Source organism: Molossus molossus, unplaced genomic scaffold (assembly GCF_014108415.1).
Source record: "Molossus molossus isolate mMolMol1 unplaced genomic scaffold, mMolMol1.p scaffold_m16_p_1, whole genome shotgun sequence".
NCBI classification, from domain to species: Eukaryota; Metazoa; Chordata; class Mammalia; order Chiroptera; family Molossidae; genus Molossus; species Molossus molossus.
Window position 1 is genome coordinate 102,660,021 of NW_023425344.1, and position 1,059,939 is coordinate 103,719,959.

Consider the following 1,059,939-nt stretch of genomic DNA (forward strand, 5'->3'; position numbering starts at 1 on the left):
GTGATTTGCTCCAAAAGAGTAAAATGTTGAAGAGAATTTAAGAATTTGATGACCGTTTTCTTCTGCTGGGGAACAGAGAAATTCAGACAGGCAGGAGTTTTGAGGCCGTTTCCCCTACTCTCTGCCCATCCCCTTACTCCAGTCGTTCACCTGGGTGGGAGGAGGAGGTCAGTCTGACAATGACCGCCTCTGAAGGGGCCAAGATGCAGTATCTAAATTCTACACGCTCTCATTTTTCCTGGATCAATGTTTCCTTTTTAGGCAGCTTCCCATGTTCAGTCCACAGGTCATAAGGAATGGACTTGATCTCACAAGACACTGGCATCTAGGGTTCTTACCCCTTTCCAAACGTGTGCTGCAGTTACTTATGTACAGCCTTAGATCTCTGACTAGTCTGTGAGCTCCTTCAGCGCAGGCTCTCGGTAGTTGTCTGGCTTCAGGTACCCAGCTCTGAACTGCAGCCTTGGATCTCCCTGAACCAGAAAAACAGAGAAGACCTATGTCTGATGTCTGCTCAGCATGGCTTTTGCTTCAGATCAGCCCTGAACACAGTGACAACAGCGACCCACTTAGCTTCCCTTTATATATGTTGCATCAACAAATGTTATTCAAGCAATAGTAGTAATTATTCTTGCCAACTGAGGCACCTGAATCTACTGATAGATTTTCCCTCCCTTCTTCCTTCCCATTATTAACTTTTGAGTGTGTACTGTGTGCCAGATACTCATCTAGGCACTAGAATTCAGGGGTGAATATGACAAAGTTGTTATGCTTGTTGATCTTACACCTTAGTGTAAAACTCAGACTTATCCTGAAGACCTCAAAAGTGATTTGGCCACCTTTTCCCACCCAGGTCTGACAAGCGGAGCGAAGAGCTGGCCATCATATTCCCTTCGAATGTCCCTGGCCCTGGGGTAGCTCCCAGCACTGCACCCATACCCTCTGCTCAGGCTGGCCTCCTTGTTCCTCGTGACGTCAGGGAACTGGGGCCATAGAAACAGCCTCTCAGAAAGATGGAACCACCTGGAAGAGCAATTTCTTGCATTTCCTCTTTTCATTATTCCAGTAACCTTTAGGACTATGGGTTCAATTGCCCCCCTATTTGGAGAAAGTCCCTGTCCATCTGCTGAGTGACTAAAACACAGAATTTTTCAGATCATAACAAAACAATAGATTTGACCCCACAAGACATTGGCTGATTTGTCATTTAATAAACCCCTTTATTATTATGAATAAAAGTCCCTTTAAGAAAAGGTACCAGGAAAGTTAGTTATATTCATATAATAGGGCCTGTAGAACCTTGCAGGATGAATGACATGGAGGTTTTCTTTATTAAGTATGTCCTAATATATACTTTCAAGTCTATCAATAGAAATGTAAATTATTACATATGTAATGTCTTATAACTGGGACTTTGCACCAAGAGTGAAATTATTTCTATTTTTGCAAGTGGCAAAAACAATAGACATTTTAAAACTGGCACCGTGGGAACCCGTGGAAGAAAAATTTGGCAAAATAAAGGCAGGATGATTATACGTCAGGAAAGAAAACGGGTTCTTGCAAAGGCTCATTTGATTTTCTGTTCGAGAAACAAATTCTCTTGAAAAGGAGGGTATTTTTTGAGATATTTAGAAATGTATTTCAATGGGACCCATTTTTGCTTCCTGGTGACAGCTGTGTCCCATTTGAACTTCATTTTTCCTGCCTTACCAAGGAACCAGTATCATAAATCAAGGTGCTGGGCACAATCATTCACTGAACTCGACATATTTTCTTTGTTTTTTCATCTTGGTTTTCCTCCTTCCTTTCTGGGGAAATTATTTAGTTTTAGTTAGTGTATGTTTCTTTTTGTTTTAGGTCCCCGATGAGCATTTCTAAGATCATCAAATCAGGTGAAACTCCCGCTAAAGAACCAAATGAAATCACTGTTTAAATCTGCTGTGTGTGTGCTGTCAAAACAGAGCGCTTAACCCCTTGGTTTCCATCAGCCTTATCGATGGGACCATGGGAACAACCCAGACCCCAAGCATCCCTTTCCTGAAGGTCACTGGCTCCAGATGAGGAGAGACATCAGGTCACATCTTCACTGCGAGATTAAGTTAGACATTTTATAAACCTGGAGTCAATATGACAATAATTTATCTTTAATTTAAATTATGCTAAATAATTGATATCGTAGGTTTTGCTCCCAGTGCCAGGTAAATGAGGTCACCAACATCTCTCATACTGGAGTATTTACAAGTGAAAAACAATAACCCTTCCATGGGTACTTAAAACATAGGGGAGACCACTCTGTAAAGCACATGATTTTCTAACCACTATGCTGTACATCTGAAACTAATACAAAACAATACTGAATGTAAACTCTAATTGAAAAAGAAAAATAACCCTTGCAGATAAAGCCACACCTGAGAGTCCAAGTCACTCAGCATTTTCAAAGCCACATTTGTTTATCATTTTTTAAATTTATTTTTATTGCTAAGAGTGTTCCAGATGTCTCCCATTTTCCCCCATTGCCCCACTCCACCTGACTCCTGCCCCACCCCAGGCCTTCACCACGCTATTGTCTGTGTCCATGGGTTATTCTTGCCTGCATATAAGTTCTTTGGTTAATCTGTGTCACCCCTCCCCACTCTCCCTCTGAGATCTGTCAGTCTGTGCCATGGTTCCATGTCAAAGGCACTTTTCTAATTCTCCTTTCCTCTTATGCCAGGTCTTTGTGGACCACTGGCCTCCCTTTGTCCCCTCACTAGACAAGCTCCTGGCACCAAGAGTAGGCTCTCCATGCTGTTTCTGTGTCGTGGAGTTGCACTCCTGCATGAAATCAAATAACATTCCTTTGGGGAGCCAGCCATGATCTCTGGGCATGAAAGCAGCTCCTGTGGTGCATACTCCAGGGCTCTGATGGCTGAGGGAGCTGCAGTGAGGCAGCACGGTGTGAGGGGACAGGAAGGACAGCCCTGAGGCCGCACCCAGTCATCCTCCAGCAGCTCCTGGGCCCCAGTCTAATCATTGCTCTTCTAGACTCATTTTCTTCAACTGTAAAAAAGAAGGAAGAATAAGAAGGTAAACCACCTTTGGGTGGTCGTGAAAACTAGAGAAATCTCTGATCATTCCTGTTGTATCTCACCTGTGTCTCATGGCACTCCACCTCCTGCCTCTAGCAACACGGCCTCTTCAGCTTGAGCTTACAGCTCCTTTTCCTCACAGGGTCTTCGCACCTGCTGTTCCCTCTTCCAGGAACACGTTTCTTTCAGTCTTTAGAACATCGGTGGTTCTTATTCTTTAGTGTCGCGTCCTCAGTGAGCCCCTCCCTGGCCAGTCTCCTCATGTAGCTCTATCTCCTGCCCCCTCATCTCGCTCCCCCTGCACCAGGTTGGCTCTTCTCTCATAGCTTCCTGCTCATCTCCTCCGGGGCATTTACCATATTTGTAATCACATTACTGTGGGGTTACTTGTTTATTTTTATTATTATTGCTCTAGGCTGAGAGGTGGCACCCTTGTCTGTTGTGTTCGCGAATGACTACTTCGCACGAGGCATGGTGTCTGGCACACAGAGGTTAATTATTGAGTGAATGAAGGTGTACATATTTTGTACACCCACTTTCAAGTTAAAATAAATAGGCATATTTATCCCCATTTTAAGAGGAAGAAACAAAGGCTTGGAGAGTTGCAGTGATGTGGCCAGGACGACTGTTGTGCTCCCGCCTCAGCTCTGGGTGCTGTCCTTCGCCCGCAGTCCTTGGCGGGGCAGAGACGTGGCTGACACAGCAGGTGCTTCACCCTGCACAGTGTGAAAATTGGTGGACCTGGTGATGCAGTTTTATATTTAGAAAATGGAAAGATATTGTTTTCATGGTGCAGATTGCAGAATATAGAGCTCTACATTGTCTTTGCTACGTTGGGAGGGCGCAGGTGAACAAATCGTCCACAAAACCCACAATGTACCATTGCTGAGTGTGGCTCAGCCATGGAGCCAGTGTCACGGGGACCTGGAAGACACCCTAGACTCCTTCCTCTCCCTCATCCTTCACTCCTGTCAATCACCAGGTTCCCACTTACCTCCTAAACAGGCCTCGGTGCCCACAGTTCTTATTCCCTAGTGAAGGCAGGTATCGTCCTTTGCTGCCTCTTTTTATCTTCTTATACACTCAGGCCCTGCCTGAACTATACTTCCTGGAAAGACCATTTTCAGTCCCCCAAGTAACCCACTTGCTCTGCTGACTCTGTGAATACATGTGGCGCAGCCTTGAAAGGATCTGAAAGGGCAGGATTCTACACACTTGCCAACATGGGTATTATCATTCTGTATCAATTTTGCCATCTTGATGGGCAAACTGGGGCATTGCCTGTGGCCTATCAGAACTGTCTTTCTCAAACCATTAGAAACAAACTTTTAATCCATCATAAGCCAATGCTTTTGTAAAATAAAATAAATCATGACTTACTACAAACATAATTTTAAAATAAAAAACATGCACAATACAATATATTTTTAGAATTAGATTCAACCATCGTTAAATTGCTGTAAAGTTTCTAAATGCTTATGTTCAATTTCTGATCTTACCTCTTAGGGGGCCGTACACAGAGTGGCACCGTATGAGAAAGTATCCGGTTAGAGGACAGGAGGTTAGACGCCCAAAAGCAATACTACTGATGGAACAGCCTTCATGGGATCTGCATGAGGATGTGGCAGAGAAGGAATTTTTTTGTGGAACAGGTCAGGAGCCGATCATTTCACCATTTAGTTGTAGCTTTGCTTTGTGTAATTATATTTATTTTTTTTCTTTACCTACTTATTTATAATATACTTTCTTTTAGCAGTATGTGATGCACCTGAAATCAAACTACTAGTCTGGTCCTTTGGACAGATCCTTCAGATTTCTGGATAGCTGCTGGGACTGCTAAATGTTAATCACTTCTGAAGTATTACTTAAGCTTTCACGCCGCCAATATTTCTGGCAGAAAGAGTTCCAAAGAAGGAATGTGTCCAAGCAGATGCCTTAGTTGTGTGCTAATAGCAATGGTTCTCTGAGCAAGGCACACTTTTTTTAAATGTCATGTGTTGTGTTAGGTCCTAAATACACCCCCCAGGAAAGATGAGATGCATAATAGTTGCTCAGCCGAGATTTGATCAGTAAAACCAAAGGCTGGAGTAGGGGTGAAGGGTTGAGGAGTATTTTTGGGAGAAAGAGCAGAAAGCACCGTTAGGGGCAAACAGAAAGGCAGCTGGGAAGATGAAGATGATTTATAGATGGCCGGGAGATGATTGACCAATAAATTTTCCTTGAATAATCCTGTACTACTACTCAGGGCTATGTGCGTTATAAAATACGAGGAACCAAAATATAAGAAAAGCCAAAACTATGTGGATCATTAATCACTGATAAAGAAGAATGACGAGACCTTTTTGAAGGCTCAGAGTAATGACTTTGAGGATTTTTATCACAAAATCCTGGAGAGATTGTAAATCTGAAGTGGAAAAAGAGTATGAGAGTCACATGTATCTAAGTGAGAAAATCTAAGCACTGTACTCGCAATCTTGCTTCTTGAGAACATGGATTGAGGGCCCAGGAAGAAAAATTCAAGAGAATTTCCTGGCATAGTTTGTGTCTATACTAAATTCAGAATGAGTTAAATGAATTCAGATTAGTGTGCTGAGGGTTTGGCAAATCATAATTATGGATACTCTGGCTTTTCCAATGACTTTTTCATATAGTGGGAATATAGCTTTAAAATTACGTGATCTGCACTTAAAAATATTGAAACAGTTTGGTGAGTGATTTCGGGACACCGAGCTGCGGACACGAGAGCTTCAGGACCTTAAAGGTCTACCTGACCACGAGCAATCAGCAAACTTTTTCTTGTCTCAATCTTGTTATCTGAAATATGGAAACAAGAGTCGTCCCAGTGGTATCCGATTCAACAAGCTGCCGTAAGGATAAAATCAGATCATATATGAGGACTAGGAAAGAATAAAATGGCTGAGATATGTAAAAGCTGCGAAGTACAAGGATATGCTTAACTACAGCTAACTTGGCCTTGATTCATTAGAGATGAAGGAGTAAATAAATTTAAAGCATTTATTTTCCAGGTCGTTTTAAAGGTACTTATTTGGGCTTCATTAATCAAGTTCATGTTAATGACTTATGGGGTAGAATTATCCTTCACAAAAGGTAAAACCAAAATACGGTGATGTTCATTTTATTGTTGTTGGTGTTCGTTTATTACCCTTATTCTGTTCATCGACAAACATTTCTGAATGGAAATGGGCAAAGCCAACCACCCATCTGCATGTTAGTTCTTTCTCTACCACTTATTGTGTGGTGTTCTCAAGTCAATCCCTTGTGGCTCAGGGCAGAAAACTGACCCAATGCCAGGCTGGCTCTACTGCTCTGGGTTTACCTGGAGCTTACGATGGGGTTCAGAGAGGGCTGACATCAAACTGTGGGTCCAGATCTCCAGTTTCATTCCTTGCAGCTCTCCTCCCACTCAGGCGAACACTCAAGGGGGCTGTAAGAATAAATGCAGCCACTGGGGGTCCACATCTCTGGGTCCAGTTTGTTGGCTAGCAGCCAGTCTCGTTTTCCTAAGACCTGCCCATATGTAAATATCTGCAGCCAACTACAGAGGAGCAGCTGCTAACCTCAAAGTGCCTTAAATTGTTGGAGGCCTATTTCCATTAATGTGCTTTCCTTTGTCCCTATCTCTCTCCATTAATGGAAACAAATTAGCCCAATTTATTACAGGGGAAATCCTGTAATGGTGCCCAGTGCTTTTTAGCGCTAAGGATTTCCCACGATACCATTGTCCACATTCTAGAAAGAGGGAATGATCTCTGGAGAGCATTTCTCATTTCCCAAAGAAACAGCTGATCTTATTTTAATATAAACAATAGTTTTTCAATATTTAAAAGGAGGAGGGGAAATAACATTTAAGTATCTGAATTCTAAACAGTTTAGGATGAAATGGCTAAATTCTTAACTTTGCTGTTTAATCTCTACACTACTATTGTAGGAGGTCAACAGACTTGAAAGTACCAATTAAGCTTGTTCTTTGGACTCTAAGGACACACTGTCAAAGAGGCTGCAGCCTCTTGATTTTCCTATCTGGAAGCCTATCAGCTTGATGTGCTAGAGGGGGCGAGGGTCCTTAAAATGCCCAAAGGAAATGAAAACTAAGTGTTTAGCACAAATGGGTTTTTAATTCACTGCCATGGTTCTTATGATTATAGGAGGCATAGATATCTAGTATCCACTTAAAACTCTGAAAAAGAAGAAGTAATGGTTACAGTTTATTGTTTCTATTTTAAGGTATTTCCATTATTAATTGCATTTACTGTTAAATACAGACTCAATACAAGAGTAAATATTTAGCTGGTAAGAATATAATAACAGACAATTCCAGAAATATGACTATTGACAGAGATTGGCATGTAGTACATAAGCTTTAAACAATATAGAATAATTCAATGAAAAGTACCAAAGATATGTGGGATGCTGTTACTAGAGGTAAGTTGATTTGTAATATTAAGAGCACATAGCATATTATAAAACAAATCCTAGGGAATAATTTAGTATCGCAGATTATGTTGAGAGACAGCGTTATACTCTGCTACCTGCAAACTATGTGACCCTGGGTATAGTACCCATATTGTTTGTCCCTCGGTCAACTGGTGGTCTTAGCATTGCACCTCCACAGGGTTGCTGGGAGGGTCACAGGAGGTGGCATGCAAACTGTTTTCAGCAGTGCCTGGGGAGTTAGCCCTCAGCGAGGTTTGATAAGACTAGGGAAGTTTGGAAAAAGTCCGAGGCACATATGAAATTCTTTAAAAGTACTCCTCCTGTGCTCCAGCTTTTGAAGAAGCATTTACAGGTTAGGGGTAGCAAAATTCTGTCCTCACCTGGGGTGAGAGGATGAGACAGACACAGTGGCCAGGAAACGGTGGGCAACACCCGACTGACCGGTGGACTGTGCAGGTGGCGCCAGCCCACCTCGAGGAGGCGCTCTCTTCACCACCTCCCCACCCCGCTCCTTCCTACTGTTATTCGGAAAGTTCAACCTCTTCCGTTTCCTTCGTGTTCTTCTTCCTCCATATGTCATATTTACGAAACTTAACTAGAAATGTGGTTAGCTTAAAAGTTTTAACTTATGTGTGGCCAAAATTTGACATCTTTCCTGAGAGCATAAGCAGGACCGATTTGGATGACTCATTAATTTGATTTGGAAGAAATGGAAAGCAATTATTGCTCAATATTTTAAGAAATTATTTCTTGCCTTGGCTGGTTTGCTCAGCAGTTAGAGCCTCCGCCCGCAGACCAGAGAGACCCGGGTTCAGTTCCCGCTAAGGGCCCGTACCTCGGCTGCAGTTTGTCCCCGGCCCTGGCTGGGGTTGTGTGGGTGGCAGCCACTTGATGTGTCTCTCTCACATCAATGTTTCTCTCTCTCTGTTCCTTCCTTTCTTCCTCCTGCTCTATCTAAAGATGAATGCAAAAATGTTCTTGGGTGAAGATTACCAAAAAGAAATTATTTCTTTTACAACTTCTATATTTTCTTTTTTTGTCCTCACCTGAGGACATTTTTGCATTTATCTTCAGATAGAGCGGGAGGGAGAGAGAGAAAAACATCAATGTGAGAGAGACACATCAACTGGTTACCACCCACACGACCCCAACCAGGCCGGGGACAAACTGCAACCCAGGTACTGTGCCCTTAGCGGGAACTGAACCCGTGTCTCTCTGGTCTATGGGCCAATACTCTAACCGCTGAGCCAAACTGGCTAGGGCACTACTTCTATATTTTCTGATGAAAGGCAAACCCATGAGAAAGACTACAGACAATTTTTAAAATTCGAGTATGTATTTCATGGTTCTTTGACAGAATTAATAAGATGAAAATAATCATGAATAAATATGTACTTGAATAAATTCATTTGTCATTCTAGATCATAATTTGCACAAATTAAGCTTTTTGAGTTCAGAACATGTACATATGTGAAAATCTTCAAAACAAAATGTTAATTTTGCATTCCTGGCCATGGTAGAAATATACCATACCATTTTTTAAAATGCCTCTTCTTACACCTGCCAATAAAAAAAGCACTGGGCCAAATTCATATCTTCACCCTGGGGGGCAGGATAATGGTCATCAGAGAAATGTCTGTAGCCTCAAGCTCAAGAGGCCTCTCACTGGCCACTGCTTTGTCAAGTGGTTGTGGCAAGGGGAGCAAGAGAAACCTCACTGTGACTTTGATTGAACTTGAAATCCTGTCAGTCCACTAGCTCAGTCTAAGAATGAGGGATGAACTCATTTGTGGAAGGATTTGAAACACCCGATCCCCTCTGTACACCTTAAAGTTTGATACATCTATAAAATGATGAAACATGTGCTTCCAGAAGCTAAAATCATGAATGTGAACAGTAACTTCGTAGCCCAGATGTTTCTTCTCCCCAGTTCACCCCACTGTTTTATACTACCAATAATTACACTAGACAAGGTTCTGAAGTAGTAAGAACAGCTAAATAGAAACTGTTGTCCCAATAACTCATCACACTTGTTCAGATCTCAGTTTGAAATGGAAAGATTTTATGATATTGACATCAAACTATTTTGTTTTTGTGAATGAATGTTTTTAAGTATTTATGTCCTTAGTTCTAGACTGAGCTCTGTGGAGATACATTTAGTCAGGTAGAATCCTTGTTCTCTTCACAGCCACATATAACAAATCAAAGTACAGTTTGTCCTGCAAAGACAGAAGAAAGTCTGCCTTTATGATCATGTGATTCCATGTATTCATATAACCAGTAAGTAGGATTTGATCATCTGAAACATTCCTTTGTCATTTATTTGATAGCTCCCCTTCAAACATCCATACACTTGCTATACACTCAGTTAAAATATTTTAATTTTTTACCAAGACAGAGTTCAAAAAACGAGTAAGATAAGTAAAAACTTTTAACCCCAAATTTGTTGATCAAATATTTAGTTTGATATGCACCAACACAATCAGAAACTATATATAAATTAATGTTCGTCCCTGCACCTTCTGCTCTGGGCTCAGAGGACTGATGTGTGGGGGAAGCAGCTTCTTTCTTTTGTGCACCAGTGGGGTGATCAGAGTTAAACCGTTGTCCTTCTTTTCAGTCTCTGCTATTACCACCTCCTTTCCCTCACAATGGCAGATATTTTACTTGGGGTGAGGGGAAATCAAACTAATTAAGGATCAAAGGACAAACATCACACTTTCCACCAAAACTTGATCCTACTTGGTCCTTGTCCTATTGATGTTATATCCCTTGTTATCGTGACTTAATCTATGTATTACACTTACCTTCTGTACCCAGTGAATCTCCAACTCCTTCTGCCTATAGGATTCCTCTTGTATCCATTGTCTTCTCTTCATTCCTGCCGGTAACACTGGTGTGAGCCATTATTGTATAGATAATTTCCTCTTATGGATTGTATGTCCTTTGGAAATGCAGATAATGTTTTGTGCCTTTTTGTATCCTCTAGGTTGTATGATAGTGTCTGCTCATGGAAGACCAGCAAAATGTTTGTTAGAGGGTTTTTATTTTGCATCATCAAACTGTGGCACAAAAATAGCTTGACTCTCCCTCGAATTCAAATGGCCTTATATGCCTTTTAAACTATCCAATAAAAATTCCTGAATTTATTTATTTATTTTTCAGTTTGCTGGAAGATAGATATACATATTACAAATATCTTGTTTGAGTTATTTTGTTATGAATTTACTGATATTGAAATGTACATGCTAGACTACTAAGATGACTACATTTTAGAAAAACAGGAGCTGTTATTTTAAGTCAGTGAAATAGAGTGGCTCGTTTTTGGTCTTGGTTAATAATGTCCCTAAGTTTATTCCTCAGCTGTTCATATGCCACAAGCTAGTACCAGTCAAGCATAACAGTGCCAGATGTATGTACTTTTCAATCTGAAATGAGGGCACAAATGACTCGTGCAAGGCTTTTGGCTAGTGACGTAGCATATCTGTGGGGATATTAGCGTCCCAGATTCATGCATGAGCAAATTACTTTTGTGCGTTGGTGGGAAAGTCACAGCTGACCACTTACTATGAAGGACTATTTTTCTTTGAGGTTACTCTCTGGTTTCAGATGATCTTTGAACATTTCAAAATGCTTATTGACAGGATCCATTTTAATATTTTACTCATGTATACAGCTCATGTAAGTCAAATAATAGTCCTCACTGGTATCGACACGCAGGATGGTTGTTAGCCAGGAGAGCTTAGACAGAAACAGAAACAGATTTCACACAAGAGAATTAGCTAAAACTGAAAAATCAGAGAAATTAAAATAATAAAATGATCTTTAATCTCTCTTCTATGAATCTTGATATTAGTTTATAGATGCTAATGAGATTCTTTTCATAGATGTATAAGATTTTCAATTATAATAGACATCACACACACCCGCAGATGCATGGACATGCACACACACATGCTCCACAAGCCTTCAGGCCCAGCTTTTAATGAGATAACCAGATTCTCTTGATAGGGGTCCAAAATTAAATGGCCGTATAATGATTTTTGCTGAATGGTGAATGTTATTATATAAGGCACAGGAGGGGAGGTGTTAGGTAATGTTTGCAAATGTGGTAATATCTACATGTTTTCTAAGGCATTGGTTGATTTGAAATATTCAGTGTAAAGTAAATCAGGAGAAAAATATCCCTCCCCAATTTTTCTACTTCTTTCTCTTCAAGTAAGAGTAGTTGAGTTTACAAGGTCTTTTATGAAATACTTTCTAATAAAATTAAAATTATTTTATTCACATGATTTAAGAAACTTGGCTTATATTTCTATTTAGTCATTGCTTTCAGTTCATGTTTCACATAAATCTGCTGAGGAATGTTATTTTGATCATACCTGTACCTTTCCCTTTAAACCTGGTGATTCTTCCCTCTGTGGGTGGGTGTGGCTGTGGTCTGATAACCGATAATTTAATAGCCCATTTTGTTAATGTTTACTCTCTCCACTTTGTACACTATCATTTCTTCTTGAGTTCACGCACAGAAATGCTAGGGTGTTTGTGGAACTTAAGTACACTTGTTAGGAGAATTATGTCCAATAAATGAGATGTTAGTGCCATTAGGATCTACTACACTTTGAGATGGGCCTGATAAAACTGAAGCTAGTTCTTAAGTCACTGCATAAGCAGTGCAATGTGATATTTGTGATTCTTTAAGACTGCAGAACATTAGTTTGAAGCTTAATGCCGGAGTGGTGCAAAAAAAAAAAAAAAAACAAGTCATGTTGCTTGCTGTGATGGAGTCTTTTGTTGTTAACCCATTATTTTATGATGAAAATTCAGTGAGTTCTAGTGACGTGGATTGTATTGAATTTCTCTGGGTGGCCATCAATGCACAGTATCTGCTGAAGAACTTAAATCTGTTGATGTCATGGAAAACAATCTCTTAATTTAAAAGACTGAAAATATAATTCATAAATACAAAAGAATACATGGACTTAGAAACTTATTTAACTTTTATTTAACTTATAAAGATCATAAGTGAATGAACAACCCGATAGCGTCCACCCAGCAGGAGAAATAGAATATTACTAATGTCTTTCAAGGCCCTATCTGCCTTTCCCCTATTCCTTTTTTCCTCCCTGCTCCAGAATTTTTCTGGATTTTGTCTTCATGACTCCCTTTCAATTCACTAGTTTTACCACATATGTATGAATCCTGATGACTATACTGTCTTGTTTCAAATATTTTGAATTTGAAATATTGAATATATTCTTTTGCCACTTTCTGGTTCAAAAATGTTATGTTGTTGGGGCTCATATATGGTGTATATAGCTGCACATCATTCATTTCCAGAGCTGTATACTAGTCATGTGTTATTGCTTTCATTTTCCTATTAATGGGCATTTTGGTTGTTTCCAGCTGTTTGCTGTTACAAACGAAAATCTTCCAAATGCCATGTAGAAGGGTTTCTCTGTGGTATGTACTAAATAATGCCAGGTGCCTTAGCAAAAAAAGTTGTACTAATTTACTTTCTCCCTAGAAGTATGTTAAAATTCCTTGTTTTATATGCTCTCTGATATTTTTATTGTCTGACTTTTATTCCTATCAATGAGCATTTCGTTGTGGTTTTAATTTGCATTGTCCTGAATTGATAAGGTTGGGAATTTTATCATTTGATTGGCCATCTTCATTTCATCTTTTGGAAATTGTCTTTGTTTCTTAAATTAAGTTATTATTATTTTTTTTTATTACAGATGTCCCTCCTTTTCCTCTCATTGACATCCTTCTCCCTGCTCCAGCTCCCCTCCGCCTCGCTTCACCACAATTTTGTCTGTGTCCATTGGTTATGCATATATGCATATAAAGTATTTGGTTTATTCCCACTCCCCTTCCCTTATTACCTACTTCCAGGTCTCTGGATCTATTTTGCTCATCAGCTTATATTGTTCATTATAGTCCACAAATAAGTGAGATCATGAGATACTTGTCTTTCTCTGATTGGCTTATTTTGCTTAGCATAATACTCTCCAGGTCCCTTCATGTCATCTCAAAGGGTAACAGATCTTTCTTTCTTATACCTGCATAGTATTCCATTGTGTACATGTACCACAGCATTTTTATCCTCTCATCTACTGATAGACAGACACTTGGGCTGTTTCCGGATCTTAGCTATTGTAAATAGTGCTGCTATACGTATTAAAATACCAATGGCATATTTCACAGTTGTAGAAAAAATACGTATTTCAAAAATTGTATGGAACTGAAAATGACCCCAAATAGCCACAGCAATCTTAAAAAAGAAAAACAATGTGAGAGGAATCACAATTCCAGATATCAAGTTATTCTACAAATTCTGGTACTGGCACAAGAACAGGCATATAGACCAGGGGAACAGAAGAGAACCCAGAAATCGACCCAAGACTTTATGCTCAATTAGTATTTGATAAAGGAAGCAAGAACATACAATGGAGTAAAGACAGTCTTTTCAATAAATGGTGTTGGGCCCTTGCCTAGTAGGCTCAGTGGTAGAGCATTGGCCCGTGGACCAATGAGTCCTGGGTTTGATTCTGGTGAGGGGCATGTACCTTGGTTGGGCTCATTCCTTGGCCCTGGTCAGGGTTGTGTGGGAAGCAACCAGTCAATTTATCCCTCTCACGTCGATGTTTTTCTCTCTCTCCCTTTCTCTCCTACTCTCTTCTTTCTATTCTATCTGAAGATAAATAAAAAAATATTCTCAGGTGAGGATTACAAAAATAATAATATTAATAAATAAATGGTGTTGAGAAACTTGGACAGGTACATGCAAACAAATAAAACCAGACCACCCACTTATACCATATACAAGAGTAAACTTAAAATGGATAAAAGACTTAAGAGTAACTCATGAAATCATAGAATTCCTAGAAGAAAATGTAGGCAGCAAAATCTCAGACATCACTCATAGCAGAACTTTTACTGATACAATGCCTAAGGCAAGAGAAACAAAGGAAATAATGAATAAATGGGACTACATCAAACTAAAAAGCTTCTGCACAGCAAAAAAAAAAAAACAACAAAAAACAAAAAACAACAAAAACAGCGTCAAAATGTAAAGGGAACCCTCTATATGGTAGAACATATATGCCAATGATACATTAGATAAGGCGTTAATATCCAAAATATATAAAGTACTTCTACAACTCAACAAAAGGAAGGTAAACAATTCAATTGAAAAATGGACAGAGAACCTGAATGGACACTTCTCCAAATAGGACATACTAATGGCCAAGAGACATGAAAAAATGCTCAATGTCACTGTCACTAATCATCAGAAGGAATTGTCTTTGATCTATTTTTTTATGTTTTGTTGTTGTTATTGAGCCATAGGAGTTCTTTAATATTCTTTTTTTAAAAAATATTTTTCTCTTATTTTAAAAATCGATTTTAGCGAGGAAGGGAGAGGGAGAGAGAGATAGAAACATTGATGAGGGAGAACATCAATTGGCCACCTCCTGCATGCCCCCCAATAGGAATTGGGCCCACAACCTGTGCATGTGCCCTGACTGGAAATAGAACCGGCGACCTCTTGGACACTCAACCACTGAGCCAGTGGCTGGGTGGAGTTCTTAAATATTCTGAATATGAGTCTCTTCTTGGATATATGTATTTAAACTTCTCTTAGTTTGTGGCTTACCTTTCCATTCATTTTTTTTTCTTTATCCTCACCCGAGAACATTTTTTGCACTTATTTTGAGGGAGAGAGGAAGAAAGAGAGAGAGAAACATTGATGTGAGAAAGACACATCAACTGGTTGCCACCCAGACGACCCCAACTGTGGCTGGGGACAAACTGCAACTGCAGTACGTGCCCCTAGCGAGAACCAAACCCAGGACCTCTCTGGTCTGTGGGCCAATGCTCTACCACTGAGCCAAACTCGCCAGGGTGGTCTTTTCATTCTTAAAGTGTCATTTAATGAGCAGAAGTTTTAAATATTAATATAGTTATATTTATTTTTTATACTGTGTGCTTTTCTGTGTCATTACAGAAATCATTCCCTACCCCAAATTTTGTATGTCTGAGTGTGTGGATGTGCGTATCGTATATACATTCTTAGTTTTAAATATTTGTATTTCATATTTAAGTCTTAAGATAAAATTATGTTTAGGATATGGTGTGAGGAAAGGGTTCAATTTTATATTTTTCTCATGGAAAACAAGAATTGTCCTAGCATATTTTAAATCATGTTTTTTTCTCCATTGATCAATGCCACCTCTGTTATATATTTAGTATTCATATGTTTCTAGTTTAGTTGTTGCTAGTTGGGCTTATTGCTGCTAGTTGTTCTTTAGACTTCTTATTTTATTAGTCTTTTTAAAGAATTAATATTTGGCTTTTTTTCACTCTATTATATCCATGTTTCTCTATTATTAATTCCTGGTCCTATATCTCATTTCCATCCTTCTACTTTCACTTTATTGTGTTGTTTTTCTAAAGTTGGTTATTGGGCTAATTTTCAGTCATTTTGTAATTTTCTACATATGCATTTGAAGGCTATATATTTCCTTGTAATTATCACTTAGATACCTCCCACAAGTTATTTATTATTTTATTAACATTTAATTAAGAATGTTTCTCCATATTTGTTATGAATTCTCTTTTAACTCATTAAGTATTTAGAACTGCATAGGGTTTCAAATTCTCAAATGTGTGGATTTTCTTTATGTTTTGTTACTGAATTCTAATTTAATTACATTGTGTTCATAAAACAAGGCTGCATAATATCAAGTCTTTAAATGTACTGAAACTTGATTAATGGCCATGAGGAATTTTAGCAGGTGGGCACTTCAGATATTGTGTGCAAGGTTCTCTTGGTTCAATGTTGTTAATTTTATACTTAAATATTCTATACATTTACTAAACTTTAGATTGCTTAACCTATCAATTACTGAAAGACATGTTAATAATCTTTATTATGCAAATTTGTTTTTTGTTTTTTTCTTTACAGATGAAGCTATTTTAATAAGTGTATACGTTCTAGAACGGTTAGTTTTCCTGGTGAATTTAGCCATTCATCATTATTAGTGACCCACCTTATCTATTATAAAACTTATACTTCAAAGTATATTTTATGTGATCAAAAATGACAACCCCAGATTTTTTATAGTGTTTTCCAGTTATATCCTTTTTCTCTTTTGTTGTAGAAATGTTTCTATTTTGTGTGTGTGTGTGTGTGTGTGTTACAAGCCCCTAGCGGGAACCAAACCTGGGACTCTCTGGTCCTCAGGCTGACTCTCAACCGCTGAGCCAAACTGGCCAGGGCTAGAGATGTTTCTTGTAAAGCACCTAGAGTTTGATTAGTTTTATACAGCCTCACAAGTTTTTAATAACAGAATTTGGCTCTTTTGCATTAATTAAAACTTATTGATAGAATTTATTTATCCATTTTATTTTTGTGTTTTCTATTTCTTCTGATTTTGTTAACTTTCTTCTTCCTTTGTTTTGGTTTGGTCTTGACCTCTTTCCCCTCTGCTTTTTCAAAAATTGGTTGTATTTTTATTTTGCTCACTCAATTTTTTTCACTTATGTAGTTTGGAAATTATGAAATTCCTTTCTTCTCTCCTAGTTGTTACCCTAGAAATTTGAACATGCAACCCGACTCTAAAAACATAATCCACATCTTTTTCGTTAACCTCCTCCAAGCTATACAAAGACTTGATAATGCTTTAACATTTATTAACCCACATCCAACTTATATACTTTTGTTTTTAAGTATCAATTTATATATTTTTAAGAACAAAGTAGATATTATTGTTGCTTTATAGTCAGTATTTATCCAGTTGTTTACCCTACTTTTTTCTTCTATTATTTCAGATCTTCATCCTATGATTGTTCTTTTTCCTGAAGTATGTCCTCACATGGCAGAAAGAGAGGGTAAGAGAACTCCCTAGAGTCCCCTTCTATAAGGGCACTAATCTCCATCATGAGATCTCCATCTTCTTGACCTAATTACCTCCCAAGGCCCTACCTCCTAAATGCATTTATTAGCGGTTAAGATTTCAATATATAAATTTAGGGGTGGGGACACAAATATTCAGTCTAATATATCAACACACCTCTGCATTGCTGTTAACTCCTTAATGTCCATTCATTTTATCGAACCAGGTAACCACCTCAAGTGAACACACTGGAATATCTACTCCCTACCTCAAATTACTTCCAATCTTGGAAGAGGGTTCTTTCAATGGGCATTTACCTGTACTACTTTAATGTACTCCTCAAATTCCTATAGTAGTTTCCACAGGGCTATTCCTCACAAAAGAATCCTTGAATACAGTTTTCTGTTGCCCTTCTGCCTAACTCCATGGACAGGCCTAAGAGTTGATAAAAACCCAAACATAGGAGGAAATACCATGCAATTCAGCCTGCTGAGCTGACTTATTTTTGCCTTCATCGATCAGCATCACAGCCTTTCAAACAGGATGCTGTCTGATCACCTTGGAACTGCCATCCATAAACCCAGCAGCTCTTTGTCGAACAATCAAGAGCTGTTCACAGGGCACTGTCCACGTGGTAATACAATCCAGCGGTTCCTGAGGCAGGTCCAGAGTGTGTCCTAGAGGAAAACAGTATACTGCTTATAAATACACTGGGTAACTTTTTAGAACTAATGGCATAAAATGTAAAATCACATATATCAATATTCTTAAGAACTAAAGCTTAACAGCAAATAATAAAATCATTGCAATAACTATGAAAGACTAAGGATTAATATTGTTACTATAGAATACCTTACAGTAAGAACAACATAATCAAATAGCAACAAATGAGCAGTTATGACCAAACAAATCACAGAGGGGAAAAAAACGTACAAATTAATAAAATTGCAGAGATGGCTCAACCATGCCAATAATCCAAGAAATGGATATTTAAATGCCAGTTGCATATCATTTTTCAAAAGTCAAACTGTAAAATTTTCCATATGATATTATTCATTGAAGGTGAAGATGAAGTGAGGGGTATTCAAAACTGTTGGTAGAAGTGACAATTATTATATCTTCCAAAATGAATAAAGCAAGATTATGCAAATAAATGTAGAGAGTCTCCAATATATTCTTTCTTTTAATACTTTAATATAACTTTGTGTATTTTTAATAAGAAATTAGAGTGTGACTAGATATTTACGTATAAGGATGCTCAGTAAAGCATTCATTTACAATAATAGAAAAAAATAAAAATTTTTAAATGTTAAAATTGACATGATTAGATTATGGTACAATTACATGTTGAAATATTTAATGTAGCCATTAAAATTCATCTTAGAAGAATATTTAATAACATGAGTAAATATTCATGCTATTAAATAAGTGAGAAAATGGGGTATGCAGTCATTTTTATATAGTTCATTGTATTTGTATTTGTATTTAGATATATATGTGTGAGTGTATAAAATCTTAAAGAAAATACACCATATATTAATAGTAGATGTGATTGTAGGTAACTTTTAATGTTCATTTTTTAACTTTTCTCTATTTTCCAAATATTCTATAACAACCAAGTATTGTTTATATAAGTGGACAAAAAAGTAAATATCAATAAAAATAGTCTCAAAGATATTGAAAAAACTATTCCAAGCAGAAGTGTGGACAATATTCTCCATCATATATATTTTTTGGAAAATTTATTTGAGTGAGTAACCTTTTCAAGGTGTGTGCACTTGAAAGGAACACATGCCAGCTGATCTTTATTACGGAACAATTCTTAAATTTATATTTCACAAATGAATTTGACCTATGAGCATACTAAGTTTTTTCATCAAAAGTGCTAAAAGAGTGCACACCTCCAAATGAATGGTCGGCATATTTTATGCAAATACTCTCTACACTTCAAAGGGAATCTCAGTTGGAAGAGTGTGTAACTTTAGTGATCAAAGGAAGTCAGCCACTGTGAACAGAAACTCACTTCTGCAAAGCCTGATGATTCTCTCAGCCTGCCTGATGAGCCAGGGCAAAAATCACATTTTCTCATATAAACCAAGGATACACACCAAATTGCCAAACCTAAACGTAACTGTTGTAGAGTTATGGATGTAATGGTAACAACTAAATCCAAGGGCAGCTTCTATTCCTAACATATTAATTTACTTTCCTGGAGTAATATAATTTTTTATTATCTCTGTTTTATTTTAAAATAAGAGAAATTAAAAAAAAATTCATACTAAATCCTCATTGTCTTTTGCAACCGTAAGCCCATTATTTCTCATATTCTGATGGTGTATGTTAAGGCTCAGAATTTCTCTTCACATAGGCAAGGAACACAGCCCTCTTGGTAGAGTTGTGTCTATTTGAATGAAAATACACTTGTTTCCAAATATGAACTAAAAGCATGAAGATTGAATTAAACATATCCTTTCAAATGATAACAGTTGGGAATGATGTAACTTATTTACACAAGACCACAGAACTCTGGCCTTGATGCTTCTGACAAAATTGAAAAAGGAAATTGACTGAAGTTCATGATCCTATATTTTTTAATTAGAAAGAGTTTCTAAACCACTGAGGGGCTCATATTTTCTACATGCAAAAGCCAAGTTCCTCAAAATATGAACCTTGCCTTCTTCTTTGTAATTTCCACTACTCATGTCCTTTGATGGTACAACCCGGACCTTCTGAATGACTCCTGGACTTTCCAGTGACCAGCCAGGCTGTTCCCACCCTCTGAGGGAAGAGTACATGGAATAGACTCTGTATAAAGATGGCCTCATGCCAATGTCTGCCCCCAAACTTAAATTTATTAAGCACATCAGCAATCTAACAAGTGTGACAACTTAGGTTATACCCATCAATTCTTAGGACTAGAAAGGAAAGCTGATGTCAATTCTTAAATATTCAGCTTTATTTATTTATTTATTTATTTATCCTCATCTGAGGATATTTTTTCATGTATCTTCAGATAGAATGGAAGGGAGGGAGAGAGAGAGAAACATTGACGAGAGAGATACATCAACTGGTTGGCTCTGTATGACCCCAACCAGGGCCGGGGATGAACCACAACCGAGGTATGTGCCCTTGACCAGAATTAGACCCACGACACATTGGTCTGTGGGCCGATGCTCTAATCGCTGAGCCAAACTGGCCAGAGCAATATTCAGCTTTCTGAATGATCTCCTAAGTCTGCTTTGTGGTTTTACTTGTGATGATTCTCTGTTTCTCTTAATAAAATTGTTTCTTTTATTTTATTTGTGTTTGACACTATGTGGAGTAGTGGCTTTTCTGCTTAATAATATCCAGTAGCCAAACTGTAAAACCGAGAAGAAGTGATTGCCTTTAGGTAGAACAATAATAATCCCTCACTATGGCTTCCTGATGCGCAGACATCTTGCCGAGGTAATAAGATTCTAAGAATCTTTGTGGGTGGGGACTGTTTCTTCCTCACATTCTCCTATGTGAGCATCTTAATAAAAAAAATATTCTAAGAAGAACATTTTGGAGAATAGCTTTTTTGGTGCTTCTCCAAAAGCTAGCCTGGATTAGAAAGTGACTTCCGTCTTCTCTCAACTTTTCCTTTTCTGCTGTTCATTCAGAATAAGAACATGTCTTTCTTTTGCAGCCAAAAAATAACTGTCAGCAGTGACATTGTGCAAGAGATTCCAGGCTTGTTTTTTATTCTTGTGTTCTCTGAAGAGAAAATGATTACACTGTGGCTTGCCATTGATTAACTAAATCATCCAACTATAGAGAAATGAGAAAGTGTAGCACAGAAACCATGGCAACCTCCACGATAATGATTCCCGTAATGACACGCTTTCAGAATGTCCAGGCTTCCAGGTGGCAATTGTTTATAATTTTTGCCTGTGGTTCTGGAGCGTGTATGGAAGGGGGAGCTCACAGTGGCTGCTATGAGACGTAGTAACAGAAACATTAGCTTTTATGAATTGTATGATCAAGGAGAAATTATCTATACTCACTCTACTGCATTAGGAATCTACCTGTATCTTGTCATAGTCCGGTCAGGCTGCTATAACAAAATACCACAGACTGAGTGGCTTAAACAACAAACGTTTATTTCTTATAGTTCCCGAGACAGAGAAGTCCAAGGTCAAGGAACCAGCAGATTTGGTATGTAGTGAGGATCATCCTCTCACTGTGTCCTCACATGGCAGGAGGGACAAGGGAGCTCTCTGGGGTCTCTTTCATGAGGGCACTGACCCCATTCATGAGGCTTCACTCTCATAACCTAATCACCTCCCAAATGCCCCACCTCGAAATATTGTCCCATTAGGAATTAAGTTTCAACATATGAATGTAGGGGGGAGACATTCAGCTTATGGCATATCTGCAATCATTAATTGATCTTTTAATTTTACTCGATCACCTAAATGTTAGCCTCATTTCAGATTTGGAAGAGTCACTTCCATTTGTGGCCACAGATAGCTCTCTCATGAGGGACCACTCTTGTTATTCAAGAGTGAGAATATTAAAATGTACAAGAGGTGTTTCAATAATGTATTTTATGAGGAAATCTATTTCATTGCCAACCATAAATTCAAAAGGTAAGGGACTGCAACTCTGGAAATGAAAACTCCCATAGCAGTGATATCATCTGGAAACCAGGGGGAAAGGCCAGAAGTAATAACCTTTCTTTATTTAAATTGGAAGATTTTTTTTCACCATTTGTAATAATCTTCCTCACTATATTTGCAAAAATTTTAATCCCCTTATTTATACAAATTAAGCCATAAGAATACTGCAGTCCTTAAAACTTTGTTACTCTGGTATTTAACAATTTGTTGATGTATGGTTAAGCCAACTATCAAAGCAAACATTAGAAATAATAGACTATTTCAAATGCAGTCATTTGCTTATTTAGAAGAATCAATATTAGTTAGCACTTACATTGTGCTAACTAATCTTGTATTTTAACACTGCTCTAAAAAAAGACACATTCATTCATTTATTCATTCATTCATTCATTCATTTTTCTTTTATTAAGCAAGCAAAAAATATTAAATATCTAGGGTATGCTAAATACTTTGATGGGCACTGGGACAACCAAGATAAAAATCATCTTCCTTTAAATAGTCAACAGGCTAGAAATCTTCAAGTTACTTCAGTTTAAGACATCAATTGATACCTAAAGATTTTATATTTGCAGAAGGAGATTTGCTATCAATTAAATGAATCTAGAGATGATACTCCTCCTTTTCTCTGAAGCTCTTCTTTTTCATATGGCTTATGTGCTAATCTTATATTAAGACAACTCTCAAGCCAAGGATAATGGTAGGTAATCCCCCATTTGGTAAAGAAAACACACCTCAGTCTAAATTTTCTGTAGCCTTCAGTTAGAATGGAAAGAGCTAGGCTTTGAGCTGTGATCAAATGAGGGAGCAAATGACTGAGAGATTGTAAGGGCCTATTGTAACTTTTGGAAACCAAGAATTTTAAGTCATTTCCATATACTTTGTATTTATCTATGATTGTTTCCATATGCATAAGTTTTCCTTAGCAAGATTTTACTCCTTGGGTAGACAAACAATATCTACCTTTTTTATATCCATAGTTTACTCAGCTGTTTAATAAGTAATTATTGACTTGATTCAAGACCACTCCCATAATGTAAATTACATTGCAAATGTATAAAACAGTCAAAAATAATGCAACCTCTATGATGCTGAAAATTATGACAGCATATTCTTTTAAGAGATTTTATGTCAACTTCAAACCTGAAGTTGGATTTTAGTCATCATTCAAATCGACTTTGGGGTTATGTAAGGCTATTTTTGAAGCTAAATATAATGATGAATACATAAACTTGCACTGCACATTCTCCTTTTAAAGAACTAATTTAGCTTATCTCTCAAAAACAGGTTTGATTAATTTAAAATATGCCCTTGGATACTGACTTTTCAGAATGAAAATCTACAATAGGTTTGGTGCACACACACACTGTGTACTGATCAGGGAAGAAAAAACAAACACAAAAACCATGGATTCAGCAGAAGCTGTGCCTCTTTCCCAGGGCTTGACCTCTAAGATTATGTAGTTAATGTCTATGTCTAATCTTTATCATTATTAATTATTGTTTTTAACATAATTGGCAAAATGTACAGGGTGTTTATCAGAATATATACCATTTATAAGTTATATTATTTATACAAAACAAATGTATCATGAGACAGGAACTCACGAAGCAAATCCTGTGTCTAATCCGTTCTTTTGAGGTAAGCAGCATTTTGGGAGGAAAGAGAGATATAGTATTTAGTTAATATTCGCTGGCTGGCAAATTATTACTGCTGAAGTCACAACAGAGATGATCTTGCTTAGCTAAATAAAATTTGTATTATCTGTACTATTAGAGGCAAAAAAAAAAACCCCATGAAAAATCTAAAAAGACCGTCAACTTCACTGAAATGCAACCATATATATATATGCAACCATATATATGTATGTATGTATATATGTATATATATATGTAGAGAGAGAGAGAGGATTTTGAAAGAAATGATGAGTCAGAAAATTTTTCAAAGTCTTTTGCATGCATCCATTTTCATGATGATGAAAAGCACATTTCTCCCCTACCCACCCTGTCTATAATGTGCAAATAGCAGATTTGGTAGACACTCTTCCCTAGACCTTGTGGATGTCACAGAGGTCTGAATAACAGTTCCAAACTATTTACAACAGGTCTTTGATTGACATCATGCCATTCAGTATCACTTTGTTATAATGTTGATGAGGGAAAAAATCAATTCCTGGCTGGGGCCACTCTCTGTGAAGGGTTGGCACGTTCTCCCATGTCTGTGTGGTGTGGGTTTCCTCCAGGTTCTCTGGATTCCTCCCACATCCAAAAGATGGGCAAGTTAGGTTAATTACTGTGTCGCAATTTTCCCAGGCTGAGTGAGTGTGGGGGTGTGAGTGGCCCTGTGATGGAAGGGGGTCCTGTCCAGGGTGTGGTACCCCCTGAGCTGCCAACAGAGAATCCAGCCACCTGTGACCCTGCACTGGAATAAGCGAGATAGGAAACAATTATATTACTTGTTTTTATTCATCTTTCTTCGATGTATGTTTAGCTCACAGTTACTTCAATGTTTAATATTAGAAGTCTTGCCCTGGCTGGTTTGCTCAGTGGTTAGAGCGTCGGCCTGTGGACCAGAGAGTCCCGGGTTCAGTACCCACTAAGGGCACATACCTCAGTTGCAGTTTGTCCCTGGCCCTGGTTGGGGTTGTGTGGGTGGCAACCACTCAATGTGTCTCTCTCACATCGATGTTTCTCTCCCTCACTTCCTCCTTGTCTCCCTCTCACTTTGTCTGAAGATAAATGCAAAAAAAAAAAAAAGGGGGAGGGAGGGCTGAGGTGAGGATAAAAAAAAAAAATCATAGTATTAGAAGTCTTTGGGGTCTTTATTTAGCAGTTTCATGATTTTTTTTTTTTTTTTTGTGACCAGAAATATGCCATAGGAACTTAACTCTCACTTATATCAATTAGTCTATTGTAAAACTGGTTTTCTTATATGTTCTTTTGTTTAGTCCCAATTTCAAGAGCCTATCAAGGACGTTGAGTGAGGATTTTCTGTAGTTTACTGTATCAAGTATTTATATTTACATAACTAGACATTTCATGAACTAGACATGCTCTCCAGGGAGTGAGCACTGGAGTCTGAATCCAAGTCTAAGGAAGGCATCCAAACACACTGGTTTAAAGCACTGATGAGAATCAACCCAATCTACTTCTTTGTGTCATTATACACATTACTTAACCTCTAGAGAGTCAAGAATAAGCACTTAACAAATGGTAGTCATTGTGTGAGTTTATTAACACGGTAAAGGCTGTTATTTCAAATAAGTCAGAAAATAAACTGTTACTTAATGAAATTTGCTAGAACAAATGGTCATTTCACTTGGGAAAAAAAGTTTGATCCCTGTCTCATATTGTGTATTCCTGGAAAAATAGCAATAAAAATAAAAGCTAACTTGTATGTGCCAGGCCCTATTCTAAGCATTTCACGTATAACAACTAATTGAATCCACACAACAACTGATCACGTAGGTACTGTAATTATCCCCTATCTACAGATAAGGAAGTGGAGGCACAGAAAGATTTAGTAATTTGCCCAAGTTCCTATAGCTATTAAAAAGCAGAGCCAGCCTGGCCAGTGTGGCTCAGTGGATTGAGCATTGTCCCATATACTGAGAGATCCAGGTTCGATTCCTGGTCAGGGCACATGCCCAGGTTGAGGATTGGATCCCCAGTAGGGGTTGTGCAGGAGGCAACCAATCGATGTTTCTCTCTCTCATCGATGTTTCTCTCTCTCATCGGTGTTTCTCTCTCTCATAGATGTTTCTATCTCTCTCTCTCTCTCTCTAAAAAAATCAATAAAAAGTATATTAAAAATAAATAAATAAATAAAATAAAAGGCAGAGGCGACATTTACATGCAGGTAATCTGGCTTCAGAGTCAGGGCTCAGTCTCCATATTGAACTCCATTTTTCCTACAGTACTATTCTTTTAGTTTACTGATAAGTTTTATTTAATATTATTTTATTTAAACTTTTCCCATTGATATTTATTCATAAGTGAGAATTGTTTATCCTCTTTGCTGTACCTTTGTGTGATTTTGGTATTAATGTTATTCTGGCTTCATAAAAGAGAATTTGGAAGCTTTCCATCATTTTGTTCTTGATAAATGGCAGCAAAGCATCTTTTTTTTTTTTTTAATGTATGGAAGGACTCACATAGTCTTCTTCCCTCATCCTAATATCCTAAGAGATGTTTCTGAGTGCAATTCATGCTCCAAGGGGAACAGGCATATATACTGGAATTGCCATGCAACATTCCCTTTCTGGTAGCCACACTGTTGGAACATGAAATTGAGCATTGCATCTGACAAGAGGGTGGAGAACTGAAGATCAGAGAAGTATGTTCACTGTGCTGACCGTCTCCTGATTCTGGGGTGTAGCCTATGATCAACCACGTAGTTCCCTGGTGCACGTCTTCTGCTGAAGTCACTTCTCTGAAGTCAAGGGGAGGGGTTCTGTCAGGGCGCAGGTATGATCATACCACTATTTAGAGAGAGGTGTGGCTGACTCAACCTCTGCTCGTGACTCCCGGGTGCTAGTTAGAGGTCTGTTGTGGGGTACTGTAGCTGAGCCATCATTCTGGAACTCCTGTTTATGTGCAAAATGATGCCTGCCCTAGAAGAGTTTTTCTTGAGAAATGATCCACAGATTGTACAAAAATGTTCTCCAGTGAGCCAGTGTTGCCTAAAAATAATGGGTCCTTGGACATAGCTCTTTCTTACTGCATGATGACCAAAACATAGAAGGGTAGACTACTCATATAATTTTAACCCCAGAGAAATTATTACTAATCCATTTATTTTACAGATGGGGAAATTGAGGTCCAGAAAGTTGAAATAACTTTCTTAAGATTTCTCAGTTGTTGGTAACTAACTGGTTTTGAGCCTTTCTTCTCTGTCAGTAGGTCTCCTAGTCCACCAGTGAATAGAATTAATATTGTTGACAAGGACCTTTGTGTTTGGCTGCACAGGCTGTGCACCGCACAACTTCAGGCCTGGCATTCATAGACTAAGATACAAAGAATGAACAGTGCTGCCTCCTACCCATGACTTTGACTTGTACCATGCCAGTACACCCTAGCTTAAGGTAGGGATACGTCTGTTCCTTGATTTTTGCCCTTAAGTAATATTTTGAGAATAGGGTTTCCTCCCTAGAGCTCAGACATTAATCAACAGGGATTGATTGAACGATGTTAATTGACTGACAGAAAAGTCACCCTTTTCCTTAGAACATAAGACATTTCTACTAGTCCCATTCTGGAACCATCACCCTCCTTAGGATGAGTTGTTCTGAAAAATCTGTGGTTCTTTGTGCAAACAACTCGTTGGCTGACTCACACAAGCCTTTGGACATGGCCAGTATAGGGGTGGGCAACAGTAGGTTTACAGTTGTTAGTCCACAAAACACAGAGTTTATTTTTGTATTATTATTTATTAAGTATTGTATTATTTTCTCTATGACTAACTGTAAACCTACTTTTGTCCACCCTTGTATCTGTATCTCAGCAGTGAGCATGGCTTGGGCTGAAGCTGAGAGCACCTTCATGCATGATGATAAAGTTGATTACCTACCAGAATAGTACTGGAGGGTCCCCAGTGAGTCAATGGGAAGAAAATAGAACAAAGTGTTCAGGGAATTGGGTTCTAATCTGACTCAGTACACACAACTTGCCTGGTTGGGAAAGTGATTTCATCTCTCCAGGCCACATTTTCTCAACTCTAAATCAATAAAACCAGATTCACTGTTCATTGTTTCTTTCCTTCAGGAAATATATGACTTGTGTCTTCTTTTTTTTTTTTTTCCTGTGGTATCTTATTCTCCAGAGACATTTGGACCAACCAGAGGTGAGATCACTCAGACACATCCTTTTTCTATGACCGTGATTTAGCAATTTCTGCAGTGGTTGATTCTGCTGTTGTTCCTTAAATTCATCACCTGTGGAGGGTCGGTGCCTGGGAATTGGATCAGATACTCAGGTAGCAAATGGAAGCAGAGGTCACTGGCACAGCTTTGAAGAACGAAGGGAAAACGTGTCTGGTGACAGATCCACTTGAAGCTCTGTGAATGGGTGACAGCCCACCTGCAGTGACTTGAGAGGCACTATGATTAAAGCCTCTCCCCCTGTGACATCCCGCCCTCTGCCCTGTGTGATGCCAGGAGTGACTGGGCCCCCAAAAGCACTGTCATCAGGAATGCGGGAGGGGGGCCAGGGCGAGGGAAGCACATTCAACCTTAAAGACTACACTTCAAGTAGGGCCCAGTTCCAACACAATAAGAGGCGTCCCTGCCATAAGCAGAGCAGCTCCTGAAGGGACTCAGGGCTCCTCAAAGGAGAAATGAGAAAGTTCCAAAGCCCAGCCTCGCCTACATTTCACAGTCCCCCGGAACCAGAAGGACTTTCGGATGCCACTGGCTGAACAGGCATAGCTGGCCCCAATCACCTCCTCTCATAGAAGAAGCTCCCCTACCATCTGTAAATATTAATTTACACATTTCAGGCTCAGTTGCAATCTAAAGAGTCAGTTCCCTCCTCCCCGCAGGCTGAGGCGGCAGCTGCAGGCACTCATTGCTCACTTGTCTGCCCGAGTCTGAGAGAAGCACATGGCATGACTTCTGTGTCTGTATTATTTCTGCACACTCGGCGGTTCTGCGCTCGTCGGGAACCAGACCTTCCAGGGTCTGTTGTACAAACAATGCTAGCTCAACTTCATTTTCTGTTGAATGTTTTCTTTCTCCTCCGCCATGACCACGGTGGTACTGCCAACAAATGAGGTAAAGGATGAAAGATACAAAACATATTGGCAAATACAGCTGTATGAAAGAAAAAACTAAAACAAAGACAATTCACAGATGAAAAAGCCAGTGCTTGGTGGCTGCAGGTAACTTTCTCTTGCCCGCTGTCCAAGGAGGAGAGGGCAACATGAAAACTTTGTGATTTCACTGAAAGGCTGCTCTAGAAAGTGCTAACCCTGGGGCAGCAAAAAGAATGTGTGATTCAAAGACTGTGTGACTCAAAGCCATTTACCTCTGACTGCAATTTCCCCTCTATTACTCATATTGCTAAAGACGAGTTTGTATAACAGCTTTTTCCTCCTAAAGCCAATTACTAAAATTTGAAAACCCCAATAAGATTCTATTAGAGTTTCTAACATCATTATGTTCTCTCAAGATAAGCCTTCAAGCTGATGATGAAAAAATAAATAAACCAAACAAAACCCCAAATTAGATTTTGGTTTTGTTTTCCTAAGGGGGGAAATTTTACTTCTTTGACCCAGTAGTCCTGTGGAGTAAATTCTTGAGATGACTGTGAGACAGAAGCAGGAGGTGAGGCAAAAGCTATTAATTCAAAGTGATTGGAAATTAGAATCAATGCTTACATTTGTCTATCTCCATAACATTTTCACTAATGTTAAAATCTGGCTATGTAATAAATCTTTTGATGGAAATTTTGCCCTTTGAATAATGCTGAATTAAGAGCTGTAAACATTAAGCATAAACAATATCCACTCATTATTTCTGCTCGCCTTACTAATAGTTCAAGGATCTCTGTTGGAGGAACTTTAATCTCTCCCTCGAAGAGCAAGATCCAAGATATAAAACAAACATTAATCAAACCACTGGGATGTTGTGGGATATCTTCAAAAACGTAGAATTAATACTTTCCTTCTGTGGGGGTAAGTGGATGTGGATTTAGGTTGTTTTTTTTTTTTATCTTCCCATTGTAATGGAACACCAGAACAAAATCAGAGAGGCTTTGGGCTAGGATTTAGCCTTCATCCTGCCCTACCAGACTTAGATGATAGGCAGGTACTGGACTGGAAGTCAGAAGTCTTGAAGCCTGAAATAATGACAGGGCTGGCATGGGTTCTGTCCAGGGAATTGAGCAAGACTTGAAGTCAGGAGCCTGGGCAGCATTTCATTCATTCATTTAACAATGATGCACTGAGTAGTGCCGTGTACCAGGAGCTTTTCCAGACAGTTGGGACAGTTCAGTGGAATAACAACCCTTATCTTTGGGAGCATATATTCCAGTGGGAGGAGGCCAAAAGTACACAACAAACATGATAATTCGGTAATGCTGTAGTGTGATGGAAGCTGAGGAATTCTATGGCAAAAAGCAGATTAGGGTGATAGGGACCAGAAGTGCCATGGACTCCTGTGGGGTATGGGTTTCATTTCTTAAATAAAGTAGTCAGGGGAGCTCTCTTCAGAAAGGTGTCACTTGAAGAAAAGACTGAAAGGATGTGAGGACCTTAGCCACATGCATATCTAGGCAGAGCATTCCAAGAGGAGAGAATAGTAAATACAAAGGCCACAAGGTAGAGAGAGTAAGAAGGTGAGTTGGCCGGGGTAGAGACAACAAGGCAGAGAGTAGGACAGATCGACATCAGAGACTGAAAGCAAAATGGTCACAGCCCTCATAGGCCATCATAGGGTACCTTGGCTTTTACTCTGAGTCAGATGGGAGCCATGGGGGATTTGGATTTCTTTATATATTGAATTAAGATTTTCATACATCAGCTGAGGAAGGAACATTTTAGGTGACTACTGTACAGAGCAACAGTTCAGTTTCAGCTGTGTTGCTCTCTGTACAGAAGGTGTGTATAATTATTTGTTTTATTTTATTTTTTTTCATAAAAATGAAATGTTCGGGCCCTAACACAATTGAGACAAAGTTGGAAATCATATCTGTCATTCTTAACTCTGTTAGTGAATTTGAATATCCTGGAAAGAATTTTACAGCCTGCTAAAGCCAGGTGATTCTAATGTGCTACCAGGAATGAACAATTCTACATTAGATGTTTTGGAGGCAAAGATCTTTGGCTTATTGAACTTAAACTGCAGTTTTAAATTAAACCATGTTTTATTTAAGATTAAAATAATCAAATTCCAAGAATATGTATAAAATCCTCAAAAGATATCATCAGGCATTATGCCAAAAAAGAATGATGCATTTAGAGATGTTATGATATTTTCCCTCTATCTAAATAAAACATCCACATATAACCTATAAAGCTGTGGGAATTCCCTGCATTTTCTTTTACTTATAGTTTTTAAGAGTAGGGATTTGGGATCTCTGAAAATGTCCTTCTCTTTGATGGTGACTGCTATGGACTGAATTGTGTCTCCCCTTCCCTTCCCAAGTCCATATGTTGAAGACCTAACCCCCATTGTGATGATATTTAGAGACATATAGGATCTTTAGGAGATCATCAAGGTGGAATGAGGTCATGAGGGTGGGCCCTAATCTGATAGGACTGGTCCCTATAAGAAGAGGAAGAGAGATTGATCTCTCTGTACCCATGCACCAAAGAAAGGCCATCTGAGCACCTACTGAGAAGGCAGTCATCTTCAAGCCAGAAAAAGAAATCTCACCAGAAATTGAATTAGCTAGAATCTTAGACTTCCACTCTCCAGAATTGTGAGAAAATGAATTTCTTTTGTTTAATCAACCTATTTTATGGTATTTTGTTATGGCAGCCCTAGTAGACTAATATAGGAACTGAGCTTGCAAACTGTTGGACTGGACAAGCTTACTGTGCATCTGGTTTCTACACCTGTCCCCTCTGCAGCAGGCTCCACTGCCCAGCCTTCAGCAGCGAGGCAGCCACTCGCCTTAGCAAGCATTTTGATTAGCCACATTAAAAAACAAAACACGTGCAAGGAACAAATGTGAGTACTGAGTGTTCAAGGGCAAAGTAAAAAGCAAAATAGTTGATAAAGAGAATGAGTGCTAACCATTGAAATTTCCATGTGGTTCTTTGCCTTCCTGTCTATTAGGACAGGCAGGTAAGGCACCAGCCTTCCTGTCATCCTCAGAAGCATTGCATCACAGTAAGTAAAACCACCTTTAGTTATTTCAAGGTGGGTTTGGCATTTTAAAAATCATCATCGTCATCATCATTATCATTATCATCACAGCTCTATATCAATTATCTTATGTTATTCTGATAACAATCATGAAAACAAGGTGCTATTTTCACCCCTTTTTACATAGGAGGAAACCAAAGTTGAGAAGATCTGGGAAACTCTCCTGTTTGCACATCTGGCTCTGAGCCCCACATTCAGCTCCCCTCTCCTGCTTACTCCATTCCACTGCAAATAAACGCTGGATTCCACAGCTGATGCAGTTCCTGTAAACTGCTTGATAAATAGAATACATGCCATAGCCATTTTTGCTTAATATTCTCTTAACATAAAATATTCTCAGAGTGTACATCTGTTAATCCCTCTGAAGCTGGACATAGTTACTCTTTCACCTCTTCCCCTAGTGATTTTGGAGTGCACTATGACATCAAAAATAAAATAAAATACTTTGCGAACAACAATGAAGTTCTCCTTGAAAACTATCTGCTTACCCATTTAAATGGATTTGATCATTGCTCTCAAAATGTAGCAGTTAAAATTCTAATGTTGGGGTTGGAGGAAAGTCCATTCTGGAAAAAACAGATGACCCAGATGGAACAGAGAAATTTGTTACCTGGCTCCAAACAGCAACAGTGCATAATTAGCAGCTGCTAAAATAATAGAAGTCAACTGAACAAAAATATGGTATGCTTGGCATTCATTTATTAAGTACCTTATGTGTTCAAACTGCTTCCCTCAGTGGCTGAAAAGCCTTGGAGAGGCACTTCAGCACTATCCCTGGTCATCAAACACAGAAAACGGACAGACTTTTTTGAAAAACTTCCAAAGGAAGCTATTACTACAAACAACAGGCAGGCACAGACATGACTATTTTACATCTGCCCAGTGAAAAAAAATCATTTGTCAAAAGCAACCTGTAAGTGGGTTGCCATTATCAAAGACGTCAACAGGCTGTCTCCCTGGGAGACAGCGAAACCCCCCATTTATCTAAATTATCTCTGTAAGATGACAGAGCGATTGCTCACTAATGGTCAGTAACAGTTTTCTTTGTCATTTTCCTAGTCATTACCTTCTCGGAATGAACTCCAGAATAAACTGCTTGCAGTCAGTGACTAGAATGTTGATTTCCTCCTCCTCCTCACGTTGGTGGCTGGTTCTCTTAAACATGTGGAATTGGCTATTGCATTTCTGATGTTTTCATTCTGGGATAGAGAATACCTGCCTTAGAGAGCCTGATAAATGCAGAGATGCTTTACGTGCAAACAAAAAAATGCTGTTTGTGGTTTCCCAGGTTGTGAATTCTGTCTTTTATCTGATAAGGCCTGCAGTGACTGCAGGCTCAAAATGGGCTGGCGGAGGTATTTGCTGGCGTGTGAACCCGATTCCTGTGGCGTTATCAAGCTATGTCGCGATTTTCACACTGCAGCTCGTCCCCCTTTGAAGATACAGACGACTCAGTAAAAGTCCTTTGCTTTAGGAGCAAATTCCGCGAAGGTTTTCCTGCAATGTGGGAATACCCAAAACCCTGGTCCTTGGGGGGTGGGGAGGGTGACTGTGTGTTGTACATGTTTTTCTCTCCAATAAAAGCTAGATCAGACTTCTAAAAATTAAAAACCTAAGCCAAAAGGTGACCAGTAAAGAACACAGAACTTTTTTTCTTCCAGTAATTACAGCTTTCTTAAAAAAAATTAACAGTATGGAAGAACTGGTTGTGCCAGAGAAAGTAGGTCACTGTAGTTCAAATGGCCAACTCCCCGGGAAAATCAGTGATCCAGGCCTAGGCAATCAGCCAGGCCTCAGCAGGAGCTGCAGGAGCCGACACAGGCGGGACAAGCGCGGAGCGGTGCTCCCCCCCTGTGCAACCGCCACCTTCTGAAAGATGACATGACGTGAACAAGGTGCTGTGGGAACAGCTGTCCAGCAGTGCCCTCACCGCGCCTGTGTGAGCAGGGAGTGGTGAGCGATTCTGCAAGCTCTCCGAAAAGAAGCCGCTTCGCTTTTCCGAAGGACCTACACTAGTACCTGTTTTCACTGTCTGAAAGAAATCCAGAGATGTTCACTTTTACGAAAAATAAGGTGAAAAGTGAAAACAGAGTCCAGCGTTTCTCTGAAGCTAGCCCTTATAAAGGCAGCGGCACCCCGTCCCCAGAGTGAGAGTGGCCCACCGGGCTCCTTCCCCAGAAACCACACTGAGAAGGGTGTTAGGCTTAGCATAAAACTGGACATAATTGTTTCAAGGTGGTGAATGAAATAAAGACATTATGTGTGCATTGAATTTTGGGTCTGGGAATGCACAAAAACTTTTTCATATAAATTAATGACAATTGCTTCTTTACATCATTTGCATTTTCCAAGGGTTTCATAGGAAGGAACGCTCTATTGTCAGAAGGGGGGTGGAACCGGGGTGTCTCCTTTCCAGCCTAAGGGAATCTCAGCCTCACTGCTTCTCTGGTAGTGTTGACCATTTGTTTGTTCACTTGGAAAGCAACATACGATCCCTGGCGTTGTGGCTCAGTGGACTGAGCATCGTCCCATGGACTGAGAGGTCCTGGTTCCATTCCTGGCCAGGGCACATGCCCAGGTCGCTGGCTCCATCCCCAGTGGAGGGCCTGCGGGAAGCAACCGATTAATGTTTCTCTCTCACATCCATGTTTCTATCTCACTCTCCCTTCTGTTCTCTCTAAAAAATAATAATAATAAATAAAACCATTTAAAAAAGAAAGAAAGCATCATCATATGACCATCATTTTCCAGTACAGTAGACTCAAAGTGATTTGTCCCATGATACTTGGACGCACCTATATGCTTATTAGAATAAGTATATTAATTTGGGGCTGGGAAACTATGGCCACTAAACTTGCACTGGGCCTATGGCTCTTTCAAACACAGGCTCATAGCTTGTCACCCTATTGTCATCTTTCCCTATCCGGCCTGCTCCATGCCGCCAGTCACTAACCTCACACCCCAGAGCAGCAAGTTTCAAACTGCCAATCAAAACTGGCAGCCTGTGTGCCCTGTGGGCATCTCAAAGGTATTTTATCCAGAACAGCACACTTGGCGTTTTCCCTCTCAGACTTGTGTTATAGTCCATTAAGTCTCACAAATCAGAAAACTAGCAGTTATCCTAAAATCCATCCTCTCCTTCACCCCCAAGCCAAATGCAGCCAACTCCCTCTAGAACATTCCCACTTCTGCATGCCTGATACCTCTGCATGTCGGACCTTCCCCATCTCTTCCGGAAACTAGTCCAAAAAACTTAATTGGTTTCTCCATTTTCGGCGTCTTCAACACCAGACCATTTCCCACACTGCTTTCAATTTTTAAAAATTAAATAACTAAAAATTACCTTGTCATTCTCCTAATTTAAAATACATAATCTCCCACCACCCCAAAATTCGCCATGTTTCTTAGCATGGCATTTGATTTAATCCCAACTCCATCTCTAAACCCCACTCCAAAAGCCTCCTCCTAGCCCTGGCGGGTTTGGCTCAGCGGTTGGAGCGTTGACCTGCGGTCCAGAGAGACCCAGGTTTGGCCCCCGCGAGGGGCGTGTACCTCGGTTGCAGTTTGTCCCCAGCCCTGGTTGGGTTGTGTGGAAGGCGGCCACTCGATGTGTCCCTTTCATGTTGTTTCTTTCTCCCTCTCTCCCTCCCACTCTATCTGAACAAAAAATAAAAAAATGTCCTCGGATAAGGATTAAAAAAAAAATTAAAAAAACCAAAAAACCTCCTCGCAGTCGCAGTAGAGAGGTTCTATGTGCTTTGTCTCTGCTGCTGCTTTTGTCATGTGTCCTTCCCTCTCTTTTCCACTTTCATGCACCATTTAAGATACATTTTTGTCTTTTTGGAGAGAGAGGAAGGGAGAGAGAGATAGAAATATGGATATGAGAGAGAAACATCATGGGCTGCCTCCTGCACGCCCCCCTCTGGGAATCGAGCCGCAACCTGGGCATGTGCCCTGACTGGGAATTGAACCAGGACCTCTCAGTCCATAGGACTGATGCTCAGTCCACTGAGCCACACTGGCGGGGCTCATGCACCATTTATAAACAACCTTCAATCCCATCTCCTTTGTTTAAATTCCATTTTATCCCTTTAGTAAGTTAACCTTACTTCACACTTTCGCCATTTGATATTTTTCTGTTCTCCATGCTTTCCTGGCTCAATTTCCATGCCTGTTCTATGACTAAACACAGTAAATTGTAGTTGTTGGCTTATGGGCTTGTTTCCTTTCCTGGTCTGTCAGCCCCTCATGGGCAGAAACTGTTGTTGACTCCTCTGTGCATCTCAGTCCCTGGCATACCACAGAGCCTTAAAGAACACATATTGAATAGAATGACTATAGGTGGTCACATTTGACAATCTAATTTGATCCTATATTTTTCTTTTAAAAGAAGCCATGATCTTTAAAAAAAAATCACTATTTTTCAACTCTGAAGACATGCCCTATCTTAATGATAATAAAGCATCTTTTGTCTAGTAGTCAGATGTTGGCTAGTGGAATCACTCAGACAGCAGGAATCTTGAGCAGGGTGTCTTCTGAATAGAAGAATCATGGATAAGATACGAGGCACACCTGTAGCCTAGGACTAGCATGAGGTCGGGGAAACACATAGGGACAATAAGCCAACCACAAGCACTGCTCAGATTTCTTGATGCCCTTTCAAAACATTTTCTCTACCTGGTATTTCCCCATGAATCTAGAGTCCCTTGAAGTTAGTTTGAACGTAATATGAAATTTGCGGTGACCTGCTAAGGGCTTTTCCTCTTACCCAGCTTTAGGAAAGTTCTTGATCATGTCAGCATCCAGCCAGCACTGAAGGGGGGCATGGAGCAACCTCACTTCAGAGAAGGGGGCTGAGACTATTGTCCATTAAACTACATGGAATCAATAAACTCAAGGTCATAATAAAAAGCCAAAAGCTGAAACTCTGAGGAGCATAACTCCCAATTACAACAAAGACAATCTTCCCTTCTCAGTGGATCTGGACAGCACGGCTGTATTATCACCTCATCCAAAGACTGAAGTTTGAAATGTTGACAATGAGTCATCCATGAAAGGTTAAATTACTTCTTTAAGAAGCCAAATGAGTATGGGATGTTTTAGGAAGAATTTCCCCAAATGGTATAATTTTGAGACTTGTGTGCTTAAAGGAGTAAAGTGTCATTGACTGGGGATTTGCTTTTTGTCAATTAGCTGCTTTCCTCCCCATGCAAAATCAACTGAGGTATTTATTGCATCGTTAGACTACCTCTGAGTGGGTACTATACCTGAAATTCATTTTCAGATGTAAACGGTTTTGAAGAACATTTTTTTTCACACTTGTGAGGATAAATGGTAGACTTGGACTATTATATATGCTCAAAAAACAAACTCTGAAAAAAATGCATAACATTTAAGATAATGACATAGTGCAGCTTTCAATTTTGCCTTATTATAAAAATATGTGCTCTATTTACTTTTTTCCTTCCTCCCAGGCTAGGTGGTCGGTTATTTGGAGCCTTGCTGTGTTTAATTCACCTTGTGTCTTGTGCAGCAGCTAAAGGAAATGACTAATGCTATTCATGTTCTCAACATTAGTAGTGATAAGGAACCATTAGTAGGGCACTCTAGCCTGGTCCTCATATACAGATCCTAAATTTAAAACCAAGAAGGTTTAGCCCAGCTGGTGTGGTTCAGTGTTTGAGCACTGACCCATGCACCAAGAGGTCACTGGTTCGATTCCCGATCAGGGCACTTGCCCAGGTTGTGGGCCAAATCCCTAGTGGGGGCATGCAGGAGGTGGCCAATCACTATTCTCTCTTGCTTATGTTTCTTTCTCTCTCTCCCTCTTCCTTCCTCTCTCTCTAAAATCAATAAAGAAAAAAGACAAAACAAAGCAAAAAGGTCTATCTCTGTCTGGGGCACCCAGTGCCACAAATAGGTGAGTTATTAAGACCTTATGAAATACAGGAGGAAGAGGTGAACTCTGCTTAAAATATGACCAACTACATGCAGAGCCTAATTTCTATTTAATAGAGTAGTCATAATTAATAGCCACTTTTGGTATCAATGTAAATTTTATTCTAAACCTCTAAATGTCTTGAAACAACATCAACTAGGAAAGTTTTTCTTCTTTCACTAGAGTGCTTCCAGAGAGAACTGTGATGATGAAGGCATGAAGGCAAACTTTAAGGAATGTTTATTCAGCTAGAAGAAAGTAAATCCAAATGCCATGATATTTGAAGAACTATCATGCAAAAAGAAGAGAGAAAATGGTTTCTCTTTGTTATTTAATCTGGTGAAAGTAGAGTCAATAAGTGAACTACATTGCAGAAAGGCAGAGAAATGCGTGTGTGTATGTGTGTGAGAGAGAAAAACAGAGACAAAGAGTAACTGAAACAGAGACAGAAAAATAGAAAAAGAGACTGAAGAGACAGGAAAATTAAGAGAGAAAGAACAGAAATTGAGAAAGATGGTCTTCTTTTCAGACTTCCCATTAGTGATTTTTTTTTTTTTAATTTTTTTTTTTTTTTTATCCTCACCCGAGGATATTTTTCCATTTTTTGTACAGATAGAGTGGGAGGGAGAGAGAGGAAGGGAGAGAGAGAGAAACATCGATGTGAAGGGACACATCGAGTGGCTGCCACCCGCACGACCAACCAGGGCCGGGGACAAACTGCAGCCGAGGTACATGCCCTTAGCGGGAACCGAACCTGGGTCTCTCCGGACTGCAGGCCGACGCTCTAACCGCTGAGCCAAACTGGCCAGGGCCCATTAGTGATTTTTAAAAGCGACTCCTCGCCCTGGCCGGTTTGGCTCAGCGGTTAGAGAGTCGACCTGTGGTCCTGAGAGACGCGGGTTCGGTTCCCGCTAAGAGCATGTACTTCGGTTGCAGTTTGTCCCCGGCCCTGGTCGGTCGTGCGGGTGGCAGCCACTCGATGTGTTCCTTTCACATCGATGTTTCTCTCTCTCTCTCTGTTACTCTCTCTCCCTCCCACTCTACCTGAACAAAAAGATGGGAAAATGTCCTCGGGTGAGGATAAAAAATAAATAAATAAAATAAAATAAAATAAAAGCGACTCCTCCAATTAGTGAGGGATCCTGGATGACATTTAAAGTCCTTCCCAACTCCAGCTTCCACGATTCCAAGTCTGGATGTTTATGTTACTCAGAAGAAGGTGAGTGATTGACAGATATAATGACTCAGTTCCAACTGGAATGGTAATATCATTTTTTTGTTGTTGTTGTCAAAGCTATTCAAACTTCAGCTTCTTAAAAAAACAAACAAACAAACAAACAAAATATCCAAAAAACAAATAACAATAGGAGCACACAGACAGTAAGTGTCCCTGAGTGTCCTTCAGTCAAACAGCAGCAGTATTCTCTGCTACGCCACAGACACATGTGATATTTTCCTTCAGAAGTCACTGCAGACTTATTTAAACACAGATGACAGAATCTGGATCTTGGGCACAGATTCACATTGCCTTCTGTGCTGCATGTCTGGGCTTCCAGATTCCATTGCACGTTACCTGCATCTGTTATTGGGCCAACACTTTGGTTTACACATCAAGTTCTTGTGCAGAGAAACCTCCTCCAAGGCTTGAACTAAGGATGACTTCACCATCTTGAATGAAAGCTTTAATGCAGCACAAATGATGGGCTACCCCTGGAAAATAAATCGTGGCTTGGAGATTAGTAACCTGTTCAGTTTGGTATGGGCTCTGAGTCTCCTTTATGAGGTAATCTTATGATCTTAGGGGTACCTACCCACACTGGCACATTTCTATAAGGAGGCACTGGGCATGTTTTGGGGCAATGGGTCATTTCCATGATCTGTCCAAAAACTTCATTTCTAGCTCATTTGCTTCCATGAAACTTTGACATTATTTTTTTCTTTGTTTAAAGATTTGGAGGTCAGAAACCATTAGATGATAAAATAGACTCAATGTATATAGACACCCAGAACCTATTTATCTCTTGACTGCTATTTAGAGCAGAACAGGCAGTTTGTAAGAAGGCCGGAATCCCAACATTATAGAATATAATTGAGATGGGACATGACAGTCAACAAAGCATTAGCACTTCCAGATCTATCAGAGCCAATGGGCCTGCCTGTCACTCTCCAATGAACTAAGTCTTAATCTTTCTAAAACAAGCCTGTGTCAGTACTTTAATCATCCATCAGCCACATTAGATTGTCTTCCCAGGGTCATTTTTCTCTAGGGGTAAGTGTTCTAATGGGGAAGGCAGGACTCCTTGGTCAACTGAGGGCCTAGAGGATTGTCATGCAAGGGTAATAGACACGTACCACATATGAATATAGATAGGTAACAAGTGTTTGATGCCTCTATCGGACAGCTGTGCCATGACTGTGTTGATGACTTAGAATAGCAGTGTTTTTCCTTCTTCATGTACTGAAAGACTCTAGATGAACTATGTTGCAGTGAACTTGTAGGTTAACACAGAGTTAATAGACTGGGGAATGAGAATGTTGAGAACTACCTGAAAAGTTAGATGCTTGTATCTCAGAAAAACTGAAACATTATAACTCTGGAACAATAAAAATTTTACAGAATAAAGTCATAGAGGAAATGATTATAGCATTGTATGAGAGTAGAGTTGTATGAAAGGCTGGCTGTCTTTTATTAATTTGGAGCTAGAGGCAGCCACTTGAAAAATGAACAGTTTAGTAAGAAAGAAATTAGGAAGTCCTATGGCTTACCAGATTTTTTTGTTAACATCTGTGGGAGAAGAAAATTGTTCACAGCCCCAGTTGGTAAAATGCCATTTGGTTGATTCAATTGGGCTTAAACAATTCCGTACTGTATTTAAGCTTATGTCAAAACCTGTAGTATTATTTAAATAATTATTTATTTAAATTAAGTGATGAAATCATTAAAAATATTGAAGCTTTAAATTAGTAATGATAAATATTTTACTTTCTATTTTATATTATGAAATACTAAAAGTATAGAGATAATACATGTAACACACACTCGTGGACCCCCTCCACCCATATTAAACAAATATAAACATTTTACTATATATTTTTTCATAGCTCTCATTTAAAGAAATAAAACATTACACTCAAATCCCAGTAACCTCAAAGGTTTCTTTCTCTCCAGAGGTTATCCTTACCTTCTTGAAATGAATACAGTTTTCATGGGTGTTTCATTACTTTTTTACATATGAAAATATCCCCAATTTAAGTTTCTAGTTTAAGCCTTTGAATAATGTTATCACATTCTAATACTTTCCTGTAACTTGCTTTTCACTTATTAATTTAATTTTATTTATTTTATTATTATTATTTTTTTTATCCTCACTCCAGAACATTTTTGCATTTATATTCAGATAGAGTGAGAGGGAGAGAGGAAGGGAAAGAGAGAGAGAAAAATCGACATAAGAGAGACACATGGAGTGGTTGCCACCCACACAACCCCAAATGGCCAGGGACAAACTGCAACCGTAGTATGTGCCCTTAGCAGGAACTGAACCCAGGACTCTCCGGTCCACGGGCTGACACTCTAACCGCTGAGCCAAACTGGCCAGAGTTCACTCCTTAGTTTTAGATTTATACCTTTTGGTACCTGTGGCTTTTCATCATTCATATTAATTGCTATCTAGTATTCCAATTTACTTTTCCATTTCTTTCCATTCATCATCAGATAGAGTGGAAGGGAGGGAGAAAGAGAGAAAGAGAGAAACATCGATGTGAGAGGGTCACATCAACGGGTTGTCTCCTGCATGTCCAGACCGGGGCCACCATCAAACCGAAACCAAGGCACGCACCCTTTACTGGAATCAAACCCGCAACTCATTGGTCAGCGGGCCAACACTCCAACAGCTGAGCCAAACCAGCCAGGACTAGATAGAAGTTTTTTACATAGCCTGGAACCTATCCTTCATCTTCCAAGTGTTACCTGTAACTTCTCCTGTGTGCTGTTTTTCTTTTAAACTTTGTTTAGGTGTCACAGTCTAACAGAAGCTGTAAATTGTAACAAAGCTTTTACTTTGTAATTGTTGCTTTTTTTCTTTTATTAATAAATCTTATTAATACTATAATATTAAAGTTATGTTTTTCCATATTTCTCCCATAAGTTTTAAAGTTTTTCACTTGAAGCAGAAAAAGACAAATACCACATGATCTCACTTATATACAGAATATAATGAACATAACAGTCTGAGGAATACAGTAGACCCAGAAACATGGAAGCATGGAAGTAGGGCACAGACTGACATCCCTCAGAAGAGGGGGTGGGGGGGTGGGAAGAGATAAACCACAGAACTTATATGCATGTATGCATGATCAATGGACTTGGACAACTAAGCCGGGGATGGGGCGGGGTGGGGGTGGGGAGGGGGGTGCCAATGGGGTAAAAAAGGTAAAATATCTGTAACAAAAAAAATAAATAAAAAATTAAAAAAGAAAAAATAAATAAAATAAAGTTTTTCACTTGATATTTTGGGGGTTCATCACTTACTAGTTGTATAACCCTGGGCAAGTCACATTGACCTCTTCACCTGGGTTTTTGATTTGTGAAAAAGGATAGTAATAATACCTACCTCATAGAGTCATTGTAAGGAGAAACTGAGTCAGTATACACACTTAAAACAGTACCTGGAACATAATAAAGGCTACCTAAGTTTTGGCTATTATTAATATTAGAAGTAGTATTATAACAGCAGTAAAAGTTCTTATAAATATTCTAAGGTCTGTCATGTTTAAAAGAAATACAGAAATAGCCTGGCCGGTGTGGCTCAGTGGTTGAGCATTGACACATGCACCAAGAGGTGGCCAGTTTGATTCCTGGTCAGGGCACACGCCCAGGTTGTGGGCCAGGTCCCCGGTGGGGGGCATGCGGGAGGCGACCAATTGATGTTCTCTCTCATTGATGTTTCTGTCTCTCTCCATCTCCCTTCTTCTCTCTCCAAAAATAAAATCAATAAAGAAAAAAAATTGTTTTAAAGAGATACATAAATAGTGGATGATTATAGACTATTAGAAACATTTATAGTATAATACATTAAAAAACACAAAAATTAAGATAGTTGCAAACTTTAAAGGTAAATTGAATAAATTAGTCTTTGGAAAAAAGATTATAAAATGAGATAAAAATGAACAGATGCAGACAAATGATACAGAAAATTTTAAAGCAAATGGATGGAAAAGGTAAACAATAAAAATGTTAATCTAAAGAAAAACACTAACCTAAAGAAACTTGCCTACCAATAGTTGTAGCAAGCAAAATACAATTAAACCAAAATGTCTTAAAAAGGATAAAGAGAGTTACTATATAAAAATAAAAGGAAAATCTGCCAATAAGATATCATAATCATGAATTCTACTATCTTAACCACTTAGGTTTAAAATATACAAAACAGCCCTGGCCGGTTTGGCTCAGCGGTTGGAGCGTCGGCCTGTGGTCTAGAGAGACCTGGGTTCAGTTCCCGCTAAGGGCACGTACCTTGGTTGCAGTTTGTCCCCAGCCCTGGTTGGTCGTGCGGGTGGCAGCCACTCGATGTGTCCCTTTCACGTCAATGTTTCTCTCTCTCTCTCTCTCTTCCTCTCTCTCCCTCCCACTCTATCTGTACAAAAAATGGAAAAGTGTCCTTGGGTGAGGATAAAAAATATATATATATATACAAAACAAACCCTGACAATATCATTAGGAGACAAATAACAAAATTATAACAATAGTTTGAAATATTAATGTTTCTGCCAGAAACTTAAAGCACAAAATCTCTAATAGGCTTTTAGAAGGTTTAGACCACAAATTAGCGAGACTATCTAATCCGGTCACTCTAGATAAAGATAAATCTATACCTTTTACATAGATAATATTGAACGGGTTTGAGTACACAATGAATGTTTATAAAATTGGACCTTGTACATGTTACGCTTCAATAAATTTCATAAAATAAATGCTAAACAAATATATTCTCTGACCACAATGTGAAATACTTAATATATATATATATATATATATATATATATATATATATATATATATTTATAGGTTTAGCCCATCCAGTGTGGTTCAGTAGATTGAGCATAGTCCCATGCCCCAAGAGGTCACTGGTTCAAATACTGGTCAGGGCACAGCTGTGGGCTGATCCCCAGTAGGGAGCATGCAGGAGGAGGCAACCAAATGATATTTCTCTCTCATTGATGTTTCTCTCTCTCTTTCCCTCTCCCTTCCTCTCTCTCTAAATAAAGGTCTATCTGTCTATCTATCTATCTATCTATCTATCTATCTATCTATCTATCTATCTATCTATCATCTATCTACCCAAAAATATACTCCTAAGTAACTTATGTTTAAAGAGAAACAAACTATACTTAGAATTGAATCGCCACCAAAGCATTACACTAAAAAAATGTGAGACTGGCGCGGGGCGGGACTCCGTCCCTAGCTTTCCTCGCAGACGGTGGCGATTTCAGTGCCCGGTGTTACCCGAAGAGGCCTCATGTGGATAATCACAGAGGCCCCGTGTGGAGAATTTTGGTCTTGATACAGAGAACAGAAAAAGCCAGTGGTAGCTGAGACAGTAGAGGAAGTGAAGAAAGAACCTATCCTGGCGTGTCCACCCTTACGAAGCCGAACATACATACAACCTGAAGGTCTGCAGAGTCGTTTGGAATCTCGCGTCAAAGAAATCATTGGCCCATCTGCTCCTAGCAGCTGGCAGGACATCTCCCTGGAAGAAGGTCATCTGAAGTTCAGTTTCTTGGCACGCTTAGCTGATGACTTGGGCCATGCAGTGCCTAACTCCAGGCTTCATGAGATGTGCAGGGTTAAAGATAGTCTTGATTTCTATAATGTGCCTGTTCAAGATATATCTAAATTTGATGAGTTTATTGCCAGTAATCTGCCTCCCAATTTAAAAATCACCTGGGGCTACTGAGCAATTCAGAAGAGGAACATATTGAAATCATCCTCCCCCGCCTCCCCTCCGCCCCAATGAGGAGGCTATGTCAGATCTTTTGATGCTTTGTCATGTGAAATACTATCAGAACTGTTCTCTAAAACCACTTTCTCTGTGGAAGGATGCATTATTTTTTTCTCTCAAAGCATCATGAATTAACAAATAACAAGATTTTCTTTTTTTTTTCACACTTGTCGAAACTTTTTGAATGAAATCAGGTCATTACTTTATGAAAATTTACTTTTTCAGACACTGTGATAAACTTGGAATTAAGATATAAGGCTATATGGTATATATTCAGAAGTGGTTTTTATCTTCATAGGCAAGAAAATGTTTTAATCCTATTAGTACTCTTAAATCTAAGGTAGTATTATGTGTAGCATATTTACAAAGAAGGAAACAGATTAGATATTTATAAAAGAAACATAAAATTCTATGTTGCATATTGTAGAAAGATGTTTCACTGTTTGCTTTACTGTGCAAATAGAAAAAAAAATGATTCTGTTCATTTTGGAGTAATATCTTGGAATTAAAGTAGATTTTTTTGAAGTGTGTTGAATTTTTAATTTTTTGAAGGTGAAATATGTTTTTCTGCCTTGCCATTTCCTTAGGTATTATACATGAAAAAGAAAAGAAAAAAGAATATGTGCCAATTATTAAGTGTTGTGACTATTTTTGTAATCAATATACCAGTTTCTTTGTAAATGAATGTTTTCTTTAAAGGAGATGATGTTTATTTAAAATCTCTTCTGGGTGGATTGAAGATGGGTCAAAATCTCAGCTCTTCAATGAGAAACAAAACAGATTATTAATGCCAGCATTTGGCATTTAGCAGTTCACCAGGACAAGTATCTTCCTATTCCTTTTGTGATCTCAGAGAGCTGTGGAGTTCTATGAGTGCTCAGATAAGAGTATGTCTTGTCAGTTGGATTTTGTTCAGAAAGAACATCAATAGGCTCTTGCAATTATGAGGATATGAAGGCAAAATTTATATTTCTGAGGGAAAATGAAAGGCTCTCCAAAATTATTTGTTAAGTTTTATTCTGTCACCAGATCCCATTAATATTTCTTCCTCTTTTTAAAGATAAGAGTATTATAGAGGAAACTTCCTCAGTCTGGGAAGCTGATTGTGGTTCTATTTTTTTTTTAAGGACAATTTTTTTTAAAGACTAATACCATGTTAGAATTATATTCAGTTTTCTATATCTTTGAAGTTTTTTTGTTTGTTTTCAGATTCCACATGTAAGTGACATCATACTGTATGAGTCTTTCTCTGTATGACATTTCACTTAGCATACTGTCCTCAAGGTCCATCCATGTTGTGGCAAATGACAGAATTTCCATTAAAAAAAAATGTGAGATGCACCTAATGTGGTATGTGAAAGTAAATTTATAGTCTTGAATGCATTTGTTTTAAAAAAATAGAAGAAAATTTGGAAATAAGTCAGCTAAACTGTCAACGCATAAACTAAGGTAAAAACATTATAAACCCGAGAAAAGTATAAGGTTTTATAATAAATAAAACAATAAAGAAAAAAGCCGAAAGTCATCAATAAAAACAAAGGAAGAGGGAAGGAACAAACTGACCTTATCTCCCAGAAATTGTTCTAAATTAAGTGGAAGTCTTCCTTGTGAGGTGAATTTATTCCCCTAATTCATTTGGCAGTGCATTTTAATATGTGCTTTTGTTACCATAGACGGGGGAATCCCAGAGTCTCTCCCATTGGCCAAAATGGTGCAGGGAGAGGTTCATACGCTGAGCATGCTGAAAGCTAGAAGGATGAATGGATGGGGCCCAAGCACAACAAAGCTAGCAAGAAAATTGAATATTTTTTAAAAAGCCCTCCCCTCCCTATCTTGTAAGAACTGCTGGCTTCAGCATGAAGAAGAGATGGTCTTTGGAATAGGAGTCCACCACTGTCCCAGGTCATAGTGCCTGAATAAACCTCTTTCCTTTTGTATCAGCACTTGTCTCATGAGTTTGGCTTTCATTGCAGCAGGTAGCCGAACCCATTGTTCAGTTACACTTTTTGTAATTTTTTACTTTTCTGACTCTCCTGAGCCCTTGCTCACCCCCTCCTTACTTCTCATCCTCCCTGAAAAATTCTCAGTCACTCTGTACAAATCAAAGTTGCATTCAGTTCATGCTGGCTCTTCTCCCTGTTGCAATAGTTATTACTAATCAAAATCTGTCCTTACCACTTTAACTAGTGTCCAGAACCAATTCCCTTGCTTCTCTTTGGTGCCAAACCTAGTCCAGGTAAGCCCCCAGCACTTGCATCCTTTTCCTATTGTTTCAAATAGTGGGCCATGTTCTCATCTCACCAGACGTGCTGACATGTTGGAGTCTTGTCCCCTTTGCCTGAGAGATACAGTTGCAGGCATTCTCTCCTGAGGTCTACCATACCCAAAGTTTACTCACTTATAAAGACCATCCTATGCATCGTGGATTGGGGTTACAGCTGTTTCCTAGATTTGTCAAAGATTAAATTTATGTTTTTCACATTCATTTCTCTGTGATTTTACGAATGATTTAGAAAAGAACAGGATGGTAACATTTTAGTGTGCCATTTTAAAAGTGAAATTTAGGATTTATTTGCTAAAGATAAAATTCACTAATGATACAGCATCAACATCAAATCCAAAAACTCAACAACTTTGGATTTATTGAAATCAAAATATTGGCCAGTAACACCAAATTTTATAAACCTCAAATAGGACTAAATTACCTCCTTCAGTGACCACATGCAGATCAGGTAGTACCATATATAATAGATTGATTGCTTGAAATTTGTTTCACAGAAAGTATCATTAAGGTTTGCAATGGGAGTACCTTTCTCTGCTGGGATTACTTGCAGGACATTACCCTTTCCATTGTAATGGGTTTAGCATTACTCATAGCAGGAAATGGACAGAACTAGAGGAAAACCAGCTCTGTGACTCTCTCCTTCCTCTTAACCCTTACAGGGAGGAAGGCAGAGTTTTCAAAACATACTTGAAAGAAGCAAGGCTTCCTTAATAATTTATTTTCTGGGATTGCTCAAGGGGTAAGAGCAGTGGTCCCAACTGAGTATATTTTACTCTAAACGCTGTGTGGAGCACATAGGTGAGGAGTAAGACTGGGAAAAACAAGTAGAGTCAAAATCTTGATGGTCCAAGTAAACACCAGAAAAAACAACAACCTATTATTTAATTTAGTAACACCAAGACTAGTTGCTGCATTCAGTGTGCCCAGTTTCATATGTTTATAATCTTACCAGTACATTTCTTCATCCATTCACTCATTTATTTATTCATCAAACAGTTTTTGTGCTAAGCATGGTAGATTGCCATCATTGAATAGAGCAGAGGAGCATTTTCATTCAATTCAACTTTCACCAACAGAGTATGAATCTCTAGACTTAAAAGCAGCCTTAAGTCTCCAAACCAGCATCTGAGGAATGACATAACAGCAGAACATTTTATAAAACCAACAATCAATCTGTCTTTACATATAACATCAAGAATAGGAATGATGTCTTGTGCCCCTTTTCCCAAACTAATATCTAGTGTCATCACATACTTAGTACATCCTTAAAAGAAAAAGTATGTATATATGTATATATTTATAGATTTATAAGTATATTGTACATAAACTAGTTTATCATGCTACATATCAACTGTGTTAATTTGAATAAGGAATTACTATGTAAGAAGTGTTGCTGTGAGAAATCATAGTTGTAGTAGCATAAAAGCAAATAGTATATATCTAAGAGGCTAAGGGAGGTAATTATTTATCCATATAAGTGTCAGGGTGACATTATCCACTTAATAGGAAAGTAGTTATTTGTCACATTCAAGGAAACCAAATATTTTCTTATTTCCCCAGAGATTGGACAATAAGTTTCCTTCTACAAATGATTTGCATCTGTACAGCTCCTCATTACTTCAGAGTGCCAGTTTTCTCTAGAAATCAATTTGACAGGACATGTTTCCTTGCTCAGATGCCCTAGTTACCAATGTCAGCTGGCGATGACTCTGTTGCTACCACTGGCACAACATTCCTGATGAAAATATCTACCTAAAGATGGATGAATTGTATTACCTCTCATATTGGACTTAATTCAGAATTTTTTGTTCTTAACATTGAAATACGGTTTTCTAATAACAGTTCTTGGTTGGAAAACAAAACAAACAAAAATCAGTAAAACAACCAAAAAAAAAAAAAAAAAAAGATGGAATAAAATACAATAAGAAGAACAAGGGCTATTGAAGTAAATACAAGGAAGTCTCAAAGAAATGAAATGAAGTTGGGTTTCATGAGAACTATGCTTAAAATCTGCAAAGTCAGTTGGGTTTCATGACAACTATGCTTAAAATCTGCAAAGTCAGGAATCAGTTCATTCATTCTCTCTCTCTCTTCCCTCCCTCCCTCTGTTCTCTGTGTGTGTTTTTCCGGCAGTGTGGGCTCACCTCTTCCCTGTGGTCTGTGGCTCCACTGCAAATACATCTCTGCACACTGACTTCTGCTTCCTCATACAAGGGTTCCGTTTTATTGCTATGGTGGTCTTCAATTTCTGACTATAGCGCTGGTCTCATAGTTCAAATTGTTGAAGAGATCATCAGATGGTCATTGGGTATCCATACTAATTGGCTTTTTTGAGGCCAGGCATCCATCTCTGGTCTAACCAGTCGAAAGCCCATAGTGTAAAATATGGTCCCTTTTGCCTGGGCTGGGGCTGGAGTGTCATGACAGAGAAGGTGGTATGAGGGGTGATCAGGCTCAGCTAAGCTTACCACATACAACAACCAAAAAAAGATGAACTCTTAGAAGTCAAATTGCCTTCTACCACAGCAATGCACATGTCTCAGAAAACAGAAACTATATTAATTCAGGCTTCCTGTGATGAAGGCAGATACTCTAGATGCAAACTTCCTCAGTCTGAATCTTACTAATTTACTTGGTAGCCTTGTGAACTTGGATAAATTGTTTAACTTCTCTGTGTCTCAGCGTCTTCATCTATAAATTGGGAAGATAATTGCACCCATGTTTCACTGACCAAGAGATCGTTCTAGCCCTGGCCGGTTTGGCTCAGCGGTTAGAGCGTCGGCCTGAGGTCCGGAGAGACCCGGGTTCGGTTCCCGCTAAGGGCATGTACCTCGGTTGCAGTTTGTCCCCGGCCCTGGTTGGTCGTGCGGGTGGCAGCCACTCGGTGTGTCTCTTTCACATCGATGTTTCTCTCTCCCTCTCTCTTCCTCTCTCTCCCTCCCGCTCTATCTGTGCAAAAAAAATAAATAAAAAATAAAAAAAAATAAGAGAGATCTTTCTAAGTCACAGATCTGATTCTTTAAAACAAAACAGTACGTTCCTCAACAAAGCAACAATGGTCCTCTTCCCCTGGCTCCTTCCCAGTGCCATGTCCAGCCTTGTGTATGATTCCAAGTGTTCAGTCATTCCATAGTGTGTACAGCATGCCAACAAGGACCACACACTGTTGGACATTTAGCAGTGTCAGCAGGTGGCAGGCAGCTACAGGCCTGGTTTGGATTATATCAAGACACAGAGTCCTGGTCCATGTGAAATACATGCTTTTTTAAAATGAGAAAAACAAAAGTCAAAAAGAAAGATACATGCCCTGGCCGGTTTGGTACCCATTTGGCTCAGCAGTTAGAGTGTTGGCCTGTAGACCAAAGGGTCACAGGTTTGATTCTGGTCAAGGTCATGTACCTCTGTTGCAGTTCATTCCCTGCCCTGGTTGGAGTCATGTGGGAGGCAGCCAGTAAGTCAGTCTCTCTCTCTCTCTCTCTCTCTCTCTCTCTCTCTCTCCCTCGCTCTTTCTCTCTCTTTTTTCCTCCCACTCTATCTGAAGATAAATGGAAGAATATCCTTTGGTGAGGATTTAAAAAAAAAGAGAGAGAGAGATACAATAAATCGCATAGGGAAAGTGCTATGAGGATAAACAAAGCAGTTAAGGGAAGAGAGAGGCTGTCAACGAAGGAAGGCATTTGCTCTCTTACATTGGGTGGTCAGAGAAGCCTCTTGATAAGGTTAAATTTGAGCAAAGATCTGAAGCAGGCAAGGTGGAGACAAGGGGAGTCCTGCAGAGAGAAAAGCTAGGGAGGATGAAGACAATAGGGTGCCTGCTGGGTTTGAGGATGAGAAAGGGGCTGAGCTGGGCTGGACCTTGGGAAGCAAATGGAAGACCTGGGAAGATGCGGTCAGTGAGGTGATTAAAGCTCAGGTAACACCTGGCCTCCTAGACCACCAGGAGGATTTGGGATTTGGTTCTGCATGGGGTGCAAAACCACAGGCAGGTTTTCAGTGAAGAGCAGCATTGTCTGATCTGGGTTTTAACAGGTTTATGTTGCTACTGTGTTGAGCATAGCCCTGGTGGCAGAACAGAGAGACCAGTTAGAGGTGACTGCCATCATCCAGACCTGAGATGTTCTTTCACGCCCCCTGGGCTCTAAGTTTTTGAGGGCAGGCTCCCTGTCTCATTTGTTCATATTTTTCTCCAGCACCTAGCACATGGCTCTGCATGGAATAGATATCCAGTTACTATTTGTTAAGTAAATGGATGCTTCTGTTATTGGTGGAAGTGGGATTCTTATGGCACCACTAGAATAAGAATTTCTGGAGGCCCCCACAAGAGGATGAGGTATTGTAGAAAGCTTTGTTTTGGTGGAATCAAACCCCTGAGTTTCCAAGTTCCCATTTCCCTTTTTCCCAGCCAGGAAGAAGTGTAGCTGTGACTTCAGCAGAGCTAGAATCAGAGCGAGAGTCCAGAGTTTTCACTCCATGTTGGAGCAGGATCCAGTCCAGCATCAGGGTAGCTTAATTTGTGTTCCTGGTCCATCGGTCTGCATGGCCACATGGCTATGGAGGGAACATAAGTAGGAGCAAAGCCAAAGAAACCAGACTGCCAAGAGCCAAGAGAGTGAATTCCTTTGTTTAGGGGATTATGTTTTCCCAAATTTGGGCAGTTTGCAGTGGTCCTGCCCACTCTGGCCAATGATCTCTGTCTGCAGGTTTGACTGACAGGCATCTTCCCTATGCTACCTCCAACTTCACTGTGCATGCGGCCCATCTTCCCCTTTGTCCAGCCCCTTCCCCCAGTAATCCACAGGGGATTGGCTGGTGTTTCCCAGGGGAGTGCAACGTTGCAGCCATCTGGTGAAGCTGTCCAAATGGCCATGCTTATAATGCCTGGCCTCCCTTTTGCTCCTTTCTTATAATTAATAACTAGCTGATTGCAGTGGTATCAGTTCTGTGACATTGCCAGTGTGTTTATTCTACCCAGAATGCCCTTTCTGTCTAGAGGGCAGTTCAGCCTTTTAAAGTAGCTCAGACATTATTCCTTTAGCAACCTAGTTCATCGTCCCCAGGTAGACTCAGGGAACTAAACTTTCCTAAAAGCTCACCAGGTGATTCTCATATGTAGCCAAAGTTGCATAAGGAACCACAAAGAGGGAACAGAGACAACAGTTCTCGGAATGTATCTGCCGTGGATCCCAGAGAGAGGCAGCATGGGAGCTATTCAGGCCAAGTCCAGAACTTTTTTCCTGGAGCGGGGCAGGGTAACATTTTGCCGGGTTATTTCAGTTAACTTTGCAAATAGTTACTGCTTCTTTGCCAGAATGAGAATCTGTTAACGTCAGGTGACTGGTAAGAAGGCCAAATCCACTGCTTCAAATCCCCCAGGGATAAGGTGGTAATTAATTAGGAGTAAAAATGTGGGCTGGAAAAAGTGTTTTTTGTGAAGCAGTGGAATTGAAGCAAGTGAATATATTTCTCCCTTATTTCTCTTACCTTGAATCTGTGAGGCTTTTCCCTCAGTATAATTTAAGTAGATATTTCTCTCTTCTTAAATGTAAGGTATGTTTCTGGAATGCCACAGATAAAAATATGTCTTATTGTGTTTCTCAAAGAGAGGCTTAAAGACTGCCCGCTTCAGTGCCACTAGGCAGTCCATAAAATGCACATTTCTGAGCTCTGCTCCAGGTCAGTGAGTAAGAAGGTCTGCAGTAGAGCCTGACATCTGCATTTTATTTAGCTTCCACTGATGCATGTAGGATCAGAGAGTGTTTCAAACAGACGTCTTCTCTCAATAAATTGCCCTTCTTTCTTTACCACATAGGAGGTAGTAATGGGTGGTCTGTCTTCCTAAAAGCACCAAGAAAAGTCCATATGAACATCCCTTTGCTCTAACACTCTTGGTCCTGAGGAATGTGGTGGCCCTGGGCAGGCGGAGGCCCATGTGGGCGACAGCCCAGACAGCAGACCCATAGAAATCAATATCTGAAATGAGGCTCCTCTTGCTCCCAGAATTTGCCTTTTAATATTTTACAGCCTTTTGTCCCAGACAGTGTTACTGTTTCACAGAGGAGCAAAAATCTGTGCTGTATGTCTTAGTGTCACTTTGGATCAAATGATTTTTGACTTTGGAAGACCTGCAGGTGTCCCCAGGAGGCTCTAGAAATCAATAAAGCCACCCTGGCTGGTGTGGCTCGGTTGGTTGGAGCATCATCCTGTCCACTGAAAGATCACAGGTTCGATTCCCAGTCAGAGCACATACCCAGGTTGCAGGTTCAATCCTTGGTGGAGGTGTATACCGGAAGGCAACTGACCAATGTTTCACTCTCACATTGATGTTTCTCTTCCCTCTCCCTCTTCTGTCTCTCTCTCTCCAAAACAAACAAACAAACAAATAAAAACAAACCAATAAAAATTTTAAAAAAGGAAAGAAATGAATAAAGCGAAAAGGCAGGAGCAAGTAACGTCACTTTATGGGCAATCTGATAGAGGGGGGTAGAGGCAACAGCCTAATGAAGTCATTCAAGGCCACAAACCTAGACCTCCCCTAACCAGGCAGATGACAGAAATTGCACTGCAAATATTCTCCTTTCACTAACAAAAATCCAGACTGACCCACACACTGGCTCTGCTTTCAAGAAGCAATGAGAAAGGTTAGGGTCCACTGCCCACTACTCCCTAGTAGAGACCCAAGGAGGAAAGGAACCGGCCTTGCCTTTAAAACTGTGAAAAGAAGTTTTCTTGACATACAAATCAAATATGAATTCACATGGGTCAAATTTATAAGGTTTTAGAATCTCATCCATGTATAGAAGAATAAAGATCATTAATAATGACATACAATGAGTGTGAGGACTGGAAAAAGAGAAACTCAACTTCTGACATCAGTCACCTCTAGAGGCTGAAATGACAGGCAACTCCACTAGCCATAAAAACAGCCAATTGTAAGCATAAGGATCACATTTACATGTATCGGATTCCACGCCTCGAGTAGGTACTTACTGAGTACTTGTTGATCTGACTGGTGTAGCAACTGGCAATGAGACAGAGCTCCCTTCTCAGTTAGCCAGCTGCTGTCTATTCTGCACAGACTGCTTGTCAGGATCTATTCTGTGATAGACACAGCCTCACAATATTTGGTGCCAAGACTTGATTTGAAACCAAATGAAAAAGAACCAAGCAGGTGATAAATATCCAGGTGTTTCTGGGATTACATTGATATCACCCTTGTTATCATCAGAGACAAGGAAACTTGGGATCAAACAGTAAGTGGCTCATAAAAAGGTCATATGCTGGAACCAAAAGCAGGGGAAGTTAAAATTAATCCAATCTGAGTAATTTAAATAGACTTTAAAATATTACAAACAGTCTGGCTGGTGTGGCTCAGAGGTTGAGCGTCGACCCATGCACCAACATGTCGCCAGTTCAATTCCTGGTCAGGGCGCATGCCCAGGTTGTGGGCCAAATCCCCAGTGAGGGACAGGCAGGAGGCAGCCAATCAATGTTTTCTCTCATTGATGTTTCTATCTCTCTCTCCCTCTCCCTTCCTCTCTCTCCAAAATCAACAAAGAAAAAAAATATATTACATACAGAAAGTCTAAAGAGCAGGTGGGGGTATACTCGTGTGACTTTTATTGGTAATGTAATTGTTTACTTATACAAATATTCCTTTAAGATGTAATGCATCAAAGGATAAACAGATGGTTGTCAATAAGTACATTCAATATACTGGCATTCTACTCCTTAATGTTAGGCACACAAACAAAATGCCTGTTTGCTTAATTAATCCAATTGTTTTTATCTGCTATCTAATAAATGACAGTGACAACTGATTCAAAATTGATTTTAAAAGTAGCCAACTCACAGACTGCTGCTGGCCTGTTATAACATTGATGTTTATTGCTGACCCATATTCTCTTACAGGTGAATATAATCATCCTTTATTATGTAGATATCAAATGTCTGGACCCATCTGATACCTACATAATATCTACAAAATCAGCAATAGCTTCATTCAAAACACAATATTACGAATGCATGCACATAAGCTCAAATTTAAAATTAAAAACCAAAAGTTTATCAAGGGTCAAAGGATTTATATTAGCAGTTATCTAAAATAAAACTGCAAAAGCATAATACGCTCTGAACTCTCTGGCTCCTCTTTCATCAGTCCCGTCACCTGATCTCTAGGTCATTCTCCCTCTCTTACCTAGAAGCTACCAGTGAAAGCAGCCGATTGCAGAACATCAGAAAGAAGGAAGCACAGTGTGAGAGTAAAGTGTATAGATGATCTGAACAGAGAATAGAGATGCCTAAAATAGGAAAGGCAGGGACTTCTAATCATAACAGTAATCAAGATGGATCATGGAACTTGGAAATGATGACACATAGCATCTCAAAAATGTACCAGACTGCAGAAAAAAAAAAACATTTTCCTATGAAATTAATTATCAACTATACAGAATATGAATTACTCTTTAGAGGAAAGTTAGGGGATTCTAACAGACCCAGACTTACAGGATTTTCTCTTCTTGTAAGGGATTTGTAGTCTAGAGGAAAATGGGGTCTTTTCTAGTTCTGATTGTAGTATAGTCAAAAGAAACAATTATAAAGCAAGGCATAAAAGTGAAAAAAAAGAAAATATCTTGATAAGCATAATAAAAAATTGAAAAGACAGAAAATAGAAGATGATTTAGGGAAAATGGCAACACTTACTTCATATAAATGGGGATTATGTTTAGGGGGTTTAACATTTAAACAAAGTGCCAATGGAAAATATGTGATAAGTAAGTGAAGGTAAAAAGGAAAGAAGACACTTGGAAATTGTGTAAGTTAAAGAAATACAGCAAGGGAGACACCATGACCCGAGCTGTCAGGAACTGCATCCCAGCCTCAGGCTGACCAAGGTCGCGGCCCACACTGGCCCCCGACTTCACCTGCACAGCCCTGGCTGATTCAGGTGCTGGAAGTACTTAGGCAGAGGCCTCCTTCAGCAGAGCTGGAGATGGCATCTGTGGATTTCAGGACCTATGTGGATCAGGACTTCAGGGCTGCTGAGGAGTTTGTCATTGTCTGCTATACCACCACGGGTAAGTGGAGGTATCTGCTGTCCTGCTTGCACATGGGCACAGCCATGCTGGTGAGGAACAAATGCACTCTTTTGGGACAAGAGTCTTTGAGTACACTTTTTGAAATGCTGCCACCCAGTGAGTTCCAAATCAAGTGGTAGACTGCCAGCCTCTACATGATGAATCCACCACAGGCCAGACCACAGTTCTCACTGTGATCTGTGAAACAGGAGTTTGAAGGCAACTACAACGGGACTTCAACTACAACTTCCTCCTGGCTTCCCAGGCCTGGCCCAGCAACAAGGTGCGGAAGGTAGCAAGCTGCTGCACTCAGTTCCAGCACTGGTCCAGCTTGTAGGGCAGGAAAGTCCTTTGTTTCAGGCCTAGTTCTGGAGGCAAACATAGATCTCAGTATAGGGTAATAAGTCCCTGTTTGTTATTGCAGGCTACACCGCCCAGGCTGCACTCTGAATTTGCTCTCCACTTTCTGAATGTATACTTATTTGTTAGCGTTGCCCTTTCAAAATAGTATAATGTTTGCCCTAGATGGTTTGGTTCAGTGGTTAGAGCATCAGCCTGCGGACCAGACAGACCACTAAGTGCATGTACCTCAGTTGCAGTTTGTCTCTGGCCCTGGTTGGGGTTGTGTGGGTGGTGGCCAGTTGATGTGTTTCTCTCACATAGATGTTTCTTCCTCCCTCTCTCCCTCCCGCTCTATCTGAAGATAAATGCAAAAATGTCCTCGGGTGAAGATAAAAAAAATAGTAGTTTTCTATTTGCCTAGTAGAAACCCTGGTTCTGGGAATTCTGACAAATAAAACAACAATACAAATATTAAAAAGAAAGAACAAAAATAATACTAAAAATTACTTGACAATTTGAAATGAAAAAAAAGAGGGAATTATCCTGGTCTGATTCCCTTCTTTGTTAAGTAACTATACTTTTAAAACATTAGTTCACTATGATTGTGGAATTATGGAATTTTGGGACATAAATAAAATGAAAACTAATAAGTTAAAATGTTGACCCACTTCCTAGTTCCTAGATGCTGGTCGTATTTCTATAACCTCACATGGGGAAAGGGAAAGGGAGTTGGGGGGTCTCTTTTACAAGGGCACTAATCCCAATTATTAGGAAACCCTCATGATCTAATCACTTTCCAAAGACCCCACCTCCAAGTACCATCACGTTGGGTATTAGATTTCAACATTTGTATTTTGGGAGGAAACAAACATTCAGTTTAAAGAATATTCATCACCTTCCCATGTGTGGCATATATTTCTTAATGTCCTACTTTCACAAGATTGGTGATATGAGAGTTTTCCATGGGGACAATATGAAGTGTAACAACAAAAACATCATGAGGGTACCAGAAGAGAGAGAGCAAGGAATTGAAAACTTATTTGAACAAATAACGACTAAAAACTTCCCTAACCTGGTGAATGAAAAAGACACACAAGCCCAGGAAGCTCGGAGAGTCCCAAACAAGATGAACCCAAAGAGGTTCACACCAAGACATATCATAATCAAAATGGCAATGGTTAATGACAAAGAGAAAATCTTTTAAACAGCAAGAGAAAAGCAGTTCATTATCTACAAGGGAGCTTCCATAAAACCATTAGATGATCTCTCAACAGAAACATTTCAGGCAGAAGGGATTGGGATGAAATATTCAAAGTGATGAAAAGCAAGGACCTACAACCAAGACCATTTTAACCAAGAAAGCTATCATTTAAAATTGAAGGAGAAATAAAGAGCTTCCTTGACAAGAAAAAGCTAAAGGAATTTGTTATCACCAAACCAGTATTACAAGAAATGTTAAAGGGCCTGCTTTAAGAAATAGAAGAAGAAGAAAAAAAAAACAAAAACAAAACAAAACATAAAAAGAGAACAGAGTTAAAAGAATAAAATGGCAATAATCACTTGAAATGTAAATGGCTTAAAGGCTCCAATAAAAAGTTATAGGGTAGCTGAATAGATAAGAAAACAAGACCCATACATACACTGTCTACAAGAAACCCACCTCAATATGAAAGCTACCCATAGACTAAAAGTAACAGGATGAAAAAAGATATTTCATGCAAATGGAAAAGGAAAAAAAAAAAAAAAACTTGGGGTAGCAATACTTATATATGGAAAATTAGATTTTAAAATAAAGGTTATAATAAGAAACAAAGGCCCTGGCCGGTTTGGCTCAGCGGTTAGAGCGTCCGCCTGCGGTCCGGAGAGACCCGGGTTCGGTTCCCGCTAAGGGCATGTACCTCGGTTGCAGTTTGTCCCCGGCCCTGGTTGGTTGTGCGGGTGGCAGCCACTCGATGTGTCCCTTTCACATCGATGTTTCCCTCTCTCTCTCTTCCTCTCTCTCCCTCACACACTGTCTGTACAAAAAATGTCCTCGAATGAACATAAAAAAAAAAAAAAAAAAAGAAAGAAACAAAGAAGGACAGTACATAATGATTTAAGAAAAAGCAATCCAACAAGAGGATATAACTCTGGTAAACATTTATGCACCCAACATTGGAGTACTTAAGTATGTAAAGCAAATCTTGATGGACATCAAGGCAGAGATTGACAGTAGAACAGTCATAGTAGGGGGCTTTAACACCCCACTGAAATCAATTGATATATCTTCCAGACAGAAAATCAACAAGGGAACAGTGGTCTTAAACAACACACAAGCTCAGATGGATTTAAGTTATAACTTCAGAGTATTTTACCCCAAAGCAGCAGAATATACATTATTTTCAAGTGCACATAGAATATTTTCTAAGATAGACCACATGTTAGGACACTCATTAAATTTAAGAAGATTGAAATTATATCAATCATCTTCTCTGATCATAATGGTATGAAACTAGAAATCAACCACAGGAAAAAAATTGAAAAACATAGTCATAGAGGCTAAATAACATGTTACTAAACAATGAATTGGTTAACAATAAGATCAAGGAAGAAATCAAAAGTTACCTTGAAACAAATAAAAATGAGAACACAACAACCCAAAAATCTATGGTACACAGCGAAAGCAGTCCAAGAGGAAATTCATAGCATCACAGGTTCACCTCAGGAAACAAGAACAATATCAAACTAACAATCTAACTTTACACTTAAAGGAACTGGAAAAAACAACAACAAACAAAGTCCAAAGTGAGTTGAAGGAAAGAAATGATAAAGATCAGAGCAGAAATAAATGAAATAGAATCTAAAAACAAAAAGGAAAAAAGATCGATGAAACCAAGAGCTGGTTCTTTTAAAACATAAACAAGATTGACAAACCTTTACCCAAACTCATCAAGAAAAAAAGATAGGACCCACATAAAATCAGAAATGAAAGAGGAAGAAAAGTAACATCTGACACCAAAAAAATATAAAAGATTGTAAGAAAATATTATTATGAACAACTATATGCCAACAAATTGGACAGTATGGAAGAAATGGATAAATTCCTAGGAACATACAATCTTCTATATCTGAATCAGGAAGAATTGTAGAATATGAGTAGACAAATTAAAACTAGTGGAATTGAAGCAGTAGTCAAAAAAATTCAACAAATAAATGTCCTAGACCAGATGGCTTCACAGGTGAATTTTACCAAACATTCAAAGAAGAACTAACACTTATCTTTCTCAAAATATTTCAAAAATTTAAAGAGGAGGGAAAACTCCCAAGTTCATTTTATGAGGCCAGCATCATCCGAATTTCAAAACCAGATAAAGAAACTACAAAAAAAAAGAAAGAAAATTATAGGCCAATATTTCTCCTGAACATAGATACTAAAATCCTCAACAAAATATTAGGAAAGCAGATCAAAGAATACATTAAAAATGTAATACACCAGGACCAAGTGGGATTATTCCAGGGAGATAGGGTTGGTACAATATCTACAAATCAATAAACGTGATACACCACATAAAAAAAATGAAGGATAAAAACCATATGATCATGTCAATAGAAGCAGAAAAAGCATTTGATAAAATCCAGTACACACTTATGATAAAGTCTCTCAGCAAAATGGGAATATACTCCAACATAATAAAGGCCATATATGACAAACTTACAGCCAACACCATACTCAATGGGTAAAAACTAAAAGTGTTTTCTTTAAGATCAGTAACAACACTGGGATGTCCACTTTCACCACTCTAATTCAACATAGTACTAGAAGTCCTAACCACACTGATAGACAAGAAGAAGAAATAAAAGGCATCCAAATTGGAAAGGAGGAAGTAAAACTGTCATTATTCACAGGTGATATGATATTGCACATAGAAAACTCTAAAGACTCCATCATTTATTACATTTACTTGATCTAATAAATCAATTTGTCAAAGTAGCAGGATACAAAGTTAATATTCAGAAATCGGTGGTATTTTTATACACCAATAATGAACCAAGAAAGAAACTAAGAACACAATCCCATTTACTATTGTAACAATAAAAAATAAGATACCTAGAAATAAATTTAACCAAGGAGGTAGAAGACCTGTACTCAGATAACTATTGGACATTGAAGAAAGAAATTGAGGAAGATACAAACAAGTGGAAGCATATATTGTGTTCATGGATTGTAATAAAGATGTTCATTGTTACATGTCCATACTACCCAAAGCAATCTATAGATTCAATGCAGTTCCTTTTAAATACCAATGGCATATTTCACAGATCTAGAACAAATATTCCAAAAATGTATATGGAACCAAAAAAGACCTTGAATAGCATCAGCAATCTTGAGAAAGAAGAGCAAAGTTGGAAGTATCACAATACCTAATATCAAAATATACAATAAAGCCATTGTAATAAAAAGAGCCTGGTACTGGCATAACAACTGGCATATAGATAAAGAGAACAAAATGGAGAGCTCAACTCACCCTACACTGATATGGTCAGTTAATATTTGACAAAGGAGTCAAGAACAGTTTCTTCAATAAATGGCGTTGGAAAAATTGGACAGCTACATGCAAAAAAATGAAACTAGACCACCAACTTACACCATACACAAGAATAAACTCAAAATAGGTAAAAGACTTAAATGTAACTTAAGTCCTTTTATGGTTTCACGAAACTATAAAAGTCCTAGAAGAAACCATAGGCAGCAAAATCTCAGACATCTCACATAGCAAATTTTCACCAATACATCATCTAGGGCAAGAGAAACAAAGGAAAAAAAATAAACAAATGGGACTACATCAAAATAAAACTTTCTGCACAGCAAATGCAACCATCAACAAAATGAAAAAGGAGTCCACTGTATGAGAGAACATATTCACCAATGATACATCTGACAAGGGGTTAATTTCCAAAATATACAAAGAACTCATACAACTCAACACCAGGAATACAAACAATCCAATTTTTAAAAATTGGGCAAAAGACCTGAAAAGATACTTCTGCAAAGAAGACATACAGATGGTCAAGAGACATATGAGGAAATGCTCAACATCACTGATCATCAGAGAGATGCAAATTAAAAGAAAAATGAGTTATCACCTCACATATGCCAGAACTGCTACCATCAATCAACAAACAACAAGTGATTGTGAGGATGTGGAAAAAGGGGGGCTCTAGTACACTGTTGGTGGGAATGCAGACTGGTGCAGCCACTATAGAAAACAGTACGGATTCCCCTCAAAAAATTAAAAATGGAACTGCTGTTTGACCCAGCAATCCCATCCTGGGAATATATCCTAAGAATCCTGAAACACCAGTCAGAAAGAATATATGCACCCCTATGTACATAGCAGAGTTATTAAAGTAGCCAAGAACTGGAAACAGCCAAATGCCCATCAGTAGATGAGTGGTTAAAAAAAGCAGCTGCTGTATCCCTGGCCGGTTTGGCTCAGTGGTCAGAGTGTTGGCCCTTGGACCAAAGGGTCACAGGTTCGATTCCCAGTCAAGGGCATCTACCTGGGTCACAGGTTTGATCCCCAGCCAAACCTGCAGGAGGTCATGCAGGAAGCAACCAATTGATGTGTCTCTCTCACATTGATGTTTCTCTCTCTCTCTTTCTCCCTCCCTCCTTTCCACTCTATCTAAAAATCAATGGAAAAATTTTCTCGGGTGAGGATTAGCAAAAAATACAGAAATGCTATCTTACATTTACACAAAGGAATACTATATACATCTATAAAAAAGAAGAAAATCTTATCTTTCCAGACCTGGAGATTATTATGCTAATTGAAATAAGCCAGTCAGAGAAAGACAAATACCGTATGATCTCACTTATATGTGGAATCGATTGAACAAAATAAACTGACAAACAAAATAGAAACAGGTATGGATCCATGGAACAGACTGACAGCTGTCAGACAGGAGGGATGAGAGGGGAACTGGATGAAAGAAGGTGAAAGGATTAGCCAAAGAACCTATGTGCATAACCCATGGACATAGTCATCAGTGTGGTGGTGGGCAAAGAGAGAGGAAATGGGGACATCTGTAATAGTGTCAACAATAAAAACAAAGAAAAAACTATCACAAAAAATAACATCAAGTAAATTAAAAAAGTAAACAAAACAAAACAAAAAAATTTTGCCATGGGAATTTCTCAAAATTGGAATTTTTCATACAGCCAGATATTACCGCTCCCCTAGTGGCTGCAAAGGAGGCAACCCATTGATTCTTTGAGATTCTTTTAGATTTGCTGGGAATACAAAAAGGACCTATATAGATAATTCAGTTACTTCTTTCAATTAAATAAATCCCTCTTTCCCCACCCAGTGACTAATAAAGATAAGGAAAAATATCCTTTGACCTGTTAATTTGATTAAAATTAAATTATTCCAAGAAAATAATCATAGATGTGTGCCATAAATTATGTATAATGATGTATATAATAGTTTTATTTATGAACAAAAAATAGAAATAACTTAGGTATTTAACAATGGAAGGTTAATTTAGCAAATTATGGTAAATTCATATAATGGAACACTATGCCACCATTTTGAATTTGCATATTTTTAGGTGAAAAAAGCGAAGAGTATGTCTAGTACGATCCCTGTTTTGTCCGTGCACACACATAGAAACACTAGCAAACTGGGCGGAAATACACGCCAGAGTTAATGTTGGTTATCTCTAACTGATGAGGTTCATTTTGGCACTTCTGATTAGTTATAAATATTTTTTAATATTTCTACAAAGGTCAGATATTTATTTTATAATCAGAAAAAATATTTATGATTTAAAATATTTTTCTTATCAGAAAGAGAGTCAATATTATTTCTTAAAAGAGCTGAAGTAAGGAGCTATCCCTTCAATGTCTAAGTATATAATCCCTTAGGCGATCTTTGGATTCCAGAGAAATGTCACAGGAACTCTTCCCCCTGGGGCTCACAGAATGTAGTTCTCTACTCCAGAGAGGGGCACTGTGCAAGCAAGAAGGGCAGGTACTTTGCAACTTCTATTGAATTGGTTGAGCAGTTCGCTGTTTGGTCCTTAAAACTTTATCAGATGCCAATACCATTTAGAGATGTAAATAAATAAATGAATAAATGTTTATCTCAGAATGCTAATGCAACATCACATCTGAAAAAATGTAAGCCTGTGGCACCAGAAAGCTGAATCGAATTCTCTCTTTCATATCCTCTGCTAGGATGCAGAACTAAGAGATAGGCTTTGAAATAATCGATTTGAATTAAGTAATGGGAAAAAATATTCACTCATCTTATACTTATTCATTCTAATTTGTTTGATCTTGAATTCGTGAAACTGTCTGCAGAAGGCTTTTGTTTACATCAGTAAGTCAGTTAGAGAAAGAAGTGATAAAAATAAACCCTGAGCACATTATCACCTAATTAAAAATCAGGTTGTCTTTCCTAGTTTCATTAAAACCAGCCTATCTCTAAGGCTGAAGATGCCAAATAGGTATAAACTATAGAATCACAAAACCAGAAAGGCTTCACAGACTGTCTCACTCAATCATTATATTTTATAGATGAAGGAACAGACCCCCGCAGAGGTGAAGAGCCGTGTGCAAGGTCACACAATAATTTAACAGCAATCAACATGAGAATTCTGATCTTCTGACTCCCAGGCCACTCTTCTCCCACTACAATATACTGTTTTTCAGTGAGAAATGTCTCATTTGATCTGTTTCTTTTATGTATCTGGTCATTGAATGTCTCCACTGACCATAGCAAATTAGCCTGGATGGCAGTTAGAATAAAGAACATGTTCTCTAAAGATGCCATCTTTCTCTGCCAAGTATTTTTATGTACTCTGATAGGTCATTTTCACTTTGAGCATTATAAAACACCTTTTAGAGTTAATTTCAAAGGACTTAAAGATCATCATTTTTGAGCATGACCTGTGCCACCAAAATCCTGAAATATTTTAAGTAATGTTTTATAGAAAGGTAGTGACTTTTCCCAGCTAAAAGCTGAAGACTTTCCAGATAGCAAATGTTGGTTAAATGGGATTTTTATAGACTAGTTCAAGAGATAATAAATACACATAAAGCCAAGACACATCCATATCTCAATATAGAAATATTTTTATGGTGGGAGGGCAGTTATAATAATCCAATATGTTTAAGAATAGCTAACATTTCTTGAGCACATTCCCTGTGCTAGCTCTTGATACACATTGGTACATTCAGTATTCATAATAGCCAGATGAGGTGGGTACAATTATTTCTCACACTTTACAGACAAGGAAACTGAGGCCCAGAGAGGTTCAGTTGACCAGGGCAGAACCAGGACTTTAAGCTGTGACAGCTTGGCTCTGCAGTCCATGCTTTTAACAACAAGGAGGAGAAATATGACATGAAGCAAGAGAAAAAGGAGTAGCTGAGGATTTTTAGAGTAAATCTCTGAATACAGCTCCAAGTAGAATCCTCCTTTTTACCTATAAGTCACAGTTAACTACACTTATAATGGATTCCTAAATGTTGGTTTGGTTAGCTTTTTCCTGGACAATGTGAGACCATTCGTTTAGATAAGATTGTTAGCATAGTCAATTCACTATGGGAAGCTTTATTTAATTTGAAGGCTTTCTGAGGGAACCACATGGGAAAGAATTAGGAGAACACATGGAAGAATCTCCACTTTTCTCCCAGGGTCTCATAATCCAGTGGAGGAGATGGGCACACATGCCTCTGATGATGACAAGGACATATAATGGGGTATTACTCAATAGTATACAACACTCGGAGTGCTGTCTTGGGTGCCTATGTCATTGTTTCTAATCTACATTGTGAAGATCAACAGAACCTGGTAAAGTTTCCACAAAGATACTAGCTTAGTTCTTTGGAACTTTGCTGGCTGAGGCTATGAAATTTAAGAGTGGTAGATCTAAATATTATCATTTATAATGGTGATGACTAAGCTTTAATAAACATGGCACGTTAGTTTTATCCTGAAGGACATACATTATAGCTATGTTTTTCTCATCCCCTCCTGTCCATATTTCCTGAGAGGTTTATCACACTGATGTGTTTCGGCAACAGCTGTGAAAATGCGGTTATAACGATGTGGTTGTAACCCTGAGTTCCTTCTCAGTTTTCCCAGGTGCAGACTGTTTGCCCTGGAAGGTATGAATTGTGATCTGACCAAAGACAAGATCACAAGAGAAATATGGTCTTCTAGAAACTTCAAATTGGAAGAAATCCCCATTTAATCAACAGAAATGTCAAGCGCACCAGGTGCCATCACTGGGATATAGTGGTGAGCAACACAGTTCCTGGCAGTGCAGTTTTCCAGGATTTTGCAAGCTGATAGCCAGCATGTCAATAGCTTGGGGGTATTTAACCAGAGATGGGCAAACTCAGAGGGCTGGTGGTTTCATATTTACTAACCAATTAGTGGTTTGTGACTTCATAAGACTTATGCTTTAGTGGGGAATAAATTTATAGCATAACAATTATATAATATAACATAATAACATAATTATAGAATAATTTAAAATGTGGCCAGCCCTGGCTGGGTATGTCAGTTGGTTAGAGCATTGTCCTGATACGCCGAGGTTGTGAGTTTGATCTCCGGTCAGGGCACATGCAAGAAGCAACCAATGAATGCATAAATAAGTGGAACAGCAAATCAACATTTCTCTCTGTCTCTTTAAGATCAATCAGTAAAAAAAAAATTTAAATGTGATGAGTAGTAGGAAAGGATGCCGGGGAGCGATGACAAGAGATCCAGCTTTGTCTAGGGGTGTTCAGAAATAAACATAAACTTACATTCTTTCTTAAAATCAACTGTATTCTTTCTTAATATGTTCCCAGCACTGATTTTTATCCCACCCATTTTATATCTTTCTTGTGAAAGTATTAATACACTGCCTGGGTTATAGGCAAGGCACAATGTACGAAGACATCAATTCAAAGTGCAGCTTCCACATTTGCCAGGTGGTTTGGCTTTGGGCAGGTCTCCTAACCTCACTGGATTCAGTGTTTTTATTTGTAAAGACAGGATACTGATGGCTAATATCAAAAATGAAAGTGGGGATATCACTACAGATTCTATGGACAAAAAAGAATAGTAAATGAATACTATGAATAATTCTATGCCCACAAATTTGATAACCTAAATGAAATGGACAATTTCCTTAAAAGAAAATTTTCCAAAACTCACACAAGAAGAAATAGACCATCGTAATAGGGCTAATAACTAAACCTTTCAAAACAGAAAGCACTGGGCGTAGTTGGGTTCACTCATGAGTTCGACCAACATTTAAGGAAGAAATTATGCCAACTCTCTACAGTCTCTTTCAGAGGATAGAAGCAGAGGCAATACTTCCTAATTCATTGTTTAGGCCAGCATTACCCTAATACCAAAAGCAGAAAAATACATCATAAGAAAAGCTACAGACTGATATCTGTCATGAACATAAATGCAAAAATCCTCAACAAAATATTAGCAAATCAAACTCAACAATACATAGAAAGAATTATACACCATGATGGAGTGGGATTTATATCAGGTATATGAGGCTGGTTCAGTATTATAAAAAACAAAGTTGGAGAACTGGCACTACCAACTTTAAGATTTACCATAAAATTGCAGTAATAAAGACAGTGTGGTAGATCAATGAACAGAATAGAACAGAACGCCCAGAAACAAACCGACATAAAAAAAGTCAGTTGATCTTTGACAAAGGAAGAAAGGAAGTACAATGGAGCGAAAATAGTCTTTCCAACAAATGGTGCTGGAACAACTGGAAATCCATATGAGAAAAAATGAAGATAGACACAGACTTTACACCCTCCACAAAAATTAACTCAAAATGGATCACGCACCGAAATGTAAAATACAAAACTATAAAATTCAGAAAAGATAGCATAGAAGAAAACCTATATGGCCTTGGCTAGATACAAAACCAAAGGCATGATGCATAAAAGACACAATTAATAAGCTGGACGTCATTAAAATTAAAAATGTATGCTCTGTAAAAGACAATGTCAAAATAATGAAAAGACAAGCCACAGACCAGGAGAAAATATGTGCAAATACATATCTGCTGAAGAACTATTATCCAAAATATACAAAGAACATTTAAAACACAAGAAAATAACTTGATTAAAACATGGGCCAAAACTTCAACAGATACTTCACCAAAGGAGACACACAGATAAAATATAAACACATAAAAAGATGTTCCATGTGATATATCATCAAAGAGATACAAATTATAGCAACAATGAAATATCACTATACATCTCTTAGAATGGCCAAAATCCAGAACACTGACACCACCAAATGCTGGTAAGGATGTGGAGCAACAGGAACTCTCGCTGGTTGCTGGGGGAAATGAGAACTGGTACAGCCACTTTGGAAGACAGTTTTGCCTTTTCTTATAAACTAAACATATTCTTGCCATGTGATCCAGCAATTGCTCTCCTTCACCCAGGAATTGAAAACTTACGTTCACAGAAATACCTACATGTGGATGTTTATAGAAGCCTTATTCATAATTGCCCAAACTGAAGCAATCAAGATGTCCTGAAGCAAGTGAATGGATTAATACTTTGTGGACAATGGAATATTATTCAGTGCTAAAAATGAATGAGCTTTCAAGCCATGAACAGACATGGAGGAACCTTAAATATATATTATTAAATGGAAAAAAACAATATGAAAAGACTTCATACTGCATGATTCCAATTATATGACATTCTGGAAAAGGCAAAACTATGGTAACAGTAAAAAGATCAGTGAGTATAGGGAAATGAATAGGCAGAGTACAGAAAATTTTTAGTGAAACTAATCTGCATGATGCTATATTGACAGATATATGTCATAATATATTGGTCAAACCTATAGAATGGTCATCACCAACACCAAGAGTAAACCCTAATGTAAACCGTGGACTTTGAGTGACTGTGATGTATCAGTGTAGGTTGATCAGTTCTAACCAATGTACTACTCTGATGGGAGATGTTGATGATGGGGGAGAATATGCATGTATGGGGCCAAGGGGTAAATGGGAAATCTCTGTACCTTCTGTTAATTTTTCTGTGAACCTAAAACTGCTCTATAAAAATAAAATATTATAGCCCTGGCCAGTTTGGCTCAGCGGTTAGAGCGTCGGCCTGCAGTCCGGAGAGACCCGGGTTCGGTTCCCGCTAAGGGCATGTACTTCGGTTACAGTTTGTCCCCGGCCCTGGTTGGTTGTGCGGGTGGCAGCCACTCGATGTGTCCCTTCATGTCGATATTTCTCTCTCTCTCTCCCTTCCTCTCTCTCCCTCCCATTCTATCTGTACAAAAAATGGAAAAATATCCTTGGGTGAGGATTAAAAAAATAATAATAATAAAATAAAATATTATAAAAAACACTGCAAAAACAGGATAATGGTGATACTTTGCAGTGTGGTTTTGAAGATTAGATATTTTAGATGTATATCAAGTGGCTAAGTGCACATAAGTGCTCAGTAAGTGGTGTCTAGTATTATTTTATCATTATCTTTATTTGTGAAATTATTTTTATTCAAACTACTAGATTTTATTTTATTTTTTAATTTATTAAAAATTTTTTTTTCTTTATGTTAGAAAGAGAGAGGAAAGGAAAGAGAGAGAGAGAAATATCGATTAAAACATCGATTGGCTGCCTCCTGCATGCCCCCCACTGAGAATTGAGCCCACAATCTGGGCATGTGCCCTGACTGGGAATTGAACTGGCAACCTCTTGGTGCATGGGTCAATGCTCAATCACTGAGCCACACTGGCTGGGCCAAACTACTAAACTACTAGATTTTAATTCCTTGAGTAAAGGCACTATATTTTATTTCCAGCATATGCTGGATGTGACACATAATTGATAAAATTTGTTGAATTAATTTATTCTTTTTGTTGTTATTCCTCACCTGAGGATATTTTTTCCATTGAGTTTTAGAGAGAGTAAAAGGGAGGGAGGGGAAGAGAGAGAGAAAGAAAAACATTGACATGAGAAAGACACATTGATTGGTTGCTAGGGCTGAGATCAAACCTGCAACCCAGGTGTGTGCCCTTCACTAGGAATGGAATCTGGCAACCCTTTGGTCTGCAAGCTGATGCTCTAACCACTGAACAACACCGGCCAGTGCTGAATTAGTTTATCCTTAGTTGAATTAAACTGCTCCTACTATCTTATTTGCAGACAAAAACTGGTTATTTCAACTCATGTAGCATATCATTGCTTCCCTGTGCCAGGATCAAAGATATATTGGTTTTAAAACTAAAATAAAATAAAATAAAATAAAATATTGAGAAATAAAAACTGTACTTAATTTTCCAAGTAAGTAAACAAAGCCCCAACTACTACATCATAATTACTGAGATTGTTGACATTTTCTCACTGTGGCCCAAATTAATAATGATCTTTTGTATCACTGGAGAAATGTCCAAAGGAAGAGGGCTGTGTTGGGCAATATAATTCTCTTAAGGATTCCTTTTCCCCCAAATCCCTATTTTCATATTCCAGGTATTTTGTCTAAGCCATTTCTAAAGACTATAGGAAATAGATTTAGAGAGTCATACAATTTAAGAGCTGCAAGGGATCTTAGCAATTTTGTTTTATTTTGCAGGTAATTTGGATAATAAAAGGTAAAGGACTGAAGTTCATACAGTTAGTGAAAAACAATTTTTGCAATGGAATCAAAACTCTTTTTTAATATTTAAAAAAGTTTTTAAGGGAACAAAAAAATATGATATGAAAATAGTACCATGAAACCATTGTGAAAACCCAAACCTGAAAACCTACCCTGTTAGTACTGAAATCTTAGAAGCAGTAAAATCTGAAAAACAGGACAAATAAAAAACAAGGAGAATGAATGAGTCAACAAATAACATGTGAAAGTACAGCAGCAAACTATAAAAAGAGAAGAGGAAAAAAACGTCCTTGTTTTTTTCAGAACGCATGTGAACGGACTCAATTTTGAAGCAATGGGCATTATGGCTTCTTTGAAATGAAAGGGCCCTTTTCCCCCTTGCACAGTTCAAGTTCTAATCCTGCTGTCTTTCTTGTTTCTGAAAACCAAATCAAATGCTGAACACGTCACATGCTTAGATAAGCCCATGTTGATCAGGTTCCCTAGCAGAGCAGGCTTCCTCTTTCTCTTGCTTAACCTTTTTTTTTCCCTCTTAATCTTTTTTGATCTGAGCTTACCAATTTTATATTTCTAAGCAATTAATTTTTTGGCTGGGATGCGCAATCCACAGGTGTGGATGACTGACAACCCGCTGATAGACTCCATCTGTTGGCAGCTGATAGTGGCCTCCTGGGGGCTCCTGGGTGCTGTCTTCACACTCTGAAAAGCTTGCAGCCTAATCTATTTGCTGGCAGGCGGGAAAAGGCCTGCAGCTCTCATTGCTATTCAAGAGGAACCATCGGTTACAGACACATGTTTAGGGGCACAGTGGGGAGGCTTTGGGAGGGCGGCAATGCTCCCATAGTGAGTCATGGCTCCTCCAAACCCATGCTACTTTTCCCTCTTCGGGGGGAAAAAATAAAGGACAGGATGGGGAGATGGTAATTTTGTGACAAGTCTAGAGGGAAAACTTGTAATTCTTGACTACCCTTGGCATCACACTTTATAAAAGAAAGATGAGGGAACGGGGTAGTTACAATAATTATAATTTAGTTGTGATGTAAATAAATGAATACAGAAATGGTAGGGCTGGCAACAGAGCCTCTGGATGGACGTGGTTGAACTGGTGGGTTCTTCTTGGAATGTAAATAACAGGTTTGGTGATCTAGCAAGAATCTAAACACAAAGGATGCTCCATTTTAACAGAAAGGCAAATTTGGCATGTATTTCGGTTGGATGGGGTGAGGGTAAAATTAAAATCACTTTAATTGTAAAATAGATATTCCATAGGCTATGGAGGAACAGGGCAAAGTTTTCAATTCAAAAAGAGTTTATAAACATGTCTTAAATGATGAATAATTAGCAACTATTTAAGATTTAGGCAAATGGTTGAAGTGGCAATATTTGGATGAGATCTCTGAAGCCTTAAAAGCAAGAATTTTTGCGTGTTCATCTCATTATTTTGTTCCCTCAGACACCATCGAGGGACAATTCAGCCTCATCAGAATGTGCCCGCCGTTGCCAAAGGAGCAGTCAGCTCTCCTACTTTGATGTACGAAGTTGGATTTTTAAAAAGGCATTCTCTAATGTATCAAATTGGGTTCCCGCCACCCTTTCTTTCCATTCCCTCCCCTCTCCCCTCTCTTTGGAACTCGGTAAATGTACGTTCTCTCACAAGATACGAGCATATCTGGGATCTTTTTGAGTCCGTGCTTGTGCTGACAGTTTGTGTTGGTGGACATCTCAGGCGCTCGAAGCATCATTCCAGACCCACTGACATGCATCCAACCTCCTCCTTAGGTGGTTTTATCCACTTCAGAAGACAATCAACATGGAGACTGTAGAATCCCTAATGGTTAAGGAATTTAAATGCACATCTGCTAATAATCATATAAGAGGAGTTGTTAAACCCTTTCACAGTTGGCGGTTAGAAGATTAATATATTTCTATAAGCCTTTGCTACTTTTAGATTTAGGACTCATATCACCTCTTGGAAAGAATCAGAGGTGACACAAACAGAAAAGAATTAAATCTGTGTCTACACAGCACCAACACCTCTAGACTTTAAGTGATGAAAACACATTGAAGATTCAGTCAGCCACATTCGTATAGGTATGCAGGATGGTGGGGGGCAGGTATTTTGAGTGACAGAGCCCTAAATAACTAATTTACATTCACAGTACATTATTTGCATGATAGACATACATCTTCATGATAATTGACAAGACGCGTGTCTGGAATTACTGCTTTTAAAATCTTTAATGACTAAACTTGATTTTTGAGTCCCAGTGTCCAATTCTGTTCTTGGCAGAATATAATCTTGATACTTCTGATATGTTTCTTCTCTCCAATGCCACAATTTCTCTGTCAATCCATCTACACATCTTATTTTGTTCTTTATTCTATATTCCAATCCAAGCACAGTCAGTGGAAGCTCTGCCCCTTCCCCACCTTTTCCTGAAGGGTGGAGAGAGGGAGGCATCAGGGTTTAGGGGAAATGTATGCATCAGTGCTTAGACACTGCCCACAGCTCATGTCTTTTACTTTGCCCTGACTTCAGCTCTAAGGTCCTTGAGGAAGCCCAAGGTTATCAGGAGTCACTGACATGGCCCCAGCATATCTGTGAGATGACAACTACTAGAGAAGAAACTAAAGAGATAATAGTTTGTTCACAAGTTCTATCAACTTATTAAATAGTGTCCCCCGTTTCCTGTCCCTACAACAATTTGAGGAAGTTGGGTAACAGACAGAAATATTTTTCTCCCATAAAATCTCCCTTCATTGTTTTAGGTTCTATTGTCTTATACCCAGAGCTAAAGAGCATGAACTGTCTCTACTCTCATGGGTGTTCTTTGGTTTACCTGCCAACTGGGGGAGTTGTCTATACATACCAGGCAGGTAGGAAAAAGCACACCTCTCCATGTCACATCAAAATATATAGTGTTGCTAATATATGCTGGTAAGCATTGAAAGCCTGAGGCCCCACATTATAATAAAATACATTAATATACATACTTTTTAATCTAAATTCAAAAAGTGGAATGAAAAATACAAGGACATTGAAGAAACCAGGCAGATCTGTGTAGAGATGTAATTTAAATATAGATTTTTATATGTTTATAATGGAAACTAAGCATATGAGTTGTTTCATAGCTTTGAACACAGTGCTGTTATGGTTTGTTTGTATTTGGAAGAAAATCAGTCTGTTTAGAATTACTACAACACGTGATACCTGGGACACTCAAAATCTTCTTGTATTAAAGCAACACTGTGAGAATTTTACTGAAAGGACAGGTCCCCAGGCAGATGACACTACAAACAAACAAAACAAAACAAAACAACCTAACTACGCTGAAGTAGGTGGGAACCTGGCAGGAGTCAGAAAAGAAAATAAATGAAGATTTTTTTTCTGGTCTTGAATAAATAAATATCTAAGCCCAAGCATGATGTTTGAAAACTTCTGGGAACTATGACTTCCCCACTGACTTGGGTTGGGCTGGTGATGACCATCAAGTGAGTCACTAAAGAATTCCTCCTAGGAAAACTCAGTGGAGCCAGGTAACCGAGCTTTGGGTTGGAGCCACCAGACCAGACTGAGGCCCAGATCTCTCCCGTGCTCCTCCCACAGCCCCAGAGTCTGAGAGTAGAATAGGGTGTTGATATTTCCACAATGTTCTGTAGAAAGAATATGTTAGTGTAAAATCTTTCCCTTTACTATATTATTTGAGATCTTTTGTGAGATATCTAAATTTGTAGAATCACAGGAAAGGATTCTCAATAAATACCCGTTGTCTTAGCTTAGGCTGCTGCAACAAATTACCATAGACTTGGTGGCTTAAATAACAAACATTTATTTCTCACTGTTCTGGAGGCTGAGAAATCCAAGATCAAGATGGTCTGGTGAGAACCCGCTTCCTGGTTTGCAGACGACTGCCTTCTTTTGTATCCCCACATGGTGGAGAGGAAGAACAAGCGCTCCTGTGTCTTCTTATAAGGGCACTAATCCCTTAATGAGTGCTCCACCCTCATGGCCCAATCACATCCCAAAGGCCCACTTCCTAATGACATCAACTTGGGGGTTCAAATTTCAATATATGAATTTGGAAAGGACACAAACACACAATGACAACATTTAACATCTCTGGACTTCACTTTCCTCATCTGCCGAATGAGATCTATGCTCTCTGAGACTACACTCTGTTTACTTTTGTTTAGCTATGAAAAAATAATAGATTCTGAGCCTAAAGGAAGTCAGTAGGTTTGTAATTTTTATAGGTGTGTGTGTGTATCTCTCCTGTGAACCTGAGAAAGAAGCACACCCAAGAAGGCATCCTGGTGGCTAACTGAGCTCAAATTTTAGAAAACAGAGAGCCTAGCAGCCATTTCTACACAGGGTCCCCTGATGCAAACTGCACTTCAGGGAGAAGCCTACACTGAGCGACCTGCCCTGCCCTGAACTGACTGCCTGCAGGGTTTCTGCCCTCTGAACCAACCTTATAAAGAAGTTCCTGGAGTCCTACTTCAACCAATAAGACTGAAGCTTTCCCCATCCAATCAGAGCTGCACAGCTCTGACCAACCAGAGAGGCTCTGTTCTGACCAATCAGAATTGGTGCCATTTGTACCAATCAAAATGGGAAGACTTAGAGGCCTCATTTGGATGAGGACATACCAATCAGGGACTGGGGAGGGGGGTTTCTGTCCTTATAAGCTAGCTCCCCTCTGGCGCTGAGAGCACTCTTTCAGACTGAAGACTGTTTCTCCGGGGCTGAGCTAAAACACTGAAGGTGTACTGCTGGATAGAGCCGAGCAGCACAGGCCAGAGCAGAGCAAAGCGCAGTGGGGCAGACTAGCGCAGCACAAAGTAGCCTGGCAAAGAGCTGAGCAGAGCTGTTTAGCCAGAGAGGGGCCTGGCCCCGGGGCTGCCTCACAGCCCTGCTATGTCACAGTTGAGCTGTTCCACAGGTATGCTGTTTTGTGCTGTATAATTGAGCCATTTTGTCCTGAATGAAGTTTCCTTCTTCACCACACACCAAATTGAGGATTCCTGTTGGCATTGAATTGGTGACAACACCCATCAGTTGACACGCTCTAGACTGTGAACTTCTTTAAAACACAGATAAATATGTCTTTCATTATTATATTTCCATTACTGAACACATACTGGATGTTTAATGAATGTTTTTTGAATGAGTAAATGAAAAATAAATTCCTCTATAATAACCAGGGTAGGTATAACAGAAATTAGTTTGTGGCTTATGGAGAAACTGGTATGTCTTATTGCAGTATTACCTTTGGTTTTCCTGGAAACACTATTGGTATAAACATGTATTTGATTTCCTCAGATTCTAGTGAGATGTAGGGACAGGGCCAAGTTACTGAGCAAAGGTGTTCTTCTGTGTGCTTCCTTTAGCCTTTTCTCAAATCATATATATATTTCATATATATATATTCATATATATGTATATGTGTGTGTATGTGTGTATGTGTGTGTATATATATGTATGTGTATGTGTGTGTGTGTATATATCTATCTATATCTATCTATCTATCTATCTATCTATCTATCTATCTATCTATCATCTATCTATCTATCTATCATCTATCTGAATTTACTTTGTTTTATCAAACATTCAGCCCACCAGTTTTAACTGGTAAAAATCTTGCAATACCCAGGGGCAGAAATTCTGAGCACTAACAAAGCATCTAAAACCTAAGCATATATTTGCAGTGATGTAAACAAGGTGAGAGATCTGGCAAAGTCTGTACTGGGCACCAGCATTTTAAGAAGTTGTTTGGCTAAATAAACTGGCTGTTAATTTCTTCTACCACATCCCCACTTTTCTCCTCTTCATTGTTTGTTGCAGGGCAAGAATCCAGCTAATGGAGCATTTTGTATCAATGTTTCATTGAACTGATTCAATTGAGTCCAAGTCCTAAGGCAGTGTTTAACCAGAGCAGGGTGTATGCCTTTTCACATTATAACTTAATGTTAAATTTATCTTCCTTTATGATGTATCTTGCACATTTGCTTAATTTTGCTGTGAGAACAAATAGTTAAATATCTTCCAGATTGCTTTGCCACCCAGGATTAGAAAGAAAACAAGTCATTTATCCTCAAAACCTCCCATGAGGCATGATGGAGCGTGTGCTGCTTTTAAATAGATTTCTGTAGCAAAGTGCACAGTCATTTTAAAAGCCAGTGACTATTTTGAGAATTATATATTTCCTATCTGTCAGCCTCTGCTTTTAGATTTTGTATTTCCTAGTTCACAACATGGAGGTGCAAGCTGACTCAATGCTGCCCCCAAGTGTCATTTCAAAACATGTGCACAGAAGGGAAACAAAGAACCATTCAGCCTAAAAAAGAAACACGTCAAAATCCACAGTATATCTTGTGAATTGTTTTTCCTGTTGCTATTTAAAAAGAATTGGTGACAAAGATTATTGAAATCAACCTAACAAATCTTTTTGGAGAACCTACTCTATACTATGGGTAGCAGATACAAAGAAATAGAACATGATCCAAACCTTTAAAAGCTTTTAAACAAGTTGGAGAGACCAGAATGGATTAAAGGTTAAATAAAAGACAAATAGAGGTCACCAGAATGTGTGAGATAAACTGTTAAAATAATGGCTAAAAAATCTAATTTGTGTAGCTGAATTTTTAAAATGTAATCTACAATACTATTTGTCCAGGCTTTGCACTTGTTATCTCACTCAATATGCACAATAACCCCATGAAGAAGGGAATAGTGTAGCTTTTCATTTCTTTCCCTGAATGAAGCTGAAGCTTTTGGTTGAGAGCCAGGTCACTCAGCAATGAAGAGGCAGAGCTGGGACTGGCCTCAGGTCTCCCTGACCTAAGACCTTTGTTCCTACTGGAGATGCTTTGGGGCCACAGGATGTTAGGGAAGGGAGCCGGCACACAAAGAGGGAGTTAGAGAGGGACTGACTTTTCCAATGAATCCAGCAGCAGTGCTTGGTTTAGTCAAGGGAGAAAGCAGTTTTCAGTCAGTCAGACTTGTGAGCCTGGATTTGAATCCCAGCTCGGCCACCTACTCAACTTGTGACTTGGGCAAACTGCTTACAGCCAGTTTCCTCTTCCTTCAAGTGAGGTTATACCAATACCCATCCCTACTGTGCATCAGACATGTGTAAGAAATGTGTGGTCCATGCTGGGGCAGCTCGTCATCTCAGTTTCCTTCTTCTTCCTCATAGAAGGCAAGTAGGAGTCTCAGACCAAATGGGTCGAGGCCGTGAAGGTCAGACAAAAATTTCAGAACATGGAATCTCTCTGGGAACATTTTTACAACACGTTCAGGCTACTAGGGATGCTGCAATTTTATGGATTTTGGTCATGTGTGTTTTCAAACACCAACCTAGAATGTGTTTGTTTTCTTCCATAAATGTCTCTAATCTAATCCCTACACGCCTCCTGGGAATGTAGCAGAGAAAAACGCAGATGACTACAGAGATACAAAAGAAAAATTACCAAGGCCTTTCTACATCAGATTTATAGTTTAAATCTCCAAGCCATTCATTATCTTATGTAACATTGGGTCATACGGGAGGAAACTCATATTATTACTTTGTTAAAGAGAAAACCATAGGCCCCAAAGGGCGTCAGTTATGCTGAACCCCAAGGTACCAAAACCTAGATTTACTACCTGACCTAATTGCGGTTTTAATCTCTCCCAGAAACAAAAATTTTTAAAAATCTTTATTGTTGAGAGTATTACAGATGCCCCTCCCCCCTTTCCCCCATTGCCTCCCTCCTCCAGGTTTATTATTATTATATTTTTAGAGAGAGTGGAAGGGAAGAGGACGGGGGGAGAGAGAGATAGAGAAACATTGATGTGAGAGAGACACATTGATTGGCTGCTTCCCTCACATGCACCTGCGATTGAACCTGCCACCCAGGCACGTTCCCCCAACTGGGAATAGAACCCGAGACCCTCCGGAGCACAAGCTGGCACTCTAACCACTGACCTATGCCGTCCCGGGCATAGTTTTAGCATTCTAAAAACTATTGTTGCTATATGTGCAGTTTCCCTGCTGATTTAAAATAGTTTGTTTTTCTAAGAATTCAATTCAGGACTGAGCTGTGACTCAGGCTGTGCCTTCATGGGGAGATGGAAATGAACCTCAGCAACCTAAGCAGTTTAGTCATCTGCTTTTGACTTTGAGCTCTTTCTGTCTGAGTGAAACTTTCCTTTTGCTGAAAATAGCAGAAACCAATAGGCCCAATTTTATTTCAGTATGATCTGTTTGAATTTCTACTTCCCCTTTTAAAATCTATATATTTTTATTTTGAAAATAACCCAATAAACAGTTTCCCACACCCTAGGAGAAGTACTACAGATATTTATGTTTCTTTATCAGAGGCATTGGATTTATAGGATTCATGCTTCTTCATCAGTAAATAGTCTATTCAAAGAACATATTTTAGCTTATATAAAATTTTTTAAGGAGAAGAAAAAGGAAAAAAAGAGAAGATGGAGAAAGAGGGGGGAAAAAGAAATTTCTCTGACATACTCTGATCACAAAGAAAGATGCAATATTGCTACTCTCCACGGCATTTAGAATTCCCTGTGTAATCTGGGCAATTTCAATAGGAGATTTCTAAAGCACCTGCCTTACCCTTCCACTGTTTTTACCTTCCTCCAGTGCTCACTTCTCCTCTTGCTCAGGTTAGAGACCATGGCCCATCGATTACTGTAACTCTCCTGCATGTATTACAAAACCTCTTGCCCTTCTTCCCTGTCACATACTCACCTGGCAAATGCTCTGTGTAGATTCAACCCACTTCTCTGCCTATTCCACTATGTTTCTAAGGTGCTGAATACAGTTGGAGGAAAACACAGCTATACTGGCTATGTGCTTGTGAACTTGTGAAGCCAAACCCCAAGGGCCCTCTGCATTGCCCACAGATCCTGGATCCTGGCCACTCAGTCCCCTACCCTCCCAGAGGACTGTTGATGCTGTCTCTCTTCTAAACCCCTTTCTTCTCACTCTCAGCTGACTCCTTCTTATTATTTGCCTGCAATGATGGAAATGATCAGAAAAGATCATTCTATCTTGAAATCTACTAACCTTGCTACATCTATGCCTATAGTCCTGTCTTTTCCCTGTGACAGTTGACAACTGCCCATAGCTCTATCTAAGGTCAATCCCTCCACTAGGCACTGAATCCCATCTCTTCTCACCTCCTCAAGGATGATGCTCTTACAGAGGAATTGAACAAGGCTCCCTCTCACCTCCCCTGCAAGCCACTGTTCCATTTCTGTGTCTCTTTTTATAGAGACATTGCCTAAAAGATGTGTCTTTGTTCTTAATGCTTCCTCAGTTTCCAAGTTCTCTTGAGTACAGCCCAATCGTTTTCTCACTCCTCTTTTCAAGAAATCACTCTCATCCAGGTCTCAAGAATTTCTGCTGTGAAAAGCCATTTCTTGGTCCTCTGTCCTGCCTTTCCTCAGTATCTTAGGCCCATTTGATACAGTGATCACTGTCTCCTGGAATCACTTTCTTCACTTGGCTTCTGGAACACAGAACTGTCTTGTTTACTATTGCTACATTGACTGTTTCTTCACATCCTTTTTCTGTTGAATCCTCCTTCTTTTCCCAAATTGTAAACTTTGGAATGCCCCAGGGCTCAGGCCTCAGGTTTCTTCTACATTCAGACCACAGGTATCCCAGTTCCATTGTCCCCCATGGGGACTGGCCCTGAGGGGGTCTGCCTGAGGCTGGCCGGTAGTGTGTGGGTTCTTGATTTTGTGCAGGAAAGAGTTTCCAGTATAAATCCAGGTGATTTTGAGAGTATGTTTATTAAAGCTGGGGACAGTGAAACAAAGGAAGGACTTAGGGTAGAAGAAACAACAGCAGGGCCTAGGCAGTGCTGTGTTTTGGCTCCCTGGAAATGTGATAGGATAGAAGTGAGCCAAGGGAGAGCTGCTGTTAGCTCATTGGAAAATCAGAGAAAGAGGGGACCTTAGAGACAGGTTCAGGGGGTTAGCCTGGGACAAGTTGCCACTGCCTGCTGCTCCCCTGGTTGCAAGTCTCGCGAGGGTCTCTTCGAGTTTAGGAGAAAGAAAGTTAAAAGTGCATGGCTGAGAACGGGCATGGGTATGTTCTAGAGAGAGCCTGCACTGACATCCTTTGTCCTGAGGGTTTTATTTCGCTTCTGCCACAGAGAAATTGAGGGAAGGGTTTTAGCAGAATGTTCATCAGCTTTCCAGGTGTGTTTTTAATACACTGATGTATCAAAATGAGCGTATGGGGTAGTTTTGGATTATTCTCTGGTCAGCTTTATTGCTTTATTTTTATCTTGGGTCTGTCTGGCTCTAATCAGGTTTTTGTTATTTGTTCCCCTGACTTCATCCATCCTTGGGTTAGGCTGCACAAATGGCACTAATCGGGTCTCTGTTCTCAGTCTCCCCAACCAGGGTGATTTGAGCTATGTATTCTCTGGTTACAGAGGGGAGGTATAAAACACTTTCTTTCCCCTGGCTGATGTGGTTCAGTGGACTGAGCATCGTCCTATGGACTGAGCATCATCCTATGGACTGAGAGGTCCCAGTTTGATTCCCGGTCAGGGCACATGCCTGGGTTGCAGACTTGATCCCCAATGGAGGCATATAGGAGGCAGCCAATCAATGTTTCTCTCTCACATCGATGTTTTTATCTCTCTCTTCCTTCTCCTCTCTCTAAAAAATCAATAAAAACATATTTTTAAAAAATTTTAAAAATAAAACATTTGCTTTTAAGTATCCTTGGTTAGGGAAGGTAAGGTCTTGTGATTCACTAGCTGGCTGTAAGTTGCTCAAATTGTTTGGCCTGGTTTAATTATCTTGTCTCAGTTGACTCATTCCATTTGCTGGAGAATTCTCCTAGCTTCTTACATCCTGCCTCACCGTGACTATATATAGCATCTTCGTAGATTCCCACATTTAAAGCCCCGCCCAGACCTCTCTCATAATTCCTTATCAGATGTTGAGCTTCTGCTCACTGTCTCCTCCTAGGTGTCCACCAGGCATCTCAAACCAACTTTCTCAAAGGATATTGAGATCCTCCCCCCCCCACCCTTAATCCACTCTGTTCTCCTGAGTGTGACCTGCCTCAGAAAGGTAATCTCCAATTCATCAGGCTTACTGTGGAGTCATCTGTGATTTCTCTTTTTATTCCCCACCAAATCCCACATCCAACCCATCAACAAACCCTTTGGCTCCACCCTCAAAGTACATGAGAAAAACACCACTCCTCACCTTCTCTCCTGTTATCATCTCAGGCGGAGGCGTAACTGTCTCATGTGGACTATTCACAATGGCCTCCTCACTGGGTGCTCCGCTTCCAGACTTGTCACCTACGGTACAGTCACTGGATTGCCCATGGAGTGATCCTATTAGTATCAGTCAGATAACTGTCAGCCTCCACTCTCAACAGCTCAATGCGATGCTGTCTACCTCATTCAGAGTGAAACCCCAAGTCCTTCCCAGTGCTAGAGGCCCCATCCTCACACCACTGGCTGCGTTCCCCTCACACATTCTGCTTCATCACACTGGCTTTCTTGGTTGTCTCCTTTGGTTGTAACTAAAACGTTGCTATCTCGGGACATTTGTATCGCTGTTCCTTCTCACTGACACAATATCCCTCCCAAACATTCACATGGCTTGCACACTCACTTCATTGAGAAGCCAGTTCAAATGAAGTCTTCCTGGTCTACCCTACCTGAAGTAGCACCTCTGTCCTCTCAGTCTCCTTATGCTGCTTTAGTTTCTTTCCCCACACTTCTCACCACCTGCTGTCCCTTGTTCTTTGAGTTATTCATGAAATGCCAGCTCAGAAAGGGGACATAATGTAGAATAAAGCTGACCTGCTTTGGCACTGTTTGTCATTGAGAGGGAAATCAGTGCAAGAGCAGGAGAAAATGACCTGTGAAAGAGTTTCCTGTGAGAGATTTGGTAAGGTAACCCACCCCTCACCCACCCCCACACCCAGAAAGTATGCACCTAAGTGCACATATAGATTGATTGCTTAGAATTCAAACACCTCCTCCACTAAAGTATTGTGCATGGTCCCAGGTAAGAGAACAACTATTTAATTCATCCATAACAATGTTGGTTGAGCTGATGTCAAAAATCAAATGTTGACATAAGAGAGAGAATTTCATATTTTCTTGAGTACAGGACCAGCCCAAATGAAATTTGGCACGTGAAATTGGTGTTTCCTGCCCCCATTGTGGAACCTTTTTCTGAGCTAGCTGAGCACCTTAGTGTTGCTTCTGTCCTTTCTTCCCAAGGAACTCAGACTCCAAAGTTATTTGCTCCTCTCCCTCTCATGAAAATGATCATTTCTTTGGCACATTGGTCTCCATTAAGCATTAGGAGGTTTGAACATCGAATTTATTAATTAACTGTAGAGTAAGCACTCTTCAACATCCCAGAAATTGTCCAATTTGGAAATATGTTTCCAAATTGATGGAATATCAGTTTCTCAAAGTAAAACAAGAAAAGAAGTTTTGTTGATCTATTTTGCCTGTGCAATTTCTGCCTGTTTTTGTCTTGGATTTCAGTTTTGAAATCTATCAAATTATCAGTCATCTTCACAACGTGGCTGCAGTATTTGGGAGGGAGGGGGGTCCGGGTGAAGGGGAGATGCAGCAGCACCTCTTCTAAAGAAATGAGCCCTTCCGAAGTTAGATGCTGCCAAAGCCCATGGGCATTGTGAACCTCTGTGTGCTGACACAGCTTTCTGACCTGAAATGCTTAGTGTTTTGGTTTCTCTTCAAATTCTTGCTACTGTCAGAGTGAGTGAAGGGAACAGGGGAAAACTAGCTTACTTAGTGATTAATTGAGATTGGTCCATATTTAATCACAGCTCTCAGCTCAGACTTTATCATTTAAACTTCACCAATAGACTTCTTGATTTGTCAGCCACTTCTATAGACCATCTCTGAACTGAGAGCCTAGCTTATCTTTGGCATTAAGTAGACAGAATTAGCCTCAGGTCTTCAATTTGTTGTGAGTCATTCAGTGTGGCTAAATCAAAGATGCGTCAGGAAGCACATTGGTTTCCCTGGACCTAGTCACTGATAATAATAATGAGCCAGACAGTTCCACTTTAACTTCCTTGGGATAATTCCCCAGTACCTTGGCAGGCTAATTTCCATAAGTATATTGGGGCCCAAAGTACACAAATCACTTGGGGTATTATGACCGAAGAATGTGTTTGACATAATAGTTCTCTTTTTGGAAATACATATGCAGTCAAAAGGTAATAATTCATGTGGCCTTCCTCAAGACACGCATTTTTGGTGATCTGATACCAACTATTCACATCATGCTCATTCATGATCTTTAGCAGATGGAATGGCAATTTGGTATCAAAATTACAGTTTCTCCAATTACATTTTTATCTTGAAGATGTGCCTTAAACTCTTCATCTCAGAATAAGGTTACCCAGTAAAGAAAGAAGTTGTATTTGTTTAAATTTTAAAGGAAGGCAAATCACCAAATTCTGATAGATTTCTTAGAAAAACATAAATAGCATTTACCTATTCAGACAATTCAAATCAAATTTAGATGTAAAGAATGTGCTTATAGTTCTGAAATAGGGCTATAGCACCATAATATCTTTTTGAAAAATCTGAATACTAATGTTCATAAAGTATAAATCTAACATGATCTGAAGTAATAGGAATGATTTGAAATTAAATCACTTTTCATAATTCAATATCATGCTCAGCCATGAAAATAAGAATATTTGAATTTTCATTACTTCTTTGTCAATTTGACTTTAACATCATTATTTCAATTCTCTGTCAGAATTAACTAAAAACCAGAAATATTCTAAGCTGAATGTTAGTCTATAAAATACTAAAATATTAATTAATTATTTGTGATGAGGGGTGGGGAGGAAGGAAATTAGACATCTCTGCGTCTCATGGTGCCTTTCGTAATGGACAAGCTTTGAATAATTATTAATCATCATGATGAAAACAATTAAATCAGTTATCACACCATTTTCAACAGTGTCATTGTTGTTAAAATATAAATAGAGGGGAGAAAGAATTTAAGTTACTAAGGAGAAATGTCAGGAAGAAAGTATCATCAGGGATTTAGCTTGAAGATTAAACACTGGCAAATTACTTAATGGATTTAGCAGAATTCACAGAACACTCAACTAAACAAACCAGTGGCTTTGTGTACTTATTTTTATATACTTATTTAAAATGTCTCACCTTTGAAAATTTTTTTCCTATCTTTCATGTTCTCCTAGCAGAACAATGAATTTCCTACTCTATGTATTTACAGACTATATCGAATAGAAAGTTTCCACTCTAAAAATGTATGGAATCACTTTGAGGAAGAGTAAGGAGCATGTACATATGATCTCATTTTCACAGATTTGTTCTTCCTCAAAATGAGGTTCATGATCCATCATCAATGGTCCAAGTATTTTTCTAGAGAAAAACTTTTGAGATGACTCCCTCTTATTACTCTCCAACATGTACTTTCTGTATGTTAGGCTAGTTTTCACCTCTTGATAACAATTGCATCTAGTTTTAGATTTATAGTAAAACTATGAAGGTAGTCCAGAGTTCCCATGTACCTAACACTCCGTTCCCCTATTATTAACATTTTAGGTTACTGGGTACGTTTGTCAGAATTGATGAGCCAATATTGATACATTATTATTATCTAAATTCTGTCCTTTATTCAGATTTCCACAGCGTTTACCTAGTGTCCTTTTTCTATTCTAGGGATCCTGTCCAGAATACCATGTTACATTTAGTCGTCTGCATTGTGACAGTTTTTCAGACAATCCTTATTTTTGTTGACTTTGACAAAAGATGTTTAAGCCCCTTTTCGTATGCTTAATCTGACATCTTTGTATCTTCTTTGTTGAGGTGTTTGTTCATACCTTTTGGTCATTTTTTATTTCTTTATTTTTCTTTATTGATTTTAGAGAGAGAGGAAGGGAGAGGGAGAGAGAGATAGAAATATCGATGAGAGAGAACATCGATTGGCCACCTCCTGCATGCCCCTCACCAGGGATCGGGCCCACAACCTGGGCATGTGCCTTGACCAAGACTCTAAATGGCGACCTCTTAGTGAATGAGTTGATGCTCAACCACCAAGCCACACCATCTGGGCCTGGTCATTTTTTAAAATAAAAGTTTCATTAAGATATAATTCACACATCATAAAACTCACCCTCTTAAAACATACAATTCAATAGTGTTTTTTTTTTAGTATTCAAAGTTATGCAAACACCATAATCCTCTAATTCCAAAATAGTTTCATTATGTCCTAAATAAACCCCATACGTATCAGAAGTCACCCCCTATTCTCCCTATTCCAGGACCTGGGAACTACTAATCTACTGTCTATTCTGAACTTCCCATATAAATGGAATCTTACATGTGTGGTCTTTTAAGTTCACGTTCTTTCACTTAAAGTGATGTTTTCAAGGTTTATCACATGTTGTAGCACATATCAGCACTTCATGCCTTCTCATGACCAAGTCAGCCTTTATTTTATGTATATATCAGACTTTGTTTATCCGCACATCAATTTTTGGATGGTTTTTCTACTTTTAGCTATTATGAGTAATGCTTGTATAAACATGTATTTGCATGTTTCTGTATGGACATAGGGTTTTGATTCTCTTGATAGAGATCTAGGGCTAGAATTGTTGGGTCATGTGGTAATTCTGTGTTTAACTCATCCAGGAACTGTCAAAGTGTTTCCCACAATGGCTTTCCCATTTTACATTCCCACTAGTAATGTATGAGAGTTCCAATTTCTCCCCATTCTTGCCAACACTTGTTACTTTCTTCTTCTTTTTTTTAATCCTCACCCGAGGACATTTTTCCATATTTTGTTCAGATAGAGTGGGAGAGGGAGAGAGAGAGAGAAACATTGACGTGAAAGGGACACATGAGTGGTTGCCACCCACATGACCCAAACAGGGCCAGGGACAAACTGCAACTGAGGTATGTGCCCTTAGCAGGAATCGAACCTGGGTCTCTCTGGACCGCAGAGACTGACGCTCTAACTGCTGAGCCAAACTGGCCAGGGCACTTTCTTCTTTAAAAAAAAAAAAAAAGTATAGCCATCTTAGTAGCTGTAAAGTGTTATTTCATATGATGTTGATATGAATTTACCAAAAGACTAATAATGTTGAGCATCTTTCCATGTGTTTATTAGCCATAAATATATCTTCTTTTGGAGAAATGTCTATTCAAATTCTTTGCTCATTTTAAAATTTGTTATTTGGCTTTTTATTGTTGAGTGGTAAGAGTTCTTTATATATTCTGCTTATAAGTTCCATATCAGATGGAACTTGCAGTATATTTCCTCATTCTGTGGTTTGTCTTTTCAACTTTTTTTGATAGTGTCTTTTGAAGGACAAAACTTTTTAATTTTGATGAAGCCCAATTTATCTTTTTTTTGTTGTTACTTGTGCTTTTTGTGTCATAGCTAAGAAATCATTGTCTAATTCAAAGTCACAATGATTAACCTTTATATTTTTTTCTAAGAGTTTTATAGTTTTAGTTTTTATGTATAGATCTATGATTCTCTTTAAGATAATTTCTACATATGGTGTTGAGTAGAGGACAAGCTTCACTTGTGTCTATGGATATCCAGTTTTCCCAGAACCATTTGTTGAAAAGACTATCATTTTCTTATTGAATTTTCTTGACACCATAAAATGGTCATGTTGAAAGAAAACTAGGAGAATATGGCTTCATAAAAGATAAAACAAGAAGTTATTTTAAAAAGAGGTGTTCTAGCCTGGCTGGTGTGGCTCAGTGGTTGAGCGTCAATCCATGCACCAAGAGGTCGCCGGTTTGATTCCTGGTCAGGGCACATGCCCAGGTTGTGGGCCAAATCCCCAGTGGGTGGCATGCAGGAGGTGGCCAATCAGTGTTCTCTCTCATCGATGTTTCTATCTTTCTCTCCCTCTTCCTTCCTCTCTCTCTCAAATCAATAAAGAAAAGAAAAAAAAATTTAATAAAATAAAAAATAAAAAGAGGTGTTCTATCCTGTCAGAAGCTTCAGATAGATTGTGTGAGTTCAGGACCAAGCCTTCGGCACTAGATTTAGCAATAAGAGAGTTGTTGCAAACCTTGTGAAGAACAGTTTAATGTCCCGGAGGTTCAGGAACAGAGCCGGATATTTTATGCAAATTTAAGCCTGTGATTTCTGAAAATCTGACAAGAAAGCCTTAAAGCAATGAAAGTAGTTATCAGAAATAATATGGTGTGACTGCCTGGAATATTTGTTTTGATTTCTGACCTTCCTCATGTAATGAAAACAATGCCAGCTTGTCTCCCTTCTTTATTCAGGTATTTCCACATTTTATGAGAAATCTCTCAGAATAAGGAATGTTATTTAAGAAGCCTTACGTATAATTACAGTTTGTGACAAAGTAGGTGTCACATCCTTAACATATTTGAGGTTTACCTTTCTTTATATTCTGGAAATGTAAACATAAGGCCAATTCCAGGACACAGCTGTGATTTCTTCATTTGCTGTTCAGTCCCCTGGCAGGAAAGAATAGTCATTTCTCCCTGTTATTCCAGGATGACACGTTCTTGAGTGTTAAGACAATTACATGCCGTCTGGAAGCAGGACAGCAGGGTCCTTCCTGTGGCAGGTCGTGACATCTCGCAACGAAGTGACGCAGGGTGAGCCCTGCTCCTCTCCTCTGAGCAGGCCAGAGCGAGCACGTTCTCCACTGCGGAAGTTTAATTTGGGGAAGCCTCTGTTTGTTATTTTTATAAAATGAAAAGCCCACAACTCCAAATGCATCTCTCTCTGGGGGACAACCCAAAAATTATGTACCAGTCTCCAAGAACTTTGGAATTATTTAGTGTGCATCGCTCCCCAGTCCTCCCCACCCCGTCTTCCCCACAGAAACCAAGGAAGCTTGCTATGTCTTAACATGCCGAGGTACCTGCTTTCACTCTGTACTTTGCCCTGGGAAGAAGGTTTTTAACCTAGGAGAAGACCCTAGTCCTCAGTCCAAAGAAATTTTAAGACAAAACCTTGAGATAAAGAACAACTATAAGTCATCCCATCTGCTCCTTAATAATCTTGACTCTCTTTTAACTTTATGTCCACTTGTATTAATAACAGTAATCATTATTAGTATTATCAGTGCTAACATTTACTGAACACATTCCGTCTAAGATATGATTCTAAGTGCTTATTCATTTAATACAATAAACAGATGAAGTAGGTAAAACTATCTTCTTTCTACAGATAAAGAAACAAAGACGCAGAATGATTAGGTGACTTGTTAGTGGCTGCAGAGCCAGTGGGTGATCCCAGGAAAAATTCTCCTGGAGCATTCGATCTAGGTTGCCCTTGGCCAAACCATAGCCATCCCCTACTTCCTTGTGCGTAAGTGACAGGGGAGCAGTTGTCTCACCTCTTAGGAACACGAGTTCAGGAATCAGCAAAGGGGCAGCTGTTGTTTCTGCAGGCCCCGTAAAACTAAGTCAAGTGAGGAAGACTCCTAGAGCTACCAGAACAGAAATGGCATGTCAGTCATTCCCCCTCAGGGTGCAGGCCTCTCACGTCTTTAATCTGTCTGCACTCTGGAGGCAGAAGCCACAGTGCCAAAGAGACAGAGAAACTAAATGTATTAATTTAGGAAGGAAGGAAGGAGGAAGGAAGGAGGGAGGGAGGAAGGAAGGAAGGAAGGAAGGAAGGAAGGAAGGAAGGAAGGAAGGAAGGAAGGAAGGAAGGAAGGAAGGAAGGAAGGAAGGAAGGAGGAGGAAGGAAGGACTGGTTGCACCTTTCACTGAAGTCATGGCTAGTTGTAGCCTTTCTCTGCCTGACCCAGTAGAGTATTCCTGTTGTAACATTTGTTTCCTTTGTTTAAAATAGTAAACCTTTTGTTCAAGAATTTAGGTACTTAGGATTATTACTTTTGTTTTTAGCAAACACATATAAAGGAAAACTCAAAATATATTTTAAAAGGGAGAGAAAAGGTCAAACACCAATATAATTACTTAGCGTTGTGGACGGAAAAAGGAACAAAGCCTGTATTTTTGAGTAGAGACCCATCTAGTGGCCATGAACACATACATTTACCTGTGAGAGCAATCACCCTGGAATTACAGTGAGATAAGAAGCAGTGAATGAGAGGCGTTGGCAGTTCCCATTTCATTTTTCTCTTCACCCATTTTTGGGGATATATTTTCACAGTTATTAATGTTCAGCTTATCATTCAAAATGAAAAATGTTGTTGTTCAAAAATGCCAAATTTAGAATTTATTGTTTTCTTTTGGTAACTGTTTTATAGAATATTTCTTTCCATGCTTTGTATTTGTAAAATGTATATGTACTTACAAAACTCTTATAAGAAAACATAAATTTTTTGTTGTTTAGATGACATCATCAGTTTTAAGGAGGTATAGTTTGCATATAATAAGTTGCCTCGATTTCAAGCACACGGTCAATGGTTTTTGACAGGTGTACAACCATAAAAATACAACCACAATCAAGATGCAGATGTCCATGGCTCCCGGACGTCCCTCCTGCCTCATTGTAGTCCACCTCTCTCCCACTCCTGGTCCCACGCAGCCACTGGTCTGCTTCGTGGCACTCCAGATTAGTCCGCATTTCACAGAATTTTGCAAAAAGGAAATAATATATTGATGTGATAAGCCATTTCACTTAGAATAATTATTTTGAAATTTATTTCTGTCATGTGTGAACCAGTAGTTTGTTCCTTTTTGTTGGTAAGTAGTATTCCATTATCTGGATATACCACAATTATTTTTATTTTTTAATTTTTGATCCTCACCTGAGGATATTTTTACATTAATCTTAAGACAGAGCTTGAGGGAGAGAGAGAGGAAAAGAGAGAGAGATAGAAAGAGAGAGAGAGAAATGTGAAAGAGACACATCGATTGGTTGCCACTCACACACTACCAACCGGGGCAGGGGAAGAACTGCAACCAAGGTACGTGCCCTTGGCTAGAATTGAACCTGGGACTCCTTGGTCCCTGGGTGATGCTTGTGATGCTTTTACTGGCCAGGGCTATACCACAAATTATTATTATTTTTTTAAATATGTTTTATTGATTTTTAGAGAGAGAGAGGAAGAGAGAGAGAGAGATAGAAACATTAATGAGCACCGATTGGCTGCCTCCTGCATGCTCTCTGCTGGGGATTGAGCCCGCAACCCAGTCACATGTCTTGACTAAGAATAGAACTGGTGACCTCTTGGTTCATGGGTCAATGCTCAACCCACTGACCCACACCAGCTGGAATACCACAAATTATTAATACATATGAATGTCTAGGTTGTTTTCAGTAGGGGCTATAATTGAAACATTTGTTATGAATATTCATTGAAAAGTATATGTTTTTTATTGATTTGGAGTTAATCCATAGGAGTAGAGTGGCTGGATTCTATGATGAGAGTATGTTTCACTCTCTAATAGACTCTCATTGTTTTACAAATGGCCAAGAAACATATGAAAAAATGCTCAACATCTAATTATCAGAGAGATGCAAATTAAAATGATATGAGATATTACCTCACACCTGCCTGAATGGCTGCCATCAGCAAATTTTTGAACAACAAATGCTGGCCCAGATGTGGAGAAGAGGAGACTCTAGTACACTGCTGGTGGGAATGCAAATTAGTGCAAATACTAGGGAAACAGTATGGTATTTCCTCAAAAAATTAAAAATTGAACTGCCATTTGACCCAGTTGTTCCACTTCTAGAAATATACCCTAAGAAGCCTGAAACACCAATCAGAAAGAATATATGTTCCCCTATGTTCATAGCAGCACTATTTACAATAGCTAAGGTCTGGAAACAGCCCAAGTGTCCATCAATAGATGAGTGGATAAAAAAGCTGTGGTACACATACACAATGGAACACTATGCAGCTGTAAGAAAGAAGGATCTCTTACCCTTTGAGATGACATGGCATGACTTGGAGAGTAATGTGCTAAGTGAAAGAAGCTAGCCAGGGAAAGACAAGTATTGCATGATATCTCTTATATATGGAATCCAATGAACAAAATAAACTGATGAATAAAATTTAAACAGAGACATGGAAGTAGGGAACAGACTGGCAAACCTAGAGGGAAGGGGGTGGGGGAGGTTGGGAAGTGATAAACCAAAGAACTTACATACATGTATGCACAACTAGTGGACACAGACATTAGTTTGGGGAAAGCAGGAAGGGGGTGGGAATGGGGAGGAGGGGATCAATGGGAGAAAAGAGGGGGGACATCTGTAATATTTTCAATAAAGATAAAAAATAAAATAAAGTGGTAGCACCATGTCATTCTCCCACCAACCAGCTCTAAGAGTTCCATGTCCTCACTAATGCTTCATAATGGCAAATCTTTTTAATTTTACTCCTTCTAATAGGTCATCTCATGGTGGCTTACATTTTTCCCTAATCAGCAATATTGAGCCCCTTTTCATGTGTTTATTTGTGAGTATGGAGACAAAGAGGAAAGTAAACAAAAAGCACTATGCCCCCAATCTCCCATCTCTGGCACCAGGCTGCCACATATTTGGGTATTTTCCTCTCAGAGTGGATATTTTGATTCCTGAGACAAACAGTCTCACTGCATAAATCTTAAAAATTAGTATGGCCTTGGTGTCTACATTTTCCAAGAGTAATAAAACCATCGAATATACCCAATTTATCTTTATAGTCTATCAAATAGAGTTAGATAATTGCAGACTGAAGTTTTTGAAAAATCCTCTGTGATTTTAAGGAAATAATCTGACAGTTTTTTAAGAAAGCATAAAAATTGCAACATTGCTCATAGCCACAGAGATTGCAAACACATTAAATATTCAAAGTGTTCAATAAATGACAAATGAGTGTATAAATTATGCCTTTATAACATGGAAAACCATGCTTAAGAATAATGCAGCATAACATTTATTTATATGGAAAGATTTTACAACGTATTCAGCCAGAAAAGCTAAGTTTTAAAACTATATTTAAATATATTTTGTTCGCCCTGGCTGGTTTGGCTCAGTGGTTGAGCGTCGGCCTGCAGACCAGAGAGTCCCAGGTTCCTTTCCCACTAAGGGCACGTACAACCAAAAAAAAAAAAAAATATATATATATATATATATATATATATTTATATTTTGTTATATATTTGTATATATGTTAATATATTTATACATAAATATACATATCTATCTGTAAAGTTGTTAATAGTTTTCTGTTAGTTTGTTGCTTTTCATTTTCATTTTCTCTTTCTTCTTGTTTCTCTTTTGAATTAATTTAGTCACTTTTATATCGAATCAACCCTTTCAACGGAACATTTGTAGTTCAAGTACTCCAACCATGTGGTCAGACCTGGAAAGTTCTTTCCTGCCCCTGTTTTCCTCTGGGCTCCTACATTCCCACGTATGCCTTCCCCACATCATGACAACCAGTTAGCAGCAGAAAGAGATTGATTTTCCTCCATAGACCAAAGAAAATTTCACTTTTGCAAATGAACTACCGTGACCTAGTTTGAATCCTGTGCTCTTGATGGCATCCGGGGACCAGAGAGGCCTGGACCCAGAGGGTTGACCAGCAGTCCTCCCTCAGCACATGGATGATGAATGAGGCTGGTAGGACCTCCAAAGTAAAAATGAGCTGCAGTGGGCTGTCTGGAGGACAGGCAGAACACACGATGGTCATTGCATGTGTACTTTCAGATTTGTAAAGAGATGCCTGGAGTTCTTATGTCTAAATAAATAAAGTGAGGCCAGTCATATTAAAAAATGCTCAGTCTCTCCCTTTCTCAAAACACCGTTAATTCAAAACACAGCTTTTTTGAAACACAGCTTATGTGCGTTTCATCTTTATAATCCCCGCATAGAGCAAAGTTACTAACACCTTGGAACTGTTTATTTGTTGAGTCAAAGTACATTTTAAAAAGTCCTGGCTATATAATTGGCCACAAGATGTCCTCCCAGCTCTAGAAGATGGTTTCTATTCTGCCCCTAGACAGGCTCGTTTCATTTCAATGCACTCACTTGGAGGATGCTAGCCAGGTGATGTTCAATGAGATTTTTGTTCTGCATCTGCTTTTAAAATGTTATACCCCTAAGAAATCAAACATTAAATGTGCAGAAGAATAGACATCTTTGAACAAGAGTTAAAGGAACATTTCCAAATGCCAACTGTACATTTGTGTTCTAAAGGCCCATATTAAGCTCTGGCTTTCTTAAATGGTGGGACCCTTTGTGGCCACCGTGAATTCTTAAGTTATTACAAAATGTTACTACTGTGATACGACATTTATAGCCATGTTCCTCTTTGTGAAAGCTTAAAAGTGAAGAAGAATTAAAGTATGTCCTATCAATATTTACTACAAGATACAAGAGAAATGCAAATGTGTATTTATTCATTTATAAATATGTGCTCTGGAGAATGATAAATGAGTCTAGACTGGAATTCAGATGTTTCTTCTTAGCTTTACCAAACAAATCTAAATCATGGTTGTTCTGAGCTACCAGCAAGAACAGATTCTCTTCCTTACAGGTGCCTCGTGGACACCTGACTCATGGCAGCTGATCTAAAATAGACTTTTGTTGCCTCAAGGATTCCTTAAGTAGAACGTGTTCTGAAAATAACTTCTAAACCCAGTGCACACACGCGCAGAAGGAGAAAAACAGATATGTTAAAAGGACCAGAAAAAGTCCAGAGGCAAACAGATTTTATGCTCATGTGAAGCAGGATCCATTTTATAATCAGGATTCTTTTTTAACGGACTTAACAAGCTTTCTTTTTTAAAGTTGCTTTTTGATTTATTGATTGAGTAAAAGTGCCATTATAGAAAATATAGGTACAAGTTGATTAAGCCTTAGTCTCTCTTTTAAAATGGAAGAGGTAGGAGAATTAAACATTCTTACTGTTTTCAAATCCACTGCTGGGCAGTGTTATGGATTGAATTGTGTCTTCCAAAGTTCACGTGTTCAAGTCCTGACCCCCATTCCCCAGATGACTATTTGGAAGTAGGGTGGTTGCGGACATATTTAGTTAATTTGAAATCACACTGGAGTAGGGTGGTTTTTATATAAAGGAGGAATTCGGACACAGACAAGCACACAGGGAGAATGCCATGTGAAGATGAGTTATGTAGCCACAGGTCAAGAAACTCCCAGAAGCTAGGAGACAGTGTCCTCAGAAGGAATGGACCCTGCCAGCACTTTGACCTTGGACTTCTGGCCTTCAGCCTGTCAGACAATACATTTCTGTTGTTGAAGCCATCTAGTTGTTATGGCAGCCTGGGCAAGCTAATGCAGGCAGTAACTGCTTAAAGGAAGTGATTAATGCTAGTAAAAATATAAACAGTATATCAATTAATTATTTTGTTAGTTGCTTTTCTTTTTCTTGATACTAATTCTCATTTGGTATTTAGCTATTATGCAGTCACGATTTTAATTTAATATTTCCCTGGGAAGCATGCATGAAATAATTTTCTCTAGAGTCATAAGTAGATTTGAGTCCAACCCCACTAAATAATAGAATTTTAGAACCATGTGGGATATCTTCTCTCATTATAGATGAGGAAATTGAGGTAGAAAGGTTTAGAGACTAAAATAGCCTACGGGAGAATTTCCTGTCCCCACAGAGGTAAGGTAGGGACCATCCATGTCTCTTCCATCTTGGTTGATTGTCTCATAACAGGGTTAAAGAGACAGTGTCCTAGTCTTGGAAGGAAACAGGTGTATTCTGGGTGCTCTTGAAATGTGGGAGCACTGTAACTGCTATGACAAGCAGAATATAGATGAAAGAAGACGGAAAACCCTTGAAACTAAACTTTTATTAGTGAATCATCCAGAGGCACGTGGGAGCTCCTTGCTACCTAGTCTCCCTGTCCAGTGTCTTTGCCTCCAGTTAATTAAATTCTATTTTGTTTTGTTACAGCTCATCTCTTGAGTCTTCTCTTCCACAAATATATATATGTTCCACCCGCCCACCTCCGTCACCTCCTCCTCTTTGCTTCGCTGAGCCCCACATTTCTTTTATGGGCTGGGTGGTGTCCCTCCAAAATTCACGTGTTGAAGTCCCAAGCCCCAATACCTCAGAAAGGGACTATTTGGAGACAGGGCCTTGGAAAGTGTTACATTTAAAATGAGGTCCTAGGTGGGCCCTGATACAATAAGACAAGAAGAGATTAGGACACAGACTCACGCAGGAGGAAGACCACATGAACACAGGGAGAACACGGCCACGTGTGAGCCGGTAGAGAGGCCTCAGAAGGCAACAGCTCTGCCAACACCCGATCTTAGACTTCTGACCTCTGGGACTGCGAGAAAGAAAATTTGTACTGTCGAAGCCCCCAGTCTCTGGCACTTCATTATGGCAGCCCCAGGAAATGAACACAACTCCCTTGAAAACCCAGTCCACTTTTGATGGCCACATCAGTCCCTTCTCACTTGGGGCACAGCATATATTTGAATTTGTATTCTTACCTTTACAGACTTGATCTCTACTTCCAGGCACTGGGCCTACTGAGGGCACTGTTGTCGGCAGAGGTAAATCGTGAGCGAGATGTGAGCTTCTGTGTAAGTACACGTTCTTCAGACCAGCAGTCTGTGACTGGACCTTCCACAGTGAGCATATTTTATGGCAGAAGTGATTGTTGTAAATTCAGTTTCTTTTTCCTTTTTTTTTTGTCTTTTCTGGAGTTGGAGTCTCAAGTTCTGAGTATGGTCAGCTGATCTCCTCCCAACATGTAATTAGTTATAGCGCCTCTTAATCATAGGATGTTTGACAAACCAACTCCTTATCTTCTAATGATCGGTGGTGGGTGCTGGCAGAAGCATGCTATTTCTCCTTCCAGGTTGTATATTTCCGAGGTAGCAGGAGTTTTCAGGAAGCCAAGTCTTAATAAAGAGGGATTGCTTTCATTGTAAGAGCTTTTTTTTTTTTTTCCATTGTAAGAGTTTACAATTTTTTAATTATAAGTTGCTGTGGCCAAAGCAGGGGTGCACGGTTCTATCCCATAGGTCTCTCAGTGTCCCCAAGCATGGAGGTATCTGCAAGGGTCATGACTTCTGAAAATCTGGCAATGTTGTGAGAGACACAATAATGGCTCTCTAAAGACGTTCATGTCCTAATCCTGGAACCCGTGAATATGTCACCTTATATGGCAAAAGACTTCGCAGAGGTGATTCAGTTAAGGATCTTGAGATGGAAGGTTATCCTGGATTATCCAGGTGGGCCCAAAGCAGTCATCACAGGGATTCTTATAAACGAAAGAGAGAGGCAGAAAGGTCAGTTTGAACTATGACCTCCAGAACTGCAAATAGTAAATTGGTGTTGTTTTAAACCCCCAGTGTTGTGATCATTTGTTACAGCAGCAGTAGTAAACTAACACAGTTGTCCAGTAACAAGGTTACTGAGCTGTGTGTATGAAATTGCAGACTTCTAAAACTGGAGTGGGGATCCCAGCCCATCCCTCGCCACCAGCCCAATGCTCAAGTGTATTGTGGGGTGAGGACATGGGACCCTAGGAAGACCTCAGATTTTCTGTCTGTGAATGCTTCAAGCAGCATTTGAGTATCTGATCTAATCATCCGATATTTTACATTTAATCAGGCCAAATCAAAGTGGCCTGCTATCTGCTTGATCTGATTATTCAGCTAAATCAATTGATTAATTTGGTAAATTAATTCATAATGACATCTTAATGTCTAAATGAATTACTTCGTTTAGAAAATATGTTTTCAAGTTTTTAAAAAACTTTAGGATAAAGGGTCAGGCACATGAGCAATAGGGGACTTTGTGGGTGTTTGGTTCTTGGTTGCTGGGGAGGGTGGGGTTTGGGGACAGTGATCCCTACATCAGACCAGCCTGTGGTGTGGACAGCATCCAGTGGGTGGGTAGAGGTAAAGCAAAGACCAGGCCCCCAACTCACCCATAACACCACGATACAAGAGACATTTAGTAAGGAAAAGAACAATCTGACACTCGGGATGATGAACCCTATGACCCTGGGTTTCCTCTGCTTCAGCAAAGTTTTAAAACTCCTGTTTGGAGTCCACTCTTGGGCAGAGATGCGTGTAAACTATGTGCTTATGATAGACGCACTATGGACATCAAGTGAGACCTCCACCCAGGCCCGCCCCAGCATGAGAGCAGAGAACGTGGGTGAGACAGGGAAGAGAGGACGCCGGCTTCGACTGCTGGTGGTGCCCAAGGCCAGCAGGGCCAGGAAGTGCCTTGTGGTGCCTGAGGGGCCTGGCAGGCACCTAAATGTAGGAGGGGCAACTGTGAACTGGCCGTGCTGCCTACCCTGGGAAGCTAGCAGCCCTCAGCCACTAGTCTGTGACCTCTGAGCATTAGAGAAGAGATGTTACATGCAAATCACATGACAGTGCGTGGCGTGGAGGTGTCTGTCAGTGAATGACAGTGGTGAAGGTGATGGTGATGTAGGTCGCAATGGTGCTAATGAGGTCATGTGAAAAGCTTATCTTCCCTTTAGTTTTTCTTTTCTGCTCCCTCCCCCCCCCATAATTTCACCACTTTCATGTCTCTTTACAAGCAAACCATTGCCTTTCAAAGTATTTCAGATTTAAAAATCTCCAGCGAACCCAAGACCTTCAGGAAAAAATTCCAAACTGAAAAGTCTTTCAGTGCAGGGGGCAAAGGGGGAGCTGGGGATGTCTGTAGTACTGTCAACCACATACAAATATGCATGAAATAATCAGGAGCCTGGGTGTTCTAAAGTGAAACCCTGGGGCCTTGGCTCCATTTGCTATTGGTGTGTAAATGAAAGTTCAAGGAAGGGCAGGCCCCTCCTCAGCACATCTGGGGTAGGAGTCAGAGCACAGTAGTGATGAAAGCACACAGGCCAGAAGATCCTGGCTGCAATATGTGTACCCGTTGATCCCACCGGATCACTTCAAAACCACTCTAGTCAGATGGTAAGATTCGGTCTTGAACACCTTGTGTCCCCAGAGCCCACTTCAGGGGGAGGTGGGGGTCCAGAGCCTGCGTGGTGCCCATGTGGGAACAAAGCAGCAACAACCAAGGACCAGATTCCCCACCCCCACCTGGATCCCAAAGCACTGTTTACCTTTATCGACAAACTAAGCCTTCACCTCTAGGGAAAGTGGGTGACACCCTTGTTATTTTACTCAGATCAAGTTTCTGTAATCACAGAGTTAGAGACGTGGGAATCACAGCACCTTTCTAAGCCCCCCCTGGGTTACATCGGCACAGTTTTATAATAGATCTACAAGGTTCTAAAATTGCTAGCTTTTTTTCTCCTCACCCGAGGATATGTTTATTGATTTTAGAGAGCAGGTGAGAGAGAGAGAGAAAGAGAGAGAGAGAGAGATCCATCGGTTGCCTCCTGTGCATGCCTTGACCAGGAAACAAACCTGAATTCTAGGTTTGTGACCTGACTGGCAATGGAGCCTGTAGTCTTTTGCTGTATGGGATGATGCTCCAACCAACTGAGCCACCTGGCCGGGGCTAGTTTTTTTGTTTGTTTGTTTGTTTTTAATTATATTTTGGAGGAAATCAGCACTGAAGACATACGACAGGTATAGATTTAGAGAAAATTAGTTATGTAGAAATGTAAAGAATTTGTATTCACTAAAAATAATAGTTATTTTATTAAACGTTTTCTGTGAGCTGGATATGTTCTAAGCCCTTTACAAGTATTAACACACATTTGAGATGAAGAAATGAGGTCCAGAGAGGCCAGGCGACTCACCTATGATCACACACATGTAAGTGATGAAGCCTGTGATCAAATATAACCAGGTGGATTCCAGAAGCATATACTCGTAACCACAGTCTATACCATGGAAGCAAGAGAACAAATGAGTGGCTGTATTAGTTATCAGTTGCTGTGTAACAAAATCCCTCAAAACTTAGCAGCTTGAAACAACAGACATTCACTATCTCACAGTTTCTGTGCGGCAGGACTCCGGGCTCAGCTTGGCCGGTGCTCCAGCTCAGGGCTTCATGGTTGCAGGAAGGCGTCCACCGGGGCTGCAGTCATCTCAAGCCTCCACTGTGCCTGCACTGTCCCGTTCCAGTCTCTTTCTCAGGGTGGCTGGCAGGCCTCCGTTCCTCCCCAAGTAGACTCTCCACGGGCTGTCTGTGTTCTCATGATAGGGCGGTCAGTGGTCCCAGTAACAGACAGCATCTTAAATTTATGTTTTTCTTAAAACAAAAACACAAAATAATTTTATATTTCTGCATTTTCTGAAATGCCCCCACTACTTGGGAGCATTGCTCCCCAATTTTAGTGTTAAGCTTCTCCTGTTGGAAGATGAGGAGGTAACCCGGGAAGCAACCTTCCCATCTTTCTGGAAGCTACTCTCCCTTTCAATTCAGTAACATCTCAGGTCCCTGCCATTTCACTGTGCAGCATTAAAACTAGGTCAACCTGCTCTTTCATTAAATTTTCCCCAAATATAGCACTGTCAATTCCAAAATGTTTTTTCAGGCCTGGTCAGTCAGTGAGAAAGCTGAGGAGCCCTGGGGGTTGCCATGGCAACCGCCAGATAGGCCAGGCGATGAGGACACACAAGGTAAATTAGCTGTCTCCTGTCACACAGGCTGCCGGCAGGAGGGGCGGTTCTGGAATCAGGAGGCAGCCTGGGATGCTGGATGCATACTGAGCAGCAGGGAGGACCAGTCAGGCGGCCACAGTTGAGAGCAGCTCAGAGGGAGACATTCACAGGGCCCAGCACCCCTGGGGGCTGAGAGTGGGAGGCCACTTTCTGTACTTAGAGCCAGCCTTGCCTCAGTTGGCTTGCTCCCAGCTCCCCTACCTGCATGTGCCATTAGTCTAACATCTCATGTAAACAAGTTCTGAGCAGGGAGTGAGGCGGACAGGAAGGGCTGTGTGAAGAGTGCGGGGCCAGGGCTCTGCACAGTGTCTTGTAGCAGTCTGCTTCTCCACGAGTCTGGTTTTCTTTCTCCCTTTTATTCCCCTTATTCTTAACTCAAAATAATTTTTTTTTTTCTTGCAAGATGTTTACTGCCATCTGCTGACCAGATTCAGTCACTGCAAAGACAATTGCAAACTTGACAGCCAGGCACAGGGATGACTGACTGCATGTCCTTGTGTCCAGTAGCTTCCAAATTAATTAAAGCTACAATAGACATCTCTACTTGAATGTGATCACTGTGGTATTGGGCTCAGAAAACAACAATTTGACAGTGGGGCTTGAGAGATTAGAAAAACAGATAAGGAAAACAGAAATGCTAAATCGTGGAGTTAATAACAAGGACATCGATCATTCTGCCTCTTCGCATATGTTAACAAAAGGTGAATATCACAAATCCCAGTATTTATTAATAAGGAGTTAGTTGAGAATATCATCAATTAATGCTTTAAGGAGGAAATGACAAATTTAGACAATTAAAATAGAGGTAAAATGAATAAACATGGGAGCCATTAGGGCTGATCCTTGCAGGGTCTTGGCTGTGGGGTTAATGACAGGAGAGGGGCCCGGATGGGGGCAGGCTGCCCCTCACATGTACAAATGGAGGTCCACCTACCTTATGGCCAATACTTAAAACGATAAATCAAGCCTGGCCAGTGTGGCTCAAGAGTTGAACATTGACCAGGAGGGTCCCAGTTCAATTCCCAGTTAGGGCACATGCCTGGATTGGGTGCTCGATCCCCAGTGGGGGGCGTGAAGGAGGCAACCAATTTAAGTCATCTTCATCAATGATGTTTCTATCTCTCTCTCTCCCTCTCCCTTCCTCTCTCTGAAATCAATAAAAACATATATTTAAAATAAAATAAAATAAAATGATAAATCAAGCTACGAACTATTATATAAAATATGTTCTATTCTCCTACCTTGACAAAGATAGCTTCATAATGACAGAATGTCAGGGTTGAGTTCAGAACTCAGATTCTTCAAGATTAAGTGCCAGAATGCCAACAGACCAGGAGAGCCAGCCTCTGTGCCTGGCTTTCCATCACCCAGTCCCTTTCCTCTTCACTCCTGACTGCCTCCCAGCTTCACATCCCATTCTGTCTGATGGCCCCCACCCTCAGGCAGACCCTGGGAGAGGCAGGCAGAGATGCTGGAGCTCACTCCAGAGGTAGGTAATTCTAGGATCCCAGGTCCCCAGGCTGTGGAGCCTAGAAAGGAGTGCACTGCCCTGGCCGGTTTGGCTCAGCGGTTAGAGCGCCCGCATGCGGTCCAGAGGAGTGCATTGGTTCCTGAGGACATGGCCTCTGGGGCCCCTGCCTAGTGTGGAGCAGCCTGGCTGGAGAGGCACAGGACAGTCCTTCTAAAGACCGGTGCTGCGGGCGGTGCTGCAGGATCCAAGGAAACAGGCAGGAAGGCCTGGCTGGGCGCCAGGACTGGGAATGCCGGGGCTGTTCCCCCTTACACCCCTCCCCATTACTTATTGTTAATGGTGATTGTTTCTATGTAGTGGAATCTCCTTTTTTTGTCTATACTTTTAAGCATGATTTAAAATTGTATGCACACTTTTCCCAAAACAATGATAGAGTTTATGAGAAGGAGGAGGAGAAGAATTAGAAAAGAGAAGAGGAAGAGGAAAGGGAACTTAGAAGATTATGAGACACATTTCAGTTCATATTTTATGGCCAACTGGGCATTCATTGGCCCAACAATCCCAGCCTCATTAGAAGACGCTGAATCAGGCAGAGCCGGCTGGGGGCTGCTTGTCTGCCCATTTATGAGCTTGTTTCTAGCTGCTACAAGATTAACTCAAAACCTTCCCCACTCAAAGGGAAGCTTGTGCGTGTGTGTGTGTGGGGGGGTGTCACTTATTTTTTGGCTTAAAAAATTCACCCTGAATTTTAAAAAACAGTTGCTTTTGATGCTATAAGTCCTCACTCAGCAACCTCTCATGTGTGTTTTCTGTAGCTCTTCCTTCCCCTTGTGTTACGTTTCCCTCCCCTGACTTATTTCTGAAAAGAAAACCAGCACATGTGGTGGCGTTTGCCTGGCTTTCTTGGGCAGCGGGATCTTGCCGCCAGCTTCCGGGCATTTATCTGCATTCTCCGCGCAGAAGCCTCAGTGATCCTTCCAGCGCATCTGGTCACTTCGCTCCGCTGCTCAATCTTCCTGTGGCTTTCTGTCCTGTTCAAATGAAAGCCCCAAGTCCTTGCTGTCTCTACAGGCCTGTCACGAGCTGGCCCCTGACAAGACTCTGACACCAGCTCCGTTTCCGTCCCGCCTCCCTCTCCACTGCAGCCACACCGCAGAATGCGCCTGCCGCTGTCACGGCCTGCGTCCCCCCTCCAGGGCTCTGCGCTTCTCCTCCGCGCACACCGCTCCTCGGAATGCCCTTTGCGGGAGCATCTTCCAGTCACCCTACACAAACCTCCCACCTGTCATGCTCTAGCTCCTGTAACTTACTTTATTTTTCTTCAAATAACTTATCCCCAAAGGTCATAACATCTATCTATCTATCTATCTATCAGCTATCAGCTATCTATCTATCTATCTATCTATCTATCTATCTATCTATCTATCCATCCATCCAGCTATTATTTATCTATATATCTAGTTAGTTAACTATTTATTTATCTCTGTGTTTTTGTTATTATTATTTTTAAATTAATTGTCTCAATGCACTAGAAGGGAAGCTCCATGAGGTCAGGGACTTTCTTCTTCTTCTTCTTCTTCTTCTTCTTCTTCTTCTTCTTCTTCTTCTTCTTCTCCTCCTCCTCCTCCTCCTCCTCCTCCTCCTCCTCCTCCTCTACCCTCTCTTCTTTTTTAACTCCTTTATCTTTACTGCCCAGAAAAATTGGTCAATGAATATTTGGTGAATTAATTAATATGTACATGACTACAAAACAATGATACCCCAGTTAAATAACATCTATAGATTCCTGTGTGTCTAAAATAGTGTTTCTAAATACAAGGAATAGAGGACCTAATTTTGGGCAGAGCCACTGAGTCTGAAAGTCCCCAATAAGCTGACATTTTTTTTTGCAAAGTCCTCAAGTGATACTCTCATCAAAGTTCAAAACCCATTGTTCTACCACATCCTAAGAAAGAATGGGTACAATGTGACTGAGTTCTTTCTAAGAGTTGACTGCCTTTTCTCGAAGGAGAGATAACATATAACAGAGAATAAAGTAAAAAAAAAAAACAAATAAACAAACAAACAAACAAAAAACCACTAGAACCAAACAATATCATTCAAACTGAGTGCATCAGTGGTGACTGATACTACAATAGAGTCAGCCCATTAAAAATACTCAAGAGGTCTTATTTAACATAGTACTGGAAGTCTTAGCCACAGCAATTACACATGAAGAAAAAAATAAAAGGGATCCAAATTGGAAAGGAGAAAGTGAAACTGTCATTATTCGCAGATGACATAATACTATACGTAGAAAACCCCAAATACTCAAAAATTTACTAGACTTAATAAATAAATTTGGCAAAGTAGCAGGATACAAAATTCATGTCAAGAAATCAGTGGCATTCTTATATACCAATAATTAACTCACAGAAAGAGAAACCAAACCAAAACAAAACAAATCCCATTTACCATTGAAGCAAAAAAAAAAAAAAAAAATTAAGATACCTACGAATAAACTTAACCAAAGAAGTAAAGGACCAATTTGCAGAAAACTATAGGACATTGAAAAAAGAAATAGAGGAAGATATAAAAAGTGGAAGCACATATCTTGTTCATGGATTGGAAGAATTAACATCATTAAAATGTCCATACTACCCAAAGCAATTTATAGATTCAGTACAATCCCCATTATAATGCCAATGACATATTTCACAGAACTAGAACAAATACTTCAAAAGTTTACATAGAACCAAAAAAGACTCTGAATAGACACAGCAATCTTGAAAAAGAAGGACAAAGTAGGAGAGATCACAATACTGGATATCAGGTTATGCTACAAAGTCATTGTCATCAAAACAGCCTGGTAATGGCACAAGAACAGGTATATCAATCAATGGAATAGAACAGAGAACCCAGAAATTGACCCAAGACATTATGCTCAATTAATATTTGACAAAGGTGGCAAGAGCATACAATGGAATAAAGACAGCCTCTTCAATAAATGGTGTTGGGAAAACTGGACAGTTACATGCAATAAAATGAAACCAGACCACCAACTCACAGCATACACAAGAATAAACTCAAAATAGATAAAAGACTTAAATGTGACCTGTGAATCCATAAAAACCCTAGAAGAAAATGCAGGCACAATATTTCAGATATTGCACCCAGCAGAATTTTCACTGATACAATACCTAAGGCAAAACAAACAAACAAACAAACAAAAAACAAAAGAAAAAATTGATACATGGGATGACATCAAACTAAAAGGCTTCTGCATAGAAAAAGAAACAACCATCAAAATGGAAAGAGAACCCACTGTTCGGGAGAGCATAATTGCCAATGAAACATCAGATAAGGGGTTAATTTTCAAAATATATAGAGTGCTCAAACAACTGAACAAGAGGGAGACAAAGAACCCAATTGAAAAATGAGCAGAGGAGCTAAATAGACACCTATCCAAACAGGACATACGAATGGCCAAGAGACATATGAAGAAATGTTCAACATCACTAATGAGATGCAAATTAAAATGACTATAAGGTATCACCTCACACCAGCCAGAATGGCTGCCATCAACAAATCATCAAACAATAAGTGCTGGCGAGGGTGTGGAGAAAAGGGGACTCTAGTACACTTCTGGTGGGAATGCAGACTGGTGCAGCTACTGTGGAAAACAATATGGTGTTACCTCAAAAAATTAAAAATTGAATTGCCATTTGACCCAGTGGTCCCACTTCTAGGAAAATACCCTAAGAAGCCTGAAACACCAATCAGAAAGAATATATGTACCCCCATGTTCATAGCAGCATTTTTTACAATTGCTAAGATTTGGAAACAGCTTAAGTGTCCATCAATAGATGAGTGGATAAAAAAAGCTGTTGTACATATACACAATTGAATACTATGCAGCTGTAAGAAAGAGGGGTCTCTTATCCTTTGACACGACATGGTGGGACCTGGAGAGCATTATGCTAAGCGAAACAAGCCAATCAGAGAAAGACAAATACCACATGATCTCACCTATTTGTGGAATATAATGAGCAAAATAGACCCAGAGACAGAAAGGAGTACGGTTCAGACTGACAAACCTCAGAGGAGGAGGGTGGAGGGGGGATGGATGAGAAAAACCAAAGAACTTACACGCATGAATGCTTAGCCAATGGACAGAGACAGCAATGCTGGGGGGCTGGGGGGGGCGGGTTGGGAAGAGGGTGTCTAGAGGGAAAAAGGAGAAACATCTGTAACAAAAATAAATTAATAAAAATCGGGGGAAAAACCCTCAAGAGGTTCCAAGTCTCTTGGGTTTATACAATCAGTGTTACAATTGAGTAATAAGGTTCCTTGTTATTTCCCAGGCTCTCAAATTTAGGTAATTTAAGGAACATCCACAGCAGCAGAAACCACTATATTTATGAACCAACTAATTGATAAAACTAATAGCAACTTTCTTTCTGAGGAGCATTCAACATCTTTAGGTCTCTCCTATTTAGCTCCACCTGGGGTTGTATCTGACAGGCATATAAAATGTTAGAGGTCATTATACAGACCTAATAAGACACAAGGCACATTGCCCTGCCTGGTGGCAGTGGAATGACCCTTAGAGGAGTCTGGGATACCGGACTGACCGGCTTTTCAAGTAACTTATGTTTCTGGGTAATTCATAACTTTTTTTCCTATTCATTCATTCTAAAATCTTTACTGAGACTATATAAGGCAATTATGATAACAATAAACACTATGATCGTAATTGATGATTTTTTAAAACATTTAATATGCAACTGGATTTGTTCTCAGCACCTCATATGTATCAACTTATTTAATTATCTTGGCAAGCCACTGAGGCAGGAAGTGTCATTACTATCCCCGATTTCTAGACAAAGAAAATGAAGCATGAGAAGGTACTGTGTAGATGCTGGGGAAATAAATGAAATGAAGTCAAGACACTTACATAATGGGGAAATCAGATTCCACAGTAGATCGTTTGAAGTTATTATTCGTCCAAGGATGAAAACTTTTGAGATGGGAATTATGGAGAGATGAGCATAGGAGTTGGATAGTAAATATCTTAAAGAAATTATAGACTCAGAGATGGTGTATGGAGATAAATGAGCAAGGGAATGGAGGGTGAAGTCATTCCAGGCAGAAAAATCATCAACATTTTAGCCATGCAAAGCTGGCTTCTGGGCCCTTGTATCAGAAGCGCCTGGTCCACCACGGTGCAGGGTTTCTGGGTGTCACACTTGGCTGGACCTAAAGACTCACTGTGAACTCTGCCAGCCCAACTGGTGGCTCCAATTCCCAAATTGCCAAGGCACTGACCACAAAGTAAGTGAATGAGATCTTAGTAAAAATTTTAGAAAGTGTCTAACAAATATGGAAACCAAGTCCTAGGATGAAACCCAGCATGATTTATAATTTAGTGAACAAAATAAACTGATGAACAAAATAGATCTAGAGACATGAAACATGGAACAGACTGACAAATCTCAGAGAGAAAGCGAGAGAGGGACAGAAAGAGATTAACCAAAGAATTTATATGCATATATGCATAACCCATGGACACACGAAATAGTGCAGTGAAGGCCTGGGTCAGGGGCGGGAACAGGGATGTCTTTCTTATTTCTCTCAATGGGGGGAAATAAGAGGAACATCTGTAATACACTCAGTAATAAAGATAATTTTAAAAAAAGAAGCACTTTCACTTGCGAGTCACTGCCCTCTCCACCGCACCCTGGATATCACCAGGGGAGTTCTAACATCTTCTCGTCTTCTTCCCTGGAGCCCAAAGCCCATGTTTGTGCTGTGTCTCCTCACTGATGCCTCCCCTCCCTCTGCTTACCCCAGGACTGGGTCTGTGCATCCGCTCCTGGCTCTCAGCCCAGCTCTTGAAAATGCACATTCTGGGCGTTGCCTCCAAGTCTCCTCTGTTACTCAGTGAAGGGAATGTAGCTCAGAAGCCAGTCTACAGCTACGGAAGTGCCGCCTGCCCTCTCCTGGCAGGATTCTCAACCACCCTCAAGACAAAAAATTAAGTACAAATTGCTAGTTATAAAAATAGCCATGGGCATAGATGTAAAACACAGCATAGGGAATATAGTCAATAATATTGTAATAACTATAGATGATGTCAGATGGCACTAGATTTATCGGGGTGATACAAATGTCTAAACACTATGTCGTACACCTGAAACTAATATAACATTGTATGTCAACGGTATTTGAAAAAAAAAATTATTTTTAAAAAAGCCTTTTCTTGCTAAGTGTACTGCTTTCTTTTCTCTCTTCATTTTATATTTGAGCTGAAGAAAAACAACGTCGGATCTTATGAAAACCAGCTCGAGTTAGTGCTCTGCCCTCTGTGTCTAGGAAGCTGCAGAGAAAGTCATCAGTGACTGATTTGAATAATTTTCCATGTTTGACCCTCACGAAAGACTATTAGAAATATTTGGGTTGAGAAATATTTTTGTCCTTTTTTTAAAGAGCAGTTTCTTCACTTTAAACTTATTGAGAACAATTTTCCCTGTAACTAAAATCATAAAATTTTACATTGAAAGAGGGGTAGGGAGTGACGCAGAGATGGGGTGGGGGAGTGGGGCTACAGGGTGGAAAATATGTGCTGGCAAAGGGAAAGTTTTGGATAAAAGCTGGGCTCCTTCCTGAGGCAGAGGTAAGCAGCAATTTGGCAGGTCTGAGTCTGTGTAGGATTCTGAGGCCCTGGACACACAAAGTATCTTTGCCAGGTTAACCCTGTTAACTGTTCACACACGGGCGTTCTCCTGGGGATAATTTCCTCTTGCAGTCTATCAGAGTCAAAGCTGAAATATTTAGACTCTGTAGCTGTTTTTTTTTTTTTAGAACACACTTCTCTAAAAAAATAAATTTGTTAGCTTCTTCATTTAAAGGATTTCACCCTCTATGAAGTGTATCCTGTATGTACCTGGAGCTATGATAAGGTTTTTTCGTTGAGAACAAAATGAGGGTGTGTGGACATGCCAAAGTCAAGCTCAACATATGTGAAAGAAGTCACCCTGCTATATTTAATGAAAGGAGGGATGCAGGTTATGAACATCCAAGTTCGGAGACCAGGATATAGCTAAGGAAGGGACTGGCCTCTAGGGGGCGCTCACAACCGAAGGCCGGCTGAGAGTAAGCCTGAGATACAGCCCAGGAGGTCCTGGGTCCTGGGGAGAATGCACTGATCTGGCGGAGATGCGGCTGACCAGGCCAGTGCCCCCCCTCCCCCCGCCTGCAGATCCCTTGGCACCTTTGTGCACTCGGTCTTCTATGCGCTTTCACGTCCATCAGCTGGCACCTGCATCTCTTGTCCTAAGTGCTGACCTTGAGTTAAGGGTGCCTGAGCCTGCTTTGCCTGCACACGTGGGCGACTCTTACCCAGTGAGGATGGGTGTAGGAACACAAGTGCTCCAACAACCTTCCCCTGATTGGGAGACTTTGCTGTGAGAACGACATTGCCTCCAGAGCTCTCCCACGGAACTGAATCAAACTCGCTTTCCCGGGCACTTTGCTAAATAACACACCCTGCTTAGCTCGCTGACCATTCCTGTTTCACGTACCTGCTCACCTACTAGTTTTAACTGGAAACCCAGTCTGAAAAATCACTTTCGCAAGAATTCTTGTTTCAGAATCTGTCAGCTTCTGGGGAGCCCAATGGAAGACAACAGGCCTCCAGAGTGCTTGTCGGGCATTCATTCTCCTGTCAAGATGGGGGAGCCTGGCTGTTACAGCTCGGTAACATCAGCCAGTCAGATCATTCCACCCCCGCCCCACGCTTCGATTCTGTGAAACCAAACCACCTTCCAATTATAATTCATCTTTGCACGTGGCTTTTCTCTAAGGAGAGATGTTTATTAGCTAGAACGTTTCAAGTTCATTTTGGCAATTTTATTTCTCACTGTATATTTGGAGGTCTAGTGTCATTAATCCAACTTTGTCACCAAGCGTCAGACCACCCATGGGAAACTGACAAATTACATTTTGAAACTTCTGAGGCTGAGATATCCTGGAACCACATCGGGTGCCACCTTGAGAGCCCTAGATTGGGAAGCCACTTGGCCTCTCTTGCACCTTCTCTGTTGGGTCACCGTTTAACCACCAGGCGCGTCAGCACTTTGATCTCCTGACTGGGCAGAGTTGAGCAGATGGCTATGAACATTTCCCTCACCTCCTTGAGGGAAATCCCTCCCCTATTCCTCGGAGAGGCAGAAGGATTCCTTAGTTAGAACATTTAGAGAGAAATCCAGATTTGGGGTCAAATCCTATGATTTGTTCAACTTGTAAAATCCCTTACATTCTTATCATTTGAAGGGGGGGGGGATAAAACGTGATTCTTGTGGATGCATCAAAGGTATGAAGTAAAATATGGAGCACTTTGATCTCTGTTTCTGCCCCAAAAAGCAGTCACAATGCACTCTTGTGTCTGTGAGTTCGGATCTGCATATAGAAAATTTTCTTTAAAGAAGAAAGCTTGAATTTTGATTTATGAGTTTACTCTAAGATATGTAGAGTGATTGATTATATTGATTAGTAAGTGTTTGTAGGCAGAGTCACACACTATGAGCACACATTAATCACATTAATATATCTTCCCAAATAAACTTGACCTACAAGAATCTTATCTGAGAGGACGGTAATATGATTTTCATTTAGTTTTTCTGTTTCTGGACAGAAGTTCCAAATTCATGAGCAGCATTTACTTCCCTCACCTTCCTCCTTTCCATTTGTTACAAACCTGAAGGTGGGGCCACTCACCTGGATTAGAAAGTGTAAAATGTGGGTCTAGAAAGAAGCAGAGAAGGAAGCTACTCTCAGCTTCCCTGGTGAGAGAAGTCTTCACCTTTTTGACACAGGTTTGAACCTGACCTGTTCCCTCTGCACAGAGCTCCTTTGCAGGCAGCCCGCTTCCCCCTGCAGTTCCGGCTGAAACCACCGAGGGTCGCTGCTGTATCAAGTCCCACCCCGGAGAACCCAAACTGAGAGTCAGGGAAAATCAATGCCGATGAGATCACTTCCTCCGTGTATCTTTCCGTTTCTGGGAATGTCTTTCAATTAAAACTCCAGACACAGACAATCATCATTCATGACCTGCCTCCTTCAGGGATCGGTTGGAAGCCAGGGCAGGCAGGAGCAGGGCTCTTGATTGTGAGGAGCTGCCTGTGCTGTGGAAAGAGAAGCCAGGAATAGACCTGGGGAAAATAAGAGAATGGGAACTTAGCAGATGCTCAGAGCCGTTTTTCTTCATAAATATATCTGTCCACTTCCCACTCTCTTCCCTGTCACTGCAGGCCATTAGCACTCTATTTTTGTCTCCACGGCTTTTCTGGGCCTGGTTCCCCTGGTTCCCCTCCTGGCAGATTATCTCCCGAGGGCAGCACTCCTGGGCCAGGGTTTGACATCATGAGTTATTTTTAGCCCAGTATATTGCAATATCATAACAGCACACATCCTGTGCCAAAGAACGGACCCAAAGCTGACAGAGAGGAGAAATTACCTCAAAGGTAAACTCCTTGATCTCAAAATGTTTCTCAAGTTACACTATTTAAAGCCTTCTCAAAAGGAGGCACAAAAATATACACATCTTGAGTGTGGCCTGGAAAACAACATTATATAGTCTCCAGTTTCATAATCACTAGAAGAAAGCCTTATGGATAGGCTGTGGCATGTTGGATGAGGTAGGCGAGCCCCTGGCTGTTGTTGGAATTGGGGTCCCAGAAAGATCACTCTAAATCTATCCAAAGTTGTCCTCTCTGCGCTCCTGCTCCACTAAAATCCTTCTTCAGTGAATCCCTTTGGGTTAGGTTGTGATCGGGGGGATGGAAGCTAGATAATGCCTGAAGCTGTCACCTAAGTGTGGTCCCTAAGGGGGGAACAGCAGAGTTGGAGGCTGGAGAAGAAAACAGAGTTCACAGACAAGGCAAAACAGAGGATCCAGCGAGGTCTCTCCTCCACCACCGGGCACATAGGGAGGGTCGCAGTAACAGGGGGATGCTGTAGGCATCCAGGACTACCAGGGGGACACCAGGACTAACCCCAGGCTGCAGAGTGGAGCATTGCATTGAGCCATGTGAAATGGCCTTTTTTATTTGGCCAGAATCAGTCAAATCTGGCTCTGGAGACAAGCAATCCTGAACACAAGCAGGGCCTGCCAGCGCTGGCGAGCAGCCTTATTGCGATCCAGGGCTGCCAGCTCCTGACTTGGAAGTCGTGCCTGCATTTGTCACCCTCCCAGTCATCCTCGCACTTCCGCTGAACTCAGTGGGTTTTGCGTCAATCATCCTTAGCCTTGTTTCTCTTTAACATGCCCGACAGATAACACCTCCATGGAGGACACTCCCCATTAGTTAGTAAAGTCATGGTGCTGGTTGTTATGTTATACAATTAAAAGAGGTGAGAGTTTAGGCACATATCTTAGCCCACTGGCTCTTATTCTGCTTCCTTGTTTGCCGTAGTCAGGTGACTCTGTGGTGTGGACTGAGGCCACTAAAGAGCTGCTGGTCTATGAGGTCATGAATGCAAGAGAATCTATAGAAACAAAGTTTTATCAGGGACCTTTATCTGCTTCTATAGATAGATGAAAACTGCCATATAAAGTCTAATTGGTCTGGGCTTCATTTAAGGGTCTCAAGAAGATGAAACCATGATACTGTCATTTGCACGGAGATTGGTTAAAACAGGTGGTTGTGGATAAAGGACACTCCAAAAAAGGCCAACTCCTGTGTATGACAATGTACCCCTGGGTCAAATCCAGGACACCATGACAAGAGCTACTGTTGATGGGAAGCTGTGAATTGTGTTTGGTGACTCACTAAGAGCAAAAGGCTGACACACAGGCTGAACTGAGTGCTGCGACATCCCGAAGGGACAGGAAATGAAGACGGTCCATCTTCTATCCCTTAACTCTTTCCCCCATGAGCAAGAGAGCTGGACAGAGTAGGCAGATATGCTGTGTAGAGGGCGACTCTTGGGCGCCCCAGGCAGGAAGAAACCTCACTCACAGATAGGACAGATTCATAGGCATGCTCACTCTTTCCTGTTCAAATTCTGGAGAATTTCCATAAAGTCATACAGCAGAACTTCAGAATTTTCTTAGAAAATAGTATGGAATAGATACCAAATGTTAAAATCCAGTCACATGTATAATGATTTTTTATGCATATTTATTCCACTCTTCTTTGCACTTACTAGTGAATATTTGCAACCATAATTATCCTGCTAAATGAATATGTAAACACTTTGGGATTCAGCCTAAAGTTGTTTAGCTCCAGACAGCCTTCTACTAAACTATTTCAAAGTTGTCACAACTCTTGATATTTTTATCATTATTTAACATTGAGCATACAGTATATGTAGTGCTGGCCTTTTATTTAACTACCTCAAGGTAAACAGATTTATAAGGTATGAATATAAGATAATAAGGATGCTTTTTATAAACTCTTTCTCAGGTTGATGCCAATTGTGGTCCCCCCACATTTTACCAACCATCTCCTCATCTTGGGAGGGTAGGTAGGCTCCCCCAGAGACTATCTTGGAGGAAAAAATACATGTGTTTGATTAAGCAGTGGGCTGTGCAGTCATGTATCAATTTCATTTCTTTAAATTCACAAATTTCTGGACCTTGATAGGCATATATCATTTTTGGAAAGTGAACAGATTCCATTTGAGAGACATTAAAAGTTAGCATTTAGCTTATTTTTACAAAGGTTTCTCATGTAATTAAGTTCAACACATGAGGATTGTAGCCCAGGGTTTTGGAGAAAATACACTTGTGAGGGTGATAAATGCAGGTATAATGTTCACAGAGTTTAGGAGATGGCTTTGGAGCCGGGCAGCCCTGGCTTGGACAAGGGCCACCCAGCAGGGTTGGCAGGCCCAATCGGATTTCAGGGTTAGCTGACTCGAGAGCTGATTTTTCTTTTTTCTTTCTTTTTTTTTTTTTTTTTACCATTTTTGGTTTCTAAACATGGCTATTTCATATGACTCGACTCAGTTTTAAGCTTTGCTGCCCTAGTCTTGAGCCTATAATTATAAGCAAGAACCAATATTTAATTTTTCATAGGCAGGTTACTGTAGTTAGTATAGTACGATAGAGCAAAAGACACATAACATACGTATAGTTCAGGAATATAGCACATGTTTTCGAGTTCTTAGTAAATGTTATAAAATACAAATACCAAGGCTCAGATCCAAAGTAGCCTATGTGTTCCCTAGGGCTCTGAGCAATGTAGGTGCATGATACTTTTTCTCCATAAAAAGCCTAAAAATGATATTCTGTCTGAGTCCTTCCCCAACACAGTGTTAAACTGACGGCTGATGTTCACTTGGCAATGAGTGTCCATTAGGTTAAAGTGAAAGGATGACTCTCCGACATAATTCCAGAGTACACGCAGCACAGTAAAGGCCTTCCGAAACCCTCCTGTGCGCAAAAGTTCTATCCGGCCTGCAGAGCGGCATCAACCACAGCAATCTTTATCTATTTAAGGCTACTATACCTCACATATTTGCTTTTGTGGAGTTATTTCCCAAAGCGAGAAGGAAACAAACCCCTGTCCACAGACAATGTACTCAGATCTCTCACGAAGCAGCTTTATTATATAAGCATCTTAAGGACAAACCAAAAGGGGAAGCCGATCTCAATTGGGCTCAGGTTGAATAACTGGCTTTAATTTTATTTTATGCTCCAGGAAGTAATCGAGTCTAAAAGACACAGGATCTTTTTAGATAGCATACTGTACTTCTACACTCTATTTGTAGTAAGATGATCATTTTTCCTCAACTTAAAAAGAAAACGTCTGCCCTGGCTGGGGTGTCTCAGTTGATTGAGTGTCATTGCATGCACTGAAAGGTCGTCGGTTCGATTCCTGGTCAGGGCACATGCCTGGGTTGTGGGCTTGATCCCCAGTAGGGGGTGTGCAGGAGGCAGCTGATGAATGTGTCTTTCTTACATCAATGTTTCTCTCTTTCTCTTTCTTCCTCTCCCTCCTCTCTCCCTAAAATCAATAAAAACATGTTTTGTAAAAAGACAACTTCTTACTTTTGTTGTTGAATTTACTAACTGACAAAAAGAATCTTAAAACTTGTTCTAATTATCTCCAAACTTTTTTTTTTTTTTTTATCCTCACCCGAGGACATTTTCCCATTTTTTTGTTCAGGTAGAGTGGGAGGGAGAGAGAGGAACAGAGAGAGAGAGAGAGAAACATTGATGTGAAAGGAACACATCGAGTGGCTGCCACCCGCACGACCGACCAGGGCCGGGGACAAACTGCAACCGAGGTACATGCCCTTAGCGGGAACCGAACCCGGGTCTCTCCAGACCGCAGGCCGACGCTCTAACCGCTGAGCCAAACCAGCCAGGGCTCTCCAAACTTTTAAAATCCACTGGCAACGTTCCTTAATATATCAAGTCGTAATATAGACTTGGGGTGAAATAATCAGTAATAAGAGCAGAAGTAATTCGTATTTCAAATAGTTATTTTGATAAACGCACTTTTGGGGGCCTCATTTTTGTTTGATTGATATATGGACATTGCTTTTATTGGAGATGTGATTGGCAGAGGGATTGTGCAAAAACCAAGGCCAATGGTGACTCTGTCATTTGCTTGTTCTTCACTTTTGCTGAAATTGTTAGCATTATCATTGATATATAATTTCCTAGTAAAAATCTTTTTAAGTCAGTTGGTCATTTTGTAAGAATACATCTCATTTAAAACTATGAAATGTGATCTATAGAGTCACTTCATCCAGTGTTAATATATATTGCAACGCATCTCAGCACTGAAGGTGAACCATCACCAAGGGCCCACCATCAGCCCTTATCTGTTGGGACTCCCATGCCCCTAGATGAGAGATTCCTCAAGGCCCCTGTGGCATCCAAACCATATAAGACCATAGAGGGCCTCAGTATCAGCCAGCATTTCAAAATCTATTAGAACAATTTCTTAGTTTTAGATAAAGAAGAGAAATAGAATATCAACATTTCTTCCTAAACTCCAATGAATCATCTTATTCACTTGCTTGCCCACCCCTCGTAAGACCACTGATTTAGATGACTGCCTCTTAAACTGGTCCATGAGCCACTGATATCAGAATTATTATAAATAATCATGTAAAATGTAGATTCCCAGGATATACTTTGGATGCAATTTTTTAAGTCTTTGAAAGTTCAGTCCAATAATCTTTATTGAATAATAGTACATATTGAGCCCTGGTCAGTTTGGCTCAGCGTTTAGAGCATCGGCCTGCGGTCCAGAGAGACCCAGGTTTGGTTCCTGCTAAGGGTGTGTACCTTGGTTGCAGTTTGTCCCTGGCCCCGGTTGGGTTGTGCGGGTGGCAACCACTCGATGTGTCCCTTTCACGTTGATATTTCTCTCTCTCTCCATCCCACTCTATCTGAACAAAAAATGAAAAAATGTCCTCGAGTGAGGATTAAAAAAAAAAAAAAGTACATATTGAGTGTGTTGTTAGACAGGTACGTTTCCAAACTTTATAGATGTTAAATAATTTAAACTTTAGATCAGTGTTGTGAGAATATACTGTTTTATGCTCATTTTACAAATGGAGAAATTTGTAAGGCACAAGGAGGTTAAGTAACTTGTTGAAGGCCTCATGCTACTCACTGGCAGAACTGGGATTCAAAACACTCTTAGATACTACAATGTACTAGTCTAGATGATTCTTGTGTACACATTAGGTTTAGAATCACTGATTTTCACTGAACATCTTGAAATTGAATAAATATCAAGATAATTCTCAGCTTGTTTCTAAATCAACTTATTTGTAAGGCCAACAAAGAATATATTTTTATTAATAATTATTAAGCTCTGAATATAGATTAGTAAACTCTATGTCCCATAGACATAGAAAACCAAATATACCAAAATATATGCAGTATTTAGTAATTTTGTTAATTACTTTATATATAAAGTAAATAGGTGTGACCAAAATTGCAGTTTTGGTTTTCTTCCCTCTCACATGATGTTCTAATAAAAAAATAAAAAAAAAGGCTGCACTGCTGTCTGAACCCACATGATACTTCCCAACAAGAGTAATAGAAAACAAATGTTTCTGGAGCAATGTCCCTGGATCAATTATCAGAAAAAAAGAGAGCAGCTCCATTAGGGGATGTTCTGTGCAGGTGCATTTATTTTTAGTCTCTCCAAATATACCTATAAGGTGGAAGTATACAAGACAATAGGACTTCTTACCAGCACACCTTAAGGTGTTTTCGAGTTGGGTGCATGAGTCACATATGATCACTGATGTAGCTGCTCTCACGTAACCCAACATCTAGGTCAGCAGCCCAAGGTGCTACAGCATCACCAGGGCTTGTTAAAAATGCATGCCTTTAGAATTCACTTTCAGGGGGTCTGCACAATGGGGTCCAGGAATCAGCATTTAATTGATGATTCCATGAGATTCTGATACAGATGGTTGGATCACCACAATTTTAAAAATATATATATTTTTTATTTTTTTAGAGAGAGAGAAAGGGAGAGAGAAGTAGAAACATTGATGTGAGAGAGAAACATTGATTGGTTATCTCCTGCATGCCCTCCACTGGGGATCAAGCCCCAAACACAGCCATGTGCTCTGACTGGGAATTGAACTGGCAACCTCTCAGTGTATGGAACGATGCTCAACTAACTGAGCCACACTGGCCAGGAGAATCAACACACTTTTTTGACTGTAGAGAATCAGGAACCAAGAGCCACTGGATCTCACTGGTCTGGGTGCCTTTTGATGGGCAAAAAAGGAGACCAGGCTGTTTCAATGCACTTGAGGGTACAACTTTGGGCCCAAGTTTAATTTTCACTGAGAGGTTATACTTGGGAATCAGAGTGAACAGCCAGGGGCCAAGGGAGGCTGACTTCATACTACCATGATGGTGGTAGATTCTGGTTCCTAAAGACAGATGTGATTGGATTATTTGAATAATTTCATGGGCCGAAGGATAAGCAGAGAGTGTGCCTGGCTCTCTCCATCAGGAGGGGTGTTTGGCTAGGGGACCTTTGTCCATAGAACAGGGCAGGGGGCGGAACTGTAGTTAGGCCATTCAAGGCCCTCCCAGTTTCAGATGTCAAGGCAGTCTATAATATGAATCATAGGCTCATCACCACAGGCCTGTTGTCTATTTGTTCATGTTTAAAAGCAAGATGTGGTAGAGAGAGGGAATGCCTGTCCATTCAGTTGAGAGTCCCGATTAGGAGCCTCAGTTCCCATAAAGTGTCATTTATCAGATGACATCGCCATTCAAGGCAGTGCAGTCACACATGCCCATGATCAGAGGAGAGGAACTTGCCCTGTCAGCAGCTCAGCTTTTCAGCAAGAATCTCCACAGAGGGATCTGATAGCTATGTAAAATTGAGAAAATCTGACTCTTCCAGAAAAACTAGAATTTTCCCTTAGATAAAGCTGGAACAAAGAGACCTACGGATTAAAACCACATTGTTTTAACATCCACAAATTTCCAGTCTGACAGTGGGCCTCCAGCTGCCTCTCAGGGACAGTGGAAGAAAGTGCCCTCTACATGTTACTGCTGCAATTATGGAAGGAAATGGTTAGGAACATCGTACACATTTTCACGCAGTGTTTTGTATTTTAAGTTTCACGTACTAATCCTACCAGTGTGGCTCACTGGTTGAGTGTCGACCCATGCACCAAGAGGTCACTGGTTCGATTCCTGGTCATGGCACATGCCCAGGCTGTGGGCCCGATCCCCAGTGGGAGGAAAGCAGGAGGCATGTTCTCTCTCATCCCCTTCCTGAGGGATAGGTTGCTGTTTCTCCCTGCAGCTCTGGGAGATTCAACCCCACCCAGGTGAGCCGAAGAAATGCAAATTGAGGCTCATGTTTCTATCTCTCTCCCCCTTCCTCTCTCTCTAAATCAATAAAGAAGAAATATTAAGAAGAAAAAAATAGCAGCAGAGTGAATAGAAGCTACACAGACAATCCCCCAGAGCCAAATGGGAATTACAACTAAAATAAAGAGAAATTGTTAGAAAAAAGCAACAGAAAAGCAACAGGAGAGGACCATATAACGAGGGACACTGGTAGGATTTGAGGAGGCATGAGAGGGTGGTGGACTGGGAGCCCACAGACAACAGCGGTCTTAGCTGTGAGCAGTGCCCTCGGGTTTAAAATCCCAAGCCAGCTCCACAGTGTAGAGGGCCAGGACAGAGCACTAGATTGGCTACAGCCACTCACCTTGGGCTCCGACAGAGTGAGGGTGGACTGGACTGGAACTCTGTGGGGACACCCGGGATTTGGAAGGTGCTCAGAGTTTTTGCTGAGTCATGGCCACAAAGGATGGTGGCCAGCTTGTCCTTCCCTGCCATACAGAAGAGTGGTCAGCTTGCTCCTTCCCAGAGCTGCAGGGAGAAACAGCTACCTATCCCTCAGAGATTCAACCCCACCCAGGTGAGCCGAAGAAATGCAAATTGAGGCTCATTAACAACCAGCATCTGCCCCACCCACTGGAAATCCTCTTACACAGAACACTGGAGGGCTATATCCCAAGGCACTGAGTAACTGAGACTAATAGCCTCCAGGCAAAAAGCTAGAGGATAACTGAACGTTTCCTGGGCTTGCAAATCTACCCAGGAAAGTAAGACTTGACAGTGGTGCTTAGCATGGGTTCTCCCACCCTCATCTAAACCCAGTAGAGGGAACCACAAACAGCAGAACACCAAAACCCACAGGAAAATTTGGCAGGCTCTGAAACCCACTGAGATAGCTAAAATGGTGAAACAAAGAAACAAATACCAAATGAAAAAATTAGAGAACTCTACCTAAGATGAAATAAATGAAAAGCAGTTGAGCAAATTATCAAAGGTAGGGTTAAGAGCCGTGATCTTGAGGAAGCACAACAGCATGAGTAAGGACATCAGCACCATGAGTAAAGATATTGAAACATTGAAAACAAACCAAGTGGAAATGAAGAATGACATAGCAGAAACAAAGAACACATTGGAAGGTCTAATCAGCAGAGTAGAGAAATCTGAGGACTGGATCAGTGAATTAGAAGACAGGATGGAAAAAAATCAACCAATCAAACAGCCAAAAGATAAAAACAATTAAAAAACAGGAAGACAACATAAGAGACCTGGGGGACAACTGGAAACATTCCCATCATAGGAGTCCCCGAAGAAGAAGAAAATGAGCAAGGGTTAGAGAATATATTTGAAGAAAATTTTTCTAACTTGGTGAAGGAAGAAGGCATTCAAGTTCAAGAAGCATAGAGAGCCCAAGTAAGAAGAACCCAAACAGGCTCACACCAAGACACATAATAATTAAAATGCCAAAAATTAAAGACAAAGTGAGAATTATAAAGGCAGTAAGAAATAAGCAACTGGTTACCTAAAAAGAAACCCCCATAAGGTTATCATCTATCTGACTTCTCAACAGAAACACTACAGGCCAGGAGGGAATTACATGAAGTAATCAAGGTCATGAACAACAAGGATCTGAATCCAAGACTACTCTACCCAGCAAGGCTATCATTCAAAATAGAAGGTCAAATAAAGAACTCCCCAGACAAAAATAGGCTAAGGGAATATATTGGCACCAAGCCAACACTGCAAGAAATGTTAAAAAGACTGCTGTAATTAGTAGAAGAAATAGGAGGAAAAATGTAACCACACTAAATAAAAGTGGCAATAAATAAATACATATCAATACTCACCTTAACTATAAATGAATTGAGTGCTCCAGTCAAGACACAGAGTAGTTGACTGGATAACAAAGCATGACTAACATATATGTTGTTTACAACAGACCCACCTCACAACCAAAGACTCACATAGGTTGAAAGTAAAAGGATGGAAAAAAATCTTTCAAGCAAATGAAAAGGAAAAAAAGCTCAGGTAACAATATTTATATCTGATAAATTAGATTTCAAAATGAAGGCCATAACTAGAGACAGAGAAGGCCACTACATAATATTGTAAGGATCTATCCAACAGGAAGATATAACCTTGGTAAACATATATGCACCCAATATAGGAGCACCAAAATATACTAAAAATTTGCTGGAGGACTTCAAAGGAGAAATAAATAGCAATACAATCATACCAAAAGATTTCAACACCCTGCTGATATTACTGGATAGATCATCTAGACAAAAAATTAACAAGGAGCCCTGGCCCGTTTGGCTCAGCGGTTAGAGCGTTGGCCTGCGGTACAGAGAGACCGGGGTTCGGTTCCCGCTAAGGGCACGTACCTCGGTTGCAGTTTGTCCCCGGCCCTGGTTGGTCGTGCGGGTGGCGACCACTCGATGTGTCCCTTCACATCGATGTTTCTCTCTCTCTCTCTTTCTCTCTCTCCCTCCCGCTCTGTCTGAACAAAAAATGCAAAAATGTCCTCGGGTGAGGATAAAAAAAAAAAAAAAAAAAATTAACAAGGAAACAGAGACTCAGTGAAACACTAGATCAAATGGATTTAATAGATATCTACAGAGAATTATATCCCAAAACTGCAAAATTCACATTGTCCTCAAGTGCACATGGGACATTCTCAAAGACAGACATGTTAGGGAACAAACTAAGTCTCTGCAACTTCAAAAAGATTGAAATCATATCAACCATCTTCTCAGATCCCAATGGCATGTAACTAAAAATCAATTGCAATAAGAACTTGCAAAGACACTAAAGACATGGAGGCTCTGTGGTCCAGAGACATCTGGGTTCGGTTCCCGCTAAGGGCGAGTGCCTTGGTTGCAGTTTGTCCCCAGCTGTGTTTGGTTGTGTGGGTGGCAGCCACTCGATGTGTTCCTTTCACGTCAATGTTTCTCTCTCTCTCTCTCTCTCTCTCTCTCTCTCTCCCTTTTCCTCTATCTGAACAAAAAATGGAAAAATGTCCTCGAGTGAGGATAAAAAACAAAACAAAACAAAACAAAAACATGGAGGCTAAATAGCATGTTATTGAACAATGAATGGGTTACCATAGAGATCAAGGAAGAAGTTAAAAACTCCTGGAAACCAAAGAAAATGAACACACAACAACACAAAATCTGTGGAATGCAGCAAAAGCAGTTCTGAGAGGGAAGTTCATAGCACTACAGGCCCACCTCAAGAAACAAGAAAAATTTCTTGTCGACTGCCTAACCTCACAACCTAAAGAATTAGAAAGCAATCAAAAAGAAAACCCCAGAGCAAGTAGAAGGAAGGAAATAGTAAAGATCAGAGCAGAAATAAATGACATGGAGACCAACAAACATTTCAAAGGATCAATGAAACAAAAAGCTGGTTTTAAGAAAAGATAAACAAGATAGATCAACTCTTAGCTAGACTCACCAAGAAACAAAGAGAGAGAACCCAAATACACAAACTCAGAAATGAAAGAAGAGAAATAATGACTGACACCACAGAAATCCAAAGATTGTTAACAAATACTATGAACAATTATATGGCAACAAATTGCTAAGATCTGGAAACAGCCCAAGTGTCCATGAGTAGATGAATAGATAAAAAAGCAGTGGTACATATACACAATGGAGCACTATGCAGCTGTAAGAAAGAAAGATCTTTTATCCTTTGAGACGACATGGAAGGACCTGGAAAGTATTATCCTAAGCGAAACAAGCCAAGCAGAGAAAGACAAATATCATGATCTCACTTATATGTGTAATATAATAAACACAACAAAGAGTCTGAGGAACAGGGTAGTCCCAGAGACGTGGCAGTAGGGTACAGACTGACAATCCCCAGAAGAGGGGGTGGTGGGGGAGAGAAACCACAGAACTTATACACATGTATGCATAACCAATGGACATGGACAAGAAAGCTGGGGAAGGGGTGGGGAGGGAGCGGGAGGAGGGTGTCAATGGGGAAAAAGGAGAAACATCTGTAACAAAATTAAATAAATAAAAATAAAGAAAATAAAATTAAAGAAAAATATTAAAAATAAAAAAGAAATTTATTTCAAATGTAAGTATAAGAAAAATATTTTCTTTTGCTGATGCACTGGCATACCTTTTCTATATTTGTTAATATATAGATATCTATTCCAATCTCAAACCTGACTCTCTCTTTCTCTTTTATCCATAGTTCCTCTAACTCTGATTGGCTAGTATTTTTATTTATTTAACTGTGAATGTTATTTATTTTATTTTATGTTACTTTATATCTTTTGTAAAATGAGATAGATATGTATGTATGTAGTTAGGTAGGTAGGTAGGTAAGTAGCTAGATAGATATTTAGATAAAGAAAGAGATGGATAGTAGAACATTTTTCAAAATTAAAAAAGATGTGTTTCTTTCCCTATCATTTGCTCTACTCCTGAAAACTTTAGGCTGTGAAGGAAACTTCCACCTGTGCAGATTTAGTTATCTATAGTGCTACACTGTTATTATTTGCAGTGTTTCCATACCTGTTGACTTCATGCGTACACACAATATTTTTACTGCTTTAAATGCATGCTCCATTAGTTTAATCTTTGGTTCAGTGATGACTATGAGCAAGAGCTCCTATCCTTAGGTAATACAAATGAAACTATTTCACAAATGAGAAAGTACTGTGCACATTTCTTTATGGAAATTTGCAGTAGTGATCAACAATGATGTCTAAGTTCACAATTCAAGTCTTGCAATACTGGACCTGTACTTCAAGCAATGATCTACTTCTCCAGAAAGAAAATGTGTATTTTTTTATTGGTTCTATAAAATAGGTAGATGATGAATACACTGAGTTTCCTTGTGGTAGGAAAGAGTAAACTGTAAATTAGTATCTCTTAGGTAAACATTTGTTAACTGCTGAACATTCCATAGAATGGAGAACAGTGAGAGAACAAGAAGGTGAGAAAGCAAGGTGTACATGTATACATACATATGCACGTATTCTCTTGTTCTCTCATGATATATATACAATCTATATCTACATTGATACACACACACACACACACACACACACACACACACACACACAGGTCCCTAGTTTATTGGGCTTCAATTATGTGTTCAGGCACTATATTAGTTCTTTACAAATGTTACTTCATTTGATCTTTACCATAATTCAAAAGATAGATATTGTTACTCTTAGTAAAAAACTGAGGTTTTGAGAAGTTAGATAATTCACCCAAAGTCACAAAGCTTGCAAACAAACAAACAAAAAAAGATTTGAACCGGGTCTAATTGTCCCCAAAATCTATAGTGATGATGAGTGACTAATGTCAAACATCTCTATTGTCCATGTTTATTTTAAAGTCTTTTTTTTTCTTTATTGATTTTAGAGAGAGAGGAAGGAAGAGGGAGAGAGATAGAGACATCAATGAGAGAGGACATCAAATGGCCACCTTCTGCATGTCCTCCACTGAGGATATGGCCCACAACCTGGGCATGTGCCCTGATTGGGAATCGAACCAGCAACCTCTTGGTGCATGGGTCGAAGTTCAACCACTCAGCCACTCAAGCCAGGCTCTATTGTCTATGTTAAATGTGCACTGAATGAAAATTGGACTGGACAAAGTAAGCCCAATGAACATACTACTTCACATAAAAAAGTAATAAAAACCACCAAGCAAGAGTCAGATTTACCAACCTTGATTTGGTCAAAAAGTTTATTAAATAAACCTTCCCACTTTGAGCATTCCCTCTTACTCATTGACTAATAGAGCTGACTGCTCTCTGCTAGATCTGAACTTGAGGTTGAGTTCTGAGAGGAGAGAAAGAAATGAGGAGACTGCTAACTATCCACCAAAACCCACGCTCTCCTCTTTATATGTTAATGTAGCTGCACCACGGCTACCCAGCTAGATGACATGTTCTAGCCTCCTCTGTGCTTAGGTGTGGCTGTGACTAAGTTCTCACTAATAAAAAGTCTGAGTTTTGGACTTAAGTCATTTGGATGTGCTCCCCTCCACTGTATTTTCTGCTACATATGGCTGTTCAGTAACAGAAAGTGGCAGGAATCCAGCTTTTGCCCTGTAAGGGATGCTTCTGGAGGATGGAAGCACAATGACTTCAAAGAAACGTTGGAAGGAGCTGCACCATTTCACCTGAATTGGTTACCTTAAAACTGTCAGTGGAGAGAGAACTTTCCATATAGTCAAGGCTCTGTATTTTATGGTTTAGCTTTATCATGACTTAAACAGGATGAAATAATTCAGTAAGAGTCCCAGGAGAAATGGACTTGAGTTGGATCTCAAAATATTCATTAAAGATTAGTCAAATGGAAAGGAAAAAGGCAAAGACAGAGAAGACTATTATTTTAAACTGTATTTTAGTGATTAGACACCCCCCTGTCCATTGTAAAATAGAACAATGCAATCTAGCCTTAGTGAGAGTCTTACTTTATAATAGAATAGAATTGCCTAATAAAGTAAAACAAAACAAAACAAAAAAACCCCCACAAAACTCTAAATGCAAATTGCCAATAGAAGTAAGTATCTTTACTTTCATGAAAGTGTGTAGACCTAGTTCCAGTATCCACATTTGGGGAATTTGTAATGAAAAAAGAGGCATTACTGTGCTTCTATTTGTACTTACATAACATTATAGGACAAAACTAACTTCAGTTCTATGATGCACAAGCAATTACAGTTAGACTATAATGGCACTATCCTCAATGAAGTAACTCTTTACATTTTATATTTTTATTTTTATTTATTTATTTTTGATCTTCACCCAAGGATATTTTTCCATTGATTTTCTGATAGAGTGGGAGAGAGGGAGAGAGAGAGGTAGAGAGAGAGAAACATCTATGTGAGAGAGACACATCGATTGGTTGCCTCCCACATGACCTCAACCAGGGCCTATAGAACTGTAACTGAGGCATGTGCTCCTGATGGGAATTGAACCTGCAACTCCTTGGTCTGTGGGCCATCGCTCCAATCACTGAGCCAAACTGGTCAGGGCCATTTTATATTTTTAAAAAGGGTGTTTCACTGAAGCCATGATGGAGTAGCTTGCATCAGACTGGCTGTCCTGCCATAAACAACTAAAATTGTTTTGAGACATTAGACAAAAAGCAATGTAGGACTGATGTCCTTGTGAGAAGGGAAACAAAAAAAGTGAGCCCTATCATCACCCTGGCTTTCTGCCCAACAGCATTTGCTGAGCAGCGGTTCAGGCATTAGAAACTTGAGATCATGGTCTCACTGAGTTGAGGAAACAGAGATTAGAGTCTGTGGTGATTGAGATGAATAAAATTTGCAGTGGGAAGTACCAGAGAGGGGAAGATTATGCAAAAAACAGCTTCCACTTTTGTGCATGAGATCACCTTAGTGTTGTAGAACACTAAATTGCACATGTAAAGGGTAATATTTTATGAGGCTGAGAAAAAAAATGATAAGGAATTTGTATGCTAAACATTTCCACAGTTCACACAGGGCTGGGAGATGTTCAGCTTTCAACCAGCCAGAGTGAAGTAAATAAGTAGCGCATTCCACGGAGTCCCCTGAAGGTCACAGTTTAGCAGTAGGGTGAAGCTATCTCCAAAGTAAGGGTAACACTAGATTTGTTCTAATAGAGTTTTTAAATAAGATTTTAAAAATTAAGCTGATCCTCAAGTGAATTTAGCCCCTTTGAGAATCTAGCCCTCAACGGCATACTAATCACAAAGGCTTGCTTCCCATAGAAGATACTAGACACAGGAAGAACCAGTAAAATGTCATTTGTAATTTGAAGAAAAATATGTCGAAAATCAAACAGTCCCATATCTATTAAAGTAATTAAATTTTGGGGAAAATTAGTTAAATTTGGAAGAAAAATATCTGGCCCTGATGGATTTACTGGTGAATTCTATCATACATTTAAAGAAGCAATAATGATAATTCTTCTCACACTCTTAGAAAATAAAGGAGGAGAGAACACATACTAACCAGTCTCATAGGGTCAACCTTTCCAAAAACCGATAAATATTGGATAAGAAAAGTAAATTATAGGCTAATCTCTCTCATTACACAGCCATAAAATTTCTTAACAAAATATTAGCAAATTGAATCTGGGAGAATATAAAAAGGGTAATATATCATAACCAAAGGAGGTTTGTTCAAGGACTAATAGGTGTATTTAGTGTTTCAAAATCAATGTAATTTCACCTATTAAAAAAATAAAGGAGAAAAAAATGCATGTAATTATCATGATTATCTCAATAGATGCAGAAATCATCTGACAAAATTTAACACTCATTCTCATAAAAAGTTTCAGGAAACTAAGAAGAGAAGATAAATTCCTTAATATGGGAAAAGATAGCTTCAAAAACCATGTACCTATGATTATACTTAATAGTCATCACTTCTATTCAACACTGTTCTCAAAGTCACAGCCAATGCAATAAGTAAAAATAAATAAATATAATGCATAAGGATTAAGAAACAAAACTGTCTCTCTTTGTATGCTACATCATCACATATGTATGTAGAAAATCATAAGGAAACTACAAACAAATTTGACAAAGTCGTAATGCTATCAAAGAAACTGGGGTGTCCCCTTCCCCACTGGGTGCTGAGAGGGGGGTCCTTAGACTATCTCAAGATAAAGAATTTTTTGAGATTAGCAAGGGAGGATGATTGACTTTTATTTGTGTGGAGTTACAACTCTGGCTTTCCAAATTCCCATTCCAGTCTTAGAAAAAGTGTAGTGGGGGTTTTAATAAAGCTAAAAGCAAAGCCAGTGTCCAGAGTTTCTGTTCCACGTTGTAGCCAGGTCCAGTTCAGCATCAGGCTAGCTACAGTCCATTAGTCCATTGTGTGTGGGGGTCCACATGGCTGTGGGCTCTGTGGGTGAATGCCAGGAAGCAGGAGTGAGAGAGCCCCACAAGCCAGGAGTGAAGCACAACAGGCCATGAGAGGGAACTCCTTTGTTTAGAGGATTAAATATCCCAAATTTTGTGCCCTTGCAGGGGTCGTGCCCATTCTAGCCAATGACCTGTTCCCAGGTGTGACTGATAGGCAAGCACCTTCCTTATGTCACCCTGACTTTACTGGGCATGTGTCTATTCTCCTCCCTGTCCAGTCCCTTCCCCCCGTGATCTACAGAACAAACTGGTGGCTTCTGGGGAGTGTAAAGCTTTAGCTTCCTGGTGAAGCTGTCCAAATGACATGCCTATAATATTTGGCCTACCCTTTGCTCCTTTCCTGTTAATAATAACTAGTTAATTATAATGCTATCAATCATTCAAAGTCAATATAAGAAATCAATTATACTTCTATATACTAAAAATAACTACTAGAAAGTAAATTTTTATTAAACCACACCATTTACTATATCATCTAAAAACATGAACAATTTAGAAGTAAATTTATAAAATATGTGCAAAATCTGTACTCTAAAAAGTTAAAAAACATGTTGAAATTAAAGAAGATGTAAATATAGACATATATATGTTATGGATTAGAAAACAATATGTTAAGGTATCAATTTTCATTGTGCCTATAGTTAATACTGCGTGGTACACTTAAATTTATAAAAACATTTTATGTATTTATTTCTGTTACAGATATTTCTCCTTTTTCCCCACTGCCACCCTCCTCCCCCTCCCTCCCTGCCCCATCCCCAGCTTTGTTGTCCATGTCCATTGGTTATGCATACTTGCGTATAAGTTCTGTGGTTTATCTCTTCCCCATCACCTCCTCGTCTGGGGATTGTCAGTCTATACCCTACTGCCACATCTTTGGGACCACCCTGTTCCTCAGACAACATGGAAGGACCTGAAAGGTACACTTAAATTTTTGTTAAGAGGTTTATATTTCATATTAAGACTTTTTACTAAAATACAATAAAATTAAAGTCAATTCTACCCAGTTGTTGTATAAATAGAATGCTATGCTAATAAAAATCCCAGCAGGCTCTTTTTGTAAAAACGTCAAGTTGATAAACTTTATACAGAAATACTAAAAACATAAAATAGTCAAAATAATTTTAAGAAAAAAATCAAATTGCAGGACATATCTATCTGATTTTTTTTCTTTCTTTTTTATGTCACCACAATGATCGGTAGGATAACTATCTGATTTCAAGACGAAAGTAACAGTAATAAAGATAATGCAGTATTTGCATACATATAGATCAATGGACTAGAATAGGAAGTTCAGAAATAGACCACATCTTTGTACTGATTGTTTATAAAGATGGCTAGGTAATTCCATTAGGATAGTCTTTTGAACAAACAGTCCTCAAATAACTTAATAGACACATTTTAAATTTAAAAAGAATCCTCAATTTGTTTCTCATGTCACATGTAAAAATTTACTCAAAATAGAGGCTAGATCTAGGCTTAAAAGCCGAAACTGTAAAACTACTTGCAGAAAACAGGAGAAATTCATCAGAATTATAAATTAAACACAAACTACAAATTATAAAAAAAGAGAAATTGAGAATTCCAAAATGGCAGCATAGTGAATGGAAGCTACACAGACCATCTCCCAGGATCAAACTGAAATTACAACTAAAATAAAGACAAATCGTCAGGAAAAAGCAAAGAAAAGCAGATTGGAGGACCATATAACCAGGGACACTGATTCAATCCTGGTAGGATTGCAGAGGCGCGAGAGGGAGGCTGGGAGCCCACAGACAGTAGCAGCCTTAGCTGTGAGCAGTGCCTTTGGGGGTACACTCAGAGTAGAGCCAGAACAGATGCTAAAATAGACACAGCCACTCACCTTAGGCTCTGGCAGAGGGAGGGCGGACTGGACTGAAACTGTGTGGGGACACTTGGGATTTGGAGGGTGCTCAGAGTTTTTGCTGAGTTGCGGCTGTGGAGGAGAGTGGTCATCTTATTCCTTCCCAGGGTTCTAGGGAGAGGTGCTGGCTCCTCCCTCAGAGATTCAACCCCACCCTGTGGGCCATTGAAATGCAAATTGAGGCTCATTGGCAACTAGCATCTGCCCAACTTTCGGGAAATCCCCTTACTCTGAACACCCGAGGGAGTTTTTCATTCAACTGAGAAACCAAGGCTCTTCAAGTAACTACTACTGATAGCCTCCAGGCAAAATGCTAGAGAATAACGAACCATTCCCAGGCTTGAAACTTCCCAGGAAGGAAAGACTTGACAATGGTGTTTAACGTGGGTCCTCCCACACTCATCCAAACCCAGTAGAGGGTGCCATGAACAGCAGAACACCAACACCCACAGGAAAATTTGGCAGGCTCCAAAGACCACTGAGATAGCCAAAAGGGTGACACATAAAAAAAAAACAAATGCCAAATGAAAGAACAAGAGACCTCTACAGAAGATGCGATAAATGAAGTGCAGTTAAGCAAGTTAACAAAACTGGAATTCAGAGCCATGATCTTGAGGAAGTTCAACAGCATGTATAAGGACATGGGCACCATGAGGAAAGACATAGAAATGTTGAAAATCAACCAGGTGGAAATTAAAAACCACCAAGAAGAAATGAAGAATGACATATCAAAAATAAAGACCACATTGGAAGGTCTGAGCAGCAGAGTAGAGGAAGCTGAGGACTGGATCAGTGAATTAGAAGATAGGGTAGAAAAAATCAACCAATCAGAAAACCAAAAGGAAAAATCAATTAAAAAACAGGAAGAGAGCTGAAGAGAATTGCGAGACAACTGGAAACGTAATAATATTTGCATCATAGGAGTCCCCGAAAAAGAAGAAAATGAGCAAGGGTTAGAGAACATATTTAAAGAAATAGTGACAAAACTTCCCTAATTTGCTGAAAAAAGAAGGCATTCAAGTTCAAGAAGCACAGAGAGCCCTAAGTAAGAAGAATTCAAACAGACCCAAACCAAGACACATAGTAATCAAAATGCCAAAAATTAAAGACAAAGAGAGAATCCTAAAAGCAGCGAGAGATAAGCAACAGGTTACCAACAAAGGAAACCCCATAAGGCTCTCAGCTGACTTCTCAACAGAAACACTACAGGCTAGAAGGGAATGGCATGAGGTAATTAATGTCATGAAAAACAAGAATCTGAATCCAAGACTACTCTACCCAGCAAGGCTATCATTCAAAATAGAAGGTCAAATAAAGAGCTTCCCAGACAAAAAAAAAAAAGACTAAGGGAATACATTAGCACCAAACCAGCACTGCAAGAAATGTTAAAAGAACTGCTGTACTTAGCATGAGAAATAGGAAGAACAGTATTACCAAACTAAACAAAAATGGCAATAAATACAGTGATTATCAATAATCACCTTAAATGTAAAGGGGTTGAATGCTCTGATAAAAAGACACAGAGTAGCTGGTTGGATAAGAAAGCATGACTCAGATATATGTTGTTTACAAAAGACCAACCTCACAACAAAAGACTCACATAGGTTGAAAGTGAAGAGATGGAAAAAAATCTTCCAAGCAAATGGAAAGGAAAAAAAAGCTAGGGTAGCAATACTCATTTCTGATAAAACAGATTTCAAAATGAAGGTCATAACTACAAAGAACGCCACTACATAATATTGAAAGGATCTATTCAACAGGAAGATATAACCTTGATAAACATATATGCACCCAATATAGGAGCACCAACATATATTAAAAATAATCTGGAGAAATTCAAAGGAGAAATCCATAGCAATACAATCATAGCAGGGGCATCAACACCCCACTGACATCACTGGATAAATCCTCTAGACGATAAATTAGCAAGGAAACAGAGACTCTAAATGAAGCATTAGACCAAATGGATTTAATGGATATCTACAGAGAATTACACCCCAAAACTACAGAATTCACATACTTCTCAAGTGCACATGGGACATTCTCAAAGATAGACCACATGTTAGGACACAAAGCAAGTCTCTACAAGTTCAAGAAGATTGAAATCATATCAAGCATCTTCTCAGATCACAATGGCATGAAACTAGAAATCAATTGAAACAATAATGTGCAGAGACATTTGAACACATGGAGACTAAAAAGCATGTTATTAAATAACAAATGGGTTACCAAAGAGATCAAGGAAGAAATTAAAAACTTCCTAGAAACCAATGAAAATGAACACACAACAACACAAAATCTATGGGATGCAGCAAAAGCAGTTCTGAGAGGGAAGTTCATAGCACTACAGGCCTATCTCAAGAAACAAGTAAAATCTCTAATAGACTATCTCACCTCACAACTTAAAGAACTAGAAAGCAAACAAAAGAAAACCCCAGAGCAAGTAGAAGAAAGGAAATAGTAAAGATCAGAGCAGAAATAAATGATATAGAGACCCAAAAAAACAATTCAAAGGATAAATGAAACAAAGAGCTGGTTTTTTGAAAAGATAAACAAGATTGATGGACCCTTATCTAGACTCACCAAGAAACAAAGTGAGAGAACCCAAATACACAAAATCAGAAATGAAAAAGAAGTAACAACTGACACCACGGAAATACAAAAGATTGTTAACTACTATGTAAAATTTTATGGGAACAAATTGGACAATCTAAGGGAAATTAACAAATTTCTAGAAATACATCGTCTCCCAAAACTGGACTGGAAGAGAGAAAAATTGAAGAGACCAATAACAAGTAAGGAAATTGATGATGTGTAATCAAGACTCTCCCAGCAAACAAAAGCCCAGGCCCGGATGGCTTCTCGGGGGAGTTTTACCGAACATTTAAAAAAGAACTAACACCCATTCTCCTCAAACTATTTCAAAAAATTCAAGAAGAAGAAAGACTTTCAGACTCTTTTAATGAGGCCAGCATAATTCTAATTCCAAAACCAGAAAAAGACACTACAAAGAAAGAAAACCACAGGCCAATATCCCTGATGAACATAGACGCCAAAATCCTGAACAAAATAGTAGCAAATTGGTTCCAGGAATACATAAAAAAAAATTATTCATCATGACCAAGTGGGATTCATCCCAGGGATGCAAGGCTGGTACAATATTCACAAATCAATAAATGTGATACACACATAAACAAAATGAAGAATAAAAACCACATGGTCATATCAAAAGATTCCAAAAAGGCCTTCACAAAATCCAGCATCGATTTCTGATAAAAATACTCAGCAATTTGTGAATAGAGGGATCATTTCTCGACATAATAAAGGCCATATATGAAAGACGTACAGCCAACATCATACTCAATGGGCAAAAACAACAAGAATTTCCCTTAAGAACAGGAACAAGACAAGGATGCCCACATTCTCCACTCTTATTTAACATAGTACTGGAAGTCTTAGCCACAGCAATCAGACAGGAAGAAAAAATAAAAGGGAACCAAATGGGAAAGGAGAAAGTGAAACTGTCATTATTCGCAGATGATATGATACTATACGTAGAAAACCCCAAAGACTCCATCAAAAATTTACTAGACCTAATAAATGAATTTGTCAAAGTAGCAGGATACAAAATTAACATGAAAAAATGACGGCATTCTTATACACCAATGATGAACTCACAGAAAAACAAACTAAAAATAAATCCCATTTACCATTGTGGCAAAAAAATTAAGATACCTTGGAATAAACATAACCAAAGAAATAAAAAACCTATTTGCAGAAAACTGCAGGACATTGAAAAAAGAAATAGAGGAAGATGTAAAAAAAGTTGAAGCACATACCTTTTCCATGGATTGGAAGAATTAACATCATTAAAATGTCCATACTACCCAAAGCAATCTATAGATTCAATGCAATCCCTATCAAAATACCAATGACATACTTTACAGAACTAGAACAAATACTACAAAAGTTCATATGGAACCAAAAAGGACCTGGAATAACCACAGCAATCTTGAAAAAGAAGAACAAAGTAGGAGGGATCATATTACCAGTTTTTAGGTCATACTACAAAGCCACTGTAATCAAAACAGCCTGGTACTGGCACAAGAACAGGCATATAGACCAGTGGAACAGAACAGAGAACCCAGAAATGGACCCAAGGCAATATGCTCAATTATTATTCGACAAAGGTGCCAAGAGCACACAATTGAGTAAAGACAGCCTCTTTAATAAATGGTGTTGGCAAAATTGGACAGCTACATGCAAAGAAAAAAAAAAAAAAGAAACTAGACCATCAACTTACACCATACAGAAGAATAAACTCAAAATGGATAAAAGACTTAAATGTGACTCATGAATTCATAAAAATCCTTGAAGAAATTGTAGGCAACAAAATTTCAAACATCATACACAGCAGAATTTTCACTGATACATTACCTAAGGCAACAGAAACAAAGGAGTAAATTTTGAACACATGAGACTACATCAAACTAAAAAGCTTCTGCACAGCAAAAGATACAATCATCAAAATGGAAAGGCAACCCACTGTATGGGAGAGCATAATTGCCAATGATATATCAGATAAGGGGTTAATTTCCAATATATATATATAGTGCTCATACAACTCCACAAAAGGAAGACAAAGGACCCAATTAAAAAATGGGCAGAGGAACTAAATAGACACCTCTCCAAACAGGACATACAAATGGCCAAGAGACATATGAAGAAATGCTCAACATCACTATTCATCAGAGAGATGCAAATTAAAACAACAATGAGGTATCACCTCACACCTGTCAGAATGGCCACCATCAACAAATTATCAAACAACAAGTGTTGGCGAGGGTGTGGAGAAAAGGGGACTCTAGTACACTGCTGGTGGGAAGGCAAACTGGTGCAGGCGCTATGGAAAACACTATGATGTTACCTCAAAAAGTTAAAAATTGAACTTCCATTTGACCCAGTGATCCCACTTCTAGCAATATACCGTAAGAAGTCTGAAACACCAATGAGAGAAAATATATGTACCCCTATGTTTGTAGCAGCACTATTTACAATAGCTAAGATCTGGAAACAGCCCAAGTGTCCATCAGTAGACAAATGGATAAAAAGCCGTGGTACATATACACAATAAAGTACGATGCAGCTGTAAGAAAGGAAGATCTCTTATCATTTGAGACGACATGGAAGGACCTGGAAAGTATTATCCTAAGCGAAACAAGCCAAACAGAGAAAGACAAGTATCATATGATCTCACTTATTTGTGGAATATAATGAACATAACAGTCTGAGGAATGGGGTAGTCCCAGAGACGTAGAAGTGGGGTGCAGACTGACAATCCCCAGAAGAGGGGGTGGTTGGGGAGAGATAAACCATAGAACTTATATACATGTATGCATGAACCATGGACATGGACAACAAAGCTGGGGACAGGGTGGGGAGGGAGGAGGAGAGGGGAATCAGTGGGTGCAAAAGGAGAAACATCTGTAACAAAAATAAATAATTAAAGAAAAAAAGAAAAAAGATAAATTGAATTTTATTAAAATTTAAAATGTAGTTACTTGGAAGACACCCTTAAGAAAATAAAAAGGCAATCCATAGACTAAAGTAAAATATTCACAATACATCTATTTGACAAGGGATTTGTATCAAGAATATATAAAGAACTCCTTCAAATCAAGAATTATAAGACAAATGACACTAATTATAAAAATAGGCAATAAATTTTATTAAACACTTTTAAAAAGAACTTAATGAATGGCCAATAAATACATTAAAAATACTCAACATTACTTATCATTACTTACACTTAGGAAAGTGTAATGAAAGCCACTTTTAAAAAGAACTTAATGAATGGCCAATAAATACATTAAAAATACTCAACATTACTTATCATTACTTACACTTAGGAAAGTGTAATGAAAGCCATAATGAGAGACATAACTTTCTGTCTATTCCACCGACTGGTTTGGAGCCATCATTGCTGGTGGGAATGTGGAGTGATTCAGCCAGCTTGGAAAACAGTTGGTAGTTTTTTTAAAAATTAAAAATATACCTACTATATGACAGAGCAACTCCATCTCTAGGTACTTACACAAGAGAAATGTGAATATATGTCCACAAAAATACTTGGATGCTAATATTTATAGTAGCTCTTTTTATAATAACCTACAAACAGAAAATAACTCAGATGTTCTAGATAAACAGATGGTGGCATATTCACATAATATAATGCAGCAATAAAAAGGAATAAACTACTGCTATTCCTATAACATGGACTGCATTTCAAAACCATTAAGCTGAGGTTTTTTGTGTGTTTTTTTAAAGTCATGATATAGCTTCATTTATATGGAATTTTAGCAAAAGCAACCACTAATCTATCCTGACAGAAGACAAATCAGTGCTTGTCTAAGACTGGGGTTTTGGGGAGGGGTTACTGAAAACAGAAACAATGGAACTTACTAGAGTGAATATGTTGGAGTAGACATTTGTCAAATTCATTAAACTGTAAAATAAATAAAGTTGATGTTTTTTAAAGAGAAATGTTTCTCCTCTCAGTTTTTTCTCCCCTTGCTTTGCAGAATAATATGCACCTAGTAGAGTTGCCTGGCTACTTTAATCAGAAATTCCTTGAAAAGCCTATTGATGAAAGGAGAATCACAATTAGGCGTTCAGAGCAGCTTGATTTGACATTTAAATGTAAAGTTTCTAGGGGGTGAATCACCATTGAATTGCTGCCACATGAAGAGTGGCTGGGGGGCTGTCTTAGTTCCATCACTACTGCTGGACTCCTTTTCTAGGGAAGCACAGCACTATTCGCTCATCATTAACAGGGGTTCCAGAACTTCATTTTATTTTTATTAATAATTCACCATATGTGGGGCAGAAGAATGTGGGGCAGGGAAACTCTTTTCTGCACTGAAGAAACTGCACCAATTAACAATATTCATTTGCCAGTTCAGCTCTGCAGGTTCAGGCTCATTTAGCTTGACAGTACATAATAGCTCCCTTTTCCTGAGTAAGGCAAGTTTTTCTCTGCCTCCAGCCCTGAGGCTGGGCAGCAGTACTTGAGGTATCTTATTGAGACAAGATAGTAAGAAGTCAGGAAAATCCCTTGGCAAGTGGAATGGAGAAACTGAGACACATAGCTGATTCTAACTGGCCCCATCCAGCACCCTGACTCCTCTGCCTCCTTTTCCCTTGCATGACCACTCTCTTAAGCACTAAACCCTCAGGACAGTGAGGTTCTGATCTACATCAAGTAATCTTAAGAACAAAGCCTCGAGCCCTGGCCGGTTTGGCTCAGCGGTTAGAGCGTCGGCCTGCGGTCCTGAGAGACCGGGTTCGGTTCCCGCTAAGGGCGCGTACCTCGGTTGCAGTTTGTCCCCGGCCCTGGTTGGTTGTGCAGGTGGCAGCCACTGGATGTGTTCCTTTCACATCGATGTTTCTCTCTCTCTCTCTCTCTTCCTCTCTCTCCCTCTCTTCCTCTCTCTCTCTCCCACTCTACCTGAACAAAAAATGGAAAAATGTCCTCGGGTGAGGATTAAAAAAAAAAAAAAAGAACAAAGCCTCCAGTCTGTTGACCACAGCAACAGCATTTTGGTCAAACTAGAGATGACAACTAGGCCTCTGATGTGTTTCAGCTCCAGGCCCAGAAAAGAAGACATAAAGAAAACCAGGAGAAGCAATGCCATGGATGGCATCAGGACCAGATGCAATGACCAGTGACCTCCTCTAGCTCCAACCAATGAGTAGAGACCACAATTTGTGACCTTATATGCTCATTTTGATGAATCAACATATTAAAGGACACACACCTGGAAAGCTGATGAATATTCTACTAAGATCCTGCCCTAAGACCTCCCTTAAAATTTCTTCCTTTAGAAAACAGATAAAAACCCTTAAGACAAAGAACTCAGTGTGCACTCTCTCTAGCATGCCCGCACCTTTGAGACTGAAACAAGGGCGGCAGCAGGTTGTCCTGGGCTAGCCCCTGGAACCTGTCCCCAAGGGTCCTTCTTTTGTCTCTGTAGCTTGTTTCCTGAGTCCACTCAGCTCAGCAGGCTCACTTCTTCTGCCTCTGTGACTTTCTTTCTAAAAGGCCAAGGCAGCCCTGACTGGTTTGGCTCAGCGGTTAGAGCATCGGCCTGTGGACTGAAGATCTCGGGTTTGATTTCCAGTCAAGAGCATGTACCTGGGTTGCAGATTTGATCCCTAGGGTCATGTGGGAGGCAACCAATCAATGTGCCTCTCTCAAATCAATGTTTCTTTCTCCCTCCTTCCCTTCCACTCTATCTAAACATCAATGGAAATATATCCTCAGGTGAGGATTAACAAAAATAAATAAGTAAATGAAAGGCCAGGGCAGCTCTGAGCAACCCACGTTAATCTTCTCTTTCAGTGTACATTTGCTTTGCTTGTTAAATAAACTACCTCTTGTGTTAGAGTTCTTGGCTCCGAATTCTTTCTTGCTGAACTCAAGTACCAAGAGCTGACATTGCGGGAGACATTATTGCAGAGTCACTTCCTGGTCTCTGATGCTCTTTACCCAGCCACAGCAACACATGCTGCACATTTGTGAACACCCATTCCATGACCTTCTTTGGTTTCTTTACCACAAAATTTACTCTACAGACATCTTTCAGCTAAAAGCCCCACTGTAGTGTTTTTTATTTGTTTTCCCCCCTCTCTATTACCCTCAATAGCTTCTTTCTCTTCTTTTCACCTTCTACCTTTCCCTTCCTTCCCTTTCCCCACTTCTTCTCCCGCCCCCATTTTGTTTAGGCCTTTACCAGTGCTTATAATACTTGTAAACTATTTGTCTCTTTTATGGTATGATAATGGATTCATCCCTGCCATAGCATATCAGGTTCCCCCTCCCACCTATGCAGCACTGGTTCCATGGTACCTCTCCCTACACTGCTCCTCTCCTCTCCATTTTAAGGGTTTTACTCCTATACTGAGTGACTGGCCAGTTCTCTTGTCATCCTAGCCTACCTGAAATACATAATGAGACTAATTCATGTGTGGAGCCTACATTATCTGCATATGAGAAAATCCCTTCTGTGATACTTATAAAAGTGACAGAAGCATCAATCACAGTTTAAAAGATAAATGGTGACTATCCATTGTGTCACAATGAACTTGATACCAAAAAGTAAATTACTGGGTCCGGCTGGTGAGGCTTTAGTGGTTGAGCATCGTTCGACCCATGCACCAAGAGGTCGCCAGTTCGATTGCTGGTCAGGGCACATGCCCAGGCTGTGGGCCCGATCCCCAGTGGGGGGCATGCAGGAGGCAGCCAGTCGATGTTCTCTTTCATCAATGTTTCTTTCTCTCTCTCCTTCTCACTTCCTCTTTCTCTAAAAATCAATAAATGAAAAAAGAAAAATTTTTTAAAAAGTAAATTATTTGCTATGTAGTGGAAACAGGCAGAAAAAATCATGATAATGAGTGAAAGTGTGTGAAGAGGTAAGTGAAACTTGTAATGGTGATAAAAAGTTTCATTAACTTGACTGAGGTGATGGCTTCATAGGAGTTTATTATGTCAAACCCATTATATAGTACACTTTAAATACAGACAGTTTATCTAGATCAGTTATACCTCAATAAAGTAATAAAGCAAATAAATAAATAAATAAATAAATAAATAAACAGTAAGGAAAAAATCCTATGATTTAGGAGTAACCAGCCAGGCTATTCTCACATGCAGACTAGTGTACATGGAATTGTAGCCTTATTAAGTCTTTATAACCAGTTGCAACATTATTGTATTAAAATCTAATTTGAGTTAAAAAAATTAGTGTGTGAGGACATATTGAATGAATGTAAAGTGGTTCTTGGTTCTCCTGCTAGCTTTCACTCTGAGTTGATTAGTCAGCATAAAAGCTGCACAATAATCAGATAAGTGAGCTTATCTTTTGAAAATAAGATCACTTTAACTCTCTGTCTTCATGTTTTGAAGAGCACTGACTTCTGTGAAAATATATGAAACAGAGCTGCTCTTCACCCTGAACCCCAGGGACTTTATTTCTAGTCCTGCAATGTCACATGCACTAACGGGGCTCACACCCTGAAGCCACGTGGGAGGGCCGAGCAAGCGTGGGCCTGCTAAGAAATGCTCTAGACCACTCTGGTTTGCAAGAAGGTTTCCTTAACCCATTTTCAATTAGAAAGACCTACAAGTAATTAAGTACAAATGATGGATGGAACCTTACTCCACTAAAGTTTCATTTTTGTATGTATGCATTTAGTTGTTTTTCTCTTTTTAACAATTCCTTATGCTCAAAATTAGAATACTTTGACAGGGATTAACACAGATTATGTGGATCATCTACATCCTATATGCTAACCTCTTTTAACAATCCATGATTATGTTTTGTTCAGATTGTGGCATATTATGAATTTCTGTTCAGTAAACTGTTTGATAATACTAGAAAATGGCTAGAATGTGGGTATGTTTATTTGCCTTTTTAAACAGCTTTATTGAGGCATACTTTATATACAAAGAACTGCATATATTTAATGTGTACAATTTGATGAATTTGGACATACGCAAACACCTGTGACACCTTAACCACAATCAAGGTAACAGACATGTCCAACACCTCTCAGTTTCCTTATGTCCCTTTTGTGTCTGTGGTGTGTATGTATGTGTGTGTGGTGGTGTGTGTGTGTGTGGTGGTGGTGTGTGTGTGTGTTGTGTGTGTGTATGTATGTGTGTGTAAGAACACTAAACATGAAATCTACTCTCTAAACAAATTTTCAAGTGCACAATGCTGCATTGCTAACTATAGGTCAACTCTATTGTACAGCAGGTCTCTCGCACTTATTCATCTAGCACAGCGATTTTCAACCTTTTTCATCTCGTGGCACATATAGACTAATTAATAAAATTCTGCAGCACACTAAAAATATACTATATTTTTTTGCTGATCTGAAAAAATAGGTATAATTTTTATTCATTCACGCTGAACTGCTATTGTTGTGTTGACTGTAGTAATTATTTTATTTGACATTCTAAGGGGAAAGAAGTCAGTGCCCCTGACTAAATAATCAAGTATTGCATGTTTTCAGAATTTTTGTGGTTGAGAATTGCTGACCTATCAGAACTGAAACTTAAAAAACAGCTCCCTGTTGGCCCCTCCCCTGGCAACCACCATTCTATTCTCTGCTCTAAGAGTTTGACTATTTTAGATTTCTTCTTTAAGTAGAATCATGCAATATTCGTCCCTCTATCACTTGCTTATTTCATTTAGAATAATGTCCTCCAGGTTCATCCATGTTGTTGCAAATGGATTTTCTTCTTTTTTAAGGTTAAATAATATTTTATTTTTTTATGCATTTATTTGTCGATGGACACTTTTTTAAAAAACTTCCCCTGAGCAACTATAAAGAATGAATGTTAGTGATAATAATCATTTGTCCATTTTTGTGGTGGGGCTGGGGAGCTATGAATCAAATGTTCAGCTCAGTTTTTTAGGATGTTAAACATGCATTATGGATGCTATTCTTACCCTGACAGTCACTTATTTTTTATCCTGATTCTTTTATTTAACTTTGTTGTAGTATAGCAAGTTTTCAGCAGTGCTTTTTCTAACAAGGTAAGGTGTAAAAAAGGAATAACAAACTTCCTTTAGATGTGAGAAATGTGAATCTTAATTTCAAGATGTTATTTTCAAGAGTCTCAAGGCAACACCCAGACAACAAAATAACATGAAAACTGGAGAGATAAATTGTGAGTCTCTGTGAGCCCCAGGATGGCTTTTCTATAAATCCTGTTTACTTCTCAGAGGGCTGGACAGACACAAGCTAGGGATTCAGAGACAGAGTTTTGAGGTCAAACTTCCCTCTCCCCACAAATGGTGTATTTGCAGCAGAACATTCTAAGAGTCTTGGGGGAGAAGGATACACTGGGGAGGAATGAGAGGAAGTCTATTTCAGAGGGAAAGGATTACAAGATCACCTGCAAGGCATAGCAATAGGTCATCGGTGTTCACTGATGAACTTGGCAGAGAGAAAAAATCAGTCATATGGAATCATGCATGATGTCCACAAAGGACTCTTTATTGACATTTTTAAATTGGATATGAAGGTGTTACAGACACACAACCTTGGCTTTTCTTGGTTTCTATTTCTCAGGATGTTCATACATTTGTGAAGTAGAGGCATGGGCTGTGGTAGATACCAGTACTCAGCCTTCCTCACAATGTGTCACCAGTGCATGCTTTCTCAGTGGACCTAAAGCACAAACTGGGTCTGAAAAAACACACAAAGTAGTCTTTTGCCAAGAGTCAAGTTTCCATTCTAGTTCACATTCCACATAGAATGCACAGAAGGTGGAGACTGGAAGATGGCATCTACACTCTGTTAAATGTATTAAGCAAGGAGGCCATTGACTATGGTGACTCCAACATCACGGTGGCCTATGGAAGCAAACCTGAACCGAAGCCTATAAATGTCTCAAGGTTCCAAATCAAAATGCCGAGAACAGACAACCAATCACGAATAGTGAACTAGGCTTTAAATTTGTCAAATTATTTCCTTTCTTTGCTTTTGTACTTTATATATCTTTCCCTGGCTCCTATCAGCGGGGTGTTCCTAATCACTCCCAATTTGGCATTGCCTGATTTGAATTGATAATGCTTAAGCTCTTAAACATTTTAATACACTTTAGTTTATCTTTTAACAACTCTATTTAGCGGTTTGCCAAGTTCCTTGATGGACAGGAAAGCGTCTTCTTTCTAGACCCTCAAGGTAACTACCTCCCCGCCTCATACTTTTTGATGTACCTTTCTTGTTTTCTCCCCTAGGGCCCCATATTTTGAAGAGCACTGACTTCTGTGGAAATATATGAAGCCAGAGCTGCTCTTCACCCTGTATCCCAGTAACTTTATTTCTAGTCCCACAATGTCATATGCATTAATGGAGCTCACATTCTGAAGCCACTTGGGATTGAGCGAGGGTGGACCTGTTGAAAAATGCTATTTTGTCTCTTTATCTCTTTTGTTCTCCCAGATCTACCCCAGATTCTTCTACCCATTTGTCCTGAGTGGGTTGTCAGTCAGGTCCATGGGTTTTGTTGCTAGATAGGTCAGGGTTGGGTATCTACAAAACAATCAGACTCACTCCAATGCGTACACTGATCTACTTTTAACAGTTACAGCTTTGATATTACAAGTGTCAGAAAGCCCAGTACACTTTGTCTTCAGGTGCTTGTGTAACCTCTGTGGTTCTAGTTTTTCCTTGCTCTCATCCCCGCAATTGCTGTCATGGCTACTCAATAGTGACTTCTGCTTAAACATCTGATACAGACATATGGCGCCTTGCATAGACTCCTCCACCAGTGACCATGACTCCTAAAATCAAATCCCTGTAATAAATCCCTTATTCTCTCACTCCTAGTGGTTCTGTTTACTTACTAACTCCTGACTGATAATGCCTTTAAGACACCAGGATCCTGGAGAAGTCAAATTCTATGCAGATCTAATCTGCCACTATCATTTTGATTAAAAACATTAACCTACTTTAGATAGTTGGCTTCACAGATATAGGTAATTTTTTTTTTTTTTTTTACAATTTCCTGAAGTCATTATAAAGCTTGAATCATTATTTAATATCATATTATAAGCATTCTTCATGCTATTATGTAGTCTTTATAACCATAATTTTAAAAAGGTTTAAAATTAGATTGACTGAATGCTCCATAATTTAATCATTTCCCTGTTGTAAGATATATAACCCTCCCATTTTTTACTATTATAAATAATGATCTAAAATAATTCTTTGTGCATGCAAATTTTTCCATATTTTAAAATATTTTTAAATTAATTTTTTATTTATTAATTTGTTTTTATTACAGATGTTTCTCATTTTCCCCCCATTGATACCCTCCTTCCTTACCCCCCCACCCCATCCCCAGCTTTGTTGTTTATGTTCATTGGTCATGCATACATGCATGTGAGTTCTGTGGTTTATCTCTTCCTCTTCCAACCCCCCTCCTCTGAGGCTTGTTAGTCTGTACCCCACCTCTATGTCTCTGGGTTAATTTTGTTCAGCAGTTTATTTAGTTCATTATATTCCACAAATAAGTGAGATCACGTGATATTTGTCTTTGCTTGGCTTATTTCGCTTAGCATAATACTCTTCAGGTCCTTCCATGCCATTTCAAAGGATAAGAGATCTTTCTTTCTTACAGCTGCACAGTATTCCATTGTGTACATGTACCACTGCCTTTTAATCCACTCATCTACTGATGGACACTTGGGTTGTTTCCAGATCTTAGTTATTGTAAATAGTGCTGCTATGAACATAGGGGTACATATATTCTTCCTGATTGGTGTTTCAGGTTTCTTAGGGTATATTCCTAAAAGTGAAATCACTGAGTCAAATGGAAGTTCAATTTTTAACTTTTTGAGGTAACACCATAGTGTTTTCCACAGTGGCTGCACCAGTCTGCATTCCCAGCAGCAGTGTACTAAAGTCCTCTTTTCTCCATACCCTCGCCAACACTTGTTGTTTGATGATTTGTTGATGGTGGCCATTCTGACAGGTGTGAAGTGACACCTCATTGTTGTTTTAATTTGCATCTCTCTGATGAATAGTGATGTTGAGCATTTCTTCATATGTCTCTTGGCCATTTGTATGTCCTGTTTGAAGAGGTGTCTATTTAGTTCCTCTGCCCATTTATTAATTGGGTCCTTTGTCTTCCTTTTGTGGAGTTGTATGAGCACTCTATATATATTGGAAATTAACCCTTTATCTGATGCATCATTGGCAATTATGCTCTCCCGTATCGTGGGATTCCTTTCGGTTTTGATGATTGTATCTTTTGCTGTGCAGAAACTTTTAAGTTTGATGTAGTCCCATGTGTTCATTTTTTCCTTTGTTTCTGTTACCTTAGGTGATGTATCAGTGAAAATTCTGCTGTGTTTGATGTCTGAGATTTTGTTGCCTACATTTTCTTCTAGGATTTTTATGGATTCATGAGTTACATTTAATTCTTTTATCCATTTTGAGTTTATTCTCGTGTATGGTGTAAGTTGATGTTCTAGCTTCAGTTTTTTGCAAGTAGCTGTCCAATATTCCCAACACCATGTATTAAAATATTTTATTAGGCTACGATTTCATAAGCTGAAGATAAGGTTATGTAAAGGTTTAAATCTTTTTATTGCTTTGATTCATATTGCTTAATTGCTTTCAAAAAGGAGTAGAACAATTACCAAAGCAATTTATAATATCCTTTTAACTTTGAGTAATATAATTTTCAATAGTCTTTCTTTATTTAACTGAAAAAAAGATACCTGTGCAATTTCAAAGAGATTCTACACTGCCCACTTTATACAGGAATATATTTTCTGCTTTGCAATATCTAGAAAGCAAATGCTGATCCCAAGTGGACTGGAAATATCTTAAACACATGTTCCATAGATCACAGGTATTAATTTCTGACTTTTGAATGCAACCTGGTTAAAATATAAGGATTTGATCATATATCTTTAAATTAAACTAAGATCCTTATTTCATCACTTTGCGACTGGAGAGATTAAGAGAATCAGCAGTGAAGACAGTGTTTAGGCAATGAAATCACTGTGCAATTAATGTTCTTATCTTTTTTTATTTTAGGTAATAGCACTTCCGTTTTTCAGAATAACATCTTCCGGGAATGCATATTAAATTCAATCTGTTGTGTGATATTTTCAGTTTGAGAAGGTACAGTATGTATGTTTAAATGAATGTGCAAACTGCTGATGATTTATTTTGGTTCTATAGCAGCGTTGAAAATAGAATTGAGTTTTATATAGCTTCTTCAAGAATCAGGGTAGCCCTTAGCTCTTTATGGAGCAGTGATTTTGGCTATGTCTAAATAAGGTTTATTCTTATAGTCAAAGAAGAAAAATTTAGATAATAAACACTTCATTTTTCTATATAATATCACATAAATGGTTTGATTTAGGGCTTCCAAAATTGCATAGCTGTTTTGGCTCTATGGATGCATCTTTGGCAAGTTCCATTTCCTGGTATAAGTAGTAAGACTGTCAAGGATGTCCTAGATGACTCCTGGGTTGGGGGTGGGAATGCCCCTCTTGGAAACCAGTCATGGGATCAGCATTGAATTGGCAACTTCACGATGCTGCAGGTAGCCCTGGCCAGTTTGGCTCAGCAGTTAGAGTGTCAGCCCGTGGACCAGAGGGTCTCAGGTTTGATTCTGGTCAAGGGCATGTACCTCAGTTGTGGTTTGGTCCCTGGCCCTGGTTGGGGTTGTGCAGGAGGCAACCAATTAATGTGTCTCTCTCACATGGATGTTTCTCTCTCTCCCCCTCATACTCTGTCGGAAGATAAATGGATAAGTGTCCTCGGGTGAGGATTAAAAAAAGAAAAAGATGCAGGTATACAAGAACAGCTCTCTGTCTCAAAAGGAGCAGTTCTAGCCTATTCATGGTAGGGAAATTATAGTGGGAAGTAACTGGAACAGTAATTATTGGTGGTGATTTTTTTGGCTTGCCTACTGACAGGACCCATCAGAGTTCTTCAATTGCCTGGTGGATAAATGTATATATGTAACTCTTTCTTCCTTATGTTCCAGAACAAATTTAGCAAGCATATTTACCAAAAATGGCCTTTTATAGTCTGAACCACCGATTTTGGTCTTTGTTATATTAGTAACAATGCCTTGCATTTGTATAGATATTAGACTTTCTTCTTTTTTTTTTTTTATCCTCACCCGAGGACACCCTTCCATTTTTTGTACAGATAGAGTGGGAGGGAGAGAGAGGAAGAGACAGAGAGAGAGAAACATCGATGTGAAAGGGACACATCGAGTGGCTGCCACCGCATGACCAACCAGGGCCGGGGACAAACTGCAACCGAGGTACATGCCCTTAGCGGGAACTGAACCCGGGTCTCTCCGGGCCGCAGGCCAACACTCTAACCGCTGAGCCAAACTGGCCAGAGCGATATTAGACTTTCTTAAACCCACTTGAACTCCATTGGATTATCTATACAATAACATCTCAGCCATTAACTTCAATCTGGTCAGTTCTACCTCCTACCTATATCTCAATCTTCCACTTGTCTTGTCTACCCTCCTAGTTGAAACTTTTATTCTTCTTCTTTGCTTCTTTGTTCAACTTTAGTTGCCACCTAGCTGATCTTCCTATTTATTGCTACCTATACTCCATAGACCAGCTGGAGAAAGCTTTAAACATCATAATTCCTGACATGTCTCTGCCCTGCTTAAAATACTTTTCTGTTTTCCACAGTGGTTTTAACGAACCTAATTGCTTTACTGTGGCACAAAGGCTCTGCACAGTCTGGCTCCTGAATACGTCTGCAGCGATACCACTCTTCCTTTCTCTCACTGCCTCAGCACAAACCAAACTGCCTTCCCTGAGGACCTTTGCACCTGCTGTTGCATCTACCTAAAACCTCTTTATGTGGACAAATTTTTCTCATCCTCCAGGGTTTAGCTCAAATATCCCATCTCCAAAGTGCTTCCCTGCAAAATGGGGATTCCTGGAGAATATGAGACTCAGATAAGGATGCACAGCTGTGGAGGCATGGAGCCTGCAAGGAGCCTTGTTTACTTCTGCCGTAACTTAGGTGAACTTGTGATTGACATGCATATCTCTGTCATTAAGGAGAACCTAAGTTATAGGGACACTGTCTTCTATTTTTGTTTGCTTTAATTATTTTGACTATGATGTTCAGGTAAATGGGAAGGATTAATTTCCTAGTGGTAAAGATTGATTTGGTAGGAAAGATTTTGATTGTTTGACACCTGACAAGATACATGCTTAACCAGTCTCCATGGAACCATGCACCCTGGGGTTCCTTTTCTAAAGGGACAGAGCTACACATTTGTTTGGAAGCACCCTGAAGACTTCCATTTTTAGAATGATTAGAAAACATCTCATAGTGAGTTCTTATATTTAAGTTGAAAGTATATTTTAGGCCACGTTTATACCCTCAAGTAACATGTCCTCTAAACTTCGATATTCTAGAATAAACAGATCAATTTTTCTCTGGGATATTTTTCTCACTCAAACATTGTCTGGCAAATGCAATTTTAACATTCACTTGTGACTCACTCTAACCTTTTTAACCTAGAGACTCCCCACTGTCTGCTGATCTCCTCTGAGTTATTCATCCAGGTCTTTAGCATATTGAACACATATGGTGTGTGTCACCTTGAACAGGCAAAACCAAGAGAAAGTAATAAAAAAAAGAAAGAACATTATTTTTTCCAACCATGAAAAAGTTGTACACATTTGTATTTCAGATATTTTCATGGAGTATTATTTTAGAATGATTAAATCACAAATTACAAAGAATATTTAAAGACTACTTAGCCCCATAGTCTCATAGATGTGCTCATCTCCTTGGCTTTGGCTCCATCGATCTCTACTGAGCCTCTATTTTATCTCTTCAACTGACTCTTTCCTGGGGGCTGCACCATCTTTGCACAGAATTAATTGTTATAAAATTAAGTGAAGTCTAGATTGCTGGATACTAACTTGATCAACAAATAACATATACTTCTATCCAGGTCATCAATTAAACTCTAAAGAGCCAAGAACGAAGCACAATGATCAACTTGTAGTGAACTCTAGAACTATTAATCAAGACACACTGTGTCCTGAAAATCTGGCCACAATGCTTGCTGAAGAGATTATGGAAGTTTTGGCAATCAAGGAAAACTATATATTCTATTAACATTCCTGGGTTACCTTCTCTCATCTAGGAGACTTTAGTGACTTCATGTGCCCTCTAACATCCTTGTAGTGGTGAACATTATTGAGTAAGCGCAGCCCAAGCTAGGGATTTGACAAAGGTTTTTATAGATTAAAACTCCTTTTCCCATTGTAAAAATTTAGAATACTCTCCAAGTTCATCTACCTCTCATCTCCATGAGAATATATACATACCATGAGAATTCATGGGGGAATCGATAATTTTATTTCATCACAAATGGAGAGATGTTCATCTCTGCATGGATCACTGGTAATGGTATCTTCCTTCCTTCCTGGGGAAGGAAGCATTTGGGGACGCATAGCACTTGCCCAATAGCACTGGAAAAGTCACCAGGTGAATCTAAAACTCCTAATGTCTTCCCCCACTACCAAAATTATGTCTATGTATCTTCTCTCCAATATTTAGTATTCACAAACAAAACAAATTTGACAAGTATATGAATCCCATATTTTCAATATGGAAAAGGTAAATGATTCCAGCTGTACAAAGCTTTTAAAAGAAGGAATGAAGATTTTCACTGGTGAGCTCCAATTTTAAGTGGGAGGTGGAGGATTATAAATTTCTGAAAAAAAGCATAGGCCAGGGACATAAGGAAAAGAAAAATGTAGACAAGGTAGGTTGGTTATGACCTTAAGCTGGGGTGATACAGATAACCTCCATTCCACTAGAGCATTTCCCCATTTTTTGCATACAATGATTGTGGGTACAATTGTTTATAACTGTATCAAAAAGAAAATGAAGTTAGTCTGGCATGACTTGTTCTAACTGAACCCATGCTGGCTGCTAATGATTGCTTTCTTTTTCAAATGCTTCCAAGCCATCTGTTTAATAATCTATTCTAGAATTTTGCCTGAGAAGAATCTCAATGCTAGTGAAGTGGAAAGATCCCCAGGCAAAGATCGGGAGAGTGGATTTTAACTTATGCCCTGTAACTAACTACTTGAATGTTGCTAGGCCAGCACCTTATTCTGTCTCCTCCTACATTGTCTTTAAAATTTGGTGCCAGAATAGATGATCTCTAGGCTCCTTTCAGCTATAAATCCATGATTCCTCTATTACATTGGTCTGTAGTTCTTGGAATCTACTCTTTCTTCTCTTAAAAATCAGGACTTTAACCATTTATAGTCGTTGAGGATTTCTGCTATGTGTTCTAGAATCTTCTCTGCCACTGACTTGTTAATAGATTGGGGCAAGTTCTTAATATTCTATTTATTTCATTTTAAAAATGAAGAAGTTTAAATTGCATGACATCTAAATATTTCAGTACAAGTCCATAACTCCTAGACAATGTCAAATATTGCTTCTGTGGTCTTATTCTGCACATTTTTGGAGTAACCAAGTATTATATGTTTGATTCTAGAAAATAGAGATAGATTCATCAGTCCTAGGTGGGTGGAAAGCTTAGATATTATCAATGAAACAATTTATTACATAATATTTGGAGTGGCCAGTTGTTTTTTACTTTGCCTTACATTTAAATAATTGTTAATTTTTTAAAGGCTCTTTTCTTTCTTTTCTCATTGAACAGCAAGGTCTTCTGCTTGGTCTATTTGCACTGAGTAAGGGCAATATGCTCATCTCAGAGAATTCCACAAAAACACTAAGGTTATGGGGAAAGGAATATCTAAAGCCCCTTCTGTTTCTTTTTTTCACAAGTAATGAATGATTTGGGTTATAGAGCTATTTTGTTCTGGCTTGATGGTGTTTCATGACTCAGAGTAGATGATCCCCACAGGAAGGTCTGATTTGTATCCTTTGACTAAAACTAAAAATAGAGCCTTCAACTCGTCCTGGACTCTCAGCTGTCAGATGCCATAGAAACCTGGACACTTGGCTTTAAAAGTATCACTGCATTATTTAAATTAAAATAAAGAGAAAACAAATACAAGTATATGCATTTGGAATGTTCTTTCATTTTCTTACTTTCTTTTTTTTCCCCTCACCTGAGGACATTTTTTCATTTTTCATTCAGATAGAGTGGGAGGGAGAGAGAGAGAAACATGGATGTGAAAGGGACACATCGAGTGGCTGCCTCCTGCATGACCCAACCAAGGCCGGGGACAAACTGCAACTGAGGTGTGTGCCCTTAGTGGGAACCAAACCCGGGTCTCTCTGGACCGCAGGCTGATGCTCTAACTGCTGAGCCAAACCGGCCAGGGAGTGGTCTTTCATTTTCTATTGTCTTCTTTTTCTGGATGAATTATGCAGCTGAAGGTGATTTTCCTTTCAAATTTATGTAAATGAAATTCTATTCAAAGGTGACTATAAATAGATACGGCCAGCAAAAGAGAGATTCTGATTAATCATAGAGTCAAATACTGATGGAACTTTAGTGTTTTCAAAGTCTCATTTGGGGTGAAATCTCTCTCATATACGATCATCTTACTTCAGGGATAAGCAGACTGAGGCCTAGTGAGTCCTAGCCTCAAGTCACAGAACTAATGAGTAGATAACCTAGAAATGGAACCTAGGATTTATGTTATTACCCACTGCAAGTCTTCCCACTACGATTACACTATGTCCTGTTCCACTGAAAGAGCAAATATAACAATGTTAGGCAAAGTCCTGCCCAGGTTATTTAGGCACACACAAGCCATCCCCACACCTGAACATTCTTTGCAATTAATGTGTGTGTCACAGTTGAGTCTCCTTCCTTAGTGGTTTGTAGTGCTCTCATAATTCCATGTCCTGGCTGGAGTATTTCTCCTGTAAGAAACGCCCTTATCACTGAGCATAGTAGGTAAACTAGTTCAGTTCAGGAAAAACAGACTTCCTGGCCAGACAAGAAGATGATCCCAGACCTGCAGTTAACACATGGAATAGTTATTATATTAAATTAAGTCCTTTGAGACCCTGGTTGATAAAATTCTATGCATGAATATTTCTCTGGAAAAGATTTCCCAGTGTCTTTCAATGATAGTATGGTTAGGAAGTTCAATTTAATTGTAATAAAAACTGATTTCATTAGTTGGTGAATTCATTCATATAGTTCATAGTAACAGTTATATTTTAAAATATTCAAATTGGATATATATGCTCCTGTAGCTAATTTTTACTTCAAATATCCCTATGCTAATTTCCAGTTTATACTCCAAGTGTCTCCACCAATCTTCATCCAGCCTCAGTTTGACCACCTCCAAGAGTGGGAACTGACTCTCCCAGGTCCATGTCTCCACCAAGCTCCATCCAGCCTCTGTTTGACCACTTCCAGGAGTGGGGACTCTTTCTCTCCAGGGGCAGAGTCTCCACCAAGTTACATCCAGCCTCTGACCACCTCCAGGTATGGGAACAGACTCTCTCCCAAGGTAGTGTCTCCACCATGCTCCATCCAACCTCAGTCTGACCACTTTCATGAGTGGGAACTGACCCTGCCTGGACTGAATCCTCTTTGCACAGAATTAATTTTAGGAAATTTAAGTTAAGCCTATAATTTGATGTTGGACTCTACTCCCTTGTACAGACATAAAGCATGTATATTACTTGTGCCCTAAAATACCTCCAGATGCCATGAATTGAGTTCATGAATTCGCCTTCACCATGAATTCGCCTTCACCATCCCTCACCTATACTTGACAAGGAAGTGTGAAGGGTCATGTTCAAAATCTCAAATAATATGATCTGCCTACAAAGCCATGGGACCTGCAACAGCAGAAAGTATTGATTGACTCATCACTGCTGTTTGAACAAAGAAATTGAAATGGCTCTTGGAACCATTTTATTGCTGGTTTGCCAAATACTGTGAAGATAACGAACTTATAGAAGATGTGTGTGAAATAATGTTACTGTAATCATCACCCCTGATATCACTTATTGAAGGCTTATTGTATGCCAGGAACATAGTAAGTTATTAACACATATATTTCACTTAAGTCTTACAATAAGCCAATAATGTAAGAACTGTTAATATCCTCATTTGTATCAGTCAGTGCTCTCTAGAGAGAGAGAGAGAGAGAGAGAGAGAGAGAGAGCGAGAGAGAGAGATGTATTTTAAGGTATTGGCTCATGCAATCTTGGGGCTGGCAAGTTTGAACTCTGAGGCAGGTTGGCATGCTGGAAACTAATACAGGAGATCATGTAGTCTTGAGTCTGAAATTTGTCAGACAGGTTGTGAGGCAGGAAACTCAGGCAGAATCTATGCTACAGTTTTTACTCTTAAAACCTTCAAATGACTGGATAAATCTAATCCATATTAATGAGAACAATCTCCTTTATTCAGAGTCAATTTATTGTAGATATTCATCACGTTTACAAAATACCTTCATGGCAACACCTAGATTAGTGTTTGACTAAGCAGCTGGTCACTAGAGCCTATCCAAGTTGACACATAAAATTTAACTATAGCTGTCCAACCCTTGTCAATATGTCAACCATACATGTCACTCAGACCACACTTCCTCTCTAAATAATGACAATGACAAAGATATTCTTCTTTCTAACACAATACAACTGTCCTGCACACAATCCAACACAGAGTAAGCATTTTATCCAAAGGGGATGCAAAGTGCTTGGGTGATCTCTCTTTTCTTTGATATCCAATAACTTAAATACTATGATGTACAGTTAATAAAACTTAAATACTATGATGCATTTTATGTTATATATTGTAAGGGGATAAGATAGTGAAGAAAACAAAGATATTTGCTTTATACACACAAACACAAATATATTCATAACAAAGGAAGAAAGAAATACTCATAACAATACAGTCATTGTTTCTGCAACTGGTCACATGGTTGTACCTGCTATTTACAACTGACTTCTTCCTCTACTCATTCCATATTTCCTTTACCCTCAGCAAACACTTCAGCTGGTTGTGGAACTCTGCCTGATGAGGTGACCCAAATTGTTATTTCTAAGCTTTTGTGACATTAGTAGTCCTGCCTCAATTGGGTTTATTGCAGTTTTCCATGGACTTTAATAACAGGGATGGCTATGCTAGAAATGCCCTAAGGGAACTACTGTATTCCAGACACTCTTCCTTACTTCCTTGTGTGATAGCAGTCCAATCTCCCCTTGGCATTGGAGATTAATGACTTCAGCCAGGACTTAACTCCCGTTTTTCCTGTTGATTCAGAGACATGAGGAGCTCAAAGTGGTCCAGTGGGAGTCTTCACTTCCAATTCAATGGAATTATTACATCTGCTGGTGAAAGCATTCTTCCCTTGGGAACGAAGACCTCTAGACCATCAAAGCATACAGCTATGGGCACAAGAAACAAAAATTTTGCTACTGAACCAGTATGGGCAACAATGAGTGGTGCCACTCTCATTGCCCTCCCCTGATTCCTGAGCCATGAGCCCTGGCTATGGGAGAAACAATACCATAGATTGGATGCTGATTCAGAACCTATAAAGCCTCCTCGAAAACCTTGTCTCATCCATGCATGGTATTGCCACCGGGCTGGTGCTGTAGTGAGTCTTTAAAATGCTATTTCACTGTTCTATAAAGCCAGCTGCTTCAGGATGATGGGAAACATAGAAAGGCCAGTGAATTCCAGGGCCCATTGCTGCACTTCATTTGTTCTGCACTGAGTTCTTTGATCAGAAGTAACGCTGGGTGGAATACCATGATGGTGGATAACGTATTATCATTGAGTCCACAAATGGTAGTTATGGCAGATTAGTGTACAACAAAGGCAAATCTGTATCCAGACTAAGGATTTACTCCAGTGAGAATAAAACACTGCCTTTTCCAAGATGGAAGTGGTCCAATGTAATCAGCCTGCCACCTGGTAGCTGACTGATCACTCTGTGGAATGATGCCATATTAAGGATTCAGTGTTCATCTCACATTGGGCACTCAGCAGTGGTTGTAGCCACACTGGCTTTGGTAAGAGGAAGTCCATGTTTTGAGCCCAGACCTAACCTCTATCCCTTCCCATTAGGCAAAAAACAGGGGTACTTGGAAAGAGATTGACTGGTATCCATAGACAAGGTCATCCTGTCCACTTGATTACTAAAATCCTTCTCTGCCAAAGTCACTCTTTGGTAAGCATTCACATGGAACACAAATGCTTTCATTTTTCTTTGCTTTTCCAAAGAGTTCTCTGTACCAAGACCTTCTTGTCAGCAATTTTTCAATCATTCTTTTTAAGACCTTGACCATCCAGTCAAATCTTTGGCCATAACCCATGAATCGGAATACAGTTGTACTTCTGGCCATTTCTATTTTGAAGCAAAATGAAGAAACAGGTGCATTGCTTTAGGTTCTTCCCACTGGGAGGAGTTCCCTTCAACACTCTCCTCAGTGGTGGTCCAGAGAGGGGCTGTGGTGCTACTGCTGTTCACTTCGGGTGGTGTCTGCATATTGCAAGAAACCATCTGTAAGCCAGGCCCAAGTTTTCTCTTCTTCACTCAGCTAATCATAGAGAACTCCCCATGCAGTCATAGAAGTGTACCAGGAAAGAAGTTAATGCACCAGGCATAGGGACCATTGGGTTACTTCTTTGTGTAACTTGTGCTCAAGTCTGTTCTTGTATATACACCTAACATGTCTAGGTGGGTAAGACAATACTCAATTCATGGTGGGCATCATCATGGTAACTTGGTCACCCATGGCTTTGGGTTCAGTTTCTACTAAGGCTCTGTAGCAAGCCAAAAGCTGTTTCTCAAAAGGAGAGTAGTAATTTACAGAGGATGGCAGAGTTTTGCTCCAAAATTCCAATGGTCTGAAATTTGATTCACTTACTGAGCCTGACAAAGCCTCCAAACAGTATCTGTCTGCCACTGACAATTCAAGCACCAAGGGACCTGATGAATATATTGGTCCAAGTGGCTCAAGTGGCATAGTAGCTTGCAAGCAGCCAGGACCTGTTGCAGAACCTTCTCTTTTTCTGACCTCTACTCAAAACTAGCAGCTTTTCTAGTATTAAAGAAAAGCAGAAAAATGCAGTTAATATTGTCAACAGAGCAATCTAAAATTGAACTTTTGAACTAGGTTAAACCACAACGGTTATATCTTGATACAGTTCCTGGAACTGACTCTGCATCACTGAACTCTTCTATTAAAAAATAAAAAATTAACCTAACGATAGACATAAACAATTAATCATGTACAGCATAATGTAAGCCCACTTCCCAACACCAATCACAACTCTTTCAAAGCAACTTAGGTAATCCTTCTAAAGGCCCCCCTTTTCCATCTTTATAAACTGTCTTTCTTCTCTCCTCAGAACACATTTGGGTTTCTATCCAAATCTGTTCCAGAGTTGCAATTCCTAAGACCGCCCCCCACCCCCCCCCCAAATAAATGTTTTGTTTGCCTTGCAGGTGAAAATTGACTGACCTAGTCACTTGGTAAATGGATTGGAATAATACACCCAAATGCAGAACATTACTTCTAAAATCCAGAGACCCACTAGGCATCCTTCTTCTTCTTCTCCTCCTCCTCCTCCTCCTCCTCCTCCTCCTCCTCCTCCTCCTCCTCCTCCTCCTCCTCCTTCTTCTTCTTCTTCTTCTTCTTCTTCTTCTTCTTCTTCTTCTTCTTCTGTTATAGCAGAGATGAGATGCACCTTATATTATCCTTCAATGTAGAAAGTATATAAAGTATATCTAGATATACTCTATATCCAGAAATTTCACTGAGGTGGAAGGTCCGTGAATTTTTGTCAGATTTATTTTTCACCCTATGACATGCAAATATATTGCCAATAAATCTAGAATAGTTGCTACTTCTTGCTCAGTAGTTTTATTTTGTTTTTTGTTTTTTATCCTCACCTGAGGACATTTTTTCATTTTTTGTTCAGATAGAGTGGTAGGGAGACAGAGGAGGAGAGAGAGAGAGAAACACTGACGTGAAAGGGACACATCGAGTGGTTGCCACCCACATGACTCAACCAGGCCCAGGGACAAACTGCAACCGAGGTACATGCCCTTAGCAGGAACCAAACCCAGGTCTCTCTGGACCGCAGGTCAATGCTCTAACCCTGAGACAAACCAGCCAGAGCTTGCTCAGTAGTTTTAATCAGCATATCATCATTAATGTAATAGACCCATATGATGTTCTGTGTAAAAGGGAGGCAATCAATCAATGTCCTTGTGGACTAAATTATGACATTGGGCTTGATAATTGATATACTCCTGAAGTAAGGTAGTGAAGATGTATTTCTGGCCTTTCCAGTTAAAGCAAACTGCTTCCAGTGCTCTTTGTTAACAGGTTTGGAGGAAAAAAAAGCCCCCCCCCCCCCAATAGCTACACACCAGGTACTGAAGGATGTGTTAATTTGCTCAAGTAAGAAGACCACATTTGGAACAGCAGCTGGCTAAGTTTATGACAGTCCATTGTTATTCTCCAATAACTATCTGCTTTTATCGCAGTCCAGATAAGTGAGTTGAATGAGGATGTGGTGAAAATCATCACCTCTGCATCCTTCAAGTCCTTGATGAGGCCACTAATTTTTATACTTTCAGAAATGCAGCATTGAATTTGTAGGAGAAACAATGTGAAGATTCTGCTGGTTGATGAATATTTCTATTCTGATTATGCATTTTAGAACTGCGAAAATAATTACAGTGTGGGCTCAGGAACACATTGAGATAAACTTGAGCTTAGACTCAATTGATCACTTGACCTCTATAAGCCCCTACTCTGTTGAAACACAGTGACATTTTGTATCTCCTGGTCTAGTGTCTAGTCATCCTTGAAAAGCCTAAGTATTTTCTTTTTCCTAATGTACGGTCACCCTTATAAAAGGCTATAGGTCTCTTTGAGGAAGGCCAGGATAAAGATTGACAGTATACATTTTTGGCAGTGTAGTGGGGTCCATTTACAAGGAAACTTTTCTCCTCTTTATTCAAGAGGTTCTGGTTCTGTAAACAGCTCAAGAAAAGGATCAAGTTAATAGAGAATATATAAAGTTTCATTCTCTCTATATACAAGGGCATGCATAAGATATAATTTTCTCAAGAAAAGAATCTAGAAAGGATCAAGGTAATAGAGAACATATAAAAGCTATGGGTATTTTAAATCTAGGAAAAAATAATTTAAGTAAAGATATCTCTAGGGAAGAACAGGTGCCAATTGTCTTATGCAATAGATGTATTTCTGGAAAATCAGGTATTAGTTGCATTAAAAACATTTTTTTAAAGTGCATTAAGTGGCCATTTTGAAGTACCTGCAAATCTTTCCTGGGAAGAGGCCACCGGAGGCTGCTGCAACTCAGTGCCGAGCCTCACAGCTGTCACCACTATTATCACTGCTGCTGCCACTCTCAATGCCCAGCCAGGCAGCAAAGCTTTGTAGCCAGAAGTTGGGGTCCAGGAGCTACAGTGTTGGCTGTGGAGGGGACAGTAGCCTCCCTGGCCCTCGGCATCGCTGGAACCACAGACTGGTTACAAATCTTTTATTCCCCTTGCTTGAGGTGGCAGTGTAGGGGTAACAAGAAAGCCAGGCAGAACTGAGGTGTTGGAAGGAAAGGAAGTGTCCAACCTCTCCACAAGCTACAGGATCCACCCTTAATATAAGTCTGTTCAAACCATCCTGACCAAGACCAGGATCCTCCCACATAGCCAGATTCCATGGGGAGAGGGAGAGCATATCAGAATAGGGACATTCAAAGTATGAGACCCGAAGCAGACCCAGCCTCTGAGCTATGGAGGCCTGCCTGCTAGAATACTTGAGGCTCTGCCCTTCCAGGCTTCAGTCAAGTTGTCCTTGGCCAGGTGAAGGCAGTGACTCACATTGACCTGTACCAGAAAACCTCCCAGGAGACCCAGGACTAACACACCAGGGACCAGATTCAACAACATCAGAGAAAAATCCAGTGAGGCCCACAAATAGCAGATCCAAAGTTTTTTCCCCCTTATTTATTCTATTTTTAAAATAAATCTGAGAGAGTGGGGTGAGATAAACCAAAAAACTTATATGAATGTATGTGTAACCAATGGGCATAGACAACAATGCTTGCAGGGAGGAGCGGGGTTAGAAGGGAGGGTACATGGGGTAGGGAGGAGAAACATCTGTAACAAAAATAAATTAATTAAATTTTAAAATAACCTGATTTCTCTCTCTCCTTTTATACCTTTCTCCCCCCCCCCCCTTTTCTTTGTTCCCCGTTAATATTTTTGATCTCATGTCTGCATTTTTTGCTTTCTTTCTTTTCTTTTTCTGTTTTTTCTTGTTGTTATGTTTCTCATGGTGTTTTTTTTTTTTGGTTTTTTTTTTTGTTTTCATGTTGTTTTTGGTTCTGTATTGTTTTATCTTGTTTTGTTCTGTCAGCATCAGTATAATAGCTGGCATGATGTGGTCAGGGTTGAACCTAACAGTCAGCAAGCCTGAGGGCTGAGCCCATCAAAGAATGGGATAAAAGCAATCAGGATCCAAATACAACAAAAGGACCCAGGTAACCCACAAAAGGGCCATTCCTAGAGCACCTAGCTCAGAAGATCAAGGAGATGGTACTACCGGGTCCGACAATAAGTCCACTTAATCAAGCCTGGAAGGCATAACAGACTTATCCAATACAAAGAAACAAACACAAAGAAACAGCAAACACCAGGAAATAAAGAAAAGGCCCCAAATTAAAGAACAGGAAGAATCTTCAGAAAGAGAGCTCAATGAAATGGAGACAAGAAATGTATCAGAATTAGAATATGAAGTAATGGTCTTGAGAATACTTATCAGCATAAAAAAGAACATAGAAAAAATGAAAATCAACTAGCTGGAAATGAATAACATCATAGCTGAAATAAAGAATGTACTTCAAAAAATCAATAGTAGGTTAGAAGAAGCAGAGGACGAAATAAGTGAACTAAAAGACAAGGTAGGAAAATCACACAATTAGAGAGGAAAAAAAAAAACAACAACACTTAAAAAAGCATGAGGACAAGTTTAAGGAAACTTTGGGACAAAAAGGGATGGCACGACATCTGCAGCATAGGGGTACCAAAGGGTAAAGGAAGTGAGCAAGGGATAGAGAACCTGTTTGAAGGAATAATGATAGAAAACATCCATAAGCTGGCAAATGAAAAAGCACAGAGGGTCCCAATCAAAATGAACCTAAAGAGACCTAGATTAACACATCATAATTAAAATGGCAAATGTTAAAGACAAAGAGAGAATCTTAAGGGCAGCATAAGAGAGACAATCAGTTAGCTATAAGGGAGCTCCCATAAAGGTGTCAGCTGATTACTCAACAGTAACACTACAGGTCAGAAGGGAATGACATAAAATATTTAAAGTAATGAAAATCAAGGATCTGAAACCAAGACTACTCTATCCAGCAAGACTATCATTCAAATTGAAGGTGAAATAAAGAGTGTCCCAGAAAAAAAAAAAAAAAAAAAAAATTACTAAGGGAATATATTAGCACCAAACCAGCATTGCAAGAGATGTTAAAAGGACTGTTGTAATAAGCAGAAGAAATAGAGAAACATAGGCATAATAAATAAAAATGGCAATAAATAAGTACATATCAATAATAACTTTAAATGTAAATAGATTAAATGCTCAAATTAAAAAACAGAGTAGCTGCCCTGGCCAGTTTTGCTCAGCAGTTAGCGCATTGACCTGCTGTCCAGAGAGACCTGGGTTCAGTTCCCACTAAGGGGACATACCTCAGTTGCAGTTTGTCCAGTGCCCTGGTTGGGCCGTGTGGGTGGCAACCACTCGATGTGTTCCTTTCATGCCAATGTTTCTCTCTCTTTCTCTCCCCCTCCCACTCTATCTGAACAAAATATTGAAAAATGTCCTCGGGTGAGGATAAAAAAATAAAATAAAATAAAAAATAAAAAACAGAATAGCTGAATGGATAAGAAAACAGTATATATATATATATATATACTGATACAAGAGACCCACCTCACAACAAAAGACTCACACAAGATGAAGGGATGAAAAACAATTTTAGGCAAATGGAAACACAATAAAAGTAAGGCAGCAATACTTATATCTGACTAAAATAGACTTCAAAACAAAGGCCATAACAAAAAATAAGGAAAGGCACTGAATAATAATAATAATAATAATAATAAAAGGAATCATTCCAACAAGAGGATATAAGCCTGGTAAAAAATATATGTACCCAATATAGGAGCACCTAAACATAAAAAAAATTATTTTTGAAGAACTTTAAAGAAGAGATCAACAGCAGTACAGCCATAGTAGGGGATTTTAACAACCCACTGACATTACTGAATAGATCTTCCAGACAAAAAATCCACAAGGAAACAGCAATCTTAAACAACACACTAGATCAGATGTATTTAATTGACAGATCAGATATGTTTAATTTAATTAAACAACACACTAGATCAGATCATTTTACCTCAAAGCTGCAGAATATACATTCTTGTCAAGTGCACATGAGACATTCTCACAGATAGACCCCATGATAGAAAACAAAAGAAGTCTCTACAATTTCATGAAGATTGAAATCATATCAAGCATCCTCTTGTATCACAGTGGCATGAAACTAGAAATCAACTACAATAAAAACACTAAAAAATATTTAAACACATGGAGACTAAATAGAATGTTATTAAACAATGAATGGTTTACCAATGGAAGAAATTAAAAACTTTCTGGAAACTAATTAAAATGAACCAACAACAATCCAATATCTGTGGTACGTAGTAAAAGCAGTCCCAAGAGGGACGTTCATAGCATTGCAACCCACATCAAGAAATAAGAAAAATCTCTAAAAAACTATGTAATCTTAAAACTAAAGGAACTAGAAAGAGAACAAAAAGAATAGCCCAGAGTAAGTAGAAGGGAAATAATAAAGGTCAGAGTGGAAATAAATGGCATAAAGAGTAAAAAAAAAAAAAAAAATACAAAAGATCAATGAAACCAAGATCAGGTTCTTTGAAAAAATAAACAAGATTGATGATCTTTGTGCCAAACTTATCAAAAAACAGATAGAGGACCCAAATAAAATCAGAAATGAAAGAGATGAAGTTACAACTGACTCCACAGAAATACAAAAGAAACTATATGCCAACAAATTAAACAATCTGGGTGAAATGGACAAATTTGTAGAAAAATACAATCTTCCAAAACTCAATCAGGAAGATTCAGAAAACATGAGTAGACTTATAACAACTAATAAAATTAAAGCAGTAATAACAAAACAACAACAACTTCCAGCAAACAAAAGTTCTCAGGAGTCTTACCAAATATTCAAAGAAGAAATAACACCTGTCCTCCTCAAACTATCTAAAAAAAATCCAAAAGGAAGAAATACTCCCAAGAACTTTTTATGAGGCCAGCATTATCCTAATTCCAAAAGCAGCTAAAGACACTACAAATAAAGAAAATAATAGACCAATGCCACTGATAAACATAGATGTTAAAATCCTCAGAAAATATTAGTAAATGTAATCCAGCAATATATTTAAAAAAGCATACACCATGACTACATTGGATTTGCTCCAGGGATGCAAGACTGGTACAGTATTTGTAAATCAATAAATGTGATATATCACATAAACAAAATGAAGAATAAAAATCACATGATCATATTAATAGATGCAGGAAACACATTCCAAAAAAATTCAGCACCCATTTTTGATAAAATTCTCAGCAAAGTGGAAATAGAGAGAATACACAGCAACATTATATAGGCCAAATATGAGAAAACTACAGCCAACATTATACTCAATGGGCAAAAGCTAAAAGAATTTCCCTTAAGAACAGGAACAAGACAGGGTTGTTCATTCTTATTCAACATAGTACTGGAAGTCTTAGCCATAGTGGTCAGACAAGAAACAAAAGTAAAAAGCATACAAATCTGAAAGGAGGAAGTAAGACTGTTATTATTTGCAGATGACATGATGTTGCATATAGAGAACTCTAAAGACACTGCCAAAAAACTACTAGACATAATAAATTAATTTGGCAAAGTAGCAGGATAGAAAATTAACACCCAGAAATCGATGGCATTTTTTATTCACCCATAATGAACCCTCAGAAAGAGAAATTAAAAAAACAATCCCATTTACTATTGCAACAACAACAACAAAAATGAGATACCTAGAAACTTAACCAAGAAGGTAAAATACCTGTATTCAGAAAACTATAGGACACTGAAAAAAGAAATACAGGAAGATAAAAACAAGTGGAAGCATATACCATGTCCATGGATTGGAAGAATTAACATAATTAAATTATCCATACTACCCAAAGCAATCTATAGATTCAATGCAATCCCTGTTAAAATACCAATAGCATATCTCAAAGATCTAGAACAAATACTCCAAAAGTTTATGTAGAATAAAAACAAAACAAAACAAAACAAAACCCTCAATAGCTGCAGCCATCTTGAGAAAGAAGAACAAAGTTGGAGAGATCACAATACTAGATATCAAACTATACTACAAACCACTGTAATAAAAACAGGCTGGTACTGGCAAAAGAACAAGCATATAGATCAATGGAGCAGAACAGAGAAAACAGAACTCAACCCAAGCCATTATACTCAATTAATATTTGACAAAGGAGTCAAGAACATACAATGGAGTAAAGACAGTTTCTTCAATAAATGGTGCTGGGAAAATTGGACAGGTACATGCAAAAAAGAAAAGAAAAAGAAAAAAAAAAAAAAGAAAGTAGACCTCCAACTTACACCATAAACAAGAATGAACTCAAAATGGATAAAAGACTTAAACATAAGTTATGAAACCATAAAAATCCTAGAAGAAAACATAGGCAGCAAAATCTCAGACATGTCATATACCAGAAATTTCTCCAATACTTCTCCCAAGGCAAGATAAACAAAGAAAAATAAATTTAAAAAAGCAACTATATCAAACTATAAGTCTTCTGCTCAGGAAAAGTAACCATCATCCAAATGAAGATGGAAACAACTATATGGAAGGACGTATTTGCCAATGATATATCCGATAAGGAGTTAATTTCCAAAATATATAAAGAACTCATACAATTCAACTAAAGAAAAAACAATCCAATTTAAAAATGGGGAAAGGATCTATATAGATATTTCTCTAAAGAGGTCATACAGGTGGCCAAGAGACCGATCAAAAAATGTTCAACATCACCAATCATCAGAAAGATGCAAATTAAAACAACAACGAGGTATTACCTCACACCTGACAGAATGGCTGCCATCAATATATCATCAAACAACAAATGCTGGCAAGAATGTGGAGAAAGAGTACTCTACCACACTGTTGGTGGGAATGCAGACTGGTGTAGCCACTATGGAAAACAATATGGTATTTCCTCAAAAAATTAAAAATTGAACTGCCATTTGACCCACTGATCCCACGTCTAGGAATATATCCTAAGAATTTTAAAACACCAATTGGAAAGAATATATGCACTCCTATGTTCATAGCAGCTCTATTTACAATAGCAAAGATTTGGAAACAGCCCTAGTGTCCATCAATAGATGAGTGGATAAAAACGCTGTGGTACATGTACACAATGGAATACTGTGCTGCTGTAAAAAAGAAGGACCTCTTACCCTTTGCATGAAGGGACCTAGAGCATATTATGCTAAGTGAAATAAGCCCCTCAGAGAAACACAAATTTCACATAATGTCACTTATCTATGGAATCTAGTGAACAAAATTAATTGATAAATGAAATAGGTCCAGAGACATGGAAGCATGGAACAGAATGACAAATCTCAGAGAGAGGTTGTGGGGGTGAGCCAGAAAGAGATTAACCAAACAATGTATATTCAGGTATGCATAACCCATGAACACAGACAACTAATTGGTGAAGGCCTGGGGTGTGGTGAAAAGTGGGTGGAGGTGGAAAATGGGTGGAAAATTGGGGACATCTGTAATGCTCTCAACAATAAAGATAAATAAAAAAATAAAATAAGACTTCCGGTCAAGATGGCGGTGTAGGTGAACGTGGTATCACGTCCTCCCACAACCACATCAAAGTTACAACTAAACTACAGAACAACCATCATTCAAAACCGCCTGAAATAAAGCTGAATGGAAGCCCTACAACTACGGAATTAAAGCAGCAGCCACATCCAGACTGGTAGGAGGGACGGAGGCGCAAGGCGCAGCAGCGAGAGGCTGATCCCACACCCATGTGTGGCGGATAAAAATCAGGAGGACACCTCGACTGGGAATGTCCTTCCTGAGGACTGAGGGGTCCCGGTCCCACACCAGGTGACCTGCTCAGGGTTCCAGTGCCAGGAAGAAAAGTCCCCATAACTTCTGGCGGGAAAAACCAGCAGGAACTGAGGCTCAGGGAAGCTGACGCAGCTGGAGCCTCAGGCAGCTTCTTAAAGGGCCCGCACACGAACTTGTCGGACTCTCTCCCTCTAAACTTGGAGGGGAGGCAGCTCGACGGGCACCAGAGACATACAGGGAAGAACTGAGCTGTTTGGCACTGGAGCAAGAGCTGGAGAGGGAGCTTTCTCCAGGACAAACGTGCTGTCAGAGGCCTTTGTTCCTTTGGTGAGCCCTTCCCTGGGGCGGCAGACAGTCGCCATATCTGGGACTCCAGCAACCTGACTCACACTGGTAACCCCACCCTGGTGACTCCCTGAGGTCCCGCCCCAACCAACTTTCAGGCCCACCCAAGCTGTTCCCGTAGGATTGGCCTGTCTTGGATCCTGCTTCAGGTTTTTCCTAAATTCTTTCAAACGAGTAGCATCTGGCCTCAGCTAGCTCCATACCACTTGTTAAGTAATACACAGAAACAAACACAGGGAGGCAGCCAAAATGAGGAGACAAAGAAATAGGTCCCAAATGAAAGAACAGAACAAAACCCCAAGAAAAGAACTAAGCAGGTCTCAAATGAAAGAACAGAACAAAACCCCAAGAAAAGAACTAAGCAAAATGGAGATAAGCAACCTAACAGATGCTGAGTTCAAAATACTGCTTATAAGGAGGCTCAATGAACTCAGTGAGAACCTCAGTGAACTTAGGGAGGGCCTCAAGAGCATAAAAAAGGGCCAGTCAGAAATGATGGATGCACAGTCAGAATTGAAGGAGGCATTAACTGAAATAAAGAATAATTACACAGATTCAATAGTAGAGTACGTAAATCCAAGAAGCAAACCATCAATTTGGAATATAAGGAAGCAAAAAACGCCCAATCAGAACAGCAAAGAGAAAAAAGAATCCAAAAAAATGAGGATAGTGTAAGGAGCCTCTGGGACAACTTCAAGCATGCTAACATTTACATCTTGGGGGTGCCAGAAGGAGGAGAGTGAAAACAAGAAATCAAAAACCTCTTTGAAACAATAATGGCTGAAAACTTTCCTAACTTGGTGAAGGAAACAGATATACAAGTCCAGGAAGCACAGAGAGTCCCAAACAAGATGAACCCCAAGAGGCCCACACCAAGACACATCATCATCAAAATGAAAAAGGTTCAAGACAAAGAGAGAATCTTAAAAGCAGCAAGAGAAAAGCAGTTAGTTATCTACAAGGGGGTTCCCATAAGACTGTCAGCTGATTTCTCCAAAGAAACTTTGCAGGCCAGAAGGAAGTGGCAAGAAATATTCAGAGTGATGAAAACCAAGAACCTACAACCAAGATTACTCTATCCTGCAAAGCTGTCATTTAGAATCGATGGCCATATAGTGTTTTCCAGACAAGAAAAAGTTAAAGGAGTTATCACCACCAAACTGTTACTATATGAAATGATAAAGGGTCTTTTTGAAGAAAAAGATAAAATATATGAACAAACAAAATGGCAATGAATACATATCTATTGACAATGGAATCTACAAACAAAATGAACAGGTAGAACAGAAATCTCATAGATACAGAGAACATTTTGTTGGTTGCCAGATGGGAGGGGGTTGGGGGGAATGGGTGAAAAAGGTGAAGGGATTAAGAAGTACAAAGTCATTGCTAGACTGACAAACCTCAAAAGGAAAAGGGTTGTGGGGGTCGGAAGAAATAAATCAAAGAACTTATATGCATAAAAATATAAATAAAATAAAATAAAGTACATTAGGGGAGTTGCCTATTTTCAAGAATCATTGAATTATTTTGCATAGTGAGTAAGTAGTTCCTGAATTATATTACACAAATCTAGATTATCATGTATCAAGTTTGCTTAAGGTGAGGTCTCCCCATGGTACTACAATTTGTCCTTGTGGATTCTAAAGAGGAATGCTTCCCTCAAACTTCTGTGCTGTCAGCAACTTTCATGACTTCTTTTTAATTTACACACTCTAAAATTCTCTCCCTTTCAATTTATAATTTTGTTGGTATTTGTATAAAATGTCAAACTGGTATTTCAGATGGGAGAGGATTGCATTTTTACTCCGGACTGTTTCTGATATAGAGGTTTATTTCTGCAGTGAATGGAAACATGGGTTTGGAGGCAAAACATAGGAGAGAAATGAAACATACTGAGAAACCACAAAATAAACATTCAATTGTGACCTACTTATTATTTTTAACAACATGAACTCTCTGGACAAAATTCTTATTTGTTTTGAACTTTAATTTTAACTACCATCACTTTCTAGGTGACTTCAAGTTACCCCAGTAACTATTTTGTTTTTTTCTTCTCCCTCTCTTTTTTTTCTAGAAGAAATAGTTAACGGCCCTGTGAGCAAGTCAATGTACTGAAGTGTACAAGGTAAAGCTAGTTAGGGGTAAATAAACTCCAGGAAAGTGAGATTGTATCTTAACTGCCTTCCTTCAAGTTGGCTTGCATTTCTACTTCCATACTCAGTTCTATAGCATGTAAATTCTTTTCCGTTGGCAGGACATTCATATGACATCATTTAGGATCAGCCAAGTTCCATACATGCCTGCGGTTCTTGGGGGTGGGCAAAGAAAGGAAAGGGAGCTAAAGCTTCTTGAGGGTGAGCTATGTGCTATACTGTTATCCTCATTAGTTCACTGAATCTTCCATTGGCTCCACAATGTAAACAAAACTTGTAAGCAAAGAAATATATAAGAATGCTTTTTGGGGGGTGGGTGGAGAGACCAACTGGTTTGTTAAGCATTTAGCAGTAGAGTTTGAATCCCAATACAGTTAGGGTTGAGGTTAGGGTTTAGTTTAAGGCTAGGGCCACCATTATCTCCATTTTCAAATAAGAAAACTGGATTTCAGAGAGATTAAATAATATTTCCTGTGTCACACAGTGTATTTTTTTCTATAGGTGCTGTGACAAATGATTACAAACTTAGTAATAACAATTTTAAAATAATTTTAAGTGGCTTAAAACAAATTTAGTGGCTTATAATTTTATTCTGTTATAGTTCTGTAGGTTAGAAGTCCAACATAGGTCTCACTAGTCTAAAATCAAGGCCCAGCTAATCCAAGAGAATCTATCTTTTAAGATCAGCTGATTAGAAAACTTAATTTAAATTACAATTTTAAAATCTCTTTTGCATTGTAACCTAACATATTTTTAAATTTTGAAGATTAGGATGTGAACATCCTTGGGCATTTTTCTGCCTACCCTACACAATTACCTTAGGAAAGGGTTAGGAGCCTTAGAGTTTAAGATGTCATCTTGTCAGATAAATGAAACTTTGAGAACTTGATAAAACCTGATGGGGCAGGGGATTCTTAGACTGAGATTTCCATTTTCCAGAGGAGAACCTTACAGTCTGGCAAGGTCAGGATGCTCTCTTTATACCATCCACTTGTCTGTGCATGTGGGAGCAATTTGGGGAGTTATTTCTACTCTTCAGAAGAGTGACATGAGAAACAGAAATACAACTTAGCTGAAGACTGAAGCCAACTTAAGCTCTCTGGGCTTCAGGTTTCTATTCTGGAAGCCAAAGAATATAAATTTACCTACTGTGCATTTAAGGTGCTTGACACATTGTTCAGTGCTATATAAATGTTTTTACAGTTCCATTAAAATGATGAGGAGAAAGAAGTAACATGAAATATGACATAGCAGTTTTGTAGAGCTGTGATTTCATCTCAGGTCTAGATTTTAATACCAAAGTCCATATTTTCTGTAGATTCCTAGGAGCTGTTAAGAAGGTGGGAAGAAAAAGAGATGCTTAGCAACAATTAAAATATGACCCCAAATTAACCTTCTGACATCTGTTTCTGACCAAAGCTGTTGGCCCAAACATTATGACATATTTCATTGCATTTTCTTTTTGTGCATTTTTAAAAATAATTTTTTAATTATTTATTTTTGTTACAGATGTTTCTCCTTTTTTTCCTCGTTGACTCTCTCCTCCCCATCCCCCCACCACACACCCACCTTTGTTGTCCGTGTCAGTTGATCATGCGTACATGCATATAAATTCTGTGGTTTATCTATTCCTCCCCCCACCACTCCCTCTTCTGAGGGTTGTCAATCTGTATCCTACTTCCATGTCTCTGGGTCTACTCAATTCCTCAGACTATTATGTTCATTATATTCCACAAATTAGTGAGATCATGTGATATTTGTCTTTCTCTGCTTGGCTTGTTTCCCTTAGGATAATACTTTCCAGGTCCCTCCATGTCATCTCAAAGGATAAGAGATCTTTTTTTTTTACAGTTGCATAATACTCCATTGTGTATATGTACCACTGCTTTTTTATCCATTCGTCTACTGATAGGCACTTGGGCTGTTTCCAGATCTTAGCTATTGTAAATAGTGTTGCTACAAACATTGGGGTACATATATTCTTTCTTATTGGTGTTTTATGCTTCTTAGGGTATATTCCTAGAAATGGGATAAGTGGATTAAACAGCAATTTAATCTTTAATTTTTTGAGGTAACACCATATTGTTTTCCATAGTGGCTGCACCAGTCTGCATTCCCACTAGCAGTGTACTAGAGTCCCCTTTTCTCCACACCCTCGCCAACACTTGTTGTTTGATAATTTCTTGATGGCAGCCATCTCTGATGATTAGTGATGTTGGGCATTTCTTCATATGTCTCTTGGCCATTTGTATGTCCTGTTTGGAGAGGTGTCTATTTAGTTCCTCTGCCCATTTTTTTTTTTTAATCCTCATCCAAGGACATTTTTTCTATTTTTTGTTCAGATAGCGTGGGAGGGAGAGCAAGGAAGAGAGAGAGAGAGAGAACATCAATGTGAAAGGGACACGAGTGGTTGCCACCTGCACGACCCAACCAGGGCCAGGGACAAACTGCAACTGAGGTACGTGCCCTTAGTGGGAACTGAACTCGGGTGTCTCTGGACTGCAGGCCGACGCTCCAACTGTTGAGCCAAATTTTTTAATTGGGTGCTTTGTCTTCCTTTGCTGAGTTTTTTGAGTACTCTATATATTTTGGAAATTAACCCCTTATCTGATGTATCATTGATAATTATGCTGTCCCATACAGTGGGTAGCCTTTCCATTTTGGTTGTTTCTTTTGCTGTGCAGAAGCTTTTTAGTTTGATATAGTCCCATGTGTTCATTTTTTCCTTTGATTCTGTTGCCTTAGGTGATGTATCAGTGAAAATTCTGCTGCATGTGATGTCTGAAATTTTGTTGCCTACATTTTGTTCTAGGATCTTAATGGATTCACGAGTCACATTTAAGTCCTTTATCCATTTTGAGTTTATCCGTGTGTATGGTGTTGATGGTCTAGTTTCATTTTTTTTGTATATAGTTGTCCAATTTTCCCAACAGCATTTATTAAAGAGGCTGTCTTTACTCCATTGTATGCTCTTGCCTCCTTTTTCAAATATTAATTGAGCATAATGTCTTGGGTCCATGTATGGGGTCTCTGTTCTGTCCCGCTGGTCTATATGCCTGTTCTTGTGCCAGTATCAGGCTGTTATGATTACAGTAGCTTTGTAGTATAATGTGATATCCGGTACTGTGATCCTACCTATTTTGTCCTTTTTCTAGATTGCTGTGGCTATTCGGGGTCTTTTCTGGTTCCATATAAACCTCTGAAGTATTTTTTCTAGTTCTGTGAAATATGTCTTTGGTATTTTGATGGGGATTGCATTGAATCTATAGATTGCTTTTGGGTAATATGGAAATTTTAATGATGTTAATTCTTCCAATTCATGAACAAGGTATGTGCCTCCACTTTTTTATATCTTCTTCTATTTCTTTTTTCAATGTCCTGTAGGTCTCTGGAAATAGGTTCTTTACTTCTTTGGTTGAGTTTATTCCTACGTATCTTTTTTGCCTCAATGGTAAATGGGATTGTTTTTTTAGTTCCTCTTTCTGTGATTTCATCATAGGTGTAAAAGAGTGCCACCGATTTCTTGACATTAATTTTATATCCTGCTACTTTGCTAAATTCATTTATTAAGTCTAGTAGATTTTTGATGGAGTCTTTAGGGTTTTTTTTGTATACTATCATGTATACTATTATGTCATCTGCAAATAATGACAGCTTCATTTCCTCCTTTCAAATTTGGATCTCTTTTATTTTTTCTTCATATCTGATTGTTGTGGTAAGACTTCCAGTACTCTGTTAAATAACAGTGGTAAAGTGGGCATCCCTGTCTTATTCCTATTCTTAAGGGAAATGCTTGTAGTTCTTGCCCATTGAGTATGATGTTGGCTGTACGTCTTTCATATATGGCCTTTATTATGCTAAGATATGATGCCTCTATTCCCAGATTGCTGAGCGTTTTTATCAGAAATAGATGCTAGATTTTGTCAAATGCTTTTTCTTCATCTATTGATATGATCCTGTGGTTTTAATTCTTCATTTTATTTATGTGGTGCATCACATTTATTGATTTACAAATATTGTACCAGCCTTGCATCCCTGGGATGAATCCCACTTGGTCATGGTGAATACTTTTTTTGATGTATTGCTGGATCTGATTTGCTAGTATTTTGTTCAGGATTTTGGCATCTATGTTCATCAGGATATTGGCCTGTGGTTTTCTTTCTTTGTAGTGTTTTTTTCTGGTTTTGGAATTAGAATTATGCTGGCCTCATAAAACAAGTTTGGAAGTCTTCTTTCTTCTTGAATTTTTTGAAATAGTTTGCAGAGAATGGATGTTAGTTCTTCTTTGAATGTTCAGTAAAACTCCCCCGTGAAGCCATCCAGGCCTGGGCTTTTGTTTGCTGGGAGAGTCTTGATTACATCTTCAATTTCCTTCGTTGTTATTGGTCTGTTCAAATTTTCTGTCTCTTCCCGGTCCAGTTTTGAGACACTATGTGTTTCTATAAATTTGTCCATTTTACATAAATTGTTGAATTTTTTGCCATATAATTGTTCATAGTATTTGTAAATGATCCTTTGTATTTCTGTGGTGTCAATTGTTACTTCTCCCCTCTCATTTCTGATATTGTTTATTTGGGTTCTGTCTCTTTGTTTCTTGGTGAGTCTAGCTAAGAGTGCATCAATCTTGTTTATCGTTTCGAAAAATCAGCTCTAGTTTTATTTATCCTTTGAATTGTTGTTTTTTTTTTGTCTCTATGTCATTTATTTCTGCTCTGATCTTCACTATCTGATCTTTACTATTTTCTTCCTTCTACTTGCTCTGGGGTTTTCTATTTGTTTGCTTTTTTTTTTGTTCATGCCGCTCATCTTTCTTTTTTTTTTTTTTCAAATCTTTATTGTTGGATGTAAAATGTATTACAGATGTTCCACATTTTTCCCCCATTGACCCGCTCCTCCCCACTCCTGCCCCCCTCCCACCTATTCCCACACTATTGTCTGTGTCCATTGGTTATGCATATAAGTTCTTTGGTTTATTTCTTCCCACCCCCCCAAACTCTTTCCCTTTGAGGTTTGTCAGTCTAGCGATGACTTCGTACTTCTTAATCCCTTCACCTTTTTCACCCATTTCCCCAACCCCCCTCACAACTGGCAACCAACAAAATGCTCTTTGTATCTATGAGAATGTTTCTGTTCTACCTGTTCATTTTGTTTGTAGATTCCATTGTCAATAGATATGTATTCATTGCCATTTTGTTTGTTCATATATTTTATCTTTTTCTTCAAAAAGACCCTTTATCATTTCATATAGTAACAGTTTGGTGGTGATGAACTCCTTTAACTTTTTCTTGTCTGGAAAACTCTATATGGCCATTGATTCTAAATGATAGCTTTGCAGGATAGAGTAATCTTGGTTGTAGGTTCTTGGTTTTCATTACTCTGAATATTTCTTGCTACTCCCTTCTGGCCTGCAAAGTTTCTTTGGAGAAATAAGCTAACAGCCTTATGGGAACCCCCTTGTAGGTAACTAGCTGCCTTTCTCTTGCTGCTTTTAAGATTCTCTCTTTGTCTTGAACCTTTTTCATTTTGATGATGATGTGTCTTGGTGTGGGCCTCTTGGGGTTCATCTTGTTTGGGACTCTCTGTGGTTCCTGGACTTGTATGTTTGTTTCCTTCACCAAGTTAGGAAAGTTTTCAGCCATTATTGTTTCAAAGAGGTTTTTGATTTCTTGTTGTCTCTCTTCTCCTTCTGGCACCCCCAAGATGCGAATGTTGGCACGCTTGAAGTTGTCCAGGAGGCTCCTTACACTATCCTCATTTTTTTGGATTCTTTTTTCTCTTTGCTGTTCTGATTGGGGATTTTTTGCTTCCTTATATTCCAATTCGATGGTTTGCTCCTTGGATTTATATACTCTATTATTGAAGCTGTGTATATTATTCTTTATTTCAGTTAATGCCTCCTTCAATTCTAACTGTGTATTCATGATTTCTAACTGGTCTTTTTATGCTCTTGAGGCCCTCCCTAAGTTCACTGAGGTTCTCACTAATTTCATTGAGCATCCTTATAAGCAGTATTTTGAACTCAGTATTTGTTAGGTTGCTTATCTCCATTTCGCTTAGTTCTTTTCTTGGGGTTTTGTTCTATTCTTTCATTTGGGACCTGTTTCTTTCTGTCCTCATTTTGGCTGCCTCCCTGTGCTCGTTTCAGTGTATTACTTAATGAGAGGTATGGGGCTCGCTGAGACCAGATGCTGCTTGCTTGAAAGAAGTTAGGAAAAACCTTAAGCAGGATCCAAGACCGGCCAATCCTATGGTTAAGCAAGTGGCAACAGCTTGGGTGGGCTTGAAAGTTGGGTGGGGTGGGGCGTGGCCTTAGGGAGTCAGCAGGGCGGGGCTACCAGTGTGAGCCAGGTTGCTGGAGTCCCAGATATGGAGATTGTCTGCCACCCCCAGGGAAGGGCTCACCAAAGGAACAAAGGCCTCTCACAGCACGTTTGTCCCCGAGAAAGCCCCCTCTCCAGCCCTTGCTCCAGTGCCAAACAGCTCAGTTCTTCCCTGTATGTCTCTGGTGCCCCTTGAGCTGCCTCCCCTCCAAGCTTAAAGGAAGAGAGTCCCATAAGTCCGTGCGCTGGCCCTTTAGGGAGCTGCCTGGGGCTCCAGCCGCTTCAGCTTCCCTGAGTCTCAGTTTCTGCTGGTTTTACCAGACAGAAGTTATGGGGACTTCTCTTCCAGGCACTGGATCCCTGAGCGGGGCACCTGGTGTGGGATGGGGAAACCCCTCAGTCCTCATGAAGGACCTTCCCAGCTGCGGGAGCCTCCTGATTTTTATCCACCACACTTGGGTGTGGTACCAGCCTGTCGCTCCACCGTTTAGCCGCCGCCCCTCCTACCAGTCTGGATGTAGCTGCTGATTTAATTTCGTAGTTGTAGGACTTCCATTCAGCTTGATTTCAGGCGGTTTTGAATGATGGTTGTTCTGTAGTTTAGTTGTAATTTTGACGTGGTTGTGGGAGGAAGCGATACCGTGTTTACCTACGCTGCCATCTTGACCGGAAGTCCTGTTTGTTTGCTTTTTCATTCTTTAAGTTGTGAGGTGAGATAGTCTATTAGAGATTTTTCTTGTTTCTTGAGGTAGGCCTGTAGTGCAATGAGCTTTCCTCTCAAAACTGCTTTTGCTGCATCCCATGGATTTTGTGTTGTTGTGTGTTCATTTTCATTGGTTTCTAGGAATTTTTTAATGTCTTCCTTGATCTCCTCAGCAACCCATTCATTGTTTAATAACATGCTATTTAGCCTCCATGTGTTCAAATGTCTTTGCATGTTCTTGTTGCAGTTGATTTCTAGTTTCATGCCATTGTGATCTGAGAAGATGCTTGATATCATTTCAATCTTCTTGAACTTGTAGAGACTTGCTTTGTGTCCTAACAAGTGGTCTATCTTGGAGAATCTCCCAAGTGCACTTTAGAAGAAGTGAATTGTGTAGTTTTGGGGTGTAATTCTCTATAGATATCTAATTAATCCATTTGGTCTAGTGCTTCTTTTAGAGTCTCTGTTTCCTTGCTAAGTTTTTGTCTAGAGGATCTATCCAGTGATGTCAGCAAGGTATTGAAGTCCCCTGCTATGATTATATTGCTGTTGATTTCTCTTTTGAAGTCCTCCAAAAGATTTTTAATATATGTTGGTGCTCCTATATTGGGTGCATATATATTTATCAAGGTTATATCTTCCTGATGGATAGATCCTTTCAATATTATGTAGTGGCCTTCTTTGTTTCTAGTTATGGCCTTCATTTTGAAATCTACTTTATCAGAAATGAGTATTGCTACCCCAGTTTTTTTTTGTTTTTGTTTTTGTTTTTTCCGTTTGCTTGGAATATTTTTCCATTCCTTCACTTTCAACCTATGTGAGTCTTTTGTTGTGAGGTGTGTCTCTTGTAAACAACTTATAGATGAGTCATGCTTTCTTATCCAATCAGCCTCTCTGTGTCTTTTTATCAGAGCATTCAATCCATTTACATTTAAGTTGATTATTGATATGTACTTATTTATTGCCATTTTTTGTTTAGTGTGTTTATATTTTTCTTCCTATTTTTTCTACTTATTACAGCAGTCCTTTGAACATTTCTTGCAGTGCTGGTTTGGTGCTAATGTATTCCCTTAGCCATTTTTTGTTTGGTAAGCTCTTTATTTGACCTTCTATTTTGAATGATAGGCTTGCTGGGTAGAGTAGTCTTGGGTTCAAATCCTTGTTTTTCATGACCTCGATTACCTCATGCCATTCCCTTTTGGAGTGTTTCTGTTGAGAAGTTAGCTGAGAGCCTTATGGGGGTTCCTTCATAGGTAACATGTTACTTATCTCTTTATGCCTTTAGGATTCTCTCTTTGTCTTTAGTTTTTGGTATTCTAATTACTATGTGTCTTGGTGTGGGCCTGTTTGGGTTCTTCCTACTTGGGGCTCTCTGTGCTTCTTGAACTTGAATGCCTTCTTCCTTCACCAAATTAGGGAAGTTTTCTATCACTATTTCTTCAAATATATTCTCTAACAGTTGCTCATTTTCTTCTTCCTTGGAGACTCCTATTATGCAAATATTACTATGTTTCTAGTCGTCCCACAGTTCTCTTGGACTGTCTTCCTGTTTTTTAATTGTTTTTTCCTTTTGGTTTTCTAATTAGTTGATTTTTTTCTACTCTGTCTTCTAATTCACTGATCCGGTCCTCAGCTTCCTCTACTCTGCTGTTTAGTCCTTCCAATGTGTTCTTTATTTCTGATATGTCATTCTTCATTTTTTCTTGTTGGTTTTTAATCTCCAATTGGTTGATTTTTAATGTTTTTATATCTTTACTTATGGTGCTCATGTCCTTATACATACTGTTGAGCTTTCTGAAAATCATGGCTCTAAATTCTATTTCTGTTAACTTGCTTACCTACGTTTCATTTATTTCATCTTTGGTAGAAGTCTCTTGTTGTTTCATTTGGGATTTGTTTCTTTGTTTCACCATTTTGGCTATTCCAGTGGGTTTTGGAGCCTGCCAAATTTTCCCTTTGGGTATTGGTGTTCTGCTGTTTGTGGCTCCCTCTACTGGGTTTGGATGAGTGAGGGAGGACCCACGTTAAACAGCACTGTCATGTCTTACTTTCCTGGGTAGATTTGCAAGCCCAGGACAGATTCAGTTGTCCTCTAGCTTTTTGCCTGGAGCCTATTAGTCACAGTTACTTGAAGAACCTTGGCTTCTCAGTTGAATAAAAAACTCCCTCAGGTGTTCAGTGTAACAAGTTTTCTGGAGAGTGCAGCAGATGCTGGTTGTTAATGAGCTTCAATTTGCATTTCAGTGGCCCACAGAAAACTTGTTACACTGAACACCTGAGGGAGTTTTTTATTCAACTGAGAAGCCAAGGTTGAATCTCTGAGGGAGCGGCCCCTGCCTCTCCCCAGAGCCCTGGGAAGGAGTGAGATGGCCACAGTCCTGTGTGGCCAAAACTCAGCAAAAGCTCTGAATGTCCTCCAAATCCCGAGTGTCCCCACACAGTTCCAGTCCAGTCCACCCTCCCTCTGCTGGAGCTCAAGGTAAGTGGCTGTGGATATTTTAGTGTCTGTCCCCACTCTGCACTGTGGAGCTGCATGGGAGTGTAACCCCGAGGGCACTGCTCACAGCTCAGACTGCTGCCGAGCTGCCGACCGTGGGCTCCCAGCCCCCCTCTCGTGCCTCCACAATCCTACCAGGATCAAGTCAGTATCCCTGGTTATGTGATCCTCACAAGCTGCTTTTCTGTTGCTTTTACCCAACAATTTGTCTTTATTTTAGTTGTAATTCCAGTTTATTCCTGGGAGATGGTCTGTGTAGCTTCCATTCACTCAGTCACCATTTTGTTTACCCTCTCCTCTTTGCATTTTCTTAATGAAAACACCTACATCATCAAGGAAATGGAATAAATTGGCTAAGTTCCCAATCCAACCTTTGGAAAGAAAAGATAAATTCTTTATTATTATTAAATAAGAAATTATTTAAAAAATGAATTATTTTATACATAAATTATGATTGGTGAAATATAGTGGAATTTGTGGAGCATTGTTGGGAATTGATGAATGTGTGTCTTTGTGAGTTAAGAGATCGAACTATGGCAAAGCAATATAGGAATTCACTTTGGGGACTATTAGGCCAAGATATAAGGAGAAAATATGAATATTTAGAAAAGGAAAGCCTACAACAGAGAAACACCGAGGAAATAGCCATGTTTTTCTGAGAAAAATATTTATGGAAAAACTTGAAAAAGTTTGAATGTGTCAGAAAGACTCATCCCCCCAAATAAATAGCACAGGAATTCTGTATCAGGTAAAGGAGAGAAGGGTAGACTACCCAGGAGAACATAGTACTGGGAGGAGCCTGGAATAAGGGAAGGCAGACTGGTCCTCCAGGGAAATTTGAAGCACTCCAGCTCCAGAACCTTCCCCCTCAGTATCACCCAACAGTACTGCTCCCTCCTAGTTCTGAATACTGAACTCAAAACTCATTAAGTTATTTTCAACTTTTATTTCTGTGGTATGCTTTCAATATTTACATAACTTTTTTTCAAATTAATATATTTTTATTTTTTGTACTTCTTTGAAAATGAACATCTTCCTAGAAAGTCTAATATAGCCATCTACCTAAGATGGTGGTCTAGATAAAGACTGAATGGCGGGAATCTGAACAGAAAGAGTAAATACTGAACGTCTGCCATCCCAAATAGGAATTTGCAATAGAACAACAGGCTTGCATGCCTGGCTCTATATAGGATTGAGGATTTTCTAAATTATGTAGGCCTGGACACCTGGGATCATAGAGTTTGTGCCTTACAGATAGAGAAGATATTCTTCCACTCGTTAGAGTGGAAAGAAAATAGGATAAGGGAAAAGCCTGAAGCCTATCCCTTCTGGTCTGGTGGGATTGTGGGAGAGAGAAAGGAGAGAAAGAAGCTCAGATACCAGGTTCTCATTCCTTCACCAATTTCAACTTCTAGAATCAACTACTGAGTGGGAGGAGTGGCTTTGGGAACCACAGGCAAGCATGGGAGAGTCCATGAGTCTTTAGGCCAATGGAACACTTACCCTGGCACAGGGGCCAGATGAAAGGTTGTAAACCTTTGGGAGAAACTCTATACACAGGTAGTCCAACGTGTCTTGGAGATAGCATGAGAGTGGTGGCAGATCACAGATGATTGAACAGAGCAGCGACTTTGAGCCCCAAGGCCTAGCTTGGTGGGCAAGAGAGCGAGATGACTCTTTGTGCCCTGGTTATGAGATGTGGAGGTGCTAAGAGTACCGGTGGACTAAAGAGCCCTGGGGTGAAAGTCTGTCAAGGGCCACAGGAATAGGGATTTCTAAATATGGGGGCAAGTTTCTGGGAGAACAGCCTCCAGGGATGGCAGCAGCACAGATTGCAAGACTAGATTGAGGTAGCTCGTTAGAAGTCACAGGCCAGTGAGCAAGCCAGTCAGAACAAAGGACCCTGTTTCCCTCTGCCACCATGAGAACCCAGCAAAGCCCTTCCTCCACCCAGATACACTGGAGAAAGGGAGGGGCAAAATATGACATCAAATACATACAAATTCATCATCCCAAAGATAGACTATGCTAAGTAATATAAGCCGATCACAGAAAGACTGTGTGATTCTAGTCCTGTGAAGTATCTAAAGCAGTCAAACTCATAGAAAATAAAAATTAAATGGTGGTTTTAAGGGCCTGGGGAAAGGAGAAAATGAGAAGTTGCTAATCAAAGGGTATAAAATTCAGTCACGAAAGAAGAGTAAGTTGTAGAGACCTGCTTTACAACACAGTGCCTTCAGACAGTAATACTGTTAAGATGGTAGCTCTCATATTCCGGGTTCCTATGTGGACATTTTTAAAAAAGAAGAGTGAATGTTTATAAACAGAAAAGAAAGTGTTTAAATGAGAAGAAACGGAAATACTAATGGTTGGCAAATCAAAGTGGGACCTTCTCCCAGGGGCGTGAAGGCCTGGAAGAAAGATCAGAGCCATGTTGGAAAATAGCAACCACATTTTCTCTGTATATCTGAGTGTAGGGTCATTCCGATTTGATTTCTACAGTTCATTCTTTATTATATGTTGTTCTGGAAGCTCCTCAAGTAAATCAAACATTCAAAAAAAAAAAAAGTTGATGTTAGGGATAATAACTGGATTTTTCCACCTAACGAAGGTAATTTTCTAGAAATCTGCTTTAAATGCTCCCTCAGAACCACTTGCTGTGAGAGTCACAAAAAAAGTAGAACACCTTAAGTACATCTGTTTGTGAACTATATATCTGTGTTAGATTTGTTTCATGTTTGCTGGATTTTGAACTCCTGGGTGGAAGAAAATAAATTTCCTTTTAGTGAGCATGACACATTTTATTGTGGTCACAGAGTGAATTTGGTGATGGAATGCCCTTTTGTTCACCAGGGATATTGAGAATATATATTTTTATTGATTTTTATTTTTATTTTTTTTAGAGAGAAAGTAAGGGGAGAGAAATAGAAACATGAATGTGAGAAAGAAACATTGATCAGCTGCCTCCTGCTTGCCCCTCACGGGGGATTGAGCCCATAGCCTGGGCATGTGCCCTGACCAGGAATCGAACTGGGACCTCTCAGTCCAATGGGATGATGCTCAACCCACTGAGCCACACCAGCTGGGCAAGGATACATGTTAAGATGAGTAAAATTATTGTGTTGAGTAGTTGAATATCTGTATAATTATTATACTATAGCATCATGATTTTCATAGTTTGTTTTTTCTCTCTTTTTTGTCTCTCAACTTCAGAACCTGACAGCTCATCTGTTGAGGATTTTTGTTGTATAGTCGGTCAGTCTTTATTTTGTTGCCCCATTACCATTAATCTCTGCTATTATTTGTTCAATCCACAGCTTCAGCTCTTGCTATTAATTGTTTATATTTCTTTCTTGTCAACCCTTATCCTCCCCAACTTTTTTTTGCTTCTATTCTGATGCTTCTCAGTTTGGTCCCACTGGCACTAGGCTTTAACAACCTCCTCCAGTTACATCAGGCCTCTTTCATGGTGGGCCTCTGTGCTTTTAGTGTTTTCAGCATTTCTTGCCCATTTTGGCTCCACTCATGGTCAAGTACTCATTACTTTCAGGTTTGGGGCTGTTTCTGAACCCCGAGACTGTGAGACATCCCATACTTGGAAAACGTGGGTATTATAATGTAGAAAAATAATTAAGGTAATTAAACCAAAACATCTGTCAGATATAGTTTAAAAGAAGAATTTTAAAAATCAAGAAAGTGCGGCTGCTAAATTGTAATAGGTACTAAAAATTTACTTCTATTTAATTTATGTTTGAGATACAAATGAAGCAAATGGATTACCAGAATTTTGATATTTTAAATGAATCAGGAAATAAGCATATAAGTACTTTCTTGATAAACCAAAAATATGAAAATAAATAAGGCCTTAGAATGGGATGTGTTTGTAGAGTACACACTGGTATGTAAAATGCCTTTGAGAACTCCCGTAACTCCTCTTTGAGCTGAGGAGGAGCGAGGTGCTTTGTAAATGCTAGGTTATTTTTTATTTAAATTTTTCTAAATTTATCTTTATTGTTGAAAATATTACAGATATCTCCCTTTTGTCCCCCATTGACAACTCCCCCAACCGCACCTAACTGCACTATTGTCTGTGCCTGGGTTATGCATATAGGCATACAAGTTCTTTGGTTAATCTCACCCACCCCTTTCCCCCTTCCCTCTGAGATTCCTTAGTCTTTCATGTCTCTGGTTGGATTCCACATATAAGTGAGATCATGTGATACTTGTCTTTCTCTGACTGGCTTATTTTTATACCCTCAATAATTAAGATACTCCCCAAAGGTCAGACATTAGCCCAGAAGAACAGAATCTTGAGAACCCAAATACTTTCACCTTTCAGTGGATCAGACCCATTTACTTGGAGGAAGCATATCCTCTTTAAGATGTGAGAGAAAGAAAAATATTTTTTATGACCTCCTTATCTTTGGAAAGTTTAAATGGCTTTTATAATTTTCCAAGTTACAAATAAGTGTATGAGTGTGTATATGTACATGTAACCTTTATATTTTTGCTCATATATAGAACAAAGTTATGAGTGTGCATGTTATAACTACTTCTACAGAACATGAAATACAAAGATAAGAAATTCTAAAGGCAGTCAAATATCCCAGTTGTTTGTTCAAACTACTCATTTCTCAGAAATGAGAGCCTAGCATCAGGATCTACTTTTCTGTGGATGTCTTATATACAGACCTCTCCATGCTTTACTTTCCAGAAAGAGTTGAAATAACTACAAGCAAGATCCCACAGCCAAAGTAAATATTTCTTACATTTTATAATGTATGGCAATGCTTTTTATAGCTCTAACAAAATGGGCCATGGCCCAAACCTTAGGCTTCTCCATCCTTATGTTGACAAATTAATACCCCACAATGCTGGGGAGCTGGAGTTAACGTGGTTCAGTCATAATCTGTAAATATTCTAGGAATGGCCAGAATGTAGATGGAAGACCAGTCAGTACTCAACATTTTAGAAACTCTATGGCAAGTTTTCATGCAACCCTTGGATTTCTCTTTCTCTTCAAGTGTACTTTGGACAATAATTACTAATTAAAATTTCAATTTGGGAAATATTGATTGAACTCAGAGCAAAGTACACTGCTTGGAATTGAGAATGTGTGGAATAACTCTAAAACCCTTGCCCTCAAGGAGCTGTTAATTTAGCAGATGGTTCAAACAGGATGAACTAACTAAATTGCTAGTCAATGCAGTAACAGATTGAAACAAATTTCTCAGGTGCGCAGAGAGAAAGAAGGAGTAATTCATTCTGACCTGGGTGTTAGGAAAGGCTTTTTGAGGGAGTGGGGCATTTCTCCTTGAATAGGGCAAACAAACATCCAGGTTGCCTGGGTTATCCCAGTTTGTGCTGTTATCTAAGCATAATTGTAATACTGCACTTACACTCTCAAAGGTTTCCTTTGCACAGTAAATTACATGAACATACTGGGGTTGAAGCATACTTAAGATATTGACAGGGAGAAGGAAGAGGGAAGAATTTCTCATAAACCAAACAGCAAGAAATATGTATAGAGGAAGAAAACCCTATGATAGGTTTGGGGAAAAACTCTTTACAAAATTGTTCTCTTGTGTCCTGGCTGGTTTGGCTCAGCGGTTAGAGCATCGGCCTGCGGTCCAGAGAGACCCGGGTTCAGTTCCCGCTAAGGGCGCGTACCTTGGTTGCAGTTTATCCCTGGCCCTGGTTGGTCGTGCGAGTGACAGCCACTTGATGTGTCCCTTCACGTTGATGTTTCTCTCTCTCTCTCTCTCTCTCTCTCTCTCTGTTCCTCTTTCTCCCTCCCACTCTTCCTGAATAAGAAATGGAAAAATGTCCTCGAGTGAGAATAAAAAAAAAATAAATTAAAAAAAAAAATTGTTCTCTTGTGTACTCAATAGAGGGCATTCTCATCACCCCCTCCTTTTCCATGGCTGTTTGAACTGAAATGGGAGTGTGCCTATGACAACTCTCCTGAAACTTGTATTTGCCTATTTAGCTTATTTTTCTTTCTAGAAATGTGACTATTGTGTGGCACAGACCTTTCCCTACATTTTTCTCTCATTTTCCATTTTCATTTGATCAGATAGTTTTATTTCTGGCCAGTATTATTTTCAGATCACAGAGAAAGAGAGGGAAATTAAAAATCAATTCATACATTTCATTATCTGCCTTTCAACCAGTTAACACTGAATTAGAACATACAATGCGCTTGAAGTTTGCCCTGTGCTTTCCAAAAAACAAATGTTTAAAGAGAAAATGACCAAAATTAGAAGGGTATTATTTCTGTCTTCATAACTATTCAAGGGGAAAAGGATTGAACATGCTGATATAATAAAATCTTAAGTAACTTGCATTGTTTTAGAACAATAGATTTACAGGATTATTTTGGGGTGATTTAGTCAATTTCTTTTTTTTTTTCCATCCTCACCCGAGGACATTTTTCTATTTTTTGTTCAGATAGAGCAGGAGGGAGAGAGAGGAAGAGAGAGAGAGAGAGAAACATCGACGTGAAGGGACACATCAAGTGGCTGCCACCCGCAGGACCAACCAGGGCCGGGGACAAACTGCAACCGAGGTACGTGCCCTTAGCGGGAACCGAACCCAGGTCTCTCTGTACCGCAGGCCGATGCTCTAGATTTAGTCAATTTCTGATAGAAATATTCCTCTTAGGTATCTTTAATATAACATTCCCAAATTTAGAACAAAGAATCTATGTCTATTTTTATTCATAAATATATGAAAAAAGAATACAGCTGTCAACTAAGCAATTCTAACAAACACTGAAAAAAACTCACTCTTGCTTATCATATAAGAAAGCAAAATTACTTGATTTTCATGATTTGTTAATTCCCACACATGTTTTGTCTTAGCCGGTTAGGTTCACTCGACGAGCTGAAACCACTGATTCTATGTGTAAGCAATAGAGTCTGTAGAATGTGGATGCACAGTGCTGTGAAGACATGGGGAAAGGACTATAAATCCTTCAAAGGAAAGACAACTGCAGGGTTAAGGCAGATCCAGCTCCCTCCTCTGCCCTCTGGCCACACCGCTTCTCTTCCTGGAGCTGCCTCAGAGAGCGGCCACTTGCAGACAGGCACTGAGTCCACACTGCAGCAAGGCCTTTGCTTCCTTCCTAGCCAGGCTGGCACCAAGGTTTCCCAGGGCATGAAGCTGGTATCCTATTCCACAGCTTTTCTCAGAGCAGCTGATTCGAGGTCTATTGATCCTCAGTGAGGGCTTTTAAAGCTTGAAATTATTCAAAATTGTCCACAATCTTAGGAGGAACATTTATATTTGTCAGTTATCTAATTACTCTGATTGATCTGGCCTCATATGAGTGTAACATAACAATAAAGCCAGTTGAAGATGCTGTTTTGATGAAATAACCAATCACCTTTTCCTCTCCTCTCTTCTAACTGATCTAGGTGCCTCTGGACTCTTCCTACTTCAGTCCATTTCAGAGCTGCTCCCAAAATTACCCTTCTAATACCTGACTTGATTATGCCCCTGTTTAAAGCTTTTTGATAGCTCCCAGAATACCAAGATGAGGCTGTAGTTCATCTGAAGCATGGCATGCAAGGCTGTTCACAATTACCTTCCTAGCCTTATATTCTTTCCCTTTCATACCTGATGCTTCTGCAGGATTTTAACCTGGTGAAGTTGCCCTTTGTATTATGCCTTCCCTGACTCTGTGACTTAGTCCGAATCTCCAGTGTATCCCCATGGCAGTGGCTGGATACTCTTATGGGCCTGGATGCTACTGGATTTCTTTTTCATCTTAAGATCATTGTCGTTGCTTAGCTGATTGTCTAGTATGTGTGTTCAGTAAATTAAAATTAAGAAAGGTAGCTGAGCCCAGCCATTGTGGCTCAGTAGTTGAGTGTCTACCCATGTACCAAGAGGTTACCAGTTCAATTCCCATTTAGGGCACATGCCCTAGTGGGGGGCATGTGGGAGGCGGCTAGTTGATGTTCTCTCTCATTGATGTTTCTGTCTCTCTCTCCTTCTCCCCTCTTCTCTCTCTAAAATCAATAAAGAAAAAAAAAAGTAGCTGAATTAGTTCCCAACTGGTTAGAATTTTCTTAAATCAAAACCACTGGTCCTAACAGATTTTATTGACTCCAAATAATTGCCTGTATGTTTGAGGCCACATCTGGCTCATTAAGTAGATAGGCAATATGAGAGTGTATGTATATAAGTGTGCTAAAGCCAAAGACATAGGATTCCTTCTAAAGTTGGCTAGGAAAATCAATTCAATTTTCAACAGATGAACATATAAATCACCACAAGTCACTTTCATATAAATACGTTTTATTGCAGAGATGTTATAATTATTTACATGCTGCAACATGTCACAACATAAATTTACTAAATATTTCATGGTGGGATGCTGTAGGTTTCAAATAGTTTCAGAAGAACCACAGATTGAGTGAAGAGACTGACAGTTTTATTGACTCTACGACTCTCGGGTGCTAAATGCTAGAAGTCAAAGGCAGTGTTTTTCAGTCCTACCTATCATCACTTGCATGCAGAAACCTATAAAGCAAATACAAGGGAACTGTCGAGTTTCAGATCCATATTGCCACCAAAGTTTACAATGGGCTGAGTTAGAATTCATGTCATAAAGCATTTAATTCTGGCATAAAATATACAGTTCTATTAAATTGGTATAAATCTACTTATTTATAAACCCTGGCTTAAAAACAAGGACAGGATGCAGCCTGCACATGCACTGAGAAGGACAACCTAGCAAGTGTTTGTGACCTTATTCATGTTTGTTCTTATTATCGACCTGGGAAAATAACCTCAAGAATTATAGATTTAAACTTCTCTTGGTGATAAGTAATGATAATGCAACTCTAGGAAAGACCCTAGGCACTCTCACAGATTTATGCTGGTAGAGGAAAATCTATGGACTAAGGTGAACTTTGGCAAGTCTTCTTTAAGCCACACCTCAAGCAGTCTTATCCCAAAGTTCAATAAAAAGTCACTGATGCTTGACTGCTTATTTCTCAAAGAGTGAATAAAGTGCTAACAGATCTCAGACAGAAGTTAAACAAGTACACGGGACTGGAAACTGGTATACAATTATACCTTAATGTATTTCTAAGTCACCAAGTAGGTAGGTCTTAATTGTAAAGGAAGGGAAGAAGGAAATAAATGAAGGCAACACACAAAAAATAGCATTTCTAGCTCTTCAAACTTACCCGGTGAACCTGAGTAATACACAAAGTGAGGAACTGGGTGAGGGAGATTTGTGCACAGTTTGCAACATGGTGAAGTGCTCACTTACTCCTGAATAAAAATCGTTGGGAAAATTTTGATAACGAATATGGAGAAGTCCTAGTTTTTACCATCCACTGAGAATGATATTCTCTAAGAACAGCCGTGTATCCACCTGCTGATTCCCTTTCTCATCTTTTCTCCTCCCAGCATGTCTTTCTTGCGGCACACGAAATGAAAAAGTTGCTTAGGCTGGAAGTGTCCTGGCCAGGTTGAAGCCATTGAGCCTTCAGTGTTGAGCGTGAGAGAAAGGGAAGTCTGGGTTCCATGTTTAAGTGATTCATCTTTAAATACAATGAGACTGAGCTTTGAAATAGAATCTCTTTACATGGTCACATCAGCAGGGCTAAGTCAGCAGTTTAGGATTTCACATCAAGTGATCAGTGTGGAATGCAGTAAGTTTTATAAAATACGCTTTGGGGCTGTTTTGCCTTGCAAAGAAACCTCTGCATTTTAAATTTTGAGCTAGGTGGCTCACAATGGCAATTCGCAGGACTTGTAAGTTTTCCAACGCTTGGGAGAAGTATGGGCCCATACCACCTTATAGGCTTGGAATAAATCAGATTATAAATTTCTTTGGGATCTCAGCCAGCAAGTTCTACCCCTAGCTGAAGCAATGAAGATGAGTTTATGAGAATAAATAGTTTAAGGTCATTGAAAATATTATATATTTAGTATGCATAATAAAAATACACCCATACAATGATCTTGATGCTATCATAATTTTTTCTTTTAAAAAAATAACCCTTTGAAAGTGCTCTCAGGAGCTCCCTTTCTGTCTGCTTTGAAAGGCAAGTTTCTTGGCTCTACAGTACTGCTGTGATTTCCATGTCATTACTAGAGTCATCCCTTTTCAATGGTAATAATGCACAGTAGATTTTTCTCACTCTTAGCTTCTTCCTTATAAAATGCTGCTAAGTATGACATACTGAAAGTGTTAAAAGAGAAAATTAATTGCAATAAAGGCATTATTTATCTCTGACTTCAAACAATAGGTAAGTTGTCCTTAACTTATTGAGACATAAGACTAAGTAGGACCACGTGATCTTCAACATTAACATAGCGTAAATCCTAACAGGAAGTGCAAAACAAGTAACTCAACTTGTATTAAAAACCCTGATTAAGACAGTATAACAAACCATGATGTGAAATAATAGAGTTAATCCAAATTTGCAATATATAAATCACAAAACTAAAAGATTTTATCATAACAATTATGACTTCCCAAGCCAGAGAAAGCTTACTGATTACCTCAAGAATCAAGTAAAGTTGATAGATAACAGGTATTCTGTAAATTGCAAGAACAATTGAGTAGCTGAAGATTGCATAAATGTGTGTCACATAATATCAAAGTTATTTGCAAAAATTATACAATCTGGAATGCTTGAATATGAGACACAACAATGTACTGAAACATACATTTATAAGAAAATGAGAGCAATCATTAATATAAAAGGTATTTTTGGGATGCATTAAGTTAGCAGTGCTATCAAGGTTATATAGGTAATGTAAGTTCTTTCAGTCAGCTACTTAGAATTACCGTCATATTCATTTATATCTTCTTCTTTGCAAATCTTGTACCTCTTCTGTGTCTTCAGGTTTGTCTTGCTTAGGATCTTCAAAGTCCCATGGGTTGATCAGGGCAGAGACATTGAGAGCTAATTCCTCTAAACATGCTGAAATGTGAAAATTTTCCTAGTGTTACCAAGGGAAAGACTTTTTGGCCAGTCTAACCTCTCCATGATGATGTTTCTTTACACTCTTTAGTCTCTTCCAACCATGTCTTTCATATTTTCCTTGATTGACAGATACTCCTTGGGAATTTTTTGATCCTTATATCTTCTGTCTTATCAAATTCAGGGTTTCTTCCTTGTCTTCCTGGGAATGCTACATTTTGAAAGTATCCCAGACCTCTTATTTCTGAGGCTCTGCTATCTTATTCACATTTAAAGTTGAAGAGGCAGGTAAAGCTACACTACCGGCATTTGGTTGATCTGGGGTCTCAAACTCCCAAGGACACACCTCAACTCGCGATGGTAAAGGCTGAAAGTTATTACTTGAATTATAGGAAGCTGTCTTTTTTTCCTGGTCTCCTATTTGGTTGAGATTGTCATTCTCTACTTTTGATGCTATAACGTTGAGGGGCAGTTCTTCATATTGCCCAGCACACACACTGGCTGCGCAATGCTGACCGCCATTCTCATCTTTTGCTCTCCCTGGGGGAACCTGAGTCTTGGAAATCAAATGCTTCTCTTCTTCAGAAAGGGCCTGTCCTTGGCTCTCCCAAGGGCAGACCTCAGCCTTGGCTATGCCTGTCTGATTGGACTGCTGACATAGTTCAGTTGCCTTAGGCTTGTGATAAGATTTCTCCTTTAAGGAAAAGGTGGGATTTTTCTCCATTTCAGAAGCTGCAATAGATACGTGCTTTTGAACTTTTGATTCTGAAGGCACAGGACCAGAGGTCAGGTCATAGATCTCCCAAGGGCACACTTCCCCGATGTCACAGCTGTCCTTCCTCTCTGTGGTGCCTGGGCTCATGTCAGAATTGGCAGTGGGGGGGTTGGGCTTTTGTTGCTTCATAATCCCAGCTTTCTGAGGCTTTCTTGGTTCTTCCAAATGATTGGAGTTCGGGGGGACAGAATCTTTAGTCTCCGCGTTATCTGAATTTGAGTATTTTCTGTTTGTCTCTTTATCTTTTGGCAGAGGTTTCTGGGATTTAGTACGTTCCTCCATACCTGATGTTTGGGTTTTCCCAGCTAATCCAAGAGTCTTCTCCTTGGCACTCGCTATGACACTGAGAGACTTCTGTAACATGGACGTGCGTGGGTGCCCTGGCTTCTTCTCTGAGCTGAGACTGTGAGCGCTTGCTGACTTACACACCAAAGGCACAGACTCTGTGGACTCTGCCTCACTATTTTCTTTCAGTGTTTGTGTTAGGTTTTTACCTGAGAGAGACTGCAGTGTGGAATTCTCTGTAGCTTCCTCTTCTTGGCTGTCAGCGGGTAAGCTATTGGACTCTTCCGCTTGGTCTCTCACATGATCATAAGTGCTGTGAGATTTCTTCAGGGAGAAGACTCGGTTTTTCAGGGACTCCTCCTTGGGTTTCCCAGACTCCTGTGGGTTCTTCCTAATAAGGGCAGTGCTTTTGGCTGTGCCGTGGTCTGTGACTTCCTTGTCCTCTTTGGAACACTGTCTGCTGACTGTCTCTGGGATCTCAGTTATACGCCTCATGATAGAACGGCCTAAGCCCTTCTTGGAGCACCGCTTTTTCTGGAGGTGGGGGTTATTAGTGATCATCTTCTTCCTTTTATATATTTCCAGCTGGGCATAGAGTTTCTTCAGCTCATCCTGACAGAACAAGAGTAAATTCACAGAGGTATGAAACTTAGTGTCTTCATATCAATGAAGTCATTTTAATGAAATAAACTTGAGCTCTTTAAGGAAATTGCTCTACACTTTTCCCTAATATTTCTACTCATCAACTTTGTCCTCATTCTTACCTTCTGATTATTTTGTGTTTTATTTCACATAGAATTAAAACTTTAAGACAAACCCATGCATGCTAGCCTTGCTTCATGGAGAAAGAACTTTGAACTTTCAAGTTGTGTGGGCCAGACTGAGCCTGGACCATAATAAAACACAGCATATTGTCTACTGATAAACCATATTGGAAGTATTATGTAGCCATTAATTAAGTTACACATAATGTTAGATTAGGGTTAGAGAACAGCAGACTATTAAATACTAAAAGCATCTTCTTCCTCCAAATGCTTACATATCATCACAGATTATTTAAAATAATCTAGGCTCTCTGCTCACAGATGACATTTTCCATCAGCAAAATGTCATAAACCATATCATGGAACATGTACAACAAGTTCATCACAGGAACATGAATAACAAGTTCATCACATGACTACCAAAAAGTCAGTTGAGACTATCAAGATCGGTTTGTGCACTCTGATTTGTACCAGGATTGCACGTTTTAGAATCAGATTAACTCTGCACTTGATACCTTTAGTTCTTACATAAATGCACATTTTTTCATTTCCTTTCTTTCTAACACACACATGCACACACGGGAGCACACATATACACCAATCCACACATGCTTGCCTGTATAAATGGGACAAATCTGAAGTAGGAAAGAAATACTAGTATTACCCGGATGTCCTCTGGATCCAAGCTGTGCTCACTCCAAGCCGAGTTGATACTGCTGTTCAGGTAGGATCCAGACCGGCCCATGTCTAGCTCATCCTCATACGCTTCTGTAGCAATGTCATCTCGTGGGTTATTGCTTGAATGTGAAAACTGCAATAGATATTCAATCTGAGCTCTAGACATTACCCACTATAAGGCATAACATTGTAATAATAATTTTCTAAAGGCTCTAGTGTTATTATCATTTCTTCAGCTTAGATGAATTTGTTTACTGAACTCTACAAAATTTGCTACTGTATTTGTGTTTTGCATTCCACGTTACACACTGATGAGGTACTTGGTTCTCATTTTGACTTTGTCTAGGCTCCCAGGGTCTTATTACTCCTTTCTACAATAATTGCCCATTGAAAATGAAAATAAGGCCCTGGCCGGTTTGGCTCAGTGGTTGGAGCATTGGCCTGCGGACCAGAGAGTCTCAGGTTCGATTCCCACTAGGGGCACATACCAAAAAAAAAGAAAAAAAATGAAAATAAGTACAAGAATCCAAAGACATGTTCTCTAAAAGTAGCAACTGAGACCCACTGGCAGATAGATGGGAATTTTGTTTTTTGAGCAGCAGGGTCTACCACATGCTTATCATTGTGCCTCACACAGGGAAGGCTGCATTTCATTGCTGGGTGAAATCAGTTGGCCCTGATCACAGGAATGTGACTTTCAGTCCACTACATATAGCTTTAAAAAAATAGAATTTTAAAAGGTGAAGGGATTAAGTAGTACAAATTGGCAGTTATAAAACTAGTCACAGGAATGTGAAGTACAGCATAGGGAATATAGTAAGTAATATTTTAATAACTCTGTGTGGTGCCAGGTGGGTACTAGACTAACTGGGGGCATCACTTCATAAGTTACATAAAAGTCTAATCACTGTGTTGTACAACTGACACTAATATAATATTGTATGTCAAAGGTAAGTGGAAAAACTTTTAAGTATTTTTAAAAAGTCTACTTATAAGGCTTGGGGACAGCAAATCTGACTTCCAGCCCCCCAGTGTTGACAGTGAGATCGCAAACAAGCCACGGACCTCTCAGCCCACTCAGCCTAGAGCTCTGGCGTGATGGGATCTGAGTTCAAAATTAAAAGAGCCCCTGAAATTACATGATTTTTTTCTCAAGCTCATTAGTTTCAAGTTCTTCCTTCATCATGTTTTGACATATTTTTATTATTTTCATGTGGTGTTTTGATGTTTTTCCATTTCTTGTACTCTTGCTATCTCTATTCTGCAAAAGGAGAAGTGAGGAAGAGTGAATTGGGTAAATGACGGAAGGCCGGAAGAATCAAAACAATCCGGACACGCTTTACACAATATATACAGCTGTGAAAATCGAGAGAACAGTTCAGAGAACATGGGGGCTCTTCTCCCAGCTTGTCATCAAGTCAAATGTTCCTTTACAAAATTAACAGATCCCTCCTTGATAATACAGATATTTTAATGTCATTGTTCATTAAAATATTCAGGTAGGAGGACAAACATCAATAGAAGATAACATGTAAAATGGTAACTCTCTATTTAAGGAGCAATGAATATTTTGTAGTTGGGACTGGCTGAGAAACCATAGAAAGTAATGGGTCTTCCCTTCACTGTTCTACTTATGTTTGTGGTTCCAACATATGCCATTAAATTAAGGCCATAAAGATGAATAAAATAGAGTTCCTGTCCTCCAAAATACCACCTGCTTATTTAAACCACTTGGAGCTTATTTATAAGAATGTTTGTTTTTTTTTCTTGAGCAGTCTTAGAGAGTAGCTTGAGTTTACAAAGAAGTTATTTGTCAGATATTGTCCATTTCCTGCTTTATTATTTTTCTCTGTGCTTCTCTCTATCTAAAATACTATTTCAGATATTTACCTTATTTATCTTTTCTGTTTCTCCATCCCGTCCTCCAGAATATAATTACCGAGAGAGCACAGATTTTATCTATTACTCTTACTCCAGGATCTAGAACAGTGCTTGGCAAAGTCCCTCAATACTTTTTTAGAATTATCTGTTATTGAGATAGTAGAATTATCTGTTATTGAATTGTATAAAGCTATACAATTCCATGTATTTTAGTATATTCACAAGGTTGACTTACAAAATATTTTCAACACCCCAAAAATAAACCTTGAATTTATTAAGCAGTCACTTGCATTTGTCTTCCCCCCAACCCTAGCCGGTGACAACCTCTAAACTGCTTTGTGTCCCTGTACAGCTGCCTGTTCTGGACTTTTCACATGAATGGAATCATGCAACATGTGGTGTTCTGTGTCTGGCTTCTTTCACTCAGCATGATGTCAAGTTTTGTAGAAGCTGTAGCATGTATCAGTGCTTCATTCCTTTTTATTGATGAATAATATTCCACTGTATGGATATACTACCTTTTATTTATACATTTATCAGTTGATGGATGTATCAGTTATACATTTATCAATTTGGGTTATTTCTACTTCTTTGGCTATAATGAATATTGCTGCTATGAACATTCATGTACACCTTTTTGTATGACTCTGTTTTCAATTTTCTTTGGACTTCAATAGCAATTTATTGAACGAATGAAAAATGGTCTGAGTATATTATGCAAAGTATATAAGTGGATAAGATAAGTTGCAGTAACAAACTAATCCATGAAAATTGTGGCTATTTGGTATAATTTAAATGAGAAAATAGGTATTTGCTTTCTTAAAAAAATAATCATTTGGCCTTTTCAATCAGGCTGTATTTCAATGTTTTGGTTAAGTCTGAGGGGTGAGGTAAAGCCTGAGGTGAAAGACAAGAAATAGTTCTTTTTTCAGCTGTGCTAATGTTGCCTTGTGTGACAGTGATAAAGACTGATCTTTTCAAAGGTATACAAATGTCTAATGACTATGTCGTGCACTTGAAACTGATATAATATTGTATATTAAGTATTATTGAGAAATACATTTAAGAAAGAAAAAATATAATGTTCTAATATTTTATTGTTCTATGTGTAAAAGTAGAAAATGATAATGCTATAATTTGTATTATCTGTTTTTTTCTCTGATATTATTTTATGTCATTCCAGGCAACCTTATTGGCTAATGTCATATTATACAGATGGTTTGGGATTAAACATGAGTTCAGAATCTATGTATTCTGAGTCGTGGCCCATTTCCCTTCATTATGCTGCCTATAAAAGTCTTTGTCATAATTTATCATAATTAAGCAAGACTCTTCTATGCACAATGAAATAATTATTTATTTCTATTTAAATAAAAATTATTTGTTTAAAACAATATTTCTCTGAATATGAATCCAAAACAAGAGAATTTTTAGAACAATATAATTCTCTTTCAAAATGATTTTGATGTTATAGCTATAATGAAAGCTACCTTGAATCCCATAATAATTAAAACATAACTGGATATTAAAATACTTAGAAAAGAACTAAAATCGATTATGGGTTTTGTAAAAATCAAGTCATTTAAAAATTATGTGAGATATTTAATGAATCCCAAAGGTAAAGAAATACCTAGTTTCTTGAGGAGGGAGCTTTAAAAACATTTTAGATGTCAAGCAAATCTCCATACCTTCCTTTGCCTATATTGCCAGATGTTTTTAAAGAAGAAACAGCTCAAGGCTTATGTAATATAACTGTCTTTCAAGAGAAAATAATGTTAGAGGAATAGCTTTGGAATCAAAAGCAACCCAATGGTGACTGTCACAGTCAAATGAGTATGTGCAAAATACAGCATCAACATCCAGTCAGACTGAAGCCTTGAGGCAAGAACAAATCTGAAATGAGAATTCACCAAGTTAGCAATCTAACAAGATCTCTACTTAAAACAGTAGAAACTTGTAAACGCTTTACCTCAATGTATTAAGAAAAAGACATAAAGAAAAAAGAGAAAAAAAAATTATATTGTGGTTTTATGACATATTTTCATCACAGAAGAATAAGGGCCTAGGTAACCCTAATTTGATACATAATATATGACCTCTCTATTATTTATTATTTTAAATTATCCATAGTTAGAAAGACAGCATAGACATACATAATGCATTAAACTTTTCCTCAGATTATCATTTTGTATATAGGTTGAATCTACAAAGCAAACCCAGCAAACATATTTTAATTCAATAAAAGAATTGTTACACATTGGCAATTTCTGGCAAATTTGGGTTGTAAGACATGTCAAATAACTCTTGAGTCTACATTCTTCGTTTAAAAACATTAATTAGAATAAAAATGGTGAATCTTTCAAAAAATACTTTTGGCATATACTGACATCAATTATCCTTAAATAATCAACTTTTAATTACTACTAGGGTTTTCAGGTTGAAGTTCTGATTAGAAATATCTCAAGAGAAATTGGGTTTTGCAGTAATTTTAAAGCTTCATTTTTAAAAAATGGAGTATTTCAACTTTAAAAAATAGGTCTAAAAGTCAGGAACATAGAAATATTTGAAAATTGAGCTTAGCAAAAAGAGCAAACTTTAAAAAAATATTTGTACTTTCTCAAAGGTCTGCTTTATGCTTGGTAGTAACGATAACTAAAGGATTACAACAGACTGGAAGCAATGACCTCTACATTATTTACTCTCCTAGACTTTGTCCTTGTAATTTACTTTCATTCAATCTTACAATTTGGTAAGAATGACAGTACATGTGTACATAATATGTAGTCATAATTATTTATATATGTATGTATATATACTCATATGTATATATAATTTTATATCTTAAGCAGACTAGAAGGAAAAACATATATGCCCTATTGGAAGAGAATATCTTTGCTGATATCAGAATACTTATATAATAATACTTTATTCCAGAAAAATATTACCAAAATAGATACACATGATTTAAATTATGATGCTATTTTTTCTTATACTTGGACCATATCAATATTGGAACTAAGCAAACATGAATTCAGTCTATGTGTAAATAAGAAATTGTACATACTTGGTTTAATTATTTCTGCCTATTTCTTGTTCACTATTTATCCCCCTAAAATCAGTGTTCTGTAGATTTACTGTGTTAAATTATAATTCCATCTTTGGTTCTTTATGGCTGTAGAAATTAAATTTCCAAAGCAGAGTAGCTAACATGCAGGGTGGGCCAAAAGTAGGTTTACAGTTGTGAGTATGCAAAACACAGATTTTCCATATCAACAACTATAAACCTACTTTTATCCTGCCCTGTATATGATTCTTTGAAGCCAATATGCCACGATCTCAAGTCTCGTCTACATAAAAAGGTATGTCACATTTGGAACTTAAATGTAGGACTCCCCATCAGGTTTGTTTAGGCTAGACTAAGAAAAAACTAAAGCCTACCAGGGCTGGTCATTCTAATGCCACTGAAAGTCCTCCCTGTTCAAAACTGGTAGGGGACCACATAGTTGTTTAGAAAAAAATTCATCTTGTGAGGATGCTATATCCAGTCCATACCAAATCTACTAGGGGAAACATGAATATATTCAGTCAGAGCTGTTGCCATGAACTCAGCTTATAGTTAGTATGATTCTTCCTGCTGCGCTAGGGTTTGTTTGGGACTCTATAGAAAAGAGTATCTGAAGTGTGGCTAACAATCAGATGTCATTTGAAGAGTGGGAGGATTCTGTGGTCAATTAAGTTTGGAAAATGCTGGTTAAACAAAGTTAAATAAACTTTTTATGTCAGACCTTCTCAGAATGTTAGTTTGCATTGTGATTTTCCTAAAAGGGAACTATTGAATGCCATTTATCATAAATACACACATGCATATAAAAATATCAAAAAGTAACACGCTAATATATTAACAATGCTTATCTTTGGGTGGTTGGATTAGGGAGTTTCTTTATCTATCATTTTATGGGGTTTTTTTGGTAATGACTATTGTCTTATTAAGATTTTTTAAAGTTTATTAAAAATAATTTACCTCACTTACTTTTGATAAGATGTAGACTACTTGAGAGTTTAAAATCCACTGGAAAAAAATATTTAATGATAAAAATTGAACAGGGTAAATCAAGGTAGAAAAGAATATAGATCACTTTAGGTAACTGTTTAGAACAGATTTAATTTCTTGGGTAACTGACTTGGTTCTAAGGACTATAGCAGGCAATTGTAGGGCAGAAGTAGGAAATCCTTTGCATGGTAGTAACTCTGCCAGTGGGAGACACTGAAACTCATCTGTAATAAGCTTTCTTGAATGACTATAACTCTTTAGTTGGTTTGTTAATGTAACATTTAATGTATAAATGGTTTTAGGGAAGCATGTTTGTCAGATATTAAAACATACGTGCTTGGTGCTTCATATTCTGGAAACAAACAAGCAAAAATGCAGCTTTTCCTGGGAGATGGTTTGAAAGAAAAGTAAAGGCTTTGGAACTGAGGCACCAAAAAAAAGTGTTCTCAGCTGCTCACTACATTTTTTGACCAAGAGAACCTGCTCTCAGAGCCTTGAAACTCTAGTCTGTGTAAAATTGAGAAAGCATTCTTCTTCTTGTGTATTTATAATTTCATATTTTGTTTTCCATCTTTCCTCCCTCTTCCACTCTCTCTCCTCTTTCCCTCTTGAGAGGGGGAGAGATAAAGCATGAAAGCAAATTCCGATTTTTGGTCCTTTGATGTAAGTTCCAGGGTTGTCATCATAAATACTTCTTTTTCTTACTAAAAGTTTAAAAAATGTATATTATGCCTGTGGCCCCACTTCTCTGTGGCATCATCTATTCCTATCAGTGCAAGGTATCATTTTATGATTATCTACTAAAGTGAAAGATGATAATTATTCTGCAAAACTTTCACAGATCCATAACCTCCTAGTCTGACTCCCACTACTGTTAATCTCCATTTTTCCATTAAAACCGGGTAAAGACAAATATTTAAAGTTTCTAATTACATTATTTAGTGTGACCTAACTTATAATAATGTTGAGAATTTATATGACATCTTTTTGATGGTTTTTAAATTATGGTATTCCTTTTATTTTTGTTCTCACTGAACTTTTCGTTTCATTTTCAAATATGAATCAGGTGAAAATTCCAAGAAGATAAGTCATAACATATTTAATTTTGTTCACTTATCATAGGCCACCTTCTTCTTCCTTTGTACTCATTGACTAGAGAGATACTTGTGACATCAAAAACGGCAGATCAGGCCATATGTTCTAACCACCAAACGTTATTGCTAAAATGAAATGATGACAAAACCCCATTGTACACAAAAATACAGCCATTGGTTTGACGTGTTTTTTCCAGTTTTGAATTCAGCAGAATTCACACACATATGTTGTCTATCTGAGTATTAAAATTTGAAAGTATAAATCAGCATATTAAACATGAATGAAAACATAGACAGTTTATATCTACTTTACAATGTATGTTGTATTGCTTTATATCTTCAGAACAAAAAGTGCTACATATCAAAAATGATATTCAATGACATGTCCATAAGTGACAATATAATAAGTGAGTTAACCTTCAAAATAAATGAAAACAATAAACAACCCATCAGAAGGAACTAAGATCAGTAGAGTTAAAATATATATATATTCATTTGCCATTTCTGAGACAAAGAAATTAATTAACTTGAAAAACACCTTTCTTCCTAAATCTTTCCATTATGCATCTTATCCAATTTTGCTATATAAATTAACCTGAAACACATCAGAAAAATAAAACAGTTGTTTTCTAGCTCTACAGATCACTTGCCTAATTGTATGAAATAGAGCAGAGATAATCAGCTCACTGTGAACTGCAACAGCCATACAACATGGCTCATGAAATGCTGATGAAACTGTCCGCACTGCATAGCAGAGATAAACACCCCACAAGAGGAATAAAAATTCAGCTGTGAGAACAAAAATATAAACAAACAAACAACTTTCCATTTGTCTTATAGGTGAAGAAAAAAGTAAAATTCAAGTTCTTTACCATGCACTTCGTTCCTATTATTAAAACATAACTTTAGAAATAGATGCAGAGAAAATACCATTCACATATAAATATATATTCCATAAATTAATTTTTAAAATTCTACTCAGTGTATAGAAGACTTTTCAAAGGTATACTTTGTTTTATTATATTTTTGAAACAGTGTTTGGTGTCTCAGATTTTTTTGTTGTTAATACCTGGCTTTTTCCTAAAACAATTATAAAATAATTTTCCACATAGTCAACTGAAGTTTAAGGTGTTCATAGAGAATCTGAGTCCAAATAAAGTCATCAAAGCAACAAAAGGCTTGTAGTGTGTTTATATGCAACTTATGAAATTTGGGTTATCACTGCAGTGAGTCTAGTTCAATACATAAAGATATCCATTGCCAGGAATGTGAGAAAGCAGGCTGCTAAACATTTAGTGGCATGTTTTGTAAATGAACCATTATTTTCTCCACACATGACAGATAGTAGGTCTTTTGTGGGTGGAGTGCTGAGGGCTTAATAAAATTTATAACCACTTTGTTTGCTGGCTCAAGCAGAAGAGACCAGCACAGTGTGGCAGTTAAGGAGAAGTGCTTTGGAATCACACTGTCCCTGAGCGGAGTTCTGGCTCAGCCCCTATTTAACTTTGCATAATCTGGGGCAATTTATCTCTTTGGCCACAGTTCCTTATCTGGAAAATGAGGGTAATAAAAGTACTTATTTAATGGGTTTATATGCCAATGAAATCAAATAATGAATATAAAGTACTTAATATAGTTTCTGACATAGTATGTTAGATAAATGAATTCATTAAAAACCATAAACATTAAATAAATGATTATTGTTTAACAACTCATTTAATTTGTTTTCAAACTGAACATTGCTATTTTAACCCTTTCTGACAAGTAACCATTATAATCTATTTTATCTGTCTTACTGACATGACCTCATTGAAAGATAATATCTAATTAATAAGAAGAAAGCTCTAATTTAGAGAAAACATTTTATCAAATGCATTACCTAGAGGTAACCTACTTATATACTGAAACACTTCCATTCTAATGCGTTGGACCTGCTCAAGTTTAAATACTTTTTCCAGTATTTAAACAATAGGGAGTGCCCCAGTTATTGAAAATCCTTTAAAATATAACTGCCGAAAGTTACTTTAAAATTCTGATGTGGTCAGAAACTAAGGGGGAAAATATATCTCACTCAGAAATCTCCATGGGACCTTTTTTTTTTTTTTTTTTGCAATGGTTTTTGCCTCCAGAACACAGGTGACATAAAAATCACTGCTAAATGTAAGTCAAATTGGAAAGGGAGACTCCTATCAACAACGCCATCACTGGATATGCAGATTCTAGCGTCTACGTCTACTGGCCATCTGACTTACAAATGTGGTGGAATCGACAAAAGAACTATCAAAAAATTTGAGGAGGCTGCTGAGATGTGGAAGGGCTCCTTAAAGTGTGCCTGGGTCTTGGATAAACTGGAAGTTGAATATGAATGAGCATGGTATCATCATTGATATCTCCCTGTGGAAATTTGAGACCAGCAAGTACAATGTGGACATCATTGATTTCCCAGGACACAGAGACTTTATCAGAAACATGATTACAGGTACATCTCAGGCTGACTGTGCAGTCTTGATTGTTGCTGCTGGTGTTGGTATAGCTGAAACAGGTATCTGCAAGAATGGGCAGTCCTGTGAGCATGCCCCTCTGGCTTACCCACCACTGAATGTGAAACAACTAATTGTTGGCATTAACAAAATGAATTCCACGGAGCCACCCTATAATCAGAAGTGATATGAGGACATTGTTAAGGAAGTCAGAACATCCCATAAGGAAATTGGCTACAACCCTAACATTACTATGTGCCAGTTACTGGTTGGAATGGTGACAATGTCCTGGGGCCAAGAGCTAATAGGCCTTGGTTCAAGGGACAGAAAGTCACCTGTAAAGATTGCAGTGCCAGTGAAACCAAACTGCTTGAAGCTCTGAATTGCATCCTACCACCAACTGGTTCAACTGACAAGCCCATGAGTCTGTCTGTCAAGAATGCCTACAAAATTAGTGGTATTGGCACTGTCCCTGTGGGTCGAGGGGAGCTGATGGTTTTAAACCTGTTATGGTGGTTACCTTTGCTCCAGGCAATGTTACAACTGAAGTAAAATCTGTTGAAATGCACCATGAAGCTTTCAGTGAAGCTCTTCCTTGGGACTAGGTGGGCTTCAATGTCAAGAACATGTCTGTCAAAGATGTTCATCATAGCAACGTGTCTGGTGACAGCAAAAATGATCCACCAATGGAAGCAGCTGGCTTCACAGCTCACGTGATTATTCTGAACCATCCAGGCCAAAGTAGTGCCAGATATGCACCTGTGATTAATTATCACACAGCTCACAGTGCTCTCAAATTTGCTGAGCTAAAGAAGATTGATCATCTTTCTGGGAAAAAGCTGGAAGATGGCCCAGAGTTTTTGAAATCTGGTGATGCCACTATTGTTGATATGGTTCCTGGAAAGCCCTTGTATGTTGAGAGATTCTCTGACTACCCTCCTCTGGGACATTTTGCTGTTCATGACATGAGACAGACAGCTGCTGTGGGTGTCATCAAAGCAGGACAAGAAGGCAGCTGGAGCTGGGAAAGTCACCATGACTGACCAGAAAGCTCAGAAGGCTAAGGTATTCCCAATATCTGCCACCCCAGTCCTATGCTGTGGTGGAAGAAGGGTCTCAGAACTATTTGTTTCAGTTGGTCATTTAAGCTTAATAATAAAAGGCTGGTTAATAATTACAGTGCATTGTAAAACCTTCAGAAGGAAAGAAGAATGCTTTGTGGACCATTTGGTGTGTGTGTGAGCGTGAGTGTGAGTGTGAGTGTGTGTGTGAAAGTTTTAAAGTTATTAGTTTTTCTAAAAACTTGACCAGAAATCTGTCACGGAATTTTGAGACCCATTAACACAGTTTAATGAAGAAAAGGGAAAGATTTTCTAGGGATTTAGTGGAGGTCCCAGTTATTCATAGAACAGCTGGCCATGTGCTATGCATGTTTTTTCCAGCCAAGCTCTACTGGGTCATGAAAAGCAAACCAGAAAAAGCTGAGGTCTTCTTGTATAACGTCCTGTCCTAACCCGTGTATTTCTCTCTGTGGAACCATTGCGTCTTCACCAGGGTTGAAACCTCAGAGCCACCTTTCATTGGCACATTTCTACTCTGAGTTATTTTTCATATGCACCCTTCCTCTCAATGCCCACAATTACAATCTTTGCCTAAGACCCTATCAGTTCAGTCATTTTTTATAACTATTTTTTCAACTGCCCCATCTAAACCTGGTTTCATCCTGTGTTAATCCTTTCTTTCTAACAGTGACAGGTTCGTTTTTCTAAAAGTCCACTTTGATCATATCAGGATTTGTCCAAAACTCTGCAACTCAATTTTGGTTAATTGATTCACATTTCTACTCATACACACTTAGGACCCTGGACATAATTCCTGACCCAAAAGTGGTACGACAAGGGATTCCTGCCAGGGCAGGCATATCCTCACTCTCAAGACTTTCTTGATGTTCAGGCTTCATGCTATCTGCCCACATTGCTTGACCCTACTGTTTTGTGCTTTATATTTCTTAGATCCTGACTTCTTGTCTAGTCTCTGACCCTCAAACCAGCCTTTTGTGAGGTATTGCATGCATCTTCATTCAGAAATCTTCAGTGGCTCACTATTATTTTTGCAAATGTTTGGTTCTGGCATTCCAAGCCCTCCATGACTTTATGTTATGTATCCAACATGATGCCTCAATGCTCCCCAACATGAACTCTGAACTGGCTCAGCAAGACTCATTGTCCTCTGAACACTCCAAAGGTCCTTCTTGCTTGTGTGTCTTTGTTCAAACTGTTGCTCAGACGAGAAATCCCCTCTCACCCCCATTTCCAACTCTTAACCAATTTCCAACATCCAATTAATGTCTCACCTTCATCACAAGGCTACCTGAAATGATTCTGGATTACACTGAATTTTCCTTCCTTTAATCTCTTATAGTTTTTAACTGTCTATACTACACAATGCAGAGAATAATACCACACAGTGTATAATTGGGAGAATACTGTTCATGGAGACTATCAATACTTGTTAGTCTCTCCCTCCCTAGTCCCAAGTGGTTATGACCTCCTTCAGGGCAAGAATTGAGTCTTTCAATTATTATTTTCTACCTTTGCCCACATAGATGACAGCACCAGTACTGAGCATACATACACAAGATTTAATAAATATTTGTTGAACTGAATGAATAAAAATGACATTAGATTTATGATACTGGAGATGTAGACTTTGTAACATTGCCACTCCATCTCACATTGCAGGGCGGGCCCATTTATAACCTGAAGATCATATTGGCATAATTATTGATAATGGTAACCCCCATTTATAGACGAATCACTAAGTGTATGTTTGATACTATTCTTGGCACTAAAGAATGGTAGATGCAAAAATGTTACTAAAAAACACTAGCACAAAAATATGCTGTAATAAAAAAAAAAAATACACATACAATTGAATTATAAAAACTACCTTTTGCCAATTATTGCAGTGCTTTTATATAATGTCACACTGAAGACTTAAAATAAAGAAAGTAGTTATCAGGTTAGTATGCTACAATGGAGAATTATATTTAAAAGTATAAAACAAAACAAAATTCCTTGTAATAGTGAAGCTGAACATTAAAATAATTTCATTAGCAATAGCAAACAATACGCTCTAAATGAAAAACAATTTATTATTTAAAGTACCAATTACACTAAATGTGATCTACAAAAGTTGGAGGGAAAATCAGTTTCATATAATTAACTTCAGATGAACACTGCAATTGGTAAAGAAAACATGCAGATGTGAGCACATTTTGCAGTGCGGTTACGTGGGAGTTGAAAGATGTGTTGTGCTTCCGCTTTAGAAAATAATGTCTGGTATTAAATTATTTTGATGGAAGGCTTGCATATAGTTAAAAGGGGAATTGCATTTATATTTAAAGAGCCAAATAGGATTCTCAGAAACCTGAGGTATTTTATTTTTAATTTATAAGGGATAACAGTTTAAAAGTTAACTACCATAGCCTTTAAAAAATTAATATACCATAATGAAAGTAGCCTCAAATTATCTTTCCAAAGGGCTGGGTCAGGCAAGGAAGTGAGAATGAATATCAGTTCTTGGACACTGAAGATGTCTCAGCGCTGAGATCTAAGACCACCCACGAGGGATGAGAGAAAAACAACTTGGAAGCGCAAATGTCTCTCAAGCTGTGGTACACTGCTTTGCCATGTTGCAAAAACATTTTGTTAATAACATTTTACCCTTCTTAGCCCCTTTGAAAATTACTTTTTCATGGCATGAATAAATATAAAAATAAAGACGCTTCCAGTTTTCATTTTCTGAGTGTTTTCTTTAATGTTCTTTCCTATTATGCTTTTGTTGTAATAATATGGCGTGCAGTGCACAGTTATCATTGAGTATTAAATCAAACAGCTTTAATAATGCTTGAAAATAGCTAAAATTCCAGCGCTCTAGGATTCAACTGGCATACAGAAGCCTTGGTATTCTAGAGGCTTATCTGCCTTTCCTTTGGTTAAAATGAGGACAATTATGAGAGTTACAATGATTAAAACAGTGAGAAGGATACTTCTGAAAGAATTTTAACCTTGAAAGTGACTTTATTAGTCTGGGGGTACATTTCGGTGTGTGTATATGGCCAGAAAGTGGGGTGGAGGTGAGTTGCTCTTATGCTGCTTGTCATGAAATCAGTTTATTCAGCATGGGATAGAGAAGCATGAAGAATGAGGTGGGTGTTGCAACATATTCCACAACCAGGACAGGGGAGGGTCTGTTTCCTTCCCGGCTCTCTGGGAGCAGTGAGCCCCAGGGATGGGCGGGTTGGGCTCTGGGACATGCCTGAAGAGAACCTTGTTCCATCCCAGCTGAGCTCCCTGTCCTGGCAGCAGGCCAGGGCTGGAACCCAGGTCCCCTTGCTTTCCGACCACTGTTCTCTACATCATCTCCTCGGGCTGACATTTTCTTGAGCTCTGTTAACAAAGGTATAAATAAAACCCTTGGAAGTATTTTTATCCTATTGAAGAAAACAAGTATTTTTTTTCAAGTAACCATTGGTTGTATTTTAAACAACTCATATGCAAATTACAATAAGTCAGTGGTCATTAAAGGACTTCTACTTGGAAGTACTCTTTGTCCTCTCAGTCTGGCCTGGTAGACGACATCTGTTGAACACGTCAGGCACTGTGCTAAACGCGCTTTGTATATTATCTACCTTTATGAAGGTTTTACTTTAGAACTTGTGACTCCTTCAAAAAGGCTGTGGCAACATTCTGAATGCTAAAATTTCAAGCGTGGGTCAAAGGTACTGTGTGGTAATATTAAGAAGCAATACTGTTAATCACACGAACTCTATAGGTCATATAGCGACCTGATTCTTCTCTTAACCCACTCAGGGCCGGAGACTCTCTAAGGTAAGAACTGCCATGAGTGGCTACACATTTGCAAGCTGGCTTTTCTTTCCTGCTTCCTTTCACACACCTGTAGAACTTGGATCGAGTTCCTCAGCATCTTAGGCGAGAAACTTGGAGAAAGTAAACTTTATTCTCTCTCTGGCAAATACACTTATGATTTTTCAAGTTTGATATGGGGGGACAGAAACTTAGTGAAGCCCAGGCACATCAGAGCCATGGACCCATATTAAAGGTCATGAACATGAGATGAGATCACAAAGAATAAGATGAGAGACCTCTGGGGGCGGGGTGGGGGGGGGGCACGAGGTCAATGTCAGGGCAGCAATCTGTGTCTTCTAGCAATGTTCCTAATATTCCCCTCTCCCTGTTATTTACATGTGAATTGTTTGGGGACAGGGATGGAACTGGGATTATTTGTTAACATTTTAAAAGTGTATTTTAAAATTCTACCTTTTATGAATGGCTGTCAGCATTGACAACTTACCTCAGCTTGGGCTACATTATTAGAAACTCACACATTGTTTTTTGAAGTGTTAGCTTGAGTGGCTTTAGAATGACTGTAGTGGGAGGTGATATTTTTAATTATATTCTACCTCTGTGGAAAAATATTTTACTTCCTTGAGGTATAGTTATTTGTATGATGCTAAAGGGCAAAGAAAGAAAGTGTTAATTTATTTTATGACTTAATTTTATACTTATGCCATTTTCTCTTTTGGAAGATAGAAAAAGTTTAACTTCCTGGTTAAATGTATAGCTTATAAAATCTTTGAGACAATTTTGCTGAGTTAGGCTTGGCTTGGGACATTACTTGACCACTGAGTAAGGATTCATGTGGTCATTACAAATCTTCTGCTGTTCTATTGGCCAGATGGTCTCTGAGAGTCCTTATAATACAAGGAAGAGATCTGCCAAAAATCTTCTTAACAACTGAGTTGTTAAGCTTTTTTCTTCTTAATGTTTTGCCCCCTTTACAATCTCCAGGTTCCACAGGGGAGCTAGACCTCCTTAGAAGAAATGGCAGTCACCCCAGACATCTCCTTTCTCTGGCTCCATGTTCCTCACAGGCTGTCCTATGACAGTCTCCACATTTATTACATTTCTTGAACTTCCAAAAGGGAAAAATAGCACTAGAATGTAAAATTCAGATATAGATCAATTTATCCTCTGCCTTTTGGCATTATATAGATACTCTTCAAAGAAGTAAAATATTTTTCAGAAGGGGGGGGGTATATAAATACACAAGAAAACAATGCCTACTTCAATATTTCTACAAACTGAAGCAAGACCTTCAAAAATGTGAGTTTCTAACACTATAGCCCAAGTATTTTCTCCTTTAATTAAAAATAGATTTGAAAATGGGAACAAGTGATGCAGCATGGATTAAGGCAATGGTACATTAGAATAAAAGATTGATGTAATGAACCTAAATAATGAACATTAATCTAAGTCAGATGGAGAGGAAATCTAAATCTATTTTCTCCTGTACTCATTAAATGATGCTTATATTGCATTTCACCTATCTTAATATGGCCTAATCTTCTAAATTAATTAAGTATTTATGTCCTTAGAAATACAATTGCATTTTACAATTTTCCTATATAACTCAGTAAAAGAGTTATTGTATTCTTCTCATTTCCTTCTAAACACTGATAATTCTACAACCAACAATTTTCAAATGAGTATCACTTGGGATATTTATTCGCTTTCTCTATAAATATAAATAAAAGCTAAAAAATATATACATATATTAAAAAAATGAAAACAGACTACTGTAGAACACATCTCACATTGTTCAATATTCATCTGTCTTCCACAGTTGCAATGTTTATATGTCTATTTGTTTTCTAGTAAAGCTTACCTCATAATTATTTATACAGGACAAACAATGAATATTGAAAATTTTAGCTAGACATAAATAACAATGGAATTCTGAAAGTCATTTTTATTCTCTGTTTATGTTTTGAAATATATCTTTAAAGAAGAAACTAAGGTTCATAGAGGCTCAGAGATCTTTCCAAGCTATTTTCTATATGTTTCTTCTGCAATATTTGTGGTAGGAAAATCACCATTTGAGCAATTTTGAAGTAACCAAAAATAGAATGGACCCATTCTTTAAATTTAATACCCATATTTCTAACTTGAGTTCCACTTCAGTGGAAAAACTAGTATAGCATTATTTCAAGTGGTTCTTTATTTTGTATTAAAAAAAATAGATTGTTTTAGACAGGTATGATTGATCCAGAATTCATATTTATCAATATATTAACCATTGTTCTTTCTTTTTTTTTTTTCTTTTTTTTATCCTTACCCGAGGACATTTTTTCCATTTTTTGTTCAGATAGAGTGGGAGGGAGAGAGAGAGAGAAATAAATATCGACCTGAAAGGGACACATCGAGTGGCTGCCACCCGCATGACCCAACCAGGGCCAGGGACAAACTGCAACCGAGGTACGTGCCCTTAGTGGGAATCGAACCCGGGTCTCTCCGGACCGCAGGCCGTTGCTCTAACCGCTGAGCAAAACCGGCCAGGGCTCATTCTTCCTTTTTTTTTTTTTTCCCCTAGATTAACTTCTGACACAAACGTAAGCATACCCAACTTCTTGAAAAAAATTTCCCACAACCTAACTCTTGCCTCGCCACAGCATCTCTCCTACCTAAAAACATCTCTGTTTAGGAAATGAAATAATTTAGCTTTCAGTACATGTTGCTTTTTGGCTGACTGAAGATATATGGATTTAGTCTTGAATAAGAACCAGAAGATAAAATATATCGTGGTAAACATGCTACTTACAGAAATATGTATAAAGAGAGCTGCAAAGAGGCATATGCTACCCATTAGGAAACATTAAATTAAGAGTGATTAAATACAGAATATCAAATGCTACATGCTGATAGATAAAGACATAAAATTGCTGAAGGGCAGTTTGAAAATAATTACAGCAACTACATGTCTCTAATTTTTCAAGATAGTCCTAATTTCAAATAGCTGTTCCTATTGTTAAATCATGTCTTTTTCTTAAAAGGAAATTTTAAATTTTAATTTGAAGACAATTAGCTAGTAAAAAGTTATTGGCTTTTAATTTTGTAAATGTAAAGCATATTGCTAAATTTACTTTACAAAAGCATTTATTTATTTTACATTTTAGTTAATCTATTTAATTTATTGGGGTGACATTGGTTAATAAAATTATATAGGTTTCAGGCGTACAATTCTACAATACACCAACTATATGTTGTATTGTGTGTTCATCACCCCAAGTTAAGTCTCCTTCCATCACCATTTATCCCCTTTTTAACCATTTCTACCTCTACCCACCCACCTTTCCTCTGGCAATCAGCACACAGACCGATAAATCATGTGTCTTGTTTTTTGTTTTTTTTTTTAATTTTTTTTTTTTTTAATTTTGTCACTGCAGGAAAAGAATATTATTGAAACTAAGGTTTATAGGACAAACACAGTGACTGGAAGATAACAAAAACACCACCCCAACAATTAAATTCTTCTTACCTCTTGGTCTCTGTACCCTATTACAGTCTTTTATTTTTTAAGAGACCCAAATGTTATCATTTAACACCTTTGGGGGTATTAGTTTAATTCCTGTCTCTCAATTCTTGCTACTTCCATCTTACTCCTAAAGCCAGGACCAAATCTTCCCATTATGGTCAATCTCTCTTCTCTTAGCATCTCTCTACCTCCTTCCCTTAACAGAGACCTCATTATTGTCCATGGACCTGCATCCCCAGTGCCCCTCTCAAGGTATGGATCTTTATCTTCTCTTGTACTACCTACCTCCGGGTCCCCAGGAAAGTGAGCTCAGGGTCTTCCTTGCTCTCTATGTCCCCTTTCTCTGGCATGATCCATAAATATTAAAAAATGCCTACTTTTTAAATATTTTTCTCCTGGCTAATGGAAAAAGTTGCTACTTGGTAAGCCTTCTCTCTGGAGGAAGGCAGAATTTAGTGGGAGTAAAGTACAATAAAAATAGCCCATGACACTAAAAAGCTGTTGTAGAGGGAGTAATAGGAGAGAAAGTTGTGATCAGATGGAATCTTCAATGAGTGATTTGGGAGGTAGAGGAGTTTCAGATGACAGAAGAGTCATGTAAAATGAGAGAGGTCACTGGAAATGGGGGGGGGGGGCAGTGTTGGATGAGTATGGCACAAGAGCTAGCTTAGATAATACGAGAAAGAAAATATAAGCTTGGGTAGGAATACAGGAAGATTTATAGATATGTAGGCAAGAACTGGAGACACTCCTATCTGATGGCTCCTACTTAATTTTTCAAGGAGGAATCCTCTAAGAGAAAAGAGACACATCGGTAGTTCAGAGATATGAAAACAGGACACAAGACAAGACTTGAAATAATCATTCTGAAAACTGTCCTAGTGGTTGATCAGTGAAAAAGAAAATGTATTGTGAAATGCAGAGAGTACAGCTGAAATAAGTGGCCATTATGTTCATCTGATTACTTCTTCTGAGCAGTAGTTCTAAAGTTTAGAGTAACATTAGAATCACCTGGAGCCACTACTGGACTGACCCTAGAATTGCATTTTTAGCAAATTCCCAGGCGATGCTACTGCTACTGCAGCTGGTTCTGAGACTACACTTTGAGAACCATTGCTCTAAGTCTTCCTCCATTCTAATGTTTCCAACTCCAAAATCCCTAAATTTGGTACATTTCACTTAAAAAAATCTTCTAAAAGCGATCTAGATAGAATTTCCTGATTCATCACCTCATTTTCCTGGTTCTCTGAATTCCTATAACAAATTTTCCAAGACTCACAACAATCTTAACCATTCATCATTACCCAACATAATCCTTTTTTCTAGTTAGGAGTTTTCTTCAGGTTTCATACAATTCTCACCCACCTCTACCACTATTCTTATCAAAGGGAATGTTCTCTACACCTCCTTACAATAATCTAAATATCAACCATGGGTCAAAGAACTTCTCTTTTATGAAGATTCCTGAGTTCTGGTCCAAACTGTTATTTTCCTTAATTGAAATGCCTTGTACCAAGAGTTTTTACCACCTAATTTTGTTTTTTTAGTCATCTTTAAAAATTCTCATTTATCTATATAAACCAATAGTAAGCTAATTGATGAGATATAAGGTCTTTATGCATTTTACATTTCCCACAAAGTGTTCAACGCTTTACTAAAGACATTATAGGTACTCAGTGGATCTTGTTTATTGAAGAAAATTCTCACATATATCAAGAAATTTAATATAGAATGAATTTTACCTTACTGTAAGTTATATATTTCTATTTATGTTCACATAGAAATCATAAATATAACTTTCTACAGAGTACAAAATAATTTTTTTAAAAAGCCTTGCATATACACCAGTGTGTACAAAATGCAAAACTTGCTAGGTAAACAGCCATGCTTTCCATTTGTTTATTCACTACCCAAGGATTCCTCATCACGTATTTTAATTATTATATTCTTCGTAAAACAGAAAATAAATATAGTAGGCTTGTCTTCATAGTAATACAGGAAAATGATTTTTCTTAGTTTGGCTAACTTGGATTAAAGAATGTAAAATGATGTTAGAGTTTTCTATTGAGTAGAAAATTTATATCTATACAATTTGTTTAATTTGAATATCCAGACTAAAGTCAGAATCAGAACTGCTTCTTACCTTAGTTCTACGCTTTATCTTTTACTGTAGATATTGATATCTACTGATATGAATCTACTGATATGGATCTACTGATATCTTCTTTGATATTGATCAAAATAATGATGATTGGCTTTATATATTATCATTATAACCATTCCCTATATTGCTTTCTTCTTATAGATATTAGGCCTACAAGATCCTAAAATACCTTGCCCAGAAAAACATTATTCTGGTTAAATTGTAAAGTGAATACATATTTTATTAGCTTCTGGCAAAACACTAAATATAAATATTCAGCCAAAAATTGTCAAATATGGGAAAGATAGAAAATAGGAATTAAACTCATGTGTTTATTTTTCATATATACCAAATAAAATTAAGATTTGTTCCATGATTTACTGAGGGAAATCATAACAACAAAATGATAAAAGTTTGTTTTCATTCTTTTATTTGAACCTTTGGCTTAGCTTAAAACAGGCTCATATTAATACAAAAATTTCTATGGATTTTTTTTTCTTTATTTAAAAAAAAAACTAAGGTGTCAGAAAAGTAATCTATATTTTTGGTCCAAGCCATATGTGGTTCTTCTAAGTCCTTCAGTTTCTCAGTCACATAACTCTTCCTACTGTTAAGTACACTTGGCTTTGTTTTTCTGTAATACTGGACCTCCAGATAATTCCCAATAAATTATCTTCAGAGGAAAGACAGATTAATTAGAGATTTTGCAGAGAAAAATTCCTACACAAAGCATGCCCTCGATACCAACTTTGATATATCATAGGACCAAAACTATATAAAAAATACCAGTATGTTTCTTTTTTTCTCCTAACCAAAGAAATAACTCAGGAGAATAGCTACTGTTAATCAAGTGGGAACACATTGATGAGATGGAAAGCAGAAAGTCTTTCTAAGCAAAGAAGTTGCCTTTATTAACTGCCTATCTCCTTCCTGATTTACTTGACTGCATTTTCACAACAAAGCTACATACTTTTGAAAATGAATGAAAACTTTTAGAAAAAAATTTTCATTCTATATATAAATATTATTCTTTTTACAATATTGTTTTACCAAAACCATATTAGGTAAAATTCCTTTAGGTTTTGTGAAAGGGTTTGACAAGGTTTCTAAAGAAGTCTATTTAATGCTACTGGGAAAAGGACGAGACAATCACACAAAACAAGTGACCACATACCAATTGCTGTCATGTAATCCCAGCGCTCAATGAGGCACATGTTGAAGATGAGGTGATCAGATGTTTGCCCTTGGCCAATAAGTGAAATCTGCCTCTCCAATTTCTGGCAAACAGATGAAGTCCAGCCAATAAGAAACCAAAATACTACCAGAAGTATCACCGCCAGCATTCTCATAACCCGTCCCCCAGTCATATATGGGATCCGTTGGGCTGTTCGTGAAAGAAACACTTTCAAAACCCTGGAAAAGCAAGACATCAAAATGTTAAGGGACAACTAAAAATCAGTAAAATTCTAAAATATTATTTTTCTAGGTGAAGTTTCAACCACCAAAATCTACTTATGCAGAGTTTTAACACAAAGAAAACCAGAAACAGTATTGCTTTTATTTTCACTTAGTTTCATTCTACTTTACCTTCCAATAGCAGAACAAATATCCTACATTAGGGGTGAGTGATTAAATAGATTTGGATAGAATGGAATTCTTTTGCGTATGTCTTAATATTTTAAGAAAAATTCTCAGGACTGTAGAAAGATCTGTAGAAAGGCAATGTTGCCCAAACAGGGTTTCTGAGGGATCAAAAAATAGTCCTGAAAGTGAGTAGTTGGCTTTTATAATATACTAAGTCAAAAACTTTCTTGAACCAGTTGTATTTTTACTGTAAGACATTATAAAATGTATTTTCTGAAAATGATTTTATATGATGCCCCTCTATAGCCACTTGATTACCTTATCAAAAATAAAAATAAATTAAGTATGAGAACAATGATGGGGCATTTACATACTAGAGCTACTCAATAAGATCACTGCATTATGAAGGGAATTGGGATAGCCTATAAGAAATGTAGTGATTTTTGGAATCTGGGTTGTTTTCTTGTATATATGACTCAAATAGCCAGGATTGAGAATTAGATAATATCTAAGAACTGTTCCATCTCTAAATATTGTGTGAAGATGAAATCTAAGTTACTATAACCTTTCTTTAATTTCACCTCTAGAATATTCTTAGCTGATTTTATTTAGTTTTAATTTTAAAGTTTATTTTATTGTTGAGAGTATTACAGATATCCCCCATTTCCCCCCTTTTGCCCTCCCCACCCATCTCCCCACCCCCAGGCCTTCACCTGTCTATCATCTGTGTCCATGGGTTATGCATATATGCATATACATTCTTTGATTAATCTCTTCCTGTCCCCTCCTTCCCACCTTCCCTCTGAGATCTGTCTGTCTGTTCCATGCTTCCATATCTATGGTCCTATTTTGTTGGTCAGTTTTTTTTTGTTCATTAAATTTCACATATAAGTGAGATCATGTGATATTTGTCTTTCTCTGACTAGCTTATTTTGCATAGCATAATAATCTCTAGGTCTATCCTTAGCTGATTTTAACTCCCACCCTCATTCTAATATTTTGCATTGCAAAATTGTTACTTAATTATCATGAGTGATTTATAATAGTATGAGGGTATCTGTAATAAATTTCCTTAATGCAAAAATAAATTCATTTCCCCAATGTTTCTATTCCCTATTCCATCTCATTCTTTCAACATTTTTTGTGAAGTATTCATATGAATTCTCTATAAAAATCATTATAAATCTAGAACTGAAACAAATGCACCTTAAATAGTCTAGATGTATTATGCGCTCTCTCTCTCTCTCTCTCTCTCTCTCTCGACCTTGGTAGCTCTCTCTGAACTAATACAATACATCCAGTAAAGAAAGTTATTTTCTAGCAGATTCTTATTTATTCTCTCCTCCCAACCCCCGTATCTCTAACTCCATTTTCCTTCAGCCAACAGACAGGGTGAAGTTATTTAATCCTAAATGAAACACACCCTCAATTTTTCTGTGGAATGGCATCAGAAAGATATTAGCATCAAATAAGAGTACAACAGATGATCTCTTCACTCTCCATTTCAGTGGCTCTCTAGATTAACAGTTATTCTCCATTCCCTGTGTAGACAGTGAGCACTGTCGGGCTAGCGCCCAGGTCTAAAAGTGCTACCTCTCTCTCTACTGTGCCTCAAACACCTCTGCTTCAACCAGTGCAATTTCTACTTCCTAAGAATCAGTGTGTTTATCCCCAAACTATGTCCATTGTTACCACCTTATTTAAATCATAAATAAAATAATTTTACAAGACTATGAGACAAAAGGAGACTTATTTGTATAAAATCTTGATTACTTTGATAAGAGTTCATAAAGATGAGTTGCTAAAATGAGCTGTTTTAATATCTTTTAATATATCGGGGTGGTCAATAAACAAAAACTAGAAAAAGGCTACACTTCAAATTACTTCAAAAAACTCTTTAGAGTCTCACTATTATTTAAAGAACCAACATTGTGAACAGTAAAGAATGTACTGTGGTGGTTTATACTAGAAGTCCCACACATCAGACTATGGTCAAAGAAGAGGCCTTATTTTATTTTCTTTTGCAATTTTTATTAATTTATTTTTGTTACAGATGTTTCTCCATTTTATTTCCCTAGACACCCTCCTCCCTATCCTACCCACCCACCCACCCCTGTCCCCAGCATTGTTGTCTATGTCCATTGGTTATGCATAAATGAATATAAATTCTTTGGTTTATCTCATCCCTCTCCCCCACCCTCCTCCTCTGAGGTATGTCAGTTTGAACCATACTCATTTCTATGTCTCTGGGTCTAAGAGGCCTTATTTAAAAAAATATATTGGTGAATGATAGTGTGTTTTCAATTAGAGTTTCTATACATTTTAAAAATATCTTTCTGCTTTAAATGTTAACAATTATTTGACCCGTTACTAATGCCATAAAAAGGCTTCTATTATCAGAAAATGAAACAATTCACAGAATTCTATCTTAGAAATGAGAGAAATTTTTTGGAAAATCAATATTTTGCAGTGCCAATATTATTTTATATAGAAGAAACTTGCAGCCACTATGCATACATAATTGTTTTTGGTTGTACCTAGATGAATTCTAAATGTTGAGTGACTAGGATCTCAAAAGAGGGAATCTCACCCATTTTTTTTTTCTTTTTTTTGGTCTTCAATATTTTGGCTAGGGCATAAAAAGAATTGTTTTACATTCTTGCTTGACTCAGTCTGAACATGTAAAGTATAATTATAATGAACAACATTCATAGAGTAACAACCATATACTAGGTATCATGCTAGGCAACATGGGAAGCACAAATTATGGTTCTTCTAAAAGCTTACAATTTAAATAGAAATAAGTGTACAAATATCTACCATATAAAACAGCATATATGGTATGCTGTATGTAGCTAGTAAGTCTAGTAAACTAACAGAGTAGATGGTATTTATCTAGGCCTTGATGGATATCAATAGATAAAAGTGGAGGAAAGTAGAGAAAACAAAAGGAGATATTCTAGTTGAAGAAAAATCATATAACAAAGTAAAAAGCAGGGAATTTTAAGTTATAATTGAGGGATAGTGTTTGGAACCTTTTGGCAAGAAAACTAGTTTTCCTCAACCCACAGGAACTCCTGGGAATTTGTCAAGTTCCTGCAAGGGGATTTCAGCAGTTTAAGAACCACTGCTTCAGAGAAGAATATTTTTTCAGTGGCCAAGATGTTGAAGATTTTCACTGTCTACAGTACATAAAACTCTAAACCTGAAAGACAGCTAACTGTGGATTTTAAAAATGATTCTAAAATATTTCTTTAAAATAATTTAAAGTATTTCTTAACCAGATAAGTTGGTCTTTTGTAGAGGAAATCTATGTGATCCCAATTCAGTATATTTTATTTATTTTTTAAACATTTTTTATTTTATTTATTTCAGATAGAGCAGGAGGGAGAGGAAGGAAGACAGAGAGAGAGAAACATAGATGTGAGAGAGACACATCAAGTGGTTGCCACTCACAGGACCCCAACTGGGGCCGGGGACAAACTGCGACCGAGGTACACGCCCTTAGTAGGAACTGAAATTTCTTTAGTCAACAGGCTGACACTCTAACCACTGAGCAAACCCGGCCAAGGCCCAGTTTGGTATCTTTTAAACAAGAAATTCCACTTCTATATTATCAAAATTTTTTATGACTCTTTAGATATTTATTGTAAAGTCTGAGAATTCAAGATTGTCATAGATCCCATAAACTCATTTCCAGACAGTAAAACCAAAACACAATTCCTCATGAGTCTCCCATTATATTGATTTTACTGGCTTTCAAGTTAGAGGACATACAACAACACAACTCTGCACTTTGATCTAAATATTTCAGGATTTTAGTTTTTTATAAAATGGAATAAGATAAATTTCTCTAGCATAGCCTTAAAATAAAATGAGAAAATTTTGCTATATCTTTAAAAAATGACTCTTGTTAGTTTATATGGGCTCACTCCCTAGAAATCAAGTTCTAAAACTAAAATCTTTAAGCATGCATTTATTTGAAATATAGCTGTATAATAAATACAATCAATAAACTTTTTATATAGATTACTTTTTCTACTATTTTTCACAGATTTTTAGGCTACTATCTGTTCAGAAAGTTGCACTATTTCTGAAGGCTAGCAGTAACATACAAGAAGATTGCAAGAAATTCTCAGAACTTAATATAAAAAGACATATTTAAAGTATACATTCAAATCTCATTATTAGTAGTAGATAAGTTCATAGAAATCATGTTTAAATGATGACAAAAAGGGCAACCCAGGAACTGGTGTCACTATATTGTCTGCCTCTATTTCACTTTCTTTAAGCATGCATTTATCTGAAATGTAGCTGTATAAAAAATACAATCAATAAACTTCTTATATAGATTTTCTACTATTTTTCATAGTTTTAGTCTCTATTGCAGATTCCTCTCCCTCGGTCTTCCCCTTATATGGCAGTGTTCCTCAGTGATCTCCCTAACAGCCCTCTTCTATTCTTGCTCTACACGTTGTATCCAGGAGATCTCTTCTACTCCTGTTTCAGTTCTCTACATGATGGTGAGTGCCTTCAGGTTAGATCTCTCTCCTGAGCTCACGATCTGAATACTCAGTGACCCACTGGAAATCAACGGGTCCCCAAATGAACTTTGATAGTTCTTCCTCATCCATATCCCAGATATTGAAAGAAAGATGAAGCATTTAATTTCTACCTTTTAAACATATTTCAAATCCTTTTATTTTGGTCCATTTCCCTGCCACTGCCACAGATCCTAGCCATCAATCTGCTCCTGTAGTAGCTTCCCGAGTAATCAGTCTCCATATTGATCTCGCCCACCTGTAATCCATATGCAACAGTGAAGCCATAATGATGTTTCTAAATTGTGCTTCTGATTATGTTGTTCCTGTTTACAGTACTTCAGTGGCTCTTCACCAAATCCAAGCTCCTTGATATGGTAGAAAGCTCTTAAAAATTGGTTCCCCCTTTTCTCAGCAGCCTCATCTCTAACCACTCTCCTCTTCCCAAGGTCGTATTGGTCCCCCTGGCTGATATGCAGGTGTCCTTTATCTGAACCTGTGCCCTTAGCTTTCCTCACTACCCTTCCCCTCACATATAACACCCGATTTAGCTAATTCCTACCCATTACTTCATGGCTCAGTTTAGATGTTCCTTGCTCTACGCCCGTGGTTCCCAAACCTGTAGTATCAACATTACCCAGAAACTTGTTAGAAATGCAAATTCTTGAGTCCCATCCAAACCCACCAAGTCAGAAACTATGGGGAAGTAGGGCCCAGAAATCTGTATTTTAACAAACCTGTTAGGTAAATTCTGATGGAGGCTATAGTTTGAGAACTGCTACTCTAAACAGTTTTTCCCAACAGGCCTGCAATTGGTGCTGGTGCCTTTCCAATGGGCTGCTGCTCTAGCCTATCAAATACATTTGTGAGTTTTTATTATGCTGACACCAAAATTTAAAGTCTCTAGTAATAGAAAGATTCGAGTTTTAGAATATTTGCATTTGTTGTGATACCGTATTTCTTTTGTTTACTAAAAAGAAATGCACATACATATCCTAAAACCACCCAGTCTTCTATTAATTTAATTGGAATAATTCTAAAGTTGTAAAGTTCTCTAGTAGAGTCAAGTTTCTATTCGTTTTACTGCCTTCCCAGAAATTCCAGAGGATAAATGCTTGTGATGAAACTCAATTCTCCAGCAAAGAGCCCTGGGAGTGGACTAAAAGCTGGAGTCACTCTCTGTCCGTTTGTTTTCAGAGGTCACAAATCCTCAAGCTTTTCATCAATTTCTCAAAATTTTATTTTCAGAAGTAAACTCAAGCTATTTCTTGGTCACTGGATGGATTAGATGTATATCAAAAATGATTGTCATCACCTAGACAGAAAAAGATTTTGACATTTTTCAGACATGAAGTTTAGCAAGATTATTGGGAGTGTAGTATATTTTGGGGGAGGACTAATTTAAATTGTAATACATATATCAAACCAAATAGTTATATAACTTCTAAAAGAATGATGTACATTATGCACTGACATGAAAACATGTCAATGACACAGTAAGTTTAAAAAGCAATATTAATTATAGTATCTCAAGTTATTGCTATTATAAGAAAGAAAACTCACAACTCAGTTTCCCCAATATAGGTATTTTTGTCAGTTTTATTTACCTGCTTGAGATCTCATGTTTCACATTGATATTTCTTTCTTTTCTTTGATTGTAGGTAGACGGAATAAAGAAGAGAGATAAAAAAAGAAAGAAGGAAGGAAGGATTGCAAGACGGTTGCCAAACATTCTATGGTTAGAGTTAGAAGAAACTCTGGGGATTATCTATTCTGAGTCCATTACTGTACAGAAGAGAAATGTGAGTCCCAGTGAGGGGAGTCATTTGTCCAAAGTCACACAGTCAGTGAATAGCAGAACCACTACAAAACTCTTATCTTTTATCTCACTTGAGTGCTTTGTTCAGTTATATCTTACCAAAATAGAACTCTTCTATCAGCTAGTTCCTGGGGAGTAGTGTCAGCAAAATTGTTGGAATAGGAACCTCCCAAAATCCATTCATCCATGAAAGCAATGAACAAACTGGCAATAACTATTAGAATCAACTTTTTTGGAACCCTGGAAACTAAAAGCCTATAAATTTTATGCTTAACTCAGCAAGATACTTAACCAAGGAAAAACAGCTGAATATAAGTAACAGAGATGTGTGGCATTTTAACATACCCTGGTCTTGTCACCCCCTCCCCAGCTCAGTGGTGGCTTTAAAGACAACATCCCATTGTCTTGGTACAGGTATCTAGTACTAGAAAACATAATGAATCTTACTCTCAAAGAATTGTCTTTTTTCCTTTTGACCACTCTTATGGCTCCCTACAGGACTAGTTCAAAGGGCCTACCTTTATTTTACCCAACTGGATAGTCTCCCAGTGCTGAGGTAGCTACGTGGGGGTCATTTTCCTAAAACATTTAAAGGCAAATGGATTAGTGAGTTACCTGGGGCAAGAGATAATGGTTGGGGCAAACAATAGACTAAAAAATAGGAGAAAAGGCTGAGGAATAAGATACACTGGGGAACAAGGACTTTGAAAAACTCCCATATATTCTTGGATAAATAGAAGGTTGAAAAATGCTCAAAAAAGACCTGAGAAGGCCCTAAGCGCTCACCTCTTGCTGACCTGAGGCTCTGCCCAAGCAGGAAGTAAAGTATAAGGCAAAGTTGTAAAGTACTTGGCTAAATGTTAAAGGCATATCCTAACACATACACACACACACACACACACACACACACACTCCATGTACAAAGAAAGAAAATTATAAGTTATTTTTTTCCAGGCTTTAAGGAAGTCTGTTGAATCACTAGCTAAGCACTAAGCCAACAGAACTTCAGTGACTATATATAACAAACAATACAGATACTACAGAATTAGTTCAGAAAAGTCACCAAACAACAGCAACTACAACAAACAACAACTCCCAGGGAGGAGAATCTAATTCCAGATTTACTACATTATAATATTCAAAATGTCCCATTTTAAAAATCGAGACATGCAAAAAAAGTGTATGGCTCACACACATGAAAAGGAGAAATTCATAGGAACTGTGCCTGAGGAAACCCAGGCATTATACTTACTAGAAAAAATATTTTAAATCAACTCTCTTAAATCTACTCAAAGAGCTAAAGAAAGCCATGCACAAAGAACTAGAGTAAATCAGGAGAATGATGTTTTATCAAATAGAGGTTATTGATAAATAAATAAATAGAAATCAATTTAAAAAATAGAAATTCTGGAATTGAAAAGTGTGATGAGTGAAAAAAAAACACTTCATTAAGAGATTCAACAGCAGATTTGACCAGGCAGAAGAAAGAATCAGTGTATTTAAGATAGGTCAATTTAGGTTTTCCAAGATGAGAACCAAAAAAGAAAATAAAATGAAGAAAAATGAACAAAGCCTAAGAGACCTGTGTGATAAATTACCAAAAATATTAAGATACACATAATGGGGGTTCCAGAAAGATAGGAGACAAATAACCCAGAAAAATATTTGAAGTAAAAATAGCTGAAACATCCAAAATTTGATGACATACATGAATTTCCACATTCAAGTAGTTCAAGTAACTCAAAGTAGGATAAACTCGAAGAGATTCACAGTAAGACACATTATGATCAAACCATTGAGAGCTAAAGACAAACAGAAAATCTTAAAATCAGCCAGTTAAAAGTCACCTGTCAGATACAAGACATTGTCAGTAATAGTGAGAACAAAATAAAAATTTTCAGAAATAAACATTTCTTAAGTTTTTTTTTAAATCTATCATCAGAAACCATGGAAGCAAGAGGGCAGCGGGATGACATATTTAAAACACTGAAAGAATAAAAAGAACTATCAATAAAGAATTCTGTATCTGTCAAAATTCTATTTTAAAAATGAAGGGGAAATTAAAACAATCCCAGATAAACAAAACTGAGATAGTTTGGCAGTAGTAGACATGCCCTACAAAAAATGCTAAAACAAAAGGACACTAAATAGTAACTTTAATATATATATATATATATAAAAAGGAAGAACATTGGTAAAGGTAACTAAAGTAGGTATAAAAGTCAGTATTAATGTACCTTGGGTTTTTCCTATATGATTTAAAAGACAACTATATAAAGCAAGAAGTATAAATCTATGTTAATGAGAACATAATGTTTAAAAATAGACTTGTGACAATAACAAGGTAAAAAGGGGGACAGAACTTCATAACATTCTTTGCTTATGACTAAACAAGGGCCAGCTGTACAAGGGCCAGTTGTATTCTTTTTTGCGTTTTTCTCTCTACCACATTCTAAAATGGTCCACATCCACTAACATCATCTCCAACCTTCCATTTTCAGGTCACCTACCAGGCCGCCTGCCTGGATACTGTACCTTCTTGCTGACAACTATAGTGGATACTACATACATTATGAGTATATGTTTGCTCTACCTATTTATCAATATTTTAAGTATAAATATTCTTGCAGATAGATCTTTGTGCATACCAAAATTTTTCTTTAGATTTGTAAAAATAAGATAATTCAGTTCTAAAAATGTTCTTGATATGTGTGTGTGTGTGTGTGTGTGTGTGTATATATATATATATATATATATATATATATATATCACCAAATATTTCCAGTGGATTATACCCATTATAATCTTTTAAGCAGAGCATGAGCCTGTCTCCCCCAACTGGAAATTGCATAGTATTGACAATTATGGTTTTTAATAAAGAAATTTTATATTTGAATTAATCCAAAATCGAGCCACAGTGCATCTTTGTGCTCTGCTTTAATTACCAGTTGTAGTCAACATTTAAAAAAATGTAGGTTGTTTTTTTTGTTTGTTTTTTGCCAATTGTCTTTCTTCTCCTTTGAATTATCTGCTCACAGCTTTAGCCTTTTTTATTTATATTAACTCTATATGGTAGCCATTAGACATGGTGGCCTTTTAATTTCAGTTTCTATTTGTTTGTAGCTAATGTATAGAAGTACAACTGAATTTTGTATATTAATCTTGTATATGCCAACGTTGCTTACCTTGTTTACTAGTTCTAACAGTTTTTTGGTGGATTCCTTAAAATTTTCTTTATAGAAGATCATGTCAACTGCAACTAGTTTTACCTTTTCCTTCGACTTGGATATCTTTAATTTCTTTTTGAGACTTACTTTCTGGACAACATTAAATAGAAGCTGAAATAAGCCAAAATTCTTGTTTTGTTCTTAAACATAGGGGGATAAACTTCAGTCTTTCATTATTAAGCATGATGTCAGTCGTGGGTTTACATAGATCATTTTTATCTGGATAAGACAGTTCCCTTCCATTCCTAGTGTGTTGAGTGTTTTTATCATGAAGAGTGTGTTGAATTTTGTCAAGTGCTTTTTCTGCATTTGTTGAGATGATCATGTGGTTTTCGTTCTTTAGTATATTAATACACAGTAATACATGAATTGGTTTTTGCATGTGGAACCACTTACATTCCTGGGCTAAATCCCACCTGATTGTGATGTATAATCCTTTTTATAGGTTTCTGGATTGTGTTTGCTAGTATTGTGTTGGACTTTTTGTATCTATATTCATAAGATATTGATCTGTAGTATTGTTTTCTTGTGATATTATTTGTATGGATTTGGTATCAGGGTAACGCTGGCCTCTTAGAATGCACAGAGAAGTGTTGCCTTATCTATTTTTTCAGGAAGGTTTATAAAGAATTGGTATTAATTCTTTAAATCTTTGGTATAATTAATCAGTGAAGCCACCAAGTACTACAGCTTTGTGTGTGGGAGGTGGAGGGTGTGTGTGTGGGGGTGTTGATTACTAATTAAATGTCTTTACTTGCTTCAAGCCTATTGAAATTTTCTATTTCTTCTGAGTCAGTTTCAAGAATAGCTATCTAGGAATAGCTAGGGATAGCTAGGAATAGCTGGAATAGTTGTGTATTAGGATTTCTTGTTCACACAACTCCTGTCTTTTGGACTGGAGACATACATTCTGGGTAATGAACACGAGGATAACCAGAGGCCAGATGAGCCACTGGCATGTTAGAAGGAATGCCACAAGATTACCAATAGTTATATCTAAAAGAAAGTAGTCTAAATACACAAATTAAAGGGTAGAGATTGTCAGATTAGATTTAAAAAGCAGGACCCAACTATATGTTTTTCTTTCTAATAAATACCCTTTAAATATAAGACAAAAATGAGTTAAAAATAAAATGATGGAAACAAAGAAAAAAGATATACTATGCTAACTCTAATCAAAAGAAACCTGGAATTGCCATATTAATACTAGACAAAGTAGATTTCAGAGCAAAGAATAGTACCAGGAATAATGAATGTCATTTCATAATGATAAAAGAGTCAATCCATGAAGAGGACATAGCTCTAAATGTTTAGGCATCTAAGAATAGAACTTCAAGATATGTGAAGCAAAAACTAAAAAAACTGAGAAGAAAAATAGGCAAATAAGAAAATTTCTAACCACTCTCTTGATATTAATAGAACAAGTAATTAGTAAGGACATAAAGACTTCAACAACAATACAGTGATACCTCGGTTCTCGAACATAATTCGTTCCAGGAGGACGGTCGAGAACCGAATTGTTCGAGAACCGAAGCAATGAAACCAATAGGAAAGCGGACTCCACAAAGCGTGACTCTCTCTCTGCACTCACACTGATGACGCAAGCAAGGCGCGCTGGGCCGAATGAACGCCATTCGGCTCAACTCGGCTCATCTCGGAAGTTTGAGTTCCAAATATTTGTTCGGATTCCGAGACAAAAGTTTCTCGAATCTCCATTTGGTCGAAAACCGAGGCGTTCGAGAACCGAGGTATCACTACTGAACAGCCCCCAAACAGCAGAGGACACGTTCTTCCAAGTGCCTATGAAACGTTTACCAAGAAAGATTATATTCTCTTCCTCCCTCTCTCCCTCTCCCTCAATCTGAAGATGAATGCAAAAAGTGTCCTCGGGTGAGAATAAAACAAAACAAAACAAAACAACAACAACAAAATGCTTTTATCTATAATTTTTTCTAAAAGGCACTCATTGATGTTAAAGGTTCTATATGTGTACAAACCTCTAGCTAATCATTTATTGCTAAGAGTCAAATGACTTTGGATCTTTTCTGTTTCATTAAAAAAAAATTCAAGTGGTAAAATACCTCTAGAGAAATTGTTTAAATTTCATTCTCACTCACTGATATTCAGTGAGTTATAAAAAAAAAGAGGGAGAGAGAGAGAAAGTAAAGTTATTTATAAATCTAATTTTAAAAAATTTCTTAAAATTCCAATATTAAAGATAGATAGTTCTGAAACATGAATGTGAAACCTGTATGCTCTACGATTTTACCTTAAGCACGTCATTTTTCTCTAGGGTATCTAGTCATTTCCTGGTTATATGCAAGGCATGGGTATATAAGGTCTTGTTCAGATGTTTTCTAATTTACCTCTGAAGTTAAGTACCATTCTTTGGCTTTGGAACTTACTCAGCTTCGTACTGACAGAGATTCTTTCCTTGGTCAAACTTTAGTCAGGCTCCTCTGAGCCCTCTCCTCAACTGGGCCCAGACTTTTACTTCTGTGTCTTTGCACTGCCCAATTTAATAAGAATCTTGATAAATTAGTCAGTTTAGTGAGACTCTCCCACCCTTGATGTGAAATCACCCTGGACTGCCAAATTGGTTTAGCCAGAAATTTTCTTTTTCACCTGATATATCCTCTTAGTAATTTTCCATGCACTCAACTGCCTCTTGCTCCTTGACTATAAATCCCCACTTTTTCCTGTTGTATTCAAAATTAAGCCCAATCTCTCTCCCCTACTCAAAAACCCCATTATAGTTTTTACCCTGAATTCTTTAATAATTCTACAAGAAGTGTCAGAATGAATTTTTCTTTAACACTGTCCAAAATAGTACACCTGCTGGCAGGGAAAGAGACCTTTCTCAGAAGATGAAGAATGAGGTCCTTTTCTCTGGGGCAATGTGATTCTTAAGAAATGTCACGATAAGTAATTCTCCACTTGAATGTAGGCAGCCAGTAAAGATGAGAAATCACAGTGAGTTCAGCAGAGGGTATACCTGAAGAGCATATCACTACCAGCATCCACATGACAAAGTCTTCCCGTTTCCTGGTCAAAATGCAATGTATACAGTTACATGTCCAAAGGCCACTTTCTTGATGTATTATTTTACTAAGGTCGCTGAACCAGTGTTAAAATTGTTTCATGTTAAAACCCTCTAAGCTACCCTGGCTGGTTTTGCTCAGCGGTTAGAGCATCAGCCCGCGGACCAGAGAGTCCCAGGTTCGGTTCCCACTAAGGGCACGTACCTTAGTTGCAGTTTGTTCCACCCCCTCCCCCCACCAGCCCCGGTTGGGGTCGTGTGGGTGGCAACCACTTGACGTGACTCTCACATTGATGTTTCTCTCTCTATCTTCCTCCCTCTCTCCCCCTTGCTCTGTCTGAAGATAAATGCAAAAATGTTCTCGGGTGAGGACTACAAAAAACAATCAAACAGAAAAACCCCTGTAGGCCATAATTTCAGGCCTTAAACACCATTCATCTGTGTGGTGGGATGAATTCAAGAAGTCTTTCAGAAGATCCTGTGTATGCCCATAGACACCTGCTTAGCCACCTAACAACAAAGGTTATTATTTGTTTGGCTTTCATAAATGAGGGCTAACCAACAATTTGATCAATGGTCTGTCAAGGCATATGACCTGTATTTAATACACAAAGTCTAACACCTGTCCTTCAAGCATTTGCCCCAGGCTCCATCTCAAATTCCCTGCCACCCAGTGGTTATCACAAGTTTAACTTTTCTATATAGTGACCCACTTGCTTTTCTTTCTTTTGCTCTTTTAAAAAGTTAGGCTATCTACTATATTTTATGTATCTTTAAAAAATACATTCAACAAATAAATATAAATATATTCTAGTCACTTTTCAAAATTTTTTAGAAAACAAACATATATATGTATATATATATACATGTATATGTATATATATATATATATACACACACACACACACACACACACACACACACACACCTTCCCACAAAGTGCAGACTACTTGCTGCTGCTGAGCACAGCAGAGAAAGCTGCTATGGAGCACTGGGTAATATAAAACAAGAATCCCTAGTCCACAGTGAGAAGCAGACTTTCCACAGCTTGCTTAAATAGTTGTTTTAAATATAGTATGAAAAAGTTTTTTTTACCCTTGATTAGCCTTGGAAAAAGGAAAAGGGAGTCTGTTTTAAAAAAACATATTAAAAGAAATAGAAAACTGTTCTTTTAGCATTATGTTTCTTAATCTCTCTCCATCCCCTTTCATTTAAAACATTTCCTTATTTTGTGTCCTTAAAATACATGTGGGCTTTTCTAAGCCTAGTGACACTGCCTTTCCAAGTTTCTTAAAACCAACTGACAACTAGTCAACCAATCAACCATCCAAGCAACCCACTCATTCACCACACAACTACCCAACCAATCTAGCTTAGCAACTATTCTGTGAGCCATCCACCCAGCAAGGTGCCAGGCAGTGCTTAGGTCTGCCCTACATCACTCATACACAAAGTCATATGTATGCCCACCAAATGAAATTCCCTTTTACAAATTAACCTTCTTCATTTTTGCCTTCTTCAGTTCTATTTTTCCTTATGATCTACCCTGAGCTCCTAAACCTATACCATTCTTCCTTCTCTGTTTTTCCAAAGAGGAATTAACAGTTTAAGATTCAAATATATTGCTTTACGTGAATGGCCTGTCAGTGAGGTGGGGCAGTGGGATTTGTCTGCCCTGAGTAGAGGTAACAAAGCGGCCCATCTGTGTGTAAAAAATTTAAGGCACTAATAAAGACAATAAAAGTTGGCTTGCTTTTCATTATCACCATGTGATGGTGATTCTAAATGTCAGTGATAAAATATCCCTCCCTGAAGGGGAGGACCACTCTCAACACTCCCCCAACTTACACACTCCTGTATTGCACTGTTAATACACAAAGGGCTCTTTTGCAATTTTCTTTTGGATTGGTATGATCAGTCTTTGGCTGTGTGACTCTCAAAAGTGGGAGATTTAGTAAAAGTGAATGAGACCTTAAAGTTCCCATGTCAAATGGTGTTATTTGTGTAATAGAATGAGGTCCTGTTCTTTTTCATATTTGCTTCAAGGTTTCAGAGCTGCTGGGATTCTGTAACCACTACAATCAGTCAGTGAGAGACCAGGAGATGAAGAAAGAAACGTTCAATAATTTTACTAAGCCTTCAGTGAAATGGCTGAAATAAAATAAAACTCAAGTCTTTTTTGCCTACCTTATTCTCAAAGGACTTTAACAGGCATTTTATTTTATTTCTTTATTGATGTTAGAGAGAGAGAGGAAGGGAGAGGGAGAGGGAAATAGAAACATCAATGACAGAGAACATTGACTGGCTGCTTTCTGCATGCTCTTCTCTGGGAATCAGGCCCACAACCTGGGCACGTGCCCTAACTGGGAATTGAACCGGCAACTTCTCAACCACTGAACCACACCAGCTGGGCTAACAGGCACTTTATATATCAGTGCTGATAATGTCCTTAGAATTTTCTGCCTAGAGAGGTAGAATTTACTTTTTTTTTTTTTAAATCTTGAAATAAAAAATGAAGGTCCCATGAAAATTAATCTATGAAATTCATGGGACATTATCTCTTAGTTCAGGCCACCAATCCATCAATCTACTTTTGGTCAAGTACCCTAAAGCTTGGTTCTTTGGTTTTCCCTTTAATTCCGTTACTTCCCCATACCTTTTCAATGAATTTACTTTTTGCTTAATTGAACCATAGTCAGTACCTGTGGTTTGCAATAAAAACCCTTACTTGATATATTTACATATATCCCAATCATGCTTAGTCTTTACAACAACTTTAGAAGTGAGGTGAAAGAAAATGAATTCTCAGATGTTAAAGTTATTTATTCTTGGTTGTATAAATAGTGGCAGAACTGGACTACAAATTCAGATTTGTTAGGATTTATGTCTTCCTATCATGTTACTACAAGGTCTTAAAAGTCCATTCTTCAGGGCCATATGTTGTTTGACTCTAAGAGAGAACCCCAACAAGAACATTCCTTGCAGTCCCGGTTACTATAACCATCTACCCATTCACTCACTTAACAAGTCCCTGAATACAACGCACCCTTGAACACAGTTTTGTACAGAGTGGGTCCACTTAGAGCTGAATTTTTTTCAAAAAGTACTGTGAATGCATTTTTCTCTTCCTTATGAATTTCTTAATAACACTTTCCTTTCTCTAGTTTGTTTTACTGTAAGAATACAGTGCATAGTACATATAATATGCAAAATATGTATTAATCGACTTTATGTAATTGGTAAGGCCTCCAGTCAGCAGTAGGCTATCAATGGGTAAGTTTTCATGGAGGCAAGAATTATACGTGAATTTTTTACTTCATTGGGTCGGTGCTCCTAACCCCAGCAATGTTCAAGGGTCAACTGTGTATGAGCGGTTCAAGGTGCAGTACTAAGAATGGGAAATACAAAGCTGGTTCGGTTCTGCCAGTTACTTCCATCAGGTTGCTCACATTCCTCTGAAAAGCTGATTGTTCACTTAATAGACTTAAACAGTATCAGAATCAGTTAAATTTAAGCAATACGGAAAAGAACAGAATATAATATAAAGCCATATGGTTCAGGCAGGATAAGAATAATTCAGCTCATTAAATTGGAAACAGTTTCTACTCAATTTAAGCTTTCAGTAGGGTAATTCTTCACAGCAATGACTTCTAGAAACACAGTCAGAGAGAAAATGGTTTTATTTCCTGTCTTTAAAATAAACAAAAGGATGATGAAATAATCTAGTTCCCTAAATTTCAATTCTCAGTTTACATCCCTCAAGATTTCTGTCTATATTGGCACAACAGCTAATATGTACTTTAAATCAACTTTTATTTATTACTTTATAATATTTTGAAAGAAAACTTTGTAGTGCTACTTTCAATGAAAAATGGATAACCTATAAATAGGAAGTAACTGTGAAAATAAATACAGTGCAACAAAGTTAATAAATTTTACCTAGGTAGTATTGCATTGGAAAGCTCTCAGTCTGATTTGATCTACTCAATGTTGCAAAGGAAGATTAGCAACTGTTTGGCAGGTGTTATAAAGACCTACTAGTTCCACACTAATTTTTCTCTTGGAAATAATCAGAAAGATGGAAAGAGAACCTGAACGGAAGAGTTTTCTCATTACACGATTCCGTGCTATTTAATCCTGCATTTGCATCCCACCAAACAGCTTCTTGCAAACCATAGTGTTCCAGATACTTGAGGACATACAGTGAGGTAGGGGAATATGAATGTATTATATGTGGAGAGAAGTGATGGAAGCAGCTTCTAAGTCTGCACCTGACATTTTTATTCATTCACTCACCAACTAGTATGTATGAAATACCTTCCACGTGTCAGTCATTGTACTAAGACCCGGGGATACAATGGTAAGACCCTCGATTCAAAAAGAAAGTAAACTAGGTAAAAATTAAGAACATAATTAAATAAGCAAACCTAATAGATGCGAAGTGCTAGACTCACAGGAAGGGAGGTCATTTTCACATCTCAACAGGTCACCCAGTCATTCAGAATTTCTAGAAGTCTTATTGTCTATTTTAAGCTGTCAATTTCTCATTTCGTTTTGTGAATGAGCACCGGTTAAAAAAGAGCTTTCATGTAAGGAATGGAAATCAGTAGGCACTTGAAGAATAGAAGGACAAAATAGCAAAGTGTGCTGTGATATGGAAAGAATAAAGTGGGCATCAGAAAGAACATTAGAAATTGCTTTATTCTTCCCTTTCTTAGAAATAGAGGCCTATGCTTTCTTTAACATTTTTATTGAATTAATTGGGGTGACATTGGTTAATAAAATTATATAGGTTTCAGTGGTATGATTTCTTAGAGTTAGCTGCTGAACTGTTTTAAACTAGACATCCTGAAATCCAACCCAACATTCTTTGTACTATTTGATATATTGAGAGTTAAGGATATTTACAGTTTTTTCTCCAAAAGATAAGCATACCCAGTAAATAAATACCCCCCCCCATAAAGAAAATGAAATGGATAGTATGTAGTAGACAGTACAAGGTTCACATTTTCAGAAATGTTGGAAGGGGATGCATTTAAAGACAAATATAATACATATTATGGCAATTAAGATAAATTGTTGGATGAGCCATATTAAAATACTTTTATTGAGAAAAACTCATGGTCAGATTAGCATGAAAATAGAAATGGCTTATTGGGGTCATCAAACCAGCTTTAAAGCTGAGCAGCATAAAAGGCTCCCTCTATAGAACCACAGTTTTATCCTGCAGGAGATACATATTTTTCTCCTGAGCTTGTTGGCACCACTACATTGAGAAAACTTGGAAAAAGGAGGCAAGAAAAAGCCATGGAATCATTTCCAGCCATCCCTAGGCTTTATGAATGGCAATTTATTTTATTGACTCTTTAAAAAGTAGGTGGCTTTGAAATAAAATATAAAGTAATTTACAGTATTCTCCAATTTGCCAAGTTGCTCATTATTGGAGCACATTGGCTAAGAAGGAGAGCCAGAATCACTATATATTTTTTTTCAATACCACCCACAGAATATCAGCAGCATTACCCTGGGGCAGGAAACTTGAGAATAGATGACAGTAGTTTTAGTCAAATAAGCATATGACTGAATTTTATGATACAGCTTTCTTTATTAGCTCTAGACCTGGATTATTATTTCAACTGTATTGTCTTTGTATTTCTTCTTGTTCTTAACTATCAGTACTGTTTTACATTCATTCTAAACTTATTTTTACTCAGAATTAACCTTTCCAATACCAATGGCACATTTTATTAAAGCATGTCATTTAAATTCAGTTGTATTAAAGATTTTCCTAGAGAATCCTAAAAATATTGCCTAAATATAAAAAATATAGATCATCTTGCTATTAAATCCTTGAAATTAGCCATTTAATTGGCTGACCCAGCTTGCAATTATACGCTAAGCCAAACACTTTGCTCCTCCCATGAGAATGAAAACTAATAAAATGTAATATACCTGTGAAGCTTGAGAGTGACAGTTCCATAAACAGTAGCAAAACCGAGAAGACGGACCCATCTTAGGAGAATACAGCGAAATGTGCTCGGCTCAAAGTACAAAATAACAACCTGTGGGATGAGAAGAGCAAAAAAAGAAACCTTCAGGATAACCTGATGACCCACAGACTACAATCAATATTTAATGATCTGATGTTTAATACACATAATAGCAACATAAACACACACCCATTTGATTAAAACTTTAAAATATCATTTTGATCATTTATTGCCCAAATGAGAGAGCTGCAGAGTCTCCTTATTGCTTTCAAAACAATTATTTAATTCTAACATTCAGAAATTTCTATTAATTGTGTCTAAGTCTTTGAATGTCCAAACTTAATCCTCTTTCCTCTCCAAGATACAGTCTAGCTTCCATTGTCTTCCATCTGAAAATGTCCTTATTCTTGTCTCCACTCTTCTATCAATACCCATCCCCTGTCTAAAATAGCCCTGAGGTTATCCTGTACTGCACACCCCAATCTACCTACCTCTCCGTAGTCATCACCTCACTTAGTACTTGCTTCAACTACTTTGCTAACTTCTTGCTTCTTACTCCAGAGTTTTCATTCAACAAACATCAATTAAGCATTTACCATGAGCCAGGAACTATACTAGATGCTGTGGATACAAAGGCCAATAGGAAAGGGAAGAGAGACATATCAACAAGAAACTGCGTTACGGTAGCATAGGTGCTGTGATCAACGCCTGTGCAGGTTGAGTGGGACACAAAGGAACAAGGGACTAATTCCAGGGGGTTGGTCAAGGGCATATAAAAGGTGGGCAAAAGTTAGTTTACAGTTGTTTATATGAAAAATAATATAATTATTAAATATTAATTCAATAATAATACAAGCATAAACTATTTTACATACAACTGTAAGCCTACTATTCCTCACACTGTGCATGCAAGGCACTGTATGTACTACCTTTCAGGTGCAGCCTGTGGTTGTGAGCAAGGCCTCATCACGTAGGAAGTGATTTGGCCCCGTGGAAGGAGTCTCAGTGCCAAAGGTTTAATGCTGTTGAAAATGTAGACTTACACTTTTCTGCTTGGAGCAGCTGGTTGGAACTGATTCTGCTGAAAGCAAGGGCATCATAACAGAAAAATATACATTCTCTAAAAGTGCAGAGTACTATTTTGGTTTTGCATCTCAAAGATTTGAATACCGGGAAACATAAAACATAACTGGGGGACATGGGGTGGGTGCTGATCGCTTCTTGTTGATATCTTACAAATAAAGCCTCTCAGTGGAAAGATGTGAAATTATCCTGGGAGGGTGGATATTTGGACAAAAACATGGAGGAGAAACAGGTGTAAGTCTGTAAGAAGGAGGAGAGGGGAAGGGATCCCAAGACAAAGGCCTGGGCGTGGGAAGGCTTTAGAATGGGGAGTGTATGGTTACAGCCAGGAAGACATCAAAGGGATACTGCAAGTCAAGCTTTAAAAGAGAGACAGGGTCAGTTCATCATAAGCTTTGAACAGCATGATGAGGAATTCAGATTTTATTTCATAAGCTGGCATGCATGCCATTACACTTCTTTGAGTTGTCATCAGAGGTGTGTTCCAGGGAGTTAATCTGGCAGTAGCATGTGAGAGGAGTGGTTGGTTATGAAAGAGGAAAAGACAAAAATACTGAAGTTAAGAAGACCAGTTTGGGAAAATAGAAACCACCCTAAAATAAAACTACAGGAAAAGGTAAACAAGAACCTAACTAATGTAGTGAGAATAGGAATTTAGTTATTCCTGGGAACAGAGGAAAGGAATCCAAAAAATGGGGAAACTGAAGATCTGATGAGGCAAAAAAGAATAAAGTGTCAAAGACAATGGATGATTTTAAGCCTGGGTGACTGGGAGGCTGACTTGTGTTTGAAAAGAGACTGGTGTATGTGTGTGATGAATAAGTCTGAGGAAAATTGTTACCTCTGCTTAGAAACCTCCCCATCCCCCCACCCCAGCTCATCCTTCATGTCTCAGCCCGAGGTTGGTATCTGAAACTCTTCCCATTAACTTCCAGATTAAGTCATGTTTCCATTTATTTGCATGTCATTTACTTGTATTAAATTCTGGGCTTTCCTTCATCACACTCATCAACTCTATTTTGATATTTGTTGAATGTGTCTTACCAGCTAGTTTGTAAGTTACATGAGAACAAAGAGTGTTTTAACTATCTTATTTGTGATTTTATGTCCATTCCCTAGTATTACACCTGGTAATAGTAGGTAAGCAATAAATGTATGTGGAAGAAATGAAGTTTAAAAACGAAGTGAGTGTGGGAAGGAGAGAGGAAGTGAGAAAGGAGAGAAGACAGCAAGTCCATTTTTGGATACACTGAGTGCAAGTTGTCTACATGACATCCAACCCAGATCTAGCTTTGTAGTAGTTAAGATACTCTGTAATGAGCTAAATAAATAAATAAATAAATAAATAAATAAATGAATAAATAAATAAGAAGTTTCATTGTCTTTCAAATCTGAATATTTACTTTTTTCTTATTAACTATAATTTACATAAATGTATAGTTTAACAAATTATTGTAAAATAAATACCCCTTCACAAATCCCAAGTTAATAATACATTTCATAAAAGACACTGGTAGGAGAAGAAATAGAGAAAAACGAATCTACTGACCTGAAGAATTTGTGATGATGCTAATACTAGTAGCTGTCAGTTTTATATACCAGTAATAATTGCTACCCATGCACCCCCAACACTCATCACTGTGCTAGATACATTACTTACACAGGGTGGGACACAGGCAGTTTACAGTTGTTCATATGGAAACAGTAAAATAATTAGTAAATAATAGTACAAGAATAAACTGTGTTTTACATACTCACAACCGTAAACCTACTTTTGCCCTACCCTGTATTTCAAGTCCAAATACTTTAATACCCCCATTTTAAATATTAAGAGATTAATGGGTTAATTTTTGCCCATGGTTATCAAAATAGTAAGTTTTTAAACCTATAAAACATTTCGTTACTGAAAGTACTGCCTAGGGTATATTTTCAAAGTATGTATTTCAAGGGAAAACTTTCTTCATTGTCTTTGCAATACTAGAAGCTAATGATCGATACAAAGTTATTTTATTTAATGTGTGAGAAGCAGGATATAAGTGTACCACTTTGGTCACTAAGTAACCTAAGGACCTAAAGCATGCATAATCGCTGGATGAATTAGCACAGGGTATACACTGTAGGTAGGTTTAGGATGAGAGTTAGAGAAAAAGAGACTCGTTCAGGGTCAGAAGGAGAAAGTGTGTCACACCAAAACTACCCATTTTCTTTAAAAAAAAAACACACAAAAAAACTTTTTTTTCCCTTTATTGATTTTAGAGAGAGAGGAAGGGAGAGGGAGAGAGAGAGAAACATCTATGAGAGAGAGCATGAATTGGCCGCCTCCTGTATGCCCCCCACTGGGGATTGGGCTCACAACTTGGACATGTGTCCTGGCCAGGAATCGAACTGGCGACCTCTTGGTGCATGGGTCAGTGCTCAACCACTGAGCAACACTGGCTGGGCCCCACCCATTTTCTTTTATCTTTAACATTCCTTTTGAGAAATCACTATAATTTGCCTAGTGGTTGGTTTCCCCTTTCTGCTTGAGAGTAAGGCTCTAAGTGTGAAGTTCTAAGGTGGATGTACCTCTATTATGTTTTAAGGATTTTGGTTCTTCAACTCTGGAAGTTTTTTCAGATCCTTACAAAATACAATCAACTGATCTTAGAGGTGGAATACTCTGGGCACTGTGTTTTTAAAAAGCATTACTATTTTGGAGGTAGCCTTCCAAGCCTTTGTCTCATTGCAAACAAATCTGCACAGATGATCCATCCACTTCATCATATATAATTTTTTTTTTTAGCTAATTTTGAAATCAGCTTGATTGCCTATATTCTTTGGGTACTGAACACAGCTAATAGAGAAGAAAGAGAGCAACCAGAGAAAAGAAATAAGGCTTTTCAAGTATGCACAAAAAGGAACGTTGTTAAATAGAATAACTTTCTTTTGCAAATATAGACATAACACCAGCGACAGAAAATTAACCTCTACTATTGCTGATCATAGTGCAAGTCCTGTGATTTCAGAAGAGGAATGCTTGGAAGGCAGAGTGGTCAGAGGCCAGCACAACACCATACTCACCTCTCTGCCAGTAGAAGGTCTGAGGCTCTTGTTTTTGGCCTGATGTTTTAGGATCTCGGCAACAGTTTTCTAATAGAGTAGGATACAGCTATCTACCTTCCTAATTGACTTGCCAAGTGTTATTTGATTCAGTTCAGTGAAATTGGTTGTGTATTAAACCACTTTTATTGGTCATGAGGTATTACATGTTTTGGGGTTTCTGTTAGTAGTTGAGTGTGAACAGTTTTATTTATTTATTTATTTATTTATTTGTTTGTTTGTTTGTTTATTTGTTTATTTATTTTCCTCACTCTAGGACATTTTTCCTTTTTTTTCTGTTCATATAGAGTGGGAGGGAGAGAGTGGAAGAGAGAGAAACATCGATGTGAAAGGGACACATCGAGTGGCTGCCATCCGCATGACCCAACCAGGGCCGGGGACAAACTGCAACCGAGGTACGTGCCCTTAGCGGGAACTGAACCCGGGTCTCTCGGGACTGCAGCCGATGCTCTAACCGCTGAGCCAAACCGGCCAGAGCTGAACAGTTTTATTTATTGAAAAAGATTACTGAGTAAGGGAGCACAGTGACAGATGCCAATGATGAGACTTTTGTAGATGAAGTTTTCCTTTGATAAGGATTTGAAGGCCTTCTAGGCTGTAAGGACTCTCTCTACTGCATCCACAGTGCCCTTCTGCTTCGTGTAAGGAAGAGTCTCACTAGTAAAACCTTTTCCAGGCCACTCATCCCTCTCAAGTTTACTGTGCTCCCAACAATCCTTACTGAACACGTAAGAGAATGAAGCGGAAGCGGATATCTTATCTTGGCAGAGAATAGTCCACAAAGGTAACACTTGGAAATACTTAATATTAAACCTAGCACTTAGTCTACCCAGGTTTGCTACCCTTTGAAGTAAGGGGCTGGAAATGAATCATCTAGGCAGAACTGTATGTATGAAAGCAATTTTATACAGGATTTGCTTTAAAAATATGTAGATTCGGGACATACAAATGGCCAAGAGACGCTCAACATCACTAATCATCAGAGAGATGCAAATTAAAACAACAATGAGGTATCACCTCACACCTGTCAGAATGGCCACCATCAACAAATATTCAAACAACAAGTGTTGGTGAGAGTGTGGAGAAAAGGGGACTCTAGTACACTGATGGTGGTGATGCAGACTGGTGCAGCCACTGTGGAAAACACTATGGTGTTACCTCAAAAAATTAAAAATTGAACTTCCATTTGACCCAGTAATCCTGCTTCTAGGAATATACCCTAAGAAGCCTGAAACATCAATCAGGAAGAATATATGTACCCCCATGTTCATAGCAGCACTATTTACAATAGCTAAGATCTGGAAACAGCCCAAGTGTCCATCAGTAGACGAATGGATAAAAAAGCAGTGGTACATATACACAATGGGGTACTACGCAGCAGTAAGAAAGAAAGATCTCTTATCCTTTGAGATGACATGAGGGACCTGGAAAGTATTATCCTAAGTGAAACAAGCCAAGCAGAAAAAGATAAATACCATATGATCTCACTTATATACAGAATATAATGAACATAACGGTCTGAGGAATACAGTAGACCCAGAAACATGGAAGTAGGGCACAGACTGATATCCCTCAGAAAAGGGGGTGGGGGGGTGGGAAGAGATAAACCACAGAACTTATATGCATGTATGCATGACCAATGGACATGGACAACAAAGCCAGGGATGGGGCTGGGGGGATGGGGAGGGGAGTGCCAATGGGGTAAAAAAGGAGAAACATCTGTAACAACAACAACAAAATTAAAAATTTAAAAAAAAATATGTAGATTCGGTGTGTTTTAACATTACTATGTCTATATTTGGCAAGATATAATTTCATGCACAGAAAATATTTAGGATGAAAATGCATGTTCCATAAATGTTTAATTATCTAAAGCTAGATTCAAACTACGAAAATAAAAACTACTTAATATAACTTTACATTTATGAGATTACGACACCCATAAAAGGAGCTATGATGATGATTATGTCATTACACAGCCATGATCTAGAACCTATTACTTTGCATTTGGCTCCTATTACTCCAAAGCAACAAATAAGCGATAAATTAATAAATATTATAAAATATAGAGCCTTTAGAAATGTGTATTTTAGTAACTTTTTTTTGTTATTGTGACAGCATATGAAATATGCCTAACAATGTCCATTTAAAATTCCTACTGCGACATCCTGAAAATATAAAAATAAATAAACAGGGTCACAGCTCTAAAAAGTAAAGGCAAAGATGACAAGACCCCAAAGTCTCAGTGGTGAGCTACTACTCACTGCTTTAGATGGTATCAAATGAACAAGCACCTTTTAAACAAAATACAACATGCCTCACTCTCTGAACCAGAATAAGACCTGAAAGCCCAAGACGACAGGGAGAGATTTTCATTCATAGTCCTCGTCAGAGTCTAATTCTGAGACCCCCTAGGCTTTGACGAAGCAAAACAAACAAATTAAAAAATCTTCCGTCAAGTACTAACTGTACAGGAACTATTTCTACATCCGCCAGTCCTGGGCCTTCTAGTCCCTTACTGCCCCCCCCCCCCCCCTCTTTCCCCGCAGGTGAAAACTCTGAGGACGCAGCATTCAGCAGCACAGCCCGGTGGGGAGCGGAGCACGAGGATGCTGCCAGGAAGCACAGGGAGGCTCCGTAGCCTCACTTTCCCATTTCTCCCCCCCACAAAAAGCACTTAGTGGAAATAGCCACCCTAGCAAACATAATAAACATAGAAACAGATGATTATTTTTGTCTTAAACTTTTACCACCTCAGTTTGTGTGTTCAGAGAAATAGTTTTGGTCAAGAATAAATTATGGTGCATGACTTATGATAGAAGAGTATACCATCCTTAACAACCATGTCCTTGAAAATCTTAATGAATAGGGGAAAGCTCTCAGGATTTATGTTAAGTGAAAAAACCAACAGCACATAAAATATATATACAATTTAAAGTGTAATCATGGTTATGCTTAAAATGTATTTGTATATATAAATATATGTGCATACATACAGATAAAAAAAAAGTATACCCATTTGCTGCTTAATACCCTTAAGTTAATGCCCTTAACCTATTCCAGAAAACAGGGCGTGAAGGGGCTATGTATAAAAACCAGGGGGGAAAATGTGTTGTTTGTTGCTATTAAGAAGTCTGTCCAAAAATTGTGTTATCTATAATTCTGTAAAAAGCCAAAACAATATAAAAAAACCCAGCACTAATGAAACAAAAAACGGCGAGGCTATGATTCTGCTTCCGACTTTCTCTCCTGATCTCTGTGTTCTGAGAGAAAAATACACAGCAGTGAGCAGAGTGGTGAGATTATGAACAAAGTATACAGCTAACATTTTCTTTTGTTAGTATGAAAAATTTTATATTTTCCAGAATGGGTGCCTTAGCGTAGGTAAATATGTATAAGCAAGTGTTTATTTTGAATACGTATAAATATATGCGTGTGTATGTTGATATATATCTGACAAAATTAACAGTGTTGACAATGATTCTCTGGTTTAAGTATTATGTATGCACTTAATTTTAGTATTTCTAAGATTTTTCTATAAATAGGAAAAGGTTAATTTAAATAAGAGACTAATATCTGTTAAGAAGCTCAGCAAATGGTAAAACAACGTAGGATAACTCAGTCTTTTAGTATAACCCAAACAAATAATGAAAGCATAAAGTTAAACTTTCTGAGTCCTCTCCTAAAATGTGACTAAGAAAAATAGAGTTTTACCAGGAGCTAATAAATTGACAGAGAGCTGAAAAATATGTATTTCTTGAGACAAGTTCAGAAACAAATAAGCTCTGAGTATAATCAATGATCTATTGATTTTTTTTATTTTTATTTTTTTTAGAAAATGGACAAAAATAGTATGAGTTGGTAAACAGAGTGGTAATGAAAGGCCACTAGAAACTGAGAGACTTAATTCAGAATACAAAATATTTATAACATGTGTCTCAGAAATTTTTGTTGTGATTGCCAGTAGAATGGCATACTAGTTTGGAGCTAAATAAAAAATAAACATACACAAAGAACTTCTATGCATATGTGCATAGCCCATGGACACAGACATTAGTGTGATGAAGGCCTGGGGGGTGGGCAGCAGCTGAGTGGAAGGGGGCAAAAGGGGAGAATGGGAGACATCTGTAATACTGTAAAATTTTTTAAAAATAAAGAAAATAATTAGCTTAAGGAAAAATATATGATGGGAGAAGAGATTTGATAGGACAAAAACTTTTTTAAAATATTAAACATTTTATTTATAAAATAGTGCAAATACATGAGTTGTCCAGCAGTCAGATGGAGGGGGGCTGCAAACCTAGTGCATTGTATAAAACAAGGGATTTGGAGTTAGCTGCCCTAAATGCCAGTCAGGGCTCAGCCACTAATTAGACATGTGACCTGGGACACATCCCTTAAATTAAGGGGACCTCGGTTTCCTGAACAACTTAATGAATATAATGCAAAATCCTACAGTATTCATAGGAGCACTTAATAAATCCCAAATAAATGTATGTTTTATCACTCATATTTGAAAATTATTTTTTATATTTGTCACATTTAAGTCAACAACTTATTGAGTCCTCTCGTCCATGTGTCTTCAAATACCGACAGAAAAGCAACTTCTGAATACTGTGAAGCTGAGAATGGAGTATATAAAGGAAGGGAAAAAACAAGTTGAGTTGAGTGTTCTTAAAGTAGTAGCAGAGCTATTTGTATGATGGGTAAAAGCAAGGGAAGCCAGATATATTATTACCAGGTCACACCGTGAGCAAATGGCAGAGCTGGGGTTTAAACTCAGCCGGCGTCTCTGTGCTTACTGCCTGCCACTACGTAGGAAGGACAGAGGAATAAGGTACACACAGTGGTCTCCGAGGGAGCCTCCATGTTGAGGAATGTCAGGTGCCCTGAAACTTTGACCAGCTTGGTAGATATCGTGAACAAGGAGGGATAAAACGGAATATTATTGTTTATGGGGTAAAAATAATTTTCAAGTACAAAGAAATAAATAATATACCTAAAGAAAAAGAATGCAGTTAATAAATGAGAAAAAAATGCTAAAAACCAAAACTGTAATAATTTACGAAGAGAAAGTGTGAAAGGAAAGCATGACATCCCAAGGACTGAAGTACTAAGACAGAGATAAGACACAGCCACAATCATGGCAAAAACTGGAAGCCAGCAAACTGTTCTGTGGTCTTCATCTCTGACTAAAGATCAAGATCACCTGGTCATAGCCCTGGCCGGTTTGGCTCAGCGGTTAGAGCGTCGGCCTGCAGTCTGGAGAGACCCGGGTTCGGTTCCCGCTAAGGGCACGTACCTCGGTTGCAGTTTGTCCCCGGCCCTGGTCGGTCGTGCGGGTGGCAGCCACTCGATGTGTCCCTTCACATCGATGTTTCTCTCCTCTCTCTCTGTTCCTCTCTCTCCCTCCCACTCTACCTGAACAAAAAATGGAAAAATGTCCTCGGGTGAGGATAAAAAAAAAAAAAAAAAGATCACCTGGTCATAGAGTTAAAACATATAAAAGCCTACTTTTCCCTTATGAAAAGTTTAGTTCAGTAGTTCCAGGGCTCAGCCTGACTAATCTGCTTTTTTAAATGTTCTACTGGTGATTTTGATTTAACACCATTTAGAGCTGCACATATAGAGAAAGGGAAAGAAACAAGTCGAGCTGAGTGTTCTTTACTAAAGTAGAAGCAGAGCTATTTGTATGATCAATACCTTTATGGTCAATTAATATTTGACAAAGGAGGAAAGAGTATACAATAGAGTAAAGACAGCTCAGACCAGGGCTAAGGACGGTGAGGAGAGTGCTGAGAATTAATTAAAATGCACTAAGAATTCTATTCCTAAAAAAAATGTCCCACGTATCAATGCATATAAAATATGCAAAGATGCATGTCCAAGAATATTCACTAAAGCAAAAAAATTTTATAACAGTATTAAATCTAATTATATTTGTATATAAATATAAAAAAAATTCCTAGCAGTACACGCAATGGACTTTAAAGATTATTTACCTTTGGGGTAGGTGGATTGAGGATTGAGAAGGCAGGGAGGGAGAGAAAATTTTTACTTTAAAAATTTTTTAAATTATTTTTTTAAATTTAAGATATAGAGGAAGAGAGAGGGAGAGATAGAAACATCGACTGGCCACCTCCTGCATGCCCCTACTGGGGATTTGGCCCACAATCTGACCAGGACCTCTTGGTGCATGGGTCTATGTTCAACCACTGAGCCACTGGCCAGGTGGGAAATTTTTACTTCTTAACTTGTATACTTTAGTACAGTCTTTTTTGTTTGTTTATTTGTTTTGTTTTATTTTTACAATGGGAATGCATTACTTTTATAATAAAAAAATAAAAGTGCATGAAAGGATTTTTGACTAATTCATTGTTATCACTATAAATGCCCTGTTCTTAAAATGGGGTATAAAGGATTGTTTCTAAGTACTGGGGATCAGAGAGCAAAATGGAGAGAGTACCATATCTAAAATCTATGAAGTAACATTCTACAGAGGTGGTAAGATATTTTTAAAAAATGACAAGAGAAATTGCAGGATCGTTAAAAAAATTTTTTTCTTATTGTTCAAGGTACTACAGATGACCCCCTTTCCCACCCCCCTTTTATCCCTAGGCCTTCTGCTCCTTCCCCACCCTAGGCCTTCACACGTTATTGTCTGTGTCCATAGGCTATACACATCCCATATTAGTTGTTTGGTTAATCTTTTTGCACCACTCCCTTCCCTTTGAGCTCTGTCAGTGTATGCCATGCTTCCATGTCTCTGGACCTATTTGTTCGTAAGTTTACTATGTTCATTACATTCCACATACAAGTAAGATCATGTGATATTTGCCTTAGACTGGCTTATTTCATTTAGCATAATAATCTCCAGGTCCATTCATGCTGTCTCAAAGGATAAGAGACCCTTCTGTTTTATAGCTGAATAGTATTCCATTGTATAAATGTACCACAGTGTTTTTATCCACTGATTTACTGATAGATACTAGGGCTGTTTCCAGATCTTAGCTATTATTGTAAATAATACCTCTATGAACTTAGGGGGTACATATATTCTTTCTGATTCATGTTTAGGGATTCTTGGGATATATTCCCAGAAGTGAAATTGCTGGGTCAAACAACAGTTTCATTTTTAATATTTTGAGGAGATTCCACAGTTTTCTATAATGGCTACACCAGTCTGCATTCCCATCAGCAGTGTACTAGGGATCTCTTTTGCCTACATCCCCGCCAGCTCTTGTTGTTTGACGATTTACAGATGGTAGCTAGCCGGGCAGGTGTGAGATGATACCTCATTGAAGTTTTAGTTTGCATGTCTCTGATGAATAGTGACACTGAGCATTTTTTCATACATTTCTTGGCCATGTGTATGTCCTGTTTGGAGAATTGTCTATTCAGGTCCTCTGCCCATTTTTTAAATTTAATTATTTTCCTTTTGTTAAGTTGTATGAGTTCTTTATATATTATGGAAATTAATGCCTTATCAGAGGTATTATTGACGAACACTTTCCTCCCATAGAGTGGGTTCCCTTTTCATTTTGAGGATGGTTTCTTTAGCTGTGCAGAAGCTTTTAAATTTCATGTATTCCCAGTTTAAATTTTTTCCTTTGTTTCTCTTGCCACAGGAGATGTATGGTGAAAATTTTGCTTTGTCACATGTCAGATTTTGCTGCCTATGTTTTCTTCTAGAATTTTTATGGTTTTGCAGCTTACATTTAAGTGTTTTATTCATTTGGAGTTTATTCTTATGTATGGTGTAAGTTGGTGGTCTAGTTTTATTTTTTTGCATGTACCTGTTCAATTTTCCAAGCAACATTTATTGAAGAGACTGTGTTTACTCTTTGTATGCTCTTTTCTCCTTTGTAAAATAATAATTGACCATAAAGGTATTGATCAATTTCTGGGGTCTCTGTTCTATTTTACAGATCTATATACCTGTTTTTGTGCCTATACCAGGCTGTTTTGATGACAATGACTTTGTAGTATAGTTAAATATCCAGTATTTTGATCCGTCCAACTTTGTTCTTCTTTTTCAAAATTGCTGTGGCTATTTGGGTCTTTTTTGGTTCCATAAAAATCTTTGGAATATTTGTACTAGATCTGTGAAGTATGCTGATACTATTTTAATAAGGATTGCATAAATCTATAGATTGTTTGGGTAGTACTGATGTCTTAATTATGTTATTTCTTCTAATCTATAAATGTGGTATATACCTCCACTTGTTGAATCTTCCTCTATTTATTTTTCCAATGTCCTGTAGCTTTCCATGTACAGGTCTTTTACCTCCTTGTTTAGGTTTATTTCTAGTTATCTTATTTTTTTGGTTGTTATTGTTGCAATGGTAAATGTAATTATTTTCTTAGTTTTTCTTTCTGTGAGTTCATTATTGGTGTATAAAAATGCCATTGATTTCTGGATGTTAATTTTGTATCCTATTACTTTGCTGAATTCATTTATTTTATTTTTTACACTTAAATTTTTTTTTTTTAATTTTTATCCTCACCTGAGGACAGTTTTGCATACATCTTCAGATATTTGCAGAACATTCTCCAGGAATTTTTTCATTTTTTAATTAATTAATTATTATTATTATTTTTCTTTATTGATTTTAGAGAGGAAGGAAGAGGGAGAGAAAAATAGAAACATCAATGGAAGAGAAAATTGATTGGCTGCCTCCTGCATGCCCCCCACTGGAGAATTGGCCCACAACCTGGGCATGTGCCCTGACGGGGAATCGAACCAGTGACCTCTTGGTGCATGGGTCGACATTCAACCACTAAGCCACAGCAGCAGGGCCTCTAGGAGCTTTTAAAAATATATGTAGGAGTTTCTATATATATAATATTAAATAAATATATAGGAGCTTTTATCTTTGTTATAGCTTCTTGTTGGACTAATCCTTTTAGTATTATGTAGTGAGCTTCTTTGTCTGTTTTATGGCCTTTATTGTGAAGTCCATTTTCTCAGATATAAGTATTGCTATGCTTGCTATTCTTTTTGGTTATATTTGATAGAAAAAATTTTTTTCCAGCCCTTCACTTTCAATTTGTGTGAGTATTTTGTTCTGAGGTAAGTCTCTTGTAGACAGCATATAAATGGGTCATGTTTTTTTTTTTTTTATCCATTTGGCTACCCTATGTCTTTTGATGGGAGCATTAATCAGTTTACATTTATGGTTATTACTGATAGGTACTTTTTTTTTTTTATCCTCACCTGAGGACATCTTCCTATTTTTTGTTCAGATAGAGTGGGAGGGGGAGAGAGAGAGAGAGAGAAACATGGACATGAAAGGGACACATCGAGTGGCTGCCACCCGCACAACCCACCAGGGCCAGGGACAAACTGCAACTGAGGTCCATGCCCTTAGCGGGAACCAAACCCCGGTCTGTCTGGACTGCAGGCTGATGCTCTAACCACTGAGCAAAACTGGCCAGGGCACTGATAGGTACTTATTTATTGCCACTTTTTTTCTTTATTCCTATATTCCCTTTGCTCTCTGTATTTCTTCTTGTTCTTAAAACACTTTATTTAGCATTTTGTGCAATGCTGCTTTGGTGGTAATAAACTCCTTTAACCTTTTTTTTTTTTTTTTTGGTCTGGAAAGCCCTTTATTTTATTTTCAATTCTGAATGATAGATAGCCTTGCTGGATAGAGTAGTCTTGTTTTCAGATCATTGCTTTTCATTACTTTGAATGCTTCATGCCATTTCCTTCTGGCCTTAGTGTTTCTGTTGAGAAAGCAGCCTACAGTCTTATGGGAACTCCATTGTAGGTAACTGACTTTCTCACTCTTGCTGCCCTTAAGGTTCTCTCTCTGCTTTAATGTTTGTCATTTCAATTATGATGTGTCTTGGTGTGAGTTTCTTTGTGTTCCTCTTTACTGGGACTCTCTATGCTTGCTTAACTTTTGTGATTATTTTCTTCACCAGGTTAGGGAATTTTTCTGTCATTATGTCTTCAAACAGATTATCTGTCCCTTGCTCACTTTCTTCTCCCTCTGGTACCTCTATGATGTAGATGCTGTTCCATTTCATATTTTCCCAAAGTTCCCTTAAACTCTCTTCATGCTTTTAAAGTGTCCCCCCCCCCCTTTTTTTGCTCTAATTGAGTGGTTTTCTTTTTCTACCCAGTCTTCCAAATCGCTGAACTGATCCTCTGATTCATCAAGCCTGCTTTTAATTCCTTCCAGTGTATCCTTGATGTCAGATATATTATTCTTCATTTCTGCCTGTTTATTATTCACTATTTCTATGTTCTTTTTCATACTGTTATAGTTCCCACTAATTTCTGTGTAGTTTCTATTAAGTTCCTGTAGTTCTCAATAAGTTCTTTGAGCATCTTTATAACCATTGCTCTGAACTCTATGCCTGATAAACTGCTTACTTTCACCTCATTTCATTTGTTTGTTTTTTTTGTCTCTTGGAGATTCTTCCTTTCCTTTAATTTGGGGTTGCTTCTTTGTCTTCCCATTTTATTTTCTCTTTGCATTTATTCTTATGTATTAGATATACCTGTGAAGTTGCCTTTTTTTTTTTTTCTTCTATTTTTTGTTCAGATAGAGCGGGAGGGAGAGAGAGGAAGAGAGAGAGAGAGAAACATCGATGTGAAGGGACACATCGAGTGGCTGCCACCCGCACGACCAACCAGGGCCGGGGACAAACTGCAACCGAGGTACGTGCCCTTAGTGGGAACCGAACCCGGGTCTCTCTGTACCGCAGGCCGACGCTTTAACCGCTGAGCCAAACCGGCCAGGGCTGAAGTTGCCTTTTTTAGTAAATGTTCTGTAAGAACCAGTGATGCAGTCTCCTTTAACTCCTCAGCTGGATTATCTTGGAGTGAACCATTTTTGAGTTATTTGGGCTCTCCTGTTGTAATTGGGTGTTGATTCTTGTTTTTCCATTTGTGAGTGGGATCTCCCCTCAGGCTGGCTAACTGTGGTGCTTAGCACTAACCACATTATGCAAGCTGTTGTACAAGTGCTGACAGGGCAAACAAAACAAAACAGACAAAGAGCAGCAGGCATATGCAGGATGGGAGCCACAGGCCTGCCCAGTGCCTTTGGCTCATGTCCCTGTGACCCGCACATGGGCAAATACAGTAGATACCCTACTGCCAAGGTTATCAGAAAGAGGGATTCTAAAATCATGGCAGAGTGAATGGAAGCAACACTGACCATCTCCCAGGATCAAACTGGAATTACAACTAAAATAAAGACACATTATCAGGAAAAACCAACAGAATAGCAGCTGGAGAGAACCCATATAACCAGGGACACCAAATCACTCCTGGAAGGAACTGCGGAGATGCAAAGGGGTGAGCTGGGAGTGCACAGATGGCCACTGTTTTAGCTGTGAGCAGTTACTTTGGGATTAAAATCTGAAGCCGGCTCCACAGCGCAGAGTTCTGGGACAGAGCACTAAATTAGCTATAGCCACTCACCTTGGGCTCCAGCAGAGGGAGGGCAGACTGGACTGGAACTGTGTGGGGAGACTTGGGAGTTTGGAGAGCTGGGAGGACACTGAGAGTTTTGTGCTGAACCACTCCCTCATAGGACAGTAGCCATATTACTCAAAGAGCCTCTTCCCAGAGCCCCAGGGAGAAACAACAGCCAGTCCTTCAGTAATTTACCACCAACAGGCCAGGCCAGATAAATGCAACTTGAGGTTCATTAACAGCTAGAGACAGCCAGCAAGCATCTGCCCTATCCACTGGAAATCCTCATACCCTGAACACCTGAGGCTTTTTTTTTTATTCAGCTGAGGGCTGAATAAAGTAACTAAAACTAATAGCCACCAGGTAAAAACTAAAGGAAGACTGAACCTTTGATTGGCCTGAAAATCTACCCAGGAAAGTAAGACTTGACAGTGGTGTTCAACATGGGTTCTCTTACACTAATCCAAACCCAGTAGGGAGAGTCACAATCAGCAGAGATAAGCAATAGGTTACATACCAAGGAACCCCACAGGAAAATTTGGTGGGCTCAAAGGTAGAGTTCAGAGTAATGATAATGAGGAAGCTCAACAGCATGAGTAAAGGACTCAACAGCATGAGTAAAGATATGAAAACCAATTGGAAATACAAAACCATGAAGCAGAAATAAAAAATGACATAGCAGAAATAAAGAACACATTGGAAGGAATCAGCAAAGATCAAATCAATGAATTAGAAAACAGGATAGAAAAAAAAAATCACACAATCAGAAAACCAAAAGAAAACAATTATAAAACAGAAAGATGTCTTAAGAAAACTGTGGAACAATATGAAATGTAACATCTGCATCATAGGAGACCCAGAAGAAGAAGAAGAAGAAATGAGCAAGGGTTAGATAATATATTTGAAGAAATAGCGACAGAAGACTTTCCTAATTTGGTGAAGGAAAAAGGTATACAAGTTCAAGAAGCACAGAGAGCCCCAAGTAAGAAGAACCCAAACAGGCCCACACTAAGACACATAATAATTAAAATGCCCCAAAATTAAAGACAAAGAGAGAATCCTAAAGGCAGCAAGAGATAAGCAACAGGTTACATACCAAGGAACCCCCATAAGGCTATTGGCTGACTTCTAAAAAAAAAAAATAATAAAATAAAATAAAAAAACACTACAGAAACAGGCCAGAAGGGAATGGCATGAATAACCAAAGTAATGAAAACATGAATCTGAATCCAAGATTACTCTATCAAGCAAAGCTACCATTTAAAATAGAAGGTGAAATAAAGAGCTTCCCAGATATAAAAAGGCTAAAGGAATATAAACCAGCACTGCAAGAAATGTTAAAAGGACTGCTTTAATTAGCAGAATAGGAGAAAAAATATAACCATAATATACAAAAATGGCAATAAATAAGTACATATCAAAAACAACAATAAATGTAAATGGATTAAATGCTACAATCAAAGACACAGAGTAGCAGATTAGATAAGAGAGCACAACTTATATATATGTTGTTTACAAGAGACCCACCTTACAAAAATGATTCACAAAGGTTGAAAGTAAAGAAATGGAACAATTATTTTCCAAGAAAATGGAAATGAAAAAAGAGCTGGGGTAGCAATACTCGTATCTGATAAGACAGACTTCAAAATGAAGGCCATAGCAAGAGACAAAGAAGGCCACTACATAATATTGAAAGAATATATCCAATAGGAAGTTATAACCTTGGTAAACACCCAATATAAGAGCACCAACTTCTGGAGGACTTTAAAGGAGAAATTGACAGCAATACAATCATAGCAGGGGACTTCAACACTCTGCTGACCGCACTGGATAGATTCTCTAGACAAAAAATGAGCAAGAAAACAGAGACTCTAAATGATGCACTAGATCAAATGGATTTGAGATATCTACAGAGAATTACACCCCAATGGGACATTCTCAAAGATAGACCACATGTTAGGACACAAACTAAGTCTCTACAAGTTCTAAAAGATGGAAATTACATCAAGAATCTTCTCAGATCACAATTGTATAAACTCGAAATTAATAACAACAAAAACATTAAAACACATGGAGGCTAAATAGCATGTTATTAAACAATGAATGGGTAACCAAGGAGATCAAGGAAGAAATTAAAAACTTCCTGGAAAGCAATGAAAATGAACATACAGCAACAAAATATCTATGGTTCTGAGAGGGAAGTTCATAGCACTACAGGCCTACCTCAAGAAACAAGAAACATTTCTTATTAACTGTCTAACCTCATAACTCAAAGAACTTGAAAGTGAACAGAAAGAAAAATCCAAAGTAGAAGGAAAGAAATAGTAAAGGTCAGAGCAGGAATAAATGACATAGAGATAAAAAAAAAAAACCCACAGTTCACAAGATCAATAAAACAAAGAGTTGGTTTGAAAAGATAAACAAGATTGATGGACCTTTAGCCAGACTCACTGAGAAAGAGAGAGAGGACCCAAATAAACAAAATCAGAAATGAAAGAGTACAAGTAACAACTGATACCATAGACATACAAGGATCATTACAAAATACTATGAGCAATTTATATGCCAACAATTTGGACAATCTAGGCAAAAGGGAAAAATTTTTAGAATCACACAGTCTCCCAAAACTGAACTGGGAAAAGATAGAGAACTTGAACAGACCAACATCAACTAAGAACATTTAAAATGTAATGAAGAAACTCCCAGCAAACAAAAGCCCAGGCCCAGATGGCTTCACAGGGCAGTGTTACCCAACATTCAAAGAAGAACTAACACCCATTCTCCTCAGACTATTCCAAAAATTTCAAGAACAAGGAATGCTCCCAAAACTGGTTTTATGAGGCCAGCATAATTCTAATATCAAAACCAGAAAAAGACACTACAAAGAAAGAAAGCTACAGGCCAATATCCCTGATAAACACAGATGCCAAAATTCTTAACAAAATATTAGCAAATTGGATCCAGCAACACATCAAAAAAATTATTCACCACGACCAAGTGGGATTCATCCCAGGGATGCAAGGCTGGTACAATATTTGCAAATCAATAAATGTGATATATCACATAAATAAAATGAATAATAGAAACAATATGATCATATCAATAGATGCTGAAAAAGCATCTGACAAAATCTAGTAGCCATTTCTGATAAAAACGTTTAGTAATGTGGGAACAAAGGGATTATAACTCAACATAACAAAGGCCATATATGAAAAACCTACAGCCAACATCATACTCAATGGGCAAAAATTAAAAGCATTTCCCTTAAGAACAGGAACAAGACAGAGATGCCCACTTTCGCCACTCTTATTTAACATAGTACTGGAAGTTTTAGCCATAGCAATCAGACATGAAAAAAAAATAAAAGGGATCCAAATTGGAAAGGAGGAAGTAAAACTGTTATTATTTTCAGATGCCATGATATTATACATAGAAAACCTTATAGAGTCCATAAAAAATTTATTGAGCTAATAATTTGGCAAAGTAAAAGAATACAAAATTAACATAAAAAATCGACGGCATTCTTATCCACCAATCATGAACTCAAAATGGTAAAAAAAAATTCCCATTTACCATTGAAGCAAAATAATTAATATATCTAGAAATAAACTTAACCAGAGAAGTAAAGGACCTTTTTTTTATTATTTATTTTTTTAATCCTCACCCGAGGACATTTTTCCATTTTTTGTACAGATAGAGTGGGAGGGAGAGAGAGGAAGAGAGAGAGAGAGAGAAACATTGATGTGAAAGGGACACATCAAGTGGCTGCCACCCGCATGACCAACCAGGGCTGGGGACAAACTGCAACCGAGGTACATGCCCTTAGCAGGAACCGAATCCGGGTCTCTCTGGACCACAGGCCAACGCTCTAACCGCTGAGCCAAAGTGGCCAGGGCGTAAAGGACCTATTTGCAGAAAACTACAGGACATTGGAAAAAGAAATAGAGGAAGATATAAAAAAGTGGAAGCATATACCTTGTTCATGGATTGGAAGAATTAACATCATTAAAATGTTCACACTACCCAAAGCAATCTATAGATTCAATCAATCCCCATCAAAATACCGATGATATATTTCACAGAACAACACCAAATACTCCACAAGTTTGTATGGAACAAAAAAGACCCCGAATAGCCACAGCAATCTTGAAAAAGAAAAATGTAGAAGAGATCACAAGATCAGTTATTAGATTATACTACAAAGTCATTGTAGTCAAAACAGCCTGGTACTGACACAAGAACAGGCATATAGATCAATGCAACAGAATAGAGAATCCAGAAATTGACACAAGACATTATGCTCAATTAATATTTGGCAAAGGTAGCAAGAGCATACAATGGAGTAAAGACAGCTTCTTTAATAAATGGTGTTGGGGAAATTGGACAACGACATGCAAAAAAAATGAAACTATATCACCAACTTACACCATACACAAGCATAAACTCAAAATGGATAAAAGACTTAAATGTGACTTGTGAATCCAGAAAAATCCTGGAAGAAATTGTAGGCAATAAAATTTCAGATATGACACACAGCAGAATTTTCATTGATACAACACCTAAGGCAAGAGAAAGAGGGAAAAATAAACACATGGGTCTACCTCAAACTAAAAAGCTTCTGCACAGCAAAGAAACAACCATCAAAATGGAAAAGGAACCCACTGTATGGGAGAGCATAATTGCCAATGATACATCAGATAAGGGGTTAATTTTAAAAACATATGGAGTACTGATACAACTCAGCAAAAGGAAGACAAAGAACTCAATTTATAAATGGGTAGAGGATGTAAATAGACAGCTCTCCAAGAGACATATGAAAAAATGCTCAACATCACTAATCATCAGAGAGATGCAAATTCAAGGTGACTATGAGGTGTCACCTCACACTTGCCAGAATGGCTGCCATCAACAAATCATCAAACAACAAGTGCTGGCCAGGGTGTGGAGATAAGGGGACTCCAGTATACTCTTGGTGGGAATGCAGACTGGTGCAGCCACTATAGAAAACAATATGGTGTTTCCTCAAAAAACTTAAAAATTGAACTGCCATTTGAATATATCCTAAGAAGTCTGAAATACCAATCATAAAGAATATATGTACCCCTATGTTCACAGAAGCACTATTTAGAATAGCTAAGATCTGGAAACAGCCCAAGTGTCCATCAATAGATTAGTGGATAAAAAATCTGTGATACACAATGGAATACTATGCAGCTGTAAGATAGAAGGATCTCTTATCCTTTGAGACAACATGGAGTGTATTATGCTAAGAGAAATAAAACAATTAGAGAAAGATAAATACCACATGATCTACTTATTTGCAGAATATAATGAACAAAATAAGCGATGAACAAAATAGACCCAAAGACATAGAAAGGAGTATGGTTCAGACTGACAAACCTTGAAGGAGGAGGTGGGGATGAGGGGAGGGATGAGATAAACCAAAGAACTTATATGCATATATGCATAATCAATGGACATAGACAACAATGCTGTGGGGGAGGGATAGGGAGGAGGGTGTCTATGGGGGAAAAAGGAGAATCATCTGTAGCAAAAATAAATTAAATAACAAAATAAAAAATAAGAAAGAAAAAATAATAAAAGACAAACAGGCAACAAATAAAAACATACAATAGATCTCAGCAACAATAGGGAGAACAACCACAAAAGAAAAGAGAATTAAGAAAGGGAAAAGAGAACAAGAAAAATAAACAAATAGGAAAGAAAGAAAATGATAGTAATAACAACATAAAAATAAAAATAATCCTAGAAGACAATAGAGGCAGAATAAAAGATCCTGAAAGGAAAGAAGGGAGACAAAAAAAAGCAGAGTAGGAAAAGGAAAACAGTAAAAAAAAAAAAAAAAGACAAGAAGAAAGAGTAAAAAAAGTATTAAATGGTAAAAGGAAGGGAAAGAATGATACAGCAAAAGAAAGCATACAAAAAAAGGAAAAATAGAGTATGAAAAGGAAGGAAGCAAGTAAGAGATATGAAAGAAACAATGAGAAAAAGTATTAACAATTATAACAATATCAAAGCAATAAAAAAGAAAATATTGTAAAAACTAAAAAACCCAACCAAGTGAAATTCGTCTCAGCAGATTTTAGTGCCTCCTAGAATTTCCCTTTGGATCCTGCTCTTATGTTGTTGAGACTAACTGTTTTGTATGCTGATTTGGGACCTCCTGGGAGGTACTTTGTGCCAGCCATTGTCAGAAACTGTCCAAGTTTGGCTCTCAGCATCCTGTTAGGAGCTTTAAGAGATCCACAGCTTGAGGCTGCTTTCACTGGGCTTCAAAACTGGGGACCTTAAGAACCTAAGACCTCATTAAAGAAACAAAGGCTCAACAGAGTTCACAGAAACAGATTTGAAGTATAGAATTTTGAAAAGAAAGAAAAAATAAAGAAGAGACATAAAATACAGCATAATAAGATGATAACAAGCAAGAACTTTTTTGAAAAAAAAAAGCCAAGAACAGAATACACAAAAGACTTGATCAGTGTGTCATTTCTTGGTCCTTAGGAGGCCCTTGTCCCTCAGTAATGGCCCATCTGTTTACTTTAGCTTTGTGGGTCATCCTTTTCACTGAGAGTCTTGCATAGACCATTCTTTGATAAATTGTCCCTCTATTCAGAATTCAAAGATTCTTCCCAATTTGTTGAAAAAAGTGTACAGAACATACAAAACAATAGGTTCTATAAACCACAACTTAAACTAAAAGTCAAAGAGAGTGAATATTCAAGCTACAATCACAACCCAGTTTCAGAATTGGACTATCAGTCATATGTCTCTCTCTGTGGCATCACCATTGCCAGTGTTATCTTTCTGTACCCTGGGCAGAAATAAGCATATACTTCTTGAGAAACAGAGGCAAATAGTGGAAGATTCTTTGGATAAATAGGGACTGCTGGGCCACTTAACAACTGTAGGACCTTGAGAAGAACATTCTGACCATCTCCTTCCTCAGCTAGAAATCTGACTTCATGATTCCTTCTCTCACCACCCCGCCCCCACACAGGATGAAAACATGTATGTGAAAGCCCTATGTCAATTAAAATGGCATAATTATTTCTCCTATATTTATTTCTTAAAGGTTGATGCAAAATCCCTTTTATTTGTTCTAGGGAAGCATTTGGTGATTCTCCCTGTCCCTTATAAATTCTCTCAATGGCAAATTAACATAATATCAAATTCCTGTGATGAGGGAACTGCTTTGCCATCCTGATTCAGTGTGAGTTATCCATGGCCTCACCCCTTTTGCAGAGGACATATTTTTATGACTCAGATCCAAATGAAGGGGCTAAAAATAACAATCTAAGTTTAATTATATATTACCTTAAAAGCTCTTTGGAATTTGTCAGTGAGCAAATAACAAATGGATTTTACCACTATATTTTTAATCCTATTTCTACTCAATTTCCTGTTCTGAAGTACTCTGTTTAACTCATCATCATTACCAATAATAAAATCAACCTTAGTATATGGGATTTTTACTGTTTATTACATACTTGATTTTCTCTTTTCCTGAAATGAGAAACAGGAGGTTAAGTCACTTGACCAAGATGACAGTTTAAATATGTCAAAGGTAGAATTACTCTAAATTGTCAACATTTTCAAAAAACTTTTCCTCTTCCTTTTAATGAAAAATTGGCCTTCAAGATTGTACTTCCTTATTGATATAAGTCAAGTTACTAATTGACCCACAACCTAATTATTTTAAAATCAGAGGTTTTCAGAAAAGTATCCTTCTACATTTAGACACAGACCTTCTCCCTTTGAAATTCTTACAATATACTCTCCCCTCTACCTGTCTCTACAAGAACTGGACTCTAAGTTATTTCACATAAACAGAACTTTCTTTTGCCAACTCCTGCCATCTTCCCCCACACTTCCATTTCCTGTACCCTCACAATTCCTCTGCCTCCTCTATTCCATTGTCTTTCACCTGTGACCTTGCTCAGACTGGAGCAATTCTACATGGCCATATCCAGAATCACCTGGAAAGTCCGTATCACCTGGGAAAGTTGTCTTTTGAACTATATTTCACAGTGTCAAGGCCATGTTTCTAAACATGCTACTTGTTTGCTACCTTGAGAACACCTCCTTATCAGTGAATGGAAATTATACTAGATATTTTGCTAGTGTGTGTGTGTGTGTGTGTGTGTGTGTGTGTTTTTCCAATCCAAAATACAAACCTGATAATATCTCACCCCTGCTTATAACCCACTTTTGGCTTCCTAGTTTGTTTTTTTTATTAGATACTCTTTACAGTGCTTATAATGGCATTCAGCTCTCCCTTCCTATATGTCCCCACCATTCTTTAGTTGTCGTCCCTCCCAATGCCATCTAATGTGTATCCATGTTCTAGGCACATGGAATTTCTTAGTCCCAAACAAGCATAAACTTTAATAACTCTATGCCTGTATTTATGTCATTAACCCTAGAATACTCTTTTCCTATTTTTTTTTCCTAGCAACCTCCCTATTCATTATTTCTGAGAGCAAATATTTACTTCTTTCTGCAGCCTTTCCTGTATTACATGGGTAATAGCCCCTTTCTCTGTACTCACAGAGCCTTTTGCTTATACATTTGTTATGAAACATATTACATTACATTACAATACCCATTTTAGATATCTCTCTCCTCCATTAGGCAGGATGTTCAATTTATGCTCATTAAATGAATGAGTAAAAGTGTTTTTTTTTTTTTAATTTATTTTTATTTAGGTGTCATCAGCTCCAAATATAGCTGCCTTCTTAGGTTTAAAGAACTAAGATAGACTTAGAATCATGAGAACATGTCCAAGTCACAAAGAAAAAGAAGAGCTCTTGGAAATAACCTTTGGTAAAAGTCACTGCATAAAATTTGCCACTATATTTTCATAAAGCAGGTGAAACTAGGATGTTTTCTAAGTAGTATAGTTTGAAAGGTGCCTGTAAAAAGATACATTATTTTGCTCTGGCCAGTTGGGCAGTTAGAGCATCAGCCCATGGACCAAAGAGTCATGGGTTTGATTCTGGTCAAGGGAAGTTCATTTTTTTTGTTTTGTTTGGTTTAGATAGGGTAGGAGAAAGAGGAAGAGAGAGAGAGAGAGAGAGAGAAACATCAACATGAAAGGGACACATTGAGTGGCTGCCACCCATACAACCCAACCAGGGCCAGGGACAAACTGCAACCGAGGTACGTGCCTTTAGCGGGAACCTAACCCGGTCTCTCTGGACAGCAGGTTGTTGCTCTAACCGCTGAGCCAAACCGGCCAGGACATGCAGTTCATTTTGCAGCTCTGGTAGGGGTCATGCAGGAAGCAACCAATTGATGCGTCTCTTTCACATTGATATTTCTCTCTCTCCCCCTCCCTCTCTCTTTCTTACCATCCTACTCTACCTGAAGATAAATGGAAAACTATCCTCCAGTGAAGATAAAAAAAAAAAAAGATACATTATTTTAAAATCTTATTCTTACTGATTGTCAAAATGCCTAAAAGACCTACCATTAAAATCAGTTTTTATATGTACTAAAATGTATCTGAAAGGATGACAAGGAACTGAAAGCCACTTAGGATAGAATAAGTTCTTGAAGGAATAGGCATGGGATCGGAATATTTTGAGGGGGAGTAGAAGGGAGGAAACTATTCAGGACATGGTCTAGTGCTCATTGAGGCAGAGTCCAGTGAGACAGGCTTCAGGACGCCAGAGAGAGCTGGCACTGAGGTTGGAAAAGGGTATGGTGCTGATGCAGGAAGAGGTGCTGAAAGGAGAGGCAGAGAGAGATGGAGAAGGGGAGGAGCAGAGCCTTGCCTGCTTCCCGTTGCTTCCTATAAAGATGTCTTACCTTTTCAGGAGTGTTGTCACATCAAAATTGTTTAATTTAAGCAAGACTTTAAACAGAATTTTAATATGGATTTACTTTCTCTGTATAGGTACTTCTTTATAACTTCCTTCTTCTGGAATTTTTGGAATAGAATGAGGAGAATGGGTGTTAGTTCTTTAAAAGTTTGGTAAAACTCCCCTGTGAAGCCATCTGGACCCGGGCTTTTGTTTGCTGAAAGGTTATTGTTTACATCTTCAATTTACTTAGCTGTTATTGGTCTGTTCACATTTTCTGACTTTCCCTGTTTCAGTTTTGGAAGACTGGGTGATTCTAGAAATTTGTTCATTTCACCTAGGTTGTCCAATTTGTTGGCATGTAATTATTCATAGTATTTTCTTTTCTTTCTTTTTTACATTCTCACCCGAGGATAGTTTCCCATTTATCTTCAAATGGGAAAGAGAAAGAGAGAGAGAAATATTGATGTGTGCAAGACACGTCGACTGGTTCCCTCCTGCACAACCTCGACCAGTGCTGTGGACCGAACCGCAACTGAGGTACATGCCCTTGATCAGAATCAAACCTGTGACTCCTTGGTCTGTGGGTGACGCTCTAACCACTGAGCCAAACCGGCCCGGGGATTCATAGTATTATCTTACAATCTTTTGTATTTCTGTGGTGTCAGTTGTTACTTCTCCTCTTTTGTTTCTGATTTTGTTTATTTGGGTTCTTTCTCTTTGTTTCTTAATGAGTCTGGCTAAAGGTTCATCAATCTTGTTTATCTTTTCAAAGAACTAGCTCTTTGTTTCATTGATCTTTTGAATTGTTTTGTTTTTTTTTTAGTCTCTATGTCCTTTATTTCCACTCTGACCTTTACTATTTCTTTCCTTTGACTTGCTCTGGGATTTTCTTTTTGTTTACTTTCCAGTTATTTAATTAGTAGGGTTAGATAGTTTATCAGCCATTTTTCTTGTTTCTTGAGGTAGGCCTTAGTGCTATGAACTTCCCTCTCAGGATTGCTTTTGCTGCATCCCATAGATTTCGTGTTGTTGTGTGTTCCTTTCCACTGATTGTTAGCAAGTTATAAATTTCTTCCTTGATCTCCGTGGTAACCCATTCACTGTTTAATAACATGCTATTTATCCTCCAGTGTTTGAATGTTTTTTAGTATTTTTATTGTATTAACTTCTAGTTTCATGCCATTGTGACCTGAGAAGATGCTTGACATGATTTCAATCTTCTTGAACTTGTAGAGACTTAGTTTGTGTCCTAACATGTGGTCTATCTTTTAGAATATCCCATATGCATTTGAGAAGAATATGTATTCTTCAGTTTTGGGGTGTAATTCTCTGAAAATATCTATTAAATCCATTTGATCTAATGTGTCATTTAGAGTCTCTGTTTCCTTGGTAATGTTTTGTCTACGGATCTATCCAGTGATGTCCATGGGGTGTTGAAGTTTCCTACTATGATTGTACTGCTGTTGATTTCTCCTTTGAAGTCCTCTGGAAGTTTTAAAATATATTTTGGTGCCCTATATTGGGTTCATATATTTTTATCAAGGTTATATTCTCCTGTTGGATAGGTGGTGGCATTCATTGTCTCTTGTTATGACTTTCTTTTTCAAGTCTATTTTATCAGATATGAGTATTGCTACACCAGCTTTTAAAAATTTCTTTTTGCTTGAAAAATCTTTTCATCCCTTCACTTTCAACCTGTGTGAGTCTTTTTGTGAGGTGGGTCTCTTGTAAACAACTTATGTATGAGTCATGCTTTCTTATCCATTCAGCTACTCTGTGTCTTTTATTGGAACATTTAATCCATTTTTATTTAAGGTTCTTATTCTTAGGTACTTATTTATTGCCATTTTTATTTATTATGGCTATGTTTCTCTATTTCTTCTGCTTATTACTGCAGTCCTTTCAACATTTCTTGTAGTGCTAGTTTTGTGTTAATGTATTCCTTAGCCCATTTTTTTTTTTTTTTTTTCTGGGAAGCTATTTATTTTACCTTCTATTTTGAATGATAGTCTTGCTGGATAGAGTAGTCTTGGATTCAGAGCCTTGTTTGTGATTGCTTTGAATACTACATGCCATTCCCTTCTGGCCTATAGTGTTTCTGTTGAGAAATCATCTGATAGCTCTATGGGGGCTCCTTTGTAGGTAACCTGTTGCTTTTCTCTTGCTGCTTTTGTCTCTTTGTCTTTCATTTTTAGCATTTTAATTATGATGTGTCTTGGTGTGGACCTGTTTGGGTTCTTCTTACTTGGGGCTCTCTTTGCTTCCTGAACTTGTGTGCATTTTTTCTTCACCAAGTTAGGAAAGTTTTCTTTCACTGTTTCTTCAAATATATTCTCTAACCTTTGCTCATTTTCTTCTTCTTCTGATACTCCTATGAAGAAGATGTTGTTATGTTTTATATTGTCCCACAGCTCTCTTAAATTGTCCTCCTGTTTTTCAATTGTTTTTTTCTTTTTGGTTCTCTGAGTGATCTTTTTTTTTTTTTTCTATCCTGTCTTCTAATTCACTGATCCAATCCTTAGCTTCTTCTAATCTGCTTGTTATTCCTTTCATTGGGTTCTTTATTTCTACTATGTCGTTCTTCATTTCTACTTGGTGGTTTTTCATTTGCATTTGGTTGATTTTCACTGTTTCTATATCTTTACTCATGCTGTTGATCTTCCTCATAATCATTACTCAGAACTCTACATCTGGTAACTTGCTTAACTACATTTAATTTAGTCCTTCTGTAGAATTCTCTTGTTCTTTCTTTTGGGATTTGTTTCTTTGTTTCACTATTTTGGCTGTCTCAGCAGGGTGTGGAGCCTGCAAAATTTTCCCTGTGAGTGTCAATGTTCCTCTGATTGTGGCTACCTCTGCTGGGTTTGAATGAGCATGGAAGGGACCATGCTGAACACCAATGATAGTCTTTCCTGAGTTGCAGGCTAAGCAAGGATTCAATTATCCCAGAGCTTTTGCCTGCAGGCTGTTAGTTTCTGTTAGTTAATGAGCCTCAGGTTGTATCCCTCAGCTAAATGAAAAATCCCAGAGGTGGGAAGGGTAAGTGGATTTCCAGTGAGTGGGGCAATTGCTTTCCCCTGGGCTAAACTTGCTTTAAAAAGAAAATTGTTTCTGCAGTGTGAGTTAATGGCTCAGTGCAGGGACCCAGGCTTCAGCCTTCACAGCTCTGTCCCCAGATCCATGACACCCAATAGGAAACACTGAGAGCCAGGTCCAAGGCTCAAAGCCTTCAGAATCTCATCTCTGTCTACTGGCTTGCTGGTAGTCTCTAGCTGTTAATGAGCCTTGGGTTGCACTTCCCTGGGCTGGGTGGTGTTAAATTCCTAAGGGAGGGGCAGTTGCTGCTCCCCCAGGCTAAAGCTTGTCTGATGGGAAGGGCCATCTTGACAGATATTGGTACTGCCATATAGAGAAATGACTCAGCATAAAGGTCCTGATGACTTCCTTCCCTGCTCTCTTCCCAGTGCCATGAACACCTGACTTTCCTCACATAGCTGCCATCCAGTCCACCCTCTGCTGGAGCCCAAGGTGAGTGGCTGTAGCTATAATTTAGTACACTGGCCCTTCTGGGAAGTGCTGGTATTCCCAGCGCCTCTCCCTGTTGGACAGAACCTCTGCTCTAGTGATTTTCTCAACCAGGTGTTATGTGGGCACCTTTTTCTGTTCCACTGCTCTGTGCTGCAAATCCAGCTTGGGGTTTAAACCCCTGACTTCTCAGAGGGAGCTTCTTACAGCTAAGATAGCCCTCAGCTGCTGCCTGTGGGAACCCAGCCAGCCCTCTCTTACCTACACACCTCCTACCAGTCTAGACTTGGGATCCTCTTTATGCCCCTGGTTATAAGGGTTCTCTCCAGTTACTCTTCAGTTGGCTTCCAGATGACTTGTCTGTATTTTAGTTGTAATTCCAGTTTGGTCCTGAAAGACAGTCTCTGTAGCTTCCGTTCACTCTGCCACCATTTTTCTCCACTAATTTTTATCTCTTTATGTTGTGAACAGTTTTTAAAAATACATAAATTGACTGAGAATAATATAACCTTGCCATTTGCACACCACAAAATTCATAAGTGTATATAGCTTTGTTACTAATTTCCTGAGGTTTCAAAATAAAACTGAAAACTTTACCCATGTCAAGTATAAGCTTCCTAACCCCCATTCAGAGTCCTATTGTCTCCTACCCCCTCAAGAGGCAAGCACAAAAATGAATCTGATGTATATACACATCTAGAATATGTGTTTCTACTTAAGTTCCATTTATGCATATCCATAAGTAAAATATAATCTTATTTGTGTTTTAAAAATTGTATATAAGTGATAAATTGTGTATTAGCCTTTGTATTTCAATGGTATGCCTTTATAATGAATTAAATAAAACTAATCCAATTTCCATCAAGACAAACTTAAATCCAGATCTCTTTTCTAATCATTCATTTTCCCCAAGCTCCCATATCTCATTACTAACGCCAAGGAGAATTTGGAAAAAATTGGCCTTATCCTCAACAGGGTTACAAGGAATAAGGAGGCATTACCTGTGTTGGATGATCTCTTTTGTGAATTCACTTGAAAACAGGACCTAAACAGATTTCCAGAGCTATTTCAAGGCATGGGATCTGTGTCCTGGTCAGTTGGCTCAGTTGTTTGGAACATCATCCCATGCACTGGAAGGTCAAGAGTTTGATTCCAACCTAGGACACATACCTAGGTCGTGGGTTTGATCTCTGGTCGGGGCACCAACAGGAGGCAACAGATCAATGTCTCTCTCTCTCTCTCCTTCTTCCTCCCTCTCTAAAATCAATTAAAATTTATTTATTTAATTAAAAGCAGGGGATTGGTTAGACAGCTTGACATGCCAAGCTCTGTTCTCCCACTTGGGGAATAATAGGATTAACAAAAAGTAATCAAAAATGCTCATTTAAATATTTTTGGACATTTTATTAAAATGAAAAAGAACTACAGAAGTGAGAAGGGCTTCTGAGGTCCCCTAGGCCAACTGTCTTAGTTTACAACGTATGAAATTGAGACACAAAAATATTTAGTGACTTGCGCAAAGTCACGCAGTTAGCCAAACCAGGCCTTTACTCAGGTTTTCTGATTCTTATTCATGCTCTTTTTTTTTTTTTTTTTACCAATTACTGTTTACTAAACTGGGTTCAGTGGAGACATCACAGGGGTTATTTGTAGCGCTCAAAGGAGAAGAGCAAATATGTTTGTCTCTGGGCCCCATATTTTCTTTCACTCAAGGTGCCTCAGCTTTTAGTAATTGTTGCCATCTTCTCACAGCTGCGATTGTCTATGGAGGATGCATTGTCTTTTTAAATGCATGCTGGTGACAGTTTTCATGTGAGCTATTATATGTCTGATGTTTCTGCCAATGCTTTCACATTGTCAGCAAGATGCCATTATTTTTGTTAAGTTCATGTGATGGAGTCTCAAATATTCATCTGAACACTTAGATTTTACAGGGTCAACTTACTAAGTAATGTTATTATCACCTTTGTATTCATTAACATATTGTGCCAAAATAAATAAAATAGAGGAATGTAGAACATGGCTATTTTGGTCTAGTGAAAAATGTAAAGCTTCTACATAATATCATCTTGGAAATAACTCTATAGGATATACATTATTCTGTTCTCCTTTGGACTGTTTTATCAAATAATGGTACATTAGTAAACACTCTTAGTTGTCTAGCTAAACAAAACTTCCTTCTTTATTACTAAAAGAACTCAGATGTTATTCAAGGACCTGTGGCATACTTTATTTTCCAAAGATGGGTACATTGATCCCTATCTCAGCCCATACACTCGTCTTATAATGTGACGTTTATATGTCTCCTCAAACCTTGTAACTGCCTCATCCAATAGAATATGCTGGAAATGGTATTATGAAAATTTGGAGGTCAGGTCATAAAAATCAATACAGCTTACACTGGCTCTCTTTTTTGGGGAGACGTTTGCCCTCGGAACACTGTCACCATCTTGTAAGGAAGCCCGGCATCCACTTGGAAAGACCAAGTGTAAATGTTTCAGACACACTTCCGGCTGTTATAGTCTTCCAACCAATAGTAAACATCAGCGCTAGATATAAGAGTGAGAAACCTTCAGAAAATTTTACTCCAAGCCTTTACGTCTTCTAGCAGAGGTTTCAGGCATCATGGAATAGAAAAAAGCCTTCCTGCTCAACCCTGTTAGAATTCTTGACCCAAAGGTTCCATAAGCATAACATATGGTTGTCTTGCGCCTCTAAGTTTTGAGGTAATTTGTTACACAGTCATAGTAACTGAAACAACACTGCACAATAAAGTCATGATATTCACAGGTACTGACTCTATATCTACCCCAAGGATGGATTCCAATGAACTAAACAAGGGGTTCTCAGTCAGGGTCACTTATGCCCTAACGTGATATTCAGAAATGTCTGAAGACAATTTTTGTTGTCACAACCGGGGAGGCAGTGCTTATGGCATGCAGTGAGGCCAAGAATGCTGCTAAACATGTTCCAGTGCATAGGATAGCCCCTCCCCACCCCCAACAAAGAATAATCTACCCACAATGTCAGTATTGCCATTGCTAAACTAAGCCAACCAATAGCCTTGTGTATATCGACCTTACCAATTAGTAGCAATGTGTGAAATAAATTCTTAGCAAATTGGTGGAAGAAAAAAAGATGCTAGAGTGTTTAATGAAAGGGAGCTTAAATTCCTAGTATATAATTCTAAACATTAAGATGAAGTTGGAGACCAAAAATGTTCCCAAAAATATCAACTATACTCCCTTGTCTGATATGAGAATTCAGGTGAAAATTTGTTGCTATAATAATACCATTTCCTATTTCCGTAGAAAACAAACAAACAGCCTGAGCAGTGTGGCTGACAAGTGTGGCTCAGTGGACTGAGGGTTGTCCCATGGACTGAGAAGTCCTGGTTTGATTCCCGGTCAGGGCACATGCCTGGGTTGCAGACTGGATCCCCAGTAGGGGGTGTGCAGGAGACAGCCGATAGATGTTTCTCTCTCACATTGATGTTTCTCTCTCTCTCCCTTCCTTTCTTTCTAAAAAAATTCAATAAAAACATATTTGAAAACAAACAACCAAACAAAAACAACGCCTGTCCTTACAAAATTTCTGTAATGAAGGGTAAAGAAACCTGTATACCAGAAATTATGGTTACATTCTATGAATGTAATTTTTATATTTTAGGTTCTTCTTTTCTGTGTATTTAAATCAATTACCCTAGGTAATGATGTTTAGATTGGAATAAAATATTTCTGAAAATATAAATATTTGAATACTTTTTTTTTTAGTAAAAAAGCTTTTTGGCATTTCCCTCTACCCTCTTTGCATAAAGAAAAATTAACTGATGACTCTGTTAGTTTTACCTTAAAATAATGTATTTGAGTAAGTATTGTCATGTCACGTAATTGTTGTAATGCAGTGTTTAAAAAGATTTTTTCTGATAGAGTATATCCTTTCCTCATTTGTGATATATAACTTGTCTTGAAGAAAGCTATAAACTATTTTTATAGTCAGATTTATGTTTCTTTCTTTCTACTTTTTTTGATAGAATCTGTGAAGCATGGGATTAGATTGCTTGAATTGTACAAAACACATGAAAATTACTGCTTTGTCGCATATGCATTTGGGCTCTCAATCACCAATATCTATAGAGAGTGTCAGACCCCACACTGTTTTAGAGAGAAATATTAGCTCTGGGTGTGTGTATTTCCTGGTTTCATCTTCTTTCTGAAAGGTGGTGACTTTCTAACCAAGCTCCTCAGGTTTGGATGTAGTCTTTAGTGCTGATCACAAATTATCCTTTTTCTTTTCTTCCATGCAATGGTTATATAACCCTTTTACTCTCGCTTGAAATTAGGAATGTCACGTGACTTTTGGTCAGGAGCTGTAAGAGTCAGTACATGTGCTTTGCCATATTCTTTTTCCATATGTCCTTATAGCCAGCAATGCTCCATACGGTTGCCTGGTTCCCAAAATGAGGACAACAAATGAGCATGTGGACCAGAGTCCCTGGCTGATCCATGATAGATGTATAACATGAACCCAAAATAGATCTTTTTGTTTTAAAGTACTGAGATTTGGAGATTGCTCATGACTACAACATAGCCTAGTCTATCATATGTGATACATTTTGATAAAATGGACATTAGCCAAACATCTTTTGTGATAATTAGATCTTCAAATGATGAAATATAACATCTGTACTTTGAGTGTCAGAGTACAAATTCTTAAATTCTATGGTAACTAATTTGCAGCAAAAGCTAAATTGCAAGAAATAGTAGTAGTAGCAGTAACAATGATAATAACTCTTCCAGATATTCTTAAGTATGATGAATCAAAACATATTATCAGAGTAAATCATATTATTAGAGTACTGCATACTCATGCATTTTAGTGTCATACTATCAGCCTCACTGATGATTGTTTTTAGGAAGTATCCATAGGAAACTCATTATTGCATTTGTCAGAGGAACATGAAAATACAACAAGCTGTCTCTTTCTGATGATCTCCGGGACTCAGTATGCTAGAAGTGTTTGTTTGGTTTTTTAATCTCAGAGATAATCTAGATCATTAACTATGTTTTTCACTTTTTGCTGCCTGGTAGCAAATTTCAAGTCAGTTTTGTGGTCCAGTTCTAGTTAGAATCACAAAACCATATGTAATATATCTAAGAGACTACCAAATTGTAATCTTTTTTTTTTTAATCCTCACCCGAGGATATTTTTGCATTCATTTTCAAACAGAATGGGAATTCTGAGGGAGAGGGAGAGAGAGAGAAACAATGTGAGAGAGACATGGCATAGTTGCCTCCTACACAATCCTGACAGGGGCTGGGGGCCAAACCACAACTGAGGTATGTGTCCTTGAGCAGAATCAAATCTGAGACTCTTTGGTCTGATGGCCAATGCTCTAACCGCTGAGACAAACCAGCCAGGGCAAGTTGTAATCACTTTTTTCCCTACTAAACTACTGTTTTAATTTCTAAACTATTTGTATTATTTTATTATTCTTTGTATATCTCTATGAACTTTTTTAAAAATCCTTATTTTTTGTGTGGTTTGTAATTTCTGGATTATGTGGTTGGTTTTTCTAAAAGATTTCCATAAACTTTTCCAAATTGTTGTTTTGTTGTACATTACACTTTAAAAATTAAGTCAATCAGTTATCAGTGTAGCTCTTTCATACACTTAAATTTTGAGTGATATAATCCCACATATTTTAACACTGCATACACTTCACAGCAACAAACATATATGTATATGTATATATATATGTGTGTGTGTATATATATATAAATATATAGATAGATGATCTATCTATCTATCTATCTATCTATCTATCTATCTATCTATCTATCTATCATCTATCTATCTATATCTCCACACTGTTAACTTCTTGCTTCACCAAAATGGAATAGGATACTTCAAAAGTTACCTTCTTTTTCTCTTACATTTTAATGTTTATTTTGCTCTTCTGCTGTTGAGTTAAATTAGGAATATACCAATGCATACCTACGCCTTCAGCATGAGTTGGGGTCCATGTTCTGGAGGATAGTTATTTATTTATTTTTATTTTTATTATTATTATTTTGTTAATCCTTACTCGAGGATATTTTTTCCATTGATTTGTGTTGTTGTCGTTTTTTTAGTGGAAGGGGGTAGGGAGAGAGAGAGAGAGAGAGAGATTAATGTAAGAGAAACACATTGATTGGTTTCCTCCCATGCCTATCCCCTCTGTGGTGGGGATTGAACTTGCAACCTAGATATGTGCCTTTGACTGGGAATCAAACCCATAACCCTTTGATGTGCTGGCCAATGTACTAGCCACTGAGCAACACTGGCCAGAACTGGAGGATAGTTTTTAAATGACCTCTGTATGACTATAACTTAATGAGGCTTCATAGCCCTGGTTGGTATGGTTCACTTGGTTGGGAGTAATCCTATGCACCAAAAGGTTGCCAGTTAGATTCCTGGTCAAGGCACATGTTTGGGTTCAATCCCCAGTAGGGGCTGTGCAAGAGGCAGCTGAAATCTCACATTGATGTTTCTCTCTCTCTCTAAAAAAAAAAAAAATCAATGAAGAAAAAAATTAGGTGTCATACATTGTACCCTTCAAGATAATATTTATGGAAGTTGTATCTTATTCTTTTGTAAAAATTTTTTTATTGATTTTGAGAGAGAGAGAGAGAGAGAGATACATTGATCAGTTGCCTCCCACATGTGCCCTGACAGGGAATTGACCCTCTACCTTTTGGTGTACAGACAATGCTCTAACCATCTCTTAGTCTCTTAACGCTATGATTGCCTTAAACATTTTCTGCAAGTCCTCTTCAATGGTTATTTTTAGAAGTATATAAACTATATAAATTGTCCTGTGATTGACTACAGTGTAACTATAGCATTTAGACAAATCACAATTTTGTGTTACATATTTAATGTGGCATCAAGTTCTCAAAGAAATACAAAACAGTTCAATTTGCCCGGTGGATGTGGCTCAGTGGTTGAGCATTGAACCATGCACCAGGAGGTCGCCAGTTTGATTCCCAATCAGGGCACATGCCTCGGTTGTGGGCTCAATCCCCAGTGGGGGGCATGCAGGAGGCGGCCAATCGATGTTCTCCCTCATTGATGTTTCTATTTCTCTCTCCCATCTTCTCTCTAAAAAAAAAGAAAGAATCCCATTAAGAAGCAAAAAAAAATAGTTCAATTCAGCATTGACTGACTGAAATGTAACAGACACTGTGGTTAGAACACAAAGGAAACTAAGATCTTCATTTGCTATGGAGGAATGCAGAGTCTAAAGGAGGGAATAAGTCTGTGCTCAAATAATTTCACTACAACAAAGGTGTTTTGATTGAGGAACATGCAGAGAGAAGAGAGTCTAACTTAGCTAGGAAACTTACTTGATGAAAAAAAACCCTAATGAGTCTTAAAAGACAACTAGGAATTGCCTGGTTGAAGAAAAGGAAAGGGGGTCGGCGTGAGGCCAATACAAAGCATGAAGGCATGAGACGGTGCTATGATTGTCAGAAGCACAAGCACGGTCTTACTTGCTGATGCACAGAGTGTGAGGGAGAGAGAGAGAGGCTGGATGTGAAAACAGGGCCAAGTCACTGAGGGTCTTGTATACTGAAATTTCATCCTAAAGTTGATCAAAAGCCACTGAGGTGTTTTACACAGTAGAGTCACTGTTGAATTTATGATTTTTTAAAATTCTTTCTGGCAATTGTGTGGGAGATAGATGGAATTGAAGTAAAAGATACAAAATAAATCCAGAGGTGAGAGAAACTAAAATACTTGAAGATGAAGTCACTGAGGTAGACACTGAAGCTTGGAACCTTGGTAGGCAGAGAAGAGAGTTGAATACCTCTATTAAGAGGAAATCATCTTGCCCTGTCCTGGCAATTGAATTGGTTGGAGTGTCATCCTGTACACCAAAAGGTTGTGGGTTTGATTCCCAGTCAAGGCACATACCTACGTTGGGTGTTCGATCCCCAGTAGTATGGGAGGCAACTAATCAATGTTTCTCTCTCACATCGATGTCTCTTTCTCTCTCTTCCTCCCTCTAATGTCAATAAACATATCCTCCAGTAAGGATAAAAAACAAAGTACCCTGGATAGTTTTGCTTGGTGGTTAGAACGTCAGCCTGTGGACCAAAGAGTTGCGGGTTTGATTCTGGTCAAGAGTATGTACCTCAGTTGCAGTTTGTCCCCAGCCTTGGTCAGGGTCATGCAGGAGGCAGCCTGTTGATATGTCTCTCTCACACTGATATTTCTCTCTCTCTCTCTGTTCTTTCCACTCTATCTGAAGATAGAAGAAAAAATATGCTCAGGTGAGGATTAAAAAAAAAATGAGGATACAGTCTTATTGAAAGCATGAGGCAAGGGTAAAAATGACCTGTTTATCAGAAAAAGACTGTTTTGAATTTGTCTCCAGTTCATGTTAAGAGGCTATCCTACAATTTTGAATTCTGTGCTTAGAAAAAGAGCAGCATAGATTCTTGAATCTGGTTGGACCTGAACAAGACCTCAGAGCTTATCTCATACAAATCCTTTACTTAAAAATGAAAAACAGAGAACAGAAAATACATAGATAGGCTTTAGTTGTTATCATCATCATCAAAATTAGAACTAGTGTTTACATAATGTCACTTATGTGTTAGACATTGTTTTAAGGTTTACACACATCATCTCATTTAATCTGCATAACAAGCTTATGAGGTTGGTACTATTATTCCCATTTACAGATGAGGAAACTGAGGCATATAAATTAAATAATTTTCCTAAAATTGCACAAATAGTGATAGACGTAGAATTCAATTCTAAGTAGTATTACGTTAAAGCTCATATTCCCAATTCTACATTTAATTACACTTAAGCCACATAACTAATAGTTTATTCAGAATTAGTATTCAGGTTCCTAATCCAGTGCACATTACAACATGTGATAGAATAAAAATGTTCCTATTAAACAATAAAAAACATTTCTATATGAATTTGGAGTGAGAATATCCAGCCATGATAAAAGGGTTGGCTTAATAGAGGTCATATTCCTGCCTCTAGGAGATGATATGTCATCTAAAGAGCTAGGTCTTTAATAATGCCAATCACTCTGGGAAGAAGACCTTCCCACAGAGAGCAGAAATGAATAGGAATGCCCTAGATAGCCACAGAGTTGACATCTGCCTTTGTTGGTTTTCACTCTGAAGGCTTTAAGGCATCATAAAAATGTAAAGGCATCATAAAATGGTGTTCACCATGTGGAAACTGGCCAGGGGTTAGGAAGTAGGAAACCAGGCAAGGCTGAGATTGGGGTCCATTCTGGAGCCACAGAACTAAAGCAATAAATATCTTAGAGCTAATGAGGATCAAAGCAAGTGAAGTTGGAAAAGCAACATATTTAGAAAAAGGCAAAAGTACTGAGCTAGGCTACCCTGTCACACTGGTTCATTTATTCTGTCTTTCATTCACTCATTTATTCAATGAATATTTGAGTTTATGTGACAGGCACTGTGCTAGGCAAAGGACAATATATTAGTAAATAAAAATTGTGATCCCTGAACTCATGGAGTTGAAACCAAATGAAGGAGAGACCCATAAATAAGTAAATAAAACAGTATTAATTGTAAATTATTATAAATGTGACTGAAGAAACAAACAGCAGGCAAAGATAGAAAGCAACAGTGAGAGAGGTGGCTAAGGAAGGCAGGCCAGAAGGCCTCTCTGAAGTGACATTTAAGGCAAGACAGGAAGTCGGTCCTCAATCCATGCGATGAGCAGTGAACAATAATTCCAGGCAGAGATCACAGCATGTCTATTTTTTTTTTTTTTTTTTGCAAAGTTTGTTGTGTTCTAAGGAACTAGGAAGGAATAAAAATACCCACATTGTTTCCTCCTAATACTAACATACTGGAGGTTTTGCTTTAGTAAGGGAGCTAAATTCCTTCGCCCATAGGCACTTTGCCCACAGGCACTGACTTCACTTCTAGTTTTCTCTATACTTAATAATGTAGAATCTGTTACCAAGAATAAAGAGCCACATGTCCATAGATACTTAGATATCTATGGTAAAGACTGGACTTTTGATTAATGTAAAAATAGGACGGAGTTGAATTTCAATATTTTATCTACCTGCCTGTAGATCATAGGCTTGAAAGTTCCCACCTCTTGGCCTTTGTTTGGACATTATGGTTTTTGCATGTTAGACCCCCAATATCAGGAACCTGCCAACTAAATAGGGCATCATGGCCTAGTAGGAACAGGGAAACAAGCCAGTATTTGGAGGACTATCAGACTGCAGAGTGGTCCCACCTTAACCCCCAGTCACAAGACCAGTATTCGGAGCATTCTATAAACACGGTTCTAAATTAGGGCATCACTCAGAGCTTTGGTTGGATCCCCCACTTACCTTGCTTGGTTCACGGTATATGGGATAATCTATGTAAAGTGCCTGCCACATGGCAGGTGCTCATGGCAGTGTTCTCCCCTGTGGAAGGTTCTAGGGAGGGTAGTTTATTGTGGGAACACCCCAGGTTATATCTACTTTAATCTGCTCTGTAGTTAGCTTTGAAAGTCATGACTGTTCTGCTGTTACATAAGCCTATCTGTCTTAGGGGAAACTTAAAATAGTCTTAAACTCAGGCATTCCTTCTTTGGGACTAGCCCTGGGCTCCATTGTCTCTTTGCAAGAAGCAGTAATCAGAGCTGGTAATCTTCCAGGGCAAAGCGTGTGCGATACAGCAGTGCCTGGGGTGAGTCAGCAGATTGGCTTTGGAGCTGGAAGCTTTATAAAATTCAGGGACAAGTCCCTGGCACTTGGCGCAGAGAAAGACAATAGTCTGCGGCTCTGCTGGGGAGTGCCAAGTGTATGGAGAGCAGTGTCAGAGGATGAGATAAAAGGGAACACAGGGCCTGCTCTTGGAGTTCAAGTCCTGGCTCAGCTCTTTATGAGCTCTGCAAGCTGGGCAACTTCTTTTACACTTGGTCCTGTTGTCTCAACACTAAAGTGGAAACTATGATTTTCCTGAGTCTATTTCACAGCATATTAGGAGATGTTATGAGGTAGTCTCAGGTACCCTCATCAACTGGAGCTTTTGCAAGTTCAAGTCAGATTTCCTCAGGCTACTTGAGTGTGGAATTTTCATGTCTCTGAGTGCACACTAACCACAGCTGCATTCCCAAGGCACACAGCACAGTCCACAACAGTTTTCAGATGGTTTCCTCCAGGCTCTGTATATTCATTCCAGAAATATTTCTAACCTGCTTCTATCTGCCAGGCTGAGTTGAGTGCAGAATTAATTGCTGGAAATACACTGACAAAAAACAAAACAAAAACATGACCCTACCCTAGTGCAAATTATGGTTAATTTAGTAAGGGGGAGAGACAATAAATACATAAGCACACGAATAAACCTATAATTTCAAATGATCATGAAGGAAATAAAACTAGTTTCAATAGTAAGAAATAATGGAAGGAGAGCTTTTCCTTTTTTCTTTTTTTAAAGAGGTTTTTGGTAGGATGGTCAGTAAAGGCCCCTCCGAAGAGTGGCATTTAAACTAATACTCTCTAGTGGGATTGTGCAGTGTGACTTCCCTGTGAGGAATCCCTATATTGCCCGGTGGTAATCTCCCTTCTCCTCAACAAAGCAATTTGCTTCCCAAAGCTGCTCTTGACTTTCTCTGTTCTGAGCCATGGCCTGGGGGATTTTTCAAGCCCAGTTTTCTCAAGGCAGGTCTGTGCCCCCTGTTCTTCCCTCTGCCCCTTTCTGGCTTCCACCTCCGATCAGAAATTATTTTCATAAAGCACACATCAATTTATGTGTGCGACAGACTGAAACCACTGCATGCTGTATAACTTCCAGTCTTAAAGCACATTTTCTTTCAGTGTGACTGTGGCCTGATGCCAAACACAGCTGGAGACCTCTAAGCAAACTGTTTTCAGAGGAATAAAATGTCCAAATGATTCCTGAATTAATTTGATCTCACACAGAAACCTAATTTTTTCTTCCATTCTTCTACTTTGCAGCAGTTTAATTTATATGCCAATAAGCTGCAATGTACAATAGCTGTAATTGTGAGCCGTGTTCACTTATCAGTCACTTCACTCTGTGTATACCTCTCCAAGACTTACAGGCCTGCATCTGCCTCAATGTAAGCCCAAACAGTTCTATGTGTCAGCAAAGGAAACATCCAGGGAAATGAATCCACCAGCATTTATGCTTCTATTCCAAACAAATAAGTAAAAACTTGATCATTTAATTAAGATTGATCATCTCAAATAAATCACCAAATAAAGGTTATATGTGTCGCACTGTAGAGTAACTTAATAAGGGTCTTGTCTGATTTTTTAGGATTTAAAAGTGATAGGAATCCAATCTATGCTTTCATTTCTTACCTTTTTTCCTGCTAAAAGGCATGGAGTGATCCCCAGGTGTTTTGACAAAATCAAAGTAGACCATCAAATTAAAAGCAAATATCATTCTAAAACCTAATGAAGGCCTCACCAGCACTCCCTTCCATATTTATCTTCAGTACATAGAGAATGCAATTTTATAAAATATAGGTTTTCAAGAAAACTCCAGCTCTCACAGAACCTATTTCAATTAAAGGCATAACTACCACAAACCACAAGCTCAACTATTACCAGGGTAAAGGACAAGAATTCAAACATACGTCTCTCATGTCTTCCTTTGAGATCATGGTACTACTAATCCTCCTGAGGGTAATATAGAGCTGAAAAGAAAATTCACAAATGTCTGATCTTACAAGAAAAATTGGTTCTACTTAAAAGCAAATCAGGTTAATTGTATGCTAAAATCACATCAAGTGAAGGTAACCAACCTGTTGGACTCAAAGGCTTCCATTGAACTTAGAATAAAGTCCAAACTCAGTTTTGGTCAAGATGGTGATATATGTAAATGCAATACAGAAATCCTCCTACAACCACATCATAACTACAAGTAAGCTATAGAACAGTCATCATTCAGAACCACCCGAAATCTTGCTGAACAAATTTCCTACAACTAAGTATATAAAGAAGAAGTCACACTGAGACTGGTAGGAGGTGTGGAGACGTGAATGGGAACTGGTTCCACACCTATGTGTGTCAGGTAAAAACTGGGAGGGATATCTTGGATGCAGAGGTCCCCCATGAGGAGCAAGGGGTCCCAGTCCCACACCAGATCCCCCCAAGCCAAGATTCCAGTGCCAGGAAGAAAAGTCCCCATAAGTCTCTGATATAAAAACCAGCTCAGATTGTGTCTGAGGAAGACAGGGGGCTCATAGAGTCCTAGGCAGTTCCTCTTAAAGATCCATGCACAAACTCACTGGGACTCACTGACTGTGAGTTCTAGTGCTGTGGCACCAGGGACATAGGGAGAGGAACTGAGTAGTTTGGCATTAAGGCAGGAGCCGAAGGAGCAGATTTCTCCCAGATATAAGTGCTGGTAGAGGCCATTATTTCTTTTCTGGGCCCTCCCCTGACAGAGCCAGCAGGTGGGCACCATATCTGAACCTACATCAACCTGGTTCATACTGTTGGCCCTGCACTGCTGATTCCCTGAGATTCCACCCCACCCAACTTGATGTGGGCCTAACCCAAGCTGTTTTCAGTGGCTTTTTCATAAAAATGGCCTGTCTTGGCTCATGTTTGGACTTTCTTAAAATCTCCCAAACAAACAGTATCTGATCTCGGCATCACATGTACATCTTGTTATGTGGCCCCAGATCTAGCACTAATGGCAGCTGGATTTGGTTCACAGTTTGGCCCCTCCTGGGTACCTCCAAGCTCAGCATAAGTAGCAGCCATCTGTGGCTCACCTTGTAGTTTATGCCAAGTGACACTATGGAGGGCCCAGGTGATGGCTGACCTGGGCCTGCACCTCCAAAGAGGCCACAGAGCCAGCATACCTGGTGGACAGCTTCAGACCATGTTGAAGCATCACCCAATCTCCTCTACAAGGGACATTCTCAAGGGGAGTACTCAGCAGGCACCAGAGCCCTGCTGAAGTAAGTCCTGCTCTATAGGGTGAGCCCATGCACAGCTGGTCTTCCATGGTGGTTGCAGCTAGTCCTTGCAGCCAATCAGACTTGGGGCAAATTGCTCCCATTGAGGTGCCAACAGCAATCAAGGTTCAGCTTCAACTACAACAGGATGATGTACACAACCCACAATGGGGTGGGGGCGGTCATGCCTGGAGTGACAAGCTTGGTTGACTGGCAGTCTGTGCCACAGGACCCTACATTGACACCTACTACATACGGCCACTCTACCAAGTGTGGGAGATGTAGCAGCTTGACCTAATACATAAAAACAAACAAAGGGAAGCAGCCAAAATTAGGAGACAAAGAAACATGTACCAATGAAAGAATAGAAAAAAAACTACAGAAAAAGAACTAAACAAAATGGAGATACGTAATCTAGATGCAGAGTTCAAAGCATTGGTTATAAGAATGCTCAATGAACTTAGGGAAGTGTTGATGAACTTAGAACTTCAATAAAGAGATAGAAACATAAAAAAGAACCAGTCAGAAATGAAGACTACAGTAAATGAAATGAAGAATACATTATAGGAAATCATTGGTGGAATAGATGAAGCAGAGGATCAAATCAGATATTTGGAAAATAGGAAAGCAGAAAATACCCAATCAGAACAGCAGAAAGAAAAAAGAATTAAAAAAAAAATTAGCATAGTGTAAGGAGCCTCTGGGACAACTTCAAATATACCAATCTTTGCATTATAGAGGAGCCAGAAGGAGAAGAGAGAGAGCAAGGAACTGAAGCCCTATGTAAAAAATGACAGAAAAGTTCCCTAACCTACTGAAGGAAATAGACATTCAAGTCCAGAAAGCACAGAGTCCCAAACAAGATTAATCCAAAAAGGCCCACACCAAGACACATCATAGTTAAAATGCAAATGGTTAAAGACAGAAAGACTCTTAAAAGCAGCAAGAGAAAAGTAGTTAGTTACCTACAAAGGAACTCTCATGAGACTGTCAGCTATTTTCTCAACAGAAACTTTGCAGGCCAGAGGGAGTAGCATGACATACTCAAAGTGATGAAAAGCAAGGACTTACAACCAAGATTAATCTACCCAGAAAAACTGTTATTTAGATTCAAAGGACAGATAAAGAGTTTCCCAGACAAGAAAAAGCAAAAGGCATTCATCACCACCAAACCAATATTACAAGAAATGTTAAAGGGTCTTCTTTAAGGAATAGAAGAAAAAAAAGATACAGATATGAATGATAAAATGGGTGTACACACACACACATATATATATCACATAGACTCTGACAATAGTGTGGTGATAACCAGAGGGAAAGGAGGATTGTGGGCAGGTAGAAGTGGGCAAAGGTAAATGGGGATGGAAAGAGACTTTGTTTGGGACAATGAGTGCACGATGCAGTGTGTAGACAATGTTTTGCTGAGTTGTACACTTGAAGCCTGTATGATTTTGTGAGCCACGTTTATCTCAATAAATTCAATAATAAATAAATTAATTATTTAATTAATTAATTAAATAAAAATAACAAATAAAGTAAAATAGCAATAAACACATATCTATCAACAATTACTTGAAGTGCAAATTTTTTTTGAGGGTGGGGTACATGCCCCCAGCAGGAACGGAACCCAGGACTCTCTGATCCGCAGGCCAACGCTCAACTGCTGAGCCAAACTGGCCGGGGCAGTGCAAATGTTTTAAATGTTCCAATACAAAGGCATATAGTTGCTTAATGGTTAGGGAAACAAACTATTACATATGCTGTTTATAAGACACCTCACTTCAGATTGAAAGACACACACAGCACACAGCCCTAGCTGGTTTGGTTCTGCAGTTAGAGCATTGGCCTGCGGTCCAGAGAGACCTGGGTTCAGTTACCGCTAAGGGCACGTACCTTGGTTGCAGTTTGTCCCCAGCCCTGGATGGGTCGTGCGGGTGGCAGCCACTCGATGTGTACCTTTCACATTCATGTTTCTCTCTCTCTCTCTCTTCCTCTCTCTCCCCTCCTGCTCTGTCTGAACAAAAAATGGGAAAATGTCCTCGAGTGAGGATAAAAAAAAAAAAAAGAAGTAGTAGTGCATACAAAGGAATATGACAGCCATAAAGAAGAATGAAATCTTGCCATCTGCAACAACATGGATAGACCCAAAGGGTACTGTGCTGAGTGAAATACCTCAGACAGAGGAAGACAAATGCCATATGATTTCACTTATATGTGGAATCTAAAAAAGCAAAATGAATAAGCATGACAGAAGCAGGCTCATAGATACAGAGAACATTTTGATGTTTGACATATGGGAGGGGCGTTGGAGGGAGTGGTAAAAAATGTGAAGGGATTAAAAAATATAAATTGGTAGCTACAGAATAGTCACTAGAATGTAAAGTACAACACAGGGAATATAGTCATTAATATTGTAAGACTATGTATGGTGTCAGATGGGTACTAGATTTATCAGGGTGATAACTTAGTAAGTTATATAATGTCTAATCACTGGGTTGTACATCTGAAACTAATATAACATTGTATGCCAACTATAAAAATAAAAAATTATTTTAAAAATTCAAGTGAGGGGAAAAAAAACAATAAAGTCCTAACTTCTTTCACCTCCAAAACCCTCCATTACCTAGGCAATCTACCTCTGAAATAAACTCCTGAGCTCTTCCCCTTGCTCATGGTGCTCCAGGCCCCTGATGTCTTCCCTTCCTCTTATAGCCAGTCAGTAACTAGACTGAAGGACGCTGCTATCCATAAGATTTACGACGGGGGTGGGGGGCTTAAGATTTTTCCCTTCACTCATGAGTGCACACTAGCAAGAGCTACTGTCCTGTCAGTGACCCTCCCTCCTTTAAATTATTATAAAAACACACCCCTGGAAGGAGATTTAACATGATAATGAAACATGCAACACACGAAAAAGCATGTAGTTATACTGCATAAGAGCCAAAGAGTTCCTGCCATATTTAGATGTCATCTTTCCCACCTCAACTTCTTTAAAACTGTTGCCTGGCTTTTGTTTGCAGAGCAACATTTCTCTTTCTTTCTTTAAGCACTGTCTCTCTCAGTTCATGAGCCCTTTCTCTTGATTTCTATCTCAGAAGTTCCCAAGAACCTAGGATGTTTCAATGTTAGAATTCTTACCAGTCATGCAGGAGATCTGGGTTCCATTCCTGGCCAATGCACAGGCCCTCTATTGGTCTCTGGTAACCTCTTTTAATCTCTATCCTGTAAAATGGCAAGAACCCAGAACACCAGTAACACTACCTCATCAAACCAATCTTCTACTGCTGTTTCTCTTGTTTTGTATTCTCTAAAACATCCCTCAGCATCTGAAATCCTGATGGGCTATTAGTTAACTTTATTTTCTGTCTCCTTAACTAGACTATAAGCTCCTTGAGTGCAGGGGTCTTATCTCTCATTAACTACTATATCCTCCCTCAAAGAGCAAACAGATAACCAGCTCAGACCACAGGAAATATACAAAGGCAAGAAACAAACAATGCATGATCTTCAGAGAACAGGAAGGAACATCCTAGGCTCATGAGTGGCTGAGATTCAACATATCACCGTGGTACAAACACATCCGAAGACGGCGCAGCACCAGCTCTTCCGACTGGTGGGGGAAGCATTCATTAGGAGACACTGTGAAATGAATGGGAGCCTCTGGCTATGGGACTGCGGACCCCAATGTACTTCAGGGAAGGTAAATTGTCCTTTCGTTGAATCTTAACGAACCTCTTCCAGACTCTTGAAACGGCAACTTATCATTTGTAAAATAAAATTCTTTCAAAGTTTTACTAACATCAGAAAACATTTGGGAAAAGATGAAAAAAAAATAAATGAAATATATTCAGTTTTATCAGCTTGCTGCTGAAACAGTCTTCAAGCTAAAATAAAAATTTCATAGAATTCAGATGCTTCTGCACTTCTGATTTAAGCTGATTCCTGAGAACTCAACTCTATTCTTCCAAGTGTGGAATATCTTAGCCACCCCTAAAGGCTTCCTTAAGGCCTGAAAAAAAAAATCACCCCCAGTCCCCAGGGCCATCCCCAGCCCTGCAGTCTTCCAGGGGTCCCTAAAGCTCCCAAGCAAATGATTCACTGCTCTCCAGCCTCAATGCCTGGGATGTAATGCTTTTTGACACAAATTCGACAGCTCTGCAATCTACTACCTGATGACATTCCAACATCTTCAAAGCAGAGGCTGCTCTAAAGCAAGGCAACCCTATTTGCTCCCACACAGTTCCGAATTAAAAAATGGTTTGCTGCCCAGGTGACAGATCATGGAAGGGTTATTAGTCACTATCATACCTACTTCTTTTGCCAAGCTAAAACCTAAAATTTAGACACAGAAGGCCCACATTTACAAATATCAGTCAGACAGCTGGGCACAAAGCTGGCTCCAATGTTATGTAAACATCTATGGCTTTACTTTCAACACATTACAGTAGGGATTCTCAACCATGGGTGTATATTAGAATCATCTGGAGAGCTTTTAAAATGCTATTTCTCAGGCTCCACCTCATACCAATTACACTCAGTATCTCTGGGGGGAACTTAGATGTGAGTCATTTTTTTTTAATCCTTATCCAAGGATATTTTTCTATTTACCTTCAGATAGATTGGGAGGGAAGGAGAGAGAGGAAGAGAGGGAAAAACATCAATTGGTTGCCTCCCACATGACCCCAATCAGGGCCGGGGATAAACCACAACCGAGGTACATGCCCTTGACCAGAACTGAACTCGCAACTCATTTGTCTGCTGGCCGATGCTCCAACCACTGAGCCAAACCAGCCAGTCATTTTTAAAGCTCCTAGGTACTTCCAATATGTGACCAAGTTTGAGAACCACTGGATTACAGAAAGATCTGTCTTTAGAACCAAATATGCCTTCCTGGCCTCCTAATTTAAAATTCTCTATATAATGCAAGATTGCATTTATACACCAACACATATACACACACACACATATACATCACATATATACACAGGCAAATTGAATCTATGCTGAATGAAGCTGGGGTAGTGGTTACTTGGGTGGGTAGGGAAGGTCCTAACTACAAGTAAGGGGAGTCTGGGAGGGCCGTTAACACCTTTTGTTTGGGCTATATAGGTGCATTCAGTTTGTGCAAATTAATCAAGCTGCATACATAACACATCACACAAAAGGAAAAACAAAACAAATAAAAATTTCTTCTCTTCCTCTCCTTCTTATATGTCCTCTCTTTCCTCCTAATTAATATTTTTAAATGTTATTTCCAAAATATTAAACTGGTCCAAGATTAAATAAAGCTACAATTAAACACTGAATTCAGTAAAAATTATTTTAGCAAGATTTAGTGATATTGGTAATATTAAAATAGATATTTAGATATTTCTTGATGCCGCATCTATAAGAGGAAATGAAAAGGTCTCTTTCAGCATTATTGTTCAACAAAAAAGTAGGTCACTCTTTCTCTCTCTCTCTTTTTTTAAACAGTACTTTACTCATAAAAAATTGAAATCAAGCCCTGTTCAGTTTGGCTCCGTGGTTAGAGCATTGTGAGTTTTATTCCAAGTCAAAGGCACATATGGAAAAATATCCTTGGGTGAGAATTAACAACAACAACAAAATTAAATCAACATTAACAACAACAACAACAACAAATTAAATCAACACTTTTCTTCTTCCTTTAGATTCTCAGCTCCATTATGGCAGAAACCACTTTTCCTTTCTTCATTATTTTATTCACCTTGCTTAGCACAGAGCATATACTATTTGCTTAATAAGTATTTGTAGAGGGATGAAAGAATAAAAAAAACAAATTAATGAATACCAGGAACAGAGTTCTCTTACCTCCTGTTTCACAAACATGGTTAAAGCTTTCTATTATCAAATTACAATTTCTCTCTAAGTTGTTCCACTGACTGTAAATAGGTACTTTATGTTCTTTACCTCATAACCCTCCCCCATACCTACCTTGCTATCAAATGCATTTGTAAATGTTGGCTTACACAAAGTTAATCACGACCTTTAAACACCAATATTTTAAGTCACCAGAGGCATATATACATAGCATGCAACATTTACCATTTATTTAACCACAGAACACTTTATTCAAAGGGCATCTCCTGGGATTGTTGTTTCACAGAATTGAGGTTGGAAAACATTAGCTTCCACCATCTAATTAAAGTCCCTTAACCTGATATGCAAGGACCTCAAGGGTCTGTCTGAATTTATTCTGTTCTTCTGGCTTTATTTCCCAGATCTACACATCAAATAAGCCTTGAGTTCTCTCTCTCTCTCTCTCTTTTTTTTTGCATTTATCTTCAGATAGAGCAGGAGGGAGAGAGATAGGGAAGAGAGAGAGAGAAACATCGGTGTGAGAGAGACACAGAGACTGGTTGCCACCCACACGACCCCAACTGGGGCCGGGGACAAACTGCAACTGAGGTATGAGCCCTTAGCGGAAACCAAACCCAGGAATCTCTGGTCCATAGGATGATGCTATAACCGCTGAGCCAAACTGGCCAAAGCTCCTTGAGTTCTCTTATCTCAGCCTCTTAATGAGCCATTTTTCTTAACTGAGATTCTTTTTCTTACCTCTTATGCCTATCTTCCACTCCATGCTTATACCCTAGTTTTTCCAGCCCCATATTTCTGACATTCCCAGTGTTCAGAATTCTCTCTCTCCTACACTCCTGCTCTTACTGTCTGTATGACTCATTTGGAAATGGATGAAATACTGCCAACTGATGAAATAATGTTTCTCATTGATAGTAATGTTACCCAATTGTAAAAATGTTTGTGTACAATTTCCCCAAAGACTGTAAGCTCCATGATAACCACTCTGCTCTCTTATTATTTTCCCCTAAATGGTCTGGCACAGTGTCTTTTGCACAGTGACTGTTGAACATGGGTTAATAATTGTTTATAAGGTATGTATACTCACTAGCTTCCCTTGGAAGATAATCCTTAGATAACTCAAAATGATAATGAGGATAGCTATTCCAGCTGTTAAAGTTTTTCCTCTCAAATGCCTCCTAATTCTTTCAAGCATTATTTCACAGGTAGTTGGAAGAGCAATAATAATTTCCACTAATTTGAAAAGTCTTCAGAGTCCTTTACTTTTAACCTCATTAAACACCTGTATATGTAGAAATAAAACTAAGTCTGCTTCATTTGTTTTGAATGATATCTAGCAGAGAGCAATGTGTAGTTGAATTCCTGCTGCAAAGTTGCAAGGAGAACAGTGGTTGTATCTGTACAATACCTCTCTGTTTCCCATGGGTCCAAGACAGTGGTATCCAAGGGGCCTTAGTTCAGCTGATGTTCAGAAGCGATTGGGGTGCATATGAACATCTGACAGCCAAGGCCTCTCAAAGGTTCCCTCACCAATCGAAAATCACAGCAGGACAGAAAGGCCAGAGCCTAATAATTAAAAGAATACTCAAGTGATTGAGGGGGAGAAATGTATATAAAGGAAATAGATAATACAATAAGCTCCTGGACTCTTTAAGTCAGTGGTTCTCAACTGGAAGTGATTATGCTGCTCAAAGGAAATTTGGACATATCTGGAGACATTTTTGGTTGTCAGAACTGGGGCTACGATGTTTCTGGCATCTAGGGGGTTGAGGCCAGGGATGCTGCCAAACATCTCACAATGCACAGGACAGTCCCACAACATGTCAATAGTGTGCAGGTTGAGAAATCCTGTCTCATATAAATCATGGAAGCCAATGAAGCATGGAAAGTCCTCAACAGAAGAGAAGAAAAGAGGTGATTGTTTAGTTTAAAAACATGTGTAATTTTATAATGCAGGTTACTAGCAATTTTAAGGAATCTCCTCTGGTTTCTGTAATAAACAGAGATCAAAGCCACAGAAACACTAAGAATCTGACTGACTTAGCATACAACTCATCATCATTTGGCCATTTCTCCTTGTTGTTGGACAACATAACAGCACACAATATTTAAAACATATTTTTAAACATCAGAAAAAGTGACAGCTTAAAATAATCTCAAAAAATAGCAAAAGTGGTCATTTTTCATGAAATCATGTTGGTTAAGTCAATAAAATCTGACTAAACTGAATTTGTTTCTCATATGCCTATGCAAAAGAAGGCACACTATACAAATATCTAAATAGGAAATGGTAAATTTCCTTCTCTTTCCTTATCTATACTTTCTAAATTTTCGATAGTGAGTCAATTGCCACCATTCACCTCTGGCTCCAGGCAACCAGTACTTCCCATTACTGTATATTAGATTGGTCTTATCTAGGGGTTCATATACATGAAATGATACAGTGTATATACTCTTTTGAGTGGCAATATGCTCATTTTGGTGAACATTTAGGTTGTTTTCAGTTTTAGGCTCTTATGAATGAATAAAAAATAAACTTATTCTTAAAACAAATAAAGAAATTAAACTTGTTTTGAAATAGTAAATGAGTTTTACAATAGTTACATTTTTAAACATAAAAGAGTACATATCCTTTAACCTACTCATAGAGTGATATACTTTACAGAAACAGAGATTCAGATAAGTAGTCACATGCAAAGTACTGCACTGTGGGATGGTTTAAAATGGCCTCAAATATTAAAAAGAAAAAGAAAGAAAGAAAAACTAGAGGTCTAAGAATACCTAAATAAATTTTGGTACTACAACATCCATTTGGTGGACTACTGTGCAACTATTATAGTGTTAGTGAATACTTACTGATAGGTAACTAAAAACTAATAAGATAAAAACACTGTCTGCAGTAGAATTCCAATTTTTCCACATAAAGAAAACAACCGACCAAAATGCATGATTATGCTATAGTTATCTCTGAGTGATGGGATATGGGGAACTTTTTCCCTTCATACAGTTTTACATTTAATACATTTCTAAGTGAAGCATGATAAGAATTTATGATTAAAAATTAAAATATTAGTGAACACATATTTGAATTCAAAATAATTGATAAAAGATATCAGTGAGTTATTTTGTATATTGATTTATGCTTTATGAGACGAATATTATTTAGCAATACCATTACACATACAAAGATGTGAAATGATTTAAATCTTAAATCCTAAATTTATAATTGATTTAAACATCATAGGCAGCCATTTAAAAAATGTAACATAAAAGCAAATGTTATTTATCTTTTAAAATGTTTTAGAGGTAAAACAAGTTCATGCATAATAAAGTCACAAAAGTGTTACATACTATAGAGGAAGATTAGCTTCTGCGTGTGGGGTCCTCAATAGCCTGGATACTAATTTGAGGAAAGGGGAAGCCAAGATATCCATCAGGATATTCTGGGGTAGGGGGAGGAATCTGTGTATGTGTAATGGTATTGCTAAATAATATTTGTTTCAATATAGCATACATCAATATAGAAAGATAACTCACTGATCTCTATCATGAATTTGAACAAATAGCTACAAAAAATCACCTTATATTTTTCTTCATAAAGAAGAAAGCCCTCAAAGATTGTCTCTTTTTTCAATTCCAACTAAACAATCTAAATCTGACCCAACTGTCACAAAATATACATTTCACAGCCTTGAGATTCAAATTATAAGTTATAGTATCAACATTCAATTCACTAGCCAAAATGGTTAACATTGTTTGAATAATTCCCCAATACAGATACTGATTATCTGTGACGGATGAGGTAACTAAGAAACCTGAGCCTGCATCAGACACTGCAAGTGCATCTACTCAGATCGATTCTTTCACTCTGTTTGTCCACCTAACAAGTTTGTGAGTTTCCTGAGCTAATAATGGGCTATCTGCTCTGTCTCTAGATGCTCTCCTAAAAGGTAAAATAAAACAAAATAAAAAACAAACAACAAAGGCCCCCTACCCAAACTATCCTTCAGAGTGAATTCAGTCAGTGAACTCTTTAACAAATAATTATTTTAGAAAACACTTTAAGACTATCTTCTTCTAAGAGTGACATTTACAAAGAGTAGCATGGGGCTTATCTGAATGGTGCAGAGATAAACTTGGCAAGAATGGAATGGCAATGGGTTATATAAAAGGGAGAGGGATTGAGGGAGTTGTGGAGCGAGCACAGGGCTTTTGCTGCAATTGTGTTCAAGTGGACCCCATATTGGGGACCTTGCAAAGTTCAGCTCTTCACTGCTGCTTAAACAAAGGCACTTATGATTCAACAATAGACCCCTCTTCTTGTGAAAGGGCTCTATGTCAATAATGTTTTTTAATCTACCAGGAAATATGGTTTTCTCTTAAGTTGCAATTCTGTAAATGAAAGTTTTTGTAGTCATTGTTATTTCACTCTTTGTAAATAATAATTCTTACTCAAATCCAATAAAGCATTTTAATTTTTTAATCCTTACCCTAGGATGTTTATTGATTTTAGAGAGAGGAAGAAAGAAGGGGGGGAGAGAAACATTGATGTAAGAGAGAAACATCAATCACTTGCCTCCTATATGGGCCCCTACCGAGGATCAAAACTGCAATCTAGGTATGTGCCCTGACCGGGAATTGAACCTGCAACATTTTGGTTTATGAGATGATACTCCAACCAACTGAGCCGCCTGGTCAGGTCTGGTAAAGTATTTTAAATATAAAAAACAAAAAGGAATTTATGAAGTTTTTTTATCTATAAATTTACTATATTGAATAATGTCATTAGTATCAAAACAGAGAAAGTTCATTTTTAATTGATTGGATAGGTTGAAATGTCTATCATTTGTTACAGGCCCAATAAAATGATTTCGCTATGATGTTTTCATTTTTGTCCTTTCATGTAAAATGTATTGGTTATTGCTCTAGTCTTTTCTTAAGTGTGGACAGTTTTACTGCTGAATGCTAAAGAGCTTTGGCCATATGCAGATCAATCATAGTCAAAAAGTCTGTAATGTTTTGGTTTACAGTATAAGAGTCCAAATATAAAAATATTTTCCTTTCAAGCTAGTGCTTAATCTGAGATTAAAGGATTGAAAAAGAGCTGGGAACAACTCTTGTATTACTTACAACACGGTAGACGACAAGTGGTACATTTTAACAGTGATATATCCTAAACAGCATGTAACAACAACAACAAAAAATAGTGCCACTGAAGAAGCTAGAGATGGTGAATAAAAGTCAGTAATCAAGGGGTAGTTTTTCTAGAAGAAATTCACCATCCTCCTCTGTTTGAATAGGATGATTTTTTGATTCAAGGATGGTCTTCATAGCACTAATTGAATTGACAGATATAGAAAACCACATAAATGTTCAACAATTGGAGATGTGTTAAATTTGTTTTTGCTCCATTCACATAACGGCAAGCTAAATAGTTATTTTATAGAATGTTTTCCATGCTATGAAGAATAAATATATACTTAGGAAGACAGATAATAGTGAAATTGTTAACAAATTATCTCTATGACAGAATTATGAGTAATTTTTATTATTGTTCTATTTATTTTCAATTCCTAACTTTTCTAAAAACTTTTATATTTAAAAAGGAATAAAATTGCATTAAAAATTAGAGAATAAATTTGAATACTTTGGGGACATAGAAAGAACCCTTGTGGATTACAGTGAGTGATAAATGATAATTTCTCAACAATTTTGAGAAATGTATATTAATTTGGGGAAAGTTATTAGTCAACGTTTAACAAGGCTAAGCTACAGAAACAAATAAACTCTAAAATCCCAGTGACTTAAAACCTGTATCTGACTCTTATAAAGTCCAATGAGAAAGAGAAAGGAGATCCACTGTCTCTTAATCCATTTTACAAATCATTGTGAACATTTCATTGTAAGACCTACTCATATGGCTCTCAAACTTACTGCAAGGCAGACTGGGAAATGTAAAGAAACACACAAGTGTTTGGTTAATAATAATTATCTCTGCTACAAGGGTTCATAGGAAAACTAGTCATAATTTTTGGTACATACACACAGAGCATATATTATACATACACATTTTGAAATTCTACCTTGAATTTCATAAAACTCAAATATGTATGCTTCTGCCTTTGGTTTACAAAGTTTCTGGATTCAAAATACATTTATTTTGCCAATTGGTGGATATTTAGTATTTAGGACCTCTCCCACAAATTTTCACTATGAATATCCTTAAATATGTCCGCTTATAAAAAAGTATGAGTCTTTCTGTAAAGTACATATTTAGAAAAACAATTTTTGGTTTGTATATTATATGTATTTTTACATATGTGAAACTATAAACTGGCTGTATATACACGCATAGGCAGAATTTTGGTTTTGGTTTCTACATATCTCCACAGCTTATGGATAAGAAATGATATCTCCACTTTAATATGCCTTCCCTTAATTGTACCTAAGATCGAGTATCTCTATATGAGTATATTGCCCAACTGGGTTTCCTCTTCCATAAATTTTCTTTTGTTATACTTTTCTTTGTTTATATGCATTTCTTCACACAGAAGTTACAAATTTTGACAATAAAAATTGCCTTTATAATTTTTGCTTTTTGTGTACTAGTCAAGAAATATTTTCAAGGTCACAAAGGTAGTCTTCTTATTCTCTCCTAACAGTTTATTTTTTTGTTTTCATATTTATATCTCCAATTTATCTAACACTCCTGTGTGTGTGTGCATGCGCACATGCGTGTGCACACGTGTGTGGGGTATAAGGCAAGGATCTGACTTTATTGTCTCTATGTAGCAGTCTTTGCTCAACAGCATTCACTGAAGTCTCTTTCTCCACTGTTTTTAAATGTCATCTTGTGTGTATTAAGTTTTCAGAGAGATGTGAGGTGGGGAGAAGGGAAGAAAGAAAAGGTGATTGAAGGGAGGGCAGCAGTTTAAGGAAGTCTTCCCTGGGAATTTAAACTTTAAGTTAAGAAACATAATGAGAAGTTAAAAAGGTGAAAAGGGTGGAGTGCAGGTAGAGGTGGAAGGTTGGGGTGACCACGGATGGATTCAAAGAGGCTTTCTAGGGTGGAATCCTTGCATCCTTTGAAAACTTATACCTCCTTTAGCACTCCATAATATCTATGAATTCAATTTGTAAATGGCTTCTTAGAATATGTCTTCTTAACACTTTTAAATTTCTGTCATCACTCTATACAGTATGAAACTTTTCCACTGCCATCTATCAGTGATTGCAAAAAAATCAAAAGTATGGAATATGAATGGAAATAAAGGCAGTAGCTAAATACATATGATGATAACTACCACTTGCCAAATGTCAGTCCATATACAATTTCCAGTTAAATATGAAGCTTCTTTAAACAAACTTCTTTAGCAACTTTTCCCATTTGAGACATCTCTAATTTCTAGATAGGCAGAAATTTCAGTAGGTATTTGTCTTATTTTATTTTAGAAAACTTTGTTTTATTATTTCCCTTATAACTATGGTATCAGGGACAACAAAAATTTCAGGCTCCTTTTCTCTTCTGATTTCAAAGAAATTATGAACATTTTGTTTTATTCTGAAATTAGCAATTTGTATCAATATTATATTTAAAAAGTTGCCCTGGCCGGTTTGGCTCAGCGGTTAGAGCGTAGGCCTGCGGTCTGGAGAGACCCGGGTTCGGTTCCCGCTAAGGGCACGTACCTCGGTTGCAATTTGTCCCCGGCCCTGGTCGGTTGTGCGGGTGGCAGCCACTCGATGTGTTCCTTTCATATCGATGTTTCTCTCTCTCTCTCTGTTCCTCTCTCTCCCTCCCACTCTACCTGAACAAAAAAAATGGAAAAATGTCCTTGGGTGAGGATTAAAAAAAAAAAAAAAGTACTCACAGCAAAGGGACTAAAACTTAAACTACAAGTTCCCCCCACCCCAGTTTTAACACTATGATGAATGTGCCTACACTATAGCTTAAAATACCTTCCAGATGTCCTTGAGTTGCTGACATTAGTGCACCCTAAACGGAATTGAGCTGTCACTAGAGAAACCCATGTAAGAAGCCCATCTTAGGTGAGTCCCTCTTCAACAGTTATCTAATAGCCCCGTCAATTAAGTGAGGACTTTCATTTCTGTCTGAGTCACATTCATTACATAATTACTTTCCAAGCAGGCAAAAAAAAAAAAAAAGAAGGAAGAGCTCTGTAAAGATTACAATTAATAATGATAGGCAGTTTTTCATCAAATGAAGCCTGTATTGTGAGTTGCATGATCAGTACCTTAGCAACCTTAGTCTCTCTCCCAAAGTCATGGCTAGGCAGTCAGAGACTGGACTTCTTTTTCTTATTTATTATTTATTTATTTATTTATTTATTTATTTTTGTTAATCCTCACCCAAGAATATTTTCCAATTAATTTTTAGATAGAGTGGAAAGGGTGGGGTGGGGGAGGAAGAGAGACATAAACATGAGAGAGACACTTCAATTTGTTGCCTCCCACATGACCCCAACCAGGGCAGGGGATTGAACCTGCAACCCAGGTATGTGTCCTTGACTGGGAAGGGAATCAAACCTGAGACTCCTTGGTCTACCCACTGAACCAAACTGGTCAGGGCCCTTTCTTTCTTTCTTTCTTCTCTCTCTTTCTTTCTTTCTTTCTTTCTTTCTTTCTTTCTTTCTTTCTTTCTTCTTTTTTGATAAAGATATTATATATGCTTTGAAGAAATGCAGCAAATACAAATCAGCAACTAGAAAAAAATAAAAATCACATGCATGGCCAGGATAAGATCTTACAATAAGCATAATTTTCTTCTCTCAGTTTTTGAGTTGGGCTCATGTCCACCTAAGAAAAAGTTTATTTCCCAGCCTCCTTGAAGCTAAGAGTGACCATGTGGTCAGGGCACATGCCCGGGTTGCAGGCTCAGTCTCAGTAGGGGGCATGCAGGAGGCAGCCAATTGATATCATCTTATATCGATGATATTTCTCTCTCTCTAAAAAAATGTGTTAAAAAAACACATCAGAATAAAAAGCCGGCTTTGGCTGTTAGAGTGTCTCAAAGATGTGTGGTAAGCTCCGGTTGGATCAGGGTTGTCTGACTGGTATGTTGAATTTGAATTATTTTTTGAAGATTAACTACTTTTATTTATTTATTATTTTAAAAAATGTATTGTTATTGTTGAAAGTATATGCCCTTCCTTTTCTTCTCCATTGACATCCTTTCTCACTCCTTGAATTTTTGATGATTGCTATGGTAGGCAGAATAATAACCCAAAGATATGGTATCTTAATCTCAGGAACCTGTGAATATATTATGTCTTTATGTCCTTTGCAAGAGCATCAAAGAAAGGATTTCTAAAATACCAGAAGGGCCAAGCCTAACACGGAACATAAGGGCACATACTCACTCTATCTGGTATATGAACTCTCTCCCCTTTTGCAGGAATAAAGAGACAATTCCAATTTACTTGGAAATAAAATCAACTGAAAAATTCAAAGAATACCTTTATTTATTTATTTTTTAGTTTATTTCTCTGGTAATTCATATTTACTGTCTTTTACCAAAGAATTTGTCTATGACAAATGGGAATAAACAAAGCATAAAAAACAACCATTCCTTCACCTCGGAGTTTGAAAAGATCTGCTGCAGGCCAGTGGGTTTTAAAGTGTGTCCAAGGGCCACGGACCAGCAGTAGCACATCCCTTTGGAACTTCTTCAAATGCAAGTTCTCTGACCCCATCCCAGACTTACCAAATAAGCAGCTCAGGAATGGGCCCAGCAATCTGGGATTTAACAAGTCCTAGGTGACTCTGATGCTTGTAAAGGTAGAGAATCAGTGCTTTAGGACATGCTAACAAACAACTCTTAATATATTTCAGGCACTATTCTAAGCTTTTTGCAGGTGTAAAATAATCCAAGGATACTTTATTATCCTCATTTTATGGATGAGGCAGTGGAGAAACAGAGGGTTAAATGATTAACCTAAGGTCATGCAGCTACTAAGTGTCAGTTATTAGTAGTTCCACATTCCATGCTTTTAACCACTACAATACAACAAGGTTGATCAGAGAAGTAAATAAGAGATAAGGTGTTCACTAGTGTAAAAGCTCTTCAGAAAACAACCGTGTTCACACAATTCAATCATTCATCTCTAGAAAGTTAAGAACAATTCTAATTTTGTTAGCTTGTCAAGCAGGAAGACATATTTGGTAATATGGTTCTCACAGAGCCTTTTATATCATCAGAAAGCAACCTTTTATCATGCCAAAGCTCTGCATTGTTGATGCATCTAATTCCTTGTTTATAGATAAACTAGAAAAATGTTTTTGAAATTCTTATAATATGCCAGACACTATGCTACACTTTGGAGAATGTAAAGATGCATAAGACGTAAGACAACACCTAAAAGGAACTTAGGATATTAATGTAGTTTATAGGGTGGAAAAATTACACAATAAATATCAGTTATAATTATCATTAAGCTGATCCTTCTGGTGTTGCTTATAATGGTGAGAGAAACACAGGAACTCATCTTTAAGACAAAACAGAATACTGCAACACTACAGTAGAGAAATGAAAGTTACAATATTTATTCTCTAGTGCTGGTTGACAGTGTAAAGAAGAGAGATAATCTCCTCCCTCCCTTTCTCTTTTTCTCCTTCCTTCTTCTTACCCCCAGTCTTCCAGATTCTGAATGCAGACTCCATCGTTTAATGTTTTTAGGATGTCATCATAGGGTTTTTTTCTAAAACTGATTCATGGACTCATTTATCTCAAATATAAAGGTGCAGAAATAAAATATATCTTCCTGGGGAAGAACTGAGAAGATACTTATAGATAAATGCACTACTTTCCCAAAGCCAAGATTTCCCAGGTAAAAGTGCCATTCAAGCATTACCTTAAATTGTATGGTTTGCCAAAGTTCTGCATTTAACTTTTACTTTCAACATTCTTTAAACAGAGTAGGACAAGAAGGTGAAATGAAATGGCCAAAGTTGACCAGGTGAAGGAAAATGATTCCAGCACAACTCAGTGTTCTCAAGAGCTTCCCAAAAGTCCAAGTGAGCTCCTAAGCATTTAATTCATTTTTAGCTTAAAAATTTTTTAATTAAAATTCTATCTGAATACCAATTCAGTTTTAGTCCTGAAGATCCATACCCTCTATCCACATAGATCAGAATAATTAGATAATTGTTAGTTTTTCAATGTGCTTCATAACAGCAGAAACAGCCTAAGTATCTGAATGACTTGGTACAGTGACAGCCTCAGAAGAGCACATGGGTGTAAACAGGCCTACACATGGATGGAAGACGTCTTGACGGACAGCACCAACATCTGGAGTCACCATTCCATTGGAGACAGTCATTTTGCCAAGAATATACAAATGTTTGGAAGACAGGCATGAAGTCAGGTCACTGTACACTATTGGAATAGTGATCACAAAGGCTGAGAAGTCACCACCAATTATCAGAATGTTGTGGTTTACTCATAAGAGCTCCCAACCTCAACTGCACTGAGATACTGCCAACTCTAGTGTGAAGTCCTGAACCATAGGAAATGAGGGAAATTAGCAAAATCACACATTCTCAGACATGTCCCATGTTCTAATATTTTCCCTAACCCTAGCTTTTCATCTGATGTTTATGGGAAAAGAAGTCTTGGTGCCTCCTCCTTTCCTCTCACAACAAATGAACTAGATGTGTTGCAATCTAAGCTCAACCCCTCCACTTACTCTTTGGATCCCATATCCTTTTGTCTATAAGGGTTTTCCCAATGACAACATTCACTTTTCTCCTGCACCATCATTTTCTGTTTCTATGTGGCCATTCCCATGCAAACATGTTGTACTTTTCCTCATTGAAACAGAAATCTCACTTGATCTCCAACTTCCTCCAGTACCCCAATTCTCTACTTCTCTTTACTGCAAAAGTTGTGCAAAAATTATTTCTACTTACTCTCTCTATTTGATCTCCTCCAGTCTCTCTTTGGAATCACAGTTTGGCTTTTCATCACCCACCACTGCACCAAAATTGGTCTTGTGAAGACCACCTCAACATTGCCAAATTCAGCAGGCAATTCTCATTCCTCATCTTACAAGACTCATCAGCAGCAACTGAAGGAACTGACCACTCTATCTGTTCTCCTTCTTGAAATGCAGTGTGTCCATTCAGTGATCCTTCTCCTACTGCCCTCTAGGTCACTCCCACTCTCCTCTATAAGACCTCTTCCTCTTCTGGACCTCTAAGTATTAGAGCAACTGTGTGTGTGTATGTGTGTGTGTATGTATTCATTACCATTTCATATATAGATGCAACAAATAGCCATACCCATTTACCTACCACTCAGTTTAAGAAAAATATTACTACTACCTAAAAGTTCCCTTTTGCCCTTCTTCTTCTTTGATCCTATCCTCTTTTCCTCCTTCTCAGACATGATTCTAAATTTTGTGTTTGACATTCTCCTATTTTCTTACAGTTTAATGTGTGCGCATGCGCACACACACAAACTTTACTCCATAAAAATGGAATAATACTTCTGTAATATTATGGGATTTTTAGTATATATTCTTTAAATAAACATTGTGTGATTTATGTTATTCATTACAAATATTTTAATCGGTGTTATGTGGCAAAGGATATAATGAAATCAAGAAAGATGGGGAAATGCTCAGTTTTAAATGCATTCTTTCGCTTTGTATCTCAGAGCCTTTAATAATGTTCACTATGACTCCCCAAGTAGAAACATTTGCCAAATATACTTGACCTCTCCTTTTTGAACATATATTTTACTTTAGAGCATCTGATGAGATGCTGTGTATTTAATCAAAAAGACAAAATGTGCAACTGTTGTGAGAAAAACCCATGTAAGCAGTAAAGCCCCTCAGGTCTTCCTCACAAAGAGCAGCAGCTCTTGCAGGGGGTGCCAGTGAGGGTCCCAGCAAACCCCAGTGTGATGTGGACAAGACCATCAAGCAGGACGAGTATTTTCCTATATTCCTGTAAGCATGATGAAAAGCAGATATCAGTTACAGAAATGAAAGTATGAAGTATGAAGAAAGTCAAAGTTGAATTGAAAGTAATGTTTGGATTAGGATGTCATCTCAACATGTCTGTATTTGAAGTAATCATATTTATATTTTCTCCAAAACCTAGAGATGGCATTCAAAATAAATCTCAATTTTGAATACTCAAGGATAGACTAATCACAGCGATTATTCACATATAATCATAAGTAACATTTACTTTAGATAATTTATACTATTTCTAAAGTTCCATCATAGTGATTATATTTCTACAAACTATAACTCTATTTTATTTATATTATAGAAATTATAACATATATAGTAATATTAGCTTGTAGACAAACATATGACTAAAACAGACATTAACTGACACACCTCTTTGATACAGTCTAGGAAAACAATCTGTTCTTTCTCCTAGAAGCTCACATTGACATTTCTAATTTTGGCTACAGGTCCAAATGCTTCCTTCAGTCACTTGCTTACCCAAGTCTGGATATTCTGAGGTTGTGTTTTTAGTAACATGATTCCATTAAGTATTTTTCTTTTATATTTTTCCTTTTCGGCTATTTTCTTTCTATTTTTTTTTAAATCCTCACCCAGGATATTTTTCCATTTATCTTCAGATAGAGTGGGAGGGAAGGAGAGAGAGAGAAAAACATCGACGTGAGAGGGACACATCGACAAATTGCCTCCCGTACAACCGCAGCCAGGGCCAGGGACAAACTGCAACTAAGGTATGTGCCCTTGACCGGAATCGAACCCGTGACTCATTGGTTTGTGGGCTGATGCTCTAACCATTGAGAAAACCGGCCAGGGCTGCTATTTTCTTTGTTTTTTTTGTTTTTGTTTTTGTTTTTTTATCCTCATTCGAGGACATTTTTCCATTTTTTGTACAACAGAGTGGGAGGGAGAGAGAGGAAGAGAGAGAGAGGGAAACATTGATGTGAAGGGGACACATCGAGTGGCTGCCACCCGCACGACCAACCAGGGCCGGGGACAAACTGCAACCGAGGTATGTGCCCTTAGCGGGAACCAAACCCGGGTCTCTCCGGACCGCAGGCGGACGCTCCAACCGCTGAGCCAAACCAGCCAGGGCTATTTTCTTTAGATAATACTTTATTGAATTGTGACTCTTTAATGGCATGTGTAGCCTCTGACATATAAGGTATAATTTGGTGTGTTAAAACATCTTTTTGTCATTTTTAAAAGAATACTTGCTACCATTTTAAACAGTAAAAACCTTGTTCTAAAATCTACAATTTTTTTTCTCTAAAATCAGATGCTCACATGAAATCCATAACCTAAAGCTTACATTTGTTAGCCTTTTTATTAACTAAAAATTACTTACCACACTTCAGAAATAGCCAATACCTATATGTCTTGAGCCTGAGCAGGATAATTCAAGATATATTTTTATAATTTTGGGAAACAGTAATATTGAAAAGAAGATCGAGCTCCTGCCATGTTTTTCCTCTTGGCAAAGACATTAACACACAAACTCTAGCGAGGGAATTGGAAATGAACTGACATTTTACCCATATCATGTTTTTCTACTAAAGAGCTAAAACATGCTAGCTATGACATTGCTGCAGAGGTACAATTTTTTTTATCTCTCTATTCACCATCTGACTGTCAAATTCTCTGCCATTGCCAGATAACATCTTATTTGCTCCTGTGAAGGCATTCTCAGAACAAGTTATTATGTTTTTAGTGTACTGCCAAATTGTGACACTTCAGTCTCTACATCATCACTGAATCTATCTTCGTTAGGTCCCATTAGAAATTCTCTGCAATTTTGATGGTTTATTTTCACTTTAATGTCATAATCTTTTATTGTTGTTAATCCTCACCTGAGGATATTTTTCCATTGATTTCTTTTTTTTTTTTTAAGATAGAGATAGAGTGGAAGAGAGGGAAGGAGGGAGGGAGAGAGAAACATGGATTGGTTGCCTCCGGCACAACCCTGACAGGGTCTGGGGATCAAATCTGCAACCCAGGAACGTGCTCTTGATCAGGAATTGAACTCGTGATCTTTTGGTCTGTGGGCCAATGCTCTGACCACTGAGCAAAACTGGCCAGGGCTGATGTCATAATTTTTTATTAACTTCTTCCTATTTATCCAAAATAATAAGTTCCTTTCACTGAAAAGTTGATAGTTGAGCAAAGATTTAAAGAAAACAAGGGAGTTAGCATGGATATATGTGGGTTAAGAGTGATCCAAAAGAAGGAAGCAGCCAATGCCAAGGTGTAGGGTGGGCGTATCCCAGGCCTGCTCCAAAAAGAGCAACAAAGCCAGTATTGTTGAGGCAGAGAGAAGTGCAGTTTGAGGTAAAGAGGTAAAGAGGGGCCAGGTCATGTAAGACATTGTAGACTGTTATTCAAGTCTCTTCATTATTGGCCTAGATGTCTTTCTACCTCCCCATAGGGAAATTAGATATGAAGGCAGAGATCTAGAAACAGAAAAACAAAAATATATATACAGATACAGAGCTGTACATTTCTATATGTGTATGTGAATAATTGCTTTAGTTAGAATTATATTGAAATTCAACAAATTTTTAATGTGCTATGATGGAAATACAGCTATGACATGATCCAGCTCTTGAAAGAATTACAATAAAAATATGATTATAGCTAAAAATATAAAGAACTCTTAAAAGGTATGAATTCATAATTAGTAATACAAAGGAATCTCTGGCTGAGTAGCTCAGTTGGTTAGAGCATTGTCCCAATACACCAAGATTGCAGGTTTAAACTCCAGTCAGGGCACATACAAGAATCAACTAATAAATACATAAATAAGTAAAACAACAAAACAATCTCTCTCTCTCTTTCTCTTTGTCTCCTCTCCCTTCCTCCCTCTATCCCACTTTTTTTCTATAAAATCAATAAATAAAATTAAAATATAATAACAAAAGAGAAGAACCATATTCCATATATTAATGTAGGAAGAATGTCTGAAAATATTTATTTATACAAAAAATATTTGTTTAATGCCCATGGTGTGCCAGGCACTGTTCTAGGTGCTGAAACATGGGTATAAATTCAAAAATCTAATGGGGTGGGGGGTGGAGAGAGACAGGAAATAAAAAATAAATTTGTGTAAGAAATAAAGATAGCAAAAGCCATATGGTATATATAACATGATAAATTCTATGCAAATAAATTTACCAGGATAAAAGCAATCAGAAATACTATGAGGAGTATTTAAACAAGATGATTTTCTCTAAGAAGATGATACTTAAGCAAAGACATGAAGGAAGTGGGGGAAGTTGCCACATAGATCATGGAAAGTATGAGTTTCAGGCAAAGGACATAGCCAACGCAAGGGCTTTCAGAGAGTGTGCCTGGCCTGCTGAAGAACAATAAAGAGCCCTGTGTTCCTGGAAAACAGTGAGCAAAGAGAAGAGATTCAGTGAGCAGATCATGCAGATCTTTTAGATCTTTAGGTTTTACTCTGAATGAAATGAGGAGCCATTGGGTTTGAGTAGAAGTAATACTAGCTGATTTAGGTTTAAAAAGGGATTTCTGAGTGCTGTGTTGTTAATAGAGTAGGAGGCTAAGAGTGAAAAACAGGAAGACTAGTCAGGTTATTGTAATAATTTAATGCTCAGTGGTGGTGACTCAGGCCAGGGTGATAACAGTGAAAGTGGTATGAAATGGTTAGGTCTGGATATATTTTTAAGGTAGAACCTATGGGATCCCATGATGAATTGGATATGAGATGTGAGAGATAGAATAAGTCAAGAATGATTCCAAGGTTTCTGTTCTGAGAAAATGGAAGGATGGAGTTGCTACCAACTGGAATGGGGCATTCTTCCGGTAGTGCAGGGTGGTGGTAGGATTAGGAATTAAGTTTTGGATTTATTAAGTTTTTGACGTCTATCAGATCTCAAAGTAGAGATGTTGAATAGGAAGATATACAAGTCTGGAATCCAGGAAAACAATTTGAGCTGGAAATAGAAATATTAATCTATGAGAATGAATGAACATCACTAAAGAGGGAAGAGAAGAACCATGAACTGAATATAGTTGTACCAAAATGAAGACACTGAGAGCTGTTACATTCTTATGTCAGAGCACATCAGAAAGCAAATGTCCATCTGTTAAATGGAAAATAAAGTTTAGAACATGGGAGGGCGGAAGGAGAACTAGAATTTCCTATAGAAACTCAGCATCATCCCATTTTGGAGGGAGATTTGAAGCCGTGCCATCTGTCTTGATGTGCTGAAATATCACCCTAGTGTAGAAAGATAGTCAGAGCTAAAGCATGGTGGAAGAGAAAGGCAAAGCCTTAGATTATAATATAACCTAAATTTTGGTCTTTATGTAATCTCAAAATGAAGAGGTAGCTTGCCTCAAAGTATTCTTCCTGCACATGCTTCTTCATAAAATAGTTATCTGAAAAAATGGTTTCATTCAAAGATGGTAAATAGTGTTATGTCTTCTTGAGGTATTGTTCCTTGTATCATGTTCTTTGCAGCACTACTCCTGGTGGCCAGGACATGGAAACAACCTAAGTATCCTTTGATAGATGACTAGATAAAGAAGATGTGGTAGATAGACAATGGAATACTACTCAGCTATAGGAAAAGATGAAATATTGTCATTTGTGACAACATGGATGGATCTTAAGAACATGATGCTAAGCGAAATATGTTAGATGAAAAAGGACAAGAACCATATGGTTTCACTTATGTGTGAACAGGAGCAACAAATGAACAAACAAAACAAACTCAGACACAGATAACAATATGGTGGTTACCAGAGAGGAAGCGGGGAGAGGTTGAAGAGAAGGAGGGGTCAAATATATGGTGATAAAAGGAGACTAAACTTTGAGTGGTGAGCACACAATGTAAGATATAGATGATGTATTATAGAACTGTATATTTGAAATATATAATCTTATTAATGAATGTCACCCCAATACATTTAATTAAAAAAATGAAAACTAGCAAATCAAAAACCACAATGGGATACCAATCCAATTCACATCCATTAGGATGGCTGTAAACTATAATAAGATAAAATAGAAAGTGTTAGAAAGTATTTAGAGAAACTGGAACCATAATACATTGCTGGTGAGAAAGTAAATTGCTGAAGACACTGTAGAAAACAGTGTGGCAGTTCCTCTGAAAGTTAATTTGAGATGATAAAAAAGTCTTTGAAATGGATAATGATGATAGTTGCACAACACTTTAAATGTATTTAATCCCACAGAAATTGGATATTTAATAATTATGTAAGTGATAGGCTTATGTTTATGTACATTTTACCATAATAAAAATAATTATCACAATAAAAAAAAAACATAAATAATAAGAAAAGCACCAGTACAGATTCATTGTTTAAATGCTGGGGAGAAAAGACAAAAAGATAAAAAAGATAAAAAAAGACAAGAAGTGATATTGACCAATAAAACTGATGAAAGTTCCAATAAGTAATTCTCACAGCCTCAAAGAAATTACAGAAAACATGTTCCCTCTGATAAAGAAGGTCAAAGAAAAGGATAATAGAGATGAAAGAAGAGATAAGAAAAACAGAGAGATAAAATTGCCCCAAAAAAGCTGAGGAAAGGGGGAGAAAATGGAAAAACAAAACCATTAGAGAGGTTAAAGGAATATTAGAATCAACTCAAGCAGAATAAACACAACTGAGAATAGTGTAAAGATCATGAAATAAAGACTTAAAGGAAACACATAAAACAAAATAGAAAAAGACAAAGATGATACACAAATAACTAGAAACAATAGAGGTGCAGAGGGAAAATAAAAATCCAATGTATACATTAATTCATGTTCCTGAAGAAAAGACAAAAAAAGTTAAAGATATAATTTAAAAACTTTTCAGGGATAAAAGAGGTATTACATCTATATATTGAAAAAATACCGTTATCCAAGAAAAGAAGTTATATAGAATGACAAATTCCAAGATAATTTTGAGTTTTAATTATTTATTTGCAAGACTAAAGAGTGACATTGGCATCTAGGCAGAAATATGAAGTCATCCAAAGGAGAAAGAAATCAGGCCATTTTAAGAGCCGGAAATATTCAGACAATAAATACAAAGTTCAGAGCAATAGAAAGTGTGTCTGAAATTTTATATCCAGGGAAGTTATTCTTCATATATTAGGACAATGGGTAGAGATTCTCAAGCATATAAGAACTCAAGAGCAATAAAATGTATTATTCTTTCATGAAACACCTGTTAATGAAAACCAAGGGACAAATCAAAATAAGAGCCAAGGAATGAAGAAGCCTGCTACAAACATTAGTGGGAAAAAATGTATTAAGTATAAAACTAAGATTAAACAACTACATGAACTATAGTTTCAAAATTGCATATTATATACATACTATAAAATTTAACAATTCAAAAATTATTAAATAACAAAAATCACGAAGTGGAAGAAGAGGACAACAGAAACTGTACTTGAGTTCGATTTCTTAGATGACATAGTGGAAGTCAAGTGATGCTGCCTTAAGTTGAAACATAGCTAAACAAAAATGTAACCTAAATTTGTAAACATTTAATAATCTTTACTATCTGTAGGGAGATCTTTTAAAACCAATAATGTTTGATGTGAAGATTCATTTATCTAAAAAATAAGTAACATCACCCTTTTCACCTCAGCTTTTTGGTGAAAATGATTATAATTAATATTTTTAAATAAAAATCTCATAATCTTATCTGCCACTCAATTTAAACCATCCATCCATTTTTCTCTTTCAATACATGCATATAAAGATGTGTAAATGGAGGATTCCAAAAATGGCGGCAAAGTGAATGGAGCGACACAGACCATCTCCCAAGACCAAACTGGATTTACAATGAAAATAAAGGCAAATCATCAGGAAAGGGCAGCCAAAAGACATCTTGGAGGACCACTTAACCAGAATCACCCATTCAATCCTGGTAGGCTTGCGAGGACGCGAGAGGGGACCAAGAGCCCAGGGTCCGCAGCGGCCTGGGCAGGGGCCAGGGAACTTGGCTGGAAGTTACTGCTACCGCCTCCCTTGCCACCCTGCACAGGCCCTGGGAACTCTGCAGCCTGCTAAACTCTCCGCTGGAGCTGCACAGACTCGCGGAGACCAGGGAACTCGGCGGGAAGTTACTCCTACCGTCTCCCTTGCGAACCTGCATGGGCCCTGGGAACTCTGTAGCCTGCTAAGCTCTCCGCTGGAGCCGCACAGACTCGAGGGCCCCAGGGAACTCGGCGGGGCCAGGGAACTTGGTGGGAAGTTAATCCTACCGCCTCCCTTGCCACCCTGAATGGGCCCTGGGAACTCTGTAGCCTGCTAAACTCTCGGCTGAGGCCCACAGACTCACGGGCACCAGGGGACTCGGCGGGACCAGGGAACTCGGCGGGAAATTACTCCCACCGCCTCCCTTGCCACCCTGCATGGCCCTGGGAACACTGTAGCCTGCTAAGCTCTCTGCTGGAGCCACACAGACTCCCGGAGAACAGGGGACTTGGCGGAATTCTGCTACCAAGCCTGAGTCCTGTGAACTCTGCATGCTAAGCCCTCGGCAGGCACCGCGCGGACTCGCGTGGACCACGGGACTGTGCTAGACACTACTGCCACCCCTGCAGTGTCCCGCTACCGCGGCTCAGTCCGGGGGCTTCTGCTGAGTGCAACCCCCTCAGCTGGTGCCACAGCCGCAGCTGCCCTTGGCTGGAAGCAGCACCCTCGGGTTAAAAGTCCCAAGTGGCTCCAGGACGCAGAGTCCGGACAGAGGCTAAATTGGCAGCAGCCACTCACCTTGGGCTCACGCGGAGGGAAGGCAGACTGGACTGGAACCGTGTGGGGACACTCGGGTTTTGGAGGGTGCTAAGAGCTTTCGCTGAGTGCAGCCACGCAGGACTGTGGTCATTTTACTTTTTCTCAGGGCCCTGGGGAGAGGCGGTGGCCGCTCCTGCAGAGATTCAACCCCACCTGGTGGCCATTGAAATGCTAATTGAGGCCCATTAACAAGGAACACCTGCCTCACTCTCAGGAAATCCTCATACACTGAGCACCTGAGGGAGTTTTCCAGGCAACTCAGAAACCAAGGGTCTGCAGGTGACCTCTACTAATAGCCTCCAGGCAAAAAAAAAAAAAAAAGCTAGAGGATAACTACCATTCCCTGGGCATGCAACACTAACCAGAAAGGCTAAGACTTGACGGTAGTGTTTAAAGTGGGTCCTCCCTGGTGCATCCAAACCCAGGAGAGGGAGCCACAAACAGCAGAACACCAACACCCACTGGGAAAACTTGGCAGACTCCAAAGCCCACTGTGATAACCAAAATGGTGAGAAACAGAAACAAAAGCCAAATGAAAGAACAAGAGACCTCTACAGAAGATGAAATAAATGAGGTGCAGTTAAGCAAGTTAACAGAACAAGAATTTAGAGCCATGATGTTGCGGAAGCTCAACAGCATGTGTAAGGACATGAGCAACGTGAGAAAAGACATAGAAATGTTGAAAATAAACCACCTGGAAATGAAAAACCAACAGGAAGAAATGAAGAATGACATATCAGAAATGAAAAACACACTGGAAGGTCTAAAAAGCAGAGTAGGGGAAGCTGAGGAGTGGATCAGTGAATTAGAAGACAGGCTAGAAGAAATCAACCAATCAGAAAACCAAAAGGAAAAAAACGATTAAAAAACAGGAAGAGAGCTTAAGAGAAATGTGGGACAACTGAAAACGAAATAATATTCGCATCATAGGAGTCCCTGAAGAAGAAGAAAGTAAGCGAGGGCTAGAGAATATATTCAAAGAAATAGTGACAGAAAACTTTCCTAATTTGGTGAAGGAAGAAGGCATTCAAGTTCAAGAAGCTCAAGAAGTTCAAGAAGTAAGAAGAACCCAAACAAGCCCACACCAAGACACATAGTAAACAAACTGCCAAAAATTAAAGACAAAGAGAGAATCCTAAAAGCAGCAAGAGATAAGCAACAGGTTACCTACAAAGGAAACCCCATAAGGCTCTCAGCTGACTTTTCACAAGAAATACTACAGGCTAGAAGGGAATGGCATGAAGTAATCAAGGTCATGAAAAACAAGGATCTGAATCCAAGACTACTCTACCCAGCAAGGCTATCATTCAAAATAGAAGGTCAAATAAAGATCTTTTCAGACAAAAAATGGCTAAGGGAATATATTAGCACCAAACCAGCACTGCAAGAAATGTTAAAACGACTGCTGTAATTAGCAGGAGAAATGGGAAGAAAAATATAACCACACTAAACAAAAATGGCAATAAATAAGTACATATCAATAACCACCTTAAATGTAAATGGACTGAATGCTCCCATAAAAAGACACAGAGTAGCTGATTGGATAAGAAAGCAAGACTCATCTATATGTTGTTCACAACAAAAGACTCACATAGATTGAAAGTGAAGGGATGGAAAAAAATCTTTCAAGCAAATGGAAAAGAAAAAAAAGCTGGGGTAGCAATACTTATATCTGATCAAATAGACTTCAGATTGAAGGCCATAACTAAAGACAAAGAAGGCCACTACGTAATATTGAAAGGATCTATCCAACAGGAAGATATAACCTTGATAAACATATATGCACCCAATATAGGAGCACCAAAATATATTAAAAAACTATTGGAGGACTTGAAAGGAGAAATCGATAGCAATACAATCATAGCAGGGGACTTCAACACCCCGCTCACATCACTGGATAGATCCTCTAGACAAAAAATTAGCAAGGAAACAGAGACTCTAAATGAAGCACTAGACCAAATGGATTTAATAGATATCTACAGAGAACAATACCCCAAAACTACAGAATTCACATTCTTCTCAAGTGCACATGGAACATTCTCAAAGACAGACCACATGTTAGGGCACAAACTAAGTCTCTACAAGTTCAAGAAGACTGAAATTATAACAAGCATCTTCTCAGACCACAATGGCATGAAACTAGAAATCAATTGCAACAAGAACATACAAATACATTTTAACACATGGACGCTAAATAGAATGTTATTAAACAATGAATGGGTCACTGAGAAGATCAAAGAAGAAATCAAAAACTTCCTGGAAACCAATGAAAATGAGGACACAACAATACAAAATCTATGGGATGCAGCGAAAGCAGTTCTGAGAGGGAAGTTCATAGCACTACAGGCCTACCTCAAAAAAGAAGAAAAATCTCTAATAGACTACCTAACCTCACAACTTAAAGAACTAGAGAGTAAACAAAAAGAAAACCCCAGAGCAAGTAGAAGGAAGGAAATAGTAAGGATCAGAGCAGAAATAAATGACATAGAGACCAAAAAAAACAATTCAGAGGATCAATAAAACAAAGAGCTGGTTTTTCGAAAAGATAAACAAGATTGATGGACCCTTAGCTGGACTTACCAAGAAACAAAGAGAGAGAACCCAAATACATAAAATCAGAAATGAAAGAGGAGAGATAACAAATGACACCACAGAAATACAAAAGATCATTAACAACTACTATGAACAATTATACGGCAACAAATTCGAAAATCTAAGCGAAATGGACAAATTTCTAGAAACACATAGTCTCCCAAAACTGGATTAGGAAGAGATAGAAAACTTGAACAGAACAATAACAACAGAAGAAATTGAAGATGTAATCAAGACTCTTCCAGCAAACAAAAGCCCAGGCCCGGATGGCTTCATGGGGGAGTTTTACCGAACATTCAAAGAAGAACTAATACCCATTCTCCTCAAACTATTTCAAAAAATTCAAGAAGAAGGAAGACTTCCAAACTCGTTTTATGAAGCCAGCATAATTCTAATTCCAAAACCAGAAAAAGACACAACAAAGAAAGAAAACTACAGGCCAATATCCCTGATGAACATAGATGCCAAAATCCTCAACAAAATACTAGCAAATCGAATCCAGCAATACACCAGAAAAAGTATCCACCATGACCAAGTGGGATTCATCCCAGGGATGCAAGGCTGGTACAATATTCGCAAATCCATAAATGTGATACACCACATAAATAAAATGAAGAATAAAAACCACATGATAATATCAATAGATGCTGAAAAAGCCTTTGACAAAATCCAGCATCCATTTCTGATAAAAACGCTCAGCAGTGTGGGAATAGAGGGATCATATCGAGACATAATAAAGGCCATATATGAAAGACCTACAGCCAACATCATACTCAATGGGCAAAAACTAAAAGCATTTCCCTTAAGAACAGGAACAAGGCAAGGATGCCCACTTTCACCACTCCTATTTAACATAGTACTGGAAGTCTTAGCCACAGCAATCAGACAGGAAGAAAAAATAAAAGAGATCCAAATTGGAAAGGAGGAAGTGAAATTGCCATTATTTGCAGATGACATGATACTGTACATAGAAAACCCCAAAGACTCCACCAAAAGTTTACTAGACTTAATAAATGAACTTGGCAAAGTAGCAGGATACAAAATTAACATCAAGAAATTGATGGCATTTTTATACACCAATGATGAACTTACAGAAAGAGAAACTAAGCAAACAATCCCATTTACCATTGCAGCAAAAAAAATTAAGATACCTAAGAATAAACTTAACCAAAGAAATAAAGGACCTATTCGCGGAAAACTACAGGTCTTTGAAAAAAAGAAATAGAGCAAGATATAAAAAAGTGGAAGCACATACCCTGTTCATGGATTGGGAGAATTAACATCATTAAAATGTCCATATTACCCAAAGCAATATATAGATTCAACGCAATCCCCATCAAAATACCAATGGCATACTTCACAGAATTAGAACAATTACTTCAAAAGTTCATATGGAACCAGAAAAGATCCCGAATAGCCACAGCAATCTTGAAAAAGAAGAACAAAGTTGGAGGGTTCACAATACCAGATTTCAGGTTATACTACAAAGCCACTATAATCAAAACAGCCTGGTACTGGCACAAGAACAGGTATATAGACCAGTGGAACAGAACAGAGAACCCAGAAATGGACTCAAGGCAATTTGCTCAATTAATATTTGACAAAGGTGGCAAGAGCATACAGTGGAGTAAGGACAGCCTCTTTAATAAATGGTGCTGGGAAAATTGGACAGCTACTTGCAGAAAAATGAAACTAGACCATCAACTTACACCCTACACCAAAATAAACTCAAAATCGATAAAAGACTTAAATGTGACTCATGAATCCATAAAAATCCTAGAGGAGACTGTGGGCAACAAAATCTCAGACATCATACGCAGCAGAAGTTTTACTGACACATCACCTAAGGCAATAGAAACAAAGGAAAAAATGAACACATGGGACTACATCAAACTCAAAAGCTTCTGCACAGCGAAAGATACAATCATCAAATTGGAAAGGCTACCCACTGTATGGGAGAGCATAATTGCCAATGATATATCGGATAAGGGGTTAATTTCCAATACATATAGAGTGCTCATACAACTCCACAAAAGGAAGACAAAGAATCCAATTAAAAAATGGGCAGAGGAACTATATAGACACCTCTCCAAATAGGACATCCAAATGGCTGAGAAACATATGAAGAAATGCTCATCATCACTAATCATCAGAGAGATGCAAATCAAAACAACAATGAGGTATCACCTCACACCTGTCAGAATGGCCGCCATCAACAAATCATCAAACAACAAGTGTTGGCGAGGTTGTGAAGAAAAGGGGACTCTAGTACACTGCTGGTTGGAACGCAGACTGGTGCAGCCACTATGGAAAACAATATGGTGTCACATCAAAAAATTAAAAATTGATCTTCCATTTGACCCAGTGATCCCACTTCTAGGAATATACCCTAAGATGCATAAAACACCAATAAGAAAGAATATATGTACCCCCATCTTTGTAGCAGCACTATTTACAATCGGTAAGATCTGGAAACAGCCCAAGTGCCCATCAGTAGACGAATGGATCAAAAAGCTGTGGTACATATACACAATGGAGTACTATGCAGCGGTAAGAAAGAAAGACCTCTTATCCTTTGAGACAACATGGAGGGACCTGGAAAGTATCATCCTAAGTGAAACAAGCCAAACAGAGAAAGACAAGTTTCATATGATCTCACTTATTTGTGGAATATAATGAACATAACAGTTTGAGGAATGGGGTAGTCCCAGAGACGCGGAAGCGGGGTACAGACTGACAATCCCCTAAGGAGTGGGGAGGTGGGGGAGGGATGAACCACAGAACTTATATGCATGTATGCATGAACAGTGGACATGGACAACAATCTGGGGAAGGGGCAGGGAGGGGTGGGGGAGGGGGGAATCAGTGGGGGAAAAAAGGAGAATCATCTGTAACAAAAATTAATCAATAAAAAAAACAAAGATGTATAAATGATCAAATGTATACAATGATTCTTTCTAGGTGATAAGAATGTTTCACCTTTGGTTGATCTTTTAATTTTTCTTTCTGTTTTTCAATTTTGTTCTAGTTTATAAATATGTATTATATTTCACAAAAAAAGAACAAAGTATATTTTAAGAGGCAGATAGTCCAATTGGTGTCTATTTTAGCAAAGATGAAAACCCTGTTTCTTTTCAATGATAAACTAAAGCCAGAGATTCAATTCTCAAGTCTTCAAGGTTCTTTCAGTTTATTAAAACTTAGCCATCTATAGGTCTGCTTTGGAGAAGTGTCTGCTCAGATCCTTTGCCCATTTTTCAATTAAATTGTTGGGGTTGTTTGCTGTGGAATTTTTTTTTTTTTTTTATGTTGAGTTTTTTAAGTTCTGGATAAGTTTTTGATACTAACCATTTATCAGATGTATCATTAGTAAATATTTTATCCCAGTCAGTGGGTTGTCTTTTCATTTTGTTGATGTCTTTCTTTATTGTGCAAAAACATTTTAGTTTGTTTAGTTAGTATGTTATATACTAACAATGAGACATCACTTCACACCTGTCAGAATGGCTATCATCAATAATCAACGAAAAACAAATGTTGGCTAGAATGTGGAGAAAAGGGAACCCTTGTGTACTATTGGTGGAAACACAGATTGGTGCAGCCACTGTGGAAAACAGTATGGAGTTTACTCACAAAATACAAAATAGACCAGTGTATGACCCTGCGATTCCGCTTCTGGGAATATATCCAAACAAAGCTGAAACACTAATTTAAAAGGATATATGCACCCCTATGTTCATTGCAGCATTATTTACAATAGCCAAGATCTGGAAACAGCCCAAATGCCCATCAGTAGATGAGTGGATAAAAAGTTTTTCTACTACTGGGTTAATTTGAGCACCATAATCAACAATAGTAAGGATGGATTAAAAATTTGGATGCTCTATTCTCATGGTTTCACTCTCCCTCCTCACTTTTAATTTTCTTTCACTTTAAGGTCTATGCATGAGAGCAACATGGTCATGTTTTCCCCCTGCTTCTGAATGATGTGTATGTTCTACATTGGAGTAAAAACAATGTCTCAGCTTTAGCTTTAGATTTTGAGGTGATTGTAGAAATTGTCTCTTAACTGACTTAGGTCCTGTGCCACTGAAACCAACCTGATATGGTCTGACAGGGTTATTTATTTGATTGAAACATAATATTGCCATTTTTGTAGGTAAAATGGCTGAATTATCAGACACTTCATATGGTTCAACAACATGGTCTAGCCAAGCTTATAGGAGTTTTATATTGGGTCTTAGAGCCAAACCTCAAGATATTTTAAGTTGTTTCTTGTATTATCCTCTGTGCCTTTTATCTCCTTGGAGACTATGAGGAAGGGTGACTGACCAAGGTGAAGAACATGGGCCTCCCTGACTACCCTGTATAATGTCATCTGAATCTCACATCTATACCATCTGTCAGAAGTATTGTCATAGAGTGAAGAGAGCTAGACCAAGAGTCAAGAGACTAGATTCTATTCTTGGCTTCTCATTACCTAGTGAAAAGTTGAATGAGTTGAAACTTCTCTCAGCCCCTCTTCTTTCATTGCCAAATAGAGACTGAATAAAAGACTAAATTGCCTCTGATGTTCCCACCAGTTCTAATAGTTTGCAGTTCTTTTTTGTAGGAACTGAGAGGTGAGAGTTGGGACACTTACTGTAAGTGCTTAACTGTATTTACACATATATTGGTGTCCTTTACAGAAAGACACATCAGCCAACCAAATAGATAACCGAGGTTAGAAGGGAAAAATCCACCTTATTATCTGAAACCTTTGGTTTAGTCAAGTCAAAAACAAAATTCTAGACTCCGTATTATGGTTTTTTTTTTTTTTTTTTTTTTTTTTACTAATCCATGAAATGTCATTTTTGTGTAAATTAACAAGAAAAATATACTTTAGTTGATTTTAAAGTTCTTTTTTCTTTCTTTTATAAATTGTATGAAAGTTTTAAGTGATTATAAAGATTAATCATTTGTTCACAAATGGATGGACCTCAAATCATGAGTCTTTTTTGAATCTGTAAGAAAATGTCTTAGATGCTTCAGCTCTGTGCTATCCAATTATAACAATGCTAAATTTAGTCAGATTTTGGTTTGTCCTCATCTGCACAATGATGATAATCTCTAATTTGGACATTCCAATATAAGCATTGTTATAAAATCATCTGTAGTCTAAGATTGCTTAGAAAAGGCAAAAATAACCTTAATTCTTGCAAATCTGAACAACAATATGCAGCCTAAAAATAAGAAAAGGTTCATTGCATAACAACTCAGGAGAACAGTGACTACCCCCACAGACCTCCTTCCATAGAGTTACCCAGCCCTAAAAATAATTCCACCTTATTCAAGAACACTTTTTCAAAAACAGTAACCCCCAGTAAAGCCTTCATGAGCAATTTTGGTATAGGACACACCAGGAATAGAGGAAGTAGGTAAGATACAAATTAGAAATGTATAGGTCACATTTACACCATCATCTGATTAGACCTTTTGGCTATATGAGGTTTACTTAATCAACTTTATCACTTAATACAGAGATATTCCTTATAGCGAAATATCAAGCCAAAAATTATAAACTTTATTTCTGCAAAATCTAAGGAAGCCAATGAGCCCTGGCCCAATAACCAAGTTACTCTTCTTGTCAAGAATGTTTTATGCATATACACTCATACGCATATACTCATACACATATACACACCCTGTGAAGCCAGACTCTCCGGTCAATTTTCAAGATATCATCTCCCATTCTCTCACCTAAATAAAATTACTTTGCTTTCCAGACTCAATCAATAGTTTATTTTAACCTCGTTTCTTTCCCTGTATCTTATCCTACATCCAAATTTCATTAAATAATTTGGTCCTTTCTGTCTTCAAAGCATGAACATTAACTTACTTGAAACAAAGGTATACAGAAAGAACTTGAGAACTACACATTAATATCTCAAACAGTTACAGAGATAATTTATGTTGTAAAAGATAAAACATAAAGCCAGTGAAACATAAATTAAACAGGATGAAGTATACTAACGTTTTTTTTTGACAACATTTATTTGGTAAATCTTCTTTTCTGTTTCTGTCCTCCCAGGCATATTACAATTATTAAGCATAAGTGGTGTCTTCATATTCCTTTTAAGTTTCTATTTTTCTCTGTATCTGATATCATCAGAGGCACAGGAATAGGAGATGTATTTGGAAACTGGATATCAGTCAATGCATGGGTCCCTAATAATAGCTTTGAATATTTAGCAGCCTAACGTTTACTATTTTTATAAATGTCCTTCTTTTCTAGAGTACTTCTTCCATTTAAGAGACTTTAAAATTCTTGTACAGATTTTAGGCACATGCTCATTAATATGACCACTTGATTTGAATAAATATAAATCATAAATAAAAATGAACCAAACTTTAACTAATATCTCAAAATAACACTAAAAAGGCCCTGGCCAGTGCGGCTCAGTTGGTTGGGTATCATCCTGAGCATCAGAAGACTGCTGGTTTGATTCTTAGTCAGGGCCATGCCCTGGGTTTGGGGCTTGATCCTAGTAGGGGCCGTGCAGGAAGCAGCCATAGATGTTTTGCTCTCACATTGATATTTCTCTCTCCCTCTCCCTTCTCTAAGAATCAATAAAAATATTTTAAAAATAACACAAAAAAAGTGTTTTTATTGCCTAACTGCAAGCATTACATAAGTAATATAAATAAGAACCACCATTCTTAATCTTTCACAATCAAGCAGATTCTTTGGAGGCTACTTCTACAGGGAAAAAGCCCCTAGTTTAGGGTATAGTTCTAAGTTTCTCCAGTATAACCTCAGTCAGAAATCCACTGCATATCCACTGTGCTTTGGTCACAGTGCCAGGCACTGGGCTAAGTGCTCAGATGCAATAGCGAACAACATGGAAATAGACCTTTCCTCTCAAAGAACTAGAGTCTGTGCAGGTGAAGGACATTGATCAAATATTTATACTTTTGAATATATAATTACAAACCTAAATAAATGTTATCAAGAAAGAGTGAGATTCCATGAAAAGTTGTTATAAGGTGTTTGACTCAGGTTGGGGGCCAAGAAAAGCTTTGCTGAGATAGTGATACATTTATTTTATTATGTTTATTTTTCTATATAACCATTTGTTATTTTTCAACATTAACTGGCTGGTGTGTCTCATGGTTCTGATTCAAGTAGAGGGGGAAGAAGAAGGAAAGGAATATTTCTATGTATATAACGAAGCATACATACCAAGTATGACTTCCATATGATAGTTCACTTAAGCATTTAACTCTCCTCACAGATTTGGGAAGACAAGTATAATTAGCTCCATTTTATAAGAGGAAAACAAAGTTCAGAAATGCTAATTAACTTATCTAAGGTTACCCAAGACGTAAGAGACAGGGTTTAAATATATGTCAAGCCCTTGTTTATCTATCTATGTTATATAGATAGATACAGATATATAAGCAAAATAAAATAAATGGATACTTTTAGAATACAAATATGTACTTACGGGAAAGTATAGAAGCAAAGACCCAAAAAGGATCGTTTCCAACAGGATAAGGCCTGATGCCCTGATGCTCTAAAAAACAAAATAAAAATGCCATTGTTAAATTTACATTTCTAGGCATGGAAGAATTTATGCTACTATGACAATGCCTTAACCAGAAGAAAATCATTTTTTGAGGGAAAATAAATAAAAACTGGCTAATATTTTAGAGAGGGGAACCTAATTGAAACACACAAAGACTAACTGGAGAGATGATAGTAGAATTAATAACAATGTCAGTGCCTTCCTGGGATTTTATTCTCTAAAATTTGAATTATTGAACAATCTACATAGCTGAGAACACTATCTAGAAAACCCTTTCAATCTAACCAATTCATAGACACAGAAGATCTTGCCTGTATTTCTGAAACAGCTACAAATGCATATTAAATTCTATCCCTAAGCCATTTCACAAACACCTACACAGTGGTTTCAGTGCATAAAACAAACATGTGAACAAGGTCTTGGCATCTCAGTGATCAAATCTAGTCCCCAAACTCACTAACAGAGCTCCACTATGTGAATAATAGAATGATAGAAATCACATTAAATAACAGGAATCTCACCTTGTAACATGCCTAAATTATTCTCAACTCTAAAGTCAAAAGAATAAATTGATTTTCAAATAAATTTCCTGAATATTTCCTTAAAGTTTCTAAGATATTTTATTAGACTCAAAATAGCATTATCTTCTCAAAACAAAATACTTAGAGCTGTGGGATGAGATGAAATAAACCAAAGAATTAATCTTATTTTCTTATAATAAATTTTGCTTCAATGAGTTTAAATATCAATATAGGGTAAATATATTGATTAAGAATACAAACATAAAAATAGGTCATTTAAGACTCCCTGTGTTTTTATTAAATGCAACATAAAATGTATATACTATTCACACCTGGTGCAAATATGATATCTTAACAGGAAAATAATTTGAAGTAGTAGCAATTAGTTTTCAGCAACAAAAAGCTGAAAAGCCAAACCACAAGAGTCTATTACTTAAAAATAAATATCTAACTGGACAGTCAGAGAAAGAAAATTCTAATTCCTCTTCTAAAACTCTGGTAGGACATTGTTCTACAAATAGGAAATACTTTATGTAACCCCTCAAAAGAACTCAGGGCTGCCATTAAGAATTTGGGAATAGAAAAACAAGGTTAGTCAGTGAACAGACTTGATTATTTCTGTCTGTTTGAGTGGCTTCTCACTTGGTCATTATTTTAGAGAGCAGATGCTTTTCCTGAAAAGATAATTTTTATCAGCAAGCCTTAAAAAAGGGTTTTGTGCTGGCAGAAATTCCAAGATGGCTAATTAAATTCACATCTAATTATGAATAACTATGGTTTATTTTTTAAACTTTCCAAGAAAATGACACTGAGAGTGAAAGTCCAAAATATTATACGAGATTGTTTGTAAAACAATCCATATTGTTTGGGAAAAAGGGATATGAAAAGAAGCTGCAAGGTTTAATGAAAATGACAGACTTTGGAGTTAATGTCATCTCAGTTTGAGTTATAAAACAACCACTCCAAGTTAGACTACCTTGAACTCCAATAGCCTCACCTGTAAAATGAGTTGCCTAATCTTTACCTTATTAAATCTGACAGGTTTAATAAAATATGAGATATACAAAGTGGCTAGCATCATACCAGATACTTAATAAGTAGGTATATGTATCATTCAAGGTAGAAAACAACACCACAATGATAAATTTAAAACCACAAAGGTATATGTTGGTAGCAGTTAAACATTTTTAATGCCAAGATCTAAAATGACCCCAGAGGAGCCAAAAGCCCTGGGGTAGGGAACTCAGCAATTCTGTGTTTAGGGTCAGTAGGTTTTCAGCTGTGTTCCAACCATCACAACCACATGACAACTGGTGCATGCTTTTATGTATTCTTGGAGCAAATAACCCATTTCCTTTTCACTTGGAAATGTTGAGAAATCTTCTAATACTTCATTGCCTTGTTCCTGGCTGGGCAGAAGAGCTCATAATTCCAGATTATAAATTGAAACTCCACTAAGTGGTTCCATAATCAAATGTAAGGCCTATTAAAAATGTGGATTTTTACTGGCTGGTGTGGCTCAGTGGATTGAGCCCTCCCATGGACTGAGAGGTCCCAGTTCTATTACTGGTCAGGGCACATGCCCAGTAGGGGGTGTGCAGGAGGCAGCTGATAGGTGTTTCTCTCTCATGGAGATGTTTCTACCTCTCTCTTCCTTCCTTTCTCTCTAAAAAAAAAAAAAATCAGTAAAAACACCTTTTTAAAAAAATATGGACTTTTCCTTTTAAAATATTCTTGGGCAGAGCAGGCTTCATTACCTCACAGAATGAGTAGGTACCTAATAGGTAAGACCTTAGGGATAAAGAAAAAAAACCTCATGCTTCCTGAAACACTTCCCTATTTTCTTATTGGTACTGGAAGTTATTTTCACTAGAAAAAGGCCTTTTATTTTTTACTTGGTGCCCAGGACAAATATGTACGTAATACACTGACTTCAGTTCAAAGTGAAGAACAGGAATCTGTTTCTTACAATTAAAGTGGTATGATAGGAAGGGGAGAGAAGGGACTGAGTGTGTATGAGAGAGAAGAGGGATTGAAAAATAAAGATGGACGAGGGAGATAATGAGCAAAATAAAAGAGGCATCTCCTTCACAGTTTGCCTGAGATAGAAATGGTTAGCCAGAGTTGCTAACTGGGAAACTCTTGAAAAACTTTCTTGAAGATAATCAACAATATATAGTATTATGCTATTTACATAAAACACATACCCACAAATCAACACCAAAAATTTTCTCTAGATAGATACATATATATCAGATATGGGTCTGGAGGATACATATCAAGTTGCTAACCATGTTTTCTCTCTAGAGAAGAAAACAGATTTAGAAATATTGTGGACAGATTTTAATTTCTTTTTAGATGATATCGTATGTTGTATAATATACATTTTAATAAACAAATTAAAGAAAAATTATCTAAAATGTGTCAACTGAACTAGAAAATTCTGCATTAGTTATCATAATATGCAAAGAAGTCCAAGCAAAGCCCTTCCTAACTAATATCTATTCAATAAGTTTTTATTCAGTATCAGCTGCATGTATAGAATGATCAAATGTACATGTATGATACTTAAAGATGAATAGAAAACCGAGGGAGTTTCTTTCAGCCTAACTCTCTAGTTTGAAATCCGTAAAGACTAACAAATATAATCCCAGAATCTACAATAGAGGTGAGCAGATTCCACCTCCATACCACATTCCCTATTTCTTAAACTTTCAGAACTGACTTATGACTGTTATGGTTTATAACAGTCAAGATATCAAAACCCGTGGACCAAAGAAAAGGGTTACTCTTATTATTTTTTAATCCTCACCCAAGGATGTTTTTCTATCCATCTTCAGATAGAGTGGAAGGAAGAGAGAGAGACAAACATCCATGGGAGAGACACATTTTCTGGTTACCTCCCGCATGACCTCAACCAGGGCTGGGGACGAACCAAAACTGAGGTAAGGACCCTTGACCAGAATTAGACTCTTTGGTCTGCAGGCCAACACTCTAACCATTGAGCCAAACCGGCCAGGGCAGGTTAATCTTATTATACCAATTTTATCAAATTATGTCAAAGTCAATTTCTAAATTTTATAATCTTTGGATGCAAAGGATTAGAGGCATAATATGAAACACAGTTGTCACAAGAAGATTTGCCTGGAACTAAAGCACTCAGAGGAAGCTAAGTCACCAGAAATAATAAAATGATAAAAAATGCTGAAGTCTGAATTTTTAAAAATAATTAAAATGGTTTGTCATTATTTCCTTGATTCTACATTGACTACTTCATTTATTTATTTAACATTTTAACCACCAGGGAAATTAATGTATATCTTGCTAAAACAGTGCAGCTAGTTTGGATTGTAGTCAATTTCTTCAGCTTTGTAACATTTAAAATGTCTTTCTAATACAAAAGGAGCCTCTGAGAATGGAGATATTTTTATATAGCTGAACCTCAGAATGTACAATGAAAATGTAAGAAAGCAACAGAGTAAGATAAGACTCTGAAAGGAATGAACTAGCATGGGTTTGGATGATTAACTAAGACTCTATAAGTCTTTATTTACAAAAAAAATTTGCCACACTAGCAGGAAAACAGACTTATGAGCTATACTTTTTCTTTTAACTCTTCTATTTCTATAGAGAAACTTATGGACAGAAAAACTACAAAAAAAAAAAAAACTGACAAACACCTGATTAAATAATTACATATTAATAAATTGGAAGCAAGATGTAAAGGTGGTCCTTGAAGAGAATCCTAACATTGAGAGGTCAGAGAATAGTCTTTTTCAATAATTTTATTTACAATGATATAAATAGACGAGGACAGACCACCTCCACTTTGACAGACTACATGCAATTAGTTTGTCTCAAGAAAATCTATGCTATATCAAAAACCCAGTTGGATTTTAAAAATTTTGTCAAGAAACAATTTCCCAAAATATGGTTAGTTAAAACCTGTATCAGTGTTTTCAGAAGAATTCTCAGCAATAAAAAAATGTCCAGAAAGTAAAGGAATATGGTCAGGATAGAGATTAACAATGCTAAACATAAATAATTCAGAGAATTATAAATTCATGGAATAAAACACAGGGGCTTTACATCCAGATGGTTCAAAATCTCAGCACTGGTCACTTATGAGCTGTGTGACCTTGGGCAAGTTGCTTAACCTTCTGACTTTGAGCCTTCATTATAAGATAGGTGTTACAATGTCCGCCTTGTAGAACTGTTGTAAAGAGGGACAATAATGCTGCTTGGCAAAGGACAGGCACTCGGTCAATGGCAGTTCAGCATCAGTCTTTGATAGACAGATGGAGGATGTGAGGTCAACAGGCTATCTGAGCTCACTCAGCCAATGAGTGACTCCCAAGTCAGTTTGATTTCCTTTGTACATCCTACCTGACCCTCAGTCGTGCCCTTACCCAAACTAAAGGAGACAGAACTGTAAGTTATAGATAATAACAAAAACATGTGGCACTACTAGAATATTAAAAATAAACCACAAGTAAGGGATTTGGCTTAGATGTTATAAAAAATTTACCAGTCAATTTTAAAATTCTTAAAAGTTTTATATAAAACATTAAAAGATATTGTCACATTGCCTTAACTAGGAATTCTCTCTAATTTCGAAGACTTTACAAGAAAGCCCATTCTTTTACAATATGGTCATTTTGTAGCAGAGCTATTTCAGATCTTTTGGAAAAATGGGTTTATCCAAAAATAAAGTCCAGAGTGACTCATACAGAGTTTCATATTCTCTAAAACAGTACAGCACACTAAGTAAAGAGAAAATTAATGATATTTTATGCTAGTGAAACTAGAAATAACAAGTATTCATTATTAATATGATTTAGAATTTATTGCTAGACAGAAACTTCTCATGGCTGCTTTTGCAGGATTTATATAAGTTGCTTTGTCTCAGATAATGTGAACACAAAGCGGTGTTCTCCCTAGTGTCTCATCTTTCAAAAGTTCAGTGCCTGGTTTTAAGGTTCAAAGTTGCTGACTCTCACTGCAGTGGCAGAGATGTAGAATAACTTAGATACATAAGAGGGAAAATTGGGGGGAAACTTTCTCAACCAAACTCATTTTTGTGCTTATGTCCAGAACAATTTAATACCAAAGCACTTCCAATCAGATTTTCCCCCGGCTCTTAGCCCCTTTCCTTTCCTAAGATGCGACTAGAATGCATTTCTAAAGTGTGGATAATCATGTCCTTATTTGTCCTCATTTTTTTCTTGGCTTTTTTGCAAAAAGATGCAAAATAGCTGCTATTTTTTTGTAATCTACTTGAAACTTTCAATCCCCTTTTTCTTTCAATACTAATAAATAGAGTAACTCATATTTCACTTAATGGAGATAAATTCTCTAAGTGTCAAAAATATCATATAGAAGGGAACGGCACATGCTAAGATATTACGAAAAGGATCTTGCCTTGGGAAGAATTATTGTACATCCTTAAATAAAGTGCCATGAAATCACTGAAACAAAATCTGTCATTTGCTTAGAGTTATCTTATTGATTAAAAGCTATTAATTGATATATTTTTTCAAATAAAAAGTTCACTGAAATAATAAATTCCTCCTCATGAAAAAAAAATCCTAATGGAATAATAATTAAAATATTAATTATTTTAAAATTTGACATTAAAGGGGTAAAATACTTTGCATACTTTTTCAAATATCACTTGAGATAAACACAAATATCATTTAGTCTAACACTAGTCACTTTTTAACATAAACGTGCTTTGTAACATAAACTTGTAGAAATTTAAGAGACTTCACAATCATTGCTTGGTTTCATCTGATTTATTAAGTAACAGAAGATCTAAGCAACCGCTCTTTATAGTTTGAACATTGTCTAATCTCAAAATTTCTTCTTTTTAAATATGGTCTATTGAAAACTGTGCTCTGTAAAGTAACTACTCTGAAATACTACTGCTCACTCATAGGCAACAAAACCCATCAAACATTAGCTAGATAATATCAGCACCTCCTTAGTCTCCCTAAACAGGAAAAAGAGTATGTGAGAACAGAAACAGAATTGCTTAGTACTGTTAAACTTGTCTTCAACACATTGTTTGTCTTCTATAGCATGTTTGGAGGTGTATGGAATGACCAGACAATGTGTAGAACAAAGCGACATTACTGCTTTGATACGTGAAGATAGTCTGACCATTCTAGGACTTATTTGCCTCACTTTATATCCCACAATTTAACATAAAAAAGTTTCAACTCTAACATACAATGAGCATTTCAGTAACAGGTGATTTAATGAGGTATAAGAAATGCCCCCCATTTGTGAGAAAAGCAAGCAGCTCAGAAATTTAAAATAGCAATATTGTATTTGATAAGCAAAAAACAAAGGTGGACTATAAAGGGTTGTAGGGAAACAACTGCTACTTAGAGGCAAAGATACGGAGACAGGAATTCAAAACTCAATCTCTGGGCCCTGGCTGGGTGGCTCATTTGGTTCAGATACGCCAAGGTTGCGGGTTCTCCTTAGGGATGAGCTATTTTGTCATTTAATGAGTTCTTAAATTCAATTCTGATATGAGTGAGTTTTTGCTAATATATTTCAATTGTGTTCAAATTTGAAATAATATTTTTCATGACCATTTGGTTGGTAAGTCACTCTTCTCTCTGGACTCAGAAAATGCCTTTTTCCAAAAGGGCACCATAACTACATGTAAAGCAACAAAATGCCATTATTAAAACTGACAGAAGATTTTGTTGGATTATCTTCCCTATCTATGTACCAATTTAAAATATCACTACAATACAAGTCTCTGATTTGTCTTATGGTTAACACAGAAAAAAATGTGCATCCATTTGCCGGTGAACATTCAAAGCAATTCACGTCTGAATCTGTTGACATGACTTAGTTGTTACAACTGGTTTTTGGCAGACACATTTTTATAATAATCAAATATACAAGAAAATAGGCTAGAATATAGACAATATTGTATTATAATCATCAAACTTGCGAAGAAACTAGAATTTAATTATACCAATCACTAAAAGGAAGTGATAATAATTATCACTCCAATGGAAATATATCACTACTTATTATAATATATAAATATATAAAATTAAAATATTGTACACCTTAAATGTACACAATGGTATATGCCTAATATATTTCAATAAAAATAGTCTAGACCTTGATTTTAGCATCTCAGTTTTGAATAATTCAATAGAATGTTTTTGACTTATGTAGTTAAAATGACCATAATAACATGTCCAGCCACAAATGGGCCATATGCCAGATAAAATATTAAAAGTTCTGAAATAATATCTATAAAAATGATGGAAATTTTCTGTCATTTTCCCCTGAACACTGTGTGCTGCCAAGAGAATAAAAATAGATATTAAAACAAAATTAATACACCCTGGCCGGTTTGGCTCAGCGGTTAGAGAGTCGGCCTGCAGTCCAAAGAGACCCGGGTTCAGTTCCCACTAAGGGCACGTACCTCGGTTGCACTTTGTCCCCGGCCCTGGTTGGGTTGTGTGGGTGGCAACCACTCAATGTGTCTCTCTCACGTTGATGTCTCTCTCTCTCTCCTTCCCACTCTATATGAACAAAAAATGGAAAAATGTCCTTGGGTGAGGATGAAAAACAAAAACAAACAAACAAAAAAAACAAACAAACAAACACCAAAAAAATGAATCCATTAAACCTACATCAGTTCAAAAACTGTCTAAACTATATTCCAACTCTCCTAATTTTCAATCACTGCTTTGGGAAAGCAAGTCTCTCACCATATGCCTATGGTCTGAAAGCATATATAGTGAAGGCTATTCTCAAAGACTAGCGAAATTTACAGAGAGTTTGTGGCTTCCTGACTCACAGAGACCTGTAAATAGAGAAAATGTATTTTAAGCCATTTCAACACTACTTCTCCTGATACCAGCAGTATAAATAAATCATTCCAAGTGGACAGGAAAGTAATTTGATTACTTTCTCTTCCTAAATCTTAAAATACAAATCCTTCAAGTGATTCAAGTTTTGGATAAAGATGAAGAAACAAGGGTTTTCTTGTCTCTACTGTCCTTTGGTGATTCACACTGGGTGCATCTGCCTCTCTTCTTCATACTCTCTCTCAGGGATATTTCTTTTATTCCCTTAGCATCGGTTACCACCACATTGTTATAAATCAAATCTATTTCTAGTTCTGAACTCTCTTTTTCACACCAGTCCTGGCTACTAGAGGTTCATGGATGACAATCTCAGTATGTCCATAACTAAATTCATCTTTGTCCATTTAATCCTGTCCCTTAAAAATCCTCTCTCTTTGCTAATGGTTTCACAATATGAACAAAAAATTAAATTAGAAACTTGAGAGTCATGTTATACTCTTCCCCCTCTCTCTCATCTCACAGCCAATACCATGTAATTTCTATTCCCCAATTATCTTTGGAAATTGTACCCTTTCTCCCACCCCTAGTATCTCTGTCTTAAATCATATTTTTCTTGATTTCTCCTGGAAACTATTATGACAGATTCGTAAATGGTCTTTATAATTCCAGTCCCACACATTCTAGGTTACCTTCCACATTCAGCCAGAGAGATTTCTATAAGGTACAAATATAACCATGTCCTTTCCTTTCTTAAATTCTTGTGACGGTTTGTTACATGTAAGTCCAAATTTCTTACCTCAGCATTTAAAGCTCGTCATGTTCAAGTCCCAGCCAACCTTCCCAGCTTCATATCAAACACTCCATAAACCACTTGCTGGTTGCATCATGCCCTTTTTAATGCCAAGACTTTACAGATTTTGTTTTTACCTAGAAAATTCCTACTCCTCTTTCAAAGCTCTTCAAATATTGCTCATCTCTGGAAAGACGTTCTGATGTTTTCATTGAGAATCAAGTGTTGCTCCCTCTGTATATTGACTCCTCTGGACTTACTCATTTATTATTAATGTGCTCATGGTTACCTTCTTCACCAGCCACTTGGAGCTGCTAGAAAACACCTCACGGAATGCAGAGCACAGTCCTTTTACATCTAAGAAAGGCTTTGTTCTCTATCTCCATTTCAAGCTTAAATATTAACTATGTTTTAGGTATAGTTTCCCCTCAAATAGTAACACCAAGTTGCCACACAGCTACATGAAAAATGTGTATGATTTTTTAGAATGTTTATTTAGATATAGGAAAGTTTAGACTCCTTTTTAAGAAGCTTAGTGAGCTGGAGTTTCCAGCAGTGGGCCAGAAGCATATGTCCCATGACGAATGTTCTCTATTAGACTATACCTCAAGATTATGTTGATTTGAAATTGGATACTATTATGGATCGAGTTGTCAATTTTCCTCTGGACAAAAAGAAAGAATGAATTGTGGAGATTAGAATCAAATAGAACCAATTAGAATCAAATTCCCCATAATGCTCTGTGTGTTTTTGTTTGTTTGTTTCCTTTTCCCATTAGAGACATTGTTCCCCATAATGTTTGGTGGTTCACCACTCCCCCTAATTCTTTCATTCAACACCACACACGCACACACACATACCTCCTGCTCTATGGAGTGTTCAGTTTTTTAGGAAAGACATATTACAGACTGAGGTAGGTAGTTGCTCTAAAGCTGTGACTCTCAACGGGATTAACTTTGCTCCTCAGGGGATATTTGAGAATGTCTGGACACATTTTAAATTGTTATGACTTGCGTTTAGTGGGTCAAGTTCAGGGATGCTACTTACAATGCATAGGACGACTCCCTATAACAAAGAATTATCTGGTCTAGAATGTTAATAGTGTCAAGGGTGAGGCACCCTGTTCTACAGGAAAACTACTCAGAACTGCAATAGGACATAGAAAAGAAACTCATTAGGAACAAGAGCTTGGGAGAGTCACTACTGAGAATGATGGATGAGTTGAAATATGAAAGATTAGAATGAAAAAAAAATGCTGAGTAGATGAGGTGGTGATGGAGAAAGGAAAGAGAGCCTACAAATAGAGGAATGACAGGTATTAAGTCCCTGGGGTGCATGTCTTGTCAAATGACAGAAGGGTATGACTGAAGTGCCAAAAGGAAGGGGAAAGAAGTTGGCTTTGAAGTTGTGAAGAAAGACAATGCCAATCACGCTGGTTCTTATAAGTGTGGTTCAAGACTTTGGTCTCTATCCTAAAGCAGCGACAAGCTATCACAGTGTTTTTTTAATACAGAGACAGGTTTTAAAATGTTAAAACTAAATTTAGAAAAAGCCTTGGGCTGCAGGGTAGAGGAGATATTGAAGAAGAACTCAGCTGCAGGAGTACACCATAAAAATCCAGGGAAGAGATATTGGTGTCTTGGACCAGGATGGCAGCAGTACCGATGGAGAAAAGTGAATCCATTTGAAGGTGCAAACTTGATAGGAATGTTTGATGGATTGGCTGTAGAGAGAGAGGAGAGAGAAGTGTGGTTCTAACCTATTCTCGGATAGATGGTGGTGGCATTTCCTGGGGAAAGAGAGTGAAAGAGGATTAGGTTTGGCAGAGAAAGTTGGTTTTAAACATGCTGATGTACTGAGACACAAACAGAAATATCAATAAGGCAGTTGGGACTATGGGTTTAGGCAGAGGCCAAAGCAGAAGAGAAGGTCTAGGGTTCAGTTGAACTCCAGCTGCCTCTGTTATTTATATGTGACTCTCATCTGCTGTCTGTTGTTGTTACATCTGTTTCATGTAGTCATGTCTTTTAGCTTATTTCCTATATTTATCTCACTAGTGAGCCATCAGGGTTTGCCTTCTGCATTGTTGGCTCATGTGATGTTGTGCCTAACTGCTGATTTACTTTCAGAAACGCATTTCTCTGTCTGCTTATTTGTGAACAAAAACCAAACCCCAAACCTCCTTTTCAGTGTGTGTAGCTTTTATTGTCTCTGTCAGTCACTTCATGCTGCTAACACCCGGAGGAGATTAATCAAAGTAGAAGGCCTTTCCTCCATATTGGATTTCTTTTGGAATCAGCTTTCACGTGTGTGCCCTCTCTAAGATTCACAGACATTTTATTTTTAAAACTTTTATCTACTTATTTTTCTTTTTTGATTTTAGAGAGACAGGAAGGGAGAAGGAGAGACAGAAATATTGATGAGAGAGAACATTGATTGGCCACCTCCTGTAGGCCCCCCAATGGGTATTTGGACCACATCCTGGGCATGTGCCCTGACTGGGAATCGAACCAGCGACCTTTTGGTGCATGGGTCGATGCTCAACCACTGAGCCACACAGGATGGGTTCACAGACATTTTAAAGTAAACTTTCCTTTTAGCTATTTCATGGTCTTGGGTAAACAACTTAGGAATTTAATTTTAATAAGTGAATCCTGAACAGCTCAAACAGCCCTTTCTCTCCTCATTGTGTTCCACACTCTCTGAAATTCACTGCCCTCAAGGAATACATCAGCCCTTGGTTTTATTTCTCTCTGACTGAGGAAAGCTAGAAATATTAACTATGGTTTCTGAAAGATTGAGTATCTATGTGATAGTGAAAAGCACAAGATTAATCAAGAAAAGTCTCATTTCTTCTTCCCCAGATGGGAAGAATTGTTTTTAGGTTTTACCTCCAGCCATAGAAGAGGACACAAAGAGTCATTTTAAGATTATAAGTCAATGGTTTCCAGCCTGAGAGGTATATTATAAACACCTGTGACAATTTTTAAAATTGTACGTGCATGGAGACCTCACTCCAGGACCCTTATTCATAAGATCTGAGAAGGGGTCTGTTCATTCAAATGTTAAAAGGCTGCACAGGGGATTCTAAAATTGATTTCTTAATAGGTTTAAGTGACAACCCAAGCACATGAGACTTCATTGGAAATAAGAGTCACCCACCAGCAATGGATGTCTATTCATGGAATGAATTCCAAAGCAGAAAGGTCAAGTCCCAAATCATGAGAGCAAAGTGGTTATGCTGGTGTTGCCAGCACATGCTATTCAATCCCAACTGAAGCAGGTATAAAGACACCTTTAAGTAGAAGAGGGTAGCACAGAGCAGCAGAACCACAGCTTCACTGAGGCACTGGTGCATACTGAGTTAAGGGGGTGGGGTTGGGTTTGAAGAAAATATGCTAGAGGTAAAAGAGGATGGAAGCTCAAAGGCAGAAGGTAAGTAAACAGCAAGTATGGATGATAATGTCTCCCATAATAATTATGTATTGAATTTGGACTGCCATAGGCCAATAAGGGTTATGACCTTTTAAATTTATTTTAAGCGTCTCTGCTATTATTATTTGCCTTGCTTCCCTATCTTTCCTATTTTTCATAAGAAAAATGAGGGCAAATGGTTTATAAATGAGACTATGAATGCTACCTCTAATCTATTTTAAATTTGGGCTCTAGAGCTAAAAATTGACTGCATTACTGAAATGTCAAAAATGATCCTATCTGAATATTATATTATGAAATAAAAAAATAACATATACCTTTAAGAGTCTTCAGCAGTATTCTAAAACTGCGTTGAACTTAAATTTAGTAATATTCTATAGAGAAATGATAAAATAAACAGAGAAGTCATGAGAATGAGTACACATGATTTAAAAACATTTGAATTTCTCAAAAATTCTGCACATTTCTAGGACCTGTGAAAAATAAGAAACTGTCACTTTGTTAATTACCATTATAAAGGTAATTCAAGTCTCACAGCCTTTGCAGAGCAAAGAAGGAAAAGAGGTCAATGAGAATCCTACTTCTCTTGAACTTATACTTCTTCTCAAGTTTACTCAGCTTTCTTCCAAATGAAACAAATGTCTCCCAGTAGGTGTATATCTCAAGCACTATTGGTAGGGTGCTATTATGGATAATTAAAAGGGAAAATAGAAACCCATGCTTTGCTTCTACAAACACTAACTAGCAAGCAGTCAATTAATGGAGGTGTTGTTTGAGAGGCCTTGTTTTCTCTCTTACTGGCTATTGCAAAGGAACCAAGAACAAGGCATAATTAATAGTGTATTTTCTTAAAACAGCCTAATCCCACTTCTCAGGATTAAGCAGAATTCAGTCTGCAGATGGTGGCTGAGGTTCACGTGCTCTGCTAGCATTCAATCCATTTCTCTTCTCTAATCTGTGGTACAGAGACAAGAGGGGATATCTGGAGGATGAAGTGAAACCCTAGAGGAATTTATCACTTTGAAATACTGCCAACAAGAAAGCCTAAGAAGAACAGGTTCGACTTTTGCCCTCAGGAAGCCAGGTTATATATTTATAGGTGTGTAGCAGAGAGCATGATTTTTATAGATGTGGAAGAAGAAGATAAGACAGAGCCTTGGTTTCATGACAGCTCATCTCTAAAAGTCTCCAACAGAGAGAAAAAATATATTGTCATGGTTGCCCTTCCTGTTGCCATAGAGCTCTGTGATTCTATCTGGGTGAAGAGAGAAAGCCAGAGGACAGAAAGTACTGTAGACACAAATACAATGAAGGGAACCCTGCAACTCCCTCCAGGGATGCTGCCTGACTGCTAGTTGGAGAAACGCTGATACAGAAAATTATGAGCCTTCACAATGTTTAGGAGATATACTGCACTCAAGCTGGGCAAGCTCCACCCTCCAAAGTACTGACAAAGCTAAAATGAATACAAATTAGCCGTGGGCCAAGAGCTCATGGCCCCAATGAAATCTTGTTTTAGCAAAGCAATAATTTTAATAAAATTTAAAATTATGATGAAGGCAGTCAAGCCACATTTCTCTAGGCCCACAGAATTAGAACCAGGCAATGGACTGGGGCTCCCAGTATCTATGTTTGAAACACAGATTGAGGCCTCATTATCCTGCCTCTTTGCTCAAACCATTCTGCCGATGAAAATTATTCTGAAATTTTAAGTTCAGGATCTGAAGGGCGTGGTATGTCACAAAGAGAACAGCAGGTCAAGAAACTAGCAAATGCTCCAAATTAGAATCAAATTTGTAGCTGACAGAAGTGACTGCATGAGGGAATTACAAAATGCCAAGTTGACCTTTTAGCCAAAATGTATCCAGGTATCCTGACCTGAATCTGAAATTACAACACTGTACATTTACTCATTAGAGTATAGGCTTTTTAGTGTTTACGAGTTCCTTATGTAAAGACAAATACCCTTGGAATGTATAGGACCAATGAGCAAGGCACTGAGAGATGAAGAAATGGGGATGAAAACTTCACCAGGCAGAAGCTGTATTTTAAGTGACTGCCAACACTGTCAGTAAAGGGACAGACCATACATACTTTAGGCTTTCCAGAGTATACCATCTCCATCACAACTATTCAGATCTGCCACTGTGGTATGAAGTCAGCCAGAGATACGTAGTCAAATGTAGCTGTGTTCCAATAGAACTTTATTTATGGACACTGAAATTTGAATTCTATATAATTCCCACATGCGTAAAATACTCTTCATTTTGATTTATTTTTCAAAACAGGCAGCAGATCCTAGTTTGCTTATCCCTGCTGTATTAGGAAATAAAACTCACAAAATAGATCTCTCTGTTTTCAGTTTTAACTGGGATAAGCCTAACTGTACCTATACACTGAACTCCTATGGCAGAAATGGCTCAAAATGCCATGCCACTATAAAACACCCACTAACATCTTATAAAATATGCTCTTTTCATTGAATTTGAAGAAAGCTCATTTAATTATGAGTAAATAGTGGTTTTCATTATGATCGCAGGAGTATCGTTTGGCATCATTTTCTCCATTTGTAAACTGGAGATGCTAATTACTGTCATTTTTCCTCCTCCTGGGATTCCCTTAAAACTAATTAATAGTGACACATATTAATGATGTAAGAAACTTGGAGAGTAAATCTTTTGTAAATCTACTGCACAAAAGGACATAAAACAAATGGACATAAAGAAAAATGTTGCTTGTAAAATATTTGTAGTTCCTTGAATGATAACCATTCACTAAACTTAACTATCTATGCTAATACTTGTCTTCAACATCCTGCTTTTCTCCCTTGCAACTGAATTTCAGAGAAATAACTGTGCTTTCCAATCCAATCAGTTCTCAGCAATCCTTTCATGTGCACTTGGGCCTCCCTCCTCCTTCCCCTACAGTGGCTCCATTGAACTTGCAGTAGTCTTCTCAAGTCTGTCCCTCATTCCACTTAAGAACACCAGAGGGGAAGGGCGTTGGGGAACTGGATGAAAAAGGTGAAGGGATTAAGAAGTACAAGTTGAGGCCCTGGCCAGTTTTGCTCAGTGGTTAGTGCATTGGCCTGCGGAACAGAGAGTCCCAGGTTCAGTTCCCACTGGGGGCACAGGCCTCGGTTGTAGTGTGTCCCCAACCGGTTTGGGTCATGTGGTTGGCAGCTGCTTGGTGTGTCTCTCTTGCGTAGATGTTTCTCTCTTCTCCCCTCTCTCCCTCCCACTCTATCTGAAGATAAATGCCAAGGTGTCCTCAGGTGAGGATATAAATTTTTTTTTAAAAAGTATAAATTGGGAGTTACAGAATAGTCACAAAGATGTAAATTACAGCACAGGGAATATAGTCGATGATATTGTAATAACTATGTATGAGAGCAGGTGGGTACTTGAAATATTGGGGGGATCACTGTGTAAAACATATGATTGACTAAACACTATGTTGTACATTTGAAACTAATAAAGAATAATATTGAATTTAAACTTTAATTTAAAAAAAGAGAACACTCAGAAAATGACCTTATTCCTAATCTCAGACAGAAAATCCAAGGTAGAATATTTTCAACTCTGTTGCCTCAACCAAAGTTATTGATGTCTGCCTCATCAGCATGACCATTTCTCTCATCTCGGACACAGTTCAGATATTCCCCTGGCCACAGAGAAAATCTGCACCTCTACTCAGAATCCTAGTCCCTTCTGCTGCTCATGGGCCCCAGTTCCATCAATTATTCCATGTTTCCCTATATGTTCAACCTGCTCTTCTCTCCTTTCTCTAACAGTTTATAAACATGTTCTTATCTCTCAAAATAAAATTTGCTCAACCCTGAGTCACCTCTTTGACCATGTGGTCAGACCCTCTTTCTGCATACCTTACCAGTGGTTCTCAACCTTCCTAGTGCCGCAACCCTTTAACACAGTTCCTCATGTTGTACATGGGTGAATCTGCATGTGGGCGGACCCACCTGGAGACAGATGGAGGAGCGGTGTCTCGGTTCCTAGGACCACTGGAAATACGTGTTTTCCAATGGTTTTAGGCGACCCCTGTGAAAAGGTTGTCCAACCCCCAAAGGGGTCATGACCCACAGGTTGAGAACTGTTGCCTTAGACCAACCCTATTAATAGAATGCTATATATGTACATTCTCTGCTTTTCGATCTGCAATCCACCTCTGAGCCCACTGCAAGCTGACTTCTGTGCCTGCCGCTGCTCAGAAACTGCTCAGGCAAAAGTTTTCTATAACTTCATAATCATCAAATCCACAGAGTCATTTTCAACTGGGATTTACTGCAAATGCTATTAGGGAGTAATGTAATACCATATTCTTCTATATGATTAGACGATTATTCTTAACACTATTAAATACAATCCTAATCAAAATCCCAATAGGGTTTTGCAATGAGTTTGACAAGCTTTTCCTAAATGCTAAATATGGAAGAGTCAAAACTAAAAATATCCAAAAGAATTGGAAAGTTAAGACTACAAGCTACCAACCACTTAAGTCCCAATCAAACCATAACAATTAAAACAGTGCGACATGGGTACAGCAGTAAACTATGTTAGGCCTCACTTTCTTCATCATCCCGTCTTATCTGCCACTGCTAACAACTCCCTCTCCTTTGAGTTCATTTCTCTCTGTTTCCATAAAACTCCTCTATTGGGGTTGGCTCATACCTCTCACTCTTCTGTCCCTTTGCCTCCTTTCTTTCCTTCTATCTATTCTAAAGATTCTGTTTCAAATGTTTTTTTCTGACTCCAAACCCTCCCTGGTAAAGCTCAGAGTTTGCCGAAGTTTTAACTATCACCATCAAGTCAGCGCCATTTCTCTACTCCTTTCCCAAATAAGAGTCTCAGAGTTAAGGGTCCATAAGCTTTCTCTGCCTCCTCCCCCATTATGTAAAAGCACATGGTCAGGCTGCCAGTGACCTCGGTGCTGCCAAATCCACTGCACAATGCTCTCCCCTCATTTTATCTGATTACTTCGTAGTATTCCCACAGGCCACTCGGTCCTCGTTTGGGTCGGGTGATGTGACACTGATCTGGGTTCCCTCTAGTCTCTTTGGCCACTGCTCATTTATTCCAAAAGGTACATTCTACTTTACTTCAAAATGTTGAAGGGTCAGTCTTAAGCATCCTCTTTTTTTCTTTCTTTCTACATCTCCTGTGTGGGTAACCTAATTCATTCTCACACCTTTAAATTCCTGTGTCTTAATACTCATGACCCCTAATTTATAGCTGTAGCCTCAACTCCTGCACTCAACTTCCAGCTCATATATCTGACTGCCCTCCTGACATCTCCACTTCTCTCACCGGTAAGCTAAACATTCGGGTTGCCTGATAAAATAATGCATATAAACCACATATAATGTTTTAGAATGAATGTCCAGTATTTGTCACAGAATTATACTAAAACATTATTCTTGTTTATCTGAAATTCAGATTTAATTGGACATCCTCTTTTTATGTAACTAAATCTGGCAAGCCTAATTAAACTTACATCTAGAATGAAACTCTTGATTTTGCCTTCCCCCATCATTAAAACTTGCCTCTTTCCCAGTGTTTCACTCTGTCTTACTTTCAGTAGATAGCACAGCTCTTCCTTCACCTAGCTCCTCAAGCTATAAACCTGAAGGAATCAGACTTAATGTTTCTCTTTTCCTCACCTCTCACATCAAATCCATCAAGCCCCATCAGTTCTACCTCCAAGTGCATCTCAGATTTAGTCACTTCTCTCCATCCCCATGGCCACCACAATCTCTAACCTGAACTAATTCAATAGACTTCTTATCATTTCCCTCCATGTTTACGCTGTCCCTCACTAATCTATTCTCCACAGAGCAGATAGATAAATTAGTTTAATACCTAAATGGAATCACTTATTATCCTGCTTCAAATGTAATTCTGATTACATATCAAATGAAATGAAACTCTTTACTCTGGACTATAGACCTCTGAATGACTGGCAACCGACTATCTAATTTCCTTTTTCCACTCTCCCACTCTGCTACTATTTGCTATCCATGCTGCTTCCTTCAGTCCCTAGAACACTCCAAGCTTCTTCACACTTTGGCACCTTCACAGACGTGCTTTTCTTTTCCTGAAATACTCTCCTGTCCTTATTCCTCACCCAGACCTCATCCCCGTTATCCTTGAGACCTCAGACTAAATGATGCAGCCTCAGAGAATTCTTCTTGACAATTCCATTACTCTTTTACTCTCATTTAACTCTCCTACTTTCCTTCATAGCACTTATTAGTGTTGGCAGTTATTAATTTATCTGCTCACTTATCTTTGCCCCAAGATTATGAACTCCATTCATAGGATCACAGACCATACCTGTTTTGTTCACCATCCAAAACCATGCCTGGAAACTTTGTGCACCCTCAAAAAACACTAAAGGAATGAGTGAATGACTTATAAACCTAGTTCTCTAGTCAGACCCATGTGTCTAACATCTTTAGCCAGCTCAATAATTTATCTTAACTCCCTATAGAATAAAGTCCAAATGCTTAGCCAGGTTTTTCAGGATCCATATTGGAATATTTTAAATGTGCCATACCCATTCTAATGTCTTTGTGTCTCTCTGCCTAGCCTACCTTACCTCCTTTCACTCTGACCACTAAACCTCATTTCTCAAAATTCTTCTCAAGTGTCACTTTTTCTTTGAAGTGTTCCCAGACCACTCCTTAACCGCTCTTATATTTTTATGCTACTATTATATTCTGTATATACCCCGATTAGTAGCTAACATAAAGATTCCACACAGTTCTATATTCATGTTAGCTCTATGAGATTAGATTTATAATTCCAATATTACAGAAGGAAACTGACATAAAGAAAGGTTGGTAACTTACCTAAGGCTTCAGAGCTCTGATATGAGAAGCCAGGAGAGGCACCATGACAGACTAACTGTAAAGTCTGTGACCTTAATTATTATTCCCTCACCAATTATTCACCACACTTAGAACATGTTTTATATATCTTCTCTTTACTTATATTCATTTCCCCACTAGATTGTGAACCTCTCCTAGGCAAGCCAGTATCAAAATCATCTTTGTTAACTTAGATAAATATTCATGAATAAACAGGTAATGAAGGCATTAGTTTATATTGTGTGATATTTATTTTTTAAAACATTTTTATCTTTCTTGTTGAAAGTATTACAAACATTCCTCCTTTTTGTTCCCCTTTGACACTCTCCTCCCGTCACCCACCTTCCATTCACTGCTATTTTGTCTGTGTCAATTGGTTATGCATATGTGCACATATGTTTTTTGGTTTATCGCTTCCTGTCCCTCCCAACCCCCTTCCTTCTGAGGTTTGTCAGTCTGTTCCCTACTTTCATGTCTCTGGATCTATTTTGTTCATCAGTTCATTTTGTTGATAATATTCCACTAATACGGAGATCATATATATTTGTCTTTCTTTGACTGGCTTATTTCACTTAGTATAATATTCTCCAGTTCCCTCCATGTCATCTCAAAAGGCAAGAGAGCTTTCTTTCTTAGAGTTTCATAGTATTGCATTGTGTATATGTACCACAGCTTTTTTATCAACTCACTTACTGAGGGACACTTGGGCTGTATCCAGACCTTAGCTATTGTAAATAGCACTGCTATGAACATAAGGGTGCATTTATTCCTTCTGATTGGTGTTTCAGGCTTCTTAGGATATATTCATAGAAGTGGGATCACAGCATCAAATGGAAGTTCCATTTTTAATTTTTTGAGGAAACTCCATATTGTTTTCCATAGTGGCTGCACCAGTCTGCAATCCCACTAGCAGTGTGCTAGGGTACCCTTTTCTCCACACCCTTACCAGCACTTGTTTGAAGATTTGTTGATGGCAGCCATTCTGGTAGGTGTGAGGTGATACCTTATAGTCGTTTTAATTTGCATCTCTCTGAGGATCAGTGATGTCAAGCAGTTTTTCATATCTCTCTTGCAATTTGTATGTCCTGTTGGAAGTATCTATTCAGGTCCTTTACCCATTTTTAAATTGGATTTGTTGAGTTGTATGAATACTTTATATATTTTGGATATTGACCCATTATTCAACGTATCATTGGCAAATATGTTCTCCCATACAGTGGGTTCCCTTTTCTTTTGATGCTAGTTTCTTTTGCTGTGCAGAAGCTTTTTAGTTTGATGTAGTCCCATTTATTCATTTCTCCCTTTGTTTCAGGAGAATATCAGTGAAAATTCTCCTACATGTGATATCTAAGATTTTGCTGCCTACATTTTCTTCTAGAATTTATATGGTTTCAAGAGTTACATCTAAGTCCTTTATAATTTTTTAGTTTATTCTGGTGTATGGTGTAAGTTGGTGGTCTAGTTTCATTTTTTGCATGAAATGTCCAATTTTCCCAACACCATTTATTGAAGAGACTCTCTTTACTCCATTGTATGCTCTTGACACCTTTGTTAAATATTAATTGAGCCTAATGTCTTGGGTCGATTTCTAGGTTGTCTGTTTTGTTCCATTAATCTATATGTCTATTCTTGTGCAAGTACCAGGCTGTTTAGATTATGATGGCTTTGTAGTATAACCTGATATCTGGTATTGTGATCCTTCCTACTTTGTTCTTATTTTTCAATTTGCAGTAGCTATTTGGAGTCTTCTTTGGTTCCATATAAACTTTTGAAGTATTAGTTCTAGATCTGTGAATAATGCCACTGGTATTTTAATAGGAATTGCATTGAATCTATACACTGTTTTTGGTAGTGTGGACATTTTAATTATGTTGATTCTTCCAATCCATAAACATGGTCTATGCTTCCACTTACAGTTCCTGGTTTCATTAATATTTTGTATTGCTTTTTGAGTGTCTATGTAATTTATTTTACTCTGATCTTTATTATTTATTTCCTTCTACTTACACTGGGTTTTTCTTTTTGTTCTCCTTCTAATTCTTTAAATTGTAGGATTAATTAGTTCATTATAAATATTTCTTCTTTCTTGAGGTAAGCCTGTAATGCTATGAACTTGCAGTTCAGGACTGTTTTCTCTGTTTCCCAAAGGTTGTGTGTTTATTTTCATTGGTTTCCAGGAATTTTAAAATTTCTTGATTGATCTCATTGTTAACCCATTCATTGTTTAATAACACACCATTTATAACATGCTCCATGTGCTTAAATATTTTTTAGTGTTTTTATTATAATTGATTTCCAGTTTCATGCCATTGTGATCCAAGAAGATGCTTCATATGACTTCTTGTGTCCTAATTTGTGGTCTATCTTTGAGAATGTCCCAAATGCACTTGAGAAGAATGTATGTTCTGCATTTTGGGGTGAAATGCTCTGTAAACATTAATTAAACCCATCTGATCTAGTGTATTGTTTAGGGTCTCTACTTCCTTGTTAATTTTTTGTCTGGAAGATCTGTCCATGATTCAGTGGGGTATATACAATCCTCTACTATGATTGCATTGGTGTTGATCTCCCTTAAAGTCCTCCAGAAGTTTCTAAATCTATTTTGGTTCTCATATATTAGGTGCATATATGATTACAAGGATTATATTCTCTTTTTGGATCAATCCTTTTAATATTGTGTAGTGGCTTTCTTTGTCTCTTATCATGGCCTTCATTTTGAGGTCTAAATATGAGTATTGCTACACCAGCTTGTTTTTCATTTCCATTTGCATTGAAAGTTTTTTCTATTGTTTCACTTTCATTTTGTGTGAGTCTTTTGTTCTGAAGTGGGTCTCTTGTAGACAATATATATATGGGTTACATTTTCTTATCCATTCAGCTATCTTGTCTCTTTTGCTTGTAGCATTTAATCCATTTATATTTAAAGTTATTATTAATAGGTACTTATTAATTGACATTTTTATTCATTATGGATATGTTTCTCTACATATACTTTATGATGATGATGATGATGATGATGATGATGATGATAGCAGTTCCTTTAACATTTCTTGTAATGCTGGTTCAGTGATAATAAATTCCTTTAGCCATTTTATGTCTCTGAAGTTCTCTTCTATTCTGAATGATAGACTTGCTGGATAGAATAGTCTTGGTTTCACATCCTTGTTTTTTCATTACCTTAAATATCATGCCATTCCCTTCTGGCCTATAGTTTTTCTGTTGAGAAATCAGCTGAGAGCCTTATGGGAGCTCCTTTGAAGGTAACCCATTCCTTTTTCACTTGCTGCCTTTAAGATTCTCTCTTAGTCTTTAATTTTTGGTGTTTTAATTATGATGTGTCTTGGCATGGGACTCTTTGGGTTTGTTTTGCATGGGACTCTCTGTGCTTCCTGAACTTGTGTGCCTTTTTCCTTCACCAAGTTAGGGAAGTTTTCTGCCACTATTTCTTCAAACAGGTTCTCTAACCCTTGCTCACTTTATTCTTCTTTTGGTTCTCTTATGATGCGTATGTTGTTACATTTCAATTAGCCCACAGTTCTCTTAAACTGTCCTCCTGTTTTTTGTTTTATATACATTTTTCTTTTTTTATCCTCACCCGAGGACATTTTTCCACTTTTTGTTCAGGTAGAGTGGGGGGGAGAGAGAGGAACAGAGAGAGAGAGAGAAACATCAATGTGAAAGGGACACATCGAGTGGCTGCCACCCGCATGACCGACCAGGGCCGGGGACAAACTGCAACCGAGGTACGTGCCCTTAGCGGGAACCGAACCCGGGTCTCTCAGGACTGCAGGGCGACGCTCTAACCGCTGAGCCAAACTGGCCAGGGCTACATTTTTCTTTTTATTAATTTTTAGAGAGAGAGAAAAGGAGGAGAGAGAGAGAGAGAGAACCATCAATGTGAGAGAACATCGAATGGCTGCCTCCTGCATGTCCCCCATTGGAGATTGGGCCCACAACCTGGGCATGTGCCCTGACCAGAAATTGAACCGGCGACCTCTTGGTGCATGGGTCAATGCTCGACCACTGAGCTACACTGGCCAGGAGTCCTCCTGTTTTGTTTTGTTTTGTTTAAATTTTTATTTATCAATTTGTTTTTGTTACAGATGTTTCTCATTTTTCCCCCATTGACACCCTCCTCCCCTCCCCCCCCACCCTATCCTCAGTTTTGTTGTCTATGTTCATTGGTCATGCATACATGCATTCAAGTTCTGTGATTTATCTCTTTCCCCCCAACGCCCCCTCCTCTGAGTCTTGTCAGTCTGTACCCCACCTCTATGTCTCTGGGTTAATTTTGTTCAGCAGTTTGTTTGTTCATTATATTCCACAAATAAGTGAGATCATGTAATATTTGTTTTTCTCTGCTTGGCTTGTTTCGCTTAGCATAATACTCTCTAGGTCCTTCCATGACATCTCAAAGGATAAGAGATCTTTCTTTCTTACAGCTGCATAGTATTCCATTGTGTACATGTACCACAGCTTTTATATACACTCATCTACTGATGGACACTTGGGTTGTTCCAGATGTTATCGATTGTAAATAGTGCTGCTATGAACATAAGGGTACATATATTCTTTCTGATTGGTGTTTCAGGCTTCTTAGGGTGTATTTCTAGAAGTGGGATCACTGGGTCAAATGGAAGTTCAATTTTTAACTTTTTGAGGTAACACCATAGTGTTTTCCACAGTGGCTGCACCAGTCTGCATTCCCACCAGCAGTATACTACAGTCCCCTTTTCTCTACACCCTTGCCAATACTTGTTGGTTGATGATTTGTTGATGGCGGCCATTCTGACAGGTGTGAGGTGATACCTCATTGTTGTTTTAATTTGCATCTCTCTGATGATTAGTGATGTTGAACATTTCTTCATATGTCTCTTGGCCATTTGTATGTCCTGTTTGCAGAGGTGTCTATTTAGGTCCTCTGCCCATTTTTTAATTGGGTTCTTTGTGTTCCTTTTGTTGAGTTGTATGAGCACTCTATGTATTTTGGAAATTAACCCCTTATCTGGTGCATCACTGGCAATATGGTCTCCCATATAGCGGGATCCCTTTCTGTTTTGATGGTTGTTTCTCTTGCTGTGCAGAAGCTTTTTAGTTTCATGTAGTCCCATGTGTTCATTTTTTCCTTTGTTTCTCTTGCCTTAGGTGTTGTATCAGTAAAAATTCTGCTCCATATGATGTCTGAGATTTTGTTGCCTGCATTTTCTTCTAGAATTTTTATGGATTCACAAGTTACATTTAAGTCTTTTATCCATTTTGAGTTTTAACGTATGATGTAGTTCTCCTGGTTTCTAAATTTTATTTTCCTTTTGGTTCTCTGATTGAGTGATTATTTTCTACCTTTTAATTATTTTCTGTCTTCTGATTTGCTTATTCAATCCTCAACTTTCTCTAATCTGCTGTTTATTCCTGCCAGTGTGTTCTTCATTTCTGCTATGTCATTCTTGATTTCTGGTTTGTTGTTTATTATGCTTTTTTATCTTTCCACATGCTTTATAATCATTATTCTGAACTCTATATCTGATAGCTTGTTTATCTCCATTTCATTTACCCCTTCTTCTGGAGAATTCTCTTGTTCATTCATTTGAGGTTTGTTTCTTTTTTTCACCATTTTGGCTGCCTTTTGGGGTTTGTTTCTATGTATTAGGTAGATCTGCTACAACTCCCTGTCTGGGTAGGTGACCTGTAGAACCCAGTGGCACTGTCTCCCTGATCGTCAGACCTGACTGCTCAAATAATGTCTTTTCTGTGCCTTGTGTAGGCCCTCCTGTTGTGATGGAGTCTTGATTGCTATCGGCCCATTCATGCATGGGCTCAACCCTCTGGCTAACTGACATTGATGCCCACCCCAACACAGCAAGAAGGCTTCTGTGTAGTTGCCTATGACATGAAATATAATTTACCTCATCAGGGTTTAGTGCCTGCCAAAATCTCCCTATGGATATCAACAAACCAGAGTTTGTGGCTCCCTCTGCTGAGGCTAGATGTTTATGGACCATACCAAAGTGAATACCAAGGTCTTATTTTACTCTATCAGGGCAGAGTTGAGTTGTAGGTCAGGCAAAGATTCAAAGCACCCAGAGATCTGTCTCTGCCTACAGGCTGGCTGTTAATCTCAGTCACTTAATGAGGCATAAATTGTAGTCTTCTGCTACAGGTAAACTCCACCCAGCAGGCAGGGTGACAAAAATTCCAATGGGTAGCGCAACTGCTTCCCCCCGGGCTAAAGTTGCTTTGATGGGAATATTCTGTCTACAAAAGGGCTTCTGCAGCTTGGAGGAATGACTCAGCATAGGGCTCCTGGTGTTGGCCTTCCCAGCTTGCTCCCTGGAGCCCCAAATCCCAGACTCTCCTCATGCAGCTCTAGTCCACTCAGCCCTCCCTCTGCAGGAGCCCAAGGTGAGTGGATATAGATGAATTTAGTGCACTTGCCCTTCAAGAGGGTGACTGTGTTTCCAGCCATCTTTCCCCGCTGGACATAACTTCTGGTGCTTTTCACAGCCAGGTGTTTTGTGGGCACATTTCTTAGTTCTTCCACTTTAGGCTGTGGTGCTTCGCTTGGGGTTTAGACCCCAGACTTCTCAGGGGGATGTCCCTCAGCTGAGACATCCCCCTGAAACTTCAGATGCTGTTTATGAGTCAGCCAGCCCCCTTGTGCCTCTGTAATTCCTACCAGACTTGATATGGGCTCCCCTTTACATCCTTGGTTATATGGGTTCTCTCCAACTGCTCTTCAGTTGGTTATTCTGGCTGAATTTCTATATTTTAGTTGTAACTTCAGTTTGGTCTTGGGAGAAGGTCAGTGTAGCTTCTTTTCAATCCACTGCCATTTTTTCTCTCTTTATTCTTGAGATTCATTGGTGAAGCCATTCCATATACTGCATTAATTTATGAATGTACAAAGTCTTTTGCTTACATAATATTCAAATGGACTTTAAAAATGAAGATCTGAGCCCTAGCAGGTTTGGCTCAGTGGATGGAGTGTTGGCCCACAGACCAAAGGGTTGCAGGTTCAATTCCAGTCAAGGGCACATACCTCAGTTGTGGTTTGGTCCCTGTCCCTAGTTGAAGTCATGTGGGAGGCAACTAATCTATTTGTCTCTCTCACATCAATGTTTCTCTCTCTCTCTTTCTTCCTTCCTCTCTCTCTCTCCCACTCTGAGAATAAATGGAGAAATAGTCTCAAATGAGAATTTAATAAAAAGAAGAAGATCTGAAAAATCTGGAAAAAAAACAGTTTGGCCTGACAATATTTTTCAAATAACAAGCAATTCAGTATACAAATACATTAATTTTTGAAAGTTGCTTTTAGCATACTGAATATGTAATAAACTGGCTTTACCATTCAAATAAGCATAAATGTAAGTGCCTCAAAAGAGGAATGGTGTTTTTGTGATCATTAAGCATTTTATGTCTCTTAAAACATATACAAATAACGTTATAATCACTTTAGTTGTTCTTCATTAACTCATGATGAGTACTTCTGCCACTAGCTAGAGTATATTATTAAAATTATGTTTTTTAAGAAATACAGAAAGTCTTCAGCTAAACTAGTTTTCTGCACTGTCCTGCTTCTCCCCATACCACTACCCTGACATTCATATACATTCACACACATACAGAATACATAGCCTTAAACCATTATACGTGAAACCAAAATTACATGAAGCCTATATAATTTTGTTACTCAATGTCACCCAAAAAATTCAATAAAAATAAAAAAATATTTAAAATATGGTGCCATGTAGGCACTTTATTTATTCAGTTAATTAGCAGACACCTAACAAGAATGAAGCATAGAATATGTAAGTTTCGATGAGGCATAAGAAAATGAGGAAGTTAGAAGAATACATGTAGGTCTAGAACTTAGTTTATCAAAATGGGGCTGGGTTGGCTGGGTCTACTTTTTGGAATTTAAAATAAACTTTTGCCTTCTAGCTATGACAGATAGTACAACAAAATAGCTAGGAGTTACAATGAGTTATAAAGTCCAATAGACTTGAATGTTAATCCCAGCTTTCCCAAGTAACATTGGATTGGCTTCTTAAATTCTCTACACTTTGGTTCATTCAAGTATAAAATGAGGATAATACCAACTTGCATGGTGGTTATAAGAATTCTATAACTTCGCCCTGGCCGGTTTGGCTCAGCGGTTAGAGCATCAGCCTGCGGTCCGGAGAGACCCGGGTTCGGTTCCCGCTAAGGGCACGTACTTTGTACTTCGGTTGCAGTTTGTCCCCAGCCCTGGTTGGTCATGCGGGTGGCAGCCACTCGATGTGTCCCTTCACATCAATGTTTCTCTCTCTGTCTCTCTCTCTCTTCCTCTCTCTCCCTCCCACTCTATCTGTACAAAAAATGGAAAAATATCCTCGGATGAGGATAAAAAAAAAGAATTCTATAACTCCAAAGTTATACCATATCATGTTATACTATTTCATTTCATGATAGCACTTACTACTACTTCATACATTCCTCTTAATTTTTTTTATTGCCTATTTCCACCAGTCCCACAGTGGAATATCAGCTCCCTAAGGGCACAGATCTTGTTTGCCTGTTAATCATTGTATTCCCAGTATAGGTTATAGTTCCAGGCACTCAGTAGATGCTCAGCAGATGGGTGATGAATGAAAAGAAAGAACAGATGAAGGTAAGCAGAGAGCAATGGCATAAGAAAAAAAGGTGAGAGAAAAAAATAAAAAATGAGAAAACTAAAATAAAAATTTAATAAATGGTCAAAATGTGGTGGTGAAATTTACAATTAACTATATTAACATCATTTATCTCATTATTAACTTTTCTGTATGATCAGTTTTTTGGCTACATATTTAAATGCCTGGATGATTTAACCCAATTTTGAATATTTAGTTGTTCCCAGTTTGTTTGCACTATAACTAGTGCTATCATAAACACATATATTTGTAAGACTTGTGCATATATATGATTTCTTTAGTACAGATTTTTACAATAAAACTACTGTGCATTTTAAGATTCTTACACATAAGTTCAAACTTTCTCCAAAAGTTTCTACCAATTTTCATAACCATCAACAATGAATGGGAACACCTAAATTCCTAGCATCTTCACAAACACAGAAAGTTATTGTTAGAAAAGTATATCTCATTGTTTTAATTTGTATTTTGTAATTATTCATGGACCTAGAGAATACATTTTATGCTTCTTTTCTTTTGTAAACAAATTTTTTATAAATATTCATTGCCTATTTTTCTGTTGGGTATTTTTCTATTTCTTGTTGATCCCTAAACGAGCCTGTTTGTTTTTAGATTAAGAAGGTTAATCCTTTATTATATCATATCATATATCATATCATATCAAAACACTTTTTCTAATTTGCCTTTTAATTTTAGTTTAATTGTTTAACTGTAATGTTTAGTTCTAAAGCTCACCCTTAATAATTTGGAAGGCCTTGTGACCAGAAAGAGTAAACATTCCTGATTGCTAATAAAAGTAGCTTTAAGAAAAAGTAGCCTAAAAATGAGCAAAATAATTTCCACAGTAACAAGAGAAGGAAAAGATCTGAAACTCTAAATTTGAGCTTGGGACTGAGTGAGCTCTAGTCAGAGCTCATAAAATATTTTCTCATGGACAAAAATACATTGGGGGGATATAAGTTGCATGCTAAGATGGAGGCCATAATTTTTAACATCAAATTTTTTCTGGCACTTTTATTAACATATATCATACATATTTGTCAGTAGAAAAGCAAAAATTAATAAGAATTGAAAGCATTACATTTTATTTTAAATACTCTTACCTTTATATTAGGTAAAAGCACCTGTCAAAATACATTTCAGACTGTGTCTAGTTCCAAATACTTGAGAATTGGCTAATAAATTATGAAATGGGATAGTTGCTAGTAAATCTGTTATATCTTGGCTAGATATGGCAGTTCATCATCTGTAGAAACCCTGGATTTGATGTAATTCTTCAAGAAGAGGGTTATCCCTAGACAAAACTGTTTCAAAGCCCTTTCACATCCACCATCAGTAATTTTTCTCCCCTCACTATTTCCCTTGAGCCTGAAACTCCTAGAAAAGGAGTGGCAAATATGTGGTAGGTATATCATTAGTTTCCCTGCTAACACATATGGCTGCTAAAGTTAGCCAATAACAATTACCTTACAGGATCAATCCACTCCTTGCCTCCGAATCTTTTATAACATAGTGTTCCAATAAACTAACAGGAGGTGGCAACCACATTTTAGCTCAAGTTCTACTTATTAGAATGACAACCAATCCGATCCTACTAAAACAGTGACTGTATTTTAAATAGGAAGCCCTTAACAGCTGTAAAGCTTTCAATGCCCAAGTATGTGATACCCTAACTTTAGGAATAAGGGTATTGGTGCTTGGAATAGGAAGGTTTAGCTCACACTTTCTTAACCCTACTCTGCCCTGCATGTAATTGTAATGCTGGGGCTGGTCCTATTTAGACTTCTCCCATCCTAAGGAAGATCATTTGAAAGTTAATTCAGAAAATATGATTATACTTCTATTAACTTTCAAGCTTAGCATTTCAGTATATTTTTTCATATATATGTTTAAATATATTTTTTGGAAAGAAAAAAATGATACAAGTAATACCAGTCATCATGATTATAATCAAATATTTCATTATAGTTGATACAACTTTTGCTTAGCTCTTGTCTTCTTACCCCCTATAAGGACAAAATTATAGAATTAAAAGTTGTGATACTTTCTCTTTTGGTAACTCTTGGAATGGTCCAGATATCCCTTCAATCAATGAGTCTTTACATACACATAAGACTCACATTAGCTACTATAATATAATTCTTATTTGTAGATTAAATACTCCCAAAAACTGCTTATTACATTAATTAGGCTTGATTTTAGAGTATATATTATTGTTATTATTGCTGTTGTTGTTATTGTTATTGTTTTCCAAACTCTGGGACCTGCTAAAAGATTTCTCTGGATCCATGATACCATGTCCACAATCCATTAGCAAACGGAATGACTGTTTTAGCACTGCTAGCTAATCTTTCTATACTATTAATACATCAAACTAGGAATCTGAAACTCTCAGAGTCAAAAAACAGAATCTTCGCGCTTGAAAGTTCTTAAGAAGTTACCTCATCAAATCTATCATTTTAAAGAGAAAGGATAGTAAGTAGCAGAAAATTTAGTCTCTTAACTTCCAGGTCACTAACAGACACTGAATAAAAATATTTTGAATATAATAATAGAATATGAGGGAACTGAAATTCTCATGAATTATTGGTGAAAATACCAAGTGATCCAGCCTTTGTGGAAAACAATTTGGAGTTCCTCAAAAAGTTAAACACAGAATTCCATATGATCCAGCAATTTCACATCTAGATCATAGTGAAAAACTGAAATCAGGGATTCAAACAGATACCTGTATTCAGGTGTTCATGGTAGTGTTATTTACAACATCAAAAAGGTATAAATAACCCAAATATCCATGAATAGATGAATTGATAAAATGTGCTAAATGCATACAATGAGATATTATTCAGCAATGAAAAGAAATCAAGTTCTGGTTTATACTAAAACATGGACAAACTGTTTAAACATTATACTAAGTGAAATAAGTTAAAAACAGAAGGACAAATAGTGTATAATTTCACTTACATGAGGTACTCTGAAAAGACGAATTTGTAAAGACAGAAAGTAGAAGAGAGATTACCCGGGGCTAGAGGAATGGGGAGTTATTTAAAAGGTACAGAGTTAGCTTTGGGATGATAAAGGAGTTCTGAAAATGAACAGTGGTAATAGTTGTACAATGGTATGAAAGTACTTAATGCTCCTTCCAGTGAATCTTTTCTCATTTAAATTTAAATTTTCATTTGAAAATAAATTGTACTAACACTTGATATTATTAAGCTGTAAGAAACCATACTTGCTCATCAGAATAGCTAACATAAAAACAGTTACTTGTCATAATATTTGGTGAAAATATAAAATAATTTTGAAATATTTAATGTTCAGGATCTTTAAAATACTATTTTAAAATCACTTCTGTTTTAGAAGAACTCACTAGGTTCAAAATCATTCACAGTTTATTGACAAATTGAATCTTTAACCAAGGGCCCAAGAACAAATATACATAATTCATTCCCTAAATGTTCGTGCAGAGTAAAATTTAATTTGCCCTGTGGCGTCATACAACAAGCCCCACTCAAAAATATAATGGAATCTAGTTTGTGTTGTTTAAAATTATAAAATGTTAAAATAACTTTTAATCAATGATTGCTGCTACTTAACAACTACAAAGTTGATATTTTAGGCATGGTTAAACCTCATTTAAATAAAGGTACTCATAATTAGACTTCATTGGAAGAATGGTACAACTGAAAGACATAAATTTCTGCATCATCTTATGACTCTTGATATGATCACCTAATATTTCATTTTAGAGCAGAGAATTGTTTATTACTATTACAGCATATTTGCATGCTGTCTAGATGTATAGGATCAGCGGCTGGGTTTGATGTTGTCATTGCTTTTCTTGTTTTTGATTTGTCAATATGATTATTTTTGTCACTTCACAGAAAAAAATCTAATATAAATTTTAAAAGGCCTGTTTCCAAATGATCAATTTCTAATGGGCCGTAAATGAAATATAATCCAACACTAAAATTATTTAAGATGTCATATCCCCTGAATTCTGGTGAAACTGGATTAAAGAATATGGCTCGCATGCTAGCTCAGGCTCCTTCTCCATGGATTCCTGGGCCCTCCCTCAGGATGTCTCCCTGTAGATGAGAGAGTGAATTCTCTTCAGGTGTGTGTCTGAGTAGATGCCTCAGCCTTCATTAGTACATGTCAATTCTATCCTTAGCATGGTTCACTATATATTATATATATATATATAATATTATATTATATATTATATTATTATATTATATTAATTATGTTATGTTAATTGCATTATGTTAATTGCATTATGTTAATTATATTATATTATATTATATTTATTATAGCACACAGCTTCACATTCGATAGAAATATGAAAAAGCTGCCATACAATCTTGACAGGGGTTATAATCTCAGTGTCACTCAGTAAATAACTTTTAAAAAAAATGTAATTCTCACCTGAGGTTTTTATTGATTTGAGAGAGGGAGGGAGGAAAGGAGAGAGAGAGAGACAACGATGTGAGAGAGAAATATTTATCAGTTGCCTCCTGCATGTGCCATGACCAGGATTCAACCCGCAACCTTGGTATATGCCATGACTAGGAATCACACCCACAACCTTTTGGTATATGGGATGGCGCTCTAACCAACTGAGCCACACTGGCCAGGGAAATGAATACTTTTTAATAACTCAGTAAAGAGCAACTGTATTTAAGGAAGTTTATGTGAAAAATTTGCAGTCATCATATTTTTCTGAATCCAGGATGGCAAACAGATTTCATGCATAGAACTTGGTTACAGTCCTACTGGATGAGAGGGGTTTGGACGTTGATTCTGGATGAGATGAGAAAGAGGACCATATGTTTCTATTCTGGTCTTATGGTGGTGGCATGTGTATTGCATACTGGCCAACACTAATCTAGACATTCTAAAAGTATCCCTGCATCAGCACTGATCAGCAAAGTACTGTGTATTGGGACCACTCTTGTGATACCCCAACAAAATGATTTGCCTGCGCTATATTTAAGCATTAAGACTTTAATACCCATTCAGGAAAATTAACAGAAAGAAAGCTATGAAAATTATTATTCTATTTCCTATAAGGCTGTTTATTATTTGCTACATTAAGCAATATTTTATGTATAAGAATCCACAGAAGAAATTTCTTTCAAAACTTAGTGCTCAGAATATTTAAGTCAGTTTTTTTTTTTTTTTTTAAGATTTTTTATTGATTTGTTTTTAGAGAGAGGAAGGGAAAGGAAGAGAGAGAGTGAAACATTGATGTGAGAGTGAAACATAGCTCAGCTGCCTTCTACATGCCCCCTACTGGGGATTGCACCTGCAACTCAGGCATGTGCCCTGACCAGAAATTTGAACCGAGACCTTTCAGTGCATGGGACAACACCCAGCCAACTGAGCCACACCAGCCAGGGCCTGACTGGTCAGTTTTTATCACATGGACAATGATTTCCTTTTTCTCTTCTTGGCACTGCTTCTAGAAAACTCAAAAAATATCTCTTCTTTCTAGCACTGGGCTAAAACTGTACACCTGCCCTCACAGAGTGAATTTTACATCTTAAACCCACCTTTGATTTCAACTAAGTTTTCTCATCCTTATTTTCATTTAGCCACAGTTTAGTTACTTACACTTTTAATCTTCTAGAAGTGTTTATTCTGTGTGCTAAAATAAGACTAAATATAAATATCCCAACCTAATTGTGTGATGTGGCAACTTATAATCTCTAAGAGGCTGGGTTTTCTTTTCTATAAAACAAGAGGTTTTCCACTCTAGTTCTGAAATTTTGTCATATTTTTAGATAAAAAACAGAAATTAGTGACAAATTTATTTATGTGTACACTGCCTTTATTAACTTGTTTTCCAAAAATAGCCCCTTTTATATTTTGTCACAGTGAAAACTCAGATTCTTCAAAAGGTAACCATCTTAAACGAGATAATATCTAATTTTGTTTTTTAATCCTCATCAGAGGACATGCTTAGAGAGAGGAAGGGGAAAGAGAGGGAGAGAGGGGGAGAGAGACAGAGAGAGAGAGAGAGAAAGAGAGACATTTATGTGAGAAAAACATCTATCGGTTTCCTTCCATATGTGCCCTGACCAGGGATCGAACCTGCAACCCAGGTTTGTGCCCTGACCAGGAATCGAACCAGCCATCTTTTGGTGTACAGAATGATGCTCAACCTAATCAGCCACTCTGGCCCAGCTAGATAATGTCTAATTAATGTATACCAACTAGTTTGTATCTATAGGAATTTCATAGTATGTAAAGAAAGATATTTATTCTCATGATAATGCCAAGAAGTAGAATTTCACACGAAGGTCCAGAGAAATTCACAAAGTTAATTAATAACTTTGGAAATGTTAAGTAACATTAAAATAGATTAAGACATCGGTCTAGTGAGAACAATCTTAGTTTTCTTATCCAATGTAATATTCTATCCATCATATATCACCAACTCCATCATATATCACTAACTCCATTTAGCACCACACTCATTTAGTAAAATCATTAAAATGCAAAACGAACTATGTGCTATACACTGTGTAAATGAGTTATATTACATAGAGAGATTTCAAAGCAGTTTATTAAATAAACCTTTCAATTCTATCTTCTCTGCCAGTGACAGGCTTATAGAAAACAATTAATTTGACTAGATAACAGTGGTTAGGCATTTCCCAACTCTATTTGGCTGCTACTGTATTATAAGTACAATTTAGAAATATTTTGTGGCTAAAGAAACATAAATGTTGATTAAATGAAGAGCAAGTTGTCTGTTTGCCATTTCTTGCTGACTTAAAGCCTAATGTTAACTTGTATGTTTATGTTAAACATTATTTAAAATAACTATTAAAATCTATAATAATAACATAATGGATACATTCTCACTGAATCTCAACAGAGATTGCTGTTTATTTTTATGTTAACTTGAACCTTTGTAATAGACACCATTCACAGAAAACTGTTTTCTCTTTTTTTAAATTTCTATTTAGAATAATTTATACTTTCAATGAGCTCTAAACCAATCTATAGGACTTTGCTAACACAAGGGGTCATTTGAATTCAGAAAAGGTGGAAGCATTAGATTTTGTCTTTCTTTCCAATGGTACAAATAAGTTTCTAAAAGAAAAGAATCACAAATTCTGACACAACACTGGCTACATGTAATTAATTGGGCGACCAACTGTAGACAGCTCTCCAGAGAGCTTTGCCCTGAATATGTGAGCATTTGTCCACCCCTGACTGAGAAGCATACAGATGCTTATACTATTCTTTGACTTCTCAGAATGGAACCAAGGGACAGTCTCTCTCAAAGTCCACAGAAGTTCTTCACAATATCACTATTATTCCTGGAATATTAATGCAAGACCAAATATAAGGTCATAAATAAATTTTTTCTTCAAAGTATAATGTGCTCAAAATATCTGAATCTATTTACCATCTTCAAATATGATTGAAGGAAATAAAAATGAAATATAATAAACATCACAAACCTTTCTAGATACAAAAAAATTAACACTATATTGGGTACTGGCAGAATAAGTTTGTCAGGAGGCCAAAAGAGATGATGTAAAAGAGAGCCCTTTAAGACAATGAAAAAATTGAGCTCCAGGTTAAATGGGGGGGGGGGGGGGAGGAGGAATTCTATACAAGAAAATGTTACAATAAAGTTTTGTGTTATTAATCCCTATTTCTCCTAGGGAGCTAAAAATATAAATTCCATTCTCTAGTCCTATCCTATTGTATAAAGATTTCTGCTTAATAAAGAAGCCACTGGGATTTGCAAATGCTTCATTTGCTTAAAAAAAAGAAGTGGTCGCTTCATAATAAAAAGGAAGATCATAACCAGGGTACCTGGGTTTACCTTTGCTTTGCGAAAGTGGTAGACCACCAGCATGCTAATGAAGTCCAGCAGCATACACAGGGCTTGGAAGGAGATGATGGCAAGTCGCAAATACTCATCCTCCTGGACAAAGCAGGGGCTGTCATCTGCACAGTAGGGGCAGCCCTCCCTGCAGGGTAGGCAGACATGGGCTTCTTCTGACACATCTTTTGCACTTTCTGCAAAATGGTGATCCGGACGCCATCCTGAAAGTTCCAAAAAAACCACAGAGTCAAAACACATCTTTACCTCTTCATTCCTTTTCCCTTTTATTAGAGATCTTTGTCAACCTGTTTGCTAAAGAAGGGAGTTATTTTGCCTTTAGACTCAAACAAAGTTCTTTTTAGTCCTTTGATTTAAAAAAAAAAAAAATGTCATTTAGAGGACAATTAGCAAACATGGAAATAAAACTCATTAAAGGCAGGAAATAGTTTTCTAAGTCTTTTATATCATTATCTACCACTCACCAACAGATGCTCCCTAGGGCACAAATCATATTTCTTGAGAACTAACCAGGAGGCAGGATAAGAAACTTGTATCTTTCCTACAGCAAATAAATATACACAACATACCTAGATGGCACAAAATCCAAAATAAGGTTTTGATTCCTCCTTAATTCAGCAGGAATCTCATCTACCAAGTTCATTAGGTCTAAATTGGATACGATGGCACTTAATAGACTGTTATTCAGTGTGCAATTGCATAATGACGGTGTATCTTCTGCCCAGGGTACAATCTATACTTAAAGGCTACTGAGTAATTTCCCACTTTGCATATACATAAAATATTTCCACACTGTTAACTAACTGCTGCTATTGATCCTCCATTTAATATTAGATTCTTCTGTCTCAATTATCCAGCTTAATTTAACTCTGAAGCCCACAGGTAAAGATTCTCTTTAATTGCTTAGTATAGCATTGACAATTATCCAATTAACACCATATCTAAAAAAACAAACACAAAGAAAAACAAAACCACTTCCAACTCTTCACTCGACATGAAAGACATCGGTAAATATATACCCAGTTTAGTATATGACACAGCCACATAGTTTGGTATATAATGAACCTTGATTGATTGACGAATTTGGGAAAGAGGTTATTCTGATTAACAGTGTTTTAATAACACAAAGTTTAACAAAAGTCTTTATTACTTTCAACTCTTGTTAAAGGTTCATAATTCTTCTAAAATATATCTGTCTGCTTTCCTTCCTTGAATCACTCAAATCTGGAAATATTGCATAGTGTTATATGGTTTTTGTAACATATGACCATGGCAATCAGTCTCAGTCACATTTTAGATATATTTGACAAGTTCTTTGTAAAATTTTCAATTGTTTTTAACCAATCGAAATTTGAGAGTTCCTTTTTGCTTAGGAGAAAATCTAACCTATGCCTGACCCTTTCCATGATCATTATTTTACTTTTGCCCAAGTTCTTCATCTTTAATTCTTATGCTGTTGTGTAACAATATACACTGTTGTATATTTCTGTAAGGCACTCAAAATCATTTTTTGAATGAGTTATAAGATGAACTAAGAGAATAGTACCTCATGTTGTATAGCATGTGACAGAAATAAATTACTATTCAACTCAACAACTATTTTCTGAGTGTCAAATTATATGTCAGGCACTGTTTTAGTGGGATGAATGAACAAAACAGAAATAAAATTTTTGTGCCTATGGAATTTATATTCTGGTAGGGGGAACAGACAACAATCAGTCATCATAATAGGTAAATAATATTGTATGTTAAAACTGAGACGTACCAAGAGAAAAAATTAGTGGAGCAAGGTGAAGGGCATCAGAGGTGCTGGGGTAGGACTTGAGAGTGAGGAGTATTCCCAGAGAAGAGACAGCCAGCACAAATTCCTAAGGTGGGGGCACCCCTGGCATAGATGAGGAAGTTTAAAGAGACTCTGGCTAGAGTGGGAGGGACCCAGCTTAGGACCTGGTAGGTCACACAGATAACTCTAATTATGCTGTTAAATACTTTCATATACATTCAGAAAGAATTGGCTTTGTAGTAGTTTATTATTGCCTGTGGTTCTTTTTTTTCCTTTATAATACTTGTCTCAACCAATTGGTTAAAGATAGTAGAGAATATGATTGGTCCCAGTTTAAACTATTGCATTTAAAGAGTAGAACCCCCTCCAGTGTGCTTTGTTATGTAGATTATAACCAAATTAATGGCAGTATGGTGAGATACTTGAATTAACTGGGTTGAACAAATTGCCCAAATCTGGTTTTTAAGATCTCGTGGTCCAAGAAGCTTAAATCATCACCAGAAAACCCTTATTTTAACATAAGCAAAAAAAATGGTAAAAGTTTTTCTCTTCATATTTTGCAAATTCAACAACTGATATTTGTAGAAAACTGTCACAGACCCCTAAAACATTCTATAACACTAAATATTTGGCTTTAAGATCACTTAATTGTTTCCTCTCCATAAGATATACCCAAGGATTAAAAAATAAAAAAAAAATTCTTTTTTTCATCTTTCATATTATAATTTATTGTGTGTATTTTCTTATTTATGAATTTGTTTTTGTTACAGATGTTTCTCATTTTTCCCCCATTGACATCATCCTCCCCTTTCCCCCCGCCCCATCCCCAGTTTTGTTGTCTATGTTCATTGATCATGCATACATGCATGTAAGTTCTGTGGTTTATCTCCTCCCCCCCCCCATGCCTCCTCCTCTGAGGCTTGTCAGTCTATATACCACCTCTATGTCTTCGGGTTAATTTTGTTCAGCAGTTTGTTTAGGTCATTATATTCCACAAATAAGTGAGATCATGTGATATTTGTCTTTCTCTGCTTGGCTTGTTTCGCTTAGCATAATACTCTCTAGGTCCTTCCATGCCATCTCAAAGGATAAGAGATCATTCTTTCTTAAAGCTGCATAGTATTCCATTGTGTACATGTACCACTGCTTTTTAATCCACTCATCTACTGATGGACACTTGGGTTGTTTCCAGATCTTAGCTATTGTAAATAGTGTTACTATGAACATAGGGGTACATATATTATTTCTGATTGTTGTTTCAGGCTTCTTAGGGTATATTGCTAGAAGTGGGATCACTGGGTCAAATGGAAGTTCAATTTTTAACTTTTTGAAGTAACACCATAGTGTTTTCCACAGTGGCTGCACCAGTCTGCATTCCCACCATCAGTGTACTAGAGTCCCATTTTCTCCACACTCTCACCAACACTTGTTTGATGATTTGTTGATGGCAGCCATTCTGACAGGTGTGAAGTGATACCTCATTGTTGTTTTAATTTGCATGTCTCTGATGATTAGTGATGTTGAACATTTCTTCATATGTCTCTTAGCCATTTGTACATCCTTTTTCGAGAGGTGTCTATTTAGGTCCTCTGCCCATTTTTTAATTGGGTTCTTTGTCTTCCTTTTGTTGAGTTGTATAAGCACTCTATATATTTTGAAAATATCTGATGCATCATTGGTGATTATGGTCTCCCATATATTGAGATCCTTTTTTGTTTTGATGGTTGTTTCTTTTGCTATGAAGAAGCTTTTTAGTTTAATGTGGTTTCATGTGTTCATTTTTTCCTGTTTCTGTTGCCTTAGGTGTTGTATCAGTGAAAATTCTGCTGCGTACTTCTGAGATTTTGTTGCCTACAGTTTCTACTAGAATTTTTATGGATTCACGAGAAACATTTAAGTCTTTTATCCATTTTGAATTTATTCTCGTTTATGGTGTAAGTTGATGATCTAGCTTCATTTTCTTTGCAAGTAGCTGTCCAATTTTCCCAACACCATTTACTGAAGAAACTGTCTTGACTCCACTATATGTTCTTGCCACCTTTGTCAAATATTAACTGATCATATTGTCCTGGGCCAATTTCTGCGTTCTCTGTTCTATTACATTGATCTATCTGCCTGTTCTGGTGACAGTACCAGACTGTTTTGAATACATTGGCTTTATAGTATAACCTGAAATCTGGTAATGCTATCCCTCCTACTTTGTTCTTCTTTTTCAAGATTGTTGTGGCTATTCGGGGTATTTTTTGGTTCCATATAAACTTTTGGAGTTTTTGTTCTAGTTCTGTGAAGTACGTCAGTATTTTGATGGGGATTGCATTGAATCTATAGATTGCTTTGGGCAGCATGGACATTTTAATGATGTTAATTCTTCTAATCCATGAACAAGTTATATGCTTCCACATTTTTATATCTTTTTCTTTTTTCAATGACCTGTAGTTTTCTATAAAGAAGTCCTTTACTTCTTTGATTAGGTTTATTCCTAGGTATCTTATTTTTTTTGCTGTGATGGTAAGTGGGATTGTCTTTTTAGTTTATCTTTCTGTGATTTCATCATTGGTGTATAAGAATGCTGTTGATTTCTTGACATTAATTTTGTATCCTGCTACTTTGCCAAATTCATTTATTAACTCTAGTAGATTTTTGATGGAATCTTTAGGGTTTTCTATGTACAATATCATGTCATCTGCAAATAATGACAGTTTCACTTCCTCCTTTCAAATTTGGATCCCATTTATTTTTTTCTTCATGTCTAATTGCTGTGGCTATGTAAATAAGAGTGGCAAAAGTGGGCATTCCTGTCTTGTTCCTATTCTTAAGGGAAATGCTTTTATTTTTTTCCCATTGAGTATTATATTGGCTGTAGGTTTTTCATATATGGCCTTTATTAAGTCGATATATGATTCCTTTATTCTCATATTGCTGAGCATTTTTATCAAAAATGGGTGCTGAATTTTGTCTAATGCTTTTCCAGCATTTATTGATATGATCATATGTTTTTTATCTTTCCTTTTGTTTATGTCGTGTATCACATTTATTGATTTGTAAATATTGTATCATCCTTGCATGCCAGGGATGAAACCCACTTGGTCATGATAGATAATTTTTTTGATGTATTGCTGGATCCGATTTGCTAATATTTTGTTAAGGATTTTGGCGTCTGTGTTCATCAGGATAATTGGCCTGTAGTTTTCTTTTAATGTAGTTTCTTTATCCAGTTTTTGAATTAGGATTATGCTGGTCTCATAAAATGAGTTTGGAAGTGTTCTGTCTTCTTGGATTTTTGGAAATAGTTTGAGGAGAATGGGTATTAGATCTTTTTTGAATGTTCGGTAAAACTGCCGCATGAAGCCATCTGGGCCTGGGCTTTTGTTTGCTGAGAGTTTCTTGATTACATATTCAATTTCTTTTGTCGTTATTGGTCTGTTCAAGTTTTCTATCTCTTCCTGGTTCAGTTTTGGGAGGCTGTGTGTTTCTACAAATTTGTCCATTTCTCCTAGATTGTCCAATTTGTTAGTGTATAATTGTTCATAGTACTGTCGATGATCCTTTGTATTTCTGTGGTGTCAGTTGTTCCTTCTCCTCTTTAATTTCTGATTTTGTTTATTTAGTTTCTCTCTTTTTGTTTCTTGGTGAGTCTGGCTAAAGGTCCATTGATCTTGTTTATCTTTTCGAAGAACCAGTTTTTTGTTTCATTGATCTTTTGAATTGTTTTTTTAGTCTCTATGTCGTTTATTTCTGTTCAGACCTTTACAATTTCCTTCTTCTTACTAGCTCCGGGTTTTTCATTTTGTTTACTTTCTAGTTGTTTAAGTTGTAGGGTTAGAAAGTCAATTATAAATTTTTCTTATTTCTTGAAGTAGGCCTGAAGTGGTATGAACTTCTCTCTCAGGACTGCTTTCGCTGTGTCCCATAGATTTTGTGTTGTGTGTTCATTTCCAGAAAGTTTTTTATTTCTTCTTTGATCTCGTTAGTAACCCATTCATTGTTTAATAACATGCTATTTAGCCCCCAAGTGTTTGAATGTTTTGTGTGTTTTTATTGTAATTGAGTTTTAATTCTAAGCCATTGTGATCTGAGAAGATGCTTGGTATGATTTCAATTTTCTTGAATTTGTAGAGACTTCCTTTGTGCCCTAATATGTGGTTGATCTTTGAGAATGTCCCATGTGCACTTGAGAAGAATGTATATTCTGCAGCTTTGGGGTGAAATGTTCTGTAAATATTAATGAAGTCCAACTGATCTAGTTTGTCTTGTAAAGACTCTATGTCCTTGTTAATTTTTTTGTCTAGAAGATCTATCCAGTGGTGTCAGTGGCAAGTTAAAATCACCCTCTATGATTGTGTTGCTATTGATTTCTCCCTTGAAGTCCTCCAGAAGTTTTTAAATATATTTTGGTGCTCCCATATTTAGTGCGTATATGTTTACCAGGGTTACATCCTCTTTTTGGATTGCTCCTTTTAATAGTATGTAGTGACCTTCTCTGTGTCTTATCATAGCCCTTGTTTGGAAGTTTATCTTGTCAGATATGAGTATTGCTACAACAGCTTTTTTTCCATTTCCATTTGCTTAGAAATTTTTTTCCATCCCTTCACTTTCATCATGTGTGAGTCTTTTGTTGTGAGGTGGGTCTCTTGTAAACAGCATATATATGAGTTGTGTTTTCTTATCCAGTCAGCTACCCTATGTCTTTTGATTGGAGCATTTAAGCCAGTTACATTTAAGGTAATTATTGATAGATAGTTATTAGTTACCATTTTAATTTTATGCCTCTGTTTCCTCACCCCCCCTTTCTGTTTCTTCTTCTTCTTACAACAGTCCCTTCAGCATTTCTTGGAGTGGTGGTGTGGTGGTGATAAATTCCTTTAGCTTTTTTTTTTTTTTTTAAATCCATGAAGTTCTTTATTTCTCCTTCAATTTTGAATTATAGCCTTGCTGGATAGAGTAGTCTTGGATTCAGACCCTTGCCTTGCATTACTTTGTACACTTCATGCCACTCCCTTCTGGCCTTCAGTGTTTCTATTAAGAAATCAGCTGACAGTCTAATGGGAGCTCCCTTGTAGGTAATTTTATGTCTCTCTCTTGCTTCCTTTAAGATTTTGTATTTGTGTTTAATGTTTGACATCTTTATTATGGTGTGTCTAGCTGTGGGTCTTCTGGGGTTCATCATGCTTGGGACTCTCTGTGTTTCCTGGACTTTTTTCTTCACCAGTTTAGGGAAGTTTTCTGTCATTATTTCTTCAAACAGGTTCTCTATTCCTTTCTCTGATTTTTCTACTTCCGGTATCCCTATAATGCAAATGTTGTTATGTTTTGTATTGTCCCACGGCTCCCTTAAACTTTCCTCCCACTTTTATATTTTTCATTTGCTGCTCTATTTGAGTGTTTTTCTCTACCTTGTCTTCTAAGTTGCTGATTCGGTCTTCAGCTACTTCCAATCTACTATTAAACCCTTCTAAGGTATTTTTCATAACACCTATGTCATTCTTTATTTCCTTTTGATCTTTATGCATAGCTTCTACCTCTATTTTTAAGCTGAAGTAGTTCCCAGTGAGCTCTTCATAATTCTTATTAAGTTGCTTGTAGTGTTCACCAAATTGTTTGAGCACCCTTGAAATCATTGCTTTGAATTCTTTATCTAACAAGTTGCTGTCTTCAATTTTCTGTAGTTCCTTTTCTGGTGATTCTTCTTTTTGTTTCCTTTGGGTGTTGTTTCTTTGTCTCCCCATTTTAGCTGTCTGGTAGCTCTAGACCCACTGAGGGATGCTTGGATGTGTATACAGCTCACTGTATATCAAATAAGGCTACTGTGCCTCCCAGACTGTTTTGTTGCATGTCCCCTCTTGCCTGCTGTGGATTCTGGAGGATTGACTACGGGGGGCTGATATTGGCGTGTGCTGGTAGGTGCTGCTGGTGAATCACATGGGCCCCTCTGGAGCTGTGTTCCCAGCTGGTTGCTGGTGCCACTTGTAGCTATATAACTCAGGCCCTGTTGGAGCCATGCTCCCTGCCTGTACTGTGGGCAGCTGGACCACACAGTCCCTTTGGAGACCTGGTTCTATGCCTCAGCACCCCACAGGTCCTGCTGGTAACTGAATCACAGAGTCCCTTTGGAGAACCGGCTCTACGCCTATATTGTGGGCAGCTGGGTCGCACAGGCCTCTCTGGTGCCCCTGCACCCTGCAGGTCCCATGGGCAGCTAGATTGCAGCAGTCCCTCTTGGGCTCTGGCTTCCCACAGCTCTTTTGAGCTGCTGGGTTACACAGGCCTCTGTGGAGCCCCAGGTCCCACCTCTGGTGGCTGGGATGTGCTGCTGTCCTGTGGGGCTCAACTCCTGCTCAGCCTTTGCTGTAGTTTTGGGGGATGGGTCTCAGATTCTGGTCTGTGCTTCTGTTGCCTGGGGATGCATTCTGCTCTCAAGTATCTTTTGCTGGGGGTATATCTCGACTCTGATCAGGCTGCTACTATAGGGGATAGTGCTGGGCTCCTGGCCGCTTGTGGCTTCCACAACTGGCACCTTGACAGTTCCACTACTGTGCAATGGTCTGTATTGACACAGGGTGTCCACTGGTCCGATGGTGCTGGGTGCACTGTTGGGCTCAGGTTGCTAGGCCCTAGCCGCTGCCATTGCCTCCTCCCAGGGAAGACCCAGGATCTTCTAAAATGGTGGGACCTCCCCGCGATGCAGGGAGAAGCATCCTGAAGAGCCGCTTACCGCAGTAGCCAGCTACTCTCTATAGGAACCTTCTGCTCCACATCTCTGAACTGCATGAGTTTGGTCGTCCACCTTCACGTCCACTCACACTCTGTCACACACTCACTCTCCCTCTGGTCCTTCCTGCTGCCATCTTTTTTCAAAACAAAAATTTTTCTTCTGCAGTTAAAAACAGAATACATTCTTCCTAAAATTTATTTTGTGTATATTAAATTTATATAGTTAACAAAAATATAGGCTACTTATTCCCTTCTTTCTCTTATTAGAAAAATCTTTTTCCTAAATCAGACCTAGATGGAACTTCCTCATTATGATAGAAAGATACACATTTCCTCCAGTAATCCAATTTTATTGGTTGCCTATATTTCCTAATTATGGCCCCCTCTACCTTGATATATTTTGTATTCATGTAAATCAAGGTGCTTTCATATTGATTGCAATGTCCTCCAATTCCCACTTACTATAGAGACCGAGTTACTTGTCTAGATTCAACATACCGAAACAGAGAAGAGAGGCAGAATTCAGGAATACAAGAATTTCAGGTAGTTATACTGAATAGTCCATTCCTACTATGTAAACCTAGACTTAAAGGCACCTACCATGGCCCATTATTCTCTTCACTAAATTGTTATCATAAGAACCAAACCAAAGCAGAGAACTTCTCATGATCCACTATGTCTGTTCACTTTTCTTAATGCTTCAAGACCTTGTGACTATCGTTATTGCATGTGTTCTACTCTGTTTACTGCTAGAGTTTCACAGATGTGTATGTTATATGCAAGTAAACTGGGTGCTCCCTACAAATAAAACAATGGTTTTATATCTTTATTTTGAAACCTAGATTAAAATTACAAAAGACTTAACATATTGGGCCATAAAATAAAATAATGACTGTAGGACATACAGTGAACAAAAACTATGCACCCTATTATCTTTCTCAGGTAGAGCAGAAATAATAGCTAATAGGTATTATGTCTACTGAAATTGTAGTAGCTAGATATAATGTTGGAAATTGACACAATTCCAAACCATTCTACCTTTCTTGATATGGGCTATACCAAATTATGCTGGTTAGATGAATGTTTTAATATTCAGGGGTAAAAGGCAATTTGTTAGAACATAAATTATGATCAGATTTTATTCTTTGTGCTTAAAAGTATAGCCAGTTCAACTCACAAATGTCAAATACTAACATGCTGTAATAAGAAACTTCCTTTTTAATATTGCCTTAACATTATTTGACTATGAGAAATCATGAAGTTCTGTAAGAGACAAAAAGTGGTAAAATGGAGAGAAAACAAAAAGCCAGAGACCCGATTTCTAAAGCCAAACAAATAAAAAATTAAGGACAGAGCTTTCTACATGCATTATTTGCTGTAGGACGGAAAGCATAATTAAATAATCTTCTAGTTCCAAAGATATTTTATCAATTTATGGTGATAAATTATATCTTTATCTAGGAAAGGAGTGGGAAAAATCCAGCCCAGGGGCCATATAAGGCTGGTGAAATCATTTGGTCTGGCCCTGTCAAGGCAATCGCAGGTGGGACTTGAAATTCAATAAATCTAGGAGCTTTTTTCATAGCAACATAAATTTATATTAAGTGAATCGTAATAATGTAAATTTTGAGGGACAAGCAAGGAACATCCATTATAGGATAGATAGGACACATACAAATGCATAATGGGACAGATACATATGCTTTTCATTGGCTGCCCACGGTTCATCTGCCTGTATTGTGGTGACTCAGAGGACAGTCAGTGCCAGGCAGACTGGGAGTATACACGTTTTGGAAGTGTTAACATACTACGGCAAAATTATGGCAATCCAGTAATGACGAGACAAGATGTGATGAGATGATTCCTTGCAATGTTGATGACCTTGCCTCTGATGATTTACAAGGATATTGTAGACTTCTTTGTCAACACAAATAACTCCAATCCAACTTTTATCCACACATCCATCATCAACAATCCTTGCAAAAACTGAATCTCAAGGGAAGATTAAGGAAATTACAGTACACAGAAAGACCTCAAGAGTTGATGATACAAAAGTAGGATATGTTCCAAATCCAAGATGGAGAATGAGAACAGCAGATCAAAGCAAAATAATCACATTGCTGGTGACATACACACTAGATAGTTATTAAAACTTAGGTGGTGTGACATCCTACAAATGGCAACTACAAAGAAAAGTTGATGCAGAGTGTCAATCTTTCCAAGAGAAATGGACAAATTATTATTATTTTTGTTGATGTCAAAGGCAAACCTGTGTGCCTAGATTGTGGCAATGCATTAGCAGTAATGAAAAAAAGCCAATCTGGAGTGTCATTATCTCAAAACATGCTAAACTCAATGAATTGAAAGTACAAATGCATCTGGTTAAATCAATGAATCACAACAAGCTGCTCTCACTAGGCCTCATTGGAATAGAGACAATTTTATTCAGATGAGTTATATAGTGAGGGAGCTGATCACAAAGATGCTGAGGCCTCAGGAAAAGTGAAAATGGCGGTGGAGTGAATGGAAACTACACAGACCATCTCCCAGGACTAAACTGGAATTACAACAAAAACAAAGACAAATCGTCAGGAAAAGGAAATCAAAAAGCAGCTTGGAGGACCACATAACCAGGCACACTGACTCAATCCTGGTAGGCTTGTAAAGATGCGAGAGGGGGCCAGGAGCCCACGGTCCACAGCGGACTGGGCTGAGGGACCTGTGGCCTCGGCTGGAACCTGAGGCCTCAGCTTAGACCTGCGGCGGCCTCAAATGGGACCTGTGGAGGCTTCGGCTGGGACCTGTGGCCTTGGCTGGGAGATGTGCCCTCAGCTAGGACCATGGCTGAGACCTGCGGCACCCTCAGCTAGGAGCTGCGCCCTTGGCTGGGACCTGCGGTGTCCACGGGTTACATTCCCAAGTGGCTCCACAGTGCAGAGCCAGGACAGAGGCTAAAATAGCAGCAGCCACTCACCTTGGGCTCCAGCAGAGGGTGGGCAGACTGGACTAGAACTGTGTGGGGACACATGGGATTGGAGGGTATTCAGAGATTTTGCTGAGTTGCAGCCACACAGAACTGGGGTCATCTTACTCCTTCCCAGGGTCCTGGGGATAGGCAGGGGCCCCTCCCTCGGAGATTAAATCGCACCCAGTGGTCATTGAAATGCTAATCGAGGCCCATTAATAACCAGCATCTGCCCCACCCTCTGGAAATCCTCTTACACTGAGAACCTGAGGGAGTTTTTCAGTCAACTCAGAAACCAAGGTTCTTCAGGTGACCACTACTAATAGCCTCCAGGCAAAAAGATAGAGGATAACTACCACTCCCTGGGCTAGCAACTCTAACCAGGAAAGTAAGACTTGACAGTCCTCCCTGCTTCAACCAAACCCGGGAGAGGGAGCCACAAAGAGCAGAAAACCAACACCACAGGAAAAATTTGGCAGGCTCCAAAGTCCAATTTGATAGCCAAAGGGTGAAACAGAGAAACAAAAGCCAAATGAAAGAACAAGAGACCTCTACCGAAAATGAGATAAATGAGGTGCAGTTAAGCAAGTTAACAGACCTAGAATTCAGAGCCATGATCTTGAGGAAGCTCAACAGCATGTGTAAGGACATGAGCACCATGAATAAAGACATAGAAATGTTGAAAATCAACCAGTTCAAAATTGAAAACCACCAAGAAGAAATAAAGAATGACATATCAGAAATAAAGAACATATTGGAAAGTCTAAAGAGCAGAGTAGAGGAAGCTGAAGACCAGATCAGTGAATTAGAAGATAGGGTAGAAGAAAATAAAAAAATCAGAAAACAAAAAGGAAAAAATAATTAAAAACAGGAAAACAGCTTAAGAGAACTGGGAGACAACTGGAAAGGTAATAACATTTGCATCAAAGGAGTCCCCGAAGAAGAATAAAATGAGCAAGGGTTAGAGAATATATTGGAAGAAATAGTGACAGAAAACTTCCCTAATTTGGAGAAGGAAGAAGGTATTCAAGTTCAAGAGCACAGAGAGCCCCAAGTAAGAAGAACCCAAACAGGCCCACACCAAGACACATAGTAATCAAAGTGCCAAAAATTCAAGACAAAGAGAGAATCCTAAAAGCAGCAAGAGAGAAGCAACAGGTTACCTACAAAGGAAACCCCATAAGGCTCTCAGCTGACTTCTCACAAGAAACACTACAGGCCAGAAGGAAATGGCATGAAGTAACCAAGGTCATGAAAAACAAGGATCTGAATCCAAGACTACTCTCCCCAGCAAGGCCATGATTCAAAGTAGAAGGTCAAATAACGAGCTTCCCAGACAAAAAAAGGCTAAGGGAATACATTAGCACCAAAGCAGCACTGCAAGAAATATTAAAAGGACTGCTATAATTAGCAGGAGAAACAGGAAGAAAAATATAACCACACTTAACAAAAATGGTAATAAATAAGTACATATCAATAATGACCTTAAATGTAAATGAATTGAATACTCCAATAAAAAGACACAGAGTAGCTGACTGGATCCAAAAGCATGACTCATTGATATGTTGTTTACAAGAGACCCACCTTACAACAAAAGACTCACATAGATTGAAAGTGAAGGGATGGAAAAAATCTTCTAAGCAAACAAAAAGAAAAAAAAAGCTGGGGTAGCAATACTCATATCTGATAAAATAGATTTCAAAATGAAGGCAATAACTAGAGACAAAGAAGGCCACTACATAATATTGAAAGGATCTATCCAACAGGAACATATAACCTTGGTAATCATATATGCACCCAATATAGGAGCACCAAAATATATTAAAAATCATCTGGAGGACTCCAAAGGAGAAATCGATAGCAATACAATCACAGCAGGGAATTTCAACACCCCACTGACATCACTGGATAGATCCTCTACACAAAAAATTAGCAAGGAAACAAAGACTCTAAATGAAGCACTAGACAAAATGGATTTAATAGATATCTGCAGAGAATTACACCCCAAAACTATAGAATTCACATTCTTCTCAAGTGCACATGGGACATTCTCAAAGATAGACCACATGTTAGGACCCAAACTAAGTCTCTACAAGTTCAAGAAGATTGAAAGCATATCAAGCATCTTCTCAGATCACAATGGCATGAAAACTAGAAATCAATTGCAACAAGAACATGCAAAGATATTTGAACACATGGAACTAAATAGCATGTTATTAAACAATGAATGGGTTACTGAGGAGATCAAGGAAGAAATTAAAAACTTCCTGGAACCAATGAAAATGAAGACACAACAATACAAAATCTGTGGGATGCAGCCTTAGCAGTTCTGAGAGGGAATTTCATAGAACTACATGCCTACCTCAATAAACAAGAAAAATCTCTAATAGACTATCTAACCTCATAACTTAAATAACTAGAGAGCAAACAAAAAGAAAATCCCAGAGGAAGTAGAAGGAAGAAAATAATAAAGATCAGAGCAGAAATAAATGACATAGAGTCCAAAAAAACAATTCAAAGGATCAATGAAACAAAGAGCTGGTTTTTCGAAAAGATAAAAAAGATTGATGAACCCTTAGCTAGACTCACCAAGAAATAAAGAGAGAGAACCCAAATACACAAAATCAGAAATGAAAGAGGAGAAGTAACAACTGACAACACAGAAATACAAAAGATAGTTAACAGCTACTATGAACAATTATATGGCAACAAATTCGACAATCTAAGTGAAATGGACAAATTTCTAGAAACACATAGTCTCCCAAAACTGGACCAGTAAGAGATAGAAAACTTGAACAGACCAATATCAACTAAGGAAATTGAAGAGGTAATCAAGATTCTACCAGCAAACAAAAGCCCAGGCTCGGATGGCATCACGGGGGAGTTTTACCGAACATTCAAAGAACTAACACCCATTCTCCTCAAACTATTTCAAAAAATGCAAGAAGAAGGAAGACTTCCAAACTCGTTTTATGAAGCCAGCATAATTCTAATTTCAAAACCAGCAAAAGACACTACAAAGAAAGAAAACCATAGGCCAACATCCCTGATTAACATAGATACCAATATCCTGAGTAAAATACTACCAAATCAGATCCAGCAATACACCAAAAAAATTAGTCACCATGATCAAGTGGGATTCATCCCAGGGATGCAAGGCTAGTACAATATTCACAAATTAATAAACGTGATACACATCATAAATAAAACAAAGAATAGAAATCACATGATCATATCAATAGATGCTGAAAAAGCCTTCGACAAAATCCAGCATCCATTCCTGATAAAAACGCTCAGCAATGTGGGAAAAGAGGGATCATATCTCAACATAATAAAAGCCATATATGAAAGACCTACAGCCAACATCATACTCAATGGGCAAAAACTAAAAGCATTTCCCTTAAGAACAGGAACAAGGCAAGGATGCCCACTTTTGCCATACTTATTTAACATAGTACTGGAAGTCTTAGCCACAGCAATCAGACAGGAAGAAAAAATAAAAGGTATCCAAATTGGAAAGGAGGAAGTGAAACTGTCATTATTTGCAGATGGCATGATGCTATACACAGAAAACCCCAAAGACTCCATCAAAAATTCACTAGACTTAATAAATGAATTTGGCAAAGTAGCAGGATACAAAATTAATGTCAAGAAATCGCTGGCATTCTTATACACCAATGATGAACTCACAGAAAGAGAAAATAAGAAAACAATCCCATTTTCTATTACGGTAAAAAAATAAAGATACCTAGGAATAAACTTAACCAAAGAAATAAGGGACCTATTTGCAGAAAACTACAGGTCATTGAAAAAAGAGATAGAGGAAGATATAAAAAAGTGGAAGCACATACCTAGTTCATGGATCGGAAGAATTAACATCATTAAAATGTCCATACTACCCAAAGCAATTTATAGATTCAATGCAATCCCCATCAAAATACCAGTGGCATACTTCACAAAATTAGAACAAATACTTCAAAATTTCATATGGAACCAAAAAAGGCCTCGAATAGCCACAGCAATCTTGAAAAAGAAGAACAAAGTTGGAGGGATCACATTACCAGATTTCAGGTTATACTACAAAGTCCCTGTAATCAAAACAGCCTGGTACTGGCACAAGAATAGGCACGAGACCAGTGGAACAGAACAGAGAACCCAGAAATGGACCCAAGGCAATATGCTCAATTAATATTTGAAAAAGGTGGCAAGAGCATACAGTGGAGTAAGAACAGCCTCTTTAATAAATGGTGTTTTGAAAATTGGACAGCTACATGCAAAAAAATAAAACTGCACCATCAAATTACACCATACACAAGAATAAACTCAAAATGGATAAAAGACTTAAATGTGACTCATGAATCCATAAAAATCCTAGAAGAGACTGTAGGCAACAAAATTTCAGACATCATACGCAGCAGAATTTTCACTGATACATCACCTAAGGCAACAGAAACAAAGGTGAAAATGAACACATGGGACCACATCAAACTCAAATGCTTCTGCACAGTGAAAGATACAATCATCAAAACGGAAAGGCTACCCACTGTATAGGAGAGCATAATTGCCAATGATATATCAGATAAGGGGTTAATTTCTAACATATATATACAGTGCTCATACAACCCAACAAAAGGAACAGAAAGAACCCAATTAAAAAATGGGCAGAGGAACTAAATAGACACCTCTCCAAACAGGACACACAAATGACCAAGAGACATATGAAGAAATGCTCAACATCACTAATCATCAGAGAGATGCAAATTAAAATAACAATGAGGTATTACCTCACACCTGTCAGAATGGCCGCCATCAACAAATCATCAATCAACAAGTCTTGGTGAGGGTGTGGAGAAAAGGGGACTTTAGTACGCTGCTGGTGGGAATGCATTCTGGTGCAGCCACTATGGAAAACAATATGGTGTTACCTCAAAAAATTAAAAATTGAACTGCCATTTGACCCAGTGATTCCACCTCTAGGAATATACCCTAAGAAGCCTGAAACACCAATTAGAAAGTATGTATGTACCCTCATGTTTGTAGCTATTTACAATAGCTAAGATCTGGAAACAGCCCAAGTGTCCATCAGTAGACAAATGGATCAAAATGCTGTGGTACATATACACAATGGAGTACTATGCAGCGGTAAGAAAGAAAGATCTCTTATCCTTTGAGACTACATGGAGGGACCTGGTAAGTATTATCCTAAGCGAAACAAGTCAAACAGAGAAAGACAAGTATCATATGATCTCACTTATTTGTGGAATATAATGAACATAACAGTCTGAGGAATGTGATAGTCACAGAGATGTGGAAGTGGGGTACAGACTGACAATCCCCAGAGGAGTGGGTGGTTGGGGAGAGATAAAACACAGAACTTATATGCATGTATGCATGAATAGTGGACATGCACAGCAAAGCTGGGGACAGGGCAGGGAGGGAGGGAGAGGGAGAAATCAGGGTGGGAAAAGGAGAAACATCTTTAACAAAAATAAATTAATTAATTAAAGAAAAAAGAAGCTGAGGCCTCAGGTTGTGGAAGAGTTTGTGAAAGAGTGCATGGTGGCTGCTGTGTTGTTAGCACTGAGAAAATAAAATGGTTTCAGAGTATTAGTTTATATCAGAGAACCCTCTCAGATTGGATTACTGATTTAGCATAAGATATTGAAAAACACTGAAGGATTCTGCAGATTTCCAATTTTTCTCTCTGCCTTGTGACGAGACAACAGACATAATAAATACTGCCCAACTGGCCATTTTCCTTCATGGGATGACTTCGGAGTTTGACATGCAAGAGGAACTGCTGTCACTGGAAGCCATACATGGCACTGCCAGAGGTGAGGACCTGTTTGAGAAACTTGTTTCATCAGTTAAAAACTTTGAGCTAACATTTGAGAAGTTAAGTGGCGTTACTACAGGTTGAGCTCCAGCCCTGGTTGGCTCACAAAAAAAGGATTAATTGCAATTTTCAAGAAAGAACTGAATCATCTCAGTCTTGATCCAAGTGATTTAATTCTATGCCACTGAATCATGCACCAAGAGTCTGTGCACAGTCATTGTAGCTCAACAATGTGCTCTCAACAATCACATCAAATAAATTTTGTCAGAAGCAGAGGGTTTAACAGCTGCCAGTTTCAGGAATTACTGAATAGTCTTGACTCTGAGTATGGTGATGTTGTTTATCACTGTGAAGTGTGGTGGCTGAGTTGCAGGAACATGCTGATGAGATTTTATGAACTACGGAATTAAGTAAAGAAGTTCATGGAGATGAAGAGAAAACCTGTCTGGGAACTCAATGACAGTAAGTGGCTGTGCGATTTAGCATTCATGGAGGACATTACCAAGTACCTCTCAGAGCTGAACATAAAGCTACAGGGCCCCAACCAGCTTCTCAGCTCCCTGATTTCAAATATGAAATTACTGGAAGCTAAACTATAGATGTGGAAAGTACAACTCAAAAGGAATTTCCCCACTCTGGAAGGACAAAAGCCTTCTACAACAGTTGAATATGCTGGTGAATGTGCAAAACTAATTGAAGCATTTAATGAAAAATTCAAGGATGTGAAAAGTCACAATTAACAACCCTGAGGGCTGAGCCCACCCACAAGTAGACAATTGCAATCAAGACCCAAATTCCATAAGAGAGCCCACATAAGGGTCATTTCTAGAGCACCTAACTCAGAATATCAAGGAGATTACTAGACTGGGTCCAATAAGAAGGCCATCAAACCAAATGGGAGGCATAATGAGACAAAGGAACAACCTCCAAATGAAAGTCAATGAGGAATCACCAGAAAAGAAGCTACATGAAATGGAGGCAAGCAGATTGTCAGATAAAGAATTCAAAGCAATAGTTTTAAGGGTGTTCAAACAACTTACTGAGAATTTACCAGCATGAAAAAAGAGGTAGAAGCTATGAATAAAAAACAAGTGGAAATAAAGAATGACATCACTGATATAAAAAAATACTCTGAGCCCTGGCCGGTTTGGCTCAGCAGTTAGAGCGTTGGCCTGCGGTCCGGAGAGACCCGGGTTCGGTTCCCACTAAGGGCACATACTTCGGTTGCAGTTTGTCCCTGGCCCTGGTTGGTCGTGGGGGTGGCAGCCACTCGATGTGTCCCTTCATGTCGATGTTTCTCTCTCTCCCCCCCCTTCCTCTCTCTCTCCCTCCCACTCTATCTGTACAAAAAATGGAAAGGTATTCTCGGGTGAGGATAAAAAAAAAAAAAAAATACCCTGAAAGGAATTAATAGCAGATTAGAAGAAGCTGAAGACTGAATCAGTGAGTTAAAAGATAAGGTAGAGAAAAACACCCAATTAGAGCAGTAACTGAGGGGAAAAAATTGAAAAGCAGGAGGAGAGTTTAAGGGAGCTTTGAGACAATACTAAATGAAACAACATTCACATTACAGGGATATTAGAAGTAGAACAATCAGAGAAAGGAATAAAAAACCTGTTTTAAAAAATAATGACAGAAAATTACCCTAACCTGGAGAAGGAAAAAGTCACAGAAGTCCAGGAAACACAGAGTCCCAATCAAGATGAGCCCCAAAAGACTGACACCTAGACACATCATAATTAAAATGGGAGATGTTAAAGAAGAAAAAAAAAAGAATCTTAAAGACAGCAAGACAAAGTCAGAAAGTTACTTCTGAGGGAGCTCCCATTAGACTGTCAGCTGATTTCTCAATAGAAACACTGCAAGCCAGAATGAAGTGGCATGAAGTATACAAAGTAATGAAGAGCAAGGGTCTGAATCCAAGACTAGTCCATAGAGCAAGGCTATTATTCAAAATTGAAGATCAAATAAAGAGCTTCATAGACAAAAAAGGTAAAGGAATTTACTACCACCAAACCAGCATTGCAAGAAAAGCTAAAGGGATTGTTGTAAGAAGAAAAAAAAAGAGAGAGGAACACAGATATAAAGAGTAAAGATGGCAACAAATAAGAACCTATCAATAATAACCTTCAATGTAAATGGCTTAAAAGCCCCAATAAAAAGATATAGGGTAGCTGAATGGATAAGAAAACATTACCCATACCTATACTGTCTATTGTGTACAAGTAAGTGGGGGAAAAAATTAAAAAGTAGGAGAAGACCTACAAGAGACCCACCTCAGAACAAAAGACTCACACAAGATGAAAGTGAAAGGATGGAAAATAATATTCCATGAAAATAAAAATTTTTAAAAAGCTGGTATAGCAATAGTATTTTATAATATAGACTTCAAAATGAAGACCATAATGAGAGACAAAGAAGGCCATTATATAATTTTATTTTTTTTTAATTTTTTATTTTTTTTTTGTTACAGATGTTTCTCCTTTGTTACCCCATTGGCACCTCCCTCCCCATTCCCCCCGCCCCATCCTCGGCATTGTTGTCCATGTCCATTGGTTATGAATACATGCATATAAATTCTGTGATTTATCTCTTCCCACCCCCCACCCCTTCTGAAGGATGTCAGTCTGTGCCCTACTTCCATGTTTCTGGGTCTACCGTATTCCTCAGACTTACATATGTTCATTATATTCCGTATATAAGTGAGATCATGTGGTGCTTGTCTTTTTCTGCTTGGATTATTTCACTTAGGATAATACTTCCCAGGTCCCTCCATGTCGTCTCCAAGGATAAGAGATCTTTCTTTCTCACAGCTACACAGTACTCCATTGTGTATATGTACCACTGCTTTTTTATCCATTTGTGTACTGATGGACACTTGGGCTGTTTCCAGATCTTAGCTATTGTAAATAGTGCTGCTACAAAAATGAGGGTACATATCTTCTTCCTGATTGGTGATTCAGGCTTCTTAGGGTATATTACTAGAAGCGGGATCACTGTGTCAAATGGAAGTTCAATTTTTAATTTTTTGAGGTAACACCATATTGTTTTCCACAGCGGCTGCACCAGTCTGCATTCCCACCAGCAGTGTATTAGAGTCCCCTTTTCTCCACACCCTCGACAACACTTGTTGTTTGATGATTTGTTGATGGTGGCCATTCTGACAGGTGTGAGGTGATACCTCATTGTTGTTTTAATTTGCATCTCTCTGATGATTAGTGATGTTGGGCATTTCTTCATATGTCTCTTGGAAATTTGTATGTCCTGTTTGGAAAGGTGTCTATTCAGCTCCTCTGCCCATTTTTTAATTGGGTTCTTTGTGTTCCTTTTGTTAAGTTGTATGAGCACTCTATGTATTATGGAAATTAACCCCTTATCTGATATATCATTGGCAATGATGTTCTCTTATACAGTGGGTTGCCTTTCCATTTTGATGATTGTTTCTTTTGCTGTGCAGAAGCTTTTGAGTTTGATGTACTACTATGTGTTCATTTTTTCCTTTGTTTCTGTTGCCTTAGTGATGTATCATAGAAAATTCTGTTGTGTATGATGTCGGAAGAGAGGGAACCCAAATACACAAAATCAGAAATGAAAGAGGAGAAGTAACAACCGACACCACAGAAATACATAGATTGTTAACAGCTACTATGAACAATTATATGGCAACAAATTTAACAATCTAAGCGAAATAGACAAATTCCTAGAAATACACAGTCTCCCAAAACTGGACCGGGAAGAGATAGAAAACTTGAACAGACCAATAACAACTAAGGAAATTGAAGAGGTAATCAAGACTCTCCCAGCAAACAAAAGCCCAGGCCCAGATGGCTTCATGGGGGTGTTCTACCAAACATTCAAAAAAGAACTAACACCCATTTTCCTCAAAATATTTCAAAAAATTCAAGAAGAAGGAAGACTTCAAAACTCGTTCTATGAGACCAGCATAATTCTAATTTCAAAACCAGAAAAAGACACCACAAAGAAAGAAAACTACAGGCCAATATCCCTGATGAACATAGATGCAAAAATCCTGAACAAAATACTAGCAAATTGGTTCCAGCAATACATCAAAAAAATTATTCACCATGACCAAGTGGGATTTATTTCAGGGATGCAAGGCTGGTACAACATTCGCAAATCAATAAATGTGATACACCACATAAACAAAATAAAGAATAAAAACCACATGATCATATCAATAGATGCTGAAAAATCATTCAACAAAATCCAGCATCCATTTCTGATAAAAATGCTCAGCAATGTGGAAATAGAAGGATCATTGCTAGACATAATAGAAGTCATATATGAAAGACCTACAGCCAACATCATACTCAATGGGCAGAAACTAAAAACATTTCCATTAAGAACAGGAACAAGACAGGGATGTCCACTTTCACCACTCTTATTTAACACAGTACTGGACGTCTTAGCCACAGCAATCAGACATGAAGAAAAAATAAAAGGTATCCAAATTGGAAAGGAGGAAGTGAAACTGTCATTATTTGCAGATGACATGATATTGTACATAGATAATCCTAAAGATTCCATCAAAAATCTACTAGACTTAATAAATGAATTTGGCAAAGTAGTAAGATACAAAATTAATGTCAAGAAATCGACAGCATTTGTATACACCAATGACAAACTCACAGAGGTAGAAACTCAAAAAACAATCCCATTTACCATCTTAACCAAAGAAGTAAAGGACCTATTTGCAGAGAACTACAGGACATTGAAAAAAGAAATAGAGGAAGATATAAAAAAGTGGAAGCACATACTTTGTTCATGAATTAGAAGAGTTAACATCATTAAAATGTCCATACTACCCAAAGCATCTATAGATTCAATGCAATCCCCATCAAAATACCAACGACATATTTCACAGAACTAGAACAAACACTTCAAAAGATCATATGGAACCAAAAAAAGTCCCCGAATAGCCACAGCAATTTTGAAAAAGAAGGACAAAGTAGGTGGGATCACAATACCAGATATCAAATTATACTATAAAGTGACTGTAATCAAAACAGCCTGGTACTGGCACAAGAACAGGCATATAGACCAGTGGAACAGAAATGAGAACCTAGAAATGGACCCAAGGCAATATACTCAATTAATATTTGACAATGGTGGCAAGAGCATACAGTGGAGTAAAGACAGCCTCTTTAATAAATGGTGTTGGGAAAATTGGACAGCTACATGCAAAAAAATGAAACTAGATCATCAACTTACACCATACACAAAAATAAACTCAAAATGGATAAAAGACTTAAATGTGACTCATGAATCCATAAAAATTCTAGAAGAAAATGTAGGCATCAAAATTTCCGACACCATTATATAATTTTAAAGGGATCAATCTAAGAAGAGGATATAACCTTGGTAAACATATATGCACAAATATTGGAATACCAAAATTTATTTTAAAACTTCTGGAAGACTTCCAGGGAGAAATCAATAGCAATACAATCATAGTAGGGGAATTTAACACCCCCACTGACATCACTAGATATATCTTCGAGATGAAAATAATAACAAGGAAACAGAAACTCAAAATGACACACTAGGTTAGCTAGATTTAGTTGATATTTACAGAATGTTTTGCCCCAAATCTTCAGAATATACATTCTTCTCAAGTGCATTTGGGACATTCTCAGAGATGGAGCACATGTTATGACACAAACTTAGTCTCTACAAGTTCAAGAAGACTAAAATCATATCAAGCATCTTTTTGGATCACAATGTCATAAAACTAGAAATCAATTACAATGAAAACTCTCAAAAGCATTCAAACACATGGAGGCTAAGTAGCATGTTTTAAACAACAAATGGGTTATCAATGAGAACAAGAAGTAAATAAAAGACTTCCTCAAAATAAATAAAATGAACACGTAACAACACAAAATCTATGGGACATAGCAAAAGCAGTCTGAGAGAGAAGTTCTAGCAATATAGGCCTACCTCAATGACCAGGAAATATTTCAAATAAACTATCTAACTCTGTAACTTAAAGAATTACAAAGAGAATAAAAGAACAACCCAGAGCTAAGAGAAGAAAGGAAATAATAAATATGAGAGCAGAAATAAATGCAATATAATACAAAAGATCACTGAAACCAAGAGCTGGTTCTTGAAAAATATAAACAAGATTAATCAACCTTTAGCCAGACTCATGAAAAAACAAAGAGAGATGACTCAAATTAATAAAATCAGAAACAAAAGAGGTGAAGTAACAATCGACACCACAGAAATACAAAGGTTTATAAAAATAAATACTATAAACAATTCTATAGCAACAAATAATCGACAACCTAGGCAAAATGGACAAGTTCCTAGAATCATACAGTCTGCTAAAACTCAACCAGGAAAAGTCAGAAAACCTGAACACACCAATAACAATTAAGGAAGTAGAAGCAGTAATCAATAAACTCCCAGCAAACAAAAGCCTGGGCCTGGATGGTTTCATGGGGGAGTTTTACTGAACATTCAAAGAAGAACACACACCCATTCTCCTCAAACTATTACAAAAAATTCAAGCAGAAGAAAGACTTTCAAACTCATTTTATGAGGCCAGTATAATGCTAATTCAAAACCAGATAAAGACACTACAAAGAAAAAAACTACAGATCAATATCCCTGATGTACATAGACACTGAAATCCTCAACAAAATATTAGCAAATTGGATCCAGCAATACATTTTAAAATTTATACATCATGACCAAGAGGGTTTTATCCTAGGAATGCAAGACTTGTACAATATTCACAAATCAATAAATGTGATATACCACGTAAACAAAATGAAAGATAAAAATCATATGATCATATCAACAGATGCTGCAACAGCATTTGACAAAATCCAGCACTGATTTTTGATAAAAACTCTCAGCAAAGTAGGAATTGAAGGTTTATATCTCAACATATAAGGCCACATATGACAATTCTACATCATACTCAATGGGCAACAACTAAAAGCATTTCCCTTAAGAACAGGAACAAGACAGAGATGACTGCTTCCATCAGTCTTTTTTTTTTTTTTTTTTTTTTTTTATTGATTAATTTTTGTTACAAATGATCCTCCTTTTTCCCCCACTGATTCCCCCCTCCCCCTTCCCTCCCTGCCCCTTCCCCAGATTGTTGTCCATGTCCACTGTTCATGCATACATGCATATAAGTTCTGTGGTTCATCCCTCTCTCACCTCCCCACTCCTTAGGGGACTGTCCTCAAACTGTTATGTTCATTATATTCCACAAATCAGTGAGATCATATGAAATTTGTCTTTCTCTGTTTGGCTTGTTTCACTTAGAATGATACTTTCCAGGTCCCTCCATGTAGTCTCAAAGGATAAGAGATCTTTCTTTCTTACCGCTGCGTAGTACTCCATTGTGTATATGTACCACGGCTTTTTAATCCATTCGTCTACTGATGGGCACTTGGGCTGTTTCCAGATCTTAGCGATTGTAAATAGTGCTGCTACAAAGATGGGGGTACATATATTCTTTCTGATTGGTGTTTTATGCTTTGTAGGGTATATTCCTAGAAGTGGGATCACTGGGTCAAATGGGAGATCAATTTTTAATTTTTTGAGGTGACACCATATTGTTTTCCATAGTGGCTGCACCAGTCTGCATTCCCACCAACAGTGTACTAGAGTCCCCTTTTCTCCACACCCTCGCCAACACTTGTTGTTTGATGATTTGTTGATGGCGGCCATTCTGACAGGTGTGAGGTGATACCTCATTGTTGTTTTGATTTGCATCTCTCTGATGATTAGTGATGATGAACATTTCTTCATATGTCTCTTAGCCATTTGTATGTCCTGTTTGGAGAGGTGTCTATTTAGTTCCTCTGCCCATTTTTTAATTGGATTCTTTGTCTTCCTTTTGTGGAGTTGTATGAGCACTCTATATGTATTGGAAATTAACCCCTTATCTGATATATCATTGGCAATTATGCTCTCCCATACAGTGGGTAGCCTTTCCGTTTTGATGATTGTATCTTTCGCTGTGCAGAAGCTTTTGAGTTTGATGTAGTCCCATGTGTTCATTTTCTCCTTTGTTTCTATTGCCTTAGGTGATGTGTCAGTAAAAATTCTGCTGCGTATGATGTCTGAGATTTTGTTGCCCACAGTCTCCTCTAGGATTTTTATGGATTCATGAGGTACATTTAAGTCTTTTTATCGATTTTGAGTTTATTTTGGTGTAGGGTGTAAGTTGATGGTCTAGTTTCATTTTTCGGCAAGTAGCTGTCCAATTTTCCCAGCACCATTTATTAAAGAGGCTGTCCTTACTCCACTGTATGCTCTTGCCACCTTTGTCAAATATTAATTGAGCATATTGCCTAGGGTCCATTTCTGGGTTCTCTATTCTGTTCCACTGGTCTATATACCTGTTCTTGTGCCAGTACCAGGCTGTTTTGATTATGGTGGCTTTGTACTATAACCTGAAATCTGGTATTGTGATCCCTCCAACTTTGTTCTTCCTTTTCAAGATTGCTGTGGCTATTCGAGGCCTCTTTTGGTTCCATATGAACTTTTGAAGTAATTGTTCTAATTCTTTGAAGTATGCCGTTGGTATTTTGATGGGGATTGTGTTGAATCTATAGATTGCTTTGGGTAATATGGACATTTTAATGATGTTAATTCTCCCAATCCATGAACAGGGTATGTTCTTCCACTTTTTTACATCTTGCTCTATTTCTTTTTTCAAAGACCTGTAGTTTTCTGCGAATAGGTCCTTTATCTCTTTGGTTAAGTTTATTCCTAGGTATCTTAATTTTTTTGCCGCAATGGTAAATGGGATTGTTTGCTTAGTTTCTCTTTCTGTGATTTCATCATTGGTGTATAAGAATGCCATCGATTTCTTGACGTTAATTTTGTATCCTGCTACTTTGCCAAATTCATATATTAAGTCTAGTAAGCTTTTGGTGGAGTCTTTGGGGTTTTCTATGTACAGTATCATGTCATCTGCAAATAATGACAGTTTCACTTCCTCCTTTCCAATTTGGATCCCTTTTATTTTTTCTTCCTGTCTGATTGCTGTGGCTAAGACTTCCAGTACTATGTTAAATAGGAGTGGCGAAAGTGGGCATCCTTGCCTTGTTCCTGTTCTTAAGGGAAATGCTTTTAGTTTTTGCCCATTGAGTATGATGTTGGCTGTAGGTCTTTCATATATGGCCTTTATTATGTCTAGGTATGATCCCTCAATTCCCACACTGCTGAGCGTTTTTATCCGAAATGGATGCTGGATTTTGTCAAAGGCTTTTTCAGCATCTATTGATATGATCATGTGGTTTTTATTCTTCAATTTATTTATGTGGTGTATCACATTTATGGATTTGCGAATATTGTACCAGCCTTGCATCCCTGGGATGAATCCCACCTGGTCATGGTGGATAATTTTTCTGGTGTATTGCTGGATTCGATTTGCTAGTATTTTGTTCAGGATTTTGGCATCTATGTTCATCAGGGATATTGGCCTGTAGTTTTCTTTCTTTGTTGTGTCTTTTTCTGGTTTTGGAATTAGAATTATGCTGGCTTCATAAAACGAGTTTGGAAGTCTTCCTTCTTCTTGAATTTTTTGAAATAGTTTGAGGAGAATGGGTATTAGTTCTTCTTTGAATGTTCGGTAAAACTCCCCTGTGAAGCCATCCAGGCCTGGGCTTTTGTTTGCTGGAAGAGTCTTGATTACATCTTCAATTTCTTCTGTTGTTATTGGTCTTTTCAAGTTTTCAATCTGTATCTGATCCAGTTTTGGGAGACTATGTGTTTCTAGAAATTTGTCCATTTCGCTTAGATTTTCTAATTTGTTGCCGTATAATTTTTCATAGTAGTTGTTAACGATCTTTTGTATTTCTGTAGGGTTAGTTGTTATCTCTCCTGTTTCATTTCTGATTTTATGTATTTGGGTTCTCTCTCTTTGTTTCTTGGTGAGTCTAGCTAAGGGTCCATCAATCTTGTTTATCTTTCCGAAAAACCAGCTCTTTGTTTTATTGATCCTCTCGATTGTTTTTTTGGTCTCTATATCGTTTATTTCTGCTCTGATCCTTACTATTTCCTTTCTTCTGCTTGCTCTGGGGTTTTCTTTTTGTTTACTCTCTAGTTCTTTAAGTTGTGAGGTTAGGTAGTCTATTAGAGATTTTTCTTCTTTTTTGAGGTAGGCCTGTAGTGCTATAAACTTCCCTCTCAGAACTGCTTTCGCTGCATCCCATAGATTTTGTATTGTTGTGTCCTCATTTTCATTGGTTTCCAGGAAGTTTTTGATTTCTTCCTTGATTTCCTCGGTGACCCATTCATTGTTTAATAACATTCTATTTAGCTTCCATGTGTTAAAATGTCTTTGTATGTTCTTCTTGCAATTGATTTCTAGTTTCATACCATTGTGGTCTGAGAAGATGCTTGCTATAATTTCAATCTTCTTGAACTTGTAGAGACTTAGTTTGTGCCCTAACATGTGGTCTATCTTTGAGAATGTTCCATGTGCACTTGAGAAGAATGTGAATTCTGTAGTTTTGGGGTGTAGTTCTCTGTAGATATCTATTAAATCCATTTGGTCTAGTGCTTCATTTAGAGTCTCTGTTTCCTTGTTAAATTTTTGTCTAGAGGATCTATCCAGTGATGTGAGCGGGGTGTTGAAGTCCCCTGCTATGATTGTATTGCTATCGATTTCTCCTTTCAAGTCCTCCAATAGTTTTTTAATATATTTTGGTGCTCCTATATTGGGTGCATATATGTTTATCAAGGTTATATCTTCCTGTTGGATAGATCCTTTCAATATTATGTAGTGGCCTTCTTTGTCTCTAGTTATGGCCTTCAATCTGAAGTCTATTTTATCAGATATCAGTATTGCTACCCCAGCTTTTTTTTTTCTTTTCCATTTGCTTGAAAGATTGTTTTCCATCCCTTCACTTTCAATCTATGTGAGTCTTTTGTTGTGAGGTGGGTCTCTTGTAAACAGCATATAGATGAGTCTTGCTTTCTTATCCAATCAGCTACTCTGTGTCTTTTTATGGGAGCATTCAGTCCATTTACATTTAAGGTGGTTATTGATATGTACTTATTTATTGCCATTTTTGTTTAGTGTGGTTCTATTTTTCTTCCCATTTCTCCTGGTAATTACAGCAGTCCTTTTAACATTTCTTGCAGTGCTGGTTTGGTGCTAATGTACTCCCTTAGCCTTATTTTGTCTGGGAAGCTCTTTATTTGACCTTCTATTTTGAACGATAGCCTTGCTGGGTAGAGTAGTCTTGGATTCAGATCCTTGTTTTTCATGACCTTGATTACTTCATGCCATTCCCTTCGAGCCTGTAATGTTTCTTGTGAAAATCAGCTGAGAGCCTAATGGGGGTTCCTTTGTAGGTAACCTGTTGCTTATCTCTTGCTGCTTTTAGGATTCTCTCTTTGTCTTTAATTTTTGGCAGTTTGATTACTATGTGTCTTGGTGTGGGCCTGTTTGGGTTCTTCTTACTTGGGGCTCTCTGAGCTTCTTGAACTTGAATGCCTTCTTCCTTCACCAAATTAGGGAAGTTTTCTGTCACTATTTCTTTGAATATATTCTCTAGCCCTCGCTTACTTTCTTCTTCTTCAGGGACTCCTATGATACGAATATTATTACGTTTCCAGTTGTCCCACAATTCTCTTAAGCTCTCTTCTTGTTTTTTAATCGTTTTTTCCTTTTGGTTTTCTGATTGGTTGATTTCTTCTAGCCTGTCTTCTAATTCACTGATCCGGTCCTCAGCTTCCCCTACTCTGCTTTTTAGACCTTCCAGTGTGTTTTTCATTTCTGATATGTCATTCTTCATTTCTTCCTGTTGGTTTTTCATTTCCAGATGGTTTATTTTCAACATTTCTATGTCTTTACTCATGTTGCTCATGTCCTTACACATGCTGTTGAGCTTCCGCAACATCATGGCTCTAAATTCTAGTTCTCTTAACTTGCTTAACTGCACCTCATTTATTTCATCTTCTGTAGAGGTCTCTTGATCTTTCATTTGGCTTTTGTTTCTGTTTCTCACCATTTTCGTTATCACAGTGGGCTTTGGAGTCTGCCAAGTTTTCCCAGTGGGTGTTGGTGTTTTGCTGTTTGTGGCTCCCTCTCCTGGGTTTGGATGCTCCAGGGAGGACCCACTTTAATCCCGCCAAGTCCCCTGTTCTCCGGGAGTCTGTGTGGCTCCAGCCGAGAGTTTAGCAGGCTATAGCATTACGAGGGCCCATGCAGGGTGGCAAGGGAGGCGGTGGGAATAATTTCCCGCTGAGTTCCCTGGTCCCACTGTGTTCCCTGGTCCAGCTGAGTTCCCTGGGGCCCTCGAGTCTGTGCGGCTCCAGTGGAGAGTTTAGCTGGCTACAGAGTTCCCAGGGCCCATGCAGGGTGGCAAGGGAGACAGTAGGATTAACTTCCCGCTGAGTTCCCCGGTCCCGCGGAGTTCCCTGGGGGCCACGAGTCTGTGCGGCTTCAGCGGAGAGTTGAGCCGGCTACAGAGTTTCCAGTGCCATGCACGGTGGGAAGGGAGACGGTAGGATTAACTTCCCGCCAAGTTCCCCGGTCCCGCAGAGTTCCCTGGTCCCGCCCAGTTCCCTAGGGGCTGGGAGTCTGTGCGGCTTCAGCGGAGAGTTTAGCTGGCTACAGAGTTTCCAGGGCCGTGCACGGCGGGGAGGGAGACGGTAGAATTAACTTTCCGCCGCGTTCCCCGGTCCCGCCGAGTTCCCTGGGGGCCGTGAGTCTGTGCAGCTTCAGAGGCTACAGAGTTTCCAGGGCCGTGATCGGCGGGAAGGGAGACGGTAGAGTTAACTTTCAGCCGCGTTCCCCAGTCCCGCCGAGTTCCCTGGGGGCCGTGAGTCTGTGCGGTTTCAGCGGCTACAGAGTTTCCAGGGCCGTGCACGGCGGGAAGGGAGGCGGTAGAATTAACTTTCCGCCTAGTTCCCCGGTCCTGCCCAGTTCCAGGAGTCTGTGCGGCTTCAGCGGAGAGTTTAGCCGGCTACAGAGTTCCGAGGGCAGTGCACGGTGGGAAGAAAGACGGTGGAATTAACTTCCCCTCTAGTTCCCTGGCCCCTGCCCAGGCCGCTGCAGACCCTGGGCTCTCGGTCCCCTCTCCCGTCCTCACAAGCCTACCAGGACTGAGTGGGTGTTTCTGGTTAAGTGGTCCTCCAAGATGTCTTTCGGCTGCCCTTTCCTGACGGTTTGCCTTCATTTTCCTTGTAAATACAGTTTGGTCTTGGGAGACGGGCTGGGTCGCTCCATTCACTTCGCCGCCAATTTTTTTTCTCCCCATCAGTCTTATTCAACATACTACTGGAAGTCTTAGCCTCAGTGATCATGTAAGAAGTAAAAATAAAAGGCATTCAAATTGAAAAGAAGGAAGTGAAACTGTTGTTATTCACAGATGACATTGTACATAGAAAACCCTAAATACTCCACCAAAAAACTACTAGATTTAATAAATGAATTAGGCAAATTAGCAGCATACAAAATCAACATCTAGAAATTGCTGGCATTTTTAAACACCAACAGTGAACACATAGATAAAGAAACTTAAAGAAAGAATCCCATTTGCCACTGTAACAACAAAATTAAGATACCTAAGAATAAACTTAACCAAAGAAGTAAAAGACCTGTTCTCAGAAAACAACAGGACGTTGAAAAAAGAAATAGAGGAAGATATATAAAAGTGGAATATATATCATGTTCATGGATTGGGAGAATCAACCTCATTAAAATGTTTATATTACCCAAAGCAATCTATAGATTTAAAGTAATTCCTATTAAATGGTATATTTCACAGATATAGGAAAAAAAACTTAAAAATTTCTATGGAACCAAAAAAAAAAAAAACAACAAAAAACAAAAACAAAAACCCAGTAACCACAGCAATCTTGAAAAAGAAGAACAGATTTGGAGGAATCACAATACTAAATATCAGGTTATACTACAAAGCCATTGTAATAAAAACTGCCTGGTAGTGGCACAAGAATAGCATATAGATAAATAGAACAGAATAGAGAACCCATAAATCATTTTAAGACATTAGGTTCAATTAATATTTGACAAAGGAGGCAAGAGCTTACAATGCAGTCAAGACAGTCTCTTCAATAAATGGTGTTGACAATTGGACAGGTACAGGCAAAAAAAAAAAATTAAACTGGACCGCCAACTTACACCATACACAAGAATAAACTCAAAATGAATAAAAGACTTAAATGTAACTTGTGAAATCATGAATATCCTGGAGAAAAGATAGGGTGCAAAATCTCTGATATCACATGTAGCAGAATTTTCACCAGTACATAGCCTAGTGCAAGAGAAACAAAGGAAAAAATTAATACATAAACTACATCAAACTAAAAACTTCTGCACAGCAAAAGAAACCAGCATCAAAATTAAAAGGAAACCTACTGTATAGCAGAACATGTTTGCCAATGATACATCATATAATGGGTTAATATCCAAAACATATAGAGTATTTATACAACTCTACAAAAGTAAGACAAACAATTCAATTAAGAAATGGGCAGAGGATCCGAATAAACACTTCTCCAAACAGGACATACTAATGGCTATGTGACATATGAAAAATCTCAACATCATTAATCATCAGAATTATACAAATTAAAATGACTATAAAGTATTATCTCACACCTGCCAGAATGGCTGCCATCAACAAATCATCAAACAACAAGCGCTGGTGAGGGTGTGGAGAAAAGGGGACTCTAGTACACTGCTGGTGGGAATGCAGACTGGTGCAGCCACTATGGAAAACAATATAACGTTTCTTCAAAAAATTCAAAATGGAACTGCCCATTTGACATAGTGATTCTACTTCTAGAAATATATCCTAAGAAGCCTTAAAGACCAATCAGAAAGAATATATACACCTCTATGTTTATAGCAACACTATTTATAATAGCAAGATCTGGAAACAGCCCAAGTGTCCATCAGTAGATGAGTAGATAAAACAGCTGTGATACAGTTACACAATGGAGTCCTATGCAACTCTAAGAAAGAAAGATCTCTTACCCTTTGAGATGACGTGGAGGGACCTGGAGACTATTATGCTAAGAGTAATAAGCCAGTCAGAGAAAGACAAGTATATGATATCGCTTATTTGTGGAATATAACAAAGAAAATAAGCTGATGAACAAAATTTATACAAAGACATGGAAGTTTGTCCAAAGACAAACCTCAGAGGGGGTGGGGGTCTGAAAGAGATAAACCAAAGAACTTATATACATATATGCATAACCCATGGACACAAACAACAGAGTGGTGAAGGTGGGGAGTGGAGACAGGAGCAGGGAAGAGGTTAACAATGGGGGGGAGTAAGGACATCTGTAATAAAAAAAATAAATTAATAAAGATTGCTGATAAAACAAAAAATTCTTATAAAAAATAAAATGGAGAGAATAAAAATTATGTTTAAGAAAACTGTATAATATTTAAAGTGAATATAATACCAAGTTTTTAGAAAGATCATATATACAGATATTTGTATAAAAAACAAACTTAAGCCCTGGCCAGTGTGGTTCAGTTGGTTGAACATTGTTCAATGACCAGAAGGTCACTGGTTTGATTCCTGGTCATGGTACATGCCCAGATTATAGCTCGATCCCTTATAGAGGACATGTAGAACACAGTGGATCGATGTTTCTCTCTCACATTGAAATGTCTTTTCTCTCCCTCTCCCACTCCCTTTCTCTCTCTCTAAAATCATTAAAAACCTTAAATGACTAATAAATTTTCAAATGGCTCTTTAAATTCTATTTTTCTATACATTCCTTTATTAAGTATGTAACATTTCTATAATAAAAACATAAATATTTTAAACTCAGGACTCTATAGATATTAATGGATAACAAAGTGAATTTTTGGCCCAGGCCGGTTTGGCTCAACAGTTAGAGTATCGGCCTGTGGTCCAGAAAGACCTGGGTTCGGTTCCCGCTAAGGGTGCATACCTCGGTTGCAGTTTGTCCCCGGCCCTGGTTGGTCATGCAGGTGGCAGCCACTCAATGTGTCCCTTTTATGTCGCTGTTTCTCTCTCTCTCTCTCTCTCTCTCTCTCTCTCTCTCTCTCTCCCTCTCTCTCCCTCCCATTGTATCTGAACAAAACAATGGAAAAATGTCCTTGTGTGAGGATTAAATAAATAAATAAATGCAAATATTATAAAGTGAATTTTTGTTCCAAATCACAAAGACCCAATAAACTCATCAAAAAACTACATTATTGAAAAATTCGGACCTTTGAATATAGATAATATTCTGATGGTATTCATAGATAAAATTAGGTTTCTGTAGCTTTTAATTTTGATATAACTTGAAGTGAACAGAAAAACTGCAAGAATATTACAAAAACGCCAAATAAATGGATAAAAGATGGATATATATATATTATGAAATATTATTCAGCCATAAAATAAAGATGCCCAGCTGTTTGTGACAGCATGGATAAACATTGAGCACATAATGCTATGTGGGATAAGTGAGACAGAGAGAGACAAGTACTACATGATATTCACTTAAATATGGAATCTACAAAAGTCAAACCTGTAAATACCAGAGAGTAAAATGGTGGTTATTACTGAGGAATAGGAGATGGAGTCATAAAATTGATGGTGTCTGAGGGTACAAACATGTAATGAGTAGTAAAGAAGCCATGAATAGCTGAAGCACAGTAGAATAAATATGGACAATATTGTACTATTATGACATAATTTGAGAAATATTGCTTCAATGGTAATCATATTACAATATATAAATGTATCAAAATAACACACCACATACCTTAAATTTATGAAAAATCACAGGTAAATTTATCAAATAAAAAAATCCCATATATCCTTTACCACAATTCATTATTTACATTCTACAACATTTACTTTATAATTTATATTCTCTTGATAGATAAATGTTTATAAATTTATATGTGTACTATTTTTTCTGAACCTATTGAGAGTAAAGTTAGAGATATTGTGACCCTAACCCCAAAACAATTCAATTTGCATGACCTAAGAAAAGAGCATTCCCATACAAAACCACATTATGATTATTGAAGTTGAGAAATTTAATACTGACACAAAATTTTTAATGAATAGGTCATATTAAAATTTCATCCATTCTCACAGTAAGGTTCTTTGTAACTATTTCTATCCAACCAGGATAAAATCCAGGATCATGCCTTGCATTTAGGTGCCATGTCTAGTCTCCGATCTGGAACATGAGTAAGACAATAAAGCATTTTTTTTCAGTCTTCCAAAAAACTTTTCTGATCAGTTTGTGAGATCTGATGAGTTCTGTAAGGTTTTTGTTTTACAAATTATGAATCAGTAATTTCCAAAGAATGTACACATAGCAAACACACAGCTGTTGAAAAATGGTGTGTATTAAATGCATGTAATGAATATTAAATTGTGTACCTATATGTTACTGTTGACTATATCCTTTTATGTTGGTTTTGCTTTCCATCAATAAACTAAGAAATGGTGATGATTTCTTAGTGAGTCCTTCATTTTTATATTCTTATTTTAAACTCTGAATTGCTTATTGATATTTTAATAGGGTTAGAACAGTAAATACTATTAACAATGCCTTTCTAAATATTTCATCGCATTTGGGAATTTTTAAAAAATATCTTCTACTGAAATAATTTAGATAATTCAAAATAAAAAAAAATTTAGGGATACAATTTTAAATAATTTGCTTAGACATCTTATCACTTTATTAATCTGAATTTCAGTTAATAGCCTTGTCATTCTTATCTAACTATACCTGCTCTTTCCACAAAAAATTTAGCATATAATAAACTACATTATTGGCCTGGCTGGTGTGGCTCAGTGGTTGAGCACGAACCCATACACCAAGAGGTAGCCTGTTCGATTCCCAGTCAGGGCACATGCCCAGGTTGTGGGCCAAATCCCCAGTGGGGGACATGCAGGAGGCAGTCAAGTGATGTTCTTTCTCATTGATGTTTCTATCTCTCTCTCTCTCTCAAATCAATAAAGAAAAAAAAAAACTATATCATTCATTAATGAAAAGTTGTCCTTATAAATAATGTTAAGTATTAGTATATTAAATTTTTTCCTTCAACAAGGTATTATCATCTTTTTGCTTTGATTACAAAAAAAATTATCAGTGTACATTGACCAGTTTTGTCATCCACCATAAAAACCCAAGTGACAATTTCAGTCATTGCTGATGAAATATTAAAGCTTCCCAGAAATTTTCTTAAAATATCAGTTTTTTGCTTTTCTGAACTGAAGATTCAACTGATGAAAAAATTAAAGGGGCACTTTTCTCCTACTCCTCCTTTTTTTAAAAATTAAAAACATACATTTTTCTTAAACTCTTAGATCGATATTTCCTTTGAAATAAATTATAGAAGTATCAAATCAGTAGATCAAAATGTAGCCACATTTTTACATATTTTCAAAATGTACCCTAGAAAGTTTTCTTCCTATGATTTATGAGTATCTGATTTAGAAGAGAATAAGTTGAAATGGGTAATGTGGATTGAAGAAGAAATTATATATTTCAGGTCTTTGTGCTATAAACTTTATATAGAAATATCACCATAATATTAAGTGTTCTTCTAATTAAGTTTCTTAAGTGCCAGTAGTACAAAATCATGTTTTCATAAGGGCAAAATCACAACATTTGGACATTTGAGTATTTGAATAGAAGTCTACCTTTTAAGACCAGTTAAATCTTAAAGGTCTTACATTTGACCTGATTTACTAGTATTGGAGAGTGAGTTGTAATTTACTCAAGACTGCCCTCACTTGTTGTTTTGGGATATTGCAGTATGTTTTGGGAAGATGATGGTCTGTCCTGGAAGCTTAGAAACCTCAGTTTTTAAAATCACTTCTTTTTCTCCAGTTGCTAAAAAAAATATTTGGCACATAGTCAGTGCTGAGTAATATTCTTGACAGATGAAATTTCAGACATACAAATTAACAAACAAACCAGTCAATCAAAGGTTCCTTTGTGGGGGTGTTGTGGGCCTCAGCGATAAGAACCAGTTCTGGCAGAGGAAGATATAGTGGGAACCGTTACAATATATCATGACTTTGCCTAATATATCATGACTCCCTCCTCTTTCCATTACACAGGCATACAGAAAAAAGATGAGTCACAGACGATGAAAATAGCTCAGCTGGAAGTAACAAAGAATTGAGTCAGACATTGAGAGTCCAGCATTAGCTCTAGGTAAAAATAATACTCATCTGAAGTCATTATTAGGGTAAACATCTCCTTCCTTCCCACACCCATATTTGCTTTTTCATTAGAATTGAAGGGAACATATTCATCAATCAAAGTTGGGATTTAAAATGCTGCAATGAACTAACCATGGAGAGATTAATTGTTATTTGTTATTTTATCTGCTTAAGATGATGAACTAATCTGCCTCCAGTCTTCAGATAGATAAAATCACAGCCAAAAAATTAAGTGGAAAAAGGTGCATGCACATGAGTAATTCCAACACATTCAAGAGATTTCTGTGCATATTTGTTTCAATATTTATAACATCTGCTAGGAGAGAACCATTAGCAAACTATGGTTATAGAAAAAACTGCTACACAAAAAGATTCCTATTGTTAGGCATGAATATATATTTCATATCTTAAAATTAGGATAAACTAATATACTTTCATATACTTACATCATAAATACCTAGCTGTGAAAATAAATGCAAACTGAAGCCCAGTGCAAAAGTTTAAAATTTATAATTCTCACTATGACTATAGTTAAGAGCTCACTCAATCCATGTATTTCTACATGCTTACTTATATATCTTACATTCACTTTTCTATTATATTCTAGATTTTTATGTCTTACAAAAGACTTTCATGTATTTTTTTTTTAACAAAAATACCATCTTAGATAGATCTTAGAAAGATTCTGATGTGAACTATAAAATTATTAAACACATATACACTTTTGCCTATAGACAATTGATTCATTCAATCACCACAACACCAAATACATAAATAAAAGGACTAGCTTCTCCATATTCACATTAATATAATAATCAATATAATTTTGGGAATATCATATGTTATTTCATTTACTACTCACAACTACCAAGGAATAGATATCACTATTTCTCCTTTATGAATAAAGGAAGAGAGCCCCAGAATGTGTGAAAAACTTGCCCAAGTCTCCTACTAGTAAGTAGAGACAAGATTTAAATCCATCTGCCTGACTCCAAGGCTAGCCTAATACACAGAGCCTGCCAGAGTATAATTTCTTCTAAGTTAATTACTTGGAATTGTGAACAATTTCCTCTAGAAAAAACACTTTGGCCTACTGTGAATACTGGAATGAATGCTGAGTGGGAAACAAACTCACTGAGTTGTACTAGTTTTCTATTACTGTTATGACAAATCACCAAAATCTTGGTGTCTTAAAACAACACAAATTTATATTGCTTCTTACCTAAAATGTAGTATAATTATATTCATTCTATATTTCTGTAGCTCAGAAATCTGACATGGGTCTTACTGGGCTAAAATTAAGATATCAGGAGGTCTGCGTTTTGGGTCCCCCCCCCCCCCCCCCCGGAGGATCTAGGGGAATTTTCTTGCCTTTTCCAGCTTCTTGAGGCCACCAACATTCTACTGTTCTAACTTCTAATTAGCAGTAGAATAATGTAGTAAAATAATGTAAATTTAAAAAATAAAATATAAGGAAAAACCCAATAAAGTAAAATTTTAGCTAGTAGGTAAGAAGGAAGATTTTTGGAGGACTAATAATTGTATTTCAGAGCAAAGTCTATTTCAAGGACAAACTGAACTGAAAAGATTTGGGACTTGGAAACATGTTCCTCAACTGGAAGTGGAGCAAATACTAGATGAAAAGGATAAAATGGGCAGACTATTTGAAAAAGAAGTAATCAGAATAAACACATAATAAACATAAATAATAATAAACATAATATTTTTGAGCATATGATGTGTAACAACTACCATGACTAGAACTTTACTTTCATTACTTTATTTAATCTTTATAACAATTATATAAAGCAAGTGATATCATACCAATTTTATATATGACAAAGTTTAGGGAAGATAAATTATTTAGCAGTGCAAGTAAATAATGGAGCCAAGATTCAAACCTAAATAAGACTTATTCTAAAGACCATGTTTTTAATTATTGTGTTAAAACATAGTAGAAATTTAGTTCTGAGATTAGCAATTAGGGAAGTCCAACGTGGTATGGAGTATGTCCCGATAACTGAAAAGAATATAGTCAAAGATAAACTAGACAAATGCTATAGCCAATGGTACACGAAGATGGGCAGCCCTGGACACTCTTCCACTGGCAACTAACTTCATCTGCCAAATTTACTAACTGGACCCCAATTCCTACATATAGGGCAAATGAAAGAACTTATAAAAATTGAAAATCAGGGAAATGACTGAGACAGAAATCATAAGTCCAGCAGTTAGATGAAGAATTTTGAGACTACAACCAGAGTGAAACTGATTAGGACTAGGTTTCTACAATATAGCAAAAAGTGAACCAGATGACAAGGCTGATGTTCAAGCTCTTTACATATGAAAGTCAAATATCCCAAGCTTTCCGGCCATGAAGCAGAAGAGAGATAGGGAGTGTGAGCCCCAAGCACAACAAAAAAGATACTCATTGCAGAGACAGGTTGGTTTTGCTGAAGTTTGCTGAGAGCTCAACATCCATATATTGTATCTGCTTTCAAAGGGACCTGGAAAGTATTATCCTAAGCGAAACAAGCCAAACAGAAAAAGACAAGTATCACATGATCTCACTTATTTGTGGAATATAATGAACATAGCAGTCTGAGGAATGAAGTAGTCCCAGAGACGTGGAAGTGGGGTACAAGACTGATAATCCCCAGAAGAGGGAGTAGTGGGGGGGGGGGAGAGACCAGAATTTATATGTAGGTATGCATGAACAATGGACATGGACAACAAAGCTGGGGACAGGGCGGGGAGGGAGGGGGAAAGTAGTGGGAGGAAAAGAAGAAACATCTGGAACAAAAATTAATTAATTAATTTAAAAAACAAAATAAAATAAAATAAACCCCTCCCCCCAAAAAGCTTTTCTTCTTTTTATTCAAAGACAAAATTTTTTTTAATTTCTACTTTTTGTTTCTTTTTCCCCACCATCAATAGCACCAGAGTTGGCAAAGCAGGGATTGCCATTTTTAGGTATGGGGCATTTGTAAGTTGGTTTTATCTGGAAATGTACATGAGCTGAAATCAATCCAAAAGATGAGAGATAAGACTGAAAGGCTGGTAACGCATCTACATAAAAGAAAAGAAATTTCACTAAGACAGAATTACTACTAAGATAGATGGATTTAAGGAAGATGAGCTTCTCAGAAGCTCGTATTTAATCAACCTGAGAGTGAACAACCTGGATTTGAAGAGACAGTTATACGTCAGCACTTGATTATTTTGAAATCCCACTACTGTACAGATGTCAGACCTATTACCTCTCATATGACCATCAATTTCAAGAGAGATGCCAGGAACACAGTCTCTGGGCTATCAGCACAATTTTAAATTCATTTCAACACATCCTTGTTGGTCTTTACAAGCCCTTTGTTTACTGTGAGCTTAGATCTAAATAGAACATTTAAATCACTTCACATTTTAACAGGATTTTTAACAGTCACATTTACATTTTCTCTCACAGATCAGCATGACATCTCAGCTCTTCTGTTCAAATGGGATACAGGACTATAATAGATGTGGGAATTTCAGGTCTTTTTCTAGATTTACAACTACAAATTAAGTAAATTAAGTACGTCCATCTTTTTCTGTTTTCTGTATCCCAGTCTCTCTATCAGGTAACTAATTTCCCCTTGTTTCTTTTCACTCCCAGATATTCTTCCGGTTGTGCTTCTCAGTGCAGCACTGGTTGTTACGGACTCTCTACTGTTGCATCTTCTTTCTGATCTGTGTCGAATTCATTCTCCAAAAGCTCTAATTTTTAAAAATGTGTTACCCTAATATGATAAAATACATCTGGTAAAGTGCTATTAATCAATGGTGCTTAAGGATGATCTCTTTACATATATCACTGATGTTTGTGTGTGTGTGTGTGTGTGTGTGTGTATGGTTTTTTTGTTTGTTTACTTACTTAATACATCTATGAACACTTATTATGTGCCATGTACTCTGCTAGCAGTTTTATGTGCGTTATCTCACTTGGGAGTCTTCAATGCTTCCTTTACCTTTGGCCAGTCCTTCCTTCATAAATACTTCTTCAAGAACAATAAAAACAAAACCAAAAAACCCTGCCTTTATGAGTTGCCTGGATACTCTCATTAAAAAAGTTATTAGATTAAAACACAGAGTAACTAGTCTAACAATAAACCAAGAATATAAATAACGTTAAAATAGTCCTTGATAGATGACTCTAGTGAGTTATAACTTGTAATTCTGGTCATATTTTTGAATTCTGTTTTAGAATGAGGAATGAATAATGTTGGATTTTCATGAAACCTGACAAGATCATTAGGAAAGATATTTTGGTCAAAGAGCACTTTATTGACTTCAAATTATAACCTGTAGCTAGCCTTCTGCTCTGTCACTGAGGAAGGCCAGTTCTGGTTAAATATGTGCTAAGGTCAAAGCTGAATCACTTCTATGCCCAAATATAGATCCTCCTTCTGAAAATTGGTCTCTTTCATGGCTGCAGTGTGTACAACATGAGAGTTAGGCTTATGCAGACAAGCAGCTTGTTCTTAGAGTAGGTCCAGTGAAAAACACTGACTTTTAAAATAAGGAAGAAAGTAGGAGTGTGCAAATTAAATAAAGATAAATTGTTAAAGGTTAACTAGTTTCTCCTGGTGGTGTTATAAGCAAATTATATAGTCATTCTCTGGTTCTACAATATTTAGATACTTATTTCAGTCACATAGTGGGAGCTGAGAACAAATGTGTGTAAACCAGATACAAAATACCTTCACAGAACATAAGCTAAAACTTATTTCCTTAATCTTTCAGTGTTGAATCATATGTTATGTCTGGACCATAAATGTGAAAAATGTCAAAGTAGCTTTAGTATTACCATGGCTTGCTACACACACATATGCAAGGAAAAACATATCCACCCTAAAAGTATGTTATCATCATTGCCGTTGTATTAGTTTTCTATTGCTGTATAATAAATTACTAGAAGGACAGGGACTTAAAACGTCTATTTATTATTTCCCAACTTCTGTTGATCAGAAAAGTCTGGGCAGAATGAAACTGGGTTATCTGCTCAGGGTCTCTCTAGACTGAAATCAAGGTGTTTTTTTGTTGTGTTTTGTTTTTTTGTTTTGGTTTTTTTTTATCCTCACTCAAGGACATTTTTCCATTTTTTGTTCAGATAGAGCGGGAGGGAGAGAGACGAAGAGAGAGAGAGAGAAACATCGATGTGAAGGAACACATCGAGTGGCTGCCACCCGCACGACCAACCAGGGCCGGGTACAAACTGTAACCGAGGTACGCGCCCTTAGCGGGAACCGAACCCAGGTCTCTCTGGACCGCAGGCCAACGCTCTAACCGCTGAGCCAAACCGGCCAGGGCTGAAATCAAGGTTTTGGCCAAGCCATATTCTCATCTGGAGCTCAGGATCCTTTTCCTAGTTTTCAGACTATTGGAAGAATTTAGTTCCTTGCATTGTGGAACTGATGTCCCTGTTTTCTTGCTGGCTGCCCTTGGCTCTTAGCTCTCAATGGCCACCCTCAGGTCCTAGCCATCTGACCCTCCCACGACAAGAGTTTACTTTTTCAAAGCCAGTGCTAGAATCTCTACATTTTGTTACTATGGAAAGGAGTCTTATTTAATGCAATGTAATCACAAGAGTGACTATACCATCACCTCTGCTACACAACATAGCCTAAACAAGGGTGTGACTGCTGACTGCATTCACTGGCCCCACCCACAATTGAGGGAAGGGGGTTGCACAGCATATATGGAGCAGAGTCTTCTGAGAAAGCCATCTCAGAATCATGCCTATAACTCTCATTCAGAACATGAGCTGAACTCTACACGATGTGACTAAGGAGAGAACAATATGTTACTCACCTACAGAACCTAAAAGTTAAATGCAAACAGTCTCAAGACCAAGAATAGTGTTTTTCAAGAGAAAAAGCAAACAAACTATAAGTGTCTACCAAAAAAAGACACTCAGGTCTCAATCTCAATATACCCTTTGAACTATACCTAGTAGAGATGCAAATTCCCATATAGACCAATAATGAGGCTGGCAAAGACTCCTGATGACTATCAAGATAACCATACCTCATTTTTAGCAACCCTAAATCTTCACTTCCCATGAAACCAGCCCCTTTTACCACTCCTTCTTCTTAGTTATTATATCCAGTAGCTGACTAGAAGCCAAGATGGCAATATTATACTCTCTAAAGATACAGTAAAACAATCAACATTCAAATTATAGCATTGATATTTTCTGGAGTGGAAATAAAATAATCAAATGACCACATTTTAATTCTGGGGTATATACCCTGTATAATCACCTCCTCTTGAATGTCAATATGATAAGATGGTCTCTTCTTTAATTAGGTTACATTATATGACAAAAAGAGTAGTCACTCCCATGCTTACATTAGGTTATGTAAGACTCCATCTGAGCAGACGAGGCAGATTCGCTTGCTAGCTTTGAAGAAAAGCTGCAGTGTTGTGAGAGGATCACATGGCCAGGACTTGAGGAGGCTTTCAACAGCTGAGAGTAATCCCAAGCTGACATTTAGTAAGAAAACAGGGCCCTAAGGCATACAGTTGCAAGGAATTGAGTTCTGCCAATGACCTGAATGATCTTGGAAGAAGATCCTGAGCTTCAGATCCCATCCCATCCCAGGTAACACCTTGATTTTGGCCTGGTGAGACCCTGAGCACAGGACGAAGCTAACGCCTAACTACAAGGCTAATCAATGAAAACTGTGTGGTAATAAATTGGTGTTTCTTTGAGCTGTTAATTTTGTGGTAATTATTTGTTCAGCATAGAACATTAATATATAAATAAATTGATAAATAGAAGGCACAAACTAGCAAACTTAGTTTTAGAAATTTTCTGCAGCAACAGCTCTGTATTGAACAGAATCCCAATTGGTCTTACTGAGCAGCTACTGAATTTTCAGACCTTTAAAATGTATTGAAAACAAAAATATACCAATAATAAATATACAGGAGCGGGCAAAAGTAGGTTTACAGTTGTTTATATGACAAAAGACATTACAACGGTTTTATTAACTCTGTTTTGTAAACCTACTTTTGACCTCCCCTATATTTTTGTGGTACTCCAGAGCACTGTAGATGACAAACCAAAGTAAAAATTCTTTAAGTGATTAAAGAATGCCAAAACAGTAGCGATTTAACCATATAACTCCAACAAAGTTAAAAGAAAATCTGAATAATTAATAATGGTAGATATTATATGTATCCAGATATATGCACTTACTTTGAAAACTGTTCTCTGAGAAGACTCGAGGATGATAGAATCCTTCTTTGCAAATGCACTGGTAGGCTCCAAGCACAAACCCAAGACCTTTAATTGGCATACACTATAAAAAAGAAAAGATAGCAATATAGTTGATCAGAGTTTATTTCACAGCACAAAGACACACAGATATCCATCACTGCAAATGGTAACAAAACAAACACATATTCCAGAGATAAAATATCTCTTTTTTAACTTTTATTTTAGGTCTATTTGCCAACCTACAATTTTTAAAAAGTTGCGTGTTAAATTTTCTTTCTAAATATATGTTTTTATAGCTGAGTTACCATACATATTTCACTCATTCAGTCATCATAGAGAGTAATTATTAGACATAGTTTCTGTTTTCAATGCCTCATACATCATCTTATTGCTTTAAGAGATATATCCAAAGTCTATAAAAATATTTTTAAAGTGACTCCATGCTATATATCTTTATCAAAGCAAAACTAGGCAGGTAAGTAGACAAATAATATATAGACTTTGAGATGTGAAATTGACTTTATGGATCAAATTTTATCCTTGGAACAAAATAACACAAATTGATAGAATAACAAAACAAAAAAATTATAATGCAAATTTAGAAGAGAAAAAATAAGATGAATTAGTGATTCCCCAGGGATCTTTACTTAAATGTGTTAACAGATAAATATTCTACATGTTGATAAAAAGATGGAAAACAATGATCAGCTTTCCAAAAATGTCATATCAACAGATATAATGAACATCTCCCAAAATCTTAATCTTGGCTTCTTTCAAGAATATCGATTAACCTCAGCAAAAGTCAGCTTAACATCTTTATTTGAGCTACATAGAATTGCATAAGCACAAATAACTTCCATTAAAAAACAAACAGTATATCAGAAAATAAAGGGGAGTCTCAAGAATCAAATCAACACTAAAATTTCTTTCCTTTTTGCCATTATAATCTATTAGAGGAGCATAGAATCCAGTGGACTTAAGTTATAAAATATCCCTCTGATACAGAGCTTGTGAGATAAAATTCTAAACAACTTAAATAATCATTCCTCAATCTGAGTTTAAATGATTTGTATCAAGATCAACATTACAGCCCGGCTGGTGTGGCTCAGTGGTTGAGTGTAAACCCATGCACCAAGAGGTTGCCAGTTTGAGTCCCAGTCAGGCCACATGCCCAGGTTGTGAGCCAAATCCCCAGTGGGGGGCATGTAGGAGGCGGCCAGTTGATGTTCTCTCTCATCATTGTTTCTCTCTCTCTCTCCCTTTTCCTTCCTCTCTCTGTAAAATCAATAAAGAAAAAAAATACTTAAAAAAAAAAAAAGATCAACATTACATATCATGAGAAATCCAGCAAATAGAAAAGTACATGTGAGATGCCCTGACCAATTTGGCTCATCAGTTAGAGCATCAACCTGCGGAAAAAAGGGTCACGGGTTTGATTCCTGGTCAAGAGCATGCGACTAAGGTTGCAGGTTTGATCCCTGGCCCTGATTAATGTATCTCTCTCTCACATCGATGTTTCTCTCTCTTTCTCTTTCCCTTCCGCTCTATCTAAAAAAATCAGTGGAAAATGCCTTCGGGTGAGGATTAACAACAAAAAATAGTAATAGCGAATACATGTTATAAATACATAGAGATATAGCATAAAGAACCCTCACAAAATACCATAATTCATCCTGATCATGGGAGCCTGAGAGGCCACAAAACAGAATAGCACACCTGAGCAGGGGTCTGAGCAGATCACACAGCAGTGAGTCTGAGGAGCTGTGTATTCACTGACAGAACTTTGACTTTCACAGTGCCCAGTGAAGAAGGTGTGTTTCTCCCCACCTTGAGCAAAGAAGAGGTGCCCCTTCCCCTACCCATGGAATAGCTCTGAGCTGGAAATCCGCACCCCAAAAGCAGGGCTTGGTGGTGCTGGGGATTTGGACATCTGACTGGGTGGGAGCCTGGGTAGAAGCGCTGCCCAGCCAGAGCAGGCCTTGTTGAAAGATTAAAGAGTAAAGCAGGGCTGTTGTTGTTTTTTTTCCCCTCTCCTCTTTTTCCTTTATTCTCCCCTGCTTGGGATGGTGACCAGAGGGTGCCATGAACCCAGGCAGAGCTGAGGTATTGGAGAGAGAGGAAGAGACTACTTTTCCCTCCTATAAGCTACAGGCACCAACCTCAACACAAATTTGTTTAAACTGCCCTGACTGGACCTGATTCCCCACAGAGCCCAGTGCTGTGGCAGAAGCGAAAGCAGCCCAGAACAAATATATACAAATGGTAAGCCTAGAAGGCAACCTCGCCTCAGGGCTGAGGAAGCCCTTCCCATAGGACTATCTGGGATCTCGCCCTGCAAGGCTTCAGTCAAGAGTCCCAGAGCTAGGCAGTGACAGCGATTTGAAAAAGAGCTTTTTAAAAGACACTATTGCCCTGGCCGGTTTGGCTCAGCGGTTAGAGCGTCCACCTGCGGTCCGGAGAGGCCCGGGTTCGGTTCCCGCTAAGGGCATGTACCTTGGTTGCAGTTTGTCCCCGGCCCTGGTTGGTCATGCGGGTGGCGGCCACTCGATGTGTCCCTTTCACATCGATGTTTCCCTCTCTCTCTCTTCCTCTCTCTCCCTCCCACTCTGTCTGTACAAAAAATGGAAAAATGTCCTCGGATTCACATCGGCCTGCTCCAGAGAACTGTCCGAAAGGACAGGAATCCACACTCAAGGGGCCAGATCCAACATCAGTGCAAAATTCATTGAGCTCCATAAATAGCAGGTTTAAGGCTTTTATTGTGGTTTTGGTGTGTGTGTTTCTTTTTAGTTTATAATTTAATTTTTTCCTTTTTTTCTTTTCACATTATTTACTTTTCCATTTTATATATATTATTCAATTTAGCATTGTTACTTTCTAAAATTATTATTATTTCAGTCATTATTTTCTACCTTTATTTTTTTATACTTTTCCTATTTCTGGTCTCCACTTTCTTTGCTTTCATATTTTTTTCTCTTCCTTCTCCTAACCCTTTTGTCTCACAACTTCTAGTATTTTCTGTGTGTGTGTGTGTGTGTGTGTGTGTGTGTGTGTATTTTTTGTTTGTTTCTTTGTCTTTTAAGCTTTTTGTTGAGGCTGGTACTTTTATCATTACGAATGCTAATTTTTTTTTTCAGATTCTTCTTTATTTGGTCTGGTTTTGCCTGGCCTTTTATTATTATTATTATTTCACTCTTATTCTTCTCATCTTATACCTCCTACTATTCTTTGTCTGTGTATGTTTTTTATTTGTTTATGTGTCTTTTAATCTTTTAGTTGAGGTGATTGTTTTTACTATTGTTAATTATGGTATTTTGTGAGGGTTCTTTATGCTTTTGTCTGGTTTTCTTTGTTTTGTTCTGTCAACACCTATATAATAATTAGCATGACAGTGTTGACAGGGTTGGGGTTGAAACTCACAGTTAATAACCCAGAGGACTGAGCCCACTCACAAATGGACAACAGAAATCAAGACCCAAAGTCAAGAGAAGAGCCCACATAACCCACACAAGGGTTATTCCTAGAGCACCCAGCTCAGAAGTTCAAGGAGACTACTCCAACACATCTGACAAGAAGGCCATGACACCAAGACATGAAGGCATAGTAGTCTTATCTGATACCTACTAACCTGCCTACATTGCCCTGAAATTCTAGACTCCTAAAATGGTGAAACAAAGAAACAACCCTCAAATGAAAGAAAAGGAGGCATCACCAGAAAAGAAACTACATGAAATGGCGACTAGCAGTTTGTCAGACCAAGAATTCAAAGGAATGGCTTTAAGGGTGCTCGAATAACTCAATGAGAATTACAAGCAACTTAATGAGAACTATTCCAGCATTTAAAAGGTGATAGAAGCTATGAATAAAAATCAAGTGAAACAGTGGAGTAAAGACAGCCTCTTTAATAAATGGTGTTGGGAAAATTGGTAGCTACATGCAAAAACAAAAAGAAACTAGACCATCAAATTATACTCTACACAAGAATAAACTCAAAATGGATAAAAGACTTAAATGTGACTTGTGAATCTATACAAATCCTAGAAGAAAATGTAGGAACAAAATTTCAGACATACGCAGCAAAATTTTCACTGATACATCACCTAAGGCAACAGAAACAAGGAGAAAATGAACACGTAAGACTACATCAAACTAAAAAGCTTCTGCACAGCAAAAGATACAATCATCAAAATGGAAAGGCAACCCACTGTATGGGAGGGCATAAATGTCAATGATATATCAGACAAGGGGTTAATTTCCAATATATATACAGTACTAATACAACTCAACAAAAGGAACACAAAAAGGCCAATTAAAAAATGGGCAGAGGAACTAAATAGACACCTCTCCAAACAGGACATACAAATGGCTAAGAGACATATGAAGAAATGCTCAACAACACTAATCATCAGAGAGATGCAAATTAAAACAACAATGAGGTATCACCTCACACCTGTCAGAATGGCTGCCACCAACAAATCATCAAACAAGTGCTGGAGAGGGTGTGGAGAAAAGGGGACATTTAGTGCACTTCTGGTGGGAGTGCAGACTGGTACAGCCCTATGGAAAACAATATGGTGTTACCTCAAAAAATTAAAAATTGAATTGCCATTTGACCCAATAATCCCACTTCTGGGAATATACACTAAGAAGCCTGAAACACCAATCAGAAAGAATATATGTACCCCCATGTTTATAGCAGCACTAATTATAATAGCTAAGATCTTGAAACAACCCAAGTGTCCATCAGTAGATGAGTGGATAAAAAAAGCTATGGTACATATACACAATGGAGTACTATGCAACTGTAAGCAAGAAATATCTCTTATCCTTTGAGACGACATAGAGGAACCTGGAAAGTATTATCCTAAGTGAAACAAGCCAAACAGACAAAGACAAGTATCATATAATCTCACTTATTTGTGAAATATAATGAACATAACAGTCTGAGGAATGGGGTAGTCCCAGAGATGTGGAAGTGGGGTACAGACTGACAATGCCCAGAAGAGAGGGTGGTGGGGAGAGTTAAACCACAGAACTTATATGCATGTATGCAGGAACAATTGATATGGACAACAAAGCTGGGGACAGGGTGGGGAGGGAGGGGGAGGAGGAATCAGTGGGAGAAAAAGGAGAAACATCTGTAATAAAAATAAATTAATTAATTTAAAAAATCAAGTGGAAATGAAGAATGACATAGCTGATATTAAAAATACCCTATCCCCGGCTGGTTTGGCTCAGCAGTTAGAGCATTGGCCTGTGGTCCAGAGAGACTCGGGTTCAGTTCCCACTAAGGGTGTGTACCTCGGTTGCAGTTTGTCCCTGGCCCTGGTTGGTCATGCAGGTGGAAGCCAATCGATGTGTTCCTTTCATGTCAATGTTTCTCTCTCTCTCTCTTCCTCTCTCTCCCTCCTACTCTATCTGAACAAAAAATGGAAAAAATGTCCTTGGGTGAGGATAAAAAAAAAAAAAATTACCCTAGAAGGATTCAATAACAAATTAGAAGAAGGTGAAGATTGAATCAGTGAGTTAGAAGACAATTTAGAAAAAAGAAAAACAATTAGAGCAACAAATGGGGAAAAAAAAGCAAGAGGACAGTTTCAGTGAGTTTGAGATAATATGAAATATGCCAACATTTGCATCATATGGATACCAGAAGAAAAATCAGAGAAAGGAATAGAGAACTTGTTTGAAGAAATAATGACAAAAAATTTCCCTAACCTGTGAACAAAAACTGTCACACAAGTCTAAAAAAATAACAGAGAGTCTTAATCAAGATAAACCCCAAAATATGGACACCTAGACACATCATAATTAAAATGTGAAACTTTAAGACAAAGAAAGGACCTTAAAGGCAGCAAGAGGGAGTCAGAAAGTTACCTAGAGGGGAGCTCCCATTAGACTCTCAGTTGATTTCTCAATAGAAACATTGCAGGCCAGAAGGTAGTGGCATGAAGTATACAAAGTAATGCAAAGCAGAGGTTGAATCCAAGACTATTCTATCCTACAACTCTATCATTCAAAACTCAAGGTAAAATAAAAAGATTCCCAGACCAAAAAAGGCTAAAGTAATTTACTACCACCAACCCAGCATTGCAAGAAATGCTAAAGGGACTGTTGTAAGAAGAAGAAATATATATAGAGAGGGGCATACAGGCATAAACAATAAAGATGGCAGCAAATAAGTACCTATCACTAACCTTTAAGATAAATGGCTTAAATGCTCCAATTAAAAGACATAGGGTAGATTATTGGATAAGAATGCATGACCATTTATATACTTGCTTCAAGACCCACCTCAGAACAAAAGATTCACACAGGATGATAATAAAGGTATATAAAAAAATTTTACATGCAAATGGAAACAAAAATAAAGCTGTGTAGCAATACTCATATCTGAAACTCAGACTTCAAAATGAAGGTCATAATAACAGACAAATAAGGTCATTATATAACATTAAAAGGATTGATCCAAATAAAGAATATAACTCTGATAAATATATATGCACCAAATATAGCAGCACAAAAATATATTTAAAAACTTCTGGAGGACTTCAAGGGAGAAACTGACAGCAATACAATCATAGTAGGGGAATTTAAAACCCCACTGACATCAATGAACAGATCTTCTAGACATAAAACTAACAAGGAAACAGAGACCCTATATGATGGACTAGATCAGCTAGATTTCAATAATAGTTACAGAACACTTCACCTCACAGCTGCAGAATACACATCTTTCTCAAGTGCACATGGGACATTTTCAAAGATAGACCACATGTTAGGACACAAACTAAGTCTCTACAAGTTCAAGAAGATCAAAATCATATCAAGCATCTTCTTGTATCACAATGGCATGAAATTAGAAATCAATTACAATAAAAAACATTCAAACACATGGAGGCTAAATAGCATGTTATTAAGCAATGAATGGGTTACCAAGGAGATCAAGAAAAAAATTTAAAACCTCCTGAAAACTAACAAAAATGAACTCACAACACCACAACATCTATAGGACACATCAAAAGCAATCCTGAAAAAGAAGCTTATCACTGTAGAGGCCTACCACAAGAAACAAGAAAAATTTCTAATAAACTATCTACCCTACAAATTAAACATTTGCAAAAAGAACAAAATGAAAACCCAGAGTTAGTAGAAGGAAGGAAATAATAAACACTGGAGCAGAAATAAATTACATAGAGACTAAGACAATAATGCAAAAGATCAGCTAAACCAAGGGCTGGTTCTTTGAAAAGATAAACAAGATTTATGAACCTCTAGTCAAACTCACCAAAATACAAAGACAGAGGACCCAAATTAATAAAATCAGAAACAATAAAGGTGAACAACTGACACCACAGAAATAAAGGATTGGAAGAAAATACTGTGAACAATTATATGCCAACTAATTTGACAACCTAGGCAAATGGACAAGTTCCCAGAATCATACAAGGTTCCAAAACCCAACCAGAAAAAAATCAGAAAATTTGAACACACCAATAACAACCAAGGAAATAGAAGCAGTAATCAATAAACACCCAGCAAACAATAGCCCTGGTCTGGAAGGCTTCACAGGGAAGTTTTAACAAGCATTCAAAGAAGAATTAACACCTATTCTCCTCAAACTATTCCAAAAAATTCAAGAGGTAGGATGACTTCCAAGCTCTTTTTATGAGGCCAGCATAATCCTAATCCCAGAAACAGATAAAGACACTACAAAAAATAAAATAAAAAATTACAGGCCAATGTGCCTGATGAACATACAAGCCAAAATTCTCTACAAAATTTTAGTGACTCTGATCCAACAATATATTAAAAATATTATACACCATGACCAAGTGGGGTTTATCCCAAGGATGCAAGGCTGGTACAATATTTGAAATCAATAAATGTAATATACCATATAAACAAAATAAAAGTTAAAAATCATATGATCATAGCAATAGATACTGAAAAAGCATTTGACAAAATCCAGAACTTATTTTTTACAAAAACCTTCAACGAAGTGGAATAGAAGTATCATACCTCAGCATAATAAAAGTCATATATGACAAACCTACAGCCAACATTATACTCAATGGGCAAAAACTAAAAGCATTTCCTTTAAGAACAGGAACAAGACAGTGATGTCTGCTTTCGCCACTCATTCAACATAGTACTGGAAGTCTTAGCCACTGCAATCAGACAAGAAGAAAAAATAAAAGGCATCCAAATTGAAAGGGAGCAAGTAAAACTGTCATTATTCCAAGATGACATGACATTGTACATAGAAAATCCTAAACATTCCACCAAAAAACTACTAAAGTTAATAAATGAATTCAGCAAAGCAGCTAGATACAAAATTAACATCCAGATATTTATAGCAGTTTTATGCACTGATAATGAACACTCAGAAACAGAAACTAAAAAATAAATTTCATTTACCATTGCAACAAAAAATTAAGATACCTAGTAATAAACTTAAGTAAGGAGGTAAAGGACCTTTTCTCAGAGAACTTTAGGACATTAAAAAAAGAAATAGAGGAAGATATAAAAAGGTGGAGCATATACAAGGTTCATGGATTGGAAGAATTAACATCATTAAATTACCCATACTACCCAACACAATCTATAGATTCAATGCAAACCCTATGAAATACCAATGAAATATTTCACAGATCTAGAACAAATACTTCAAAAGTTTATAAGGAACCAAAAAAGACCCCAATTAGCCACAGTTATATTGAAAACGAAGAACTAAGTTAAACAGATCATAATTCTGAATATCAGGTTATACTACAAAGCCATCGTAATCAAAACAGCCTGGTACTGGAACAAGAACAGACATAGAGATCAATGGAACAGAACAGAGAACCTAGAAACTGACTGAAGACATTAGGCTTAATTAATATTTGACAAAGGAGGCAAGAGCATACAATGGAGTAAAGACAGTCTCTTCAATAAATGGTGCGGGGAAAATTGGACAGGTACATGCAAAAAAAAAAAAAAAAATTAAACTAGACCACCACTTATACCATACACAAGAATAAACTCAAAATAAATAAAACACTTGAATGTAACTGTGACCATAAAAACCGTAGAAGAAAATGTAGGCAGCAAAATCTCAGACATCACACACTGCAGAATTTAACCAATATATTGCCTAATGCAAGAGAAACAAAGAAAAAAATTAATAAATGGGACTACATCAAACTAAAAAGCTTCTTCACAGCAAAAGAAACCGGTGTCAAAATGAAAAGGGAACCCCCTGTATGGGAGAACATATTTGTCAATGATACATTGGATAAGGGGTAATTTCCAAAATATACAATTCAACAAAGGAAGACAAACAATCCAATTTAAAAAAATGGGCAGAGGACCTGAATAGACACTTCTCCAAAGAGGACATGCATGCAAATGTCCAAGAGACATATACAACAATGCTCTATGTCACTAATTATCAGAGAGATCATATTAAAATGACTATGAGGTATCACCTCACACTTGCCAGAATGGCTACCATCAACAAATCATCAAACAACAAGTGCTGGTGAGGATGTAGACAGAAAAGGGATTCTAGTACACTGCTGGTGGGAATGTAGCTGGTGCAGCCACTATGGAAAAACAATGTGGTGTTTCCCCCAAAAATTAAAAATTGAATTGACATTTGACCTAGTGATTCCACTTCTAGGAATATACCCTAAGAAGCCTGAAACACCAATCAGAAAGAATATATGCATTCCTATGTTCATAGGAGCATGATTTACAATAGCTAAGATCTGGAAACAACCCAAATATCCATCAGTAGATGAGTGAATAAAAAAAGCTGTGGTATGTTTATGCAATGGAATATTATACAGCTCTAAGAAAGAAAGATCTCTTACCCTTTGAGACAACATGGAGGGACCTGGAGAGTATTATGCTAAGCGAAATAAGCCAATCACAGAAAGAAAAGTATCATATGATCTCCCTTACTTGTGGAATATAGTAAAAATAAGCTGATGAACAAAACAGATCCAGAGACATAGTAGTAGGGAAAAAACTGACAGACCTCAGAGGGAAGGGGGTTGGTGGGTGGGAAGAGATAAACCAAAGAACTTATATGCATATATGTATAACCAATAGACACAGACATCAGTATGGTGAATAGGGGGGTTGTGGGAGAGGAAAGGAGGGTGTCAATGGGGGACAAAGGAGAGATATTTGTAAATAAAAAAATTAATTAAAAAAAAGAAGAAGACAGATCTGATGGTATATTTGAATAATATATCTTTGCTATATGCTAACTCTAAACCTGAAAGAAAAATGAATATTTATTAGATAAATATTGCCAAATATAAAGCTACTTAAATTTTTTTTAAGTGCTTCCTAATTTTATTATGGAAACACAGTGATATAAATCATTAGATTTCTCAAACTCTTTATTCTATTCTTAAATTATATTATATTATCAAAAGAAAAGAAATGTCAGTCAGTTAAATTCAATAAAAGAATATCATCCTGCTGTACTTATTCTAAAACTATGGGGCCTGCATGGAACCTTATGTGGTATTTCTCACATATACTTACTTTGGAGTATTCAAGTGATTTTGGCTTATTTTTTATTAGCAATTGTATGTTTGTCCTCAGCTTCCTATTCTTTCTTGCTCCAAACCACCACCATCATTCCATAGCTACTCTAACTCTGCCACCTCCTAACCAAACTTATACATATTGCAGATGAGGCAATTAGTTTAGTCAAGGTAGTTCTTTAAAAATCTCCATAAGTACGGTATAAGTATAGTGCCTATTCAATACTATTTAACATATTTGGAAAGAGAAGCTGCTTTTATAATTTTTTTCTCCTTAGAAAGTTAGAATATAAACACAGATTCTCACTTAATACAGGAGAAAAAAATCTTCAAAATTTTACTTTAATTTAACATGCATTTAAGATATCTTACATATTTATTTTAGATCCTCAAGTTCAAAATGTTCTACTTTATCTTTATAGAAGTCCAAGAGGGTAGAAATGGAAACAGCAGCACTTCTTCCATGAGGGTAGCTGTTCTGTGGTAGCTTTCAATTAACATTGAGCTTCTTATATTAAAAATTAGAGTATCCTTGTGAATAATGCAACTGTTCACAAGACTAGATGCCCTCTTTGATGAACCTTACCAATACATCAGCAATGATTTACTAAGGAAGCTCTTGAGAACTCACAAAGTCAGGTTCCAAGGAGTAAACCAGATTCAGATGGGAAGAATTAGTAGTAAAGAGTTTTTTTTCTTGCTTTGTTTTTTTTAATTTATTAATTTATTTTTGTTACTGATGTTTCTCCATTTTTCCCCATTGACACCCTCCTCCCAATCCCCCCATCCCATACCCAGCTCTGTTGTCTGTGTCCATTGGTTATGTGTAGTAGTCAAGAGTTTAAAACAAATTTGATAGATTCCTAGAAACATACAACCTACCAAGCTTTAGCCATAAAGAAATAAAAATCTAAAATAAATAAAAATACCTATATAACTAGTAAGAGATTAAATCAATAATAAAAAAAAAAAAACCTCCCAACAGAGAAAAGCCCTAGGCCAGATAGCCTCAATATTGGTATAATTCTATCAAATATTTAAAGAAGAATTAATACCAATATTTCTCAAGCTCTTCCAAAAAATTGGAGAACACTTTCTAGCTCATTTTATGAGGCCAGCATTACCCTTGTACCAAAACTAGACAAAAATACTACAAGAAAAAACAAACTACAGACCAATAATATTGAATAATATTAATATAAAAACCTTCAACAAAATACTCACAAACCAATTTAATAGCACATTAATGCTACTGTACACCATAACTGGGACTTATTTCCAGAATTCAAGGATGGTTCAATATACAAAGATCAATAAATGTAGTATACCACATTGACCAGGATGAATGGCAAAACCACATAATCATTTCAATTAATGCATAAAAAGCATTGGATAAAATTAAATACCCTTTCATTATAAAAACCCTCAAAAAACACTAGAAAGATGGAAACTACTTCAACATAATGGCCAAACATGAAAAGTATATAGCTAACAGCATACTCAGTGGTGAAAGACTGAAAGATTTTCCTCTAAGATCAGAATCAAGACACGGATTCCCACTATCACCACTTTTGTTCTACATAGCACTAGAAGTCCTAGCCACAGCAATTAGCAAGAAAAATATTTTTTAAAGGGAAAAGAAGAAGCACAGTTATCTCTGTTTATAGATGACCTGATCTTAAGATCTTATATGTAGAAAATCCTAAAAATTTTACAGACAAAAAAATAAACTGTTGGAATTAATAAACATATTCATTTAAGTTCCAAGATACAAAATCTCATTGATTTTCTTTATACACTAACAACAAACAATCCAGAAAATAAAGTTTTTAAAAATTCATTTACAATAACTTCAAAAAGAATAAAATACTTATGAATTAAATTAGCCAAGAAAGTGAAAGACTAGTAAATTGACAACTAAACATTGCTGAAAGAAAATAAAACACAAACAAATGAAATGACATCTGGTTTATGAACTGAAAGACTTAATATTGTTAAAAATGCCCATACTACCCAATTCGATCCCTGTCAAAATCCCAAAATTTCCCAATGGCAATTTTTGCAGAAATAGAAAAATACCATCCTATGATTTATATGGAATATCAAGGACCCCAAATAGCCAAAACAATCTTTAAAAAGAACAAAACTGGAGGTCTCACACTTCCTAATTTCAAACATATTACAAAGCTGTAGTAATCAAAACACTGTGGCACTAGCATAAAGGCAGACCTATGACCAGTGGTTCAGAACAGAGAGCTCAAAGATAAACCCTCGTATATAATGGTCAAATGATGTTTGCAAGGATGTCAGGACCACACAATGGGACAAGAACAGTTTCTTCAACAAATGGTGCTGAGAAAACCGAATATCTACATGCAAAAGAATGAACTTAGACCTACTTTGTACCAAATGCAAAAGTTAACTCAAAATGGAATAAAGACCTAGGTAAGCATAATGCCTAAAAATATAAAACTCTTAGAAGAAAAGACAGGGGAAATGCTTCATGGCATTGGATTTGGGAATAAGTTCTCAGACATGACACCAAAGGCATAGGCAACAAAAACAGACAAATGAAACTACATCAAATTTGAAAACTTCTAAATGTTATGATATGTATTTCTTTTTATACCACAATTAAAAATATTTTAGGTCTAGCCAGGTAGCTCAGTTAGTTAGAGCATTGTCCTGATACACCATGGTTGTGAATTCAATCCTCAGTCAGGGCATAGTCAAGAATCGATCAACAAATACATAAATAAATGGAACAACAAATTGATGTTTCTCTCTCTCTCTCTCTCTCTCTCTCTCTCTCTCTCTCTCAAAATCAATAAAAATATTTTCAAGGATTTAGAGAAAAATTATCTTTCTTCCTCAATGATGTGCATATAAACATTTACAGGTGATGTTTCAACACATAATTGGCATGACATATAATTCATCTCAACTCCTGGCAAATGTAATTGCAGAGCAAAATCTGAGCAGCTTGACAGTCATGACTATTTTGTATGGAGGTACTTCTACTGAGCAGTAGAATAGCTAAAATTAGATATGTAGAGGGGAAATCTTGTTTGGCATTTAATGGAAACAATGCTTTACTTAAGGATCACATTTCCATATAATTCTTTAAAAAATAAAATAAAAATCTAATTTGGACTGAAAGGAGGAGGCCAAAATGCAAATATAATAAAATTTCTACAATTCAAAATATTGTAGAAATTGACATTTAAGTACCCCTTTTTCTTTTTTAAAAAACTCGGTTTTGCAATCTTCCTAAAACATAAAACACTTGCTAGCTTCTCTAAACTGAATACCATGAACAGAATTTAACATTTTCTTCATGAGTCAAAATCGTTTAAACAACAGGTACTAAACTGTGCCCTCTGGAGCTATTGAAGGTTTAAGACTATTTTCTCATACACTTAATAGCCCAGACTGCTGTACTTCTTCAGTTCTTATGCTTAGTTTTTATGTTTTATTTTCTTTTTGCTTCTTTATTTTGAGCTACCAGTTGTCATATTTTAATTATAAAATATGGACTTTATTTTAGAAGTGTCTTTTTCTATCTAAGTTATGATTATAATTGCTATATACAAGAAACTAGATCACCCAAAAGTAAATCAAACATATATGAAATAAGAAATAACAAAGAGTAGGTAAGATAATAAATGGTCATATTATTGAGTGTTTACTATTCGCCAAGAACTGTACAAGTATTAACGCATTTAATCCTATATCAATTCTATTATTATTTCAATCTTAAAAATGAGAAAATTGAGGTACATATTGCTAAAGTAACTTGCCCAAAGTCACACAGCTAGTTTTGGGCAGAGCTAGGATTCAATTCCAGTGGTCTGGCTCCAAAGAGAGCAGTGACCACTTTGCACAAAGCATAGCTACATAACAGAATTCCACATACGGGAGCAGATGCTACTTGGCTCTATTTTTTTGTTCCAAGGCCTTTATTTTTCCATTCTTGGTGTCAGGCAATATTTCAAATGGATCAGTTTGTGGATCATTAAGCTTCAAATGTAAGTGAAAGTTATTAATTTTGAAATGTATCTTAAGAAACACAGTTAATTCCTATACCTGCTACAAATTTTAAAAATAAACCTCTCCCGCCCTGGCCGGTTTGACTCAGTGGTTAGAGCGTCGGCCTGCGGTCCCGAGAGACCCGGGTTCGGTTCCCGCTAAGGGCATGTACCTCGGTTGCAGTTTGTCCCTGGCCCTAGTTTGTCGTGCAGGTGGCAGCCACTCAATGTGTCCCTTTCACGTCGATGTTTCTCTCTCTCTCTCCCTCCCACTCTACCTGAACAAAAAAATGTCCTCGGGTGAGGATGAAAATAAATAAATAAATAAATAAATAAATAAATAAATAAATAAACCTCTCCCTTTCCAACACAGAGTTCTCAGTGCAAATCTTAGAAAATGAATCTTCACTTCAGGGCATACACGTGGAGTTTCTCTTCTCTACCTGAATTCCTGAAAACAGAAACCCCTTTGTGTCTAAGGAGAACCATGAGACCAGTTAGCAGATGCTTAGTCCCAAATTACACTCAGAAGGACGGCAATAAGAACCAGGGGCTTTCATGGCAGTCCAGATTGCCACTTCTTTCTCTTTGCAAAAACACAGCTCTGCTCTGCTTTGACAGATTTATCTAATTCCAGAAAGGATTTCCTGCTGTACTGAATTTACTGAGCCTTATTAAAAAAGCAGATGGCAACACCATAGAGGCATAAAGAAAGTCGAAAGGCTTCCTATAGACAAGATAAAGAAGTAACTGGGTCTACTAGAATATTTTTAAAGACATCACCTTACCTTTCTCTTACTATTTCTACTTGTAGAAATACTGTGAAATTTTGAATCTGTTAATTTGGGTGTGGATTTTGGGAGACTTGGTACAAAACAGGTTAATCATACTAATATCCAGTGGCTCTACTCCCCAACTCTTTGCAAGTTTATTAAAACAAAAGGAAAACACTCAAACAGAGGAAATCTAAAAGGCCTCCAGGCAATGATGGGCATACATCACTCACATATTTCATCAAACACTGTTCCAGGAAAACAAGAACTCATGAATAACAAATACTGCAGTATTTCACCAGGGAAAAAACTACAACTACATGGTGTCTCTGTTATTCATTAGCTTCCAGAACCTGGTTTAAAAAGCATGATAGACTAAAGAAAGGTAGGGGTGGGGAAAGGGGAATGCGAGGATGCTTTCTTTTATGATATAGTTAAAATAAAATAAGAAACTATTTTCTATTATTAATTTTTGAAATGTTCCTGTTATATTCAGTGGAACCAGCTCTCACAAAATGGCTAAAGGATGACAGCACAGCATCTGACACGGACACATTACAAGTCTGCAAACTTCACACTGATACAGAGCAAGATGCTTCGTGGGGGGTTGAAACTGAATAAGGAAAATGTCTAGATTATATCTCATTGACTGAGCAAGCCCACTTTTCTAGGTCCTCCTACAGGAATGGCCCCAAAGGCTTGATAAACCTAATGCTTAATATGCTCAACTCTTTTGAAAAATGAAACACTGTCCTTCACCAAACCACAAACTCACCATGATGCATCAATGCTCTACTTTCAACACCCTGTGCTTTTTGTGGTCATAGTTCATAAGCACTGGGAACTTCCTTTTCATTATTTTCTTAATTAAGCTTCTGCTTACTAAACCCCATCTATGCTATTTGCTGCAGCAACAAAGAGAAACAAAGCCATGGTCTAGTTCTCAGAGAATTTACAATCCATGAGCATAAAAGGAAAAGCAGAGTTGCTATATTGTACTTTACCCTGTTCACAGTTAAAGGGCATCATGAATGTATTTTTGTTTTTGAGTAGTCCATCTTTAGACATTTTTTTGAAGCAATTGATGGATAAAGCACAAACTCTTGTACTAAGAACAGATGTTAACAGGACACATACAATACCATTTCAATTTTATAAAAGTAAAAAATGTAAAACTTTTAAGTACTGCTTAAGGATATATACATCTGATACGTATGTGAAACTATAATGAATAAAAGTGATATACATAAAATTCAGGATAATAATTACCTCTTGGTGGGGCAGATGGGTAGAGGATGAAAGAAGAGCATATAGAGGATTTTTGTGGTACTTGTACCAACCTATTTTTCAAGTTGGATAGTGGGCACAATTTTCTTCACTACAGTATCCGCAAGTCCTAGCACAGTGCCTGGCATATAGTAGGTACTTAATAAATATTACTGAAATGAGGGAAAAAGGAGGTAAGGTAACTGACTTTAGTTTCTGGCTATGATACATTACCTTATAGCAGGCTGAAGTTCTCACTCAAAACAATTGGAATAGGTAGATAAAATGAATGAACAAAAGGAAGGGAGAAAGGAAAGGAATGGAAGGGAGGAAGGAAGGAAGGAAGGCCTATGTAGAAGCATCAGAAATATGCCAATGGAGCCAAATTAAGGGGCCAAGAATCCGAGAAAGGGAGAAAATGCATAGAAGTTCTACATTCTATATTTCTGTATCAAACTGAATATTTGATGATATGAAGTGTTGAGGGAAGACTGAGAATCTGGACAGATGGAAGCTGGTAAGAAGCAGAGTAGGCAGCAAAGTTTGGGTAATCACATAGGCCTGAGCAGAAAAACAGAAAGTCAAGTTTGGGGCTTCAAAAATAGTCAAGCCTGCCCAGCCAATGTGGCACAGTGGTTGAGCATCAACCCATGCACCAAGAGGTCGCCAGTTCAATTCCCAATCAGGGCACATGCTCAGGTTGTGGGTCCAATCCCCAGTGGGGGGCATGTAGGAGGCAGCTAATAAATGTTCTCTCTCATCGATGTTTCCATCTCTCTCTCCCTATTCTTTCCTCCTTCTCTAATATCAATAAAGTAAAAAATATATATATATATATATATTTTTTTTTTCTCCTCTCCCGAGGACATTTTTGCATGTATCCACAGACAGAGTGGGAGGGAGAGAGGGAGGAAAAGAGAGAGAAACATCAATGTGAGAGAGACACATCAAGTGTTTGCCACCCTCACGACCCCAGCCAGGGCTGGGGACAAATTGCAAGTGAGGTACGTGCCCTTAGCAGGAACCAAACCCAGGACCCTCGGGTCTGTGGGCCAACGCTCTAACCTCTGAGCCAAACTGGCCAGGGCAATAAAGAAAAAATATTTTAAAAAAATACTCAAGCCTTAAGGACAAAAATCCACGAGAGAACAGAAGTACAAAGAAATGAGATAGAGCCTCAAAATATTTTGTTGATTTCTTAAGCTGTCTGAGATAAAAGTCAAAGAAGCAAAGCAGAAATGGCAGAGAAATTTAGTTGACTTTTTGGCACAATCACATCATTAACCTCCCAAATTAGAATTTAGGACCTTCCAGAGATGAATGATCCTAATAAATATCTGAGATTCTCATTAAGCCCCCTAGAATGCTATACCCTATAAGTAAGAGTGAATAAGGGGTATTCTGAACCTTTCATAGGCTACTGTCCATCTTTGGGACAGCTAAAGTACTGGTTGGATTAATGTGATCTGTCTTTATCCGGTTCCTCAAGAGAGGTAGGGTAAAGCCTCTTTGGAAAAAGGTAATGCTTCCAGAACCACTATAACAACACAATATCTGACACACAATCTTAAATTACCAAAACATCAAGAAAAAAACTGACAATATAAACAGATCCCAAAATGAACAGGTACTCAAGTTACTGACACAGGTTTTAATCAATTATGTCCAAGAAAGTAGAGGATAATAATATAAAAATTTCCCCAGAAAATTAAAATCTATTTTTTAGAAAAATAATAAAATAGATATTCTGGCACAGACCAACCCAGGACTGGAAACCAGAGAAGAAAGAATAAGCCAACTAGAAGAAAGATTAGCAGAAAATACCCAGTCTAAAGCTTGAAAAAGAAAATGAACGGAAATATAGAAAAACAAACACACAAAAAACACAAGGGACATATGCATCATAGAGAAGGCATCTAACATACACATATTTGAAGTCACATAACAGAAGAAGGTAGAAGCAATATTAGATGAAAGATATCTAACTACAAATTCAAGAAGTGCTATATACCTAAATTGGGTAAATACACATCACAGTCTAACTGAAAAACCAAACACACACAAATATCTTAAAATAACGACAAGAAAAAACAAGCATATTTATAAATGAGTAGCAATAAGTTTGACACCTATAGAAACCAGAAAATAGTGAGTGATATCATTAAAGTACAAAAGGAGGTAAAAATAAACAAACAGAACCACTAAAACTGCATTCCAAGGAAAAGATATCCCTTCAAATGTGAATAAAATGAAAGTATTTCAAGTCAAATAAAACCTAAAATGAATTCCTCATCACCAAATCTATGCCAAAAGAAATGTTAAAAGAATTTTCAAGCAGAAGGAAAATTATGCCAGATAGAACACAAAAATGCAATACAAAATGAATAGCAATGGAAAATAAATATGTGGATAAATCTAAATTAATATACACTGTATAAGACAGTAACAGTAAGAATAATGTCTTATAGGCTTTTATTATAGCTTGAATTAAGTGCAATGTAGTCAATCGATATTTCTCTCTCACATTGATGTTTCTCTCTCTTGCCCCCTTTCCCTTCCTCTCTCTCTAAATGTCAATAAAACACCTTAAAGATAATAACAATTTAAAAAATTAAAATTGCTATCATTGTTTTATGGTCTTCCCAATGATGATTAGAAAGCAATTTTATTTTAATTTAAGGTCATTCATTATTTATGATGTATGCTTAGATTTTTAGAAAACAACAAAAACAGGCAAAAATCTAAAGTATGCTATTAGAAATCAAGACAGTCATTACCTTTGAAATGGGATGACTGGGACCATGATCACAAGAGAACGAAAATGGATGTTTTGCTGGTAATATTCTCTTTTATCATCTAAGTGCCTGTTAAATAAGTCTGACCACTTTGTGTACAGTTCTATGTATTTTTCACATCAATTAAAGTGTTTAAAAGTAATCAAGTACCACTATGAGAAACCACTTCACACCCACTAAGATAGCTAAAATAAAAAAGGCAAATAAAATAAAATTTTAAAAGTATTGGTGGGGATGCAGAGAGATCAGAACCCTCATACATTGCTGGAGTGATTGTAAAACAGTACAGCTGCTTTGGAAAAAGTTTGTTGTTTCCTTAAATGTTATCATAGTTTCCTTATGACCCAGCAATTTCAGTTCTAAATCTATACCCAAAAGAACTGAAAATATTTGTCCACATAAAAATGTGCACAGAGTTCATAACAGCATTATTTATAATAACCATAAATGGAAACAACTCAAGTGTCCATCAGCTGATGAATGGATAAATAAAATATGGTCTATCTATATACAGTAAGTCCTCACTTAACCTCATCAATAGGTTCATGGAAACTGCAACTTAAAGCAAACAATGTAAAACAAAATCAATTTTACCATAGGCTAATTGATATAAAGAAGAATTCAATTCCTGTGGCATATTTATGGTCACAAAATTATCAACAACTTCTAAACAAAGACCTCAAATACTTCTATTATTAAATATGGAATAAATATGAGCCATACATATACTCAAGAAATATTAACAAGTACAATAATTATTTTCCAACCTCATTATTACAGCCCTAGCAAACTAACAAAGATTTCAGTACTGCAGGGTGTTGCTGTAAAAAAAAAAAAAAAAAAAAAAAAATGTGACAGCAGCTTTGGAATTGGCTAATGAGTGGAGGGATAGAGGCTGAAGGAGTTCTGAGATGCATACTAGAAAAAGTCTAGAATGCTATAAGGGGACTGTTGGTGAAGGCTCAAAGGAAAAAGCAGAATTACAGAAAATTCTTAGAGAATACACAAATAGTCATGAGCAGAATGTTTGTATGTGTATGGATAATGGACATAAAAGGGGCTTTGTAATAACTTCACAGGATGATCTGATCATAACTTCCTGACTGGGCAAATCAAGGTGGGTCACGCCCCAGGCCTAATAAAAGGTTTATCTGTGACTTAAGCAAGCCTTGTCCATTGTTCTTGTGCATCTAGATTAACACACCTTTGCAATGCCAGAGTAATCCTCTTTTTTTGTAGACTCGTTGAAGACATAACCACCACCAAGGGAGCATATAATCTTAACTATACTTATACCTTGCTTTTTCATACCTTCATGTAGTCTTCCTTGAGTTCCCTTGTAAATTCCAACTATATAAAAGACACTGCAAGATGTGGTCATTCTCCAGAGCATTGGACATCTTCCTTCCCCACATGTCATCTGTTTGGCTCAAACAAACTCTTACAAAAATTCTCTATAGATTTGGACATTTCTTACATTAACAGAATGTTAAAAGGCCATTCTGGTGAGGTCTCAGACAGAAATGAAAAGCATTACTTTAAACTGGAAGAAAGACAATCCTTATTATAAAGGGGCAAAGCATTTGGCTGAATTTTGTTCCAGTGTTTTGTGGAATACTGAACTTGTAAGCCATGAAAATGAATATTTAGCTGAAGAGATCCCTAAGAAAAATGTTGACGATGCAGTCTAGGGCGTCCTGATTGCTCACAGAAAAATGTGAGTGGAGAGGGACAAAATTGAAGAAGGAACTGTTAAGTAAAAAGGAAACAGAACCTAAGGTTTGGAAAATTTTCACCCTGCCCATATTACAAAAATAAGAGATGTGTTTGGAGTATACCAAAGGTATGGCTGGACAATCACTCAGTAAAGAGATTATAGGATTATACCAGCAGAAACACTGTCAGTTTAAAATCAAGGAGATGGAGTCAAAATAAAAGAAGACTCTCAGACTTTTAAAATCCATTAGGACAAGAGGATAGAGTTATTCAGCTATGAGCATGCTTTATCCTTCAAAAGAAGGGAAAAATGTACCCAAAGGTAATTCAGAGATCATCAGGGTTGCACTCCCACAACAGACCCTGGGCACAGGGTTGGCTCCTCCTTGGTTTCAAAGTGAAGCTCTTCCTCTGCTGGCCAGGATGTCCCTACCCAGGGCCCCAGTGTAGTGTCAACTTCACAGAGAGTCATAATGGTAGGGTCCTTGCAGAGCATTGAAGGCAGAGCTGTAGGGTTATCTACAATCCCAGTGGCCTGAAGGGTAGAGTATCAAACCAAAGAGGATTGTTCTTCTGACTTAAGACCTAGTGGAATTTGTCTGGCTAAGGTTTAGACTTGCTTGGAAACTTTTACCACTTTCTTCCTTCTGATTTCTCCCTTTTGGGGTTGACTAGGAATGAACGTCTGTCCTATCTTTATCTCTATCCCACCATTGCAGAAAGTCTTCAGAATGAAAGACTGAAGGACATTTTGATTAACCTAAAAGAAGACACATAAATAAGAAAAAATAAATGTAAAACAGATGGTAGATTTAAATACTAACTATAGCAATAATTATAATATATATACTTGAGATAAATACTTTAGATAAAGCATCAAGATTGTCAAACTTAAAAAGCTGCTAGCAAGGTACATTTTAAAATACAAGAACACAGAAATAGACTAAATAAAAGGATAGAATACCTTATTTTTAAATCTACCCAAAGAAAAGAATTTGAATACAAATATTTTATGTAGGAGGCCATTCCATGAAAGTGGAGAAAGAGAGTAATGAAGACAGGAAAAGAAAGACAATCAAATAAATGATGCTTCATCAAGACAGTTGCTATCTGGCAACTGGGACTTAATTCCTAAGGGAATTCTGCAAGTCACCATGGAATATAAGCTGAGCTACCTGAATTTCAGCTTAGAACTACCCTACCCGACTTTAGTTAAAGGCTATTAAATCAAAGACAGTAAATCTCTGTCTGACATTCGAACTTTCCATAATCTAAACATATATAGTCCTCCGACAACTGGAAATCTAGCCTCTGTACCATAATCAATAGTAAGATCTGGGGTTCTCATCAAGACGATGGAATAGGTGAAAGCTACAAAAACCTCTCCCATGACCACATCAAAATTAAAACTAAATTACAGAATAATCAACCTGGAGAACCACATAAAGACTAGCTGATCAGAAGTCCTATAACTAAGGATGTACAGAAGAAGTCATATAGAGACTGGTAGAGATGGCTTTGCATGAATGTGTGTGGCAGTTGATAGTATGGAGGTTTATCTCAGCAGCAGAGGGCCCCCTGAGGTACAAGGGACCTCAGCACCACAACAGGCTTCCCAGACTGGAACATGAGTGCCAGGAAGAGGAGCCCACGTAACATTTGGCAGTGAAAATCAGCAGGGATCCTGTCCATCTGGATGAGACAAAAGGCTTCAGGAAACCCAAGTGTCCTCTAAGAGGTACAATGTACAAACCCTTGCTTGCAGGCACTAACCCTGGGTTCCTGAAAAGGAGGGGTGCCAGAGTAATATGAGGAAACACTGAGTTGTGTTGCTTCAGGGTGAGGGCTAGAGGGACAGTTGTCAATGTTCCTGTATTGAATCCCCCTCACACACAGCCCACATGTGCCATCTTTCCTGAGTTGAGGCCTCCCCCAACACAGAATCAGCCTGGTGAGCTATACCAGCTACACTACCCTGATGACTCCCTGAGGCCACCCCCCACCCCGCCACTCCCCATCTACTCATGCATGACGTGAGGCTTTATGGGCAGCAACCAGCCTACGCCTGCATGGCAGGCTTTCTTTATAAAAACTCTTGAGGAATTCCAGTCAAGCTCATGAGATTCCAGAGACATAAAGGGAGAAACAGAGGACAAGAACCATCTGCTCACACAGCTGAGAGGTACCACCTTTCCTATGTTAAGCCCTCCCTCCACATAGCCAAATATTAATCTGCATTAGCCTTTTACTTTTTCTATGTTGAGTATGCTCTTAGCTGTGGATTTGTCATACAAGGCCTTTATTATGTTGAAGTATGTTCCCTTTATTCCAAGTTGGAGTGTTGAATTTTGTCCGATGCTTTTTCTGCATCTACACTGATATGATCATATAATTATTTTATCCTTCCATTTGTTTATGTGGTATATCACATTAATTCATTTGCAAATATGGAACCAACCTTGATCATGATATATGATCTTTTTAATGTATTGCTGGATTAAGTTTGCTAATATTTTATTGAGAATTTTTCCATCTATATTCATCAGAAATATTGACACATAATTTTCTTTTTTTATAATGTTTTTGTCTGACCTCACAGAATGAGTTTGGGAGCTTTCCCTCCTCTTGAATATTTTGGAATAACTTGAGAAGGATAGGTGTTAAATTTTTTTGAATGTTTGGTAAAATTCGTCTGTGAAGCTATCCAGTTCAGGACTTTCCTTTGTTGATAATTTTTCTTTATTACTGGTTTGATTTTTTTGGTCATAATTGGTCTGTTTAAATTTTCCCTTTCCTCTTGATTCAGTCTGGTAAGTTTGTATGTTTCAAAAATGTATCCATTTCTTCCAGATTAACCAGTTAGTTGACATATGACTGTTGGTGGTATTTTCATATAATCCAGTAGACAGAGACAGAAGAGGATTGAATCAGCAATTTGGAAGACAAGGTAGCATAAAACATCCAATAAGAATAGCAAAAAGAAAAGAATCTTGGAAGTATCTCGTGACATGATATCAAACTATACTACACAGCTATAATCAAAACATCATGGTACTGGCTGGCATAAAAACAGAGGCATAGATCACCGGCAGGTGAGGCTTTCATTCAACTTTTTTCATTCAGTTGGTTGAGCTTTGTCCCATGCACAAGGAGGTCATGGGTTCAGTTCCCAGTCAGGGCACATGCCTAGGTTGTAGACTTGAGCCCCAACAGGGGAAGTGCAAGAGGCAGCCAATTAATGTTCCTCTCTCATCAATGTTTCTCTCTCTCTCTCCCATTCCTAATTCTCTCTCTCTAAAATCAATAAAAACATATTAAAAAAAAAAAAAAGACACATAGATCAGTGGAGTAGAATAAAGAGCCCAGAAGTACATCCATGCCTGTATAGCCAATTAATATCCGATAAAGGGGACAAGATTATATTATGGAATAAAGACAGCCTATTCAATAAATGATGTTGAAAAATTGGACAGATACATGCAAACAAAATGAAACTAGACCACCTTCTTATACCATATACAAGAATAAATTCAAAATGAATTAAAGACTTAAATATAAGCTTCCAAACATGAAAAGAAAAGATAGGCAGTAAAGTCTCTGACATTTTTCTTAGCAATATTTTTTTTGACATTCCTCCTCAGGCAAGGGAAGCAAAATTAAAAATAAACAAATGAGACTACATCAAACTAAAATGTTTTTACGCAGCAAAGGAAATGATAAACAAAATGAAAGAACAACCTACTGAATGAAAGATTTTCACCAATGATAAGAAGTTAATATCCAAAATTTATAAAAAACAAACAATAACAACAACAACAAAAAAACTCAGACAACACCAATAAAACAACAACAACAAAACCCAAAAAACAAACAATCCAATTAAAAAATAGGCAAAGGACCTGAATAGATACTTCTCCAAAGAGGACATACAAATGTGTGATAGCCATATTAAAAGATGTTCAATATCGCCTGGCTGGTGTGGCTCACTGGTTGACAATCAACCCATGCACCAAGAGGTCGCCGGTTCGATTCCTGGTCAGGACACATGTCCAGGTTGTGGGCCAAATCCCCAGTGTGGGGATGCAGGAGGTGTCCAATTGATGTTCTCTCTCATTGGTGTTTCTATCTCTCCCTCCCTCTCCCTTCCTCTATCCAAAATCAATAAAGAAAACAAAATTTTTTTAAAATATGTTCAATATCATGAACTATCAGAGAAATGAAAATTAAAACCACAAAGAGAAATCACCTCACACTTGTCAGAATGGCATCACTAAGTCAATAAATAAGAATTGTTGGCAAGGATTTAAAGAAAAAGAACCCTCGTACACTGTTGATGGGAATGCAAATTTGTTCAGCCACTATGGAAAACAGTATCAAAGTTCCTCGAATTAAAAATAAAACTAGCTTATGACCCAGCAATTCCACTTCTGGGTATATATCAGAAAAAACCCAAAACATTAATTCAAAAAGATATAGGCACCTCTATGTTCACTGCAGTATTATTTGCAATTGCCAAGATAAGAAAGCGACTCAGTGCCAGTCAATAGAAGAATGGATAAATAAGTTGTGGTACATATATACAATGGAATATTATTCATCTATAAAAAAGGATGAAATTTTTCATTTGTGACAACATTGATAAAGCTAGAGGGTATAACGCTAAGTGAAATAAGTCAATCAGAGATAGACAAATACCATATGATCATTTATATGTGGAATCTAAAGAGTAAAATAAACAAGTAAAACAATAACAGACTTATAGATGCAGAGAACAAACTGATGTTTTACAGATGGAAGAGGGTAGGGAGAACAGGTAAAAATTGTGAAGATTAAGAAGTACAAATTGATATTTACAGAATAGTCATGGGGATGTAAAGTTCAGCACAGGGAATATAATCAATAATATTGTAATAACTATGTAGGGTGCCAGATAGGTACTTGAATTATCAGGTGATCACTTTATAAATTACATAATTGTCTAATCACTATGCTCTATACCTGTATATAAAATAATATTAAATGTCAACTGTAATTGAAAAATAAAATTAAAACAAAAAAAGAAAGCGGAGCCTTGACCTAACCTCACACTTTATACAAAAACAAAACAAAAAAGCTAAACAGTAAGAGCTTAAGGATGCAAAGAGTACACCATGCAAACATATACCAAAGAAAGCTGTGTAACTATATGAATAGCAGATAAGAAGCACTACCAGAGATGAAAATAGACATTCATAATAATAAAGATGTCAAGCTCTCAGGGATATATCACAATCTACATTTATCTGTATCTAAAAATATAGTTTCAAATTAAGTAAATGAAAGATGAACGAGAGACCTCTTTATACACAAAATACCTACCTTATTGAGAGAAATTAAAGACAATATAAATAAATGGAAGGCTACACCCATGTTCATGATGGATAGACTAATTATTGTCAAGATGTCCAATATCCACAAATTCATCTTTGGATATAATGTTTTTCCAAATTTATATGGAAATGCAAAAATATGCAAAGAAATATGCAAAACAATGCAATAGCAAAGGAACTTAAAATTCCAGGGATTACTTTATAGAGTGTCAAGACTTTTTGTAAAGCAAAACCAATTATAACAATGTGGTTTTGGCGCAAGTCAAGATTAACTGTGCAACTATCCAAAATATTAAGTATAGAAACAAACCCGAGAACATGTGATTTATAATAAAGGTGGATCTTCAGAGCAGCAGGAGACAAATCATCTTTTCAATAAATGGTTCTGGGTCTCTTGGCTATTTATATAGAAAATATGAAATTTTCTCCTACTTCCAAGCATATATAAAAATAAATTATTGCATGATTATAGATCTAAAATATAAAACATAAATCAAGCTTTCAGAGCATAACATAGAAAAACATCTTCATGATTTGGCAGTAGTAGTAAATATAAATAAATACAATAAAATTAAAAACCACTTTTGATTAATAGATACATTATATAGTAAAAAGTCAAGTTACCAATAGGAGAAAGTATTTCAATTCATATAATAAAAAAGAAGAGATCATATCTCAAATATAAAAAGAGCTCTTCCACGTAAATAAGGAAAAGACACTGCAATTTAAAATTGAGCAAAAGTTTTAATAGAACATAAAATGGTTAATAAACATATAAAAGTTTCTAACCTCATTAGTCATCAAAGAAGAATAAATTTAAAAAACCAATACAGTGGGTCCCAGTGGTCTAATGGATAAAATAACAGATACATATCCACCAAAATGGCTAGAACTTACAAAAATAATAATAATAATAATAAATGACAATCTAAATGAGGATATGGAATAGAAGTACATTCATGTAGTCCTGGCAGACACATATAAGCTGATACAATTTCTTTGGCAAAAAAATTGGCATTACTTACTAAATTTAAAAATAACATATCCTATTATCCAGCAATTTCAATTCTAGATACATATCTAATTTAAAATTATTTAAATATATTTCAAAATACATGCAAAAATAGTTATACTGTTTACAATAGTCCCAAACTGTAAAAAAGCCAAATATTCACCTAAAGTAGAGTAGAGAAATAAATTATGTTCCATTTATATGATAGAATACTATACAACAATAAAAATAAATAAACTAGGCCCTGGCTAAGTAGCTAAATTGGTTGGAGCATCATTCCCATATGTCAAGGTTGAAGGTTCAATCCCAGGTCAGGGCATATACAAGCTTGAACCAATGAATGTATAAGTAAGTGGAACAATAAGTTGATCTCTCTCTCCTTTCCTCTCTCTTGCAAAAACCAATAAAAAAATGAATGGATGAATAAATAAACAAACAAACAAATTCTTTATACAACAACATGGATGAATCTCTAAAACTGTGTAGAACAAAATAAGACATATATGCTGTTATTCTATTTATATAATGTTTAATAACAGGGAAATGCAATAGTATATAGGGTTGGAAGTCAGAGTATTTGTTAATTTTGGGAACAACGGAATAGTGGTGTAAGAAAGGCTTTCTGGATTACTGGTAATGTGTTTTTTTTTTCTTTAGCTGTGGTAGTTATACAGATGTATTCCCCTTGTGACAATTCATTATACTATACTTATGAATCTATACTTTTATGTAATTTTTTTACGTCAATAAAAATATTTAACATTAATATGCCACATTTCTGCTCCACCATAAAAACTTTTAGCTCCTTTGTCTTTCACCTATTATAAAAATTCTACTTTTTATTATTTTGACTTATTTGAGAATCATTCCAGTTTTGCTGATAGAGAAGGGATTTATGTACTAAATTTGAAGGAGAAATCCCTTAGACATCAAAGTAATTATATAAAAAATTATGTAAAACTCAGACTGTGTTTGCATGCACTTAGTACTTGGCTGCCTCTCAAGTATTTAGAATCTGAATGTACATCTGCATTTCCCCAGTGAAATTTTAGAGGGATTTTCAGTAGTAATTAGCAAATCAGCCAAAGAATAGAGGGCATAGGGCTAAATCAAAAGCCAAGAACTACACTGCCTATTAAATGCTAACTCAAAACTAAAAGCTGTACTCTCAAGTGGCACTGGGCTTTTCTTTTATTATGAGAAAAATAAAATATTTATTTCTCACAAAGAAAATCATTTTAATTGGTATAATTGTTATCATTTTCAGCTGAAAAACGTGCAAGATTTTTAAAACAATTTATCTTATTCTAAAAACAATTTTAAGATGCATAAATGTTCTTAGTTCATCACTGTACCACAAAATCTTTCAAAAAAGAATACATTTTGATTAAACATGCAACATATAAAATATTTTCAAGTATTTTAGGAATATACAGTTTTACACAGACAGTAAAATATTGGTTAAAATTTTCTTTACTTTATCACCAGAACAGACACCTCTAAATAATCTCTGTAGCATAACATTCAAAGTCCTGCACACACTTTTTAAAGTCATAGACTTTTAGTATGCTTTGTCTTACCTGCTACTCTACACCTACTCTGAACAACAAAAACATTTGGATGGAAATATAAAGAAAAATGTCATATTAGCATTCCTAATATCTATGAGTGGGAGTGTCAACTATAATTGATATGTTGAAGTTACCTCAACTTCAAAAGGATAGATGTTTTAAAACCAAAACAATTTTCAATAAAACACACAAAATTCAGAAAAGCAAGATATTCAGGAATATCGTGAATCTCTCAAAAGTAGCATCTTGACTACAGAATAAAAAAAACTATTTAAGAAATAACGCATTTAAAAAACACAGGGGTATTAAGCATTAGCACTAAGAGTTTAAAAAAATTTAAGTACCCTTATTTCCTTTTTGAGGAGTCTGCAATGGCCAATCAGGTATAGACACAGAAGGCATGAGTATGGACTTCACCATGGAATTTTCCATGAATTTTATTTAAAATATTTAATATTCATGGAGAAATGAAAAAACGATTTGAAAATATTATTGAATAATAATTTTTAAAAGGCTGTGATTAGTAGAAGAAAATTTACGGTAGTGCATTTCAAGAATGCTCTTGGCACGCTTTCCTTTACTTTAACAATGGTTTGCATAAAGCATTGAGAAGACAGTATTGGAGAATCAGTGGTCAAGACCATGGACTTTGGAATGAGACACACGCTAGTTCAAGTCCCCGATCCACTACTTAATAGCAATGGAATCTTGGGCAAATTACTTAATCTCTGTAAATCATTTTTTGCTTACTTATAAAATGGAAATAATAATCCTTCTCATTTAAAAGAATTGATTATCTTATTTTACAAATGACTACATAGTGTTTATTATATGTTAGGCATTATTTTTGAATACTTTACAAATATAAGTTCATTTGATCCTCATAGCAACCCACTGAGCTATATGTGATTTATTACCATCATCCTCATTTTATAGATGAGAGACTGAGGTAGAGAGGTAAAGTATCTTGTGTCAAGTCACACATCTAACAAGTGGAAGAGTGGAGTTTTAGATAAGATAAACAGAATGTCCAATCATACTGATTAAATGTTAGCACATAGCACAATTATCATCTTTGCAGTGATAGTAAATATACCAGATGATAAAAGCCAAAACTGAAAAGATGATTGGTTAATTAAAACAAATAAAATTTAACACAAAAATATAGGGTCTTATAACTGGATTTTTTATTTTATTTATTTTTTAAATCCTCACCTGGGGATATTTTTCTATTTATCTTCAGATATATATATATAAAGAAAGAGAGAAACATCAACATGAGAGAGACACATCAATTGGCTGCCTCCTTCAGGGCCTAGACCAGGGCCAGGGACCAAACCACAACCAAGGTATGTGCCCTTGACCGGAATCAAAGCAGCAACACGTTGGCCCATGGGCCAACACTCTAACCACTGAGACAAACCAGACAGGGCTGTAACTGGATTTTTTAAAAACCAGCCATATAAATTGCCAAATTATGATATGGCTGTCCCCCAAATAACAAAACAACCTTTGGCTGCATTAATGCTAATTAAGTAATCTAGAATGACTAATCATTCAGAGATCGATTATTAATTTTATATTTTGAATCTCAGTTTAAAGACACTACAGTCAAACTGAGGAGATACAAAAGGGAATAATCCCCCCCCCAAAAAAAAAACCCATGATTCAACTAAATGTTGTATATAGGAGGCATACTTTAGATTCAAACACAAATAGGTTGTAAGCAAAAGGACAGAAAAAAATATGCCATGATATCAGTAAGCAAAAGAGAACTGGTGTGGCTACACTATTACCAGATACTATATAATTTTAATTTTTGAAAAATATGTTTTTATTGATTTTTAGAAAGGAAGAGGGAGGGAGAGATCAAAACATTAATCAGCTGCCTCCTGCACGCCCCCTACTGGTGATCGAGCCCACAACTGGGTCATGTGCCCTGACTGGAAATTTAACCTGCAACCTCTTGGTGCATGGATCTAGACTCAACCACTGAGCCACATTGGCCTGGCCAGATACTAAACAATTTAGAACAAAAGTTAGTAATAGAGACCAAGAAGGACAATTTGTAAAGATAAAAAGATCAATCCATAATGAAGATACAGTAATTATCAACATGTTTGCATCTAAGAACAGAGCCCCAAAGTACATGAAGCAAAAATTGAAGGGAGAAATAAAAAATAAAAAATTCAACAATAGAAGACTTCACTACCCCACTTTCAATAATGAATAGAACTACTACATAGACGATCAACATGAAAATAAAAGACTTAAACAACATTACAACCAACCATAAAACAAGTCACAATAAATTTAAAAGAATTAAAACTATACTAAATATATCTTATGACCAAAATAAAATTAATTTAAAAAAAATCAATAACACAAAAATGTGGAAATTCACAAATAAGTAGAAATTAAACATTACATTTTTAATTTAGTAACAAGTCAAAGAAAATATGAAGCTGAGATGAATAAAAGTAAAAACACAACATCCCAAAATATAGAGGACATACTTAAGGCAGTGGATTGAGGAACATGTATAGTTGTAAATGGCTATATTAAAAATGATGATTTTAACATAATAACAAACTTATAACTTAAGAAACTAGAAAAGCAGAAGAAATTACACACAGAACAAGCAGGAAGAAGAAAATAAATATTTGATTAGAAATAAATAAAACAGGATTTTTTAAAAAATAAAAAAAATCAATAAAACTAAAAGTTGGTTCTTTGAAAAGATGGCCAAAATTGACAAAACATTACCTAGATTTATCATGGAAAATAGAAACAAACTCATAGATACAGAGAACAAACTGATGGCTGCCAGAAGGGAGGGAGGTTGAGGGGCTGGGTAAAAAAGGTGAAAGGATTAAGAAGTACAAATGGTAGTCACAAAATAGTCACAGGAATATAAATTACAGAACAGGGAATATAGTCAATAATATTGTAATAACTATGTATGGGGCCAGGTAGGTACTTGACATATCAGGGGGACCATTTTGTAAAGTATATGATTTTAAACCACTATGCTGTATACCAGAAACTAATACAAAATAATATTAAATGCAAACTGTAACCGAAAAAGTAAAATAAAAGAGAAGACTGAAACTAGTAAACTAAAAATGAAAAAGCAAATAGTACTACTAATCTCACATAAATAAAAAGGATTATAAGGGAACACTATGAACAAGTGTACACTAACAAATTTGAAAGCCTAAATAAAATGGACAAATTCCTAGAGACAAAAACTACCAAAATTGACTCACAAAGAAATATAAAATCTGAGAGAGAAAAAAATGACGGCTGAGTGAATGGAAGCTACACAGACCATCTCCCAGGACCAAACTGGAATACAATGAAAATAAAGACAAATCGTCAGAAAGGGGCAACCTATAGGCATCTTGGAGGACCACATAACCAGGGACACAGACTCAATCCAGGTAGGCTTGTGAATACGCGAGAGGGGGCCAGGAGCCCAAGGTCCACAGCGAATTGGGCTGGGACCTCCTGCGGCCCCGGCTGGGACCTGCTGCGGCCTCAGCTGGGACCTGCTGCAGCCTCGGCTGGAACCAGTGGCTGCCTGGCTGGGTCCTGTGACCTCGGCTGGGAGCTGCCTCAGCCTCAGCTGCCCTTACCTGGGAGAGGCACCCTCAGGTTAAAGTCCCAGGTAGCTCCATGGTGCAGGGGCCGGACAGAGGCTAAATTGGCAGCAGCCACTCACCTTGGGCTCTGGCAGAGGGAGGGCAGACTGTGTGGGGACACTCGGGATTTGGAGGGTGCTCAGAGCTTTTGCTGAGTGCAGCCACACAGGACTGTGATCATCTTACTCCTTCCCAGGGCCCTGGAGAGAGGCGGTGGCCCCTCGGAGATTCAACCACACCTCGTGGCCATTGAAATACTAATTGAGGCCCATTAATAAGCAGCATCTGCCCCACCCTCTGGAAATCCTCTTACACTGAGAACCTGAGGGAGTTTTTCAGTCAACTCAGAAACCAAGGTTCTTCAGGTGACCACTACTAATAGCCTCCAGGCAAAAAAGCTAGAGGATAACTACCATTCCCTAGGATAGTAAATCCAACCAGGAAAGTTAAGACTTGACAGTGGTGGTTAAAGTGGGTCCTCCCTGCCTCATCCAAACCCAGGAGAGGGAGCCACAAATAGCAGAACACCAACAGCCACAGGGAAAATTTGGCAGGATCCAAAGCCCACTGTGATAGCCAAAATGGTGAAACACAGAAACAAAAGCCAAATGAAAGACCAAGAGACCTCTACTGAAGATGAAAAAAATGAGGTGCAGTTAAGCACGTTAACAGAACGAGAATTCAGAGCCATGATCTTGAGAAAGCTCAACAGCATGTGTAAGGCCATAAGCACCATGAGTAAAGACATAGAAATGTTGAAAATCAACCAGTTCAAGAAGCACAGAGAGCCCCAAGTAAGAAGAACCCAAAGGGCCCACACCAACACACATAGTAATCAAACTGCCCAAAATTAAAGACAAAGAGGGAATCCTAAAAGCAACAAGAGATAACCAACAGGTGACCTAAAAAAGAAACCACATAAGGCTCTCAGCTGATTTCTCAACAGAAACACTACAGGCCAGAAGGGAATGGCATGAGTTAATCAAGGTCATGAAAAACAAGGATCTGAATCCAAGACTACTCTACCCAGCAAGGCTATCATTCAAAATAGAAGGTCAAATAAAGAACTTCTCAGACAAAAAAGGCTAAGGGAATACATTAGCACCAAACCAGCACTGCAAGAAATGTTAAAAGGACTGCTGTAATTAGCAGGAGAAATAGGAAGAAAAATAGAACCACACTAAACAAAAATGGCAATAAATAAGTACATATCAATAATCACTTTAAAGGTAAATGGATTGAATGCTCCCATAAAAAGACGCAGAATAGCTGATTAGATAAGAAAAATTGACTCATCTATAAGTTGTTTATAAGAGACCCACCTCTCAACAAAAGACTCACATAGGTTGAAAGTGAAGAGATGGAAAAAATCTTCCAAGCAAATGAAAAGCAAAAAAAAGCTGGGGAAGAAATACTCATATCTGATCAAATAGATTTCAAAACGAAGGCCATAATTAGAGACAAAAAAGGCCACTACATAACATTGAAAGAGTCTATCCAACAGGAAGATATAACCTTGATAAACATATATGCACCCAATATAGGAGCACCAAAATATATTAAAAATTTTCGGGAGAACTTCAAAGAAGAAACCGATAGCAATACAATCATAACAAGGGACTTCAACACCCTGCTGACATCACTGGATAGATCCTCTACACAAAAAATTAGCAAGAAAACAGAGACTCTAAACAAAGCACTAGACCAAATGGATTTAATAGATATCTACTGAGAATTAACACCCCAAAGCTACAGAATTCACATTCTTAAGTGCACATGGGACATTCTCAAGATAGACCACATGTTAGGACACAAACTAAGTCTCTACAAGTTCAAGAAGACTGAAATCATATCAAGCATCTTCTCAGATCACAATGGCATGAAACTAGAAATCAATTGCAACAAGAACATGCAAAGACATTTGAACATATGGAAGCTAAATAGCATGTTATTAAACAATGAATGGGTTACTGAGGAGATCAAGGAAGAAATTAAAAACTTCTTGGAAACCAATGAAATGAACACACAACACAAAATCTATGGGATGCAGCTGAAGCAGTTCTTAGAGGGAAGTTCATAGCACTACAGGCCTACCTCAAAAAACAAGAAAAATCTCTAATAGACTATCTAACCTCAAAACTTAAAGAACTAGAGAGCAAACAAAAAGAAAACCCCAGAGCAATTAGAAGGAAGGAAATAGTAAAGATCAGAGCAGAAATAAACGACATAGAGTCCAAAAACACAATTCAAAGGATCAATGAATCTTAGAGCTGGTTTTTTGAAAAGATAAATAAGATTGATGGACCCTTAGCTAGACTCACCAAGAAACAAAGAGAGAGAATCCAAATACACAAAATCAGAAATGAAAGAGAAGTAACAACTGACACCACAGAAATACAAAAGACTGTTAACAACTACTATGAACAATTATATGGCAACAAATAGGACAATCTAAGTGAAATGAACAAATTTCTACAAACACATAGTCTTCCAAAACTGGACCAAGAAGAGATAGAAAACTTGAACAGACCAATAACAATGAAGGAAATTGAAGATGTAATGAAGACTCTCCCAGCAAACAAAAGTCCAGGCCCGGATGGCTGCATGGGAGAGCTTTACCAAACATTCAAAGAAGAACTAACACCCATTCTCCTCAAACTATTTCAAAAAATTCAAGAAGAAGAAAGACTTCCAAACTCGTTTTATGAAGACAGCATAATTCTAATTCCAAAACCAGATAAAGACACTACAAAGAAAGAAAACTACAGGCCAATATCCCTGATGAACAAAGACGCCAAAATCCTGAACAAAATAGTAGCAAATTAGATCCAGCAATACACCAAAAATTTTATTCACCATGACCGACTGGAATTCATCCCAGGGATGCAAGGCTTGTACAATATTTGCAAATCAATAAATGTGATACACCACATAAATAAAATAAAGAATAAAATACATATGAACATATCAATAGATGCCAAAAAAGCCTTCGACAAAATCCAGCATCCATTTCTGATAAAAATGCTCAGCAGTGTGGGAATAGAGGGATCATATCTAGATATAATAAAGGCCATATATGAAAGACCTACAGTCAACATCATACTCAATGGGCAAAAACTAAAAGCAGTTCCCTTAAGAACAGGAACAAGGCAAGGATGCCCACTTTTGCCATACTTATTTAACATAGTACTGGAAGTCTTAGCCACAGCAATCAGACAGGAAAAAATAAATAAAAGGGATCCCAACTGGAAAGGAGAAAGTGAAACTGTCATTATTTGCAGATGACATGATACTATATGTAGAAAGCCCCAACGACTCCATCAAAAATTTACCTGACTTAATAAATGAATTTTGCAAAGTAGCAGGATACAAAATTAACGTCAAGAAATCGATGGCATTCTTGTACACCAATGATGAACTCACAGAAAGAGAAACTAAGAAAACAATCCCATTTATCATTGGGGCAAATAAATTAAGATACCTAGGAATAAATTTAACCAAAGAAATAAAGAATCTATTCGCAGAAAACTACAGGTTGTTGAAAAAAGAAATAGAGGAAGATATAAAAAAGTGGAAGCACATACCTTGTTCATGCATTGGAAGAATTAACATAATTAAAATGTCCATACTACCCAAAGCAATCTATAGATTCAATGCAAGCCCCATCAACATACCAACAACATACTTCACAGAATTAGAACAAGTACTTCAAAAGTTCATATGGAACCAAAAAAGACCTCGAATAGCCACAGCAATCTTGAAAAAGAAGAACAAAGTTGGAGAGATCACATTACCAGATTTAAGGTTATACTACAAAGCCACTGTAATGTAAACAGCCTGGTACTGGCACAAGAACAGGCATATAGACCAGTGGAACAGAACAGAGAACCCAGAAATAAATCCAAGGCAATATGCTCAATTAATATTTGACAAAGTTGGCAAGAGCATACAGTGGAGTAATGACAGCCTCTTTAATAAATTGTTTTGGAAAAATTGGACAGCTACATGAAGAAAACTGAAACTAGACCACCAACTTACACCCTACACAAGAATAAACTAAACTCAAAATGGATAAAAGACTTAAATGTGACTCATGAATCCATAGAAATCCTAGAAAAAACTGTAGGCAAAAAAAATTCAGACATCATATGCAGCAGAATTTTCACTGATACATCACCTAAGGCAATAGAAACAAAGGAGAAAATGAACACATGGGACTACATCAAACTCAAAAGCTTATGTACAGCAAAAGATACAGTCACCAAAACAGAAAGGCTACTCACTGTATGGGAGAGCATAATTGCCAATGATATATCAGATAAGGGGTTAATTTCCAATATATATATAGAGTGCTCATACAACTCAACAAAAGGAAGACAAAGAACCCAATTTAAAAATGGGCAAAGGAACTAAATAGACACCTCTCCAAACAGGACATATAAATGGCCAAGAGACATATGAAGAAATGCTCAACATCACTAATCATCAGAAAGATGCAAATTAAAACAAAAATGAGGTATCACCTCGCACCTGTCAGAATGGCGCCAACATCAAATCATGAAACAACAAGTGTTGGTGAGGGTGTGGAGAAAAGTGGACTCTAGTACACTGCTGGTGGGAATGCAGACTGGTGCAGCCACTATGGAAAACACTATGGTGTTACCTCAAAAAATTAAAAATTGAACTTCCATTTGACCCAGTGATCCCACTGCTGGAAATATACCCTAAGAAGCCTGAAACACCAATCAGAAAGATTATATGTACTCCCATGTTTGTAGCAGCACTATTTACAATAGCTAAGATCTGGAAACAGCCCAAGTGTCCATCTGTAGACAAATGGATAAAAAAGCTGTGGTACATATATACAATGGAGTACTATGCAGCTGTAAGAAAGAAAGATCTCCTATCCTTTGAGACTACATGGAGAGACCTGGAACGTATTAGAAAGTATTATCCTAAGCGAAACAAGCCAAACAGAGAAAGACAAGTATCATATGATCTCACTTATTTGTGGAATACAATGAACATAACAGTCTGAGGAATGGGGTAGTCCCAGAGGTGTGGAAGTGGGGTACAGACTTACAATGCCCAGAAGAAAGGGTGGTGGGGGAGAGATAAACCACAGAACTTATATGCATGTATGCATGAACAATGGACATGGACAACAAAGCTGGGGATAGGGTGGGGAGGGTTGGGGAGGAGGGAATCACTGGGGGAAAAAGGAGAAACATCTGTAACAAAACTAAATTAATTAACTAATATAAAAAAATATATATATAATCTAAATATACAACAAGAAAGGAGATTGAACTAATAATTAAAAAGAATATCCACAATGAAGAGCATAAGCCAAGACGGCTTTACTGTTAAAGCCTACCAAACCTTTAGAGAAGAATGAACATCAATCCTTGACAAAAATCTTTAACCATTAGAAGAGGAGTGAATACTTCCAAACTCATTTTATAAAGTTAGTATTATCCTAATAACAAAATCAAAGACAACACAAGAAAAGAAAACCACATAACAATATCTCGGTATACAGACACAACAATCTTCCAGAACATAATACCAAATTAAATTTAGCAACTTATAAAAAGGAATATATACCTTGATTATATATTATTTATACCAGGAATGCAAGGTTGTTTCAACTTAGAAAAATCAATGTAATGTACCATATTAGTAAAGACAAAGACCATATATTCTTCTCAATAAATATAGAAAAAACATTTAGCAAAATGAAATGTCATGATAGAAACAAAAAGCAAACTAGGACTATAAAGGAATTCCTTCAACCTGATAAAGGGTATCTATTAAAAACCCACATGATTTTTAATAGTGAATGACTAAAAGCTTTCTGCTTAGATCAGGAATATACCACTTCCATTCAACATTGTACTAGACGTTCTAGTCAGAGTGATTAGGTCAGAATAAAGGCATTCATATAGAAAAAGAAGAAGTCAAATTATCTCTATTTGCAGCAGACATCATCTTGTATATACAAAATCCTAAGGAAACAAAATACTAAGTAGAACTAATAGACAAATTCAGCAAGGATACAAAATTATAAAAAAATAATTTATAATAATATAAAAAAATACTTAGAAGTAACTATGACAAAACAAGTACAAAACTTGTATCCTGAAAACCAAAAAACCATTGTTGGAAAAATATTAAAGACCTTAATAAAAGGAAAGACATGCTATATCTATAGTTTGGAATACATACTATTGTTAAGATGGCAATAACACACCCAAACTAATTTACAGAGGAAATGCAATCCCTGCTAAAATCCCAACCCCTACCTTTTTTCCCCCCCAGAATTGACAAGTTTATCCTAAAATTCATAGAGAAATGCAAGGGTCCCAGAACAGTCAAAGCAATCTTGAAAAACAACAAAGTTGGAAGACCCACACTTCCTGCTTTCAAATTTACTAGAAAGCTACAGTAATCAAGATAGCATGGTAGTGGCATATGGATAGACATAAATCAATGAAACTTAATTGAAGAGTCAAAAAAAATAAAGCATTACATTTGTGGTCAACAGATTTTTTTTCCCTTACTGATTTTAGAGAGAGAGGAAGTGAGAGGGAGAGAGAGAAAGAAGTATCAAAGAGAGAGAACATTGATTGGCCACCTCTTGCACGCCCCTTACTGGGGATCAGGCCCACAACCTGGGCATGTGTCCTGACCAGGAATCGAACCGGCCACCACTCAGTGTGTGGGTGGACACTCAACCACTCAGCCACACCAGCTGGACAGTCAACAGATTTTTTAATAGCCTGCCAATATAATTCAATAGGAGAAAGAAAGGTCTTTTCAATACCTGTTTCTGTGATAAAGTTACATTCCTACCTCACACCATGTACAAAAATGAACTCAAAATGAATCAAAGACCTAAATGTAATAACTCAAACTATAAAAATATTGAAAGTAAATATAAGAGCAAATCTTTTTTTTTTTTATCCTCACCCAAGGACATTCTTTTTCGATATTTTGTTCAGATAGATTGAGAGGGAGAGAGAAAGAGAGAAACATCAACGTGAAAGGGACACATCAGTGGTCGCCACCCACACGACCCAACCAGGGCCAGGGAGATACTGCACCGAGGTGTGTGCCCTTAGCGGGATCCGAACCAGCGTCTCTCCAGACCGAAGGCCGATGCTCTAACCACTGAGCCAAATTGGCCAGGGCAAGAGCAAATCTTTATGTTCTTGACTGTGGAAATGTTTTATATCGAATCCTAGTAAGACACCAAAAGGATGAAAAATGAGAAAAATTCAATTGGGTTTCATCAAAATTAAAATTTTTTGTGTTTCAAAAAATATCATTAAGAAAGTGAAAAGACAACTCACAGAATGGGATTAAATATTTAAAAATCATACATCTGATGAGGGAATTGTATACAGAAGATGTAAGGGCTCTAACAACTTAATAAAATTAAATAACCCAAAATTATAGGCAAAGAATTTGGATATTTCTCCAAAGAAGATATACACAAGGCCAATAAGCTGTTAGTCATCAGGAAATGTAAATCAAAACTACAAGGAGGCATTACTTCATTCCCATCAGGATAACTATAATCTAAAAGACAGACAATAACAAGTATTGGCAAAAATGTGGAAAAATTGGAACCCCCATGCCTTGCTGGTGGGAATGTGAAATGGAGCAGTCACTATGAGGAAAGGTTTGGGGTCCCTCAAAAGTTAAAATTAGTGTTGCGATATAGTCCAGCAATTCTACTCCTAGGTATATACCCAAGAGAACAGATAAATCCATAGAGAGAGAAAGTATTTTAGTAGTTTCAAAGGCTAAAGAGAGAGGGGAATGGGGTACAGCTGCTAATATGTATAGGATTTCCTTTTGGAATGACAAAAGTACTCCAGAATTAGGTTTTACAACTCTGTGAATATGTTAAAAACCACTGGGTTGTATATTTTAGGAAAATAAAAAATAAACTTTAAAAAAAGAAAATAAAAGAATAACCTACCCTGGCCAGTTTGGCCCAGCGGTTGGAGCATCAGCCTGTGGACCAAAGAGTCATGGGTTCAATTCCGGTCAAGGGCATTTCCTTTGTTACAGTTTAACCCCGACCCTGGTTGGGTCGTGCAGGAGGCAACCAGTCTATATATATCTCTCACATTGATGTTTATCTCTGTCCTTCTCTCTCTCTCTCTCCCTCCCTTCCACTCTATCTGAAGAGAAATGGAAAAATACCCTCGGCTGAGGATTAAAAAAAAAAATGACCAGGATGACATTATACAGGTTAGATTTAAGAGAAACCAGAAATATTTAATCCAGTGAATAGTAAAGACTGATTGAAGATATGAACACTGTCTAAAACAAATTAAAATCATATAGAAGTATTAACATCTGTATTGTGCAGATATATTAATATATTTTCTAATCACCTCCGAAGGTCTTATATAAATGAGCCTAAGATAGCTCCTGTATATTGGCTCTCTTTGTACTTCTTTACAGCAGGCTCACCAATAGCTCCAAACCCATGAACAAGAAACTCAGTTTTTTATATATCCAAACCACTTTAAATATTGATCAAATAAACATATTTTTAGCCATTTAGAGTCTGCTTGCTATGCATACCCTGCAGAACTTTTTCTAACACTTGCTAGCCATAATGAAGACAACCCCTGGGGCTATTAAACAATCCCAAGCCTCTAAGTCCCTTTGGAACCCTCTGACTTAGAAACTCCCCATCTTGCTACTGAGTGACATCACCTAGACACATAGCCCTCTCTCCAGTTCTCCTCTCTCCCAGGAGTTCTCTTCTTCCTCTTTTAAGTGTTGATCATGCCCCTACCTGACCTTAGAAGGTCATCTGTGAGGTACTTCCCCTCTCATGCAACCTGCCCAAGATTCACCCAAATAAAGTACATTCATGTTTTTTTCTTTGCTCTGCCCCAGATCTTCTAACTCACCACAAAGAGGTTATCTGTTTTGATTAAAACCATATTTTGGCTCAGTATAAAAGAAAGTCTAATAGTAACAGATGATCAAATACAAACATATATTGAGATGACTGTCCTAATAAATATTCATGCTTTGGTGGACAACCACTTATCAAAGATGCTCTAAAAAAGAAGCAGCAACTAGAGAAATGATTTGGACCAGAAAAATGTTTGTGTAACTCCCAACATAATTTTTAACTCAAGAAAATAATTCATATCCAAAGTATTTTTCAGTTTGAATTGGTTATTTCACTAGTGTATCCAAATAATTCAATTTAACTATAGTCAACAACATGTTTTCCTACTAGAAAATGAGGAAGATACAATATATAAAAAATAATAAAATATAATTCACCAATTATTACTACAAGTTCTTATAAATGATGCTAAACTTCATGAAGAGAACAGATTGGTGATATCTAACAATTTGTTCACCCAAAATGGTATTAGGGTTCATAATAATAGGTAAAAACTAAATTTGGTAAGTGTAAATAAATACCACGCATCTATTAAGGAATAATAATTAGCCACCAATGTTAGTTAATGATGCCAATTTTTTCTTATATAAATCTTTATATTTGGGGCTAGAAACAGAGCAATGATGATCATGATAACTTTTAAATAAAGATGACCATAACTTGTAAATAAAGTAATTGTTAAATAATATATATATGTAACATGAGAATAACAAGATAAAAAAATTCAGTTACTTACATAAAAACATATTCCTAATTTCTCAGATAGAGAAAGTGTGGAAATTTGAAGCAAGATACTCAGGAATTTTCATAAATGTAAATATTTTGTTATTGAAATAAAGTGTGTTACTTTGTAGACCTGAAAAAATTAAGAGGACATTTATAAACCACCACTTTAACATTTTTGAGCCTTCCCGCAAAGGAAGATTCTGATTTAACAGTGAGGAGATCCTCATTATAAGAAACATAGAGGCAGATTTTCAAGGCTCTGAATCTTATATTTCATTTTTAGGCTATAGTACCAACGTTAATTATTAAAAAATCAGTAATGGAAACCGTTAATGATTTAAAACTGAAAACATGGCCTCTGTTTTGTGCTAGATTTAACAGTTCCAATTAGGTTAAATTCACCTTAGAAAAGCGAGGTATGGGACATAATTAATCATTGTAAAGCACTTTTTAAATAACAAGTGCTACATAAATGTTAAATAATAAGCTTAAGTACTACAGAAATGAACTATTAAATAAAAATTGAATTATCTTGAATAAAGTACTCAACAGCAGGAATCTATTTCCTCTAAACTGTAGAGAGTAGTAGTCATCATTACTGCTCTTGCAGAATTTTAACAAGGTTGTTTAACTGTAGAAGCAATAGGTATTATCATAACAACACTGTAATACTAAGAACACAAAGAAATATAAGCAAAACTGCAGAATATTAGCTTAGAGACAACTACTTCAGATTACCTCTTATCTTCCTTCTAGCCCTATATGTGTAATGTTGTATATTTTTATCTACTTCTCTGAGCATATATTTAATTCTGTTATATTCTTACAATGACCATGTTCATTAATAAGAAACTTCAGGAAGAATCAGGACAGTAATATATAAAGAGGCTTTTCAATGCTAATTCAGCTTTCTTAAACAACAAAAACATGGGTCAGATATATCCGATACCAATAAACCAAATTCAGTGGCTTTCAATACAGTCTGAAATTGTCATTAGTCAGATTTATCTTCTTAGAAAAGGAAGAGATCTCTCAAACTTGTGTCTTTAATCTGGGACAATCATCAGTATGGCAGAGTAGGTATAACATTTGATAGTTTGGTATTCAGGAAGGCTCTGATGATTGAAAAGGCAGAAGAAACTAATCAGCAAAGCCATATTTGCCTTCTAATACTATAAACTTATTAAAATATTAGCATAAACATATAAAAAACTTTTTTACAAAGATGTTTCTAGAATTTGAGATACCATTTGAACACAATAATAAGCGTCCAGAAATATCTAGACTTTTGCACAAATTTCTTTGTCTGCTTATTTTTAATCGCTACCTCAAAGATTCACTTTATATTTGAACCGATTCAAGGACTGTTCTACTCAGCCAGAGGGCATTGATGAGCTTGCTGAGAAGCTAACAGTGTTGGTTTCTCATTAACTAAACTGATAGCCTCAACTTTGTCACTACGGGTTTCACTGGAGTAGTATTAAAAATATTTAATGACCACTGTGGTCATTAAACAATACCAAACAATTAGAACAAATGTTGGCCACAGTACTAGAACATGACCTTGGAGGTCCCCTACAGTTCCAAGAGTCCTCCTTTATTTTGGGATAATTTTTGATATCTGATGGAGGGGCCAGGACTGGGAAGGGGGTGAAGTAGGTATTTGAGTGATTCTGGGCAGTGGCTGGCTATTTACCCACAATTAAAAAACAAACAAACCATCAAATAAACAAAACATATTAACATGGCATCTTTGATATGTATCAGGCCTGGGTGTCACCCTAAACAGAAATCTTCACCTGATTCAAAGAAAAAGAAAAATTCAAATACAAGGAGACAGTAGCTACCTTTACTCTTTTATCCTTTGCCCTTTTTGCACCTGACCCCATTTGGCCTGAAATCCCTTCATATCTTCATTATGTCCTGCACTGTCTAATTTTGATAGTTTATCATTTGTCCCAGGACAGGCATTGCCACCCCAACCCTGTTCCCCAGGAGAGTTTAACATGAAAATGAAGTTGTTTGTTGGCTATCACTGCCACCCACTGCCATCTGTTGAAACCGTCACACAGCTTGGTTTAGCCCTCCCTCCGTCTGTTTTGATTGGAAACTTCTAAAAAGGGTCGCATTTTTATTTCAAATATTAGAGACCCTACTTGAAAAAATAAAACAAAGTTTTAAACAGAATGCCAAGAATACCTTCTCTTCACAAGCATACCTTGTACTTAGGAAAGATTCAGAGACAGAGCACATGTAAGATGCCAGCCTGTCTCTGTAAAACACCTGTTCAGCCTCATAGACTCTTCCCAGGTGGCACCTCTTCTGTGATTCTCATCTCACCTGGGAGAGTTAACTATTTACTCTTAGCATTTTGGTAGCATTTTTATTATGCATCTTATAATATTGATTTTTAACTCACTTAGCTGCAATCAAATGGAGCAGGAGTACCTGACAACCACATATCTGTTGAGTAAATTAGTGAATAAATAAACAAATTAATAAATTAAAGAAACAAATTAATAAATTAAAGAAACTGAAGTCCAGGAAATGAAAACACTATGATGAGCACATAAATACAAAACACACATATTCTTGTTTTATATAGGAAGACAGGGAAATAAAGGCAGATGAATCCTAGCAAAGTAGAGGAAAGGTCACTCCCCAGCATTCAAGTCTAATCTTGAAACCACTGTCTCCAAGGCAACCAATTCTCAGAACATATTTAGGAAATAAAATTTAACTTTCCTGTCAATACACCCCTCTCTGGATTATGAACATGAAAAATCTTTCCATTCCCCATCAACCCTACTTCTAATCCTGGCCATAATCTTTTTAAAATTAGTGTATAAAATTGGCAATGGGCCAAGTAAAGAAAATGTTGTATCTCTACAAATAGCACATTTCATATTATGCTCACATGTAAAGGGAAGGTTAGAGGAAGTGAAAGAGAAAAGGAGAGAGAGAGAGAGAGAGCAATTCCGAGGAATGTTGACTGATTTAGCTAAGGAATACTGTCAATATATGATATTAGCTAAGAAAGAGGTCCAAAGGTGATTTTAATTCATCCATCCATCTTCTGACTATAATCCTGCCAACAAAATTTAATGACCCATACTCTATTTTATTTAAAAATATTTAATTTTATTTAAAAGTATAAATTTCTGGATATTCATAATACACAGTCACTAATAGAAGAGATCACCCCTCCATGACCCATTGATCTTTGCAATTAAGATAAAGCCTATTCTAATTTATCTTTTTGTCAGCCAGGCCTGGATGTGGTTCTGCTAGCTAAAAGTGGAAATTTAGCCCTTATTTTATTATTACTTCATATTTCAACTTTACTCAATTTTTATTGCCACCAGGATCATCTTTGCAACAATACTACTTCCACAAAGCAGATAAGAGATTTCCATGATATAATTCCACCATCAAAATTTCCAGGTGAAAGTTTGGCATAGTTTTCCTTTAGTCTCACCACAAAACATCAGCAGCTCGACTTCATTGGACACTGAAGTAGCTGCCTTCTGTGGGCTAATAATGCCTCTTCCTTAAAAGTGACCATATCCTAACCACCGAAACATGTGACTATGTTACCTGATATGGAAAAAGATTTTTTTCAGATGTGATTAAGTTAAGGATCTTGAAATGTGGAGTTTATTCTAGATTATCCCAGAGGACCTAATATAATCACAAGGTTTTTATAAGATGGAGGCAGAGAGACAGAGAGGGAAAAGGAAATGTGACAAAAAAGAAGTGCCAGGAAGGGTCCACAAGAAAGGACTGTAGGCAACCTCTAGAAGCTGGAAAATGCAAAGGAACAGAGTCCTTTCTAGGACCGCTAGAACAGCTTCCTCAACCTGTCGCTCATGACCCCTTTGGGGGTTGAACGACCCTTTCACGGGGGTCGCCTAAGACTATCGGAAAACCATTTCCGATGGTCTTAGGAACCGAGATACCCTCCTCTATTCGTCTCCAGGCAGGTCCGCCCACACGCAGATACGCCCACATACAACACTAGGAACTGTATTAAAGGGTTGCGGCACTAGGAAGGTTGAGAACAACTACTCTAGAAGGATCCAGTCCTGCTGATATTCTTTCACTTAAGTCAAATAAGATTGATTTCAGAATTATAACCTCCAGAATGGCAAGATAATAAATTATAAGACACTATAAATTATAAGTGTTGTTTTAAGTCACTAAGTTTATGGTAATTTGTTACAGCAGTGATAGGAAACTAATACACACGTTCATAGACAACTAGGATTGGGTTAACAGTGAAATAATGGGAAACCCCAGGTTTCAGGTTGATTGATTTTCTTTATGCTCTAAACTAGGATTTAACATTTTGTCAATTAAACAGCTACCTGACTAAAGTGAATCTTCAAAGCAAGTTTCAGGTAACATGAAGATGTCTGCAACCGAAGCTTCCTCTTTTACATAACACATCCTAGTCTCCCAGTTCTATAATGAAATGTGGGGCTCTCCTGCCAGTAAGGGTACATGCTTATTGGATTAGAAAAGAGGGACCTTCTGGAGGATTTTACAGGCTCATTATCTGTGCATTCCAGTAATGATCTGCTTTTGGCTTCACCAAGAGAGATAAGTGCTCAGTTTCTACTTCGTTGGCAACAGGCAGGGCCAAAGCCCTCATTAACTTTAGACACCAGTGTAATATTTGCAGCTTCTTAGCCATTAATATTATAACCTGTTTATGCAAACTTATAATACTTATTGATGAAAATATAAACTTGTGTTTTATAAAGTATAATGAACAGTATGCGGGTGGGGCCTGTCTTCCTTCCTTCCTTCCTTCCTTCCTTCCTTCCTTCCTTCCTTCCTTCCTTCCTTCCTTCCTTCCATCATTACCGGGCAATATTTTTAGTAAAAATATTAATGGACTTTAATGTTTTTTCTTGTTAGTACAGATTTGTATCATTCAGAAAGGCAAGAGGTCTACCTACAAATGTCTTCTACGCAAGATTTTCAAAAGCAAGCTTGAAACCTATCTACTCACTTGAAACATAAGAACTATATAATTTACCCATCATAATCACAATTTTGAAAAATAAAGCAATCATAGGGAAAAAAATTCATGGAGAAAAATTCAAAGAAAGATAGAATAATCCAGAGATTAGACTAATTCAGAGAGCTACATGAACTCTTTGGCAGCTTTCGGGTGAGCACAGACCCCGAGCACTGAATGAGAGCCAGGAAGTGTGGGCGGAGAAGGAATGCACATACCACAAGAGGCACCAAGGCCCTTCCTTCACAATCAGCGGGGTGTTGACTGTGTAACGGTGGGGCAGCATGGCAGAGTGGGACGAGAACTACGCTGTCACACTGGCACTGCTTCTAACAAGCGTATTACTGCAGTGGGGGGATTTGGCTTGCCTATTCTTCAGCTTTTCCATCTGTAAAATTCACATGGCAGCATATTATTACCAACAGCATTTTTTACTTCTAAGTGCCATAATTCTTCTGCAAAGTTCAATATACTAAGTAAAAACACATTAAAATATGGGGACAATATAACACACGAATGAGTTATTAAAATATGTAGTCTATGCCATATCTATAGAGAGTATCTTCCCACTTTTCAGACAGTCCTTTATTTCTAAAAATATATAAACCTAGCATTTCTGAGCTTCTAACAAATGTCAAATACAAAATGGTGATGATGAAAATGACGGTTTTTATAATGATGACAGAATTTATTATTACCAATAATGCAATAGGCACTGTGGTACTCCCACCCTGCCCTAATATTTACATCCTAATTCCTGGCACCTGTACGTTACCTTACATATTAAAGGGACTTGGCAGGAGTGACTATATTAAGAACACTGAGATGGGGAGATTATCTTGAATCATCAGAGTGAGTCAAATCTAATCACAGCGACCTTTAAAGTTGAGAACTTTTCCTGGAAGTGGGCAGAAGGAGATGTTACTAAAAAAGAAGGGTCAGAGAGATGGTACATCGTTGGCTCTGAAGATGAAGGAAGGGGGGCATGAACCAAGAAATGTGGAGGCCTCTATAAGGTAAAAAAGACAAGGAAACATTCTCTCCTGGAGCCTCCAAGAAAGAATGCACCCAGCTGGGTAAGACCATAAGATTATATACTTGTGTCATTTTAAACAACTAAATTAGTAGTAATTTCTTACAACACCAACAGAGAACTAATATAAACATTATACTTAGTGCTTTAGAAATATCTCAGTTAATGCTTAACACAATCCTATGAAGTAGAAACAATAATTGTTATTAATTTAAATATGAGATTACTGGGATTGATGCAGGCTAGGTAACTTTTCCAATATTACACAATGTATGAAAATCAAGCCAGAATTTAAACTTGGGTATATATCTGACTCCACTTCTGTATTCTTAACCTGATGCTGCAGGATTTCTCACTCCTGTTTCAGGTACTTTGGAGGAAACTAGAACACAGAGTCTAGGTTTTTCATTATCTGTTGTAATGAATAGTTTGGGTTCTATAACTCAAATCTCTTGATACATTTTCTTCATTTTTGCAGGAATTTTCCCAACAGGAAGGTTTCGTGAGAAACAAAACAAGGATTAATTCAACCTTGCCTGTAGAAACAATACCTTATATATCTATCACAAACTGCATTTTTATTTCTTACCTAGATGTTCCACAGGAAGAATGGAATACCTTAGAAAAGACCCAGGAAATCTCTAAGGAACATGTATGCCTGGAAAGAGTCGGACATGTTGAATATGCACCTGAGAGCACTTACAAAATGAAATGCGCTGCCTTGTCCGCTTGATTCTACCAGTAAAAAATATTCTTAGAATTATAAATTCTTTCAGACATACAAAAGAGAAAGTTTGTTTACTAGAGACACTTGTAAATATATGATGTATTCAAACATAGCCTTGTTAAATCCATTTACGAGTTTCCTGGGTCAGTAGCTCAGCTCCAGGCCTGAGACTTAGATGTGCTATATGTAAACTCCGGTTTCTTCATTATCTTGGGTGTCTGCTGCTCAGTATGCTCTATAAGCAGCACTGATTGCTCACAGGAATTGTAATCTAACACTTTTCTAAGTACCATATCACTTGTCCCTCCCTCAGTCTCCCCCCATTCAAATGTCTTGCTGCCCAATGCCCTAGCATTGTTAAAATAGATTAAGATACCCTATACCTCCTTTGGGAACTTTCTGGAACAGAATTTGGTTTCCCTATCTGTAAAATAAGAAAAGCCTCTATTAGGACTCTTATATAGCTGAAGTACAAATTATGGTGAAACCAATATGAGCAAGCAGATTTTAATTTTTACAAGAGAAATTTAGCTAATATTAATAACTTCAAAAAAAGAACCAAAAAAGTAGATTTATAACATCATTTGTACATTTGCATTATTACAGACCATAAATTATAAAGATTATGAGAGTGGAGCTGATACCTCTCCATGCTTAATCAACAAATCTTTTACTTCTTTTCTTTGTAACATTTTAATCTGGCTTATGTTTAAATATTTTATTTATAAAAATACAAATGGCTATGTTATAGGATTACTAGAAATATGGATAGTTTCCAGACTTAGGTTTAGAATTCACACAGGGTCTGATTTCCTAAGAGATCAAAGTACTACAAAGATGTCTTTATCTTTTGTTCTATGATAGAAGTAAAATATCTTGTCAAGAGCCTTGCCACACAGTAAGATGGGCAAGAGAAAGGCCTCCATCAGAGAGAAGCTTAGTAGAGCTCCCACTGTCAGCCAGCAGGAAGATCCTTTTTGTCTCTGTTTGTGGAATATTGTCTGAGGGACCACTGAGGGATAGGTTAGACGTTCTGCTGTGGGACATAGAGCAGTTGGAGTCTGTCCAGAGTTTCATGGCAAATGGACACTGGCTTCCACCTCAAGACAGGGTCAAGTAGAACAAATAGCATTCATTTTGGAGAAAGTAGCTGCATTACATAATAACCATGAATAAAACCAGCATGTCTATGCTTAATGATGGTATAAATGCTTCATGTTTAGACATTTAATTTTTAAATACAAAGCATTTGGAATATTTTACCAGGAGTAAATCAAATTGGAAAGCAGGTAGAGTCTGAGATTCTGAAAAGTGTTTTAAAAAAATAAAAATAATTAGTTCTTAATTTAATCTCTAGCCCTAGACAAAATAACACAAAAAATAATGCCCGATAATTTCCCATATTTTTATATTTTGAGATCTAATGCTGCAAAATATGAAGAGTGTTTCCCACCAGTTAAACATTTAAAGCAATGAATCCTGATGAATGCCTCTTCTGAGAAGAATGCCAGGCACAGAACTAATGGAAATACAGATACGAGTAAAGCAAATAGGGCCCAGTAACTCCAGATTAGTGTAGGAGGTCTGAGCTATCATTGTACACTTTACTATGTACAAGGATCTTAAGTAAAATACTTACTTTAATAGCACCTCCCACTCTTATGAAATGATAAAAAGGATGTTTTTTCTTTCTAGTTGTTGGGAATGTGTTAACAACTTTTAATGATCCAAAGTTCACAGAGCTTGTGTATCTTCTAACAAGGTACAGAACCACCTGTGTTACATAAACTAAACAATGGTTTTCAATAAATGGTCCATGGAGCACCTGCCTCAGAATTGTCAAGGGTGCTTGTCAAGCTGTCTGAGACCCATTTAGATCTATTAGTTCAAAATACTTTGGGAATTAAGTCCAGGAATCTTAACTATTCAAAAGCACCTTAGATGATCTTCACGTACTCTAAAGTTTAGAAACTCCAAAAGAAGATTTTGATAAATCAGGGAGAACTTATAAGACTACCAATTCTTGGATTTTGTGACCAAACTAGAAATAGAGCCATACACAAAATAAGTTATGTGGTATTAAATTAGTAATATTATCTTTGTAAGCAGAATAATTAAAATGTGCTAGTAGCTTTAGGCAATTTAAAATCTTCATACGAATATACAGATAGTAAAAGATGAAATCAAAACAGATATTTTATATTGTTTTATGTGGGAGGGGCAAAATGAAATGAATCAGGAACCTTATTAGGTTTTAGTCACCTGCTTACTCTTCTCCTCTTTCAATTAAGTCGAAATTTAGAAGCAAGAGTCATGGTTTCCTTTACATCTAAAAATGCCTGAACATCAAATTTTAGAAATTCTGGATATCTAGGGATTGCTTATGAAGGCAGATAATATTTATTTCTAAAACCTGAGAAGATTAAAAGAGGCTACCAAGGCATCTTAAACTCATTTTCATATGACCAAGATGTAAAACTCATTCTCCTAGAAAAAGGAAGTTTGCTAGACATCTGAACACAGTATCATTTTGCTCAAATCAAAGACTTTCGTTGACATTTTACTTGATGTAAGTAGTTTATCTGTTGGAAGACATAAGAAGAGCAAGCCCTTCCTTAGGTAAAGAGAGCCAGAGACTCACTTATCCCAGTCATCCTCCCCATGGTGCTGAGGCTGCACAGAAACTTCTCTTAACTAGAGGCATTGAGCTTCTGTGTGTGTGTGTGTGTGTTAAAACCGAGCGATATGCAAAATATTAAGCCCTGTGACGGATAATATAATTTACCTGAAAAAATAAAAGAATTTAGTCCTCATTCTTGAACTACAACTTATGTACAACAGGTACCATGTCACGTTTCTAGGTGCCTTTTCCCCCCAGGTAAGGGAAAAGGGTACTATTCTTTGTTCCTACATGACATTCAGCAAAAACAAAACAAAACGAAACACAAACATAGATTCCAAGACAGTGAGAATAATTTTCTGAAATAACAGAAAGAATTACATTTTTAACCTCCAAGAATATACACTAAAATTTAATAGTGATTATCTTAGGATAGTAATATAGTGCGCTTTTTCTTTCTTGCAATTTTCTGTGCCTTCTCAAATTTTACAACAAAGCTAAATTACTTTTCTTATTAAAAAAAAATAGAGCTGTAAACAGTAAGAGTTGAAAAGATGGTCAGTTATTTAGAAGAAGACATCCCTGTGAGCTACTAAAAAAAGAAAATCAGGTAAGTGTCAGGATCCAAAGAAGGCAAGGGACTACAGGGCTGGAGAAACAATGGGAACAGGAGAGGAAACAATGACAACAAAGAGGGAGGGTCACTGCTGGCAGGTAGGCTTGTCACTGCCCCCTTCAGGATTGAAAGGACCAGAGAGTGGGCACACACTCCTCAGGGCTTACTGGCGAAAGTGAAGCAGAAGAAATAAAAGCTTTATGAGTAATTTAGCACACTATTTTAGAGGGCTATTACCCAAGAAATGCAATAAATTATGCTAAGACAGATTTGCATGCTATATTTTAGCATATTTCAAGAAGATTGAAAGTATGGTATATTTGTGTCACAAAAGATGCTAGAAGAGAAAATAATTCAAGAGCACCAAGTACCAGGAACCCTGTCAATTATATCATGGCTGGTTATGAAGAGAAAACTGGAGGCATTTAAGGGGAAGAGGTCAGAAAGTGAGTCCTTAATATGCTTAGATCTTTATTGTGTGTGTGTGTGTGTGTGTGTGTGTGTGTGTGTGTGTGTTTCAGAATGCATGCTAAAGATGGACTGAACTTTAGATAAATGCTGCAAAAGATTGACACAGATCTGTAAGATGATGTCAGGATAAAATCTAGAACAAATAATATTTGGTAGAAAAATATTTAAAATAATGGTTTATGAAGGAGAAAGGGAAATTACTGTCTTGCTTATGCCAAAAAAGAGAACAAAGGAATTTCTCCTGCTTATAATGTGATGGCCAGATATTTTTATGGATACTCCCACTATTGTACAAGTAAATCCTCGATAAAATGTACCTTTGTTCTTTCTCTTTTCCTTGATTCTCTTCTTTTGGATTCTTTCTTTTTATTATTTCATTTTTTTCTATATATAACTTCAGAATCATTCATCCTTTTACTATTACTTTAGATGTTTTCCTAGAGTTTACAATACTATTCTTAACTTATTCAACTCTAACATAATTATCTTCCCAGACAATTCACAGACACTAAAATATACAGTTAACTGCCCTACCAATTTATATTTTATCATATTTAATACATTATTATCATTTAGTAAAATCCATATTCATTTCCATTCACCCATGTTTAATGTTTCTACTCCTTTCTTTCTTTCTTTCCTATATCTCCACATTTCCATTTGTCATTGTTTTCTTTCTACTTAAAGAAACTTGTAAATATTTTCCTTAGTGCTGCTCTGACACTAATGTATTTTCTATCTCTCTTGGTCTGAAAAGGTGTTTCACTTCATTTATGAAAGATACAACATTCAAAGTCAGCAGTTATTTTCTTTTGGCATTTTGAAGATGTCATTACATGGTCTTCTGGCTTCCATGATATATGATAAAAAATCAACTATCAGTCTTGCTGTGGCTACTTTGACAATAATGTGTTTTCTGGCTGCCTTTAAGATTGTGTCTTTGCATTTGCTTTTCACCTATTATGCTATTATTTGCACAGTTGTGATTGTCTTTATTTTGTATCTTACTTAGGGTGGATAGTTCTTCCAAAATCTGTGGTTTGATGTTTCTCATCAGTATTCTCAGCTATAATTTCTTCAAATACTGTTTTTGGTCCATTCTCTCTTTCCTCTTCCTCTAGGATTTTGATTGTGGTGTACATTCTCATTGTATTCTCTGTGTTTCTTAAGCTTTTTTCTACATAGTTCATCTTTTGTCTTTCCACACTTCACACTGGGAAACTTCTTCTGACCTACTTCTAATTTACTAACTTTTAAAAATATTTTTATTAATTTTTTTAGAGAGAGTGGAAAGCAGAGAGAGATGAAACATTGATGTAAAAGAGAAACATTGATCAGCTGCCTCCTACATGCCCCCTACTGGGATCGTGCCCTTACTGGGAATTGCACTGGGACCTCTGAGTCCATGGGACAATGATCAATCCACCAAGCCACACCAGCCAGGGTAATTTACTAACTTTTTTCTTCAGCTCTTTAACCGGCTCTTAGATCTAAATTCAGGGCTCTCAATAGTTAACACAGTTATTGTATTTTTCTGTTCCAGATTTGTTAATTTGATTCTTTTTTTTTCTATTTTCCAGATTTCTGCTGAAATTTTTAATCATGTTATTTAATACCCTAAACATACTAGACATAATTATTTAAAGTCTTTTTCTGATTGTGATTTCCCTGTTTAATATATACATTTAACAGTCCAAACCTATTTTTATTTAATTTTTTATTATTTTTTTAATTTATTTATTTGTGTGACAGATATTTTTCCTTTTCCCCCCACTGATTCCCCCCTCCACATCCTTCCCTACGCTGTTCCCAGCTTTGTTTTCTATGTCCATTGTTCATGCATACATGCATATAAGTTCTGTGATTTACCTCTCTCCCACCACCCCCTCTTCTAGGGATTGCCAGTCTGTACCCCACTTCCACATCTCTGGGACTACCTCATTTTTTAGACTGTTATGTTCATTATATTCCACAAATAAGTTGGATCATATGATACTTGTCTTTCTCTGTTTGGCTTGTTTCGCTTTGGATAATACTTTCCAGGTCTCCCCATGTAGTCTCAAAGGATAAGAGATATTTCTTTCTTATAGCTGCATAGTACTCCATTGTGTATATGTGCCACAGCTTTTTTATCCATTTGTCTACTGATGGACACTTGGGCTGTTTCCAGATCTTAGCTATTGTAAATAGTGCTGCTACAAACATGGGGGTACATATATCTTTCTGATTGGTGTTTCAGGATTCTTAGGGTATATACTAGAAGTGGGATCACTGGGTCAAATGGAAGTTCAATTTTTAATTTTTTGAGGTAACACCATATTGTTTTCCACAATGGCTGCACCAGTCTGCATTCCCACCAGCAGTGCACTAGAGTTCCCTTTTCTCCACACCTTCACCAACACTTGTTTGATGATTTGTTGATGGCGGCCGATATGACAGGTGTGAGGTGATACCTCATTGTTGTTTTAATTTGCATCTCTCTGATGATTAGTGATATTGAGCATTTCTTCATATGCCTCTTAGCCTTTTGTATGTCCTGTTTGGAGGGGTATCTATTTAGTTCCTCTGCCCATTTTTTAATTGGGTTCTTTGTGTTCCTTTTGTTGAGTTGTATGAGCACTCTATATATATTGGAAATTAACCCCTTATCTCATATATCATTGGCAATTATGCTCTCCCATACAGTGGGTAGCCTTTTTGTTTTGATGATTGTATCTTTTGCTCTGCAGAAACTTTTGAATTTGATGTAGTCCCATGTGTTCATTTTCTCCTTTGTTTCTATTGCCTTAGGTGATGTATCAGTGAAAATTCTGCTGCGTATGATGTCTGAAATTTTGTTGCCTACACTTTCTTCTAGGATTGTTATGGATTCATGAGTCACATTTAAGTCTTTTATCCATTTTGAGTTTATTCTTGTGTAGGGTGTAAGTTGATGGTCTAGTTTCATTTTTTTGCATGTAACTGTCCAATTTTCCCAACACCATTTATTAAAGAGGCTGTCCTTACTCCACTGTTTGCTCTTGCCACCACCTTTGTCAAATATTAATTGAGCATATTGCTTTGGGTCCATTTCTGGGTTCTCTGTTCTGTTCCACTGGTCTATATGCCTGTTCTTGTGCCAGTAGCAGGCTGTTTTGATTACAGTGGCTTTGTAGTATAACCTGAAATCTGGTAATGTGATCCCTCCAACTTTGTTCTTGTTTTTCAAGATTTCTGTGGCTATTTGAGGTCTTTTTTGGTTCTATGAACTTTTGAAGTATTTGTTCTAATTCTGTGAAGTGTGCCGTTGTTATTTTGATGGGGCTTGCATTGAATCTATAGATTGCTTTGGGTAGTATGAACATTTTAATGATGTTGATTCTTCCAATCCATGAACAGGGTATGTGCTTCCACTTTTTTATATCTTCCCTCTATTTCTTTTTTCAATGACCTATAGTTTTTTCAGGATAGGTCCTTTATTTCTTTGCAAAGCTATTTCTTATGAGCCTTTTTAAGCATGTGTAAATCCCACTTCTAGCCATTAAAGTAAAACTTATTTCAAACTAACCCTCTTGCTGAGACTAACTCTAAGACACTTAGAAAACAAGCAAACAAACAAAAACCCTAATTAAGGCTTTGGAGAGCAACCAAAGCAATCAGGACTTGAGGGGCTAAGATACTGAGAAAAACTTTCATAGAGTGATTTCTCTAATCACCACATTTCTCTCCTTTCAAGAAATTTGCAATTTCTATCACGGTAGATAGAGTTCAAACTAAATATGTAACCAAGAGCCCAGATTGGACCTGGGGAGACAAAAAAATGGTGTTCAGTGTTACTAAAAAAGGCAGAACCTGAAAGACTAATATACAAAAGCAGAACTAAAAAGAAATAAGCTTGCATTCTGTAAGCACTTTTACCAAAGGCAGCTCTAATTTCTAAATTACACATGGATAAAGCAAAATTAATCCAGCAATATATAAAATGATAATTTATAAGAAAAAGTTGGGTTTATTCCAGAAGTAGGAGTTTATTATAAAAATTATTCAATACAGTTCACCATGTTAACAAAATATAGTATAAAATTAAATAATCATTCCAGTATTAAACTCAATGCAAAAAGAAAGTATTTGATAATATTCAACCTCTTCAAAACAAAAGCTTAGCAAATAAGGAGAAGAAAAAAACTTTCTTAATATGGTAAATCTATCTACAAAATACTTTCAACAAACATCATACTTAATGATGAAATATTAAAGGCTTTTCCACTGAAATAGGAACAAGGATGTCTGCTATCTTTGTACGAACACTTCAATTTAACATTGTTCTTGAAATTGTGTACATAAAAACTCCAAAAGAAGCACAAATAACTATTATAATTAATAATCAATTTTAATTCTGAAGACTGACAATAAGCAGGTAGAAATAGAAGTTTTAGAGTATTATTGAAATAGCATCAAAACATTGAAAACTTAGAAATAAATCTGACAAAGTATGTGTAAGACCTCTAACAGAAAATCATAGTACATTATTGAAAGAAAAGAAAGAAGACTTAAATAAATATTAGTAGGTTAGAAGACTTTATATTATAAACATCTCAATTCTCTCCATATTGATATATAGATTCAACACCAATAAAAAAGATTCACCAATCTATAGAGTCAATGCAATAAAAATTCTAGCAGTGTTGATTTTCTGGTATAAATGAACAAGCTCATTTAAAAATTTATATAGAAATACAAAGCTTTAAAAATAACAACAACAACAACAACAAAAAAAACAATTTGAAGAAAGAACATACTTTGTATTTTAATGGGGATTGCACTGAATCTATAGATTGCTCTGGGTAGTATGGACATTTTAGTGATGTTAATTCTTCCAATCCATGAACAAGGTATGTGCTTCCACTTTTTTATATCTTCCTCTATTTCTTTTTGCAATGACCTGTAGTTTTCTGTGAATAGGTTCTTTATTTCTTTGGCTAAGTTTATTCCTAGGTATCTTAATTTTTCTGCTGTGATGGGATTGCTTTTTTAGTTTCTCTTTCTGTGAGTTATCTGAGAAAGAATATACTTTGTTCTTTCTTCAAATTGTTTTTTTGTTATTTTTAAAGTTTTGTATTTCTATATAAATTTTATGATTTTGTTCATTTATACCAGAAAATCAACCCTGCTGGAATTTTTATTGCATTGAATCTATAGATTGGTGAATCTTATTTTTTTATTAGTGTTGAATCTATGTATCAACATGGAGAGAGCTGACATGTTTATAATATAAAGTCTTCTAACCTACTAACATTTATTTAAGTCTTCTTTCTTTGCTCTCAATAATGTACTACAATTTTCTGTTAGAGGTCTTACACATACTTTGTCATTCTTATACACCAATGATGAACTCACAGAAAGAGAAACTAAAAAAAAATTCAATTTACCATCGTGGCAAAAAAATTAAGATACTTAAGAATAAACTTAATCAAAGAAATAAAGGATCTGTTTGCAGAAAACTACAGGTCATTGAAAAAAAGATATAGAGGAAGATATAAAAAAGGTGGAAGTACATACCTTGTTCATGGATTGGAAGAATCAACATCATTAAAATGTCCATACTACCCAAAGCAATCTATAGATTCAATGCAATCCCCATCAAAATAACAATGACATACTTCACAGAACTAACACAAATACTTCAAAAGTTCATATAGAACCAAAAAAAGACCTCAAATAGCCCCAGAAATCTTGAAAAACAAGAACAGAGTTGGAGGGATCACATTACCAGATTTCAGGTTATACTACAAAGCCGCCGAAATCAAAACAGCCTGGTACTGGCACAAGAACAGGCATATAGACCAGTGGAACAGAACAGAAAACCCAGAAATGGACCCAAGGCAATATGCTCAATTAATATTTGACAAAGGTGGCAAGAGCAAACAGCGGAGTAAGGACAGCCTCTTTAATAAATGGTGTTGGGAAAACTGGACAGCTACATGCAAAAAAATGAAACTAGACCGTCAACTTACACCCTACACAAGAATAAACTCAAAATGGACAAAAGACTTAAATGTGACTCATGAATTCATAAAAATCCTAGAAGAAAGTGTAGGCAACAAAATTTCAGACTTCATACGCAGCAGAATTTTCACTGATACATCACCTAAGGCAACAGAAACAAAGGAGAAAATGAACACATGGGACTACATCAAACTCAAAAGCTTCTGCACAGCAAAAGAAACAATCATCAAAATGGAAAGACAACCCACTGTATAGAAGAGCATAATTATCAGATAAGGGGTTAATTTCCAATATACATAGAGTGCTCATACAACTCAACAAAAGGAAGACAAAGAACCCAATTAAAAAATGGGCAGAGGAACTAGACACCTCTCCAAACAGGACATGCAAATAGCTAACAGACATATGAAGAAATGCTCAACATCACTAATCATCAGAGAGATGTAAATTAAAATGACTATGAGGTATCACCTCACACCTGCCAGAATGGCGCCATCAACAAATCATCAAATCATGTACTAGAGAGAAGGGGACTCTAGTACACTGCTGGTGGGAATGCAGACTGGTACAGCCACTATGGAAAACAATATGGTGTTACTTCAGAAAATTAAAAATTGAACTTTCATTTGACCCAGTGATCCCACTTCTATGAATATACCCTAAGAAGCCTGAAACACCAATCAGAAAGAATATATGTACCCCCATGTTGATAGCAGCAGTATTTACAATAGCTAAGATCTGGAAACAGCCCAAGTGTCCATCAGTAGACGAGTGGATAAAAAAGCTGGTGTACATATATACAATGGAGTACTATGCAGCTGTAAGAAAGAAAGATCTCTTATCTTTTGAGACAACATGGAGGGACCTAGAAAGTATTATCCTAAGTGAAACAAGCCAAACAGAGAAAGACAAGTATCATATGATCTCACTTATTTGTGGAATAGAATGAACATAACAATCTAAGGAATGGGGTAGTCCCAGAGATGTGGAAGTGGGGTACAGACTGACAATCCCCAGAAGAGGGTGTGGGGGAAAGATAAACCACAGAACTTATATGCATGTATGCATGAACAATGGACATGGACAACAAAGCTGTGGACAGGGCGGGGAGGGAGGAGGGCGGGAGAATCAGGGGGGGAAAGGAGAAACATCTGTAACAAAAATGAATTAATTAATTAATAAAATGAAATAAAAAGACTTGAAGCACTTACAGAATCCGATGCAGTTGTAAATTACTTATATTTTTCATTTATATGATTGAAACATGCTATTATAATAAAACAAAAATATGCAATGACTAATATTTAGGATACTTTTAGCTAACATATTAAGGATGCTTTAATTATTTAGGATGTTTTTAGCTATATCAGAAAACCTTGTCTCAACTAAATACCATCAATAGAAATTTATTATCTTACAGAAGAACCCAAGAAGTTGGCAATTCCAGTGTTGGTTAATTCAATATCTTTAGGGCCCAAGATATTCAAGGGCCCAAGTTTGTTTCATCATACTGTTTTGCCATCTTCATGTATTAGTTTTGTGGTGTAGCTTGTGACCTCATGATCACTAGATATCTACAACAATTCCAAGCATCATAGTGTCCAGAGGCAGAAAAGGAAAACTTTTCTATTTTAGAATAAATAAAACTTCCCAGATCCCCTTCTGCAGACATATGTTCCTTCATGTCTCACTAATTACAACGTACAATCCTGGCTTAAATCAATTACTGGCAAGGGGAACAGGAGAGTGCACCAAATTGGATAATATCTATCAGGATCTACCTCTGAGTCACTGAGGGAAAGGCAGATAACTGCATGGAATCAGAAATTCTGTTAAGAAAAAAGAGGAAGGGGAATGGGAGATGGTTGTTGAGGAGGTAACCAAAAACATCTGTTGTAATAGCCAATTAAATCACAACAAAAGAAAGCACAATGTAAATGGTTTTTGATATCTTTCAAAATATTTGTAATGATATTAATTTTTTATGTTCTCTCTGGTTCTATTGTCTATGTGTTTATTTTTATTTCAGAGAGAGGAGAAAGAGAGAAAAAGAGATAGAAACATCGATGAGAACGAAACAGATAGGCTGCCTCCTGCATGCCCCCTACTGGGGTGAAGCCCACAATTTGGGCGTGTGCCCTGACCGGGAATCATTGACCTGGTGCATGGGACAATGCTCAACACACTGAGCCACACCAGCCAGGTGGTAACCTATTCTTAATCTTTTGAGCAATCTCCCTACTGTTTTCCTTAGTGGCTGTACCAGTTTACATTTCCACCAGCAGTGAATGAGGGTTCCTTTTTCTCACAATCTCTCTAACACTTATTAGTTGACTTGTTGATGATAGACATTTTAATAGGTGTGAGGTAATATCTCATTGTAGTTTTGATTTGCATTTCCCTATTAGCTATAGAAGTTGAACATCTTTATATGCATCTGTTGACCATTCGTATATCTTCTTGGGAGAAGTGTCTGTTCAGGTCCTCTGCCCATTCTTTAATTGGACTATTTGTTTGGTTTTGAGTTGTATAAATTATTGAAATATGTTGGATATTAACCCCTTGTCATAGCTGTTGTTTGAAATATTATCTCCCATTTGCTTGGTTGCCTTTTTGCTTTGTTGGCAGTTTCTTTCTTTTTAGCTTGATCTAGTCCCATTCATTTATTTTTACCTTTATTTTCATTGCCTTTGGGGTCAAGTCCATTAAATCCTCTCTAATCCAAGGTCCATAAGTTTAGTACCTATGTTTTCTTCTGCGTAATTTAGGTCTTGGTCCATTTTGAGTTAATTTTTGTATATGGAGACAAATAGTAGTCTAGTTTCAATTCTTTTGTATCTGGCTTCCTAATTTTTCCAGCATCATTTATTAAAGAGACTTTCTTTTCTCCATTATATGTTTTTGTCTCCTTTGTCAAAAATTTTTTGCCCATATGCATTGAGTTTGTTGCTGGGCTCTCAATTCTGTTCCATTAGCCTATATGTCTGTTTTTCTGCTGTTTTGATTGTTGGTGCTTTGCAGTATAACTTGAAGTCCAGGAGTATGATACCTCTGACTTCATTCTTTTTTTTTTTTTTTTTTTAAGATTGCTTTGACTATTCAAGGTCATTTATGGTTCCATACAAATCTGATGATTTTTTTAAATGCCATTAGGATTTTGATGAGGATTAAATCTGTGTATTATTTTGGGTAATATGGCCATTTAAACTATGTTGATTCTTCCAATCCATGAATATGTAGTATTTTTCTATTTCATTGTGTCTTTTAATGGTGCTTTGTAGTTTTAGGTGTATAGGCCCTTTATATCCTTTGTTAAGTTTATTATTTTTGTTACAATTAAAAAAGACATTTTTTTCCACTCTTTATCTGAAATTTTATTGTACTATATAGAAATGCAATGGATTTTTGTACATTGACTTTGTATCCTGAAACTTTACTGTATTATTTATAATTGTTTTTGGTGGCATATCTTTTCCAATAACAGTATTATCACAATTATCAATCTTCACATTTGATCATAATAATGACGGCAAACCAGGTGCCTACTATGTGCGAGCACTATATTCAGCACTAAAATTTAAGGAACTCCTATTTAAGTCTTTACAGGAATTCTTTTAAGTACTATTGTTATCCCCCTTCTTATCAATGATAGAACAGAATCACAAAAAAAGTTCTTTAAATTTCCCAAGGTCACACAACTAATAAATAGTGAAGACATTTAGCCATATTTGTGATTGGCAATTTAAAAAGATTACTAGAGGGCACCCAATATAATAAATTAATTCCTGCTGTAGAATCAAGATTTTTTTTTGTAATTCAATAATTTAATCTCAGAGAAGTAAACTTAATTAAACCAAGGTACCAGGTTATCAATAAACTATAAACAAAATGATAATATTGTTCTATAAACTTCAAGAAAGTAATAGAAAACCGTATTAGAATAGCCTTCCTTCAGACTCTACAACTCCTTTTACAGTGAGAGGAAATAACTATCTAGAGGAAATGTCTTAGTTACTGGCCAAAATACCAACAACAAGATTGAAATGCCGAGTTTAGAAAAATTCCACAGGACCATACACAATAGCAGTGGACCTATTTATATAACATATAAGCCAGTTACCATTTGAGATATTTTAGAACATATTTATGAACCAAATTAAAAAGTCAACAAGTTGTTTATAAAAAACAAGATTCCGTCATTTATAACATCAACAAAAGAAACTGTCATAACATTACCTCATAACACCAGAAATTCCTATTCCTATGCACAAAGCTATTAGTAAGTAATGAAATATTAATAGCAAGAATGTAGTTGCATCTTTGGCATCTAACCAAGTTTAGGCCATTAGTAAGTCGTGTATTCATGCCAAAAACCCCAAGGGTAGCACTCATTTGCTCTCTCTTTGTTCAGTACTAACTCAAAAGTTTTGTTGGATTATTCTAAAAACATAACATTATAAGAATAGGTAAATTGCACTTATATCCTAAATAATTTACTTATTTGTAACAATTGATGTCTCCTGGCATTCCAGTGGTTTGTGCAATATTCCCTCTAAAAATAATGTGAAAGAAATTACTTAAAATGTAAAAGATTTGCATTGACCATTTTCATCTAGCCCACTGCTCACCACTCACTCCTTTTGTCCTGACCTTTCCTTACTTAACCTCGAATTGATTCCTGCCCACTCCCTGACTTGCACATCAGTAATGAAGATACATTTTAAAGGATTTTGATTTTTTAAAAGTTTAGAATGGAAAAATCCATATATAAAAAGCAGTGAATCGAAAATCTCATTCCTTATTGGTCTCGTACTTTCTTTTCACAACTAGTATCACATTTTATTCTCACAAGGCCTTTATGCTGCAGTAAAGGAGGTAATATTTATACCACTTTATAAAAACAACTGAGGCACATACAAATTGGACACCTGAGGTGACCCAGCTATTCAAAAACAATCATAACTAAAACCCAGGCTCAGTTTCTTCTCATTGAGACCTTCTTCCTTCAGATACCATGTTTTTTGGTTCTGGATGCGTAGTACGAAAGAAATTGCATTGCTTGTTTAAAACTGTACCTAACCTGTCACAAGTGTTCTGGACTTCTCAGGACTTCTGAAACCAATTTTGTTGTCAGATGCATGGAAGTTTCACAATGACAGGAGACTGAAACAAATGAGGGAGGGCATGTTTCCCGTAGGACAAAATAGATCATTATAGATTTTAGGTAAAGACAATAATAGAATAAGTTGACAATGAATTCCATTTGGGGTTCTTATTTTAATATTTATGCCAAATTATACTCATAATATACTCCCTGTTTAAATTCATAAAGTTTTACTAGCCTCAAAGTGACTAGTTTAATACCTAAACTTTACAAATTATTATTACTAATACCAGTTTTTACTTCTAGTTTTCATTTTATACAAATTGCTATTGTCCTTCAATAATTCTATTTTAGCGTTTTATAGACAAAATACTTTCTTTGGTTCTAGTAGGAAGCCACTTTCCTTTAAATGTTTTTTTATAAATGAAACTAATGCATTTCCTCCACAGGAATCATATTATACTTGAACTATAATGTAAAGGCTTAAAAAATAAAGCAACACCTGAGAAACCTTGCCAGGAGTAGAGGAAGGAGACTTTCTGTGGTTTGTTTATACTTGGCTCAGGACACTTGAAATTAAACCCAAATAATGTTAAATAAGAAGCTCAGTCATTTTCTTTCTGTCAAAGCTCCAAGAATTTGCCCCACAGTTAGATGGTTGGTTCTGTATTCTCTTAGTATGAAAGAACAACCACCTGTGCTTTGAGAGTAAAATATTTTAATATATAACCTCTGCTTATATGTATAGTTAATATGGCTATGGCCTCTTCTCATTTTGGAAGGAATTTAGAAACTAGTAAATATGTATTATTGTCTTCTTGAATGAAAATTTATTTTCAGTCATTTATTCTCCCTTCTCCATTATATCATGGCCAATCACTTAGTTACAGTGGAAAAGTATTTTACTATAACACTCACATCTTATATTGGGGTGAGCTCTAACGACACCTGTAATAAAATGTTACATAATTAAAAATAAGAAAATCCCTCAAGTCTGCCTTAAATATATATTTTACATATATATAAAACTTTGTATGGTAATTATTTCACATATTAACCTTCATAACTGTTGGGATACTTAAAAAACTAACCAAGTGAAAGATTATATGAAGAAGTATGGGCATTCAAACCAGTCTGCATTTAAAACTACTACTAAAGTCCTCGTTAATAAGCAATGATTAGAAATTTCTAATGTCTTCCTGCTTGCCTACAATGATTACTTCATTCTCTTTGGATATTAGATTTCTATAACTTCAAATAATATAAAGATTTTTGATGCTATATGTATTAGCGGAAACAAAAAAATTTTATGTGGGGAAGAGCTGTGTTCTAAACCTAAGCTTGTCAAAAAATAAAAATCAACTGAACCTTAACATTCTTTGAGTGCCTCTTGTCTGGAAGACCTTATGACCCAATGGACACTAACAAAGGCAAGTTCCTTTCTGTCATGCTTCTCTAAACTTGTTCTCAAATGCCCAGTTCATCCATGAGAGCCCAGTTAATGTCAAGCAAGGATTAATAACCCAGATAGTCCATCTTCCTCCTGCTGCTCTAAGCCATCTTTCTTCTTTATATGCTGATGCTGAAGGAATCCTAAAATGTATTGGAATTATTCGAAACATCGATAGTATTCTTCCTTGGGGGTAAACATGTTATTTTTAGGATTAGCATTGATTTCTTTGAGTTATAAAGAGAAATCCTAGGGATGGGGAATCAATTTTAAATTTAAATTATCTTTTTGAAGAACAGACTTATATAAAGTTAGAGGAAAGATGAGCAAATAGCAGCATGGTGTGATGAAACAGTGAAATGGAAGCGAGAGGGTATGGAAAGGTCTCTCCAGGTCAGGAAACACAATGTTTAGTAATTCTGTGATCCAAGTTCCTACTCAAACATAATGCCTGGCTCTTACAGGTTTTCAATAAGTATTTGCTAAACTCAGTTATTGAGTTTTGTGCAATGTTCTCTCTAGGCCTCAATTTTTTAATCTATAAAATAGAGATTGGATAAAATATGTGCAAGTGAAATTTTAGCGTTAATGTTCTATGAATTCTAGATCTCATTGCAAGGAAACCAACATCATAGGTTACAAGCTATGAAAAATAGTGTCATAGTTCTACCTCAATAACTTTACCAATTTTACCTTTTTCAATCTTTTTTCTATCTTCATCTGTTTTTGCCAAAATGTATTTCATGGCACAATCCAGCCACGGCATAGCATGACAGTGTCAGCAGATCAGAAGCACCTAAAAGCTGTTTCCCTCCCCCGGTTTACTGAATTAGAATCTCAGAGATGGGACCTCCAAAATGTATTTGTCTAAAGCCTCCCCTCCTTGGGTGATTTCAATAAACACATTCTGTGACTCTCCGCGTTTAAAATTATAGAACTATATGTGTATACTCTTTCTCTCTGGATGTCATATTTTAACAAAAAACTTTTTCCTTTTTCATCATTTTTGGACTTCATTTTTGTTTTCATATTGCATTGTTTTAACCATCTATTAGAGAATATTTCTCACACACACAAGGTAGAGCCAATAGTAAGCCCACATGTGCCTCTTAATGATTATCAATTCATTGCCAGTCTCATTTTATCCAAACAGCCACCCCCACATATAATTATAAATCAAATCCCAGAGAGAGCAAAAGATTGTTTTTTTTCAAACCACGATAAAATGGGTTCTTCTCAGAATAATGTCACATTCTAATACTGTGGAGAATGTGGCTTGTATGACCCAAGTCTCTAACCTGAGTGCAGAGCCTGGGAGGAAACAGGCCAGATGCAGTGATGAAAGCCACAGGTCGTGGTGGCAACTTCTCTACAGAGTCACTGCTTTGAGCCTTTCTTAAGATTCATTTTATTCCCTACACACTTTGATATGCTATAACCCCTCTGGGAGTAATGTATAAGTCAGTCCATTTTTCCTGCTATGGTTCATAGACAGAATTCTCTCGTTCATGTTCGCTCTAATCGTGGTAAAGCTTACATAAATCCAAACCCGTAGATCACACCAAAACACCAATTGGTAGAAAATTGTGACATTTGTCTAACTGACTTGAGAACTAAGATTAAGTCAGTAAAGAAAAAAATATTGGAAATACTATCAAATGTGTCATATTATATCATAAAAAAATGATCTTCCCTTCCTTTCTTTCTCTTTTCTGTGGAAGATAAGAAAGCAGTACTTATCCAGTAGAGAGAAAGTACCTTTTGAAAAGGAAAAATATATATACAATCATTATTATATTATTATATTTATTATAACTTTGGCATTCCATATGGGACCAAACATGGACTACTATACTCATGGTGTCCTCCCAATAAGGAATAGATTGTTGCATTCATTCTACTGGAATATCTTTGGTAGTTAAAAAAAAAAAGATGTTTTTCCAAAAGCTAAGTTAAAGCCTTAATCATTCAATGTTGATTAGTCAAATTACACCAACTGACCATTGAGTCAACTTGGTTTCATTTATGAAAAAGTTCGTTTTTGAAAAAGTTGTCTTAATGAAAGATGCTGGAGCAAGTAAAATTCAGCCCCAGCAGCACAGACCATAAAGTGTTTCCTAAACAATCCCAGGTTCTAATTTCTCAACATCATCATATCAGAGGTAAAATAGGACCAATGTCACAAGACTAAAAATCCTATATGGTATCCCTTGTATAGCCTGGTGTTCTTTGATTTTAGTCTATCTCTATATAGAGCTACTTATTAAACTGTCCAAGGAGCACAAAAAGCATTGAACTCAAAACTGAGTTCCCTTATGCTAAATTTTAGAACATGTAACTGATTTTTTCCGACAACCATAAAAATTCTAGTTCAATAAATGTGAGTCACTACTGTAAGGGACAATTATAAAAAGGGGGAAGTGGTTGGAATATAGAAGAGAAGTAAAAGGATAGTTTAACTAGAAGAGAATGGTTTAAAAAATGAAAGGGAATAAATGGAGATGATATATAATCCTACATGTCTACATCTGTTAGAAAAGAAGGGCTAGATAATATATGTAAGAGGCAATAATTGCCTGCCTTTGGGGCTGCACCTTTAGAGAGACACTGTGGGATCCAAGAGCTGGATTAATAAGTCCATATCACAAAATGTGAAAACCATAGAATATCTGTACAGCAAGCTGGGTAACAGGAATAAAATGCTTCTAGTATGCACATCGCCTACAACAAAGGAAAACAAATTAAAAGCATTTCAATCAAACTACCAGGCAGAATGATCCTAGATTTCTAATGCTACATTGTTTCATATCTTTGGATAAAAAGAATTCCTTATAATAGTTTTTATAGATTTATTAGATATATTGGCTTCTAAATCATCAAAGATTATATTATGCTATCGATACATTCTTCAGAGTTTCCAGATGCTAAGGAAATATTCCAACAAGACAAATATTAGGTACCAAATATTTACATAGTGAAACATATTTAATATGGTACTATTATTGACATTTTTCAATAATTTTCCCCTAAAATAATAAAGTTGATCAATAAGCCTTAGTCGTTTTTAATCTCTATGAGACCTCCACTTCAATCACAGTTCCTAATGTTGCTGCAGGTGGATTTTAGGATTAAAAATTGTGAGGATTCTTCAATATCTAATAGCAAGTCCTGTCGGCTTGTACTTCTCTTCATCCATTATCAAGACAGCAATTAGAACCTTCTTATTCAGAAACATTTTTTTTCTTTTTTTATTAATTATTTTTGTTACAGATGTAAGTGAAAAAACTCTCAGACCCAATGCCCTAACCAAGTACATGTATATGCTTTACCATTACCTATAGAACACATTGTTAATACTGTCATTTTTAAATCTTTGTTTTAAGTTTCAGAAAATGGTGTCTTTAGCAACGGAACTATTAGTTATTGTAGAGGAGTATATTCAACATGAATGTCTACTAAAAGATTTATTGTAATAACTTAATATATACAAACTTCTAAAAAGACAAATTTTTAAAAGATTCTGATCATTGCCCTGACTGGGTGGCTTGGCCGGTCGGAGAGTTTCTGGTATACCAAAGGCCGCAGGTTCTATTCCTAGTCTGTGGCTTTACCTGAGGCAACCAATTTCTCTCTATCATCGATGTTTCATGCACACACTCTCTCCTTCCCTCTCTTTCTAACACCAATAAACTCACATCCTCGGGTGAGGATTAAAAAAAAAAGAGCCTGATAATCTTCCCAAATACAATAATGATAAAATTGCGTCGTATTCCCAGCCAAATCATTCTGAATTTCAGTCTCTTTCCTTCATTCTTTTCTTTTGTTCTCTTCTAACCTTATAAAAATTTTGTCAATGTTTCATTTTCCAGTTAAGCCCAATAGTTAAAAATGAAGTACACAGGCAATTAACTCTCCCATCAATAGTAGCAGTTATAAAAGCCAATGTGGCAATTTACATTTGGTTAGTGCTTCATTGCTCCTGCCTTCCATCTCAAAGAATCATAAATCCCCAAATCCCTTCAGAATGCCCAGATGGAAGCAGTTTTGTTTCACTTGGGAACTGAGAAGGTGAAGTCATTCCAAAGTGGGAAAGAACACAGCCAGTCCAGTGTGCACCATTTAATTCAATGGATCCCTTGTGAGGTACTCCATTTGCTGGTGCACTGCTGACAGCAGAAATGCTGCTTAGTGCAGCAATATATTAGCCATTTGTGAGGCATTATGTTAGCAAATACTTAAGGCCATGGAAAAACAAAAGAAGTCAACGAAAGCAGGTTGCCTGGGTGGCTCTGAATCAAGGCTTCAAGGCACCAGTTTAAAAAAAATGTGACCAGGTGCATAAGGTAAAATGGCACTGCAGATACTTCAGGGAGGTTTTCCTTTATTCCACATTTTTTAATGAATAACACAAAAGGTAAGTGCCAATCACAGGATTTATACCTTAATTCTTTCTCTTTTGCCCCATCTCTTTCCTCTTTGCCTTTTCCTCTGCTGTGCAAGCTTATCTACGGAGACTGGAGAGAAGAATGGAAGAAAAGTCATAAACGTTAACCCTATCCTCATGACAAACTTTCTATCTGCCTATCCTGCTCTACTTTCTTCACAGTGCTAATGACCATGTGACAAATTTTACTTGTATTAATACCCATCATAGTGGGTACTCCACAAAAACCAGATTTGTTGATTAAACAAACATTTGTTTGCCAAAAGTGACATTGTGGTAGAGAAGGAAAATTAAGATTTGAAGTGTGCAAAAATAATAAAGAGTGGGAAGTTATGGCCAAAATTACCTCCAGGGAAGACTGGATGCTGTTAAATGTATCTGTAGTGCTCTTCCATTCCCCTATAGCCCACACACCCCCTTCAGCCACACCTCTTCTCTGCCTATACACCTCTGGTTCCATTACCCTCATGATGAGGATGAAAATGATGATGATTAGTATTTAATAAGTGCTTAGTCTGTCCCAGACACTGAAGAAGACTAGAATATATATATATATATATATATATATATAGAGAGAGAGAGAGAGAGAGAGAGAGAGAGAGAGAGAGAGTCCTCTATGTATATATAGAAGACTTGAATCAAATACTCACTTCTAGATGAAGAATACAGACCAGAACTGTTAAGGTACTTCCACACAATTTTAAGTTATAAAATTTTTTTAGAAATTGATTTGAAAATGAGGAAACAAATATTTTACTCCTAGCTGTAACAATTACTTGAAGCAGAGAAAATTAATTAAACTTCCTATAATTCCATTTTCCTTTACTGCAAAATGTTTTCTCTCCTCTCCACTACCAGAGAGGCTATTTTCAGAAATAGTTCAAGGCTACCTAAAATTTTTAGAAAATAAAATCATTAGGCTCCTTAGAATAATGTCAAAATTAGTCAAGAACAGAACTGAATCAGAGTAGATTACAACTTTGATGCTTCGTTTGCATAGAGTTCTTTTATTTAACATTTAAAAAGAATTGCATTAATCATAAAATTGCAGATTCAATAAAAGAAACTTTTTTGTCCTGAACCATTAAGATAATATTTAGGTATGATGGGGTATCTGATGGACCATCTTTGTCCTCATAATTTTTATCATGGCGAAAAAAAGTCAGAGTTATACGTTGTTATGTCCAAGTCCCCTTCAGTTTATAACAATTTCTCAGTATTCCTTTAACTCTTTTAATGAGCCTTGATCCTTTTAGAAATTTTTAAGTTAGTCATTTTGTGGAATGTAACTCAATCTGGGCTTAATTGATGTTTCTGCATAAAGAGATTCAGCTTACGCATATCTGGCAGGAATATTACAAAAGTGATGATGTGTTCTTCTCATTGTATCCTATCAGATGGCACACCGGTTCAAACTGTCCCATTCCTATGGCTTCTTATTTAAGGTGCTATCTTCAACCTTCGCCATCATAAAATAGCTCTTTCCCCTTCATAATTAATAAATATTTTGTGGGAAAGTATTATGAAACAATGTTATTATACAATTTCTCATCAAATTTTTATGTATGTATGTGTGTATGTACGTACATATGTATGTATGTATGTATGTATCTATGTATGAATGTTTGTATCATTCAGCTTCTAGTTTCCTATTTAATTAAAAGGGTTAAAATAAAATAGATAACTATCATTACATCTTCTGATAGAAAATTGATCCAAACTTACAGAGTGGTAAGCTCAGTTCTATCAAGTTTAGACAGAGCCCTTCACTCCCTGAGAACTCCCTTGGTGTCTGATACAGGATACTCCAGACTCATCTTGTACACTCACTGCCCTTGTCTCAACATCAGCCATTTCCTGATTCCTTTTAGTGGAAAATGATATTTAAGAGGGAGAGACCTGAATGTTAGGTATGAGTTGCTATTAGTATATTGCTATTTTCAGATCCTCTTGGTGGACAGAATTAGAAAATATAAATATTCACCACACACATATACAGAAATAGAGACATTTGCATTTATATTTATTTCTTTACCTAATAAAACCATGAATTCTAATCCAATATGACAGGTATATTCTGGTTTTCTTTCCAAATTTGTGTCTTTCTCAGACAGTGAGAAACCTGGGTCTTGCCAATAATTAATGAATTAGATCAATCTCCCCTAGATAAACTATCTTCTGTCTCTCCTCAGGCAGATGATCTCTTCTCTCCACATGAATTATGCTAATATCAGACAAAGTAGTTTTCAAGGCAAACAATATTTTCAGTGTTAAAGAAGTAATTTCATTATGTTATGTAAAGGAGTCAATTTATCAGGAGTAGATAAAATTCCTAAACATTTATGCACCTAATAATACAACTTCAAAATACATGAAGCATATATGTCAACTATATCTCAATAAAAGTATATACTGCAAAGAAAAAGAGGTAAATGCACAATTACAGTAATTTATTTTAATACCTCTCCATTGACAATAGATAGAACGAGTATAAAATCAACAAAGGTGGAGAAGACTTGAGCAGTGGTATCAATTAACTTGACCAAATTGACATTGAGAAAATACTCTACTTAACAACAGCAGAATACACATTCTTTACAAAGGAGCATAGAACATTTCCAAAAATACACTGTATTCTGGGCCATAAAATATTTCTTACTAAATTTAAAAGGATTAATGTAATATATAGTGTATTCTCTGACAACAATGGAATTAACTTAGAAATCAATAAAAGAAAGATCTCAAAAGAAAGATTCTAATACTTGGAAATTTAATAGACAAAGAAAATTCTAAAAAATAATCCATAGGTCAAAGAAAGACAACCAAATAAAAATTAGAGAGCATTTTGACCACAGTGAAAATAAAAAACAACATATCAAAATGTGTGGGTGTCAATAAAGCAATGCTTAGGGGAAATTTATAACAGCTAACATTTATATCAGAAAAGAAAGAATGTCTCAAACCTTTCTTCTGTCTGAGGAAACTAGAAACAAAGAGCAACTGAAACCAAAAAGAATGCAGAAAAAGGAGATAATAAATACCCAAATAGAAAAATAAAAGTAGAAAATAAAATAGACAAAAAAATCAATAAAACCAAAAGCTAGCTATTTGAGAAAAATAAATAAAATTCATAGCTCTACTCAGACTGACTGGAAAATAAAGACTGAAAACACAAACTACTAATATGAGAAAATAGGGGATACCAATAAAGATTCTACGGATATTAAAAGGATACGAAAATATGAAAAGCCTTAGTCTAATAAATTCAATAACTTAGACCGAACGCACAAATTACTTGAAGCATAAACAATACCAAAATTCAGTTAGAAAGCCCTATATCTATAAAGAAATTAAATTTGTAGTTAAAAACCTTCTTACAAAGAAAAATCCATGCCCAAATGGCTTCACTGGAGAATTCTAACAAACTTTTACAGAAGATTAATGTCATTTCTATACAAACTCTTGCATGATCATTAAAAAGGAACTATTTCTCTACCCATCAAAGGTCAGTATTACTCTGATACCAAAGTCTGAAATAAAAAAAAATACCACAGTTCAATACCCTTTATAAATGTACACATAATACTTGATATAAAAAAGACCAGAATCATTCATGAATGTATAGTACAAATTCTTACAAAATTTTATCAAATCAAATCCAACAATACATAAAGAGGATTAATACATCCAGCCCAGAGTTAAACATTCAAAAATCAATCAGTGTAATTCACCATGTTACCACATTATATAGGAAAATTCATATAACAATATAAATAGTTGAAGAAAATCCTTTGAAAAATCCAAACTCTATTCTTAATAATAATAATAGTAATAACAATAATAAACCTGTTTTCAAATAGGGAATAAAAGAAGATTTTCTAAGTTGACATAAACTTCTATGAATAACCTACAGGGAACATTTCAATTCATAGTTAATAAAAATAAATGCTTTTCCTCTAAGACCAGGAACAAGAAAAGAAGGAGGTCCTGAACATTAAGACAAGCAAAGAAAATAAAATGCATCCATTTGAAAGGAAGAAGTAAACTCACTTTTACTCACAAATGGCATGATTAGCAATTAGAAAACCCTATGAATCTCAAAATAAGTACAAAAACAAATAATTGAGTTTAATAAAATTTCAGGGTATAAGGTCATGATATAGAACATAGCAATAAACAACTAAAAGTGAAAGTAAAAATCAATGTCATTTAAGATAACGTTAAAAATGTGAAACACTTAGAAATGGATCTAACAAAAAATATGCAAGGTGTACACTGCAAACCACAAAACTTTTCTGAGAGAAATTAAAGAACACCTACATGGGTCAAGTGACTCACTATTAATAAGCTGTCAATTCTCCCCAAATTAAGCTGTGGACTTGCAATCTTGATCAAAATCTAAGAAAATTTCCTCACAGAAAGTGACAAGATTATTCTGCAGTTCATATAGAAATGCAAAGAAATTAGAATAACCAAAACAACTTGGAAAAAAAAGGACTAACACTACCTAATATAAAAACGTATTATTCATAATGCTACAGATAATCAAAACAGTATGGTACTGGTAGAAAAATAAACAAATAGATTAATGTAACAGAATAAAGTGTCATAAATAGACCAACACATTTATGGAAAACTGATTTTTGAACAAACATACAAACCAATAAAATAATCTTGCCCCAATGATAATATTAACTAAAAATGGATCAAGACTCAAAGATAAAATTTAAGCTATAAAACATCTAGATAAAATATAAGAAAAATATTTGTAAATTTGGGTAGACAAAGATTTTTTAGATAGGACACCAAAACCAAAACCCTTAAAAGAAAATATCAAAAAGTTAGGCTTCATCAAAATAACTTCTGCTCTTCAAAACATTCTGTTAAGGGACTTCTGGTCAAGATGGCAGTGTAGGTAAACGTGGTATCGCGTCCTCCCACAACCACATCAAAGTTACAACTAAACTACAGAACAACCATCATTCAAAACCACCTGAAATCAAGCTGAATGGAAGTCCTACAACTACGGAATTAAAGAAGCAGCCACATAGAGACTGGTAGGAGGGGCAGAGGCGATGGGCTGGACCCACACCCATGTGTGGCAGGTAAAAATCAGGAGGACACCTCGGCTGGAAAGGTTCTCCCTGAGGACTGAGGGGTCCCCGTCCCACACCAGGCGCCATGCTCAGGGTTCCAGTGCCAGGAGGAGAAGTCCCCATAACTTCTGGCTGGAAAAACCAGTGGGAACTGGTTCAGGCTCAGGGAGCCTGAGGCATTTGGAGCCCCAGGCAGCTCCTTAATGGGCCCGCGCACGGACTTATCAGACTCACACCTTCTAAGCTTGGAGGGAAGGCAGCTCAAGGGGTGCCAGAGACATACAGGGAAGAACTGAGCTGTGTGGACTTGGAGCAAGGGCTGGAGAGGGGGCTTTCTCCAGGACAAACTGCTGTCAGAGGCCTTTGTTCCTTTGGTGAGCTCTTCCCTGGGGCGGCAGACAGCCACCATATCTGGGACTGCAGCAACTTGGCTCACAGTTTGCCCCGCCCTGGTGATTCCCTGAGACCCTGCCTCACCCAACTTTCAGGACCACCCAAGCTGTTGCCAGTTTTAACCATAGGATTGGCCTGTCTTGGATCCTGCTTCAGGTTTTCTAAATACTTTCAAACAAGCAGCATATGGTCTCAGATAGCTCTATACCTCTTGTTAAGTAACACATAGAAACAAACACAGGGAGACAGCCAAAATGAGGAGACAAAGAAACAGGTTCCAAATGAAAGAACAGAACAAAACCCTAGGAAAAGAACTAAACAAAATGGAGATAAGCAACCTAACAGATGCTGAGTTCAAAATACTGCTTATAAGGATGCTCAATGAACTTAGTGAGAACTTCAGCAAACTTAGTGAGGGTCTCAAGAGCATAAAAAAGGACCAGTCAGAAATGAAGGAGGCATTAACTGAAATAAAAAATAATTTACACAGATTCAATAGTAGAGTAGGTAAAGCCAAGAAGCAAACCATTCATTTGGAATATAAGGAAGCAAAAAAACGCCCAATCAGAACAGCAAAAAGAAAAAAGAATCCAAAAAAATGAGGATAGTGTAAGGAGACTCTGGGACAACTTCAAGCATGCTAACATTTGCATCTTGGGGGTGCCAGAAGGAGAAGAGGGAAAACAAGAAATCAAAAACCTATTTGAAAAAATAATGGCAGAAAACTTTCTTAACTTGGTGAAGGAAACAGACATACAAGTCCAGGAAGCACAGAGAGTCCCATATAATATGAGGCCCACACCAAGAAACATCATCATCAAAATGCAAAAGGTTCAAGACAAAGAGAGAATCTTAAAAGCAGCAAGAGAAAAGCAGTTAGTTATCTACAAGGGAGTTCCCATAAGGCTGTCAGTTGATTTCTCAAAAGAAACTTTGCAGGCCAGAAGGGAGTGGCAAGAAATATTCAGAGTGATGAAAAGCAAGAACCTACAACCAAGATTACTCTATCCTGCAAAGCTGTCTTTTAGAATCGATGGCCATATAGAGTTTCCCAGACAAGAAAAAGTTAAAGGAGTTCATCACCACCAAACCATAATTATATGAAATGATGAAGCGTCTTTTTGAAGAAAAAGATAAAATATATGAACAAATAAAATGGCAATGAATACATATCTATCGACAATTGAATCTACAAACAAAACGAACAGGCAGAACAGAAACATTCTCATAGATACAGAGAACATTTTGTTGGTTGCCAGATGGGAGGGGGGGTTGGGGAATTGGTGAAAAAGGTGAAGGGATTAAGAAGTACAAATTGGTTGCTAAACTGACAAACCTCAAAGGGAAAGGGGTTGGGGAGTGGGAAGAAATAAACCAAAGAACTTATATGCATAACCAATAGACACAGACAACAGTGTAGGAAAAGACGGGAGGGGGGCGGGAGTGGGGAGGAGGGAGTAAATGCGGTAAAAATGAGGAACATCTGTAATACATTCAACAATAAAGATTAAAAAAAACATTCTGTTAAGATCATGGAAAGATATGGCAAAGACTGGGAGAAAAATTTACAAACCATATATCTGAAACATACTTGTAATTATAATATATAAAGAAACTTCAAAACTCAACAATAAACAAAGAAACAAATTTTAAAAATGGGAAATTTAAATAGAAACAAACCAATTTATTCTTATTGTTTTTGTCATTGACACTATTACAGATGTCCCCCATGCTCACCAGGCCTTCACAACGTTGTTGCCTGTATTCATGGGCTATGCATATAAGTATATATGTTCTTTGGAAAATCTCTTCTAGTCCCTCTCCCACCCTCCCCTCTAAGATCTTTCAGTCTGTTCCATGTATGCATGCCTCTTGTCATTTTGTTTTTCAGTTTATTTTGTTCATTACATCACACATATAAGTGGTATCACATTTGTATCTGTTACTTTTCTGACTGGCTTATTTTGCTTAGTAAAATAACCTCCTGCTACATACATGCTATTGCAACAGGTAAGAGTTTCTTTTTTCTTAAAGTCACATAACATTCCATGTATAAATGTACCCCTTTTTTTTATCCACTCATTTACTGATGGACACATGAGCTGTTTATAGTTCTTGACTATTATAAATGATACTGCTGTGAACATAGGGGTGCATATATTCTTTCTAAATGGTGATTCATGATTCTTAGACTATATTTCCAGAAGCAGGATTGCTGGGTCAAATGGCAGTTCTATTTTTAATTTTTTGAGGAAACCCTATACTGTTTTCCACAGTGGCTGCACCAGTCTGCATTCCCACCAGCAGTGCACTAGGGTTCCCTTTTCTCCACATCCTTGCCAGCAGCTGCTGTTTCTTGATTTATTGATGGCAGCCATTCTGGCAGGTGAGACGTGATACCTCATTGTAGTTTAAATGTGCATCTCTCTGATGATTATTGACCTTGAGCATTTTTTTATGCCTCTTGGCCATCTGTATGTCTTCTATGGATAATTTGTTTTTTCAGGTCCTTTGCCCACTTTTTAGTTGAATTATTTGTCTTCCTGGTGTTGAGTTGTACAACTTATTTATATATTTTGGAAATTAGTCCCTTATTAGATGTATCATTAGTGAATATGTTCTCCCACATGTGGGTTCTCTTTTCATTTTGTTGATGGTTTCTTTTGCTGTGCAGAAGTTTTTTAGTTTGATATAGTGTCATTTGTTTATTTTTCCCTTGCTTCCCTTGCCCCAGGAGATATATCAGCAAAAAAAAATATGACTGTGCAAGATGTCTGAAATTTTTCTGTTTTCTTCTAGGACTTTTATGATTTCACAACTTAAATTTAAGTATTTTATCCATTTTGAGTTTATTCTTGTGTATGGTGTAAGTTCATGGCATAGTTTCATTTTCTTGCATGTACTTGTCCAATTTTCCCAACACCATTTATTGAAAGGATTGTTTTTACACAATCATATGTTCTTGCCTCTTTTGTGAAATATTAATTGATAATAAATGCATGGGTTGCTATCTGGACTCTGTTCTGTGCCATTGATTTATATGTCTGTTCTTGTGCCAGTGTACCAGCCTGTTTTTATTACAATGGCTTTGTAGTATAGTTTTATATCCAGTATTGTGATCCCTCTAACTTTGATCTTTTTTCTCAAGATTTCTAAGGCTATTCAGGGTTTTTTTGTTCCATATACATTTTTGGAATATTGTTCTGGGTCTGTGAAGTATACTGTTGGTATTTTAATAGGAATTACATTAAATCTATAAATTATTTTGGGTAGCATAGACATTATAATGATGTGAATTCTTCCAATCCATAAACACTGTATATGTTTCCACTTGTTTGTATCCTCCTCTATTTCTTTTTTCAATGTCCTATAGTGTTCTGAGTTACAGTTCTTTACCTACTTGGTTAAGTTTATTCCAAGGCAACTTATTTGTTTTGCTGCAATGGTAAATGGGATTGTTTTCTTAGTTTCTCTATCTGAGAGTTTATTATTGGTGTATAAAAATGCCACCAAAAATTGGATATTAATTTTGTATCCTGCTACTTTGCCAAATTCATTTATTAATCTAGTAGGTTTTTGGCGAAGTCCTTAGGGTTTTCTATGTACAATATTATGCTATCTGTGAAAATTGACAATTTTACTTCCTCCTCCCCAATTTAGATGCCTTTTATTTCTTCTTGTTTGATCACTGTAGCTAGGACTTCCAGTACTATGTTGAATAAGAGTGGTGAAAGCAGACAACCCTGTCTCGTTTCTGTTTTTAAGTAACACTTTACATTTTTGCCCATTGAGTATGATGTTGTCTGTATGTTTTTCATATATGGCTTGTATTATGTTGATGTATGATCCCTCTATTTCCACTTTGCTGAGAGTTTTTATCATAAATAGGTGCTGGATGTTGTCGAATGTCTTTTCTACATTTATTTATATGATCATGTGATTTTATTTTTATCCTCACCCTAGGACATTTTTTCATTTTTTGTTCAGATAGAGTGGGAGGGAGGGAGGGGGAGAGAGAGAGAGAGAGAGAGAGAAATATCGACATGAAAGGGACACATCGAGTGGCTCCCACACAACCCAACCAAGGCCGAGGACAAACTGCAACCAAGGCACACACCCTTAGCGGGAACCGAACCCGGGTCTCTCTGGACTGCAAGCCAATGCTCTAACCACTGAGCCAAACCAGCCAGGGCTGATCATGTGATTTTTATATTTTATTTTGTTTATGTATCACATTTATTGATTTGTGTATAATGTACCAACCTTAAGTCCCCAGAATAAATTCCACTTGGTCATGGTATATGATCTTTTTAGTGTATTTCTAGGTCAGATTTGCTAATATTTTGCTGAGGATTTTAGGATCTATGTTCATCAGGGATATTGACCTGTAATTTGCTTTCTTTGTTGTGCCTTTGTCCGGTCTTTGGATTAAGATAATGTTGGCCTCATGAAAAGAGCTTGGAGGTCTACCCTACTATTGAATTTTTGAAATAGTTTGAGATGGTTAGGTGTTACTTCTTTGAATATTTGATAAAAACATTCTGTGAAGCCATCTGGTCCTGGAATTTTGTTCCTGGGAGTTTTTTAAATTTTTGCTTCCATTTCACTAGTTGTGATCAATCTATTCAGGTTTTCTGATTCTTCCTGATTGAGTTTTGGAATATTGCATGTTTCCAGAATTTGTCAATTTTTCCCAGGATGTCCAATTAGTTGGCATGTAGTTGTTCATAGTATTTTCTTAACAATCCTTTGTATTTCTGCGATGTCAGTTGTTACTTCACCTCTTTTATTTCTGATTTTTATTTGAGTCCTCTCTTTTGCTTCTTGATGAGTCTGACTAAGGGTTTATCAATCTCGTTTATCTTTTCAAAGAACCAGCTCTTGGTTTCATTACTATTTTGTATTTTTTTATTGCCTCTATGTCTTTTATTTCCATTCTGATCTTTATTATTTCCTTCATTCTACTTACTCTGGGATTTTGTTGTTGCTATTGTTCTTTTTCTGGTTGTTTTAGATGAAGGGTAAGATCATTTATTTGAGATTTTTCTAGCTTCTTGTGGTAGGCTTGTAATGCTGTGAACTTCCCTCTCAGGACTGCTTTTGCTGTATTCCTTAGATTTTGGGTTCTTGTGTGTTCATTTTCACTTGTTTCCAGGAAGTTTTTTATTTGTTCCTTGATCTCATTGGTAACTCACTCATTGTTTAATATCATGCTATTTAGCCTCCATGTGTTTAATATTTTTGAGTTTTTTATTGTAGTTGATTTCTAGCTTCATGCCATTGTGATCTCAGAAGATGCTTGATATGATTTCAATATTCTTGAATATAATAAGACTTATTTTGTGTCCTAACACATGATCTATCTTTGAGAATGTTGCATGTGTACCCATTATATTCTTCTGCTATGATGAAATGTTCTGTAAATATTGATTAAATCCAACTAATCTAGTGTGTTGCTTAAGGTTCCTGTTTCCTTATAATTTTTTTGGTCTGGATATTCTATCCAGCAATGTCAGTGGGCTAATAAATTCCCCTACTATGACTGTATTGCTATCAATCTCTTCCTTAAAGTCCACCAACAGTTGTTTATTTTTGTATATTTAGATGTTCCTATATTGGGTGCATATATGTTTACCAGGGTTATATCCTCTTGTTGAATTTATCCCTTTAGTGTTATGTTGTGTTTTTCTTCAACTCTTGTCATAGCCATTGTTTTGAAGTCTACTTTGTCATATATAAGTATTGTTACTCCAGCTTTCTTTTTTGTTTCTATTTGCATGGAATATTTTTTCCATCTTCACTTTCAGCCTATGTGAATCTTTGTTCTGAGGTGGATCTCTTATACACAGCAAATATGTATGTTGTTTTCTTATCCACTTACCTACCATATGTCTTTTGATTAGAGTATTTAATCCATTTATGTTTAAGGTTATTATTGATAGGTACTTATTTATTGCCATTTTAATTCTTTATGCCTATGTTTCTCTTTTCATTATTTCTTTTTCTTCTTACAGCAGTCCCTTTAACATCTCTTGCAATGCTGGTTGGTGGTAATTAACCTTCTTAGCCTCTTTTTTTCTTTTTGATCTAGGAAGCTCATTATTTCATGTTCAGTTTTAAGTGATAGCTTTGCTGGATAAGGTAGTCTTGGTTTCAGATCCTTGCTTTTAATTACTTTGAATAATCTATGCCATTCCTTTCTGGCCTGTAGTGTTTCCGTAGAAAAATCAGCTGAAAGCCTTATGAGATCTACCTTGTAGTTAAGTATCTCTTCTTGCTGCCTTTAAGATGATCTTTTTCTCTTTAACCTTTACCACTTCATTTTATGATGTGTCTTCTTGTGGTTTCATCTTGATTGGAACTCTCTGTGCTTCCTGAATTTGTGTGAGTTTTTTCCTTACCAGTTTAGGGATGTTTTCTGTCATTATTTCTTCAAACTGGTTCTCTATCCCTTGTTCTCACTTTCTTCTCATTTTGGTACCCCTATGATGTGGATGTTGTTACATTTCATGTCCCAAAGTTCCCTTAAACTATCCTCATGCATTGTAATTCATTTTTCTTTTTGCTGTTCGGAGTGATTTTTTCTACCTTGTCTTTTAATTCGCTGATGTAATTCTCTGCTTCATGCAACCTACTGTTTATTCTTTTGATTTTATTCTTTATTTTGGATATGTTACTCTTCATTTCCAGCTAGTTATTTTTCATGGGTTCTATGTCCCTTTTCATGCTGTTGAGCATTCTTATAACTATTATGTTGAACTCTGTTTCTAATAAATTAGTTGTCTCTGCTTCATTTAACTCTTTTCCTGGAGATTTTTCCTGTTCTTTCACTTAGGTCCGTGTGTGTGTGTGTCCCCATTTTGGCTGTCTCTTTTTGTTTTTTTCTATGTACTAGATAGAACTGCTATGACTCCCAGTCTTGATGGGGTGGCCTTCTGTAGTAGGTTCCTGTGGGACACAGTGGTGCAGTCTCCTTGGTATTCTGAGCTGGGTGCTCTAGGAATGTCACTTGTGTTAGTTATGTGGCTCCTCCTGATGAAATTGGGTCTTGATTACTGTTGTCCCATTCATGGGAGGGCTTGACACTCAGGCTGGCTGATTGTGAGGCCCAACCCTGACTATATCATGCAAATTGTTTTACAGGTGCTGACAGAATGAATAAGCCAATACAAAACAAATGAAGACAACACACACTAACAAACAACAACAACAAAAATAAAAAGAAAATAAAAAAGAGACAAAACCAACAAAAAAAAATAACAAAAGACAAGACACAAAAAGAATTAGAGAAGAAGAGAGAACAAAAAAAGAGAATATGAAAGGAAAGAAAAAAGAGAATATAAAAAATAAAAACAACATTAATATACATAAATAAAACAAAGACTAGAAAAAGATAAATAGGAAAAAAGAATAAGAAAGGATAAAAAATAAGAAGTGTAGAAAGAGAAATAAGGTCTATGAAAGAAAAAAGAGCAGAAAAAATATGAAATAGAAAAAAAATAAAGAATAGATTTTTAAAAAGTGGTGTTCACCTCAGCAGATTTTTGTGCCTACTGCTGTAATCATCCTCTGGATATGCTGTTTGTGAAGCTTGTTGGATCTTGTTCTGATGTCTAAAGCTGGCCACTTGTTATGCCAGCGCTGAACCTCCTGGGAGGTTCTCTGGTGCAAGCCAATGATGGATACTGTCCGTGCTTGGTCCTGGGCAACCTGTCCAAAGCTTGGCAGGGTGGAGCCAACAGGTGGGGTCTCCAGAGCCCACAGGTTGGGTCTGCCTCAGGTCTCACATTTTGGATGTCTCCGTTCTGAGCTGCTCTCCCTTTGCCCATAAACTGGGATCAGCAGGGTTATGTAAAACCTGATGGAAGTGATTCAAGCTATCTCCCATTGGGAGCAGTGCCCACAACCTGTAGGAGAAAGGGTGGGCAGTGCCTTTCCTTCATGGAGCTGCATAGGCTGAACTCACTTAGGAGCTCCGATTTTCTTCCCATAATACAGTCACAGAGCCCAGCACACATCATCTGACAGAATCCAGCCCAGGAGACACAGTTGCAAAACTCGAGCTCTATGTGGCTACCTGGCACCCCATGCCACCTAAATAACTTGGAACGGATCCAAAACATCAGCCCTGCTTGGCATTCTAATTTCTCTGCACAGTCTGCCACCACAGGGCAGGTTCAAAATTCTCATCTCTGCACGGGCTTAACATCAACCCCCCACCCATGCCATCAACCTGAGTAGGGGACCCATGTTTCTAGCCCAGTACTGTTTCCCTATGACTAGGAACAGAGAAAAAAAGGGCAAACTGAGAAGTTCAGCAAATGGGGGGAGGGGTGCTGCCCATGTGCTCGAGGTGGACAAGACCAATTATTTTTCTTAAGACAAGCAGTCTAGACTTTGACTGGCTCTCTGCCCAAAGTCCTTCCAGAAAATAGAGACCCATTCAAAGTCACTTGTGGGTGTACTGAGCAGACACCCCCACCTTCCCAGAGCACTGCCTCATGGCCCCTCCAACAGTAACAGACAAGAGCAAACTTTACAGGCTCATGATGAAACAACACAATAATTTTTCTCCCTGGAATGGTACAATCTGAATCTCCCAGGTGGACCGAATCCCTACTGATTCTTACCTCCCAAAGCTACATGGGCTCCCCTTTCCATCACTGTTGCTCTGGATTGGGATCACTCCATGGGCTAAGACCCCCCACTCCCAGAGGTAGGGAGCTCTGCAGCTACTATATCCCTCCAGCTTCCCGCCGCTGCACCTGCATGAGGGGTTCACCCTCTCCATGTCTCCTCTGTCTTCCTCCATGCTCCTGTTTATAAAATTTCACATCAGTTACACTTCAACTGATTTTTCAAGTTGATATTCTGTAGTTTAGCTGCATGCCTGGTCTGGGGCTGGGAGCAAGTGGATGGAGATTCCAGCTACACTGCAGCCATCTGGGAATCCCAAAACAACTCAATTTTAAAAAACGATTTGAAGTAATACTTCACCAAAATGATGCAATAATGTAAACATTGGGTATTGACTTAAACTGAATAAGCAGTATTTATCTAAATACACAGATTTATCTAATCACAATTCTCCAGTGTAAGAATTCTTTTACACTTTATTATGTGAATGATGTGTTCCTTGAAATCTTTAATCAAGCTCCATAATTCATTTCATTAGCATAGTGTAACATATGCCATCAAAACATAATGTGCCATAGATCATTCTACTGACAACACTTCCTAAAAAAAGGAGTCCAGGAAAATAGATCACATTGTCTTCTATATTGTCTTGAAAGTAAACATGCATACAAATGGGGAAAAAATAGAAAAGGAAAACCACAATTGGTAGATAAAATGTAAAATGTCATTAAAGATTTTAATGAACATTCATGCACTTCATGCAAAAATAGAGCTTGTCACAAGTCTTTTTATGCCCTTTAAAGCCTTACAGGATTAATTCATGATTATTACACATTTCAATTCTGCAACAATATTCAGCAGTCTTAATTCTACAGTGAAGATGGGTAAAGGAGGGTAACATCAAGTGATCCGGACACTGCTACAAAACTAACCTTCCAGAAGCCAGTTGCAAACCATTCCTTGGCTCAAAAATCTTAGTGACTGTCTAGAATGCGTAAAGAATAGTCTCAGTGTAGAGCTGTTCTGTCTTACCTTATGCTCTAGCCAACCTTCATTATTTCCTTAACCTCGCCTTTTCCACATTGCTTATTCTGTCAACAATTTCTTTCCCATCTTTCAAATGGCAACTTTGTTATGAATCTTTTTCTCCATCCGAAATTCTTCCAAATCCCTGCCTAAGATAAATACTTTCTACCTAATTTTTTTTTCCATACAGGCCTTAATTTCTTTACAAAACTATAAGATCTGTGAAAGCAGGATCCATGAGAGATTAATTATCGAATGCCTTAGAATGTATTCAATGGAATATTTGCTAACAGAAATTAAATTTTATGTCTTTAGGATTGAAAAATATATATATACAGGGTGGAAAAAAGTAGTTTTGCAGTTATTCATATGGATAATAATAGAATAATTAATATATAATAATACAAGAATAAACTCTGTATTTCACATACAACTGCAAACCTACTTTTGCCTCACTCTGTATAATACTATGCAGTTGAGATAAAATAGAACTGTCAATAAATGTGAATAGGTTTAACAAACCAATTACAAGAAAAAACCTTCATATGATTTATAAATAAAACCCAGCTACATGCTAAATAAGCAAAGATATACCAAAAACAAAGTGAATCCAAAAGGATGAGACATCTAAAGCAAATGAAACCAATAAGGAAGCAGGAGTTGTGATCTTGCTATCAGATAAAGTATAATTAAAGCAAAAAGCATTAAAAAGATTCCACATATAAGTGAAAGGGATTTCACAAGAAGGGATTTTTAAAAACACATAATATAAAGAGATTTTAACATACCACTCTCAGTACAAAACAAATTAAATGTATAAAAACATCTGAAGAAAAAAATGATAGTATTACTATAGGTTACAAAAATTACAAACCAAAGCCCCTTGGCAGAATTTAACATCTATTTGTGATTAAAAATCACACAATAAAACAAGAATTGATATGTACTTTTTAATATAATAAAATATATACTCCTTAATCTTTAAACTAGTATCTTACTTAATTGGGAAACACAAAATATTTCTCTTAAGATTGGGAACACTAATCCAAGAAGCAAACCATTGATTTGGAATATAAGGAAGCAAAAAAACGCCCAATCAGAACAGCAAAAAGAAAAAAGAATCCAAAAAAATGAGGATAGTGTAAGGAGCCTCTGGGACAACTTCAAACGTGCCAACATTCGCATCTTGGGGGTGCCAGAAGGAGAAGAGCAAGAACAAGAAATTGAAAACCTGTTTGAAACAATCATGGCAGAAAACTTTCCTAACTTGGTGAAGGAAATAGACATACAAGTCCAGGAAGCACAGAGAGTCCCAAATAATATGAACCCCAAGAGGCCCACACCAAGACACATCATCATCAAAATGCAAAAGGTTCAAGACAAAGAGAGAATCTTAAAAGCAGCAAGAGAAAGGCAGCTAGTTACCCACAAGGGAGTTCCCATAAGGCTGTCAGCTGATTTCTCAAAAGAAACTTTGCAGGCCAGAAGGGAGTGGCAAGAAATATTCAGAGTGATGAAAAGCAAGAACCTACAACCAAGATTACTCTATCCTGCAAAGCTGTCATTTAGAATCGATGGCCATATAAAGAGTTTCCCAGACAGGAAAAAGTGAAAGGAGTTCATCACCACCAAACCGTTATTATATGAAATGATGAAGGGTCTTTTGGAAGAAAAGATAAAATATATGAACAAACAAAATGGCAATAAAGACATATCTATCAACAAGGAATCTACAAACAAAATGAACAGGTAGAACAGAAACATTCTCATAGATACAGAGAACATTTTGTTGGTTGCCAGATGGGAGGGGAGTTGGAGAAATGGGTGGAAAAGGTGAAGGGACTAAGAAGTACAAAGTCATTGCTAGACTGACAAACCTCAAAGGGAAAGGGGTTGGGGGGTGGGAAGAAATAAACCAAAGAACTTATATGCATAACCAATGGACACAGACAATAGTGTGGGAAAAGGCGGGAGGGGGGCGGGAGTCAGGAGGAGGGGGGTCAATGGGTGAAAAATGAGGAATATCTGTAATACATTCTACATTCAACAATAAAGATTAAAAAAAAAAAGATTGGGAACACTATAAAAATACTGACTTTCTCTACCACTGTTTAACACTATATTAGAGGCAGCAGTAGATGCAATTAGAAAGGAAAAGTCTATTAAATCAGTGGTTCTTAAAGTGTGGTCTGTGCACCTCAGGTGGTTCCCAAGAATTTTTTGAGGGGTTCAAAATTTCAATTCACCCCAATAATACTAATACATTACTTGCTTTTTTTTACTGTATTGCTACTTGTACTGGTAGTGCAAAAACATGAGAGTTAAAATTCCTGGCATCTTAGCACAAATCAAGACAATGGTATAAAACTTTACCAGTATCTACTGTATACTTCACTGTTAGGCACTAGGAGAAAACAATTCCAATTTCATTTAAGAATGCCTTTATCAAGCAGAAAAATTTATTAATATTATTACATCTCAACCCTCAAGTACAGTTCTATTCATAGTGATGGAGGGGGAGGTATGCATAAAGGACTTATGCTGCACACCAAATTATAATGTTTGTTTCAAGGAAAATAACTTGTATCATTGTTTCAGTTGTGAGCTGAATTAGGACTTATTTTATGGAACACCATTTTTCTTAAAAGAAAAATTGACAGATAAATTATAGTTATTCAGATTGGATATCTGGCAAACATTTCCTAGAAAATGCACAAAGCAAATATGAAGGAAAACAACTGGCAAGTTTGCTGTCAATGACAAAGTTCAAGTTTTGGAAATCTTATATCTACTACCATGAGCTTAACAGCTTCAGTCTTTGCTGATAAGATCAGTAATATTAACAAATGAAATGTTTAATATTTTAATAAAATGTGTTAATAAATGGAATATTTGCATAACTCAGTGAAATAACATTTTCAATACATATGTAACACAGTCATGAATAGGTAAAAAACACATTTAAACTGGAAGATACACTAATGGGTTTTACTGTAACATAGTACAAAAAGTACATGGAAATGGTTTCAGATTTTACATTACAAATGACATTAAGAAGTTACCACATGTAAAGTTTTGTAATATAAAGAGAATATTCATAATTTTCTAAAAATGTTACTAAAATATTATTTTGTTTTCCAACTATATATCTGTTTGAAGCTATATAATCTTCATATAGTTCAATAAAAAATGTTGCAATAAATAAAAACTACAGATGAAAAATACTACAGAAACAAATATAATTATTCACTTCTTTTCTACTGAAACAAAATGTCAGAGATTTATCAAAATGCACAATATCATTCTTGTTATTAACTTAATAAAATTACTTATTAAAAAAACCTGTGCTAACATATAATGTATTTACCTTTGTTATTTTAGAAATAATTAATAAATAGTTGTAATTTTCTGAGTCTTAATTCTAATAAGGTAAATAATAATAGATATAACTCACAAAACCAAAAGGTCTTGGGGTTACTCAAAAATATACAAGAAGAGATTATATGAAAATATTACAAACTATGAGATGCCAACAAATTGGACAGTCTGGATGAAATAGATAAATTCCTACTAACATACAATCTTCCAAAACTGACTCAGGAAGAATCAGAAAATCTGAATAGACAAATTGCAACTAATGAAATTGAAGCAATAATAATAATAAAAAAAATTCCCAACAAACAAAAGTCCTGGACCCAATGGCTTCACAGGTGAATTTTACCAAACATTCAAAGAACTAACACCCCTATTCTTCTCAAACTATTCCAAAAAATTCAAAATTCAAGAGGAGAGAATATATATATGTATATATGTGTGTATATATGTGTATATATATATATATATATATATACATATATATATATATATGAAGGGGGGTGAGGGCATAGGTAGAGGTGGGCAAAAGGAGAGCATGGGAATAAAGAGACTTTGCTTAGGGCAATGGGTGCATGATGCAGTGTGCAGATAATGTTTTGTTGAGTTGTACTCTTGAAATGTTATGATATGTGAAGCAATGTCACCTCAATAAATTCAATTAAAAAGTTAACTCAAAATAAATTAGAGATTTAAAAATAAGAATTACAACTATAAAACTCTTAGAAAAAACAGAGTAAAAGCTTCACAACATTAGATTTAACAGATTACTTGGATATGACATCAAAGGTAAAGAAAAAAATAAACTTCATGAAATTAAAAACTTCAGGGCATCAAAGGAAACAATCAAAGAGTAAAAGGCAACCCTTGGAAAGAAATCGAATAAGATACAAATAAGTGGAAGCATATACCATGTTCATAAATAGTATTATCCTTATGGCTACCTACACTCCAGATTACTGAAAGGGTTAGGTGAGAAAAATATTTTTTTATACAAAACTAGGGTAGCCATATGGGAAAACAAAAGAGTGAAAAGGCAATCTATAGAATGGGGAAAATATTTAGAAATCATATATCCGATAAGCAATTAATATCTAGAATACATAGAAAACTCCTAAAACTCAACAACAACAAAACAACCTGATTTTTAAATGGACAAAGATTTTAATTTCTCCCACAAAGATACACAAAAGACAAAAGTGATAAAGGGGGAGGTATGCATAGAGAGACAAAAGATATTTTCTCTAAAAAAGATACACAAAATGACAAGAAGTAAGTGAAAAGATGTTTAACATCACTAATCATTAGGGAACTGCACATCAAAAACACAGTGAGACACCACCTCAAGCGTTAGGACAGCTGCTATCAAAGAAGGAAAAGAAGTGTTGGCAGGGGTGTGGCAGCAGGGACCCTTGACACTGTCAGTGGGACGGTAAAATCGTACAGCCTCTGTGGAAAACAGTGTGGCATTCCTCAAAAAATTCAAAACAGGTTTGCCCTATGATTCAGCATCCCACTTCTTCTGGGTATATATCCAAAAGAATTGAAAGCAGGATCCTAAAGAGACATTTGTACCCCCGTGTTCTTTCTTAGCAGTACTACTTATACATAATAGCTAAAATGTAGAAGGAACCCAAATGTCCATTATCAGAAGAATAGGTATGTAAAATGTGGGGTACACATATAACGGAATATTATTCATCCTTAAAAAGGAAAGGCATTCTGACAGGTACTACAACTTTATGATAAGTGAAATAAACCAGTCACAAAGAGATAGATACTATACGATTCCACTTATATTTGGCACCTAAAGTGGTCAAAATCAGAAAGTGGAATGATGCTTGGCAGGGGAAAGGGACTGTGGAGTTATTGTTTAATGGGTATAGAGTTTTGGTTTTAAAAAATAAAAAGTGGCCCTGGCTGGTTGCTCAGTGGTTAGAGCATCGGCGTGCGGTCCAGAGAGATCCGGGTTTGGTTCCCACTAAGGGCACGTACCTTGGTTGCAGTTTGTCCCCCGCCCTGGTTGGTCGTGCGGGTGGCAGCCACTCGATGTGTCCCTTTCACATTGATGTTTCTCTCTCTTTCTCTTCCTCTCTCTCCCTCCCACTCTACCTGAACAAAAAATGGAAAAGTGTCCTCTGGTGAGGATAATAAATAAATAAATAAATAAATAAATAAATAAATAAGAGTTTTAGAAATTGGTGGTGCTAATGAATGTACTTAACACCAATGAACTGTTCACTTAAAGGTGATTAAAATGGTAAATTTTATGTTATGCATACTTTACAATTTAGGAAATTTTTAAAAATTAAAGAGAAAAATGATCAAAATTTAAAAATCAGCAAAGCATGAACAGGCAATTCAAATATAATCCATAACCATAAGAAAAGATATTCCCCTTCACTAAAAAGCAAAGAAATACATATAAATACTGGGCTAAGATACTTACCATCGCTGGCCAAAATTAAAAAGGTCGATACATTATGTTAGCAAGGTTGTGAAACAGGCATTCATACCTCAGTAGTATGAATGCAAAATGGCACAGCATTGTGGAGGGAAATTTGACAACATCCAACAAAGCAATATATGTGTTTCCCTTTTGATTCAGTAATCCAACTTTTGGGAATGTTTCCCAAAGATACATCTCCACCAATAAAAATAAATAAATAAATAAATAAATAAATGTATTTATTTATAAATTTATTTTATATTTATATATTCATGTACATTTATTTTATATTCTTATATATGGTTATTAATGAGAACAATGTGAGAAATTATTAGATATTAGAAACAATATAAAAGCTAAACCCTAGAAATATAGTTAAATAACCTAAGGAACATCTGCACAGTGGAGCACTATACAGCTGTGGGAAAGCATGAAAAAGAATTCTAAGTACTGATATGGAATTATTTTCAAAATATGTTGCTAAGTGAAAAATCAAAATATAGAAGAGCAGAGCATTTGGAGTATGGTACCTTCGGGATAAGAAAAAAGGGGGGATGAAGGGGAGGGAGAGAGGAAGGGATGGAAAGAGGGATGGAGGAAGAGAAGAGTTTTACATAAGAGTTTCACAGTTTATATTCAATTTATATTTCAGACATGAGGCTAAGCAGTACTGGTTGCTGGTTTCCTTTGAAAGAAGAACAATGCCTTTAGGTATCATCCAAATGACATTTTAAATATAATATTATTCAAACTTTCCATCATGACCTCTCTGACATCGACAACCCTGGATTAGATAGATATACATTCTTCACATTACTTTTGTGCAAATGTTGTCATCTTTTTCAAATGTCAATATCTTTAGAGTGCATTCAAAATAAAATTGTTGAGAAGAGTATAAACACATTTTGTTCAACTTCAGCTGGTATCATTCCAAAACAGGTAACTATAACCTCTGCAAGTAGGCAGGGATAAAAATTTTACACGTGCCTGCATGTTTCTTTCATAAATAAAATATGGTGTAAAATACTTTGAACTTGCCCATTGTTATCAGACTGTTAGTGCTGGTTGAGCATTGCTGTTTATAATCCAATTTAAAGTCTTAAATTTCAGCCTTTTGGAAAGTAAATTTAGATCCATAATGAACAGCTGTCAAAATCTTGTTTTACAGCTCAACCAAGTATCTTCAGCTCAACATGAGCTTAACTAAGTATGTGCAATTTAATACAGTACCAAAGACTTCTACATTTATAAATGTAGAAAATGAAAACAAACAAACAAAAAAACACCAGAAACAATCCCAGTTAACAGAGATAGCGTATAGTAAAGATATAGACAAAGGCATAAAAACAAAAGAATGTGTGTGTGTGCGTGCTTGTGCACACACATGTACACAGTAAAAATAAATAAATAAAGTAGGAACAATCTAATTTATATCCTTGCACGTTTTCTTAATTAGCTATTCTATTAATACTTATATTTGCTCCTGGACTCTGTGCATCATGACAACAGGATTATGTCTCCTTTACTCTCAGTTGTATCCACAATGTCTCAACAAGTAATTTATAGAATAATAAATGATAACATGAGACCTATTTGACTACAGAGATATGTAGTACTAAGTGAAAATTTAGGTTGGAGGATCCCAGTATAGCCAAATTATGGAGGGTTTTAAAAGCCAACTATGAAACCGAATTGAAGTGACATGTGGAGTAGATAATAAGTATTTGGTATACATCCTTGATCAGGGAAATGACCCATGAAAATGGCATTTTAGGGTAATTGTAGGAATAAAACAGATTAACAAGAAGGAAAAACAGAGAACAACAAAATAAGTTGGGAAGTAATAGCTGCAGTCTGAGTACCAAGTGGTAAGGCTCAACACTTTTGCTTTTATTGAGAAACTAAGTGCACATACGAATAAGAAGAATAATTATAGCTAGATAGCAACTGCTACAAAAGTAAACTAACAGAAATAAATGGTAAGCGGCATTGCTTTTTATGTACCATAATCATTATTCTGAAACATAAAATAATGTGATACTGTAAAATTCACACTTGAAACTTCGAAATGTCCCCCTCAATCTGCAGTCATTTGAAAAAGGCTCCATGATCTCAAATAATTGCTTCTTACTTTCAGCATTAGGTAAATAATGTTTTCTGACACCTAGAATATGGTTTCATCTTGTATCATTTATTCATGTAATATATTACCACAAAATTTCCAATTAAAGACTAGACATACTTTTGTCCTTAGATAACTTAAGATAAGTAGTGCTAGCCATATGGTCAACATAGAGAAAAAATTTTCATGTCAACCAACAAGTTTTGTTAACAAAAAGATCTGTTTCTAGCTTTGGAGTAAAGGTATGTGTTTTGGGTTGAAAGAAATTGGTATGGAGGGAATATAAATTAACCGGAAGACACAAGAGTAAACAAACAGTAAGTCTAGGCCTGGCTACACAGAAGTCACAACAGAACACCTCCCCTGAGCCCTAGCCACGTGCCAGGCTCTGTCCAAGTGTCACACGGGAGGTAGCTGTGTTAGTCCTCACAACAACCCTACGAGGCACGTTCTATTATGACTCCTACTTTACAAACGTGAAAACAGGGACACAGAGAGGTTAAGTAGCACGTTCAAGTCCATTTAACAGTACGAGTTGTGGATGAACTTGGCCCTCTTTTCCTGGAGCCAGCAATCTGAAACACTGTGTTAGGCAAGAAACATCTTACCCCTCGTTTTCCCATATGGCTACCCCGGTTTCGTATAAAAAATATTTATCTCACCTAACCCTTTCAGTAATCTTGAGTGTAGGCATCCATGAGGATAATAATATAAAATAGTATCCAGTCTTATTAAAATTGGGGATACTGAGATATAGAGGGCAAAGACACTTGCTAAGATAAATAATTTTAGTAAATTATGAATTTGAGACTTCCAAACCCAAGCTCTCTCTGTCACATAGTGACTTTTCAAAAACATATTTGCCACACCCTTTTCTCTTCACAAAAACCCCTAAGTACATGATAAGGAATAACTACGAAGCTGCTTAGAAAGTTCCAACAGCATTCACAGCTAAATTAAGTAACACACTGTCACCTCTTCACTTACAGGCGCTACAGATGGAGGTGTAGCCTAAACCAGGACAGTTTCCTGCCAGGAGAGGGGCAATTACACTACGGTCTCTACTGAGTCTGTAACTGGTCCAGTCCCTAAGCCCTGTACACACACACTGCTCACTCATTCCTGTATTTGCAGCAAATTATATAAAAACCCAAAGGCAAATTTTCCTTTCATACTTGTTAAATTTTTCTTTTCAGGTCTAGTCCATCTTTCTAGGTTAATAAACAAAATCAAACATACTGACTTAATCTAAGATTTCTCAGAGGCTTTAATAAGCTGAGATGCATTTTGACTCACGAAGAAAGAATTAGTTATCACATTTTCTTCAGCCAAGAAAAAGATTTTTCATCTAACATGTATTAACTAGCAGTTTGAGATACTATTACTCCAAAGATGCTGTCAAAATCTTTTCAGAAGCTGACTCAGTCATTTTTACATATTTATTTTCTTTCCCAGCCTTGTCTATAAATCTATAAATTGGATATCATATTCTCTTTACCTATTTGTCTAAATGACAGTAAAAATGCTGGAGAACACCATTAAGGACAGAATTCTTTATCACGCCCCCAGAGCCCTCTCTCTGGCACAGCTGTCTAGTGAAACTTCCCGTGATAACAGAAATGCTCTGAGTCTTGGTTGTCCAATGTGGCAGCCTCAAGCCACGTGCAGTTACTGAGCACTTGAAATGTGGTTAGTGCAGCTGTGGAACAGAAATGTTAATCTAACTTTAGTTAATGTACATTTACTCGTTTACATGATTAATTTACAGCTATACGAGGTGAGTGCTTCCTTATCGGACAGCCCAGCCACTAACCAGCACCATGACATGGCATTCACATAATCAAAGCTTTGTCCTACCTGCTACCACCAATGATCAATTAAGAACCCTTAAATCGAATGTCTTCACTTTGACATGAGGCCACCATGAAAAGCTTTGTCAAATGTTATGTATTAATAATTATTCAATTTTATTCATCTCTCAGACTAGGAACTGAGTCAAAGTGAATTACATTAGCCTATATAATTTTTTTCAGGACGGGTATTATTTTGGTATGTTTCTTCTTGAAGTTCTTCATGAACCATTTTTAAAATTCATGCTAGATTTCTGTTCTCCATAATCACATGTGCGCAGTGCCACCATAAAGGACAGCGCAGCTATAGATATCATTACAGAAAGTCCTACTGGCCAGCACTGAAGTGAAGCAGACACTGGCAAACTGCAGCTTGAGGGCTACATCCTACCTGAAGCCTGTTTTTTGTAGGGCTGTCAGCTAAGAATTGTTTGAACACATTTAAGGGTTGTTTAAAAAAATGAGGAGGATATGTGATAGAGACCATATGTGGCTCACAAATTCCAAAATACTACCTGGACACTTAAGGAAAAAGTTTGCCAACCCCTGTCCAAGAGTAAAATGTATTCTAGACCCCACCTAGCAAAGCCTAAAAGAAAGCCCACAACAAGATCCATAGGAGAGACAGAGTTTCCAGGTTGAGTCTGGCCAAATTAGAATGGTTAAGGAAATATTTCGAGTTTCCAATGGACTACTACTTGGCAGTAAAAAAGAACAAATTGCCCTGGTTGGTATGGCTCAGCAGTAAGAGTTGCCTGTGGACCAAAGAATCCTGGATTAATTCCCAAGGGCATGTACCTTGGTTGTGGTTTGTCCCTGGCCCCAGTTGGAGTTGTGTGGGTGGCAACCAGTGTGTCTTTCTCACATAGATATTTCTCTCTCTCTCTCTCTCCCTCTCTCCCTCTCTCTCTCTCTCTCTCTCCCCCTCTCCCTCTCTCCCTCTCTCCCTCTCTCCCTCTCTCCCTCTCTCCCTCCAGCTCTATCTGAAGATTAATGTAAAAATATCTTCAGGTGAGGATTAAAATAAATATATAAATAATTAAAAAGAACAAATTACTGATAGATATGAAAGACAGATCAGTGTCACAGATATTACACTTAACAAAAGGCTGCGATACAAGAGTATATAATGTATGCTTTCATTAATATGGAATTCTAGAACAAGTAAGTCTATGGTGATAAAATCAGTAATTGCCTGGCTTAAGGAGTGGGGATCAATTGATGACAAAAAAAGTACTAGGAAATTTCCTTGAGAGACAAAAAAAAAATCCATATATCTTAATTTGGGTGGTGGTTACACAGGTATATACCATTGTCAAAAGTAGATGATCTTAAAATATATTTTATTATCTTTTATTTATAAACATAAATTATACCTCTATTCTAGAATTTCATTTTAAAAAATCAATGCCAAAGGTAACAATTTGCAATACACAGTATTCAATTAATTTCCCTTTCTAAAAATCAAGATATTTGCCCCCTCAAGTCTATCAATATCTTTCCAATTTTTCACAACTACCTCAAAATCCCAATACATAGAATATGATTTATCTAGAACAGGAAGTAATTCAAGCAAATAAATATTCACTTATAAGCTCTTCACTCATTCAGGGTATTTTTTTCCTTACTAATATTCACTGTAACTTTTAGCATAATGATCTTTATTTTGGGAAAGAATACTGAATTCAAATAAAATTTGAAGAATTTGACCAGCTAAATCAGTATCTCAAGAAGGGCCCAGACAATGACATTTTCTATTTCATTTCTAATGAAAAGCCCGAACCACACTTCTAAAGCCAGAGCTAGGATTTTAAAAGGTCATCTAGTCAGACCATCTTATTTTAGAAATGGAGAGATTAAGGTATGTGACAGTTTCATTCATTGAAAATTATTATTGAAAAATACTACTTCTGTATAATTTCTTCCCTGGCCAACTCTCTAATTCATAGATACACATCCCTTTTTCTAAATTCTCACAATATATTGAGAAGGGACTGAAATGACAGATATAATCACGTAAGTATTATATAAAGCTTATGTTGATAGCACATAAATGGGAAAAACTCAGAAAGAAGAACTGAATGAGATAAGCTCAGAGACCACTAAACCATCACATTAGTCTAAGCCTCTGCCTGAGAATGGTCACTTAATGAGGTAGTGATGTTTTCACTTTGTCCTATCTGATAGTGTCTCATCTCGACAAAACCAAAACCAAAAGAATTCAAGTGGTTTTACTTCTGCTATTTAATCCACCCTTGTTTTATATAATTTCTCTCTCTCTCTCTCTCTCTCTCTCTCTCTCTCTCTCTCACACACACACACACACACACAACACTCCCCACAATCTCTCACACTGTCTCTATCTCTGTCTCTCCCCTCCCCTGCAGAAGTTTCTTTTATTTCCGTGTTTCTCTTTAGAGCAGAAGGGAATACCTAGAGATTAAAACAATTTAAGAAAATAAACTGGATAATTTTACCAAAAGAATACATTTGCATATTAATTAAAATAATTCTTATCTATTCAGTAAAACAAGTTATGGTGAGACTCTCTACCTGGCAAAATTTCCTTAGCCTTTTTATACTCAAAAGGAACAAAGAAAAATGTATTTAAGAATGGATGCTAAACAGAACGATGCCTCGCCCAAAGATGTCCTAATCCCTAAAATCTGTGACTGTTACTCTACATGGCAAAGATGGATACAGTTGCAGATGGAATTAAAGTTGCTATACAGCTAAAACTGTTTACTTTAAAATAGAGAGATTAGTTTGGATTATCCAGGTGGGCACAACATTATCACAAGCGTCCTGAAAGTGAAAGAGAGAAGCAGAAGAAGGGAATCAGCGGGAGATGTGGCTATGGAGGAAAGATGAGAGATGCAAATTTCTGAAGAGCCAATAAGTAGGCCCCAAGCAAAGCAAGCCAGCAGACTCCGGTGGGTGGACACGGCCAGGAAACAGGTTCTTCATTACAGCTTCCAGAAAGCAATGGGGCCCTGCCGACTGATGTTAGCCCAGGAAGGCCTGTGTCAGACTTCTTATCCACAGAAGTATAAAGTGATATATTTGTGTTGTTTTAAGCCATTAACTATGGGTAATTTGTTACAGAAGCAATAGAAAACTGATACAGAATGCTTGCAACGTAATAAATTAAACTCTTCATTCAAAATCTGTACAGAAAACACATTCAGCTATTTCAAGTGAAGGATCTAGTTCTTTTACAAACAAATTTGAAAGAAAACTTTTTAATTTTGCTAACGACAACCTTGAATCATTTCTGACCAGTCTAGAAAATAAGTACCGAATATACATCAAATTATACTTAGCTCCAGCTGAAGAAAATAAGCAGATGAATGAAAGGTAAAGGAAACAGCTGCTTCTGAATGGAGATTTTTGTCTCCTTAGCACCTTATTAAAGGCTCTAAGAACAGAAAAATGGAAACAACAAACTAAAGCATTTATTTGAATTAGTTCAAGCAAAGGTAAGAAAAAATAGATTTGTAACCATTTTTTTTAAGAAGACATAAAAATAAGTAAAACTGCTAAGAAATACACAGGCTAAGATGTTTAAGCTTATGATTCATCCAAAGATTTGGACAAACCACCTTTTAATTCAAAGCCAGGATTCTGGCAGAGCTAATAAAGGAACACCTTAAAAAGTAATGAGAGAAATGTACCTTAAACTGCTTAAGAGAACAAACTTGAACCCTTAAGATAATTAGAAGCTCCATTCTAGATTTAAAACATATGCTAATATATTAATTTAAAATAATCTCTTTGAATAAAGCAAATTTTCTAAAATACACTTTGTTAATTTAAAGGCAAAATCCACTATTTGTAGAATAATGATGCCACTTTAAATCAAAATTTAAAAACCTGTTTTAAATGATTGTTCTGAAATTTTTTTTGTTGGGTAATAATATTTACGGTCAAAAGTTTGGTAAGTTAAAAACATGCTTCTATGCATATATGCATAACCAATGGACACATACAATAGTCTGGGGAAGGCAGGGGGGATGAGAGCAGGGAGGAAGAGGGCAATGGTGAAAAAAAGGTGGAGTGTCTATAATACTTTCAACAATAAAGATACATTTTTTAAAAAGAAAAAAACATACTTGGTAATAAAACAAGACACTAAAATTAGAATAAAAGATGCTAAATTCAAGCATAGATTCTAATATCTGGACCTTAAATTTAAGCCATCTTATCAAGCATAGTCAAATTATGGAAACAGTGTCCAGAAAGACATAACCTATGAATATTATAAAACATAATCCACATTGTTATTGTTGTTATTAACTAGCATTTACTGAGTGTCTATAACTCTCAACAGACAACTCTGCTAGGCATAATCCTTATGATCTCCCCACATTTACACAGTTTATACAGACACAGGTACAGAAACACACTGAAGGGTGGATTTCACTGGACTACCATTTCATCACTATGTTGGAATAAGATGACAGAAATGTAGAAACTGCCTAGAAAATGCTTGATGACTTGAACTCAATAGACTTATTCCTTCAACACTCAAAGAATATTCATGGAGAGGTAGGAGTCAGCCTGGGGTTGAATTCTAGATCCACGTCTTCCTAAAAATTTAACTGTTGCCCCCTTGTCTCCATTTCTTCATCTGTAAAATGGAAATAATGATAGCATTTTCTTATAAAGTGATTATGAGAATTGAATTATTACCTGGCATGTTGTAAATACTTAATAAATGTTATTCATTATTATTTTTATTTGATACTTTTAATGTATTGGGTAGTTACCTGGGCACTAGAAATACTACAGCAATGAGCAAGACAAAAAACCCTGTCCTCATGAAGCTTTCATTTTCATCTTGGAAGGGAAGATGGACAACACACACACATGTAGATACTATAATGACAGATCAGAATAAAGGTAATGAAAAATTAAGCAGAGTACATAATTAAGAAGGTTCCCTCAGATCCCTCATCACCAGGTGACATGCCGACCCTCACCTCTTATAAATGATGTCTGCTAAGAGCTCGTAGCTTCCTCTTTCTCTACAGAACTGCACTCCACTGAAAAGAAACTGCCTCATCCTGGACTATAGCCTATTACAACCATTCTGGGAGCAGCCAGTTATTGACTGATGTGGTGTACAAATGCCTGGTCTCTTTGCCTTCAGGTGGGATGAGATGTATCTTGGGCTTTGTGCTCCACTAATCCTCATACAACTAGACTGAAGCAAGTCCCCAGCTGAGCACACATCTTTTTTTAATTTTGTTTCCCTACCTATAATGTTTCTTCTACATTTTCTACCTGAGAGCATTCCCTTAATAAATGCCTTTCACAAAAAAATACTTATCTCAGGCTCAGCTTCCAATGTCCTTGATCTAAGACATTTTTGTTGTTGTTGTCAATCCTCACCTGAGGACTTTTTGTTTGTTTGTTAATCCTTACCTGAGGATATTTTTCCACTGGTTTTTAGATGAGGGAGGGAGGGAGAAAGAAACATCAATGTGAGAGAGACACATCGATTGGTTGCCTCCCCCAATGGGGCCAGGATTGAACCTGAAACCCAGGTACATGCCCTTGACCAGGAATCAAACCTGGGCCAACACGCTAACTGCTGAGACAAACAGGGCAGGGCCTGAGGATATTTTTTCCACTGAATTTTTTTTTAGAGAGAGTGGGAGGGTAGGGGGGATGGAAAGAGAAAGAAACATCAATGTGAGAGGGACACATTGATTGCTTGCCTCCTGCATGAGCCCCAACAGGGGCTGGGAATCAAACCCTTGATCCTTCAGTGCTCAGGTCAATGCTCTAACCACTGCACCACAAAAGATGGTCAGGGAAGGCCTCTTTGAAGAGTTGATACCTGAGCAGAGAACTGAAGAAGACAATTTGTGTGTTTGGCAAATTGAACACCCTTACTCTGGAGAGAATTTAGCATGTTCAAGGAACAAAAATGTCAGTAGAATGTAAAAAAAAATGTTTCAAGTTTTGTTTGAAGGTTAAAGGGAAGGGAACACATTGGGTGATTTTGAGCAGGTGAGAGACATGATCTGATTTGTTTTTTAACTTGATTGCCCTGGCTGCTGAGTGAACCAGCTACAGAAAGGGCAAGCATGTATGTAGAACTGGCAGTTAGGTGACCACTACAGGAGACCACAGTACATGTTATGACGGTTCGGACTATGGATTTAACAGTGAAAATTATGAGAGGTGTGTGAATTTGGATGTATTCTGAAGGGAGAGACATAAGTTGATAATAAAAATGAGAAGGTGATCAGAAACAAGAGTTCATTATGGTTGTTAAAATTTTAGCTACAGGTGGGTGACATGGGGAGGTACTGCATTGGAAGATGAGAAAGGAGCAGGTTGAGAAATATATAAATAAAGGAAATTAGCAAATGAAACACTGAAAAAGCAGTCAATTTCCATGCCCTCCTCTTTTTTTATTAAATTTTTTGGAGTGACATTGGTTGATAGGGTCGTATAGGTTTCGAGTGTATTTACTATGATACATGTCTGACTATTCTGTTGTGTACCCACCACCCAAAGTCAAATCATCTTCTGTCACCATATATTTGGTCCCCTTTACCCTTTATTACTCCCCCACTTCCTTCCCTCTAGTAACCACCACTGTGTCTGTCTGTGTCTATGAGTCTCAATTTTATATCCCACATATGAGTGAAATCATATGGTACTTAGCCTTTTCTGACTCACTTATTTTGCTTCGCATAATATTCTGAAGGTCCATCAATGTCACAAATGGCAGTATTTCATCTTTTCTTATGACTGAGTAGTGTTATATAGTACAGTGATACCTCGGTTCTCGAACGCCTCGGTTTTCGACCAAATGGAGATTCGAGAAACTTTTGTCTCGGAATCCGAACAAATATTTGGAACTCGAACTTCCGAGATGAGCCGAGTTGAGCTGAATGGCGTTCATTCGGCCCAGCGTGCCTTGCTTGCGTCATCAGTGTGAGTGCAGAGAGAGAGTCACGCTTTGTGGAGTCACGCTTTCCTATTGGGTTTCATTGCTTCGGTTCTCGAACAATTCGGTTCTCGACCGTCCTCCTGGAACGAATTATGTTCGAGAACCGAGGTATCACTGTATATATGTACCACATCTTCTTTATCCAGTCCTCTACTGAAGGACACTTTGGTTGTCTCTATGTCTTGGCTGCTGTGAATAATGCTGCAATGAACATAGGGGTGCGTATATCTTTGCAAAATAAACGTTTTCCAGTTTTTCAGGTAGATACCCAGAAGAGGGATTGCTGGGTCATATGGTAACTCTATTTTTAGTTTTTTGAGGAACCACCATGTTGTTTTTCACAGTGGTTGTACCATGTTACATTCCCATCAGCAGTGAATGAGGGTTCCTTTTTTTCCACAACCTCTCCAACATTTGTTATTACCTGTGTTGTTAATAATAGCCATTTTAACAGATGTGAGGTGATATTGTAGTTTTGAATTGCATTTTCCTAGTAGATGGTGAAATTGAACATCTTTTCATATATCTGATGGATGTTTGCATGTTGTCTTGAGAGAGGTGTCTGTTCAGGTCCTCTGCCTATTTTAATATTCACCCAAGAATATGTTTTTATTAATTTTAGAGAGAGAGACAGAAAGAGAAAGAGATTCTCAACTGGAGATCAACCTGCAATGTAGGTATGTGCCTTGACTGAAAATAAAACCAGCAACCTCTTTAGTATACGGGATGATACACAAACCAAATGAGCCACATGGCCAGGGTTCTCTACCCATGTTTTAATTGGATTGTTTGTTTGGTATTGAGTTGCATGAATTCTTTATATATTTTAAATATTAACCCCTTGTCTGAACTGTTGTTTTCAAATAACATCTCCCATTCAATTGGTTTTCCTTCTGTTTTGTTGTCAGTTTCTTTTGCTGTGGAGAAGCTTTTTAGTTTGATATAGTATCTTTCATTTATTTTTGCCTTTACTTCCCTTGTCTTTGGGGTTAAATACATAAAATGTTCTCTACGACCTATGTTTTTTTCTATGTATTTTATTGTTTCAGATCTTACATTTAAGTCTTTGATCCATTTTGAATTAATTCTTATATAAGGGGAAAAATTGTAATCTACTTTCATTCTTTTTATGTGGTCTTCCAATTCTCCCAGTAATATTTATTGAATAGGCCTTCTTTTCTACAATTTTGTTTTTGGCTCCTTTGTCAACAATTATTTGTCTATGTACCTGTGATTCTATTCTGGCTCTCAATTCTGTTCCATTGGTGTGTCTGTTCTTCTGCCAATACCATGCTGTTTTGAGTATTGTAGTTTTGTAGTATAATTTGAAGTCAGGTAGTGTGATACCTCTGGCTTTATTCTTTTCCTCAAAATTGCTTTGGCTATTTGAGGTCTTTTGTGGTTTCATATAAATCTGGCAATTTTTATACCTATTTCTTTCAAAAGTGACATTGGGATTTTGATGGGGATTGGATTAAATCTATATATTCCTTTGAGTGATATGGTCATTTCAACTATGTTCATTCTTCCAATCCATTAATATGATATATCTTTCCATTTCATTATCTCTTTCTCAATCTCTTTTAACAATGCTTTGTAATTTTTTGTATATAGGTCCTTCACATCCTTTGTTAAGTTTATTCCTAAGTATTTCTTTTTTGTTGTTGTAATTGCAAAGGACATTTATTTCCACTTCTTTTTCTGAAGTTTAATAGTTCTTATATAGAAAAGCAGATTTTTGTACATTGATTATTTTATCCTGCAACATTTATTTATTTATTTATTTATTTATTTATTTATTTAATAATCAAACCTTTAAAAATTTTTATTGATTTTAGAGAGAGAGGAAGGCAAGGGGAGAGAGAGATAGAAACACTGATGACAGAGAACATCCATTGGCTGCCCCCTACATGCCTCCCACTGGGGATTTGGCCCACGACCTGGGCATATACCCTAATCAGGAATCGAACCAGCGACTTCTTGGTACATGGGTTGACACAGCCACTGAGCCACACTGGCCAGGCTGTATCATGCAACTTTAATGTATTTGTTTATTGTTCCTAATAGTTTTTTGGTGAAGTGTTTAGGGTTTTCTATATATACAGAATCATGTCATCTGCAAAAAGTGACATGTATATTTCTTCCTTCCCTATTTGAATGCCTTTTATTCCTTTTTCTCACCTGACTGCTCTGGCTAGGACCTCCAGAACTATGTTGAATAAGAGTGGTGAGAGTGGGCATCCTTGTCTTGTTCCAGATTTTAGAGATAAAGATTTCAGTTTTTCACCATTGAGTATATTAGTTGAAGGTTTGTCATATATAGCCATTATTATGTTGATGTGCTTTCTTTCTATTCCCATTTTATTCAGTGTTTTGATTATCAATCGATGCTTTTTTTCCATCTATTGATAAGATCATATAATTTTTATCCTTTGTTTTATTAACGTGGTGTATTACATTGATCGATTTGTGTATGTGAAACCATCCTTGTGTCCCTGGAATAAACCCCACTTGATCATGATGTTTTTGTTTTTTTTAATGTATTGTTGTATTAAATTTGCTAGTATTTTGTTTAGGATTTTTGCAACCATATTCATCAAAGATAGATCTGTAGTTTTTCTTTACTAGTGTCATCCTTGCCAGGTTTTGGTATCAGGGTTATGTTGGCGTCATAAAATGTATTAAGAAGTACTACCTCAAAAAAGGAGAAACCTCTGTAACAAAAATAAATTAATTAATTAAAAAAAAATAAGTACTACCTCTTCTTCAATTTTTTGGAGTTTGAGAAGGGTAGGTACCAAATTTTCTTTGGATGTTTGATAGAATTTGCTAGTGAAGCCATCTGATCATGGACTTCTTTTTTTTTGGGGGGGGGGGTTGATAGTTGTTTCCATGTCCTTATTGATTATCAGTCTACTTTGATTTTCCATTTCTTCATGATTCAGTCTAGGAAGGTTATATAGTTCTAGGAACTCATCCATTTCCCCTAGGTTATTGAATCTGATGGCAATAGTATTTCATAGTATTCTAGCATGATCCTTTGTGCATCTGTGATGTCTGTGATAACTTGTCTTTCATTTATGATTTTGTTTATATAAGTATTTTCTCATTTTTCTTAGTAAGTCTAGCAAGGGGTTTGTCAATTTTATTAATGTTTTCAAAGAACAAGTGCTTTGTTATTTTAATTTTTGTATTTTTTTTTTGTTCTCTATTTCATTCAATTCTGCTATAATTTTTATTATCTCTTTTCTTCTGCTGACTTTGAGTTGCTTTTGTTGTTCTTTTTTTTTTATCCTCACCCGAGGATATTTTTCCATTTTTTATACAGATAGAGTGGGAGGGAGAGAGAGGAAGGAGAGAGAGAGAGAAACATCAATGTGAAGGGACACATCGAGTGGCTGCCACCCGCACGACCAACCAGGGCCGGGGACAAACTGCAACCAAAGTACGTGCCCTTAGCGGGAACCGAACCCGGGTCTCTCTGGACCGCAGGCCAATGCTCTAACCGCTGAGCCAAACTGGCCAGGGCGCTTTTGTTGTTCTTTTTCTTGTTCTTTAAGATGTAACATTAGGTTGTTAACTTGGGATTTCTCTTGTTTCTTGAGATAGGCCTGTAATGATATAAACTTCCCTCTTATTACTGTTTCACAACATCCCAGAAGTTTTGATATGTCATATTGTCATTTTTATTTGTCTCTATCTATCTTTTGATCTCACCTTTTATTTATTCCTGACCCAGTCATTTTTTTAGCAGTATGTTATTTAATCTCCACATATGTATGGGTTTCCCTATTTCCTTTTTGTAGTTAAGGTCTAATTTAAAGCATTGTTGTGAGAGAGTATGCTTGCTATATTTGAATCTTGCTGAATTTGTTGAGGCTAGTTTTGTGACCTGACATATGGTCTATCCTTGAGAATGTTCCATTTGCACTGGAAAACATGTATAACCTGACATTCTGGGATGAAAAACTCTGTAGATGTCAATTATTTCCATTTAGTCTAGTGTATGATTTAAGGCCGAAATTTCTTTACTGATTTTATATTTGGGTGACCTATCTAGAGCTGTCAATAGAGTATTAAGTTCCAAAACTATGATCGTGTTTTGGTCTTTTTCTCCCTTTAATTCTGTTAGTAGTTGCTTTATATATGTCAGTGCTCTCTAATTGGGTTCATACACATTAAGAAGTGTTTTCTTGATGTAGTGTTCCTTTATTGTTTTAAAATATCCATCTTTGTCTCTTGTTACCTTTGTTATCTTGAAATCTATTTTGCCAGATTTAGCATGGCTACACTTGCTTTTCTGTGGATGTTATTTGGTTGGCGAATCATTTTCCACCCTTTCACTTTGAATCTGCCTTTGTCTTTGCAGCTTAGACATGTCTCCCAAAGGCAGCATATGGTTAGGTTTTTGTTTGTTTGTTTGTTTATCTAATGTGCCACTCTGTGCCTCTTTATTGGTGAATTCAGACCATTTCCATGTAGGGTAATTATTGATGTATGAGGATTTCCTGTAGCCACTTTATCTTTTATTTGGGGTAGCTCTATGCCTCCATTGGTTCATTTCCTTTGTGTTCCCGTTTGTTGTTTTGTTTGATGATATTCCGCATTTCTTTCTTCTTATTCTATGCTAGGTATCTCAGCTTGGAGTTTTATTTTTATTTTTTGCTGTTGTTCATCCTCACCTGAGGATACTTTTTCCATTGATTTTTTTTTTTTTTAAGAGAGTGGAAGGGAGGAAGGGAAGGCAAGAGAGGGAAAAATAAAGAGAAAAGGGAGATAGAAAGAGAGAGAGCGAGAGAGAGAGAGAGAGATGTGAGAGAGAACATTGATTGGTTGCCTCCTACATGTGCCTTAACTGGAACCGGGGATCAAGCCTGATGAGGAATTGAACCAGCAACTCTTCAGTGCACAGGCTGATACTCTTACCACTGAGCAACTAGCCAGGGCTATTTTGGATTTGTGTATGGTTACCATTAGATATATGAAAAATAAAGTTTCATATATAGAGAGTAGTTCTTTTCCTTTTGAATGTATCTGGCTTCCATTCTCCTTTGCCAGTTCAGACGTTTTATGTATTATTTTGTCACAAATTATCCCTGTTTATGCTGTAAGTATATTGGTGATCTTATAAATTTATGACCTTATGTTCTTTTTCTCAGGTAAAATAACCTCCTTGAGTATTTCCTGCAGTGGATGTATCTAGTAATGAATCCCCTCAGCTTCTGTATGTCTGGAAACATCTTTATTTCTCCTTCATATTTAAAGGGTAACTTTGTTGGATATATTATTTGTGACTGGCAATTTTTCTCTTTTGGTAGTTTGAATATTTGGTTCCACTCTCTTCTGGCTTGTGGAGTTTCTGCTGAGAATCCAATAATATCCTAATGGACTTTTCTGAATAGGTTACTCCCCCCCCCCCCCCCCCCGGCTGCTTTAAGAATCCTTCTTTGTCATTAACTTTTGGCAGTTTTAATACAATGTGCCTTGGAAAAGACATCTTTGGATTGAGGTAACTAGGTGTTCTGTTTGCATTTGGGATTCGAAGTTCCCAACTATTTGGTGAATAGGCTCTCTGCTCCCTTCTCCCTCTCTACTTCTGCTATGCTTATTATTCTGATATTAATTATTCTTTCTAATGGAGTCAGAGAGTTCTCATAGAGTTCTCCTTTTTATGCTCAAGTGTCTCTCTTCTTCCCTCTGCATCATTTCTAGATTTCTATCTTCGATATCACTGATCCTTTCCTCCATTTATTTGCTTTATTTTCTGTGCTTGTTAGTTCATTCTTCATCTCTTTTATTGAGTTCTTCATCTCCAGGATTTCTTTCTGGTTCTTTTTTAGCATTTCAATTTCTTTGGTGAAATATTTGGTTTGTCCATTAACTTGTTTTCTGAGCTTGCTAAATTGCCTTTCTATATTTTCTTGCAGCTCACTGAGTATTTTCAGAACTTCAATCTTGAACACTCTGTCATTTATGTCACATATTTCCATGTCTTTGTTTGTTTTCTGGAGATTTTTCATTTTCTTTCTGATCTGCTTGCTACCTTGGTTCTTCGTGGTAATTGATGGATTCCCTCACTGTCTAGCATCAGTGTGTGAAAATTGATGGATTCCCTCACTGTCTAGCATCAGTGTGTGAATTCTCTAGCAGATTAATATGAAGGGGTCTTTCTATTCTTTTTTAGTAGGTGATGCTAAGTCATAAGTTTTTTTGTGTTTTTGTTTTTTTTGTTTTGTTTTTTGTTTTAGCTCTGTGAGATCCCAGCACTGTCTCTCACAGCCTCTGCAGTCAGTGTAGCTGTGACACATAAGGGTGCAGATAAGCTGGAGGATACCTCCAGGTTCTTTGTTGTTTTGCCCTCCTTTAATGGTGACTTCAGTTGTCAACTGGGGTCCATTCACAGAATGTACTCTTTGCTCAAGCAAAAAAAATTCTGCAGGATTACTTGTTGGGCATGCAGTTAATGTGCTCCACAACCCAATACCAAGGGCAAAAGGAGACAAACTCTGGGAGGTTAAGGGGAGGCAGCCAGGTTTTGTGGCTTTGTTTCTTTGTCTGAATTGCTGACCACTCAACAACCATAGCCACTCTCCCAGGCTGTGTTTTTGGCCAGGTCTCTCAGCTCAGCGCAACTAGTGCTATTCACTCCTGCAGGAGTGCCTACCAAGTCTCCCTGTTTCTTCCAGCTGAAGGAGGTGTCAAAAACAACCAGACTCCTCCCCTCTCCAGGCTGAGGCTTGTTGTGAGTGCCCGGCTTCTGGGCTGCATCCCTGGCTCCTATCAGCCCCAATCCCTTTTTACCTCCCTTGTTTGCTCCACTTGCCCACCTTTAGATGATTCAATGCATGGATCTCTCAGGTGTATTTGTGTGTTCAGTAGGGAATCTCTTGTTGAGATATGGTTGTTCACATTGTTGAAACTTCAAGGGGAGAGCCCAAGGGAATCTCTCATGCCATCATTCCTCTGATGCCCTGCCCTTCTCTTTTTAAAGTATTAAACCAGTAGATGGTAGAATATTATCAGATGTCAATGATTCTTCTTGTTTTTACTTTTGGTTTCTATATATTTCATACATCTAGATGATTACCTGATAAGGTAGACATCCTAACCAAGGATTTATGTGATATCACATAAATCACAGAGAGGTCCAATATCTTGCCTTAATATAAACTTATGTTTTAAGTAGTCAAAGAGAGTATGATTACCTATGAAAAATGTATTTCCAGAGCTTCTGGTCAATATGGCTGAGTAAGTAAATATTGTGCTCACCTCCTCCCCCAAGCATATCAAAATTACAACTAAACTACAGAACAACCATCATTGAGAACTACCTTAAGTTTAACTGACCATTTGTCCTATAATGAAGAATATACAGAAGAAGCCACATCAAGACTAGTAGGAGGGGTGGAGACACAGAACGGGCTGGTCCCAAGCCCCCATGTGTTAGTTAAACTATAGAAAGGGATCTCAACTGCAGAGGTACCCCCTGAGGCACGAGGGGTCTCAGTCCCACAGCAGGCACCCCAGCTCAGGGTTCCAGTGCTGGGAAGAGAAGTCCCCATAACTCTTGAATGAGAAAACCAGTGGGATTGCAGCTGAGTGAGACAGAGGGCTTCTAGAGTCCCAGCCATTCCTTTTAAAGGACCCACACACAGACTTACTCACTGACAGATTGCTTGCTCTAATCTCCAGCTCTGGGGAAGCAGCTCGAAAAACGTGAGGGACATTCAAGGAGGAAATAAAATGTCTAGCTTCTGGGTGAGGGCTGGAGGGACAGCTTTGCCCCAGACAGAAGTGTTGACAGAAGCTATTGTTCCTTTGCTGAGCCTTCCCCCTGCAGGCGCAGGTGGGTGCCATATCTGAATCTCCATCAACCTACCTAGTACTATTCACCCTGCTCTGGTGATTCCCTGAGACATTGCCCCACCCAACTTGTCTTGTGTGTGTTGTGTTCCACTTCCAGTGGCTTTTCCATACAACCTGTCTTGGCTTATGCTGAAGATTTTTCTAAAGTTACTCAAAGATTTATAAACCAAACAAGCATCATCTGGTCTTAGTGTGCCCCATACCTCTTACTAAGTGGCTCCAGGCTGGGCACTAGGAGCAGCTGGTCTCAGTTTACAGCTTAGCTTCTGCTAGGCACATCCAAGTCCAGCATAAGTGGCAAAAATCTGCAGATAACTTTATAACTCATACCAGTTGGCCCTTGGCAGAGCACACACAGCCGCTCACCTTGGCCTGCATCTCTCAAGAAGCCCCAGAAACAACAAACCAGGTGACCAGCTTCAGACAACAGCAAAGCACCACTCAAACACTGCCATAAGCAACACACTCAAAGGGCAGACTCAGTAGGCACCAGAGCCCTACTAAAGCAAATACTGCTCCATGGGATAAGCCTCTGCACAGCAGCTCCTCTACTGCAGTCATAAACAGTCTTCACAACCAGATAGCCTGCAATCCCTCCCACTGGTGTGCCAGCAACAATCAAGGCTCATCTACAACAGGAAGGCACACAACATACACAAGGAACACATTGGCCTCAGGTGACCAGAGAGATGATGCCACTATGTCCCACAAGCCCCCTACTACATAAGGCCACTGTACCAAGAATGGAAAGCATAGCAGCTCTACCTAATACATAGAAACAAACACAGAGAGGCAGCCAAAATGAGGAGACAAAGAAGCATGTCCCAGGTGAAAGAACAGAACAAAACTCCAGAAAAGAACTATACAGAATGGAGACAAACAATCTATCAGATGCAGAGTTCAAAACACTGGTTATAAGGATGCTCAATGATCTCAGTGAAAACTTCAATAAAGAGATAGAAAACATAAATTGGACATTCAAAACATAAAAAGAACCAGTAACAAAAGAAGACTACAATAACTGAAATAAAGAATACACTAAACGGTGCCCTAGTGGTTGTGGCTCTGTTTGCTGAGCATTGTTTCATGCACAGAGGGGTGCCTGGTTTGATTCCCAGTCATGGCACAAGCCCAGGTTGCGGGCTTGATACCCAGTAGTGGAGCATGAAGGAAGCAGCCAATCAATGTTTCTCTCTCATTGATGTTTCTCTCTATCTCTCTCCCTCTCCCTTCCTCTATTTCTAAAAATCAATAAAAACCTGTTTTAAAAATGAATACTCTAAAAGGAATTAACAGTAGATAGATGAAGATGAGGGTTGAATCAATGATTTAGAAGATAAGATACCAGAAAATACCCAAATCAAAATAGCAAACAGAAAAAATAATTTAAAAAAAATAATGAGGATAGTTTAAGGGACCTCTGGGACAACATCAAGCATACCAATATTCACATCATAGAGGTACCAGAAGGAGAATAGAGAGAGCAAAATATTGGAAACTTATATGAAGAAATAATGACAGAAAACTTTCCTACCCTAGTGAAGGAAATAGACATACAAATCAAGGAAGCACAGAAGTCTCCAAACAGATGAACCCAAAGAGGCTTACAATAATACACATCGTAATTGAAATGTCAAAGTTTAATGACAAAGAGAGAATCTTAAAAGCAGCAAAAGAAAAACAGCTAGCTACCTACAAGAACACTCTTATAAGATTGTCAGCTGATTTCTGAACAGAAATTTTGCAGGCCAGAAGGGATTGGCACAAAATATTCAAAGTGATGAAAAGCAAGGACCTACAACCAAGATTATTCTACCCAACAAGGCTGTCATTTAGAATTCAAGGACTGATAAAGAGTTTCCCAAACAAGAAAAAGCTAAAAAATTTAATCACCACCAAACCAGAACTACAAGATTTGTTAAAGAAACTTCTTTAAGAAAAGGAAGATAAAATATATTAATATAAAATGGCAATAACTACATACCTATCAACTAAATGTAAACTCATTAAATGCTCCAATCAAAAGACAGGATGGCTGACCAGATAAGAAAACAAGACCCATACATATATGCTGCCGACAAGAGACCCACTTCAGGTTGAATGACACCACAGACTGAAAGTAAAGTGAGGGAAAAAGATATTTCATGCAAATGAAAATGAGAATAAGCTGGGGTAGCAAAACTTGTATCAGACAAAGTAGACTCTAAGACAGAGGCTATAACAACAGACAAAGAAAGACCCAGAAATTCTACCTCTAGGTATTTATTTGACGAAATTCAAAACACCAATTTGAAAAGACATATGCATCCCCATGTTTACTGCAGAATTATTTACAATAGTCAAGGTATGGTAACAACCTAAATCAGTAGATAAAGAGATCAAGAAAATGTGGTATACACACACACACACACACACACACACACTCACACACTCACACAGTGGAATATCACTCAGCCATAAAAATAATGAAAACTTTCCAGGTGTCAACATAGATGGACCTAAAGGGTATTATGCTAAGTGAAATAAGTCAGACAGAGAATGATAAATACCATATGATTTCACATATATGTGGTATCTAAAAAACAAAATAAATGAACAAACAAGGAGGGGGTGGAAGGGTAAAAAAGGGGAAGGGATTAAGGGGCAGGGGTGGGTAAAAAAAAAGTGGAAGGGATTAAGATGTTAAAATTGACAGTTAAGAAAACAGTCATGGGGATGTAAAGTATAATATAGGGAATAGAGTCAATAATATTGTAATAATTATGTATGGTGTCAGCTGGTAGTAGGCTTATCAGGGTGATCACTTTGTAAATTACATAAATGTCTAATCACTATGCTGCATACCTGAAGTGAATATATTATTTGTATATCAACTGTAATTTAAAAATATAATGCTAGCCTGCTAATGTGGCTCAACCCATGCACCAGGAGGTTACCAGTTCAATTCCTGGTCAGGTCACATGCTCATTTGTAAGCCAGGTCTCCAGTGTGGGACACTGCAGGAAGTGGCCAACTGATGTTCTCTCTTATCAATGTTTCTATCTCTCTCTCTAAAAATTTATAAAGAAAAAAAGCTATTTTAAAATAAATAAATAAATAATATTTACTGTACAAATTTTGGCCTTTTTACTGACAGATGAGATTAAACCCAAATCATAGAGGTTGGCTTTTATTTCCATATTCTTCTTGTTATCTAGTCTGTCACTTGTGATGGTGAACTTTCTCAACGCATTGAAAGCTAAAGATAAAGCAATGATAGTCAGGTAGCCTTATTCTGGAAAATATGAGATGACTCACCATCATCAAAGAGAGCCCAATGAGTCACAAGAATGACTCAGAAAATTCAGCAAGAAAATGCCTTTATGACTGAAATTATCTTGCTGAACAAATTAAGTTGATTTAAAGAGGGATTTCCACTCCTTTCATAATTACAACAGTATCTTAAGACATGATTTTAATATTGATTAAAAATTCAGTTCAATGATGATGACTCACAAGTTTCTCCCACTGTCCTCCCACTAAAAAATGTTTTGTTTGCTTACTCTTAGTCAGAAGTTCCTTCCCTTGGTTCAAATAACTGGAATCTCATTCATCTTTTATTAATTGACTACTCAACAGAATTATAAATGTAGTTGATTCAACAATGGCAAGATAAAAAAATTAATTTATTTGTAAGTAAACTTACATCATCTAAAATATTAAAAATTGTAAATTTAAGGAACTTTATTAAAATCTCTAAACTAGGATCAAAAAGATAGGATGATCCAATTGAATTAAGAATATAACTTGCTGTGAAGAAGTAATGTCTAACATTCCCTCTGTCCAATCTTAAACACTTATCTGGAAAAGCATGGTGCTTATAAGAACATTGCAAGGCATTTGCTCACAATTTTTGCCAATTTGCTTCAAAAAATAATACCATCAGCAATAATAGTATGACTACCACTCTTTGAGAGACTAATATTTATTAGTCATTGTGTTAGATACATAATATTTCATCTTCTGAATGAGGACTAAGTACACTGTGGAAATTATCCCCACTTATATAAAATCTACTGAGCCTCAGCAGACCACACCTACTATATAAGTGAGGAAAGTCAGGAACCAGTCTCAGGTTCATAGTCAGATATCTCCCTGGACTCCACACAGCAGCCATGTTATAACACAGGTTTTTCTTTATAATAGAACAAAGATAAAATGTAGAGAATAACTAATTTTGTACAAATTCCTCTGTTCCCTATTAGAAAAGAAACACTCATGAAGCCGCAGATATCTTACACAGTCAATCCACAAAGAAAAACTGTAAAATTGAAGGGTCATTTAGAAATCAATGAGCTTATATCCTTGGTCAGGAATGGTAGAACACAGATAATTTTTTACTAATAGCAAAAGACACCTTTTGTAAGCTATCTTTGGAATTGATCAAACCTCTCACCCATTTCCTGATGGGAAATAAAGTATCCAACTCACTGGGACTCATTTCTCTTCCATCATCTTATAACTTATTATTTTTATCATCATCCATCATTGTTTACTTTCTTAATGAACCACATAATTCTGGGAAAATAAGTGTTTTCTGTAGAAAATAACACAGTGATTCTTGGAGAAAATACATCAGTCTAATCAAGAAAATATTGAATTTAGTTCAGGAAATAAATTTCTTCCTCTCTATATACATATGTGTGTGTGAGTGTGCACATGTGCATGTATGTGTAGAGAAATAAAAGCAACTCTGTGTATGAAATTTGGCTCAAATTCAAAGATATTAGGTTAATATCTTTAAAATCCATTCTTTTATTTATTGGCCTCAAATTTTGTGCTCTATTCACATGTCATTATATTAAATTTAGCTCTATTTCTGGTTGCCAAACCCTTCACTCCCTCATTCAGTGATTCTGTGATAGAAGCTTAAAGACAAGTGACGAAAAGGGAGTGTAGGAAGGTTGCACTGAAAATCATAACTAGGGCTAAAATCAATTATATGCTTTAAATTGTCTGCGCATCATAGAGAAATGTATCCAGAAGAAAAAAAAGTGTCTAAAGTAACATTGATAGGTTTTTCTCAAGACAAAAGGAGCAACCAGCTCATTTGAAATAGACTTTCTAATTTCGAAAGCAAAAAGAAGAATTTAAATGTTCCCTTAAAATGCATTATGGTATGTTAACTTTGGTTCCATAGTATTTACCAATACTAAATATACAAAAATGTATGTTATAAAAAGCAGCCACTTGAGCCCAGCTGGTGTGGCTCAGTGGTTGAGTATCAACCCATGCACCAAGAGGTCACTGGTTCATTTCCCAGTCAGAGCACATGCCCAGGTTGCAGGCGTGATCCCCAGTGGCAGGGTGCGCAGGAGGTGGCGAATTGATATTCTCTCTCATCGATGTCTCTATCTCTCTCCCTCTGCCTCTCCCTTACTCTTTCGCTAAAGTCGATGTAAATTTTTTTAAAGCAGCCACTTGTAACCTGTGGGTATATGTTATACCACAGTGACATTGAAGCCATTGTATCCTCTTTATGATGACAAACAAAAAAAAAATTTCTTTGTGGTCCCAGGATTCAGAATATTTGTTGCTTCTTCTAAACAACTGATCTTCTAAAATCTACTAGATACAATAAACTAGGAATTGATCCCATTTCCCTTTTGTGGGGCTGCTCAAAGATAAATCTGTGGCCTACATTTAGAATTGAATAGCATCTCTTTTGTATTATTACCTCGCACATGTCTTATTTTTCTACCATTCCCCTTCTCTCTCCTAAATTCTTTATTTGCCTACTGGATTTTATTTAATATTACCTTGTTCTATTGTACATATCTTTGTAAACTGATCAATCTTTTCTTATAAGATAAACAAAGCTGGCAATTCACAATACAAAAATGGTAATATAGAGATGCCTATTATGTGTGCAATTATGTTAAAATATGGCTGCATCCAGAAAGCAATGTGCAAATATTAAGATAATTGCATGATGGTGTTAGTATTATAAATGTTTTACTTTTTTATTTATGTCATATTCTTTTCATTAAATTTTAAAATATTTTAGTTAACTTTTTATTATAGTAAAATTTTACTTTTAATGTGCATTACTTTGGTGTCCCTATACAACCAAATAAATATAGTACATTTAGTTCAGTTAAGATTGTGTTTTAATTTAAAATTTCATTAGGCAATTCTATTTGCATAACATAGTTATCTAGAACAAACATAAACAAAAATTATCCTACTTAGGTCCAAAGTGAAAGAATATATAGTAAGGCAGACAAATATAAGAAAATACTCCATAAAATGGCTTGCCTACCCACTGTATGGGAGAACATCATTGCCAATGATGTATCAGATAAGGGGTTAATTTCCAATATATACAGAGTGCTCATACAACTCCACAAAAGGAAGACAAAGAACCCAATTAAAAAATGGGCAGAGGAGCTGAATAGACACCTCTCCAAACAGGACATACAAATGGCCAAGAGACATATGAAGAAATGCTCAACGTCACTAATCATCAGAGAGATGCAAATTAAAACAACAATGAGGTATCACCTCACACCTGTCAGAAAGGCCGCCATCAACAAATCATCAAACAACAAGTGTTGGCGAGGGTGTGGAGAAAAGGGGACTCTAATACACTGCTGGTGGGAATGCAGACTGGTGCAGCCGCTATGGAAAACAATATGGTGCTACCTCAAAAAATTAAAAATTGAACTTCCATTTGACCCAGTGATCCCACTGCTGGGAATATACCCTAAGAAGCCTGAAACACCAATCAGGAAGAATATATGTACCCCCATGTTCATAGCAGCACTATTTACAATAGCTAAGATCTGGAAACAGCCCAAGTGTCCACCAGTAGACAAATGGATCAAAAAGCTGTGGTACATATACACAATGGAATACTATGCAGCGGTAAGAAAGAAAGATCTCTTATCCTTTGAGACGACATGGAGGGACCTGGAAAGTATTATCCTAAGTGAAAGAAGCCAAGCAGAAAAAGACAAATACCACATGATCTCACTTATATACGGAATATAATGAACATAACAGTCTGAGGAATACAGTAGACCCAGACACATGGAAGTAGGGCACAGACTGACATCACTCAGAAGAGGGGATGGGGGGTGGGGGGGTGGGAAGAGATAAACCACAGAACTTATATGCATGTATGCATGACCAATGGACATGGACAACTAAGCCGGGGACAGGGTGGAGGGGGGGGTGGGGTGTGGGGTGCCAATGGGGTAAAAAGGTAAAATATCTGTAACAAAAAAATAAATAAATATATAAATTCATAAAAAAAAAAAAAAAAAAAATGGCTTGCCTTACACACACGAACACCTGCCTGCTACAGTCATTTACCTGATTATCTCATACGTTTCTATTGCTAATGAGAAAAAATGCTACATTTTCTGACCATTATTTTATTTGAGTACTGATCTACTTCTTCCTTGGATGCTTTCTACTGCCCTTGCCTTTCCTTTAGAAATCACATTTTCTTTTCCCTTGCAATGACAAATGTTAAGGTTTTACCATCATATAAATTTTTCTCTTTTGTTTCTTTTTCCTTTTTTTTATCCTCTCCCAAAGATAATATTTCATTTATCTTCAGATAGAGTAGGAAGCAGGAGGGAGAGAGGGAAAGAGAGAAAAAAAGAGAGAAACATCAACATGAGAGAGACACATCAATTGGTTGCCTCCTACAAGACCCTGAACAGGGCCAGGGACTGAACCATCACTGAGGTATGTGCTCTTGATCGGAATTGAACCCGCGACTCTTCAGTATACGAGTCAACACTCTGTTGAGCCAAAGAGGCCAGGGCTAAAATTTTCTCTTTTGCTTTTAAGCTTTATCAGTGAATTCTGTAGACAGTTCATCTTTAAACATTTGTTACATATGTCATTAACGAACTTGTTTTATATATTTTTTTCTTAAATTCTAACCTTCAAAAACAAATTTTCCCAGAGTATTTTAAATGACACTATCCAAGAAGATAGTAGTACTAGGACACACACATCTTAGAAAATCATAGACAGTATATAGAATTCTTTTCTAATGGTCAATGTTATGAAATATCTTCAAAATAATATATAAAAAGAGCTATACTGAATCTGAGTAAGTTTTCCTCTCTATTCAATTCATTCAACTTCCTACATTCAATTATTTAACCTTGACATTCTAAGCAACGTTAATTTGTGTTTGTTATGGTTTTGTGACCTCATAGGATCACTCCTTGTGTGATGATTTTATTGTCAAGGTAATTAATGAAAATGTTAATTAACATGGCTCATGATAATGAAGACTTGCAGGATCCAATTTCTTACAATTAATTACATACTTGATTTGTCATTCTGTCACCATATCTTATTTGTGAATTTAAAACTAGTATTTCTCCAAAGTTATTATCAACAACTGTAACAAGATAGTTTTCTCCAAGGTTATTATCAACAACTGTAACAAGATAGTTTTCAAAATTCAAATTAATTTTTATAATCCTTTAATACATGCTTTCTTTAAAATAAGGGCAATTCTTCACATTTGTGGGCCTGGACCAGTTCTTGATGCACACTTAGAAAATATTTTAATGCTTTTCCCTTTGCCTGGAATGCTTTCTCCTCACCTGTTTAGTGGACTTTTATGCACATTTTAAAACCACCCCCTGTGAATATTCTGACTCTCTCAGAACTGCCTCTCTTACATCACTCATACATTTCATTGCATGTCATGATCATGCACACATCATTCCCCATACTAGAACATGAACTCACTGGGAAGCAGCACCTGTCCTCTCCAACTTTGTGTCCCCAGTGCCTGTCATTGCATCTGGCATATGGCAGAAGTTCAATAAATGCTTGTGGGTAAATTAATGATTTAATTTGATCTGCATATACCACAAGATGAAGGTGAAAAAACAGAGGCTCAAAAATATCCAAACATTTGTGAGAGGACAAACTGCTAGTAAGTCACAGAACATAAGGAATATGTTTTATGACTCCTGTCCCACTGCACTATCCTGTATATATGTAATCATCACAGAAAGGTGGAGAAGGAAAAGAAATAATATAAGATGAAAACTCTGCCTAAAATGGTACATAAATTTCTATAATTACTGCATTAAGGAGAAGAGAAGAGTTAGGATACAGCTATGATAATGAATGAACTACATTTATGACTCACTTGTTCATACAACTAACAAGTCAGTTATTATGGAAAAAGCCTGAGTGAAACAAGTGATTTCTATAATCAAAATATACTAGTTAACAAGTATCTAGAGGGAAACAGCCTTTCAATAGAAAAATTCCAGTTTAGGGGGATGGGGAGGAGGGTGTCAATGGGGTAAAAAAGGAGAAACATCTGTAACAAAAATAAAATAAAATAAATAAATAAATAAAAGAAAATTCCAGTTTATGGGGATTTACTTTTATCCCTGTCTGAACAAAGATGAATATTTTAAATTTGAATATGTTCCATTCTTGGACATATATAAGTAGATGTGATATAATTAAATTGGAAAACTACCCTCTTCTCCACCATTTTAGCTGAACCTATAAATAAATTCTAGCCTAAATAAGGAATCATTCAAAACTGGATCTCAAGGTCTAGTAAATCTAAAAAAGTTAAGTCTCTATATTTGATCACATTTCTGCCCAGTAACATTAATTAAAGGAAAATCAACTAGATCAATTTAAATAAGTGTCAGGAGCATTGGAACTGTAATCCCAGTTTTGATCAAGTGTTATTATTAGCCCTGGCTGGTTTGGCTCAGTGGTTAAAGCCTTGACTGCAGACTGAAAGTCGTGGGTTTGATTCCTGGTCACGGGTACACACCTGGGTTGCAGGTTTGATACCTATGCATGCAGGAGGCAACCAATAGATGTATCTCTCTCACATAGATATCTCTCTCTCTTCCCCCCTCCCTCCACTCTCTCTAAAAATCAACGAAAAAATATCCTCAGGTGAAGAGTTTTTTTAAAGTATTACAATTTTAAAAAAATGAGAAATGAAAGATCCTGACTCTATATTAGGTCAGATACAAACTGTGTGTTTAGCCCTGGATAAGTCCTTTATCTCCTCTGTTTAAGATTTATCATTTGTAAAATAAAATAAGAGGACTGGATGCTCCTCAGAATTCTAAATTAACATACTACTACTTACCTTAAGCAAGTGACTTACCCTCACTGTGCCTCAATTACTTTATCAGGAAAATGAAAGTAGTTGTGAGGATAAAATGAGTTATTATGTGGAACACATTTGAAATAGTTTTTGGCACATAGGCTGCACTATGTATATTTTAGCTATTATTATTTTACCACTCCAACTTTCATCAATAATGAAAAGGTGGGACTAGGAATGTAAAAATTGTTATAATTTCTGCTCAAGCTAATTCAAACCCAAGACCTTGGTGATTTATGAATATACTCCATGAATATAAATCCTACATTTTCATATGCTCTCATTAAAGCATAAAGGATAGGAACTGCCAGCTACTAAATTAGATGTTAAAAGCTAAAAACAGAATTGTTCTCACATTTACTACAATTAAAATAACAAAGAAAATTCAGGACAATCTAAAAACTCACAACTTTTCTTGAACTCATTAGGAAGCTGAGGGGGGCAGGCCAACAAACTCACTTAAAATCTAAGGAAAGAGAGGTACCTGAAGGAGAAACAGGATGAAAACACTTGCTTACCTGGCACTGACACTGTCAGAAACCAGTAAGAATTAAGCTAAAATGTTTAATAAATTTGTATAAGTTAAATATGGGATGGCAAAAGAGTATAAAATATTGGGGAGCCACACATATAAAAGGAATTCACAACACTTACAGGCTTGAGCCTGAGGAAGCATTTTTTATGCTGCAGGCATGAAAGAAGATATAACAGACACTTCAAAAAATGACACAAAAGCTTATTCAGCTATACCTTCCATTTTTCCTCTAAGATGTTCAATCTTAAGGTACTAGTGAAAACCCACTGAAGCTGGGGGAACAGAATAAAAGAGGGTGGGGCAAACAAGCCTCTATATCTGGAGGAGGAGAAGGACTACAAGCCAGTCCCAGACCTCAAACTGTGGGTGGAACAGGAACACAGATAAAGTCATACCCCTGAGACTCATGGACATAGTGCCTGCCTGAAACAGAAGCTTAATCAGAACTATAAACCATATCCCCAACTGTCACCATAAAGATAATAAGCATAAAGTAACAATAGTATACTGCAAGAAGAATGGACAAGAATGTGGAGATGAACTCTTTAATGCATGGCACAAAAAGAAGATCTGAAGCTGAGGATAGAACACTAAGAAAAAACATCCATAACAAACATCCATCAACCTAAATAAGGTAAAAACCAGTAAAATCTGAAGCCTGTGGTGCAATGAGTGTATTGATGGAAACAGCAATCTTAAAATTAAATCATCTTCAGTCCACACTGACTCAAAAGCACACTGAAGGCTTAACAGAAATTAGGACATACATATTTCCAAGCTAAAAACAAAACATACAAACAAACAAAAAACAACTCTATATACTTTAGTTGTTATTATCTTACATCAGATGTCCAAATTTCAAGAAAAAATTATGAACCATCAAAAAAGAAAAGAAAATACAATGTCAAGAGACAAAATAATCTAAAGGACCAGATTCAAATATAATACACATGTCAGAACTATTAGGGAATCTAAAATACTATTATTAGTATGTTAAAGGCTCAAATGAAAAAGGTGGACAGCATGTACGAACAAATGGGTAATTTAGTCAAAGATGAAAACTGTAGGAAAGAATTAATGGAAATGTAACAATTAGGATCACAGTAACAAAGATAAAGAATGCCTTTGGAAGGTTAATCAGTAAACACAACAGAACCAAAGTAAGAATCAATAAACTGGAATATAGTCAATAGAAAGTATCAAACTAACACAAGAAAAAAAGAATGAAGAAAAAAATTTTTCAGAATAGAACATGCAAGATTTTTGAAGAACATCAAATGCAGTGAAAGAATCTGAACCACAGATCCTGGAGGAAGAGCTAAACCAAAGTAGAACATATTCTAAAATAAAATAAAACAATTGCATGCATGAGTGTGAGCAGATGCACACACACACACACACACACTCCTAGGCATATTGCAAAAAAACTGCTGACAACAAAAAATAAAGAAAATAATCTTGAAAGCTACCAAACAAAAAAGAAATATTGCATAGACAAGAAAAAGGTAAGAATTACAGTAGACATTCAAAAAGAAAGAATTTAAGTCATAAGACAATGGAATGCCATCTTAAAGTGCTGAAAGAAACAAGAAAAGTCAATACAGAACTGTATAGCCAAGCAATTTTTATTTCATGGCACACATAAACTAATTACTAAATTTCTGTGGCACACCAAAAAATATTATATATTTTTTTCAATCTGATGAAAAAATGGGTATAATTTTGCCCTGGCCAGTTTTGGTCAGTGGTTAGAGCATGAGTCCGCAGACCCAAAGGTTGTGGGTTTGGTTCCCAATCAAGTACACATACCTGGGTTGCAGGTTTGATCCTTGGCCCTGGTTGGGTTGGTGAAGGAGGCAATCAATTGATGTCTGTCTCTTTCACATCAATGTTTCTCTCTATCTTCCTCCCTCTCTCCCTTCCACTCTATCTAAAAATAAATGGAAAAATATCCTTGGGTAAAAATTAAAAAAAAAAAAAAAAAGAAAGAATTTTTTAAAAATGGGATAATTTACACCATGCACCAGGAGGTTGCTGGTTCGATTCCAGGTCAGGGCACATGCCCTGGTTGTGGGCTCGATTCCCAGTAGGAGACCTGCCAGAAGGCAGCTGATTGATATTTGATTGATGTTTCTCTTTCACATTGACATTTCTTTTTCTCTCTCTCTCTCTCTCCCTTCTACTCTTTCTAAAATCAATAAGAACATTTTTTAAAAGAAACTCAAGTGCTTATACTTGTATATAAGGATTTCTGGTACCAAGAATGAACCAATCAGATGCAAATGTATTAAGTGACGTGACCAATAAGATGCAACTCTATTACATGACCTATGTATTTATGGTTTGAGGTAAGGCATTCACACCCATGGTTATTGTTGTGTTGGCTGTAGTCATTCCTTTTTTTTAAATTTGACATTCTAAGGGAAAAGAGTCAGGTATTGCATGTTTTAAAAATTCTTGCAGCATACCAGTTGAAAATCACTAGTATAGCCAGTGAAAACATTTTTTAAAAATAAAGGAGAAATAAAAGTTTTTCTCAGATAAACAAAAACAGAATTTTTGCCAATATACCCACACTAAAAGAAATGTTAAGAGTTTGTCAGGCAGAAAGAATATGACACTAGACAGAATCCTAATTTATATACCAAAAATAAATACATAAATAAATAGAGCTGAATATAGAATAAATGAAAGAATACATAAAATTTATTTTTCTTGTTCTTAAATGTTATAAAAGATATTTGACAGTCTAAAGAAAAAATAGTAGTATTATATTATGTGTTTATAGTATATAGAAAGGTAAAATAGCACCATAATAGCACATAGGATAAGAGAAAGAGGAAGGAACTGGAAAAAGCTTTTATACAGTCCTTACACTACATGTAAAACAGTATAATATTTGATATTAGACTCTGAGTAATTAAGACATACTTTGTAAACCATAGAACAACCATTAAAATATTTTAAAGAAAATGGTCTAATTAATCCAATATTAAAGATAAAATAATAATACCCAAATTTAAAAAAAGAGGCCAGAAAAAAAGAAAAAAACAAAGTTAATAAAAATTAAAAATGTACAGTAAGACATTTTAATCCATGCATATCACTATTTGCATTAATTGTAAATGATTTAAACACAAATTAAAAGACAGATTGTCAGACTGGATAAAATAGCAAAACCTAAATATATTCTGTGTATAAGCAAACCTATCTTAAATTTAAAAAAAAAAAAGATAAGTTTAAAAAATGAAATAGAAACACAAATTTAAAAAAATAAATCTGGAATAGCATTAATATCAGGAAAAAAAACAACAAGGAATAATAACAGATAAAGATGAAAATTACATAGTGTTAAAGAAGTCATCCAAGAAGATATCAAAATTCTAAATATGCATTCAACTAACAAGAGCTTCAAGATACATTATATAAAAACTGATCAAACCAGAAGGAGAAAGAGATAAATTCACAATTGAAGTTGGAGACTTCAATACTCCTCACTCAGTAATTTATAGACTATACACAGAAAATCAGTAAGATTATACAAGACCTGAACAACACTTTCAACCAACTTGATCAACCTAACATTTAAGTCAAAGAAAGTTTCAAGGGAAATTAGAATATGTTTTGAATTAAATAAAATAAAACTACAACATATACAAATTTATTAGCTTTAGTTAAAGTAATGCTTGGAGGAAATTAATAGCATTAAATGATTATATTAGAACAGTCTCAACTTGGTAATCTTAGCTTCTGTTATGAAAAACTAGAAGCAAGGAGTAAAAAAGAATAAAAATATAAGCAGAAATCAGTGGAGAGGGGGTTAGCTTTTTTTATGACTAAGGTAACTGCATGGGTAGACTGTGGTCAGTATGCTACTAGCTCTTTAAAATTGGTTAAAATGTGATTTATGGCTTGATAGTCAATTTTTGTAAATTATGTTCTCTGTGACTGAGAAAATAAACAGACCATAATTTGAGGGTGCAGAGTTCAGTGTATGTACATTAAGGCAAAGTTCTCAACTGTGTGGTATTTCCTTATTAACTCCTTGATTCATCAATGTCTGATATCTCCCATCCTTAGGGTGGATTTGTCCATTTCTTCAAGCAGTTCTGTCAGTATTTGCTACATATAATTTAAAGCTTTTTTAGTAGGTGCATTCAAATTTAAAATGATTATCTGTTCCTGGTAAAGAGAACCTGCATTATGTATAGTGACTGTCTTTATAACCAATAGTGCTTTTTGCCCACAAGTCTATTATATCATACCTTAAGATGGTCATCTCAGCTTTCTCTTAGTATTCGTCTGGCATATATTTTTTCATCCTTATTCTGTCAAACTATCTGTGTCCTTGTAGTCTGACTGTGTTTTATCTAAATAGAATATAGCTGGATTTTCTATTTTTAATCCAATCTGTTAAACAGAATACAGCTGGGTTTTCTATTTTAAACCAATCTGTCAATCTCTGTCTTTTAAAAACCAATGTTGATTCGTTACTGTAAACTTGATTTATTTCTACCATCTTATTTTATGCTTTTTCTTTGGTCTGATTTTAAAAAAGTTTCACCCAAGGATAAATATATATATATATACATTTTATCCTCACTCTAGGACATTTTTTGCATTTATCTTCAGATAGAGCAGAAGAGAGCAAAGGAGGAAGAGAGAGAGAGAGAAACATCGATGTGAGAGAGACACACGACTGGTTGCCACCCACACAACCCCAACTGGGGCCGGGAACAAACTGCAACCAAGGTACGTGCCCTTTGCAGGAACCGAACTTGAAACTCTCTGGTCCACAGGCCAATGCTCTAACAGCTGAGCCAAACCAGCCAGGGTCCAAGGATAATTTTTATTAATTTTTAGAGAAAGAGAATGAGAGAGAGAAAAACATTAATGTGAGGAAACATCAATCAGTTACCCCCCCATATGTACCCCAACTGGGTATTGAACCCACAGCCTAAGTATGTGACCTGACCAGGAATTGAACCTGCAACCTTTTGGTGTACAGAAAGATGCTCCAACCAACTAAGCCACCCAGCCAGGGCTTTATTTGACCAGATTTTTATATACTTCTGTGGAATTGATAACATTTCCCCCTATTATCCCATTTTTATATGCTATTTTTCTTTTAGTGGTGACCTTTTAAATTTTACCATGCATAAGAACCTAAAATTAATCATACTGCCTAGTGGTTAGTATCATGGACTCAAACCAGATCACCTGGATTCAAATTCTGTCTCACTTCTGTGGCTTCGGGTTCTCAGTTTTATCATCTGTAAAATGGAGATAATAACATCACTAACCTCATAGAATTACTGTGGGCCCTAATATAAGTTAATACACATATTACAATCAGAATATGACTGGTATATTACAAGCACTAAATTCACATAAAATAGTAGTAGTAACAATATGTTATCATGTATCCTCATCCAAAATCATACCAGCTCAGACATGATCGATTTCCTCCTAACTTACATATTTTGTCTAGTATTGCAATATCACCTTGTAATTTTTTACTAATGTTACAAATTATGTATAATTAATGTTTTACACGTAAAGTTAAATACTGCATATAATGTAGTATTTTCTTTGCTCAGCACTCTTTTTTAAAAAAAATGCTTTACTTGACCAATGGACATGGACAACTAAGCCGGGGACAGGGTGGAGGGGGGGGTAGAATGGGGGGTGCCAATGGGGTAAAAAGGTAAAATATCTGTAACAAAAAAATAAATAAAAATTCATAATAAAAAAAAAATGCTTTACTGATTTACAGAGAGGGGGAGAGAGAATCATCAATGAGAGAGAAACATCAGCCGGCTGCCACCTGCATGTCTCCTCCTGGGGATGGAGCCTGCAAGCTAGGCCTGTGCCCTGGCTGAGAATCAAGCTGGTGCCCTCTTGGTGCATCGGACGGTACTCAAGCAACTGAACACCACCAGCCAGATACTACTCTCTCTCCTTTTTTAAAATCTCAGATCACCTTGCTCATATCATTTTCTTTTTTCTTATGTATAGATATCTGTTAGGGTCTACAGATACCAAAATCCATGGATTATCAAAACCCTATGTAAAATGGCATAGAGCAATGTACACAGTCGGTCCTCTGCAGTCCTCCCATCTATGGATTCCCAACTGCTGACTAAAAATACTGTTATTGATCTGCAGTTGGTTGAATCCATGGGTGTAAAATCTGAGAATACAAATGACTGACTGTATATTTATTGAAAAAATGTCTGTATGTAAGTAGAGACTTACAATAATCCACCTTGTTCAACTGTACATCCTTTAGAAGCTCTTTTAGTGAAGGTCTGCTAATACTAAGCGCTCTCAGCTTAGTTAACACTCATTATTGAAATATAAATTTGCTGGACACTCAATTCTTTAGACTTTTCTCTCAACACTTTGAAGATATTAATCTTCTAATTATTATTCCTTTGTACTAGTCACTTTTAACTCAGATTACTTTTTTTTTTAATCCTCACCCGAGGACATTTTTTCTTTTTTTTTTTTTTTTTGGTTCATATAAAGTAGAGAGGGAGAGAGAAACATTGACGTAAAAAGGATACATGGAGTGGCTGCCTCCTGCACAACCCCAACCAGAGCTGGGGATGATTGCAACTGAGGTATGTGCTCTTGACCGAAATCAAACCCGTGATTCATTGGTCCGTGGGCCGATGCCAACCCTGCCAGGGCTCACTCAGAATACTTTTGACATTTTCTCTCTTTTTAAATTATTTTAGAGTTTTACCATAATATATAAGTCTTGGTATGAGTTTTTTTTTATTGTTTGTTTGTTTCAGTTTTTTAAATTTTATTGTTAATTTAGATATGCTGGGTTTTCCTGGATCTAAGAATTTTTATCTTTCATCAGTTCCGGAAATTTCTAAGGCACTGTTTCTTCAAATAATACCTCTTCCTCACTCTATTTTTTTTAAATCTCCCAATCTGAATAGCCATATATCAGTACCTCTTATTTAATTCTCTATTTATCCTAAACTCTCATATTTTCTATCCATTTCTCTAAGTTTTATATTCTCGATAACTTATCAATCTTTCGGTTCACCAATTCCCTCTTCACCTGAGTCTAATATGCTTAATTTATGAATTTTCAATTTATTAATTATATTTTCATTTCTAGAAGTCTTTCTTTAAATTTGTTTACCATATTTGGTAATCTCTTAAGTATTGCTCATTTTTTATTTCTATCTTTATATTTTATGTATTAAGTATATTATATTATTTTGTTAGTAATGCCAATATCTGAAATATTAGGAAATCTAAATCTGTTGCTTTCCATTTTCATTAAATTGCTCATGGTTTCCTAATGCTGCTATTATTATTTTATCATATACTATTTGGCTAACTACAGCCTCTGGGAATTCTGAGGTCTTGGGTGCTGGTGATTCTTCAGGAAAGATTTATACTTGCTTCTGCTAGGTAGCATAGGGGGGCCTTCAAACAAGAATTACTTTAAAATAATGTCTTGGCTTAGATTTGTTCTACTAAACACATAATTTCAACTCAAGCTCCAGACCCAGAGAAGGCAAGCTTGAAGCCCAAAGCTATAAATTTCCTTTAAAGCTCCGCCCCACCCCACTCTCTAAACCAGGGTCACCAATGTGTCAGACAGATTATTTTGTTCAATTTGCCAGCAAAGTGGATTTTTTTCTAGATCACTTTCTCTAAAGAGTGCTATCCCTTTGAGAGTCCAGGTTTAGCCACTGTTTGATGGCCTTAGGTCTAGGCTCCAGAGAATTCTCCACAAGAAAGCTATTAACCCCCAAGACAAGTTTCCACATACCAACATTTGTTCCCACAGCAAAGCAAGATCCGTAACTTCTTTATTTCCCTGGTTTCAACTCCATATTTGATTGAAATTTGGCTTTTCTTTTTGGCTTTTGGCTTTTGGCATCTGGGGATTTTCCCTTCTTTCTTTCTTTATTTTTTACAAAGTCAACTATTAAATTAATATTATGTTTATTGTATTTTATCCAGCTTTTCAGAATATCATCTCTATCATTCTGCCAGAAGCAGAAGTCTTTTCATCAGCTGTTTTCCCTCTAGGAGCTGATAGAGCTATTCTATTCGTAACTCTGCCCCAAACACTCCTGTTACTTTTTAGTTTTCTTTGAAAGTTTAAATTAAAATTAAATTAATAGGTGGAGGCTTTTAGTACTTACTCTAGGTGTGGAGGCAAAATAGTCTCTAGGATATATGCTTTTTGCTCTTACTGCTTCTGTGACAAATGCATTCACAAACCATTCTACTTGCCTTCACTTTTCTTGATTCAAAATCTCTGGAATTAATTAGGGTGAGTCTCTTGCTTAGGTTTGTAACAGAAAAAAAACAAAAACATTTTTCTTGATTCAAAATGGTCTCTGTACTTAGCAAATTCTTTCTCCAGGACTATCATTTTTCATGTGAAGAATGTAACACTTCTCTCACTCATGTTAGAGTATTCCTCTTGCCTATTCCTATCCAGATGAAATCTGATTTTAATTATTTCTACTGCTCTGTTTGGACTAATATTCTGTGTGTCTTAGCTGTCTGTCTAGATTTTATCGTGATTTTAAGTTATATAAAATGGCTTCATTATTTAAATCCAAATTTAAATAACTACTGAATTGTGTTGTCACATAATCAAGAAAGGCAAAAGACCTCATTATTGAACACTTTCTACAAAGTGCTTTAAATGTATCCAACAACCATCAATTAAACATTCCAAAGGAAGAAACAGAACGTGTGTGTGTGTGTGTGGGTGTGTGTGTGTGTGTGTGTGTGTATTTGGTAATTCAAAACTGAACAAGAGAAAGAGAAGTCCAGTAAATATAACATGATGTGGGTGATTGTACTCAAAGTGCAGTAATACTAATCAACAGAATTCATACTGATCAGTGTCATTACAGGGAATGCTAATTAAAAGTACCATGCCTTGACACCTAAAATGAAGCATTACCGAATTCAACCTAAAGCAACAGGGATCTGATTCCTTTGAAAAATACAATTTGCATAAAACTCACTGAGTAAGAAATGTGTGTCTAAGATATTTTCCTATAACATACAATAAGTAGAAACAGACATGGTAAAGCATAGAAACAGACCTAGGAAAGCAATGGCACTATTAAGAACAACAAATCATGTTCTATCAAAAAGTGCTCTTCAAATAAATAATTTCAATATATAATATTTTTTGTAATAACATGCTCTAAAAAGATCAATAGTCTGAGTGTAGGGATACCTACACATCCCTATTCTAGTTCTGCCAACAATTACGAGTATGATCTTAAATCACATAACCTCTCTAGGCATCATTTTCTTCACTTGTAAAAGGACAGAATTGAGCAAATTATATAGTTGTCCTTCCAGGTGCAAGTAACACAAAATTTTTACAATGTGTTTAAGTATTTTTTAAATAAGAGATGGCCATATAAATAAAAGTCAATATCATGACCATTTTTTGATCCCATGTTTGAGTTGCGGCAATGAAAGGTGGACAGAGAGGCCTGCAGCATTCAAGTATCAAGCGTTCACTTCTCAGTTTTCCCCTTGAGAAGTTCCCCGATCTCTCTCTTCCTGGTAGAATGGGGAAGAAGGGTGTTAAAAAAAAGTTGTTCTTGGTATGAAAGTCATTGATCTCTTCTGCTATTGCCGTAGTTGTTAATGAAAACCTAAGATAGAGAACAAGGAGATGTTTCAAGAGCTCAATGGGAGGACATCTGTACAGGCGTACCTTGGAAATACTGTGGGTCCCGTTCCAGACCACCGCAACAAAGTGAGTATTGCAATAAAGCGAGTCAAAATCTTTGTGATGGTGAAGGGTCTTGTCTTCAATTTGTAAAAAATACAACATCTCTGAAGCACAATAAAGCAAAGTTCAATATAATGAGGTATGCCTGTAAAGAAAAAGGATTACTACTTAATAAAGCAATGGTTCTCAATGTTAGTGTGTATTAGAATCACCTGGAATTAAGTCACGATTCAGTAGGTTTGGGAAAGCCTCAAAATCTGTGTTTTTGACAGGCACCCAGATGATTCTGATGAAGGCAGTCATAAGCCATATTTTAGAAACATGTCTCCCAACAAAACTCAAATTATAATAGTTGCTATGGAAATGTGGAACAGTGCATATGAAACCAAACTTTATGGAAACTTTTTAAGATGATTTAAACAATATCCCAGCACACAATCCTTTAATACAAAGAGGCAACAAACAGGATTATAGAACTTAAAATGTTATTAAGTTAGCATAATTTAATATTTTTTCTAAACAACTGGCCCCCAACCACTTTCTCAAACAAGGATGACACTCTACCATTCTAGCAGTATTGTTTTCCTGACAATTTAATTCCTTTTTCTTCATCACCTTAACTCAGATTTTATAAAGCTTTACTTCTCAGCATACACAAATGCCAGAGAGTTTAGGATATGGAAGATGAAGAAGAATTTATATTTACAATTGGAGATTTATTCAATTGATTATAATATATCAGAGAACACAATAAAGGTAGTTTAGTTCATTTCTGTAACCCCTGGTAGAATTAAAATACTTCATAACATCTCTTTAGTGCCTATCCACATAGTCATGTGGCTTTGATGGTTTGGTGGTACTTGCAACATCAACCATTCAAATATCTGCATTAATGGGCTTTTTGTTTTTGTTTTTTGATAAATTAAAAGGATGGGTCACATTCTGACCTCAGAAACATATGCTCATCTACCTTGGAACTTGATAATTTGCTTTAGAGCTGTCAACAATTTCCTATGAAAATCTGTATGTAGTACACACCAAGGAGCAAGTTGTTTTACAAGCTGGAATTAATCACCTACATTGCTAACTAATACACGATGATTGGAGGGTGCATATGAGTTCATCTTCACATAGCATTATCCCTTCAATAAAGCTCTTTAATTTTCCCTTTATATCATTACTATTTAGAAGCAAGCCTATTTTATCATTCACATATTATATAAGATGTGGTTTGACCACATGAACTGTATGCATGTGAATGTTTTCTAAAGATATAAGGAAGATGGATATCTCCTAAAGAAAAATTAGGGAGCCCTGGCTAGTTTGGCTCGTGGTTACAGCATTGGCCTGCGGTTCATAGAGACCCGGGGTTCGGTTCCTGCTAAGGGCACGTATTTTGGTTGCAGTTTGTCCCCGGCCCTGGTTGGGTCGTGCAGGTGGCAGCCACCTGATGTGTAATTTTCACATCAGTGTTTCTCTCTCTCTCTCTCTCTCTCTCTCTCTTCCTCTCTCTCCCTCCCACTCTATCTAAAGAAAAAGAAAAAAGAAAAAAAGGGGTGGGAGGGTTATAAAGAGCTGAGCAATGCCTGGCTGGTGTGGCTCTGTGGTTGAGCACTGACCCACGCACCAAGAGGTCCCCGGTTCAATTCCCAGTCAGGGCATATGCCCAGGTTGAGGGCCAAATCCCCAGTGGGGGGCATGCAGGAGGCGGCCAGTCAATGTTCTCTCTCATTGATGTTTCTGTCTCTCTCTCCCTCTCCATTCCTTTTTCTTTCTAAAATAATCAATAAAACCAAAAATTTTTAAAAAGAGCCAAGCAATAAAACCAATATAATCTTAAATGTTGTGTGCATAACTTTAAAATTAATTTTTACTTCAAAGGTCGAATAAATAGGCTAGATAGAAGGGGAAATATTCCTATTGTAAAAGAATAATCACAGAGATGCAGTATATTACCATCTTCCCTCTTTTTCTAAAACACATAAAGGAGAGAAAATTCATGTTGAACAAAACCCATTTTATCCATTGCATAAAGAAGGTATAGAAGAGGTAGAGTGAGTTGGGAAGAAAATAAATAATTTCTCCCTTTTAAAGACAATAGTAGATATGCCTAACCAGACTTCTAAAACTACTTTAGTTTTGGTACATATTAATTCCCACATCTTTTTCCCCCAAAAAATATATTTAAAGTAAGAAGATGATATGTTCTACACACAATGGAAAAACAGAACCAAGAACCCCTTAATTGTGTTATAAGTGCAAAAAATAAAAAATATCAATTCCCTTAAGAAAGTCCTTTAGTATTCCTAGGATAGATTTTTGTCCGTAGCCCATTTGTCAAATAAACTATTTCTCCCTGGTGAAAATGAGAATAGTCTAGTTATACTGCATGACCTATTAGTCATTCTCCTTTAAGTTAAGAAACATTGCTATTGACAATGAGTGTTTGAGGTGTGACTGAAATGGTGTGTGATGATCACCATATGTCATATAGCAAACTAGAGGGGGTTTGGAAGGACATACGTGACATAGGGAGGTGCATGTCCAGGAACCAGAAGACAACTGCAGTGCTTATAAGCAATGACATTTAAAAGTGGCTTTGGACTCAGACTATATGAATTCTAGTCCTAGCTATGACATGTTGTGTGACTTTGGATAACATATAGATACAATTTCTTGTCTTAAGTAATCTTCCTGCTCCTATGTTCTAGAATCCCATAAAATTATGATGCTGACATATGCATGGATCTTTCCCATAATTTAGGAACTTAGCCTTGGTTCCAGGCCATCCTGGATAACATTCTAAAAGCCTAATACATCCTTGGATAACCTTCCTCTCATGTTGCTATTTGAAGGAACATTTGCCATTCTATTTCTTTGCCTCACAAGCAGCCAACATTTTTTCATTCAAATTAGGCTTCCCCTCCCCATCAAATCTCTGATTGCTGCGTTTACCCTGGTATATTTTGACTGTTTCTATTTCCATTCCATTTTGTACAGGAGGACCAACTTCTGTCCTGATGAATGAATCTCCAGAGAGAAGTAATCCATTTTTATAAATATTCTGGGAAGGTAATTTCTGCTCAAAATAGAAAGCTGACATTTATATGTCTTTCTGTCTATATTTATGGGTTGGCTTAAGCATGAGAGCATGTAAATAAGAGATGGGGTCTTGAGACAGGATTCAAAAAGGGGCTAAAGAGAGCAGAATGAAGAAGGAAAGGAAAGCAAAAGAGATGAAATCGAAAATATGAGAAATATAAAGTAAATCATCTGCCAGAGCAGTAAAATATTATGCCATCTCTACTGTCTAAATATAAGAACCAAATTTAAAAAAAAAAATCTCTGGTTAAGAAAATGTGACAAGAGAATCAAAAAGGCAAATAAGCAAACAATATACTAATAAAAAATTACACCTCAGAAATTTAGTAAGAATTTAGAAAATTCAAGCCTACATGATTTTAACTGTTTGGCAACATTACTAAATTACATTAATACCACTAGACTTAGTAGCTATATTATGCTGTAGTTCAGAAATGTTCCTTTGCTCTCTGAGTATCAGATGCCCTCAGTCACCACTGCTGATCTAAATTTCAGACAGCTAACCCCTGAGTTCTCTGATGGCAAGAAGTGTATGAGCTGGTAAAAGATGACCTAAGAGGCATTTGTTATCACCAACGAATTAATCGAGGGCATTACTGGACATTTTTTACTTATTTTTTGGCCACAAAGAAACTTATAATAATGTGATGTCATGTCTCGAAGTTACATATTCTGAAATAGAACTTCGTATAGGCAGCATTCAGAAGTCTTTGATTTCTTATAGCCACATTATAAACCCTTAACTTCATCTGACATATGACAAATGTGTAATCAGGATGGATGAAACAGAATATGTCACCACTTCAAGGAACACAACTTAAAACCGACAACTCTGAAAATCCGGCAGTATGTAAATAAGATGGCTTCTGTAATGTCAATTTTTTCATTCATTCAATATTTGATATGCTAAATATTACGCTAAGTACTAAAGATAAAATTAGGGGCAGAACAGACACATGCTACTTAGAGTTTAATAAAAGAAATAGATACAAGTGAGATGATTACATAAATAAATATATAATAAAAATTATTATAAAACTATGAAGACAACAGGAAAACCAAATTTAGTCTGATGTCAGAGCTTCTCTAAGGAAATGCTGTTTTACACACATTACTGAAGAGGAAAATAGCTAACTAGGTAAAAATAGAACAGAGAGATCCAAGCAGAGCTAAATGGGCATGTAAGTGTCCTGAGGTATAAAAGAACTTGGAACTTTGGGGGATCTAAAAAAAAGCCCAGCACCCTGGCCAGTTTGGCTCAACAGTTAGAGCATCGGTCCACAGACCAGAGAGTCTCAGGTCTGCTTACTGTCAAGGGCACAGCACCAATTTGGTCCCCAGCCCTGATCAGGGTTGTGTGGGAGGCAACCAGTTGATATATCTCTCTCACATCAATGTTTCTCTCTCTCTCTCTCTCTCTCCCCCTCTCTACCTGAAAATAAATTTTAAAAATATTCTTGGGTGACGATTAAGGAAAAAAAAAAAAAAGAAAAGAAAGCCCAGCCACTTTTGTTCACAGCCCATTTTTTTATTGTCCAGAATCAATCAGCCATGCAGCCCAACTCAAAGGTAAAGGGGTTGGAAGGTGCAGTCTTCTGTGGGCTTAGAAGGAAAAAACAAAAACTAGATATTGAAAAACATTTCTAAATGTTTCCATGCATATGCAATATATGCTAAAGAAAAAAAAAGCCTTCTTATTCTCCTCACAGAAATCTCATTATTTCAGGATATTTCATTTACAAAAACAAACAAACAACACTTCATTTACGTGTAATTCATTTCAATGAGATATACTGAGAAGTTGATAAATACCCAACCAAATGCAAAGAAATATACTTGTCCTAACTATGCAACCTCATCTTTGGTAAATGAACCATTTGGGTAGGCTTCTTGAAATATTAAAAATGGGTCATAGTGTCAGTTCTACTTTCAAGCAATCATGAATCCCATAGAGAGCACTGGAGACTGCAAAAAATCCCTTTTAGATATCGTTGTAACAAGTTTCAATAACATCATTATGGCATATGAAGGATCTGCTTGACACTATCAGAAAAGGTAATGAAAATGAAGAAACACTACGATGCCAGGATAGCAATCAGTGTCAGAGCCATCACTGCCTCTTGTTTGGCTTCTCTGCGCTGTGTAACAAACCACCTCAAAGTTAAGGGGCTTAAGACAATATCTGTTTCTTGCACAGTTCTGTGTGTGGATGAGAGGCGGCTAGGAAGCTCTTGCTTGGGTTCTTTTAGGCAATTGCAATCTAATGACAGCCGGGCGTGGATTCACGAAGGCTTGACTGGTCTGGACACCCAAGACGTTTCCACACTCACATGCCTGGCATTTCAGCTTGGATGGCTGCAAGAACTGTGGACTGGCCAAACCAAATCAATCTCTCTCTTTCTCTTCTCTCCTTCCTTCTTTCTCCTCCTCTCTTCTCTCTCTTTCTCTTTCCCTCTCTCCCACTTCCTTCTCCTCGCTTTCTCCACGGAACCCTTATAAATGTCTCTCTTGAACATCTTTGCAGCATGGACGTCTCAGGTTAGTTGGGCTTTTTACATGGCAGCTTACTTTCCCCAGAGCAAGCATTCCAAGAAATCAGGATAAAAGATGCAGGGCTTCTCACTACCTGGTTTTGGAATATGCACAGCATCAGTCTGGTTACAAAGAGCCAGCCCAGACTCAAACAAGAGCATAAATACCAGGGAGGGAAGGAAGGATCTTTGGAAACTACTTATTAACAATTGATTTGGCAAATAAGAGCCATAGTCAAAGACACCTGATATGTGAAAATTAGGAATGGCTTTCTTGAAAACAAATGTGCAGTATATCTAATAAGGTAAAATTTAGGTCTCCAAATACCAAAAGATGGCATTAGCTAATGGATGACATTTATATAAAATTATTGTGCCATGTATTAGAACTTATAGCCACTTCTAGACACACATAATCATCACACAGCAGCAGAATTTTTGAAAAATAGTAAGAAGCAACATCTTTAAACATGAAATAAAATTATAATAGCATTGTTTAAAAGAAACTAAACCTATTAGCAAAAAAAAATATGAGAAAATTCTTTCACAAAATCTGGAAATAAAAGCTTTCCCTTCATTTATCCATACTCATTTTCTCTGGTACACAAATGCAAAATACTGAAAAGTTACTCAGAATGTCTTCCAAAGTGCACAAAAATCATTAATCAGTTATTCCACACAATGTTCCCCTGAGGAAAATAATGATAATTATCCATTATTATAGAAAGCAATCGCAGGCTTCTAAAGACAAACTTGCCCAAGTGCATACCCAAAGAATGTGATTTTTCTCTAAAGCTTTCCAGACCTCAACTCTCACCATTAAATCATGAGAAGTCTGCCATTCCTGGTTAAGCCATCTGTTCACTTGGGGAGAAATCTTTTATCTTGTAGACACTAAAATTAATGTGTTAAACTAGTCATTTGCTAATATTGTAGCTAGATCTTTATTTACTCTACTTGGTCCCAGGCCCTAAAAGATACATACAAAAGTTTCAGAAAGTGAACAACTTGTTTTACTTGCAGGAAATGTCACTATTCTGCCCCAAAAGAAATCATTATAAACTTATGATTGTGCCACATTTTTAGATACTCTAAGCATTATATTAAAGATAGCCATAAAACATCGCTATCTTTGTCCGCTGGTGTGGCTCAGTGGTTGAGCGTTGACCCATGCACTAAGAAGTCACCGGTTTGATTCCCGGTCAGGACACATGCCCAGGTTGTGGGCAGATCCCTAGTGAGGGGCATGCAGGAGGCAGCCAATGGATGTTTTCTCTCATTGATGTTTCTGTCTCTCTCTCCTTCTCACTTCCTCTCTCTCTAAAATCAAAAAAGGAAAATAACAAAACAAAATTAAAAACAAAAAGCATAACTATCTTTATGCTATTAAAATGCTATGTTAATATAATTGATGGTCAATTAACATACTCTGACCTAGAACAAAGTATGGTGACAATCTACATCTGCATTTTGTTTACTATATCTGGCCTAGCTGCTCTTGTCATTTATCTTCTCCTTTTCTATTAGCGCCAAAGGCAAAAGGGCTATGGCAGTCATATAGTTAAAAGCATAGATCATTTTACAAATGAAACAGAGTGATTTTTCTGAACAAATCTGCATTATTCAAAAAGATAACTGACTCTGCCATGTTCACTGACTCTATTTTATTCCATTGACGTGACATCATTTTATGCTAAACTAATCATAATCCAAGCATAACATAAACTGATCTGCTGAGATTATGAAACTAGCCTATCAGAATGAATTAGCCAACTAAGAAATTTAGCAGAGGAAAACAAAATTGCAGCAGCAAGCCATGAAAAATGTGGGGGAGAAGAAGAACGTTGTAAGAAAATAAAAGAAGCTGAACATTTTCCTATTCAGTTGACCACAGGTAGGGTAAATTTAGTTGCACAGAAAGCATATTGGTTTGAAGAGGAGGGGCAGGAGTACTGGAAACTTGGTGTCACGTGATTACGGTCGCCTGGCTTCTGAAGTAAAGGATTTCACTGAAGAAAGTGAAAGGTGAAAGGCAAGGGAACAGAAATAGACAGGAGTAAAAAATGGCAGCTATATTTTAAGGGGTTGTTCTTAAAGTTGGAATCATGTGGGAGCTGTGAAAATTACTGATCCCCCAGATATTCTACTTCAGTTTATCTGGAGTGTAGTCTGAACATCAGGGTTTTTAAAAACTTCCCAGGTTTTAATGTACCGCAAAGTTTGAAAGCCATTGATTTAAAGGTTAGGTAGGATGTCATTCAGGGCAGGAGGCTATAATCATGGGTAAAAAGAAAGGGGAAATACTGGTTTGAGCACTATAGCAGGATCGATGGTCACAGAATCCCCTCTTGGTATAGCACAATTAAAATGCTAGATAAAAGGTTAATTTCTAATGCATTGCCCAATTGACAAGAAATTAAGACAACTCCGCTGAGGCCAGAATGGAAAGAGCAGAAATCCTCAAAACCAAGTATTTATGGCAACAGGAGTTTCTCTGCAGTATATGGCAATTCTTGCTAACCTAGTCCCCAGTTGTAATCAGCTACAGAGAAAGAACAGAATACCAAGTCAAGGCCCTTTTAAAGTAGAAGTTTAGATTAGAGATGTCTCCTTATGCTTGATGCCTTCCAAGGGTGACGTCCTCAGAAGATGAAAGATTGGGGGAGCGGGGCTAATAAAGGTGTCCCACCAAAAGAATAATACAAATAATTCTCAGCCTTAATTTGGGATTTTTTGGAAAAGAAAAAGTCTACCCCTTGTAGGAATTTATATTAACTGTGTGGCTTAAAATGTCTCAGACCAAAATTAAAGAGGTCTTGAGAAAGTAGTTACCACACTAGCAGAAGCAAACAGAATTCCTCTCTGGAAGAAGACACTCTAATGCAGGCTTAAAAGATTTATGAAGATAATATTTGGAGAAAAAATGGCCTTATAGTACTTGAAAAATAAGTTACTTTAAGAGAGTCATAAGGAAAAATATATATAGAATCAAACCCAAAACTGTAATTGTCAGATGAAAAATAGAAAACAAAGCAAATAAAGTACATCTTTCCTAGAGAAAAAGATGGTGGCGGGCAGGACCAGAGAGAGGGTGAGTGTGTGTGAGAGAGTGAATTAGTGTGTGAGATCAGAGTGTCAGTGCATGTGAAGGTGGACTACCAAACTGGTGCAGTACTAATAAAGTACATTTTTCCTAGAGAAAAAGATGGTGGCAGGCAGGACCAGAGAGAGGGTGAGTGTGTGAGAGAGTAAACTAGTGTGTGAGAGAGTGTGAGTGCATGTGAAGGTGGATGACCAAACTGGTACAATGCAGAGACACAGAGCAAAATGTTCCTGTGCTGTGGACAGGGAGCAGCTGGCTACTGCAGTAAATGGCTCTTCAGGGTGCTTCTCCCTGCCCTGTGAGGAGGTCCCACCATTTTGGAAGATCCTGGGTCTTCCCTGGGAGGAGGCAGTGGGAGCGGCTAGGACCCAGCAACCTGAGCCCACCAGTGCACCTGAAACCATCAGACCAGTGGACACTCTCTGTCAACACAGACCAGTGCACAATAGTGGAGTTGCCAAGGTGCAGAAGCCACAAATGGCCAGGAGCCCAGCACCATCCCCCACAGTAGCAGCCAGATCAGAGTCGAGATATACCCCCAGCAACAGAGGCTGGGGAGCAGACATCCATCCCCAGTCAACAGAAGCACAAACCAGAAGCTGAGACCCATCCCCCAAAACGTAGCAAAGGCAGAACAGGAGTTGAGCCCCATGGGGTAGCTGCACTCCCCAGCCACCAGCAGCAGGACCTGGGCTCCACAGAGGCCTGAGCAACCCAGTGGCTCACAGGAGTGGTAGAAAGCCGAAGCCTAAGAAAGACCAGTGCAATCCAGCTGTCCTTGGGACCTGGGGGTGCTGGGCACCTGAGAGGTCTGTGTGACCCAGCTGCCCACAAGATAGGCGTAGAGCAGGGTCTCCAAAGGGACTGTGTGATTCAGCTGCCTGTGGAACCTGCGGTGTGCAGAGGCACCAGAGAGGCCCCTGTGACCCAACTATCCACAAGATAGGTCTGGAGTCGGGTCTCCAAAGGAACTGTGCAATCCAGATGCCCACAGTATGGGCAGGGAGCGCGGCTCCAACAGGGCCTAAGCTACACAGCTACAGGTAGCACCAGAAAACAGCTGGGGACACAGCTCCAGAGGGGCCCACATGATCCAGCAGCAGCACCTACGAGGACACAACAATACCAGCCCCCAGTAGTCAATCCTCCAGGACCCATAGCAGGCAAGAGGGGACATGCAACAAAATAGTCTAGGAGGCACAGTAGCCTTACTTGATATACAGTGAGCTGCATACATGACCAAACATCCCTCAGTGGGTCTAGAGCTACCAGACAGCTAAAATGGGGAAACAAAGAAACAACACCCAAAGGAAAGAAAAAGAGGATTCACCAGAAAAAGAACTACAAAAAATGGAAGAAAGCAACTTGTAAGATAAAGAATTCAAAGCAATGATTTAAAGGGTGCTCAAACAATTTGGTGAACACTACAAGCAACTTAATAAGAATTATGAAGAGCTTCCTGGGAACTACTTCAGCTTAAAAAAAGAGGTAGAAGCTATGCATAAAAATCAAGAGGAAATAAAGAATGACATAGCGGTTATGAAAAATACCATAGAAGGGTTCAGTAGTAGATAAGAAGAAGCTGAAGACCAAATCAGTGAGTTAGAAGACAAGGTAGAGAAAAACACTCAAATACAGCAGCAAATGGAAAAAAAATAAATAAAAAGCAGGAGGAAACTTTAAGGGAGCTGTGGGACAATACAAACTGTAGCAACATTCACATTATAGGGATACCGGAAGGAGAAGAATCAGAGAAAGAAGTAGAGAAACTGTTTGAAGAAATAATGACAGAAAACTTTCCTAAACTGGTGGAGGAAAAAGTCATACAAGTCCAGGAAACACAGAGAGTCCCAAGCAAGATGAATTCCAGAAGACCTAGAGCTGGATACATCATAATAAAAATGGCACACATTAAAGACAAAGAAAGAATCTTAAAGGAAGCAAGAGAGAGACAGAAAGTTACCTAAAAGGGAGCTCCCATTAGACTGTCAGCTGATTTCTTAATAGAAACACTGAAGGCCAGAAGGGAATGGTTGGTATGAAGTGTACAAAGTAATGCAAGGCAAGGGTCTGAATCCATGACTACTCTATCCAGCAAGGCTATTATTCAAAATTGAAGGAGAAATAAAGAGCTTCATGGAAAGAAAAAAAAAAAAAAAAGATTAAGGGATTTACCACCACCAAACCAGCACGCTAAGAAATGCTGAAGGGACTGTTGTAAGAAGAAAAAGAAATGAGAGAAAGAGAGAGAGAGAGAGACATAAAATTAAAATGGCAACTAATAACTATCTATCAATAACTACCTTAAATGTAAATGGCTTAAAGTTTCCAGCAAAAGACATAGGGTAGCTGATGAGATAAGAAAACATGACCCATATATATGCTGTCTACCAGAGACCGACCTTACAACAAAAGACTCACACAGGATGAAAGTGAAGGGATGGAAAAAAATTTCCAAGCAAATGGAAATGAAAAAAAAAAAAGCTGGTGTAGCAATACAGTGATACCTCGGTTCTCGAACGCCTCGGATTTTGACCAAATCGGTATTCGAACAGGAGATTCGAGAAACTTTTGTCTTGGAATCCGAACAAATATTTGGAACTCGAACTTCCGAAATGAGCCGAGTTGAGCCGAATGGCGTTCATTCGGCCCAGCGCGCCTTGCTTGCGTCATCAGTGTGAGTGCAGAGAGAGAGTCACGCTTTGTGGAGAGAGTCACGCTTTGTGGAGAGAGTCACGCTTTGTGGAGAGAGTCACGCTTTACACTGAATTTAACCCTTAGACATACTTTACACTTTTATTTCTTGTTGAGACTTATGTTTTTCTACATATTATATACAAATTAGGCCAGTAAATAGGCATTTTCTGGGGCTTGGAATGAATTAATCCAGTTTCCATTATTTCCTATTGGGTTTCATTGCTTCGGTTCTCGAACAATTTGGTTCTCGACCGTCCTCCTGGAACGAATTATGTTCGAGAACCAAGGTATCACTGTACTTATATCTGACAAGACAGACTTCAAAACAAGGGCCATAACAAGAGACAGAGAAGGTCACTACATAATACTAAAAGAATCAATCTAACAGGAGGATATAACCCTGGTAAACATAAGCACCAAATATGGGAGCACCAAAATATATTTAAAAATTTCTGGAGGACTTCAAAAAAGAGATCAATAGCAACACAATCATAGTGGGTGACTTGAACATACCACTGACACCACTGGATAGATCTTCTAGACAAAAAATTAACAAGAACACAGAGTTCTTACAAGACAAACTAGATCACTTGGACTTCATTGATATTTACAGAACATTTGACTCCAAAGCTACAGAATATACATTCTTCTCAAGTGCACATGGGTCAGTCTAATAACTAGACCACATGTTAGGACACAAATCAAGTCTCTACAAATTGAAGAAAATTGAAATTTTATCAAGCATCTTCTCAGATCACAGTGGCATGAAACTAGAACTCAATTACAATAAAAACACACAAAAGGATTCAAACACTTGGAGGATAAATAGCATGTTATTAAACAATGAATGGGTTACTAACAAGATCAATGAAGAAATTAAAAACTTCCTGGAAACCAATAAAAACAAACACACAACAACACAAAATCTATGGGACACAGTGAAAGCAGTCCTGAGAGGGAAGTTTATAGCATTACAGGCCTACCTCAAAAAACAAGAAAAAATTCTAATTGACGTTCTAACCCTACAACTTAAAAAACTAGAAAGTAAACAAAAAGAAAAACCCAGACCTAGGAGAAGAAGAAATAGTAAAGGTCAGAGCAGAAATAAACAACATAGAGACTAAAAAAGCAATTCAAAAGATCAATGACACAAAAAGCTTGTTCTTTGAAAAGATAAACAAGATCGATGGACCTTTAGCCAGACTCACCAAGAAACAAAGAGAGAGCAATCAAATAAACAAAATCAGAAATGAAAGAGGAGAAGTAACAACTGACACCACAGAAATACAAAGGATCATCGACACATACTGTGAACAATTATACACCAACAAATTGGACAATCTAAGAAAAATGGACAAATTTCTAGAAACACACAGCTTCCCAAATCTGAACTAGGAAGAGATAGAAAACTTGAACAGACCAATAACAACAAAGGAAATTAAAGATGTAGTTAAGAAACTCACAGTAGACAAAAGCCCAGGCCCAGATGGCTTCATGGGGGAGTTTTACCAAACATTCAAAGATCTAATACCCATTCTCCTCAAACTATTCCAAAAAATCCAAGAAGATGAAACACTTCCAAACTCATTTTATGAGGCCAGCATACTCCTAATTCCAAAACAGGATAAAGACACTACAATAAAAGAAAGCTACAGGCCAATTTCCTGATAAACACAGATGCCAAAATCCTGAACAAAATACTAGCACATTGGATCCAGCAATACATCAAAAAAATAATCCATCATGACCAAGTGGGTTTCATCCCCAGCATGCAAGGATGGTACAATATTTGCAAATCAATAAATGTGATAAGCCACGTAAACAAAGGAAAAGATAAAGACCATATGATCATATCAATAGATGCTGAAAAAGCATTTGACAAAATCTAGCACCCATTTCTGATAAAAACGCTCAGCAATGTGGGACCAGAGGGGCCATATCTCAACAAAATAAAGGCTATATATGAAAAACCTACAGTCAACATCATACTCAATGGGCAAAAAAAAACTAAAAGCATTTCCCATAAGAATGGGAACAAGACAGGAATGTCCACTTTCACCACTTTTATTTAACATAGTACTGGAAGTCTTAGCCACAGCAATTAGACATGAAGAAAAAATAAAGGGGATCCAAACTGAAAAGGAGGAGGTGAAACTGTCATTATTTTCAGATGACATGACATTGTACATAGAAAACCCTAAAGACTCCATCAAAAATCTACTAGACTTAATAAATGAATTTGGCAAAGTAGCAGGAAACAAAATTAACATTAAAAAATCGACAGTATTCTTATACACCAATGATGAACTCACAGAAAGACAAACTAAAAATAAATCTCATTTACCATCGCAGCAAAAAAAATTAAGATACCTAGAAATAAACTTAATCAAAGAGGTAAAGGACCTCTTTTCAGAAAACTACAGGTCATTGAAAAAAGAAATTGAGGAAGATATAAAAAAGTGGAACCATATACCTTGTTCATGGATTGGAAGAATTAACATCACTAAAATGTCTATACTACCCAAAGCAATCTATAGATTCAATGCAATCCCCATCAAAATACCAATGATATACTTCACAGAGCTAGAAAAAAACATTTCAAAAATTTATATGGAACCAAATAAGACCCTGAATAGCCACAGCAATCGTGAAAAAGGAAGAAAAAAGGAGGAGGGATCACATTACCAGATTTCAGATTATACTACAAAGCCACTGTAATCAAAACAGCCTCATACTGGCACAAGAACAGGCAGAAATATCAATGGAACAGAACAGAGAACCCAGAAATTGACCCAAGGCAATAAGCTCAATTAATATTTGACAAAGTTGGCAAGAGCACACAGTGGAGTCAAGATAGTCTCTTCAATAAATGGTGTTGGGAAAACTGGACAGCTACTTGCAAAAAAATGAAGCTAGAAAAACAGCTTACACCATACACAAGAATAAACTCAAAAAGGATAAAAGACTTAAATGTAACTTGTGAATCCATAAAAATTGTAGAATAAAATGCAGGCAACAAAATCTCAGACATTATATGCAACCGAATTTTTACTGATACAACACCTAAGGCAAGAGAAACAAAGGCAAAAATGAACATATGGGACTACATCAAACTCAAAAACTTCTGCACAGCAAAAGAAAGAACCATCAAAACAGAAAGGAATCCCAATATATGGGAGACCATAATCATCAATGATGCATCAGATATGAGTTAATTTCCTAAATATATAGAGTGCTCATACAACTCAACAAAAGGAAGACAAAGACTGCAATTAAAAAATGGGCAGAGGACCTAAATAGTCACCTCTCCAAAAGGACATACAAACAGCCAAGAGACATATGAAGAAATGCTCAACATCACTAATCAACAGAGAGATGCAAATTAAAACAACAATGAGGTATCACCTCACATCTGTCAGAATGGCCGCCATCAACAAATCATCAAACAACAAGTGTTGGCGAGGGTGTGGAGAAAAGGGGACTCTAGTACACTGCTGGTGGGAATGCAGACTGGTGCAGCCACTATGGAAAACACTATGGTGTTACCACGAACTTCCATTTGACCCAATGATCCCACTTCTAGGAATATACCCTAAGAAACCGGAGCCCTGGCCAGTTTGGCTCAGCGGTTAGAGCGTCTGCCTGCGGTCCAGAGAGACCCGGGTTTGGTTCCCGCTAAGGGCATGTACCTTGGTTGCAGTTTGTCCCTGGCCCTGGTTGGTCGTGCGGGAGGCAGCCACTCGATGTGTTCCTTTCACGTCGATGTTTCTCTCTATATATATATTCCTCTCTCTCCCTCCCACTCTACCTGAACAAAAAATGGAAAAATGTCCTCGGGTGAGGATAAAAAAAAAAAAAAGAAACTTGAAACACCAATCAGAAAGAATATATGTACCTCTATGTTCATAGCAGCACTATTTACAATAGTTAACATCTGGAAACAACCCAAGTGTCCATCAGTAGATGAGTGGATAAAAAATGTGTGGTACGTATACACAATGGAATACTATGCAGCTGTAAGAAAGAAAGATCTCTTATCCTTTGAGATGACATGGAAGGACCTGGAGAGTATTATGCTAAGCAAAACAAGCCAAGCAGAGAAAGACAAATATCACATGATCTCTCTTAGTTGTGGAATATAGTGAACTAAACAAACTGCTGAACAAAATTAACCCAGAGACATAGAGGTGGGGTACAGACTGACAAGCCTTCGAGGAGGGGAGGGGGGCAAAAGGGGAAAGGATAAACCACAGAACTTACGTGCATGTATGCATGACCAATGAACATAGACAACAAAGCTGGGGATGAGGCGGGGGAAGGGGAAGAGAGTGTCGAGGGGGATAAATAAGAAACATCTATAACAAAAATAAATAAGTAAATAAATAATAAAATAAGGGCAGTTTGAAGATGTACAAGAAAAAAAAAAAAGTACATCTTTCACACAAAAATAATTTACCACAAATATCATACGCAGTTGTGAAACAGTTAAATCATTCTTTGAAAAGCAGGAGAAATAGAAGGATTCCCATTCTCATTATTTCTATTCAACATTGTACTGCAGGTTGTATTCAATGATAAAATAAGATAAATAAAAAATATGAATAATGGAAAGGAAGAAACAAAACTAGCATTGTACACTACAATAGAATAAACCCTAAAGAAAAGTATTAGAATTATTAAGATAGTTTAGTCAGGTAATCTTCTATAACATCAGCATTTAAGTTCTGATTGAAATTCCACACATCAACAATGAAGACTTAGAAAATGCAATTTTTAGAAAGATATTGTGTGCCATGATAATACAAAAGTTACCTTGAAATAAATCAAAAAAGTGATGTGTAAAATATACATACTGTTATAAACTTTAGTTTCAGACATTAAAAAGGGCCCAAATAAAAGGGGAGACATAGTGCACTCAAAATAGGAATACAATATTCTAATCTTAGTTCTCCCCAAATAGGTGTAATTTGATTCAATCAAACTCTAAATGGAGTTTCTGTGGAACTTGACAAGCTGATTTTTAAGGTTTATGTAAAAGAGGAATAGCCAAGAAAGGCCAAGTCACCTCTAAAAGAAGAATCAGGAAAAAGTTTGTGCCCTACTAGCTATCAAATCTAATAATAAAGCTATAGTAATTAGAAAGTGGGATGCTAGAATGGGGATACAACTAGAACAAATAAAAAAAAAAGAGAGAGAGAGCCCAGAAACAGACTCAAACATATACAGAAACATTATATATAACAGAGCAGACACTGAATATCAGTGAGGAAAGAGAGACAAAATATTGTCTGAGACAATTAGTTATTCATATCAGGGATGACAAACTACAATCCACAGCCTAAATCCAGCAAGCCTCCTGTTTTTGTAAGTAAAGTTTTACCAGAACACAACCATGCCTGTTCATTTATGTTTTGTCATCGGCTGCTTTTGTGCTGTAGTGGCAGAGTTGAGTATTACAATGGGAGCCATATGACCTGAAAAGCCTAAAATATTTGCTGCCTTGTCCTTTAGAAAGTTTGCTGACCCTTGAGTAAATTTAAAAAATTAGAATGAATTTCTGACTTCTACCATAACAAAAATCACTCCCAAATGGATAAAGAACTTAAATGGGAAAGGCAAAACTTTAAAACTCATAGAATTATAGAAAACTATTACTATGATCTTGGGGTAAAGAAGGATTTTTTTAAAGAAGACACAAAAACCACAAATCATAACAAAAAGATTTTATAATTCTAATAAATTAAAATTAACTGTGGTTCCACATAGTCTCTATAGATTTTAAAAAAACAAGCCACCAAGGTAAGATATTTAATCACTTTAAGCCACCAGAAGATTAATATGTGCAATATATATTGAAATCCTACAAATCAATGAGGAGCAACCTGAAAGGAAAATAGAGAAAAGAAAAGGAAATAGGCATTTCACCACATAGTGGAAACATGAATGAGCAATTAACATAAGAATAAAATGTTTTTCCTTATTGGTTTGGTTCAGAATTTGGAGTTTTGACCTGCAAGACCAAAGTGTCCTTGGTTTGATTTCCAGTCAAGGGCACTACCTGGCTTGCATTGCAGGTTGGATGCCTGCCCTGGTCTGGGGGTCCTGCAGGAGGCAACCAATTGATGTGGCTCTCTCACATGGATATCTCTCTCTCTCCCCCTCCCTTCCTCCCTTCCACCCTATCTAAAAACATCAATGGAAAAATATCCTTGAGTGACGATTAACAAAAAAGTAAATTAAATAAATAAAATAAAAATGTTATCTAATTAATAGACAGGTAAATAAAGATTAAAATACAATGGGATGCCATTTCACATCCTCCATATAAACCAAAGTTAAAGAATTAGACAATACTTGCAATTGTGGTTGTGGTAGAGCATCAGAACTCTAATAAATGCTGGTAGGAAACAAACTGGTACAGACACTTCAGAAAACAATTTGGCACTACATCATAAAATGGAACATGTGTGCAGTCTACAACTCAGAAATTCCATTCCTTAGAGGAATTATTGCACACATGCACCAAAAGATATGTCCAAGAATGTTTATTGAAGCATTGCTCCTGTTAGAAAAAGATAAAAAACTGAAAACATAAATGTTCTTTACCATAGAATTGATAAATTATAGTATATTAATACAGTAGAATAGTATGCAACAATAAAATAGAATGAATGAATATATCTATATATATATATATCCATAAGGATAAATATCAAAAACTCTTTATTAGGAAAATAAGTATAAATTGCATTTATAAAATATTTCAAAAATCAAAACTAAAAATGTTATTGTTTAGAGACACATCATATATGATAAAACTATGAAGAACAGCAAACACATGATACTTTAAGATTTTTTAAAATTCCTCTTAAAAGAGACTTGTTTTATAGGTAGGCAGTAGCAGAAAGATGCATTTTGGGAGAAACCCACAGGAGGTTTTAACCTTTTATTTTCGAAATGGAATGGCATTTACATGGATCTTCTATTATTATTATTACTATTATTATTTATCCTGATAATTTAGTATATACATTCATTTGTATGCATACTATATTTCATGATAAAAAGCTAGAGAGGAAGGGAAGGAGGGAGAGGAAGGAAGTCAGCTAGTCTAGCAGCCAAGTTGAAAGGCTAAAAGAGGCCTCTGGTTCAATGGGCATTAATTGTAAGCATTCTTATTATTAAGGTAGAAAAATTAAGATAATGGATCATGACAGTGCCTATAATGCAGTTAAGTTCTATATGAAGTATATGTTGAATGCATGAATAAGTGAATGCAAGCATGCACGCTTCCTGTGTGGGTAATCTAGGACCCTGAATGAGCAGTTTCTTATACCTAGTCTAAGAATCTGTTTGCTTGAAGTCTTTTATCTTAAATGTCATAGACCTCTTCACTTGACTCTAGGCACTAGGTGAAATTCTCTGGTAGTTAAATATATCTCATAGAATTAGTTTCCTAGAAACTAGACTATTTTAATATCTTGTGTATAGCCTTAAAGTCAACTGGTAAAACATTTTATTTCTATTTTGTAGAAGAAAGACACATCTCAAAGAGTCAGAAGGCATATAAGAGGAAGGATGAGCAACAGAGGGGAAGATATTTTCCTTAACCCTCTTGGATTAGACACAAGGCTTAAATTCAAGGACAAGAAATGTGCAAAACAAGAATAATTGTATAAGTAGATACACCCATATGAAAATGAAACTATATAACTTATGAACTGTACACAAAAATCAAGGATCATTCAAAATAAATTTTGATACAATTAATATATTAATATCTAATGGCATTTAATGAGCAGAATAGGTAAAAGAAGAATACATAAGTAAATAGGTATAAAAATGTTTTCAAACCTTGAGAAATTATTTTGAATAAGTTAGAAAGGGAAAAAGAAGATAGCAGAGGTACTTTATTTACAATCTTGATTATAAGATACAGCAGAATTATCACCTTTATTTCTACATAGCCCATCATGTTTTTTTCTGGGAGCAATATACTACTATTGGCTCACATAGAAGTCACTGTTAATCAATATTTCAAAGTTGTTTTGCACTTAGTAAGAGATATGCTAAGCCATGTATTCACCAACCTATACGTGAGACAATGTTTTTTATTTAAAGAAAATAGCACTACAGGACTTTATATTTATGCCTACCAAAATGTATCTTAATTTCAGCTGATTGTTTTTATTCTGTTAGAATCTTTTTTTGGATCACAATCTGTAAATGTAATACATTTACTATTTATTAACTTAGTTTCATCTGTAGATTTGCTGAGCATATCTATGTTTTACTAGGACATGGAATAGGACAACCAAGGATGACAAATAAAGCACACTGCTTTTAAAGATTAGATTCTTGCCCATCCGGTGTGGATAAGTGGATTGAGCATTGTCCCATGGACTAAGAGGTCCAGGTTTGATTCCCACCAGGGCACATGCCTGGGGTTCAGGCTCAATCCCTAGTGGGGAGCATGCAGGAGGTGGCTGATCGATGTTTCTCTCTCACATTGATGTTTCTATCTCTCATGCTAAAATAAAAAAATCAATAAAAACATATTTTAATATAGATATAGATAGATATAGATCAGATTCTCACCCTGGTGATTAGAGCTTTGGCCCAAGGACCAAAGAGTGTTCAACTCCAGTCAAGGGCATGGGTTGCAGGTTTGCTTCCTGGCCCCTGTTGGAGTGGTGCAGGAGGCAATCAATCTATCTGTCTCTCTCATATCAATGTTTCTCTCTCTCCCTCCCTTCCTTCCACTCTCTAAAAATCAATGGAAAAAATATCCTTGGGTGATGATTAACAAAAAAATAAAAACAAAAAGGATCAGATTCTTCATGAACAATGTGTGATATAATGAATTCCAATAGTATATGTTGGAAGTTATCTCTACACAAATACACATCTTTTCTAAATAGCTTCATAATATTTTTTGGTTATAATAGTAAGTAAAGAAGCTGGTTAATATTTATTTTATTTCTAAAGATAACATTTAAAAAAAAAAAACTAGAGTATTCACTAATTGTATGGTATTGAATGCAGACGGCAACCACAGGGTTATTGTAGCTATGGACACCTAGGTCTTCAGTCACAGCATTCACTGATACACTTTCAACTCAGCACTTTGATCCTGAACCAATGCTGAAACTAGAACCCCATTCTGGAAAGACATGGCATATGTAGTAGGCAGAATACTAAAATGCCCTCAAGAGTCCTACAACCTTTTGTACAATCTTTATAATACTCTCCCCTTGAGTATGGAGAGGTCTGTAAATATGATGGATTTTACTTCCAGGATTAAGTAATATTACATGAAAAAAAATAAAGGAATTTTGCAGATATAATCCCAAAATAGTTGCGTGAGTCCAAAGGGAGATTATCCTGGATGAGACTGACCTAACTAGGTGACAGTTATGCAAAAGGAACTGAGATTTGAAGTAAAAGAGATTTTCCTGCTGGCTTTGAAGAAGTGAGCCATTATGTTGTGAGAGAGAGCTACATGGCTAGGACCTGAGAAAGTTCCTCTAAGAGCTTACAGTGACCTCTGGTTGACAGCCAGCAAACAAACATACTCATAAAACCAGGGATTTTGCCCAGCGGATGTGGTTCAGTAGTTGAGCATTGACCCATGAACCAAGAGGTCAAAGGTTCGATTCCCAGCCAGGGCACATGCCCAGGTTGTGTGCCAAATCCCCAGTGGGGTGCATGCAGGAGGTGGCCAATCAATGTTCTCTCTCATTGATGTTTCTATCTCTCTCTCCTTCTCCCTTCTTTTCTCTCTAAAATTAATAAAGGGAAAAAAATTAAACACTAGAGACCTCAGTCTTACAACCACATAGAAGTGAATTCTAATGTCTCAATTGAGCTGAGAATAAAACCCCAGGCTCCAGATGAGACCACAGCCTTAGCGGACACCTTGAGAACTAATGAGACCCTAAGCAGAGGACCCAGATAGGCTAAACCTGCAGAAACTATGAGATAATAAATGTTTGTTGCTTCAAGCTATTAAGTTTGTGGTAATTTGTTATGCAGCAATACAAGATTAATACAGCAAATAAGAAATAAGACAGCCATTCTGGACCTGCTGTCACACAATGTACCTGGTGACTTGATGCACAAAGCTGAACTGTGATATATTGAAAGCTGTAATGGAACCTTAGAGAAAAACAAAATTCAGCTGTCACTGTAAAATTATATACTTGGAGTAGTATTGTGTTAGCCTTGTTCTAAGTAAAAGAGCTATTTACAGAGAAAGAGGGAAAGGAAGAGGGAGAAATGGGGGAGAGAGAATTACGGGAGAGGAAAATGAAAATAAATCATTTACATAACTGGAGAGGCTGATGAAAATAGCATCCAGGAATAGCAGGGATTCCAGAACCACAGAACACTTGATAGCATTACAAAACCTGCTGCAAGGATTTGCAAGAAGTAACAGACTCAGCAGGCCTACACCTAAGTAAGACTTTTTATGTTGATTTTAAGGACTAAGTATAAAAGTAGTTGAGTCTCCAAGATAGCTAGTTATCTTGAAAAAGTAGATTTCGAATTTAGTAACTGGATATTTTAAAATCGAAAGTTATTTTGCAAGTAGTTTTAGAAATAATCAAATACATCACAATAATATGATTTCAAAAACATTTTTAATCTCCAAAAAATCACATACTCAACTGTTTTCTCACCAAAATAGCAAGGTATTCTGAATCTAGATTTTAAAAATCTATTTTCCTTCCCATTGTACTTCTTGAAATTCCTTCTTTTACTGCATATAAGGTAATGCAATAATATTATTATTGCAGTAGAATTTACTTTTTCCTTTCTAAGTTATTTTGTAATTTAATAATTGCTATTGAACTCATTATTTTATGAGCCTTTCAGCACTTTCTGATTCAGTAACTATGCTAAAATATTTAAAGAAAACTTATAGCAACCATTTGAAAACCATAAGTAGACCAGAATTCTTTAGAGGCAACATTGTTTTAACTAAAGCAGGTATGTTTTTGTCACGAGACAAGACGCATCAGGACCTGCTACATCTTATTATTTTATTTTCTTTTTTAATTAATTTACTTATTTTGTTACAGATGTTTTTCCTTTTTCCCACACTGATTGCCCCTCTCCCTCCCTCCCCTCCCTGTCCACAGCTTTGTTGTCCATATCCATTGTTCATGCATACATGTATATAAGTTCTGTGGTTTCTCTCTCCCTCCCTACCCCCTCTTCTGGGGATTGTGAGTCTGTACCCCACTTCCACATCTCTGGGATTACCCTATTCCTCAGACTGTTATGTTCGTTATAGTCCACAAATAAGTGAGATCATATACTTGTCTTTCTCTGTTTGTCTTGTTTCGCTTTGGATAATACTTTCCAGATCCCTCCATGTTATCTCAAAAGATAAGAGATCTTTCTTTCTTACAGCTGCATAGAGTTCCATTGTGTATAGGTACCACGGCTTTTTTATCCATTCATCTACTGATGGATATTTGGGCTGTTTCCAGATGTTAGCTACTGTAAATAGTGCTGCTATGAACATGGGGGTACACATATTCTTTCTGATTGGTGTTTCAGGCTTCTTAGGGTATATTCCTAGAAGTGAGATCAATGGGTCAAAAGGAAGTTCAATTTTTAATTTCTTGAGGTAACACCATATTGTTTTCCGTAGTGGCTGCACCATTCTGCATTCCCACCAGCAGTGCACTAGGTCCCCTTTTCTCCACACCCTCGCCAACACTTGTTGTTTGATGATTTGTTGATGGCGGCCATTCTGACAGGTGTGAGGTGATACCTCATTGTTGGTTTAATTTGCATCTCTCTGATCATTAGTGATTTTGAGCATTTCTTCATATGTCTCTTGGCCATTTGTATGTCCTTTTTGGAGAGGTGTCTATTCAGCTCCTCTGCTCATTTTTTAATCGGGTTCTTTGTGTTATTTTTGTTGAGTTGTATGAGCAATCCATATTTTGTAAATTAACCCCTTATCTGATGTATCTTTGGCAATTATGTTCTCCAATAGAGAGGGTTGCCTTTCCATTTTGGTTGTTGTTTCTTTTGCTGTGAAGAAGCTTTTGAGTTTGACGTAGTCCCATGTGTTCATTTTCTCCTTTGTTTCTGTTGCCCTATGTATCAGTGAAAATTCTGCTGCGTATGATGTCTGAAATTTTGTTGCCTACAGTTTTTTCTAGGATTTTTATGGATTCATGAGTCACATTTAAGTCTTTTATCTATTTTGAGTTTATTGTTGTATATGGTGTAAGTTGATGGTCTAGTTTCATTTTTTTGCATGTACCTGTCCAATTTTCCCAACACCATTTATTAAAGAGGCTGTCTTTACTCCACTGTATGCTCTTGCCTACTTTGTCAAATATTAACTGAACATATTGTCTTGGATCCATTTCTGGGTTCTCTATTCTGTTCCATTGATCTATCTGCCTATTCTTGTGCCAGTGCCAGGCTGTTTTGATTACAGTGATTTTGTAGTATAACCTGAAATCTAGTAATGTGATCCCTCCAACTTTGTTCTTCTTCTTCAAGAATTCTGTGGCTATTCGGGGCCCTTTTTTGGTTCCATATGAACTTTTGAAGTACTTGTTCTAGTTCTGTGAAGTATGTCATTGGTATTTTGATGGGGATTGCATTTAATCTATAGATTGCTTTGGGTAGTATGGACATTTTAATGATGTTAATTCTTCCAATCCATGAACAAGGTTTGTGCTTCCACTTTTTCTTTTTTTTATCCTCACCCAAGGACATTTTTTTTCTTTTTGGTTCAGATAGAGTGGGAGGGAGAGAGAAGAAGAGAGGGAGAGAGAGAGAAAGAGACATCAACATGAAAGGGACACATCGAGTGGCTGCCACCTGCATGACCAACCAGGTCCAGGGACATACTGCAACCGAGGTATATGCCCTTAGCGGGAACAGCACCCAAGTCTCTCTGGACCATAGGCTGACGCTCTAATTGCTGAGCTAAACTGGCCAGAGCAGTGCTTCCACTTTTTTATATCTTCCTCTATATCTTTTTCAATGACCTGTAGTTTTCTGCAAATAGGTCCTTTATTTCTTTGGTTAAGTTTATTCCTAGGTATCTTAATTTTTTTGTTGCAATGGTGAATGTGATTGTTTTTTTAGTTTCTCTAAATGTGAGTTTATCAATGGTGTATAAGAATGCCATCAATTTCTTGACATTAATTTTGTATCCTGCTACTTTGCCAAATTCATTTATTAAGTCTAGTAAATTTTTGATGGACTCTGGGGTTTTCTACGTATAGTATCATATCATCTGCGCATAATGACAGTTTCACTTCCTGCTTTCCCATTTGGATCCCTTTTATTTTTTCTTCATGTCTGATTGCTGTGGCTAAGACTTCCAGTACTATGTTAAATAAGAGTGGCAAAAGTGGGCATCCTTGTCTTGTTCCAGTTCTTAAGGGAAATGCTTTTAATTTTTGCCCATTGAGTATGATGTTGGCTGTAGGTTTTTCATATATGGACTTTATTATGTCAAGATATGATCCCTCTATTCCCACATTGGTGAACATTTTTATTAGAAATGGGTGCTGGATTTTGTCAAATGCTTTTTCAGCGTTTATTGATATAATCATATTATTTTTATATTTCATTTTGTTTATGTGGTGTATCACATTTATGGATTTGCGAATATTGTACCAGCCTTGTCTCCCTGGGATGAATCGCACTTGGTCATGGTGAACAATTTTTTTGATGTATTGCTGGATTCAATTGGCTAGTATTTTGTACAGGATTTTGGTATCTATGTTCATCAGGGATATTGGCCTCTAGTTTTCTTTCTTTGTAGTGTCTTCTTCTGGTTTTGGAATTAGAATTATGCTGTCCTCATCAAACAAGTTTGGAATTCTTTCTTCTTTTTGAATTTTTTGAAATTGTTTGAGGAGAATGGGTATTAGTTCTTCTTTGAATGTTTGGTAAAATTCCCCCATAAAGCCATCTGGGCTTGGGCTTTTTTGCTGGGAGAGTCTTGATTACATCTTCAGTTTCTTTTGTTGTTATTGGTCTGTTCAAGTTTTCTGTCTCTTCCCGGTTCTGTTTTGAGAGACTATGTGTTTCTAGAAATCAGTCCATTTCACTTAGATTGTTGAATTTGTTGCCATAGAATTGTTCATAGTAGTTGTTAACGATCTTTCGTATTTCTGTGGTGACAGGTATTATTTCTCCTCTTTCATTTCTGATTTTGTGTATGTGAGTTCTCTTTGTTTCTTGATGAGTCTAGCTAAGCGTCCATCAATCTTGTTTATCTTTTCAAAGAACTAGCTCTTTATTTCATTGATCCTTTATATTGTTTTCTTGGTCTCCATGTCATTTATTTCTGCTCTGATCTTTACTATTTCCTTCCTTCTACTTGTTCTTGGGTTTTCTTTTTGTTTGTTTTCTAGTTCTTTAAGTTGTGAGGTTAGATAGTCTATTAGAAATTTTTCTTGCTTCTTGACGTAGGCCTGTAGAGCTATGAACTTCCCTCTCAGAACTGCTTTCGCTGTCTCCCATAGATTTTGTGTTGTTGTGTGTTCTTTTTCATTGGTTTTCTGGATGTTTTTAATTACTTCCTTGATCTCCTTGGTAACCCATTCATTGTTCAATAACATGCTATTTAGCCTTCATGTGTTGAAGTCCCCTGCTATGATTGAATTACTGTTGATTTCTCTTTTAATGTACTCCAGAAGAATTGTAATATATGTTGGTGCTCCTATATTGGCTGCACATATGTTTACCAAGGTTATATCTTCCTATCGGATAGATGCTTTCAATATTATGTAGTAGACTTCTTTGTCTCTAGTTATGGTCTTCATTTGGAAATCTACTATATCAGATATGAGTATTGCTACCCCAGCTTTTTTTTCCTTTCCATGTGCTTAAAATATTTTTTTTCATCCCTCTACTTTCAACCTATGTGAGTCTTTTTTTTGAGGTGAGTTTCTTGTAAACAACATATATGTGAGTCATGCTTTCTTATCCAGTCAGCTACTCTGTGTCTTTTTATAAGAGCATTCAAACCATTCACATTTAAGATGATAATTTATATGTACTTATTTATTGCCATTTTTGTTTAGTGTGGTTCTATTTTTCTTCCCATTTCTTCTACTAATTACAGCAGTCCTTTTAGCATATTTTGCTATGCTGGTTTGGTGTTAATATATTCCCTTAGCCTTTTTTTTTTTTTTTTTTTTTTTTTTTTGGTCTAGTAAGCTCTTTACTTGACCTTGTATTTTGAATGATAGCCTTGCTGGGTAGAGTAGTCTTGGATTCAGATCCTTGTTTTTCATGACCTTGATTACTTCATGCCACTCCCTTCTGACCTGTAGTGTTTCTATTTAGAAGTCAGCTGAGAGCCTTATGGTGTTTCCTTTGTAGGTAACCTGTTACTTATCTCTTGCTGCCTTTAGGATTCTCTCTTTGTCTTTAATTTTTGGCATTTTAATTACTTTGTGTCTTGGTGTGGGCCTGTTTGAGTTCTTCTTACTTGGGGCTCTCTGTGCTTCTTGAACTTGAATGCCTTCTTTCTTTACCATGTTAGGAAAGTTTTCTGTCACTATTTCTTCAAATATATTCTCTAACCCTTGCCCATTTTCTTCCTCTTCAGGGACTCCTATGATGCAAATGTTATTATGTTTCCAGTTGTCCCACAGTTCTCTTAAGCTATCTTCCTGTTTTTTAATTGTTTTTTCCTTTCGGGTTTTCTAATTGGTTGATTTTTTCTACTCTGCCTTCTAATTCACTGATCCGGTCCTCAGTTTTCTCTACTCTTCCTCTAGTCCTTCCAATGTGTTCTTTATTTCTGCTATGTCATTCTTCATTTCTGCTTGGTTGGTTTTCAACGTTTCGATATCTTTACTCATGATGCTGTTGTCCTTACTTATGCTGTTACGCTTCCTCAAGATCAAGGCTCTGAACTCTATCTCTGATAATTTGCTTAACTGCATTTCATTTATCTCTTCGTCAAAAGAGTTCTCTTGTCTTTCATTTGCGATTTGTTTCTTTGTTTCACCAGTTTGGCTATCTCAGTGGGTTTCGGAGCCTGCCAAATTTTCCCTGTGGGTGTTGGTGTTTGGCTATTTGTGGCTCCTTCTACTGGGTTTGGTTGAGCCTGTATGGGCCCATGTTAAACACCATTGTCAAGTCTTACTTTCCTGGGTAGATTTGCAAGCTCAGGAAAGGTTCAATTATCCTCTAACTTCTTCCTGGAGGCTAGTAGTCTCAGTTACTCAGTGCCTTGGACTGTAGCCCTGGTGTTCTGCATAAGAAGATTTCCAGAGGGTGGGATAGATGCTTGTTGTTAATGAGCCTCAATTTGCATTTTTTTACCCACCTGGGAAAGGCTGAATCTCCAAGGGGGAGGCTGCTGCTTTTCCCCACAGTTCTGGGAAGGAACACACTGGCCACCGTCCTTTATGGCCGCAATTCAGCAAAAACTCTGATGCCCTCCAAATCCTGGGTGTCCCCACAGAGTTCCAGCCCTATCTGCCCTCCCTCTGCTGTAGCCCCAAGGTGAGTGGCTATTGCTATTTTAGCACTCTGTCCAGGCTTTCTGTGCTGTGAAGTGGGCTTGGTCTTTATTCCCCAAGAGCGCTGCTCATAGCTAAGACTGCTGCTGTCCCTAGGCTCCCAGCCCGCCACCCTCTTGCACCTCTGCAGATCCTACCAGTGTCCCTGGTTATATGGTCCTGTCCTGTTGCTTTACTGTTGCTTTTTTCTGAGGATTTGTCTTTATTTTAGTTGTAATTCCCGTTTGGTCCTGGGAGATAATCTGTGTGGCTTCCATTCACTCCACCTCCATTTTCACATCCTCTACACCTATCTTGTGTGCACCAGGGTCACACAGGCCTTCCTGGTGCCCCAGTACCCTGCAGATCCCTTGGGTAACTGGACTGCACAGTCCCTTTGGGGATCCGGCTCTATGCCTATGTTATGGGCTGCTGGGTAGCACAGGCCTCCCTGGTGCGTCAGCGCCCCTCAGGTCCCGCAGGTAACTGGATGGCACAGTCCCTGCTGGATTGCACAGGCCACTCTGGTGCTTCAGCACCCCACAGGTCCTGTGGGTAACTGGATTGCACAGTCCCTACTGGGTCGCACAGGCTTCTCTGGTGCCCCAGCACCCTGCAGTTCCTGTGGGTGGGCAGCTGGATCATACCAGTCCCTCTCGGACTCTGGCTTCCCACAGCTCTTGTGAGCTGCTGGACCACACAGGCCTCTGTGGAGGCCCAGGTCCAGCTGCTGGTGGCTGGGGAGTGCTGCTGCCCCATGGGGCTCAACTCCAGCTCAGCTTTTGCTGTAGTGTTTGGGGATGGGTCTCAGCTGCTGGTATGTGCTTCTGTTGCCTGGGGACGGATGTCTGCTCCCCAGCCTCTGTTGCTGGGCTATATCTCCACTCTGATAGGGCTGCTACTATGAAAGATGGTGCTGGGCTCCAGGCTGTCTGTGGTTTCCATGACCGGCACCTTGGTAGCTCCACTACTGTGCACCAGTCTGTGTTGACACAGTGTCCACTGGTCTGATGGTGCCAGGTGCGCTGGTGGGCTCAGGTTGCTGGGACCTAGTCACTCCCACTGCCTCCTCCCAGGGAAGACCCGGGATCCTCCAAAATGGTGAGACTTCCCCACGGTGCAGGGAGAAGCACCCTGAAGAGCCGCTTACTGCGGTAGCTGGTGGCTCCCTGTTCACAGCAAAAGAAACTTCTGCTCCATATCTCTGCACTGCACAAGTTTGGTCGTCCACCTTCACGTCCACTCACACTCTCTCACACACTCACCCTTCCTCTCGTCCAGCCCACTGCCATCTTCTCATCTTAGTATTTTTATAAACCCATTGTCAGAGTTCCTATTAGCTCCTATGGTTCTGTAAATCAGTGTGTCCTATTTCACCATGAAGAAAAACACTTTTATCAAGGCATCTTTGTGGATGCTTCAACAGAAAAAAGAAAAAGAAAATGAAATGAAAAAACTAACTTGTGTAGGCAACATTGCTTTTCTTGGACAGTATTTCATAACCACTACAAACAAAGAGCCAAAGCCAAAACAAAGTAGAGATGGTAGCATAAATCTTAAAAAAAAAAAAAAAAAAACTTGTTCCTTGTTCTTAGCCACAGAGTTCTCTTTAACAATCCATAAGTAAATGGCATTCAGTAGACAAAGCTTTTGAATGTACACACATTATCCTTTCGCTTGAAAGAACAAGCTAAATGCTAATTCAGACTTGAGACAAGTATTTGAAAATTATCAAGAAGAGAGCCTTTTTATGGTTTCTACTATTTTACTACTCTGATACATTTCTTTTGTAATTACTGAACTGGCAAAGAGCAGTGCACCGTATTTCATTTGCTGATTTTTGATGCAAGGCAAATTTTCTAATTTGCTTCCATAAGGAAAACTTCTCTTTTTCAGACAGTTATCTATCAACAAACCAGAAGCACTTTACACATCATTAATCGAAGCACAGCTCAGAAACTATCAAAGCAAAATATACATATAATATGGTTTTATCACGGCTCATATGCCTATAGATCATCATTCATTGGAAAAATTTATCACATCTTACCAATATCTTCTCCACAGTAGGCTTGTGAAAATTAGCATATTTTCTGTAATTATATTCTTGCTTGTGTCAAGAAGATTCTGAATAACATTACCTATAATAATCAACTTCCTTCCAATCTCTTTAAAATTGAGAGTAGAATTATAGATTTAGAATTTCCTTATTTAAGCTTACCCTAAATCTGAGACTTTTTCAAAGCTTTTTGAAACATGAATACAATGTCTTATAGTTTTAGCTCCTAAAAATAATCTGCTTACAGAGGGACCCCTTCCCATTGTTCTAATGAGAAATTAAACTTTAAAATAATTATAGATTGTTGAAGAGATGATTTTGTATAAAACTAAGTTTGGGATTCAAAAGTATTTAAGGTAATAATTTGGCATTACAGTTGATGCGACATAATTTTTAAATCAACAAATAATATTGTCATCAATGAAAAGTCAGAGTACAAATGAGCATGCCAGAAAGAGGAGGATGATGCCAGCTAGAACTAGAAAGGTGGAAAAACCAACTATGATCTCTGGTACCATTTTGGTTATACAACCCCCTAAGTCCCCAAGTTGGCAAAAAGGCACCTTATCAAAACATCTCAGGCTTCCAGAGAAATTTCAGAATAACCAGGTAATTTGGAGATCACTCTTCAAAGCTATGAATGTACATATACAATTTCCTCATTAATTGACCAGAATGACTATTCTGAACATTTTAGCACATAATGCAGGCACTACAGAAAGTATCCTATGCTTGTTGAAGTGCCACATCCAAAAACCTTCATTTATCTATCAGTTTTATAACATAGTGACTATTTAACTTATTAAAAGAATCTTTTTTTTTCCAAAGGAGTCACTATTTATACCTTTGAGTGCCAGGTCTCCTACCATTCAGAAGTTTCTTTATTGATCATTAATTGCTTCTGCATTGTTTACTCCATACATGCTCCCGCCCCCACTCCAAGTGAAACCTCAAGCTCCCTGAAGTCAGGCACCAGGTGTTTATCATTCTACCCCCCATGACGCTCAGATCACACTCTTTCACATGTGTATTGACTTGAACTAACAGTGAATACTAAAGCTTTGTTTTCAATTTTTCAATAAGTCGTGCCTCAGGCAGATGTTCGGACTGAGGAATTGAGAAATACTCTTTTAAATTAATGCTGAATATAAAAATGTAGCTATTTCAAAAAATTACTGTAAGTGAGCTTTTCCCAAGGACAAAGTATATTAAGACTTGAAATGAGGCAAAGGGAATTCATTCACCATTTTTATTAAGGGACTAATACTCAAAAAATGCATCAATTTATAGTTGATTTATCATCAGGAAACCCAGTGTTGTGTACCAACAGTACTCTGCCTGCTTCTAAATGGAGAAACTGAAGCAAACAGAAACAAATTTCTATTTGTAAATGAAAGTTCATAATAGCTTTGGCATCTCTTTCAATAATAACAGGTAATGCTTAGTTTAATGTCAAAATAACTATTCCAAAATGTTTCATAATTTTTATCCATATCTGACATAGTTCTTCAATGTTTTCAAGATTTAGAATTGATTTCACAATCAGCATCATTTCCCACCCTTCTCAGTATTCTTTAAAATTCTAAAGTTAGGCCTGTTCTTTGTGCTTCAAATATAACTTCCAAAATCTCAGGAGAAAGAACAGTCTAAGTGGGACTGATTAAACTATACCTTTGTCCACTCTTTAAAAAGTTCTGTGGTAGGGGTTTAGTAAGCAATTTTTTTTAATTTATAGGCTTTTTTCAAAAAAAGAATTTTGTCACAATCTTAGAGATTATCAAAGTTGTCACAAACCAAAGCTAAGAATCACCAGCTTATATCCACCCACCTCACACACACATTCACACACACAATGGAACTAGAATTCAGTTTCAGTTGAAGAATAGGTCATATTCCAGAAATAGATCAATAGTTTGTTTCTCTGTTACTATTTATAGGATTTTTAAAAATTGTTTCCACCTCTCCTCTGAACACTCTTCCTCATGTGCAAGTGACAAAGTAATCATCAAATCCCATGATCCCATGACTCACTCACCAGATTCACCTACAGGAGCTGTGGCCTGAGCTGGGACCACCCTTGAAGACCAAGCTAGGATGGGCCTCTTCCACGTGTTTGTTGTTTGGAGCAGGTTATTTGGCTAGCCAGCACCTGAACTGCTTCCCTTCTCAGGCTCTTCCTCTACTTCCCCTGCAGTTGATTTCCTTTTGAATGTCTTAGTGGACAAGGGTGCATTTAAAGACATTTTCTTGTTCTTCCCCAGGAGCAGTTGCAATAGTTGAGAGAAAGCCCAGTTTAGAAATAAGAATTCCAAATCAAGGACTGAGATAAGTAATGCCCAAGGAGCCATTAAATGTTGGAATGTTATTTCAGTTTGCCAAGAGCTAAAGCATTCATGAATCCAAGTGACCAGAGCTGGCCCAGCATCATTTGGGCCTGCCAAAACAAACATGCACCTCTGGCTGAGGAAACCAGAAACCCAAGAGAAGAGAGATTAAATACAGAGCTCCTGACTTCAAAAATAGAAATCATCTAGGGTGTATAGAGGTAAGGACACCAAGATGATGATTATCTTCATTGTGAGGAATATCAAAATTTCTTCACTGATGATTGTTACCCATGACCCTCCAATATTTATGCAGGATGGTGTTAGGGTCAAGGGCATCCCTACCCTCCTGAAGCCTTTCACAGTATCAGGGCTGAGGACAGCACTGTCTGGCATGCCTGAAGTAGAGCTTGAGATGTGTAAAGAGAACTCAGATCTGCTTTTAGGTCTGCACGGAAGAGCAGCTGACAGAAAACAAGGAAGCAAGCAACAGTGGATACTTCTAGATTTTTCTGGATTTCCACTGTTGGACACCACTTTCTGCATTCTAATATATTCATTAAACCCATATAGGTAACATGATATGGTTTTAAGTTCTAGCACATATACTGTACTCCTGTTGTAAGAGCTGATGGGCAGAAAAAAAATCAGATAAAGAAAAAGTAGCATCTTCTGCCCTAGCATGTATCTGGTTTTACTTAGAAATGGGACACAGAGTCTCAGGAAATGACTGAGTAATAACATAAAAAGAGATACAGTGGTTGCCAAATACATAAAGGCTGAGAGTAATGATAATAGAGTAAGGTAATCATTGGAGCCTTTTGATTATGAACTAAGCAGGGGGGAGGGATATATGTTTTTATCTTCACAAACTTAGATAATAAAAAAATAAATAAAATGTATATAAATATGTAGATAGAAAGGATACTCTTTTTCTAAGTAGATGGATCAAGGTGAAAATTGTTGGGACCTAGCACAGGAAAGTTAGGCTTCTAAAAGCCTAGAAACATTTTCTACCCATCAATCCTCCTCTAATGATATTGAGCATTTCCTCTTCTCCTCCTTTCCTTAGCTAGAGTCCCATGGAAACAAGGAATAAATAATTACAGTGGGCCCTTTAATAATGTGAGGGTTCGGGGCACTGACCCCTGCATAGCGGAAAATCCTTGTGTAACTTTTGACTCCCCAAAAACTTAACTACAGTCAGCCCTTTGCATTTGTGGGTTTCACATTCACAGATTCAACTAAATGCAGATCAAAAATAGTACTTTCAATCTACAGTAGGGAGTCCTCAGATGTTGGAGGGCCAAACTGTTGACTAGAAGCCCTACCAATAACATAAACAGTTGATTAACACATAGTTTGTATGTTATATGTATTATATACTGTATTCTTACAATAAAGTAAGCTAGAAAAAATAAAATGTTATTAAGAATATCATACTTTGAGACGACATGGAGGGAACTGGAGAGTATTGTCTTAAGCGAAACAAGTCAAGCAGAGAAAGACAAACACCACATGATCTCACTTATCTGTGGAATATAATGAACATAACAGTCTGAGGAACAGGGTAGACCCAGAGACGTAGAAGTAGGGTACAGACTGACAACCCTCAGAAAAAGGGGTGCAGGGGAGGGAAGAGATAAACCACAGAACTTATATGCATGTACGCATAACCGATGGACACAGACAACAAAGCTGGGGATGGGGTGGGAGGGATGGGGAGGAGGGTGTCAATGGAGAAAAAAGGAGAAATATCTGTAACAAAAATAAATTAATAAAAAAAAATCATAAAAGGGAGAATATACATCTACTTTATTTTTCTTTAATCATTGTATAGGTGGACTCATGAAGTTCAAAACCCTATTGTTCAAGGGTCAACTGTATTATATTTTTTATATATAAACCTCTATGCTGAACATAAAGGAAACCCACAAGTAACTTAATCTTATGGAGTTAAAGGAGTCATAGTTTCAAACATCCACTTGATATGCAATATATTGGTTAACCTTTTTGTGTCAAGCAACATATTCCTGACTGGCACAAGGGACACATTAATGAACAAATAACATACTCCAGCTGGAAAAGCATGATATTAAAAAGGAATTACAGACAAATTAAATAAAAGTATATGTACTATGAAAATATATTCAGTGCTATGAGAACTTATATTAAGGAAATCTCCCTTTGAAATAAAAAATGTCTTCCCAGAGTGGGTGATATTTACCCTAGTTTTGAAAAATAAATAGATGTTAGGTATAGAACAACACAGGATTATATGCATTCAACTGACTCTTTTTGCTAAAGAAGATCATACGAGGGATAGGCAACTTGGGTAAGGTCTTCCAAAAAAGATCCATTTAAGATGGACTTCAAAACACATGAAGTAATTTATAAACAGAATGCATGATTAAAGACAAAGTTGAGTAGCATAATATAAAAAACTTCCATTTTAGAGCAAAATATAACTTGCTTCTACTGATGATCAATGAAGTGATAAGCCTTAAATTTGTCTCTAAAGAACTAGTAAATTTAACAAGGGCAAAATAACACTCTAGGCAGGATGAACACAATAAGAGCTAAAAAAAACAAAAGATTTTTATGACATGTGAGAGAAGAAGCTACTGGGAGAGGGGTCAGTAAGCTAAATTGGATTAAATGGGTGTAGGTGGCCTTCAGGGCCATGATGACATAACTGTACTTGATTTAATGAATTCCCACTGTGTTCTGTCTCAACGTCAGTTTTGTGAACTATGACTGGAACCTGGTCACATTGCCAGGGCTGTGAATGCCAGATCTGGTGTGGGGAATGAATACGGTCAGGAACAGGCATCCAGTGGAATAATGAGTTAAGAACTGAGCTAAATTCTGGGAGGTACAATGTACAGACGTACTGCATTTATGTCTGTTTTGGTGAGTCTTAAAACTACCTACATAATTATATTATCTGAGATTTCCTGCATGTAACAATAAGTCCACTAATTCAGATTTCATTGATAAAATCTGTTGAGAGAGAGAGAGCATACAAGAGTTAATAGAGTTAAAAGATAAAAGTATTCAGCAAATTGCTATAGTATTAAACTTAAGTAAAGAAAAATACATGGAGAGAGAAAAAATGGCGGCGGAGTGAACGGAAGCTACACAGACTGTCTCCCAGAACCAAACTGGAATTACAACTATAACACAGACAAATTGATGGGAAAAAGCAACAGAAAAGCAGCTTGTGAGGACCATACAACGAGGGACACTGACTCCATCCTGGTAGGCTTGCGAAGCCGCGAGACGGGGGCTGAAGCCCACAGTCAGCAGCTTGGCAGCGGGCTTGGCTGTGAGCGGCGCCCTCGGGTTACACTCCCAGGTGGCTCCACAGCACAGAGCTGGGAAAGAGGCTAAAACAGCCACAGCGACTCACCTTGGGCACTGGCAGAGGGAGGGCAGACTGGACTGGAACTGTGTCGGGACACTCGGGATTTGGAGGGCACTCAGAGCTTTTGCTGAGTGCAGCCACGCAGGACAGTGGCCATATTGCTCCTTCCCAGGGCTCTGAGGAGAGGCAGGAGCCCCTCCCTCAGAGATCCAACCCCACCCTGTGTGCCACTGAGGTGCTAATTGAGGCTCATTAACAACCAGCATCTGCCCCACCCTCGGGAAATCTTCTTGTGCTGAGCACCTGAGGGAGCTTTTCAATCAACTGACAACCCAAAACTCATCAAGTAACCTCGACTGCTACCCTCCAGGCAAAAAGCTAGAGGATAACAGTACCTTTCCTGGGCCAGCAACTTTAACCAGGAAAGTAAGACTTGACAGTGGTGTTTAACGTGGGTCCTCCCTCGCTCATCTAAACACAGGAGAGGGAGCCACAAACAGCAGAACACCAACACCCACAAGGAAAACTTGACAGGCTCCAAAGCCCACAGTGATAGCCAAAATGGTGAAACACAGAAACAGAAGCCAAATGAAAGAGCAAGACACCTCCACCGAAGATGAGATCAATGTGGAGCAATTAGGCATGTTAACAGAGCTAGAATTCAGAGCCATGATCTTGAGGAAGCTGAACAGCATGAGTAAGTACATAGAGACACTGAAAATAAACCAATTCGAAATTAAAAACCATCAAGAAGAGATAAAAAATGACATACCAGAAATGAAAAACACATTGGAAGGTTTAAAAAGCAGAGTAGAGGAAGCTGAGGACTGGATCAGTGAATTAGAAGACAAGGTAGAAAAAATCAACCAATCAGAAAAACAAAAGAAAAAAACTATTAAAAAACAGGAAGACAGCTTAAGAGAACTATAGGACAACTGGAAACGTAATAATATTTGCATCATAGGAGTCCTGGAAGAAGAAGAAAATGAGCAAGGGATAGAGAATATATTCAAAAAAATAGTGACAGAAAACTTCCCTAATTTGGTGAAGGAAGAAGGCATTCAAGTTCAAGAAGCACAGAGAGTCCCAAGTAAGAAGAACCCAAACAGGCGCACACCAAGACACATAGTAATTAAAATGCCACAAATTAAAGACAAAGAGAGAATCCTAAAAGCAGCAAGAGATAAGCAACAGGTTACCTACAAAGGGAACCCCATAAGGCTCTCAGCTGACTTCTCACAAGAAACACTACAGGCCAGAAGGGAATGGCATGAAGTAATCAAAGTCATGAAAAACAAGAATCTGAATCCAAGACTACTCTATTCAGCAAGGCTATCACTCAAAATAGAAGATCAAATAAAGAGCTTCCCAGACAAAAAAAAGGCTAAGGGAATACATTAGCACCAAACCAGCACTGCAAGAAATGTTAAAAGGACTGCTGTAATTAGCGGGAGAAATGAGAAGAAAAATAGAACCACACAAAACAAAAACGGCAATAAATAAGTACATATCAATAATCACCTTAAATGTAAATGGATTGAATGCTCCCATAAAAAGACACAGAGTAGCTGATTGGATAAGAAAGCATGACTCATCTATGTGTTGTTTCAAAGAGACCCAGCTCACAACAAAAGACTCACGTAGGTTGAAAGTGAAGGGATGGAAAAAAATTTTCCAAGCAAATGGAAAGCAAAAAAAAAGCTGGGGTAGCAATTCTCATATCTGATAAAATAGATTTCAAAATGAAGACCATAACTAGAGACAAAGAAGGCCACTACATAATATTGAAAGGATCTATCCAACAGGAAGATATAACCTTGATAAACATATATGCACCCAATATAGGAGCACCAAAATATATTAAAAATCTTCTGGAGGACTTCCAAGGAGAAATCGACAACAATACAATCATAGCAGGGGACTTCAACACCCCGTTGACATCACTGGATAGATCCTCTTGGCAAAATATTAGCAAGGAAACAGAGACTCTAAATGAAGTACTAGACCAAATGGATTTAATAGATATCTACAGAGAATTACACCCCAAAACTACAGAATACAATTTCTTCTCAAGTGCACATGGGACATTCTCAAAGATAGACCACATGATAGGACACAAACTAAATCTCTACAAGTTCAAGAAGATTGAAATCATATCAAGCATCTTCTCAGATCACAATGGCATGAAACTAGAAATCAATTGCAACAAGAACATGCAAAGACATTTGAACACATGGAGGCTAAATAGCATGTTATTAAACAATGAATGGGTCACCGAGGAGATCAAGGAAGAAATTAAAAACTTCCTGGAAACCAATGAAAATGAACACACAACAACACAAAATCTATGGGATGCAGCGAAAGCAGTTCTGAGAGGGAAGTTCATAGCACCACAGGCCTACCTCATGAAACAAGAAAAATTTCTAATTGACTGTCTAACCTCACAACTTAAAGAATTAAAAAGCAAACAAAAAGAAAACCCCAGAGCAAGTAGAAGGAAGGAAATAGTAAAGATCAGAGCAGAAATAAATGACATAGAGACCAAAAAAACAATTCAAAGGACCAATAAAAAAAAGAGCTGGTTTTTCAAAAAGATAAACAAGATTGATGGACCCTTAGCTAGACTCACCAAGAAACAAAGAGAGAGAACCCAAATACACAAAATTAGAAATGAAAGAGGGGAAGTAACAACGAACACCACAGAAATACAAAATATCGTTAACAGCTACTATGAACAACTATATGGCAACAAATTCGACAATCTAAGCAAAATGGACAAATTTCTAGAAACACACAGTCTCCCAAAACTAGACCCGGAAGAGATAGAAAACTTGAACAGAACAATAACAACTAAGGAAATTGAAGAGGTAATCAAGACTCTCCCAGCAAATAAAAGCCCAGGCCCAGATGGCTTCACAGGGGAGTTTTACCGAACATTCAAAAAAGAAATAACACCCATTCTTCTCAAACTATTACAAAAAATTCAAGAAGAAGGAAGACTTCCAAACACGTTCTATGAGGCCAGCATAATTCTAATTCCAAAACCAGAAAAAGACACTACGAAGAAAGAAAACTACAGGCCAATATCCCTGATGAACACAGACGCCAAAATCCTGAACAAAATATTAGTAAATCGGATCCAGAAATACATCAAAAAAATTATTCACCATGACCAAGTGGGATTCATTCCAGGGATGCAAGGCTGGTACAATATTCGCAAATCAATAAACGTGATACACCACATAAACAAAATGAAGAATAAAAATCACGTGATCATATCAATAGATGCTGAAAAAGCATTCAACAAAATCCAGCATCCATTTCTGATAAAAACGCTCAGCAATGTGGGAATAGAGGGATCATATCTCGATATAATAAAGGCCATATATGAAAGACCTACAGCCAACATCATACTCAATGGACAGAAACTAAAAACATTTCCATTAAGAACAGGAACAAGACAGGGATGTCCACTTTCGCCACTCTTATTTAACATTGTACTGGAAGTCTTAGCCACAGCAATCAGACATGAAGAAAAAATAAAAGGGATCCAAATTGGAAAGGAGGAAGTGAAACTGTCATTATTTGCAGATGACATGATATTATACATAGAAAACCCTAAAGACTCCATCAAAAATCTACTAGACTTAATAAATGAATTTGGCAAAGTAGCAGGATACAAAATTAACGTCAAGAAATCGACGGCATTCTTGTACACAGATGATGAACTCACAGAAAGAGAAACTGAAAAAACAATCCCATTTACCATCTCGCCAAAAAAATTAAGATACCTAGGAATAAACTTAACCAAAGAAGTAAAGGACCTATTTGCAGAAAACTACAGGTCATTGAAAAAAGAAATAGAGGAAGATATAAAAAAGTGGAAGCACATACCCTGTTCATGGATTGGAAGAATTAACATCACTAAAATGTCCATACTACCCAAAGCAATCTATAGATTCAATGCAATCCCCATCAAAATACCAATGACATATTTCATAGAACTAGAACAAATACTTCAAAAGTTCATATGGAACCAAAAAATACCCCGAATAGCCACAGCAATCTTGAAAAAGAAGGACAAAGTAGGTGGGATTACAACACCAGATATCAGGTTACACTACAAAGCGACTGTAACCAAAACAGCCTGGTACTGGCACAAGAACAGGCATATAGACCAGCGGAACAGAACTGAAAACCCAGAAATGGACCCAAAGCAATACGCTCAATTAATATTTGACAAAGGTGGCAAGAGCATACAGTGGAGTAAAGACAGCCTCTTTAATAAATGGTGTTGGGAAAATTGGACAGCTACATGCAAAAAAATGAAACTAGACCATCAACTTACACCATACACAAGAATAAACTCAAAATGGATAAAAGACTTAAATGTGACCTGTGAATCCATAAAAATTCTAGAAGAAAATGTAGGCAACAAAATTTCAGACATCATGAGGAGCAGAATTTTCACTGATACATCACCTAAGGCAACAGAAACAAAGGAAAAAATGAACACATGGGACTACATCAAACTAAAAAGATTCTGCACAGCAAAAGATACAATCATCAAAATGGAAACGCAACCCACTGTATGGGAGAACATCATTGCCAATGATGTGTCAGATAAGGGGTTAATTTCCAATATATATACAGTGCTCATACAACTCAACAAAAGGAAGACAAAGAACCCAATTAAAAAATGGGCAGAGGAGCTGAGTAGACACCTCTCCAAACAGGACATACAAATGGCCAAGAGACATATGAAGAAATGATCAACATCACTAATCATCAGAGAGATGCAAATTAAACCAGCAATGAGGTATCACCTCACACCTGTTCAGAATGGCCGCCATCAATAAATCATCAAACAACAAGTGTTGGCGAGGGTGTGGAGAAAAGGGGACTCTAATACACTGCTGGTGGGAATGCAGACTGGTGCAGCCGCTGTGGAAAACAATATGGTGTTACCTCAAAAAATTAAAAATTGAACTTCCATTTGACCCAGTGATCCCACTGCTAGGAATATACCCTAAGAAGCCTGAAACACAAATCAGGAAGAATATATGTACCCCCATGTTCATAGCAGCACTATTTACAATAGCTAAGATCTGGAAACAGCCCAAGTGTCCATCAGTAGACGAATGGATAAAAAAGCTGTGGTACATATACACAATGGAGTACTATGCAGAGGTAAGAAAGATAGATCTCTTATCCTTTGAGACGACATGGAGGGACCTGGAAAGTATTATCCTAAGTGAAAGAACCAAGCAGAAAAAGACAAATACCACATGATCTCACTTATATACAGAATATAATGAACATAACAGTCTGAGGAATACAGCAGACCCAGAAACATGGAAGTAGGGCACAGACTGACATCCCTTAGAAGAGGGGGTGGGAGTAGATAAACCACAGAACTTACATGCATGTATGCATGACCAATGGACATGGACAACTAAGCCAGGGACGGGGCGGGGGTGTGGTTGGGAGGGGGGTGCCAGTGGGGTAAAAAAGGTAAAATATCTGTAATAAAAATAAAAAATTTATATTAAAAAGAAAAATACAGTCTATATCTGTAACATTTCAAATCAAAAGAAAAAAAGCATTATTTAAAAAGCATTATAGGTGAGAACTTATCCAAAAGTCAACCTCAAAGTTTTTGTTAACATTTAGTTCTAATAAACGATGCTTTTTTTCTACCATTAACGCTCCTCATATATCTCATTCATTTATCTGTCAGTAGAGACAAAGGAGATCAAGAATTATATGGAGAACTCTTACTCTCAATCAAGCTTTTCCTATGGAATTTAAACACTCAGAAAATAGTATGCATTCTATTTATTTGTATAAATTAATTTCTATTTTTATGTCTTTTTAAAAAGTCTATGATTTTATAAATTTATAAGATTATATCCCTTATAGTTTTATTTTTAGTGTCATTTCACCTAATTACAACTGTTGTAACTTGGATCAATTAGAGAAAAAAAAGTTGCAAATATTAATGTGTAAAATAGGAAAAGTATTAAACAAAAATTATAATAATTAGGTTTGGTTTTTGTTATTCTAACAACTGTGTATTTTGAATGGAGGAGTATTTTTTTTGTATATTTCATTACTTGACACAGATTTACTCCAAATAATAAGTCATGATCTGATAAGGACAAATAAAGTAGCTTATTGTTTAAAAAATAGTGCCAAGTATATTATCACCACATATCCTTTAAGATTGATGTTTTTAAAATAAAATTATTTTTAAATAATATTTTCTGCAGTGAAACAAGTAAAAGAACTTCTCTATATTTTGATTATGAAGAATGATTTGTTCATAACTAAGCATTTTGGAAACAACTCTGTTATTCCAACTTGATTTTTTGTTTTTCAAAATAAATTATTTTCAGCTCAATCGATGTTGCTCAGGATTGAGCATCCTCCTGTGGACTGAGAGGTCCTGATTTAATTCCTGGTCAGGGCACATGCCTGGGTTGCAGGCTCGATCCCCAGTAGGGGGTGTGCAGGAGGCAGCTGATTGATGTTTCTCTCTCTCCCTTCCTCTCTCTTTAAAAAAAAAATCAATAAAAATTTGTAAAAATATTAAATAAATATATTACTTTCAAATATATGAAAGACCAAAAAAAAAAGTCTATGATTTTAATCCATAGTTGTGTATTTCCATGAAATTCATGGTCACCTTTTGTACGGGCCAGATTTTGAAATTTCATTTTATTTCAACACTTGGTACCTTCCATCAAGTTTCTGATATGTTTGAAAGTCACCCTGTTTACTTCCAATATTTGTCTACATCTGTGGATTAATTACACTAAATATGGCTTAGGTTGTTTTATGCTATCAACAGCTGCTGCCTGACTCATTTTTTGAGTTTCCACCCAAATTCCACAAACCCATATGGCCGCTGAGAGGTCCTATGAATTGGTAGTTTTCTTGGAAAATTGCCATGTTTAGTTTATATAACATTTCATTAATTTAAGCCCTTCATTTACTCATTCTGCCAATATTTTTTAAGCATATACTGAGGATTAGTGCTCATCGATTCATTAGGTACAAAACACTTAAAAATCCTTCCCATGAGATGTCTCACCTAATGGGTCTATGTACAGAAAAAATGTATTTGAATTGTCCAGCAACTACCAGAGTGCCATAAGAATTCAATTGCACCAATTCAAAAATTAGTTGCACATTCTAAGTTTACTGAAGTGCAACAAACATTCAGAAGCATTCTAAGTTTACTGAAAAAAAGGAAGCAGAGGAGAGTTGCTATTTTTATTCAGTATAAAAGTAAAAATTTAGCACTGGATAACTTCTTTAAAAGTTATATACGAAACAAAAACTTCCCCAGAAATTTTTTAGCACCAACAGTAGACATATTTAGCACCAAATATTATTTTCAGAACTCATCACTTTTCCTAACCCTCTTACTGAAAATAAAAGGAGTTCATTTAAAGAAAGAAGTTCACTTAACTGCTTAACAAACAATGATATGTAAATAAACCAGTGACAATGTTGGTCAAATCAGTTCGGTGTCACTCTTCCTGAAAGCAACCTGAGGTGACCTCTGAAAATGTTTCGCTATTCACTTGACCCAGAAATCCCCGAAAAATCATGCAAGTCAAGAGGTTCAAATCTTTGTGTTCACTTTAAGAACAGTCATGAACCTGCCCCGACCATCAGGGATATGAACATCTGAAAAGCTTCCAAGTATCTGAAGGATGCCCCTTTACAGAACAATGTGAGTCATACAGTCCTTACAGTGGTAGGATTGGTAAGTGTGCCGAGGTGAGACAATGCAACTGGATGTAGGGTCAGTGGCCCAAAAGAGTTCTGAATTTTTGCTGCACATGCTTAAATATGGAGAGAGTAATGCTGAACTTAAGGGTTCAGATGTAGATGCTCTATCATTGAACACATTCAGGTTAACACAGCTCCCAAGATGCAGTGCAGAATTTAGAAAGCATGCCTGAGCTCTCCCTGCCACACTGAGGTGACCCTTGCTGAAAAAGAGCAAGTTGTTCCTAAACCTCTTGAAGGGGAGGCTGCAAAGAAGAAAAAGATATCTCAGAAGAAACGAAAGAAACAAAACTTATGGTCTGGGAGTAAATTCAGCATAAAATAAATGCTAATAAATGTTTTTTAAAAATCAGTTGAATGTCTTTTTCTTGTGTGGTATGAACATTTAAGATATACTCTCAGCAACTTTCAAGTATACAGTGATGTATTAACTATAATTAACATGCTGTGCATTAGATCCTCAGAACTTATCTTTCTTAAAACCATAAGTTTGTACCCTTCATCCTAAATTTTTCTGTTTCTCCCTTTCCCCAACCCCTGGCAACCACCACTCTATTTTTCCCTTTTTTATGGCTGAATAATATTCTGTTGTTTATATAAACCACATTTTCTTTATCCATTCATTCACTGAATTTTTAAGGTTCTTTCCATATCTTGGCTATTATGAATAATGTTACAATGAACATGGGAGTGCAGATATCTCTTCAATGTACTTATTTCATTTTCTTCAGATACACACTCAGAAGTAGAATTGCTGGATCATATGGTAGTTCTATTTTTAGTTTTTTGAAAAATGACTATACTGTTTTCTATCATTTCACATTAACAATGAATAAGAGTTGCCCTTTCTCCACATCTTCACCAACATTTGCTATCTCTTGTGTTTTTTATAACACTCTTATCAGTATAAAGTTATATCTCATTTTGTTTTTTATTTGTATTTTCTTAATAATTAGCGACATTCAGTACTTTCTCATACACCTATTACCCATCTATCTGTAAGTCTTCTTTGGAAAAAGTCTATTCTAGTCTTTTTCCCCTTTGAAATTAAGTTGTTTGCTCTTTGCTGTTGAGTTGTATGTTCTTTATATATTTTTAAATTATAACCTCTTATCAGATATATGACTTGCAAATATTTTATTCCATTCTGTAGGCTATCTTTTCGATTTATTATTTCCTTTGCTATGCAGAACCTCTTTAGTTTGATGTAGTCCCACTTGTTTATTTTTAGCTTTGTTGCCTGTGCTTTTGGTGTCTTATCAAAGAAATCATTGCCAAGATCAACGTCAAAGAGATTTTTCCCTATGTTTTCTTCTTGAGGTCTTATGGTTTCATGTCTTACAATTAAATCTTTAATCCACTTTGAGTTCATATTTATCAGTGGTGTAAGAGAGAAGTCCAGTTTCACTCATTGGCATATAAATATCCAGTTTCCCCAACACCATTTATTAAAAAGAATATCTGTCCCCACTGTGTGTTCTTGACACCCTTGCCAAAAATTACTTTACCATATGTGTGTGGGTTTATTTCTGAAATTTCTATTCCATTCCCCTGGCCTATGTGCCTGTTTTTATGCCAGTACCATACTGTTTTGATTAATATATCTTTGTAATGTACTTTGAAATCAGGAAACGTGATGCCTTCTTTCCCATGACTGCCTTGGTTCCATACATGTTTTAAGATATTTTTTCTATTTCTATGAAATATAATATTAAAATTTTGATAGGGGTTGCACTGAAATTGTAGATTGCTTTGGGTACTATGGACATTTTCACAGTATTAATTCCTTCAATCCAAGAACACAGGATATTTTTTCAATTATTTGTGTCTTCAATTTCATTCATCAATGTCTTATAGTTTTCACTTTACAGGTCTTTCACCTCTTTGGTTAAATTTTATTCCTAAGTACTTTATTGTTTTCTGATGCTATCATGAATGGTACTGCTTTCTTAAATTCTCTTTCAGATATTTTGTTGTTGATATACAAAATTTTTGTATTTGATTTTGTATTCTGCAATGTTACTGAATTCATCTATTAGTTCTAACAGTTTTTTGGTGGAATCTTTAGAGTTTTCTATATATAAGATCATGCCATTTACAAACAGAGACACGTTAACTTCTTTTTCCAAGTATTTACTTTTTTTTTTTTTTCATGCCTATTTGCATGGCTATGAATTCCAGTACTATGTTCACTAGAAGTGTCAAGAGTGGGCATCTTTGTCTTGCTCCTAATCTTAGACAAAAAGCTTTTACCTTTAAACTATTAATTATAATGTTACTTGTGGAGTTGTTGTATATGACCTTTATTATGTTAAGATACATTCCTTGTATACCTAATATGTTGAGGGGTTTTTTTAAATTATGAAAGGATGTTGAATTTGGTCAAGTTTGTTTTCCACATCTATTGAGATAATCATGTGATTTTTACCCATAATTCTGTTAATGTGGTGTATCACATTTATTGATTCACATATGCTGAATCATCCTTACATCCCAGGGATGAATTTTATTTGAACATGCCATATGTGCTTGAATTTGGTTTGCTAGTATTTTGCTGAATGTTTTTGCATCTATTAGGGATATTGGTCAATAATTTCATTTTTTTGTAGTGTCTGGCTTTAGTATCAGAGTATGCTGACCTCTTCAATTTTTTGAAAGAATCTGGGAAGGATTTGTGTTTATTCTCCTTTATACATTTGGTAGAATTCACCTATGTAACCATCTGGTTCTAGGATTTTACTTGTTGGGAGGTTTTTGATTACTGATATTATCTCCTTACTAGTAATTGGTCTGTTCAGATTTTCTATTTCTTCATAATTCAGTCTTAGAGGTTGTATGTTTCAAGGAATGCATTCCTTTCTTCTCAATTACCTGATTTGTTGACATATAACTATTCATAGTTTATTATAATCCTTCATATTTATATGGAATTAGCAATAATATCTCCTCTTTCATTTACAATTTTATTAATTTGAATTTTCCCCTTTTCCTTGGCACATCTAGCTAAAGATTTGTCAATTTTTTTGTCCTGGCCGGTTTGGCTCAGTGGTTGGAGCATCAGCCTGTGGACCAAAGAGCTGTGGGTTTGATTCTGGTCAAGGGCATGTACTTCAATTGTGATTCAATCCCTGGCCCTGGTTGGGATCATGTGGGAGGAAACCAATTGATGTGTCTCTCTCACATCGATGTTTTTCTCTCTCTCCCTCCCTCTCTGCCTTCCTCTCTGCTTTCCACTGTATCTGAAAAGCAATGGGAAAATACCCTCAGGTGAGGATTAAAATAAAAGATTTATCAATTTTTTTAATATTTTCAAAAAATCAACTCTTAGTTTTTTTGTTTTGTTTTTTATCTTTCCTATGGTCTCTCTAGTTTCTATTTCATTTATTTCACTCTAATCTTTATTTTTTCCCTCTTCTAACTTTGGGCTTAGTTTGTTCTTCCTTTGCTAGTTACTTGAGACATAAGGTTATGTTACTCGAGGTAGGCATCTATCACTAAAAACTTTCCTCTCAGACTGCTTTTGCTGAATCCCATAAGGCTTGGTATGCTATGTTTCCATTTTTGTTTGTCTCAAGATATTTTCTAATTTCCTCTTTGATTTCTTCTTTGACCCATCAGCTGTTCAGAAGTATATTAATTCTCATATATTTGTGAATTTTCCAGCTTTTCTCTTGTTATTGATTTCAAGTTCTATACCACTGTGGTTGCAAATATATTTGATATTACTTCAATCTTCTTAAATTCATTGTCTTGTAACCTAATATATGATCTATCCTGAAAAATGTTCCATATGTGCTTGAAAAGAATGTGTATTCTGCTGCTATTAGATGGAATCTTCTGTATATGTTTATTAGGTCCATTTGATATAAAGAATAATTCAAGTCATTTATTTCCTTATTGAGTCTCTGTCTGGATTATTAAAAGTGAGGTATAGAAGTCCTCTGCTGTTATTGTATTGTTATTTTTTTCTTTCACATATGTTAATAATTGTTTAATATATTTAGGTGTTCCAATATTGGGTATGTATATATTTACAGTATTACATCCTCTTGATGAACTGACCCCTTCATCATTATATTTGTCTTCTTTGTCCCTTGTTACAGCTTTGGACTTAAAGACTATTTTTTGTGATACAAGTGCAGTTGTCCTTCAGTGTCTACAGGGGATTGGGTCCATGACCTCTGCCCACTCCCTTGGATATCCAAATCCATGGATGCTTAAGTCTCTTATGTGTAACAGCACCCATTTAGCCCTCTGTATCTGTGGATTCCCAGTCACAGATCAAAAATACTGTATGCCCTGATATATGAGTCATTTTTTTCTTGGACTTTCAGAATTCTGTCTTTGATTTAAAATTTTTGTTCTTTATTAATTTTTAGAGAGAAAAGACGGGAGAGGGGGAGAGAGAGAAAAACATCGGTGAGAGGCCTAGCCGGTTTGGCTCAGCGGATGGAGCATTGGCCTGCGGACCAGAGAGTCCTGGGTTCGGTTCTCACTAGGGCACGTACCAAAAAAAAGAAAGAAAGAAAAAAAATCCATGAGAGAGAACATCAAATGGCCATCTCCTGTATGCCCCCCACTGGGGATTTGGTCCACAACCTGCACATGTACCTTGACCAGGAATCGAACCGGTGACCACTTGGTGCATGGGTCAATGCTCAACCACTGTGTCACACTGGCCAGGCCTGTCTTTGATTTTTTTAAAATGTATCTTTAGCCCTGGCTGGTTTTGTTCAGTGGTTAGAGCCTCGACCTGCGGACCAATGAGTCACGGGTTCAATTCCAGTCAAAGGCACGTACCTCGGTCACGATTCGTCCCTGGCCCTGGTTGGGGTTGTGTGGGAGGCACACTCAGTGGCTACTCAGTATGCCCCTTACACATTGATGTTTCACTCTCTCTCTCTTCCTCTCTCTCCTTCCCACTCTATCTGAACAAAAATGGAAAAATGTCCTCAGGTGAGAATAAAATAATAAAATAATAAATAAATAAATAATAAATAAATAAAATGTATCTATTATTGAAAGTATTATAGATGGCCCCTCTTTTCCCCTCTATTAACCCCCTCCCCCAACCCAAGCCTTCACTGCACTATTGTCTGTGTCCATTGGTTATGCATATATCTGTCTTTTATTTTTATCCAAGAATTTGGTTATAAGATGTCTCCATGAAGATCTCTTTGGCTTGATGTGTTTAGAAATCTTTGAGCTTCATTTCACTAGATGGCCATATTTTTTCCTAGATTTGGGATCTTTTCAGCCATTATTTCTTTAAAAGAGTTTTCTTTTTCTCTCTCTCTTCTCCTTCTGAAACTTACATAATGTAGATGTTGCTTTTCTTCAGGGTATCCCATAATTCACATAAGCTTTCTTCACTCTTTTTCATTCCATTCCTTCTCTTTTTCCCCTATGAGAAGATAATCAAGAGAGCTATTTTGAAGTTCACAGATTCATTGTTCTGATTGATTGAACCCAATGTTGAAGATCTCTATTGTACTTTTCATTTCATTCTTTGTTTCTTCAGCTTCAGAACTTCTGTTTGGTTGTTTTTACAATTTTTAACTTTTTTGAAGTTCTCTTTTTTTCATGCATTATTTTCCTGAGTTCAGTGAGTTGCCTGTGTTCTCTTAAATCTCACTGAGCTTCCTTAAAATAATTATTTTTAATTATTTTGTAGGTAACTTGTAGATCTCCATTTCTTTTGGATTGTTTACTGAAAAAAGTATTGTGGTCTTTTGGTGGTATCATGTTTCCTTGCTTTTTTATGTTTATGGTGGCTTTGTGCTGATGTCTTCACATTTGAGGATGGAGTCACTTCTGCAGTGAAGAAAATGTTTATTTCTTCATGGTACAATAAGATAGTCACTAGCCACACAAAACCATAGAGCACTAGAGATGGGCTAACGTAACTAAGAAATGGAATTTTATTTTATTTCAGATTAATTTAATCTTAAATTTAGCCACACATAGCTAGTGGTAAAGAAATAGATAGCTGTCAATAAATAACAATCTTTTTAACAACTGTATGAAGTAGGTACTGCTGTTATCTGTTCTTTACACATGAGGAAAGGTGTAAATGAGAAATTGAATAACTTGCCTAAAGTTCTACTGCTGGTAAATGGTAAAACCAGGATTTGAACCCAGGTACCTGCCCCCAGACCATACACTCATAATTATTATATGAAAATCTGTTTTCTCAAATGACTTATAACTCAATATTCTGTTTTTCAGATTTGGGGTGGGAGTTTATACAATATTATAGTGTATACGTTATACAACAGATTATGTACTTGGTACCAATAACTAATGTCTGAAAAGTTACATCCATGCAGTAAATTATATCTCAAAAATTTATAAAATTATATGGAAATATTTCCTGTATAAAAACAATGAGCAACCTTTTCAGCTTACAACGTAGTCTGATCCCTGAAATCCATAATAATCTGTGCTACTTCTTTACTTATGAGTATAACTCTAATGCAACAGTGAAAAAAGTTTATAGAGATGCTCCTAATTCAGAATAACTAAACACTAGAAAGTACAAAAGCTTTGAGGCATAAATGGTCCATAAAAGATCTCCAATGATCTCCCTTTGAAAAACAGAAAGGAGAAATTGAATCTATGGGAAATAACCAGAGCTATAGCAATGGACAGCCTGAAAGGGGCAAGATTCCCTGAGGGTAGAAATCTAGCAATGAAACTAAGACTTTGGCCAGCCACAGGTGAATAAAAGGATTCTAAGACTGCTTTACTGATCAGACACCCTCAGAAGGGGCTGCCATGGTTCCCAGTCAGTAGTACCTCTTGGGTTCAAAAAGCAGAAGCAGCCCTGGTCAGTGTTTCTCAGTAGTTAGAGCATCGACCCACACACCAAAGGTTTGTGGGTTCAATTTCTGGTCAAGGGCAGATACCTGGCTTGCAGGTTCAATCCCCAGTCCTGGTAGGGGAATGTGCAGGAGTCAACCAATGTGTCTCTCACATTGAGGTTTCTCTTTCTCTCTCTCTCTCTCTCTCTCTCTCTCTCTCTCTCTCTCTCTCCCCCTTCCTCCCTTTCACTCTCTCTAAAAATCAATGGAAAAAATATCTTTGGGTAAGGATTAATAAAAAACAAACAAACAGTATTTTGGAGCCAGGAAGAAAAGCCCCTTTTTCATGCAGTCTCTTCTCTAATGCCATCTATTAAAAAAATTTAACATTGTCCCAGTAGGCAAAAGGGAGATCTTACAGGGTTCAACTCCAATATCACAAAGGAGGGCAGGGAAGGATGGATTTGGAGTGAAGAAATAAATTGATAACTTATACAACAAGTATATAAAATATTTAAACCTCCTGATTTCCACCTCTGACAAAAGATTCAATGTGGGAGTTCACAATAAAAAGTAGAGCTCTTTTAGCTTAAGATAAAAGGACAAGGAAATATAACCAATGAATAGAAGACAATCTCACTTCAGATTTTACCAGTAAAATATTACATTTTCATTCCTATGTTTTTCCAGACTTAATTTCTAGGCTTACAGACAGCATAACTGGGAAATCTTACTAAAATATATATTACCCTCTCCAAACTCCCCAAATATGATATAATCTATATAAAATATAGACTTCATCACATTCACCGAATTGCTCATTTATAATTATGTGCGCGCGCGCGCGCACACACACACACACACACACTTAATCTTACTAGTTATCAAAGAAATATAAATTGAAGCAATTAAGTAGATATTTTTACCCATAGAATTGACAAAATATAGCATCTAGTACTAGAGATGGTACAGGAAAAGTGGGTCAAATGCAATGCTGGCAAAAAAGAGGAAAGATAGGGGATAATATTTTTCTTTCTTTTACATCTTTATTTTTTTTCAAGATTATAGGAAATAATTATAATTGTCTTAATTTTATAATTTTGGAAAATTTTTATAATATGGTTAACACCCTAATGAACTGATAAATCGATTTTTAAATCACACTTACTTCTCTAAACATTAACATTGGAATAATAATACAAAAATAGCTGGAAGAGAAAGACCAATTTAAACTTTTTTTTCCAAATTAGAAATAAATTTAATTATAACTAATCGTAGCATGTCCAGTATTTAAAACTCCAGGAAGATGCTTTGAAGTTTACTGGAAGAAAAATTTAAACAAGATTAGCTGTACAATTTATTTATTCTCTAGCAGAGAAAATGTGGGTTTGTGTGCATCAAACAGACAAACTTGGTGATAACAATATTTCTGGAATCAAAACTGGTCAACTTGAGGTTGGTGGCTGCTGCTGGTCCACTCACCCCATCACTCACAACTCCTTGAATTAGAGAACAAAAAAGAAACCTTCATAGTAGCTCACCTCCTCTTTTCTCTCCTACCTAAAGAACATCAAAATCAGCCCTGTATTAGCAAGAGTTAAAGAAAGTAAAAATGAGTCCATTTCAGAGGCAGGCTTTGCCCTCCAGTTTCCTCACTCCACAGACATTCCGAACACCCTCGCTCCACCCCGAATCTCACCCCCAACACACAGATGAGTCTACTCTTTCAGAAAACAATCTTTCCAGTTACGAATTATGTAATTGGCACACATTACTAGACCTCATAATATTTCTCTTGCATTCTTTTTTAGTTATACAGCTCAGGAAGGATCAAATGCCCTTGACCGTCATGCCTGTAGCACCTGTAAGATATATAACACTAAATATGTGAAACAATTCAACAGAATATATTCTCATTGTGGAGTCCTGAACAAGAGACCTAAATGTGGTCATGTTCTGGAAGTAAATTACTAGGCTTAACGACAATCTCCTTTTGGATTGGTATTTGATAGGGCATGCATGGAACCAAATCCTGTCTTCTAATCCATTCTATTCTTGATTTGGTTGAAGTCTGACATGCCATTTAAAGCAGAACCAGATGAGTCAAAAAGAAAATTCCAAAACTCTGTGAAAGTAGTATACAACCTGCAGCTCCCATAGTTTTAACTTAAATTAAAAAAATATCTTGGCCATTTATGCCTCATTTTTCAAATATATATAAAATATGTTGTAATAAATTAATTATGTTTTCTCAAATAATAGCTATTAAAAGTACAATCATACTTTGTTTTAATCTTCACCCAAGGACATTTTTTGCAGTTATCTTCAGATAGAGTTGGGGGTGGAGAGGGAGGAAGAGAGAGAGAGAAACATCAATATGAGAAAGACACATCAACTAGTTGCCATCCACACCACCCCAACCAGGGCCGAGGACAACTGAGGTACGTGCCCTTAGCGGGAACTGAACTCAGGTCTCTCTGGTCCACGGGCTGGTGCTCTAACTGCTGAGCCAGACTGGCCAGAGCTACAATCTTAATTTAAACAATAGACAACCACTACTCTAGGAATGTTTGGGGCTCCTAGAACCTTGGCACAAACTGTGCCATTTCTTTAGTGCTTACTGGAAATTAGAGCTTCTAGCTTTCATTTTTCTCTCTGGGAGGCATTAGAAATTTTTAAAAGTCAGAGAATAGAGGAAGGCGTGACTTCCAGCATTCTCCATTTGGTGGTCGTTGGCCACTCTTGAGTCAGCCTGTGGATCACAGGCTGAGGAACGCGGGGTCGGGGCTAAGGCAGCCTGGTGGGGGAGGAGTTGTTCCTGCTGCACTGAGGAAGCTCCGAGGCGGTGGGCTGTGGCCACTCTACAGCCAGGTCCTCACCCCAGTCACCTGCCACTCCTGCCCCCTCTGTCCTCAGAGTTTGATGGCAGCAGCCATGCTGAAGTGCTCAGCTGAAGGCTGTGTGACTTTTGAAGATGTGGCCATTTATTTCTCCTAGCAGTAGTGGGGGCTTCTTGATGAGGCACAGAGGCTCCTGTATCCTGCTGTGATCCTGGAGAATTGTGTGCTTACAACATCCCTGAACTGTTGGTGTGGAGCAGAGGATGAGGAGGCCCCTTCTGAGCAAAGTGTTTCTGTGGAAGAAAAGTCACAGCTCAGGACTTCTAAGGCAGCTCCATCGACCCAGAAGACTCACCCCTGTGAGAACTGCATCCCAGGCTTGAAAGACATTGTGCACCTGACTCAGCTCCAAGCAACATATCCTAGGCAGAAGCCACACAGGTGGGGGAACCAAAGGCTTCTGGTTCAGTGAAAACTTTCATCAGAACCGAAAGCATGGCAGTGGAGACAGTCTTCACAGTGGGCGTGACCAGGGGCTCATTTGTGAGGAGCTGCGGATTCCATGCATCAGGGAAGCCATTCACCTGTGGGGAGGTTGAGATGGACTTTCTTGCTACCTCAGGCCTTGTCCTTCTGAGCGTGGGAAGTCAACTACCTGTAAAACTCACTTTATTCGACACTGGAGAGTTCACACTGGTGTTAAGACCCTATGAGGGCAGTAATTGTTGGAAATCCTTTATCCAGAAATCTGTCTCATTCGGCACCAAAGAGTTCACACTGGAGAAAGGCCTCAGAGTGCAGTGAATGTGGGAGATCTTTTATCCAGAGCTCGGGCCTCCTTCGACATAGGAGAGCTCACATGCAGTGAATGTGGGAAATTATTTACCTGCAAATCTAACATCAGTCAGCACCAAAGAGTTTAAATTGGAAAAGGGCCTTAGCTATGCAGTAAAGGTGATCTCCTCTTATTTAACAGCACTGGAGAACAGCCTCTGTGAGGAGCCATCTGCCTGACTGGAGATTACCTGAAAGTTTCAGTGATGTAGGAAACATGTTTAACCTTCCCAGGGTTCTTGCCAGATTTATGTCACTGCCAGTTTCTGTGACAGATGCCATTTCACCTCTACCACCTGGCAGGTCCACACAGGGCGCATCAGTCACCACCCAGTGCTCAGCAGAGCTGATCTCTCTGCTCTTGCATTGTTTGAAGGAAATCATGAGTGTCCTGAGCCCTCCTCTCTGACAAGTTAGGGCTTGGACCTGACCCTGTGTTGGCCCAGAAAACTCAGTTCTGCCTGCGGTGGCAGAGCGGGACTAGCTTTTTCAGGGACAGGGTTGGTCTCAGGTAGTGTTTATAATGAAGTTTTACAGCTTCCAAGTCACCAAACCAGAAACTGCCTGTCACACATTGCTCTGGTTTGTGCTACAATAAAGGCCATTTGTATAAGTACCTTTAATCTTGGAAACTGTTCACAGTATAGGTACTTTGCAAGCACAATAGGACTCTGCCAATTCAAAGAAGAAACTTTTGTAGGCAAGTTATCCCTCTCCCTGGTGCTATTTCAGGACACATGGTGCTCCAGCTAGCAAGAATTGGGGTGCACCAGGAAGGAGACAATGCAACGGGACACTTGGCTTCAATCCACAGGGGTCCTTCCCCAAAGCGTGGTCACCAGAGGCACACAGAGAAGTATACATTCACCTGCCCAGGAACTGGGACTGGAAGATGTAAACGCAGGATGATCACCCCTCCTGTTGGATCACATCTGGGCAGTGGCATCCTTTATTGGGTTTGGACATGATTCAAACTTTAGGGTGGAAATCTTGGCAGCCCTTGGGAGGGTGGTGCAGCACAAAGCTCAGAGCAGCACCCAGAACTCAGACAAGACAGGGAGCCTCTCCAGCTGGTGATCAGTCACCATGAGCACACAGAGCATCTCCCAGTGACTTTGCCAGAGTTCAGAATCATCTCATCCTTGTCACCAGTGATGTTGTAAATGGAGGAGTAAGTGCCCCTTTGTTTTAACAGAAATGATCCTTGTAGAGGCATGTAAATTTTAAAATCTATTATACTTACAGGTCTTGGCGGAGGAAAGCCAGATGCAAACACAGGGGACAATAACTAGAAGTCAAGAAGGAGAACTTGTGGGGGGCCAGCTTTAGCACAGTGGTGTATTTGGTCACCCAGGTTCACAGCCTGTTTGTGGGGGTGTTGAAGCCTCAGGACAATATTAACTTTTAAGAGTTTATTATCAGTGTCTGTGCTATGTGTATGTGTGTGTTTGATTGTTTTATCTTAGGGATTGTTTTGTGTGTCTATAATAGCATGTCTCTAAAAAAAATCCATATTCTTTCCCTCTGCTTGTAGGTGCAGGGTATCCTTTATTAGCTATAATAACTATCGGTGGCCAATACAAAGAAGGTTAAACTTCATCTCCTGCTGAGAGAAATTAAAATTGTGTTAAATAGAAAACTAACTAAAAGTTTGCAAAAGTTGGAGAGTGAACATGCCAGGAATTGCAGATGGGTTATGATCTAAATGTGACCCCATGACCAGATATAAACATGCTGTTAGGTCCTGAGCTTAGTACCGGCTTTGTACCCATTGGATTTGTTGGCATTCCTAAAGCTATCACATCCTCTCAGCTTATGATCACTGATCATTTAGAGCATCCTAACTGCTTGAATCCTAGCCAGAAAAACAGTCACTTAAAGAAAAATGTACTGACTTAGTCCCTAATGGTAACTACTTCAATCAAGGAAGTGAGGTGGGACTTTACTTGTCCATGAATGACTGCAATTCTTAAAGGGCATGTTCATCGAGGATTCACAGATCTTGCCTGGAGTCAATGTCAAGTCACCTTTTTAATTTTCTTTTTTATTGAATTATTATTTAATCCTCACCCAAGGACATGTTTAGAGAGAGGAAAGGTGGAGGTGGGGGCAGGGGGTGAGAGATTGATAGGTTGCCCTGACTGGGGATCAAACCTGCAACCCAAGATGTTACCTGACCAGCAACCTTTGGTGCACAGGACAACACTTAGCCAACTGAGCCACTCGGGCCAGGCTCCTTTTTATTGAATTAACTGGGGGTGACACTGGGTAATATAATTATATAGGTTTCAGGTGTACAGCTCTATCATACATCATCTATATATTGTGTTGTGTGTTTACTACCCCAAGTTCACCTTTTTATTTTTTAACTTTTTGGTGTCTTTCGTCTAACACAAATCGTACATTTAAAAATACTCTCACGTGGTTAAATTATGTTTAACCCCTATTTTTTGCATTGCTTGTTAAGTGTTTGCTATAAGTTTTGTTATAAGAAATATAATTCTATATGGTTTTTAATGTGACCAATAAACATGTGTTGGAGCAGTGAATAACTATGGCGCTTCAAACAAGAGAGAGTAGAGTCAAAGGAGAAGGACACATTGGAGAGACAACAAAATAAGGAAGAAAGGGTGAAGGGAGAGATGGAAGGGGAGGCAGAAAGGGAAGGCTAAAAATTAGTGAAGATAAGTTTTTCCAAGTATACATTTATATATATATTGCAAAACTTGATGTCAAAGAAATAATCTATTTTTTAATTTGGTGGTTTGGTTGTGAAGGAGGATTTATATGGATTTAGCAGAAGAGTATCTGCAAAGCTCTCTGTTTTTATGTGGAAAAGAAAGAGATGCAGTTTTTAAAAGCATCATGTGTTCATTCTTTCAAATCTAGAGAAGTGACAGAAATACATGACAATGATGAATTGAGAATAATCACTAGTCAATGTGTAGAGCCACCTACTCTGAAGTCTTTACACCCTTTTCAGAAAATGCATCTATCACAAGCAAAAAACAATAGAAACTAAAGCACATAACTAAGTCATTATGGGATATACAGAGTTTTTATTTGACTCTAAAAATAACCTAAGCTGATTATAGTGTTTATGATAATAGTTCCCTAACAAGAATTAAAACCATCCATTTTAATTAAACCTCTATTCATTTTTAATTAGAACTGCTTGCAATGAGTAAATGAAATAAATGAAGTAAATTTTAAATGAAGTATAATTTAAAGCAAATTAAAAGTTAGACCTGTAATCTAAGTATCCAAGGTTTTCAGATACTAAGAAGAGTATCACGAGCGATCGGGCTCTACCAGAAATTTTTCACTCCTGAAAGAAGATGGAGTACCTGGAAAACTACAGTAGAATTCATATAAACCTTTCTTCTGGGTGTGATACAGTGATCAAACCAGTGACCATAAGAGATACTCTATTATATTATATACAAATTTAAACTGCAACGGCAGCCTTACAGTAAGATGTATGAGTAGGTCACAGCCCTTGCCTAAGGTACTCTTGCATCGGCAAGTGATCAATCCAAATTCTTAATTGAGATGGAAGCTATATTAATTTTTTTTAAATCTCTGAGCCTTGATTTCCTCATTTGTAAAACTGAAATAATAACAGGTATTTTCCAGGACTTATCTGAGGATTAAATATACTTTTATATAGATTTATATACATATGTATATACATGCACACATCCATATATGACAGTGAAAGGGCAGGCATCTGACAAATGTAGTTATTGTAATGAACATTACTCAAATAATTTTAATACAGCAGTATAGGTGTTAAAATAAAAATATGTACCATGTTCTATAGTGGCACACAGAAGAGAACCTGCTCTACACGAAGTGGGGAATAGGCTGCCAGTGGGTCACAGAGGAGCAAAACCCAGGACTCAAACAATGAACAGGAATCTGTCAGGTGGCTACAGTCAGAAATTATGTTACTCAGTAAAAAGGGCACATGCAAATAAATGCATGGAGACATAAAACACCATGTAGAATCTTGGAAAGCAAGTAGCTGGGTATTGTAGAATGAGAAGAAATTTAGATTTAGAAAGGCATACAGCCCTGGCCAGTTTGGCTCAGCGGTTAGAGCGTCGGCCTGTGGTCCGGAGAGACCCGGGTTCGGTTCCCACTAAGGGCACGTACTTCGGTTGCAGTTTGTCCCCGGCCCTGGTTGGTCGTGCGGGTGGCAGCCACTCGATGTGTCCCTTCATGTTGATGTTTCTCTCTCTCTCTCCCTTCCTCTCTCTCCCTCCCACTCTATCTGTACAAAAAATGGAAAAATATCCTCGGGTGAGGATAAAAAAAAAAAAAAAAGAAAGGCATACGTACAAGGTTGCCTTTATCACATAGGTTAAGGAGAGTCTGAAGTATATTAAGCAGTCAACTATAAATATTTGTGGAGCACCTTTATCATGGAAATTTTTATGACTCTTGAGACCTAGTAGAACATAACTGATGCAGATTCTGCCCTCCTGGAGCTTACAGTGTATCACTGAAGATAGAATTACATAAATAATTATGAATAATCATTTCAAGCATACAAAGTGCTATAAAAAAATTGCTACTATTTCTAGAGAAAGTACTGTGCAAAGTATTCTACATACAACATAGAATCATTCCCTTTTTTAAGAAAATGTTGAGTTTAGAAACACAGGTATCCTGAATTCAAAGTCAACACTTTTAACAAAATGTTGTCTCCAAAAAAAGTGCAGAATGAAATAATCATCATATAAATTTTTGAAAGAAGATCATGTTGGCAGCAATGCAGATAATAGATTGAAAAGGAATAAAACTAAAAACAGGAGAGTGCTACAAAGGTCCAAGCAAGGAATGATTAGGAGTAGAACTAAGTCAGTTATAGTAAGAATGAAAGAAGAAAACAAACTGATGAGATATAGATTGAACACATGCAAAAAATGTTCACTGAATTCACAATCTGTTGATTAAAAATAGTTTACCAAATGATACCAGTAAAATAACAGACCAGTCTATAGAAGACAATGTTGAGGCATTATCTGAATATGTCTCTTAATAATAAATAGCACTAGCTAAACAGACACACTGGTTTTTATGAATACTTTGCACTGCAGTATTCTATACAGTTCAAATAACTTTTGGTTTACATTGAAAATTCCAGTTTGAAAGGTAAAATACAGTATAGTCCATCCTTCAATGTTTTGGTCAAATTTGTTTAAAAATAAAATTAAAAATAAATTTCTTAATGAACACATGGGACTACATCAAACTCAAACTCAAAAGCTTCTGCACAGCAAAAGAAACAACCATCAAAATGGAAAGGAATCCCACTATATGGAAGGCTACAATCGCCAATGATGCATCAGATAAGGGGTTAATTTCCAAAATATATAGAGTGCTCATACAACTCAACAAAAGGAACACAAAGAACCCGATTAAAAAATGGGCAGAGGACCTAAATAGACACCTTTCCAAAAAGGACATACAAATGGCCAAGAGACATATGAAGAAATGCTCAACATCACTAATCATCAGAGAGATGCAAATTAAAACAACGAGGTATCACCTCACATCAGTCAGAATGGCCGCTATCAACAAATCATCAATCAACAAGTCTTGGCGAGGGTGTGGAGAAAAGGGGACTCTAGTGCACTGCTGGTGGGAATGCAGACTGGTGCAGCCACTATGGAAAACAATATGGTGCTACCTCAAAAAATTAAAAATTGAACTTCCATTGACCCAATGATCCCACTTCTAGGAATATACCCTAAGAAGCCTGAAACACCAATCAGAAAGAATATATGTACCCCTATATTCATAGCAGCACTATTTACAATAGCTAAGATCTGGAAACAACCCAAGTGTCCATCAGTAGATGAATGGATTAAAAAGCGGTGGTACATGTACACAATGGAATACTATGCAGCTATAAGAAAGAACGATCTCTTATCCTTTGAGATGACATGGAAGGACCTGGAGAGTATTATACTGCGTGAAACAAGCCAAGCAGAGAAAGACAAATATCACATGATCTCACTTATTTGTGGAATAAAATAAACTAAACAAACTGATGAACAAAATTAACCCAGAGACATAGAGGTGGGGTACAGGCTGACAAGCCTCAGAGGAGGGGGGGATTGGGGAAAGAAGAGATAAACCACAGAATTTACATGCATGTATGCATGACCAAAAAACATAGACAACAAAGCTGGGGATAGGGCAGGGGGAAGGGGAGGAGGGTGTCAATGGGGGAAAAATGAGAAACATCTCTAACAAAAACAAATATACAAATAAAAAATTTTTTTAAAAACCTATAAAACCAAAAATAAAATTTCTTTATTTAAATTATTTAATAAGTGAAGTAATATATAAAGATTACTACCTGTATGCATTCACTACAGTTAGAAATATATATCAAACTTAATATGTAAATTTTTATTTTAGATTGCCATTTTAACTAATGTTATTATTGTCCTTGTGTCTTCTACCAATTTGGATGACACTGGGCTGAGAATCCAGTGGTGTCTCAGGCTGAAATCATCAAGAGGGAAGATGGAGGGGAGAAGTGGGGTGCAGAAGTTGTCAGTAGAATCTTCAAAGTAAGGAAGAGAGGCAAGCACAGAAATCCAGGAAGTGAAGTCAAGGTCAGAACCATGCAGTAGCTGATGAGAGCAATGGATCAGACCTCTGAAAGTTGTTGGTCTTGGAACCTGTTTACACTCTCAAAAAGTACTGAGAATCCCAAAGATCTTTTATTCATATTGGCTATATCCAATGAGATTTGCCATTTTATATATTAAAACAGAGAAAAATTAAAAATATGTATTAATCATTTAAAAATGACAATAAGTCCATAACTTGTTAATATAGATAATATATCTATAAAAAATAACCACATTTTTCAAAACAAAAATAATAACAAATAGAGTATCATTGTTTAACATTTCTGCAAATCTCCTCAAAGTCTGGCTTATTAGACAAGATTCTCGTATTTATTTCTGCATTGAATCTATTTGTATATTATATCTTGGGTAGCCTTTGTACACTCATAAGAGAATAGAGACTTCAAAAGGTAAATAATATCCTTGAATTGTTATGCAAATATTGGAACTTCACAGACTCTCTTAACAGGGTCTTGAGGACTCCCAGGGGTCCCAGGACTACATTTGAAAATAACTCCTTTTAGACAGATGTATTTTAAAAGGTGGCAAATGAGAGTGATATACAGACCTGCAAAAAACAAAGCCCATATGCAGGGTGGCTCATATTCTAAGTCTATGAATTCTGGGCTTCAATAGAACTAGAATTTTAATGGGGACAAACCTGTAGAGACAATTATCCATGGCCCTATTTCTGGAAGTAAATATAGAATCAACTCTGTAGAATTTCCTCCAGGTAATCATAGAATTATAAGCACCAGCAGAAAAAACTGCTTTTGCATGCATAAAACAGAGATTGCACTGACAAGCCAATAGTAAAATCTACTGAAATAATTACATAATCAGGATTAGGTCATGGTTTACGTCATCACAGTCAGTATGGTAAGATAACAAAAAGCATTACTGAGAAACAGCTCCCTTTCTTAAGGAGCTATAAAAATAAAGTGGATATCCACATATTTATAATAGTATAAACACTCCTTTCTGGAGACAGAGCATAAACCAAAATCTTCTTAGAGTCTCCTCCAGACTTCTGAGTTCTTGAGTATTTTTATCCCATTGAAATGAGCTCTGATACATCTATCATTTCCTGCTTTACACACTTTTCTACTTCATGTACAAGAATTGCTCTAAATCTCCATTTACAGTTCTGCCTTCTTTTTCTTTTCTCAGTCTTTCTGTCTTCATTCTTTTGGTTCCAGTTCCAGCCCCTACACTTATACCTGAGTTTATATTTTGAAATAGAAAAATATAATTAAATGTTACACATTATTTTGCACTATAAAGACAATAACAACCCAAACTATGAATAAGCTAAAAGAGAGAACACAATGACTTCAAATGACAAAAAAATTCAAAATAAACACTTGCACATAACTTTGAGGACAAAGTATTTAAGTTATTTCAATATTTTGCATTCTGCTTGTATCTTCAACTACCCATTTGTTCTCTTAATTTCTAAGACCGGGGGAGGGAAAAACAATGATATATCAAAACTTGTCCTGTGTGAATACATATAAATGACTTGATGATGATACCAAAAATAAAATAAGGTAGTAAATAAGGCTTTTCCCTTAAGAAAAAAAATAATGTATCAAGGAATAGAGTTTAACTCTTGCATAATACAGTCAGTTGAAGCTTTCCAAATCAGCCAAGGACTGTAACTAAGCAACATGATTCTTCACTGTGCACAAAAAGGGGGCTGCCAAGCATCAGTAGCCTCATTTCTCACTGAAAGCTTTGACAAGCTTCCACCATATTTTATATAATTGTAGCAGAGTGAATGCCAGATTAGATCTGATTTGCTGTCATAATGGGATTTTTCCCCACATAAGATAATGATGCAAAGCTATATTTAACCCCCCAAAAGTCACCCTCAGGCTCTCACTGTATATTCTGCTTGCTTCTCATATCTAGAATTGGACAAGTAGCAATTTTTCAGCTACTGAATGTAACAAAAGCAGAGGTTTAAAGGTAGAGATTTTCTTTTCTTGATTGGCTCCATTATAAACCTAGATACATATTCCAAATCTGTTCACTAATTTATTGCATCAGATGTTCTCTTGCTGAACTGAAAAGATCAAGATAGTCTGATACTCTGATTTCATATTCATTGATGTATGTGAGTCAGCCCTCTTTCCCCTCTAACCCAGCTGCACGCTATAGATCTCCCACCTTTAAGCTCAGTCCCACTCTAACCCCATGCCACATAGACGATTGTAGTATTTTAGGTTTTGTCTTCAGCAATGATTAGAATCTAAAATTTAGTTATATATTATCATAATTATAGAAAATCCCTTTGGCATCCCTGTACCAAGTGAGCTGCAATCTTCCATATTCAACTTTGATTCCTACCTTCTGATTTGTATTCTAATTCCCTGCTGGGCATCTGTCATTTTCCTTAACACCTGCCTGCTCAGCTGAGGTCCAAACAATGAATACAGCCCTCATCGATTTGTAACTAAGAAGACGGATCTTATCTCTTGGATCCTGTTTCAAACTGGACATTCCTACCTTCCAAATCTCTGCCATACTTTGAACCAACAGTACCACCACTAGCAAGAAACTTCTGCTGCTGCCACTCATACACCTCAATTTGGAACCTGTTGTACATTTGGAACCTGTTGTATATTTAGAACTTGTTGTATAACCCAAATTTGTATGTGAGCTTACCATGTCCCCTTGAAAATTTGTTTTGGCCATCCAAGAGCTAGGTCTCTTCTCCTTGTTTGGTCTACACCTAATTTCCCACATAAGTAAAATTCCAGCATGCCTCTTGACTGAGCTCCCATAGGAAGAACCACAACAAGACCAATAAGATTATCCCAAGGGCCACTACCAGTTATTCTCCTTCCAAATGACCATTTACCACCTATACTACTTTCTGGTAGTTTAAATTCCTGAACTACCATTTGCAAGTTTTATGACCTTAATCAAATTACTTGAAACCATTCTAGGTCTAGAAAATAGAAATAACAATAGTATCTAATTCATAGGGTTATTAAGTATGAAGTCAGTATGTCTTTAACATTATTAAATAAATATTTTCATATACAGAGATTGAAAAACAAACTAGTGCCCTGGCTGATGCTGCTCAGTGATTAGAGTGTCCACCATGCACTGAAGGGTCACAGGTTCAATTCCCAGTCAAGGGCACATATCTTGGCTGCCCTGTTCAGGGCACATGTGGGAGGCAACCAACCAACATGTCTCTCTCACATTGATGTTTCTCCCTCTCTCTCTGTCTCTCTACCCCCACTCCCTTCCACTCTCTCTAAAATTTGATGGAAAAATATCTTTGGGTGAGGATTAACAAAAGAAAGAGAGGAAAAAAGAAAAAAAAAAAAAGATCAATGGGACACACTTCACTTTTGGGGATTTCATAGACTCTTCAGACTAGGGCTAAAGATAACTTAATTACTAGCACATATTATCAAATATATTTGTGCCTTCACCTACACCACTCATGAATAAGATCTTGTAAGAGCTTTCTAAACATTTTTATGTAGTCCACAAAGTTGTAAAGTTTTATCTGATAGATAATTGATAGATGACAGATGAACAAACATATAAATATAGTTCATTTACCTTAAATGAACAGATATTGCTCTCCTTTTACATTCTAATTCAAATACCTCATAGGGTTCAACATTAGATCAACAGGTTCAAGAAGAGTGATGATATAATCCAGTGACATGGGATATATACACAGGAGTGTCATTCAGCAGATAGCCAATACCATGACCTTCATCTAGTTAAAAAATGGGTTATCTACTACTATAAAGTATATAATTTCTTCATAAGTAAAAGCAGCAACTTAGATTAAAGAAAAACTTAATGATACTCTCCTGTATTGACTTCTTTCTGGCTCAGATTATCCCAGATTTACAATCTCAACTAATACCTTTTGGCATTTTCTTCTCATTTCCATCAAAATTTATTAGTTCTGCATCACCATCCCCAACATGCTTAATGAGTAACTGGAAATCAGATCCCAGAAACTATCTATGAATAAAGGTGGCAATAATAAACAATAGTTTGCTTTATCATTATCACAGGGAAAAAGATAAAAAAAATCTCAGGTCTGGCAGGCATACCTCCATGCAGTGTGAGAATTCAAGGTATTGCCAATGCAAGACAATGTGTATTGCTTTTTGATGGAAACGCCTTTTAGTGGTTTCCTTACCACTAAACTGCAGTTGCAGAGACGCTTACAACCAAGGTTGCACAGAGTTTTGATGAGCCCTGTACATGGTACCTTTCACTGTTGACAATACAAAAGCCTATAACATCCTCAGCTGGCAATGCATGAGCGAACAAATATGACATTTAAATGTACAATTTCCTGTTTTAAAATATACATTTTCAATTTTGAACAATTCTGATTGTTAAAAAGTTCCACTTACATTGAGCTAAACAAATCCTCCTGCAGTTCCCGTTGGTTTACCAATAAATCACAGCCTAGCCCCTGGGTCCCTTCAGAAAAAGTGTGAATATCCATATGATAGCTTTCATATTTAAGACAGTTGTCAGATCATCCATGGGTCTTCTCTTCCCTGAAAAACTTTCTCAATTTCTTTAATTCATTACAAAAACAAGATTTCAAAGTTCTTAGTAATACTCTTTTTTTCTCTTTTAAATGGGGTTTAATTTTTATATTGAATTTAAATTCAGTATATTGAATGTTTACATATTCTATATTAAATATATATATAACATATTCTATTTCAATTTATATCTTCCTTGTCACACTATTTCAGGTATTTTCTCCTAAGCTTAGAATAGTGATATGTGAATCTCTGAAGATCTAGAGAACAACCTAAGATCAAGCTGGCTTTTGCTATTTTTGTTTTGTAGCCATGTCACACTGTTGACTTGACTGTTCTCACAAGTATTGTTCACAAGTGGTACAACCAAACCATAGCATTCTTCTTATGCCTAAAAAGATAGGTTTTTTTAATTCACGTTCAGGATCTTGCTATTGTTTCTATTAAGTTTTATCTTACTAGAGATATCCATTTCTCCAACTCAGCAATATCTTTTTAGTCTCTAATTTTTAACTTTCAGTGAATTTGTTATTATTAATTAGTTGTCTCGTATATCATTATTCAAAGAATTCATGCATTCTGATTAGCACAAGGCCCTAAATAAAACACTATAACAAACCACTACAACCTTCACTGCAAGTTAACATACATTCATGCAAATACTTCCTATGTATAGCCTTAGATTTAAACACAAATCTACAACCTAAAGAAACTTTAATCCTCTCTCTTCACTGAGAGAGATGCCAGATTTTCCCAGAAATTACTTAATGTAATGCCTATGGATGGTGTCTTAAGGGACACACAACATAGGGCAATAGCTTATAATCTCTGCTACCCAATTCACAAAGTTAAATGTAGCTTGTAATCTAAAACTCCCTATAAATTCTTACTTCTAATCCTAAATGGATTTATCTGGTTATAAGTTTACTTAAAGAGAACAAGTATAAAATACTAGCATAAAAAAAACAGGTGATCTGGAATCTAATTCCAGCTCAACCAATTGCTAATGGTGTAATTGTAGGCAAGTTATTTGGCTATCTGGGCCTAGCTTTCTTATCAGTAAAATGAAGACTATAAATATTATATTAATACATGTAAAGCATGTAGAACAAAGCACATAGACCATAGAACAATTCTTGAAACAAAGTAAGAGCTACTAAATAGTTGCAGTCATTCTAAATATTCATATGAAACAAATTTTATTTATAAGATTCTGATAAAGTCTTTTGAGATGAAAGAACAGAAAAAGTGAAACCCATGCACACTCTTTACTGTGGATTCAACCACTTCCTACTGTAACCTCTGATCTGGGGGTTTTGTTTGTTTGCATTAGCAATCTTCACTGTGAGCCAAAGTGGAAAAGGAGTCTGAATATAGAAATGCATCTGCCACTTCTATACCGAGTCTTCAAATAAACTCTCTCCACCCTCTTCTTCAACAAGTCCATAAAATTCTAGACAGAGGCACCACTAACAAGTAAAAGGTAGGTAGAATTTTCTTTTGAGACAACATGTGCTCTCTCTCTTTTAATCTACCTGTCTTATACCAATAGTGAGCTAGTTTATACAAATTACTCTACACATAATTCCCAGTTATAAATTCCATGTCTTAAAATTAAAAGAACTCACTGAGTTTTAAGGAAAAAAAAAAGTTGGCTGCTTCTCATGAATTCTCTACTTATCTACTAAATAAGTTCCAAAAAGACTGTCTCGTATGTCACTTTTCTGTATATACCTAAATTCTTACCACTCCTTAAACCATACTGGAGAACAACTGTCTTCTTTTCCTTAATACATATCACAAATAACATTCCATGTCAATAAATGAAGAATGAGATCATCATTTTTTTTTTTTTTTTTGAGCCCTCAAAAAATCCTGGAAGATAAGTATTCTTTTTTTTTTAATCATTTTTTATTTTCAATTACAGTTGACATACATCATTATGTTAGTTTTAGTCTATACCCCATTGACCAGACATTCCATAACTTAATAAGTGATCACCCCAATAAATACTGCACCCATCCACCCACCCTAGTTATTAGAATATTATTGACTATTGTCTCTACGCTGTACTTTTTAATCCCCATGACAATTCTGTAACTATCAATTTGTACTTATTAATCCTTTCACCTTTTCACCCATCCTCTCAACCCCCTCCCATCTGGTAACCATCAAATAGTTCTCTGTATTTATTAGTCTGTTTCTGATCTGCTTGTTCAATTGTTGAGAGACATGTATTTATTTCCATTTATTGTTCATATTTTTTATCTTTTCAGTCTACATCTCATACGACCACAAGACTGATAAGGCACTTGAGGTATCCTGAAGGAAAATTGGGAGTTTCAAGACAGAAATACCGACAGTGGTGACTTGGTTCCTTCATTTGTTTTCAAATTGCAATGTATTGCCATTTATATTTGACCACATGAGTATTAGAATATATTAATTTAAATGGTAAAATATTTACAATTCTTCATAATGAGATGATGTGTGCCCTGGAAAATCTTTTCTCACATAAGATTTCCTGATTATCTCAAAGTGAACTACTTGTTTCTGAACTCAAAGATTAGTTATGCAGTGTTCTTCACAAGAAAGAGAAATGTTCTCAATTTGCTGACCTACTACTCTATGATGACCTACTACTCTACTACTCTATGATGACAAGCGGTTGTCAGAAGTGTCCATGCAGCAGGTATTTAAAAAAAAATCTAAGCTGTTCCTTCAAAACAAAAGTGACATTTAAATAATCCACAAGTAAGCCTTTTGAAGTAAACATTTTGAAAATAGATATTTGGAAATGTTTTCAGTGCTATATGGTATTTGTTGCCCAAAACTATAAATACTCACATAGCCATGCAGTTTAAACTTGGAAATAAAATGTTCTAATCTGTTTGAAAATATTTCTTGTAAAAATTTGAGTGAATTTTTAACCTGTTCCTTTAAAATATTAAAATGCCCAGCTAGTCCATTAATTTGCAGGGACCAATTGACATCAGGTAAGATGAAAAATTACCAGCTGTATTTCTGCAAAAACTTTTGCAAAATTGGTAGATGCAACTGAAAAATGAGCACTGTGATTTAGCGAATACAGTAGCAATTTACTTCTTCAGTTTGAAATGACATATTCTTGTGAGGTATATATTCAACTATGACAGATGTGAAAATTAAGTATAAAAATAAACTGAACTTAGAGACCTCTGATTCATGCATTATTAAGTAATAAACTAAGATTTTTAAAACGATGAAATACAATCAAAACACTCTCACTAAAACTTTTCAAAAATTATGATCAATTACATTGCTCACATTAAAGATACATTTATTTTTATAAAATATAATCTACATTAAAATATATGCAGAATATATAACAAAAGATGCATGTATAATTTATAGTTTAAAAATATACATATACCATGGGTGGGTGCATAAAGCATTTTTACTAATAGAATATAGTCAAAAAGTTTCAAGGACACTCTCTTAGTATTTCCTGCTTCAAACAGTGATTAAAGTTTTTTTATTATAATGGAAACAAAGCAAAAGAATACCATTAAAACAAAATAAGTATCAATTTTTTAACGTTTTAAATAAACTATTCTGTAAGGGAAGATTTTGTGTACTCAAAGCAAACAATGACATGAGAATAGGTAAGGAATTATTTCAGTGGATGCTGACAATGTGATCAAGTGCATGCTAGAATGATCTGAATCCGTTACAAAAACAGAATAATCCTGCAATCTAGTTCAGGGTGTCAACTCAGAACTTATTGTACTATGCCCTTCAAAAAAACACTTAGTGGCTTCATAGACCCTGTAACAACCCATATCCATTGAGTAATTATTTGCCTCACAATCTACTCCATATCTTTCTAAAATTCTCCTAAGGCTTTGTCATTGATCTACATACCATTTATTTCCAACATCAGACTCAAAATCCCAGTTTAAGATAACTTAAAGGCTAAAAAGTCAACACATTGGAAAAAATTTTTGAGTGAAAAGTTTGCCTCAATTATAAATTTAAAAAAATTTAATGGCCTGTAGTATTTACAAGAGGACAATGTTAAACATTGGCAGGTTAAAAACCACAGTAAACATGATGAGGGTCTCTGTTTCTAATGATATGGATATTCATATCCTACAGATATGATTCATTGTTAACTAATTCCCAAAATAAGCCAGTTTACACAGTGATCCTTGGGGTCCATAACAGAACATTAGTAACAATTAACAAAGGAGAGCCAGTGCAGATAGACAATATCCTGAACCGAGATTTTCCTTTCTATTTTCCCAAGCAATAAAAACTTCAAGAGAAGCCATTTCCTAGTCTCTGATTCACATCAGTACAGGGAAGAAATTGAAAGACTGTTGCTATTCATGGGACTGAGGATGTGGTTTGCAACTGCTGCAGGTTCCCTGAGTGACCAGCACCAACTACAGAACCATAGAGAAGTTGAACTAAAAAGTGTGAAGAGTTCCATGGCAGCCCATGAGACTAACCACCAAGGGCCCCATGGGCTCAGGCCAGGACACTAAGATCTCCTGTTCCCAACTCCAGCAGCTGGGCAAGGAAAGGGAGCAAGGAAAGGGATGCAGAGTGTGTGTCTAATAGACAGTTCAGTGTTTGATGATGTTATTTTTTGACCACTGAACCTCCTTCAATAACATTTTTAAATGAGGGTTATTAAACTGTGGGTTGTGTTTTAGGATATGTTTCTTCAGTGTTTCCTATAGGTATAAAATAATATATAATGCGCTCATATAAAATACCCAAAGTTATACATTCTGACCTACTCTTTGTTAACCAGACTAGAGGATAATATTTTATCTTGAAATAACTTAGTTTATTTGAAAGCTTTAATAAGAAACACTGAGAAAGTTAATAATACTGATGCAATAAAAACAAATCAATCTTCCAAAAGGAGAAAGAGGTTCTTCCACTGTGACCATTTAATCAGATAAATAGGTGTGCTATAAAGAAAAACTACACTAAGATTACTAGAAGCAAGCAGAAATTGTAGCAAACTGAAAAATAAGTATATCTTTGTTTCTAAGCAGACTGCTTCTTGACCCAGCCAGGAGCACCACTGGAACAAGGCTGTACAGATATGAGCACATACAGAAAAAAAATCCACTCTGGCTAAAAGGTGAAACTAAGTGTCTACATACCATTGGCATGGAGATAATAATCAGGCTAAAGATATTCATCAAGTTAAACGACTGAAATTCATATCTTTAGAAATACCAGAATCATCCAGAGGGAAATGGATAGTCAGAAAGGTTCAAAACTGTAAGAATAAATAGAGAAGGTGAAAAGAAGATCTTAACTGAGTTGACAGGACAGAAACAGCTCCTTGTATGACCCATTTTGGGGGAGTAAAGGAAGCGAGGGCCATGTGGAGGCATATGGATGTGGAATGAGGTGTTGGGATGTGTAGGAATGTGCATGGGGTATTGAGGAAGTGAGGAGGGGGTCATGGTGGAAATGTGGAATATGGTGGATATAAGGATATGGTGGAAATGTGTAAAGAATTTAGAAGGATGTAGAGAATTATTTGGGGGGTGGATAGGTTGATGGGTATTGTGGTGGGGAATAGGGGGCAGTTGGAGGTGTGTGTGATGTGTAGGGGGGAAAGTGGGGAACTGCAGATTATCTGGGGAGTGGTGGGGATATGAAAGTATGTGGGTTGTGTATGGCAGAATATGTGGGAGGGTACGCAAGGAAACTGTGCAATGGGCACATGTACAGGCATGTACAGCTGTGTGTATGTCTGTGTACTTTTTTATTTTGTAATGGCACAAATAAGTACTTATTGTTCATTTTTCCTTTGGTTTAATTTTCTTTACCTTAAATTGTACTACATATAACCATCTTTCACAAAGGGCAAAAAAAATAAATTAAAGATGTAGATTACTACATTTATGGGAATATTCCCTCTATTTTAAATAAATCAAGCTGACTTTCCTCACAAATTCATGGACTCAAAGTTGGGACAGCCCAAGTATCAGGAATTTTATTGCATATTTGTTCTTAACGTTTTGGGACCTCAGAAATAGATTACTGAAAATGAAATCAGGATGTCATCGTATTTTCTGCCTGAAATTAACAAAAGACAAGTGATGGTATTATTTCCAGATATAAATCTCTATGCCTTTTCCTAACCAACCATAGTCCCATGAAATAAGGCATGGTCAAGAAGCTGAAAATTGGAAATGCATACACAAATATAGACATTTCCTTTACAAGTTCCTGTTACAGTTTTCTCCTTGTTTTCAATATTTCTCTGCCATATGCTCTCTCCTGCTCTTGTTTTTTGGCAGATGGCAGTATATCTGAATGAAGAGCACTAAGGTTTCAACAAGAATCACCTTCCATTAAAATATGCATAATCTGGTTGACACTTCCAGGACTGGTTTTTCATTTCACTGTTATTTTAATTTCCAGTCCCTTTTGAAGAATAGGGTCAGCCTTTGACGAATGCCAAACTTTGGACATAATTTCAGTTTCAACCTTCTTTTATTTTCTGCACAAATTTTATTTCCTACTCATTTTTCAGTTCATGTGGCAACATTCTGACCTGCATGGGAGATATTTTTTCCCAGTAAGAGGTCTCCTGTTCACTTACCCACACAAATACATCATAAGTAATATGGGCTTCTGATTTCAGAGGGCTTTATTTTCATGTTCTTACCTCTGAATTGTTGAGATGACATTTGTGAGTTCCTGAAAACCAGCCATCACTCGAACATTGGTCAATGTCCACTTTCTGAAGATTTATGTCCACTTTCATGACACCCCTTAAACACAGAGAAAGATAAAAAGAACAAGTTAACTTGAGTCTTTACAATTTCTAACTTATTTTATCCTGGAAATCAGACAAATCAGCCTAAATAATGCACTAAAAATTTTGACATTGCCCATTCATATTCAACTAAAGTACACCAAGTGAAGATAAAGGCTCAATAGAACAGAATGAACAGTATTAGTTTTATATAGATTCTAAGAAACAGGAACTCTCTATTGTTCACTGTCCCAGCTCCTCATATAATGCTTGGCACAGAGTAGGTGCTAACAAATATCTATTGATTGACTGAACCCCAGACAGTATTTCTCTGGACATGGTAGCATAGTCGACTTTGAAATAACACCTGCTCCCAGTACCCCGTCTGTAAAGTAAATCAATACAAAGTCCTCATTTTATTTCTTTTTGTTCCTATTTCCCATCGCAAGGCCAGGATGGGAAAATTTGGAAGGGAAGCGGGTAATAAGGGAGGGAGGACAATATCAGAAAATAAGAATCTCTTTCCTCTAATTTTCTATAGCAATGACTTTCAACAGCTCTTTAGGTCTCCCAATGTTCCACACGAAACCGAGTTTTGCATTACCTACATATATTCTGATCGGCATGTTTGTTTTAAATCTAGAAACAAAAACACTGGTTCTTACTTAGACATTTGAGATAAGCCACTACAAAAAAAGAACTCACTAATTTAGAACCAAAAGCACAATTAAAGTTACAACTTTGTTTAATATTTCTCCATTTTATCCAGTCAATCTTCCTACATTTTCCTAAGGTCCCTCCCTTCTATTTTTCACCACCACCACAGCAGCAGGAGCAGCAGGAGCAGCAGAAACATCTGTTCTGCACTGAACTGTCACACCTAGACTTTAATGAAATCAATATTCTGAGTCCAGAGCTCTGAAACTGTCGTTTTTTATAAACTCAAGTAAAACATAATCATCCCACTAAACCCACTAAAAGTAAAACAAAACAAAAAAAAAATTATTTTCAAGGTCCCACATCCCCAAATTAAACTATTTTCATTACAGTATTATTAAATATGCACAAACATAAAAGTAGGCTTAAATTCCTTATATCATAGCTCTCAGAACTACAAAAAAACTCCACCAAGTTATAAAATAAATGCAAACAAAACTATAAAGCCAACATTTTAGTTTAAATTTATAAATAACTAAAAATATTGATTTATAAACAGTGATTATGTTCTGTCAAATAAAATCACCGCTCAGAACAGGAATATGGCACTGACTGCTAGTTCAGCAAGCCTATTTTACCATATGTTACAACTCATTTCTTTTTTCTCTTTTCTCCTTTTAAACTACTGTGAAATCTTCCAAACAGTGGCTTAATGTCATTTGAGCTTCATTTTGGGTGAATTGATCATTTATTTTTTTGACTGCCTCTGTTCTTTTCTTATTAACCTATGACACAGTACTACACTATGTAGTGCTAAGTTAAAAAGAGACAGCAAGCAAACAGAGACACCAATACCTTGTCAGTATTTGGTGATCCAGATAATCCAATATAAGTAAGTCAATCTTTCAAGTGAACACTGAAATCGAAACCCAAAATTTATCATAGAAAACTTACAAATCCTTCAGAGAAAGAGATCCCAGTTTGCAAAATACTACTATTACAGACCATAATTTCACAAAACAAATGTTCATATGAAAAGTAACTGGATTCCAAGGCAACCTGCTAACCTTACTCAGTTCATTTCTTTGCTCTTTCAACAAATATTTATTGTCTGGTAAATACGTATCACCGTAATAGATGCTATGTAGGTGAACCACATAGGCCCTGCGCCCAAGTAATACCGAAAGGTATATGTTTTTAAAGTATCAGTACGTTTAATGGAGAATAGATGCTAAATTCTTAGGAGTTGGGGGTATAGTAGGGATTCAAAGAACATTTGTTGACTTGTTGAGCACTTTCACTACTAGAACTTTCAATAGAACTATGTTCCACATAGGTTATGATAATCATGCAAGCCCATTAAGGCTCTACTTTATGCTTTTTGGGAAATAACATATTCATTCTTTCATTAATTCAATAAATACTTATTGACTTCCTACTATGAGCTAAAATTGTTTTTGGCCTTTGAAATACATTAATAAGCAGGGCAAAAAATCTTGCCTTTCAGGAGCTTAATTATAATAAACAAATTATGCTATATATTACAAATTAAAAAGTGTTATGGGGAAAAACATAAACTTGAAGCAGGTAATGAGAGATAGGTAGGTTAAATTCATTTTTAAAGGGTGGTAGGGATAAGACTCAATGCAGTGAAAGTTCTAACTCAACATTCCAGGTATAATTACAGCAGGTTGGTATTCACATATTTAAATTCTCAGACATAAATTCCCTCCTGGACAATTGTCACAATATTTTAGTATTCTTGTGTGAATGTATCATTCGGAAGGCAGGAGTAAGTAGTAAGCTAATAAAAATATGCATTTCTATGTGCTACACCATTGTTAGCAATAATGAAGTCAAGTTTTCCTCAACTATCCTGCTACACTGAAAGAGTTTGGTTGCAAGATAGTGGGAATCTTGAAATCTCCCAGGTAGATCAGACACATGGCTAATTTGGGAATCCAGGAGGCTACAATCACTCTGCTCCTTCCCTGGGAAAAACTGGCTGAAGAAATTGGCATCTTAATCGCTGAGAGTTTTCCCTCTTAATTCCTGGTTCATATATGGGAACCAAAAAGTCACCGCAGACTTTAAACCCAGCTCACGAAGCTTCCAGGGCTCTGTGCAAAACCACCCAAGGTAATGAGGCATGCATTTACCAGCTGGGATGCCCGCGCTGACTCATCCTCATTAGCACCTCTGCCTGGGCGCCTGGGGACCTACAAAGCCCTCGGGGAAGGCACGCTGACTTCCTGCAGGGAAACTGGAGTTTTGGGGGATTAAGTGGGATGAGAACGTTCTCTTCGTGAGGAAAAGTACACCTCCGAAAACGATGCAAAGGCTCAAGCACGCCCCTCAACATCAACGGAGCTGAGACGCCCAGAGCGCTCCGCAGTGCCTGCGCCCTGCCTTCCAGAGCGCGCACTTCGAGGTGACATGCTGCCCCCACCTCGGCTGAGCAGGGGCACTGCAAAGCTCCAAGGGCCAGGAAGTGGCTGCTGCTTCGCATACAGAGCACAGGAAAGCGAGACCCAAAAAAAGCGTGGTAAGTTGTCCCCAGAGAGTGGAAAATATAGTAAAAATATCCCCCACACACCTAGGTGCCTAACTGAACTGCAGACCAGCCTTTTCTTCTACTTGTCTTACACCTAAAACGCTCAAACTTGCAATTCCCCTAATGTTCCCTTTCTGTGAAAGGGCTTCCATCCTCCCAATTATCCAAGTGTATTCCAAGTTGATAACTCGTTTGTTATGAAACTCACCACCCATCAGAACAATTGCCAAGTTACCTAGATTGTACTCCCAGCATGCTTTTTGTCTCGAGACCCTAACCCTTCATTTTTCCCACCGCTGCCTTGATTCAGGCCTCCATCGCTCATGGGGCTAAATTTTTTTTTAAATAATGGCTTACTAATTTGGACCTATCTAGCATTGTTACAGGTAAACCTCCTAGTTGCAGGTCCTAACGCTTATATTAGGGTCTTACTTTAAGAAACAAATGCAAAATCATGAATTCACACTTATATCACAATATGACCTTTGGGCCTACATCATGGTATTGGATAGTAAGATTATTACCAGAATTTCTATACCAGGATGGCTGGCAATAACTTAGCTATACACAGAAGTGACTGCAAAGGACTTTAATTTATATTAGTAAGCACAGACTAAATAATCCTGAACCTCCCCTTAGCTGGCTTCCAAAAATACCACAACCCAGGCTAAACTGTAATGGAGGCAAGCTATAGTAGAAAGAGGCTGTTGCAGTTAAAATAGCTGAAAGGTTCTGTGAGACACTGCCTTATATCTTTCAACTTTAAAAAATAAATACCTAGCAGCCCATACTTATAATAATAAATAAATAAGAAAGGACAACTCTTTTTTGAAAGAATAGCAGTTGATAAATTTAGAAGGAATGGGGAAATAAAAAATCATCATTAGAATAGCACGTTAGTCATTGGTACAGGCAAGACCTGGTGGTAAATTCTAAAATCAGTGGGAAAACTTTAAGAAGAAATAAGATATTTGAATAACCTCAAATCATCTTCCCCAAAACATCTATCAATTATTATAGTGGATTTGCCGTATGTCCAAAATTCTTTGGTACTCCTCTCTCCAAGAAGAAGTTACTTCACCTCCTCTTGAGTGTGGGCTTAACTTAGTTATTCACTTAAAGTTTGGAAAGGGAAAAATAGTAACATTAGAATAACCTGGCAAATACTACATTAACCAATGTGACCAAGGTTAACATCAGTTATAAAACTGATATATTGGTACTTTGTACTCTGTGATATAATGCAATGAGAAGGGCAGTTGTATTCTTCCCAAAGGTCCATAACCTCAATCTATGAGAAACCATCAGACAAATCCAAATTGAGAGACATTCAACAAAATACCCTACCAGCATTCTTTGAAAGTATCAGCTGATAGTTAATTACCTAAGAGTATCTTTGAAAAACAAGGAGAGACTGAGAAACTGTCACAGATCTGAGGAAACTAAGGAAACAACAACCAAACGGCTTCCATAACAAAGTTTCACAGACTGGGTAATTTAAACAACAGTTTATGCCCTGGCCAGTTTGGCTCAGCAGTTAGAGCATCGGCTCTGGGACCAAAGAGTCACTGGTTGGATTCCAGTCAAGGGCATATACCTCAGTTGTGGTTGTGTGGGAGGCCGCCAATTAATGTCTCTTTGGCTTCGATCTCCCCCCCCCACACACACACACACTTTATCTGAAGATACATGGAAAAATATCCTCAGGTGAGGATTAAATAAATAAATTAAATAAACAAAGGTTTATTTTTTCGTATTTCTGGAGTCTGGCAGTCTAAGATCAAGGTGTCAGCAGGGTTGGTTTCTTCTGCAGCCTCTTTCCTTGGCTTGTAGATGGCCATCTTCTCTCTGTGTCTTCATGGGGCCTTTGTGCATGACTGCGTCCTGATTTCTTCTTATAAGAACACCAGTCATATTGGATTAGGGCCCATCCTAATGACTTTAATTTTTAAAGATCCTGTCCAAATATAGTCACATTCTAGGCTACTGGGGGTTAGGACTTCAACATACAAATTTTGTGGAAACATTAGTCAGCCTATAACATATTGTATCCAGTTTGGGATACTGGAAGAGAAATGGGACATTAGTGGAAAAACTGAGGAAATCTGAATAAAATCTGTAGTTTAGTTAATAGTATTGTACTAATATTAGTTTCTTTGTTTTGACAATTTTGCCATGATTACATAAGAAGTTAATGTTACAGGAAGCTGGGTGAAAGCTATATGGGAACTTTATGTACTAACTTTACTAATCTTCTGAAAGTCAAAATTGTGTCAAAAGAGTTAAAAGCTTATTAGTTATAAAAACCTAAATTTATTTGAAAAGGAAATAAGAAAGACGCCAAAGTTAAAGAGGCCCTGGCAGGTGTTCTCAGTGGTTAGAGCATCAGTGGTTTATATTCTAGGTCAAGGGCACATACCTGGGTTACAGATCCAGTCCCTGGCCCCAGTGAGGGCACATTCGGGAGGCAACCAGTGTGTCTCACATTGATGTTTCTCTCTGTCTCTGTCTCTCACTCTCTCTCTCTTTCCCCCTCCCTCTCTCCCTTCCTTCCACTCTCTCTAAAAGTCAATGGAAAAAATATCCTCCATTGGTAGCTAAGGATTAACAAAATAAATAAGAAAATATGCAAATAAAAAGAAAATGGACAAATAATACACAGAATGAAAAGATGAATGTTTAAAACAGTATTGTGATTTATTAACGTCTAACACACTTTCAAGAACTAGAGAAAATGGATAAAAAGGCTGACTTGATAAAAATATAAAATGCCAAATTGCCCCAAGAGGAAATATAAAACTTGAATAGGACAAGAACATAAAAAATTTAAATCATTCACTTCCCAGAAAAGCTTCAGGCCTACATAGTTTTATATATGAATTCTACCAAACTTTGAAGGACCAGTTAGTTCTTCTATTTTTATAATTTTTTAAAACTGTCCAGTTTATTTTATGTGACTTTGATTCCAAACCACAGGAAAACACAAAAAAATAAAATAAGAATGTAATCCCATTTTAACTATGCATGTAGATCCAAGAATCCTAAAGGAAATGTTGTCTAAATAAATGTGAAAATATATTAGAATAATTATACAGCATGATCCACTGGAGTATATCTCAAGAATAAAGGGATGTTTTAACATCAGGAAATATACTAATGAAATTCACAGCATTAATAGAAAAAAATGAGAAAAACTACATGATCATTTTAATCAGTATAAAGGGACATTTTACAAAGTTCAAATACACAGAGTTTTTTAATGGTAAACTAGAAATAGAATGAAACTTTCTTAACTTGGTAAAGCTTGCTTCTATCAACATTATACTTGAAGAAACTTTTTCATTAAAATGTTCCCTTTAAGTCAGGAATGCCTACTATCACTGATGCTGTTTAACATAGTACTGAAAGGTATGACTAATTCTATGTTTAAGAGAGAGATGTAAATATTAGAAGAGATTCAACTGCCTTTATTTTTAGATGATTTATCTAGCAATAAAATCAACAAATATGAGAACAATTTAGAAAGTTCAGCAAGGTTGATGGATAACAGATCAACATACAAAAATCAATAGCATTTCTCTACACTGACAATCGCCACCAAAAATTATAACTAAAAAAATGCCACTTTAAATAGCACAGAACCCATAAAGTCTCTAGTAGTTAATTAAGAATACACAAAGCCTCTATGGAAAAATTTTGAAACTCTAATGAAGGACAAAATAAATGATCTGAATAAATGGAAAGATACCCCCTGCTCTGAAAGGGAATAATTTACTATATTTAAGATGTCAATTCTCATCAAATGAAGCTATAAATTTAATATAGAACCAATTAAAATTCTATGTGGGTTTTTAAGAAATTTGACAGCTAACTTTAAATTTGAATAGAATAATAAAAGTCAGCTATGACAATGAAAGGCAAAGAGGTAGGCCTTGCTCAAGCAAATATTAAGACCCATTACCCAACCATGGCAATAAAACATAATAATATTGACAAGAAAACAGACATAGGAGGCAGTGGAACAAACAAAAATCTCAGAGACATACATATGCATGTAATGCACTTACAAGTATGATAAAGGATGATAGTTTTGGAAACCTGGCTCATTAAATGAGTAAAAATAACAACTGGATCTCTATCAATACCATGTACAACTCCAGAGGTTAAAGACCTGACAGTGAGAGACAAAACTTTAAGTTTCATGGTTTATAACATAAGAGAATATTTTTCTGCCCTGGCAAGTTGTTACAAACCTGACTGTGAGAGATAAAACTTTAACGTTCATAGTTTATAACATAAGAGAATATTTTTGTGCCCTGGCAAGTATGGGTCAATAGGTTGGAGCATTGACCAGTATACCAAAAAGTGGCAGGTTTGATTCCTGGTCAGGGCACATACCAAGGTTGTGGGTTCAATCCTCAGTCAGGGCAAGTGCAGGAGGCAACCAATCAATGCCTCTCTCTCTCTCTCTCTCTCTCTCTCTCTCTCTCTCTCTCTCTCTCCTCCCTACCTCCCTCCTTACCTCTCTCTAAAATCAGTAAAAATAAATAAATAAAGGAGAATACTTTTGTGACAAGGTATTGAAATACTTCTTAAATGAAACCCAAAAGTATAAGTAAACTGTAAGGCAAATTTTTGATTAAGTAAATAAAATTCCCTTTTCAAGGGAAGAGATTGTAGACAAAGTTAACTGAAAGATGACACCTTGGGTGATATTGCAATGTCTAAAACTGAGAAGGAAATACTATCTAGAGTACAACAGGATATCTTGCAATGCAACAGAAATATAAGAATTGTAATAGGAAATGGACAAAGAATATAAACAAGCAGTTGACAGAAAAGTAAACATAACAGACTTACAAGCACATGAAGAGATGCTTAAGCTCATTAGTAAACAGAGAAATGCAAATTAAAACCTTGGTGAGAGCCCTGGCTGGTTTGGCTCAGCGGTTGGAGCGTAAGCCTGCGGTACAGAAAGACCCGGGTTCCTCTAAGGGCACGTACCTCGGTTGCAGTTTGTCCCCGGCCCTGGTTGGTTTGTGGGTGGCAGCCACTCTATGTGTCCCTTTCACGTCAATGTTTCTCTCTCTCTCTCTTCCTCTCTCTCCCTCCCGCTCTATCTGAACAAAAAATGGAAAAATGTCCTCGGGTGAGGATTAAACAAAACAAACAAACAAAAAAACTTTGGTGAGATATCATTCTACAGTAGTCCCCCTTATCCACAGTTTCACACTCTGTGGTTTCACTTACCCACAGTCAGCTATGGTCTCAAAATAGTAAATGGAAAATTCCAGAAATAATTCATAAGTTTTACATTGTATGTCATTCTGAGTAGAGTGATGAAATCTTGTGCCGTCCTGCTCCCTCCCTCTCAGGATGTGAATCAGTCCTTTGTCCAGTGTATCCACGCTGTATATGCTCCCCGCCTATTAGTCACTCACCAGCCATCTCAGTTTTCACTGAAACAGTGTTGCAGTGCTTGTATTCAAGTAAGCCTTATTTTACTTAATTATATCTCACTCACTTCATCTCATCACACAGGCATTTTATCATCTCACATCATCACAAGAAGGGTGAGTACAATGCAATAAGATATTTTGAGAGAGAGACCACATTCGCATAACTTTTAGTTTAGTATATTGTTATAATTGTTCTATTTTATTATTAGTTATTGTTGTTAATCTCTGTGTCTATTTATAAATTGAACTATTATAGATATGTATGTATGGGATAAAACAGAATATATAGGGTTCAGCACTATCTGCAGTTTCAGGCATCCACTGGAGGTCTTGAAATATAATCTCGTAAGATAAGGAGAGACTACTATACATTCATTAAACAGGCCAAAAATTTGAAAGCTGTATGAATGCCAAGTGTTGGCAAGAATATAAGGCTGTAGAAACCCTTATACTTTGCTGGTTGGTTTGTGAACTGATGCAGCCAGTCTAGAGAGCAGTCTTTCAAGATATCATAAAATTATATTTACTCCTCCCTGTAGCCCAGAAATCCTGCTCTGTGGTTTATCCTTCAGAGAAATTCTCACAGGTCCATTCTTCAGAGAAATTCTCACAGGTTCATAAAGGAGCATATACGCTTCCCCCAGTGTTATTGTAATGGCAGGGAATTGAAGACAGTTTGGGTGACCATCCCTGGGACTGGACAGTTTCTGTACCTATGCAGCAGTAGAACACTCTGAGCAATGGAAAAGAGGCCTGGTTGTATATGTGACAACATGAAACGATTTTAAAAACAGCTCCGTGAATAAAAAGTAAGCAAAATAATGAAACATATAGCAACTACATAATTAAAATTTCACACAAATAACATGAACATGGGATGGACTCAAGGAAAAGAAATAGATATTTTTTAAGGGGAACAAGAGTGATTTCCTTTCTGTTGCCATCTAACTAGAAAAGTCTAGATTCATGTTTTGGTGACTTAAGTCATCTTTGGATAACTTCCTCATTTGGGGACTCTCATCCTCAGAAAACATTGTTCACAATAACACCCAATATCTCTATCATTTAGCTCAAGACCATAACTATAAGAAGTGCAAGAGAACCAAGAACACAGTCTAATCCCCTCCAGGACATCAGAAGAATTTGACAACAGTCTGTTGTAAAGCAAGAAAATGTTCTCCTCCCCCTCACTATTTTGCAGCAGATATGTCCAGAGAAGCTTGCCAAAGCTTTGTATAGTGACAAACGTCTTCCATCTGTCTGGCTTCTTGTTCTTGGAAGGACTTTTGGAAATCGGGTCACACCTTCCTTAGGAAGATCTGTACATTTTGTGTGAAGAAAAATAACTCGTGTGATTTTTTTCTTAAAAAGAGATTCAATAAATATAAAACGAAGTTAGGTCAGTCAGAAGGGGCAGCTATTTTCCATTCACAAAGACAACCTTTGTATTTTGGGGCTCCTGAAGGTGATACTTTTATCAAAGTTAAATGCAACAAATCGCTTAAAATTACTAGGATTTAGAGTTTGATAATAGATGACGGTTTTTCTGAAAAATATATTTTGAGTTTGCTGCTTTTGCAGAGGTAGCTGACTTCATGTCTCATTATGAGCTGGTTTTATTTAAATTTTAAATAACAAGAGGACATTTTATCAAACACCTCCCCAGGGTACCTTACATCACCTCTTTGAATATGACCATTTCTGCATGGGGTGCAACAATCCCTTGTCAGGCAACCCAATACAAAGAGATCACCTATACTGACTCATTCAAATAACAATCCTATAAAAAGGAAAGTACTGTTCTCATTTTATAGAGGAAGAAAATAAGGTTCAGAAAAGTTATATGGTACCTCCAAAGTCATAAGTTTTTTAATTGCTAAGGAAGAAAAAAATAATACAGTCTGTCAGACAACATAAATGTCTAATGTGAACACTGAATCCGTTTTAAATAATATAATAATGATCTCATACTTTGAGTTTCCTGGTGATTTAATTAACCATACCATTTATGTTAGTGTTCAGCTACAATATCTAAGTGAAAATATATCTTTTGTTATATCTTAAATTATTAAATTTGTCTTTTTATATGTTGAGTTAGTCATATTGCACTTCACGACAGATTACCCAGTTGATAATCTGCAGTTGTTTTAAAATTCTAAATGACTTTTTTATGGACCTTAATATTTTATACAATAAAAAAAATCAGCTGTTCATAGTAATTTTTCAGAGAAAGATATATAGCTTGTGCCAGTGGACACTTCTGATCCAAAAATAACAACAATAAGCATGGCCATAAAGTAAATTAAAAATGTTCCCAATTGGAATTTAAAATAAGGAGTTTTGGCTCTGGCTAGTGTGGCTTAGTTGATTGGAACATTACCCTGTACACCAAAATGTAGTAGATTTGATTCCCAGTCAGGACACATACCCAGGTTGTGGGTTCATTCCCCAGTAGGAGAAGGCAACCAATCGATGTTTCTCTCTTTCTCTCCCTTACTCTTTCTAAAAATCAGTGAATTGTTTTAAAAGTATAAATTAAGGAGCTTTGGTCAGATATCCAAGATGTGAACTAAATATAGGGTTTATTTGTATGCTTTGACCCTGTGTTTTAAGTTATCATTTATTAGGTGCTCATTATATGTCATATGTTATGCTAAATGCCCTTAAAAATTTATCATTGAAACTGTATGTGACTGATACTGTTCTCCTCAATTCATATTGCAACTATAAATGGCTGGTATCATTCTCTGTAAATAATAGTTAAGAAATTTTGAGACACAAGGAGATGAAATGGTTTACCTAAGGACACACACTGAATAGGTAAAGGAGCTGAATATAGTGTCAGTATCACAAGTGTCAGGGTAAAAAGACTGGTCAGAAGACCTGATTTCAAGTTCTTATTCAAGTTGGTGAGTTAAGCATATGTTTCTACCTCATGGCTCCACGTTCAACTGTAATGGCTGTGAGTGCAAGAGGGAATGAGGAGAAATAGATGACCAAAGATTTGACACAGTTCTCTGGGATTATACTAATGATAAACCAGGGTGGTGGCAGCTAAACCCAGGACACACCTGGGGGAAGTTGGGGACAGAGGTGGAAACTACTCTTCCAGCAGAGTTTCCAGAATGATTTTAAGCTCAAAGTAAATTGTTTTCAAGAGTGGAAGTAGAAAATGAGCCAAGCATCAAGGTGGTGAATGGAAGGACGTCTAAGCAGTTACATGAGTGGGCACATCCTCTGCTTGTGAGCAGTGATGGCATTTGTTCCCGAGCTGAAAACCAAAAACTGTTCTGTAAAGACATTGAAAAAAATGCCTGGGAAGAGCCAACGCTTCTATAACTGTTATTCGTTCTCACTCAGTGAAGGTCTAAGATGAGCCGATTGCCAGCTTTCTTCTCAGGCACCCAAAAGTGAACGGAGCTCGACAGTGAAGGGAGAATCTATGGGAACTAGACCTATACCTCTGACACGAGAACGCCTGCCGTCTAGCTATATAAATTAATCTAGTCCTCTAATCATAAATTGATGAGTAAGGATTGCACTTGAGATGAACTGATAGTATAAAGAAGAAGGACCTGTATGAATAAGCAAAATAACTGAACCTGGAACAAACAACAATGATTCAGGGATCAGGTGATAATTTGATAGATATTTTAATTAACTTTCTCAAAAAAGATTTAAGAAAAGGAACATACAATTGTGAAAAAGAAACAATTAAAGCAAGAAAGAGTTCATGGAAATTAAAAGATATTGACAAATGAAAACTAATTTTATTTTTTAAAAGGAAGAAAAAGTAAAATCTCCTGGTAGGTAAAGTAAAAAAAAAAAAAAGATGGAAAATGCAAGAAAAGTTAGGAAATATAGAGATCAGTCCAGGAAGCCCAATACCTAACTGTTGGAGTTCCAGAAAGAAAAAACGAATAGAAGGAAATTATTTTAAGCAGTCATGAAAGGAAATTTCTGCGTGGAGAAATGTGAAAGGACCAACTAAGTGGTAAGGATGATGAATAAAAAGAATTGCACCTAAGCACATCATCATGAATATTCAAAATGTCAACGAAAAAGAAGACATCGTAAAAGTTTCCATGAAGAGAAAATATTTCGCTACAAAGATAAAATAAATCTGGTTAACATCAATTTATTTTACCAGCAAAATGAATGCTTAAAACAATATAACATCTTTAAAATTCTGAAGGCAAAATGACTTTGAACCCGTAATTATATATTCTGACAATCAATCAATCACATATGATGACAAAGACATTTTCAGACATGGGAAGACTTAAAAACTTTACCTTCCACAGATCCTTTCCAAAAATGTATTTTAAATACATTCCACTCCAAGTGGTGGAAAAAAAGAATTCTAGAAATAAGAGGACTTGCATCCAACACATAGACGAATCTAAAATTTCAATAATTGGAAAAGATTTCCATGATAAGTATTCTGAAGAAGACCTAAAGCAACTTATACAATCCAAGAAGAATGTCAACAAAAATATGACTATTCTTTACAAATGGAATGATTAAGATGATCCTAGCAATAAGTTCCTTTTTGTTTCTTTAACATGAAAAAGAGAGGCAATTGGCAACTGCAAGGGGGGGGGGGGGGCGCTATTTGAAAAGTCTCTCTGCAGACATGCACAACCTGAATGTAGCATGATTTTGAGCAAATAACAGATCTTATAAAAAGAGAGATAATCCACTGGACCCTGAAATTTGGAACATTCTGAAAGTGGCTTGGAATCAGTTATTCAAGTTTCAATTCTTAGAGGAAACTAATGGACAAAGCATAGAAGTTTTTTGTTTTGTTTTTACTATAGTGGCAGAATATAAGTGTTACCATCTTTAATTATCTAAAACTATTGGAATAGTTAACAGGAGTAGGAGAGTGAAGAAATAAAAGTAAAAAATAGAAGATACTATTTAAAATTTATGGATGCAGCCCAGCCAGTGTGGCTCAGTGGACTGAGAGTCATCCATGGACTGAAAGGTCCTGGTTCAATTCCGGGTCAGGGCACATGCCTAGGTTGCAGGCTCAATCCCCAGTAGGGGGCGTGCAGGAGGCAGCTGATCAATGTATCTCTCTCACATCGATATTTCTATCTCTTCCTCCCTTCTTTTCTCTCTAAAAAAATCAATAAAAAAACATATTTAAAAAATTAAAATAGCCCTGGCCAGTTTGGCTCAGCAGTTAGAGCATGAGCCTGCACTCCAGAGAGTCCCAGGTTCGGTTCCTGCTAAGGGCACGTACCCCAGTTGCAGTTTGTCACTAGCCCTGGTTGGGGTCATGTGGGTGGCAATCAGTCAATGTGTCTCTCTCACATCAATGTTTCTCTCTCTCTCTTCCCTTCTCTCTCTTTCCCGCTCTATCTGAAGATACATGCAAAAAAAAAAAGTCCTTGGGTGAGGATAAAAAAAAAATTAAGTTAAATAAAATGTATGGATGCAGCCCTGGTCAGTTTGATTCAGGGGTTAGAGCATTGGCCTGCAGACTGGAGGGTCACAGGTTCAATTCTCAGTCCAGAGAATGTGGTTTTGATCCTTGGCCCTGGTCAGTGTCATGTAGGAGGCACCAATAAACATGCCCCTCTCAAATCAATGTTTCTCTCTCTCTCTCCCTCCTTCCTTACACTCTCTCCTAAAATCAATGGAGAAAGACCCTTGGGTGAGAATTAAAAATAATGAAATAAAATTTATGGATGCAAAAATCAAGGTAACCAATAGAAAAAATAAAATATAATTAATAAAACAACGGAGAGAATAGGGGAAGGAAAAATAAAATATAAAGAAGCTAAATTCCACATTTGTCAGATTGGAGAAGCTACCAGTGTTTTTATTTCCTAAAACTCACAATCCAAATTGTCTATTGTTAATACAATGTATTAGAGATACATTTCTGCCTATACTTGTTTTCCTGTCATGCAAAATCTGCTTCCTCCTAATTCATGTCCCAAATGTTCATGGTCTTGCTTCTGGCTCTTCCAATCTGATGTTGGTGCCTTGTGCCTCTTGCTGGCTGTTCTTCAGGCAACCCCTGAACTCGACATCTTAGACCTCACCACAAAAGGCAACAAGGAGTGTGTCAGAAAATGCCAAATGACATGACCCGCCAGCCACCAATTTGAGAGACGTCAAGAACCTGCAGGATGTCATCCTAGGCATGCTGGTGAAGGGGGAGAAAATGCTTTGCCCTTGAGTTTACCTGCTGTGCCTCTCCCTTGTTCTCCTCCTGTCTGTGTCTGGAAAGTGGTTCACTTTACAGGTTTAAGTCAGGAAGCAAGAAAAACACCCAAATGATTTTTGCAAGAAATTCTGGGTTTTCAATCTCTACCTCCCTTACCTCTCTAAATATTCCAGTTAATCCACTCATATTTGAGAGAATGGAGCAACTAGAAATAGATTATTCTTTGACTAAAATCTCATCAGAGAAATGGGAAAACCCAACTCCCAGAGCTAAAGGAGGCCAGGGCAGGAAGGCCAAGACTGGAAGTAGGAAAGAGAAATAGGCAGCCAAAATAAAACAAGAGCTTTATATTAAAATCACCCGAAGGAAAAATAAATGAAAGTACATTCACAATGTACATATTACTACAGGGGTAGAAGTGTTTAAGGCACCTAACATGTTTCTATATTGCCACAACATTTTAACCATTTTAACACCTTCTGTATACCTTACTCCCATCTTCTGCCTCATTACCTGCCTTTCACTACGTTCCAGCAACACTGACTTTCATTCTTAGAGCACTTAAAAGCTCATTCCTATCTCAGGCCTTTGTTCCTTTCTGGTTTTCATCTGAAACATGATTAACTCAGTTTGTTCTATAGCTGCCTCCTCATTTGTGTGTGTGTGTGTGCGTGTGTGTGTGTGTGTTACATGCCCCTAGCAGGAACCGAACCTGGGACTCTCTGACCTGCAGGCCAACGCTCAACTGCTGAGCAAAACTGGCCAGGACTGCCTCCTCATTTATTATTTATTAACTCATAGTCACCTTTTCAGAGAGGTCTGCAGCCCACCTACCTCTCAGCCATTCTCTATCACATTATCTTATTTAATTTACTTATAGCATTTGTTTCTATCAGAACTTATGCCTTATATTTATTTTGTTTGTTTATTATCTATCTCCCTCCCAGTGCACAGCACACAGAAAAAATTCATAAGGACAGGGATGTTTGGCTGTCATTTTCAGTATTATACTCAGCACAATATATACACTATAATTTTTTAAAAAGGAATAGTGCATTTCGGACATTATGCTAGGTCTTTACATATATAAGCTTGTTTACTCTTTATAACAATGTACTCTACACTCTTTGTACATAACAAAATTGAGCCACAGAGGGAGTTAGATAACTTGCCCAGTGTCACACAGTAAGTGAAAGTGGAAGTTCATAGATTCAAATCTAGATTTATAATCCCAAAACCCTTTCTCCTAGACACTCGTCCATACCACCTCCCTGAAATACACAAGGCACTGAATATAGGTTGTCATAAAACATGGTCTTTGCACTTGAAGGATGTGTAGAACTGGTAGGGGACATAGGATGTTTGCATAAAAAGACAAATTATAACAAGAGGCAGCAGTTCCAATGAATGTCCCTATCTTAAAGGTGAGGAATCTGAGAAGAACCCAAAATAAAGTGAGGGAGAGACAGCATACAACTCAGTGACTCACATTCCAAGGCTGAGTACCTGTGATCTCCCTGCCTTCATAAAGAATCTGCTAGTTGTCACTGCAAGATATGCTAAAATGACTGCTGTAATTAGTAGAAGAAATAGGAAGAAAAATATAAGCGGACTAAACAAAAATGGCAATAAATAAGTACATATCAATTATCACCTTAAATGTAAATGGTTTGAATGCTCGAATAAAAAGACACAGAGTAGCTGACTGGATAAGAAAGCATGACTCACATATATGTTGTTCACAAGAAACTCACCTCACAACAAAAGACTCACATAGGTTGAAAGTGAAAGGATGGGAAAAAAATCTTTCAAGCAAATGAAAAGCAAAAAAAAGCTGGAGTAGCAATACTCATTTCTGATAAAGTAGATTTCAAAATGAAGGCCATAACTTGAGACAAAGAAGACCACTACATAATCTTGAAAGGATCTATCCAACAGAAAGATGTAACCTTGGTAAACATATATGCACCCAATTTAGGAACACCAACATATATTTAAAATTTTTTGGAGGATTTTACAGGAGAAATCGACAGCAATACAATCATAGCAGGAAACTTCAATACCCCACTGACATTACTGGATAGATCTTCTAGACAAATAATTAACAAGGAAACACAGACTCTAAATGAAGCACTAGAACAAATGGATTTAATAGATATCTACAGAGAATTAAACCCCAAAACCACAGAATTCACATCCTTCTAAAGTACACATGGGACATTCTCAAAGACAGATCACGTGTTATGGCACAAACTAAGTCTCTACAATTTCAAGAAGATTGAAATCATATCAAGCAACTTCTCAGATCACAATGGCATGAAACTAAAAGTCAATTGCAACAAGAACATGCAAAGACATTTGAACACATGGAGGCTAAAGAGCATGTTATTGAACAATGAATGAGTTACCATGGAGATAAGAAAGAAATTAAAAACTTCATGGAAACCAATGAAAATGAACACACAACAACACAAAATTTATGGGATGCAGCGAAAGCAGTTCTGAGAGGGAAGTTCATAGCACTACAGGCCTACCTCAAGGAGCAAGAAAATTTTCTAATAGACGACCTAACCGCACAACTTAAAGAACTAGAAAGCAAACAAAAAGAAAACCCAAGAGCAAGTAGAAGGAAAGAAATGGTAAAGATCAGAGCAGAAATAAATGACATGGAGACCAAGAAAATAATATAAAGGATCAATGAAACAAAGAGCTGGTTCTTTGAAAAGATAAACAAGATTGATGGACCCTTAGCTAGACTCACCAAGAAACTAAGAAAGAGAACCCAAATACACAAAATCAGAAATAAAAGAGAAGTAACAACCGACACCACAGAAATACAAAAGATTGTTAACAGCTACTATGAACAATTCTATGGCAACAAATTCAAGAATAAGTGAAATGGACTGATTTCTAGAAACACAGTCTCTCAAAAATGAACCAGGAACAGACAGAAAACTTGAACAGACCAATAACAACAGGAGAAATTGAAGATGTAATCAAGACTCTCCCAGCAAAAAAGCCCAATCCCAGATGGCTTTATGGGGGAATTTTACCAAACATTCAAAGAAGAACTAATACCCATTCTCCTCAAACTATTTCAAAAAATTCAAGAAGAAGGAAGACTTCCAAACTTGTTTTATGAGGCCAGCATAATTCTAATTCCAAAACCAGAAAAAGGCATTACGAAGAAAGAAAACTACAGGCCAATATCCCTGATGAACATAGATGCCAAAATCTTGTACAAAATACTAGCAAATTGGATCCAGCAATACATCAAAAAAATTATTCACCATGACCAAGTGGGATTCATCCCAGGAATGCAAGGCTGGTACAATACTAGCAAATCTATAAATGAGATTAACCACATAAACAAAATGAAAGATAAAAATAATATGATCATATCAATAGATGCTGAAAACGCATCTGACAAAATCCAGCACCCATTTCTGATAAAAATGCTCACCAATCTGGAAATAGAGGGATCATATATTGACATAATAAAGACCATATATGAAAGACCTACAGCCAACATCATGCTCAATGGGCAAAACTTGAAAGTATTTCCCTTAAAAACAGGAACAAGACAGGGATGCCCGCGTTCACCTCTCTTGTTTAACATAGTGATGGAAGTCTTAGCCACAGCAATAAGACAGGAAGAAAAAATAAAAGGGATCCAAATTGGAAAGGAGAAAGTTAAACTGTCATTATTCGCAGATGACATGATATTATATGCAGAAAACCCCAAAGACTCTATCAAACATTTACTAGACTTAATAAATGAAGTTGGCAAAGTAGCAGAATACAAAATTAATGTCAAAAAATTGATGGCATTTCTTCATATGTCTCTTGGCCTTTTGTATGTCCTGTTCGGAGAGATGTCTATTCAGCTCCTCTGCCCATTTTTTAATTGGGTTCATTGTCTTCCTTTTGTTGAGTTGTATGAGTACTCTATATATTTAGGAAATTAACCACTTATCTGATGTATCATTGGCAATGATGTTCTCCCATACAGTGAGTTGCCTTTCCATTTTGATGGTTGTTTCTTTTGCTATGCAGAAGCTTTTGAGTTTGATGTAGTCCCGTGTGATCATTTTTTCCTTTGTTTCTGTTGCCTTAGGTGATGTATCAGTGAAAATTCTGCTGTGTATGATGTCTGCAATTTTGTTGCCTACATTTTCTTCTAGAATCTTTATGTATTCATGGGTTGCATTTAAGTCTTTTATCCATTTTGAGTTTATTCTTGTGTATGGTGTAAGTTGATGGTCTAGTTTTATTATTTTGCATGTAGCTGTCCAATTTTCCCAACACCATTTATTAAAGAGACTGTCTTTACTCCACTGTATGCTCTTGCCACCTTTGTCACATATTAATTAAGTATATTGCATTGGATCCATTTCTGGGTTCTCTGTTCTGTTCCACTGGTCTATATGCCTGTTCTTGTGCCAGTACCAGGCTATTTTGATTACAGTCGCTTTGTAACCTGATATCTGGTATTGTGATCCCAGCTACTTTGTCCTTCTTTTTTAAAATTGCTGTTGCTATTCAACATCACTAATCATCAGAGAGATGCAAATTAAAACAACTATGAAGTATCACCTCACACCTGTCAGAATGGCCGCCATCAACAAATCATCAAACAAGTGTTGGCGAGGGTGTGGAGAAAAGGGAACTCTAGTGCACTGCTGGTGGGAATGCAGACTGGTACAGCCACTATGGAAAACAATATGGTGCTACCTCAAAAAATTAAAATTGACCAAGTGACCTCGCTTCTAGGAATATACACTAAGAAGCCTGAAACACCAATCAGAAAGAATATATGTACCCCCATTTTCATAGCAGCACTATTTACAATAGCTAAGATCTGGAAATCGCCCAAGTGTCCATCAGTAGATGAATGTATAAAAAAGCTGTGGTACACATACACAATGGAGTACTATGCAGCTGTAAGAAAGAAAAATCTCTTATCCTTTGAGACAACATGAAGGGAACTGGAACGTATTATCCTAAGTAAAACAAGCCAAGCAGAAAAAAGTGAATACTACATGATCTCACTTATATAAGGAATATAAGGAACATAACAGTCTGAGGACTAGGGTAGACCCAGAAATACGGAAGTAGAATACAGACTGACAACCCTCAGAAGAGGGGGTGGTGGCGGGTAGGAAGATATAAACCACAGAACTTATATGCAGGTATGCATAATCAATGGACATGGACAACAAGGCTGGGGATGGGGCTGGGCGTGGATGGGGAGGAGGATGTCAATGGGGTAAAAAGGGAGAAATATCTGTAACAAAAATAAAATTAGATTAAAAAAAAAAAGTAATCGATGACATTCTTATACACCAATGATGAACTCACAGAAAGAGAAACTAAAAAACAATCCCATTTATCATCACAGCAAAAAAATTAAGATACTTAGGAATAAACTTACCCAAAGAAATAAAGGACCTATTTGCAGAAAACTACAGGTCATTGAAAAAAGAAATAAAGGAAGATATAAAAAAGTGGAAGCACATACTTTGTTCATGGATTGGAAGAATTAACATCATTAAAATGTCCATACTACCCAAAGCAATCTATAGATTCAATGCAATCCCCATCAAAATACCAACAACATAGTTCACAGAACTAGAATAAATACTTCAAAAGTTCATATGGAACCAAAAAAGACCCCGAATAGCCACAGCAATCTTGAAAAAGAAGAACAAAGTTGGAGGGGTCACATTACCAGATTTCAGGTTATACAGCAAAGTCACTGTAATCAAAGCAGCCTTACTGGCACAAGAACAGGCATATAGACCAGTGGAACAGAACAGAAAACCCAGAAATGGACCCAAGGCAATATGCTCAATTAATATGTGACAAAGGTGCCAAGAGCATACAGTGGAGTAAAGACAGTCTCTTTAATAAATGGTGTTGGGAAAATTGGACTGCTACATGCAAAAAAATGAAACTAGACCATCAACTTACACCATACACAAGAATAAACTCAAAATGGGTAAAAGACTTAAATGTGGCTCATGAATCCATAAAAATCCTAGAAGAAACTGTAGGCAACAAAATTTCAGACATCATACACAGCAGAATTTTCACTGATACATCACCTAAGGCAACAGAAACAAAGGAGAAAATGAACACATGGGACTACATCAAACTCAAAAGCTTCTGCACAGCAAAAGATACAATCATCAAAATGGAAAGGCAACCCACTGTATGGGAGAGCATAATTGCCAATGACATATCAGATAAGGGGGTAATCTCCAATATACATAGAGTGCTCATACAACTCAACAAAAGGAAGACAAAGAACACAATTTAAAAATGGGCAGAGGAACTAGACACCTCTCCAAACAGGACATACAAATGGCTAAGAGACATATGAAGAAATGCTCAACATCACTAATCATCAGAGAGATGTAAATTAAAATGACTATGAGGTATCACCTCACACCTGCCAGAATGGCCGCCATCAACAAATCATCAAATCATGTACTAGAGAGAAGGGGACTCTAATGCACTGCTGGTGGGAATGCAGACTGGTACAGCCACTATGGAAAACAATATGGTGTTACTTTAGAAAATTAAAAATTGAACTTTCATTTGACCCAGTGATCCCACTTCTATGAATATACCCTAAGAAGCCTGAAACACCAATCAGAAAGAATATATGTACCCCCATGTTCATAGCAGCAGTATTTACAATAGCTAAAATCTGGAAACAGCCCAAGTGTTCATCAGGAGACGAGTGGATAAAAAAGCTGATGTACATATACATAATGGAGTACTATACAGCTGTAAGAAAGAAAGATCTCTTGAGACAACATGGAGGGACCTAGAAAGTATTATCCTAAGTGAAACAAGCCAAACAGAGAAAGACAAGTATCATATGATCTCACTCATTTGTGGAATATAATGAACATAACAATCTAAGGAGTGGGGTAGTCCCAGAGATGTGGAAGTGGGGTACAGACTGACAATCCCCAGAAGAGGGTGTGTGGGGAGAGATAAACCACGGAACTTATATGCATGTATGCATGAACAATGGACATGGGCAACAAAGCTGGGGACAGGGCGGGGAGGGTGGAGGAGAGGGTAATCAGTGGGAGAAAAAGGAGAAACATCTGTACCCAAAATAAATTAATCAATTAAAAAAAAAAAAAGAATCTCCTAGTTGTTCTACCCCTCTCAATAGGATCATTCATGATATTGGAATGCTTTAGTTATCCAGAATGATCTGCAGATGAAGTTGGTAAGTATTTACAATGATTAATTTTTATTCTTGAAATCTTGTAAAATGGATTAATGGTACTTCAAATACTGTTTACTTTTTCCCAAGTTTGTGTTTAAGGACTAGCTACTTCTGAATTACAAAAACTATGTTTTTAATACGACTGCTGAACCTATCCCCTGGATTATGTCATTCACAGGGTCTGGAGGGGGTCTGCACACATGTTATCAGGCTTTCTCAGTGACCATGATGCACAGCCAGGTTTGGGACAGTGAATAATAAACATAAATTAACCTTTACTTGATGACTCAGGATATTTTTATTACTAAACCGTGAATTCACTGCAGCCATAGCTAGTGTGAATGATGGTTACCACATCTCTGGGTCTCAATTTCCTCACCTGACAGCAAAAATAAATTGGATATGTGATCTCTAAAATTCTATTTACTTCTAAAACTCTAATTCTTCAAAAAGAAACTTTCCCAGGATATTTACTAAAACATGGCTTATTTTAAAAATGCTTACACACACACACACACACACACACACACAGAGACACACACACAGACACACACAAACAGACACCACATATACATACATACAGAATCCTTGAAATAAAGATAGCCCCAGAATAGCATAGTTATATGTGTTCTCTCTACACCAGCAACTTTCAACCATAGGCATTTTTGCCCCCTGGAAGATATTTGGCAATGTTTGTAGACACTTTTGATCGTCACATTGTTCAGGGAGGTTACTACTGGCATCTAGTGGGTAGAGGCCAGGAGTGCTGCTAACATCGTACAGTGAACAAAACAGACCACACAACGAAAGATTGCCGGGCCCAACCTATCAATAGTTGAGAAACCCTACTCTACACAGTGGTCTGAGGGATCAAATAAGGGGAAACCCAAACTCTCTATTCCATTCCAGGCAGCTGAATAGAAAAGAGAAAGAACAAACACTCACCTCCACAATTCCACATAAATCTCATTAACCAAAACTAGTTACGTGGCTACACCATAAAGTTTTATTTCCACCCTGAAACTTCTAAGAACTGTAGAAAGAAAAGACAGAGTTATTCCCTTATATTTTTTTTATCTATTTTATTCTCACTGTCCTAGGCATTTGCCCACAATGTGAGTGAAATGTTTTGCCACAGGGTGTGGGACAGATTCTGATAATCCTTATCTCACCTATTCTGAAGTTAAGTTTCGCAGTTTTTCTAGTCCAATATTTTATATATTTTATGTACATTAAAAAGAAAATATGTTACATGTTTCAGTGTAGCTTGTCTTTTTAAAGAAAATTATAAAGACAAGTAGCAATCTAATTCATATACAGCAGTAAGGTCTAGATTTTGTTTCCAGATATGCATATGTTCCTGCCTCTTGATAGCTTATGGACAATAAAGGAACTTTATAGTTGGAGAGGCCTTGGAATTTATTCTCCTATTTCATGAGATATAAGATGCCATCAATTGAAAGACACACTAGTTTATGGGTACCACTGAAAGAAAATGTATGTCAATTAAAAATGACATGCCCTCAATCATAAGACATCTTAATTTGAGACACATCAAAATATATAAAGGTGCATCTGAGAAGTGAAAAAAATTATCCTATTATTCTATACTATAATACCTTTTCCTTTCTTAGATAAAATCCACGTGTTATGTTATTCTTTAAAAGTCCTTCCATAATAATGTAACAAGGCATACACATTGCACAAAACACATAAGTGGTGAAAAAACTGGCTTAAAGAAATAAACCAAAATCTTATGTAATTCTTAAGTTCCTTTCACGTTATAGGTGCACTAGGTAATTTGCTAACTAGACAGGATTTTTAAAAATCTAGTATATGGTTTTTTTATGGGGAAAATTATAGTCATAGTTTTTAATTACGAGAAGTTGCAACAGATAGCTAGTTATTTAGTTCTAGATTTTTAAATGTTTTTATTTTATTTTTTGAGAGAGAGAGAAAGAGATAGAAACATCAATGTGAGAGAGAAACATTGATTGGCTGCCTCCTGCATGCCCCCTGCTGGAGATTGAGCATGAAATCTGGGCATGTGCCCTGACCAGGAATTGAACCAGAACCTCTCAGTCCATGGGACAACACTCAATCCACTGAATCACACTGGCTAGGCCTAGTTGTAGTTTTTAAATGGGGGAAAGTTATAACAAGTATTATAATGTATAAAAATTAACTGGATCTCAATTAATTAAAAGTATTTGTTAAAGCCCTGGCCGGTTTAGCTCAGAGGTTAGAGTGACAGCCCTCGGACCAAAGAGTCACAGGTTCAATTCTGGCCAAGGGCACATACCTCGGTTGCAGTTTGTCCCCGGTCTGCTTGGGTTGTACAAGAAGCAACCAGTCAATGTGTCGATGTGTCTCTCTCAAACTGATGTTTCTCTCTCTCTCTCTCCCTCTCTCCCTCTCTCTCCTTCACACTCTATCTGAAGATAAATGGGGAAAAAAATCCTTGGATAAGGATTAATAAATAAATAAATAAATAAATAAATAAATAAATAAATAAAATATTAGTTAACTATTAGAGAGGGAGAGAGACTCCTTTGACAAAGATATAGGTAACAGGATTTTTGTTGAGGTAAAATGATCTTGGGGTCAGACCACATTTAAGTTAATTCTGTGGGTTTTGTTTTGTTTTTTTAAGTTTTACCTATATGAAAGTAATGAAACTACAGTTGACCGTTGAACAACATGGAGGTAGGGGTCCTGACCACTCCCCCAACCCCGTGCAGTGGAAAATCTGCATATAACTTTTGACCACCCAAAACTTAACTACGAATAGCCACTGTTGACCAGAAGCCTTACTGGTAACCTAAACAGTTGATTAATTTTTTTAGAGAGAAAGGAAGGGAGAGGAGAAACATCAGTGTGAGAGAGAAACACCAATTGGCTGCCTACTGTGTCCCCTTCTGGGGATCAAGCCCACAACCCAAGCATGTGCCCTGACCAGGAACTGAACCATCAACCTTTTGGTGCATGGGACCACACTCAACAAATTGAGCTACACTGGCCAGGGCAATACATCTTTTGTATGTTATATGTATTATATACTGTGTTTGTACAATAAGAAGAGCAAAGAAAATGTTAAGAAAATCATAAGGAAGAGAAAAACATTTACAGTATTTTTTGAAAAAAAAATGTGTGTATAAGTAGACCTGTGAAATTCAAACCCATGTTGTTCAAGGGTCAACTGTAGATGCATCTTGTGATTGCTTTGAAACACTATAATATTCTTTGGGGAGAAAAGTCAATTTTGGTTTCTATACTAAATTTGGCACTGTAGAAAAGGTAGGGGTTGTGCTTGAGAAAAATTTTCAGCTGAGAGGATTAATCCTTTCCTAAACTGAAAAGCATTGAGTAGAACAGCCTCTCCACCTAACTATTTCCATAGGTCAAGTATTTTCCTGTATGAAGAAAAACTTGGATGAGTAAATGCCCAGCTAAAGGAGAACTTACTCATAGAAATACAGGTTTTTTGTTTGTTTCATTTTGGTTTTTTTTTACTAGAAGCTGAAAAGCAAAAAAGGCTAAAGACCAGTAAAACCAGCCCCAATTCATATGCCATAGCTGTGCTGGGCAAGAAGCTTAATAATGCTGTTGGCTACAAACTCTCCCCAGCACCACTGAGCTGCCTATTTAACATAGTGGCCACCAAGCTGCCAAAGTTATCAAAATCTCAATGTACTGTTTTAGTAATTTAAATAACCCTGTGAATACCAATCCAGAACTGGACAGAGAAAACAAACAAGGCCTTAAGAGTTCTGTACCAACCAAGTGAGAATACCATCAACAACACACTTCTTAGCATCCGAGTGTGTTACAATACAATCACAAAACACAGTGCATGTTGGAAAAGGGTCGCCTTAAAACCCTGAACAGTGAACAACAAACTGCTGCCTTTCTGAAGTGGAAAGTAAAACTTAAGTTATCCAGCAGTTGAGGGTATAAAATCAGTCTAGTCAGGGCCCCAGTTCCCCCTCCAGAGGGTAGGAATGCACTCTTGTTATTTATTTAGCAGTCTTGGAAATCCATTTCTGCTTCCAAACGCTTATTCTAGAACATGGCAAGTATTGCTGTATCACTACTGCACCACAATAAATGGCCCTTTTTGAAATTTTAAGGCCAACTACAGAGGGAAATTGAAACAGGTTGTTATTCAGAGTAATTAGGGTGCTTCAAAATGCCTAACTGTTGATTATCCTGAGGGAAATAACACTGGCATACTGAGGATCTTTCTTTGGAAATCTGTACTACAGCTTCATGTTGACTTTAAGTGAATTCAGGGGATCTTTTAAGATCTGGAAACTCCGATCATGCTTATTCTTATTTTGAAATGGAGTTCTCATTTCAGTGTGTGTGTGTGTCTGTGTGTGTGTGTGTGTGTGTCTGTGTGTAACTCAGTGTACATTGAGAAGGCTTTCTGTAAATATTCCATGAATAAATATGACCATGATAAATTCAAACACTGGGCATGTATAAGCACAATCTGCATTTAAATTAGCATACATTAATAGATCTCAGCATCATAATCAAGGAAAACTTCAAAAATTAAAATGACACATTTGACAGTGTGTGTAATCATAGACCTTTTGGATTATAAGGAGCCCTACAGGTCACATAGTCCAATCACCCTCAATTTACAGATGACCTCTTAGAGTATGAGAAAACAAAGGCCTATTTAAATATTATCTCAAATGTGTGAAATAATATAATATTTTCCTTAAAATCCAATAGCTGTGTCCTATAGGTTATTTTGTTGTTGTTATCCTAGATGATAAAGAGTAAACTATGTCTCCAAACATACTTTGTGTGCAAAGGTCCAGAAAGCCAAAAAAAATATGATTTAGGTATATACATATCCATCTTAGTGTAAACCAGGGGCAGAAGGCCGGGATCCTGTTTCTTTTGTTACTGTGTAAGTTTTGAACAAGTCACTTCACATTTCTAGTTCTGTTTCTGTATCTATGAAAAAACAGGAGGAACCACCTGATAACCCTTTAAGGTTTCTTCAGTTCCTATAATTGACATGTGTGTGTATCCGCAATACAGCATCTGAGAGGCACAGGACATGGGGCAAAAGCACTCACGTGAAAGCACTTGCCCCTCTGCTCTTCATGCATGCTGCCAGGACAAGCCGGCTTCTGCAGAGAGCCAGACACTAAATGGCCTGGCTTCATGCCTTGGCTAAAGGACACCATCGATGACTATGAAAGCACTTCAGGAGGCTCTGTGAGAGGAAACTAAACTATTTTCTGAATGCGGTCTAAAAAAATAAGTAGGGGGTGTGTGAGTGCTCACAGCCCCAGACCCTTCGAGTCCTCAGCCTTTCATCTTGGCTGGCAGAGAGGCACAGAGTTCATTTAGGTAACCTATGTTTTCTGAGCCTTAAGAGAAATAATCCTGAAAATGGATGTCTCTCATCCCCAGTCCCAGTCTGACACTTGAAAATACACGTATTTTTATGCACCAATGACATTACACGAGCAATCCTAGGACACTTTCCTAAGACAGAGTTTAACATAGTGGTTAAAAGTATGAAATGGGCTCAAATCCTGGCTTTACTACTTAACTGCTGTGTGATTTTGGAAAAGAAGTTTAATCTCACTGTGCTTCGGGTTCTTTTTCTGTAAAGTAGGGAAACTAACAAAACCTAACTCATAGGATTATTTTGAGAATTAATTAAGATAATACATACAACGCAGTTAGCACAGAGCCTGACATAAAGCAAATGAAGGAAGGAAGGAGGTAAGGAAAGAGGGAGAGAAGGAAAGAAGGAGGGAGAAAAGGAAAGAAGGGGGAAGAGAAGGAAGAAAGAAAGGAAAGTCGATTCATTGATTCTGGGACCTGGGACCCCCTTTTCAGGTGTATCTGAAGGTCACAAACAATTTGCTGGCAGGGAATGGCATGTGCTGAGCTTTCCTCTTCTGAGCAAACAATATGCAAAGACCCAAATCTTGAATCAGCTTTAACTAATAGGATCCTGCAGAAGTCAGGAAGAAATGAGATTCTCCTGAAAGTAGGAAAGAGTTACTCTGGTTTAAGACAAGATCTTTAAAAGAGATAGAAACACACACACACACACACACACACACACACACACTTAATATGGTCATACAGAATCATACAACAAGGGTTGTTTTATTTTATTTTATTTATGCCTTCTAAGTGTTGCCAGCATTAAAAGTTACAGAATTTTATAACCAGATGGCTCCCCGGAGACCATCTAGTTCAACTTCCTGACTTGATAGATAAGTAGTGGAGGCCCCGAAAGGTTAAGAAACTTACTTGAGGTTATTCAGCAGTAAATGGCAGTACTGAGACAATAAAGCTTTCTGACTCCCCCATTTGCCCACCCGGTACTTAGCCTGGTATCTTTCACCCAGTTAGCCTCCTGCCCATGTGCCAAACAAAGCATTAAGATACATTCACCCACACAGGTTTCTCACTTTTGCCCAGGTTCCCAAAAAGTACAGAAGCAACCTCAATTCCCCCTTCCCTGACCTTTCCAGAACCTCACATTGTAGGAGTTCTGGAGGATCCTGGTCTATCTGCGGCCCTCTTTGGTGTTTCTGCTCTCTCTGTTTCTTCCTCAGATCAACTCTTAAGATCTACTTCTAGACGTTTCTCACCTCAAAAGTCAGGCACTTCCCAAGGCAGAAGTTACCACCTGTTAATTTGCGAATTCTGGTCTTCCCACAAATGCTATACCCTGACACAAGAAATATGTAGTAGGTTTCCTCCAAGCTCCTTGAGCAAGTTCAATCAGAAGAATCCCTCCCTCTCTAAAATAACTCAGCCAGTTTCCTTTATAAAATTCATGAGAATGTGAAGGGCTGGAGAACTTTTAGGTATGCCTGACACAGAGAATGGGAGAAAGAGGGGATCAAGAAAGGAGATGTGGATTGTGGGGAGGAGGTAAATGGGTGAAAGGAGCTGACCAAATTGCAAAGTCTGAATCCTGGAGACAGCTGTGCTGTTGTGACTGAATCACTGCTGAGGGAACAGAAGTGCCAAGGGGGGTGCACTGTTTTAATTACAACAGACTGGTGCCCCAAACTACACACATAGGAAGCAGGCAAAAGCTACCCCGAAGTGGCAGAAACAGGAACTCTCTCTTCCTCTGGTTTCCTTTTTTTCTGGAATCCTGTGCTGGCCATCTGTGCCTGGCAGGAACACCTGGATCTTTCCAGGTTCCATTGGCATCACCCCTGGCTGGGAACTCCCCAACACTGCCTGCTCTTCCAAGAATTGAAGAGAAGTGTAGGGCATCAGAGGTTTTTCTCAGATCTACCAAGTGCTCTCCCCACGCCCAGGCCCTAGCCACTTGCAGGGAAACTGATCTGAAAATAAGCTTTCACTGAGTGTCTAGAACTGAGGAATGTGGGGCGCTTGGTGTCCCAAAGCACATGAGCCCGCGTGGGGTGTCGCTCAGCCTCAGTCTCTGCTGTGAGGGTGGGAGGCATAAGTCACATCCAAGTGTCCCTTCCCCAAATGCGCACCCACCCACGAAACTGGAAGGACAGCTTTGCTTTAGTCTTTTCCCCATCTCCTTACCTGAATTCCGGGACCAAGTTGGGCTGCAACCCGTAGAAAGCAGCAGAGAGAGTGATCAGCCACCCGGGCTTGTAACTCCCATTCTCGCACTCCAGATAAGGCGGAGACCACTTGACATGGCTCTTGTCCCCACCAAACCCGTCCCTGCGCCGCCAGCTATGGCCCAAGCCCCGTGGCCCCTGATTGGAGCCCCGGCGGTGTACGTGGGTCCGCCACTTGCGCCGGACACCGTGGAACCACTCTGTCTCCAGCGTGGCGTTGGCCAGGTGGTGTGCCGAGGAGGATAGGTCCTGAAACAGAATGCGACTCTCCTCGCGCGTGGCCTGGAGGAAGACCTGCGGGGCGGACGCGGACAGCGACTGGGTGCTGAAGGTGATGGCCGCCCGGGAGATGCTGGGCTCGCCCTCCAGGAGACTCCGCACTAGTGCCTGGTACCACTCCAGGTCGTCCTGCAAGTTCTGCTCCCGCGACTTATTGCTCTGCAGCATCATATTGAGGAAGTTGGTGGCGTGTGTCAGCGACTCCAGTGCCCCGTGCAAAGAAGGATGGGAGCTGGCTAGGGCTGGCGACTTCCCCGGCAGGCCCGCCAACTCATAGCGCCCGGAGCAGTTGGCTCGCTTCAGCTGGTGGGAGTCCCCGGTGTAGAGGTAAGAGGCCACGTCCATGGGCACCTCCTCGGCCAGTTTCTGCGCCAAGATGGTGCCGTCGGTGGAGCGGCTCCAGGGAGCCCGGGGGTCCGAGGAAGAGGCTCGAGCTGGCTGCTGGGCGTGCTGCTTTGCCCTCAGGGTCCTCTCTCGAGGGAAACCCGGCCGCCCGGCAGGGTCGCGGCTGGCGCCAACAGTTCCCAGTACCAGATAAGCGAGCAGAAAGCAGAAGAGTAAGGGATAAGCCATGGCTCCCATCTGCTTCTCTCTCCGAGAGGAGAGGAGGGAAGGGAAGGAGTCACTTTTTAAATTCTGTTCGTCAATTTATCAACAGTAAGACTTTTTCTAGGAGTCTCCCCCTTCTCCAGATGGCACCCAGTCGAAAAGGACTTTAAAATAAGACTATCTCGAAATTGGCCCGCTGGCTAAGCTACCGTCACAGGAAATCGAATCACCTGTGGCAACGCTAGCTGCAGCCGCTCCACGATGTGTCGGCTGGGGATTTACACACCTCACAGCCTAGAGCCGAACAGGTTACCTCTGGCTCCCGGCAGCTATAGTTAGTCTGCTTACGTCTTTCTGCTCGGCAGCTTCCACCGCCGCCGTTCTCATTGAGGTGTGTTCAAGAGCTGCTGCTGCTGCTGCTGCTACCGCCGCGGCCGCTGAAAACGCTGCTCCATCATCTCACCCGGGCAGGTCGTTCCCGCCTCCCGGCTCTAGCTCCTCCTTCTCGTTCGCTTCGCCCGGTGGCGCGGAGCGCGCGCACAGACACCGGTACCGCGAGTGGAGGAGCCAGTCCCACAGAGCAAAGATTTCTTTTAAGACGATTGTTCTCTGGCGTCCAGAAGGCCAACAAGCTGGTTAACTGGAGTCTTAGGTTTGGCCATAGACCACACTCCTGCCTCTCCCTGCTCTCAGGAGGAAAGCCCGTTTAAAGAGGCAGCTTGGCCGCAACCAAACCCTTGTAGGGCGGCTTCGAGTCGTCCTGTTCCCTGTTTGGTCGGATCCTCTGTCAATCAGCCGACTGCCATTTGTTGGGAATGGAGCGGGAGCTGTCCAGTGCTGAACCCGAGGCGGCACGGAGGAGGCGCAGGAGGAGGCGATGGCGCGAGATGCAGCAGTGCTGAGTCCCTTCACCCACTCGCGTTCCCTGAAGACTCTGAAAGCTGAGGGGGTGGGATGAGGTGGGCGGGTGTGAGGGGAGAAGCAGAGCTTTTGTGGCTCAGAACGAAGGAAACTTGAACGTACTGAGGAGGAGGGTGTTGGCGTCTTGCATGCTTAGTTCAATCAGCCTTTTCTTTTGCCTGAAAAAGGGGGAGAAAGGAGTTTTCATTTCTGACTTAAATCGAAGGGGAAGGACGTAGGATGGAGACGTGTGCTCCTGAGCATCTGCTCATTTTTGGCAAATCATCAAATCCTCCTCCTTGTCGCTTAAAGAAATGATTAAAACCTACTTGCAGAGGTCTTATGAGGGAGTAATGGAGACATCTACTGGCTGAGCTTTAAGAAAAAATGCCGTATTTAAAGAACCTGTGCTTGAAAGGGGGCCAAGATGAAGAGGAATGGGTAAAAGTATGCACGGGAAGATGTAGGAGGGAGAGAACCTGTGTAAGGGGCAGGACTCAGATTGTGAGAGAATAAGAAGAGATAAGTCTGTGTTGAGTGATTAAGAAGTAGTTCCTGTAGATTGAGATATCCCAAAAGAAGAAGAGATGAACAAGTATGCCAAACCTCTTCTCCAATTACTAAGAAATCCCTTAACATAGTCTAATTGTTTTATTCGAAGCTTTAAGAATGTCTTCTGACATTCTGAAAATACTAATTAGTACAAGATATGAAGTGTTTTATACACCTCCATTTTCCATATGTACCTCTATTTCCAATTTTTCAAATTCCCCAAGAAAGACAAATAGAAAATCCCAAATTCACTTCAAATCCCAAATGATAAAAATGTCACTTGTAGTATTCTAAAATACCACTGATTAGATTTACTTTATCTTTTTATTTTATTCTTCCCATTGAGAAAATATCTAAGCTTCAAAGAGCAAAAGTTTGTCTGCATTGATCACTGTAGTATCTTGAGCCCCTAGAACATGCATAAATACCTGACACATAGTATGTTTTCACTAAATATTTGCTAAATTAATTAGTAAACCAGAAGATTATGATGATGAAGCTAATTATTTAAAAATTCATCTCCCATACCTAACATGAGAAGTTAGCCTGATATGTCAGTGATGAGGGCTTTTGGAATTAGAATTAGCAACCAGTTTACCAAACTACAGTGCCTGGTCTCCAAGTGAGTTTTTATAGCTATGCAAAAAATGGTTACAGTAGTAGATTTGTATTTACTTGCAAGTACATTTCATGTTCATACTCAACTTTTGTTTAAATTTTGCCTTGTAGTGTATGCTCCTTTGCTGAATAAAGGTAATCTCAGTTTAATGCTTTACTATAGCACATTGTGGTAATAATAATGGAAAAAATTTTGTTTAATTTATCAGAGTATAAAATGTGATTTTCCATCTATTTAACCATTTAAAGACTGAGGCGTAATTTTGTCATTATTTGATTGTTTTTTAAATCCACATAACTTATGAACAATTATTTAGTTTTCTAGTATTGTACTTAAAAACAAAGATATAGTTTTATTGTTCAGCCGGGGTGGCTCAGTGATTAAGCGTCGACACATGCACCAAGAAGTTGCCGGTTCGATTCCCAGTCAGGGCACATGCCCCGGTTGTGAGCCTGACCCCAAGTGAGGGGCATGCAGGAGGCAGCCAGTCGATGTTCTCTTTCATTGATGTTTCTATATCTCTGACCCTCTCACTTCCTCTCTCTCTTAAAAACAAATCAATAAAGGGAAAAAAAAATTTTTTTAAAGATATAGTTTTATTAGGAGGTTCTTCTATAAGAATTCAATGACACAGCATAAGTGAAAGACCTGGGTTCTGGTCCTGACATTGTATTAAGCAAGATATGTGACCACTGGCAAGATATTTGAAGTTTCTGTGTCTTGAGATACAAATTGTATCTGGACCTCATGAGTTGGTAGTAAGGTAGTATGGAAATGGCACCTGAGCCACTCTCCAGGAGTGCCTGTTCTTCCCCTAGGGCATATCTAGAAAAAAGAAAAAGAAAGAAAGGAAAACAGGAGGCTTTGAGAAGCTCTTGCAAGTTTAGCATTCCCTTCAGTGAATCACCTTCAGTCAACATTGCCAAACAACTGGGGTAAACTGGTTGGGTCTAGAACAGCACTGCCCAATAGAAGTATAATGAGAGACACTAATGTAATCCATAAATATATATATATTTATATATATATATATTTATATATATATATATATTATCTTAAATGTTCCAGTAGCACATTTAAAAAGTAAAAAGATACCTGGCTGGGGTTTGTCTCAGTGGTTAGAGAGAGCGTCGGCCCATGGACCAGAGACCCCAGTTTGGTTCCCGCTAAGGGCAGGTACCTCAGTTGCAGTTTGTCCCTGGGCCCCGATTGGGGTCCTGCGTGTGGCAACCTGTCGATGTGTCTCTCTCACATCAATGTTTCTCTCTCTCTCTCTTCTTCCCTCTCTCCCTCCTGCTCTATCTGAAGATAAATGCAAAGAAATTGTCCTTGGGTGAGAATAAAAAAAGTAAAAAAAAAGTGAAATTAATTTTAATAATGTTATTTAGCCCAATGTACCTAAAATATTATCTCAATAAGAAAGTAATATAATAATTATTAATGATATATTTTACATTTTAATGCTAAATTTTTTAAATCTAATGTGGGTTTTACACTGACAGCACATGGTACTTGACACGTTTCAAGTGCTTAATAATCATCTGTGGCCAGAGGCTACCACAGAAGGCAAGCTCTAGAAGGTAGTACATTGTAGTTCACAATGCTCCAGAAAGCTTAAGTCAACACAAGATAAATCACCATGTTTCAAGTGTGCTAGGAGGCCTGGTACATTTAATAGGTCTGAAGTCAATGTAGATAGACCACTATATGTTTATGTTAGTGTGTATCAGTAAAGGAAATAATACAAAAGAGATTTAATACATATTTATACACATCTAAGCAGACTATGAAGTTTCACAACTCACAAAGACATATCACTCATTCGACAAATGTTCATTAAGCTTCTACTGAACATTAGGCACTGTGCTTAGCACTGGGACAAAATAGACACATCTACTCAGTAGCTGCATGGACCTTGTAATCAAGTGGATAGAGAAAGATAAAAAAAAAATCCAACATATAAATTTAAAAACTTCATATTGTAATAAGTACCATGAAGAAATAAATGCTGTAAAGTGATAAAGAGCTTGGGGGCGGGGAGTGGAAAGAGAGTTTGTTTCTTTTTTTTTTTTTTCTTTTTTTATCTTTATTGTTGAATGTATTACAGATGTTCTTCATTTTTCCCCCATTGACCCCCTCCTCCACACTCCCGCCCTCCTCACAACTTTTCCCACACTGTTGTCTGTGTCCATTGGTTATGCATATAAGTTCCTTGGTTTATTTCTTCTCATCCCCTAATCCCCTTCACTTTGAGGTTTGTCAGTCTAGCAACCAATTTGTACTTCTTAATCCCTTCACCTGTTTCATCCATTCCCCCATCCCCCCTCCCATCTGGCAACCAACAAAATGTTCTCTGTATCTATGAGAATGTTTTTGTTCTGCTTGTTCACTTTGTCTGTAGATTCGAGTGTTGATAGATATGCATTTATTGCCATTTTATTTTTTTATATTTTTTATCTTTCTTTTCTTCAAGAAGACTCTTCAACATTTCATATAACACTGGTTTGGTAGTGATGAACTCCTTGAGCTTTTTCTTGCCTGGGAAACTCTTTATATGTCCATCAATTCTAAATGACAGCTTTGCAGGATAAACTAATCTTGGTTGTAGGTCCTTGCTTTTCATCACTCTGAATATTTCTTGCCATCTCCTTCTGGCCTGCAAACTTTCTTTTCAGAAATCAGCTGACAGTCTTATGGGAACGCCCTTGTAGGTAACTAACTGCTTTTCTCTTGCTGCTTTTAAGATTCTCTCTTTGTCTTGAACCTTTTGCATTTTGATTATGATGTGTCTGGGTGTGGACCTCTTAGCGTTCATCTTGCTTGGGACTCTCTGTGCTTCCTGAACCTGTATGTCTGTTTCCTTCACCAAGTTAGGGAAGTTTTCTGTCATTATTGTTTCATATATGTTTTCAGTTTTTTGCTCTCTCTCTCTTCTCCTGGCAACCTCATGATGTGAATATTTGAATGCTTGGGGTTGTCCCAGAGGCTCCTTACACTATCCTCATTTTTTTTTTAATTCTTTTTTTTTTTCTTCTTTTTTTTTTTTTGCTGTTCTGGTTGTTCTGGTTGGGTGTTTTTTGATTCCTTATATTCTAAATTGGTGGTTTGCTTTTTGGCTCTTTTTACTCTACTACTGATTCCTGCCCACTGACCACTGACCTCTGACTATCTTGGAGGACCAGATGTGCAGGGGCCCACCACACAGAGCAAGACTTACTTCAGAAGGGTTCTGGTACCCACTGAGTCCACTCCTTGAGAGTGTCACTTGTGGAGGTGGTTGGGTGGTATTGCTTTGCCATGGTCTGAAGCTGTCCACTGGGTGTGCTGGCTCTGTTATAAGGTCAGCCACTGCCTGTGTTCTACCCAGGGTCACCAGATATAAGCTACAAAGTGATCTACAGATGGTTACTTCTAGTTCTGGGCTTGACAGTGCCCAGGCAAAGCCAAGCTGTGAACCAAGCTGGCTGCCTCTAATGCCAGGCCTGGTGCCACTTAGTAAGAGATATGGGGCTCGTGAAGCCACATGCTGCTTTTTTGAGAGAATTTAGAAAAATTAGTTACCTTTAATCTTGCCTGGATAAACACATGAACCAAATGGTGATTGGAATCTGTTCCTTTCCTGTAGTTTCGTGATCAACTGAGGAATATATCCTTTTATATTTCCATAATTAGGAATTGTAGCACATACATATTTAACCCAAACACATATTTTGGGCATCAAAATTTAGTCCCTTTTTACTTCTCCTCCACTCACGCTTCGTTACTCATCCTGGCACTCCTGGCTATTTGCTAACTTTTTTGCCCATCTCACCAGTCCTCCATGACCCTTGGAAAGCCTCCATTCTAACAAAGCTATGCTATTTGCCCTCTTCCTTTATAAATAATTTACACACTCCCGTCTGCTTTTTTTTTTCCTCACCCGAGGACATTTTTCCATTTTTTGTTCAGGTAGAGTGGGAGGGAGAGAGAGGAACAGAGAGAGAGAGAGGGAATCATCGATGTGAAGGGACACATCGAGTGGCTGCCACCCGCATGACTGACCAGAGCCGGGGACAAACTGCAACCGAGGTATGTGCCCTTAGCGGGAACCGAACCCGGGTCTCTCAGGACCGCAGGCTGACGCTCTAACCGCTGAGCCAAACCGGCCAGGGTCCATCTGCTTTTGAAGAAGTTGATTCTGTCTATTGAACGAACTTCCACAAGCACATGTTTCCTCTTCTTAAGAACCTTTCAAAACTACCAACTCTCTGGATGGACATTTCTCCAAAGAAAATATAGAAATGGCTACTAAGTGCATGAAAAGATGTTCAACATCATTAGTTTTTGGGGAAATGAAAATAAAAACCACAAGATACCATTGCATACCCACTAGAAGGGCATAATAAATAAGACAATAACAAATATTGGTGAGGATGTGGAAAAACAGGAGCCTGTGGACCCTGTTGGTAGGAATTATAAGTGGCATAGTCACTTTGGAAAGCAGATTAGCAATTTCTCAAAGTTCGATGTAAACTACCATATAATCCAGAAATTCTGCTTATAGGTATTTACACAAGAGCAATAAGAACATACATCTAACCCAAAGATGTGTACATAAATGTTTACAGCAGAATTATTCACAATAACCCAAATCTAGAAACAACCTAAAGGTCCATCAACTGGGAAGTGGATAGACAGTGTGGTACCACCATATAATAGAATACTCAGCCATAAAATTTAACAAACTTCTGACACATGCTATGTCATGAATAAAGCTCAAAAACATTATGCTAAGTGAAACTAGGCACACGAGACCACATACTGTGTTTATATGCAATGTCCAGAAGAGGCAAATGTATAGAGATAAAAGCTTGATTAGTGATTGCCTGAACCTGGAAATGGCAACAAGACCAGAATGGTTTTGTGAACCAATGTTATCCCAATGAATTCCAATTAGAAAATATATTGCTTAGAGACACATCCAAGTGCAGTAAAAAAATAAAGAGAATGAAAAGTGCAAAACAAGAATGTTCTATTTCTTAAACTGGGTGATAAATATATACATACTCTCTTTTATTGTTTAAACTATTTGTATACATTGTAGAGTGTTTATATGTATATTTTCACATTAAAAAATGTCTCCAGTGTAAAACAAAAAAAACAACTGTAAACAGGCATAAGGGATTTTACTTGGGAGCAGGGTGTGAACATGTTCTAAAACATGATGCTAGCTATACCATTGAGTAAAATTTCTTAAAATAATTTAATTGTACACTTGAAATGGATGATATGTAAAATATACTTCAATAAAGTTTGTTTTAAATAAAAAACCTCTACATTTTGTCCACAATTCACTTGATCTTCTAGAATCATCCTTTGATTCTATCTAGAATCATCTTAGTTCTTATGAACCCATTTTATATAATATGATTTATGTTTACTGATTTAATGTTATCTAGAAACATCTATGTGGATAATTGAAAGAGTTTGGAGAGCCTCCTCATTTTATATTATTTAATTTTATTTAACAAATAAATACCTATTGGGGGTCTACTATGTGCCAAACACTGCTGTAGATACAAGTGACAGGCAGTCAAGTTTCTGCCATCGTGGTGCTTACATTCCACAGAAGAGACCAACTGTAAACAAATGAAAAATAACAGAATTTTTAGATGTAATCAGTTCTGTGAGGAAAAAATAAAGTAGGATGAGAAGATATATAGTGATTGGTGGTCAGGGAAATCACCTCTGACTAAGAAGCATGAAGTAGGGAAGTGAATGGTTTGAAATAATGATACATGGAAAGACCCAGGAGAACAACTTTCCCAGCAAAAAATAATGATCATAAAAGCCCTAAAAGAGAATCAAGCCTGGTCTGTCCCAGGAACAGCAAAAATTACTGTGTGGGTAAAGCCCAAGGAAAGAGGGAGAAAAAGAGAAGGCAGAGGTAGACTCACATAGGGCTTTGTGCACTATGGAATGAGTTTCAATTCTCTTACAAGGACAATTCGAAGTCATGGGAGGATTTTGACAGGAGTGACAAAATCATGGGGGCTGCTATCTAGACTGGGGGATGGCAAGAATAGAAGCAGAGAGACTAGTTAGGAAGCTGTTGCAGTAATAAGAGATGGTGGTGATTTGAACTGGAAGTGGATGGGAAAGCAGGATGATAATAGTAAAGATGGTTGAAAGTTTTTGAATCAGGAGTATCATTTTCTTAAGATAAGGAATGTTGCCCATTAATACTCTCTGTATATTGGATGCAAATAAGATTTTCCTAGTGTGGGAATAATGTCAACCCATAAAATACTTTGTGCAAACTCCATTTGGGAGTAGAATCCCAAGTTTAGATTAAAAGTTATGTTTAGCTTTAGAAATCAGTGTAAAAGTGCTTATGTCCTAATTGGAAAATGAGAAGAAGATGTGAACAGAAATTTCAAAACAGATAAAACATATGTGCTCATATGAAGAAAATGTTCAACCTCAATAGGGATTATGGAAATGCAAGAAAAAACATGAGATAACCAATGAACACAGATAGCAGTGTGGTGAAGGCAGGGAGAGGGGAGCAGGAAGGAGGGTGTCATTGTGGGGAAAAAGAAAGGACATCTGTAATACTGTCAACAATAAAGAATAATACATGACATACAAGTTAAATCTGTACAACTGGCAAAAATTAAACAGTCCAGTAATGCTAGGTTACTGGCATTGGATGTGGAGAGGACTGAAGAAATGTGGATCCACAAAATGTCTTATGCACTGTTGGTAAAATTGTAAATTAGTATAACCATTTTGGAAAACAATTTAGCATTATCTTTTAATGTGAAACATTCACCTCCTCTAGGATTCAGCAATTCCCCTCTTTTTTTTAATTTTATTTCTTAATTTTATTTTTGTTACAGATGTTTCTCGTTTTTAACCTCATTGACACCCTCCTCCCCATCCCCCCCCCACCCCATTCCTGGCTTTGTTGTCCATGTCCATTGGTTATACATACATGCATTTAAGTTCTGTGGTTTATCTATTCCCACCCCCCACCGCACCCTCTTCTGAGGGTTGTCAGTCTGTACCCTACTTCCATACTTATGGGTCTACCCTATTCCTCAGACTGTTATATTCATTATATTCCATATATAAGTGAGATCATGTGGTATTTGTCTTTTTCTGCTTGGCTTGTTTCACTTAGGATAATACTTTCCAGGTCCCTCCATATCGTCTCAAAGGATAAGAGATCTTTCTTTCTTACAGCTGCATAGTACTCCATTGTGTATATATAATACAGCTTTTTAATCCACTCGTATACTAATGGACACCTGGGCTGTTTCCAGATCTTAGTTATTGTAAATAGTGCTGCTATAAACATGGGGGTACATATATTCTTTCTGATTGGTGTCTCAGGCTTCTTAGGGTATATTCCTAGAAGTGGGATCACTGGGTTAAATGGAAGTTCAATTTTTAATTTTTTGAGGTAACACCATAGTGTTTTCCATAGTGGCTGCACCAGTCTGCATTCCCACCAGCAGTGCACTAGAGTCCCCTTTTCTCTGCACCCTCACCAACACTCGTTTGATGATTTGTTGATGGTGGCCATTCTGACAGGTGTGAGGTGATACCTCATAGTTGTTTTAATTTGCATGTCTCTGATGATTAGTGATATTGAGCATTTCTTCATATGTCTCTTGGCCATTTGTATGTCCTGTTTAGAAAGGTGGCTATTCAGCTCTGCCCATTTTTCAAATGGGTTCTTTGTCTTCCTTTTGTTGAGTTGTATGGTTACTCTATATATTTTGAAAATTAACTCCTTATCTAATGTATCATTGGCAATGATGTTCTCCCATACAGTGGGTTGCCTTTCCATTTTGAGGGTTGTTTCTTTTCTGTGCAGAAGCTTTTTAGTTTGATGTAGTCCCATGTGTTCATTTTTTTCTTTGTTTCTGTTACCTTAGGTGATGTATCCTTGAAAATTCTGCTGCGTATGATGTCTGCAATTTTGTTGCCTACATTGTCTTCTAGAATTTTTATGGATTCACAGGTCACATTTAAGTCTTTTATCCATTTTGAGTTTATTCTTGTGTATGGTGTAAGTTGATGGTCTAGTTTCACTTTTTTGCATGTAGCTGTCCAATTTTCCCAACACCATTTATTAAGGAGGCTGTCTTTACTCCACTGTATGCTCTTGCCACCTTTGTCACATATTAATTGAGCATATTGCCTTGGGTCCATTTCTGGGTTCTCTATTCTGTTCCACTGGTCTATATGCCTGTTCTTGTGCCAGTACCAGGCTGTTTTGATTACAGTCACTTTGTAGTATAACCTGATATCTGGTATTGTGATCCCACCTTTTGTCCTTCTTTTTCAAAATTGCTGTGGCTATTGGGGGTCTTTTTTGATTCCATATGAACTTTTGAAGTATTTGTTCTAGTTCTGCGAAGTATGTCATTGGTATTTTGATGAGGATTGCATTGAATCTATAGGTTACTTTGGGTAATATGGACATTTTAATTATGTTAATTCTTTCAATCCATGAACAAGGTATGTGCATCCACTTTTTTATATCTTCCTCTATTTCTTCCTTCAATGTCCTGTAGTTTCCTGCAAATAGGTGCTTTGCTTCTTTGGTTAAGTTTATTCCTAGGTATCTTAATTTTTTTGCCGTGATGGTAAGTGAGATTGTTTTTTCAGTTTCTCTTTCTGTGAGTCATCATTGGTGTAAAAGAATGTGTCAATGCTTGACGTTAATATTGTATCCTGCTACTTTGTGAAATTTATTTATTAAGTCTAGTAGATTTTTGATGGAGTCTTTAGGGTTTTCTATGTATAATATCATGTCATCTGCAAATAATGACAGTTTTACTTCCTCCTTTCCAATGTAGATCCCTTTTATTTTTTCTTCCTGCTTGCTGTGGCTAAGACTTGCAGTACGATGTTAAATAAGAGTGATGAAAGTGGGCATCCTTGCCTTGTTCCTGTTCTTAAGGAAAATGCTTTTAGTTTTTGCCCATTGAGTATGATGTTGGCTGTAGGTCTTTCATATATGGCCTTTATTATGTCTAGATATGATCCCTCTATTCCCACATTGCTGAGCATTTTTATCAGAAATGGGTGCTGAATTTTGTCAAATGCTTTTTCAACGTCTATTGATATGATAATGTGGTTTTTACTCTTTATTTTATTTATGTGGTGTATCACATTTATTGATTTGCAAATATTGTACCAGCCTTGCATCCCTGGGATGAATCCCACTTGGTCATGGTGAATAATTTTTTTGATGTATTGCTGGATCCAATTTGCTAGTATTTTGTTCAGGATTTTGGCATCTATGTTTATCAGGGATATTGGCCTGTAGTTTTCTTTCTTTGAAGTGTCTTTTTCTGGTTTTGGAATTAGAATTATGCTGGCCTCATAAAACAAGTTTGGAAGTCTTCCTTCTTCTTGAATGTTTTGAAATAGTTTGAGGAGAATGGGTGTTAGTTCTTTTTGAATGTTCAGTAAAACTGCCCCGTGAAGCCATCTTGGCCTGGGCTTTTGTTTGCAGGGAGAGTCTTGATTACCTCTTCAATTTCCTTAGTTGTTATTGGTCTGTTCAAGTGTTCTATCTCTTCCTGGTCCAGTTTTGGGAGACTGTGTGACTCTAGAAATTTGTTCATTTCGCTTAGATTGTCAAATTTGTTGCCATATAATTGTTCATAGTAGTTGTTAACGATCTTTTGTATTTCTGTGGTGTCAGTTGTTACTTCTCCTCTTTCATTTCTGATTTTGTGCATTTGGGTTCTCTCTCTTTGTTTCTTGGTGAGACTAGCTAAGGGTCCATCAATCTTGTTTATCTTTTCAAAAAACCAGCTCTTTGTTTCATTGATCCTTTGAATTGTTTTTTTGGTCTCCATGTCATTTATTTCTGCTCTGATCTTTACTATTTCCTTCCTTCTACTTGCTCTGGAGTTTTCTTTTTGTTTGCTTTTCAATTATTTAAGCTGTGAGGTTAGACAGTCAATTAGAACTTTTTCTTGTTTCTTGGGGTAGGTCTGTAGTGCTAAGAACTTCCCTCTCAGAACTGCTTTCACTGCATCCCATAAATTTTGTGTTGTTGTGTGTTCATTTTTATTGGTTTCCAGGAAGTTTTTAATTTCTTCCTTGATCTCCTCTATAACTCATTCATTATTTAATAACATGCTATTTAGCCTCCATGTGTTCAAATGTCTTTGCATGTTCTTGTTGCAATTGATTTCTACTGTCATACTGTTGTGATCTGAGAAGATGCTTGATATGATTTCAGTCTTCTTGAACTTGTAGAGACTTAGTTTGTGCCTATCATGTGGTCTATCTTTGAGAATGTCCCATGTGCACTTGAGAAGAATGTGAATTCTGTAGTTTTGGGGTGTAATTCTCTGTAGATATCTATTAAATCCATTTGGTCTAGTGCTTCATTTAGAGTCTCTGTTTCCTTGCTAATTTTTTGTCTAGAGTATCTATCCAGTGGTGTCAACGGGGTGTTGATGTCCCCTGCTATGATTGTATTGCTGTCGATTTCTGTTTTGAAGTCCTCCAGAAGATTTTTAATATATTTGGATGTTCCTATATTGGGTGCATATATGTTTATCAATGTTATATCGTCCTGTTCGATAGATCCTTTCAATATTATGTAGTGGCCTTCTTTGTGTCTAGTTATGGTCTTCATTTTGAACTCTATTTTATCAGATATGAATATTGCTAACTCAGCTTTTTTTTTTTTGCTTTCCATTTGCTTGGAAATTTTTTTTTCCATCTCTTCACTTTCAACCTATGTGAGTCTTTTGTTGTGAAGTGGGTCTCTTGTAAGCAACATATAGATCAGTCATGCTTTTTTATCCAATCAGCTACTCTGTGTCTTTTTATCAGAACATTCAGTCCATTTACATTTAAGGTGATTATTGATATGTACTTATTTATTGCCACTTTTGTTTAGTTTGGTTATATTTTTCTTACTATTTTTTCTACTATTTACGGCAGTCCTTTTAACATTTCTTGCAGTGCTGGTTTGGTGTTAATGTATTCCTTTCGCCTTTTTTTGTCTGGGAAGCTCTTTATTTGACCTTCTATTTTGAATGATAGCCTTGCTGGGTAGAGTAGTCTTGGATTCAGAGACCTGTTTTCATGACCTTGATTACTTCATGTCATTCCCTTCTGGCCTGTAGTGTTCCTTGTGAGAAGTCAGCTGAGAGCCTCATGGGGTTTCCTTTGTAGGTAACCTGTTGCTTATCTCTTGCTGCTTTTAGGATTCTCTCTTTGTCTTTAATTTGTGGCATTTTAATTACTATGTGTCTCAGTGTGGGCCTGTTTGGGTTCTTACTTGGCGCTCACTGTGCTTCTTGACCTTGAATGCCTTCTTACTTCACCAAATTAGGGAAGTTTCTATCACTATTTTTTAAAATATATTCTCTAACCCTTGCTCATTTTCTTCTTCTCCGGGGACTCCTATGATGCTAATATTATTACATTTCCAGTTATCCCACAGTTCTCTTAAACTGTCTTCCTGTTTTTTAATTGTTTTTTCCTTTTGGTTTTCTGATTGGTTGATTTTTTCTACCCTGTCTTCTAATTCCCTGATCCGGTCCTCAGCTTCCTCTACTCTGCTCTTTAGACCTTCCAATGTGTTCTTTATTTGTGATATGTCACTCTTGATCTCTTCCTGGTTGTTTTTAATTTTCAATTGGTTTATTTTCAGCATCTCTATGTCTTTACTCATGTTGTCGAGCTTCCTTAAGATCATGGCTCTGAATTCTAGCTCTGTTAACATGCCTAACTGCTCCACATCGATATCATCTTTGGTGGAGGTCTCTTGTTCTTTCATTTGGCTTTTGTTTCTGTGTTTCACCATATTGGCTATCAGAGTGGGCTTTGGAGCCTGCCAAGTTTTCCCTGTGGGTGTTGGTGTTTTGCTGTTTGTGGCTCCCTCTCCTGGGTCTAGATGAGCGAGGGAGGACCCACGTTTAACACCACTGTCAAGTCTTACTTTCCTGGTTAGAGTTGCTAGCCCAGGAATGGTACTGTTATCCTGTAGCTTTTTGCCTGGAGGCTAGCAGTCCAGGTTATTTGAAGAGTTTTGGGTTGCCAGCTGATTGAAAAACTCCCTCAGGTTCTCAGCATAAGGGGATTTCCCGAGGGTGGGGCAGATGCTGGTTGTTACTGGGCCTCAATTTGCATTTCAGTGGCCCACAGGATGGGGTTGAATCTCCAAGGAAGGAGTTGCTGCTTCTCCCCAGAGCCCTGGGAAGGAGCAATATGGCCACTGTCCTGCGTGGCTGCAACTCAGCAAAAGCTCTGAGCACCCTCCAAATCCCGAGTGTCCCCATACAGATCCAGTCCAGTCTGCCCTCCCTCTGCCAGAGCCCAAGGTGAGTGGCTGTGGCTGTTTTAGCCTCTGTCCCAGCTCTGCGCTGTGGAGCCACTTGGGAATTTAACCCGAGGGCGCTGCTCCCAATTGAGGCCACTGACGAGCTGCCTACCGTGGGCTCCCATCCCCTGTCTTGTGCCTTCGCAATCCTACCAGGATCAAGTAAGTGTCCCTGGTTATATGGTCCTCGCAAGCAGCTTTTCTGTTGTTTTTTTTCCCATTGATTTTTCTGTGTTTTAGTTGTAATTCCAGTTTGGTCCCGGGAGATGGTCTGTGTAGCTTCCATTCACTCCGCTGCCATTTTGGAAACTCCAGCTATTCTATTCTTTATATATATATACCAAAGACACTTTGGCACATGTATACCCTGTGATATGTGCAAGATTTATAATAGCACAGTTTAAATAGCAAAATCCTGGAAAAACCTAAATGTTCATCAATAGGAGAACAGGTGAAGACTCACACATATGAAAATGAAAGGAAGGAAATTATGAATACAAGATTCAGGGAGATGGCTGAGGTCTGAGGATAGAATATATTACTAGTTTGCAGATTCACAAATGGTTATTTTAAATAATTAAGTAAGTCAATCAGACCATCCGTTGACCAGTGATGTAAGTTTATTGAACAAAGGATTATGGTAAATCCTGAACTCTGTTAAAGAAGCTGAAAAAAGGAAAGGGAAGGAAACAGAAGACAAGGAAAGAAGTAACTATGAATTTTCATTACATCTATGTTCTTGTCCCCCAGTGAATGATCCTCCTGGGCTAGAACCCCCTCACCCTGTGCAATTCACAGTGCTGACAAATCTGACAAAGCGATGGTGTAAATATTCCAAGAGGTGCCAGTATATTACTCAGTAACACAGTCATCTTTTCTGACTGACTTTCCCCAATGATCCACAGTCCACTTGCAGAACGTTTCAGTACTCTGACAGGTCCCTGGAGGTGGTATTTGGGATCAGGAAGGGTTTTCAGTGCCTGCCTTCAATGAAGTCTTTATGAAAATAACAACTGCTATTCCTCCTCTCTGAGCCTTCATCTCAATCCAATTGCAGCTGAAGTTTTATTTCACTGTAGGAGGGTAAAGTCCTTTTTTGCCTATCAGTCTCTAAACTCCTAGAAATATTTTAGGCCTCCACTGTGCCACCTCAAAGACTAGCTGACCCATTTTCCAGATGAAACCAACATCATCTTTTATCTGATCCATAAATCATGAACAGAAGGCTGAGGAAATGAAAAGCTGTGCCCACTGGGAGAGGAGTTAACTTCTAGCATGGGGTACACAGCAAGATCACAGAGGCACAACATAATTCTCCAGAAAGTCAGCTTTAATTAGTGACAGAACAGTCTGGTCCCAGATGAGATTATCCTGGATTTTAAACACAAACAGTAATATTGAAATTATAAGATTTACCGCAAATTTAATTTGACATATTTCATGGTATGTATTATAAAAATTATGGCACCTGAATATTAGATATAAGTAGTAAATAAGCCATTTACGTATTTGACAATAATAGCTATTTCTGGAATTCCCTCAAAGATGGGACAGAGAAAACATAAATTTTATGAGCTTTTCTTCTGCAAGAAGGGCACAGGGCACTACTTCAGTTCTCCTTCCCTAGAAAGGATTTAAGGTGTGAATTCAGGGAAGAAGGCTGACCTCCCACAGTATCTTGGTTAGAGAACCTTTTAGTCCTGTTGGAAGAAGAAAATAGCTAGATACCCCAGAGAGACTGATTTCTGTTTCATTTAGAAGTCAAAAGGAGGGTTGCAATGGGGGAGAGCGGGAGGGACATCTGCAATACTTTCAACAATAAAGGTAAAATATTTTTTTAAAGTATCATGTCAGGCCCTGGCCGGTTTGGCTCAGCGGTTGGAGCGTTGGCCTGCGGTACAGAGAGACTAGGGTTCGGTTCCCGCTAAGGGCATGTACCTCGGTTGCAGTTTGTCCCCGGCCCTGGTTGGTCGTGCAGGTGGCAGCCACTCGATGTGTTCCTTTCACATCAATGTTTCTCTCTCTCTCTCTTTCTCTCTCTCCCTCCTGCTCTATCTGAACAAAAAATGGGAAAATGTCCTCGGGTGAGGATAAAAATAAATAAATAAATAAAATAAAGTATTAGGTCAGGTCTCTGTGACAATAGATAAGCAGAGAGAAACACTGCCTGGGGGCTTTTATTCTAACATTGAGGAACTGTGGAAGCAAGATACTGTTTAGTAAGAGATGGTGGGAAGGATAACTAGATATAATAAGCAAACTAGAGAAATATCCATATTTTCAGTACAACATAATAATGTTTAGGTTCTTTTGTTGTTATTGTTAATTCTCACCTGAGGAGATTTTTCCATTGATTTTTAGATGGAGTAGAAAGGAGAGAGGGGAAGAGAGAGAGAGAAACATTGATGTGAGAGAGACACATTGACTGGTTGCCTCCAGCATGACCCCGCCCTGGGCTGGGGATTAAACCTGCCACTCAGGTAAGTGCCCTTGACCAGAATTGAACCCATGACTCTTCAATCCATGGGCCAATGGTCTAGCCACTGAGCCAAACCAGCCAAGGCTGTTTAGATATTCTTAATAAGCTTTTTACTACTTAACTCATTCCAAGTAAATTAGGAATTGAAGTGAGAAAGGTCAGATCACAGAATAGCTCTTAAATATAGCAAAGGATTTTAGACTTCATGCATTGATCTAAACTTGACCTGCAGATCATGGGGGAAAGTTGTTTGCAGAAGAAAAAGAAAAAAGCTCAGCAATAGTCTGTACACTGCCACATGACTTCTGAATTGGTAGAATCTTAAAACTCAGAACAGAGCTTTCTGCAAATTATGATGTTTTCCCCTCCAGTGTACTAGCTTTGCACTACCATGCCAATTGGAGGACTTGGGTTTCTCCCATCCTTGTACCCACTCTTCTAGGAAGAAGGCAGATTTGGGACAAGGACCAGGAGAGAACTGAGCCACAATACTAAGGGGTAGATTTTTGAAGCATGAAGAGTGAAGAGGATTAAAAAAACCTGTCTCTGCACAATGTACCCACCTAAATTTGTTTAAAAAGTGTGTGTGTGTGTGTCCTCAACCAAGGATATGTTTTTATTGATTTTTAGAGATATAGGAAGGGAAAGAGAGAGAAACATCTATGTGAGAGAGAAACATGGATTAGTTGCCTCCCATATACATTCTGACGGGATCAAATCTGCTTCCTAGGTATGTAGCCTGACTGGAAATTGAACCTGCAACCTTTTGGTGCATGGGACAATGCTCCAATCAACTGAGCTACTAGGCCAGGGCTAAATTCCTTCTTTAAGATTATTTTTTCTTATTTAAACCTGTCATTTGAGCAGCTAAAGTAAAAATATGAGTCCAGAGTCTCCTTCTCAGTAAAAGAAGCACCTCCTTCCACACAACATCCTCACCAAAACAAATCACTTAAAACAGTATCCAATCAAAAGTCAAGAGGATAGCAGATGGGAGGTAGGGAAAAGTAGCTTTGATTAGGCTGGTCAGCCTGGTCACTCTGGATCTTTCTAAGAACCCCTTTGTTTTCTCTCATAAGCTATATTTTCCTGGTTGAGTCTCACTTGTGGGTTTTTTCTTATGATAGGCATGGTAAGGCATTAAAGTTTAGGGTGTGAGCCGAGAATAAAATGGCCAAGAAAACAACCTTGCTACCTTTAGACTAGGTTTCTAAGTCATCGGGACAAAAGAAGTCCTTGCAACAGCTTGTGGCCCAGCTGAACTCACCAGGACCAGAAGAGTGAGAGGTAGATTGGAGTGAAAGTTCTGTAGTAATAAACACTATGTATGAGTGGGGTTGCTTTTCACCTCCTACACAGATGGCTCCTGGGGAACCTCATTCAGTTGGGCTGAATTTGCAGATCCTTATCATGGCCACATTCTTTATTATTATTATTATTATTATTATTATTAATTTGTTTTTCTTGCAGAAGTTTCTCCTTTTTTCCTCATTGACACCCTTCTCCCCATCCCCCCACCCCATCTCCAGCTTTGTTGTCTATGTCCATTGGTTATGCATACATGCATATAAGTTCTGTGGTTTACCACCCCCCAACACCCTCTCTTCTGTGGTCAGTCTGTAACCTACTTCTATGTCTCTGGGTCAATTTTGTTCATCAGTTTATTTAGTTCATTATATTCCAAAAATAAGTGAGATCATGTGATATTTGTCTTTCTCTGCTTGGCTTATTTCCCTTAGCATAATACTCTCTAGGTCCCTCCATATCATCTCAAATGATAAAAGATCTTTCTTTTTTACAGCATAGTATTCCATTGTTTATATGTATCACAGCTTTTTTATCCATTCTCTACTGATGGACACTTGGGTTGTTTCTAGATCTTAGCTATTGTAAAAAGTGCTGCTGCTACAAACATGGGGGTACATATATTATTTCTGATTGGTGTTTCATGCTTTTAGGGTATATTTCTAGAAGTAGGATCACTGGGTCAAATGGCAGTTCAATTTTTAATTTTTTGAGGAAACACCATATTGTTTTCCATAGTGGCTGCACCAGTCTGCATTCCCACCAGCAGTGTACTAGACTCTCCTTTTCTCCACATCCTTGCCAACACTTGTTTGATGATTTGTTGATGGCAGCCATTCTGACAGGTATGAGGTGATGCCTTATCATTGTCTTAATTTGCATCTCACTTATGATTAGTGACATTGAGCATTTTTTCATATATCTCTTGGCCATTTTTATGTCCTGTTTAGAAAGGTGTCTACTTAGGTCCTCTGCCTATTTTTAATCATGGCCGCATTCTTTATGAACAAGATGGTCAATATTTCCTACCGCCATCACACAGCTCTGAGGAGGCAGGCAGCAGTGGTGCTTGTGACTAAGCAGGGTAAGCTGGGTACGTGCCCTGTGTGTCTGAGCTGGGAGATCTCTCCTTCTCGTCATGCACTCTGCAACTCAGAAGCACCTCAGGGAAAAACCTCAGGTTCTCAGAGGAGCCATATGAAGACACAGTCAGAAGCAGTGGTAGGCAGCTCCATGACTCCATCCTGAATCCTTAGTTTTGCTCCTGTCTTACACAAACAGCCTTTTCTTGAAATCTGACCTTTGGGAACAAGAGTCAAGAAGTGAATCACCCAGATTTTGAAACTCCAAACTTTCTCTGTTTTTGTATAATCACAAGGTAAGAATCTCAGTTTATACATTCAGATGTAAATAGAATATGGCTTTTAAATATTCTTGGAAACAGATTGATTTTTACTTTAATTTTTTTACTCATGAGCAAATCAGAAATTCAGCTTCAGACATTCTGGAAAGATCTAGCTCTCTCACACCAGATTGGATTAGAGTATCAGGGCCTCGCACAGTGACAGAGTGTGGGGACTTAGTCCTAAATCATCTGTTTATTCTGCTTACCACCCAAATCCGCACTGATCCTGATTGTACAGAGCTAGTGGATCTCTCGTACTTGCCAAACCATACATGGGCCACAGGAATCTGTGTTCCATGCAAAGCTGAGCTCTGATTTATGCAAGGGTCCAAAATCTTTACCGTAGCCTAGATTGATCTCTGAAGGACCATTACAGCTCAAGAAAGCCTCTTGGGAATAATTTAGGTCACTAAAGCAACTGTATCATCAGAGCTCAGCATGTCCCACCACCCAACCCTCCTTCCTCTGCTCCCTCTCAGGTTGTCCCTAGGAGTTCTACCCCAGCAAAACTCTTGCATACAAATCTCAATGCCTCAAATTCTGTTCCCTAGGGAACTCAACCTGGAGCACAGTGGAAAAAAATTAACCTTGACCCTGCCTCATACCTTACATATAATCATTTCCAGGTGAGAGTATATGTAAATGTCAGTGGTAAAACATAACATTTCTAAGAGATTTTCTAATATAATAGAGCCTCCACTATTTTGGAGTTGAAAAAGATTTTTTTAAACAGAAGACAAAAAGCACCAATCATATAGAAAAAGACTAAAAATTGGACATTAAATATTAAGATTTTCTTTATATCAAAGGATACCATTAAGAGTAACAAGGCAAGGAACAGAGTAGAAAAAGATATACATGCTATATATAATCCACAAAGAGCTTATATTCAAAATTTATTTTATTTTATTTTATTTATTTATTTTGTAATCCTCACCCGAGGACATATTTCCATCTTTTGTACAGATAGAGTGGTAGGGAGAGAGAGGAAGAGAGAGAGAGAGAAAAACATCGACGTGAAAGGGACACATCGAGTGGCTGCCACCCGCACGACCATCCAGGGCCAGGGACAAACTGCAACCGAAGTACGTGCCCTTAGTGGGAACCGAACCCAGGTCTCTCCGGACCGCAGGCCGACGCTCTAACTGCTGAGCCAAACTGGCCAGGGCCAAAATTTATTTTAAAAGACAAAAAATTAATAATAACGTAGACTACCCAAAAGGAAGAAGAGCAAGAGACTGGAATAGGCACTTCTCCACACACCCCCAAAGATATCAAAATGTCTAGCAAACATAAGAAAGGAAAGTCAAACTTGTTGGTACTCAGGAAAATGCAAATTAAAACCACAATAAAATGCTCACCTCAAGCCCACTGGAATGGCAGGACTGACAGCACCAAGTGTTGGTGAGAACGTAGAGCAGCTGGAATTCTCAGACACAGCTTGATGAAACTTGCACCAGATAGTCTAATAAAAGGGAGCATCTGCCCAGCCAGTGTGGCTCAGTGGTTAAGCGCTGACCCCTACACCAGGAGGTCGCTGAATCGATTCCTGGGCAAGGCACATGCCCAAGTCACAAGTCGATGATCCCCAGTGGAGGGTGTGCAGGAGGCAGCTGATTGATGTTCTCTCTCATCAATGTTTCTGTCCCTCTCCCTCTCCCTTCCTCTCTCTCTAAAATCAATAAAGAAAAATATTTTTAAAGATCTGAGCATGTGTGTGTAGCATGTACATCCCTCTCTTTTAGGAGTATCTCCAACATACATACTATACACATATGCAAAAACAAAACTTTTACATAATTGTTCACTGCAGCATTATTCATAACAAAAAAATTAGAATAGTCCAAGCGCCTGTTCATTTTTATAGACACTACAGAGAGAAACAAAGAGGAAAAATAAAGTCAAAACAGATAAAGAGTGATTAGGAAATGCCTGAAAAGCCATCAGATTGTAGTGAGGCAAAGGATCTAGAAATTGGGACAGCCCTAAGTGAGAGAATAGTCAGGGAAAATACATTTAAATGTAGATATGGTGTCTCAGACAATTAAGAAATAATTAGTCCTTGATTTATTTGTAGAAATTCATATAATTCATTCATTTTCTCTAACTAAAGTATTACACGGTTTATAATTAGAAATGAGCAGCACACAAACAAAGTAGTCTACCCCTTTAGAGAGGAGCTCCTGGCACACCTCTGCTTCTCTCACTTGTCCCATGCAGTAGAAGCATCCCTGCCAATGGCACCACTACCACCAGCCTGGAATCAGGCAGCTTCCCTGGGTGCAAGCCTGTGATAGTTCTTTTTTTTTTTATCCTTACCCAAGGATATTTTTCATTGATTTTTAGATAGAGTGAAGGGAAAGGAGGAAGGGAGGGAGGGAGGGAGGGAGGGAGGGAGGGAGGGAGGGAGAGAGAGAGAGAGAGAGAGAGAGAGAGAAATCTAACTCCATTAGATTTTGGACTTGTCAAGTTTCTACAATCATGTGAGCCAGTTTCTTACACACACACACACACACACACACACACACACACGGTTCTATTTCTGTGGAGAAGCCTGACTAATACAAGGCCTAATATCTGTGAAAAGTCAATTCCTCCCATTGAGTGAATTTGGCATGAACACTAATGGCTTCATTACATTCCTAGTCCTAAGTGAAACCTTCCATGTAAGTTCCTCTATTCTCTCTTGAAACTTACAGTTCTTCCCTCCCAGTCTTTTTCAACTGCATTTGTTCTGTATCTTGACAGGGACCAAATTGAAAACTATCTGCATTTTTTGCAAGAGTTGTGTATCTATGCGAAGTGCTGGTCCCTGCTGTGCTTTTGTGTCAGCTATGACATCTGGCTCTCCTCCGAGCAGGCTTGTCCCATCCTGAGTGTCCCCTGACACTCCAATTTATTCAGAATTCTTCTCATTCCTTGAGTTTCTATTCAACTCTCTATAAACTAGACCCTCCTCTTCAATGTCAAAAGCATCTCAGATTTCAATTTTTTTCTTTAATAGAACCACATTCCCCAAGGTCAGTCTTGCTCATCTTTGCTACTGAACAAGGCATGTCCTAAGGTTACAGTTTCTTGCCTCTGGCTAACTCCAAGAAATACCTTGCAGCCTTAAGGTTTCACTAACTGATCTATAGCAGAGAATCATACAAGGGCTTTAAAAACACATAGATGGCTGGGAAGCTTTCCCAGACTTTTTAACTCGGTAGATCTGGAGTGGGGCCTGGGAATTTGCATTTCTATCATGTTCCCAGGTGAGATGGATGCTGTGGATCCAGGGACCACACTTGGAGAACCACTGTTCTAGTTCTGCTTCCTGAATTGCTGTCTCCTTGGCCTATTCCTACATCAACTTCCTTTAGTCCCTAAATCTTTTGTAGACATTCTCTCCACTGTTTGAGGATGTGGGGAAAGGAAATGGTAGATCTTATATAGCCTTCCACTGCAGGGATACGTCAAGGATAGCAGGAATTTAATTCAACATCACAACCATTTTGGGTTTTTTTCTGAGTAGCTGGTATGTTAGAAAACACTGGTGGGAAAGATAAGTTTCTGCTCTCAAGAGATTTAACATATATAATAAGGGGAAAGCCCAGCACAAGAGTGACTATAATATAAGGTAGAATATATTATGTTATAATAAATGTAAATGGACCATGTGCCTGTAGCAGACATTGTTTGTGCCCCAAGCATATTCCCTAGGTTGACCTTAGAGAACAAGGTCAGGACTCACTCAAAGGATCATGCAAGTGCAAGGTCAGCTAGTTCACAATCCTCAGTGTCTCCTTAAATTCTGCACCCTAGGGGCCTCATTTGTCTCCCACTAGTCTTAGCCCTGCAAAGATCAGAACAGAAAGTTAGTATCCCTAACTAAATCTTTCTTTGCCTATTCTTTCTCTGTTCAAGGATATTCCTTCTACCAGAGGAGTCTACTTGACTTGGTCTGCATGCTAGGCAGGCCTGAATTACACTTACGGTGCTTAACCAGACGTACAGCTGGTAATGGAGCCAAAGGCTTGTGAAATTACAATACACCCCTGGTGGGTGTGGCTCAGTTGGTTGAACATCATCTCATGCACAAAAAGGTTGCTGGTTGGATTCCCAGTCAGGGCACATGCCTAGTTGCCAGCTCATTCCCCGGCAGGGGGTGTGCAGGAGGCAGTTGATCAATATTTTTTTTCTTTGCAGTATTTTTTATTGAGATATAATTCACATAACATAAAATTCACTCTTTTAAAAATGTTCAATCACTGCTTTTTATATTCACAATGTTTACAACCATCACAATCATCTTATTCTAGATCATTTCCATATATATTTGTTGTAACTCCCATTCTTTCACAAATCCCCTTTCAATAAGTAATTAAATTTCTGGGTTTGTTGGTTTTTCAATTCTAGATATTTCATGAAAGTGACATCATACAATATTTTCCTCTTATGTCCAGCTTCTTTCACTTAGCATGTTTTTGAGGGGCTTCAATGTTGTAACATGTTTCAGTACTTCCTTCTATTTTATGCCTGAATAATGTTCCATGGTGTGGATGTACTATTTTTATATATTTTTTTTAAATACATTTATTGTGGAAAGTATTATAGATGTCCCTCCTTTTTACCCCCATTGACACCCCCCATACCCGACCTTCACTGCACTGTTGTCTATGTCCATTTGTTGTGTATGTATCATGTATGCGTTTAAGTTCCTTGGTTTATCCCCCCCCTCCTACCCTCTGAGGTTTGTCAGTCTGTTCCCCACTTCCATGTCTCTGGAAGTAGGAACATAATTTATTTGTCAGCTTTTTGTTCATTATATTCTATAAATAAGTGAAATAATTTGATACTTATCTTTGTCTGACAGGCTTATTTTGCTTAGCATAACACTCTCCAGGTCCCTACATGTCGTCTCAAAGGGTAAGAGACCTTTCTTTCCTACAGTTGCATAGTATTCCATCGTGTATATGTACCACAGCTTTTTATCTACACATCTACTAATGGGCATTTGGGTTGTTTCCAGATCTTAGCTATTGTAAACAGTGCTGTTATTAACATAGGGGTACATATATTCTTTCTGATTGGTGTTTTAGGCTTCTTAGGATATATTCCTAGAAGTGAGGTCACTGGGTCAAATGGCAGTTCAATTTTTAATTTTTTTGAGGAAACACCATATTGTTTCCCATAGTGGCTGCACCAGTCTGCATTTCTACCAGCAGTGTGCTAGAGTCTACTTCTCTCCACATCCTTTCCAGTGCCTGTTGTTTGATGATTTGTTGATGGCCGCCATTCTGGCAGGTGTGAGGTGATACCTCTTACTCATTTTAATTTGCACCTCTCAGGTGATTAGTGATGTTGAGCATGTTCTCATATGTCTTCTGGCCATTTGTATGTCCTCTTTGGAGACGTGCGTATTCAGGTCCTCTGCCCATTTTTAATTGGATTGTTTGTTTTCCTTTGTTGAATTGCATGAGAACTTTATATAATTTGGGAATTAACCCCTTATCGAATGTATAATTGAAAAATATGTTCTCCCATAGAGTGTATTCCCTTTTCATTTTAATACTGGTTTCTTTTGCTGTGCAGAATGCTTTTTAGTTTGATGTAGTCTCATTTATTAATTGTTATCTGTTATTTCTCTTGCCCTAGGCAATGTACTGGTAAAAATTCTGCTACAAATGATGTCTGAGATTTTGCTGCTAAACATTTTCTTCTAGTATTTTTATGGTTTCACTACTTATGTTTGAGTCTTTTACCCATTTTTATCTTATTGTTGTGTATGATGAAAGGAGATAATCTAGTTTCATTTCTTTGCATGTATCTGTCCAATATTCCCAACATCATTTATTAAAGAGACTGTCTTTACCCCATTGTATGCTCTTGCCTCCTTTGTCAAATATTAATTGAGCCTAATATCTTGGGTTGATTTCTGAGTTCTTTTTCTGTTCCATTTATCTATATGCCTATTTTTATGCCAGTACCAGGCTGTTTTGATCACAGTGGCTTTGTAGTATAAACTGATATCCAGAATTGTGATCTCTCCTATGTTGTTCTTCTTTTTCAAGATTGCTGTGGCTATTTGGGGTCTTTTTTTTGGTTCCACATAAAGTTATGGAGTATTTGTTCTAGCTCTGTGAAATATGCTGTTGGTATTTTAATAGGGATTGCACTGAATCTATAGATTGTTTTGAGTAGCATTGTTGTTTTAATGATGTTGATTCTTCCAATCCATGAACATGGTATATGCTTCCACTTTTTTATACCTTCCTCTATTTATTTTTTCAATGTCCTGTAGTTTTCTGAGAATAGGTCTTTTGCCTCCTCAGTTAAGTTTATTCCTAGGTATCTTAATTTTTTGTTGTTGTTGCAGTGGTAAATGGGATTGTTTTTTTCAGTTTCTCTTTCTGAGTGTTCATTATTGGTGTATAAAAATGCTATCAATTTCTGGATATTAATTTTGTATTCTGCTACTTTGGCAAATTCTTTTATATTCTAGTAGTTTTTCAGTGGAGTCTTTAAGGTTTTATATTTACAATATCATGTCATCTGTGAATAATGACAGTTTCACTTCCTCCATTCCAATTTGTATGCTTTTTTTTTTTTTTTAATATTTTGCTCAGGTAGAGTGGGAGGGAAGGAGAGAGAGAGAGACATCGACATGAAAGGGACACATCAAGTAGTTGCCACCTGCACAACCCAACCAGGGCCGGGGACAAACTGCAACTGAGGTACGTGCCCTTAGCGGGAACCGAACCCAGGTCTCTCGGGACCGCAGGCCGACGCTCTAACTGCTGAGCCAAATCAGCCAGGGCTGTATGCCTTTTTTTTTTCTTCTTGTCTGATCATCGTGACTAAGACTTCCAGTACTATGTTGAATAACTGTGGCAAAAGCCACTTTGTAGTGTCTTTATCTGGTTTTAGTATTAGAATTATGCTGACCTCATAAAAAGAATTTAGAAATCTTCCTTCCTCTTGAATTTTTTGGAATACTTTGAGGAAAATTGGTGATAGTTCTTTTTTTAATGTTTGGTAAAACTCTCCTGTAAATTCATCTGGACCAGGGCTTTTGTTTGCTAGGAGTTACTGATTACAGTTTCAATTTACTTACTTTTTATTGGTCTATTCAAGTTTTCTGACTCTCCCCTGTTGAGTTTTAGAAACTTGTATGATTCTAGGTACTTGTCCATTTTGGTAAGTTGTCCAATTTGTTGGCATATAATTATTTATGGTATTTCTTACAATTTTTTTTTTTGTATTTCTGTGGTGTCAGTTACTTCACTTCTTTCTTTTTTAAATTTTATTTGTTTGGGTCCTCTCTCTCTGTTTCATAGTGAGTCTGGTTAGCAATTCATCAATCTTATTTATCTTTTCAAAGTACTAGCTCTTGGTTTCATTGATTTTTTTTTGTATTGTTTTTTAGTCTCTATGTCATTTATTTCTGCTCTGATCTTTATTTTTTTCCTTCTACTAACTGTTTTTTGGTTGTTGTTTTTTTTCCTTTCTTTTTGCTCCCCTTCTACTTCTTTAAGTTGAAGGGTTAGGTAATTTATTTAAAAGTTTTCTTGTTTTGCCCTGGCTGGTTTGGCTCAGTGATTAGAGCATTGGCCTGTGGCCTGGAGAAACCTGGGTTTGGTTCCTGCTAAGGGCACGTACCTCGGTTGCAGTTTGTCCCTGGCCCTGGTTGGGTTGTGTGGGTAGCAACCACTTGATGTATCCCTTTCACATCGATGTTTCTCTCTCTTTCTTTCACTCCCACTCTATCTAAACAAAATATCAAAAAATGTCCTCGGATGAGGATTTAAAAAAAAAGTTTTCTTGTTTCTTAGGGTAGGCCTATAATGCTATGAACTTCCTTTTCAGGACTCCTTTTGCTGTGTCCCATAGATTTTGTGTTGTTTGTTCATTTTCATTTGTTTCCAGAATTTTTTTTATTTCTTTCTTGATCTCCTTGGTAACCCATTCATTGTTTAATAACATGCTATTTTTCCTCCACGTGTTTGAATGCTTGTGAGTATTTTTATTGTAACTGATTTCTAGTTTCATGCCATTGTAATCTGCAAAGATTCTTGATATGATTTTAAACTTCTTAAACTTGTAGAGACTTAGCTTTTGTCCTAATATGTGGTCTATCTTTGAGAATGTCCCATGTACACTTGAGAAGAATGTATATTCTGTAACTTTGAGGTGAAATGTTCTTTAAATATCAATTAAATCCATCTGGTGAGTGCACCATTTAGGGTCTCTGTTTCCTTGTTAACTTTGTCTAGAAGATCTATCCAGTAATGTTAGTGGGGTGTTAAAGTCCTCTGCTATGATGGTATTGCCATTGATCTCTCCCTTCAAGTCCTTCAGAAGATTTTTAATATAGTTTGGTTCTCTATATTGGGTGCACATATGTTTACCAGGGTTATATTCTCTTGTTAGATTGATCCCTTTAATATCATGTAGTGACTTTCTTTCTCTCTCTCTCTCTCTCTCTCTCTCTCTCTCTCTCTCTCTCTCTCTTTCTCTCTTTCAATCCTCACCCAAGGATATTTTTCCATTTATCTTTAGATAGAATGGGAATGGGGGGTGGGGAGAGATCACTGTGAGAGAGACACATCAATTGGTTGTCTTCTGCATGACTCCAACTAGGGCTGATGAATGAACCACAATCGAGGTACATGCCCTTGACCGGAATCAAACCCACAACTCTTTGGTCCGTGATCTAATGCTCTAACTGCGAATTCAAACTGGCCACATTTCTTTGTCTGTTATTATGGCCTTAATTTTGTAGTCTATTTTATAAGATATGAGTATTACTACCCCTGCTTCTCTCTCTCTCTCTCTTTTTTTTTCCTTTAGCATGGAAAATTATTTTTCATCCCTTCACTTTCATCCTGTGTGAGTCCTGTTCTGAGGTGTTTCTCTTGTAGACAACATATACATGGGTCATATTTTTATCCATTCATCTACATTATGTCTTTTGATTAAAACATTTAAGCCATTTACATTTGAAGTTATTATTAATAGGTACTTATTTGTTGCCAATTTTATTTGTTTTACCTGTGTTCCCGCTCCCCCCCCCCCCTCTTCTTACAACAGTCCCTTTAGAATTTCTTACATTGCACGTTTGGTGGTAGTTATCTTCTTTAGCCTTTTTATTTTGTCTGTGAAGCTCTTTATTTCACCTTTAATTTTGAATGATATCCTTGCAAGATAGAGTAGTCTTGGATTCAGACCCTTGCCTTTCATTACTTTGTACACTTCATGGCACTTCCTTCTGGCCTGTAGTGTTTCTATTGAGAAATCAGCTGATGGTCTAATGAGAACTCCCTTGCAGGTAACTTTCTGCCTCTCTCTTGCTTCCTTTAGGAGTCTTTCTTTGTCTTTAATGTTTGCCATTTTAATTATGATGTGTCTAAGTGTGGGGTTTTGGGGGAGGTTCATCTTGATTGGGACTTTTTGTGTTTCCTGGACTTGTGTCACTTTTTTCTTCACCTGGTTAGGGAAGTTTTTTGTCACTATTTTTTCAAACAGGTTTTCTATACCTTTCTTTAATTCTTCTCCTTTTGGTACCTCTTTAATGCGAATGTTATGTTTCATGTTGTCTCAAAGCTCACTAAAACTCCTCCTGCTTTCTAATTATTTTCCATTTATTGCTCTAATTGGGTGCTTTTCTTCTACCTTGTCTTCTAACTAAATAATTTGGTCTTCAGCTTCTTCTAATCTGCTATTAAATCCTCCCAGGGTACTTTTTATTTCAGCTATGTCATTCTTCATTTCCACTTGATTTTTAGTCATAGCTTCTACCTCTTTTTTCATGCTAATGTAGCTTCCACTGAGTTCTTTATAATTGTCACTGAGTGGCTTGTAGTTCTCACTAAGTTATTTGATCACCCTTATAACTATTACTTTGAAATCTTTAACTAACAAATTACTTTCCTCCATTTCATTTAGTTCCTTTCTGGTGAGTCTTCCATTTCGTTCATTTGGGGGTTGTTTCTTTTTCTCACCTTTTATTGGACTGGTGATCCCAGGCCAGGTGGGATGGGCCAGTCATGGAAGCAGGTTATTGCATCCTGGGGCACCAGTCACCATGGATGGTGCATGCTAGATCTTGGGTCGAGTCCAGTCATCTGGGGGTGCTAGCGGCTCTCAGTGGAGGCAGCAGGGGTAGCAGTTCTTTGCTGTAGTGGGGCCAGTGAGAGGATGGCTGTCTGCTGTGGGGACACCTGTGGTGCTGGCAGTTTGTTGCTGCAACAGGGCTGATGGCTGTCTGTTGCTGGTGGGTCCCACAGAAGCAATGGGGCCCTCTGCCACTGGTGATCAGTGGTGGTATTGGGGCCCTCTGCTTTTGGCTGGTCCCATGAGGAGAGGTGGTGGGGCTGGGTGTGTCTATCTGTGGTCTCCGGGCACTGGGTCTCTGTCATTCCCTGCAGCCTCCTCCCAAGGAGGACTCTGTGGATTCTCCAAAAAGAGCACCCTCTGATCTCAAATGGGGAGAAGCACCAGGCCAGGGAGCATGCTCCTGCTTCTGGCAGCTCCCTCCTCCCAGATTGCACAAATGCCTGCCCTGCATACCCCCACTGACCAACAGATGCCCACCCACACTCACACCCATGCCCACTCTCTCACACACATGCTCACCCACTCACACTCTCAACCTCACTCTGGTCCTTCCTGCCATTATGTTGGAATAAAAAAACCCCGATTGATGTTTCTCTCTCACATCAATGTTTCTTTCTCTCTCCCTCTCCCTTCTTCTCCCTCTAAAATCAATATAAACTATTTTTTTTAAATTTACAAAGTAGCCCCGCTGGTGTGGCTTGGTGGATTGAGCATTGTTCCATGGACTGAGAAGTCCCAGTTTGATTCAAATTTAGATCACATGCCGGGGTTGCAGGCTCGAGCCCTAGTGGTAGGACATGCAAGAGGCAGCCAATATATTTTTCTCTCTCACATCAATGTTTATATCTCTCTCTAAAAAGTCAATAAAAATATATTTTTTTAAAAAATTACATTGCAACGTGTATAGAGTAAGAATAGCAGAGGAGTTTAAAGCTAATATTTGAGGGATAGCAACATTTAAGGAATGGAATTTAGAAAGTGAAGCTTGCAGCTTGTTGAGAAATGGTTAAGTAGAAAGAAATCATTGTAGTGTGAGATCTCCTTTGATGCCTGAATGAAGTGTGCCAAACAGGACTTGCCTCTGAGAAGCTTCCAGGCTACTAAGGGAAACAGGATGCACACTTAAAAAGATAAATGTTCTGGCACCAGGGACCACATATGTGTTGAGGATAGAATATGAAAAACTGGGAGAAGATAAAATTTGCCTTAAGTTGAGCAATACATTTTCCATTTAAATGGTGACACTGATATTGATTGCATAAGGTTTTTATAAAAATTAAGTAAAATAATTAATCTAAAGTTCTAAGAACAGTTACTGGTTCATAGCAATCACTAAGCAATGTGTCATTTTTATTGTCATTTCTGTTGTGATGCTGTTGTTGCTATTATGAGTGAAGTTTAGAAGAGAGGCAGGGAGATGCACGCTGCATTGGGAGTGATAGATAACAGATGATGAGGAGTTGCGGTGGTCAGAATGTAGATCAGGATTCACCTACATTCAAGCAAGATGCCTGAACAAAGAGCAAGGTCGGTACTTGTGTAAGTATGGAGGTGAATCAAGAGATCAGTTTGTTTAGAGTGTGTGCAGCTTGAGGAAGGAAGCATTAATTGTAGAAAGTAGCCACAATGTGTTTCTGGGGTAAGCATGTGGGGCTCTTCCCCAGATTATATTTAGAACTCTGAAGATTTATGATAAAGTATAACAGAAATTAAATATCTTTTGGTAAGATCAATTTATAAGTCTGAAGTGGTAGTAGAAAAAATAATGCCAGGTGTTCAGTATCTCAAATATGAGATGTAATGCTAGATTAATAATAGAAATGTAGAGGAAAGAGAGCATTCAAAATATATGTAAAAGGGAAGATCAACGCAAAAGAGAAGAAGGTGTATTAAGTTTGCATATTAAGGCCTGGGTGGGAGGGATATCTCTTTTCTTCACACTTGGATTCTAAGACTGGGTGTCTGAGAGGATGGTTGTATCAGTCAATTTGGGATTTCATAACAGAATGTCACAGACTTGGTGGGGTTTTTTTTTATTGTTGAATGTATTACAGCTGTTCCTCATTTTTTCCCAATTGACTCCCTCCTCCCCACTCCCGCCCCCCTCACAACTTTTCCACCCTGTTGTCTGTATCCATTGGTTATGCATATGAGTTCGTTGGTTTATTTCTTTCCACACCCCAACCCCCTTGCCTTTGAGGTTTGTCAGTCTAGCAACTAATTTGTACTTTTTAATCCCTTCACCTTTTTCACCCATCCCCCATCCCCCCTCCCATCTGGCAACCAACAAAATGTTCTCTGTATCTATGAGACTGTTTCTGTTCTGCCTGTTCATTTTGTTTGTAGATTCCATTGTAGATAGATATGTATTCATTGCCATTTTGTTTGTTCATATATTTTGTCTTTTTCTTCAAAAAGAACCTTCATCATTTTATATACTAATGGTTTGGTGGTAATGAACTCCTTTAACTTTTTCTCTTCTGGGAAACTCTTTATATAGCCATCAATTCTAAATGACAGCTTTGCAGGATAGAGTAATCTTGGTTGTAGGTTCGCTTTTCATCACTGAATATTTCTTGCCACTCCCTTCTGACCTGCAGTTTCTTTTGAGAAATCAGCTGACAGTCTTATGGGAACTCCCTTGTAGGTAACTAACTGCTTTTCTCTTGCTGCTTTTAAGATTCTCTCTTTGTCTTGAACGTTTAGCATTTTGATGATGATGTGTCTTGGTGTGGGCCTCTTGGGGTTCATCTTGTTTGGGATGCTCTGTGCTTTCTAGACATGTATGTCTGTTTCCTTCACTAAGTTAGGGAAGTTTTCTACCATTATTGTTTCAAATAGGTTTCGATTTCTTGTTCTCTCTCTTCTCCTTCTGGCGCCCTCAAGATACAAATGTTGGCACGCTCGAAGTTGTCCCAGAGTCTCCTTACACTATCCTCATTTCTTTGGATTCTTTTTTCTTTTTGCTGTTCTAATTGGGTGGGTTTTTTTTTTGTTTTTTTTTTTTGCTTCCTCATATTCCAAATCGATGGCTTGCTTCTTGGCTTTAACTACTCTACTATTGAATCTGTGTAAATTATTTTTTATTTCAGTTAGTGCCACCTTCATTTCTGACTGTGAATCCTTCATTTCTGACTGGTCCTTTTTTTTTTTTTTTTTTTTATCTTCACCTGAGGATATTTTTTCATTTTTTGTTCAGATAGAGTGGGAGGGAGAGAGAGAGGAAGAGAGAAAGAGAGAGGGCAACATTGACGTGAAAGATATACATCGAGTGGCTGCCACCCTCTCGGCCCAATCAGGGCCGGGGACAAACTGCAACCGAGATACATGCCTTTAGTGGGAACCGATCCTGGGTCTCTCTGGACTGCAGACCGATGTTCTAACAGCTGAGCCAAACCGGCCAGGGCCTGACTGGTCCTTTTTTATGCTCTTGAGGCCCTCACTAAGTTCGCTGACGTTATCACTAAGTTCATTGAACATCCTTATAAGCAATATTTTGAACTCAGCATCTGTTAGGTTGCTTATATCCATTTCACTTAGTTCTTTTCCTGGGGTTTTGTTCGGTTCTTTCATTTGGGACCTGTTTCTCATTTTGGCTGCCTCTCTGTGTTTGTTTCTATGTATTACTTAACAAGAGGTATGGGGCTATCTAAGACCAGATGCTGCTTGTTTGAAAGAATTTAGGAAAACCTGAAGCAGGATCTAAGACAGGCCCATCCTATGGTTAAGCAACTGGCAAAAGCTTGGGTGGGCCTGAAAGTTGGGTGCGGTGAGGCCTCAGGAAATCACCAGGGCAGGGCTACCAGTGTGAGCCAGGTTGCTGGAGTCCCCGATATGGCAGCTGTCTGCCACCCCAGGGAAGGGCTCACCAAAGGAACAAAGGCTTCTGACAGCACATCTGTCCCAGAGTGCCTCAGTTCTAGCTGGTTTTTCCAGCCAGAAGTTATGGGGATTTCTCTTCCTGGCACTGGAACCCTGAGTGGGGCACCTGGTGTGGGACGGGGACCCCTCAGTCCTCAAGGAGGACCTTCCCAGCTGAGGAATCCTCCTGATTTTCATCTGCCACACATGGGTGTGGGACCAACCCCTCTGCCTCCACCCCTCCTACCAGTCTGGATGTGACTGCTTCTTTAATTTCCTAGTTGAAAATAAATAACAATTTATTTTCTCACAGTTCTGTAAGCCAGAAATCCAAGATCAAGTTGCCATCAATGTTGGTTTCTGGTGAGATCTTTCTACCTGGCTGACCTAGGGCCACATTCTCACTGAGTCCTCGTGTGGTCCTTCCCTTGTGAATGTGCAGGAAGAAAGATATGACTGGTATTCTTAGAAGAACACCAGCCCTATGAGATGAGGGTCCCACACTTATGACCTTATTTATCCTTAATTATCTCCCTAAAAGTTCCTATTTCCAAATGCAGTCACATTTGGGTGTTAGGGCCTCAACATATGGATTTTGGGGGAGACACAATTCAGTCCATAACAATGGTGTTATATGTTACTATTAGACATAGGAAGTATAAAGTTTGGGCTAATTGAGAGAAAGATAATTTTGGCTTTAGGTGGTTGGTTAATCTATAGCAATATCCAATAAAATAATCAGCAACGATGAAAATGTTCTATATTAGCATTATGGTGTGAGCATTTAAATGTGGCTAGTGAGAATGATGAAGTGAAATTTTAATTGTATATATTTTAGTTAAATTTAAATGTAGACTGTATTAGACAACACAAGTTATAGCTACAGGAACCTCGGGCAGAGTAGAGATGTCCTGTCAATAACTAGATGTCTAAGGCTCTTCCCAGGCTTCTGTCTTGTACTGTAGATATTCAACTTTAAACCACCTCTTGTTATTGAAGGAAAAACCGAAGCTTTGAAAAGATATGTGACTGTTCCAGATTAGCACAACGAGTTAGTTACAGATCCTCAATTAATGCTTAAAAATTTCTATGACAGCAGTCATGCATGTTAGGAATGTTTAACAGGAAGCTGAAGTTATGAAACTGTTTGCACAGGACTGAGATCAATGCCTTGTAGTTGGCCCGTGAGTGTGGCATTTGCAGTCAGGGAAATGGATATAATCTAGAAAGAGAAGTGAATGAGACTCTGTGTCAAGCCTTGATAAATGCCCATACTTAAATACAATGAAAATAAAAACATATCAGAAAATGAACTGAATTTTCACCTGCCAAATTTATATCAATAGTTACATAGCCCCAGATTGCCACTACCCTCAACATATTCAAGATGCATCACAGAGAGGTGGGCATAATGATGAAAAACAAGATCTCTTGCTTCCTTCATATCCCATCTCCAACCAATATTAGCTGGATGACCAAAGCAAGGCATCCGTGTCCTTCTTTGTAAAATGGGGAAAATGATAAGACCAACTTCAGAAGGCTGTTGAGATTAAGTGAGATGACATGGAAAGTGCCAGTGAAGTCCTAGCACATAATACACATTCTTTATATTTTATATATAAAAAAAAAAACAAAACTTATCTTGTCCCCAATCTTGTTCCTTGGCCTGTGTCCCTGATCTGGGCTAATAGCATTGCCTTTCATCTAGTCAATCTTTCTAGAAACCTGAGCTATTTTTTATTCCTTCTTCTTTCTCATTCCCCACATCCAGTAATTCACCAAATGTTATTGATTCTAGTTCCACAGTGTCCTTCAAATACAGCCACCTGTCTCTGTGACCTTTAGTGCTGCTCCCACTCCAGTCCTCAGCACTTTCACATGGACCATGGTCATATGGTGTTTCTGTCAAAAGTGTCTGCACTTGCAGTGTATTTGTTATACCTACTCACTCTCTACACTGTCTCCAGGGTAGTGTTTGCAAATCCTAGGTCATTTTGCAGCCTTCCCCTGGCAGTTTCTCTTTGCACACAGGATTAAGGTGATATTCCTCAGCATGGCATTCAAGCCCCTTCACGATCTGCCCCAATCTACCTCTCCCTTTGGAGTAAAAATATTTTACCTTTTACTTTGAACCAAGAATAAATCATCAATATGGATCAGTACATTTAAAAAATTCAAACGAGTAACTGTCTTATGACTGTATATGAACCTGGAAGGAGGAAGCAGTGTTTTTTTTATTTGACTCCCAGAGGAAAATGAGAAATGCCTTATTAAACTTTGCAGAGAGACTCCTCACCAGTACCTCCTGTAATGAGGAGAACCGTGTGTCCTCATTTACCCGGAACAATCTTTGTTTACAGCTGTTGATCCTGTATAATTCCCATTTTATTTTCAAAAGTGTCCTAGTTTGGGCAATAAGTTATGTGGTCACCTACAACCCACCTTGCCAAAAATCAGTCGGTCTGAGAGATGAAGAACTACAGAATGATCGTCCCGCATTCTTCCCAACCATCCTATTAGGCAGTTGGCTTTGAAGTCACTCTTCGCCTCTGTCAGCATCTCCTTCTTCCTCTTGGAACCATTCCAGGGCTGCTGAGTCCTTGCTGAAGCCTCACTCCCAAAGCATTGCTTCATATTTCCCCAACCCCTTTATTACAAAGTCACCTCATAGACCTACACTCTGAACCTAGTTGATGAGAAAAACTAATAGCTAAAAAGTGGCTAGATGTGCCCCTTCCCAGAGAGCATTTATGAATTTTAAAAGAACCTTAAGAGCCATGACCAAAGGAATGCCTAATGGAGGGATTTTAGGGGAATTGTGTTGATGTCAGCAATGTTATTAAAGCAATGCATCCGAGGCCAGGGATGGCATAAGGGACCAGGAATGATGTGAGCCATTCCCAGAATGAGGGAGAAAGAGATGGGGACTTTCACCAAGAGGTCGCCAGTTCAATTCCTGGTCAGGGCACAAGCCCAGGTTGGGGGCCAAACCCCCAGTGTGGGGCATGCAGGAGGCAGCCAATTGATGTTCTCTCTCATCAATGTTTCTATCTCTCTCTCCCTCTCCCTTTCTCTCTCTCTAAAATAAAGAAAAAAAATGAAAAGAAAAGAGATAGGGACAGAGGGTAGGGAAGCATATACCTAACGGATAATCCTGGAAACTAAGAGAAATGTGAACATTAAAGACACAAATGACTCAGGGAAGTTACTGCTGGGGACTCTTGGACATGTATTTGAAAACTGAACGTGAGTAAAAGAATTTTGGAATTAGGGAATACCCACGCTATCACAAAAAAACAGCAGTATTCTAGCCAAACCAGGGCAGGCAGGCAAAGGGCAGGATGCACAGGGTGACAAGGGTTCTGGCTCCTTAGGGCCCCCAAACCCCCCTATGTCTGCTCAGGACTGAGGGATGCTCCACCACCAGCTTCCCAACACTGCTGTTCAGGAGAAAAAGGTAAGAAAATTTTTTCAAAGATGAAAAGTGAAGATCTGACTTTAATCAAGAGGGTATTTAAAAGGTTCCACAAAGGGAGATGAGAAGACAGAATAGATCCTATATTGAGAAGACTTTACAGATCAAGACAAGAGAACAAAGACATTTCACAGTATTTTCAGCGATCTTTTACTTTCCTCCCTCCTTTCCTTCCCCTTTCCCCTGTCCTTCATTGTCTCCTCCCCTCCATCCTTCACTTCCTCGTTTCCTGTCTTCCTAGTGTGGATGTGGATTTTCTGCCTTAGTCTGCAAACTAACTTGGGACATATAGTGGATGCAGTGACTTCCAGCAAGGTGGAACTCTCTCAGGGAAAGGGGGGCAGACAATGGGGGAGACTACCACAAGCAGAAGCTCAGTACCAAATATGACCTCATTCACCCTTTTCTTTAAAAGTTTATTGTATAGGGCGGCGGAGTGAACGGAGCTACACAGTCCGTCTCCCAGAACCAAACTGAAATTACAACTATAACACAGACAAATCGAAGGGAAAAAACAACAGAAAAGCAACTTGCGAGGACCATACAACGAGGGACACTGACTCCATCCCGGTAGGCTTGCGAAGGCGTGAGACGGGGCTGGGAGCCCATGGTCGACAGCTCGGCAGCGGCCTTAGCTGGGAGCAGCGCCCTCGGGTTACACTCCCAGGCGGCTCCACAGCGCAGCCAGGACAGAGGCTGAAACAGCCACAGCCACACACCTTGGGCTCTGGCAGAGGGAGGGCAGACTGGACTGGAACTGTGTCGGGACACTTGGGGTTTGGAGGGTGCTCAGAGCTTTGGCTGAGTGCAGCCACCCAGGACGGTGGCCACATTGCTCCTTCCCAGGGCTCTGAGGAGAGGCAGCAGCCCCTCCCTCAGAGATCCAACCCCAACCTGTGGGCCATTGAAGTGCTAATTGAGGCTCACTAACAACCAGCACCTGCCCCACCCTCCTGAAAGCCCCTTGGCTGAGGACCAGAGGGAGTTTTTCAATCAACTAACAACCCAAAACTCATCAAGTAACCTAGACTGCTAGCCTCCAGGCAAAAAGCTAGAGGATAACAGTACCTTTCCTGGGCTAGCAACTTTAACCAGGAAAGTAAGACTTGACAGTGGTGTTCAACGTGGGTCCTCCCTCGCTCATCTAAAAACAGGAGAGGGAGCCACAAACAGCAGAACACCAACACCCACAGGGAGAACTTGACAGGCTCCAAATCCCACAGTGATAGCCAAAATGGTGAAACACAGAAACAGAAGCCAAATGAAAGAGCAAGACACCTCCACCGAAGATGAGATCAATGTGGAGCAACTAGGCATGTTAACAGAGCTAGAATTCAGAGCCATGATCTTAAGGAAGCTGAACAGCATGAGTAAGGACATAGAGACACTGAAAATAAGCCAACTGGAAATTGAAAACCAACAAGAAGAGATAAAAAATGACATATCAGAAATGAAAAACACATCGGAAGGTTTAAAAAGCAGAGTAGAGGAAGCTGAGGACCGGATCAGTGAATTAGAAGACAAGGTAGAAAAAATCAACCAATCAGAAAAACAAAAGGAAAAAACTATTAAAAAATAGGAAGACAGCTTAAGAGAACTATGGGACAACTGGAAACGTAATAATATTCGCATCATAGCCCGAAGAAGAAGAAAATGAGCAAGGGATAGAGAATATATTCAAAAAAATAGTGACAGAAAACTTCCCTAATTTGGTGAAGGAAGAAGGCATTCAAGTTCAAGAAGCACAGAGAGTCCCAAGTAAGAAGAACCCAAACAGGCCCACACCAAGACACATAGTAATTAAAATGCCACAAATTAAAGACAAAGAGAGAATCCTAAAAGCAGCAAGAGATAAGCAACAGGTTAACACCAAAGGGAACCCCATAAGGCTCTCAGCTGACTTCTCACAAGAAACACTACAGGCCAGAAGAGAATGGCATGAAGTAATCAAAGTCATGAAAAACAAGAATCTGAATCCAAGACTACTCTACCCAGCAAGGCTATCATTCAAAATAGAAGATCAAATAAAGAGCTTCCCAGACAAAAAATGGCTAAGGGAATACATTAGCACCAAACCAGCACTGCAAGAAATGTTAAAAGGACTGCTGTAATTAGTAGTAGAAATGGGAAGAAAAATAGAACCACACTAAACAAAAATGGCAATAAATAAGTACATATCAATAATCACCTTAAATGTAAATGGATTGAATGCTCCCATAAAAAGACACAGAGTAGCTGATTGGATAAGAAAACATGACTCATCTATATGTTGTTTACAAGAGACCCACCTCTCAACAAAAGACTCACATAGGTTGAAAGTGAAGGGATGGGAAAAAATTTTCCAAGCAAATGGAAAGCAAAAAAAGGCTGGGGTAGCAATACTCATATCTGATAAAATAGATTTCAAAATGAAGACCATAACTAGAGACAAAGAAGGCCACTATATAATATTGAAAAGATCTATCCAACAGGAAGATATAACCTTGATAAACATATATGCACCCAATATAGGAGCACCAAAATATATTAAAAATCTTCTGGAGGACTTCCAAGGAGAAATTGACAACAATACAATCATAGCAGGGGACTTCAACACCCCGTTGACAGCACTGGATAGATCCTCTAGGCAAAAAATTAGCAAGGAAACAGGGACTCTAAATGAAGCACTAGACCAAATAGATTTAATAGATATCTACAGAGAATTACACCCCAAAACTACAGAATACACATTCTTCTCAAGTGCACATGGGACATTCTCAAAGATAGACCACATGATAGAACACAAACTAAATCTCTACAAGTTCAAGAAGATTGAAATCATATCAAGCATATTCTCATATCACAATGGCATGAAACTAGAAATCAATTGCAACAAGAACATGCAAAGACATTTCAACACATGGAGGCTAAATAGCATGTTATTAAACAATGAATGGGTCACCGAGGAAATCAAGGAAGAAATTAAAAACTTCCTGGAAACCAATGAAAATGAACACACAACAACACAAAATCTATGGGATGCAGCAAAAGCAGTTCTGAGAGAGAAGTTCATAGCACTACAGGCCTACCTCAAAAAACAAGAAAAATTTCTAATACACTGTCTAACCTCACAACTTAAAGAATTAGAAAGCAAACAAAAAGAAAACCCCAGAGCAAGTAGAAGGAAGGAAATAGTAAAGATCAGAGCAGAAATAAATGACATAGAGACCAAAAAAAAAAAAAACAATTCAAAGGATCAATGAAACAAAGAGCTGGTTTTTCGAAAAGATAAACAAGATTGATGGACCCTTAGCTAGACTCACCAAGAAACAAAGAGAGAGAACCCAAATACACAAAATCAGAAATGAAAGAGGAGAAGTAACAACCAACACCACGGAAATACAAAAGATCGTTAACAACTACTACGAACAACTATATGGCAACAAATTCCACAATCTAAACGAAATGGGCAAATTTCTAGAAACACACAGTCTCCCAAAACTACTCCCAGAAGAGATAGAAAGCTTGAACAGACCAATAACAACTAAGGAAATTGAAGAGGTAATCAAGACTCTCCCAGCAAACAAAAGCCCAGGCCCAGATGGCTTCACGGGGGAGTTTTATCGAACATTCAAAAAAGAACACACACCTATTCTCTGCAAACTCTTTCAAAAAATTCAAGAAGAAGGAAGACTTCCAAACACGTTCTATGAAGCCAGCATAATTCTAATTCCAAAACCAGAAAAAGACACTACAAAGAAAGAAAACTACAGACCAATATCCTTGATGAACATAGACGCCAAAATCCTGAACAAAATATTAGCAAATTAGATCCAGAAATACATCAAAAAAATTATTCACCATGACCAAGTGGGATTCATTCCAGGGATGCAAGGCTGGTACAATATTCGCAAATCAATAAACGTGATACACCACATAAACAAAATGAGGAATAAAAACCACATGATCATATCAATAGATGCTAAAAAAGCATTCGACAAATCCAGCATCCATTTCTGATAAAAACGCTCAGCAATGTAGGAATAGGGGATCATATCTCGACATAATAAAGGCCATATATGAAAGACCTACAGCCAACATCATACTCAATGGACAGAAACTAAAAACATTTCCATTAAGAACAGGAACAAGACAGGGATGTCCACTTTCACCACTCTTATTTAACATTGTACTGGAAGTCGTAGCCACAGTAATCAGACAGGAAGAAAAAATAAAAGGGATCCAAATTGGAAAGGAGGAAGTGAAACTGTCATTATTTGCAGATGACATGATATTGTACATAGAAAACCCTAAAGACTCCATCAAAAATCTATTAGACTTAATAAATGAATTTGGCAAAGTAGCAGGATACAAAATTAACGTCAAGAAATCGATGGCATTCTTGTACACCAATGATGAACTCACAGAAAGAGAAACTGAAAAAACAATCCCATTTACCATTGCGCCAAAAAAAATTAAGATACCTAGGAATAAACTTAACCAAAGAAGTAAAGGACCTATTTGCAGAAAACTACAGGTCATTGAAAAAAGAAATAGAGGAAGATCTAAAAAAGTGGAAGCACATACCCTGTTCATGGATTGGAAGAATTAACATCATTAAAATGTCCATACTACCCAAAGCAATCTATAGATTCAATGCAATCCCCATCAAAATACCAACGACATATTTCATAGAACTAGAACAAATACTTCAAAAGTTCATATGGAACCAAAAAAGACCCCGAATAGCCACAGCAATCTTGAAAAAGAAGAACAAAGTAGGTGGGATCACAATACCAGATATCAGGTTATACTACAAAGCGACTGTAACCATAACAGCCTGGTACTGGCACAAGAACAGGCATATAGACCAGTGGAACAGAACTGAAAACCCAGAAATGGACCCAAGGCAATACGCTCAATTAATATTTGACAAAGGTGGCAAGACCATACAGTGGAGTAAAAACAGCCTCTTTAATAAATGGTGTTGGGAAAACTGGACAGCTACATGCAAAAAATGAAACTAGACCATCAACTTACACCATACACAAAAATAAACTCGAAATGGATAAAAGACTTAAATGTGACCCATGAATCCATAAAAATTCTAGAAGAAAATGTAGGCAACAAAATTTCGGACATCATACGGAGCAGAATTTTCACTGATACATCACCTAAGGCAACAGAAATAAAGAAGAAAATGAACACATGGGACTACATCAAACTAAAAAGCTTCTGCACAGCAAAAGAAACAATCATCAAAATGGAAAGGCAACCCACTGTATGGGAGAACATCATTGCCAATGATGTATCAGATAAGGGGTTAATTTCCAATATATATAGAGTGCTCATACAACTCCACAAAAGGAAGACAAAGAACCCAATTAAAAAATGGGCAGAGGAGCTGAATAGACACCTCTCCAAACAGGACATACAAATGGCCAAGAGACATATGAAGAAATGCTCAACATCACTAATCATCAGAGAGATGCAAATTAAAACAACTATGAGGTATCACCTCACACCTGCCAGAATGGCTGCCATCAACAAATCATCAAACAACAAGTGTTGGCGAGGATGTGGAGAAAAGGGGACTCTAATACACTGCTGGTGGGAATGCAGACTGGTGCAGCCGCTATGGAAAACAATATGGTGCTACCTCAAAAAATTAAAAATTGAATTCCCATTTGACCCAGTGATCCCACTGCTGGGAATATACCCTAAGAAGCCTGAAACACCAATCAGGAAGAATATATGTACCCCCATGTTCATAGCAGCACTATTTACAATAGCTAAGATCTGGAAACAGCCCAAGTGTCCACCAGTAGACGAATGGATAAAAAAGCAGTGGTACATATACACAATGGAGTACTATGCAGCGGTAAGAAAGAAAGATCTCTTATCCTTTGAGACGACATGGAGGGACCTGGAAAGTATTATCCTAAGTGAAAGAAGCCAAGCAGAAAAAGACAAATACCACAGGATCTCACTTATATACGGAATATAATGAACATAACAGTCTGAGGAATACAGTAGACCCAGACACATGGGAGTAGGGCACAGACTGACATCCCTCAGAAGAGGGGATGGGAGGGTGGGGGGTGGGAAGAGATAAACCACAGAACTTATATGCATGTATGCATGATCAATGGACATGGACAACTAAGCCGGGGACGGGGCGGAGGTGGGGTGGTGTGGGGGGTGCCAATGGGATAAAAAATTAAAATATCTGTAACAAAAAAATAAATAAAAATTCATATAAAAACAATAAATAAAAAATAAAAGTTCATTGTATCTTTTTGAGGACCATATAGAAATTGGCCAAAACCTACGTTGTCTGGGAGGCTAGGCTTTTCAGTCTGGGAAGACTACACTCAAAATATTCGTGTTAATTCATGGCTGATAACTCTGCGGAAGTAAAATTCAATCTCATTTTTTTATTGAAATCAAGGGAGCAAAATAAAACAAAAATAAATGCCATTTTAGCATTTGTGTTAGTAAAAACTTAAAATCAAAGAGAAAATACCAAGGTTTGTGAGGAAGGAATAAACTACAGAATCATGTTCTATTTGTGGAAGTGTAACCATTTGAGGAATATTGGACACTAGGTACAACACTCACAAAAGTTTATACAAAGAAAGCAATCATAATATGGCAAAATAGTTTTGTATAAAGATATTTATTATAGTGAAAGTATTTTAAAAACCTAAATATTCAACATAAAAGGATTTTTTGTCTGTTGAAATATACTTGACATACAATATTGTGTAAATTTAAGGTATATAACATGTTAGCATGATATATTTCTATATTGTAATATGATTGCCAGTATAGCAATAATTAGCACATTCATGTTATATAAAGCAAACCAAAACTACAATGGGTTATCACCTCACACCGCTCAGAATGGCTGTTATCAAGGAGACAAAAGATAACAAATGCTGGCGAGGATGTGGAGAAAAGGGAACACATGTGCACTACTGGTGGGAATGCAGACTGGTGCAGCCTCTGTAGAAACAATATGGAAGTTTCTAAAACAATTAAAAGTAGATCTACCATATGATCCAGCAATTCTACTTCTAGGTATATACCTGAAGGATTTATTAAATAAATTCTGAGGTATATTGTAGAATATTCTATTAAAAATTTTAAAAAATATAAATGTGAAGAATGCTCATATTATATTTAATTTTAAAAAGCACTATAGAACAATATGACAATTTCTATTTGTGTCATATACATATAGTAAAAAGTAAGATTTATTTGTTTATGTATACACACGAATACACACACACACACAGATATATATAGATATATATATATATATAGATAGATATAGATATATATATATAATTTATAGTTAAATTTTTTAAGAGTGAGCTCACTCATTGTGGCCAGGGTTAGTGTATAGGTCCTGATGTGCCAAGTCATGGCCCAGGACAGGGCTTGGTACACACAGTTCCCTCTGATCTGCCCAGTGGCTCAGCATGCTTTCCCCACCCTTCCCACCTGCTTTTCCCTGGTGAAGCTCTACTCATTCTTCATGAGACAAATAAAAGATGCACTCTTCCTAGAGGTTTTCCTTGACACCTGGCCCTGGTCTGATTCCTCTGATACTTGATTTCTTTTTCTTTTTTTTTTAACTTGTTTTTCTTTATTGATTTTTAGAGAGGGAGAGAGAGATAGAAACATCGCTGAAAGAGAACATCGATTGGTCGCCTCCTGCATGCCCCTCACTGGGGACCTAACCCAAAACCTGGGCATGTGCCCTGACCGGGAATCGAACTGGTGACCTCTTGGTGCAGGGGGTCAATGCTCAACCACTGAGCCACACCATCTGGGTATGCTTCTTGCTTTCTAAGACTAGTTTCATCTTTCTTTTGAGCAACACCTCAATTTCTGGTAACTTATGTATTCATTAGCATAACTATTTTGTCAGTGTCTGTCACTCCTGATTGGAGGTAAGCTATACCAGCACCCTATACCATATTTCTTTTTGTCCACATCATATGCTCACACCTAGTAAATGGCTGCCATGTATTTTTATATTCAATAAGTAGCTATTAAATCAATCAATTAATATTTGACTATTCATATTTAATTATAAATAAATGAATAAGTATCAAAGTTTATCCTAACTAGATCTCCTGGAAACCTTCCAGATGAAATAATGCTCATAGTCTTTATCAACCAAGGACATATATACCTGAAGTTTATTCATCACCTCGTATATGGTATAGAGGTTAAGATCACAGGTTACAGGGTCAATGGCCTGGTCAAATACTTGCTGTATGAATTTTGGGAAGTTTCTTGACAATTCTGTGCCTTAATTTACTCATACAATAACAGAAATTTCAATAGTACATATTTCAAGAGGATGTTGGAAAAATTAATGAATACGAATATGTCACAGAGTCTGGCACGTAGCCACAGTATATGGGATCAATGCATGTTAATTATTGTCATTGTTATTATTATTAATTTTTATATCTGAAAGCCCTGGTACTATATAGGTTTGGAGGATGAAAAAAATAAATCAGACAAGGTATTGCCTTATAAGATCTTGTAGGTAAGCAGATAAGATAAGGAATGTAATAGTAGAATGAGCACAGATTAAACAAAAGGACTAAGAGGATCCAGAGAAAAATTCAGTACTAAGGATGCAAGGTATGTCCAAAGTGGAGTCTTCTCTGGGCACTAGATCAAAGACAAGCTCTGATTTGTTTAAACCACAAAATACATCTTGTTTAAATTGTAATGATCTCAAATATATGTTCTTACCCAAATTAGACAAACTCCCACCAGCCTAGTCACTCTACCCCACTGGGATGCAGTCACACGGCACAGGGCAACCACAGCTTTGTGCACATTTTGAAAGGAGTCAAACAAAGACACCTCTACTTGGGTTTTCCCAAAGGCCAGCTAGCCAATGGACACAAAATCAGACTCAGAACACACTGCCAGCTGGCCAGACACAAGTCATTTTTCTATAGAAAATATTCTTGTTTTTGCAAAGGATATTAAACAAGGAGCCTTCCCTGAACACAGCCTGATAGAATGAGAGACCATTCTTCCTCTTGCTTAGTAATGGCAGTGCTCTGCTAAGATCAGGACTCACCAGAGAAGATAGTTCTAACCTAATAAAACTACCTAACTCAATATTAATTATGACTAAATTATTTTATACAAGCTGCTTAGAGAACTATCACCTCCTACACCCCAGTAGGAGCTCTTGTGTACATTTTCTCTTTCATCACAATAGTCATCAACAATCAACAAAGGGCCATTTCCACTAAATATTGCTTGTAGGCAGATAGCCCCACCAAACCCTTTTCTGAACACTCCCACTACCACCCTCACCGTCACCTTTTACACACTGTCATATGTCAATTACATCTCACCATGAAAAAACACAGAAAGAAGGAGTAAGGGGGGGGGGGGGATTGGAATGCTGAGATAAAGTTGGAAAGGTATGCTGGCTCCAGTTTGGATTTTATTTTAAAAGCTATTGGAACATCTTATACAAAGTTAACTCAAAATTGAACAAAGACTTAAACATAACAACTAAAACTATAGAACTCTCAGAAGAAAATTGGGGAAAAGCTTCTTGACATTGGATTTCACACTGATTTCTTGTACAGGGTGGAGCAAACTAGATGTATGTGTTGTTTGTATGGAATATGATATAATAATTAATAAATAATAATACACAAATACTCACAACTGTAAACCTACTTTTGTCCCACCCTGTGCATGGCACCAAAAGCACAGGTGACAAAAAAGTACATACATTTGACTTTATCAAAATAAAAATTTTGTGCACTAAATGACACTATCAAGAAAGTGAAAAGGCAATCTACAGAAAGGGGAAAATATTTACAAGTCATGTCTCTGATAAAAGATTAATATCTAGAGTACATAAAGAACTCCTACAACTCAACAACAACTAAACAGATAACTGAATTCCAAAAATGGGCAAAGGACTTGAGTAGACATTTCTCCAAAGGAGATATACAAATAAGCACATAAAAAGATAATCAAAACCAATCATTATTATGGAAATGCAAATGAAAACCACAATGAGATACCATTTTACACTCATTAGGATGGCTATGATATATATATCTATATATATATATCATAAATATATATATCATAAATATATATATATAAGTTTTAAGGGAATGGGAAGAACAGGTCTTAGAAAGGATATGGAGAAATTGGAACCCTTGTACATTGCTGGTGAGAGTATAAAGTGGTACAATCATTATGAAAACAGTATAGCAGTTCCTAAAAAAATTAAATATAGAATTACCATATGATTCAGCATTTCACTTCTAGGCATTTACCCTGAACAATTAAAAGTAGGGTCTCAAATAGGCATTTGTGCACCAATATTCTAGCAACATTATTCATAATATACAAAAGGTGGAAACAGCCCAAATATCCAATAGATAAATGGATAAACAATATATGCCCTATTATTTAGCTTTAAAAAATGAAATGATGATATATACCACAACATGGATAAACTTGGAACCAGTATACTGAATAAAATAAGTCAGCCACAAATATTTTATTATTCCACTTATGTAAAGTACCTAGAATAATGAAATTCTAGACACAGTAAGTACAATAGTGGTTGCCAGGGGAAAATTGGGAATTATTGTTTAATGGGTACAGAGTTTCAGTTTGGAATTATGAAAAAGTTCTGGAAATGGATAGTGGTGATGGTTACAGAATAATGTGAATAAATGCACTGAATGTCACTAAATTGTATACTTAAAATTATTAAAATGGAAAATTTTATGTTTGTATATCTTACTACAATTAAAAAATAAATTGAAAGGTATTAAAGAGCTTTAAACAGGAATTCTTATAATCTCAATTACAATATTTTCTAGAGACCGTTTTGTTTGTCTTATGAAGGACACATTTTTGAAGGGCGGGAAACAAATGTGAGAGATGAAGCATTAGATGGAGTAAAATGGGCAGGTTTGAGACTTTGGAGTATCTGCAAAGGTAGATGACAGCCCAGATGTGGGGAAAAGAAGAGGGATGACTCAAGACTGACAGCCAGGCTCTTGTCTTGAGCAACTGAATGGTAACATTAACAGGATACTGGAAACTTCCAAAAGTACACATTTGGAATAAGATCAAATCCAGGGTGCTGTTTGACTTGTTAATTTCAAAATGCTTATTTTGTCATCAAAATGGAGCTGTTGAGTAGACAGTTAAATATAGGAGTCCGAGGTTGTCCCATCTCAGTGACTCTCTTGAAGATATTTAAAGCCATGATACTGGATAAAATCAGTGAGAGGGAGATGAAAAGTAACAGAAAGGGAGGGAGGGAGGGAGGTGAAGGAAGAGCAAGGACAGGTCCAAGGAGTGATTTCTGGTCCACTCTGGCATTAAGAGGTTCAGAAAAAAGGAAGAGTTGTCAAAGAAACTGATATGAAGGGCCAGGGAGGCAATAGAAAAAGGAGGCAGCCCTGGTGTCGCACCCACCAACAGAGGAGAATGCTTTGAGTAGGAGGGAACAGAAAGCAGGGGCAGGTCCTGAGCCTGCGGGACCCACCCCCTTGCCCAGTCCTGGACCCCCTCCCCTGCACTCCTCTCTCACTGTGCTTCGTTTCCTGGCTCTTCCTACGGCAGCCCACACTGGTTCCACCTCGGAGTCCTTATGTTTGCTATTCCATCTGCCAGGTCATTCTTGTCACAAATCTTAATATAGCTTTTCCTTATTATTCACATTCCTTTTAAAATATTACTCTTCAAAGAGACTTGACTACCTGAGATAATCCCTTCCTCATCCCCACACACCCCCCTCATTCTCTGTCTGGTCCCTACCCTAATATATTTTCTTCATAGTACATAACCACTCTCTGAAAGGGTACTTGTTGTTTGTTTATTTAATTATGTGTACCCACTCCCCCTATTAGAATATACGTGGAAGAGACTTGATCTGTCCTTTTTCCCTCTGACTCCACAGAGCCTGGCTGTCATAAATGTCAATACGCATCTGTTACATGGATGAATAAATGAGTGTAGATGGAAGGAGGTGTAAGGATTTGATGGTAGAAATACAAAGGAAGTTCACACTTTTTTTGGTCACTTTTACCTCAAAATTATTGGCTGAGAATTAGTTTGTAAGAAAGGTATGTTAAAAGAGAAAAAGATTAAGGTATAAAATAGGATTTTGGGAAAATGGAAAGATAGAATTGTTCAAAAGTGTTAAACAACCCATTCAGTTTGTTACAAAGTCAAAGCAAATTCATTCAACAATATTTGACTCTCTGCTCTGGACTAGACCCTGTGCGAGTTGTTAATTTAACAGGGAAGGAGTCTGCTTGGAAAATTACTTTATATCCCAAAAACTTGACAGTGTTGTGGCAATGTCCTTCTTCCCAACTTCTAGAAGTTGACTGATGGCAATGACAGTTGAATTTACTTGAGTTCAACTGTCATTTTATGAGCACGTATGTGGTGCAAACCATTTTATTCAACACTGTAGGATTACATTCAAGTTACAAAATACACTGCCCCTACCCTCATAGATACCACAAACTACTTAGAAAAGCTCAATATTTAGACAGGCCAACAACACACATGAGCACAAGGTTCAGTTGAGCAAAACTATTGAATAAAATCCATTGATGGAAGCTCTGTGAGCTAGTCTTTTGACTCCCTCTTGGGAAGAGTTTTATTTCCCATTTGGAACTGTTGTTCCTTAGAAAGATCCAGATTAATACTATATAGGAGAAGGGCCTGTGTAGAGAAATCAGCTTCTACAAGAAGTATACCAAGTGATATGTGTTTGAATGCAAGAGAAAGAAAACCCAACTTAAACTCTACAGGAAATAAAAAATCTATATATTGCATGTGTCACTGAAAATTCCAGAGATACTCTGTCTCTCTCCCTCCCCCTTCCTCTCTCTCTAAAGTCAATAAAGATGAATTATATGTTTAAAAAGCCTGACTGGTGTGGCTCAGTGAGTGAGTATTGACCACTCACCAAGAGGTCACTGGTTCAAGTCTTAGTCAGGGCACATGCCCAGGTTGTGGGCCCAATGCCCAGGTTGTAGGCCCGATCCCCAGTGGGAGGTGTGCAGGAGGCGGCCAATAGATGATCTCTCTCATCAATGCCTCTATTTCTCTCCTTCTCCCTTCTTCTCTCTCTAAAATCAATATAAAAATTATTTTAAAGAAACAAAAACTAAAGTCCAGAGATAGAGTGAGATTCACTTACTGTTTGTCAGGACTCTGGTACAGTCCTAGTAGTTGTCTCTACTCTGCCTTCCTCTGTGTGTTGGATTCATCCTCAGGCCTCCAGTTTCCACATTGCACCATTTTGGAAAAGAGGGAACTTTGATTTCTCCAACCCGCCGACATCTTCCACTCTAAATGATGCGATTTAGTTCTCATTCTCATAACCCCTTGGAACTGATCACTGAGACTAGGGCACTGGCAGAGCCTGACTGGCATAGGTTTAGAAATAGGAAGGAGATAATCGCTAAACCGGTCACCATGGCAACAGAAACAAAATTATGCTGATTGGTTTCGGTCAGTCAGGACCTCCCCCAACTTTGGCTGAGGGTGGGGGTCGTCAGGAGGGAGTCAATGCCACCCATGAACACTGTGTTAGGAAGCAGGAAGAGGGGATTTTGCCGGAAAGGAAAGCAGTAATATACACCACAGGTGCACCCTCCCAAAGTGGAAAGATTCAGGCTCATTCACTAAAAGAAGGCAGCAATGTGGTGAGTGATTATCTGGGGAAATGAATCAGTGCCTGTAAAGCATTGTGTAAGAATGACCCACTAAACCACGGGAGTGCCGTCACTGGGGTGCTGTGTGTGCCTACTAACTCTGCACTTTGCCTGCGCTCAGAACTGTTTGCTGTTGGGCTGGCAGCAGCCCTCCCTGCCAAGATTGTTACTGTGAGGCCAGCTGAGCTACTGAAGCTTGAGGTTCTTTAGGTCCTCATTGATCTCTGCGACATTCATTACCTATGTTATAACATAGCACCCCCCCCTTAGCATCAAAAGAAAAAACTGGGAGGAAGGTCAGCAGCAATAAAACTAGCACACCTCCTTGCAACTGCTTCTCAACACAAATTCGAACATTTCTCCAGGAATGGGCAGGCCCCTCACTGGTTCAATATCTCTCATCACTTTCTTCTCTCAAGGGAACAAGTCGATTGCCACCTGCTTATTAGCCACATCCCTCTGGTCAGGATGGCCACACCACGTGGATAAGAACCCTGGTTTGGGAGTCGTCTCAGCTGGTTTCCAGACCTGGCCATACTGTTGTTTAACTGTGTGGCCCCAGTGTATTCATCTCCCCGGGTCTAAGTTCCTCCTCTGTCAATTAGCTAATGTTGCCCTGTCAAGTTTTAAGATCCTAGGTTTCTATGATCCCAGGTAAACTTCCCTAGCAGAAAAGTCGCAATCCTAGTTCAAATTTTTTAAAAATGTTCTATCTTAGTTTGACCACTCCAGAAAACAGACTCCCACATGGAGATTTGTGTGAGGAAGATTATGGGGAGTGCTCTTGGGATCAACACTTCGTGGAGGGAAGAAAGAGGGACCACGGGTAGAACAGCAGTGCAGACCCAGAGCAGGCTGGGGCCATCCCCACGTGGAGCAGCAGAGCTGCCTCGCCCTCAGAGCCTGAATGGAGGCAGGGGGCTGGGCTTCTACTGACAAAGAGTTGGATGCCACACACACACCCTCCCCCCAGATAGGACCTGGCCTTGGTCAGGGCAGATTTCTTAAGCTGTTTGCAATTGCCTGGAAAGGACTCAGTAGTGAACTTTTAACAGCCAACACTCCTGGAGACCTGGGACCTGAATGCCTCAGTCCTGAGGGCACTTAGGGATCTGAGTGATGGACCATAGCACCCACTACCTGTTCTACCACCACATCTTCAGGATATCGGGGACCAGGGCAACCAGGGGCCATGTCTCTTGTTTTCCAAGGCTTTGTCCCCATGTGATAGCCCAAGGTACACAACTTTTTCTCTAGTGATTTCCTGAAGGGGGCACTAATCCTGGAATCCTTCTTACCTTGTTTTCATCTGATAGCATGGCTGAGCACAACTCGATTATGCAAACAGCCCTCAGAGGAAAGCCAGTCTCTTGGCATTACAAAAATTACTTTGATCCTTGTGAGCTAATGCACTGCTTTTTAAAGGGCATTTTTGATTTACCCCCAGAAAAAAAAGAATCTGATGCATTGAATGTTTGAGAACAGCTATACCCTTATATATCCTTGTGATAATTGTTAGCACCTTGTGTAATATTATTAACATTTCATTAATTTATATCTGGGGAACTGGAGGTCAGCAGTGTTTCTCTGGAGGGACCCCATGTCTGAGGAACTCTCCTTCCCAATGTTAAGAGTGAGAAAAAAAACTTCTTTACAAAATAAGATGGCTTAGCTAATTTTAACATTTATTTTTTCCTTCGCTTGCTATTTTTCTCTGATTTAACTATTTTAGAGTACACTTTTCTTATAGTTCTGTCCTTTGGCTTTAAACAAAAGGCATGTCTTAAAAATATCTAATCAATAAGAAAAATGCAATTCCATTATGCATCACTTCCCTTAATAGGACCTATTTTAAACTTGGACTTCCTGGAACTAAGCTATCTAATGGTTTATCAAAATAATTACACAGTTTGAATAAAGAATATTTGCAGATCCATAGCTGCCTCTATGGATAGAAATTTATACAAAGTTATTATAAGAACTCTCTTGAAATGATATCCTCATTTAAGTAAAATCATCCTGGCATGGCTGTTTAGAAAGAAGGATATAAAGACAAAACTCCCAAGATAGTTGTTTGCATTCAACTTTCCAAATGTAACTCTATGTGTTAGAAGACATTTCCTAGCTGAGGAAATACTCACCATTGTAAATCAACTGTAATTTTTTTACTGAGGGTCTATGCCCAACACTGCTGGTCAGAGTAGGGTATGTCAAGAAGTATAAAAAAAGTCCCTGCCCTTGAGAAATCTCATTGGGCTAGCACATGAAATCATTAAAGCACAGTTAAATCTGCCCTGGCCAGTTTGGCTCAGCGGTTAGAGCGCTGGCCTGCAGTCTGGAGAGACCCGGGTTAGGTTCCCGCTAAGGGCATGAACCTCGGTTGCAGTTTGTCCCCGGCCCTGGTTGGTCGTGCGGGTGGCAGCCACTCGATGTGTCCCTTTCACATCGATGTTTCTCTCTCTCTCTCTCTCTCTCTTCCTCTCTCTCCCTCCCACTCTATCTGTACAAAAAATGGAAAAATGTCCTTGGGTGAGGATTAAAAAAAAGCACAGTTAAATCTAAAATGCTCCAAGTTCAGCGTGATTCAGGGAGTGGAGGGCTCAATCACTGCAGGCCAATGTAGATATGAAAGCTTTTACAAAAGGGTTAAGAGTGGAGCCTTTGAAAGCCCCAGTTGAACTGCAAATACATTTTCTGGAGGGGCAGTGTTTTGAGCGTTCATTACTCTTTAATGCCTTATCTATAAATTATTGATTAGACTGCTGAACACTGAGTTACACTTGAAAGGAAGAGTGGACAATGGGGCAGGTTAGCTTAGAGGAAGGAGCGACCAGGAGAGGTGAGAGAGCTGGCGGTACCACTTGAGGAAGAGCAGGCCTGGGTGAGAATCCTGAGGATACTGAACCTCAGTCAGTGTGGACAAAAAGGCTCAAAACAGAGAAGAAGAGGAAACCAGGAAGAAGTTTCCCCAAAACAATCTCTGCCTACCTCAAAATTCAGGTCCAAATGTAAAGGAGGTTGAGAAGTATTACAGCCTCACCGGTCATTTCAAAACAACACCTGGTCCTGAACAGTCACTATCTGCAGAGGGGACTTGATGGCCCCTCCTTCCTTGCTAATTCTCAGCCTTTAAAACTGGTAGAGAAAGGCATGAGTCACAGCAGCATGACTCGAGACCTCCAAGGAGAAACCTAGAAGAGTATGCAGCAGGCGATCGGTAACAATAATTAGTATTAATTGAGCAGGTACCCTGCCTGGCACTGCTGTGTACATTTATCATCAGAACCTCATTTAATCTTCAAAATCATACATTGAGACAGTGGTTATCTCATTGCACAGATGAGGAAAATTACCCTCCTGGAGGCTGTGTAATCTGCCTTAAAGGAAGTATTGGAATGAGCTCTATAATTTAGTCATTGAATGAATAACTGAATGAACCAACCAATTAAGAATGTTCTGTGAAAATGAAAATTACCAAAATTATCAAGATTTGTAAAGTGCCTGAGTACTGACAAAGTACTTTCATCCTTATTATCTCCCACAATTCTCATGATTCTGCGAGAAAGACTACTTCTTTCTTCTGCAGAGGAGAAAATGGACACCCAGAAAGGGTATGTAACTTGCCTGTGATTTCTCAGCTAGAAGGAATAGCTTGAAACAGGATTCATACCCAGGTGTTTGAACACCAAAGCCACCTTTGTTCCCATCAAAGGCTCTGCGTCCAGGAAGAGAAAGGGTGCCCTCACGTGGATGCACGCAGTTACGACATATAGCTTTGACTCCACTTTCCCAAGATTATTTTTCTTACAGTTCTTCTCAATCCCCATTATTTTGCATACAACACTAGCTTTTTTTCAAAGGGGAAATTGTGTGTGTGTGTGTGTGTGTGTGTGTGTGTGTGTGTGGAATTCTGGTAGACAGCGGGGAAGGTAAACATAGGCAAAGACAGAATCCTAGCCTGAAACCAGTGTTGAGCAATGGAAAGGTGTAATCACAGTGATCTCAAGAATTAGGAGAGGAGAAGACCGTGGAATCCCTGGGGCTTGTGAAAAAGAGAAAAGGGAGCAGAGAGGAGCAAGAACAGACTGGAGAGGTGATGTGGGGTTTTACCTGGTGTGAGACCTTACTGGGTCCATGCCACTGGGCTGTTACCATGGCAGTGAGGTTCCTGGGGATAGGACTCTTCAGCCAAACTCCCTGCCCATCCCCCAGAAGCCACCCCACAAAGTCGATCTCTCTCTTGGAAAGACCCAGTTGAAACCATTAAGATAATGGAGTTCCTTGCCGACTTTGCCACTGGGAGCACCAGGCTAATCCCTTGAGCCAGACTTTCTTTGAATGGAAGAACTAGAAGAGTTGCTGCCATGGCAACATAATTCCCTGGCCCATTTATACTATCCGTGAGCTGGGGGAGATCCCTGAAGAAACTTACCCACCTACTTCACCAAGGTAGGGAAATCGCCAAGGACATGCAGATGGAGAGGAGTCTTAAGGAATGTTCCTGCTAGCTTGAAATGGCAGCTGGAAGTTACCATGGCAACTGATTCCTTGCCCACCAAACCATGAAGGAGGGAGAGGCCTGCAGGAGGGCTGCAGGAGCCAGTGCGGCTCTGGGCTCCCACCCTGCTCTGTTGGGAGGCAGCCCTGGCAGCCCAGCCCTTTCCTGCGGTATCTGGAAGGACTGCATGGGTATTAGTTCTCTCCCATGAAAGGACAGTGTTAATGAAGCAGGAAGACAAAAACAAGAATAAAGAAAACAGATGGAGGGCTGCTGTCGATCTCAACAGTGACTTTGTCATTGGGAGGCATTTGATTTGCGTGTGTCCTACATAAATGTCCTTATCATTGTCTCTCTTCTTGAGTTCCTCCAGTAAATCCCTTAACTTAATGTACCTAATGAACGAAAAGCAGAGCTGAGAGTGGTTAAGGGGAAAACAGATTCAATCGGTTCAAATTTGACTATTCAAGTTATGCATGTGTGTGTGATTTATATGATTGAGATGTAGTCTAAACCATGGAAAATGAATAGAAACAAAACTGTTTTAGAAGCCACAAGGCATGAGTTCAAGTCCCAACACTGCTGATAACAAGAAATACGTGACTCTGTTAAAGCACAGCCTTTGGAGTTACAGACATCTGGGTCTGCCTCCCAGTCCTTTATAATAACTACTAGTAAAATTCAGAGACCAAGATGAGTGAAGGATGAATAAAACACATTCATATATAATCGACTGGGGTTTTTTAGACAGCCTTATTGAGATAGTGTTGACATCCAGCCTATAGAGCATATTTAAAGGGAATTGTTTGATAAGTTGTAACATATGTACACCACCTGGAAACCATCAGTGCAATAAAGTGAATATATCCAGCACCCTCAGGTCTCCCCAAGCCCCTTTCTTCCTACCATCCTTTCCTGCCCCCACCCATAAGCAGCTGCTGATCTACTTTCTATCAGCATAGATTCACTTGTATTTTTGAAAGTTTTATATAAGTGGAATCAGACATTATATTCTTTTTCATATATATATATTAAAATTTTTTAGTTTATTTGAGCAAAAGTTGTCCGGCCAGTATGGCTCAGTGGTTGAGCATTGACCCATGTACCAAGAGGTCACTGATTCGATTCCCGGTCGGAACACATGCCCAGGTTGTGGGCCCGATCTTCAGTGGGGGGCAAGCAGGAGACAGCCAATTGATGTTCTCTCTCATCGGTGTTTCTATCTCTCTCTTCCTCTCCTTTCCTCTCTCTCTAAAATCAATAAAGAAAAAAATATATTTGAGCAAAAATCCATTTGAATTGAGCAGCAGCCAATCTAGCAGACAGAAAGGAGCTCTGAGGATCTCTACAAAGTGAAAGACTTTTATAGGCGATGAGAATGGGAACAAGGACATTATACTCAGCAAAAAAATGTAGGTTAGTCATCGCAAGGTTATTTCCTTTAGGGATGGCCGGGTCTATCAGGCTGATCATTTAAGTGTTGATCAGGTTGCAACAGAGTGAAATGCTCCATCTCTTTGACTCCGTCCTGGTAAGGCCTGCTTTGCTTCCATGGCCATCAGGCTCATAGCGTCTAATCATTAGGGGAATTCTGCTTGGGGTTTGAGTTTTACAAAGACATCCCCTCCAAGTCCCCCTTCCCTTGACCTAAAAGAAGCCTAAACTCTGTACTCTGGTAAGATAGATTTGAGACACCAGTAAGACTCCCATATTTTCAGTCGGTGCCTTCTCAATCAATAAAACTTTCCTGTCTCCAACTCTGACGTTTTGAGTTTTGGCCTTTTGAAACATCCGGCACATGGACTTTGGACCAGTAACAAGATGACTCTTGACCGGCTAGTTTAAGATTTCATTTCGGAAAGAGCTGAAATTCAGTTCGGCGATGTGGAACTTAGCACAGTGACTTCATTTGGGGCCTGCTCAGGCAGTATATTCTTTTTAGAGAGTCTGATTTCTTTCATTTGGTATAATTATCAAGAGATTCATTCATGTTATTTTGTATATCAATACTTTACTTCTTTTTTTTTTTTTTCTGCTGAGTGTATTCTATTCTACGGAAGTACTGAAATTTGTTTACCCACTCATCTGTCGATGACATCTGGGTTGTGTCTAGTTTTAGGCTATTTTCAAGAATCTGCCTTGATCACAATCATTTGTGAACAAGTTTTTGTGTGAACATACCTTTCCTTTGTTCTTGGGTAAAATCCCAGAAGCGAAATGATTGGCTCATGTGGTAGGTGTAAGTTTAACTTTCTAAGTAATTGCAAATTGTTTTTTCAGAGTGAATCATTTCTTGATTGTACCATCAGGATAGTATAGGAGTTTCATTTTCTTCACATCCTTATCACCATTTGGTGTGGTCTGTCTTTTTTAATTTTAGCCATTTTAATAGGCCTGTGTGGTGTCCTGTTGGGTGGTTGGTCTTTTTTATTGCCATTCCTCTAGTTGGGTCTTTTTTGTTGCCTGCTGGGTTCAGAAGAACAGCATCACTTGAAACATCATGGGGTGGGTGTTGAGTTATCCCAGCTAACAGGCCACATGGCTGAATTTGCATTAACGAAAAGAATGAATTAGATTTACTTCACCAGCACTTTACTGTCCAGGAATGACAAGGAGACACTGCAGATGATGCCTTGTACTAGGTGATGACACTTACAGCTACTATTTTTCAGCTTCCTATTATATATGAGACTTTATGCTAAGGGCTTACGTAAATTCTTTTCATCTGCACAACAACACAAATAGGTATTATTATCCTCATGTAGAAGTGGATGGAACTGAGGCTAAGAGAGGTTAAGCAATCTTTGCTCAAGGTCACTTGGGAATAAGTAGGAAATGCTTGGCCCAAAGCCAGCCCTGGGTGCAAAGCCAGTGCTCTTAACAGCTGTGTTCTAAGATTCCCAAGTGGTTATGTATACAGAAGCTGCCTACCTCACGATGGCATCTGGGTTCCCTGGAACTGGATAATACAAATGAAATGGAGGCAATTATTATTAATTTTCTTCTTACATTTGTCGTTTAGTCCTGAGTGCTCCACCGACACCGTGATTCCTGTACTGATTCAGGCTGACCTGCTCATGCTTCTCCTGCTGCTCTGTGCTTTGCTTGTAATAATCTGACCAGTTCTTAAGTTTCACAATAATTCTGTGACTTATATTTCATCCCAATACATGCATAGAGTACCTACTCTTGCCTGTGCAAAGCTAGTTTTATATCAGCTGCTATAAGAAAAACCATAAAGACAAGATATATAAAATTTTGTTTTATTTTATTATTATTTTTTTTTATCCTCACCCGAGGACATTTTTTGTTCAGGTAGAGTGGGAGGGAGAGAGAGGAAGAGTGAGAGAGAGAGAGAAACATCGATGTGAAAGGGACACATCGAGTGGCTGCCACCCGCACGACCAACCAGGGCCGGGGACAAACTGCAACCAAGGTACGTGCCCTTAGCGGGAACCGAACCCGGGTCTCTCAGGACCGCAGGCTGATGCTCTAACCACTGAGCCAAACCGGCCAGGGCTAAAATTTTGTTTTAATATCCTTGCAAATCTGCTGAGAAAATAAATAAATTCAGGTCAATATGTGATCGTTTCATCTATCCAAATATCTATGTAAAAGTACTCAACCTTACTAATTATAAAATAGGCAAGTTGATATCAGACAGCATCAGTCCTATGTCAATTATATCTCAATGAAGATGAGGGGATTTTTTAATTAAAAAAAATAGACACCATATACTTTTATGTATCTCATTTTATCTATTTGCAGAGGTATGTTTACATGCACTTGCACACACACACACACACACACGGTACAGTGGAACTATCACACACCACAGGAGGAATTTTTAAATTGCAACCACCTTTCTCAAAAGAAACCATCACATACACACACACACACACACACGCACACACACACACACACACACCTAGAAGTACTTCTATAACTTGACCCAGTGATTATCATTAGAAAAATTTAACCTAAGAAATGAAACTGAGAGCATAAGATTTACCTAAAGGCTATTAATCACTGCAATGGTAAAAACTATAAAAATAACTGAAACATTGACCAGTAGGAGACCTGTTATAAATAAACCTTGGTACATTCACATATTGTGAACTATTATACAGCCATTAAAAATTAGGCTTTTGGATATATTTAAAGACTTCGGGTAATGCCAATTTATGCTAACTAAGTGAAAACAAGCAGGGAACAAAATTGTACGTAGAATATAATTCCAATCTGGTAATAGAAATTATAAATGTACATATATGTATACACACAGATTTATTGAAACTTTGTCAAGTATTTATATTTTTGTTTTTAGAAAATAAGATATAGAAGCTTTAAAAAACACCAAAATTTAATAATAGTGATATTTTGTGGGATTTTAATTTTATTTTTTATGTTTCACCTCTATTTTTGACAGCCAGAATCATTACTTTTACAGCCAGAAACAAATTTTTTTTTTAAAGGCAATATAATAAATGTGCCAGGCTATGATAATTCATTGCCCAAATTTCTACCTCACCTCATCCACATAAGTGGAGCTACCTGAGCCTGGGAAGAGCCACCCAAATTGGGAGTGCCATCATTGTTATGTGAAATGCAATGACTTTTCTACCTGGGCTCGGGGACACAGATTTTTGCCCTCTAGAATCTGTACAAGAAAGACCACTGGTGACTTGTATAGAAACACTAATGAAAGCTGTCTTGAACAAGGTTACCACCCTTCAAAAGAGGAGGATGGCCGTGTCATGCCCTGAAGTGCCTATATCTAGCACTGTCTGTTGTGTAAGTACAACATGGCCAGATTGTCAGTAAAAAGAATCTTAGTAAAAGGCCTACCAATAAGGAGTCCGAGTCGTGTGAAACGGTCAGAGGACAAAAGATCAAGGACTCTGTGGGCAGCACATCACAGACATAGGGCACAACAGACAGAAAGCAGGCATCCATTTGTCGACTGCATTCCCCACCGCCATGGGGAGCAGCTCATATCCTGGAACAGTGCTTTCTGTCCTTGATGATCTCAAACACATGAAAATATTATCAACCAGCCTTTCTGAAAAATACCAGCTAACGGGCCACGTTTCCTCTTCCTCCATTTGTCTGTTCACAGCCTTGATGGAAGCCTTCCTAACATAGAAGCTAGCCAATTTCTTAGAACATTTTCTGATGAGTGCCCCTCCCTTTGCATTTCCTCTTACTTTCCATGTCTCTCAGAAGAAAACTTAACAAATTAATCAAAATTCTTTCCAATTGATTATGCTTTTGTTACTTACTATGTATGTTTTTTTTGTTTTTTTGTTTTTTGTTTTTTTTTTTTAGCTACCTTTCCCAATTGGAGTTATTTCCATAACAAACTAAAAATAACTCTATTGCCAATATTAAGAGCTTGGATAAATACATGCTCAATCCATTTTGGTAACCTATTCACGGACATAAAGAAGCATTCCAAGAGGTTAATCATTGTCGTGAGGAAAACTGTTATTTTCAAACACAGTCTCTATGGAAGGCTCCTGTGCATTCAGTCACCCCTTTGCACTCATGTCAGCCAGATGTTGTTGGTCGGGGAGCATCTGCAGAGCACCTCGGCAAAGCCGCGAGAAGCAGCGGCTGGGGCTGAAGAAGCCAGCTCTGTAGGATGTGCCAGCCCAGGCCTGCCAGTGGCAAGTCTGTAAAAGCACACAGTGGGAAATTCCTCGCTCCTGAAGTCCCAGCACAGGTAGCGTTGGCACAGGCTGCAGTGCAGATGCATGACTAGGCCTAGAAGAATGTGCCTGTGCTGAGCAGCAGAACCGATGCCTCGTGCCATAGGGTGAAATGTTTCTGGATGCTGATGGAGCCTATTACAATGCACATCGATTCCTGGCGTCCCTGTTGGGAGAGTCTCACTCTGAGCAGGCTGCTGCTGCCCATCATAGCTGACCTCAGCACAGCCATATGCAAAAGGGGGGACACCAGGAAGTCTAGGCCTGTGTCTTTAGAAAGAAGAACATCTTAACCAGAGAGTCTGGGAAGCTTTTATTAAGCAACAGATTCACAGTATCAATATAATCTAAAAGCCAAACTTCATTTAAAATCTGCCACCGTAGGAAACTTTAGATAAGACTTCGAGATCTTCCCAAAGCCGCTCATTTCAAGAATATCCCAGTTCTTTGGAAGAACTCTGGAAGAGTCCTTAGTTACATTTTGGGATTTGGACGATGACGGGATCCTGAATAAAGAAGGACTCAGAGATCTTTGGGGTTGATCAGATATGGCCATATGGAGGAAGTGACTTAGGAATTTTGTTGTGAATGTCTCAGAAACATACTGGTAGTAAGTGATGAAGACTGTGGCTGCCCATAGACTGCATGGGCTGGAATGATCGCAACAGCTGGTGAGACCACTTTATCCACAAATCAGGAAGGGGGGCAGCCTTGTTATTGAAATTCTGGCTGCTCCGGGTCAGAGTAGGGATCCCGGGTTGTCTGGGTACAACTGAGTTCCCTTTCCGAAGCCTTCTGTCCTCCTCTAGGAACCTGTGATCTCTCAAAGGTTTAGGGGAGACCCGAGGATGCCTGAGCCCCAGTCTCTAAATTCATACTTGGATGGGAATTCCGTTTGTCAAAAAGGTGGGGATCAGAAGTTGAAGAACAAAATGCATAATTTGCAGTGCTCATGAAAGGATATGGGGGTGGGATGAGTAGGGAAGAAGCATGTGGCAGAGAAAAGCATCTGAAATGATTTTTAAAAATAGATCGAGGTAAAATAATAGGATTTAGTTCACTCTTTAAATTGAAGCCAAGCAATTAGAAATGACAAGTAGATTCTCTCGTCCTTTCTACTCATATACATTCATAAGATGCAGAGTAATAACAAATGTATATGTTCTCTGTTGCAGTTATCAGAGAAAACCAACCCCCATGAGTCAAATCTAAATAAAGAAAAAATGCTGCCTATCTGGATAGATAGGGAAGAAGAAAAGAATGTCAGGGGCAAGCAGAAGGGCAGCTTTATCATGGCCCATAATTCAAGGTGGCTGATACAGACTAAAGGGGTTTAATTCTAATGAACCAATATTTAGTGAGTACCTACTAAGCACAAGGGCTGGAGATGGAGAAATAACAAGATGAATAAGATGAGATTCCTCCCTTGTCCGATTCACAGCCACCTAGTGGGAACTAGATGAGACTAAGAATAAGATATAAGTAAACCCAGTCTTCAGGGTTGTAGTAAACCAATATTACGGATGCCAAACCATTTGTTCAAGAAGACAGCAATCTGTTCCAATGTCAGCCAAGACTCAGCCCTGGCCAGTAATGCCAAGTAGATATCACTTGTGAATTTGGGGTTCCCAATTTGAAAAAAACATCAAAACACAATCCCTCTTTGCCCTTTGGAAACCTGCAGTCCAGTATTGAGCATCTCTGAAGCTTTCAATATCTCAACCAAAGTATAATGCCTAAGAGCTCAGGCTCTGTAAAACCTCCCTGGATTCAAACTGTGGCTCCACCATCGACTAACTGTGGCCTTGGGCAAGTGTTTTCACCCCCCCCCCTGTGCCTCAATATAGCTGGGAGAAACCAGTGGGCATTTAAAAGAGTGCCAGGCACATACTAAGCACGGACTAAATGTTAGCTACTTTTACTGCAGAAGCCCCGAATTAGGAAGTCCTCTCTAACCCATGTCAACCAATTAACAGGAATGAGCACGAAGAGATACAGCTTTAGGATGATGGGGGTACAAAGAAATACAGTAAGCGGTTAAAAGAATAGCAGGAAAAAAATAGTGCTGCTGGGTACCTCCCACGTTGGCAATTCTGGGCTAGAACGAGGGGGCAGGAAGAGAGTTGCCCGGGCCCCAAAATGACAGGAGGCATTTGCTAGCTCTCAGGCTGTGCAAACACAGGACTGCCCAGCGGCCTCGCTTGCCTCACCTAGTTCTGGCTCTGTTAGCATTCCTAATGGTTTCCTCTTGGGCTCGGTGCCTTGAGTTTACCTGCCATTATCTTCGATGAAACAGGAATGGGTATGGACAAATATGTGAGAGAAATAAAAGTTAGCCAACTTGGTATTCACCAAACAGTCTGTAAAGGTATGTCTAGCGAAAGATCCCAAGAGTGATGTCCACTCCCAGCACCGCCGCCCCACCGGTGATTCAGTCTACAACAGGTAGGGCCTGAGTCAGGGACCCAAGCCTAGCCACCCACACTAGCTAGAGTGCTGCCCATTCGAGGGTGAGTCTGAGGCTGGGTTTGGGAGGGACTGGTAGGTTGGCAGCAGTGTGAGGAAAAGAGTTGTTGAGTTTCTTGGAATGGTTCAAGCTGCCCTCATTTAATCCTGTAGGATTCCCCCCATGTTGATGCTCAAGATAGCTAGAACCATAAACTCAAGCTTATAACCAGGGATCCTTTCAGAGAACACTGCTCATGTCCAGAAAGGCCCCTTGTTCGGGAACTATCTGAAATGTTTAGGCACCCCCCACGGTAAAGCCAAGCGGACTCACCACCTGGAATGCAAGATCCCGAAAGGTGATGGGAAGGATGTTTAGAAATGCACCTTCTCCTCTCCCTGGTGCAAATGGACATGCCAAATGCTTGCTGTGCCAAAGGATAAGATGCTTGCTAGGCAGAGAGACCACACTGGTTTTTCTGCTTGTTTTCTCAAGTAAACTTCCTATCTTTTATCAAACCCCCTTAAGCAGTTTCTGGGTCAGGGTAATAGACACAACCTCTGTACATGCTGAGCTTTTGATTGCCTGTTTGTCTGGAAACAACCTGGAACCTTCCTGAAGAGAGAATGATGCGTCCTTCCCTTTTCTGGTGCGCATGCTAGTATAGGGCTGGAGGTAAGGCCTTGGGGCTGGCTCACAATCCTAACACCAACCCGACGGGCTTCCCTGTGCCTAGACGCCTTGGTCTTTGGCTTCCAGGCTGAGAGTCATAGATTTTACTCATATTTATACTTAATTGTAATTTACTATTAGTTATAATAGCAAATATACTGATCATTTGAGGAAGTACTGCACGGTTGTTAAACACATGGGCTGTGGTGCCAGCTGGCCCATTGTAAGTGCTGTGTGTTAGTTATTATTGTTGTTCTTATTATTGTTGTGTGTGCTAGACGTACAAATTATCATCATCATCATTATTATGCATGATTACATGCATCACCTTCTTTAATCTCCACAATCTTATTATTATCTCCTTACACAAATGAGGAATCTGAGGCAGAAAGATGTCACACTGTAAGTGGTTGTGCCAAATAGGGGCCTAGCATTGGGGCCCTTGTAGATGCAAACACAGGAGCCGAGAGATTTGTCAGATAAACTAGTCACCCAAATCAATGTGCATGAGAAAGTGCCTGAATAGGGTATTGCGTGGTTGATAAAAAGGGAAGATCAACTTGGCAAAGAGGTGTCAGGAAATACTTCATTGAGGAGGAAAGGCTGGAGCTGGGTCATGAAAGGTGGACAAAAAGGGGAAGAAGCAAACAAACAGAAGGAATGCCTTGAGCAGAGGCAAAGACGGGGGAGGCAGCAAGACATGTCCTGGAACCACTGTGACTGTGTGTTGGGATGAGGAGCAGGATAAGGTGGATGGGGGAGGGCCTTGCATCCAGGCTGCACTCCTGGACTAATGAGTGTGGGCCCAGGAGAACTATCAGGTCTTTATTGGGAAGTGACCTGAGAGAGCCAGAAAGTCCATTTGTCTGGTTTTTCTTGTTACAGTAACTTTTAAAGATGTGGATGAGTTTGATTTCCTTTTTGGACTACACTGGCCCTGAGATTTAGAAGTCTGGGTGGTCAGCATCACTGCGCCACGGGTCATTTTTCTAGTTGTTTCTGACCAACTCTAACCTGATGGGAGATGAACGTGGAAATAAAATAGTAAAGATCAACAAAATTACTAGCCCCTTTTTGTTCCTCCCCTGCCCCCACCAGGTTGAATGAAAGCTACATAATACATAGTTTCCCCTTAAAGTTACCGCCTTAAAGTTACGATGGTTCTAAGTTGACAATGGCTCATGGCCTCTGTCATGTTTTCTGCTCAACACTAACACAATCTAACTTCTTCACTGGTTCATGTGGAGAGGACTATTCTAAGATCAAGGAATCTTCCCTTAAGGATTTTACAAGCTTATCAGTCAAGGTCAAAACTGAGAATAAAGAAGACTGGGACATCCATTGCTACACTGAAACTAAGCACGCCATCATCCTAAGAAAGGAACAGTTCCCCCAGTGTTCCTAAAGAGAGACCTGAGCTCACTTAGAAGACGTTCCATGACTGTGTCCAGTAGTCACCAGCAAATAGTGGAGGTACAAGGTGCTGGAGGCACTGAGCCTGACATACTCATCACATTCCAAAGCCTGTGACTAGCCAGGGAAGGTGACAGGTCCAGGCCTCATTGTATTTCTCCACAAAGTAAAGATCCACAGTCAGATAAAGTATAAATGCAAAAGATCATGGTGAATGGGTGAAGCACCAGAAAAGAGCTAACCTTTTTCTTGACCTGTTTAATTGTACAAGTATGACTGACAGCAATAGTAGGGATGGTAATGATGAAAAGCTCCATCCAGGAGCTCATGATCAGCTGGGATTCCAAAATAGCCCTTGGCAATAAGGTTTCTCCAGTCTTTAGCATCCACAGTAACTCGCAACCCTGGCTGAACATTAGAACTACCTGGAGAGCTTTTAGAAACTTTTCCTTGGTACCAGCCCAGACCTATTACATCAAAATATCTGCAAGTGGGGCCTGGGCTTCAGTATTTTCGTTACAAAATATCCCTCTATAAATTGGTGGCAAATGTGGGATAAGATATGTAGGCCATTCTGATAGTGACAGTGTCATTCTCTGCTGAACAAGAGTGTAATGTGATAGAAAGAATAAGTACTAAGACCAAGGGCTCTCCAGCCACCTCTGTAAACTGAAGTCTCTGATCTTTCACTTACCAGTTGCAGGGACAAGGTATTTAACCTTATTGCATCATGGCTCCTTCATTTGCAAAATGAGAATAACGTGGCCCATTTTGAGGACGGTGGTGGTGACTAAATGCATGTGTAGCACTTGGCATGCAGTAAGTGCTCAATCAAAACTAGTGGTGATAATAACCATGACTAGAAAACAAAGAACGGTGTAGAGGCCCAGGCACTGCTGCTAATATGATATGAAAATTGCAGCCTCACAATGGAAATGGCTTAACCCTCTGGGTCTAATTCCTCCCAAAATTTCCACAAAATTGGAAAATTTGAGCTGGCTGTTCTCTGAGGTAACTGTCATCTCTCACATTCTGTTGTATTCAAAGAGCAGCAACAAGCTGAAAGGGTAGACCTCTCATCAGGGACTTGAATACTGTTGTGTGGGGACAGAGGAAAAGAAAGAACTGGGAGAAAAGGTAATACAGCTCTCTGAGCTGAGCTTGGCTCTTCCCTGACCACATCTGAAATAGAAGTCCACATCCCTTCTCCAGCTCCAACCAACAACTCCATCTATTTGTGCCGCATTCATCTGCTCTAGTTAGGCATTCACATCACCAAGTAGTAACCTAGTGAGGGGATATAAAAAGAGCTTAGCTAGAAACCAGAAAAGCAGATTCTACCTGTTGCTCCCAATACCAACTGAGTGGAGGTGACAACTCCTCTGTACCCCAGCTTCCTCTCTACAAAATAGGAATGAGAATAGCTACTGTTAAATAACAAAAATTCGACTGAGCAATCTTGAAGACATGCATCATTGGCTTTATTCAGTGATTCATGAACAGGGCAGCATCCCACCTAGCAGGTAGAGAAGAGCTCTAAGGAGCTGTTCAATGGAAGGCAGAAGGAGACAGGGACAAGAAATGAGTGGATTATCTTATCTTTGGGATTAGCGGTGGGAGGGAAGAGGTCTATCAGATGGATTACCTCACTACACCTGACCAGGAAATTCCAGATTGTCTAGTTGAAAGTCACATTTCTGGGAGAGGCTGGAAGTGCAATTAGGTTACTGTATAGAGCAAGAGCAGAACAAATTTTAGACACCTTGGACAATCCACTTTGGAGTTACTGTCACCCATGACAGTTATGTCAAGTGCTATGTCAAGACTGAGGTAATGGGTTGTATCAGGAACACCCTTAGGAGGGGACCGGAACCACACATCTGAACACTTCCATAAGGTCTCCATCTAGACTCCAGTATGAGTGGGACCTCCATCTCCTATGGGCTATAAGAACTCAGAGCTGCTGCCGCCAGTGCTGGAACTTGGCTGCACCACAATCATGCTCAGAGCCCTGCCAGACTTCCATCCACAGGATGCTGCCATCACGACAGCCACCTGGCTTGAGACTGATGCCCATCTCTCCACCTGAGTGCACTGCCAGTGATGGGGACTTCACAACCGATGCCCGCTCTGCTCACTTCTGTTGCTTAAGCTGCCCCTCTGTGTGCGACTCCATTGGTTATTGAGGAGGTCTCCCTAATAAACCTGGCACTGGGGAAAGACACAAACGTTGTGAGCGATGCCCATCAGGGATGCTCCCTTGCTCAGGACAGTTACATAGTAAATCTTGCTTTACTGATGTGGGGCTGAGCATAAGTGACTCCACTTGGGATCCATTGTCTTTTTTTTTCTTTAACACTACCTTCAACATACTTCTGAGCAGTCTTGGGAAGGTAAATGATTTCGACTTAATAAAATGAACTTTAGGACCCTTGGAATATCTGAGGAAAAGAAAATGGAGACACTCTGAATCAATCTCAGACAGACTTTTAATGACCAGAAAGGTACACAATTCCATTTAAATGAGATCTTCTATTTTTAAAAAGACCATTGTAAAACTAAAGGTGCCCTCAGAAAGTGGGCAGTTGTAATGCCAATGAATAGAACTGAAAGATCAGCATGGATGCTTTACAATAACAGTGTAATGTGTAAGCATCATGGACAGTCCTTCCCAGAGCTTCAAATCCATTCCAGGGTCCCCCTGGCTCCCTTGTCATAGCCAGCACTCTTGTCCACAGCAGTCTAAAGAATGTATTACTGGTAAATTTACATACATTATCAAGAATACAAAATGGTCCTATTATTATGTAAGCAGCTTCAGTTTAAACAGACTGTCAGTCAGCTGCCTCCAGGCTTGAGAGCGTCTAATTTGTTGGCAGATAGAACATTCCAACCTGCTTTTTCCTGCCATGTTTTTGATAAACATTATCATAAGCCAGGTGCCTTTTTGAGCTGTCACCTTGTCTCGGGCACCCGCCTTATCCATCAAGTGGAGTACCTAGTAAGAATTGGGAACATTATTTCAGCAGCTAATTCACCAAGCTAAATAAACATGTAAATTTATTTTCAGTTCAACTTTCCACTACTTTTTCCAGCTGCTAATAGAGGGAGCAGAATCAGTAATGTGTTATGAATGGATGATGTGCGAGGTTATGTCTTAATGAAAAACACATGTCCATGGAGATTTTTACAGCCAACAATTATGAGAACTCTGACCATTTTAAAACATCTACAGCATATCCCCAAAAGTGCTATATTGTATCTAATAATTCTGAGAGAGTATTTATAAATATAAAACATTGTGTTTTTCTTAGAAGGAGATGTTTTAAATGGATCTATAATCAGAGCTAAATACTCTTGAGAATCTTAGGATGCCTCCCCTAGCAGCCCCGTGTGAATCTCAGCACCTGACCATGACCTCATCTCCCTTAAATGCCCCAAACCAGGACATTCTCCCAGAGGATGAACTGAGTGTCCTGTGTAAATACTTCTCAACTTTCTTTATTTCAAAATGAATGGGAATGAGAACAGAGTCTATAAGTTTGGACTTACTAGACTGTTAAGAGGAATTTGGGGCTTTCAATCTACCTAATCATCCCCTTCCTCCTAACTGCAATCCAAATTTAAATCATGTGAACTATTGCATTATGCTTAAGACAACGAGTTTTCACTCTGAGAAAAACGAGCTCTGTGAAATGAGAACAACTCCCCAGAAAGGATGAGAGAGAAATCAAGGAATCAGCTACGCTGAAGTCCAGCGTCAATGTCTACACCATTATACCAACAAGATGGCTTTCTGTGAACAGAACCTGAATAAATTTGGGTGGAGGGTTCTGTTAAATGGTTAGGGGTTAACACTACCCACCCACCCACCCAATGTGGGGCTGAATGTGACAGGACCCTGCTTCAGAAGATAACTCCTCCCTTTCATGACAAGCTCCGAACTGAGTGCAGACTCATACTGAACATTGGGACAAGCAGAAAGTAAACACGATGATGTGGAAAGAAGAGCAAAGGTGGAGAGATTCCTGTGAAGGCAGAAGCCAAGTGTCATTCCTTGGGCAGCAGGGTTGGACAGCCAGCACTCACACACACAACATACTGGCAAGGAGGCACAGGGTGGACAGTTTGGCAGATATTCAAAGTTCTCTGGTTCTGTAGGTCCCTGCCAACTTATGTGCTGAGGAAGAATTGTGTTAATTAATAAGAAATGTGTGTGAAGGAAAAGAATTATCACACAGTAAATTCCCCTCTGCTCTGAAGCCAGCAGAGTCTGGTCTCCTGTGGGGTTGGGTGGGGGACAGAACCTTAGGAATAGAGTGCAGTTCCACGTGACACTCTCTGGGCTGACTTCCTTGCCCTCTTCATCGGCCAGATGACCTGAACTGACCGATCATTCACTGCCTCCATCCACAGAAGCTTGTGGAATATCTAAAATGTTCCATATGTCATGTTCCAGGCCTGGTCCTAGACCCTAGAGCTGCAGAAACAGGAGTGGGGCCCAGTGCTTGGCCTCAGTTTTGCTGGAGAGGACACGATCCTGCCTGTGAGTAACTGAGAAAATGAGACCTGCCCTGATGGCAGCAGGAATATGTAGAGGCTTCTCCGGGAAAAGGATCTGCCTACACATCCTTCTCTGGTGGAAATGGAATGTCCTCCAGCCACAGGTGACAGGATCCAAGCTAGACAGAAGACCCATGAGGAGCTAAGAGATTCTTTGTCTTGAGAATTTGACTCATAATCCTGAGACATGATCCCAGGCTCTGTACTTAGAAATCCAAGAAGCTGGGGCTGGAACAGCCTTTCCTACCTCCTGCACCTTGATAAGCAGGCAGATAATGCCAGGCTATGGAAAAAGAGCAGATAGAATCAAATATCCAGAAGGAAGAAGAGAAAAGAGATTACCTTCATGTCCCTGAAGAGACAGGGGAGCAACTCCAGGTTCTGACTTGTTCAGCCCCAGTGGAACCGGGATATACTTCCTACAGTGAGGTCCTTCGGCTTAGGCTGGATTGAGTGAGCCAACAGGCCCCTTAAATGAACCAAAGCTGACAGCGCTGTGGGGGTGGGGAGAGGAGAGCTGCTCACACCTGTGAGCAGGTGTGCAGGGCCAGGAGGTTGGACACTGATCTGTCAACCTTGCAATTTCATTCCATTCATCTCAACGAACAGTCCTGGAGGGCCTCCCACATGGGCCTCTGGCATCCCCTCCTCCCTGCCTTGGGCACAGAGGCTCTCTCCGCTGCCCAGCGTGGAGGGCACAAAGTGTGGCTGAGGAACATTTTTTAAAAATCCTTGTTATAAAACATGGCTCTTATTACCTTGGCCTCATTTAGTACAGTTTCCAACTACTGTCACTTTTATTTTCCCTAAAGAGCCTTGGGAATGCCACCTGGTGGCAGCTCCCCGAGCAGTGAATCAGCTCACGGAGATCAGTCCCTCTGCGGGTTCTAAGAGCTGTTCTTCTGGACACTCGGCTGGCACTCCAGGTGACGCTGCCTTAGGAGGGCTCGGAAGCTGCTTTTAAATCTTGAATGGTTTTCCATTTGTCATCTATTTATCTTGTCCTCACAGTAGTAAACTCCTTGAGAGCAAGGACTATATATTGTTTTGTTTTGTTTTTAAGCCTTAATATGTGATCACCTTGATGCGAGAATAAGTCCTTCATGAACAAATGACAACAGGGTCCTGTCAGTGCTCATCAGCTCGTCAGAACATGGAGAGAGAAAGACATCTCTAGACTTCAGCTGGCCCGTGCTTTTGCCCACAAGCCCCTCCTGCGGTCACCCCAGGGCAGGACTGAACTTTAAGGCCAGCTTCTGAGCACCGGAAGAGAGACCGCAGGGCTCAAAGAGACCAACCCACATTTCAGAAGAGGAAACTAAGGCCTGGGAAGTTTCACCTCTCCGATCATCTGGCTAGTAAGTGGCATTATCCCTTCCTACTGGCCCCCGCGGCCTTCATTACGTAGGTGGCTCCCTTTGCTCCCTTTATGATGAAGAGGTGGAAGCCAGTCTGAAGGTGACCTTCCTCTGCTTCTTTTTGGAAGCTGTGGGGAGCCTGGCTGCTGATATGCCTCCTGCCCATGCCTTCAGGTGCTCACTAGCCTGGCCCGCTCCAAGCTGGCCTAGCTCCTGGTCACAGGGTCCAGCCGAGCCCTGACCTGAGATAACGGCACAGGATTTCTCAAGGCTTTTCTGATTTAAACTCCTTTCCTCCACATCTCCCCTCATCTCGCCCTCTAAGAAAACAGCCCCAAGATTCATAAAACAAGGGGAGCTCGCTTCACTGCAGCTTCCAAGCCGTACCTGGTAAGAGTTTGTTCTGGCTCCCTGACAGCGACCATTCACACACCACAGCTTAAAAGCCAGCTCCTGGGGGAGGGTGTCCCAGAACCAATTGTTCTACCCAAGTCCAACCTCAGAAAAGGCACATTACGCAAAGCAGGTGCAGGACAAACAGTTTGTCAGGAGGTTAGTTACCTCTGTTCGTGGAAATTTTTGCCAGCGTCTATGCAAAGGACGTCGTGTGTTAACCCGTGGGAAATTCCTGTGAGGGAGGTTTGCGCCACATTTCATACCAAAGCCCCTCTCAGGAAGCAAGGCTCAGAAGAGAGTCAGGGAATGAGGCACCCTGGGGGTGTTTGTGGAGGAAGAGGTGGTTCTGCCTTTGCTCTAGAGCAGTGGTTCTCAACCTGTGGGTCGCGACCCCTTTGGAGGTCGAACGACCCTTTCACAGGGGTCGCCTGAGACCATCGGAAAACACATATTTCTGATGGTCTTAGGAACAGAGACACCCTCCTCTATCCGTCCCTAGGCGGGTCCGCCCACATGCAGATACGCCCACACACAACATGAGGAACTGGATTAAAGGGTCGCGGCATCAGGAAGGTTGAGAACCACTGCTCTAGAGAATCACACAATCTCTCTGTCCCTCCTCCCCACACTGTGAGACACTGTCCTTTTCATTGTCTCTCTCGGCAGTGAAAGTGAGTCCTTTTCTGAGTGCTCAGTGCCAGCGGAACCCACCTCTGCAGGGCTGCACCGCCAGCAGTCAGTGCCCTTTGGGTACAAACATAGGCTCCCAGGACACTGAGCAGAGGCCTGGGCTTCCACCCCACACCCCTTCTCCAGGGTGTTTCCCCATTAGCTTCCTCTCCACTAGCCCCTCGCAGAGCTGTGGCGTCTTTGGGAACAACCAACCAGACTCACATCCTGCGGGTCAGTTGCTGCTTCCCATGTCTTTTCTCCCACAAACCTGTGCATCCCCTTAGGACATAGCCTGGCCTTCTTGTTGGCCCATATTGTGGGCTGATCAAACATGCTGAATAAATGAATGGACGAATGAGTGACGGAACTCTCACACAGGCTCTTATAAACTCAGATTCAGGTGAAAATTATCACTAGAGCCAAGTGACACTACTTCAGAATATTTGCATTCTGAAAGCTTTTCACTAACCTCAAAAGGAATTGGAGAATTTTAAGCACCAGGTAGTTTGGAGGGAGAGCAGTTTGGGGAAAATTCAGTGACACATCACGGGCAGAAGAACAAGGGGATCCCTCAAGCCCAGGGCATGTATGATAAGGTGGCACATTATCTGTAGAGAATATAAAAGCAATAAAAAAGCTGACAAAAATCAGTTTGCTTTTATCATTACTTTTATTATAAAATTGCATTAATAATTTTAAACAATGTCATTGGTAAAATACCCCTCCCCTAAAAAAATATTTAACTGGTTTAAGTTTTAAGCAATTGCTACAGTTTATTGTTAATATTAATATGTGTGTTATATGATCACATTTTTATAACTTAGTCTTTAATACACATTATATTCTATATAGAATTTATTTAATTGGCCTCTGTAATGCAGACTCAGTTACACGTGTTCCTTTGGAGGGTAAGTTCCTCCCAGTTCAGAATCTCTTGTGTTTGCTTTGGGTGCAGTTTATGTCTGCAATCTCCAAGGTACTACATGTTCTTGCATTTAAATAGTATGTTATAAATAAACAGTGATAGCACAGTGATTGCGAAGATGGACTTGAATTTCAATCATGTTGCTCTATGTGACAAGTTGGAGGGAACTCTTTTGTATTTAATATTTAAATTTTAAAACTGTGAAACAGTAAGAACTATGAGATATAATTTTTTGTAGGTGCAAACTTTAATTCATACATGAAATATTTTACTGAATTTTAATAATGTCTTTTAATATACGATTCAATTTATTAATTTTAATTGATAATTGCTTTGAAGTTAAACAATGAATTCTAGAAAAACTTAACATTAGTGATAGTATTTCATAGCTGCTTACATTATACTTTTTGCAGATCTTTTCATTTTATTTATTTATTTATTTTTTGGTACTGTAATATTTTTTTTCAGGCTTTGTTTATTTACTTCACTGGCCTGTATATATAAACAAAGTTCAAGAAAAAAGAAATTTTATGATATTACTTTTCCAGGCATTATTATTATTCTTTTAATTTTACAAATGTTAAAAATAGTTTTGTTGTATAGATAAGGCAGTTGTTAAAATATGATCCACTCCAAATGTTGCTGGGAAAATCCAAGGAACTAAAATAATCCCCTTAAGCAATGCTCCCTCTCCAGACCACCTCTGACCTGACCATCTTGTTTTACATTTTCACCTTCTTCATAACATCTCTCACTATCTGAAATTCTCCTCTCCTTGTCTTCCCCCTGGTCTTCCTCCTCCTTTTCTCTCTCTCTCACCTCCAACTAGAATATGACCTCAGGAGAACAGACAAACTGTGTTTGTCTTTGTACTGTATGCACAAGGTGCTTGAAGAACACTTTTTGGATTAATTGATTCATTAAACAACCTATATCTAAGGCAGATTTCTATTCCAGTCTAAAATGCTGACCTTCATGGTACTTGGAATCAGAGTAGGTAGACCTTTCCCTGTAGGCTGCCAGTGTTATCCTTTAATTAAGTCAGTATTTTTGGTCAGTGGTGCTTATGATAACTGAAGTCGAGTTGCTAAGGGCAACGTACCTTTGCTTTTTCGTCTTCATCTTCTCCCCTCAAAAAGAGTACAAAAAAGATTTTTTTAAAGTTCATGTGTGGAAAGTCCCCAGAGGAAGAAAAATGTCCCCAAAGTAATTATTAAGATCTAGTTCAACAATGTGAACAATTTGTTCAACAGACACATTAGCGAGTTTTAAAGGTGTTTGCTTCTCAGTCATTTTTACAGTTTATTATAGGGTTCTTGGGAGGGAAAGAATCTTCAAGATATAAATACATAAAAAGACAAGCTCTGTGATTTACTATCCAAGCTGTTTGGGAGACTAGGAAGGACCATGGGTAGCTGATCACAGCACTCTTAAGGTGAGGTTGACAGCAAGACACTAGGTTTGACAATCATTGATTACTTGCTCTCCCACATGCCTGCGTTCAACCTCCAGTTCTTACAGATTATAACTCCAAACTCTTTCTCAACTCTAAGACTTCCTATATGTCTATTAATCAACAGAGTTTTGGTTTACCTGACTTCAATATTATCCCCAGTCCCCCAATCCATTCTACCCAAAGCCATGCCCTTCAGTGTTTACAACGCTCCAAAGCTCCTCTTTGCCTAGAAAGGCAGGTTCAAGCACCTTAATGAGCCATAAAAATGTTCTCAAGGATAGCACTGCCTATTTCTTGTTCCCTCTTCATACAATTAATGAACTAATAAACCCAGCTCTTGTAGTTCCCTGAACACTTAATGAGCTTTCTCACCTCTGTGTCTATGTATAGGTCGACTTTATGCTCATAATGTCTGTACTCAACCCTCTATTATCTGGCTGATTCCCACTCTCCTTTTAAATCAATTTAAGTGTCCCTTCCTCCTTGGAAACCTTCCTCACACAGTCAGAATTAGGTTCTGCCCTTCTGTATTCCCAGACTCCTGTCATTCTCTGAATGTTGTCCAATTGTAATTATGTGCATAAGGATTCATTAACCTTATTAGACTGGAATTCCTATAGTCAGAAACTATATCTTATTCATCTTTATCTTAGTGCCTAGAACAGTATCTGGCACATAGTTAGTATTTAATGAGTGTTTGTTGAAGAAATTAATTGAGTAAATGAATATGTGAAGGACAAAATAGTGTTTTCAACTTAAGTGTATATTCCTGGAAAAAATCTAAAGGTAAAGTTATATTTTAGTGCTTTAACGTAAAAACAAAATCATAGGAGCATGAGATCTCCCTGGTCATTCTGGGGAAAGTTGGCCCAACAGCAAGTCCAACACCTCCTAGCCCGGCTTTCTCAAGTCCCAGAAAGGGGCTGCTTGCCCCAATTTGTGCATGGAAGATGTTTTCCTCCAGGGTTGCTTATTTAGCATTTTTCATGGGCACTGAAATAAGTTACTTTTCACTAGGTCTGCTTGTACCTAAGTTCAGAGCAGATGAGACACAATGAGCTGGAGATGGTACACGCTTGTTTTGGGATTTCCTGAAATCATAGTCTTGATCTGCAAGCTTCTAGGAATATCTATGTAGATCCTTGACATTAACATTATCTGTTTCTGGGGAGAACTATTTCAACCTACACACATCTCATGTCCTCCTTCAGTTCCATTAGCTGCCTACCTGCTACCTCTACACTTACTTGACTCTGAGAGGTTCTCAGGTTAAAAACATATATTTTGACAAAGTTTCCCAGTTCTTCTAATGTCTCAGCATCACCCTGCCAAACACAACCCGCCTGGACAGCTGACCTTTCATTCTATCCTTCCATTCATGAAGTTCTCAGGTCAGAGCGTGGCAGCAAAACTTTTCCAGGACTGGACACCTTAATTTTTCTCTTCTCATGGCCCAGCCCCAGCACTTCTGTCATATTTCCCTAAGAGAACAGTGAGAATTAGAAAAACTTAATATTGTAGATTTTTGGAAAGGACATAATCAGATACTGGAAGAAATGTGAATTAGAGAATTCCGGATGAATGAGAACAGGCTGGTCTTCGGAGGTTGCATAACCCAAAAAAGGGTTTTCCCTGGCCAGGACCATGCCAAAAATATGCCTTGTAGCACCAGGCCTGCAACCATGTGGTAAGGCCACACTTTTAATCCTTAATGCAGGTCCCCAAAGTCAGGGTTGGGGGGACAGAGAATAGTGATAGTAACTACCACCTGTGTGCTCCTTTAATAAGGTTGGGATTAGAAGAAAATTATGCAAACAGTGTAATAGAGCAAAGCTCTTGTAGACAGACATTGCCCTCACATCTTCCCTAGTGTTTCTAAATGTCTATACACTCAGCTAGCAAGATGTTTCAAGAATTTCCCAGACCTCTTGTATAAAACAAACAACAACAACAACAAAAGGAACTTTTATTTGCTAGTCATTCATTCATTTGACAAACACTTACTGAGTGCCCTCCATATGTCAAGTGCCTGACTAAGAGACTGTGTCCCTTTTGTTTACTACTATATTCTCAACACAGTGAAGCACCTGGCATACTCCACAGAATGTCCAAATAAATGTAAATGAATATCGGTTTCTAGCATGACAGCTTGAGGAGTTCTCCATACCTTTTGCCCAGTGAAATCTGTGAAAATTATTTTTTCAAGTCATTCAAAGCCCCTGGGAATGGTCTTAAAGGCATACAGTAAGTGAGGGAATGTCTATGCAAGGAAATCTATAAAAACTCCTAAGAAAAGGGAGTCTGCAGTATTTGAGCCAAGGCTACTCCTTTCCTGTCCCCTCCCAGTTCAGCAAGGCAGGGACTCTGCTCCATACTGCGGAGCCAAGAGCACAGGGCTTCCTCTCCCCCAGCTCCAAGTGGAGGGCTTTTGTCCTAGAGGATCAGGACATCAGCAATTCTTCTATCTCAACTCCCTGTTGCTGAGGGCAAGTTGTAGGCAAGGGCAGTGGAGAGGTGGGAGCTCCCTTAAGCAACTATTTGTGGAAGGTAGGCTTTACTTTCGGTGCAGTGCTTCTGAGATTACTGGGTCCTCCATTACTGCCAGCCTGGCTTGTAAGGCAGTGGTTCCTGCAAGCAGAGGCACGCTAAGAACACCTCAGGCGAATGCCCCCAACTCCTCTCAGCCCCCCTCATCCCATCTACTCAGTGTTCAACTCCTAAAGTTGGGGGATCCCACTCACAAAAAAAGGGGTGCCATTGTTCCCACTCCCAGCTCCAGATCCCTGGCTCAGAGATTTTGTCTAGGGAGACAAACATGTCATAAAACAGATAGCTCCTAATCTCTTCCCAAAGGAACTAGCTTCATTTGAAACAGAGTGTAGAGAATTTTAAGCCTAAGGGAGCTCTCAAAAACAGTGGATGTTGTGGTTGGGGGGAATGAGGAGGATGTCTGTAGACTTAGTAAAGATAGAGGCTAAACTGGAGGCTGACTAATTTTCTGAAGAGCGCTGAGGAAGAGATGTGGGCGGACTCCTCCTAGTGTCGGAACAAATACTGAACAGTGACACAGGCACTTTTCCTTCAAGGGAGCCTGAATGTAATTGGATGTTTCTATGGAGCAATTTAAGTCTCTAGGATATTGTGGAAAACAATAAGGCAATTAATCAGCCAGCAACAGTGGAGTCTAACAGCTGGGAGTGGTCAGGGAAAGAGAAGACTAAAGTCCTACTCAACCCACTGTCACCCCAGAGTGACCGTGGGCATACCCAGCTGTGCTTCCCTGAGGTACAACATCAGAAGCTTTACATTGTGTTTATGTTTTGGTTGGAAGGGAAATAGGTAGGTAGAGGTAGGAGGGAGGGGAGTGAAACCTCTGAAATGATCCAACCGGTCACTAAACACTAAACAAGCAAATAATAATAACAAGCCTTGGAGTAGGGGAGGGAGGGAGTATGTCTAGTTTCCAACAAAAAAATTAAAAGACATGCAAAGAAATAGGAAAGTATGACCCAACTACTGGACAGACAATGGAAACAGCCTGTGAGAGCAAACAGATAGAATTAACAGAAAAAGACTTCAAAGTTGCCATAAAAAATTTGTTGAAAGAACAAAAGGAAACTATGAATTAAAAAAATTTTTTTTTCAAAAGCCCTGGCCAGTTTTGCTCAGTGGTTAGAGTGTCAACCCGTGAACCAAAGAGTCAGGGTTTCGATTCTGGTCAAGGGCATGTACCTCGGTTGCGGTTCGTCCCCAGTCCAGGTTGTGGGAGACGACCAGTCGCTGTGTCTCTCTCTCTCATGTTGATGTTTCTCTCTCGTCTGTCTCTCTCATGTTGATGTTTCTCTCTCTCTCTCTCTCTCTCTCTCTCTCTTTCTCTCTCTTTCTCGCTCTCTGTCCCCCTCCATTCCTCCCACTCTATCTGAAAACAAATAGAAAAATAACCTCGGGTAAGAATTTTTTTTAAAAAATGTTTTTATAAAAGAAGAAGAAAGGTATGATGATAATGTCATCAGACAGAGAATATCAATAGAGAGACATCAAATAATATGTGAATGAATGAATGAATGAGTGAATATAGAATTTTTGCAGCAGGCTCACCTATAATATTTTCAGAGACCAGGATAAAAGTAAAAATGGAGGACTGCCTACCATATGTCTAAATACATAAAATTTAAATCAGGTTGTCTTACATTGACTGCCTAAGAGTGATGCTATAAGAAGCAACAATGTCTTCTCTGTCTGTCTTCCATCCTCTTGGCAGCTGCAAAACTGCAACCACGCATCAGTGCACTCCATCTACGTTGGCCAGGCTGATGTGCAGATTGGCAATGCCTGCTGGGAGCTCTACTGCCTGGAACAGGACGTCCAGCCCAATGGCCAGATGTGAAGTGACAAGACCATTCCTGGGCAGATGGCTCCTTCAACACCTCCAATGAGACAGTCACTGGCAAGCATGGGTTTTGTAGACCCGAAACCCAGTCATTGATGAAGTTTGTGCTGGTACCTACCGCCTGCTCTTCCACCCTGAGCAGCTCATCACAGGCAAGGAAGATGCTGCCAGTAACTATGCCCATGGGCACTACATCATTGGCAAGGAGATCTTTGACCTTGTCTTGGTCTGAATTCAGAAACCGGCTAATGCACAGGTCTTCGGAGCTTCTTGTTTTGCCATAGCTTTGATGGGAGAACTGGTTCTGGGTTCACCCCCCTGCTGATGATCATCTCTCTGTTGATTATGGCAAGAAGTCCAAGCTGGAGCTCTCCATTTACCCAGGTGTTCAAAGCTGTAGTTGAGCCCTACAGCTCTATCCTCACCACCCACACCACCCTGAAGCACTATGATTGTGCCTTCATGGTTGACAATAAGGCCATCTACAACATCTGTCGTAGAAACCTCAATATTAAGTGCCCAACCTATACTAATCTGAATAGGCTGATAGGTCAAATTGTGTCCTCCATCACTGCCTCCCTCAGGTTTGATGGAGCCATAAATATTGCTCTGATAGAATTCCAGACCAACCTGTGTCCCCACATCCCCTCCCTCTGGCCACATATGCCCCTGTCATCTCCGCTGAGAAAGCCTACCATGAACAGCTTTCTGTGGCAGAGATCACCAATGTGTGCTTTGAGCCAGCCAACCAGATGGTGAAAATGTGGTCCTCGCCACTGTAAATACATGACTTGCTGCCTGTTGTACGAAGGTGACATGGTCCCCAAAGAGGTCATTGCTGCTATTGCCACCATTAAGACCAAGCATACCATTCAGTCTGTGGACTGGAGCCCCACTGGCTCCAAAGTTGGCATTAAGTACCAGCCTCCCACTGCGGTACCTGGTGGAGACCTGGCCAAAGTACAGCGAGTGCATAGTGAACACCGCAGCTACTGCTGAGGCCTGGGCTCACCTGGCCCACAGCTTTGACCTGAGGTACGCCAAGTGTGCCTTCGTCCACCGGTCCAGGGTGAGGGCATGGAGGAAGGAGAGTTTTCTGAGGCCTGCGAGGACATGGCTGCCCTTGAGAAGGATTATGAGGAGGTTGGTGTGGATTCTGTTGAAGGAGAGGGTGAGGAAGAAGGAGAGTAATACTAAAGTTAAAATGTCACAATGGTGCCGCTTCTACAGGAAGCTTATTCTATTTTAAACATTGAAAAGTTGTGGTCTGATCAGTTAATTTGTACGTAGCAGTGTGTACTCTCATATGCAATTACTGTCCTACGCTTTATTTTTTTGTTTGTTTTTGTTTTTGGTACGTGCCCCTAGCAAAAACCAAACTCTCTGATCCACAGGCCAATGCTCCAACTGCTGAGCCAAACCGGCCAGGGCCTGGTCTATGCTTTAAAATGATACAGACCCAACCTGTCCATTTCTCTGATGGGTTAACAAACTGTTTAAAAATGTTTTATCCTCACTCTTTGAAAATTGTACTCAATAATGACTTAGATACTTGAGATATAATGTGAATAATGCAGCACCAAATCCAAGATCTATCTCCCAACCTTCTCCAGGAGCTGCTTCTGGACACTGGAGGCACATCCAGCCTCAGACCCAGGAAAGAGGCCTGTGCAAGCCCTGGAGGTGGGCTCAGAACCACTGGAGCAGGACTCTCTGGGTCTCAGTCACCTAGAGCCTGGTCTAGATGAGAGCAGCAGTTCTCAAATTGAGCAGGCCTCAGCATCGAGATTGCTGTTAAAACACTGACTGTGGGTCACACCCCTCTGAGACTTTGATTCAGTAGTTCTGAGTTGAGGTCCAAGCATGTGCATTTCTAACAAACTCCTGATGATGTGATGCTGATACTTTGGAAACTGCAGTCTGAGAATCATTAGTCTAGGAAGAAAGACCACAGACTCTGAGTGGGCAGTTTCACTGCCCTTTGGGGTGGGCTTCAGCTGGAGGAAAGCTGGAGCAGGGTCTTCTTCAGCACAGGGCCTCCTTGTGCAGCGCCACTTGGTGGCAGCAGGAGGCACTCCAGGTAGCCTGTGAGCGTGCAGGAGATAATGCACACCGGGTGCCAGCACCTCTGAATGCAGCATTCTTCAGTCATTTGACCAGGACACATCCTCCCTAACAACAGACCTGCCACTTGACTCCAAGTCCGAGTGCCAGGGGCACAAGGATGCTCTCATTTCTCTATCACTAGTCATGGGATGGCACAGCGGCAGGGTCAACTGAGGTTCCTCAGAGAACAGGGATGACTTTGTTCACTCTGAAAAATGCTAACTGAAGTCATTTGATCACAGAACCTTCTTCTGGAGTATCCTCTATTAACATCACGTGCAAGTATTTGGGGAAACACAGTACTGTCCTGTTCCAACGGGAAGTTCAACCGCCTCACTCATCAAACTACGAAAAAGGTAACCAAGTGACCAAATAAAGGATTTCTTTTCTTTTAAGAGTTGTCAAAGGACTAAACTGTGAGCAGTAGAAGGAAAAGCTGAAAGGAATATGGCATGTTAAATTAGTGTCCCTGTCTTTACCTAAAGAGGCAGAGGAGCGGTTCTGCAAGCATTTAAATCAACTCCATCCTGGCTAATTGCAATTTTGTCCAACAAATTGATTTTACGATATAATATACAGCTATAGCCTTACTTTACATCGGGCACATCAGAGCAAAAGAAAGCTACTTAAAAAAAAAAAAATCATGCTTTCTTTCAACAGGATTGCCATGACTACGGTCTGAAAACACCAAGCCACAAACAAGCTACAAATAAGCTTGTCAGCATCCATGGGCCCTACCTCACCCACAACAGACTCTCACATCTCAAACTTTTTTTCCTTCCATGTTTGTCAGGAGGTCACCATTAGCCTCCTTATTTTTTAGAGCAAGAGCCAGCACACTGAGGAAGTGACTTTCTCAAGGCCACAAAACATGTCCCCACCTGGCCCCTGGATGACCATCTCTCCCAGGCGTCTGGGGGAGCAGCGCAGAGGTTATGTGTGCCAGAAGATGAAGGCTAATGTGCAATTTAGCCTCTTGAAATAAACCCCTCTGAATTCGCTCAAGGACATCCTTTAAATTCCTTTCCTCCAGCACTTTGTTTGCAAGCCCATAAATAGCTCCTCCTCAAACACATACTGAAAGCCCAACCTAATAAAAGAGGCAAAACTGTTTCTGGGCTGAAGTGCTCATTGTATTTGCACAGGTCAGAGCTATAGTGTACGCTCTGATCTCGGTTTAAAGAAAAGGCAAATAATTCAAGGACAGCCATTTCATTCTTGAGATTTCCATGAAATGGACATTTCACTCCCCACTGCCGCTGCACATTCAGTACTGGAAGGCTGCCTGTTCTCCAGCAAGCACAGATTGGGATGCTCTGGTGCCCTGGTTGTAACAGCAATGGAACATTTAGGGGACACTTGAGCTACAATTTAGAAAACGAAAATGTCTCCTGCTTTGTGGTGGGAACTCGTCTTGGATCACTAGCAAACAGTGATGATGGTGGACAGAGGAAAGGATCTCCCGTTAGAGAGATCTCGGAAAAGAGGCTAAATGCTGTTTTTTTCATGCTGACTCAATACTGGAAGAGCTGCTTACCAGTCATCTGATTCAATCCTCTAACTTTACAAATAAGAAAATATAGACCAGAGCATTCAATCAGCTTGCCTTAGGTAGGTAGGTAGGTAGTAGGCAGGTAGGTGGGAGAGAGGGAGTTAGGTGTAGATCTGTAGGAAATAGGGGCGTTGGTAGGTAGGAGGAACCTGTCAGTAACCTGGTCACCTCATCTGGCTATAGACTTCTTTACATGCAATAACAAGGTCAATCAAGAATTTAGACAATTCGCCCTGGCCGGTTTGGCTCAGTGGTTGGAGCGTCGGCCTGCGGTCCTGAGAGACCCGGGTTCGGTTCCCGCTAAGGGCACGTACGTCGGTTGCAGTTTGTCCCCGGCCACTCAATGTGTTCCTTTCACATCGATGTTTCTCTCTCTCTCTCTGTTCCTCTCTCTCCCTCCCACTCTACCTGAACAAAAAATGTCCTCGGGTGAGGATAAAAAAAAAAAAAAAGAATTTAGACAATTCTTGTATGAAAGCTTCTCAATTTATTCTTAAACTAGCAATTTGGCTATCTGAGGTGATTGGCTAAACTGTGAAAAATAATATTATAAAGACTCTGGAGCCCCTGGTAAGTGACTTGCCAGGAACTCTTGTAATATTCTCTTCTGTTTTCCCTCAATATTCCTAAACTTTTACATTTATGAAAGAGCAAAATAAAGTGATTTTATGACTTTTTCCAATAGTCTGTCTGAGTGTCTCAGGTCCCCAGCTGCTTTATTCTGGGCTTTGTTCATATTAGTAACACCTCTTGCCCGTGACACAGCATGAGGTGAATGTGGACATAACAAGTTGCTAACACTGGTGGAAAAAAACACACAATTCAGTAGATTACTGGGTTAATTAAAAGAAAAAGAGGCTGGGACACTGCCCTGGAGGGAAAAAAAAATTCCCTGATGTCTTGTCTTGTGGCAGCAGTAGACACAGATGGCCCATTAGAGACAAAAACTTCTCCACAGTGGGAAGAGTCTCCTTCAAAAACACAGCTTCCATTATTTTAGGAGGGCATTTAAGGACACTGATTCTTGGCTTGGGGACCTTGCCAGACAGAACTCGCCTGTTTGCCTAGTGCTGATATCCACTAGAGGGAGTCTTTGGTTAGCTATAGGGAGAAAACGTCCCGAAACTGCAGTCTTCTGAAATACAAAGGAACGTAGAAGCTGGGAGAGAATGGAGGGGTCATTTCTGCCTCGGACACATCTCTCTTTGGAGAACACTTAATTCATGGACTTAGTTCTTCCTTCAACACACAATTATTGACTATACAATGTATGTCTAAAGTAGACAGCGGGAGCACTGGACATCAACACACACGAAAGGGCCAGCCTTACATCCATTTTGGAGTGATGTGTGGGAAGTAGAAGCTAGGAACCTGTGATTTTGACTTACTAGTGGACAACTGGTCAACGTCTACCTCACATTCACCTGATCGCAGTGGACAAAACAAGCATGTGTGACAAGTCAGCAGCAGTCGCTTCATCTCTCTCTGACTCTGGCCACACTCAGTGGTAGTTAGCCATCTTAGCAACAAGAGCCCACTTCCCGTAAAATTACCGCTCCTTCCGGTAACCAATTCCTGCAACTCAGTGTTAACAAGACATTTCTTGGGGTCTTTAAGGATCCCCTATTAAAACACCACAAATATGTAGGCAAAGGTATGTTATAGTATTATTTACAATACTAGATTTACCAAGGGAACGGTAGAATGACTCCTTTAAAATCACACTTTAATAGTAATTTTATTGACATGAGAAGTAATTGCAACTTTTTGTAAAGTAAAATATAGTATAGTATAGATGTGATATACCAAGTGAAACAGCCTTTTTAATTGAAAAGGGGGAGGGGTACCAAAATGCTAAGACACATCTCTGAAAGAAAATGTTACAAATGAACTTATATTTTCTGCTTAATTTTTTGTATTTATTTTTTTAAATTGATTAGAGAGAGAGAGAAACATTGATGAGAGAAAACATCGACTAGCTGCCTCCTGCTTGCCCCCCACTGGAGACCTAACCCACAATCTGGGCATGTGCCCTGACTGGGAATCAAACTGGCGACCTCTTGGTGCATGGGTCGATGCTCAACCACTGAGCCACACCAGCCAGGCAATTTTTGTATTACAAAAAAAAAAAAAACATGCCCTGGCCAGTTTGGCTCAGCGGTTGGAGCGTCTGCCTGCGGTCCTCAGAGACCCGGGTTCGGTTCCCGCTAAGGGCATGTACTTCGGTTGAGGTTTGTCCCTGGCCCTGGTTGGTCGTGCAGGTGGCAGCCATTCGATGTGTCCCTTCACATTGATGTTTCTCTCTCTCTCCCTTCCTCTCTCTCCCTCCCACTCAGTCTGTACAAAGGATGGAAAAATGTCCTCGGGTGAGGATAAAAAAAAAAACCTTGTTTGTATGAATACTTACTGATTATATAATCAGCAAGAATTTATTTTTATATGCCATTATTCCTGAGAAAAGTCATAGCTTACTTCTTATAATCATCAAAAGGGAGATTTAAACTGCTAACCAAGAACAAGGGAAGGTTGTTAGGAGAATGCAGGGCAGGCATGGAGAGGGGGTGGGGAGTGAATGGACAATAAAAAAGGAAGCGTGAGAAACAGGTGGTGTTAGGATATTAAGGACTCATTTCACCTGCCTCCTTGGTAGGAGTGCAGCACTGGGCCCAGCCAATCACTGTTCTTCAGGATCAGAAAGAAAGAAAAAAAGAAATGACAACATTATTGAAAACATTGCCTAATAAATACAAGCCCTTTCTTTTTTCTTTCTTTTAAAGGTGTGCAGTGAATGACTGCCAAGTGCTGGTTAGGGCTATGCTTTTTTTCTTTTTTTTTCCTTTATTGATTTTAAAGAGAAAGGAAGGGAGAAAGGGAGAGAGAGAGAGAGAGAAACATCGATGAGAGAGAACATCGATTGGCTACTTTCTGCATGCCCCCTAATGGGGATCAGGCCCACAACCTGGGCAAGTGCCCTGACCGGAAATCGAACTGGTGACCTCTTGGCGCATGGGTCGACACTCAACCACTGAATCAGAGCGGCCAGGCCAAGCCCTTTCTTGTTTTTGTTTTTTTTAAAGAGGATATCAGTTATTATATTTTATTTGTTTTATCTTCCCCCAAGAACATTTTTGCATTTATCTTCAGGTAGAATGGGAGGAAGACAGAGAGAGAAACATCATTGTGAGAGAGACACATCGAGTGGTTGCCACCCACACAACACCAACCAGGGCCAGGGACAAACTGCAACCGAGGTACGCGCCCTTAGTGGGAACCGAACCTGGGACTCTCTGGTCTGCGGGCCGACACTCTAACCACTGAGCAAACTGTCCAGGGCAGGCCAAGCCCTTTCAATAAGAGACAAATTAATATATGGACTTTGAGATCTTTGCTTGATGGCTTTGCGAGGCAGAGAAAACAGAAAAATTAGTTACCATTTAAAGTTTTATTCTGCTTAGCTCAATTCACATTGATTATAAAAGGTGTAAATAATATTTAATAAGCTCTTGATGGTTCTCTGTATTTTATAGAATTCATTTGGTCTTTTGCAAATGTCTACTAATGGCTGTATTTTATACACAGACAGACATTTTTATGAATATATACTGTGGAGTGGATATACTTGGCATGAAAGAAAGGGAACATTATCTGGTAAAGTGATTTTAGCAGGAAAATAGCACCTAGAGGAGGGAGTATTTCAAAGATATGTTGTTATTTGAAAGAAAGCTCAGAGGTGTCCCTTCCAGGTGCAGGAAGTCCTTCTTTGAGCTAATTTCTTTTCAAGACCTTGGCTGGGCTATAGGCATTTCAGAGAGGCTGTGTCTGGAAGAAAAATGGTCTGGGAAGAACAAGGCAAGAAAACTAGAATGGCTGACCAAGAATATCTGGAAACATGCATCTGCTACCTCAGATTTTGCTGTTGAGTCATGGGAGTCTGAACAACAATTGAACCAGCCACTTGCACAGTCCTGTGTATCTCATCTGGCTGCACGAAGTGAGAAAAGATTGTCGGGGTCTGAAATACGGTGAGTGGCCAAAGGAAGATTATGAAAATTTGGGGAGTAAGTAAAGATTTATCAACGGACAGAGTTCTACCATAAATGTCAGAGGCCTAAAAGCTTAGTAAGAATTTAGTGCCATGCAAGGATGAATCCTGAAATCATTCTCCCTGTTGTCCTCACATTGCCCTCAAGCCAGGACCCACACGGAGGGGAGACCATAAAACTCCACGACGGATCATTTTGGCCAGGTAGACTAATCTCTACACTTTGAACTTGTAAATGTTCCTATGTCGCTCTCCAACTTCCTTATCTCTTTGTGGTGGATCTTGTTTATCTTCCTAGACTTGAAATTGTAAATGATTAACTGCTAGAAACGAAATGTCTAATCCTTTTGGCAGTTTCCTGAAACATACTTTCCCTCAATAGACAATATTCTGCTGGGGTTTGTTATTGTTTTTCAGAGAAACTTTTTCTTTCAAATTGTAAAATTGGTCCCTTTGGAAAGTGCATTTTTACTTTATTTATAATTTCTTTAGCTCAAATGATTGTTGTGTTGTTGCTCCAGGGTAACCCACGACAGCCTAGTCACAGTGCCTTGGTGCAATGATCAGTCTCCTTGAACCTGACTGAGGAGCCAGTGTGCAGCCGAGGCAAAGAGAGAGCCGTGAGCAGGTGCTTTCCCGGGGGGGGGGGGGGGGCGGCATTCAGACACAGAGAGAGGGAAGGAGACAACTACCCCAGGTATGCCTGGCAACCCAGGGAGTCAGAGCTTCAGCAACCACAGTCCGACAAATAGGAACTGCATGATAGCTTCTCTAAAAAGAGATCTCGGTATTTTTGTAAACATATGGCAGAATCGAAGACCCAAATACATGGTATTAAGCCATGCTCTATGGCCATAACTAGAGAGCAGGAACAACCTATTCCCGGCGACTCCTAGATTACAACAAATGTTCTTGATAGCCACCTTCACACTAGGATGACCCAAAGGAAAAGGAAGAAACTGGGATTAGTTCCAAATAACAAAATCAACATAAATAAGCTCTGGAAGAAACTGTATTTAAATGAAGACTTCAGAAGCATGACATTCTTTAAATAAGAAGGACTATAACAGAAAAACTGAACAATGCAGGACTGTCTCAGCTCAGGTTTTCTGGGAGCAGGACCTAAAATGGGGACTGTCACTCCAGTGATTTCTTGGCATATGTCTCTCCAGACAGAAGAGTAAGGGGAAAGAATAGGTCTGGGTGTGGGAACTAAACAAGAATTCCTCCTTAACGGGACTAGCTTCACATGGCTTCCATGGGACACCCTGGAGCACAGATTGCACCATCCGGAGCTGAAGGGGCTGGCGGTGCTCATCTGTCACCTGCCAGGGTCTCAAAGGGTGAGTAGGTAGGCTACAGAAGGATCCCAGGTTGGGGAGGGTGACTGGGGGAGTCTCCAGAATGGGCGCAGCTGTGAGTTGTTAGCAGCTACAAGATGGGTGCACTGGCTGGTGAAGAGGATCGGGGTGGGCCACCAACGGCATCTACCATACCAAGCAAATGTTATAAGAACAGCATCAGGCCATGACCTGATTCACTGCAGACCTCGGCTGGGCGCGCAGTGGCCGGGCACGATAGGAAGCCACTGTGGGCATCCACTAAAATCTATTCCCATCTCCCTGGAATGAAAGTCTCTGTCTCTCTCTTGGGAAATGCAGAAGATAAAGTTAAAGCAGTAGTAGGATTCTCAGGCAATGAATCAGACAAATGTGGGCCAGATGCTTACTAGCTTGTCCAAGTTTTATTAACATAGAGCAAGTTACTCACTTTCTGTAAACCTTCATTTCTTATTTATAAATTAATAGTAGATATAAATAAATGTATTATTAGAGATAATACTACTACTTTAGTTTTAGGGTATTAAATAAGATTTTGTATTTTAAAGGACTTAGTCCAGCACCTGGCATATAGTAAAGGCTCTGTAATTAGGAGTTAATTATTATTAATTTAGAAGGCGTTCTCCAACAAGATGTACTTGACGGGAAATGTAAAACAATGCCACATCAATGGGAAATCCCATAATTATACCAACACCTAGCATCGATCCTGTTTTCCAGCCGAAGAGACACAGACTCAGCTCGGTGAGCTCGTTAGGAAAAGGCTCTGGACCCACTTCCACTGAAGACGGGGCCTCCTGCACTTCTCGCTCTCTTTGCTCACAAGTTTCAGCAACTCCTAGGAAGCTGATCTGTCAGCTTTTCCGAGGGATTGGATGACTTCCAGATTTCATGTTGTCAAGGACTCCTTAGTATTTTATCCACCCTGGAATGGAAGAATCATCAAATCAACAAAGGAGCATCACATATTCCAAGGCTCCCCGAAGGTCTGAATGCTGATTTGTGTGTGTTGCTGGCAGAGCCAAGCTCATTGCTGACCCTGACACGTTGGCTCCGTGCGTGACTGGGGAGATTCGCTCCTCCTAGTCTGAGAATCAGGATCCATAATCCAAAAGCAGCAAGAGGCAGCAGGAGACTCAGCCCAAATAACCTCTCCTTGGTCTTCCAACTCAGGAACTGGCTAATGGGAGTGAAAAAACATAAATGTGAACACACATTACTTTGCAATGTGCCACTGATGTTACAGCACAGTCATTAAAAAAAAGGTGAGATGGGTCTTCGTTTTTAAATAACTAGTTCAAAAGCAAAAATAGGATTGAAAAAATGGCAACGGAGTGAATGGAAGCTACAAAGATCATCTCCCAGGACCAAACTGGAATTACAACAAAAATTAAGACAAATCGTCAGGAAGGGGCAACCGAAAGGCCGCTTGGAAGACCACATAACCAGGGACACTGACTCAATCCTGGTAGGCCTGCGAGGATGCAAGAGGGGGCCGTGAGCCCACGGACCGCAGCGGCCTGGGCTGGGACCTGACGTGGTCTTGGCTGGGACCTGCGGCCTCCTCGGCTGGGTCCTGCGACCTCGGCTGGGTGCTATTCCCTCGGCTGGGAGCTGGCGCAGCCTCTGCCACCCTTAGCTGGGAGCAGCGCCCTCGGCTTAAAGTCCCAGGCAGCTCCACGGCGCAGAGCCCGGACAGAGGCTAAATTGGCAGCAGCCACTCACCTTGGGCTCCGGCAGAGGGAGGGCAGACTGGACTGGAACTGTGTGGGGACACTCGAGATTTGGAGGGTACTCAGAGCTTTTGCTGAGTGCAGCCACGCAGGACTGTGGTCATCTTACTCCTTCCCAGGGCCCTGGGGAGAGGCGGCAGCCCCTCCCTCGGAGATTCAAACCCACCGGTGGCCACTGAAATGCTAATTGAGGCCCATTAACAACCAGCATCTGAACCACCATCTGGAAATCCTTTTACACTGAGCACCTGAGGGAGTTTTTCATTCAACTCAGAAACCAAGGTTCTTCAGGTGACCTCTACTAATAGCCTTCAGGCAAAAAACCTAGAGGATAACTACCATTCCCTGGGCTAGCAACTCTAACCAGGAAAGTTAAGACTTGACAGTGGTGTTTAAAGTGGGTCCTCCCTGCCTCATCCAAACCCAGGAGAAGGAGCCACAAACAGCAGAACACCAACACCCACAGGAAAAATTTGGCAGACTCCAAAGTGAATGTGATAGCCAAAATGGTGAAAAAAAGAAACAAAAGTCAAATGAAAGAACAAGAGACCTCTACCAAAGATGAGATAAATGAGGTGCAGTTAAGCAAGTTAACAGACCTAGGATTCACAGTCATGATCTTGAAAAAGCTCAACAGCATGTGTAAGGACATGAGCACCATGAGTAAAGACATAGAAATGTTGAAAATCAACCAGTTGAAAATTAAAAACCACCAAGAAGAAATAAAGATGACATCAGAAATAAAAAACACTTTGGAAAGTCTAAATAGCAGAGTAGAGGAAGCTGAAAGACCGGATCAGTGAATTAGAAGATAGGGTAGAAAAAATCAACCAATCAGAAAACCAAAAGGAAAAAATAATTAAAAAACAGGAAACAGCTTAAGAGAACTGTGGGACAACTGGAAACGTAATAACATTCGCATCATAGGAGTCCCCGAAGAAGAAGAAAATGAGCAAGGGTTAGAGAATATATTTGAAGAAATAGTGACAGAAAACCTCCCTAATTTGGTGAAGGAAGAAGATATTTAAGTTCAAGAAGCACAGAGAGCCCCAAGTAAGAAGAACCCAAACAGACCCACACCAAGACACATAGTAATCAAACTGCCAAAAATTAAAGACAAAGAGAGAATCCTAAAAGCAGCAAAAGAGAAGCAACAGGTTACCTACAAAGAAAACCCCATAAGGCTCTCAGTTGACTTCTCAACAGAAATACTACAGGCCAGAAGGGAATGGCATGAGGGAATCAAGGTCATTAAAAACAAGAATCTAAATCCAAGCCTACTCTACCCAGCAAGGCTATCATTCAAAATACAAGGTCAAATAGAGAGCTTCTCAGACAAAAAAAGGCTAAGGGAATACATTAGCATCAAACCAGCACTGCAAGAAATGCTAAAAGGATTGCTGTAATTAACAGGAGAAATAGAAAGAAAAATAGAACCACACAAAACAAAAATGGCAATAAATAAGTACATATCAATAATCACCTTAAATGTAAATGGATTGAATGCTCCCATAAAAAGACACAGAGTAGCTGATTGGATAAGAAAGCATGACTCATCTATATGTTGTTTACAAGAGACCCACCTCCCAACAAAAGACTCACATAGGTTGAAAGTGAAGGGATGAAAAAAAATCTTCCAAGCAAATGGAAAGGAAAAAAAAGCTGGGGTAGCAATACTCATATCTGATCAAATAGATTTCAAAATGAAGGCCATAACTAGAGAAAAAGAAGGCCACTACATAATATTGAAAGGATCTATCCAACAGGAAGATATAACCTTGAAAAACATATATGCACCCAATATAAGAGCACTAAAATATATTAAAAATCTTCTGGAGGACTTCAAAGAAGAAATCGATAGCAATACAATCATGGCAGGGGATTTCAACACCCCGTTGACACCACTGGATAGATCCTCTAGACAAAAAATTAGCAAGAAAACAGAGACTCTAAATGAAGCACTAGATCAAATGGATTTAATAGATATCTACAGAGAATTACACCCCAAAGCTACAGAATTCACATTCTTCTCAAGTGCACATAGGACATTCTCAAAGATACACCTCATATTAGGGCACAAACTAAGCCTCTACAAGTTCAAGAAGATTGAAATCATATCAACCATCTTCTCAGATCACAATGGCATGAAACTAGAAATCAACTGCAACAAGAACATACAAAGACATTTGAACACATGGAAGCTAAATAGCATGTTATTAAACAATGAATGGGTTAATGAGCAGATCAAGGAAGAAATTAAAAACTTCCTGGAAACCAATGAAAATGAACACACAACAACACAAAATTTTTGGGATGCTGCGAAAGCAGTTCTGAGAGGGAAGTTCATAGCACCACAGGCCTACCTCAAGAAACAAGAAAAAGTTCTAATTGACTGTCTAACCTCACAGCTTAAATAATTGAAAAGCAAACAAAAAGAAATCCCCAGAGCAGGTAGAAGGAAGGAAATAGTAAAGATCAGAGCAGAAATAAATGACATAGCGTCCAAAAAACAATTCAAAGGATCAATGAAAAACAAGAGCTGGTTTTTCGAAAAGATAAACAAGATTGATGGACCCTTAGCTAGACTCAACAAGAAACAAAGAGAGAGAACCCAGATACACAAAATCAGAAATGAAAAAGGAGAAGTAACAACTGACACCACAGTAATACAAAAGATCGTTAACAACTACTATGAACAATTATATGGCAACAAATTCGACAATCTAAGCAAAATGGACAAATTTCTAGAAACACATAGTCTCCCAAAACTGCACCAGGAAGAGATAGAAAACTTGAACAGACCAATAACAACAGAAGAAATTGAAGATGTAATCAAGACTCTCTCAGCAAACAAAAGCCCCGGCCCGGATAGCTTCACAGGGGAGCTTTACTGAACATTCAAAGAAGAACTAACACCCATTCTCCTCAAACTATTTCAAAAAATTCAAGAAGAAGGAAGACTTCCAAACTCGTTTTATGAGGCCAGCATAATTCTAATTCCAAAAGCAGAAAAAGACACTACAAAGAAAGACAACTACAGGCCAATATCCCTGATAAACATAGACGCCAAAATCCTGAACAAAATATTAGCAAATCAGATCCAGAAATACACCAAAAAAATTATCCACCATGACCAAGTGGGATTCATCCCAGGGATGCAAGGCTGGTACAATATTTGCAAATCAATTAATGTGATACACCACATAAATAAAGTGAAGAATAAAAACCACATGATCATATCAATAGATGCCGAAAAAGCCTTCGACAAAATCCAGCACCCATTTCTGATAAAAATGCTCAGCAATGTGAGAATAGAGGGATCATATATAGACATAATAAAGGCCATATATCATCATACTCAATGGGCAAAAACTAAAAGCATTTCCCTTAAGAACAGGAACAAGGCAAGGATGCCCACTTTTGCCACTCTTATTTAACATAGTACTGGAAGTCTTAGCCACAGCAATCAGACAGGAAGAAAAAATAAAAGGGATCCAAATTGGAAAGGAGGAAGTGAAATTGTCATTATTTGCAGATGACATGATACTATACGTAGAAAACCCCAAAGACTCCATCAAAAATTTTCTAGACTTAATAAATGAATTTGGAAAAGTACCAGGATACAAAATTAACGTCAAGAAATCAATGGCATTCTTATACACCAAGGATGAACTCACAGAAAGAGAAACTAAGGAAACAATCCCATTTACCATCGCGGCAAAAAAAATTAAGATACCTAGGAATAAACTTAGCCAAGAAATAAAGGACCTATTCGCAGAAAACTACAGATCATTGAAAAAAGAAATAGAGAAAAATATAAAAGAGTAGAAGCACATACCCTGTTCATGGATTGGAAAAATTAACATCATTAAAATGTCCATACTACCCAAAGCAACCTATAGATTCAATGCAATCCCCATCAAAATACCAACCGCATACTTCACAGAATTAGAACAAGTACTTCAAAAGTTCATATAGAACCAAAAAAGACCCCGAATAGCCACAGCAATCTTGAAAAAGAAGAACAAAGTTGGAGAGATCACATTACCAGATTTCAGGTTATACTACAAAGCCACTGTAATCAAAACAGCCTGGTACTGGCACAAGAACAAGCATATAGACCAGTGGAACAGAACAGAGAACCCAAAAATCACCCAAGGCAATATGCTCAATTAATATGTGACAAAGGTGGCAAGAGCATACAGTGGAGTAAGGACAGCCTCTTTAATAAATGGTGCTGGGAAAATTGGACAGCTACATGCAGAAAAATGAAACTAGACCATCAACTTACACCATCCACAAGGATAAACTCAAAATGGATAAAAGACTTAAATGTGACTCATGAATCCATAAAAATCCTAGAAGAAACTGTAGGCAACAAAATTTCAGACATCATACACAGCAGAATTTTCACACATCACCTAAGGCAACAGAAACAAAGGAGAAAATGAACACATGGGACTACATCAAACTAAAAAGCTTCTGCACAGCGAAAGATACAAGCATCAAAACAGAAAGGCTATCCACTGTATGGGAGAGCATAATTGCCAATGATATATCAGATAAGAGGTTACTTTCCAATATATAGAGAGTGCTCATACAACTCAACAAAAGGAAGACAACGATCCCAATTAAGAAATGGGCAGAGGAACTAAATAGACACCTCTCCAAACAGGACATACAAATGGCTAAGACACATATGAAGAAATGCTCAACATCACTTATCATCAGAGAGATGCAAATTAAAACAACAATGAGGTATCACCTCACACCTGTCAGAATGGCCGCCGTCAACAAATCATCAAAGAAGTGTTGGCGAGGGTGTGGAGAAAAGGGGACTCTAGTACACCGTTAGTGGGAATGCAGACTGGTGTAGCCACTGTGGAAAACACTATGGTGTTACCTCAAAAAATTAAAATTTGAACTTCCATTTGACCCAGTGATCCCGCTTCTAGGAATATACCCTAAGAAGCCTGAAACATCAGTCAGAAAGAATATACGTACCCCCATGTTTGTAGCAGCACTATTTACAACAGCTAAGATCTGTAAACAGCCCAAGTGACCATCAGTAGACGAATGGATAAAAAAGCTGTGGTACATATACACAATGGAGTACTTTGCAGCTGTAAGAAAGAAAGATCTCTTATCCTTTGAGACAACATGGAAGGACTTGGAAAGTATCATCCTAAGTGAAACAAGCCAAACAGAGAAAGACAAGTATTATATGATCTCACTTATTTGTGGAATATAATGAACATAACAGTCTGAGGAATGGGGTAGTCCCAGAGACATGGAAATGGGGTACAGACTGACAATCCCCAGAAGAGGGGGTGGTGGGGGAGAGATAAACCACAGAACTTACATGCATGTATGCATGAACAATGGACATGGACAACAAAGCTGGAGACAGGGCAGGGAGGGAGGGGAAGGGGGGAATCAGTGGGGGGAAAAGGAGAAACATCTGTAACAAAAATTAATTAATAAAAAAAAGCAAATATAATTTTTTTAAATTTTTAACTTATATGATAGTAAAAAAAAAAAACATACCTGCTTTTTCCCCCTAGTGAATGTTTTTAGCTATCATGTAGCCATTCCTGTAGGCAAAGCAAAACTTAGTTCACAGAGGTTAATGATTTTTTCTACAGTCCCAACTTTCCTTGGTAATTCATCCATAAGCTTTACAGTATTCTCGTCCAGGAATTTATTCCTCATATTGGACCTAGACAGTCTCTCTCAAAATTGTCTTTTATTTTGTCCACAGATAAAATAAAGAACAGTACATTACTAAATACAATTGAACAGGATGCCTTTGTTTATGTGACACATTGACCTATTCTCTCAAAAATTTTCCATGCAATTCACATAGTCAAAAATTCTTAATATCTTCATCTCCTCCTTATAGATTATTATTGATACATACATGATATTTCTTGTTTCCAAAGTTCTAACCAGTTTGGAGATTGTGTGATCCGGGATTGGTGCTATCTTTTTAAGTTCTTAGTCATTGGTCAAAGATCCTCCACAGAGAGCCTGATTTGGGGCCACCTGGGCAGCAGTCATTCAGGATGTCTGGGAGGCCTCGGTCTCCTCAGAGCATAGTGGCTAAGATAGGGGGAGTGAAGTCAGAAAGATCTGGCTTCAAATTCCAGCTATGTTGTTCATAATTGAGTAGTGATTAACACCTCTGTACTTATGAGATGGGGTTATTTTATTTTATTATTTTATCCTCACCTGAGGACATTTTTGCATTTATCTTCAGATAGAGTGGGGGAGAGAGAAGCAGGGAGAGAGAGAGAGAGAAACATCCATGTGAGAGAGACACATCGACTGGTTGCCACCCACACAACCCCAACCGGGGTGGGACAAACTGCAACCGAGGTACGTGCCCTTAGTGGGAACCAAAACCTTGGACTCTCTGGTCTGCAGGCCAATGCTCTAACCACTGAGCAAAACTGGCCAGGGCAAGACATGAGGTTAATAATTGTATCTACTTCATAACATTTTTATGAAGATGGAATGAGACAAACTCTGAAAAAACAGACTCTCCAACAATAATATTAGTGATTGTTAGAATAAACTTTAATTCTTATTATCATTATGTACTCATGTGCCACTTGCCTGAGTTTTATTGATGAATGAAGCAGTATAAGATTTTGAGTTCACACATATTTCCTCTTTGTTGTTAATTTTCCCTTTTGAATGTGTTGCTATAATAAATGTCATTGACATCCCTGGGCCAAAAAATATATCTTGTCTCCTTTGAGTTTTTCAGAGAAATGTTAGCTTGGTCACACCTAGTCTGGCGTATACTAGTTACCTGAGTAGCACACTCAAGGCTTTAGGACATGCAGAAAAAAAAGTACGTCTTCTAGGATGCACTCTTCTAATAGGCATGTAATTGACAGCTGGCCCATGTTCTGAAAAAAATTACTAGAAATACTCGGCAGAGCAAGTATTATTTAGATTTAGACTAGAATCCTCCCACATTATGGTGGGAAGAAATCTTAAAGGCCATCTCTACCTAATGCATACATAAATTCTCTTTACAGTATCTTTGAAAAGTAATCATTCAGTTGAACTGATTTTAGGCAGCTTGACTTGGCAGCAAATTCTTCCATATTTTGAGCTAAAATATTCTTCACTATGATGACATCTACTCTGCCCTTAGTATGCCTATATCCCTGAAGGTGAGCCAAGTTCCTTTCCCTTTGAAAATATCCAAGTAGCCTCTGCTACACCCTCCTCACCATCCTTCAAATTGTCATTTTCTCATTGAAATGAAAAAAATTACCTCACACTTAAAGTAATCACTGTGAATACCACTATAAGTAAAGAAGGGGTTACTAAAGATCTGGTTACAGCCCGGCTGGTGTGGCTCAGTGGTTGAGCATTGACCCACGCACCAAGAGGTCGCTGGTTCAATTTCTGGTCAGGGCACGTGCCCAGGTTGTGGACCTGATCCCCCGTGGGAGACATGCAGGAGGCAGCCAATCGATGTTCTCTCTCATCGATGTTTCTATCTCTCTCTCCCACTCCCTTCCTCTCTCTCCAATATCAGTAAAGAAAATAAATAAATATCTGGTTACACACACATACAGTTTAACCCCACTCAGCCACCATTTGCAGCCAAGAGCCTAGAGTGGTTCTCCAATAATCCTTTTGTTTTCTCACCCAGAAGGACTGAAAGAGAACTCAGATATCTAGGGTCAAAAACATATGAGAGGATGCACTGAATATTGCAATTCTGTGGGTATAGGTATTGTGTTTCCTGCAGAACAGTAGCAGGCTTGAATATGCCCAAAGTTCCCAGAACCAGTGGAAATCACCAAACCATTTTCAAAGATTCCCCATTCCAACCTCCTCTTTCCTACATAGGCGACTTAGGAGGCCATTATGGCTTTCCACAACACAGAACATTTTAGTTTGTACCTTCCTTAGCTTGAGAAATGTTTCCAGTTTGGAGGTGGGGGATTATTCCATGGAAAGAAGTTACTGAGGTTTCTATTTTAAATATTATGACACTAATAAGCATGTCTAAGAAACAATCAAAAGTAAAGAGGAGGGCCCAGCCGGTGTGGCTCAGCAGTTGAGCATTGACCCATGAACCAAGAGGTTGCCAGTTCGATTCCCAGTCAGGGCACAAGCCCAGGTTGTGGGCCAAATCCCCAGTGGGAGGCATGCAGGAGGTGACCAATCAATGTTCTCTCTCATCGATGTTTCTATCTCTCTCTCTCTACCCCTCCCTTCCTCTCTCTCTCTAAAATCAATAAAGAAAAAAAATTTATTTATTTACTTATTTATTTTATCCTCACCTGAGGACATTTTTGCATTTATCTTCAGATATAGTGGGAGGGAGAGAAGGGGAAAGAGAGAGAGAGAGAAACATCCACGTGAGAGAGACATCGACTGCTTGCCACCCACACAACCCCAACCAGAGCCGGGGACAAACTGCAACCCAGGTACGTGCCCTTAGCGGGAACCAAACCCAGGACTCTCTGGTACGTGGGCTTTAACCACTGAGAAAACTGGCCAGGGCAAGAAAAAAAAACATTTTTTTAAAAAAGTAAAGAGGAGGCCCTGGCCGACTAGCTCAGTTGGTTAGAGTGCTATCCAGATATGACAAGGTTGTGGGTTAAATCCTTGGTCAGGGCACATTCAAGAAGCAACCAATGAATGCATAAATAAGTGGAACAACAAATCTCTCTCTCTCTCTCCTTCCCCTCTCTCTCTCTCAAATTAATTTTTAAAATGTAAAAAGGATACTACTATAGCCATAGTGGACATTGGTAGTAAAACACAAAGAATCACCACAGAGTAAAGTGTTTCTAAGTAGTGGGGTGAGGTTCCTTATTTAGTATTCAACTGAAGATATTTCTGAGGAACAGTAAATACACTGGGAAGACCTACATGGTTTGTATGGTCACCATCATACAATGGGCAGAGCATGTAACTCATACACTGTGGGATGGTGCCCAGCAACAGATTCATTTTGGATATGTCTCTGCTTAAAGATACACTGATGTATTTTTTCCCAAAATGTTTCATTATGTAGACTATCTTCTTAAACACCAAGGCTATTTTGATTTCAGTATTTAGGAGAGGGAGCAGGTAATTTTGACATATGACTTTCTCACAGGATTGCTTAATCTGAGAAAATTCTAACTTCTTAAGCATTACCCCAGGTAATTTTTTTTCTTTATAAATTCAAAGACATAACATTATTCCTTATATAGGATTATAAGGTCTTAAGGTAAATTTTCAGCCAGACTTTAACTATTGGGATTCTTCTCCTACTATTTATAAATAAGGAATCTTTTAAATAATCAATGAAATTCTAAATCTATCCAATGTTAAAAGGGCAAGAATTGATAAAATATAATTGTGGCTTCTTTTTAAAGTTCATGCTGTTTCCCTTAAAAAATATTGAAGCTTGATATTTTCTTATAATTCCTTAAAATTATTCCATTAAAAAATTATGATTACAACCTGACTGGTGTGGCTCCGTGGATTGAGCATTGTCCCATGGACTGAGAGGTCCCAATTTGATTCCCGGTCAGGGCACATGCCCAGGTTGCAGACTTGATCCTCAGTGGGGCATGTGCAGGAAACAGCCAATTGATATTTCTATCTCTCTCTCCCTCCCTCCCTTCCTCTCTATCTAAAAAAAAAAAAAAAAATCAATGAAAACATATTGAAAAATTATAATTACATATAGTTGTGATCGAAGCATCCTTATAGGATGAATTACATTATCTAGATGTTGAGATGTTTGATGTCATTTTATTGACTATTTTTAACATGGCAAATTAGAAAAAAGAAAAATGGAATCAGTACAATGAGATTGAGAATGTCATTATCTTATCGATTTATAAAGTAGTTCCCATCACCCTTTTCCCTGAGTGATATATTCCAAGATCCCCAAAGGATACCTGAACTGTAGATTGTGCCAACTCTATATATACTATGTTTTTTTTTCTATACATATATATATATTTAAAATACAGTTTAATTGATAAATTAGGCAATTTCACAGATAGATTTGTTCCTACTTCACAGCTTAGCAACTTCGGCATACAATTTTCTTCTTTCATTATTAAATTGAGATTTTTTCCTTTGCACTTAAAGGAAGTACTTTAGGGCTTCTCTCTGCATATCTGAATCACTAGCATCACTACTCTTGCACTTTGGGGTCACTATTAAGTAAAATAAGGGTGGCTTGAAAACAAGCACAAAAATACCCAAACAGTCTATCTGATAACCAAGGCGGCTACTAAGTGACTAATGGTCTGGGAGCATCTACAATGTGGATACACTGAACAAAGGAATGATTTACGTCCGGTGGGGGTGGGGCTGGACAGGAAGAGTACGTTTTCATCATGCTACCCAGAATGGCTCAAAATTTAAAACCTATGACTTGTTTATTTTTAAAATTTTCCATTTAATATTTTTAGTCCCTGGTTGACTGTGGGTAACTGAAACTGGGGAAAGCAAATAAGGAGAGATTCACGTACAACATGATATTTCTTAAGAAACTTAGCAGAGCTTATCGTGAGTTTGTCCTAAGCACCACATGGTGCATATTTTCAAATAATGAAATACCTGCAGAAACCTTATAATGGCATATTTTGTCTGTGGCTATGAAGCCTCTTGGTTATTTATAGGCTTTTGCCAGGAATTTTAGTCTTCCTAATGTGATCTACAAGATGTGACTAGTTGTCACATTCATCACAAAGAACAACAGACTTATATTTTATAAGCCAAGGAAACTTCTTAGGAATGAATGTCAGTAAACCCTACCTATAGGTTCACAAGTGGAGTCAAGACATAGCCAATGTTCTGTTCATCTAACCAAAACAGGGAGCTAAACCAGATAATTCTCAAACCTACTCAAACCTGTTTTACTGAAAGGGTCATGTTTCAGCTGCTTACTTTGCTCTTCATTCTACTTGGTACTGAAAAGAGGCACCTTACTCTTAAGGCATAGCTTTCATCCCACCTTAGACACTTGCCCAATTGGGACAGAGAAAAACAAAGAAGTAATGAAGAAAAAATTCTGATAGGATATAAATACTTAGAGTGATCTGGTTCTTTCCTAAGGCAATGTGAGTTTCTCTGCTTTTCCAAAGAAGCCTTAGAAAAAAAAATAGCTAATGTTTAATCTAGTGTTGCCAACTAATAAAATTAAGATAATTCTTGATGAGTAGATTAGATCTATTTTTTACCTATTCACAAAATATTATGCTTCGTGGAAAGCCCCCTTCTGTGTGCCTCAGTGAGTTGAAAGACTTGCCCAGAGGCAACATGGGAATTTCCTGGTTACATAAAGTTTGTACACAAGCTATAGCTGAGAATATTCAATGATTAGTTGGCTACTGCAAATTGGAAAAAGTACTGGATTTATTTTGGGTTCGGCTATTCTCTCAAGGTTTTGAATATATTTTAGATTTCAGTGACACTTGTGCATTTAGAGGTTTGGTTCAGCTCAAGAGTTACCTGACTTTTTCTTTTAAAGCCATTTTTGGTGAAAGGTCATTTTGGTTTTAAAGTCAAAATGGCCTCTTCGGCCATCCCTGTGCTTTCAGTAAATGGACCCAAATTCGCACGATTTAATACAAGTAATTTAAAGTCATTTGTAAATAACTTATAATAAAATTAATAACTTAACAACCAAGCAAAAGTCTCACAGACTATATCATTTTATCAATAAAGTTGTCCAATATTAGTGCATATAAATACGGGGCCACCACTCTGGGCCTCATCCAGGGACTGGGAGCAGGTCGAGCTGCAGGCCACCACGGAAGACTTGGGGAAAGTGATCCGAGCCGGCAGCAAGAGCGCGAAGGAGAGACCTAAACGGGGATCATCCAGGCCAGAGGAGGGGGTGGCAGTGCTTGGCTGAAGCAGAACGGAACGGTACGCCAGGTCCCTGCTGCCTTGTCAGCGTGGAAGGCTTTCCATCTTCTATCAAGAAGTTACAGTTCATCTCCCCTGTTCATATGAAACTTGTTTTCAAAATGGTAGTAGTTTGATTTCTCCTCCCGGAGCCCTTCCCTGGTTCGTTCAGCTATGAACCTACAGTCCCTAAGATGGAGAAGGGATTATGCCGTTGATTAGGGTTTACATATTAGTTAGGTGGGGTTTTTTTTATTGCATTGATTTAGAAGATGCACATCAGAGTTACCTATCTCACAGCAAATTGGGGTTTGCCTCCAAGATACCAGTGTTTCTTTCGAATATATTTATGTTGCTCACATTGTTCTTTATTTCTCTTCATAAGGTAAGTACGACTCTAAGGGTTTTGTTTTTAGTACATACTGACTGTAGCACACTTACTAGTAGTTGGCCCCCATTTGCCATACGTATAATTCTGCTTAATGTAACTTCCGTTTTGCTTAAGTATTTTTACTATTAGTGCTTCCAAGTCAATTTTTTTAATGTACGTTGTAAATACAGAAGAAAGAGCAACTTATCAAACCTCATCTCACAAGGACCCCTGAAAATTTTCCCAAGACTGTATATAGATTTCAGTTCTGCCTTCCCTGTAAGTTGACCCAAACACTTGGGGAAAAAAAGTGATTGACAGTGTCTGCATTTATTGTATGCATCTTTGTATGTATTTATTACTTGATGTAATAAAACTTATTTTCATTAACAATTTTTAAAAGATAATTACATGGGTAAGTAATATAATTGATCAAAAAAAGATACAGATTATTTGAAAACTAAAAAACGTACTTAGGAGAAGAGTTAAGGATATTAAAATACAGAGTCCAGCAGGTGTGCTCAGTGGTTGAGTGTCAACCCATGCACCAAGAGGTCACTGGTTCAAGGCCCGGTCAGGGCACATGCCCAGGTTGTGAGCCCAATCCCCACTGGCAGGTGTGCAGGAGGCAGCCAATGGATGTTTCTATTTCTCGCTCCCTTTTTTCTCTCTAAAATCAATAAACAAAAAAAAAGATATAGAAACAACATGCAATAATAACTAAATTTTTATTTGAGAATGTTTCACAAAGCTTTACTTATATGGAATTGGCATAGAATGTCATAGAATGTTTGACGGCACCTTAAAGGCAAATCTCTTATCCCATGGGTAAATCTAATTTACCATGTTGCTAACCTCTGCTGAAATAACTTCGGAGAAAGAAATACCATGGAGGCAACACATTTCATTTTGAACAGTTACATTAGTGCTTCCATATATTGATCTGAAGTCTGTAATTTCAAAACTTGGTTTACTTCTCTTCCACATAACTATCATTCGTTTATTAGGTGGTAATTCTCAAAGACCCCTTCCAGATGTCTCTTCAAGAAGCCACACATCCTTAATTAGTTCTTGCATTTGTTCATTCACTTATTACATATTTATTGAGCATCTATCATATACTACACACTGGGGACATTGGGGAAAAGAAGGGTATAGTTTCTGACCTCAAGGAGATAATGATTTTTAGGTGGAGATAAACACATAAGAAGTAATTTAGTAGAGAATATGCACTTCCATTGAGGTTGGCTAGACTTTGGGAGAACCTAGAACAGAAATGTTATCTTGGTTTCAAATTAGGACAGTGACCAGAGAAACTCCCTAGAAAAGAAGACACTTGATATGAGTTTTAATGATCAAATTGGAGTGAGCAAGATGACTAATAAATGTCAATGAGGGAAACAGGAGAAACATCTGTAACAAAAATTAATTAATTAATTAATTAATAATAAACAACAACCACAACAATTAGATTTTCCATGTGCCAGGCACTGAGCTAACTTTCTTACAGATATAATCTTATTAATCCTTAGTAATATAGTGGAGAGTGATTTTTCCCTCGTTTTATAGGTGAGAAGTTGGAGGCTTGGCTATGATAAGTGCCTGATGTAAGTTCACACAATGGGTAGCAGACTCTACCTAGGAGAGTTTCCAGCTGAGAAAACAGCACATAAGGTCTTGGGAAGGTCAAGTAAGCCAAGTCCTGCTTGAGCCATGCAGGGGAGACTGCGTACCTGAAGCAAAACCAGATGAGCAGAACTGGGAGTTGCTGATGTACATAAGTGACCACAGCCAAGCGATGCAGGATTGCTAAATTAAATATTTTGGATGTAAATGTGTAGCTATGAAAACTCTTGAAGGATCCTACACAGGGCAGGACAAACTTGGGTATATTCATAGTATAGGCTTTAGTTTATTATTTTATTTGAAACCTGGTGAAAATTTTACTTCTATGCTAATGAACATACCTTTTGTAGTGATTTCAGGAATCATATTTGAAGTGTTGATCCCTAATTAGTATATTTCAAATGCCCACTAACTAACCCTCTTGGAGTGTTGGTGCCTGATTAAGACTCTTCCAATGCCTCTTCCTCTCAGGATATAGGTGATACCAAATATTTTAAAGTAAATAAACACAGATAATATGTAACTCCTAGAGAGGGCTTGCTACTGAAAGCAAGAGAGAAGTGTCCCTTTGTGCGTGTTTGAAGTAATCATCACAAGAATGAGTACAGACACTCTGAGTAATGTGGCCCTAGTCATTTCCTTTTCCTGGACGGGGGTGCAGATGATGAGTGAGGAGTGTGTGAGCCTCTGCACCCCTTTGTCTGAAAACCCTCATGACACACTCTGATGCTACAAACAGGCCCATTATCCCTCATGCCTCTTCCATGGCTGGGTGGTGCTGATGCGGAGACGGCAAGGCCCCGAGAGGCTGACACAGCTGAGAAATGAGAGCACATCTGAACAAAGGCCCGGATCTCGGCATGTTTCCGCATGGCTGGCCCTGAGACAGACGGTGTGTCCACTGGAAGCCCTGGCACCACCCCTGTGACAAGCTGACTGGGCAGGGATGTGAGTGTGCCTCCCTATGAGCAAGATCTGAACAAGATCCGGTCTGCCGTCCTCGTGAGCGTGACGTCCTCACCTGACACAGCACATTCAGGGATGACACAGAACAACAGGGGACCCTTGGACTTACAGAATTCCATCAAAGCTCTTGCCCCCAATTCCCAGAAAAAAATAAATAAATAAAGAGCACATATGCACACTTACAAGATTGTGTACATTATTTCGGGAGGGTCATGGACCTTCCCCTTTTCTAAAATACTGGTATCCTTCAGTGCAGCCTAAAACAGAATGACCTCTAAGGGCAAAAATAGAACAATAAAGCACATAAATCTTCCATCACTTTACTTCATGTCAAATTGGATTTTAGCTGAAAGTAAAGACAGAATTGGTGGGCCATTGGGACTTTCAGTAGAGGAATAAACAGTCCTGAGTTCCTTATTCCTGGTCATGTTTGGCCCAGGTTGGGTGTCACCTGGCAGCGATGCTAGGGAGGGGATTGGCCTAAATTAGATTATAGCAGGCCAGAGGGTGAAAAGAAGAAATCAGAGGTTAATCAGTTAACAACAGGAGGCTGAAAACAACAAAAGAACGATAGCATCCCTGGGTGTATGTTGAAACTTTGAATTCACTTCCAGGTGGCTATTTCCACAATAATCCAGAGAGAGTAGCTGAAAAGATCATCAGGCACCACCACATCTTGCTTCCCCATGAACTTTCCGGACTGTTGCCCACAACCAATCCAAAAGAACAAACACTGTTTCCCTTCAGACTATGCACCTATCCCAGAGCTAGCCCACTTCACTTTCTCCAACCCCCTTATCTATAGCCAGTGCAAATTCTTTCAGAACAGCTTACATCTCTCTTCTCTCTGTATGATGTATAAAGAGCCGTTCACACAGGACAGCAGATGTTTTGTCTTCTCCACCCAGCCCTGAGCACAGGACAGCAGATGTGCTGTCTTCTCCACCCAGCCCCGAACACAGGACAGCAGATGTGCTGTCTTCTCCACCCAGCCCCGAACACAGGACAGCAGATGTGCTGTCTTCTCCACCCAGCCCCGAACACAGGACAGCAGATGTGCTGTCTTCTCCACCCAGCCCCGAGCACAGGACAGCAGATGTGCTGTCTTCTCCACCCAGCCCCGAACACAGGACAGCAGATGTGCTGTCTTCTCCACCCAGCCCCGAACACAGGACAGCAGATGTGCTGTCTTCTCCACTCATCCCTGAACACAGGACAGCAGATGTGTTGTCTTCTCCACCCAGCCCTGAGCACAGGACAGCAGATGTGTTGTCTCTCCACCCAGCCCTGAACACAGGACAACAGATGTGTTGTCTTCTCCACCAGCCCTATGGCTGGTAGTTTAGATTTAGCACATGGCTCACTAAACCTGTCTTTTAGAAAGGCTTTCAGCCTTGAAAGTTTTTTTACCAGCACATGTCTTACACATGGGCCTTTCAACTCTTAAGAGTCTATTATCTTCCATTTTTGAGGCACCTTTGTGACCCCAGGGAAAGAGTGCTGAAAAATCTCCAGAAGTCACAGAGAATTCATCTCCCCACAGGTGGGTCAAAAGTTATCTGATTTTAGGTCTCTACACAAGATCAACTCTACCATCTCTGAGTTCAGTAGTCCCTTCCCATCAAGTCTAATCATTCCCAACACTCCCTTAACCCTTCAGATTAGGGACTGGGTAAGGGAACCCAATGTCAAGAAGAGCAAGAAGCAGGAAACAGGCATAGGGATCAAATTTCCTCCAGGACTGAGAAGACAGAGATGAACAGTAGGGGTTATTTGAGGTCTAGAGGTCTACTTCTAGAAAGTGGAAATTCAGTTTTCCTGTGAAATTTGTGCCCCACTCACCCCCTCCCACACATCCCTCCAGCCCCCAACAAAGAGAAAGGGTTAAAAGATTCTTATTTGGAAAAAAAAAAAAAAAACAGAGAATGTATATATATAAAACATTAAGACAACACTAAAGGGGACAATAAAATGTTAGTAATTACTTTTGGGTTGTGAGTCTAGAGGTAATTTTTATATATGTATTTATAGGCATCTTTACATAGATTGCCTATGTTTTCTGCAACGAATGTTATGGCTATTAAAAAGCCATAACGATATTTTTAGAACAAATTCCTGTTTAGAAATATACCCCATCATTATCATTAGATGCAGGCCTGGTAGGATAACTCAAAACCAGATTAAATAATTCTGGTAAATAAGGGCTTCTGGCTTCCTTGGATGCCCTGAGACAATCACCAATGCCACGAAGCATAAGCAGTACATCACTGCAACTTAACAGTCAACAAATTAAATTTTGCCAGGGAGAGTCTAAACACAATGTGAGCACATTATACATTCAAATACAGTAGCAACTGCAGTGATTAAAAAAAAAAAATCCCTATTTTGCTCGAGGTTTCTTCTCTTTGGATTCCCTTGTCTTCATCCTGGCACCATCTAGTCTTCCGTTCTCCTTCAGGAGTTGCTAGTAGCTTTATGAGACGATGGAAACAGCCATGCTGGCCACGCCTTCTATGTTACTCTCACTGCAGCAGTCCTGTCTGGTTGCTGTGACTTCCTGTCTCAACTATTTCAAGAATCTCTTAACCGTGCTGTGCCTCTGTTTCATTCTTCCCATGCTGCCAAAACCAGTTTCCATAGCGTGATTCCACCTTGCCCCAGGAGTCAACACCTCAATCTGAAATTCAAGAGCAGGTGCTCTTAACTGCAAGCATTGATTTTCAGTCAAGTTGTTTCTAACATATAGAAAGATCCAGAGAAATTAGAAGCAGAAATGTTTTCACTAAAGAATATTAATGATCTTCCCAAGCCACTGCAGATAAGCCAATGTGGATTTATATGTTCTTTCAGCCACACTGCCTTCAGGATTAGGCTTTATGGTCCATAGGAGTAGAGATGACGTCTTCCATCTCTTTGGAATCTCCACTTTATTTATTGTGAGGCTGAGCATTGAGTAGATACTTTATAAATTCTTATTGACTTGGCGCAGGCCTGGTGGCTAAGGAACTCTGCTGCTCTGCTAATAGCATACTCTCCAAGCAACAACTGTGCTTGGGAGGGTGAATGGATTTGGAAGACTTCTGAGGATGGAAAACTTCCAAATTACAGACTTTGGACTCAAACCATCTGCATGTATGCACCCACCTATTGAGCGGGGGCCTTTTGTCCCTTGCATTCGATTCTGCTTCCTTCCACAATCGGCTCATGGACACTGAATCAGTGTGTGTTATATGCCAGCCCCTGGTTAGGTAAAGTGGATCCAAGATGAACAAATGACAGTCCCTCCCCGTGAGTAGTCCAAGTCTACCTGAGCTGATATACACAAGAGCAACTGTGACACCATAGGATCACTGCCTTCCAGAATGTGCACAAAGGGCTTCCCAGTTGCAAAGAGGAACTGGGAACATCTTAAAGGAGAGAAAACACTTGAATTGGGCTTTGAAACATAAGATAAAACCAAAATAGTCTTGAGGGAAGAGCCATTAAAGGAGAGGGAATGCCATACCAGAGTACAGAGGAGTGGGGAGCAAGTTACTTACAGAGAAAGACACATCTCCCATGTGGCTGGAGCATGTGGGGAGGTAGGAGACGGGGAGCAGGCTTCAGGGAGAGACAGCTTGGCAGGAGGTGGGCTACGGGGCAGACTGGGGGAGGGGGGAAGAGTGCAGGTGGTGGGGTGTTGGGAGGATGGGGAGAGAGAATGCTTCCTCTCCTGGCTCCTTGTCTTGTGTCATTTTCTGCAGCCCAGGAGCCTGGGCTCTCTTCTGATGTGATATGAGTCACTGCCTGTCCTCTCTGTCCAGGCCTCAGAGCGGTCTGATGGAGATGAGCACTGTTGCTAACATATTCCTTCTTATACAAGTGTCAACAATTAGTAATGGAGAGGCCAGGCCCGCTGGGTCACCAGCTGCCAGAAAGCCAGCGCCAGAGGTGCCACCGACTCCCTGACCTTGCTTGCAGAAAGGTTCCTGCCTCAGGAAACAGGACAACACACTCAGAAGGGACACACCAGGAGGAAAAATAAAGGGAAAAAAACTGCAAGAGGCTGACCCAAGATTTTCCAGACAGGGAGTGGCTGTGTAAAGCCCAAGGTTTTCCTCAAACATTCCAGAACAGTCTATTAAAAAAAAACAGGCTTAGTTACTTTTTTGTCCCCTCATGAAGGAACCTCAGTGGGAGTATAAGAAGCAGGGAAGGCGTTTCTCAAAATGGTGTCCTTGGGCACAACAACATGTTAAACCTGAGACCACTGAGCTGTCGGAAATGCAGAGACCCTGTCCTTTGAGGGTGTAAGTTAATAATGGTAGCTATTATGTTAACTAGTGGTAGTTATTGTTATTCCTCTGTGCAAAGATCCTTTAGAAAGTTGACAGAACTCTGGATAGTTTGCACTTTTGCAGTCTGTTACTCAGCAAACACATACGAAGTGGTCCATGTGACAGACACTTTTCTAGATATTGGGAACATAGCAGTGAACAGCTAGTTTATAATCCAGGGTGTGAATTCATGTAAGTACATGTTATACTAACTTTCTCATACTGCAGAGACAGGAAGGAAGGGAGGGAAGAGTGTGCAGACCAGGCACTGTAGTCAGAAGCCACGGGCCACGTGGATGTCAGGTGAAGGGAAGGCCACAGGTAGGAGGGAGAAGAAAAGAGTTGTTGTAGAATCTGAAGAGAAACCTGTTGATATTACCATTTTGTTTAGACTCATCTTAGCCAAAACCAAGACGTGGAAAAGGACCTAGCTGCTTGGGTCCTCCTGACCCAAAGAAAAGTTCATCCAAAGCATGTAGATCGCCAGTGCTTTTTCCTCTCCTCTGTGAAACTGGAAATGTGAGAGGGAGCATGAGACTCAGCCTGACAGTAAGGAACAGGAAGAGGAACAGAATGCTAATTCCTGGGTAGGATCTTACCTTGCTCTCTGCTGCTTTATTCCTTCTCCTTCCAGAGCTCAGGTATGGGGAAAGCAAAAAGGGACAGAAGGCCTGCCCACAACAGGGAAGTTGCAGCAAGAGAGGTGCAGGATGAGGAACCCTGACTGTACTCTCAGTGCTGACCCAGGGATAAGGTTGATTTTTCTTACTTGAATATATCTGGCAGCTGACAACCACATGTAAATGAACAAAGGCTGATGTCAATGCTCAGGGCCATGCTGCACATCCTGGCATCTGCAAGATTCCTGTGGCACTTGGTTGCCACAGACCATGAAGACAGAGCAGGTGGCTGAGGTCGCTCCCCAGGCACTACTGACATTCTCAGATTTTGCCTCTGAGCAGCCAGCCTACCAGAGAGACTTTCTTGTCTCATGAAAGAAACATGAGAGTTTGACATCATTATATTGTATCCTTTGCAATGCTGTCTTCTCTGCCAACAGAATGAACTACCTACTGTCAGTTCAAGTTCAACCACCAGTCAAGCTCTATGACTTAAGGCCACTATATTTGGAAAAATTCCTTCTGAGAAAACAGCATCGTATTTTTGGTGTGGTGAGTACAAGGAAAGGAGGGCATTTGCTTTTTCAGTTCATTCAGTTTTTTCAAGTGTTATTTTTTTTCATTACTCCACTTTACTTGTTGAGGATGAGAGCTGCGTTTCTGCTGATGATCTATTTTTAGAAATTGCACAGCCTAGATCAACTTCTGCTCAGGGTATTCGGAGCTTCTGTTAGAGTGTATGTTGAGAATGGAGACCACCATTCCTCACCTGGAGTCCTGTCCAGCCCTAGTTACCCAGGAGACTGGCACACAGTCTGTTTAGACTCAGAGTCACCATCGGTTCTCTTCTTGGTATCACTTTGGATTAAACTCAACAGAATCCCAGACCTTGCTTTCTCCTTGGACAGACAGGTTGGCTTTGCAGGCCTCCCAGGCAACCACCTTCAGGAAGCAGAGAGGCCCCAGCAGATAAAAGGGTTGTATGTATTAAACACCCACTCACCTAAGACAGCTAGATATTGGTAACAGGGTTTTATCAGTTTCAGCCCTATAAAACTCACACAGAGCTGCCCGAGGCAAAATGGAGAAACAGGCCCAGTTCATCCAGGCTTTTTCCCATTTGTTGTTATGCCAGCACTAGCTAGTGTATCCTTCTGGTCCCACTGAAATACAGCTTCATGGAGTCAGTGCTCGTTGACATTTATTTTGCCAAGTGGTGTGTGTCAGGCACTGGCCTAGGCTCAGGATGGAGATGCAGCTTGAACAAAAGAGACAATGCTCCTCCCTCATGGAGGGGTCGACAGCTGTCATGTCTGTATATAACTCTTCCTTTATACTAAAGATCCCCTGTATATAGTATAAACCTACAGTCAAAAAATCAGGACAAAATGAACCTCAATCAAGTGTCCTTTTAAATAGAAAAAAGTTATCACCTAAGCAAGGCCATGGGGATGAAGTGGGCACTGGCTTCTCAGAGCACGTGGTTTGTACATGTCTCTGGTAATCCCTGCCACCTTCTCGCCCCCAAACTGTCAGGCACGGCTCTCCTTCCTGCTGGCTGCCTTCTGTGTCATCAGGCAGCATTGTCACTTCTAATCAGGACAGGATTATGCCAAAGGTGAGAACCAACCCCTGCTCTATTTAATTGAACGACAGAGGACAGGTAAGGGGGTTGGCAATAGTCTACCTATAATTATCTAAACAGCAACAGCTTTCTCCCAAATCTAGGCTTACATTGATATCATCATTTATAGGAACTACTAATTTCCCCCAAATGCGACTTAATCGTCCCCCAGACCCACATGACATGCTGCTAGTCCTTCTGTATAGCATTTCACACAACAGGCTCTATGCCGGAACTGCTTCTGTGTGAGACTTTTTCTTCTTACTGAACCGGGAGCTCCTGGAGTCGAAGGCCGGTCTGTCATCATCTCTGTATGGCTTATGGCACCTAAGTGACAGAGTGCTTCACAAATGTATTCCTCCTTGCAGAGTGCAGGCTTCAATATCTCTCAGACCTGGATTCAAATTCTGACTCGGTTTCTTACTAACAAGGTGAACTCGGCCCAGCTGATTAACCACCCTGAGCCTCAGTTTTCTGATTTTTAAGGTGTAGAGAGAATATTTACCTCAAAGGAGCCTAAAGACTGTGCCAGGGATACGGTAGTTACCCTGTATGACTCAGATGATGATGATGATGATGATGATGATGATGATGATGTCATATCCTCATCAACTTCTATGTATAAACAATATAATACAACTGACACCAGCAGAAAAACCATTCCATAAGAATTTCTAGAGTTTTCCTCCACTTGACATGCTGAAGTTGCTTCAGTTGAATTTCTTCTCGTGGAAAAGTAGAAGCTTGGTAGTGCTGCAGGAATAGATGAAGCATAAACATCTTCAATGAAAGTAAAAAGAGCAGCCACAAAGGTACATAAAAATCTTCACTGTGTCTTTATATCAGTCCCTCAAAATGGAATATTAATGAATCAAAATTTAAAAAGACAAACTTTTTTGGTCATCAGTATTTTTGTAGAATCTAAGTTATTATTTCAATTTAGTCCAAATCTAGAATCATCTTAATGAAAGTCTCTTCTTTGCCAATTTATTTGCTCCCTGGAGTTCATTTATGTGCAGAGAAATTCTGCTACATAAAAGCAATTGCTACACATTTCACAAGTGTTTCTGGCAACATCAGGTTAGAGCTATGCCTAGACCCAGAGCACAAGCCTTAGCTAAGAAGGGAGGTGGTCATGGCAGTAAAAGCTAAGACCCAGGATCATTTTTTAAATTAAAGTATAATTGACATACAATATTATATTAGTTTCAGGTGTACAACATAGTGATTTGACATTTATATACCTTACTATGTGATCACCATGATAAGTCTAGTAATCGTCTGTTACCATATAAAGTTATTATGACATTGTTGACTGTATTCCGTCTGCTGCACATTACATCCTCATGACTATTTTATAACTGGAAATTTGTACCTCTTATTCCTCTTCACCCATTTTGCCCCAACCTCACTCCCCTCTGATAACTACCAGTTTGTTCCCTGTATCTATGAGTCTGATTTTGCTTTGTTTGTTCATTTGCTTTGGTTTTTTTTTGAGATTCCACATGTAAGTGCAATCGTAAGGTATTGGTTTTTCTTATCTGACTTATCTTGCTTAGCATAGTACCCTCTAGGTCAAGATCTTTTTATCTTATTTTTATTTTTTGAAATGTAACATCTAAGGTAAATTACACTGTATCCCTCCTTCCCACAAAACTTTTGCACACAAGCAAAATCTATTTAAAATAAACATGAAAGTTGGCATTTATTTTTATTTTTCTTTATTGATGTTAGAAAGGAAGGAAGAGGGAGAGACAGAAACATCAATGAGAGAGAACATCGACTGGACACCTCCTGTATGCCCCCCACTGGGGATCAGGCCCACAACCTGGGCATGTGCCCTGACCAGGAATCAAACCGGCAACCTCCTGGTTCATGGGTCTATGCTCAACCAGTGGGCCACACCGGCCGGGTAAAAGTTGACATTTAAATTGACAAGAAGTGACAAAAGGGAAAGGAGAAGGAAGGGCTGTCATTGATTTTGGGGGGTTTTAATGAGGGAGAATGGTGATGACTTGGACTTGAAAAATCCACAAGTCAATTCTGATTCCTTCACTTGAGAGCCAACAGATGTTTAGATAATAACTCATACCTCAGAATTTCTGTTCTTCATCTCTAGGATGGAGGTAAAAATAAATAAGCTACCAAAAAAAAAAAATGACCTGCCTCACAGCGATGCTGGGAAATTAAGTCAGATGGAGAACAAAGCACCTTATAAATAAAGAAAACACATTCAATTTAAAGTAATTGTTTTGAACCCAATGAATTGTTAAAGAATGTATTAAGAGGAGCAAAGTAGATCAAACTGCTAACAATAGATATAGTATGTCATGATGTTGAATTTGGAACAATAATTTTGTTTGTATTTTTATTTATACTTTGCTATAATGCCAACCTTTCTACAATGAGCATGCATTACATTTGCAATCAGAGAAATTTTTATTAAGTAGTAAATATAAGTGTCCCTTAGAGATACACAGCATGTAGGGAAAGCTCAAAGGAATGCAGAGGGATGACACATAGTGATGCAGGTATGGTTACTGCTGGGAATAAGAAAGGAGACAGAATAAGGAAGAACGCATGGGGGCACTAGCTATATCACTAAACATTAATTTCTTAAGAGTATGTTTAAATTATAACATATGCCTTTTTGTGTATTTTAATTTCATTACAAGTTTAAAAACAAAATATCAGTTTTGGGAACAAAGGTTTATGTTCAAGGATGCTCCTTGCAGGGTTATTTGCAAGAGTCAAAATATTTTAGGGACTTCCGGTCAAGATGGCAGCGTAGGTAAATGCGGTATCGCGTCCTCCCACAACCACATCAAAGTTACAACTAAACTACAGAACAACCATCATCTAAAACTGCCTGAAAGCAAGCAGAATGGAAGTCCTACAACTATGGAATTAAAGAAGCAGCTGCATCAAGAAAGGTAGGAGAGGCGGAGGAGGATGGGCTGGTCCGACACCCACGTGTGGCGTATAAAAATCAGGAGGACACCTCGACTGGGAAGGTCCTTCCTGAGGACTGAGGGGTCCCCGTCCCACACCAGGTGCCCCGCTCAGGGTTCCAGTGCCAGGAAGAGAAGTCCCCATAACTTCTAGCTGGAAAAACCAGTGGGAACTGAGGCTGAGGGAGGCTGAGGCGGCTGGAGCCCCAGGCAGCTCCTCTTAAAGGGCCCGCATATGGACTTATCGGACTCACTCCCCCTAAGCTTGGAGGGGAGGCAGCTCGAGGGGCACCAGAATCATACAGGGAAGAACTGAGCTGTTTGGCATTGGAGCAAGGGCTGAAGTGGGGGCTTTCTCCGGGACAGATGTGCTGTCAGAAGCCTTTGTTCTTTTGGTGAGCCCTTCCCTGGGGCGGCAGACAGCCCCCATACCTGGGACTCCAGCAACCTGGCTCACACTGGTTGCGCCACCCTGGTGACTTCCTGAGGCCCTGCCCCACCCAACTTTCAGGCCCACCCAAGCTATTGCCTGTTGGTTAACTATAGGATTGGCCTGTCTTGGATCCTGCTTTAGGTTTTCCTAACTTCTTTCAAACAAGCAGCATCTGGTCTCAGATAGCCCCATATCTCTCGTTAAGTAATACATAGAAATAAACACAGAGAGGCAGCCAAAATGAAGAGACAAAGAAACAGGTCCCAAATGAAAGAACAGAACAAAACCCCAGGAAAAGAACTAAGTGAAACAGAGATAAGCAATCTAACAAATGCTAAGTTCAAAATACTGCTTATAAGGATGCTCAATGAACTTAGTGAGAACCTCAGTGGACTTAATGAGGGCATCAAGAGCATAAAAAAGGACCAGTCAGAAATGAAGGATGCACAATCAGAAATGAAGGAGGCACTAATTGAAATAAAGAATAATTTACACAGATTCAATAGTAGAGTAGGTAAAGCCAAGAAGCAAACCATCGATTTGGAATATAAGGAGGCAAAAAACACCCAATCAGTACAGCAAAAAGAAAAAAGAATCCAAAAAAATGAGGATAGTGTAAGGAGCCTCTGGGACAACTTCAAGCATGCCAACATTCGCATCCTGGGGGTGCCAGAAGGAGAAGAGAGAGAACAAGAAATCAAAAACCTATTTGAAACAATAATGGCAGAAAACTTTCCTAACTTGGTGAAGGAAACAGACATGCAAGTCCAGGAAGCACAGAGAGTCCCAAACAAGATGAACCCCAAGAGGCCCACACCAAGACACATCATCATCAAAATGCAAAAGGTTCAAGACAAAGAGAGAATCTTAAAAGCAGCAAGAGAAAAGCAGTTAGTTACCTACAAGGGAGTTCCAATAAGACTGTCAGCTGATTTCTCAAAAGAAACCTTGCAGGCCAAGGGAGTGGCAAGAAATATTCAGAGTGATGAAAAGCAAGAACCTACACCCAAGATTACTCTATCCTGCAAAGCTGTCATTTAGAATCAATGGCCATATAAAGAGTTTTCCAAAAAAGGAAAATCTAAAGGAGTTCGTCATCACCAAACCATTATTATACAAAATGTTGAAGGGTCTTCTTGAAGAGAAAGATAAAAAATATGAACAAACAAAATGGCAATGAATACATAGCTATCAACAATTGAATCTACAAACAAAATGAACAAGCAGAACAGAACATTCTCATAGATACAGAGAACATTTTGTTGGTTGCCAGATGGGAGGGGGTTGGGGGAATGGGTGAAAAAGGTGAAGGGATTAAGAAGTATAAATGGGTTGCTAGACTGACAAACCTCAAAGGGAAGGGGAGTTCGGGGTGGGAAGAAATAAACCAAAGAACTTATATGCGTATATGCATAACCAATGAACACAGACAGCAGTGTGAGAAAAGGCACGGGGAGGGGGGGGGGGCAGGAGTGGGGAGGAGAGGGTCATTGGGGGAAAAATGAGGAACATCTGTAATACATTCAACAATAAAGATTTTTTTTAAAAAAACTTAATTTTAGATTAAGTTTCCAACCATAAAAAATTGGTTAAATAAATTATAGTATAGTTAAAAAAAAAAAAAAAAAAGGCAAGATAATATTGTTAATGTTACTTTTTTTGTCTTGTGAACCCCAAGCCACCCAGTTTCACAGAGATAGCTGCTGAATTTACCTATTGTGGGTGAAAGATGATAGAAAATTGATGCCAAATTGCAATTTTGATTTCTTCCATTTAATTTTCTCCAGTACTTTATCAAACTTATGATTGGTGTAAATGTTTTTACTAGGTGAGTATTCCTGAGGATTTAAAAATGTTCAGTTAGCATTACACATCTTTTCATAATAGATAAGAATACTTAGTGCTTAAACAGGAAGATGAAGAAGGAAATCTTTTAAAAGCCCAAATGAGGCCACCTACCATCACAATCTACAAGCCTCAGCCTGTGGCATACTGACCTCTTTACTTTCCAGATGAGAAAGCTTGATTCCCGTTCACTTCTTGTTACTTCCTCTTAACAAATTGTTAAATCAAGAGAACCATTTCTCACTTGTTTATTAGGCTTCATGATAGATATTATATAGCAATGGACCTCATCAAGGATTTGATATTTCTATCCATCCCCTTTTGCACAACCTACTCAAGAATTCTACAGAAGGTAGCTTTCACATAGTGATAAAAGAAAATGGTTTTCTGCTCTGTTCTCAGGTGATTAAACTGTGATTTTGCAGTTCAAAGCCATTTTTTTCCATTTTGAAAAATCAAAAATAATAGTATTTTATAAATGTGTATGTTGCTGATGCAGATGTGGCTACCAGCCGCTAGGTGTCGTGAGAGTGAATTACAGAATCAGTTCCGAGGATCACGGGTTTTACGCAGAAGGAGCTTGATTTGTCTCCAGCGCCCTGACACTCCTGCTTCTGCCCTGCTTGCTTCAGCAGCTTAGCAATCTTTCCCAACTTTTAGGAAAGGACCCAACAGAGCTTTGTGGGAACTTGAACATATATACTGCTTCTCCCAGGAGTTTTTGCATTTCCAATTTTATTAAAATTGTTAACATGTTTATTCTCTATTAATAATCCAGGAATAAAAGAAGGAGATATATTTCAAAGGTTGGAAGAACTATAAAATCTTCAAATCATTCCTCCTTAAGGAAAGACTTACAACTATATTCAATTTTATACTTTTGCTTATTTAGCCTTAGTATAATGTTGTAGTATAGAAGCTTGTAAATTCAGTTTATAAATAAAATGCCTATTTTTCCAAGTCTGTATCCATAAGGCATATGTAGGACTACATAAATCATAAAAGATACATACAATTAAATTAGAAATGACTTTATCACAATTCACCACTTATCTTAATTTTAATAAGGCAGTCTTTATCATAAAATGCCCTTCAACTGTCATAGTACCAAAGTGCTTGTGTTCAAGTCATCATGATTTTACTTAATAATGGCCCCAATGTGCAATAACAGCTGCAACTTGGATATGCCAAAGATATGCCATCAAGTGCTTCCTTTGAGTGAAAAGGTGAATATAGCACAATAAGATATTTTGAGAGACAGACTATGTTCTAATTACTTTTTCATATTGTTATAATTGTTCTATTTTATTATTAGTTATTGTTAATCTCTTCCTGTGCCTAATATATAAATTAAACTTTATCATAGGTTATGTATGTATAGGAACAAACATAGTCCATGTAGAGTTCCGTACTCTCTGCAGTCTCAGGCACCTCCTGGGGGTCTTGGAACACAGCCCCCACGAACGAGGGGGACCACTGTACCATAACATGGTTCTCATAATGACACCGCTTTCTCCAAGATACTCTTACTCTTTTCTATTTCAATGACTTAACTAGTGGAACAAATGATCTCCTGACATCTGTGTCACTCAGGTCAACATTTTTACCTCCCATAATTTTTTATTTATAGACCTCTACCTGGGTCTATAAACAGATTTCCAAATTCTGTTCATTTACTAGCTCCTGAGATCACGAGGGCTTCATGCATTTTGTTTACCATGGTATTTCCAGCACCTAGCAAAGCGCCTAGCACACTGTGGATGATTCATAACTATCTTCTGAAAATATACCTAAAGAACAGAACAACAGCTGAAAGGTATTGAGCACCTACTGTGTGCAGGGTGCTCTTCTAAGCAATTTACAGTTAGTCCTCACAACCTTATGAGGAAGTATACTCTATTAGCCTCACTTCACAGGTGGGACATAAAGAGGTTCAATAATTTGCCCTTGTTTTTACTAGTAAGATCCAACTTTGGCTAGCCAATGGTTGAGCTGGGATTTAAATATAACTATTGTAACTTCAAAGCCAGCCTTCTCTTTGCTCCCTCCTGCTTTACTGAGATGTTATTAACATATTATATATATATATGTTTTCAATGTACCATATAACAACATGATTTGTGTACATATTATGAAATGATTACCATAAGTTTAGTTAACACATCTATCAACCCAGGAAGCCAGACTTCTTACTGACTTCTTAGAAAGCAATGAGTGCCTTCTCACTCCTCCTCCCTTCCTATTTCCACTTCCATTCCCTCCCTTTCTCCTGTAACACTGGACACTTCCAGTGGATCTGTATCTGCCTTCCAAATGAAAACTTGCTGTTTCACCCTGGCCCAAATCACTTGTGCCAGTAAGACCATAAGAGATTCTACAACTGAGAACGACTTTGCCAGAATCCCTTGCCTCTCCTGGGCTCACACCATGTCCTGCACCCCAGGCATGTTCCCACCCTTGAAAAGTTATACCGGCAGGGCTGAGAAGAGTGATCTCAGACCTTGGCTCATAGATCTCATTTGCTTTTGCTGCTAGTTTGGGCCTTTGCTTATACAGGACTCTGCTTCTTATCAGCAGCTCCTGCTTGCTGTGAATCCCCTCCCTGCCTAGGGTCTTGCTTAGTTTTCCTTCTGCCTGATTATTCTTCCTCATAGAGACCTTGGCCTGGTCATCTCTTGCTTGTCCTTTCATGACTTGGATTGCTCAAATTCAGAATTTGGCCTTGCTTTCTATAGCTAAGACTAAGTGACCTTTTTATGTTTGTGAACATCCTGGCCTTGAGCCCACATATCCTCTCCAGGTCATGTGGAGAAGTTAGAATCCCAGTTTTTATCATTTAACATACCTCTTGGGCTGTCCCTATAATCTGAGGCAGACATTTGTACCCTAAGATTTTCTCATTTTCCCACTTATCAATGAAAAGCCCTTAGTATATCCCCTCAACTCATTTCTGCCTTCCTCTTCTTGCTGATATTCCTTGGTTTACATCCACCCCATGACCTCTGGTTTTATGCGAGAACCAAAAAAAGATGTGGGGACCTTTCCTAATTTTTTTCCCGCAGAACCTCTGCAGAGTTGCTGTGGTGAAGCCATTTGTGTTAACAATATGATACAATTTTCTCTGTAGTGTAGAAGTGGGGATAAGAAGGACACAGGGTATTGACCTTCAAGAATGCTTCGGAAACTGCATGTAAGGGACCACAGAGATAAAAGGCAGGAACAACAACAAAAATTGTGACCAGGAGAATATTCTGAGGGAGATAAAATCAATTAAAATCAAGTCTAATTGACTCCATTAGCTACGCTTTCCTATGTGTGTGTCAGGGAAACCGCTGGAAACATCTGTTAAATGTTTATTTCCATTGTTACTTCCGAGGTGCCAAAAAAGCCTGTAATGGGAAGAAAGAGGAAAATAGCTTTAAGATTATTAGAGAATGATCGAGAAAAAGGAAAAGCCAGGTGCCAAATTCAGGTTCAAGTTCTGTCTTCCTTTTTATAACCAGAAAGTTCTAGAACAGTCAATTCTGCCTTTCCAAGGATCTCTGCTTTTTCTCATTGTTGATAATACTCCTTTATGGCGGAGGGAATAGAGACTGGAGATGGAGACATTTTGTCATTTGTCGATATTTTTTGAAAGAACAAAGGAAATAGAGACAAGACAGGAAACGAACCACTCTACTTGTTAGTTCTTCTGGGAAAAGGTTTGAGAAGAAGAGTGAAGTCCTCAGCCAAAATAAGGTACAAGAGCTTGTCTGTACAATTTAATTATTCATGCTTCCCCTGCCCACAATTAGTCTGCATAACCAAATACTGAGTGACCCAGAAAGACTGAAAAACAATAAAGCATTTTCCTGTTGGCCTCACATGCTCCTAAGGTTTAATCTTGCTTGCTGACATCCAACAATAGCTTCATCATGGAAAAATTGAGGAAGAAAGTAATTAGCATCCCTGAACAAACCTTGAAAGTTTGTGTTTACAAAGAATTAAATTTATAAGAGGAAAAATTGGGCTTTCTTTTCTCCAAACTAAGAATTTATATAGACAATACCTAAACTATCAGCAGCTTCAGAGTCAATTACCCTGAATCTTGTTGCCAAAAACTAATTTTATTTGGTAAAAAGCAAAGTGAGTCTACTTGTTTGACCCAAGCCTCCAATTAACCTGTAAATAACAAATTCTAAGTTTTCCCCACCTACATAAAAAATCACCTACTTAAACATTGTGATTTTTTTAGATTAAAATTGAGATATAAGACTTACATCCAAATATAGTAACCATTAAACAAAGACGTTTGGGCATTTCAGTAAATAAACCCTTTGGCTGGACTACAACAGAGAAGAATTTAGTAAAAAATCAATTTGTTTAGAGAAAGTTATAGTGAGAGTTCAGTATTTTATGGAATAAATTATCTTAGGCTCATCCTAGGGAATGGCCATGTTTTTGGTGAAAGTAAAGGATCGAGGTGCTTAATATGTACTATCTTGTGTGGTCTTCACATCCCAACAACGCAGGTGTTTTTATCCATATGTTTTATCTCTAGCTATCTTTTCAGAGTAAACTTTTTTTCTGAAACATTTCAGAGTAAATTGCAGATACGATGCCTCTTTCCTTCTAAAAAAACTCCGTGTGAATTTTTCTATTAACAAAGACTTTTCTTATATAAACACAGCACAATGATCCAACTCAGAAAATTAACCTTGACATAATATTTTTATATAATGTATAGACATTCAAACTTTGTCAAATTAGTGGGTACTAATTTTTTTTAATCAAAAGAAAAATAATGTCTAGTTTAGGATCCAATCTGTGATCACAGGTGACATTCAGTTGTCACATCTTTTTAGTTGAACTTTAACTTGGAACAATTCCACAATCTCTTGTGTCTTTCTGTGACATTGGCATTTTTTAATAGTACAGGCTATTATCTTATAGAATGTCCCCCCCTCAAAAAGAAAAATCTTAGCAGAGAAATAAAAACAATGAAAAGAAGCAAAGAGAAGATTTAGAATTGGAAAATACAGTAACTGATACAAGAAAATCATTGAGTGAGCTCATAAGAAAAATGCCGACAGAGGAAAGTGTTAGTAAACTTGACTGTACAGCAATAAACATTATCTAATGTGATGAACAAAGAGAAACAAATCTTGTAAAAACAAACCAACAAACATACCCAGAGCCTCAGGGACCGATGTGACATCATGAAAATCTCTAGCATACATGCAGTTGGAATCCTAGAATAAGAAGAGGGAGATTAGGACAGAAAAAAGTATATATTTGAAGAAATAATGGCCAAAAGCTTCCTATATTCAGTGAAAGACATAAATTTACAGATTCAAGAAGTGTAACAAACTCCAAACAGGATAAATTCAAAGAAAGCCTTTGCTAGACACAGCATCATCTGTTGGAAATAAATGACAGATAAAAATTGTGAAAACCTCAACAGAGGGGGAAAAAAACACATCACACACAGAGAAGCAAAGATCTGACTTATTGCAACTTCTCATCAAAACCACAAAAACCAGAAGATAGTAGAACAACTTCTTTAAATTTTTAAATGTTTATATGCTTTATCTTAGAATTATACTTCTAAGAATTTGTTATAAATGAATGTACCTAAAAAAAATACCTAAAAATGCTCATCACAGTGTTGCTTAAAACAGCAAAAACTATAAATAAATATTTACCAATGAGGGAGGGATTAAATATATTATTGTATATTCATATAAATTATTATGCAGACATTTACATTTTTGGTCATAATGTATTGACAAAATCTTGTTAAAATTTTAAAGCAAGTATGATATATTTTCTGAACTTATACATAGCAAGGTCTCACTCAGTAAGAAGTAATTTTTGTCTAAGAAAGAAAGACCAAATAGCCAAACTGCCATTAGGCTCAGAAATCATTATTTTCAAAATTATTTCTTCTTAGTGCTAAAATTTTCAAATTATGACCTAGAACCCATGTCCTCTTCATTTCAGGGAGTTCCCCTTGAAAAGTCCATTGAACATAACTGTGGTGTACTGTTTTAAATGGTCCCCAATGAATCATGCCTTCCTGAGTCCCACCCCTTTGCTCTATGACTTTGCCACTCCTCCCATGAAAAAGAAGAATGTATTTCTCTTGAATCTAACTGGTCCTGTGGCTTGCTCTGACTAACAGAAAGTAGTGGAAATGATGTTCTGGGATTTTTGAGCCTATAACTTAAGTAGCCTTGGAGCTTCTGCTTCTTCTTTTTGGAACCTAAGCAACTCAACTAAGTAAAGGCTATCCTACTGGAAAGAGAAGTCACATGAGGAGTAAGGCCCAGAGGATGGGAGACCATGTAAAGAGAGAGGATACACAGAAGAGAATGGAGGCACCACAGCTAACAGCCAGCACCAAGGCCCAAACCAGGGAGTGAAGCTACTTTGAAGTCTCCAGCTCCAGTCACATTGTTCCAGCTGACACCGTATGGCACAAAGGTGAGTCTTCTCCACTGAATTCTGCCTAAATTCCTAATCCAGAATCAGCAGCAAATGGTGGTTGCTTTAAGCCACTAAGTTTTGTGGTAGTTGTACAGCAATAGGCGACTGAAACAATACCATTCAGTTAAAAATTCTGACATCAGCCTAGCCCGTGTGGTTCAGTGGTTGAGTTTCAACCCATGCACCAAGAGGTCACCAGTTTGGTTCCTGGTCTGGGCACCTGCCCAGGTTGTGTGCCTGGTCTCCAGTGGGGGGTATGCAGGAGGGGACAGTCAATGTTCTCTCTCATTGATGTTTCTATCTCTCTCTCCCTCTCACTTCCTCTGTCTCTAAAATCAATAAAGGAAAACAAAATTTTTTTAATCAATAAAAATATATTTTTTTAAAAAGTACAAGAGCAAAATAATCCTGTTAAAAAGACTGAATTTGGGCCCAGCCAGTATTGGTTCAGTGGATTGAAGATTGTTCCATGAACTGCAAGGTCCCGGTTTGATTCCCAGTCAGGGCACATGCCTGGGTTGCAGGCTCGATCCCCAGTAGGGGGCATGTGGGAGACAACCGATGGATGTTTCTCTCTAAAAAATCAATAAAAACAATTTTTTAAAGACTGAATTTGGGTATTTAAACAAAAATTAATGAATTTGCTTTCCAAGCAAGCATTGCTCACTAATATTTTAAGGAAAAAAAATAAGCTTAAGATTCTGGCACTTAGAATTGTTACATATCATTAAATTCATTTCACAAAGGTATATTTAAAAATACACACTGCTCTGGCCAGTTTTGCTCAGTGGTTAGAGCATTGGCCAGCGGGCCAGAGAGTCCTAGGTTTGGTTCCCGCTAAGGGCATGTACCTCGGTTGCAGCTTGTCCCTGGCCCTGATTGGGGTCATGTGGGTGGCAGCCACTTGATGTGTCTCTCACATCGATGGTTTTTTCTCCCTTTTTCTTCCTCTCTCTCCCTCCTGTTCTATCTGAAGATAAATGAAAAAAAAAAAAAAAAATGTCCTCAGGTGAGGATAAAAAAAAAATACACACCAATAGGGTAAATAATTTAAAGCAATGTTCTACTAAAATGACTATTATAATTAATGGCAGTGAAATTTTGAGTTCATTGTAGACACATCTGCTATGTAAACAAATTATCAAAGTGATCTCAATGATTCTCAGTATACACATCTTTATTTAAATAACTCATACTATTTTTGATAACCACTGAATCTTTCTCATCTCAAGTCCTGAACAAGCATTGTAGGTCCAGGTCATTCCACATAGTAGACATTATGAGAAACAGATACCATTCAGTAACTACAAAAATCAAACAACAACAACAATGCAGATTGAAACAAAAGTGCACATTTAAAATCATATGCTCCTAATTCCATTCCAGTGTCAATAACTGGCATTCATTTTAGAAAACAATTTAATATAGGATTCTAAGGATTCTTCTTGGGTATATTGAAATCATTCTTCAAAAAGGGAACTACTACTAGAGACCACTGTTTTTCTAAAATAAGTTCTCTCAAATTTTAAGAAAGTAAAAGGAACAGCACCCATAAGTATAATATGGTGTATCCTTTTGAAAGCCACTCAAACATATTATTTTATTTCATCCTCATAACAGGTATATATAAATTTTATAGATTGAAAAAACAGGAGGCCTGATAGATGAGAAAGCTTCTCGTTGTCCTTGCAATAACATTATCTTTTACACTGTAAACCCAAATCTCCCAAGAGTTAAGCAAATGTGCAATGCCTATATTATTATAAATGGAGATCACAACAGGTAGGCACAGTCAGCATTATGAAACAGGGGAATTGAGACAAAACACTGATCCATGCCTATTAAAGCATAAATTTCATGGGAATCTTTCAGACAACTACCAAACTTCTTTTATTTTTCCTGATAACCAAAAAAGTAAAACAACAGCTTCTTTTTAAGGAAAACCATCATTTCCTATGATACCTTACCCTATAGAAAAATTGGAGTAGATAATTGAACAAAAATATTACCCAGAATATATAATATTCTATATAGACTTCCGGTCAAGATGGTAGCAGAGGTCAATTCAGTACTTGAATCCTCCCACAACCACATCAAAATTACAACTAAAAATTACAGAACAACCATCATTTAGAACTGCCTGAAATCTAGCTGAACAGAAGTCCTACAACTAAGGACATAAAGAATAATTTAAATAGAGACTCACAGAAGGGATAGAGACATGAATGAATTGGCCCCACACCCACGTGTGTCATATAAAAATTGGAAGAGATATCTTAGATGCAGAGGTCCCTCCTGAGGAGCAGGGGTCCCAGACCCACACCGGGCCTCCCAGTCCAGGGTTCTAGTGCCAAGAAGAGAAGTCCCAATAGTTTCTGGCTGTAAAAACCAGCAGGGATTGTGGCTGAGTGAAATAGACGGAGGGTTTCTGGCATCCCAGGCATTCCTCTTAAAGGGCCCATACACCAACTTACTCTTTCTGAGCTCCAGCACTGGGGCAGCAGCTTGAAAGGAACCAGGGACATATAGAAAAATAACTGAATTGTCTGGCATCAGGGTGAGAGTTGAGAAGAGGAGGTAGCATTCTGCCAATAAAAAGTGCTGGCAGAGGTCTTTGTTCCTTTTCTGTAATGCTTGCCCCACCCCCAACCCCAAATCTAGCAGGCAGGCCCCATATCTGAGTCTCCATCAACCTGGCTCACACTGTTTCCCCATTATGGTGATTTCCTGAGACCCTTCCCCACCCAACTTGCAGGCCCACCCAAGCCGTTTCCAGTGGCTTTTCCATATGAATGGCTGGTCTTGGCTCATGTTTCAGACTTTCTTAAAATATCTCAAACAAGCAGCATCTGACCTCAGTGGGCCTCATACTTCTTGCTAAGTGGCCCCAGTCCTGGCACTAGCAACAGCTGGCTGTGGTTTGCAGCTTAGCCTCACCGGGGCACCTCCAAGCCCAGCATAAGTAGCAGCCATCTGCAGATCACTTTGTAGCTCATGCTGGGTGGCTCTGGGCAGAACCCAGGTAGTGACTGACCTTGGCCTGTACCTCCTGAAGGCCCCAGAGCCAGTGAAACTAGTGGACAACTTCAGACCACATCGAAGCACCACTCAACCACCTCCACAAGCAACACAGTCAAGGAGCAGACTCAGCAGGCACCAGAGCCCTGCTGAAGTAAGTCCTGCTCTGTGGGGTTGGTCCCTGCACAGTTGATCCTCCACAGAGGTCCCAGCCAGTTTTCACAGCTGATTGGCCTGGGGTGGGTGGGTAAATCCCTCTCATTGATGTGCCAACAACAATCAAGGGTCAACTACAACAGAAGGGTGCACATAGCCTACATGAGGGGTGGAAAGGACTGTGATTTGGAGAGGGTGGAGAGCACTTGAAGCACCCAGCTTGAATGGCTGAGGAGGCTGTGCCATTGAACCAGGACACTGACTATATAAGGCCACTGTGCCAAGCCTGAGAGATATAGCTGTTTCATCTAATACACAGAAACCAACACAGAGAGACTGCAAAATGAGGAGACAAAAGAACATGTACCAAATGAAAGAATAGAAAAAACCTCCAGACAAAGAACTAAACAAAATGGAGACAAGCAATCTATCAGATCCAGAGTTCAAAACACTGGTTATTCATATCCTCAATGATCTCATTGAAAATGCCAACAAAGAGATAGGAAACATAAAAACAGAAGTAAAAAATAAAAATAAAAAAAATAAAAAAGAACTAGTCAGAAATGAAGACTACACTAAATGAAATGAATAATACATTTTAAGAAATCAACCATGGAGTAGATGAAGCAGAGGATCAAATCAGTGATTTGGAAGATAGGGAAGAAGAAAACACCCAATCAGAACAGGAAAGAGAAAAAAGAATTTTAAAAAATGAAGATAGTGTAAGAAGCTTCTAGGACAACTTCAAATATACCAACATTTGCATCATGGGGGTGCCTGAAGGAGGAGCGAGAAAGGAATTGAAAACCTATGTAAAAAAATAATGATGGAAAACTTTCCTAACCTAGTGAAGGAAACAGACATACAAGTTCAGGAAGCACGGATTCCCAAATACGATGGAGCCAAAGAGGCCCACACCAAGACATATCATAATTAAAATGCAAAAGGTAAAGACAAAGAGAGAATCTTAAAAGCAGCAAGAGAAAAGCAGTTACCTACAAGGGAGCTCCCATAAGACTGTCAATTGATTTCTCAAGAGAAACTTGTCAGGCCAGAAGTGGGTGGCAAGAAATATTCAAGGTGATGAAAAGCAAGGACCAACAACCAAGATTACTCTAACCAGCAATGCTATCATTTACGATTGAAGGACATACAGGGTGGGGATAGGTTTACAGCTGTGAGTATGGGAAACACAGACTTTCGTCTTGTAATATTATTTATTAATTATTATATTATTTTCCATATGAACTATGAACCTACTTTTGTGCCACCCTATACAAAGAGCTTCCCAGATAAGAAATACACAATACAGTATACAGATGATGTGTTATAGAATTGTGCATCTGAAATCTGTATAGTTTTGTTAACCAATGTCACACCAATAAATTCAATTTAAAAAAAAAAAATTCTAAAACAGTTCATCACCATCAAATCAGTATTACATGAAATGTTCAAGGGTGTTCTTTAAGAAGAAGAAGAAGAAAGACCAAAAAAATATAAATAATAAAATGTTAATAATTTCATATCTATCAGCAATTGGATCTAAGAAACAAACAAACAAACAAACAAACAAAAAGCAGAACTGAAACAGACACATAGATACAGAAAATATTTTTTACAGTAGCCAGATGGGATGGGGTTGGGGGATGGGTGAACAAGGTGAAGGGATTAAGAAGTACATATTGGTTGTTACAGAATAGTCATGGGGATGTAAAGTACAGCATAGGGAATATAGTCAATAATATTCTAATAACTATGTATGGTGTCTGATGGGTATGAGATTTATTGGAATGATAAGTTAGTAAGTTATATAATATCTAATCACTAGACTGTACACAGAAACTAATATAATGTTGCATGTCAACTATAATAGAAAAATAAAGAATGATTAAAAAATAAATACCATAAATCACAGTGAAAAATAAAAATAAAATGTTCTATAATATTCTGTACCTTAGAAAGTGACTGTAAGTTAAAATGTTCCATTAAAAAAGAAGGCTGTTCAAAAAGCTTAAAATTCAGTAATTTAATATGGGATCTATTTTATTGCCAATTATCAGAATAAAGTATACCAAGAAGTCAATTAATTAAGAATTTTTCCTTTAGCCCTAGCCAGTTTGGCTCAGCGGTTAGAGCGTCAGCCTGCAGACTGAAGGTCAAGGGCACATACCTGGGTTGCAGGTTCAACCCCTGGCTCCAATCAATGTGTCTCTCTCATACTGATGTTTCTGTCTCTCTCTCACTCTCTCTCAGTCCCTCTCCCTCCCTTCCACTCTATCTAAAAATCAATGGGAAAATATCCTCGGGTGAGGATTATCTTTTATTTATTTATATTTTTTTCTCACCCGAGGATATTTTTGCTTTATCTTCAGATACAGCAGGAGGGAGAGAGGGGTAAGAGAGAGAGAGAAGCATCGATGTGAGAGAGACACATTGGGTGGTTGCCACCCGCACGACCCCAACCAGGGCAGGGGACAAACTGCAACTGAGGTTCATGCCCTTAGCGGGAACCGAACCCAGGACTCTCTGGTCCACATGTCGAAGCTCTAACCGCTGAGCCAAACCGGCCAGGGCAAGAATTTATCTTTTAGACAATAGAATATTGATAACTTGGCAGTCATCAAAGAATTTGAACTTCTAAGGAAGTTTTGTTTTGAAAATGATAATTACGTTTTTAAAATGGTAAATATTTGTAAAAAGGAGAGTCAGGATTATAGCCAGTTAACTGTAGAAGATTATAAACAGCATATAAATACTAAAGCTAAATGAATAGGACAGGTGGTTTCTCATAGAACGACGAAACAACGTAAATCATGATTGCAAATTGATAATGTTGACAAATAGATAGGCAGGAGGGAAGAAGAGCAAGACAGGAAATTAGGAAAGAATAGAAATGTGTTTGTTTAGAAGTAAAAGTTCTCCATATCCCCAGATTAGTAATTGAGTCATTTTACTTTCTCTTCTTTTAAGAGGCTTTGGAATCTATTTTAAGATGTCATGGCAAATTAAGGTGAAAATTAAATGCTCAAAGAATTAGGCATACAAAATAATGACCATCTCTTCCCCATTTTATTCATTGCCAAATCTACACTCCTTGATCTCTTGAGTGGTAACACCATCCAGTTAGCTTCTTCTAGACCAGAATCCTTCTCCACACTCTTCTCATCTAATCTGTCACCAAGTCTTGTAAAACTACTTTCTAAAAATTTCTTGAAACTGCCCCCTCTTCTGGTTCCACCCCTTTATTCTTGCTGTACTTCCTAAAATGTCTTGGATCTAATATCTTCACCCCCACCCAGTGGCCACTGTGATCTTTTAAAAATAAAACATTGATTATGGTATTCTACTTCAAATCCCTCAGTGACACCTCATCGCTTTCAGAAAAGTTTAAACTCATGGATCTTGCCTGATCTTTCTAGCTTCATCTTGACAGCCCCGTACCTACGCAATTTGTTCCAGGCAAACTGAACAACACATACTGTACTCCATGCCATGTTGTTCCCTCTGCCAACCAACTTACCTATGTAACCGTTATCTGGCTTTTAAACGTTGGTTCACGTGCAATCATCTCCTCTAGAATTCCTTCTTTAATGCCTCAGCCTGAGTTCTATGACTCTCTTCTTTTTTTAAAATTTATTTCATTTTAATTTTTGGTACGTGCCCCTAGAGGGAACTGAACTCAGGACTTTCTAGTTTGAAGGCCAACGCTCTAACCATTGAACCAAACAGGCCAGGGCTATGACTCTCTTCTTGGTCCCCATCCCACAACTTCAGGTTTAAACATTATCATGGTCTGAGGTGGATTAGGGAAGAGCCAGTCAGGCAATTTGTACAGGACACAATATTTACAAAGGCATATGTCATTGGGACATTGAAGAGAGAAAATATTATGTTTAGCAATACTATATGTAGTTAGAAGGACTACATTGACAAGCTTCTAGGAATCAGGTAAAAAGACTCAAGAATATGCTTGAATAGCAATAAATGATTTCTAAATTGCCTTTCAAAGAGAGTGAGCTTGGTTAGCTTCTGTGTTTCTGTTAATCTAGTTAGAGCATGCAAGTTTGGAGTCAGAGCCCAGGTGCTTAAGACAACACAGGAGAAGGTATCCTTTGCCAACAGAGGTCCTTCTCCATCTTTTCCTTGCACTGTGCTTATGGTGTGGTGGTCTTTGCAAAACTGTGGTCTCTCCTCCCCACTCCCCCAAAATAGAACAAATACTTAAACAACATCAATTTGAAGGGGAACTAAATATCTAAATTATCATTCTCAAAAGTATACCATATTTCTGTCTGGTCCTGATTATTATACTTATCACACAATCTTGTAATAAGTCAAACTCTTTACCTATATTCTTCATAAGCTTCCCAAGGACTGAAACTGTGACTGTGACCTTTTACTCTCATAACAAATCTGAAAAGGGGACATGTTCAGCCAAAGTGTGTTATCTTGAAGTATAATGAACTGACACACCAAGTTCAAGATTTAGCCATGTTTATCTAGCACTGTCCAGAGAAGAATGACTCTGGTCAAATAGATAAGAATATTGTGTTTGCTAAAGAGGTATTCTTTATTGTGGAATAAGTACAGATAATTGTGAGTAAAATATCCTTTAAAAAACTATCCTTCTCTCTTTGATTTGACTTCATGTTTACCAAGTAAACTACTGATTGTTCATTTCTTAAATTTCTTTATATAAGGGATATAGAATCCTAGATGAAAAAGATCAAATCTATAGTCACTGGAAAAATATATCTGCCATTGTAAGTCAATAAATTTACATTCTAGTTTATATAGTACTCTTTTGTTTTTTGTTAATCCTCACCCAAGGATATTTTCCCATTTATGTTTAGATAGAGTGGAAGGGAGGGAGGGTGGGAGGGGGAGAGAGAGAGAGAGAGAGAGAGAGAGAGAGAGAGAGAGAGAGAGAAACATCAATGTGAGAGAGACACAACGATTGGCTGCCTGACAAACGACCCAACTGGGGCCAAGGATTATACCTGCAACCCAGGTACGTGCCCTCTACCCAGAATCAAACCCTTGATGATTTGGTCTGCAGGCCAATACTCTAACTGCTGAGCCAAATAGGCCAGGGCATATATATCACTTTTTTAAGTGTGATCAGCAGGAGATAGGATATCTAAATCTCATCAATTTTGTGTATATGAACAGAATTTAATATCTGGACCTCTCACTCTGATAACTACATCAAGGCACTATCACCCTTTCTGAGGTCTTGGGAAAATAAAATAATATATATGTTATCATTTTCAAAATTACAAAGCTCCTACACATATTTTTTCCTCTTTGATAAGAATGACCCATATTTCAAAGGATGTTTTAGCTTTGATTTTCTCTAAAATTTCACTTTATTTTGGTACTACTCTAACCAGTAGAAATTTATGGTATTGACCTGATTTAAACTAATATTTTCCTTCTTTCTGCTGCCAGTAAAATATTGTTATACTCAACTTTTCTCAAGAGAAAGATGTTCTGTATTTCTTCGTAGTAGGCTACACTGAAGGGGGAAAGGGGAACCTTTGATCAAATGATTCTTTTTCTGGAAAGTATACAAAATACTCTTTTAAAATACTATTAAGATCCTTTAGGATTAAGTTACATTACTTTAATAGAGAAGAACCCTACACAATGTGCCATTACAAGAAATGATGTATTTTCTGAAAACAACCCAGGTTGATTTGGCATTTGTTTAAATATTACATCAACCAATTATATTTAAAATCTCAAGCAAATTGGAGAGAAAGTTCAGAAAAAAGAGTACTATCAAGGGCAAGTAAAATTATTTTCTGAAAACTTCTGCTACTTGACTTGAGCCTTGGAAAATTCAAAACAAATATACTTAATCTTAAATTTTGTTAAACTTGGATATTGAATCATGCCACTTGACCCATGGGGTAAATGTGTTTTGGAACTTAAAAATTTTCAGACTTTAGAAAGATAATATAATGTATTGCCATATATTCTTTGCAGTAGTATTAACTAGCTCTCTAGGAAAAAATGTGTGTATACATAAGTTTATTATGACTTTTTCTGATTAAACAGTATATCACAAAATTATAGATAATAATAATAATAATACAATGGTCTTTTCTATAATTCTATATAACCAATTGATTTTCATAGAATACATTAATTTTTGTGTAACTCTTACATTCATAGCCAAACTATGGTTATGATTGATGAAAGAATGTAATCCAGTCATGAATGTTGGTTGATATTTTGTTAATTTAAAACTTTTTTGGGGGGTGGGTATTTATTAGTTCTTTTTCTAGCTTTTTTAATTGTTTATTTATTTTCATATGTATGTATGCATATATACACAGATAGATATAGACATATAAATATACATATAAACACACATATTAAATATATTTCAGGCCTTACATTTCTAAATTTCACTGTAGCTGCATACATACAAATTTTCTGTTGTAGTTTCATTTTTGTTTAGTTTCTTTAAAAATTTTTTTTTATTATTGATTTGAGAGAGGAAGGGAAACACCCATGAGAGAGAACATCAATTGGTTGCCTCCTACATGCCCCCCACTAGGGATTTGGCCCACAACCTGGGCATGTGCCCTGACCGGGAATCAAAATGGCAACCTCTTGGTACATGGGTTTACGTTCAACCACTGAGCCACAACAGCCGGGCTGTTTAGTTTTTTTATTTGATTCTCAAATTGGTTGGATTAAATTGTTTATTGCTTTTTAGGAAAAAAAATGGTTGTAGAGGCATTAATTATTGTACCCATTAAACCTCTCTAAATTCCCCAGACTATTTTACCTATTCAACATTTCTGAAGTGTGTCCATCAAAATATTTACAAGTTTTATTTCAATTGACTAAGTTTGGGAAGACAGCATTAAACAAAGTTGAACAAATTTCCTTACAGCAGGATTAATATGCTAATATGCATTGTAAATCTATAAAAAGGAAATATAAAATGTGACAGTTCCTAAAACTATTTGACCACATATTTTTTGTTTGTTGCTTGGCTAAAATACATAGGTCTCATGGAACAATTTAGAGATACTGACTACTCTATAGCACTTGTTCTTAATATTCACAAATTCTACCTACAATCATCATTTAGTATTGTACTAGACATGGTCACTAATTGCAAATAATGTAAGTCACTCTGAATGAATTTAATCTAAAATAAATTTATTGAAAGATAAGTAGAGCAAAATATCTCCAGGAAAGCCAGAGAATCGACTTTAGAGGCTAGCACCAGAAACAATACCCAGGTCACATCAGTGAATTGCTGTTTGGCACCACTAAAATGGCTATTATTAAAAACAAACAAACAAAAAAATAACAACAGTCACAAACTGACAAAAACAGCAGATAAAAAGACCACCAGCAGCAGTACAGTTTGGAAGCCATAAAGCAAGTGAGTGGCTGCTTACTACTTTTAGAAATTAGGAAACATGAAAGCACTTGCTGGGTAAGGGTCCACCTACATTGACCTCTGACTGGAGCACCAAGGTTCAGCCATGCTCTCCCAAATCCGAGGTCCAATACCGGGCGGCCAGTGGGTCACATTGTGCATTTTAGGGGTGGGGAGGCTTTCAAATCTCTTCATTCTTCTTGCTCCTCCCTCCCCCTTACCCCTGTCCTCTGAGCCTCTGTCCTTTCTACCCTCCCAACTTCCTCCTTTACCATTCTACTGTGATGGGATCCTGTTCCCTATGCCTTATCCTTAGGTTTAGATAATTGACCCACCTCTCCCTTTCAGTGAGGCCCTTGGGAGTTCAGATTCTGCTGGAAAGGTGTTTTTAATGCCTCAGGGGCCATATCACCATTTACCCTGGCCACCCAAGCACCTCGCGGTTCCTCTAGGCAGAGGTCACTTCTTGAAGGGTGTGTTGGTTCCACATGCTACTGTGAGGATTTTTTTTTTGTAAGAAGTGGCAGTACTCAAAGTGACTTTCTGTATACAGGTGGAGGTAAGGATGAGAGGTGGAATAGAAAAGACAGGTCTAAATTGACCTAAAATTGTAAATTACTACTTACTTGTTCTCCATTCTATCTAGAAAGAGAGCAGCCTGTCAGAACCTCGAAACCAATGTGTAATGTTTTAGATCAAGTGATGATTATCTCCCCATATGATAATGATTTATTTATGCTACTATTTAATTTGTATGTTCTATGTTGTCATCTCCGACTCAGATTGGCTGAACATTGGAGGTGGCTAGTTCTTGAAGTATTAATGTGAAGCTACATGTAAACAGCCAAAACTTGAAAGTTATTTGCTTTGCATGTTGCTTCTTTGAATGCTTGAGCCTCTGTTGATGGATCTTCTGAGAAAATTTAAGAGTCCTGTTGCCATCAGCAGTAATTGTGTTCTTATCTAAAAAGCTATGTCTATTTCCAGCCTGTACCAATTTGCCATGTGATTTTCAGGAAGTCACTTATGTAGGGCTTTTTACAAACATTTGTCAGGTTTAGGAACACCCCATGAGTATTGTGTGTGAAATAAATATGATATTTCCTGTCTATAATCTAGTCTCAGTTTTCAAATTACCTTTTATATCATTACTACCCTAATGGTTCAGTTATAACTTAATTATTTTGCTCACCCATCTAAAAGAAAAAAAGAGAGATTCAGGGAAAAAATTTGGATTCAACTCAGGAGAAAAATGAAAGGACAATGTGAATAGAAAGGAGATGACTAGATACCTATGGTTAATAGTTGTACAACAACCTTAGAGATGAACCAATTTGCACTGGAATAGGAAAATAGCCAGCTCCAAAAGGGAAATCTTCAAGAAGCTGAGCAAATGAATAAATAAATTACAAACTCCAAAAATAAAACAAAATAAAAAATTATAATATGCAATGTAATTCAGCTGTAGATAATATTTGTAGTTGTAATAATGCAAACACTGATATTGATCTAATCCAAAATGATAACATATCCATACTGAGACAGTAAGGAAATGAATGGGGGGTGGCAGGACAGAGGAAATAGGAGAGGTATCTTTCATACAAGAATGTAAGTAGATAATATCTAAAGTTAAAATTCAGATTAGCAATTAAGTATGTTATCAAGAAATAAGGAAAAATGCCAGAGCAAACAGCTGATTTGGAAGTAGTTATCTCTGGGAAGTGGATATGAGAAGGAGTACATACAGGGGACCACTAATTTATTTAGCTTTTTAAAACTATTTGACTTTTAACATGATAGATAGATAGATGATAGATAAGATAGATGATAGATAGATAGATGGATAGATGATAGATAGGTAGATAGATAGATAGATAGATAGATAGATAGATAGATAGATAATCTGTGTTTTTTAAACACAGTTTAAAAAGTTCCTCAAGAAGTTAAAATAGAATGATATAATCCAGCAACTCCACTTCCAGGAATATATTCAAAAGAATTGAAAGCAGGGTCTTGAGGAGATACTTGCACACTCAAGTTTATAGCAACATTATCTACAATAGTCAAAATGTAGAAACAACCCAAATGACCATCAGTGGATGAATGGATAAACAAATGTGGTATGAAATGAATGGGAACTTGAGGACATTGTGCTAGTGAAATAAGCCAGTAACAAAAAGCCAAATACTGTATAATTCCACTAATATAAGGTACCTAGAGTAGTCAAATTCATAGGAACAGTAATAAATAATTTGTTTAAAACAACTCACAAAACTATGGCCATGTAGCTCAGTTGGTTAGAGCGTCGCCCTGATATACCAAAGTTGTGAGTTCAATCCCCAGTCAGGGTATATACAAGAAACAACCAATGAATGCATAAATAAGTGAAACAACAGATTGATATTTCTCTCTCGGTCTCTCTAAAATTTAAAAACTCACAAAGATGCAATTAAGTTTATTAGGTGGTATTAAATTGACTAATTTTAGGACTCATTTACCAAATATGAGAATTTATTTAAAACAGTTCATTGTGAATTATGTCATTTAAAATGATAATTCCCTTAATATTTATAAATGAAATTTAACCTGCATTAGCAACTCTGCATTTTATAGGCGACTAAAAATCTCAGTGAAATATATGATGATAACTGAAAAAGTAGTGCCACATCTGCACAGTACTTTCAGTGCAGTGATATCTCAAGACAATTATTACCAGTTAGATGACAAAAATAACAAGAACTCAGAAAGAGAATTCAAAAAGAAAAATAGCTAAATTGACCAATGCATGGTTCTCTAGGAAACAAACTCAAATTTTTTTGGGGGGGTGGGGGAGGCAAGGGGAATACACACCTTTATAACATGAGCTAAGATAGGAGGGAAGAGAACGTATTTGCCTTTCTGGGCCTTGATTTTCCTCAGATAGAACTCCAACTCCTTGTCCTCTAGCACACAGCCATCTGCACTGGCCTGGTCCTGAAGCCATGCATGCAAGAAGCTTGCCCTGCTAAAACTACTCCTTGAGAAGGCTGCTAATTTTGGTATTCGTTTTCTTTCTTTTTTTTTTAAATCTTTACTGTAGAATGTAGAATGTATTACAGAAGTTCCTCATTTTTCCCCATTTGACCCCCTCCTCCCCACTCCCGCACCCCTCCCACCTTTCCCCACACTATTGTCTGTGTCCATTGGTTATGCATATAAGTTCTTTGGTTTATTTCTTACCACCCCCAACCCACCCAACCCCTTTCCCTTTGAGGTTAGTCAGTCTAGCAATGAATTTGTACTTCTTAATCCCTTCACCTTTTTCACCCATTCCCCCAACCCCCCCCACATCTGGCAACCAACAAAATGTTCTCTGTATCTATGAGAATGTTTCTGTTCTGCCTGTTCATTTTGTTTGTAGATTCCATTGTTGATAGATATGTATTCATTGCCATTTTATTTGTTCATGTATTTTATCTTTTTCTTCAAAAAGACCCTTCAACATTTCATATAATAACGGTTTGGTGGTGATGAACTCCTTTAACTTTTTCTTGTCTAGGAAACTCTTTATATGGCCATCAATTCTATTTTTTTTATTTTTTATCCTCACCCGAGGACATTTTTCGATTTTTTTGTTCAGGTAGAGTGGGAGGGAGAGAGAGGAACAGAGAGAGAAAGAGAAACATCGATGTGAAAGAAACACATCGAGTGGCTGCCACCCGCACAACCTACCAGGGCCGGGGACGAACTGCAACCGAGGCACGCGCCCTTAGCGGGAACCGAACCCGGGTCTCTCAGGACCGCAGGCGACATTCCAACCGCTGAACCAAACCAGCCAGGGCTGCCCATCAATTCTAAATGACAGCTTTGCAGGATAGAGTAATCTTGGTTGTAGGTTCTTGCTTTTCATCACTCTGAATATTTCTTGCCACACACTTCTGGCCTGCAAAGTTTCTTTTGAGAAATCAGCTGACGGCCTTATGGGAACTCCCTTGTAGGTAACAAGCTGCCTTTCTCTTGCTGCTTTTAAGATTCTCTCTTTGTCTTGAACCTTTTGCATTTTGATGATGATGTGTCTTGGTGTGGGCCTCTTGGGGTTCATCTTGTTTGGGACTCTCTGTGCTTCCTGGACTTGCATATCTGTTTCCTTCACCAAGTTAGGAAAGTTTTCTGCCATTATTGTTTCAAATAGGTTTTTGATTTCTTGTTCTCTCTCTTCTCCATCTGGCACCATCAAGATGCGAATGTTGGCATGCTTGAAGTTGTCCCAGAGGCTCCTTACACTATCCTCATTTTTTTGGATTCTTTTTTCTTTTTGCTGTTCTGATTGGGCATTTTTTGCTTCCTTATATTCCAAATTGATGGTTTGCTTCTTGGATTTACATACTCTACTATTGAATCTGTGTAAATTATTCTTTATTTCAGTTAATACCTCCTTCAATTCTGACTGTGCATCCATCATTTCTGACTGGCCCTTTTTTATGCTCTTGAGGCCCTCACTAAGTTCATTGAGGTTCTCACTGAGTTCATTGAGCATCCTTATAAGCAGTATTTTGAACTCAGCATCTGTTAGGTTGCTTATCTCCATTTCGCTTAGTTCTTTTCTTGAGTTTTTTTCTGTTCTTTAATTTGGGACCTGTTTCTTTGTCTCCTCATTTTGGCTGCCTCCCTGTGTTTGTTTCTGTGTATTACTTAACGAGCGGTATAGGGCTATCTGAGACCAGATGCTGCTCGTTTGAAATAATTTAGGAAAAACCTAAAGCAGGATCCAAAACAGGCCAATCCTATGGTTAAGCAAGTGGCAACAGCTTGGGTGGGCCTGAAAGTTGGGTGGGGCGGGGCCTCAGGGAGTCACCAGGGCGGGGTTACCAGTGTGAGCCAGGTTGCTGGAGTCCCAGATTTGGCGACTGTCTGCCGCCCCAGGGAAGGGCTCACCAAAGGAACAAAGGCCTCTGACAGCACATTTGTCCTGGAGAAAGCCCCCTCTCCAGCCCTTGCTCCAGTGCCAAACAGCTCAGTTCTTCCCTGTATGTCTCTGGTGCCCCTCGAGCTGCCTCCCCTCCGAGCTTAGAGGGAGAGAGTCCGATAAGTTCGTGCGCGGACCCTTTAAGGAGCTGTCTGGGGCTCCAGCCGCTTCAGCTTCCCTGAGCCTCAGTTCCCGCTGGTTTTTCCAGCCAGAAGTTATGGGGACTTCTCTTCCTGGCACTGGAACCCTGAGCGGGACACCTGGTGTGGGACAAGTTCTCAGGAAGTACCTTCCCAGCCGAGGTGTCCTCCTGATTTTTATCCGCCACACGTGGGTGTGGGACCAGCCCATCTTGCCGTTGCCACCACCGCCCCTTGCGCCTCCAGCCCTCCTACCAGTCTGGATGTGGCTGCTGCTTTATTTATTTTTTTTTTTTTAATTTTATTTATTTATTTATTTTTTTTGTTACAGATATTTTACCTTTTTACCCCATTGGCACCCCCCACCCTCCCCACCCCCCACCCTGTCCCCGGCTTAGTTGTCCATGTCCATTGGTCATGCATACATGCATATAAGTTCTGTGGTTTATCTCTTCCCACCCCCCCACCCCCCCATCCCCTCTTCTGAGGGATGTCAGTCTGTGCCCTACTTCCATGTGTCTGGGTCTACTGTATTCCTCAGACTGTTATGTTCATTATATTCCGTATATAAGTGAGATCATGTGGTATTTGTCTTTTTCTGCTTGACTTCTTTCACTTAGGATAATACTTTCCAGGTCCCTCCATGTCGTCTCAAAGGATAAGAGATCTTTCTTTCTTACCGCTGCATAGTACTCCATTGTGTATATGTACCACAGCTTTTTGATCCATTCGTCTACTGGTGGACACTTGGGCTGTTTCCAGATCTTAGCTATTGTAAATAGTGCTTCTATGAACATGGGGGTACATATATTCTTCCTGATTGGTGTTTCAGGCTTCTTAGGGTATATTCCCAGCAGTGGGATCACTGGGTCGAATGGAAGTTCAATTTTTAATTTTTTGAGGTAGCACCATATTGTTTTCCATAGCGGCTGCACCAGTCTGCATTCCCACCAGCAGTGTATTAGAGTCCCCTTTTCTCCACACCCTCGCCAACACTTGTTGTTTGATGATTTGTTGATGGCGGCCATTCTGACAGGTGTGAGGTGATACCTCATAGTTGTTTTAATTTGCATCTCTCTGATGATTAGTGATGTTGAGCATTTCTTCATATGTCTCTTGGCCATTTGTATGTCCTGTTTGGAGAGGTGTCTATTCAGCTCCTCTGCCCATTTTTTAATTGGGTTCTTTGTCTTCCTTTTGTGGAGTTGTATGAGCACTCTGTATATACTGGAAATTAACCCCTTATCTGATACATCATTGCAATGATGTTCTCCCATACAGTGGGTTGCCTTTCCATTTTGATGATTGTTTCTTTTGCTGTGCAGAAGCTTTTTAGTTTGATGTAGTCCCATGTGTTCATTTTCTCCTTTATTTCTGTTGCCTTAGGTGATGTATCAGTGAAAATTCTGCTCCGTATGATGTCCGAAATTTTGGTGCCTACATTTTCTTCTAGAATTTTTATGGATTCACGGGTCACATTTAAGTCTTTTATCCATTTCGAGTTTATTTTTGTGTATGGTGTAAGTTGATGGTCGAGTTTCATTTTTTTGCATGTAGCTGTCCAATTTTCCCAACACCATTTATTAAAGAGGCTGTCTTTACTCCACTGTATGCTCTTGCCACCTTTGTCAAATATTAATTGAGCGTATTGCCTTGGGTCCATTTCTGGGTTTTCAGTTCTGTTCCACTGGTCTATATGCCTGTTCTTGTGCCAGTACCAGGCTGTTTTGGTTACAGTCGCTTTGTAGTATAACCTGATATCTGGTATTGTGATCCCTCCAACTTTGTTCTTCTTTTTCAAGATTGCTGTGGCTATTCGGGGTCTTTTTTGGTTCCATATGAACTTTTGAAGTATTTGTTCTAGTTCTATGAAATATGTCGTTGGTATTTTGATGGGGATTGCATTGAATCTATAGATTGCTTTGGGTAGTATGGACATTTTAATGATGTTAATTCTTCCAATCCATGAACAGGGTATGTGCTTCCACTTTTTTATATCTTCCTCTATTTCTTTTATCAATGACCTGTAGTTTTCTGCAAATAGGTCCTTTACTTCTTTGGTTAAGTTTATTCCTAGGTATCGTAATTTTTTTGGAGCGATGGTAAATGGGATTGTTTTTTCAGTTTCTCTTTCTGTGAGTTCATCATTGATGTACAAGAATGCCGTCGATTTCTTCACGTTAATTTTGTATCCTGCTACTTTTCCAAATTCACTTATTAAGTCTAATAGATTTTTGATGGAGTCTTTAGGGTTTTCTATGTACAATATCATGTCATCTGCAAATAATGACAGTTTCACTTCCTCCTTTCCAATTTGGATCCCTTTTATTTTTTCTTCATGTCTGATTGCTGTGGCTAAGACTTCCAGTACAATGTTAAATAAGAGTGGCGAAAGTGGACATCCCTGTCTTGTTCCTGTTCTTAATGGAAATGTTTTTAGTTTCTGTCCATTGAGTATGATGTTGGCTGTAGGTCTTTCATATATGGCCTTTATTATGTTGAGATATGATCCCTCTATTCCTACATTGCTGAGCGTTTTTATCAGAAATGGATGCTGGATTTTGTCAAATGCTTTTCAGCATCTATTGATATGATCATGTGGTTTTTATTCTTCATTTTGTTGATGTGGTGTATCACGTTTATTGATTTGCGAATATTGTACCAGCCTTGCATCCCTGGAATGAATCCCACTTGGTCATGGTGAATAATTTTTTTGATGTATTTCTGGATCCGATTTGCTAATATTTTGTTCAGGATTTTGGCGTCTATGTTCATCAGGGATATTGGCCTGTAGTTTTCTTTCTTCGTAGTGTCTTTTTCTGGTTTTGGAATTAGAATTATGCTGGCCTCATAGAACGTGTTTGGAAGTCTTCCTTCTTCTTGAATTTTTTGAAATAGTTTGAGGAGAATGGGTGTTAGTTCTTTTTTGAATGTTCGGTAAAACTCCCCCGTGAAACCATCTGGGCCTGGGCTTTTGTTTGCTGGGAGAGTCTTGATTACCTCTTCAATTTCCTTAGTTGTTATTGGTCTGTTCAAGTTTTCTATATCTTCCGGGAATAGTTTTGGGAGACTGTGTGTTTCTAGAAATTTGTCCATTTCGCTGAGATTGTCGAATTTGTTGCCATATAGTTGTTCATAGTAGTTGTTAACGATCTTTTGTATTTCCGTGGTGTTGGTTGTTACTTCTCCTCTTTCATTTCTGATTTTGTGTATTTGGGTTCTCTCTCTTTGTTTCTTGGTGAGTCTAGCTAAGGGTCCATCAATCTTGTTTATCTTTTCGAAAAACCAGCTCTTTGTTTCATTGATCCTTTGAATTGTTTTTTGGTCTCTATGTCATTTATTTCTGCTCTGATCTTTACTATTTCCTTCCTTCTACTTGCTCTGGGGTTTTCTTTTGTTTGCTTTCTAATTCTTTAAGTTGTGAGGTTAGACAGTCAATTAGAAATTTTCTTGTTTTTTGAGGTAGGCCTGTAGTGCTATGAACTTCCCTCTCAGAACTGCTTTCGCTGCATCCCATAGATTTTGTGTTGTTGTGTGTTCATTTTCATTGGTTTCCAGGAAGTTTTTAATTTCTTCCTTGATCTCCTCGGTGACCCATTCATTGTTTAATAACATGCTATTTAGCCTCCATGTGTTGAAATGTCTTTGCATGTTCTTTGTGCAATTGATTTCTAGTTTCATGCCATTGTGATCTGAGAAGATGCTTGATATGATTTCAATCTTCTTGCACTTGTAGAGATTTAGTTTGTGTCCTATCATGTGGTCTATCTTTGAGAATGTCCCATGTGCACTTGAGAAGAATGTGTATTCTGTAGTTTTGGGGTGTAATTCTCTGTAGATATCTATTAAATCCATTTGATCTAGTGCTTCATTTAGAGTCTCTGTTTCCTTGCTAATTTTTTGCCTAGAGGATCTATCCAGTGCTGTCAACGGGGTGTTGAAGTCCCCTGCTATGATTGTATTGTTGTCGATTTCTCCTTGGAAGTCCTCCAGAAGATTTTTAATATATTTTGGTGCTCCTATATTGGGTGCATATATGTTTATCAAGGTTATATCTTCCTGTTGGATAGATCCTTTCAATATTATGTAGTGGCCGTCTTTGTCTCTAGTTATGGTCTTCATTTTGAAATCTATTTTATCAGATATGAGAATTGCTACCCCAGCTTTTTTTTGCTTTCCATTTGCTTGGAAAATTTTTTTCCATCCCTTCACTTTCAACCTATGTGAGTCTTTTGTTGAGAGGTGGGTCTCTTGTAAACAACATATAGATGAGTCATGCTTTCTTATCCAATCAGCTACTCTGTGTCTCTTTATGGGAGCATTCAATCCATTTACGTTTAAGGTGATTATTGATATGTACTTATTTATTGCCATTTTTGTTTAGTGTGGTTCTATTTTTCTTCCCATTTCTACTGCTAATTACAGCAGTCCTTTTAACATTTCTTGCAGTGCTGGTTTGGTGCTAATGTATTCCCTTAGCCTTTTTTTGTCTGGGAAGCTCTTTATTTGATCTTCTATTTTGAATGATAGCCTTGCTGGGTAGAGTAGTCTTGGATTCAGATTCTTGTTTTTCATGACTTTGATTACTTCATGCCATTCTCTTCTGGCCTGTAGTGTTTCTTGTGAGAAGTCAGCTGAGAGCCTTATGGGGTTCCCTTTGGTGTTAACCTGTTGCTTATCTCTTGCTGCTTTTAGGATTCTCTCTTTGTCTTTAATTTGTGGCATTTTAATTACTATGTGTCTTGGTGTGGGCCTGTTTGGGTTCTTCTTACTTGGGACTCTCTGTGCTTCTTGAACTTGAATGCCTTCTTCCTTCACCAAATTAGGGAAGTTTTCTCTCACTATTTTTTTGAATATATTCTCTATCCCTTGCTCCTTTCTTCTTCTTCGGGGACTCCTATGATGCGAATATTATTACGTTTCCAGTTGTCCCATAGTTCTCTTAAGCTGTCTTCCTGTTTTTTAATAGTTTTTTCCTTTTGTTTTTCTGATTGGTTGATTTTTTCTACCTTGTCTTCTAATTCACTGATCCGGTCCTCAGCTTCCCCTACTCTGCTTTTTAAACCTTCCAATGTGTTTTTCATTTCGGATATGCCATTTTTTATCTCTTCTTGTTGGTTTTTAATTTCCATTTGGCTTATTTTCAGTGTCTCTATGTCCTTACTCATGCTGTTCAGCTTTCTCAAGATCATGGCTCTGAATTCTAGCTCTGTTAACATGCCTAATTGCTCCACATTGATCTCATCTTCGGTGGAGGTGTCTTGCTCTTTCATTTGGCTTCTGTTTCTGTGTTTCACCATTTTAGCTATCACTGTGGGCTTTGGAGCCTGTCAAGTTCTCCCTGTGGGTGTTGGTGTTCTGCTGTTTGTGGCTCCCTCTCCTGTGTTTAGATGAGCGAGGGAGGACCCGCGTTGAACACCACTGTCAAGTCTTACTTTCCTGGTTAAAGTTGCCAGCCCAGGAAACGTACTGTTATCCTCTAGCTTTTTGCCTGGAGGCTAGCAGTCTAGGTTAATTGATGAGTTTTGGGTTGTCAGTTGATTGAAAAACTCCCTCTGGTGCTCAGCCAACAGGCTTTCACGAGGGTGGGGCAGATGCTGGTTGTTAGTGAGCCTCAATTAACACTTCAATGGCCCACAGGGTGGGGTTGGATCTCCGAGGGAGGGGCTGCTGCCTCTCCTCAGAGCCCTGGGAAGGAGCAATGTGGCCCCCGTCCTGAGTGGCTGCACTCAGCCAAAGCTCTGAGCGCCCTCCAAACCCCGAGTGTCCCGACACAGTTCCAGTCCAGTCTGCCCTCCCTCCGCCGGAGCCCAAGGTGAGTGGCTGTGGCTGTTTCAGCCTCTGTCCCGGCTGCGCTGTGGCGCCGCCTGGGAGTGTGACCCGAGGGCGCCGCTCCCAGCTGAGGCCGCTGCCGAGCTGCCGACCGTGGGCTCCCAGCCCCGTCTCGCGCCTTCGCAAGCCTACCGGGATCGAGTCAGTGTCCCTCGTTGTATGGTCCTCCAAGCTGCTTTTCTGTTGGTTTTTCCCGTCGATTTGTCTGTGTTATAGTTGTAATTCCAGTTTGGTTCTGGGAGACGGTCTGTGTAGCTCCGTTTACTCTGCCGCCATTTTTCGGTCTTCCTGGCTGCTGCTTTAATTCCGTAGTTGTAGGACTTCCATTCAGCTTGATTTCAGGCGGTTTTGAATGATGGTTGTTCTGTAGTTTAGTTGTAACTTTGATGTGGTTGTGGGAGGACGATACCGCGTTTGTTTACCTACGCCGCCATCTTGACCAGAACTCCGGCATTCTTTTTCTTTTCTTCATAGTTCTCCTGAATTTTCTTTGATCATTTTTTAAAATCTCTTCCTCCTCAGGAGTCAGGTTAGCCTCCTTGTTGCCAAACTCAAATTTTGTATGTAGGGTTTCAGTCAAAATATAGCCAATTGATCAGAGTATTGCTATACATTATACAATTCGATTTCTTGTCTTTGACAGGTACCTTTCCCGAGACATTGGCAACTTTCTTGGCTTTGTTTTTTTAAATCAGAGGAGCTTATTTTAACTTTGACTTTTAAAGGAGGCTATTTGTTTTCAGAGTTTCAGAGATAAAACTAATGATTTTAGTGGTTGTGGAGTACACAGATGGGTACCACACAAATAATTATTTCATAGATTTTATTCATGTTTCTTGATTGGGATGAAAACCATATGATTTGTTTCTATGGGTTGAGGGTCACATGAAAACAACTTTTTTTTTTTACTAATATTAGTCTAAATTATAAAATCTTTATAAATGATTTAATGAATTAAAATAGTATTTGCCATAATTGACTATTTTTGAAAGGAAATTGCTATCAAAATCTAACAAAAACCTTAGACAATTTACCACCTTCAAAACTATTTTGATGGAAACATATTTTACAATTTCCATTAATATGTAATTGTAAAACCTCACTTCTCAAAAATATTAAAAATTCACTATATTTATGACATTATAAAATAATGTCAAAGATAGTGAGTGAAAGCTAGGAATTATAACCGTAGACTACAAGTTGACAATTTTCATTTCATAAGCTATAAATTTTTGTCTTAATAATGCTTAGATATGAAATACATTTTTACATGCCATTAGAAAGAATCACAGATGTTTGGAAGTCCATATTCATTAGCCTTCAACACAAATTTTACAAAACAGTACACTTCCTGGACAAAAGAATAGGTAAAAAGTATACAATCTAAGTGTCCATTAACTGGTAAATAGATTGTGCTACTCATACACTAGAATATTATATAGTTATAAAAATTAATAAACTATAGCTTCACTCATCTGCATGGATGAACTTGAAAGTTTTTCAGCAAAAGAAAGTGATGAAAGCATTCATACAGTATGATTCCATTTATATAAAATTTAAAAGGAGGCAAAACCATAAATACAAACAAGGGGATGATCAACAGACAATCTAGAATAGTAGTATCTCTGGGGGAGAGAAGTGAATGTAATCAAAGAGAAGCCACAGTGGGTATCAAAGTTATGAATAATGTTCTATTTTTAAAGAGAGGCAGTGAGTCCGTGGGTATTTCATCCTTAAACATTTACTTTGTACACATTCTGGAGAAAATGAAAGAAAAGAAAGACCTGTATGTAGACAATTTTTTCTGAAGAGGCTTGACCTTGATTGGAGTATAAAGAAATAAAAGAGTAGATTGGGGAAATTATGTGGATGTTTAGAGATTTTGTTTTGCTGTTATGCTTTTTAAGATAGGAAAAGAGGCCCACCCAGTCAGTGTGGCTCAGTGGTTGAGTGTCAACCCATGCACCAAGAGGTTGCTGGTTAGATTCCCGGTCAGGCCACATGCCCAGATTGTGGGCCCAATCCCCAGCGTGGGGCATGCAGGAGGCAGCCAGTCGATGTTCTCTCTCGTCAATGTTTCTCTCTCTCTCTCCCTCTCCCTTCCTCTCTCTAAAAATCAATAAAGAAAAAAAATTTTTTTAAATAGGAAAAGAGCATCTGAATGGTGTAGAAAAGTTCCATTAGAGGGGAGAAGTTGAAGAAATAAGAAAGGAGACAACTGATGAAACATGTTACTTGAGTACTCCAAGGGACATAGAGTCCAAGGTACACCTGAAGAGATCAACCTTTGAAAGGAGGTAAAATTCAACCTAATTTCAATCAAAGTGGAGTAGGAAATGAGAGGAACATATGCAGCAGATTTATACATTTGGTGATGGGAAACCAAGGTGTGTTTGATGACTTACTTGTTCCTTCTCTTGAATGAGGTAAGATTATTAGCTGAGAGGGAAGGATCATAGTTGGTTTTGAGAAAAAGTGGAAGTATATAAGAGAACAAACTGACCACAGATAAATGCAGGTGCTTTTTTGGACATTTCACCTTACCCATTTTCTTTGTCTCTGCCCAGAATGTATTTCCTCTTCCTTTTCTTCCAGAAAGTCTTCCCATCCTTTCAAGATTCACCTGTTCTTCAGTGTCTCTGAAACCTCTTCTATTCCATGGTAATGCTTTCCTTAAATCTTAAAACACTTGACTGTATCACTCAAGTTTCACTTACTCATGGACTGTCTTGCAACCATACTTTTGTGTTGTACATGATTTAATTTTTATGTATTGTCTCCTTAACTACAGTTCCTAAGGGCAGAAATTGTCTTTCATTAAACACTGTCCCTCCCTCTTTCAGAAAAAAGTGTATTCTCATACACACAGTGAACATCTGAATGTATTTTCTAAATATGTCATTTACTGAAATAAATATCCCTAAAAGCAAATGATAAAATATCTAAGAGTGAACTTTGAACCCTCTATTATTTTCTTATAAGTGCTCCTGGTTTTCAATTTTTGGTTTTAGAACTTACTTTTTTTTTTTTCTTATTGTTGACAGTATTACAGAAGTCCCCCATCCTCCCCTTTACCCCCTCCCCCGCCCCTACAACCAGCCCCTGCCTTTTTAGAAGTTCAGCTAGAGAGCCAAGGTTAACACATAATTGTTTGCATTTTAAATTTTTTTAAACAAATTGTTCATGCTCATGAAACTATTAATTTTTTTTTATAACTTTTAATATATTTTTTTTCATGGAGGCAGCTCTCCCGGAAAATGAGGTAAAATGTTATCAGCAAAGACAAATTACGTTAGGAATGCCATCTTGCAGTTGAGAATAGTCCATTACACTAACAGGTCCTTTCAGTGACAATCTTTAATTCAGAAATAAAACGTCCAGCAAATTCACAAATGTATGGTTAAAATGTATTTTTACTACAAAGAAATAAAAATTAAATAAGTGCATCAATTGTGTGTGGTTTTAGTTATAAAAAAAAAAAAGACAATGCTCATTGAAAAGAGAGACAACAGGTTACAGAAAGGACACCAAATAATACAGGGAAACTGATACCTATAACTATCAACATACTTCTACTAAAACTATTAAAATACAGGGAAGTTCCAAAAAATTTTCTCTTGAAATAGGTAATTTTATTTCTGAATCTACTACTAAATAGTTCTGTTTATTATTTCCTGGATTTAAATCACGTGTTTTGATTTTCAAACTACATCACTCTAACTATAGACGTCCAAAGGAAAGTGAGGGACAGAACACTTATCTAATCTGGATGGTGTAGCATACACATAATTCTAAGTAGAGTTAAAAACACTGGCTCTATCTTAGCAGATAAACTTACTACTTCCTCCATACCAAGTTAGCCATTTGAACGGCAAATTATCTTTGTCATCAACAGAAAACTAGTATTGGCTACATATGTTGTAGTTAACAATGGTGCTTAAATATTTTAATTGCCAAATTGAATACCAGACATTCTGGTCTACCTACAAGTGGGGGTAAGGAAGTAGAAACCGATGTATCCCTCATGAGTAAAAAGTACAGCACAACAGCACAAGGGTCCATGCACTATGCTATCTTTTTGTCGCTTCTAGATTAAGGGCCCAAGGAGCATGTGCAGGTACAAAGTCCAGTCCTAGAGATTAGGCTATTGAAATTCCAAAAAATAATATAGACATAGATATTTAAATTATAAAAAATGCTATTTTACTCCAAATCAACTTTTGTGATTTATTATTGTATCCTTATTGCCAGAAAAAAAAAAAATTTTACTCAGAAAACTTGATTTTGTATTAGTTTTTCCACATGACTCTTCAGGACATTCACATCAGCTGCACAGACCTGATAGTCCATCTTCTCTTGCTGTTTTGTTTTTCCCAATAAAGCCTCATGTGGTGGAGGTAATGCATTATATGAACTCAATAAAGCAAGCTGACTTGATGAAGTTTGGTTGATTTCTTGAATCTTTAAAGCCTGCATGATAGCAGGTGCAAATTTCGAGTAATGAGCTGTAGATGAGACAATCACTGGGCAAGTTTTGTCTTGCATTCTGTCTGCAACCACCTTTGCAACAGCAGTGTGTGGATCCAAAATGTACCCTGAAGTATTGTAGGTAGAGTGAATAGCTGCCAGGCACTCTCCCTCAGAGCACCAGTCGGCTGCAAAATCCTGCTGAAGTTTCTCAACTAGAATATTTTCTATCTGAAAGTGATGCTGCTCTTCTAATTGATTAAATAATTTTGTCATTAACTGCCCATCTTTATTAGCCATCAAATGTAAATGTCGTTCCAGGTTTGAACATTTAAGAATATCTATTGCTGGAGAAAAGGTTCGTGTTAATTTTCTTTCCCTTAGATCATAGTGTCCTGTTTTTATAAAATCAGTCAAAACGTGGTTCTGATTAGAGGCACAAATAAATTTTCGAATAGGGATTCCCATCATTTTGGCATACACTGCAGCTAAAATGTTACCAAAGTTTCCTGTGGGAATACATACATCTACTGGGCTTCCAAAGGAAATAAATCCTTGGCTAACGAGATCAAGATATGCAGAAGCATGATAAACTACTTGGGGAAGCAGTCGGCCCCAGTTTATGGAATTAGCTGAACTTAAGACTGTTCCATATTCCACAGTGAGAAAGCCAGTGAAATCAGAATCTTTAAAAATGCTTTTTATAGCTGTCTGGCAAAAATCAAAATCTGACTTGACACCCACTGCCCATCCATTTTCTTTCTGACTGCCAACTATTTGTGCTTTTTGAAAATCACTTACTCCGTTCTCAGGAAAAAATGTGGCCACAGCTATTCTTTGTTTGTCATTCTTATTAAGATGACTAAAACCATTTAAAACAGCACTCCCTGTGTCTCCTGAAGTTGCTACAAGTATCATATAATTACAACTTGGTGGAATACAGTGTGCAAAAAGATGAGGCATAAGTTGTAAAGACAAATCTTTAAATGATCCTGTTGGTCCATAAAACAGCTCCAGGATGAACTGGTTTCCTGAAAGGTGCCTGACAGGGGCAATTTTTGAGCAGGCAAAGTTTTCCCCATAAGCAGTTTCAATCATTTCTCCCAATCTGGCAGCAGGTATGTCAGCAGGATGTATACACTTTTCCAAGAGTATTTGTGCTCTTTCTACGTAGGTTGCTCCTACTAGGCTTTTCCACTCCCCACAGTTTAATTTGGGAAATTCCTTCTCAGGAACAAAGAGTCCACCATCAGAAGCTAACCCCTCAATCACAGCTTCGCTAAAGAATTTTGTTGAAACCTTCTGTTCACAGTCTTTAGGCCAATAGTGTCTTGTTGAAATGAATGTTTCTGAGTCCACATCTTGGTATCTTTTAACTGCTTTGAGAACTTTGTCAGCTATGTCCTCTGGGGAAGCCCCACTTTCACAAAAAACACGGGTATCGTACCACTTCTTATAATACTGTCTTCTAAATTTAATTAAGTCTTTCATAGATGTTCCAGGATTATGTCCTACAATCCTATCTGTTTTCATTAATTTTAGACGACTAACTATATCTGTTAGAGGTACATCCAGGTATACAATTATTCCATTTTTCTTCAGATGCTGCATGCTAGCATCATGCATTGGATTAGACCCAGTAAGGGAAATCACACTTCCAGATGCAGAGAAGTTTAACACAGCTTTTCCTTCCTCTTCTAAAAATTGTTCATTACCAACATCCTGTAATTTTTCAGACACACTCATATTCCAGGTTTTTTCAAGGATATCATCATCCACATCTATGACACAACAACCTAGTTTCAGCCCTATTATTCTGCCTACTGTTGTTTTCCCAGCTCCAGGCGGTCCCATCAGGATAATATTTTTGTCTCCAACAAGAGAGTGGGTTGAGTGACATGACTTCCTTAATTCTGCAAGTGCAAAGGTTCTCAAAAAAAATAGCCGTGCATGTTTATCCGTTTTAACATGTATAATAGAAAAACATTTCTGGGTTATTTGTTTCAGAAGCTGACATCGGTTAAAGTGGAGCATTCTCTTTTCACTTTTCTGCCCAAGCCAACCTAAAAACTGGTTTTAGCCATTTTCAAAACAAAAACAAAAACAAAAAAAGACATTTGGTTACTAATTTCAACAGAATTAAAATCCTGACAGGAATGAATATAACCATGCCCACAGTACATAAACTATTTCAAAATCTTCCAGTTTATGGGATATTTTAAACAGTATTTGAATCCAAATTCTCATATATTATTTTTAAAAATCTTTTCAAATCTCAAAACACTAAGTAATCAAAACTTTAATAATTTGTAACAATTAAGAAACAAAACTTTATTCAGAAAATGCCATTAGCATAGATGCTTTTTTAAAGTATATACTAACTCAAATTAGTATTTCTTTTCCTGTAATAAAGATTGTTTTATAGTTTATAACCCATATAATAAGAGTTATTTGAAGTTGGAATGCTATTTGCTTACAATTCACAAAAGCTGATTAATACTCTATATTTAATTTCTCTTCAGTTATATGAACATGTTGATAGACTATCATGTTACTCATAAATGTCTTAGATATAGTATTCAGAAGAAAAGAAACCAGAATGAAATATTTGCTTATAAAATGCTTAAATAACTTTCCAAACTATAGGGCAAAGATATGATGTTTTCTTTCTATGTGCTTTTTCTATGCATACTGTTAAGAATCATTCTTACATATTTTTCATATTAAAGACCTTAAAAAAAACTAAAATGAAAGGTATAATATTATGCAAATAGTTAAAGTGATGCTCAGTAGCAAGGTCAAAGGCTACATATCTGTAATCTTTTCTGCATAGGACCATCACTTTGGTCTCTGTCCCAAAAACATCAGTAGAGAGCCTTAATTCAAATTCTAGACTCCAGAGTGATAGCAAAAAAACTCAAGAATGTTACCAATGACAAGAGGAAAAAATTATTCTGGAATCCAAGGCAGTTCTGCAATTCCCCATACTGGTCAAATCCCTGTTTTGGAAATATACTCAACATTAAAACACAAATGTATGCCATACAAGTCAAAATTTTAGTCACGTGTAAAATGCAAGTTAATAACTTCTGCCATGTTCATTTAAATTGACTAAGGTAACTTCACTGCCACACAGTGGGGCTTTTCACATGTTCTGTGGTAGACCCAAAACACAACTAAGCCATATTAAATGTTAGATGGTACAGCCTGGCCGATGTGGCTCAGTGGCTGAGCGTCAATCCATGCACCAAGAGGTAGCCAGTTAGATCCCTGGTCAGGGCACATGCCCAGGTTGTGGGCCCAATCCCCAGTGGGGGGGGGCATGCAGGAGGCGGCCAATCGATGTTCTCTCTCATTGCTGTTTCTCTCTCTCTCTCTCTCCTTCTCTCTTCCTCTCTCTCTAAAAGCATTAAGATAAAATAAATAAATAAATGTTAGATGGTACATTTAAATATGTTCTGAAAACTTTCAATCATTTATTACTCTGATTATCAATTCTACTTAAATTTTGTTCTGTAATTAACCATTTAAACCATTTTAAGCTAACACTGAACTTACAAATTAAATTGCAACTGTCAAGAGAAGAAATATATTTCCCTATTTGGCTTTTCAACTTGTATGTGTTGTGTTTAACTCCCAATGACTTGTAAACATCTGATACACACGTACCGATAGTAGATGAAGAGTTTGTTGATGCAGAGCCAAAGTCAATCTTTGCAAAAAAGCAGAGTCTATAATGGAAAAAATTCCAAGTTAATCATAGCTGCATAGAGTTTCACAAAATTCCACACATAGACTAATCTATTATTAAAATGTCCATCTGAAATATTTAAAGTGCAGAAAAATAACGAATTGACCCTTTTCATATTTCACCAGGTCTGTTATTAAAAGATGAAGATACTGCTTTTTTCAACATGTGTGTCTTATCATAGAAAAGAATTTTACTAAATAGTACTGAAGAAATTTCTGCTATAAAGCAATATAAAAGACAATATAACCAAATAATACAATATATAAAAGCTTTCACAATGACACCTAAAATTTTAAGGATTTAACTGTATGTTTAGTCATCAGAGGAAAATAAACTAGTGGACTAAAGCTATGAAAGGAGTGTCTGAATTACTCTTTTAGGGTTGTTTTCTCCATCTGAATCACATGATTTGTATGTAATAATACATACTGTAAAAAGCGCAAATTAAGTATCTACTACACAAAGGTACCTCTTAGCTTTTTTTTTTTTATCCTCACCCGAGGACATTTTTCGATATTTTGTTCAGATAGAGTGGGAAGGAGGGAGAGAGAGAGAGAGAGAAACATCGACGTGAAAGGGACACATCGAGCGGTTGCCACCCACACGACCCAACCAGGGCCAGGGACAAACTGCAACCGAGGTACGTGCCCTTAGCGGGAACCGAACCCGGGTCTCTCCAGACCGCAGGCCAATGCTCTAACGGCTGAGCCAAACCGGCCAGGGCCTCTTAGCTATTTAAATGAGTTTAAAAATTCAAAGCATGTATCATAGTGGCTGGCTCATAAGAAGATTCATATATATAGTAATATTAATCATTGTCACTAAAAACATATAAACTGGATCAGAATATCTAGGCACAAAGCTAGGCATATTTTTCAATGGTTTGGTTTATTCATAAGCCTTCAGAGAAAACAGTAGTACTAATTTGTAAATCAACTGTTTTGACATATACAGTTTAATTTTTTCCCTGGAGTAAACCAAGGACCAGAGAACTGTATGCTTGAGCCATTATCAGCAATTTCTTTTATTAAACTGTATTCTGATACTATACACTAGCTAATTTTGAGGGACTTTATATAAAACAGCCTGGTTAACCTCCTATTCAGCACACTTTTGCTTATGTAACCAGTGTCTTCTTTTTTTAGTTCCCAATGCATAATTTCTGATGTCTGTATCAGTAATAATTGCATATTACCCAAGTAGCTGGTTTGTTTTTATGGACACTAAGTCTTTTTTTGTGTTTTAATCCTCATCCAAGGATATGTTATTTTTTAAATTGATTTTTAGAGTGTGAGAAAAAAATAAAGAGAAACAGTGATGTGAGAGAGGAATATCAATTGGTTGCCTCCTGTACATGCCTGACTGAGATTGAACCTGCAAACTTTTGGTATATGGGTCGATGCTCCAACCAACTGAGCCACCCGGCCAGGGCTGGACACAGTCTTTTAACTGACCTTTTCTTCCACTTTATGTTGGTTTTGTCAACTCCATTAAAAGTAGAAGACTATATAACATAAACGTGCATGTTAACTTCACCTTATCTTTTGTAACCTTACTTTTCTTTGTTTTACATGAATTTAAAATAGGAAATTATGGCCCAGCCATAATCAGTGGATTGAATGTCATCTCATGGACTGAGAGTTGTCCCATGGACTGAGAGGTCCCGGTTCGATTCCCAGTCAGGGGACATGCCTGGGTCGCAGGCTCGATTCCCAGTAGGGGCTGTGTAGGAAGCAACCAACTGATGTATCTCTCTCACACTGATGTTTCTCTCTCTCTCTCCCTCCCTCTCTCTCTAAAAAATCAATAAAAAACATATTTTTAAAAATAAAATAGGAGATTATGGCCCTGGCCAAGTGGCTCAGTGGGTTGGAGCATCGTCTCTTACACCAAAAGGTGGTGGGTTCAATTCCCAGTCAGGGTACATACCTACGTTGTGGGTTCAATCCCCAGACGGGGCGTGAATGAGAGACAACTGACTAATGTTTTTCTCTCACATAGATGTCTCTCTCTCTCTCTCTCTCTCTCTCTCCCCCCCGTTCCTCTCTCTCTAAAGATCAATAGAAAAGCATATCTTTTGGTGAGTATTAGAGAAAAGAAAATCATGACAATTTTATTTATTAATTCTGTATCAATATTATCTCACCATAAAAATCTTCCCGACTCTACAAAAATGAAGTTATATGTTATAACATGTAACAGATAGTACCACTTTAAAAGAAAAATAAAAAAAGATGAATTCTATTTTAAGCTACATATAAAATTTGTTTTGTAACATTTAGCCACAAACTAATTTCAGGGCTTCAAGATCCATTGTAAGGAAACCAAATGACAAGAGAAGATGAAACAATGTCCACGATGTGCAACTTTTATCTGGAAACGGAATTTTACTTAAGTAATGCAGTCAATTCTTGTTATTCCTGGTAGTTGTATTCTATAAAATCACCATGAATACTGAATTAGTGAATAATGAACCACTGTTCCTAGGGAAATACAGGGTCCCTGTGGGCCTCTGGTCACCACATTTTTGCCAACGGATTAATACATAACCTTGTTTTATGTGTGTTTCTGTTTAAAGACATCTTATTTAACATATAAAGTTGATTCATTACCAATGAACTCACAGCCAACAGCACTCTTGACTCATGCCTGAATGAAGCTAATCTAACACATTTTCTCTATAAGGCTCATGATAGCACTACTGCCTCGTGAACACTAGGCAGCGCTTCAGCACTCTGCTTGGGGGCCATTTTAAACAGCAAAACCACCAACTAGAAGCACAAAAATGTGAAAAATGTGGCACTAAATAGAACATGAAAAGGATACTTGTCTACACTATAAGAGTTGAAACAAGAAGGCAAAGCATCACTTTGTTGGACCTCAGCATGGAGCATCTCAAATTTTCACCACTGTGTATAAGTCCGTGAATGACTGCAAAAGTGCTGCATGTATTAATTTGGGGTTATAAATAAATTGTAGCCAGAATTCACAAATATGTAACCTGTGAAAAGAGAGGATCAACTGTATGTCATTTTTCTTTATGATTCAAAGCCATGTTATTAGACTGTTTTTGTTTATTTATATGTTAGCATGTTTTCAGTATAATGGACATGAACAGGCAATTTTTCCTTAGCCAAAGGACAAAACTATTTCAAATTAAATAAAGGCAATCACATAGGAATCAGAAAGCAAAAACAGTACTTAAGAGCAAATCTCTTGGCCATTATAAAATTACCTAGTTTCCAATTTCTCTGTGAAATTGTCAAAATCCTACTTAATCAAAATGATTCAGCATATTTCATCCACTTAAAATATGTATTATTATATACTCAAAATAATGTAAGACGCAGCACCTCAAAAATTATTTTCTAATGATAACTGCAATCTCTCTAAATTTATCAGATAGCCCTGGCCGGTTTAGCTCAGCGGTTAGAGCATCTGCCTGCAGTCCAGAGACCCGGGTTCAGTTCCCGCTAAGGGCATGTACCTCAGTTGCAGTTTGTCCCTGGCCCTGGTTGGGTCATGAGGGTGGCAACCACTCCATGTGTCCCTTTCACATCAATGTTTCTCTCTCTCTCTCTCCCTCCCTCTCTCTCCCTCCCACTCTATCTGAACAAAAAACAAAAAGATGTCTCTCCCTCATACTCTATCTGAACAAAAAACAAAAAGATGTCCTCGGGTGAGGATAAAAAAATTATCGGATGAATGACTCAACCTAGTCTACTATCTTAGGAAGATATTGAGATTTTTAAAAATTCTTAAAAGTTACAGCATTTTTACAGCATTAAATTGTTTTCCAACTAATAAGAACAAATGAAAATATACTAGGACATAAACTAATGGGGCTGGGGGTAGGGGTAAAGCTGTGCTGTTTCTGACTACTGAGCAAACATCCTCTCAAGAAGCCCCCAGATCCACAGATAATGTGAGGTGGAGAGGGTACAAAGACCACACACTCCAATGCCATGTTGTGGTCATGGTCATGGGGATCTTACAAGTTCACCACTCACCCTTGCCTTTATCTTAGTATTGAAGCTGACTAAGCATTTCCTTTTGTTCCCTTTTGCTGTTAGATACCCTCTTAATGGTCTTGAGTATTTAATTCAAGACTTTTTTAAGGACACTTCATTTTATAACTTAGAAAAATTTTACAAGTATGTCTATCTTTATAAAGGGTTATTTTCCTCCCAATTATCTTATTTGTATTCCCAGCTACACCCATTTTATTCAGCTAAGTAGATTAAAATTATCTTTAGCAAAAACAAAAACAAAACAAAAAAAAACCCACCTACTTTGTATATACAACCATTTATATCAGGGGTCTGTGCCAACTACAAAGCACAAGCCAAATCTGGCCCACCACACATCTGTAATTTTAAATTAAGTTTCACAAGACCAGAACTTTGTTTTGATTTGTTCATTTGCTTAGTACTGTCTTTGGCTGCTGATGAGTAGAGTTGAGTAGGTGCAACAGAAACCATCTGGCCTGCAAAGGCCTATTTACTGTCTAGCCCTTTACAGAAAAAGTAATGACCTCTGATGGTATATCACACTAATTTCCTGTGGACATATTGGACATAGGCATTTCCTTGAACTGTTTTTGCCATTTTGAGGGAATTATAGAAATTAGAAATATACTTTTCGTAAACATACTTTCCAAAAACCAGCAGAATCACAGACCAAGCATCTAAGAAGAAAAAGTTCCTTTCCAAATGATTTCACAACTTCCGTTAACTATAAATTAAATATACTATAGTGAAATCTTAAATTCTGTTTAGTAATCTTAAAACCACAATAAATAGACTGACATCAGTGAAAACACTGTTTTCAGGAACACCAGGAAGTCAACAGCTAAGGCCAGTTGGTGCTTACTAACTGGAGAAATGATTTTCTTTGCCCTTATTGGCTCCTAAAGGAACTGATTAACATAAACCGTCCCCAAGTGTTCCTTCTAATTTGAAAAGTTTTAAGCTTTGGCCAATGACTACCCATTTGGCTGATGGTATTATTATTTTGAGTCCTTAACTCAAATCTTAACCTGTAGAGAAAATATTTTTCTCTCTGCACGCTAAGCAAAACCAAAAACTGCTCAAAGGGGAAACAAAAAGGGCAAAGTAGTATATACACGTTTTTGAAAAACAGAAAATGTGATGTGAAAAATAAAAGAATCATCCCCAAGGTATCACTGACCTGAAATGAAATATTTTTAAACGCCTGGGATAAAAATGAACCTCTCAGCAACTGGCTAAGAAAAACTAAATGTATACTCATCTAACGTAACTCACTACGACCCCCACACGGTAAGGATCTGCATACGCCTGGGGCACAGCCTTTGCTCAGGAACCGAAGAACTACCCCAGGCACCGCGGTTCCAGCCCCCGCACCGAGCGGCCCGGCGGCGGGGCGGCCGAGACAGGTGTCCCCTCCCACCTCCCGGCTCCCGGACTCCGGGCAGAGCGGCCACCGGGGGGCTGCTTCAGGCCACCTTCCGTCCTTCCCCAATCACACTGCCGAGATGTCTTTCAGAGCCTGGGATGGCAGGTGCTTTTAGGTGAGCGTCTCTCGGCTGTCACACGTGCTGAAGTTATGGAAGGCCACACAGGATGAGGACGGAATAAAACCGCTCTCACAAAGGCACTTTTCAAAAAGGGACACCAAAAAATATTGGGCAAGAATTGAAGGGCCATATGAAAGGCTTCCTCTGGGGTAGCACCAAGTCCACACACCTGTGGAGAAAGACCTCCGAGGAGGCCCGAGCCAGAGGGAAGCGGGCCGGAAAGCGGAGCCGGCGAGCCCCGGGAGGGGGGCGCAGGCGCGACAGGTGGACGGCGAGGGGGCGGCGCGCAGCGGGCCCGCAGTCCCGGGAGGAAGCGGCCGAGAAAGGAGCCGAGACGACCGCCGAGGAGCAGAAAGGGGAGGCTCGGAGAGGGGAAAAGGCATGCGATGGGTCGGACTAGTGTCCAGGGTCTCCTCTTTCTCCTCAAATAACTCACCAAGAAAATCACACTGAGAAGACGGGGGAAAGAGAAAGAAATGGGAGGGAGTGTCCAGGAGCCGCGGGCGTCGCCTTGGGATGGAACCCCACACCCCAGGCGCTCAACCCCCCTTGACCGCGGGCCCGAGCGCTCGTCAGGACCGCCCCCGCGCTGCGGCCCCTGCGCCTGCGCCCCTGCAGCCCTGCGCATCCGCGCGCCACACCCGCGCCCCGAGCAGCCGGGCATCTGGCACGTGACCCTCGATGGCGCTCCACCTACGAGCCCTCCCGGCTTCCCCGGCCCCTCCCCTACCTAGTCCCGCTCTCGACGTTAGCGGCGCGTGAGCGTGGACTCAGCCGCTCGCCCCGCCCTTGCCGGTATTGAGACCTGCGCACAAGAGCGTTATTGTGTGAGCCGTAGTACACTTGCGTCTGAGTATTTTTCTCCGAATATACAGAGACCAAAACGATAGCCTTTTTAAGGGGACGCTATTTTTTCACCTCATTACCCAAAGGCACATGTAAACAGTGGTCTCCGTATTGAACTTTCCGGTCAGAAGAATGAACAGCGGTGACGGAAGAGAGGGGACCTAGTCTGCAGTGTTGCCGCCCACTTCCCCGTCGCCTAGTAACTGTTTCCACGGCAAGCGCGCGGTCAGCGATGCTAAGCAATCGCTGGAGGGACAGAAAGGGTATCTTCTTCTCAGACAGGACCGCTGAAGAGGGCACAGGGGAGGGGGAACCTTAGTGCCTTGAGAAGGCAGGAGAGTGGGAACGGAAAGGGGAAGCAGTGAAGAAAGGGTCGGAGATATTGGTAATTTGAGAAAAATAGTTGAGTAGTTTTGAGAAGTCACTGGGTGGCCATGGATCCAACATGCTCTTCTGAGAGCGTTTATAACCTCATACCCCGGGACTGGAAGGAGCCTCCCCAGCCTCCTAGGTATGTGGCGGTGCAAGATGATCGCTTGAAACAAGAATGGGGATAATTATTCTATTTCAGCATCAACACAGCATCATAGGACTTTTAAAAAGAAATAAAAAAATATTTTTGTCTGGAAGTAGAGTTGGATATAACTTGTTGAAGAGAAGTTTGCAAAATTCTAGGTGTTTAGCGTCTCAAAAATTCAGAGAGGGCGATTCAGTGCTATTAGAGGGCAAATTGTATATGTTAGTCTCCTGTAATATGGTATGTAATTGTTTTATAATTCATCTGATTGTTCGCACATGTGGTATATAACAGAGGGAAATTTCTGGTTGAAAAAAGAAAATCACAATTTTATTTTCCTGTGTTAGGATACTTGATATTTGGTTTCAGGAGTTCGTTATTTTATTTCTAACTGCTGTTTTTCTAAGGGACTAGTACTTATTTTTTTACCAAGATTATTGTCAAATATAAATTTGTTTGTTTCTGAGCCTCAATGTTTTGATCAGTGAAACAAAATAAACTAGATAGTTCCTAAGGTCTCTTACAGGTCTCCTAGATGGAGGGAAGAGTGGATGGACAGAGAACCAAAAATATGTAATTGAGTTAAAAATTTTATGTAGGTTATAGGACCTCTTAAATTCCCCAGTTTCACAAAGGTCATCACAAAGGAAACATCCATTTTGTCTCCTGTGTAGGAACTTAGAACTATTTTAGTCTATGGGGAGAAAAGAAGGTAAGTAGTGGAGAAAATCTCTTTCTCCGAGGACTTTTCTGCCTTTTACCTTTCTCCTTTTCCTTATTCAAGTCAAAACCACATCGAAAGAGCTAGGTTTCCCTAGCTAGGGCTAGGGGAAAAAAGAAAACAGGGACTGCAACTAATTGTTTTCGGGATCATGAATAAATTTTCATTTGTTTTCTGACCTGTAAAACTAATTTTTTTTTCCAAATTCTCACTCAAAGATACTTTTTTTACCATTTTTAATCTTCAGATAGAGTGGGAGAGAGGGAGAGGGAGAGAGAAACGCATCGATTGGTTGCCTCCTGCACAACCCCAACCGTGGCCCAGGCCGAACCACAACCGAGGCACGTGGCCTTGACTGGAATCAAACCTGAGGGCCATCACTCCACCCCTGAGCCAAACCAGCCAGGGCTGTAAAACTAATATTTGCAGTCCCTTTGAGATCTAATGGTCAATTATTTTTGCTAATAATTAACTTGGGGTGCATAACTTCTTCAACAAGTGGGCACATGCTTCCATTTTAAGCCTGAGCATCTTTGTTTTAACCAGGGCAGTACCTACATTGTTTTCCATTAGCTTCTCAAAACCTAGTAGAAACTGGAAAGGGGAATGTAAAGTAAGAAGTTATGACACAGTGGCACAGTTTACTTTTATATATATATATATATATATATATGCATATTTCTTTTTCTTTATTGATTTGAGAGAGAGAGAGGAAGAGGGAGAGAGAGAGAAACATTGATGAGAGAGAACATCGATTGGCCACATCCTGCATGCCCCCCACTGGGGATTGGGCCCACAACCTGGACATATGCCCTGACCAGGAATCGAACCCGTGACCACTTGGTGCATGGGTTGACACTCAACCACTGAGCCACACCGGCTGGGTGGCACAGTTTACTTTTATGAGGAGTGTGCAAATTAACTAATGCTGAACAGACTTTTAGTCCAAATTCCTGCATATTGTACAAGATAAAGTTCTTCTCTGTGACCCACTGGTATTTTCTATAGAGTACTGAATTTGAATGGTAAGATATTTTATTAGATAGATGGTCTGTTCATTGGTAAAGGGAAAACCTTTACTATGCATTTACATGATTTTTTTTCAAGAAATTTTATAGGAACAATCTTAATTCATTTGGTAAGCATTACCTTGAGCCTCCATTTTGTGTATGATATTAATCTTGGAGTGAGGGCACAAACTCCTTGGTTTTCTCTGAAGCAATGTGTAGGAAAAAACTTAAGAGAACAGAAGGCATTCAAATGTGGTGCCATAGAGCACTCTCTGTTAGTAAGTCAGCCTCCACTGTCAGCAACAACCATGAGGAGTTTTTAATTTGATGTCATACCTGAAAACCACTAATTCATAAAAACAGAACATAACTAAACATTTAACTAATTTTTTCTCACAATACTAACACAAACTTGTGACTCAATCCCCTTACCGATACTAAAATTTAATCATAAGAAATGTATTAAGCTACAAGGCTTTATTGTATCACTGAATTATTAACCCAGCTTCAAGAAATCTCACTGAAGCTGTTTGCAAGACTGGCAAGATTATCCAGCTTTCATAAAGAATTGGATTCCTTGGAGAAATAAAAAATTTACTGTTCTGTCATCTTTCATACATCAGAGATTAGTTTCATTGAAAAATAAAAATATAAACATTAAAATATTGATTAAAAATAAAACCATATATTATTAAAAACCCTAATGAGAGATGCAGATACTAAATGAGATAGACATGTTACCAAATAGATATATGTAACCAAAGTGGGAGGAAGGGCAACCTTTTGCAGTTGAATTGTAAGCTGAGACTTAAGATATAAAAGTGTTAAAGTCAATCAGAAACCATGAATCAGTTTTTAAAATTTCAGTTGCTCATGATGCATGAGATGATTTTCAAGATCTTCATCAAATTTGTGACCCTTCTATTGATAACTCAGTTACTTAATATCTCCAATTGTTCTCTCTTTCTCTTTTGTTGAAAGTAATCTTCTAGATATGGTCTGAGTACACAGAACTATGATCTACTTCCCTTGATACCCAATACTTTTACATTTGACAGTCATGTCTCACATTGAAATTCCCACCTGAATTATAACTAAGTTTGTTCCCTCCCATCCTATAATTGTGTAGCTGATCCTTTTTTATCTAAACTCATCATTAATCCATGGAGATAGTTTTGAATTTTGAATCTTTCATATACTCTCTTAAGCATCCCCCAACTTTATGTCATTTGCAGATCTAATGTCTTTTATATCTCCATCAGTCATTGAACTGGGCAAGTACTTTAATAGTCTACTAGATATTTCTTACTAGACTGACAGCAATAGTGTTTTGAAGGATTTAGTCAGTCATCCAAATGCATCCATTAATCAGTCTATATTTATCTACCTTATCAGTAAGGATTTAATAAAAGACTTTACTAATATCAAGATGTATATTACTGTGTCTAAGGTATTTTTCTGATTTATGAGTCCAATGATTTTTCTTTTTTAATGATCTTCATTTCAGTGACCTGAAACTCCAAATGGTTCATGCAATCATTGCTGCTCTACAGATTTTTAGAAGCTCTTTGAAATTGACATCAGGCTCGCCAGTGTGGTGTTTCTGTATGCATGCTTTTTGAAATGGGAATATTTAATGTCATAAGCATCCAGTAGTTGTTTCTTTTTTTATGCCTTTCTGGTTTTCATTGGGATAATTGTGACATGTAGTCAGAATTTCATTTTCGGAGCTTCTCATTCTTCTTGGACTACATCCCATTTTATTCAATTTTCATACTGTTATATCTATATTTTCTGAAGGTTTGTAACATCTTGTTTAAAGTCTGGTTATTTATCTGAGTTTGCTAGTTTGCTAAGTAGTCTTAACTATTATGAAATTTTAGATGACATAGTCATTTTCTCCTGAAGTTCTTATCTACTTTGCTGACTAATTATAGCCAATAATAGAATTGGGAAAAGCATTAATCCTTTTAAATGAACTTATATTTTTAAAAAGTCAAGAATATTCCAACATCTTTGTTTTTAACATAGTGAAATTTTATGCTAAAATTCCCATTGCTGCAATATATGGTCTTGGACAGTTTTATGATTAGTGCTAGAAGTCATTATTCAGGTTTTTCATCTGGCTTTCCAGTCTCTGTAGACTTAAATAATAACACTTCTCTTCATCTTTTGTGTTATTTTTACCCAAGTCCTCTTCTCATATTTATATATATTCATGCTTGATATAAACCTCACAATTTATATTGATTTCAAAATCACCAGGGAAAGCAAACACACAACTTAAGATGTGCTATAATTAATAAAATCACCTAAAGAATGCAGAAGAATTGGAGACCCGGGAAAGTAGTAATGAGAAAGATAATAAAAGAAGGCACTTTTTCCCTTCAGATATGTAGATGAGGGTAAGGACACTCACAGAAAGGATTTTGTCATCAAGGAGAATTGCAGCTTCCATCAGCATTTACTGGCTTAATGTTTGTTCATTGTGGGTTATTGCCTCTCATTAAGATTTCTAAGATTATATATAACATGTGGTATATTAGCACATCTCTCTGACATTTTACATGTACCTAAAAATGCTGAGAAGAATATATGCCAAAAATATTTTTTAAAATTAATTGCCAGGGGAATTTGTGAATAAGTGAACTTTTATGAGTGTTAGATTAATTTTTTAGAAGTTTATTCCATGCCAGAACAAAGTTCAATTTCTTAAGCATAGTGTACATATATATTGTGGTATGAGAATCTGTTTACTATAAGTCAGGATACTATATGTCAGTCTACCTGTGTCTATCTCTTGCAGTAACCATTTATATACCATGACTTGACTTTTTAGAGGATATGACTTTCTCCTAAGATACAGGTAAAATCAAGTAAAAGGTCAAACAGCTTTGTGGTTTTTTAAAATTTAAGCAAGATGAATACTCAGTAATAATAATAACAATAATAATACTGCTAATAAAAATGATAATATGTTCAATATATTAGTGTTTACACAGTCAGGAACAGGTCTGTGTTTTACACAATCATTATTTTATTTAATTCTCACAAGAACCCTATGAGATAATTACTTATTCACTCAGTTTTATGGAAGGGGAAACTCAGGCCCAGCTTCGAGGTAGCTAGGATGAACAAGAGCTAAGATTGAATTATAAGTCTGACACCAAAGTACATAATCAGTTTGCACACTGCCTTTTAACTTGAGTAACTAATTAAAACAAACCTAATGCTTCAATAGCATAGATAGATAGATAGATAGATAGATAGATAGATAGATAGATATAGTTTAGTCTTCAGGTAATTTATTATGTATTAGATACTGTTTAGTATATATTTAAACATTACCACATTATAGTGCAATAAGATTTTTAAAATGATATCAAAGCAAATAGAAAATAATGGTAGAAAAATAAGATAATACTACAAATGAGCATGAAATTTCTTGTATGTGAAATGTATGCTTTAAAACATTGCATGTTTGACCTGGCCGGTTTGGCTCAGCAGTTACAGCATGGGCCCATGGACCAAAGAGTCACAGGTTCGATTCCGGTCAAGGGCACCCATACCTCAGCTGTGGTTCTGTCCCTGGCTCTGTTCAGGGTTGTACAGGAGGTAGCAATCGATGTGTCTCTCTCTCTTTCTCTCCTCCTCCCTCCCTCCTAATCTATCTGAAGATAAATGGAAAAAAGTATCCTCGGGTGAGGATTTAAAAAATAATAATAATAAAATAAAACATTGCATGTTTTCTTGAAATCTGATACAAATTTGGCTCAGTGCTAACTAGAAACTGGGCAATCCACAAAGGCAGAAATATTCTTCCCATGAACCTCTGAAGATCACTTAAACTCTAAGTCGCATTTTCCATAAAAAAAAAAAAAAGCAAAGCAGTAGTAATTTTGGTAGAAAGCCAGGATTACACTTCCTCCATGGTTCATAGAGAGGAGAAGCACTGTGTGTAATGTAATGAATAATGATTTTAGTCACAATATTACATTAAATATACTTAATTCCATAGATCAAATATTGCTCTCATTACAGACCTCATACCAAAACAACGAGGCATGGGTATGATGTGTCTGGGTATGCAACTATTTGACTATATTGTTTAATTCAAGGATTGATTTTTTTTCTGATCTCTATGTTAGCACTGTCCAATAAAATGTGAGCCACATATGCAATTTTTAATTTTCTAATAGCCACATGTAAAAGATAGAAAAAACATGTAAAATTAATTTTAATGACATTTTATTTAACCCAATATGTCTAAAATACTATAATTTAAACATATAGCATAGCCACATTTCAAGTGCTCAATATCCACATGTCGCTGTAACTACAGTATTGTCCAGCACAAATATAAATGAATACAACAATTACATATCCTTTTAATAATTTACCATATTTGTTATTTCTTTCAACAGCTTGCAATAAGTCTTGAACAGCAGTAAGATCAGAATTATATTCAATGACACATACATGGGTTGTCAACTAAGTGCAGAGCACAGCTGGGAGTAGAACTGACATTCATTTGTGGAAATTGAATTATTTGCTATAGTCATGAGGCTGAATTGAAGACTATCACTAACGCCTTCAGATAGGCTTAAGGTGTTTCTATGTATATAGACGAAATTCTCTTCAAGAAATAATTTTAAGGACTTTCTAATATAATCTGGGTCCCAAAGTTCTATGCAGTAGAGAAACACTATAATACTATTGGCTCAAAATTTAAAAACAAAAACTAGTTAACCACATGCCCATCTAACCCATTAGGAAAAAAAATTTCAATCAAGCGTTATCAAACCGTCCCAACTTTTGGTCAGTATTTCTCTGTGTACTCTTTAAAATAAAATGCTTTACAAATGTATATTTAAAGATTTGATATGACTGACTATGTGGTGATTATTAGAAATAAAATAAATGAAATTATGGTATGTTTATTGAAAATGACAACTTTAGTTTTAGAATAATTAATCTATAGCTCACATCTAGTAAAAAGTAGAATGTGTGGTCTAATAAAGTCATTTTCTAGACCTTTATAATAGAGCCATACCATTCAAAAAATGGAATAAAATGTAGTTATTTAAAAGAATGTCTAAGCTTTACATGTACTAATATGGAAAAATATCACATTATATTATGTTTTTAGAATTAAGTTACAATTCATACATAAAAAGAAATACAGAAAACAAAATTTATTCTGGAAAATGGATTGAGGAAATGGCTAGAACCTAGGTTTTTATTCATTTTAAAAACTGAGATATAGTTGACATTATATTAATTTAATTTATTTTTTTAATTTAGGAAAATAAAAAATCATCCATATAGAATTGAATATCTTATTTTCTATAACAGATGCGTAAACTTTGATCTCACACAAAATAATGTGTTGAATCATAAGATTGCAAATTAAAAAGTGGTAAAAATATACACACTTCTTTTTTACCCCAAAGGAATATTTTATTAATCAAAAGATCATATCTGCCAATTCCAACTTCCATGGGAATGTTAAGGCATGGGTTTGGATCGAACATTATTTCCTTAAGGCATCTAATGAGTTCATTCAATGTGGACCGTAATTGATTTGTAGCCATTGAGTTCAAGATTGATGAAAGGCTCCTAAAAGCAAGAAACAATTTCATGTTTCTTCAAACAAACTTATCCACATAAGTATAAAGAGAAAACAAGTTGTTAAAAGTGGTTTAGCTGAACTTCTACTTCCAATCAAGGATGGAATTTATCCTCTCACCTTAAACAACAAAAATAAATAAAACAGTGGTTTTCAGACACTGGATAATAGGCAGCACAGAGCAATCATCCCCAAGAGAAGGGGAAGAGGAACCTAGTGGTTTCTCTGAGTTAATAAAGATAGAGTTTAGGGTTCAGGAAGGTCAAGACAAGGCATGTAGAATTCACAACAAAGAGTACAGGAGAGGTAAGAACTGCAGAGATGCAGAGAGAGAGAGAGAAAGAGAGAGAGAGAGAGATGGAAATATGTGGGAGGAGTTCCCTGAAGTCTTTGGTTGACAGTACACGTGTGTGATGAAACTACTGAGGCCAGGGAAATAAGGAACAGAAGGCAGCAGAGCCGAATAAAGTTCATATTCCTACCAGCCAGATTGGAAACACCTAAGATACAGGGCATTGAGTAGTGCACTCAGAAATATATTGCCTCAGTTATGAAGCCAAATCAGACCTAGACTAAAGCTCTTCTGGACCCAGAAATACAATGCATAACCAAGAGAAAAACCAGTCAATACAAACAGAAAGAACTAGCATCAATGAGAGAATTAGTAGACAAGGATATGACAACCACTATTTTAAATATTCTCCATGCGTTCAAAAAGGTAGTGGAGGAAAACATCAGCAAAATACAGAGAAATGGAAGGATTAAAAAGAAAAAGATCTAAGTCTAACTTACAGAGGTAAAGAATACCATGTCTAAAATGAAAATAAACACTGAAGAAGAAAATATTGTTGAATGCGAAGACATGGTAAAGGAACAATACAAAGTGAAACAGAAAAAATAGAAAAGGAAAACAATCAGTGAGCTGTAAAGAACATCAAGCTGCCTAACATAAGTGTAATTAGAATCCCAGAAAGAGAAGAGAGAGATGGGTAAACAGAAGACATATTTGAATAATGGCAAAAAGAACTGGCAAATTTAATGAAATCCCTAAATTCAAACATCACAATGAAGGAGGAGGGGAAGAAGAAGGAAAAGGAGAAGAACACCATCATACCAAGAGACATTACAATCAAATTTCTTAAAACTAGTAACAAAGAAAAAATAGAAGCTTAAAAGTAGCCAAGGGAAGGAAAACCCACTGCATACAGAGGATAAAAGGACAGCAAATATCTCATTAAAAACAATAGAAGCCAGAAGTTAAAATATTCTTGATGCACAAGGAAGGGTATGAGTCAGAAATTTGTATTTACACAATGAAATAACATAAAATGGTAAGTATATGTGTAAATTATTATTTTTTCTTTTAAGATTTCTTTAAAATATGATTAATCAGGTTCTTAAAGGGAAAATGATCACAATGATTATGGGTTTATAACACATATGGAAGTAAAATATCTTACAACATTAGGACAAAGACTAAATGCAAATATTCTTTTGTAATGTTCTTATACCACATGTGAAATGGTATAATATTTTTTTAATGTAGGCTGTGATAAGTTAAACATGTATATTGTAAACCTTAGAACTTCCACAAAAACAACAATAAGGCAGGATTTTAAAAAAGAATGAACAATGGGATATGTAGAAAACAAACAGCAAGGTTGAAAATTTAAACATGAACATTTTTTAAATCCCGTTAAATGTTAATGGTCTAAACATGCCACATAAAAGAGATTGTTAGAAAGGATAAAATTTGTTTACTATCCATAAATTTTAAAAAAAACCTTTAAAAATAAAGACATAAATAAGTAAAAAGTTGAGGAATGGAAAAATACTATGTTACCACAAATCAAAGGAATGCTGGAGTGGTTATATTCATATCAGACAGAGGAGATTTTAGAATATAATTTTTTTACAGATTTAAAAAACATTATTTTATAATGATGAAATAGTCAGTTTTTGAAGAAGGTATGGTAATACTATGCAACTACTACCAGTATCAAAAATATATAAAGCAAAAATTAATAGATCTAAAAGAAGAAATAGACAAACCCACAATTGCAGTCAGAAATTTCAGTGATTAATAGAACACTTGAAAACACTACCAACCAGTGTGACCCAGTTGTCATTTATAGAACACTCCCTACTAACAACAGCAAAGTACACTTTCTTTTTGAGGGTATATAGAACATTTGCTAAGCTAGACCATACTTTTTGCCACAACACAAGTCTTGGAAAATTTTAAAGGATTGAAATAATAGAAAGTATATCTCTAACCACAATAGAAAATAGTTAGAAATTAGAAAGATATCTGAAAAATCCCCAAATATTTGAAAACTAAACAACACATCTAAATAAGATACTAAGTCAAAAGAAGATATCAGAAGGGAATTAAAAAGGCATTTTGAGTTAATAAAAATGAAGGCACTGTTATCAAAATTTGTGGGGTGCAGCTATAAAACTGTGCATAGAGGGTATTTTATAGCTCTAAATACTTGCAATAGAAAAATATAAAGGTTTAAAGTCAAATATCTAAACTTGCACCTTGAAAAACTTGAAAATGCAAAGCAAATTAAACCCAAAATAAGGAGAAATAGAAAAGATCAATGCAGAAATCATCGAAATGGAAAATATGTAAACATTAGAGAAAATCAATACAAAGCTGGTTCTTTGAGGAGAGCTATAAAGTTAATAAACCCCTAGCCATACTGAGAGAGAGAGAAAGATGTAAAATCATTATTGCTGCTTTAGATGTTCAAAGAATAATAAGGAAACACTATGAATATCTTCACCCTACCACCTCTTTCTTAGGGCAAAGCTTCCCTCCAGCTTGCCTAAGCCTAAAGACAGGGCTCAGACAATTATGCTTTATGGCTATCTCCAAATGAATATGGACTTACACAAATTAGAAATATATATCCTATTTTAAACTTTAAATAATTTTTCTAGAAATCTAAATGCAATTTCTTTTAATTTTAGGTACATGTCTGTTTTTAAAACAGCTGTAAAAGAGGACATGCAAAAATGGAAAACTGCAATGAAAACTATGGGACCACCAAAAGTTGAATTACCTTCTCCAAAGGATTTTTTGAAGAAACATTCAAAGGAAAGAACTCTACCACCCAGTAGGTTTAATCACTCTTTTTTAATATAAACAATGTTAACAGGTAATTTAAAATTATTTTAGTGTCTATGAATACTGAATATGCACAGATCATAGCAACTTTACCTCATATTGAACAGAATTTGAGAGGCTAAAGTAGAAATAGGGACTGTATAGAAAAAGAGAGTAAAGACTGTTAAGTTGCCCAAAAAATAGACTTTCCTTTTGGTGGTGCAAGCATCATGAACTACATCTTAGACTGTCCAGTATAGCCTGACCTCCACGTGCCTCACCATCTTAGTCCCTAACGATATGAATTCAATAACAATTACAAGAAGAGTTCTAAACCCCAACGGGCAAGTGTCTTTTCTCCAAGAGATGAAAATTACAACCATTACTATCAGTTGTTGAAGTAACTACTTTAAGTTTGAATATGGGCTTATCTCTTCTAGATATCTAAGACCATTAAGACAATAAACAAGTTGGATGTAATGAAAGAGCCTTAATAAATGAGTGGTAGACAGAGTCAGTTCTTGGACATGCTACCTGTGCAGTCACACAGGGTCCCGTGCTTAGAAGGACTGCATGCTTGGTTTAATGTTCTGCTTTTGCAATCTTGAAATTCTCAATAGTTTTTAATCAAGGAGCCTCACATTTTTTTGTACTAGGATTCACAAATTATGTAATTAATTATGATCATAAAGTATATAGATATGGGGAAAGAAAGCTATCAGAAAAATGGAGAGTGAATGAAAAGGGATATCTGACCTGTATGTGTGGAAGCAGCTTCTTCCCATCCTGGGCATGTCTTTCCTGATGCTTTAGGACGAGAAAAATGAGAGGGAAATGAGCCCATCTCTTTTCAAAAGTTAGCCTTTTTATGTCTTCTGGCATCAAGGAAATAACATCTCAAGCCCGATGTCCATATTTTATGTCCCTTAATCCTCTCTTATAACCCATATCTCATGACAAAGGATGAGAGTACTATGAGGAAAGATGGAAGAAGCAAGTTGGAAAATACAACATTCATGCTTAAATTCATGTCTTCAAAAGTCTATTTTGTTCTTTGGTTTATCTCTTCCCACCCCACCCTGCTTCCCCCTTCCCTCTGAAGTTTGTCAGCCTGTTCCCTACTTCCATGTCTCTGGATCTATTTTGATTATCAGATTATTTTGTTCATTGTATTTCCTAAATAAGTGAGATCATGTGGTACTTTTCTTTCTCTAAGTGGCTTATTTTGATTCACATAATACTCTCCAGGTCCCTCCATAGCTGGCAAACATTTGAAAAGATTTTTTTTAAGTTTATTTTGTATCTTCCTCAGGTGAAATCTTGGTATTTTGTGACTGGCAACCACTTGAGAACACAAGAAAATGTAAAAATGGAATTTGACATTTTTTCAGTGCCTTAGGACCCATTATATTTCTTGGGTCCTCATGTATCCTAAGTTTAAGCATATTATGTAACACAACTACCAAACTATATAAATCCTAAGTATAAAATAAGGAGAAAGCAAAGAAACCTATATCTCCTCTTATAAATATTATAAGGTAAATAAATACAAAATTGCATGGGCCGTAAGAATAATTAATAAATTCAGTCTAATGATGCAAAGTTCAAAGTTAATGTAGGCCAAGGCTGCTGCCAATTTCTTTTTGAGTATTCTGTCATTTTTAATATAATTTTGAAGACAGTACATTGCTAGATACACTGAAAAAAACAGATAAATGAACATTTCTCTAAATTCAATGGATAGAATATCTGCCTGACTACAAGGCCGTGTTGACATTGCCATTTTGACATAGCCTAAAAAAAAAAACAAGCCATTTGGTTTTCATATTTTTTACCACTATCACCAAATAATTTGTAAAGAGACATCCTTATCCCATTTTCCAAGCCTTACCCAATAGTCAACCCCTGTTCCTGGGATGAGAGACAAGATGATATTTAGATACATCTAACATAAGGGGAAGGCAGAGGTAGGGTTTAGGTACTGTAAGATAGACAACCACAAACGACCAAGAGTTATAATTTACTACTCACCTAAGATTGAATTATTAGTCTTTATAAATGGTTTCCTCATTTTCTGAGAACTTAGTTTCACCTCTTCTACATTTCTAAAGATGTAGATTCTCTTATAGTTACAGGAGTCATTTGAATGCAATTTTGATTCATAATTAATTTTGGCTTCTGAATATTTTCCATGTGAACATCTAGAAGATAGATACCTCTGATTTTGTAGGCAAACCTTCTTTGGTTAGGTGTATCTGGTAGAAAGAAACGATTTGGGTTCCACAGTGAGGTCTTACTCTCTGCTCCAGGCTTCATAGAAACTCCATAATTCAATTTTGAACAATGCTCACAATACCTTAGTAATGTGCTAAGCAGAAAGAAGATATGATTTTTGTAGGTCAAAAACAGTAAACAATTTCACATATAGTTCAACCATATATATACACTATATTCTACATATTAAATTTATTTTTTCTTCCCCTACTTATATGTCAACTCCATGAGAACAGGAACTTTGTCTCTTTTCGCTGCTGTATATGTAGTTCCTAGAGCATTACCTGGGGACATTGTAATTGCTCAACAAAAATATGTTGCATAAATTAATGAATAAATGAATATTCAAAACTCCTTTATAATTTTTCTGGGGATATATAACTAATATCAGAGGTGTATTGGTTTACTAGGGTTGCCATAACAAAGTGTCACAGATTGGGTAGCTTAAAATTTATTTTGTCACAATTCTGAGAACTAGAGCCAAGATCAAGGTGCTGTTAGGGTTGTTTCATTCTAAGGCCTGTCTTCCCTTGTAGATGGCAGTCTTTTACCTGTCTTTTCACATGGTCCTTGTGTGTGTCTTGGATTAGGGTCCCTCCTAATAACCTCATTTTAACTTAAGTACCTCTTTACAGATCCTGTGTCCAAATACAATAACATTCTGAGGTACTGGGGGTTAGGTCTTCAATGTATGAATATTGGGGGAACACAGTTATGCTCATAACAAGAGGTAAATCGAGTTCATAAACTTTATTTTTTCTTTATTGATTTTTAGAGAGAGAGAGGAAGGAAGAGGGAGAGAGAGATAAAAACATCAATGAGAAAGAACATCAATTGGCCATCTCGTGCATGCCCCCCACTGGGGATTGGGCTCACAACCTGGGCATGTGCCCTGACTGGGAATCAAACTTGTGACCTCTTGGTTCATGGGTCAACGCTCAACCGCTGAGCCACACCAGCTGGGCAACAGTTTTTAAATAGTAAGCACAGGGTGGGGCAAAAGTAGGTTTGCAGTTGTGAATACATGAAACAAAGTTTATTCTTGTATTATTATTTCTTAATTATTGTATTATTTATTTGTATTACAACTATAAAATTACTTTTTTCCCATCCTGTATTGTGTTCTTGTTTTGTTTTGTTTTGTTTGTTTTTTATCTTCATCCGAGGACACTTTTGCATTTATCTTCAGATAGAGCGGAAGGGAGAGAGGGAGGAAGAGGGAGAAAGAAACATCTACGTGAGAGAGACACACTGAGTGGTTGCCACCCACACAAACTGCAACTGAGGTATGTGCCCTTTAGCGGGAACCGAACTTGGCACTCTCTGGTTTGTGGGCCGACGCTTTAACCCCTGAGCCAAACCAGCCAGGGCCCATCCTGTATTGTTTTTTTAATACTAAAGGTTATATAATCTCATGAAAAGCTCCAACAATGCAGACATAAATAAAGTCAAAGTCCCTAGTAATTGTGATGGTTAAGATTCGAGTAAGATTTTTCAAGAGAGTTGTCGCCTTTAGTTCTTGAAAAGAAATTATCATTATTTTACAGTTTAATATTTTACAAACCATTTTGATGTGGCTCTGTAAAAATAGATGAGTTAGAACAGTCAGGTTGCAGAGATTGTGTAAAAATGAATAGTTTCACCTGCTGCTAATGAAGAGAATTTGGTATAGAGAAATAAAATAAATTGTGGAGAGCAGTTATTGTGAGATGCAATCAGGAAGGCGTGAATAGGAAACTTCAATTATATTGGTAATGTTTTATTTGTTAAGCTCTGTGTTGGGTACATAGCTATTACATTATTTTTATACCTAATAATATAGTAGTTTTAGTGAAAGAAAAACATAGATTCTTGGACTTTCAATATATCAAGTTTTTAAAATTTATGTGGTTATTTTACAGTAACTTTCCTCGGATGAAGCAATTATTAGTAATATTGACAGTACTCAGAAAAAAAGTTTTAATGTTGCTTTGAATTTTTTTCAATGGGAAACTTGAACTTTTATTGTTGACATTTTTAAAAATATGTTTTATTGATTTTTGAGAGAGAGATAAAAGTAGAGAGAGATAGAAACATCGATGTGAGAGAGAAACATTGATCAGTTCCCTCCGGCACGCCTTTTACTGGGGATTGAGCCTGCAACCCAGGCATGTGCCCTGACCAGGAATTGAACTGGGACCTCTCAGTCCATGGGCCAATGCTCAATCCACTGAGCCACACAGGCCGGACTATTGTTGAAATCTTTATAAGGAAATATTTTCACGATAGCTAGTTAAAATGTATTATTATTTTTTCACAAGAGCTAGTTAAAATGTATAAAATGTATTAGTTACCTAGCATATGATTTGGGGGTACTTATCTTCTTCCCATAGGTTTTTATACTGTTCTTCAAGATATTGATTATGTTGCACTTAATTTTTACATTTATACTTACTGATTTTTAGCTTAAATACTTACATATATTATTATTATTATTTTATTTTTATCCTCACCCAGGACATTTTTTGCATTTATCTTTAGATAGAGCAGGCGGGAGAGAGGGGGGAAGAGGGATAGAGAAACATCGATGTGAGAGAGACACATCGACTGGTTGTCACCCACATGACCCCAACCAGGGCTGGGGACAAACTGCAACTGAGATACATGCCCTTAGCGGGAACCGAATCCAGGACTCTCTCATCCGCAGGCCAATGCTCTAACTGCTGAGCCAAACCGGCCAGGGCTAAAAATATTCTTAATAAAACTTCAATATACTAGTGGTAAAATATCTGGATGTTATATATAGCACTGAGCAGCAATGTTTACAATTTGATATTAACAAGGAAATGTATGTTTAACAGAAAAAAAGTTTGAGCGGGAAGTGCCCAAGAAGCCTCCTGTGCCACTGAGGACTGACCATCCAGTCATGGGAGTACAGAGTGAAAAAAATTTTATCAGTACAAATGCAGCCGGTGTCATTATGGGAGTGGCTAAAAAGCCTAAACCAATTTATGTTGACAAAAGAACTGGAGACAAGCATGATCTTGAAACTTCTGGGCTAGTTCCAAAGTACATCAATAAAAAGGTAACCCTGTGCTATAGTAATTTTAGACCTGAGATTCAAGTAATTTAAATATAATGTTCATAATGATTGTCTATGTTGTCATTAATAGTGCTTTCACTGGACAAATTATATAGATTGCCAATTCTCTTTTCCCTGAAATCTGTGTTTGGTGCAAATTAAATGTGATGAAATTACAGAGAATTTGGAATGAAAATCTTGTAGTTCAGTAGAGAAAAACTATAATTATTTTTCTTTAATTTTAATTTTTAATATATTTAATAATTATAACATACCTTCTCTAAAAGATAATAATTTTAGGTGAGGTGGACATGTCATTAAAAGCACAGTCATTACTATAAATCTAGAAGAAATAAACTTTCGGAAGATCCTAATATTTAGTCAGGAATGATTTCAATGTCTTGGTAGCATATGAAAGAAATGAAGAGTAAAACAACTGTGGAGTCATCCATGCTATTAGTGTAGTATAGCTAACTCACACTGTTATTTTAACTTAAATATGTTTATTTGCTCTTAGTTTGAAGTAAAGCAGACATTGAAAGTACTGTACAACTAATCTAGTCCTTCTGGGACCTTCAGTTCTGTTTGAAAAGGCACTAATCAGATAAACATTTAAATTCATCAGTGAAAATTATACAAACCTGGGTTTCATTGCTTAAATATAAACCTTTTTAATTAATTAATTTACTTTTGTTACAGATGTTTCTCCTTTTCCCCCCACTAATTACCCCCTCCCTGTTCCCCCCGCCCTGTCCACAACTTTGTTGTCCATGTCCATTCATTGTTCATGCATACATGCATATAATTCTGTGGTTTATCTCTCCCCCACCATCCCCTCTTCTGGGGATTGTCAGTCTGTACTCCACTTCCACATCTCTGGGACTACCCCATTCCTCAGACTGTTATGTTCATTATATTCCACAGATAAGTGAGATAATATGATACTTGTCTTTCTCTGTTTCACTTAGGATAATACTTTCCAGGTCCCTCCATGTCGTCTCAAAGGATAAGAGAGCTTTCTTTCTTACAGCTGCATAGTACTCCATTGTGTATAAGTACCACAGCTTTCTTATCCATGCGTCTACTGATGGACATTTGGGCTGTTTCCAGATCTTAGCTATTGTAAATAGTGCTGCTACAAACATGGGGGTACATATATTCTTTCTGATTGGTGTTTCAGGCTTCTTAGGGTATATTCCTAGAAGTGGGATCACTGGGTCAAATGGCAGTTCAATTTTTAATTTTTTGAGGTAGCACCATATTGTTTTCCATAGTGGCTGCACCAGTCTGCATTCCCAATAACAGTGTACTAGAATCCCCTTTTCTCCACACACTCGCTAACACTTGTTTGATGATTTGTTGATGGCAGCCATTCTGACAGGTGTGAGGTGATACCTCATTGTTGTTTTAATTTGCATCTCTCTGATGATTAGTGATGTTGAGCATTTCTTCATATGTCTCTTAGCCATTTGTATGTCCTGTTTGGAGAGGTGTCTATCTAGTTCCTCTGCCCATTTTTAAATTGGGTTCTTTGTCTTCCTTTTGTTGAGTTGTATGAGCACTCTACATAGATTTTTTTTTTTTTTAATCCTCACCCGAGGATATTTTCCTACTTATCTTCAGATAGGTGGGAGGGAGGGAGACAGGGAGAGAGAGAGAGAAACATCTACATGAGAGGGACACATCGACTGGTTGCCTCCCGCACAACCCTGACCAGAACCAGGGACGAACTGCAACCAAGGTTTGTGCCCTTGACCAAATCAAATCCATGACTCTTTGGTCTGAGGGCTGATGCTCTAACCGCTGAGCCAAACCAGCCAGGGCAATATTAGAAGATCTTTGAAATTTAAAAAGTTTACCAAAAAATACCTTACCCCAAACCTATTTTACTTTGTATGCTTAAAGAACATAAAAGTGCTTAAAACACACAGAGTAAATATGAGTGCAAAACCCTAAAGAATAATAATACACAATACTAACGTGTGGCAAAAAAAAAAAAAAAAAAGGAAACAAAATTGCATTAATGATGTATGAGGGCTTGTGTTGAGACAGTCCAGTGATCTACCGTGAGAAATCCATGCCTGTTCAACATCAAAACAGGTACCTCAAGGCTGTTGTCAGAGAACACTGCTTGTTCCCTGAGAAACTGTCATGCAGTTGGCTAAGACACATTTGGAAAACTTGAGCAGGAATCTAGGAGTTGGCAGCACACGCCAATTAAGTTACTCTAGGCTTCTCTGAATGCTTTCTCCTTCTGTGGCTCCCGGAAGCTGCTCATAGTCCTTGTCCCATAGGGTGTGGAAAAGCAGAAATTTCACTCTCCTGGTTCTTTAAAGCTATTTCCAGTCCATTATTTCTCCACCATCACGTAAAAACCCTTCTCCTTTGACGGTCATACCATCATTTGCCATACAGTCTACCCCTCCTGATTGCCTTTTGCCTAAGCTGTCCACTTCAATGTATTTTCTGCCTTGAACAGAAAATTGTAGTAAAAATACATTACAGAGACAGAAAAATATTAAGTATGTCTACCTGTGCTTGTTTACCATGCCACACAAATACTACACTATTATTATTTCCTTGTTATTGCTGGCTAAGCAATCCAGGTTCATGAAGGACTTAACTTACTGTCCTCTTATCAGAGTTAAGTTTTTAAAAAATCTATTATTGGTGAGTGAGATAGTAAGTCCTTTTAAGGGCATTTGTAAAATAAATTTCATGTTTTAATTCCAAATAAAATATTATATGCCCATTTGTGCCATGAGAAATAATTTGTAAAAACAAACCAAAGCATGAATGAGTGCCTGAGGTATATAGCAATAGCGGTAAGACATCATTTCAAATTTTAACTGCCACTTAACTCTGTGATCTTTAACAAGTTATTAGATTTATCACGTGATTGGAGTAAGGAATAAGTGATATAAAATATAATAAACACTTGACATAATACCTGGCACCTAGTAAAAATTCAGTAAAGAGTAGATATTATAGTATATGCAGTTATTATTATCAACAGTATGGCATTAGCCTTCAATGATCCAACATATGGGAATATTTCAGATCACTGAAGCTTTTAGCCATTTGTGAGATTGTTGTTTTTCCTAAAATGTGTCATGTCACTCCTTTTATTCAACAGAGTATGACAAATATAATTTAATCTTTTTTTGATGACACAAAATCATTATTATGACTATCAGTAATTGTTCTGAGCAGTAATGAGGTATTGCCCTCCATGTTTTCTGGAATAGACTGGACTGTTTACCAGTGACCTAACAAGCATACTGCACTCTTTGCGTTTATTTGTAGAGTGCTTTGAAACTTTTCAGAACACATTTACAGCTAGGATTTCTATCCCTTATACAGGCAGAATGGGTTGGGTTATGCTGTGGTAACAAATAACTCCCACATTTCAGTAACTAAAAGCAACTAAGTTTTATTGTTTGCTTATGCCACATGTCCATTAAAGGTTGTTGGAAGCTCTGCTTCTTGTCCTCATTTCATGACCCAGGCAACCCAAAACATCTCCCATCACTATACCAGACAGAAAAAGAATATGGCAAGCCATCCATTAATTCTTAAAGCATCTACCCAAAAGGTCGCTTCCACTCACAGTGGGCAAATCAGGTAACATAGCTACATCTTACTTCAAAGGGAGCAGGAAAGTTTGTCCTTCCTTGTGCCCAAAGGGAGAAGAACCAGAATATTTGTTAATAGTTTTAATGACTACCATCTCTCTCAACAGCTGTTTGCTGAGAGAGGTCTTCCCTGATCTTGTTATTTATCTAAAATAGCTCCTATTCTTTCTTTCCCCTTATTGACTTTTATTTTACCTTGCAATGAATATATATAATTTTATACCCTATTTTTGGTGCTTTTCTCTCACCATAGAATGCACATTCCATGAGGACAGAAACTTTGCCTTTCTTATTCACTAATATACCTAGCACCAAGTACAAATAATGTTTTGAATAATAAATAAGGAGTCGTCGTTTCTCAATACAGTGATATCCATCATACACATTCACTACTCTGAAAGAATCACAGCTGATTACTTCACCATCAGTCCTTGTAAGCAGCCCAGGATCTTGCATTTCCCCAAACACCTTAGAATCCCAAGTCAATTTTCCATACAGTAGAAGTGCTTTGTATCTTTTGAGAGCTGCTTTTTATAATGCCTTGGAAGTATCTTATTTTAATTAACAAGACCTTGCAAAAAAGTCCTCAAGATATTTAAGATATTTCAAGGTAAAAGCTGAAGCAGTACAAGAAATAAAGGCCAACTCTTAGAGGTAAAGTAAGGGCTGAGTCAGCCAAGAGCAAGCGCTAGAAACATTCAAAAGAGGGAAACAAGCTGCCGAAAATAACAGCTCAACTGGTTTTTAAAAGACCGGGATCAACTAGTTCCCAGTAGGGGAAACGGTCACTGAATTTTGTGAGTTTTAAGTTAAGGCTTTAAGTCAGTACCATTTCTTTTTCTCCCAGTCATTGGTTGGTATGTACACGTGTATAAGGGTACATTCAGGATATTGATTGTTTTTTTCCTTGAAAAATCCTTGTAAGGATTATGGTGTCACACCTGAATATATATGTAAGCGAAATGAGGAAGTAAAAAACGCCCAGGAAGAATATGATAACTATATCCAAGAAAACCTCAGGAAAGCAGCTATGAAAAGGCTTTCTGATGAAGAAAGGGAGGCAGTGCTGCAGGTAAGTGTTCTGTAATTTCTATTTCTGTAAAACTCTTTAGAACATCTCTTAAAGAAAGTTCTGCCGTCAACAATTAATAAAGCCAGCACTTTGACTTAGAAATCCAAGGACTGTTTTGGTTATGATGACAACTACATGCAGCAAAGATGACTCTTTGGGAAAACTAAAAGTTATAGTATAGGGATTATTATTTGTTTCCAATTTGGTGAGCTTCTGTTTTTTCCTGAAGTAGTTGATGTTATAAGAAGCTTACTTTCCCCTTAAACAAACGTGCATACATAAAGGAAAAAGCATTTCTATTTTTATTCTCATGGCCCTGATTTTTTTATTTTTTTTATTTTTTATGATACCCATAAAATAGATATTTTTCACTAGATGGAGCTCTAGAATAATTTAAATTCTCCCTAGACCAACTTTTTTTTTTCCTTCCTATAAGCCAAATGTTAAAATTTTAAAGTAACCAGGTATTAGGTTTTACATGTATTTTCGTTGTTTTTGAAAAAAATAAAGTTAAGGCAATATTTACATTGAAGTGCTTAATGCAAGATTTCATCCGAAGCATTTAAAATATTGGGGGTATGAGCAGGGTTATATTTATTAATGGTTGTATGTCCCTGAGCAGGCCACATTCTTCTGCTCATTCTTCATAAAATAACCATCTCCTTATACTTGGAAGAGATCATCTGGGTCTACTTATATTCTTCTATAGTCATACCATCTCTTATAGAAGTAAAAATAGTACTTTACATGTTTTTTCTTTTTCCCTCACCCAAGGACATTTGTCCATTTTTTTGTTCAGATAGAGTGGGAGGGAGAGAGAGAAACATCGACGTGAAAGGGACACATCGAGTGGCTGCCACCCACATGACCAACCAGGGCCGGGGACAAACTGCAACCGAGGTACATGCCCTTAGCGGGAACCAAACTTGGGTCTCTCAGGACCGCAGGCCGACACTCTAACTGTTGAGCCAAACGGCCAGGGCTACATGTTATTTTTTAAAGCTTTCTACAAAGCCATTTCTAGTGACCTTTTTAAAACAGAAAAAAAAAATTTTTCTTATCATATTAATTTCTATTGAGAAATGGATCCATATGCATTATAAATTCTTAACAGTTTTCAATGCTATAATAATCATCAATAAAGATTTTTCCTTTCTTTGTAGAGAGAGACAGATAGAAACATTGATGTGAGAGATAGATTGATCAGCTCCTCCTGCACGCCCCCTACTAGGGATGGAGCCCACAACCTGGGCATGTGCCCTGACCAGGAATCCAACCGGGACCTCTCAGTCCATGGGATAACGCTCAATCCACTGAGCCACATTGGCTGGGCAACAGAGATTTTATTTTATTTAATTAATTTTTAATCCTCACCTGAGGATATTTTTCCATTTGTCTTAAGATAGAGTAGGATAGAGGGAGAGAGGGAAAGAGAGAGAGAGAGAAACATCGATGTGAACGAGACACTGACTGACTGCCTCCCGCCCAACCCTGAGCAGGGCCAGGGACAAACTACAACTGAGGTACATTTCCTTGACCGGAATCGAACCTGAGACTCACTGGTCTGCAGGCTGACACTCTAACTGCTGAGCCAAACTGGCTAGGGCAACAAAGATTTTTTAAATGTCTGTTTCACAAAGAGTATCATGCTAAGCCCCAAGGATATTAAGAGGGATATATGAAAATAAGAATATTGTCATTTAATTGATGAATACATTAAAGTGTGTGTGTATATAGATCCTAAGATTTATAAGACTCCAAGGCACAAGTTTCCACTGAAGGATATAGGTAGGTCATTAGCTGGGCCTTAAACTGCCAAGTAAGATTGGGTCCTAGGAGTGGCCCAAGGGCAGAGACTGTACTGCTATGTCTCTTGGTTGACAGCAGTCTCCTCAGTACATAAACCACTGCCCTGCATGAACATAGGCGTTTCATAATGGTGTCCTGGAAAGAAGAGAGGAAGACAAGCTGGCAGAAGACTGGTGGAACTAGAGTTGGGCTTTCATGTCACTTTCAGGAAGAGTACTGGTCTTTGACCCATCTCTCTCTCTCAGATTCTACCATTCTGAGAAAACACATGCTTTTGTGAAAGTCAGATTTTTATATCTAAATGATACTGAAAAATGGGAAAAGAGAAAAAGAACTTCCCTCAGAAGGAAAAGGCTCTTCCCTCCTGCACCTTTTTAGCTATAGTGGAAAAACTGCTTCCTAATGTAGTCACTACAGAGTTTCTTCAAATACCCTTCGAGTGACAATAGTAGATCCTCCATCAGATGCCTTATTAACCAGGTAGTGTAGTAGTGTAGCTACTGTGGAAACAAAGCCACTAGCTATGCTCCTGACAAGCCATGAACCATGCTTCCCTCCCTGGTTAAGAGTTGCACATAGTTCTATGACAACGTGGTTATATGTCTCTGAGCAGCCACATTCTTCTGCTCATTCTTCATAAACTAACTGTTTCATTATACCTGGAAGAGATCATCTGGACTAGCCATCCCAAACTTCTCATTTCCAGACAAGGATATAAAATTCAAATTTGTTAGGCTCATTGGTTCATTTATCCATGGATTCATTTATTGAGCATCTACTGTATTTCAGGCACTGTACCCACCCTGGAGCATACTGTAGTAAGCAAAACAAATGCAGTCCTTAGCTGAACAAGGACTAAAATCCACATCAACCAATTCCCATGCACATGTATATAACACAGCGGGGAAAGACTGGCCTGGGAATTGGTTGATGTGGATTTTAGTCCTTGTTCAGCTAAGGACTGAAATCCACATCAACCAATTCCCAGGCCAGTCTTTCCCCGCTGTGTTATATACATGTGCATGGGAAGGAACCAAAGGAAGCTGTCGGTCAGGGCTGCAGCAGGAAAATAGAAGGCACACTCAGCTGGACTCGGAAGAGAGTTTTGAGGGAACTACTCACAGATGTGAAGTAGGGCTAAGGGAACCAGCAAGGAATACTGAGGCACCCAAGACTAAGGACTTTGGGAATTCATCACCCTCTGAGGCTCGAAGGTTGAAGGGCAGGGCAAGGAACTCTGCTACCAGAGCCCAGTGAGAGCTGGAGCCTGGAAGACGGGCCACCTGACAGGCGTTGTCACAGGTGGATGAGCCAAGACTAGTGTCAGGTAATTTCAAGAGAGAAAGGAAAGAAAGGCCCCAATCTGTCTCTCCCACCAGTACTACCTTTGACTGAACTGAGGCAGAGACTGGAGGACAAAAGAGCTGGGAGGTAGGAGGTAGTCCACAAAAATCAACCCACCCCACCCCTAGTCACAGTGCAAAATGAGAAGGTGAAGAAAGGGTGGGGGTGGGGTAGGTACAAAAGGAGCGTGATACTGAATAAAGGCACTATTTTATGTCTGCTTCTCCCCATTTGAAGTTTTTCCAAAATTAACAATCTTACTTCAGCATTAAAATAAAGAAGAGAAAAATTCAGAAATAAAAATAAGAGGAAATCACTATTGTTTCAATGGATAAAAGAGTTTCTAGATCAGATAAGAAAATTCTTAAAAAAAAAAAAAAAACAGCAAAGAGGTTATTTCAATATAATATGAAATATTAGTTACATTTAATCGCCATTTCTGGCTATTGACTTCGATCCCAACATTACTGTCCACACTGGAAGGTAAAGCAAACTATCCTTTAAGAGGAAATACAAAGAAAAAGTGTAGCTGCTGTGACCACAAATAATATGGAAATATCACCCAACTAAAACATCAATAAAATATAAAAATTTAAAAAACATCATCCAACTAGAAATGAAAAAACTTTGATATAGCAAGTGTATACATTTCCTCTCTGCCATAGACACCCCTGTGGAGCACCATGGAAACATATTTCCTATTCCATAATGAAAAACAATAAAATAATATTTCTATGAAGACTTCTTTTTGGAGTGTAGCTCATGTACTATTAAGAATTGTTTTAAAACATCCCCCTCTTGCCCTGGCCGGTTTGGCTCAGCGGTTAAAGCGTCGGCCTGCAGTCCAGAGAGACCCAGGGTCCGTTCCCGCTAAAGGCACGGACCTCAGTTGCAGTTTGTCCCCAACCCTGGTTGGGGTCGTTTGGGAGGCAGCCACTTGATGTGTCCCTTTCACGTTGATGTTTCTCTTCCTCTCTCTCCCTGTCACTCTATCTGAACAAAAAATGAAAAAATGTCTTTGGGGATAAAAAAAAAATCTCCTTCTTAAAAGTTTAAGTAAGATACTTTTTCTTCTACCTTTCTCCTTTCCCAAAGCCTTCATATAATCTCACTCAAAGGTTCAAAATTTGTTATCCTTTCTTTCAAGTAACCTATTCTACACAGTATGCCCTATTCTTTTTTTTTTTAACTAAGCATGGAAATAAGTCATTGAAATTTTATTGTCCCTGGAAGTTTCAACAAGATTAAATTTTTACTATAGGGGTTTATTATGAAGGCATTATTATATAAGACACTTCTAATTTTCTCATAAACCTAAATGTATGGCCATGATTTTCAAGGACCATATCATCATGGCAATGTTTTTATTATAGGTTCAGTTTTACTTTTTGTTTGTAAAACAAAACAAAAAAAAATGATTTGTGCATCTATAGTGAATAATTTCATTGCATGACTTCAGTTAGTAGTTTAATGTCATTTTGTCCATGGGGCCTCTAGCGCACTGTGATAAGAAATTGTAACAACACAGAGATGGAAATAACCTTTATGGCTCCTAAGAGATCCTTAACTTTGAATTTGTTGGTTACTGAGAATATAAAAAATTAACTACATTATTAAATTAGCATGTGTATTACATTTAATGACATTTCAGTCATTTCTAGAATACATTAATGGAAAGTATAGATCCCTTGGCTCTATGGAGGGAGAATTCTAATACACTGAAAGAGACATAAATGATAATCTCTTGTGAAATTGAATTTTGGCATTTTGTACAATTGCATCTAGTCAGATTAAGAAAATAATGGTCACACAAGGCAGAATTAAGTCTTTTGATGTAATTTCTTTGTTGAAGAATGGGGATGATGGTTTAAAAAGAAAATCCCAAGGAAAAAATGTTTGTTTTTTTGTCTGAGGATATCAATTCTAAGTTGTTTTTACTAAAGCATTTATTATGAGCTCAGTTTTATACTATTCATAACTCTGTGTATGTGTATTGGATGGTAAAAACAAGTACAGTAACATTTAAAACAGAGCAAATAAATACTCCCAGTGGGAACTGAACACAAAATCAGGACAGGGTTTGGCTTCTGTACAGTGTTTTTTGTTTCTGTGGCCAAGTACTTGATAAATAAATATTATTTTAAAAGTCATTTTTGTCAGTTTTCTTTTAACCAGTACAGTTTTCTTTACATTTACTCTATAATTTACTTTAATTTTGCAGTTTACTGTAGTATTTACAGTTTTCTTTACCATTTGCAGGGGCTGAAAAAGAACTGGGAAGAGGTGCATAAAGAGTTCCAGTCCCTCTCGGTCTTCATCGATTCCTTACCAAAGAAGATCCGCAAGCAGAGGCTAGAAGAAGAAATGAAGCAACTGGAACATGACATTGGTGTCATTGAAAAGCACAAAATTATTTATATTGCCAATAAGTAATAATGGATTTTTAAAATATAGTAACTTTAATATAGGACGAAAACAAAACAAAACATGGAAAATATACAAATGAAACTAAGTTTTTCCAAGAGGAAAATACTACAAAGAGAATAAAAATAGTTTTTACCTAAATGCTTAGAAAATGTTTAAAGATTAATTGGATTTTACTTACAAAAGAAGAAGTTTTTTTACCAGTTTCAGGTTTTTCACATGTAAACTAATTCAAGTTTGATGTTATCTGTTCCAGTTTTAGAGTGTGTTATTATTATGTACTTATTTCACATAAGCGCTACTTTCTGAGCCCTGAAAAATAAAGTCAGCACTCAGAACTGTACATTTTTTTTTTTCACACTACATGATTCAAGGAACACAACACTAAAAACTGTTAGGTATTTTGAATTGGAAATGGTGGCCTATGTTTTCTTACTGCACTAAAGTGTTTTCTACATGTTGTTTCAGAGCTCCACAAACTTAACAGCATATATTCTCTGGCAGCTTCTGTCACTTTCAGTTATTCCAAAGTACAAATATTTTCAAAATCCGTAATGCTATATATGCTGGAAGGCTTATATTTGGAGGAAGAAATGTTAAAAAGATGACATAAAATCAAGGAGACAATGCATCATTAAAGAGAATAGCCTCCTTCCTAACATCCAACTTTGAAAAAGATTGCTACTTTAGGGGCTGAAGGGAAGTGAAGAAGAGTATGGGGGTGCCCAGCCGGTGTGGCTCAGTGGTTGAGCGTCAACACATGCACCAAGAGGTCGCTGGTTCATCCCCCGTCAGGGCACGTGCCCAGGTTGTGAGCCAGATCCCCAGTGCGGGGCATGCAGGAGGCAGCCTATCGATGTTCTCTCTCATCAATGTTTCTATCTCTCTCTCCCTTTCTCTTCCTCTCTCTAAAATCAATAAAGAAAGAAAATTAAAACGAAGGGTATGGGGCGATAAATGGTAAAACAAACAAAAGAAAACCAACTTTGCTACTCTAGGTGCTTTATAACTATATGTATTTCACTAAAATGGGATGTTACTTTTTGGTCCTTCCAGTCTATGAACATGAGACATATTTCTATTTATTTTTGTCTTCTTTAATTTTTTTCAGCAATGTTTTATAATTTTTATCGTACAAGTCTTTCACCTACTTGCTTAAGTTAATTTCTAAGTATATTTGATGCTATTCTAAATAGAATTATTTTGTAGTTTTTTTTTCTTCAGATTATTCATTGTTAGTGTATAGAAATGCAACTGATTTTTTTCTATTTGAGAAAGAGGAAGGGAGGGAGAAAGAGAGAGAGAGAGAGAGAGAGAGAGAGAGAGAGAGAGAGAGAAAGAGAGAAGCCATTGATGTGAGTGAGAAACATCTATTGGTTGCCTCATGAACGTTCTCCAACTGGTGATCAAACCTGCAGCCTGAGTGTGTGCCCGGACCAGGAATCAAACCGGCAACCCTCTGGTGTAAGGGAAGACACTCTAACCAACTGAGCTACACTGGCCAGGACAAAATGCAACTGATTTTTGTGTGTTCACTTTTTATCCTGCTACTTTGTGTTCACTTTTTATCCTGCTACTTTGCAGAATTCATGTATTATTTGTAACAGATATTTGTGTGTATGTGGAGTATTTAGGGGTTTCTACATAGAAGATCATCTAGTCAGCAAACAGATAATTTTACTCCTTCCTTTTTTATTTTGATGTCTTGTATATCTTTTTCTTGACTAATTTCTCTGGCTAGAACTTCCAGAACTGTGTTGAATAGAAGTGGTGAAAGAAGACATTCTTGTCTTATTCCTGATCTTAGAGGAAAAGTTGTCAGTCTTTCACCATTGAGTATAATGTGTGCTGTGGGTTTTAAATATCTGAATTTTATTGTGTTGAGATAATTTTCTTCTATTCTTGATTGTGTGTGTGTGTGTGTGTGTGTGTGTGTGTGTGTGTTAATGAAAGAGTGTTGTAAACATCAATTTTTAAGCTAAGAATTATCTTTCACCTGAATGATCAATGCATTCTCTCCTAGTTATCAAGCTATGTGGGAAGACAAATCATAACCAAAAGGGTACCTTGATTAGAACAGTAAACAAAAATTTATACTATAAAAATTTCTTCAGCTAAGAGAGCTCATTCATTGTCATTCAAAAAGTATTGTCTACTACTTACCAGGAACTGTTCTGATTGCTGGGCAGAAAAGTGAAATAGCTATGCTGGAAGACAAATCGCACAAATGCACTTATAATTATATATAGAAATTAGTCATTGAAAGAAAAAATAGGAAGTTATACAAGAGAATGTCTAGATATTCTTATTTTATTTTTTCTTTATTGACTTTAGAGAGACAGGAAGGGTGAGGGAGAGAGAGATAGAAACATCAATGAGAGAGGACATCGATTGGCCACCTCCTGCACACCTCCCACTGGGGATCAGGCCCACAACCTGGGCATGTGCCTTAACCTGGAATCGAACCAGTGACCTCTTGGTGCATGGGTTGACACTCAACCACTGAGCCACACCAGCCAGGCTATCAAGGTATTCTTAAATCCGATTTTATAGATAAGGGGATGCCTTTGAGGATGTTTCTGAGATATGACATTTAAAAACAGACTAAAGAATTAGTAGAAGTTGTGAGAGATGGGGAAGAGAAGGGTTATGGAGGGAAAATAAAGGATCTTAGGCTGGAAACCCTCAGTTTTTAGGAGGAAGGCAGCCATTGGGGTGGGACTGTACATAGAGAAGGGACAAAGGTACAAACTGAAGATGAAGAGGGAAGCAGGGAGGCATCCTGATGCAGTCAATATTTTTAAATGCTCACTTGCTACATACATTGAAGTGAAAGAATAATGCCTGGGGAAGACTGTTATAATCTTCCAGGTAAGAAAATGAATGGCATAGACCAAGACTGTGGTAGTGAAGACAAAGAGCAGCTGCTGACTTGAAGAAAGAGTTAAGAAGTGAAAATGTAATATGGTGAGAGATTGAAAGGAAAACAAGAGAGTTTTCAAGGATGAAAGCCAAATTTCTGATTCAAGAAACTGGGCAGTGGAGGTGCCATTTTCTGAGACGGAGAAATCTAAAGCAGAAGCAGACTGGGAGAGGTTACGGTGATGAGATCAAGAACACAATTTTAGACATGTTAACGACAATCTTGTGATATCTAACTAGACGTTTAGATTGATACATGGAGAGATGATGGATATTTCCATCAGAAAAGAGATCTGGGGCAGGCTCATGAATCTGGGAATTCAACAGCATGAATGAGATCATCATGGGACCTGCATTGAGTGAGAAAACAATGAATAAGTTCTCAGCAAATCTTTCATTTGGAAGTCAGATGGGAGAGCAGAAAGGAACAAGTAGATGAAAGACTGTCCTGAGAGGTCAGAAGAAATCCAGGAAACCAAGAAAATTCAGGAAAGGAGGACCCTTTCCCTAAGGTAGAACCTTGGCAATGGAAATGCAATTCTCAACTCCCTGGCTAAGTTCTGTTCTCTCCTGCTCTGAGCAGGCTACAGGCCAACTTAACTCCCCTGCTCCTGTTTTCATTTGCAGTCCAAACTCTTCTCTTGAAATCTTTTTTATCTCTATATATGTTGATGCCATTGTCCAATGTCACAACATTAGCATGTGACTTCATGTGCCTATTAACAGAGCCCACATGAACACAATTTGACCACCAAAGTGAAAGAAGCTTTTTCAAAAGCTCAAGGAAAATTTTCAGCAGTTAGGAAGGCCCATGCTGGTTAATGTCATAATTAATTCTTAAGAGGGCAATTTAATTTCCAAGTTTTTAGTAACCTGCAGAAGACAATTTATTCATAAACACTGATTATAACAAGTAGGAGACAAACATAGATAAGGGAAAAAAAGAGAAAGATCATTTTTCCTGGAGGGTTTGTTTCTTCCTGCTGAAATGTGAAAAAAAAAATCAGATTTTACTATGACAGTAAGTTATGTGACCTTTGGGAAATCACTTAGAGTCTTTCAACCTTAGTTTCATTTGTAAAACAAAGAAACTGACCTAAATTTTGTCCAACTCTTCTTTCCATTCTAATGGTCCACCACTATAAAACTATATGACTATTTTCAACGTAGTGTAGGCAAAAGTTTGGTCTCCAAACTGATCAGAATGCAGATAAGCGCTGGAGGATCCAGAGCCAACGATTTGCACAAGCCCTCATCAGCCTAACCTGACATTTGACATACTAGAAAGAAAGTTAAGTAGGGCAAAAACCATCACTAGTTTTCAGATCTTTGTAGATGAAAACTTTCTTAATTATAGTCATTGGAGGTTTTTGACCGCAGGGTGTTCTTCACTCTCTGGATTTTAAAATGATGGTCTCTTTAGGAAACCAGTGCTGAAAGAAAGGGAAGGAAAAGAGAACAGAAGGGAAGGAAGATGAGGACAGGGACAGGAGGAAATTTTAAAAAAGAAATTGCATATCTTTTAGCTGGAAAGAACAATTCTAATCATTGAAGAACGTTCTCTCCGGCTGTGCCACAGCCTCTATGCTCTTAGGAAATATGTGTGATGAAAAAAAAAAAAAAAGAAATCTTGTCTTCCTAATAAGAAATTGATTGATTTATTCATTGCTGAATGAGGTCAGAAGTAGCAGCGTTTTTTTTTTTTGTCACACATATGTGCTTGATGAGAAAGAACTGAAATTTGCAACAGACTAAATTAATGCTAATTATTTCTGAAAACTGAAGATACTGTTTCACAGGATTGGTGTAAAAAGGCCATGCACGTATTAATTTTAAACTGCACATGCAGCCCTGGCCGGTTTGGCTCAGCGGTTAGAACATCGGCCTGCCGTCCAGAGAGACGTAGGTTTGGTTCCAGCTAAGGGCACGTACCTCAGTTGCAGTTTGTCCCCAGCCCTGGTTGGGCTGTGTGGGTGGCAGCCACTCAATGTGTCCCTTTCACGTCGATGTTTCTCTCTCTCTCCTTCTTCTTTCTCCCTCCTACTGTATCTGAACAAAAAATGAAAAACTGTCCTCGAGTGAGGATAAAAAAAAAAAAAAAAAAAAACTGCACATGCAGATACAGCTTTTAGATGCAGAGTTTTTATTCTAAAGGATGCTGCTTCTATAGGAAATAAGACTGGATGGTAACATACATTTTTTGACTGCCTTAATTTAGGCACTCACATGAGTGTTGTCTATGGAACAAGGATATATACTTATATAAATGATGCTGATGTGAAAAACATCTGTCGAATTCTTTTGGAATTCCCCACCCCTAAACCTCTGCCACCAAGTTCTCCCTTCCTGAGACTGCCAATGTTATCCATCTTTATTAACTTTCAGAAATATTTTATAAAAGTAATGAATATATATGCTCACACAAAATATGCATAATTATATATACATTTATTTCTCTCACTTTTTAAAAATTCAAATGAGAGCATGCAATAACACTTTCCCTTTTCAGTTAATAATATTGTGGAGCTCGTTTTTTATCAATACATAATGTTCTTTATTCTTTTCTGTGGATGCATAGTAATAAATTGTGCATATATTTCACCAATGCACTATCAATGGACGTTTAAGTTACTTAATTTGATTTCAATATTTGCCATTAAAAGCAATGACACAGCCCAGCTGGTGTGGCTCAGTGGATTGAACATCGTCCCATGGACTGAAAGGTCTGGGTTCAATTCCTGATCAGGGCACATGCCTGGGTTTCGGGCTCAATCCCCAGTAGGGGGCATGCAGGAGACAGCCAATAGCTGTATCTCTGTTACATCGAAGTTTCTATCCCTCTCTCCCTTCCTCTCTCTCTAAAAAAAAAAAAAATCAATAAAATCATATTTTTTTTAAAAAAGCAATGACACAGTGACTGAACATTCATCATTTCACACATGTGGTTATATTTGTAGGAAATCATTTCCTGGAGAAAAATAGCTAGATCAAAAGGTATGTGCACTTGTAGTTTTACTCAAAATAATGTTATATTTTACTGTGTGTGTGTATAAGTGATGTATATATATGTGCCCAAAGGTGAGTAGAAGGAAGTAAGTCTCCCTTATGCTACACTGAATCCCCCTTTCTGGAAGCAACCATGTGCCTGGATTTTTCTATATCTTTTCAAATAATATAGCACACACAGGTGTATATAAAATATAAGAATAATGATATATGTATCTACCAGAGAATTACTTCAATTTGACAGGTACATGGTTTTCTTCTATCACAGTCTATGGGGATCAGAAGACTTTTGCCCAGAGAGCCATCATAAGTCAGTGTAAGATGCAAGGAATAATTTTTTTACTTTCTCACCATTATCATACACACACCATCAATACTGAGGATTCCATCAAGAAAACAATAGTTTGCCCTGGCCAGTTTGGCTCAGCGGTTAGAGCATCGGCCTGCGGTCCAGAGAGACCTGGGTTCGGTTCCCACTGAGGGCATGTAACTCGGTTGCAGTTTGGCCCCAGCCCTGGTTGGGTTGTGCAAGTTGCAGCCACTCAATATGTCCCTTTCACGTCGATGTTTCTCTCTCTCTCTCTCTCCCTCCCGCTCTGTCTGAACAAAAAATGAAAAAATGTCCTCGGGTGAGGATTAAAAAAAAAAAAGAAAACAACAGTTTTATTGACTTTCACTATGCCTGTGTTCATTCTCGATGAAAGAGAGGCCATGGATATGGAATCTTGCCCTGTCCTTGACCACACCATACTGAATTTTCCAGTCTGAATGCACTGTAACCACTGAGATTTTTTCACCTTCCTGTGCTGTCTGCGTTGGGTCCTGTGTTTTGTGCTTTTCTCTTTCTTGATGGTCTTTTCCAACACTGGAGGGCTACACATTTATTAACTTTAGAACACAGGCCACATTCAGAGAACCTCCCTGTGTATTGTAAGCCATTGAGTCAGTTCTGAATGAGTGATGTCCACAGTGTCCTGTCTTCAACAGGCCTGCTCAGCTCCTATAGACACATGCCTGTGGCTTCTTTTATGGAGTCAATCCAACTCATACTGATCTTTCTCTTTTCCTGCTGCCTTCTGTTTTTCCCAGCATTACTGTCTACTCCAAAGAACCCTGCCTACTCACGATGTGCCCAAAATAGGACAGTTTCGGTTTCGCCATTTTTCCCCGCAGCAATGTTGCAGACTTAATCTGCTCCAGGGCCCACTTGTTTGTCTGTCTGGTGGTTCAGGGTATCACCAGAGCTCTCTTCCAACATATTTCAAAAGAATCAATATCTTTCCTATCAGCCTTCTTCACTGTCAAACTTTTGCATCCATACAAAGTAATTGGGAATACAATCTTAGCCTTGGTCTCTAATGACATATCTTTGCTCTTGGTGATCTTTTCTCATTATTCCATTAGTGCCCTTCCCTTAGCCTCCCTTAACACAGCTCTGTTCACTTCCATCTCTCTGTACAAGCTGTATACCCCTTTCCTGAGTTCTTCTCATTCACAGTATCTTGCTAAAATCAATGAAGCACAGGATTCACCACAATATTCTGAGTTTTTCCAAGCAGTTCCCCTCAAAGGTATAAACAGGAATATGGTTTCTTTTTTGGTGACAGTACAAGCGACAATTTTATCAACTATTTTGCCACGAAATAATAAGCTTTCCAGACTGCCGAAGAACCGTTCCTATCATCTACATGTACCCTGTTCAATGACTATTAAAAGGAATTAGATCTTTCCAAGCCCCAGAAAGCCTGTTAAGTCTTACCTTTCATAGGATTCTGTCACAGCAATATGGCTAGCGTATCACCTAAGTAGACATAAGAACCAGAGTTTGCTATTATGTGCTCAAGGTCCCCTATTCACCAATTGGGGACCAAGTTAACTATCCAATCCAAAGTTTCTTTTTTCTTTATTGATTTTGAGAGAGATAGAGAGAGGGGAAGAGAGAGAGAATCATCAATGAGAGAGAACATCGATTGGCTGCCTCCGGCATGCCCCGTCACTGGGGATCAGACCCACAAACTGGGCAGTGCCCTGACCAGGAATCTAACCGGCAACCTCTTGGTACATGGGTCGACACTCAACCACTGAGCCACACTGGCCAGGCCCAATCTAAAGTTTCTTCTAAGTAAGCAACACAAGAAAACTGAGGGACCCAGAAGCTGTCTACTTTTTCCTCCTCTTCCCTGGCCTTTCCGAGGCCAACACAGAGAACAAACCTTCATCTTGTGCAATTCCCACATATGAGCTGTGCTGTTTTGGACTAACACAGGTTCCTTTTATCTTTATTGGCTTTCAGGAGACAGTTGAATTTTCTTCTGGATAAGCTCTATGGTTCAACTCAGCCAGCAGGCTTAGGCTTCGAGCCCAGAGCACCCTGGAGGCCATATGTGGTTTCATCTGGACAAACACTTTAAAATAAATTCCCTGGCTTTTCTACAGAATTATTGAGATGACAGGCAGCTGCCACCCACATAGTAAGATGATGACTAGCACTAATATGAAGGCCATGTAGGGTATGGGTGATAGGAACAGTGAGATTGGTGAGTAAGGCTTCAAACTGTAGCATTATCTTAAATTTGGATCACTATCTTTGTATAGCATTAAACTGCTATTAGTTCTTTTGTAATACACCCAAAGCTTTTTATTTTAAAAAATCCCTTTGACACACCCTTTGGGGAATTAAAATACAGTAATAAAGCCTAAAAGACTCTGTTTCTTCTAAATATATTTTATAACATAAAAATACAATAAAGAATGTGCCAAGATTCTAAGTTTTCACATTTTTAAAATTATTTCAGCATAAGCCAAACAAGTTGATGACAATTGACCTTTAATGCTTTTAAAATTTAAATAAAATGGAAAACACTCAAAAAGGAAAAAACATAAATCAAGAGCCTTAATCAGAATAATCCTCCTTATAAAAGATGCATTATTCTATCATTGCTTAGACTTATGGCTATTGTATTATCTCATAAGTTTATTTTATGTAATTACTGGGTATTCATTCGTCATTTGGTTTTTTTTGTGTGTTTTTTTTTAAGAGCTAAGGTATTTTTCATGGAAATAAAATGAAATTATAGTGAGTTTTCAGGTTGATATTATTATAAACTTGCTAATAAGCACATTGAGGCTAATTTTCCTAAAATAGATTTTAAACTACTTAAAATTTTTAAATTATTATAAACAGTTATATCAGAATTCACATGTTCTGGATTTTTTATTCAAATGTTTAAGAGAACCTAATTCTAAAATTATTATATTTGCTAGCCAATATTTTTCTGGGTGTCTTATGTAGTATAATTTTTGCCTCAAATTGAACTTCTGCTATTCTATTGTATGCTCTTAAGATCATATTTATCTTATCTTTCTCATATGCCCATATGTCATTAAATCTAAGATGCCATCACAGTAAGATGTATCATTATCTTATGTACCACTAAGAAAGAAAAAAACTCTGTTACAGTGCTTTCTTAGCACTTCTTGAAAGAGCTCTTTTTGACTTAGATGTAAACTTTTTCCATGTATTCTTATGTAACATAAAAAGATGAAGGTTAAGGTTAAGGTAATCCTAAAATGTCTTTGCATTCAGAACTAGACTCATCTTTATCACTTTTCTATGTAGAATTATCCATGTCCATATCTTACCATTTTCTGTGCCATCAGGAGTGTGAGTGATTCACTAGACACAAGAGGTCCATATTGCCCCTGAGATTTTATTCCCAGTCATTGACTCCTGCAAGTTTTGATGATATTGGTCTTTCATCCAATAACAACCACTTCCTTCAACCAATATACTATCAAACTGCCACTCTACTCATTTCCATACCTTTCTCTACACATAAAAACTTTCATTTCAGGGATTAATGATAGTAAAATCTTTTGTACAACATTTTAAATGTGTATTAAACTCAACATATGTAGAGCCCACAATGTACAAAACTCAGGAAAAGTGAAAATGACCAAGTTTGCTCACATGTGTATCAGGTCACATCACCACTGTCACCTGGTTGATAGTGACTGTGAGACACCATCAAATCTAAGGCAGCCTCATTTCAGAGATGTTCAAATGTGCAATATGTACTTCTTAAGATAGATGAAATATGGTAGTAACTCTTCTACCAAAGCATCCCTCTGCTTCCTTCATGTTACCTTGTCTTTTAAAACCTGACTCGAATCCAGCTCATTGTGAAAACCTTCATGGTTATTGACCCATGCGACACACCACATTGCTCACGGAACCCTACCATGCACCTGTGTCGTGGTATGTCAATTTTGTTCTTTTTTCAGAATAAATTCTTATGAACCAGGCTGGAAGAGTCATCTTTAATATTGCTTAGCCTGGAGTGGGGGTGATGCTTTTCTGAGGAATTAGAGCAGAATAAAAAACAGTGGGCATCAAGGTGCCCGCTTTGATGGTTTAAAGCAAATTTATAGCTTGATTCTTGGATGTGCAAACATTTTCTGTTGTATTATGACTCTTTTCCTCCCCCTCTAATACCTGCCCATTAAATCCACAGTCTATTAGACCTGATTCCCAACCAATGATTAATTTGTGTAACTTAGATATTTGTGTGGAAATTTACTACCGTGATTACCCTTCCACTTAATGGGGTCGGAGGAGGGGGGGAGTTTTGTTTCTGTGGTAACTGTTTTAGAACAGTGAATACTTACTATACTTCTAAAATATGCAGCCTGTCCTTATGGGAGTACACATCATCTTGAAAGGATTTTCCCCTTTCAATAAACATTCTTTTTTTTTCTTCTTTTCACCTGATTTCAGAATAAAATAAAACTTTGTTTGTACAAATTGCTAAGGAAGAGCTTCAGGAAATGAGAACCATGAATGGGCCTGGCCCCTTCCAGCTGTCCTGGGAGAGCAGCAACATGGTCCTCAAGTGGCTTCTGGGAACACATGACTGGTCTCTACATGGCTGTATTTCTCTCAGACTCTCTATTTTCCATGTATCATCACCATGTTTGCTGTGTTTGGGATGTTGCTATGCAAAATGATAATAAAAGAATGGATTTTTTTTTTCCTAAGGCAATCAAGCTTAATAAATGCTACTTTAGAATGATACAAAAATTTCTTAGAAAAATTTTAGAATTCCTTGGGGAATGATTTAGGAATGTTCATGATTAGAAATGATAAATGTCAATAATGGCCTCAAATATTATTCCACATGATAAAATACATCCATTCCAGGGGTTTTGTGACTATTGAGATCACATAAATGCAATTTAAAAGAGCGTATTTTATTTGTATTTTTGCAAATAAAAATTTTTCTCCATCTTTTTATTTAAATTCATTGTCCTCTATAAATTTTTTCCCTTTGAAAATTATATGACACAATCTTATTAAAGCAAATAAATACACCAAAATTACAACCTTTAGTGTTTGTTAGAAAAAGATCTATGGGTTCTGTAGTTTTGTGACAGACATATAAGAGTTATAAAACATGTTCATGCCCAGCCTGTGTGGCTCAGTGGCTGAGCGTTGACCCATGCACCAAGAGGTCGTCGATTTTATTTCCGGTCAGGGCCCATGCCCAGGTTGAGCTGATCCCCAGTGGGGGGCATGCAGGAGGCGGCCAATTGAAGTTCTCTCTCATTGATTTTTATCTCTCTCTCTTCTCTCTCTTTCTCTCTCTCTCTAAAATCAATAAAGAAACAAAAACATGCCCTGGTCTGTTTGGCTTCGTGGTCAGAGCGTCGACCTGCAGTCCAAAGAGACCCTGGTTCGGTTCCCGCTAAAGGCGCGTACCTCAGTTGCAGTTTATCCACAGCCCTGGTTGGTCGTGCGAGTGGCAGCCACTTGATGTGTCACTTTCTCGTCAATGTCTCTTTCTCTCTCTCTCTCCCCCCCCCCCTCCCTCCCACTCTATCTGAACAAAAAATGGAAAAATGTCCTTGGGTGAGGATGGATAAACAAACAAACAATAAAAAACAAAAACATGTTCATAATATCTTAAGCACATAATGCTCATCCTCACAAAATATGACTTGTAGACTCATTATATCTAAAGGGGCAGCCTGGGCTTACTTAAGGATTGGAAACACCCAATCCTTGCTACTTTAAAAGGAGCTGAAATGCCAGGGTTGGGAGAGTAGAGTGAATGATCAGACCTGATTCAACTTTTCTGTCTCCAAAAGCAGCAGTCCCTGTGCACAAGTGAACCCTGAGTAGAATACATCCTTACTAGGTAATATTATGGGTTTTCAAACATCCTGCCTGCCACCATCAACATGCTACCATGTCAGAAACACCACCAAGTTTTACTGAGTAAGATTATCCAAATAGTGGAAGGGCCCCAACTGAAGGAGTCAGAAGGCATATAAGGGAAGAGTGGCAGCACAGGAGACTGAAAATTCTTGGGTGAGCAGTAATGCCATTCAAGGTGGATCTGGGCACAGCACCACTGGCGGAGCTAGAACAACAAGGATATCATAAAAGACGTTAGCTGCTTGAGGAGTAAGGGGGTATCAGCATCTGTGAGGAGATTGGTAGAGGACATAGAAGGCTTTTCCTGTTTTCTGAGTTTGCCTTGTTAGCTCTGCAGGACCACTTAGTGCCATCTCAGACCTCATGGGCAGGAGCATCTCAGAATGGCTAGGCTAATGCTTTGTTCTCCTTGTTCATCAGCTCTGGAAAAGGATTGTAGAAAGAAAAAAAAAACAGTTTTTGTTCTTCTTGGGCCTGAGGAAACCCCACTCCCTCTATCAGGATAAGAAGGAAGAATGAATGGTAGTCCAACATCTTACTTCTTTGTCCTAGTGATGATATAGCGGATGGTCAAAAATACTGGAAACCTGGTCTATGGGCACCTATTAAAATCATTTTTTTCTAAAAAGTATGTATTGCTTTACTACATGTCCTTGTATCTTTAGGCTATGGTTAATTTATTTCAGTCTTGGGAGTGTTGAGCCATAATTACTTGGTCAGCTGAAATGTGTGTGTGTGTGTGTGTGTGTGTTGTGTGTGTATAACACATGTATACATATAGGTGTTATCACTATCCAAGTAAGGAGATAAAAGAGGGTCAGGATCATGGTGAGACTGTTAAAAAGTATCTTGCAAAAATTTTGTTTAAGGATCTAATTAGAGAATTAAGCAAAGAGTAATGCAATGAGAAGTACTAGGGCTTAACTGAAAGAAAAAAAAAAATAGAATCCATGACCTTTCATGTCGTACCTGCACTGTGAATATTCAGCTCATTTGGAGGGATATTCTCATTTGTAAGAGCCAAAGGCTTTCATTATTTCTGGGCATAGCATCCATTAAAGGCAGACCAGGTGGTAGCAGCTGCACATAATGAAAGAAATCACATGGTTTCATTATGTAGAATAATGACAGAAGAATGGGCAGTTCAAACCAGCTGGTTCCATCTCCACCACTTTTTCAGAACTTGTGAGTGTGTGTGTGTGCATACACGTGCATGCGAGTGCATGCGAGCACACACACACACACACACACACTCCAGAAAAAAGACTCAGAAACTCTGAATTTGTGGAGGCAGAAACTGAACTTGGTATCCTTAGAATCTAAAACCTTCTTGGTCTTCTATGATGAGCTGAGTATTGGGACTTGCTCATAGTGGAGAGTAAATCTGCTTATTAAATTAGGTTACAAAACCCACTTAAAATATTATATGATTTTTCAAAGCCATGAATAGCCAATAAAATGAGAAACATAGATATTACCAATGTTCTTCTCTATAATACAAATAATAGCACACATATATAGCAGTTCTAGGCTTTATATTGTTCTACATCCTTAACTTAAACTTACTTAATCCTTATAATAACATAAAGATGTAAGTATAGCCCTGGCCGGTTTGGCTCAGTGGTTAGAGCATTGGCCTGCGGTCCAGAGACACCCGGGTTCGGTTCCTGCTAAGGGCATGTACCTCAGTTGCAGTTTGTCCCTGGCCCTGATTGGATCGTGCGGGTGGCAGCCACTCAATGTGTCCCTTTCACATCGATGTTTCTCTCTCTCTCTCTCTCTCTCTCTCTCTCTCTTTCTCCCCCTCCCTCCCTCCCTCCCTCCCTCCCACTCTATCTGAACCAAAAAAATAAAAAGGAAAATGTCCTTGGGTGAGGATAAAAAAAAAAAAGATGTAAGTATAATTATCATCCTCTTTTAATAATAGGGAAACTGACTTCAACACCCCGCTGACATCACTGGACAGATCCTCTACACAAAAAATTAGCAAGGAAATAATAGGGAAATTGAGGCACAGAGAGGTTAGGTAATTGTCCAAGATCTCACCATTTATGATTGGCAGTGGAAATGTTTTAGGGGGGATGGTGTTTTTTATGTATACCCATAAATAAAGGCACATACTTAGGCACCTGAAGGGTAACTGACGTACACCTCACAAAGATTTCACTTAATTTCTAACATCTTTCTTGTACCATATTCCATCCACTTTAATGCCTCTGTATGTGGAATGGCCCATTCTAACAGAACGTGACTGCGTAATGAAAAGGCACAGGGCAACTAGGCTGGCAGCACAGGCTGCTAAGTTAATGCTGGAAAGTGGCTCAGTGGAAACTGTTTCTGATGTTTAGAAAAAGGCCATGGCACTGGGAGAAATGATGGAAGGATACCAGAGGGTGTCACAGCCTAAGAGAAAGTCTGCACTGCTTTCTAAAGTCAACGAGAACATTGCACATACCGCATGTAATGGACTCTCTCCTTTATTAGACACTTGAGTATTAAGGCCTTGGCACATATTTCATTTTTCTTCTCTAATTATAAAGGTGGTATAGATGCCCATATGCAAATTATGAGTCACATTCAAGTTTCTTTTGCTGTTTTCTGGGCATATCATGGAGGTTTCAATCCATACTCCCCTTGAGTATTTGACACTTATTCTTCTGGAAGAAGGCTGTGAATCTGAATGTATTCAGGACAAAGGATTCTTATAGGCATCCCCTATGAAGTCAGTACCTGAATACTATTGCAGACAAAACCAAATATAACTTATTTTCTCAGTTAGATCTCTTATTCTAAAGTTTTGATGGCCATACTTATTGTAAACCTTTTATCTGAAGGTTCTGTAGTCTTCAAGTTACACAGCCCCCACCAAATGCAAGAAATGAGACTAGGTTTCAGGTAGTTGTGCATCTGTAAAATGTTTCATTATTTGTAATTGACATTTTCACATATCAAGTCATTAAATGCCACAAATGTATAGCCTATGACATACTGACAGCTGTGTAGCTCATTAGTGAACAAGGAATGAGACACAACCAGTACTGTCCCAGAAGAAAACCCAAAAAATGCAGGTAGGATAGTATCAGAACTTTCCAATAATTAGAACTGCTCAGAAATAAAATGGGCTGCCTACAAAGGACCAAGTACTCATAAGTACAAGATTTCTGGCCAGGTGTCCGGAGGGTTATACTAGGATTCCTCGCTGGAGTAGATCATTTCTCCTGTCCCCATTCTAAGATTTTGATAATTATTTCACAGAAAACTGAATCTTTTTATATTCATAGGCACCTAACCACTTGGAAATTTAATGAAACCGTTTCAAGTAGTAAGAAACTGAAAGGCAGACAGAGTTTTCGGTTAAATTATGAAGCACGTGCACTTAGTTTTCTAAAGCCTCAGGTAGGTGCTGGCCAATTCTGGGCTCTGGATCCGGCTGAGCAGGTGCTCAAGGTTGTGGCCCGTGAGGGCTGGGGCACGTGCGAGGTTAGACACAAGTGGAGCCGAACGAAGGGAAAGAAGGAAAAGTGACGGTGATCGTAATGTAATCATCGCAATAATTACATCAGTTAATCCTGGTTGTTTCCATTTTCACACGGAGGAACTGATTCTCAGGGTCATGAGTCCCAAGATCAAGCAGCAAGTGGCAGAGGCAGGGCACAGACCTCAGTGCGGTGACCCCTGATTCCAGGGTTGCCCACGGTATGGGGCGGGCTGACCTGCGCAGTGGCTGGCTCAGCCTAGCAGGGCAGCTCTGTATAAAAGACAGCAGCCCTCAGAAGGGATGGTCACACACTTCCGAATCCTGCCTTAAGCCCCATGAATTTAAAATAGCACCACTTTGGGCAGCCTTAGTACGTTGCTCAGCCTCACCTGAGACTCATCTTTTTAAAAATATGAAATGAAAATAATATTAATAAGCCTTAGAGGTCTATTCATATTGTAAACTCAAATTTCTATTTTGAAGAACTAGGAGGAAATGGAAAACAATCCATTAAATTCATATAAGAAAGTGCAGAAACCGACTTTTGGGTTTGATCACCTACTTTGATTTATGTTTCTCTTGAAACATAATAAATATTTTCATATGTTTGGTTATGTTTCCTTATCTTAGGAACCAGGAAAGAAAGAAAACTCTCCCACAAACTCTTCTTACATCAGTCCATGGCCAAGGAGGCTATAAACTTACGGTCTATGGGTCTTCTGGCTATTGGACAAACGTTTTCCTTTATGTCTTCAAAGCAGAGTAGGAAACAGATGATGCTAGATAAGAGCTATTACTCTAGGAAGGTGATTCTTAACTGGGGTTAATTTTGTATACCCTCTCCATGGGGGACATTTGGCACTTTCTGGAGATATTTCTGATGACCAAAACTGGGAATGCTACTGGCTTCTAATGAGTAAAAATTAGGGATGCTGCTAAACATCCTGCATGCATAGAACAGCCTCCACTACATTTATTCAGCCCCAAATGTTGGTACCGCTAAGGGTAAGAAACCCAGGCTTAGATCAGGTAAAATGCATGGGAACTTGCATACTTGGGCAACCCTACCAGCAAAATCTTCTAGCATGATGGTGTTACCTTGAATTTTTCACAGATGGAGAGGGAACATCTTCCCTGCATTTTCCATTAATTTTCACAAGTTCATAGAATAGGCTGTGTGAAATGGGGGAGCATTTCTTAGATAATTATTTCCACCACCTTCTTTCACTATTTTTCTCATTAATCAAAGCAAGCTGACTTTGAATAATTTTTGCTTGTCTGCCATTTTATATCACTCTCATGGTTTGCTTTGAAGACCAGAGTTTTCCTTTCTATTATTCTTTTACAAGAAGAAGAAAATGTGGAAGAAGATTTGGAAAAACCTTTTATAAATGTCTAATCTCTCAAAAAATAAGAAATGCATTGGAAACCTATATGTCAGGTTTTCTGAATTAACACAGATAAGCTTCTGAATAACTACCAAATAACAACTTTAGTAACCACTCTGAATATTTATCACTCTTTAAATTCATCTGTTTTTAAAATTTTAATCCATTTGATTAGATAACTGGAGAGAACTCAGGAAGTATGCCTAAACCAAGAATTTAGAAACACAAACTAGGTTTAAGACCTAGAAAAAAAAAATGTTAAAAAAGAATGCAGAAAGGTCACAGTAAACAAAAAAGGAATAATGTAAAAGTTAATATAACTTGACTATCAAGGTGAAAAGGTAATGAGTACAAAGTCCAGGTATGACATTTATAATCTCAAAGATAGTCTGTCTATATCACTTAAGCTTTGGCAAAATCCCCAGACCCACAGAGAAACCTGAGTCACGTATCTCTCATTCCTTTATGACCTGGGTATACACTCTGTAACTAACTGTACTGAACATGGCGAGAAATTTGAGAATAAAAAGGCAATGACATCAGTCCTAAAGTCAGAAAGAAACAATTTCTTGGTTAGCATTTGTACTTACCAGACAAACTAGGTTTTCCTGGTCTCGTATTTCTTTGAATGGCCTTAATTTAATGATGTGTTGAAATTTCTCACCTTTTTGACTTTTCGGATTGTTTGCTATTTCTGTGTTTCGTATGAACCAGAGAGAACCCAAAGGTTATTTCTCAAGCCAAAAGACAAAGTCGCATAATGAAATGATGGCCTGAGCTTTGAGTTCAAAAGGATCACAATAATTTTGCTGAGCTAAGACATAGTATAGAATTTGCGGTAAAGTGAGTGCTAACAAAAAATAAATAGACTAACCACAGTAACCAAATAGCATCTAAATGGCCTAAGGAAATAGAAGACTGCTTAAACTAAATACCAGCTGGAATGCCCATTTCTGCATGGAGGGACAACTTTTCACTATAAGGCTTTCCTCAATCCCTTAGAGAAATGTTGTGTGTGTTTTTTTTATTTGATCCATTTATACTTGTTCCTTAGGTATAAACTATAAATATTGACAATTTTGATGTATTTATGTTTGGCATAAGCTTATTTAAAGTATATTCATTAATTTTGAAGTAAACTTTTATAGTTTTCCTTTCTATTCCAAATGATAAGAGCATTAAATCAAGCAATTTTTTTCTTTCTAGTGTAAATCTTTTTAAATTAATTAAACAATGAATTAAAAAATAGACCTCTAAATTAATTCAAAATCCATCACTGTTTGTACTAACAGGGGTTTTTCTTATAAGTTACTTTTGTTTTACACACACATACATGATATAGCAAATAGGTTTTTAACACAACGAATATAATTTCATGGAAAATGTTAGCTCATTTACATGAAACTTGTATAGATTGTAGGTGTGTTTATTTAAAACTCTTCAACCAATCTATTGATTAATGCAGAAATTCTAACTGAATTCTAAACTCATAAATTTTAAATTCTATTTTAATAATAGATAAAATGTATTGGGCATGCCTTAGGTACTTGGAACTCTGAACACATGATTTTATTTAAGTCTCAGATTAACCCTAAGAAGTAGGATTTGGGGCCTCTGGTCAAGATGGCAGCGTAGGTAAACGTGGTATCGCGTCCTCCCACAACCACATCAGAGTTACAACAAAACTACAGAACCAACATCATGCAAAACCACCTGAAATCAAGCTGAATGGAAGTCCTACAACTATGGAATTAAAGCAGCAGCCACATCAAGACCTGTAGGAGGGGCGGAGGTGCAACAAGCTAGTCCCACACCCACATGTGGCAGACAAAAACTAGGAGGATACCTCGACTGGGAAAGTCCTCCCTGAGGACTGAGGGGTCCCGGTCCCATACCAGACACCCCGCTCAGGGTTCCAGTGCCAGAGGGAGAAGTCCCCATAACTTCTAGCTGGAAAAACCAGTGGGAACTGAGGCTCAGGGAAGTTGACAAGGCTGGAGCCCCAGGCAGCTCCTTAAAGGGCCTGCACACAGACTTATCGGACTCACTCCCTCTAAGCTTGGAGGGGAGGCAGCTTGAGGGGCACCAGAGACATACAGGGAAGAACTGAGCTGTTTGGCGCTGGACAGAGGGCTTTTCCTGGAAAACATGCTTCCAGAGGCCTTTGTTTTTTTGGTGAGCCCTTCCCTGGGGCAGCAGACAGCCACCATATCGGGGACTCCAGCAACCTGGCTCACACTGGCAGCCCCGCCCTGGTGACTCCCTGAGGCCCCGCCCTACCCAACTTTCAAGCCCACCCAAGCTGTTGCCAGTTGCTTAACCATAAGATTGGCCTGCCTTGGATAAAGCTTCAGGTTTTCCTACATTCTTTCAAACAAGCAGCATCTGGTCTCAGATAGCCCCATACCTCATGTTAGAAAAAACACAGGGAGAGAGCCAAAATGAGGAGACAAAGAAACAGGTCCCAAATTAAAGAACAGAACAAAAACCCAAGAAAAGAACTCAGCAAAATGGAGATAAGCAACCTAACAGATGCTGAGTTCAAAATACTGCTTATAAGGATGCTCAGTGAACTTAGTAAGAACCTCATTGAACTTACTGAGGGCCTCAAGAGCATAAAAAAGGACCAGTCAGAAATGATGGATGCACAATCAGAAATGAAGGAGGCATTAACTGAAATAAAGAATAATTTACACAGATTCAATAGTAGAGTAAATCCAAGAAGCAAACCATCAATTTGGAATATAAGGAAGTAAAAAATGCCAAATCACAACAGCAAAAAGAAAAAAGAATCCAAAAAAATGAGGATAGTGTAAGGAGCCTCTGGGACAACTTCAAACGTGCCAACATTCGCATCCTGAGGGTGCCAGAAGGAGAAGAGAGACAACAAGAAATCGAAAACCTGTTTGAAACAATAATGGCAGAAAATTTCCCTAACTTGGTGAAGGAAACAGACATACAAGTCCAGGAAGCACAGAGAGTCCCAAACAAGATGAACCCCAAGAGGCCCCACCAGGACACATCATCAAAATGCAAAAGATTCAAGACAAAGAGAGAGTCTTAAGAGCAGCAAGAGAAAGGCAGCTAGTGACTTACAAGGGAGTTCCCATAAGGCTGTCAACTGATTTCTCAAAAGAAACTATGCAGGCCAGAAGGGAGTGGCAAGAAATATTCAGAGTGATGAAAAGCAAGAACCTACAAATAAGATTACTCTATCCTGCAAAGCTGTCATTTAGAATCGATGGCCATAAAGAGTTTCCCAGTCAAGAAAAAGTTAAAGGAGTTCATCACCATCAAATTGTTATTATATGAAATGATGAAGGGTCTTTTTGAAGAAAAAGATAAAATATATGAACAAACAAAATGGCAATGAATATACACATCTATCAACAATGGAATCTACAACCAAAATGAACAGGCAGAACAGAAACATTCTCATAGATACAGAGAACATTTTGTTGGTTGCCAGATGGGAGGGGGTTGGGGGAATGGGTGAAAAAGGTGAAGGGATTAAGAAGTACAAATTCATTGCTAGACTGACAAACCTCAAAGGAAAAAGGGTTGGGGGGTGGGAATAAACCAAAGAACTTATATGCATAACCAATGGACACAGACAATAGTGTGGGAAAAGGCGGGAGGGGGCAGGAGTGGGGAGAAGGGGGGTCAATGGGTGGAAAAAATGAGAAACATCTGTAATACATTCAATAATAAAGATTTAAAAATAAAAATTAAATTAAAAAAAAGAAATGGGAACTAACATTATTTTCATTAAACAGATGTATAAAATAAAGGAAAGAAGTTAAGAAAGTTGCCCAAGGTAAGGTGGTAGGTGGTAAAGTCCGAGTTTAAAGCTGAGTCTGCCTGACTTGGAGCCAAAGCCTGAAACAGAGCACCATAAGCTTTTCCTTAGTTTACACATTACTTTATGGACTACAACAATAAAAGAACATTGTTTAAAGTAGTCTATAGTTAAAAATTAGTCACATATTCAAACTGACTTTCCTTATTCTAATTATTGAGCTTTTGACATATGTTAATTAATATTCTTCTCCCTCAAACCTCAAAGTTATTTGCAATATTATTCATGTTCAGTTAAAAATCTCACAAGATTGGGGAGAAAAAAAAAAATGGCAGCCAGTATATGGAAGCTACACAGACCATCTCCCAGGACCAAACTGGAATTACAACAAAAATAAGTCAAATCGTCAGGAAGGGGCAACTGAAAGGCAGCTTGGAGGACCACATAACCAGTCCACTGACTCAATCCTCGTAGGCTTGTGAGGACGCGAGAAGGGGCCAGGAGCCCACAGTCCGCAGTGGCCTGGGCTGGGACCTCCTGTGGCCCCGGCTGGGACCTGCAGCCTTGGCTGGAAGCTGTACCCGCGACTGGGACCTGTGGCCTCGGCTGGGACCTGCTGCGGCCCCGGCTGGAAGCTGCGCCCACGGCTGGGACCTGCGGCGGCCTCGACAGGGTCCTGCGGCAGCCTCTGCTGGGTCCTACAACATTGGCTGGGTCCTCTTGCCTTGGCTGGGACCTGCGGCCTCCTCGGCTGGGTCCTGTGAACTTGGCTGGGTGCTATGCCCTCGGCTGGGAGCTGCCACAGCCTCGGCCACCCTTAACTGGGAACAGTGCCCTTGGGTTAAAGTCCCAGGCAGCTCAATGGTGCAGAGCCTGGACAGGAGCTAAATTTGCAACAGCCTCTCATCTTGGGCTCCTGCAGAGGGAGGGCATACTGGACTGGAACTGTGTGGGGACACTCGGGATTTGGAGGGTGCTAAGAGCTTTTGCTGAGTGCAGCCACACAGGACTGTGGTCATCTTACTCCTTCCCAGGGCCCTGGGGAGAGGCAGCTTCCCCTCCCTCAGAGATTCAAACGCACCTGGTGGCCATTGAAATGCTAATTGAAACCCATTAATAACCAGCATCTGCCTCACCATCGGGAAATCCTTTTACACTGATCACCTGAGGGAGTTTTTCATTCAACTCAGAAACCAAGGTTCTTCAGATGACCTCTACTAATAGCCTTCAGAAAAAAAAGCTAGAGGATAACTACCATTCCCTGGGCTAGCAACTCTAACTAGGAAAGTTAAGACTTGACAGTGGTATTTAAAGTGGGTCCTCCCTGCCTCATCCAAACCCAGGAGAGGGAGCCACAAACAGCAGAACACCAACACCCACAGGGAAAATTTTGCAGGCTCCAAAGCCCACTGTGATAGCCAAAATGGTGAAAAACAGAAACAAAAGCCAAATGAAAGAACAAGAGACCTCTGCTGAAGATGAGATAAATGAGGTGCAGTTAAGCAAGTTAACAGAACTAGAATTCAGATCCATGATCTTTTTTTTTTTTTTTATCCTCACCCGAGGATATTTTTCCATTTTTTGTACAGATAGAGTGGGAGGGAGAGAGAGGACGAGAGAGAGAGGGAAACATCGATGTGAAGGGACACATCGAGTGGCTGCCACCCGCACGACCAACCAGGGCCGGGGACAAACTGCAACCGAGGTACGTGCCCTTAGCGGGAACCGAACCCGGGTCTCTTCGGACCGCAGGCCGATGCAGAGCCATGATCTTGAGGAAGCTCAACAGCATGTGTATGGACATGAGCACCATGAGTAAAGACATAGAAATGTTGAAAATCAACCAGTTGGAAATTAAAAACCACCAAGAAGAAATGAAGAATGACATATCAAAAATAAAAACAGATTGGAAAGTCTAAATAGCAGAGTAGAGGAAGCTGAGGATCGGAACAGTGAATTAGAAGATAGGGTAGAAAAAATAAACCAATCAGAAAACCAAAAGGAAAAAATAATTATAAAACAGCAAACAGCTTAAGAGAACTGTGGGACAACTGGAAACGTAATAACATTCGCATCATAGGAGTCCCCGAAGAAAAAGAAAATGAGCAAGGGTTAGGGAATATATTTGAAGAAATAGTGACAGAAAACATCCCTAATTGGGTGAAGAAAGAAGGCATTCAAGTTCAAGAGGCACAGAGAGCCCCAAGTAAGAAGAACCCAAACGGACCCACACCAAGACACACAGTAATCAAGGAAATAGTTAGAAAAATATAACCACACTAAACAAAAATGGCAATAAATAAGTACATATCAATAATCACCTTAAATGTAAATGGATTGAATGCTCCCATAAAAAGACACAGAGTAGCTGATTAGATAAGAAAGCATGACTCATCTATATGTTGTTTACAAGAGACCACCTCACAACAAAAGACTCACATAGGTTGAAAGTAAAGGGATGGAAAAAAATTTTCCAAGCAAACGAAAAGAAAAAAAAAGCTGGGGTAGCAATACTTATATCTGATCAAATAGATTTCAAAATGAAGGCCATAACTAGAGACAAAGAAGGCCACTGCATAATATTGAAAGGATCTCTCCAACAGGAAGATATAACCTTGGTAAACATTATGCACCCAATATAGGAGCACCAAAATATATTAAAAATCTTCTGGAGGACTTCAAAGAAGAAATCGATAGCAATACAATCATGGCAGGGGACTTCAAAACCCCGTTGACACCACTGGATAGATCCTCTAGACAAAAAATTAGCAAGAAAACAGAGACTCTAAATGAAGCACTAGAACAAATGGATTTAATAGATATCTACAGAGAATTACACGCAAAGCTACAGAATTCACATTCTTCTCAAGTGCACATGGGACACTCTCAAAGATATACCTCATGTTAGGGCACAAACTAAGTCTCTACAAATTCAAGAAAATTGAAATCATATCAAGCATCTTCTCAGATCACAATGGCATAAAACTAGAAATCAATTGCAACAAGAACATGCAAAGACATTTGAACACATGGAAGCTAAATAACATGTTATTAAACAATGAATGGGTTACCGAGGAGATCTAGGAAGAAATTAAAAACTTCCTGGAAACCAATGAAAATGAACACACAACAACACAAAATCTATGGGATGCAGCGAAAGCAGTTCTGAGAGGGAAGTTCATAGCACTACAGGCCTACCTCAGAAAACAAGAAAAATCTCTAATAGACTATCTAACCTCACAACTTAAAGAACTAGAGAGCAAACAAAAAGAAAACCCCAGACCAAGTAGAATGGAGGAAATAGCAAAGATCAGAGCACAAATAAATGACATAGAGTCCAAAAAAAACAATTCAAAGGATCAATGAAAGAGCTGGTTTTTCAAAAAGATAAACAAGATTGATGGACCCTTAGCTAGACTCACCAAGAAACAAAGAGAGAGAACCCAAATACACAAAATCAGAAATGAAAGAGGAGAAGTAACAACTGACACCACAGAAATACAAAAGATCATTAACAACTACTATGAACAATTATATAGCAACAAATTCGACAATCTAAGTGAAATGGACAAATTTCTAGAAATACATAGACTCCCAAAACTGGACCAGGAAGAGATAGAAAACTTGAACAGACCAATAACATCTAAGGAAATTGTAGAGGTAATCAAGACTCTCCCAGCAAACAAAAGCCCAGGCCCTGATGGCTTTACGGGGGAGTTTTACCGAACATTCAAAAAATAACTAACACCCATTCTCCTTGAATTATTTCAAAAAATTCAAGAAGAAGGAAGACTTCCAATCTAGTTTTATGAGGCCAGCATAATTCTAATTCCAAAACCAAAAAAAGGCATTACAAAGAAAGAAAACTACAGGCCAATATCACTGATGAACATAGATGCCAAAATCCTGAACAAAATACTAGCAAATTGAATCCAGCAATACACCAAAAAAATTATCCACCATGACCAAGTGGGATTCATCCCAGGGATGCAAGGCCGGTATATTTGCAAATCAATAAACGTGATACACCACATAAATAAAATGAAAAATAAAAAGCACATGATCATATCAATAGATGCCGAAAAAGCCTTTGACAAAATCCAGCATCCATTTCTGATAAAAACGCTCAGCAATGTGGGAATAGGGAGATCATATCTAGACATAATAAAGGCCATATATGAAAGACCTACAGCCAACACCATACTCAATGGGTAAAAACTAAAAGCATTTCCCTTAACAGGAACAAGGCAAGGATGCCCACTTTTGCCACTCTTATTTAACATAGTACTAGAAGTCTTAGCCATAACAATCAGACAGGAAGAAAAAATAAAAGGGATCCAAATTGGAAAGGAGGAAATGAAACTGTCATTATTTGCAGATGACATGATACTATACTTAGAAAACCCCAAAGACCCCATCAGAAATTTACTAGACTTGATAAATGAATTTGGAAAAGTAGCAGGATACAAAATTAATGTCAAAAAATCGATGGCATTCTTATACACCAATGATGAACTCACAGAAAGAGAAACTAAGAAAACAATCCCATTTACCATTGCGGCAAAAAAAAATTAAGATACCTAGGAATAAACTTAACCAAAGAAGTAAAGGACCTATTTGCAGAAAACTACAGGTCATTGAAAAGAGCAATAGAGGAAGATATAAAAAAGTGGAAGCACATACCCTGTACATGGATTGGAGGAATTAAAATCATTAAAATGTCAATACTACCCAAAGCAATCTATAGATTCAATGCAATCCCCATCAAAATACCAACGGTATACTTCACAGAATTAGAACAAGTACTTCAAAAGTTCATATGGAACCAAAAAAGACCTCAAATAGCCACAGTAATCTTAAAAAAAAAGAACAAAATTGGAGGAATCACATTACCAGATTTCAGGTTATACTACAAAGCCCCTGTAATCAAAACAGCCTGGTTCTGGCACAAGAACAGGCATATAGACCAGTGGAAGATCAGAGAACCCAGAAATGGACCCAAGGCAATATGCTCAATTAATATTTGACAAAGGTGGCAAGAGCATACAGTGGAGTAAGGACAGCCTCTTTAATAAATGGTGCTGGGAAAATTGGACAGCTACATGCAGAAAAATGAAACTAGACCTTCAATTTACACCCTACACAAGAATAAACTCAAAATGGATAAAAGACTTAAATGTGACTCATGAATCCATAAAAATTCTAGAAGAAACTGTAGGCAACAAAATTTCAGACATCATACGCAGCAGAATTTTCACTGATACATCACCTAAGGCAAAAGAAACAAAGTAGAAAATGAACACATTGGACTATATCAAACTCAAAAGCTTCTGCACAGTGAAAGAAACAATCATCAAAATGGAAAGGCTAACCACTGTATGGGAAAGCATAATTGCCAATGATATATCAGATAAGGGGTTAATTTCCAATATACATAGAGTGCTCATACAATTCAACAAAAGGAAGACAAAGAACCCAATTAAAAAATGGGCAGAGGAACTAAATAGACACCTCTCCAAACAGGACATACAAATGGCTAAGAGACATATGAAGAAATGCTCAACATCACTAATCATCAGAGAGATGCAAATTAAAACAACGATGAGGTATCACCTCACACCTGTCAGAATGGCCACCATCAACAAATCATCAAACAACAAGTGTTGGTGGGGGTGTGGAGAAAAGGGGACTCTAGTACACTGTTGGTGCGCATGCAGACTGGTGAAGCCACTATGGAAAAAAATATGGTGTTACCTCAGAGAATTAAAAATTGAACTTTCATTTGACCCAGTGATCCCGCTTCTAGGAATATACCCTAAGAAGCCTGAAACACCAATCAGAAAGAATATATGTACCCCCATGTTTGTAGCAGCACTATTTACAATAGCTAAGATCTGGAATCAGCCCAAGTGTCCATCAGTGGACGAATGGATAAGAAAGTTGTGGTAGATATTCACAATAGAGTACTATGCAGCTGTAAGAAAGAAAGTTCTATTATTCTTTGAGACTACATGCAGGGACCTGGAGAGTGTCATCCTGAGTGAGGCAAGCCAAACAGAGAAGGACAGGTATCATATGATCTCACTTTTTTTGTGGAATATAATAAACATAACAGTGTGAGGAATGGGGTAGTCCTAGAGACGTGAAAGTGGGGTACAGACTGACAATCCCCAGAATATGAGGTAGGGGGGAGATAAACCACAGAACTTATATGCATGTATGCATGAACAATGGACATGGACAACAAAGCTGTGGACAGGGAAGGGAGGGAGGTGGAGGGGGAAATCAGTGGGGGGAAAAGGAGAAACATCTGTAACAAAAATAAATTAATTAATTACTTAAAAATTTTTCAAAAAAAAAATCTCACAAGATTTACTATAATTTTCCATTGAATACAGACATTATTATCGTAAGCTAAGTTTAGCAATGCATATATGGCAAGAGCCTTCAAATATACCCTCTTAGAAATTTCATTTCTGGAGAATTTATCGTTTAGAAATTGTAAAAATGTATATAAATGTTTTATTAAAAACATATTTACTTCTATATATTTATAAAATCAAAATTTGGAAGTTATAAAAGCACATTGTGGAATTATTAAATAAATAATGGCATTATCATTTCAGGTGATGTTTATTTAGTGTTTGGTATACATTGGAAATCACTTCTGTTATACATTTATTTTACTTATGGTATAAAGCAGAGAAGCAGGGTATTTCACAACTATGTGAAATAAACTTACCAGAATCACAATATTGGAAGACATCAAAACATGTTTAAAATGCCTTTATATTTTACTTCTCTTTTTCTATAGTTGTCCAATTATAAAAACAAAAACATAAGTAGGGCTACATCCAATTAAGAATCTTTAAAACCCTGCACAGCAAAAGAAACAATCAACAAAATAAAAAGCAAACTATAGAATGGAAAAAAATTTGTAAACTGTTATAGGATAAAAGGTTAATATCCAAAATATATAAGGAACTCATATAACTCAATAGTAAAAAGCAAATAACCCAATTTACAAAATGGGCAAAAGACCTAAAGGGACTTTTCCAAAGAAGACATATAAATGGCCAGTAGGTATATGAAAAGATGCTCAACATTACTAATCACCAGGGAAATGCAAATTAAAACCACAATGAGATATCACCTCACACATTAGGATGGCTGGTATCAAAAAAGAGAGAGATAAATGTCAAGGATGTGAAGAAAAGTGAGTCCTTGTACACTGTTGGTGGGAATGTAAACTGATACAGTCATGACAAAAAATATGGAGTTTCCTCAAAACATTAAAAATAGAACTATCACATGATCCAGCAATCCCATTTCTGGGCATATATCCAAAGAAAACAAAATCAGTATCTCAAAAGATATCTACACTTTTATGTTAATTCCAATATTATTCACAGAAAGCCAACATATGGAAACAAATTGTGTTCACTGACAGATGAATGAATAAATAAAATGTGAGATAGATAGATAGATAGATAGATAGATAGATAGATAGATAGATATAGATATGTAGCTGTATAGATACATATCAGCATAAAAAAGGAATTCCTTCCTAGCCGGTGTGACTCAGTGGATTGAACATTGTCCTATGGACTGAGAGGTCCCAGTTCAATTCCCAGTCAGGGCACATGCCAGGGTTGTGGGCTCATCCCCAGTAAGGGGTGTGCAGGAGGCAACCGATTGATGTTTTGCTGTCACATGGATGTTTCTATATCTCTTTCCCTTCCCCTCTCTCTAAGAAAAAAAAAAAAAATGAATAAAAACATTTTTTTAAGGAAATCCTGCTATTTGAGACAGCATGGATAAACACGGAGGATAGTATATATGCTAAGTGAAATAAGACATGCAGAAAGACAGATACTGTATAATCTCACTTATCTGTAAATCTCAAAAACTCAAATTCACAAAAGCAGAAAATAGAATGATGATTTCCAAGGGCTTGGGGCTAGAGGGCGTGTGTGTGGAAATGAGGATATGTTGATCAGAAGATAAAAACTTTCAATTATAAAATAAGTAAGTTCTGAAGATCTAATATATGGTATGGCGACTACAGTTACTAATACTGTGTAAGCAAGGACCTACAACCAAGACTATTTTACCCAGCAAGACTATCATTAAAAATTGAAGGAGAAATAAAGAACTCTCTAGACAAGAAAAAGCTAAAGAAATGTATTACCAACAAATCAAAAGAAATGTTAAAGGGTCTTCTTGAAGAAGGAGGAGAAGAACAGAGGAACATAGTTATAAAGAATAAAATGGTAATAAATATATATCTGCCAGTACCCCTTTAAATGTAAATGGCTTAAATGCTCCAATCAAAACAAATAGGGTAGCCCTGGCCAGTTTGGCTCAGTGGTTAGAGTGTCGGCCTGCGGTCCGGAGAGTCCTGGGTTTGGTTCCCACTAGGGGCACGTACCTTGGTTGCAGTTTGTCCCTGGTCCTGGTTGGTTGTGCGGGTGGCAACCACTCAATGTGTCCCTTTCACATCAGTGGATGTTCCTCTCTCTCTTTCTCGTCCTCTCTCTCCCTCCCACTCTATCTTAACAAAAAGTGAAAAAGAATGTCCTCAGGTAAAGATAAAAAACAAACAAACAAACAAAAAAACACATAAGGCAGCTGAATGGATAAGAAAACAAGACTTATATATTTGCTTTCTATAAGAGGCCTACCTCAGGATGAAAGATACACACAGAATAAAAGTAAAGGGATAAAAAGACATGCAAATGGAAAGGAAAAAACTAGGGTAGCAATAATTACATCAGACAAAATAGACTTTAAAACAAAGGCTACAGCCCGGTCGGTGTGGCTCAGTGGTTGGCCCATGCACCAAGAGGTCACCAGTTCAATTCCCGATTAGGGCACATACCTAGGCTGTGGGCCAAAATCCCAGTGTGGGACATGCAGGAAGCAGCCAATCGTTGTTCTCTCTCATTGATGTCTCTATCTCTCTCTCCCTTCCTCTCTTTCTAAAAACAATAAAGAAAAAATTTTTTAAATAAATAAAACAAAGGCTATAGTAAGAGGCAAAGAAGGACACATGATAAAAGGAAAAATCCAACAAGAGGATATGACCCTTGTAAACATCTATGCACCCAACATAAGGGCACCTAAACAGACTTAAAGAAGAGTTCAACAGTAATACGGCCATAGTAGAGGATTTAACACTCCTTTGACATCACTGGATGAGTATTCTTGACAGAAAATAAAAAATAAAAAACAACAGCCCTGGCTGGTTTGGCTCAGTGGTTGAAATATTGGCCTGTGGACCAGAAAGTCCCAGGTTCGGTTCCTGCTAAGGGCACGTACCTCGTTTGCAGTTTGTCCCTGGCTCCGGTTGGGGTTGTGTGGGTGGCAGCCAGTCAATGTGTCTCTTTCACATAAATGTTTCTCTCTCTCTCTCTCTCCCTTCCCCCCTTTCTCCCTCCCACTCTGTCTGAAGATAAATGCAAAAATGTCCTCGGGTAAGAGTGAAAAAAAAATCCCTAAATAAATAAATAAGAAAACAACAGCCTTAAAGGACAAACTATATCAGATAGCCTTAATTGATATCTCAGATCATTTCACCCCAAAGCATCAGAATATACATTCTTTTCAGGTGCTGTTGGAGGAAATGCAGATTGGTGCAGCCACTATGGAACCCTCAAAAAATTAAAAATGGAACTGTGCCAAATGACACAGTGATTCCACTTCTGGGAATATATCCAAAAAACCCAAGATATTAATTCTGAAGAATCAGTGAATCAACAATAAAGATACATTAAAAAAGATAAAAAGAAAGAATAGGTGCACCCTTGTGTTCATTGCAGCATTATTTACAATAGCCAAGATCTGAAAGCAGCCCAAGTACCCATCTGCAAATGAGTGGGTAAAAAAGCTGTGGTATATTTACACAATGGAATACCACTTGCATGGACGGACCTGGAGATTATTATGCTAAGTGAAGTAAGCCAGACAGAAATAGACAAATATTATATGATTTCACTTATATGTGAAATCTAATGAACAAAATAAACAAACAAAATAGAAACAGACTCATAGATAAAGAAAACAGACTGACAGCTGTCAGAGGGAAGTTTGAGGGGCTGGGTGAAAAAGGTGAAGGGATTAAGCAGAAGCAAAAACAAAAACTCATAGACACAGTCAACAGCATGGTGATTACTAGAAAAAGGGGGGTGGGGACAGGTAGAAGAGGGTAAAGGGTGTAAATGGTGACAGAAAGAAACTTGACTTTGGGTGATGAACACACAATACAGTATACAAAAGATGTATTATAGAATTGTACACCTGAAAACTATATAATTTTGTTAACTAATGTCATCCCAATAAATTCAATAAAATTTTTAAAAAGAAATCCACTGAAGACTTCCAGTCAAGATGGTGGTGTAGGTAAATTCAGTATCACGTCCTCCCACAACGACATCAAAGTTACAACTAAACTACAGAGCAACTATCATTCAGAATGGCCTAAAACCAATATGAATGGAAGTCCTACAACTATGGAATTAAAGGAGAAGCCACATCCAGACTGGTAGGAGGGGTGGAGGCGGACAGGCTGGTCCCACACCTACCTATGGCCAATAAAAATTAGGAAGATACCTTGGCTGGGAAGGTCCTCCCTGAGGACTGAGGGGTCTCTGACCCATACTAGGCACCTTGCTCAGGGTTCCAGTGCCCGGAAGAGAAGTCCCCATAATTTCTGGCTGGAAAAACCAGCGGGCACTGAGGCTCAGGGAGGCTGAGGCGGCTGGAGCCCCAGCCAACTCTGCTTAACGGGCCTGCGCATGAACTTACTCAGACCCACTCCCTCTCAGCTTGGAGGGGAGGCAGCTCGAGGGGCACCAGAGACATACAGGGAAGAACTGAGCTGTTTGGCACTGGAGCAAGGGCTGGAGAGGGGGCTTTCTCCTGGACAGACATGCTGTCAGAGGCCTTTGTTCCTTTTGTGAGCCCTTCCCTGGGGCAGTAGACAGCCACCATATCTGGGACTCCAGCAACCTGGCTCACACTGGTAGCCCCGCCCTGGAGATTCCCTGAGGCCCTGCCCCACCCAACCTTCAGGCCAAGCTGTTGCCAGTTGCTTAACCATAGGATTGGCCTGTCTTGGATCTGCTTCAGGTTTTCCTACATTCTTTCAAACAAGCAGCATCTGGTCTCAGATAGCCCCATACCTCATGTTGTTAAGTAATACACAGAAACAAACACGGAGGTAGCCAAAATGAGAAGACAAAGAAACAGGTCCCAAATGAAAGAACAAAACCCCAGGAAAAGAACTAAGTGAAATGGGGATAAGCAACCTAACATGCTGAGTTCAAAATACTGCTTATAAGGATACTCAATGTACTTATTGAGAATCTCAGAGGACTTAGTGAGGGCCTCAAGAACATAAAATCGGACCAGTCAGAAATGAAGGAGGCACTAACTGAAATAAAGAATAATTTACACAGATTCAATAGTAGAGTAGGTAAAGTCAAGAAGCAAACCATTGATCTGGAATATAAGGAAGCAAAAAAACACTCAATCAGAACAGCAAAAGGAAAAATAAAATCCAAAAGAATGAGGATAGTGTAAGGAGCCTCTGGGACAACTTCAAGTGAGCCAACATTCACATCCTGGGGGTGCCAGAAGGAGAAGAGAGAGAACAAGAAATCGAAAACCTATTTGAAACAGTAATGGCAGAAAACTTTCCTAGCTTGGTGAAGGAAGCAGACATACAAGTTCAGGAAGCACAGAGAGTCCCAAACAAGAAGAACCTTAAGAGGCCCACACCAAGACATATCATCATCAAAATGCAAAAGGTTCAAGACAAAGAGAGAATCTTAAAAGCAGCAAGAGAAAGGCAGTTAATTACCTACAAGGGAGTTTCCATAAGACTGTTAACTGATTTCTCAAAAGAAACTTTGCAGGCCAGAGGGAGTGGCAAGAAATATTCAGAGTGATGAAAAGCAAGAACCTACAACCAAGATTACTCTATCCTGCAAAGTTGTCATTTAGAATCAATGGCCATATAAAGAGTTCCCCAGATAAGAAAAAGTTAAAGGAGTTCATCACCACCAAGCCATTATTATATGAAATGTTGAAGGGTCTTCTTGAAGAAAAAGATAAAATATATGAACAAACAAAATGGCAATGAATATACACATCTATCGACAATGGAATCTACAAACAAAATGAACAAGCAGAACAGAAATATTCTCATAGATACAGAGAACATTTTGTTGGTTGCCAGATGGGAGGGGAGTTGGGGGAATAGGTGAAAAAGGTGAAGGGATTAAGAAGTACAAATTGATTGCTAGACTGACAAACCTCAAAAGGAAGGGGGGGGGTGGAGGGGGGGAAGAAATAAACCAAAGAACTTATATGCATATATGCATAACCAATGGACACAGACAACAGTGTGGGGAAAGGCAGGAGGGGGACAGGAGTGGAGAGGAGAGGGTCAATGGGGGGAAAATGAGGAACATCTGTAATACATTCAACAGTAAAGATAAAAAATGGAAAAAAAATCTGCTGAGAGAGTAGATCTTAAGTGTTCTCTCTCTCTCTCTCTCTCTCTCTCTCTCACACACACACACACACACACACACACACACACAACTGTGTGATTCTTGTGTGGGTATGTTAATTAGCATGACTGTCACAGTTATTTCACAATGTATAGCCATATCAAGTTATCACATTATACACCTTCAATATATCTGTCAGTTATATTTCAATAAAGCTGGAATAAAAACTAAAAATAAGAGTTATAAACAGAATTGCTAAAACTTACCAAACTTGATCCTCTGTAAGTTAGACTTGATTAGCCATGAATCATTCAGGTACAGCTGAGGTAGTGAGTGGAGTCAAGCGATCCCTACTTGGAAAACACAAAGAACTCAGATCATTCAAGAACAAATCACAAGATTATTAATGTGTGTGCTGCAAAAGATTTCCCATTGACCTATAAATGATAGACAGCTCCTTAAAAATAACCAGGAGCCCAGTCTGCCTACACCATCTTATGGCTTGCTATACTATATCCCAACTTTGCTTCCTGCTTCACAGGGATATTCTACATGCTGGCAGTGCCTAAAAACAATTGCTTTCCACTGTCCAATGTGCCTCAGTTGGTTGGAGAAGTGTCTCATGCACCAGAAGGTCACAGGTTTGATTCCCAGCCAGGGCACATACTTGGTTTGTGGGTTTGATTCCCTCATTGGGCTGCCTACAGGAGGCAACCGATCAATGTGTCTTTTTCACATCAATGTTTCTCTCTCACCCACTCTAAAATCAATACAAAAATAAAAAATAAAACCAATTGCATTGGAAGCACCACACTATCACTGAGAGAGACAAAAGGGAAGTGCCTCAGTGATATGGCTTTCATCTCTCTTGCTAGCCAGAAGGCTGATCTTGTTCATAACTGGAGGAAAAGGAGAAAGTACAAATGGAGATGAGGGGAAATCAGTTTCTTGTCTTCTTGGACAATACAACGTTTCCCATTAACATGAAGAATGGCACAAATTGCAAAGCCAGGGCCTTTCAGAGGTAGAAAGAGGCCTTAGCCATGTCCACTAAGTTCTTATTGCATATTTTTTTAAAAGAAAAAATACCAATGCACAGTTTGAAAATAATGTGGTATTTTAAATCTTTAGTCTTTACAAGTGTGTAAGACCATTAAAATCTCTTACTTTGAGATAACACTAAAGGTATATATTTAAATATTTCATAATAATGCAATTTTTAAAAACTTTTATAAACACCTCCTCAAAAGGTTCCTATGATCAAAAAAATTTGAGAAACACTGCACTTTGCCATAATCTTCTTGAATACCGATGGTACATGTTGGCATATTAAATGCTTCTAGAAGTCCTCTGAGCATAGATGTGTTTAACTTCACTTATCTCATTGTTTTTCAAACTTAATGAATCACAACATCATCATTTTCTATTTTTGTTGTTTTTATCCTCACCGAGGACATTTTTTTTCCATTTTTTGTTCAGATAGAGTGGGAGGGGGAGAGAGAGAGAAACATCAATGTGAAAGGGACACAGAGTGGCTGCCACCTGCACGACCAACCAGGGCCGGGGACAAACTGCAATCGAGGTACGCGCCTTTAGCCAGAACCAAACCCGGGTCTCTCTGGACCGCAGGCCGATACTCTCACCGCTGAGCCAAACTGGCCAGGGCAACATCATCATTTTCAAATATAAAGAAGAGTGAATCAAAACATACTTTTGAAAAGTGTTGCTCTTAGGTAGATTAGAGTCCATTCTCTTTTTCTTTCTCAGTGTCTTTTCCTGTGTGAGACAACTTTAGACTTCAAGACACATTTCCCCAACCTCTTTCCCAAGTTCCCCCAACCTCAACTCTAAAATACAACCGAGAGCCTGGCAATAACTTGGTCAGTTCCTGGGATATTACTGGTGGGTGTTGTATATCAACTCTGATCTGAAGAGAATCCTTGTACAGCTAAAAGAATAAACAGCTCAGTTCCCATTCCTGTTGCTCCTTAGTCACCCCCACAACACTAGCCAAAGTCTTTGTCAACTAAGGAGGACCTATGGGACCCATGGGTTTTGGGTTGTTGTTGTTGTTGTTGTTGTGTGTGTGTGTTTGAAGTGGCCATCTTTCCATTAGAAACTCAGCACTGGCTGAGGCACCAATTAATTTTGCATAAGCTGCCACAGCACCATTAGATGCTAATCCGTTCATTCATAACCACAAGGTATTGTGTTAGGGTCATGTACATGACTTGTGCCTCCAGCCCTGTGGATTTATTTAGTGCTTAGCAGCTAGTTCCTGCAGCTGTGTCCTTTCAATGACTGCTTTATGGTGGCCAAGAGAGTTGAGGTTGGCTGCCAGGACTCTGAGATCTGGAGAAACACATGGACACATTATTCTTTTGCTATGAAGCTATCCAATTCCTTTTCCGGTCAGATGAGAAGATAGTGGGAGGATATCTCTGAAGCAACCCAGCACTTACTGTGGACGATATTACTCATGCCTGACATTATTGCAAAAGAACAGGCTTAAATCTACCCCACAGTGCATTCTTCAGTGAAAATTTAATTACTAATGAAAGTGTATTAATACAAAATATAATTCTGAATGTAGCTCCTGGCTTTATTTGTAAGAACAACTATGGGGCCATTATTTTCTTTACTCTAAAACTACATATTTGATTCAATCTGCTTCAAACAAGAGGCCAGGAAGGAGGGCTTACAATGCTTACTGAATACTAATGAAGCTTTTGCTTAAGTTGCTTTGTGTCGAGATTATTTGCAACTAGATTTCTTCTGCATTTATGTAGAGGGAAAAAATACTTCAGTGGTAGCAAGATTCTTACTTAGCTTGAGCATGTGGAAGAAAGTTCCTTGTCACTTTTTCTTTTGTACTTGTAACATTTGTAAAGGGTTTTGTTCAGTACTAAAGAAAAGCAAAATATCATCATCATTATGACTGGCCTTTGTCCACAGTGGATCTCATCCAGCCTAACCAGTGACTCTGTGACTAACAATCTGAGTTACTAAGTTTCATATGTTTATATATTTCAGCACAATTCTCAGGCTGAGAGTTCTTTTTTCCTTTTTCATGTATTTTCATGTTTCAGGACTCAGAAAGAATGAAATGCCCCTCTGTATTTCCAGTCTAGAGCCACTGAGTGACTAGCTCTGAGCAATTATTGCATAGATTGAATTGTGCCTTCAATATTGGTTAAAGTCAAAGAATTACCAAACTGTCAAAAGATTAGTATATAGTTCCAGGAAAAAAGTCTTTAGCCTGGTAGAGAATTCAGGTAAATATAAATATTTGTGTTTTCACCAGGGTTGCAGCACAAAATAATTTTGAATTTAAAACGCTGGGAACCAACAACTAAAAGAGGATAATGACAGAGAAATACAAGTGTATTTATTGGTTATTAACTTTGTAAGATGCATGTCTTTATTCTTACTGCTTCTTCAAAGAAATATCAGAAAATGGCTGAGCTAAAATATCTCATTTTATGGAAAATTCCATTATTTTAGTAATTTTCTCATTTTACTACATCCATTCTCGTACTTGTGTCAACTTGTCCCTAGATTATAACTGTCCCTGATTGGTCAACCTACAACCATCTTTAAAAGGCAATTATCCTGTCATTTTTACATCAAATGACTTTACAACCATTTGGTCATACATTTTCACAGCATCTCAGATTAATAACACCTTACAGTTTTATAGCATTTTAAAAGAATTCTCTTGCATGTTATCTCATGTTAATTTTGTCATCATTTGCAATAGAGCAGAAATGTATTGCCCCCTCCTACAGATGAGAAAATTAAGGTATATTATATCGATGTAATTGGCTTATCCTCATTTGCTAAAGTTGTATGGACTATTATTAGAAATATTGGAATTCTAGTCTGAAGCTATTCCCCTAGATGTGTAACAGAAATTTGAGATTTAAAAAGAATTCTGCCTCGGCCTGCCGGTATGACTCAATGGATTGAGTGTCCTCCCATGGACTGAGAGGTCCCAGTTCGATTTCCAGTCAGGGTACATGCCTGGGTTTCGGGCTCAATCCCTAGTAGGGAGTGTGCAGTTGGCAGCTGATCGATGTTTCTCTCTCACATAGATATTTCTCTCTCTTTCTCTCTCTTCCACTCTCTCTAAAAAAATCAATAAAAACATATATTTTAGGAAGATAATAAAATAAATTCAATTTTTAAAAATGATTTGTTTCTCATTCTGTAGTCTTCATAGGAAGTCCTATATGGGTCTCTATAGTATGTTCTTGAGTGTGCATTCATAAAATCCCTATTGTCATCCAAGCAGGTTGCATATTTTTCACTAAGAACCTACTGGGTTTTACATTTTTTAAAATATGTTTTTATTGATTTTTTTTTTAAAGAGAGAGGAAGGGAGAGATAGACATATCAATGTGAGAAAGAAACATGAATCGAGCTGCCTCCTGCAAGTCCCACTGGGGATCAAGCCCTCAACCTGGGCATGGTTTTACATTTCAATTAATGGTCTTTTATTTACTACTTCCCTTACATCCTCCACAGAGCCTGAGTTGGGCACACAATTGTTGCTATTTGACTTCTGTATAGCAGCTACATCTGTAATTTAGTCTGAAGTCCCATGCCCCTAATCTGGCCCAATTACCCACAACAGCCTTTTAGGGGTAAATTTGATTTTGCAGTAATACGATGTTGTAAAGTGGGATACTTGAAGACATGCTTTGTCAACCACCTGAACCATACTCACCGGAGTCTTAGCAGTTGAGTCCCACTAGCAGCTTCTCCACCAAAGCCTGCAGGTGCAGGGTAGGGTGTGAGCCTTATGAAACCTAAAGTTTGATCATCAGCACTTTCCGTTTCTGGAACTTTTACTGAGGTTGGTTGTAAAGATGGTTCCTGAGCTTGGTCTTTGACAATGAAAATATTAGATGGTCCTTTACCTTTTGGAAAAGAGGTGAAAGGAAAACTATATAAATGGCCCCAAACAAGGATCTCTGATCATTCTTAGAGCCATGTTTGCTGGTGCGCTAGGAAACAGTGTTAACCCAGTTTAATGGGAGCCGGTGGGCCAGCATGGTGTCTATTTGGAGCGATCCACTGAGCTGTCTTCCTTACCCTGCGTTGGCATTGAGAGACTAAGACCAACTGATGCTGAGCACTGCCAGGGACCACGTCTGAAGGACTAACATTTTTCTGACCTAGAGCGACATTAACTGATTGATAACAATTCACCCTCAAACCAGGCAAAATCAGCATTCCTCTTCCTGCCGTGTGCTAGAACCTGAAGATAAACAAAATCATTTTTTAGAGAGGCCCGAATCAGAAACTGTGTTCAGCCCAGGGCTTCAAGCTCAGCAGGGCAGTAAAGAATGGGGCTGGATAGCAAAGACGAGAGAATAAAGGCTATGTAACGGGGAAAGCAGGGCCCTTGAGAAACCGACAAAGACCCGGGACCTTGGACTGGGAAAGGCTGGAATTAGGGGTTGAATCAACAAGATTCATTAAGAAGATTTCTAACCTGAGGAGAGTGGTTGTTTTAAACTGCAACCTGAAACAACCAAAATCTAACCGTATGTTCTTACAAAAAGTGGTAAAGCAGATAATTTGTAAGATTCCTCCCTTTCCTTCCCCCACCCCCTTGCTGAATGATGTTAAGGAAAGTTCCTATTTCAAACTCCAGATCCTCAACCGCAGTACCGTCCAAGGAAAAACCAATCGCGTGGCTCTTTCAAAACTCCTGGCCTGGCGGCTTGAGGATGTAAAAAATACACCGGGAGAGTTCCGTTCACAGCCCTCCTTAGAGAATGGCCTAGACCGCGGGCTCCTTTGCGCATTTACTTGGGATAAAGAGCACATAAAAATTAGCAAGGACACTGTTGGCCTAAAGCTAGGACGACAGACTTAGGGAGGCGGGGACAAGGAAACACTTTCCCTTCCTGTAAAAATCGAGCCACCGGCAGCCTCGTTCTCCCAAGTTCCAGACCAGAGGGGCACGGACAGGCGGGGTCCCGGGCTCGCAGACCCAGGGCTGCGGCTGCGGCTGCGGCTGCGGCGAGGGACCGCCCGCGGCCTGCGCTCAGGTGGAGCGAGCGCTGCTCGGCGGCTGCTTCCCGCGCTCCGGTCCCGCAACTCCCCGCCGACCCGTCGAGGGAGGGGTCTGGGGAGGAGGTGCCGAGGGGGAGCTGCTGGAGCTGGGCCACGTACAGGGTCCGGTGCGCGCCCTTTTCCAGCCCTTTTCCGCCTGCTGGCCCGGGACGGGGCGGGGCGACCCCACCTCCTACCTCCCACATCGTCCCCATCCCAGATTCTTCCAGCACGCTCCAACCCTTCCCGCTTCCCCGGAGAAACATGGCCGGGAGCAGTGAGGCGGCACCGGACCACGGGCGAGGCATAGTGGTAAATGCAAATTCCTGATTAATTTCGGGGCTGAGTCGTGCGCTCCTGCTCTCTCTCCCCCTCCCTTCTTGTCACCCTCCTCTTAGATTCAGAGCTTAAAGTGCGTTCTGGTGAGTGCAGGCCACAGCTTTGTTCTTCCCTCCCTGGGAGGATCGCGTCCATCCTCCAACCCGGCCCTCCACTACCCACTACCCGCCCCTTCACCCGATGTTCTCAGTGTCCGCCCTCTGTCCCCCCCACCCCACCCCACCCCACCCCGGGCCGGGAATCCGCGGCTCCAGCGTTAAGCCTGTGTCGTGCCGCGTCCCCACTCCTGCCAGCCAGCCTCCCGGAGTCACCCCTGGGAGCGGGGCGGGTCTGTGAAGACCTCCGCGGGCCGTCCTTGGGGGGCCTCCCTTCCTTTTGTGCTTCCTCCTGAGCTCTTCAGCACTGGTCTCTCATTTTGTTTTCCAAAAGGATACTGAGGATTCTCGAGGGCAGCTAGGAAGTAAAGTAGCTCAAGCAGATGAAGTTTGAGCTTTGAAACCTGTGCTGGGACTTTGGCTTGGGGGGGGGGGGGGGGGTCTCTGCCCAAGCTTGAGACAAGCTAGTGCCTCTCGAGCGTCAGTTTTCTCGTCTGCAAAAGGGACACAGCACTAGAGGCCCGTTGAGTTACATGGAGAGTTTATATGTAAAATATGTAGTAGTGTGCCCCGAGGGGAGGACGTCGGATGATGGGTTCCCAGACTAGAGCCTTTGTAACCCAGACAATCCCCTTAGGAGTCAACTAGAGGGCACCCCTCTTTCAGTATCCTGGAATCAAATCGGATTTTCCCGTGGCCACTGGCGTCCGCTGGTGCCTCCCATGGAGAATGATTTCTGGAGAAGGTGGTGGTTATTACTGTGTCAGGTTTAATATAAAACAGTGGCTGTGAGTGTGGCAGGTGGAGCCAATTTACTTTACTAAGATTATTTTTTCAGAGCTCACCCTGTACTGTAATTCACAGATAATATGTGATGATGGATCGACTACATGAGTAAGTGGGTTGGGGAAGGAAACACCTCATGCTCCAATAGAACTAAGGTTGAAATGCGTTGTTCAGTTCTTCATTTAACAGGAGGGCCTTTGCTCTTAAAAGAGTTGAAGTTCATTTATTTATTCATTCCACTCACGTTGACTGTCCTGCTGGGGTTCAGGCCATGTTCTAGGTTCTAGGGATACCGCAGAGAACAGGACAAAGAGAACAAAGAGATAGTGGTTGGAGGAGGGCTAGCACTGCTTTTGCTCAAATGGTCAGGGTGGCCTCTTTTCATGACATTTGAGCCACCATCTGAAGGGTAAGCAGGAGGTAGCCATCGGAAGACTGAAGCAAGAGTACTCAAAATAGTACATACCAAGAGCTGAGAAATCATTACATCCTGAGAAGAAATTTTTACACCAAATTTATGGGTTTTTTTTTATCCTCACCCGAGAACATTTTTTGCATTTATCTTCAGACAGAAAAGAAGGGAAAGAAAGGGTGAGAGAGAGAGAGAAACACCAGCGTGAGAGACACATCGACTGGCTGCCACCCACACGACCCCAACCAAGTGGGACAAACTGCAACCGAGGTATGTGCCGTTAGCGGGAACCAAACCTGGGACTCTCTGGTTCGTGGGCTGATGCTGTAACTGCTGAACCACTGGCCAGGGCCAATTTATGCTTTTAAAAATGTCACCCTGTAGAAGGAGACTTGACTTAGAGTGGTGAACACACAATACAATATACAGATGATGTATTATAGAATTGTACACCTGAAATCTATATAATTTTCTTAACCAATTCACTTCAATAAATTCAATAAAAAATAATTTTTAAAAAGTCACTCCAGTTGCCATGGAGAGATGGTCAGACCTGGGTTTGGGGTGAGGGGGATGAAAATACAAAAGGAAATAAGTTCAGTTCTGGACAGATCAAGTCTGTAATGACCCTAGGGCCTACAGGTCAGGATGCATTGTAGGCAATTTGAAATTCATATCTGGAATTTAGGAGAATGATTGAATATATTTGGAAATCATCAGCAAGTAGAAAAATATCTGATGCTTGGGAGTAGATAGGAATGCCCAGTGAAATGGGGAAAAAATTAAAACTACTGTTATGGATAGAAACCTGTAAGAGGCAGAGTGGGTAAAGAATCAGGAGCAAAGTAGGAGAGAGCAGGGAGGGCCCACGGAACAGAGTTTTGTGGAGGGGCGTGGGGGGGGGTACAAAGAGGTCATTAAGAGTGTCAGATACTACAGAAAGCTAATAGGATCAACGTGGAAAAGTGGCAGCCATTGTATTTAAATTACAAAGCCATTAGTAAAAAAGCTATCCCATCAGTAGAATGGTTAAATATAGCACTGCTATTTAATAATAGATACTCTTAAGAGGGAATGAGGTAAATCTGTATGATTAATAGGAAAGGTAGATTGTTAAAGTCTAAAAAGCAAATGATGGGACTGTGTAAACAGCCCGATCTATTTGTGTCAAAAGAAGCCTCTCAAAAGTAAGGTAATTTTATGGAAGATGTAGGGAGGCAGTGAGAGGGCCTGTCTTGGTTGGAAATAATCAATGTCTAATAGAGATAGTTCCTGCATTTATCTCATTGTCTCCAGTAGAATTCAGGATAATTAGACTAACCGAAAGTTGGATATAGGCAGGCCGGGCAAACTCAGTGGGTTCAAGGTGCTGATGTGTGGGATTCTTGGAAACAGCTAAGGGGTGAGACTCCCTTCCTCTTTGATGTGGAGGGGTAGCCCTGAGTTTGAAATTGGCAGCAGCCATGGCCACTGCCTGAAGGAGAGAGTGGGTCACAAACTGAGGGATTTAACAGCAGAGAAGAGCAGAGATTCACCTTTTATATGTGTTTCCAAATTAGTTTTCTCCCTGCGGGGGACTACTTGAAAAATAATGCAAGAAACATCCTAAGCAAAATATATATATATATATATATATATATATATATATATATACACACACACACACACACACACACACACACACATATATTTATATATGTGTGTATATATATATTTACATATATATTAATGCCTTAGAAAGAAGGTTTTCAATATATCTTTAAATGAGAAAAAGGAATTGGAATGAGTTTTGGGATTTGATGTTGTATAAAATGGCTCAGTTAATGTGTTTATCACTTCCCCAGCTTGGCGGTGTTTTGCATCTTCAAACAGAGAAAGCATTGTTCTGAATAAACTTGGAGCATATTATCTGTGATACTGAAACTATTTAAAGACTTCTTGTTTTGATTTTTTTTTAAAAGCAGATTAATAACATAATTATCTACAGTCCACAGCAGTTTTCATTCCCTCAGGTTTAGGACTTATTTACAATACAATCCGCATGGAACTTCAAGGATAACAAAGGGTAAACCAGTAGTTCCTTTATCTCTAGTTGTCTTTTATCTCAACAATGAAAATTCACCATTCCAGACTCATTGGAAATAAGGCTAGTTTGGATTATAGGATAGTTTTAAAGAATACATTTCTTCTGCTTTTACATTTACAGCTTTAACTATAGTAATGAGATTTGGGCAAGTAGGTTTGAGGCACTTTTTAAAAAATTATTTTTCTTTATTGATTTTAGAGAGAGAGGCAGGGAGAGGGAGGCACAGAAACATGATGAGAGGGAACATCGATTGGCCACCTCCTGCATGCCCCTCACTGGGGATTTGACCCACAACCTGGGCATGTGCCCTGACTGGGAATCAAACCGGCAACCTCTTGGTGCATAGGTTGATGCTCAACCACTGATCCACACCGGCTGGGCAATTTGAGGCACTTCTTTAAATTAAAACATCAGTTGTAAGTAAACTATTAATGTTTCAGTACATCTAAGTGGTTAATATTTATTACATACACACTATAGACTAGATATGGATATGAGTTTATATCCATTGTTTATCTTATTTACTCCCATATGAGGCAGCCATTAACTCCACTTTACAGATGATGATTACACTGGGACTCAGAGAAGTTAAAATGCCCAAGGTCTGTTGTCCCTAAACTCACCTCCAGGTGTGTTGAATTTGTATATCTGTGCTCTTAACTCTATCTGCCTCTGAGCTTTGGATTACCATTACAGTTTGTATCTGTAGGTTGGTTTAATGTGCCATTTTCTTATTTGGGGGTGGGGAGGCATCATTTATTAAGCACTTATTATATATTAGGAAATGTACTAAGAACTATAAATACATTATCTGTTTTGTGCCTTGATCCTCACATCTACCCTCCCTGTTCATAGGCTTTATGTGTCTTATTTATGGGAGGAGAAAACAGTCTCAGCGAGGATAAGTAATTTCCCTAACATCACAGCTTGCAAGTGTCAGAACTTTGCTCCAGAATGTGGAGTGGGGAGTTGTCTCGGATTTAGCCAGAGCAGAGGGCAGTAAAGGATTTGCATGGTGGGAGGAATGGGTTCAGCTGACCATTAGTTAATGATGCCACCACCTGGAAGGGCTCCCGGAAGTAGAGTGGTTAGTATGTGGTCTGGAAGGGGAGCCAGAAAGCGCTATTCACTTCAATGATCTCCCTGGTGTTGATCAGTGTTCCCAACTGGTCTTTACCTTGGCCTGCCAGCAGATCCTCTGGAAGCTGCTCAGCCACAGTGGTACTGAGGTTTCAGCAGGCCCAAGGGATTCTCAGGGTTGAAAGCCAGAGCTGCTCTGTGCAAGTTCAACAGTTGCACCCAGCCAGTTTGCTAGTAGAGGCAATGCAAATGTGATAACTCTTCAAATATGCAGATGACATGCACCATTGGCTATGAGCCTGCCCGTGGAAGCTATTAATTTTCAGAGCCTAAAACAGTGGTGCTCTTAATCACAAGGAGACAACTGAAGGTTGAGGCTGGAGTTTGGGTAGTATTGGGTAATCTGTGGACGGAGACAGTGTCATTCGTTTGCTCATTTAACATTTTTGAATACCTGGTATATTCCAGGTCAGTGTCCTGGGCACTGGGAATTCCACCATGAATAAGATAAAGTCTCTGCCAGAACACACTAATATTCCATAGAGAGGAAACAAGACAACACACACACATCACATCACGTCCAGTGGGAATACATGCTGTGAAGGAAAGTAAAGCTGCATAAGAGGCAGACAAGAATGAGTGGGTAGGAAGTTTATTTAGGTGGTCAGGGAAGACCTCTCTGTGGAGGTGATATTTGAATGGAGACTTAAAGGAAGTGAAGGTAAGCCATGTGGATATCTGGGGGAAGAGGATTCCAGGCAAAAAAAAAATGCAATATTCTTAAGGCCAAATCATGCTTAGCACATTCAACAAAGAGGAGGGTGGCTGAAGCAGAGTGAGGGAGGAAGAGAAGGCTTGGAGACAAGTCAGAGAGGGAAGCCATGGTGCGGACTCTGGATTTTACTCAGAGAAATGGGAAGCCCTTGAAAAAATATGAACAGAAAACTGCTACGATATGATGTCTATTTCTCCAGCTGCCATGTGGGAGGAGTATGTGGGCCAAAGTGGAAGCAGGGAGGTGAGTTTGACAGCTGTGGTAATAGTCCTAGGAGACATAACAGTGACACTGTCAGAGGGGAGGCAACAGAGACGCTGAGAGGTGGTCCTGGTTACGTTTTGAAGGAAGCGATGATAGGGTTTGCTGATGGGTTTCATGAAGGGGATGTAAGAATGGAGTCAACAACAACTCTGAAGTTTTGATCCGAGCAACTGGAAAAACAAGTGGTCCTTTCCTGAAAGAGAAGCATATATTTGGGGGGAACTATTGTAAGTTTGGTTTGGCTGGCATTCCAGAACCTAGAATTGGGATGGGAACAGGTGGGGGCTGGACCATAAGTTGCCTTTCCAAAACCTGAGCAAAAGGGAATTGACTTTAAGTCCTGAGTGAGGGGGAGAGTGGAAAGCAGGAGAATGCCCCAGCATTAAATGAAGTGCAGATGGCATCTAAAAACAACAAAAACCAAACCAGACTGAATGAGTCAGAGGCTGGAAGGGACAGGAATTTTCTCAAGGAGATGAATGGGATCCTAGGAGAACAGATATTTGTGAGGGGCACCAGGAGTTTGAAAAAGAATATCAAAGGACGGGAGCGGGCATCAAGGTCCCCAGAAAGAAGGGGGCTTGACTTGAGTTTCCCCAGTGGAAGCTGAGCTTGAAATACAGACAGAGAAAGAAGAGAGGGAGAAGGTATAGATGCAAGACAGATGAACACAACACAGAGTTGGGAAGGAAGATGACTTGACTGAAGACCAATCTGAAGACAGAAAAAAGATAGTTTAGGGAATGGGACTGGAAGATTAGGGTAGATTTGTATTATGGAAGGCCTGGAAAGCTTAAAGCTGGACAGAGGAGTCTGATGGAAGTGGGTAGGAGTACTTCAAGAATCAGAGCTGGCAATGCAGCCATGATAGGGTTCGAGTGCGTTAAACTGGATTGCATCCTTTCATGTGGCATCCCTTCCTAAAGATCTGAAAATAAAAGTAACACCTGCACCTTCATGTTCTCTTTCACCTCTTTGCTATTTTAACCACAAAACTTGCACATTCCATCCTAAGCAAGAGGAAGACTCGCTAGTAGTCTTCCCGGTATCTGAATAGGCCAGTTTTCTGGAGCAACAGTTTCCCAATAAGGCTGACTTCAGTTTCCACCACAGTACATCCTATAGAAGTCTTTATCAAAAAGACTAGATGACTCAGAAGTTTGGGTCTACACTAATCTCCAGAGACATGCATTTTTTAATAGGAATCTTTCTTAAGGAGATGAGGCATATATAATGCATGGAAATGTAATAGTGTATATAATACTATAGTAATATATGATATAATGTATATATTAATATAGTTGTAAATATATATATACTCATGATATTCATGGTGACATTCATAATTAAGGTATAGATTATATTTTTATACGTATATACTTTTTCAAACTATGCTATCAGATTAGTTATAAGACATCAAGTTTATATTTTTATTATATGATGCCAAGAGTTAAGAATGCAATATGTACTCTGTTCACTTTGGTACTAGGTCCTTTATCAGGTTGAATGAAACATTATCTTGCCTCACTGAGCTTTTCATAGGTCCATGGCATATAAATTTAATGCCATATTGATCATAGTTCTCTGTTTTCAGAAGTATTTTGTTTTTTTCAGATGACAGTTTTTTGTTTGTTTATGGTTTTAAAATAAATTTCTGATAAAAAATACCATAACTAAAATAATTTGATTTGCAGATTATGGATGATTGGCCAGGATATAACTTGAATTTATTCACATACCCACAACACTATTATGGAGATTTGGAATATGTCCTCATTCCTCATGGCATCATTGTGGACAGGTGAGTGCCACTTCCTGTGTGCGGCTTGGCCCTGTGCTGGGTGGGCTGGATCTTCTGTGAATCATGCAATACAATGTAGGAACCTATTCCTGGATCTCTTGTATGTGGTGGTGGACAGCAGTTTTTAGGACAGAGACTTTGAAATAAAAACAATCTGTGCTTTAACTGAACTGTTTACCTGGACATTTTTTCAGGGGAAATGGTAAAGACAGATATACATGCATAAAGTATTACATTATAACTAACAGCCTCAAGATAATGTCCTGGACAAACTAATGAAAATGGGAGACGGAAAAGCATTGCTTCTCACCCAAGGACCTTTGTCTCACATTTTTTAAATTCTTGAGTTAACCAGGGTGAGTTAAGAGGTGATATTTGCCTTCATAGGACAGACCCCTAAAGCCCAAGCTTTTCCTGTAACTTGCATTTGCTTTGGAGCAAGTAATACATCAGAGGTCGACCACTCTTGTGCACAATTTTATTTTTCAGCCAGTGGTAAAATTTCGGGAATAGATATATTTGCAGCTTAAAAAGATCTACACAGAACTCTTTCTGGAATAATATTTCTAGTTCTTTCTAATCTGTCTGCATAGATATTCTCTGGCTCCTTCCTAGCTGATTGGCTTTCCTAAAGCCAACATATCTCTCCTTTTTAAAGTTCCTAAGTCACCCCTGTTTGGCCCTTCATTTTCAGAGAGCCCCCATTCCCTTCAGCCCACCACAAGTGCCAGGATTTATGATCATGCCCCTTTCACAAAATGGTCTTAATGCCCAGACAATTACATTTCCATGTGCCTCTAATTTCTGTGCAAAGGTCAAATTCTTAAGCCTTCACATTAATATGGAAAGCAAGCTTCACAGATTTTACAGTGCATTCCCAGGAATCATAGAGATTCTTCCAAGACCCAGAAATCAGGGTTGGGGAGGTTCTGGGGATAAATGGAGGCTTTGGGCTTCCACTCTATCCTTTCCTTACACAGTAAACTTAAACTTCTGCCCCTACTTTTTTGGTTATATTATTCTGAGTTAAAATTTAACTTTATGAAATAGGTCCTCAGCCAAAAAAAGTTTGAAATAGACTAGGTGGTTACTATTCCCAGGACATTATCTTTCTATCAACTTCTGTATAAAGCAAAAGGAAATGTCATTCTTTCACTCAAATTCTAAAATTTTCCATTGGATAAGACTTGAATATTATGTGTTTCCTCTCAAACTGTAGTACAGTATTAAGGTAAGATCTAGTTTTGGGTTTGTCATGGCTTAATATACCTTTCTATGGAATACAACTTCTGATCTTCAGAGGGGAAAAAAGATTTTGTGATCGAATAAACTTGAGAAATTTTACATCTCCCAAACTGCTAAATCTCCCTTTTGACAATTTATATTTAAATATATGGGAATTTTTTTTTTTTTTAAAGGAAAGAAACCTGCTTGACTTTAACAGTTAAACCAACTTTTGTTGTGCCACAGATGTCTTTGTACTCGATTCAACTCTTAATAACTCTCAGAGGAATTTTCTCTTAACGCCAGTTTGGAAACACCCTGTTTTAAACAAATTCCTACTTTTCTCATCTGATTTTATGAATTAAATTAATTGCATCCTGATCTAGTACATGATTGAGTCCTGGTAAGGTTATTAAAAACCAGATCCCTGTACAGAAGAATCTCCCAGTGAACTTGTTAAAATGTATATTCTTAAGCATTATGTCCAAAAATTTTGGTTTGAAGGTCTGGGGTGAGACCCAGGATTGCCCATTTCCACCTTTAAAATGAATTAAGATATAATTTACATACTATAGAATTTACCTTCTATAGGTAAATAATTTAATGATTTTTTTTTTTTTTAATCCTCATCCGAGGACATTTTTCCATTTTTTGTACAGACAGAGTGGGAGGGAGAGAGAGGAAGAGAGAGAGAGGGAAACATCGATGTGAAAGGGACACATCGAGTGGTTGCCACCCGCACAACCAACCAGGGCCGGGGACAAACTGCAACCGAGGCACATGCCCTTAGCGGGAACAGAACCCGGGTCTCTCTGGACCGCAGGCGGACGCTCTAACCGCTGAGCCAAACCGGCCAGGGCAATTTAATGATTTTTTAAAGGAAATTTTTAGGGTTGGGAAACCATCACTACCATCATTTTACAATATTTCTATCATTTCAAAAAATTTGTTCAATCTCTGCTCCTACCCTCAGCATAGACAATCACCACTCCGATTTCTTTCTCTATAAATTTGTCTTTTCTGAACATTTCTTATAAATTAAATTATACAATATTTAATTATTGATTCACCAATTGAAAGACATCTGGATTTCTAGTTTTTGGCTTTTATGAATAATGCTTCTATGGACATTCTTTGTACGGGTATATCTTTTCATTTCTCTTGGATGGATTCTTTGTAGTGGAATTCTGAGTTTTATGGTAAGTTTGAGAGACTCAGTTATTTTTTAAAGTGGCAGTACCATTTTACATTTCTACCAGCAGTGTATGAGATTTCTAGTTTCTCTACACACTTGCCAACATTTAATATTGTCAGTCTTTCTAAGTATAGCCATTCTAGTGTATATATGAGAGTATCTCATTGTGGTTTGCATTTTCCTAATGATTAGTGTGCTTGTTAGCTATTATATGTCTTCTTTGGAAAGATGTCTATTTAAGTCTTTTGCCAATTTTTAAATTGGATTGTCATCTTACTGAGTTAGTTGTAAGAGTTCTTATGTTTTCTGGACGCAAGTCATTTATCAGATATATGATTTGCAAGTATTTCCCCCCTAGTGTGTGGCTTGTCTTTCATTTTCTTATTGACATCTTTTGAGAAGGATATTAGAATATTCTATAAATGTCAATTAGATCCAGTTGGTTTATGGTATTGGACAGTTCAACTACAGTCGTCCCTCGTTTATCGCGGTTAATCCGTTCCAGACTCTAGCGGTTGCACCTGGTGTTGAAGGGTTCCTGGGGTGCTCGAATACATAGGCCTACAGTTTATACGTACAGTAACTTTCATTTTAGTTGTAATACAGGGGTTTATAATTGACTCAGACAACCAAGCACATGCTGTATCATTTTCACTGTCTGGATCAACTTTTTAATTAATATATTGGTAAAAACCGCGATAGAGTGAAGCGCGAAAGTCAAAGCACAAAGTGGCGAGGGACGACTGTATATCCTTGCTGTATATTCCTGCTTGTTTTCTGCCTGCTGGATCTGTCAGTTACTGAGAGGGTTTTTTTGTTTTGTTTTTTTGTGTGTGTGTGTATGTACCCCTAGCAGAGACCGAACCTAGGACTCTGGTGTGCAGGCAGACGCTCCAACTGCTGAGCCCGACGGGCCAGGGCTACTGAGAGGGGTTTTGAAATCTCTAAATGCAATAGTTGGTTCCTCTAGTTCTGCTTGCAGTTCTGTCAGTGTTTTGACACTGTTGTTAGGATTGTTATGTCTTCTTGGAGAATTGACTCTTTATTATGTAATGATCTTTTTATTCCTGATAATTTCCTTATTCTGAAGTCTGCTTTGCCCGAAATTAACATAACAACTGCTGCTTCCTTTTGATTAATGTTATTATGGTATGTCTTCCTCTGTCCTTTTACTTTTAGTCTATCTGTGTTTTTATGTTTAAAGTGTGTTTCTTATAGACAACATATATTAGCATTTGTATTTTTATCCACTCAGTTTCTGCCTTTTAATTGTTATATTAGACCATTCATATTTAAAGTGATTGTTGTTATAGTTTAATACCATATATGTAACTATTTCCTAATCATTGTCCTTGTTCTTTGTTATTGTTTTTTTTTTATGTCCTCTACTCTGAAATATCTCTCCCCTACAGTGTAGCCTTTGATGATGTGCAATTTACTCTTCTTGTTTTTATTTTTAAGCCTCACTTACTGGGGTTCAACTCTTTGTCTGAATAGCTTAGTCTTCAGCCTTAGATTGATTAGAAATTATACTTAAACACCTCTGGCCAGTAAGGCTTCCACTCTCTGCTGATGAATATGTGTGGGGGTTGGCAAATACATTCAGGTTTCCAGCCTTTTTCAAGTCTTCCTTGGCTTTTACGTTGCCCTGGGCTTTCTTGTGTCTCCTCTGAACATGCGTACAGACTCCATCATTCAGGATGTGTGGGTAGATAAGGCCCTCTCTAGACTCTGCTATGCAGACACACAGCTCTGGTCAGTTTGGGACGTGTGGAGAGTGTATTGTGTCGCCCTCTCCTATGACTGTAATCTCCTGGAATTTCCTATCAAATCCCAGACTGGTCTAACCAGTTAGTTGCTCAAACAGGACTGCAAATACTGGAAAATGGAGCCACTGGCTCTCTCTGTTCACATGCTCCTGAGACAGCCATTTTAGCAGACAATGCTCCCAGTCAGGTGAGCTCCCTCTGGCAGTGCCCCACCCTGGTTCCACTATCTGATTGAGCAACAGAGTTGATGAGGACTGGGGGACTCCATAGGAGTGCTCTTGGGCATGAATCCATAGATTTGCTCTGTTTCTACCTAGTGTTCAATGTTTTCATGAATAAATGATTCTCAGTTTGTTGTATGCTTTTGGTTGATTTTCAGAGTGCTGAAGTGGTTGTTTTTCACAGTTTTGTCCATCTTTATAGTTGCTGTTTGATTCTATCAAGCTGGAAACAAATGTCCTTTATAGAATATCTGACATGCTGATGTACTTTTTTTTTTAATCCTTACCCGAGAGCATCTTTCCTTAGATTTTTTTTTCAGACAGAGGGAGGTAGGGAGGGGAGGAAGGAAGGAGAGAAAGAAAGAGAAACATTGATGTGAGAGAGACACATTGACTGGTTGCCTTCAGTACGACCCTGGCCTGGGTTTGTACCTCAGTCCAGGTATGTGACCTTAACCGGGAATCAAAACTGAAACTCTGGTCCATAGGCCAGTGCTCTAATCACTGAGCCAAACTGGCCAGGGTTGATGTACATTTTTTTTTTTTTTAATGATTTTAGAGAGAGGAAGAGAGAGATAGAAACATCGATGAAAGAGAACATCAGTTGGCTGCCTCCTGCATGATCCCAATGGAGATTTGGTCCACAACCTGGGCATGTGCCCTGATTGGGAATTAAACCAGTGACTTCTTGGTGCATGAGTCCACACTCAACCACTGAGCCACACTGGCTGGACTGATGTACATTTTTTGATGATCATATTTTGAGTCTGAAACCGTGGTTGACATTTTATATGTATATCTGTGTGTGTATATACACACACGTATATAAAACATTTATAATGGGGTAAAAAAAGAAGAAGGGATTAAGAAGTAAAAATTGTCGGTTATAAGAAAAGTCACAGGGATATAAAGTATAGCATTGAGAATATAGTCAATAATATTGTAATAACTATGTATGGTGTCAGACAGGCACTAGACTTAAGGGGTTGATCACCTTGTAAGTTATATAAATGTCTAATCACTATATTGTACACCTGAAACTAATATAATATTGTATTTCAACTGTAATTGAAAAAAATCTTTCTTAATTAAAAACTTTTTTAAGTAAAAGAGGAATCAAAAATATACATAATATATAATATATAAAATATATTATGTAATTATATATAGAGAGATCATATGTAATATAAAGTTATATATCTATATATTTAGTTCATTCAGCTTATTTATTTTAAATCTAATTCCATTTGGGATGCCAGTGGGGACTTTTTTCAAGTATGTACCTTAGATTCTTTCTTTATTCGAGGTTTTAGTGTCATATGGGTGCATGGACAATGGACTTCTGGACATGAAGCAATTAAAGAAAATACAATGACAATTCCAAATTAAATATTGGGTGCTAACCCAAGGTTGTATCATTGCATAACTGCATGAGGCATCATTCACACTGTGTTCCATGGAAATGGTGCCTACTGGAATTGTACTTTAGGGCACCTTTCACATAGGTAATGTGTTATCTTTGTGAAATATAAGGCAAATGTTATTCTTCTGATAGTTACTAAGGGCTTGACTTTTCCTCCAGTCTCTACTAATGTTGTAAGGTGGGTGAGTCATTCTCCCATTCCTTTTTCTCTGCTATAAAGTAAGCGTACTATCAACAAATACCCTCATAGCATTATAGTTAACAACCAGGCTCTGTGGTGATAAAATAACAGCATTCATGATCTTTGACTTTATATTTTACACCTCAACCATTTTTGTGACACAGAGGAGCAACAATGTGCTATTGATGATGTAATTATCAGAAATACGTTTTGAACACTCTTCTCTTTGTCCAACTTGAACAAAGCTTCTTTATCTGTAGGCTTCTGTCTCCAAGCTCTTCTCTGCATTCTCCTGTATAATCTGATATGTGTAGTACATCATGCATTTTTTTAAAAGGAACAAAAATACTCAGAAGTAGTTATGCTTTAATATATCTTTTCATTTCTTCTTTCAGAATTGAGCGGCTGGCTAAGGATATTATGAAAGACATAGGATACTGTGATATTATGGTCCTGTGTGTGCTTAAAGGAGGTTACAAGTTTTGTGCTGATCTTGTAGAACATCTTAAGAACATCAGTCGAAATTCAGATAGATTTATCTCTATGAAGGTTGATTTCATCAGAATAAAAAGTTACAGGGTAAGTTATTTGTTCCATATTTATTTTATGACCTTTAGAATGAACAACTTTATAGAATAAAAGAACTAATAATGTTATGAAAGTGAAGATTGTAATTTTTTAAAATTTGCCAGATACTGCAACCTGTAATTCAAATAGTAGTCTTTAGGGTGGGGCAGGGGTGGGGGTGGGACTTCTGCTATCTATTTTCACCTATATGGAAAGATACTTCAGGAATAATTTATGCTTGCTTTTGTGGTTATAAAGTTGAGTGGTCATTTCCTGGTGCCCAGCTTCACAAGTGAGTGTGTTAAGAATGAGTGTTAAGAAAGGCCAGTGAATACTTTTGTGTCTCTGCCTTCATTGTTGCTGTTCGGCCCTGGAGACCTGTGTGAAGGTGTCCAGCCCAGAGAGGAGAGTGTGAATACATGGGTGGCTGCAGTCGTGACCTTGAAGTAGAGAAGGGAAGACTGTAGGGACAGTGAGTTATCATGTGAGATGAGACAAGACCAGGAACCTCCAACAGAAGGCCCCTCCACCAGTCTATGCAAGGCTCTCTTGGCCACCACTGAATAGAATTGAGCGAGATTATTCTCCAAAGAGCCCATCCCCTTAGCCTTCCCCTCTTCTCTCTTTGATGTTACCTTTTCTGATGTTTTCAATTCAATGTATAATAAGTTATTAAAACTGGCTTACTATTGGGTGAGGAGCTGTTGGAATCAAAACCGTGAAAGTATTCCCATTGATTAAACTAGCTTGCACACTTTAATTCACTCTTTGAATTGACTTTCTACTGAAACATGATAAAATCACTATGAACCTAATGGCTTAAAGCAACACACATTTATTATGTTATACTTAGAAGTTTGGGCATGGGTTCTCTGCTCAGAATCTTCCCAGGCTGAAGTCGAGGTGGTAGCTGTGGCTATTATCTCATCTGAGGTTTGGGCTTCTTTTCCAGATCACTGGTTTTTAGCAGAAGTCTGTTCCTGTTTTCCCCTGGCTCTTGGCTGAGGACCTCTCAGCTCCTAGAGGCTTCCCTCAGGTGTTACCTCCTAGACTCCTCCATAAGCAGTTCACAACACTGCAGGAGACCCTCTTTTAAAGGTTAATCTGATTAGGCAGGTTCACCCAGGATAAACTCCCTTTTGATGAGCTCAAAGTCAATTGACTAATCAATCACCTAATCATGGGAGTGAACAAGTCTCAACCACACTTAAGTAGAGGAGACTATACAGGGTGAGTACTTCTGAGACAGGAATAGGATGGAGGCATTTTCAGTTCTGCCTACCACACCCTGTGATTCCCTTGCCTCAGCTATAGAGCAGCTGGCAAGTTATTTCTATTCTTAAGATGTTCTGTATTTTCTTGATGACTTCTCAGGCTAGGATGAAGCTGTCTTTTGCATACACCTTAACTCTACTTTATTGGTATGGTTGTCTCTTTGAAAACCTTTTCTCTCTTTAGGTTTCTTTCATCCTGAATTAAGTAGCTGTGCTTCCTTCTTATAAGATTTTTTGTTTCTCATTTATTTGGCTTGATCCTTTTTATATCTTTTTCTAAGCAAACAGATTTCTAAAAGTCTTTCAAAAATTGAAGTTGAAATTATTGAGATATAATTTACATGCAGGAGAATTCATCTTTTTTATAGTTCTGAGTTTTTTTTTTTTGTTTTTTAATCCTCCCCCGAGGACATTTTTCCACCCTTTGTTCAGGTACAGTGGGAGTGAGAGAGAGGAACAAAGAGAGAGAGAGAAACATTGATGTGAAAGGGACACATCGAGTGGCTGCCACCCGCACAACCGACCAGGGCTGGGGACAAACTGCAACCGAGGTACATGCCCTTAGCGGGAACTGAACCCGGGTCTCTCAGGACCGCAGGCGGGCGCTTATAGTTCTGAGTTTTGACAATAGCATGCGGTCATGTAAATCACCACAATAAAGATATAGAACAGTTCCATACCATAAAAAATACCCTTGTGTTCTTTGAAGTCAACCCCTTCCCTAACTCCCAGGTCCTGGCAACCAATGATATGTTTTCTGTCCCTATAGTTTTGCTCTTTCTAAAATGTCATATACTACAATCACATGTGATGTAGCCTTAGTAAATCTGAATCTTAGCATAAGTCATTTGAGATTAATTTGTATTATGTGTACCAGCAGTCATTTCTTCTTCTTGTCAAGTTTATTTCTTTTTCAAGATCATTGTCAATAAAGCTGCTATAAATATTCACACACAAGTTTTTGTGTGTACTTCGGTCTTAGATTCTCTTGAGATTTCTTGGTCATATGGTCAATGTATAAAGAAATTGCCAAACTCTCATCCAGAGATTGAATAATTTTGCATCCCACCTGCAATATATGAAATTACGAGTTTTTCCACATTTTCAGCAGCACTTGGTATGGCCAGTGTTTCTTGATCTTTTTCTTCATTTTCTTTATCTTACCCATTTTAATAGGTGATGGTATCTCATTGTAGTTTTAATTTGCATTTCCCTATTGAATAATGATATTGAGCATAATTTCATTTGCATATTTGCTATTCTTATAGTTCCTTTAATGAAGTGTTTATTTAAAAATATCCTGCTCATTTTTAAATATGTTTTTATTAATTTTTTTTTTTTTTTTTTTTTTTTTTTTTTAGAGAGAGAGAGGGGAAAGGAGAGAGAGATAGAAACACCAGTGTGAAAGAGAAATATTCATTGGCTGCCTCCTGCACGTCCCCTACTGGGGATTGAGCCCGCAACCCACCCTGACTGGGAATAGAACTGGAACCTCTCAGCCCATGGGAAGATGTTCAATTTACTGAGCCACACCAGCTGAACTGTTCTTTCTCAAGATTGCTATGACTATTCAGGGTCTTTTGTTGTTCCATATAAATTTTTGGAATATTTGTTTTAGTTATGTGAAATACATCATTGGTATCATGATAAAAATTGTGTTAAATCTATAGATTGCTTTGGGTAGTAGGGACATTTTAATGATGTTAATGTTGCCTGTCCATGAACATGGTATATGCTTCCAATTATTTGTATCTTCTTCAGTTTCTTTCTTCAGTGTCTTAAACTTTTCTGAGTACAGGTCTTTCACATCCTTGGTTAAATTTAATCTGAGATATTTTACTTTTTTTTTTTTTTTTTTTTTTGAGGCGATTACAAATGGGATTGTGTTCTTAGCTTCCCTTTAGATAGTTTATTATTGGTGTATGGAAATGAAAAGGATTTTTGGATATTTATTTTGTATTCTACTACTTTATTGAATTCATTTATCAGTTCTAGTAGTTTATTTTGTGGAATATTTAGGGTACTCTATATACAGTATAATGTCATCTGCAAATGATGACAGTTTTACTTCTTCCTTTCCAGTTTGAATGCCTTTTATATCTTTTTCTTGTCTTATTGCTATGGCTAGGACTTCTACTACTATGTTGAATAAGAGTGGTGAAAGGGGACATTTCTGTCTTATTCTCAATCCCTAGGGAAATGCTTATAGTTTTTGCCCATTGAGTATGATTGTGACTGTGGGCTTGCCATATATGGCCTTTGTTATATTGAGGTATGTTCCCTCTATTTCCACTTTTCTGAGAGTTTTTTTTTTTTTTTTTTAAATCATAAATGGGTGCTGGATATTATTAAATTTCTGTTTCTGCATCTATTGATATGATTATGTGTCTTTTATCCTTTATTGGGTTTATGTGGTGTATCACATTTACTGATTTGTGAATATTGTACCAACCTTGCATGCCCAAATTAATCCCACTTGGTCATGAATTATGATCTTTTTAATGTATTGCTGGGCCCAGTTTGCTAATATTTTGTTGAAGATTTTAGCATCTATGTTCATCAGGGATATTGGCATATAATTTTCTTTCTTTATCATGTCTTTATCTGATTTTGGAACTAGGATAATTCTGGCCTTGTACAATGAGCTTGGGAGTCTTTCCTCCTCTTGAATTTTTTGGAATAGTTTAAGAAGGATAGATGTTAGTTCTTTGAATGTTTGTTAAAATTCACCTGTGAAGCCATCAGATCAAGGACTTTTGTTTTTTGGGAGTGTTTTTTATTACTGCTTCAATTTCACTAGTTGTAATCTGTCTATTCAGATTCTGTGATTCTTCCTGATTCCATTTTAGAGGATTGTATATTTCTAGAAATTTATCCATTTTATCCAGATTGTCCAATTTGTTGGCATATAGTTTTTCATATTTTCCTACAACTCTTTGTATTTCTTTGGTGTCAATTATTACTTTTCCTCGTTCATTTATTTTATTTATTAGGATCCTCCCTCTTTTATTCTTGACGAGTCTCGTTAAAAGTGAGTCAATCTTGTTTATCTTTTCAAAGAACCAGCTGTTGATTTCCTTGATCTTTTGTATTTTATTTTTAGAATTAATTTTGTTTATTTCTGCGCTGATCTTTATTATTTCCTTTCTTCTACTCACTTTTGGTTTGTTTGTTGTTCTTTTTCAAGTTCCTTTAAGTGTAAAGTTAGATTGTTTATTTGAGATTTTTCTTGTTTCTTGAGATAGTCCTTTGAGGACTGCTTTCACTGTATTTCATAGATTTTGGATTGCTGTGTTCTTATTTTCATTTGTTTCAATGTATCTTTTGATTTCTTTCTATATCTCATTGTTAACCCATTTATTCTTTAGTAACATGTTATTTAGCTTCCATTTCTTTGTGTGTTTTTAATTTTTTTCTTCTGATTGATTTCTGGTTTCATACCATTATGGTCAAAGAAGATGCTTGATCTAATTTTAGTCTTCTTAAATTTATTGAGGTATTTTGTGTCCTAACGTGGTTTATCCTAGAAAATGTTCCATGTGCACTTCAAAATAATGTATATTATGCCGTTTTGGGGTAAAATACTCTGAAGATATCAATTAAATCCACCTGATCTAATGTGTCATTTAAGGCTACCATTTCCTTGTTGATTTTCTGTCTGGAAGATCTAGCCATTGATGTCAATGGGTGTGTTAAAATCCCCTACTACAATTGTGTTGCTTTCAGTCTCTCCCTTTCTGTCCATCATGATTTGCTTTGCACATTTAGGTGCTCCTATGATTGTTGCATAAATGTTTGCAAGAATTATATTATCTTCTTGGATTGTTCCTTATATCATTATGTAGTGTCCTTCTTTGTCTCTTAGCTGCCCCAGTTTTTTAAAAATGTTCAGATATAGGTACTGCTACCCCAGGTTTTTTTAAATGTTCATTTTTATTAAATATCTTTTTCCATTATTTGACTTTAAGTCTGTGTGTATCTTTCATGCTCAAGTGGGTCTCTTATAGACAGCATGTATACGGATCTTGTTTTTGTTTTTTTTATCCATTTACTCTCCCATGCCTTTTTTTTTTTTTATCATCCTCACCCGAGGACATTTTTCTATTCTTTGTTCAGGTAGAGTGGGAGGGAGAGAGAGGAACAGACAGAGAGAGAAACATCGATGTGAAAGGGACACATCGAGTGGTTGCCATCTGCACAACCAACCAGGGCCGGGGACAAACTGCAACTGAGGTATGTGCCCCTAGCGGGAACTGAACCCAGGTCTCTCCGGACCGCAGGCCGATGCTCTAACCACTGAGCCAAACTGGCCAGGGCTCTCCCATGCCTTTTGATTGGAGCATTTAAGCCATTATATTTAAAGTGATTATTGATGGGTATGTATTTATTGCCATTTTATTCTTTTAATTATGTTCCTCTGTTTTTGTTTGTTTTTTTCCTTCTACTTCTTAAAGCAGGCCTTTTAACATTTCTTGTAAAACTGGTTTGGTGGTAACAAACTCTTAGCTTTTTCTTGTCTGGGTGGTAACAAACTATTTTAGCTTTTTATTTCTCCTTCAATTTGAAATGATAACCTTGACGAGAAAAGTAGTCTTTGTTGTAAGTCTCTGCTTTTCATCACTTTGAATATTTTATGCCAATCCCTCCTGGCCCAAAATGTTTCTGTTGAGAAATCAGCTGACAATCTAATAGGAGCTCCCTTACAGATGACTGTCTTTCTCTTGCAGCTTAAAATTTTTCTCTTTGTCTTTAACCCTTGCCATTTTAATTATGATGTGTCTTGGTGTGGTCCTCTTTGAGTTCATTTTGTTTGGGACTCTTTGAGCCTCCTGGACTTGTGTGTCTTTTTTCTTCACCAGGTTTGAGAAGTTTTTGGTCATTATTTCTTCAAATAGGTTCTCGATCTCTTGCACGCTCTCTTCTTCTTCTGGTATACCTATGATATGGATGTTGTTATGCTTCATGTTTTTCCAAAGGTCCCTTAAACTATCCCCATTTTTTTTATTTATTTATTTATTTTTATCCTCACTCGAGGACATTTTTGCATTTATCTTCAGATAGAGTGGGAGGAAGAGAGAGAGAGAAACATCGATGTGAGAGAGACCCAGCGAGTGGCTGCCACCCATGCGACCCCAACCGGGGCCAGGGACAAACCACAACCGAGGTACCTGCCCTTAGGGGGAACCAAAACTGGGAATCTCTGGTCTGCGGGCTGGTGCTCTAACTGCTGAGCAGTCCCGGCCAGGGCTGTAACTAGTAGCATTATAATCCATGTCAGATTAAACAATGTTGCCATCATCTTTCATTGTCCATTTCCCTAAACGTCCTCTCTAATTTATCAATGTTTTAACTTAGAGGTACACATTCTAACGTTTATTAACAGTCATTAACACTTATTAATACTTAAAAGTGCTATTAACTCATGTTTATGTGATTCTAGTTCAAATCAAACATTTGCATTTCTAAAACTCCAGTAACATTGTGATCATTATTGTGGTATCAACACTGATATTTTCAAGTAAACATATTTTCCTGGGGATATGGAGGTGGGGCCCCTACCCAGGGTTCTGATGAAGGAGAATTTTAAATCTTCCCCAACTTCATCCATTCTGCACACTGCGTGTTTTAGCTTTTGTTCCACACTTAAATCTAGTAGGATTCAAGAATGATATGGTATCTTTCGCTTCCCTTCAAACTAAATGTTTTTCCTCTTTTCTATTACCAAAGTGGCACAGATCATCCCCTGAGAGATTATCTGACATAAAAGGCTACCTGCTCAAGAAAGCTTATCTGCTAATTAAATATACTTAGAAATGATGGAAAAACATATTCGTAGTATGGGGTATGTTGGGAACAGCCGTCTGCTCATAGCATGTAAACTGTCCTCATGCAGAGACGAATTAATTGCTATGTCTGGTTAGGCTTGAGCTGATCTTCCTTTACATGATTGAGCAATTTCAACATTCCTGAGGGCAGAGACTTATTTTTAAAAAAACAAAAACTAATAAACATCACCAAATAAGGGGAAAGGACTAGATTATTTTCCTATGAGGGTGTTTGGTGCTCTTGAATACCTCCAAACCTATTCATAGGGAGTAGACATCTCGAAACCATCTCAGCAGAGACAATGGCCACTAAAGTGTCTTTTTCTTCCTTCAGAAATTTCTGGAGGGCAGTCAGGATTCTGTGTACTGTTATGGGTTCTGGCCAAAAGCATTAGGTAGTTTTACTCTCTCCCAGCCTTCTGCTCTGTGATTCTTTCTCATTTCTTTTTTGAGGAAATAAAGATGAAAGTTTCATTTACTTGGAGGCATTGCTTCTCTTGTTGCAGCATCAGCATTAGGAGCTTTCTTCCCAGGAGGGTCTCATTGTTTAATGCCCTTCACTGTTTACTAAGGGACCTTGCTGAGGGCCAGATGGCTCCAAATATCTTACAGTTTTAGGTAATTTGACTTGTCTTTTTCTTAAACTTCCCATATGACATAAAATTAATTTGTATGAATGTTAGCAATCTAGACAAAGATTATTTAGAAAATTTCTGTTCTTCAGTGAAATGAGGGGCACTGGCAACATGAATTCCTTAACATTTCAAGTTTTTCTTCCCCTCTTCCTCTTTTTCTTTCTCCTTCTGTCTTTCCGCTAATATTTATTCAGCACTTGCTAGATAGGTTTATTATCTCATTCCATTCTGACTGCAAACCTTGCCAAGTTATCTCTCATCTCTTCTTTTATTGATGAAGAAAAGGAGGCTCAGAGGGGCTACTTAGCTCACCTAATGTCACAGAGCAATAAATGGTAGAGATGGCATCAGAGCCCAGACCCATCAGCCTCTCAAGCCTGTGCCCTTCCCAGCACATCAATATTTCCCACAGGATTTTCTGAGGTTTCCCACAAAACTGCACTGTTTTGTAAGATATTAGTAGGTTTGCTAACATTTATAATGGAGTTGGTTATATTTTCTCCTAAAATATGTCAGACAAATATTATGTACCTATATACAAATATTATTCTCGTTTGTAATAATCTGCCTTTATGAAATGGTGACCTTAGTTAAGAATATTTGAAGTTGTGTGAGAGAGAATGTATTACATGTATGGCATCTCATATGCACACAAATGGCTTCACTTTGTAGCTTGTCTTATAATATCAACAAAATTTGTGAAACTATTCAGTGGTTATTTTATTTAACAAAGAATCAAATATCAATTTTTTTCTCATAAGAACATTTTCAGCTATGGGGCCTAATTTTTCAGCTGCTCGAATCCAAGGATACACTACATCTCATGAACATCTATTTGTGTTACCACTACATTACTCATTTTAAAAATATTTTCTTTTTCTCAAAGTAATATATTCATATGCATTAACAGGCCAAAAAGAGAGAATTTGATTGTGGCAATTTTATGGAATAGACAAGTTGAAAACCCTCTTGCTACAAAAATACTATGAGAAATATAATTTAAAAGCCTTTTAAAGGTTTACTGGAGCTCACAAGAAGTAAGGGATATCTTAGGAGCAGAAATGAAGTATCTGGGAATCACAGTGTAAACTGGTGCATCTCAGGAACAGGGTTGAAGAGAAGGAGGGTCAGCCTCAGGAATCTGGTTTTCACAACCATGCAGAGACAGATGATAGAGCCTTAGACCCACATAAAATGGGAAGTCCAGGGAGACCCTTATGTAAAGTTTATGCCATCAAAGATATATGCCTTTGGTGAAAAATTTGCCCATTAGTAATGGTAGACCCAAAGAAACTAGCTTGTCCTTGGCATGGGCTGCGAGTGGGAAAGTAAAATATCCCTTGGGAATTGTTAAATACAAGTCTATACCACACATGGATTTGAGGTTCTTAATTTATTTTACCCTCATAGTCTGTGATACTCCAACCAGAGAATTTAGTATTAAAATTGGTCTTAGACTACAATACAACTAGGTACCCGGTAGAAGCACATTGCGAACCTCTCTAGAGGGAGCACCTCAACCTGAGCAGCATTCCTACAGATAAGCTTCACTTGACCTGAACTAACAAACCTGAAGCAAAAAGGATGAGTGGAAGCAATCTACACAGGCAAGAGCAGCTGGCAAAAATATACATATATAGAAGAAATAGGTAAACAAACTATCTAAAAAGAATATGAAATAATTCTACCTAATATGACTAAAGACATAAATGACAGTATTTTTAAAAAAGGTAAGAGACTTCCAGTCAAGATGGCAGCATAGGTAAACGCGGTATCGTGTTCTCCCACAACCACATCAAAGTTACAACTAAACTACAGAACAACCATCATTCAAAACCTCCTCACATTGAGCTGAATGGAAGTCCTACAACTACGGAATTAAAGAAGCAGCCACATTGAGACTGGTAGGAGGAGTGGAGGTGGAGGGGCTGGTCCCACACCCACGTGTGGCGGATAAAAATCAGGAGGGACACCTCAGCTGGGAAGGTCCTCCCTGAGGACTGAGGGGTCCCCGTCCCACATCAGGCACCCCGCTCAGGGTTCCAGTGCCAGGAAGAGAAGTCCCCATAACTTCTGGCTGGAAAAACCAGTGGGAACTGAGGCTGAGGGAGGCTGAAGCGGCTGGAACCCCAGGCAGCTCCTCTTAAAGGGCCTACACATGGACTTATCGGACTCACTCCCTCTAAGCTTGGAGAGGAGGCAGCTTGAGGGGCACCAGAGACATACAGGGAAGAACTGAGCTGTTTGGCATTGGAGCGAGGGCTGGAGAGGGGGCTTTCTCCTGGACAGACGTGCCGTCAGGGGCCTTTGTTCCTTTGGTGAGCCCTTTACTGGGGCAGCAGACAGCCACCATATCAGGGACTCCAGCAACCTGGCTCACACTGGTTGTCCCACTCTGGTGATTCCCTGAGGCCCCCGCCCCACCCAACTTTCAGGCCCACCCAAGCTGTTGCCACTTGCTTAATCATAAGATTGGCCTGTCTTGGATAAAGCTTCAGGGTTTCCTACATTCTTTCAAACAAGCAGCATCTGGTCTCAGATAGCCCCATACTGTTCGTTAAGTAATACACAGAAACAAACACAGGGAGGCAGCCAAAATGAGGAGACAAAGAAACAGGTCCCAAATGAAAGAACAGAACAAAACCCGAGAAAAAGAACTAAGTGAAATGTAGATAAGCAACCTAACAGATGCTGAGTTCAAAATACTGCTTATAAGGATGCTCAATGAACTTAGTGAGAACCTCAGTGAACTTACTGAGGGCCTCAAGAGCATAAAAAAGGACCAGTCAGAAATGATGGATTAACAGTCAGAAATGAAGGAGACACTAACTGAAATAAAGAATAATTTACACAGATTCAATAGTAGAGTAGGTAAAGCCAAGAAGCAAACCATCGATTTGGAATATAAGGACGCAAAAAACACCCAATCAGAACAGCAAAAAGAGAAAAGAATCTGTTGAGAAAAAAAATGGCGGTGGAGTGAATGGAACTGCACAGACCATCTCCCAGGACCAAACTGGATTTACAACAAAAATAAACACAAATCGTCAGGAAGAGCAATCGAAAGGCAGCCTGGAGGACCACATAACCAGGGACACTGACTCAATCCTGGTAGGCTTGCGAGGACGCCAAAGGGGGCCGGAAGCCCACAGTCCGCAGCGGCCTGGGCTGGGACCAGCAAACTCAGCTGGGACCAGGGGACTCAGCTGGAAGCTCCTGCCACCTCAGCTGCAACGGAGGCCAAGTCCTGCGTATTCAGCTGAGGGCTACCCCTCGGCTGGTGCCGCAGACTCACTGGCCCTTAGCTGGGAGCAGCGCCATTGGGTTAAAAGTCCCAGGCGGCTCCACGACACAGAGTCTGGACACAGGCTAAATTGGCAGCAACCACCCACCTTGGGCTCCAGCAGAGGGAGGGCAGACTGGAATGGAACTGTGTGGGGACACTCGGGATTTGGAGGGTCCTCAGAGCTTTTGCTGAGTGCAGACACGCAGGACTGTGGTCATTTTACTCCTTCCCAGGGCCCTGGGGAGAGGCGGCGGCTCCTCTCTCAGAGATTCAACCCCACTTGGCGGCCATTGAAATGCTAATTGAGGCCCATTAAAAACCAGCAACTGCCCCTCCCTCAGGAAATCCTCTTACACTGAGCACCTGAGGGAGTTTTTTAGGAAACTCCGAAACCAAGGTTCTTCAGGTGACCTCTACTAATAGCCTCCAGGCAAAAAAAGCTAGAGGAAAGACTTGACAATGGTGGTTAAAGTGGGTCCTCCCTGCCTCATCCAAACCCAGGAGAGGGAGCCACAAACAGCAGAACACCAACACCCACAGGGAAAATTTGGCAGACTCCAAAGCCCACTGTGATAGCCAAAATGGTGAAAAACAGAAACAAAAACCAAATGAAAGAACAAGAGACCTCTACCAAAAATGACATAAATGAGGTATAGTTAAGCAAGTTAACAGAACTAGAATTCAGAGCCATGATCTTGAAAAAGCTCAACAGCATGTGTAAGGACATAGAAATGTTGAAAATCAACCAGTTGGAAATTAAAAACCAACAAGAAGAAATGAAGAATGACATATCGGAAATGAAAAACACATTGGAAGGTCTAAAAAGCAGAGTAGGTAAAGCTGAGGACCGGATCAGTGAATTAGAAGACAGGGTAGAAAAAATCAACCAATCAGAAAACCAAAAGGAAAAAACTATTAAAAAACAGAAAGACAGCTTAAGAGAACTGTGGGACAACTGGAAATGGAATAATATTCACATCATAGAAGTCCCCAAAGAAGTAGAAAATGAGCAAGGGTTAGAGAATATATTCAAAGAAATAGTTACAGAAAACTTTCCTAATTGGGTGAGGAAAGAAGCGATTCAAGTTCAAGAAGCACAGAGAGCCCCAAGTAAGAAGAACCCAAACAGGCCCACATCAAGACACATTGTAATCAAACTGCCAAAAATTCAAGACAAAGAGAATCCTAAAATCAGCAAGAGATAAGCAACAGGTTACCTACAAAGGAAACCCCACAAGGTTCTCAGCTGGCTTCTCACAAGAAACACTACAGGCCAGAAGGGAATGGCATGAAGTAATCAAGGTCATGAAAAACAAGGATCTGAATCCAAGCCTGCTCTACACAGCAAGGCTATCATTCGAAATGGAAGGTCAAATAAAGAGCATCCCAGACAAAAAGAGGCTAAGTGAATACATTAGCACCAAACCAGCACTACAAGAAATGTTAAAAGGACTGCTGTAATTAGCAGGAAAAATGGGAAGAAAAATGGAACCACACTAAACAAAAATGGCAATGAGTAAGTACATATCAATAATCACCTTAAATGTAAATGGATTGAATGCTCCCATAAAAAGACACAGAGTAGCTGATTGGATAAGAAAGCATGACTCATGTATATGTTGTTTACAAGAGACCCACCTCACAACAAAAGACTCACATAGGTTGAAAGTGAAGGGATGGAAAAAAATCTTCCAAGCAAACAGAAAGGAAAAAAAGCTGGAGTAGCAATACTCATATCTGATAAAATAGATTTCAAAATGAAGGCCATAACTAGAGACAAAAAAAGGCCACTACATAATATTGAAAGGATCTCTCCAACAGGAAGATATAACCTTGATAAACATATATGCACCCAATATAGGAGCACCAAAATATATTTAAAATGTTCTGGAGGACTTCAAAGGAGAAATCGATAGCAATACAATCATAGCAGGGGACTTCAACACCCCGCTGACATCACTGGATAGATCCTCTAGAAAAAAAATTAGCAAGAAAACAGAGACTCTAAATGAAGCACTAGAACAAATGGATTTAATAGATATCTACAGAGAATTATACCCCAAAACTACAGAATTCACATTCTTCTCAAGTGCACATGGGACATTCTCAAAGATACACCTCATGTTAGGGCACAAACTAAGTCTCTACAAGTTCAAGAAGACTGAAATCATATCAAGCATCTTCTCAGATCACAATGGCATGAAACTAGAAATCAATTGCAACAAGAACATACAAAGACATTTGAACACATGGAAGCTAAATAGCATGTTATTAAACAATGAATGGGTTACCAAGGAGATCAAGGAAGAAATAAAAAACTTCCTGGAAACCAATGAAAATGAACACACAACAACACAAAATCTATGGGATGCAGCGAAAGCAGTTCTGAAAGGGTAGTTCATAGCACTACAGGCCTACCTCAGAAAACAAGAAAAATCTCTAGTAGAATATCTAACCTCACAACTTAAAGAACTAGAGAGCAAACAAAAAGAAAACCCCAGAGCAAGTAGAAGGAAGAAATAGTAACGATCTGAGCAGAAATAAACGACATAGAGACCAAAAAAACTATTCAAAGGATCAACGAAACAAAGAGCTGGTTTTTCGAAAAGATAAACAAGACTGATGGACCCTTAGCTAGACTCACCAAGAAACAAAGAGAGAGAACCAAATACACTAACTCAGAAATGAAAGAGGAGAAGTAACAACTGACACCACAGAAATACAAAAGATCGTTAACAACTACTATGAACAATTATATGGCAACAAATTCGACAATCTAAGCGAAAGTGACAAATTTCTAGAAATACATAGTCCTCCAAAACTGGACAAGGAAGAGATAGAAAACTTGAACAGACCAATATCAACAGAAGAAATTGAAGATGTAATCAAGGCTCTATAGCAAACAAAAGCCCAGGCCTGGATGGCTTCACAGGGCAGTTTTACCGAACATTCAAAAAATAACTAACACCCGTTCTCCTCAAACTATTTCAAAAAATTCAAGAAGAAGGAAGACTTCTAAACTCGTTTTATGAAGCCAGCATAATTCTAATTCCAAACCCAGAAAAAGACACTTCAAAGAAAGAAAACTACAGGCGAATATCCCTGATGAACATAGACGCCAAAATCCTGAACAAAATAATAGCAAATCGGCTCCAGCAATACACAAAAAAAATTATCCACCATGACCAAATGGGATTCATCCCAGGGATGCAAGGCTGGTACAATATTCGCAAATCAATAAATATGATATACCACATGAATAAAATCAAGAATAAAAACCACATGATCATATCAATAATTGCAGAAAAAGCCTACGACAAAATCCAGCATTCATTTATGATAAAAACGCTCAGCAATGTGGGAATAGAGGGATCATATCTAGACATAATAAAGGCCATATATGAAAGACCTACAGCCAACATCATACTCAGTGGGCAAAAACTAAAAGCATTTCCCTTCAGAACAGGAACAAGGCAAGGATGCTCACTTTTGCCACTCTTATTTAACATATTACTGGAAGTCTTAGCCACAGCAATCAGACAGGAAGAAAAAATAAAAGGGATCCAAATTGGAAAGGAGGAAGTGAAACTGTCATTATTTGCAGATGACATGATACTATACGTAGAAAACCCCAAAGACTCCATCAAAAATTTACTAGACTTAGTAAATTAATTGGGCAAAGTAGCAGGATACAAAATTAATGTTAAAAAATCGATGGCATTCTTATACACCAAGGATGAACTCACAGAAAGAGAAAGTAAGAAAACAATCCCATTTACCATCACGGCAAAAAAAATAAGATACCTAGAAATAAACTTAACCACAGAAATAAAGGACCTATTCGCAGAAAACTACAGGTCATTCAAAAAAGAAATAGAGGAAGATATACAAAAGTGGAAGCACATACCCTGTTCATGGATTGGGAGAATTAACATCATTAAAATGTCCATATTACCCAAAGGAATCTATAGATTCAATGCAATCCCCATCAAAATAACAACCGCATACTTCACAGAATTAGAACAAGTACTTCAAAAGTTCATATGGAACCAAAAAACCTCGAATAACCACAGCAATCTTGAAAAGGAAGGACAAAGTTGGAGGGACCACATTACCAGATTTCAGGTTATACTACAAAGCCACCGTAATCAAAACAGCCTGGGACTGGCATAAGAACAGGCATATAGACCAGTGGAACAGAACACAGAACCCAGAAATGGACCCAAGGCAATATGCTCAATTAATATTTGACAAAGGTGGCAAGAGCATACAATGGAGTAAGGACAGCCTCTTTAATAAATGGTGTTGGGAAAATTGGACAGCTACATGCAGAAAAATGAATCTAGACCATCAACTTACACCATACACAAGAATGAACTCAAAATGGATAAAAGACTTAAATGTGACCCATGAATCCATAAAAATTTTAGATGAAACTGTAGGCAACAAAATTTCAGACATCATACGCAGCAGAATTTTCACTGATACATCACCTGAGGCAATGGAAACAAAGGAGAAAATGAACACATGGGACTACATCAAACTCAAAAGCTTCTGCACAGTGAAAGATACAATCATCCAAACGGAAAGGCTTTCTACTGTATGGGAGAGCATAATTGCCAAAGATATATCAGATAAGGGATTAATTTTCAATATATATAGAGTGCTCATACAACTTTACAAAAGGAAGACAAGGAACCCAATTTAAAAATGGGCAGAGGAACTAAATAGACACCTCTCCAAACAGGACACACAAATGGCTAAGAGACATATGGAGAAATTCTCATCATCACCAATCATCAGAGAGATGCAAATTAAAGCAACAATGAGGTATCACTTCACACCTGTCAGAATGGCCCCCGTCAACAAATTATCAAACAACAAGTGTTGGCGAGGGTGTGGAGAAAAGGGGACTCTAGTACACTGCTGGTGGGAATGCAGACTGGTGTAGCCACTATGGAAAACAATATGGTGTTACCTCAAAAAATTAAAAATTGAACTTCCATTTGACTCAGTGATCCCACTTCTAGGAATATACCCTAAGAAGCCTGAAACACCAAACAGAAAGAGTATATGTACCCCCATGTTTGTAGCAGCACTATTTACAATAGGTAAGATCTGGAAACAGTCCAAGTGTCCATCAGGAGACGAATGGATAAAAAAGCAGTGGTACATATACACAATGGAGTACTACGCACCTGTAACAAAGAAAGATCTCTTGTCCCTTGAGACTACATGGAGGGACCTGGAGAGTATCATCCTGAGTGTGGCAAGCGAAACAGAGAAGGACAAGTATCATATGATCTCACTTTTTTTGTGGAATATAATGAACATAACAGTCTGAGGAATGGGGTAGTCCCAGAGACATGGAAGTGGGGTACAGACTGAAATCCCCAGCAGAGGGGATTGTGGGGGAGATATAAACCACAGAACTTATGTGCATGTATGCATGAGCAGTGGACATGGACAAGAAACTAGGGACAGGGTGGGGAGGGGTGGAGAGGGGGGAATCAGTCAGGGAAAAGGAGAAACATCTGTAACAAAAATTAATTAATAAGAAAAATGTAAAAAAATAATAAATATAAAAACAGGAAAAAAAAAGGAAAGAGAATCTAAAAAAATGAGGATAGTGTAAGGAGCCTCTGGGACAACTTCAAGCGTGCCAACATTCGCATCTTGGGGGTGCCAGGAGAAGAGAGAGAACAAGAAATCGAAAACCTATTTGAAACAATAATTGCAGAAAACTTCCCTAACTTGGTGAAGGAAACAGACATATAAGTCCAGGAAGCACAGAGAGTCCCAAACAAAATGAACCCCAAGAGTCCCACACCAAGACACATCATCATCAAAATGCACAAGGTTAAAGACAAAGAGAGTATCTTAAAAGCAGCAAAAGAAAAGCAGTTAGTTACCTACAAGGGAGTTCCCATGAGACTGTCAGTTGATTTCTCAAAAGAAACTTTGTAGGTCAGAAGGGAGTGGCAAGAAATATTTAGAGTGATGAAAAGCAAGAACCTACAACCAATACTACTGTATTCTGCAAAGCTATCATTTAGAATCGATGGCCATATAAAGAGTTTCCTAGACAAGAAAAAGTTAAAGGAGTTCATCACCACCAAAAAGATAAAATATATAAACAAACTAAATGGCAATGAATACATATCTATTGACAATGGAATCTACAAACAAAATGAAGAGGCATTACAGAAACATTCTCATAGATACAGAGAACATTTTGTTGGTTGCCAGATGGGAGGGGAGTTGGGGGAATGGGTGAAAAAGGTAAAGTGATTAAGAAGTACAAATTCTTTGCTAGACTGACAAACCTCAAAGGGAAAGGGGTTGGGGGGTGGGAAGAAATAAACCAAAGAACTTATATGCATAACCAATGGATACAGACAACAGTGTGGGAAAAGGCAGGAGGGAGGCGGGAATGGGGTGGAGGGAATCAATGGGGGAAAAAGGAGGAACATCTGTAATATATTCAATAATAAAGATAAAAATAAATTTTAAAAAAATAGAGAAAAGGTAAGAGAACATAAGAAAAATATAATAGAACTTTTAGAGGTGAAATAATAGAATGTCTAGCAATGAAAAAGATAGTATTTGAATATATAAGATAGTAATTCAAACAACAGGATACACAGCAAGATTGAGTGTTATGGATGTGAATTTTGAACTAGAAGATAAATCTGAAAAAATTATTCAGAAGGTAGCATGGATATAAGAAAGAGAAGATAGGAGATATGAAAGATTGAATGAGAAGACCCTAAATATGTCACATAGGAATTCTATAAGAAAAGACTAGAGAGAATTGAGGAGAGGCAATTTTTCGTAAGCAAAGGCCTAATCATAGTCCAGAGTTGATGAAAGACATGAATATTCAGATTCAGGAAATGCAGTGAGAACACAGTTAGACATGACATAGTCAAACTAAAAAACAGAACACCGGAGTCTATAGATTGTAAAAGAAACAGGGGAGAAAAGAAAAATTGCCCCTATAAGAATTACCGCTGTCCTATCAACAGTCTTCTCAAAGGCAATAACGGAAATCAGAAGACATGGAGTAGTATCGTGGTTATACTGAGAGAAAATAACTGTTACCTCATGTAAGAGTGCCAGCTATAGACATCATTGGTCTCATTCTCAGAGTTTCCTGATAACAGATGCTGGCTGAAAGCACCTCCTGAAAGGTATATTTTAGCAGGAAGGAAATTGAACCCAAAAGAATGGATGTGATGCAAAGATATTGACAAATATGTAGATAAATCAAAAAAGCTTTGATTGGTTAAAATAATAATTGATCGAGTAATAATACTGATTGTGACACATTTTAGTGATAAAACAAGCAAGGCAGAATTAAAATACCAGTTCACACTCAGTTGTAAATAATCAGAGTTAAAACATTCTACTGTCCTGTTACTGTTTAGGAGAAGGAAGCATAGAGATGTTGATGACTTGCAAACTTTAAGTTAGGCATACCTTTAAAAATTAAAGGGTGACCAATAAAAGAAGAGGAATATTGTAGGTTATCTTTAACTTCCAAGTGAGAAGAGAGGATGAAAAGGAATAAGAAAAACTTAAAACTTGAGTGATTTTTAATAGTAGAGAAAAAATGAGAAAGAATTTGGTAACTTTATTATACCCATTCTACAGATAAAGAAACTGAGACCTGAAATGTTAAGCAACATGTCCAAAGTCAAAGGCTTATAAAGGGAGGATTTAATATTCAAACCTAAGTTTAACTCCAGAGCCCAAAACTGAGACCACTAACACGTACTATCCAGAGATGTGATGTGTTAAGATGTATTAGGCTAAAGGGGTGAACATTTCACCAAATGAATCAGCATCATTTTTTCCTGAGCTCAGTTTTTATATTTACTGAACTTGGTTAAGCCGGCTCCCATAATTTCTGGAAGAATGGCAATATCTGTAAATAAACAACAATTCACTGCTCATTTTTCTGAAATGTTTTATATGTTATGTTAGTAAATTATGAACAATTACCTTCCAAAAAAAACAAACAATAAATATTGACACTTGCTCTTCCTGTAAGTTATGGGAAACCAGGACTTTCTTTTATTCTCCCCCCCCCCCCCACACCCTGGAAATTTTCCAAAGATGTGAACCCTGATGACTCTTGCTGTCCCTCTGGATCCACTTCAAGCTGCCTCTCTTGGGAAGCCAAATCCAGTCAAATCGCACAGGAGCCTTGAGAGCCAAGCTCTCCACCAACTACTGAGAGTCTAGAAACCTGAACCAAAGAGAAACAGGTGTAGTTCAGCTGCCCTTTGAGCTACCCATTTTAGTGTGTTTTGAGCAAGTTTTATCAGGGAAGGGGTGGGAGGCCTTTTGGAAAATTTAGTCTAAGGGGCTTGGGAACAGAGAGCTATGAGGGTTTGAGAAGCAGGTGGGGAGTAGGGGCCAGCCAGCACGTGACTTTTCAGCCAACTTTTTGTATGTGAATGTGTTATTTGCTAACTTTTTCCCCTTTATTTTCTCTTAAGCATCACCCCGAATTATAGGTTTACTATATACAAGCCAGTGTGAGGATAACGTACAATTCAAGGTGCAGTACTCAGATGCCTTTGTTTTCTACCCATTTGCTGTGAGCAAAGTGAAATAAATCTTCATCTTCAAGGCTTTAGAAACTGAATAGCATTTTTATTTTAAGCAGGCTATAGTTGTCCCAGATTCCTTCCCCTTGCTGTTTGGACATGCACTGCTTTGTATTAATTAACACTTCCTGCGTGTTGGCAGCACCAAGAGGATGCTTTCTAGAGATAAAATACAATCCGAAATGCGGCTGCAATAAGACTGAGATTTGCCATGCTGGGGACACGGGCCCCTAGGGAAGCTGGCATCTTCATTAAAGAGGCTCATTAGAGCTAAGGGTTGGCCGCAAAACTAATTCCCTGAGGGGAGAGAAAAGCTAAAATACTTTCTTCCCTCTCATTCCCACAGTTCAGAACAAAGGGTCTGAGTCAATCCTTGATGATCTGTGCTAGTGAGGAATGGGGACAGGATAGATAAGCTAGACCCAGCATCCTTAGTTTTAGTGAGAAGTTTTCACTTTGCCCTATGACAGGCCTCTCGCTGAACTTCTTCCACGTAGTAAGGAGCCTTGATACAGGAAGTTTAGCAGAATACCATCTCAGGCATAGGATGAGGAAAAGGATTCCAATTTAATTCGTTGGAGATGGACAGGTGGAAAAGAGATATCCTCTGTTCTTGGGTAGTGCTAGATATCTATGTATTTTATTAATGTACATTTTTTTGTTCTCAAGTTTAGTTGTCTATAAAGATGCTTGTTAAAAATTCATCTTTATGGAAATCAAACACTGAGAGGGCAAGTCAGAGAATAATACAAAAATAATTATTAAATTATAAAAGCAATCAAATTTTCAGAAACCACCCTGGAGATAGAGCTGTGCGTAACTCAGTATCTGCCACAGGCTGGGGTTGAATTGGGGGCATAGTGAGGACTGGGGCTGGACTGGGGCATAGTGAGGAATGCACTCTGCTGCCAATGCACATTAAAGTCCGGCTCGGCAGGTGTAACAGGTAGTTGAGAGACGGAGTGAAAGACCACAGCCTTTAGCGCTCCCAAAACTAGACTGGTAGTACCAGGAAGCCTGTGCTCTCAAATCTAGTATTCATTTGAGTACTTATATATTATGGGCAACTATTATTCTAAGTGCTTTATATGTATTAACTCATTATACCTTCACAAGACCTCTATGAAGTTGGTGCTACTAATACCCCTTTTCACAGGTGAGGATATAGAGGCCAGAGAGGTGTTGGAGCCCCAAGAATGTGTGGCTGGGAGGTGAAGGTTGGTCAGACTCTCTAACTAGGGCCTTTAGCCACAACACCAAGCTGCCTGGTGGGTAAGAAGAAGGATCTCAATGCCTAGGAGATAGATAAGCAGGAGAAGGGAGCTTCCCAATTCTTTAGGAGTGCTGGGTGAGTTTCCAGGAAGGGGTTTGGGCATAGAAGACAGGGCAAGGCATAAACCTGGCACATACGAAGGGCTCTGGATCTTGAGAAAAAGACAGCGTGCCAAAGTCAACAGAGAGGCAAATACTGTGTCATGGGGCATTAGACTCTGTTGCCTGCCCGACAGACAGTTTCAGAGTTTCAGTCCCATCTAACACTGGGTTTGTTCCTAGAGATTCACTGATGTCGAGCCAGTAGATGAGGTGAGAGCTGGGGTCCAGTGACTTTGCTGTTAGGACAGAAGGCTGCAAAACCTGGGAACTAGGCAGGACCTGGCCTGCCAGCCAGTGTATATAGAGGAGTACTGATTCCATTAAATGCCTCAGGGTTCCAGTTATATCCCATGTCCCACTTGCCCCATTTATCTTTCCCGTGCATGCTCTGAACCCTTGGAACTCAAGCATGCTGCACATATATAGTAAGAATGCTGTTAATCATTTTTATTTATTTGTACCTGTCCTTTTCCAAAAAAGATACAGTGTGGTGTTTTATTGTCTACATATAATTTCTAATTCAGCACAAAAATAATTGTAGGCAGCAAAATCCTCACCCTTACTTTATGTTAGGCCTTTTTTATCAACATTTTGTAACAGACATAGAATATAAAACCTAACATCAAGGCCATAAAAGTCTTTATGAGAAATATATATTCCATACGCATTTTATAAAATGTGGATTTTATATGGTAAGAGAGTTACCAGGAAATCATTTGGATTTGGAGGGGAAAATAGTTGGATATAATAAAATGGCTTGGGGAAAGTATTTATGGGAAATTAATCTCTTTAAAAATCTTTTATGATGCTAATTTTGTTATAATACAGTTTGAGTTCAATGTTTTTATTTTCATTTTAGATGATGACATGGGTTATTTTATGGCATGAGTTCTCCATTATTAAATGTAATATTATTGTTAACAACTTAGGTAATGTCAATATATATTAATAATGCTTGAGGCTTATCACTTTCAAGAACAAGAATTATTTAACTTTTGCCCTGGCTGGTTTGGCTCAGCGGTTAGAGTGTCGACCTGCGGTCCACAGAGACCCGGGTTCAGTTCCTGCTAAGGGCATGTACCTCGGCTGCAGTTTGTCCCCAGCCCTGGTTGGGTCATGCGGGTGGCGGCCACTTGATGTGTCCTTTTCATGTTGATGTTTCTCTCTCTTCCTCTCTCCCCCTCCCGCTCTATCTGAATAAAAAATGGAAAAATGTCCTCCGGTGAGGATAAAAAAAAAAGAATTATTTAACTTTCTTTTTATCACTTTGGCATTGATTTGGAGGCAGTTTTGAAAAATCTTTCCTTTTTTATTTGCCTAGCATTATTTTCTTCTCAAAAACAGAAATGGAATCCAAACAGACATTGAAAAATTAGAGAATAATACCATGAAAACAGGATGACTCTTGGTGAGAAAAAGGGCACAGTAATACGTCAAGGGCCCCGCAGCTCACATCACAAGAGGAACAGGCAGAAATGCCTCAGGAAAAGGCTGAGCGGTCACGGTAGAGCTGTAGTCTGATGAACCAGCAATGCTTTTGCTGAAAATGTTAATCCAGGACAGGGCTGGGAAGTACTGGTAGGTGTGTGACATGTAGAAGCCCTGAATTACTTTTTTCTCTCTCTTAAGTCCCTACTGAATGTTCTGACATAGACTTTGATGTCCTACTAACCTCTGCATGTTGTTTTCATTTCAAATTAGGAAAAGCACTGAATTTGAAGGGCCACTCAGAAGCTGCTCCAACTAGGATTCTGATAGGGGAGCACTTCTGAAGTCCATCATGGCCTGTGTTGAAGAGAGCTAAGAGGTAAAATATATTACGTTGTCTCTCCTCCACCTATTGAGATGATTTGTTAAGCCGTAGCCGGTTTGGCTCAGCGGTTAGAGCATCGGCCCGCAGCCCGGAGAGTCCCGGGTTTGGTTCCCGCTAAGGGCATGTACCTCAATTGCAGTTCATCCCTGGCTCCTGTTGGGATTGTGTGGGTGGCAACCAGTCGATGTGTCTCTCTCATATCGATGTTTTTCTCTCTCTTTCCCCATCTCTCCCTCCTGCTCAATCTGAAGATAGATGCAAGAATGTCCTCAGGTGAGGATAAAAAAAAAAAAAAAAAAATTCTGTAGGAGATTATTTGTTAAGATGGAAATAGGTTTTTTCCTTATTCCACTGCTTTCTGAGCCCAAGTCACTCAGGAAGATACTTATTATGCCTCTATTGTTTAATCTTATAAATTACTTTTAACTGTTGTTGAATTATAGGAAGGGAAGTACTTAATTAGGAAAGAAACACTTCCTAGCTTTATTTCTTTATTTAAAGCAAAACCCACTCACTATTAACACAGATCAATTTGGACCAGGAAACAGGGATACCATTTTAGATGTTGTTAGGTAGTGTTCTTAGAAGAATTAGAATTGTTAGTAATTTTAAATGAATGAGTATATTTTCATTTGCAAACCATTATGTACTTCATTTTTTTTTATAAGATAAATTTAAACACATTTCAAATGGATTAATGCAGACTTTTCCAAGGATAATGATTTTTCTGTCAGCATCATTGTTAGGCTAATATCTACATACAGAACACATCTACTAGAATAAATTATCCCTAATATTACTTGTACAAATTCTTAAATTAAGATCTCTTTCTACTATAATAGTATTATACATGTGTTTTTCTAAGTTAAGTTAAATTTATTCCTATAATATAATATGATTGATTTATCTATATAATATAATAATATTCATTCATTGACTACTGTGTAAAAGTGCTTTGCAAATATTATTGCCCACCACAACTTGATAAGTTAGGGAACTGTTATCATCCCCATTTTACCTATGAGAATAGTGAGCCATAGGGTTTAATAAACTGTTCCAAGATTACAGAACATGATGAGACTGGGGCTGAGATGCAAAACTAAGCAGCCTGACTCAACAGGCATGAAGGCCTGACAGTGTCCCCACAGTGCCTCCCAGAAGACCCTATTACTACAGTTCAGTTGGTCAATGAACTCATTTTTCTGGGCTTTCCTTCCTTTTTTTGTAAAATGATGAAGTCAGTTTTCAAAATCAGTAAGGTCCCGGACAGATTTGAATTTATATAACCTTTAAAATTCGGGAATATCTATATAAAAGTGAGAGATTGACCACACATATTTAATTTGCATTGTCCACTAAAATAACAGTTAAGTTTGCATGCATACATAAATATACATAAATGGCAAACTGAACAGGAGAGGAGATAACAGTGCCAGAGGTAATGGACCTAATGGCACAGAGGTGTGTAGGATCCAAGTGCCTGTAGTCAGGGACACACAGGACCTTGAGAGACCCAGTGCTCCAGAAGTCAGGTACAGCTGACAGTGGGCTGATGTCTGCACAGACCATTTGGACTTCTGGTCCCCCTCCTCCACCTCCATTGTTTGAAGTCATATGACTGTTCTCCTCCCCTCCCAACTAGCCCTCATCTCCGTCTTCCACTGTTGCAGGAAATTGAAGACTTTTTTTTTTCAGAAAAATTGAACCAAACAAATGCCAAAAGTGTGGATACCAAGTAAAGCAGAGGCCTGGGAGAATTGAGCTAAAGTTTCTATATAAGATTCGGAGAACATCACTCACTTCCTTAGCAATCCAGGCATATGATACTCCCCCAACCCCCATCCATGAGGTTTGAGAATGAATGTTCTTCTTTGAAGAAACAAAATGGTCCTGAAGAAAAGACCTCCACATATTGTTGCCTTTGGGAGTGCCCCATCAGAAAGGACATCACTCCCCAGGGGACCCTCTGGTAAATCCATCTGTCATCACTCTCTGCCCTCAGTGGACACATAACTCTTTCCAGTCAGCTTTTTTGGTGTCTTTTAAATAGGACAAGGCAATAAAAAAAAAGTCTGTAACATGGATGAGAAAAATCACACAAAACAACAAAATGAAAACCACATAAAGTTAACTCCAAGAAAATAGAGGTAAGGTAGGGTGCAGAAGAAAACTTTAAAATATTTTGTTTAATAATATTAAACATAAGAGAGAGAATAAGATATTGTATCTCTAAAGCAAGATTAAGACTATAACAGAAGGAGAAGAGCGGGAGAAGAAAATTTCTTGGAAGTCAAAAATATGTGCACTGTATCAGATGCTCTTGCTTGCCTGTTTAACAATCATCTTTACCTGACTACAACTTTTCTGCTTCCCGTTGCCGAGGCTGCTGATGCCAACAATTCGCTTTCCCAGCCTCCCTTGTACTTAGGAACTGGGCATTTGACACAGTAAGGTGAAGTCCGCTGCACCATCTTCCCAGAAGTAACAGTTTGTTCCCCTAATGAAAAACAAACCATGGGAGAAAATCTCACTTGTTTTAGTAAGATGTTTTGTCATAAAGTGACCCGTGGAACTGTGGTGATCGTGGGACCACGAGAAAGCAAGTATAAGGACTCAGCTAATTACTGAGGGTGGCAGAGAGGAAAGGGGATAGAGCCTGGTCCTCAGTGGCACCAGGAACCTCAGTAGCTCAGGAACCTACTTTGATCTATAGGGCAATGGGAAGATATGAATATTTGGCAGTTGGACCATAAGGAAAGGTCTAAAGTTTAGGTGGAGGAGAGATGACGCCTTGTCAGGAAATAGGAGAGGATGATATCGGGGGTCCTGTGAGCACAAAATTGCCAGAGTGCAGTCATTCAACAGCTACACTATGGGTCAGACCCTGACCCAGGTGCTAATGAGACAAAGTCCTTGCCATTCTGAATCTTACATTCTAGATAAACAGACAGGAAATGAAAAATAAAACAAAAACGAGAAATATGAAATGTGTCATATAGTGAAAAATAGTGTAGAGAAAAATAAAGTTGAGTCAAAGAGATAAGGTAGGCTAAAGGGGGTTGTTTGTTCAATGCTCAGGGAAGGTGGTCTCTAATCGGGAGTTGTTTGAAGATGAGACTTGAAAGTGACAGGGGAGTAAACCATGTAGACAAGGGAGGTGAGTTCCAGGCAGAGGAAACAGCAAAGCAGGGATTGTTAGGTGAGAATGTGTCAGTACATCTGAAGATAGGCAAAGGAGGCCAGAGAAGACTGAGGGGAGATTAACAGCAGATGAAGTCAGAGAAGTAATGGAAACTGGAACCATGTTAAGCCTGGCAGGCCATTGTGTTGACTTTGCCTTTTCTCTGAAGAAGCAGAAAGACTTTGTTGGGTTTAAAGAACAAAGCTCTCTGCTGTATTGAGAAAGGAATGAATGGGGTCAAGTTGAAGGAGGAACACTTGGGAGGTCATTGCTGTAATCACAGTATGAGATAATAACTTGAACTAGGATGGTTACAGGGCAGGTGGTGAGAAGTATGTATCTGTATGTATCTGTATGTGTCTTAGAGTAAAGCCAGAACCATCAACCAGATTTTCTGATGGGTTTTATGTTGCTTGTCAAGAATGACTCCAAGGCCCTGGCCGGTTGGAGTGTGGGCCTGCAGACCAGAGAGTCCTAGTTTCGGTTCCTGCTAGGGGCACATACAGAAAAAAAAAAAAAAAAAGACTCCAAGGCTTTGAGCCTGAGCAAAAAAGTAAGAACTGAGGTGCCATTTACTAAAATGAGGAAGAGTACAAAAAGAAGAAGTTTGGAAGGGGAAGCCAGTGTGTATATTTAACTTTATAAGAAACTTTATAAGTTTGGTTTTGCTGTATCTTTCCTCTTGAACACTCAAGATGAGCAGGTGGTGGCATATACCAATGTAGAGTTCAGGGAAGAGGTTGAGGATGAAGATATTACAACAGGTTCTCAAATAATATCATTTTGTTATAGTGTTAATGAGAGAGAGAAAAGAATCTATTTCTGGCCAGAGCCACTGTCTGTGTGGAGTTTCCACATTCTCCCCATGTCTGTGTGGGTTTTCTGTGGGTTCTCAGTTTCCTCCCTCATCCCAGAGATGTGCAGTTAGGTGAATTGTCGGGTATAAATTGTCCCAGTCTGAGTGCGTGTGGGTGTGTGTGTATGTACTGTGAGAGAAGGGTGTCCTGTTCAGGGTTAGCATCCCAACTTGCACCCCGAGCTGCCAGGATAGCCTCTGGCCACCTGTGACCTGAACTGGAATAAGAGGATTAGAAATAATTAGCATACTTGTTTTTATTAATTTTTCTTAAATATATTTAGAACTCACATATATTTCTAGTGTTTGATATTAGAAGTGTTTGGGGTTTTTATTTAAAAGTTTGGTGATTTTTTTGTGATAAAAATATATGCCACGGGAACTTAACTCTTGTTTATATCAATTAGTTTATGGTAAGATTGCTATACATCGTTTTGCTTAAAGTTTCACTTTCTAAGAACCTATCAAGGATGTTAAGTGAGCACTTACTGTCATTCGAAAGTAATCAATATACAGACGGGATTTAAAGCCGTGATAAAGGATAAGGTCACCCAGGGATGAGAGTAAAAGGAGAAGAGAGCTAAGGATTGAGCCCTGGGGCATCCCAATATTTAGAAAATAGGAGGACAAGAAGGAACGAGCAAAGGAGTGTGAAGAGGAGCATCTGGGGAAGCAGCTGATGGGCCAAGTAAGAGGAATTGACCACCAGATTTAGTGAGATGGAACTTGTCAGTGGTGTTTACAAGAGTCTAGGTGTCTTTAGGAACAAAGAGAGAAGGTCAGCTTCAGCAAATGATGATCTTTCAGCAATAGCAGCTAATCTAGACAACCAGTCATAGAAAGTGGAGTGTAACATTGAAAATGCTCCTTGCTGGGAATGCAGACTGGTGCAGCCACTGTGGAAAGCAGTATGGAGTCACCACAAAAAATTAAAAATGGAATTGCCTTATGACCCAGCAATTCCACTTCTGGGAATTTACCCAAAGAAACCCAAAACACGAATTCGAAAGAATAGAAGCAGCCTTATGTTCAATGTCAGCCCAAGTGCCCATCCATAAATAAGTGGATAAAACATGCTGTGGTACATTTACACAATGGAATACTACTCAGCTGTAAAAAAGAAGGAAATCTTACCCTTTGCAACAGCATGGATGGATCTGGAGAATATTGTGTTAATTGGAATAAGCCAGTCAGAGAAAGACAAATACCATGTGATTTCACTTATATGGAATCTAATGAACAAAATAAACTAACAAAAAGATAGAAACAGACTCATAGCTGTCAGAGGGGAGAGAGTAGGGGGACTGGGTGAAAAGGTGAAGGGATTAAGCAAAAATAAAACAAGTAACACCTCATAGACAGACAACATTATGATCATTACCAGAGGGAAATGGGGGTGTGGGAGATAGGAGAGAGTAAAGGAGGGATAAATGGTGATGAAAGGAGACTTGACTTGGGGTGGCAAACACACAATGCAATATACAGATGATGTATTGTGGAACTGTACACCTTAAACTTATATAATTTTATTAACCAGTGTAACTCCAATAATTTCAATTAAAAAAAGAAAATGGCTCCTTGCCCGGGAGGTGTGTTCAATTCTGACATTGCCTACAGGGGTGCGGAAGCCAAATGTGGGAAAGAGTCATTAAAAGGAAAACGAGAAGCCCCTGCTCGATGTACCTTGAATAGGTGTGCTCTTTGCAGCTCATGCTTCTTTGGAAGCCTGGGAAAGGAAGCTCTCTGACCCGTTTCCCTGTCCAAATGTCAGGTCTTTGAAAAGGTAACAAAATAAAAAGGAATATGGAATCCCTAAGCATACACTTTAGAATAAAAATGCATCAAGTACAAATTCCAACACTATACACTAATTTTGATACCAAGTTAATTAACCATTTTGAATCTTAATGTTCTCCTCTGTAAGATAAGGCTAGTAATGCCTATCTCATGAGAAGATTTTATGAGTAAGAAGTTGGATGACACATGGAAGGCCCCTAGTACAGAACTATGCAAACAGATGATCAATAAATACAACTATTACTGTTATCATTATTATTAGAGCCTTGTTAAGTCTGAGGGAGAGGCCACTCACTGATGTGGCAAAGATGAAGTGTTGCTTGACATGAACTTTGTCAGCCGTGCCTGCAGCCTTAACAAAGTTCTCTGAAAGGCGTTTATTATGGCCGAGACCTTGTAAAAAAGCAGAGCAGGGCTCAAGGCCATATTTTCTTGATGTATTCCAAAACAAATTTCACTGACTTCTCTTAAACTCTGCTTTTTAAACCAGATCATAGCATGTGTAAGGTTAAGATAATACCACACCCCGGGGGTGCCGAGGGCAGACAAGAGAACACCTTGCTGCCCCAGAATGCCGCTGGGCCAAGAGGTACCTCTGTGAGGCACTGAATGGCCCTGAGCTCACCTCATCCTATGTTTTTGTTCTAACTCTTATGTATTTTTGCTTTAGAACACTATGTGCACAAGAGTGTTGGTTTTGTTCTCACTGGCTCACAAAATAGAAAGCAGATAGCAAATGCCGAAGAAATAATTTTGTGAAAACACATCATGACTTTCTTTTTATTTTCACAGTAATTCAGACCAAATTGGAATATTTCTAGTGGAAATAGTCACATTCTTCACACTTGAATAAAATATTTGGAAATTTGGCAAATGGGTTCTATGTCCTAAAATAATGTTTACTTGCAGCTATTATTAACTTTATTTTCTTATTTGAATATGTAATTTTGAGGCCTGGGTCTGTGATTTATTTTTTCTAGTTGACCTGACTATGAAACTTTTTGGCATGAAGCACTTTAGCCAAGAGATTCATAGGCCAGTGTTAGTTTTGGATTTCATTTTGTATTACAGTTCGTGGTTATTTGATTTATCAACATAAAAAAAATTCCAACAAAATGGATATTCCCAGAAGTCAAGTAATTTCCCCAGAGGGAAAATAAAATTTTATTAGTTTGCAAATTTAAAAAATCTCTTGACCCTATTAAAAAATAACCATGGAAATCCTCTTTTTTCACATGTGACTCAAAGAAAGGTTGATATGTGCATCTTGTATGCACAATAGCTGTGTCTTCCCTGACCTTCACTTACCCTATATTAGAGGTAAATAGATTCTAAAAATTGCTAGTGGCCTTACCCTTACAGTTAGGATCTAACTGTAATCTGTATGAAAATACATCCTAATAGGGGCATTGAAAATAGTTCCTAAACACTTGATTAGATATGTTAGTCTGTCTTGATTCTAACCTCTTTTTGTTGTGAAGATTGTACCAGAATTTTACTTAATCAACTCTCTGGGCATAAATAATTGTCAGTTTGGGCCTTAAATATGTTAAAGTATTTGGAGACACAGGAACAAGCATGTCAATGATACCACCCAATAGAGAACTTTATTACAATTAAAAACTGCATAATGAATCATCTCATAAACCTAACATATACACATGAAGTTACTTAAAGGGTCAAGCTAAAAGGAATGGTAAGACTGCTTGACATTATTCCTGACAGCATTACACTCCCATCTTTTTGCTAATCTAACTTTGAACCAATGAAAGGAAGCCAATTACAATGTTACCCTTTTTCAGCTTAGAGTTTACCCAGAGTATCAAATGTAAACGGAAACAGAATGAGAGTTGTCAAAGATGACTCTAGATTTAGGACTGACGCACCAATGAAAAGAAAATCTTTGTTCAAGTCATCTCTAAAGATCTTATATTCAGGCATAAAGAATTCTTACAACCCCTTGATAAGTTATCCATAACAACTCAAACTAGAAACAATCCAAATGTTCTTAAACTGGTAACCAAACTAGGATACATCCATGAGTAGAATACTACTCAGCAATAAAAAGGAATGAATTACTTGCAGGGAATAATATAACAACATGGAAAATCTCACATGCATTATGCTAGGAGCCAGACTCGAAAAACTACATACTATATAATTCCATGTAAACATAATTCTAGAAAAAACAAAACTATTATAACAGAAAGTAGATCAATGTCCGTTAGAGGCTGCAGGTGGAGGGGTCGGGAGGGCGAAAGAAGTATTCTGTATCATGATTGTAGAGATGGACACATAACTGTATATATCATCGGATTCTCTGTTCAAAATATGTATATATAAATTAAACCTCAAAAGAGTTGAGCTTTTGAAAAGTAGTGCTAAATATTATTGCTTTTTTGAGGTTAGCACATTTTAATTGTTTGGGATTCGATAAATAAATGCACAGCCGTACAGCGCATAAGAAATCTCGAGAAAAAATACATAACCCTCCAAGCAGGTCTTTTCAGCTATAAATTGGAGATGATAGTTCTTTATTAATGGTTTTTAAAATCTGAAAAGTCAGGTCTAAAAACTATTTTTGTAAATTGTATTGAATTTTAATTGCCTCAAGTTCAGTTTTTATTTAATGGAATCCAAAGGTGATTCATTTTGTCGGGTATTCTTTTATAGTGAAATAAGTGGGATTGAATGATTTTGTAGATGTACTATTGAATACAAATTTTTATTAAAGCTGGATATATCTATAATTACGTATTCCTGAGGGGAGAAAAATGCTTGCTTTCATACTGATGAGAAATTCTAGGTTTTTATTTAATTCACACCTATGAAACATTGGTTATGGTATCTACTGTGATCATACATTGTATTTTTATGTAAATTATCTTAATCTTCCACAGCCTTTTGAAATAGGTATCATTGTCCCCACTAGACACAGAATGAGATAAAAATCTTTAAGTTGTCAAATGACTTCCTTGTGGTCACCTAGCTTGTAACTAGTAAAACCAGAATTAAATCTTAGATTTTCTGGCTTTATGCTCTTTCTTCAATCAAAGTTGTCTTATTTCCTTGGTCCTTAAAAATATATGTAAGTTGTGAGCCTGGCTGGCACTGCTCAGTGGATTGAGTGCCATCTGTGGGCTGAGAGGTCCCGGTTCGATTCTTGGTCAGGGCATGTGCCTGGGTTGCGGGCGATCCCCAGTAGGGCCATGCAGGAGGCAGCCAGTCGATGCTTCTCTCTCACATTGATGTTTCCCTCTCCCTTCCTCTCTAAAAAATCAATAAAAACATATCGTGTGTGTGTGTGTGTGGTGAAGATTATAATTGTCCTTAGTTTACTGAATCTCCAGCTTCTAACACTGTTCAGCTCGTTGGACAAATTTATGTATTTTATTAGAATATGTCTGCGTGGAAACCCAGCAATGTTAAGGTCTGGCCTTGGGCCTTGGGAATGGCCCATGCACTGCTAGGTTAGCCCCCAAACTAATTTCATAGACATTATAAGGGCTTCATGGACTTTCAGTAGGAGACAAGATGGCATTTTTCAACATAGAAGGTGAAATACAAAATGAGAACATTTGACATATAAATTCAGTGTCAGGAATAGCTTATTAGTCTTTCACTATTAGGGGGGAAAAGAAGGATTTTTTTCTATACAGAGCTATAAACATTAAGAAGATATAATATGTAATCGTTTAAAATCCATCCATTCAATTGATAACTGCAGACAGTTCTGTTAGATCCTGTGAATTCAGGAAAACTTAGCCATACACAATCCTGTCCTTAAAGGGCCTGTAGCTGAATAAGGGAAGCAGATGTGCAAACAAATGAATGCGGAACAGTGAGATAATGGCTAATGGCTATTCATATAATAAAAAGACAGCTTGCATCCCGGCTACTTATTAAAGGTCCTGCCATATTGCATTCTAATCTTTGAGGTAGATATTCTTATCTCCACTTAAAAAATGAGATGACTGAGGTTCAGGAAGGTTAGATGCCCTATTCAAAAGGTTGATCATCTCAGGACAGGAGTTTATGTTTAAAATAGGGAACCTCTTGCCTGCAAACTTACCCCAACCAGTGATCATCTGTTTTTCTCACAGTAGCTGGAATCGAAGGGGCTATTAGGAAGAGAGGTTCACTTCTAGTGCTCGTCCCTGGCTCCACACTCCAACTCAGGTACCAAGGCCAGAGTGGAAACAGATCCACTGAGGTACACAGCAGCACATGGAAAGTTCTAGTACTCAACCCCTCCCCAGCCCCATTCAAGCCCTGGCTACACCAGCAGTCCTGGGGGAGGGGGGAAACCAGACGCTTTATTACTTGATGGCGTATTTCTTTCTAACTGAGATTGTGAAAAACATCAAAATATGTAAAAAACGAAACACATTGTTTAGACATTTAAAATACTGCCTTGAAATACATTGTGGTGGTCTTCCAGCTCTGTGTTCCATAAACAGTAGAAGGCATGTTCAGCTAAACGCAATTCAACAAAAATGTATTGAGGGTGTTCTGCGGTGGTGGGGATATAGCACCGGGAGCCCTGGGCCTCGGGGGACATTATTGCAGACGGAGCAAGTCAGTGAAACTTCTTCTAAAAGGCCCTATTCAACATTCACTTTCCATGTCTTGGATCAAATCCTAGAAAGCAGTGTTGCCCTCAAGTAAAATTTTTCCACATTTAATGTTCAAAACACTTGGTTGCTAGAAAACTCTATAAAGAAATTTTACTGAAAATCAAACTCTTAGGGCAAAGGTCATGCCATTTTGTTGCCTGGTTCCAAAATGAAAGAGTCTTTTATTCTGTGTTCTCTATTTATGCGGGGCTATAATACTTTACTTTGAAATGTACTTGGTTGTAGTTTTGAAATGAAAAGGGACAGAAAGAAAACAATCATTCCAAAGATTTATTCTTATTGTTAGACATTACATTTGAAAGAATTTCACTTCTTTAGTGGTGTTGGTGAAGTTGCCCAGGATTTTCAGAACTCAAGCGAAATGATGTAATAACTCCAAAAATGACCATGTTGCTATTTTCATAGAAATGATTCTTTTCTTTGAAGAATTTGCCTTGAAAGGATTAAGGCAAATACTTTTATGCTGTGGAAATTCTAACTCATACAACTTTCAGTCTCCATTTCCTGGGTAATTTTCCATTTTTATACTTATCTATAGTATTTTATTTTCTATAATGTGTTCATGTGATATTTTTATTCAGGAAAGTAAGACATGAGCTGCTTTACATCTTAAATGGATATAACTATAACATAACCATATGGTTATATTCCAAAGAAATCCATTTAAGGAAAGATAAACGAGCAGCAAAACCAGGAAGAGTACCAAGGTCTCCTGCCGTCTTGTTCATTCTTGGCCCCTGTGACTCCATGCCTTTCGGAACCAGAGCTTGAGATCCTCAAATGGGAGGAAGCAGCTAGTAGCTCTCAAGGGTGCTAAGGAAAACTTCTTACATGTGAGCTTCATCGCCACAGTTGCTCCCGTGAAATGAGGTCTTGTAGCAATTTCACTTTTATTTCCTTGATAAATAAAAATGTTCCGGTTCACTGGTTTCTTAGCAGAAATGCCAAGGATATCAAACAACAAGATACAGCTTTTTGTGTTCCTTCTCTGTAGTCTATATTCTGTTCACTTACCAAGGGAGATGTGATTTTCTTTATTCCACTTGATAAGACATGTTCATTCATTTGCACAAGTCATTTTTGTCTTCGAGTGTGTGTGTGTGTGTGTGATGTAAGCATTTAAATTATAACACATTTTGTGATTCTTATATTTCTTCATATTCAGTATATCAGAATTCTCATAAGATGGGTGGCCCAGGCCTCTCTTGACTGGCAGTCACAGTGCAATCGGAACTGTAATGAGGTATATACACAAAGTGTGGGAGCAGAAAGGGGGTCAGGGAAGCTTCCTCAGCTGAGCAGTGAATGTGGAGTAGGGCTCTCCATGGATACAAGAGGAGACGGAGAGTTTGAGACTGAGAAAGCAGCTTTACACCTTCAAGGAATAGGAGTAAGCCAGATTTGGGATGGATGGATGACCATGTGCATGGCATGTGATAGGAAGCAGATCTGCAGAGATGAGCCTGTTCTGCCTCTGAGGAGCCGGCCCTGACACTCTGGGTCTGGAGGATGGGAAAACATGGAAGGATTGTAAGCAGGGAATTGATATAATCAGCTGTATCATAGAAAGTCATTCTGAGGATGGGGTAGACCTTTGTAGGCAGAAGAGACCAGAGTTGGGGAGGCCAGTTAGGAGTTTATTGTAATAATCCAGGAAAGACGTGAAGAGGGTCTTGAGCTAAGGCAAAGATGGAGGGAAAGTTTCAGATGCAACAGGCCCAGCTGAGTCTTTGTGGAAATACTTTGAAGCCAGTTGGGCAAATAATCAAATCTTTATAAGCCTTGGGTTTCTTATCTGTAAAATAAATATAATAACTCTTACTTTGAAAAATTATAATCAAAATGACATGAGACAATGACCACCACCAGTGAGCCCTCCCTCCCTCTGTCCTTATGTCAGTCATACTAGCCTCCATGCATTTCCTTAAATACAACTGTGCATTCACACAGTACCTGCTGTACCTGCTGCTCCCCCAGCTTGTATGTTGCACCCTCATTCCTTCAGACCCCTCTTAAGGAGCATCTTATCAGAGATGTTATTTCTTTTTTCCCCCAATTTTTATTAATTTATTTTTGTTACAGATGTTTCTCCTTTTTCCCCCTAGACACCCTCCTACCCATCCCCCACCCCCCAGTATTGTTGTCTATGTCCATTGGTTATGTATACACGCATATAAGTTCTTTGGTTCATCTCATCCATCCCCCCACCCACCCTCATGAAGTTCAGTCTGAACCATACTCCTTTCTATGTCTCTGGGTCTATTTCATTCATCAGCCCACCTTGTTCATTATATTTCACAAATAAGTGAGATCATGTAGTATTTGTCTTTCTCTGATTGGCTTACTTCACTTAGCATAATACTCTCGAGGTCCCTCCATGTCGTCTCAAAGGATAAGAGATCTTTCTTACAGCTGCATAGTACTCCATTATATATGTGTACCACAGCTTTTTTATCCACTCATCTATTGATGGACACTTGAGCTGTTTCCAGATCTTAGCTCTTGTAAATAGTGCTGCTATGAACATAGGGGTACATATATTCTTTCTGATTTGTGTTTCAGGCTTCTTGGGATATATTCCTAGAAGTGGGATCACTGGGTCAAATGGAAGTTCAATTTTTAATTTTTTGAGGAAACACCATATTATTTTCCATAGTGGCTGCACCAGTCAGCATTCCCACCACCAGTGTACTAGAGTCCCCTTTTCTCCACACTGTCGCCAGCACTTGCTGTTTGATGACTTGTTGATGGTGGCCATTCTGGCAGGTGTAAGGTGATACTTCATAGTTGTTTTAATTTGCATCTCTCTGATGATTAGTGATGTTGAGCATTTCTTCATATGTCTTTTGGCCATTTGTATGTCCTGTTTGGAGAGGTGTCTATTTAGGTCCTCTGCCCATTTTTAAATTGGGTTCTTTCTCTTCCTTTTGTTGAGTTGTATGAGTACTCTATACATTTTGAAAATTAACCCCTTATCTGATGTATCATTGGCAGTTATGCTCTCCCATACAGTGGGTTCCTTTTCCTTTTTGATGGTTGTTTCTTTTGCTGTGCAGAAGCTTTAGTTTGATGTAGTCCCATGTGTTCATTTTCTCCTTTGTTTCTTTTGCCTTAGGTGATTTATCAGTGAAAATCCTGTTGCGTATGATGTCGGAAATTTTGTTGCCTACATTTACTTCTAGGATTTTTATGGATTCACGAGTCACATTTAAGTCTTTTATCCATTTTGAGTTTATTCTTGTGTATGGTGTAAGTTGATGATCTACTTTCATTTTTTTGCATGTAGCTGTCCAATTTTTCCAACACCATTTATTAAAAAGGCTGTCTTTACTCTATTGTATGCTCTTGACACCTCTGTCAAATATTAATTGAGCATAACATCTTGGGTCAATTTCTGGGTTCTCTGTTTTGTTTCATTGATCTATATGCCTATTTGTTTGCCAGTACCAGGCTGTTTTGATTATAGTGGCTTTGTAGTATAACCTAATATCTGGTATTGTGATCCCTCCTACTTTGTTCTTCTTTTTGCTGTGGCTATTCTGGGTCTTTTTTGGTTCCATATGAACTTTTGAAGTATTTGTTCTAGTTTTGTGAAATACATCGTGGGTATTTTGATTGGGATTGCATTGAATCTATAGATTGCTTTGGGTAGTATGGACATTTTAATGATGTTAATTCTTCCAATCCATGAACAAGGTATGTACTTCCACTTTTTAATATCGTCCTCCATTTCTTTGTTCAATGTTCTGTAGTTTTCTGTAAATAGGTCCTTTACTTCTTTGGTTAAGTTTATTCCTAGGTATCTTAATTTTTTTGCCATGATGGTAAATGGGATTGTATTTTCCGTTTCTCTTTCTGTGAGTTCATCATTGGTGTATACGAATGCTGTCGATTTCTTGACGTTAATTTTGTATCCTGCTACCTTGCTAAATTCATTTATTAAATCTAGCAGATTTTTTATGGAGTCTTTAGAGTTTTCTATGTATAATATTATGCCATCTGTGAATAATAACAGTTTCACTTCCTCCTTTCCAATTTGGTTCCCTTTTATTTTTTTCTTCATGTCTGATTTCTGTGGCTAAGACTTCCAGCACTATATTAAATAAGAGTGGCAAAAGTGGGCATCCCTGTCTTGTTCCTGTTCTTAAGAGAATTGCTTTAATTTTTGGCTATTGAGTATGATGTTGGCTGTAGGTTTTTTGTATGTGGCCTTTATTATGTTGAGATATGATCCCTCTATTCCCAGATTGCTGAGCATTTTTATCAGAAATGGGTGCTGGATTTTGTCTAGAGATGTTATTTCTCATTGCCTTATCTAAAATAGTATTCCCCATCTGTTGTCCCCCTTATCCTGATTTATTACCTTGATAGAATTTATCAATTTATTTATATATATAATTCCTGTCTCTCTTCACTAAAGTATAAGGTCCATAAGAGTAGATACTTTGTATTGTTTACTACAGTATCCCAGAAACTACAAGAGTGTCTAACACATAGGTAGTTGTGAAATTGTGATTAATGAGAAATGTATAGTTACATGGTCTTTGTCCAGTATCTGGCACAGAACTCCTAAAACCTTTATAGTTTTCTGTAGGGTATCTTCTGTTAATGAACGGACTTCTGGAAAGCACCTAAGGATGAGTGCTGGTTGCTAGTGGAGCCAACCATGTAATTAGATTGTCAGAACTTTTAGTCCCCTTCCACTCCCCCAAACTTCCTAGAATGGGAAAGACGATTGAGTCCAATGACCAATGGCCAGTAATTCAATCAACCATGACTGTGTAATGAAGCCATCATAAAAACCCACAGGACAGGTTTTCAGAGCTTCCAGGTTGGTGAAGTAGAATACATCCACATGCCACCTGGCTTAGCCCCAAACTGCATGTTCTTGCTTTTGGGACCTCACTCTATGTATCACTTCATCTTGTAACCAAATAAGTGGGTTTGGCTGCCTGCAGCAATGAAAGCTGAACTTGTGAGACAGGTGCTGGTCAGCCCGCCTCTTGATGCTGGACATGGCACCCCTCCATACATCCAGGAGAGCCAGTTGGAATCTGCAGAGCACCCCTAAATCCTGGCATGCCTGCATCCTCTGTACAGCCCCCATGTGACCTGCCCCTCCAACTGACTGTCTACAGTAACAATTTTCCCCTTCAAAGCTCTGGACCCTTGTAATCTTATAGGGGTAAATGGATGGAGCCCTCATCTTCTATAGTTTCTTCCTTCTGTCAAAGTGTATAGTCTTACCTTTCCCGGTCTTTAGAGATTCTTACTATCTATTAAAGAAAGAAGGGTATCAGGAATGGAGGAAAATCTTTACAGAAGGGAGAGGATTGCTCTTCTTCAGAAGGTGGTATATACAGTGTCTAGAAGATGGCATTGACTGCTTCATATTTCAAGAGATGGTATTGCAGATGGGTTTCCAAAGTGAGACCTCTTGAGCAGACAATCAAGTATTTAGTGAGGGGTATGCCTAGTAGTGCAGGGGGAATTGTAGTGAACTCAGACACTAGAGAGACTAAAGAACCCCCATCATCTAATCCTGAGCAGGGCTTTGGGTGGCACACCCAACAGTGGGATAAGTTTGCCAAGAAAGCCACTGTCTGAAAAATATGGAATAAAATAAAAGGTAACATTGTTACTTAGCTTTGGGAGGCCATTTCTGAAAGAGGAATTTTAAATCTCTTTTGAGAGTGTAGGTCTAGCTTTCCCTTGCAGTATCAATAGCAGCAGCAAGATTTGAGTCCTCCTCAGGCAGTGCCCACTTTATCATGTGTAGTGGATCCAAGGCCTGATTCCCATGAGCTTCAGGGAAGAATATATTGTCAGCAATACATCATAGGGACCGATCCCTGCTTGCCTAACTGCTATTTAGGACCTTGAGTCTCCCAAGTCTTTAGAAGGACTTTGTCTTCTGGCTGGAATAGGTGTAAGGATCATCAGATGGGTGGATGGACCTGCAATGAGCAAACCTGTGCAAAGTTGTTAGTGTTTGCCCTAAATGTTGTACATATTGTTTGATTTTTTTGTTCATGTTCTGAATCTAAAGGGGATATTCAAAATACAGAAATTTGGAAGGGTCTCCCACAAACTATTTCAAAAGAGCTTAATTGAAGCCTGCTTCAGGGTGCTACCCTAATCTGGGTTAAGCCCACGGGGAGTGGCTGGTACCATTTCAAATGTGTTTCCAGGCATATTTTCCCCAGGGTCTTCTTTATTGTGTGGTTCATTTTCTCAGTCTTCCATGTAAATTGGGGTCTCCAAGATGCATGTAGTTTCCATTGAATCTGTAGTGCCTGTCCTATATTGTGGGAGATTTCTGAAGTGAAAAATGATCCATGGTTGCTTTGAATGCTGTAAGGAAGTCCAAACCTAGGGATTGTTTCTTGAAGTAAAAGTTTTGCTACCTCATTTGCCTTCTCAGTTCTAGTAGGGTATGCCTCTCCCCATCTAGAAAAGGTGTCTACAAAAACTTAAAGTTTCCTATGGTTTTAGACATCTGTGTAAAGTCAACTTGCCTGTCCTCAAATGGGCATATCCCTTTTTAGTGTACTCCCTTCCCTGTGGGGGCACGTTCTGTTTTAGGATTGTTTTTGCGCATATCTGACAGGCTTGGATAATCCCCTGAATGGTCCTTTGTAAATGAAGACCCTTCAAATATAGTTTGATGAGATCCATTAAAGTATCCCTTCCATAATGGGTCCCTTCATGTGTTTGAGGAGGGGATATACTAGCTCTTCTGGAAATAAGATCATACCATGTGTTCTGATCTTCCACATGGAATTAGGGTCAGTGTTAGAGAATCCCTATTCATGGGCCCATCCCTCATCTCATTCTATATAATGGGGTTTAAATTCTGACAAGTTCAGGTCGGGAATGAAAGCCCCAGGAAGTGGCAGCTGTCTACTTGATAAAGTAGCTTGCCTTGCTACTTTATCGGCAGCTTCGTATCCCTGGCTTGTTTGGGGATCATCCTTCTGGTGTTCTAGGCAGTGCATTTTGCCAGTCTGGTTCAGTAGATTCACTGCCTCTAGCAATTTTAAAATCTCCTTTGTATGTTTGATGTCCTTATTCCCGGAGGATAAGAGCCCTCTTTCCTTCCATGTTGCCCCATGGATATAGACTACCATGAAGGCATATTTAGAGTCAGTGTAGATGGTAACATTCTTTCCCTGGGCTAATTCTAAGGCTGTTGTGCAAACTATCAGTTCAGCCTTTTGTGCTGAGGTTTCTATGACAAGGACCTGAGCTGCTATTACTTTGTCTGTGGTGACTACTGCATACCCGACTCACCGTAAACTGTTCTCCATGAAGCTGCTTTCATCTGTATATAATTCCCAGTCAGGTTTGTCAGCAGTTGGTCCAATAGATCTGGTCTGCTGGAATAAACTTTGTCAATGTTTCTAAGCAATCATTTTGGATTTCTGAGCTTCCCTCTGAGTCTGGAAGTAGGGTGCCTGGGTTTAAAAGGGAGTGTGGTTTGTAAGGTAATATTTGAGTGGTCTAATAAAATGACCTGATAATTTTCCATGCACCCTGTCATCAGCCAACACCCTCCTTTCTAACATTTTTTGGTGAGGATTTCTATCCTTTTATTTTTCATTTTGAGGTCCAGGCAGTCCTTTCTCCAGTGGTCTTCCTCTTTACAATAGGCACATTGATTGGCCCCTAGTGGGTCTTTCTCCCTTCCTTTCGGATCCCACCTTCCCTTCTGGTTTCTCTGCACTGTATCTAAGAAAATAGTGGCCTACTTTAATTTCCTCGTTTCTCAGCCATGGTAAACTGTAAAGGCTATGTCCACCAGTGGGGAAGGACGCATTCCCAATGCCTCGTCTAAATGTTGGAGCGTCCTTCTGATATCCAGGGCACTTTGCCCAATAAAAATCATATTTACTGTCCAAACATTTCCTGGTGCCTGTGGGTCAGCATCAGTGTGTGTTTGATAGGCCTGCCGGATCCCTTCTAAAAATTCAGAGGGATCTTTGTTTGGTTTCTGTTGAACAGCGCATATTTTGTTCAGGCTTTTTGTCTAGGCACCCCTTTCTTAATTCCTTGCAACATGCACCTGTTGTAATGTTCTAGGAAGGCTAGGTCCCCACCATTCGGGTCCCTAGTTGGGCTCTGTCAAGGGAAGTGCTCTGGCTAGGTTGGCGATCCTGTTGGGAATCTCTTGATGGAGGCAATGGGCCTCTTCATTAGCCTTATCTCTAACTAGCCATCTCTCATCTGCCGTTAGCAGGATGTTAAGGAAAGCTTGTACATCTGTCCAGTTTGGATGTTGAATAGAAAAAATGGAGGTGATAGGATCTGCCATTTTCTGTGGATCCTCCCTATATGAGGGGTTGGAATGCTTTCAATTCAGTAAATCTGAAGTGGAAAACGGAGTGTGGGCGCTGTGGTCGCCAGCGGGCTGGCAGCTGGCAGCAGAACGAAGCCTCAGAGCCACTGACAGAGGACACCCGGTGTGCACACCAGTTCAGCTTGCCCGTCCTGGGGTCTGTCTACAGCCCAGAAACGCCTTTCTTTTCACCAGCCGAGGGGTTCAGGTGGCTGATACCTTCAGACGGTGTGCAGGGAAATTCCCTGAGAAAGGCTCTCGGCAGCTGCTGAGAAGTCCCCACAGTCCTGCTCCTGGGCTCAGCCTGCCACAGGCAGCTGGGACCCTACCCTGGGCTCTCTGAGACTTACCAAGGTCCATGTTCTCCTAGCTGGCTCTCCAAAAGCCGTAACCGAACAAATGGGTTTGGCTACCTGCCTCAGTCAAAGCCAAACTCGTGAGACAGGTGCTGATATAAAAGGAAAGAGGTTTTTCTTCAGGTACCACGACCTGGGAGAATGGTGGACTCCTGTCTTAAAGACCATTTCATCTTCCTGCTCAAGCCCACAGTTCTTATAGGGCTAGGGATGGCTTTTTATTCTATCCAATTACTTTGCTAGCTTTTAGCATGCTTGGGCCCTGTCCATTCGTCTTCCTAGCCTTTGGCACACTGTGTAAGAACCTCCCTCTGCACCATCTAGGTCAATGGGGGAGACTCCCCAGTGTTCCCTGACTGTCTACGGTATCAAGGTCAGCGTGAGGGGGGCTGCAGGACCCACCATCTGGAAGCCTGGAGGTGCCACATCCCTTGCCCACCTCCCAGCACTGGACATGTCACCTTCCACACACACATCAGGGGGAGCTGAACTTTTGATTGGTGTCTGAAGTAAGGATAATCTTGTGGAACTCAGCCCTTAGACTGTGGAATCTGATGCTTTCTCCCAGTAGCTAGTGTCAGAATTTAGTTGAATTGTAGGACACCCTGCTGGTGTCCGAGAATTGCATGGTGTGGGAAAGAACCCACACATTTGCATTGGTGTCAGAATATTAGTGTAGTACACTATATTTTTGAATGAATGAATAATGAATGTAAAGTACCAGATACCTTCCTTTCTTTTTCTCCTTTCATTCTTTTTCTTTCATCCATCCCATCCATCAGTCCACATAGCCATTCTTCGTATCTCTCCATCTATCTATCCATGTGTCTATCTATTCATTCATCCATCCATTTGATCAAAGCAGCTATAGTAGTAGTGATAATACTACTGAGACTGATAATAGTAAATCATTGAATATTTACTATTCAGGCACCATATAAGTGATTTACAAGAACTTTCTCATTTAACTTTCATAATATTATGAAATAGGTAATCAATAGCTACTAATTCCTCTAGGTGATTAAATTAATAGTAACTGATTAAATATGGTTGATAAAATGAAGAGAAGAGAATTTAGGTCTCTGATAGATAATGTATCATTACTGAGATATAGGGGAAAGAAACTATTCAGCAGGAAAAATGACAGGACTTTTGTACAAATTGACTTGAAGGGCCTATGGGATATCCTTGGGGAGATTTCCAGTAGGCCATTAAGAAGATGAACCCTTACAATAGCTAAGATCTGGAAACAGCCCAAGTGTCCATCATTAGACGAATGGATAAAAAAGCAGTGGTACATATACACAATGGAGTACTATGCAGCGGTAAGAAAAAAAGGTCTCTTATCCTTTGAGACGACATGGAGGGACCTGGAAAGTATTATCCTAAGTGAAATAAGCCAAGCAGAAAAAGACAAATACCACATGATCTCACTTATATACGGAATATAATGAACATAACAGTCTGAGGAATACAGTAGACCCAGAAACATGGAAGTAGGGCACAGACTGACATCCCTCAGAAGAGGGGGTGGGGGGAGGTGGGATGAGATAAACCGCAGAACTTATATGCATGTATGCATGACCAATGGACATGGACAACTAAGCCGGGGATGGGGCGGGGGTGGGGTGGGGAGGGGGGTGCCAATGGGGTAAAAAAGGAGAAATATCTATAACAAAAAAATAAATAAATAATTTTTTTTAAAAAGGCAAAAAAAAAAAAGAAGATGAACCTTGACACTAAAGATTTCTTAGCAAGAGGTAAAACTAAAGCAAGGTACTATTAGTGTACACGTGGGAATTGGTACTATGAAAGAGATTGCCTAGACCAGTGGTCCTCACCCTTCCTAATGCCGCGACCCTTTTATACATTTCCTCATGTGGTGGTGACCCCCAACCATAACATTATTTTTGTTGCTACTTTATAACTGTAATTTTGCTACTGTTATGTCTTAGGCGACCTCTGTGAAAGGGTCGTTCGACCCCCAAAGGGGTCACGACCCGCAGGTTGAGAACCACTGGCCTAGATAATGTGAACTTGAGTTGAGAGTAGGGGATAAAATCTTGGATAATATCTTTGTAAGAGGTGAGCCAAGAAAGAGGGATCCACATTAGGAAGACCAAGTAAGGTATGGTTCTGGGGTAGTTAGAGGTCCTTAGAAGTTTAGATGTATCTTAGGGTTCTTAGAAGAGAAGGCTCTAGAATATTAAGTCAGGAAGAGGGGATCCAAGAGGTGGCATAGAGGATGACCAGAGCCATGGACCTGAGGTGGTCCAAGCCTTGCATGCAGCTGCCTGGCATGATGTGCCTTCACAGTTGCCGGCATGCCCACCTCGAAGCCTTGCAAGAGCCCTTTGGTGCCACTCACTGTTGATGTAGAGGCATGTTTGGTTGTACAAGCTTCTTTGTGGAGAGATATCACAGTGAAGATATATAACATTGTGACCTTTCTCAAAGGTGGGTAATTCCCACATGCTAGACTTTGTCAACTTCAGAAATAAGGAGGATATCAGACTTGCAAATGTAAAACAAGAAACATTTCAGATGAAAGAGAATCTCGGTGGTATATGTTTGCAGTCCACTTGAGGTACAGAGGCAGCTTGCTTTGTTCCCATCAGATAAACTTCTTTGAAGTGAGGTACCTCTATTAAATCTCAGAACTTTTCAAAAGAAAGACCAAAATTTTCAATGACAGTTTAGAAAGACAGAACAAGGCCAAGAAGAAATACAAGACTATATTAAAAACAATTTATTGTTTTCTATTATTTGTACCTTTTAAAAACTTTCTGTTGAAATGTAACTACATACAGAAAAGTGCTTAAATTGTAAGTGCACAGTTTAATACATTTTCACCATACTGTGTAATCAATACCAGTTAACAACAAACAGAACATTGCCAACTGTTTGCTTTATTAATTTTCAATTTATAGGGGATGCTCAATAAGTAACAATTTACCTAGTCTATAAAGATGATCCAATCGTATCTTCTCACAACAGTGTCTATGCCCTGTTATTCCATTTATAGTGGAGAATTTGTGCCAAATAATCTTTTACAATCTATTATAATCTTTTATGGTCTTAGAAAATCAGCAGATTTTTACTTTTTATTTTTAAATTTTTTTCCATCACCATTTATCCCCTGTATGCCCTCTCCCACCTCCCTGCTCCCACCTTGTAATCACCACACTGTTATAGCAGATATTTGTTGAAAGAATAAATGAATGACTAATGACTGCCTGAACCAACTATTATGGCTGAGCACCAAGACAGTGAGGAAGGAAGAAATCTAACTATTCTTGCTAGACTACATTTTACTGACTTTTGCTCACAGTGCCCATTTCCTATTATCATACCTGTGTGGTGAGAGAATAAAGCACTGAGTTCCAGTGGCACTCTCTCTGGTCCAAAGCATGAAGAAAAATGTAAAAGTCAACTTCCCCTGAGGCTTCTAGGAAGAGTCTTCTTTCCCAAGAGAGGCAGTTTGCTCGAGACCAGGTTTATTAGTTCTAGATTCTAATCCTGGTTCTGATGTGACCTCTTGAATTACAAGGTCATGGACACAAGCTGACCGGATCTGTCATCTGGGAAAGGACAGAACTGGACAGTTGCTAGGAATCATTCCTTCTCCACGATTCCAGCAACACACTTTTTCACAATGACTGGCTGTAGCTAAGGGTGCAGACTGTGGCCATAGAGCTGGGGCTCTGCAGTGGTGAGCCCTTTGACCTGGGTCCACACTGTAGGAGTTGGCTGATCAAACGATTCAAGCAGAGCTTAATGTCTGACTAGAATGTGAATTGTTGCTTTGCAAAAGAGCAATTTAAACATTAAGAAAAAAGAAAGTGCAATCATATTACTCCAGTCCAGTGAAATAGGCAGCTTCCATGAGTAGCCCACCTATACTCCAAGCTATTCCTTAGTTCTTTCACCATCCTTTGGTGTGTCAGAGTTTGCACACTGCCAAAAACTATTCCAGTTGTGTAGTCTAACCTACCTAACAACCACCCACCCACTCCATGTGTAAACGGTATGAAAACTGCAGTGATATTTCTGGGGGAGAGTCCAGGCTTTGGTCCTTGTGGAGAGACACCTCTGATAAGTCACCATACCTTGAGACCATTTCTGTTGGGGGAGTTAGATGCTTATAGATGTTTAGGAAGAGAAGTTCACTGCAAATGCAGAGTGGTTCGATACAGCAATAAGACCTTGTAGATGTGACTACTGCAGTAATATGGGAAAGATTGGAAATATTCTTTTTTGTGTGTGTTTAAACAAGATATTTAGTATTTCTTAGTGAGGTTAGGCCATGACAGTCATTGTTCTTAAAAGGCAACTTTCCATCTATAACTTCTAATTTAATCTTTCAATGACATGCTCCCACCTGGTTTCCTTACTTTTCTAATCGCTGACATTATGCCAAAAAAGACTCACTCAGTTTCTTTCGTACACAGTTGCAGGTTCCTTTTTTCTTCCTGTCTTGATGTTACCCTGCTCTGCCATTCAAGAAACAAGAGCCTGACAATGGAAAGATTTTATTCTATTTTTTATTAAATTAGAGTTATAGGAGTGACAAATTGAGGGATTTTAATTGTCGGCTTCTGATCAATTATTCATGTATAAAGGAACTAATATAGAATTTTCTATTAAATTGTGTGTTGATGTTTGAGGTATATGATTCTGAAGCACTTAGAAGACCAGACGCATTTGCAATGCTAAAATATAATTTTCAGGTTATAACTTCTTTGTACTTTGATAACTTGAGGTTCAATCCTCAGAACAGGCCACGAAATAATTTTTCTTAGGGACATGATCAGAAAGCAAGATTCTCCCTTTTTTAAAATGGTCTTTGTGAATAGATTTTATATAAAATGTTTATCCCAAGGCTTTACAAAAAGCACTCACCTTTGTTATTGGTTTTTTAATTTTAAAAATAAACATGTACAACACTATTTGAAGATGTGTTTTACCCAATCGTTTGTATATCTCCCTATGCCCATACACACCGCAAACACTTCAGTTCTTGGAAAGAGTCAGAACTCTAATAGATTTGTTGTATTTATTGTAGTAGATAAAATAATGTTTAAGAAAAATCTATCTGTTATCTCCTTCAAAAATAAAAATAAACATGTACAGCCTGGCCGGTATGACTCAGTGGATTGAGCATAGTCCCATGGACTAAGACGTCTTGGTTCAATTTCTGGTCAGGGCACATGCCCAGGATTTGGGGCTTGATCCCCTGTGGAAGGCATGCAGGAGGCAGCCAATCGGTGTTCCTGTTTTTCTCTCCCTTCCTCTCTAAGAAAATAAATAAATAAATAAATAAATAAGCAAACAAACATGCAAAATTTAGCAAAGAAAATCCCAACTCACTGGATTTGTGACTAAAGTTATATAGATTTGCTGATTTGATTTGTAGGAGAAACTATTGATTTTTAAATCCAATTAAGAGATATGATGAGAATATTTAAAAGAATAAATAGACATGTATCCCAAAGAGTATGTTTTTCTCCACCAGGCTGCTCTATCACAAATTGGTTAGCACATTCTTCTCTCTCTGTCTCCTCTCAGGATTCTAGAAGGGTCTGAGACATTGACTCTCTGTTAATTGACCAGAGTAAGAGAACTGCAGAAGCCAATGGGAAAAATTCACTTCTCTGGAACTGCAGAAGCCAATGGGAAAAATTCACTTGCAAAAATACCAAGTTACTAAGGTTATATAAAAAGTCATCCATAGAGACATGATGCAGAGTTTCTGGATTTTGGGTTCCCACTGTGTTTGGAACCTAGGCGGGAAATGGTGTGAGAACTACACACCCAGGGCTCTAGGGGGCTCTGGGTCAACACCACTGCCATGTTCTGTGTCTTACATCTCAAAATTGGTTTAGGTTGTCACAAGAGTTGATATTGGAAAGAAACTCTAAAGAGGCAAATCTTTGAATTCTCTCACCTTAGTAATATAAGAAATGATATGAAATAAATGGTGTGGTTTTCAAAGGGGAGAATTAGGTTGTATCAGTGAATCAGGTAAACTGTAGAATCCTGCCTGCTGATGAGCAGTAAGCATCTCTACTAGATGCTAGTCCACTATATTCGTGTCTGTATAACAAAAAAAATCCATAAAGGCAATGTTACTGTTTAATTCAGAATACTTCATTTCACTCTTGTGGTAACATATTTAAATGACTATCATTTGTCATAATTATCCATCTCTATTGTCTTGAGATCTGGGGTTTTTAAAGACTCACAGTGTCTTTATCTCTCTGCAAAGTGTATGGTTCAAATGTGGCCTCTCTAATGATAGCATGATAGAGTCCACTTTCTGGTTAGTTAGAAAGGGTAAGTTTTAGAATTGCTCTGCTAGAGTTCTATATTCTAGATAAATTGTTGTTTCTTATAATCGGTTCTTTTTTTTTTTTTTTTTTTTCTGCCCTGGCGGTTTGGCTCAGCGGTTAGAGCATCGGCCTGCGGTCCAGAGAGATCCAGGTTTGGTTCCCGCTAAGGACACGTATCCCGGTTGCAGTTTGTCCCCATCCCTGGTTGGTCATGCGGGTGGCAGCCACTCGATGTATCACTTTCACATCAATGTTTCTGTTTCTCTCTCTCTCTCCCTCTTCCTCTCTCTCCCTCCCGCTCTATCTGAACAAAAAATGGAAAAATGTCCTCAGGTGAGGATAAAAAAAAAGATTTTTTTTCTTTATTGACTTTTAGAGAGAGAGAGGAAGGGAGAGGGAGAGCAAGATGGAAACATCTATGAGAGAGAACATCGATCGGCTGCCACCTGCACACCCCCCACTTGAGATTGGGCCCACAACCTGGGCATGTGCCCTGACTGGGAATCGAACTGGTGACTTCTTGGTGCACGGGTCAATCAATGCTCAACCACTGAGTCACACTGGTCAGGCGTTATAACCGGTTCTTGCCCACCAAGTCTTGTGGAGGATCTGAAGCCTTTGGTTAGTGGTGACAGCTCTTCTGTCTGATCACACTCAAACAGTGTGGTTGGGGCTGGTCACGTGCAGCTCCAACAGGTTAACCCTGTCTGGTGCCCCTTCACTCCCGAGCACTTCCCAGCCACAACGTGCAAAGGAATCCCTTTTTTGGAAATAAAGTAAGACAAAGTTACTCTTTCACCTCACAAGAAGACTGGTCCAACTATTGAGGAAAGAAAACACAAATAATGTTGTCAACTGAAACTGTGGGAGACAAACTGAAGTGGCTCCCCTGGTCCCAGCAGTGCCCCCGTGGCCCTGACTGTGCTAGTCCATCCACTCCATTCCTCCATCTACTCCACTCCTTTCACAGGGGGTCCAAATGGCCCCCTCAATCACAGCAGTTGATCTAAGGGTAAGTTTCTGACACAAGGCTACTCCTTAGACCTCAAGTATACCTGGCCACAGTCATTGGTCCAAGGAGTCCACCTGTGATCCAAGCCAGACTAATCAAGTCTTCCTTGGAAGTTTTCACACTGGAGTTTGCAGGGAAAAGTCCTTTCCTCTTGGGTGATGAGATTGTTAGGATGTGAGTCTACAGATGAAGTGGAAACAGAGAAAAGAAAGAGAAAGTCCTGAGGCATCTGACTGCCTCTATCTCTCTGGCCCTCAAACTGTCCTGTGTCCTACCCTCCCGAGCTTGGTTATTCAACTCTTCCTTCCATCAGTCACCTTTCTGTTTAAATTCACTCCAATGAGATTCTTATCCCTTGCACTGAAGAAAGTCCTGAGTTGAACACATATCAAAAAGAATACTTTGTAATATCACTTTTAGTGGCTGGTAGCATCCTGTTATGCAGATATTTACAGGTTATTCAAATAATCCTCTATTTTGGACATTTAAATTGCTTCAAGCCTTCCTGCATCATAAATAATGTCGTGATAAATATCCTTATTCATAAAATGATGTCCCTATCTCTGATTACATCATTACCCTGGCTCCTAAAACTGTGTGCACTTTGAAAGCTTCTGATGCGTTATTGACAGATTTCCCCATCACACACAGTTGCAGTTAATGTGTATTTCCAACAGCAGCTCAGGAAAATGTCTGTTTCTTTCTCATTGTCACCAGCCTCAGGATATGATCATTCTGTTTCTTTCATAAGTTTCTCAGTTTTAGAGGCAGAAAGTGCTACCTCATTGTTTTTTGGTTTTTGTTTTTTTTTTTAGTTTGCATTTCTTGGGAAAAACAGGTCATTCTTATAAAGAAGCCCTGGATGGCTGTCACACTTTGGTGGTCACGCTCCAGGCATGCTTATCGCTCCCGCCTCGCCGCCCGCCGCTGGCCGCCAGCCGCTCGCTCTATCAAAGTGCTCGCAGCTTCCTGCCTTCGCCGGCTCTTGTCAAAACATCACGTTACCTCACTTTCGTCCAAAATATCAGCAACTTCTTCATTCTGGGAGGAGGGAAGATAAATCACCAAGTAAACATCCTAAGAGATGATAGGAGGCAGCAGGAGCATTGTGACTTTGTTTTGTTTTGTTAAGTTTAGACTTTGTGACTGAAGGGGTTGGGAAAGTCTAACTGGCCGGGAAACTGACTGTGAGGAGACTTTCTTTTGACTCACATGGCTGTCGATTTTTTTTTTTTTTTAATGCACTCACAATCGTTTGTCTTTTGGTATGGAGTTGGAATGACCTTGGATTTCAGAGGCGCTTTTCAGGACTCTTCCACGTCATCCTTTTCCAAAGCATTTGCAGCTCTGACCGCCCAGCGCTCCTCACAACAGACTGAATGACACACTTTCCGTCTTTCCTCTGTAGTGGTTCCAAATAGGGTGCATTTGCTCTCATCTTTTTCTCCCCTTCCATTAGGACAGACTAAAACTAGCATTACATTGTCAGGATTTGAATTTAGTGAACTCTGGGAGTCTCATCAAGAGGCTCCAAGTGGAGCAGGCCCCGTCTCATAATTAAAGGCTTGCAGGAGCACCCTTCAGAGCACATACTATTGACTTCTGCTGTCCAGGACCGGGGCCCTCTGTGTTCATGTGGTATGAGTGTGATGTGGCCAAGAGTTCGCTGATGCTTGAGATTTTTCAGTGTCAATGCACTAAAAGAAAGAAGGGGAGGCACTGTTTTTGTTTAATTTTTAGATTAGGTATGTATTGACCTAGTTTCCAGTGGTCTGAAAATTGTGATGTGTAATGTTTCTAACATGGTAGGGTCTAGATTAATATATCATTATTATTGATATATATAATAAATTAGAAAAGATTGTATTGGGTATATTCATTTTCATTTTTATATATATAATTTGTTTTACCAGCCTCACTCTAACCCTCGTAGGTTTCAAGATTTCCTTTTATTTGTATTCCAGTACTGTACCTTTCCCCCAAGCTCACATCAGCCCCCACACACACACACCATGTGTGTAGAAAACTACTTCATTTATTTGAATAAGAGTTTAGAAATTTCCAGAAGGAAGGAAAAACCTACATAGATACAGAAACAGATGGCTTCTAATTTAACGCTGGTACAAGTCACAGCTTCTCTAGACCTCAGTTTTCATGTTTATAACAGGAAAGGTATTGGATTTTCTCTCTGGTAGCATCCAGTTTTATAATCAGAAGGTAAAATACAGGTAAACTCTTCTCTTTATTCCAGACCTGTCTGTGGAGCCAGGCTCCCAAGTCTTTCTTTCACAGACCACTAGGTATTTCCCTTCTCTTTCTGGATCTTAACCCGATTCTCCTCTATTTCCTCACCCATGAATGAGACAGACAGTAGTGTTAATAACTGCCATTTCCTGATGCAGTTCTGAGCCAGAATATGTATGCGAGGTTCAAAAGGGTGGACTAATTTCTGGTGAGGCACCAGTTCAGGGATGGTGGAGCCCAGATTTGAACCCATTTCGTCAAGCCCCAAAGCTATCATCTTACCCACTGCGCCATGCTGTTTCCCAGTAGGCTTGTGGTTTTCGAACGTTTTAAATGATATCTTCCATAAAACCTCAGAAGCAGAGCCGCTCTGGGTAAAGCAGAGTGGGAGCCCCGGTTATCGGCCACTTTGCCTCATCTGCCAGCCAAGGTGGCCCATGATGCTTTCACAGAACCCCCGAGCTATATGAAGTGGAGAAAGAAACCACTACACTCCCATGACTTAACATGACCGTGACAGAGCAAAGCCCCTTTGCCTCCTCTCCAGAGTCTGTGGGTGAAGATCAGCCAGTCACTGTCCACAGAGCCACAGGCCCAAGAGCATGACTCAGAGCTGAGCAGCAGTTCCAACAGCCAGAACGGCCCTATTTTATCACTTCCATTGAGGACCACAGTGACATTATCAGGAGACAAGCATTTTTGCATTTCCTCTGTCTAGAACCCATCACATTTCCAATATACATAACAAGGTGGGAGCCTTCGGGCCTCATTTTTGAGCACCACTGCCAAGTCGATTACTATTCATTTGTATCATTTTCCTGAAGTTTACCATAATGTTCGAGAGAGGAGTTGGCTATGGGCAGGCCCAGGTTTCCATTCTGGCCCTGCCGATTACTGAGTGGGCTTGGATCATCTATTTGATTAAGACTCCTTTTTTTTTTTTCATCTAGAAAATAAGATCAGTAAAACCCAGCACGGTAGCTATCACAGCTAATGTTAGCTATTAATATGAATATTGTAAATTAATTGAACTTATATTTTTCTAGTTATAAGAAAATGACAGGAGCCTGGCTGATGTGGCTTAGTGGATTGAGCATCGCCCCTTGGACTGAAAGGTCTTGGTTCTATTCCTAGTCAGGGCACATGCCCATGTTGCAGGCTCGATCCCCGGTAGGGGGAGTGCAGGAGGCAGCCTATCGTTGTTTCTCTCTCACATTGATGTTTCTATCTCTCTCTCCCTTCTCTCTCTAAAAAAATCAATAAAAACATATTTAAAAAAAGAAAATGACAAGAATCGGTGTTTTCAAAAACCTTATTAATATATACAATTATCTGATTATTAAGAGATGGACCCATGAAACTTTTTTTTGTTTTAGTTTCCTTTTGAATTTCATTTGAATTTTTTTTATGATCACCACAATAAGTGTAGTTAACATCCATCACCATACATACTTACAAACATTTTTCTTTTTCTTATAAGAACTTTTAAAATCTACTCTCTTGGCATGCTGTAATGAATAGCATGGTGACTATAGTTAATAATACTGTATCGTATATTTGAAAGTTTCATTTGAACGTTAAGTGAATGACTTTCTCAAATATGTAACATTATGTAATATAGGACATGCTCCATTTTCCTGTTGATCAGATGTGCATTACAATGATGGATATTCGATGATCGGGGTTTGGATGGATTTATTATCTATTGATAGCTAAATACCAGGGTTTTAAGAGAATTTGGAAACTCCTGCTGCTCCTTCTCAGTCAAATAAAATTCAGAGTTATAAAATCAAATCTTCACCTGGCCAGTGTGGCTCAGTGGTTGAGCGTCGACCCATGCACCAAGAGGTCACCAGTTCGATTCCCGGTCAGGGCACAAGCCCAAGTTTTGAGCCAAATCCCCAGTGGAGGGCATGCAGGAGGTGGCCAATTGATGTTCTCTCTCATTGATTTTTTTTTTATCCTCACCTGAGGACATTTTTCCATTTTTTGCTCAGATAGAGTGGGAGGGAGAGAGAGGAAGAGAGAGAGAGAAACACACATCAAGTGGCTGCCTCCCACATGACCCAACCAGGGTCGGGCACAAACTGCAACCAAGGGACGTGCCCTTAGCGGAAACCGAACCCGGGTCTCTTTGGACCGCAGGCCGACGCTCTAACCGCTGAGCCAAACCGGTCAGGGCTCATCGATGTTTCTATCTCTCTCTCCCTCTCCCTTGCTCTCTCCCTAAAATCAATAAAGAAAAATTTTTAAAAATAAAATAAAATCGTAGACTTCCGGTCAAGATGGTGGCGTAGGTAAACGCGGTATCGCGTCCTCCCACAACCACATCAAAGTTACAACTAAACTACAGAACAACCATCATTCAAAACCGCCTGAAATCAAGCTGAATGGAAGTCGTACAACTACGGAACTAAGGAAAAAAAAAAAAAAAGCAGCTACATCCAGACCGGTAGGAGGGGCGGCGGCGCGAGGGGGGGCGGCGGCGCAGCGGGAGCGGAGCGCGCAGCGGCGAAACGGGCTGGTCCCACACCCAAGCGTGGTGGATAAAAATCAGGAGGATCCCGCGGCTGGGAAGGTCCTTCCTGAGGACTGAGGGGTCCCCGTCCCACACCAGGTGTCCCGCTCAGGGTTCCAGTGCCAGGAAGAGAAGTCCCCATAACTTCTGGCTGGAAAAACCAGCGGGAACTGAGGCTCAGGGAAGCTGAAGCGGCTGGAGCCCCAGGAAGCTCCTTAAAGGGCCCGCGCACGGACTTATCGGACTCTCTCCCTCTAAGCTCGGAGGGAGGCAGCTCGAGGGGCACCAGAGACACACAGGGAAGAACTGAGCTGTTTGGCACTGGAGCGAGAGCTGGAGAGGGGGCTTCCTCGGGGACAAACGTGCTGTCAGAGGCCTTTGTTCCTTTGGTGAGCCCTTCCGGGGGCGGCAGACAGAAGCCATATCTGGGACTCCAGCAACCTGGCTCACACTCGTAGCCCCGCCCTGCTGACTCCCTGAGGCCCCGCCCCACACAACTTTCAAGCTGTTGCCACTTGCTTAACCATAGGATTGGCCTGTCTTGGATCCTGCTTCAGGTTTTTCCTAAATTCTTTCAAACGAGCAGCACCGGGTCTCAGCGAGCCCCATACCTCTCATTAAGTAATACACAGAAACAAACACAGGGAGGCAGCCAAAATGAGGATACAAAGAAACAGGTCCCAAATGAAAGAACAGAACAAAACCCCAATAAAAGAACTAAGCGAAAGGGAGATAAGCAACCTAACAGATACTGAGTTCAAAATACTGCTTATAAGGATGCTCAATGAACTTAGTGAGAACCTCAGTGAACTTAGGGAGGGCATCAAGAGCATAAAAAAGTACCAGTTAGAAATCATGGATACACAGTTAGAATTAAAGGAGGCATTAACTGAAATAAAGAATAATTTACACAGCTTCAATAATAGAGTATGTAGATCCAAGGAGCAAACCATCGATTTGGAATATAAGGAAGCAAAAAATCCCCAATCAGAAGAGCAAAAAGAAAAAAGAATTAAAAAAAATGAGGATAGAGTAAGGAGCCTCTGGGATAACTTCAAGCGTGCCAACATTCGCATCTTGGGGGTGCCCGAAGGAGAAGAGAGAGAACAAGAAATCGAAAACCTGTTTGAAACAATAATGGCAGAAAACTTTCCTAACTTGGTGAAGGAAACAGACATACAAGTCCAGGAAGCACAGAGAGTCCCAAACAAGATGAACCCCAAGAGGCCCACACCAAGACACATCATCATCAAAATGCAAAAGGTTCAAGACAAAGAGAGAATATTAAAAGCAGCAAGAGAAAGGCAGCTAGTTACCTACAAGGGAGTACCCATTAGGCTGTCAGCTGATTTCTCAAAAGAAACTTTGCAGGCCAGAAGGGAGTGGCAAGAAATATTCAGAGTGATGAAAACCAAGAACCTACAACCAAAATTACTCTATCCTGCAAAGCTGTCATTTAGAATCGATGGACATACAAAAACTTTCCCAGACAAGAAAAAGTTAAAGGAGTTCATCACCACCAAACCGTTATTATATGAAATGATGAAGGGTCTTTTTGAAGAAAAAGATAAAATGTATGAACAAACAAAATGGCAATGAATACATATCTATCAACAATGGAATCTACAAACAAAATGAACAGGAAGAACAGAAACATTCTCATAGATACAGAGAACATTTTGTTGGTTGCCAGTTGGGAGGGGGGTTGGGGGAATGGGTGAAAAAGGTGAAGGGATTAAGAAGCACAAACTCATTGCTAGACTGACAAACCTCAAAGGGAAAGGGGTTGGGGGGGGGGGTGGGAAGAAATAAACCAAAGAACTTATATGCATAACCAATGGACACAGACAATAGTGTGGGAAAAGGTGGGAGGGGTATGGGAGTGGGGAGGAGGGGGGGTCAATGGGGGGAAAATGTGGAACATCTGTAATACATTTTACATCCAACAATAAAGATTTGAAAAAAAAAAAAAATAAAAAATAAAATCTTCTATTTGGCAGGTTTGAGAATCATTAATGCATCCTGAAAATGTAGCCATGTCTGCCAGTGGTAGCAAAATGTGCTTTTAGGTCTTTAATGCTCCAGAGCTAACCGATGCTTTCATTGAATCTGAAGTGTCAGTTTTCTAGTGAAGAATATTACTTGTATTGCTACTTGCCTCCTGAAACATCTCAGTCCCTTCACACTGGTGAACCGGTGTGTTTAAGGTACCCACAATTTGTTACTGAATTTCAGTTGTTGAGTTAGGTGTGTTTGAAAGGCACGTGAGCACAGAATCATGGCTGTACCACCCAACTGGCCCCAGTAGCATTTATCATGAGTTAAATGGGAGATGAGGATTTATTTTGACTGTAGGAGTAAAAATAATAGTGCACATCCAATCAGAGCAGATGAGAATCGAGGGCAAACACACGGAAGAAACAGATGGTGGAGAGTACAGGGAAGCAGGCTAGAAGTTTTATGTAAGAAGCAACTTAATCAGAACACTGGTGACTGGAATCAATGTAAAAGGCTGTCTGGTTGCACTTGTTAGTGCCTATAGTAGAAATGGGGTTGAGGATTGGGAGCAAGTTCTCAGAACTTGTGGCTATAGTCAAGTGTAAATTACCATAATCAAATATGTCAGTTTTTTTTTTAAATTGGGCTCTTTAAAAAGAACATTTTTAAATACTTAAATCTTGTGTGAAACGCTCCTGGCCAATCAGCAAGCAATGTGAGGCTTTTCCATTTTCTAGGGTTAGCACCCTCCCCTGAGCCCACCTGTTGATGGCCATGTGGGTAGTTTCCAATTTGGGGGCTATTACAAATAGAGCCTGTATGGATATTTGGAACAGAACTTTGTGAGGGCATATGCTTTCTTTTCTCGGGTAGATACCGAGGAGTGAAGGGTTGGACTTTATATCCATGTATATTTAACTTTTCTAATAAGCTGCCTAACAGTTTTCTCAAGTGTGTGAATTCCAGTTCCTCTACATCCTCACCAACACTTGGTATGGTTTTTAAGTTTAGCCATTCAAAGAAATAGAGGTATCTCATTGTGCTGTTAATTTGTATTTCTCTAATGATTAGTGTGCTTGTTCGCTATTCATATTCTTCTTTAGAGAAATGTCTATTTAAATATTTTGCCAATTTTTGCTTTAGACCTTTGACCCCTCCCAGAATCTCACAGGCTCTAATGAAATCAGTTCAATCCTCTAACCTCAGGGCTCACATGTAGTCAAATGAACCAGACAGGGGACAGTGTTCATATCGCCCTCCCTCTGCTTCTCTTTCCTGCCACTTCTGACTCAATCAAACGTATTCTCCTGCCATTCATCCCTACCCTTTACAGAACACAGGCCCTCATGCTCATCAGCCAATGACAACAAATATTGGACAGGGGCAAAGAGAGAAGAGTAGGTATTTTATGCATTTGCGATATCTACATGAAAGAAACGGACAGCCCTCGTGCTGTTCCATGGCGGCTGGCCCTTGTTATGCCAGGTTATGTGGACATTCTGACATTCAGAGCACAGAGGACGTCCGGTCTGGAGCCTCAGTTGAATGTCTCAGTGAGGATTGTTCTTAGATCATTCAGCAAAAACTGAGAGTGAAAGCCACCCTCCCTGGGTGATTTGTCATTCCTTGTTGGGAGTCTAGAATAAGGTACACTGCAGTAGCCTTTTAAATCAAACCCTACATTTTCCACATTTAAGACGGTACAACCACTCTAAGTCCAACTCAGCTGTTGACGGCTTCTGTCTCCCACTCCTCCTCCGGGCTTCCGCCAACAAACTGGTACAGCAGAGTCTCATTTCCTTCGGCGTCCTGGACCTTCCTTTTCACTGTGATTATAAAAACATTTATTAGAGAATAATTTGCTCCTCAAGCACATTAATGGAGTCCAGATTCTGTTTGTATAATACGGACAGACAGATGTGCAGTGTTTTGTGTTACTTTTAGATGAGCAATGCTGTTTACACAGAATTTTTCCCGAGACCACCCAACTCTGTTCACATATAGTCTTCAGCTCCTTCCAAGCCCTGGCCTCCAGAGGAAGAGAAAAAATTTAATAACTCAGAGCCCCACCCAGTTTTGAAGACATGACTTAATACTGAAGGAATTTGCAAGCCTGCACTGCCAATCAACATGCCTACATCAGATAAACCATCTTTTCTTAGTTGGCCCTCCTCAAGCCTTCTACTTTGTGTATATTTCACATAAATTACCTCCCCCCCAGCTTTGTGTTATGCCTAAAGATATTGCTAATAATATTTTGCACATAAAAAGTTTGCTATATTTTTCATAGTATTTGCATATATTGGCAGTTTGTTTGCTCTTTACATGAACTTTGAAAGCAGGTAGGGCAGTTAGTAGTATCTCCGTTTTCCAAATGAAGTCAATGCCAAATCAGGCAAGTTGTCCAAACTGTCTCACTGGGTAATTGGTTAAGGCAATAATTATGGCTGATCATAATCATTTCTTTTTCTCTTGTATGATCACATTTAATCTGAAAACTATTACCAAAAACAACCTATTTTTAAATTTGGTTGTTTTGAGTTACATAGGCATACCACTATAGATGAATAATAAATAGATTATGTTGTTATTTTGGTTTACCAAGATAGAGGCTATGCCAATGCCTATTATTTCTAAGCCCTATTTGAATTTTAGTCAATGATTTGCACTGAAAATGTGAACCAGGAAATAATCTAGGTTTCTGTAAATACTGATCCATTTGGGTTACATCAATGACTGGGAGTTACTGATAACCAAAATAAAGTGAAGCAAAGCTTGACAGAGTGGAAAAATAATTTCAATAAAAGTTAAGACACCTGGTGCTCTGCCTGGCTCTGTCATGAGTTCACTCCCACATTCGCCCCCTTCCCTTATAGGGATAATGAAGGAGGAAAATCTAATTCAATAAACATTTATCATGGGCCTACTGTGGGCAGCACATTTTACATATGACATTTAATTTAAACCTCACAACAGTTCTAACAGGTAGGTGTCAAGAAGGGGAAGGCGGGGTCTGAGCACCTTTCCTTAACACACAATGTTCCTTCCTGCATACCAGGCCCAGCTCAGTGCTGGGGAACCTATAAAGATGTATGACATAAAGTCCCTATCCTCAAGTGGATTTCAAAATAGCAGAAGTGAACAGATTCAGAGATAATGAGCAAGGAATAGCCAGTATAACAAGGAGGAAAGAGGTGCTGCATGAGGTGGTGCTAAACAAAGGAAGCGCACTGGGGATAGAGATCAGTTCTGGCCAATGGTCCTGCTGGGTGAGCATCGGGTGACAATTTCTAATGAAAGTCAACCTTCATTTGTGTATCTAAAGAACATTATGATTTTGAGAGGCAGGGACGTGGCAGAAAGACATTCTTGGTGGAAGGCACATTGTAAGATACAAAGGTGATAAAATGCAGGGTGTGCCCTGGACTTAGGCAGCAGGTTGGTACGGGTGGAACGTAGACCCTGGCAACTCTGAGTGTGGCCTGTGGGACCTGCCCTATCACCATCGCCTGGGAGCTTGTTAGAAATGCAGGCTTTTGGGCCCCACCCCAGGCAGGATCACAGTCTGCACAGGTGAACAGGGAATGTAGTAGCAAGTCACACAGAAAGGTAGATTCTGGTCAGACCCAAGAGAGAAGCTGTTGAACATAAGGTAGGGGGAGGCTTTGGAGCAAGACAGGATTATCCTCTGCTCAGTGTTCAGCTCCATCACTTTCCAACTAACGGGCCTTGAGTAAACTTACTTAACAAAGTCACTTAAATTGGAGTGATAACAGTACCTGTTATCTCAAAGGACATTTTATAAATGGTCTTATTTTTTAGAGAAGTTTTAGGTTCACAGCAAAATTGTCCCCACACACCCACCACCTCCCCCACTGTCAACATCCTGCACCAGAGTGGTCCATGTGTTACAGCTGATGAACCTACACTGACACATCATTGTCACCCAAGTCCATAGTGTACCTTCAGATTTGCTCTTGGTGTACATTCCATGGTTTGGACAAATGTATAATGACATGTATCCATCACTGCAGTCTCATCGAGTATTTTCACTGCCCGAAACAGCATCTGTGCTCCACTTATTCATCCTTTTCTCCCCTAATCCTAGGCAACACTGATCTTTGTACTGTCTCCATAGTCTTGCCTTTTCCAGAATGTCGTATAGTTGGGATCATACAGTTCACAGCCTTTTCAGATTGGCTCCTTCCACTTAGTAGTGTGCACGCAGGTTCCTCCACGTTCACGGCTTGACAGCTCATTTCTTTTAATACTGAGTAACCTTCTGTTGTCTGGATGTATCACAGCTTAATTATCCATTTACCTACTGAAGACATCTTGGTTTCTTACAAGTTTTGGCAGTTATGAATGACACTGCTACAAACATCCATGTGCAAGTTTTTGTAGGGACATAAGTTTTCATTTCCATGGGGGAATGCCCAGGAGCATGATTTCTAGATCATACCTCAGAATTTTCTTAGGATTCATGTAAGTAATGTGCTTAACATTATACCTGCACCTAGTAAATGCTCAATAAATGGTTCTCAAAGTCAGGCTTGCCCCTAACATTTAAGGGGCTCAGAGCAGGAGTACAAATGCAGAGCTACGTACCATGTGACTAAATAGTTAACGTTAAACTTTAAATATTTAACTTTAAAATGCTCCAGCTTTATGCCCTGGCCGGTTTGGTTCAGCGGTTAGAGCGTCGGCCTGCAGTCCTGAGAGACCCGGGTTCGGTTCCCGCTAAGGGCGCATACCTCGGTTGCAGTTTGTCCCCGGCCCTGGTCGGTTGTGCGGGTGGCAGCCACTCGATGTGTCCCTTCACATCGATGTTTCTCTCTCTCTCTCTCTGTTCCTCTCTCTCCCTCCCACTCTACCTGAACAAAAAAAAAAAAAATGCTCCAGCTTTAGCCCTGACTGGTTTGGCTCAACAGGTGGAGTATCAGCCTGTGGACCACAGAGTACCGGGTTCGGTTCCTGCTAGGGGCACATACCAAAAGTAAATAAATAAATAAAATAAAATGCTGCAGCTTTAGCCCTGGCCAGTGTAGCTTCGTTGGTTAGATTGATCCTGTCCACTAGAAGGTTGCTGGTTCAATTTCTGGTCAGAACACATGCCTGGATTTCGGTCTCAATTCCCAGAGTGGGGCGTGCAAGAGGCAGCCAGCTGATGTTCCACTCTCATATTGATGTTTCTCTCTTTCTCTCCCTCTCCCTTCCTCTCTCTCTAAAAGTCAATAAAAATATTTAAAAAGCAAAACAAAAAAGTCTTTGCAGCTCTGTCCATAGTCAGCTCTTGTTTCTCCCCAGATCACCTGAGCTGGAGACTGAAGGAGCCATAGTCATCCCTGCAGCCTGCAAGGCTGAGCAGAGCCACGTGTCTGCTAGGCAGGGTAGGGCATGTGCTGGGCCCAGACCAGCTCCTGCGTGGTGGCGAGCCTGCTGACCCTGCACGGGACTCCCCAGTTAAGCTCTTCAGGGATCTAGGGCAGCTAGGTTCTTCTCCAGGCATTCCTTTCCAACTCGGATGCCTCCTGCCACCTCAAACTGCACCTTCTGAGCAGAGAGGCAGGAGGGAACACAGTTATCTGGGGAGTCCAGTCTCTTAGGCATTTGTTTGGGTGATTCAGGGTGGCCAACTTCAAAAGTCTCGAGCCCTCTTTGGTATTCCAAGGTAATTTGTGCTGTTCTCCACCACCGCCTTCCCCACCACAATTTAGCCCTGTCAGGGAGGTGGGGGCAGGGGCCAGGCCCAGTTCAGCTTACATGTGCTTGTTGTATAATTCCCATTAACTCAAAGTGTTACAGAACTTTCCAGAAAACTTCCTTATAAGACCAGAAAGAAAAGAGCAAACGTCTTTGTGTTTCAGTATTTGTGATATTCAGAGCCCTTCTTGCCTGGCTCCCAGGGTGGTCCCGCCCATTGTGATACCGAAATTGGACTTGATGTTCAAGGAATGGGCATCTCCCAAAATATTTTGAGCTGAAAACTGACATAAGACAACAGAACTTTTTGGACCCAGGGTGCATAAAGTTATAAATCATTCCTGTTTTTTTTTTTAAGGGGAAACAGTATTTGGAAAAATGGTCTTTCAAGAAAAAGTCACCACTGATAAGGTGGCGGGGGTACACATTTTAAAACACAGACTGTACCAAAGCCTTCTGGGACCATTCAGATATGTCAAGAGGGCCAGCTTGTTTGTCCTTCAGATCCATAATTTTAAAACATAATTTAAACCAAAACAAGTCCATACCAGTGTTTAAAACAGAAGGATATCCTGCTTCGAGGCTGCAAACAGAGTTCACGTAAACCAAAGCCACTGAATCTGTTTTTAAACTGAGTTTCCTCTTTCCTGGGGTCTGTTGTAACTAAATCGAAGTAACGGTCTCTTTTATACTCTCCCCTCCCTTTTTCTTTTTTCTTTTTTTTTTTTTGGTGACCCTGCATTATTCCTTCTAGCTGTAGATTCTTTATATGATTGTGGTCCCTTATTCTGACTTACCTCCATTTATTTCTCATAAAGAAAGTGCCTATCTCTGTTGGCTGGAGATTATTCTTAGCTAACCAGTACCCTTCTTGGAGACTGGGTGGGGCAGAACACCAATCACAACAGAGTAATAAATCATTGTCCATAAACAGAAAGTCATGTTATCTTTGAATAAAGTCACATCATGTTTGCAAAATTAGGCACACCAAATTTAGGAAATGCAAAATATATATGTACTTTAAAATAAGCTAAATTGTACATGCTAACGTATATTTTCCTGGTTAAAATGCTAGTTTGGCTTTAAAAGTATCCTTTACTAATCATGAAATGAATTACTGCTATTAAAGAATCTTAATGCAAATTTGTATATTTTTAGTGTTCAGAATTCATGTGGCTTCTTGCATTTAAGTGTTTAAAAATATTGAGGAGGCTGTTTGGGAACTGAGATAATAAAATAATAATCATGAGAATAAAGACAATATAGTGTAGGTGGGAATCACTCAGACATAACAGAGGAAGGTCAGTATTTTTTTTGTCTTCCCATTTTCCGAGTTACTCAAGTCAGCTTCATTTGTGTCCCTCTCACTTGAGTTTTGTTTTCATATATGTTTGTTTATCATTTTTATTTTTTATCTGTCTGCCATTGGGCAGTAAGCTCCTCCAGACTCTGGACAGCTGGAGAAATAACTTAAAGCAAGAAAAATAAGTGCTGTCTGAGAACACTGGGTGTCTAAAATGGATAGGAGAAGAAGTATTAAAAATATAGTGAACACATGCCCTGGTTGGTTTGGCTCAGCAGTTAGAGAATCGACCCGCGGACCAATGGGTCGCGGGTTCGATTCTGGTCAAGGGCACGTACCTCAGTTGTTCATCCCAGCCCTGGTCAGGTCATGTAAGAAGCAACCAGTCGATGTGTCTCTGTCACATCGATGTTTCTCTGTCTCTCTCTCTCTGTCTCTGTCTCTCTCTCTCTCTCTCTCTCTCTCTCTCTCTCTCTCTCTCCCTTCCTCCCACTCTATCTAATGATAAATAGAAAAATATCCTCAGGTGAGGAATAAAAGGAAATGAAAAAAATCAATCGAATACCTCTCGTCAGATGCTTTAACATTGGACATCTCGGCAAACATTGGATGCCACAATGTGTCAGCCACTGGGAGTGCAATAAGAATGGGAAAAAAGGCTGCTATGCTAAAGGACTTTTCATGCTTTTGGCAATTGCTACAGTCTCTGAAAATTCCAGTCGGACATGGTCTATTAACCTGCAGATATGCACTGAGTGTTCCTGGGAGTGGATACAGTCCCAGGTACTCCAGAAGAGCTTCCTGAAAGGGATGATGCCTGATCTGAGTCTTGAGGAAAGACTACAAATTGCCCATGTGAGGAAAGATGGAGAGGTGCGGCAGGAGCGGCCATGAGCTAAGACCTGGAGGCTAAAACTGTGTGTTATGTGCTGGGAACCCCTAGGGTCTTCCTGCAGCACCGTGGTGTCCATTGGCAGTGTGAGATGTGATGAAGTAACTTTTCACTAATACTATTTATCAAAGTTTGCAAGTATTGACTTTTCCTGTAAATTAGCACCATATCTTAGTCAAGGTTCTTTTGTTTTCAGGTAGTACAGATTTATTTTAAATTACCATAAGCTAAAATGGTGGATTGATAGGAAAGAATTGGGGCATTTCATAATCCCCAAGGTAAAAGTACAGGCGGGCCCAGAAAAATACCAGGATTCCAGCCATCAGTTCTCAGGTTCTGCTGCAGGTCACCTGCCACCATCGCATAAAGCAGTTTCAAGGTTAACTCCTTGTTCTACTAACTATAACTGGCTCCATAGAAAAACCCACAAGGATCTGACAAGGGATGGATGATAGGTTCAAAAGAAGGTCAAGATCAGAGCATGGCCCTACAGAGGAAAAGGTTGGAACCAGCAAAGTGGAATGATACAGATTATGTCCAACAAATGGGCTGCATTAAAGCTTTAGACAACACAGCATGAGAACTGGGGAACCCCCCAAAAGCACGCAGACAAGGTCATTGTTAACCAAGGCTTTGACCATAGTGCAGTGTGGCAGTGGCGGGACCTAAGTCCTGCTTCATCACGTGCCCCGTGGGCTGTGGTCAGCCAGCCCAACCACGGAGCACGTGGCACATACACATTAGTAATGTGCCGAGCGAACTGAACAAAGAGTATGTCACAGCCAGTGTAGGTGTGACACTCAGGTAGATGTGCAAGTTTCTTAAGACTAGAGGTAGGCGTTGAGAACACAGGGCCTACTTTATGTTCTGTTGATTATTACGTGCCAGGCACTTTTCTAAGTGCAGAAATGCATATTCTTTTAGTCCTCCCAATAATCCTGTAAGTTGGAAGTACTAATATCCTCTGTTTATAGATAAGGAAAATGAAGCACTGAGAGGTACAGTGTCTTCCTCAATGTCCTATAACTAACAGAAGGGGGCGCTGTGACTGGAACCCAGGTGTGAGTGCAGGGGACACCAGCTGCCAGTCTACTTTGTCTCAACAGTCCCCTTCCTCACAACTCACCCCACAGAGGTTGTAAGGATGGGTTTCTAAACATATACAATCTCAGAAGCAAATGATAGTTAAATGAATAAGAAACCCAAAAGAAAGTCAATTTCAAAGGAAGGAAGCATTAATATGATAGTTTTCCAATGTGTCTTGCCCCACCATCTTACTTTCGACCCAGTCAATATGACAGAAGCAAGAGAGCTGGTCTGGTTGGAACACAAAAGCCAAACCAGCTCTGAATGAGCCGTGCCCTCCACTTTGGCCCTGGCGCCTTAAAGGACTAGGGGACTCAGTTAGAAGTCATGCCCTACATCAACCACTGGTTGGAAAGAAAACTGGGGATACTGGAATCACTTCACCTGTCCTCATTATCTGACTTGGTACTAAATGTTAGAGTTTAGAAAAATTTTTCAGCAGTTTGCAACATTTTAATTAGAAGCTCTCCAGTTTGATCATTAAAACTCTTTATAATGCCCTGGCCGGTTTGGCTCAGCAGTTAGAGCATCCACCCAGACCAAAGGGTCATGAGTTCAATTCCTGGTCAAAGGCACATACCTAAATTGCAGGTTCAATCCCCAGCCCCGGTCAGGGTCATATGGGAGGCAGCCAACTGATGTGTCTCTCTCACATTGATGTTTCTCTCTCTCCCTCCCTTCTTCCCTTCCACTCTATCAAAAAAAAAAAAAAAAATCAATGGAAAAATATCCTCGAGTGAGGATTAACAAAAAAATAAATAAAATAAAAACTTATAATGAACTGTTTTGGAGATTGTTTTGCACTGCTGTTCATTTTATGTGGTCTACGTGACCTTATTAAGCACAGGAGAATAGCTGAGAGGAAGGATTAGGCTGAAAAAGTGGGGGCCAGGGGGCAAAGTTAGGGCATCTGTGGAGGATGAAAATATTGAGAAAGCTTTTGCAAGTACAGATTTTAAAGCAAGTTAGCTCTAACTTTGGAAATGAATAGATGAGAGAATGTTTCTTTTGTTTGTTTTCTTGACTTTTCCCTTTCCGGTTCCTCAAAAGAACAAGAATTCAGGATATTTATTCTTCCTCAGTTATGTTTTCTCTGAACATTATCTAAGCAGTCGATTCTCAGCATGAGGCTTCACCACATCTGATGGGCTGTTTGGTGGACTTTTTTTTTTTACGCTTGTACCTGGAGATCAGGTCACCTAAGCTCGTATAGTTTCCAAAATATTTCTTCCACGGATGCCTAGACTCAATGTCAAAGGATTCCTTTGCTACTTAAATATATCCACACCACCTCTACCAACACTTCTACCAAGATGTCGATTTCTCCTAGCCATTTCAGCTCATGTATTTTCTTCATTAATACAATCAGGACCCACTTCTTCTCTGTGTTTCTCTCAAAGATGTACTGTGTGCTTCTTTCTTCTAGAAATTTTTGGAGGTTTAGGTTTCCCCAGAATAGTATGGAGACAGGCAATTCTAGGATTGAACTGGATTCCTTACTAGGCAACACCTCTTTGGGCAAGTTACATAAGCTCTCATTGCCTCAAATTTCTCATCTGTAAGTTGGGGATTAAATAGTACCTATTCTGAGCTCTCCTGAACCTTAGTAAAATAGATAAATCAATTCACATGCAAACTTTTGGACCACAGGAAAAAGAGGAAGGTCCAAGATGGCAGAGCAGGTGGAAGCAGCAGTCACCTCCTCCCATGACCACAGCAAAATTAAAACTAAATTATAGAACAGTCAGCCTGGATAACCATATGATGAGTGGCTGAACAGAAGTACTATAACTGAGGATACAATGAAGAAGCACACTGAGACTTGTAGGAGTGAAGATGCAAAACGGGCTGGTCATTCACCCATATGCAGTGGTTGAGAATCCGGAGAGATATCCTACCTGCAAAGGTCCCCCTGGGAAAATGAGGGGTCTCCTCCCCACACTGGCTCCCCAGCCCACAGCACCAGTGCTGAGAAAAGGAGCGTACATAACATCTGGCTGTGGAAATCAGTGGGACTCCATTTCCCCCCAGGGAGACAGACTCTGCTGGAAACCCAGATGAACTCTTAAAGGGCCAACACACAACTCTCTATTACAGACCATCACCCTGGGCTCCAGCAGAGGGACAGCAGCTCAGGGGGGTGCTCCAGAGCCATATAAGGAGAGACTAAGTTATGTGGTTTTGAGGCAAGTGTTGCAAGAACAGCCTCCAGTGTCCCTGTGTTGAGTCCTCCTACCACATGGCCCACAGGCACCATCTTTCCTGGGTTAAGCACTCCCCTGACAGGCAGTGGCCTGACACTGGCTCCACCCTGAAGGCCCCACAGTAACCAGCTGGAACATGACTGGAGACAGGCCCTCTTCTCTCTCTGCCTACAGGCATCACCCATTCCTGTGTGGAGCCCTTCCCCCACACAACATTAGCAAGGTGAGCTACACTAGCTCCATCCTGACGACACCCTGAGATCCTGCCCTAACTGGCTCACACACAGCCAGAGGCTCTGTCTGTGGTGGCTACTAGCCTGGGCCTGTGTTGCATTCCTCCTTTTCTTCTTCTTTTTTTTTAATAGAAAAATTGGGTTTATTTAAAGAAAATGGGCTGAGGTATGGGGATATCCAAAGGGAAGGGTTATATATCACTGAGCATTGGGGTATTGGGTCATGAAGACAGCCCCGAGGAGCTGGAGTTTGGTCCTTATATGTATTCACTGGCGGAAAGCTTTTGTCAGTCAGTGGATTTGGGGTCTTGGTTGGTGGGTGTGGGCAGGGGGCTGGATACACAGGAACGCAGATGTACAGTTGGGTGCTTCTTTGGTTCCTGGTGTCCAGTTGCATTTCTTGTCTGGCCAGTTCTCCTATGGCAGGAATTTTTGTCTTTGTTCTCCTGGGGCAGGGAGGCTTGCAAAATGGCCATGAGGAATTATATTGCTTGTGTGAATCCTAACATTTCCCTCCTCTTCCTATTTGTTAGTAATTATTCGTAATGTAATCGGGCATTCCTTCTTAAAAAAGTCTCCAGGAATTCTGGACGAGCTCTGGAGTGCCACAGACACAGGGAGAAACTGAGTTGTCTGGCTTCAGGGCATGGGCCATCTTCCCACAGGGCCACCTTTCTTATGTTAAGCCTTCACTCCACACAGCCAAATCTAAATTTGCTTTAGCCTGGGGACTCTGCTTGCTCCACCCTGATGACTCCCTGAGGCCCCACCTCTACTGCAGTGGTCCAGATGGGTAGCGGCTGGCCTCGGAATACCCTGAGACTGGTCTCAGACCCAGCACAGCTGCTAAGTTTAAAGCAGTATTAACCTGGTAAACACCACTCACCCCCACCTGGTGACTCCCTGAGAATCTGCCACATACCACTCATCTACTGCCCAAGGCTCTTACAGTGGTTGAGCCTAATCAACAGGTAGCAGCAGGTCTCAGGTGCCTTGGGCCTTTTGCTGACCTGCCCCAGGACCAGTATTGGTGGCAGATGGCCTTGGTTGGCAGCTTGGCCCCTCCCATACTCACCCTGGTCTAGCAGAGGCAGCTTCAAACCATGTCATATTTTAGCTCCTAGCACATAGGCCAGGGCTAGTCACTGACAGGGCTGACATTGACCTGCACTGGAGTCCCTCCCAAGAGGCCCCAGAACCAACACAACAGAAGGCTGGCTTGAGACTATAACAGAACACCACCCAATTAGCTCTACAAGAGGCATACCCAAAGAGAGGTCTCAGTAGGCACCAGACCGTGATGGGGGCAAATTCTATTTTATGGGGTCAGCCCTGGCAGGGCAGCTCATACACCATGGTTGAGACCAGTCCTCACAACCAGCCAGCCTGAGGGTCAACCCCACCACAGATGTGCCAACAATGGTGAAGATTCAATGACAACAGAAGGACACACATAAAACACACAAGGGATACTCTTGGGGCACCCAGCTACGGTGACTGGGGAGACTACATGACTGTGCTTCACAGGAAACCTACTACATCGGGCCAGCCTACCAAGGACATAGCAGAAATACCTAATATACAGAAACAAACACAGAGAGGCAGCCAAAATGAGACAAAGAAACATGCCTCCAATGAAAGAACAAGAGAAATCTCCAGAAAAAGAACTAAATAAAATGGAGGCAAGTCTACCTGATATAGTGTTCAAAACAATGGTTCTGTTTGGCTGGTGTGGCTCAGTGGTTGAGCACTGACCCATGCACCAAGAGGTCGCCAGTTCAATTCCTGGTCAGGGCACATGCCCAGGTTATGGGCCTGATCCCAGTAGGGGGCATGCAGGAGGCGGCCAATCGATGTTCTCTCTCATTGATGTTTCTATCTCTCCTCCCTCTCACTTCCTCTCTCTCTAAAATCAATAACGAAAAAAAATTTTTAAAAGAAACAAAACATAGTGATTATAAGAATTCCCAAGGAACTTAGGAGAACTTAAACAGCATAACAAAGGACAAAGAACCAGTCAGAAATGAAGAATACACTAGGATGAATCAACAGCAGATTAGATTAAGCAGAGGATCAAATCAATGATTTGATAACAGAAAACATCCAATTAGAACAGCAAAAAGAAAAAGGAATTTTTAAAAATGAGACTAATAGTTTGAGGGACCTCTGGGACAATATCAAGCATAATAATATTCACATCATAGGAGTACCAGAAGAAGAGAGCAAGGAATTGAGACCTATTTGAAGAAATAATGACTGAAACCATTCCTAATCTGGTGAAGAAGAAAAAAAAAACACAAATTCAGGAAGTACAGAGAGTCTCAAACAAGATGAACCCAAAGCAGCCAACACCATGACACATCATAATTTAAATGGCAAAGGTTAAAGACAAAGAGAGAATCTTAAAAGCAGCAAGAGAAAAACAGTTAGTTACCTACAAGGGAGCTCCCATAAGATTGTCTGCTGATTTCTCAACAGAAACTTTACAGCCAGAAGGAGTGGCAAGAAATACTCAAAGTGATGAAAAGCAAGGACCTACTACTAAGACTGCTGTACTCAGCAAAGCTATCATTTAAAATCGAAGGAGAGATAAAGAGAGACAAGAAAAAGCTAAAGGAGTTCATCACCACCAAACTAGCATTGCAAGAAATGTTAAAGGGACTTTTTGAAGAAGGCGGGGGAAGGGGGAACATAAATATGAATAATGAAATGGCAATAATGATATACCTATCAATAATCACCTTTAATGTAAGTGGATTAAATGCTCTAATCAAAAAACAAAGGGTAGCTGAATGGATAAGAAAACAAGACCCATATATATGCTATCTACAAGAGACCCACTCTATATCAAAAGACACACACAGATCTAAAATGCATAGAAAATGATATTTCATGCAAATGTAAAGAAAAAAAAGCTGAGGAAACAATACTTATATCATACAAACTAGACTAAAACAAAGGCTATAATAAGAGACAAAGAAAGACATTACATAATCACAAAGGAATCAATGTAGTCATAGTAGGGGACTTTAACAGGGTCGTTGACATCACTGGATAGAATTTTCGAGACAGAAAATCAACAAGGAAACAGTGGTCATAAATAACACATTAGACTGGATGGATTTAATTGATATTTTTAGAACATTTCACCCCAAAGCAGCAGAATATATATTCTTTTCTAGTGCACATGGTACATTTTCCAGGATAGATTATATTAGGCCACAAAACAAGTCTCAATAAATTTAAGGAGATTGAAATCATATTAAGCATCTTCTATGGTCACAATGATATGAAACTAGAAATCAAGTACAAGAAAAAAAAACGGAAAAACACACAAATACACGGAGGCTAAATAACATGTTACTAAATAATGAATGGGTTAACAGTGAGATCAAAGAAGAAATCAAAAGAAAGCTTGAGACAAAGGAGATTGAAAACACAACAACCCAAAATTTATGAGATGCACTAAAAGCAGTCTTTTTTTTTTTTTTTAATCCTCACCCGAGGACATTTTTCCATTTTTTGTACAGATAGAGTGGGAGGGAGGGAGAGGAAGAGAAAGAGAGAGAGAGAGAGAAACATCAACGTGAAGGGACACATCGAGTGGCTGCCACCCGCACGACCAACCAGGGCCGGGGACAAACTGCAACCGAGGTACATGCCCTTAGCGGGAACCAAACCCGGGTCTCTCAGGACCGCAGGCCAACGCCCCAACCGCTGAGCCAAACTGGCCAGGGCTGAAAGCAGACTTAAGAGGGCAATTTCTAGCAATACAGGCCTACCTCAAAAAAAAAAAAAAAAAAAAAAAACAAGAAAAATTGTAAATAAACAATCTAACCTTACACATAAAGAAGCTAGAAAAGAACAACAAACAAAGCCCAAAGTGAGTAGAGAAAAGAAAATAATAAGGATCAGAATGGAAATAAATGAACAGAGCCTTAAAAAAAAAGAAATCAATGAAACCAAGAGCTGGTTCTTTGGAAAGATAAACAAAATTGATAAACTTTTAACTAGATTCACCAAGAATAAAAGAGAGAGGACTCAAATAATAAAGTCAGAAATGAAAGAGAAGGGATTACTGACACCACAGAAATACAAAGGATTATAAGAAAATACTATGAATAATCATATGCCAACAAGATAAATTCTTAGAAATATGCAATCTTCCAAGACTCAATCAAGACGAAACAGATAATCTGAATAGACCAATTTCAACCAACAAAGTCAATTCAGTAATCAAAAAAATCCCAGGAAATAAAAGTCCTGGAATGGATGGCTTCACAGGTGAATTTTACCAAACATTCGAAGAAGAATTAATAGCTATTCTCAAACTATTCCAAAAAATTCAAGAGGAGAATAGGTTTCCAGGTTCATTTATGAGGGCAATATTATCATGATCCCAAAATCTGACAAAGGCATTGCAAGAGAGAAAATTATAGGCCACATTCCTGATGAATATAGATGCAAAAATCCTTAACAAAATATTAGCAAACCAAATACAGCCATACATTAAAAGATCGTACACCATGATCAAGTGGGATTTATTCCTGGGATGAAAGTTTGGTTCAATATCTGCAATCAGTTAACATGATACACCGCTTAAACAAAATGAAGGATAAAAATCATATGATCATATCAATAGATACAGAAAAAGCATTTGACAAAATTGAGCACCCATTTATGATAAAAACTCTCAGCAAAGTGGGACTAGAGGGAACATACCTCAACATAATAAAAGCCTCATATGACAAACCAACAGTTAATATTCTTTAATTATTCTGGATATTCTTTGATTTTTCCCTTTTGAAATCTGTTCCCATAAGAAGAAAATTATTGGTTTTATCTAACTTAGTGGGCCACTTTTAAGAACTCTCTCAACCATAGCCCTGGCCGGTTTGGCTCAGCAGTTAGAGCATCGGCCTGCGGTCCAGAGAGACCTGGGTTCAGTTCCTGCTAAGGGTGTGTATCGCGGTTGCAGTTTGTCACCGGCCCTGGTTGGTTGTATGGGTGGCAGCCACGCGATGTGTCCCTTTCACGTCGATGTTTCTCTCTCTCTCTCTCTCCCTCCCACTCTATCTGAACAAAAAATGGAAAAATGTCCTCTGGTGAGGGTAAAAAAAAAAAAAAAAAAGAACTCTCTCCACCCCAAACAGAAGTGAAAACATGTATGTTAAGGTCATTTATTTTTCTTCTTGAACAAACAGAAGACAAATGTCATAGTCAACAGAGAAAAGCTAAAAGTGTTTTCCTTAAGATCAGGAACAAGACAGGGATGTCCACTTTCATCACTCATATTTAAAATAGTACTGAAAGTTCTAGTCACAATAACCAGACTAGAAAAATAGAGACCACCAAAATTAATCCATATCTATCTGCTCAATTAATATATGACAAAGGAGTCAAGAACATTCAATGGGGTAAAAAAAAAAAAAAAAGTCTTTTTAATAAAGGTGTTGGCAAAATTGGAGAGATACATGCAAAAAAAAAAACTAGACTAACTTCTAACACCATATACAAGAATAAATTTAAAATGAATTAAAGACTTAAATATAAGACTTGAAACCACAAAACTCCTAAAAGAAAACATAGGCAGTAAACTTCGACATTTCTCTCAGCAATTTTTTTTCTGATATATCTCCTCAATCAAGGGAAACAAAAGTAAAAATAAACAAATGGGACTACATCATACTAAAAAGGGTTTTTACAGCAAAGGAAACCATCAACAAAATCAAAAGACAATCTATTTGCAGTTATACAGCTGATAAGGGGTTAATATCCAAAATTAATAAAGAACTCATTCAACTTAACACCTAAAAAAAAACCCAATTAAAAAATAGGTAGAGAAATTGAATAGACACTTCTTTAAAGAGGATATACAGATGGCCAAAAGACATATGAAAAGATGCTCAACATCACTAATCATTAGAGAAATGAAAATAAAAATCACAATGAGATGTCACCTCACCCCTGTCAGAATGGCTATCATTAATAAAACAACAAATAACAAATGTTGGCAAGGATGTGGAGAAAAGGGAACCCTTATACACTGTTGGTAAGAATGCATATGGGTGCAGCCACTACGGAAAGCAGGATGGAGGATTCTCAAAAAAATAAAAATGGAACTGCCTTATGATCCAGCAATTTCACTTCAGTGTATATATCTGAAAAAATAAACAAACACTAATTCCAAAGAATAGATGTACCCCTATGTGCATTATAGCATTATTTGCAGTAGCCAAGATATGGAAGGAACCCAGGTGCCCATCAACAGATGAGTGGATAGAAAAAGTAGTAGTATTTAAATACAATGGAATATTACTTAGCCATAAAAAAGAATGAAATCTTACCATTTGTGACAGCACGAATGGACCTAGAGGGTATTATGCTAAGTGACATACATCAGACAGAGAAAGACAAATACCATATGATTTTACTTATATGTGGAATCTAAAGAACAAAATAAGTGAACAAACAAAGTAGAAACAGACTCATAGATTCAGAGAACAGACTGATAGTTACCAGAGTAAAGCAGGGTTGGGGCACTGGGTGAAGCAGTTGAAGGAATTAAGAGGTATAGATTGGTAGATACAAAATGGTCATGAGAAAGAGAAGTTCAGCATAGTAAATATAGTCAATAATATTGCAGGAGTGTACCTAAATTATCAGGGGCATCATTTTGTAAATTTATACAAAATAATATTGAATGTCAACCCTAATTGAAAAATAAAATTTAAAAAACAGAAAACAGCCGTGGCCGGTTTGGCTCAGTGGTTAGAGCGTCGGCCTGCGGTCTGGAGAGACCCGGGTTCGGTTCCCGCTAAGGGCATGTACCTCGGTTGCAGTTTGTCCCCGGCCCTGGTTGGTCATGCGGATGGCAGCCACTCGATGTGTCCCTTTCACATCGATGATTCTCTCTCTCTCTCTCCCTCCTGCTCTATCTGAACAAAGAATGAAAAAGTGTCCTTGGGTGAGGATAAAAAAATAATAATAAAAAAAATTAAAATTAAAAAAATAAATAAAAAACAGAAAAAAAAAAAAATATATATATATATATATATATATACACTACCCAACTCATTGTATGAGGCAAATATCACTTTGCTTTAAAACTATAGGCCAGTCTTACTTATGAAGATAAGCTGAACAATCCCAAATAAAATATTATTAAACCAAAACCAATGACATTTCAAACCAGTCAGGAAAAAAATAAACAATTCATTAAATGGTATTTGGACAATTGACTTGGAAAATATAAGTTCCAGATGAATTAAGGACAAATCTAATATTTAAAACCTGTTATAGAAGGTGAAGAGATTAGCCGAAGAACATATATGCAGAGTCCGTGGACACAAACAACTGTGTGGTGTTGGCCAAAAGGAGGTGGGGGCGGGCGGGGGACTGGGTGGAGGTGGGTAAAGGGGGAGAAAATGGGGAACATCTGTAATATTGTCAACAATAAATAAATAAATAAAATAAAACATGTTATAAACTTGGACTAAATAAGACCTGAAATAAGACTTGCTTAGCAACACACTACTGTGTGACATAGAGCACATTCTTTAGCTTTCTGAGGTATTGTGTTTTTGTTTTTAATCAATAGAATAGGGATGATAGTAGAATTATTGTGAAATACACTCTGATCTGGCAAAGTATAAATCTCATTTGTTACATTAAACTTTGTGGTTTAATAGTTGTATCCAGTTCTGCATACCACAGTCCTCTGGAGGTGCTGAAATTTTATTTTTCCTGCTGCTATTAAGAACACATTTGACTCTACTATGCAGAAATTCTCCTTAGTTAACTCCTGTATTAACTCCTATATCTCAGCAACTCTAGAAATAAAAATTTTTTCCTTCGACATTTTTGACAAGGTCTGAACCTATTGACATGATTGCTTGCATATATGATTAATATGCCTGTACAAAAACAAGGATTCTGGAGATTCTTGGATTTTCTCCTTTTGAGATCTGTTCCCATAAGAAGAAAATTATTAGTTTTATCTAACTTAGTGGGCCACTTTCAAGAACTCTCTCTACCCCAAGCAGAAGTAAAAACATGTTAAGGTCATTTATTCTTCCTCTTGAGCAAAAGATAAGAAGACAAACCCTGTTTCATTGGTAAAACTGTCATATTGGTTGTTTGGCTGTTTGTTTCCCTTCCCAGATGAACAATTCTATGACCAAGTAGCTCTACGTCTAGAATGAGACTCAGTTTCAAGTGACAGAATCCTATTCAAACCAACCCAAGAAAATTCCTAAGGGAATAAATTGGCTTCAGTAGGTGGAAACTCCAAGGCTGGGTATATCTTCAGGCATAGCTGGTTTGCATGGTTAAGGCCTGGCCCCACCTAATTCATGTGGAATGAATTCCCCTCAGAAAGATGTGGGGTGTCTTGGCAGAAAAAGGGAGGAAAACACTGAAATGGCAAAAGCAACGGCTGTCCACAGCTTTAAGGAAAGAGGTGCCTGGTTCCACACCTTGTCCCCAAGGAGCCTGCACCGTCGTCTTCCTTGTGGTTAGTTTGCAACATTGCACCGGTTTTGCTCCATCACAGAGCCGATTGCCTGTAGTTGTATCTGCTCCAGTTCCTTGAATGTGTCTCCATAATGAGGCTAGAAAACAGCTTGCCTGTGCTGTTTGCTGTTTTGCCCCCATGTTATCCAGTTGTGATATTCACTAAGTAACAATCCATATTTTGCCCTGGCCAGTTTGGCTTAGCGGTTGGAGCGTGGGCCTGCGGACCAGAGAGTCCTGGGTTCAGTTCCTGCTAGGGGCACGTATCAAAAAAAAAAAAAAAATTCATATTTTATTTAGTGTGGAGGGGTTAATTAGGTCAGAATGTTGTGTTGTACCATATGTAAACATTGTGAAAGCAAATGCTCTTAACCTCCTATGGGATTTGAGTAAAAAGTCTTCTACAAAGGTTCTGGGTCTCATTTTTCTGGAACTGCAGAAAGTTCCGGAAGCATTGTTATCCAAGTCTGAAGGTCTGAGTGCAGTAGTTCTTGATCCATGCCCTGTTAGAACTGCCCTGGACAACTGCGCTGGTAGGGAGTGGAGGGGGCCTCTAATTGCTTTGGGAACCACAATCTAATTGTTCCCCACTGCACCGCCATGACTGAGACACTGGCACAGTTGACAAATGCTTGGCCCAGTCCTGGGGCTCCCATGGCCCTCTCCACCCCAGGGAAGTCCCGGAGTATGACTGTCTTCTCCCATTCCGTCTGCCTCAGGAGAGTTGAAACACCTTCCAATTTTTTGTTCCAAAATTAGGTCTGTTTGTCCTCTCTCCACTCCGTCCAGCCCCTCCCTCCACAGTCGCTCCCCTAGTCATTAGACTGCTTTGTCTCAAGCACAGGAGCAGCCAGTGGCTATTGGTAACCATAGGCAACCAAGGACCTGCACTGGCTATTTGTGCTATCTTTGTGAGGCGCAGTGTAGCTGGGTGCACGGGAAAATGTGCTCTACAGGTTTTCTTGTACAGTAAAATGTTGGCTTCTCGGTTTTTTTTTTAGAACGACCAGTTTATGGGCGAGATGCAGATAATTGGAGGCTATGATCTTTCAACGCTGGCTGGAAAGGTTTGTTGATGTAACTGCTCAGTTCGCACTGATGTCTGATGATGTTGTGGGGAAATCAGTGACCTTCATTTCAGGTCAGCACTTGCAATACATTTCAGACACTCTCCAGGGTTTGCTAATTCATGCAAATGGATGTGTGAACTCTTTTAATGATTTCTCCTTTATAAAACACTCCTTTTATAATGCTTCCAGGACATGATGCAGACCAAATCTTTCGTCTGCAAGCTTTCTGCCAATCTTATTTCAGACAACCCCGTATTACAAAATCCCCTTGGCACTCCTTATTCTTTCGTTTCTACTCACCCTTTCAGGTACCTCCTGAATAGGAAGCTTTTCCCTTTATTTGTCTGCTTTATGTCTCTCCTCTAATGCCTCCGCACCCAGGCACTTCAGGAAGACACTTCATAAACAGGTTGGTTGAAATGTACAAAATTTGAATGAAAAAGTCTTTTGTGACAGCCCATTATTCGGCCCCTTGCCCTTATTAAAAAGATTTACCCCATTAGATCATGGGGGACACTTCACCTTTTATTTTAATATGAAATTCCCAAACTTGCCAATGCTTAGTGGTCAAGTGGGAAAATGTTTGGATTCCGACATGAACGCCTGCCTTGGGAGGCAGCGTGTCTCACAGAGCAGATGCTTTCTGCAGCAGCGCGGCCTGCAGCAAACGTTTTGCTGTCGATGAAAGCAACACAGATGTGTTTTTGTTCAGCTCTCCTGATATGTCTTTTCTTCAGTATCTCTGAACGGCTTCAGCTTTCTAGGTAAAATGGCTCAGTCTGCTGGACAAGCTTAATTTCTCATAATTTTGGTCGTTATTGTTATGCAATGCCTGGATGGTGAAAAGGGATACCAGTCACATTTAATAAAAAGATAAATGATAACACTAGGGACACTCCAATACTACAAGGACTCACTGCAAAACAGCTTACTTCTCTCTAGTCTAAGGCACGTTGTGGCCTCCGTGTGTTAAATCACTATCTAGTAGTAAATTATGTTCCATAGAAATTGGAATTAACTTGATAGTAATGTTATCACTTGACACCATTTGATGTTACTACTTCAGTATATAAAATAACATCCTAGAAAGCTAAAATACTCGAAGCAAATTCCAGAAATTCATACACTTTAACACCCCTGGGATGGTCTTTAAATAATGTCATTTTTTAATCTTTTAACTTACCTTTAGTGTATCTTTATGAAATGTATAATTTTATCACTATTTGAAAATTTGCAAGTATCAGTTCAAACTCTCTATAATGTATCAATGTGTGTATGTGTATTTCTATAACTTGATGTGTGTGGTATGAGATCACCCAACTCAAACATTACATTTTTATCAAATGGAGAGTAAATATCAGAGGTAAAGCTAGGTTACAGCCTGTCATATTATGAAAAGATGCCATCAGTATTCCTGAAGGTTAAAAGCTGGCAAGTGATATTGAACACAGCCCAATATTAAACTATATCTGTTTTATATAGTTTTTGTATGCAAATGTTAGTTCAATGTGAAGTGTTGCTTTCATTTAGGAAAAGATGAGGAAAACATAATTTTAGTCATTTTACCAAGCTAATATGATGACTGTACTTTGTTCTCCTAAGATCTGAGATGAAAGCTCAGGTAGATAGGTTTATAAAATAGCAACTGTAATCTAAGTTAATGAACATTTTTTAAATTGAGATACAATTGACATATGACTGTTTCAGATGACAGTACAACATAATGATTCAATATTTGTATATGTTGCAAAATGATCATCGTTAAATCTAGTTAATATCTAGTTAACATGATAAGACATTTTAGTATTTTGTTGTAGTATTTTAGTATTTTGTGTGTAATAGGGTTATAACACAAGAGAAATGTACCTTGTGTGTTTTTGTCAGGGAATCTGTCAAAGTGGCAACTCTAAGAATTCCAAATGAATGCCTCCATGGAAAACCTTGCACATGGAATCGTGGTCCTCCTGTCCTTTCTTCTAAAGTCATCTTCTGTTTCCTTTTAGAGTGGTTTCCCTCTTAGGCACACTGGATAGTCCCAAAGAGGTTGAGGAAAGTGTACCTTCTTACTAGGGGTAGAATGAGCAGAAGGGATGATCATGCTGTGCCTCAGTATCCCCTCCTATAATTACCACAAAGATTATCCCCATGAGAAAGTAGAGATCATGGAAGTTCAGGTGGGAAAGATGGAAGCCAGCCAGCAATAAGAGTGACCGGAGACAGAGGCACCCTTTGCTAGTATGACAGATGACTCTTCTTTCAGGTTACCAGGTACCATTTTGCGGTATCTTTACACTCTCCATGTGTACATAGATGTATTTCTATATGTGTTTCAGCATATGCCAAGTAGAACCCCTTGGGCTTAAAGCACAATGGGTTAACATTTCTAAGATGAATCAACATTGATTAGGCAAGTTCTCAACTGTCACAACAACCTAAGGTTAAAGATCCTGCAGTTTAAGTTTCTTGGGGTCACATCAGAAGGGAATGCTGAATACGCCAGTGTGGACCACACTCTGTGCCTTTAAAGATATCTTGACTCTGCCCCTTCTCTCCATCTCCTTGGTAATCTCCTAAGTCTAGACCCCTGCTGCTCAAAGTGTGGTCTAGGGCAGGCTTCAGCAGACTTTTCAGGTAAGCGCCAGACAATAAATCTTTTAGGTTTTGTGAGGCATACAATCTCTGTTGCAACTGCTTAACTCTGCTGTCATAGCTTGAAAGCAACCACAGATAACATGGAAACAAGTGGCTATATTTCCATAAAGTTTTGTTTACAAAAATAGACAGCAGGCCCTATCAATAAATGCACTTCTATGCAATAATAATAACAGCAATAGTAATGATAAATAAAAATAGACAGCAGGCTAGATTTGGCCAACGGGTCATAGTTTGCCAACCTTTGATCTAGGAACCAGCAAGGTCAGTACCACCTGGAAGCATATTAGAATCGTAGTATCTCAGATCCCGCCCCACATCTTCTGAATTAAGTTCATTTTAAGGAGATCCTTAGATGATTCCTGTGGACGTGAGGTTTGAGAAGCACCGGTCTTCTGGGCGAGGCCACCACTCCTCCTCTGGTTGCTGCGATAGACTGACCCGTCTCCCTGAATTTCTCCCTTTATTTAACGTTTGCCACCCTATAAACTGTCCTCCACAAAGCAGCCAGAGAGATCTTCTTAAAATACAGATTGGATCATATTACTTGCCTGCCAAAACCCACTCAGCAACCTCTCAATTAGGATTATCAGATTAAGCAAAAACAGTGAAAAACAAGATACCATGTTAAATTTGAATTTCAAACACACAATGGAAAAATTTGTAGTACAAGTATGCCCCATGTAATATCTGGAATGTACTTCAATTTAAAAGTTGGGTGTGATTTGTCTGAAATTCAAACCTCACACTAGGTGTTCTGGATTTTACCTGGCAGCCCCACACCCAGTGCTGGAGAGCATGGTCCACACTCCTTACAGCTGTAAAACCTGTGTGATCTGACCTTGTCTTCTTCCCAGCATCATCACGCACCACCCTGACCTCCTCACAGTGCTATAACCACGCAGGCTGAACCCTTCCTGCCAAGATCTTGGACAAGCTGTGGCCTCCACTTGGAATCCATTTTCCTCCCGCCCTCGAGTCTGAGCCTCAAGACTCCTGTGTAAGGGAGGCCTTCCCGGACTATCGAAAATGCTCACATACTCTCTACACAAGACTCTTCCCTTAGGCTTAAATCTAAAGGAAGAATGATTTCTTGGGACGGTAAATGTCTTAGTGAGAAGAGGATAAGGTTTTCCTTGGGACTAGAAGGTCTGGGAACAACCCCAACGATGGAGAAACAACTGCGCGCAACGAGGAGAGGGAATGGAAGAGCAGAGGACAGGCGTGGACCAGTGTAAGTGAAGAAAATTAGTCAGAAATAAGGAAATAATAATTGAAAAAATTGGACACGTAAACTGGATTTGGTCTGCAGAATACATTAAATTTCTCCATAAAGAGTCTGAATTGCTCAGAAAAACAAAGAAGAGCCACCAAGTTGTTAAGCGGAGGTGACATCGTGAAGCTGTGTTTTGGGAAAATGGACCTGGCAGGAGGGCAGACTTGACCGAGGGAAGGGAGAGACTCCAGGCTGGAGGACAGCCAGGAGGCGGTGTGGGTGGAGCAAGGCTGCGAGTGCACTGCCACCGCGTGAGCAGAGCAGGCGTGGCGGAGGAACAGTGCCCTTCCAGGAGCAGCACCAGAGCTAAATGATTAAATGAAGGCCGGAGGGTTAGAAAGGAGGCTTTCACATTTGTTTATGAAAGAGCTTTTAAAAACATGGGGCAATAGTTCACTGTGTAATTTCCCTTGCTATGAGTTAGAGGCACTGTGAGCCCCATAACTGTCCTTTGTAAACCTTAAACCCTCCAAAGACGTGTGAGTTAAAAACTTTAGAAAAGGGAGACTCTGGACAGCCCCCATGCACCTTTCTCTTTCTTTTCTTTTGTTTTTTTATTTCTTTCTTTCATTCATTCTTTCTTCCTTCCTTCCTTTCTTCCTCTTTCACTTTTTTTTCCTTTCTGTTTCTTTTTTTCCCTCTTTTCTATTTTTTTTGAAGGACAGAGAAGCGCACAAGGGAGGCTGGCTGAGTCATGGTTCTAAATAGGTCATGGCTGTTGAATAAAGGGAGCCCTCAATGATGAAGTTAAATGGTCTCTTCGCTCACAATGTTTAAAGCATTTTACTCAGTGAGTTTAAGCTGTCTGTGCACGGTGTTCTCTTGCTGATTTTTTTCAAAGTTGATTTGATCCTGGAACTTCATAAAATGTGTGTAAAGCAATATTTTATTCACGGTCAAGAGAAATCTCTGAAAGGGTGGAATAAAACCAAATTCATGGAAACCACTTCAAATCTGGCAATGGGAAAGCACAGATGTGCAGGTTAAGTGCAAGATTTGGGAGACGTGACCCACCCCCCCAGCCCCAAATACGTTTCTAATCAAATGCCAGAATGAAACATCGGAACCTGCCAAAATGTCCTTCTTGGCTACCTTAACTCTTGAAATCATTCCTTTTTATTGTATCTGACTAGGCTGAGAACAATAATGGAAATGCCCACCGACTGATGTTTCTGGCAATTTTGTGAATCATCACATAAAATGAAATGCTGAACTACATTCCTTTCTCCCTGGGGTTTATATTCACACCCCTATTCATGCTGGGCATTCCCTCTGCTTGGTGTGACCACAGCCACAAAGCTGCTGCCCAGGGTGGACTGCAGTATGCTAATCATTTTGCATTTTAAAAGACTAAATATAGGAATAAGCTATTTAAGAAAACCATTTAGATTTGTATAAGTCTTTCTATCCTTTTCTTTAGTAAGTCCGATGGGATTCGCTTTGATTAGGGTCACACAATAGCAGAGGGAGAACACTTCAGAGGTTCCCCAGAGAATCGGGTCCCCGGCCCCCAGGCTGCAGTTTTTACTGGCTTTGGGAGGAAGTGAGCTAGGTGTGATGAGATGACTAAGACAGAAACTGGCGAACATCTCAGATTCAGTGATCACAGTTATCAGATTGCAAGTGTTTAGGAGGCACAATGTGTTCTGAAGAAATTTCCAAGGCTGCCCACTCAAAAAAAACAAAAAGGAATTTTAGAAGATTTCTTGGTGCCAAATTAAAAGCAGTCGACATTAAGTACAGCTCAATTAACGAGGAGTTGTACATCATTAAGGCAAAAATGCAGGGATATATCTGAAGTATAATGAACAGGAGAAAGTGAAAGAAAGGAGGTCAGAATTGTTGATTTGTTCCACAGGCATTTCTTGAGGAACTACTCATACCTATCTCCATGTTATATATTGAGGTGAAAATGCTTCCAAATTGGGGCAGTTTCCTTCTCTCTCCTCTTGGGCCACTTTTTGTTTCCCATGACAGAGTCAAGCTTCCAAAGGGACGAAAGGCATTGCTTTGGTTAGAGGTGAACTTTTCACATGACACCAGGGCCACTGAAAAATCCAGACAGTGGCATATATTGCTAATGAAAGAATTTGAAAACATAGTGTGATGTTCTGTAAAGGAAAGTAAATATATGTGTAGTACTGTCTTATATAACTCACTAAATAACTCTAGATATCTGCATGGTTTCCCTTTTAATAGCAGCCAGTGTGTCTATACCAAGCATTCCCTGCCCATCATTCATAAACCCACTAAATGATTTTACTTCCTAATACTGTACATAACAGAGAGGTCTTTGTAATGTTACAGATATTATCAACCCATCCTTTAATTCTCCAGAATCCTCTGAGAAATATAGTTATCCCCATAATAATCCTTCCAAGAAAGAAAAGCTTGCTTTAAAAAATAATGGAGGATTATTTCAGTATAACACACTGGAAGTTGGAAGTAGAGAGAAAATCCAATTAAGAATTCCAAGAAAAAATAAAGAAACAAGCTCTAAAAGGAAATATAATTATAGTACACTGCTTGAGTCTTTATTGGGGAAAATGTAAGCAGCACAAGGAGGTAGAGTTATAACTAAGTAACTGCATTGGGAGGTGGGGAAAAGAAGTGAGTTGGAGCCCTGGCCGGTTTGGCTCAGCGGTTAGAGCGTCGGCCTGCGGTCTGGAGAGACCCGGGTTCGGTTCCCGCTAAGGGCACGTACCTCGGTTGCAGTTTATCCCCGGCCCTGGTCGGTTGTGTGGGTGGCAGCCACTCGATGTGTCCCTTCACGTCGATGTTTCTCTCTCTCTCTCTCTGTTCCTCTCTCTTCCCCCCACTCTACCTGAACAACAAAATGGAAAAATGTCCTCGGGTGAGGAAAAAAAAAAAAAAAAAAGAAGTGAGTTGGAGTGAAAGAACTAAATTCTCATCTGTTGTATAATATAACAAATAGATGATGTCTAAAATTATTAGATTGAGAAACCAAAATACAGAAGAGAGAAATATTCTAATTAAAAGAGAATTACAGCCCTGGCCAGTTTGGCTCAGCGGTTAGAGCATCAGCCTGCAGTCCAGAGAGACCCGGGTTCGGTTCCCGCTGAGGGCGCGTACCTCGGTTGCGGTTTGTCCCCGGCCCTAGTTGGTCATGCGGGTGGCAGCCACTGGATGTGTCCCTTTCATGTTGATGTTTCTCTCTCTCTCCCTCCCCCTCTATCTGAACAAAAAATGGAAAAATGTCCTCAGGTGAGGATAAAAAAAGAGAGAGAGAGACAGAGAATTACAAATCCAGTGCATGGTCTTTGACAAACCAGCTACAAAGGCTATTTTAAGGACAACTGGGGAAATTTAAATGTGTACTGAGTTTTATATGATATTAAGAAATTGTCATTTTTGTTAGATGTGATAATTAATATTTAGCTATGCATAATAAAGATTATCAGGATAACTTTAATCTGTTTAAAAATACATAAGCATTTTAAAATACTTTAAACAGGCACACATCAACATTTAGAAAATAGACTTTTCTATTTGATTTTGAGCACATATATATATTACTTTAATTTTAAAATGTGTTTAAGTAATTTTGACATATCTCTGGATTAGTACACAGCTACCACTATATTCTATAGTTGAAGCTAATCTTTTTAAAGATGATTCTTGTTTTGCAAGGTTCTGAACTTTCAAAAAACAGATTTAATTACATTCAGTGTACTTTACTTAATTAGGCAAGAATGCAGACTAACAGATTTTAGAAAGGTTTTTCATTATCAGATTAAAACAAAAAGAGACTGTGAACTAAAAGATTAAATTAACCAAATATTCTCCAAGTATTCTGGTTGGTTAATAGGCATGGTTGATAAGTGTCAATCAAACTACAAATGCACATCCTAAGTAACTGTTATAGGTCGATAGTTAAGAGAAGAGCAAATGTGTTGAGAATACCAACGGGATCAGTATGATTCTCAGGACAGAGAAGATACTGGGAACATGACCTGCTTTATTATTTTTTTTTTTTTTTATCCTCACCCGAGGACATTTTTCCATTCTTTGTTCAGGTAGAGTGGGAGGGAGAGAGGAACAGAGAGAGAGAAACATCGACGTGAAAGGGACACATCGAGTGGCTGCCACCCGCACAACCGACCAGGGCCGGGGACAAACTGCAACCGAGATACGTGCCCTTAGCGGGAACCGAACCCGGGTCTCTCAGGACCGCAGGCCGACGCTCTAACCGCTGAACCAAACCAGCCAGGGCGAACAAGACCTGCTTTAAAAAGCAGCAAAATAATCTTCCATTTTAATGATAAAATTAAGATGTTTAAAATAAATTTAATGAATAAAATACCAGACCTGAGAGAAAAACACTTCCAGAAAGAATTTCACCTCAAAATGCATTTAAAACAGAAAGTAATGTGGTACAAATTTAAGAGTTTTAGTTGGCTGGTTAACATTTTTATCACTTAAATCTCTTTTGCATTAGTTATAAGTAAGATATCTAAGGTGTAAGGCTTGATCCAATTTTTAAACTATTATATGAATCATTGGGATAAATGAAAAATCATCTAAAGAAAGAAACCATTACACTGAGGGATATCCACACCATTTAGTTCATTGGAATGGCATAATAACACAGTCATATTTTAATTTGGTGGGACAGTATTGACATGTAACTACTAATCCATTTAATTGGTTGATTTTAACTCATTAATAAGTATAATTAGTTCTTATTCTTTCATTCGACAAATAATTACTTAGCATCTTTATACAGAGATTTATGCTGGGGACTGAGAATACAGTAATAAGCAAGATAAACATGATTCTCATCCTCGTGGACTTTATCCTCTAGTAGGGAAGACAGGTATCAAACAAGAAATTTAAATGAAACATAACCAGTGTTCCTAAGGAAGAAGTTGGTGAATGACTTGAAAGCACATAGCAAGAACGCTAACCATGTCACTGAAAATATAAACCAGGCACCTGAGAGCCCTCTCTGTATCCCACCCCCTTCCTCGGGGTTGAACATCTGAGAGTAAGCACAGAATCCCCAGTGATGTTGGTGGCTCTGCGGGAATAGGGCTGCCCCAGCTGAACACATAATCCCTGCACAGAGCACTGTCTCCATTAGCAATGCAGTTTGTGTTGGCTTTGTTTTCCTGGAAAATGCATAGTAAGCTTTATGTTCCAAAGAATGCTGGGTGAGGCACTTGCCAGGATTATGAAGAGATGACAGTGGATAGCTTTTCAGACAGGTAACAGGGTCTAAAATAAACCTGCTCCTAACCTGAATATAAATATTGTAGCATCACGTCATTTCAGAGATACTATTAAAGTGAGTCTGGAATACCTAGATCATCTTCAAGCATTTGGGTTAGATGAATGGTAGAGCACCAAAAAAGTAAATTGTGAAATTCCAACTGTAAGCAAAACGTGTTTATCTTGTGAGCTAGATTTGCATTAGATTCTAAAATAATTGGTGTTTCTTGTTTGTTTGTTTGTTTGTTTTCAGAATGTCCTCATTGTTGAGGTAAGCTGACTTTTTTATCTGGTGATAAAATGGTGAGTTTTAAAATATATAACATGTTATCAAATTGGCCAAGGATTTATTGCATTCCCTCTGTGTGCGTTTCTCCAAATTTATTGAGTAGGAGCCAACTAGAATTACTGACTTGAAATAACTTATAAAAACGGTTTTATATATTTAATTTCACACATGTCTAAATTGGTTATTATACTTATTTGTGAATCAGACATTTTTATAGAAGAGAAAACTAACCCATAAAGCCAAATGTATTTAATAGGTAAGCCAAGGTGAGAACTCTCTTCACCCTTAACTCGGTGTTCTTGCTAATGACCTCTAATTATTTTGAGCAATTCTGTCTTCAGCATACAACTCATAAATATAATCAATATTTAAATGGCAGTTCAAAGGAAAACTGTGAATTAATTTAATTGGTTCTGTTAAAAAGGAAGGGACCCAGGGAAGAAGGAGGGAAGGGGGCAGAAAGAGAGAAAGGGAAGGAAAACAGAAGAAACAAAAAAGACAGGCCCTGTGGCAGCAGTAGACCTGTACAACACATGTCCTTGTTTCCTTCATGAGCACACCTGTCTTATCAGCTGGCAGAGATTCGGGGCAGTTTAAGCTTTTGGTACACAATAGCCTGTATATGCTCCATGTATTCGCAATTCTGGCTCAGTCATAACCCATGAAGTAGACCCTCGCCAAACGAATTGCCCAGCTCTGGATAAATTCAGACCTCTTGTTTTGATAATCTGCTCCTGACAGCTGATTTCTGTCCTGAGGACAATAAATTTCTGCTGCCCATTCTACTCTAATTGAGCAGCAGCTCATCAGTGGAGATGAGCCTCAGCTCACTGCAGGCTCGCACCCTCAGAATTCAAGGGCTGTCACCAGCTGCCATCCAGACACATCTCACTTCCTAGTCATAGAGTCCCCTATTGAGTGGGGAGGGCAAGGGGGAGGTGTTTATTCATTCAGTGTATTCAGATGTACATCCCATGTCCATGAAAATTCATGTGTCCTGTATTGTGTCACATAACCTCGGGGCCAAACGCAGCCCTTGAATGTGTGGTGTGAGAGTCTAAATGCACTCAGTAAGAAGCCCACATGCTCTCCAAAGGCTGAATTTAGCCTTTCAACCCAGCTCAGTGATTCACAGAAATACTCACCAATATATTTCCCTAAGACCAGCTTCCAGAAAGAAGCACCTGTCCAAAAAATTAGAACCAATTCTACCTCCTCCTTTGACTCCAATTTGATCGCAGTTCTAATTACCATGCATTATTAATAAGGAATATAATTATGTGTCTGAATGAAAAATCTACTATGCTGCCCAAATGCGTTTGTTTGAATTTGTTCGTTCTCTTTACAAAGGATGTTGTTGGAACGGGGAGGACCATGAAAGCGCTGCTCAGCAGCATAGAAAAATACAAACCCAACATGATTAAAGTGGCCAGGTGAGCAGGACACACATCCTTGTTGTCTCTGTCTTCCCAAACCAGCCCAAGAGAGATGCTAACACTGGATGCTGTTTTCAGAGAGTGCAGTGTGGTCTGACCACACTGTACACATAGCCCACTGGACTGCTGGACTGAGAGAGAGGAAAGGGAAGAGGATGTGCTTTGCTGTGGCTGAGCCCCTCTGTACTGTGCCTCTAGCTGTTTCCAGGAGCAGCTGCTGGGCCCTGGAGCCAGTGCCCCTTCCTCCCTTCCTTTTGCCCAGAATCACTGAGCTGTTGAAGCAGCAGAAGCCTGAGTTGGAGGCTGTGATGATGCCCTATCCGCTCAAGGGAAAAATATACATATTTTAAATACTACATGTTTTAATGATGTTTTGTTCTATTTGCAATTCACAGAGATTTTATTTAGATCACTAAAGCTGTTTTGTTTTTTGTTTTTGAATGGTAGTTTGTTGGTGAAGAGAACACCTAGAAGTAATGGCTATAGACCTGACTGTAAGTGTTTTTGGTTTTTGTTTGTTAATGGGTTGCTTCGTGGTTTGTGTTTAAGAAATTTCTGTTTGATGGCAGGCTGTCTGAAGTGGAAGCTGTCTAGGTTTGAAAGACCCACAAATACCTCTGGTCTTCCTAGCCTTGCTAGAGAAGCTAGAACTCTTTATAACAAGGGGCTTATATTTTCTAATTTGCATCTTTCACAGGAACTCAGTTGTGTGCATAAATATTTTGACTTTTAGATTTTCCTTAGTACCTTAACTCCAAAGAACTCAGATAATAGGTTTCATGTGGTGGAGGGAGTCTTGACCTCTCTGGACGGACTCAGATGCACGGGATTCCTGCCTTGGCCACTGAGTCTTCCAATCAGACACGGAGCAGCACTGGTACCGGTCGGAGGCATTCTCGTTCCATCTCCAGGAACTGTTGCCAGACAATGCACAAGGCTGACCTTCAGCGAGCCTAATTTTAGCACACAGAAGGGGAAATCCAAGACATCTCCCACCACCTCCAAACAAAAGTTCAATAACACAAAGAATTAAATGTACAGCATAGGGAATATAGTCAATAATATTGTAATAACTCTGTATCACAACAGATGGTAACTAGAGTTATTGTGCTGATCATTCTGTAATGTATAAAAACATCAAACTGGGAGCGGGGAGCGGGAGGAGGGTGTCAAAAGGGGAAAAAGGAGAAACATCTGTAACAAAAATAAATTAATTAAAAAATTAAAAAAATTTTAAAGGAACCTAAAACCACTATGTTGTACACCAGAAATCAATATAATATTGTATGTTAACTATAATTCAATAAAAAAATAAAATAAAATTTCCCAGAAACAGAACAATAATCAAGAATTAACAGAGCAGATTATCTATAGATGCTACCTTCACACTTGCCTTCAGACGTGTGTTCTGGAAGACTGTGCTCATCTAGTGCAGAAGGATAAACAAGCAGCTTGATTATTTATTATTCTAACACGGGAGGTGATTTTTTTTCACTTGCATAGGCAGACTTCAGCTTCATTTTTATAACTTACATTTGCTCTGAAGCCTCGGGGATACTTTGGCCCCAGTTCTCCTCAGCAAGCTGAACAAACATTGCAGCCAGAGAAGCCTGCTACGGACGGGTAATGTGCCAGTGATATTTAGCCAGCGACTCTTTATTCTAAAAAACAAGTTTCATTGTGGGATGTATTACATCTAGACAATGTCAGTTCTGGGCAGATAGACCCAATAGTGTATTCCTGTCCAGTGACTGGTTTGGGGAACATAACCTGGATATAGTTAAAACTGGACAAGTTTAGTAAACAGAGATCTTCTAAGAAAATAATGTAAGACACTGTACAGAAAAGGTTTTAACTGAAATTGAAAGGCATTCCCTTCAAACATCCAGTTAATTACAAATTTTTTGTGTCACTTATGGCAACAACATTAATAAAGTAATAACAGCAAACACTAGTAAGAGGTTATGATGTTCCAGACACTGTTCTAAGAGCTACACAGAGATTAACACATTTAATCCTCTAAGGTAGGTGCTATTGTTATGTCCACATTACAGACAAGGATATTGAATGTAACAAGACAAATAGCTTGCCAACGTCACATAGTTGTAAATGCAGAGGCAGTACTGAACCCAGGCTATCTGGTTTTAATCCCTGCTCTTACACTTGCAATATGCCTGTGAGTAACATCTGCAATTACAAACTAAAAGTAGGAATTGCACCCATTTCCCAGCTAGAGATAGGTCAGTCTGGTTCCCATCCTACTCATTCAAGTCTTCCTTTTATTCCATGACAGCTCTCAAGGTTTGGCTTTCCCAGTCGGCTTTTCCCAGTCTGAGTTGCCACACCTGTTCTTGGGTTTGCATTGCTTACTGTAAAGTCATTATTATTGTTACAACCAGGGTTTCCTGGAGTTTCCTAATATTATTTTAGCTAGCTCAAAATCTGTTTCTTCTTTCTTCTGGATTTCTGAGTCTTTGTACGTTTTGTCCCTTTCTCCTAATTGACTCTTTCCTCTATGCTCAATGATATCTTTTGTTCTGCTCGTCCATCTCCTCTGATTATTTTTCTCAAGAACCTACAGTTTGGACCATCAAATGGCTTCCTAACAGTAACACATAATGTAGTCCCCCAGAAAATAAGTCCTTCACCTCTAGCATGTTCTGTGAGTAGGGACCAGTTGGTTTCTCCATGGGAAAGCATCTTTGGTCATCGGGATCAAAATGGCGGTGGGCAGTCCCACGGAGGTAACTTGATGCTGTAAGTCCATTGGCTGCACTAAAGTACAGTTTCATAAAAGTAAACAGGTACATCTATCATCTGCAATACTTGGATAAACAAACACAGATTCCAAAACACTGGAAAGAGTTTTTAAAATCATGGATCACAAGTACATTTATTCTGTTTCAAGCTCTTCGAAAAAGGAGAGCCATGGTCTGTTCCTTAAACATCTTTTTAATAAAAATCATCTTCCTTTCAGTAAATTCTTTTGCTTAACCTGAGTACCTTCTACTGCATTTAAATCTGCCCTTAATAGAAATAAAGAGTTAATTATTGTCATCTGCATCATGAACTGCAAACGTTCTCTTCCTCAAGCTGAACAATCCCATTTCCTGTCATATTGTCTCCCAGGTTTTGCTTCCCAGCCCTTTATACCCCTGAGGACACTGACTACAGTGGGAGGATCACCTCTTACTTGCAACAGGCTGCACACCTATTCACACATCACACATTGCAGCATCGCAATACCTTCTGTGTGAGCTGCACTCGGTGCTTTTCAGAGTGTTTCCTTTGGCATTACACCATTGGATACAGCTGTGGAACAACATGACCAATTCATGCATACTTCTTATCTACTGGGCTGCCTGAGCCCTTTCTCAGCTCTGGATGCCGGGGATACAGTAGTTTTTTATTGTATGTTGGCTCATCTGTCTTGTTTCCCTGAGTACTCACTCTGGTCCAGGTCCCTGCTGGGCTCATCCAATGCATTGCTTATCACTTTTCTCACTTGCTTTTGCCTAAATGAAGAGTCCTCACCATTGAAGTATTACCAATAGCCTATGTTGGCTTTATACTATGTTATCTAAATTTTGTTTCTTTTTTTCCTCCTTCTCTCTGCTCAGATGCTGGATTTGAGATTCCAAACTTGTTTGTGGTGGGTTATGCCTTAGATTACAACGAATACTTCAGAGATCTGAATGTAAGTCTTGCATGCAAATTCTTACCTCCTTTTCACAAGAGCTTAACAGTTCCATCAATTTATCAAATTATTGAAATAGTAGTAATGATAGCTGCCATTTATTAAGTGACTTCTTTGTCAGGAATATTTTGGGCACTTTGCATAATCTCAATTAATTCCCCCACACACGCTACCCTGCAAGGTAGGAATTAAGGTGATAGAAGCAATTATGATTATCTCTATTTTATTTATTTATTTTGTAAAATTTTTCTTTTCTATTATCTCTTTCATACTAGAGAAATAAAGAAGCTAAAAGCAGAACTATGGCTTGATATTGATTTTCCTCCAAGTCATTGACTGTGCCTACTCACCCATAGTAATAGGCAATATTCTATAAACTCTTTTGAGTCAGTGCTTAAAATCTAGCAGGCCAATTAGAGTGGCACGCAACTGGCTCATGACTATTCCCAATTTGGGAGCAGTAGTTTTGTTGGCAGTGGGAACAGCACCAGGTGTTAGACCTGTGGGGTCAGACTGAACCTGGGTTCAGCAAACTTGGGGTACTTGAGTTCTGGCTAAGAAAGAATTCAGAGCCAAGACTCAAACTATAAGAAAACTATTCTTTGGAAAATCACAGAGGTAAAATTAGTAATTTATAGAAGAAATCAGCTTAGGAAACAGGTTATGGAGGTAAAAGAAGGGCCCTTGGAACTTAGAAGTGAGGAAGGTCAAGGTGACGCGCCTGAGGGGATAGGGAGGAGGACCGGAAAGGTGTGGGCATGCTCCCAGGAGGGAGCGCATGCTGGGTCCTCCATCAAGGGTTTTAAGGGTGAAGATTTTAGGGGAGGTCCCAAGCAATGATCTCAGTGATATTCAGCAGCTTTCTGGGTGTGTCCTTTCAGGGCCAGAGTCTCCACCGACTGACTGGTCAGCACCAGGGCAGCTGGTCCTGAGGTCAGCCTTAGCTGCGGCATTGCTTGTCTGGTTTTGCTGCTTTTCTGGGCCTGGAGCTGAAATACAGCTGAGGCCTAGATGTTATCTCTAGGAAGTAAAGGTCAGGGGGTCCAAACTGCACAACCAGCAACATGCTAAGGGAGAAAATGTCACCCTGGGGGCTAGGTCCCATGCTACAATTGTCCTTTGCTAGGTGCCCAGGGCTTTCCATCCTCTTGACCTTCTATACCTGGCGCATCATCCTGTTCTGCTCATGTCTCTCTAACTGCCTACCACAATTTTAACATATAGACATGAACCCTCAGCTGTATGACCCTGACCATTACTTAATGATCTAAACATCTTACCCAAAATAAACCAACCAACAATCTCTCTCTCTCTCTCTCTCTCTCTCTCTCTCTCTCTCTCTCTCCTAAGAATTAGAAACTTATACCAAAATCAGAGAGACTAAAGAATTTGGGGCTTAAGCCATGAACTGAGGTCTGGAGCTACCCCTGTTCCTGTTCTTGTCTTCCAGATCCTTCATTGCTCAGCTTTTTCTTTGCTTCTGTGAACTACCCAGTATCTTACCAACAAATCTCCCTATTTTGCTTATGTTAGCCTGACTTCATTTCTGTTGCTTGCAATCAAAATATTCCTGACACATTTCTTGCTATCCAAAAGAGTCAAATAAGAGTCCATATTATTTTTATTATGCCTATTTCTCTATCTACCCTAGAGGCTGTGATTTTACCAGTAAGAGATTTCTACCTCCACCACAGCTAACCATGCTGCCCCTTCAGCATTTCTGGTTGTTTATAGAGTAGAACTAGGGAGCTAAATTCAGAAAAAGTCCCAAAACTAAAACAATGAAGAAATTTTTGTCAAGCATTGGAATGGGACTGCTCAGATTTTACACACATACACAAACACACACACACACACAAACGTAAATACATACATTTAGGTAAACAGTAACCAATTACAAGATGATAGTCTTGTTATCGCGTAACATTTTCTGCGCCTCATATTTTGCTAAGAAACTGATGCATTATTAAATTCTTTGTTTCAGCACATATGCGTGATCAATGAACATGGCAAAGAAAAGTATCGAGTCTAAAGAAGTCAGTTCTCACCATCAAATCTCCAGATAACATCATACTTACAACTACCTGCAGGAAGCCACTGTGTCAAGTTCATCTCCCCAGGCGTTTTCACTCAGCAGGGTAGAAAAGAAAAAAAAATGTTTTAATGACACAGCTTTTTTTTCTGAGATTATAACAGAGAGAGTATCAAAAGTTCTTAAGGAAAAGAAAGCAATGTTTTTATTTGACTTGTTCCAAATTAAACACTCCGCCTTGTGACTCATGAGTTCTGTCTACCTTCACACTCCCGAGCTACACCTCCTTTTGTTCTCATTCATGCAGTCACTGTGCTCGAAGACGGTACCCCCGCCTAGTTACTCAAATACTCTCACTTAACTTTTTTAAAATACTCTCTTTTTTGGTACTATTTTGCAGCCTGAAGAACCTGGAAACCTTTGAAGTTAAGCTCTGAGCCCATATACTGGCAATGCAACCAGATTCCCATACTGAAAAAAGGAGGGGAAGGACAATTTAATATAAATTTCTGTTTGTGCTTTTCTGACAGGCCGTTATTATCTGCTTTGACAAAGCCTTTCTGAACCACCGCATACAATGAATGTTAATGATGTTATGAAATGAGCCTTGCTCAGTGCTCTTGATTGGTGCTTCCGGTATGTGATAACAGTATGTCATGGATGCATGGATGTACTCAACTGTGCTTAATACTCTGAATTTTAATTAGAAAAGAGACAATGGCAGCAAGGCCCCAGTGTCTATGTGGCATCCTTTTATTCATGTGGGACAGGAGCAAATGGCAGAATTTGGGGGAGGGGCAAGTGTTTTCAATGCTCAAAACTAAGCAATAAATGTTTCCTCTTATTTGCACCAAAGGGAAAAAACATTATTATGTGTTATCCTAAACAGGAACACAGAGGTTGAATTATTATTTTAAGTGGCCTTATAAGATTGATCATACAATCCAAGGCACTATAAAAAAAAGAAAAGAAAAATATACTTAACAAAGTTTTTTTCTAAATATTTTTTTTCCATTTTTCCTGTTTTATGGGGTGTTTTATAATTTATGGGGATTTTAATTTAAAATAAATGAGTGCTCATAAAGCTGTTTTTTTTCTCACTTCCTAAAAGGAGCAAATGCAAAATAAATAACTAAGCCGCCTTTGTTTGGTTCTTAACTGTATGTAGCATATTGTTATCAGGTTCTAGCTTCCTTTAAACTAATAAAGAATAAGAAACCATGTTATGTTTCATAACTGCTTACTGTTTTTTTTCCACCTTCATATTTTTATATATTTTCAGCCATTAAAATGTGTGTGAGCTGGTAGCTTAAATATACTACTGCATATATCTTCCCTGTGGCTTTATTTTTGTTAACCTGGAAAAAATCCAATATATGCACCAGTATAAGCAAATGATTAAGCCAGACTTGATCTGCTGCGTTTTTTCTCCTTAGTTTGTTTGTAAGAACAAGGAATTTTTGTAGAAGATTTTCCTGCATATTTTTGTTCCAGCCAGAGAAGAAAATAAACCACACCCAGATATCCCAAGGGGGAAACCAGAAAAGGGAATTCCTTCTAGCTTTGTTCCATTGAAGAACCAGAATCCGGATTATAGAATAATCATTTTAACAGGCCCATTTCTTGATCTATCAAAATTAATATTCTAAAGACAATTTTTTATTATGCCACATTATATCAGAAGACCTAAAATAATCCAGATACATTTCATTTTAAATACAAAATTATCCAGCCCTGGCCGGCATGGCTCAGTTGGTTTAGTGTCGTCCTGTGCACCAAAGCTTGCCAGTGCAGTTCCTGGTCAGGGCACATGCCCAGGTTGCTGGTTCAATCTCCAGTAGGGGGCATATAGGAGGCAGCCCATAGATGTTTCTCTCTCACATCGATGTTTCTCTGTCTCTCCTTCTCTCTTCCTCTCTCTAAAATCAATAAAAACATTTTTAAATGTAAAATATACATAAAGTATGATTTCTTAAAATGTTTTTCTTAAAATTTTGAATTTTAGTAATCACCAGTATCATTTCTGAGGGCTTTATGTTTATTCAAATTAAAAAAGAAAATACACATCACAAGATTTTGAGGACTTGTGCTAGTTAATGCTGAAAAAGAAAAATTCAATAAATACAAGAAGTTTAATCATTCTTGCAATATTTTTCTATCAGATAATATTTTGACAATGATACCAAGAATGTCATCTTGGGAAAAATAATATTTCCTCTTCTCTTGCAAAACTCTAGTCTATTAAATACCACTGAGTATTCCACCTGGACAAAAAAATGTAAAACCTTATTACCTAATTAATAACCAATAAATTTATTAAGTTAGTGTTCCAAAACTGATGAGTAGTGGGGAAAAAATGTGTGTGGTATGTTTTACTGGAAAAATTTGGATTTAGTTACAATAATTCCTAATACTTTTACTACAGTCATAAAGTAACATAATTAGTAATACTTTGAGATCTTCCAAACAAATCAGAACCCCTCATTATAAATTGAACCTTTCTTGGTCCTGGCCAGTTTGGCTCAGCAGTTGGAGCATCAACCCTCAGACCAATGAGTCAAGGGTTCGATTCCAGTCAGGGGCACGTACTTCCTTCCGTTGCAGTTCAGACCCCCGCCCTGGTCCGGGTCATGCAGGAGGCAACCAATCGATGTGTCTGTCACAACGTTGTTTCTCTCGCCCCTCCACTCCCACTTTATCTAAAAATAAATGGAAAAATATCCTCAGGTAAGGATTTTTTAAAAAGTGGACTTTTCTTTCTAGACTGGACTGTATCACGTATTGAACCAGGTACCTACCCCCAATGTGAACTGCAAATACAGTTGATTCTTGAGCAATACAGGTTAGAACTGCTTGGGTCCATTCATATGCAGATTTTTTCAATAAATATGCCTTCTAAGACTTACAACAGCCCCTCGGAGCATAAACAGCCATTTACTCAGCCTCCTGTGGGTGAGCTGTGTTTTCCCAATGGAGAGAGAGGGTAACCTATCCCACTTCTGGAGAGCTGGTGTCATGCAAATATTTCGTCACTTTTGTAATAGATAGTATGTTCTAGGAAATAAGAGCCTTAAACCACATTCTGCACCCAGATGTCTGACCAATTTGGACGAAAATAGTATTTGGGAGTTTTACTTACTTTGCTATAATGGGTTACTCTGGGATTCCCAGATGATGTTTGAGGGCTGGGAGCAGGCTAGTCTGGAGAAGGGAGAATGGGAGATGTGCTCACTGATGCTGGGAGTTGTGCAGAAAAGAAAGAGGGTGTACATAGAGAGGGCTGCATTGTTTCTGGGCCCCAGTCCCATCCTGTGATTGATTCTGAACCCTGCGAAGAGAAGCAGGCAAGGACCCAGCTGGAAGAGCTATTTTCGAGGTAGCCTTTGTGCCGCACGGTAGGGCAGCCAGGTCATTCCCCATGTCTTGTGGAGGATCGTGGCACAGCTCTGAGGTAGGGAGGAGTGGGAAAAGAGCTCCGTTTTAGGATCCCTAGGGTTCTGCAGTTTGGAGAGCACTCTGGGCTGGAAGGGGTACCCTCATCCAGGACGCTTCACAAGATGCCACCCTCCAGGGGTTTCATCGGCCAGAGGCATCCACAAGGAGACCAGAGCAGCCCATGAGGGAATGTTGATGGACACGTGAGAAAGCTCTGAGCGGCCCAGGAAAACAGCTACCGCATATGGTTGTACAGCCTGTGCTGCTGGCGCTTTGCGCAAGGACACCTGACGGGGGAGCAAGCAGAGGCTGAGACCCTGCCCACACTCCATTTGCCGAACGACGGACCTGGCTGAGAACCGCATGGGCCCTCCAGAAGAAGTGTCTATTTCTAAAAATGTGATCTTTGTCTAGTCCACTCAAAAAAGATGGGGTTTTTTTTTGGGGGGGGGGGGGGTTGTTTTTTTGTTTGCAATTTCTCAGCCAGGAGTGGGGTGGATTTTTGTGCCAAAGTGGGCTTTGGTCAGAAGTAAGCGGGAGAGCCCTGGCCAGTTTGGCTCAGCGGTTGGAGCATCGTTGGAGCATCGACCTGCGGAACCGGAGAGTGCCTGGTTCGCCCCCGCTAGGGGCACGTACTAAAAATAAATAAGTAAATAAAAAAGAAGAAGAATCTGGAGAGAGCATGAAGGCAGGGTGGGGTACTGAAATCCTATATTTTCCAAGTGGGAAAATAAGCCTGAACCAATGTTACTGTGACCTCATTTGTTTCCACAGCCTAGTGGGTGTTGACTAGTAAAGAAGTTGTGAATAAAGACAGTAAGTGTAGACGACTCGTTTAAAAAACTGGCTGTAAAAGAAAGAGACACTAAACCATAGCCAGAGGGATTTTAAAGATGAAAGAGATTTGTGCATTTTTATTTGCTATAAGAACAAAAAAAAACAAACAGGGGAAAAAAAAACTATAGAAACTGTGTATTTGTTGTTGATTGCTATGTCACAAATCACTCCAAAACTGAGTAGCTTAAACCAACAGTATTTATTTATTATCTGTCGTGGTTTACAAGAGCTAGGAATACAGAGAGGGCACAGTGGGATGGTTTGTTTCTGCTGCATGATGTCTGTTGCTTCAGCTGGAAGACTGAAAGGCTATGAAGCTAAACTATCCAATGTGGCAGCCATTAGCCAGATGTCGTTTTGAAATTTAAATTATCTGAAGTTAAATAAAATTAAAAATTTACTCCCTCATTTATTATAATTGCTCAATAGACTCATGTGTAGTAAATTGTCATATTGGACAACACAAACAGGAAATTCCCATGATCACAGAGTCCTACAGGTATCTTGTCTGGTGGCTGATGTTGACGATGGGCTGGAATCCTAGCAGAGGCTGTCCGTTGGAATTTGTGTGTGTTCTCACGTGTTTGGGCTTCCTCACAATATGGTGGCTGGGTTCCAAAAGCAAGCGCAGAAAGAGACAGAGACACAGAGAAGCCGGTGAAAGGCACATTGCCTTTTATATGACAGGCTCACTTCCACCAAATTCTGTTAGTCAAGGCTGTTACAAAGATTTGTCTGAGCCCTGGCCGGTTTGGCTCAGCAGTTAGAGCATCAGCCTGCGGTCCTTCTAAGGGCATGTACCTCGGTTGCAGTTTGTCCCCTGCCCTGGTCGGGTCGTGTGGGTGGCGACCACTCAATGTGTCCCTTTCACGTCGATATTTCTCTCTCTCTCTCTCCCTCCCACTCTATCTGAACAAAATATCAAAAAATGTCCTCGGTGAGGATAAAAAAAAATTTTTTTAAAGATTTGTCTGAGCTCAAGGGGAAGGAACATAGATGGCCACCGCTCAGTAGAAGGATAGCAGCATCCTATCGTAAGAAGATCAAGTGGAATGAGATGCGTACTGCTGTGGCCTTCTTCAGAAAACTGAAGGTGAAATCTGTACCTGAAAGGTTATGAGCCCTGCATATTTTCTACTAATAAGATTAGTGAAGGAGTTGATTATTCAGTGGTCATAATGTATCACTGAAAACATGAATACCTAGTCATGTGGGAAAATATGAGCTGATATAAAGAATAACACCAGACAATAGCACACCTTGATTATAAAGACAGAAATACACATTTGCACACTAACAGTGTTTGGAATAAAATAAGGTGTTGAAAGAGTAGTTTATTTCTATTAAGATGGTTAAGTTTGAAATATAAAAAAAATAATTAGTTTTTGCTTACCAAATTTTTCATAAATATAAATTCATACTGAAATTTTAAAAGTAGTTCAACTTTTTTTTTCTTTATTGATTTTAGAGAGGGGGAGGAAGGGAAAGGGAGAAAGAGATAGAAACATCAATGACAGAGAACCTCAATTGACTGCCTCCTGCCTGACCCCCACTGGTGATTGAGCCCACAACCAGGGCATGTGCCCTGACTGGAATCGAACCAGCGACCTCTTGGTTCATGTGTCCACGCTCAACCAATGAGCCACACAGGCCGGGCAGTTGTTCCACTTTTTAAGAAAAAATTGCCTTTGTCAAGAAACTCAGCTAGGGTGAGAGCTCCTTAAAACAAAATAAATACAACTAAGTGAACTAAACCATATGTGTGTGTATGTGTATATATATGTAATTTTATACTGGAAAGCAGCAGTAATCAAACCAGTTAATAAACATTTTAAAATAACAGATTACTGAATACCAGCCAACAGGGCTTTACCATAAAAACTGCTCTTTATGATTTATCTAATCTCCTAATATAGAGCAACAGAATCGGTTGACTGGAAAAAGAAATTGAAGTAATATTGTCTTGTCTTTATTTTAACGAGACTTTTGGTTCTGCCATGCGAAAAACATTCAGTAGCCTGAGAAAATGACTTATACTATATAGCTACTGAGTGACTGCACAAATCCTTAGAGTTTTATTGAAAAGAGACCTACCAAGGACACCACAAAGCACATCTTTAGAAAATGGGCATGTGCATGTTCATAGCAGCTTTATTTGTAAGAGCCCAAACTGGAAACATTACAAATGTGCACCAATAGGTGAATAGATAAAGAAATTGGGGTATAGTCATACAATAGAATACCACTTAGCAATAAAAAATAAAGTATTGGTACATGTTAAAACATAGATGAATATAAAAATAAGTATGCTGAGTGCCCAGCCAGTGTGGCTCAGGGGTTGAGCATTGACCCATGCACCAGGTCACCAGTTCGATTCCCAGTCAGGGTACATGCCCTGGTTATGGCCCAAATCCCCAGTGGGGGACATGCAGGAGGTGGCCAATCAATGTTCTCTCTCTCTCTCTCATTGGTGGTTCTCTCTCTCTCTCTCTCTCTCTCTCTAAAATCAATAAAGAAAAAATAATAATAATAATTATGCTGAGTGAAAAAAGCCAGGCAAAAGGGGAAGCTACTGTGTGATTCTATTTACCTAAAATTCTAGGAAATGTAAACCAATGTGCAGTGACAGAAAGTAGATCAGTTTTTGCTTGGGGACAGGGATGGGAGAGTCAAGACAGGGAGGGCTGAGAGGGAAGCATTGGAAAGGAGCAGGAGAAAATTGTATCAGTGTTGAATTATCTTGATTTTGGTGATGGTTTCATGAGTATACACCTATGTTAAAACTGATCAAATTGTATACTTTAAATATGGGCAGTTTATTGCATATCAGTTATATCTCCGTAAAGCTTTTAGAGAAAATAAAATTAGGTAATGCAATCCCATATCAATCTAATCAGAAATATATTATATGTGACATGCACATTGTATTGTCAAACTCTTCCACATTATGGGCTCCAGCTACTGTCCACACTATACCTGACCTGTGACGTCTGGCATGTTGGTAAATGAGGGCTCCCATGCCATCCATATGTTAAATGTCAGTAAGACTTAGTTTCTTATTTTTAGACTTATATCAAGAAACATTAATAGAAGTTTTAGTATTTTCTGCCCATCCTCATGAGTCATGTGTATCCATTGAGATTTGAACACCCAGCCCTGGAGACACCTGCCTAAATGACAGAGCAGGAAAGGAGTCACTTCATCTTTGTCACCAGTCACCTACACAATGGTAAATGGTAGGCATCTGATAAATACAGAAGTGGGAAAAAGTAGGTATACAGCTGTGAGTACACAAAACAAAGTTTATGCTTGTATTATTATTCTTCATCAATTATTGTATTATTCATTTGTATTACAACTGTCATCCTACTTTTGGCCACCTCTGTATTTGTTCACTGCATGACATGGTGCTAATAAAACTACTTGTCCTGTTGACCTAAGAATGAATACTCTTTCTAGAGTGCCAACCCTAGTTCTGGTGTAACAGTTTTTAAAAAGAAACACAGGGACTTCTGGTCAAGATGGTGGCATAGGTAAACACGGTATCGCGTCCTCCCACAACGACATCAAAGTTACAACTAAACTACAGAACAACCATCATTCAAAACCTCCTGACATCGAGCTGAATGGAAGTCCTACAACTACGGAATTAAAGAAGCAGCCACATTGGGACTGGTAGGAGGGGCGGAGGCGGAGGGGCTGGTCCCACACTCACGTGTGGCGGATAAAAATCAGGAGGGACACCTCGACTGGGAAGGTCCTCCCTGAGCACTGAGGGGTCCCCGTCCCACAGCAGGCACCCCACTTAGGGTTCCATTTCCTGGAAGAGAAGTCCCCAAAACTTCTGGCTGGAAAAACCAGTGGGAACTGAGGCTGAAGGAGGCTGAAACTTCTGGAGCCCCAAGCAGCTCCTTAAAGGGCCTGCACACAAACTTCCTCGGACTCCCACCCTCCAGGCTCCAGCATGGGGGAGGCAGCTTGAAAGGCACCAGAAACGTATGGGGAAGAACTGAGTTGTTTGGTATTGGTGTGAGGGCTAGAGAGGCAGCCTTCTCCTGGACAGATGCACTCTCAGAGGCCTTTGCTCCTTTGGTGAGCCCTTCCCTGGGCCGGCAGACAGCCACCATATCAGGGACTCCAGCAACCTGGCTCACACTGGTAGCCCCGCCCTGGTGATTCCCTGAGGTCCTGCCCCACCCAACTTTCAGGCCCACCCAAGCTGTCGCCAGGTGCTTTACCATAGGATTGGCCTGTCTTGGATCCTGCTTCAGGTTTTCCTAAATTCTTTCCAACAAGCAGCATCTGGTCTCACCTCTCATTAAGTGGCCCCAGGCCTGGCACTAGAAGCAGCCAGCCCTGGTTCACAACTTGGCTTTGTCTAGGCACCTGAAAGCCCAGCATAAGAAGCAGCCATCTGCAGACCGCTTTGTAGCTTATGCCTGGTGGCCCTGGGTAGAACACAAGCAGTGGCTAACCTGGCCCCAGAGCCAGCACACCCAGTGGACAGTTTCAGAACACTGTGAAGCACCACCACCCAACCACCTCCACAAATGACACACTCAAGGAATGGACTCAGTGGGTACCAGAGCCCTGCTGAAGTAAGTGTTGCTCTGTGTGGTGGGCCCCTGCACAGCTGATCCTCCAAGGTAGGCAGAGGTCGGTGGATAGTGGGCACAGCCAGTCCTTGCAGCTGATCAACCTGAGTAAAACCCTCTCATTGATGTGACAACAGCAATAAAGACTCAATTACAACAGAAGGGTATAAAGTCCACATGAGGGGGACTCCTGGTGGGCCCAGCTGGGGGATCAGGGAAGCTGTGCCACTGGACCCTTCAGGACACTTACTACAACAGGCCACACTAGGAAGCACAGGAGACACAGCAACTCTACCTAATACATAGAAACAAACACAAGGAGGCAGCCAAAATGAGGAGACAAAGAAACATGTCCCAAATGAAAGAACAGAACAAAACTCCAGGAAAACAACTAAGCGAAATGGAGATAAGCAATCTAACAGATGCAGAGTTCAAAACACTGCTAATAAGAATGCTCAATGAACTTAGTGAGAACCTCAGTGAACTTAGGGAGGGCCTCAAGAGCATAAAAAAGGACCAGTCAGAAATGATGGATGCACAGTCAGAAATGAAGGAGGCACTAATTGAAATAAAGAATAATTTACACAGATTCAACAGTAGAGTACGTAAATCCAAGAAGCAAACCATTGATTTGGAATATAAAGAAGCAAAAAACGCCCAATCAGAACAGCAAAAAGAAAAAAGAATCCAAAAAATGAGGATAGTGTAAGGAGCCTCTAGGACAACTTAAAGCGTGCCAACATTCACATCTTGGGGGTGCCAGAAGGAGAAGAGAAAGAACAAGAAACTGAAAACTCGTTTGAAACAATAATGGCAGAAAACTTTCCTAACTTGGTGAAGGAAACAGACATACAAGTCCAGGAAGCACAGAAAGTCCCAAACAAGATGAACCCCAAGAGGCCCACACCAAGACACATCATCATCAAAATGCAAAAGGTTCAAGACAGAGAGAGAATCTTAAAAGCAGCAAGAGAAAAGCAGTTAGTTATCTACAAGGGAGTTCCCATAAGGCTGTCAACTGATTTCTCAAAAGAAACTTTGCAAGCCAGAAAGGAGTGGCAAGAAATATTCAGAGTGATGAAAAGCAAGAACCTACAACCAAGATTACTCTATCCTGCAAATCTGTCTTTTAGAATTGATGGCCATATAGAATTTCCCAGACAAGAAAAAGTTAAAGGAGTTCATCACCACCAAACCAGTATTTTATGAAATGATGAAGGGTCTTTTTGAAGAAAAAGATAAAATATATGAACAAACAAAATGGCAATGAATACATATCTATCGACAATGGAATCTACAAACAAAATGAACAGGCAGAAGAGAAACATTCTCATAGATACAGAGAACATTTTGTTGGTTGCCAGATGGGAGGGGGCATGGGGGAATGGGTGAAAAAGGTGAAGGTATTAAGAAGTACAAATTCATTGCTAGACTGACAAACCTCAAAGGGAAAGGGGTTGGAGGTGGTAAGAAATAAACCAAAGAACTTATATGCGTAACCAATAGACACAGACAATAGTGTGGGAAAAGGCGGGAGTGGGGCGGGAGTGGGGAGGAGGGGGTTAACGGGGGAAAAATGAGGAACATTTGTAAAACATTCAACAATAAAGATTTTTTTTTTAAAGAGTAAAAAAAAAGAACTAGCCCTGGCTGGTTTGGCTCAGCAGTTAGAGCATCAGCGCGCGAACCGGAGAGTCTCGGGTTCGGTTCCCACTAAGGGCAGGTACCTCGGTTGCAGTTTATCTCCAGCCTTGATTGGGTCATGCAAGAGGCAGCCACTCTATGTGTCCCTTTCACATCAATATTTCTCTCTCTCTCTCTCTTCCTCTCTCTCCCTCCCACTCTATCTGAACAAAAAATGGAAAAATGTCCTCGAATGAGGATAAAAAAAAAAAAGAAGTACAAATTGGTTGTTAGACTGACAAACCTCAAAGGGAAGGGGTGTGGGGGGTGGGAAGAAATAAACCGTATGTATGCATAACCCACGGACACAGACAACAGGGTGGGGAAAGGCAGGAGGGGGGCAAGAGCAAGGAGGAGGGGGGTCAATGGGGGAAAAAGGAGAAACATCTGTAATACATTCAATAATAAAGATAAGTAAAAATTTTAAAAATTAAAAAAAAGAAATATAGACGTTAAGGAGAGAGCAGAAAATTGCTAAGAAGATAAGTGATATTAGGTCTCTAAAGACAGTACAAAGAAGCGTAGAGAGAAGTCCAGGGCTAAGGTAAGGTTTGGGCTGTTGGGGCTAAATTCAAATGTGTAGGAGCTGAAGGGCTGAACCTCCAATCTTGAAAATCAAGCCCATGAGTTCCCAGTCTGCACTGGAATGAAAATTAAGAAATGGCTTTACGTGGCACCTGGATTTATTTTAATATAAAAAGGACATTTTTTCAGTTCTTTGTCTGGTCTGGCACTACTACTAAACTTTGACATGGAAAAAAAAAAGATTTCTCAAAAATGTGCTTTTGGGCCCTGGCCGGTTTGGCTCAGCGGTTAGAGCGTCGGCCTGCGGTCCAGAGAGACCCAGGTTCGGTTCCCGGTAAGGGCACGTACCTCGGTTGCAGTTTGTCCCCGGCCCTGGTCGGTCATGCGGGTGGCAGCCACTCGATGTGTTCCTTTTACGTCGATGTTTCTCTCTCTCTGTGTTCCTCTCTCTCCCTCCCACTCTACCTGAACAAAACATGGAAAAATGTCCTAGGGTGAGGATAAAAAAATTTTAAAAAATGTGCTTTTGGGTGGAAAGGGAAGTGGAGGATCACAGCAATGACAGTCCAAACCTCTCAAAGTCCTTTCACCCATATAAAGCTATTAAAATTTTCTAAATGAACAAATGTAAAAAGTGCTTTTCTCTCACGTTTAAAATATACATGCTGGTGAATTTCTGTCACTACACAATTGATAAACAATCCTAGGATTAATCAAAAGCCAAATGTCTCCTGAGACATACTTAGATCAATTGGCCCTAACGAAGTGGTTTTTTTTAATTTATTTACTTTTTGTTTGTTTTGTTTTTTATCCTCACCTGAGAACATTTTTTCATTTATCTTCAGATAGAGAGGCAAGGAGAAAGGGAGGAAGAGAGAGAGAGAGAAAAACATCAACGTGAGAGAGACACATCGACTGGTTACCACCACATGACCCCAAGAGGGGCCAGGGACAAACTGCAACTGAGGTACGCGCCCTTAGTGGTAACCGAACCCGGGACTCTCTGGACCACAGGCCGACGCTCTACCCGCTGAGCCAAACTGGCCAGAGCATGAAGGGGGTTTTTTAAAGTATAATTGACATATAACATTTATTAGTTTCAGGTGAACAACATAATGATTAAGTATTTGTACACACTGGGAAATGATCACAATAGGTATAGATACCATCTGTCACCAACAAAGTTACAAATCTATTTTTTCTTGTGATGAGAATTTTTAAGATTTACTCTCTTTAGCAACTTTCATATATGCAATACAGTATTGTTAACTAGTACCATGCTGCATATTACATCCCCAGGACTTATTTATTTTATAACTGGCAATTGTACCCCTTCACCTCCTTCACCATTTTGCCACCCCAACCCCAGCCTCTGACAACAACCAATATGTTCTCTGTATCAGTTTTATTTTGTTTGTTCATTTATTGTGTTTTTTAGATTCCACATATAAGTGAAATCATACAGTATTTGTCTTCCTCTGTCTGACTCATTTCACTCAGCATAATACCCTCTTGTCACAAATGGCAAGATTTTACTTTTTTTTTTTAATTCTCACCCAAGGACTTTTTTTTTCCATTTTTGTTCAGATAGAGTGGGAGGGGGAGAGAGAGAGAAACATCGACGTGAAAGGGACACATCAAGTGGCCGCCTCCCACACGACCTCAATCAGGGCTGGGGACGAATTGCAACCAAGGTATATGCCCTTGGCTGGAATCGAACCCGCAACTCATTGGTCCGCAAGCTGACGCTCTTAACCACTGAGCCGAACCAGCCAGAGCAAGATTTTACTCTTTTTTTGACTGAGTAGTATTCCATTGTGTATCATTTTTTTTCCATTCATCCACTGATGGGCACTTCGGTTGTTGCCATATCTTGACTATTGTAAATAATGTGGCAGTGAACATAGGGGTGCAGATACCTTTTTGAATTAGTGTTTTTGTTTTCTTCAGATAATTACCCAGAAATGGAATTGCTGAGTCATATGCTACTTCTATTTTTAGTTGGTGAGAAGCTTCCATAGTCTTTCCTAATGTTGTTTTTTTTAAAAATCACACACTATGTATTTAACCACTATTCACTTAAATGACATCTATTTTCAATATCATTCAAATGGCATTGTTTTCAACATCATTATGACTTAAATAGTATTTTAAATACATAAATTTAAATTTTCGTTCAGTACAGAATCTACGTTTTCTCATTTTTTTAACATTGTTTATTACACATACCACAACATGCTTTAATTAAGAGAGCTGCTAAACTTTTACTTAACTGTGGTTGCACCCTATGACTCATCAATTTTTTTTATTTTTTTCTATTTTAAATTCAGTTCAACAACATCTGGTAGCTTATATAAGGAGAGAGGATGTTCTTTATAATCAGTGATTTTTCTGGATAACATGTTTCTGCAACTGGCGGACTTCCATTTTTCTCTGAGTTGCTCTCTTCGTTTAGTCTAACATAAGCATCTTAATTTTTTCCTTGTATATTAACACGTGCTTGAATTTGGTCTAATCTTGCATAATAAATTTTATAATGATTGGTTTCTAAATCTCTTTTGAGTTGGTCCAACCTTGTAAAGGGAAAACTAGAAATAATTATGAATTAATCAGATAAAAGCAAAAATATCCGTTGTATACACTTCACATACCAAGCGGCATTTCTTTTAGGGAATTTTCATTGTGAAATCTTTTTAGTGTCTTTGACAACCATTAAAAAAAAGATAAGGATCAGATGTTGCAAAATGTATCTCTAGATACACTATTTTTTTCTACCCAGATGTTTTTCACATCCTTTCTGACTCATAGTCCTTCAGACAGAGATAAACTTTGCATGATATTCACACTACTAAAGGTTCTCGAGATATGGCCCCAGGTTTTTAAATATAACTGTTTTAGTCTGTCTGGTCTTTTTTTTTTATCTTGGAAATGGGAGTGGGGAAAATAGGCTTGTTGTCTACAACAGAAATTACATTTACTTAAATAAGATCCATTTAAAATTTTCTACTATTGTTTCTTCAGGCAGAAAAAGAACATTAGTTGTAGTTATTTACTCTCCATCTGTTTGCATTTGCATTTTGCTGGGAAAGAAATACTCCAGGAGTTTGAAAATGCACTGTGATCAAATGGGCAAACATCAAGACGATAATTGACTCCACATACTTAAAAGTATCAAATGACTTTTAGAAAAAAAGATGTCAACATCCAATATAGATCAATATTGATTATAAATAAGATGCTGTTCGAAAAAAAGCTATTTTATACTTTTTTTTTTTTTTTTTTGCATGGAACTATTCTAGCTTCCAAATAGATGGATGGTTCACTTGAATATTTGGTAGTTTGCAGGGTTTTAATAAGTATAATATTTCTACTTCCTCTTTCAATTTTTATTCCTGAATATTTTATTAAAGACGAAATATGGTCCTCAAGCCCAAGAAGAATATAATTCAATTTAAAAGAAACTAGTACATGCACTTGGAGTTACAGCAAAAAACTTTGAGGCTTTGGTGATATTTCAAAGGGTCACCAGTGTCTCTACTCCCCCATTTCCACCCTCACTGAGACCTTAAATCCACTTGTTCTTCTCTGAGCAACATAGTATCTACCCCAGGTTAAGAAATTGCTATTTCTGCCCAGCCAGTGTGGCTCAGTGGTTGAGTGTCAACCCATGCACCGAGAGGTTTCTGGTTTGATTCCTGGTCAGGGCACAAGCCCAGGTTGTGGACCAAATCCCCAGTAGGGGGCATTCAGGGGGTGGCCAATCGATGTTCTCTCTCATCGATGTTTCTATTTCTCTCTCCCTATCTCTTTGTCTCTCTCTAAAATCAATAAAGAAAAAAAATTTTTAAAGAAATTACTATTTCCTTGCACACCCATGTCCATAGCAATACTATCTACTATAGTGAAGGGGTGGAAGCAACCCACTCGTCCGCTGATGAATGAATAGATAAGCACAATGTGGTGTGTGTGTGTGTGTGTGTGTGTGTGTATTGATATATAATATATATTTATATATGTTATATATTTTATATATACGTATATAAAACAAGATAAGATTATTCAGCCTTAAAATGGAAGAAAATTCTGTCACATGCTACTACGTAGATGAGTCTTGAGAATATTGTGCTAAGGGAAATAAACCAGTTCCAAAAAGACAAATATTGTGTGATTCCATTTATATCAGGTACCTAGAGTAGTAAATTCATACAGACAGAAAGTAGAATGTGGTTGCCTGAAGCTGGAAGAGGAGAGAATGGGGAGCTACTTAAAGGCTACAGAGTTTCCGTTTTGCAACATGAAAGGAGGTCTGTGGGTGGATGGTGGTGACAGCCACACCAGAGCACAACGTACTTAATGCCACTGACCTGGACACTTAAAAATGGTTAAGGTGGTAAGTTTTATGATATGTGTTTTTTACCACATTGTTAATAAGTAAATAACTAAGTTGTTAGCATTTCCTCAGAAAGGTTTTTAAAAGTTGCTTTTGGTCGAAGATGTCCCATTGTGGTGAGAGAGGAATAGAAACCTGTTGTCTCTGAGTGTCCTAAAAATAAAAGATGTCTGTATTTTTTTTTTTCACTTCCTTCAAAGATGTTACCTAATGTTTCCTGCCAAAACCGGATTGGGTTTTAGAAGTTCCCAGATTTCAGGCAGGAGGCTTTTTAGATTTGAAACTGGGAAGGAATTGGGCATTGTAATTCTTTAAAAGGGTTGGAGACTTGCAGTTACTCCTCCCTCACTCACCTAGAGAAATGCAGATCTTCAGAAATGGGACGGGTGATTCATTTTTAGATAACGAGAAAAGGGCTTGGAAAGCACGGAATGCTATATAGCATAAATACCAGAGCATCTGCGAGCTTCCTAGCCTCCTCTACTTTCTCGTCTTTTCTCCCGCTCAGCCAGTGCACTGGGGCCATTTCTGCTGTGGGGGTGTTTACGGCAGAGGGACTGAAATCTCAATTTCATATAGTGCACAAGCAACATTTAATAACCTGACATTTAGCCCTGGATAGTTTGGCTCAGCAGTTAGAGCATCATTTCACAGACTGAAGGGTTTCGGGTTTGATAATCAGTCAAGGGCATGTACCTGGGTTGCAGTTTGGTCCCTGGCCCTGGTCGGGGTCATGCAGGAGGCAATCAATTGATGTGTCTCTCTCACATCAATGTTTCTTTCTCTCTCTCTCCCCTCCCTGACCTACCCACTTCCACTCTATCTAAAAAATCAATGAAAAAATATCCTCAGGTGAGGATTAACAAAATCATCATCATCATCATCATCATCATCATCTGACATTTAACTCTTTTCCTAAGCTGCTGCTAGTACACACAGACTTTAGGCAGCTGAATTAACCGGTTTCTGCACCCCAGTCTATAAGTAGATAAGAGGCAGGACCTCCATCAAAGTTTTACTATCCTCACTCCATTTGCTACCATCCTCCAAGGTCTTTCTTAAGTCTAAAATTCATGTTTTGAGGTGGTTTCTCCACTTTCCAAATATACTGAGTATTTAATCTTTGGATTAGTTCCTAGTTTAGGGGGACTTATATAGTCCTCCCAATAGAGTTCCAACAGTATAGGCCTTCTCTTTGAGCAAATGCAGGTTCATTCATTCATTTAACAAATGTTTATTATTTAATATATACTAGGCATTGGCCCTTAACAATCTGTGTCTATTTAATATGGCCCTTTAATATCCTAGATAATGGACCTTTATACATCAAGAGAGTATCTTGAGAATGACTCGCTGTATTTAAACCAAACAATGATCTTTACCACCAACTCAATACTAGATATACAATGAGGCATATTAAAAAAAAAAAAGTGCACAGATTCTTGACTCACTTCTGAGAATAAAGAAAACAGCTCTCTTTCAAGTGTGATATTTCCCAAAATACATTTGGAGGGGCTGGTACAAGCTTGCTCCCAGGAATCCACTGGCCTTGAACACACACCTGTGACCCAGCTCTGGCCCAGGGCTTGCTTGAACATGCCCCGAGACAGGAGCAACATGCAGAGCCTCCAGACTGGGCCTACTGGTGCCTCGGGGCTGAGGTCAGTCCTGACTGATCGGCTGGTTTCTGGCCACCTGGCCTTGGTCTGCAGAGACTCTGTCTGCTCGCCTGCCTTCTAGACCTGCGCTCAGCCCACAGAACAGGCCCCTTGGCTTCTTGGTATTCCCAGCCTGCTCCCGGCTTTGTGCCCTGCCCCCACAGCCCACTGCTGCTCAATGCCAACTTGACAGTTGTGACTAATAGGGGGCAGGTCATCCTTTCAGCTCCAAGACTATCTCCATCTACTTCATTCCAGCCTGTCTTACTCAAACAAAGGCATTTTCTTTCCAGCCCCAGCAACCCAGAGCTTTCCTCCACTGTGAGTTTGCTTCCTAAGGTCTGAAAGCTAATAGAGAAAGACGTTTTCTTCATATTCCTTAGAAACAAATTCACTAGAAATTACTCTACAGTTTTAATCATCTTTCACTGTCTATGTTAGTGACACATCGTTTAACCACTGGAACTCATACTTACAATGAGGAGCTGCTCCATCCTCAGAGTGTAATCCTAGAAAAGGAGGTTGAAAGCTCAGACTCTGGAGGGACGGAGACCTGTGTTTGAGTTCAGATTCCCCATTTACTAACCGTGACCCACGGACAAGTGGTTTAACTTCTCAGTTAAACAGAGACAATGCCTGCCTCCTAGTATTATTGTGATGATTAAATGAGAAAATATATGTAAAATTCTTAGCACTTGGTATCAATCAACACAGTGATAGCTAACACACAAATACTAGGTCATATGCAAGTACTCAATGGTGACATTTTCCCTGTAATTCCGCTCGGAGCTGCCCTTCAGCTCCACCTCAGTCCTTGCATCTACAGCACATTTTAAATAATTACAAAATAGCTCTATGGCTAACTAATATTTGCCGGAACCTTAATGTTGTTACGAGGGTAAAAAAGTCTTAGTTGTTGAACTTACCCTAATGAGAACTATGGTTAAAAATAATTGTGGTGCTGTTCTAACTTAAGTGAACAGCTTTTATTTATTTATTTTTTTTAAGTACAAATTATTTTGGCAACCAGGAAGCCAAAATGTCATGGCAAATCATTTCCACACTGGAGAGAAACCACCAGAGAGGTGCTGTTTCTCTGCTGGTTTAATGTCACGAGTTCATAAACACTCCTCAGACAGCCCCCTTCAAGGAAGTGTGCCAGTGGTGAAGGGAACACAGAGAATCTGGATCTCATCATGACTCTAAGCCATAAGTTCAACAGTTAGGACTTAACAGGTTCCACTCTTCCAGTCAGAGGCAGAGAAGTGAAATACTGTGACGTGGAGCTATAGTTCCGAGTGCCGGGGGTCCCCTCTAGGCCTTGCTTTACTTGTCTAGATGCCCAGGAGAGAGAGACAAGCAGGCCTCTTCATAGTGCAGCTATGATGAATAATTAATTGATAAGAGAAAGGCAACTGTATTGGCAATAGCAAACATCAAATGCTCTCATTCACTTGGGAAAAAGAGGTAGGCTGAGAAACCTGCCTTCATCAGGAGCTGGCCTTCCCCGAGGCAAGGCTACAACACTGCTGGCGTGTGAAAACATCAAATATCCGTGAATTTATAGAAGGTCCAGGGTATCACTGTTCAATCTGAGACAGACCGGACAAGGTCGCGTGGTGAGCAGAGGATCTAGAAGTAAGTGCTGACGTCACCCTGCTCATTCATTCCTACTCTGGTCAACAGGTCCACGGTCTCCCAAAGGTACCCATGCGCTGATCCTGAGTATGTGCCTCTGTTGCTATCCATGGTAAACGGGACTTTGCGGTTATGACTAAATTAAGGCTCTTGAGATGGGGCAATGATCCTGGATTGTGCAGGTGAGCTCAATGTAATCATGAGATCCCTTGTAAGAGAAGGGCAGCAGGGTCAGGCTCTGAGAAGGAGATGCAATGGCAGAAGCAGGGCTCAGAGTCAGAGAAACTGGAAGGTGCTCCACTGCCGGCTCTGAAGCCGGAGAAGAGGGCCTCGGCCAGCAACTGCACGAGGCCTCTAGACACTGGAAAAGGCAAGGAGGTGGATTCTCCTCTACAAGGAATGCAGCTGCCAGCACCTTGGTTCTAGCCTAGCAAACGCTGTGTTGGAGTTCTGGCTTCCAGACTATAATGCAATGATTTGTGTTGTTGTAAGTCACTAAATTAACGGTAATTTGTTACAGCAACCATGAAACGATTCATTTACTGTGTATGAGGGCTAAGTGCCAGAGATTAAGACGAAGAGACACAGTGTTCCTTTGGGTATTTGTTTAACAAGTATTTATTGGTTGCTCAAAATCTCATCTCTCATGTTCATTAACTGCCCACTATGTGTCAGAAAGAACGTTAAGTGCTTTGCATGAGTTTCTCTAACCCTCACCACCCATCCTATTCTGTACATTACTAACATTTATTGAACACCATGTGCTAGACACTGTCTCAAACACTTAACAGGTATTATCATATTTAATACTTAAACTCTTTGATATAGATAATAATTATTTGCCCCCATTTTACACAAAAGGAAATTGAGACTTAGGAAGGTTGAAAGTAGTTTCTCAGGTCAAACTGCTAGAAAGTGATAAAGATTGAAATTAATCTGCCTCCAGAGCCTGCTCTGTATTTTCCCCTCTATCCAGATACGTAAACTGAGGCTCAGGAAAGTTAAAGTGTTTACCAAAGCCAGACAGCCGATAAATGGCAGGGCCAAAGCTGATTCATCATCGGCCGATGAGCACAGAAGTTCCTGACTGCCTCTGCACACCTTCCCCACTTGCCCAGAGCCTTCTGATTCTCATCTGAAACCTGTTCAGAAACCTTGTGTAATGTAGTAACTAAATCCCTCCCAGCCTGATACTCAGTTGATCAGTTCTTGGTTCACAGATCTGGAGATCGAGTATCCCAGGGTAGATGGCCCAAGTCCTCCTTGCTGTCTTCAGCAAGGACTAATTGAATTGCCCTAATGACACTTTCTTCCCTTGGAGGAGAAGCCATTGCTCTGATGAGTTCCCTTTCCCCGTCTCCCACCACTCCTGCCATAATCCATGTAGGACCAAGAGTTCTGCAAACAGAATTATCCATGCAGGTCTCAGAAAGCAATGGTTTTCAGAACTGGGAGTGCCCAGATTAGCACAGCCCCCACCCTGTGAATCTGCAAGCCGCCACCAGGTTTGAGGAAAGACGAAGAAAAGGGCTCAGCTGCTCCACTGCCTTCCACACCGTCACATTCACGGTGTCCTGGATGTCCCCTCCGTGTATTCTCACGGCTGGCCACACAGTAGGCCACAGAGCACCTTCTTCGACCTACGCTCCTTGGCTTTCCATGGGAGAGACAGGGCTAATGAAAAACTAAAGAAAGACAATAAAGAATAAAGGGACTTCCTTGCTGGGGGTGGGAGGTGAGGGGCACACTGGGAGGGTGTCAATGGGGGGAAAAAAAGGAAACATCTGTAACAAAAATAAATTAATAAATGAACAGGAAAACAAAAATATAAAAGGGTTAATGCATATAGCAGTTTCTAAATATATCCGTTTCTAAACTTCACATGTCTGAGGACAGTAAGCAATGCATTTTTGGAGAAGAAAAACAATAAGGTGATACAGACTTATTACAAATGGTTTAGACACATGCTAAATACTGAAGAAATATTTATTTAATTGAATTTAGTTCACTTGAAATAAACCGATTTGATGGTCTAGCCGATTGTAATCTAGATACAACCTAGATACTTCTTCCCCACCAGCTCCCTCTCAACAGGAGGTCCTGTCTTTTCTGTCCTTCACCAAAGACAAAATATTTCCTTATTAAAATTCAAACCTTTAGCCCTGGCCGGTTTGGCTCAGCGGTTGGAGCATCAGCCTGTGGTTCAGAGAGACCCGGGTTCGGTTCCCGCTAAGGGCATATACCTCGGTGGCAGTTTGTCCCTGGCGCTCTTTGGGTTGTGCGGGTGGCAGCCCCTTGATGTGTTCCTTTCACATCGATGTTTCTCTCCCTCTCTCTCCCTCCCACTCTACCTGAACAAAAAATAGAAAAATGTCCTCAGGTGAGGATAAAAATAAAATTCAAACCTTTTCCTTGTTCAAGCCCCCAACCTCCCCCACCAACACACACACGCACACACCACCCCTACCCGCCAGCTACTGTTCTTTTTCCTGACTGATCAAAAGAAGGCAGATGAGAAAGATTAACCAAGGCCGTCCCCACAGGGGTTCCTCCCTCTGCTTCTGGAAGCTCTACAATAAGAACAGTCCAATAATCAGAGAAGAACCTTGCATCCGTACAAGGAGAGCCCACCTAGGGACGGGGGGGGGGGGGGAGCACCAGGACCCCAGCAGAGCAGGCAGGGGAGCACATGGATCCTGCTGCTCTGCTTCCGTCCCAGGCGGGGCAGAACAGACCCGGGGGCTTTCCTCACTCATTACACATCTGTGAAGCACTGATTACTTACTGCTTCTAAGAATGTCTCAGCCTCCTTCCTTTTGAATGACAGAGAGAGTGCTGATTTTCTTTTTCTTTTTAAAAAATTTTTTATTCTCACCCGAGGACATTTTTGCATTTATCTTCAGTTAGAGTGAAAGGAAGAGAGGGAGGAAGAGAAAGAGAGAAACATTGATGTGAAAGGGATACATTGAGTGGTTGCCACCCACACGACCCCAACCAGGGCTGGGGACAAACTGCAACCGAGTTACATGCCCTTAGCGGGAACCAAACCCGAGACTCTCTGGTCCTCGGGCCGAGGCCCTAATTGCTGAGCCAAATCGGCCAGGGCGAGAGTGCTGATTTTCTCCTGGAACTGTACCAGAACGCACCTGTAAAACACACACCCAGAACAGAGCTGAGTCTGTCTTGTTCCTGGGACCCCTGGAGCCCAGCATCCTGCTAGAACAGTAAGAAGCCCCATCACCAATCCCAACTGATTTATGTAGCATGGTGACAGCATAACAATCATGAATGGTTGTTCCCATGTGCTGGGAAACAGTGCATGTAATTTCATTGTTTTACCTACAACTGGTTTTGTTCCTTAACTATCAAACCAGGGCAGATTCTTCAGATTCTCGAATGTCAGACAGCCAGCTGCCTCAGGTATGACAGGAATGTTTTTAAGGTCGGTTTCTCTTCAGGACATCATTTCCCATTACTTGTTCATCCATACTCACCTGACCAGCCAAACAAACCTGTTTGCTGCCTATGCTCATGGCTCTTACTCAATGCCTCTTTGTCCTTCCACACAAGTGGTATTTATTTCTACATGGAATGCTTTTTACTTTCTCTCTCCCTTTTCACACCTCTCTCATCTACGACAATGTAGACCAGTACTCTTCTAGAAACCTTCTTAGGTGACCCTCCCCCCCCCCCCCCGCCCCATATCCCTTGGTCATATCTCTTCTGTTCTCCCATGGGTGCCGGATTTATGAGGTAAGTGACCAGATTAGTCCATTGGAGCTTGAATTTTTGTACCATGTGTATCCCCAGGGAAACTGGGGGCCTCAAGAGGGGAAGAATCATGTCTTCTCTGTCTTTTCTGACACGTCCCCACCAAGACATCCATTAGCACAGCCTTCAGTTTCCAGTAAGTTCTTTTTTTTTTTTTTTTTTTTTTATCCTCACCCGAGGATATTTTTCCTTTTTTTTTTTTTTTTTGAACAGATAGAGTGGGAGGGAGAGAGAGGAAGAGAGAGAGAGAGAGAGAAACATTGACGTGAAGGGACACATCGAGTGGCTGCCACCCACACGACCAACCAGGGCCGGGGACAAACTGCAACCGAAGTACGTGCCCTTAGCGGGAACCGAACCCGGGTCTCTCCGGACCGTAGGCCGACGCTCTAACCGCTGAGCCAAACCGGCCAGGGCTCCAGTAAGTTCTTTTTTATCCTCACCCGAGGACATTTTTCCACTTTTCATTCAGATAGAGTGGGAGGGAGAGAGAGAGAGAAACATCGACCTGAAAGGGACACATGGAGTGGTTGCCACCCGCACGACCCATCCAGGACCGGGGACAAACTGCAACCGAGTTACGCGCCCTTAGCGGGAACTGAACCCGGGTCTCTCTGGACCGCAGGCCGATGCTCTAACCGCTGAGCCGAACTGGCCAGGGCTCCAGTCAGTTCTTAACAAATGGTTCTAACTGGGTGTGTTCCTTTATACCGGAGGAGAGAGCAGATCTCCCTTTCCTCCCAACTCTGACTTGAACCACCCCAGTGGTATTGGTTGGGGCCTTCACCTCCCTGCCGCTCAGCCTCTCAATGATAAAATACAGTTGCCTGAATGACCTCTCGAGTCTCTTTCAGTTCCTAAGTTCTCTGTACACATTTCTGTCTCGATGTTGTTCCCTCCAGCCTGCCCTGGACTTTCCCACTGTGTGACCCCTCTGAGACTTTCCCAACATCTTCAACAGTCTTGAGGGATACCTGACACTCAGCGACAGCCCGACCAGCCTGAACACTCAGGGGCAGTCTGTGGCAGGGCCTGGCTCCCGGCGAAGACCCCCAGAGTCTCCTCACGTCTGATTAATTGTCAGCGGTGGAAGTAAGCAGTCTTGTCGGGGTTGCAGCTCCAAATGCTTTCTCTTCTCAGACTCACACAGAGGAACAGGATCCCCTCCAAAAACCAACGTACGCTTTGTTCCCGTTTCTGTCTAGTATCTCCTTAAAACACTCCCTGCCATGGAAGCCCTCTCCATGTGCGCTCAACATATTCTTGTCTCATGCAAGAGCTATTGATGCCATTTCATCACAGACGGGGGGCGAGGCAACTACCTGCACAGCTAGAATGCCACCCAGCAAAGTGGGTTCATGGGAGGCCCTGAGCAGGTATTTGAAAAGACTACAAGTCGTGAGATTCAGTAAGTTGCTTAAGCTCTAACTCCATTTCCTCATTTGTAAAATTGGACTAATAATGGTACCCACTTCACAGAGTTCTCGTGAGGATTCAGGCAATTAGAGCTGGGCCTGCTACACAGCGAGTGTTCAGCAGATGTTAGCTATCATTATCATGGTCATTATAAGGCACTGTCTTAAACCAGCTCCCCACAGGGCTCTGACCTGTGTGAGGATGGAGGCTCAGACCAGGCAGAGAGCTAAGCTCACGCGAGAGCCAGCTGGCTCACTGGGAGACGGAGAAACCCGGGTGCCTCACAATCGTACTTTTAGCATCGATAGTGAATCACAAGCATTTAATGTCAGAAATACTTAAATCGAAATAGCTTCTAACACCCCTCCAGTATTTTTACCATAGTGTTTTATCTGGGCATAACAAAAAATAGTTTTAATTTTATCTTGCTCTGCAAGAAAAGAGAAAAAAAAACCCAAACGCTTGCCATCTCTCCTTTTTATGTGTGTCTGTCAATCTAAACGAACAGCAGGCCTCTAAAATGATGGCATGAAGTGGGGTGTCTCTGGTCAGGTGGAACTGGCCTATTGGCCTTGTGTAGCCCGAGGTTAGTGCAGGAAATGAATGCATTGTACTGAAGCTGTTTGTCACCCCATTGTTTCTCAGGCCCAGGCCCGTGTGGGACTGTTTGTACTCCAGCACACACAGCAGCCTTTATGTCCCCTGCACATCCTTCACGCAGCTGTGAACACTTGCGGCCAAGCCAGTTCCTCTGCAGCGGAATTCACTCAGAAGGGGATTGTGGACAACACACCAAGTCAGGCCCATACTTCGCTATGGGAATGTCCCGGGCTCTTCAACATTCCTCCTCCCACTTGGCCAAGAAAAACAAGCAAATAGAGGCCTGCTTTGATGTGTGTACCTCTGGGGCTTGTGGGGTAACAATTTCCAGTCTCCACATGGAATCTCCATTCACAGCTTTCTGACACGGCGCAGGAAAGAGTGAAGCCCCTTGCAGGAGGTGGCTTTCCACTAAGCCTGTGTCCCACTAGGGCAGCAGAGAGTACTAACTTCAAAGCTCTGTGTCCCCACTGTCAACAAAGCCAAGGGGAGTTCAACCTGGTCATCTAACACTATGACAGACCAGCTTGTGATGTGACTCCATGCAACTGTGCGTTCTCTCGGGTTTCCTGTGGCCCAGCTACCAGAGGACACGGATTTAAATAATCAGAATGAGAAATCTCGGCTCCCAGGCTAGAGATGAGTGCCAAGGAAGACTGAGGTAGTGAGTTCAAAGACAGACATGTATTTCAGAGCTCAGCACTTGCACCAACCACTTCTGAGTGTTTAGAAGTAAAAGAATTTTGCCCTCACCTTGAGGCTTGGATTGGCAAGGGCAGCCCTAGAAACTGATTGTTTCCTCTTTGGCACAGTGCCTATAGTTTTGGTTGATAACGGTGTTTGAAGACTCGGTTTTGTAAAGTGAACCAGCCATCTGGGATTTTCCGAGGACTAATCGACAGAACATTTAGCACAAGGAGCTGCCATAAGTTAAACGTTTCCCATAAAATATACATGTATATGGATCTGTGTGTACATGGAAATAGAAAACTGTGTATAAGCTTCTCAGTATAAACTTCTAACAAACACAATTTATCAATGTGGGCCAACAAATTTCAGAGTGTATGTTATTTAAAACAAAACATATAAATACAAATACCTGGATGTAAGTTAAATTCTTGCTGGCTCAGTGTCCTGTTTTCATTGTTAAATGTGACTCTGGTGTTTATTATCAAAACAAGAGGCAACAAACTGAACTCACTCTCGACTTTTTTTCAGAGTCTGGAGCCTTCTGGGGCTTATGCTTAGCTTCTACGGGGCAGTTCTAGTAGGAAAAGCTTGAAGGGAACCAAAGTTTTGCCACCATGAAGCTGCTTTTTGGGATACTGATGTCAAGCTGTTTTTTAAGAAACAAGACTCAGAAAGAAACTTGGACTCTCCCCGCTTTCCTGCCCTGGAGATCCTGACGGAGAAACTGTTCAGAAAGTTCTTGGGCTGTTCCCCTGGCCTAACTGGAATTAAGTATAGTAGGCAAGAGGACTTCAGGCAGGCCTGTCAGCTAGGTACCCTGTGTCGCAGTGTCTGAGCCGCCTGGCTAGGACTTGCCTGTCACGTGCCTTCTCCTCTTCCTCAAATCACCCTGTAAGTCACCCATTCTCTCTTCTGAAATCGAACACTCCATCCCTCTCCTTTCTCCAAAAATGTCTTCTTTTGGTCTAGTTTTCTTTCAGAAGACAACCATCGTTATCAATTTCTCTTGCATCTTTTCAAGTATATCATATATATCATTAACAAGTACGTACTAGCCCTGGCTGGTTTGGCTCAGCCATTAGAGCATCGACCTGAGGTCCAGAGAGACCCGGGTTTGGTTCCCGCTAAGGGCACGTACCTCGGTTGCAGTTTGTCCCCGGCCCTGGTTGGGTTGTGCGGGTGGCAGCCACTTGATGTATCCCTTTCACGTTGGTGTTTCTCTCTCTCTTTACCCTCCTGCTCTATCTGAACAAAAAATGAAAAAATGTCCTTGAGTGAAGATAAAAACAAAGACAATGACGTACTATACAGATTGTTCTGTATATTTCTTTTTTTGTAGTTCTACTTGAGTTTCAATTTTTAAAAATGTATAGAATTTATTAAGATGACATTGGTTATAAATTTATATAGGTTTCAAGTGTACAATTCTGTAACACATCATCTGTATATTGTATTGTGTGTTCACCACCCTAAATCAAGTCTCCTTCCATCACCATTCATTCCCCCATTTACCCTTCTCTACCTCCCCCACCCCATTCCCTTCTAGTAATCACCACACTGTTGTCTGTGCCTATGAGTTATTTTTTCTTTGCTTAACCCTTTCACCTTTTTCATCCAGCCCCCAACCCCTCTACCCTCTGACAGCTGTCACTCTGTTCTCTGTATCTATGCATCTGTCTCCACTTTGTTTGTTTATTTTATTAGATTCCACAAATAAGTGAGATCATGTGATGTTTGTCTTTCTCTGACTGGTTTATTTCACTTAACATAATACTCTCCAGATCCATCCATGCAAAAGGTAAGAAATATTTCCTTTTTACTGCTGAGTAGTATTCCATTTATAAATGTATCACAGCTTTTTTATCCACTCATCTACTGATGGACACTTGAGCTCCTTCCAAATCTTGGCTATTGTAAATAATGCTGCTATGAACATATGGGTGCATATATTCTTTTCAATCACTGGTTCGGGTTTTGGGGATATATTCCCAGAAATGGAATTGTTACAGTAGTTAGTTAGTTACTAACAAAGGAAAGGGGCAAATGGAATCAGACATTAAGCCTGATTAACTAGGCCCTGGACAGTTTGGCTCAGGTTAGAACGTTGGCTCACAGACCAAAGGGTCTCAGGTTCGATTCCCAGTCAAGGGCTCATACCTGGGTTGCAGGGTTGATCCCTGGCCCTGGTTGGGGTCATGCAGGAGGCAACCAATCGATGTGTCTCTTTCACTCTGATGTTTCTCTCTTGCTCCCTCCCTTCCTTCCACTCTATCTGAAAAAATCAGTGGAAAATATCTTTGGGTGAGGATTAACAACAACAACAAAAAGCCTGATTAACCAGGAAGTGACAGCTTCCAGACATTCCAGGAGATAGCTGCATTGCCTAGCCAAGGGGGATTTATACCCCTCTGCCTCTGAGTAGGGAGGAAGGACCAGTTTTTTAATCACCCCAAAGAACAACCAGTTCTTTTGCCCAGATTTTCAGAGGGAGGGACAAACAGCTAGGGGGAATTCTGCTGCTGAGGCGTGCAAAGTGAAAACCAGATGAGAAGACAAAACTATGAGGCATACACAGTAGGAGCCAATATGCAGACCATTAAGGGGACAAGTCTAGCCTGGGGAAATTTTGGAAAAGGATCGCATAGGATAAGGGCACGAAACCCCAGAAGATCCAGGAAAGAGATTAAATAGTTTGAGAGAAGTCCTGCTCTCTCCCAAGCCCACGAAAATATAATCAAAGCTTAGCAAAGGCCCATCTTGGTAGCACCTGAGCGCTCTCTCCTTCATTAGCAGCCACCTGGGCCAAAGCACAGTGCCAGCCACGGACCCCATGGGAACAGAGACTAAGCTAGACCACCGAAGCCTCAGATGCCAGCATTATGGCATGGCAACTCTGGGTCCTCCTCCTGGGCTTGGTGGGGACAAGTGAGGGCCTGTGGCCCCAGAGGCTGGACTTCTTCCTCAACAATATGGAGCTGAGCCACCTGGTCGTGGATGAGACATCAGGCATGGTGTACCTGGGGGCAGCCCTTTGTTTTCGCTCAAGTAAATCTTGCCACTACACCTCAAATCTTCCTATGCGTGTATTCCTGAAATGCATTTCCTGCGATACCATAAAATAATTTTATTTCCTCTGGCAACAGAATCGCTGGGTCATAACACAGTTACATTTTTAATATTTGAGGAAACTCCATACTGTTTTCCACAGTGGCCGCACCAGTCTGCATTCCCACCAACAGTGCACAAGGTTCCCTTTTCTCCACGCCCTCGCCAACACTCGTTGTTCGCCAGTTTACTGGTGATAGCCCAAAATGTCTTCTGTACCCAATGTCACCTCACTGTCTTGGGAATTTTCATGCTATGTGAATTCCCAATACACATGTACTAAAACTCCTGTTAATCTGTTTTCATTAATTTGATGACTAGCCCTTCCAAAAGAGTTTAGAACATGGGAAGAAAGTTATGACTATTTTTTCAGTCCCCAACAGTTTGGTGAGCCGTGCCAGAATTCACTGGCTGGCACACTGCTGACTCCCTGGGCTGCAGCTGAGGGGTCGTGACGTCTGCCCACAGCTGGCAGAGGCGTAAGCATTTTATCCATCAGCCTCTCTCATCATTTGTATGTGAGGTTTGGTGGGTGTTGGAAGTGGTGAATTTAAATTAGCAAGAGAAAACATTTGTGAAACTAGTTTCTTGGGCAAACACACCTCTGGTAAAAACTTAGTGTGTATGGATCCCATTCCTTCCAGAACTGGTCTGTTATCTCTGCTTCCTGGGTAACGCATGTGCATCTGCCTAATAGTCTGCAGGTCCAAGCTTAGGGAATCTTAAACCTTATTCTGGTCAAAAGAGGGCAAAGCACGGGGTTCCCTGTGTTCGGGAACAGCTGTCAGGGCTCCTCATCTTTCTTAAGCCATCTCTGGAAATGAATAGTAAGGGCTACATCCTTTGCTTTACACTCTTTACAAAAGCATTTTGCTTCCCCAGTTAGGACATAAAAGGTTTATTGGTTTGGGTCGCTGTTAAAATTTTAATGTCACAGGACAGATGATGCATGTTTTGAAATGAGAGCTCTCATATTGGTATAATAACTAGCCATTAAGACACCCTTAATAAGATGGAAGGAAGAAATCAGAACAAAATCAAAATCTACTCAGACTCCTTATTTCCCTTCAGATATTTGCAGATATTATAAAAAATTAAGGCATTGAAAGTACAATTGCCCAGAACTTAAGAAGAAAAAATAGACACACAGAAATATAACACAGTAAAAAGTTTTGAATTTGCTATTTAGTTTTTTTGTTTTTACAGATGATAATTGGGTTAATTAACAAGATTTAAGGGAAAAAAAGTAGAAGGGTAAATTAGAGATTTCCCAAAAAGGTGAAAATTTTTTTAAAGTTATAGAGATACAAGTTTAAGAGAATTTGTGTACTTGTACAGGTTTTAAAGAATTTAATAACTAAGTAATTTGACAAAACTGAAAGTTGATTTCTTTTTTCTTTATTGATTTGAGAGAGAGAGAAAGGGAGAGGGAGAGAGAGATAGAAACATCAATGAGAGAGAACATCGATTGGCTGCCTCCTGCATGCCCCCATTGGGGATCAGGCCCACAACCTGGGCATGTGTCCTGACCGGGAATTGAACTGGCAACCTCTTGGTACATGAGTCAATGGTCAACAACTGAGCTACACTGGCTGGGCTGGAAGTTGATTTTCTAAAGTCCAATAGTAATTTTTAAAAAGTTGTCAAGGGCACATGAAAAATCTTGTATCTTCTCTACAATTATTAGTAATTTTATTTGGGATGTCTGTTTGTCTGTGTTTATATATGTATTGTATAATGTTTTCTGCCTCCAAATGATTTACTCATTTATAATATTAAATTGGCTTAAAGGAATTAAATACTTATATAAATTAGGAAATACAACAGAAACTAATGCAAATGCTTTTCAAGATTAGATGATCTGAAAAATATTTGATATTAAAGCTGGTTTAGGTTTGGTTTGATTGAATAGATATGTCTTTTAAGAATTATTAATATTAGCCCTGGCTAGTTTGACTCAGCAGTTAGAGTGCTGGCCCGTGGGCCAAAGCATCCCAGTTTAATTCCCAGTCAAGGGCACATACCTGGGTTGCAGGTTCCATCCCCGGCCCAGTTAAAGATGTACAGGACGCAACCAATCAATGTGTCTCTCTCACATCAATATTTTTCTCTCTCTCTCCCCCTCCCTCCCTTCCACTCTATCTAAAAATCAATGGAAAAATATCCTTGGGTGAAGATTAAAAAATTATTATTATTATTAATATTGAATATGTTATTTTTGTTTTACCTTTGTAAAAATAAATTTATGTTATCTGTTATAAAATTTGGAAGAAAATTAATTGATTAGGTAGTAATTTCAAATCATATAGAATTGTTAAGAACTAATAAATAAATGTAACTAAACTAAAAGATTTCTGATAGAGCTTTTCAGTAATAATTTTGTTACAAAGTATGTATGCTTAAGCATAGTTTACCAAATTCATTTGTTAACTTGAAACTTTAGAGTTTTACTAAGGTAAGTGATAAAAGTTATTGAATACCTAGCTCTTTGAAAATAATTTTCAATACTGAAACATTAATTGTTAGGTTAATCTAAGTTTACCTCTTTCTAGCTTGTTATTACAGAGAAACTAAAAGGTATATTTGGATCTGCTACTGAGTGTGGCTTGTGTTTTATTAAAAACATTTATGTCTTTAAAAATTATAAATATACTTGCCAATGAAAGTGCCGATGTTGGAGTAAGGACAGCCTCTTTAATAAATGGTGCTGGGAAAATTGGACAGCTACTTGCCGAAAAATGAAACTAGACCATCAACTTACACCCTACACCAAAATAAACTCAAAATGGATAAAAGACTTAAATGTAACTCATGAATCCATAAAAATCCTAGAGGAGACTGTGGGCAACAAAATCTCAGACATCATACGCAGCAGAATTTTTACTGACACATCACCTAAGGCAATAAAAACAAAGGAGAAAATGAACACATGGGACTACATCAAACTCAAAAGCTTCTGCACAGTGAAAGATACAATCATCAAAACGGAAAGGCTACCCACTGTATGGGAGAGCATAATTGCCAATGATATATCAGATAAGGGGTTAATTTCCAATACATATAGAGTGCTCATACAACTCCACAAAAGGAAGACAGAGAATCCAATTAAAAAATGGCAGAGGAACTAAATAGACACCTCTCCAAACAGGATATACAAATGGCTAAGAGACATATGAAGAAATGTTCATCATCACTAATCATCAGAGAGATGCAAATCAAAACAACAATGAGGTATCACCTCACACCTGTCAGAATGGCCGCCATCAACAAATCATCAAACAACAAGTGTTGGCGAGGGTGTGGAGAAAAGGGGACTCTAGTGCACTGCTGGTGGGAACGCAGACTGGTGCAGCCACTATGGAAAACAATATGGTGTCACCTCAAAAAATTAAAAATTGATCTCCCATTTGACCCAGTGATCCCACTTCTAGGAATATACCCTACGAAGCATAAAACACCAATCAGAAAAAATATATGTACCCCCATCTTTGTAGCAGCACTATTTACAATCGCTAAGATCTGGAAACAGCCCAAGTGCCCATCAGTAGACGAATGGATTAAAAAGCTGTGGTACATATACACAATGGAGTACTACGCAGCGGTAAGAAAGAAAGATCTCTTATCCTTTGAGACTATATGGAGGGACCTGGAAAGTATCATCCTAAGTGAAACAAGCCAAACAGAGAAAAACAAATTTCATATGATCTCACTGATTTGTGGAATATAATGAACATAACAGTTTGAGGACAATCCCCTAAGGAGTGGGGAGGTGGGAGAGGGATGAACCACAGAACTTATATGCATGTATGCATGAACAGTGGACATGGACAACAATCTGGGGAAGGGGGAGGGGGAATCAGTGGGGGAAAAAAGGAGAATCATTTGTAACAAAAATTAATCAATAAAAAAAAAAAAAAGAAAGTGCCGATGTTTCTAAAGATTATGACATGTATTCATAAATTTGCCAATCTGAAGAATACTGATTGTTTACTTTTTACTTGTTACTACAAATTAGGATTTTTGTGAGTTAAGAATTATAATTAAGTTGGAAAAAATATGTTTTTGGCAACAGAAGATATAAGGTATGGAAATGCACTTTTAAGGAATTATAAGACTAGTTTTTAATAAAGTTGGTTATTTCTGAATGAGGTTGGAAGAGGCAAAGTAAGAGAGCTGTGGAAAGTTGTAAGAGGTTTGTGGAGAGAAATCTTGAGAAGAAATTTTATATATAGTTAAGCTAAACAAGATTGGAATAAATATAATTAAGTGAATATAAATGTCAAAAGTAATCTAATACCGAATCAGAATTTGGTTCTTTTTTGGTTATGGGGACAAAGTATATTTTTGTATTTTTATCCTGCTCTCAATATTATAAAAAGTCTTCTACGTAGAAAATAAAAATTTTATGTTCATTAGAAGTTTTCTGTGTTGTCTTAAGTCCTTCATTACTTAAGAAAACTATCTTCCCAATCCTAAAAACTTAAGTTTTGATAACCTTTACTTATTATTGATACATTTTATTGTCATTTTGGGTAAATAAATAATTTAATATTGTTTCATAATAATGTGTGATCTTTGCCCTGGCCGGTTTGGCTCAGCGGTTAGAGCGTTGGCCTGCGGTCCGGAGAGACCCAGGTTCAGTTCCCGCTAAGGGCATGTACCTCGGTTGCAGTTTGTCCCCGGCCCTGGTTGGTCGTGCAGGTGGCAGCCACTCGATGTGTCCCTTTCACATCGATGTTTCCCTCTCTCTCTCTCTTCCGTTCTCTCCCTCCCACTCTATCTGTGCAAAAGATGGAAAAATGTCCTCGGGTGAGGATTTAAAAAAATAATAATAATAATGTGTGATCTTTTTGGTCAGGTGTGCTTGGCAAACTTCCAGGGTTCAGATTTAGGAGACTTTTTCTTAACCTGGAAGTGGCTTCGGGTTGTTCCAATGGGCTCCTGGAGTAACTCAAAGATTTGTACTCTCTCTTTCTCTTGCTTGCTTTTTTTTAAAAAATATGCTTCTATTGATTTTTAAAGAGAGAGGAAGGGAAAGGGGGAGAGAGAGAAACACTGATAAGAGAGAATCATTGATCAGCTGTCTCCGGCACACCCCCACTGGGGATCGAGCCCACAACCTGGGCGTGTGCTCTGACCGGGAATTGAACTGGTGACCTCTTGGTACATGGGTAGATGCTCAACCACTGAGCCACGCCAGCCAAGCTGTTTTCTCTCTCTTTGTAAAAAAGAAATTTTAAATGAATTCGCCTATTGGATGTGCTAAAATTACATGGGAAGGTTTTTCAAACTAATAATATGATTACTAAATTAAATGTTCTGGAAATTACATAAAAAATCTCCAAGTCGCCCTAGCCAGTTTGACTCAGCAGATAGAGTGTCGGCCTGCGGTCCAGAGAGACCCGGGTGTGGTTCCCGCTAAGGGCATGTACCTTGGTTGCTGTTTGTCCCTGGCCCTGGTTGGGCCCTGCGAGAGGCAGCCACTCAATGTGTCCCTTTCACATCGATGTTTTTCTCTCTCTCTCTCTCTTCCTCTCTCTCCTTCCCACTCTATCTGAACAAAAAATTGAAAAATGTCCTCTGGTGAGGATAAAAAAAAAAGTTAACCCAAAACTGGACCAGAAAGAGATAGAAAACTTGAACAGACCAATATCAACAGAAGAAATTGAAGATGTAATCAAGACTCTCCCAGCAAACAAAAGCCCAGGCCCGGATGGCTTCACAGGGGAGTTTTACCTAACATTCAAAGAAGAACTAACACCCATTCTCCTCAAACTATTTAAAAAAATTCAAGAAGAAGGAAGACTTCCAATCTCATTTTAAGAAGACAGCATGATTCTAATTCCAAAACCAAAAAAGACACTACAAAGAAAGAAAACTACAGGCCAATATCCCTGATGAACATAGACGCCAAAATCCTGAACAAAATACTAGCAAATCGGCTCCAGCAATACACAAAAAAAATTATCCATCATGACTAAGTGGGATTCATTCCAGGGATGCAAGGCTGGTACAATATTCGCAAATCAATAAACGTGATACACCACATAAATAAAATGAAGAATAAAAACCACATGATCATATCAATAGATGCCGAAAAAGCCTTCGACAAAATCTAGCATCCGTTTCTGATAAAAACGCTCAGCAATGTGGGAATAGAGGGATCATATCTAGACATAATAAAGGCCATATATGAAAGACCTACAGCCAACATAATACTCACTGGGCAAAAACTAAAAGCATTTCCCTTAAGAACAGGAACAAAGCAAGGGTTCCCACTTTTGCCACTCTTATTTAACATAGTACTAGAAGTCTTAGCCACAGCAATCAGACAGGAAGAAAAAATAAAAGGGATCCAAATTGGAAAGGAGGAAGTGAAATTGTCATTATTTGCAGATGACATGATACTATACGTAGAAAACCCCAAAGACTCCATCAAAAATTTACTAGACTTAATAAATGAATTTGGCAAAGTAGCAGGATACAAAATTAACATCAAGAAATCAATGGCATTCTTATACACCAAGGATGAACTCACAGAAAGAGAAACTAAGAAAACGATCCCATTTATCATTGAGGCAAAAAAATTAAGATACCTAGGAATAAACTTAACCAAAGAAGTAAAGGACCTATTTGCAGAAAACTACAGGTCATTGAAAAAAGAAATAAAGGAAGATATAAAAAAGTGAAAGCACATATCCTGTTCATGGATTGGGAGAATTAACATCATTAAAATGTCCATATTACCCAAAGCAATCTATAGATTCAATGCAATCCCCATCAAAATACCAACGGCATGCTTCACAGAATTAGAACAAGTACTTCAAAAGTTCATATGGAACCAAAAAAGACCTTGAATAGCCACAGCAATCTTGAAAAGGAAGAACAAAGTTGGAGGAATCACATTACCAGATTTCATGTTATACTACAAAGCCACCGTAATCAAAACAGCCTGGTACTGGCACAAGAACAGGCATATAGACCAGTGGAACAGAACACAGAACCCAGAAATGAACCCAAGGCAATATGCTCAATTAATATTTGACAAAGGTGGCAAGAGCATACAATGGTGTAAGGACAGCCTCTTTAATAAATGGCGCTGGGAAAATTGGACAGCTACATGCAGAAAAATAAAACTAGACCATCAACTTACACTCTACACAAGAATAAACTCAAAATAGATAAAAGACTTAAATGTCACTCATGAATCCATAAAAATCCTAGAAGAAACTGTAGACAAAAAATTTCAGACATCATACGCAGCAGAATTTTCACTGATATATCACCTAAGGCAATAGAAACAAAGTAGAAAATGAACACATGGGACTACATCAAACTCAAAAGCTTCTGTACAGTGAAAGATACAATCATCAAAACGGAAAGGCAACCCACTATATGGGAGAACATCATTGCCAATGATATATCAGATAAGGGGTTAATTTCCAATATATATAGAGTGCTCATACAACTCCCCAAAAGGAAGACAAAGAACCCAATTAAAAAATGGGCAGAGGAACTAAATAGACACCTCTCCAAACAGGACATACAAATGGCCAAGAGACATATGAAGAAATGCTCATCATCACTAATCATCAGAGAGATGCAAATTAAAACAACAATGAGGTATCACCTCACACCTGTCAGAATGGCCGCCATCAACAAATCATCAAACAACAAGTGTTGGCGAGGGTGTGCAGAAAAGGGGACTCTAGTACACTGCTGGTGGGAATGCAGACTGGTGCAGCCACTATGGAAAACAATATGGTGTTACCTCAAAAAATTAAAAATTGAACTCCCATTTGACTCAGTGATCCAACTTCTAGGAATATACCCTAAGAAGCCTGAAACACCAAACAGAAAGAATATATGTACCCCCATGATTGTAGCAGCACTATTTACAATAGCTAAGATCTGGAAACAGCCCAAATGTCCATCAGTAGACCTATGGATAAAAAAGCAGTGGTACATATACACAATGGAGTACTACGCAGCTGTAAGAAAGAAAGGTCTCTTGTCCTTTGAGACTACATGGAGGGACCTGGAGAGTATCATCGTGAGTGAAGCAAGCCAAACAGAGAAGGACAAGTATCATATGATCTCACTTATTTGTGGAATATAATGAACATAACAGTCTGAGGAATGGGGTAGTCCCAGAGACATGGAGGTGGGGTACAGACTGACAATCCCCAGAAGAGGGGATGGTGGGGGAGAGATAAACCACAGAACTTATATGCATGTATGCATGAACAGTGGACATGGTCAACAAACTGGGGACAGGATGGGGAGGGAGAGGGAGGGGAGAATCAGTGGGGGAAAAAGGAGAAACATCTGTAACAAAAATAAATTAATAAAAAAAAAAAAGGAAAAAATCTCCAAGTCTACAAAATTATGGTATATTTTTATTTGTAGTTCTAATTGTTATCTTAAAATGTTACAGAAAAGCAAATTTATTTGTCAATTGCATTATAATTAGATGTATAACCATGTGTCATTTTAAATTGTGTCTTAACAGTCACTGTTTTAGTCTCATGCTTCTATAAATATTTCATCTTCAGAAAGATCCATGGAGAGGACTGACTTATTTCAAAATACAGGTTTCTGAGAATAAATTTCAAGATTATACCTTTAAACTAGATGAAGATTTATAAAACTCTTAGGAAAAACTAGATTCATAAAGTACCAGCAAATAATCAGGATAAACAAGAATTGATTATGGGACTTAATGAACTATGGATGATTATAATTTTTATGACTTTTTGTTTGAAATATTGCTGATTTTTCTATTGTTTTACTTCCCAGATATAAAACACTTGTTGTTAGAGCAGTTTGGTAAAGTATGTCTTTGTAAGCAGTATTGAGACATATTTTTCTTCTTACCTGAGCCCTCCAGAATTTGGAAACTCTTAATCAGTATCATTTTCATGGTAATATGTTTGTTTGCATAAATTCAACAATAATCTGTTCTTTTAATAACAGGACACAATTGGTAATGGTTTTAGTGCCAAGACTTTGATTGGAATGTCATGTTTGAAAGAGACATGCACAGACTCTGAATGTCACCAGAAAGCTTTAAAGAATTGAAACTGACTTTGAAGGCGGACCAGAGCCTCCTGGAAAAAGTCTAGTACCTTGTTTACATGGTAAGGTCTTTCCAGGTAAGGAACAAAGGTTGTGTTCCTGGGAGATGGCAAATTAAGAACCTCAGGACATTTTTAGGGACTTTAGGAACCTGAAGAATTCACCTAAACCTATAGGTGTTGCAACTATGTGGCTTGGCCTCTTAGCCTTGAGAGGCTAATTAAAGTTTGATCTGAAAATTCTTTTTTTTTTTTTTTTTTAATTTTATTTTCTTTATTGATATTACAGAGAGAGAAGGAGAAGGGGAGAGAGATAGAAACATTAATGAGAGAGAAAATCGATTGGCCGCCTCCTGCATGCCCCCCAATGGGGACTGGACCCACAACCTGGGCATGTGCCCTGACCAGGAATCAAACTGGAAACCTTTTGGTGCATGGGTCGATGCTCAACCACTGAACCAAACTGGCCAGGGTAATCTGAAATTTTTTATGAAATTTCAACAAAGAAGGTTTAAAAGAGCCCATATGATCACTTCCTCTTCTTGTTGTGTCTATGCAAATAATCAGGCCAAATTGATTGAAACCAGATTTATGCAGTAAAATAGTCTTATTTGGCTATCTTTTTGAAAAAGGGGGGTGATTTTGAGAGAGAAATAGTGTTTCAGTAGAAACTATAATGCACATTGTGGAAATTAGATTCCAGTTAATTATCTTAAAGTTTATTTTTCACCTATAAACTGGACTGGATTCTAAATATTTCTAGTTTTCTTAAATATTTGGTGACAACTCTCTGAACGAATGTTTCTGTTTTCTCCCATTCTTTGACTTGGAATTACTGAAAACGAAAACAATTTTTTTTCTGAGGTAACATGACATAAACTCCCGAGAAATCGGCACACGGCTCATGCTTGAACCATCTAAGTGACTGATGCTGTGGACGCCGTGCAGGATTTACCCGAGCACCTGATGACATCCCAGAGAGCTTCAATCTGCTCACCAAGAGATCAGATGGTCACTGCCTGCTTCCATTCCAGCAAAAGAAACCGAGCCTTTTAAAAATCTTCTCAACTGACAGCCTTAGAGATTCGGAAACCAGTTTGTCATTTTCTCTGATCATTAACCTTTGTTTGCATACCTCTGATCACATACGGGATTGCTTGCTTACACGATACAGGCCTCTTTGGGAACCCATCTATTTTGCTTCCTCCTGAAATAATACTCAACACTTTAACCAAATTGACTTATTCTCAGGACTAAATGATTGTGTTACCAGAGGAAACAGATCGTTCAGCAGTGTTGCAGGAAAAGAATTTCAGGAATACTCACATAGGAGGAGTTTTAAGCAAGAGTGGAAAGATTTATTAGAGCGAAAGTGATAGTATACTCTCCGAGAGGCAGAAAGCAGACAGGCTACAAGACAGCTACTTTCAAGAGCAGGCTTTCTTTCCAACTGTCCAGCCTCTTTCCTGGCTAGTCCTGGACTTGTGTTTGTGCCTCCTCCTCTCCAGTCTCTTTCTCCCAAATTTTCCCAGGCTGGTGCCCCTCCCCTTTTATGGTTGCCATTTTGGCTTCTACTTCTCATGTGCTTGGTAAAAGGAATTCCCCTTCCTGATTTTCTCCTTCCTGTCCTGTACTCCGGGAGAGTCCCCAAGGTGACTGCAAAGCTGTCTTTCCCGCCCACTCAGATGTTTTTGTCCGTTTGGCAAAATGATGTCAGTTGCTCTCTGCGGTGACTGTACCTCCTCTCTTGTTAATACATAACTAACTGCCTGCTCTAATAATTCGATTAATGAAATATGGAGCAACCTACCAACTTAGCTCCTAGAATGTGAAACTCTGAAGTTTCAATGGCAGGATTGAAGAGAACCAAAGTTTTGCCACCCTGAAGCTGCTTTTGGAACAGTGAATGTAAGCTATTTATTTAAGAAACAAGATGCTGAGGGAAACTTTGGCCCTCCCCCCTTTCCTGCCCAAGAGATTCAGATAGAAATCTGCTTCAAACAGGAGATTTTAGGATGTTCCCCTTAGCTTAATTTGAATTAGGTATGGTAAATAAGAGAGCAGGCCTGTTAGATACCCTGTGTCCCATTGTCTCTGAGTCCTTAACAGGAATTCACCTGCCTTGTATGTTCTCTCTCAACTACCTGTGTGTCGCACATTCTCAATTCTGAAATCTAATACCCCCACCAGCTTCTTTTCTCCTTGGTTCAAAAGTGTCTTAAATAGCCCAGCTGGTGTGGCTCAGTGGTTGAGTGTCAACCCATGCACCAAGAGGTCGACTGCTTTGATTCTGGGTCAGGGCTCATGGCCAGGTTGTGGGCCTGATCCCCAGTGCGGGGCATGCAGGAGGCAGCCAACTGATGTTCTCTCTCGTTGACGTTTCTATCTTTCTCTCCCTTTCACTTCCTTTCTCTCTAAAATCAATAAAGAAAAAAAAAATTTTTTAAGTGTCTTAAATATCCGGACTGACCTCACCATCTTTGAAATGTTTATGCTTATGTGAGCTCCTCGTGCACAAGTATTAAAACTTTGGTTTCTTTCCTGTTAATCCACCTCTATTAATTGATGAGTAGCCCCGCTAGAAGAATTTAAAGGTGGGAGAAAAGGTATTAATATTTTTTCAGCCCTACAATCTCTTCACGGTTCTTCCTGCTGCTGCATAAATTGCCCTTCTGGTGACTCTCACTGCCCTAGGGAAAGAATGTTATCTTTGACCACTGATGCCAAGGACCCCGATACCCTGGAGTTTCTTGGCTAAAGGAAATCCTTATCCCTCTGCCTACAACAAATGCAGCTGGCAGAAGTTTCTCTTCATTTCCAGCCCCTGAATGCTACTCTCTTGTAACCAACAGAGAAGTGTATAAAGATGTTCATAGAGCCTACCTGATAAGGCTCAGTGGTTGAGCATCGATCCATGCACCAAGAGGTCACTGGTTTGATGCCTGGTTGGGGCACATGCCCAGGTTGTGGGCCCGATCCCCAGTGTGAGGCATGCAGGAGGCAGCCAATTGATGTTCTCTCTCATCGATGTTTCCATCTCTCTCTCCCTCTCCCTTTCTCTCTCTCTCTAAAATCAATAAAGAAAAAAAAAGTTCATTGAAAGCTCATTCCCTTAAGTCAGTTTTTCCTGGGACAACTATTACTTTTTTCCAATCACAACAGGGTTCTCTTGGTAATGAAGATACTGATTTATTCTCAAGTCTTCCTTTCCCACTGATATTTGAGGTTTGGAGTGGCCATAAAAATAACTTTACAAAGAAGACTAAGGATTACTCACGAATTATGTTCCCTTTCCATTCATTCTCCTTGCCAAACAATCTCACGTTTTGCCCCATTCATTTATTTATTTTTATTTTATGTGTGTATTTTGTGGGACATTAAAAAGCTGAAGGAGGCAGCAGAGAATGAGAAAAGATTAAGCTTTAAAATAGATGTGTTGTCCTAGCGGAGTGGCTTGCTTGGTTGGAGCATCATCGCATCCACCAAAGAGCTGCAGGTTTGATTCCCAGTTAGGGCACATACCTAGGTTCTGAGTTCGATCCTCTGTTGAAACAAATATTAGAGGCAACCAATCAATGCTTCTCTCTCCCATCGATGTTTTTCCCATTCCTCTCTCTCTTCCCATTTCTCTCCCTCTCAAAAAAGAAGTGGAAAAGTGTCATCAGGTAAGGATTAATAATCATCATAATCATAATAATAAAATAGACATGTTAACCTGGTTTCCTGCAAGGGGTACTCGTTCATCTAGTGGTCACGGTAATATGAAGTCTACTTGCTTAGAGCAAGTGTTAGATATCAGTAGACTGAGTAGGGATAAAGGGTGAACCCAATTAATGCACCTCTCTAACATAATTATTGTTCGTTGGATTTTCCAGTGAAAAGCAAATTTAAACAAACATAATATAAAACATTCCAATGAAAAATCCATCAGTGAAATAAAATTCATAGAAATCTGTTTGTCATTCAGAGCATATTCTCAAAATACTCTACATTGCAGGTCCTTGAACATTTTTGCTCACAGCCCCCAGCACTCCCCCAAAAACAGAATTTTGAAAAGCTATACACTTTCTCACCTGTTTTAAAGATAACATCCAAAATTTTTCAACATAAGTTTGAATAGTTGCCAAGGACATAATTTTCAGTAGATTGTAAATGTTAATACTTTAAACTAAAAGTACACATTATTAAATGTGTCTGATGGAGCATCAATATTTGGGCCATTTTATACTCATTTCATCCACTTAAAAAAATACATGGAAACCCTTATTTAATATTGGGACGATATATCCCCCATTTTTCTTCTTGAACTTATGCCCATTCCAGTTCTCCACATAATTTTATGCTACTGATACTTATTTTTATCCTTGAAAGTCTTTCATTTATCATGCTTCTCTGTAACAAAATAGGTTTACAAGTAATTTCTGGCTGGAATGTGGAAGGAGGTTGGGAGGTGAATTTATGGTTTGAGGGACTGACGTATCCTCAGGAAGCACTCACCAGCTTGGTTCAACATGCTCAGTGTGGGAGGAGCACACAGCCTGGTGTCTGGAACATATGTGATTCATCCCTGGGTGTCAACACTGAGAAGCATCTACTTCACCAATGAAAAAACCATAGGTCAGAAAGCTGTGAGAAACTGACTAAGGAACAAAAGTAGAACTTGGATCTGACAGACTCTGGATCCTGGGCTCTTTTCAGCACAACACAATTCTCCTTAGGTAGAGAAGTCAAGGTTACAGCAACTTTAGGTCTCCTCACGCTTGTTGACCTTTGGCTCGAGTGTGCAGGGCCCCCTTTCTGCCAGCCCCTCACCTGCCCTCAGCACCAGGCAAGGGCTCAAGATGAGTCAGAGCAAAGTATCTCATTTCTCATAAAAGCTTTGCATCCAAATCCAAAGTTAGTCATGACCTCCCAACTGTACTGCATCCATTTATAGAAAAAGAATAATATCAGAAAGGGGATTTCCTGAAGAGAAGAAGAAAGGAAATCTAGGGATGTCTCATGGGCACATGAGGAGTCCCCTTGACTCATTTAATTCACATGTGGAATATTTGCTTTATTAGGCAAACTTGAACTTTTGCCTTGGAAATATTGACAACCAGTAATATAAAAGAGGAGCAAGGTGGTGTTCGAAAAGGAGTCTCTTGTATGTCATTTGAGGTTTGGTTGCTAAGGAATTAGCTCCACATCTTGTATTTGATCAACAGCTGTGACTCTAGACCATTGGAGAATAATAATTTTTCCAATTACACTTGCATTGAACCTACCATATTTAACGAGAAGTCCAAAGAGCTTTTAGAATGAGTTTTTGAAGCCAGAAAGGCCATAGTTTGCTGTCAAAGGAGTAACTGAGGAAATGTTTCAGAACAGGACAAAGAATAGGGACATAATGCATTTCTCTAATAATTTTCTTTAAAACCAAAGTAACAATCCCAACATATTGTCCTTTGAAATAACAATAATCATAACAAAGATTTATACTTAAAATGAGATATATTATGTTATTTTTAGTCTCGCAATTATCCTATGAGCTGGTTACCATTGTATCCCAATTTCACAGATGAGGAAACTGAGGCACAAGTGATTAGTATGTTGGTCCGGCCAGTGTGGCTCAGTGGTTGAGCGTCGACCCATGCACCAAGAGGTCGCTGGTTTGATTCCCAGTCAGGGCACATGCCCAGGTTGTGGGCCCAATCCCCAGTGGGGCGCATGCAGGAGGTGGTCAATCTATGTTCTCTCTCCTCGATGTTTTCATCTCTCTCTTTCTCTCCCTTCCTCTTTCTCTAAAATCAATAAAGGAAAAAAATTTAAAAAAAAAAGAAAAAGATTAGTATGTTGCCCAAGGTCACAAGGCTAATAAGTGACCATGTCAGGATTCAACCGTAGGCAATTTGGCTCTAGTCAGGATTCTTAGCAACTCTAGGAAAGATATACTACTCGGAATAAGCAAGACACCCATTATAGAAAGAATATCAGATGCATCAGAAATACACGAGCTGTGGTGGATCACAGTGTCAGCATCTCACTTTCTTCTTGCTTTTGCTGAAGTTATTTCAAAAATAATAAATGAAATTCAGAGTCGAGTATTCTTAAGATAAAGTAAGTAACACCTGGTTTCTCGGACTAACTACTCTTAACCATCCCTGTACATGGGTCAGACTTGTGTTGTGGACTAACACAGTGACTCCTGGCCCTATATTCATTGGCCAGTCCAAGTGTGTAAAACAATATTTCCTTCTTGCCATTGGCAAACAAAGAGGGGTTGGTAAAGTCAGCAACAGATGAGACTTTTGGCAAGAGGGAAAGACTAGAGTTGATTGATGTCACTTATATTATTTGCTTGCAGGAGGCAAGGAGTTAAGTTTAGTAAAGAAAAAAGAAAATTTATGTCCCTATTCTTTGTCCGGTTCTGAAACATTTACCCAATAACTCCTTTGACAGCAAACTATGGCCTTTCCAGCTTCAAAAACTCACTCTAAAAGTTCTTTGGACTTCTGGTTAAATATGGTGGGTTTAACACAAGTGTAATAAATCTAATAAAATGTCGGGAATTTTAAAAAGTAAAAAGTCCAAAAGACCAAATGAATGATATGTTAACATCTCTTCAGATTTAAAAAATGAATAAATGCCACATTATGCAGAATGGAGAACCCAGCCACTTAAATGCCTGCCGAGGAGACAAGGAGAGGCAAGTGACCTTGTCCTCCAGAGCCTCAGATTTTAGAATCACCAAGTAATATACAAGATGGTGTGAGGCACAAAACTAAAAATTTGGATGAAGATTGAATGCATAGTGCAGTTTCTCTTCTTTTCCCCAGATAGCCAAAAGAACTACATTCCTCCCTACACACACACACACACACACACCCAGAGGAAACAAATTGTTTTAAGTCTGAGTCTCCAGATTAAAAAGAGCATGTTGTGCATCTGCCACAAGAACCCCAAACCACAAATATCACTGGAAAAATGGTGCCACATAAAAATAAAGAGATCCTAAACATTTTTAGAGGAAAAATAAAAAAAGAGTTTATGTAAGAAGTATCAGGAATCAAAACAGCATTGAACTTCTTTATAACACTAATAGAAGCTATTGGTCAATGGACCATTGCCTTAAAAACATCAGAGGAATTTTTCCTGACATAAAAATATTATATATTTTATTATATATTATATATGAATTATATGTTATACATGTATTATATATATAAATATCTAGCCAAAACATTAACCAAATATGAACATAGAATAAAAGATCATTTTAGACACATAAATCCTAAAATGTTTTATCTTTCATATGCCCTTTATCAAAAAAATACTGAATGATGTCCTTGAGAAAAATAAGAAAGAAAACCAAGCAGCAAAAATTATAGAGACCATAGGACCCAATACAGAAAGAGAGCTGTACAGGAGGCCTAGGCTGGACCATGAGGAGGAATGGCCCCAGGGAAAAGGTCTTCTGGATAAAAAAATAAAAAGCAAAGTTAATGTACTTGACTGTGTGGCAAATAGAATTGAGAGGCCTATTACAGAACTATTGGAGTATTTAGAATGAATGATTGTACAAATTAAGAAAAAAATGTGAAGTCAATTAATAGCTCTAGGAATATTTTCTAAATTTGAATAAGAAAGATAATATAATCATGCTATCATATAATTACTCTACTTAGCTCAGCCAGAAAAATTTACAGTCATAATAATGTAAACTCTGAATGTTGATTTACTCAAAAATTATGATATAAATTAGGAAGAATGCAAATTACTATTAGAGTTCTAAAACGATGTTCATGAGTTACTTTAATAAAAACAAAAATGAACTAACCTTAAGAGACAGCATGCACACGCCAGCCGAGGCACCTAGGATGCAGATGCTGTGTCTGTTTGCTGGGCCTTGCAGAGACTGTGATACATGGGGAATAAAGCAAAGATGTTGGAGAAACACATTTCTTGGGGTTAGCCAGTTAAAGTATAACATTTATAAGACAAAGTGCACAAAAAAATGAGAAAAAACAGAGTTCAAAGAAAAGGTAACCAGCGGTTTATATTTGGTTTAATTACTGAGATAATCCTATAGGAGTTTACAAGGGAATTGAAGAAAAAGTTAAGGTAATTTGGAGAGTTTGTTCTCATCCTACATGGTATATTTATGTATATAAAAATAGTATAGTTTATATATGTATATTTGCATATATATTTATACTCAGTTATATATATACACATACATATACATTTCACATATATTCTAAAGTGTTAGCAGTAATTGGTATTTTGATCATTGATATTGCTATTGTGAATGATCTTGGATTTCATCTCTGTGCTAGTATTGTAATAATTAGGAAAAACCGAAGTTTTTTCTTTTCTAATAAAGGTTTATCTTTATTTTTAATTACGGTTTTTTCAATATTGTTTTGCATTGGTTTCAGGTGTACAGTTTAGCGATTAGATGATCATCCACTTTACAAAGTGTTCCCCATGATATTGCTAGTAACCAACTGGCACCATACATAGTTATTACAATATTATTGACTACATTCCCTATACTGTACTTTATATTCCCATTACTACTCTGTAACTACCAATTTGTACTTCTTAGTCCCTTCAGCCCAGTGGGGGGCATGCAGGAGGGGGCCAATCGATGTTCGCTCTCATCCATGTTTCTATCTCTCTCTCCCTCTCCTTTCCTCTCTCTAATATCAATAAAGAAAAATAAATAAATAAAATAATAAGCCCACAATATAACTGGAAACTGAGAGGAGATATTCTTGGTAGACCAAAAATAAGAAGGAATTTCGAAGTAACAGAAAGCAGGGGTGGAGGGGTGGAAGCTACACCCACCTCCTCCCAGGACCAAACTGGAATTACAATCAACCTGGGTAACCAACCGAAGACCAGGCAGGCAGGACTGGGAGAGTACAAGAAGATGTTTTTCAAAAGACAAAAGGCTGTTGTAGAAGAAACCATTCTGGAATATTCCAAGCCTTCAACCCCAAGCTTGGAGGTGGCAGATACCAGGAACAAGAGGGGAGCCTGGAGGCAAACCTAGGGGGTGACTGGTCATGGGAGTGCAGAAGGAGCAGTCCCATGGGCCAAGCTCTGACCCCTTCTTGCCAAGCAGAGATATCTGCCCACAGGCCGGAGCAATGAATGTAAGCTTTGGAAACATCTGGCAATTATGGGGAATCCCTTTACCTAGATGAGTAACTACGGGCACACCCGCCTGCCGGGAGTAGGTCCGCCACTCCCACCGAGAAGGCAGGAAGCAGAGGAAGCATGCCCGGACAGCTGGCAGCAGATTCCAGCAGCAGCAATGAGCTCGCAACTGAGAACGGTCAATCATTTGAGAAAAACTAATATCCTCAAGAATGGTACCAAACTCAGTAAGTGAAAACTTTTTGACTGAGCATATAACCATGTTCAAGGATAACATCCTCAGAAAAAAATAAAAAATAAAAGACATTTTATCTCTGAAACTGAACAGAACTTTTTTAAAAGGAAATTACTAGAGGCTTGGAAATTAAATTTATGATGGTCAAAACGAGAAGCCACAGGCTTTAGTCTGTATTTCCCTGTCCACGCATTTTCAGCCACCTCCGTGTGGGGCTCACTGTCTTTCCAAGCGGTCTGTTTTATCACTGGAAAGCTCAAATTTTAAAGTTCTCTCGTATTGAACCTTGTCTCCTTGCTCTTAAACACATGGTCCTGGATCTTCCTCTGGAGCAGAACTAAGTGGGCTTCCTCTTCTACAAGAAGCCTTTCAAATATTTGAAACTTTTATTATGTCTCTGTCTTCAGTCTTCTTGTCTCCAAGCTAAATAGTCAATTCATGCAACTATTTCTTACTCGACAGCTTTCAGAGTCTTTGCTCTTCTGTTTACCTTCCCCTGAGCTCTTTCTAGATTATCCCCAACACCTACGACAGAAACTCCTTAAGGCAGGATTGGAACTGCTCCTGATATTTCAGATGTGGCCGAATTTTCCCACAAGGGTGTTATTACTTCCTCTGGTTACTCCACTATTAGTAACATCTAAGCTGACATGATTGCGATGCTTTCCTTAAAGAACTCCAGGAAATGAGTAGGTCTGTTTCTCTAGTGTTTAACATTAGTTTCATCTATCTAGTAAATATTAACCACAAGCTGTGCTCCAGAGACTATACAAGTGTAATTCGGCCTTCAAAGATGAATACACAGTCACTGCCCTCAGAAAGTTTACAGTTAGTAGGAAACTCAAGATATATGTATAAACAGCCTCCATTGTAGAAAGTGGTCCAGGATAGTAAAACTATGGGATCCAAAGGAGATACAGAATCTAAAACCAGAAATTATTCCTGATAGAGTATCTCAGAAGGCTGAGGACAGAGCTCCTACTGTCCATGTTCCTTGACTTGGACCCTGTTTGCCCTACTGTCTCTTCCTCATTTCTCCTCAGTTCCAGTGCTCAGTGTGTGTGTCCCTGTTTTTTCCTTATTGTTCCCTCCTGGGCTTGAAAATGGCCTGAGAGGCCTGCCTTTAAGAATCATCCCATCCAGCTATCCCATTTCTGTGTAAATGCCCCAAAATATTGAAAGTGTTGTAACCCAGGAGATCGACCAAACTCAGACGCCGAGATGGGGTTTAATAAAAGGAGTTTATTGAGCTAAGTCCGCAGGCACCTGCAGTATGTCCCACACAGGAGTAACTGCGGCCCCGGAGAGCTAAAATGGCTCCTTTTTATAGGATTTTGTAAGGGGGTTGCTACGTGTAAGCAAGCATGTTACAGAAGCGGAATTTAGCAGTTAGTTAATTACCTGTTACTCAGTTTCCCAGACATCTCAAAGGTCAAGATGTTTTCAATAGATTATCCCTGGTGCCGCCCAGGATTACTCAAGGGTTAGTTATTACCCCAGGGTTAGTGATTACTTAGGAATTGGTTAGTGAAGAATGTTCTTCAGTAAATGAGTAAACTGACAACCCCTTTGGTTGTCGTGAAGGCCTCTGGGAGTTTAGGTCAATGGCACTGAGTTAGAACAAAAGTAGGAACTAGAATAGATACATGTGTACCCATGTTCATAGCAGCATTATTTACAATAGCCAAAAGGTGAAAGCAATCCAAGTGTCTATTGATGAATGAATGAATAAACAAAATGTGGTCTAGAGACTTCCGGACAAGATGGCAGCGTAGGTAAACGCGGTATTGCCTCCTCCCATAACCACATCAAAATTACAACTAAACTACAACACAACCACCATTAAGACTGCCTGAAATCAAGCTGAATGGAAGTCCTACAACTACGAAGTTAAAGAAGCAGCCACATTGAGACTGGTAGGAGAGGCGGAGGCGTGGACAGGCTGATTCCACACCCATGTGTGGCAGATAAAAATCAGGACGGACACCTCGGCTGGGAAGGTTCTCCCTGAAGACTGAGAGGTCCCCATCCCACACCAGGCTCCCAACTCAGGGTTCCAGTGCCAGGAAGAGAAGTCCCCACAACTTCTGACTGGAAAAACCAGCAGGAACTGAGGCTGAGGGAGGCTGAGGCTGCTGGAGCCCCAGGCAGCTCCTCTTAAAGGGCCCAGGCACAGATTTACTCGAACTTGCTCCCTCTGAGCTCAGAGCAGAGGCAGTGTGAGGGGCACCAGAGACATACAGGGAAGAACTGAGCTGTTTGGCCTTGGGATGAGGGCTGGAGAGGCGGCTTTCTTCTGGACAGACTACTGGCGGAGGCTGATGTTGCTTTGGTGAACCCTTCCCTGGGGCGGCAGACAGCTGCCATATCTAGGACTTCAGAAACCTGGCTCACACTGTTTGCCCCGCCCTGGTGACTCCCTGAGGCCCTGCCCCACCCAACTTTAAAGCCCACCCAAGCTGTCTCCAAAGGCTTTACCAAAGGATTTGCCTGTCTTGGATCCTGCTTCAGAGTTTCCTAAAATCTCTCAAACAAGCAGCATCTTGTCTGAGCGAGCCCCATACCTCTTGTTAAGTGGCCCCAGGCCTGGCACTAGAATCAACCAGCCTTGGTTCACAACTTGCCAACAGCAATCAAGACTCAATTACAACAGGAAGGCGTACAGTCCACACTAGGGGTGCACCTCGAGGGCCCAGCTGGGGTGATCCAGGAAAAAGATTACAACACTTACAACAATAGGCCACCCTACAAAGCCTAGGAGACATAGCAACTCTACCTAATACATAGAAACAATCACAGGGAAGCAGCCAACATGAGGAGACAAAGAAACATGTCCCAAATGAAAGAAAAGAACAAAACTCCAGGAAAAGACCTAAACAAAATGGAGGTAAGCAATCAATCAGATGCAGAGTTCAAAACACAGGTTATAAGGTTGCTTAAGAAACTTGGTGGGATATTCAAGGGAATTACTGAGACCTTCCAAGAACTTAAGGGGACCTCCAAGGAACTTAGTGAGAACATCAACAACATAAAAACGGACCAGTCAGAAATGAAAGAAGCACTAACTGAACTAAAGAATAATTTACAGGGAATCAAGAGTAGAGCAGGTAAAGCCAAGAAGCAAACTATCGATTTGGAATATAAGAAAGCAGAAATCACCCAATCAGAACAGCAAAAAGAAAAAAGAAGCCAAAAAAATGAGTATAGTGTAAGGAGCCTCTGGGACAACTTCAAGCATGCCAACATTCACATCATAGGAGTGCCAGAAGGAGAAGAGAGAGAGCAAGAAATTGAAAACCTATTTGAAAAAATAATGACAGAAAACTTCCTGAACTTGGTGAAGGAAACAGACATACAAGTCCAGGAAGCGCAGAGTCCCAAACAAGTTGAACCCAAAGAGGTCCACACCAAGACACAGCATCATCAAAATGCCAAAGGTTAAATACAAAGAGAATCTTAAAAGCAGCAGGAGAAAAGTAGTCCATTACCTACAAAGGAGCTGCCATAAGACTGTCAGCTGATTTCTCAAAAGAAACTTTTCAGGCCAGAAAGGAGTGGCAAGAGATATTCAAGGTGATGAAAAGCAATGACCTACAACCAAGATTACTCTATCCTGCAAAGCTATCATTTAGAATTGATGGACATATGAAGAGTTTCCCAGACCAGAAAAGCTAAAGAAGTTCATCACTACCAACCCAGTATTATATGACATGTTGAAGGGTCTTCTTGAAGGAGAATAAAAATATGAACAATAAAATGGCAATTAATACATATCTATCAACAATTGAATCTACAAACAAAATGAGCAAGCAGAACAGAAACAGACTCAGAGATACAGAGAACTTTTTGTTGCTTGCCAGATGGGTGGGGGCTGGGGCGATGGGTGAAAAAGATGAAGAAATTAAGAAGTACAAATTGGTTGTTAGACTGATGGACCTCAAAGGGAAGCAGGAGGGAGGGTGGGATGAAATAAACCAAAGAACTTCTATGCATATATGCATAACCAATGGACACTGACAGTAGTGTGGAGAAGGCAGGAGGGGGGCAGGATTGGGGAGGAGGAGATCAATGGGGAAAAAGGGGGGGGATATCTATAATACATTCAACAATAAAGATTAGTTAGAAATTTAAAAAAAAAAATGTGGTCTATACATACAACTGAATATTTTTCAGCCTTAAAAAAAAAGAAAATTCTAACATATGCTACAACATGAGTGAACCCTGAAGACATTATGCTAATAAACCTGTTACTAAATGACAAATATTGTTTAATTTCACTTACATGAGGTACGTGAAGTAGTCCAATTTATTGAAACAGAAAGTAGCCCAACTAGTGTGGCTCAGTGGTTGAGCATCCACCCATGCTCCAAGAGGTTGCCAATTTGATTCCTGGTCAGGGCACATGCCCAGGTTGTAGTCCCGAACCCCAGTGTGGAGTGTGCAGGAGGTGGCCCGTCAATGCTCTCTCTCATTGATGTTTCTGTCTCTTTCCCTCTCTCTTTGTCTCTCTCTAAAAATAATAAAGAAAATTAATTTAAAAAAAGAAAGAAACAGAAAGTAAAATGGTAGTTTCCAGGTGATGGATGAAGGGGAGAGTGGGGAGTTAGTGTATAATGGATTCAGAGTTTCAGATTTGCAAGATGAAGAGCATTCTGGAGATAATTGGTGGTGGTTGTATAAATGTAAATATGCTTGATGCTACCAAACCATACACTTAAAAATGGTTAAAACTGTTAAATTGTATGCTATGTATATTTTACCACAATAATAATAAAAGAAAGGATCGGTTTCTCCTTAGCCCTTAGATATTGCAGAATTCAATTCTCACTTCTTTCCCTGGCTCTGTTCCACAACTTTGCCCTTCCTTCTAAGTCCTGTGTTGATGCAGAGATACTCCTGACAGAGGGTTGTCTCATAGCTGCTGGGGCTGTGACCAAGTGTTAACCAAAGAGAAACTATGTACCCAGAGCAGGGGCTTGTCTTCAGGGACCACAGCCAACACATTCATGCTAGAGTCTTCTGGGGCAAGACTCACCTGCCACTCAGATGCATCTACCCACAAACCTGCACAGAGCAGACTCATGAATTAACCATAAACTTGTTTGGCTCTAGTCTTGGCTGAGACTAAGTGAAGGTTCCCCATTCCTATCCCTGCCAATCTGGCATTCTTCACAGAAACTCATTTTGAACAAGGCTCTTTGCCCACATTTCTTTCTCCATTCCCTGTGGAGGACCTCACGTCATAGCTGGCAGCCGCAGCACCTGCTGTTGGAGTTTTCAAGTTGCTGAACAAGCCAACAGGCTTAAAGAAACTGAAGGGACTGTGTCATAAAGAGCACTCTATTAAGAACACTCTATTAATTTATTTTGACAAGGGTTATTTAATTTCAATTATTTATGAAGCTTTATCGTCCACTAGAGACTGCCCACAACTTATTCAATGGGAGACAATCAGCAGAATAACCTGAGACCTTGGCCTGCCTCTTAATTGTCAAAGCTTTCTTATGAGAAATGGCCAGTTTTTTCAAGTAACAAGTGTCATTCATTCATTCAGTCTTTTAATAAATACCTATTGATATTGATATAATTATATGGTATGTGACAATAATAGGGTTATAATAATAAATGGGTCTGTGATTAATTAAATGAAAATCCACTGGTTATAGGTCATAGAGTTTCTGTTTTAATATGAAGACTATTTTACTGTAGTCTTACAGACCCCAAAGCAATGTGTCTCCTGGGTACACAGGAAGGTCACTGGTGGCATGTTATGGGCTGAATTGTCCCCCACCTCCTAAGTCATACATTGAAGTCCTGACCCCAGTACCTCAAAATGTATTTAAAGATGGAGTCTTTAAAGAAATAATTAAGATCAAATGAGGGCATTAGTGTGTGCCCTGACCCAATATGTCTGGTGTCCTCAAAAGAAGAGATTAGGACCCAGACACCACAGGGGAAAGACCATGTGAAGACACAGGGAGAAGACAATCATTTGCAAGCCAAGGAGAAAGACTTCAGGAGAAAATAACCCTGCTGACACCTTGATCTTGAACTTCTAACCTCCCGAATTATGAGAAAGTAAATTTCTGTTGCTGAAGCCATCCTGTCTATAGTACGTTGTTATGGCAGCCCTATAAACAATACACTCCATCAATACCCAATCCATCTCTCTGACTACTTAATAATCCCATTCTCTTCTGTGATTTCATATCCAAGACATTAGGACCAAACTGTTTAGAGTGATAAAGGAACTGAAGAAACACACAGCTACATCTTCCTAGCAACACAGCGTACATTAGGAAGAAAAAATATGGTGGGAGGGGGTGGGGATGTACCATGCCACAGCTCAGCAAGCTGTTAATCTATTAAAGAGCATATTTGTTGTTACTCACATTTCCTCCCAGAGTAGGACTCTTCCAGTTTAGGAAGGCTTCCTGGAGCTGGCACTGTAGCATTAATAGCTCAACACCCATGCATCTATGTAGCACTGTCGCAAGTAGCTCACTCAAGTTGTGTAGTCTCTAAATAAGGACCTTGCTTTGATTATAATTTACATAAACATGAAAACCCACCAACTTTAGTCCCCAAGGAAGGATGATTTCAGCAGACAGAATAGAGGTGGTTATCTCCTTTGGTTTGCACTCCTAAATGCCTGCCTGTGTGTCTCCCTTGGCCACCACCTTCAGTACAGCCCACTGCAGCTAAATGGCCACATGCCTATTCAGCTCGGCCATGCCAAGATTCACTGTTGCTTCTTCAGGGGAAATTACAGTATCTCAGCTGAGACAACTCTTTGGCTCAAGTACCTTTCTAGTGCTACAGATTCTACCTGTTTCCCAAATTTTCTTACCAGATTTTGAACTGTTTTCCCAGACTTCCCCTTAATTTCCTGAGCCCCGTGCCCAGGATGCTTCTTCTTCTTTTTTTTTTTTTTTAAGATAATATCTTTTCTTTTTTCTTTATTGATTTTTAGAGAGAGAGGAAGGGAGAGGGAGAGAGAGATAGAAACATCGATGAGAGAGAACATCTATTCGTTGTCTCCAGCATGCCTCCCGACTGGGGATTTGGCCCACAACCCTGTGGCATGTGCCCTGACTGGGAATCGAACTGGTGACCTCCTGGTGCATGGGTCAATGCTCAGCCACTGAGGCACACTGGCTGGGCCCAAGATGCTTCTTTTTTTTTTTTTTTTTTTTAATCCTCACCCGAGGACATTTTCCCACTTTTTGCACAGATAGAGTGGGAGGGAGAGAGAGGAAGAGAGAGAGAGGGAAACATCGATGTGAAAGGGACACATCGAGTGGCTGCCACCCGCACAACCAACCAGGGCCGGGGACAAACTGCAACCGAGGTACATGCCCTTAGCGGGAACCGAACCCGGGTCTCTCCGGACCGCAGGCGGATGCTCTAACCGCTGAGCCAAACCGTCCAGGGCCCAAGATGCTTCTTAATCTGTTAGCTTCCATTCCAGATTTGTCCATGACTGATGTCCTGACCCTTAAATATTCCCATCCAATTTTTTTTGTTTGTTTTAGAGAGAGGAAGGGAGAGATAGAAATGTCAATCTGAGAAAGAAACATTGATTGGCTGCCTCCCGCATGCCCCCAATGGTGATTGAGCCCGGAAACCGGGCATGTGCCCTGAACGGGAATTGAACCCAGACCTCTCAGTCCATGGGACAACGCTCAATCCACTGAGCCACACTGACCGGGCCCCCTCCAATTTTTATCTGCTCCCCTGGACAGGGCTGATAAATACTCCTAGTTTATGGTCCAGAGCCTGATCTTGTTCTCTGATCTAAAAGTGACACTACCTTTCCAGACCTAGGAAGGGCTCCCAGGCCAAAGAAACTCTGTGCTTGTCACCTTTTAACTGCACAAAGCCTAGCCAACATCTAAATACCTCCTCACCCTTCTTGTTTCATAGAAGGAATCTTTGTGCCCAATTTAATGGCAAAATGACTTCAATGTTTGTTGACAGCCGGGAAAAAGATTCCTCCCTGATGCTGTTTCCAACAGAATTACTGACAGCAAACCCGCCTGACAAACCGAAGAACCCAGCCTGCTTCACAGAGGAATATGTTAGCTGCATCAGAAAAAAAGCATTTACAAAATATAAACTAAGACAAATAACGCTGTTCCCTGCCACTGGGAGAGCTCTCATTACAATCACCCCTTTGTATTTTAGGTCATCAACGAGACAGCCTAACCACCTTTTTTGAAATCAGCACTCATCTAAACCTTCACCAGCTCTTAGACTAGAGGACTAGCTTGTTTCTCTCATCGTGCTCCCCATCCCCCGCCTTCCCCTTCTGGTTTGCAGCATTCATGCTGTCCCCTAGAATTCTGGATGGCTTCTTTGCTTTTCCATTTCTCCCTACTTTCTTATCACACCCTTTCTCCTTGTTCAAAACAGGAGGATTGTGTGTGCAGAGCTGTTGATGCCCAAGGCTGTGCATTGTATGCTGGGAATAGGGTGGATTCTACCTATCAGTTGCCCTAAGGAACAGTAATTGCCACTCTGATAAATGGAGAAGGAAAAAATGCCTCAGGGACAATGCCAGACCCATTTTAGAATAGAATCAATCCTTAAAGCTCATTTCCAGAAACCTCAGACTTTTAAAGAAAACAATCCTTTCTCTCCCCTAAATTTTTACTTTGGTTTCATCCTCCTTTCTTAGGCCATTCTAGGATAGTTCCTTTCTGACCTGAACAAGGCCTCTCAAGCAAAGCAAAACAAAACAAAACAAACAAACAAACAAACAAAACAGCTCATAATGAAGGTCTCCGTTGTTGTCAAGTTCAGGATTAGCTATTTAAACCCAGCCTTTCTAGTCCTGTCCCCCTATCATGAAACGCCATTTCCCCAGACATCCTTGTAATCCATTGTCATTCACCAATCAGAGAGCCCAGTGGGGTGATATTTAATTCATGTCTGTCAATCACGACACAAAGAAAAGGCCTTCAGCTGGCCACCGAGAGAATCTTCAGCCCTTCTGCCCAGAGAACAAAGAGTCAGCCGCCCGCCCAGGATCTGTGGTCCCAGCCGCTCCCCGCGCGGGGCAGCTCGTCAGCGCTGCCGGCTGGTGCGTGGTTTCAGAATAATTGTGGCGTTGGAAACAGCACGACAGATTAAAGACATTAAATCAGCTCTGCATCCCTGCCACATAGTCAGGAGGAAAGAGAATATGATTGGAACTTTCGTGTTCCAGCTCTTCAATCGCAGATCCTCATGTCCTTGGCCTTGGACCTCTGCGTCAAATCTAAATATTTGAACTTTAGAGTAACTGCTGTGGCCTAACCCTCTCAACTGTGGTTGTGTTTGCCTCGTAATTTTTAAACTGACGTATCAAAGTGGTTGAGATATGAATCTAGTGTATGAGAATGACAAAAGCTTCACTCCCATGCCCTGCATTCATCTCTGGAAGTTGGAGGGATAGGAATAATAAATAAATGAAATGAAACACTTCCGTGGCCATCATCAGTAACACAAACACAGGACTGGAAGGCAGCAGCTGGACAACAAAGGAACAGTGCTTCACGTTCACGATGAGCTCACCAAGGGTTTTCTTTTTCCAGAAACAGTCTCTGGGAAAAGTACAGAGTGTTTTCCCTTCTCCCAATCTCTCCTCTGCTAATAATGGAATCAAAATGGTTTCTGTGTGGACAGAGTGTGGGCACTTCAGCTGGTTTTTGGTCATGCAAAACCCAAGTTCGAGTTTCTTTTTTACTGCAAGAACCCTTCACATGTATTTTACATCTTTCTCTTTCAAAATGTTTCCCAGTGATTCCCTCAGTTTTCACGAAGATAGGGGATGTTTCAGTGTTCCCTTTCTAGCCCCTTTTACAAATGAAGAGACAGCGAGAGGGTATGGAAACGAGTGGAGTGAGGGAATGAAAACAAAATCACGCGGGCTGGGGATAGGAAGCCCTGGCTTTGAATCTCAGCCCTCTCCGTGTCTAGCGCTCTGATTTTGGCAAGATCCCTGACCTCTTTGATCTTCGGTTTCATCTCCTGTTAAGTGGAAATACCTTTTTCATAGCATTTTCACTACAATGAAATCAGATAACACAGGTAAGAGTTCCTGGCACACAGTAGGCTTGTAGAAATTGTAGTTTCTATCGTAAGCCAAGAGCAGCAGACAGCAGGGTTGGAACCTCTGGCCCTGACCGAGAGGCCTTGCTGGCTCCGTTCCCCCGGCAGCTGGCTGGTGTTGCTTGCTAGCTCTGCTCAAGAGGCTGGACGCTCGTCGGTTCCCTCTCTGAGCAGCAGTAGTCCCTTCCAGAAGTTTCCCTCTCTCCTTCCCTAGTATGTGCGGCTCCTCTCATGGAAACTGGGGACGGGAGGCCCCGGGGCTCCAGCACCCACAAGAAGTTTCTATCACCTTAGGCTGTAATTAATATTTCAAAAGTAGAAAGTATCCAGAACATTTGCTTTTCAATATGCCCCCCTTAGAAAGAGGGAAGCAATAACAATGATGCCAACTTTTTTTTTAATGCTAGTCTGTATAAGCAGCCCTTCTTGGGGTGGGGGTGGGGGGTTGGACTTTGACCTCAAAGACCTACTTCGCATTTTCAAAATCTTTGTTCCCTCAGTAGTAAAGTGAGATGCTTGAATGAGAATGTTTCTTTTTATGTGTTCATTCTTTATGTAGCCTCCATTTTATAATCCCTCATATATAAATTATTGTGAGGCTTAAATGAGATCATGTATGTAGGAGGAATAAATCTCAACCCACAAATTCTGATGTAAAAGAAGTATCATATATACATAAAATTTTTTTTAAAATTATATATTCTCCAAGCCCTAAGCCTCTAGGAAATTAGAAATTTACCTTCAGATCTTCTCGGGGCTTCTCACCCACATCCCCAGGCAGAGTCCCAGGGCCTTACACAGTACCAGGACATAGCTGGGGGTGAGGAGTAAGGCATTCCTGTCTCTGTTTGAGATGTCGGCTGCCTTGGCCCACATGGGCCTTGCAGTCATTTTCCTGCCATGCTTGGGATAAGAGAATCTGTGATCAGGCTGGGAAGTCCAGTGCCCATGGTCTCTTTCCCTCTCTTAAGTCTTGTCCTCTCCACAGTCACTACCAGGAAGCAGCACTTATTCCCCATGACTCGGAGACCCGTATCTTCTCATTACCGCAGTAAATTTTCTACTATTGTGAATGGCACAAAAGGCCTCCATCTACTTCTCCAATATGTCTCCTGTCATCCCTGTACGCGTATCCTTTATGCCATGCCAAGAAACCACTTCGTACCAGTCTGCCATGTTCTCTCGTGTTCTATTGCTCTGCATGAGTTGTCCCTCCTACCTGGAGTATCTTCCTGTGCCCCCTCGTCCAGCTGTTACTCATTCTTAAACTTTAACTCACCTGTCACTTCATTCAAGGAGTCTTTTATATATATATATATATATATATATATAGTTCAGATAGAGTGGGAGGGAGAGAGAGAGAGAGAAACATTGACGTGAAAGGGACACATCGAGTGGTTGCCACCCACACGACCCAACCAGGGCTGGGGACAAATCGCAACCAAGGTACGTGCCCTTAGCAGGAACCGAACACGGGTCTCTCCTGACCGCAGGCCAACGTTCTAACCGCTGAACCAAACCAGCCAGGGCTCAAGGAGTCTTCTTTTATGCTGCCTCCAGGCAATCCTCTCTGTGCTATCCGAGTGGTACTGGTTCCATTTTATTGTAATGTCCTCTTCTTGTCTAAAAGCAACCTGAGTTTTATCTCTGTATCTCCAGCTTCTGCCAGAAACATAGCAAATACCCCGTGTAGATCAGTTAAGTGCATTTTCTTCCTAACAGCAGCCCTGTTCCTTAGCTTTTCTTGTCCCTCTGTCTTCTAAACATTCTTGCCCTCTGCACTCGAATCTACGGCAGCGCTGTCCACACATAAGCCATTTAGGTGCCCACAGATTAGAATGAATTACATGTTCACTCTCCCAGCCTCCTAATTACAGAGCCAGGAAGGGATTGTAGTGACCAGCCAGTCCAACCTCCCATTTATTGCGGGACTATTCTTATGGATGGCCACTCAATCTGTGCTGAAAGAATTCCCAAGGCTTTCATATTAAGTGGTTGTAATGGAGGCATCATGGAAGAGACTAGCGCGTGGTGTGAACATTACCAAGAAAGCATCCCCATACAGGGACCGATCCACTGTGTTGATGAGGCCAGGGCAGCCCAGAACAGAGAGATGCTGAAAGAGAAGACATAGTCTGTTTTTGCTCGAGTTGATTTTTCTTTCAAATTACAGTCCAGGTGAAAAAGATGCCTGACTGCCCTAATCTTGTGGGCCGTGTCCCGCCGGCAGGTTTTGGCTGGGATTCTACAGGTGAAATGACTGCCGCCTTCTGCTCAGTCTGCGAGGAGCCTTTGTTATCTCCGTAGTGAGTTTTGGACTCTTAACAGCTTTTGAAGAAGAAAAAAAGCAGCAAGGACAGTGGTTCTTTGTGTCTCTCAAAGGCGACACTGTTTCCTTGGGCTGGCACGGCCCAGCGACAATATGCTGCCCTTCGCGCGAGATTGTTTTATTGCCCCGACACACGGACTGCCTGGTGCCAGCCTTCACGCAGGAGAGAGATGCTGGGTGCCCCCTGCCATGCGAGGATAACTTACAAAGCAGCAAATAGAGATGAGCTTCTGATGATGCCTCTCAGTAATTCATCTCCTCCTCCTGCATCCCAGAGAGGCAGGTTTGGGGAACCACTTCCTGTTACTTGACTGATTCATGACTCCTACTGCCTCCAAGTCGACACTGGTGTGGAGCTTAGAAGTGGAGTTTCTAAGGATCTCTCTCACATTTTCTTAATTTGGGTTCATTTTTTAGAGTTGAAAGTTAACGAACAGCTTAATCTTTGTAAATACTTACCTGTTGATGCAACCTGAACTACTAGAGTGATTCTGCACCATTCAGTCATTGGCACGGTTGACGAGCATTTGTGGAGGGCCAGCTCTGGCCACCCACTCTGTCTTCAGGGAGTTTACAGATAAGTGACAGTTCACTGAGATAAGTCACAAAAGGACACTGGGAGCCACGAGAGCCCAGAGGAAAGGTCATGCAACATGGCCTTTGGAGTGGGAGTCCAGGAAGCTTCACAGTGAAGGTGGTGACTGTCATGGTGGACAAACAGGTCAGCCAGGGTCCGACAGAGAGGAGGGGCATGCAGCGTCATGAGGTAGTGAAAAAGCGAGGTAGAGCAGGGAGTTGAAATTAACTCAGAAAGGCTACAGTGTGTGGTGTGCACTGGGGGAGTGGCAGGAAATATTAATATGAAAATAGAGAGAGATTTTGAAGCAAGCCTTGGGTGCCCTTTGGATTTTGGATTTTATTCTAAAGGTAACTGGAAGCTTAGGAAGACTTTTGCTGGGGACCAGTATGGTCAGGCACAGCATACAGACCAGGAGTCTGGTCCATGAAGTGGTTCCACACAGGAAGCAGCACATTGTCAGTGGGCCATGCCAGCCCAAGGAAACGGTGCTGCCATGAGAGACATAAACGCAGGTTTCAGAAATCTGGCACCTGGCTTTTATCCCCCTAGACTGTATGTTCCTTGGGGGCAGAGTTGTTTTCACTCTTGTACCTCTAACCTAGCTTATGAATAGTGGTAGATGCTCAACAGGTGATTGTTGAATGAATGAGTGAATAAAGGAAGGAACAAAGGAGTGGTTCTGCCATCTGGTAGAAGAGGAAGCAAAAACAATCTTTCTTTCATGGGATTTCATTTCACTAATCCTATAGTCTTATATTCTCAGGCTCATCATACTTAGATGCTTCAAGTATCTCTCATGTGACACAATTCTCCCCAACCATCCTTAATTTTATTGTTGACATTATTGCAGGTGTCCCCATATTTCCCCCCCTCTGTTCACTTCCACCCAGCCCCAGTCCCCACTCCCCTCTGGCCATCCCCACACTCTTTTTTTTTTCATCCCCACACTCTTATCTGTGTCTATGGATTACACATATATATTCTTTGGCTAATCCCTTCACTTTCTTTCATCCAGTCTTCCCTTCCCTACTACCCTCTAACAGCTGTCAGTCTATTCCATGTATCTATACCTCTGTTTCTATTTTGTTTGTCAGTTTATTTTTAACATTAGATTGCACATATAAGTGAGATTATATGGTATTTGTCTTTCTCTGATTGGCCTATTTCACTTAGCATAATACTCTCCAGGTCCATCCATGCTATTGCAAAGGATAAGATTTCCTTCTTTTTATGGCTACATAGTATTCCATTGTGTAAATGTACCATAGCTCTTTTATTCACTCATCTACTGGTGGACATTCGGGCTATTTCCAGATCTTAGCTACTGCAAATAGTGCTGCTATGAACATAGGGGTGCATATATTCTTTCTGATTGGTGTTTCAGGATTCTTAGGATACAGTCCCAAAAGTAGGATCTGTGGGTCAAAGGGCAGTTTCTTTTCTTTTTAATTAAAAAAAATTTTTTTTTTATTGATTTTAGAGAAAGGAAGGAAGAGAGAGATATAGAAACATCAATGAAAGAGAACATTGATTGCTTGCCTCCTACACGCCCCCCACTGGGGATTTGGCCCACAACCTGGGCCTCTGCCCTGACCAGGAATTGAACCAGGATCTCTCAGTCCATTGAACTGACAATCAGCCACGGAGCCACCCAGGCCAGGCCATATTTAGCTTTTTTCAACCTTAACTTGATTTCTGGGAACGATTGTTGCAGCCTATTAAAAGCTACAATAGCTACATCTTTCAGTCTGATATAATCTGCAAACACAATCAGTGTTCAATCAACATCCTAATTCCAATGACCAGGAGAAATACATTAAACAGACTAGATCTCTGTGGCATACCAACTAGAAACTTTCCTCAGGTCAATGTTTTTCAAGCTGCAGTGCTGATCTTTTAGTGGCCATGAAACAATTTAGTGGGTTGAAATCAGCATTTTTTTAAAAAAGCATGCAATGGAATAGAACATATCAGATTTATTGCATACAGTAAAAGCAAGTTGTATGTTGTGAAACCTTTGTCTCAGTCATACACACATGTATCCTATTAAGATCTATCTATGTAGCACAATCAAAGAAAGATACAAATAATGCCATGTGAATCACATAATTGAATTGGAGATTAAATATTATGTTCATAAAAACATACTAAATAGGTTAACATAAAAGTGAACCGAAAACCCCATTCTCACACTTATAATTCTTGACTTTTTAAGAATTATAAATTCCTATTGTTGGACAATTCAACAATTCCCTTCCTTTGAGAAGTGTCCTTGAAGCTGAAATGTAGGGTATTCCAGGCTTTCTGAAGTGACTCGGGACCACTGTGGGCTGAGTCTCCAAACCCAGTTGAGTTAGCTCACCTCCACTTCTCTGTCTTCCAATGTTGTTCCTACATAATATTTTATTTGGGAGGCTCAGTGAGAATGGAAGTTCCCTCCGGATGAAAAGGTTAAAGTCTACTGACAAAGATCATACTTCCTAATAAAACTGATTAGAAACATGTCTTTGACTTGCTAAGCAAGCATACAGAGGATATATAGGCAGACCAGTAAAGTTTTGCCTGATGTTTTTGTTCAGACCATTTCTCTTGACTACTTGTATCTTGCTGTTCAACCTAAGTGATACATTTTCTAGATTCTAATGTTAATGTATTGATTAGCCATTAATGTATTGATTAGCCATTAATGTATTGATTCATCATAAATGTGAAAGCTCTTCCTTTGAAGTCAACAAACACCTTCCAGTTGTTGGCATTAATAGTTCCCATGGACTCACTTTACATGTAATGGTCCTTGGTCTATAAGTAGTTCTTCTTATATGTCAAAAATAATGTGGTAGTCATTAGAGTTATTCACAAATACATATTCTGAGTCTCCTTCTTCCAGGTGAAATATGGTAGAATTGCACTCCACACTGTTGAAATTAGTCATGGCCATGTGACTTGCTTTGGTGAATGAAATGAAATGTGTCACTTCTTCATGGAGGCATTTGATTGCCAGTGCTAGATACTGTAGTGCTGCCTCTCCTTCTCACACTGATTAGGGACATGCTAGTGACAAGGATGAGTAAAGTCCTGTAGATACCCATGCCAGGCACATAGCATGTGAAAAATAAACCTTTATTGTCTTGAACACCTGAGATTTGGGATTATTTGTACCTAAAACATTGACTAATATGTTGTTTATCATACATGTATTTTCCTGTACTTTAAACCATATTTATTTTTTGTTTTAATTTGTGCTTTCGTTTCTATAGTAATAAATCTTGATTACTCTTCTTACGTCTCCATTCTGTTTATTGAGCTGTAATAATCCTCTCTTCTGATTTTCCAGTGTTTTCTTTTCTTTTCTTTTCTTTTTTTTTTTTTGTGAGAGTCACATTGCAAGAATCTTTCTTGAATGAATATCAATAATGGGGCAGTTGGAAGTCAGACTTTTTTCATAATATTTGGCAAGAAAAATTATACTTCTTTTTAGAGATCTCCACCCTACAGCTGCAACTCATTATTGTCTACCTAAATGCACTAAACTAGCCAGAAAGCAAATGTTTCCCATTACAAGTGACATTTATCAGCTAGTCTCAGGAATCGGTCTCCTTCAAAATTGATCTAGTTTGGGAGTAACAGTTATGACTCACTACTGGATCCCTCAGTGCTTTCAAAGTGAAAAAATGCAAGGGATGATGTGATTAACATTGACCTCTTGCATCTTTTGTACATATACATCAACCACAACATTTATTTTTCCAGTAAGACACTTTTTTGGCTACCAGTATTAGAATGTCTTCCTAAATATGTCTGGTGGTCTTTCATTTGCATTAATGCTTTACATTTTGAAGTTTTTCATATAACATATTCATTATTATATGTGATTTTATACCACTTTTCATAAATTGAATTATATTGTTATGAAATGCTGGAGTTAATATAATTCAGACTCTAAACTTGATTGAAATATAGGAAGTCCCCAACTTCCACATGGGCTATATTCTAAAGTCTGCTTTTTGGAGCTAGGTGACATTTTTCAGAAAAAATTTTGAAATCCATGATTAGTTCCAACCTTAGCCACCCAAAGCCAGTTTAACCTCTCAAGTAATTGAAATGTACATTGTGTGTGTGGGGGGGGGTAGAATGTGGGTGTGTGTAGATCATCTTAGAACTCTTATCACCATATAACAATGTTTGGGAAAGTCAATTCTTTGGCATCAAGAAAGGCACACATTTGTCTGAAGAAAATGCTTGTTCCCTTAAATTTTCTCATGAGAAGGGAGGGAAAACATTTTTTTGTTTCTTAAAGCCATGGAAACCATGGTCTTCTGATATATGTTTTCTTTAAAAATAAAAAAAAAGAGTATGAACGTATAAGAATCTTTTCTCTTCAGGTAGTTAAGATGAGCTCCGTAGAACATCTGGTATGGCCTAAGGTGGATGGTGAGATAAAAAGGTCTTTTTAAATCAAGTATTTCTTTCAAAATATTCATACTTAATATCATATAGTAGCTTAAAATGTATAGATCATGTAAAAGCAATATAATGCAAAATTAACGCAAATGTATCTCACCTTCTCATTTTGATTTTCCAACCAGAAAGTGTTGATTGCAACCTAATAAGAGCATTAATCTAATAATATTTTAACAAGGTACTGCAGCTACAAAGTTTATTCTTCAATCATTCCACCCCTACAGTGTCACAGAGACAAGGACTGGAATGATTTTGAAGCTCCTAAATCTGGAGATGTGGAACAAATAGTATCTGTTTATTTAGTGATAAATTGTAGGTCGATTGTGCCTTGCCACTTTGACCCAAAAATGAGCTAACTCAGTAATGAATCAGCAAGGATTTTGTTTTTGGGTATTGTTTGCTCTCCTTTAAAAACAAGAAAATGGCAGCCCATGAACAAGAGAGGGAAGTAAAGAAGAATATCTGTGACCCAATAAGGAATTTATATGACTCTGCTTTTGACCATAATAATAAGCTCAAGAAAAAGATGTTGTCCCTGCTAAGAAAAAAAACAAAAGGAAATAGAGAAAGAGACCAAAACAGTGTTTGAATTTTTGAAATCTTTTAAACAGCTATGCTCTAGACATTTAATAACACTGATAGCAAAAGTTCCCATCACTTCTCGAAGAGTGAAACTAGAGTCAACCATGAGGTAAAATGGTCTTGGGAAGATTACCTTATTGTAAAACTGCCTAGATGACGAGTGGAATTTCCTATATGTTGTTAGTATTTAACCTGTTTGCTAAATTGAATAGAGAATGCCAGGCAGTTTGAAAAATCTGGGAAAAGGTGAAGCAAAATAAAGTACAGTGTAGGAGAGTAATCAGGGCCCTGAATATTGAGCCAGTTAATGTTGGTTTTAATTTCTCTTCTATACTAACTTTCTGGTCATTTTTTATGGCCAAGTCTTAGTTTAACCCTCTGCAACTATATCTTATTAGATTTCTTGCTCTCTAAGTCATTTTCAAGTTCAGTATGATCTATCAGTGGTCTACTCAGTCAGATACAGGCATTTCCAGACACTAAACGGTGGCAGCATTTGTGTCACTCTGTAGTAGCAATATCAGCAACGGGTACAACTGAAAATTTACTGTGGGCAAGATTCTATGCTGAGTCCCTTACATGTATTATCTCATTTAATCCTCAAAATAGTGACTTTTATGTAATTTACTTAAATCCACCCATTATAAAAATGGCTAATGTGCTAAGAAGTAGTAAATATTGATCTGTTTATCATCAGCTCATAAATTAATTGCCATAGTGGCTTTGGCTGAAAACATAAATCTATCAGATGTCTTATGTGTACTGGAAACAGACTTTAGTTTAGGTAACATTTGGACCCATTCATGGGTATTCTGTGCACTAAGTACATTCATATCAGAATTCTTAGGGATCTTAAAGACCATCTAATGATGTGCTGTCCAATATAGTAGTCATGAGTCATATGTGACTGTTTAAATTTAAATTAAATAATTAAATTAAAAACTTACTTCCTCAGTCACCACCCACAACTCAAAAGACACATGTGGCTACCATATTGAACAGTGGCATTTATAGAACATTTCCATCATCATAGAAATTTCTGTTGGACACTGTGACTCTAGTGACTACATTCTAATTCAACCCCTTTGTAGCAATTAGAATGCTTTTGGTTCCAAATAAGAGAAAACCTGGTCAAGACTGACTTAATCAAAGAAGAATGGAAAATTTATTGGCTCATGTTATTGGATAGTCCAGGTTCTTGAGGCCACATGAGATCCTACTGCTACTATCTGCTTGTCTCTCATGTCTCCTCTCCTCTGACTGCCTTCTCTCCACCCCACACTTTGTCTTCAGGCCAGCTCCCCTCATGCTGATAATGGCTCTAGTAGATCTAGACCTTCCTACCTTATCCAGAGCAAGAATGACTTTTGAGGTAGTTAGAAGAGTAAGGCAACGAACTTCTTAGAAGCCTCATTATATATCTAGTTATGTCTTACTGAATCAAATGTGATGATGTTTATCTCTGAGTAATCATTATGTAATCCGAGAGATAGGATGTTCTGAATGGTTTAAGCCAATCAAGCCTGTGCCTAGCTCAGTTCCACTGTAATTGCTATAATTTTATGACTAGTATACTATGAATTAACAAAGAGATCCCCCCCAAAAAAAACCTCAGAGTACTTTAAACAAACAAACAAAAGATATTTTAGTGAGTCATCCCTCAAATTTCCACTATATTCTTTATTTGTACTATTTCTCCAAAATGCTATATAAGGATTTGTTCAAATGCTGTCCTGGAGGTCATAGAACTCAGGCAATTGTATAATTTAGATTAGTTTCTATATTCCTAGGCAGCACACTTTCCACTATATCATGATGGTGCCCCATCATGACATACGTATAGAAGATATACATCTTTGGGTAAATATCACAGAAGGTATAAAATTATTGGATGTACCAAAATAATGGAAATTCAGCTTTAAGAGCTTTACCTAGACCTAAGGTAAAGAGACACAGTGAATGGGTAACCTCTCAGCTATGCAACTGCATAAACTTGGGTCATTCAGTTAACCTCTATTAGTTAAGTTTTTGTACCACACTTCCCTTGCATTCCCTATAATGCAAGTCAGTACTATAGCCATCACACATAGTAGAGGTCTCTAAGTCTAAATTAATGTTTTCTAAAGGTCTTTGACATTCTCGACCACAGAGTGTTATTTAGGAAAAGAATATTGTTATCCAGTTTCACTAAAAGTGGAAGGAAATGGTGCCAATACTCATCAATTACATTTCTTTACAGTTTTTGCTCTTGATTGTTAAGAAATATGAAATCTTGGCCTTATTATTTTAAATTTTCAAAGGTTATATAAATGTAGAGAAGAAGAATATCCCAGCGTTCTCATTCCCCAAATATAAATATACAAAAGAAGAATCCACACAAGTCTGTTTACAATTTAGAACAAAAAAATAAATTGAGAAAGTCATGGTGATGAGTCCAGAATGTCCAAGCCAGTTTTAAGGCAGCTGGCCTTTGAGTTGCTAAGTGTGTTTATTTTTCCCATTCTCTTCTGAAACCATAGTTGCTACAAAATTCCAGAAACAGAACCGCACTGAATCTACAGAACTCCTTAATTCCATCAAACCCCAGTCACTAAACTGTGATTAAATGGGTGTGAAGAGTAAAACAGCCCAAGATTCCTAAAATGTCACATATTTGCAATTTGACCAAAATGGAACCGAGCCTGTAGGCTTGTCTCATTACTTTTTGGCAAAGGAAAAGTGAATATCCATGGGAATGCTCTTACAACTGTCCTTATTTTCTTCTGAAAAATGGTAAGAATACATAAAGTAAATTTTAATCCTAGTCAAAAGCGTCAACAAACCCACGGAACAGAAACTCTCAAAGAGGCAACTTACCCAAAACTTTGGTGTTGGCATTATGCTCTGAGGCAGTAGACAACTAAGCATATATTTCAGAACATGCTCTCATCTTTATCACCTGCATAAGAGAGCTCTCTTTCCCGCAAAGTGACTACTTTCCTTTTGTGAGGCCTAGACATCCGCCTTTCAAGGCAATAATTACAACTTTTCTCTGAACTAAATGAACCAGCCAGCCCCTTTTGTGTGATAGAAAGCACTTTAATGACCACTGATTGGGAAGGGGTCAGTTGCTCCTATGTATAAATGTTCATCATAAAAATCAGCTGACCCAATATTCTGCTCACCAGACTCCAACAGTAGGTTCTATATAGGTAGAACAATTAGTTTCTTATTTATTTGTTTTAGTTTTTGAAAATCACATATTATTGTCTCATATTAGCTATTTATTTAAGACAGGAACCAAGCCCATCAGCTTAGCTATCTCCAATGCCTATCTTCTCTTTTGGGTAAAAATAACGTAAATTAGTAAGACACAATCTTCTGAGTCTTTTCTCCACCCCTCACCACCTACTTGTGCCTTTCAGGATGAATGTTTGATTTGGGGAAAAATAACATTTGCATGTTATTCTGGGCCTTACAAACTATAATGTACTCATGAAATGTTACTGGTATTCAAATATCTTTGTATAACTTTCAGATAATAACAGTAAGTCACTAATTAGATGAAGTCAGTGAATACATATATGGGTCTTTAATCAAGTTTAAACCTAAGAAAACATGGAACATGTTTAATTTATTTACAGAATTAACATGACATATGTTTTAATGCCAATATTCTAATAGAGAGAGAAATCTCCTAATAATGTTTGTGTACCTAAGTTATTTCAACAAACAACTCCCTATAATGGCAAACAAAGATTCTGAGCCTTTATTCCTTCTAAGTTATTGACAACAGTTACTTACATGGAGGACATGGGATTTAAAGGACACGTAGAATATAAATAAAAGTTACCAGCATGAACAAAGCACAAAAGAAGACACAGTGAAGGATTCTAAGTGGCTCAACTTGAATGAAATGTTCATTATGAGTAGGGGATTTGAGAACACTAAAGTCTCTCCATATATGATATATAAACATAAAACTTATAGAAGAGCCTTCTTTGATCCTCCAGACCAGGTTAAATCTTTGGATACAAAATTGATTTCTCTTTAACAGTGCTCACAATTCTACTTGACTTCTTTAACCTATTTATTTAGTGTTTGTCTTTCATAAGACTGAAAATTACCTGAAGGCAGAAATCATGCCTGTTTTGCTCACTGTTGTATTCCTGGCATTTAATAATAAATATTCACTGAATCAATTAATAAATGGAATCAGAATAAGAAGTCTGAATTTAATTGTGGGGACTCTTTAAAAGTATTTGCTTTGGGAGAATGCTATATCTAGAGTTGTGCTTTAGGAAAAATTTTCTGGCGACCCATACTGACTGAATTAGAGGGAGACGAGCATGGCATGAGGAAAGCAATGGGGAGGCTACTGTATTTGATTAGACAGGAGGCAAAGTGAGACTGAGCCATGGCGGGACCATAGGAATTGGAAAGAAAAAGATACAGATGATTCTGTAGAAAGAAAACCAAAAAATATGGAAATCAGGGATGAGAAGAAATAGAGAAGTATGTTATATGCTTGATGTTTTAATAGTGGAGGATTGGGAGAAAAATTGTGCGTCATAGAAATAGAAATCTAATAAGAAGAGCTGGTTCAGGGAAGCAGCTGTCAATCATGAATGTCAATTACCTGTGAGGTTTTTCGTGGATCTATTGATTAAACAATTGGAAACATTAGCCTGGATCTCGGAATTTAGCTGTAAATTAGGGACATAGAGTGAGAATCATCCACCTAAAGGAAATACTTAGTCCTTGGGAGTGATGAGATTAGAGAGAAAGAAGAAGACAAGGAGAAGGAGGAGAAGGAAGCAGGGTGGGAAGAGGAGGAGTGGCGGGAGGAGAAGGAGGAGTGGAGGGAAGAGGAAGAAGAGGAGGTGTGGTGGGAGGAGGAGGAGGTGTGGTGGGAGGAGGAGGAGAAGTGGTGGGAAGAGGAGGAGGAGTGGTGGGAGGAGGAGGAAGAGGAGGAGGAGTGGTGGGAGGAGGAGGAAGAGGAGGAGCGGTGGGAGGAGGAAGAGGAGTGGTGGAGGAGGAGGAGGAGAAGGAGAAACCCACAAAGAGACAACTGTGGAACGAACATTAACTTCAGGAGGCAGGAGTCCATGAAGGATATGGATAAGGAAGGTTTTCTAGAGTTGGGAGTGGAACTGATCGAGTGTTATGTTATGAAAGAAAAGAGTGTCACTTAACTGAACATATAGAAAGGTTGAGTAGCACAAAGACAAGAAAGGCCATTCATTGGCTTTGATCATTAGATAACTAACAAACTTCAAGATAACGCAAGTTATTTGATTTGATTCTGAGAATAATCCATTAAGTCAAAAGAGAATCATTATTAACCTCACTTTGTAGATGAAGAAAATGAGTCCCAGAGAGTTCAAGTGGCTTTCTTGAGGCTACACAGACATGAAACATCAGAAATGGGTCTTTACCTCAATGTCACCCTTTACATTGCCTCCTAATACCATGCTGCATCTTATTCTTTATAACATTCTTCAGAAAAATGTGTTTGTTCTGAGACCTATACTCTGTTTTTATTAATCTCATTATTGTTTATTTCTTTGGGAAACCTGTAAAAACACTTGTCTTGGATCCTGCCAGTATAAAGATCAATATTAGAAGTTGCTAAAATTATTTTAAAGGACCCAAATTGAACTTTTACAGATAAAAATACAATGTATGAGATAAAAGAATTCTGGATAAGTTTAATAGAAGATTAAATATTGCAGATGAAAAGATTAGTAAATTTGAAGATATAGTAATAGAAACTATTCAAAATGAAATACAAAAAGAAAAAGAATTTTTTAAAATAAAGAGCATCAGTGAACTATGGGGCATTTCAAGTGACCAAATATATGTATAATTAGATTACCAAAGGAGGTGGGAGGGCAGCAAACTATTTGAAGAAATAATGTCCTCAAATTTTTCATGTGATAAAAATTATAAACCCACAGATCCATCAAGCTCAATAAACCCTTAGCACAGAAACAAGGTAATGCACTAAATACCAGAGCAAAAACAGGCCAAAATTGATAGACCTGCAAGGAGAAATAGACAAATACACTAGTATAGTCAAAGAACACCAGGGGAAGTATTTCTCATGAAGTTAGATGCAAAAATTCTCAACAAAATTTTATCAAATAAAATCCAAAAACTTATTTTAAAGCATTATGGTCAGGGGAGATTTCATTCCAAAAATGCAAGCTTGGTTTCAAATTAAAAATCAATCAATGTATTTCACTGTATTAACAAACTAAAAAAGGAAAACCATGTGATCATTTCAATAGACACAGGAAAATCATTTCACAAAAACAACATACATTTCTGATAAAAATTCTCAACAAAAATCCTACATTGAACATCTTACTTAATGTTGAAACACAAAATGCTTTTCCTCTGAGGTCAGGAACAAGATAAGGATGTCTGCACTTCCGCTCAGCACTGTACTGAAGTTATAACCAGTGCAAGGGTGAAACAAGCATCTAGATTGGCAAGAAAGAAACAAAACTATCATTATTCACAGATGACACAATAGTTCATGTAGAAAATCCAGTAGAATCTACAAAACAGAATACAGTCCAGAAAGAGAGCTACGCATAGACAACAAGTAAATTTTCACAAAGTTTCCAATATAACTTCATAAGGAAAAGAAAGTCTTTTCAGCAAATACCCCTGAAATATCTGGATAAGCAATAGAAAGAAATAAACCTTGACAGCTACCTCAAGCCACATACAAAAGATTAATTTGAGCTGGATTGTGAAGCTAAACATAAAGCTAAAACTAAAAGCTTAAAAAAAATAGAATAATAGGACTTCATAAAAATTAAAAACTACACTTATCAAAAGACAGAATTTAGAACTTAGAAAATGTAAGGAGAAGTCACAGACTGGGAGACATTTATGTGTGTGTGTGTGTGTGTGTGTGTGTGTGTGTGTATTTAATGATTATATATATATACATGTATAATTATGTACAACTATATATACATGTATATATTGTTGTACATATAACAAATAAATATGTAAAACAAATCACTCTTTCCAGAATAACATATATATAAAGAAAAACTACAAATCCATAATGATAAACAACCTTCTTTATTAAATGTGCAAAGGCTTGAACAGACACTTCACAAAAGAATAACTCTAGCCTTGGCCAGTTTGGCTCAGCAGTTAGAGCATCAGGCCACAGACCAGAGAGTCTCAGGTTCCATTCCAGTCAAGGGCATGTACCTTGGTTGTGCTTCGTCCCCAGCCCTGTTCAGGGTCATGCGGGAGGCAGCCAGTCAATGTGTCTGTCTCACATTGATGTTTCTCTCTCTCTCCCCTTCCCACTCTATCTGAAAATAAATGGAAAAATATCCTAGGGTGAGGATTAAAACAAAATGACTCTAGTAATGGAAAATAAACATGCAAAGATGTCCAGCATCTTTGTCATCAAGGAAATGAAAATTATGATCACAATGAGATACCATTTCACACACATAAGAATGATTAAAATGTAAAACTAGCCCTGGCCGGTTTGGCTCAGCGGTTAGAGCGTCGGCCTGCGGTAAAGAGAGACCCAGGTTCGGTTCCCGCTAAGGGCACGTACCTCGGATGCAGTTTGTCCCCGTCCCTGGTTGGTCGTGCAGGTGGCAACCACTCGATGTGTCCCTTCACATCGATTTTTCTCTCTCTCTCTCTACCTCTCTCTCCCTCCCGCTCTATCTGAACAAAAAATGGAAAAATGTCCTCGAGTGAGGATTAAAAAAAAAAAAAAATGTAAAACTAACAAAATCAAATACTGACAAGGGTATAAAGCTACTGAAACTCTCATAGGACTACAAATAGATAAAATCACTTGGAAAATATGAGTTTTAAGTAAAGCTAAACATACCTACTCTGATTTGGCAAACTAGGGATTTACCCAGAAGAAATTAAACATGGCCATAAAAGACTTGTACAAGAATATGTTTGGTGCCCTGACCAGGTGGTTCAGTTGACTGGAGCATAGTCCCCTACACCAAAAAAGGTTGTGAGTTTAATTCCTGGTCAGGGCACATACCTAGGTTTCAGGTTCAATCCCTGGTCAGGGTGTGTACTGGATGCAATTAATCAGTTTCTCTCTCACATCAATGTTTTTCTATCTATCTCTTTCTAAAATCAATATACATATCTTTGGGTGAGGATTTAAAAAAAAGAACACATTTGGCTTTATAAATAACAGCCAGAATTTTGGTTTCCAGTTCCACATGTAAGAAGCTTAGAAGTCTCAAACACATCCTAACAAGTACATAAGTTGAACAGACTGAAAAATTAACAACTCTTCCTAGATTCATAAAAAAGAGAGGACACAGGACACACCAGAGTTGCAAGACTGGAGAAACAGACAAAGACAGGTAGTGGAAGCTCATTAGAACAGACTTGGAGTGGAAACTACTGCGGGAACAGGTGCCATGGTCCTGCTCCCAGTGGGGAGAACTCCTCGTTCCCTTCAGTTACTGGTGGGAGTGGATCTCTTGGGGTACTGCTGGAAAAAGAATTTCTGGAGGCCCCCATGAGAGGATGAGATATTGTAGATAGCTTTATTTCTGTGGAATTAAATCCTTGAGTTTCCAAGGTCCCATTGCCCTCTGTCCCACCAAAGGGCTAAGAATTAAAGCCATGGCCCAGAGTTCCTGTTCCATGTTTGGAGCAGTGTCCCGTCCCGCATCAGGCTAGCTTCGTGTGTGTTCCCCACTGCTGCCATTAATACATTGCATGTGGGGTCTGCAGGGCCACAAGGCTATGGAGGGAACACGGGCAGGAGAAAAGCCAAGAGAGAGCAGAGAGAGAAGCAAGGGAGAATTCCTTTGTTGGAAGATTATGCATTCCCAAATTTTTGCAGGCTTTCAGTGGCCCCACCCCCTCTGGTCAATCCTGAGTTCCCTCTGATAGATTGACAGGCAAGTACCTTCCCTATGTCACCCCAAATTTATTGAGCATGTATCCATTCTCCCCTTTGTCCAGTCTCTTCCCTTAGTGGTCTGCAGGGAATCGGCCGGTAGTTCCCTAGAGGGTATGAAATTGCAGCTTCCTGGTGAAGCTGCCCAAATGGCCATGCTTACAATGTCTGGCCTCCCTTTTGCCTTCTTATTATTAATAATAACTAGCTAATTACAATGGTATCAGTACAGAAATGTGAACTATAGTTGACAAATGACTACACGTTCAACATGGACAACTCTGAGAGTACAAATCTCCAGAGAAACTCTATCATTGGGAGTGAGGACACAATGTTGTGAGATTTACTTGTAGTATTCCAACCTGGTTCCCACAGTAAATACTAAAGAAAAATTTCATTGTGTTTCTAGCAGGGGGAGAGGGAAAAAGAACCATTTTTGTTGTTGTTGTTGTTGTTAATCCTCACCCAAGGATATTTTTCTATTGTTTGTTTGTTTTTTTTATCCTCACCCAAGGACATTTTTGCATTTATATTCAGACAGAGCATGAGGCAGAGAGGGAGGAAGAGAGAGGAAAACATCCATGTGAGAGAGACACATCAACTGGTCACCACCCACACGACCCCAAACAGAGAGGGGACTAACTGCAGCTAAGGTACATGCCCTTAGCAGAAACCGAACCCAGGACTCTCTGGTCCACGGGCCAACTCCCTAACCACTGAGCCAAACTGGCCAGGACTCCACTGATTTTTTATTTATTAATTTTTTATTTTTATATTTATTTAATTAATTAATTTATTTTTGTTACAGATGTTTCTCCTTTTTCCCCCAATGATCCCTCTCCCCCTCCCTCCCCGCCCTGTCCCCAGCCCTGTTGTCTATGTCCATTGTTCATGCATACATGCATATAAGTTCTGTGGTTTATCTCTCCCCCACCATCCCCTCTTCTGGGGATTGTCAGTCTGTACTCCATTTCCACGTCTCTGGGACCACCCCATTCCTCAGACTGTTATGTTCATTATATTCCACAAATAAGTGAGATCATATGATACTTGTCTTTCTCTGTTTGGCTTGTTTCACTTATGATGATACTTTCCAGGTCCCTCCATGTCATCTCAAAGGATGAGAGATCTTTCTTTCTTACAACTGCATAGTACTCCATTGTGTATATGTACCACTGCTTTTTTATCCATTCGTCTACTGATGGACATTTGGGCTGTTTTCAGATCTTAGCTAATGTAAATAGTGCTGCTATGAACAGGGGTACATATATTCTTTCCGATTGGTGTTTCAGGCTTCTTAGGGTATATTCCTAGAAGTGGGATCACTGGGTCAAATGGCAGTTCAATTTTTAATTTTTTGAGGTAACACCATAGTGTTTTCCATAGTGGCTGCACCAGTCTGCATTCCCACCAGCAGTGTGCTAGAGTCCCCTTTTCTCCACACCCTCGCCAACACTTGTTGTTTGATGATTTGTTGATGGCGGCCATTCTGACAGGTGTGAAGTGATACCTCATTGTTGTTTTAATTTGCATCTCTCTGATGATTAGTGATGTTGAGCATTTCTTCATATGTCTCTTGGCCATTTGTATGTCCTGTTTGGAGAGGTGTCTATTTAGTTCCTCTGCTCATTTTTTAATTGTGTTCTTTGTCTTCCTTTCGTTGATTTGTATGAGCACTCTCTATATATTAAAAATTACCTCCTTATCGAATATATCATTGGCAATTATGCTCTCCCATACAGTTGGTTGCCTTTCCATTTTGATGATTGTGTCTTTTGCTGTGCAGGAGCAATTTAGTTTGATGTAGTTCCATGTGTTCATTTTCTCCTTTGTTTCTGTTGCCATAGGTGATGTATCAGTGAAAATGACATACTTCGCAGAACTAGAACAAATACTTCAAAAGTTCATATGGAACCAAAAAAGTCCCTGAATAGCCACAGCAATCTTGAAAAAGAAGAACAAAGTAGGAGAGATCACATCACCAGATTTTAGGTTATACTACAAAGCCACTGTAATCAAAACAGCCTGGTACTGGCACAAGAACAAGCATATAGACCAGTGGAACAGAACAGAGAACCCAAAAATGGACCCAAGGCAATATGCTCACATATATTTGACAAAGGTGGCAAGACATACAGTGGAGTAAAGATAGCCTCTTTAATAAATGGTGTTGGGAAAATTGGACAGCTACATGCAAAAAGATGAAGCTAGACCATCAACTTACACCATACACAAGAATAAACTCAAACTGGATAAAAGACTTTAATGTGACTCATGAATCCATAAAAATCCTAGAAGAAACTGTAGGCAACAAAATTTCAGACATCATACGCAGCAGAATTTTCACTGAAACATCTCCATTGATTTTTTTAGATAGAGTGGAAGGAAAAGAGGGAGGGAGGGAGAGAGCAAGAGAGCAAGAGAAACATCCACCCCAAATGACCCCAACAGGGATCTAACCTGAAACCCAGATATGTGCCTTGACAAAGAATAAAACCCGAGATCTTTTGGTCCACAGGCCAACACTCTAACTGCTGAGCCAAACTGGCCAGGGCAAAGGAACCATTGTGAAATGGTTCTTAGCACTCCATTCTTAGCAAGGCTTACCCTCAGGTAAATCTATTTAATCAGAGTCCAACCCCCTGGGATATCATCAGAGCCTAACCAACATGGGGAAGGGAAATACTAACTCCAACTCTAACCCACCCTAGCCATCCTGTCCCCCTACAGGGGGATAAAGAAAGAAAACTGAAAAACACTTGTGAAGTTCATAGTCTAAAGTTTACAGGCTCACTGAAGACTGAGACCTAATTATAAGACTATGACCACCTCACAACCACATTTTTAAAGGTCTATTTACAGCAGTTCCTTTTACCAGTACATCACGTCCAATTATCAAGAAAAACCCACAAAGCATACCAAAGGCAAAAAACAAAACAATTTGAAGAAACAGAGCAAGGATGAAAACCACTCATAGCAGGAATATTGAAATTATCAGACCAGGAATTTAAAACAATTATGATGAATATGCTAAGGGCTCTAACGGTAAAGTAGATGACATGCAAGAACAGATGAGCAGAGAGATGGAAATCCTAAGTGAGAACAGAAAAGCAATGCTAGAGATGAAAAATACTGTAACAGAAGTGAAGACTGCCTGTGATGGGCTTATTTGTACACTGGACACAGCTGAAGACAGAATCTCTAAGTGTGAGGAAATATCGATTGAAACTTCCAAACCTGAAAAACAAAGAGTAAAAAAATAAAATAAAATAAAAAACAGAACAGAATGTCCAAGAACTGTGGTAACTATAAAAGGTATAATGTGTGTAATGGAAACACCAAGGGAAGACAGAGAAAGGAACAGAAGAAATATTGGAAACAATGACTGAGAATTTCCCCAAATCAATTTTCAATATCAAACTACAGATCCAGGGACTAAGTGTATACCAGGCAGTATAAAATGCCAAAAAATCTACACGTAGAAATATTATTTTCAAACTACAGAAAATCGAAGATAAAGTAGAAATCCTGAAAGTAGCCAGAGGGAAAAAGCACCGTACTGATAGAAGAACAAAGATAAGAACTACATTTAACTTCTCAGAAAGCATGCAAGTAAAAGAGAGTGGAATTAAATAATAAAAGTGTTGAGAGAAAAATCTCACCCACTTATAATTCTGGACCCTGTGAAATTATCCTTCAAAAGGGGATAAGAAATAAAGACTTTTTTACACAAACAAAATTGAGAGAATTGTTGCCAATAGAAATGCCTTGCAAGAAACATTAGAAGGTCTTTGGAGAGAATTAGAAATTCGGAACTATGTATAGAAAGAAAAAGCACCAAAAAAAGGAATAAGTGAAAGTAAAATAAAAACTATTATTTTTCTTATACTTGATCTAGCAGATAACCAGCAATTATACAAAGAATGGGAAGAGAAATTGGGATTCTTTTGCTATTATAAGGTACTCGCACTACCCGTGAAGTAGCACAGTGTGCTTCGTAAAGTGGACTTGGATTAGTTAGTTATAAATGTATACTGACAATATCAAAAACTAGACACAACTCAAATATCCATCAGGCACTGAACAGATAATGAAATTGTGGTATATTCCATACAATGTAATACTTAACTCAGCAATAAAAAAGTAACTACCAATATACACACTATTGATCAATCTCAAAAACAGTACATTGATTGAAAAATAGTCACAGAAGTGTAAACACTGTATCTTTCCATACTTAAGTTAAAGAACAGACGAAACTAATTCATGGAGATAAGAGTCAGGAGAGTGGTTGCCTATGACTGTTGAGAATTAACTGGAAGGAGGTATGAGAATACTTGTTGTTGTCTAGTTTTGCCTGAGGGCAAGCCTGGCTAAGAACCGAGTGCTGAGAACCATTTCAGTTTCTTTTTCCCTCCCCTTGTTGGAAGCACAAGGGGATTTTTTCTTTAGTATTTACTGTGGGAACCAGTTGGGATACTGGAAATAAATTTTACTAGATTGTGGGTCCCACCCCTGATGATTGAGTTTCCCTGGAGATTTTACTCGCGGAGTTGTCCACATTGAGCTTCTAGCAATTTGTCAATTATAGTTCAGGTTTCCCTACTGATACCAAGGTAATTAGCTAGTTATTAATAATAGAAGGCAAAAGGGGAGGTCAGACATTATACATTTATTTTTGTGGGTGTATATATATTTATCAGAATGTCTGCTTCAGGTTTCTGCATTGTGTTCCACATAAATCTTGCTTTAAAAATTAGACAAATATTGCCCTGGCCAGTTTGGCTCAGCGGTTAGAGTGATGGCCTGCGGTCCTGAGAGACCCGGGTTCGGTTCCCGCTAAGGGCACGTACTTCGGTTGCAGTTTGTCCCCGGCCCTGGTTGGTCGTGCGGGTGGCGACCACTTGATGTGTCCCTTCACGTCAATGTTTCTCTCTCTCTCTCCCTTCCTCTCTCTCTCCCACTCTATCTGTACAAAAAATGGAAAAATATCCTCAGGTGAGGATAAAAAAAAAAAAAAAAATTAGACAAATATTAACCTTCTTAGGTGACAGGTTATGATTGAGTTTATAGGGTCTGTTTGTGTTTCTGAGTATTTATTTAAGTTTTTAAAAGTAGACTTCAACTTTTAAATTCAATATTTTTACTCTGTAAAATATTAAATATATCTTATCTTTTTACAGGTTTCAAATGCATGTGTTTTTAAAAACTGTATACATTTCTAAGCCTTTACTTCATCAAATAGTTAAAAGTTTTAAGAAACCACGTATAAAGACCGAGAAACTGTGAAACAAATGTTACTGCAACGTTGGAGATGAGACGGAATGAACGTCAAGACTGAAATAAAACTCCACAATAACAAATATAGAGAACATTGAAGAAAAGGAAGAATAATTTAAAATTACAAGAATAATTCAACACCCTAGAATTAATCCAATAGAAATAATGGATGTGAATAACCAACAAGCAATGATCCATTTGGAAGAACATAACCCAGGAAATATGCACTACAACTGTGAGCCCTGCAATGACCTTGGGTCCTGTTCTCATACCATGCATACCTCTCATTCCATGGGACATAAATATGCCTTTCATATTAGAAAGAGGACTATTTCCTATATGCTCAGCCTTTCCAGCGGCCATCAATAGGCACAGGAACAGGCATTTGGACAGAAGCTACTTATATTTTCTAAAACCTTTATTTTTTCCTGGATAACTACATATTGCTCTCTAAAAGTTTGTTCACTAGACTCATTAAGTGCTGTATTTGAGAACAAGATTCTAACATGAGTTTGTTAAGACTTGCGAATATAACTAGAACGCGGGTGTTACGCCAGCTACAGCCTCTTTATTATGGTTTGCTTTATGTTCGAGTTTTTTGCTTGCTCTATTTTCTCTGTTCAGGTATAAGCAATGTGAAGGCACAGACTGTGTTTTCCTTATCTATGTACTTCTTTCAGAACCTCGAACGTGACTGGAGATGAATAATTATTTACTCTATTGGAATTAATCGAACCGCCTGTTACTTTTTCCTCTGCGTTTCCGAGAGCTCCGGTGTCTCTGGCACTGGTCTCCCTAATCAGGCTCCTTCATTATTCTTTTTTGTATGTTTTGAAGGTGAATTTTTTAATTCACTCACACATTTCTTACTGATTTCTTCCTTCTTTCCCAGGACATTCAACAGCAAATAGATAAAGGTTTCTGTTTGTGGTCTGAGTCCTGTTTTCTCTATGATTTCCTCCAAAAGAAAGAGCAATAAATACAACAGGCAAACATGAGCTGTGTCAACAAAGCAAAACACCTGCACAACAACATCTCGAAGCGGACAAAGGCTTACACAACGTTTTCATGGTTTGTGCCAGACCCAAGATTTTCCTGACAGTAACTCCCTCCCTGCCAAAGAGATCATGACCCTTCAGTCTGGTAGAGAAATTGAGTATAATACTGTACTGTTGCTTCTGGGAATGACAAAATAAAATATGTGGTTGGAATCTTTGTCACAAAAAGACTTTGAATGTGGATTATCACATAAGGCAGAAAATGATTGTGATAGCAACCAAAACATCTAATATATATGTGAGATTTACAGTGTGCAAAGCAGTTTTGCATACATTATAACCCTTACTCCCAACACACACACATACACAAAGCAAACCAAGGGAGTGGCTATAATTTTCTTTATTTTACTGGTAAGGAAATAGACTCTGAATAGTGCAGGTATATACTCAGTCACAAAATTGTATTCCTCCTTGATATTTCGGACTCCTGTGCATGAATCATCTAATTCAATTTAGAATTTTTTCCATAAAATGTTTTTGGATACATAGATTATATAAACATATATCTAATTTATCCTCCTCATATGAAATAATTCTATATATACTACTACTTTGTACATCAGGGCAAACACATTTATCTAATTCACTTTAACAATCACATATGGGTCTATTTTAGAGATGTGCAATAATTTATTTAACCAATACCATAGTCATAGCCATTCAGCCAAAGTCTGTTCTCTATGGCAGTAGTTTTGTGCATTTAATCATACTCATTTTAGAATCCTGAGTTTTATTTGTTGTAAAAGAAATATGAAAAAAATATGAAGACACTTCTGCATAACACCTTGTCTTCTGGTTAAAAATGACCTCTAAGCCCTGGCTGGGTAGCTTGGTTGGTTGGAGTGTCGTCCCTGCAGCAAAAGGTTGTAGGTTCGATTCCAAGTGAGGGTGTGTATGGAAGGCAACCAGTCCAGGTTTCTCTCACATCAGTGTTTCTTTCTCTCTCTCCCTACCCCCTCTCTCTAAAATCAGTTTTTTAAAAAACCACATATCCTCAACTGAGGATTAAAAGGGAAAAAAATGCGAATTTAAAAAGAGGCCCCCGCCCCCCCGCCCTGGCCGGTTTGGCTCAGCGGTTAGAGCGTCGGCCTGCGGTCCAGAGAGACCCGGGTTCGGTTCCCACTAAGGGCATGTACCTCGGTTGCAGTTTGTCCCCGGCCCTGGTTGGTCGTGCGGGTGGCAGCCACTCGATGTGTCCCTTTCATGTCGATGTTTCTCTCTCTCTCTCTCTTCCTCTCTCTTCCTCTCCCTCCCTCACACTCTATCTGTACAAAAAAATGGAAAAATGTCCTCGGGTGAGGATAAAAAAAAAAAAAAGATGGCCCCCAAGTGAGAAAGAACACATTGGTGAGAGTGCAAAGAGCAATTAACTTTTACTGTGAAAAGACATGTCACAAACTTTTCATTGTAAAATGTTTCCTTGTCTAGGAACTCAGGTGCTTACCTCCCCCCTCCCCTACAACACACATACATACACTCATGTTCTCCATCCTCTTTAAGAGTCAGGCACATTTCTATAATATATTAGACGAGAAAGAAAAGCAGGTTTATCTCATGTTTGTCCCGAATCATGCAACCACGTAGCTGTGTCTGCACTGCCCTCTGCTCCCTTCCAAGGCTCTCGGCTCCTGTGCTAAGTCTCTGTTCAGCTTGTGGCTAGTTGCTGCTGAAAACCTAGGTACTACCAGCCTTCCCTAGTGGAACATTCTAGTCATGCTGGGCAGAGAGGTGAGTTGGGGAAGCCCAGATATCATTTACTGTCCCATCCTTTGGTTCTTCACACTAGCCCAACTTGAGTACAAGAGATTTACTGAAGGTTTGCAACTAACCGGACAGAGTTACGATGTAGACAAAGGAACTTTGAATAGGAGGCAACATATAGCTGTTTTCAGTCTAAGGCAACAGGAAAAGAAATTAAACACTTCTCACAGGGCTCTTCTCCTGGCACATCCCAGCTCCTAGCCTATCTTCCCTCTTTCAATACTCACTTTCCTACCTCTCTCTACAGAAAGGCCTTTCTTCAATTCTTTAGAGTGGTGGAAAAATCTTTCCCTCCTTTTGAAATCACTCCCTTCCCCAACCAGGGTATCCATAGCACCCAAAGTTTTTATAGTACATTTTCCAAAATGAAGTGGCAGCATGCATCCACTGAACTTACTCAAATTCAACTCTATACTCCTCCTTAAAAAACAGTGAGCAGTGACAATCTGATGGGGCACATGATGCTGCCTACCTTCTTTTTAAAAAGCTTAGGACCCAAAGTGACAATGAGATGGGCACAGGACTCTGCATTTCCTCAAGCTTCTCATTTCCCTCTGCTAAGGGTAATTCTACTATTAGATATATGCATTCTTCATTAAATATGGTCTCTAAACCTATGCCAACAATTTTATTAGGCATTCGTTAGAAGAAACAATGATGTCCTCTGTCATGGAGGAAATACTGGTAGAGGCTTATTGGATGACAACATATCCATCCTCACTTCCTAAAGGGTTTTTAAGGGTAATATTTGTTTATATGCAATTTTCTCTTTGAAAGTGCTGACTTTAGACTGGGGGCCAACAAATGTTTTATGCAAAAGGCTAGATAGTAAATATTTTAGGCTTTGTGGACTATGTGATCTCTGTCACAGTTATTCAAGTTTGCCACTATAAAAGCAGCCATAGTCAATATGTAAATAAATGGGCATAGCTGTGTTTGTTCCAGCTTTATTGACAAAAGCAGGCAGTGGGCCAGATTTGGCCTAATGGTCCTAGTTTGCCAACCCCTATTTTAGATAATACCTCACAAGAATAAGCCAGATAGAGGCCTCCACAGCATTATCTAGGTAAGCTCTGACAGGCAGAATTGTCCGGGGTTGGTTTGGCACTTCAAGGTGCCTAGTCTTTGAGATCCTTGTATCAGAGTGTCTTTGAGATCCTTGTATCAGAGTGAGGTGAAAGTCCTCATGCCCCTCCATGCTAGCCCTCTTTGTGAGTAACCATGTCGAAACAGCTCAAACACACTCCTATAGAAGTATACCCACTTATGTCCTCTCACACACGATCTTCTCCCAACAACAAACAGTTCTCAGAGACAGACAATAGTCTACGTCCACATTAGGGGGAAGAAACAGTTTCTAGGAGCAACAAAGTCTGTCCGCCTCCCTGTGGAGAGCACATTCAGCGATTACACCACAGAGTTATTTCCGTCCCTTTCTCCTCACTGTCTTCTTCTGGGCCACACCGAGGGGCCTACCTGTGTGCAGGAAATGAGGTCCCTCAACCCCTTGGCTAAAAAGACATTTGCCTGGGTTTTGAAATTATGTTTTTCTTTACTGTATATAAGGCTGTGCTCCCCTCCAATTGCCTCTGGAGAAGAGGAACTGTAGAAAATCTATTCTCCTACCTGCATCTCCACCCACGGTGAAACCCTAGAGGTTATAGCAACATATTCCTCCAGTAACACCTGAGAATAGGGGCATTGGTGAAGCCGTTAGTAGATATCTCTTGGGAATGCCAAGGTCTTGCTGTATTGATATTATATGGAAACAGGGAGGAGCTTTATCTCTGTGACAAGTGCCTGAACTCTCCACAAAAGGCTTTCTTCATGGGGCCAGTATAGCACATCACACAGAAGGACACTCTTCTCCTGTTTAGACAGTTCTTCACCCCCAGTGTTTCACTTCAATGGCAATATTTGAAAAAATATCTCTTGAAATGGGGAAGATGGCAGCGGGCAGGATCAGAGTGAGGGTGAGTGTGTGAGTGTGAGTGAATGTGAGAGAGAGTGTGAGTGAATACAAGTGTGAATGACCAACCTTGAGCAGTGCACAGACACAAGGCAGGAGGTTCCTGTGCTGTGGATGGAAAGCAACTGGCTACCGCAGTAAGTGGTGAGTCAGCGAACTTTTCCCTGCACGGCTGGGAGGCCCCACCATTTCGGAAGGTTTTTCCTGGGAGGAGGAAGCAGAGAGCAGTTAGAACCCAGCAACCTGAGTCCACCAGAGCGCCTTGCATCATGGGTCCAGTGGACCCCACTGTGTCAACACCATCAGCGCACAATAGCGTCACTATCCAGGTGCCTGCTGCAGTAGCCGAAACCGACTGGAGGCCGAGCACCATCCCCCACAACAGAAACCTGATCAAAGCCCAGCACCTTCCCCTACAGCAGTAGTGACTGGGCGGGAGTAGAGCCCCATCCCCAACAGACATTAGCAGCTCAGATCATCAGCTGAAACCCATCCCCAGCTGTACCAAAAGAGGCTGATCAGAAACGAAGCCCCAACCCAAGCAGCAGGGCTTGGGCAACCGAGACCTGCCCCTGACAACTGCAGCAGCTGATTTGGAGTGGAGCCCCTTCCCCCAGCAGCAGCAAAGTCGCAGAAACCAGCATCCTCAGCCCCCAACAGCTGTAAAGGATTGGGACCTGAGAGCACCCCCTGGCAACAGGAGCAGCATTAGCAGTGCCAATCAGGAGCTGACACTCACCCCCACCAGCCACTGATCAGCAGTTGAGCCCCATCAGGCAGCAGGGTACCGCAACAGGGCACCAGTGGAACCCATGCACCCCAGAAGCATAACAGCGGAATCCACAAACTTCAAAAGCACACCAGCGGAACCCCACACACCCCAGCGGAACCCCACACACCCCAGAAGTATTCCAGAGGGACCCACGTACCCCAGCACTGCACCAGCTGCACCCACACAACCCAGGCAGAAGCAGCACATATCAGCAGCTGAGACCCATCCCCAGCAGCATTAGCAGAGGATGATCAAGAGTGATGCCCCAGCCCAAGCAGCAGCAATTCTCGGGGAGCCAAGACCTGCATGGCAGACCAATACCAGCCACCAGGTGTCTATCCTCCAGGACCCACAGCAGGCAAGAGGAGCCATACACCAAAACAGTCTGGGAGGCACAGCAGCCTTAGTTGATACACAGCAACCTGCCTCCACACTCCAACATCCCTCACTGGACTTAGAACTACAGGTTGCTAAAATGGTGAGACAAAGAAACAACACCCAAATGAAAAAAAAGAAGAATTACCAGAAAAAGAACTACTGTGTACAGGAACTGGAAGAAAGCAACTTGTCAGATAAAGAATTCAAAGTAATGGTTTTAAGGGTGCTCAAACAATTTGGTGAGAACTACAAGCAACTTAATAAGAATTATGAAGAATAATTCTTCACTGGGAACTACTTCAGCTTAAAAAAAGAGGTAGAAGCTATGCATAAAAATCAAGAGGAAATGAAAAATGACATAGCTGATTTGAAAAATACCTTAGAAGAGTTCAATAGTAGATTAGAAGAAGCTGAAGACCAAATCAGTGACTTAGAAGACAAGGTAGAAAAAAACACTCAACTAGAACAGCAAATGGGGCAAAAAACTGAAAAGCAGGAGAGTTTAAGGGAGCTGTGGGACAATACAAAACATAACAACATTTGCATTATAGGGGTATCAGAAGGAGAAAGAAGAATCAGAGAAAGGAATAGAGAACCTGTTTGAAGAAATAATAACAGAAAACTTTCCTAAACTGGTGAAGGAAAAAGTCACACAAGTCCAGGAAACAAAGAGAGTCCCAAGTAAGATGAACCCCAAAAGATCCACAGCTAGACACATCAAAATAAAAATGGCAAACATTAAAGACAAAGAAAGAATCTTAAAGGAAGCAAGTGAGAGACAGGAAGTTACCTACAAGGGAGCTCCCATTAGACTGTCAGCTGGTTTCTCAATAGAAACACTGCAGGCCAGAAGAGAGTGGCATGAAGTGTACAAAGTAGTGCAAGGCAAGGGTCTGAATCCAAGACTACTCTATCCAGCAAGGCTATTATTCAAAATTGAAGAAGAAATAAAGAGCTTCACAGACCAAAAAAAAAAAAGCTAAAGGAATTTACCACCACCATACCAGCACTGCAAGAAATTCTAAAGGGACTGTTGTAAGAAGAAGAAACAGAGAGAGAGAGAGAGAGAGAGAGAGAGAGAGAGAGAGAGAGAGAGAGAGGAACACAGGCATAAAATAAATATGGCAACTAATAACTATCTACCAATAATAACCTTAAATGTAAATGGTTTAAATGATCCAGTCAAAAGACACAGGGACCCTGGCCAGTTTGGCTCAGCAGTTGGAGAGTCAGCCTGCGGACCAAAGAGTCCCAGATTCAGTTCCTGCTAGGGGCACATACAATATAAAATAAAATAGGAAAAAAGAAAGACATAGGGTAGCTGATTGAATAAGAAAACATGATCCATATATATGCTGTCTACAAGAGACTCACCACACAACAAAAGACTCACACAGGATGAAACTGAAGAAATGGAAAAAAATTTTCCAAGCAAATAGAAAAAAAAAAAAAAAACCTGTGTGCAATACTCATATCTGAAAAGATAGACTTCAAAACACGGGCCACAATAAGAGACAAAGAAGGTCACTACATAATATTAAAAGAATCAATCCAACAAGATGATATAAACTCGGTAAACATATATGCACCAAAATATATTCAAAAACTTCTGGAGGACTTCAAGGGAGAGATCAATAGTAATACAATGATAGTGGGTGACTTTAACACCCACTGACACCAGTGGATAGATCTTCTAGACAAAAAATTAACAAGGACATAGAGTCCTTAAATGACAAAATAGACCAGTTGGAATTAATTGATATTTACAGAAGATTTCACCCAAAGCTGCAGAATGTACATTCTTCTCAAGTGCACACAGGACCTTCTCAAAGATAGACCACATGTTAGGACACAAAGTAAGTCTACAAATTCAAGAAGATTGAAATCATATCAAGTATCTTCTCAGATCACAATGGCATGAAACTAGAACTCAATTACAACGAAAACAAACACTTGGAGGCTAAATGGCATGTTATTAAACAACAAATAGGTTACTAATGAGATCAAGGAAGAAATAAAAAACTTCCTGGAAACCAGTGAAAATGAACACACAACAACACAAAATCCATGGGATGCAGTGATAGCAGTCCTGAGAGGGAAGTTCATAGCACTACAAGCCTACTTTAAGAAATAAGAAAAATTGTTAATTGATGTTCTAATGCTACAACTTAAAGAACTAGAAAGTAAACAAAAAGAAAAACCCAGAGCAAGTAGAAGGAAAGAAATAGTAAAGGTCAGAGCAGAAATAAATGACATAGAAACTAAAAAAAAAAATCAATTCAAAAGATCAGTGAAACAAACAGCTTGTTCTTTGAAAAGATAAAAAAGACTGATGGATCTTTAGCCAGACTCACCAAGAAACAAAAATAGAGGACTCAAATAAACAAAATCAGAAACGAAAGAGGAGAAGTAACAACTGACACCAGAGAAATACAAAGGATCATCGAAACATACTATGAACAATTATATGCCAACAAATTGGACAATCTAGGTGAAATGGACAAATTTTTAGAAACACAGTCTCCCAAAATTGAACCAGGAAGAGATAGAAAACGAACAGACCAATAACAACAAAGAAATTGATGTAATTAAGAAACTCCCAGAAAACAAAAGCCCCGGCCCAGATGGCTTCACAGGGGAGTTTTACTGAACATTCAAAGAGGATATAATACCCGTTCTCCTCAAAGTATTTCAAAAATCCTAGAAGATGGAAAACTTCCAAACTCATTTTATGAGGCCAGCATAATTCTAATTCCAAAACCAAATAAAGATACTACAAAAAAAGAAGACTACAGGCCAATATCTCTGATGAACACAGATGCCAAAATCTTTAACAAAGTATTAGCAAATTGGATCCAGCAATACATCAAAAAAGTTATTCACCATGACCAAGTGGCATTCATCCCAGGGATGCAAGGCTGGTACAATATTCTCAAATCAATAAATGTGATACATCACATAAACAAAATGAAAGATAAAAACCACATGATCTTATCAACAGACACTGAAAAAGCATTCAACCAAATCCAGCACCCATTTCTGATAAAAACGCTCAGCAATGTGGAAATAAAGGGATCATATCTCAACATAATTAAGGCCATATATGAAAAACCCACAGCCAACATAATACTCAATGGGCAAAAAATAAAAGCATTTCCTTTAAAATCAGGAACAAGACAGAGATGTCCACTTTCACCACTCTTATTTAATATAGTACTGGAAGTCTTAGCCACAGCTATCAGATATGAAGAAAAAATAAAAGGGATCCAAATTGGAAAGGAGGAAGTGAAACTGTCATTATTTGCAGATGACATGATATTATACATAGAAAACCCTAAAGACTCCATCAAAAATCTACTAGACTTAAATGAATTTGGTAAAGTAGCAAGATACAAAATTAACATCAAGAAATTGATGGCATTCTTATAAACCAATGATCAACTCCTCACCTCCATCTCACACAGCCTCCAAACACATGGTCCCTGGGACTGCCATTTCCGCCTGATGGCAGAACAAAGACACTATAATGGCTAGAAGACCTGGTAGCTACGTACCCACCACCACCCCTATCTTCCCTTTCTCCACACAAAGGAAAACCCAAAAAATCTGCTAGGAAATACCATTGTTCTTTTTCTGTTTTCAGTTTGGGTGAATAAAATTCTGCAATGTATTGTATACATGGTCATGCTCTGGAGTTATTTAATGTTATGGGTATTTTCTTTTGGGACTAGATTTGAATTTTCTTAGAGCTTGATGCAGTGTATCAAAGAACCTCTCACTTAACTAATCTTGTGTTTGATTCAAGGAAGATTCATTTTCACAAATTTATTTAGTAAATGTTTTCAAACATTATTCTGTGAATGATCACATATACTTTCCCAATCCACTAACGACAAAGGAAAAATGCATGTGTTTCAATTACAGCAGAAGAAATGAATATCAGATTTCCTGCTTTTTCACTTTTTAAAATAAAATATTATTTTAATCTAAAATTAATACATATTGTTTGCAAAATCCTGTAACATAACAAAAACATAAAAAGCACAAAATTAGCCCTGGCCAGTTTTGCTCAGTGGTTAGAGTGTCAGCCCACAGACCAGAGAGACCCAGGTTCGGTTCCCACTAAGGGCACGTACGTCGATTGCAGTTTGTCCCCAGACCTGATTGGGGTCATGTGGGTGGCAACCAGTCAAGGTATCTCTCTCACATCAATGTTTATCTCTCTCTCTTCCTCTCTCTCTCCCTCCTGCTCTATCTGAAGATAAATGCAAAAATGTCCTCAGGTGAGTATTAAAAAAAAAAAAAATCACAAAATTAGTAGCCATGTTGTCTTTTATTCCTACTACCTTATTTAAAAAAGAAATGATAGTGAATATTCTTCCCAACATTGTGATCTGTTTTGTTTGTTTTTCCTTGATAACATATCATGAATATTATGCTAGACAATATTAGGTTCATCTATTTGGGGCTCCTTTCTAAGGTGTGAGAAGAAATATGTATCATTTCCAAGCAAAGGCTTTGCAAACCAGCTTAAACTTTTGTCATGTCTCTCTTTCATGAGACCAAAAAATTTAGATAGAAGCTGTTCCATCAGACTGAGTTCTAGAGTTAAGATGATGTAGAGAAAATGATGAAGAGTTCATTCGTGATGGATATGTGAAGTGAGCAAAAAAGAAGCCTTTGAGATTTGAAAAGCATTTGTTATCATAGCATAAAACCCCGCCTATCTTGGCTAACGGAGATATATTTACATATAAACACATATGACTATATGTCTTTTAAACAGTTGCGTGGTATGGATCAGCAATATTTTATTTGATTTTTTGTATAGTTGTTCTAGAAGTTGTTGAGAGAGGGTGCATTGATGTCTCCAACAAAAATTGTAAATTTGTCTCTGGCCAGTTTGGTGCAGCTGTTAGAGCATCATCCCATGGACGAAAAGGTCTTGGGTTTGATTCCTGGCCAAGGGCACTTATATGGGTTGCAGGCTCTATCCCTGACCCTATATGGGAGGCAACCAATAAGTGTGTCTCTCTCATGTCAATGTTTCTTTCTCTCGCTTTCTCTCCCTCCCTTCCACTCTCTAAAAATCAATAGAAAAATATATTCGAGTGAGGATTAACAAACAAAAACATAAATTGCAGATTTGGCTTTTTCTCCTTTCATTTCTATCCATTTTTGCTTCACATACTTTGCAGCCCTATTGTTTGGTGCATATGTGTTTAGTATTGCTAAGTCTTCTTTGCTGGATTGACCTTTTTATCGTTATTTAATATCTTTCTCTGTCTCTGGTAAATTTTTTTGCTCTGAAGACTACTTTATCTAATATTAATATAAAAACTCTTGTTTTCTTTTTATTAATGTTTACATGATATATGTTTTCTGTGGTGTTTTACTAGAGCATTTATTATTATTATTATTATTTTTGGTATGTGCCCCTAGTGGGAACTGAACCCAGGATTCTCTGATCCACAGGCCGATGCTCCAACCGCTGAGCCAAACTGGCCAGGGCAGCACTTATTGTTTAAAAGCTTTCTTTTTTGCTATGCTGTCTCTTTTCTGTTTCTTTGGCTAGAGAGCGCAGACTTCGAATGGGATGGGACCTTTCTTGTCTGTATATGGGAAGTCAGTAGAAGATTTTAAGCAATGAATTGACATGATCTGACTTAGGTCCTAAAAAGGTAACCCTGGCTCCAGTGTTGAGAGTGGACATTAGTGAAGGCAAGGGCAAACGCTAGAAGAGTGGTCAGACTGTCATCATAACCCAGGTGACAGACGGCGGCCTAGCTTTGAGTGACAGCTGTGGAGGTGAACAACTTCCTGATATAATTCTTTTGCCCCGTTTTCTTGGGGTTGCAATTTGATGTGAGATCTCATAGGGTTTCCTGATGAACTGCATATGGGATGTGAGAGAAAGAGGAGTCAATCCCCCTGGAAGATTTGATGTCAAGCTGCAGGGTGAACCAAACTGACACTTAATGTGGGAAAAGTAGATCAGGGCATCTTAAATATGAGACCTTTATTGGATATGGAGGTGGAAATGTAGTCATTCCAGATTTTGAAGATAATTAATGGTTGGGAGCCTGCGCAGCTAGAGTTGCCACTTCCTGGTTTTCTGAGTTTGTATTTCCCACCTGCAGTGTGAGAGCTTCTGTTTCCATCACCACTTCAACACCTGACGTTTCCAGGCTCATTTCTGCCAGTCTGATGGGTCTGAAACGGTCTCATTATCATTTTAATTTGCATTGTCCTGATTCCATTCCAGGGATATTGAGCACTTTTTTTTTTTTTATCCTCACCCGAGGACATTTTTCCATTTTTTGTACAGATAGAGTGGGAGGGAGAGAGAGGAAGAGAGAGAGAGAGAGAAACATCGATGTGAAAGGGACACATCGAGTGGCTGCCACCCGCACGACCAACCAGGGCCGGGGACAAACTGCAACCGAGGTACATGCCCTTAGCGGGAACCGAACCTGCGTCTCTCTGGAACCGAACCTGCGTCTCTCCGGACCGCAGGCCAACGCTCTAACCGCTGAGCCAAACTGGCCAGGGCTTGAGCACTTTTTTTTTTTTTACTATGGTTTGTGGCAACATATATTTCCTCTTTTGTGAAATGTTTATTTATCATTTCTATTTTGTTCATTCGTTTATAGGGTTTTTTTATAAACTCTCAATGTAACTCTTTGGTGGGCTATATAAGCTGCACATATCTTCTGCTAGTCTGTGGCTTTTCTTTTCACTTAACTACTAATTATTTGATCAACCATCCTGCCTTAAATAATAACGTAATGTTATTTTTATAACTTCCTATAACCAATGAGGAAACCATAGCAATTACCACTTTTTCCACCTTTCCTTCCACTTCCACCTCTTAGTTTTTGTGTATTCTTGTTTTTGTTTTAGTATATTATAGTATTATTACTTTTCACTGTAGTACTTTTCAAGAATTATAACATGTACATTGTATTATCATAATAATAATTGCCGTTGTTTCACTTTCACTCTCGGTCCTTTAATATTTACGTTGAATCATCATTTAGTCAATTACACTGACTAAATGTAATTATTTTGGGGAAAGGTGATATCTTTCTCAAATCTTTACATATTTGAGAGTGTCTCTCTGCTGCTTCTAAATGTAAATCACTACATGGTTGTGTGTGATCTTTAAGTCATATTCTATTTTTCTTCAAATTTCTTCTCACATCGATTAATAATCAGAAGAATTTTGAGGCCAGTAATATTATTCCTCTGGGTCAGAAATCAGCAATCTCTTTCTGCAAAGGGCCAGAGGGAAGGTATTTTCGGCTTTGCAGGCCACAAGGTCTCTGTTGCAATGACTCATCCCTGCTACTACAGTGCTGAAGCAGCCATAGACATGTAAACAAATGAGGGTGACTGTATTCCCATAAAACTTTGTTTATAAAAACAGGCAACTGACTGAATTCAATCTGTAAGCCACAGTTTGCCAATCCCTGCTTTAGGTGATTCACTTTGATTTGCTTATAGGATTCCATTATTTATACCCAAAGTTTAATAACTTCCCCTAAGTAATTATTCTCTTTTAATAACTTCCTGAAACATGGTGAGTCCTTTTCATCTTTAGAACTGTAAAAATTTTACACATATCAGTTAGGACAAAGGCTGAGCTCCTGTACAAAATGATCTTTAAAATACCATGGTCCTTTTATATAAAAGTGGCAACTGAGAAAGTTATGGTTTTTTCAGGCGACAAACCAGAAGTAGGCAATTTCGGCTTGCGGCCGTGTGTCTGACATCTCGCACAGGTGGCTCCATCTCTGAGTCAAAGGTGGAGGTTCCACTTCTCACTACCTCCAAAAGGAGTCCCAGACAAAATATAGCACATTCAGTTCAATTTGAATTTCAGACAAACAATGACTACTTTTTTAGTATGTGTGTCTTGTCAATAATTGAAATATACTACAATTGTGTTTATCTTAAATGCAAATTGAACTGAGCATTCTATATTTTTATTTGTCAAATCTAGCAATCCTATGTCCAGTGACTGGGAAGGGACTAGGGAGACACAAGTTCATTCCTTTTCAGGGACACCCTCCAGAGTTGCAGACATTCATTCCTGCCCACATTTTATTGTCTAGAATATAGTCATATGGCCACACCTAGTTAGAAAGAAGACTGAGAAAAGTCTAGCTTATTGACCATGTGCTCAGCTAAAATTATTCTTATGGAAGAAGTAGCAAACAGATGGGAGGACATTTACTAGTCTGCCACATTATACCTTTGAATATTTTTTTAGTTTCATTAGATCTAAACTCTTTGTTAGAAACCTCAAATTCTCTAAATTTGATTTCTATTTGTCCTCCTTATTTTTCATTTCCTGTTTAATCACTTTAACCTCTTTTTCCTTTTCATTTATATTTGATGTGTTTTTAAAAAGCCTGTCATACATCCTACTAAACATTTTCTATTTTCTACCAGCTATTTCTTCTTATTCTTTTTATTTCATTTATTATTTCTGCAATGGCATGATTTTCCCCCCTCTTAATATCTTTCCTCAAATCTTCTAACCTATTTTATATCTCATTCATTCTCTTGTTATTTCACTTTTGTGTCTATTTTTCTGTTAACTAGGGTTAGTTGTCTTTTATAATATATTCTTTCTTTCTTTTTAGAATATGGCCCCTTATTTCACCTTCCCCTTTTCTCTCCAATTTAAAATATTTACATTAGTTTTTAAAGTTTTCCCCTATTTATCTTTGATCAGGATTTACTAGCTAGATTTACTATCTGTGGAAAAATAGAGTGGATAAATTATCTTTGAGCACCTTAAACTTTCTGTTGAAGCCAGCTAATGAGGAGCCAGAATAGAAGACTGGAAGAGGGCAAGAGAATGAGTTTATAAATTGTGGTATAAGATTGGGCTCTTTCATTGTTTCAATGTCTATTTTTTTTTTTTATGTTGCAATTTTTAAAAATTAATATTTAATTAAAAAGATGTATTTTAGCCCTGGCCAGTTTGGCTCAGCGGTTAGAGCGTCGGCCTGCGGTCCGGAGAGACCCGGGTTCGGATCCCGCTAAGGGCACGTACTTCGGTTGCAGTTTGTCCCCGGCCCTGGTTGGTCGTGCGGGTGGCGGCCACTCGATGTGTCCCTTCACGTCGATGTTTCTCTCTCCCCCTTCCTCTCTCTCCCTCCCACTCTATCTGTACAAAAAAATGGAAAAATATCCTCGGGTGAGGATAAAAAAAAAAAAGATGTATTTTAATCCACTGTGTGGAAGAACATATTTGGCAATAATACATCAGATAAGAGATTAACGTCCAAAATATAAAAAGTATTAATAAAACTCAACAAAAAAAAGACAAACAATACAGTTGAAAAATGGGCAGAGGACCTGAATAGACACTTCTCTAAAATGGACATATAAATGGCTAAGTGATATATAAACAAATGCTTAAAGTCACTAATTATCAGAGAGATGCAAATTAAAACTACAGTGAGGCATCACTTTATACCTGCCAGAATGGCCACCATCAACAAATCATCAAACAACAAGCACTGGTGTGGTTGTTGAGAAAAGGGCACCCTAGAACATTGCTGGTGGGAATACAGACTGGTGCAGCCACTATGAAAAACAATATGGTGTTTCCTGCTCAAAATATTAACAGTGGAACTACCATTTGATGCAGTGATCTCACTTCTAGGAATATCCTAAGAAGCCTGAAACACCAATCAGAAAGTATATATGCACCCCTATGTTCACAGCAGCACTATTTACAATAGCTAAACTCTGGAAACACATCGGAAAATGTCGCCCCAGTGAATGGAAGCTACACTGACTGTTTCCCAGGAACAAACTGAAATTACAACTAAAATAAAGATAAGTCATCAGAAAAAACCAACTGAAGAACAGTTGTAGAGAACCCTTAAGAACAGGAACATAAAGAGGAACCCAAATCGAGCCTGGTAGGAGGGGCAGAGGTGTGAGAGGGCTGACTGGGCTTTCACAGACAGCAGCTGAGGTCTATCTTAGCTCTGAGAAGTTTCCCCTGAGAAATCTGGGGTTTAAACCTTAAGCTGGGCTCCCCAGCGCAGAGTGGCAGAAGAGGGAAAGGTGCCCACATAACACCTGGCTATGAAAAACACCAGAGCAGAGGTCCTGTCCAGTAGGAAGGGGTGCTGGGAACACGGGCACCCACCTGAAGGGCGAGTGCACCAAATTTCAGCTACAGCCACTCACCCTGGGCTCTGGCAGAGGGAGGGCTGACTGAACTGGATCTGTGTGAGGAGAAGGAGGGGTTCATGGCACTGAGGAAAGAGCTGGGAAGGAGGCCATCAGGAGCCCTATGCTGAGTCATTACCCCACACTACAGAAACTATTTTTCTTGGGCAGAATCTTCCCATCAAAGAAGCTTTAGCCTGGGGGAGTAGGGGGCAACGGCCCCACCCATTGGAATTTTAATCTGTACGAAGAAGGTTGCACAAAGCACAGAACTGCAACCTGAGTTTCATTAACTGCAAGCAGAGACTACTAGTCAGCCTGCAGGTGGAGACAAGTCTCTGGGCGCTATGATCCTTGGGTCTAGCTTATGGTCATTGGGTTTTGAGGCTCTGGGGTCCAAGCTATGAAGGCAGTGGCCTGGGCCTCTCTGCTGAGTCATTAATCTATGCTGCAGAAACCATTTTTTGGCAGAATTTTTCTCTCAAAGCAGCTTTAGACCAGGGGAAGGAATTGCCCCACCCAATGGAAATCCTCTTAACCTGCCCAGCTGGGGGAGTTTTCATTCAGCTGAGGGCTACAACATGAGGCTCATTAATGACTGATACCCATAGTGAGCCTGCAGGCAGAGGCGGATCTCTGGAATATTTGAATCTGTGACTCCACCCAGAAGAGTAAGACCACACATTGGTGTTCAGCCTGGTCCCTTCCATAAACATCCGAACCCAACAGAGGTAGCCATAATTTGTGGAACATTGATATTCACAGGGAGATTTTGGCAGGCTCCAAACCCAACTGAGACAGCCAAAATGGTGAAACAAAGAAACCAGCAACAAATGAAAGAACAAGAGAATTCTCCAGAAGAAGGGCTAAATAAAATGGAGATAAGCAAGTAATCAGATATAGAATTCAGAGTAAGGATGCTGAACAGCATGAGAAAAGATATAGAAGCAATGAAAAAGGAACAATCAGAAATCAAGGAAGAGTTAGCAGAAATAAAGACTGCATCGGAAAAAGTAACCAGCGGATTAGAGGAAGCCGAGGATTGGATCAGCTAATTAGGAGACAGGGAGAAACAATCACTTAATCAGAGAACCAAAAAGAAAAAACAATTAAAAAGCAGGAGGACAGTTTAAGAGAGCTGTGGAACAATATAAAACATAACAACATCTGCATCATAGGACTACCAGAACAAGAAGAAAGTGAGCAAGTGTTGGAGAATCTGTTTGAAAAAATAGCAGAAAACTTCCCTAACTCGGTGAGGAAAAAAGGCATACAAGTTCAGGAAGCACAGAAAGTCTGAATCAAGAAGAACCTGAAGAGGCTCACGCCAAGGCGCATCATAATTAAAATGTCAAAAATTAAAGACAAAGAAACATATGAAAAAATACTCAATGTCACTAATCATCAGAGTAAACGGCCATGAGATCAAAAGTGAGAAAACCACTGTGGTTTATCCCCAGCCATAAATGGTCCATTTCTTGCCCTGACGTCATAAGGTACCATTGTGAAGGAATTGCAAATCATTCCTATATAAGACCCTGGCTTGATTGAAGTTTTTGTCCATTATACCCTAGGAATCTGATTTGTGGTCACCTGTTGGACTTGGACTAGTGAGTTTTTTGGTTTTCAGAGTTTTATTGTTTGTTTGTTTTGTTTTTAAATTTTTGAAGTATTTCTTATTTGTGTTTTTTTCTTTTGTTATTTTATTTTTTATTGTCTTAATTTTTTGTTTTTGTTTTTGTTTTTGTTTTTACTTTGTTATTTTTATTTTTATTCTTTCATTTTAGCTTTTTTATTTTAAAGTCACCATGTCTGATGACTTTGCAACCCTCTCTGCCAAGGAGTGCCATATTGGCAATTACATCCTCCTGAACACATGGGGAAGGATCCATGGGTCAACATGGGCCAGGAGTTCGAGGAACTGAGGTTGTACAGTGAGCCACCCTGGGGTGACTTGGACCCCCCAGGTAACAGAAATAATGAAGAACCTCGGCTTTAACCCACACGAGATCCAGGAGTCTGTAACAGAAAAAATGGAATAATATGGGGATGTACATGATACTAGGTACGACCAAGACCAAAACCAAAATGAAGGGCCATACAATGAGGGTAAGTGCCTGCACCTCCCCTAACCCCAAGTGCAGTGCTACCTCAAGCCAAGAGGTTCTGCCATTGGGGCAGAATTACAAAGACCCTGCCCACACCTCCAGCCAATGGGAAAGCAAAGAACACCGTTACCCAGCTAGGCTTGAAGTAAGGCACACCACTCCTCCATCTGGCCCAGAGTCAAGGACTGCCTTTTCCAGCCCAGCCCTCCAGTATGGCCATGGGGGCTCGCACACCACCCATAGCAGCAGCAACCCCAGCAGCAGTGGTGGAGCCCCAGATGGAGCCACCTATTGAAACTGCCTCCAAGCTGGGCATCTTGATGGTGGGATCCCAGCCTCTTCCTCTGGCCATAGTCAGGGCCGGCAGGAGGTGGGTAGGAGGGTCTTCAGGTTTTTCTTACAATGCAAATGCTATAGGCCATCCATGAAGAAGAAGCATCTCAAAAGAAATAAAGTCAATCCAGTATCATTTTAAAATTGTGGATGGCTAAGGCAGTGCCACAATCAAAGATGCTGGGGAGGTCAAACTTGAAGGTGCTGAGCTCCAGGAAGGTCGGCCACATGGTGGGGGAGATGCTCCAGAGGCTGGACACAGACAGCTGCAGGTGAGAACGGTACCAGAAATCCTCACTGTGTGTGCATGTTGAGAGGACTTGGTTCAGTGAATGATGAAAGTGTGCAAACTGATGAGGCATTTTCTACATGGGATTCACATCAGGAGGGTATCTGACGTCTCTGTGGCTTTCAGAAGCGTCTTATCCAAAATACCTGCTGAGCTTGGAAGACAGCTTGGAGCTCTCTGGAGGTCAAGAGGAGAAGTTGCCCTCACTGTGAGTCAACCCCTTAGACCCCATCTGAATAAAACTTAAGAGATAGGACTGTTTTTCCTGGGGCCCTTCTCCCTCTGCTGCTCTTCCTTTGCTCCCATGTTTGTGGGGCTTCTTATTGAAGTATTTGGCTCTCTCAAACTCTGTAATAAACTTGATGATCCAGGAAAAAAAAAAAGATTTGGAAACAGCCCAAGTGTCCATCAATAGATGAGCGGATAAAAAAGCTGTGGTACGCCTGGACGGTGTGGCTCAGTGGTTAAGCATCAAACCATGCACCAAGAGGTTGCCAGTACGATTCCCGGTTGGCACAAGCCAGGTTGTGGGCCAAATCCCCAGTGAGGGGAATGCAGGAAACAGCCAATCGATGTTCTTTCTCATTGATGTTTCTATCTTGCTCTCTCCCTCTTCTTTCCTCTATTTCTAAAATCAATAAAGAAAAAAAAAAGGCTGTAGTACATTTATACAATGGAATACTATGCAGCTGTAAGAATGATTTCTTACCCTTTGAGATAATATGGAGGGATCTGGAGAGTATTATGCTAAGTGACATAAGCCAGTCAGAGAAAGATAAGTATCACATGATGTCACTTATTTGTGGAATATAATGAACAAAAATAAGCTGACTGACAAAATAGATTCAAAGACATGGAAATAGGGAACAGACTGACAAACCTCAGAGGGAAGGCGGGTGGGGGGATGGGAAGAGATAAACCAAAAAATTTATATGCATATATACATAACCCATGGACACAGACAAAAGTGCAATGAAGGTGGGGTTGGCGGGACAGGAGCATGGAGGAGGAGGTCAATGGGGTAAAAAAGGAGGGACATCTGTAATACTTCCAACAATAAAGATAAATTAAAAAATAATAAAAGATATATTTGAGAAAAAAGTTATGCAAGCCTGCAGCTATCTTACTTAAGCCCAGATGTGAATTGCCACATATTATTCTGCAATCCTTTCCTATCTGAAGGAAGAACCCCCTGGTTAGTTGACTTTGGATTAGTAGAGAATGCACGCAATTATAGGAATAGAGAAATGAAATCTGCAATGCTAGAGAGTATTGAAAGATACCCAGAGTTTCCCTGACTCAGAGAATTGAGAGGTCGTTAGATGTCTCTTCCACTTCTGCCCCATGAAGATGAAAGGGAAAGCTAGTGTATATTTTTTCATTATGATAAAAATTATTTTGTTGCTCTGGATTAGGCCTATAATATAAAAAATCAATTGCAAGCACTGTTCCTAGTTAGAATGATTGGAATTTAGCATTCTATTCCAAGATGATAAAAACATATTTCAGTTCTCCAGTTATGAGTTTCTACTCAGATTGCACAGTGATTTCACAGGATGTTCCAACTTATATGTAATAGGGTGGGTGGAAACATTTAAAAAACTGGTCTCATGTTTTAAAGGAAAATTGGAATGCTTATAAATGGAAGTCACAATTCTAAGAATAAAAATATTAACACATTTTTATTCTTATTTTTTCTTAAAATGTAGAAATAAACTCTTAACAATGCAGATGAATACGACTACCGTACCACTCAATTTTAATTATGAAGATGTTGGTGCTGAAAAATAATTTAAATCCAGAAGAAAATGTTTAATACATAATTACGGATAAACTATGTGCTGACATTTTATAATTACTGGCCAAATGCAAGTGATACTAATTTTCGGCATGGTGCTGTGACCACAGAACATCTCAGACAACAGAGGTGAAGTTAGGTAAAGAGATAAAATGTGGCATTTCTGGAAGTTGACGATCACACCGAATGTTCTCTTTGTGGACACTTATTATTGATGCTGTCCATTTTGGGCATGTGCACATAGACATGTATGCATATCTTCCTGCAACCCGGACAGTTGTTGGTCAGCCAAGAATTTCTTGAGTTGTAAATATTTATCAGTCACAGTGAAACATATATCAGTCATTTTTGCATCATTTTACAGTTATTTTTATGTGTAAAAGCTTGGTAGGTATTATGAGGGCCTGAACAAAGATGTGAAAGCCTTAGGAATTTGTTCTAGAGAAGTTTATATTCTAGAGAGCAAAGGAGATAATGTTAAATTTTTTAAATAATAAAAGATTGTTTATGATCAAGTAACTAATTAATAGTACCAAACAAATAAAGCAAAAAGAAACACCAAAGCAGAGTACTGGTCCAGAGGAGGAAAAGACCACAATAAGCTGAGAGCAGAGAAATTATTTAAGAGCATCTATTGTATGTGGCACCTTGCTGGGAACTGTCTGTATACATGGAATTAAGTAGTGTCACTATCTTCTAGATTAGAAATTAATAATTGAAGATAATAGTAATTATGTGGACAGAAATAATAAGTCGTAAATCAAGCAAAGGCAGAGCATTAAATTAATAAATCATTTACATTATTAATTTAAAAGGTGATAAAGGAAGAAGAATCTTAGAAATTGTCTATTGTGGAAAATCACTCCCTTCTCTGATGGCCAAAGGGAAGGGGATACGGGGTTTGGTGGAGGCCGGCAAAGGTGGGGTGGGAAATGGGGACATCTGTAATAGTGTCAACAATAAAAATAAAAAATAAAAAAAAAGACAAAAAATAAAAATAAAAGAAGAAAACCAATCCATTCTCTTGATTATAGTAGTTAAATACCTTACTAAAAGGTGGGTTTTGGGTAGCTATTCAATTCAACATGCAAGCCTTTTTTAGTAGATGATGTGTTTTTTGGTATTGTATGAATAAGAAATAATGTCTACAGTGATTTCCTGAAACCCAAAAATGCTTACTCCTCTGAGAGTCGTTGATCTAACTGCCTCAGACACATAGTTTTGCAAATACTTCATCCCAAGTTACACATTTCATTTGTAGAATTCACTGGCAAACACTTGTGCCTCTTAGAATTGCCAACTTCTATATTCAGAGTAGAAATCATCCATAGATTATCACAGAATGACATTAGACCAGGGCTAGGACACATTGGTTCTATTTCTGGCTTTGACATTTTTCCTTGATAATGGTTCACCAAAACAATATTATCAAGTCAATAACAAATTCAAAACTTAGTTTTGAGGATATAGTTCCCAAGTTTAAAAATGTCTTGCCTACATTGTGAGAATTGTAGTGTACAAGGTTTTCTTATAGTTGTTATTAATATAGCTGTAGTAATTTTTAAGGCTCTTTCAAGGAAACTCTAAGTTGTTAGATAATAGGAAATCCACACATATATTAATATCAGACTTTCAAAGTAAACAATACTAGAATTACTGTTAGCTCTTGCTTATTCATGATATTTGGGATAAAGAAAAAACAATCAAGATATAAACTGTGAAACCGACTCTTTATTTCAAATTTCCTTTCAGTTGCAGTGATCTCCGAACCTGTTGTTTCACCATGTTTCTTGTTGGAGCGGTTAACAAGCAGCTGCACATTTTAAGTTTGGCTTTTTCCTTTCTCTTGCCCTCCCTCTGGTGGAGGTGTTAATGAGTGAAATGCCCAGGATGGGCAGCTGAAGACAACTCTCAAGAATTTGTGTTCTCCACCAAGTACACCATTAGCCTTTGGACTGGAGAATGATTGGCTGATGGCTACTACTTCCCAGATGCCTAGAGGGCATCCACTTTAATCAACTGAGAATTCATCTAAATGAGAACTCACAGAGTTATTAAAACATTATTATTGCCCTGGCTGGCGTGGCTCAGTTGGTTGGAACGTCATCATGTGCACCAGAAGGTCTGGGGTTTAATTCCCTGTCAGTGCACACACCTGGATTGCAGGTTCTGTTCTGATCTGGGTACGTACAAGAGGCAACCGATCGATGTCTCTCTGTCTCACATCCATGTTTTTCTCTCTCTCCCTTCCTCCCTCTCTAAAGTCAATAATGACACTAATAAAACATTATCACTCATGCCTTCAGAAAAGAATAGACCTAATTTTCAACTGGGTTAATATATTCCCAATAAATATCAGCAAGATGTTATAAAGAGTAGGGTTCCTGTTGGAGAAGTGAGACAAATTCCTGCTTCATAATATTTTCATCAGAATAATATTTTTACCTTATTTATTTATTGATTGATTGATTTTAGAGATAGAGCAAGGGAGAGGGAGAGAGAGACAGAAACATCAATGAGAAAGAACATCGATTGGCTGCCTCCTACAGGCCCCCCCTGGGGACCTGGCCCACAACCTGGGCACCTGCCCTGAACTGGAAAGAACCAGCGACCTCTTGGCACATGGGTCAACACACAACCACTGAGCCACACTGGCAGGGCTGTTTTTGTCCTTTTTAAAGCTCCTTTACATCTATTATCTCATTTGATGCTCTCAGCAGTCCAGTAAGACAGTCATACTCTGAGGTCCTAGTAGAAAACTGGGACCCAGGTTTCCCAAATCTTAATACTGTGCTTTTGTCTTTCTCTATTAAGATAGCTTAATATACATAAGCTACGTAGGACCACAACTTATCATAGAGGTTTTTGATAACATTCCCAAATATGGGAATATCATAATCATACTGTTTCTGGACTCAAAGGGTTTCCCTCTTCTGGTGCTCTATTCAAGAATAAGACGTGGTTGTTTTTAGGTCGTTTGATTTACTTGTAGCAAATAAAGGAGAGGGATTCACATCCAAAGCTCTGTCTCCCCAAAGGAAGGCTTAGTCATTGCTTATATACATTATTTGGGTTCTTCTTTGCAGTTGGCTAAACTTACCCTGTTGGGTTCAGGTCAAGCTAATCTTGTTACAGCTGCCTCTGCAAAATATTGTGCTACATTTTAACATTTAGCATTTAGTAAGAACTGCCCAGACCTTGAGACCCTTGTCCTGTCTAACAATACCTATCCTAACTCACACAAGAACATATAATAACTTATAATGATTCTTAAAAACATTCCCAAAGACTGCAACATCATACTCTTACTGACCCCAGGGGCAGGATTAAATTAGCACCCATGAAGCACAATAATTAGCACACAGTATGCTAAGTAAATATTAGCTGTTTTTCTTTCTTTTTTTTTTTTCTTAGTTATTAAAAACCATGTTAAAGGTAATGGAGTGCTGTGAAGAAAAGCATGGACTCTGAAGCTGACACCCTGGGCTTGAATCCTGGCTATGCACACCTATCTCATTAAGTTGTGTGTACACTTTTCGAGGAATACGTAGCACAAAGGCTGTGCTATATAGATGGTAGTCACTATTATTTGGTAGCTTGAGTACATATACATATAAGTGATAATTTACGATAATTTACCCTAAGTCACAAGGGAAATAATGGATCTAGACTGCAATCTAGATCCATCTACCTCTTGTAGAAATGCCTTTCTAGGTTATGTTTATTTTTCTCAGTTACTAAAGTGTTTTACCTCCTTTTCATGTCATGAAATTTATATTTACTCCCCTTTGCCGAACTGAAAACCCTCTTCAAAATCAACATATATAAAAATTTCCCTTACAAAAATCTTAAGCTTAGATATCTTCAACTGTTAGATACTCAGTTTATGCCATGCATGCACACTGCCATTTGTAAGGAGCTGTTCTGTGCTTAAAACTGTTTTTCCTTTCTAGACTTATACAATAAGTCCAGACATTCTATAAGCCCACTAGAGGTCCGCTACTTGAACCCTGAATTTCTATTAATTTCTTGTTAATTTATTCAATAGTATCCACAACTGGATACTGCTATAGCTCAGTGGGCTGTTCAGCAAATTACCAACTGACTGGCAGGCATTCCCTTTAGTTTATTCTTAACATTTTTAAAAATAAAAATGATCTCGTCTAAGTCTTTTCCCTAGTTGAGGCTGAGGATTCAGTTGTTTATTCTAAAGGTTTGGCAGCTTCCACTTTTACGAAGAACTAAAAACTAAGGCACAGGTATTCAGGCTCCAGGGACTGTTTTTAGGTTTTTTTTCTCATCGAGAAACAGGACCGGACGCGGCGGGCAGGGAGAGCGGTGGGTAGGCTGGGAATGGGGTGGGGAGGTGTCTCTAAATCCTCCCGGGATAGTGTGGTAAGAAAGAAGGAAAAGGTCAGCGGACTCCATAGATTCTTGGTTTTGTTTCTCTACTTTCCCTCAGGATAGTGGTGGCAGCGGATCACACACAATAGCTGGCAGTCCCCCGCCTGAGTGAGGATAAAAATGACCCTCAACAGCACCAGCAGGAGGGCTGGGAAAAGGAGGAGGGGTGTGCATGGGAGGGGGCATAGATGAAGGTAACAAGGTGACAAACGCTACCGCCTCGGCAGGCTACTCCACTTCCACTGGGTGAGGATAGGAGACGGTGAGCCACCTCCCCAGAGCGGGGGTGGGGTGGGAAGGGGAGACAGAGGGGCGGTGGCTTTTCCTTTTGGGGGCGGGACAAAGGGTGGAGGGAAGCCTGAGTCAGCAGCTCCTGATTGGTTCCTGTTGTCTCGACGCGTCTCCCGATTGGGCTATTTGCAGCGGGAGATGTTATGAGGCCGGGCGGGGCGGGACAAGCTGCCAGGGGTCTGTGGCCGGTCCCCGGAATTGGGTGCGGAGGGGCGGCGCTGGTACTCTGGGGCCTGAGACGTTGTGTGTGACCTGTAGTGTGGAGTAGCGCAGCTGCCTTTCTTCCGTTCCACCTGCAGCGCGGAATTCGTTCAGCTGCTGTGAAGATCTTAAAAGGGAAAAAAACTGAATGAATAACGCTTCGCTGCTACCCTCTTCCCCGGTTACCAGTAGCTATTTTGCCGCTGGGCGTGAAAAGACACTCCCTTATCTTAAAGTCCCACATCGCCTCGCAGCCTCTTTTCCCTTCGCTGCAAAAAAGGAGCAAAAATTCACCGACACCTCAGGGTGGGACCTGTGATCCCTCGATTCTGCATATCTAGCTCTATCACTGTCTCCCTGTTCGGCTCTGAAGCCGAGCGCGGAGTCTCTCTCTTCGCAGTAGAAACCTCGCTTTCTGGCTGCTCTTGCTCAGCGTTCGGGAGATCGGAGAAGGCGGGGAAGGTTTTGTGTGTGCCTGGACTTGGGGTAGTTCGGGGTGGGGGCGCGTAGGTCCCCTGACACATTGGGAGCAGGGTGGCGAGCTACTCCACCCCCCACCCCAGGCTAATCCCGCTTCCCCAGCGTCGGTTCCCGGGACCGTATTA

The 1,059,939-nt window shown here is 38.4% G+C and overlaps 4 protein-coding genes and 3 pseudogenes across 8 annotated transcripts; 5 read left to right on the forward strand and 2 right to left on the reverse strand.

Moving 5' to 3' along the window:
- Positions 1-33,333: 33,333 nt before the first annotated feature.
- LOC118634342 lies at positions 33,334-44,824 on the forward strand (annotated as a pseudogene).
- Positions 44,825-56,142: 11,318 nt separating this feature from the next.
- Positions 56,143-56,564, forward strand: LOC118634412 (annotated as a pseudogene).
- Positions 56,565-186,903: 130,339 nt separating this feature from the next.
- GPR158 (G protein-coupled receptor 158) lies at positions 186,904-621,537 on the reverse strand. Its single transcript, XM_036281655.1, has 11 exons — positions 620,636-621,537; positions 590,877-590,982; positions 388,898-389,000; positions 345,146-345,369; positions 309,071-309,139; positions 229,377-229,486; positions 210,388-210,626; positions 196,844-196,982; positions 192,838-192,941; positions 189,154-189,302; positions 186,904-188,337 (listed from the first exon to the last, which is right to left on the reverse strand). The coding sequence occupies exons 1-11, from the start codon at positions 621,535-621,537 to the stop codon at positions 186,904-186,906; spliced, it is 3,579 nt and encodes a 1,192-aa protein (XP_036137548.1).
- An 844-nt stretch (positions 621,538-622,381) lies between these two features.
- Positions 622,382-702,015, forward strand: LOC118634479 (annotated as a pseudogene).
- A 68,369-nt stretch (positions 702,016-770,384) lies between these two features.
- On the reverse strand, positions 770,385-780,696 carry THNSL1 (threonine synthase like 1). Of its 4 annotated transcripts, none has more exons than XM_036270985.1 (4): positions 780,681-780,696; positions 774,312-774,373; positions 773,573-773,641; positions 770,385-772,712 (listed from the first exon to the last, which is right to left on the reverse strand). In XM_036270985.1, the coding sequence occupies exon 4, from the start codon at positions 772,674-772,676 to the stop codon at positions 770,445-770,447; it is 2,232 nt and encodes a 743-aa protein (XP_036126878.1). In that variant the 5' UTR covers positions 772,677-772,712; positions 773,573-773,641; positions 774,312-774,373; positions 780,681-780,696; the 3' UTR covers positions 770,385-770,444. The 4 variants fall into 4 exon arrangements, with proteins under 4 accessions (XP_036126878.1, XP_036126869.1, XP_036126875.1 ...); XM_036270976.1 differs by lacking the exon at positions 780,681-780,696 and adding an exon at positions 780,387-780,448; XM_036270982.1 differs by lacking the exons at positions 773,573-773,641; positions 780,681-780,696 and adding an exon at positions 780,387-780,448.
- A 534-nt stretch (positions 780,697-781,230) lies between these two features.
- On the forward strand, positions 781,231-807,459 carry ENKUR (enkurin, TRPC channel interacting protein). Its single transcript, XM_036242291.1, has 5 exons — positions 781,231-781,307; positions 791,653-791,798; positions 796,903-797,126; positions 801,684-801,830; positions 807,243-807,459. Exons 1-5 carry the CDS (start codon positions 781,231-781,233, stop codon positions 807,414-807,416), a joined length of 768 nt encoding a protein of 255 aa, XP_036098184.1. The 3' UTR covers positions 807,417-807,459.
- A 39,580-nt stretch (positions 807,460-847,039) lies between these two features.
- PRTFDC1 (phosphoribosyl transferase domain containing 1) lies at positions 847,040-955,651 on the forward strand. 2 transcript variants are annotated; one of them, XM_036272037.1, is made up of 9 exons: positions 847,040-847,113; positions 854,333-854,439; positions 860,848-861,031; positions 938,050-938,115; positions 947,532-947,549; positions 948,918-949,000; positions 949,451-949,497; positions 952,624-952,700; positions 954,685-955,651. In XM_036272037.1, exons 1-9 carry the CDS (start codon positions 847,066-847,068, stop codon positions 954,730-954,732), a joined length of 678 nt encoding a protein of 225 aa, XP_036127930.1. In that variant the 5' UTR covers positions 847,040-847,065; the 3' UTR covers positions 954,733-955,651. The 2 variants fall into 2 exon arrangements, with proteins under 2 accessions (XP_036127930.1, XP_036127920.1); XM_036272027.1 differs by lacking the exon at positions 847,040-847,113 and adding an exon at positions 852,574-852,617.
- The last annotated feature ends 104,288 nt before the right edge of the window (positions 955,652-1,059,939 follow it).

Coding starts and splice junctions, on each gene's coding strand:
- PRTFDC1 (XM_036272037.1), top strand. CDS start 847,066: ATGGCCGGGAGCAGTGAGGCGGCACCGGACCACGGGCGAGGCATAGTG. Junction 861,032..938,049: donor TCAGAATAAAAAGTTACAGG/GTAAGTTATTTG, acceptor TTTTTTTTTTAG/AACGACCAGTTTATGGGCGA. Junction 949,001..949,450: donor AACATGATTAAAGTGGCCAG/GTGAGCAGGACA, acceptor TTTGAATGGTAG/TTTGTTGGTGAAGAGAACAC.
- THNSL1 (XM_036270969.1), bottom strand. CDS start 773,686: ATGGCATACATTTGTGTTTTAATGTTGAGTATATTTCCAAAACAGGGA. Junction 772,713..773,572: donor ATTTTTTCCTCTTGTCATTG/GTAACATTCTTG, acceptor GGCTAAAACCAG/TTTTTAGGTTGGCTTGGGCA.
- GPR158 (XM_036281655.1), bottom strand. CDS start 621,537: ATGGGAGCCATGGCTTATCCCTTACTCTTCTGCTTTCTGCTCGCTTAT. Junction 590,983..620,635: donor AACTTGGTCCCGGAATTCAG/GTAAGGAGATGG, acceptor TCTGTGTTTAAG/GGGTGTCATGAAAGTGGACA. Junction 210,627..229,376: donor GTCACTCTCAAGCTTCACAG/GTATATTACATT, acceptor TTGCTTTTCCAG/GGTTTTGAAAGTGTTTCTTT.
- ENKUR (XM_036242291.1), top strand. CDS start 781,231: ATGGATCCAACATGCTCTTCTGAGAGCGTTTATAACCTCATACCCCGG. Junction 791,799..796,902: donor GGAAAGAACTCTACCACCCA/GTAGGTTTAATC, acceptor TATGTTTAACAG/AAAAAAAGTTTGAGCGGGAA. Junction 801,831..807,242: donor AAAGGGAGGCAGTGCTGCAG/GTAAGTGTTCTG, acceptor TACCATTTGCAG/GGGCTGAAAAAGAACTGGGA.